Source organism: Drosophila santomea, chromosome 3R, assembly GCF_016746245.2.
Source record: "Drosophila santomea strain STO CAGO 1482 chromosome 3R, Prin_Dsan_1.1, whole genome shotgun sequence".
Taxonomy (NCBI): Eukaryota; Metazoa; Arthropoda; class Insecta; order Diptera; family Drosophilidae; genus Drosophila; species Drosophila santomea.
This window is the reverse complement of record NC_053019.2, coordinates 26,267,104-27,202,359: the sequence shown is the minus strand read 5'-3', so window position 1 is coordinate 27,202,359 and position 935,256 is coordinate 26,267,104. Positions and strand designations below refer to the sequence as shown.

At 44.7% G+C, this 935,256-nt stretch overlaps 152 protein-coding genes, 3 long non-coding RNA genes and 10 other non-coding genes across 256 annotated transcripts; 94 read left to right on the top strand and 71 right to left on the bottom strand.

The window, feature by feature from the left end:
• Nucleotides 1–11,753: 11,753 nt before the first annotated feature.
• LOC120451385 (ferritin heavy chain) lies at nt 11,754–13,607 on the bottom strand. 2 transcript variants are annotated; one of them, XM_039635045.2, is made up of 4 exons: nt 13,468–13,607; nt 13,039–13,171; nt 12,928–12,954; nt 11,754–12,640 (listed from the first exon to the last, which is right to left on the bottom strand). In XM_039635045.2, exons 2-4 carry the CDS (start codon nt 13,154–13,156, stop codon nt 12,075–12,077), a joined length of 711 nt encoding a protein of 236 aa, XP_039490979.1. In that variant the 5' UTR covers nt 13,157–13,171; nt 13,468–13,607; the 3' UTR covers nt 11,754–12,074. The 2 variants fall into 2 exon arrangements, with proteins under 2 accessions (XP_039490979.1, XP_039490980.1); XM_039635046.2 differs by lacking the exon at nt 12,928–12,954.
• Nucleotides 13,608–14,439: 832 nt separating this feature from the next.
• Nucleotides 14,440–16,824, top strand: LOC120451383 (ferritin subunit). Of its 2 annotated transcripts, XM_039635041.2 has the most exons (5): nt 14,440–14,579; nt 14,816–14,902; nt 15,537–15,647; nt 15,789–16,066; nt 16,132–16,824. In XM_039635041.2, the coding sequence occupies exons 2-5, from the start codon at nt 14,836–14,838 to the stop codon at nt 16,402–16,404; spliced, it is 729 nt and encodes a 242-aa protein (XP_039490975.1). In that variant the 5' UTR covers nt 14,440–14,579; nt 14,816–14,835; the 3' UTR covers nt 16,405–16,824. The 2 variants fall into 2 exon arrangements, with proteins under 2 accessions (XP_039490975.1, XP_039490978.1); XM_039635044.2 differs by lacking the exon at nt 15,537–15,647.
• A 14,096-nt stretch (nt 16,825–30,920) lies between these two features.
• On the bottom strand, nt 30,921–115,038 carry LOC120450993 (headcase protein). Its single transcript, XM_039634298.2, has 6 exons — nt 112,677–115,038; nt 81,546–81,642; nt 38,938–39,126; nt 37,305–37,393; nt 37,119–37,218; nt 30,921–36,932 (listed from the first exon to the last, which is right to left on the bottom strand). The coding sequence occupies exons 1-6, from the start codon at nt 113,954–113,956 to the stop codon at nt 36,759–36,761; spliced, it is 1,929 nt and encodes a 642-aa protein (XP_039490232.1). The 5' UTR covers nt 113,957–115,038; the 3' UTR covers nt 30,921–36,758.
• LOC120450994 lies at nt 84,106–84,952 on the top strand. Of its 5 annotated transcripts, none has more exons than XM_039634300.1 (4): nt 84,106–84,261; nt 84,333–84,415; nt 84,472–84,604; nt 84,654–84,952. In XM_039634300.1, the coding sequence occupies exons 1-4, from the start codon at nt 84,141–84,143 to the stop codon at nt 84,734–84,736; spliced, it is 420 nt and encodes a 139-aa protein (XP_039490234.1). In that variant the 5' UTR covers nt 84,106–84,140; the 3' UTR covers nt 84,737–84,952. The 5 variants fall into 5 exon arrangements, with proteins under 5 accessions (XP_039490234.1, XP_039490235.1, XP_039490233.1 ...); XM_039634301.1 differs by having other exon boundaries at nt 84,469–84,604; nt 84,661–84,952; XM_039634299.1 differs by having other exon boundaries at nt 84,469–84,604.
• Nucleotides 115,039–139,786: 24,748 nt separating the features above from the next.
• LOC120453274 lies at nt 139,787–140,756 on the bottom strand. Its single transcript, XM_039637902.2, has 6 exons — nt 140,490–140,756; nt 140,318–140,425; nt 140,191–140,250; nt 140,079–140,111; nt 139,936–140,022; nt 139,787–139,873 (listed from the first exon to the last, which is right to left on the bottom strand). Exons 1-6 carry the CDS (start codon nt 140,721–140,723, stop codon nt 139,853–139,855), a joined length of 543 nt encoding a protein of 180 aa, XP_039493836.1. The 5' UTR covers nt 140,724–140,756; the 3' UTR covers nt 139,787–139,852.
• Nucleotides 140,757–141,107: 351 nt separating this feature from the next.
• LOC120453273 (circumsporozoite protein) lies at nt 141,108–142,980 on the bottom strand. The gene is made up of 5 exons (XM_039637900.1): nt 142,855–142,980; nt 142,689–142,799; nt 142,492–142,629; nt 142,380–142,430; nt 141,108–142,309 (listed from the first exon to the last, which is right to left on the bottom strand). The coding sequence occupies exons 1-5, from the start codon at nt 142,978–142,980 to the stop codon at nt 141,161–141,163; spliced, it is 1,575 nt and encodes a 524-aa protein (XP_039493834.1). The 3' UTR covers nt 141,108–141,160.
• Nucleotides 142,981–143,366: 386 nt separating this feature from the next.
• Nucleotides 143,367–144,513, bottom strand: LOC120452166. Of its 2 annotated transcripts, XM_039636271.2 has the most exons (3): nt 144,276–144,513; nt 144,163–144,210; nt 143,381–143,801 (listed from the first exon to the last, which is right to left on the bottom strand). In XM_039636271.2, the coding sequence occupies exons 1-3, from the start codon at nt 144,492–144,494 to the stop codon at nt 143,496–143,498; spliced, it is 573 nt and encodes a 190-aa protein (XP_039492205.1). In that variant the 5' UTR covers nt 144,495–144,513; the 3' UTR covers nt 143,381–143,495. The 2 variants fall into 2 exon arrangements, with proteins under 2 accessions (XP_039492204.1, XP_039492205.1); XM_039636270.2 differs by lacking the exons at nt 144,163–144,210; nt 144,276–144,513 and adding an exon at nt 143,859–143,930 and having other exon boundaries at nt 143,367–143,796.
• Nucleotides 144,514–145,404: 891 nt separating this feature from the next.
• Nucleotides 145,405–145,484, top strand: Trnal-uag. Its single transcript has one exon. It is a non-coding gene; the product is annotated as a tRNA-Leu (tRNA).
• A 706-nt stretch (nt 145,485–146,190) lies between these two features.
• On the top strand, nt 146,191–146,270 carry Trnal-uag. Its single transcript has one exon. It is a non-coding gene; the product is annotated as a tRNA-Leu (tRNA).
• A 1,290-nt stretch (nt 146,271–147,560) lies between these two features.
• On the top strand, nt 147,561–153,446 carry LOC120454321. Its single transcript, XM_039639523.1, has 7 exons — nt 147,561–147,697; nt 148,170–148,767; nt 149,657–150,245; nt 151,325–151,853; nt 151,962–152,058; nt 152,119–152,417; nt 152,822–153,446. Exons 1-7 carry the CDS (start codon nt 147,637–147,639, stop codon nt 153,187–153,189), a joined length of 2,541 nt encoding a protein of 846 aa, XP_039495457.1. The 5' UTR covers nt 147,561–147,636; the 3' UTR covers nt 153,190–153,446.
• A 2,685-nt stretch (nt 153,447–156,131) lies between these two features.
• Nucleotides 156,132–156,591, top strand: LOC120452746. The gene is made up of 3 exons (XM_039637121.1): nt 156,132–156,256; nt 156,309–156,365; nt 156,427–156,591. The coding sequence occupies exons 1-3, from the start codon at nt 156,170–156,172 to the stop codon at nt 156,589–156,591; spliced, it is 309 nt and encodes a 102-aa protein (XP_039493055.1). The 5' UTR covers nt 156,132–156,169.
• Nucleotides 156,592–178,055: 21,464 nt separating this feature from the next.
• Nucleotides 178,056–178,391, bottom strand: LOC120454320 (cecropin-1/3-like). The gene is made up of 2 exons (XM_039639522.1): nt 178,293–178,391; nt 178,056–178,130 (listed from the first exon to the last, which is right to left on the bottom strand). The coding sequence occupies exons 1-2, from the start codon at nt 178,389–178,391 to the stop codon at nt 178,056–178,058; spliced, it is 174 nt and encodes a 57-aa protein (XP_039495456.1).
• A 2,521-nt stretch (nt 178,392–180,912) lies between these two features.
• Nucleotides 180,913–188,372, top strand: LOC120452014 (40S ribosomal protein S7). 2 transcript variants are annotated; one of them, XM_039636057.2, is made up of 5 exons: nt 180,913–180,919; nt 181,905–181,909; nt 185,979–186,146; nt 186,219–186,551; nt 188,180–188,372. In XM_039636057.2, the coding sequence occupies exons 3-5, from the start codon at nt 185,979–185,981 to the stop codon at nt 188,261–188,263; spliced, it is 585 nt and encodes a 194-aa protein (XP_039491991.1). In that variant the 5' UTR covers nt 180,913–180,919; nt 181,905–181,909; the 3' UTR covers nt 188,264–188,372. The 2 variants fall into 2 exon arrangements, with proteins under 2 accessions (XP_039491991.1, XP_039491990.1); XM_039636056.2 differs by lacking the exons at nt 180,913–180,919; nt 181,905–181,909 and adding an exon at nt 185,563–185,714.
• LOC120452018 (cecropin-B) lies at nt 181,046–181,431 on the top strand. Its single transcript, XM_039636061.1, has 2 exons — nt 181,046–181,183; nt 181,240–181,431. The coding sequence occupies exons 1-2, from the start codon at nt 181,085–181,087 to the stop codon at nt 181,330–181,332; spliced, it is 192 nt and encodes a 63-aa protein (XP_039491995.1). The 5' UTR covers nt 181,046–181,084; the 3' UTR covers nt 181,333–181,431.
• Nucleotides 182,229–182,640, bottom strand: LOC120452017 (cecropin-A2). Its single transcript, XM_039636060.1, has 2 exons — nt 182,464–182,640; nt 182,229–182,403 (listed from the first exon to the last, which is right to left on the bottom strand). The coding sequence occupies exons 1-2, from the start codon at nt 182,560–182,562 to the stop codon at nt 182,311–182,313; spliced, it is 192 nt and encodes a 63-aa protein (XP_039491994.1). The 5' UTR covers nt 182,563–182,640; the 3' UTR covers nt 182,229–182,310.
• Nucleotides 183,573–184,273, bottom strand: LOC120452015 (cecropin-A2-like). 2 transcript variants are annotated; one of them, XM_039636059.1, is made up of 3 exons: nt 184,145–184,273; nt 183,807–184,079; nt 183,573–183,747 (listed from the first exon to the last, which is right to left on the bottom strand). In XM_039636059.1, exons 2-3 carry the CDS (start codon nt 183,903–183,905, stop codon nt 183,655–183,657), a joined length of 192 nt encoding a protein of 63 aa, XP_039491993.1. In that variant the 5' UTR covers nt 183,906–184,079; nt 184,145–184,273; the 3' UTR covers nt 183,573–183,654. The 2 variants fall into 2 exon arrangements, with proteins under 2 accessions (XP_039491993.1, XP_039491992.1); XM_039636058.2 differs by having other exon boundaries at nt 183,807–184,219.
• Nucleotides 184,374–184,751, bottom strand: LOC120452019 (andropin). Its single transcript, XM_039636063.2, has 2 exons — nt 184,622–184,751; nt 184,374–184,559 (listed from the first exon to the last, which is right to left on the bottom strand). Exons 1-2 carry the CDS (start codon nt 184,715–184,717, stop codon nt 184,482–184,484), a joined length of 174 nt encoding a protein of 57 aa, XP_039491997.1. The 5' UTR covers nt 184,718–184,751; the 3' UTR covers nt 184,374–184,481.
• On the top strand, nt 186,770–186,908 carry LOC120454721. The gene has a single exon (XR_005616654.1). It is a non-coding gene; the product is annotated as a small nucleolar RNA psi18S-1377 (small nucleolar RNA).
• Nucleotides 187,014–187,152, top strand: LOC120454719. Its single transcript, XR_005616652.1, has one exon. It is a non-coding gene; the product is annotated as a small nucleolar RNA psi18S-1377 (small nucleolar RNA).
• On the top strand, nt 187,266–187,404 carry LOC120454720. The gene has a single exon (XR_005616653.1). It is a non-coding gene; the product is annotated as a small nucleolar RNA psi18S-1377 (small nucleolar RNA).
• On the top strand, nt 187,443–187,580 carry LOC120454725. The gene has a single exon (XR_005616657.1). It is a non-coding gene; the product is annotated as a small nucleolar RNA psi18S-1377 (small nucleolar RNA).
• Nucleotides 187,612–187,751, top strand: LOC120454726. The gene has a single exon (XR_005616658.1). It is a non-coding gene; the product is annotated as a small nucleolar RNA psi18S-1377 (small nucleolar RNA).
• Nucleotides 187,791–187,926, top strand: LOC120454722. Its single transcript, XR_005616655.1, has one exon. It is a non-coding gene; the product is annotated as a small nucleolar RNA psi18S-1377 (small nucleolar RNA).
• A 3,583-nt stretch (nt 188,373–191,955) lies between the features above and the next one.
• Nucleotides 191,956–198,619, top strand: LOC120453212 (acyl-CoA Delta-12 desaturase). The gene is made up of 6 exons (XM_039637803.1): nt 191,956–192,145; nt 196,167–196,573; nt 197,292–197,422; nt 197,480–197,871; nt 197,928–198,103; nt 198,160–198,619. The coding sequence occupies exons 2-6, from the start codon at nt 196,168–196,170 to the stop codon at nt 198,321–198,323; spliced, it is 1,269 nt and encodes a 422-aa protein (XP_039493737.1). The 5' UTR covers nt 191,956–192,145; nt 196,167; the 3' UTR covers nt 198,324–198,619.
• Nucleotides 198,620–198,731: 112 nt separating this feature from the next.
• LOC120452158 (acyl-CoA Delta-9 desaturase) lies at nt 198,732–200,243 on the top strand. Its single transcript, XM_039636254.2, has 4 exons — nt 198,732–198,974; nt 199,108–199,238; nt 199,369–199,574; nt 199,638–200,243. Exons 1-4 carry the CDS (start codon nt 198,809–198,811, stop codon nt 200,137–200,139), a joined length of 1,005 nt encoding a protein of 334 aa, XP_039492188.1. The 5' UTR covers nt 198,732–198,808; the 3' UTR covers nt 200,140–200,243.
• A 3,839-nt stretch (nt 200,244–204,082) lies between these two features.
• Nucleotides 204,083–210,034, top strand: LOC120452157 (acyl-CoA Delta(11) desaturase). Its single transcript, XM_039636253.2, has 4 exons — nt 204,083–204,900; nt 207,832–207,962; nt 208,549–208,940; nt 209,124–210,034. The coding sequence occupies exons 1-4, from the start codon at nt 204,477–204,479 to the stop codon at nt 209,560–209,562; spliced, it is 1,386 nt and encodes a 461-aa protein (XP_039492187.1). The 5' UTR covers nt 204,083–204,476; the 3' UTR covers nt 209,563–210,034.
• A 4,353-nt stretch (nt 210,035–214,387) lies between these two features.
• On the bottom strand, nt 214,388–215,124 carry LOC120452580 (trafficking protein particle complex subunit 1). The gene is made up of 3 exons (XM_039636864.2): nt 214,901–215,124; nt 214,704–214,846; nt 214,388–214,645 (listed from the first exon to the last, which is right to left on the bottom strand). Exons 1-3 carry the CDS (start codon nt 214,997–214,999, stop codon nt 214,450–214,452), a joined length of 438 nt encoding a protein of 145 aa, XP_039492798.1. The 5' UTR covers nt 215,000–215,124; the 3' UTR covers nt 214,388–214,449.
• Nucleotides 215,125–215,156: 32 nt separating this feature from the next.
• On the bottom strand, nt 215,157–217,449 carry LOC120452578. Of its 2 annotated transcripts, none has more exons than XM_039636862.2 (5): nt 217,118–217,449; nt 216,949–217,066; nt 215,816–216,892; nt 215,637–215,746; nt 215,157–215,566 (listed from the first exon to the last, which is right to left on the bottom strand). In XM_039636862.2, the coding sequence occupies exons 1-4, from the start codon at nt 217,334–217,336 to the stop codon at nt 215,679–215,681; spliced, it is 1,482 nt and encodes a 493-aa protein (XP_039492796.1). In that variant the 5' UTR covers nt 217,337–217,449; the 3' UTR covers nt 215,157–215,566; nt 215,637–215,678. The 2 variants fall into 2 exon arrangements, with proteins under 2 accessions (XP_039492796.1, XP_039492795.1); XM_039636861.2 differs by having other exon boundaries at nt 215,157–215,581; nt 217,118–217,447.
• Nucleotides 217,450–217,601: 152 nt separating this feature from the next.
• Nucleotides 217,602–219,174, top strand: LOC120452579 (pyridoxal phosphate homeostasis protein). The gene is made up of 6 exons (XM_039636863.1): nt 217,602–217,705; nt 217,774–217,870; nt 217,938–218,150; nt 218,221–218,368; nt 218,433–218,674; nt 218,739–219,174. The coding sequence occupies exons 2-6, from the start codon at nt 217,778–217,780 to the stop codon at nt 218,805–218,807; spliced, it is 765 nt and encodes a 254-aa protein (XP_039492797.1). The 5' UTR covers nt 217,602–217,705; nt 217,774–217,777; the 3' UTR covers nt 218,808–219,174.
• Nucleotides 219,175–220,791: 1,617 nt separating this feature from the next.
• LOC120452111 (myosin regulatory light chain 2) lies at nt 220,792–222,762 on the top strand. The gene is made up of 3 exons (XM_039636190.2): nt 220,792–220,941; nt 221,629–221,871; nt 222,077–222,762. Exons 1-3 carry the CDS (start codon nt 220,939–220,941, stop codon nt 222,497–222,499), a joined length of 669 nt encoding a protein of 222 aa, XP_039492124.1. The 5' UTR covers nt 220,792–220,938; the 3' UTR covers nt 222,500–222,762.
• A 1,657-nt stretch (nt 222,763–224,419) lies between these two features.
• Nucleotides 224,420–228,985, top strand: LOC120453311. Its single transcript, XM_039637967.1, has 10 exons — nt 224,420–224,622; nt 224,947–225,859; nt 225,922–226,474; nt 226,529–227,185; nt 227,247–227,530; nt 227,585–227,906; nt 227,967–228,051; nt 228,107–228,296; nt 228,366–228,646; nt 228,702–228,985. Exons 1-10 carry the CDS (start codon nt 224,556–224,558, stop codon nt 228,821–228,823), a joined length of 3,474 nt encoding a protein of 1,157 aa, XP_039493901.1. The 5' UTR covers nt 224,420–224,555; the 3' UTR covers nt 228,824–228,985.
• Nucleotides 228,986–229,180: 195 nt separating this feature from the next.
• Nucleotides 229,181–230,691, top strand: LOC120453585. 2 transcript variants are annotated; one of them, XM_039638346.2, is made up of 3 exons: nt 229,181–229,571; nt 229,628–230,430; nt 230,496–230,691. In XM_039638346.2, exons 1-3 carry the CDS (start codon nt 229,245–229,247, stop codon nt 230,635–230,637), a joined length of 1,272 nt encoding a protein of 423 aa, XP_039494280.1. In that variant the 5' UTR covers nt 229,181–229,244; the 3' UTR covers nt 230,638–230,691. The 2 variants fall into 2 exon arrangements, with proteins under 2 accessions (XP_039494280.1, XP_039494279.1); XM_039638345.1 differs by having other exon boundaries at nt 229,182–229,571; nt 229,628–230,691.
• Nucleotides 230,692–234,280: 3,589 nt separating this feature from the next.
• On the top strand, nt 234,281–243,163 carry LOC120453410. Of its 3 annotated transcripts, none has more exons than XM_039638109.2 (7): nt 234,281–234,420; nt 239,609–239,702; nt 239,940–240,275; nt 240,369–241,133; nt 241,311–241,440; nt 242,626–242,950; nt 243,033–243,163. In XM_039638109.2, the coding sequence occupies exons 2-7, from the start codon at nt 239,674–239,676 to the stop codon at nt 243,161–243,163; spliced, it is 1,716 nt and encodes a 571-aa protein (XP_039494043.1). In that variant the 5' UTR covers nt 234,281–234,420; nt 239,609–239,673. The 3 variants fall into 3 exon arrangements, with proteins under 3 accessions (XP_039494043.1, XP_039494042.1, XP_039494041.1); XM_039638108.2 differs by lacking the exon at nt 234,281–234,420 and adding an exon at nt 235,366–235,462; XM_039638107.2 differs by lacking the exon at nt 234,281–234,420 and adding an exon at nt 235,366–235,902.
• On the bottom strand, nt 242,975–244,042 carry LOC120453412. The gene is made up of 2 exons (XM_039638110.2): nt 243,829–244,042; nt 242,975–243,626 (listed from the first exon to the last, which is right to left on the bottom strand). The coding sequence occupies exons 1-2, from the start codon at nt 244,040–244,042 to the stop codon at nt 243,250–243,252; spliced, it is 591 nt and encodes a 196-aa protein (XP_039494044.1). The 3' UTR covers nt 242,975–243,249.
• Nucleotides 244,043–247,749: 3,707 nt separating this feature from the next.
• LOC120454686 (G-protein coupled receptor 176) lies at nt 247,750–262,883 on the top strand. Of its 2 annotated transcripts, none has more exons than XM_039640204.2 (5): nt 247,750–248,097; nt 258,880–259,692; nt 260,435–260,646; nt 260,717–261,206; nt 261,279–262,883. In XM_039640204.2, the coding sequence occupies exons 2-5, from the start codon at nt 259,221–259,223 to the stop codon at nt 262,424–262,426; spliced, it is 2,322 nt and encodes a 773-aa protein (XP_039496138.1). In that variant the 5' UTR covers nt 247,750–248,097; nt 258,880–259,220; the 3' UTR covers nt 262,427–262,883. The 2 variants fall into 2 exon arrangements, with proteins under 2 accessions (XP_039496138.1, XP_039496137.1); XM_039640203.2 differs by having other exon boundaries at nt 260,717–261,212.
• A 296-nt stretch (nt 262,884–263,179) lies between these two features.
• LOC120454687 (triosephosphate isomerase) lies at nt 263,180–264,750 on the top strand. 2 transcript variants are annotated; one of them, XM_039640205.1, is made up of 3 exons: nt 263,180–263,449; nt 263,625–264,215; nt 264,278–264,750. In XM_039640205.1, the coding sequence occupies exons 1-3, from the start codon at nt 263,195–263,197 to the stop codon at nt 264,482–264,484; spliced, it is 1,053 nt and encodes a 350-aa protein (XP_039496139.1). In that variant the 5' UTR covers nt 263,180–263,194; the 3' UTR covers nt 264,485–264,750. The 2 variants fall into 2 exon arrangements, with proteins under 2 accessions (XP_039496139.1, XP_039496140.1); XM_039640206.1 differs by having other exon boundaries at nt 263,430–263,477.
• A 542-nt stretch (nt 264,751–265,292) lies between these two features.
• Nucleotides 265,293–268,383, top strand: LOC120454684. The gene is made up of 3 exons (XM_039640202.2): nt 265,293–265,878; nt 265,930–267,210; nt 267,265–268,383. The coding sequence occupies exons 1-3, from the start codon at nt 265,445–265,447 to the stop codon at nt 268,286–268,288; spliced, it is 2,739 nt and encodes a 912-aa protein (XP_039496136.1). The 5' UTR covers nt 265,293–265,444; the 3' UTR covers nt 268,289–268,383.
• Nucleotides 268,384–268,540: 157 nt separating this feature from the next.
• Nucleotides 268,541–272,016, top strand: LOC120452981. The gene is made up of 4 exons (XM_039637478.2): nt 268,541–269,263; nt 269,321–269,483; nt 269,550–269,748; nt 269,800–272,016. The coding sequence occupies exons 1-4, from the start codon at nt 268,714–268,716 to the stop codon at nt 271,885–271,887; spliced, it is 3,000 nt and encodes a 999-aa protein (XP_039493412.1). The 5' UTR covers nt 268,541–268,713; the 3' UTR covers nt 271,888–272,016.
• A 929-nt stretch (nt 272,017–272,945) lies between these two features.
• LOC120453215 lies at nt 272,946–273,881 on the top strand. Its single transcript, XM_039637805.1, has 3 exons — nt 272,946–273,450; nt 273,511–273,652; nt 273,713–273,881. Exons 1-3 carry the CDS (start codon nt 272,946–272,948, stop codon nt 273,879–273,881), a joined length of 816 nt encoding a protein of 271 aa, XP_039493739.1.
• A 738-nt stretch (nt 273,882–274,619) lies between these two features.
• LOC120453213 lies at nt 274,620–275,630 on the top strand. The gene is made up of 3 exons (XM_039637804.1): nt 274,620–274,874; nt 274,929–275,235; nt 275,290–275,630. The coding sequence occupies exons 1-3, from the start codon at nt 274,620–274,622 to the stop codon at nt 275,628–275,630; spliced, it is 903 nt and encodes a 300-aa protein (XP_039493738.1).
• Nucleotides 275,631–275,886: 256 nt separating this feature from the next.
• Nucleotides 275,887–340,559, bottom strand: LOC120453010 (protein similar). Of its 2 annotated transcripts, none has more exons than XM_039637525.1 (12): nt 339,729–340,559; nt 331,686–331,873; nt 331,397–331,626; nt 331,116–331,337; nt 330,883–331,049; nt 330,422–330,528; nt 316,320–316,461; nt 294,515–295,245; nt 288,166–288,668; nt 287,311–288,097; nt 285,550–286,199; nt 275,887–277,571 (listed from the first exon to the last, which is right to left on the bottom strand). In XM_039637525.1, the coding sequence occupies exons 1-12, from the start codon at nt 339,923–339,925 to the stop codon at nt 276,942–276,944; spliced, it is 4,554 nt and encodes a 1,517-aa protein (XP_039493459.1). In that variant the 5' UTR covers nt 339,926–340,559; the 3' UTR covers nt 275,887–276,941. The 2 variants fall into 2 exon arrangements, with proteins under 2 accessions (XP_039493459.1, XP_039493458.1); XM_039637524.1 differs by lacking the exon at nt 339,729–340,559 and adding an exon at nt 335,432–335,925.
• Nucleotides 340,560–340,713: 154 nt separating this feature from the next.
• On the bottom strand, nt 340,714–341,301 carry LOC120453695 (mitochondrial intermembrane space import and assembly protein 40-B). Its single transcript, XM_039638516.2, has one exon. The coding sequence runs from the start codon at nt 341,299–341,301 to the stop codon at nt 340,825–340,827; it is 477 nt and encodes a 158-aa protein (XP_039494450.1). The 3' UTR covers nt 340,714–340,824.
• A 15-nt stretch (nt 341,302–341,316) lies between these two features.
• Nucleotides 341,317–341,886, bottom strand: LOC120453696. Its single transcript, XM_039638517.2, has 2 exons — nt 341,726–341,886; nt 341,317–341,620 (listed from the first exon to the last, which is right to left on the bottom strand). The coding sequence occupies exons 1-2, from the start codon at nt 341,755–341,757 to the stop codon at nt 341,317–341,319; spliced, it is 336 nt and encodes a 111-aa protein (XP_039494451.1). The 5' UTR covers nt 341,758–341,886.
• A 274-nt stretch (nt 341,887–342,160) lies between these two features.
• LOC120453599 lies at nt 342,161–342,789 on the bottom strand. Its single transcript, XM_039638364.1, has 2 exons — nt 342,655–342,789; nt 342,161–342,576 (listed from the first exon to the last, which is right to left on the bottom strand). The coding sequence occupies exons 1-2, from the start codon at nt 342,684–342,686 to the stop codon at nt 342,264–342,266; spliced, it is 345 nt and encodes a 114-aa protein (XP_039494298.1). The 5' UTR covers nt 342,687–342,789; the 3' UTR covers nt 342,161–342,263.
• A 33-nt stretch (nt 342,790–342,822) lies between these two features.
• Nucleotides 342,823–344,213, top strand: LOC120453593 (DNA repair protein Rad51 homolog). The gene is made up of 3 exons (XM_039638355.2): nt 342,823–342,958; nt 343,017–343,573; nt 343,627–344,213. Exons 1-3 carry the CDS (start codon nt 342,884–342,886, stop codon nt 344,000–344,002), a joined length of 1,008 nt encoding a protein of 335 aa, XP_039494289.1. The 5' UTR covers nt 342,823–342,883; the 3' UTR covers nt 344,003–344,213.
• Nucleotides 344,204–346,341, bottom strand: LOC120453590 (PC4 and SFRS1-interacting protein). Its single transcript, XM_039638352.2, has 3 exons — nt 345,459–346,341; nt 344,577–345,379; nt 344,204–344,518 (listed from the first exon to the last, which is right to left on the bottom strand). Exons 1-2 carry the CDS (start codon nt 346,140–346,142, stop codon nt 344,618–344,620), a joined length of 1,446 nt encoding a protein of 481 aa, XP_039494286.1. The 5' UTR covers nt 346,143–346,341; the 3' UTR covers nt 344,204–344,518; nt 344,577–344,617.
• Nucleotides 346,342–346,790: 449 nt separating this feature from the next.
• Nucleotides 346,791–350,379, top strand: LOC120453595 (dual specificity protein phosphatase 18). Its single transcript, XM_039638357.2, has 2 exons — nt 346,791–347,089; nt 349,599–350,379. Exons 1-2 carry the CDS (start codon nt 347,007–347,009, stop codon nt 350,197–350,199), a joined length of 684 nt encoding a protein of 227 aa, XP_039494291.1. The 5' UTR covers nt 346,791–347,006; the 3' UTR covers nt 350,200–350,379.
• LOC120453594 (mitochondrial nicotinamide adenine dinucleotide transporter SLC25A51) lies at nt 350,335–352,141 on the bottom strand. 2 transcript variants are annotated; one of them, XM_039638356.2, is made up of 4 exons: nt 352,016–352,140; nt 351,387–351,953; nt 351,171–351,300; nt 350,335–351,110 (listed from the first exon to the last, which is right to left on the bottom strand). In XM_039638356.2, exons 2-4 carry the CDS (start codon nt 351,935–351,937, stop codon nt 350,796–350,798), a joined length of 996 nt encoding a protein of 331 aa, XP_039494290.1. In that variant the 5' UTR covers nt 351,938–351,953; nt 352,016–352,140; the 3' UTR covers nt 350,335–350,795. The 2 variants fall into 2 exon arrangements, with proteins under 2 accessions (XP_039494290.1, XP_043862335.1); XM_044006400.1 differs by having other exon boundaries at nt 351,387–352,141.
• Nucleotides 352,142–352,830: 689 nt separating this feature from the next.
• On the top strand, nt 352,831–353,777 carry LOC120453598 (60S ribosomal protein L32). The gene is made up of 3 exons (XM_039638363.1): nt 352,831–352,889; nt 353,246–353,345; nt 353,408–353,777. The coding sequence occupies exons 2-3, from the start codon at nt 353,253–353,255 to the stop codon at nt 353,717–353,719; spliced, it is 405 nt and encodes a 134-aa protein (XP_039494297.1). The 5' UTR covers nt 352,831–352,889; nt 353,246–353,252; the 3' UTR covers nt 353,720–353,777.
• A 366-nt stretch (nt 353,778–354,143) lies between these two features.
• LOC120453591 (serendipity locus protein delta) lies at nt 354,144–355,701 on the bottom strand. The gene has a single exon (XM_039638353.2). The coding sequence runs from the start codon at nt 355,541–355,543 to the stop codon at nt 354,245–354,247; it is 1,299 nt and encodes a 432-aa protein (XP_039494287.1). The 5' UTR covers nt 355,544–355,701; the 3' UTR covers nt 354,144–354,244.
• A 284-nt stretch (nt 355,702–355,985) lies between these two features.
• On the bottom strand, nt 355,986–357,935 carry LOC120453589 (serendipity locus protein alpha). Its single transcript, XM_039638351.2, has one exon. The coding sequence runs from the start codon at nt 357,790–357,792 to the stop codon at nt 356,200–356,202; it is 1,593 nt and encodes a 530-aa protein (XP_039494285.1). The 5' UTR covers nt 357,793–357,935; the 3' UTR covers nt 355,986–356,199.
• Nucleotides 357,936–358,017: 82 nt separating this feature from the next.
• Nucleotides 358,018–359,363, bottom strand: LOC120453592 (serendipity locus protein beta). The gene is made up of 2 exons (XM_039638354.2): nt 359,167–359,363; nt 358,018–359,113 (listed from the first exon to the last, which is right to left on the bottom strand). Exons 1-2 carry the CDS (start codon nt 359,237–359,239, stop codon nt 358,116–358,118), a joined length of 1,071 nt encoding a protein of 356 aa, XP_039494288.1. The 5' UTR covers nt 359,240–359,363; the 3' UTR covers nt 358,018–358,115.
• Nucleotides 359,364–359,474: 111 nt separating this feature from the next.
• Nucleotides 359,475–360,485, top strand: LOC120453597 (sex-regulated protein janus-A). Of its 3 annotated transcripts, none has more exons than XM_039638362.2 (4): nt 359,475–359,602; nt 359,673–359,834; nt 359,893–360,017; nt 360,113–360,485. In XM_039638362.2, the coding sequence occupies exons 2-4, from the start codon at nt 359,693–359,695 to the stop codon at nt 360,203–360,205; spliced, it is 360 nt and encodes a 119-aa protein (XP_039494296.1). In that variant the 5' UTR covers nt 359,475–359,602; nt 359,673–359,692; the 3' UTR covers nt 360,206–360,485. The 3 variants fall into 3 exon arrangements, with proteins under 3 accessions (XP_039494296.1, XP_039494295.1, XP_039494294.1); XM_039638361.2 differs by having other exon boundaries at nt 359,475–359,606; XM_039638360.2 differs by lacking the exon at nt 359,475–359,602 and having other exon boundaries at nt 359,614–359,834.
• LOC120453596 (sex-regulated protein janus-B) lies at nt 360,350–361,100 on the top strand. The gene is made up of 4 exons (XM_039638359.2): nt 360,350–360,485; nt 360,552–360,707; nt 360,765–360,889; nt 360,949–361,100. The coding sequence occupies exons 1-4, from the start codon at nt 360,434–360,436 to the stop codon at nt 361,036–361,038; spliced, it is 423 nt and encodes a 140-aa protein (XP_039494293.1). The 5' UTR covers nt 360,350–360,433; the 3' UTR covers nt 361,039–361,100.
• Nucleotides 361,101–361,345: 245 nt separating this feature from the next.
• On the top strand, nt 361,346–362,092 carry LOC120454413 (sex-regulated protein janus-B). Its single transcript, XM_039639682.1, has 3 exons — nt 361,346–361,652; nt 361,705–361,829; nt 361,885–362,092. Exons 1-3 carry the CDS (start codon nt 361,442–361,444, stop codon nt 361,996–361,998), a joined length of 450 nt encoding a protein of 149 aa, XP_039495616.1. The 5' UTR covers nt 361,346–361,441; the 3' UTR covers nt 361,999–362,092.
• Nucleotides 362,093–362,168: 76 nt separating this feature from the next.
• On the top strand, nt 362,169–363,879 carry LOC120454412 (zinc finger protein 771). The gene has a single exon (XM_039639681.2). It carries the CDS (start codon nt 362,305–362,307, stop codon nt 363,664–363,666), a length of 1,362 nt encoding a protein of 453 aa, XP_039495615.1. The 5' UTR covers nt 362,169–362,304; the 3' UTR covers nt 363,667–363,879.
• Nucleotides 363,880–364,235: 356 nt separating this feature from the next.
• Nucleotides 364,236–376,503, bottom strand: LOC120454409 (axin). 7 transcript variants are annotated; one of them, XM_039639671.2, is made up of 13 exons: nt 375,534–376,502; nt 374,731–374,926; nt 373,993–374,066; nt 368,106–368,390; nt 367,805–368,037; nt 367,036–367,728; nt 366,301–366,438; nt 366,084–366,180; nt 365,895–366,026; nt 365,571–365,832; nt 365,369–365,513; nt 364,986–365,309; nt 364,236–364,917 (listed from the first exon to the last, which is right to left on the bottom strand). In XM_039639671.2, the coding sequence occupies exons 4-13, from the start codon at nt 368,199–368,201 to the stop codon at nt 364,791–364,793; spliced, it is 2,247 nt and encodes a 748-aa protein (XP_039495605.1). In that variant the 5' UTR covers nt 368,202–368,390; nt 373,993–374,066; nt 374,731–374,926; nt 375,534–376,502; the 3' UTR covers nt 364,236–364,790. The 7 variants fall into 7 exon arrangements, with proteins under 7 accessions (XP_039495605.1, XP_039495607.1, XP_039495606.1 ...); XM_039639673.2 differs by having other exon boundaries at nt 364,986–365,291; nt 375,534–376,501; XM_039639672.2 differs by having other exon boundaries at nt 365,571–365,829; nt 375,534–376,499.
• A 137-nt stretch (nt 376,504–376,640) lies between these two features.
• On the top strand, nt 376,641–377,200 carry LOC120454414 (40S ribosomal protein S28). Its single transcript, XM_039639684.2, has 2 exons — nt 376,641–376,987; nt 377,059–377,200. The coding sequence occupies exon 1, from the start codon at nt 376,779–376,781 to the stop codon at nt 376,971–376,973; it is 195 nt and encodes a 64-aa protein (XP_039495618.1). The 5' UTR covers nt 376,641–376,778; the 3' UTR covers nt 376,974–376,987; nt 377,059–377,200.
• LOC120454410 (alpha-1,6-mannosyl-glycoprotein 2-beta-N-acetylglucosaminyltransferase) lies at nt 377,160–383,966 on the top strand. Of its 3 annotated transcripts, none has more exons than XM_039639678.2 (10): nt 377,160–377,716; nt 379,836–379,925; nt 379,997–380,125; nt 380,196–380,345; nt 380,407–380,833; nt 380,892–381,037; nt 381,096–381,256; nt 381,574–381,939; nt 382,630–382,844; nt 382,909–383,966. In XM_039639678.2, the coding sequence occupies exons 2-10, from the start codon at nt 379,910–379,912 to the stop codon at nt 383,129–383,131; spliced, it is 1,833 nt and encodes a 610-aa protein (XP_039495612.1). In that variant the 5' UTR covers nt 377,160–377,716; nt 379,836–379,909; the 3' UTR covers nt 383,132–383,966. The 3 variants fall into 3 exon arrangements, with proteins under 3 accessions (XP_039495612.1, XP_039495614.1, XP_039495613.1); XM_039639679.2 differs by lacking the exon at nt 377,160–377,716 and adding an exon at nt 379,756–379,776; XM_039639680.2 differs by lacking the exon at nt 381,574–381,939 and having other exon boundaries at nt 377,165–377,716; nt 382,909–383,964.
• Nucleotides 383,967–384,182: 216 nt separating this feature from the next.
• LOC120453646 (4-hydroxybutyrate coenzyme A transferase) lies at nt 384,183–389,076 on the top strand. Its single transcript, XM_039638440.1, has 4 exons — nt 384,183–384,680; nt 387,493–387,885; nt 387,945–388,349; nt 388,439–389,076. The coding sequence occupies exons 1-4, from the start codon at nt 384,500–384,502 to the stop codon at nt 388,891–388,893; spliced, it is 1,434 nt and encodes a 477-aa protein (XP_039494374.1). The 5' UTR covers nt 384,183–384,499; the 3' UTR covers nt 388,894–389,076.
• Nucleotides 389,077–389,148: 72 nt separating this feature from the next.
• Nucleotides 389,149–394,579, bottom strand: LOC120453652 (nucleoplasmin-like protein). The gene is made up of 3 exons (XM_039638446.2): nt 394,426–394,579; nt 394,059–394,192; nt 389,149–389,829 (listed from the first exon to the last, which is right to left on the bottom strand). Exons 1-3 carry the CDS (start codon nt 394,445–394,447, stop codon nt 389,527–389,529), a joined length of 459 nt encoding a protein of 152 aa, XP_039494380.1. The 5' UTR covers nt 394,448–394,579; the 3' UTR covers nt 389,149–389,526.
• On the top strand, nt 389,881–393,498 carry LOC120453645 (sodium-independent sulfate anion transporter). Its single transcript, XM_039638439.2, has 8 exons — nt 389,881–390,454; nt 391,230–391,529; nt 391,597–391,937; nt 392,029–392,338; nt 392,398–392,700; nt 392,761–392,906; nt 392,968–393,150; nt 393,219–393,498. Exons 1-8 carry the CDS (start codon nt 390,439–390,441, stop codon nt 393,426–393,428), a joined length of 1,809 nt encoding a protein of 602 aa, XP_039494373.1. The 5' UTR covers nt 389,881–390,438; the 3' UTR covers nt 393,429–393,498.
• A 165-nt stretch (nt 394,580–394,744) lies between the features above and the next one.
• Nucleotides 394,745–395,831, top strand: LOC120453650 (nucleoplasmin-like protein). The gene is made up of 4 exons (XM_039638443.2): nt 394,745–394,902; nt 395,036–395,181; nt 395,327–395,494; nt 395,556–395,831. The coding sequence occupies exons 1-4, from the start codon at nt 394,881–394,883 to the stop codon at nt 395,688–395,690; spliced, it is 471 nt and encodes a 156-aa protein (XP_039494377.1). The 5' UTR covers nt 394,745–394,880; the 3' UTR covers nt 395,691–395,831.
• A 25-nt stretch (nt 395,832–395,856) lies between these two features.
• LOC120453644 (ADAM 17-like protease) lies at nt 395,857–398,962 on the bottom strand. Its single transcript, XM_039638438.2, has 10 exons — nt 398,803–398,962; nt 398,498–398,737; nt 398,009–398,442; nt 397,757–397,951; nt 397,500–397,638; nt 397,112–397,347; nt 396,491–397,054; nt 396,321–396,426; nt 396,085–396,247; nt 395,857–396,026 (listed from the first exon to the last, which is right to left on the bottom strand). The coding sequence occupies exons 1-10, from the start codon at nt 398,879–398,881 to the stop codon at nt 395,984–395,986; spliced, it is 2,199 nt and encodes a 732-aa protein (XP_039494372.1). The 5' UTR covers nt 398,882–398,962; the 3' UTR covers nt 395,857–395,983.
• Nucleotides 398,963–399,073: 111 nt separating this feature from the next.
• LOC120453653 lies at nt 399,074–399,714 on the bottom strand. The gene is made up of 2 exons (XM_039638447.2): nt 399,328–399,714; nt 399,074–399,267 (listed from the first exon to the last, which is right to left on the bottom strand). The coding sequence occupies exons 1-2, from the start codon at nt 399,633–399,635 to the stop codon at nt 399,156–399,158; spliced, it is 420 nt and encodes a 139-aa protein (XP_039494381.1). The 5' UTR covers nt 399,636–399,714; the 3' UTR covers nt 399,074–399,155.
• A 500-nt stretch (nt 399,715–400,214) lies between these two features.
• On the bottom strand, nt 400,215–401,890 carry LOC120453648 (26S proteasome regulatory subunit 4). Its single transcript, XM_039638441.1, has 2 exons — nt 401,742–401,890; nt 400,215–401,680 (listed from the first exon to the last, which is right to left on the bottom strand). The coding sequence occupies exons 1-2, from the start codon at nt 401,742–401,744 to the stop codon at nt 400,364–400,366; spliced, it is 1,320 nt and encodes a 439-aa protein (XP_039494375.1). The 5' UTR covers nt 401,745–401,890; the 3' UTR covers nt 400,215–400,363.
• Nucleotides 401,891–402,058: 168 nt separating this feature from the next.
• On the top strand, nt 402,059–403,161 carry LOC120453649. The gene is made up of 2 exons (XM_039638442.1): nt 402,059–402,420; nt 402,482–403,161. The coding sequence occupies exons 1-2, from the start codon at nt 402,139–402,141 to the stop codon at nt 403,085–403,087; spliced, it is 888 nt and encodes a 295-aa protein (XP_039494376.1). The 5' UTR covers nt 402,059–402,138; the 3' UTR covers nt 403,088–403,161.
• LOC120453651 (40S ribosomal protein S19b) lies at nt 403,151–403,927 on the bottom strand. The gene is made up of 2 exons (XM_039638445.1): nt 403,539–403,927; nt 403,151–403,474 (listed from the first exon to the last, which is right to left on the bottom strand). Exons 1-2 carry the CDS (start codon nt 403,842–403,844, stop codon nt 403,313–403,315), a joined length of 468 nt encoding a protein of 155 aa, XP_039494379.1. The 5' UTR covers nt 403,845–403,927; the 3' UTR covers nt 403,151–403,312.
• A 361-nt stretch (nt 403,928–404,288) lies between these two features.
• On the top strand, nt 404,289–406,358 carry LOC120450895. The gene is made up of 5 exons (XM_039634136.1): nt 404,289–404,441; nt 404,559–404,732; nt 404,913–405,281; nt 405,384–405,652; nt 405,720–406,358. The coding sequence occupies exons 1-5, from the start codon at nt 404,408–404,410 to the stop codon at nt 405,987–405,989; spliced, it is 1,116 nt and encodes a 371-aa protein (XP_039490070.1). The 5' UTR covers nt 404,289–404,407; the 3' UTR covers nt 405,990–406,358.
• On the bottom strand, nt 406,348–413,564 carry LOC120450893 (glutamate dehydrogenase, mitochondrial). 2 transcript variants are annotated; one of them, XM_039634132.1, is made up of 6 exons: nt 413,084–413,564; nt 408,497–408,931; nt 408,107–408,426; nt 407,839–408,043; nt 407,408–407,446; nt 406,348–407,072 (listed from the first exon to the last, which is right to left on the bottom strand). In XM_039634132.1, exons 1-6 carry the CDS (start codon nt 413,499–413,501, stop codon nt 406,801–406,803), a joined length of 1,689 nt encoding a protein of 562 aa, XP_039490066.1. In that variant the 5' UTR covers nt 413,502–413,564; the 3' UTR covers nt 406,348–406,800. The 2 variants fall into 2 exon arrangements, with proteins under 2 accessions (XP_039490066.1, XP_039490067.1); XM_039634133.1 differs by lacking the exon at nt 407,408–407,446.
• Nucleotides 413,565–414,347: 783 nt separating this feature from the next.
• Nucleotides 414,348–419,207, bottom strand: LOC120450894 (putative fatty acyl-CoA reductase CG5065). The gene is made up of 6 exons (XM_039634135.1): nt 419,064–419,207; nt 417,301–417,536; nt 415,700–416,094; nt 415,403–415,512; nt 414,890–415,340; nt 414,348–414,830 (listed from the first exon to the last, which is right to left on the bottom strand). The coding sequence occupies exons 2-6, from the start codon at nt 417,520–417,522 to the stop codon at nt 414,413–414,415; spliced, it is 1,596 nt and encodes a 531-aa protein (XP_039490069.1). The 5' UTR covers nt 417,523–417,536; nt 419,064–419,207; the 3' UTR covers nt 414,348–414,412.
• Nucleotides 419,208–422,792: 3,585 nt separating this feature from the next.
• LOC120450773 (bifunctional glutamate/proline--tRNA ligase) lies at nt 422,793–428,980 on the bottom strand. 2 transcript variants are annotated; one of them, XM_039633929.1, is made up of 6 exons: nt 428,825–428,980; nt 427,727–428,644; nt 427,493–427,664; nt 426,374–427,436; nt 424,106–425,971; nt 422,793–424,039 (listed from the first exon to the last, which is right to left on the bottom strand). In XM_039633929.1, the coding sequence occupies exons 1-6, from the start codon at nt 428,865–428,867 to the stop codon at nt 422,951–422,953; spliced, it is 5,151 nt and encodes a 1,716-aa protein (XP_039489863.1). In that variant the 5' UTR covers nt 428,868–428,980; the 3' UTR covers nt 422,793–422,950. The 2 variants fall into 2 exon arrangements, with proteins under 2 accessions (XP_039489863.1, XP_039489864.1); XM_039633930.1 differs by lacking the exons at nt 426,374–427,436; nt 427,493–427,664; nt 427,727–428,644; nt 428,825–428,980 and adding an exon at nt 426,122–426,205.
• A 267-nt stretch (nt 428,981–429,247) lies between these two features.
• Nucleotides 429,248–433,237, top strand: LOC120452728 (AP-1 complex subunit sigma-2). 3 transcript variants are annotated; one of them, XM_039637093.2, is made up of 5 exons: nt 429,248–429,386; nt 429,619–429,797; nt 429,909–430,017; nt 430,085–430,222; nt 432,730–433,237. In XM_039637093.2, the coding sequence occupies exons 1-5, from the start codon at nt 429,384–429,386 to the stop codon at nt 432,772–432,774; spliced, it is 474 nt and encodes a 157-aa protein (XP_039493027.1). In that variant the 5' UTR covers nt 429,248–429,383; the 3' UTR covers nt 432,775–433,237. The 3 variants fall into 3 exon arrangements, with proteins under 3 accessions (XP_039493027.1, XP_039493028.1, XP_039493030.1); XM_039637094.1 differs by lacking the exon at nt 432,730–433,237 and adding an exon at nt 431,544–432,203; XM_039637096.2 differs by lacking the exon at nt 432,730–433,237 and adding an exon at nt 431,113–431,520.
• A 353-nt stretch (nt 433,238–433,590) lies between these two features.
• LOC120451296 (diacylglycerol kinase theta) lies at nt 433,591–456,611 on the top strand. Of its 10 annotated transcripts, none has more exons than XM_039634854.2 (18): nt 433,592–433,955; nt 436,544–437,437; nt 443,656–443,735; nt 443,833–443,935; nt 444,246–444,352; nt 444,421–444,505; nt 444,570–444,770; nt 445,369–446,940; nt 447,444–447,734; nt 447,792–448,221; nt 448,284–448,605; nt 448,677–448,906; nt 448,976–449,124; nt 449,219–449,494; nt 450,229–450,514; nt 450,586–450,742; nt 450,809–450,916; nt 451,861–452,163. In XM_039634854.2, exons 2-18 carry the CDS (start codon nt 437,326–437,328, stop codon nt 452,110–452,112), a joined length of 4,761 nt encoding a protein of 1,586 aa, XP_039490788.1. In that variant the 5' UTR covers nt 433,592–433,955; nt 436,544–437,325; the 3' UTR covers nt 452,113–452,163. The 10 variants fall into 10 exon arrangements, with proteins under 10 accessions (XP_039490789.1, XP_039490788.1, XP_039490787.1 ...); XM_039634853.2 differs by having other exon boundaries at nt 433,592–433,967; XM_039634852.2 differs by having other exon boundaries at nt 433,592–433,967; nt 436,539–437,437.
• Nucleotides 456,612–456,708: 97 nt separating this feature from the next.
• On the bottom strand, nt 456,709–458,098 carry LOC120450771 (transmembrane protein 179). The gene is made up of 4 exons (XM_039633927.2): nt 457,908–458,098; nt 457,699–457,842; nt 457,388–457,631; nt 456,709–457,171 (listed from the first exon to the last, which is right to left on the bottom strand). Exons 1-4 carry the CDS (start codon nt 458,015–458,017, stop codon nt 456,968–456,970), a joined length of 702 nt encoding a protein of 233 aa, XP_039489861.1. The 5' UTR covers nt 458,018–458,098; the 3' UTR covers nt 456,709–456,967.
• Nucleotides 458,099–458,147: 49 nt separating this feature from the next.
• On the top strand, nt 458,148–460,232 carry LOC120450770 (uncharacterized protein CG5902). Of its 3 annotated transcripts, none has more exons than XM_039633923.1 (3): nt 458,148–458,247; nt 458,564–458,742; nt 458,798–460,232. In XM_039633923.1, the coding sequence occupies exon 3, from the start codon at nt 458,964–458,966 to the stop codon at nt 459,693–459,695; it is 732 nt and encodes a 243-aa protein (XP_039489857.1). In that variant the 5' UTR covers nt 458,148–458,247; nt 458,564–458,742; nt 458,798–458,963; the 3' UTR covers nt 459,696–460,232. The 3 variants fall into 3 exon arrangements, with proteins under 3 accessions (XP_039489857.1, XP_043862210.1, XP_039489859.1); XM_044006275.1 differs by lacking the exon at nt 458,148–458,247 and adding an exon at nt 458,460–458,478 and having other exon boundaries at nt 458,801–460,232; XM_039633925.1 differs by lacking the exon at nt 458,148–458,247 and adding an exon at nt 458,461–458,478.
• On the bottom strand, nt 460,051–464,471 carry LOC120450769 (protein UBASH3A homolog). Of its 2 annotated transcripts, XM_039633921.2 has the most exons (8): nt 464,226–464,471; nt 463,840–464,080; nt 463,589–463,784; nt 463,304–463,405; nt 462,603–462,772; nt 462,232–462,544; nt 461,259–462,140; nt 460,051–461,198 (listed from the first exon to the last, which is right to left on the bottom strand). In XM_039633921.2, exons 1-8 carry the CDS (start codon nt 464,336–464,338, stop codon nt 460,960–460,962), a joined length of 2,256 nt encoding a protein of 751 aa, XP_039489855.1. In that variant the 5' UTR covers nt 464,339–464,471; the 3' UTR covers nt 460,051–460,959. The 2 variants fall into 2 exon arrangements, with proteins under 2 accessions (XP_039489855.1, XP_039489856.1); XM_039633922.2 differs by lacking the exon at nt 463,304–463,405.
• Nucleotides 464,472–464,531: 60 nt separating this feature from the next.
• On the top strand, nt 464,532–467,007 carry LOC120450772 (ras-related protein Rab-7a). Its single transcript, XM_039633928.1, has 4 exons — nt 464,532–464,681; nt 465,490–465,725; nt 465,790–466,146; nt 466,208–467,007. Exons 2-4 carry the CDS (start codon nt 465,546–465,548, stop codon nt 466,292–466,294), a joined length of 624 nt encoding a protein of 207 aa, XP_039489862.1. The 5' UTR covers nt 464,532–464,681; nt 465,490–465,545; the 3' UTR covers nt 466,295–467,007.
• Nucleotides 467,008–467,227: 220 nt separating this feature from the next.
• On the top strand, nt 467,228–481,381 carry LOC120451782 (UPF0692 protein CG33108). Of its 2 annotated transcripts, XM_039635731.1 has the most exons (5): nt 467,228–467,520; nt 467,580–467,827; nt 468,677–468,773; nt 468,831–469,034; nt 480,474–481,381. In XM_039635731.1, the coding sequence occupies exons 1-5, from the start codon at nt 467,290–467,292 to the stop codon at nt 480,510–480,512; spliced, it is 819 nt and encodes a 272-aa protein (XP_039491665.1). In that variant the 5' UTR covers nt 467,228–467,289; the 3' UTR covers nt 480,513–481,381. The 2 variants fall into 2 exon arrangements, with proteins under 2 accessions (XP_039491665.1, XP_039491666.1); XM_039635732.1 differs by lacking the exon at nt 480,474–481,381 and having other exon boundaries at nt 468,831–469,112.
• On the top strand, nt 467,929–468,572 carry LOC120451783 (U6 snRNA-associated Sm-like protein LSm3). The gene is made up of 3 exons (XM_039635733.1): nt 467,929–468,086; nt 468,140–468,253; nt 468,312–468,572. The coding sequence occupies exons 1-3, from the start codon at nt 468,066–468,068 to the stop codon at nt 468,486–468,488; spliced, it is 312 nt and encodes a 103-aa protein (XP_039491667.1). The 5' UTR covers nt 467,929–468,065; the 3' UTR covers nt 468,489–468,572.
• On the bottom strand, nt 469,979–503,816 carry LOC120451778 (phosphofurin acidic cluster sorting protein 2). 5 transcript variants are annotated; one of them, XM_039635717.2, is made up of 12 exons: nt 503,679–503,816; nt 502,426–502,980; nt 484,916–485,251; nt 484,610–484,857; nt 477,273–477,580; nt 475,007–475,355; nt 473,939–474,064; nt 471,737–472,337; nt 471,191–471,674; nt 470,565–471,120; nt 470,385–470,501; nt 469,979–470,318 (listed from the first exon to the last, which is right to left on the bottom strand). In XM_039635717.2, exons 2-12 carry the CDS (start codon nt 502,698–502,700, stop codon nt 470,188–470,190), a joined length of 3,531 nt encoding a protein of 1,176 aa, XP_039491651.1. In that variant the 5' UTR covers nt 502,701–502,980; nt 503,679–503,816; the 3' UTR covers nt 469,979–470,187. The 5 variants fall into 5 exon arrangements, with proteins under 5 accessions (XP_039491651.1, XP_039491653.1, XP_039491650.1 ...); XM_039635719.2 differs by having other exon boundaries at nt 502,426–502,808; nt 503,679–503,794; XM_039635716.2 differs by lacking the exon at nt 503,679–503,816 and having other exon boundaries at nt 502,426–503,324.
• Nucleotides 503,817–504,105: 289 nt separating this feature from the next.
• LOC120451781 (N6-adenosine-methyltransferase MT-A70-like protein) lies at nt 504,106–506,224 on the top strand. The gene is made up of 3 exons (XM_039635730.1): nt 504,106–504,305; nt 504,368–504,661; nt 504,725–506,224. Exons 1-3 carry the CDS (start codon nt 504,167–504,169, stop codon nt 506,116–506,118), a joined length of 1,827 nt encoding a protein of 608 aa, XP_039491664.1. The 5' UTR covers nt 504,106–504,166; the 3' UTR covers nt 506,119–506,224.
• Nucleotides 506,225–506,334: 110 nt separating this feature from the next.
• LOC120451780 (mitochondrial Rho GTPase) lies at nt 506,335–509,783 on the bottom strand. Of its 5 annotated transcripts, none has more exons than XM_039635724.1 (4): nt 508,848–509,783; nt 507,563–508,767; nt 507,239–507,301; nt 506,335–507,007 (listed from the first exon to the last, which is right to left on the bottom strand). In XM_039635724.1, the coding sequence occupies exons 1-4, from the start codon at nt 509,463–509,465 to the stop codon at nt 506,869–506,871; spliced, it is 2,025 nt and encodes a 674-aa protein (XP_039491658.1). In that variant the 5' UTR covers nt 509,466–509,783; the 3' UTR covers nt 506,335–506,868. The 5 variants fall into 5 exon arrangements, with proteins under 5 accessions (XP_039491658.1, XP_039491659.1, XP_039491660.1 ...); XM_039635725.2 differs by having other exon boundaries at nt 506,335–507,004; nt 508,848–509,782; XM_039635726.2 differs by having other exon boundaries at nt 507,263–507,301; nt 508,848–509,782.
• A 360-nt stretch (nt 509,784–510,143) lies between these two features.
• On the top strand, nt 510,144–514,280 carry LOC120451779 (spastin). Of its 2 annotated transcripts, XM_039635722.2 has the most exons (6): nt 510,146–511,180; nt 511,488–511,658; nt 511,803–511,988; nt 512,198–512,364; nt 512,474–512,726; nt 512,788–514,280. In XM_039635722.2, the coding sequence occupies exons 1-6, from the start codon at nt 510,427–510,429 to the stop codon at nt 513,531–513,533; spliced, it is 2,277 nt and encodes a 758-aa protein (XP_039491656.1). In that variant the 5' UTR covers nt 510,146–510,426; the 3' UTR covers nt 513,534–514,280. The 2 variants fall into 2 exon arrangements, with proteins under 2 accessions (XP_039491657.1, XP_039491656.1); XM_039635723.1 differs by lacking the exon at nt 511,803–511,988 and having other exon boundaries at nt 510,144–511,180.
• Nucleotides 514,281–514,938: 658 nt separating this feature from the next.
• LOC120452624 (nucleolysin TIAR) lies at nt 514,939–519,964 on the bottom strand. Of its 3 annotated transcripts, none has more exons than XM_039636931.2 (5): nt 519,857–519,964; nt 517,311–518,362; nt 516,229–517,137; nt 516,067–516,160; nt 514,939–516,015 (listed from the first exon to the last, which is right to left on the bottom strand). In XM_039636931.2, the coding sequence occupies exons 2-5, from the start codon at nt 517,536–517,538 to the stop codon at nt 515,834–515,836; spliced, it is 1,413 nt and encodes a 470-aa protein (XP_039492865.1). In that variant the 5' UTR covers nt 517,539–518,362; nt 519,857–519,964; the 3' UTR covers nt 514,939–515,833. The 3 variants fall into 3 exon arrangements, with proteins under 3 accessions (XP_039492865.1, XP_039492864.1, XP_039492867.1); XM_039636930.2 differs by having other exon boundaries at nt 519,715–519,920; XM_039636933.2 differs by having other exon boundaries at nt 514,939–515,997; nt 519,715–519,916.
• A 63-nt stretch (nt 519,965–520,027) lies between these two features.
• Nucleotides 520,028–521,070, top strand: LOC120452628 (replication stress response regulator SDE2). Its single transcript, XM_039636937.2, has 2 exons — nt 520,028–520,327; nt 520,385–521,070. Exons 1-2 carry the CDS (start codon nt 520,232–520,234, stop codon nt 520,985–520,987), a joined length of 699 nt encoding a protein of 232 aa, XP_039492871.1. The 5' UTR covers nt 520,028–520,231; the 3' UTR covers nt 520,988–521,070.
• On the bottom strand, nt 521,066–522,701 carry LOC120452627 (beclin-1-like protein). The gene is made up of 3 exons (XM_039636936.2): nt 522,432–522,701; nt 521,330–522,377; nt 521,066–521,275 (listed from the first exon to the last, which is right to left on the bottom strand). The coding sequence occupies exons 1-3, from the start codon at nt 522,544–522,546 to the stop codon at nt 521,170–521,172; spliced, it is 1,269 nt and encodes a 422-aa protein (XP_039492870.1). The 5' UTR covers nt 522,547–522,701; the 3' UTR covers nt 521,066–521,169.
• A 19-nt stretch (nt 522,702–522,720) lies between these two features.
• On the top strand, nt 522,721–525,547 carry LOC120452625 (phosphatidylserine decarboxylase proenzyme, mitochondrial). Of its 2 annotated transcripts, none has more exons than XM_039636934.1 (2): nt 522,721–522,892; nt 523,634–525,547. In XM_039636934.1, exon 2 carries the CDS (start codon nt 523,989–523,991, stop codon nt 525,330–525,332), a length of 1,344 nt encoding a protein of 447 aa, XP_039492868.1. In that variant the 5' UTR covers nt 522,721–522,892; nt 523,634–523,988; the 3' UTR covers nt 525,333–525,547. The 2 variants fall into 2 exon arrangements, with proteins under 2 accessions (XP_039492868.1, XP_039492869.1); XM_039636935.1 differs by having other exon boundaries at nt 523,624–525,547.
• Nucleotides 525,548–526,310: 763 nt separating this feature from the next.
• On the top strand, nt 526,311–526,993 carry LOC120452629 (rhodanese domain-containing protein CG4456). Its single transcript, XM_039636938.2, has one exon. The coding sequence runs from the start codon at nt 526,405–526,407 to the stop codon at nt 526,870–526,872; it is 468 nt and encodes a 155-aa protein (XP_039492872.1). The 5' UTR covers nt 526,311–526,404; the 3' UTR covers nt 526,873–526,993.
• Nucleotides 526,975–529,206, bottom strand: LOC120452623 (heat shock protein 68). Its single transcript, XM_039636929.2, has one exon. The coding sequence runs from the start codon at nt 529,001–529,003 to the stop codon at nt 527,096–527,098; it is 1,908 nt and encodes a 635-aa protein (XP_039492863.1). The 5' UTR covers nt 529,004–529,206; the 3' UTR covers nt 526,975–527,095.
• A 923-nt stretch (nt 529,207–530,129) lies between these two features.
• LOC120451329 (structural maintenance of chromosomes protein 1A) lies at nt 530,130–534,647 on the top strand. Its single transcript, XM_039634906.2, has 11 exons — nt 530,130–530,639; nt 530,695–530,843; nt 530,904–531,072; nt 531,131–532,153; nt 532,213–532,782; nt 532,849–533,104; nt 533,158–533,462; nt 533,528–533,628; nt 533,690–534,193; nt 534,254–534,431; nt 534,488–534,647. The coding sequence occupies exons 1-11, from the start codon at nt 530,241–530,243 to the stop codon at nt 534,548–534,550; spliced, it is 3,717 nt and encodes a 1,238-aa protein (XP_039490840.1). The 5' UTR covers nt 530,130–530,240; the 3' UTR covers nt 534,551–534,647.
• Nucleotides 534,648–535,248: 601 nt separating this feature from the next.
• On the bottom strand, nt 535,249–581,862 carry LOC120451334 (eukaryotic translation initiation factor 4E type 2). 4 transcript variants are annotated; one of them, XM_039634914.2, is made up of 4 exons: nt 581,363–581,855; nt 579,696–580,155; nt 536,019–536,167; nt 535,249–535,684 (listed from the first exon to the last, which is right to left on the bottom strand). In XM_039634914.2, the coding sequence occupies exons 1-4, from the start codon at nt 581,398–581,400 to the stop codon at nt 535,660–535,662; spliced, it is 672 nt and encodes a 223-aa protein (XP_039490848.1). In that variant the 5' UTR covers nt 581,401–581,855; the 3' UTR covers nt 535,249–535,659. The 4 variants fall into 4 exon arrangements, with proteins under 4 accessions (XP_039490848.1, XP_039490846.1, XP_039490849.1 ...); XM_039634912.2 differs by lacking the exon at nt 535,249–535,684 and adding an exon at nt 535,696–535,894 and having other exon boundaries at nt 581,363–581,858; XM_039634915.2 differs by lacking the exons at nt 535,249–535,684; nt 536,019–536,167 and adding an exon at nt 537,474–539,979 and having other exon boundaries at nt 581,363–581,860.
• Nucleotides 552,053–552,569, top strand: LOC120451337. Its single transcript, XR_005616372.1, has 2 exons — nt 552,053–552,117; nt 552,176–552,569. It is a non-coding gene; the product is annotated as an uncharacterized LOC120451337 (long non-coding RNA).
• Nucleotides 553,018–553,771, top strand: LOC120451336. The gene is made up of 2 exons (XR_005616371.1): nt 553,018–553,448; nt 553,505–553,771. It is a non-coding gene; the product is annotated as an uncharacterized LOC120451336 (long non-coding RNA).
• On the bottom strand, nt 574,762–578,667 carry LOC120451333 (syntaxin-1A). Its single transcript, XM_039634910.2, has 2 exons — nt 576,475–578,667; nt 574,762–574,892 (listed from the first exon to the last, which is right to left on the bottom strand). Exons 1-2 carry the CDS (start codon nt 577,344–577,346, stop codon nt 574,874–574,876), a joined length of 891 nt encoding a protein of 296 aa, XP_039490844.1. The 5' UTR covers nt 577,347–578,667; the 3' UTR covers nt 574,762–574,873.
• On the top strand, nt 580,215–581,257 carry LOC120451331 (UV excision repair protein RAD23 homolog B). The gene has a single exon (XM_039634909.2). It carries the CDS (start codon nt 580,320–580,322, stop codon nt 581,211–581,213), a length of 894 nt encoding a protein of 297 aa, XP_039490843.1. The 5' UTR covers nt 580,215–580,319; the 3' UTR covers nt 581,214–581,257.
• A 285-nt stretch (nt 581,863–582,147) lies between the features above and the next one.
• Nucleotides 582,148–582,834, top strand: LOC120451335 (ADP-ribosylation factor-like protein 6-interacting protein 4). Its single transcript, XM_039634916.2, has 2 exons — nt 582,148–582,397; nt 582,478–582,834. Exons 1-2 carry the CDS (start codon nt 582,205–582,207, stop codon nt 582,717–582,719), a joined length of 435 nt encoding a protein of 144 aa, XP_039490850.1. The 5' UTR covers nt 582,148–582,204; the 3' UTR covers nt 582,720–582,834.
• Nucleotides 582,746–585,349, bottom strand: LOC120451330. The gene is made up of 3 exons (XM_039634907.2): nt 583,646–585,349; nt 583,154–583,369; nt 582,746–583,095 (listed from the first exon to the last, which is right to left on the bottom strand). The coding sequence occupies exons 1-3, from the start codon at nt 585,251–585,253 to the stop codon at nt 582,862–582,864; spliced, it is 2,058 nt and encodes a 685-aa protein (XP_039490841.1). The 5' UTR covers nt 585,254–585,349; the 3' UTR covers nt 582,746–582,861.
• A 497-nt stretch (nt 585,350–585,846) lies between these two features.
• Trnal-uaa lies at nt 585,847–585,930 on the top strand. Its single transcript has one exon. It is a non-coding gene; the product is annotated as a tRNA-Leu (tRNA).
• A 1,076-nt stretch (nt 585,931–587,006) lies between these two features.
• LOC120454379 lies at nt 587,007–589,164 on the bottom strand. The gene has a single exon (XM_039639616.2). It carries the CDS (start codon nt 589,042–589,044, stop codon nt 587,401–587,403), a length of 1,644 nt encoding a protein of 547 aa, XP_039495550.1. The 5' UTR covers nt 589,045–589,164; the 3' UTR covers nt 587,007–587,400.
• A 127-nt stretch (nt 589,165–589,291) lies between these two features.
• Nucleotides 589,292–600,690, top strand: LOC120454375 (rootletin). Of its 2 annotated transcripts, XM_039639611.2 has the most exons (11): nt 589,292–589,857; nt 589,929–590,002; nt 593,169–593,675; nt 593,906–595,195; nt 595,658–595,809; nt 595,868–597,244; nt 597,302–597,477; nt 597,546–599,533; nt 599,663–600,091; nt 600,160–600,335; nt 600,392–600,690. In XM_039639611.2, the coding sequence occupies exons 2-11, from the start codon at nt 590,000–590,002 to the stop codon at nt 600,453–600,455; spliced, it is 6,162 nt and encodes a 2,053-aa protein (XP_039495545.1). In that variant the 5' UTR covers nt 589,292–589,857; nt 589,929–589,999; the 3' UTR covers nt 600,456–600,690. The 2 variants fall into 2 exon arrangements, with proteins under 2 accessions (XP_039495545.1, XP_039495546.1); XM_039639612.2 differs by lacking the exons at nt 589,292–589,857; nt 589,929–590,002; nt 593,169–593,675; nt 593,906–595,195 and adding an exon at nt 595,560–595,601.
• A 136-nt stretch (nt 600,691–600,826) lies between these two features.
• Nucleotides 600,827–603,013, bottom strand: LOC120454378 (glutamyl-tRNA(Gln) amidotransferase subunit B, mitochondrial). The gene is made up of 8 exons (XM_039639615.1): nt 602,864–603,013; nt 602,666–602,810; nt 602,495–602,608; nt 602,123–602,438; nt 601,642–602,066; nt 601,437–601,573; nt 601,251–601,374; nt 600,827–601,191 (listed from the first exon to the last, which is right to left on the bottom strand). The coding sequence occupies exons 1-8, from the start codon at nt 602,923–602,925 to the stop codon at nt 600,964–600,966; spliced, it is 1,551 nt and encodes a 516-aa protein (XP_039495549.1). The 5' UTR covers nt 602,926–603,013; the 3' UTR covers nt 600,827–600,963.
• An 11-nt stretch (nt 603,014–603,024) lies between these two features.
• On the top strand, nt 603,025–607,364 carry LOC120454376 (hamartin). Its single transcript, XM_039639613.2, has 7 exons — nt 603,025–603,147; nt 603,239–603,508; nt 603,572–603,828; nt 603,890–606,200; nt 606,260–606,417; nt 606,494–606,623; nt 606,681–607,364. Exons 2-7 carry the CDS (start codon nt 603,415–603,417, stop codon nt 607,031–607,033), a joined length of 3,303 nt encoding a protein of 1,100 aa, XP_039495547.1. The 5' UTR covers nt 603,025–603,147; nt 603,239–603,414; the 3' UTR covers nt 607,034–607,364.
• A 186-nt stretch (nt 607,365–607,550) lies between these two features.
• On the top strand, nt 607,551–610,200 carry LOC120452461 (exocyst complex component 5). Its single transcript, XM_039636692.2, has 6 exons — nt 607,551–607,679; nt 607,741–608,645; nt 608,713–609,300; nt 609,359–609,548; nt 609,611–609,928; nt 610,001–610,200. The coding sequence occupies exons 1-6, from the start codon at nt 607,647–607,649 to the stop codon at nt 610,097–610,099; spliced, it is 2,133 nt and encodes a 710-aa protein (XP_039492626.1). The 5' UTR covers nt 607,551–607,646; the 3' UTR covers nt 610,100–610,200.
• Nucleotides 610,201–610,540: 340 nt separating this feature from the next.
• LOC120452462 (NPC intracellular cholesterol transporter 2) lies at nt 610,541–613,471 on the top strand. The gene is made up of 4 exons (XM_039636693.2): nt 610,541–610,932; nt 612,250–612,357; nt 612,972–613,141; nt 613,342–613,471. Exons 1-4 carry the CDS (start codon nt 610,785–610,787, stop codon nt 613,426–613,428), a joined length of 513 nt encoding a protein of 170 aa, XP_039492627.1. The 5' UTR covers nt 610,541–610,784; the 3' UTR covers nt 613,429–613,471.
• Nucleotides 613,472–614,012: 541 nt separating this feature from the next.
• On the top strand, nt 614,013–620,370 carry LOC120454362 (anosmin-1). Its single transcript, XM_039639587.1, has 7 exons — nt 614,013–614,296; nt 618,027–618,716; nt 618,795–618,913; nt 618,986–619,179; nt 619,243–619,616; nt 619,679–619,745; nt 620,078–620,370. The coding sequence occupies exons 2-7, from the start codon at nt 618,061–618,063 to the stop codon at nt 620,252–620,254; spliced, it is 1,587 nt and encodes a 528-aa protein (XP_039495521.1). The 5' UTR covers nt 614,013–614,296; nt 618,027–618,060; the 3' UTR covers nt 620,255–620,370.
• Nucleotides 620,301–621,860, bottom strand: LOC120454363 (serine--tRNA synthetase-like protein Slimp). Its single transcript, XM_039639588.2, has one exon. The coding sequence runs from the start codon at nt 621,776–621,778 to the stop codon at nt 620,384–620,386; it is 1,395 nt and encodes a 464-aa protein (XP_039495522.1). The 5' UTR covers nt 621,779–621,860; the 3' UTR covers nt 620,301–620,383.
• An 898-nt stretch (nt 621,861–622,758) lies between these two features.
• Nucleotides 622,759–624,417, bottom strand: LOC120454365 (mitogen-activated protein kinase p38a). The gene is made up of 3 exons (XM_039639589.1): nt 624,270–624,417; nt 624,057–624,207; nt 622,759–623,956 (listed from the first exon to the last, which is right to left on the bottom strand). The coding sequence occupies exon 3, from the start codon at nt 623,910–623,912 to the stop codon at nt 622,812–622,814; it is 1,101 nt and encodes a 366-aa protein (XP_039495523.1). The 5' UTR covers nt 623,913–623,956; nt 624,057–624,207; nt 624,270–624,417; the 3' UTR covers nt 622,759–622,811.
• Nucleotides 624,418–624,606: 189 nt separating this feature from the next.
• On the top strand, nt 624,607–627,156 carry LOC120454361 (4-coumarate--CoA ligase 1). The gene is made up of 3 exons (XM_039639586.2): nt 624,607–624,845; nt 625,352–626,029; nt 626,086–627,156. The coding sequence occupies exons 2-3, from the start codon at nt 625,359–625,361 to the stop codon at nt 627,047–627,049; spliced, it is 1,635 nt and encodes a 544-aa protein (XP_039495520.1). The 5' UTR covers nt 624,607–624,845; nt 625,352–625,358; the 3' UTR covers nt 627,050–627,156.
• Nucleotides 627,157–627,533: 377 nt separating this feature from the next.
• On the bottom strand, nt 627,534–633,696 carry LOC120454360 (unconventional myosin-Ia). 5 transcript variants are annotated; one of them, XM_039639583.2, is made up of 18 exons: nt 633,650–633,664; nt 633,135–633,337; nt 632,950–633,065; nt 631,847–632,885; nt 631,725–631,788; nt 631,637–631,650; nt 631,488–631,572; nt 631,341–631,435; nt 631,134–631,281; nt 630,757–631,079; nt 630,433–630,680; nt 629,677–630,373; nt 629,544–629,603; nt 629,130–629,461; nt 628,939–629,074; nt 628,727–628,879; nt 628,539–628,666; nt 627,534–628,408 (listed from the first exon to the last, which is right to left on the bottom strand). In XM_039639583.2, the coding sequence occupies exons 2-18, from the start codon at nt 633,237–633,239 to the stop codon at nt 628,285–628,287; spliced, it is 3,867 nt and encodes a 1,288-aa protein (XP_039495517.1). In that variant the 5' UTR covers nt 633,240–633,337; nt 633,650–633,664; the 3' UTR covers nt 627,534–628,284. The 5 variants fall into 5 exon arrangements, 4 of the variants coding, with proteins under 4 accessions (XP_039495517.1, XP_039495516.1, XP_039495518.1 ...); XM_039639582.2 differs by having other exon boundaries at nt 633,135–633,690; XM_039639584.2 differs by lacking the exon at nt 629,544–629,603 and having other exon boundaries at nt 633,135–633,689.
• A 208-nt stretch (nt 633,697–633,904) lies between these two features.
• Nucleotides 633,905–635,068, top strand: LOC120453398 (TBC1 domain family member 7). The gene is made up of 3 exons (XM_039638086.2): nt 633,905–634,579; nt 634,640–634,871; nt 634,927–635,068. Exons 1-3 carry the CDS (start codon nt 634,011–634,013, stop codon nt 635,011–635,013), a joined length of 888 nt encoding a protein of 295 aa, XP_039494020.1. The 5' UTR covers nt 633,905–634,010; the 3' UTR covers nt 635,014–635,068.
• LOC120453399 (28S ribosomal protein S24, mitochondrial) lies at nt 635,015–635,731 on the bottom strand. The gene is made up of 3 exons (XM_039638088.2): nt 635,652–635,731; nt 635,403–635,592; nt 635,015–635,347 (listed from the first exon to the last, which is right to left on the bottom strand). The coding sequence occupies exons 1-3, from the start codon at nt 635,667–635,669 to the stop codon at nt 635,058–635,060; spliced, it is 498 nt and encodes a 165-aa protein (XP_039494022.1). The 5' UTR covers nt 635,670–635,731; the 3' UTR covers nt 635,015–635,057.
• A 448-nt stretch (nt 635,732–636,179) lies between these two features.
• On the top strand, nt 636,180–639,941 carry LOC120451966 (adenomatous polyposis coli protein). Its single transcript, XM_039635991.2, has 3 exons — nt 636,180–637,019; nt 637,081–639,294; nt 639,460–639,941. Exons 1-3 carry the CDS (start codon nt 636,384–636,386, stop codon nt 639,811–639,813), a joined length of 3,204 nt encoding a protein of 1,067 aa, XP_039491925.1. The 5' UTR covers nt 636,180–636,383; the 3' UTR covers nt 639,814–639,941.
• LOC120451967 (vesicular integral-membrane protein VIP36) lies at nt 639,848–641,732 on the bottom strand. The gene is made up of 5 exons (XM_039635992.2): nt 641,499–641,732; nt 641,309–641,424; nt 641,044–641,241; nt 640,659–640,988; nt 639,848–640,326 (listed from the first exon to the last, which is right to left on the bottom strand). The coding sequence occupies exons 1-5, from the start codon at nt 641,635–641,637 to the stop codon at nt 640,120–640,122; spliced, it is 990 nt and encodes a 329-aa protein (XP_039491926.1). The 5' UTR covers nt 641,638–641,732; the 3' UTR covers nt 639,848–640,119.
• A 3,192-nt stretch (nt 641,733–644,924) lies between these two features.
• On the top strand, nt 644,925–656,685 carry LOC120453985. Of its 2 annotated transcripts, none has more exons than XM_039638941.2 (5): nt 644,925–645,000; nt 645,346–645,400; nt 652,615–652,774; nt 652,917–653,015; nt 656,372–656,685. In XM_039638941.2, the coding sequence occupies exons 2-5, from the start codon at nt 645,392–645,394 to the stop codon at nt 656,503–656,505; spliced, it is 402 nt and encodes a 133-aa protein (XP_039494875.1). In that variant the 5' UTR covers nt 644,925–645,000; nt 645,346–645,391; the 3' UTR covers nt 656,506–656,685. The 2 variants fall into 2 exon arrangements, with proteins under 2 accessions (XP_039494875.1, XP_039494874.1); XM_039638940.2 differs by having other exon boundaries at nt 656,369–656,681.
• A 2,224-nt stretch (nt 656,686–658,909) lies between these two features.
• LOC120452984 (cysteine and histidine-rich domain-containing protein) lies at nt 658,910–660,298 on the top strand. Its single transcript, XM_039637480.2, has 4 exons — nt 658,910–659,070; nt 659,130–659,683; nt 659,749–659,943; nt 660,002–660,298. The coding sequence occupies exons 1-4, from the start codon at nt 659,010–659,012 to the stop codon at nt 660,251–660,253; spliced, it is 1,062 nt and encodes a 353-aa protein (XP_039493414.1). The 5' UTR covers nt 658,910–659,009; the 3' UTR covers nt 660,254–660,298.
• LOC120452985 (RWD domain-containing protein 1) lies at nt 660,256–661,227 on the bottom strand. Its single transcript, XM_039637481.2, has 2 exons — nt 661,061–661,227; nt 660,256–661,007 (listed from the first exon to the last, which is right to left on the bottom strand). The coding sequence occupies exons 1-2, from the start codon at nt 661,134–661,136 to the stop codon at nt 660,349–660,351; spliced, it is 735 nt and encodes a 244-aa protein (XP_039493415.1). The 5' UTR covers nt 661,137–661,227; the 3' UTR covers nt 660,256–660,348.
• A 299-nt stretch (nt 661,228–661,526) lies between these two features.
• On the bottom strand, nt 661,527–666,072 carry LOC120451654 (structural maintenance of chromosomes protein 6). Its single transcript, XM_039635528.2, has 14 exons — nt 665,914–666,072; nt 665,555–665,844; nt 665,278–665,497; nt 664,950–665,223; nt 664,764–664,890; nt 664,622–664,699; nt 664,387–664,559; nt 663,919–664,316; nt 663,462–663,861; nt 662,942–663,404; nt 662,275–662,886; nt 661,995–662,213; nt 661,803–661,933; nt 661,527–661,738 (listed from the first exon to the last, which is right to left on the bottom strand). The coding sequence occupies exons 2-14, from the start codon at nt 665,831–665,833 to the stop codon at nt 661,717–661,719; spliced, it is 3,396 nt and encodes a 1,131-aa protein (XP_039491462.1). The 5' UTR covers nt 665,834–665,844; nt 665,914–666,072; the 3' UTR covers nt 661,527–661,716.
• Nucleotides 666,073–666,243: 171 nt separating this feature from the next.
• On the top strand, nt 666,244–669,374 carry LOC120451656 (NFX1-type zinc finger-containing protein 1). Its single transcript, XM_039635531.2, has 5 exons — nt 666,244–666,483; nt 666,545–667,530; nt 667,588–667,755; nt 667,812–668,975; nt 669,035–669,374. Exons 1-5 carry the CDS (start codon nt 666,357–666,359, stop codon nt 669,323–669,325), a joined length of 2,736 nt encoding a protein of 911 aa, XP_039491465.1. The 5' UTR covers nt 666,244–666,356; the 3' UTR covers nt 669,326–669,374.
• Nucleotides 669,375–670,204: 830 nt separating this feature from the next.
• Nucleotides 670,205–690,276, bottom strand: LOC120451659 (CCR4-NOT transcription complex subunit 6-like). 2 transcript variants are annotated; one of them, XM_039635534.2, is made up of 8 exons: nt 689,753–690,276; nt 689,107–689,138; nt 688,790–688,918; nt 688,538–688,724; nt 688,206–688,381; nt 672,338–672,406; nt 671,705–672,017; nt 670,205–671,640 (listed from the first exon to the last, which is right to left on the bottom strand). In XM_039635534.2, exons 2-8 carry the CDS (start codon nt 689,111–689,113, stop codon nt 670,863–670,865), a joined length of 1,659 nt encoding a protein of 552 aa, XP_039491468.1. In that variant the 5' UTR covers nt 689,114–689,138; nt 689,753–690,276; the 3' UTR covers nt 670,205–670,862. The 2 variants fall into 2 exon arrangements, with proteins under 2 accessions (XP_039491468.1, XP_039491469.1); XM_039635535.2 differs by lacking the exons at nt 688,206–688,381; nt 688,538–688,724; nt 688,790–688,918; nt 689,107–689,138; nt 689,753–690,276 and adding an exon at nt 672,951–673,083.
• LOC120451664 lies at nt 680,744–681,806 on the top strand. Its single transcript, XR_005616401.1, has 3 exons — nt 680,744–680,981; nt 681,041–681,614; nt 681,691–681,806. It is a non-coding gene; the product is annotated as an uncharacterized LOC120451664 (long non-coding RNA).
• Nucleotides 683,138–687,824, bottom strand: LOC120451658. The gene has a single exon (XM_039635533.1). The coding sequence runs from the start codon at nt 687,050–687,052 to the stop codon at nt 685,295–685,297; it is 1,758 nt and encodes a 585-aa protein (XP_039491467.1). The 5' UTR covers nt 687,053–687,824; the 3' UTR covers nt 683,138–685,294.
• A 703-nt stretch (nt 690,277–690,979) lies between the features above and the next one.
• LOC120451661 (telomere-binding protein cav) lies at nt 690,980–692,225 on the top strand. The gene is made up of 2 exons (XM_039635537.2): nt 690,980–691,194; nt 691,254–692,225. Exons 1-2 carry the CDS (start codon nt 691,069–691,071, stop codon nt 692,112–692,114), a joined length of 987 nt encoding a protein of 328 aa, XP_039491471.1. The 5' UTR covers nt 690,980–691,068; the 3' UTR covers nt 692,115–692,225.
• Nucleotides 692,226–692,243: 18 nt separating this feature from the next.
• Nucleotides 692,244–695,609, bottom strand: LOC120451655 (transcription factor Sp4). The gene has a single exon (XM_039635530.2). It carries the CDS (start codon nt 695,342–695,344, stop codon nt 692,441–692,443), a length of 2,904 nt encoding a protein of 967 aa, XP_039491464.1. The 5' UTR covers nt 695,345–695,609; the 3' UTR covers nt 692,244–692,440.
• Nucleotides 695,610–695,690: 81 nt separating this feature from the next.
• On the top strand, nt 695,691–697,587 carry LOC120451660 (protein PTOV1 homolog). The gene has a single exon (XM_039635536.1). It carries the CDS (start codon nt 695,820–695,822, stop codon nt 696,909–696,911), a length of 1,092 nt encoding a protein of 363 aa, XP_039491470.1. The 5' UTR covers nt 695,691–695,819; the 3' UTR covers nt 696,912–697,587.
• Nucleotides 697,588–698,082: 495 nt separating this feature from the next.
• Nucleotides 698,083–698,844, bottom strand: LOC120451663 (signal peptidase complex subunit 3). The gene has a single exon (XM_039635538.2). It carries the CDS (start codon nt 698,769–698,771, stop codon nt 698,232–698,234), a length of 540 nt encoding a protein of 179 aa, XP_039491472.1. The 5' UTR covers nt 698,772–698,844; the 3' UTR covers nt 698,083–698,231.
• A 508-nt stretch (nt 698,845–699,352) lies between these two features.
• Nucleotides 699,353–719,243, top strand: LOC120451652 (ankyrin repeat and KH domain-containing protein mask). Of its 6 annotated transcripts, none has more exons than XM_039635522.2 (18): nt 699,353–699,458; nt 700,466–701,800; nt 704,196–704,234; nt 704,697–704,832; nt 704,899–705,142; nt 705,218–705,386; nt 705,645–705,944; nt 706,180–708,118; nt 708,188–708,252; nt 708,313–708,540; nt 708,605–709,829; nt 709,897–709,982; nt 710,053–710,328; nt 710,394–710,978; nt 711,040–711,304; nt 711,400–716,420; nt 716,491–716,667; nt 716,740–719,243. In XM_039635522.2, exons 2-18 carry the CDS (start codon nt 700,535–700,537, stop codon nt 716,776–716,778), a joined length of 12,060 nt encoding a protein of 4,019 aa, XP_039491456.1. In that variant the 5' UTR covers nt 699,353–699,458; nt 700,466–700,534; the 3' UTR covers nt 716,779–719,243. The 6 variants fall into 6 exon arrangements, with proteins under 6 accessions (XP_039491456.1, XP_039491455.1, XP_039491457.1 ...); XM_039635521.2 differs by having other exon boundaries at nt 705,215–705,386; XM_039635523.2 differs by lacking the exon at nt 704,196–704,234 and having other exon boundaries at nt 705,215–705,386.
• On the bottom strand, nt 719,227–721,480 carry LOC120451657 (phenylalanine--tRNA ligase beta subunit). Its single transcript, XM_039635532.2, has 5 exons — nt 721,303–721,480; nt 721,173–721,228; nt 720,952–721,109; nt 719,546–720,891; nt 719,227–719,484 (listed from the first exon to the last, which is right to left on the bottom strand). Exons 1-5 carry the CDS (start codon nt 721,358–721,360, stop codon nt 719,333–719,335), a joined length of 1,770 nt encoding a protein of 589 aa, XP_039491466.1. The 5' UTR covers nt 721,361–721,480; the 3' UTR covers nt 719,227–719,332.
• A 438-nt stretch (nt 721,481–721,918) lies between these two features.
• Nucleotides 721,919–740,616, bottom strand: LOC120451266 (myosin heavy chain 95F). 5 transcript variants are annotated; one of them, XM_039634796.2, is made up of 18 exons: nt 740,282–740,616; nt 727,842–728,036; nt 727,122–727,195; nt 726,932–727,061; nt 726,706–726,867; nt 726,378–726,640; nt 725,910–726,316; nt 725,098–725,842; nt 724,608–725,040; nt 724,301–724,542; nt 724,024–724,244; nt 723,732–723,962; nt 723,420–723,464; nt 723,195–723,239; nt 722,780–722,900; nt 722,602–722,719; nt 722,442–722,543; nt 721,919–722,376 (listed from the first exon to the last, which is right to left on the bottom strand). In XM_039634796.2, the coding sequence occupies exons 2-18, from the start codon at nt 728,026–728,028 to the stop codon at nt 722,099–722,101; spliced, it is 3,804 nt and encodes a 1,267-aa protein (XP_039490730.1). In that variant the 5' UTR covers nt 728,029–728,036; nt 740,282–740,616; the 3' UTR covers nt 721,919–722,098. The 5 variants fall into 5 exon arrangements, with proteins under 5 accessions (XP_039490730.1, XP_039490731.1, XP_039490732.1 ...); XM_039634797.2 differs by lacking the exon at nt 740,282–740,616 and adding an exon at nt 728,190–728,367; XM_039634798.2 differs by lacking the exon at nt 740,282–740,616 and adding an exon at nt 728,127–728,142.
• Trnal-uaa lies at nt 734,229–734,312 on the top strand. The gene has a single exon. It is a non-coding gene; the product is annotated as a tRNA-Leu (tRNA).
• Nucleotides 740,617–742,669: 2,053 nt separating the features above from the next.
• On the top strand, nt 742,670–745,284 carry LOC120453482 (organic cation transporter-like protein). The gene has a single exon (XM_039638216.2). The coding sequence runs from the start codon at nt 743,079–743,081 to the stop codon at nt 744,783–744,785; it is 1,707 nt and encodes a 568-aa protein (XP_039494150.1). The 5' UTR covers nt 742,670–743,078; the 3' UTR covers nt 744,786–745,284.
• Nucleotides 745,285–746,318: 1,034 nt separating this feature from the next.
• Nucleotides 746,319–748,479, top strand: LOC120453460 (organic cation transporter protein). The gene has a single exon (XM_039638177.1). It carries the CDS (start codon nt 746,600–746,602, stop codon nt 748,247–748,249), a length of 1,650 nt encoding a protein of 549 aa, XP_039494111.1. The 5' UTR covers nt 746,319–746,599; the 3' UTR covers nt 748,250–748,479.
• Nucleotides 748,480–749,362: 883 nt separating this feature from the next.
• On the top strand, nt 749,363–751,382 carry LOC120454026. 2 transcript variants are annotated; one of them, XM_039639016.2, is made up of 3 exons: nt 749,363–749,823; nt 749,883–750,065; nt 750,448–751,382. In XM_039639016.2, exons 1-3 carry the CDS (start codon nt 749,444–749,446, stop codon nt 751,319–751,321), a joined length of 1,437 nt encoding a protein of 478 aa, XP_039494950.1. In that variant the 5' UTR covers nt 749,363–749,443; the 3' UTR covers nt 751,322–751,382. The 2 variants fall into 2 exon arrangements, with proteins under 2 accessions (XP_039494950.1, XP_039494951.1); XM_039639017.2 differs by having other exon boundaries at nt 749,702–749,827.
• A 2,263-nt stretch (nt 751,383–753,645) lies between these two features.
• On the top strand, nt 753,646–757,761 carry LOC120453340 (organic cation transporter protein). Its single transcript, XM_039638005.2, has 7 exons — nt 753,646–754,503; nt 755,828–756,274; nt 756,342–756,496; nt 756,554–756,722; nt 756,783–756,924; nt 756,999–757,152; nt 757,217–757,761. The coding sequence occupies exons 1-7, from the start codon at nt 754,388–754,390 to the stop codon at nt 757,744–757,746; spliced, it is 1,713 nt and encodes a 570-aa protein (XP_039493939.1). The 5' UTR covers nt 753,646–754,387; the 3' UTR covers nt 757,747–757,761.
• Nucleotides 757,762–758,049: 288 nt separating this feature from the next.
• On the bottom strand, nt 758,050–759,366 carry LOC120453341 (elastase-1). 3 transcript variants are annotated; one of them, XM_039638007.2, is made up of 6 exons: nt 759,225–759,366; nt 759,016–759,163; nt 758,857–758,961; nt 758,620–758,738; nt 758,366–758,561; nt 758,050–758,301 (listed from the first exon to the last, which is right to left on the bottom strand). In XM_039638007.2, the coding sequence occupies exons 1-6, from the start codon at nt 759,355–759,357 to the stop codon at nt 758,154–758,156; spliced, it is 849 nt and encodes a 282-aa protein (XP_039493941.1). In that variant the 5' UTR covers nt 759,358–759,366; the 3' UTR covers nt 758,050–758,153. The 3 variants fall into 3 exon arrangements, with proteins under 3 accessions (XP_039493941.1, XP_039493942.1, XP_039493943.1); XM_039638008.2 differs by having other exon boundaries at nt 759,228–759,366; XM_039638009.2 differs by having other exon boundaries at nt 759,232–759,332.
• A 402-nt stretch (nt 759,367–759,768) lies between these two features.
• Nucleotides 759,769–762,983, top strand: LOC120452888 (uridine-cytidine kinase). 2 transcript variants are annotated; one of them, XM_039637344.1, is made up of 6 exons: nt 759,769–760,208; nt 760,319–760,464; nt 760,519–760,616; nt 760,683–760,731; nt 762,442–762,573; nt 762,735–762,983. In XM_039637344.1, exons 1-6 carry the CDS (start codon nt 759,832–759,834, stop codon nt 762,848–762,850), a joined length of 918 nt encoding a protein of 305 aa, XP_039493278.1. In that variant the 5' UTR covers nt 759,769–759,831; the 3' UTR covers nt 762,851–762,983. The 2 variants fall into 2 exon arrangements, with proteins under 2 accessions (XP_039493278.1, XP_039493279.1); XM_039637345.1 differs by lacking the exons at nt 762,442–762,573; nt 762,735–762,983 and adding an exon at nt 761,086–762,129.
• Nucleotides 762,859–763,976, bottom strand: LOC120452889 (hatching enzyme 1.2). The gene is made up of 2 exons (XM_039637346.1): nt 763,584–763,976; nt 762,859–763,528 (listed from the first exon to the last, which is right to left on the bottom strand). Exons 1-2 carry the CDS (start codon nt 763,974–763,976, stop codon nt 763,034–763,036), a joined length of 888 nt encoding a protein of 295 aa, XP_039493280.1. The 3' UTR covers nt 762,859–763,033.
• A 755-nt stretch (nt 763,977–764,731) lies between these two features.
• On the top strand, nt 764,732–784,412 carry LOC120454148 (protein crumbs). Of its 2 annotated transcripts, XM_039639206.1 has the most exons (14): nt 764,732–765,572; nt 775,138–775,482; nt 775,783–776,775; nt 777,238–777,564; nt 778,041–778,573; nt 778,865–779,409; nt 779,470–779,575; nt 779,641–779,835; nt 779,896–780,667; nt 780,733–780,915; nt 780,977–782,737; nt 782,806–782,930; nt 782,997–783,410; nt 783,472–784,412. In XM_039639206.1, exons 1-14 carry the CDS (start codon nt 765,341–765,343, stop codon nt 783,700–783,702), a joined length of 6,762 nt encoding a protein of 2,253 aa, XP_039495140.1. In that variant the 5' UTR covers nt 764,732–765,340; the 3' UTR covers nt 783,703–784,412. The 2 variants fall into 2 exon arrangements, with proteins under 2 accessions (XP_039495140.1, XP_039495141.1); XM_039639207.1 differs by lacking the exon at nt 777,238–777,564.
• Nucleotides 784,413–784,512: 100 nt separating this feature from the next.
• On the bottom strand, nt 784,513–788,297 carry LOC120454149 (zinc finger CCCH domain-containing protein 14). The gene is made up of 5 exons (XM_039639208.2): nt 788,095–788,297; nt 787,784–788,009; nt 785,439–787,730; nt 785,108–785,377; nt 784,513–785,050 (listed from the first exon to the last, which is right to left on the bottom strand). Exons 1-5 carry the CDS (start codon nt 788,134–788,136, stop codon nt 784,824–784,826), a joined length of 3,057 nt encoding a protein of 1,018 aa, XP_039495142.1. The 5' UTR covers nt 788,137–788,297; the 3' UTR covers nt 784,513–784,823.
• A 621-nt stretch (nt 788,298–788,918) lies between these two features.
• On the top strand, nt 788,919–798,569 carry LOC120452232 (bromodomain and WD repeat-containing protein 3). The gene is made up of 15 exons (XM_039636357.2): nt 788,919–789,111; nt 789,363–789,421; nt 789,547–789,576; nt 789,979–790,038; nt 790,631–790,877; nt 790,939–791,746; nt 791,811–791,907; nt 791,972–792,286; nt 792,351–794,357; nt 794,420–794,679; nt 794,740–794,910; nt 794,971–795,244; nt 795,714–796,844; nt 796,907–797,084; nt 797,137–798,569. The coding sequence occupies exons 1-15, from the start codon at nt 789,069–789,071 to the stop codon at nt 798,135–798,137; spliced, it is 6,681 nt and encodes a 2,226-aa protein (XP_039492291.1). The 5' UTR covers nt 788,919–789,068; the 3' UTR covers nt 798,138–798,569.
• On the bottom strand, nt 798,555–803,327 carry LOC120452233 (protein RRP5 homolog). Its single transcript, XM_039636359.2, has 5 exons — nt 803,160–803,327; nt 800,819–803,103; nt 799,093–800,756; nt 798,867–799,032; nt 798,555–798,799 (listed from the first exon to the last, which is right to left on the bottom strand). Exons 1-5 carry the CDS (start codon nt 803,238–803,240, stop codon nt 798,631–798,633), a joined length of 4,365 nt encoding a protein of 1,454 aa, XP_039492293.1. The 5' UTR covers nt 803,241–803,327; the 3' UTR covers nt 798,555–798,630.
• A 102-nt stretch (nt 803,328–803,429) lies between these two features.
• Nucleotides 803,430–806,776, top strand: LOC120452234 (exosome complex exonuclease RRP44). Its single transcript, XM_039636360.2, has 5 exons — nt 803,430–803,880; nt 803,935–804,379; nt 804,448–805,526; nt 805,582–806,250; nt 806,308–806,776. Exons 1-5 carry the CDS (start codon nt 803,501–803,503, stop codon nt 806,681–806,683), a joined length of 2,949 nt encoding a protein of 982 aa, XP_039492294.1. The 5' UTR covers nt 803,430–803,500; the 3' UTR covers nt 806,684–806,776.
• A 146-nt stretch (nt 806,777–806,922) lies between these two features.
• Nucleotides 806,923–810,640, top strand: LOC120452235 (acyl-CoA synthetase short-chain family member 3, mitochondrial). The gene is made up of 5 exons (XM_039636361.2): nt 806,923–807,084; nt 807,810–808,827; nt 808,883–809,193; nt 809,258–809,403; nt 809,492–810,640. Exons 1-5 carry the CDS (start codon nt 807,048–807,050, stop codon nt 810,002–810,004), a joined length of 2,025 nt encoding a protein of 674 aa, XP_039492295.1. The 5' UTR covers nt 806,923–807,047; the 3' UTR covers nt 810,005–810,640.
• A 917-nt stretch (nt 810,641–811,557) lies between these two features.
• LOC120451847 (dromyosuppressin) lies at nt 811,558–813,634 on the top strand. Its single transcript, XM_039635830.2, has 3 exons — nt 811,558–811,657; nt 812,839–813,050; nt 813,116–813,634. The coding sequence occupies exons 2-3, from the start codon at nt 812,840–812,842 to the stop codon at nt 813,205–813,207; spliced, it is 303 nt and encodes a 100-aa protein (XP_039491764.1). The 5' UTR covers nt 811,558–811,657; nt 812,839; the 3' UTR covers nt 813,208–813,634.
• Nucleotides 813,635–816,485: 2,851 nt separating this feature from the next.
• Nucleotides 816,486–818,895, bottom strand: LOC120451846 (glycine-rich cell wall structural protein 1). Of its 7 annotated transcripts, none has more exons than XM_039635829.2 (6): nt 818,240–818,895; nt 817,756–818,154; nt 817,497–817,686; nt 817,158–817,376; nt 816,896–817,065; nt 816,486–816,839 (listed from the first exon to the last, which is right to left on the bottom strand). In XM_039635829.2, the coding sequence occupies exons 1-6, from the start codon at nt 818,565–818,567 to the stop codon at nt 816,790–816,792; spliced, it is 1,356 nt and encodes a 451-aa protein (XP_039491763.1). In that variant the 5' UTR covers nt 818,568–818,895; the 3' UTR covers nt 816,486–816,789. The 7 variants fall into 7 exon arrangements, with proteins under 7 accessions (XP_039491763.1, XP_039491762.1, XP_039491761.1 ...); XM_039635828.2 differs by having other exon boundaries at nt 817,756–818,172; nt 818,240–818,894; XM_039635827.2 differs by having other exon boundaries at nt 816,896–817,068; nt 817,756–818,172; nt 818,240–818,893.
• Nucleotides 818,896–819,286: 391 nt separating this feature from the next.
• LOC120454696 (C2 domain-containing protein 5) lies at nt 819,287–826,354 on the top strand. Of its 2 annotated transcripts, none has more exons than XM_039640229.2 (10): nt 819,287–819,585; nt 819,640–819,941; nt 820,001–820,346; nt 820,841–822,480; nt 823,271–823,610; nt 823,700–824,821; nt 824,875–824,962; nt 825,020–825,439; nt 825,497–825,769; nt 825,828–826,354. In XM_039640229.2, exons 1-10 carry the CDS (start codon nt 819,422–819,424, stop codon nt 825,888–825,890), a joined length of 4,758 nt encoding a protein of 1,585 aa, XP_039496163.1. In that variant the 5' UTR covers nt 819,287–819,421; the 3' UTR covers nt 825,891–826,354. The 2 variants fall into 2 exon arrangements, with proteins under 2 accessions (XP_039496163.1, XP_039496164.1); XM_039640230.2 differs by having other exon boundaries at nt 819,290–819,585; nt 822,182–822,480.
• On the bottom strand, nt 826,165–828,048 carry LOC120454698 (golgin-84). The gene is made up of 2 exons (XM_039640231.2): nt 826,639–828,048; nt 826,165–826,583 (listed from the first exon to the last, which is right to left on the bottom strand). The coding sequence occupies exons 1-2, from the start codon at nt 827,972–827,974 to the stop codon at nt 826,369–826,371; spliced, it is 1,551 nt and encodes a 516-aa protein (XP_039496165.1). The 5' UTR covers nt 827,975–828,048; the 3' UTR covers nt 826,165–826,368.
• A 147-nt stretch (nt 828,049–828,195) lies between these two features.
• LOC120454699 (tRNA modification GTPase GTPBP3, mitochondrial) lies at nt 828,196–830,283 on the bottom strand. The gene is made up of 3 exons (XM_039640232.1): nt 830,029–830,283; nt 829,355–829,660; nt 828,196–829,298 (listed from the first exon to the last, which is right to left on the bottom strand). The coding sequence occupies exons 1-3, from the start codon at nt 830,215–830,217 to the stop codon at nt 828,312–828,314; spliced, it is 1,482 nt and encodes a 493-aa protein (XP_039496166.1). The 5' UTR covers nt 830,218–830,283; the 3' UTR covers nt 828,196–828,311.
• Nucleotides 830,284–831,031: 748 nt separating this feature from the next.
• On the bottom strand, nt 831,032–832,004 carry LOC120453347. The gene is made up of 2 exons (XM_039638016.2): nt 831,439–832,004; nt 831,032–831,385 (listed from the first exon to the last, which is right to left on the bottom strand). The coding sequence occupies exons 1-2, from the start codon at nt 831,868–831,870 to the stop codon at nt 831,197–831,199; spliced, it is 621 nt and encodes a 206-aa protein (XP_039493950.1). The 5' UTR covers nt 831,871–832,004; the 3' UTR covers nt 831,032–831,196.
• LOC120453344 lies at nt 831,928–833,387 on the top strand. 3 transcript variants are annotated; one of them, XM_039638013.2, is made up of 7 exons: nt 831,928–832,034; nt 832,126–832,545; nt 832,601–832,642; nt 832,698–832,784; nt 832,840–833,022; nt 833,076–833,192; nt 833,248–833,387. In XM_039638013.2, exons 2-7 carry the CDS (start codon nt 832,169–832,171, stop codon nt 833,375–833,377), a joined length of 936 nt encoding a protein of 311 aa, XP_039493947.1. In that variant the 5' UTR covers nt 831,928–832,034; nt 832,126–832,168; the 3' UTR covers nt 833,378–833,387. The 3 variants fall into 3 exon arrangements, with proteins under 3 accessions (XP_039493947.1, XP_039493948.1, XP_039493946.1); XM_039638014.2 differs by having other exon boundaries at nt 831,957–832,029; nt 832,092–832,545; XM_039638012.2 differs by having other exon boundaries at nt 831,962–832,034; nt 832,092–832,545.
• A 46-nt stretch (nt 833,388–833,433) lies between these two features.
• LOC120453346 lies at nt 833,434–834,382 on the top strand. Its single transcript, XM_039638015.2, has one exon. It carries the CDS (start codon nt 833,576–833,578, stop codon nt 834,269–834,271), a length of 696 nt encoding a protein of 231 aa, XP_039493949.1. The 5' UTR covers nt 833,434–833,575; the 3' UTR covers nt 834,272–834,382.
• A 19-nt stretch (nt 834,383–834,401) lies between these two features.
• On the bottom strand, nt 834,402–835,316 carry LOC120453348. The gene is made up of 3 exons (XM_039638017.2): nt 834,769–835,316; nt 834,602–834,712; nt 834,402–834,546 (listed from the first exon to the last, which is right to left on the bottom strand). The coding sequence occupies exons 1-3, from the start codon at nt 835,296–835,298 to the stop codon at nt 834,402–834,404; spliced, it is 786 nt and encodes a 261-aa protein (XP_039493951.1). The 5' UTR covers nt 835,299–835,316.
• Nucleotides 835,317–835,899: 583 nt separating this feature from the next.
• Nucleotides 835,900–836,649, top strand: LOC120453860. The gene is made up of 2 exons (XM_039638765.1): nt 835,900–836,402; nt 836,493–836,649. The coding sequence occupies exons 1-2, from the start codon at nt 835,900–835,902 to the stop codon at nt 836,647–836,649; spliced, it is 660 nt and encodes a 219-aa protein (XP_039494699.1).
• A 180-nt stretch (nt 836,650–836,829) lies between these two features.
• Nucleotides 836,830–837,535, bottom strand: LOC120453759. The gene is made up of 2 exons (XM_039638592.1): nt 837,051–837,535; nt 836,830–836,986 (listed from the first exon to the last, which is right to left on the bottom strand). The coding sequence occupies exons 1-2, from the start codon at nt 837,533–837,535 to the stop codon at nt 836,830–836,832; spliced, it is 642 nt and encodes a 213-aa protein (XP_039494526.1).
• Nucleotides 837,536–837,684: 149 nt separating this feature from the next.
• LOC120453839 lies at nt 837,685–838,485 on the bottom strand. Its single transcript, XM_039638733.1, has 3 exons — nt 838,358–838,485; nt 837,905–838,305; nt 837,685–837,844 (listed from the first exon to the last, which is right to left on the bottom strand). Exons 1-3 carry the CDS (start codon nt 838,460–838,462, stop codon nt 837,685–837,687), a joined length of 666 nt encoding a protein of 221 aa, XP_039494667.1. The 5' UTR covers nt 838,463–838,485.
• A 108-nt stretch (nt 838,486–838,593) lies between these two features.
• LOC120452808 lies at nt 838,594–839,722 on the top strand. The gene is made up of 3 exons (XM_039637211.1): nt 838,594–839,354; nt 839,417–839,527; nt 839,587–839,722. Exons 1-3 carry the CDS (start codon nt 838,681–838,683, stop codon nt 839,720–839,722), a joined length of 921 nt encoding a protein of 306 aa, XP_039493145.1. The 5' UTR covers nt 838,594–838,680.
• A 172-nt stretch (nt 839,723–839,894) lies between these two features.
• LOC120452807 lies at nt 839,895–841,063 on the top strand. Its single transcript, XM_039637210.1, has 3 exons — nt 839,895–840,694; nt 840,755–840,865; nt 840,928–841,063. The coding sequence occupies exons 1-3, from the start codon at nt 839,895–839,897 to the stop codon at nt 841,061–841,063; spliced, it is 1,047 nt and encodes a 348-aa protein (XP_039493144.1).
• Nucleotides 841,064–841,100: 37 nt separating this feature from the next.
• On the bottom strand, nt 841,101–843,070 carry LOC120453352. Its single transcript, XM_039638024.1, has 4 exons — nt 842,716–843,070; nt 841,962–842,478; nt 841,497–841,808; nt 841,101–841,353 (listed from the first exon to the last, which is right to left on the bottom strand). Exons 1-4 carry the CDS (start codon nt 843,050–843,052, stop codon nt 841,101–841,103), a joined length of 1,419 nt encoding a protein of 472 aa, XP_039493958.1. The 5' UTR covers nt 843,053–843,070.
• Nucleotides 843,071–843,788: 718 nt separating this feature from the next.
• Nucleotides 843,789–845,257, bottom strand: LOC120453926. The gene is made up of 3 exons (XM_039638860.1): nt 844,413–845,257; nt 844,133–844,321; nt 843,789–844,062 (listed from the first exon to the last, which is right to left on the bottom strand). The coding sequence occupies exons 1-3, from the start codon at nt 845,255–845,257 to the stop codon at nt 843,789–843,791; spliced, it is 1,308 nt and encodes a 435-aa protein (XP_039494794.1).
• Nucleotides 845,258–847,299: 2,042 nt separating this feature from the next.
• On the top strand, nt 847,300–848,148 carry LOC120453488. The gene is made up of 4 exons (XM_039638225.1): nt 847,300–847,473; nt 847,528–847,766; nt 847,823–847,933; nt 848,007–848,148. Exons 1-4 carry the CDS (start codon nt 847,300–847,302, stop codon nt 848,146–848,148), a joined length of 666 nt encoding a protein of 221 aa, XP_039494159.1.
• A 5,917-nt stretch (nt 848,149–854,065) lies between these two features.
• On the bottom strand, nt 854,066–855,673 carry LOC120453342. Its single transcript, XM_039638010.1, is given in 6 exon segments — nt 854,066–854,186; nt 854,255–854,549; nt 854,610–854,671; nt 854,921–855,037; nt 855,097–855,272; nt 855,346–855,673. Coding segments are annotated over 6 exon segments (1,050 nt in total). The 5' UTR covers nt 855,625–855,673.
• Nucleotides 855,674–856,829: 1,156 nt separating this feature from the next.
• Nucleotides 856,830–861,070, bottom strand: LOC120453186. 3 transcript variants are annotated; one of them, XM_039637750.1, is made up of 6 exons: nt 860,789–861,070; nt 860,366–860,577; nt 857,586–857,760; nt 857,308–857,519; nt 857,072–857,182; nt 856,830–857,007 (listed from the first exon to the last, which is right to left on the bottom strand). In XM_039637750.1, the coding sequence occupies exons 1-6, from the start codon at nt 861,068–861,070 to the stop codon at nt 856,830–856,832; spliced, it is 1,170 nt and encodes a 389-aa protein (XP_039493684.1). The 3 variants fall into 3 exon arrangements, with proteins under 3 accessions (XP_039493684.1, XP_039493686.1, XP_039493685.1); XM_039637752.1 differs by lacking the exons at nt 857,308–857,519; nt 857,586–857,760; XM_039637751.1 differs by lacking the exons at nt 857,586–857,760; nt 860,366–860,577.
• A 255-nt stretch (nt 861,071–861,325) lies between these two features.
• On the top strand, nt 861,326–862,453 carry LOC120454317 (F-box only protein 11). The gene is made up of 3 exons (XM_039639520.1): nt 861,326–861,520; nt 861,581–862,125; nt 862,186–862,453. The coding sequence occupies exons 1-3, from the start codon at nt 861,326–861,328 to the stop codon at nt 862,451–862,453; spliced, it is 1,008 nt and encodes a 335-aa protein (XP_039495454.1).
• Nucleotides 862,454–863,544: 1,091 nt separating this feature from the next.
• Nucleotides 863,545–864,470, top strand: LOC120452504. Its single transcript, XM_039636754.2, has 3 exons — nt 863,545–863,742; nt 863,830–864,038; nt 864,111–864,470. The coding sequence occupies exons 1-3, from the start codon at nt 863,560–863,562 to the stop codon at nt 864,421–864,423; spliced, it is 705 nt and encodes a 234-aa protein (XP_039492688.1). The 5' UTR covers nt 863,545–863,559; the 3' UTR covers nt 864,424–864,470.
• A 6,871-nt stretch (nt 864,471–871,341) lies between these two features.
• LOC120451264 (acetylcholine receptor subunit alpha-like 1) lies at nt 871,342–923,739 on the bottom strand. Its single transcript, XM_039634793.1, has 9 exons — nt 923,613–923,739; nt 891,716–891,925; nt 886,059–886,103; nt 883,715–883,824; nt 878,294–878,474; nt 875,887–876,347; nt 875,607–875,818; nt 874,096–874,397; nt 871,342–872,744 (listed from the first exon to the last, which is right to left on the bottom strand). The coding sequence occupies exons 2-9, from the start codon at nt 891,905–891,907 to the stop codon at nt 872,538–872,540; spliced, it is 1,710 nt and encodes a 569-aa protein (XP_039490727.1). The 5' UTR covers nt 891,908–891,925; nt 923,613–923,739; the 3' UTR covers nt 871,342–872,537.
• Nucleotides 923,740–935,256: the final 11,517 nt, after the last annotated feature.

The following is a 935,256-nucleotide window of genomic DNA, read 5'->3' as shown; positions in this document are numbered from 1 at the left end:
ATCGAATGTACATATTATCTTAAGTTCCCTACGAATTTCCGGAGCTTCAAACTTTAGATAAGCAATTTGTTACTTAAAGACTCCCAGCGGAGCAGCGGAGATGGAAAAGCAAAACGCTTTCTCCTGTCTCATTTTTTCTGGTTCAGATACTTGGCTGCATATGATTTATGGCACAGACGGGCAGAGGGGAAAGATTTACGAGTCCTTCACACACAGGATATCAGGATGTTCGCCATGAGGCAACAGGATGCGAATGCAAATCGCGCACGCATGAAGTGAGTTTGGCAAGTGGGAAATTACCTCCCCATTTGGAGAGGCAAGATTATTTTAAAAAAGTGCCACTCTTGTTGCCACATATTGTGGCAAGTCTTTAAAAGTTTTCCAACTGCAAAGCCAATTACCGGGTAAGTTGCTAGTAAGCTGAGAGCTAACTTACAGCTCGGCAAAGGACTTATCTTGAGAGAGATACGAATAATAATAAATTGAGCTGCCTAATTGAGCCGTCGAAGGAACATTAAACTCCCTTTTCACATCTAATTTGTCTGGCAAAGTAGTGAGTGGAACTTACATCCATTAGACATTATCGAGGGCCATAAAAGCCGTGATGGAAAATCATGTGCTAAGGAAACGATAGTCGATGGCCCCAGGACATGCATCCTGTTGTCACAAGCTATCAAAATCATAAAACTATCCGCCCATCGAGTCCTTTGTGCGCTAATAGACTGCCCAGGATCCTTTCGCGTTTTTGCCAATTTCGCTTTTCCGTCCAAGGAAATCATTTCAGTTGTATCGAATCTTTTGTTGCTTCCTTTCGGCTTTTTGTCTCCGCTCCTCTGTTCCTGCCAGACAGCAAGTCTGATTCCCGAGTGTCCTTAAGTGCAGTCTGCCTTGACTTTTGCAGAAATTCAGAAAATCAGAAAATCAGGAAAACCTCTGGGTGCGGGCGCCACTATAGAGATTAGTGTCCAATAGCGATGGCATCCTTTGGTGGAGCAACAGAAGGATATACAGGATACACTGGATAGAGATAGGGAAAATGGGAAACAAAGCTCGTTTAAGCTGAAATAATAAACGAATAAAAAAAGAAAAGAAAAGCCCGCTCCACTTGAAAGTGTCACTACAAGTAAACAGAAGGGGACTTCTGAACTCACTAATAACTCAGACCAGAATAAATGAGAAAATCAAATAAAAACAAGTTAAAACTTCCGTGAAAAGGCGAAGAAATGAAACGAAAACAACAATTAGAAATCGGGAAAGGACACGGACCCTCGTGCTCGCATTTTTAAGCAGTCGAGTAATTACACGTTTAATTGCAATGGGCCAGGACGTTCTACTTTTTTTTTTGGGGGGGGAAAAATATGCCAGGACTCGGGGCAAAAAATTGCTTAAAATTCAGACATAATGAAAGCTGTTGAGGAAATTATGCTAATTTCATACAGCAAGCCAGCAAGCACGGTGAATTAGAGTTGGGAGTTTCTCAGGTCTTTTCCTCTTCCTTTTCCTGCACTTTGTCCAGCTTTTCCTCCCATTACGTGTCCTGTTTTTCCAAGTGGCGAAAGAGCAGAAAATGCTGCCGAAAAGTGAAAGTTCGATTTATGCAGCTACAAATTCACTTAGCTATGCAGAGTGCTATCGCCTTTCACCACCCAAAATGCTCCTTGATGTACGCACATTTTTGGTTCCATTTATTAGGTTTCTCCTTGCAACTTCCTGTGTGGCAAGGTCCAACCCCTCGGCTCCATTCGCTTATTCGTGGCTTATTTTTTTAGCGCGCATTTGCCCGAATTTGTAATTAGCCACGGGGCTGGCCATCCAGGGGGTTGGGCGGGATTTGAAATCGAACAGGACGCAGAGTCCTTTAAAAAAGTTGCTGAGTTCAAAAGGTTGAGTTCCCAATTCAGCTGTTGATTAGTTGCGCAGTTCTGGGAGTGATGGGGTTTAGGAAAATCAATCGGAAGCTAACGAAAAGGATAACAAGTGATGCAATATTATAAGAAGGTAGTAATACCCATTAAGAATGCTGGTTCGAACTCATCGTGGTATTCTAACTTACATAAATAACCCTACATTATAGTTACTTAAGCCAGAAATGGACTTCTTAACTTAGCTTAAACTTCTTGTAAAATCTTTTTAAGATTTTAATATGCCAATATTTTCCAGGGTATTCCCAAGTGCTTTTTCTATCCTGACTAATAAGCTTAAACTTTCCTCATGGAATTTGCCCCGCGGCAAGTTGATTTGTGTAAACATTTCTAATTATGAATGCGCTGTAATGAATGCGTTGTAATGACTTGGTATCTTTATCCCAAAGAAGCAGTAATCCCGCTCCTGGACATTCCGGCCAGTTGGTGGATTCCCACGTTGGGCTTACTGCTCCAGCTTATCGACAGCAGCCAGAGATTATTATACTGCCGAATTAAATGATTAATAAAAGTTATCGCCAAATGGGAAGGAAGCGAGTCAAATTTGTCGCCAAACAGAAAAGTCGTCATGCATCCCAGTGACAATATTAATTTCTGGCTGAACTGCGCATTAACAATTTCGGATGGAGGTCCTTGTAAGGAGGCTGGATCACGCCCCTATTCAAATTGTGGCATAAACATGCAGTTCTGGCCCACATTTATGACACTCGAAGCGCGTGTCTCGGCCATAAGGTCGTGGATCAAATTGTATAATATTAATTTCTAATTGCATAAATTTTGGCTCGTTACCGGGAAATTCTGCTGCTTGCAAAGGACATATTCCATTTACGATTTTTCGGCTGGATCGTAAAAATTAAAGCGCTCCAAGGTGTTTGTGTCCTGGCGCAAGGATAATCCCGATACTCGGTCTCGGTCTCGGTCTCAGTTTCGGTTTCGGTTTCGTGATGTGTTTTTATTTGCCGGTCGCTGTGCCGCACAAATAAAAATAAAAGCACCCATCAAATGCCGAGTTAAAATGTTTTATTATTTCACTTTATGCCCATCAAACGACGTGAGTTTCGACCAGGAAAACAAACAGGATGCGAATGAGGATATGGATGAGGATGTAGATGCGACCGGGGTTTTTTGAGGTTCGGAAAGACAATTGCCAAATGGTTTATTGTTTTTGCGGCTGCTCTGTGGAGCGTTGATAAGTCCACCGATTTGACGATGTTGCCGCTGGATAAACAGGGTCTTTACTGTGTTCTCTACTCTCACCCCCTTGGGGCAATATCTTTTTGAAATTGTTATTAAAATCGCAATGCGATAAGATGCCGTGGGGAGCGTGTGTATATCTTTTCACAATTATTTCGATTTGCTGCGCTCCAGCTGAAAATGTTACTAAAACTGGTACAGTTTCACTGAATTTGTTGCTCCTTTACTTTGTGTTATTTGAATGCCAGTTTAACTGGAGTTTATCGATACATTCGCAGCTTGTTGTGGCTTTTTGCAATTATTTATTCGACCTCTGAGCAAACCGCATGGAAAATGTTTTCCCACCGATACGTGACAATGGGATTCGAATCGAATGGAGATGACTGACAGGCGACACATTCACCTGCGCTCGTCAATCGCTAAATGCCCTGATTAATCCACTTTAAACAGGGCGAAATGCCGCGTATTTCACTCGCATTTCAGTCACCTACGTGAACGGCGGCAAAAAGCTGTAGTGCCGAAATGAAACAGTGACTCGGCTGAGATACTCGCATATCGCTACGTGCGCACCTGCTGATTGCATTTACGTGTTGTCACCTGCTGCACCACCGACCCCCTGGAAAAGCCATTGGAAATCCACCTTAAAAGCCACCTCTCCCAGCCACAATCACTGCACTCCAGTCTGCAACTAATGCGAATGAATGGAGCCACGCCACACGCAGCCATCGATAAGCAGCTCGCGGTCTGCCCTTCGACTTGCCCCATGAAAAAACAGCCAAAATCGCTAGAAAAGCCCCCAACTTTCCCCAACATTTCAGACACTAGATTTTGGCAAACATCGAGACGTGGCAAACTTCGGGCTAATCAGATGCAGTTGTAATTACGAAACTCCTGCGTTGAGAGTTCGAGAGTAACGAGGTTAGGAAATGGGATTAGCCGCGGATTCCCCACTGGCGGAACGAGGAAATCCTTTTAGTGTTTAAGCAACATTGAATGCCTAAATCGCAGCCTGAATTATTTAACTTTATTACTATTAAACCTTGGATATTCCCGTTTTAAATGTTTGATATTAGTTCTGCTGTCTGACTGAATCTACGGAACTTATGCAGTCAAAATATGGAACTTTGTGTGTCAAATGCCTTGCTTTCTTCCACAAATTGAACCTTTATGAGGTGCGCACATATAGGAAACTGACTTTTGACCCCCGTGAAGGGTTATCTGTGCCTGGGAATCTTTGGAACAGATAGTGGGTGGAAAAGTAAGCGTAACGAAACTAGGAATGGCTGAAAGTCGGAGGCACGTCGGGAATTCTAGACATTGACTTTCGGCAAACTTTAAGTAAATCTGCTTATCTTGCTGGAAAGTTTCGCTCTACGTGCCGCCGTCGCGTCGCTTCGCGGTTGCCAGTTACCAGTTGCCAGTTGCTAGTTACCAGTTGCCAGTTGCTTTTGTTCCACCCACAAAAGCACTTGGTAACCATCATGCAGTAGCTACTTTCAGAGCCGAAAGGAATGCAGACTTGTCATAACGTTGACAAAGTCTGACACGTTGGCATTAGGCCGGTCAAAATGCGGAGTGACTATCGCAAAGGTCGCTGTCAATCATCATCAAGTTGCTCCCCTTTTTCAGGGGAAATTGAAATGATTGAAATGCCCGCCTTCAACTCGAAATCAGTGGTAGTGTTCTGGCTGCAGGGTTGATCCTTTGGTCCTTGAGTGCATCCACCGATTTGCATGTGTGTTTGTTCAGCCTGTTGACAACGCATCATCAGTTCAAGAAAAGGTTCTCCATTGCAATGGATACGAAAAGGATTAAGCGAAGTAGTTCATTATGAAGATAGTTATGCAGATAAATATATGTAAGAAATGTCGCATAAATTACAGGAATATATAACACAATGAAATTAAGTAAGGCATGCCTATACTTTACATTTTCTTATATGCAACACAGCAAATCTTCTTTCCATTATCCTTTACCTCATTAAATATGCAACTAAGCAAATTTCATTTCAACACCAGCTTAGGTTTTATTGCCCCTCAAGCTGCCTTAAAGTTAATTCTTAAGTTTATTTTACGCTTTCCTTAAACCCATCGAAGGCCATTCGCCCTGACCGCGGCTCTTAAAGGCATCTGGCGCAGGACCTCGATTGCCATTCCGCATCCCTACAGGATGCTTGCAGGACTGCTCCCATTACGGCGCCTGGCCAAGTGCAAGTGCATGGCCCAATTTATGGTCAAATGCTAATTTTGGCCATGTCCTCGCACAAAGCGCGAATTGCTCCTGTCGCAGGAGAACGAATACTGGAGTAGGCGGTGCGCGAGGAGCACCAGGACAAGGACTCCACTTGGAGGACTCCTTTGGCGTAGTCCGTTGCGGGCCAGTGGCTGCAATAACTCGTCTCCCCGGCGGTTGGCCGGCTCCTCTGCTCGTCTGCTCATCTGCTCATCTGGTCGTCTGCAGCTGCCAGATGGCTCCGAGCACGCAGATCCCCGGATCCGGGCAACTTTGTGGCTCCCGGTAATCCTTGTTGCACTTGTTGTACGCCTCGCCATCCTAGTTGCCATTAATGCCCGCCAAAGGGCGGAGGGGTGAGGGTGGTGCAAAAAAATGCTATTATCTTTTTAAATTGTCTGCCAGGCGACGGAGCAACAGCAGCAACAACATCAGCCACGGCAGCAACAGAGAAAAGCACACTTAAAACAACTTGCATACCATTTTTGAAAGGTTTACCAACCATGCCTGACAAGACTCCCATTTCTAGCGGTGTATTTGAAAGCCTTAGAAATGAGTAATATTTATTATATTATTATTTTCAAAAGAAAATTTACATAAAGTGAAAGTAGATGTATTTCTGCGAGTGTTGCATCAGACGGAAATATGGATTAAAATGTTGCCCGGAGAAAAGCCCGAAGGGAAGAAGAAAACGTGGAAAATGCGGAGGAGGATCCGTGTTCGGCTGGCTGGCGTTAACTTGATTTTTTAAGTGCCTCTCCGGCGCATTATGAACACGGCCCAGCCGATTACGGCTATCCATTTTTCTCCATTCCCATTTCCTTTTTTTTTTGTTGCGCTCCGCTTTTCATTTCTGCTCATGCATACAAAATTAGTGACGAAAAGCGGGAAAAGCGAGAAAAGCGGGAAAAGCCGTCCAGAGCAGCGTTTATGGCTTACAGCCAGTTAATCGCGCTGTCATCATCCGTCGCTCGTTTGTCCAACTGGCAGCAATTGTCGCAATTGCAGTGCTGTACATCGTATTCATGGCCCACTGTTTGGGCCACTTGAAGTAAGCGGCTTATTCCGCTGGCAACTCACTGGAAATCTTCGAGCTACGAAGATGTTCATGGAAATCGAGACTTGAGGCTGCTCATTGTCTGATACTTCCTTTATCAAATAATTATGGCCCATTATCTGGAAAGGGTATGCACAAGGATATTTCAGTGGTAGCCTCAATCTAGAAACTTTGGACTTTATGTCATAGTTGCAAGCAATTGTTAATATATTTGCCTGAATGCCAGTCTGCCGAACTTCCTGTTGATTTTTCCTAGTTTTTAATCAACTGCTTACTGCTCGGCAGCACGTTCCACCGAAAAATCCGCAAAGTGGGTGTGGCAAGGTCGTAAAAACTGATTTTAATGCCCAGCCGAAACTATGGGGCAGTGCCAAAGTTGCAACCCCTCACCCCGCACCCCTCACCCGGGAAGCCGTCTTTGTCTTTTACAACCTTTTGTCAGTCGTTAATTTTTATGTTTATAGCGCAAATTCTCGCCTTGCTGCACACACACACGCTCACTGAATTTTCAAAACCGCAAAATGGAGCGCCAATTGTTAGGCGGGGGGTACGATTCCGGGAGTAGTACGAGTAGTATGACGTCGTTCGAGGTAGTTAAAACAATAACAATTAGCTGCAAGCCAAAGTCGTTGGCCACACGCCGAAATTAATTAGCGAGCGAAAGCACTGCCTTTTGAGGTTAGGTTGAGCCCGAAAGTGAGGTTAGCTTGGCTCAAAGAGTGAGGTTAGGTTTCGTTCGAACGGAAAGTGCAACGGCCAAATCGAAAAAACCAAAGTTAAATTATTGTGCTGACTGGACTGAAGTCGGTTGTCGGCTCTTGGTTTGGGTGGGAAATCTAATCAAACTAGTGAAAACTTTCGACCGGAAAAATTGCACATTGAAAGTTTGTCCGCCTCTTGAGTGAAACTTTTTGCTGGCTCTCTCTAACCCGCTATCTGTCTCTCTCTCCAAAATAGAAAGCCAAAACTTAAACAAAAAACGCAGACATTAATGAAATTTTGATAAACTTTTGCCCGCAACTCGAGTGCAACAATGAAACAGTCGAAATATCGAAGGGATAGAGAGAGAGAGAGAAAGCCAAGTGCAATTTGAGCAGACAAATCAGAGCAAATTATGATTTATTGAATTTTAATTTAGTGCCAGTGCGGAAAATTTACCATTTCCCATTAATATTTGAGGACGCACAGCCAGCAGCCGAAAACTGAATCAGAATTTACGCTCATTGCGAACTTTGTGGGCGCTTCGAGTGCTTTTTTGCAACCCTCAGGGGTGGCGCGAAAAGTACAGTCGCCTCCAGCTTTCTAGCTCTGCGCGTGCCTGACTCACGCATTATTCGGCAAATCGGAAGTGGAGAGGGCGCAGCTGGCAGGACTCGTATTCTGTTTGATTTCTGGGAGTTTGGTGGTCCTCCTGGAATTTAGCAAATGTGCGTGTGCGTGTGCGTATGCAAATTGCCGGCCACATGTCATTTCTGACCATTTCCGCTCGAGGACTCGCGTCAGAAGAGCCCAAGGAGCTGAAAAACAAGAGGGAAAAAGCAAGGCCTCTGGGGTCGAATTTGGAAATACCCTAATGGTTGATAGGAATTTTAAACAGGATAATCCTGCAGAGATCTTTGTAGTATTAAGGTAATTTAAAGAAGGTATTACTTAAAATATCTAAGAAAGCTGCTGTGAAATACCTTTAACTACACATTGATCATTGATTGTTATTAAATTAAGAAGAAATAGAGTATTTAAGAGTTAATTTATAAATGACTGAGCTACTCCCATTATCCACATTGAGGGTATTAAAATAACAATTACGATAGCAACCCCTTGCTGACTAAATCGGGGTGGCTCGTTCAAGTTCCAGCTTCCAAATGGGGTGCCTTATGCCTAATGCCTTATGCGAATTGCGAACTTTTTTTTTTTTTTGCAACTTGTTTTACCCACTGACCTTGAAAAGTGAATTCATGCAAATTGAGCAGCTGAAGAATCAACAAAAACACACCAAGGGGTTGGCTGCGGATCGGGATCAGGTTGCTCTACCTTCGAAATACACGCATATCCTGGCCATCCATCCCCTTGGTGGAAACCTCAGGCAAGTTGCGAAAAATTGCATTATTTGGCAACGGGGGAAAACAACAACAAAGCGGTATTGCTCGCTTATCAGCGATTTGCTTATCGCGAATTTCCACATGGAAATCCATTAGTCAATCCCCAGTATTTTTGCCCTATTTGTTTGCCTGCAAACCTCTTACCTCGCCACTTGATTGCCTGGCTAATCGAGAAATCCCCCAGGAACTTGGTTCCCCTTTTCGAGATGATTGCTATCAATTACTGTCATATTGCTAAATAACTTTGTATGAAAATGATCTTCAGAGTTTTCATAGCCTCCTCCACTTGTTACCCCATTTTTATACGTTTTTATAGACCCATGTCGAAATCACCATCATCTGTTGATTAAAGTACACACTTAAAAAAGGTAAATATAAACACTAATGTGTCATATTTAGTATTGAATACCAAGCCGTGTGCATTTATATGGCAACAGCGCGCTTTATTTGATAATTATTGATCAGCAATATACAGAAGATTAGATTACAGGCAAGTCGTATAAAGTAATCAATGGTTAATTAATATAAAGCAAATAACAACAAGAAGCAAAAGCCTCCGTCATTTGCTAGTAAAGTATTTCGTTTTTAAAGACAAAGCTGTGCATTTGATGGAGGGAACTACGATGATTGTAACATCCTGCCACTTCGTGGAAGTCCTTTTGAAATATTTACGTTGCGATAATGACGTTTATTCAGTCCTCGTCCCGCGCCAGCAAAAATTTGTTAATGAAAAATGGCAAACAATTTCGCTTCTTGGCCTTTCTGCCTTGCCACCGAAAAACATGGCGAAAAACAAAGGGACAGGAGACAAGACTTTTCATTAAAATTGCACAGGCGTAGAAGCGGGTGAGGGGGGGTATGTTGAAAAGAGGGGCTTGTGCGGGGGGGTAGGTGGTTCAAGGATTATTTATGGGAGCCTGGCGGAAGCTGTCGGCGCAGCTGCCTTTCACTGGCTGCAAATGGCATTGCAATAAAACGAAATTAAATTGCTATTTTGCATACATATTATGTGTGCCCGAATGTCCTGGACACGCACACACTCTCACACACACACACACTCACCCGCACACGGTCTCATATTCATAGTTGTCTGGCTGGCGAACAATAACCGAAATATCCAGAATCCTTTGACAACATCTGGCCTCCCAAATAGTTTTTAACCCCTGCCCTCATCGAAACCTCAACCCTTTTGTAATTGCTCGACGCGTTTATTAAAATGCATAAATTAATAGAATTATTTTGGGGCGAAGACACCTTTTTATGGCCGCCATTTAGAGCATGTGTGGAATCGCTTGGGAAAACCAGTTTAGGACCACATCATTTCTGCGATGGCTCATGGCTTATGGCCAAACAATTAGAAATGACAAAGTTAAGATCCTCGCCAAATGTACCACAAATGACCGCAATTAGCCACCCTTCTCTATATATTTTTAGTGTAATTTTACACGGAGAAAAATTAATGGTAAATTAAGTCTAGAATTTGATAATTCTTTCATTATAAAAATGTCAAAGTGAGTGACCAAACTGGTATTCCTTCTTGTATATAATAAGTTCTAAGACTTGCACACTCTCATTTTCTTTGTGTATCTTGCGGACATAACAAAAATCATTGGGGCAGCAGCCATCCGCAAATCAGGGCAATTAATATTAAGTGGATTATTATTTAATGACCGCTGCACGCACTCGGAGACACTGAAGAACCACTCGGAGCAACCCAACCACAATCCCAACCACAACCACATCAACTTGAATCCTAACTGTTATGATTCCGCACGGGGTTTTCCCTTATGGCTGTCATATTCTAATTACATAAGAGCACGCAGTTATTACACGGATTCGCCTAATGCCGCAGATACGAATGCTGCGATTTGATGACCCCTGACCCCTGACCCCTAACCCACTACAGCGTAGTACAGAGTAGTTATAGCAGCATTAAAATGGCAAATTGACGTTCATTTCACGTGCTAGTGGACCGTATCCGTACTCCGGATGTGCGGCGATATGAGCAAAGTCCTCATTGAATGGGCGTCGCTAATTGATAAATTGCCCCGATGCGTGGCTGGGATCCATAGTCGCATAGTCGTATAGTCACATAATAGCTACCCACTCAAATGCTGTAGAAATTGCTTAGAGAAAACCACTTTCAAAAGTGATTAAAGATATATTCTAAGCATATTTCACACGTCAATTGAGCAGCTGTTGTAGGAATTTTCCAAGAACTCATAGAACACACCTATTAATGACCATAGTTTTGGATAAGCCATGTAGAATATATTGGGGATTCCCCGATATCGACCTTTTACCCATTTACTTACACAATTATTGTACATAGGCGCAGGGCTCTGAGGAAGATAGGGAAACTGCGATGCAAATTCAGGGGACAATAAAGAACCGAGATTGCGCCGTCTTACGCAATTGTATGACATCCACGTCATCGTGGAGCCTCCGACTTAGTCAGCAGGCGGCCATTCCGGCGGAACTTTCACGGATCGAGTCGCAAAGCCGTGTGCACCAGGCAGTGATAAGGCGACGGAGAGAATCTCTCGTGGATTGGCAAGCAAATCGAACAAACGTGGCTCCTCCTTATCAGCGGAGGAGGAGTGTGTCTCACTGATTAGATAGTCGTACTCCTTTAAGCCCCACAGATCCCTCGGAAGATAACTGCCATGATCTGCATGATGTCTCACTTTTCACCATCGATATGGGTTGCCAATTGAAAGAAAGTAATAAAGTGCTAGAGTCCTATCAAGATAGTTAGATAGATAGTTAGATGATTGATCCCAAATGATCCCTAAATGATATCTGTTCGTTTTGGTAAACCCAATTTCTTAATAGTTGTCCAATAGCATATTATATTATACCATACAAATGTTTACAATACAAGATATACATAAAATACTACTACATATATGGAAAACTAGTCTTCACATTCTGCTTCCGATAGTTTAATTTATTTTTCGAAATGCCAACAAAGAACATTCTGGCTGGCTTTCAGTTTTAAAAGTTTCAAGCAAAAACAAAGAAATTCGGGAACATTACACCCGTTGTAATCGCAGAACTGAGTAGTTTTCGATAAAACTTCGCCATTGTAAGCTCCATTGTTCCAGATGGTATCCAAAGTACACTGCCAGAGTCAGTCCGCAATCAGCTGCACTCGGAGAAAAAACGCAAACAAACGCCCCACATTGAGGACCAGATCCATTTCAAAAAGAACCCAAACCTTATCTCAGAGAGGCAAACATGCTGCTGTTTTACTAGTTGATAATTAGTTACTTTGATGTGTTTATTTGTTCAAGCGGTAACGTACAGGCTAAAGATACATTTGCTGGGGCGAACTGGCTAACTTATTTATGATAGCATTATCACAATCTGGTGTGCTGGTAAATCAAGGTGAATTTTGCGGTGTAAATCATTCACTTGTGGCTGCTTTGATAATGCTGCTGCTGCACTGCGATTTATTGATGAACAAACCAAGGAAACAAATTAATTTATAAGGGAATTATGAGAGCAATTTTGAGGGGACAGTGTAGGAGCGTGTTGGGTGGAGGAGGAGGGGGTGGTCTCCACTTCTTACTGCTTCTGCAGATACTCGTCGAACAGGTAGACGGACAGGGATGGGTCGGGGACCTTCATCAGCTTGGCGAGGTCGTTGGCATAACCGGACAGCTTGCGCACACTCTCGGCCTGCTTGCCCAGGAAGTTCTCCTCGAAGTAGTGGGCCAGCTCGGGATCCCTATCGGCGTCGGTGGCGTGGGTAGCACGGGAGTGCACGTGGGTGGCTCCGGTGGCAAGCTGCTTCTCAGTGTCCAAAGCCAGAGCCAGGGAGTGCAGTTCGTCGACCTCCAGAGTGCCGCGCTTGGTGCTCACGGAGCCGGAAGACTCGTGACGGGTGTTGAAGTCCACAATACCTCCGCGACGGGTCACCTGCTTGATCAGGGCAATGCTGTCCTCGAAGGAACGGTCCGAGAGTCCCTGGTACAGCTTCTGGAAGCCGGGGCGGTTCTTCTGGTAGGAGTTGAAGTGGGTGGCCAGCAGGAGGTAGTCGTACGACTTGGCCAAGTTGGCGTTGATGTAGGACTGGATCTCGGGCTCAATGTGGTCAATGCCAGCGAAACGGGCATTACAAATGGAGTTGCCTGAGAAGAAGAAAATAATAAACATTACAATCTGTGAGTCGGAGAGCTGAAGCACATTTATTAGTGATGAGTTTTAATGGTTCCCAACTAGATAGTGCTATACTAATTATCACAATAGAATTTTAAAATTAGCTTTTTATAGAAGTTTTAATAACAAGAAGATTTAAATAACAAAGCAAAGGGCCGTAACACAGTGAGAAATGGAAAGAGTTAATTTTTACTAAATCTTAGATAGTGCAGTTAATTTCCAACATTCTTCTAAAACATCCAACCTACATTTCACTTACTTTTGCCTGTGAAAAAGCCCGTGAGCGCTTGTTTTTATTATTATGTTTTACAAAGATACAAACAATAACACAGATTAGCCACACTCTCTTAGAGGCGCTCTCTTTACTCACCCGAGAAGGCTGACGAAGAGCACGCGGTGATTACGGTGTTCTGACAGTATTCGTTATCAACGGCCTGGGCAAGGGAGCCGAGGCACGCGAAGAGAGCGAGTGCAACGAAAATTTTCATGATGACGGCTGTTTACTGTAAATTAAAACCAAAATCGAGAGGCAAAAACAAAGGAAATTAGTTTCACAACAATTGACAATTGGAAAACAGACACTTTTGTTTTCGTTTCGGACGGGTTTTGCTGTTTTGCGTCGTAGCGTTTTCTTGAATTTTCTCTGCTCTTTTTTCACAACAAACCCACCACCAACGGAATGTTTTGGTCTTTCAATGTTTTTGGTAGTCGGTCAAAAAACACAGTTTCCAGAAAATTCTGTTTTTCTTTTCTTAACTAAACACGCACTATGTAGTTAGTTAGTAATTTCTAAACTCACTTTAAGTGCCTGTGCTTTTATTTAAAATTCAATCGCTTTGTGTGCTGCTTGGTGGAACTCTGAAAATCAACTGCTGTTTATAGCGTCGCGTACGTCTCTTTCTATGCGATCGATAAGACTGTGTGTGTGTGAGGTTTTGGAGCGTGCATGGGCATGTTTTGTTTTGCGCTCAGTGCGGGGATTTCGGTGTCATTCAAACATGGCCGCTCGCAGTGTTGTTGTTGCTGCCTGCTGGAAGGTGACTCACGACAGGGTTGTCATCGTGTGCAAAAGATGGACGCTGCACTTTGGATTGCAAGTGGTTTCCTGAGAGTTTTATCAGTAAACGATGAAGATTTGAAATAAACTGCAGATAAACAAGCAACATTCTTATATGCGAAACAGTGGCAATTTACTGCAGTATGTAATGCAATGTATCAAATTTTAGACTTCAGCTCTTAACATAATTTTTCAATACATATTATTGCAATGCTCGGAAGTAGTGTTGGGTTTCTCCAATCAACAGACAAATTATATAATTGTAAGTTTTCCCACTTTGTATTCCCGTTATCAACACGACACGTAAAAAAGAGCCGTCGTCATATTAAGCAGTTATCAAAGTGGCTGATTGATCCCCCCATTCGAACGTGCAAATCAACTTGACAAAATGTGCATTAAATTGTCAACGAAAATTAAACCGCCTGGCAACCCATGACGTGTCGCTCTCCCACGGCCAAGACAAAAACAAAGAACAGCTGACGCGGAGCGCAAAAGAGCGGCCATATTGCATTTGGTGTTTATACTTCTGTGTAAGTGGGGATTATCTGACTAGGAAACCCAATTTTATACAAAGTATGCCCATATGTATCATATTAAGTGCGTCTATCATCGGGAATATTCAATTATCAGCCATTTAAACGGTTAACAAAGAACGGGCGACATGTTGAAAAAAAGATAACAGTGCACACTCTCCCACTAACTCACACACGCACACAAGCAAAAAACGAGAGCGCGCGCGCTTAAAAGTGTTTTGTGCGCCGTTCAGAGCGACAGTTCGCTTTCGAGTTCGCTAAAACACAACGCAGAAAGGCATTAGCTCCACTGAAAAATCAGATTAAAGCTGTCAGCAGAAGGTACTGGAAAGCATTCGAGAAGTCGAAAATAATCCCAATCAAGCCCATCAAATTGAAGCAGGCGACGCCTTCTGCGCCAGTGTGTGTAAAGGCAGCTAGATTTTCAATTTCAACGCCGAGAAGGGCCCTATTTAACATTGTAGCCCAACTCGAGTCGCCTCATTCTCATTTGTGCATTTCAAGCAAATCAAACTAAAAGTGACAAACAAATTTTGGTTCTGTGATTTTGTGTAAAGACTTCCTTCGACGATCAAAGATGGTGAAATTAATCGCTAGCCTGCTCCTGTTGGCCGTGGTGGCCCAGGCCTATGGAGACTTCAAGTGTAAGTACTATTGTTAAGTGTTTTTCAGCTGAATTTCAAACAAAACAAAGGCAGGTCAGCGGAAAAAAACAATAAATTTCGACGCAATAAGCGAAGAGAAAAAAAACATTTGTAATGCTTTGAAAAGAGCATGCGCTGTTTCTCTTCCACGCTCTTTCACTCTCTTTACCAAAGTGAAGTTACCAAACCAGTTGATTTTAAAATTATTGATACTTCCGTTATGCTTTGGTGAAATGATAACCAGTTTCTGTACGCTAATTTCCATAATTAAATAATGCGAATTTCGCTTTCATTTCCATAAATAATGCGGCAAAAATTAGCTTTTAACTTCTTTTTTGTTACATTTCAAGGCGCTCTTTGCACACGGCTTGTGCTGTGCGAGTGAGCAAGCATGCTCAACCATGCTTTTTGCACACGGCACTACACAAAAACAAATGCCGTTACTATGGCGGCGAGAGCTGCGCACGTTACCAATGCAGTTACAAAAACAAAGAGAGCGGAAGAGTGAGCAACTGCAGTTTTGCACACGGTTTTTTTGTTTTTGCCCTAGAAAAGCGGCATTCCAAGCGCAATTTCAAAGGCCTATGCAATTACGCCCTCTTAAATGAAATAACCAACCACCCCTCCCCCTCAGCCAAGCAAGAAAGCAAGAGTTTCGTGAGAGAGCTGCAGAAAGAGCAAAAAGCGCAGCAAGTTAAAGAAAAACAAAACCAAAACCATGAAGGTCAAGACCTAGAGTGCAAAGGTTTCTATAACTTGAAATTTATCAGAACTAAGCTCTGTTTATAAAAAAAATGAATGTTTCGAAACTAATTAGATCCGTGTGATACCAGCCATATGATCTTATCGTGGTCCCCCGACTAAACCCAACCTTATCCCATTGCAGGCTCCCTGGCTGTTCCTGAGATTACCAGGGACTGGGTGGACATGAAGGATGCCTGCCTAAAGGGCATGCGCCACCAGATCCAGGAGGAGATCAACGCCTCCTACCAGTACCTGGCCATGGGCGCCTACTTCTCCCGCGACACCGTCAACCGCCCTGGATTCGCCGAGCACTTCTTCAAGGCCGCCAAGGAGGAGCGTGAGCACGGATCCAAGCTGGTTGAGTACCTGTCCATGCGCGGTCAACTGACCGAGGGCGTTAGCGATTTGATCAATGTGCCGGTAAGTCCCCTAAACACCCCTGGAAAACCTAAAAAAACCAGCTAATCTTGGCGAATCCCCCGCAGACTGTCGCCAAGCAGGAGTGGACCGATGGCGCTTCCGCCCTGTCCGACGCCCTCGACCTGGAGATCAAGGTGACCAAGTCCATCCGCAAGCTGATCCAGACCTGCGAGAGCAAGCCATACAACCACTACCACCTGGTGGACTACCTGACCGGTGTCTATCTGGAGGAGCAGCTCCACGGACAGCGCGAGCTCGCCGGCAAGCTGACCACTCTGAAGAAGATGATGGAATCCAACGGCGAACTGGGCGAGTTCCTGTTCGACAAGACCCTGTAAGGTGGAGATAGAGAGAAGGCGCAGCGCCCAGTCACGCATCAAAATTATCAGCCAGTCGAGTTATCTGTTATCTGTTAGACCAGAGAGCCTTCCCGAGGGTCCGCTATTAAATCATCACCAGCCCAGTCGGCGACTGGCCAATAAATTATCCGTTCGACTGCGATCCTCAAACCAGCACAGCAAAATTCCACGTCTGTTCTTTCTTATCAACCACTTGTGATTGTGATTCCGTACACCTCGGGAGGGGGCTCCGCATTATGCAATCGCCGAGATTTCGCCTAGGCTTAAGTGGAATCGCTCATTCGCATAGGAAGACACTCAGCACAACCCATTCAATACATCCTATATCTTTATATTTTTCTGTCAATTAGTCGAGCAAGTTCTTAAATAAATAACAATATATATATGTAACGAAATAAACCCCATATGTGTTCGCTTATTAGGGACTTTTTTCAGATTGAAAAACGAGGGTGATTTTATGCTTATTGGAAAGGGGATTTTGCAAGTAAAATTATAGATGTGTCATACTATTATTACAGAAAAATTTCTATATCTTGGGAAAGAGAGGTCCTATTGTGGAGTGTCATACCTCGTTGAACTCGTAAAAACATTCCCAAACTATTGGCAATCCATTTTGAGCACTTTTCGGTGGGTCAATTTTTTTCGATTTTTTATGATGGTACCCCTTACAAAAAAAGTGAAAATTGGCCGCAAAATTAAAACTCAAAAATCAAACAAAAAGTGATATGGATCGTTAGCTGGGGTCCTCAGCTGACTAAAACAGTACGTTTTTCAGCTCTGTGACGTATTTTGGTCAACTTACAAACAAAAAACTGTATTTTTTCCAACATTTCAGACTATGATGTTTTATGATGTGTTTTTGGTAATTTTAAAATTTTGCGTTATTTGGTAAAATCACAATTCAGAAAAACTTTGTTTCCAATCTCTCTTGTCAAGTAAGCCTATCAGATTACAGAGGTCCTTGGAGAGTTGAGCAAAGTGCGTATCATGTGATACGCCATTCAATTGATGCACTTAATACTTAGCTCTACTTTCGCTAATTTCTGCTGTCTTCCGAACATCAATTTGCCAAGAAGATAATATGGCAATCCCTCTGTTAGCCGATTAACCCTTTATTGTCCCACGACAATGCACTTGATGAGCCGTATCTGGGATCACGTCTCGCCTGTCCATCGTCCATAGTCCATCGTCCATCAGTGGGCAGTGTCTAATGGTTGTACGCATCGCATATTCCGTTTGATAAACGTCGGCATCTTCGACTCCAGACCCTTTATTGACCCTTTCATGTAGTGCCCTCCCAACGGGGATAACCCCATAATCTTAACCCCTTTACCAGGCTAATCTGATTGGAAAACACAAAAAGCCAACCATAAAGAGGAAGTGAAGCGAGACGATAACTGCACTGCAAGAAATATCGTAGGGATACGTTGGGATTTTACTACATATCATAGGTACGTATGATAGTTACCTTAGTTGCTTATTCTTCTTAGCCAATGTAGAAATATTTAATATAAATTTATTTTGAGATTTTTTATTGTAACGCTTAGTTTTCAGTGTGGGTCTTGCAGATGGACAGGAGCAAGTGCATGGAATAATTCATAAGTCACTTGTAAAAATGTCCACAACCACATCGGCCTTATCCACCCCCCTGCCCAGCGGCTAATGTGTGCTCGGTTCACCCCTTCGATGTCCATGCCCATGTCCATGTCGATGTCGATGTTCAGGTCCATGTCGATTCGAGTGATTGACAGGACATGCCATGCATTGAATTATGATAAATTGTGGCAACTGTCAAAAGGCTGAGATCGGGTTTCCCGCCCTCAAACTCCACCTCCTTAGCCGTCTTCGACCAGATTTTCCGTTTTCCGGAGCGTGACCAGAGTGAATGGGTTAGTGCGTGGCATTTTAAACAATTTCATAAGCTAATATTTGAGCAGATGTCCTTGTTCGTTGCGGATTTAAAATTGCATCAATCCTCACGACAATGGGCCGCAAATTTTTCGATAAGCGCCGCAAATATTTAAGCGCAATTCGTTCGATTGACCAAAAATAAGGGGCGAAGTTTTTTTTCGGGTGATGTGTCCGGCATACAAATGGGCCGTGACATTTGGACCCACTATCAATCTTGGCCAAAAAGAGGCAAACTTTTCTTCATGCCTTTCGACCAATTTGCCAATCATGTTTATTGCTTTTTTAAAAATGTAGCTTCTTGTAGGCAGTACCCTGCATATTATGGAAATATTGATTATTATGTGACAAGGTGCTAAAGAAAAATATATATGTATTTATAAACACAACCGCTTATATCTTTGTTAATGTCCTTTGACAACGGGGTATATTGAAGTCGAAACGATGAACTATGCACTTTTTTTCATAGTTTTTTAGTAGCAGAGATAGCCAGCCAATTTGGCAGTGAAATATTCTGGGCAGCGACGTGCGAGTGATTCATCCTGCGCATATCCTTCAGATAAAAGTGCCTGCACGCTTATCGCGCTGACATTTGTGCTGCTCCTCGTTCGCTGACAAATTTGCAACGCCGGACAGAACAATAGGCATGAAATGGAAATGGAAATGGATATAGAAATGGAAATCGGCAAGTTAGTCCTGTCCGCTGAAGGATCCTGCGTCAAACCGAACCTAAGCGAACCGAACCGGTTCTGACTTCAAGTGGCAGCCGCCAGCGCCGCAGGACATCCGCCGCCTGCCGCCGGGAGATGATTTATATCCGAATAGTTCCTTTGTCTTTCGCTCATCTAAACTGCAGCGCTCTCACTTCGATTACTTTCCACTTTCTCCGCTTGTTTGCTGTTCCCATCATAAATCTCTGGGCGCCCATTTAGGAGTGACAGCCATGGCCCCCGGGAAATCCTTTGAAAACCGGTTGCAAAAGTCAAGCGGGGAAACGAAGTTGCCAGAGAGCTGCAGGATCAAGCACTGCGATCGAGGGACATAGCTCATAAAATAATAAAATATATGTTTAAATTGGGATTTGGATCACACAAAAGGTAAGATACTTTCTCCAATAAAGTTTTAAGTATTATATTCATCTATTCTAGTATGCAACATGTTCTTGTATATTGTAATCTCCAGTCGATTTGCATTCACTCAACCAGTTTGTTTGGCTAACAGAAAACCGTGCGAGCGTATCCTTGAGGTCCTTGCACTTTCCTGGCTTGCCAACTCAAACATAATCCACCTTTACTTTTCCACACTCTCGCTCTCGATGAAGTTGTAGGTAGGTTGGCATACTCGTATGTAGGTACCACACTCCACTGGAGGCTGCATCACGCAAATGATTAAAATTCAACAAACATCGGTCAGGAGAGTCAGTTCTGGAGGAGGAGCAACCAAGCATGGACCAATCTGCAGCTCCGCCCCCCAAAGAGCGTTATTGAAATGTCTTAGCAGCTGTCCAAACATCCTTCCTCGCAGAATCCTGGCTGCGGAGCAAAGGATTGTGCTGATTTAGCATATTGACTCCTTGCCAAGGAGCGAACTCCAACTTATACAAGATTTATGCGCCCGACGCACGCCAGGCGACAGTCGAGATAAAAAGGATTCGTATAACTCACGCCCAGCCAAAGGACAACCAGCATAAGAGCACTGAGAAAAATGAGCACCTAACCAATGTACATAATCCTAAAAATAAAAATACCATTTTTTAAGTTATTCAAGAGAGAGATGCCTGGAAAGTAGCTACATATGAATTACATGTGAATTACCATTTTATAGCCAATGATGATTAGATTCTTTCAGTGTAGAATGGAAATCTGGAGTTTGGGGAAGGGGAGTGCAATAAATTGGATTTGCATATTAGCACACTACCAGGAAGGAAAGCCCGGGGAAATGGAAAAGCTGCACCCTTCCATCTGCGGGCAAGGAAATTCCAATGGCAGAGAACCCCGGTGACCACTGACCTTGTGTCCTGGGGGGGGTGGTGGGTGGGTGGCAAACGGCCATTAGGCAGAGCATCTTAAGTACGAAATCTTGCCTAAATTGGGAATAAATCATTAAAAATATGTCCACAAAGGGTGCGGGGGAATCCTTTGAGCTGTTTGCCGAAAGGGTTTGCAACAATTTCCAGAATTTGCGGCATTCACATGTGGGCTGGACTTTCAAGGAGGGTTGCGATTCCATGGCCATGTAATTCCCTTTGATTTATAAAGATAACGACGCAGTGTCGTGTTTAATTTGCAGCCCATCTCCTTTCTCCCGCCCAGCTATTTGGCATTCATAAATCCTGACACAGGACTCTTGTCCAAATGGTCAGACGGAGTATGACTTATGTGAACTCGGCCGCAAAGTTTGGTAATTATGCTTGGCCCAGACATATTACTTTCACTGTACTTCGCCCCTCTTTGTCTCCGTTGGGCATCTTCAAAGGGAGCGGGGTTGACATTTTTTAACTGACCACTTTCATTGGCACGAGGGAACTGCCAAAGTTTTGGGCCACAAACTTTGGCTTGACATGACTGAGATAAAGATTAGGTCCTGTCCCTTTCACTGAGAAAGAAAATTGGCAGGCAAAACCCTTCAAGATATTCAAAAAATGTAATTATAACATTTTCCACTCCTTAATTACATTTTTGGTTTGTCCACATGCAAGTTTATTTAAGGTTAAATTTTTTTTAATAACTAACAACTTTTTGGCAGTTCAGTGCTGTAACTTTGGTTATCGTCTGTAGTGTTTATTGTCGGTCCCTCTGACTTTTTACCCCCGAACAGTTCAATGGCCACAAGTATCAACTATGAATTTCCCCAGAGGGTCATTCCGTGGCGAACTTATGCACCCAGGTTGGCATCCTGGGATTGGGATCGGCATCGGGATTTGAATAGAGAAGTCCTTCGGCTGGGGAGGCCAGTCGAATAAAAAGCTGATTTGCATGCTCCAAGCCGGAGCATTAAAACTAAAGAGCAGCATCAGCAGCAGGACATAAAAAAGGACCTGCAACGTGTGAGGTTAAATAGATTTGGCGCAAGGACGTGGGCGGGGAAATGTCTGCCTCACGCGCAGTTATGCCGCAGACATGGCTCGCTTTTGATTTAAGCGCATTGTTTGCGTTAAATATTTGCCATGCCGGCCACGTTACCACCCTCCTCCCCCCTTTTGGCCAAACCCACCTAGACCAATGCGCACAGCCAGCAGCCGGAGCCAAAGCCAGGGACAGCTGCAGCCAAGAGCTCCGGGCTGAAAGGCAGTGGTCTGAACCTGAACCTGAACCAGCACCACGAACTCCCATTGCCCAAACTCCGAAAGGCGGCGTGACATGGGGCACTAGACGGGAGAAGGAAACGTTTCTACACTGTGAGAATTGCTACTAGCAAACAGCAAACAGGTTCTGAACCGTATATACACAGTTGTATTTTGTTGTACTTTGTATCGCTCAGTGTACTTGCCCTGCTAATCGGACGAAGGACCAAAACGCTCATCTGCGGGCTAAGAAGCGAGCAATCCTCGCCTCGTGTTTGATTTCCGCTTTCAGCTCCTTGACTCGCCATGCACACACATCCTTGGGCGTCTTGGGGCGCAGGAGTCCTGCCACTCCGCCCACGCGGCCAAACAACTTAAACTTCACACGCAGACACGTCTGCGGGCAAGTGGCAAGTGGGTGGAACAAGGGTATTGTGCCCCCTGCAAAAAAGGGGAAGGGGGATACTGAGAAGACGCATGAAGTGCATTAGTTGCAATTGAATTTGTACATTGTGTGTGTGTGTGCGACAGCAGAGCGAGCAGCAGACTCCTTTCGAGTGCAATTTTGTTGCCGAGCTGAAATTGGATTCCATATTGCCACTCAGCGAACATCTCACAGATGTGGCTTAAACGCCACCCCTCCCCCTCAGAACTGAGCCCCTTCCACATCCTCCGGCAAAGTTAATTAGAAAGCTGGGCAGGTACTCGGTGGCTGCCTGAAGGACGCTAATTGAACTGCCACAGCTGGACCTGAGCTGCGATTATCGGCTAAAAGGATTGACCGCACAGCCAGATTAATCCGGCTAAAACAAAAGCGACTCTTAGGCCACAGTTATAAGTTTACCCATTGCTCTTTTTTAAGAGATATTCATTATCCTGTGAGTATCTATCCCATCTATCCAATAAATAAAAGTTTCAGTTTTTGGGTTCTTGATGATTATAAGCGACAATGGTCGCGCTTTATTGAAAGATTCATTTGTGTTCTTTGAGAGTCCGCTGGATCGATCCAAGCCGATCGCTTATACAAAATATATATATATATTTAGGTATATAATTAGAAGTGTAATCGATTCATAAGGTAGTACATAGTAAATGTTACATATTCCGTAGATTATTATTTTATTATTATTATAAATAGAGACAAATACGCATATCATGAGTGATTTATGTATGAATGTGTTAAGTGCTAAATGTGGGAGTACAATATATGCTTGTATGTGTGATTCTAGAATTAGTTTTTCTCGTATTTATACCCGTTACTCGTAGAGTAAAAGGGTATACTAGATTCGTTGAAAAGTATGTAACAGGCAGAAGGAAGCGTTTCCGACCATATAAAGTATATATATTTTTGATCAGGATCAATAGCCGAGTCGATCTGGCCATGTCCGTCTGTCCGTCCGTCTGTCCGTCTGTCCGTCTGTCCGTCTGTCCGTCTGTCCGTCCGTATGAACGTCGAGATCTCAGGAACTACAAAAGCTAGAAAGTTGAGATTAAGCATACAGACTCCAGAGACATAGAAGCAGCGCAAGTTTGTCGATTCATGTTGCCACGCCCACTCTAACGCTCACAAACCGCCCAAAACTGCCACGCCCACACTTTTGAAAAATGTTTTGAAATTTTTTCATTTTTGTATTAGTCTTGTAAATTTCTATCGATTTGCCAAAAAACTTTTTGCCACGCCCACTCTAACGCCCTCAAACCGCCCAAAGCTGCTACGCCCACACTTTTGAAAAATGTTTTGATATTTTTTCATTTTTATATTGGTCTTGTAAATTTCTACTGATTTGTCAAAAAACTTTCTGCCACGCCCACTATAACGCCTACAAACCGCCAAAAATTGTGTTTAAGACTCTCCTTCTCCCTTCCACTAGCTGAGTAACGGGTATCAGATAGTCGGGGAACTCGACTATAGCGTTCTCTCTTGTTTTTTTTTTATTTTTTTTTAGTTTGATGATTTAATGCCAATGATGTATGTTGTTGATGAGTGAATGTGAATGAGGATGAGGGTGTGAGTGTCTAGATGAGTGTGTTTTTGGTGTGTGCGTGTGTGTGTTAGCTTAGAGAGAGGCTGGCAAAGGATTATTGCTGCTGGTATCGATATACGATATTCGATAAGCTTCTACGGGATAACATTCTCTGAGTTAATATTAATTTTACATATTTTTTTAGCTTTTTGGTTTGGTTTTTTTCGGTTGGTTTTTCGGAAGCAAAGTTGGGCTGAAACTATGGATCGAACAGAATGCGTGGTGTGGTCCTCAGACTCTGCTTGTCTATCGACGCCAATCGATAATTATCGATCAGTTTGCCATTTCAACTTTGTTTCGATAAAAGATCATCTCACAATAAAAACAATTTGTACTTTCGAAAAGGGGGAGGGGCGCTTTTGCTTTTGCTTTTGCTTCGGCTTCTGCTTTTTGCTTTCGCTGACTGCTTTCTCTGCTTTCTCACAGGCTCTCTTCGCGTTCTCCGCTCTCTGCCTTCTTCGCTTTCTTCGTTTGATTCGCTAGGATTTGTTTAGGGTTATCTTTTTTTTGCATTTTGTTACATTTGTGTAGGATGCAGGAGTGCTGAGGTTCATGTTTTTTGTATCGTTCAATGTTACTTTGTAATTTCTCTCCGCTCGCTCTTCGCTTTGTATATTTGCTTTAGTTTTCAACAAGGAAATCAAAGGATGCTCGCTTTTTGCTTAGTAAGAGATACACAATAAATATTCGTTTTACAATCGCTTTCCAGGCAAAACCCAAAATGGAGGAGTGCCAAAACAGGAGGGGGATCTATTCAGTTTCGATACTTTTCGGTTTCGGGATGAGCCTACTCAAATCCCCGTCCTGCGGCACATTTGTCTATTTTAAGTAAGTATTTTATTTGATTTCTTTACACATGTAATTGCATTTTTTTTTGTGGTTTTTGTATTTTGTTTTTGTTCAGGTCCAAAATCAAATTTGACTAATTCAAGGAATTAAAGTTTCATTGCATCTAAATAAGGTAAAGTGTACTTTGTTTAATATTATTATCTTATTATTTGCATAAATTTCCTTTTCAATAATAGAAACGAAACAAAAAACTTAAACAAAATTCCACTATGGCTCCACTACTCCTTCTTCTTCTCGCTCTCTTTCTCCTCCTCATCTCACTTTCTCCATTTCTCCAGCTTTCCCCTGAGCCTCGAAGTGTGAAAGAGACGGAATACTAGTTTTAACTAAATAAACGGAATTTAACACAAAATCCTTGGCACGATGCATCCTTAAAGTGATCCTTTGCGAAAGAGGCGGGGGTGGTGGGCGTGCCCTTGGGCCGGGCGGGGCGTGGTCAACGCCTTTACCTGAGCAGCAGAAATTCTTCTATGTGAGTAGGCGCGACCACGCCCTGCCGCGGTTTCAGGACTCCCGTCCCGCCCCCTTTATAATGAAAAGGATCTGCGGGATGACCAGTGCCAGTGTGTTGGTGTGTGTGTATGTGTAAGTGTGTCGGTGTGTGGGTGAGTGAGTATGAGTGAGTGTATGTTGGTGTGGGTATGAAGTACTTATAACGAAACATACAAGGATCAATCTCCAATAGATTATTAAATAGTACAATGAAAACTTCATATACAATATATGCCATATATAATAGATACTCGATATACATACGATACTCGCAGTGCGTAATGCGTAATAATGCAATAATAATAGCCAAGATCAATATACGTTAAAAGATACACATGTCTAAAGTCCCTACAATATGGTACTCCTCTCGTTATAGCAGATATTTTTTTCTTTGAGCTGGGTTTTCAATCATTTTTGGGAGTTGCGGGAGTGGCAGCTTTGATATTCTTTTTGTTTTTTTGGCAGCGTTCTTGGTCTATATGGTAAATGAGTATTTATATATGTGTATGCTCTATAATATTTAATCGGGGAAACATTAAAAGTTTGCATTAATTTACTTTAGTTTAGTTTACTTGATTTTTGGTTTAGTTTAGTTGAGATTGCATGCATTTTGATGTATGTATGGTATTTGCTTAGGTAATTATTTGTTATTTTCTTATTTTCTTTGCCTTTGTATAATAAATTGCTCTTGAATTTTACTATTAAAATTTCTCATAACTCGCCATTAAAAAAATGCTCGTTTCGTTTTGCTCTTTCGTTTTTTGCTTTTTGTTTTCGGTTTTTAGTTTTTGTTTTTGTGGAGTGTATAAGTGATTTTCATAATATTTTCGTTAGTTTGCTTTTGGTTTTTTTCGTCATTTAACATTTATATGTATATTTGTAAGAATTAAACTAGAAAAATTCTAATCTGAGGTAATTATTCCTTTAATTTGTATTCGTGTGTGTGTGTGTGAGTGTGTTAAGAGAGTGAGTATAATATTGGTACCCCATTATCCTTTTTTGCAGGACAATGGCGGTTAGTTGGGAAGCGTGCTTAGCCTAGAGCTTAGATATCTATGCCTGGGGGTCCTTAGGGGACCCGAAGCGATCTACTTAGAGAGTGATTACTTTATTTTTTTGTTCGAGGCAGCCACAAAAAGGTTTCTTGTCAATTTTGATTAACTTAGGGTAATCTCGTCTCGAATGCTGGATTGTGTGTAAATTTCGTCACAGTTATGAGTTATCGAAAAGTGCATGATTGTTTCGTTTCCTAGCAGATGTGATGCAGACTCAAGTGTTTTCTTTTTTTGTAATTTTCTTTTCTTTGTTTTTTTTTGCAATTTTGTGAAAGAACTAAACCTAAGCTTACCGAAGTACTCGTACAATATCCAAAATAGACGATCGAATTCGATTCCTATGCGAATTTTACAAATTTCAAGCCAAAAAATATACCACATATGATTTTTCTTAAAGTTCATTTGATTTCAGATCTCGTTCATCTTTAATGCGCTCACAGTTGGTGTTCCGAATCCGAATCCGAATCCAAATCCGAATTTACGAATCTAAGTACACGTATGTACAGTTGCGAAAAAAATAATAGCACCACCATACCTTTTTTTGTTATCGATCAAATGAATTAAGGTTAAGGTACCGATAGAACCAAATACTGATTTTTCGCATAATGCTAGATATTTTTCACATCCAAAAATGAAAAAAAAAATTTGAATTGTTCATACCTTCATTTTTTATAATTTTTTTTGGGCGGCAAGGTCTAAAATGAGGCGAAAACAAAAATAGCACCACTATCGGTTTTTTCAAATAATCAATAATAATCGAAGGGTTGCTTTGGTAAAAAGCTTGTGGTTATGAAACTTGACACTTGTTCTATTATTTCGAAAACGATTTTTAAAAAATTTCCTTAAAAAAATCATTAAAATGGGACGTGGAAAGCACTGTACTGAAGAAAAACTTGACTTGATCAAAAAACTCATTTCTGAAGGAAAATCTTTTAGAAATATTGGCCAAATCCTTCAATGCTCAAACAAAATTATAGGAAATGTAATCACCTACAACGAGAATCCCGAAAAACGTGGGAAAAAACAATCATTGGGCACCCATCTCTTCAAAAGGCTAGTGCCCGAGAGCAAGAAGGATCCATTTAAAGCTCCTACCGAACTGAAAAAGGATCTCAACATATCCGCAACAGTGCAAACAGTTCACACATGTCTAAGGGAACATGGTTTAAAAGGCTGTAGTCCAAGGAAAGGTCCTTTTTTTAAATGGGAGACACATACCCAAACGCATTAAGTTCGTCAAGGAACATTTAAATTGGCCCTGCGAAAGATGGACGAACTTTTTATTGTCAGATGAGAGCAAGGTGGTTTTTTTTGGTGGCAATGGATCTTGATCGAATGTAAGGCGCCCTAGGAACACCGAATATAAGCCAAACGACACAGTAGAAGCAATTAAACACGGCGGATCCGGTGTAATGGTATGGGCATGTTTTTCTTACTATGGAGTTGGGCCAATACATTGGATAAAAACCATAATGGATCAGCATGTGTATGTGGATATTTTGGAGACGGTGATGCTACCCTTTGCTGAATATGATATGCCGCTAAAATGGGTCTTCCAACAAGACAATGACCCCAAGCATACCGGCAGGAAAGCCAAGGAATGGTTCCAAAATAAATCAGTTCATGTTCTGGAGTGGCCTGCGCAGTCGCCAGACCTCAATCCCATCGAAAACCTTTGGTCGGATATTAAAAAGGCAGTTGCAGCTTTTAAGCCAACTAATAACGAAAGCCTATGGACCGTGATTAAGGAGTCCTGCAGCAATATAACCCCAAAACGGTGCCAGGACCTGGTTAACTCCATGCCAAAGCGTTGCGCAGCTGTTATTGCTAATAAAGGATACACTACCAAATACTAAATTAATGGGATCGGCGTAGTTTTAATATACAATCACTTGTTATTAATGAATTTGTTACTGTTAAGTTTATATTTTATGTTTAAAGCATTTTTTATGAAGTGGTGCTATTATTTTTTTCGCCCTTTTTTGTCATTTTTCATAAAGTTCCTTAAATAAGTTAAGAATTCATAGAACAATTGTGATTTTTTTTTATTTTCTAAAAAGTGAATTGTTTAACCTTTCTAAAAAGGTATTTCAGATCCTTTTAAACCCAAAATTGTAGGTAGGAGACTTATTCAAAGTTTTACTGGGCAAGTGGTGCTATTTTTTTTTTCGCAGCTGTATATATAATCCTTAATCTCTTTCGAACTTAAGTGCTAAGCCAATGCTCACAGATGTTGAGTTTCCTTCGCGATCTCATCTTCCCTATCGATTTCAAATTCAATTTTGCCAATTACCAATTAAATATCACATATCGGGGAGCTCTTTTCAATCGGAAATCAAGTGAATCCAAATGCAAATCCAAATCGAAATGCAAGTTGCAAATCCAAACAAAAGTGTGTTGCAAAATGATTGTTAAGATTGTTAATGATGCCAATTGTAGTGCTTATCAACTATTTTGTGGCTGTCCTGCTTCGTCCTTTCGCTTAGCCTAAATGATTCGTTTCGAATGATTCGATTGGAATGGTTTGATTTGACTTGGTGTTGTCTTCTTACGCGTGACTATATCCCTAAGATAATGGAATGCGATGATACGACTGGGGTCCTGAGACTGTGGCAGTGTGTGTGTGTGTGTGAGAGTGTGTGTGGCGTTTGCCTCTGTGTGTGTGTGTGTGTGTGTGATGACTGACGTGACTGGCGATGAGATATGTCGTATATGACATGGAGATGGAGATGATGGTTACTACACCGTAATACGTATTAAATTTACACTGAAAGTCCTTCATCTCTGCTTCTAAATCCTTCTCTCTTTTTTTTAACTCTTCTCTGTTCGTTTCCCATTTCAATCTTCAAATCTTCAATCGATTTTTTTTTTGGTTCTGCATCTGAGGTATTGTCGGGTGCTAAAGAGCCACACACTCGGCTACAAACGTTTCAACAATGAGGTAGAAAGTTCTGTTTGCTTTTGTTGCTTCGTAGTTAGTCTCTGTGTTCGCTGGAAGTCCTTGAATTCTTGATTAGTTCGCATACCTGAATTGCCTGGATGTTCTATATAGTACTTATGCTTTATCGTTATTCATCTTGCTTTGCTTGGAGTTTGTTTCAGTCAGTCAGTCTTGGATCACATTTCAAATATCGACACACACGCGCACAGGATCAGTCCTTCGGTTTCGCCTTCTATATCATTTTCATTATCTTTATCATTATCCTTATCCATATCCCTATACACAATAAATATGCATATACATATGCTATATGCTATACGCTAATGAAGCTTAGGCTATGCTTTAGTGCTAGTCTAGGTAATACATGATCCTACAGAGAACAAAACACAACATCGAGGATTATAAGTTAAAAACGAACGCGTGGGCACTGCTAAAACCTAAGTACAACACATAGACACGACTTGGACTGGTGACTTATAGCGAAATAAATGGCAACGATTGTTCGACAATTCATACTCCACATCAGCACGGGTGCGCCTCAAATAAGATGTTTAATATATAAGATATAGTGTAGTGGGTAGTGTGTGTGGTGTTTGTGGTGTTTGTGTTTCCTACATAATCTATTAGCTAAATCAAAAAGCCCAGAGGCGGCGAGTTGGGGCTCTTGCAGTTCTTCCGCAGATTGGCTGCCATTGGGGGCCTTCGCTCGTATTGCTTGCTCAACACTCCAGTTTTCGGTGGGCCATGATGACCCACGCCTAGTAATAGTGGATCTCTGGTTACCCAAAAGATCTGATCAACCGACTGTTGGTCCACTTAACCAGCGGTTCGTCACACATCGGTTCATTATACTGCTCGCACACGCTGCTGCTTAAATGCTACGTAACCCTAAGGATAATTCCAATACAATATTCAAATACATACGGACACGAATTATAGTAAGTAAACCAAATTCGTTTCTAGCAAAACCTGTGCAAAATGCCAAAAATGCAACTAAAGTTTTCTCGGGGACCGTATTCCTGCCTATATGTATCTTCTTGACCATCGTATATGACTTCCATATATACGACTATTAAATACACTTAGATGCTAAACAAGTGCAGCCCAATTGGGATGTGAGGCGGCAGACGACCTCAAGCGAACTTAGATTGGTATGACTTCAAAGAAACTGGAGGGGACTTTGGGTTAGGAGGTATTACGATAGGTATTAGGAATTACGAAGAATTGATTTAAGGTTTGTACTTTGGCATGAAATCTTCAACTTAACGAGAACAAACGTGAACAAAAATTCGACTACAACATTGACCATCATTCATCTCAACTCAGCTTTCTGCGCTTTCAACTCAAAATTCAACTAAGACATTGATTTAGTGCATCAGGGGACGCAGGTAACTCAGTAAGCAAGTTAGCTAAAGAACAACGCAAAGGTAGGGTATATAAATCCAAACACGGGAAACTGGAGTGGGGTCGCTCTCTAAATCAAACGTTGCATACTTCCCGTTCTAAGCTAACATATATCTGTTTAAAAGCTGCGATTAACATGTTCCTACGTCGAGTAAGTAAACTATGTACTGTGTGGTTCAATTAAGACTCTATCGATGTGACTAAACTGAGGTAGCTGCTAAACTAAGTCGCGATCGGAGGATCGGAGGAAACTGGATCGGGAACCAAGGTCGTTGATGATGCTAAGCAATACATTTCGGTAAAGGTTACTGCTCCTTCTTCTAGTCGGCAGTTTTGTCGTCCGGCACTTAGTTATATCCATTATTGGATAAATGGATTCATCAATGCAGTTACAACCGAAAATAATGGGTAGCAAAAACAAATGAAAGGTGGGAGAAATAAAACCAAATGGAAATTATTAAAAATATTTCATTTAATCATTTGAAAATTCAACAAAAATTCAATATTAATCGTAGTAATAATAATAGCAGAAAGTAATGTAATTTTATTCCTTTTTTTTCGTTTCGTTTATTCAAATACAATTAAATTTATTTAGTTTCCATACGGAGTACGAATAATAATAATAAAAATCAACTAAAATATTCAACTAAATTACATTAAAAGTAGACATTCAAGTTGAATTGCCAAAATGTGTAGGAGAGTAGGAGCGTAGGGGTGTGGGGAGGGGGGATTAAACACTGGGCGAGGGGTTGATTCCTTGAGGGGGATAAGGACTTGTGTATAACATAAAAAGGTACAAAGTATACATATATTACACATTACGAATTAGGCATAAACAAAAGTGTGCTAGGTGTGTATATTTAATTAAACAAAAATTACATTCGGGTGGCTAAAAAAAATCAATCTATAAATTTGGTGGATGGGGGGCGGGGGGTGATTACAAAGTGGGGGAGGGGGGGGTGTTGTTCCGGAAATATCTGCTGCGCTATATTGCCTTGACCTTGGAAAATCGGAGGAGGAGGACTGCGGTTGAAAGTGCCTAAACTTCACCAATTTGTACATTTCGTCATCAGATGATCTGAGAAAGCTCGGAGGGAGCCATCAAAAATTGGTTTTTAAGAATTTCGGTTAAAGTTTAAACATTTTGCTGCTGCTTCTACACGGTTTTTGGCATGTTCCAGTAACTAAGCATTGTGAAAAAATTACAAAAAATTGGGAAAAATGGGAAAGGCGCGCAAATATTTCATTTGTGTAACATAAAATGTGATAGTGCTGGTTGTTTTTTTTCTCTTTTTGAGTACAAATTATGAACTAAACAAAAACTGCTTTTAATTGTTTATGAATGGATTACTTGATTTAAACGTACATATTTTGTTTTACTTTGCCTTGATTTCTCATAGTTTATATGCATTAGGAAAACATTGTTTTTTTGTTATTTGTTATATGTTATTCGTTATTTGTTATTGATTTTTGCTAAGGAGGTAATATAAATTACATTTTAATGTGTTTTACTCTCTCGCTCAATCGCCTTCCTTGTTTCCTTCGCCTCATTACTTAAAGACTCAAGACTTCTACTAAGTATGTGTTATTCATTCGCCGTCTAGTGGTTGCGGTTAAGAGTTAAGAGTTAGAGTTAATTGTGATCGGAAGTCTGACTATTACTGTTTTGGGGCTCTCTCTCTCTCTCTATATATATATACGCGGTCCATCGTTCGATTCTATCCTTTCTTGGTGGCTGAGGTGGGCATAAGTTTGTGGTTTCATCTCTCGACATTTAACTAAAACAAACACTGAATCAAACTAAAACACGGGCTGACTTACGTAGTAGTTGGTGGTGCGGGTGCCACTGCCTTTTTGAGCAAGGCAGCTTTGCTTGCGTAGAACTTATACCAATATAATTTGTAGTGTAGTGTAGTTTAGCGTAGGGCTCTAGGGTTACTCCAATTAAATATCTATATAACTATATGCTGTATATCTGTGTGTCATGTTTTTGTGTGTGTGTGTGTGTTGGGGCTTGCCTATAAATAAGTTCACTTCCTCTCTATCCTCCTGCGCGTACATGTATGCTAGATTAAAACCTTAGATTTAGACGAAAATTATATATAACTGTGCCAAACTTATATATAATCCTCTCAAGTAAATGCCAAAATGTGTAGTTTCTATCAATTTAGGTTAGTTAGGTGTAGGGTTTATACGGTATAGGGTATAGGGTATGTACTTATAAACTTAACGGTAGCTCTATATAAGTAGGAATAACGAAGACGTTATCGTTATCGTGGGTTTTGTATACAAAAAAATTTACTATCACTCAGTTTGTCCCTTCATGCGTTCTGAAAAAAATGTCGTTTAATTAACGTGTATTATTTGGTATGTAAAATGGCGGCAATGCTAAATGCCCAAAAGGAGGCGTTCGATTTGTGATTACTGGAGTAACTGCAGCACATGCAACCTAAGATCCCACTCCCGTTACCCAGGGTTTTGTATTTCAAGCAGTTCCCTCACCAAAAGTCACCAAATGGGGATAAAAGGGGGTTGTGGGTGGGTGTTGAAGGTATTTCACAGATATTCGAGGAGGTTTTTGAATTCTTTTTCAAAAAATTACAAGCAATGCCACATTGGAAACACAGAAAGAAATATCACACTGCTGAGAAATATACGAAATAATGGGAAACCAAAGATAACTGCTTAGTCTACGAGCATTCACAAGTGCTTTCGGGTTGGGGGTTTTAAATTTTTCTCAAAAATCGCAATCCTTTCGAAGGACAACTCACAGGGATACAAATACATTTTCAATGTTCACAGGGGTTGAGCAAATGGGGGATGTCACAGTTTGGCTGTCTTAATGGAGGCAATTTTGGTTTGGGGGTCGTGGTTTAGACATTTTTTTGAAAATGTTTGTTCTCAACTGGGTGTCACACGAGTTTCGTTGTTGGGCCAGGCCTAGTCACAATTTTGTGTGGGTTTAGAATTTTTCATAAAAATTTTGTCCTTTCGAACGCTCACAGTGAAGGTTCTTTAAAAGTGCCGAGCCTGCGCAGCTACATCTTTCCGAAATGGAATGCTGTTTAGGAAGGACTCGGCACTCTGCTCACAGACGATTTGACGAAACTTACAGGATCTACAATTTAGGGTTCGTTGCGAACTCGAGGGATTCAGGGGATGGGGTAACACAGCTTCTGCTGATCGATTTTGAGTTTAGGCTGCCTAAACATTTACTCACAGTGGGGCTACATATCAAGGGGGTTTTACTTTTAATTTCATTAAAATTTCACGACATTTTAAAAGGGGAAAGTAAGAGAACCGAAGCTGGATAATCTAACACAGTTTCTGCTGATCTTGTTTAAGGTTTAGCTTGCCTAAACTTCTCCTCACAGACCGGGGTAATATCAAGGTGTTTTAATTTCAATTTCATCAAAACTTTCACAGATGGTGAATATCAAAAGGTTTTTACTTTCAATTACATGCAAGTTTTCACAGAATATTTCAGATTTAGGTTGCCTAAATAACATTCACAGTTGATTGGGGTTAAAGAGAAACTGAAGATTTGAATTGCCTTGCATACATTTTTCACAGATGGGGACATATCAATTGGTTTTTAATTTTCAATTTCATCAAAAATTTCACAGACGGGAAAGGTTTAGAAAAGGTTTTTAGGTTTAGTCTGCCTAAGCAGTTTCACAAAAGGGAAATTTTTATTTTAATTCGATTAAATACTCACAATTTCGAGTGAGAGGTTGAGGGTGAGAGGACTGTGGGATTGGAAAGGACTTTTACCCCAGGGTTTTGGTGACTTTTCTAAGCACGGAATAAACACAAAACAGGAAACATTGAACCGCTCTATAAATTGTTGGATGTTTGCTTGCATACCATATTTAAAATTTAGAAAAAATCGACCTTACAACCTACTAAACCTATCGATAGTGAGTGCCTGCATGTGGTTTGCTCGCACTCAACCTTTAGAGATCCATCACATACGGCTGCTCTGCTATTTTAGACAAAGAGAAGAACCCTACACATATACAAGAAGATCGCTATAACCTAACACTTAGACTTAATAATTAATGATCACGCTGCGCCGAAAGTATTTTCATTATATTTTCATTTCATCGAGGACTTAACTAAGAGTTTGGGGGCGTGGGTGTGGGTCGCCTGCTTGAAATACTCCTGAAAGGTGTTGCTCGTGCTGGGGGGTGGTGGTATTGGTGTTGGTAGTGATGACCTTGTTGCATGTGCCGCCTGGTTGCTATGGGTGTGTGTGAGTGGGTGGTTGGGTGAATGGGTGGTTTACTGGGGGGCTGAATAACTCTGAGGACCTAACTGAACTCTTCGGAACTGGAGCGAAAAACTTAATCGGTTCTAGAGGTTCTCCTTTCGCTTACTAAAACTAGGAATAATTACCAATCGCTTAGGTAAAGATGTGCAACTTATCGATTATGTTGTTTTTAAATTTAGGTTTTTTGTAATTTTACGTTTCATAAATTGTAGCAAATGTTTCATGTTCTCCCCTTCTCACTTTCTGTTATACTCTCCTACTCTACTCCTTCTCCTTCTCCCTTTTATGTTTATAATTTTTTGTGTTATTGAGCAGCACAGCAATTATCATGATTTGTTTAAACAATTTAATGCCCTGCCTTCAATTTTTGCTAAATAAAACTTTTCCCTCAATCGTGATGTAAATGTTTCTTTTTTTGTCCCTTCATCTCGTTTACTCGTTTTCCCTTTTTTTTTTTGTTTTACGTTTCGGTTTGTTTTTTTTTTTGGTAAAATGTATAAAAAATTTGCTTTATAAAATAAAACTAAAAATTGCTTGTTTTCGTTTAGGTAGGTGTGTAAACAAAGAACTAAAAAACTCAACAAAAATAACAAGAAAATTGTTTTTAGTTTGCTTTGTTTTCTCTCGGTTTTAGATGTGGTGTGTGTTTAGATGTATAAAAAATCAAATGATTTTAAAAACTAAAACATTCGCTCCAGGAGTGGCTCCTATATATAGCCTCTCCTCTTCCTGCTTACTCCTTTTTCCTCAACTTTTGTTTTTCAATTTAGCTAGAGTAACAAATGCTGCAGGCTGTTGTGGCTCCTAATCCTTCGTTTTAGTTCATGTTGAGATAGTCGTTGAAGAGCTGCATGCAGGCAGCTGCGCCGCCAGTGGGCTCCTCGTTGTAGAGCTGCTGACTGGCGTACTCCGGAAACCGCCAGATATTGGCTGCCTCCAGGAGCTCCCCGGCCGACGAGGAGGAATTCGAGCTGACGTCAGAGGCATCGGCCTTGGCCTGCTGGCTGCTGTTGTCCTGACTGATGCTCAGGTTGCACAGGAGATCGGTGAAGATGTCGTGGCTGCTGGCCGGCGTCCTTTGGCCAGCGGATCCTGGCAGCTCCCAGATGTTGGGCTTGCCATAATGCGAGGCGCTCCATCCGTTCGAGGAGGAACTGGAACTGGTCAGCGAAGCTGTGGGCGAGGCTGCATGTGGCAGTTGCTGTGGCACCTGCTGCTGCTGCTGTTGTTGCTGCTGCTGCTGACGCTGCAACTCCTTGAATCCTGAATCCCTGAGTGTTACAGCATTTTGTGGCGAGCTTTGGGCCGCCCACAACATCATCTTGGAGCCATCGTTGCCAATGCTGCTGGCCGTCGGACTCAACGAGGGCTGCGATCCACTGCCCGAGGAGCAGCCACTGCTGCTGCTGGAGCAGCCCCACAATGCCGAGATGGCATCACTTTGGCCCCAAGTGGGCTGCATTTTGTTGCCTGTATTGCTGGCTGAATTATGGCTAATGATTAAGTTACTAATACTGCTGCTGCTGCTGCTGCTATTGTTGTTGCTTGTGTTGGTATTGGTCAATAGAAGGCCCTCGAGTCCTTTCTGTGTTGCATGTTGCTGCTGTGGCTGCAGGTTGTGTTGCTGCTGGCGCTGTTGCTGCTGCTGCTGCTGTTGCTGCTGGTACTTGCTCATCACATCTGTCATGGCCATCATGTTCATGCTTTTATGCGACTGCTGAGTGAAGTTGGCTCTCTGAAATGAGCTGACCGCAGGCTGATGTTGCTGCTGCTGCTGTTGTGACTGTTGCTGTTGAGTTTGTTGCTGCTGCTGTTGTTGTTGCTGCTGCTGCTGTGGTTGCTGCTGCTGCTGTTGCTGCTGCCGCACCTGCTGCTGATGCTGCTGGGCATGCGGATGGGCTCCAATCAAGTCCGGATTAATTTGCTGCTGCAGCGGTGCCGAATAATCGATGGCGGCATTGTAGAGCGGCTGCTTTGGTGGCTGCTTGCTGGCGATGGCGATGGTGTTGCTGCTGCAGCCGGAGGCCGTTGGAGCGCCCTGGGCGTTTGGCACCTGAGTGGCGGTGGCACCTGTTCCCACGGGCGACTCCAACGGGGCCTCATGTTATGCGAGCGTCGGCAGCCGCGTCGCCGGGCTCTTGGCGTAGCAGAAGCTCAGCGGCTTCACGAAGTGCGTGTCCTGCGTGTTGCAGTACGGACAGGTCACTCCGTGCGAGTAGTCACTGTAGAAGCTCAGACGCTGCTGCGGATGCATCAGCATCTTGAAGCAGTTATTGCACTGCAATGGGAGGAGGGGGAGACGAAAATGGGGGAAATTATAACGATTGCCATGCACATATCAATCATGTCTAAATAAAGTTGATTCAATCGAAGTGCTGCCCATAAAAGGTTTTATATTTCCTTAAAGGCTGTCTTAAAGCTTCTTGATTGACCTAATATAAACATTATTGGCCCATAAACTCACCTTGAACCGCTCGGCGCAACAGGGCATGGCCGCAAAAATGTCGTAGGCGTACATGGTGCCCAAAACCAAGCTGGACCCATCCCACGGCTCCTTGCAGAATCTGCAAACGAGGCATAAAAAAAGGCACCAAATCATTATCATTAATTTATGACTTTCCACCACAAGTTCCCCCTTCGAGATGCTCACCTGCAGTTGATGACGCGGCTGCTGGAGGTTCCGTCCAGGCAGCTCATGCACACACAGGTCAAGTAGAGAGTGCGTCCCTCGTATTTAACCTGGAAAAGGAAAGAGGAATGAGGATTGGATTCAAGGATTGGAGTGAGCAAGCGGAAGCGGTGAAAAGGGTGCAGACAAAAGGACACAAAAAAAGGGGGCAGGATCCAGCCGCATAATTCAAGCAGGAGCCCAGGGGCCACCGAGCAGACACACCAACAATGAAAAATTATGGCAGGAAAACGAATGAATTGCAACGGCGACTTCTAAGCCCCTGAATACACTATGCCGAAATTTGGGAGGTACGCTTGTGTTTGCAGAAAGACTTTGAATACCTAATGGCGCTTGTTTTGATAGTGAAATGTAGAAAATAAACGTTGTTAAAAATGCAATTTTTACAACTAGCATTTGTAACGTATAGAATACATAAAGGAAGTAATGAGTAATCCTCTGAAATGTCTGTAGGCAAACAGACTGCCAGAGATTCGTTTTTACGCAGAAACTTACAATAAAATTAAATGTTTTTTTTTTTTGCTACTTAAATGGCCTTCAAAGGCTTGGCGAGTCAAATAGACCGCCAGTTGGCAAACAGCTATCTTTGTTAGGGTATCAACTTTCCACTTTTGTCAAAGGGCGAGGAAGCGAGGGGTTTGGCCGTAGAATTGAGCGCATTCTTGCATGGCTGCCATTGCAAAGGGCCAAGGACTCGAAGAGGAAGAGGATGAGGAGGTGGAAGTGGAGCTGCCACTGCGACGCGACATAATAATTTCAAATAAAATGCAAAATGCATAAACTTGCCCAGGAGATTGCTGCTGCCGCCCACGAACAGAAGACCGAGTCAAAGTCAAGGGAAAAGAGGCATATACAAAGGAGCCAATTCCGATTGCAGCAGCAGCAGCAGCAGCAGCAGCCGCAGCAGCAGCTGGCAATGAATTATAAATCCAGGCTTAATTTAAAGCCCCCAGAAGTTTGGGGGGGGAAAAAGGGGCGAGACTGACAGGCAGGCAGGCAGCTAGTAGAAAACCAGGCAAACCAGGAAAACCAGGGAAAGCAGGCACAGTATAAAGGCGTAGGTCGTGCGTGCAGTCCCTCCATATGAAATGCAAAATGTGCAAAATGCAAACGGCAAACTGCATACTACATACTGCATACTGCATACTGTAGTTTTTGCCGGGCTCTTCTTAGGGCGCTGGCGTAATTACGCTGACTTAAATGGGTCATAAATTGCGGGGTCTGTCTGCAGTCCCCAGAGCCAGGTCGCCATAGTCGCCAGAAAAATGAGCAAATGGGAGTGGCGGGCGATGGAGTAGTTCGCCCGCTAATTGCAGCTGAAAGTTCTCGGGGGCACGTGGGCGAGTGAAAGCTGCGTGGTTGTGGGTGTGGGTGTGGGTGTGCACAGTGCAGCCAAAAGGTTGCCATGCCACATTTGACGTTTTATAAATGATGGCTACACAGTAAAAAATACAGCTAGAACATGTTCAAAGTGCAGAGAAATCTCCATGCATTTATCATGCTCCACTCCACAAGTCAAGACAAAGTAAAGCGTTCTTTTTATCCGCGTTTGGGGGACAGCAATGCAGAGTGTACTTGGTGGAGCGTTACTCACCTCGATGCAGCCGCTGGAATGCTGCTTGGGACTCAGGAAGAAGGAGCCATCGACCAGTGGATAGCGATCGAATACGAGCAGCGGCTCCTCGCACAAAATGCAGGCCACCCGGCTCATCTGGGATTGGGCCAGCGAGGAGAGGATGAAGAGACGCGTCTCATCGTTGCCGTGGTTGCCCTCGTCCTCAATCTGCAACAATATTGAAAAAGAATGAAAGGTATTAGTAGGTTTGAATTGATGAAACACTCTTAAACTTAAAAGGTTAGAATTGATAAAACACTCCTAAACTTAAAAGCTGTTTGTAGCAGCGCTTTCGTTTCCCAATTTGAATGCGCCGCGCAGCTGCCAAAATTGTTGAGTTTAGAAACAAGGTTCGTTTACCCCGCCAGCACGGTGGCCGCTGTCAACTTGAAGGTGGTGTCCAATGAGCATTCCCAATATATGTCCGCCGAGGGACTAAACGAAGCAACCAGCCAGCGTCTAAGCGCCAACAAATGAACCATAAAATCCAAACGTGCCGGGCAAAAACAGAGCACCGTGTTGTCTAAGCCAAAGTGGCTAACACGTTGCCCAAATTGAATGAACACACACATACATACAGCTAGCTAGCCAGGTGTGTGGCTTGGCCAGGAGTGTAAGTTAAGTCAGGCAAACAAACAGTCCAGGCCAATTCCCAAATCGATAATCAATATGGCGAGCCGGCAGAGGAGCCCACACACACACACACCGCCGCGCTTCATTTTCCACCGGCTGGTAATAAAGCCGTCAAAAAGGCAAAAGGTGTTGAAAGGATCCACGAAATATGGCCAAGGTGGGAATAGTTGCAGCCACCATAGCCACCACCACCTCCACCGCCAATCAAAGCCAACTAACCCAATGATGAGGGAATATTTGTGACTCTGTTTGGGTAATTGACGATGGTCCGGCACCTGACCAGACGAACTAACAGCACTCAGACTGGAAGAGAGAGGGGTTTGGCGACCAGACCAGGTTGAATAATTCAGTGGCATGACATTGGAATGTATCGGAATTAAGCCAAAGGACACGTAGAACCAATCAATTGCAGCTGAGGAATGTTTCTGTTTCTATTTCTATATCTATATCTATTGCTGTTTAAGTTTCTGTTCTGTTCAGTTTCTGGGACAGGTTTAATGCACTTTTAATAAGGCGCAGAGAGCTAAGAGGGCAAGTCGCTTAAGCCCCTTTGGAATCTTTGCCAATATTTGCTGAGAACTTGTGTTGTTCCGTGCCCTCTTCCATTTCGAGATGACACTCTTTTCACGGTGCCGCCTCTCAGGCTAAATAATCAACAAATTAATATTTGCACGGGCCCGACAATGCAATGTTTGTTTGCCAACTTCTTGGGGGCCAGAACCAGCAGAGCTCATAAATCTTGGAAACAATAAAATCAACTCCCAACATTGTTTCACAACAACGGCTTCGATTAATGAGTGTTTGCATGCCGAGCAAGGGGGAAAGAAAATCGGGAGATATTCGTAAACGATACGAGGCACAATTTTCACTCATTAAACAAAAGAATGGCGGCGGAAATTGTCGGGGTGAGTTGCTAAAGCAATTAAGTTGATTGCTCAAGGAGAATGTGCGTGTATCTGTGTATCTGTGAGTGAGTGTGTTGGGTGTTGGGTGATGCTCGTCTGGGATTACGGACAATAACAATAACCCAGATAGCACAGCCAACTGCAGCAATAATCTTTTGCCTCGCTATTGCTCTTAACACGGCCAAAAAATGAAATAAAAAGGATGCAGACGCACATGTAGCGCACATTCCATCTTCGGTTTTTGCTCAGCTTTTCCCTGCACAGGGAGAAATTGTTGTAAGTCTCATAAACTCTTTGTAATTTTATTCGAGATAATATAAATAAATACAGCTTTCATAATCATAATTTATTTCAACATGTTTAGAACTTAGTAACCCACATTATTTTATCTAAAGTTATATCCCTTGACTTTTTCTCTGCTTTCTGAGAGCCATAAACATTCCGCAGCTCCATGTTGGCTACGTGACGATTTGCTAATTTCAACTGCCTTCAGTTCAGTTGAGTTGAGTTGAGTTCTTTGGCCAAAAACCGGGAATGAACTCAGACGGGGCCAAAGGATTGAGGACCTTTGCCGCTCTTCATAATTTATGAGAATCGCGTGTGCAAAGTTTTTGGCAAAACCGCATCGGGAAACTTCAGCAAATTATAAGCATGAAATTATTATTGCTGAATTTGAGATTATTGCGAGAGCGCAACAACTTTTCATGGCGCTCGCCAGAAGTCAAAAGTCGAAGTGCAATAAACTCACGTCACTTTCTTCGGTTTGAGCTCCTTTTTTGGGTTTTCGTTCAGAGCTCGTCGAAGGACACTAATGAAGCCATTGAGTTGTCACTTCCTTTGGACGCATAAATCAGGCAGCACTTCCTCCCGACAAGCGACCATAAATACCAACACCCAAACTCACTAAGGCCACAAATCAAAAAGGTTTTTCCGCCACACCCCAAAAACCAAAGACAGAGACAATGGCCCAAGAAACTACTACAATTCAATTGAATTCGAGTTCGAGTTCGATTCTCCTTAGTTGAGTTCAAAGTGCTGGGCTTTTCATAAACACATTAAATTAAATGGCATTTCTGGGCCTAAGGCTTAAGTGCGCCGACGGAAGTTGGTGGAGCAACTACTGCTCTTAATCCATTAAAAATGCCAGCCATAAATACTTCATCCTCCTGTTTGGTTTGTTTATCTCGATTATTTTTTGGCTCCTTTAAGCTTTATGCTAAAGTTAATAAAAGTGTTTCGCCGCCTGTTTGTGCAGACAGTGAGCAAACACATGTGAGCCTCAAAAGGCCCCACACATCGCCGAAGTTACCTTTTTGCGCCAATCGTTTAAAGAGCAGGAAAATTCCTCATTAGACGACGTTGTGGGCGTAACTGCGTGGAAAAACTATTTTATTAACCCGGAAAAACTGTTCATTCTCCAATTGTCAATCGCGTGTGTGTGAGTGGGGAAATTGAAAAATTGTCTGCGCTCTAAATGGTTATCCCCGTGAAGAACCGAACCCGTAGGCGTTTTTTGCCACAGAGACAAAAGAAATGGCAGAATAAATTTGAAAATTGTCATTGGCAAAACTGACAGCAGTCGCGGGTCCTCGTGGGCTGTTTGCTTGTTTGCCGAGGTGGGCGTGGTGTTAGGTGCTTAATTTAAGCAGCGGAATAAGTTGGCTGTCTACCCAGAAAGACACTTTGATCAATGGCCCAGATGTGACCTGTGGATTAGGAGTTAAAGCCAATGACAAGCCAGCAACAATGCCACCAACTACTACTTTCCCCCCCCTCAAACGAACAAGGCAAAGAGACAAACAGACAAGATACAAGGCACAGGGCACAATACACAAGACACTGACAATGAAATGGAATTGCAGTTGCGGAATTACGGAATTACGGGGATGGGGCAGTGCCACTTTTATAAATGAAATGGAGTAATAATATTTTGCGACAACAAATGCAACAGCGAACAACGTAGCATACCGCCAGGCGCAGCTGTGCAGAACTCGGGGAAAACGTAGAAACCACCATCAACAATGCAGCCAGGCAACAACTACACAGTGAGAAATAAGCAATGCAATTGCCAAAGAATATTAATATGGGTATTAAATGCAACTTGACTTGAAAATCGGAATGCAATAAAGGAAATTCGCAACTTTTTGTTAATGTTTAATAGAAGAATAGATGCAGCTTTTCTTCCTGTACAACCAAGCATGGCAGACAAACAAACATTTCAATAAATTCAAAAAGTACGAAGCCAGACAATGAAAACTGCAGCGAAACGAAGGGAAAACAAGCAAAAGGAGTGCGCCAAGTCAAAGGGAAAAGCAAAGAAAGTCGGGGGGAAGGGAAATGCACTCCACTCACTCTGTTGTTGTAGTATACAACTGTGAAGTGGCTTAAAAGCTTGTCGAGGGGTTGCAGCTCCTAAGAGGCAGCTGCTATTCGCATTGTTTTCCCCTGAAAATCTCATGTCATTTGCACTTAATTCAAATGCGCGACACAATTGCAAAATAAAAGTACACAGAAACGCAAAAACGAAAAATGAAAAACGAATAGCGAGTAGGAGTTTGAGCTTTGCATATCTAGTCAGGGTTTGTCTGGGTTATAACTTCATTAGGCGGCGCAGTCGAAATGTTTTTTTGATAAGCTGCGTTCGCTTTGGCGAGTTCAAGAAACTTTTGCCGCCCCCTCCAAACTCCTGGCCATGTCGTGTGCCAAGTTTTTGATGTCCTGCCATCATAAGGATAATATTCCTTTCACTGAAAGCACTCGAAAACAAATTTTAATTTCTCTGCCCTCAAGATATACGGATTCTTGCATCTTTTGCATTTGCCATTAGCCAAGTGCTTGGGATGGCCCTAAGCTGCTCTTGGCCGGTTTAGTATCCTTTAGTATGCTTCTGACCTTTAAATATCAATTTGCAAATAAATCGTATTCGGTCCTTGCTGCGCACGGTTTTTGGTTTTGTTGCCATAGACTGGACTTTGGGTCTGTGCTTATTTATCGTGCGTTCAATGTGCTATGGCATAATGGCTTTCTTCGATTGGCTAAGAGCGGTTTATGTATGGGGCAAAAGGCAAGGGCCAAAACAAATGCAATTTCCAATTTCACATTTTTTTTTTTTGCCCAAGCAAAAGCTGGCGCCTTGAAGCATGCTTTTGCCTTTTCTCGCAGTTTATTGAACTGCATCCCGCCGCGAGGCTGCTTTCCCTTTCCCTGCTTTCATTTTTTTTTGCTGGCTGGTTGGGTTCTCCTCCACTTTAAACTTTATTCTCGGGCATAACAATTATTTTTATATGAAAAGCAAATTTCAAAGGCATCTCCCAGACATTCGCCAGACATTGATGGTTATTGGATCCAAGTACTCCACGCCCCCGCATTTTCCCCGCTAAGCAGGCAATTTAAATGCATTCGGTGGCTGTTAATAGTGTTATGATGGTGCCCTTGTCCAACTTAATTGTTTAATTATTTTTTAAGGCACTCCTTTTCGGGGTTTTTTCTTATTTTTTTTCGATTTTTTTCATTCCGTTCTCTGCTGCTGCATTTTACGAAGTCACAGTACATTGCTTTGATTCGAACTTAATCCCCACGACATTAGCAGCCAAAACTAAACGAACTGAAAGCAATTTCTCCTCCGGCGGAAAGCCAAAGAAGTCCACGAAGTCCGGAGAAAGAGTAAGTGTATCCTCTCTGGTGTAATTTCTTCCACTTAACTTAATCCCCCCGATGCTTTACGGCAAACAAACATATGTATCGTTGCGACTTGTGAGGTGGGTGATGCAACTCACTCTTTCATTTATATAATTGCAAAGACCCCTCTATTTGCTGTACTTCGCTTGTTAGCTGCTTATCAACTTGGCAACGGTGCGTATGCGTTATGCCTTGCTTTATTTAAGCTTGTTTATGATTGAAAAAGAAGAGGTTTATACACAATGGTGCTTAAATGTAAGCAAGGCTTCTTTATCCAGAACCAGGTATTTTTTTAAGTTTTTTGCACGTTCCTTTGCATACCCTGTAGTTGTTATAGGGTTAAGCACCCACTGGGTTCTTATCACACCCATGGATCAATGAACCTCAACCGAAGTACACTTTTTCCAGCTCCAGGCGATAAGTGCTGTCAACAACAGAAATAGAAATAGTCGGGCCTCCATTTGGAAGTGCAAATAGTGTCGGGAAATCGGGGGAAATGAGGGAAAAATGGGGAAACAGATAAGAGCGGGCACAAGTGGGAGTCAACAAACTGAGACGGTTGCATTTGCCCACCAATTGATCGCTGAAGGGGAAGGGGTGAAAGAGAAGAGCGCAGTTGAACCTAATTAAATTTGCCTTTTTCCGGGCGTTTTTCTACGTTTTTTCCAGCGTTTTTCCTCTTTCATTTGCTGTAATTTTTATCGCCGCACTGAGAAATGGCTCGGAATGGAACTCATTTGAAGCATATCTTTATAATTGCCACACAGCCATGCTGGCTAGAAAAAATGCAAAAATAGTAACTAGAGGAATAAAAAGGAAAAGGAGCAAAGACAGCCGTCTGCATTTTAATTACAATACAAAAGAGGAAAAGCGTGGAAATTCTAACCTCAGGGAAAAGTTATAAGCTGGCAACGAAAAAATAAACAAGAAGAGGAGGCGGCCAAAGTTTGATTAAAACAAAAGCGACGGAAAACTTGTTCCTTTCTTGGCCAAAAAGGACACTCAATATAGTTTTAAGAATTTCATTTCAAATGCAAGTCTCAGGCAAACGAAAAAGCAAATGCACTCAACTCTGCCGGGAAAACTTTAACATTTCCAGGTTAAAGGTTCAAATAATATAATTAAAAAGGGGGTTTTGACACCAAACAAAAGCTCAAGTGAAGGCCAAGAAGAAGTTTGCTGTGTTGGCTGTTGGTGGTCGGGGTGGCAACCATAAAAAACGCAGCCAGACGCAGACAATGAACGAATATACACACACACACACACACACACAGTCACTCTGCCACAAACAAGATACGCACATAATGAAAATGTCAAAATAAACACGACATTAAAAACCTCCAATCCCCGACACCGCAGACCCATTCCTTTTCGTCCTTTAGCCAGAAAATAACACACACACACAACACACAAACCAAAAGTGAAAGAGACAGACAGCGGGCGTGAGAAAGAGACGGGCAAACAATCGGACTGACAGACAGACAGAGACGGAGAGAGGGCTAGAAGAAGCCAGTGCACTCGACGCCGCTTTAAAGGCCAATAAATGACGAGGGTCCTTGTGGCTGCACCTCAATGAGGGCTTATTTGGCACTCGCAGGATCTGGAGGACTTTCTCCAAGGCGAACGCAGGACTTAAGTTCCAAAAATGTTTTTGTGTAAGCTTCTCCTACAAGACCTAATCAATCTGGGCTTAGTTTGCAACGCAAACTGTTTGTTACGCAGTTCAAAGGTGAGTAACCGAAAAAAAGAGTAGCTGCAATTAATATACATTAATACACATGCCTGGTATCTTTATTAATACAACCATGAAGTTCCCAGTTCCCAATTCAATCAAGGACATCCCATCTCTGTGCTTTCAGCTCATGTGCTGATATGGCGATGATATCAACTTTTCGGCTGCTCATCAGAAGCGCTAATCGTGCCACAAAAGAACGAATGCCGAGACAATGCTCCCTCTATATGTGCCACCGAAATCCCCGAAATTCCCGCTTTCACATGCGGTTGAATCACTTTTGAAGGTGTCACTAACATCGCTAAGTAGCTTTTGGCTGGGAGCTTTGGCTCATTAGCATTTCTAATTAAGGAGCACGAGCACCAGCACAAGCACAAGCTCGTCGTCTCGCATATGAGCCGCAAGGATAATGACACCCGCCACAATTCAGACGGAAAAACGGCGGTGGATTTCAGCGAAATGGAAAGTCCTTCTCCTTTCTCCCCTCTCTCTACAACCATTCACGATTTAAAGCTGGCCATTGGCCATGTAAGCTGCATGTTTGGGGGCAATTAAGAGCGTGCCACCCAGCATTTTCACGCCGCCCCCAACCGACGGAAAAACTGACCCAGACAGAGGGCGCGGCTGAGCTTCTATTAAAAGTGAAAACATTTACATTAATAATTAGCGAGGATAGCGCGCCGCTCTCCCCTTGAAAGTACAGCACTTTGTCGGACACTAAAAACTTCATCAACAACACAGCGCGCACAAAAATTGCAATTAATCAAGAAAAGCGTGGAAATGGTGAAAATGCGACGGGGGTGTTGGGAAAAACTGCTCTCGTCCAAGTTGACAGTTTAACTGACTAAACAAGGTGCGATAAGTGCTTGGCTCAGACGGCATGAGAACGAACAGGCAAGTTGAACAGCCAAAAACAGAAATCAGCACAGGACAATGACCAAGGAACAGATGGAGCTGGAGGTCCTGCCACTGGAAGACAGGACGACGCAGGACTCAGGAGGCGGACACAAACGGAAAAAGAGCCACAGCTGCTGTCAGCGCTCAACTGAAAATGAAAATGATTTAAAGCACATGGCCAGAAACACGAACGTTGGCAATGCACTCGAAGAAAATGTTATTAAAGGGTGAAGTAATCCAAGTGTCATGGATTCATGTTAAGTTGCTCAACCAAGAAATCGCAAAGAAAGATAGTACATTTTCCTGTGTATAAGTTGGGAAACCCCTTCTCCATAACTTTCGCTGCTTGTCAAGTTGTTCCTTCATGTCTTTTTTTTGTAATGGCTTAAAGTTCAGAGTGCTATCAACTCGGGGTACATTTTTTGATTGCGTTTCTGAATTTTTCATTGCATATGTTGGGGCGACCACAGGACTCTACTCCGTCCGTTTGCAACTCCATTTCGGGGTAATCAAACTAATGAACGTTTGAGCTGAGTTGAGCTGGGGCCAAAATGCTTACAAATTGCACTGTTTGGTCAGACTTCATATGTGAGAGGGTCAGTCGGTTGGGTTTGAGTTTCAGTTTGAGTTTGAGTTTGAGTTCTCAGGTGCTTGACTCCGTCATGAAAAGCAAATTCCTCGGTTTCCAGATATACCAAAGAGCACAACACGTATATATGTACATATACTCGTATATACGCAAACTGTTTGCAAACAGCAAGCCGCAGAGTAATTAAATTGCAGTCGACTCTTGTCTGTGGGTTTTCTTTTTTTCATAAGGCTCGGCATTCAGTCACCGGTTTGAAGAACGAATTTTGAACTTGCTCGGGGGATAAGGATAACTTGCTACGAGAGAATTTCGAGCACGCAGGATAATTTCATTACACCCGCACAGAATGATAGACAGTGGATCCCTAAATGAATCCCGAAATACCAGAATACCAGAGTACCGAAATAAATAAATAAATAAAAGGGCACACACAAAAAATTCTGCAGACACACAAGACATGAAAAGGGCGTATCATGGCTTTTTCAAAGGCAGACGTAAGGGGCGTGGCCCTTCGTTAATTAATTTTTGCAATCACTTTCCGACTGAGATTCGCAATGATTCGACTTGAGCTCCTTATGGCTAATGAACAGAAAACAACGCAACAATACTTCGGGGAAAGGCAGGCACAAAAAGGTAAAGACAAATCAAAAACCAATAAAAGGCAATAGAAGCGAGTGCTGCAAGGACGAGTTCAATGCACTACTCAACTAAGCACTTTTTCTTCTACTTTTTTTTTTTTTTGGATATTTATTTAAAAGAAGCTTAGGGATCAAAGGAGAGGAGTTGGCTGATAGCGAAGGCAGCGCATAAATTTTGCCGGCGCTGCAGAAATAAAAAGGAAATCCATTCAAGGATACAAAAACGCGTTAAGTGCGCCAAATAAAAAAAAAAAAGAAATGCAAAAGAAAAAAGCGATAGAAAGGATACGAGTATGCCAGCGATATTGCAAAGTTAAATCAATAAATAAAGCATCAAGAGCAGAATGTAATGTAGGGGCAAAGGCGGGTGCTGCGGGGAGTGGCGCCCCATCAATGTCATTAAATCAATGCTGCCTGTCGTTGCCAGCAATAGATAACGACCAGGACAAATCGAAGCGGGGTTCTGGCAGGATGGTGGCAGGACGTTGGAGTTCTCCAGGAGAGGAGGCACATGAGACAATGACGGCGACAACGGCGACGACGACGTCGGCGATGCAGCGAAAGTTTGCCAAGTGACATTAACACAGGCGATGGGTTGGGGGCACAAGTTGAAGTTAAGGATCTGAAGGTGGCCTCTGCAAGCACTTAAAATGCAGGAAAGCCACACTGAAGAAAATACAGCCTCATTTGGCAACAAATGTACTAGCAACCTTACATGTTACTTTCCAGATTTTTCTGCGTGCACGAAGAACACCTTCCATGTGCACGAAAATCCTTGCAGCGAAAACTCCCACTAAACTTTAGAGGGAGCAAAATGGGAAGGGGACCGTGACAAGTGGCGTCTGCCGAGAGTTGTTGTCAGACACAGGCCGCGACAATGCCAAAAACACAATTGGGGCGTGACCAGGATGCAGGTGGTTGGGGTCAGGATGCGGAGCATCCAGCGGAGATGGCCAGGAGAATCCCAAATCCATCGCCCACTCAAGCCGAGACAAACTCAATTGTTTTTGCGCAAAGCCAAGGCAAATTTTTGATTGAATTGCAGACAAAAGAGATAATGAAGGAGGGATTCTGGAGGGAGATCCATCATCGAACTGCTGATGGATTAGTTTGATGAAATTTAAGCGACTTGGAGGAGGTGCAGAGTGTCTAGGTTTTCGCATCAAACCAAATTAAACCGAACTAAGCCAAATATCAGATAATAAATTAAGGAACTAAAATTTCAGACTAGACAATACGTAACGGAAATTAGATTTAAAGCCCTGTGACTTACAATTAAATTAGTTAACAATTAGCTCACAAAATGTTTGCCCTGCCAGGGTTAAGCTTATTGATTTGCGGCAGGAAACTCGTGTCCTTGGTGGCCCAAAAGGAAGTGAAATCGGGCCCAAAACCCCGTCAAGCTAAATCGAAGCTCAAGTTAAATCCGACAGCGGCACGTGACCATAGGCGACCAGCAGAGCGGAAATGTTTGTCTGCCACTGGTTTTCTCCTGCTGCCTCCACCCTCTGTAGGGTGTACCCCTCTTCTCTGTCTGGCATCGGGCATCCAGAAATCCAGAAACACAGACAGCAGCTACAAGATATAGCCATGTAGATGGGCGATAAGGCGTCAAAGTGGCAACAAAGTCAATAAGCAAAATGTTTGTGGTGCACAAAATGTTTGCCACCAGCCCAAGGCATTGAAATCCTTTAATGTGCTGTTAACGATAAGCCAAGGAGAAGAAGAAGCAGCACAGTATATACTATATACATATATATATATATATATAAAGCCCATTATCCCCGATATGCAAAGGACTTTGGCCAAAAACTAGCAAGAAAACGAGCAGCGAATATTAAAACAAATAAGCCGGCACAAAATGGACTGCCCCAGGATGGCTTTGGAAAGAGAAAGCACGAGAGACAGCAGAAACCAATAGAAAGAGATGGGTATGCCGAGCGACGTCTAGAAAGAGATGGGGACACCGTGTAGAACCCCTCTTACTCGCGAAGCTCTTTCGACCCATGTCAAATAAGTTAAACAGACATGAAAGGCTCCTCTGTCCCTACAAACCGAAAAAAAAAGAATATAAAAACGGAAAGTGGACACTAGAGAAAGAGACGGGTAGCGTGCCAGGGAAAGGGACGGGAATACAACCACGGACTGAACTGGACTGGGCTACACAAACCCAGTGAAGTTGGTCAATGACTCTACAAAGTCTGGAGTTGAAGATTTGCCAACGAACACGAGCAAATAAAATAAAATTAAGCGAAATTTATTTACTTATGCGAGCCAACGGATGCGACTAATTGCCGCTAAACTCGAGTCCAAAAATTAATGAAAAAATATGCATGTGAGGGTCCGCTTTTTTTTTTCAGGTAGGAGCAACACTCGAAACCATGTGTGCCCGAAAGTTCGTTGAACTTTACCTTTGGCTGGTCGTAAAAATCAATAGGCGGCGGACCCCTTCAGTTGCCAGATTTTAAAATACATTTTACATTTCTCCAACGCCAACGAAATGAAATGAGCATCAAAGGCACTTCAAACATCAACAACATCAGCAGCATCAGCATGTTTCGACAGCCGGCTGGCTCTCGGCTCTTCTCGCTTATGAATGAACAAAATATAAGGCCAAAAGCCCGCAAAACACTCCGTCGACGAACTCAACTCAGCGGCAGACTCACTTGAAGTGCAAGTTTTTGGCTTTTGGCAGACTGCGAGGCGATTTCCCCACCACTGCATCTCTCCACCCCACTGCATCTTCCTGCTATTTAAAGGCATTTGCTGCGATTTTTACGAGGCACGCGAAGAAGCTGAAAGCGAAAATCTGCAACTGCAAATGAAGGAAGCCATTAAAAACGCCTCATAATTTAGCGAGTAAGCACGTTTGATTGGAGCAGAAAGGGAAATGCACTCACTTAAATGCAGTAATGACGGCAGATACAGCCGTGTCGTGTTTGGTATTCAGGAAAGTACATAAAAATTGTTTGGCTCCTATCTAGACATCATAACACTTTTGATGTGTGCAAATGTATATAAAAATATTATTAAATCCATTTGGTTTCTAAAGAAGTTTGCATGTGGTTACCAATGCCCAATTGCAGTTCATTCAATGCCTGACAAAATCAGCAAACATACCATTTTCCACTGAGCCCGTAAATAATGATTGGTATTTTTTCTCCTTCTTTATGGGCGTTGTTTCCGATCGGCTTTTCGCGATAAAAACGCTTGCCACACGCTCGTGCCCCCGAGGAAAAATCGAGGAAAAGCAACTGCAGCAGCTGTGGGTAATTGAGTTGTTGCAACTAGCTGGCTGGCTGTAACTTATCGCTGATCTGCAGCGATTTGCATTATTAATTAGAGGCGATTTAGCGAAATATTACGCATACGTCCCATGGGCAGGCTGGCTCTAGCTCTGGCTCATCTCGAAGTTGGCTTCCCGCTTTAACAGCCACGCTGATGATGATAATTTCGCTCTTGGCCAAACACCATTCATCAGAAAGCCATGGCAACAGCAGCCAACAGCCAACAGCCAACAGCCAACGTTTACTTAGCTCAAAGTGGTAGGTGTTGAAGCCCGGGGGAAAATTGCACAACAACCTTTTTTGCGGGCCAAGATAATGGAAAATGAAAATGGAAAAGCGCCGAGAGTCGATTCAAATTCACAAAGTCAAACAGGCGGTATGAAAGTCAACGAACTGCAATTTAAATTAATGCCCACCCATCGGCATTGCCTACTTTGCGGCTGTCCTGCCGAAACATCAGAAATTAAACAAACAAAGCTCTTTTCTCTATCTCTCTGGAAAATATATATATGTAAGCAAAATCATACTTGTGCGCCATATCTCTCCGCATTTTGTTTGCACAGCTAATTATTGTCATAGGTTAGTGTAGGCAGCTATAAAAACGTTAACTGAAAAACTGAAAAAGGCTGAAAGCAAAAGTAGGTGTTGCTACGCGTTTATGGCCTCACAGACAGAAAATGTGTTTTTGTTTTACGATTGATGTGCAGTTGGAAAATCAAATGATACATTTTTACTGTCGGTAAGCTGCACATGATTAATTTGCTTAAAAATAGAGTGTACATTTCTATAAACCTATCTTTCACAGATCCTAGAAACTATTTTTCACTGTGCACTGTTTGGTCATTTATTTTAGACATATTTTTACACAAACAACGGACCACATTGGCCAATAACCAAACAATGTGCGTGTAGCTCGACATCTTCTGGACTTTTCCTGCTGTTTTTCCCAGCTTTTTTTAACATCTTGATTTTTTTGTTTGTTAGTTTTCTTTTTGGTTTCGGCTTTTTCGAGAATTATTTAAGTGCCGCATATGCTGCTGCTGCTGGGCTGGCATTTTTGTTGGCATATTGTCAAAGCGAACATGTGCAAGCCATCTTTTGAACTGGCTGTCTCCGTCTCTGTCTTTCGCTGTCATTAGAATGGATAATTGTGGAAGACGACCACTTGATTGACAAGCTGACAAGCGAAAGGAAACGAGCGGAGGGGGCCTCCTGCTGCTCAAAAAGTCGGGGGCTCCGAGAGGTACATATACCATATAGCATATAGCATATAGCAGCGTGTGGCAGATGTCAACAATTGTTTGCTTTTATGGCCAGGCTTCGGTTTAGAGCCACATTCTTGCGAGGAGACGCTCGGGCGCAAGCAAATGGCAGATTAAATATCGCTTACTTGAGAGCCAAGACGGGCTACAGTGGATGCCATTTGTTATTGATACATGACTAACTTAAAATAGGCAAACATTTAGGTTTTAATGAGTCAGCTGAAAAAATAACGTATCCGCCCTGTTGTCATCCATATTAAGTATCCGCCATGTTATCAGCAATAATTTGAACTTTTCCGTTACCATAATATGTCAAGTACTTAAATGCTTAGCAATGATATATATTGTATATATTATTTTTGGCTCCACTGTGCGGTTTTCATTCTAATTTGCATTCATCAGCGCACCATCTAATTGCACAACGTGCGAGTGCGAGCGAGATGGCCTAATGCAAGTGCGTGCATTGCGCTCTGTTCACTCAAACACACATGCTTGAATTGCAGTCGCTGCCGCAGTCGACGTCGCAGTCGAAGCGAGGCGGGTTAGCGACCGCAAAACTATCTGACATTAGATTACTGCGATGGCGGCCAAACGACAACAGCCGACGTCGACTGCGGCAGAGGCAGCTGCTGCAAGCGCAACAAAACTGCATGTGTGTTGGCGTATGCACTTGCATGTGCGAGCGAGATGGAGGCAGAGAGAAAAGGAGTGAAGGAGAGAGCGAATCGATGGGCGATTATGACACCACACGATGCCAAAAACTCATGGGGATCTCATGGGTTAATGGGGACTGCTGCGGGGGGTTAAGAGCATGAAGAGCCGCGTGGCTGCGAGCCAACTTACTTTACCAACTGTGCGTAATAACTGTGGCAACTGCAACAGCTAGTGAGTGGGTTAAGTGCACTCAGCCACTCTGAATGCATCTATCGCATATAAGTAATATATTTAATTCTATAAATAATGAGTGCGAGCAATGAATGGGGCAAGTTATGCCATATAACTATAATACTGGACAGGAGCATGTGAGGTCTTTTTGTTAAAGTTATTTATTAGTTTGTTAGTTATACCAATACTAATTCCGCCATACCTTTATCTCCACCTATCTCTGACCCCAAAAAAGGCAGCAAACCGCATGAATAAAGATACATACCCCTAATCTCTATCGCAAGGCATTCACTCAGCTGCTTAGCTCACTTTGGCATTCAGCACTCGACATTTTTAGCGAGGCAGCGGATCAAAAAAAGCGCTTAACAAGCGTTTTATTTCTATTTAGTTTTTCGCGCGAATTTTAAGTGCAATTTCTTGTCGATTGGCAACAATGTTGCTCAACATTTTCTTATCGCGCCGGTGGCATCTTGCCCCCTCCTCCTTGGGCCACCTTTTTTGGGGGGCAATCGGGAGAGTTGGGGGAGGGAAGTTGGAGCTCTGAGATTTTTCATAGAGATTGTAGCACTCGCGCTTGATTGACTGCGTGCCTTTGGAGCCGCAACAAATCAATTTACTCGGTGCAAACAGAGAGGCAGCAGATAGCCGACGCTTGTTGCACATGCCCCTCGGCTTGGGGCACTCCCACCCACTCCCCCGCTCAGCCCGCGTCCACCAAAGGCTCCACCTTGTGCGATGGCCAAATTAAATGCCCAGCAATTTATTGTCTGCAAATGCAGCGAAAATTGCAAAACATTTTGCCATTTGCCGCTTTTGGTGGCAGCAGCAACTGCACACCGTTGCAAGTTGCAACTATCGATGTTGCACTTTGGCGAAAAAATGCCATGCTACAGTTAATAGTAAGTAGTAATAGTTATTCAAAATATAACTTTGTTTCAACAACTGATTCATCAACTTTGCTAATAAATTATACAATAACTATTAACTATGTTAAATAGTTTTTTTTTCAGTGCCTAGTTGACGTTGCGCGTTGGTGGCGCCTGTCGATGATCGCAAATTTGAAAATTGCCAGTTTGGCCGGGTACTGCGCACCCCGCTCGCTTAACCCTCTGCTGCCACTCTCCTGGCCAAATTTACAGCTTGTAAACTGTTGCCGGGGCGGGGGGCGTGCCATGTCTGCAGTCAGCTAAGTGATTTGCCACATTTTACCCAAGACGGAAATGCCTCGGTTTTTGTTTTTCTTTTTTTTTTTTTGACTTCAGCTTCATGGCGCGACTTACTCCACCTACTCAAATTGGTTCGCATTAACCCATGAGCGGCCTAAAGAGAAAATCTCTCATAATTTCGATACGATTTCGGTGTCTTTGATCCGCCGCTACCGAAGGTCCACGATTGTTGTTTTTTGGGCAGCTGCCCGTTATTCCGCTATTAATTAACAGCTGTGCGCTTATTATGCAAATTAGCCACAGATGGGAACCAGAATTGTTGTGTGGGCAACAAAAACTATAACTAAAAGTCGTACGAGCGGGTTTCGATTCAGCGTTTTATCTCCAAGCGCCGCTTTTTCTACTCACGATTGCATTGGGTTTATTGATATCTATATAGGAAGTTATGGCACATACCTGCAATGAGATGGGAAGGAGAAAAATGTGATTAATTCAAAGTCATATGGCAAGTTAGTTAAGGGTTATACAACAAATTCTACTGTTAGGTTATACGAATTCTATTGTAAGTTATGAATGCGTAGAGAACCTCATTCAACCCAAAAATGTAAATATTCCCAAATTGGTATGACCGGTTAAAGTGGCTAAACTTAACGAATTACTAAAGCCGCAGAGTTCTATCGAATTACATCTTCTAACTGGTAGCCATGGCCAAGCACTCAAGGCTTAACCCACAAAAGCGAATCTCCTTTTAAGGAATCGTCGCTGGCTGAATAGGCCGGAATTTATTTACCCATTAATTGTGAAGTGTCCCCTCTTCTCTTTGGCTCCCCCCCCGATGAATACACAAAGTCTATAATTCAGCATTAAATTATGCAGATTATCCGTGCTGTTCTGTGTGCCACAAGCTACTTGCCACATGCATCATCTTTGGACAATGTCAACTGCAGTTGGCGGCGACTAATGAAGAAATCGCACACTCGAATTTATTTCGCAATCAATTTGACAAATGTGCAGAGCCTACATGGCAGCGAGATGGCCAGTTAGAGATAGCCAGAAACTCAAATGGCCAATGGCCAAAAGCAAACGGCCCAGAAGCCACATGCTTTTATAGGTCTAGGATCCCAAAGAAGTGAACTAGTGACCACTACCGACCGAATGTCGTAAACACACATTTTGTGGCCAATTGTTTTGTGGCCAAGAGTATAAAGACGGGCTGCGCGTACAGTGCGCGTCATAAATTCAACGCTTACATCGCCGATCAGCTGGCCAAACACGGGCAAACATTTTTATGGCCGCCTCATAAATGTCAGCAAATGTCTAAATTAAAACCGTGTAGGGGAGGTGAATGGAATTTCCCGACATTGACCCAGTTCCTTGTGCGAGGAAATAATATTGAAACAACTACCAAAAAACACGCGAGATAATTATGCTAATTTATGTCGGTTGGGTACAAATTATAAAGAGGTACTAAACCAAGTCTATCTGCTGAAAAAGTATATCTCTAAGTACTTTCCCATAGAAGTTAAATTTTAAATACATTTGTTAATATATTTTTATGTGCCCACACCGAGTGTGCCATTAATTCGTGTCTTGTAATTAAAATGCACTTTGAGCGACCAGCCTCATTAAGGTCAAATTACAGTCAAGCCCCGCTTTGCTGGTCGTCTGCTCTCCGTCTCGTCGTTTGTCCATTGTCAACGCCTGTAATTATGCAGCCACGCCCCCTGCCCGCCCCCTTGCTAGAAACATAAGTATAGTGCGCAAGCCAAACGTGGCCATTCATTTGCCGCCAGACATTGCAACTTCTCAAGATCAAATGCTAAAAAGCAGAACACAGAACACATAAACAGTGCAATTTTCTGCACTTCGATCTGCTTCGATTTGCTTCGATCTCTATTCACCGTGGGTGCCACATGTCGCCCAAGTCGTGACCGAACTCAATGCCGCCAATAGATGGGAATATATCCAATAGCCGATAGCTGCCCTGCCAAGTGCACACTTTGCGTTCAGGAATGTATTAATTAAAATATCTAATTAGCTGTTCCATTGGGTTCTTGCCAAGAATACTTAGCATGCAACTGATTAGCATAATTAATAGTTCGTTTTTTAATTTCGTAAGTAATCCTGAGTAAATGATCCTGCTCAACTGAGTTATAAAAGTGATGCATTTGATGTTCATCAATTTGGTTTATGCCCAATGTCTGTCGTCTCTTTCACCCGCCGTACTGCCGTCTCTTTCGGCTGTCTGTCGTCTGTTTGCCGCTGTTTGCCTTTGTTATTTATGCATTTTTGTCATGGACACTCCGCTCGTCGGTCATTACCACGAAAACCTCGAGAACAGATAGTACTACACCCCCATCCCCTTCATCAACATTTTACCCGCAGCAAACATTTTTAATTGATTTTCGCATTTAAATGTTTGGTGTGAAAAGTGATGAAAATGCGACGACGACGACAAAAATGGCAAATGCAAATAGCCAGCAAGCTGTGAAGGACGATTTGCGTCTGAGTTTCGAGCATGAGTCTGATTTATTCATGAATACATTTGCCAGAGTGCGTGTTTTTTGCTGCGGGGGTGATATGGTGATATGGTGATTTGCTGATCATCGATCTCCTAGACGGCGATAATTGCTGTCGAGTGCGGGCGGGAAAATCGAGAAACACGATAAATATGAATAATAATTGGCGGTTAATTATGACAGTGCAGCGCCAAATACAGTGGACACTCTAAGGTTGAAACAGCTAGAAGTTAATGAACACTGATGTCGTACGATTCCAACTGTAATTATTTACGTGACTAAACTATTACAAAAAGCGCTAATGCTGTAATCCAAACAATCGACACTCATAATTAACACATTTAGCTAATAAGTTGGCGCAGAATAAACAACATTAATCACAGTTTAATGGCGAATTAATCAGACAAACAGCTTCAGCTGGCGTAGCAGCTCAGATTCCCATTCGCTGTCTCTTTCCGAGCATCAGCTTTCCTCTCTTTCGCGAGCAAAGCCCACGGCGACGGGCAACTTTTATTGAAAGTTCCAATAACAATAAAATAAATCTTGGCCAAGAAAAAAGAGATAAAAACAGCATTAGCTGGCCATAAAGCAGCCGGCCCACTCGACATGCCTGAAAAAGGGGCGAATACTGTCAACCGATGTCTGGCAGGAAAAAAGGTAGATACATATCTATATATATAGACAGTCAGACAGACAAGCAGACAGACAGATAGACGGAGACGGAAAGTCAGACAAGTGCCAAGTTAATTGCATTAAAACTGAAATAAAAAGCGCAGCTCAAGATAGCAGAAATTATGAAGTGCAGCAGCAACACACTGATGTTGTATTTGTTGCTGTTGCTGTTGCTGCTGTTGATTGAGGCGCATAATCAGCAGGGAAGGGGGAAGAAGGGGGCGGGGCGTTGCTGCGGCGACAAGCGCATTAAGTTGTTAACAGCAAATATTTGCTTCATTTGCGCTATGATTGCAACAACAGCAACGAGGAGCAACAGCTGCGTGCTGCAATGTGCAACATCCGGTCAGCAACATTTCATGTGGCAGCTTCTTCACTTCATTGAGCGATGTGATCGTTTTCAGCAACAAAGTAACCAAGTTTGGTAGAGAATAAATTTGTTTCCTACTTTCTATTCGTTTAATATTAAGTGCACTTAAACTAAATTTACACATTAGAAAAGTTTTCCCTGAAATACGACTTCTTTAGTCGTGCGTGCTGTGTAGTTGCATTGTTGCAATTTGTGTTTCCTCAATTTAAGTGGAAAATGAATTGAGAATGTTAATTCAGGCAAAATGCGACGGATTTCCCAGGAATTCTATTTCGTATTTCCCCGAATTATTCGAGTGAAATTCCTCGTGCGAATGCAATTTTTTTGTAGTGTCTTAATGGCTTGCGCAACTAGCTTAGTTTTAGTTGCTTTTCAGGGGTTTGTAATTTTTAGTTTTTGTGTGTTTTCAGTTGTTTTTGCCTCCGCTTGCCACATTTTCTTATCTATAAATAGTTGGGCGTGCTGCCAGAGGCGCTGCCGCAAACGTCGCCGTGTCTCTGCCGCTGAGCTGCCCACGCCGAGCGGTCAATAAACTTCGCGAATCGCGACACATGCAAATTGCAGTCAGCGCAAACAATTAGCAACAGCAAAAACATGCACAAAAGCAACAAAAAAAAAAGAAGCACAGAGCTGAAAACTAAAAACGGAAAAAAAGCCAGCGGAAAATACGCGGCACACACATGAAAACTCCGACCTATCGCACATTTTTTCCTATTGGGCAGTCGCCTCGTCAAATGTTTTGTTGCTACGTTTGTGTTCATTTTTTGTTTTGTGCTGCCATTATCACAGAAGGCGAGAGAAATGAGCGCTTAACAATTTCGCTTTTTGTTTTACGACTACAGCAGGTCTGCCCATCTAGTCATAGATCACAAAAGTAGCTAAAAAGGCTACTTATTTGAAGTGCAGCTACGATAAGATACTTTTCATTCGATTCAGATAAAGGAAAGTATCTGAGAGATACATTTGCTCTCTAGGTTGCTGGCGAATCTAACTTTTAACTGTTGATAACTACAGTTACTTTTTATTCTTCATAGCCACGTAGCTGTGCTAGCTGTAAACTAGCTAGCTGCGCAGCTCCGCCGCTGCTCTCCCACCTCCAACCTCCACCTCCCACTATCTCTCTGTTTCATCTATCGCCCGCTCCATCGCACACTATTGGCGCTCTCGCTCCACCCGTCCCGCTCTCGCACGCTGGCCGAGTGCATTGCACTCATTCCTCTGCTCTGCTCTGCTCTGCTCGGCGCTCCACTGCGACGTCGGCAGCGCTGCTCGCATGGCAAATCAAATAGTGCAACAACAATGGCAGCGGCAGCAACAACACGGCACAGCATTCGTCATCTGTTGTTTTTGTTGTTGCCGCTGAATTTGACTAATTGCATTGAGTAGCAGTGTTGTTGCTATTGTTGTTGTTGCTCTAGCTGCTTTTGATGTTTTTCGCTGATTGTTGTTGCTGCTGCTTTTTATGTGCAACATGCCGGCACAATTTGTAATTAGTCGCTAGTTGCTTGACTTGTAATGTAATGTATTTAATGCCTAATGCTTTTCACATAAATTTGCATTTGCATAAATTTCTCATTTCTAATCTATTTATCTGATTTTTATTCCTTTTTTTTATTTCGCACAGCGGATGTTTGGCATCGTTTTTTTCGTATGTGGGGGAAAGAGAGGCATTGAATGGAAAGAACTGGCACAACGAAAAAATTGTAAATTCGAATTCGATAAAATGTGCCGAAAAACAAGCACACCGCAGGGCATTCAATTAGTTCCCCCATCACTCAGTGGATATAGATTCCAGTTCTTGCCAGTTTAAATCGTTAACGCCACAAAAGATGATTAATGAATTCGCCGCTTAATTAATTACTCGATTAAGTGCTTTGTAATGAAGTCATCACCCAATCATTAGATAATTAAGACATAATAAAGTAAATACGTTTGCCGAATAGCTGATTCACGACCTTTGTTTTGGTATGGAATTAAAACAAAAGTTGGAATTTAATATCTATATGAAAATAGTACACAAATTTAAGTGGTTTTTGGTATAAATATTTGCTTATATTTATCGAATTGGGTTCGAATGTTTGTTTTCCTCACACAAATCATATTTTTATGACCTGCTCTATAAGTCTGAAAATCCACATAGACAGCAGAATGAATGCTGCACTTCGGATGCTGACGATGATGATGTTTTCGCTATCTGATCCGCTGGCTCGGCCAAGAGTCAATAGCACAAACTATCGCAAAGATCGCAGAGATCGGAAGATCGGAATATATATATATATTCTCGCATTTGCATATATATTTGCGTTGAGATATCCACAGGTATGTAACCTCCACCGTTCCGCAGTTCAGTCCATTTCATTGAATTGGAGCGATGAACTCGCGTGTTTTGCTTTGCGAGCGAACGGGAAATGCAAAAACGCAACGAAAGCTACTAGAATTTAAGTTTTTTAGTTGTTTGTTTAACGATGCCACAGATTCTATAGATACTCACACTATATTGGTACTAAACAATTATGCTGAGAACTTTTACGACTGGGAAACCTACTCGCAGCTCATATTTATCGCTTTAAATAAATTAACAAAAACTGCATAATAACCGAAATTAAGTGGTATGCAACGCATTCAGATCCCCGCTCCCTGCACCCCGAAAAAAAAAACACCCACGCCCCTGGCAGGCGGAAAACTTGATGTTTTTATGTGCCCCAGACAAGGTTTATGGTTTTGTTTTCGATCCCCCGCACACAACAAATACAGGCGAAAAGCGCATAAGTCACGTCCTGGGCCAACATAATGTAGCTATATGCACGGCTATAGTATCCATATAGTATCCATTATAGTGTTCGCAGATCCGATCCGCACATGAACAATCGCAAATGGCATCCGTCAGCGATTGTTTATGGCCACTATTTCAAATTACACATAGCTAAGTACTGAGCTCTGGTCAAACATATGTGCGCCTGGCTAGTGATATGTGCCCCACTGTACAATACAATACAATACAATACAATATCATATAATAAGCAGCAAGCACATATATTTGAGTCCGAACAACCTTCGGGGTTTGCGGACTGCCCCCCTTATCGAACACATACTTTGTTGCCGCCGCTGCGCTGTTCCATTTACTGTTTTTTGTTGGTTCTGCTGGTATACCCGGTATTTGTAAAGGGTATAGGGTAGTATCGTCCACTAACAAAAACGTTAACATTTATATAAAAGAATAAGGTTCGGTTACCATTTTTGGGATGGTGCATATAATAGAATAGATCAATCCATATGCAAACTTTTAGTTCATTAACATGCCTTGTTAGGCCAGGATCAAAAAGGGAAAGTTGGTACTTTTATTAAAATTCATTCACAGGGTATTCACAAGTCTTGTGAACTTTCTTCCAGACAAAGCAAGACCAGACTCTCGAGTCCGGCCACAGTCTCTGATTTACTTGAGCTTAAAAAAGCAATTTACTCGCATTTTTATTACTTATGGTAAATATTGTTGGGGATTTTATGGCACTCGCATCCTTGAGCAGCTCAAGTTGTAGCTGATTGAACCTTATCGGTCCGAACAGCAATAAGTCGGTGGGGTTGGGGGGCTGGAGGAGCCATCAACAAGTAGAAATAGCTGCGAAATCCCCCCAAGGAATTTGCGGTTCGCTGCAAATTGGGTCGTACAGCTCATCGAAGAGAGAGAGAGAAAGGGAGAGTGATTTGCACCGTGTATATAATAAATTAAACAATGCCATGACGCAATTTGGCTCAATCTCCCTCTATTTCTGTCTGAATTTTTATGCAAATTGAATTGTTAAAACAATAAACACACAAACAAAAACAGAAACAACTGCAAATAACATGGCTCTCTGTTCATTTGCATCTCAATTGAAATTTTGGTGTATTTTTCTTTTTTTTTGCATATAGAATTGCACGGCATTTAATCCACTTCCCTAATGCGAAGTTGTCATGCGAAACAAAGAAAATGAAATGTGGATTACACAACTAGATACAAAATATTACAGCGAACTATAGCTTCCATAAATATCAGCAATTGTTTTATTTTTATAAAATATTTTGATATTAATTGATGGCCTATCAGCACACGATTTACATTGATTAAATTAAGCAAAGTTTCCCTCTTAAAGATGACAGCTTTTCTGAATCGCTCAACTTAAATTTTCAATTTCCCCAGGGCACTGAATCACAATTTGTACATTAATAAGTATTCGCCTTTTCCATCTGTTCCCGCTGCTTATTGGGTTAATGTCTCATTGTCTCGGTGGCTGCAGACGATTCAATTTCAGCGATAAATAAAATAAAATTATAACAGATACCAGACAAAGCTGTGCGACCTTAAGGTGCCTTAACTTTCGGAGGGGCAGCAAGACATATGTGTTCTGTCTCTGGTGACCAGGGCAATTGCTTGATTTATATTCCGGCAGATACACGACCATACACCATACACGACGACGAAAGAATAAATACGCTGAAATGAGTTACAGCCCATGTAAAATGAAGTGAAAAAGTATCTGGCAGATACAAGAACGCGATCTTCTCGCTGAAGATAGCGGAAAATTAGCTGGAAATCAGGCGACGTGCCTACACGTGTGTGTTCGATGACCCAAATGCGATTGGTAGCCCTAAAAAGAGGCCACCAACTAACTAGCTAATCGCCCTAGATGGGGCCTACCTATGTATGTTGGATTCTTCTTCATCGACTGCTACGGATTTCTTATAAATTTCGAAATTAATTATGTCACATTATGTAATCTGATCAGCTTCGTTGCGGTTGCCGCCGAATGCCTGTTGTCAACGCATCCCAAACCCAACACGAGACCCTTTTCACAAAAAATACTGTACTGGAAGGGGTGGTGGCAGGCAGACAGATCAATGAACAATGGGAAATGCGAACTGGGATCCGAAAAGGTGGAGAGAGAACAACAACTGCGGCACGAATTCCAGTTCTTCTACTTCTTCAGGTAGGACACACAGAGGCAGAAGATTCCGCCTCTTCGACTCGTTCAGATATTTTATCTCCGAAGGCGAACTGTGTGTGTGCACTGGGAAAACAGCAATTAATCATAAGGAAAACAGACTAAAATCGGATGTGAGCAGATAAAAAACTCAAAGCGAAGCAAGATATATTCACATTAAATGGATTACTTGCATAGATGTTGATTTTCAGTTTTCATTTACGGGAAAATGAGTAATCAAACCTCGAAAAGCAAGACTAGAGATTTCTTGTAGTGTTATTTCCCCGAGATGGCACTTGGAAATCGGATTCGGACTCAGATTCAGCTTCAGCTATAGCTGCATAATCAGGATTTGGCTTTTGTCTTTGCTCTTTTCTTCTTTTCATTCATCGAGAAGGCCGCCGAATCGAAGGAAATTTAAGACGACAAACCGAACGAATTCGGGCCAGGTAACGAGGACCATATAATTTCGGTCTGAATTACGATACCCGGCAGATACGAGTGAGTACTCGATTCGATGGGGTTATCAGTATAAATGGCAATGGGATCAGTGCAGATCGGTAAACTCGGCATTTGGGGGCGTGCATTGTCAATGAGGTGGAGAAATCGGCAAAAAGGGGATAATTAAAGGTAATACCATATATATGCGAGCAAAGTTATCGCTGAAACTTGAGATGGAGAAAACTCAGCTTGAGGATGCGGAAAACATAAAGAAATTATCCAAGCCATCCTCCAAATGCGCTCCTTTATAACCATTCAAGGGGATTAGGCATCGTTAAGGACATTAGAAAAAAAATATATAATTCGAATTTATGGATGTGGTAATAACTTCGCCCCATAAAAAGGAAATTTAAAAGCACAGGGGTATGAAATAATTTCTCTAAGTATCTGCAGCTTTTGTCTCTTCTTCCAGTCGGTTGGCGTATCTAGTGGAAATAACTCACGCTACCCCGAACTTAATCCCCATCTAATGTTCTCTAAACCCAAATTATGAGCCCAGCAAACTCGGAAAACCCTTTCACTTTAAACCCCCCGAAAACCATTGATAAATCAAATTTCCATATCCGAGAAAAAAGGTAAACGGATGCGGGAAGAGCTTAAAATTAATTGAAATTGTATCTTTTTAACGTAGCCGAAAAACATAAAAATAAAACTGCATAATTGGGGAAAAATGCGCTTTAACCAGCCAGTGTTATTCGGAAATTATTTAAGTGGCAAGAGTGTGAGAGTTTGTGGCAACTCCCTTGCTTGGCGGAATAATTCGCTTTTAATTGCATTTTTAGCGCTTCGCAGTTGAAAACTACATTTTCAATGGCCAAAAAGTTAAAGCAAGTCCGCTTGTTTGGCTTGCCCAGTTCGCCGAGCGGACTTTGTCTGGCCAATTTAAATCCATTTTGCATTTGCATAAAGCCAAACGATGGGAGCCGTTGGTTGGCCATTTTTACTTATTTTGACTGCAAAACTGCGGAATGGGAAAAAACGAAAGGAGTACAAAGTAGGGAGTTTGGAGTAGGGAGTCCCCAAGGAAGCAGACCAAGTTGAAATGTTGTCGTTTGTGTCATTTGCATCAGAGCTTCAGCAGCACAAAATGCACTTTATCAACTACTTGCAATCTTGCAGTAGGATGTCCTGGCTTCTTGCTCCTTTTTCCGTTCTGTTCCGTTCCTTTCGGATTGCCAGTCTGAAAAGACCGCAAAAGTAAAAGAAAAATGGGCAAAAATATGATTATTTGCGGCGATTTATTAGCCGCAATTTAAATTCATAATTTCACTGGGAAGTTTCCACGATTGCAGTTGAGCAAAATAAGTAAAAATTCCACGAGGGATGTGGGGTTTGTTATGGCAGACGGCTAATCCCAGAACGACGTCTGTCTGGTCTGCAAAATGCAGCTTAGTCGCATAATTGGCAGCCTCGAAAAACTGCACAAGCTGCCATGCCATATCGATATTTGCATTCTATGTTCATACTTTTACTTCTATATAGAATCGGGTGGGCAGACACGACTGGAATATGCAGCAAACCAATTAGGCAAACTACTTGCAACACTTGCACACACACAGCAACTCGTGCGGCAATTAAAAACGAGTTGCCAGCAATTCAAACGTAACAAATTACAGCAGACGCAGACAGGATCATCGCAAAGGACGAATGCAACTGCATGTGCAACCACAAAGGGGTTGCAACCCCTAAAAAAAACTGCTTTGCTTTTGATGCAGTGAGTTGGACAGAATTTGGGTATTAAAATCCCCATTGCATCTGAAGCATAGAGCATAAAATATTCAAAGTTTAGAGGTGAACTAACTATCCATATTTATAGTAGCAAACATTCTCAATAATTGTAATGTTAAATACCTTTTTATTTAATGACAGTGCGGCAGTATAATTACCACAAAGGGTTTAGGCAGCTGGAAAAGACTTATGTAATTCCCATTGTCAGGGTCCTTTTGTCCGTTTCTATTAGATGATCTTGCCTTTGTTTGGTTTGTTTTTTTGTCCAACCAGATCCTGACTTTTTGAATGATAGGAAGGGGTGGAGTTATCGGGGTACTTTCGTACAACTTGAGCAGGCTGAACCTGCGCAGTTGGGAAATTGCGTCGTCAGCTGGGAAAAGGAATTCCTCGGAGTGAGTTGAATGCGCAGTTTGGTTGGATTGACAGGCACATTGCGATTTCCAAGGAGGGAGGCGTTCGAAAAGTGCGTAGTTCGGCCGCGGGCATCAAAGTGACAGCTTCATAAAGGACTCGACACCGCAGATAAGCCGAAGAAGCCCAAGGACGAAAACAATTGAATTGAGACGCAAATGGGTAACGACACTGAGCAGTGGGATTAGAAATACAAAGGCAACACATATGGACAGGTAAGAGAGTCAAAACGAGCGGTTTGTTCACCTCTTCGGCTCCAGTGAACTGCGCAAACAAACAGCGGCAATAAAAGCATACAAATTCAGCCATTGTTGGCCATCGCAGCTAATAAAATTTGCCCCGGCAAACATAAACCAGCAGCAGAAACAGAAGCTGCATAAAAAGCTAAATGGGTGGGCAAATGGGGGTATACTCTTCATAGAGAAGCTACATATATACATAAACTATTTCAGGTAATTAGTATTCTTGAATATTTTATTAAATAAGTGCATGGTTAGATTACCAAATGGCAAGGCTTGTTACTTTTTGAAGCATTATTTGTTATGAAATACATTTATCCATCACGTAAGAAGCAAAGTACCCAAAGAAAGGGTATACCCGCAGGACAGACAACACGTCGTATGAGCGATGAGCAGAGGTACGAACTAGAAGAAACTGCTGGCTGGCTGGCTGGTTGGTAAGGCAACTAATAAACTTTATGCCATTCCCTCCGGCCAAATTGTTGGCCAACTTAATGCAGCGGAACTTCGCTTCGGCCATTTCGCCGTGTTTTACAACTCTTTCAGTGCTGCAGCAAAACAGCAAACACTAGCAAAAACTGCAAAAAGAGCTGCAACGTGCCACACTCGCCATGTGCAGCGTGTTTATTAAGCGCATTTATGCGTTGTAAATAAAAAGCCAAAATTACGCGCTCAGGAAATTGCATTTCGCATTGAAAACATCGAACGAACGTGGAATAGGAGGGCACTAGAGGGTTAAAGGAAGAGTGACACAATTCGGTCCATAAAAGTTTTGAATGCCCGCTACGTGTGTAAAGCATCCAAAAGGTGTGCTTAACTCCTGGGAACACTAACTAATTTAACATCGAAACTCATAAAAGCAATGCTTTAACTCTGAGTATAGCATTTCGCAGGCCATTATTTGTGGAATTTAAAGTTCAAACTATAAATAGTATCAAATTTTGATAATAATTAATGTATCCGCTGGGGATTAGAGCAATAAAGGAAATAAAGTGATTTATGCCCTATGTGAGATAAGCATTTATTTACAAAAATATAACCAAAGATAACAGAACAAGATTTATTTAGCAACTAGAAAGTTTACAGGCCAACTCACCAGAGATTACCATTACCATCCGGTAGAAGGAAAAAATAAAACATAAACTCACCTGCAAAGAGAAAGAAAACATATGAAATTAATATCAATTAAATGGGATTTGCTTGTTTTGTTTTGTTTTGGCGAGGGAAAATTAAAATTTAATTACACCAGCGTCCAGACGACGAAGGCCACAAAGGTCGGCGGGAAATGAATGAATAAGAACCAGAGCTCAGAGCTCACAGCTCAGTGAAAGTTTTTCCAGGCTGGCCCAGGAGTTTCCCCAACGAAAACTCTTCTTTTTTTCGCCATAAATGTTTTTGCCCTGGCCATCCATTTTGGTCCGTTCAGATGCCAGTTCTTCTGCTTTTGCCCCGGAGGAGCGGAGCACCTGCAGCTGGCAAGGATTCTTTGTCTGGGCGAGCGTCATAAATATCACATTTGTGGCAGACACACATCCACACACATCGACACAACACAGCAAACACACACCCACATGTGCATTAAAGCCATGTATGTATGTATGTTTTTGTGCTCAGGGATATGGCTGAAAACTTATTTGGCATTGTGTTGCATACAGCACGGCGCATTTGCCGCATTTTATGAGGTGCAAATAAAAAGTTTGCCATAAAAATAGCTATAGACATGTGAACACCATTCAGCGCAAAAGGAAAGCTACACAGTAAACAAATATCACTTGAACCATAACTCAACTTTATATCAGTGTTTAATCAAAGTAAGTTGTAAGCCCTAGCTTAAAAATTGTTCTGCTTTGGGTTTAAGCCCCTAGAAATTTATAACTTGTGATATTTTCGCTCTGTGTAAAGTCCGCTGGTCGTCGCGCAAACTAAGTAGAAAAATGCATGTCTGGCACTCTGGAGTGTGTCTAACAAGCAATCGGAAACACGCCAAAGGAAGTTGCATTCCCCCGAACCCCGAGAAGTTCTCTGCACTTTTGCCCCGTCATTTCCGAGAGCTTAAAGTGAAGCGAAGAGCAGCTTTAATTAATTTGAGTGAAAAACGCACGTCAGGCACAGGTGCAATTTATATATATTTACCCACACTCCACTCCACTTCACGATCCTCACTCGAAAGCAGTGCTTGAAACAATAATCCCTGCCAGAGGAGGCAGAGGAGAAGAGCAGCACATTTATTATTGAACTATTTATTCGGAGGCCAAGTCAAGTGGAGTCGCATCTACGTGCCGCGTGAACTAAAAAGCCAGCAGACAGGAAAATAAATCGGAGGAAGGAGCCACCGAATCGCGTATGTCAACGACATTCGTCCAATGTTCTTATGGAACCGAAATTGAAATTGATTTGCAAGTTGATACCCGGCATATTAAATAAAAGTGGGAAAGTGGGAGTCGAGTGGCTTAAATCGAATGCACACCACACATGGGTACTTATGAGTGTGTGTTGCTCAAATAATGGGGGGAAAAAAAGAGGTAAATCCCCGAGTTTAATTGCCAAAGTAAACAGAATGTAATTAGGGGAACAAAGTTGGTCTGCGGAGTTGGGCAAATCGAATTAGTTTCGTTTACATTGGGGATTAGTTGTATTTAGTGAAGGAGCACAGGACAGCTGCAGGTGCCGCCACATAAATGCTTCTCATCCAGCGGAAGTGGACTTCCAGAACTCACTTCAAAATCGAATTTTCCTGCAAGCACTCTATCAGTGAAAGGTCAGACTATCCGGGTGGCTGTTCCACTGGGCGGTCCTTCAAATTTCTTATGCACACAAAACTAACAAAAAAAAATATATATATATAAAGAAATAGTAAAGTGGGGGAAAGGTGAGCACTTGGCGAGTCTATGGCCCAGACACTTGAGTCGGGTCGAGCGGCTATAAAGGTGACAATAACTTAACGAGCAATGAACTCGGTTTGTTGTAGCCTCCTGTTCTTGATGAGCTTGTTGTAGTTTTGCACAGAAAGAAATTATAGCTCATTATATACAGAAGTACTATTTATACTGCAATTTCATTGAAGTTTGCCACACGAACCACACGAACTTTCATATTGGTAGCTCACTGTCTTGATTGCTTCTGCTTCACAAAGGTCAACATCTTTTGCTAAACAAGTAACAAAGTCACATTTTTCAGTGCACCTGTTTTTGTTACAACTTCGGTGACCGGCGACGATGTTGCAAGGAAGTGCCACTAAATTGTGGCAGATAACAACTAAATGGCATGGGCAAAAACATGCAGAACAGCATGTGGTCAGAGCCTGGTCCTTTCCGAGATTTTCCCTTTAAGTTCCCGGCTCTTGTTCACTTTTACCCCATCTTTTTTGTCGTTTGTTATCTTTGAAGGCAACGAAACTCTTCAATGGGTACCCAATCCGCACCGAAAAAAAAGGAAAACATTTTTATATGCTTGCTCGAACACAACAGTGCGTATGATGAATGGCAGTTGAACTACCGAAGGAGCTCCACCTCCTCCAGCTGCTCCTCCATCTGCTCCCGCTACTCCTGCTGCTGCTCCTCGATTTTATTCCGTTTGTTGATTTGCACGTGTGAACCGAGGAACATGAGACAACGAACCCGAGGCAAAGAAATGAGCTGCTGAAATGGCAATTTAAGTGACTGTCGACATGAAGTGGAAGCAAGGGGTTCCTCCTCGGCGGAGGAGGGAAGGCGACTGTTTGCCAGATGCCAGGATAAAAGCTCAAAGGCAAACACATTCCCATCCAAAATACCAAAGGAACCAAACACACGATTCGCACAAAATATTCAAACACAAAAGGAGCAAGCCAAGGCAGCAGATGAACAACAATAATAAGGGGTTATCATTCGAGTCGTTGAAGTACTCTTTCATATGAAATATTTATTATAAAGATGATGGAGCTTAAGGTTAAATGATCATTATATTTTTTCATCGAATAAAATCAATCCATATAAAGAGTATGCACAGACCACATCTTTATCAATAAGTAGAACGAGTTTGGAGCAGAAACAACAGAAGTCTTTACGTTTACAGTCCAACGCCTGTGCTCTCATCATTTAAGATTCCCTCGCAACTCAGTCGACATTCGTTTATTCATTCACTCATTCATTCATTCATTCATGATGGATGCACTTTCAGGTGAGAGGCACAAGCTGCAGATGCATCAAAGTGGAAGACGTCGCTCAAGTGGAAGCGGCGGAAGGGAAACTCGTGGAAAACCCGTGCCGCAGGAAAAAGTCATTAAAATCGCATAAAAGTGGGCCCAGGAAGAGGTCGGACATGGCTTTGACATGGTCGGTCACTGGCCAAAGTGATTAATTGTTCTCGCGCAACCACCAACTTTTTTTCCAGTGTGCGGCAGCGGCAGCGGCAGCGGCATCAAAGAGTCATCAAATCCTCACCTCGATTTATAATGATGACAGAAATGTTTGACAAAATCATTTAGTGATCACACAAAAAAACACAAAAAACTCATAAATAATTATAAACACCCCAAAAAGGAATATTAAAATAATAAAGAAATCGCTTCGAATGCTTTTTTAATAACTTTTGTGACCGCGAAATAAATGGTTTAGACTGGAAACGTGAACTGCACCCAAGCGTTCATTAATTTAAAAACTGCCCGGAATGGGGAGTGTGGGGTGAAAAGCCATTGTTTTTTTTCCTTTTTATGTGAAAAATCATTTACGCTTTTTTCCCAAAGTATTTTCTGTTATTTTAAACCGCAATGGCAATCCCGCCTGACGTGAACATGCACCATTAATCATCGCCAAATGTAAGCGGCACACACAAAAACACCGAGAAGGAGACTTGTCACACAAACTGTTTTTTTTCGGCGGGGCACAACACATTTATATGCATTACTCCATCTTCAATCTTCAAGTAACTCTCACTTTCCGCGCCAATGTCAGGCAATTAAATGAGTTGTACCCCCTATGAGTCACCCAATTTTTCATTAAGCGAAATTAAACTGCAGACAGCGAGTGCAAATAAAACGCAAACATTGAAAAATGAAAACTCAAACAGAAAACCAGAAAAACACAGAATTGCCAAGCAGCCAAGAGGAAAAAATAAAAAAAAAAAAGAGGAGCAAAAACTTGACATTAATCATTACAAGCGCAGACAAAGAGCAAACTCGGCAAAGAAATGGGAAAAAAAACTGGCAGATAGATTGTCGCGTGTGTAGTTTTATTTTTTCTTATTCAACTGGCCAACCATATGGCAAAAGTCGATGGGAAAACGGGGAAAAATGGGAAGATTTGCAGTGGAAGTATCAGTTACAACAGCAGGCATCGGAGATCCCAAAGTCATACTACTGTATAAAAAAAATCACTTTATAAGCTAAAATTCATAGAGTATAACTACAGTTGACTATGATTTTTCAAACGTTAAATGGCTGATTTCTTGGAAACCGATATTAAATTTCCGAATTTGGAAATACCACTGAAATAACACAACAAGCCTTATTTTGCAACTCTATCGCGCAATTAAAATATCTTTGCTAAGCATTCCCCAAAGTGAAAGATTTCTCAGATGCCTAGACGAAAAATTCGCCCCAATGCCATGAGAAAATGCTATTCATGGGTCAAACCCAGTCGAAAGTCGAAGCTCATTGGGAATTCAGGCGCCCCGTTCTCCGCGCCATCAGCCGGTGATGTTAAGCGCAGCAATTCCAACGCCATAAAGTATGCCATAAAAAGCCAAGTATTTCAAAAATAGACAAGGATAGGCCCAAAAGGACGAAGCGCGCCCCGCAAGGCGGCACGCCATTAGTCGCCACATTAGTCACGGGGGATTTTCAGGCGGCTCCACGGCTCCAAACAAACACACACATACACCCACACACGCACACGGTTGAGGAAACTTTCTCGATTTTCCAAGTTGGGAAAAGCCCAGGGAGCCTCGCTTGAAATATGCAGCGGTTGTCTCTACCCGGCTGCAAAGGACATTAAACCCGACGCCGAGGACGGGAAATCAATCGAGAGCGGAGAGAGATAGGTTCCCACGCAGGCGCCATAGGCATCCACAGCTGCAGAGGCTCCTCCACTCGGGAGCTTTTTCCGGCGAGAGAAAAGCCGGCCGGCTTCTGCTTCGGCAGAGGAAACTCTCACGGCCATGGCCGTGACAATGGCCCTGGCATTGAAGTGTCGCCGCCATCGCCTCCCACATTTGGCCCCCCTTATGGCTCCCCAATCGGTTGTCCTTGCACTTGCCCTTGCGTAGGCGCAAAACGGGAGACCCTATCCCCAGCTTTTTCCTTTTTAATGCCCCACCTCAGGCTGTTTTCGAGGAAAAAGGAAGCAGCACTGGAAAAACCAGGGCGTTTTCTTGTACAGAATAATGTAATATAAGTATCCTATAGATACTTACGATGATTTAGGGTTATTTGTGCAAAAAGGATGTATGTTTATATTCACACCTCTCTTTCACTTAATGGTTGATCTGAAACTGTTTCTCGCGGTGTAAGAGCCTCCTTGTGAATGTTAATAAACCGTGCCTACACACTTGAGGGCGTGCGCAGGCCTATGCCCCCGAAAAATCCCTTGCCCGCCCCCCCGAAGAATCCAAGCTTTGCCCGGTGCTTTGACCTTGTCCTTGCACCTATCTCCCGCCCACCGCCACGCCCCTTCCGCCTCCTGGGGGAGTTATTTGGCAAATGTGTGCGGCACGCAGACTTTCTGACCCCCCGAAAAAAGCAGACTGACGCACTTATATATTATTCAAGGCGAAGGTCGAATGCGAGGAGTGGAAAAGCCGCCCCCTATTTATATATATATATATATGCGTGGGAAAATCTGAGTTTTCCGACTAACGGATGGGGAGAGAGGGGACGGGGGGTCGGAGCTTTAAGTGGGATTTTTATGGCATTTGGCTGTAGACACAATTTAATATCAAAGGGAGAATAAAAAGTAAATACGGTGTAAGGTGTCTGAACCGGCAGACAATAAATAGCCGGGGTCCTGGGCAATAAAAGTTGATATTCCTTTTTTTTCGCCTCACCCCCTCCCCTCCTCTGATGGCCATAACTGTAAATATTTGATATTTAAATTCGGCATTTCGAAATAAAGCCAAAAATGGTAAATGGAAAATGGTGAACGGGCGAGGCTTTGTCATGAAATTGATTGGTCGTCCCCTGGCTTTCTTCTTCCATTTTTCAGGTTCAAAGCGCATTTTTTCTGATACTTTTTCGAGGGTGACAGGTGTTGGATCTGCTCAGCGAAGCGAAGTAGCAAAAAAGAGCAAAAATAAGATATATATGTGTATATAAAAAATAAAACAGCAGCAACAACAATTGCTCAATTGAACGAGGTCACTGGCTGGACGAAAGCAAAAAGATATAACAGGGAAAAAGGAACTTCAAGTGGCAGGGAAATGGAGCGAAGAAGTTCAGGTCGCCACTGCAGCTGCTGTTATTAAAAAGTTTTCGCCTAATTGGCAACTTTGTAGACAGACAAGCACCGAAAAACTGCCAAAAGAACCACACAATTTTAAACACAAATTGGTAAAATATATAAGGAAAGCGGCAAGAAACGGCAAGTATTTCCAATAAATAATAAGCTTAAACCTTATATAATAAGCAATGTGCATAAACTTCATCTCAAAAAAGCATAATAGCCCCTTCGAAGGCATTAAAAAAAAAACTCAAAAAAATAGGAAATTGAAACGAAAACCAACAAGGATGCACCCTTAACCAGATCCTTCGATAATGGCCAGCATAAAGTCAGCTTAGGAATCGTTATGACTGCAACACCAAAGTATGCAGCAAATGTTGCAAGTTGGTTGCAAGGGATAAAAGTGAACACTTCAGGGATGGGTGTGATGCCACAATGGGCAACTTGTTCTCTCATTGATTTTATGGCCAGAAATTGGTGATTTCAACGCACATTGGGATAAAAGCAGATGAGGCGAGCGAGGATAATGACGTTGTCCCTGTCGTGCTGCATGCGAATTGGCCATAAAAAGCATTTGGCCCGGCTCAGAGCAGCTCAGCAATATCGTTCGATTATTTGGCCATCAGCTAAAGCCAGTCAACGATCTTTGCTAACAAAGTTTTCATACTTGAAGCGATTTTCCAAGGACCTATGACCGAAACTTATGGGCGTTAAAAAAAACCACCGAATGTCATTGCAATTTGGGTAGTAGAAAAAAAAGAGCATAATTAACATTTTCCATTTACTTTTGTTTATGCACCAACTGGCCTTGTTGTTTTTGTCGGTTGTCATGTCAGCCGAAAAACATTTAAATTTATTTTCGCATGCCCCTCGTCGCAGAGAACAGCGAAACATTACCACTACACTAAACAAATTAAGCAATTTATTTTCATTAACGCAAATAAAACTAAAGACTGCAGCCCTCAACCGAATCGCATTTTGTGTACACTTTTGTGTGTCTACAAAAAAAAGTGATCGAGTCGAGGAAAATTTTAATTGAATTTCGCTCACATATGTTGACATTCCCCCACATTTTCGCCAGCGTGAAAAACCAGCTAACAATTAAGAGAAAAATGTAGCATAAATCAAAGTCAACTGGAAAATCGAAAACATGGCGCATTAAAACTAGCGCCAAACTAAGGAGATTTATAGAGCTGAATACGAGGAGGGTGAACATGTAGGTAGGTGACTCGACTTTAGTTGAGGGTGGCACTCCATAGGAATTATGTCATCGCCAGTGCTGAAATCGATTCAATTAAAATGTTTTTTTCTTTCTTACTGGATGGGCATGGGGCATGGGGGGTATACAGTATAGTATATAGTAGTAGTATTCATGAATCTGGGGCCAGACGTTCCGGCGAATTACAATAATTTTCAATAAGCTCTCCAGTTGCAGTTGCTTGACTCGACATCTCTGACACTTGAACACTTGAAAACGCTCGACACATGATGATAATGATGATAATGGTGATGATCACGATGATGATTGCAGCGCTGATGATCGTCATTAGCATCGGGCCAATCGGACATTATGTCAGTCAGCCAGCTGTCATACAATTGCCGGGACTTGAAGGCAAACAATCCCCGAAATTCACTCGCACAACAAATGAAATGTGGAATAAAGTGAACTAAAGTGAAGTGAGTGGAGAGGAGATGAGGAATAAAAGTAGCGTACATATAAATTACATTTGCAGACTGCACCTCATCCTCATGCTCGCTTTTTACTGCCACCAATTCCATTCCCCCTCATTTTGGCCAATTTCTCCAGTTCGCCAGCTCTTCAAGGCAAATGAAGCGTTAAAAAACACAAAACAAAATTGCAACCCGTTGTGGTTCAGTGGCTCAGCCGGCAGCTGCAATTTCAAACTGCAAATGCAACTGCAGCACATCAACGACGAAAACAATTCCAGGCCGAGCCTTAAAAATTTCAATTAACTTTCCAGCGGGAAAAACAATGCCGAAGAAATGCGGAAAATTGCAGAAGAAACAAGTGATAAATATATAAAATATTTAAAGTTTGTTGAATAAATGCCTCGATAAATAATTCCATTTCAGCGAATAAGGCAATATTATTTTCATTAATTCAATCAAATACCTGGCCAGAGATAATTTTTTAATTTGATTTTCTGCGAAAATAGCAGTTTTCCTCTTTAGTGGCTTACTTTTAAAACACGTATTTTAAGTATACATTTAAGTCGAAGCTGTATTGAAATGTCAGTCAAGCGACCTTGCTGCACTTTTAACCATTTGGAAACCTTAAGCATTTTCGATTTTTATGTTTATTGAGGCCTCGAATCGGAATACGAAAATTCCAACACCTCCTCAAGCTAAGTAATAAATACACTTACAAAAAAACATTTGTGCAATTGTTATAAACAAAGACGCGTTTTTGTTGTTATTTGCACAACTTTTCGTGTGTGTGTGCGATAAATCTAAATGAAATCATAAAAATTGAGACGAGACAACGTCGAAGTTTTGTGGGTGTGAGATTAACTCAAGCGAGGAATGAACATTAAAAAGTAACAACAACAAAAAATAAATACATTTTTTTTGTTGCTGCTGGTTTTCTCACTCTGGTGTTATTGTTTTTATTGTTGCTGTGGTGGATTGTAAACAAATGCTTAATTGTCGAATGCAAATGACGCTGACATGTGTGCTTTTTTTTGTTTTTTGAATGTGTGGGCAGCAGACTTTGAAGTGTTTTTGCGTTTTTTAGGTTAAATAAATGTGCGTCTGTGTGCGTGCTCGTTAACATCGCAAGTCAATGCATTTTAAATTTGTTTAATGCGCGCCTTTTTAGCATTTGCGGTTGTAATTAGCGCAGCCAACGAGAGTTCACTGTGGAATGAGTGCGGTGCGAAATGATTTCAAAATAAAATATCATTTAAGCTTTAAAAATGTGTAAAGTACATAAGTAATTGTTTAATTAATTACTTCAAACTTCCTAATCGCTTACTTTTTCAACTCTAATTCGATTATAATTATATTGGTGACAGCTTAACAGACCATTGTTGCAATTTCTGCAATTAGTATGAAAATATTCCCAGAGATGGAATAAAGAATCATAATTTTAAAGAAATAATTCTGCTGCTGGTGGTATTTACACTTTGTTTTCAGCCTTCACAGCGAGCTAATCGATGTGATATAGCAAATATTCAATACGAGTTGACGGACAGGACAGACTGCCAGCCTTGATGTCTCCGTTGAGCGCTGCCCATCAGCCTCACCTTTTCCCATAATCCACTACCACATTCCCATCCACATCCATATCCACATTCATATCCACCTGGGTTGACATTTGGCATCTCTGTTTATGGAGGCTGAAAAGCGAGGCAAGTTCAACAACATTTCAATGTCGGTCGCTGGGTCTTCTGCCTTGTGTCTCCTGTCTTCTGTCTTCTGGGCCCCTCTCTTTCAATCATTCTCAATGTCTGTCAGTACATGTCTTCGTCCCTGTCCGTCCGCTTGTCCGTATGTCCTTGCGTCTCCTTCTTGCAGAGGGACAAGGACGGCGCCGACATTATCCTGCGCCTGTACCATCCAGGCGACAAAGCTAACGACGGGAAATGCCCAAATCACCTACACACACAACCACAACACAGCTCCGCAGAAAGAGATGGCATGAGGGGGTGCGAAAGAGACATAACCGCAATAAGTTGATGAGGAAAATTGAAATTAAATTTTCCCCACAAAATGCCATTCAAAACTGACTACCGAAAAAGGCCATAAGCTGTTGGGTCGATGAACTGGCTTCTTGGAAAACAGATAACTGCTCTTAAATGTCCTTAACGTAATAGAACCTGTAAAATGCTAATCTGTAGAAACCCACTTATAAAACGATATCATTATTAATAAATTTGATTATCGAACGATGTGTCAGTAGGGAGTTTTTATACGCAGCACATTTTCTTCTGCCCGCGCCACTATTTTGTTGACCACAATTGTACATTTGTCTACTTGCTTATTAGAAATATGTTTTTGGCACTGCCTCGAAGGCATTTAATTAAGCATACCAAACGACAAGGGGATAAGAAGCAAGCACGAGGAAAAGTCGTACACAAGCCCAATGCAGCCAAACATAATTATTCATTTTCATTGTGCACTTTGGAGGCACTTGAGCAAATTTTGTGCAATTTGCACCACGCAAAAGTGCAGAAATTGAAATAAATGGATGATAAGCGAAGGGGGCCACCAGTTGGCGAAAGAAGGGGGGTGATGGTGGGTGGCGAGTGGGGGGATAAATGAAGTGGAGTACTCAATGTTTGTCTGGCCGCTGCAGCAGCAATGCAAGCAGCAGCAACAACAACTGCAGCGGTGTCTGCAACATGTTGCCATGACAATGACTGTCGACGTTTGGCGCCGTCTGGCAAACACACAACACACAGATCTATAAGTACACACACACACAGAATCAACCAAACGCAGACAGACACAACACAATGCATATCAAATGCTTAAATGACAACAGCGATTGCACTGACAAAATAAAAGTTAGTTATTAATGCTAACACAAATGGTATTTATACAAAGAGCCACCTAGAATAATCTGTTGCAATAATTTGAACTATAAGCTTGTTTTGAGAACGAGCTACCTTGAATCAATACTTTCCATTGTGCCCCTTCAATTTTCCGCTCTGTGCAGTGGCAGCATCAACTGGGGGGCGGAAAAGTGGGCAAAGTGGTGGAGCTTGCTGCGAAGGTAGCCCCCCGAAAGACAGTTACAATAAATGTCATGTTTAAGGCAGTCAAGCGACGCACATCACTCCTCAAGAAGAGCAGACGACGGGCAGCCAAACTCCATCAGCAACATCCGCGCACAACAGCAACACCAACAACACCAACTACACCAGAAACACCAACAACAATGGCAACAACTTTGGCAAACATGGCCCGAAGCAATTCCACTCGCACCTGAGTGGGCGTAGACATGTCTGAGATGGAGAACTTTTGCATAAATTTACTGGCTTTAATAAAAGTTAATTCCGAGTGGAATGTGCACATTGCAACGACCGTTGGATAGCATAGCGCATATGCCACATTTTTTGCACTCCTTTGGAGAGCGCGTTTTTATGTGTGTGGCAGAGACTGCATAAATTTTTGGCCTGTCCAGTGGCGCCCATCAACTGAATTTTTGCCTCCGCTGGAATTCGGCTCAAAATTCGCTGACACTGGCAAAGAACTGCAAACGGAAAACTCTTGGCGCACTGAATGTGCAGCCATCAATCTGGAAAAGTGTCGCCACCCCAGGGCACACTAAAAAAATAGATAACGCTGAGCACTAAATACCCTTTCAAAACTATTTTAATGTCTTCAAATTCCATTACTTTTTTCACTTTATTCGAAACTTGCCAACTTTTTACATTCTCCTTCTAGTTTCCTAAATGTACCACGCATAATTTCCTGTTGAGAGCATCCAGAAAAAGTGGTATACGAAACCAATAAGTGCCTGTCGTTTCCCTTCAAATTTTGAGTTTGACAACAGCTCGGGAAAATTTCCGCCAGCAAGAAGCAAAAGGAAATGGCTGTGATGTGTAGTGTCAGTTTGGAATAGAAAGGCGAATAGAAAAAATGATCGCAAACAGGCAACGAACGTACGTTTATTTATTTCTATTCAAATTTGAAAATTCAGACTGCGATTGCGTTTGCGATTTCGGAGCAAAAAGCACAGACACACATGGCAGAGCGAGCGCTCATCAATCATTTATATAAAAACTTATTTTCTTGCTTAAAGTTCGCCAGAGACAAAGATTGATTGGCGTATTAAAAACGCGCAGAAAACGCGAGCAGATCTCGCCTGAATCATCATCAACAATGGTCACACCCCTCGAAAAAAAATAAAAATAAAAAATAAATATGAAATTATAACAAGGAAAGGATTAAGGAAGAGCCGAAACAATTAGCAGATGTGCAGAGTCCGAATTGGTATTGAAGTTCAATCCCCGGAGCTGTGTTAATTATAATTATAGCTGCCTTGCTTGTTTTGTACGCTCCTTTTTGACGCAAATCCCCTGACAGCCAAAATGTCGACAGCTGATTGGGAAAAAGGTTAACCCCCAGAAGTCTATGATATGCTGATTAAAAAATCAGCGAGGCGTTGCAACAACCCTTTCGGGAATCATTGAGTGGCACAGCAAATTGCTGGATGATTAACAAGTTGACTTGTCTTAATTATGACGAACCGCGAACCGGTTTTACTATTTTATTTTTGGTGTTTTTTGTGCTTCTGATCCGTTTTGTTTGACTTGGGGATTAGTCGAAAAATCCTTTGGGCAAACAGGAAAAACTTCGCCCGGCAAACTTGAATTTTCCTTTTCTATTTCTGTTCCAGTCCTTTAAGCCGGGCTAACAAAAAAAGTTCTAACCATCAAATCCTAGACAGTTTAAACAAAAACGAAATTTCCTAGGGTTGCATGGCATTTTGAATGGCATTAAATATTTATAAATTCAATACGAAATGCAATTCGGAATGCATGCCAAAAAAGGAGCAAGCCAGAGATTGAATTGTAAAGTTTTTAAAAGCAATTCGCTGCCAGACAGACAATGCCTTCTCTTTCTGCATTTTGGCTGCTGCGTGCAGACATCGCATAAGTTGGCCAAAAGGGAAATTGCGAGACCAGCTGCAGATACAGATACAGATACATTTGCCAGATACAATTTTTGGCTACGCAAAACGTATTCAAAGCTCTCTCTCTCTCGGGTGGCAGCAAACCAAAAGGCGAGATGGACAGGTGAGGTAGCTGGGGTTTATTCCAGGATTTTCCCCCAATTGTCCTGCTGGAAATTCTCAATTCGCCCTTGCCACTCAGTCTGCTGCTTATGAAATATTCAAGGCGCACTCCAAGGACTTGTGCATCCATGTACATATATATACATATATGTTATGATTTCATGAGTTTTGACCAGGATGAGCTTCGGTTTGATGGTTTGACAACCGCAAATGGTGAAGTTCGCCTTGGAGGCTCGCTAATTGCCACTTGAAGCAATTCCCAGCCCAGACCTGCGGCTCCAAATCGGTTTTACTCGGTTCAATAGCCGTGTGCCCGCCTTAACCACAAGCCCAATCATATATATCAATCGGAGGGAGCAGCAGCCGAAGCAACAGCAACAATGGGATTCAACCGAGCATAATCCACAACAATGTGCAGTTCAGTTCGAAGGGTTTAAGCGGGGCCCAATCTCCAAATCCAATGACTGCCAGGGCACCGAAAGAAATATATTATTCTTCATTACTTTATTAAGTTTATACTGATAGCTTGATTTTATTACATTTATTTGGCGTGTGAAGGTATTCTTTCAGTGCAGTGGCGCACAATGGAAATCAACTTACACTTGAGCCAGCCATCTCTCTTACTCCCACAACCATGAAATTGTTTGGCTGGGCATTACACCGAGTGTAAACAGAAATCCGAAACAATTCGCAGGGGAATCGGGGTAATATAGGAGCCCATTTTGGAGGGAGGGCAGGAAAAACTGAATGAGAGGCGGCGGAGATTGAAAGATAAGCAGCAGGCCCAAAGACTTTTCCCCTTGATTGCCTCTCAATGCACTCATTCACAATCGAAGATGAAGTGCACCGCGAGAACAGATTTCGATTTCATTTTTCAATAATATTTATATTTAATAATAAACTGCAAATATGAAAATACTAGCACTGTTCTTTAGAGTACTTTTAAGTTGTTTTTGTCTCGCTACTCATGTGACTGCAAAAACAGCTTAGACAATGAATATTTGTATTTTTCTACGCTGCATTTCCCGGGAAATCTAGCTCAGCTTGGCAGCCTCCGCAGACCAGCTGGAAATTATCTAATCCAACAAAAATAAACTGTCAAGTCAAGAGCCATCTACTTCTACGTCTAAACCGAGGCATATCCAATTGCAAGTTTGTCAAGTCAGGCGGATATTTGTTTGCCTTTCCTTCCAAGAAGGCGGATTCGATTCTATTCAAGTTGAGTTGAGCTAACTTTGCGGTTTCTCAATGAGTGAATAATAAGCCACATGGTGAATGAGTGTGTGCGAGTAAATACCCTAGGACTGGTGCATATTTATTCATGGACATAACTCACCTTGACTTGATAAGAATTCAAACGAGTCTTTGGCAGCAAATTGAACGACGAAAAGTCCAGGCGACGCGAAAAGATCCCATTGCAGCCAGATGTGGAGCTGGAAAGAATCGTAGAAAAATATGCATAAATCAGTAAAAGATAGATAAGCGCATATAAAGTGAATGCACAAATTCCTCTAAATAAAAATGTAAATTCTCTGACAGCTGGAAAATTGCAAATATGACAGGCGAGCGGAAATTCCTTCAGTCTCCAATTCGAATTTGAATTCAAATTCAAGCCGGATGCAATGGCGATAAGGATTTCCCACTCCCAACTATGAGCTTATGTAAATATTGCTATATATATTGGCCATAAGCCACGTAACTTGGCATTATTCTGACTAATCGAATACTACGTGACTTTCTAGTAGTCTCCATATGCAAGTATAATGAAATTTCTTTTCATTTACTTTGCACACTTTTACTGACGTCAGAGGGACCGAAATAAAACTGAAACAAAAGTTGCTCAAATGGCCTTAAAAGCTTAGGCATGACATTATACAATTAAAACAAATAAAATTATTTTTAAATCCCCCCAGCAACTTTCAAGGGGGTGTGCTGGAAATTTTTGCCATATTTTCATTTCAGCTTGCTATATCGCCTACGGCCAAAGCAAATAAAGTTATCAACAATGGCCAATATAAGGCAAAGAAAAAAATCTACAGAAATATACAACAAAATTAACAAGAAAACGAAAGCAAACAGAAAATGTGCAAAAGCAGTGAGAGAAGAAACGACATGGGACACAACAGTCGAATTCATTTGTTGACCTTGACATTGAATAGATTTCGTTTGGCTTTGTTTCTTTTTTTGTTTACCCCCTCCGGTTTTATTTAAATTTTAATTTTATTTCTACAGCGCTCTCACTCGCTCTTATCAACTTGCGAGGGGGGCGGTGGACCCCCATTTAGCATATGTGGAATTTCAACTTATCTACAACAAAAAGGAAAAAAGTATAAAAGTCGAGTAAAGTAAAAATACCTTATCTGGTTGTGGGACGCGAAAGCTGAGCCATTAGAAATGCCATAATACGCTGTTTATTTACACCTTGACTTCGATTATATAACATAAACAAAGCAGACCGAATGTCGCGTCATTTTCGAGTTAGTCATCGACTTGTGCTAATCAGCCGGCCGAGCGGTGCAAATTTGTAATTTATTTTTAAAACAATTACAGGCGGTGAGGAAATTCAATTTTGAAAGGTTAATTAAGCCAAGCGTTCTTCCATTTCCCACTTCAACTCACCCACAACTTTTGCCCCTCGAGATGTTTGCTGCTAATTTGGGCAATATGAATTTTAATTCGAATCGAAAAACACAGCTGCTGGTCAGTTCGGATCGCCGTTTATATCGAATGTGCTCGACCCGCTCTTTATTGTTTGCTTACTTTATTGATCGGATCTCGCACTCCAGATCGAGATGTGCACGGCTAATGAATTTTAATGGCCCAAATGCGCTGCTTTGGCCTTCCCACCGCCTATTATTGTTCATTTTTGGCCCGAACACGTGTGCTCTGGCTCTTTCTATACCCCTTTAGAGTCAAGAACAGCAAGAGCTTGCTATCAAAAGCGATCTCAATTTTTATGAGTGTACCCTTTCTTTATGGGGGTGCACAACGTGCGAGAATTAAATCGAACATCGTATTTGAATAGACTATGAATTAATGAAATTATGGTTTATTACCACATTGCAAATGGCGAATTGAATCGTTTTTTAATTGACAAGACAGCCAAATATTTATGACATTTTCGAAATTAATCAATCTAAACTTAGTATAGGTATTTATAGTTGTAGTTATAACATGACTGATTTAATGACTATTGCGCTCATCGACTGCAAACTTAATAGCCATTTTTCAATCAGGCATCTCGTTAAAGCAGAGTATAAGTTTGTTTTATTTTCCGATGCCATTTTGGCCGAATTTCGCATTCATTTCGAGATCTATGAGTCAGATCCGCCTCCTGTCAGCTCCAGCTATATAGCTTATATAGCTTATAGCATATAGCTGTCATTGGAACAATCAAGGGGCATTCGATTTGGGGGGCTGGCCGGTTCTTCCTGTCTGGAATTTTGGACTTGAATTGAGTTGAAAGTGATGTGCAGACACAGCTGGCGAAGTCCGAGTGGCGGAATCAAAAACCAGCTCCAAATTCAAGACCCATGAATGTGCTGTAATTTATAGGCGGCGTCGCTTCCGTCGCCTGTCAAATTGAATGAGCCAAATGAGTTGAGCAGCCAAGACAAAGGCGTTTCAAATTAGAATACCAAACATTATCACATGTTCCGAGCAGCTGACTACAACCTTGAATGGCCAAAAAAAAAATTAAAATGATACACAAGCGAAACTGAAGTGCCATATAAGCTATTTTGTAGCCAAATATTTGTTCTTATATGGCTGAAAAGCATAGTATTTTATTGACACCTCTAATCAAATAGAGTGACCATGGTGCACTTTGAAGCAGTGTTTGCTGCAGTGTGACCTTCCCATTTTAAAACTGGACATTTTTAGGATGGGAGGTTGGAACTGACGAGGCCTTTGGCCTGCTGTCAAACAAGAGATGAAATGTCGGGGACTTAGGCTGAAATCCTGTTGCTGCTGCGTAAATCTACGGGCGGGATGTTTTTTCATAGCGCTTTTCGAGATTTTCGCATCGATCCTCGGGTTCTTTGTTGGCGAAGGTAAGCAGAGGTAAGCTCTGTTTTTATTTTCTCTAATTTAGAAGATTTAAACAATATTTTCCTACACACAGACGGCCGTTTTTTACTGATGGGCCGGACTGCCTATATGGTGCACTTTATTGGATCGATTTTTCTGATGATGAGCAGTATCTTGGTATGAGATCACCTCCGCAACTCCACTCCCTGATCCCATTTCATTTCTTACAGCAGATCGAAGTTCTGGTGGTCATCTATCTGGTGACAAATATAATCCATCTGATCTTTTGCACCGCCTTTATTATCGACTACGCTTTAAGTTGTAGCTTCTGCATTTTTGAATCGATTCCTGTATTTTTTACCCTGGGTAAGTGATTCTTACAAGCGAAGTCAATTATTTGCGAATTTCCATTTAGTTTTCAGCCTTTATTTTTGGATAGTGGCTTTTTCCTATTGGCGACGCCTTCTCTGGGAACACAACCTCGAAAACGACGACTGAGGCGAAGGGGTATCGTTAATTCTGGATCTTGAGTGTTTATTCTGCGCCTTTTGTGTTGGTTTAGCGCTGGGTATTTCCTTATTATTTTTGGTTTTGGCCTTAATTTCACACTAATTTGTAAATTTGCCTTTAATGCCGAAGACAAAGAGAAAAACTAAAAGAGCAAAGTTCCGCAAATTGTTTGTACAGAGAAATATATTTTGTATTCACTACGAAGGAAGAAGTAAATGAATTGCAGGCAATCAGAACTGGAAAGGGGAATACTATTCCACTGTTTTCCTTCTCGGAGGAGTGGAAACCCAATCACTTCATTCCCGGGCAATTTTCAATCACGTGCTAAGTGCTGCCAGACAGAAAATAGTCGATTTGTCTGCCCTGCCACGTTAGCGTGCAGTGCAAGTCAAGAGGGGGAAACTCGGAAAATTGTAGGAAAAACTGGAGCTGATTTGTGTGCTGCATAATTTTCCGTGCCACAAAAGGAGCGGGGTGGCCAGACCAGGGTGCCCATCAAGTGGCAAAACTATTTGCCCTATCACGTACAAATTAAAAATGTGAAATGTTTCAATTTCTGTGGGTCTCAGTCTTCTCTGTTTTGGCGATTGGGGATTGGGCATTGGGGATTGCCTCACACAAAACAAAAACAACGGCTCCAGTGAGCTCCACTTCAACTTCGATTGTGGATCCCCCGCTCCTCTCGTGCAGTCACCCATCCATTGGTTTATGTAAATTCATTTGCGGTGACTTTGCTTTGGCGCCCAATTAGTTTAATTTATGCAAATACAGCGCGGGCCACTGACAGTGCGTGGCAAAAATATAAGTCAACGGATGTGGAGAGCATGTGGTGGCTATCATCGATAATCGGGTGATTGGATAATTTACAAACCGAAAGTGTTCAATGTAGCACTCGAAAATGCCATTAATCGATTATGGAGAACCGTTTAATGTGGAGCAATCCAATTTTCAGAAGTCGATAATATTGTACAACAAAAACGCGCTGAATGAGTTGAATGGGTCTAAAAGTTTGTATTATCTAGCTATTCACTTTGGTAACTTCGTATGAAAAACGTTTCGCGATAAGTTACATTCACCGATGTCGTCTTGGCCTTATGTTTCTGTTACCAACTGTCTGTCTATGATACTCATATCTCGAGGCCCGCTAAATTTAGACGTGTCTCCAAGCAGCTGCCTCGAATTTAATGGTTTTCATGTTTTGTCGCTGTTTTGCCGGTCAAACTGTAATCTGCTTCGATTGAACTGAACTGATCTCATTTTCGTTTTGACCACACAATCTTCATCATCATTTGAATGGAGATCGCAGCTTCTTCGGGTCAGCTCTTTCTTTCGAAGATTGGGTTTGGCCTCCAAACAAATGTCACAGCTGCGATTGCAATTCATCGATAAATTGCCAAATTCTGGGCGCCGCCAATTGCGAGTCTATTTTTCTGTTTTTATTTCCCAGTACCTGTCCGTGCGATTCTTCAAGCGCTTCAAATTGTCGTTGAGATTTGTACAGTTGATAATTTGATTGCGATTGCTGTTATTTCTGCCTTTTTGGGACCACACCTCTCAATAAATTAGACGCTGCCCAAAATGCGCAACCAATGCAAAAAAAAAAATAAAAATAATAATAATAATGGCAAATGTAAATAGACGAGCGACGTACACAGTTTTCGTGCAATAGCCGCTTCTCACGTTTTTCCCATAAATAACTGGCTGTGGGCCACAGTCCCTCTTCTCACCTGCACTACACTTTTAAATATAAAATACAATAAATGTGTATTTCTTTGTTTGGCGTTGCTGCTGCCGCTGCTTCTGGTTATTGATTAAGTCTGGCCAACCCACCGCCCTCCTTGGGCCACGCCCCTTCATTTGATTGAACTTTTCCCTAAGCGAGGTGGATATTGGAAAACTGCAGTAGGCCAAGCAAAGATAAATCAATGCAAAGTATGAGATTGGACTTGGTAAGAAATAGCACTTCAAATGGCAAAGTTGGCACCGCAAGCGTCGAATCCAAATCGAAATGAGTTTTCATCTCGCACCGAAAAAGGCAAATCAAATTAAATAAGAAAACGAATTTGACTTTCATTTCTCTGTTACCAAATTTTCCCCTTTATTGCGCTTTTCATTTCTCCTTGTTAGTTTGGGCGCGGTTTGTGTTTTAAATTTTTCCCAGGCTTTAAACACGCACCCCCCATACAAAGATGAAATAAATAAAATCCCACAGCAATTTATTAACATTTAAATCGAATTTTTCCTTATCGCTTTTTTAGGTAATGAACATAAACGAACTACAAAATGCATATGAAATGCAATACAACAATGTGCAATCTCTTCTGTAATGGAAACCAGCATACCAGTTGGCACACAATAAGTGCATCGAAATATGTGGATAATATTATTAACCCAACTGAACGATATTTCCAATTCCTGAGTTTATGCACTTCCTCTATAAGAGCGTTATATCGACTAACTACTGTACTGAAATCTGAGCCAGGCATAAAAACTGACCGCATCGCAGCGCAAGATCAGCGGCGAGTGCAAATTGATTAATGGATGCTAAATATTTAAAACATTTTCCAGTTGCCTGTGTAAAGCGAAACCATGAAAAGTTGCCGCTGCGTTTGTTGCTGTTATTAATTGTTGTAGTTTATGCCTTAAAACGGTAACCAGTTTAGTTGAACCAGCCCCCTTAGCCAGCCAAAGCAAACTGAACCCGGCCAAAATGACTATCGCATCTGTTCGATCTTTGCAAACGATCTCAAATTGCAGTGGAAAATGGAAACAAACTTTAGCTTCGCTTAATTGCGCAAATTTAGCCAAGAGGCTCTGATTTAATCCATGCAAATAGCAAATGTTAATCATGTGGGTTGTGTCTTATGTCTTGTGTCTTGTGTCTTGTGTGTTATGTGTTGTCTTGGATCTTGCACAAACACAGACAGACAGATAGATATACGAGCACATTTCTTGCCACACATTCGCCTTTGTTCCAAGTACGAAGCGGGCAAATTAATTAATAAAATACAAAATACAAAACCGGGGGAGCAAAAGTAGTAATGGAGAAAAATGAAACAAATCGAAATAAGCATAAACAATGCTGAGCTAATTAAAGCAGCAGCCCAGCAACAGCAAATGCCAGGCCAGACCGACCCACATCGAAAGTTAATCTTTTTCAAAGCAGTTATGATCGAACATGAAGCTACTCAGTAGTAAAATATACATGCTCAAAATTATAAATTAAATTATATATAAAGCACAGTAAGAAAAATGTTGTTCATAAATTGTGCTACAAGTTGGTTTTGCGAACCATTAGACCTTCTCGCTCACCCACTACGTACCACTTTCAACCAAATACAAACCGTTGCACTTGAAGCGCAACGTGGAAACATAAATCATGCCAAAAAGTCATTCTACAGCAATTCCAAATCGGAATACGCCGCAAAGGCCAAGTGTTTATGGGTCAGGGGGTGAGCGGAGAGTGGAGAGGGGAGGGGCTGACAAGCCACGCATGAACTCGGTCTGAACCTGGCCTGAACTTTAAGCCCAGTAGCAATTGTTGGGGGGAGGGCGTGTGCCAACAGCCGACGGCCACTAAACAAATGGCAAAAGGAAATCTGAATGCACGGAAAATAATAAATAATATTTCGCTTTGAGATACTTTGGTATTTTCAAAATGAAAAGCGAAAAGATACAACTAGAAAGTTTATTTTTGTAAGTAATATATAGATATAACTACTTTATTGTAAGACGTAGTATTTTTCCTGAGTGCACCAAGTCATGATTTAATAGGTAAATCAGGTTGATGAGCGTGCAACAGTGGCTGAAAGTAAACTAGTTCTAGGATCTCCACCAACGAAAGAGCAACAGGGCACCACCTTCTGGGTGCGCTGTTCTCCTTTCCGGCACGAACTAAAACTTTAAGCCAGGCCAAAATGCACTTGGCCAGCAGTTGGGGGAATAATATATATATATAGAGGCTTTAATGCCTTTCCCGGGCAATGCGAAGAGTGCAAGAAACCCATAAATTAGCCGGAGTGTGCCTTATCCATGTGTGTGCGGTGTGATGGTGCTCCATCTGAGTTTGTGGTCAAATAAATAGAAAATTAGCCAGACATTGGCCAGCCAAGCAGCAAAGGCACCAAAAGCACAAGAAACGAACAAATAATGTGGATGTTGCAGCGGCATAAAGAGACCCATAACAACACAAACAGCACAAACAACGACGCACATTAGTCGATATATACAAACCGAGTCTAGAAATTCTGGAACTGAAACCGAAACTTTGGAGGCAGAGGCAACAGCTCATTGCCGCTAATTAATTGCGAGCGATCAGGCGGGCCGCACAAAAAGAGGTGTTTGCAGAAAATAAAATAAAATAAAATCAGGCAATGGAAAGGGCACTAATAGGGGCTCCAATAAATTTTGCCCGCGTCAGCAGCTGCTGGTCAGGAATTCAGGACTCCTTCAGCTGGAACAAAATCAAGACAAACCGATGAAAGGAAAAATATCTCACGCTCCTTGGCTTGAATTGCTAGTCAATGTTTTTAGACGGAGTTTTTTAACATTTTTTTAACCCGAAACCGCCATGGTTTCCTCGCAGAGTATATCTAATCCTTTCTTAATCTTACCTAATCGCGTACCTCCCATTTTTGAAGCCTCACCCCCAAAATGAATCACGAAAAAGACGTATAATACTTGTAACTATTTTTTACACTCGCGTGTTAATCGCAAACAAATTAAAACTAAGACACTGCGAGAGCCAGACTCATATGTGAAATGAAGTCAACGAGGAGGAAGGCGGAGGGCAGCTGGTAATGAAAATGCCACAAAATTCCCATAATGCATTTCGAGGCTGTCTAGGAGACAACTTCGACTTCACGCTGTGCTACACCAGAAAACACTACAAAAAAACCGAAAAAAAAACAGAAAAAAAGAGCTGTGAAAAGTCTCATTACTTTGGACAAATATGCAGTGCTGGTTGGCGAGCAGTTGGGGCAAATGTGCAAAGTTGCCAAGTTTAGAGTGGGGCCAAACTAAACGGAGGGGGCAGCAACTAGACCGCAGCAGCTCGCGTGTTTTGCGTTGGCAAGTTCATAGATCTACCATAGTATCTATATGCCATGCACATACATTTACACAAACGTACATATGTATATGGAGCAGGCCAGGCGGCAACTGTGACTTGATCCCTTTTCACTACTTCTCATGCCACACGCACAGTTTTTGCAATTAAAATGGATTTTCTGGCTCTTTTGCAAGACACCACACAACATACAACATACAACACACAACACACAACAAACAGCGTACAGCATACAGCACATGTGGGGACACATTTTTTTCCAGAGGCGTCAAATTAATTGCCACAACTTTTGCCAGCCACTAACATTTTATTTCGTATTCAAATGTTTTAGTAGAGGAGGGGCACGGGAAGCAGAGCAGGCGACAGATCGATGGGCAACATGTGTAAGCCAGGCCCAGACACATTTGAATATTATTTTCTGCTAAATTAATGTCTGCGTTTCATAGTTTCGCTGGGCAAACTCATTTAATTACACTTAGCCCAAGAATTTCGTGTGAAAGAAAAACATTTGCATACTAATGTATGTATTTACTCGAGTTACAAGGGTAAGTTAGAAACGTATTACATTCAAAATATCATATAAGAAAGACTTGGGAAGATACTCAAGAGCTATTTATTTGAGAACAATCACTAGGACGCGTTTTGTATATTCCATGATCATCATTTAGTTGCCTGCCAGCTAAACTGTTAGTCCAATATTTAGGCATTAGTTGCCTGTTCTCCTTGACTGAATTTGCCAGCAAATCTGCCAAATTTTGAAGTTTGTTTGCACTTCGCGGAATTCGTGATCAATACATATTTGTGTAGCTCAAACAGGGGATAGGAAATATATCTGGGAATGCTCGCCGACTCCCATGCGTAATACCAGTTGGTAGATCTTTGGGCAAATAGCAACCAGGAGAAGGTCGAGCCGCAGCCGAAGCCCAAGCCCAGATGTGTATCTTTAAGATACGTGTCTGCAGTATCTGTATCTCATGACAAATTGAGCTGTCAGCGGCGACTCTTTGATTTCGGCAAACTTCCTCGATAAATCAATGTACTTTTCGTTACTTTTAAAGGCAGCGCGCAGTCAGTCAAGTCAGTACCGCCAAGTGCAAATAGCAGAGAAATATTCAAAAATAATTGGAAACATGTCTGCGAAGCTGAAATCTCATCGCAAGTGCCCACATTAATTCTAATTGGCAATATTTTTCCAGTGCTCCATCGATTTACGTTTCATTTGAAATTTTTTTGTTATTTGTTTTTGTGTGTTTTTTTTTTGTGTGCCTAACTATTTCTTTGGGACGCCGATGCCGATAGACAAAGGCACGTTTCGAGGTGATTTGAACTCCACCCATTTTCAATCCACATTTTCAGAGTTTTGTGCAACTGACACTTGACATGCCAACGAGGGGCGGGATTGAGGACTCTAAATGAATGCACTCGTTTGATTTATGCATTCAATTAAGCACGACTACAGTGCGTAGAAAAACTGTAAGAGATTTCGAAACATGTACTTCAGTAGCTATGTTAAAGTTTAAAAAAAAACGTATTTCAATTAAAGAAATTATACATATGTTTATTTCCCTCAACAAGCATATTATGAAACAAAAACTGAAATCGGATTCCTTCGAATAATAGGATTGGTTGCCAACACTATAACAACCATCAATCAGCCAGCCATAAACGTCTTTATAGCCATGTCTCGCACTGTACGAATCGCCATTCCAAGCAAATCGGTCTTAAACTTTAATTGCAATTATCCAATGGACAAACTCCTTAAAATGTGCTCATATTTTCTGAATCATGTTTCGTACTTATGTGTGTTACAAAATCATTTTCATGCGCCTTTCTTCTTGTGGCTAGCTGGCTGGCTGGCAGGGAAAACAACATTATCGTTGGCCAGTGGCATTGTTATATTACTGCGACCGTCTGGCTTATTTATGACCGCCAAGCTTAGGCTTAGATTTTTAATTAATTCAAGGCTTTTGCGGCACGTTCCCCGCGCTTCTCGCGCATAATTGTGTAATTGTTGTCTGTGGTCAGCCAACGCATATTGTTGAAGCACAAATGAAAATGGTATATGGTAGAAAATAAGGCAAATAAAAAAAAAGCAACCACCTCCCCTTTTTGGGTTGAGTCATCATCACCTCATCGCCACACAATTTGTTACGTGGGCGTTGGCGTGAAAATTCTGGGGTAAAATACTCGGGGAAAATGTCAGCGTGTCGGCGGAAAATTGTGGGAATTCCCTTTCGCAGGGGTCACAGTGCATTTACTATTCCCATTCCCTCTGCCCTCAGCCAGCCAGCCAGATTGCAATTAAAATTCATTAGCGAGCGGACGGCCAAAAGTAAAACAAACGAAATTAGTCGAGTCACAAGGCAAAGGCAATTCACTTAACAACACAACACGGCAGCAAAGCCCACATGGCAGCATAATTAGACCAAAACCAAACATGTTTGCTGGCAAAACTACAAAGGCGGCCTCTTACACTATTCGGTTGACAACTTTGATGGGGGAGAAAGAGGGAACAACCACCATAATATGACCACAATTGCTTACCAGAATTTTCTTACCAAGCGAACCAACTTTCCACACACCTACGACTAAGTTTCCACATTCTGAAGTCTTGTAACTATTTGAATTTGGTATTGATATCAAATCTAACTAAAAGCATATTTAAACTTTACAAGCTAGCTAATGGAACAAAAGCAGATCTAGCAAATAAGATATCTTCAGAGCACGACAAACTTTCTAACCAAATTACAGCAACCTTTTATAAGAGTAGAAAAATATATATGAAAAGGTACAAAAAAACTAAGCAAATTTCGTATGAAATATGGTCAAAAATGGTGGAGAGCAGGGGGCAGTGAGACAACAGAAAGGGACTAAGGGCCAAATGTGTTGAGACCACAACATGTTAAGTGTTATTTATGCGGTCGGGAGATTTCTTATTAAGATAGGGCTAGACTGACTATAAGGTCTGCACAGCTCGCTTTCCTTCCGCACCGAACTTCTTTACCTGTTAGGGTTAGGGCCATAATAAATGTGGCTCCGACTTATGACAACAAAAGGGTTACTTTTTGGGGTATAAAAAGCTACAAGAAATCGCTTAGAAAACCGGGCAGCTGCCCAGTTGAGACGGCGAGAATGAGAAACACACAATTATTTCCTTGGGGATTGCAGCGGAAATCTCTCCTCAGATCGAGAATGACATAAGCCATCGTGAGGGAACAGAACATTCAATGGAAACATTTCCGAGTGCACTCACATTAAGCATACGCCGGGTATGCCAGCGATAAGAAAGTAAACCCGCTGGGAAGGAGATAACGAATATGCGCAGAGCTCAAACAAAGGAGTGGGCAGGGCAGCGATATTTAATAAATTATTACGCTTGGCTTGGGCAAAAACAAAAAAATAAAACAAAGTAATACATAGATAAATAAATAATAAAGCTCACACCGCTTGACATGACTAATTGAACCGGAGATCTGGGAAAAATGATTCTAAACACTAGGAAAACGCCCATGTATATCGATTCCATTGGTGGCACCAGTGTCAAGAGCACCAGACAATGTCATCATCACAGATATTATTAAGTGCACGGTGTAAAAATAGACCTCACTCAATGCAAACCATAAACTACAAAGCGTTTAATTGTTATTCAAGCAAATGAGATAAATTCACCGCCAACTAGAATATTTTTTAATTACTGCCAGTATTCAATTAAAGCCATCTACATACGTCTATCGTCTATTCGAATCCACTTTCGATCGATCGTTTATCGATCCAATGGATATGAACAGTGACATTTCATTAATTACGGCCAAATGCACTGCAATTAATTTTACTAACTCATTCATTCATTTGGGTATGAAGTGGCATTCTACTCTTGTCAATTTCTATTTTGGTTTCCCTATCCTCGCTGTAATAATTGTGTGTATTTAACACTGAGGCAGACTAATTATTCACAAATGTTGAGCAAGTGGTCGAGTGAATCATTCGAATGGTTCGATAGAGCAGCTTTATTCGTTGTTGGCTTTATTGCTATTTGCCATTTTACTGTTAGAGCTACAAGTTGACTTAAAAGTGCATTGCAATTTCCAGCTAAACGCAGCAACAACAATAACCATAATAATAGTATGATGTCAGCGATTCAGAGCTGTATCAATAGAGAGAAAGAGAGCTCTATACAGTGGATGGGGGTGGTTGCGTTTTCATTGTGTGGGCGACAAGTTTAATTTGGTTTTACTTAAAGCTCGAGAAAGAGGAAAACTATAGATATATTATTGTATGCAATAGCAAGTCCCATCTTAGTATATACAATATACATACATATATGTATAAAGATAATTCGCAATAATTGTTAACAATGACGTAGAGTTCGCGCGCTGCCCGCTGTGGCAATTTAAATGCAAATAATTTTGTAAGAAATTTACATGGGCTTAAATTTGAATATAATTACTCAAATTAGACGCCGGGCAAAAGCAACCAGCATATGGACAAATTGCCACAAAAGCCCACGCCCACATTTGGCCACTTGTTGCTGAGCTTTCTACTTCGTACACTTAAAAATTAATTTTGCAACAATCACACACGGAGCGAAAGACAAAAGCAAAAAAGCGAAAAAGCAAAAGCCACAGCAAACGAGGTTCAACAAACGCAAAATTGTGCAAAAAGCGCAAAGCAAACAAAGTAAACAACAAAAGTGGCCACCACAACTAGGCAATTGTTTAAGTAACTTGTAACAGAGGCAGAAAAAAAACGAATTTATTTGCCATTGCAGCAGCAGATGATCAAAAGAAGCAGCAGCAAAAGTGACGTGCACAGTGGGCTGAAATCAATTGAGGACAATATTAAAAAACACAGTAAAAATTTTTAAAATAAAAAAGTTAATATAAAACACTTTGGTCCTTAAAATAAAATATAAAAGAGCATACGTTTTATATAAACCATTTTAGTATAACTTTAACTTTAAACATGACTTTAACCACTGTACCTTTGCTACCGATCGCTAATGAAGATGATGTTGCAAAAAAGTAAAAAAAACAAAAAAAAAGTAAGACAGGTAATAGAAAAATAACGGTCGTTGCCAGCTGCCAACTGAACATAAAAGTGGGCGTGGCAAACAAAAGCAGAAAGAGATAGCAACAGGCAGATTGCATTCGACTTGGTGCCGAAACTGAAAGCGAATTTGCTTTCCATTTCAGCCGCGCTGCAGTTTGGAAATTAACTTTAATTTCAGGGTGACAGGTGTGCAGCGAACTAAAAAACTAATTAAAAAACCCAAGACAGCGTTTCGTTTTTTGTTCTCACGCTGCGCTGAATATGCCCGAAAAAAAGGTATTTTTAAACATTTTTTTTTAGCCAACACGCGCACGAAATTTTAAGCAGATTTTATATGCTATTATTGTGTGGATTTTGTTTGCCTTTTTGAGTTTTTGCTTTTCACCCACTTACCGCAGGAAACGTGCCAAGATCGGCGGTGCCTCAGCCCCTTAAAAATAAACAAAATTAATATGCAATTAATCGCCCATCACAAAGGAACATGCTGCCAATACAAACACACGGCTAAAAATCACAAAAATAAAAACAATTCCAGTACGTGCACATGTCGCTCGAAGAAGAGGAAGACCAACGATAAACATCTTAAACAGCTGAAAAGTCACCTACTCACAGCCCCCCCCAAAAAAATAAAATAAAAGCAGAAAACCACCAAAAAATATTCACGGGAGGAGCTGAAGAGCCGCACCCTGAAATGTGTCAAAGATCAACTGACAAAAATCGACGATGGCAATAAACAAGAAACAAATGCTTTGCAGAGAGAAAATAATATAGTAGCACTAAAGAAACAATTATAAAATAAAGAATTATATTAATAAATATTGATCCCCATATATTTATTTATTACTAACACAGGGCAGTAAGAACTATTTTTTTTAAACATATTCCGTTAACTTGCATCATCTTTTGAAGAATGAATGTAAAGCTCTTTTTTCAGTGTTGAAATGCAAAAAAGTGTAGAGGGGGTAACTTGAAAACAGAGCAGGAAATCAACGGACAGCTAAATGCAATTGAAAACGAAACTGCAGAAATCTGAAAGAAACCCGAAAACTTGGCGCCGTGAGAATATTAATTTTAAAATGGCTAAAATGACCGAAAACTTGCTCGATTCGTCTCTTTATCGCATGTGTATAATCGAATTTTCTGCGGACGTAGGCGAGGGCGTGGGCGTGGATGTGGGCGTGGCAAAAGGTTAAGCCAAGTGACCAGAAGATGGCGCCAGGCAAGAGGAAACCCATGCGAAAACAATGGAAACCCATTGATTGCGACGAGGGAACAATCGCAGAACAATTGTCAATATAATTTCCCATTAATGGCTGGCTAATGAAAGGGCTCCATTCTTCTGTTCGATTTGTAAATGAAAGTCAAAGTTTAGTGCCGATAAGACCACGATGTTTGCTCAAGTGTCGGGGCTGCAGCAGGAAAAAATCAGACCGATAAAGTCAGGCCCCTTTCCTTTGTTCCAAAAACCCTCTTTCTTATCAAGCTGCAAGCTCGAGCCTTGAGCCTGAAAACTTGGCTATACTCACACAGCTGTGTTTGATTTACTAGCACCAGTGACTTGAAGTGCTTGAAATACACTTAAGTACCGAATTTCACAACGATCCTGCGTGGGGGTAACGATAATTTTCGAGTTCTGATCAATCTGCCACGTTCCCTTATCGAGAATGTGCATTTTCAGGAATGTGATAAAATTCTAATTGAAAGTGTTATTGCATGAAATATCGAAGAACCTTGTTTTCAGATCTACAATTTCGACCCCACTTGTGCGCTTATATGTATATGATATGCTCGTGTATTTGACAGCTGATCTTTTCAAGTGACCCACTTAGCGTGTGCTTGTGTACTTTCCTTTTCACAGCCCTCAACCTCAACGCACAACAATGCAAGTCGCTTGTGCCCACGAAATGGAGTTTGTTTCATAAATATTTGCAGCAATCGGAGATGCCGAAACTGTAAAATGAGACTTGAACAATTTTCGGCCTTTTTTCCAGCGTCGTTTCATATACTTTTCGGTGCCCCGTACGTATTTTTAGAAAGTGCGTGCGTAATTGAAGTTTTAGTCGCTTGGCAAATAAATTGCCGCAGCCAAGTCAATAAATTAAGCAAAAGCAGGCGGCACAAACTCACGGCAGCGCTGCCACGCCGACTGCGAAATTGCAAACGAAATTGCAAACAAAATTGCAACTGCACATACAAACTGCAACTGCACTCGAGGCGAATGAACGCAATGCAACGCTCTGCTGGCGCCGACTGCTCTGCCGGCAATGCACTTTGCCAAGGACAGATCCATTGAAAAACCGCGAAGCAGCGACAGCAGCAGCGCACTGTTGCAATGACTGCCTCGTGCATCGGTGAGCCAGAGCACACTGAGAAAAACAGATGGGCCGTATTCACGCTATATCAATTTAAAAATGTAATATAGTCATGTATTTTATAGAATACTTTAAATATGTAAAGACAACTAACAACTGAACAAATCATATGTGAATCGAATTATACATTCTGTTTTGTGAAATAAAATACTAAGACTTAATCTCTCAGTGCTTCTGTGCGGCAATGCCTCTCTGGTTTATATGCGTGTAATTTATAAATATAATTAATAGAATTACACGGCGTACGAGCGTAATATTGACACTGATATCATAGCCCTCGTCCTGTTCCCCTCACTCACTGGCTCACTGGCAGCTACTCCTCTTTCCCATAGTCGTAGTAGAATAGTAGTAGTAGTAGTAGTCGTAGTTTAATGCCCGCTGAAACAAAGCCCCAAGGTTGCAAGAAAAGTACAAATAATGCAGGCGGAGCCTAAGAACACAGGGTACGGGGGAATAGAGGAGAAGTAGGTAAATGAAACAAATAAATATGAGCTCTGGAATACTCAATAAACGGAGTATTTAGCACTAGAATTCTTTAAGCCAGGTTATTAATAATACAGTAAGCTCAAAATGCTGTAAGGTTTCCATTCAAGGGGCTTGACTGTATTCGAAAATGGTTCTAGGGACGGAGATCCATTGCCGGTCGACCACGAAATCCGACTGCTTTGTGTTGGCATTTCACACTGCCGCCTTTTATTTATTCGAGGCACGTTCAAGGCTCCCCAGGTGCCCCATCCACCCACCACTCAGTGGGCTTATCTAGTTGGATTTTGGAATATTTTTTACACTTGCCGCTGGTTATTGGCTAACTAGAAATTGACAACTAAATGGATGGTGCTCTTGCTCGTTAGTTGTTTTACCAAAAAATATTCAATTTTTTCAATTTACTACTCATTCTTCATCAATATGCAAATTTTGAGGAAAATTGAATGTTTTTTTCGTACGTGAACTTGTTGGGTTGGTTAATTAAAAGTCATAAATTGTCGCCTAATGCAATGTGAATATTTCATAAAATCTGCCGGTGTACTCTTTGTTGTAACTTGCGCAAAATGGGCGCAAGGAGGTGGCAACAAAGGGGGCGTGACTAAGTGTGTAAAGTGCATTTACCTCGCAGTGCAATAAATAAATAAATAAAGAAAAACAACGGCGTGTGATTGACTTCACTCAAATGCGTGGCACGTTTTTTTGTGCAATCGCTGTGAATTTGTTTAAAGAAAAAGAGAGAAAGGTAGTGAGCTACGCACACAACTCGATTATATTTTTTGTACAATAAGCAACTAGTTTGAAACGCGTTTTTCTATGGCCAATTTCAGCGTTCGAGCGAATCGGATAACCGGGCGTATGAGTAATATTTCCCAGCGGCCGGCAAGTTAATTAAATGCAACAAGTGAAGGATGGGGTGAAATATAAGAACGCTTACAAGGAAAGCGTTGAATCATCACTTGTAACAGTTTCAAGTAGTTCTATAAGCAAAAACTCTATTAGTGAATGATTAAGATCTAAAGTATTAAAACTTATTAAACAATCTTGAACAAAACTTAAATCAAAAGTGCAGCTTTATGTCTGAAAATTTCTGACTGCAAAGCAAGTTGCGTATTTTATTTCAAACGCCTATGCTTTTCACATTTTTGCGTGTGTTTATTTGCTGCTATTTTTTTATTATTCTTTTTTTCTTGTTTTGTGTTTTTTCTGAGCGCTTACGAATTTGGCAACTGCAAGTCAAATTTAATTTGACAGGCCACGTAATGAACGAAAAATGAGAAAAACCAAAAGTTGAAAACTGAAAAATGGCAGCTGGCAGTCGAGTGGCCAAAAACAAAGCTTTTTATGGCCATAAAACCGAATTTGAGCTTTGACTTTTTTTATAGGCAGCATTCGATTTGGATTTTCATCGGACATTTTTTCAATTTTCCATTGGCAAAATGCAAATCAGCGAGGATGACAACCCAAAATTAATGACGACAATAAACAATTATTGTATAATTGAAATTGACTACGGGAAAAATTGATTTGTGGACTGCACACAACTACACAATGGCACAACTTCACAATGGCCGCATAACCAAACTGTAATCATAAAAGAGCCAAAGGACAACAGATAAAACAAGGGAAAATTAAGGAAAAGCCAGACGAAACAAACAAAGCGGAAAAATGTTGACAAAACATGAAAACCAACCAGCAGCAAGGCAAGGGCAAAAAAGAAAGAGTTGCGGCAAAATTGAAAAATAAAAGTTACGTATTAGCCAGACGACAGCCAGCCATAAAGTTGAATGAATGAAATGTCTGGCACTCTCGGAAAACTCGGAATTTTCCCGGCTTGAGTTGAGTGCTTGCCAAGAGGAAGGACGACAGTTGATCGGGTAATTAGCGTGTCTGACCTTCTGCCCGCTCCAGCCACGCCCCTACCACCCCCGCTTCCCTATCTTCTATATAAATCAGAAAAAGGGGAGGGGCAGTGGGCGCTGGGTGGTTTTGTTGTGGCACCTCTGGGGCCACTTGATATGGCTCTGGGAAAGTGTCTGCCAAGATGGCGCCAGGATAATTCGTCCTGAGTAGCGAGAAATGGAAATTGATTGTCGGCATTTAAATATTTTATCGATTCTGAGGATCCGGCTTAATGGACCACTTTGTGTGGACAGCACAAAAACAAAACGAACTTCAAAGCGAATTAGTTTAAGAGAATTAACTAAAAATTAATAACCAAACAACTAAATTTGTTATAATTTGACTTTAATAATGCATCTGCTTGTTACAGACATTTAATATAGGGTTTACAGTAAAACCAAAGTCCAAGTCAAGAAAAGCACGAAACCAAAGAAACAAAAACTGAGTTGTAAGTATACCTCCCGCTGTGTGGGAAGCCTTAGAAAAAACGAGGATGACAAAAAAATCCAACTTCAGCTTAAGACAGCTTTAAGCCAAGTGCAGTAGTTTACACTTGAAAAAAAAAAAAAAACAACCAGTAAACTGCAGGCCACACAGTTAAGGAACTTGCTCAGCTGCTTCTTGGGTTCAATATACAAAATAAACTTGAAAAATGTATTCAATTAAAAAAGTTTTCACTTACAACACGCTGGCACCTCTTGAACCCCCGCCTCCATCAGCCTTTTTAGCCTTCTTTTTGTTCTTTTCGCAGTTGTAAGAGTTCTGTTCTTTTTGCCAACTTGCCAGCGAATGCTCTGCATAACTGTAAATGAGCCAGGGGGCGTGGCGTGGCAACCACATTGCGGTTGCCTTCTGTCTGCGCTTCAATTCCCCCGCCCTTATCCTGCGCATTCGCCCTTCCTTTTGTCTGAGCCTGCTTAGCATGTAAATAATGTGCACGAAATTATGAATGCAGCTAATTAGCAAAGCAGCAGACGAGCCCTGGGATCCTTGGATCCTCTTTTGTTAGCCAGCTTCTTGTTGCAGGCGGCTCTGCTGCACGGCGACAAAATGTTGCACCAACAAGAAAGCAATGTGAAATTAAGTTCTGTATTCAAAGTCTTTTGAAATGCAAAGAAAAAGGTTTGTAAGCAGAACTAGACAACATTTTCTGCTAGTGTTTAAATTCATTATGTCATTGAACCGTTTAACTGCGCTTAAATGCTAGCCGCTTGTTTTTTGTTTATGGCGCCACGGGGAGCGTTTAACTTAAAGCGTCGACAAATAATTCAGCGAGTTGAGGGAGCTGCTCCCCGGGAAAACCCCATCCCAGTCCCATTAATCACCCACCCCCACCTTCCCACCTGGCCGTAAAGCTAAAGTTCTGCGTTTGCCACTTGCCGCGATTTATGGCCTCTGCACCTGAGAGAAGGTGGATCGTTCAGGGAACTTCACTTACCTGCAAGTAAAGAAGAAAATATATTTGGGATTAGTCTTGGATTGATGGAAAGTATTTGGGATTTGCTTTAAAATGCTAGGAAACAAAAGAAAACGTAATTTGGGATTAGATATACTACCCTTCCTCTGATTTTTAATATATTTTTTCAAGGGTTTTTCCTAGCATAATACAATTAAAAACTGATTCCCCGTTTTTCTCTGCTTTTTTTTTAGGGTCCTAGGCCAAAGCCTTGACAAGTTTAACCGCTGATAAGAAACCCTCACCCTGCCCCAGACAACGAAATTAAAAAGACTTGAATGTCAGCTTGCCCAGCAGATGCTACCTTAAGATTAAAGCCGAGAAACTTCAGTATTACTTGACAACGGAGGCTCAAGGCTTTTGTTATTGCCTGAATTTACGTTTAAACATTTCTCCTTGGTTTCTTTGTACTACAAGTTTATCGCGTGCATAAACAAGATGCGGGCCAAAAACAAAAAAGAAGTATAAATAAAAAACGAAACGAAGTCAACTCCAACTGCATTTCAGGTTTACTACAAAGTCATGCAACACGGTCATGTGCAACAGAGCAACAGAGTCCGTCTCTTTCCCACCCGCAGCGGCAAGATTGCAGCCGCTGTCAGTCGAATGCTGCAAATTATTGCAGGACATTTGCCCGAATGGCCAAAGGGTAAACAATTTTTTGCATTTATTTATTTTACAGCAACAGGCGAAGAAGCTCGAGCAGCCGCAACAAAAGAAAGTGAAGAAGATAAACAGGAAGGCTGGCTCAAGATGGGGGTCTCAAGAATGGAATACCCTCACAGGAGCATTTTGTCAACCATTCGATATGAAACTTCGGATTTACATATATTTCGACATAATAAGTTATTGTATACAGTATTACTAATATCAATTTAAAAATGCAAAACATATTTGACAGCTAAAGTGACAGAAAATGAACTGTAAAACTCCTGGCACTTTAGTAACACTCTTTGGAAGAGTATTTAACTTAATGCTAGCACGAAACCCTAAGAAACTCGTACATCAACAAGAAAATTACGAGCAAAAGAAGACAAAATGAGAAAAGGAAGAAGCTGCAGCATTATCAGTCAAGGCAATTACAAAAGCATCGACAGCAACAGCTTTTATTATTAAGTATTCAGGGCCTTCGATTTTCCAGGTCAGCGGGGAAACAGGAACGAGGACAACAGAAAGCCACAAACCGAAGGCAAGAACTGTAAATATTTATTTATAGGTTTCTTTTCGAGTGTTTTTTTTTTTTATTTTTTGGTTTTTGTTCGTTGCAGTGTCACTTTCTTTCGCTTTTGACCATTTTCAATTTATGTATTTTTATTGATTTAAATCTCAGGCAAATGCACTTTTTTTATTGCACTCACATTTTTAATAAAACGAACCAAAACGAAACGAAACTAAACGAAAGTAAAGTTGATCGAGGCAACAACGTCCATGTCGTCGATAAAATGCCCCCATCCCACCGCGAGCCCCCAATAAATGTTGCAATTTTATTATCATTTGCTGGGGGCTGTCATCAGGTGGAGCAGCGGAGAGAGGAGAGGAGGGATGAGGAAAGAGGAGCGGAGAAGAAGGGAGACAAGGAGTTGCACTCGAAAGTGAAAGTTAGCTTTTTAAGGCAGAAAGCAAAGAGCAGCGTCGCACACACATGTGCTTCTTTCTTTTGCTCTCTTTCGCGCTTGCGAGCCCAATTTCGTTGATTAGTTTTTGCTTTAATTGAATCAACGACAACATTTTGTCCGTTTAAGGTTGCACTCACTGTAGTGTAGTGTAGTGTAGTACGAGTAGTTCGGCCCCACTGCTGTTGCCACATTTAACATTTAATTTTAATTGCCGCTGGCGCCGCCTGCCCAAGTTCAATAAACTTGTCTCACTTGCTTGTGCCAATAATAATGATGATGATGATGTTGTGTTTGTTGTTGCCACCGATCGATGTGGCATGCTGCAATAGATACGCTGCATTTTTCGCATGTGCAACGGGCCGGCCTTTCAGCAATTGCCGCCACACAATGAAATGGAGCCATTCCCCTTCCGATTTCTGTCGTTTCGTTGCGATTCGTTTCGTTGCGATCCGCTTCGATCATCGGATATCAAAAGGCAGCGATCGTTGCCCCAAACGGTTGCACACACTTTTTATATAGATATACATACATATATCTCTGTGTTATTGTTAATTACAAATATCGGTGATTGGGTTGCTCGGCAGTAGTGTGCGCAAGATGAAACACAGAAGTAATGGCGTGAGAAAGTTGCTGCCACTCTGTGGGAGTGAATCCATCGATAGGCTTGCTGGATACCCTATACTGTATACTCTTGATCCCGAGTCTTCTTCTCCACTCTTTTTCTCCTACTACAGACAACAGGAAATGAATTTCGCTCGATTATCCTGCAATTAGCTCAATTCCTTTCCACACTTATTCCCATTCCGTCAGGCGATTAAGAAATTTGGCGAGCTTCCTTTCGCTACGTTTTTGCTTCCCATTCATTTCCCTCGTTTTTTAGCGCATTTTTTGGCCCTCTGCTAATGATCTGTCACGCCCCGAGGCGAACGCATAAAAATGCATTTGGTGTCGTCGCGTCCGCAATAATAAACTAAAGAGGAAAGGCCAAAAAACAAAAAAAAAAAGAAGTAAGGGGAAGTAACCTACAAAAATGCATTTATTTATTTGCGGCGGCTTGATCGTAAAAATAATTTGCTTTTATTGCCCAAAACGGGGCAAATGATGTTGCCGCTGTTGCATGCACCCAAAAATGGGGAAGGCAAAACAGAGACTTTAATGCGTTTTGTCGGGACCTTTGTGCCTCCACTGGGCTCCCCATCTTTAATTCCCTTCATTTTATTTTTACCCTTTTCGGAGTCTGCAGAAATCCGCAAATCAACGCCTCAAGCCTCGAGTTTTATATTTATTTTCGTGTGCTGAAAGCCATCGACATTTGCCGCACCGCCCAGGCACTTATTCAATTAAACAAAACGCAATTGTTGTTAACACGAAACAAACACACAGCGCCATCTCTTTCGCTCGCCTGTGGCATATTGTCCCTATCCAAAGTCATGAAGCGTCAAATTGTTATGGCCAAAAGATGGAAAAGATACAAATGGCAACGGTTATCGCACAACAAGCGCAATCGGTCGTGTCGCAGGAGCTGGATGGCGATAGAGATAGAAATAGAGATAGCCATAGTGGCGAAGAAAGAGACCGAGAATGGGCGCAGACAACAAACAAACAAGCAAGCAACAAACGGACAAACTAAATGGGCGGGGTAAGCACTTGCCAGAGTGCAACTAAATAGATATTATATAAGCATAAAGAATATGTTCGCCGTCAGCTACGCACCCACAAAAAAAAACGAAAAGTACCAGCTTGAGCTACTAGAAAAAAGCTAATGCAATGCATACCAGCTCTTGAGATACCCTGTAAGTTATTTATAACTCAGGAAATACTTTAAAAGTTAGGAATTTTGAACTGTTGATGTATTACAGCTCTTTAAAATATGCTACGTAGTTTTACATTTCCAACTAACCATTTGCAGAAGCAATTTTAAATTCATTAACTTGGGAACTTGGGCAGATACTGTATCTCAACATTATATACCCCTCTAGAAGCAGTGCTAAAGGGTATTGCCAGTGGTAGAAAGAGAACTAAACAAGCTAATAATCATAAAACCAAATGACTTTGAACGGCGTCGAAACGCTGTCCTTTGACAGGATGCATGGAGCACAGATGAAGAAAAGGAAACTGCAGAAGAGGAAGAGCAACATGAAACTGACGAGGGAAAAGCGTGAAAAAATAAGACGAAGGAAGGGGCAGAGGGAGGAGGGGGATCATCAACATTATCGTCAGAGTGACGATTAAAATTTAAGCTTCATTTGTTGCTCTTGTCTGACTCCTTTCGGAGGCGGGGGAATGGGGAAATGGGGGAATTGGGGGATTTGAGGGAGGGGAAAAAAATAAGAGAGTGATTGAGGGTTTTTCATGGCTAAGCCAAGGAGACTGTGATTGAGTAGGTGTCAAAAGTTGAATGGGCCATGGGGAAAACGGCAAGGGTTAAAATGTTGCAAAAACTGCCAGACAGTCAATTTTCAATTTCTACCCCCCTCCACGTATATACATACGTCCCCCCATTTAGTCCATCTGGCCCCTGGCCAAATGAAAATTGCAACTAATAAACAAATAAACAAGGCAAACCGAAATGGCAGAGGAGGAAAAAGAAGTGCAAGCGACACAAATTGCAAATGCAACACAAAATCCCCATGCAGTTCAGGGGCCACCACGCCCCCAAAAGGCCGAATGCATTCGCAATCAGATTGAATGGGGAATATAATAGGGGTAAGTGGAGACTTGGAGAAAATGGGAGAAAGGGGAGAAAGTAGGGAGTTTATTCAGGAACAGGGACAGAGACAGAGACAGGGTCAGGGGCAGCAGACAGACGGCGAATGTGGAATCGTTTTAATGGATATCAAATAGGAAACAAAACAAACATTCCCACACAAATATACTCATGCAGTGCGGCAGTCGTCGAAATGCATAACAGCACTGCGAGAAAAGTATTTCGAGTTATAATATTTAAAGTATGGAGTGTTTTATACACAATGCCAAAGAAAAAAGTACTTTTAAATCAGATTCAAAATAATATGTTTTATTTTTCCAAACAAAATTCATTGTCCCGCTTTCCTGCAGTGCACTCCGATAGGATCCCAACTGCAGCAGGAGCGTTCCAATCAGAACTCCAGCTGGGTCCGAGAGAGAGAGACCGACAGATAAGGCGCGAGTGAGAGGGGAGGAGGAGAAAGAGGAGCAGGACAACAGTTTTGTTTCATTTGCACAAACATTTCATGTTTTGTGCTCCGTTCCTGTTTCTGTTCTGTTTTCTGTTTTACTTTTCGCTTTTCAACTTGCTCATCCACGCCCCCTCCGCCCACTCCCCGCCTTTCATACATCCTTGCTCTTTCATTTCGCCAGGCTCGTTTTTACTGTTTCCACTCTTCATTTTTGCCATTTTTTGCACGTTGCGTTTTATTTTTGTGTCTGGCAGCTGCTCGACAGCAACAACGATATTGATTGCAATTTCAGCCTGCAGTGGAAACGAGAGGGAGGAGTTGGGGTTCTTCTCTTTCTCATTTGGCTGAATGGCCCAACACAAAAGCCTAAAAGCACACACACACACACATACACTGAGAGACGGGAGGCAGACAGATAAACACTCACACACACGCCCAAAGCTTGGCTTATGAACCAACAGACGACATCATGCTGGCTAAAATGGGGAAGCAGTGCAGCAAGCAGGGGAAAGGGGAAGCAGTGCACTGGGCGAAGGATTCGGGATCCAAAGATAACAGCAATGGGAATGTGTTAATCACTAGTTTAAAAACTTTACCGCAAATCTAAACTAATATTTGCAATAAGCTGGCTATAGTACATGAAGATTGAAATTTTCATATTATTTCCTTAACTTGGCTCTACCAATATTTCCCGGTGTAGATTTAAGTTCTGCATAAGAGAATGAGACAGCACACAGCGGAGAGGGACGGAAACTGCTGAGCCAACGAAGCCTTTAAAGTTGGCAAAAAGCCTGCGGATGGAGCCACACACATGTGCGCCCATACAGCTGGATGCGGATGTGGACACGGATGTGGGTGGCGAGTACAGGAGGGGGTTCCAGGGAAAACAGGCAAAAAGGAAGAGGCGGAGATGGAGCTGGAGAACGGAGCTGGAGGTGGAGGTGGAGCTGGAGTTGCCCTGGCATTGTCTGTTGGCAATGAAAATACGACAATAATGACGTCGAGGGAACTTTCCGCCGGAGAGTCATGCGCCGAGTCGTTCGATAGTCAGGCAGTCAGGCGCCCATAGAAGGTGTGGGTGTGCGTGTGTGTGTGCGGAGTGCTGCAATGCACCAGTTACAGTGGATAAATGTGGAAACTCCTTGGTGGCATGTTCAGAGCGTATATAATAAAACAACATCCAGATAATGTGTGCTCTCCGGATTGTGAAACAGCATTGCCCAAGCTATTTACCCCATGTAAAATAGAAACAACTTATGAATATTGTGAATATTTGTTTTGCAACCACTGTGCAGGCTACCCTGTTGTGCATATGTTTATTTGAGTTGCAGTGTGCGTGTCGTTTTGGCAAAGATTTCATTAATAGCTTTTGTGGTTGTGAGGGCGTAGGAACCTGGTGGAAAACGAGTAAGCAATGCATACTTGATTTGATATTCAACAAAAGGTGAGTAGTTACCCCCTTCCCCCGTCTTCCCACTCTTAGCAACGCTCCTTTTCCCTAGGTGGCTTTTTACTACACCCCCTCCCTCCCTGCAGACCACCACATTCAACATTTCTCCTACATTTCTCTTTCTGCCCACACATCGTTATGCGCTTTAATTTGCAAATGGTTTTGCAGATTTGGTTGCGGTTACGAATTTTGTGTGGGGGAGTCTGCCACAGTGGTCACCCGTTGTGATGGAACTACTCAGCGTGTCCGAAACAAAGCTTTATAGAACAAAAAGTGTCTGATGTGGCGCGACTTTTAATGTTTCCTCAATTTGACTGCCCAAAAAAAAAGGTCGTTAATTGTTGAGTCGCCCCCCTTCCCTACAACGCTCTTTTATGGATCGCATATGTAAATAAAATACATTAACTACACTTCTAGAAAATCTAAACTATTTATTGCCACTTTAGAATAATAACTTAAGGTTTATACTTTCCTACTATTATCTTTCAAAGCTACTTCCATTCAAAGATCCCCAAAAACATCATGATTTTTCCCCGTGCCTTTTGTAACCCCACATAGTATCTATGCCCATAGTCATCGAGTTCCAAGTCGCACCATTTCATTTCATGCTTGGCTGCCCCCGTCTTTTGTTTATTTATCATCGCCGAACGAAAAGTGAAACCTAACCTCACACATACAGCTGCGAAAAAAAAAATAGCACCACTTGCCCAGTAAAACTTTGAATAAGTCTCCTACCTACAATTTTGGGTTTAAAAGGATCTGAAATACCTTTTTAGAAAGGTTAAACAATTCACTTTTTAGAAAATAAAAAAAAATCACAATTGTTCTATGAATTCTTAACTTATTTAAGGAACTTTATGAAAAATGACAAAAAAGGGCGAAAAAAATAATAGCACCACTTCATAAAAAACGCTTTAAACATAAAAAATAAACTTAACAGTAACAAATTCATTAATAACAAGTGATTGTATATTAAAACTACGCCGATCCCATTAATTTAGTATTTGGTAGTGTATCCTTTATTAGCAATAACAGCTGCGCAACGCTTTGGCATGGAGTCAACCAGGTCCTGGCACCGTTTTGGGGTTATATTGCTCCAGGACTCCTTAATCACGGTCCATAGGCTTTCGTTATTAGTTGGCTTAAAAGCTGCAACTGCCTTTTTAATATCCGACCAAAGGTTTTCGATGGGATTGAGGTCTGGCGACTGCGCAGGCCACTCCAGAACATGAACTGATTTATTTTGGAACCATTCCTTGGCTTTCCTGCTGGTATGCTTGGGGTCATTGCCTTGTTGGAAGACCCATTTTAGCGGCATATCATATTCAGCAAAGGGTAGCATCACCGTCTCCAAAATATCCACATACACATGCTGATCCATTATGGTTTTTATCCAATGTATTGGTCCAACTCCATAGTAAGAAAAACATGCCCATACCATTACACCGGATCCGCCGTGTTTAATTGCTTCTACTGTGTCGTTTGGCTTATATTCGGTGTTCCTAGGGCGCCTTACATTCGATCAAGATCCATTGCCACCAAAAAAAACCACCTTGCTCTCATCTGACAATAAAAAGTTCGTCCATCTTTCGCATGGCCAATTTAAATGTTCCTTGACGAAATTAATGCTTTTGGGTATGTGTCTCCCATTTAAAAAAAGGACCTTTCCTTGGACTACAGCCTTTTAAACCATGTTCCCTTAGACATGTGTGAACTGTTTGCACTGTTGCGGATATGTTGAGATCCTTTTTCAGTTCGGTAGGAGCTTTAAATGGATCCTTCTTGCTCTCGGGCACTAGCCTTTTGAAGAGATGGGTGCCCAATGATTGTTTTTTCCCACGTTTTTCGGGATTCTCGTTGTAGGTGATTACATTTCCTATAATTTTGTTTGAGCATTGAAGGATTTGGCCAATATTTCTAAAAGATTTTCCTTCAGAAATGAGTTTTTTGATCAAGTCAAGTTTTTCTTCAGTACAGTGCTTTCCACGTCCCATTTTAATGATTTTTTTAAGGAAATTTTTTAAAAATCGTTTTCGAAATAATAGAACAAGTGTCAAGTTTCATAACCACATGCTTTTTACCAAAGCAACCCTTCGATTATTATTGATTATTTGAAAAAACCGATAGTGGTGCTATTTTTGTTTTCGCCTCATTTTAGACCTTGCCGCCCAAAAAAAATTATAAAAAATGAAGGTATGAACAATTCAATTTTTTTTTTTCATTTTTGGATGGGAAAAATATCTAGCATTATGCGAAAAATCAGTATTTGGTTCTATCGGTACCTTAACCTTAATTTATTTGATCGATAACAAAAAAAGGTATGGTGGTGCTATTATTTTTTTCGCAACTGTATATAGGGAAATATATTCCGAAATCAGACAGAACCTATTCCAATATGCGAGGCCCCCAAGCAGCGAAAAACAATAGAAAAAAAAACCTCATCGATATGGATGTGTAATGGGGTTCCGCGTTAATAAAAATTTTACAGTGCAGAAATTTATGCTTCAAGTCTAGACGACAGTTTTTGGAACGTGCTCAATTAGCACGCAGCAGCGGGGGGGCTATAGAAATGCAGGGGAGTGGGGGGAGTAAATTAGCGAGAAAAACAAAAACAGAATTTAAAATTAAATTTTCGCAGTGCCTCACGGCTGTAATTCACTCATATTTACTACGGAATACAGAACGCCCGGACTCAAAGATAAACTATGCACCGATATGGCTATATCGCCACCTCCTTCTCGCTCTTTCAAATCTTCCGGTATCTAGCTGTCTCGCTCTCTCTCTCGCCGGCACAGTCAGAACAACAAAAGTCGTGCGAAAGTTGTTAATTTTCGCTTTAGTTTTGTTTTTTCACACCATATCACCGCACTCGTTATAGAAGGGGGATTGGCATATTGTCTGAGGCTTTCAAAACAAATATATATGGAGAGAAGATAAGGTGCCGACTGAGCAATACCCTATGTTCTAATGAAACAGTCTGAGGAATATGAAACTATGCTTTCTTGTGTATTATAACTTAATAAGCAAAAAGCTATACGAAAAATGTAGTTATGATGATTCAACCTGCTAGATAGAGTCATAATGTATCTGTGAAATGCTATAATATGTATCCGAAAATAGAACTTAAATGTATCTGAACGCCACATCCATGAGTTACATTTGAAATTGCCAGCTAGTCACACCCTTTGGACACCCGTTGCGTTTGGTATGCAAATTCAAGACGCTGACTTTGTTGCTACTTTGTTTTTATGGTCTGTAGCTGCAAATTGTTGTAGTTTTTCTATTCTCGGCGTGCCTTTCGCAATTTACTTGCAGTTGTGAACGTTCGGGAAAGTATTGCGCCGTTATTTCGGAGATGGGGTGAAAATCCAAGTGAAAACCAAGTAATCAGGGGGAGGATGCTACGCCCACGTGAGTGTTTTGGGCCTACGAATGGCAAATTATTTGCAGACATCTACAGATAGACAGAGAGAGAGAGAGAGGGAGAGAGCGAGTGGGATAGAGAGGCAAGCAGGAAGAGCTTGCTGCAAAAAAGCCGAGAAACTGGAAGAGGCACAAAAACAAACAGACTTCCGCCTCATCCACCCACCGAAAATGAATACATAAAATGTGTCTTAACCTTGACATTGGACGCCAAATACAAAATACAACAGAAAAAAAAACAAAAAAAGAGGAAAAACACAAATATGCCGGCAGACAAAACAAGTTAAAAGAGCGTGGGAAAGAGAGGGCACGAGCCGAACACATTCATTCATTAAACAGAGACGGCAATTTAAAGGGAAAGACAAGAACTTTTGGCTTTCTTCCTTTTTATTTTTTATTTATTTTTTTTGCTCACCTTTTGGAATCAGCAAAGTTTGTTTATCATGGCAGCAACAACAGAAATTAAGTAAAATAAAAATGGGCCGCGTGAGGCGCTAAAAATAAACGCCAGTAAATGCAAACAAAACACGAAATGAAAAATGGAAATACAAAAAAACGAGCGGCGATAAACAATTTTATGGACGTTTATTTTTGAATTAAACGCAAATCATCACAAAATGCTGATAAGCAGGAATGAAAAAAATGCAGGCGGCAAGAAATTGCAGGAGCAAGACAAATAGAGAGAGGAAACCAAACCGAAACGTGTATACTCTTGAATACCGTTTAAATACAAGAAGATCGCTGGAATTGCATGTAGCTTTTTTTTATCATTAGAAAGCAGATACCAGAATAATAATACCCCCTCTTTCAGGGTAAAAAACAAACACACGCAAAAAAGGAACGCAAATTTCGTGGCCTTGAAAAGTGGGCAAAACAGAGAGAAAGATAGAGAGCGAAAAGCAGAAGAATGAATGGAATTATGCCATAGAAGGCAAAACAAAGTTCTCAGCTTGGAAAGAGAGGGCAAGCTGGCGCGTGAAAGAGATGGACAGAGGGTGAGAGGGGTTGAGATTCTTGAAACCTGAAGATCGCGTTCAAAACAACAACATAAAAAACACAAAAAAAAAAAAACAAAAAGCGATCTAATTCCCTTTCGTGTTCTCCTATTCGCATTTTTCTGGTCGCGATTGAAATAAATAATATTATTCGCTGCTCTTGGAAACGGAAATATTAAAACTTGGACACACATCTGGGAAACATATCATACGATAAATGTCCGTTGCTATGTGGCAGCATATAAATTTCAATAATTTTTCATTGCTTATGATTTATAATTAAGCAGAATCGAGAACTACAGAATAAAAGAAAGCCTTGACCCAAAGCAACAATTATTAAAAAAGATTATTATATTTTATTGATCCCCTGAAAGGTTGCAGATCGCCAACTTCCTTGAAGAGAAAATATTCGCAAATTTGTCGAATCAACAAGCGCATTTTATTTAATATTTAATATTTCAGCAAATATTGCCTGTGTTTCGCAGCTGTTCAGCCGTCAAGGTTATATAATCTATGGAACCGGCAAACGAACGAAAAACGGGCAAACAAACGCCTCAATTGTTGATAACACTGTGCAACACGATAGCGGAACCAGTGTATCAATCTGGTATCTCTTTGGCATGTTTTCTTGATAAAACAGAGCTACTGGCAGTTTTATTAAAAGAAATAGTTGGAATCACTTTGCGATTTCCTTTAAGGACTGCAATGAATATATTCGAAATATATTCAGCCCCCCTGTCGTTCAGTGTAATTGATAAAAGTTTGGCGAATAAATATTGAAACCACATGCTGGGGAATTTCGCCTGCCTTTCGCTTCGTTAAACAAGTTAACCAAGTCAACCAAGTGGACCAAGTATTTAAGACTAAGGAAACATCGCATATAACCTCTTATCGGTTATTCTTATCATAAACATCAAGAGTAAGGGATAAACTTGGCTTGTGTATCTTGGACTTACCGCACTCGCTCGGAATAGAGTTCCACCTCCTTGTTCTTCTGCTGCTGCACCAGTTGCTGCTGCTCGTAGCTGGCCAATGGCTTGAAGTTGCTGATGTTGGCCAAAGCAGGCAGATTATTCTGCTGCTGCTGTTGCTGCTGTTGTTGCTGCTGCTGCTGGGGAGCAATCAGCAGGTTCTTGGACAAGCCCAGTCCATTTTGCAGCAGATTGCTGCCGAAAGCGGGACCCAGAGGCTGGATGAGCAGCGACTGTTGCTGCTGCTGCTGTTGCAGCAATTGTTGCACCGGCGACACGGATATCTCGCCACTGGACTGCGAGGCCGATGGCGAGGTGGAACCACTGCCGGCTCCACTGGAGGACAGGCTGCCAGCACGGGCGCGCAGGTCCAGGCCGAGGACATTGTTCGGATTGAGGATGTTACTCAAAGTGGCCAGCGCACTGGGCTGCAGCAGGCCGGAGGAAGAGCCATTGCTGCCACTGCCATTGGAGGTGGTGTTGCCGTTGTTGTGGGGCAGACCAGATCCTATGACGCCCACATTTGGATTGGGCGTGAGTCCGGCGTAGCTGTTGCCGTTGTTGTTGCTCAGGGGGGTTTTGGTGTTGCCATTACCACCGCCGCCTCCGTTGTTGTTGTTGTTGCGGTTCCTCTTCTTTTTGGCCTTCTTCTTGTCGTCGTCCTCGCTGAGGCTGCCATTGCCCAGATTGGCCCTACCATTGCCCACCGTTGACCCGTTGAGGTAAATGACGCCCTGGCTGCTCGGCGGCACCCAGTCGAGATCCTTGCGCAGCTGCCCCCTGCCGCACTTGCAACTGCAAGCCTTCTGGACCAGCTCGTAGCCCTTCTTGGTCCACAGATGCTGCAGACGCTGCCTTTCCGACCAGGAGCGAGCACGGCCATTGGACTTGAGAGCCTGCAGGACACTCGCCTCCCACCACTCGAAGCACTCGCGGTGCATATACTGACCGGCGCTGCAGTTCTCGTTGTTGCACAGCACGCGGATGCAGTCCGCCAGGGAGAGCTCGTTCAGCGGTATCAGCGTGTCCAGTTTGCGGCAATCTCCGCTGGGCAGGCAGCAGTGGACCACGCCACCGCCAACGCCAGCAGTTCCCTGCATGGGCGCCATTAGGACGCCTGAAGAATTCGCGTTCTCCGCGTAGAACTGCAGCAGTTGCTGCTGCTGCGTCTGGTGCTGCTGATGCTGCTGCAACTGTTGCTGGTGATGCTGCTGCTGGGTGCTGTTGCCGCTGCTGCTGATGTTGCTGTTGCGACGCGGAGCCATAAATTTGTGTTTGCTTCCTATGAGAATATGCACTCTTTGCAGCGAGAAAAGATTTTGTTGGCTGTCCTCGAGAATCCTCAATCTCTATTTCGTATCAGCATTTTGCCCACGATTATAAATTTCAAAAATATTGCTTGTTGATTTTTTCGATGCGCGATTTGCGGTCTATTTAAATGCTGCTGGCATATATTTATTTATTTTTGAACCGATTCCAGAATATTTCTCAACTGCTGGTCTGGCGTGTGTTTTCCAGTGAGTTTTCGTGAATTTTAGCGGGTTTTTTGTAAATTTTTCGAAATTTTGCAGACAAAAGTCTGATTTTATTCAGTTGTACGGTTTTTAAAGATTTTTATTTTCGGAATTTATTTCTTGTATTTTGTGTATAGTAAATGCTTGTTATTCTGCGATTTAGTCTGGTTAGATTATTTTTTCAATTGTTTATATACGGATTTTGCGAGTGGGGTTCTACCGAGAGATGGTATTACTTTAAACTTGATGGGTAATTGCTTTCACTTATTGCTTAAAAATCGTACACCTCTTTGCTGTGTGTATCAAAAATACTTGGAAAAATTCCCGTCAATGCAGTCTGTTGTGTTTTTTCGTAATTTTCTGATTTGTTGTTGTACCTGAGCTGAGTTTATTGTTGTTGTAGAACGTTAAGTATCAAAAATTGTTTTTTATTGTTTATCTACGCTCCGTCCCTGTCCCTATCTCCCTCTCACACGATCGTTCGCTCTCGTTCACACACGCGGCGCCATGTTCGGCAATTTTTCACATTTTGCTTCGCTTTCTGCGTTTGTTTTTGCGCCTCTCTTTTGCCGCTTCTGGTTTTTGTTTTTGCCGGCAAAACAGAAAGGAATAGAGGAGAGTGTAAATTTCCGATTGGTTTTCAAAGTCGCAGGACCAAATGTAAACTACAGTTGAAGATGTGTTCCTCTTCGATTTTTTCGATTTGCAGCAAGTTCTTCTATTTTCTGTTCTTCGCTGTTGTTGTTTTCCGTTTTTCCCACCTACGAACGGCGCACGCAGAGAGAAGCCAAAAAACACAACCAACCAGATCGAAAGCGAAATTCAAACTGATTTTGGTCTGTGTTGCTCGCTGTTGTCGGACCATGCGAACGAACTGAAAACGAAACGAAACGAAAAACGAACATCGAACATCGAACGTCGGGCAGTTGGAGTTTTCCTCCACTCCGATTTTCCGCACATCTTCTTCACGTTTTTCGGGGTTGGTGGGTGGTGGTTGGCTGGTTTTCACTTTCCACCACCGCCGCCAACCGCTCGCTTTTCATTCGGCGGAAAACTCAACAGATTTTTGGCGCTAAAATGGGAAATGGAGTGGGAAAATTGGGGAAGGAGACTGGAAAAGCGTCTAATTCACTAGATTTTGCCAGTGTAGGCTAGAATCTATAATTTTTTCCTTCCATTTTATATGAGAACTTTTGTAGCATTTACTTTTAAGATTTAATGAGTAGAATATATATGAAATATTTTAACATTATAGTACATTTGTTTAATATATGTTTAAATAAACAAGCTTATATCCAACCTATTCTTAGAAAATGTATTATTACATATGATTTTCTAAAAAATTTCTAAAATTTCACAGTTAAAATGGAATTTAATATAGTTTTTGCCCTTCTCTTCTTCTCGCTTGTAAATATTTTTTTTTTTAGCAAATTTAATGAATCTAATTTATATATAAATTATGTTTGTATATTTAGGAAATTTTTCGATTGCAAAGCCAATTTCAACTACAATTAGAAGCTTTCGATGATTCGCAAAAATTCACTTTCGTTGCGGCTCGAAGCAAGTTCGATTCGAGTTCGAAGCCGGTCGTTTCCCCTTCAACATGTTCGACTGGAGCGTCGAGCGCGTTGCCTCTGCTTCACATGCATGTGGTGAGCATAAGTGTTAGTGCCAAAAACCGGCAAAGTAAACAACATGAGAACAGGGTTGCCGAGTCGCTGGAACTCGAACTTGCAGCGCACTTTTGCTTTCCTTGGCTAATCTTTTAATTCCAGTGGAAGTGGAAATGCTGTTTGCTGTCTCCTATTGACGGAACTGCCGCTCTCTGTCGCACTAATCGATGGCTTTTTTCAAATATACATACGTTTCTATATATTGGCACACACATTCGCACAAAAATACAATGCGTGCGAATGCCAGCAATAAAAGAGGCATTAAAAATACACAGCCAACAGCAGAGACAAACTGAAAAAGAATTAAAACATGAAACTAATAAGAACCGAAGAATACCCTTCGATGGAGGACCACGAAAATTTAAATAAGGAGACTTTTATTTGGAACAAGTATGTAAGTACAATAGTATTTAAGCCAATATTTAATATTAGCTTAAAGATATCGAATTTGCTAGATAAATGTGTATGTATGTTTATACATATTTTATGTTATGTTCCAATTGGACTAATTAGTTGTCCCTTGTCTGCAGGGTATCAGAATCGCCACCAAACCCAAAAATAGCTTTGAAACGCAGAGCCTTTTTATTTTATCCTCGCTTTTTTGTATTGTCCTCTGCCTCTCTTTTCTCTTCTCCCTACCTCCTTCTATTCGACTCCTTTTTATATAAAAATTCCCGCTGCGCGTGTTGCAAAAAAAAAGTATGCGAAAGCGAACAAGAAGAAGCGGTGGAAACGGCAAAACAAGGGCACGTGTAGAACGGGTTGGTTGGAAAGGAATGGGAGGGGAGGGGAGGGGATCTCGGAAGCAGATGGGGTTTTCTTATAGGACTCTTAGGATCCGGGGTTCTATTCTTTTGGGAACTGCGGTGCAAAGTCAAGGTCCAATTCCACTTATTTTCGAGTCAAACTGCGCAGTTTCCATTTTTTCTCCCGATTTCGACCTGCCAGAAAGTAGAAAGAAGAGGACAAAGAAGGAGGGCGAAAAAAGAGGGTTCTGATATAATAATTAAGTCAGTCAGGTAGGCAGATCGGCAGCCATTGCGTAATAGGATCGTACATGTATATGTATGTGTGTATGTGTTGTTTGTTGTTCTAGCTAAAGGATCGCTGGAGCCTGAAGAGCAGGAGGTGCGGAAGAGGGGAGGAGAAGAGAACAAAGGAGGGGCGAACTAGTTTGTTGTTGTTGTCATCGCCGCTTTTTAATTCTCAAGGATTTCGCTTTGTGTTCCCTTCGACTCTGACCTAATTTTAATGACCAATGCATAACGAAAAAGTAATAATAATAAGAAAAGGAAGAGCACACGATGGCATGCGTGCAAAGAGGAGAGGGCAACAAGACGAGGAAGAGCCAAGAGCTGAGAAAGAGAGGAGGAGAGAGTCTGCAGCCCGGGGCAAAAGCTGAGCTCATAATTCTTCGGCGACACGCATCAAGTTGAATTTGCATAATTAATGGCAATGCTGGTCTGCAACCCTGGGGGCCGAAGAAAGAGTTGCCAGGTCGTTAAATTATGTTTATAAACTTAAGTATCCTAACTTGTGTTTAGATGATTTTTCCTAGGTGGTTCATTCTGCTAAATTCCGATCTCTCAGCCATTTTAATGGATAAACTTGTGCTTATTTATGGGACCAACTTCAAATATATGTATGTTTGTACATATGAGTGACGACTTTGTGTGCTGTTTGCAACTTTCTGCGTGTTTCTTGGCTTCCTGTTTGGCTTCTAACCATGGTGTGAAAGCGGGTTCTTCGAAGGAGGAACTTTGCGGTGGCGTAAGAGTATCTGCAAGATACTCGTTCGTATGGATAGACAAACCCAGAGCGAATCGCCTACCTCCTCCCACGTTTTAAGCCGTAGCCATCCATTTATGCAGGCCTTGCCTTGTGTTTTGCGCCTTCCCATCGCTTTAAAAGTCCCGAGGGTGTTTTGGGCAGATGTGTTCGACACCCACCCGTACTCCTCCAACCATAAAGCCCTCCTGTTCCCCCTCGCTCCTCCGGCAGAGCAGCATTATTTGTAATTACTCATACTCCCGCGTTTACCCAATCGGAAGCAACTTTGAAACCCAAAATAGGGTTTGAAATTCAACTGGCATGGCAACCCGACACAAACTCAAACTCCAACCGTTCAACTTCGTACATAACGGTAAACATAATACATGCCAAATATATAGCCATAAAAAGAGACAAAACGGCGGCGGAGAGAGTCGTGTTTTTCACTCGACACAGAGGGTGTCGTAATTTCGTTTCGTTGCCAAAAATAACCCAAACTCCATTTTGTTGCCACTTGTCCGTTGACGGATGCGGATGATGGTGGATTCGGGTGGCAAGAATGGCAGAATGTAGAATGGTAAAGGACTCCGGCCGAGTCCCTTTTTCGCCCCTTTTTTGGGGGGCTGGTGGCTGCAATGTGGGTCTGATTCACGCAGCTCTGCGTTACATAAGCGAAATGAAGTCAGCATTCGCCCTATAGACATACATATTGCCACTTAACGAACGGATGTGCTACACTCTAATCGTATTGCAAGCATTATGTCAACCAAGTGAACTACACACAGTTGTAGTTGGAAAATATTTCAAGAGATTTGTTGATATCTTTGAACTAAAATAAAGGTTTAAGAAATTAACAAATACTTTCAATCCTATTTTTGGGATTCACACATTGAGCAGCTATTTTAAGATAAATAACAGTACTTTCTATTCATTAGTTGCATTTCCACACTCATTTTATGTTTCTATACACTTATTTTTTAACAGAATACAGTTTAGTTTAACCTAAAAGTATCAAAGTTCAAAAATGTTTCAAAAAACTGTAATCAGTTTGAATAGAATTTTACATATACGAATATTTTATCAAATGCTTTTTATAAAAGTATCTATGTATACATATGTATATGTACATATACCACATACATATATTTTATTTATATGATGCTCTTCCCAAAGGCAGTTCCATTTGTTTTTCGAGTTTCATTTTTGGAGGTACATACATAGCTTGCTTTCACGTTCCCTCCCACTTTGTACTTTATCCTGAATCCTCCTTTTGTGAATCTTTCTCCGTGGCGCCAAGTGAAAGTGAGCGAGACGGCACATCCGAGCTGAAATTTCATTTGTCCTTTGTGGCAGCAACCACAAGGATAAAGGATAACGGTAGGGGGTGGCGAAAAGAGAATAGCAGAGGAGAGCTACGAAAGAGGGAGGAGGAGAGGCGCACGCACTTTTCGGCTCAGCATTTTCGGGGGTATTTTTTATGCTGGTACTCACACACATACATATGTACATTCAAACATAAATACATGGGTAATAAACATACAGGGTGTTCCGCAAAGCATATTCCATAAATTGTAGCTCTGAATTCGGGAGTAGAATGAGAGACTCCGCCCACTCTAGACCAAGAAGTGTTTTCCTCAGGTAGAAACACACAGGTAAGCCGGAAAATGAAGTCGGAAAAGTAAGTGCTGAAAAGAAAAATGAAACAAACTAAACAAATGGCGTTCGCACTGACTAATTTATTTGATTTTCCCCTTTTTCACATGAATATAAGAAGGAATTTAAGAAAATATGCTTAAATGTTTTGGTTAAGTGACGTTCTAAGAAAAGTGGTTAAAGGTGATCTAAACACACGTTTAGAGGCAGCATAAAAAAGTTTTTAGTATAGATTTAATGTAAATCTTATAAGAGAGAGAAAAATAATAAAATGTTTTGCTTTTGCATTTTGAAATTATTTTTTGAACATTTTGCACATGTCTGTGCACGTTTGAGCGTGTGTACCGAAGTACTCATGCCACTCGTTTCTTCTTATTTGTGTTTGGCAAACTTTTTGTTTGCCAGACTGACCGAAAACTCCCCGAAATTGTGATGTGACCAAGTTTGATAAGCCAAAACACAGAAACACATGCAAATATAATGCAATTTTCGCTAACACGCTGACCTTCAACATCAATTTGCGAAGAGAGCGGAAGAGAACGGGGAAGAGAAGACGAAGAAGCAGACCCCGGCAGCGAAAAAAAGAAAAGGAAGTGGCAAATTGACAGAGAGCTAAAAATATGCAACTCGCACACACTCACACACACAGACAAGAGCGCGCTGATCCACTAATACCAGGGCAAATCGTGCGATTTTATAACATGAAATTGAAATTTGCTGCATGAAAACGAAATTTGCAACATGCCGAAAATGAAACGCAGTCGCTGCCGTAGTTCGAGTTGGAGTTGCAACGACCGCAACCGCGAAGGAGCGTGTATGAGAAGGAGCGAAAGAGAGAGAGTTGCGCGCGCATTAGAACAACAACAAATGCAACGGCGTCGTTGACGCCGGCAGCGCTGCCCGCACTTCGGTTTTCAAGTGCAAGGTGCTTACGTGCCCCACCCCGCGTCACCACCCCGCGCCCCACAAGCTATTCAACTTCAACTTCCAAGGGCAACTGCAGCGATTCTCTGCGCTCTCTTCTGCAATTCTCTCTCTCGCAAACAGACCTTGAAAGTAGATTCTCGAATTGCTTCCCTCGCTCTTCTTCTTCTGGAACTCCTACACTGAAAGCAACTGGGTTCTTATTGCGTTTTGACGGTATTTACAGAAACAGGCTTAGAATTTTTGAACTTCTTCAATACATGAACCATCCTTAGATTCTTTGATTTTCCCATTCTCATTTGATTGTTTTAATTGAAGTATAACGTTACTAAAAGAAATAAGACACTAAACACGATCCTTTTTCAGTGTATACCGATGTTCCAAGAAGAAGCAGCAGAGTTAGAATTGAGTGGGCAGAAGAGTAGAACAGGCCTCAAATTCGCCCCTCCCCATTTCATTTTCCGCAACTCCCATCTGTGCTGCCCACTTTTTGACATTTCGCCCACTTTTTCCTGTTCTTCCGGTTTTTGTTTTGCCTGCTTTCCTGTTTGCGACCCATAATCCTGTCCTGCAAAAGCCCCCCTCTGCACACCTCCCATCATCTTCTTCCCCCTTCCCCACCGGGATCCCATTCCGCTCCGAAGACTCGCTTATGTAATTCCGAAAACGTGTTTGGGACTTGGGGCTTTGTGACAGCATTCTATGTATCGAAATTGAATGACATTTCTCTTCGTTTCTTTTTTTTCAGAGGGAAAAGCAATATCGAATGGGGAGTTTGGGTTGATTTTCAGGGGGATATTGCGGAAAAAGTTTGTACATATTTTTATGCGAAAACTTTTGGGGGCTGGCCTGTCTATACATACATATATGTATAAGGTTCCAGTTGTCAACAACTCTGTTTACTAAAAAGGGCATTATTTGGCATTCTTTATTTAAAAAAAATGCATTTAAACTTCTATCTACAAAGCTTTTAGAACATAAATCTTTAATGAGGGCATATTCAAATGTAATTGAAGTATATATGTATGTATGTATGTATGATCTCACAATACTTCATTTAGAGTACATACAATTTGTACGTATTTCTTCATCATATAACTTTCTATAAATTTATATCATAATCATTATGTCTAAAATTCATTGTTGGGCCTCTAAACAATTCCATATCATAATAATTATAAAAGACGACTACACAATTTCTCCCTTTGTCACTATATTTTTCAATGCTATTACTTTATCCTCCATTCAATTGATTTTCCCTTCTGACCATTTTGTTTTGCACTCCCTTTTGAATTGGCAGGAACAAATGAGTCATTTGTTTTCCTTTTTTTTAGCAACTGTTGTCCTGTTCCCTCTCTTCCGTCCTCTTCGGCGCTCCTCCTCTCACGCTCTTCCTCTTGCGCTTGGCCATTATCTATGCCAATGTTTTCCTGTTGGCCCAAACTCCTTGTTTTTTTTTTTGCTGCCAACTCCAACAAAACACGTGGTATCAAAATGCTGGCCAAAAAGCCGTGGGCCATAAATAAACCTCAATCCTGGAAACCCTGGAAACTCCGTTGGCGGAGAGCGAGCGGGAGTTTCCCACTCCCACTCCTGCTCCCTCACTTTCCCATTCTTCTGGAAGGGGGCAACAACAAAAGGCACTAGCATCTCTAAGGAGTGAGCGAGAAGGATGTCCAGCCTAACTCCATCGTTTTTCTCCCTCTAGCACGCAGGCCCCACTCCTGCTGTTCTCCCACTCCTTTCGCTCTCTCTTTCTGTGGCTCTCTCTGCGCAAGCTCCGTACAAAAACACCACCACAGGCAATTGGCAACTCCCCTTGTCGGCTCCCCGCCTCTGCCTCTCCCTCTGCCTAGCTCCTCTCCCCACCCTTCAGCGAACATTTTTGCGCGTGTCGCTCTCTCGACTCCAAAAACTCCAGAGAGAGAGTGTGGGCAAAGAGCGGGGGAGAGCGGCAGGGAGAGAGCACAACTTTCCATGTTCTTGATCGTGAATTTTCTATGCTACTGGGGCCTTGAAACCTTGAAAAATTGTTGGTGGCCACGAATGGAGTCGAAGTGGAGCGAAAGAGAGCGGGAGGAGCGGGCGGTGGGAGGCAGGTTTTATGTGTGCACGCAGGGTGGGAGAGGGACAGAGATAAATTGGAGTTTGGCGCAGCATTTGCCGCATTACGTCAGTACGTCAAAGGGAAACTGCTGTCTCTTCACGCTGCTCCTTCCGCTTCCCTTCTCCGCGCTCCTGTGGAGCCTTGCTTGTGTGCGTGGAGAATTCTGGAATACAGTGGTGGCTAAATTAATAGCAATACTATTCACTTATTTAATTATGTTACAGTAATTTAAAATTATTTAAAAGAATTTTTAAAAGCCTACATTATGCCGTTTGTCAACAAAGTAATAGAAAGTATCAGTTTGAGTATTGATAATCAAACATTTTATTACTTAATATTTCAAAGTTTCAAAGTCGCTGATGATTTTTTAAAACAGATTATAATAATTTGGCCGCTACTGTATTGGTATGCTTATAAGTGTATATTTGCACATAAAACATTTTTCCATTTTCCTAGGCTGGCTTTTGCGTTGTTTTCCGCCTCTTGGGTTTCCTTTTCATCGCATTTATTTGGCTTCGCTCTCCCCCCGGCTCCCTTCTCCCGCCTCTCCACTTATCCACCCGTTTCCCACTTTTCTTCTTTTTCTGCGGAGTTTCGCCGAAGTTTGAGAACATTCTCTACCTTATCCGAGGTCGCGTTTCCATGTATGTGTGAGGTGGTGTGGGGTGGCGTAAGAAAAGTGAGTGGGCGTGCAAAAGGAGGAGAGTAAAAGTGGGAGAAGGAAAAGAGTAAAAGTGGGAGGCACAAGGTGTTTCATGTTGAGAGTTTTTCACATCTCAAAATCATAGTATTAAATGAAATAAATGTTTAGATTATAACTGATGCATATTATTGATCCATAAAACATATATTTTAAACTAATAAATTCAATGAATAAATAAGTAAGTAAATTTAAAAACAACATAATAATTTATTTATCCTTAGTATTATATCAAAGTTCTTAAATGACTCTGAATAAAATCTATAAGACCTGTATACCTAATCCAATTTTTTCGGTGCACTTTATCGCTAGAAACTAGAAACTTCTGGTGGGGATCTTTCGCTTTATCGACATATTATACCATCGGGTTCTGTTTATTTTTACTGCGCACTTTGTTGGGCGATTTTGTTATTTTGTTGCGTAGATTTCATCTTTTTGGGGCAACATACTTATGCTCATATCTATGCTCGTATTTATTTCTCCGCTCGTCCGAGTGACTCATAAAATTTTTTGGGGTTACGTGGTGCCATTAGTAGTGGGTGGGGGTTGACCAAACGGGTGGGTTGGCTACAAAATCGTGTTTGCTTTGCCATAAGACGCTTACACGGCTTAATAAAGTTAAGAACACACTCATTTCTGGACATAAAATGGGGTAATACGAAAGTGAAGGCCAGGAAAAGTGATGGGTTTATATTGACAAGATGTAAGACTATAAAAAACAGAATGCCATTGTGGCAATATACCATTTTCAAGGTGTTAGACGATCGAAAAGTTTATTTTTTATGATGATTTAGGACTAATAGTTCATGTTTTGGTTATGTTTAAAATCTATACTCGCTATTGAAATACATATAAGACTTTTTTAATAAAATAATTGTGTAGATCATACATGTGTAGATAAGTCCAAAGTAATCCATAGGAATTTTGTGAATATTTTTCATTTTTAAACCAATAAACCCCAACCCAACTGCAATATATCGAAAATTGTTATGTGCCACGTCATTCGCTCGGCTGATTTTCCTTTGTTTTTCCGTTTTTGCTATTTTTTCTCGATTTTTGCAAATGAAAATGAAAGTTCTGGCTGCAAATACACACACTCACCCGGAAGCAACCCCCAAATACAGAGCAAAATGGCATGTGTATACCGAAAGAGCTCCACAAAATGTTGGAGCTCCTCCCACCGGGGACAACCCCACCCTCCGCCCGTCGGGCCCACAACTCTGCTTGAAATTGCATTTACTTATTTTTGGTCATTTATTATGGCAATTTAAAATGTTGCCAGGGCCGATGTTCTGTATCCCCCAATCTCTCTTTTCTGGTCTGTATATATAGTATATATAAATATGTATATGTACAGTCTGCGACATGAATATCAGGGCAGCTGGCGTCACAGCGGTTTAGCAGGTTAATTACATGGCTCCAGACCACACCTCCCGATTTGCCCCACCTCTGAGTTACAATTTTCCAGCCCGACTTGCAACAAGTCGGTATGATAAACGATGCTTCGACTATCTGATACCGTTTCTTTTAGCTGTAGAAAGATGCTGAAGAATTCGCGTCCACGTGCTAGCAGGTTTTTATGTTATTAAAAGAGTGTGCGCTATCTTTCGGTATGATTCATAATTTTCCTTAGGTATATAGAACTTCAGTAGTGCAGCATACTCTGCTTGTGGAAATCACTGGGTATAAAACAACAGTTGACTCAGTTTTTGGGCAACCTGCTCCCAGGCCCGCCCCCATTGTCATGCAATTTTATTGTGGCAAAAAAGAAGATGTAGCAGGCAAAAAAAATTAACTGGGGGTTTCGGGTGGAGAAATGGGTAGTTGGACCTTTGTTGCACTTTCCACGAACTTCGTGGCATGCGATTTTTTTTGTCATTTGCTTGCGAACCGTTACATCCGCTGGCGCTCTTGTGGGGCCATTGTGACAATCGGAATTGGATTAATGCGCCTCGCTGCTCTGAAGCTGCCCCCCCTCGAGTTGCACGCCCCTGCCCCTCTGCATTTTGATCGAATTTTGCATGTCTGCTTAACCCTTTTGGGTGCAATTAGACCATGACCGTCAACGGTGCACGCGAAAAAGTGAGGAAACTCAAATAAAATTGATCCTGTTGAAATGCAATTCTGTGTCTTCCATCAGACTCGTTTTTTGTGTAATTTGTATCCTATAGATATGTAATATACATTGGCATTAAAAGGGGGGAATGTGTGCGCTTTAAGTTTAATTAAGAAAACTTTCCTACAGGATTTCAATTACCCCTTTTTTCGAGTTCTCTTTCGGAATTGGCTCAATTGTGAACTTACGTAATGCTGGCCCCCAAGTCGAAAGAAACGAATCCCATAAATCAACACATCCGCTCAAGTTCCAGGAACCGCCCATTTCAGAAGCTCCGTCTATTTCATTATAGAACGAAAGCCAAATTGTTGCTATTTAATTGGGGGCCAAGTGTGCGAGGGGCTGATTTCGTAGGAGACCAACAGCCATTCCCCCTTTTGGGGCAAACAGAAGACTGTCGACATGCGTAACTACGCGTTTGCCATGCGGATTGGATTGGATTGGTTTGGATTGGAGTTCAGTTGAGTTGAGATGAGGACACAGGCAAAATTTCGGGGGCATAAATCATTCACATGCTGAACAGCCAGCTGGAGGGGCAAGCAAAGTGAGACAGAATGCGCAATACTCTTCTAATAAGAAAGAAAATAAAGTTTCTTTCAAGTTCAAGAAATGTTTAAAATATTCAAAAATTATAAATGATTAATCTACGCCAAAACAAAACTCTTTATTAATGAAATTTGCTTCATTTAATTAGGAACAGCCCCTCTTTTATGTTTTGTGTCGACGCCCTTGAAAGTGGAACCTTGGGGAACTGTCTCCCCGCTTTGGAGCCCTTGAGACATCTGCCTATTCGAAGTTAGACAGTCCGCAGAGTTCGGTTTTTTAAGAGATCAGAAAAAAAGCAGACATGGTGGTAAATTAACAAATTTAAATGGACCGATCGTCTTCCCCCCCCCTCGAAAATCCCCAATCTTCACAATTCTCTACGCACATATCGGAAATCTTTTCTCGTGCGTTCGCTGCCGTTTTTTATGAATCTATTCATTTGCTACGACCATAGATTTCGTGTGCTTAAAGCAATCAAAGTGCCGCCAATAAACTACGGGAATAGACCGAAATTTGCGTGCCCCAAAAATGTGAATGCTCCAAAAAAAAGGGAGGGGTCAAAGCTGTCATCTATAAAAAACGAAGCGAGTCACAAACGTTTTCCAGGAAACTATATCTTATGATTGGCAAAGCCTCAATGTAAAGATACAACTATGATATTTCTCTAAGATTAGTGATTTTAAGATCCAAGTTTATAGGTTCTGATTCAATGGTTGCGATTATCTGTCATTTATATACTGTAAAGAATCGTATCTAAACACTCTCCTAATATTTCTTTAAGTATCGTAATAAACTATAAAATTTTTCCTTGTGTCAGTGCTTAGGTTTTCAATCAATTTACGTGTCAACCCTTTTGGCATTTCGACCGCAAAGTCAATTGGCTGTCATTAATTTGTGACCGTTGTGTGTCAGCTCATTGGTTTTTCCCGGGAAAGCGATATGTTCACTTGTGCAGAGGGCCAGAGTTCTGCAGAAAATCGAAATTCATTAGCCGTATGCATTTCAGATGCAATTGGCACCCGAAAAGCTGCAACGATGCAACGCATCAGGTGGAAATTGGCTAACGAGGCAGCTGCAAAGTGGGTTGAATGGCCCACAATCTGTTGACTGCAAAAGTGGGCGTGGCATTGTACTGACTGGGCTTAAAGGCAAACAATGGCCACTTCGTTAGCCGCTTATCACAAAAGGGGCGCAAAAGGAAGGGTTACTAGCCAGCTGCAACAACAAATTATCTTTTGACAAATTGTTTGGTGTCAACGCCTGGGGAATTGATGGATATGAGTGGCTACATTGAGAGAAAGAAGAGAAAGTGATCTATCTGCATTATATTAATAGTAAATATAATGGATAGTGAAAGAATCAATAGATATAGCTATTTTACCTCACAATTGGACTATATTTCTTTGAAATTCAGACAGTTTTAGATACTTTTTTGTCAAGTTCAATAGCACATTCGAAGTTCTAAAGTATTTTTCCTCGTGCAAAAATGGGTGTAAACAGGGAGTGTTCGCCAATGGCTAATCAGTTGGCAACCGACTCGTTGGTCTATTAGCCAATAATAGGTGGGTCTGCGGGGGGAGGGGGCGAGGGGAGCCCATTTCCCTGGCCGGCGAGGTGTTTAAACTTTTTCATGGCCAAACCGAAGCCGTGGCGAATGCAGTTGCAGGCAAAGAATGGCAGGAAAATCGCGGGAAAAGTGGAAGAAAGGAGGTACTTTAGCAGCTAACAAAGCAAGCGATAAGGCCCAAAGAAGAGGAAGAGGTAAGGCAAAGGCCCAAACAAAAGGCATGAAAAGTGAAACAAATGGCGGTGTCAACGCTGCCAATTGAGTCGTTTGCTGTGGAGTCTTCCCCATGTGCTCCACCACCACCACCACCCCTCTTTTTGCACCACCCGTAGCCTTAAACTTGACGATGGCTTTGTCGCCGTCTAGGTTTCAAGGCCCCCACTCCCCCAAACCCCCTTTGCTCCACTGCATCCAAACATCCAACTCCCAAGTCATATGCAAATGCCTTGCGGACGAGGCTGAGGGCCTAGGCAACATCGGCACCACCAGCACAAATATCAGAAACAGAAACAGAAACAGCACCACCATGCACCACCATGCGGTGGGGCACTCAGACACTCGCACACTCATGTGCCAGCCCACACGACTCCCCCCACCAGACCAGACAGTGGGGCATCGCTATGAAGTCTGCACAATCGAAAGTTTGCTATTAGTTGTCTTATATAAGATAGCTTAAGCTTAAGCTTTGTGATTTCAAGCTTTATATATTACTTATATGCATTTCTAGCTAACCATTCCATTATCTAGTGCTAGCGAGTGTTCACTGTAGCTGAAGAATGCATGGGTCTTTGGCTGTGCGGATTCTAAAGTTAACCGCATGACGAATCACTTCGCATAAATTGAAACGCTACGTTGCATGCACCACGTCTGGTTAGAGAAAAAGAGGCCCAAAAGGGGGTGTGGCACAAGGGGGCGGAAAAGGGCGCAAAGAAGCAGGGGTGGTGGTGAGGGGGATTGGGGGAAGATTTGTTGCTGTGGCGGCTCCTTCAGCGAAATGTGCGTTGCCGTCGCCTCATAATTCTTCAAATGCGTGTGGTGGGTCTCAGGGGGTTAAGCAAGGGGAAACAGGAAGAAATAGTTGCTAATATGCAACAAATATAAAAAAAACATTAAAAATAATAAAAATTACAGCATACTTTTCGGGGTCAGTCCATCTGAAGTGGAGTTACCCACTAAAAACTATTTTTAAAGACAGTTTCAAACACAAATGCTTAAAAACCTTTGCTACTGCTAATTAATATTTGAAAAGTGTTAATAATTGATTTAAAGCTGCAATTTTTTCCAGTGTAAGGGAGCTCAGCACAGCACTGACGCGTTGATGAAAGCCTCTGTCTGCTGTCCCTTTCTGCAGTCTTCCGTCTCTGTCGCAGTTTGCGTCGCCGTTGCAGTCGCAGCTCGTTAAATCGAGCGGCAGACCCCTGCAGCCCCCCCTCTCCCACGCCCATGGTGCTTAACCCGCAACTGCTAACAATTTATTTGCGTGCATGCTAATTACGCATACACGTATGCACATGCCTTGCATGTGTGTGTGCGTTTACTTATCAAGATTACTATGATGATTCTCGGGCAGCTTTTCTTTTGTGCCAGAGTGCTTAACCCCCCCATGCAGTTTTCAGCTAGAAAGGGTAGCGCTTCATTCATGAAGAGCTTCTTTCAGCCGAAGAATGGGTGCGTTAATTGATGGCACCACACACACGTTTTTGCGCACAGTGTATGTGGCTTGAGAGTGGCTTCAAAGTTATTACCCACTCACGTATTCACTGTAGTATTTATTTTATTGCACTTCTTATTGATTTCTTGAATTTTACTGAATATTACAGCATTAAGTTCATTTCAAAGATGCAGCATACCACGTATTTCGCATTACTTCGTCGCTTTTTGAGTGAAAATGTGTAATTATTTCTGTCTCTTGCGGTTCCTCGTTTACTTCGGTTTTCTGCTTTTCTGCTTTTCAGCTTTTCTGCATTTCTGCTTTTCAGCTTTTCTGCATTTCTACATTTCTGCCATCTGATTGTCTGATTTTACCTTTCGCACCGTTTTGTCATCGAGTGGAGTGCACTTGAAAATGCGCCTGCAGTTGCAGTTGCAAGGAAAAGTTGCTTGATAACTTGCAGCTCGTTGGAGCCATTAAAATATAACTGTCTTTCTCCGCACTTTTCTTCAGCTCCACCAGTTTTCCCTTTCTGCAGCCTTTTCTCCCGCTGAAGAATCACGCACTGGCCGTAAAAAAGGGCTTAACTTCCCTGCAAACGTCGCAGTCACAGACGAGTAGTTCATAAATCCATACTTTAATTGGATTAAGTGCGGCTCGACTGGGCTCGTTGCACTGGAAGAAACAGGGGTGTACACTAAATTATTTACATAAATATTTTTATTTTATTTGTAAAGTGAAGTGCTTTAGGTTTCTATCAATAGAAAAGCTTCCTTTACGCTGCATAATTTTAGATAGCTTCCCAGTTTCTGTGGCATTTACTTTATAAGCAAGTTTTAAGCTAATTTAGCTTTTAAATTTCTCTGAGTGCACTGTAAAGAGTTAGAGTGTTCATTGCTCGGGTCGTTGTCTCATTGTTGTCATAGGAGCAGCCAATCTCCTCGCAAAGTTAAAGTTGAAGCCAGAGACCCCGACCACGACCACGACCATGTGATACACATGATTGGGATTGGGATTCGGATTGGAGTTGTGCAGTTGCGGAGACAAGCCCACGAGGCGGGAACAACTTTATTATCTAATTTGAGCGACATGTCAATGCGGATTAGGGTCACACGTATCGCCGAGCAAACGCAAAGCCGACAATCGAGATTATGAACTTGGGGCAGCTGCACCTCTACCTGAAAATTAGAGTTGCAGAGTTAGAGAATCCCATGAGCCGATGAGCGGCTGCATCTGCATTTTATCTGTGTTGCATCCGGTGGTGCAGGGTTACTGGCACTGCGCTCCTCTGCCGACGTGGGCCGGAAAGCCAGAAAGCCAGAAAGCCATTGTCTGGGCCATTTTAATGAACCCTTGAACTTGACACGGCCGCCAGTCTCCTTCGGGCCATGTTGCATTGTCTGGCCGGACATAAACAATAATTAATGTGCAGCAGTGTCGGGGCAGCAGTGCCAAAAGGGCCGTGACCACTGGGTCCTGCTGCAGGAACAGATATGACCAGGCCAAAACCAAAAACAAAGACAGCAACAGCAACAGACTGCAGAGTGTAGAGCACACTGGGGAAAATCATGTTGTGACTGCTGAAGCTGGGAATACTAATGCACTTTTGGACCTTAAACACTTATTTGGCCAAGTGCATCATCGAAAGGCCAACACCCGTCTGTGTTGTGGTTTCGCCTCCTGGCCATTCCACAACTTTTGGCGTTTCCCTTTTTCGAGTGGGTCAGTGGTTAGTGGGCTGCATTCGAGTGGTTTTCGAGCCCTCGGTTTTTGGCATCTTTGGCAGTTGTCGAAACATTCGACATTAGAGCAACTCCACACTTAAGATTTATGAGCGGAAGGAGGGGAATCTGGATCGGTTCCACCTTTCATCATCCTTCAGTTTGGAGTGGAGGAGTTGTTTGCTGGCAGGCGAGGACATCAAATTGAAGCATTTGCGCCTCTTAAATGGGATGCGATATTTCCGCTTAACCCCAGAAAGGTATAAACTTTCTTAATATTCTGAAAATAATATGTATTACGATGGAAAAATATTCCTTCGGGCCAAGTGAGTTGCTTAGTTGGCGAGTTAGGGACGTGGGTATTTTCAAGGCCAGGTACGAGAAAATGTGCTTTCAAGTGCGGCCCGCTCCCACGAAGGAGATGGAAAAAGGCCTGCAAAGAAGGGGGGTGGTGGTGGTGGAGGGGTGGTGGGGAGCTGGGGCAGGAAGACGTTCTTATTTTTATACTTTAATGCCTCGGCGTATCTGTCGACACCAACCAGCTACAAGCAACAACAGCAACAGCAACAGCAACATTCATTGCAACTTCGTGCACCGCGTGTAAATATTGCTGCAACGAATGCACGGGGGGCAGCGTAAGGGTTAAGGGGCCAGAGGAGAGGGGGGAGGACTACGACGACATTTAGTGCTAACAATGTTTGTTCTGGCCAGGCGTCGTGCCCAGGGATCCCAAAGTTCTTACTTTCCGAACAGTGGGTTAAAAACTAAACAAAACAACAAACAAGATAGCATCTTTGGTATAAGTATCTTTGGTATAAGTAAATTTATCTTTACCCATCCTTACTTTTCTACATATTTTCAACCACTGTGCGCCGATGCCGCTGTTTACTTTGCACGCCGCCTTTGTGCTGAACCCGCGACCAAAGGAAACTCGGGCTCCTCGAAGATTTGGGGGAGTGGGGAGTTGGGGGCACCAGCCCTTTGGCTGTCGTTTCAAGGTTTTCTGGCGGGGGCCATCCTCCACAGCCTCCACATCCTCCTCATCCCCCAGCTTCACATCTTGTGTGCCGCAAAGTTCCCGGCATGCCGACCGCACATTTTGATGTCATTGAGGATCGCAGTGGATTCTCGCAGGCAGCGGCGATTGCATGACTGATGAATAGTTGCCCCACGAGGAGGCAGCAGCACACGGATCCAAGGGGGAGGGGGAAGGGCGATGGGGCAGACAGGCAGTACAGCCTGCTGCAATTCTGCGTTAATTGGGGCGGGTGTGAAGCGAATGGGATGCTGCTGTTTCCAGTGGCAGAAATAATGAAAATTATCCCTATTAAATGCGCCAATCATAAATCATATTTATGGCAATTGAAAGGCGCACTAAAGACACCCCTTCCACATTCCCCATCCCCCTCCCCTTGCCCATCGAAGCACCATAAATTCTAAAACTAATTTCCAAGGGCAACCCTTTTTTGAGCTCGTCTTGGACCTTTGCAAACTTTGGTAGCAACCCTCCCCCCCGAGGGACAATAACAAAATTAGCCCACTTTTGTTCAGCTTTCCGCATTTTTTTTTCTGCTATTTTCGTGGCATTTTTAAATTGAATTTTAATTTCCTTGGAAGCCGTAGGAAAAACGCCTGGCAGCTAATTTAAATTGAGACACATGCAGGCGCCAAATAATTAAAAGAGCCCTTTTTTCTTTTCCTTATTCTGTTTTTTTTTGGTTGTGTTTTCTAGTTTTTCCGCAAGCAGAACCCTTTGTAGTCGTGATGCAGTACATTTTCCACATGAAATAACCACAAAAAGTGCGACATTTTTTTTCGCATTGGAAATGGGTTAAATTTAATTGCTTTTGTCATTTGATTTGCATTTGCGCCCCGTAAGCAATTTGTTTGTGGGCGGGGCGCACAAAATGTTCCCCAGAGTGTCGTCCATCAGGGAAAGTCTTTGTTTGCCCCAAGAAGAAGTCGAAGTCGTTTTTCAAAAATTTATTTATATTTCTTTTGGGTTGTGTTTTTCTTTTTTTTTGTATTCGGCCTCGCGGCATAATTAGTCGAGGGTTGGAGAAGGGTTAAAGGTGGCCACTGTCAGCACTGAAACACTGAAAATGCGGAGGCCATAAGTTTGGCTCTGGATTTCAGCTGGCCTCTGATTTATCGAAGGTCGCAGTTGGGGATCGAGGTCCTTCGCTTATCTTCTTGCTTGCAGGCGAACTCTGAAATTGTGATCCCTGCCTCACAAAAAAACTTTATTGTTCACATCGATCTGTGGTCGAAAAACAAACACTTTGATTCTTCGAGGATTCGAGGAACTTGCGTCTTTTACATGCAGAGAAAAACTACATTTTATAGAAACCCAGAAGAAAACAGAAATTTGTTTTTTAGGATCATCGTTTTTGAACAGTACAAGTTGCCTAAGTGGCTTTTGAAACCATTTCGTTATTTATGGCAGTCTGTGAACCGAACTGAGCCAACTCAGAACTTGACACTTTGGAGCATGGACTTTGTGTGATGAAATGGTGATGAAATGGAGCCACATGCTTAGAGGAGCACGACTGGGGGATCGCGTGACAAAACATTTGCCAACTGCGATTTATAAGGCCACAAAGCCAGAACAAGTGTAAATATTTGGAATAAATCATTGTCGAGAATGTTGGCGGGGTGAGCGGGGTTAGAGCGGAGTGAGAGCTCCAATTAGCGGACGGCGAGGATTCCAATCCCATATTCCAGTTCATCAGTTGCTGACGACCCCACACCGCCCACAGGGCACATGGTATGATATGGTATGGTGTATGGAGTGGAGTACATCATATATCTGCGACTTAAGATCTAAATAAGCGGCGGTACTATTTTTAACACACTCGCAGAGCGCAGGGAGGATCTCCGTTGGAGTCGGAACGTGATCTCGAGACGATAGCCCCATCACGATCCGCGATTAATCAGCCGGCAGCTGGCGATTCATCCTGGCTGAGAAATCACTTTTCATTGCAATCGGTATTCGGGTGATTATGTGGGGCTTTTCGTTCTCTAGTTGTCTTTCCTTACAAACATATATCAAGCATATAATTAAAAGTTTAGTATTTTCCATAGGTAGCAGTTAGTCTACACGATCCAATGATCCTATATCAAAGATCTGTAATTATTTAATCTTAAACTGCAGGCACTGCACTTGAATCATAATACATTTGCTTTGAGCATGCAGCTATAATTAAAAGTTTAGTATTTTTCATAGGTAGCAGTTAGTCTAAACGATCGTTGAGCAGATTGCAACAAAGTTGCAGGGGGCTGTCTGGTCATCAGGGGGAGTTGCAGCAGGGTTCAATAATTAAATGGCCATCGTGTGCTGGCTCAAACGAGAGCACAGTGGAGTGAAGTAGATTGGAGTGGGTCTAGAGTAAAGTTCTAGCTGCACATGCCAGCAGTCCGAGAAACCTCCTGCCTTACTTTAATTTCTGCTCCTTGTGACACACATAGATGCACATGCACATGGCACACGGCACACACACAGACCATGAAGCCCCTAAATGCTATGTGCACGATGATGATGGGGTCTACCTACTGACACCGACTGCGGTGTCTACCACAATTGTGTCTACTGGTCCGTCCGCCCCCTTTGGGCCCACTGCTCCCCTGATCTTTGCCCCTCCTCCGAGATACCATACCCATGGCATGCCCCTGACAACATGCTCCTCTATCCTTTCTTCTGCATCGCATTCTCCCTTTCAACGATCGTTGTGCAATCAGTGGAGCATTAAGTGCGATCGCCTTCGCTTTTGGCCGCTGCTTCTACAACGCAGGCTGAAGATATAGTGCACGATGCTAAATACTTTCAAATTTGGTAGTTTCCAAACCTATTTTTACTACTTTGGGATTTTTATACCCAAAGCAGCACCGCTTCGTTTTAAGTGTGACCAACTTCATGTATAAAGCTTAGTATTTTATGCTGAAATACTAAAACTGGGCAGATTTGTATGCTGAAATACTACAACTGGGCAGATTAGTATGCTAAAATACTAAAACTGGATAAATGGTGTTCAGAGCCTACTAGTATTTTGAACTGATCTGTTTCACTTCACTTCGGCTGCCTGTTCCATTTTTATGCTGCGGCACGTAAAGCTGGAACATTCGCTCGCATCGGATCGCAAAAGTTTGGTACAAAGTTGGGTACATAGCCAGTTGCCTTGCTATATAAGGCGCGTATGTGGAATTCTGCGCTTGTGTGAGGGGAATCTGCAAGTTGGCGCTGTTGTTGGGCACTAAATAAAAGCGAAACTTGTTTGCGTTGTTTGTTCGTTTTTTTTCCTTTTTTTTTATCTTTTCCAATGCCCCTCCTCACCCATTGTTCTTCCTCTTCGCGCAGTCTGCTGGTTGGGGCCTTGAATGGGATCCTGCCTCGCAAACTTGAACTTGCTGCTGTGTCTGTGTGCGAGGAGTGGGGATAGCAGTGGGTCTTTCGCCGTCTCTTTCCGCTGTCAGTTGGAGCAGGCACACTTGAAAAAAATATGCAAAGCTTAAAGTTTAAAAAATCTAAATAAATACTCTCCATTCATTTCTTCACCAAAATACTACAATTTTTTGTGGGCTATTATAAAGGGTTTCATATTTGACATTTTGGTTTCCTTGCCATTAAATTAACTTTTTTTTGGTTTGTTTCAGTTTCTTCGATGATATCATGGCTACGTTTTTCTGAATGTGTGTGTCAGTCAGGCAGTTGCTACTTCACTTTTTGTACCCCGTCTTCTTATAATTTCTTCAGTGCGTTTTTTTGCAACATTATCTCTTTATCAGTTGACAGAGAAGACCTTGAGACGCCTCGTTGCCCATTAAGAATCGCAGCTTAGAAGGGTTCCACGAGTGGCTAAAAACACTTATAAAGCGACGGCGCACAGGAAGCCCTGTCCGCCGACAAAAATTATAAATTAAATCACTTTTAGCCAGTGCCAACTGCACACAGTCTTGTTATCCTTGTTTGCCTCCTTTGAAGGGAAAGGGGGGCGGCTCAAAGGAAACCCCAAAAAGGCAGACACCAAATTATAATTATAATAACCATGCTGATAATGCACCCTACCCACTGTCCACTCATCAGGGCTTTTGTATTTTCGGTGTTTTAGGGGCTTTGGGGGTTTGGGGTTTCGGGGAAGCTCGCTCAGGTGAAACAGGTTGAGCGACAGCAAAAAAGGCCAAGAAATATGCATTCACAACATGGCAAACACATATATTTGTATACCTGATTGTGGGCATGGCTGCACTGAAACAAATTAGGCGAACTAACTTTAAAAACTTCTGAGTGCTGTAGGAATTTGCATGTATCATTTATACTTACATTTACACAATGTAAATCTGCAAAATGTAAGCCTCACATGAATGACAAAAGTGATTTAAATCATTTATTTTTTTAGTGCATAGTGCATGTATATTTGTAAGCTGCCATTTGCACACACTTGAGGTTTTCTCATTTTTTGGACATATTTATTTTTATGACAACGACAATTTGACAGGCAGACGAGCGAGAAAAAGTTGCGAGAAGCGGAGCATAAAAACAGAATTATCATAATTATCGAGACCTTTGTTTATGACAAACATCAGGAGCAGCTTGCGAATGCATGTGTCCGTATGAATTGTGTGAAGACATGTGTAGGGCTCATTTTGGGATCGCTTAATGGCATTTCTTCAGATGGAGCTGAAAAAAAGGAAAATATATATACATATATAATACAATTAAACTGTCAGGTTTGCTTCTTATTGCTAAATTGATTTTAGTACAACGAAGAGGAAAATACTGCAACCAAGTCATGCTTCGTTTGTTGTAAAAGAAGTGTAATGTATTCTTCAAAAGCCCCTAAGTATTCTAATTACATTAAAAAAAAAGAATCAACAGATCCAGCTTGTTGATTCGCTTCCTGGCGGAATCATTCACTTTTCCGGTGAGCACAATTGTGCCCGTCACTACAGTTGTGTATCTACAAAATAAACCAAAATAATCCTGGCATTCATTAATCAAGACTGTGGCTCACACCTCAACTTTCCCGGGGCACACTAACTGTTACTTTTGCTGACGGGTTCTGTGCGCAGCGCAATTTAAATGAATTTTTTCTTCCACACTTCATTTTCATTTATTCTGTGTCATGCTCTATCATCATTAAAACGTCCAAATCGCTTCCTTTGTGCCTCTATTTTTCGGCAACAATTTGCTTATCTAGATTCACCATCAACAGGCGGACACCACGAGGGTACCACAAAATACAGGTGACCGTAAATATATGGGGGTATATAGTATATAGTATTTGGGTTCTGTTGGTGGCCAGAAAACCACTTGAGCGTGTTTCCTTTTGACCAGCAAAGTTCGGTTGTTTAACGTTTGCACTGTGCGGCTTTCATTTGTGCCACGCCCCCCATCCCCTTTTCCACCTGCAGCATTTTCACACCCACTTCATTTAATTTAATTTGTGAGTATTTTTCGGCTGCGGCGGCGGGGAAAACTCTGTAAACTGATACGAGCTTAATGATGTGTTGGTCCTAGACATGTGTTGATAGGTGTCCCTACACTGGGAAAAAGGGATTAAGATCTAACAAATAAAATTTGCTTAGTTTTGTTACAATTTTAATGAACTTGTTTGTAAGTAGTTAATAAGTAAGTCAATGTTTTGTTAACACAAGCAATTTATTTTAGAACTGAAATTTGGTTCTGACAGAAAGTTTTTCTTAGTGTTTCCTACTCTATGTGTGCCTAAGCATTAATTAAATTTAATGAAGCTGTTGCTGATGTGCGTGTTAAGTATCACAAATTACAGTCAAAAGTCTGATAATTTTGCTTTTCGGGGAGTGACAGTTGACAGCTTGAAATTGTGGCTTTTAGGGCTGCAGTTGGTTTTTAGTTCTTGGTTTTTCGGATTTTCAGAATCGTGGCTGCGCATCGATAGCTGGGCAAATACCTGATTCATATCTCCCTTCTGAAGAGCTGGGATTTGGTTTTACTCCTGGTTTTGGTCAAGTGTCGATAAGACAACCTTTGGCTTCTCTGCATCGCTGCCAAAGTTGAAAAGTGGCAGGAGGAGCACAGGCTGCAACGACGTAATCGAAAACCAGTTTTGCGGCTGGAAAAATGTTCATTATAGGGATTTCTCCTTTGTGCGAGTATATTGTGTACATAAGGCTCTCTGCACTAAAAAAGCGGTTTGGCAACCCTTTTTGACACACAAACACCATTGCACTCGACTCGGGGAGTAAATGCAGTTTTTTTTAACGAGGCACGTACACATGCCTGTTTAGATGCCACTTCGATGCATTTCCAGCTTTTTTTCGCTGCATTGCAATCACGCCGCTGTTGCATGTTGCATGATGCATGTGCGTGCCCCTTGCCTCGAAAAGCAGGGTGGCTCACTCTTGATCTTGAGAGTGCAATGGTTTCAAGGTTATAATACTTATTCTCTTCTAGAATTAATATATGTTATTTATTTCATTTAAGGAATCATTTTAAAATGTAGAATTAGTTGGAATTATATGCGATTGTAGAGCTTGTCCGCTCAAGAGAGCGTCCGTTGAAGAAGTTGAGAACTGTGTCGACCGGAGGTACCCTCGCCACTTTTAGTCGACTTGCTACCCCAGCTATATATAACTCGATTTATGTACGAACTCCGACAGACTTTGTACATACATTGTTTATGCAATTCTCGTGACTCCTTTTGGTTCTGTTTTCTCGGCTCGTTGTGGTTTAACATTCGCCTGGCTTTTTGCTTTGCTGCTCTTCTCTGTTGGCCTGCTGTTATTGTTTATTCTGCTTTGGTAGCATTTATACAGCCGCTCCTCAGTGGAGTCCGAGTCCGTCCAAGTGTCCGCTGCTCCTTAGACCTTGACCACTAACATAGAAACAGGCCGAAACCGGTCTGTGCGGGCCAACTCGATTTGCACAATTGCCAGTCCTGCCTGCCCCCTCTTGCTATCCGATCCATTGCATTTATGTATATACACTATATATTTATATATGTATATATATATGTGCGATTCAATTACCGAATCACACCCACGCAACTGGTAACTGCGATCCGTGGACTCGGGGCTAGCTGTCAAACCGCCAATTAATGGCCCAAACAATGACGGCCAACTGATGGACAGAATGTGTCTCAAATTAATGAAAACGATTTCTATTATCATATTTATACACTTTAATCAATAGGTGTTTACGTTACGTTTGAGTTTGGTAATCGAATTATAGGGAACTTGCATTTTGCTGCTCTGAACCACATCATAAACATATTATTTCTACATTGTAAAAACTTATTTAAATTCGTAATTTGAGAGCATTAAAGGGTGTGTAAAGTTCCCGTTTGCCGATAGCTGCAGTCCACAGTTTTTGTCTATTGTAATATTTATCCAGTGTTCGCACGAACATCGGCTAGTCAGGTTTTGTGGGTGGGGATTACGAGCTGTGCATTTTAATTGATGCGGGATTATGGGTGCCACAAAGCTGGGAGGCGACCAAAAGGGTTGCCGAAATTAATTACCAAAATGTTTGTTAATTTTCATAATTACAGGTCAGGCTGGCACGACTTTTCCTTGGGGGGACTGCGATTGCGATTGGGATCGTGTGTGAGCGAGCGGAGGAGGAAGAAACAGGCATTTGCCGCTCGATAAAGTGACTTAATAGCAGGCCTCGGGAAACACATGAACTCCGAGGAGCAGGGAATGTCTTCCGGAGTTGAGGGACCCCCCTACCTTCTTGCCCCGCCCCCATATCCCCTATGAGTCCCCTCGAGATGACCTAATTCTCTTCTGTTGGGTTCGAGGAACAAAGGCAACCTACTTGTCATAATAAAAATTATTCAAAAACCGGCATGTGTGCATGGCGCTTCCTCCTTCTACTGATGGATTTTATCCACATTTTTTTCTGTTGGAAACTTGAGCCCCTAATGTTGTTGGCAATCACGTGTTCCGACTTCGATTCACCTCGTATCATTTGACCCCTTTTTCCATTCTACTTATACATATGTATGTGTATAACCCCCTTTGGAGATCGAGCTAGAAGCAGATGCAGGAATTTCTTGATTCTGGAACCCGACCTTGTTTACTCTTCTTGGATTTCAAAACAAGCCAGCACTAATTGATGCCCAACTTGTTGATGAACTCTACCCAAATTGGTACACAAAAGAAGCACTCACTAAGCTCTTTGCGCGATTGAATATTTATTTGTTAATTGAACTGCTCCCGAGTTCTTCTTGTTCTTCTTGTTCACAGGCTGGTGAGGGCATTCTGCGAGGGGTAATACAATTCGTTACTCATCAGATTAGCAACTGCTCTTGAGGACCACTTACAGCCAGATCGCCTAGGCCAGCATTTAGCTGCTTTATATAGGGGGCAGCAGCATCGGCAGCAGCGGCTATAGTCTTGGCACTCACGGCCTGGAAATTAAGTATTATTAGTATTAATTATGTGTCATTCATTGAGTAAAGCTTACGCCGCCTTCAGCAATAATAGAAGCACCATTGGACTAAAAAGAATCAGGAAAATTTGGTTAACTTGATAAACTGCAGCATACTTAGTACAATAAGCTGGAAGATGTAACATACCGAAAGACTGCGAGCCTGAGGTCCGTTCTGCATCTGAACACTAAGACTGGTAATCGCATTCTATGACAATTTAAAAAAAATCTTAGACTGGAAACTTTCCAGTGGACTTTCCAGTTCTGTCACTTACGGCCAGATCTCCGAGACCAGTGCCCACTCCACCCAAAACATCGCCCAAAAGATTGTAGGCCTCGGGTTGCATATAATCGTTCTCCACTCTCAAACTGGTAATGGCGTTCTAAAAGAATAAACATTATATACAAGCTTTAAAATATATATGTATGTATTAGATAGTATATTACAGCCAGATCTCCCAGGGCGTTTCCCATGTCGCTTAGGACATTCAAGGTGTTGGGCTGGACAAAATCCGATTGGGAGCTGGCCACAGCGTTTTCCAGTTGATGGATGACCTTCTGCCCAGCAACAGCCACTTGGGACACATCCCCCATCAGGGATCCAAAGCTGAGGGTTCCAGCTCTAGCATTTTGTGCTCCCAGGACGATGGCAAAAAGGGTTAGAATTGTAAGGGACTGCATGTTATTGTTTTTCGTAATATCGGCGAATTACTGAATCACTTCTTTTAGCAACACTGCATTTATAGGCATTTCTTATCATTTGGCTTATATGGGAGTCACCGGCTTCTTTGACGCCGCCAATAAATACGAATCACACTTGAGTGCTTCTTGATTCCCAACTGTTTGGCGGTAGGTTTTGATTCTGATTGATCGCTCATTTGATTTAATTTCAGGGTATTCTTTGCGGTATCTATAATGTTATTTAATCTATAGACGACAGTCTCAAGTAGGTCCTAGTGTCAGAGAGCCAAAAATAAATCGACTATAAACGTTCAGAAGTCCAAACAGAAAGTTTAGGGATTTTGTAGAAAGCCAGCTCTTAAAATATGACAAGTGCATGGGTCATTAATTTGCTCGTTCATTTATTAGAATAAATGGGTAAAAAGTAGAGAGATACTCTAAAATATGGAGTGGAAAATGTTGCTTGCATCATGTGCAATATCACCAGCGGCATTTGCAACATCTCCAGCTACATTTCCAGCGGCATTTGCAACATCTCCAGCGACATTGCCTGCTGCATTAGCAACATCTCCAGCAGCATTTGCTGCAGCATTTGCAACATCTCCAGCAGCATTTGCTGCACTGCCAGCAACATTTCCAGCAGCATTGGCAACATCTCCAGCTACATTTCCAGCAGCATTTGCTGCACTGCTAGCGACGTTTCCACCAGCATTGGCCACATTTCCAGCAACATTTCCAGCAGCGTTTGCGACATCTCCAGCAGCATTTGCTGCACTGCCAGCGACATTTCCAGCAGCATTTGCTACGTCTCCAGCAGCATTTGCTGCACTTCCAGCAACATTTCCAGCAGCATTGGCCACATCTCCAGCAGCATTTGCTGCAGCATTTCCAATGTCACCTCCGACCTTGCCAGCGTCGTGGAAAATGTGTCCAGCAGCATTTGCAACACTAGACGCGGCATTTGCTGCACTTCCAGCGACATTTCCAGCAGCGTTTCCAGCAGCATTTCCAATTTCACCTCCAACCTTTCCAGCGTCGTGGAAGATGTGTCGCGCAGCTCCAGCTACACTGGAAGCCACATTTCCAGCAGCATGAGCAACATCTCCAGCAGCGTTTCCAGCAGCATTTCCAATGTCACCTCCAACCTTTCCAGCGTCGTGGAAAATGTGTCCAGCAGCACTTGCAACACTAGAAGCAGCACCGGCAGCATCGTGAGCAATAGTACCAGCAGCGCCAGCTACACTCGAGGCCACATTTCCAGCAGCATGAGCAACATCTCCAGCAGCGTTTCCTGCAGCGCTTCCAATGTCACCTCCAACCTTTCCAGCGTCGTGGAAAATGTGTCCAGCAGCACTTGCAACACTAGAAGCAGCACCGGCAGCATCGTGGGCAATGGTACCAGCAGCGCCACCAACACTCGAGGCCACATTTCCAGCAGCGTTGGCCACATCATGAGCTGCCTTCCCGGCCGACTCTGCAACCTTGTTGCCCAGCTTGGAAGCGGCGCCATCATTGGAACAGGTGCAAGCACAGGTGACCGAAGGATTCTCGTTGGCACTTGAGACATCACGCTTACTTACGGATTTCTGCGAAATGCGAAAGTAGCATTTGATTGTTGAGAATATGTATGCATTTATCGTCATTTTATTTTTATACCTTAGTTTGATTGGCCGCTAAGGCTTTGAGTTCTGCACTGGCTGCCTCTTCCTGTAAGGAAATGAAAAGCATTTGCAGAGTTCTGAAATGCTGCTGTACTTCCTCCACTTACCGCTTCCTGGGAGACTTGATGGCCAAAGTTAATGGCGCTATTGGATACCTGTTGACCCAACAAATTGCCCTCATCTCCCAATTCGTGACCGAAAATGCTGCCATCCATTCCAAGTTCCCAACCGGAGGAGGCATTTTCCTACATAATGAAAAATATTACTATATGCAAAGCATTTCCCTAGATTTTCAAATACTTACCGCTGCTTCTCCATACTTCAAGCCGCTGTTAGCGGCTTCTTCGCCATATTGAATGACCTCTTGGCCCAATTCATTGCCGAAAGAGGAGGCATCCTGACCGATTTCGTTGGCCTAAAGTTGTATAATCTATAGAAATGCTTATAAAGTAATCCTTTTTACAAATTACCAAGGTGTTGGCCACACTCTTTGCGCTGGCCTGGTGTTTTCCCAACAAGGAAACCACCAACAAAAGACTGACTACTATTATTTTCATGTTTGAATATCGAACTAAAGATAATTGCGAGTTTTCCATACTTTATATACGAAAAATTGAACACTTTTATCTAAGGTTCAAAGTTCTTATCTAAGACCCACTTTTGTGATCGATCCATTTTAAACACTGTTGCATTTTGACAATTATTTCCGCTAGTCTAGCAAAAAGCACGCAAATAGTGTAAGATAATGCTTTCGATGTCTCCTAGGTCTGCTTTTTATCTTGAAGGTGTCCGGCTTTTGATTAAATACCCTAATTATGCTTTAATTACATCTAGTTAACAAAATTAATGCACTTAAAATTTATGATTTAAGCACCCTTCGAGGGCTCAAGTTCAAGAATATATCGATTGTAAATATGTTTTGATATGAAATTATAATTACCATTCATTTAAAAGACTTAAGAACTCGTTCTTATCAGGTTTATAACAAAATCGTTTTATTTGGGTTTTTTCTGTGAATGAATAAGCACTAAAGAGCTATTTTTATTATCAGTGAGTAAACATTTCGGTCTGCTTGTTAGTAAGCAAATCAATAGATAGTGAAGTATAGTATCTACATATCTTCGCCTTTAAGCGGAAAGTATCTATAAGGATTTGGCATTCCATTGGGCAGCAATCGCCTGCCAGTGCGTCGCGTCTTCAGTTTTTTGACGAGTGTATTGTGATCCAGGGGTTTCTTGGGATTTCGGAAGTTGTTAAACATGAAATTTAAGAAATATTCAGGCTGCTTCTTTTTCTTGCCGTTTGAAGTTGAAGTCGCGCGGACTTTCCCTTTAGGAAGTTTGTAGGAAAATCGAATATTGGTGTTCTCGGCTGGCTTGATGTTGAAAACCTTTTCAAGTTGGTCTTCCGAACTGGACTAGAAAATGATTGTAATTATTTTTTAATCTTACACATGTCAGACTTTATGGCTCACAGGCTCATCCTCCGTTTTTGTTGCGACTGACAACTTTGCAAAGAAGACTAAAAGAGCTAGAGGTATTAACAATGTGGCTTTCATTCTAGAAATGCTTTAAAGTAAAGAAAAATCTTAAAACATATTTTCTGGAAAATCCATTCGTTGCACTTAACATCATTTAGTTTTCCAAATGTATTCATTTTCTATTAACAAAAGTTAGTCCAAGAATTAAGAAACATTGTGCTTTCAATGAAACAATTTTTTAATGTAGAAGTTCGTTCATAAAACTGTGATCTCAGAAAATAATAAAGTTTCCACGCACTCTGGGTTTGGTATTGGTCTTTTTTATAATATGATTACTGAGCTTTTCCTGGAATGAAACGATAGTGAATGAATAATAGATTGAAATATTTTAAGGAAGCTTTTAGAACTCACAAAGGCCCTAGAGATTTGCCTGGAATCCTTTGCAGTGATTCGGCTGCCGAATTCGAAGAGCGCTTGCATATTTTCCATTGCATCTTCGACACCGTGCTCCAGCTCAGCAATCTCAAGTGATTCATCTGATTGCCCAAACAATAGTGCTGGTTGTGGAGCAATCAGCAGGAAGAGGGCCACTATCCCCACCATTCGACTCACCTGCCTCATTCCGCCCATTGGAAGCTTTAAACTCGAGTTGCTCGATATCCAATCCACTTAATACCCGAATTATCCACGGAATCGCTTTGCGAAATCGCTTCGTTGCACTTCGCCAATCTCGGATCGGGATCGGATTCTCCCTGACTCCCTGGACAGCTGTTGTAGTTCCAAATGAAGGCATCGCTTTACGACGTTTTTTATGCAGCCCGCCAGCGATTTGATAGATTTTTGCATAAAATGATTCCCAGCACTTCCGTTACGTGACATTTCGGGTGGTGTTCGCCTAATGTAAACAAGTTATAAAACGCTCGTAAAAGGCCAGTGCAAAAGCGAAACTATGGCACACATAAAAAGGCTATAAAACCTGAAGCTTCTGCCACCGCACTCTATAAAAAATGGGTGGTAGAGTCGAGAAATGCAAAATGCTTAAATCGCAGAGCAACAATCTCAGGACCTCATGACCTCAGAAGGGGGTCAATGGCAAAGAACAGGGGAAGTTCGAGTCAAAGGTGACCGTATCGCTGTTCTAACCCCAACTCCCATTATCGCAAAATCAAAATGCGTTTGTCAATGAATTAGAATCGCTTCGCTGGCGTTGTCGCTCGTAAAGAATTTGCCTTTGTTATAGCATTTTGGCACATTTTACTACTTGCTCTAAATAGGCAAATGGTTAGAGATTTTATTCCTACGATGTTTAGCGATTTAGTTTTACATGCAAAATGATGAAAGTTCCTTTTTTAGCAACGCCCATGAATTGACTACGTTAATTTCCGTACTTGCTGCCACTACTTTTCCAACTACCTTTTTTCAAAACGAGTGTCGGCAACACTGCATGAATATCCACCCCAAAATTATGCCAACAATGGTAGTGCGCTCGACTTCAAGACACGCTATGTTGAAAGTGCGCATTTGACACCGTACCAGTACAGGCAGCGTGGCCGAGCGGTCTAAGGCGCTGGTTTTAGGCACCAGTCCGAAAGGGCGTGGGTTCGAATCCCACCGCTGTCACAGTTTTTTTGTTCTTTTTTATTATTAAGAACAAATCTGCAGAAACTTTTAATTCGTTTCGTATTTTAAAGTTTTTACCTAATAAAGGGCTAAATAGCCAGTTGTTATACAAATTATTTTGATTAGCCTTGGTTATTTTTCGTTACCCTGTGGTAATTGCTTATTCAAAATATATTTTGAATAAATCGTTTTGTCAAGTTGAATATTCTCATATAAATCATATTGTGAAATTTATTATGTTCCTATTTAAGTTTATTATTTTGTGCATAGCTACAAAAATAATGATAAAACACATGTTTCTACTGCTTTTGTTGCCTGAGGCAGTTAGTCATTTATTCTCATAAAACTACAGACAAAATATTTGAAGAGATTGCCCATTTAAAGGCACACTTAAGTCTGAACTACTTATAAGTAATTGTTATTAATTGTGTCACTTTTTGTTCCCCTTTTTTTAAGTTTAAGACTTTTCTATGACATTAAGAGTTTTTAATTGTTTGCATAAAACCAACCACAAAAACTAAACCTTAAAACCACCAAACAAATCCGAATATGGATTATGGTATTTAGCGTTGAAAAAGTGAGACTAGTCACAAACACAATTACTGCGAATAGTTACTCAAATACAATTGTTCTATTTTTAGAAAAAAACGAGATTTTTTTTGTTCAGAACCTTTTATTTTCTAGACGGCGGTTGGCGCCTCGTTGCGGCAGCGTGGCCGAGCGGTCTAAGGCGCTGGTTTTAGGCACCAGTCCGAAAGGGCGTGGGTTCGAATCCCACCGCTGTCATGTTGATTTCTTTTTTTCCTCATTTAACAGCAGGATGCTGCGTTTCTTACATATTTCACGCCTAATTAGACCTCACGGAATGGGACTGCTGAACCCGTGGCCTGCTTTTCCGGCACACAAAGACTCCGTTTATCTGGCGCTGACATTTTCCGCGTGTTGCCTTTCAACTTTTCCTTTCCGTCGGCGCTCAACCCTTTTGCGGTAACATGTTGATCCCCTTAACAACCCGCAACTCGCAACGCAGGGGAAATGCGCGGAAATTAAAGGGTTTGAAATGAAATGGATAAAAGTATCAAATGTCCGAAATGTATCCCGCGGTTACTTCCGGCCACCAACTGACTCCTAAATACCGCAAAGATTATTATTGAAAGATAGGCCACTGAAACATTGTGTTTCGTGCGCAATAAGCTGATTCAAAGCTCATTTACGCGGAGAAACAGAAAGAATTAAAAATAATAAATTTATCTTTTAAAGAGAACTTTTAAATTTAAAAATAAACTGGATAGAATCTATTAGTGTCTGTAGTGATTTGTTGTTATATTAGTGGTCAACTAATATTTTTCTTTTCTTGAGGTTTTTTATTTTCATTTTTTCCTTTGCTTATGGAAATTTTTCAGAGTCTTCTTCGCATTAGGAACTGGTTTACATACTATATGATGCAAACGACACCTTGTTAGCTGGTAAATCACCAGGCGTTCCCGGGAATGACAGGTCTGTTCTGCCGATGGATTTTGCATGGCATAGTTGATATACATATGTATATATAATTTACTAGCACAGGTCTCTTGCAGATGATGCATGACAAACGGGCAAACCCACTGGAGGGATGCAAGTGCCTAATTACATGCGATGCCCTTGGATTTGTCACAATTTTAGTAAACCTTATATAGAACATATCTATTGTATGAGTAACCGTGATGGACTTGAACCGTTTCCTGTTGCTCAAATATTTATGACGTGTGGAGGAATTCCTGAGCAACGTCATTGACTTGAGGTCTTGCGTTGCCAAAAGTTCGTTGCACCCAAAAAAGAGGTTTTCCTAAGCATAAACTCGGAACTGAAAACCCGCGGTGTCACCTAGTGACACGCATCTCTAAGATACAAATCCCATAACACTAGCCACTCGATTCAAAGATAAAACCGCAGCACAGAGAACAGTGGCACTCGATTGTCGAACCCGCTCTAGAGTTCCGATCGAGAACCGATCGAGTGATCTCGGATCTCACGAAGCTGGAGCTGCGGCTATAAAAAGCTCTGACCAACTCCAGGCATCTCACAGTATGTATTATAGGGTCAGCTGGCAACGAACCCACTCGCAAGTGACTTAAGTGATTTAACAAAATATAGTGATTAATTTAGGAACAAAATGAAAGTGTTCGCGGCGGTAGTTCTGTGCATTCTGATTGCCCACGAGGCCAAAGCCCAGTGTGAGTGTTAGCCATGGAAAAATTCCCAAATCGCGGAAAATACGCACAAGTGCACTTCTAATTGAGCCGGTTCCACGAGCTTTGCACGCGCCAGAATTTAAAGTGGGCATCTCCCCGAGAGGTGCATTTCAAAAATTCCCAATTAACTCGAAAATGTGACCAAGAGATTAGCTAATAATTTCATGCCATAAAGTAAAACTATTAGTATTCTTAGAGTCACTCTAATATTAGTTTTCTGTTTCAAATTTAACACTCGCTTTGAGGCTCAAGTTCTAAGTTATTAATAACTTAATTAATGCAGTGCAAAGTCTTGTATCTTGATGTTTTTTTGAGTGTGTTATGATCAATCTGTAGATTGCCTGAACCGCAAGAATGTCAGAAGAGTGGCGCGTGCATTTAGGGGCATCCCCTGCAGAACCTGATTGTTCCTGATTGCAATGCTAATACATATATGTACATATATCCTCTGCAGATTCGCGATGCCTGAATCCCAATAAAACCCCTGGACTTTGTGTGCTCATCAGCGAGTGTCAGACACTCTACTCCGTGCTGAAGCGGGCCACGTTGAGCGATCAGGAGAAGAGCTTCATCAAGTCCTCGGCCTGTGGCAGGGGCAGCAACAATCAGCCCTATGTTTGCTGCACCCAGGACACGGGCTATGTGAGGACGCAACGCCAGAATCCCAACTTTCCGGACTACGATGGCTTTGGCGGCGACTGGGAGGAGGAGCGGCCACAGAGTTTCGTCTTTCCCCGGCAAGAAAGACGTCCCTGGAGCTTTGGCAACCAGCCAGTTACCAGCAGAACTCCTATTCAGAAATCCTCGACTGGCGATGGCTCCACTCTGCTGCCTCAGCCGCCCACCTGCGGGGGCGTGGCTATCAGGAACCGGATTTACGATGGCCACGACACCGATCTGAACGAGTTTCCCTGGATGGTGCTGCTGGAGTACCGCAGACGAACTGGAAATGGTCTGTCCACCGCCTGTGCAGGATCGCTCATCAATCAGCGATATGTCCTCACGGCGGCCCATTGTTTGACTGGCAGGATCGAACGGGAAGTGGGCACACTGTGAGTATATAAATATAATATATATGTCTTTAGCTCAAAGGAATGACTTGCATTTTGCTGAATTTAGTGGTTTTTTATTGCAAAGAGGCAGGTCAGGGGAGCACCTGTGCGCATCAAATTGAAAATTAGTTGGTTTTTGTGGTTAAAAACAAAAGATAAAAAAGATTTTATTTATATTCAAATATCACAAGTTTATTGAAATTCATAAAATTAATTCTAATCTCTACAAAAAGTTTCCAGAGATTCTAACCACAAGTTCTTTCAGACTTTCCAAAGTTAAAGAAAGGGGAATTTTTTTACTCATCTGCTTTGTGCATCTCTAAAAGTTCTGTAGATCTATCATGGAAAACTTACACTTGTCTTTCCACATTTATAAGTTTCGCTAAGAGAACCCAAATATCCAGATAAAATAGCCGATTGATGATGTTTGTGACTTGAGCACTAGGGGATTTACTATAGATCTGGATTCATGAATGGGCGCCAGATGAATCAAGTTTCAGTGTTACGAATGCTTAGATCTACTCTCCAATCAAGTTTCTCGGGATGGGCGAAAGTCTGGCTTATTCACGCTTGTTTGTCCGGCAATTCCGCGAAACTGGCTTAAATCTCCGGCTAAGTCGGCTAACGAGGCCGAAGGAATCCCCAGGCTTGGACCTGGCAAAGTTCGTATATATATGAGATAAGATGTATATTCAAGAATATTAATTAGAGTGTGCTTTGCCGCTTGTTAACTTGTTTTGATGATTCACTAAACCCGGGCATTCGAGTTCTCAATTCGCTGCGCTCTCGATTCGCCGTTGGCCAAGTGGCAATTAGCGGTTTAATTCTAGTGTTTAATGGCTTAAATGCTCATTAATTGTTTTCGTCTTGTTTCTCCTTTGGTTTTCAGTGTCTCAGTGCGACTGGGCGAGCATGACACTCGCACCGCGATGGACTGCCCCCCAGGTGGAGGCACTTGCTCGCCGGAGGTCCAGCGTTTGGGCTTCGAGGAGATCCGCTTTCACGAACGATACAGCGAAAAGGCCTCCAATCAGGTGCACGACATTGGTCTCATTCGCCTGGAGCGCAATGTTCGCTACTCGGACAACATACAACCTATTTGCCTGCCCTCGTCTGTGGGTCCCGAGTCCAGGCAATCCGGCCAGCAGTTCACCGTAGCGGGTTGGGGCCGTACTCTGAAGATGAGCCGCAGTGCGGTGAAGCAAAAGGTGGCGGTCAACTATGTGGAACCCACCAAGTGCAGGCAGAGATTCGCGCAGATCAAGGTGAACGTGGAGGCCACCCAACTCTGTGCCGGTGGACAGTTCCTGCAGGACAGCTGCGACGGCGACTCTGGTGGACCGCTGATGCGTTTCCGTGATGACTCCTGGGTGCTGGAGGGCATCGTGTCCTTTGGCTACAAGTGCGGACTGAAGGATTGGCCCGGTGTCTACACGAATGTGGCTGCCTATGACATCTGGATCAGGCAGAATGTGCGGGCTTAGGCTTTTTGGGTTCTCACTGAATGCTCAAAACGAAAATTGTGATCTTTAGCACTCTTAGATTAGTGTTGTAACTAACCTAGATTTTAGTAGACATAAATATTTATTAAAGCAAATACAAGTTTTATATCTAAATGGCTTTTAAGTGATTTAATTGGGAAAGGAAACCCACTTGGGCTTACTATTTCTTTGGGAAAGTGCATGAAGTGAAGAAGTCCTGTTTGCTTTCATTTATAAACACGTATATATTGTGAATAAATTTAATAATATGAGTTAACATCAGTTTAGTAAGAACGCTTTTTGTTTATAACACCCCAAGAAGGTGACTGAACTGCGGCGAAAACCTTTGGATTTCCCAGCTGAAGGCGACAGCTTCGACAATCGCGGTCCAAATGACATTGCCACCGCGCTTTAATTGGCCGCAGAAAACCACAAGAAAACTTCCGGTTTCTCGAACAGGTGTGTTTTGTTTTGCTTTGAGCCATGTACGTGGACTTTGGCCAAAGACCAAAGCTTTGCCGCAAAGCCATTGCCGCCTAAAAGTGGGCAATCTTGGGCAAGCGAAGCTTTGACCAGCACCAGAGTCAGACTCTCGCCTTGAACGAAAGTGAAACCAGCTGGCCAGCTGAGTTGTGGTGGTTATGCAATAATATACATACTATAACCGGACCAGCCGGACGATCGCTATCGGTATCGCTATCCGTCGACCTGCCTGCCTGCCGACTACTGCACTTTTGGACTCGTTTTTCCGCCGCCTAAGTGGGGCGGGGGCGTCTCATTTGTTGACACCTGAGTTGGAGCTTTCAGCTGGTGGAGTGAAGACTGAAGACTAAAGACCGGAGACTGTAGACTGAAAACACGGGGGTCGCTCTTCGGCTCTTCCGACTTTTCGGGGTCTTCGGCTTTTCGCTTTTTGGTTTTTGGTTTTGGCACTACGCTTAAACCAACTGCGTTGCCATTCAGTTTCGGTTCGTAAGCCTTTGCCGCCGCTTCTTCTTGCCCGACAAACGGATTTGGATTTGGATTTGGATTTGGATTTGGATTGTATCTGCGGATCAAGCTATATAGATATATAGATACTGTTACCTATGCTCGGTTCGGTGCTGCGACTATGGATACTCTTCGGCTGTTGCAACCGCTTCCTGGCCGCCGGCGAAGTCCTGCAGGAGTGCGATATACCCAATGAGACGAAGCGGGGCGTTTGCATGGAGGTCAGCAGGTGCAAGGCGTATCTGCAGGTGCGCAATGCCACCAACTTGCCCGCGGAGAAGGTCAACTTCCTGAAGAAGGTGCAGTGCGAGGTGGAGGAGCAGCAAGTCTCGGAGCCGCAGGTTGCCTACGAATCCCTCGTTTGCTGCCCGGCAAATGGCCAGGATTACCTATTTCCCGTGCTCCAGTTCTCCAAGTTCGAGTATCGAAGGTTCCTCGATGTCACCGCTCGTTTCAAGCGCAAGAAACTCAAGCGTAGGATTCAGACAGTGGAGCCAAGTTCGGGATTCAATTTACTGCATGAGTGCGGCAAGCAAGTGACTAATAGAATTTACGGCGGCGAAATCGCCGAACTTGATGAGTTTCCTTGGCTCGCCCTGCTTGTGTACAACTCAAGTGAGTCCAAATAAATATTACAAAATTATTACTCATTTTTACAAGCTCACAAGCTGTTTGCAACTATTTGAGAAAGATGCATGTATATGGTTCTCATTCATTTTCTAGATGACTATGGCTGCAGTGGAGCTCTAATAGACGATCGTCACATCCTCACAGCTGCCCATTGTGTTCAAGGCGAGGGCGTTCGTGATCGCCAAGGATTGTGAGTGGAATTTACACAAATATATGTTTAAATATATTAAAATATTTCCCGCACGAATAGAAAGCATGTGCGTTTGGGCGAATTCAACGTGAAAACAGAGCCCGACTGCATCGAGGAGCCAAATTACTTGAGCTGCGCGGATGCCGCCTTGGATATTGCCTACGAGAAGATCCATGTGCATCCGGAGTACAAGGAGTTCTCCAACTACAAGTACAACGACATCGCCATTATCCGACTGAAACATCCAGTATCCTTCACTCATTTCGTGATGCCCATCTGTTTGCCCAGCAAATCCGAACCGGTGACTTTGGCCGAGGGCCAGATGTTCTCCGTTTCCGGCTGGGGTCGCACGGATTTATGTGAGTATATTGCAATCCAGATATTGGAAGTACTATCTTTATATCTTAACTTCTAAAAAGTGCTAGAACAAGGTGTGCTTGTTTGACAATAATGTCAATAAGTATGTTGTCAATGGAAGTTTTTGAAAACCAAAACGCGGGACTTCCCATGGCGACTTTAGTTTCTGTTTACTGCGTTCATTCAGCATCACAGTCTGCTGCTTATAAACTGTCTGCGGAAAATTCTCCATTCCATTCACCAAAAATAAATATTATATCATGGATAACGATAACTTGGTCTTTGTAGAACATATGATTCACTTTATTGCAGTCAGCAGTAGTAGTACTTCATCCACATCCACAAACCCATCATTGATAACGATAACTTCGTGTTTATTGATAACATGTGATTCACTTTATTGCAGTCAACAAGTACTTCATCAACATCCACAGTCCCATCAAGCTGAAGCTGCGCATCCCGTACGTCTCCAACGAGAACTGCACCAAGATCCTGGACGGCTACGGAGTGCGACTGGGACCCAAGCAGATCTGCGCCGGCGGCGAGTCCGCCAAGGACACGTGTGCCGGCGACTCCGGAGGACCACTGATGTACTTCGATCGCCAGCACTCGCGATGGGTGGCCTACGGCGTGGTCAGCTACGGATTCACGCAGTGTGGCATGGCCGGAAAGCCGGCGGTTTATACTAACGTGGCCGAGTACACGGACTGGATCGAGAGTGTGGTGCAGCAGAGGAAGTTGAGCCAACAGACGACGCAGTCGAAAATGCCTTGACGTCAGATTTCTTTCACATTTTTTTTGGGGGGGAAAAACAATTGGCGCCTAATTGAAGTGCTGAAGTGGGTGGTGGTCGGTATCCGGATTCAGATCTGTTTATCTCTACTTCATACTTATGCCGTATATATTTGTACATATTTTGCTAATTATCAACTAACAACAGCCATCAACTATTTGGTTAAGCGTGTGAGTGAATGGAATGAGTGCCGGAATGTGAGTGCCAGTGCGAGTTAACAAAAGTCTGAAAAACATGTTTCTATTTAAATAAACTACTGAATATTTACCCCGTCTGTGTAGTTTCATTGAGTTTCCACTGGCTGCTGACTCAGCCGGGAAATTGCTACCTTATACTACCGGAAAATATTCATCCTCAGAGGTTTATAAAAATAATGATCTTTTAATGCATTTAGCAGCTTAAATTTGTTGTGATTCAACGTTTAAGTATGATTCCTACTCGAAAATGTAAGCAGTTCATTGAACTTGTTATCAGAATTGTTGGTTAAGCCAGTTAGTTTATGCAGTTTCAAAGGTTTGTAACTTTAACTTCAAGTTGCTGCAAGATGTATCTATAAAAGGTATATATTTCTTTCAGTGTCTTTGCATTATCAGCTGTATAACAGCTGCTTGGCCAGCTGGTCAAACACGTAGATGCAGTGGTCTTGGTCTGCGGCTTGATGTCGTCATTGATTGCCACACTTTGCTTTCACCCGCCATTCGCGTGCACTCAAAACGTGGCTTAAAAAACATAAAACAAATCAAAAATGGTCAGCTCGCTGGTGATGCAATGGCTGCCAAAAACAAAGCCAGCCAAAAGCCAGCGAGTATTGGTGCCCAAATCGATGCCAGGCCCATTCATCAGGCCTGCCTGGGATCCGAAAATAGCCAGAAGCCCAGAAAAGAGCGCTCCATTGGCCATTTGTATGCGATGCGCAGGTGGTTGTGGCCAACTGTCAACTGCCAACTGCCAACAGCCAACTGCCAAGTGCCAAGTGCCAGTGGGCCAGTGACCAAAATTGGCCAAAAAAGCGAATGATGATCCGCGCAGAGAGCGAGTGACTACTCATCGCGAGTGTGAGTGCGTCATGGTGGAGTGAAAGTGAACTTGACTCTTCGACGGGCTGCATTTGATTTAGTGCCCCCAAGCGGTGATTATGATGTGTGCATTAATATTCATGATGTTTATCAGCTGGCGACGACCGACCGACCACCTGCTCCAAAACCAGATCCAAGACTTTGGGGCGCCATCTACCATCCATCCACTCATCCATTCATCCATCCATTCATACATTCATACGTACATTCATACATATGTATGCTTGTGCAGCTCATTATCGGCTTTTTGGCGATTTCTGTTAACCTTGAACCACATACACCCATACACCCAAATACCCACTTGCCGCTACAAACTCACACAAAATAGATTTCGATTTGGGGAATTGGCAAACATGAGTGACATTGAAAAACTGCGATTTTCGCGAAACTGGGTGAAATGATAACCGGTTTTCAGTTTCGGTGATAACAATCTTTTCAGTTTCGGTGATAACAACCTTAATGGTTCCTTAAACTCAAAATGAATCGCATTGTGGGTGATTCGTAGCCCCAACATAATTACTCACAACTGTTTTAAAAAATGCTTTCACTTGTGGAATAAATTTATTCTATATAGGTTGAAAATGCCTCTTTATGTGGCTAAAAATATTATCTGTATTATCTGTTTTTCTTTTAACCCTGACCCAATCATTCAATACCCCTTCTTTGTACTTCATTCATTCATTCATTCGCAGATAGTATTTCTATCTGCACTTGCACGCTGACTTTTTGCGTTTTCATTCAGTTTCTTGCAGAGATTCAAAGTATAAAGTACTTGTAGATACTTAAAGTCACATGTGCTGCATTCAGCTGCATGAAACATTGAATTTTTTAAAACCTATTAGTATGCTGCACATCTGAAGAGCCGCTTCAATCAAAACATCGGCCAACTGGCGACCGCAGGAACATTGAATGGCCAACTGGGCGGAGTAATTCGGTTATGGCCACGCCCATCGGCCAATTATAAACTCAATTTGAGCTACTTTAGCAGGAGGTCCTGCCAAGTCCTGCGAAAAGGTACAAGGGAGTGGGAAAAGCGAGCGGAAAAGTCTTCTAATCAATTTACCAACGAGCCAACCCCTCAGAAGTTTGATAATTGCATTGGGCTGCGCTTTGTGAAAAGTTTGTTTTATTTTTTTTGTTTTGTTGTTAAGAGTGGGAAATTAGAAGGCAAGCTGTAAAATTAGCCATATGGCAACGAAGAAGGGGTTTTTCCAGGTAGAAGCATTTTCCGATGCTTTGTTTATTTTCCCCCCTCTCATATAGAAAAACTGGCAATTGCATTTCCATTTCCAGGTCCATTTAACGGCAGCTGAGACCCTCGACTATAAAACTTTATCGACTTGTTAACTGAGCTTCGTATCAATAAATGCCAACGTGCCACACAGACGTTGACATGCCATTAAATGTCAATGCCAAGTGCGTCTCAGGACACATATCCTGTGTCCTTTTCAATTTTTGCATGAGCACAAGGGTGCTCTACACCCCCTCGAACTCTCAAACCCTCAAAACCCACGAAATTCATGAAATTTGGGAAATTTGCAAGGGTAAGTGCCAGCATTTGGGCCAAATTGTTGTATAAACTCAATGAAATTAAAATGCGAAAAAAGAGGGAAATGCGAGAGCGCAGATAAATGAATGGAAATAAAAATGGCAAAGTATCCGGATCGCTTTCATTAGTTAATGGATTGTCCGCAGAGAGCGGCATTCATATCAGAATAATGCTGCTCATGCGATGAATGAATAGAATGTATTTGAATACAGTCGTAGTATGTAGTAGTTGTAGTACTGCAATCTCAACTGCATTCCCGATTACTCGGAAAATGCGTACTTTAAGTTGCCTCATTACTATCCATTTGTGAACTGCAGTTCAAGTAAATCAGTCGCAATGAAAAGCTATCTGCTGCGGGGCATATTACTATATTATTTATGCACATTGCTGCTGATTGAGGGACGGGATGTGGAGTTTAAAGAGGTTAGTCTGCTTCCAAATACCAAGATAGTTAAGTAACTTATAGAGTCTATAGGAAAATGACAATATTCACCTAAGTGACGTTTTGCTCTGCACAAACACTTCACTGCAGGTAAAATGTGATTTAGTGTGTTTTTAATACTTATAATAACAGTATAGATTTTATAATTTAGAACCAAAAGCGCTTGAATAGATCGAGTTTGGGTGGACACATGCGAACTGATCACTTGGGCAGAAATCGAGTGAACCATCGAAGTAGAGCACCAACTAGACGTCGAAGAAAACACCGAACTACGCCCAAACTTAAATACTATACACCTAAAATAAATCCAGTTTAAATAAAGATAATTTTATAATCAGAACTATTGTTGTTAATCTGCAATAATAGTAGTTTTAAGTTCTACACAAAATGTAGACCTCACATCCCCGTAAATATGCAAGCGAAATGCGCGGGACGCGACTGTACTCGGTTGAATTACAGTGAAGTCATCCCATGCACGTGGCCAGCAAATTAAAAATAAATAAAATCCGAGTCCCAGACTCACAGGCTCCTTCATAATCGCCACGTAATGGGAAAACTGTCTGGCGATAATAATCATCATCACTTTGTTTTTTTTTTCTCTTTTCCTATACAGCAATAATCACGCACGTGATGACTTTCGCATTATGGGAAAATTGTTATGAGGAAATTTGCATAGGCTTGTGGCAACCCTCGCGAAAATCAGGCACTTGAACGCGCGTTCAATGTTTATTAAAAATTAGCAACAAGCTGTTGGCAAAATGCACAGACAAACAGAAAGTTATTGCAAAATCAAGCAGACATTCGTGCTGTCACAGCATTTCCTTCCTGGAAAATTCGCTTTTTACAAGTTGGTTGATTGCCTGCAATTATGATTTCAATTTAAATTCCATTTTCAAGGAGGCCACTAGGTCAGGTTGCAAAGGTTAAAGGGAATATTTAATGGCAATTACACAAAGGGCGGCGCATTTGCATATGAAAAAGCGAAACTTAATTACAAGCATTTTGTAACATTTCTCTTTTTTCTAATTGAACTTTCCAGCCGACGAGCAAACAAACCACCGCCCCAAGGACATTTTTCAATGGGTGTGTGGCTGAACAAACAGCGACATATGTGTATGTCAGTTTACGAAGCGGATGGGGTGGCCTTAAGAGCATGTTCGGGACTGTACCGGGAGATGACAAATTCGTGTCACTTGGGCAGGCAAATAAATAAATAAGGAAAAACACTTGCAAGTTTCCCAAGCTTTCGAGTGGCTTTTCCCCTGCAAATTTGGAGATTGCGAAAGTTGAAGCTGCTCAACATGGACAGTTTTTGCACATTAGCACACAGCACTCGAGATAATGCGGGAAATTGGGCAAAAAGGACCTCTTCAGCCTGTCAGTCAGACACTTTCCACACTCCCCTCCCCCTGCCCATCACTTTCGGCAGATTTGGAAAGTCAAATACAATTTGATAGCCGCGTCGCACAAAAGCCAAAAAAGACCAGTTAACGAGGCTGGAGAAAGGTTAGAGTGCCGCAGGCGGGACTGCAGATACAAAACGCTTCAAATTGGACCACATGCGGACCTTGGTCCTTATCCAAAAAACCCGCGAGCCCAAAAACATTTGGGCAACCCACCAAACTATGCAAATAACATTAATTGTTTCGCCAAACAAAGGAAATGCAAAACAATAATCACGGAAAATGGGGAAAATGGTTGAGCGGGGAAATGGAAACGATACAATTTGGATTTCGAATTGATGTTGGAAAATTATAATGCACATAACCCTAACTCCGGGCAGTCGCGTTAAGCGGAAGCGATTCGTTTAAATTTGATATGGGATATGCTGTATGTTGTATGGTAAATGTTGTATGTTGTATGGGATGCTGGAGGATGAAGGTACAGTACCACACTGACAGTGCGGACCAACCCCGTAAAGCATTCAGGGGTGGGGTGGGAGAGGAGAGGAGGGGAGCGCATTCGGGTAATACATCAAACACCAACAACCCTGAGCATTTTTGGGTTACAAGGTGAAAGTGAAGTCCCCTGCCCCGCGGACTTCTTAAAGATGCTTCTCAGTACAGCCTGCTATGCTGAGCATGCACTCAGGAAAAAGTTGTGTTACAACTACATTTCAAGACTTTTTACACTTTTCTTATCTTAAGTTTTGAGTTGCGAGAAGCTTCAATAATTTAACAAAATGTGTTACCTTTTAGATACTCTTAGAATAAAGCTGCAAGAAGATTCAGTAATTTAATAAAATGTGTTACCTTCTAGAAAATCTTAAAATAAATTGAAGTAAGTTATTTCTAGGAAAATAGACTAACTGAAGTGCAAATACTCTTTTTTGAGTGTCTGGCAAAGTTTTCTTTTAATCGCTCTTGGCGAACGTCGCACAATGGAAGCAGCCTCCTTCTCCTTCCAGCGCCTTTCCCATTCCAGCGCGCCTTCCATCTCCGGTGACTTTCTCCCCGACTTTCTTTCACGACGACCTTATTGTTGTTGTGCGTGTGTTACAGTCCAGCGATTTGCATATGAATGAGCGTAATAAGGCAGGGCAGCCAAATGAAAAGTAAGCAGAGCACCCAACTTCAACTCTCAATCCAACTCCCAATCCAACTTTAACTCCAGATGCGAACTGAAATCCTTGTGCATTCGAATCCGTATCCGTGTCCTTACAAAAGAAGGCACACATATAGAGTATCCGAAAGTGCCGCTCGTAACTGGTAATGAAACATTCCGCGAGTGCGGAATTAATAGGAATGATTTGTCTTTTGTTGTTTGGTCGGGAGAAATGCCGCGGGATGGAAGGATTCTCTAAATTGCATTCAAATGTTTAATTGAGCGGAAGGAGGAGGAGCAAAGAGTAGAGATCTCGAGGGGCGAACAAAGAGGATGAACCAATTCAGCATGGGGTAAAATATTTAGGGTACTTGAAGGTACAATTTTATTACAGTCGAAATATATATCAATACAAGAAGCAACCATTAAAATGTATCCTTAAGTGAAAGGACACTTACTGGGAATATTACTTCATGTGTGCCAACATAATAGCGTGATATGCTTGCATACGTAATTTCAAATCCCATTGAGACCTCAAGAGCATTCCAATTAAACAAATGTTGGACTAAATTGAGGCATACCCTTGAAGGACTCTTGGTACAGTCGCAGTTCACTAATTGCACTCGCAGCGAACTGATTCTAATCAAGTCCACGCCATTTTCCCTTGATTGACTCCAATTATCGGTTTGCTGCTTTCCAAATCCGAATCCAAAATGCCGTATCGCAAGTCCAAGCACGAATGCTAAAGAAGGAAATTACTTAAATCGAAATTACGGAATAAGGGTCCAGTTCTCGGGAGTCCTTCGAGCACGACATCAACATTGAAATTTAATCAACTTGCTTTTTCCGGCCAACTACTCATCGATGTGGATTCTTCTTTTTACTATGCTAAGCCGTGTTGACCCATAGAAAAGACCCTTCTCGGCACGCATGAAGTTCATTGATTAACGATTTCCACACGAGGAGTGAGGAGGGCTTTTTCCCCGGGGGGGTCCTGTGGCAGGACATGCACACACATAATCAAAAAATTAAAATCTCTTTATGTTTTTATGCGCGCTGATTGAATGGTCCCATTGTTGTTATTGCCGGACAGTTTGATGTGCCATTGATGGACTCGACTAATCGCCGTACCGGCCACCCCTCGGAATCATCGAAATCATTGGAATCATCAACCCAATGGTCCCTGGTCATCGCCAGTCGAGTGTAATGGATACGGGGAAAAGGACCAGAGCCATTATCCTTTGGCCGCGGGCGTTGGAAAAGCGCTGGGAAAAGCAGAAAACCAGAAGACCAGAAAACCGCGACGGGTAAAATGGAAATTGTTGCTCCTTTGTGCGGCTTCACTTTCACATGTGGCACGTCCCATTTTCCCATTTCACATTTTCCCATTTTCCCAGGTAGCATTTAATTAAGCCCCAGTGCCGCGAGCTGCTGCTAATCTCTAATCAGGTTATTACCAGACTTTCCAGCGCTTCCCTTTGAGGTTCGCATCCTCTTTGATTCGCTAATTGGGAGTGAGTGAGTGTGTGAGTGAATGATCGAGTGTGTGAGTGAATAAAAGAGGACAGGGGATTTCACACCTCGCGTCCTCAAAAAGATAGAGACAATAGAGCGCTGGTCTGACAGGTTTGAGGTCCTTTGAAGTGGTTTCGTAACAAAGAAGCGCCGCAGTTGGGCAACTTTTGCGCCAGTTTTCATTTTACACACAGCGGAAAATGTGGTCGAAATTGACAAAAATACTTTTTATTACAGTGATTGTAAGTTGTAAATTAACTATTAAGTATATATATAACTAGTGGTCATAACTTGAAACTACAGAAAAAGCTCTGAAAGTGTACAAAGGTACTTAACCATCTTTTTATTTAATATTTTATTCTGTAATTTCTTCACTCTGCAAACAGTGTTCAACTTGGATTTGGATTTGGAGTGACCCTGGCCAGCTGCTGGAGGAGGGGAAACTGGAGTCTTAAAGTATCACTCGAGGTATCCAATAAGCCGCCCGGGGCCAAGACAATGGCCAAAGACCAATGATGACAATCATCGGCAGGATGATGGCAACTTCGGCGATGAAATGAGGATGATGACTAAGCGATGTCCACCCTCGGGGAAAGTAGTTATACCCCCGCTCCACTCCTCCACTCTTGCTCGCTTTTATTGCAATTTGCGAAAATTTACTGGCGGAGAAAAGTGAAAGGAGCAGCTACGATATTTGATTACGAAATGCGGGGGGAAAACTGCTGCTCACGAGTCAATAATGATAAACATAAAGCCAGAGATTGTGTGGAAGTGGACAAGTGCTGACATCTGATGCCGCAGGACCTTCGGCAAAAGGACACCCCGTGGACCAGGCGAGGCATTAATTGCCGAAATTAAATTTATTTCCTTCATTAATACATGGATATCCACCAGGCGAGATGTCAAGTAATCAAGCGCATCCTGTGCCCGGAAAAGCGACGGAGTAAGTGAAGGGCAGTGGCTACATTTGAATGACAGCCGAGGTTTGACATTTGCAGCATGTCATGTTGCTTATTAAAAGCATAAATAAGTATAAGTGGATAGTTGAATGACAGCGATAAGAGTCGCAAAAAATATGGGGGAAAAATCCAATCCACCCCCGAAAAGGATATCCAAAGGCTTGACCAGTGAAGCCCTCGATGAGAACCAGGTACACTGCTCTCGTAAAATTCCAATCAATTTGGCACAAAGAAAATGTCTCAAACTCGCCACAGGACATTCTACGCACTACAATGCTGGACAATTTGGCCAGGACAATGGCCACAAATCACTGTGGAAATTGTACAAATCTCTGTCGCCAATTTTTGTGCCGACCGACAGATAAACAAGTTTTTTCTACCAGGCTTCCTATCAGGCTTCCTGCTCGAAGTATTCCACTTTTCAACTGTTCGTGTCGTTAATCAATTAACTTTGGACCACTTTTCCAGAACCGGACACGCCCCCTCTATTTGACAGCCTTCCCCGCCCACCGGGTGGTACACGCTTGACCACTTCAATATGTCAAACAAATCAAACACATAAATCCACCCAGTTGCTGTGGCGAAGCCACACAAAAGATGTTGTCCGCTGGCAAATATTGAAAAGTGAAAAGTTTATACGAGTTTATGCTGCCAATATGCGACTGCTTTCATCCTTGATTTATGTCGCAAATTTCTGTAATTTATGGCCGCGTGTGAGGGGGTGTGCTACCATACCGTGTGGGTCGAATATGCGATACCTCTTAGTATAAATATATATTGAAATGGAAGTAGCAATAGTAATAGTAGTAATAGCCCATGAAGGGGTTCAAAAGTATGCAATAACAAACCTTTAGATCCTGGCGACTAACTGGTGCAAGTCTTTTATGATATCGCATACCCTGTAAATACTAGAGGGGTGAGCATAGTTGCTGCTTATGCTTTTGATAGATTTCTTTGTGCTGCGCTTTGTTCCGGAAATGGCAATGATTGAAAGTTGTAATTTGCCGAAGTCCTGTAAGTGTAGCAGTCATGGATTTATATCCCCTTCCAATTTCTCCCGGGCAATTAAAAGAATACTCCCCGAAAGCCAAAAGCAACTTGATAAAGTAACTAAATGTGCAAGTCAACGGGACGTATGACGATTGAATGGCTGATTAATCCGCAACCCAGTAATCGTAATCAACTGGTTGCCCGGGGGCCAAAAGAACCCATCATTGAAGCCGTTTTGCGGTCACACACGTCCCATCTTCAGGACCCTTCTGTGGTTAGACGCCACATAATCCCAACCCGCTGACCAATGACCACCAATGGCTGGCCGACCAGTAACTGTCTCATGTAACCCAAAAACAGGACATGGAAAGGGCGTTGCGGCGTTATGTAATCCGAAGAGCCCGTTTTCATTTATTACTTACCCTTCCGTTTCCCCGGGAAACTGGCAAACTGGCAAACTGGGAAACTCAGAAACTGGAAAACGGGGAAAACTGCCACTGATTGAGCGTGAGTGATGGCAACAGTTGGCATGATTGAATGCCGTCCCTTTGCCCTCCAGAGATTGCCTTCAAGCCGCTGACCAAATACATCATCGCCTTGGCAATGACGAATACCCCAGTGAAATTGGCCCAGTAATGCCGAGTAATTAGTAGCAGTTCGCAGTTCACAGTTCGCATTAGTCACGGCACCTTAAAATTCCATCAACTGAAAATGGTCACACAAATGGCCCATTTCCATGCACTTGCCACTCTATAATATTGAAATTATGAGTGCTTATGACCATCGAGAGACCCCTTTTGCTCCAGGATCTCCCATCGGAACTCCTTCATTTTCTCCAGCTTTCACGCAGCTGTTGTCCTGAATCCAACTGAATCCTTTGTCGGGTCAGACTTTGGCCATTAGTCTGCCAGCTCGTCCGGACAACAAGGAATCCATTTCCGATATTGGGTGATAAAATTTTATGCATGTAATTTGCAGCGATTTGTTGCTCCACCCAAAAGTCGAAGGGGTTGGCTGGTTGCTTGTGTCGTTGCCAAATTGTTATTGACAACATGACGGGCGAGTCGTAAATACTTATCTAAATATATATCTATGAATGTAATGTGTAATGTGTAATGTGCCATCTCCCGTCGAACGTTGGCATTTTCCCTAAATAATTGAAAGAAAAACCAGCTAAAAAGTTGTCGTTCGCATAAACTTTTTACCCAGACATTTCTTTCTTGGCGAAAGTTCGGCAGATGCTTGAAAGATTAAACGCAAATTAGCCGCAAGTTTACTTAGTCAGTTCAGACAGTAATACTTTTCAATGGCAATTGTTGTAGTTGTAGTTGCAACTTTTCTCGAATTAACATAAAATGGTTCTATACATCTTGCAGTTTCCAATTCCCTGGCTCAAAACCAAATTATTACCAAATCATGTGTGTGCAGCTCGCTCAATTATCAGTGCTAATTTCCCGGCGAGATAATAATTCATAATTATCTTCGAGTGGGGTTTGGTTTATCGTCGCAATTTTCCCGCCACGCCCCCAAGTCGTTGAGGATGATAAATGACGTCACCTAGAGTTGGCGATCTGTTTAGCATAGAAAGCACATAAAATCATAAACAGGACGCATAAATAACCACATTAAAAAATCGAGAACAATGCCTGAGCTGTGCGGCAAAAAGGGAAAGCGGGAAAATGTTACGAAAATAGTGAAAATGTGCAAATTAGACGCGGCCATGGTGAACTTTTCATAGCTGCCGATGATTTTATGGCCCATTTTAAAACATTAACTTCCGGGCAGGAAAAGTGCCACACCCCCGAAAATGCAAAATTTTGAATACACCAACTCAGGCGCACGCATGTGAGCTGATTTATGGGCAAATATACTTGATAAATGTGCTGGATTTGAAGGATTTCGCACAAATTACAATAAAGATGCCGAGATGACTCCATGTCCTGCATCCTGCTGAAGAACACAAAAAAAGAAATCCTCTGGTTTCTCACATATGCGCATATTATATGCGCTCCAAGTAAAAATTCGCAATTTGATTTATTGGCAGACTTAGTGGTCTGAGTTGGGGTAGCGAACGTGCTTTTGCAGCTGAAATTGATTTACTTTGATTTTCAGATTTTGCATTTTAAACCGAGGGTTGCGCTGCTACATATTAGCCAGCCCAAAAATAGCAAAATTGGGCAAGGGAATCCAGGAACAGGATCGATGTCAATTGGTGACGTCTCTTGGCGCTTTTGTTTTGCTGTCGCTGCCAATTTATTTTCAATATCCTGTGTGTGTGTGTGTGTGCAGAACCCTAAGCAGCCATAATTCGCATTGCATTATGCCGAAACCGAATGACAAAACACACTCCACTCGAAAAATCCGGGAGTAGCACACGCGGCCTGCACGCAATTTTAAATGGATTTATTGATACGCTTCGGCAGCCACAAAATGCGAAAAACACAAAAACACAAAAACACAATAACACAGGGGGTTACAATGTTTGCAAACATGTTTTGGCAGCGGCTATTTTTCAATTGTCACTGAACTGCGCCGAAGGACGAAGGTTTCGTTGGCGAATTAACCCATCAGAAAAGGTCGATTTCGCAGCCTGGGAAACTCGCTTTTCCACTCGCTTTTCCACTCGCTACTCCACAGCTCACTTGATTACGCGCATCAATTGCGAATTTTGATTTTAAGGCAGCGACTGCTGGTTTGCCAGTCGAAATTGAATTTTGATTAGTTACCAACACGCGACTGGGAAACAACAACCAGCAAGGGTCCTTTGATTGATTCGCCTTATTTGTCAGCGATGTCAGGATGCGGTTGCATTTGGTGTCTCTTTATTTTGGGTTTTTTTCTATTTTCGGTTCAATTTGTTCGCTGCCAAGTTATGCAAATTAGGCGGTAATTGATATACGCTTTTTTTTCCGACTTGCCTAATTTTTAAATTATTCCACTTTTTGTGGAATTGGTGGCGGAAAATGTTCATTTTTTCCCTTGAGCAGCAAATTGGATAAATTTGCTTTTAATAACGCTCGCATAATGAAGTTTTCCCCAGGCTTTTAATTAAACGAGTGGCTTTAAAAATCAATACAAATTTATGCATGGCATTTAAATAGGTCTTTAAAAATGCCAAAAAACTCCTTAAACCTCTTACCACAAAATAAACCCACTTGTGAGTAAGCACTGAAGGAAGTTAACAAACCAATCTGGTTGCCCAGGACCCTCTTTTCATATGCATGGCTCATAAATGGACGAGCAGGGAGAATTTAATGGACCTCAACCTCAGTGTCGTGGCAATTCCAAAAGGACACACTCACAAAGGCAGGCACCACAACAACAGTAATAAATAATAAATAATATTTCTCATAAATAATTGCTTCCCCTTTTGGGCTGCTCACTGCTACTACAGTGCCACTTCTTACTGGCGCCCGACGAGGAGAAATAAAAATATGTTAACTAATCACCGTAGGAAAGGATTTTTATGGGTTTTCATTTCCGCATATAATCGACTTATCCCCAGCAATTCGAGATTCGAGCACTTCTTCAGTGAAGGGGAAAAACCCAAAGCCAAAGGCGGATATGTGGAACGTTGGGCTCCGTGCCATCTTCCACATTCGTAGGTGATATATGTCACTTGGCAAAATGTTGTTGTTGGGCCGTAGAAAAATGTCATTTCCTCCTCGCAAAAGAGCTGCGGAAATGAGCGGCCAGCGACGGGCGGAATATTGTGGCACAATCCATAAACAATCCACGCCGATTGAGTGGCCCGAAAACTTTTGACACAACCAAATCAAGTGAAAGTCGCCGGCAATAAAAACTGCGGGGGTCTCTGGGTTAGTTTCTATATTTATGGTTATTGAGCTAGTATCCGATATCCAGTCCGATAGCTGGACGTTCCAGGACAACCTCCTTCCCTTCGCTCAGCAATTACGGCAGCTTAATGACTCGGAGACTCCGTAGAGAGCGCGACTGGGAGGTTGCCAGGATACCAGGACACTGGGATACCAGGACACAGGGATTTCCAGGGACGCTGGCCAAAGGAGCAGCCAAGGCGACCAAGGCGACCGGCAGCGGATGTCATTCGCAGTGCTCTTGAGCTTTTGTACATCCTGCCACGAGGTGTCCTGCGCATAATTAGAATCCTGAGACGCGACGCATGCCGTATTCCATGCCAGATTCCGGATAAGAACACCACGGTGGTCTTAATCCTGCACTCGGAAAATGCTAACAGCTATCTAAAATTAATAAAAAAAAACTTGTTAATAAGTAGAAAGGTTAATAAGTAAAGTAATAAGTAAAGTAGTATAAGTAAGTAAAATTATTAAAAAATCTTTTTAATAAGTTTACTACTTACATTTAACTTAAGAACATCCACTGGCGCTTGGAAAAAGGATCCCACTATGATTCTCATAATTAAATCAACTGAACTGTTTTGGGTACATATTTTTGGCAGTGCATCTTCGATTCTGACGCTGTCTCTGATTGGCACTCGTCAGTGACCTGCGAGGTGAAATAAATTTAAAAAAAAAAGCGGAATACAAAGGAAGACGCCACAGGACACTGGTTGAAAGGCAGTTCCTGCACTCGAGCTTTATCAATTGCCACACACCATGACGACCTCAAGGACTCAAGGCAGCGTCCGCGGCTAATTGTAAATTCAGGATTCCACTTCCTGCCCAGCCGGCTGTCCTGAAATTCGACTAGAGAAATTTTATTGCGTTTCCCCCATCGTTTGATAATGACATAATATTTTACGCTTCGACAAAGATTGCGGAGTGCGGGGTTTTTATTTAAATTTTATTTGTGTGTGTGTGGCGTTGGCTACACATTTCCATTAATTTTAAGTGCTCACTTCGAGGGACTTCCCCCTGGTCCATTGTTCGACTGTCTTTGTTGGAAAAAAAAAGAAACGCGACAGGATCTGTATCTGTATCTGCATAATGTTATTGTTATTGACTTTTGCGCGCCGCTCAATCATAATCATAATCAATTGTTGGCCGTAGTCCTTGCTACCTGCTGTATTTCTTATCGCCAGCTGCCATTTGCATAATGGAAAAGTTTCAGTTGCTGTCAGAAGTGGACGCACTTTTGTGGCAGCTCCGCTGGAGATGCAATCCAATTGAGTTTGCTACACAGGCAAAAACATTTAGAATGCTCAAGTAAAGTAGGAATTTCCTTCACAGCAAAACATTTACTATGCTTCTTTCACAGCAAAAGGATGCTGGAGGTCAAAAGGATTCAAAGGGCAGGAGAAGGAAGATGTTTTGTCAGTGGCATCACGATAAGAGCCAGCGTAGATAAACCGCTTGAAAAATCAAAGATTTGCACAACAAATACAATTTGGCAACATGTTTACCATTCGACTTAGGAGCCCACAAAGCACACGCAGCTCCTTTTGAAAATCTCGAGTGGATTGCGATTGAGACAACTTGGTGGCCAGGTCACGTGAGCCGCAAGCGGAATCTTCAAAGGTACGCAAAATTGCGACCTTAATTTGCGAAAAGTAAATACGGAAAATAAAAGAAACGCAGGCTGAATGGCTTTTTGCAAATCTAATTTCCAATTTCAAATGCGCAAACCGCCAAAGCGAATGAAGCGAACCCCTTTTTCATTTCTGCCCCTTTTCTTTGGCAAAATCTGCTGAAATTTTGCCGAAATTTACATGCCATGGACACGCACTCGCTAAAACACACACACGCATATTATTTGCAAATTAGCCGGGTTGCCAAAGGACGAGGACCAGGGTATGTGAACTTGGCTGGAGGACAACCCATCCTCCTCCTCCTGCTCCTCCTGCTCCCCGGCACACATGCGAAATGGAACCAATAAAGCGTGAAGCACGCAGTTCTTGCCGGTCGCCAAACACCAGACACGGCTCAATGGACCTGATTGTTGTCCTGATTCAACTCAGTGTTCCTGGTTTGATCCACAGATCCTGCTGCTCCTGCTCCTGCTCCTGCTCCTGGTGCTGGTACTGCTCCTGTTGCTGGTCGGGATGTCATTTTGTCAAACGCATTTGGAAGCCGCTGGCCCGAGGGTTGGATGAAGGATATGTGGGTGGCTGGAGTGGGCTGACTGACTGATATCGACTGCCCCTTTTGCCTCGCGCCCTTTGTTTGCTTTAAAGTTTGTCCAACTTGGTTTTGTGCTACCCATTACATATGGAAAATGGGTTATTGGGAATTCCTAAAAATAATGTTTTCTTAAGAGAATAAAGAATCACTAAATAGCACTTTCGCATCATCAGAAAGGACATTATATAGTTGGCTAAAGTAAGCTTACCACTCTTTCTTTTGCACAGCACATGCTGCTGCTTGCGCATGCTGGGTATCTGTTAGTCGTTTCAAGTGCCTTGCCCCATTTTTTGTTTAGCTGTCCTTTGCTGGTTCCTGCGGCAACCGCACGGGCGTTTCATTAAAGGGTTTTGTCCAGAGGGGAAATGCGGAAATGTGGAAATGTGGAAATGGGGAAATGTGGCCGTGGTATCTGGCAAACTGACATTGGCGCTGTTTGTCATGTGTGGCACATGATTTGAGGCATTTCTGCTTCGATTGGCTTGAATGGGCTGCTCTAGTGCTGGTAAATGGCGGCTGATGAAAGAAGAAAGGCAGTGCGCCATTTGCATGCCCCCTGCCCCCTGTCCACTTTTCACCCACTCCACCCATGTAAATGTTAGCTGCTTTTGGGCGCGACTGTACCTCTCAGATTGATGGCTGATGGCACTCGTCTTGACTTTGGCTCACCCGCTGGCAAGCGGTCATAAAAATTATTAATGAATTATGTTAACAGAGGAATGAATAATCTCAATTTGGAAGCAATAAAAAAAAGCGCACATATCAAATTTCGGGCGCTTCGATCGCGTGTGGCAGCCAAACAAATCATTAATCATCGAAATGTTGCAGCTTCTGTGGTTGAAATTAATTTCGCAGAGGAGCCCAAAGTGCCGCAGGCCAAGTAGATGCCTCGGGTGGCAAAACAACATTAAAAACTACTAAACGGGCGCAGACACAACCCCACAAAGGGGGGTCCAAAGAGTGGGGGCTGGAGTGCCCCTTGAGCCTGTGGCTGACACATGCCGAGCTTCGTTTTTTACTTTTCATTATTTCGGGGTGCCACCGCGAGGGCTGCGAGACAGCAAAAAACTTTCACACATTGTTGTAAGGATGTGTAGCGAAAGCGCCGCGGGATATTTTTTGCACCCCGCCCACAGGACGGCGTGAAAACGCACACATTACACGGTGGAGGGGGTGTGGGAAAGCCAGGGGTGCGGTAATACATGGAAAAATTGTCTTTTACTAGAGGGAAATGCTCAAAAAAGATTAGTTTTAGATTTAAGATTTAAAATCTACTTCAAAGGTGCTTAAAAGTATGCTACAAGATAACTCATTCAATGAAAAGGTGTTTAAAAGTATGCCACAAGATAACTCATTCAATGGAACTGCATAACTTTCTACAGCATACTTTTCGCCACCTTCTAAAATTTTATTTATATTACTCCCGTTTCTAAAAGTTCCTTTTAAGTAAAGTAAAATTTAAAATCTAATTCAAAGGTGTTAAAAAATATGCTAGAACTGCATAACTTTCTACAGCATACTTTTCGTCACCTTTCAAAATGTTATTAAATTTATTCTTGTTTCTAAAAGTACCTCTTAGGTAAAGTAAGCCTAGTTATACCTACATAGTTTTTCTTCCAGTGTCTGCCGTCTTTGTTGTGCTGTAAAAAACGATTTGCGACGATTTGTGTCATGTGTGCAGTGCCGACGACGGCGTACCCAAAATCCCAAAATCGGCTGCGAGAGGGAGGTGGGGAAAAAGGACTCGCAGGACGGGTGCCGTGTCATCGGCGGCAATGGCATTGATACTTTGTCAGACGTGTAAATTACATGGCGCATTCCACATGCCAAATTCCGCGCACTCCCATCGCCACACATCGATGTGCCACATGCAAATTTTCGCCAGAATGCGGATGAAAAGCCCGCGACGACATCATCATCATTATTCAAAGGACTCGACGATGTGGCGAAGGAAATCCCAAAAGGGTTCGCGAGCGTGGCAAACTACTTTAAATTTCAACCAATTTCAAATGACTTCTTGTCACACATGTGCGGATTACACTGGGAGTTGGGCTATATGTAGGAATAGGGATTGCATCGTTAGTGCAAATCGCATCATCATCAGATCGACGGCATCCAGTCGACGCTCGTCGCGTGTTTTGATTGATGTTGGACGCTTGTAAGTCCCCGAACCAATTCCAAATCCTGCCTCACTGCCTCACTGCCTCCTGAATCCCTTCATCCATGCGGTTTGACTTGGCAACCCCTTCTGCGGAATTCGATTTTGAAGTCCTGGGGACACACGCACACACACTTTGCATCCGCGTTCATATTTCCTAATTTTTCACTGCGAATCGCCCGCTTTTCCATTTGACGCCTTGATTTATGGTGGAAAACGGGGGTGTGGCGATGGGGTTAAGGCCCCTGACAGCTGTGACTTGTTTATAAGGGTTAAGCTGTTTCAATTTCACTCAGTTATTAGGTTAGATAAGGCGGTAATGATAAGGTTGTGACAGCGCTGACATCTTTCGGGTACGAAAAAATAATAAGCACAAATAACCCTTTAAGATTGAAATCGCGCAACTGAGATGGCCACTTTTATGTCACATACATTTTTCATTGAAACTAGACTTTAAAAAAAAGTGTTTTTACTTTACATAATATTGTGTAATCCCTGAAAAGTTCGGACAACTGTTTAACTTGTGTGCAATGAGCACGTAATGGAAACAGGGCCAGGAATTGCCCACTCATGCGGCACAATTTGCCGGACAAAACCGCCGCCGCGACCCGCTTGACCAGTCATTTGTCAAATTTGACAGTTGCCGTCGCACTGGTGGCAACCCTGGCAACCCTGGCAGCTATTCGGGCAGCTGGCCAACCTGTTTGAGGTTGCATACTCATGCGACAAATGTGCCACGCACTGGACTTTAAATTCAATTCGTTCACGCCAACACACACAGCACACAATGACTTTCAATTAGACAGCTGAATGGTGCGAAAAGGGGTTGGGATAGCCAGGGGGAAAACGGGGGAAAACACTTTCTCCGGCTGGTCAAGTGGTCAACGGTCTGTTAATTGGCCAACAAGGAGGCTGAATGGGTTAAGGGTTGCCATGGGATGCCACGCGGTGATGCCAGCGAACTTCAAAACGCATTTTACGCTCGTTAGGTCCCGTTCGTCCTGGCAGTTTTCTATTTACGGGCGGGGGTTAAAAGGACATTGCTGGTCATTGCGGGACTTGCTGGCCCCTGGCTAATCAAAGTATTCATGAGCCCCGCACAATTGGTACAGTTGCGCTTAGGCGAACTAAAGTATCTGTCAGAATTTTGTGCTGCCCTCCGATTCGTTGCGAATCAGTGTTAACACGAAGTGCAAATCAAATTTGCCTCAACTTGCCATTTTTCAAGCTGTCACTAGCACTCACGGCTGACAAAAACGCGACCCCTCTTCCTTACTTTTTGCTTACTTTTTCAGATCGCAAACTTCTCATGACACAATGAAGATGCGAACAAACATATTGACAGCTCGTTGCCATTTAGCGAAATGTTTAAATAAAAATTTGCATTCATTTAGCAAAGAAGGAAGTTGTTCACTCGCCAGTGTTGAGCACTTAGCTGGCTTATAGCTGCGTTTTTAGATATAAAATACTTAACGAATATGCTAAACTAAAATATTAAAAAATAAACAAATATTATCAACGGTTTCGCTTATCTCTCGCCTGTTGTTATAGCTTATATGTACATTCTTAAGTGATTTAATGTGATTTAAAAGCAATTTCTTTCAAGTTACTTTCTCTTTTAGGCATCTCTGTTCGTCGCCCTTAGGAAAATAGCAAACTGCCTTTGGCGCCAATCAGCAACACGTCAAAAGTAAATGGCTCTTGAAGACACTTGCCAAAATCGGCGGAACTCCGCGCAGCATATGTTCCAGTCAACTTCCTTTGCGAATTTTAAAGAATTGCAAAAGTCAGGGAGGTTTCAGATTCAGATACGGATACGGATTCAGATACAGATACAGTAGTACAGTGGGTGAAAGTGTCCTGGCGTGACAGAAATGATTTGGGCGTTGATGTCATCAGCATCGGCATCAAAATTTCGACGTTGCGATTGTAAAAATTAATGATGTTTTCGCCGCTAAATAGTTGGGCTGGGAAGCAGGGCACATGTGTGACGCTTTCCCTGGGAAAGCGTGAGAGGAAAATCCGCAAGACTTTTCATATCCGTTTGCAATTTTTAAGCCAGTGCAAAGTGTTTTCTTTTGGCTCTACTGAGACTTTCCCTTTTTTTTTCTGTTGCTGGCGCGTAAATTGACACGACTTTGCTTTATTTTCCCCCATTTTCCCGCAGTTTCCATTTCTCCTCGCCTCGTTATGCTAATGTCCTTGTGGGCCGTAGAGTAAAAAAGAGTTTTGATTAATGATGCCACTGGCTGACGCAAAGCCGCCACAGATGGCCCACCTATCCAGGATTGTTATTAAAAAAAATATTGTAAAGCCCACTGGAAAACTCTCCACTTACAGCCTGTCTCGTGTATTTTCTTATTTTTCATTTTTGAGGGGTAACTCCGGGGATCAGATCAGGTTAGCCTCAAGTTACGCTACTTTACTCTTTCAATATTTAATCAATGCTGAGAGCAAACAATCAAGCAACCAACCAACAGCGATGCGAAACCGAACCTTAATCAAAAAATCAAACAATTGACATTCAATATGGTCTAATTTTTTACGCTGCCATTAAACAAATTATTGGGGAAGCAGCCATTGGAGAGCTCGAAAAAAAACCCGAAACGCGTCCAGACATTTTCCCATTTTCCCCAGAGGACCTCCGCAACGACAACATATCAATAAACCAAACAACTGAGGGGACAAACAATGCCGAAATGAGTGGAGAGGCTGGCAAAGAAAACTGAGCCCTAGATGGGTAATTGAAAAATGCGAATGAAACTCTATATGGAGCACTGCCATCCTGTAATTGGGCTCTACTGTACCGCCTGTACAGGACTACATCGGGCAAAGTCAGAGGTCAGACTGTACCTGCCGCTGACAGGAGCACAAAAAGCAAGAAAAAGCGGCAATAATTGCGCCAAGTTTGGTGTAAAATGAGGCAGAATCGTTGGAAAATTCGGAAAAATCTCTGCAAGATTTACGCATAATTAAGTGTGCTCAAAAGGTGTCCGCACAATACACGCTCATTTCAGGGCACTGAGAAAAATATCTTATACAGTAACTTGCAACAAAGAATTAATTGGGAATATGAATAAATTATTAAAAGACCTTTTATTCGGATGTGCCCACCTTGCATACCCATAAATCGTAAGTACCACTGGATATATCTATATAATATTCAATTAGGCATTAACTTTTCTGTAAGTGTAGATCCTTGCACTGCAGGACCAACAAAAGCCATAGCAGAAAGGTTGCAGGACAAGAGTCCGCATTTACATAATGCCCTTCAGAGGGCCGAGGATTTATGTGTGGCACTTGAGTGCCGCAAATTAATTCAAATGAAATGCGTCCAGAACTTAATCCTCCGCTCCATTGTTGTCCTGCCAGCCCAGTCCTTCAAATCCTCTGGCAGAAAGGACTAATTTGCTGCAATGGCGACACCTAGGAATCGCTCTTCTCTACTCTGCTCTACTTTGATTTGCGCTAATCGCAAAAGTGTCAGCGACCAGGAGAACTGAATGTTTGCCTCATTTCCGCATTTAATCACCCCCGGAAAAAAGGAGCACTGTCCTTGTGTCCTTTTGTTCCCAGAAAGTCCTAGATGCCCGAGATGCCCGAGATGCCGAGATGTTGAGATGCCGAGATGACAGAAATCAGAGCAAAACTAATTTCCCGTTAATGAGGGTCGCTCGCCCTGTTGCGTTTTCATTCGCATTTTCCCCATTTTCCTCATTTTCCCGGCTCTTGGCACATATTTTTTTCAACGCGCTCGTGATTAGAACATTTTTCCCACTCACACACATGCGCCTCATTAATAATTTTTTCGCCACTCGCTGCCAGGATCGAGATTAATTTGCGCCTCGAAAGGATCTGACGTGTGCCTGTCAGCTCGGAAATGTCTCTCTCTTTTTGCGGCCCACTGCCTTCTTTTATCTTTGTAAAAATTCCCAGGATGTGGATGGGGTATCCTTGTTTCGTATTCCTCATTTCGCGGGGGGAGGAAGCTGCTAAGCTGCTGAGGCGTCAAATTGTTATTAATTGAAAGTCAAAAGTTCGGTTTGCGCCGCCAGTTTTAATTGGATTGCTCGCTTATCTTGGCGAGAAATAATTAATGGGATGTGGAAAATGGCAGAAAGGGAAATGTATTCAATACAATGTGGTTAGTAGTGCAAAACATCGCATTTCCCTTAACAATAAACTTGATTTCTACTATCCAGTCGCTCTGCAACTCTTTTACATGCTTTTTATTGCCAATGAGCTTGTCATGTTTATGGAAAGAGTTTCGTTTGTATTTTATAGGGTTCTGTCTTTATGCTATGTATTTATATGTTATGTTCCTTTGTAGTTTCTTGAAAAAGTGAGATTTAAGTATTTTTCCGCCCATCATTGGTATGCCTCATAAAAAGAAGTATCCTGAGCCCATGAGGTCATCCAACGGTGACGCATTGAACTGTGCACCCAACACCTCCCCATTCATATTCATATTGCTGAGTGTGTGTTTGGAATTTCCCGAACTGCGACCTATCTATCCAATATCTCACGCGATCTGATCTTAAAAGGATCTCATTGGGAGGCATTCGCCTGGAAGCTGGCGACAACAATTGAATTGATTTTATTGCCCCGGGAAAGTTATGCGCTGATAGGACCTTCGCTCAATGTCTCTGCTACAGGATACACACACAATAAAAAATAAAAATGCCCATGTGCCCAGCAATTTCATTTCGTTTGTCCCGAAAAGGCACCCAAAAGCGCTGCCATTGTTGTTCGTCTGTTTATTAAATTGCTGGCTCGAAAGGGGTGAGAAGTTATTCGGGGGAGATTCAGGGGGCAGGGGGCCAAAATCCGGGGCCACCTTTGCTAATCGTCAAGCTGACAATAAATCTTGGAAAAGTCCGGGCAACCGAATTGCGTACTAGATGTACATACATATGTGTGTAATTCCATGAAAAACACACAGATACTCGCACACACAGATACAGATACAGCACACCTATTTGCGCCATAGACAAAGATACGAATTGAGGATGAGCAAGGGGTAAGAGGATGGTATTCGGGGTAAATATTTCATAAATTGAATTGTTTTGCATTGTTGTCGCCGCAGAGAGCTGCTCTTCTTATTTCGCATTGCTCGACAAAACCAAATAAAAAGCAACCAATATGAGTTCAGTTGGCAGACATGTGTGCACATATGTATATGTTTTTGTGTATCTTTGTGATTTATAACGCGCTTAGAATGGCAGTCGAGTGCTGGAAATGGAATCAGAGCGTCATTCAGTCTGGCAAAACGACTGATTTGATGATGACATGTAACTAACAATGTGAGGAAAGACATTGCGACACAGATACATTTTCCAACTCAAAGTTGCAAAGCTCGCTTGTTTGATTCAAACGTTCAAACTTTTGGTCAGTTTTGAATGTTGAAAATACATTTTAAATATCTGTAAGGTACTAAAGTATCTGCTGAGCTACCTTTTGCTTCTGTTGTTTGCAAAAACTCAACAAAGAGTTGAGTTGAAATCTCCTGACATCGTTAGCTGTCTGGGAAATTCTATGAACTGACATCTCACAGCGGCTATGGCGTTTTAAATATGATAAATTATCGCACAGAGCTTTCAAATGCAATGAAGAAAGTGAAGAAAGTGAAACCGCAGTTTATTTATTATTTTGGGTAGTGGAAGCTGCGCCCCATTTTGCAACTGCTCTTGACACTTTAAACGGCGAATTGCATTTAAATTCGCTTATTACGCTGCTGAGTAGTGCGAATAATGGTTATATTGAGCCATAAAAGAAATTAAGTCAAACATCCCCCATCTGCGTGTAATATATTTTAAAACAACTTTCACCACCTTTTCAACTGGCTGGGCAAATATTATTGATACATCGGCGGCTTCTCAATGGTTTGTAAACGATTTCTGGAGAGGATTTCGCTTTCCAAGGGGCATCAAGGGGCATCCTGGCGGGGTGCCACATACTTATTCCGCTCTTCTCCACAGCTACAACGCATATTACACATCAATTTTTTTTGGCAACAGATTCTCGAGTGCTGTTCGAGGGGCTTAGGCATGATTTTCCGGGATTCCGGGCTTTGCCTTATGAAATTTTCAAATTTTACAATCTGCGCCACGGGCGGCTCACGCGGAAATTACACTACGAGTCTCTCGCTTCTTATTTTTTGTGTAATTTCAAAATGATTATTACTGCGAGGGGGTGGCGGAAATCAATGCATAAATTACAAAATACAGCCGGCAGACAAAAGCTGATCTTTATTGTTATTCAAATCATTTGGCAGCTGCCACGGCTCCATCTCCATCGCCATCGTCAGCATCATTTGAAGTTGGCATCCACGACGATAATGATTGACTGGCAGACAATCCTGGTCTAATCTGTCAATAATTCAGACCATGTGCTCTGGCTTTTAGCGCTTTTGAGCCCGAGGCGTCGAATTGGGCATCCCAAGCTGTCGATTTCCCAGGCGAGTTGGCCTAATCCGATGGAGATGCCGTGTAATTAGGTCGAGCGACATCGGAAGTGCCTTTAAAATTGATTCGCTTGCGGTTTTTTCCACGAACTTTCAGCACTTTTATTGCAAAAAATGCGAACACAAAAATATAAGTTATAATGTACTTGCAAAACACTCATACACAAAAATATAAGTTATACTTTACTTTCAAAAAACTCACCCACAAAAATATAAGTTATAACTCACCCACAAAAAAACGTATACACAAAAATATAAATTATAATGTACTTTCAAAAAACTCATACACAAAAATATAAGTTATAATGTACTTTCAAAAAAATCATACACCATAATATAGGTTATAATATACTTTCAAACACATCAACGTGCGTCTTCATCCCTGTTTTTAAATTATTTTGGCCGATAAACTAAAACGCGTGTTTGCTTAGCCATCTCGGAAAATGCCATTAATTTGTAATTACTTTTTTTAGCCACTCATGTGATGCTAGAAGGAATATTCCAATTTCATTACCTCCACTCGCAGTGTTTTTCTTTCACTCGCGAATCCTGCGATTCATTTCCTCAAGGAGGAGCTACGATAATTTAATGTAAACTTTGCGGTCACGTGGCGCGACCTCCGCTCTCATGTGAGTAAATCAAAACAAATTACCAGCCGAACACACAAAATACATAACCCCAAACACAACCAGGCACACACATCCATTTCAACTTTCTCAACCCGAGAAAAACACACCGCCCACAAAAAGGGTCGCATTTCACAAGTGTTTTGACATTTGGACGCGTTCTGTGCCCGAAATGACCACCAACAAGAGGTGGACCCGGGGCACAAGTTGATGGCCCAAGGGAGCCCTTACACTTGTGCCCTCCCTGATCACGAGTATCTCTGGGAAAACTGTGGGAAAACTGCGCGAAAACCGGAATAGCCCAGCCACCCTGGGAAAGTGTAATCAGCATCGAAAACATGGACACATATGCACATGTAAATTACGGGTATGTGAGCTGGTTTATTTCTATGGCTGGCAAATGAATGTACACACTTTACAATTAAGCGCCTTGTCCTGGGAGAGTCCTTCGATGGACACCAAATGCTCATCCGCTGCCGGTGGCTCCTTGTGCAAGCAAAACTCCTTCAACGGCATCTCGCGTCATCTGGCCAATGCGCTCCTGTCGAAGTAATTAATAATACAAATTAGTAAAAACTCGAAGTATTTGCTAGATTTTGTGGCAGCACTTACAAGTGACTTTAAAACTCGATCCTGCCGAAATAAATATTATACAAATTAGTAAGAACTCGAAGTATTTGGTAGATCTTTTGGCAGCACTTACATATTTCCTGTCCGGTTTCCTCTGCTTACCGGCTTCACATGGCCCAAAGCTGATGGCCAGCATGAGCATGATAAAGACAAAGATCCTGTAGAAGTTCATGGTAAAGTTGATGGGCTTAATTTCTTGGTATATATACTGGTGATATATAGGTAGATATAGCTTTTGCTGTGCAAACGGAGCGACTGATCACCGGATTTCTTGCGCCGGCGGCTTTTATAGCGAAGAATTTTCTCTAGGAAAATTCCACTGCTTGATTTAAAGTGGGGTATGTATCCACCACCATTTAATTTGAGCCTTGAAAACCAACAACGACGAGGGGCAGACAATAGACGCGCAGCCAAGACAACAAATGAATTAAATCAGCAAAGGGAGGCAAAACGCACACAGAATGGGGCAAGGATATATATAAGGATATATATGATGTTATTCTGCGGCATGACTAGGAATAGGAATATTCTGGAAGGCGAAGGCGCCCTGTCAGGATATGCCACTAATTTCCTTAACAAGTAAAAACGCTTTATCCATCTTGGGCCTTGACTCCGCTTCCTTGCTGCTGCTTTCCGGTTCCATGGCCGCTGCGAAATGTAAATAAAATCGCTCGAATTAACCGCTGAGTGACAGCTACAAGTGGCAGATGGAGACACAAAGGGAGGTAGCGAGCGAGTCCTGTGTCATAACCACCAGGACTCGTCCTCATCCTCATCCTTTGTAGCATCTAGTTGGTGAGCCCAGGGAAGCGTAAGTAAGTCAGTAAATGCCGCAACTGGTTCCAAAGCAGGGCTCAACTACTCCAATTGAAGGCAGCTTTTCAGACGACGGCTCTTAAATGCTATTAAGGTGAGGAAAAAGGTCTGCGAAATGTGTTTATTAGTAGTGCTGGGGGAACTGGGGAATTTATAGTGCAAATACCTCAGCGCTTAAGTTCCAAGTCACAACATAATTCTTTTCGGTTTCAATTGAATCAACTTTGTAGTCAAGCTACTGCATACTTGCAATAAACATTTCAGCAGAATGATTCAGATGATCTTTCAGCACGCATTCCCGCAATCTAAATTCCCATTTCAAGCGGAGGAAGACAACCAGTCCACCTGGAGACAATGGCTGTGTCAATGTTTGAGCATCTTGGCCTTGTCTCCTCGTTAGGCGATTAATCAGCAGATGTCGCCGGGGAACTTTTCCTCCGGGATTCACAGCGCAACTCAAACTGATAAGCGGGTGCTGCTGATAAAGAAAGCCGCCATAAAGAAATAGCCAGATGAAAGGGGAAAGATCGGCTTAATGGCAGGTGTGCCGCTACGCTTCCAGCTTGATCGATCACTTGAATCATAATGGGCACACGTCATCGGTAATGAGATCTACTTGGGTACTTGGGTACTTGGGTACTTGGGTACTTGGGTACTTGGGTGTGGGTTCTTTGTGCTTTTGGAGGCAAGAGAAATCACACGCGAGGAAGTCCATTCATAAAACTTGTGAGTAGTAAACGTTGGCTACCCATTACTCATGTAATTCACACGGGGTATATTTTATTACAGATTATATGGGGAAGAGGAAATACAAGTTGCTAATTAGGCAATAAACAAGCTAGGTTCTTTACTCATAGCAGACATTCTCCAAATACTCAGTAGGTACCTTTAAGTTCTCAACATCTGCTGACCAACATTCCTGAGACCTTCCTTCATTAATTAATTAATTAAGTCAAGTTCGAGGTATCGCGAATGCGTCAGTCGATCTAGTAGTTCTAACTCAGTTCCGCGATCGTTCAACCCATTGAGTAATACTCAGTTGTTTTGACTTTTTTCCCTTTTTTTTGTGATTTGTTGTGGGGAAGCCAATGAAACGTGTTTGCTGATTAATCCATTTCGCTTGGCGCTCGAATGTTTGGCGTTATTTCCCGGACTTTTTCTCTTTTTCTACCCGAATTTGTTTTGCTTTTATTGAAACTGTTTGCAGCCACAATTTATGGAATACATTATGCTGGGATCGGACAATGACGGGGGATTATTTATGTAAAAAGTGGTTTAAGCATTTTAAAATGATGGTTGAGGGGATTTCTTGTGTCCAGGAAATAGCACACTTTTTATCACAATGTTTTTAACTCTCAGTTCAGGGCTATAGAAAATATATTCGGATACAAAAAAATAGAAGTAGAAGTATAGTTTAGTTTTTTTCTGGTTCAATCACTGAGTTATTAATCCTGCTGATAAGTCTGTTCCATTGCGAACCAAGCGACTGATAATCGTATTGTAAATATAGAGTCTTTAATACCAGAAAAAGATGAAGACAACATCGGTGATGCTGATAGGCTGACAAGAGGATTTTGTGTGTGAAAAAAATGAATAAAATTTTAAAAGTAATAAAAATGAGAGGCTTGTCCTACAGAAACACTTAATGGGGGAAACACTATATACACTTTTGTGAATCCAACATTTTAATGCTCCACTAATAGTTTAAATGTATATAGTTACTCATGTATGTATAGCTTTGTCTACTTCCATCGCTTTGTTATTAGATTTCGATTGAAATTATTTTTAAGCCACTTTATATCGTTAATTAATCAAATTATAACAGAATTCCTAACTAACCACGGATTCTGAAACACCACTTCAGTAAGTAATATTCCGATCTGAGTCCATCTGGTGAACTTTTGCCCCACAGAAAAAAAATCCCCGTCTGTGCAGCCGCAGCATCTGCTGGTATCGCTATATAAGCTCAATCTCTTGGATGTCCAGTCATCAGTCTCACAGTTCTTACAGTTCTCACTGCAACAGCTTAAGCCTCCTATCAATCTCGTCATGAACTTCAACAAGATCTTCGTCTTCGTGGCTCTCATCTTGGCCATAAGCCTGGGAAGTTCGGAGGCTGGTTGGCTCAGGAAGCTGGGAAAGAAAATCGTAAGGATTCCTTTTTAAGCTACGAAATGAAATATTAAGTTGGGTTTTTCTTCTAGGAGCGCATTGGCCAACATACTCGAGATGCCACAATCCAGGTCCTCGGAATCGCCCAACAAGCCGCCAATGTGGCAGCCACCGCTCGAGGTTGAAATCAAGTCTGGAACTTTCTCAAATTGCTCATTTCTGTAATTTATTATTAATTCAATCTAAGTCATTAGAACAATTAACCTAAGGAACAAAAACATTTATTGCCGATGTCAAATTATTACTACCTAATTAAGCGAACATTAATAAAAAGAAATTAAATCTATATACACAAGAAAAATAATTGGTGATAACGTAAGTAGGCTTATCAATATTTAATTACTCAAGCGGCTTACTAAAAACAAAACTAGAGTCTTGAAAGTTCTTACCATTTAATACTCTTTGATTTTATTTAATATTATATTTAATTACCCAATATATTGAATCAATGACTTCCAGAGCCGCGTTTTTTAAGTATTTAAAAGTCTTTTCGGTTTTCTCCTTCTATGGAGAATAATTTAGCTATGATCCATGTAGGATGTACGATAAAAGATTTATGTATACCAAGTCTGTGGCCCTATCCCTCAGCCAACTGGCTTGCGACTGCTGCAAGTTGATTGCCAGGATGAAGAGCACAAAACAAAAGAAGTGTCTAAAGTTCATACTAAGTTATTTGTTTTCAGAGCGGAAAAAGCAGCAAATGTCTGTTTGCTAATGTTATTTTGAAACTGATGCTCAAAACTGAGACTCAAGTCTTCTATAGGCGAACACACTTTTACTTCTAGAGAAAAGGCATATTCGTGGGTTTTCCCAATCGAAAATCTTATCAAGAGAATGGGAATCTATTTAAGACATCAAATACAGCTAAACGAATTATTTTGTGAGTAGTTGTATTTTTACTTTTGGCACGTGCGCTTCAAAAACTATTTATTGTGTTTACTACAGAATTATTAGTTCAGAATTTTCAGTTGTAAAGACCTCAAAACACTTCGATGAATATATGAATAAAAAAGACGACAAATTTTCATTTTAAAATGTTTTATTTACATAGAGCAATATAATAAATAGATCTTTCAATAAATAATTATAAGTAATCTTCGTGGTTAACCGCGAGCTGTGGCTGCAACATTGGCGGCCTGTTGAGCGACTCCCAGTCCCTGGATTGTGGCATCCCGAGTGTGTTGGCCAACTCGTTCCTATGAAAAGAGAATGTCACTTAGTTTCCTGCTTAATAAACATAAAATTGCAGTACTTACGATTTTCTTGCCAATTTTCTTCAGCCAACCAGCTTCGGATTGTCCAATGGCGATGGCCAGAATGAGGGCGACAAAAACGAAGATCTTGTAGAAGTTCATGGTGATAGTTTGCGACTTAAGATTTTGCAAGAGTAGCTAGAGCTCTGATGTGGCTGTTGCACTGGAAAGTGATCGACTGTTGATGCCACCTGGAAAGACGAGCGCTTTTATAGGCGAATGAATGTAAATCCAATGCCTGATAAGGCTCAAAAGGGGATTTTTATGGCTGAAAAGTACACGAGAGGAATCCAATCAGACTCGGATTGCGGGGATTTTTACATTTTGATTCATATGTGTTGGATCACATACCAATGCGGGAGTCTAAGAATGAGAGAGGAAACACCTTCTTTGTTTCGCAATTAATAAGAAGCATTTGAATTGAATACACTACTCAATTATTTGCGATAAGCCAACCACTGAATTTAAGTGATCTTTGCATTGCGTATATTACATTCTTATGATTTAATTTATAACCATATACAAAACATATATGAATTTAGCCTAAATTAAACTTAAATCTATCCCCTGGCAGTAATTGGTGGCATTCAGAGTGTCACGACCAACGTCCTTCTGAGGATTTAAAATCTGAGTTATAAACAAGGAACTTCATATATGTAAATGGCTAGAGCTTACTAGTTTGTCAAAAAAGCCAGCTTCCAATTGTTGCAAGTAGCCAGCAAAAGGACAACTAAAATCCAGGTTGTAAAGTGGTTCATTATTATTTAAAAGTGCCAAAAATTGACTTAGGTGTTTGAGTATGTACTAAGCGACTGATAATTGAAACTGAGAGCCTAGTCCTTTTATAGGCGAATTGAAAAATATTTCTACAGATAAGACATAATCATTCATTTCCATTTCCCATCCGAAAAGAAGCGAAAGCTACAACTTATTTGGTGATAAGGGTTTCAGCATGACGCTTCGTAATATTAAACTTATAAATAATGAAAATTAAAGTTCATTTTCAAAAGTGTTTCGTATCTGCCTCTGAAGTGCATCCAAAGTATTTGTATATACATATGTAATCTTAGTCCAAGTGTTTAATAAATAAAGTTTAAATCAAATATGGTATATCTGTTTTTAAAATGATTTTATTTACATAAAGCAATATAATAAATAGATTTTTTAATAAATAATTGTAAGTAATCTTCGAGGTCAACCTCGAGCTGTGGCTGCAACATTGGCGGCCTGTTGAGCGACTCCCAGTCCCTGGATTGTGGCATCCCGAGTGTGCTGACCAACGCGTTCCTATGAAAAGAGATCTCAGTTAGGTTCGTACTAAACAAATGTCAAATTGCAGGACTTACGATTTTCTTGCCAATTTTCTTCAGCCAGCCAGCTTCCGATTGTCCAATGGCGATGGCCAGAATGAGGGCGACAAAAACGAAGATCTTGTGGAAGTTCATGGTGATATTTTCTAGATTTTTTCTTAGGAGAAGGCAAAGGTATTGATATTGCTGTGAGGTCTGAGCGACTGATGGCTGTGATGCAAAAGGCGAGAGCTTTTATAGGCGAACGGACAGCTTGGAAAACACAAAGACAGATAAGGCAGCTCGGGGATTTTTTCAGTCAAAAGTACACTAAAAGTAGTCAATCAGATTCAAATCAGTGTGCACATCTAGGGAGCAATCGGGGATTTTAATACCATAAAACAAATATAGAAATTTCTAATTTTGAAATCCTTTGAAGGAGTTTGAGCAAATCTAAATCAGAGTTACCATTTATTAGATACCATTTTATCTTGACTTTTTCAATTAAAAACTTTTTTTTTTTGGCGAACGAAAGTTGGGGGACTCACAATATTTTTGCAAAGGCACTAAGTTAAGTTTTGTAAACTCAAAATGATAATAAAATATAATTGTTCACTGAGCACGTAGGAATCAGAATATATTTTTAATATTTTATTGGCAGCCAATTTCAACAAAGTTAACTAAATTTCTGCCGTCAGTAAATTGTTGTTTTCCAAATTTTAAAATTAGTGTTTATCTCGGCAAAATCATTTTTTCTATGGGCCTTATTAATTTAAAGCCCGCTTTAGCAGCGTTGTGAAGAGCACTTTCCTGTAAGAATATGAACATTAAAGCTTAATCGTAAAATACAATTGTTGGCAGGCGAAACTTACCACGTTGTCAAGGACATCTACAAAGATAGCATCCGATTGACCCACGCTGATGGCCAAAATGAGGCCCAGGACGACAAGGATCGAAAAGTATTTCATAGCTGTATCTCTGGGTTTTCCGAATTACGAGAATGGAAACTGATGACTTACGCTGAAAAGCAAGTGGTTTTATAGCCAATCAACCCGCCGAAAAAACGTTAGCAATAATAATTAGGCCTTAAACATTTAAACGTCAGTATGCTTATAAATAAATAACACGTGCGTCCGCATTTGAAGATATTTAACGTATTTATTCAAAAGAATATATTTCTTGGAAAAACTATAAATCACAAGTAGATACTAACATATCATTCAATATTGTTCTCTAGTTCAAATTTTAACGTTTAAAGGTTAAGGTGCACACGGTGAATTGCTCCTAGGAATTACGAAATATTGTAATATATAGAAAGATCATTTTTAAGTTACATAACTTTAGCTGTTAACAATAATTGGAAATATTGGAAGTTCACAAGAATGCTTGTAACTATTTTAATTAACGCCACCTGCGGAATCACTTGCGCCCTCTGTGGGGCTTAAATAGCAACATAAGTGGAGACACACACCGCATAAGCTTTGGCAACAACCTGACACAAACCTATCGATATATATTTTGAAAACTATTATTATTTTAGACAACAGAAGATTAGCTTTTTTATATATTTTTAAACAAACCCATTTTCAAATAACATATCTCGAAAGTTTAAAATTGAAATTTACATATATGTGAACACACAGATGCATAAAATGTTATCGATGCTAACTCATATTTTCGTTTGTATTTAATCTTCGCTCGGAACTATCGATACTTACAAGCAATAGAATAAAATGCTGAAACATGCCAAAGAAATATATATCAAATTTCGGGGATGGGTGTTGTTTTACATTGCTACATATGAGGCATTAAGCATTTCAAAGGCCACTTGAAAAGTAAGTGCCCTTGTACCAGTATCGATAGTATCGAGCAGCCATCGCGCGTGCCGCATCGATAACAACTCGCTTTTTGTTCCACCTCTACGTCGTGGCTCGACTTCCTTTCCTGTCAAAATAGTCGACAAAGGTGGTACTTTTTTTCTTCCGCCGCCGAAAATGGGCAAATTGCGCGCTCGCCACAACGCAGTGCAGCGAAATAATAAGAGAAACGGCCACAGCGACAATGGCCAATTGCGATTTTCGAGTGAATCCAGTGAAATGCTGGCGTAATAACGCCGATTGCCGGCGATTTGTGATTGCATTGCGTTGTGGGGACGCGACTTCGCCAATTCCAAAATTGTGTTTGTAATTGAGACCGAAAACCTAAAATACCGGTGATGAAACATTGCAGATGGCTATCGGCTCCAAGATTATCAAGCCCGGCGGCTCGGATCCCGATGACTTCGAGAAGTCCATTGCCCAGGCGCTGGTGGAACTCGAGGCCAACAGCGACCTGAAGCCCTACCTGCGCGATCTGCACATCACCCGTGCCCGCGAGATCGAGTTCGGCAGCAAGAAGGTAAACCAGTCAGTCAGCATTAAATGTAGTGCCTGCCAGTAGTAATGCCATAACCCACTTCTCTGCACGCAGGCCGTCATCATCTACGTGCCCATTCCACAGCAGAAGGTGTTCCAGAAGATCCAGATCATCCTGGTCCGCGAGCTGGAGAAGAAGTTCTCGGGCAAGCATGTCGTCGTGATTGGGGAGCGCAAGATTCTGCCCAAGCCCACGCGCAAGGCCCGCAATCCTCTCAAGCAGAAGCGTCCACGCTCCAGGACTCTGACCGCTGTGTACGATGCCATCCTCGAGGATCTCGTCTTCCCCGCCGAGATCGTGGGCAAGCGCATCCGCGTCAAGCTGGACGGCTCCCAGCTGGTCAAGGTGCACCTGGACAAGAACCAGCAGACCACCATTGAACACAAAGTAAGCATAGAATCCAACATCTATCCCTTTCAATGAGCAGAGTGCATCGTGTGTTTAGCAGCGCAGCGCGTACCCTCGATATTTGGGCCTCCATTGCCATGGAGCCCAATCTTCGCCAGGGGACGCAGAGCATCCAGGGCCAATTACTCGTTATTGCAGGCATTAGAAGCCAATGCGGTCCTGCATCTCCAAATATTGGCCACACTTGGTCTGATACACCGTTCTTGTGTTTTTCGCTGGTTGTCCTACCAAAACCTGTGATTGTCAAACAGAACGCAAATTAATGGCAGCTTATCACTCCACAATGTTGAGCCTACCTACCACGGCTACTGCATTACTTTCCGGCTCGCCACATTACTAAATATTCAAATCAGTACTTGAAACCAAGCCATAGAAAAGGGTTATCCTAGATATATAATTTTATAATGATTTTATATGGTTACATGTACATAGAACTGTTTATCGTTTTTGTGTTTTTTGCTGGAAGTTACATCCAAAGCCAGTGATTGTCAAACAGAACGTAAAGAAATGCAGCTTATCACTCCACAATGTTGAGCCTACTTACCACGGCTACTGCATTACTTTCCGGCTCGCCACATTATTACATATTCAAATTAATACTTGTAACCAAGCCCTAGAAGTTAAATGAGGTATCCTAGATATATAGACATTTTATAAGGATTTTATATGGTTATCTGTACATAAAACTGTTTATCGTTTTTGTGTTTTTTGCTGGAAGTTACAACCAAAACCAGTGATTGTCAAACAGAACGTAAAGAAATGCAGCTTTTCACTCCACAATGTTGAGCCCACTTACCACGGCTACTGCATTACTTTCCGGCTCGCCACACTTTCTCAGAACCCTATATTTGAATACCTCGGTTTTTACTACCGTTCTTGTGTTATTCGCTGGATGTTTTCATGGTCTAGCGAGCGTCAAACAGAACGCATACTGACGCAACGAATCACTCCACAATGGTGGGTCTACTTCAACCAGGACTGCATCATTACTAAAGGCTTGCTACAGTTGAAAAACTGCAAGAACTCTTAATTGTACACACCGTTCTTGTGTTATGCGCTAAGCGATTACCTCAGCTCAGCGATTGTCAAACAGAACGTATAGAAATGGGCGTTGAATCACTCCACAATGTTGAGCCGACTTGCCACGGCTGCTGCATTACTAACCTATGCGCCACATTTGTATCTATACTTAGGCTTTGAATACTTTGGTTTCTATTACCGTTCTTGTGTTATTTTCTGGACGTCTTATAGTCCAGCGATCGTCAAACAGAACGCAAAGTAATGCAACGAATCACTCCACAATGGTGGGTCTACTTTACCAGGACAGCATCATTACTTAAGGATTGCCACATAGATAATAATCTAGTTATAAGTTTAAAAACACACACGATGCACTTTGAGTACCGCCTATTTGCCTCTCGAGCGCCGTTTAGTTGCCTGGTGCTTCGGGACTTCCTATTTCAAGCGGAAGATTAATCCAGCTAACCGCACGATATCTTCGCTGCAGTACTTTCTGCTGCAGCGGAGGTTGCGGTGCTGTACACTGTAATAAATAAGTGAATTCCCGTGATCATGCCCACTAATATGTGCTGTTTTTCTCCCTGCAGGTCGACACCTTCACCTCGGTCTACAAGAAGCTGACTGGTCGCGATGTTACCTTCGAATTCCCCGACAACTACCTGAATGTCTAGAGCGGGTTCTCGTTCGAGAGTGTAGCACTGGTTCGCCGGTTCATCTGGGAATATGAGTTTTTTACATGAGCTAGAGAACGTGAATAAACATTAAACAATATAAAACTAAGCTAACTTCCAATTCTGTAATTAATTCCTGTAATTATTCAGCGCCAAGCGCCATATTCCCCGTGGGTCTCTACATGTGTTACGATTTGTAATCCTTTCAAGGAGCACATGTAACACATGTTTTGATTAAGCGCAGCCATAAAAGGGGTTATTACATGGAAGACTGTGCCAGTCATTGGATGCCTGCTCAACTGCTTAATTAAAAAGTTGACGTATGTTCTTCTAAATAGATTAAAATTGTTGCTTTTCGCTGAGGGACTCGCACGTGTGGCGAAAGGGTTCATCTTGTGGCTACATTTTCCACTTGGCGCCTCTCATTTGCGTGCCGTGTAATTATGTCTTTTGAATAATCACTTGTGATTGGGGGTGGCAGCAACATGGAAGAGGGTGTGGGATTTCTTTACTGATTCATTTTGGAAAAGGAAAGCTTTTGAAACATGGAACACCCCATGAAAAGCTTTTTAAGCGCCATATTTGAATGAACTACATGTTCATTATGGTGAAGTTAAAGCTTGCTAAATGAACTCTTCTAAAGAAAAGACCTTGATTATCCTTTATTGTATATAAGGAGAAGTGTATAGTTGTAATTAATCATGATAATAATAGTTTATTTCGAATTAATAACCTTCATAAAGCTCTGGCATTTTATGCACATTAGTAGCCATTGATTGGATCGGCCAATTAATCGATTCTGTTTTAAGAATACCACAATAGCTTGGTTTCATTGCGGCATTAGTGCATTCCTGACTCGTTTAAGCTGTCCAAGTCGATTGATTGCAGTCTTGAAATTCAATTAGAAGCCACCGCGAAATCACGCAATTCAACAATTCCGACATGCTACACGAGCTGCGGGCAAACAATGGAAACCACAAATCGCTTTCGTATTACAGTGACTTAAAGCCACAGGACTGACAGGACATGGACATGCAAGGGAACACGAATGGCTTTAAGTTCGGGAGCAGCAAGTCTATGTTGTTTTGGCCACAACAAGGACTCGAGTTGAACTTTCGATTTCCGACCAATTCGTTGCTCTTGTCTGGGGAATTCCCGGTGGGTGGTGGTGGTTCTACAAGGGGGCGTGACCCTTGGGCGGCACAGGAGGTGCGATGACAAGTTGGTGGGATCCTTGGAAGGCGGGGTGTTGGCTAGTCGGCTATCGGCGATTCTATCTAAATGAACCCGCCAGGTCATCTATTATTGATGGTGCCTAATTGTGCGCCGTTCTAGACGAGCGGTTATCATTAGGGGAGTTGTTCGCCAGATGGGATGGGTGGTGTGTTCGTCCTTGGGGCGATAATGCGCCATTCCGCCGTCTTGGGCAACTCCATTCCACGCCCTAATTAAAACGCTGCCTGCACACTTGCGAATGGACTGATGGGCACTTTGTATGTAGATTTTATTTGACATGTCGCAGTTCACATCCTGCCGCTGGAATTGGGAATTCCCAACCCCATTCAGGACTCGGCGGCGGCTGTCCTATATCACAAAATATTATGTCATCTCCAGGCGATGGCGACGGATTTCTGAGTCACGCCGCAGTGCCAAGTTCATGAGCTTCGTCTGCAAACAAGCGGGATTTACAATCTGCCATGAACGAGTGTTTATATATAGCGGCTATATAATCAGCGGGTGTCCAATCGACATTCGGCTTAATGATCCATTATTATGGTTTACAATTTGCAAAGATTTACCCATTAGTCATTTAAGCATTTCTTTGCCAAAATAATAAATTAGCTTAATGTAATCTGATAGTTCAAAGTTACACATTTGTTGTGCAATAGATTAAAAGATTAATCATTTTATGATTATTTTTTTATTTTTATGAATATGCACTTAAACTAAATTAAATAAACTGTGACTAACTAACTTTTCTGTATCAGCGCAAGCAGTTGACTCAAGATTATGTACCACGAAGCCATATGAAGCCTGAAAGTTAGTGCAAGTTGATGGAAGGACTGATAAAATATTTTTTAATTGTTAGGTAATATTTATAAACCAATTTCAGTGTGGCAGATAAGTCCGCTGCTGTGGTGAAGACTATATCAGCTTATCGCTCCATCGGCTATAAGTTAGCTTCTTTAAGAGGGGGGCAGAATCGAAGGAGGGAATCCACTATTCTTCGCCCCAAGCAATCAGCACCACACTTCGCCAGATGGTTGAAAATGTCGTTCCACGATGACTGCCGTGGCATGGTAGACGTCTACTGATAAGCCGCCGATAAACTTGGAGCTACATAGTTACTATTTCAACTTGAGAGCTCTCTCACAGGCAGCACGCTTGTGATCGCACAAGTATGCCTAGAATTTCGTGCCTCGCTGCGTTTTCTATATTTATCCAGATCTAGCATTACATCATGCCACCCACCGAAGATGATGTTTTACGAAAGCTAGCTATAAATTATATTACTAGATTTCATTTGATTGAGAAGTTTTTTTTATAAATAAAGCCACATATTTTAGGCTTATCGCAGCGTTTAGTTTTAGACAGAAATATTCAACTGCTGCGATAAGCAAAGTGTGGCTTTCCGGTTTTTAAAAATCGGCTTCAAAAAAATTTTTTTTCCCGCACAAAAAACTCTTTAAAAAGCGTGTCCCCTCGCCTCTCTTACAATAGCATTATCTCCAGGCAGAACATGAAAATATGGGCAGTACTAAAAACGGAAAAACAGAAAAACAGATAAAAGCGACACGCCGATAATGATGCCATTGGCAACAAACAGATTGAGAGGAATAGGTTCTTCTCTCCCGCTCCCGCTACCTCTGCTCTCTGGGAAAGTGGGCCAGTGGGAAAGGGAAAGGAAAAAGTGGGCACCAGCTACTGGGAACTGGGAACTTGGCCGATATTTACGGCTCTGGGATCTCACGCGATGACGAAATGCGCCACTCACGGCCCACTACTCGTATACGTGTTGTGGGCTCCCTCTTGGCCACTCGCGTTGAGTATACCACCCGTTGCCGGCTTCGCTCGCGCGACTGTTGCTGCTCTGCCGACGTCTGAGGCGGCGCTGGCGTCTGCGTCAACTGCTCTGCCAACGCTGACGCCTACACACTGTTAAATACTCTACAAAACGTATGTTAACTGCGAGTGCTTCGTAAAAGGAGAGACAAAATTGTCTTCCCCGAAAATGTACACCACTTTAGTTGGTTATCAACAGCACAAGTTGCTGTTTCGTGTCAGCAAACAAAAGTACAAGTGAATTGACAACATAGGGTATTCCCCGTTCGGCTATAGCCCAAGGTTTACCTTAAAGTTGGTCATGTTCCGAAGCGGCAGCATTGACTTTGAACCGCGAGTTGTTTGTGTAATGTTTACGGAATGTGTGAGCACAACAGAGAATGCAAACAGAGCGGGTGGACCGAAAGGGGGGGCGGGTGGTGGAGGGGCGAACAGGGCAAGGCGGAATGGCAGATAATAACTGTGGAGACGCAGCGAAGCGACAACAAATAAACTACAAATTGAATGCTCTTTACCGCAGTCGGCGTCGCTGTCGCCGATAGTTCTATGGCAGCGCAGTCGACGTCGACGCCGGCAGCGCGCGCTCTTTTGGATGTAAAATGTCGACCGTTTTCAGAGGGCGTCGTTAGTCAATTGAGTTCGTTCGCCTGGTCGACAACAGCGGAGAAAGCGAAGCGAAGCGAGACGAGAAGAGTAGAGAGTGTGGAGCGCGAAGAATCCGAATCCCGGCGTATCCGTATCCCGAGAAACCCCCAGGATCCGTACCACCAAAGTTATCGCCGCGGACTCAGTTGCCCAGAATCCCGAACCACACGAAAAGTAGGTTCCAAAAGCAAAGTGATCACAGACTGTATAATCGCGGTGTACCATATGGTTTTTGTTAAGAACTCTCCGACAGATCGACAATATAGCATAATAGTGTTATTTGAATAGTTATACCCATTCCCCCAAATGACTCTTTAAACAGAAAACGAATAACCGGCGATTATATGGCTGTTTTTTATGCGCCTCTAAGTTTATGGAGCATACGCTGCAACAGGGAAGCTCCATTTATTGGTCCCCGCCCACTTGGTGTGGTATTTGGATAGTATTCCCAATCCCAGTAACAATTCCAATCCCAATTCGACTACCCGCACCCCTGCCTCCCCTCAAACACACAGCTCACATGCAAATTGTAACCCAATTGTTTGCTCATTTCTGTCATTACCAGCGTCGATTAGGGGGAATGAATGGGGAGTTCGGTGGGAGTCAACAGAGCGAGTAACATGCACACCCCACCACCACCCGCCGGAAAGCGCCACTCCATCCAGTGAAAAACCTCCGAAAGAACCTCCCCCAGGTGTTAGCTCTAGACTGTATACACATTATTATCCCTCACGATTTGATTGCCGCGACACGCGTTGACCCACATCAATAAACCGACCAGCCGGACTGACTAACTTGGGTTAGAACTCTCAGGAAGGGGGGTCTATAAACTCCCCCCTGAAATCGGCAATTAAAGAAAGAAATCGCTCATGAGCTACACTTAATTTCATTGAACAATTTAACTAAGCACCTACCAATTTAAGGAGTTTCCAGTTAACGAAACTCGAAGTCCTAATGGTTCTGAACTGTTTGTGGGAAATGTTTATACAACTTTCGTGATATTTTTGCTGGCTAGTTGTACTTTCCTTTCAAAATTCTTGTTTATTGTTTAGTCTGAGCCGTTGAGACGCCAGATTCTGTGACAATCTCTATATCAAAAAGCGAGATCGCCAAACGAAACAAATATTATCATTTCTTTCACAGATGTGTTGCACTTAGAGTGAGCTTATTGATATAGGGATAATATCTATATCACTAAACTCACAAAAGTGGTTTCCATAAGCAACACTCGACTCGCTAATTCCTTGGAAACCGCTATCGCCAACCCTTTCCAGGAACAAACAGTTCCAATGCTTTTTCAAGTGCTAAATAAGAGTATTTGAAAATTGATTTAAATGATTTTTCACATCATATTTGGCTACATTTAATATTCGCTGCCGTGGGGGACTCAATGGAACTGCCATGAATATGTAGCACTTTGTTGCTATACAAATTAACGAAAGAATGCCGTCTTTAATTAGCTAGGGCTCTTTTGCTCAGTGTAAGCATAGTTTGCCAGCGATCTGGTCTGAATTATCTTTAGATAGCGAGTGCCTCAATTGCCCCGCTACCATTAAAAGCTCCAATTAAAGGTGCCAGCCGGGCAAAAACAAGTGGCGATACGATACTTGATCTCTTGGCTGGGAAATCTGTGGGGTTGGCTTTTCTCTGCCAATGCAATACGTACGGGAAAAAGCTCCCTGCTCCCTGTTCCCTGTTTTTTTTGGGAGCATGGAAAATTTCCAATAAAATTCGGCATTTCGGTATTGAAATCGCTCGCTGGCTGAGTGACGATATGGGAAAATAGTTGGTGATACGACGACGTGCGAGCCATCAGGCAATTAGCCATGTCTGGGGGTGTCTAGAAATCGGAGAGGAGTACGGGAATCGGATACCGCCAACCGGACCCGTAGAACCTCTCGATGGAATCGATGGACGGACGGACAGCTTTATCGCGGGCAGCGAAATAAAAACACTCCAGAGCATTTTGCCAATGCCAATGCCAATAAAATAGTGGCCAAATGGAGGGGCGTACATACTACAAGTATGTTTATTATTATTTATTATTGGGCCGAATTAGATTGTTTTTTTTTTTTATGCGCGACTGCAGTGCGTTGCCAAGTTGGCGCGTTGAAAATTAACCAAACGAGAGTGAAGTGGTTTTATTCGAAACCTAATTTATTCATGCGAAAGTCGCGTGCTCGGCACCAATGAAAATGTTGATCAATTCTTGTGACAGCGCTCGTCAGAAGGTTCTGCTCACATTCCACATGCCCTCTTCGAAATTAGCATTCGTGGCTACATTTTCTAATTGAAAAAGCTGGGGAGTGTTTTGCCGTTTGACGTTTGGCAGCCCCACTGTGCCGAACCCGTTCGGTTCATTATCAATATGTAAATTGATCAGACTCCCCCAATCTTATCGCCCCAAGGAATTGCGTAAGGGGAGCGATTCCTCGGCACCCCCATTACTCATGCCACTCAGAACACCTGGAGGGGTCAGACTGGAAGTGAATCACGCAGTCGGCTATCGCAAGGGAGTATTTGCAATGGTCGATAGGCGTCTTATCAGCGCTCTTAGCCCGAAAATTTTGAATGAATCGCGTGTAAGGGGTACTGCAGGGGGGGTGGCAGTCCAGTGGGGAAAATATGGGCCAGGTGTGCAATGCTTATCAGCAAGGCAATAAGCCATCGCACGCACGAGAAACAGATCGACCATTCCCCCTTTCGACCGAAGACCATAGGAAATGTTCTGCGGGGGCGTCGACTATTCGACTATACCCAGTGTTCGTAGAGTCCAAAGGTATATGGCTTTTGGGTGGGAGTGCGACACGGTGAAATCAATTCTCGCCAATTTATGATTGCAATTCTGGGCTGTTTCGCAAGTGGCGAAAATGCTGAATTTATTGCATCGGAAAGAGTGGAATATTTTCAACACTGGTAGCCAATTGAAACAACTTTGCTTATGTCAAATAGATAAAGTGAGAGAAAAAGAACATTAATAACTTATAAATTAGTTTAAAATGTGAAATGTTTATACTTTTCGAATTCAGGGTATATTGCTTTCGTTTTACATTCCAAGAAGATCATACGTTTGTTTGCCCAGCTGCCCCCGGCTATTTAGATGTGTTTAAAAATCTATTCACGATTTTCCCACTTTCCGCAGATATTTATTTAACTTTGGTACATTAGTGATTTGGTTTTACTGTTCCATATAACAATAAAAGTTCAGTCCGTCTGTTTATTGGCTATGATATAAGTGTGATAACTTTATATGTAATGCATTTTATGTTTGTGATTTTTTAAATGATAATAATTCTGGATAATTAACTTATGGTAGTCGGTATCTCTAGGTAAGAGACCTTTATAAACCTATAAGACCTTTAGAAAGAGGAGGTTAGATAAGGAAACTATGAAGCAATTGGGCTCATGAGATTAGGAATCGCCGAAATCCCCGCCATTTGGGAAGTTGCATGACGAAGCGGAATCATCCACTGATTGCAGACAGTGTCACACCATACTACATGAAATTAGTTCGAATTCTGGCCCACCTGCGTGTGCGAAGATCCACCTGTTTGGCACCTGCGTGTGAGTCACTCTTGTTGTGACTAGATGGCCATAATGATGTAGTGTAGTTCCAATTGCCATCGACCAGATAGTGGCCACTTGCAGATCGGCGATTGCAACATGGAACTCAACTGGCGATAAGCTGCGATAACGCTGGCCCTGAGTGCCGGCGTTTATTCCACAAATAAAACTGTATAAACGGAATGCTGTTAATATCCAGAGCAAACCCTTCGAGTCCAAGGGGGGCGGTTTGGGTGGGTGGGGCGTGGCACGTGAGGCTGGCAACAGATTTCACACCAACTACAGTCGAAACTCGCAGAATGGCCTGCTAATAGTGCCTATAGCGCTTATAGCCATCCTAAACTTCAATTAGCGAGTCTCCGTAGATTTGCTTTGATAGCTCAGCGAAAAAAAAAACTAGTTTAGCGGTCAACAGAAGATGTTTACAGTACGAAGGGTTTATTAGCCTTTGGTTGTTTGCTTGGGCATTACTCATGACTGGGCTTATTTTACACAAAATCATCAGATTAAGGAGTATTATTTTGGAATATAAATGGTTAAAGCTCTCTAGCTGGCAACACTGCGTATGAGTAACGTAATGAAATTATACGGAAACAATATGCTAAACCAACTCTACCTTCTACTATTGCAGCATGTGCCTTTCATCCCCGATTCCCGGCCAGAAACAGGCGCCGTCTGTGGGCCACTGCAACGGATCCTGCAGCCTGGACAGGAACGGCAACCGCAGCACCACCACTGTCCCGAATGGAGGAGAGCTGAAGCACAGAGGCCATGCCACAGACGCTACATCACACACCCCGGTCACGGATGAGGACAATCTGGGCTACAAGGAGGAGAACGCGGTCTACAAGGAGCAGCAGCTGCTGCAGCAACAGGACCAGAAGCTGAAGGAGTCGGAGCAGCAGAAGGAGCAGGAGGAGGAGGAGTACCATCCGCAGATCAGATGGCCCGATCTGGGAGCCCAGACCTTCCTGCACGTCGGTGCCCTGTACGGACTGTACCAGCTCTTCTACGCGAACTTCTACACATTCCTCTGGGGTGAGTGTCCACTGTGGTGTCCCCGTGTAATTAACATCTGGGCAGCTAATCAGCTAATAAGCTAATGCCCCTGGTCGCCAATCTGCGTAATTGCATCTGCCAACATGCAAACAGCGTTTCGATGGTCGGCTATTAGGTATTTGTAACCAAACGCCAGTCGCGCTGTTAACTGGGCCAGTTTAAATTGGCTGTCTGTATTACCAATCCCCTGGGCAGAGGTGCTCATTAAGTTCTAATGCAGATGCATGGGAATCATTGTAGCTTAAATGTAGATAAATGTTACAAGTTCTAGTGTATATAAATTAAAGATCACAACAATGTTGCTGCTCGATGTTTTTGTCCAAAATGACGCATGGCAGTCAGATTTGAATGAGTTAATGTTATGCAAGAGGTAAACAACCATCAGGTTGTATCTGTATGCAAGGCAGCCCCGTGAACTTTGACCGCTGACAATTGAAGTTAACGAACGCCTCAATTGCCCGATATATATTCGTATATTCGGCTGGTGATCGAACGTTAGGAAGAGCGGCAAAGATTTCCGAGCAACGGCCAAATAGGCCACCCCGAATTCGTAGATATATTTAGAGCCGGGCGTTGTGTCATCCGTCGAGCAAATCAAGCGAGTCAAGAGAAGCGTCATCAAACCACTCGCTGTGTGTGTGTGTGTTTTATTTGTTTGTTTAGACAATGACATCCGTTTGTTCGTCCCCTCTTCCAGTGGTGGTCACCGTCTGGGTCTCCGGCATCGGCATCACGGCGGGAGCCCATCGCCTCTGGTCCCACAAGTCCTACACCGCCTCGCTGCCCCTGAGGATTCTGCTGGCCTTTGCCTTCTCCATCGCCGGCCAGGTGAGTGTTACCTCATTGTCCATCTGGGTAGAATGTAACTGATTGCTTGACTTGCAGCGAGATGCCTACACGTGGGCGCTTGATCACAGGATACATCACAAGTTCTCGGAGACGGACGCCGATCCTCACAATGCGAAGCGTGGCTTCTTCTTCGCCCACGTGGGCTGGCTGTTCCTCACGCCGCATCCCAAGGTGGTGGCCAAGCGGAAGGTCATCGACATGTCCGACCTGGAGGCGGATGCCGTCTGCATGTTCCAGCGCAAGTACTATATACCGCTCTTTGCGCTCTGCTCCATCGTTCTGCCGGTGGCTGTGCCCTGGTACTTCTGGAACGAGGACCTCTGGATGTCCTTCTGGATCAACTTCAACATGCGCTTCACCTGGACCCTCAACGTCGCCTTCTTCGTGAACAGCGTGGCGCACATGTACGGCAACAAGCCGTACGACAAGTAAGACACATCACTGTACTTTTAGTCGCCAAACCTTAACCCTAATCCCACTCCAGGAACCTCATGTCCACCGAGGCGCCCATCGTCTCCCTGCTGGCCATGGGAGAGGGTTGGCACAACTACCACCACGTCTTCCCCTGGGACTACAAGACGGGCGAGTTCGGCAACTACAGCCTCAACATCACCACCGGCTTCATCGACTTTTGCGCCTGGCTGGGCCTGGCCAAAGGACGTGAGTTGAATCCTCTGCCATTCCAATGCATCTATACTAACTTAAACGCCTTGCAGGTAAATCGGTATCCCCTGACATGGTCTTGAGGAGAGCCAAGAAGTGCGGCGATGGCACTCGCTTCCTGGACGATGACCATGCGCACAAGGATTCGGTGTGGGGCTTCGGGGACAAGGACATTCCTCGCGAGGATATCGTGGAGCTGGCCAAGATGCAGAACTGAGCTAGGCCGTGTATTATGTTTTCAGCCTGTGGTTTTCCTAGTATTAAGTTGTAGCACCAAGCCATGCCTTATGCTCTGTTTTTTATCGAGGACCGGAGTCTTCATATGTGACTCCGGTCTTCTAAACTAGGCTATGACCCATCACCCATCACCCGACACCCAACACCCAACACCCAACCCATCCCATGCCAACCCGGATCACTCGGATCTCTGGGATCGCCGCATAGGCACGCTAATCTCCCATCGTTGCTTTCGTTACTTACCTGCGGGTCAATAAACTATGTTTTGTATTATAACACCACTCGACTCTGAACACCCTTGGAATACCCGAGGCTTATGCATAGGCAATGGGTCTATGAATAATCCAGTGCAAATCGCTCGTTTGGTTTCCGTAATTATGGCGGGCTTTCAGTAAAGTCAGGACCGTCGCGAAAGGCGGAACCAATTGGGATACGGTTTTGGAAAAGGAACTTGGCAAACCCACAATGGAAACAACTAAAGTTAAGCAGACGGATCAGAGTGGGGACTCCATACACAAGAAACGCGATGCCATCTGGCCGCTGGTTCTCTTCTATATCCACTTTAATATCCTCGGCGTCTATGGGATTTACGTGCTGCTCACCAGCGCTTCGTGGGCCACGATTTTATTCAGTGAGTTCGGGGGGGCTAAACAGCTCCACGTGCCGCATACCAAGTGGTTGGCTTCTTAACCCCAAATATCTACCTATCTACAACTCATCTATCTGCAACTCATCTACCTACAACTCATCTATCTGCAACTCAGCTGCGCTGCTCACTCTCCTTGGCACCTTGGGCGTCACAGTGGGCGTGCATCGTCTTTGGGCGCACAGGACCTTCACCGCCTCCAAGCCCCTGAAGGTTTTCCTCATGTTCTGCCAGACGACCGCCGGTCAGGTGAGCCAATCCCCCCCAGAGCTTTAACGCACTACGCCTCTGGCGAAAGCTTTAGCTAGTTTGGTTTTACCTGAGACACGAACCTGTTTGGTTAAGTTCATAGTTTCATAGTTTGTTTGTTCCGATTCAGGGCTCCATCTACAGCGTGGTTCAGGCCCATCGTCTCCACCATGCCAAGTTCCAGCAGGACGAGGATCCCTACTACAGTAAACCAAGCTTCATGTACGCCCAGGTGCGCGGTGGCCTGCTGAAGTACTCGCCGCAGCAGGAGGAACTGCTCAAGGATGTGGACATGTCGGACCTGGAGAGTGATCCTGTGGTCATGTTTCAGAAGAGGTGAGACTTCACCTAATCTGAGCTATCAAACTATCTTATTGAATATACTATATACTTTTCCAGGTTCTATGTCCTGCTGTACATCTTCCTGAACGTACTGCTCTCGGTGAACACTCCGTTCCAGTACTTTGGTGACTCCCTGGCCACCTCCATGTTCGTGGGCTTCTGGCTGCGCAGTCTGATTGTCATCAACCTGGGAAACCTGGTGCACTCATCCCACTTCATTTGGAGCATTCACAAGGGCTTTAAGCCCACCGATTCCAACAGTATCTTCCTGATCACCAAGAGCTACTGGCCGCAGTACCACTACCTGCTACCCCGGGATTACCAGAGTGGGGAGTATGGGAACTATGCCTCCGGAATTGGTTCCTCCATGATCCGTGTGTTTGCCGCCCTCGATTGGGCCAAGGATCTGAAGACCATTGGATCCGTGGCCGTGCGCCTGGGACTGACCAAGGCGGTGGAGACGGGTCGTCCGATTGTCGAGTGCATCGAGGAACAGGTGGAGTTGGAGGAAAACGCCCTGCCCGCCAACCATTTCCTCAACCGGGAGAAGTTCATGTGAAGTTATGCGCCCATTGCATCATCGGCCCACTAAAATGATGCGACAAATGGTCGCGTCAGTCGTAAAAATAAATTAACCGCCGCGGAAAGGGCGGGTAGAGTAAACTGTGAGCCTAATTATTGGTCAGCATAAAAACATAGTAAACAGAGGTGCAGTTCGAACTCCGTGGCATTTTCGTGGGCTTGAATGGAACTGGAAATGTCGATGGAGCTGGAGATGGAGGTGGGATGGAAGACCAGGGTAAACAATCTAGCTTACAAATCACAGGTCGCCCTAATTATGCATTCCCACTCACACAAAGAGAAAATAGTATCGCTTATTTCTTAATACGAATTTCGAAGTTCGGTGGGCGTTAAAATAACACTTAGATAACTTAAAAGTGGGCTATGTGGGGGCTAACTATATTTGCTTCATGGTAATGAATGTTATGAGTGGAAAATAACTTCAACTTTCATATAGGAAAGCTTCTGCGGGAAAGGATAGTATAATAGTAACCACATTGATTACTTATTTCAAGAGTTAAACTATTTTCTTTTTGTGCACTATTCCGACTCCATTTCAAGTCCGATTTGGACCCTTCCTATTTGGCTTTCGCTTGGCTTTAGATGGCAAATCATTTGGCAATGGGTTCGTTTGCTTTCCCATGATCGAATCGCTTGGCTATCGGGAATTGTCCGCATATACATATATATTTATACATATGATTTTCGGCATCAGGTGCTTTTGAGCCGGGTTTATGGGTTGTGCCTAATGATTTTATTAGCCATACGCAATGTGTGCTCAGTGGCTGTGTCGCTGATTGATCCGTCAATATTGACTCCGCACTCAGTGTCTGCCCAGAAGCCTTTTCCCAACCCATCATCCTCTTTCTCCTCCGATGTTTGCTCATCAAACTTGGTTTAGGCAAACTATGCGCCTGACTGGCAGCCCATCGATCGATGCCATTCTAATGCACACATTCTAATGCCTATATTTGCCAGTGATCATAATCCATAATTCAGCTGGGTGTGAGCATTCCACACTCAACGCAACTCCACTGACTCACATTTCAGTCGGCCACTTGTACCAATTCCTAATGACTCTGCGCTGAAGTGATTACTAATGAATTTGCCTGCTAAAAGCTGGCACACTTGAAACATTTTATGACCAACAAGTGCTTAAAATTACAAGCACACGTGAGGTGTAGGGCAAATTACTAGGTAAACACAATGTTCTGGCTATAAAACTAAAATGAATAAGATGCGTATTCAAAAGATATTGGCTTGTATAGAAATACGAATTATTTGAATTAATCCTTCGGGCATTGATCGTTTTATTTTTTCACGCTGCTAAGCGATTGAACCTCACTTTGTTTCCCTGTAAACTCAAAAGTATCTGTGAGATCTTTCGCGGTGTATCCCTATTCGCTTTTAGCTGTTTGCGCTGTGGCAGATTTGAGATTTGAGATCTGAGATCCGCTCCGCTCTGTGGCAAATTGCAGTCGCGTCGCGTTCTGCGCTTTGTTTAGTGTTAATTTGTTTTCCATAAGCCGACTGACTGACTGAGCGACAGTTGAAGGTTGCACAAATACGTGGAGTACGCAAAATCGCTGTTGACTGGTTGCTTATGGCTTATGCAACTTCACTACTAAAGGCTACCCAATAGACCCCGAAAATCTACCTATCTAGTGTCGAATTGGGCAGGTGTTGCTTGGATGCTGGGGGCTCACCATTCACGGTCTAATCGCTGGCAAATTGAAATATCTCGCGCATGAATGGCCGTCTTTTGAGCCAAGAACAGTGGAACGGGAAGCGATTAGTCAAAAGGCACATACATATGTACATACTCGTATGTCCCTGATATTTATGTCTGGGTACGCGAACAATAGAGAGCTGGCTTTGTTGAAGGGGAACTTTATTCATATTCTTTTTGGCCAGAACACTCATATAAAGCGCTGACAGTGCGAAAAGAGAAGCTGCGCAATATATCAAAGTGGTTTCCAATAATTTCTGTTTGTTTATAAACAAAGCAGAGGCAACACACCATTCGCCACCATCCGCGAACGATTTCCAAGTGTTTTTCCCTCTGTCCCTCTGCGTCTTTGCATAATTGGCTAATGGCCGGGGCCTTACAACATCAGCACCTCATCAGCAGCAGCAGTAGTATCTTGCAGATACGCCATCCCATCCCATTCCATTCCATCCACAGTGGGTCGAGAGCCAGAGATCAAAGGGTTAGGTCGCGTGACACCGCAAACGACCGTTCGCAGATTCAGATTCACTTCAGATACAGATTCACATTCGGATTCGTATTTGGATTCGGAATCGGGTTCGGATTCGGATTTTTTGGAGAGAAGTCGTAAACCCAGTTTTACGATGGGACAGGGCAGAGGGTTTCCTTGGCTGTGGGGTTTTATTTCGCCGCGGGTTCGCAGCTTTTGCTTTTGCTTTTGGGTTTGGGTTTTAATTAAGTTCGGTTTCTGTTTCTGTCGCCGCGGTTACGTAAAGAGAAAGCAACTCTCGTCTTCGGACTTCGGGAGCTGAACTTCATGATCATCGAACGGCTTTTGACTTTGTTCAACACCACACCACACTCTACACCACTACACGCACACATGGAGCCCTGCTAAAAGATGACGATTTGGATCGATATTTATAAATAAATGTGTGTATCTCTGTATCTTAAGCTTGCAAAAGGAGAGATTGTTCATATGCAAATGGGCAGCAGCAGAATCGCAGAATCCGGACAGTGCTTTTGAAATAGAAATCGCTGCGAAAGAAAGGTCTTCTTTGAATATAATGTTCAATGAATGCAGAATCTAACGGGCGGTGATAAGTTGTGTGCCGTTGGCAACAAGAGAACAAGTGTGTGATTTCGTCACGTAGGAAATACACAGACGTAACTCCTTCAGTTGGCGTGCGAAATCTCATGGTCCATGTTACGAATTCAATTTCAATTAGCGAGTGCAATTAGAATCGTCTGTGCAACTTGCAGATCGCCAGTAAAACTCGAGCATTCGTGAGTAATCGTGAAAAGTGCCGGCAGACTTCTTGTCGGTTGTTGAATGTTCGCGGCGATCAACGGGGCAGGGGAGGGGTACGGGGGAGACATGTCTGGTGGTCGGTGGTCAGATAAGAATACACATATGGGTGCAGACCGCGTGGTACTGTGTAATGAGTTGGATTCGAAATAAATTCGGACAAAGATGGAGCAAAACAAAAAGGTAGAACACATCCTACTCAGCAAGAGATGTCGCGTAAAGTAGTTAGGGCTACTCAAAAAGTGATATATATAAAAAGTTATATACAAAAAGTTATATTTAAAAAGTTATATATAAAAAGTTATATATATATCAAATAGTTAAATACTATTGACATTTTCGGTGCCAGCTCGCAAGTGAACGTGCATGTTCCCAAATTTTTGGAAACCTTTCTTCGGAGTTTATGGTTTTCAGCGGAGATACAGTTTGACCTACTGATGCATGACACCCAGAGACCCACACATTTGGCGTAATTTCGAGGTAGCGGTAACGTGAATTCGGCGCTGCTGACTGCGCTGCTGATTCTGCGCCGAAGCTTCGCTTTGCTTCGAACCGAACCGATACGAACCGAGCCGAGCCGATCTCATCCGATCCGATTCGAAGTGAAACACGAAGCTGCAGCCGAGGCTGTAGCCGAAGCTGTAGCCGAAGCCATGGGCTGCAGGTGCTCGAGCGTGTGTGTGCGTGTGTGTGTGAGGTGAGGCGGTGGCATAATCTTGGCCTTCTTGGCCATTTCGTCTCTCCATTTCTTTTCTTTTGGCTACCTTTGTGCGTCGGATCGGAAACTCCACTCCACTCCACCCCGCTCCTCTGCACTCCGCTGCCGTCCGTCAGTCGGTCAATCAGTCAACTTTGGCTCAGTCGCGTCGCTGCCCAGTTGAGCTGCTCCCAGCAGCAGCAGCGGCATAGGTAGGAACTTACACATTTGGCTACGATCATTTGTCTACGGAACGGCGCCGCGTTAAGTTCGTTAGACGCGAAACGAAAAGGAAGTCTTGAGACGCCGACAAAAGTACAAAGAAAACCCTAAGCGAACCGCGCATTCCGTTCGCAGTGTGTGCACTGTGTGTTGCTTTGGACGTTAGCCAACTCCAACTCCACCTCCTGGCTCGTACTTTTGGGCCAAGTACTGCGGCAATTTGGCCCCCTGAGTGTTTGAGTGTTAAGCTGTGAAGAAAGTTCGGCGAGTGTGCGCCAGTGCGGCAGTTACGAAACGCGGTTTCCGCCGGCGAACCCAAAAAGAAACCCGGGTTCCAGCCATATACATACATCTAGAGAATTACACACACACACACAAATAGATCTGTGAGGGCGAAAAATGGGTCACCTGTCCACGTCGGAGCGAGTGTGCAGCAAGACGCCGGCCATCGCGGGGGACTCCAGTCCGCCGCTCCTGGCCAGGCGCTCGAAGCTCCCCAATGGTGATGCCCAACAACAGGTGCGCCGTGGAGAGGACTCCTCGCCCGAACTGCCGCCCCGTGCCAAGCTCCAGCTGCCCCCCAAGCGGGAGGAGCTGCCCAGGTCGGTGGTGCCCAAGGAGATCGCCAAGCACGTGCCCAAGGATGCCATCAATCTGGAGGAGTACACCCGCACCTTTGTCGGCGATCGCGTGCTGGGCTGGCAGTTCCAGGCTCCGCTCAAGTGGGACAAAGTCATCCAGATCTCGCTCCTGCACATCGTGGCCTTCATCTGCCTGCTGACCTATCCGCTGCGTGAGCTCAATCCGTACACCACCATTTGGTGTAAGTATTGCCATACCTTCTCGCATCATCTCAACGATCCGCATCCGTATCCATATCCATTCCATATTATTCCATCTCCATCCCATCCGGCATTGCGTAATGCCCACTCTCTCTTTCTATCGCCTCGCATTTGGAAATGGTGGACGGGGACAGGTGTGGAAACAAAGAGTCATCTCTGATCGATGCTGAAAGGGAAAAACGTTACACAGCGAGAAAGTCATCATAACAAGGGTGTGGGGATTGTTCAGATAAATCAGAAGTATATTTTAGCCAATTTTTACTAGATATGAAATTTAATATATATTTATAAGTTGAATAACTCACATTGGAACTTGAAGTCAAGATCACCTTTTAGATATTATTTTGGCCAAGTTTCGGGTGCTTGGGAAGTAGGAGCCCCTATTTCTCGCAGTGTAGATGTGTTGCTGGTGTCGCTGCTGCTGATGATGTTGTCTTTGCGGCTTCCACTCCCCCACTCCCCCGAAAAATGGGTTGCCCCACCAATTATTTGCAATTTAGCGCGCCCAGCGCCTCAAGCCCGTTGGCCTTTTCTTTCTCTGGGCCATTACAAAATGCGTCCCCTTGTTATTGCCTTTAATTGATTGCCGCTTAACACTTGGCCGCCCTTTCCCCCAAAAAAGACCCACTATTTATATTGCCCTTCAGCTTCTGCCTTTTGTTATACGACGTGTGTGTTGAAATCTCTTTCATTCGCTTTACTTTTGGGGTTGGGTTTTCAGTATTCGGTGTTCAGCTTTCAGCTTTCAGCTTTCGGCTTTTCGCTTTTGGCTTTTGGCTGGCATGCAATTTCAGTCTCAGCATAAAAATTGACTGACACAGGTGGATTGCAGAAAACAAAACCAAAACGTGCTGCCTCTGGTATAAATATGCGGCCAAAAGAGCGCTGGTCGCCGCGAAAGAGAAACAAGAATCGCTTGACACAAATTTAATTGGGTCTTTGGAAGATCTAAACCATTGTCATCGAACCTCGAAGTTGGGTAAACAAGGCTGAGCTAGAAATTTCTGGGTCTTTTAGTGTTTTCCATGAATCATGATTTATTCATAAATAGTTAAAAATAGTTTGTGGTTCCGAAGGTGGCTCTAGATAATTCGAGGACTATCTTCTGATCTTAACTTGTATGGCACAGTAAGATGCTTTATCTGCCTTTTAACTGCAGATCTTCAAAGTTACCAAGGTGTAACCATTTTAGATCTCAACTCGCAAGACTCAAAACCCAGACAAACCAGACAAAAGATGATTTATCTGTGCGGTAAGCACTGACTCAATTTATGAGCACTACACATGCGAGTAGCAAAAAATCGGTTGACATTGAGACAGAAATCAGTTTGGAGGGGGGATGCTCCACCAGCGATTTCGTTTTCATTGGAATTACCAGGTCATACGAAGCTGCAGGTACTTGGTTACTTGGGTTACATGGGGCACTTCCCCCTTAATGGCCGTGCAGCGAAACATGCCTTAATACCTGGTAATTTTCAATATTTATTGCACATTGTGTGGTATGACAGGTAAAAAAAACGGAGTATCCTTGCAAGCTGCGTATCCCTTTTTGGGGCGTCGAGCTCGTAAATATTTTGGCAAATTGCCGGACGAACGTGCAGCGCTTAAAGATGCTCGATGATGCTCCTGAGTGGCATGCTGGGAATTATCATCTTTTGCCGGTTTCGTAGATGGCGAAAATTGTCGTGCTCGGTTCGAGATATTGATTAAATGCGATGAGACTGAAAATCAAGGGAGCAAAAGCCGCCGAGGTGACTTACATAAGCGCATTAACATTGGGCGTTAATGAATCCGGCCAAAAAACTAACATTTGTATAAGGAGGCAGCGGGCAGCGAGTCAACGCACTTCTTGCCACTCAGGGACACAGATGTTTTTTCGGTTTTGGAATCACAAAAGATGAACGGCGAATGGATAATGCAATACAGCGATTCCGTAGTCAAGTCGGAAATCTAATTTCGAAACAGACTGAACTTGACCTGTATTTGCTTGCAGTGCCCCAAGTTGCACTGCATTTAAAATGCAAATGCAAATCTCAAAATTAGATATCGTGATATAGTCATTCGAATGGCAGCCCAAATATAAATGTGCACTGCCATTTGCATTACCGCAACAAACAAGCACAAGAAATGGGAATATTTCATGAGCAAGTTGGACCCCAAGATACATAGATATACATCATATATGCATAGATTTAATGTACCTATGGTTATGGTTATTGGTTTCTCAAAGTTCAGCCCATAGGTGGTCACCCATTTGTGGGCACACCAATGTTAAGTTTGTTCATTTCCGCACTCGGCGTGGCCTTTAATTGTTAACTTTAACTTTTTTTTTTTTTGGTGTTTTGGTGAGACGAAACTGGTTTTGTCGCAACATTTTGAAGGCTAATCTTTCCTCGAATCAATTGGACGTTCCATTCAGAGAAATCGTTAATGGTTCATTAGTTGGTTGCCGAAATATGCGAGGTGTGAGCATATGCCCAAAGATCCCTCCATATCGGCGATCGTTAGTTGAGGCGGAAAACCCTCTTGCTATCAAATAGTCATTACTTCTAATTATCCCATACAATGGGAATGGTGACAATGGCATTTTGCATATTCTAATTGAGGAACTAATGGTTGAGATCGACTGCAAGGGCTTGCACCTGATATTTCTGATGACAGTAGTCGCAGTCGTGATCAGTCATTCACCGAACTGTCTGTCTATTATAAAGTTCCCCGTATCGACAACCTTGGGCGATCTTGGTTCTCTTTTATACTCCATTTGTTTGTCCGCGGAATTAGCACTCAGCCTCAAATAGCTCAATTTGCGGAAATGTAATTTCGGGTTTTCCTATTGCCATCCAATTAGCACGGCTTTTGTTCAAAAAATCTTTATAGCCAAACTTACATCTAACTCTCTTTATATATTTTAGCCTTCTTTATGGGCGGCGTGGCCGGATTCGGAGTTACGGCCGGAGCCCACAGGTTCTGGACCCACAAGAGCTACAAGGCCAACACCGTGCTGCGCTCCATTCTGATGGTCTGCTACTGTGTGGCTGGACAGGTGAGTTGTGTGGGGTTTTATATGGGTTTTGATCAGATGGATTGCAAGATTAGTTAGTCGACCTTTGGCACACGTAATGCCACCTGAAGAGTGGTCCGCAATTTGCCAATTCATTTGACGCGACACCTTCGTTTTTGCGTTCATTTTTCGGGGTTGTAATGCAATTAACATTAATTGCATCATTAAGTATAACAACTTAATGCCTGTCGCGGCTGACAAACTGTAAAATTGACAATTCCAACTACTCGCCAAAGTGCTTTGTGTATCCCGCAGATACATTTGTCTTATTTAATGACTGCAGCGATTAAGCGCAGCCACAGAAGCTAAAATCAAGCTCAGCTTGAAAAGAAGATATATACATTGTAAAATACGAGTATGTACCTACATATGCTGAGCGACTTGGATATTAAGAGAAGCCATCAAATTTGACGACGTGTTAAATGAACCCCCTGACCTACCAAAGATTTCAGCGTTTAGATACGGATACTTTAAAAGATATATCATTTTCACGGTCAATTTCGTTTTATTTTAGAGTTTACAGTTTATCATATAACTTCTTTGTGTAATATCAAATAACGCTTTTCAGAACACGCTGTATGATTGGGTTCGCGACCATCGAGTTCATCACAAATACTCGGAGACGGATGCGGATCCCCACAATGCCAACAGAGGCTTCTTCTTCTCGCACGTGGGCTGGCTGATGATGCTGAAGCATCCGGAGGTACTGCGTCGTGGTCGCCAGATCGACATGAGCGACATTCTGGCCGATCCCGTGGTGCGCTTCCACCAGAAGTACTTCATCCCCCTGAAGACCTTCTTCTGCTTCATCTTGCCCACCATCATCCCGGTCTACTGCTGGGGCGAGACCTGGGCCCTGGCCTTCATCCAACAGTGCCTGTTCCGCTACGTGAGCAGCCTCAACTTCACCTGGTCCGTCAACAGTGCCGCCCACCTGTGGGGATCCCGCCCCTACGACAAGTAAGTGTGATTAGTACAAGTTCGTTACTATGTCAGATGCTTATACTATCATGTTGAATTTGGGGAATGAGTGCAGGTCACATTGCATGCCAAATATCTTTAAGTAAAGACTAGAATGAAGAGTGCCATAAAAGGTTTCTACTGACATATCTAACTGAGCTGCCGTTATCTCTTCCTCTCCAGGCGGATCATGCCCAGCGAGAACATCTACGTCTCTCTGCTGGCCATGGGCGAGGGATGGCACAACTACCACCACGTCTTCCCCTGGGACTACAAGGCAGCTGAGCTGGGCAACTACACCGTCAACTTCACCACCATGGTGCTGGATGCGTTCCACAAGCTGGGCTGGGCCTGGAACATGAAGCAGCCGTCCAAGGAGCTGGTGCGTCGCACCCTCGAGAAGTACGGCGATGGCACCCACGCCTCCCAGCTGGGCGGACCCGAGGAGTTCAAGGACGGCGTGGTGGCCGGTGCCACCATGGTGGGTCATGTGCACTATGCCGAGGTACCGGATCCCGAGCTGGAGTACGATGCCGAGTCGAGCAGCACGGAGAGCGCCAAGTTGGATGAGAACGAGAACGAGGGCGAGCGGATGAAGAAGTCGAAGAAGGCGGCCAACTAGGGACCTCGAGGATCGGGATACTGGCGTCCGGGCATCCAGGTCGAGATCGAGAGATGGGCTCGCGGATCACCGATGGGAAGGATCGTCACTTAATCTTGCGTCTGTCTATGCGAGGGCGGGACATAGTCGATAATCGTTTTTTAAATTAAACCCTATTCTATTCTATCATTATCCAAACCAACACACCTGCACCGCAATGGTTAACAATCACAATCACACTCACTCCAACACCCAACACCCAGCAAACAACAACTAACACTCAAACACCCAAAACACCCAAACATCCAAACACCCACATTCGCTCATTTTCGTATCTTCATTTGTGTAGGTTTAGGTATTTAGCACGGTACGACATAAGTTATAAGTCACACACAAATTTACGTATAGACGACAACAACAAAACTTGCTCTCCGTCCGAGACAAATAAAAAGAAAATAAATATTTACAAATAAAAACAATTCGAAAATCCAAAGTAAATCTCCTTTCAATTGGTCACTAATCGGGGGTCTCTCAGATATGAGTTCTATTCAAACTCATATTATATCATATTGGAAGTAAGGCCATTCACATTGGCGATTGGCGATGGAAAAATCTGCCTTATGCAAATGAGCCTAAAGTGCGAAAAGTGTTCTAGAATTAATTTACCATGACAATGAGTAAATCTTCCATTGCATTTGGGATGATTCGTTCTAGGAAGCTCTAAGCGAATTTTAAGTACGGCAAACAAGAAGTGCGAAAACTGTTTTTGAATATATATTCCCAAGATTACCATAACCTAGTCTATATAAACAAGTGACGTCAATACACCGGAGTTGTGAAATCTGAGTTCTGGCAGTGAGTCACGAATAATAAATAGAACTATGACACGTGACTCCAAAAAGATGCCTGTTATCTACTTCAGATTTAGTTTCTGTTCCAGTACTGAAAGTATCTAATGCTCACTTGTTTTTCAAGTGCAGAATCTTTCAAGGGCTCTCTAGTATTTGTAAGCTATTTCAGCTTGGTTTTACAGATCTTAAAACTTAGTACTTGGAGTGTTTGCTTATCGCTTTTCCCAAATGTACAATTGCCATTATAGAAACGTGACAATATAGCACAATGCCATCTGGAGCCTATAAAAGATGGATGTGTTAAAGTAAATATGCACACACTTAAAGTTCAGAAAACGATGTTAATCCGTGCAGCAAAGTCGCCACTTCAAATGTATCTTAACAATTACTGGTGGTGAAAATATCTTCCACTTTGATAAACTCATTTTCAAGTTATTCAGTCCAGATGCAAATGAAGGTGGCCAAAACCCACGGTGGGACTTCCACTCAACCACCCTCGAAACTATCTGCCAGTCACACTTAATGACAATTTGAGGCTGTGACGAAATTAAAATTCAAATGGAAATTTAAATTGAAATGGGAAATGGAGACGCCGCTTGCCATTGTTGTCTTCCAAGGCGCTATTACACATTTATGTTTTCCGAAAGGGGAGTAGCTGGTGTTTAGGCCAAGTTAGCTTAGGCCAACTGGTTTCCCTGTGACTTTGACTTTGGACTACGTGACGAGGTGGGCATCTGGCAAGGAAGCGCGCCTAGACGCTAGTCATAGTTCCCTAATCAATTAACTAACTTCCCCACCTGAGATTCCCCCCTCAGATCCTCCACTTGGCCTGGCCTACGTGCACTCGGCACGTACGCCGATCTTAAACTCAATCTCCAGAAGAACCGAGAACCGAGAACCTTGAAAAGGTTCAAGCCACCAGACATTCAAGGGGAATTCCTGGAGCATCGCCCTCTTCTTTATATCACGAGTCTCAAGTGCATGGGAGTTCCCGATCGACGGGTAACTTCATTACTCCTGCCGCACTTTGTTTTTATGACTTGTATGCTCACGGAGCTAAAATATGGTAATTATGCGAATATTTATAAGCAATTTTATTTTATGCCATGCAGAAAAATGTATGGAGATTTTAGTATGCAACAATAAGTAAATATATTTTATGCAGAGATTTCCGTGTACCAACATATTCGGCTCAGTCGAATATCAGTGCTGACAGGTAGCAAAGATTTCTTTCTGTGCACTCAGTCTGTAGGCCAATTGTTGGGAAGGTCAAGTGCTTTGCCAATATCAACTGTCCAAGCAATGGCCAAAAAGTGCCAGGCCAAGACTCCACGGTGACACCTTCATCTCATTAGCGTTTCGGTGTGGCTGTCATCGCCATCACCATCGCCATCGCCACCTAATTGGTGACGAGCCAGTGGACAGCAAACGAGCACTCGATTCAGGCCACTTTTGTGGGCCTAGTTAATTGAAGGTTGTGCCAAAAGGGCTGCATCGGCATTTCATTACTCCCATTGGCGGGCGTTCAATGGAAGAGTTGAGTAAATAGGTGAGTGTAACTCCACCAGGCCTAATAAATGAAGGCAGAGTTTTGAAATCCATTTGTTTCTGCCCTGAATATTACTAATTTTATCTAAAATCACTCTATTTTCACAGGCATAGATCCATATGCAGATATCATACATATTCAAATTTCAGCTTGTTTTTTGTCAGCAAGCTGTAATTAATAGTTTCAAGTTGGCTGAAAGCGATCGAACTGAGATAGCCGGTTTTCCAAAAAAAATGAACTTTGTTCCCAGTCAAAAAACAAAATCAATAGATACTTTTGTTCAGAAGATTTCGATTGTATAGGGTTCTATAACATCCCATGATCTCTCCTCTGAAAACTTAAAACGTGCTGCTTTACTTTCGTTTAGCAGATTCCAACTCTCTTGGTTTGGATATCGTTGAACTTGTACGTTGTAAATCATGCTGGTTGGCTATTTTTAAAAATCACTAATGTTTTTTGAATGCGAGATAAACAAAAAAGCAGCGGATTCGCATAGCAATTAATAAGTTATAGGGCTCGGCCTGCCCTGAACTCTGGTCGGCTTTGTCTCAAGATTGATGCCAAATTTATGGGGATTTCTTTTCGAGCATTTCCCCAACTTGGCGCGCAAAACAGCCAAATTTGGTAAGCGACAGGCCTATGAATTTGCATAATATTTTAACTGGTCGATATGGGCATTTTGGTGGATCCAGTCCGCCTCCGGCTGTTCGAAGAGCCTTGATCGCAGCACGAGATCCGTGTGGGTGGGTGGTCATCCGGCGGCGTCACATCTCTGGCCCTCTTTCTCTGGAGAAACTGTGAGATAAATAAATAGCGGCCACAATTGCTCGTTAAACTTTTAATTGCGCAGGGAAAGAGTTGCAGCGATCGTAAAGCAATCAAGATAGCGGTCGTTTAATGACGTGACCGGGCGACAATTTCCAATTCCTAGGCGTTAATAACCTTGCCGCGCGATCCGGAGTTTCTATGACGCAAAACGCCAGTGCCAGGTCGAGTGGCCCGAATTTTGCGTAACTTTGGCGAATGGCAAACGAAAGCTTCGACTCCGGCACTCCACTACTCCGATACTCCGATACAATCGACTTCCCCCAAGACCCCAAGATCCCAGATCCACGGCTAATTGGAAGCCGATGCTGTGACATCGAAGACCATGATTGGTGGTATGCAGCCTCTCTTTCGGAACAGGTATACATCCATCTATGATATGAGCTAGTGCTTCCAGCTGAGAGTCTACGCAATTGACGATTTTGAAAGGGCACCTTTATCTGGTGGATTTGGTAACCTGTGCGTGCTTTCAGTTGCTTTTCCTCGGCTCGGCATTTTGTCGATGGTCCATCATCATAAGCTGTTGATGTGTTGGTCGAGCATTTGATTTATTTGCGCGGTCTTTGGCCAGGGCGTTTGGCTTTGAAATTGATTTCTTCGATAGCGGAGAAAAGAAACCGCTGTGTGGTTCCATTTTTTATTGTCCCCCGCCTGCGGCTTTTGCAATGCTAAAACCTGTTTTAAAATTCGTCAAAGACAATGCGAGCAACAAAACCAAAAAACAAAATAAAACGAGCGCTAAAACATACAAAACATATTTAGTGCAAACGTCTTATGACTTGCACAAATCGTGTTGAATAAGTGAGACATCGGGCAGCGCACAGAAAAGAGTATCTCCACAGCCACATTTGTATATTTGCCCCTTCATGCTGCCGCTGCGGATTCGACGACCAGAGAGGCAAAGCAACTCCCCCGATTATGGATGCATTCTGCAAATCATTTTCATTTTCATTTTCCGCGGCAACAACGTATAGTTGCGAAAACCCTTGACGAGCCGAGCTGAGTTATCTGTCAAAAATTGCAGGTACACGGGTAGAAATACATTTGTTACATGACTGCAAGTCGCTTTCATCTGGCCAAATATTAGCGCGATCTATCTGAGGTCCAGTATGCAAAACAGGCCATAAACTTATAATCACTAAAGTTTTAACAGCTCTACATGTGTGCCTAATATTAGTTGACTCTTTTTTTTAATTTAAAGGTTTCTCTGGCTACCTGATTTGGTTTTCGATTGCAGTTCATGGGCAGAAGATTCGTAGCTCTATTCATATCAATCACATCATTTTTAGCCGTGTAGTCCCAGTTCGCCTGCAGCAGTAATTTTCTCAGCACATGGAGTTGACTAAAACCTTCGAGTTGCGGCAACCTCTTTGACATTTGTCCCCCTTTGTGAGCAGTGGCTTTGGACAGTAGACAGTGGACAGGTGGACAGCGGACAGTGGACAACAGCAAAAGACAGCGCTTGCGCAACCGTGAGGCCAGTTTTTCTCGCTGGCCCCGCAGACATTTTAAGTGCATGCCGTTTCCGGAGCCCGGATCTCGCGGGCTGCATTTCGGAGCTGGAGCTGGAGCACTTGGCAGCGCAATTCGCCATTCGGAGCTAATGACATAGACCTTAGAGTTGGTGTGGCGGAATTTGCATGGCTACGTAATGAGAGTTCGAGCTTACAACTATTTATTTGCTTAGATATTGCGAATGCCGAAAATGGGCGACTGTCGGACGAACTCGTCCAGCTTGGACTGGAACAGCTCCGAGGTGACCACTGTGCCGGGCGTCCACAGCGGATCCCGCACCACGAACTCCACCCACACCTTGGCGTACAGCTGCTGCAGCAGCTCCTTCACGTTGATGGCCGTCGTGTCCGTGTTGAGAACGAATCTAGGATGAAAGAGTTGAGATGATGTTCGATGATTCCTGCTTGTTTCAATCAACTTACTTCAATCCAGAGGGAGTTTCCAGGTAGTGCAGGGCGTAGCGATTGGTCTTGTAGTAGAGGAAGCCCTCCTTGGGATCGTGGGGCGATATCTTACTCACAAAGGACTTGATGGAGAAGAGCATTCCGTAGGTGAGTTTCGCTTCCTAAAACCAATCCGCATTTATTGAATAAGTTAATTTTGTGAATGAATCTCTTACTTCCTCGCGAGTGATGCCCGATTTCTTGGTGCGATTCCATTCGGCGTAGTGCAGCAGTGTGCCGAACTTGTCGAATATGTACAGATTGAAGATGGTCATGCTGCAGAAGCTATTTGGAATGGCATTAGCCGTGAAAATGCGCTAATTCTGGCGAATTTATGGAATGCAAATTACTTCGATTTCCGATGCAAAACAAAAACATTCGCCAGGTGCTGCCAACCTGCGGCGAATCGGTAGTAAAAATACCAAAAACAGCTGCGAGTAGGCTGTACGCCAGTGCTGCCCATAAGACGTTACGTTTTTATTTTGAATTTTAATTGCTTACAAAAATCAATAATTTAGATAACATACAAAATGAGATCCATTCTAAGGCCTTATTTGATTTTGGACTTGGCAGATGGGCTGCCCTATTTCGCTTTTTTTTCTTCCTGTTCGGGCATCTCCACCACATAGGGATACTCCTCCGGATGATGCACATGCTCCCGACTGGATTCCCTGCTCTTCAATTGGATGTCATCAACAGGTGTGCTCCTACCTGTGGGAAACTTCGGGGCATTTCTGTTCTGCAGCTCTGTGGATTTCCCGCTTGGTTTTTCCTCAGTGATGTCAGCCATCTCCACCGTCTGGGGATATGCGGCAAACTGGATGGTCTTTCTCGATTCGGAGCTGGTTGTTGAGAGGCTTTGGAGGAGTAATTAGATGGAATACTCCTGGATGGATTACTACGTGGTTTCACCTGTCTTCACAGCTGGGAAAAGGGAGCTTTGTTCGCTCCATTTTAAAGTACCGGATTAGGCAGGCGATGATGGGCTCGGTGCCGATGATTGGCATCTTTGTTGGGATTACCTATGTTAACCAGAAAAAGATTACTTTTGATTATGAGAGCAAATGATAGGTATCTCTCTGGTTACTCACTTGACCTGGTGCTCCTTTGGGCGTCCCGCCTGTCGTATGGCCGGTGGTTGTCAATGAAGTTCTCCTGCTTGGTGAGCAGCGCTCCCTCGGAGGTGGGATTACTCAGACTTTGCCGGAATGCAGCTCCACTCGCCTGCAAGCGACGGGCCTGGAACTCCCGGTTCTCCAGCTTCAGGCGCTCGAAGTGATCCTCCGGAAACTGGCGCTTGGTCACGCCGGAGTGTCCATTGTTGCTGCGCCGCTGCTTCGATTGCTCCTCTTGGCGGCGACCCTGGGCGGGATTGGATTTCTCCGCAGACCGACGGGATCTGGACTCTCCACCACCTCCGGCACCATCTCTCTGATTGTTCGAAGTGCGACGCGACTCGCCAGCTGCCTGGGGATGCGAACTCCGCCTGGTCTCCTTCCCCTCGCCACTGGTGACAGTTGGTAATCTTCGGGATTCGTTGGTGTTGCTGGTTATTTGCTGAATCCGCCGAGCTTCTTTCACTACTTCCCCTCTGGGTAACCATCTGGATTCAGTGGCGTTACTAGTTATTTTCGGTATCCTTCGGGAGTCCGCCATCTCCCCGCTGGTTATGTGGTGCAACTTCCTGGATTCGTTGGCACCACCAGCCATCTTGGTGGACCTCCGCGACTCTCCGCTCGTGATGTTGGGCAGTCGCTTGAGTTGGTCACTGGTCATGTTGGCTATTCTCCTTGTGTCCACCACCCCGCTGGTAACCGTCGGTATCTTCATGGCATTGGACATCCGCTTGGACTCACCACCGCCACTGGCGCCATGATGAGCTTTCTTGGATGTGGACGGGTGCTCCCTTTCCACTTCGGAGTTAGCAGATCGCCAGTTGGGTCTCTCTTTGCGGTGCTTTCTGTCCGTTTCCTGGGATTCCTGATAGGACGAGTGTCCCCTGCCACGCGATCCCCTCCTGCTCTCCTCCTCCTGTCGGCGGCGATCCGTTTGCAGACTGGTGGTCCTGAGATTCTTCGATTGCACCATCGGCAGTAGCATCGGCATGTTCGGCGGAGTGATCATGCCAGTGGTGTACTGCTGACCTCTCGGCCGGATTTGGTACTCTCCTGGTGAAGCAAGAGGTTAGAGGAAGGTTTCGAAAGCTATCTTTCAGTTTAGTTACCAGGCGTCTCCTCAACGTCTGAAGCGAATGGCGGCAGGTTGGCCGAGGTGCGCACATTGCGGAACATCTTCATTCCCCTGCGACCGAGCTGGCTGATTTCCGGAAAGAAGGTGTCCCACTGCGGAATGCTACGTTAGGAGAGGGAGCACAGGAATACACCTGATCTTACCAGGTAGAATATACCATACGCCAGGAGAATGGCCAGCATCAGGACGAGCGTGAACTTGGTGAACTGCATCAGGATGAAGACGAGCACACCTCCGAGCACCTCCATGTGCGCCACGCCGAGCAGCTCGAAGCAGTGCCGCACCTCGCAGATGCGCAACGTGGCCAGGTAGTCCAGCACGGAGTTCACTTGCTCGCAGGCGCACCCGATAGCGTCCGCCATGGCTGAAGTCGAGGAGTCTGTGTGCGTCCCAGTGAAGGCATTTCTCCCCAGCACAGGGTTTCGAAAAGCTAATGTGCGGCGAGACTTACTGCCAAAGCAAAGGCAATTGGATGTTGACTAGAATGGTATCTCCTCTTAATTGAAACTTCATGCTCTATTTATATGCATTAAATGCAATATAACTTTTGCTGTTGGGCATAGGATACATTTTGAAATTTCCCGCCTTTTATTGTATTTTTCAAATAAAAAGTATTTTGTTGGTATATTTTGGTAAGCTCAGGTCACACTGCCAAACAGCTGATTTCGCAGATTCCAAAGTTTTGTTTTTATTTTTGCAAAGCTGATTTCTTATCATTGAGTTAACCAACCGTAACTACAATAACTACTATTTATCTCTACTTATAAATGTTGCATATTAATCATTTCGCATTTCTCAGTTAAATGCTAAGACGCATCATGGCGGAGTTCGACGTGAAAGCCGGCCTGCAGCACGTGTTGAAGCGCATTGACGAGGTGCTCCTGCAGCGGCCCAAAGTTAGTTCACCTAATTAAATCCATTTAGTCATGATCTCCTGAATGCAAATCATTATCTGCCACACAGGAAGTTGCAGCTGCCAGGCCGCTGCTCGTTGCAGTGAGCAAAACAAAGCCGGCGGAGGCCGTAATCGAAGCCTACGAGGCCGGACAAAGGGACTTTGGGGAGAACTATGTGCAGGAGCTGGAGGAGAAGAGCCGCCACCCGGACATACTGGCCAAGTGCCCCGACATCAGGTGGCACTTCATAGGCCACATGCAGAGCAACAAGATCAACAAGGTCAGCATCATAAGCTTCCATCCATTATCAGCAACTTTATCTTGTTCAACTCATTGTTTATTTGGTACAGGTGCTCTCTGTGCCCAATCTGCGCATGATCCAGACCGTGGATAGCGAGAAGCTGGCCACCAAACTGGACGCAGCCTGGTCCAAGCAACAGCCCACCCCTGAGGAGCCACTGCAGGTGCTCATCCAGATCAACACCAGTGGCGAAGATGGTGAGTCGCACGCCCCCAAGCCAGCCAGCTGTATACTTACTTTCCCAAATCCTTCGACCTCTAGTTAAGAGCGGAATAGAGGCAAAAGATGCGCCTGCACTCTACCAGTTTATCAGGAGCAACCTCAAACACCTGAACCTGCTGGGCATAATGACCATTGGCGCATATGGCTTTGACTACAGCAATGGACCCAATCCGGATTTCGTGTCCCTGATGCAGGTGCACCGATCCATATGTGAGGCGCATTCTTTGGCCCCGGACTCGGTGCTCGTCTCCATGGGAATGTCCAACGACTTCGACAAGGCGGTAAGCTGCAAACCGACTGAGCAAGTTCCGTCGCTAACTATTTCGTTCCAAACTATTCCCGCAGATCGAAATGGGCAGCACAGTGGTGCGCGTTGGCTCTTCTATTTTCGGCCATCGGGCGGCCAAGGCGTGAGGAGGTGAGGAGGTGAGGGGATGTGATAGGAATGCGTTGCGGGCACTGAATACAGTCGATTCCCAATGACGTCCGACCTCCCGACAGAGCGACAGAGCAGCCTCCAAGTTCGCCCATGTATCAGGTGGAACTGGGTATATTCACACAGACTAACCTAGTAGAGCGTCAAAGAGATGATTTGGCGTTTAAATTTAGAAACCCATGAGATAAACAAATGTTATGTATAGGCTGTTGTTCACCTTATTTGATTGTTAACCCTTCATAAACAATGCTTCCAGAGTGTCAAAAACCATTAATATGCCCAGATACATTCGGCACCTTGGAAAACTGAATACATTTGCGGCAGTTTTCATTAATTTGAACATTCCTTTGACTGCGTCTTGCTCGTTTTTTGCACTTTGCGCTATTTATATATTCGCGCATATTCAATGCTACTTTGCGTATTAGATTGTGGGCAGTTTTTCTTCAACATCTTCTTGTTTTGGTTTGGCCCCAGGCCAAAAAGTCGCCTGGTTACGTGCCAAAATGGCAGCGCCAAGAGAGTTTTCGCCGAAAATCACTTTCAATGGAGCACGAAGAAGACTGCAGCCGAAATCGATTTTCATTATGTCTGATCGATGAATTATGAAGGCTTTCTCGCACGGATCGCATCGTTAATTGAGATATTTTCCGTTTCATAATTATGCAAAAAGCCTTAATTTATTATAATATCAGCCAGCGAGGGCAATGAATTCAGGTGCCACAGAGTACATCATATAAATGTTGTTTTGGAAATTGTTTTGCTTTATTAAAATATTTACTATGGCAAGGAGAAAGCTTACTGAATCGAATTAATTGCGCCAAAAAAATCTATTATTAAGTCTATTATCTAAATCTATTAAGTCAAAGAATGTGTACTATATGGTTAAGTCAATTGGGCTTAAATTGCTTGTTAAAAACTAAAATTAGTTATTTTCAAAAATACACAATTCTTAATTATTCTTGTTGATTTTGGTTGTACAAAATTGCCCAATATTCCCCACTCCACCGCATAAATTATTTTGAGTATTGTAATACCTAATATATGTATTCAATAACAAGGTTAATGTATCATGACGTGGTGCTCAAAGTTGATCTGAAATGGAAATCCTACAGCCTTCCCATTGTTATGCAATGTCCGTGGATGACTAGCATATAGATAAAGTCAGATGTTTATTCCACATTTGTTGCCGAAATAACTCTGGTCCAATATCGGGTTCGTTGGATATTTATGCGACACGAAATCCGCCCGATCGCCGTGTATACAGATATATATATCTATATCTATAGATTTGGAATTCTCGCCGCTCGCCTCTTTTCATATTGCACAATGTGCGGGGCATTTCGAAAACAAAAAAAGAATTGAAAAAGAAAAATAAACGTAGGCGAGCAAAACATCGAGTATATAGGCGTATATATATATTATAGATATATATGTATGCTGTTCGCGGGCGAACGAAAATGTAGGTGATTTCAGCGCAAGAGGACACCTTTTGGGAGGTGGCCTCTGGCCAAGAGATGGGCCGAGTGGAGGAGAGCAGTGTGGAGCATAGTAAAAGAAAACAAAACAGAATCGAATCTGAGGATGGGGAAATGTATCCACAACAGAGAGCAGCGCTACGAACCAATCCGAATCGGCCCGAAATAAATTCCGAACATATGTATAGGCTGCTGCTGCCCAAAAGCCAAACAGCCAAGTATCCGAGGAGCCGCAGCGTTTTCACTGCCTTTAAAATTAGATTTTTGATTAGAGCAGCGGCCGATGAGTAAACACCTCGGATACAGCTACCCCATAGGCTATAGGCTATAGCTATAGCCATGGCTATGGCTATATCTATATAGATATAGCCGCCAGCCCCCGCCGATCTCCTGGGCGGACCTCGCCTTGCAGATACTAAAAAAGGCAGCACGAATATTGCAGATACGGATACAGCGAATGGCGCCCGAAGTGTCCACGAAGGTGGCCGAACCTCCACGAGTGGCCCCAATGGTGGGAAGAGGAAGAGCTCCTCCGAGCTCTTAAAACATCATTGTCTTGGCGATAAAATCAGCCAGAGATTCAGTGTGCTCTGACGGCTCGACTCGATTAGACAACACATCAAAGTTCAGCACCATGGTAAGGACTCGTCCCGGAATATCACTATAGCCCAACTGAACCGAAACGAAACGAACTGAACCGAACTGAATAAAGCCAAACTGGACACCAAGTGCCTGGATACATGCAGCAAGGATAATGCCGATCAGTGCCGTGAATCGAAAGATCGAGGGGATATGAATATGAAGTGAACCATAACTCGAAATCACGGTGACCCCGATTCACCTTTCGTTCGAGTATGCAGTGAGAATAGTGCAGAAAGTTCTATAAATGGATCGATCGTTCTCATCCAATTCGATCCGATTCGATACGAAGCGAGTGTTACGCGTCTGTAACGTAATCCGATATCCGTGTCGGGGAGCGAGCGAGACAGCAAGTGGCGCACGGCGGAGAGCTTACGTAATATGCGTCCGGTTTATTTATAGAACGAGTGGAAAACTTTTTGCCTTGGCTGCAGATACATATTTTCTGGCTGCCTATTGAAAAGCATCCCTCAAATGGTTAATCCCCTTGAGGGATAACCCTCTACGAACATCATTCCAATGGTAGATCCTTGGGATTACCTACAAAGATTCTTAATGGATTTACTCCAAGAGTACAACTTCCAGAAGCGGAACTTTCGGACCATAACGACTAATGACTGGCTAGAAATCCCTAGAATCCCCCTAGAATGACCCTACTAATAAACACCTCCTTTTCTCTCCCCAGGCCGATGAGAAGAAGAAGGTTAAGAAGAAGAAGACCAAGGAAGAGGGTGGTACTTCCGAAACCGCTTCTGAGGCCGCATCCGAGGCAGCAACCCCAGCACCAGCTGCAACTCCTGCCCCGGCCGCATCCGCCACTGGTTCGAAGAGAGCGTCGGGCGGATCCCGTGGCTCCAGGAAGTCGAAGCGCGCTGGCTCCTCGGTCTTCTCTGTGTTCTCCCAGAAGCAGATCGCCGAGTTCAAGGAGGTGAGTTTTGGGCGGCACTCGAACGTACATCATCATTCATCATCAGCAGTCGGTCACAAATCACTCGAGACCCATCCCAACATCCCATCATCCCATCATCCTATCATCCATACCATACCATCTATCGCACTTGTCCAGAAGACCAAGTCACCAACCCACTCTTTCTTTCTATCTCTCTCTCTTCGTTTCTGTGCGGGATCGATAGGCCTTCCAACTCATGGATGCCGACAAGGACGGTATTATTGGCAAGAACGATCTGCGCGCTGCCTTCGACTCCGTCGGCAAGATCGCCAACGACAAGGAGTTGGACGCCATGCTGGGCGAGGCCTCGGGTCCGATCAACTTCACCCAGTTGCTGACCCTGTTCGCCAACCGCATGGCCACCTCCGGTGCCAACGATGAAGACGAAGTTGTTATTGCTGCCTTCAAAACATTCGATAACGATGGTCTCATCGACGGTGACAAATTCCGCGAAATGCTCATGAACTTCGGTGACAAGTTCACCATGAAGGAGGTTGATGATGCCTACGATCAGATGGTGGTCGACGACAAGAACCAGATCGATACCGCCGCCCTGATCGAGATGCTCACCGGCAAGGGTGAAGAGGAGGAGGAGGAGGCCGCCTAAGGCGCATCCGATCACATCCTAACTTCTAACTCAACATCCATATTACAGCCAGAATCAGAACGTTAAATCAATCAGTCAAATCAGTAATAATAAACGTAATTAAAAGAAACGCTCGTTTACATATGTAGATTCTCAGTATCTTGTAATCTCTCTTTTGTTAACCATCACCAAGTATCAAGTATCTAGTATCAAGTACCAAGTACCTTGTACCAAGAACAACAACAACAAAAACACCAACACCACCACCAAAAAGATCAACAACATCCGATCAAACTGAAAAAAGAACTTCTTCAGCAACATTTGGTAGCGATCAGAACCATTTACCATGTATCTGTCCATCATAGTTAGGGATACTTACGATCGATCATGTTCACACTGTCACGGCAAGAACTGACGCGTAGTTTTCTAGTTGATTTACTGTTAAATTTTACACGTAAAATTTATAAAACAAATGCTATCTATTTTATTTAAAACACCTATAAAATCAACAAAAAAAGCTTAAAAACAACAAACAAGCCGTGTCTATTTTTATATCGCTGTCCGTTGAAGTACTAAAGAGTGATGAATATACCACATCGAGATCTAGATCGAGATCGCAAACGAAATCGAAATGAGGATGTATGATATATGATGTATGATGATGTATAATGTATGATTTTTGATGTAGGGAGGAGGAAGACGATGTTGATGGGTAGCCAGGCTGGATTCGTTAGTCCTGTGCCCACGAGTTCACTTTGATTATGAATATGACTATGAATTTTTTAGCCAGTTTTGTGAGTTACAATGTTTTTCGTTCGAGAAATCTCGCAGGACCAGGAGAGAGAGAGGTAAACCTATAGCAAAACTATTGTTAGGGAACATTTTAACTGAGAGCCAAATATATATCCTACTATCACAAAATATTTATCGTTATGCATATCTATCGTTCGTTACTTACTTATCAGTTATGAGTTATCAATATTATTGCAAGTTATCGAGAGTTAGGCTAATAACAGAGAAACATTAAGTTCATTCACTCAAATTGTTAATGCGAATTTATATTACATTACTACTTACCACCACCACCACCACTTCAACTTTCTGCTTATGAACTATCAGCGATATAAAACACCCAAAAACGAACAAACAACCCAAAATGATATCTGAAATATGAAGAAACATACGAACAAACAACCCAGTGTTTCTAGTTAATGCGTTTCGAAGCTTCCAGGTTGATCCTCCTACCCCGGGAAGTAGACGGGCGGGGGGGTTTTTAGTTTGAATAAGGTACCCGGTACTACAAGTACCTAGGCTGATCGGAGGAGGCCTCTATATATTGCTATATTTATGTACTTCTAATACTCAGAACTCAACACTTAACATATAACACTCAATACTCGACACGAGCACACACTCACACGCACACTACAATCCATTTCAAAATGCAACATGCAACAAGTTGTTAAACGCGAATCGAATCTTTACTTCAGTATAATGTAAGCTACACACGGCAAGATGAGAAAATTCACAAAACTTTAAACCCGGTCAGAAATATTAACGAAAGAATAACAAAAAAAAAAACCATCTAAAAATAGTAAACAAGTAACTGTTTTTATACAACACAACTAGATGATGATACGATGACGAAGTCTTGGAATAAAGCACAAGAGAGTCGTCTTGAAAAAACAACAAAGCCCTTGGAGTTTGACTTTCCCAGGGAAGGGGTTTATTTTGGAGGGGGTACTTACTGAACAACTGACAGCTGAGCGAAGCCGGAAACCAGTTCCAGGTCAAAACAAAAGCAGCGATAAAGCTGGGGAGCCAGCGAGGCGGTGGAGCGCAGTGGGAAACTCCCCACACTTGGCCAAGTCGATGGCCAAAACCGAACACGAAGTAACTGCCAGTACGAGCAGCTACCAGTTTTCAGTCGAGTTTCGAGGCGCACGCATGCGCACTACGATGTGAAAGTCAGCCACGCTCGCCATTGCCACAGCACTTTTCCATTCGAACAGCGCATTTCTAGGAATCTGGTTATTCCGGGGGCACCACAACCAGAACCACAACCAGCACCAGAACCATGGCTCCAGGTGGTCAGCTTTTGTGGCTGGCTTCCGTCTGCTGGATTGCATCACTAATGAGTGGCGGTGAGTGCTGGGAATCGGTTATCCGTGCATTGTATGCAGATATTGCGTGGCCCAAGAAAACGAAAGTATCTCAGGCTGTGTCTCAGATATCTCACCACACTCTAGAGTGCACTGAGAGAAATCACAGGTTATTAAATAAGTTCAGGGTGAACTGAATACTTATGCCGGATGCTGGATATTTTGATTGGAAGTTAACTAAATTTGCATCTCTAATGATATATATTTATATTTACTTCATTCATTTAAATTTCTCGCTGTGCACCTTTGTGATATCTCACCTGACTCATGATGGCCCACTCTCACTGTCGTTTTCGTGCCTCTCAGCTGATGCACAGCATCTGATCGCCTACATCTCGCAAAGAGGTCTGCACGGAGAGATCACCTTTCGGCAAATGAATGCCACCACGGTGGAGATCAAGGCCAATTTGGAGGCCACTCTGCAGTACCCCGACCAGGTCTGGAGTTGGGCAGTACGTCGCTTTCCCGTGGACTACTCCAACACTGATCCCGACGAGCGCTGCGAACTGAGTCGCTTGGGATCGCAGGTGCTGTCCTTCGATGAGGACTTGGAGTACCTGGTACTGCCCGGCAATGAGACTTCCACCTGGGAGCGTAACATGCAGTTGATTGGGGATCGCGGCATCTGGGGCAAGTCCCTGCTGCTCACAGAGGTCAACGCGAATGCACGGATCTGTGCCACCATCACCACCATCCAGAGTTCCGTGGAGCACATGGCAGAGGCTCGTTTTAATACTCCTGTGGCCGGATCCGTCCATTTCCGCTGGCTGGCGCCGGCGGAGGGAGCTGTGGGGGATACACTAATCTACTCGGATCTCTACCACATCACGGCGCAACCAGCTGCGCTGGAGGAGGACAGAAGTCAGGCTGGACCGTTCACCCAGCACCACTGGAAGATCTATGTGACGGACATCTTCAAGCATGACCACCATCGCACGGAGGACAACTGCAACTTCCTGCAGCAGGTGTTCGATCCCCAAGGAAGTGGCGCTGGCAAGGGCATTGGCGATCTGGACGCACGTCTCGGCAGGATTGGAGTGGCCAAGAATGCCCTTCGTGCGCCACAACGCAGCGTTTTCAGGGATGCCCAGTTGGCTCTGCTGCCCTCGGATCTCACCATTCCGCATAGAACTCTTTACTTGGTACTTTTCGACAACCAACATCCGGATTCGTACCTCGCGTGCACGAAGATTCGCCATGTCCAACCTTTGACCCACAAGTAAGTGGTTTTTACATCCCAAGCGGTTTGAAAGTATAACCATTGTTCTTTGCTAACCGCAGAACTTTCATCAACTCGGGTGGAGTCAAGGGAGAGGTTACCTTCACGCAGCGCTCCAAGTTCGACCCCACTTTCCTCAATTTCACCTTGGAAGCACCGCTTTCGCAGCATGTGAGTCGCAAGTTCGCCGAAGATGTGGCCGCCTTTCGGATTCACAGCCTGCCGCCGGTGCCATCGAGAATGGGTCACGAGGACTACTGCCTGACCACCGGGGACATGCATAATCCGCGGGAGCTAAACGAGAATATACCACCACCCGGCTATGGAACACAGGAGCAGTATCCCGTGGGCGATCTCTCCGGGAAGCTGCAGGGTCGCAATAAAGGCTACTGGCATCAGTATGTCTTGCCCGGCACGAGTTCCGAGTTGAATGGCCTCTACTGGGACGTATTCCTGCCCCTGCAAGGACGCCAGAGCATTGCCCAAAGGAGTCTGGTCATCTACACCTTCAATCGATCGAATGTCACGGACATTACAAAGATGATCTGGGGCTGTTCGAGCCTAAGTCAATACCAACGAAATGGGATCTACCAGCAGAACATGGTTACGGCTCAGGTGGGTAGATGAAGTAATATTTGATCCTAAATCCCAAATCCGCTTGTATTTTAGGTCCTCTTCCGCTATCCCGTGGTGGGTCGTGTCATATTCCGGCAGCCGGCGGAGCAGCCTTGGCAGGATACCACCGTGCTATTTGAGTACCTCATCCAGGCGGATGGCTCCACGCAGAATACTACGCACGATCATCGCTGGGCAATCCATAGCAATGCACCCGGCAAGGACTTCTATGACTGGCAGCAGAGATGCATTTCCGCAGGACCTGTGTATAATCCCTTCCGCGTGGATTGGGGCAATCGCAGTGTGGACGACTTCTGCCAACCCAGCATACCCGCCATGTGCCGAGTGGGCGCCATGGATGCCAGATCGGGAACCCTGACCATCGCTGGCGGCAGGCGAGTGGCCCAGAAAATAAGTAGGAAAATGTTTGTGGATGGCAATTTGCCACTGTCCGGCAGACACAGTATCCTGGGTAAGTCGCTGGTTATCTACGAGGATAGTGGACCCAAAGCCAGAGGCGAGCGATTGGCTTGCTCCGCCGTGATTGGTCATTTCCGGCGGAAAGTGGTGGCCAAGGAGTGGTACGCAAATGGAGACTCGTTGACAGTCAGCGGTCGCGTGGAGATCACCCAGCAATCGGAGTATGATGTCAGCAATGTGGAGGTGCAACTGAAGGGACTGCAGGATAACACAGGATACCACATCCATAGGGTATGTATCTCTGTAACTCTCAGGGTATCTTATGTGCTTCCACTTACCTTCTGTGTTTTAGACACCCGTGGAAGCGAACTTGGCCTTTCCCTGCGAGGCATCCACTCTATATGGTCACTGGAATCCCTTCGACGTCAGTCCAAAGTCATCGCCTCCTCCCAAGAGGGGCACCACAGATCAGTATGAGATGGGCGATCTGAGTGGAAAGTTCGGAGGTCTTGAGGGAGCAACACAGTTCGAGGATTCCTACAACGACACGAATCTTCCACTTTTCGGCTACAACAGCATCATTGGCAGATCTGTGGTTATTCAGAAGAAACAGAAGAATGCCCGATGGGCCTGCAGGTGAGATAACTATAATTAGTTGAGATTTTCATGTAACTTAACCTGTAAATTTAGCACTCTGGAGCGTGGCTACAGTCCCAGTGAGGCCAGGGAACTGAGAGCCATTGCCTCGTTCCATCATCCCACGGGATACGCCTACGGTTACATTAAGATGACGCAGCTCATCCACAACGATGGCAGCCAGTCGGAGACGGTGATCGAGGTCAAGTTACGGCATCCGGGCAAAAACGATCGCAACTCTACGCGAAACCACAACTGGCAGATCTTCGTTAATCCCGTGGGCGTGGATGCAGCCGTAAAGCCCACAATTACGCGCTGTGTGGCTGGCGGTTATGTTTGGAATCCATACTACACCCAGCTGGCGGATCCCCTGAATGTATGCTCTCCACTGATATTTAAAGGATATTAATATATACACAAAATCACTCCTTTTCAGCTGGATCTCTATGAGCAGGAGTGCAGTCCGGATAATCCATTGCGCTGCTACGTTGGCGATGTGGGCGCCCGTCTGGGAACAATAGGTATAGGTATACTATACATCTCTCAGAACTTTTCATTATATACATGGCTTTCCAGATCTTGGAGCTGAGCGCGTTGTCCTGACCGACTCCAACTTTCCCCTGGAAGCTCCCGTGGGCGCCATCGGGCGTTCCATTGTGATTTTTGGACCAGAGCACTCCCACGAGCGGTTTGCTTGTGCGAATATAGAACCCGATCACAACGTCATCAAGTACATAAACCTACAGAAGCCACCCCGCTTCGTAGTGTAAGTATAGCTACCTCTATCAAACACATAACTCCCTTCGATAGACGAACTCTAAACATTTGTGTTTAGTGCCCAGTTTCTGGATGAGCTACGTTCGGTGATGGGCATTCCGGAATGGATGCTGGATGTGGATGCGCGTAAGACCAAGGAGCTGCATGGTGGAGCCTGCATCCAGATGATCATCCACTTCAAGGGGCCACTGGCTCACAGATTGGAGTTGGATATGTCTCGCTTGATAGCCGCTGGTAGATTGGATGCGCCTAGTCTCTTCATTCCCGGCTATGTGAACCAAAAGCGAAAGGCGACCATTTCCTATCGCACCTGTGGTGTCAGGGATACCAATGAAAAACGTGAGTGTATAAAGTGATAGATGCAATATAAATATCTTGATAATCTCATCCACAGGCACCAAGAACTTCAAGGGTGGCTTTTACTCCTCAAGCTCAGCTCCAACCGCACCAAAGCCCTTAGTATTAGTCTTCGTAGTCATCGGCTTAGCCTTTAGGTCCTCTAACTGGACATTGTAATGTAAATTTGTTAAATACTCAAAGCGTTGTAGTCACTAGATTAGCAACTATATTTTTGTAAATTATTGTACATTTAATGACTCATGTGACTATGTACTTATAGTTATTAAAGTCATAGTTATCATCCTGACTGTGAAATTCCTGCACATGTGTTTAAAGTAAAGATCCCACGTGGCACTCGAATTGGTGGTGGATTTACTTTCCCTTGCTTTCCCAAACTCAGAGGAACTGACCTACTATGTGGGAACTACTATATGGAAGCATAATCCACCACCCAGCGAGACCCACCACTTCTGGTTTCTGGTTTATTTCTGCGCATGAGTCTTGCCCAATCGATTTTTCAGTACATACATACATGCCCCATTCAATCGAGGGCAGGCATTCTTTGGTGATAGACGCACACTTGCAATCCGACTCCAGAATGCAGCTGATTCTCGTGGCGACCTTGCTGTGCCTGGCACTCGGCTGCTGCAGTGCATCCATAAGTGGGCCGTTCATCTTCTGGGGCCACGCCAGAGTGTCCAGCCTGCAATCGCAGGCCTTGGTGGAGTCGAGCAGCAGGGAGCTGCCGCTGACGCAACTTTTCACGGAGGCCAAGGCAATCGTGGTCTTTGTGCGCAACGCAACCAATCGACTGGAGGGCACCAGGTATCCCAAGTTCCAGAATCTCGTCAAGAGTGGAGCCTGGAACTATCTGCCACAGCGAAGACTAGCAGCGGAACCCTTCGGCTTGAATGCCAACATTGAGGTGAGTTTTGCACGCTAAACTTAATGAATTATAAATAAATTGTATATATTTTCTAGGTTGTGAGCCTCTCGGGACACGGCGAAGAGGATGACTCTGAGATTCTGTTGGCCTACAACGAAGCCGTGAACACCTACGGCCGCGGCGAGGTGCTGGGCATCCTGGCCAGCCGCGAGGAGGAGGCCCACTTCCTGGCCAAGCGGGAGGCTTCACCAGCTGCTGAGGAGGAGGAGAAGGCGAAGGCAGCCGACGGCCCAGAGGAGACCGAGGCCAGTTTCATCTACGTGGCCGAGGGCAACAAGGCGGTGCTCAGTCTCAATGGACCACTGGAGCTGCGGCTGACCAATGACACCCTGAAGCTGGAGGAGCACATCAAGCAGATCACCTTCGATGACCAGCGGGCCAAGGGTTATGGTCGCTTGAGCATCACCTTCATGCATTCGGGCGAGAAGTGCACGCTGCGATTTAAGTTCTCCCTGATCCGCGGATCCTGGACATTGCGCAACGTGGAGGTGGAGTACCGGGAGCTGAAGAGTGTCCTGGTGGCACGTGGCGATGAGTACACCCTGCCCTCCGCACCGCTGGGATTCTCGTACCGCTGCTCAGCGGAAAGCGTCAACTTCCTGAATCCCGCGCGGAATGAGACCATCCAGAGTCTGCTCCTCAGCGATTTCCAGGTGCAGCCGTGGCTCAATGGACGCCTGGAGTATGGCGAGGTGTACGACTGCATAGGATTCGTGACGGCGCCCATCCTGGCAGGACTCTTCGTGGTGACCCTGCTCCTGGGCATCCTGGGACTCGGCATCTCCGCCATGCTCAGCATGCACACGCCCAATCGATTCGAGAGTTCGCGCAGCAAGCAGTTGACCTTCACCATTCAGGAGTAGGAAAGCCATTGAGACTTCAGTCTCGGATGACCACACTCAGATCCTCGGCAGCCATGTTCATCCAGATCACCTACGTGGCCTTCAAGCCCCTGGCTCTGTTCACCCTGGCCATCGAGTTCTTTCTCATCCACCTGCTCTTCGTGTTGGTCGTGCTTTACGTGTATGTGCTATGGTATTACTGAACAATTTAACGTGGAGATAAAAAAATATATGATATACTCGTAATAGTTGAGAAAGATATTGGAGTTTTACTGAAGAAGTATTTCCCATTAATGAGTTTGAGCATGCCATGTTGGTCAAAAGCAGCTAATTTCCTTCAACTGAGTTAAATAAATATAAATAATTAAAGGGCTCTATAAAATATTACAAACTATACATACAAGTGGATTATAGCTAAAAGAGATCTTAAAATAATAAAGCATGCCTTTCGGTTACAACTTATGAACTGCATAACTAAGCTATCGCCTTATTCTTACTTTGAATTTCATGTTCAAGTTTGTATTTTCAACAGCTTTCGAAAAGTGTGTTGCAAGTATCTTCTTATCAATTATTTATGCCACTCTCTTCGCGGGGAAGCCAAAGTTCGACCCACAGGAAAAAGTGAAAAGCGATGGGATTCTGCGCAGACTGCCAAAAAAGGATGAGAGGAGTCTGGCTGGAAATTCTGGTTATCTCGACGGCGGCTCACTTTTGTTTTTAGCCATTTCTCTTCCCGGCGATTGTCAGCTCACTTTCGTTGGATTGCTGCCACACAGCCGCAGTGTGCGCAATTAAGCCGCATTTGGCCATAGAGATGCGTGGCTTAAATGCACTGGGAAAAATCGGAAGTGAAAATCTAGAAAGTTACAGAGATATCTTTCATGAAGCGTAGGAGCTGAAAGAGAGCTAAGCTTGAATATATTCAAGATAAATTATAAATATAGGATGTTTACTGAATCAGTGATCGATCAGCAGTCAAGAAACTGATTTATAAATTCATACAAATAAAACTTTTTAAGTTATTAAGAGATATATTTTTAAGGGGAATAGTTACATTTTCCCTGACACTACTTTATCTGTGTAAAAGTATCTGTATCTCAAGCTGGACCAGAGCCAAGCCCAGTCTGGAAGTGGAAGCCTCGTTTATTTATGCATCATTAAGTCACGCCAATGGCTCGTTTGGGCCACTTTGGTATATTTTGCGTGTGCGTTTGTCGGCTAGTTTTCGGTTCGATTTCGGTTTCTACGACTGACACTCGACACCCAAAAAAACAGAAGACAGTGGACATTGGACAGTGGACAGCCAACAGAAGACAGTGGACAGAAGACAGTTGCTTTTGGCTGTGGGCCACCCACTTTTCTCCACAGATTTCCCGCATATACAGTACATACATATGTGTGCAGCATCCGCCGGTCCCCGAAAAAAAAGATAGAGATGCAGATAGAGATAAAGATTGGGGCGACTTATTGTTGGATCGGGAAGTGGGTCGCCTTCGATTGCGTTCACTTTTTCCCGCGCGGCTTTACTTTTACTGTCAACCGAACGTGCCCCAAGTGGCAAGTTGCGCGCTGGCAGTGGCCAGTTCACTGACTCAAAGAGAGAGTGAGAGTCCCGCACCTGATTCTGTAATAAGAATCGCGATCGCTGGCAAAAGTTTGTGAAAGTTGTTGTCAAACGGCTGGCCAAACCAAACCGAACCAAGCCAAACCAAAACCAAAGTCAGCCTGTCAAGGAGCCGGGCATATCAGCCACATGATGCGGCGAGCCACCGAGTGGGTGCACTGAGAGAAATCAGGTTGCTCTTAGTAATGAATGAAATCATATAGTTCTTTATTGAACACTTTCCATTTGTTGTGATGTGGCTGTATTGCTTTAAGAGCTTCTATAGTGTTGAAGTTCTAAGTACATTAAAGTTCATTTTCATCATTAAACTTTATACAACTATTTATTAGCCATTAGTCTATGCAGTGAGTTTGTTCATATTTATTGATAATTTCTCCAAAGCCTGCAAAGAGTTACTGCTATTGCCTGTGAGTCCCAGGAGGGGGTCTAATTTCTCCTCATCGAAGTGATGAGTGCTGTGTCCATTTGGGTTTAATTGCAAGTTGCGACCGCATCGCAGACAAATGTGTGCACTTTGCTCGAGGGCCTTATATAAGAACACAGATAATGCGGCATGAAATTGAATTATTTTCACGGAAGCCAAGGTGAGAGATTTGAGCCGTGAATGCACCACAATGGAGTGGATTTTTGAGGGGCTTGGGGGGCTTAATCAATTCAAAAAGGGCTGCAAGCAGCGGAAATGGGCATTGTATCTGTATCTTTGTATCTGCAATCGTCAGTGATGTTTATCTGCGAGATTCGTGCACTTGGCGATGAGGTAATGAAATTCATGAGGATTACGAGTGCATCATGGGATGATTGGTACTCCGTACTCGGTACTCGGCACCTTTGGGAACAGTTGCAGTCGAGTAGTTTCTCCTCAGAGTGACCAACTTGTGGCATCCACATCCATCTGGTCATGGCTCAGAAATCGGGGCAAGCTATCAATCCTAACGATCAATCCTAACGATCAATCCAGTCGCTGAAAGTCACTGAAAGTCGCAGTCATTCCGAGTCACTTAGGAGGCGAGATTGCAGTTTCCAAGTGGCCATCTATGTGGCGGCCAGTTGGGTCTCATAATTACTTTGCTCAATATTTGTGTTAAAGTTTTACGACTATTGCCGCATTTTTCCAGCGAAAGAGAAATCGCCAATTGGCAGGATTGGCAGATGTCTCCAGTTTCTGTAGGGGCTGAGGCAGTTGCCTCACTTCGCCTGACAAATAGCTAATAGTAGTGAAAAGTCGAAATGAAAAGCTCGAATGGGGGGAATGGGAAAAAAAGTGAGATGGATGGAAAAAAGCAGCCCAAAATCGGCGACATTTCGCACATGAACATGAAGAGCGTTACACACTAACCATTAACCAACTGGCGACAAGCCGATGCGTTTAGTAAATCAAAGCGTTAATTACTTGATTTGGTAAGCGGTTTCCCAATGCCTCTCTGTTTTTCAGCTCCCCGCCACTTGACAATTTCTCGCAAATATTTGCACACCTGTCGGCGTTGGCGAAAAGTGAAATGCGTTTGGAAACGCAGGAAAAGGAAGATCTGCCAACTACTCATTCCCAGGAGAAGATACAGAAACACAAATAGTAACAGATACAGATGCAGATACAGATGGTTCGCTCCATTGCCGGAGACCTTGACTTATTAACACCCAATCTTAGAGCCCTGGTGCTGCGGATTACGGCAGATAAGTACGCTAACTCCGCGAAGATGCGCCACTATTTTTATGGCCGTGTCGCAAGCTTAACGCCCTGTTAAGCCGGCTAAATGCAAATGCCGCACACATCTTGCCGCGAATAAATGGGCTCCTCCCATGGAAAATACCCCTTTATGGTACCAGACCACTCAACTCACCTTTGTGGGAGCTCGTTAATTGCTCCGCTTTGGTTACAGTTTGTGGAGCGTCTTCCAATTGCGCACAACATGTGAAGGTGGCGCAATTTTCGGAGCTCGGAGTTTGGAGCACATGCATAGTGGTACACCATTTGGCCCGAGGCCGAATCTTTTGGCCAAGGCGCTGGCAATGGGCTCCAATCAGTTGGCGTCGATCTCGGCTCATTCTGGCTCATTTTCGCCCCACAGCGAAGCTAATAAAATTATGATATTCTTATCGCACTTTGATGTCATGGGAACTTTAATCTTGTCTATCTAGTAAGCTGAACTTTGATTGTTAAGGAACTACAAAGAGTAAAGCAATCGCATTTTAAATAACTTAATAAAAACTATTTCAGTTCTTGCAAAAGTGATTTGTTTTTTGCCGTGCATGCCAAGCGTTTGCAGTTTGGGAGTCAACAGTTGCTCCCTTTTGTTTTCGAGCCAACATTTTTCACCGCTTGCCGCGTTTGCCGCCGGTGAAATTAATACGCCTCTGGCATTGGGTAATTAAGCTAATTAGCTGAGATTGGGCTGAAACCGAAGTGCAGCCCACCCAGCTCAGATATATATGCAAAACTGAGGCGGCAAAGTAGCTACCGCCTTTCCCACAGTTGCATCATACAAAGTCATCAAATCTGCGCTCTTCGATTGGAAATTCTTTTATTACTTTCGGCATCTTTAGAAAGCTGGTCATTGTGCGATTTCCTACCCAGCTTGCTGCTGCTGCTGCCAAAACCGCACACACTAACCCAAATTCCCCAATCCCATGATGCGGAGTCGTCCATTATTGCAATTAAACTAACAATCGGTAAATGGTAAATGGTAAAATGGTGAAGTGGTAAAAGAGCAGCTGCATCTGCGCCGGTGGCTTGCACTTTCCGCTCGAAGCGGCGAGCGCTTAACTTGGCCAAAAGCAAACAAACATCGCCCATTAGTTGGCTCAATTCGAAGCGGCAAAAACAGCTGCCACTACAATGTATCTGCTGCACCAGAACTAGGCACCTGAATCGAGTTATTATTTTGCACATCAATTGTGAACTGTTCATATGGATCAAAAGTTTTGGAAATAAATTGATCGTTTCGTTTAAATGCAAGTTACTGAAACTCTAAGGTACACTATACAAATATGAACGAATATTTTATAGTAACTAAAGTAAAACCGAATTCTAAGGATAACTATCATGGGTGAATCCTTAAACATCCATTTACTTGAAGTTTAGTCCTTCTACTTTAGTACTTGTACATTTTTTTGCACTGTGCATTTCTGAACTTGCCCAAAATGCTTCTGCAGAGGAGGCAATCTCTGCTGGTTTTTGAGCCAACTTAGAGCTGAAGTTGCTCTCTCTTTCTCTTTTTGCCAGCGCTCTCTTTCGCTCCCGTTAGCAAGCGACTGTGTGTTCCGCTGTGGTCATGACATTCGTTCAGTTTCAGTCTGCTTTGGACTTTTACCGCGATCGGTCGTGCTCCGCAACTCGCGATTTTCCAGTTTCGAACAGATTTTCCACCAGTCTCGAGTTTCCACTGGTGGAGGCGCGTGCTTAAACGGTAAACAGCGAGAAGAATCGGGCGCAGAAGAGTGAAGGCGGGAAGACTGAGCACTGAAGACTGACAGCTTCTTCGCGGAGACGAGGAATTTCCCGTGGCATTTGCCACCCAAATGTTAGACGAGTTAATGAAGTGCAAAAATGTTTGTAGACTGAGTTGTTTTGCTGCTGCCAAATGAACACGAAGGCGCCTTCAACTTTGTGATTTGCGGTTGCATTCTCCACAAGATAAAAACTGTGGCTGCAATCTGCAAAGAGCACAGAAAAAGACAGCCTGTGCTTTTTGACCCTGTCGCTTTCGGCAGCAAAGTGAAAATTGCTCGACCGCCGAGGAAAAGCGGAAAATCTGCGACTTCTTCGGTGTCAAGTGAGAAGACGACCTGGCGATTCTCCTGCGGATTAGTGGCACACTTACCCACAAGCAGCGCCGCTGAAAACCATGTAAGTGGCACGAAAACATCTCGTATCCACCATGTGGGAGTGGAGCTACCAATGGAGTTGAACGCTCCTCGGATAGAAACATTATTTAGTGCCAAGCCAAGCGCTAAACAAGATACTTTCCTGAGTTGAGCATCATAACTGGGTGTTATTAACAAGTTGCTTCTTTGAATTAGATACTTTACACGCATCAGGCTCCATTAACTGGTAATAGTTTAGTTTTAATTCCTTTTGAATTGAGTGCGGCTACGTTTCATCTTAAATTTCTTCTGTGCCGTATCAATATGCTAATACAGAAATATAAATAAATGATAAATGTGCAGCCACGCCCAAAGCAAACAACAAACTATCCAAACAAGCATAATTGCTGCTCCGTCTGTCATGCAAACTGCCTTGTTAATTAGTTTTCTTTTCTAAGCTCTTAACTATTTGCTATAGACGAGACCATAAAATGAAATGATGTAGAATACTCCCAAATAAAAATGAATGGCTTAAGTAGTGCGATACCTGTGGAGCTGGCAGTGAGAATCCGCGCATAATGAGATGCGTTGCCCAAATGCTTAGATGCTGAGTGTCTCATTATGGCTGCTTAGTCAAAGGCTGGTGTTTGCTAATTTATGCGGATTATGCGGGGAAGAGCGAAGATCTTTCCCAGAAATGGAGACACTGAGGCAGGCGACGCCAATTAGCTGGCCAACTTGCAACTTGTAGCAACCATAAACTCGCCGCTGTCCGTATTCTAATTGAATGGAATGGAATTAACCCAGTTTCAGCCGCCAACTTCTTCCCATCATAATTGAGGTGGTGCTGGCCAAGAAGAGTGGTTCCTGGCAGCCAGAAAAAAGTTAATACGAATTAGATTGCCGGGGAAGCTGTCAAATCTTGATGGGCTGGACTTAAGCCCAAAAGCCTAAGTAGGTGAGCTGTAGTTTGGGGCCCAAAGGCCCGCGGGTGTCTTTTGTTTTAGCCGCGGACTGTTTATGCTTTATGAGGGAATCAATCAGTATTGGAGTTATAGATATGCTAATTCGCAATCGATCGAAAGATATGGAAACAAGGGCCGTTTCTTCCCTTTGTGGAATGGGTGCCAAGAACAGTTAGCGATCGTTCCACAAACAAGTTTCTTCTTTTTTTTATTCGCCATGCAGAACTTGTGCGTTCGCCTTACGACAATAAATTCGCTCCGCTTTTTGTCTGGTTTTTGTCGGGATTTTGAGGTCAGCTTGATTGGGTCGCTCTCTTTGATTAACGACTAGCGGAATGGACTCCACTGTCTGCTGCTCTTCTTGCCCTTTTTTTTTTTGGCAGTTCCCGTCTGGCGGCTAATTGCCACGGGCACAGGTGTCTGATGGAACCCCGGCATGCCACAGATCGTTGATCGCCATCAAATCTTAATGGCAGCCGCACGCCAGCTCCCAGCTCAAACTTCATTCCGAGCTGGTTATGGATACCATTATGACACAGAAATGGGAACTCTGGAGTCCAGGGCATCAAATGGGCAGTGCTCAACATCTAGTCAGATTGGCGATTTCCATTAACGACCTTGCAAATGTAGTTAGATGGTATCTCAATAGGTTGCCATGCCAAAATATAGCCACTTAAAATAGAAATCATAGCTGTTAGAGCCTATCTATCTATCTATCTTTCTATCTATCTATCTATCTATCTATTGATTCTTCATTTCCAGTTTCTCTACCTAAGAATATACCCTGTAAATCCCCCCGAAAAGCGGTACCAAAGTAAGGGGCAGTACTCGATTGCATGCGGAGCTCGGGGTCGTGGCAATTAGAAGTTTGTTGGCCTGCGAAAGTATGAAACTATCAGAGCCAGCGACTTCATAACGAATTGTTGTAATCACAATAATGGCGAGCCCCCAGAGTCATGTTTGCCTCATGGCCGGCCCAACAAATCATTTCACATCGCCACATTTCTATTTTGCTATTTTCGCCGGGTTCATTAAACCAACTGAGACCCCCAGTGTAACTAAAAGCCGCAGCCAAAGATACAGATATAGATACAGATACAGCTACAGCTACAGATAGAGATAGAGATGGGTATGTGGGGTATATGTGGGTATATGCGATGAGTGGTGTTCTTGCGTTGTGGCGACAAGTTTGGCTTCCGTTCTCAGCCCGCTCATTTGTCAGCAGCTTACATAACATATTCCATAGGCCCCCTTCTCCAAACTCTTTTTTTTTGTTTTTGTTTCTAACTTCACTGAACCCAGCGAAGCGCATCCCAAGTGTCATGGCCACGTTTCTATGGCTTTCCCAGCAGCTCCGCTCTTTCCGCTGGCATCTTTCAATTTGTCGCCCGTGTAGTCATAATTGCCTGGTAATCGCGGAGCCCTTTCTTTGTGGCCGTCATGTCTGGATTCTCGCTACATGATCCCAGCGAAATGCGGTAATTTTTGTTTATCTCTCGCATTTCGCACACTGCATGTGCAGATCAGCACCGAACTCCACTGATGACCAACCAGATAATCCTGCCTGCTGTTTTGGCAACACGCACGCAGATCGGAAATCCGCTGTAAAATCTGTGGCACCAACTGTTTCCCACCGGGCCACGCCCTCGACTCTAGTGGAACATTCTTTCCCAGCTGAGACAGTGAGACACACCTTCTCGTGGCCGCCACCTGGTAACGGCAGGTAGGTAGGTATTGCCAAAGCGCACTTACGGGCCTTCAATTAAGGCGTCTACCTGTCCGTTAAGCCGGTTAAGAAGTCGGTTAAGTCGGCAAAGTCGGTAATGCACGATGTCTGACCTTTGCGAGCTGGGTCACTGTCACCTCCGGCTCCAAGTTGGCTGTTCGCTGGAAGTGTTACTGCCGCCAGACACTCCAGAAAACGTTATTAATTGAAGTTAACTATTTAAAACACTTGTGGGGTGCTCGGGCCATTAATTTTAAGTAAATATTACAAGCATTTACTGAAGGTTCTAGAGTGATCATGTGCTTTTATTTTACTAACAAGCTGTGTACCCAGTTCAAGCCATACCACTGATTTCTCTCGGTGCATCCGTATGACAGCCACTTACCTAATCGCCGTGCTTGGCTGCCTTTCCGGACTTTTCGGCTGGTTGGCAAACATTTAATGTTCTCCGCAGCTCGATTCTCGGGAAGACAAACATGGTCAGCTCTTTTTCTTCGGTTCGGGTTGGTTGCCCCAGTGTCCGATTCCCTGCAGCCCCATCAAAGTACTTAGTACTGAGCACCCAGTCTCTGGAAAAGGGGAGCTGCTGCAGGTGCCCAAAAAGTTCTAACTCAAATAGCTTCTCCGATGCGTTTATTCATTAACCCATTCCAACAGTGCATAGCCCACTGCAAAGTAAAAATTTCAATTAGGCGCACTGCGAGTGGGGGTTAAATGGCATTTTCCTGGCCACCTGGGAAATGGCTGGCATTCGAGACGCGGCTGCAAGGAAAGTCGCTTTGTGCGGAGGCCCTAAACATTTTCCTAGTTGTCATAGTTGAGGTGGAAACTCCCACTCCCACAAGCAACTGACAACTGACAAGCCTGGCGATTGTAGATTGTATTATGCACGCATATGGATAACTTATGATAAATTATGTTGGCTGGTGCTGCTGTTGTTGTTGTTGTTGTTGCTGTTGTTGCGCCGGTGAAAGTGCCAATTGTTTTGTGCGCGAATTCTTGCCAAAGAGATTTCCTATTCGCTATTAATTGTGGCATTGTGTCTGGCGCCTTTTCAGAGCCCTTCCCGCGGAGTTTGCAGTTTGGCGACCAGAGCTGAAACCCCAAACGCATCGTCATCGTCATGGAGCCCACGCCCACACCCAATATGCTGTAAGCAGTCCCACTGAACTTGCGTCTCAAAGTCCGCATCCGCATCTACATCTGCATCTACATCTGCATCTATATCTGCTTTTGAATCTGATCTGCATCAACATCTGCATCTGAATCTGATCTGCATCTGATCTGCATCTCACTGACTTTGCATCTGCATCTGTACAAAGCCATTCCATTAACCCACAACCGAGTAACCCGAGTTATCCGAGTAATCCGCATCTCCAACGCCTCCAGGAAGCAGATCCTGCTGAAGAACCACCAGGACGCTATTCTGCAGCTCCAGGGCCATTCTCCGTCGCCTCCCCTCTCCTTTGGCGCCGCATCGATGGCGGACAGCAGGGAGCGGATTCGTGGACCCTCCAGGGATGGACGCGAGTTCCTGACCAGTCCGCGTCAGGTGCTTCGCCGGCTGATGCTCCTCTCGGAGGGCAGGCAGTACCGGGAGGCTGCTGGCGTGGTGGGCAGACTGGGTCCCTCGGTTCTCAGATCAGTGATCGCGGAGCTGCCGCTGGACCTGCTGCTGGAGCACCTGCCGCACAGTGCCTACCTTCTGGAGTCCTTCTTTACCAGGTGAGTTATTATACAATTTAGTAGTTAAATCTTCAAATATTGTAAATGCAATTTATACGATTACTATTTCTTTTTTATTGAATTTTGGCCCAGATTGACCACCTTGAACACCACTCCCAAGCCAGAGGTGCCCAGTGAAACGGTGGCCTGGCAATTGGTGCGTCTGTTCGCGAATCCCCATGAGTCGGGACTCCGGCAGAGATGCACTCGACTGCTGCAGGCCTTGGCTCAGTATGAGCCAGGACTCCGGCAAACTCTGAGGGAGCGGAGACGCAGCTTCGATAATGCCGTACAAGGTCTGGGTGTCCATGGACTCACCACCGATGCCTCCGGCCAGCTCATTTCCCTACATGTGGCCCTAAAGACCGAGCTGCAGCGCCATGTGGACACCTACAAGATGGCCATTCACAAGCTGGAGGAGCTGAGCATGGTGACGGTCAACCAGGACCCAGCTCACTCCTCCCACCAACGATTGCTGGCCATCAATTACGGGGACATTCAGCAGCGACTCATCGACAACAAGACCCTGCTCACAATGCTGGACAAGCCGGCACTGAAGCAGCTCCAAACGCTGGTCGAGAATCTCAGCACGCGGGTGGAGAACGACAAGGAGGTGCTCACCTGCGTGGGTCAGGTGCGCCGCCTGGACGCACAGGCGCTCGTGGAGAAGCGCCCCGCCGCCGGCCTGCTGATGAACTTCTCCCGCGGCTGCGAGGTGGTGCTCCACATGATGGGTCCCGAGGGCGGTCCTCCCGGCTCCGCCCACTCCATTGGCAAGACCACGCCCCCCGGTGGCGCCAGCACGAGCAGCTGCAGCGATGGTTACCACTCGGACGACTCTGGGAGCGATGACGGCAGGTGAGCAAATGTTATGTTCAGATTCTTACACTTGACCGAGTTCCAATAAGGTGCAACACCCACACAACGATCTCAGCCAAATCAGATCGCGACCGCATCCAACTCTCACCTGCCCACGTGCCCACATGCCACACTCCCATTTCTGATCTCTCCATCTCCATCTCTGTATCTCCACAGCGAAATGGTGTCGCTCTATCGGAATCTCTACGTCGAGAACCGAGCGGACGCCTTGGAGGCGTTGGACAGTCTTCCCCAGATAAAACACGCGCACAGCCTTAAGGGGAAGATACTCTTCTCCATGATCGTGGTGAGTCTGAAGTACCCAGCATTCATATGTTTCTGGGATGGATTGTAGATTGCCGACCTTAGATATGTCCGAACTTTCAATAATGGCTTGTTAAAGAGGCCGAATAAAACCAATTTCGAGATTACCTCGATCGGGAGAAACTAGTGCCAATTGCGAGTCGGACTTCTTTTCACTTTTTTTTTGGGAAGATAAATAAGTTTTGGGAAGATAATTAAGTTTTCTATTGGGTGTGTTCACTACCATTTTGTTACTGAACTTGTATTATTCTGTATTTTATTTTGCTGCAAAGCTTTAGCTGGCTGAAGAAACCGATAAAGAATTAGAGATTTAATCATGAGGAGAAATTAAAGCCAGTCAATCAGTCACTTGTCTTTCGAATATAAATCGCAAACAACATAATTTTACTTTTAGTTATAATTATCTGCTTCGTTTTCACTTGTCAAGACAGTACGGCGTTATTTGTGATGAATGGCGTCAATTTATTATGGGCGTTCATAATCTTTCAGAGTGCCAATTCCATGTCAATAACATTTTAGCTTCACAATGCTAAGAGATATTTTTCCCAACAATTCTTTAAGCTATTCAAATAGAATGAGGCTTTTGTCAAAAGTAAAAAGCGATTGTTTTTAAATTGGGGCAAACTCTTCCAACTGCCACTTGGCCGGTCAATAGCTGTCAAACCTTGATCTTGAAGTAGCCTCCAGCGTGCGCACTGCTTGCACTGCTTGCCTAGCAAGCTAGCACAGCACAGTGACTCCCAAACCGTGAGACCAATTCATCCAGCGAAGATTACTTTCAATTTTCAAGTGCTTGGCCATCAATTACAAGCGCCAAGCCCGTGGGCTCTGGATGCTACAAATCCTGTCAGACCACAAATTGCGATTGCAAAATATCCATTTTGGCCAGATCGAATTCGCACTGGCGGATTATTAGGCAGGTTGGTGCAGTGAAAATGCGAGGGAAAGTGGAGCCGCAGGGAGCCAGAAAATTACGTAGGCGCTTCGGATTTGAATCACTTTCGATCGCAGATGAATGACGCCTTTGCACGAAAATGGTACCATCCAATCCCGATTAATTAAAGTCATATATATTTTAGATTTTCAAAGCTTTATTTATCTGTTCATAAGCAACTTAAGCTAGAATGAGGCATGGTCTAAATGAATATTTGCTTAACTATTGGTACAGCTCTCCTTCCGCCTGTGCCACGGGATGCGGGAGCGGAAGGTCCTGGAAGTGCGCCGAGTCCTGAACTGCCCCTTGGACAGCAGCAGTGAGACCACCTTGGCCCTGGACAGATCCGTTCGCCAGCACCTCTTCGAGACCGCCGAGAGTTTCCCGCTGGGCGAGATCGAGCGGTCGGTGTTCAACCAGGTGCTCTCTACTCTGCACGAGTACCCCTGCCTGGAGTCCTGCCCCCCGCTGACGCACTACGTCAGTGCGTGTGTTCGCCTGGCCTGGCGGATGATCAACCAGAAGGCGCCCTACTACCTGGACATGGACTTCAACCTGGGTGCGTTTCTAATCAATCATATAATCAATTTCTTAATCAAACTTTAATTGATTGTCATTAAATCTACGTAAATCCCATGCAGGCTTCCTGAGGCCCGAGAAACACGAGCGGCATCCCCAGGCGGACCGGCGATCGGATCTGATAAAGGCCTTCCTTTGGCCCGCCCTGATGCAGAACAACCAGTGCGCCTTCAAGGCGGTGGTGGCCACCTGAGCTAACCTGAGCTAACATGAGCGTCTTAAGCTAACCCCATTTGTACATACTTGCCCCACTCTTATGCAATAAAGATTTGCCCTTAGCTAAGCGTAACTGATGGGACACAGCCGGACGCACTGGCTCCGGACTTTGTTGGTGCAGAGCAGTGGGTGCTCCGTGTAGAAGTCCACAATTTCCGAGGGCGAACCGAAGCAGCGCTCCTGGCACTTCTTCTGCCCAATGGCGTAGCGCTGTCTCCTGTCCACTTGCCTTATGAACAGGTGATAGTACTGATCCGCCGCCCAGATGCTCACGATGTACCGAATGCACTGGTCGGCTGCCTTGAAGGGACGTACCAGGCAGGAGCCGTCCTCTCGTCCATGGAGCATTCGCTCCGCCGTGGGTCGATCCACTGTGAAGTAGTACTGCTCCTTCTCCACATGCCGCTCCTTGATCTCCGCGTAGTTGACGTCGGCAGCGTCTTGAAAGAATTCAAAATGTAGAATCAGTTAATGGATTTAGATACAGTTTAATCTTCCAATTGAATATCAACCTACATTAACTTGTATCTATAGTTAGAAACTTAGACTCAAGAACTCTGTCTTGCTGTTTCTTTTTGTTTATATGCTATCGCTCTGTGGATTTGGCTTTGTTTTGGAGCCAAGAGATCGCCGCGTACTCACCCACAATGACGTAATCCTCACGGGGCTGCTGATGTGGATCGTCGTCAGTGCTGGAAACCCGTTCTGCGACGTCACTTTCCTGACTGGCCTGCCGCTGATAGCCGAAGCAGCAGCTACAGAAGGCGGGCGATCTCACTTCCATCAGGCTGTCCAGCAGGCGAACCAGGAGATTGTGCAGTACCGTCCAGTAGACACGTGCACACCAGCAGCACATGGCGCCAATCCGCACACTATGGAGCTGTCCTATCCCCGCGACCTTGGATTCGATGGATCGGTGGCACTGGAAGCGCCGCTCCCGGCGCACATCTTTCGCTATCGAGCTGCGCTGAAGACTGACTACTCTGTGACCACAGCACTAGACGAGGAAGCAGAAGCAGAACCCAGAATTCAGAATGTAGAATTCAGAATTTAAAATTCAGAATTTAGGAGCCGCGAACAGAAGCCGAAGCGAAGCAGTCTCGTCTGGCGCTGCGTCTTAATTAAAATGTGTGTAATGCGCGCTTGTGGGGCGGCAGAAATGCCCATATGTAAATAAGATATGGATATATGGCTGGTAAACAAAATTCACATTGGCAAGAACCCCGCCTTCTGCACATAGTTGGGGATCCGGGGAGTAACTGGATACTCCGAATGCAGTGGGGAGTGCAGATAATCACTCTGTTCTTTTACAGACTGAGAAATGCAGTAATACTTTCTCTAATTAATATTTCAAAATTAAATGAATGGAAATATTTCTAATTATTATTTCAAAATTAAATTAATTGAAATATTTCCATTTTATCAAAGACAACTCCGCTGAAAGAACACATATTTGAAAGTTCATTTAGAAACGAAGAACATATGAGTTTGCACAACTGATTATTTTCAGTGTACAAGCAGGCAACGACAATTATGAAACGCTTAGCACCCATGCACTTCCCATTCCCCTCCCCCTTCCTCTTTCAACTGACTGTGGAATTCATTGAGTGTGGCTGCCATTTTCGGTGGGGAGGGGTTCCCCATATCGCATTTCTGTTGGCTCTACGAAACCGAGACCGAATGGAGACGAGTGGCCAACATGTGGATCTGAGGCGTTTGCCCGCTCTGCTAATAAGTTAAAGACTTGAGTTTGTTTTGCTGATCTGATCATTTTATTAATCAGCTGTTGATAGTTCTTCTTAAAATATTCCCAAGTATTTGATATTAAATAATTCTAGACAATAAATCTTAAAAATTGTACAAATGGATGCCCAAGGAGGTCGTTTTCCTCATTTTCGATTAAAAAATATTCAGTTTTCTGAGCTAAAGGTCATTTTGGGTCACAAATCTTAAGTTTTTTGGTCAAAACTTTCGAAATATTGGTCCAAAAATGGAATGGCATGTTTCATTTAACTTCTAATTACCTCCCCAATTGATTTTTGTTCAAATTTGGAAACATTAAATTTTTGCCATTTTTTGCAAATTTTGATGATGTAACCCCTTACCAAAAATGCGAAAATTGGCAAAATATTAATTTTTCTAAATCCGAAAAAACGTGATTTGGTTCGTAAGTTTAGGTAATTAGCTGCATAAAAAAGCTATTAATTCAGCTCTATGACCATTTTCAGCCCAGAAATAACGAAAAAACCACTCGAAAATATCGATTTTTTGCTCTAAGCTCTTTTTTGTCATTTTTGCGTCACAATTCTTCAGTTTTTTGGTCAAAACTTTCGAAATATTGGTCCAAAATTGGAATGGGATGTTTCGTTTAGCTTCTAATTACCTTCCAAATCGATTTGTGTTCGAATTTGGGAACTTTAAATTTTTGCCATTTTTTGCAAATTTTGATGATGTAACCCCTTACCAAAAATGCGAAAATTGGCAAAAAATTAATTTTTCGAAATCCGAAAAAACGTGATTTGGTTCGTAAGTTTAGGTAATTAGCTGCATAAAAAAGCTATTAATTCAGCTCTATGACCATTTTCAGCCCAGAAATAACGAAAAAACCACTCGAAAATATCGATTTTTTGCTCTAAGCTCTTTTTTGTCATTTTTGCGTCACAATTCTTCAGTTTTTTGGTCAAAACTTTCGAAATATTGGTCCAAAATTGGAATGGCATGTTTCGTTTAGCTTCTAATTACCTCCCAAATCGATTTGTGTTCAAATTTGGGAACTTTAAATTTTTGCCATTTTTTGCAAATTTTGATGATGTAACCCCTTATCAAAAATGCAAAATTTGACAAAAGATTAATTTTTCGAAATCCGAAAAAACGTGATTTGGTTCGTAAGTTTAGGTAATTAGCTGAATAAAAAAGTTATTATTTCAGCTCTATGACCATTTTCAGCCCAGAAATAATGAAAAGACCCTTCCAAGGTATAGATTATTTTGACTGTGGTACTAATTTCAGCACTATTGTTCAATAAATGCAGAAAAAATTTATTACAGTGTGGAAATAAGTTAAAAGTAGAAAATGCGACAATCTTTCGTCAAAACATTTTTTTGTATTTTACAGCTGGCAGCAGAGACACGAACCTTTGAAAGTTTTAACGTAAGCTTGCAAACGGCTGTGGTGAAGCTCTATGCGCTGTCTCTGTCACTCGCCCTTGCCTCTCGCTCACACGATTTGAACAATTTCTTAAAATTCAAAAGCAATTAAAGTGCGGCCATAAATTGTGCGATCTGACTACGTTCCGAATGGATTGCATTGAAATCTCCCTGTAGAGCCCAAAATGGACGTGCAAATTGCCAGCACGTGGACCCGACCCATAGATATGGTTCTAAAACTTACAAGTTCGTTACGTATACGCCCGATGGGCTGCAGCGATTTTGTTTGCACATCTAAAGCATCTAAAGCAGTGACTATTCGCTAGACAGAAGGCAAACATCTTCGCAGGCCAGTCACGTGCTCCAAATGTCAATAAAACGATATTCCCAGTCGATGGTATGGCCCGATATGATGGTTATGATGGATACGATTCGATGGTATGGGGGCATTAATAATACCCGGTACTCGAGCAATACTCGATCGCACTCCGTTTGGCACAGTAGCAGCAGCCAGCAGCTAGCAGCAACAACATCTAGCAATTAATATGCGGCAAACAATTTTGATGAACTGCTAACAAGCCAATGGATCGATGGGGGTTTTATGGGTGGGCTTCTGGTTATAGAACCAGAATCTATACCATCTATACTGGAATGGTAGCGAGGCAGCCCATAAAGCAACACAATGGCACAAATTGATTTTGGCCAAACGATTATTTCTGGGGGTTGCGTGCTCTTGGGCACATCCGCCTTCACCAAATGGCGGTACTAGCAGTGCTACCCCACCTCGGAAGCCAAGGATCAACCAGCTGGGGCCATCAATATCAATGAGCGGCTGGCGATTGATTGGGAGTCCCGTCGATTCTTTATTGGCTCGTCCGAGTCCAAGAAAATACATATTGCCCATCGCGGTTTACGTCTCAATTATGTTTGAGTGCCATTGAAAGTGTAAAGAACACGCACAAACGGCTCGACGGCCAGAAATAGCGCGAAATAGCTAGCGGAATCTCGGCGACAGCCACAAATCATAGCTATAAAGAAAAGGGCCAGCATATTTCGTTTACGATTATATCCGGATTCCGCGGAGACACGGAGGCCAAGCCGTAGAACTGCAACACTCCACGCTTTCCCAAGCACTCAACAGGCGTCCGTAGTTCGTAGTTCGTAGCCTGTAGTCCGTAGTTCGGGGGCCCGTCCACTTTTCCCGAAGTCGCCCAGTTTGGAATCCGAATCGGAAATCCCGAGCCCGAATCCCAACCGCTTGGGCTTGCCATCCGTGCGATACATTCGCGCATTTTGCCGTCGAGCGTTGGCCAGCGCGGTGGATATTTCGCATATCCGCAGTGGAGAATCGAATCGAATCGCTTTGCATCTCATCGCATATCGCAGCGGTATCGCAGAGTTTTGAAATTCTGTTTCGACTGCCATAAAAAATAAATATAATAATTAATAAACAAATCCGCTGTGCGTGCCTGTGTGCCTGTGTGTGTGCGTCTGTATGTGTCCCCCGACTCAATGAAATGCCAAACTAAATAAGCTTGGAAAAGTTTTCCATCCAGTTTTTATCGCAGCCCAGCGAGGCCCGAAAAAAGTGTCAATTGAATTAGCGTCTCGGGTTTTAAGAAAATAATAAAGTTCCGAAAAGAGAGAAGGTGATTGGATCGCGGATTTATAAATTCGCAAAGGTGTTTCTCTGCAGTAAAATACCACCTGTGGCTCCTCCTTCCAATTTCAGCGCCACTCTCTGCAAATCCTACTTCCATTTCAGGTAACTACACTAATTAGCCCCAAAGTTTACTTTAATTTATATATAGTGCTAGTGCAAACAAACGAAGAAACAACATATGTTAGAAAGCGCCCCCCAAAAAAAAAAATCAATAAAATTCAGACATTCAGACATTCAGCATTATGTTTATGCTAACCGCAAAGGCAACTAAATATTTGCCTTTGGCGGCGGGGAAAGTCTTCACCTGTTGCACGTATCGCATGTCCTGTTGATTGGCTAATTGATAACATCCAGTTCCGGTCATCAGCCATCAGCAATCAGCCATATATAAATCCATCCGCATATCCACCCATATAGCTATCCATATATCCATCAATGTATCCATCCATTTATCCATTCGAATATCCACACACCCTTGACCCTGTCAGCGGGCAGCCCATTAAATCATCCCGAGCAAACAAATTAGCGAAACGAGTGCATCAATAAACAAAGTTCACCTGTTGCCCGAAAAGAAAAGACATCTGCAGTTTGCATTAGCAATGCATCTTGTGTCTTTTGGATACAGCAGCCTCTGAATTATGGCGGATTTTTGGAATTGCACTCGATGGGCAGGGAAATAAAGCGAACTAAGGCGAAATGAACCGAGCAGGGCGAGTGAACATCAAAAGCGCTCTATCGCAATGGGTCGATGTGGTGGATGGAGGGTGCAGGGGGTTGGGTTGTATCTATCTATCTATCAGATGCACACGGCGCTTGAAACCGCAATTCGCATGCCACCGCCCACTGCCCTCCGTCCACCGTCCACCGTCCGTCCTTCGAGCTGCTCAAGTCGCCAGTGCTCTTGATTGCGCCTTTGTGTATAAATTAATTAAATTAAAAGTTTCCGGTTAAGCCTCCAAACGCCGACAGACGCGGCGAATGCAAACGCATTGCATTCGAAAGTGCAGCGATGTCCGATGTCCGATGCACTCGCCTCTGCTTTCTGCCATTTCGACTTCGAGGAGCCGTCGTCGACGATAATCGCACCCCTTCGATTCGGCTGATAAAAGTGCTGAAATATTCATGCTAATAATTGCAGCATGAATGTGCAGCTTTTGTGTCAACAAGTCGCTGGGGTTTCCCCGTTTCACCACTCATAGTGTGATTGCAATGCCCCCTTATCACAAACTTATCACAAACTTAGGCCAATCCAATGAACTCAGTTTCCACATGAGCTCAGTTTGCATAGTTACAAATGGCGCTGCTGTAACTCTTGTTAAAAGATATTTATAGGAAATTATGCTATTGGGGAAGGGTTATGGGTTATAGTGCCATGTGGAAAGTAGTGATAACACACCAATCAATAGGTAAAACAATTGAAATGGATGATACGTAATCATCTAACAGAACACTAGCAGCATGCAAAGTTCACAGCACATTTCTTGTTGCATTTATTTTTATCAATGTGTATTGGTTTCCTCTCTAAATATAGAATGGCGATAATGATGTTTTGTTAGCTCAAAAAATAACTTGTCTGAGTCACAGTCGTCTATAGGCTATACATTCGAACTCGTGCACTGAAGCTAACATTGTACAATGTGATCTCCAAAGAAGTGTATCATTTATCTTCCTGTGTAACTGAGTGGCTGTTGCAGGCACGTTTCTGAGGCCCAAGGCTCCCTGTAGTTTCCTCATTTCGTCGGCGGCAATCCTTTTTGCCTGGAAAGCCCTTCGTCCCGCTGGGAAACGTGTGCAGCTGGTCGAAAAAGTCGAACCGAACCCAGAGATGGATTCATTAGGCTGCTCCTGGCACCGCCTGGCACCCCATCTTTCGGCTGCTCCATCCCAATTGCTTCTATAAATATTTTCGGGCAGACACATCAACAACCCAGGGAACTCAACTCCGCAAATCGAACGTCAGCACTTGCCAAAATCCAAGAGCGCGACGCGGTCGATTTCCAAACTGCTAGCTGGTGTTTTGTGGCAAAGTCAACAGCTTCGTCGAATCTGATTTCGATTCGATTGTACGAATTTAAAGTAAGTCACGCAGCGATTTTAGCACGCAGATACATAAACATACATACGTAAGTGGGTTGCGGTTGGGAATTAGCACTTTATTAGAAGATAATCGCGCGCTAACTGGCCGAGTAAACTTTTCGCGAAATGATGGCCGAAAAGTGTCGCAGATTTACGTTGGTTTTGGCCACGCCCCAGCCCTGTAACAGCCTCCTAATAGCACCACCCCCCCTCTAAAAGCGTCCACCAAAGTGCCCTTGAGTGCCTGCAGTTAATGTGCAGTCGACCTTCACGCCAGCTAAAGGCCAATTGTCAATATTTTGACAGCCATCCCCTCATCGTCAGGAGGTAAAGTGGACTGGAGTGGCGGTGGAGGTGGGTTCGATGATGAATATGTTGGCGACATATTGCAAATCCCAGTGGATGGGTTCGACCCACGTGTCCGGGGCGGTGGAAGGGAAGGTGGGTGGTGAGAGGTGGGCGTGGCACACCTAATGTTGACATCACTTGGCCATTTAATGACCGCCTTTATGGGGGCTTTTACAACCTGATGATAAAGCGGCAAAGCGCTGTGAACTCAGCTGAACTGGAGAAAAGCGAGGCGCCCTTGAGTGGACTCCAATTGATGGCCAATTTAGCGCGGCTCTTTCAATGCACAGAGAAATATAACTCAAATGTATGTGCTTAGTGAAAATGTTTCAAAAGAATGAATGCATTTGAAAGCCTTTGCTCAACGCCTGCGTATTTTTTCTCTGTGCAAAGATTTATGGGTATCGTGTTTTTTCCATGTGAGCATTTATGTATATGGGCTACCCCATCACCAGACCCTTTCACCCAGCAATCGCCATCGCATTGTCCTCGCATTGTGCCCGGTCATAAGGTCTCGTATCGCCTCAATTACATTTATCCTGCGCTGAATTGATGCCGAATACGAGCAACAGTTGTGGCACAAGGAACGAGAAACGAGGAACGAGGAACGTGGATATGGGGATGCAGGATTACTCCCACGGCGAACTAAACATATGCCAATTGCATTAAATTTGCATTGATCAGGGGGAGTCCGCTTTTCATTGGTAGATGTAGATGCAGATGCAGTGCAGCTTCCTGGCGTGGATTAGTTCACTCAGCTGATGGCGCCGCGTGAGGCCATTACCAATGGGGCGGATCGGAGTGGATTGCCCCACCCACTGCCCAATCTGCCCAGCATTCGGAATGAGAAATTATTAAATTCGAAACTTTTACATAGCACCAAAATAGAACTCATAAGAGCATCGGGGCATGATTCAGGGCCAGCACGTGATGGGCAAAAGAGTGGGGAGAATGTAGGTGGTGGAGGAGGAGGAGGTGGCACCCAGTGGACTGTGATATAGGCAGAATGCCAGTCGTCGAAAGTCAGCGTGGAATGCACATTAATTGCGGCTCAGATTCAGATTCAGATACAGACACAGATTCAGATTCGAGTTCAGTCGGCCGGTCATTCATGGCATTTGTCTGCCTGCATAATTAACAAGTTGAGGCGCTGGCTTTGCATTAATTATGCTCGAATTAAATCGGCGGAACGGCAGTCATCTGGGCAAACATTGCAAGTGATAATTCCCCCTTTTGGCACCCAAAAAGCCCTCCTCACATCCCCTGTTGACTTTGCCCATTAGACTGCCCGCCAGAAAGTCTCGCTCTAATTGGTGACTCACTGCGATCAATTTGCTGCCGGCCGTAAGCAGTATAGAATTTATGTTCATATTTATTTGCTTTTGATTCACATTGCACACATTTCGATAAAGCGGAGTGGAGGAGCTGGAAGTATATTTTAAATTATTCAGCATTCGCAAATACTTGTGGTTGTGTCTGCAACAAGTTATCCCTGGACTCAAAGTCTGAAGTCTGCCATTATAGCTCTTGATCACATTCGCATTCGGTCGCATCCGCTGGGTGGAATGGCTATGTGGATGTGGAGGTGGCTGTGGATGTGGAGGTGGCTGTGGAATATAGATGGCGATGGCTTACCTGAGCAGCTGCACGTCGGCACGCGACAATCCTGGCCAGCGACGTCACGGTGCGCCCAAAATGGGTGGAAACGAATCGGAAGGCAATAAATTTTTATAACTGCGCATCCCTAAACGACAATGGACGACGATACTCGTCGTTGTTAATGCCGATTTGGGTTTGGTTCGCTGAACAGAGAACAGAGAATGTGAGATCGTTTAAATGCAAATGCAAATGCCGATGGCATTTAAAAAGTATTTAATGGTCGCAGGGTATGTGGGTGCTCCTCCACCTCCACGCAGGCTGCATTAATTTACGTGCAACATTGTATGGCGTTTGGTGGCGAATGCAAATCACATCCGCCGGAAATGGGCGGAAATGGGTAACTTCGGTCGGTGGCGACTTAGCCAAGTTGGAGTTGCTGGCGGCAAGTTATTAAGTTTCAACTAAGTGCGCCACTTGCTGGCCACTTCTCCTCTTTGGGATAATGGACTCCGCTGGTCACGTCCTAATGAACAGCTCCACACATCATTAGCGGCGGCCTACGGCCTACGGCTCCTCCAGCGACTCCGGTTACAATTGCCTTCGACGCCGGGGTCGGGGGTCAGCTTTTCGGGCAGTGTAATTAAATTTAACTGCCGGCCATGATGGAGACAAAACTTTCCAGCACGCTGACAGGCTGGCTGAAAGAGGAACTGCCTTCCAGCAGATCCTTCCAGCCTTGTCAAGGATAATGCGCCATTAACACCCACGAATGCCTTTCCGACTGCCTCTGACTCCTCATCTCCATCCTCCTCATTCATCCTGTCAGAGTTCCTTTGCAAAGGCATTCGGAATGCAGAGCTGACAGGACATAAGCTTCCGAATGCTGCGAAACTTACACTCCCCGAAAGAATTCAAAGTCTTAAGTTTAAGTCTTAAGAGTGTTGCAGCAAGGATTATTATTTGGCCAACAGAGTCATTTGAGCCAAGTACTTAAATAACTAATAAGATATTCCTAGACAATCACCTATTATTTATATAAGCGAGTAACTCAAAAAGTGGTTGTATCACATCTACTTGTGTAACTTCACGCCCTCTTCTTTACTTAACCCCAAAGGATGTGGCATTTTTGGTTAAGTAGGTCACTTTTGACATACCGCATTCCATTGTGCTGTTTCGTTGAAGCCATTGAGACCCACATTCCGGAATGGTTGTTTCTAAGTGTAGACATAACTGCTGCGCAAATCCTCCGCTTGGGGTTACGGTTGCAAGCTCAGGGGTCAGGGATCAGGGGTCAGAGGTCGGGTAGAAATGGACAACTGGACAACTGGCTGGGACCAGTCAGCCGGCAAACTGTAACGAGCTGCGTGTCATTGCGCCAAAATCAACAGAAATGCAAACGACGAAACGATGTGTGCTGTCGCCTGTCGACAGATACGTGAATCCAGGATGGGGAAACTGGGTGGCCAATGGAGCCCCAGTCCTGTTGACAATGAAATGCCAATCTGCCAAGGACGGGGGATGCGCTGGAGTGGCCAGAACGTGGTGTAGAACAAGCAGCAAACATCAATAGAATCTTTATTGGCTTCATAAATATTTGTGCTCCAACTCTGGTGGGCCTCTGGTTAGCCATACCCCTCCTAAAATTGCACCCCTTTAAAGGGGAGCCGAGGAATGGGGTTACTTATGCAAAGCCGGGGATTCACAGGCTAACATTTGTCCTTGGCAGCGGACGTCTTAAGCCGCTTTAAAACTTGGTGGATGGCCCTGGAGTGGGCCAATCTGATGGATGCGGCGCTGAGTCTTTGTGACTCTTCATGCGTAAGCCGAATTCAATCACAGGACTCTTAATGGGCCAGCAAAAGCCAGCAAAAGGACTGGGAGGAGGGGAGAGTCCTTCGGGGTTGGTTGGCTTTTTGGGAGGAGAGAGAGAGTGGGGAGAGGGTTGCCAGTTGGCAGAGCTCCTTTATGGTTTCCACTGAAATAGAAAATGAAATTAAGATGGCAGCTGTCGTATTGGGCAGAGGGGCTGCAACTGGGGAATACGAGTCGTATGAAATATTACGCATACGCAGCGTTGTGCGTTGGCATTGCCTGCCCTGGTGAAATGCCGCGGCGTGGTCAGGAGCTCAGTGTCTCCAGCTTGATTGATTTGACTGTCCGGCCGACCGAAAAACAAAAACAAAATAAAAAGAAATACGTATACAAAAAAAACCCCCCAGAGGCCATTGTGTCCCACATACGGATGCCCGATAATTGGGAGACAGCCTGGGACCTGAATGTCCGTACAGCCCAAAAGCGCCACGAAAACAAGGCAGGCAGATAAGAAAGTCATAACATTTAATTACGTACAATTTACTCACATGTTTACACCGCCCGAAAAATGGGTGCCGATAAGCGAAATGCCCGAAATGCTGATCGCGCAGTTGTAGCCGCTTCGTTAGCGATTGCTCACCTCAGGACAAAAGGTTTTGGGGTTCTGGGGTTCTGGGGCTACGGCGGAGGTGTCACTATCACTAACTATCTCCATCGCCATTGCGATTCCGATTATCACCGGCAATGTGCGGTAGCCGCCGTACTTCGCTCCTGCCCCTCCGCCATAAAGCTGCTCGCTCGATTGCCAACTGCCGAATTGGGAATTGGGAGGAACCACTACCCACTGCCCACTGCCCACTGCCCACCTCCTACCTGCCTACTATTTTCGCACAGTGGATGCGGCTGTAAATGTTTTACGGCACGAAAATGGGTTATGAGTAAGTTTAGCCAAAACACATCTAAGTACCAAGGCTATCTGAAAACAGTTAAAGAACTTTGTGAAAGGACTTCTACAAGAATATAGGATGCTATGTAGAACAGCACATGATTTTGTTCTTAAAAAGCTTGGGCTGTACTTTACCCTTCCATTTCCAAGTGGCATTTCCTTCGACCGAGTAGAACCCTTTCCTTTCTTTTCCTGTCAGGTTTTGGGACTGCCTCCTCCGGATCCACTGTGACCCGCACTGACGGGTGATTATTCACACAGGGACTTTTGCTGGACGGACGTGTTTATATGCCAGGCCCAGACAAGACCCTCTTACTATGTAGTTATCTATCAACATGCCAGCACCCTGACATGGGAAACTCGTCACTTGTTCCCCCCGGAGACAGTGAGCAGTATTATTGTGCAACTATTGCTTGTGGAGAAGTGAAAGATACTGCATTCTGTATGCCCCATCAGAAGTGGGATATCCAGTGGAGGAGCAACTGCACGTGATCGCAACGTGCAAGCACTTGAATGGTGCAATCCAGACCGGAATCGGGCAATCGAGCAATCGAGCAATCGAGATCCGAATCCCAAGCCCAATCCCCATTTCGATATTGACAGTGATGACTGGCCGATAAGCATGTACAACACACCTGTGACGTGTGAAGATTTGAGCTATTTATGGCGCCGTTCGCAGCCACTGGAGATATCCAATATACATATGTATATTTAGCACCAGCACTACGCATTCATTCAGTAACCGGTTTGTTGCGGATTCGACTTTATTGCATTTCCAGTCGATTGCCCTGATGAATGTATGTACATATATCACTCCATTTAAAAGGATTCGCAATTACTCGTACGACAAGAACTCTGCAAGTGCAATCAGCTCGGGCCAGTATAAAAAGTACTTTTCGCCAATTAATTTGCTAGCTATTCGAGGCAGAAAAAATGCGTATCATTGCGGATGGTAGTGGGTGGCAGTGGGTGGTGCTGGGTGGCAACACAGCTGGATACATGGAAGTTCCAGCTGCAGCTACTCGTTTGCCGTAATTAAACGTGTGAAGCGACGCAGGATGACCACGCACAAAAACGCAACGAAGACAAATGGCCCCGGGAAAATATAGAAAACGAAGAAAATGTGCGGCAAGCTTAAAGTTCAAGCCGCCTCCAGGGGATTCGGTTATGCCCCACTCCAGATACATTTGAATCCGAGCCAGCAGATGGAGAATGTGTTTGCTGCAAGCTCGCAGCTATTAGCAAAGGCAACTTTCAGGGTGCGGGGTCCTTCGTCCTTCGTCCTTGGTCCTTAGTCCCTACAGCCTTATCACCAACGTCATTTTTCAGCGCCCTCTCGCCGATAGCGTCTTGTAATAGAAACGCACTTTATCTGCTGCCAACCAGCTCAAATAGAAATCACACTGCAACAAAACTATAGTAAATTCGCAAAAATATCTTGAAAATGTATTTCATGTACTCATGTTAATGTGGCTCTAAATTTCGCGCTGTGCACAAAATGATAAGAGAAAAATGGCAAGTGTGCACTGCAGATGCAGCGAGCTGGAAAACACTTTTCTGGCTGTTATTCCGCTGCCAAGGCCAAAAATGTGGCCAATTCGATGGCGACATGGTAATAAACTTAATGCCAACTGATTTTGACAGCACTGCACCAGCATTTGGGACTCCATCCCAGGCAGTTGGGATTACGGAAGGGCAGGGCAAGGTCTTGGGTAGAAAACCAAACCATTTGCCACCCTTTTGTGAGCCTGACAAATGCGCGAAAAGTTTGAACACTTCTCTGGGGGCATTGGCGTACCTCGGGGCGTATGAGTTATGCTGTGCAGATCGCAGCACAGGAGCGGAACTGCCGTGAACCGGAGCACACTGTACGTAGTGGATTTCGATTCCCAGTCACGTACGCCCACCAACTATCATACCAGTTATCAGCTACCAACTAGCAACTTGTCCTAGAGAGCGATTCAAATTATGAACGCGTTAGAGCCGCAGTCGCAGCTCGTGATTGAGCCATGGCTTGACATGCAAAGGGTGTCATAATGAATTCATCAAATGTGTTCAAACAAATCATAGATGCACTGCAAATAAATAACTAATTCATTATGAATTAATTAATGTGCTGTGATTTATTTAGGTATGAGGTATCTAAGGAGGTAACATGATGATATTGAAGGGAAGATACTACATTTTATATGAAGTCACAAACTAACCCGCGCATTTCTCGCTGTGCAGCGATTGAGCTGCCAGGTGCACTGACCCAAAGAACGTCTTTGGCGTTGGAGTCACTTTGGCATTGGCCTCACGCAGCCCATGGCCAAGATCGCTAATTGCGTTTGCCAAATTAATTAAATCGCTCAATCGCAGTGCCATTTGTTGATTGAGTTTTTAACCGAAACGGGAGTGGAATGGAAATGGAAATGGGAATGTAGTTGGTGGTGGAAATGCAAATGTGACTGCCACGGAGCGATTGAATTAATTAGGCAAAAGGCAATTAAGCGGATCGACCTGCGACACTCGGATCGCCCGGCGACTCAGCACGCGAACGGGGTCCGTTGGGAGTACTACCCCGTGACCTCTGACCCCTATACCTAACCCCCCCACCCCTTGACTCCTTGGCTCCTTGCCACGAAGAGTGGCAGCATAAATTCCATAGCCAATAAGTTGGGCAATAAGTGGGTGTCTCCCACAAGAGCTGGCTAAATAACGGCGTTAATTCGACAAGCCCTTTACCCGGACTTCTAAGTGCTCCACGTTGATGAAGTACAATAACCACCTCCATCCACCAGCCACCATCCACTTTCACTTTCCACTTTTCCACTTTTCCACTTTACCACCTCTCCACTTTTCACTTGATGAATCACAGGGTGGCGGGGAGGGAAGAGCAGGGCAGGTGGTGGGCCAATTAAATGGAAAACGTTTTCATGTACCGCGAATCGTTGTCGTGGCTTTTGATGGATGCACTCTCGCCGCCCAAACACTCGATTGAGCAGTCAGTCCTCCTGTACTCCAGTCCTCCAGTCCTCCAGCTCTCCTGCACTCCAGTTACCCGATCCATCCTGACCCATCCAATGCTCCGACTTCTGCTCCTGAGTGACGGCTTCCGCTTGGCAACTGTTCACACGCTTTTTGATAACGCGCCACGCCACGACTTCCTGCAGGACAAATCCCGGAAAATCTTTCATCCCTTCACTCTGCACTCGAGGAAATCCCGACGGAGATAGGAAAAGTGCAGCTGGAAAAATCACTGAGTGCTATCACTTTCTCTACACAAAGGAATGATTAGTGATATGGAGGTATTCAAGTGGGGTTAAAAATATAATACATTTATATTCAAGAAATATTTCAAGAATAGATGATATTTTAAATAAATGAGTGTTGGGAAATGAATCAAAAAACTGTGAATGTTTTTCAATTACTAATTGTTCATAATCAGTTTTTAGGAGAAATGCATCTTCCATCTCTCAATGTAATACAAACAAATTGAATAGTGAGTAAGCCTAGTTCCTCTGCCAAAATCGTTTAGTTCACACATTTTTTCTCTGTGTAGGATGCTCTTTTATTTATGGGACGTCTGTTTCTGTGTTGTTCTCGCTGCTCCCTCGCTTTTCATACACTTTTATTATGTTCTGCAGCACCCGGTTCGATTGTCTGGCAATTGATTTTGTTGCCGGTCGGGAGTTGTTTGCTTTTCGAGCTTTGTATTTGCCGCACGCGAATCAGATAGGGTGTGTATAGCATTGTGTACTCGCAGAGTTGTGGCTGCAGATAGCCCATAAACCAAGCCAGAGCCACCATCACCACGAAAGCCATCGAAGTTTGAACATATTTCACTCTGATCCTTGGGCTGCTCACTTCAAGGAAGTCCTGTAACTGATGGCCTTTTTCAAGTAATGCTCTCGTGTACTAACTGATTATCTAGGGTATGGGATAGTTGTGGCACAGCCTTTGTGGTTGTTTGGTTCGTCGCACACGTTATCGATATGTACATGTATTTTTTGGCAAATATTTATCAATTTATTACACTAAAAAATTGCTACAATTAAGTTGCTGCGTGTGTGTAACAAACGTGCCGAACGATGATTAAGTTTTCCCGTTTTTTTTTCCAGCTAAACAGCGAACGTCGACGGCAGCAAAACAAATACATCAACGGAAAGGAAAGGAAAACAAAGAGGGAAAGCGGAAAAGTGGAAAAGCGGGAAAGTGGGAAAGGAGCAACCGCAGGGCGGCGGGCATGGCGTATACGCAATGCGCAGCATGTGCTATTACTATCGCTGCTACTGCCACGGCCACCTCAAGTCAATTAGGGAGTTCACACGCCAGCGGGCACTGTAATTGAAGCCCACACCTGTTCCGTCCTCCTCCATTAGCTCGGCACCAGCCTTAAATACTCGATCCCAGAGCGGAACACCGTGCTATCCGTGGAATATCTACAATCCCATCCAGCAGCATGTCCGCCTTTCGCTACTACTCCATCACGGATTTCTCGTTCGAGGGTCCACTGCTGCCGCTGCACGCGGCCACCACCAGCAAGGATGCCAAGGACTCGGACAGTCCCAGCTCCGAGCTGAACATACCCTACACCGTCTTCGAGGTCCTCGTGGCCATCGTCAGCATCATCGGGAACGTGCTGGTGATCATCGTCTTCCGGCGGGAACGAAAGCTGCGTCGCCGCACCAACTACTACATTGTATCCCTGGCCATGGCCGATCTGCTGGTGGGCGCCCTGGGCATTCCCTTCGCCATCCTGGCCTCGATGGGTCTGCCCAGAAACCTCCATGCCTGCCTCTTCACCGTCTCCCTGCTCGTGGTGCTGTGCACCATCTCCATCTTCTGCCTGGTGGCCGTCTCCGTGGATCGGTACTGGGCCATCCTCTATCCGATGGCCTACTCGAGGAATGTCCGCACCCGCACGGCGATATGTAAGTATATATAGGATATGGAATAGTAAGAACGGGATGGTGTGCAAAAACCCACTTTAAAGGACTAGTTTTCTGCATTCAGCTGCTTGTCAGGATATGATTGTCAAACAGTTTCGACTTTGTGCTGGCCATTGTTTAGCATTGTGCCTTTGTTGCCGTGATGCTAATGACTCCGGATGGCTAATATACAGCACATTGTTTTTCATTCCGGCCATCGACCATGTTTGAGTTGCGGCTTGAGTGAAACAAAAGACGCCTCCTCTGGACAACAGTTGAATGATGGAACAGAGAACATCTTTAACTAATAAGCACTACAAGTAATACTCTGCATTTTACTCGACTTCGCTGGGCAATTCTATTTAAAGAACTTTCATACTCGAGATTTATAACGACAATCCGGAAACAGAGAGATTCGGATCTATCTAAAAAGATCCCATAAATATATAATATAAATATTTTCCAAGATCTATAGTAGGTTGTACAATAGTGCACTACAAAGCACATTGACCGCCCAAAACAAAGATTACTTTCCAATTTGTCCGGTTCAGTGGAGTGTGGCTATGCTGCTGCTCCGGAAAATTAGTAATTACTTGCGTCATTTGGGGAGTGTAGTCACCCTCCCTGGCAAGTCCGAGATGGCAGGGATTTCTGCAATCTCCTCCTATGACGTCAGGGGGATGGCTCCACTTCAAAGGCTTCGGTTCAGGGCACTCTGATTAACAATGTCCCTCTTGCGTTGCAGTCATCATCTCCATGTGCTGGGTGGCCGGGACAATAGTGGGCTTCCTGCCGCTTTTTGGCTGGCACGCCGATGTCAACCACAACCAGGAGTGCCTCTTCGTGGAGGTGATGGACTACAACTACCTCGTCTTCCTCTACTTTGCCACCATCATCACTCCGGCTCTGCTGATGCTGGCCTTCTACACGCACATCTACAGGGTCATTATCAAACAGGTGAGTGGTAGGCTAATCCTCTAAAGAAGCTGGTAGCTTCTACTATTCAAGTTGTTGGTGTACTTTGAAGGTCCGTCAGATCGTAACGATGAACCCCGCCTCCGATCTCAGTCGTCGCTCCTCGGCGGCCGTGGTGCAGGTGACGACACCCGGAAGAGGTGGACACACGGGTACCATGCTGCGGGTGCTGGGCGCCGCAAGGAAGCGGGACGTCAAGGCCACCCAGAATCTGTCCATTATCGTGCTGTTCTTCATGATCTGCTGGATACCGCTCTACACGATCAACTGCATCAAGGCCTTCTGCCCCGACTGCTATGTGCATCCCAAGCTGACGCTCTTCTGCATCATTCTCTCGCATCTGAACTCGGCCGTGAATCCCGTCCTGTACGCCTATCATCTCAAGGACTTTCGCGCAGCGCTGAAGAACTTGCTGCTGAAGATGATGGGCGTGGACATTGACCAGCAGGCGGAGGCCATCCACCGCTTCTCGGTGGCCAGTCAGCATCGCCTGCAGTCCATGGACTCCAATATGCGCTCCACGCAGCCGCGCCTCTATGTGGGTGAGTGTGAGTGCGCGTTGTCTTCCTGGAACTCTCGCAAAATCCCTATAACCCTCCGCTTTTTCCACGCAGATTCACCCATTTGGTTGAGGCAGCAGCAGGAGGCCCTGAAGAACTCCCAGCTCCTGCCCAAGTGCGGAGTGGTGTCGCCCTGTTTCAACAACATCAACCAGACGGTCGCCGCCGTCGCCTCGGTGACCACAGATCTCGAGCGAGAGATGTGGAACATAGTGGAGGCCTCCAGTGGCGCCGAGCTGGGTGAAACCAGCTATGAGTTCCCCTCCCCCGCACCGGGTTCCCAGCGAAGTAGTGAACGAAACAGTAGTTCCACAGTCCCACCTGCTCCTGCTGCCCCGGCGAAGCCCTCAGTTCCGTCCGCCTCCTATGACAACCACAACTACAGTTTCAGCCAGGATGAGGACGAGGATGATGATGATCTGGAGTTCGAGGACGTATTTGTGCCGGCCAGCTCTGTCCCCAATCCCGCTCAGCCTGGCATAGATCCCGTGGAGCTGCGTCGCTCCCTGGCATTGGTCATGAGGGAGAAGTTGCGCTCGGATGACACGGACTCCAGGCCGATGGGCAACAATCAGGATCTTCCCATAGATGCACAGTCCAGGGAGAGACCGCTCTCCACACAAACATCGCCCACAAATGGCCCGCTTCCGGCTCTCCTGAGGGCCAAACTGTTTGCTGGCAACTCCAATAGCGCTCACTGCCTGCCAGGATCCGCGGCGAGTCCTGCCCCCCAGGAGCAGTCCGGTGTCTTTGTGATCGATAGCGAGGCGTGTCCCGGCTCAAATGGTCACAAGCCCAAGTATCGAAAGGGCACGGCCTTCACCAGGAGTTCGCTGAAAAAGAGCCGATCCTGCAACTGTAGTTCCCTGGCCAAGGGACATGGCGTCCACGAGGAGCCCAGCAGCAATCTCAGCCGGGATCAGGAGTCCTCCTCGCAGCCACAGCAGCCACAGCAGCCAGCCAGCCATCCCACGGAGCACTTCTTCAGTCCCCTAAGATCGGTGGGCAGCTTCATGCAGCATTCCAACCTGTTCCACTTCCTCCAGCCCCACGCCGCCCGTCCCACCTCATCGACGGCCTCGTCCTCGGCCTCCACGCCCACTCCATCACCACCGCCCACGGGCCAGGCGCAGGAGGAATCGGTGCCGGTGGGTCTGACCACCTCCTCGCCATCCCTTCTGGCGACCAGTGCGGAGAGTTGACCTTTGCGGGGGGAAACGAAGCGGGGTCAGCAGGAAAGTCCACTGGAAGAGGATCACCAGGATGAGGAGGGGTGAAGAGGTGGCCCCTGAGGAAATACTCGCAAGTCAAAGCTTTTACGTTAAGTACTTCCCAGCTCTCTTAGGCTCTCTTAGGCTCTCTTAAGCTCTCTTTCGGAAACGTTGTCAAATTCTATATCGGATCTAGATCAATTAGTTGGGTAGTGACATATAGAGATTAGGAGCTCTATTTTGAGCGCATTTATTTTGAGTGTATGGTCATAATACCTTTCTACGGACTAGTTAGCTATGTACATACATACGTTTAATGTTGTTAGAGTATTTACTGTGTAACATATATGTCTGCTTATGTATACCTGAACGTCTGTGAAAACCAAGTGAAGCCATGCGACATGAATTTCAAAGTTGAAGTTAAATAAAGCGATTAAACCAGAATGAATGAATTGATATATTACTTTTAAAAGTTTTATAAGTCCTGATGAAGTAGGACATATATGCCTGATGGAAGGGTATAAACGTATTTGGGGTGTTCTTAGCATAGCGAATGTTGGCAAGCCTGTTACTTTGAGCTTTTCCAAAGCTTTCTGAAAGCGACGCCAAAACGGTTGGGCTCCACTTCCAAAAAGTTCCCCATCAGATGGTTGGCGTCTCTGCTAAATCTAAAACCGGCAACATTTTCAAAATGCCAGCAAGCCACTTATATAATGTCATAGTCACTGTTTTACTAACTCTGACGAAGCCACACAAGAAATGCCTCCAGGAGTGCTCCCCAAGCTGAATAGGAACGGTGTCCAGAGAATTCCCACAGCATTATTTTTCCAGCGTCTCCCATTTCATTGCAGCCACCATTCCATCCGCACCATGGATCACAACCGACCCACTGTGGGTGGTGTGACGGCGGAGGTGCTAAAAACCGTCGTTTCGCAAGCTCTGCTCGGCAAATTCACAGCTGTTTTCCCAAAGCTCTTCAAGTGCCAGTGGAAGACTTACGAAGGTCAAAAGAAGGTTAGTACATCAGCAGACGAACTTCGAGGTGGGTGTGTGCTCCGTGCCGGGATTTATCTCGAAACTGGGGGAAAATCTGAGTGGAAAAGTCGACGGCGAGCCTCCAGTCATCGAGTCACCCACTTGATGTTATCAATTTCCAACACTCCAATAGTAATCCCCTCAAATTTCGCAGTTCTTCGCAAATTTCAGCACCGATTGCACCGACAGCGACAGCAACAGCAACAACATGAGCCGAAAGTTCTGCGTGGGAGGCAACTGGAAGATGAACGGCGACCAGAAGTCCATCGCCGAGATCGCCAAGACCCTCAGCTCCGCCGCCCTGGACCCCAACACGGAGGTGGTCATCGGCTGCCCGGCCATCTACTTGATGTACGCCCGCAACCTGCTGCCCTGCGAACTGGGTCTGGCTGGCCAGAATGCCTACAAGGTGGCCAAGGGTGCCTTCACCGGCGAAATTTCGCCGGCGATGCTAAAGGACATCGGCGCCGACTGGGTGATCCTTGGACACTCGGAGCGCCGCGCCGTCTTCGGCGAGTCGGACGCCCTGATCGCCGAGAAGGCCGAGCACGCCCTGGCCGAGGGCCTCAAGGTCATCGCCTGCATTGGTGAGACCCTGGAGGAGCGCGAGGCCGGCAAGACCAACGAGGTGGTGGCCCGCCAGATGTGCGCCTACGCCCAGAAGATCAAGGACTGGAAGAACGTGGTGGTGGCCTACGAGCCCGTCTGGGCCATTGGCACCGGCAAGACCGCCACACCCGATCAGGTGAGTTCGCTAGCTAGAGGCTAATCTCGTCCAGAACTAATGCTGCCCTTTGGCAATTGCAGGCTCAAGAGGTGCACGCCTTCCTGCGCCAGTGGCTGAGCGACAACATCTCCAAGGAGGTCTCCGCCAGCCTGCGCATCCAGTACGGTGGATCCGTGACCGCCGCCAATGCCAAGGAGCTGGCCAAGAAGCCCGACATCGATGGCTTCCTCGTCGGAGGCGCCTCCCTGAAGCCCGAGTTCGTGGACATCATCAATGCCCGCCAGTAAGCGCTCCGATCTCAAGCATCAGATTGCTTTTGGCCAGCGAACTGCCCGCGGCGGAGGAACTGGAGGGCAGGACTCCAGGCTCTGGCGCGCAAATGCATTACGCACACACCTCGTTGTTGTCACCACCAAGTGCAGTTCCAAATTCATAGTTACCCTGCGAGAATGCTACTCACATCCCTGTTGTTAAACGTATAGTAGTATATATTGTGTAAATCTTAAATTATTCAGGCAATAATTATGCGCTACTCATTTACTCATATACCAAATCAAACGGGTGTCTTATTTTCTGCAAGAATGTTTCGGCTATTTTTGGACGACAAGGTGGCCAGAGTTGTGTGTACATATATGTGTCACCTCTGCGGACCTTCGACTAAACAAATTATTACTTAATTTTTGATAAGAACGCGAAATGGCAAATGTTTTAATGTGAGCCAATGAGTTATTGAAGCAATCAAAGTATTCACTAGTTTAGCAGGTGAATCCAAGGATTTTCATTAAGTTTTTTAAAATATCTTGCTTAAAAGCTCTAAACAAAATGCAACTAACTATATCTAACTATAACTATCAAGAAGATAAGAAAAGAAAGCAGTTTATACCTACGGTCGGAGTTCATTTCTAATCTTAGTGTTTGAAGATTGTGCACAAATGTTGGCAGTTATGGAACTAAACAAGGCAATCTCTTCCGAGTTGATAAGTAATTTGGCTTATTAAGTTACCAAATCGAATAGGTAGATACAAGAATTGTTGAACCCAAGTGACCTTTGCCACAGCTCTGATTTGACAAACTCTAGTTTACACATTTTGCCATTTTATTCACATATCTGTTCCTGCACACATCGCTTTTATTCAGACTGGACTTTTATAAAAAAACAAATTAAATAAGTTTTTAGCCAAATCTCTAGAGAGTGAATGAAATTTTCTACTGATTTTAGCTATAGTTAGTTACCCAACAGCATCGACATGACGCAGTACTATGTCTTTGACGTAATCCTGGTGAACTCCACCTTGCCAGTCCCCCGGAAGTCGGCAAGTTTCAGTGCTGGTTCGAGGCCCATCTACTCGGTGCGGCTGTTCGAGGACTTCGAGGAGCTGTCCATGGAGCGCATCTTCGTGGATCAGTTTCCCGCGGATGCATTGGGTGGCTTCACCACCAGTCCCTGCGAGCTGATAGGCGCCCTCACCTCCAAGGGCGTGGGCGTGACGCTCAAGGAGAACGATGAGCTCATTGGATCGGGCAACGCCATGCTGGACACCCCCATTCTGCGCCAGCTCACTGACCCCACCTGCTCGGTCACCCAGAATGTTACAGTAAAGCTGACCAAGGGGCCCAAGGCCGACCGAGTGGGTGAGGTGGAGCTGCTCTTGAAGATCAGCTCCGCACCACCGGAAATAAAGTAAGTAGTGGTAGTGGGTAAATGTAGCATTTCAATCACAATCCTCCTTAGCCACGGGCTGCTTCCGTTTGGCTGCTATGACGTGTGCAGGCCCGTGGATCAGTCGATCAACAAGAAGGACATCATCTTCACCCTGGGTCGTTCCGGAAAGTGTGCCACGAACAGCTGCATCACGGACGAGCGCCTGATGTCGCACGCTGGCGCACCCTTCCAGTGTCCACACGCCGCCAGTCAGAATCAGGAGGGTCAGGACAACAAAGGAGGTGCCACCTCCAGATGTGGTTGTTTCCTCAAAGGAATGCAATTACCCACGGATGTGGGAACGCAGAAGAAGAGGGAAAAGGCGGCGCTCAAGAAGCTCATCGATGAACTGGGTCTGGATGAGATAAAGGTGCCCAGTCCTCCAGACTCGCACGAGAAGTCTCGCTGTTGGCACTGCAAGTGCAAGCAGCCGAGTACCAGCACGGACACCTCCTCCTGTGACAGCAATGAGTTTAAGGCGGAAAAGCCTCCCAGGAGGAGGAAGGCCCTATCCTTGACTGCCTCCATGGAGCAGGGCGCTCGCAGAAGGCTCCTGGGCAGTTGCCCGGTAAAAGAGCCCGTTCTGAAACAGAAGCCCTACAAGCCACCGAATCTCTGCCAGCTCTGCCGCTCCGACATCAGTTGGCTGCCCAAGATCTCCGCCTGTCCCTACTGCGGCTACAAAACCTTCGAGGACATACCATCCAGCGAGAAGCCATACGATCTCACGGCCACTGCCCAGCAATTGCTGAGGGACTGCCTGCGCAAGGAGCCCTGTGTATTGGACCAGTCCGGAGCGTCGGTGGATAATGAGGCCATGGGCGACAGCATCAGGAAATCCCTGGATAAGGATGATCCCAATGTGCCGAAGCAATGTGGCTGCCAAGGCGGAAAGCCCTGCACGCGATGTCGCATCCGGAAGCTCTGCGATAACTTCTTCAAGGAAAACGAGTGCAAGACGGAGCCACTGCCACAGGCTCAACCTCAAGCTGCAGCCAAATCCCAAACGGAAAAAAAAGACGTTAGGCAAAACAACTCGGACACCTCACTGCGTCGCTCTCAACTGGTGTCCATCTTCACGGAGATGCGGAACATGTACGGCAAGAAGAAGGGAGCCGACGAGGCGGATGCGGTGGCCGAGGAGCTGAGGAAGGAGTGCGATGCCGCCTGCCGGAACAGCAAGTCGTCCAAGGCGCGCCGGAAGGCCAGGAAGGCGCTGCAGAAGACGCTGGCCGAGATTGACAAGGCCTATCCCAAGCCACCCAAAATGCATTCCAAGAAGAAGCGCACCCACCACAAGAAGTCCCGATGGTGAGATACATTAATGCACATTGTATTCAGATGGATAAACCTATTTCCTTGCAGCTACACCTTCCTTAAGCTGAAGAGGGAGTCCAAGGATTCCCGCATCGGCCATGTGGACTGCATCTCGGGCAGCAAGCACACGGGCTACTGCAAGATTCCCTGCCACATGGGCTGGATGTGGACCAAGAGCGAGATGGCGCGCCACAAATCGTGGCGCCCAGGCGCCATTTCGCGTCCCATCCGCCAACTAATGTCCTACTTTCTGAAGGACTTCCCTGTGGATAACATCTGTCTGTCGCGTTACCACTACAGACACCGCAAGGGCCGCAAGGCCCAGGAGCTGGAGGAGCCACTGGTGCAGCATCCCACGCTGCACATAAGTCGGAAGGGAGATGAGTACATCATCACCTTGCGTCCTTTGAAGGATCCCAAGACCCTGGCCTCCAGTGCCAACCCTTATGCGGATATGAAGCCCGTAGTCTTTCGTATCACTAAGGATCCCATGGCAGCCGGACTCCGCCAGATGAGGGTGAACCTTCAGGACAAGGGCTTCGCCCCCTGCACTTGTCGTCGTCCGGTGGCCAGTTGCTTTTGCCGGAGTCACGTCGAGAAGAAGCGGATTCAGTACGAAGTGGAGAAGGAGTGTCGCCAGCGTGGTTGGCCCAACAACTCGGATACCTTCGTGTACTCGCCCAACAGCGACGACGACGACAGTGATCGGGAGTACGACTTTGGGGTTACTCCGCCGGCTGGAGTCATAAAGCCCGACCGGGTGCGTCAGCCGGACAGGGCGCACGCGGAAACGCAGTACGTGGATCACGACTGGGCCGCACCCACCATGTACCCGCATCCGGCCAACATGTTGGTCCAGTACGGCGGATGCGTGATGGGCGAGCGCAAGAAGATGTTCCCCTGGATCTTCGGCAAGGGCAATGTCCACGCGGATCCACCGAAGCCGCGCCTGCGTAATCCGCCCAAGAAGAAGCCGCGCAAGCAGCTGCCCTTCCGAAATGTCGGTGGCTACGATGATCCCAGGCGATTTGATCCAGCGCCATTGAACAGACCTTGGCACAGGTCAAACTAACCTCCAAGGCGGAGTCCAGTTGTCTTGATTTAAGCAAACACAAGTACACTTCAAATCTTTGAATAAATGACGGCTCCGGCAGAAATTGCCTGTAATTAAATTGTACTTTTCTTTGGGGCAGTAGTTGTACAATCTGTGGAAACTGGGATTTATTAAAACAATAGGATTCTATGCTAACCTAATTCCAGGTACCTAAACCCAGGAGGCCATGAGTCTTACTTCACCCGGGCCTTACAGGCGGATTCGGAAAGCCAGCTCATTCTCTATTGAAAGTTCAGGTCGATCGCTTCAGGCTCAAGTTCTCTACAAATTGCTTACTTTTATGTGAATTCTCGTGACGTACCTCGTGCTCTTTTTAAAATTATTTGTGCAACCAAATTTTTAAACTCGTGGACGACCCGGTTTTCGATTACCAACCAGCCAGGATGGAGAAGTTCGAGTGCAAGCCGGAGCCGGTGGAGCGGAAGGAGAAGCCGGTGGAGGAGCTGATGAACTGGGACACGTACTACAAGCACCGCGGAATGATCAGCACCCGGCTGGCCAGCTGCAAGGCGGACTACATGCACTGCTCCACGTACCAGGAGAAGGGCAAGGCCCCGGAGAAGGACAAGAAGGGAAAGGGCGCGTGCTGCTGCTCCTCCTGCCCCGTCAAGAACCGGGAAGAGGTCTACCAGCCCAGGTGCCCGGCTCCGGGCCAGAAGGGCAAGCCCAACCGGGACTACATGCGGTGCTTTGCCGCCAAGATGATTGTCCAGAAGCTCAACATGCCCGGCAGGGACTTCGAGTGCCAGGACAAGCTGCAGATCAAGGCGAATGTGTGCCGTGGCTGCAAGATCTGCCTCGACTCCAGCAGCATCAATGTCAACTGTCTGCCTCTCAATCCGGACAAGACATTCCAGATGGAGGCCGAGTGCCTGCAGAGGCAGCTGGCCGAAGGCATCAATATTTCCGTGGTCTATCTGCGCAAGGAGATTGGTAAGGCCGCAGAGATTCTCAGTATCGTAGTCAAGTCACTCACTTAATCCTCTCCAGCGCGAGGCTGCTACTTTCCACCGGCGGCGGTGGTCAGCCGCATGATCAACGAGTTCGAGGAGATCGTGCACGATGCCAATGTGGAGCTGACCTGCAAGGGATGCACCGTCGGCATAATGAACATCCGCTTCGCCATGCAGATGCGCTGCCAGACCCTCAAAGAGTAAGTAACGCCACCAGGACCTGATCCTCGAGCAGCCTGAATGCGATAGCACCTGAACTTCAATAGAGATGCGGTCGATGGACGATTGGCGGGCGGCCAGGAGCGGGGCTGTTTTCCGAACATGAATGTGGATCTGCAGGACGCGTCCTTCATGTCCACCTCCTCCATTGATCCCTGTGCGGGTTTCATGCCCAGTGATGCGGAGGTGCCGCAGGATTCGCCCCCTTGCAGTGAGGATAAGCTCCAGACTTTCGTTCAGTGTCAGGTAAAGCCAGACAACCAGCGTTCCTGATTATTTCTAAATGGTTATCCTTAGGATCCCATTCCCCGTTTGGTCGACATGGCTGGCCCCTATCCCGTGTACTCCTGTCCCAACGTGGACGACGGCTGTGTGACCTTCGAGCCACCGGCAGGTCCTGCCACGCAGTTCTCCGCCTGCCAACAGAACATTCTGGGTGAGGGTAATGTGAACCGGCTGTGCCAGAAGGTTTCCTCGCCAAAACTGCGCCAGATGCACATCAGCAACACCCGATCCTGCATCCTTTGCGGCGAGGATGTCTCCTGGTTGCCCAAGGTGGCCGCCTGTCCTAGCTGTGGCTACAAGCCAGTGCCGGAGTTCAAGGAGCGACCCTACGACGAGCAGGCCACCGCCCAGCAGATCCTGCTGGACCATCTGGATAATCCCGTGGAGAGCCTCAGCTTCGATATGGGTTCGGTCGAAGGATGTTCGGCACATGATAATCATGCGGATGCTCAACGCACCTCGGAAGCCTTTGAAACGATAGTGAAGGACTACCAGCTACTGCGGCGCAGCATTCGCGAGTCCAACACCAAAGCCACCCACTCGGACACCAAAGTTCCCATTGCTCAAGAAGGTCCATCGCAGCCGCAAGATTTGGCCAAGGTTTTTGCGGAGCTGCGGGATCTGTTCAATGTGAAGGCCGCGGATGAGACCCAGAAGATCCAGGACATCTGCACGGAGGCCTGTGCCATGGCCAAGGCGCACAAGAAGCGCCAGAGTCGTCCTGCATCGCCGGAAAGGACGAAGGCTGGCAAGGAGCTGGAGCCAGTGGAGGATGTCTGCGGCAAGCCGCGAAAGGCGAAGAAGCGTCGCCCGAGGGTCAAGCGACCCTTCAAGTCCAGGTACTACTCCATGTATCGCCCGGCGGAGAGACCCAAGCCAATTATGGCCACCCCGGTGGCAGACACAAAGGTTCCCGGCCACATGGGCTGGTTGTGGACCGCCCATCCGCTGGCCAACAAGCCCGGCTGGCGACCCGGCGCCATACGACGCTCCATACGCGGCCTAATGAGCTACTTCCTCAGGGACTTTCCCGTGGACAACGTGCCCGTGTCCAAGTACATGTCCTACTACAAGCACAAGAAGTCGCCCAAGTCGCCGCAGGGTGAGAAGGCCGAGGATTTGGTGCAGGTGCCCACGTTGCACATAGAGAAGAAGAACGATGTGTACACCATTACCCTGCGACCGCTCAAGGATGCCAAGACGCTCGCCCGCTCCGCCAATCCCTACGTGAAGATGAAGCCCGTGCAGTTCCGGATCGTGAAGAACCCACTGTTGAAGGAAATTCGCGACCTGAAGCGCTGCCTCAAGGGAATGGGATTCAGCAAGTGCTCCTGCCACAAGACCCTGATGAACTGCTACTGCCGCAGCTTCGTGGACAAGAAGAGGCTGCTGTACCACGTCCGCCGGGAGTGCGAGCGTCGGAAGATAGATTCCTGCGAGGATCAACTCGTCCTAACGGACACCTCCGACAGCGAGGACGAGTTCGACTTTGGGGTCACTCCGCCGGCGGGTTTGATGCGTCCGGAGCGCCTGAAGACCTCCCATGTGAAGCACTGCGAGACGCAGTACAACGAGAGTGACTGGGTCAATCCCAGCCTGTATCCCCACATGCCCGATGCCACGGTCCAGTACCAGAGCTGTGTGATGGGCGAGCGGCAGAAGCCCTTCAACTGGATCTATGGCAAGGGCGTTATCCAGGAGGAGCCCAAGCCGCCCAAGATGCGAAACATTCCGAAAAAGCCCAAGAAGAAGAAGCCCGTTCCCGGTCGTGTGGCTGGTGGTTTCTCGGGCCTGGATCATCAGGATTCCAGTGTCTACAGCCGCGTCAATAATGCCGCCATCCAAAACAAGGCACGACTGATCGAGCCCATGCGTAGTCCTCCCAGCTACAGCACCGACTCCGAACTGCCGCTGACTGGCAACCACATGCGCCTCCTGGATCAGGCCGCCTATCCGCCCACAGCACCACAGCGCCAGGAGCCTTGGTCCCGGGAACTGGCCAATGAGCGACAGCGCCAAAGGGTCAAGCGGAGAACGAAGAAGATGGTCCGATTCGATCCCACCCTCGGTCCCCACTCCTCCGACAGTTCCATCCGCTGATTTCGCCAATCCGGGTCGCCAATGCATCCACTTCCCAAACCCTTGTCCCAATACCATTTCAGCCTGGCCATGTTCCAATTTAAAGTCCACCGCGTTAAATTATAAGTTTTAATAAACGCAAAATTGCAATCAACGTGTTTACCTAATGAGGATTCTAACCGAAGCAGGTTACTTTACACTATCATCAACTAGCAAATAAACCATCTTAATAATAAGATACATATATTTTAAATGTATGTAGCTTGAAACCACTAATCATATGTGCTATAATTACCTTAAATGTGTTTATCTAACCTAAGCCCATCTGAACTCAAGCCCTACCCATCATTATACCACAGATCGTATTTCTCCTATGATTACTTCATATATATATCACTTTAAACTCGGGGTCGTTACTCCAGCGCTAGTTTGTTTATCTAACCTTAACACGTTAACGCACTTACCATCTAAAACCTGGTCGAAATGGGTAACAAGTGGGCTATTGCTCAATTGCGATCTGTTTACCCAACCTTCGTGGCTCTGCAAGTGACATAACTGCAGCCCATGAGTGAGTTCACTTCGCGGAATATGCAAATTTCCACAAATGTCTTTCTAATAAGGAGAGTTTATCTGAGATTGCCAGTGCACTGCGAGAAATATGCATTACCTATTACCTATTACCATTACCTATGCTATGTTATGTACATAGATTTTTCCAAGTGTGTCTGCCGTTGTGGACTGCTGCACCTGCTCTATCTGCGCGAATTCAAACTTGTTGAATCACTTCTTTGAGTTTGCATGCTTTCTTCCTTATCCACGGCGAATCAGTTATCGTTATTCCATCGATCGTTGGCCATTTGGCATCGCGAATTCGCCAAATTCCCCACTTGGGAGCCACGAAGCGTTGAAGAAGCGCCTCCGTCTTACGCCTTGGTTTTCCGACTAAATGAATATCATATCTTGATTGCCGGTGCGTGGGCCATGTAATTCTCCGACTCCGACTCCATGGAGTGGGCTCCCAAGCGAGTGCCGCGTTTGGGGGTGACAATCAGACGAATTTCAGCCGCTGGAGCGACAGCATGTGCTTGGTGCGGATCTTCCATGTGCTGGGTATAATGGCCCTGTTTCCACAGCTCGCTTTCTTCGGCGAAAGTGTCGATGGGAGTGAGCTGAGCTACGGCGATTTTTACGGCAATGCCAGTGCCAGAATGCTGCGATTCCGTGACTTTGAACCGCGACAGCACAGCGGCAGAATGGACGTGGAACTTGAGCTGGATGCAGGGGAGAATGCTGGACAGGATCGCGAGGGTCGTGGCTTCCATTTCCATGCCAGCGGCGAGGATGTGAGTGTGGAGTTGGAGTTCATCGTTCCCTTCCTCAAAGTTCCCGTGAAGAGGAGCATGCATCTGGCTCGGAATGCTGTACAAAACCTACTGAATCTGCGAACTGGAGCTTTGGTCAACACCGCAGTTGTTGTGGCCGCTGGAGCAGTTATAGCTGCTGTGGTTCGATTACTACTAGCCCCACTGGTGATCACCTCGCTGGGCAATGGATATGGCTACAAGTCCGCTCCAGACAGAGGCGGTAAGTTCATGTGGTATAAGTTCCTTGTGGGTCCAACTATACATATCCTTTGTGGAACAGTGCGCCGGCTGACTGATGCGGTAGAGTCGCAACTGGAGGAGTACAACATCGACGTGTCCGCCTGTGTGCAGCGGATGATCTGTCAGTATCTGCAGCAAAATCTATCATCTGGATATGCCCGGGCTCTCAATGTATTGACCAGGTAACTAGGAGTTTGATACCTCGAAGTTAAGAATATGTTAATCCACCTTCCTCATTTCAGCTCCTCCTGGTTGCATTCCATCGTCGATGGCACTGCAGTTTACCACGCCATCCAATCAGCCAGAAGTAGTCGCAGTTGTATCCACACATATCGCAGTTGCAAATGGCCCAATCAGCTCAACTGGAAGTCTGGGAGTTTACCAAGGGTTCCCGAGTTCTTCAATGGATAGTAACACCAAAAGTTTCATTCCGTAAACATTGTTATATTTAATTATTTATTGACTTCGAGATTAAGCATAAGTATTCGTAAGTTATTGTAAGATAGAGATTTTTAATAAAAAAGAACCATCCAAAATATTTTACCTGCTTTACTCCACGCGAATGTTTGCTTATATAATGGAAATGCCGGAAAATTGGATTAATTTCGGCCACTTCTCCCCCAATTAGAGAAGGTAGCTTTGCTATCTTCCGCTTTCATCTGCCGACACTCCTCCACTTCCTCCAGCTAATCGTTTTCGCACCTCCGTTGCTGTTATGTCACACTCGCCACTTTGCTGCATTTTGTTTCCCAGTCACGGGTGGCAACTGGAAACTGGAGTCGCAGTCCAAAATTATGGCAGCCAACAGGCAGCCAAGCGGTAACTACACTGAAAAACATTTCATATGCTTTGGATATAAGATATGATATGAAAAAGTAACTTTAGCTACTAATCAATGTACCAGTTCAAGTATATTTTTAAATTTTTATAAATAATTAATATCAGCATTTTCAAACTTAATATTTTCTACACGGGTTCAATTCGTGAATTTATTCCTTTTATCATGTTATAAATATTTTCCCTCAGTGCACACTTACTCCAGCCAAGCAAATCGACGGCGGTGGATGAGAAGTCTTTTGGTGACACCACCTGGCAAATTGATTCAAATGCTCATCGACTACGCACCCGAACGGATCTGCCAGCGGAGAGATGAAGCTATTGTACCTGACATGTGCCCTCCTGGCCAGCTGCGCCGTCATCTGGGCCGCCAGTGGCGAGGAGGACTCTGAGCAGGAGGAAGGACCGGAGAAGCTTGCCAAGCAGCACGGAACCCGGCCGCATCCTGGACAAGGATTCAAGCTGATATCCTTCGATGCAGTGGGAAAACACATAGCCCTGGGTCTGGACTATCTAGTGCCCTTTCTGGAGGTGCCTGTCAAGCGAAAGCGCAATGCTCCACCAAAGGTAATGGGCAACTATTGTGGGGAAGGCACAGATTTAAAGCATTTCTCTTCACAGCCTTTGGTTGTCGTGAACTCCGCTGCTGTTGTGAGCTGCGGTCTTGTGGTGGCCGGTGGAGTCCTGGTGGGTCACCTCATCCGGAGCCTGGGACTGGAGGCCATCACAGGACATGACCAGCGTCCTGTTTTCGGTAACTCTTCTACACACAAGCCCATGTCTTCAGAGGAAGAGGAGACAACATCCACACCAGCACCTAGTTCTACTAATGCCACCGCCCGGGGACTTTTCGATGATAACCCCAGTTTGCCGGGAATCTTGGACAACTTCAAGCTGATTTACCGCAATGAAACTGGAGATCGAGTGGGTAAGTTCAATAGATAGATTCCTTACAAGTTCTATTTATTTTGTTTTTAAATAGCCACCACTCTTCCCAACATTCTGGGCATAATTGAGCGGACCTTCCTCAAGAGCGACGTGGATCTAACCGCCTGTCTCCTGAAATCCATTTGCACTTTGACCCACAACGCAGGGGAAAAGGTGATCAAAGGACAGGCTTCGGACTTCGAGCATCTGCTGGATGGAGCCACCAAGTGGTCCTGGCTGCTGTCCTGGTTGGATCAGTCCGCTTTTCGAGACGCCATCGAAGCAGGAAAGGCGAACTTGCCCCATCACTGCGCCATCAAATATCCGGAATGCAAGTGGGTAGCGCCTGAAGAGCAGATCATGGAGCTGTTGCGAAATAACGTACAGTTCAAGTAGCACATTTATTTATTTAGTGTATTAAGTAAATGTAATTATTCCTTATTATGTTTAATAAGACTGATGTTTTCTTACCAAATTTTACATAAATTCTACAGCGTACATAATACTACTGCCCTTGGTTCGTGTCTTTGCTAAGCGTTGAGGCGAATTAAACGTCGATGGCGAATTTATTTGTTCATTTGAATTCATCCCACTAAATTCTGTAGAAACTAAACCCACTTCCTCCCAAGTTCAACAAAGAATCGCAGTTGTATGCATGCAACTTTCATCGAAATGAATTCTAGATTTATTTTGCCAATTAATATATTAAAACAAGTTTGGAAACACTGAACATTGATTGAATTTGGATATAAATTTGGATTTAAGCAAGCAAACAGTTTGTATTGTATGATGCGCCTTAGACAGAATTATAACTAATTTACATAAAGAATTGGTAATCAGGAATAAGAAATCCGTAAGTGATTGAAAATGTTTGACACAAAGTAAATTTATAGAAATGCTCAAAAGTATAGCCTGAAGTTAAGATCAACTGAATGGGTTACAATTTTCACTTAGTTCAATTAGTTAATGTTAAAAATATTATAATTACTACAAGCATTCACTGTAGCACTTGAAAACATTGAAATTAAAATCTTAAACTAAATATTACATAACTATATAAGATTTTTTTTAGTTTTTTTTCTATTTTTTTAATATTTATTGTAAAACGTGTTCAAAAACTTTTTTTGTCGTCACAGCATTTTTGCTTGAAAGTTATAAAACAGAATACAACCATCACCAAAAAACTTCTTTGAGCCTTCCAGCAAAAAACTATGAACATTTTTCAACGTTTTTTTTTTTCTCTTCTTGTAAACTATAGGTTTATATTTATGTTTCGACTGGTTTTCCACCTCCTCTGCTATGTTGCTCCTCATCCATTTGTTGTGTAAAACGGTTTGCATATAGAAAAACATTAAGACTAAATTACATACGTGTATATTCTTCTGTTCTAGGCAGTTAACATGGCTACAAAACTATTCAAGTGTGATTAACCCTTCCTGTTTGTAAATGTGTCGGTTAGCATGGGGTCGGTGTCGCGGCCAGGGGTCAGGGGTCAGAGGTCAAGTGTTCGATCTGGTTTGGGGGTTGGTGGGCATGGGTCCTGTCCGGTTGTCAAGTTGGGTTCGTACTTTCACGCAAGGCTCAAAATCAATCTTTTGGTTAGCTTCCTTCTCGATGCTCAGTTTAATTTCAATGTTTTCTCTCTAGTCCTTCGCCAAAAAAAAATGCCTACTGTCAAATGCAGTGCATGCTACTAAAGTACTGAATCTAGGCGATTTCTGGCCAACCCAGGACCTGCTCCAACTGGTTCTCGCTGAACTCGAAGCCACCCTCGCCCATGATGTAGTCGTCGTTCACCAGGTCCATCATCGCCGGCGTGTGCAGCAGTGGATTGCTGCTGTCCAGGAACGAGATGGAAGTCTTCCTGCTGGGGGCGTTACTGCCAGTTGCGCATCCGTCGAGCTCCTCTTCCAACGACTTCTGGCTCACTGGAGTCACCACTTGCGAAGGGCGTGCTGCACACTCAACCTGTTCAGTGCTGATGGAGCTTGGGAGCATCCTCTTACGCGGTGACCCTGATGATCCATCCACCAGGCTGTTCTCGTCGATGCCGCTGTCGCTGGAGGCATCCGTGTCGCAGGTTGTCAGGCCAGGGGGCACGGAGTCATCAAGGGAAACCACTGAACCGGTCTCGCCGTCACCTCCGCCAGAGTCGGAGCCTCCGAAGACTGGAGACAGCTGAAAGTTGGTGCCACTGATCAGCGGGTTGTGGTGGTAGTCCCGCAGCACCGACGACGTGGACGTGTGACAGTGCAGGGGCAAGCCATATTTGCCCAGTGGAGTTGGCTGCTCCAGGGAGTTGTCCTCATCGATTATCATTGCCTCGGACTCGTCATTCTGTTTTTTGGGGGGCAGAAACGAAGAAACAGAAAAAGTAAAAATTAGCACAGTTTTGAGATAACATTTTTAAATATTAGAACACAAAGTTGGTTTATTTATTTCTGTATAGGAAGCACTCCACTTTTCTTTAAGTACACAAGGATTAATTAGTACACATTTGTTTGGGTAAATGGATCGATTTTCTTAATTGCCTTACTTAATCCTTACTTATTTGTATTCATAACTTATAGCTTACAATTGAAATTACAATTATGCCTTAAGTACCGCAATCTGTGCTTAAATTAATTTAAATTAACCGATTTGCAGCCAAGTTACTCCCCGATTCCCCCAGCAACTGAATCCCTGGAGAACGCAACTTGCTACTGTGTTTTTCGTAGCTATTCCTATGCAAATGTCGGCCTATTAACTCGATGGGACCTGCAAAGAAATTTTGATACCTTGACAGTAAAGCGAAAATCGAGCGGAAAAACAGACCTAAGTCGGAGCCATGAAGATGCTCAAAGTCACTCGTTTAAACAAGCTCAAGCCTTAGGAGTCCCTGTGGAAAAGCCACGGGAAAGCCGCCAACGGCAGGCAGTGAAAAGCCAGGCCGCAAAAGTCCACCCCTCTCGGGGCTGGGAAACCGGCAATAAATCATATTTTAATGATGGTTGGGAATGGGTCCTGCTGCTCGCGCTGAAACAGAATCCAGCGGCGGGACATTATTATGCTCTGGATTGCGGATTGACACAAAGAACGCCCCCACTTTCGCTTTGAGAGCCACCAGTCCGTACCCATTTCCATTCCCGCCAGTCTGACTGACAGGAAGTGGGGAATATATCAATTTCGACCGCTGCCTGCATTTCTTATACAGAGAAAGTAACATGCTAGCATCGAATTCTAAAGTACATTAATAAATGTTGATGTAAACGTTCATATTTAAAGATAATTGCATTTTCTCTCTGTGCCGACTTTGACAACGGCCGTGACGAAGATAGAGCTGCCAAGAATTACCCGAACGGGTGTGATGATGTCCAGTGGACAAGGGTTCACGTGCAGTCCATTGAATCGCACCCCTGCCCTCTGTTTGCCAAGCTTTCAGCAATCTTCGACTGCAGCCAGTGCTAATTGCAGCAATTACGAAAGCGAAACTGAAGGCGAAAGTGCTGTAAGTTGAGCGATGGACAAACAATGTAGGCGACAAAGAAAGTGAAAGTCGGAGCCACAACATCTGTGCCAGCCCAGAACCAGCTCCCGCGGGCACATCATCGACAGCGATGGGGGGAAACACCCAATAACATTTATGCCCGCCCCACGGACGACAGGGCGTATGCGTAACGAAATGATGAGCAGCTCCAGTGGCACGCGCACTGCCCCCCAGGACACAGGAGTCGTGTACTAGGCCTATTGTTTGATATATTGTGTGGCATGCCAGCCAGAACTCAGCTATTGGTCTAATATGCTCTAATAAATTATTAAAGTCAATTGGTGCCACGGAACAGGCGAAAACTATTAGATAAAGACGGCATTGTCCTGGTAAAGGTTTCCGGAAATGCCAGGGCATTACGATAATTGCCAATCCTCCGCCGCTCCATCACTTTGATGTCTTAGAGAGGAGCTTTGGGCCGACTTTATGGCGGATTTCCCCAGTGTTTCTGCTGTTCTGCTGAGTTGGCTTTGCAGGACTCTGCGCCTTTAAAGCCGCCTAATTGGATTCTCTTTTTTTATGGCATCGCATTTCAACGACGCCTCGTTGCGTACGTGCCACGCCCATGCGGCGTTCACGAAAGTCCAATAGAAAAACAAAAGCAATTAAAGCGAAACTTTGCTTTCACTTCGGCCGCGTGTTGCTGCCAAGTTTCTGCAGAAAAATCTGCTGTCACCGCACAATAAAAGAGAAAAGTAGGCAGCAAAAGTACTTAAGGACTACTGTAACATTTTCCACAACTCGACTCTTATTACGTAACGCAACGCAACGCATAGAAAAACTCCTGGGAAAACGCACGAAAGGATTGCCTACTTATTTCCCAGGCCCTTCATAACGAGGTGATGTCGAAATTGAAATCGAAATTGAAAACTGTGGCCCGAAATCAATAAGCAATAAACTTGAATAACTCATGCAGCCATCTCGTTCAGTGAGACAACGTGGCGTATACGTAATGCAATTGTCGCCAGGCATATTTCCAAAATTGTTGGTAAGCTTTCCTTTTAGAAGTAAAATTTGGCACAGCGCTCGTGTGTGGCGAACATTCATCATTTATTTGGGGCAAACGAAGCGAAAGATTTAAATTTGGCCAGAAAGTAAAACGAAAATCCCGAGATAAGAGACAGAAAGTTATCCGTGTGTTTGGATGTGCTCGGCATACTCAAGTGTCTTGAGTCGAGGAGACAAGACAAGACAATAAGGAATTCAATTCCAGGGACGGCGCAAGTTTGGGCAACTTGATTAGCTGGCAGCATCATTTATTCCAATCAAAAGATTTTAATAAATTGCCAGTCAGTGGCACACAAACACACACACAAAATGCTGAATGCTGAATGGTGAATGGAGATTAATCAATTCCCAGGCTGACCTGTCAATACAAATATGCTCGAGGGCCAATGTATGCACATAAATCGAAGGGAAAACTTGTAAGCAACGACGTCGCCCATGTCTTATCGAAGTTATCCCAAGAAGAAAATACACAGTCTTCCCGCTTTTCTCCGAGGTAATATTCCCTTATCTGCGGCATCGGTTGATTTGCTGGAGGTTCGGCTTTATTGTTTATTGGATTTACTAAAATATTTATTAAAAGTTTATTAAAATACTTTATAATCCAGATATCATATCATATCATATCATAGCAGCATATGCCATATCGTATCGTACTACATTCGCTTGTATATGTATAAGTTGCTTGACATCTTGTATATATATAATATATATATATATTTATGTATATAGGTGTATATATGTATAATATTGCATACTTTGCGGCGTTTACACACTAGTTTGCCTTAATCGAGTCTAATTCAAGGCTAGTTTTCAAATTACGCTAACATCTTGTGGAACTGGAGGTATTCTCGGTGTCGTTTGTGTTTGTGGGGTGTTCGTGTGGGATAGGGTGTTTAAATGGGATAAGGTTTCGGGTTTTGGCTCTCACATAAGAAGCTTTGTGTGTGGACAAACACACGAGTATTGGTAATTGTTGCAAGTTAACCGGAGGAGGTTGAAGCGATTTGTTGGCATGGCAAACAGTGGCAAACAGAGGCAAATGCCCCGTGAAAACGACTCGTCATTCGTTGTCGCCACTCTGACAAATGAGTCCTGGCACAAAGGTTATACACTTGTAGATAGAACTTTGTGACCTGTTGATCCCGGCAGTCATAACACAATTTTGCATAACACCACCAGGCCAGCCCAATTAATCAGAGCCAAATGAGAGTGGGAACTTCAAATTGACTGCCAATGGATAAAGATTTCCAGCCAGGAGCATTAATCAAATTCAGCCAGCCGCCAAATCAATTGCAATGCACACAAAGTGCTTGTCACCTCGACTTCTTCATTCCTTTTCGTTTCACTTCATTTTGAGTTATGATGAGTTGGCCAAAACGGGAGCTACTCGTTCGGAAAACGGATATGTCAGGGTGTATATTATTTGCTAGCCCGAAATAACAGCTAATAAAGTTGCACAATAAATCTGTAGCTTAGGGGGAGAGGCTGTGTGTGTTTCGGTTGGCTGAGGTGACTGACTCACAAAATTTCACTAAATGTACTTTACTTTCGTTACTTTACTTTACTGAAGCTTTTCTCCGAGGTATTCGACGCACATAAGTAGGCTATAAAAATGACACAACATTTAGTTAGTTTACTTTAATTTACTTGCACTAGATTTGCTCTAGACTTGCGCTAGCTTTAATTTAGTTAGTTAGTTTAGGTTTAGTTGGGTTTTAGCTTTTGGGGGCTCCCTAGTTAATTCATTGCTATAAATGCGAGACACACACACACACAACAAGAATTGGAGGTAGTAAAAAACGCTCGTTATCAAAGGGTCGCACAACATTCACTAAGGTGTATTGAACTATCAAAAGTCATTGGAATAGGCATATATGTTTTTTAGGATAGGTATATGTATGTATATTTTAGTTAATGTTATATGTATACACGAGGTATGTAAGTAAGCGCCGCTCGAGGTCCATTGATTGACCCCGAACGACCTACAAGATCGTACTTATGCATGTACTGAGGTATATGTGGTATATTTGTGGTATTGTATGTACTTTCTGTTCGATTCTCGTTCTTGAATTTGCACTCCGTCGCGATAAAGCTACCCATCTATCCAACTATTCAACTTCCCATCTCGATTCCCCTTCCATTCCCATCTCTCGTCTGTCATACGTAACGCGAAAAATTGCAACTAAATGTGATGATTGGGATCCGTGATCTTCTACTACAAAGTCGTATTGTTATTGTTATCGTTAGTCGATCTGAATTTGACTTGTAATACTATCTCGACAACTCGATCGTAGCTAAATATTAGGCAGATATTAGATTACTGAATAGGCTAGGAGACCTATAGTTAAGTTTAGTTAAAGCCACATCGATTAATTTGAGAGCTGACTAGCTCCTAGCTTACTAGTACTAACTTAGTAGCTTCTGGTGTTTGCTCCGTTCCATGTTTCCTATGTACATCCCTGCTTAGATCTATGTATAAGTTCCGCGCTATGTGTATATTTAATTTTTTCAGAGTTTTCGGCTCGCAGTCTTTTTGGGCTATAATTATTTTACTCAAGTATGCTCAAGACCCCAGTTCGGAGCTCTGACTAAATGATTATCGAGTGGAATATATATGCTAAGTCGTCTGGTATTTGTCTAGTTAATATCTCGAGAATTGCTTGTCGATTTGCTAACAATATAATTTCCTAGTAGGGCGCCTTACGTGTGCTTTTCGATTTTGGCCTTCGTTCGTTTAATTGAGGTTGCTATTTGGTATTTTGCTATTTAGCTAAGCAGCTATTTTGCTATTTTGCTTTTTTGCTATTTTACTATTTTGATGGCTGATCCGGAGGTAGTTTCGGTTTCAGTTTCAGTTGTTCGATTTGCCACACGAGGTAGATGCGGTTACGATCTGATCTATCTGGCGATTTCTCCCATGAATTGTTCTATTTAGCCAGAGAAGCTCTGTTCCTGGACAAACACAAAATACAAAACACAAAACACAAGTAACAAAGCAAATAAGGCTAATGAGGATGGGAAAGGAAGGCTGCCTAAGTAGGGCCAAATATTTGGCCACGTAGACACACATGTGTCGCCCGAGCATAATGCAAATTGGGTCCGCTTTCCCCGCTTCCGGAGAAGCTGCAGCCAATTACCGGAGTCGGAGGAAGGAGTCGGAGGCGATTCATTAATGCAGGGACCAAGGACTACGGAAAAGTGCCAGCCGTGACGCAGAAAGTCCGCCCAGAGTGGGAAGCTCGTGTAGGCCATGAAAGCAGCCGGGTAGTGAGCCCAAACCCGGGCGTATTTTCATGGTACATGGTACATAAGAGACACGTGCCGCGAAGCAAAAGAGCGGCGGGTCCGGGAAAAAGAGAACACGAGAACAGCGGAGAAAGTGAAAGTCTGAGTGAGAGTGAAAGTGAAAGTGGCAGTGAAAGTGGCAGAAGAGCGTCAGCTGTGCGCAGCGGAAAGGAAAGTGAAACAGGCAAAGGATAGACCCGGATGGCTGTATGGTTAGATGGGTGGACTAACCAGCGAGTTGGAGGTGCAAAATCAATACGAATGGGAAGCCCAAACTCAAGCTAGAATGCGGCACGCGCTGCCGCCGGGTCTTATCGGAATGTCAAAGGATGTGGGTATCCTGGCCGAGTATCCTGCGCCAAAGGACTCAATGCCAGCGCCAATAAAGCAGTGTCAATAGTGGGAGCCTTGGCATTTTAAATTCGGGCCTAGTTGCGTGTAAATTTGTTTGCCTTCCATGGCTTTATATATACCCTGCGTATTTGCCATCTGGATATTTATGATTTCGGTGTCGCATGGCCGTCGATGTGCGTCAGTCACGCCATGGAGAAAGTCTCAGAAAGTTAATTAAGCTGCCAGGCGACACAATGAGAAATTCATTGGCATACGTATAGATATGCGTATGTTTTGCTATGGAACATCCCCTTTGCATGTATGTAGGTCAGTACGCGGTGGAAAATCAATAGGCTTTTCAGGTTTTTAATTATTCAAGGGCCCCCGAAAAGTAATCAAAGAAAATGAAAGGCGAAATCAAAAGAAACACAGCTTTGGGTAATGTTTTTTGGCTTTTCTTCGTTTTGGAAAATCACTTCTCCTCGTTCGTTTAGATGTATTTAAAGCTAATAAAAAAACAAAACAAAGGAACTACAAACTAAATTAAAAACGACAACTAATAAGAAACGAAAGCTCCTGCCAGGTTAAAGCTTCAGTGGCGACCCGAGTTTTGTTCTATATACGATATACGCACTATATCTTTACAGCTAACTCTAGGTTCTATATAACTCTATATCTATAAGATGTGTGTGCTGTGCGTCACACGAGGATTGTTATTTAATTGCTAGTAGTTGCTCTATGTATATGTGTTGTGTTCTGTTTTGTTTTACTTTGTTTAGTTTTGACTTTTTACTAGATTAGTAGGCATATTTGACTAACTTATAGTTGATTCTTCTAGGGATATATTCTTTTCTTGACTTTTTATTTATTTTTTGTTTTTTGTACCTTCAGCGCTCGAATTTGAGTTTTCAATTTTGCTACTTTTCGTTCACAAATTTTGACAATTTACATGGGTGCCGCTTGTGCAACTGCGTGCTATTTCATCAACTCATCAACAAAAAGGCCAAAAATGAACTCGAAAACAAACGCGTTCTGTCTTTCAATCATATATAATATATCATATATCTTTTATATCCGTATTCCTGCACTGCTGCTACTTCCTTTTGCTCAGTCAAAGCTTACACATCTAACAAATTGCTCGAATAAGTTAACAGAAATCATAGGGATAAGGTCTAGAACATAAACCTGATGGATGCCGGTAACTCAAACAACAAAAGCAAATGCTATCACAGTAAAAAACTTAAAGTTGCCGTATTTGAATTTATATAGTTTACAATTTTATTGCAATCGTTCTCTGATTCGCATTCCTCCCATCTCATCTCATCATCTCAAATCATTTCCTCTACATCTCTAAACAACTACGTCCGGAGTGTGCGTCTGCGATCCGCTGTGATGGTTCTCAGCTACGGCACGGTGATCACTCGCTAAAACTACTCGATTAGTATAATGCTACCGCTCCTCGTCGTATGTACAACAGAATTGCTCAACAGAACAGAAGATTTTTAACAACTTGTTTAGGTCTTAGGTCGGTAACTTAAAAAGAAATCAACAAATCGCGCCAAGCTACAACTTAGTTAGTTAGGATTTTCGACCGATCCATCCCGCTCTTCTGGCTCGCATCGGATTGGATTGGATTGGATCGGATCGGACCGCTTCGGTTCGGATCGGTTCGGATCGATTAGCACTATTTTAAATAGTCTACAAATTTATAATTTTAAAGTCCACGCTGCAGCTGCGACTGCAGCTCTCTTACACATCTAGACTAGAGCTATCCGCTAATATATATATATGTATATATGTATATCTAAGGACTAAGGTCTAGGGACTACAAAAACGGACTAAAACTAGGCCCGCCTTCCTCTCGCAGCGGGAGGAGGTTGCTTGTTGGTTACATTTTACAGTTTACAATTTAGCTGATGCAGTGGTAGTCGTATTCACTAGTTAGCAATATAAAATCGATCCATTTACAAAGACAAATTGTAGAAATGGGCTTGTCCATGCGCTTAGCCTAACAATCCTTGGTTTTTGTTAATCATAGCCGGCTGTGGGTGCTTCCATTAGCTAATTGAGAGGCGGGTGGTAAGGGTCTCGTATCGTTCGATCCTAGACCTTGGCCAGCTGCTTCTTGGGCCGCATGGGCACAATGCAGTAACCGGCACTTACATCGCGTCCGCTGACCAGCAGGTTCTTCAGCACCGAGTTCGACTGCTGTTGCTGCTGCTTCTGCTGCTTGCTCTCCGCCGATTGTTGCCAGCGCTCACTGCCCGCTCGCTTGGCTGCTTGGGCTTGCTGCTGGGCAGGATCCTTGCCAATCAGCTGCTGCAGCAGCTGTGGCGACTGCACATCCAGGCAGATGGTTCCGCTCTTCAGGCGCTTCGACTCCACGGGATTGCATGCTCCTGTCGCGCTATTCAGGTGTCGCTTGTTTCCATGCTGCTGCTGCTGCTGCTGCTGGGGCACGAGGTTCACCTTGGCCACTCGAGACTGCGTCGTGGTGAGCGGCTTGCTCTCCACTAGGCGAATGGTGGCCTTGGTGGTCACCGGCGCAATGCTGGCTCCATTCAGCAATTTGATAGCGGGCTGCTGCAGCTGCTCCTGCTGCTGCTGCTGTTGCATCAATTCCTTGTTATTCTGTATGGTGATCAATGGCACTGCATTCAAGATGATGTTCTGCTGCTGCTGCAGTTGCTGCTGTTGCTGGAGCAACTGGATGGCAGACACCTTGCAGGGAGCAGGAGATGCGGCGTTGGGACTCACGGGTTCCGTGTCCACCACCTGCATTTGGATCAGGTCCCAGCAGTCCAGATTTGCGGCTAAAATAAGAGCAATTCAAGTTAATAAGAAGCCAAGACTCTTTATTAGAAATATGCAGTATAATCCCCCAAATTTATTGAATCGAATGCCAGCCAAAAATTAATTCCTTTGCCCATGACATTGGTGCTAATTTAGAACAATAATATTTGGCTGCCTCAAGCATTTTGCACATAAATAAGTGGGCACATTCTACATTCACACACAATATATACTTCTGTCGTTCTGCCTTTGACTCAGTATCTTAGTATCTACAACTCTACATATAACTACAACAAGTAGCTCATATAGAAAGTTTGTTTCCTATTCTCGCGCCTGCTGTGTGCGACATAAATCAGCCACGATTAGCTAGTGGAAAATTCATAGAGGCCTAGCGACATCTGTCAATATTCCCCGATATACCCTGTCATAAGAGCCAGCACTTGCAGTCAATACAATTGACAAGGCTAGGTGCTGGTGTCACGGATTCCGTCAGCTCCTGGGCATCAATCACAGTCCTCGTGCCGTGACATGTGTCAAAGGTAAGAGAGCAGTGTGTGAATATTACGCAAAGCGCTTTCAAACCACTGGAGTGGCGCGCAGACCCACATCAATTAGCTCTCCCGCGGCTCCCGCAGGCGGAAAAGTGAACCCAACCACACAACTGAACCGAGTGACATCTTCCGCGACACGCAACTAAAAAGAGGAATTTTTCTGTATGGTTGCCTCTATTTTTACATGTAGGCGTTGGAGTGCGTGCGTGTGCGTTGGCAGCATATCATAAAAAATAAAGCAAGTTTCCACGTATATTATTTTTAGCCGCGGAACTGCCATAAAATTAGGCCTCTCCAAATGCAGGAGGCGAAATTGTGGAATATTTTCAAAGCCGCATGGGAGAAAGAGAGAGAGAGAGAGATCCCAAGGGCCGTAAATCATCCTATTCAGCTTTATTAAATCTATCAAATGCCGCTTTCTATTAAAAGAAAGAAAGTGTCGTAAAATGTCTACCCCATAATTAGCCCCCAATCAGTCGCACATTCTTCCCTTTTTATGTGATCTGTCTAAAGTCCGCCATATTATGTCTAATTGATTGCTTAATACCTAAATCCCCAAACTGCCACCCAAGATACTTACAGTCCTTGCTGTAGTCATTCTCAAATGCATCCTCCATGGAATGACATAAGCTGCCTCCCATTTGCACATCGTATTTCTCTTTTTTGCACTCGATGTTCAGGCTGAGTAACTGCTGTTGCTGCTGCTGCTGTTGTTGCTGCTGCTGCTGCTGCTGACGCTGCTGCTGCTCCTCCTGCAACTGCAACTCCTGCTGCAGCTGCTGGAAAGTCCTGAACTCGGTGCCACTCTGCTGTTGCTGTTGCTGCTGCTGCTGCTGATGTTGCTGGAGCCGCTCGTTGCACTCCTCCGCAACCGGAACACCACTTCCTGCCAGGATCGACAGTGTTCCATTTCCGGAACCGCACAGCAACGCCGCCAGTTCGCTGGAATCGCTGGTGAAGACCGCCGCCTGCTGCTGCTGATGGTGCTGCTGCACGGGCGATGGCGACAATGACGAGACTGTTGAGGCTGGCGACGAGCACAGGGAGTTGGAGAAATGCTGCTGCTGCAGTTGCTGCTGCTGCTGCTGCTGTTGCTGTTGCTGGTAGCCATTGTTGTTGGCGTATTGCTGGTGATGTTGCTGCTGCAGCTGTTGCAACTGCTGCTGTATGGCATCGATCTCCTTGGGCACCATGGTCTGCAGATCCTCCGGTGGGCACCACATGAGATCCGTCTCCGTTAGCAGCGGCATATCATCATCGATCGGGATGTAGGGAGCACGCATGGCGAAGGCCTCGAACGAGAAATCATCCTCCTGGGTCAGCGAGTTGGGACTGCACAGCGATGGGAGGCTGCTGTCCTCGGGACTCTGTGGCAATAGAGGGAAAATATCGTTCAGTAAGGATAACCAATGCTTAGAGTTCAGGGGAAACTCACCTTTGATGTGATGCTGGGCGAGTGCAGGTGCTGGGAGCAGCTGGTGTCATTCGACTCCTCGCGATAGTTGAACAGCGGATCGATGTTGCTGCTGCTGTTGCTGTTGTCGTGGTGCTGTGGATGATGCTGCTGCTGCTGCTGCTGCTGTTGTTGCTGCTGCTGCTGGTTGTGATGCTGCTGTTGCTGCTGCTGCTGATGACTGGGATTGCTAGCGTTGGCCGTGGGTGTGGGTGTGAGCGGGCTGAGCGGACTGTTGGCATAGCTATTGCTGTTGCTACTGGTATTGCTGGGTGCAGAGGTGCTGCTGCTGCTGGGGCTCTGGTAGTGCTGGCCGCTTGCCGTCGTGGAGCAGGTGGTCGAGTCCAGGGAGTTGATGTCCTCGGGCAGCAGGCAGGTGCCCATGAGGCCAACCAGCATGTCACTGAAGGGCGTCATCTCGTCCAGCTGGATGCAATTGGTGGAGGCCAGGTGGTGGGACAAATCGTCAGGTTCTTCCTTAAGCACTGCAATCGAACAGAGAAACATTCAGTTAGTCAGTTATTCAGTTAGTGGCGGTTTCACCTAGTTTGCGTTGGGGTGCTACTTGCGCTACTTGTGCTACATCTCAATTCGGTTTTCGGTCTACTGTTAATTGTGGCATGTGTGCTGCCGAAATTTCAATTATCGCCCGCCGCCGGAGTCGCCCCTAATTGACAGCTCTCAATTGAATCTAATTGAAGGCAATGCGTTCCCCGCGTGAATTAGTCGCTCCAATTGCCATCGCGGTGGAATCGAAGCAGAGCCATGATTTTTATGGCCGTACGACTCATTAATCAGCATTTCGGGCCTATTGACGTACGCGGAATAAATGCAAGCGAAGCGATGCGAAAACAAATGCTACTGAAACAGGAACTCAACAACGATAAGAGATCGCTGGATTCCAGGTTTTTTTTACGGAATTAAGTAACTATCGGGTGCATCGCCCCAGATCAGGTGCAAGTTCGCTTATCAGCATGGGGTCTTGAACCAGGCGCGATCTTCCCGCTAGATTGGCCTGTGCGTCACCTGAGTTCACTCATACGTAGAAATTCCTTAGCTAAGCCTCAGTTATCAACTCATCCCGATCTCGATCCCCAATCCCCAATCCCCACCCAATACCAATACCATTCCCGTCATGGGGTTTGCTATACTAGATGGTATGCTAATAAAACTGGCCCCAACCGCCTGTGTGTGCCGACTATTAAGTTGCAAAATGGAAATGAAAAACTAACTAAAACGACGGACAGACAGCAGGCCAAATAGAATTTCAAATGCAAGTCCAAGTTCGTGAATGTAAACTGTAAGTGCGAGTGCATTGTTTGCCTTTGGCTCGGCCGCTTACTTCTATCAAAGAGCCATATATAATGCGGATAAATCCCAACTGCGGCAACTGCCACCGGGCAGCCATATAAGCCAGAAAATAGTAGAAATGGCGACTCCTCACCAGCCCACATGAGGCTTAGTCAGTGCATTTCACATGGCGAGAAATAACATCTCATTTCTTTATGACAACTATTTGGTAGTACTAAAATAACTACTACTAAAATAAACTAATTATGGCATAATATTTGCATGCATGGTCACACCATGTTATCTCTTGCACGACAATACTGCGTAATACTGCTGCACTATGCATCATTTTCTCTCCGTGCAGAACATATTCCAATGCCATTTTCAGGAAAGCGGCAATAAAGATCAGATTAGCGGTGTGTAAGGGATTTGCACAGCTTGTAGCTGGCATCTGCTTGCTCTTGCGGTCGTTGCATTCGACACAAACAAATTAATTAACAATGCAGGCCCAAAGGTCTAGCCCCCCCGCAAACCCCCGAAACCCCTGCTGTATGGAGCCCCCAACCCGGCAGTGTGACTTGTAATTATGGCACTCGAGTGCTACTCAACGTTGCCAAAGCTTTTTGCGGAAAAAACAACAGAAATTATGGCGCACGATAATACGACTCACACAGAACTGAACAGAACCGAAAACACAGGGGTCCGTCTATCTATATCTATATCGGAATCGAGGAGTGCATTTTATGAGATATTTGCAAAGTGCTTCCATATATTACAGCTCATCGAATGTGTTGTTTTTCGCCAAGGTGCAAGGCCGGGAATGGCATTTAGCGGCTAACTGGCTAACTGCGCCTACACGCAAGGCTAAAGAGGACGGAGCAGCTGCGACTGTTTCTTGGCCATCACCCAGTGATCCAGTCACCCAGTCACCCAGCCAGCCAGTCATCGAGTCACCCGGTCAACAAGTAACCCAGTCACACTTTAAACAAGAGAGAACGCTATAGTCGAGTTCCCCGACTATCTGATACCCGTTACTCAGCTAGTGTAAGTGCGAAGGACAGTTTTTGGCGGTTTGTGGGCGTTAGAATGGGCGTGGCCAAAAGTTTTTTGGCAAATAGATAGAAATTTACAAGACTAATACAAAAATGAAAAAATATCAAAACATTTTTCAAAAGTGTGGGCGTGGCAGCTTTGGGCGGTTTGTGGGCGTTAGAGTGGGCGCGGCCAAAAGTTTTTTGGCAAATAGATAGAAATTTACAAGACTAATACAAATATGAAAAAATATCAAAACATTTTTCAAAAGTGTGGGCGTGGCAGCTTTGGGCGGTTTGTGGGCGTTAGAGTGGGCGTGGCAAAAAGTTTTTTTGCAAATCGATAGAAATTTACAAGACCAATACAAAAATGAAAAAATATTAAAACATTTTTCAAAAATGTGGGCGTGGCAGTTTTGGGCGGTTTGTGGGCGTTAGAGTGGGCGTGGCAACCTGAATCGACAAACTTGCGCTGCGTCTATGTCCCTGGAGTCTGTATACTTAATCTCAACTTTCTAGCTTTTGTAGTTCCTGAGATCTCGACGTTCATACGGACAGACGGACAGACGGACAGACGGACAGACAGACGGACGGACAGACGGACATGGCCAGATCGACTCGGCTACTGATCCTGATCAAGAATATATATACTTTATATGGTCGGAAACGCTTCCTTCTGCCTGTTACATACTTTTCAACGAATCTAGTATACCCTTTTACTCTACGAGTAACGGGTATAAAAATATTGTGCAAGGACTGCGTCTAAAGGAATTCATCGAAAAGCATTTTACTATAAAGACCTAATAAGTAACTACTTAGATGCACAGATTTGTTGGAGATTACTTGATGTTTTTGTGTCTTATCAAGGCCTTTTCCATCTGCCATGCAAAGAACCCAACGTTTCTCTATGTGCAACCGATGAGAGGTCGGTCGTGAGAAACTTGTGAAAGGCATCTCTGCACTTGAGCCACATTCGGTGCACTTGAGGCGTGTGTGTGCGTGTGTATTCGAAAGTTTTCGAGGGAACAGGTTGCCGCATTAGCACTCATTCATACCGAAAATGTATGCTCAACGCGTGACTGCGAGGAATCTTCGGGACAATTGAAGAGAGAAGCCCAGAACATAGAATCGAGAACCCGGGAGCAAAACGACTTCAATTTAAATAAATTTATGCCATCATCTGCAATTGAAGACGGCGACTCGTGACGTGACGTATGTAGTTCCAAATCAGAATCGGAATATGTAAACAACGGACACGGGCACTTAAGAGCCCGCAGAGATCACAAGTGAGCCCCAAAATGGGGACAGACAGGGCGTGATGTGTTGCTGCAAATCTAGAACTACTAAGACTGCTTAGCCTTATGTAAGAGCCCAAAAAATACTGACAGCTTACACAGTCACAAGCACAGAGCTCGAATCAGGCTGGGACTCATCCATATCAGCTGTGAACTTGAACCCGGGTGATTAGCAGAGAATCCAATTCAACCATCCGACAGTCTGTTATTTTTATTCCACATTTGTGCTTCTGGTCGTGATGGGCGTGCTTATCACGCGTGCTAATCACGATAGAAGTGCGTTGCCCACATTCCCCTTCGATCCCAAATTTCCATCCGCACTCCTAGCATAACTGCCCAGCCACTGAGTTAGTCAGACTAAGCCCATAAATGTATCGGCCCATTGATATTTATGGCCCGAGTGCTCCTATCCGTGTGCTATCGTTACAAATATTTGCTTTTGTAGATTGGGAGTGGATAAGAGCATAAGGTAATTACACTGTGGCACTCTTTTTTTTGTTTGCCAACGAGTTGCTTGCTTTAGTTTAGCTTGGCCATCGAGAAGAATTCCCTGCTGATTATCTGTGCCTGTGCTGTATGTAAGTCGCCTTGGGAACGCAATCGAGGCGATCGAGTGTTACAACTGATTAGGTTGACGAACGGAATATTTGAGGTGTTTGGAAAAATACCAAACAATCGCGGTGACAAGAATTACATAAAAACACTGGCTACTCATCATCGTCATCATCCCCTTAAGGCAATCTGATTTGGGACGAAAATAAAGCCGAGGCGTTTCCCCTGTTTATTTACGTTCCACGCAACGAAAATAAATATAGACGATGCGCCAGAAGAAAGTAAAGTAAAGTTTAGCACGAGTATCTCTCTTGTATCTCTACATCCGAGAGTCTGCAGGCCCAGCAAAATGTCAACACAAAGAGGCCGTAGCCGAATGAAAGCGAAAACGAACGCTGCAGGTCCACTTGAAAGTGTCGTAAATACCCCCACATTTTCTGGGGGCCAATGGATCTGGAGAGGCGACAAAGGCGACACATGCGAGACAGCACCGCTTGATCCATCGACGGACCTTGGCACACGCGCCAACAAATTCAGCTCTCCACAGCCCCTGGTTTTCACTCTTTTTTTTTTGGGGGGACCCCTGCCTCCCCCCGATGACAGCCACATCGCTTAGCATATTAATTGGCTCAAGTTAATATTCATATTTCTGTTTTTGTCACCAGGCGGCGGCAGAGGCAAATAAAAAAGAAAATAAAAGAGTGGAAAAATTCACTCGATGGGCACAAAAAACATTCGAAATACACAAATATTCCAATAGAGAAATGAAAAGAGTGGGCAAAACAATCGGTGACGTTTTCCGAAATAATTTAATCATATGATTTCTAGTGGAAAATATTATAGAAATATGTTTACGATCGCCAACATGCAGAGAGCACAGTTTATAGCCTGCCATTCTGATAAACAAAACAATTAACTAACTAACAAAAATAAAGTGCTAACGGCAAGGGTAGAATTTTAATAAGGCCTATTGTATATCACTTCAATTATACAATGAAATCAGAAATAGGCTTTGATGTAACACGCGGCGTATACGCAATAATTCACGATTCAGAACGTTCGAATTGATTACCTAAGGTAACCCACTTTACAGTGCCATTCCATAGCGGCGATCTTCAATCTTAAAAACAAAACCAACCAACACCGTCAAACTCTAATCTTGCAATAAACGATCCCCCGGGGTTCCGTACACACAACACTGCGTATGCGTAATGCCGGCAAATTGTGACATAAGTGCCGGGCAATTGCATCGCCAACCGGCTTGCGGTTAAGTACGGATGGGAATGGGAATCGGAATCCGCCCCCCCTGGTATATAGCCCTCCATATAGGCATTATATACCTGGTTGTGTGCACTTATCAGCCGAGCGAGCGAACGGAACATTGTTTACTAATGCACTTTTCGAGCGGCGGGCAGGTCGGCGGGGCGGAGGTTGTGTCTTTACAAATAAATAGTTTTATTTGCGCAAATTGCGGCCACAGATAAGCGAGCCGAAAGGCAAAAGCGACCGATCGCCAGTACGACTGACCAGCTAGCTGACTGAGTGAGTGACTTACTGAGTGCCTGACTAACTGACTGAGTAAACTGACTGACTGACTGACTGAATAACCGACTGACCAATCAAATCGTACAATGCGTCAAATCACATTAAATAGCGCGCGTCACCAAGTTGCCTATTTTTGCATAGCATTTATAAACAAGCCAACCGGAATGCATATGTATAAGTTGGCGCTGTTTTGTCGCTGAAAAGCGTTGACTTTAGCCTTGAACGCAGAGCACTGCACCTAATGCACTTCACAAAAAAAAAAAAAAAAATTTTTGTAAACTACTCAAAAGCGGTTTGTGAAATCTTTCCTGTTTTGTATTATCTTCAGCACTTATCAGCTGTTTCAATCACTCCTTCCCTAACAACCGAATTCAGATATGTAGCGCAAGGTGTGCTATGTGTAACAGAAATCTCAATCGTTTCAAATGCTGACTTACTAATACGAGATATAGTGCAGCTCTTGATAAGAGCATACTCTGATTACGTTGCATTAACTGTTTAGGTAGTATAAGTTATCGTAACTGATCAGCATTTGGGTTGAGAATAAATGATAAAAGATAAAGAGATATCCGTAACACTTCCTTGTATTCATAAAACAAAAGATGGATAGATACTTACTTGTCAGACCTCGTCCATCGTCGGCAAACAGCGAGCAGAATCCTTTACTCATATCTTGAGCTGGTTGCTGGGGATTCTGCAGTTGGGTTTGCTGTGTGATCTGCAGCTGCTGATTGCTCGAGGAGATTATGGCTGCCGTGGCGGTGGTGGTGGGCGGCAGAGTAGGCTCCACGCCAAGCGGTGACTTCTTGCAGAGGACCGATGTGGGCGGCGAGGTCAGTGGTGGAGCGGGACTCGGGCGGAGGACCGAAGCGGTCACCGACTTGGGACGCTTCTCCCCGGAACGCAGTCCGCTGCTACTGCTACTGCTACTGCTATTGCCGCTGAGCAGCTGGGCAGTGATGGTGCGTGGTCCTGGCGAGTGGTTCTCCCGCTTGATCAGCAACTCCGCCTGGAGGATCTGCTTGTAGGGATTGCTCTCGGGCAGCTGCTTTATCTGGTCAGCCGTGGAGGTTGCAGTTACTGGTGGGTTTGTTGCACTTGTTTTGGTTTCCTCTATGGCTTTCTCTGCTTGCTCGCTCTCAATTTGCAGAGGCTTAGTTTCCGGCTCTAAGGAAATGGTTGTGTTCACTGTTTCCTTGGTTTCCTCAAGGATTATTTCGGGATCTGCTGATTTTTCGGGCTCCTCTTCGGTTTCAGCTGCTTGGTGGTGGTGTTGTTGTTGTTCCTTTTGCTCACTTGCAGCCGTTTGTTGAGCAAGTGAGTATATCTCATGTTTATTCTCAAGATTACTGCAAAATGAAGAGGCACAAACGCGATTCGAATTGGGTTTAATTGAAATGCTTGTTTTCGGTAACTTATTCGCGTTGCACTCGTTTGTTACACCACGGCGAGAAAAGCGATTCGCGGGATTCGTTCGAAAGTATCTGAACAATGTATCTGAACAATGCAATGTATCTCTGTATCTCAGTATCTCAAGAGAGTATACTGCGCTCTCTTCAAGCGATCAGCTGACACATCTGCTTGCCACTCGTTCTGGGTTAGTAAATACCAATTAACTAGACTAATTAACTCTACGGGTCCCCTAACGAGCCGAATTGAGCGGGTATTTCTGTAGTAAAAACAAACCCCTTCGTTTGAGTACACGGAAAAGAATTCAATATCGTTTTTTACAAAGGTTAATATCACTTATCATTAGCTGCTTTGATAGCACTGCTCACCAATTGAGGCTCAGACTTTCGTAGATAAAGACCTTTAATATTAATATATGTTTTCGTATTTATCAGCAGTTGGTATTTCTATTTCCGTCTTTTTTTGGATTAAAATAGCAAAGATTTAGTACCGATTACTTTATTAGTCAGTTGGGCAGATCCTAGCTAAAGCCTGTTTCTAACATTCCATATCATTGTTGAGTAAATCATCAGGTTTATAAAGTGGAAAATTCCCAAAGAACTATTTTTAGTGCACCTTTATTGCAGGTAAAAGTCCGTGCGCCGTTGTGTCAAACGTGATCACCGATCATTCCTATTCAGAATTCAGAATTCAGAATTGAGAATTAGCGACTTCTGGGCGGCGGTTTCCTAGGTTTCACAACTGCCATCGGAAAATTTTCGCCCGCGCGATAAGTCACGTTTCCCCAATGCCAGACCGATTTTTGAGCATTATCAATTATCAATTATCCAAGCGAAATCAGAAACGGCGAGGCATCGTTCATACTGTTTTTGCTGTTCTCCTCGGTCGTGATAGATAGCAATGGCACTAGGTGGGTGTGTCCCAAGAACAACAGCGCCACCAGACCCAGATTGATAAGCTCCAAGCTGCTACAGGGTGTAATCAGTAATCAGTAATCCGATGGAAGGAACACAGCCAGCTAGACCCAAAATCCCGAGAGAACACGGCAACTGACGTGATGTCTTAGTAACTTTTTTTCCACCTCCTCCTGCGATAAGATACGGGCATTCGCATTCGCGCGATCGGCCGACTCAGCCTGATCTGCAGCACGACGACGACGTCTCCGTCCGTTAAACGGACTGCCTGCCTACGTTAAAAGGCCGTAAAACTGTGCATGCACGGAGTGGCTGAAAGTCAAGCGCTGGGCGCGTGAAGCCCCCGTGGGGCCCCCGTGAAACCCCCGTGGAATGCGTGCTGCGACTGATCTGGCGATAAAGGCGCCATCGCACGATAGCTATACTATAATATGTGTCTCGGCCTCGAGTGCTGGACATAATGAGGCGGAATACCACCACCAACGCCAAAACAAACAGCCGCGTATTATTTATAATTTCCAGTGGTAGTGAGTCGTAGTCGGAGCAACAACAGCAACACAGGCGAAGCAACTTTTTGGGGGCTCGTCCCTCTGGTGAAATAGTACGAAATACGTTGTTCGAGAAGTGGTTATAGGGGCAGCTCGACATTGAAGTGAAGTGAAGGGTCTTTTGTCTTCTGTCCACTGGGTGGGCAATCGAAGATCTGCGATTTGCTCGAGGATGACCAGCCCACTTTCTGGGGGCGGTAAAGGTGCTCAATGTCACACGACTTTCGGGGAGTTGCGCAATTCAACAAGAATCGATTGATTAGTGGGATTTGGTGGCATACGCCCACGGAACACACCCACCACCTAGAACTGAACTAAACCGGAAGGCACAGAGTGGACAACAGCATACGGAACCTATAGACACAGATGTACAAACGTAGTGGAAGCTGGGCTGCTGGTACACTTAAATAATTGCTTCATCTTCATTGTTGAGCTCGGCAATTGTTTGGGGCCCGTCGCATGACACGGGCCAGTCCCAACCAGTTAGAACCGACGATCGGCACCGGTGGATCTGCCCCTTTTCGTGGCGGAGGAGGCTTACATCACATTATTAATTGAAGGCCTCCAAAAATGCGCAAGTGAATACAGCTACGTACAGCTACGGTTGAAATGATAGCACCAACAATGCGCCACTCGAATTGGCGAAAGGTCATTATAAACCAGTTGAAACGAGGCTATTTTTGGCTACATTTTTGGCAGCCCATTAACATTATACTAGCTAATCTGGAGTGCTAAAAAACAATGACTGCGCTGTCCAGTAACAATCAATGGGATCTTATAACACATATTTAGTATGAGAAAAGGAATGAGCTGAATGAAAACTGGAATTTTGAGCTCAAATATTAAGCAAATGAGTCTTTGCATTACAAAATCATTATTTTTACGAGACTTTGATATATTACTGCGTTCATCAGTAATTCAATTAGTATCGTTACACCCGATTACTCATGCCATAGTTGAGGAAATAGAATTAGTTTTTAATTGCGCAAATCAAATTGCAGCAAACTGAACACCAACTAGCACAAAAATGAATAATGTTTCAGTCATTGCATACCATAGCAATCACAAAGTAATTGAAAAACAATGCTTTTGAGATTAGTTTAGGGATTTTTCATGGTTACCACTGATTACCAACTTGTGACGAAAGCGTGCTACTATTACGACCGCTGCTGTGATTGCAATGGACACTGCAAAAAACACTTCAGGCCATTTGAAGTGCCGATGGGTTGATGAAATGTTCGAGAACGACTGCAGCGACTGCTGATAAGAGATACAGATAGAAAGTGCACCCGCGATCTTTCCTCTCAACTCTTGAACCGTGCAACTCGAGTGGAAGTTGTACTAATTGTGGGACGTGGAACGTAGAACGTGTACTGCAGATGGCGAATCTTCGAGTGCTCTGATGACTTTCGAGTGCGAGACTTTCGAAGTGCGAAGTCAGCAGCGCAGCTCGATCGCCTGATGTTCTTTTGCCGCGCCCCTTTTCCACACGATTTTCGCAGATGCACAAATTAACTACCCAGGGCAACCAGACAAGCTGCAGTTGAGCAAAAGGTGAAACAAATAAATCGGAACAGTGACAGAGATAACTATTTAACCGGTTCCCGTTATGAATATCTCTATTTTTATGTAAATCAAACATCAATTGATAATTATTCACTTTTGCTGGTGGCAACTATATGTGTTTTTGAAAAGGTTTTGAGCTGAAAGCTGAGAGTAGACGATGCATCAGCTGCTGTAGTGGTCTATCGCTTGGGAGTCCTTTTGGCGAGCTTTGATGTTGCATCAAACACATTTTCTTATTGTGTAACAAATTGCGTCGAAGAACGGAAAACACAGACGTAGAGATACGAGAAATCGGCGACCATAAAAAGAGAGGAACAAAACAAGCGGACGACAACAAACACAAATTGTCTGAAAAGCGAGAGGCTGTAAATTCGCTCTCCTTTCCTTTTTGCTCCTCCTATTCTTTTTTTCCTCTTTCAATTGCAGGGCAATAACGGGTGTCCCCCTGCCGCGCCCCCTTCTTCTGCTTCTTCCTTCGCTTGAACAGCCCCCCTAAAATAGCAGTAATTGTTCGCTTTTGTGTGTGTCTGTTTGTGTGTGTGCAGTAAATTGAATGAACGAAAAGACAGTAAAACGAGATCAAAAGAGTGGAGAATTGAGAATTGTGTTTTGTGTTTACGGAGAGTTGTGTAATCGATTGCAGCAGCAAGAAATATAAATCTATTTAATTACACGCACTCTTGGTCGTAAAACACACCATTAAGATTTAATAAACAAATGCCAATGCTCAGCGAATTTATGTAATGCAAATTTGCAACTGCAATGTGGCGAACAGCGAGGCGAAGAAAGAGAGCAAAGAGAGGAATTCTTCTTTTTTTTTTCTTTTTTGGACAATGCACGCAGAATGCAATTTGTTGCAGTCGGCGTCGCAGTTGCAGCGCTGCAGCAGAGCATTTTACAGGTTAGGAACGAGTGTTGTGTAAAACTTTGTCTGTTTTATTGCATTTACTTTTTATATTCCGTATTTTTATACGATCGTTTATGAATTTTTCGGGCGCTTTTCTGCATTCCGCGTGTAACAAACATTTGCACACTTTTCTAATGAGCTTCCTATGGGTTTTGGTTATTTTTTTGGCATTTTTTATAATTTCTCTGGACCGTTTCAGATTTTAATAATCGCTCACACACACAGGCAGCGGCTGATTAAAATAGCAATTATATGTTTTTTATAATTTGCATATAGGCCCCCACTTGTGTGTGTGATTAAGTTTATTTTTGTCAACTTTTGTATTTTTTTTTTTTAGCTTGGTTTTATATTCTTGAGGCTGACTTTTTATTATTTTTATATTTTCACGAGGTTCACAGGTGTATAAAAAAACTGCAGGCTTTTTATGTAATTTATTAACTTCGCTTCTGTTGATCTTTTACCTTTTGAACTTGGTTGTTCAGCGCTTTTATTTGGCTTTTGAGTGGTTATTTTGTTATTAAATATTTACAGTTCCGTTTGGGCGTGTTTAGTTAGTATTTTCCTTTGCGTGGATTTTAAGCATTTTATTTAACTTTTTGCACTTCGACTCGACTCGACGGCAGCTGGCGAAGTAAAACAAAACGTCAATCGGCGATTGTTTTTAAGCACGGCGCGGCGATCGGAGAGGTGCGAGCGAGATAGCAACGGCGGCGGCGGCAGAGTTTAGTTAATAGTTTTTGTTTTTGTTTTTTTCCTTTTTTTGTCACTGGTGCGCCGCCTCTCTGTTTTTTCGGTTCAAGTTATAATTTTTTATATTTTTCGGGGAGCAGTGCACGGAAAAAGTGAAGTGAGCGCTGCGAAATTTGAGAGACGAATGAGTGGAAGTTCGAAAGCGATGGCTTTTTTCAAAGCGCCAGCGAAGCGACGCCAAAAATAGAGAGCGGCTCCCCAAGAGAGCAGCGCGTTCTGAGTGAAGAGAGCGCAACGCCGGCGCACTGCGTTTTGAGTGCTTTCCACTCGAAAGCACTCGTTCTGCGGCTGAATTTTGAGTGGAAAGCTGGGAGCTGAAATATTTCTCTCATATTCACCAGCGATTTATTATTGTTTTTATGCCAAACAAATCAGCTGAGCGCCGCAAAAGAAACCTCTGCCACTCAAAAGTCTCCCTTTCACCAGCAAATTAAAGAGCACACAGTTCTGCCTACCAAAATTAAGCATTAAACGTTGGACCCGCAACATCAGCTGATAGTGATGATAACGCTAAATCGAGTTCGTATTACCAGTGTCCAGGTATTTATAATGTATTTATTCATGCCCTCGCAGGCGCCTAAAAGTATGACAGAAGTCATGCACGGAAAGAAGTCCTGAATGAAAAAGTCCAAAGCGGAAATCGATGCGTGGGCCTACGGAATCAGCTTCCCACTCCACCGAACGAAAAGTCGTAAAAAGACCCCAAAAATATTCATGTTTATCAGTGGGAAACAAGAACTTATTGCTTTTTCAACTTCCTGTACAGTAACAACTCGAAGGCAGCTACCCCATGAAAGGATTGCGTTTATACAGAGGAAAATGTATTATAATTTGTTAAAAGCGATCGTAAAGCCATAAGAATTTTACAATGAACAAATACAACCAACATGGCGGATGAGCGATATTTCCTTTTTCAGCAATGTGACCATGCAGTTGAAAGTGTGGTACAATTTAGGCTATTTTAGTCGAAAGATCCTGTAATAACAAAGAAACTGGGAACTTTTTGCACCAACGAGTTATTTTTCTCAGTATTTCTTGGTCATAATCCAATATTTCACAAATATGAGCTGGCATTGCCCAAGTCGACGTTCGCTAATTTCGCCATAAAACTAAAGCCATTGCGTGATAGGCATAAAAAAGGACACACGAAACCCCCCACACACACAAGCACACACACACATTCAGAGAGAGAAGGATAAATAATAGGCCTGGCAGAACGAAACTCGAGCGAAAGAGAGAGCTGACGAGTGAAAGAGACGCAGCAGGAGCAAAGTATTTGCAGAAATTTACGATTTGCCTTGAAAACGAAATAAAGCGTTTAAATGTGTAGGTGCGTGAGTGGCGTAAGTGTGCGTTAGCGCGTGAGTGTGTGTGTGAGGGTATATCGGCTTTAGTGGTATTTGCCTTCTCACTTCTCGAGTGCATCAAATTTACACAACTCGCTGATGAAATCTCGTGAGCCTCTTCGTTAAAAGCTCACTTAAACGTGAATTTTTGGAGGGGGAAAGGTGTACGAAAGTGGGCGGTTGAAAGGTGATTCCGCCTCCCACACGACCCTCAAAAATGTCAGAATATCCCCAGAAATGTGTTGCCCAAACCAGAGCAAACAGAATCAATAGAGAGGAGAAAAGAACATGGCAAACACCATATTAAAGTCGGAATGAAGGCAAATAAATTCGAAATGTTTATGCAGTTTTTGCTGCCGAGGAGGACAGAAATAAATTCAAATTAAATTCGGGCCAAACATTTTTCCCACCAAGGCGAACCATAAATAATTGGAGGCAGAAAAACTCAGACAAAGATACATTAAGCAACAAATTATTGTCCATTGCAAACTTTGCTCAATCAAAATCATGACAAAATAAACCCTCTTTTAAATATAATATCGAATGTGACATAAAAATCCAAATATATTTGTAATATTAAGATTGTTACTTAACTTTCGAGTTTTGCCAATTAAAAATGAATTTAAAGTCTATGATAAACCAATAACAACTCTCTTTGCGTCTGATAGACATAATATTACCACAGTAAACTGGATTCTGACCTGATGCCTTCAATTTCCATGCCCATTCAATCCATTAGCGACCCTTTAATGAATCGATTATTATTTATCTTGTTGACTGGACAAGATCGAGCAGTTATCACCTTGTCAGTGGCAACATTTTCCGCATCTTTGATGCGAATTTTTCGCGAGCCATGAACAGTGGAAATTGTTTTAAAAATAAACGCAAAGTGTGCCAAAACCAAACAAAACGAGCCACGAGGAAGGCGAGCCAGTAAATGCCGGACGAAAAAGACATATTTTGGCTGGCTGGAAAGGAATTTTCACCCCTTTTGAGTTTATTTTTGGATGCTGCATTGGCGTCTGTGTTGGACTTTTGGACGGAAAGGGGAGGAATTGAAGGGAAATGGGACTAAATGCCGCCGCAGACAAGCTGAAGCGTTCTGCAATTCACTTGGCCACAATACAAATCAACTGTCGGACTTCAATCACATTAAAAGCACGCCAGCAAAGCCAGGAACTCCGGAATATATGACCCAAATAAATCAGGCGTCCAGATAAACCAGTCTACACTCTATATACTCTATATACTCCACATAGCAAATGCAATCCCACTGTCAGATCACAAAGTGCTGCATCATAGCCGGTCGCCTTAGGGAATGACAAGCCCCCAGAAGTCGATTCGACTGGAAGTTGGCCGTAAGCATTGTAGTCGTCGCATGATGACTCAAGACCATGACACGGGGATTGGTCGAAATCGGTTTGGGGGGAAACCTTATCTCCGCGGAATTCGACCGCAAAAAAAAATACTTCAGTTCTTCAAATCGTAGCTGACGTATCGGGTTGGATTTTTATATGCGACTTTATGGGGGAGGAACGGGGAAAGCCTTTACGTAATATTTTTATTCAATATACAAAACACGCAGATCAATTAAAGCTGTTGCAATCAGCAATTGTGAGTTTAGCATTTGGTTGCCAGGGGAAAAATTGGCTGTCTGATTGAAATGAGAATTGTATTGAAGCAAAGTTATTCATCTTCTAATAAAATAACCATTGTATTGAAGTAGAGTAATTCATCTTCTAATAAAATAACCGTTGTATTGAAGCAAACTTATGAGTCTTCTAATAAAATTTATTTCATTACCACTTCTAAAAACCCGTAGTGAATGAAGTACATTCATATGTCGAAATAATTTCAGAAAGTAATTAAACAGAAAGCAAATTGACTTATGTGCGCAGATAGCAATTGCACATCTGCCCACATGGATTCTAGCCAGATCCACATCGAAAACCCTGACCATATCGAGAGCACTGCCTCTAGACTCGAGTGAGTAAATCATTTGCGCAGTTGCAAATCGCTAAAAATGCCCCCAAATCCCCCGATGCCCCAACTTTTTACATGCATCACAGGCATCTGGAGAATTATTTCATAAGTTCCGCCGACAGTTGCAGCCCAATGTTTCTGTTTCTGTTGCCTTACTCAGCTGCCACGTAATTCTGGCCGCAATTTGCGAAACGAGCTCAATAGACGTCGAACTCGTGAAATCGAAAGGGGCGACGCCGTTTCACTCACGTTGCTGCTACTGGATTTGCAGACACATATGTTAGATGGGCACAGCAGGGGTTAAATTATTAGCATAGACTACATTTCAGATACAAATCAAAAGAAGTGAAATAGCTTCTGATAGCAGTTCTTAATATTTACATATAGTGAACCAACAAGCAGAACTATCTATATCTTCAAGACACTCTTTAAGGTATCTATATCTTCAAGCTACTGTATCCATAGCTTAAGTGATTAGAAGATTGTTGTTTCTGGCTCTATTCAAGTAACCACAGGTGTGGCTAGCTACTCACGGGGCAGCAGGTGCAGACGTTGTTTTGGAATTCCGTGGAAATGCCCCCAGCCGATTGTGGGTCTTGGTCTGAGGCCAGTCTGGTTATGGTGTTTTCAAATCTGGCATACGTGCCGAGCCGAGCCGAGCAGCATGAACTCCAACTACTCGAAAGCCCACTCAAAGCGGAGCGAGTGAGTCAAAGAGTCGTGTCTTCCGGAGATCGAGAGTTGGGATCGGATGTTTATGGGCTTTACGGGGTGCTCAGATCCACAAGGGAGCGGGCACTACTGTGTTACCGCTCGAAAAAGTGCAAAAAATGAGCAGGCAGAAGCGAATGTGTGCCGCCGTCTGTGTTTCTCCGTTTGTGTGCCGGCCGGCATCTGGTGGAACTGGTTTCTTCTTTCTTTCCACGGGCGGCTCTCCTCCAAGCACTTTGCGAAAATAATGAAAACAAAAAGTCGGCGAAAGATTTGGCAATGCACAGAGACAACGGGGAACATATGATAAGGCGGACACGTTAATGGGGAGTGATGTGGAGGAAAACGAGAAACCAAACCGAGCATCAAATCAAGTTTTGTGTGCAAGTTAGGCCCGAAAAAAAGAACAAGACAAAAACAATGCGCAATGACGAGGCATTCACACAAAAAGAAAAACGTAAATGAGGAATGCGAATGAGGAATGGGAATGAAAGGGGCAAGTTCTCCAGATAATTCGGGCGTTTTCTTCCTATATCCTCCCTTTTTTTCTACCTACTCAAACAGCTACTGTGTGTCGTGTTCCGCTTCAATCGACGATGCGAAAAATCCGACCTGATACACATACACGATCAGCCGGATAGGTTCCAAATGTTTGGGCAAACCGGTGTTTGAATGGCTGTGAAGTGGATAGTGGATAGGAGAGACACTAAGACAAACTGGTTTACAGTTTCATTGCAGATTCGAAAGAAAGCTGCCTTTAAACTTAATACATGCTATAACTATGGCAGTTATCAATACATACTTAACAAATGAATCCAGCGGATATTGCCAAATTTAATCAATTTCCACAGTGCGCATGAAACTGCCATTAATGGGTTGCTGAATGCTTTATAAATGGGCCATAAGTTGACCAGAAGCTAATTGCGGATTGGGCTGCACAGATAAGATTATCGAAGCTGACGCAAATCGATCGTAAAGCCTCGTGGGGTAGGGCATTGGATAATCCGCGATTTACGAGCAACCGAATCAACAGCGAATCAAAGGCCAAATCCTGGTGGTAGGACAATATTGATTTATCCTTCTGTGACAGGCTATGGATTTTATGTTTTTTGCAGCACTCAGGACGAAGGACATGGCACAACACGCCACTCAAGTGTTGACAACTGTCGGAGGGAAAACTGCGTGGATTTTGAGGAGGAGAAGGAGGAGACAGCTGGCTATTATATATCACACTTTTTGTGTGCTCTCGGCCAACAGAGGCCGAAAAGTCCACCACGTCCTGCTGCCCCATAAATGTATCTGTTTCCTCGGTATCTGTATCCGTATCTGTATCTGTATGTTTATCTAAGCGCCGCGGTATGAAGCCAACAAAAGGTACAAAAAGGCAAAAGATGGAGCAAAAGTGAGCGGGGGGATTCACCGACTCGCGAACAGGAAAGCGGATGAGTTATAGTCGAGATACAGATACGCCGATAATGATGGATGTTTGAGGGAAGAGTGGGAACTCAAATAAACAATTATCATCTGTTGTTAAAAAAGTGGCAACACTTTCAACGTAAGTTTAGTATGGGTTTGTGTACACAGAAAACAAAGCGTAATGCCAAATGAAATTTATTTACTTTATAAACATAAGGGTAGTGCCACAGTAGTCACTATTTTCTTTCTCTGTAGCCTACGGATGATCAAAGATGAAGATGCTATCGCCATCGAATAATTGCGAAAATTATAAAATTTGTGTCACGTTTAGACGCTTTTCTGCCACCGAATGCTTGTCATGTGTTTTTGGTTTAGCTCTTGATTTTTTTGCCCCCCGCTTTAATTTCAACAAATTAGCGACATAATGAAACGCTTAATTAAAATAACAAGCCAGCGCAACAAAAAGCGAGAATGATACCAGACAGCCGACACGCAAGTAACAACAAAACAATAATAATAATAAGTTAAAACAACATTTATTCTAAACAATTTGGCGTGGCATGATTGATGGCTGGCATGCCGGAGATGATGGCGATGGCGATGATGATGATGATGATGAGTACTTCAATACAGCGAAACGCTAATAAAAAGGCCAAAAGCGCCGCAATTGAATGTCGACGGCGGTCGGGAAATTGGCTTCAAAACGAAGTCATCAAAGGAAAAGCCATTTTCCCATTTGCCCATTTTCATTCGCTCACTCATTTATTCATTCGGTTAGTTAGCCAGTCAGCCAAAGACTGGGACCCACATTGATTGCTCCCCTTCCGGTGGGCGGTCATTTTTTGGGGCGTTCGGTCACGAATTAATATTAAACTTGGTCTGCTGTCCAAACAATGTCTGGCCAAAATAATAAAAGAGCCCACTAATAATGACCAAATGGCACGCGATGGTCGAAAGTGCACACAATCGGATTGGGAGTGGTTGTGATCAGCTGTTTATAAGTCCGAGAAACTTTAACTTGTCAAACTACGAAAATATTAAATTTTTAAAACAAAAAACTCCCCATTTTTTCATAAAACTCCTAACAACTCCTGATAACCCAAAATTCGCAGATGTCCTGCTGATTTATGCACGTCATTATGTGGGACAAATATAAATCTAGTTTGGGTCAAGGAAAATTAATAAACTTGCTCGCAAATTGATAAGAAGACAACGGCCTTAAAAAAAGGGACAATGGGCAAAATAAAAAAAATAAAACGGGAAGGAAAGGAAAACAAATAAAAGAGGGTCCTGCAGGATGTAGGATATACAGCCGAGGCGTGGCATCCATCAAAAGTCACTCAGGAACATGTGTATCAGATGCTCCAGCCTCTTCCATCGCTCTTCCACCATTCGGATTCTCTTTCTCTGGCTTTTCACTAGCTGGGAAATGGAATAAACCCACGTGCCTCGCTTTTTCCCCACGACTCCCGCCAGCATTTTCATCGTTCTGCATGTGACCAGAATTGTATTCTACGTTTTTTTTTTCATTTCGGCTATTTTGGAAATTCTCATGCCACGCGCTGTTTTCGATGCCTCCCACTTCTATTTTCATTCCGATTCCGCGCTGCACGGCAACAAATTTTCCGAATGGCTCGCTATCCCAAATAATAAACTGTAAACTCAACAAAGCTTTTTAAATGGTCAATATATATATCTCAAATAAATATAGTCGCTGTGTATGCATTTTGCATATGTTAATATCATGATTTCGATCTGATTTTTCTCTGTGTGAGCACACGCTGGCCGCATGAAAACGAAAGTGAAAATGAAAATGGCTTTCGGCATCGACAAGACCGCGAAGCATTCGAATCAATCTAGACACGGCGACAAAATTCATGTGACTCGCGTTTAGCTAGCGCTAATTGTTACTCGCAGCTGCGATACCCTGTAAAAAGAAAAGCTTGATAATGTCTAAGAAAAAAGTAGCAGGCTAATGAAAATCTGTTTTGTTGGGCAAGTAGCTAAAGTCGCAGCTAAGATTCACTTTCTATTTCAAGGTTTTTGTATTTATTTAGTTCTAATGCCACATAAACCTTTTAGAAGCATTTCAATAATCTCCAAATATTTAAGGTAACCCATTCAATTGCGAATAGACCTCACACAACCCATTACACTTGATTCGCCCGTGGCTTTTTCTAAACAATTTTTTATTGAATTAAGAGAAGCAGAGCGGAATGGGATGGAGAAAAGTGAAATTGTGACAAAAAACAAGAGGCTGGCGATTATTAAAATAATATTAGATTTAAAGCGAATTGCGTGGGATGCCACCAGCCCCATTCCCCGCACTTCGGGTCACATGTTGCAAGTGGAGCAAGAAGCAGCAGCCAGCCAAATAAATAAAAGAATTAATGGAAGAGTGAAAAAAAAGAGGAGAGTCCAACGATTTATGCGTTCCTCTGATCCGATTATAGTCAAGCGGTTTGTCGCCCGATGTCGAGCACGGCAAATTATCATTAATATAGATGCTAGATCGCCGGAATTTGTTTATCTAGCTCGCTGTAAGATCTTAGCACATTAATATCAACAATTTCAGGCCTTGGCATTGCTCCAGCTCACGTAGACCAGAAAGGGGAGGGGCGGGGAACTGACCTTCCATCGGCGGGGGGAAAGGATATGTATTTCGAGAACTATCCGTGTCGTCATAGTTATGTTCTTAGACTTTGCTGAATTACGTGTGTCTAAATATATGCAGAATAAAGCAACAAATTTAATTCAACAATGTCATTGAGGATTAGCAGAACATAGTGGAACTTTTCTTGAATCAAACATTTATAGCTTCAAGTTAACAAACTAATATACTAACCGAACATTAATCTGCTTTCCTTGCTTACATCTTCAGCACAATTGTAAAAATGTTTTGCAATCTACTGCCTCCTGTTTTTGTGAACCCCACTTTTCCCAGAACTCTTTCATTTCTCTGTTTATCGAGCCGCTGTTTGTCTTCTTTATTGTCTTCGACAGCGGCTTGTGTCAACTTTGGACCCGAAAGTTCTTTAGTTTTATGCGTAGTTGGCGTGTTTTCCTCACTTCCCATTGACTTTTGTCTGCTTTTCGGGGGCCGACGCCTTGACGCCCTCAAATGCTGCCGAAAAACATTTCCACTCTGATAACTCGGCTCTGTCTCTCCGGGTCCCATCCCCTGCCCCTCCACTTGCGTAATTTGCAATTACGATGGGAAACTTTTCCCACCCCCTCCGGCTTTTCCACCCACCCCACTTCTGTTTTGGAGGCCCAGAGCACTCGAATATTTGCCAGCCGTTTGCGCCCCAAATTATGCAATGCCAAATGTTTGAGCCCGATAAGATGCTTGTCTCTCTTTCCCACTTCCTTTTTATCTCTTTTTTTATCATCTTTTTTTTTGTGTTCCTAAAAAGACTTTCGCCTCTGAAAACTCAGAAATAAAATCTTTTATATTTTAAAATTTAAAAGTGATGTCGATATTGCCTATCGCTTTGATTGATATTTATCGATACCTAACATTTTTTTTACAGTTCTTAAAGACAATGAATTTTTTTGTAAGCGCAAGGAAAACGCAAAATTTGCATTAAAAGGTGTGATAGAAGGAACTCCCCCAAAGAAAACCCTCAGCCCCACATTTATCTTTCCTCCTTTTATCGCTGAAAACAGCAGTGGAAAGAACAAAGCAAAAGTCTGGCACAAAAAGGAGGCGCCACCACCTGGAGACAATTTACCAGATAGCCGTATTGCCTGCAATCGCTCTTCACATTTCGTATAACGGTACACGTGCCGCCCCCGCCCCAAATCTCACACCTCCCACATTCTCCGCTCAGCTGTTTTCTGATTTCTCTGGTGCAAGCAGGAACTTGTTACCCACGCCCCGGGCAGCGAAAATAAAGCAGTGGGTGCAAAATGGGGGGAGGGGGGGAGTGGACGGTATCGGGAATATGTAGCCAGCTCCAGTTCACTCCAATGCGGCCTACTTTTAGGCTCGGAAAGAGAGCGAAAGAGAGGCTCTCTTTAACGGCACAAATCGCTCTTGAGCATGCGGCCTACGAGGGACCTTGAACTCGAATTTCCTTTTTTTTCCAGAAGCACTCGGCTTTCACTTTCGCTTTTGCCGCGTTATGTAATCCCCCGGGGAGAGCGAGCGAGAGCATAACAGAGAGAGAGGGAGAGAGAGCGCAGCGTTTAGGCTCGTGCAATGGCATGGAAAATGAGCAGAACTTTCACTTTCACCAGTCAACGACACTCACAGAGGGAGAGAAAAAAGAATGTGAAGAAAGTGAGAACGTTTGGGGTAGAGAAAAAAAATAAAAGGCAAACACAAATGCGACGCAAAAATATTTGCAGGAACAACAAAACATATGATGATGTTGTTCCTATTGCTTCGCCGATTTTCCCCCTTGTTTTTCCTGTTAAATCGAAGAGCCATAAAAAAACAAAAAGCTCAGCGAACAAACAAATAAATTTTGTAATAGGCGGCGAGAAGGTGAAATTGATTTGCCTTTTGCTCGTGCTTTTTATTGTCCGACAAATGTCAGGGCTGGCCCCCAAAAAAGTATGCTAGGTAATTGTCACATCATTGCCGATGGATGGAGGGGGTGTGTTTAGTGGGAGGGGGGTGGTTGGTCCTCCTGGTACATCATTGCCCAAATCGCACGGCACGTGTATTTATAGCTGTGTGTTGGAGGGATTTTCCTGACCCCGAATAGCGCCTAAAAATAATACCCGAAAATAATGTGTAGTAATAACGAAACAGTGAACCCCATCTAGGTATTCAAAGCACTTGTTTCAATAATAATATTTCTACAAGCAATTTCCTATAAATTGTTAAATCAAGTTCTCTTATTTTTTATTTGCCGTGTAAAAGGAAAAATGCGTAAAACAAAGTATTAAATCCACCAGAATTATGCGGCTGCGAAGGGTCTACGCTGAAAAAGCAAATGGGGCGGATGAATAATGCCGATGTTTATGGCCCGACTCCGCTGTCTGGGCCAACTTTAAAATTATGGCTAAGAAAAATACATTTCGTGAGCTAAATTACGCAATTTGCTGGCCGAAGGACGAAGGACAAAACGGCCTGTCGGAGACAGGTGGAAGCGGAAATAAACAGGTAAGCAAACGCACACACACACACAGAGGAGACACGCGTTCAGTTCGTTGACTTCCGCCTGGGAGGAAAATCGGAAACCCCACAAGATTGGCCACCCGAAAAAAAAGAGCGAAAGCCCCCACCCTTTCTCGCCCGTCTTTGTTCCCGCAGCTTTCTCCACTTTTGCCCACCTTTCACGAGCCATTCGCATTTCTCCGCTAAGTGTCAATTACATTGACGTTTATTCAAATATGCAACGCACGGCCAGGAAAACTCGACATTAGTAAGGAAACCAGTAAGGACGAACAGGAAAATAATTCCACTGCGTATCAAGCACTCTAAAAAGGGAGCGAGAAAGTAGTAGAAAGCAGGAAAATCCCCGAGTGCGTGTGCCCCCCTCACTCCGGCGGAAAAGTCACCTCTTTGCGTGTGAAAAAGTCTTCAAGTTGGCAACATTTTGTGATTTCGGGCGGATTTATCGGGTTTTATTGTGCGTATCACACAGGCCTTGCCTTGGCATTTGCCGCAGATATATGTTAATATGGTAATCCGGCACTTTCCCCCGCTCCTTACCTAAGCCCAAACCCAATTCACAACGGGCCAAAAACGAGAGCACTCCATCAACTTTTAAAGCCTGCTCTTAAAGCAGCTTCCCATCAAATTATGAACTGCCTCGAGAACGAAAAACGAAGGCCATCAAAGTGGGCTTACAATAGATGTGAAAGTTGGATACCACTTGGATACGTGTAAGCCATAACTTTGCTGAAAGGCCAGGATCTTACTTAGAATGAATATTGTATCGATTATTACTTTGTAAAATTTATTATATATTATTCATTCATATTCATATGCAAATATATTTTCAGAAGTTATTCTCTAAGCCTTCGTGCTCTCAGTGTATTAGCCAAACGATTGCTTCGCAATTCGATAACGCTGAAGATCCATTTTTGATGCTGGCAAATTTACAACGTTTACGTTCCGTTTGTCCGAAAGAGCTTGGCTTTTCCAGCGGAAATTTTATGCGCAGCATAAAAACGTTTTCATGTGCAATCAAACCCAACTCTTCGCCGGGGAAATGGGAGTCAAATAAATGAGGAGAGTGCTCAAGATGCTGTCCTATCTGCGGCAGCAACAAGCCAATCAAAATGCAATTTCCACTCGTGCACAGGACATAATTTAACGACACACATGTGGAGCTGTAACAAGCTTTTCATCCGCTTTTCCCCTGCATTTCCCCCAGTTTTTCCCGGCATTCCCACGCTTTCCGCGCCGTTTACATCAAGGTACAAATAATAAATATGCAAACAAGTTGATTCAACGGGCTCAGCTGCGACTATGAATTTGTCATTTTGTTGCCGCATCAGCGGAATGATGAAAATATTTATACAAATAATGGGCGACACTCGTTGCGTATACGCAATGTTGACGCTGATGGGGTCACAACACACAGGCCGGATATAAAGATTGAGATAAAGGTAAGGAGCCAGCGACTTCATCAAAACAGAATCAGCTGCAAGGCGGCGCGATAAGCAAACAATTGCCCAAGGATAGGAAAAACTCATCCATAAACTCACTTTTCCGTTTCGCCTTGCCAAATTAAATTCCTCAAGTAGAGACAAAAATTCCCTACATCAACGTCAAGTGGTTGAAAATTCGCTTTTCCCCTTCTCTCTCTCTGCTCTTTACCTTCACATTTTGTTGAGCTTCCACGTGTGTGAAATGCTTACCCCCCACCAGCTGGATTTTCCGAGCATCCCCCGAGTATTTGCAACTTAAAGTGCTGCCCCATTCGCAGTTAATTATCCTGACGTCAGAGCGGCCACTTTAGTTGGGCCGGAAATCAACAAACATTTCCGCTCAAATTTTGTGGATTGCAGGCTAAAAGGATAACAGGGGCAACATTAGCATAATAAATTGGGCCAGCGTGGTTTATCGAAAGCGAGTGAATAACTTCATCGCTCAGCCGCATTAATAACGCGGCTTTAATAAGGACTTGCCCAAGGACTCCACGATCGAACTGCTGCCGACTACGTGACCAGATAACTAAGCCTTATCGGTGCGGGAAAAGCGGAGGAAAATTTACAAGGCACGTTATTCTTCATTCTGGGATACAGGGAAAATATTAAGTAACTAGAACTATAGTTGTTGCTAGCCTTAAAAAAAAAACTTTTAAGAGGTGAGTTAAAGTATTTAACAGAATATTTGCAGTCAGGAATTCCGATGGATTTATTCAAAAAAAAAAAAACTTTGTAGATGTTGTCACTAGTAGTTAGTTGAGTTTTCCCACTGTGTATTTATTTTCTTGGCCACCAGGGATAGTTCGCCCACTCCCCATATCCATGGGCCATTGTAACAGCCTTTTGGTAATTGTGCGGCCATAAATCTCTACTTTGGCTTACTGCACTGGCTGCGGGGCAATTTAACGCCTGTCCGGGTGTTGCTGCCAAATACCTTTCCATTAAAGAGACACCGGAGTCAGGATGGGAATATGGATGTGCAGGTGCGGATTGAGTGGAACATCGATCCGAGGCAATTAAGGTCAACGGGAAGGAACAAAAAGAACAACTCCGAAACTGCCTTCAACTTTTTCAATTAGCCAGGTGACCGAAGTTATCGCTCGAAAGAAATCAAAAGCAAAATCAAAATTACGACCACGCAAACATCAAACCCAAAAGGGAGGTAAAAGGAAAGAAAAAAAGAAAAACTTTCGGATGGGGTAACATAAACTTAGGAACTTAGGAGAACCCTTTATTCGAAAAGGAGAAACCCGTCAATAATCCCGATTAGAGCATGTGTATATGAAATATTTATGCTGTGGTCTGCAAATGGAATTTCTCTGTGAAAAGGTCGCCCATCAGGACATGAATAATGGATGGGCAGTACAAAGGAAGCTCAGTCTTTAATTCTCTTTAAAGTCAGCTGGCCATCTTTCAGTTCATTTTATGGCAGGTCGGGCAATCATAATGAAATCCCCTTTTATTGTCCCAAAGTATGCAACACATTTTTGGGCCTCCTGCTCGATGTCCTTAATTTATTGTTTTAATTTTTAGTCGCTCGCCCACAAAATGGCGTCCTGAGCCCAGAAAAACCGGTGAAACTTTGTTGGGGGGAAAGTGTTAAGAACTCGTGTAAATTCCATTAGGCCCAAAAAGTTTCAGGCAACAAGGAAAACGAGGCTGTGATGCCAGCCGAAGGCTCTGTCAAGTGCGATAAATCAGAAAAGGCAGAAGCAAAAGCTTCGGCAAGGAAAAGTGTGAGGGACTTTGGTAATTAAAAGCAACGCGTGGCTGGAATTATGCAAGGACTACGACTACAAGCTATAAAAATGCAAATTTTGCGTCCAGGAAAGTCAACTAATCAATGTTAATTGGATTGGCGTGGGAAATTCGCGAGTACTCGCCGCTTTTCTTGGCTTCGCGAAAATGTAGGAATCTATAAATATGCAGCGGCAATTACGCATCTGAAACAGATTGCACCGCTCCCAAAGATAAGCGACCTTGAGTCAGCTGCCAACTGAGTGACAAGCTCGTTAAGAGAGAGCGGAGCGAAAGAGACGGAAGAACGCTCGATCTGCACTGCGAAAAAGTGTGTGAATCAAAGAATATAGGTGGTAAAAGATTTTCTTTGTTAATAAATATTAGCAACTGGAAAAGAAGTCATTCGAATTTTGGAAACGATTTTTAACCATTTATATAGATTTTGTTTACATAAGTTTAAATAGAAAAGTACTAATCCCACCTTTGATTTATTCATTCATAATACTTTAGTACCCATTGTAGATTGTTATTCAAATGGTGTCTTAAATATTTATTTTTGTTACCGTGTGCCAGTTATCACACGTCTGTTGCGTTATGAGAAACTGCTATCACAGAGTTAATAAATCAAGCCAAGCCCCGAGTCAACCAAAAACCCATATATAATTATATAGTTATAACGTGCATATATAAAGAGTGAGAGAAACCCGAAAGGTAAACAAAGTTCAAAGAGATTCATTTAGTTGGCAGTGTTTCAAAGGCTCACTCGCTCTCTTTTTGCTTGTGTAATATTGTTTTATTCAATTAAGCAAACAACACATACAAAAACTGCAAAAACAAATAGGTCTACAACTCACGAGCAAACCAATATATTTGTTGTCATTCAAATGCACACGAGTGGAATACGGATAGCTACGAAATGTATAGAAATGAGTCGAATAGCTGACACACTAAGCATCGAAGATGCAAAGCTTGAAAGAGTATATTCAACTTTAAATAATATCATTCAGATACTCACACTTTCTATAATATTCTGTGAATGATTCTCATTCACTTCATTCTAAAACCAATCCCCTATTTCTGTGGGACCCACACGCATTGCGTAGTTACACAATCGATTTGTGAGAAGTTTAATCAAGGATTGAACAATTGAATCAACTTGATTGACGCAGTTAAAAGAACAATGAAGACACGAGAGAAATGAATAAAACGAATAAAATAGGGGACACTGAGGGGGAGGCTAATCACATGTTGTGTGAATTAAAAGCAAATTGTCAGCATTCATTTGCACCGCATCACTGCATTCGTCATCAAGTGCGGGCAAGGGGTGAGGCGTTACACAGAGAGAAACTTGTTAAAATTTTAAAATTAATATGGACTTTTACCAGAACTCTATTCTAGATATTTTAAGTAATAAAGTTGCATTTGAACTATTTTTTGTTTCAACTAGAAATAATGTGAAAGTTCCTGTTAAATCCATAAAAAAAATCCCATTGACTACCAAATAAACTCAAGTGTATGAGAAACGACACGAGTCTCTAAACCCACAAAAAAGGTGCACAATTAAAAATGAATTTGTATTTTTGCTAAAACAATTAAACAACACACCCTTTAACAAAAAAAAAAGAGCTAATTTTTCCGTGGATTTTTTTTTGAGGGGCAGGCAAGTGTGAAACTCGAAAAGGAAGAAACGAAACAATGCACAAATATTTGCTCATACACGCTTAAATTAGGTAAATACGAATTGGTGCGGGGTACTTACCAGTCGAGCTGAAAAAAGAATGGGGGGCAACTGTGGGCTTTCGGGGGCAGAGGTGCTTCATCATTAGAGACATTGTTAATTTATTATTCATTGTTGACCCGCACGTGGACTCACGCAACGTCCGTTAAAATAAAATATATATTATATGGAAAACGAAAATGGAAACGCGCAAGTAAAAACGCAAATGGAAAAGGCACGAAACGAAGTTGTTTGCACGAAGAAAATAGAAAATATCGAATGGGGATTATGAATATGGAAATTGAGGGGAAGGAAAATCGATGGCGGGATGCTAATTTGGCACTGTTATCAAATGGAAAATCTGGGCCACTCCACGCTGACAATTCGATAAATGACGGATTAGAAAACCAAATCGTTGCGAATAAAAGAGAGGAAAACTTACATAAAGCGCCCACTGAGGCGCAGAATTCTTTATGCAAATGCCAACAACATACCTACCACCCACCACCACCCACAATTACCCCCCATTCAAGGCTGTTCAAGTATTTAGGATGGGCGGGGGGAAATTGAATTTGGTCGATTAAAAACGGCAGGATTAATACGAAATTCACTTCCTGCTTGGTGGCTTAATTAAAAGATAAAAAACTCGCCGAAAATGTAATGAGCAAATATCCGGCATTGTTCCGCTTCAATAGAAAAAAAAACCCGCCCAATATAATAGCTCAATTCGGTCTCTTTGGGACCCGTTGTTCTACAGTTAGTATATATAGTATATAGATATATTGGAAATCTGACTGACTCACCTTATGACGTAGTTCACGCAAACGACGCTCTGTGGCTTCAGCTTATCGTAGACGATCGTGGCCTGGCTAAGAATCCAGCAGTAGCCACCACATTTTCCCAGGAATCTGTAGCGGGAGGTCTCGCCCTGTCCCTTGCTCAGCACTGAAAGAAATAGATACATATATAAGTAAAGGAATTAGTAGTGGCAAGTGGATGTAATAAATTGGTTGAATGTGGCTCAAGTTCTGGTTTAAGTTCGCCCACTGCTCTTGGCAGCGAAATCATATTACAATCGCCACCGCAAAAACAATAAACAAATCTTCTGCGGTCTGCCGCAAATGCCCCGCCCATTAATTCTGTCATAATCGAGGCGTGGAGCTCTTGAACCAGATACAAACCCGAATCGGTTACATTTTGGCACTTTGCTGGTGTTTTTGAGATATTTTTGGCCTTAAGTAGGAAGTATAATCATGGTTACCAAAAGCCCGCTAGCCTAGCTACACTGTAAAGTATTTGTTCAAGATATCTCAAATACACAATTTGATATATTAATATATATTTTCTAATCCAAATAAAGTGTAATCAACAGTGCCGTATCTCATTAAGTAGACATTTTCGCCCCAGTGTTTTTCTGCTGGTTGGCAAATTGTCAGGTCTCAAATTACGGCGCCAAAAGCGCTGGGGCATAAAAATTAAATAATAGCAACTCGCGCTGCGTGGGGCGTAAAAACGGGGGCGTGGCATAAGGGTCTTAGGCATTTTCCGTGAGCCAAATACGTTGCCAAGTAATTTGGCCCAACGAGGACGCCACATAAACCCGATTTTAATTAAAAGCGCCTTCCCCAGAAAAAAAAAAAAAACAGGAATAAAATAAATATAAAGGACAAACCGCGCACACACGCGTAGGTAGAGCTTTTATCTGTATTTTTGCGACAGCTCCTTGGGCCGAAATCATTTCAATCAAATTTTTATGGACGCCACTGGCAGCGACAAGCACATTAAATAAATGATGAAAATTCATAGGAATTCGGGCAGGGCGATTGAAATTCATGGATGCTTTTGCACCACAAGTCCAGCAATCAGGATTAGCTGAAGTGCACAGCAGGAAGGACACAGGTGCGCAAAACAGGGTCATATCCTGTTTAAGTCGCAGCAATAAAAATAAATTTGCATAAAGAGCACCAAGAACTAATTGAATCGCCAAAGTTTGCAAGTGCCCAGCGAACTTTGCTGCAATTAAGCCAAAGAAATTTGTAATAGAAGAGTGACTTTAAATCCTGGGAAATCAGGACTAAAACGCTCTGTGGTCTGGGTTGAATCTCTGGCTAAACATCCTTCGCCTGACTCTGATTCGTTCTCTTATTTATTCATTCAGTTAATTCGAAATCAGCAGCAGAAAATTAGTTTTTCCTTTTCTTAGCTTTCCTCTGGCTTAGTGGTCCTGTGCTCAACCCAAAAAAAAAAAACAAAAAACAAAAAAAAAATAGAGAAGAAAGTTGCGCGGAAATGGTTGGGGTAATTATGCGGAGTCATTAACGAGACAAGATCTAAGGAGGCCGAGCTCCCAAATTCCGCTGACAGCTCAGTGAGATTGATGCGAGCAGGACATATGTGGCAGTCAGTCCAGTGGAGTCCTTGGCTGGAAGTATGATACACAAAAGTGTCCACCAGAAACATGAGTGTTGCTACTTTCTCAGTACAAGATGTAGCTAAAATGGGTTTTAAAATAATTCCAAAGAGGAAACTTTTTAAATACGCAAAGGCTTTTCTGTATTCAAAAAATGTATAATTCGAATGAGCCACTTGTTCAAATTCCCCAGTTCGAGTGCTAAATATACCTACAACTAAACTGCAAGAAGCTAAACTAAGCAGCACCGCCTTGGAACTCAGACGATTGCCATTTGGCAGTGTTTATGTGGAATTAGCAAAGTGAGCAGACAGCAAAGCAGCAGCAACAGTAGTTGGGAAAAGCAGGAAAAGCGGGAAAAGCAACTGCAGTGGCTGGAAGAGCAGCTGCAGCAGTGAACTTGATTTGCCCTCAGCCAAGGACTTTTCCCGGAGTCCTGCCGGCAGTTTGAGCTTGAGCTTGAGCTTGAGACGGAAAATATTAAAATATCTACGCGCGGCAGCAGCAGAAACAGCAGCAAAGATCATTTATCAGCAATTTTTTAACCAGCATTCCTTGGCTGCCATTTGAAGCCATTGCCATTGCCATTGCTTGCCTTCCACAATTTATGAACACGAATGCAATCCGCTTTTCGCATGGCAATGGCCATGGCCATGGCAGTGGAATTGCCAGGACTCCGGACGGAGTGGGGCAAAATGCGGATGGAAGCTGGCCATTTGTACAAATAATCAAACAGAGAAGTTGGCAATAGGGATAAAACCAGACTCTATTCGAGTCGAATGCAAGACAAACATCAAAACCGCATTCAAGGTTATGTATCAAGCGGGATGAGCACGGAATACGGCGGATTCGAAGGATGCAGGATGTACAGGATGCACAGGATGTGAATGTGGGATTCAGGATGCGCACAATGCATGCTCAGACACGCTCGAGTACACGGGCAAATCCTGGCAGCAACACAACAGTAAATCATCATCAACGCAGCGCACGAACCGAGAGTTGCCAAAGGAGCCAAAGGAGCAGGTGCAGCAGGTCCTTAGTAAGGTGAATCCTTGGCCGGGTCAGTTTCAGGCGTGCACGTCGAGGATTACATCAACGCTAATGCTGTGCCATAATCGGAATATAGTGGACGATTGATAAATGTTAATAAACACCTAGTGACATATGTTTATGTAGTATGCAACCTTATACATAATCATGTATTTTAATATTACAGATTCAAAAGATTTCCAGTGCCCACTTGTTCAGAATGAAGTTCTACACTTTTAAGAGTTCACTGTACCCCATTCGTTTGCTCATCCTGATTGCTGACCAGAGTCCAGAGTCCAGAGGATCCCGAGTTGAGAGCCAGGAATGACGAGGATGGGTCGAAATCACATTGGCACAAGTGGATAAGGAAATAAATGTTTGGCTTTGGCTGCCCAAGGATGTGCGCATAAATCAAGGATTTGTTTGCGGATTGTTTCGACTACAACGCAGGCACAAAGGTAGTTGACTCGGAGCGTCTTAGATTTAGACGTAGCATTGACCTTTTGGCCTTCGCTTAGGGCGGCCACGTGGCGTATGCGTAATCTGTCCTAATTGAATTAAGCCGTGACATAATCCCCAATCCACCAAGCAAGCGGGCTTAAACTCAATATGTGCTGGGAATTTATGCAAATTTCGCTCTCTTTGCCTCTATATATATATCGCTATATATTTTTATATTCAGCTTATTGAAAGAGAGCTGGGGTTTGATTTTCCTGCGTCTTCATAACCCGCCAGTCGTGTGGAAAATTGCATTTTACCACCTTTTCTTTGGCAGCCAAGACAGGACATTACACAGGACGAAGGAAGCAAAAGGCAGGGAGCGCAAATCCCAGTTAGTGGCCAACGACTTGAAAGGGTTTCCGGCGTAATGCAAACTTACTGCCAAGAAATATAGACTTAAAGCTGGCCATTATAAGTTGGAGTTGCCAGCAGTGCCCATAAACGGGGTAATGAATGTACCAGAAACCCCATGTTCACCAAAAGCAGGAAGAATTTGGCTCGAAGACGAAGTGCGCACAGTATAGGCCAAGTTTTGTGGTCGAAGGAAAGAAAACTATTCAAGGATCCTTCGCATGTGTGCAGCTGCTGGCCAAAGAAAAGGACACTCGCTGGATTCTTTGGCACAGAACGCCCGCAGCGAGGAAATCGACAAGTTTGTCGGGTTCAATGGAGCCCATTAAAAACTACTCAAAATGTCAGCGGGAGTTTAGCCACATGGGCGATGCGGTGAGGGACGACCACAAAATGTAACAAATTTGCTTAATTTGCCAAACTTAAATATAGTTTAACTCCATACACACAGCACAGTACAAAATCAAGAAAAGAAAGTAATATTATTTAACGCCTTGAAAAAGTAAATGCTAAATAAGTAAGACATACAAATATACAACATTGAATTGCTAAGAATCTTTTTCTATAAAAAAAGACACTGTTATTTTTTCTGTGTGTCAAGGAAAAGAGACTCAAATAAAAAGCGGGAAAAAAAAGGAGCGGAAAAGCGGGGAAGGCAACAACGGAAGTTGAAGGAAAAAGTAATTGAAAACAAAAATCAAAGAATTTGCATATTTATTTGACGCACAGCCTCAGACTTCGACTTTGGCCACAAGTCAATATTTATTTATGCGTGCGGAAAATTTAAATGACTGAAAAGCTGACGAGGCAGAAGAAAACTAGAGTGCAGCGGGCTATGCGATTTGCAGCACCTCTCTTTGTTTTGCATTAATTAGAATTTAACAAAAATAAATGCTGGGTAATTGAAAACTTTCGCCCTTTTCGCCGGGTATCCTCCCCATTATGCTCATTAATTCCATTCGCGTGGAGAAAATACATATCTCCGCCTCCACGGCGCTCATTTAATTAACTCAATTTGAGCGGAAGGAAAGACATCATCAAGACATCCAGAGGGAGAAACTGGGATTGGTAACTGCCTCCAGCCGCCAGGTGCTCTGAATTTGGTAACCAGTATTATTTGGGAGGGAAACCCCGTTTTTCCCATTTTCCCTAAGACTGTTCAAACAATTAAGTGCTGATGGCTGGTAATTTTTTCCCAGTTTTCGCGCAGAGGAGCAGCTGCAACTTTATTAAGCAAAATTTAATGGCGGTTGCCGTGCGCACACCCCCCTAACTATTTTTCCCCACTCGAATCCTGTCGTTTTTCATTAGCGCCGCCAACTGACTTGCAACAATTGTTGCACAAACAACAAGCTCACGAAACTTTGGCTGCAATATTTTCCGCAGGCGAACCTTCCGTTCTTTTTTGCCGCTTCATGTTGAGCAATTAGTTTGACTGGACTTTTCCGGACTCGCTGCTGCTGTGTCCATTTGCCAAACGTCTAATTGGACTTGGTAAAGATTTCTACAGAGATTTGGGGCAAGTTTTTTCATTTGCCGGCACTCCTACTCTCAGCATTATACTTTCTTTTTTCCTGGCTAATAATTCAGAGGAGAATGCTGGCTGGCAAAGCCCCCTATTCTTTCTCTACTTAATTTTGTTTGGCTTTATTAATAATTTCGGGAGAGAAAGGGCTTTCATTCATAATGGAATTACTTTCGCCATCGGTCAGGCAACCAATCAATATGAAAGAAGGGTCCCAAATCCTTTCAAACAGTATTTGCTCAATGAACAGTGCTGGGAGTTTAGCTCGACTTTTGGACAACCTATTTTCGTAATACCTTTACTGTGATATTTAGGTATCCTTATAAATGTGTACAAATATCGAGAAAGCTGCAAAGTATGCAGTACCCTTGAGGTAAAGTGCTGAGGCCCATAAAAAACTCGCGGTTAGAACACAACATTTTATGATGCATCCAAATGCCAGCGAAAGAAAGAGACCGCACGATGCACAGAGAAAGAGACAGAGCAGACGAGTGTTGCTTAAATGTCAATCTATCTGTCTGACTGTCAATTTCAGCAATTGCAGCGGCGACGCCGGCAGAGGCTAAATGCGTTGAAGGAAAATTTCATTTGCAGATATCGTGCTGTCATTTAATAAACGAAATGTGAGACGAAAGAGACGGCAGAATAGGGCAGAAAGAGACGGACAAACGGACGGACAAACGCAGCGATGCAGTAACAGATATTGGCAACACTTTTCCCACAGACATTGAAAAGAGAGAGAAAGAAGGGGAGTGGAAAATGGCAAGAGAAAGGGAAAGAGTACACACACATGTAAAGGAAGTGCGGCAGACTGGAGAAAAAACCAAATGCTGAGCGACAGGCGGCGAAAAGGGGGTTGAGAAGGGGTCTGGATTGAACGGGAAGGAAATTTCTCAGCGGGACATCGCGTAGGTGAATGCACCCATTGTATAAAACCAGCGCAAGGCAGACAAGTTTCACAGATATGCGGGCACACTTAGAGAAACAAGTGGTATATCAGATAGTAGAGCTCTAAATAGATTGACATATACCGTACTCAACTGAGAACTGAGTGTGAGCGTGACAAATTTGAGCGTTCAATTTATGCGCTGTATTAAATTAAAAAATTGTTTTCACAGTGTACTTGTGCATTTCAGATTGGTTTGCTATGTGTGCGTTCGCGGGTGAGTTTTGTGTAAATCCCGTTCGTCGCCAACTAAATGCCAATTTCAGAAAATGACGCGGAAAAAAGAAAGGCACACAGTGTAGCTGACACGCAATGCATAATACAGCGGGGGGATGGGATCTGGAAAGGTGGACTCAAGGCGCGGAGGAGCATGACCAAAACCTGAGGCGGCATCCCTCATCCCGATTCCGCCCCCGCCATAAATAATTGACAATGACAGAGCGCGCCAAAAGACCAGCGCCAGGAACAACAAATTTAAAATCATTCTCGTGTCGAGCGACAGGCCAGAAATCAACAAGGGGCACCAGCAATCTGTCAAATATTTCCACCTTCAAAAGTCAAAACTCCCTACGAAAATAGAGCTCTACTTTTCACTTCAGCAGGGGGAAATATAATGTGGAAAAATATTGACACACAGTAATGAGGGCAAATTAGAAGGCAAACAAATCCAAACAGCTTATACGTAAAGTAGAGCGTCTTAAATAATAAAAAAAAGTCCATCTATATAAAATATAATGTTAAATATAAATAAGGTTTCATTGTGGTCACAAATACTTGCCGTCTTCATCCTCAAAGATTCCCAGTAAATCAGGAAATAAAATTGATATTGATGGAAACAAACGAGGACTTGGCCATAATTTCAACATGCTGACCTGTCAACGCTGCGAATGGCCGATGGCAAAGGGCCAAGAACAGTGTTCAACACTTCATTAGAGCCATCATGGAGTGGAGAAGGCCCAGGCCAGGACTCTAGCAGGGAATCCTTCGCCAAGGACCGCAAATATTTTGCCAGTTTACACGACTTATTTAGCAGCAGCGGATCAAAGGGGGTTCTCCAAAGTCACAAGCGCCTTTTGATTGATTGAGCAGAGCCCCGGGGAAGAGAAACGCAGACGGAGCCCAAAAGCCCAAGTCAAAAGGTTTTTTGTTAAGCAAATTGCGGCTGGCATTGTGAAAGGTTGCTTGAGCAGTTTGGGCCAAAGGCCTGACATTTTGTTTTCGATTGTGGGGGGATTTGTTAGGGGATTTGCAGAGGCAGCGAATGAGGAGGGACAATTGGCAGCCACACCGCGGTCAGGAGGTTGTATATATTAGAAACAGTAACCCTTAAAAAAATGTTGATTTACTATTCAAATGGGTCTTAAGTAACTCTTCTTAAGTTTCTCGAAGATCCCACTCTGCCACAGCGCAAAAGTGTTGCATACTTTCAGGCTCATCACTTCTTCATCGATAAGAATTTTGCATGCAATTGCTGCGCTGTCTTTCTTGCTGCTTTTCCCGCTTGCCTAAGCACATTTATTCGTTTTGTCTGACAACCTTTCGGAAAATGAAGGCCGTGGGGGCTGGGGAGGAAAATTGGGAACGACTATCATCAGCACCCACACAAGAAAACCTCAATGCAACTAAAAAACGAAAAGGAAAATTGGCAAAAGGAAAATCTCCGCCCGGCAGCCAAAAACATAAAACTTTGCACATTCATTGGGTTCGCTACTTTTTCCTTTACATTTTTTGTTTTTTTTTTTTGTTTTCAGTTCAGTCCTTTGCTGCTGCGACAATTTTGCAGCAGTGGGAAAATTGTGCGCTTTCTTAATTTAATGAAAATTTTCCACTTGGTCGATTGACATTTTGTGTTCTTTGTCGTTTTACTTTTACCTCCCGTCCGCGAAATTCGTGGGTGTTGCAAGCAAAGTTTCCTCTGAGGTTTCGCAAATAAACACACAAATTTACTTAGCTTTTTTGGGATGGGGAATACGAGGAAAACGAGGAAAATGGGCGGGAAATGGCGAAAAGTCGCTGCACACTCTGCGGCGGCTGGCGCGCAACTTTTATCATTTTGCCTTTGTTTGGAGCGTGTAATCAAATGCATATTTGCATGCCACCCACCTCCGCAAAACCCTTAAGCTTTGCCTTCGCCTTTTGTATAATTTTCTGCAAGACTTGCGAAAAACTTGCAAAGGCGGCGAAACTTTGCCCACCCACGCCAGCGCACAAAAGTATGCAACCCAAAGCCACCGATAAAGAGGACATACAGTGCACAATGTCCTGAAGGTTACATGCATTGATCACTATGAACAGTGAAAACATATTTCATTTATATTTATATCTATAGAATCGATAGATTAATAATACTCTTAAAAATATACAAAGCGAGCAATTAGAGCGAACAAACATCAATATTTTCAATGGTAAGTTTGCAAGATCTGTAATAAGAAGTTTAGTGTACATTAAAACGGAAAATCATTTTGAGCAGTGCACGGCCAAAGGGGAAAGATCAAGGGTGGGCGGGCTGCCAAAGCGATTGAAGCGACTATAAACTCAATTAGCCAGCCCTCCGACGCCGAATGGCGGCCATAAAAGCGCTGAAGGAATCGAAATGAACTTGGCCAAATGTCATTAGCGCGGGCGGGCGGGAGGCGTGGCAGGCACATTAAATGTTATTAACGCATTCGCTTTTGTTGCACCAGCAGCAGTTCGATGGAATAGTTATCTAATTTGATATGCCGGCTGAATGGAGGGAGCCAAGATATAAATGCGTGGGGCTTGCTGCCATGCAATTGTTGCCTGAATTGTTCGGGAAAAAGGGGAAGGAAAATCCCCAGCATTGTAACGTGACAATGGACGCCAACACGTAGCGGAAAATTCTGCAAAAGGATGTGCGACTTTAAGGCGTGAGTTCCCGCAGCTAAGCTGCAAAACTGCCTGAAGGTAGGAAAAGTGCATTTACTGCTTTTACAGCATTTACATTCATCATCATAAGTCACTGCCCGGACACAAATGAAATGAAATATTTGCAGAGGTGCCAGGATGGTCCAGGATATTTTTCGGTGAATGGGTGTGGGCGGCATCCCCAAATAGAGCCATTCAGCTAAGCCAGCAACACAACACAAAGTGCATCCGCCGGGAATTGGGATCGGGCAGAGCAGGAGCTCTCACTTCTCCCCCGCAAACTAATGGCATCCTCCGCAGGACTCACAGGACTCCGCAGGACTTCGCAGGAGTAGCTGAATGCAGCGCGGCACTCACGTAGAGGAGCTGCAGCTCCGGCATATTTAATAAACTCTCGCAAATTAAGCGGCGCCGGATGGAGGATGCCATAAATCAACAGGTAAGAGGAGCGTGCGTCCACCTGGGAACCTAGGAATGGTGGAGGCAACTCCACCATCGCGGTTCATTAACATTAGCCGAGCGCGGATTTTCGAGGCACAAAGGGCCAAGGACCCCGGCAGATAATTTGGCCAATGCAAACCTTAACCAGCACCATTTAACCTTTGTTTGTATATAAATAAACTATTGGTTTTAGGTATCGTTAGATTGTGCTTCATTATTTGCCAAAAATTAATTATGGAATGAATGCACATATTTCTCAGAAATATTTTCAAGTCTAAGATTACACTCAAAGTCTTAAAGTCTTTTCATTTCGATCAGAATTCAACGTGAAAACCTTAAGCCTATGTAATGAAGAGATGATGGACTTGCGAGCTGAGCGGTGAGCCACCTGTTGGCAAATTGATGGACACAAAGAGGGAAAAGTTGAGCTGGAAAAGTAATTTAGTTGGCAGCTCGCACAGGAAGCAGCCAGTTCCTGTTGCAGCCAAGTCAGTCAGCCACATCCGGCGCAACTTTAAGCCGCATTTCCGCTCATGCAATTTTAATTTGTCAAATGCAAGCGACGCGTCGAGGACGTGGAGGACGCTAAAATTAACTGGAAAATTTTACAATCCTGGCGAGGCGAGGCGGGTGGAGGCGACGCAGGATTACAGAGCAGGACATGGCAGCAGGAGTCGCTGAAGTCGCTGGGAGTTGTAGCTGCCGAAATGAGGATGCCGACGAGCCACTCGAATTGGACCATTAGTTTCGACGGCATTAGTTTGGCGCTTTCATGGCCCAGACGATGCAGACGAATAAATAAGAGACGAGCAGCGGGACGCGGACGAAGGCGGAGATGGGAATAGATGTGGATTACCCCGAAGTGGGGTAGTAGGAGGTAGTTCCGTGGTTCCCCCCGCCCAGGGGCAAGTGGACCGAGGCGGACCAGCGAGGATCCCCTGGCGAAATTATGCATGTAATAAAATGCGGCTGCCTCGACGGCAGCTGCAACAACCCGTGCCCAGCCACGCCCATGCGCCCAAACGCCCACTTACGCCGCGAGCCAAATTTAAGTGCATTAACATAAAGCGGTTGAGCAACAGTGGGCTAGCCTCTCTTGAAATACATCAAATGCATATATTTAAAAGCCTTCGCAGGGCACTAAACTGAACTGCAAACGTGTTTAAAAGTATGCAACAATTTTGAATTCGCCGCTTCATTCTGATGCATCGTGATGGAACACCTCTCCCAGCCCACTGTGCATGTTAGCCCCAAACAAGATAAATAAACTTTTGTGTGAAACCGTTTTGGAGAAGGCCATGGCTTCCCCTCCCCACGCGAAAAAGGGGGGAATTTGGGCGGCTCTGATGAGTGCAACGACTTGGCAGCAGTGGTAAGCGTCAGCATCATCGACACTTTTGGCAGGAAGCATTCGCGGGGCTCAGACTCAGTATAGTTTATACGAGTATCGCACCGACGACTACGGGACATGGCCAGGAAGCTCGTCTGGCTGGGAGTCTCCGGAGTGTGTGAGACATTAACAGACTCGTAAACTGGCAGTTGCTTGTTATGTTGATTACACAACTCGTGCGAGGGAGGCGTGGGAGCAAATGAAACTGAGTTGAAGTTCCCCAGCCAAACTTGCACTTGAAATCCACGCATGCAAGTCTGAATATAGAAATTGCCTAACTTTAATACATTAAATTCTTATTTGGTCGATTTATAGACACCTTGGACTAATGCAATTACTTTTAAAAAGATTAAATAAGTGTTATAAAGAGTAACTACCCTATTCTTTATCAAACAGCTATCTTTTTGCAGTGGCCAGCCCTGCTGTCGTTTTAGTTTATGGCGGTCGTGTGGAGCGCTTTAAAGTCACCTCGCGTAGGCCATTGCCGAAAAGTATGCAACACTTGGTGCCACGCCCCCCCGCTTGGTACGTGCCTGGCCAGGATCATCCGCCCTTTTAGCCCACAACACAACTGTCAGCTGCCCCACGGAAGAGCTAGAAAGGAAACAGAACTAAAAGAGGAAACTTAAACAGAAACAAACAGCGGGAAGCTGGATGCTGGAAACTGGCTTGTGGCAAGAGTTGAAAGTTGAACGTCTGGCAAATGCCGCGGCAATGCCCCCAGAATGCAGTGCCAGTGGAAAATGCATTTTCCGAGGGGGAACTTTTCACACGCAGCACCAAATCTGCCAAAGCCACTTTTCGGTATTGTTTTTTGTTGCTTTCCAAAATTTATTGCAACACTCGCTGGCGGAGCTCCTATACTTCACAACCACCTCCATTCTCCATTCTCGATTCTCCATCTGCATCTCCATCTCCACCTCCATCTTCATCCCAAAAAATCCAAAGCGATGCTGGCTTTATCTCTTCGCTGTCTGTCTGTCAGAGGATATTTATCTGGCACGTTAAGTTTACTTTTGCCCCCTTTCGATCCACTGCCACTTTCCTCGAACATTTTCCTCGCTTTCCACCCGCTCGTTTCATAATTTTTCGCCTCGCGGCCAAATTGTCGTCTTTATTTGCAGCATGGAAATGCTCTAGCGCAATTTCCCATTTCCATTCCACCACACACACAAACACACACGCATCCGAATGGCAAACGCTGCCCGATGCGAGATTTTCCCGCATGACATTTGCGATTTTCCGCACATTTTGTACTTTATTGAACTGTTTGTCACATGACGTTTAGTATTTTGCGAGCTGCGCCAGCTGCAGGCAAAGAACCCACATGCACAGCACGAAAAAGGGAGAAGTCGGCTAGGATTGGGAGAAGTACTGCTCCAACTTAAATTTGTATGAAACTAAGGGAGCCTAAAAGTAACGAAGGCTCTAGATACTTTTATAAAGGTGTCCAAGAGTATGCAACAGTTATTTGACTTTTATTTGCCGATTGATAAGTAAGTGCTTTTCATAGCACTCTCCACTGTACCACCTTCTATCATCATCATTCTCATCGAATTTTCAGGGAGTAAAATGGGAGGAGATAAATGGAGCTTTTAAGGAAGAACCAGCAGCTGACCCCCTTATTACAAAGCCATGTAAACTTGATGAAAATCAAATGGAAATAAAAACGGACAGCACTCATAAACAATAATATTGCAGGCGAGCGTTCCAAAAGGAAACTTTTTGGAAAAGCGAGAAGTAAAAGGAAACTTCAGCAGAGCGGCGAAAGCAACTTAATAAAAACAAAAATGTATGAAATACTTTTACGACTTTCGAAGACATTTTTACAACTTGCTGGCGAGTTTTGCTAACGATATGCGAGATGCGAGATGCACACAGAACTCGGCATCGGCAGCTGCATCCCAGGACTCGAGCGTCCTGGTCAAATGGATACGTCGCGTCATAAAACCGAAAGTCATTTCGCGCAGAACGTGTCTACCCGAAAACCAGGAGCGTGAGAAGTGGGAGCAGCGGGCAAATGTCCGGCCAAGAAGCCAAAGTCATCGCAGCCAATAATAATTCCAATTGTAGTGCAGTGACAATTTTCTGTTCCATGGCTGCAAGGATGCGCTCTTGCGCTTTTGGGCACTTTTGGGTACATTGTACCCCGAACAATGGTCAGCAGAAGACTTTTTATTGCCCGACGTTGGCATTTTAAGTGCAGCCAGCCAAGGAGCCGCATCGGAGCACCATCGGCAGTGGCAACATTATTTGGCCAATGTAGACGACATGACGCGGCCATTAAGAGCAACAAATAAGCAAACAATAACAAGAAGCCGCGCCCGATGAGCTGGGGAGAAATTAAGAAAAATGCTTACAGAAACACTTCCTCCTCACACTCTGCCATCGAAGTAGTAGGACTTCGCTGCACGGCGAGAAATAACAGCTCACTTCTTAGTAACTAACTCCCATCTCTGGCATGACATTCAAAAATTACAAGGAATTAACAGAGAACTACAACCAATATATCACTATTAGCCAATAGTTAAGTGCCAGTGGCATAATTCTTAGCAAACATATATAAATTCTATTTTATTGAGAAAAGTAAAGTTGTTCCCTATAGTCAGACCCATTTATCTATCGATCTGTTTGGATGTTCCGACGTGATAACGATACTTTGGCTTATGAAAATTGATTGCAAATGAGCCGAGGGCTTTGGCAAGTCCTCCATTTCTAAGCAAGATGGGTAGGAATGACTCTCTGGTGGCATTGCTGATAGTGAAGCAATAAGGCGTAGCTGAATTATACAGATTTACTAGCTCAGGCATGCGATATGAAATGCCGAGTAGACAAACCAAAGCTACGCGAAAACATAATTGAATCAGCAGAAAACTCGTTGAAATGAAGAGGTAGCGATATGAAATGGCAGATAGTGATAGATACAGAGATTTCAGTTGTCTCGCTGCCTGACCAATTCGCTTAGTTTCGCAAAAGCTAATTAGCAACTAAAGTGAAATTAAAGCAGAGCCAAGTCAAGCCAACGACTAATGGTCTTTGTGTTGCAAAAAAAGAAAGTGAAGAGGGAAAGGGGATGGTCTCGAACAAGAGGAAGGTGCTACAACTAATTAAATGCAATAAGCTATGGCAACTGCTGGACGTGAACAGGAACTGCTGGGGATTCCAGGAGTCAGGATACGGAGGATACGGAGCACAGGACAGGTGGGTAACGCAGCCGGACGAGTGACAACTTTGTTTTGATGTGCCGGACTCTTCCGGCATCCTTCCTGTCCTCCGTTTTCCTTTCTCCGTCCCCCGTCCAGCGCCAGCAACCAACTAACGACGAACGCGTTTTAATTTGCACATTAAAGTAATTAGTTTAGCATTAGTTAGCTGTAGTTTGTTTTAATGAGTCGCAAGTTTTGAGAGTTGGACGATGCCACTTACCGCTCTTGAAGGTGGCCATCAGGCGTTCGGAATCCGCTCCATGCTGGCACAAAAACAAAGAGGTGTCAAGTAGATCCTTGGGCGAATATCCCAACAAGTCTTGCATCCTGAAATAACAAGAGAAAACAAATAAGAAATAAGTTTACCATCCTCTAGACGGGATCCCATTTCATGTTGTTCTAGGCTGCTTTCTATTTTTAGGTAATCTATCTATTAATTTGTGTTCATTACTTATATAAGTGCTTAATTGCCACAACAATTGATAATTTATCGCCAGAGATCGATTTCTCATAGGAATAAGTTTGCCAATAGCAAAAAGCAAATAACTTATTGAGGAAATGACAGCTAAGTGCCGCTTATGGCACAGCAATTATTCAATCATTCAAAATTGTAGTTCTAAGCAACCTAAGCAGCTGTGTTTTTGAAATGGGTTTGCGCCTTGAAGTCGGTGTGTATCTCACTTGTCATCCACATAGGTGAAACTCATATCCAGAGAGTGTTTGGTTAGGAAGGTGCTGGTTCCCAAAGGAATCTCAATGTTTGACGGATGCGGAATGGGTCGGCCAATGGCCATCAGCAGGCGCTCGCCCTTGGCATTGACCACCAAGTGACCGGTGATGTGAATGACCTGAAAACCCAAAGAATGCCATGATTAATATGCGTAATGGAGTCTTTAATGGAGTCACTATTTCACCTTATACGAAGCGCTCTTGATGTTGATGCTGCGTCCACGGCTGGTCAAGGTGCACTTCAAGCGCACAAACAGATCCCGGTGATGGGTGCTCACGCCAGAGTCCTTCTGCGGTTCATCCTTGACCTTCTGCGCAATCTCACGCTTCAGGCTGAGAGCCTCCTTGATCTCGGCGTGATCGCACTGGTGCGAGTACTCCCAGATCTGTTGGCCAAGTGTGTCAATCTGTGGAAGGTTAACAGCAAATTAGAATGATTTTCATTGAAGTCGTTGAAAACACTCACCTTGGTGATGCCCAGATGCTCGACTACGTTTTCGGACACGTAGGTGATGTCTCCCTCGTGAGAGAGGACCAGTAGGAATCCATCCATGGTCTGCTTAAGGAGCTCTCTGGCCTCAGCGCCGTTGAGCCAATCCTCACTGCCCACTTCTAGCTTGGGCTTGATCTCCTGCTGATCCTCTAGAGCTTCAATGTCCTGTTTAATGGCATCATTGCAGTCGCGCAAGCTGGGCACTGAAATAACTAATATATTAAAAGGTGTTTACAAAGAATAAAGTTTAAGAGAAACTTACCGAACTGCAGCATCTCGCGAATCTTGAGGAAAGCGATAGTGATCCTCATCACGGAGGCCTTGTCCAGTTGATTGACATCGTCGGTTTTCAATGGCAAAGCCGCAGAGAGTTCCATGAAAATCTCCGTCTCCTTGGAGCGACGACATCTAGCCGCATCGCGAGACTTTTCCTTGCGCTTCTCATTGTTCCTGCAAAGATCGATTGCATGGAAAATTAGCATAAGCTCAAAACGATCACGTACGCCACTGATTGCTGGAGAAAGGGGGGGATCTAGAACGGCGGAGGCTGCCTGAAATATGCGTGCATTTGCATTGCTGCACTTTTATGCCCGTTTGATTGCTTGTGATTCAATTCACGCTGGTGGCCACCAGAGCTCGCAATTTTTCAATTAGGCAAAACGCTTGTAATTTTCGCATTTGTTGCCAGGCCAAGCGAAAAATAATAGGTGATCGACACGGCGCCAAAATTCTTGGCAGCTATTTCTAGCCAACTCTTTTCGACAGCGAAAATAAATGAGGATAAAGATCAAAGCAGAAGGTATTCGAGATACTACTGCAAAGCTATAAATTATAAATTCTAACCAATATTTAGTACAAACTATACAGCATTATATCTCCAAAGACTCTCAAAGTCGCAGCAAATGAAAGTATTCTTCTTTTCGGCGATGCTGATAAGGCATTTCTTTGCCTTCCTTATCTACAGACTCTTGAAAAACATTCTGAATAAATCCAATACTCATAGGTATCGTCGAGGGGATCCTGACCTACAGAGGTGCCCCCTTGGGACAGCTGTGCATTCCGAGCTGGCAGTAGAGCCATGGGGCTTAGATACTTTATAACGTATGTTTTTGGGATTCCGAGAATAGCCGGCAGTCACACGTTCCACTGATAAAAACTAACTAAGTTGCCTTGGCACCAATTTCTTGGTGTTGGAATATTTCGTCTTTTGGAATATTTCGCCAGGGGATTGACAAAACACCGATGATTTGGCAATTGGCGACTCTGTGGAGTTAGTTGTCTTCGCTGGGTGAGTAAGCCCCATTTAAACCCTCGGTTTCGACTCGTCCACATTGGCGACGTGTTTAAATCGGCAACCGAGCAGTCAAATCGATCATACAAACTTAGAGAACAGAGCACTGACCCCACACACACACTATCTGTATATTGCGGGAAATTCTAAGAAAAGACAGATTGCCCGCCTCCCGCGGGACTGCGGAAAAACTATAGCTATAGCAAAGATTGCCAAGAAAATCTCGTGAGCAGCCGCATGCAGCAACATAACTCGTGGATTCTTAATATTTTATTTATTATCGAAATAGTGGGCGAACTTGTATAATCCAAGGGTGACACCCATTTCAGCACGTACATTTCTTTCCTTGGCCTTTTGGAAAAATTTGCCAACGTTGCTTTATTGATTCGCTGGGATGAAAGAAAAAACCTGCCCACGTCAGGTGTTTCAGTGGTGAAAATCTGCTTGGCAACAGCGCGAAAATATTTAACTTTTTTGTTAACAAGTTAACTTAAGTACCGCCTGTCAACGAAGGAGTCCATGTGATGAAAAGTCCATCATATCTGCCGACAAAGGCCCAGTAAAAAATGATCTATTCGTCAGTCTGGCAGCAGTCTAATAAAAGCTTAAGTATCTATTAAAAAGAGGTATTCCCGTTTCCATAACTGCAAGTAATACCACTTAAAAAAATCGAAGCTACTTTGTAGTGGAAAATAATCTTCTATTATGACATCTTTGAATATGAGATAACAGCCCCACTAATCGATGGATTGTAAACAGAGGAAATCTTAAAGTAAACAATGCAAAACTTGACTCTGCACTCGGAAAGACTTTATTTTATAAAAGGAGTATTCTATTCTGAGCTCCCAGATAAAACTTTTCAAATAAATCAAAATAAATATAACAGAAGCCAGTGGAGATAAGGGGGATTTTCATTGTCAATCAAGCGACTGAACTAATTGATGGAAACCAGGCAAAAGCTTGAAGCGAAACTCTAATGGCTGCACAGATAATTATTATATAGTATTATTTTACTTTGCTATCACAATGCACACTAGTATAGGCGTAGACTCGTGGATCTCTATATATTATATGTGCATTAATAAACACAAATCCGATAGTCGGTAGCCCGCAGTCCATAGAAAGCGTCAGAGAGTGACTTTGAATTGCATGCTAATGGCCTGCTTAAATGGAGTGATATTAGCGGGGCTTGGCGGGGGAGGTATGCACATACATATATATATATATATATATTCAATCGGGCAATTGTCTGATCATTAGAACATAAGCAAGTACAGCCTGTTAAATATTCAGCCTGTGCCAGCAGAATTGCCTTGTTATTGCCTCTGGTGCGCCTGTTGTTGCTACTAAGTATTTCCGCTCCAAAGCCGCTCGAAGCACTGGCAAAAAATAAGCTACACTATTAGAACAATAATTTCCAAAAACATGATCAAAATTAACCTTTCGAGACAAACCGTAGATGGATCTACTGCAATATGTGATGAATGCAATTCCAACTTTTCTTTATGTCACTCAACTCTTCCATTATTACACATGCAGCAATCTTAAGATACCAAATATGGTACTTTGAGTATCAAATGCGTTTGTACATTTAAGAAGCACGATCCCAGCACGTGGCTGTCTAAGTCCAAGCTGATCCCCCAAATACCTTGGGATACTGACCTGCTGCTGTTTGAGTTTGAATTGCGAACATTGCGAAATGTTGGCCCAAGTTGGCTCCCCAAGTACCAAGTGATATCTCCGGGCGAGATATCAGCGAAAACACATAAAATACGACTCGAGGTGCTAATGCCAAGTTCATGGGGCAGTAAATCGAGGCATCAACGGGTCAGGGCTGTTTGCCGTCTTCTTTGGGGCAGCATTAAGTGGGTGGAGTACTGTTGGCAACGCGTTCTGCAATTGCGTCAGTTTTTTGGTTTCGGCTCATTAGCATGGAGATGGGCCAGCCAAATTTGGCTTAAACGTGTGCAAAACGTAAATAAACGCAAAGCCGACGACCATTCCAAACACATTTGCTTGCTGTGCACGTTGCATGCAAAGTTTTTGTGGAGGAGAAATCCAGGGAAAGGGGCTCTAATCTGCGTCAATCCCTAGATAATCGTTCATCAAAACAACGGATTTTGGAACCCACAGGAGAACCCTATACGATAACTGCTATGACGATAGGTACTTGGGAAATACCCAGCATAAAGTCGTCGGTGGCAGATAACAATTACACAACAGCGCAATTGACAAACAATTTTCTAGTTTCAAGTTTCATTAACTATATGGCCGCCATTAAACATTTCTGCAAAACAATCGATGAGAGAGGGAAAGTCTTTTCCAGCCAGCAATCTTATTAAGGGCACTTCTCACTTCTCTTGGGAATAACCCAGCGAACCTTGACTCATACGACACCTCTCTCGCACCATATCTCCGTCCCCCTCGCCCTATCTCCGGCTGCGTATCTAAATATTATTATAAAAGCGATTCGCAAATAAGCATAGATAGGTGCACCGCCGTTTGCTTTCGGCTTGGCTTTTACAATGGGACACAGCCACTTTTTTAAGAGTTCAGAGCTGAGCTCTTTCAGGTGCTTTTGAGAGAACGTAGTTCATTAGTGGCATTTTGGTTTCCATTTGTTTACTCAAATGACCTCTTCAATGTTATGTAACAACCAATATTACAGAATCAGCCAAAACAACAATTGGACCAACAATCGTTTCTTTCGCACTCACATGAAGTCCTCGATGTCGACGAACTGAGAGAACTGACAAGGTTGGGTGTTGGTGGGGGCGTAGCCATAGCAGTAGGCGTAACTCCAGGGGCGGCTCTCGCGACAGGGCGTGGCCACGTTCAGGAGGGATCCCCTCTGGTGGTAGAAGGCGTCCTGGGGCTGCTGCTGGTGGTACGGATGATACCTTTGCATCCCAGCAGCGCCCATATTCCGCCCAAGCATGGCGCCCACATAGGGTTGCGTTCTGGGCGCAGGAGGGGCATTGTAGAATGAGCCGTTGCCAAAGTTCACGGAAGGCTCATTAATGGGCATTCGCCCGTAAACAGAGCCATTGCTCAGCTGTTGCCGCTGTTGCGGCTGTTGCGAATGCTGCTGCTTTGGATCGCACTCGTAGAATATAGAACCGGGGATCACATCTTCGCCGTAGAAGGAACTGTCGCCGGGACACGAGAAATCGCAGCTCTCGTAGGAATTAAACATTGATTGCGCCGTTTGTTTCGCTGGAATCCGGCTAAGCCCATCGATGATGAACACACACACGCGTGCGATAAGAACTGATAGTGTTTTGATTTGGCCACAACTCCACTGCTTCGAATATTTTGGTAGAACACGACGTACGGGAGTTCGAGCGCCAAATGAGCGAAAGGTTCCATAGCCTCAAAGTCGTCATATTTATACCTGGGCAGCAGACCGACCCGAAAAAATCGCAAAAGAGCGGGAGAACCGACGTTAACGTCAGATTCCGTGTGCTATCAGACAAGTTTGCCTATCCGGACAAGTGCGCTCCGGCCTTAGTGATAAGATAAAGTCCGGTCCGCCCGCCTCGTAAAAACATTCAGCTGGCAGGGAGCCAGCGCTTCGCTTCTGCCCAACGGGGCGATAACGGCGAACCAACTGAGTGGCGGATTCAAATTAGAGCCATATAAATTATGTCAGTGCGCCCCACTTCAGCCGATAATTGATCCGCACACTATAGTCTACTTTGCAGCGCTGGCGGAAAATTTCAGCATGTCCAGGACTCATTTCCCGCCCATTTCCCTGGCTCACATGCTGCCGTGCACGGCACTGTCATGTTATAATTTTAGAAACTGCACCGAGAAAAGTTTTCTCGTAAATCAATACCAAACTAGATGTGGTATTTGAAATTTTGAAGTATCTAATGCAAAACTGATCAACGAATTTTTGAAATATTTAGAAAATAACCTCAATTTCCAGAAATTAAAAACCAATAAGAATAAATATGGGCATTGATATTTTCTCACTCTGCAAGAAAAACCGCTTAGATGACTAAATACTTTCAGACTTATCCACGATTTCCCTAGCCGGCCGATAAGAACTATAGCATAAGATTTAAATATTTGGATTAGTTTGGCAAACAGCACGGAAAGTGAAACGAGATAAGGAAAGCTAGTTCTCCAACCCAGCGAAACGTAATCAAATCGCAATGTAATCAGCTCGTTGAGAAGGCGAAGAAACAGGCAGGGTCAACTGAAATCAGTGTGATAACCCCATGTTTACCTTTTTATGCTACACACGTCTATCATGGAACTATTTGGTTGCTAAAAAGAATTTCATCTCAAGAGCAGTAAGAACAGTCATCGGCATTGTAAGCTTCCGCTTTTACTTGGTGATCCAAGTATCCGTCCTTGAGACCAGGAACTATCCTCTCATCTTGGTAGTAAAATGTAATCCAAAGGAATAGCCATTTGCAACAGCTGATCGTAAAGATCTTATCCATAACCAAGAAAGAACTTGCTTCGTTCTTCTCAACGCAATTAATTCCCCACATTCCCTACAGCAAAAAGTGACTTCCAAACAGGTTCCGCGATAATCACAATCCGAAATTTTTGCTCAGTTCACGAAACTTGTGAGGCATTCTCAGCTGAATCCAATTTATCGCCTTAAATATAAATCTGAACTTTCCCTGCCAGCAATTGCGGCATCATAACTTACACCGCATGCGATGCATATAGAGCTCACACACAACTGAACAACCGAAAAAGATTCGGAAGCTGCGTTACCTTCACTCTGTCTCCCTCGCTCTGCCTATATCCGTCTCTCTCGCTGCAACAAGCTTAATTCCATACAGAGAAACAAAAATTGGTACGCAAATATAGTGAATTTGAAGGGTTTCAAAGACTAGTAAATCTCTTGGCCAGAGAAGAGAGCGACTGAACTTCCGATTTTATGGTTTGAAATATGATTAGGCATTATTTCTTGCAGTGTGCCAGTGGCAAAACAAAAGTGTGTGCATGGAAGGCAAGAGGAAAACCAACAATAACTCCACGGGCCTAATACAATACCCACCATCTTTCTCTTTCCCCCCAATATACATAGTATCCCCATAACACCCCCCGCGGGCGTTTCCATCCTCCCCGGATCGTCACATTTTTAGTTCGATTGCGCAAAAAGTAGGTCGTCGTGGCCAGACGAAAAACAACAATAACAACAACAATACCAACAACAGGGCATATCATTTAAATATTTTACAATACACACATGCTTGTGTGTGTGGAATGTGTGTAAGCGTGTTTTACTTTTTTATGCGTTTCTCTGCGTTGCTATTGAAATTTATTTATTGCTCGCTTGTTTTTAAGTTTATTCATTAGCTTCTTGGCGCAGGTCTAAAAGCGCACAAAAATAATTTAACGAGAAAAATAAACATACAAAATCTTGATTCAGATTCTTGCCTCCCTCCATGTCAACTTGTAATAATTCACTTTTATTGAGGTCACACCGTAGCTGCAGTTACGATCTGTTCAAGTTCGGAGTGCTGCAATCGAGAGCGTCGATCGACGCGACGGACAATCGAAAAAATCGATAAGTGTTCAGGGAAATGCAATAAAAGTGATTTTAGGACAATATAAGTTTATTTGCCAAGCTTTCTCCAACGGTGGTCAATTCAATTTCACATTACCAACGACCACGGTCAATTGTTTTCATGTATCGGCACTGCAAAATATGTATATTGGAACCAGTTTGAGACAAATGGGAAAACGCGAATAGTCGGTTAGTGGGTCTAATCGAAGCTAGAGCGCATTTTGAAAATGGTTATAGAACCGCTTTTCGGCTTTTCCACACTTATTTTACTTCAGTTTTATGGTAGTCACGTAGGCCCAAGCGAAACTTTGTATCAAACCCATGTAAATGGCTCGAGTGAAACATAAACTTGTCGCTTTATGGGATTATAAAATAAATAAATTTAAGTTTTCTGAGGGGCGTGATCCAAAAACGAAAACAAAACAAAGCCAACAAAGCGAAGCACGAGGAAAAAACGGGTTGATCTTGTGGAGCAGAGGGGCACGCATAATCGAACACAACAGGTTTTCCTCGTTGTTTTGGATTTTCGTCTCACTTAAAAATAACCCACAGTGCGTAAGGAAAGAAGAGAACAATGCACTCGTCTAAAAATAAATCGCAGCCACTGGGGGCTTGGCCTTATGAGGCATATCCTTGAGGACATACCTTCTCAGGACAGCAACAAGTGCTTGCCCCCGATAGCGGACACTGTTCGCCTATTGCATACCCCTCGATATCATATTCCACCGCGGAAACCAGCCAATGCATATGCAAACTGAACGGTTTCGGTTCGTCTCGACTTTTGTCTTTGAAAGCCTGAAGGTCGTGGGTCTCGGCCGTTGGATTCGCCGTCGCCATCGATCGTATAATAATTGCCGCGAATGCAAAAATTAGTTGAACGCGTGATTAATGATTGGCTTTCCATTATATTCAAGTCCCTCTTTCGTCAATTATTGACGCCCATTCAGGGAAGTTCACAAATTCAAGCCAAGCTGGAATTCGTATTCATTAGAAAAATGAAATTCGCGCCCTTAGGGTTTAAGCACTTTTATTGTGGCTTTTGAATCAGGAAGTAAGGTTGACTCAACTATGAGATACAAAAGAAAATCAATCCATGGGGTTGGTATAAAAGGTTACTAGAATGAATAACAATAGGAAATTGCAAGAAGAAAGTTATCGATATGTTGCATATAAGAGGAAATTGAGATATTGTAGGAAAAGCTAGCGTTTGGGGTTCCCAATTGACTGTGGGTTCCATTCCTATAGCAAATTTCTGATTCCAGAGCGCAAAAATAAACGAAATACCGCATACGCACTGGGAAACTGAGAAGAAACCCGAGAAGCGACGTTTGGCAACGAATATCGCGACGAAGAGCGGGCGAAAAAGAAAGCAGCCGCTTATGCAATGGGCAAACAAGCGATCTAGGCAGATCGAATCGGGGGATGGGATTATAGATCAGGGCATCCGGGTTACCATGTACACAGTCCATGTGACTCACCTTCGTTTCTCCTTTGGTTTGCCGCTGGCGGTGAGATTGGATTTTTGGGCGCCAGGAGCTGGGGAGCCAACGGACGAAGATGGTGGGGAGGCCGAAAACGAGGAGGATGAGGAGGAGGAGGAGGAGTTGGTGGCCACCGATTGGGATTGCTTCTGTTTCTCGGCCGCCGCTTCGATTGTGTCAATTAACGAAACCATTGTGTCTCTGGATGTCAAAGTGCGGCAGCATTCAAGTGATCTGCCGATGTGGAGGTTCCTGTTTTTCTTATCGCGAGTTTTTCCAGCACTTTTTGAGACTCTTCGTTGTTGTTTTGTATTATTTATCGCTGTTACTTTCGGTATTTTCCTACGTATGAAAACTATCTGTGCGCTTGTATTGGTCGCTGCGTTTGTATTGTTGTCACTACGCACACACACACTGGCACACACAATAACTCTGTTTTCCTGTTAAACCTTTATTATTTAATCACTTTTTACACCGTTTGCAACTCGATTAATTCTGTGTATATATGCTTATTTGTGATCCACGAAAAAACAAAACACAAGGTTATATTATTATTTCACTGTTGCTGCTGTTGTTGTTGTTGTTGTTGTTGTTAGTCTCTCTGGTTGTAGTCTCAACTGGCCAATTGCACTTTGGTTTATTCGATAATTCGGGTATTTGTGTTATTGCACCTTGAAGTTCTGCACCGACTTAATGTTGAATTCGCGTTTAAGCATCTCACAAACGCGATTTATCTGCAATATATGCATTTTACACTGCGCCTACAGCATTTTTACTTTCCACACGAAATCTTAATACGCTTTTATTTTTCCGTTTTCTTTGCTTGCTTCTTCGTAAACAGTGTGCCAGCAGGGTGGAAAAATACCGCCAGCCAGCTGCTAGCGCCTTCAGAATATACCAGAAATACGAAACAAATGGAAATAACGGCCTATTGGGTACAGTGAATACCGCTAAACAAGATTATTTTAAAGAAACATTTACATTTTTGTATCGATTGAAGCCCGACTGGCCACCAGCCATGACAAGCTTTATTTATTTTGTACGAAGTCACACCTAGCTCTTATCTTAATGTAATGTATGCACGTACTCCGGCCTAAGCCTTGGGCACCACCGAACTGCTATTGGGGGTCAGCACCTCATCGCCGCCTCCATTGTTGCCCACATCCGCCAGCGGATCTGCGTTCTGGCCACCAACTGAACCGGCATCCGTGTCCAAGGCTTCGCTCAAGCCATCATCGTCGTCGTCATCGCCGCCAGACTTGTTGTACACGGTGGGGTACTTCTGGAAGCAGTCGCGCATCTTGGTGAAGGCATCGTAGCAGTCCGATCCCTTGGGATCGGCGGTGCTGTTCTGGAAGCAGGAGAAGGCCTCACGGAAATCGACGCCACAGGGACCAGTGGCCATTCCGCCGAGACAGGGACAACTCCAGTTGATCTTGCCGTCCTTGGTGATCACGCCCTCCGGCTTCTCTGGCGGCGGCAGCTCGATGGTGCTGGGCGTGGCATGGTCCTCCTTGGTCACGAAGATCACTTTGTCCTTGCCGTACTCCTTGCAGTAAGAGAATGACATCCTGATGCGGTTAGGCTAGTTAAATGCTACGAACTCCTCGGGGGATTCCTCGAAATCCAAGGGCTTGCGGGATGTGCTGAGCACCTGAAAATGGCAGGGCACGTCCTGGTAGTATCCTATCAGGGCTATAGCTATGCGAACTCGTTCCAGGAAATTCTCTGGCACCCGGAGAATGGAGCGTTTTTGGCTGGAGCTAAATTTCACAATGTCCAGTGTGGTCTGGCCACCGATTTCGCCAAATATACTGGCCAAGGAGCTGTGGATGCAGCCAAAGAAGAACACGGGCGTCAAAGTCACAGAGTCTGGATCACGGAGTTTCCTGGCAATTAGAAACGTGCATTATCTTAATTATGTTCGCATGATGCACGTGCGCACGTGGGGAATATAAGGCTCTACGGAGCGGCAATTATGGCCCGGAACTCACAGCTTCACGTCCAGATATTGGTAACCACTCATGCTTTGGGTGCAAATGCCAGTGCCTGTTTTTTGGCGGAAACTTCGGGAAAATTCGTCCAAAAGTTGCCGGTCAGTGTGTTTTTTATGTAATTACTCCCCTTGTTTGCTGTTTCTCACTGCTTCACAAACAGCTGTGTGCCCCTAGAGATGCCAATTCGGCTTATAACAGCAAGAAGTTTATAAAAATAGCCAAAAAAAATCATTTATAAATATAAAAAGGTGCAAACTTATTGCTTTAACATTTATTTTTAAATTTTATCTTCAAAGTCATAACAAATGTAATCCTAAATAAACTGTTATTGAAATGGTTTACCCTATTTGTGCTTTTGTAGCTTCTTATGCTCATGGCTACCACCAACACTGATTGCATTCAGGTTCGTTGTGAATGGCAAAAAAAATCGGATCACAGTAAAATCAGTTATAATTGCAATTCAAATTTTTAGTGACGGTTACAACATATAAAGTTCTATAATTAGACAATGAATTAAACTGCATTGGCCATATCCCTAATCTTCAAAATTTGGCAGCCCGGAGAGGGTCTTCTCAATGCTTTTCTCAAAGTCAAGCGATGATTTAGAGGACTGCAGTATCTCAAAATGACAGGGCATTTGCTGGTAGTGACCAATAAGCTCAATAGACATGCGTACTATATCATGCAGTTCCTCTGGCACTCGAAATACGACGCGTTGTTGCTGGGCGCAAAACTTAACGATCTCCAGTGTGGGCTTCTCCTCGCAGAAGAAACTGTCCAGGGCTTCAAGAACGCAGCTTCGAAACAGGGCTGGGGTCAAAACTACCGCATCCGGATCACGAAGTTTACTATTCAATAAAAATATACATACTGAATTTCAAAGGAACCAAGCTGGATTTCATTTTTCACTCTCTGTGTCTACTCACAGTTTAATGTCGAAATAGTAATGGTTCGCCATGGTGATCTTTCGCGTCCCTTTTAAGCGGAGACCACTGTAGTGATTTACGTGTGTGCGTTCGGGGCGAATGATTAACTCCTTTGCGGTGAATTGCGCGCCGTGCAATTTTTTGACGAAATTCTCTCACGCAAGACGAACAATTTAAAAAACGAAACTCAAATAAACAGTTTCAGCAAATTTTACTCCGAAACTGTCAAATGGAGAAGCTCACGAATGTCCAGGATCAGCAGGAAGAGGAGGAGGAGGGTCCACTCAGCGTGGCCAAGTTAATGGTGAGTAGACTGCGATCTCGACCAGAATTGTGGGCATTCGCTAACATCCTTCTTCCAGGGCGGCAGCATTACGGCAAAGGACATCAAGCTGCTTCAGCAGGCCAGTCTGCACACCGTGGAGTCAGTGGCCAATGCCACCAAGAAGCAACTGATGGCCATTCCCGGGTTGGGAGGCGGCAAGGTGGAGCAGATCATCACGGAGGCCAACAAACTCGTGCCTCTGGGCTTTCTCAGTGCTCGCACCTTCTATCAAATGCGTGCCGATGTTGTGCAGCTGAGCACGGGCTCCAAGGAGCTGGACAAACTACTGGGTGGCGGCATTGAGACGGGATCCATTACCGAAATCTTCGGAGAGTTCCGCTGCGGAAAGACGCAATTGTGCCACACACTGGCAGTAACCTGCCAGCTGCCCATCAGCCAAAAGGGCGGCGAGGGCAAGTGCATGTACATCGATACGGAGAACACCTTCCGTCCGGAGCGATTGGCTGCCATCGCGCAGAGATACAAACTGAATGAATCCGAGGTGCTGGACAATGTGGCCTTCACCCGTGCCCACAATTCCGATCAGCAGACCAAGCTCATCCAGATGGCGGCGGGCATGCTCTTCGAGTCCAGGTACGCTGGCTTATCCTTCAGTATACATCATTTAATGATTTAATATTTCGCAGATACGCTTTGCTGATTGTGGACAGTGCCATGGCGCTCTACCGATCGGATTATATAGGACGCGGGGAGCTGGCCGCCAGACAAAACCATCTGGGCTTGTTCCTGCGCATGCTCCAACGCCTGGCTGATGAGTTCGGAGTGGCTGTGGTAATTACCAACCAGGTGACTGCCTCGCTGGACGGCGCACCCGGCATGTTTGATGCCAAGAAGCCCATTGGCGGGCACATCATGGCCCACTCCTCCACCACGCGACTGTATCTGCGCAAGGGCAAGGGCGAGACCCGCATTTGCAAGATCTACGACTCGCCCTGTCTGCCGGAATCGGAGGCCATGTTCGCCATTCTGCCGGATGGTATCGGAGACGCCAGGGAGAGCTAGTTGCTTCTTCATAGGTTTAGATAATGCTAGGAGTGGAGCTACCACATTTAAGTTCCATTTCTAATGATGACTTATCCATAGATTAGGACAAAGTGCTGGAGCTCTATATTATGTTAAGAATTTAACTTCATAATTTAAGTTTTTTTTTAGTGTTTGCTTAGAATGTATAGGATAACGACAAAATAAAGCAGCCGTTGCGAATTTGTATATACCATCTATTTTTAATTCATTATTATTCAAAACATCTACAAACTTAGTAAATATTTAGGGGTCCGAAGCTGAAAAGCTTTTAAGTCTGGTGGTAATAATAAGCGGATGCGGCAGGAAAAGTCCCATCCCGAGCGCTGCACGATATGCACCTGGCAGGCAAACAGATGTAAGGTTCAGTAAGGTTCTCGTAAGGAATTTAATTGAATTTGTATCCTAGAATTTAAGCAATAGCACACTCGGCTCATTAAAACTTCGTCATCCAGAGCACGGTCTTAAAGTTGCCTGGCTTGTAACGCTTAGGAGTAACTGAAATAAAGGAGGGGATCTTGAAGAATTGGGTTTAAGTCAGCGAAATCCAACCTACCTTATCATACAGTTGCTCAAGCAGAGCTTGCTCTCAAACATTCACTGTGGAGCCGACTCGGCTGAACCGGCGGCCTCCTTGGCCACAACCAGATTGTTGTATCCGCGCTCGTTCATTCCGACGCGAAGGTTTTCGTTGATATTTTTCGTGTAGGTCTTGTAGATTTTAACCTTTTCGCAGAAATCGATCCAAAAGTTGTCCTCGCTCTCGGGCTCCGGATTGAAGAGGCTCTTGAAGCCATCGTATATGCCAGACGACACCTTGCGAATGGTCTGCGCCCTCTCCTTGAACTCCACCTCGTCGGACAGGTCCATTTTCCAGAGTTCCAGATTGCCCACATATCGGCGCAGTCGTCGCATTATGTCCACGCACTCCGGATTGCGCAGCAGCATCAACTTGGTGAGCTCCACCTCCTTGAACTGCTCGAGGATCTCCAGGCATTTGCCCACATTGGCGCGTCGCAGACCCAAACACTCGCGAAGCTGCTGGGATAGTTGAATGAAGTCTCGTTCCATGAAGAGGGCATCCTCGTGCTCAATGAGCTCCTCGATGAATCGCAAGGCCTCCTGCTTGGGTATCTCGCTGCGCGTTGGCTCCACCACGATCCTCTCGGGCATGGACTCTGGCTCGATTTGGCCGCTCTCCAGTTTCAGTTTCAGTTCCATGGCTTCTTTGCGGGCGTTCTCCATCCAGGCTTCCTCGGCAGCGGCGCTCTCGAAGGATTCTGGCTTGTTGTAGTTTATGTCGATTCCCAAACACTTGGCTGTGGGCATGTACACCATGAGCATCTCGTTCCGGATGTTCTGTGTGGGCAGAATTGGAAATTAATATACATTAGTGTCAGGTGGAAGTTTTCCACCCGCTGAATTTGATCACACTCACATTGACGGGCCGTGACCGCTTCTGGATCGGAGTAACTGCTGCCGTGGGCTTGGATTTCTTAACTGATTTCTTGCTGGATGTGGGGGCCACAGGTGCCGGAGCCGAACTAGCAGCGGGGGCGGCTGCAACAGTAGCCAGACCCTCGGTAGGAACCCTTCGCTTGGCCGGCGGAGCAGCTAATTCCGTAGTGGCGGCTTCAGCGCCTGCTTCGCTGTCGCCGTCCACATGGCGCGGTGGCGCCTTTGTCTTCCGGTTGCCGCTCTTCTTGGGCTTCTCGGCCGGTGCTGCAACAGGTGGAGCAGTGGGTACCTCCGGTTCCGTTGGCTGCTCCGTCTTGACAACATCGCCAGATGCGGGTGGAGCAACTGGCTCCGCGCCGCCGCCAAGCAAATCGATGGGCGCCGAATCCTCGCCGCGCAGAGCGCTCTCGATCTGCTCGATGGCTTCGATGAACTTGGCCCGCTTCATGATCTTCTCGGTGGCGAAGCGCTCCTTGTTGTTTGCGTACGGAAACAGATCCTCCACCTTGATGTTGGCCGTTTCGCCCGTGCCGTAGAAGTAAACATTGTACTTCTTGTTGTTGTTGCTCTTGGTGATTTTGGCCGGCCACGGCGGATAGCCCTTCACCTTGGCGAACACCAGGTCGCCAATGCTGTAGGACGCGGCCGCCTTTTCCTTGCCCATTTCGGATTAGCTCTAGCTCGTTCGGATCGCGTGCAATTCCAATCTCTTTTCACCGGATTTCTGCGGCGTCTGCTTTTCGTCTCGCGCTTTCTTAGATATGACACTGGGCACCGATAACAATCGATGTCGATGTTTTGCATTTCGTTCGAGTGGTGAGTGTGGCCAGCTCAGCAGACGGTCAGCGGTGGTGGCTCACATGTGCGCTGGTCGAAACAGGGAATGGCGGAACTGGAACTTGGCGGGCTTTTAGTTTTTGAATTTGGAATTTATGAAACTCAATTGAATAAAAAGGAGATTTATTCATGAAGTTGAATCGCATAGTGAAAACCCCTGCACTCTTGATAAAGTCTTCTTTGGTGTCGTGTTACTCAAGTTTACAATTAAACTAATGTTTAAAGCTTGAAATTGACTGATCCTAGTATTAATACATCATATTTAGCAGCTACGCCCAATGCACGCGGCACGCCCACCCAATTACGAGTTCAAAATCGTTGGCAAAGCTCCCACAGGTGGAAGTTCGTTGGCAGACGATGCCCACTTTCCCACCTCGTCGCACCCACACAAAACACCTTTGGCGCACGCACCTCGGCGCGCAAATTCACCACATCAACTCGAACTGAAAACGTTTTTCGAAAGCATTTCTGCCCGTCGGCCAGTCGTCGTTGGCTTGCCAAAAAGACCAGTATTGTTCCCCCCACGAGTTCCCAAAAGAACTTCACTTTGTTTACCGCATCGAATCGAATTGAATAGCCGGAGAGCAAGGCGGAAAATAGTTTTCAAATTTGGCCTGGAATCCGCGGAATTTGTTTATTGTGGAGCGTAAATTCCCGATTAAGTGGCGCGCGAATTCTTCAGCCCATAGACATGCAGGAGTTAATAGTTGGCGGCATCGCCATCAGCGGCGTTCCCTTTGCCAATGAGACTGTCGAGAAGGAAAATCGCCAGAAGTAAGTAACTACACGCACATGTCGCAGGTTCCTGCCAAGTACACATGTCTGTGCTCGACATTTGAGCCCGTTTCGTTAGCCACAAACACTAAACTAGCGCCAAACACTCTGCCCAAGGTCGCTATGATGTCACCTCGGCGAACCTTTGTTGCTGCCTACCAGCTAATTGGTTCAGTTTATAAATAATTACACCTGAATCGAGCAGCTATTCAGTTTTGCTTGGCAGAATAGTGCAATAAAATGCGATATAGGGTTACAAAGCCATTACTATGCTTTGGGGTGATTGCAGTAAGCATTGCCTATTATATTTCAGTTTCAGTTCAGTAATCAGTTTCAAGATATTCATAAAAATGTCATTTCCCCCTTGAGACACAAACTCCATACATATGGCCAAGAACAACATATGCAGCCCATTTCGCCACATGCGTTTTTCAAATACGATTTGTTTTTGAGCCAAATTCCAATCCGAATGCCGATGTACTCACATGCGAGCATATTTCGCAAGTGTCCCAATTTATTAAAGGCGGAAATCGAGTCGGAACTGAATGCTTTTCATTGAAATGCATAATGCATGGGCATGGCTGTATTTGAATATTTAAATATTTCAATTATTTCTGGCATTCTTTATCGGACGGAGGCCCTGACTCTGACAATTGAATTCAAGGACGGCATAATTGCCAAAATGAAATTAGTCATTTATCATGGGGCAGACGGAGGTCTGTCTGCAGGTCTGTCAAAGTTTTGGCAGTCGGAAAATGCGCATTTTTTGGCATCGAGGTAAATCTGCGAGCTCAAAATATGGGAGCTCAAAATCTGGTAGCTCAAAATCTGGGATGTAAGGAATCTTGCCTTTTTCGCGATGCTTAGAGGGATGGCTAGTTTGATAGGCTCAGAAGATCAGCGAATTCTCGCCACCCATTAACCTAGATTCCCCCGAAACCACAATCATGTGATGGACAATGGGGACGAGCCCAGCGACAAGGATTTCAGATTCCATCGCTCCGTGGCGAATCCATAAATAATGGAGGTGGAATTCGAAAACATCTCGATTTGTTCTTGCTTTTATTTTTGCATTCGGCGATAAAGTGAATAACGAAAGCATCGGGCGGTGTGAAATATTTTAATTTCACTTATTTTCAAATCAAGAAATTTTCTGCCGATGCCACTGGATGCCACTTTGGTCTAGTGAAAGTGACCGATGATTAATTTTGGCGCCGTGCCAGTGGAATTTGTGATTATTATTTAATGACGACGCCGAGTCGCCGTAAACATATAATAAAACCAAAAGGAACTATCCATTCTGACACACAGAAAGTGGCAATACTCTAGTAGTTTTGAGAGACTTTTACATGATTTTCAAATAAATATAACTTGTTAAGTGCCACAAAGGTGCTCAAAGGTATGCAGATTTATATTTAAAGAAGGAAACTCAGGTGAATATTTCTGCGAATTTGTTTAGTTTCTTGGGAAGGGTATAGCTTCGTCGTCTCGGAATCAGTCGAGTGTTTAATTTTACATTTACATTCCGCAGTGGTAGGAGCTTTTGGAGGGCGATGACAGCAGCGGAAGATGGAAGGGGATTGGCACCTTCTATTTGATCTCTGGGCGACTTCGACTGGGGGAATGTGGATGCCGTGGGATGGGAAGATTGCGATGGAAAGGGGGCGACGAGGAACCAGATGGCAGACCTCTGTTTTCGTTATAAAGTTGGAACTTAGCAAGTGTCTCTATCAAAATATGGATGGCAATATTACATAAAGATGGGATGACTAATCCCAATGATATGTATCAGTTATCTGAGGTAGCTGACCTCTTAGCTTAGCTCGTAGCCAAACAGACTAAATCCTAAGAGATCGAAGATGCAGTGGTTAGTATCCCATTATGCGATGACTGATCTGTTTGTTTACGCATTCAGCAAATACCATTATAGAAGCAGGCTATTTTCACATCGCCTCCATTTATTATACACTCCGCGAAACTAATTATAAACGGGCATTTTTGAGGTGCAAAGATACAAATTTGGCTATATATATATACGTAGGTATTTTGGCAATATGTTTATTGTTTGTGCCTACGCAGCGCAGAAAACCATGACGTCGACCCACAAATACGTAGGTGATGGGATCTGCTGGGATCTGGATGGGTTGGGTTGTTTTTCGATGGATTCGATGCTTTAGTTTCCATTCACAAAATTAACCAGAGAGCTGTGGGCCAGTACTACGCAGAAGATACACGAATACCTGCCACTTGTTTATGGCCCATTTGTGTGTTTGGCTTAGCACCAGTTGTTCGCCTTTGTTCGCCCGCGAAATGTTCCTATTTTATCGGGTTTTTCACCCACTTTGAAGTGCACCAGGTTATCCAGCCAAAATATTTACGCAGCACCATTTGGCAGAGTCCCCAAATCTTTTGTATCTATGTACATCCATGGAATTGCATAAGCTTTTCTTTGTTCGCAGAAACCAAAGTTCATAATACTTACTATTCTGTGCGCTTTGATTCCTTGCAGCCAGCTGAGTGCATCCAAGTTAGAGGACCAAACACCGTTTCCTGGCCTGTCCCGCCTCACTCCATCGCTGATCCTCTGCGGAGCTGCGGCTGTGGTGCCCGCCTACATGGACAAGCTGGGTGTGAGCTGCGTCATCAATGTGGCGCCCGAGCTGCCGGACACACCGCTGCCCAGCCAGAAGAGTCCGCTCTACCTGCGCATCATGGCCCAGGATCGCTCCGAGGTGGACCTGTCCAAGCACTTCGATGAGGCGGCCGATCTGATCGAGGAGGTGCGTCTCTCCGGTGGCTGCACGCTGATCCACTGCGTGGCCGGGGTCAGCCGCTCGGCCAGTCTGTGCCTGGCCTATCTGATGAAGCACGCGGGGATGAGCCTGCGCGAGGCCTACAAGCATGTGCAGGCCATCAGGCCTCAGGTGCGCCCGAACTCGGGATTCTTCCAGCAGCTGAGAAGATACGAGCTGGAGCTGAGGGGCAGCAGCTCGGTGGCCATGGTGTACTTCGCCTCGCTGGACAAGGAGATACCCGACATACTGGAGCCCGAGTACAGGGCCATGGAGGACTTCTACCAGCGATACCGCAGCTCCCTTAAAAGGCGATAGGCCGCCTGGTGTGCTGCACTTAATCTTACTTGTGATACTCGTACCCTACCACTAGCCCTAGATTAGATCTTTAAGTTGTGTGTGCTTATAGATAACCATGCAATGCTGAAACTTACATAAGATGTACGCCTAAGCTTCGTAATTACAAATACACTTTTATTTTCGTTTAAGAACATTGAATTTACCGCGTAAATTAATCAGTTTTAGTATCTTCAATCTTCAATGAATCACAAAGTCATTAGCGAACAAACAACACACTCGTATTATATCGCACATCATCTAGTATTATTTACACGTACTCGAATAGTAGCTAACTAAACCGTAACTCGTAGATTGGGTACCTTTAAATGCTCACGTTGTATTGTACTTGGCATCCGCGGGGCGAATTGAATAGATATACAGATATGAGGAGGAGGAGCTGGCGCTCTCCGCTTAGGATGTGTGTATGTACATTAACACCTAGAATTCAGCATCGCAACACAAGCGACTTACACGAGACTTAAATGGAACGAAATAATTGGCTAACTAAAGGCAGAAGTAACCGTTTGTGTACAATCAGCTAAGTTATATCTATTTCTACTCCCGAAACGTCGCATTTACTCCGAGGCCAGTGGCAACTGGGGCTGCTGCTGCATCACTTTCTTTAGGTTTTCGTACGCCGTGTTCATGATGCCCCAGCTGATGAAGGAGCGGCCTGTGTTGAAAGCGCATCCGCGGTAGAAGTTCGCAATGCGGCGATCGCGCTCTATGTAAATTCGCTTGCACGCCTGCCAGCTGCCCTCTGACCGCTGGCCCATCTCACTCTGCAGCGACACCTTGATCACGTTGAGCGGATAGAATATTGTGCTTATGCTCGCCCCGATGACGGCGCCAGCTACGAACTCCTGGGCCGTTCGGGTGGACACGGATTTCTGTGGGTTGTTTTTAGGTTTTTTAGTATGTTTCTTCAGGTGATCAGGCTCCATACTCACTCTCTTAGGCAACCGGCCGCTGGCCTCCTCTCGCAGCACAAAGAATAACGCGTTGGACAGGCCGTTGCGCCAAAATACTGGTTCAAGTCCCCTGTAGAGCTCCCGGTAGCCGTGGTGGGATACCACATACCTGCGGAAGCATAAAAAGACATAAGAAGTTGTCTATCTACCACAAACATACGCTTGGTGACCTATAGCCACCTCTGCCCTGCTCACCTGAATGCGTTTGGTGTGTTGGAGAAGTGCTGATGGAACTTGGAGTCCGCCAGGAGGGTTTGCACCCGCTCGAAGGGCAGGAGAATGGACTCGGCGCTACCGGCGACCACACCCGCTATCACCTTGGCCCCGTAGTCGTTCAGACGGTAGTCCTCCACGAGGTACCGCCTCGTCCCATCGAACACCCCGAACATGATGGACAGGGAGATGGTCTTCTGGGCGAGCGGCGGGAGCATTCCGCGGTACAGAAAGCCCAGTCCCTCGTGACGCAGCTGCGCAAAGGCCGAGGTGATGGGCACTCCGTGCAGCATCTGCCTGAAGATCATCTTGTAGATGGGATAGGTGACCGCGATGTTGACAAAGGCAGCGCCGCATCCGCAGGCGAACTCCTCCCACTGAAAGGAGCCAAAGAATCGCTCCGAGAAAACGCTGCCATGCAGCAGTTTCCCCGCATCCCCGTCTCCGTAGCTGTGGGGCCTTCCGGATGGAAACCTTTTGGGGGGCGGTGGGTCGGTGGTTTTCGCGACGTTTGGTGCTCCATCGTCTTTCATCTTGCTGCTGTCCTATCTTTAATTCGGGCGTGTGGAGTAGTGCGCATTTGTCACCGCGTTACCATTGTAACTACTCACACACGGGAATTGTGCTGGTTTGTTTTGGTTTCGATACGCATTGGTTTTAATTATATAATAATGAAGAAGAACCACGGTTTGACGGCCACTGCCAGTGTGACCGTCGCTGGACCTCTGATGCAAACCACAGGACTCTGTTATTCAATTTCTTCGCAATGCAAAAGAGTAGCAAAAATAATTGTGTCCTATTTAAATTTGCAACAGCGGCTTTGAGGTTTGTACTCGCGCTTTCGGTAAAGTTAAGATTATGCTTTTAACTCTTTGTGTAAACTAAAACATAATATAACGTTTATTAATAATATTCTTAACAGAGCGTTTAACAGCACTATCATTTTTTGACCGAATCACCCTATGCTCTGGACCAAGGACCACCCTGTATACCAAGAATTTATTTGGATTGGACTGTTGTAAAATCCACGACTTGGAGGCTAACAAATCAGCCTCCATAAGCTCAGGAACACCTGCTTCTTGACCACTTCTGTCAGCTTTTTACCTTTCCATTGCCTTCTTTTTGTTGTTGTTTCACAGATGACGGTGATGTGAAACGGCTATTCAACAGCTGTTGCAAACAGTGTAATGCACAGTGGGACAAGAGGCAAAGCATGTTAATACAAATAACGAGCTCTATCAAGCTAAAAATCATTCTATCCTTTGTTCCACATACAGTCGCAGTTGTTCCTATCGCCAGATTTATAAATGATTATACTTGCAAAACTTTGATAGCGCGCAAAAATTTAAATTCCACAACCGATGTTTCGCAACACATTGCTTAGCATCGCCACGAACAAAAATATCGGTGTGAACATCGACGCTCGACGTATCGATGTTTTTTCACACCACTAACTTTTTCTTTTCGCTTCTGGTTTCCGGCAAGGTATGTGCGTGATTTTAGGCCCACGTGTATTTCTATAACTTTTTAGCCGTAATTCTCGGTTTTGGCGGTTTTAAGTTGAACTGAGTTGGTCCGTGCGCCGTTCGCAAGTGTGCGTTTCGTATTTCGACCGAATTCGGACTGATTCCTGTGAGAGTTCGCCAAATGACTTCTGTTTGTGTTGGAAATTCGTGGGGCAACATACCGGAAACTCAATGGATACTGGCTAATAAGCCACCCCAGCCTTGTTGATTTACGCATTTGTGGGGCACCTTGTGCATTATTAGTTTGATAAGTGATAAGCCCCGTGGGCCAGTTGATGCCCAGTGCACTAATAGCTGCTTTTGTTGTGCTTTCAGCTTCAAGATGACCATCCGCCCAGCATACAGGCCCAAGATCGTGAAGAAGCGCACCAAGCACTTCATCCGCCACCAGTCGGACCGATATGCTAAGCTGTCGGTAAGTTCTAACGAAGATTGTTTGTTAGGAAAGCCTCGTTTCATCAACTTGTTTCCTTGCAGCACAAATGGCGCAAGCCCAAGGGTATTGACAACAGAGTGCGTCGCCGCTTCAAGGGACAGTATCTGATGCCCAACATCGGTTACGGATCGAACAAGCGCACCCGCCACATGCTGCCCACCGGATTCAAGAAGTTCCTGGTGCACAACGTGCGTGAGCTGGAGGTCCTGCTCATGCAGAACCGCGTCTACTGCGGCGAGATCGCCCACGGCGTCTCCTCCAAGAAGCGCAAGGAGATCGTCGAGCGCGCCAAGCAGCTGTCTGTCCGCCTCACCAACCCCAACGGTCGCCTGCGTTCTCAAGAGAACGAGTAAGCTTAAGATTCTTGAGAGTTCTTGTAACGTGGTCGGAATACACATTTGTAAACGTTAATATACCGGACTTTTAGTTAAAAGGATGTGCGAATGCCGCGTGCAGTTGTCTTTCTGAGATTGGGATAGCATCATCGATGTAGCACCGCCGTATAAATATCATCTGCATATGAATTAGTTGATCCAGAGATTATGGCCTTTCTTATAGGAACTGTCTTGAAATTATAGAAGAATATAGATTCCTTACGTGCCAAGACTAGCCAGCATCACTTCATTTTGAACATTTTTTGTTATAGATCGTTCGTTTGCCCTTAGTATTGAAAAAGAAAGTTGAATTAAAATCATAGTTATATATTTTCATGATTATGTTACAGAACGCGGTACAATTATTTTGAAAAACGCTTCAGTCTGAATCAAACGCCATAAATCGAATACCAGTAAATTATATTTTGTAGGTTTTTACAATCAAGTACAAAGAGAAGGAAATATTCTAGGGAAATACAATTACTTATTGTAGGCAATGGTAGTTTATTTCAAGACTACGTCGCGATCAAATTGCAAGTGGTGCTCGAGCTCCTTCTTGTTCTCGAAGTTCGTGTTGCAGATGAGGCAGAAGCCGCTGTTCTCATCGTTGTCGGACATGATGACGGTGACGGCCGCCTCCGATTCGTCGACGTCCACATGCAGCTCCTCCACCACCTGCTGCTCGTCGGCGGGCGCCTCCTCCCGCACCCCATAGACCACGTCACCCTCGTGGGTCTTCATGTGCATCTTGAGGGTGTAGCGCTCGGTGAAGGACTTGGGACAGACGGTGCAGTAGTGTCTTGGCCGGTTCTCCTTGTGGATGAGCGTGTGATGGTTGAAGGTCTTGCGCGACTTGAACGACACATTGCAGATGCTGCAAATGATGGGATTCTCCTCGGCCTCGTGGCGCAGCCGGTGGTTGTAGAGCAGGTTGTCCTGGGAGAACCTCAGGCCACACTTCTCGCACTGGTACTTCTTCTTGTCCCAGTGCATGCGCATGTGGCGCAGGGTGTTCACTGGGCGCGAGAAGCTTTTGGGGCAGTAGCGACACTGCTTTTCCGTCTTGCCCTCGTGCAGATTCATGTGCAGCTCCAAGTACTCCTCATCGCGCCGGATTACGCCGCAGATGGGGCAGATGTGGTTGGGCTGCTTGGAGTGCTCCTCGCTGGTGTGCTTTTGCAGTTGATACCAGGAGTTGTAGACCTTGCCGCAGGTGGTGCACTCCTGCTTGACGCGCTTCTTTGTGGGTCTGTCCTCGCCGTCGTCGGACTTGCCATACTGGGCCTCGGAGTCGCCCACCTCCACGTCTTCGCAGATAAACTCGTCGTCGTCGTCGTCGTCGTCCTCCTCCTCATCTTCGAACTCTCTCTTTATTTCGGAGTCGGACTCCTCCTGATCCTTGACCAGTTCCACGAACAGGGCTTCCGCCTCGGCGTCAGCATCTGTATCGGCATCGCTTTGGGGTATCTCCACCTCCTCCACGAGTATGTCCTCGCCGGACTCCGGCACCTCGAACTCGGACTTTAGAGCGCCCTTCAGCTGGTTAGTCAGCCTCTTCTGGGTGGTCATTAGGTTCACCATGATCGTGTCGTAGTCGGAGAGCTCCTGGAAGCAGCGCGGGCACAGCCGGGCGCCTGGCTTCAGGTCCAGCGGCGTCTGGATGCAGTTGGCCAGGTGGGTGAGCACCAGAGACACTGTTTTCTGCGACGACGGCACCTTGGCCGACAGCTTCTCGTAACGCATAGAGCTGGAGGAGCCCGTGTCGCTTAGCTCGACGGCGCCGCAGAAGAAGCAGGTGTCCATTGCGCCGACGGTTGTCCTAATGCCGATTCCGGGTATAGCGGCTTTTGTTTACAACCTTTTAAATTGTGTATGGAATTTAATAGAGTTGGCAAAATGATGAATATCGGAAGCTATACTAAAACGAGTGAAATGCAACCATGGCATCATGCCCACCAGGGCTGGCGAACGATGCCGAATGACGCTAGGGCCGGAACGGTGGGAATGGAACAGGGTGTACAAATGTAAAATATGTGAGCTGAATATTTAAAAATTATTTTTGCTAACTATTGCAAGCGGATATTTAATTGTTTGAAACTGTTTTGAAATGTCAAATGAAATAAAGAAAGGTTTTCCATTTTATAATTACGTTTTTGTACTGGTTTTTATTACTCAATTCTAGGAGTAGAATTTCATTTATTAATTTGATACGCAATTTTTATGAGTTGTTTATAACGGTATGTTTTTATTGTATTTTATATAAATTATGAGAATGGCTTCAAATTAATGAAGTAATTACATAAATGTAGAGAACACAATTGGCTTAGTTAGCTACTTAGAATTGTTGTAAAGGATATGTGCAATCTTAATTAAACACTTCAAGCTAATGAAGCATTAACAAATTGTTACTTATATTTCCTATAGACGCGCCCGTGTATTTAGAATATGGCTTGCCCCGCTCAATCTAATCTAAGAATTTCGGTGATTTGGAAACTAATAAGATCGCTTTCATTGTGACCGGATTCAGCAAGTGAGTCCTGTGGCCCGAAAACTGAGCAATTTCCGGTTTGTTTTACGAAGGATCGGTGTCTTTTGCCAATGGATCGACTGTTCCGCACAAGAGTTCGGGTTGCATTGGAGGGAACCTGAGCTGCGGAGGCACCTAAGGATTCGGGTTCCAGGTTATCCTTGCTTATCAAATCCCTCAGCTTGGCCAGAACGGAGTACAGGATCTTAAGCCTTTTCACGATGCGCTTTGGGTCCACAGGGATGTCCAGGTTAACCACTGCCTGGCACTCCCGCAGAATTAAAATTAGATCCTTGTGCACCCGCTTGCCATCTTCACTGAGTCCCGAATAATTAACGGGCAGCCGAAAGTGCTCCACCAGAACACCGCCCCTCTGGACAATTAGTTTCAGATGGTTTCTGTCCTGAACATGGATCCTCTCGCCCAGCATGTCCAGGTAGTTGTTGATCAGGGAGCAGCTATCGATGATTTCGTGGATGACGTTCCGAAAGATCAGCAGCTCCTGGTTGAAATGTTCCTGCAAGACTTCCGCGTGGTGCGAGGATGAGATGGACTCTGGCAACTGGAGAGCTGGCACAATGCAGGCATCCAGGGACTCCAATGAAGCCAGACAGCTCCTGACAATCGTCTTCGTCTTGATGTCCTGCGAGAAGGCTATGGCCAGCACCCCAATCTGCTGAATGCGATCCATATTGGTGTCGAATGCGGAGATTAGTTCCTGAGCTCCCACAGGATCCCTTTGCAGTGCCTCCTTCAGCTTCTCCACCGATGTGTTTTCCAGATCTATCAGACTGACGAAAAGCAAGTGCAGCAGTGCCTCATTTAGGAAGGATTCCAGCGCATAGAGGGCACGCTCAAGCGAGAGGGCCTCCAACTTCCGATGACCACTGTTGGGCTCACCCGCCTCCTCGTGGAAAGTGGCACATTCGGTGAGTAAGGTCTCGCACAGAGCAGTCAAAGCCTTCTTGTCCGACTTGATGGCCACATTGGCAAAGGCCAGGGCGTGGCGAACGATGTGATTGACTATGCTGGCCAGCTGGTAGGTGTCCTCCGTGAAGCTCTCCTCCAGAATGTGCAGCGAGTGGTTGCTCTGCTGGGCCAGCTTCTCCATGTAATCATCCAAGTGGTCCAGTGCCAGGTCCATCAGCTCAACGAAGGAGTGATCCTCTAGGTTCTTGACTGGGGCTACGTTGCTTTCCAGTTGCGTCAAGGAGACGAGCAGTCGCCGCAAGCACCAGTCCAAGCGATCGAGGAAGTGCTGCCTGGTCATCTGCGGTGCCTCCATGCTGATGGTCCTCTCCAGGTGGGTGATGCAGGTTACCACCTGGGTGAGGCACAGGAAGATGGTCTCCACATCCAGGTTGGCGCCACTGGGTGCCACCTCCGGCAGCCTGGCTTTCAGATCGCTGGCAAAGTCCAGGAAAGTGGCGCAGAACTCGTTCAGCCAGCCAATGTTGCCGGTGCTGCTGTAGCCCTCGGCGATCAGCTCGCTGCAAGTGTTTAACTGAACCAATAACGACTCCATGTTTCTCTATGAGATGTGCTCCGGATGACAGAAATGTTCGACTGAGTTGTGGCAGACGGCTGGACACCTTTATATATGCCGAGCTCACAGGTAGAAAGGACCTCTGCAGGGGATTTAAAAAACATCTGCCTATTTTATGGCCACAGCCGGGGAAAATTCGCGAAATTCGCTGAATCCGCGATTTTACCTGCTAGATCTCCTGGAAAACGGGCACAGAACTGGGACTTTCCGTCAATGATTGTTTAGATTTAATTTTATGATACATACGCGCGCTTATGCACCCATCAGCTGGGCTACTTAGATTAATCTAGCAAAGGACTACCCTAAAAAAACGTGGCGGTGGCTTCCTTGGCCTCCGCCGACTCCGGCTTCTCGACCGGCTGGTGGACTCGCTTGTGCACCTTCAGGGTGTACTTGTCCACGAACGACTTCTCGCAGTCGGGGCAGGGGTAGCGCGGCCGGTCCGTCTGGTGGGTGCGCAAGTGGTGCTTGTAGGTGCGCTTGGTCTTGAACTGCTGGTGGCACACCTCGCAGATCAGGGCGTTCTCCTCGGCGTCGTGCCGCATCAGATGGTTGTACATCAGCCAGGAGAGCGAGAAGCGTTCGCCACACTTATCGCACTGGTACTTCTTCTTGTCCCAGTGCACCTCCATGTGGCGCAGGACGTTCCGCTTGTGGGAGAACTTTTTGTCGCAGTAGCGGCATTCCAGTTCCGTTTTGCCCTCGTGCAAGTTCATGTGCAGATCGAGGACCTCGTCGTCCTTGACTTTCAGGCCACACACGGTGCAGGTTGCGTGCTCGCTCTTCTGGCAGGTGTCCGCCTTGATGTGCCGCTCGAGAACCTCCTGGCTGGAGAACATCTCGCCGCATATATGGCAGGGTATCTCGGTGGTCTCGGTGAAGAACTCCTCCTCCGACGACGGCATACTGTCGTCCGGTTCGCTGAACTGGAACTCCTCGTCCAGCATCTCCTCCTTCATGAACTCTTCGCACTCATCCCCCTCCCCCGGCTGCTTCTCGGGCTCCTTGAGGGCGGTGGCCTGGATGATCTTGAAGGCCGGCACTTGGACGCGAGCTCTTTTCGCCGCCTGCTGCTTGGTCTCCGGCTTGTCCTCCACTTGCCTGCAGCCGAGGAGTGCGTCCGCAATTTGGCGCTGCACTTGGCTGAGATTCCTCACCAGCCGGTCGTAGTTGAAGAGGTACTCCAGGCAGTCCCGGCAGGCGGTGGAGTTGGGCAGGAGGTCCAGCCGCTGGTTTATGATCTTCTCGAAGTACTTCAGTATATCCTTGATCGGCTTAAAGGTTCCAGGCACTATGCAGCCTGTGAAAAAGTCGGCTATTAGGAATTCGGAGTACGGCGGGAGCAGGCTTTACCTTCTATCAGCTGGAACACGCCCACGGACTTTTCCTTGCCGCAAACGAAGCAAAACGGACGCGTGGAGCTCATCTCGTCGCCTTGGAATCCAATCGAAAAATTCGGCTTAAACAATTTAATTTGTGTATATTTTGTTGTGAACGCCAGAGCTGTGCCGATAGTGGCGATGTTATCGATGGTGGGCTGTGGTATAATCGATATATTTTTGGTCACTGATAGCAACGTTTTGTTTTTGAGCTTATTAAATATAATTGAAATATACAAATATCTAAATGTACACAAAAAGTTTAACCGAATGTTGAAAAGAATTTTTCTCTGTTAACAGAAGAACTTAATATTGTTCTTTCAATAGTTTCGATAGATAGGGTCAACGAAAACAAAAGTATCTGGTCACATTGTTGGACTAAGGCAGCAGCATTTTTGGAAACTTTGCCGGTTGGTAAGAAGTTAAATACTATTTTTAAACAGTTTTCCACTATGAATCGTCTCCCATTGCTTTCCAAAGGCCTACGACTGATTCACAAAATGTCCGAGGAAGCACTTGCCGGTGTGCCATTGGTGCACATTAGCCCAGAGGGCGTCTTCAAATACGTCTTGATCAATGTCATCGATGGAGGAGATGCCTCAAAGGCAGTGGTCCGCGGTTTTGACGACTGCACATGGCATGGTACGTTGTATTAACCTTATCCATAACGCACCCATTTTACCTGGTAACTGTCCCACAGCTGACATCTTCGACCGCGAGGAGGAGGTCTTCAAAAAACTGGGCCTGCGTGCCGAGTGTCCTGGTGGCGGTCGCATCGAACACAATCCCGAAAAGAAGTACCTGAAGGTCTACGGATACTCGCAGGTTGGTCTATTCTGAAGGTGTACTTCCTTTAGCAATAGGGTCGCTAGGGAGCGGATGTATGGCAAAGCATTGCTTATCAATTCATTCCTTTTTAGGGCTTTGGAAAAGCTGATCACGCGCAAACGAAGCGCATCCTGGCCACCAAATACCCGGATTACACGATCGAAACGTCCGACGAGGGATATTAGCTGCAATCAACGACCAAAGACTCCACATAAATACACTGAAATAAATTCAGCATTGGCTACGATCCTATGTGCCATGAATTTTTCGGAAATGGCATTTAAAATGGAAAAATTATTTTGAAAAGCAGTTAGTCTGTAGCTTTGCAACTGCTCACACTAAACCTTTTCGGATCAAAATTTTTCAGGTTGTTGGCAAATTTGGGTTCTTTTCTTTTCCTTTGGTTAAATAAAATGAAAATGTTCAAGTCCTTGAGTCAACTTCCCCGTATTGTTTCTCCGTTTCGTAAGGCTTAAGAAAGTTAATATATCTATCATGTGTAAAGCAGACGTTTTTTGTTCTTGCTCACAGAAAAATGTTATTCCACCGATCTGATCAGTTTGGTAGGCATTCCCCGGGTCAAGATAACCAAGGGTCAGAATCGTTATTTGTTAGTGAATATTCATACGCATGGCTTCACGAAATACGGAAGAGTTATTGTCCGAGGCGCCGATGTCGACAATCACTGTGAGTTCCCACTGCAGGAAGCTTATCCTTGATCAGCCTAACATATCCTTTTTTCAGTGACAGTTTTTGATTCCATTTTGGAGGAGCTGGAGCCACAGGGCATCTGTGCGAAAATCCTCGGTGGTGGAAGGATTCTCAACGAGGCGGACAGCAAGAAAATTAAGATTTATGGCACCTCCAGGGTAAGTAGAAAGTCCTTGGTTCCCGGAGCACCGGTTAATGGTTCCTAATGGGTCCTCAGACATTCGGCAGTGCTGATCACACAAGGACGAGGAATATACTTCACTCGTGGACCACATATAAGGACTTCAAGATAACCGTTAAGAATTAAAGTTGCACACATTTCGAAAATGTAAATTTAGTATTAATTAAAATAAAACGAATATAAAAGTAGCGCTCTTTTTGCTTATTATTAGGGGGTTCCTCGGACAGGGGAAAATGGTTGTTGCTTTCTTTCTGGCGAGATAGAATAATAATAAATCTAAAAGTTCAGTTCGTAATATAAATTTTTCGAAATGCCGTTCATGTAAATATATCTTTTCCAGAATATGAAAGCTCAGTACTTTTTGAACGATCACATGTGCCATGATTTTTGTGTCAGTTTCGAATTTGGCATACGACCTGAAGGCTTCTGATGAAATCAGTCTAGCTGGAGCCTTGCTACCGTTCGGACCAGATTCTTTTCGGAATATTTCATCTAAATTCCAGTGCCTTTTTCTTAAAATTTTTCCAAAATGAAAACGCTGAACCTTTTGGCACCTGTTTCGCAATTAGTTAAGCCCATTCGAAGGCAGAGCGCCTCGCGTGTCAATGCCCTTCTGATAAATGTTCCTAGAGTTCAGCTTTCTAGTGGCAAGAACAAGTACCTTTTGATGGTGATTCACATGCACGGCCTAACTAGGTTCGGCAGGACTATTGTTCGAGGATCCACCTCCAAGGACCACGGTTAGTTCGGCCAATCAGTTTAGCGCATGTGTTTTAATTGTTCTGCCTTCAGAGGAGATTTTCGAGCAAATTCAGAAGGAGATGGACAAAATTGGCATATGCACCAAGTGCCTGGGTGGAGGGTTCATCAGCAACAAGGAGGAGAAGAAAGTAATGAAAATTTACGGGTGCTGCAAGGTAAGTGTTTGGAATCATCTACCATCAATCTGATGGCTAAGGAGACTATCCTCAGACTTTTGGAGAGGCGCCGCACGGCAGGACGAAGGACATCCTGCTGTCTTGGACGAAATTCCAGCATTACAATATCATCTTGCCCAAAAAGAATTTGAACGCGTATCAAGAGTGACACAGTGAAGGCGTTTTAAGCTTGTTTAATTTTTCAATGCCCTGTTGGCAATATATTATATAAAAAAACAAAGTAAATACATGGCTAAATATCATTCATTCGTTTTTTCACTGAGTACGATAGGAATTTTATGATTAAATTAGTCAGAACTTTTTGGCGCGTGCCAAAATTTAAATTTAAAATTTGAACCGTTAAGTGAACTAGATCAGTATTCCAAATACCGATAACCGACAGCGGCACAATCGGAGCACTCGTCCCACTGGACGGTCACACTGGCTGGAAATTGTAAATAAATTTCAATCAAATATGAATTGCTGCATTTGTCAGTTCTCGGTGCGCGTGCCGAAGGACATTCACACCGAGACCGTCGGACATCCGCCGGTGCTGATCAGCGACCTGGTACTGCAATGCACCAGAGGCACGGACTACGTCCTCACCGAGGAATCGTCGACGATCTGCAAGAAGTGCTGCGAGAAGCTTGCCAGATACCACAAGTCCATACAAATAGCGCGCAAGCTGCGCCAGGAGATCCTGGAGCTGATCCACAGTCCCTACATATCCAAGGACCACAAGCAGTCGTCCTATAAGGAAGAGGATCTCGACCGGGAAACCACAATAAGCAAGTTCGATGGGAACATTGAGGAGGCACAGCATCAGTACGAGGAGGATCAGGAGCAGGAGCTGGAGGGTGTGGGCACCACTGTCACGCTGGTCGGCTCCGCCGGCATCGTGGAGGAAGTGGCCGATGAGGAGCACACCTTCATTATCAAACAATCAGAGGAGGAGGACGAGTATCAATCCGTAGACTTAGAGCTAGATATCGACAACGAGATTATCATTAACGAGGAGGAGGCCCACGAGGTAGAGGAGGTAGCCCACAAGATGGAGGAGGAGGAGGATCTATTGCCACATGCCAAGCAAGGGGCCCAGGAAGAAGACTTCTTTAAGGAAGATACCATGAGCGACTTTGACGAGCATCTGGACGGCACAATAGAGTACATAATATCCGATGGCGACGACCAGGAGCAGGACAACGACAGCTCCGGCGAATACACGGTCAACATACAGTGCCCCAGCTGCCCGGAGAAGTTCAGCAGCCGGCGCGCGTACAATGCCCACACAAAACGCGAGCACTTTCCGGGCTACGTCTGTGATCAGTGCGGCAAGACGCTGCAATCGTACTCCGGGTTCATAGGGCACCTGCAGAACCACGAGCCCGTAAAGCAGTTCGCCTGCCCCGTGTGCCCGGAACGCTTTAGCCGCAAGTTCCGACTGAAGCACCACATGGCCTGGCACACCGGCGAAACGCCATACCAATGCGAAGTCTGCTCCAAGCGATTCGTCCACAAGGTGGCCCTGTACAAGCACAAGATGATCCACGACAACGAGACCAAGCGGCTGGAGTGCCAGGTGTGCGGCTTCAAGACCCGGACCAAGGCTCACTTGGAGCGGCACATGCGATCCCACACGGGTGACAAGCCCTTCGCCTGTCCGGTGTGCAACAAGCGCTTCTCCCAGATGTACAACATGAAGGCCCATCTGCGGGAGCACGAGAGTCCAGGAACCAATCGCCATCGCCGCTTCCACTGCCCCAAGTGCACGCATACGTTCATCAACGAGCAGAACTATGTGGCCCACGTTCAGAGAGACGACTGCACGGCAGTTTAGCCCACTATTGAATAGATATATAATAGATAATTATATATTGTGTAAGGCCCAATCCCGACCATCATCGTGATCACCAACCACCCAACCAACCGAATGCAATCGAAATCATTTGGCTCATTACGTTCTATCCATGTACTTTTTTATTAAATCTATATGCATTTTGCTCACAAATAAAATATGTTTGATATAATAAATTTATCCGTTACTTGCATATTTCTGCGGTTATTTCAGTTTTCTTAAAAAAATATGTATAGTAAGTGTATGCGTTAACTTATTTAAATAAATCAATCGTTCGACCTCGTCCGTTTCGGCCAAGGGCCTCCAATATACCCACATGTATCCCACTATTGGTCGCTGCTGGACTGATCGAGCCCCGAAATGAAATGTGCCTAATGGTAGATCGGTAGATGCAATTGACGCAATTACAATACATTGTATAAATACATAAATGTTAAGTGTGTATGCTGTGTTATAGATATACAAAAATAAAACAGATTATCTTTTGATTTTTGTCGAGTTGAATAGAACTTTGTTAATATCATCATATCATCATCATCATAAAATGCACATTACAAAAATATTAACAAAATTTATTGCAGGCAGTCCGTAGTTAGTAAAAGGTAACAAACAAATCCCAATCGAGGTAAACCCATAAATCTTCTCAATAATATTGATTTTGTGCAGTTCCTAATAATCTCAGCCCCTGGCTGCGGGACTGAAACGCTTTTCGGACACTGAACGTACGGCCGCCAAGGTGTCAACATAAAAGAGGATCTTTCTCTTCTACCAATAGCTCCGATTAGCTCTCGTTATGGATTTACAAACGTAGATCAAACCACCTTTTTTTTTGGGTGGCCGGTGAATAGATCAGTTTTTGTTGTACAGAAAAATACATTGCCCCCGCAGAGAGTAGTTTGTGATGCTTACAAAAGCCGGTCGCCCGTACAGATATAGCTTTTGATTTGTCGGAAATAGCTTCTCCAGTTGCTAGCTCTAAGATGCGTACACTTGGTGCGTTCGTTATCGTATTCGTACTTAGCCGTACTTTGGTGCATCAGTGCATCAGTGCACCAAGCCACACTCACGATTTGCCTTAATACAAAATCTACGCTACTTGCTTAATATTAATCGGATGGCTTGACAAGACCCATCGCTTTGTCTCCGAATAGCGGCAGTATGTCGGAGTCGTTAACAATCTCTTCCTGAATCACTGGACTGTCCGGGTCCTCGCAGTGCGTCTTGAAGAAGAACCTATGCGGTCACAAAGTTTTACAAAGTTAGCATTGAGATCTTTGAGTGGCACAGTAGATACTACCTACCTAAAGTGACCTCTTCGGGGCAGATAGTCCTTAAACTGACGCAGGGTTGGCTGAGTACCGGGTATTTTTATCCTGTACGGCACTGGCTCCTCGCAGAACGAGAACACCACGATCGTCTCCGGCGGCTTGGCCGGCAGAGGCGGTGGCTGGTGTGGCAGGCTGATGCTGCCGCCACTGCTGCTGCTGCTGAAGGAGGCCAGTGGCTGTTGCGACAGGTGCTGCTGCATCGGCGGTTGGGCGTATCGACGAGAGCGCCGCGGCTCGTCTTCCAGTCTTCGTTTCGCCTCCTCCAGTTTCGAGGCCGTGCTAGAGCCAGATCGAGAACTTTAGCAGAGTTAGGATGAGAGTTAGTGGGGGTTAGTACTACAGCCACATTGACCTACCTCGCATCTTTGTACTTGGTAACAGTGTCGGCCGAGAACATGCTAATGCCACTGTCTGTGTTCATGGAAGGCCATTTGTTTGTCAACTTCCTCGAGCAGGAACTGTGATCCGGCATGGACTTTGAGTGCTTCATTGAGTGTCCGCCTGTGGTTAGACAAAAGTTTAGAAAATCATCGTCTTCATGGATTGGGTTATCCCTACTTAGACTCATGGCGCCATCGCTGACCATTCCGGAATCGTGGGTGGCTGTACGTCGGCGCGACGGGATGGGTGGGCAGGGCGACATCGTTCCCGGCGAGCGGTGCGGCGTTTGGTCCTTCCACACCCGCGACACATGCTGGTCCAGAATGTCTTGGTCGTTGTCCTCGTCCAGTGCAAACTTCTCTCGTATCGCCTCGGCGAAGGCTCGATCGCTGGCACTGGATCTTTCGTTGGTAAGCAGAGCGGCTCCGGGATTTCTCTGCTTGTAAATGTGTTGCATAGTAAGTTAAAGTTTGTTTTGGACGCATCTCATCACAAACTCACCTCGCGGGCTCTTTCTTCCAGGTCGCGCTTTCGCTTCACTTCCTCCAACTTGGGTATCAGCAAGGACACCAGCTCCTCTTCCTTCAGTGGTCTGTGCTCGTTCGAATGTAGTCGTTGTGTGCGAGGTATCACCTGTGAACAGAAGAAATGGATGGAGATCAGTCAGTCGATAATGGTTTGCCCATTTACCTGAAAGGTGTTGGTTTCCTTGTTCGCCATCGCGCTCTGGCGGATCGCCTTGCTCTCCGTGGAGCTGTGTCTGCGTTGGATGTACGGCCGACCGTCCCTGAAACGAGGATTGATTAGTCAGTCAAGCTGTGTGGTTTGGACTTCTGGTTCCGCGTGTCTAGTATCCATCTCGTTTGGATCTCTGGGGCAGACGGCTTCCACTGGCGCTGCTACTCACATGGAACAGCTGGAGATGGACATGGTGTCGGAGTCGGTGCGTCCGCCGGAGCTAACGCTGGCCCTCTCCGAATCCACCCGCGAATTCGGCACATAGGAGGTGTTGGTAGTGCTTGGATTGTACACGTAACCGTGGGCACTACTCGCATGCAGATCGGACCAGGAACATAAAGTTTCCATGCAATGGCGCCCAATTGTGTGTGATCGTGTGTATGTGAGTGGGGGATTCGTCAAGATCCACAAACAAAAATGGTCAAACAAATAAGGAAAACGCAGTGTATATTCATCGAGTCAGTAGTGTAGAGGTAAGCATATGTACAATGCATATGCGGGTGGTGTTTTGAGGTCCAATGAGTGTTGGTGGGCATATATATTTGGAATATTTGGAATATTCGGAATATTTGGAGTATGTAGTATATAGAATGCGGGGTGGTTCGTGTTTTTGGCGTGCGTGTTTTTGTGAGCGTTCATGTACATGTGTAAAAAGTAAAAGAAACAAATATATAACAAATTAGGAGTTAATCACGGAAAATCATCGTTAACAATAAAAAACTTAAGACAAACATAAGAGTATGGTGGATCTCGTCTAGTGTTCAAATTGGGGTGGTTTCTATATTCTAGTTGAGAGTTCTTCTCTATGCGACTATTGATTTCGTTATATACTATCTTATATACATACTACTCTAGCTTTTGTTATGAACGAACAGATAGAGTGGGCAACAGAGTGCTGACTTACCCAGGAGGTCGGATTTCCAGTCTTCTTTTCTGAGTGGCTATTAGTAGGTCCCGCGTCAGGCGAATCGGGTAGTCGGGCGCCCGCGGACCTGCGCCCACGGATCCGGAGCCGAGGGAACCGCCGCCCTCCTGCATCTGCACCTTCTCGAAGTCGTCGCAGAGCGACAGCACCGAGTCCTCGTGCAGCGTGGGCAGCGTGGAGCTGCGTGGCAGTGTGTCGGTGGCGCTGATGGAGCCGCTGGAGCTGGCCGAGGTCGAGGGACCGTACACACTGCCGCTGGCACTGCACGTGCCAGCTGGCGGCCCGCTCACGCTGCTCACCGGCAGATTGATGAAGGCACCGGGCGGCACCAGCGGCTGGAGCTGCTGCTGCTTGCCGGACGCCGTGGTCGGTGGTAGGGCGCAGGCACCGACGAGGCTGCTGCCACCGCTGCCACTGCTGCCGCCACTTCCCGAGCCCGTGGCGCCGCTGCTGCTGCAGCGCTCCTGCTGGGCGGACATCTGCTGGATGTACAGGATGTACATCTCGGAGCAGAGAAACGTGGGGTAGATGTTGTCGCGGATGGTGACCTCCACATGGCGCTGCATGGGATCGAATATGTGTGGGCTGAGCGGGATCTCGGGATTCGTCTTGATGGCCTTGATCTGGGCGCGCAGTTCATCGGAGATGGACAGCTGACTCTTGCGCAGGAATCTTTTGCAAGTGGGGAGTTGGCAAGGTAAGTTATCCACCATTCAGCAATCAGCATTCTTCTAAGCATGGCACTCACCTGTAGATGGCTCCGATTATCTGCTTGATCTTCTCCGGATCCGTCTGCTGCTTGAGGCCCTCGCAGGCGAAATAGAAGTTGAGGTGGTCGTTGTAGGCGGGCGCCTCCTCCTCGACGTACTTCTTGAAGAGCTCGACCCCATCGCGGTCCTCCAGCAGGTGGTTCAGCGTCCGGGCCCAGTTCAGGTAGGATGGCGACGAATTCTTCGAGGTATCTGCTACCCCTTCGGTCATCTGAGAAAGGGTATTGATCGATTATAGAGGACTTTCTTTTACAATGACTGATTCAGTGATGTGAGCACCTTTTTAACACGGCTCTCTTCTCCGGGTACTGGTGGTCGTGGGCCACTACACTCATTATCATCATGTTTCCGGAGTCCCGATGGATGGCCACTCATGCCACTCTAAATTGGCTTACCAGGACGAGCGATCGCTGCTAAATATTTACCTAATGTTACGCTTAAGTTACCAGTTACGATTAACGAACGTGTTTTCTCGGTTTCAAATCACAAACGCCCGTATTTTACAAATAGCTGGGACATGGAAGATGCGCTCGTTTGCGAATTTGGAAGGCAATTAGACAAGGCCTGCAACAAAAGGATAACAAGGATTTAAGTTTAAGTTCTTTCTAATAAGGGTTACATTACAATAATAAATCGTAGATGAGTGGATGCATAACTGACTACTCTAGTGGCCCACTTTTCCATCCCAGAATCGCAGTTTGCAATTTGCGGTGCAGGCATCGAAATCGAAACCGCACTCGTAATTGGAGCCGTAATGGGCATGGGAAATCCTCAAGGATGCGGATGCGAAGCCAGTTTGAATGACCACTTGGCGGCGGCGGCGGCTTCTTCGCCTTTCGTCACAAAGGAGGATGCACGCAAGTGGGCAAAGTGAGGAGCGGAATCGAATGGCGGCCATTTTGAGGGCGCTTTTGATTGGTTGACGATATCGACCAATGCAGCAGTCGGGCGCATGGCCCGAGAACGGAGAACGGAAAGGCAAAAGGACAATAATCCATTATGTACAAAATTTGAACACGAAATACGCACACACACTCACACACACACTCGCACACACTCACTTGCTCACTCGAGCACACACCCCAATAAAGGCATGCTAAAATCGGGGATGGTGGCAAGGACTCCGCTCCTTTAAAGTCCCCGGATTCCTCGAGCTGTCTGACGCGTTCGAGAGCAGGCCGAAACTAGAAAGTAAGCACCGCGTCGCGCTTTTGGTAAATCAAAAATATTCCCTTTTCTTCGTTGCGCCCCTTCATTTCCTCCCCTTTGCAATAAAGACTGGCGCAGAGCTGTTAGTTCAGCTCTTTTCTGGTTGAAAATCACTCTAAAGAATATGGGGAAACTTTTAAAACTTTAAAAACAGATTACTTAGCAACAGATCCTGAGGCAAATCGTCGATTATAACTGCAGTTTTGATTGGCAAGGTTAAGTAAGCACATCTAATGACATCTTAGGATAGACTACATTAACATAAAACTCAATGGTTTGGAATTTTTCAAGTGCATTCAATCATAATGTATACATGGCTTAATGACAAATATAAAGAAATTACTAATGGACGTATCTCCATAGTTAAAGACGCAGCTGTTCCAATCTCTAACTTCAGATTAAGAACATAAGGTATAGTTATAATATTAAAGAGAGCTATATTTCAACCAAGAAACTGGCAATATTCATTCATCGAGTACTTGGACATTCTTGGCCAAACCTTATAGACAGTACTTGTGTTTAGTTATAGGACTTCTAACTCTTTAACTAGCTAACTCTTAGCTTTTGTTACTAAAAACGGTCATCACTGGTTAAGTTGGCCGCCAACAACAGAACAGCGACAAACACAACAACAAGATGGCATAAAGGACATGAGCAGAGCCTGGCGAGAAGTGGAGAGCAGAAGGGTTTGGGTTTGGGTTCAGCTTTGGGTTAGGCTGTGGGCCTGGGCAGCACTTCCCTGCCAGCCAGCCATGACTTACAGACACACATACACTGGCGGCGAGCTGATGAAAGGGGATGAAAGCTGCTCTTGTTTGTTTTCGTTGTTTTGAGCAGGGCCAGGACAACTGGGGAACCGAACAGCTAACAGCCAACAGCCAGCAGCCAACATCCATCCACAAAGCGATAGCGCCGGCGGAGAGCCAAGGAAATTCATCAAAACGCCATTTGCATAGCACTCCATTACGGCGAAAAGAACAAAGAAAGGCACAATTAAAACGCTCGGCACCGCAAAGGAATCCGCCGGCGAGGGACTAGCAACTAGGGAGGCATCCTTGCGATGGCGGTGCTTTCTAGGAGAAGGACAGCCTCCGGCTTCGTCCACTTGAGGCCCGCATCTCCCCCGTGGCCAAGGCATCAGCGGCACAAAGACAGCGCCAAACAGCAGGGGAAATCGGCACCTCTTTGGTGCATCATCTTGCATTTCGCCATCCTGGCATCCTTTTGCATCCTTTGCATCCTCAGGACTAACAAGTGCCATCGCCGACATCAAAGATTCGGCTCGACCTTAATGGCGTAATTGCTACTGAAAGCCCCGTAGCTGCATTTTAAAACTTGGGTCACAAAGAAAGTTAGTTGCCGGCGCATTTTAAGGCCACCACGAATGGCGAAATGGTAAAGTGGTGAGATGGGGCTGGGAACATTCATCCAGAAGAGGGAATTACCTTTGACTGATGCGAGTGGTTACCTAAGCGGTTTCACAATCACTCAAGGAATGCTTTTGCTACCTCTTGAAACTAGAGAACTTACATAAAAGCCTTGTATGCTCTTTCTACTTACTAAACGCACTTTATAAACTGTATTTCATTTAAAACTTATAAAAACGTAGATCAAGGACTATAATATCAGTTACTAGTTGATAAATTTTAGAAGGATTAGTGTATATAATCTCTATTGCTCTTTTGTTTATAAACCCAACCAAAGTTTAGTTTTATTGAAACAGAAACAGAAAGTGATTTCTTGACTTTATTCAAACATAATTATTCCGAACTTTTCCTCTTAACTGTTATAGAAAACTAAAAGTCGACAATAGGCTCTAGACTTTAACTCTAAACTATTTATTCAAATGAAATAGGGAAGTTTAGAAGCAGAACGACATTGTTCAAACCCTATTATCAACATTATTTTCCCATCTAATTGAACGTATTTTGAACAAACCAGAAAAAGAAAAGGATAATAAAAGTGAAATAGTAACATGAAGCAATTAATTTCAATTCAATTTGCATAATAATGATTTGATCCAGTTGCCAGCAAAACTATTATCCTTCCAAATATGCCGCCGGTGAATGGAAACTTATCCAAAGTCCATGCAATCCTAATGAGAAGCGGGTAAACTGTTTACAGAAGGACATAAGGACATGGAGCGCCCGATAAACGAATGGATTACAAATTGAAGGCACTCGGAGTTAAAGTTCAACCCCCGGCAGCAACTAGTTTGATTCATTGTTGTGCGAATGCAGTTGAACGGAAATTATGAAATAATTAAATAAATCCTTATTGATTTTGCTGCCAAGCGAATGCTGAGAAACAACAATGAAATATGAGCAGACAGACCCTCTCGAGGGCAGATGATGATGATTTTTCTATCCCTATTAGATTGCGTACGCCTCGCCGGATAATTCCCATTCTTTTCAAGTTATGAGTTCCGATGATTGGCAGGCAGGTAAGTCTAGCGTGAGATGAGGGCTTCCCATTGCCACATGCCGGAGGCCACTGGCTCTGCCCAGGGTTTCCCTGAGAACGGTTGCCCAGGTGCCAGCAGCTCTCGAAGGATTTGGCTTAGTTTCAAGCCAAAGGAATCCAAAGAATCCCAACCACAGGTATGCTACAGCACGACACTTAAATCACCTTTGATGCATTCACAATGCCGCGACAGGTTGCTCACTTCGGAGCTGCGCGACTTTTCGGATTACTATCGCCACTAATTGTTGTGACAAATCTGGCCACGAGCCACGGAGCACGAGGATACGGTGACAATGCCTTGACGCGCGGAAAGTCAAACTGAACGAGTGCCAGCGTCCCGAGTTGCGATTATGAATCTCAATCTGAATCTGAATCAGAATCTTCCAGCGTTGACAGCGATGTCAGATTTCACCCTGCCAGCCACGTATGTGCGCCCATGCCGAGCAGCCAGAGTACATAGACCATTTCGGGGTTGCCTTTCCTGGCCAGCCCTCCCTGCCACTGCCACTGCCTCTGACTCATCCTCGGCTTCACTCCCACCAGCATCCTCATCCTCATCCTTATCCTCTGGCGCACCCACAACCTCGCCCATTCACAATTGTTGCATGCGGACATCGAGGATGGCGCTCACGTCGTTTATGTACGGAAATCGAACTTAATCGACGAGCACATCGCAGTGGGTGCCACACAGGGAAAAATCTAGTACTTTACACCTAGTACACCTATTCGTGATTCAGAAAGTCAGTGTCAGTCATTCAACAACTTTGATGCTTCACCGAAAAGAGAAATAATGAAGCCTATTTATTCCCTAACTAAGTATCCTAAAAGGAACTTCAATTAAATCTATCCTGGGAAACAAATTATAAACTCGTACACTCATGTCACTTCACCATTATCAATCAACAACTTGAAGCTCTATTCATTATTTGACTTGGATATAGTTTTGAGTTCTATAAAACTGATTCTATCTATATCAAAACTCTTAAAACTGAGGAATGGAAAAGGTTTGTTTTTGGTAAACTAGTTACAAATGTTATCCAAGTTATCCAAGGTCTACTTTCGTTTACCTTTAAAAGGCTATATACTTTGTGTTTTAAAAGATACCTTACCACTTAACCATACTTTATATACGAATAATGGAACATTCTACCACTTAAACTTATTCTTCTTGTGCTGATTTAAAAATCCTGCTCTGATTTGAAACACATTATACACATCGGGTGTTGCAGAGCCAATAGAACCATTTCGGGGATATTTTCTCTTAGTGGAGCACCACTGCCCCTCGAAGATCCCGACCAGCTGTTGATGGACTGGCCCGCGGAGGAGCAGGAGTGCGAGTGGCGGCGCTGGGACGACCTCCAACATAATGGTGCTTCATGTACATTGTACAACAACACACAAAGGATGTTCTTTTCAGAGTGTCCGTGGTTGCGGCGGAGCAAGCGAGACGGCACCAGGCGAATAGGAGTCATTGTGTGCAACCAATATGCGCAGGTCCAGATTGAGTCCTCAGACCCCAGACCCCAGACCCCACTCCCATTCCCTGCTCCCTCCTGCCTGCTGCCTAAGCCCAGACCCAAGTTGTGGCCCACTGGCATAGGAAGCAACAGACGCCCGTTCGCATTGTACATAAACAGAGCAGCGGAGTTGTTGGGTTTGCTTTGTAGTTCTCAATCCCCTGAAAAGGCCAAGGGGATGGGCAAGGGTTGAGCCAGAAGACCCACCTCCGGCGTTCAATTCAGATTCCGATTCCTCCCCTAAACGCAAATGTGGAAATTATTTTCGAATGAGTTGGAAAACAATGCGAAGGGAGGGGCGACCGGCGGCAGCCTCATTTGTTTCTAATGAGGTTAAGACCGCCATTGCTGAACCAAGCGAGTCCGACAAACGGCGTCTGATGGCGGTCTAGACCACTCCCTGCTCCCTGCTCCTCTCTCCTGGCAAACTGGCAAACTGGGGGAAACACGGCGGCTGCGAGTATTGCCGAAGGTCAATAGTGGCACTTTGTTCGCGGCAAAAGTTGCCAGCAAAGCCGGAAAAGTTCAGCGCGGAAGCGCCCACTTTTCAGGTGCAACGCCCATTGCAAGGACACCGAAGGATGCACTTGGGCGCGGTCAACTGTTGCTCCTCTTCGGCACAAGAAAGAAACTTGCTGCAGGACTCAGGACCTCAGTCAGAGTGGAGCAGCCCAATAAACCATAAGGAAATCATATAGTAATGAAATCATGGTATATTATAATCAAGTAAGTAATAAAAGTGAAGAAACAGTTTCGGCATAATTACAATTAAGCAATTTACAAGAGACTGACTCGTGATTAAGACTTCTTCAGGATATTATGCTCATTATGTTTCGAAAAATGGGAAAGTACTTAAGTATATCCATGTTAATCAGTTATTCATACTTGTTTTCATTTCTGAGATTCTCGCATGCAATCGTAGTTACCTTAAAGTTTAACGCAATTGATATAATAATAAATATAAGCTGAATACTCACATATGTAATTTGCATAAAAAATTCAACATGAAATCAAGGGAAGATATTGGTGTTCCGAATGGTTCCAGTAGTTCCTGAAAAAAAAGTTGAAAGATTGGAAAAAATTAGAACAATAAAATTCATTTTGGACTAAACTAAGGCTTTCTTTTAGTTAAATAAGACTGAAGTTGTAACATTACTAACTTTACTAAAAATTCTCGATTAGGTTCGGCTAGTAAAAGATCAAGTTACCCATTAGCTTATAGAGTTTTAGTTTTTACAGTATGAGAGATCCTGGCTACTCTTTATATTACTTGGAAAGAATTTGATGACTTTGCCATGGGAAAAGGAAATAAATTGGAAACCGAAATAGGATCAGACTCATAAATCTGATAACTATAAAAAGGTGTTTAAAGTTATCTAACAATAGAAATTAGATAAATATTAATCAAACTACTTTTGGAGGTATGAAAGTTATAAATAGTGCATTAAAATACAATTTTGTAAGGTATGCAATTTTAAAAATCTATCCTTTGAAATTTAAATAAGTTCACATTCAAGAACTGAAATCAAATTATTTTTTGAGACACAGTGTAATTCAAATCAATCAGAAGCAACCACCCAAGTGCCTTCCATTTCCAATAACCCTTACATATTGGGTTTGTGGGGGAGAGAAATATTTCTCGCACGGGTGCATCCAATTTACGCCTAAATAAATATAAAGAATGCGCAGAATGTAAAGGGTGATGAAACACTAACCGATTAAACTCAAGTGAGAAATGGCCGGCGCTTAAGACCATATCAATTCAAAGCGCTGCAAGTCCTTTAAGATGGCTGTATCTTTTGATGTCCGGTTTGTAGAAATGTTTAACTCCGCGCTTCACTTAATTACTCTTATTCGCATAAATTCCTATTCACGTAACTTATATTACAGTTGATGCAGTACATTCAGTACCTGAAAAAAGAAAAAGGATATGTTAACAACAATAGGTAAAATTGTACAAAATAATATGGATAAGGATATAGAATGACAGTACAACAAGCTTGTGTTAACAAAAACGTTTTCTGCCTTATAATGCATTCAAATGTTGTGCTATTTGTTGAATTTTTAAAGATATATACAGTTTGTAAGGAAACTCTATTGAAACATGCACTTCTGTAAATGCGTTTATCAAATGAAATATGCTGCTACCTAATTGATTATGCCATATTATCATATCATATCATATACTGAAGTATATTTTATAAAAATAAAAATATTACTGCAAAATATTGCTTACACTTGATACAAAGAACATACAAAATCCTGCTGAAACTGGCATATTACTTAGATGTACATGAATTCTCTTATTCTAATGATTTCCCTATCTACACCTAGGTCATTAATCATTCTCGTGCAATTTTAAGGATGTATAATCTATGCCTTTCCTAAAGTATACTACCAGTCCGCAAGGTGATAGTTTTATGCAAATATGCCATGCAAATCCGATAATCCACAAACTACGTAAGAAAGTAAAGCCATTAGTTATGGGTTAAGCAAGGGATTCCAGAGCAGTACTCACCCTTAGATTCGTGTATCCTCGGCTTCACTCAATTGGGATGGCAGACGACTGATCCTGGCGCAGTTCTGGCGGCCCTGGCTCCAATCTTCAATGGCGGTGACGATGGCGATGGCGATGACGAGGTGGGTTTGGACGGGTGTAATTTGATTGTAGCTTTAACGGCTGGACGCTTCGATTTCAATTGCAACTTAGCTTTCGATTTCAATTTCAATTTCAATTTCAATTTACGTTTCGATATCGACGAGGATGCTTTCATTTTGATTAGTGTGCTCAACGAGAGGGATTCGTGACTAACAACTAATGGAAGGACGATTTGTGGAGTTTAACAAACAAGCAAACGTAAACAAGAGAGTGTGGTTAACAAGGCGCAGGCACGATGACCGGACTAAATGCTAACTAAACTAGGCTGCAGATCCTCTCCTCTCCTCGCGCGCGGATCCTCTCCTCAAGTGGGCTGGTCCGCGAACATATCCTATCCCGATATCTGAGCTGCCCGCCGTAAACGATGGCTATGTATCTCTTAGCTTCCTGCTTCGCCAGAAGCAGTCATCCTCGTCCGCTGGCAACTGTGGTCTCTCCGCGGGGAGAAATTCGTTCTGGACCGCCGCCCACTAGAGCATTTCGGCGTCTCCGGGCTCCGGCACTGTGTGAATTCCGTTCGTGGTGGCCTCTCCACTCAGTTCTGCACCATTTGGGCACTTTTCCGTCTGCTGCTTCTTTATTTTGTGTATTTTGTTGCTGTTGCCTCCGCTGGTTGTGGTTGCTGCTGCTGCTGCTGCTTCTGCTGCTGCCGTGCGCTTTTCATGGACGTATCGTTGCGTGCCGTTGTTCGTCGGGTCTCCAGAACGCGGACACTCTTTCCGGGCTCCGTGGCGCCGCTTATTTAGTGGTAAATAATAGATTTATTGAATGGCAAAACAAAATGTAGTTCGACACAAATGTTAGACGGCGAGACGAACGATTACATGCTAGAGTTGCGTGGTTCGAAATCGAACTGGTTCGATAACTGGCAGCGGGGACTGCCAACTCGCCTCCCTTACTGCTGAAGGTGCCAGCTCGATTTTTAATAGGCAAAGAAGAATGCAATTTGCTATTGCGGTTCGCGTCTGCACTTAAAGTGCGTCACAAAGCCCACAGGTGGCGTCAGGTATGACAAAAGGGTTGATAGTTTTCTATGTTCACATCCAAATTTACTTCAACTTCAAATATTAAATTGCCAAATAAATCTCGATTTTCGTATTCAGTATGGACAAGCCACAGTATGCTCGCATGGTGAAGGTCCTTGGCCACACAGGATCCCGGGGACAGTGCACTCAGGTGCGGGTTGAGTTCCTCGGCGACCAGAACCGCCAGATTATTCGCAATGTCAAAGGACCTGTGCGCGAGGGCGACATCCTGTCGCTTCTGGAATCCGAACGCGAGGCCAGGAAACTGCGCTAGGAAGACATTACCTTGTAATGTACATAATGCACATAATTAAATGAAAATCAAGTTAATGAGCGAACTTTATTTTTGAAATTCTAAGCAATCGACTGCCATCGCTAAGCTATCGATTGTTGGCCATCGCAGCCCGAACAGCTGTTTGTGTTGATTCCGATTCCGCGAGATACAGATTCTCAGTTACTCAGTTACGCAGATACTCGTTCGCAGCGGACTTGATCGCGACTCGCGAGTTTGTTGTTGTTCGTCGCTGTCAATAGAAAGTGAAAACGGAGCACCCGGATGAACGGCCAGTGAATCAAGCGGAGTGACAACAAAAGCGGGAAATGTGAAAATGCGCACGGCAGTGGGTTGAAGCGAGACGGGAATAGCGATGCCCGTTTGCCCGCTGTGCGTGTGTGTGTGTGCAGCGGCGGCCGTAGCAGCTGTTGGTATGTGTGTGTATCGCAAGTGCAGGAGCATTTTGCATTGCAAAAACAAAAGTGAAAAGTGCGTAAAGTGCGAAACAAACAAGAAACAGGACTAAAAGTGACGAATTCGATTCCCCCGGGGAATCCACCAAGTGGTGTATATTCGGAAAATGCGCGGAAAAGCGGACGAAAGCTGCGAATTCGTTACGCTGCATTTGAACTTTTGGGGGCGCTCTGAAAAATCGATTGGCCGCAAGGAAAGTGTCGACCGCGAAATAATGGAGGATTTGGACTCCTACCAGGCGGCTACACTGCTCGAAAAGTCCAGCAAAGGTGAGTCCAGTCAAACGGGGCACTTAACACCGCCCGCAAAGAGCAACAAAAGCCATAAAAAGTCAAGAGAAAAAGGCGAAAAAACAATGCAAAGTGTACGGCGCATTTGCCTGCGTTTTCGTGTGTTTGTTTTGGTTTCTTGCCTTCGCCTTCGGCACGCCAATTTTCGCCACTTATTTCGTAACAACTAAACCGAAAATACCTGTTCGCCACACTGCCCCTGCCCCAACCCCCCCGCCCCCTGCCAGCGCCCACCTCCCACCGACACACCCAAAAAAAAGTGGCTGCACAGCAAGAAAATACTACTGTTGTTTTGGGTATCACAACAATCAACTACATGCTTATTTGTTCATAACAAAAGCCTTATTATTTCATTTAAAAGCTAATGCATAATACATTTTTCATTTATTGAATGAATGAGCCAAGTCAATGAACTTTTATCTGCCGTTGCAAGCGCTCATTTGCTCGTAAAAACTAGCTCAAATGCTGAATATTTAACAGGCTTTCCCACTTCAAACACGCTTGCTAGAAGAAAGTAAAAACTTCGCTCAGTGTACTGCTATTCCTAGACCTTTTCCGCACTCGCTTTTCACCGCCTGAATTTCAAAGCCGAGTTCAGTCGTGTCAGTCAATTGGCCCACTTACAATTTATTAATAAAGGGTCGAGTCATTAATGCCCATTGATTTTCCCCACTCAAGTGCGTCAGATTGACGTTACCAGGAAACATTCTAATTAGTTGCCCCCGGCACAGCGGCGCCTCATTACGCATTCCTCCGGAGTGGAGTGGGAGTCCTAGGATCGAAAACTCGCTTCTCCCACTGGCTTGGATGGTCGCAGCCAGTAGGGTTTCGTATCCCATCAATCGCAGTTGCAAACTGAAGCTACATAGAGTATACATATAGTAGTTAGCTGGGCGCCTGGAGAACCACCCATGTGACTTGGTTCCGAGCTGTCCGATGCCCAGTTGTGAATCGAAACTGCTTTCAACTGGCGACAACGTGACTCCAAAGTAAACTAGCCAAGTTTCGCGGAAAAGCCGTTAAAACTACACATTATTTGCCTCATTTCCAAATACAAGTCTCGAACCTTATGTGAATTTCTATGTCTATATATACATATATATATGCTATAATATTAGTTTCGACCTTGAACCACAGGGCTGATATGAGCTAATTTCATTATTCTCATCATAATACATTGTTTACATACGAAAGCACTTAGGAAGGTATGAAAGTGTACTTTTATATTGTTTAGTTGTCTGCGGCAGCGATTCTACACAGCGAGAAATCATGAGTGTTGATACAATAAGCTCCTAACTTTATTAGATGACTACTGCTGGATTCCTTTCCTATGATTATAGCATAGCTCCAAATGGGTCATCGCGTTTGCATCCAAAAAACGCCCCCGAGAATCCGCAGCATGCGTATCTACATATGATGTGGCATGATTCTAGTCACTAGATGCTTTAGTGGCGGGTATTATCTAGTTCTTTCCCGATTCCGCCACGCAAATTGCGCTTCCTCGAGGCAAAAGCGTTTCACTTGTGAAATTTCGCTGAGCCGCCCGCCGCCGAATCTATTTTTACGCCAATTGACGCGAGGCCGCGGATTTGTGATTTCAGAATTGAGATTTCAGACGCAGTCCGCCCACTTGGCAGGCAGGCAGGCTCTCTCTCCATGCGGCGACCATGTGCTCCTCTCCACCCACCCATCGTCGTTCATCTGGCGAGCTCTGAGCCTCCGCCGCTAATTAAACTCAAGTGCCCAGTACTGAGTACTCAGTGCCCAAGCACGGATCCATACTCGTTACTCTGCTGATTAGCATTCCCATGCCGAGTTCCATTGTGCGGGTGCGCCCTGGAGAACCTGATCTCATTACAGACCAGCTTACACTTTACCGAATTGTAGCCTCACTTCCAGATGATCTTAGTTCCTTTGACAGACGTCAAACTTTTTGGAGCATTCGGAAGTGAAGCTATTGTTCAAATCAATTGTCTGTTCTTAATCCAATTATGTGATAAGTTTGGCAGCTTTTAAATGAGTACTTAAGGCGCAAGCAAGTAATCACTGGATTGCTGGTGATTGGGCTTCTCGCAATAATTGTGGCCACTACTTCCAGATGGCGAGATGAAGGTGCTCCACCAGTGAGTTAGCAGCAGCAGTTACTCGATTCCGGCAGCGAGGAGCGACGCGATGTCGAAAATGAGGGGTAATTGAAACGAGATCGCCGCGTAGAAAAGTCAGCCTTGCTAAATCTGTTTGCCGTTTGCCGTTGAACAGGTCGCATCCTGATCCCACTGCCCAATACCGGAGCAATGGGTCGCAAGCGCAACAACTTCTACATGCGGAGCCTGTTCCTGCTGGCCCTGGGCATCTTTGGCCTGCTCCAGTACAACAACTTTAACTATCGTAAGTAGACGCCAGTAATGCGCATCATCAGCTTATCAGCTATCTAAACCAATCCTGATCCCTGATCCAGTGGACTCGCGGGACAATGTGCTGGGCGACGCGGTGACCAACGACTCGGACGATGCCATCCTGGCCATGGTGCCCGCCACTCTGCACAAGTATCTGACGCCCCACTCCCGCAACCACACCGCCTCGGGAGCAGGAGCCCTCACAGGCGCGGGTAAGCCATCGCCGACATAGCCACGATAGTAAGGTGCTAATCTGGATTCCGTACGACCTAGCCCTGCTCCTGAACGCCAGTAGCCCGGGAGCTGCCACTGCCAGCACCATCAGCTTCGACGTGTACCATCCTCCGAATATCACGGAGATCAAGCGGCAGATCGTGAGGTACAACGACATGCAGATGGTGCTCAACGAGGACGTCTTTGGACCGCTGCAGAACGACTCTGTGATAATCGTGGTCCAGGTGCACACGAGGATCACCTACCTGCGCCACCTGATCGTTAGTCTGGCGCAGGCTCGGGACATCTCCAAGGTGCTGCTGGTGTTCTCGCACGACTACTACGACGACGACATCAACGACCTGGTGCAGCAGATCGACTTCTGCAAGGTGATGCAGATCTTCTACCCCTACTCCATTCAAACGCATCCTAACGAGTATCCCGGCGTGGATCCCAACGACTGTCCGCGGAACATCAAAAAGGAGCAGTGCGTTAACAGTGGCCAACAATCCTCAGGCGTTTGCTATAAGTATCTGTTATTCCAGAGCTCTGATCACCAACTGCAACAATGCGATGTACCCCGATCTCTATGGCCACTATCGGGAGGCGAAGTTCACGCAGACGAAGCACCACTGGATCTGGAAGGCCAACCGGGTGTTCAACGAGCTGGAGGTGACCCGCTACCACACAGGTGAGCAACGTACTCTCTGGTTTATTACTCCAAACTAAAGCATTCAATGCCGGCACAGGACTGGTACTGTTCCTCGAGGAGGACCACTACGTGGCCGAGGACTTCCTATACCTGCTGGCCATGATGCAGCAGCGCACCAAAGACTTGTGCCCCCAGTGCAACGTGCTGTCCCTGGGCACCTATCTGAAGACCTTCAACTACTACACGTACCACAGCAAGGTGAGAACCGGAGCAGGGTGGTCCGGTGCCCATAAGTGCTAAACCACTGGCTGCGAAACGCAGCGAGCGCCTCGAGCCCATCTATGTATATCCTTCAAGCTTCCGTTGCTACAGAACACATTCATTCAAAGCGCCATTCATCCAAGCCATCCATTGTCGGGACTCGGATGGCCAGCCATTGCCCTAGTGGGTACTGGCCATTCGATCATAGACCCACACACACACATATACACACACACACTTGTGTTTAAGCTCACCATCTGACTACTGTAATTTACCATTTGTATCTGTTCTATTCCGAATATTCTGGCACGCAGACTAACAAGAAATCCTATGCTTCCTCGCTGATCTCGACAAACAGTCTATTAGGATACAATAGGAATAACAATAGAAACTCTGTGCAATTAGCTGTGTCGTCCTCTTACTCCTCCTCATCATCTGCGCAATCACCACAGCCATCCAAAGTCTATGTGGGCGACACATCTGACCACCAGAGAGCCAGTGACTCCAGTAGCAGGCGGGGCAACCTCATCAACACTGTCACCGCCACAGCCACAGCCACCGCCACCGCCGCCACATCCGACACCAACAATAATGAGCAAAGTAGCCATAGCAGCAGCAAAAATGGTGCACAAACATGGAACTATCATGTCCTGCCGTCATTGTATTCCGTCTATCAGAAGGTAGCGACACCGCACCGCACCGCCAGCTCCGCGGACTCCTCCTAACCACTCATTCCTGCCTGACCACCATCCCTGTTTGCGTAGCTAGTCGGTCCCCGTTTACCATTCTTTGTTGCATACTCCATCCATCCATTTACGCTTTGGCAATATGTTCTGCATGATCTGTTCTATCCTGTAAACGCTATCATCCTGCTGGCAGTGATGGGAAAGGGGTCAACCCCATTGGCATAGCTACCCTTGTGTAGCCACCACCTTGTATTCCCACCACTGCCGCCACGTTGTAATTGATGTGTTTAATTGTACTTGTCTATGTGTCCGTGCTGGCATGCCACATCTCCGCCCCAATCCGCTCCTGATCTTGATTCCATCTGCCAGCTGCACGCCCGCGTACGCACCGCGAAGATCGACAGGCAGAGCATCGAGAATGACTATCGCAAGGTATTTGGTATGGCGCGCACTGTACCCCACCCGCAAATCCGGCTTTCGCACTCTGAATCCACCTAGTGGTTAGTCCGGGACGAAGAAAGTGCCGGTGGAAACGGAGACCAGAATTCGAACCGCGTCGATTGAAATTTGCATGCCTCCACTCCTCACCTAACCTTTTCCGTTTTCTATGTACATACATATATTGTTGTTTTGTTGCCATTGTTCAGCATTGTGCTTGGTTGACCTGGTTCTTCTCTTCGGTAGGTGGAGGTCATGCCCTGGGTCAGCAGCAAGCACAACATGGGCTTCGCCTTCAATCGCACCACCTGGTCGAACATCCGGAAGTGCGCCCGCCACTTCTGCACCTACGATGACTACAACTGGGACTGGTCCTTGCAGCACGTTTCGCAGCAGTGTCTGCGGCGCAAGCTGCACGCCATGATTGTCAAGGGTCCGCGGGTCTTCCACATCGGAGAATGGTGAGCAGCACTCCTGTCCTCCAAGGGAGCTTTATAGTCATACGTTGCTGCTTCTCTCTTTCAGTGGCGTTCATCACAAGAACAAGAACTGCGAGTCCAACCAGGTGATCTCGAAGGTGCAGCACGTGCTGCGGATAGCCCGCAACTCGCACCAGCTCTTCCCGCGCTCCCTCACCCTCACGGTGCCCAGTCTGATGAAGAAGTCCAAGCTGCGCAAGGGCAACGGCGGCTGGGGCGATCTGCGGGATCACGAGCTGTGCCTGAACATGACGCTGGCCACGAGGTAAGGCCAGAAAGTCAGGAAAGCCAGGAAAACTGGGGAGCCCTCGGCATGGAAACCAATCAGTTAGTGGCGAGGAAGCCTAGCTCATAGCGTTATCTAAGTAGTATTATTAAGCAGTAGCCTTAGTCACTGTAAACGAACATTCAGCAAGTAATCTGCATCAGCTAACTAACCGAAAATAATCAAAGCCAGAAGACAGAAGCCCAAAGACCCTCGCCTCGGGCGCTGCACAACTCATACTATAAGTAACCCTCTAGTCACACATTCAAATGGCATCGCCGTGTTGTAATCTCCTACCTTGTTTCCGTTCGCCCTAAACACTTCGTCGATAATCACTGATGGTGTTTAGGCTCCGTCCAGATCCGCGGATCGACAGAGTTCCGAGCGACGGGGTTGGCAATCCTTTAAACTGAAACTAGAATCTAAACATACGAATACTAGCGATAGACCATATACATGAATATACTAACTCGTATCCCCAGATTGTGCCGAAGCCGTTTAGCAAGCGGCCAGTTAACTTGAGTCTATAGTCTAGAGTCTAGAGGCATCTAATCGCATAAACTAGTCATAGCAATGTACCACATGCACATGCGCTATAATACATCATAGATCAAACTTTTGATATATCTACGAGCCTACGTTTTAAGCCTGTACATAGAGGAATTGCGTTGTATACATCACATAAGGTCTTTTTATGATATTAACGCGGAACTAATGTAATTTGTTATTTTTTAATCGTTAGTCCAAAGCGCTTTTATGTATTAGGAATTTTTGATTAATCAAACGAATAACCCTAGTGAATAAATGCCAAGTAAATGCTCTACCAGTATGTACTTTAAAAACAAGACAAATGGGTTTTGCTCTCTTACGAATTGCACTTATCAGCTTTCAAAAGTGGCGCCAAACTAATCGTCCCATCGATGTATACCGATAGCCGTTGTTATCGAACCATCCGTGCGTTGCTCAACACAGGCAGCTGGTAAATTTTGAAACATCAAAATAAAATGTACAAATACTCAATAAAGCCTAGAAATTCAAAGCACTGGAACACATCGAATAATCAAATGTGCTCCTCATCTACGTGAGCACGACTCGAACTGGAAGCGAAGAGGAGGAGCGGAGACGCAGCTCGGGGAGATTGGATTGTGATCGGCAGACAGCTTTCGCCGCAGAGCTTTTATGGCGTTTTTGTTTGGCGAACCAGTTGCAAATTTGGTGCCGCAGCGGACGGAACTCAGCGCAGCAGTCTCTCCCCAGTGAAAACCCACCACTCATCGCCTCCTGCATCTCGCGGACTTCTCGCTTAACCCTTCTCGACGTGCGTGCCTACAACAGAGTACTCAGTACACACACTACCACAACACAGTCCACCATGAGCAAGCAATTGGCGCGCCATGTGGGTCAGCTGAACAGCCTGCTGAAGACGGCGACCACCGCCTCCTTGGTCTCCGCCCACAACAACTACTTCACCTACGTGCGGGAGCTGTCGCATCCCATCGACCGGGAGCCTCCAATTGTCAAGCCGGAGGAGGCCGTGGCATGCGTGAAATCGGGTGAGTCCTGGCTAGGAACCCCCCTCCCTTCTTCGGAACAGAACTGGTCCCTCTTATCGTGCGCTGTTTGCAATCTTTCGGTTATGTAACCTTCTAGTGGGCCTGCTTAGGAAAACAGAATGGAAACGAGAACACCGGGTTGTGGGGCCATGCAAATGTAAGCCCATGTGTGCCCGCAATCCAAACTACTTTCGAGCACACACTATGCATGTACATATGTACTTATATACCTACGTGTGTATATAGGGAAGGGCAGTCACAGGGTGCTCAGTACATGGATTGTTGGCATTTAATTGACCGTGATTAGGAGACACTCGTGGGCCAATGGGGTGGGGAGGCTATATAATATGCAAGTTGGAAGCAAATATTTAGTATATTGTATTACCTTGTGATAGGTTTTTGGTTGATTGGGGTTCTAGTTTCATAAATAGTTAGTGAGTTATACAATAAGCAAATCACTTTTTAAGTAGCTGCCCTTATCGAAAAGTTGCCATTCAAAGCTACTCCGCTTGTGGCTATCAGTAAACCTTGTGTTAATTGTAATTCCTGGTGCTGCAGCAGCACAAGTGTAAATTATATTAATTTAATCGCGTGAAAACAGCTGTGCGTGTCACATTTACTAATGCATATACCCGTAGATATTTATACACATTTAATAATGCATATGCTCAGCGCTGTAGATGAGTTTCCAGCACAAGTTGTACTTTGTACCCAGGGCAAAAACAAGAGAAGAGTCCGATGCAAAGCTCGGCTTAGTGGCAAGAACGACCGCGTATGTAGTTCATAAACACGTCTATCCACTCAGCCGGCCTTTGGAAGTGGTGCTGATAAGACCGCCTCTTTGTAGGAACCCATATACCATACACCATATACTATAGTATTTAGCAGCTTTAGAAGAAGGCAAGGTTATGCAACGAGTATCGGCAGGTGAATTATGGAAACATAATCATGGAGTGCTCCGAAAAATATTCTTTAATTTCCAACAAGCCTTCTTATCACAACGATATTCGTATTAGTTAGATAATTTCTGTGTCAGTATAAAGATAGCAATCATCTGATTTTTGGGAGCCTCCACTCTGATTAAATTCAATTGTCCCAATTTGGAGGCAGTCTCCTGAGATTCTGGACACGCCCTCGGCTTCCGCAGATATCTCCATTTCTTAGCACTTCTACGGCATCTCATCAGCAGGTCCGTGCAAATTGGTGATATTATAGCGGGGGGCGGGTCTTTGGAGGGGGAGTGGCACCCGAAAGCGGTATCTCTAATTTTAGCCAAAATCACCAACACGAGCCATGCCAAATCTACGACGTAATTTGATTTGGAAAACTTTTTCGTTTGGCACGTTTTTGGCAGATAATAAGCGGTACAGTAGGCACTAACTAACTAAACCTGTGCGTAAGATATGCATATTTGGGTTTTCAAGTCACAGTAAATATCACAATGAAGGTTTGGCAGTGCAGATAGTGACGCCTTGCGGAAAACTTGACCGTGTCGACGTGGCTCAGTCGTCTGCCGATAAGAATCACACTTATCGCATGACTCCCCAGTTGAAGGGGCTCGCTCGTTCGACTTCATTTGCCATCTTAGTTTTTTCTATGCCGCATACAGAAGTACCTCGGAATGCCGGCCTCTAGAGGCGGAAACCAAAATAGATTGGCCAAACATGATGCATGTGCTCAAAAATGCATAGGGCTGCTCTTTCAGATATGCTAGGTACCACACTACTACATCTCTGATTTTACAATCCAAGGCATAGCTATAATGATAGTATATTATTATTATATATATTATCTTTTTTGTCCAAACATTTCGATTGGAAGCTACAGTTGTCTTACGTAACACAGTCCAATCAGATACTTTTTGCTGAATTCATGTGCCTCTGCTTTTTCTGCCTCGTTAATCAAATGGCAAAATCTATATGTATGTATACCCTCTGATTATACTGCAATCTCAATCCGGCAGAAGTCTTGTTTGCCATGTAATGCCCACTGGGAAACCGGTGTTATTTATTTACAAACATTCATTATCACGCGTTTCTGGGCAATGGGCGCTCCCACTCCCCGCCTTCTCACTATCACTCTCCTTTTAACTAATATAAATTAGTACATATGAGTGTATATAGCTATAGCTTTAAAGCTCTAGAGAGTAACGAACTAAATTCAGAGAGGAAGTGGAATAATCAGAGAGAAAATTTATAAATTTTAGCACTAATCGTTTTGCGAAACAATTTATAGACTTTGTTTGTTACTCAATGAAAGCATGACCAGCGCAATATAATGTATGTAAATAGTAATGAATGATTTACAGAAACCGCATTTGCCGATTAAAGCTTTATAGAAAGTTATATTACTTTGATTAATAACTAATACATATATGATCAGCTATTAAAAGTATACTAATTGGCAAACATGTTTTTCGTTTAGCTCGCGATGTAAATATATTCCTAGGGGGATAACTTCAGTACGATGTGCATTAATTGCCTGGTCAGGATTTCATAGAATGGATCAGGCCATGCTCTTCAGATTAACAGCTCATAAATCTTGCTGGGAACATACGACTTGAACCTTTAATGTATCAAAACAGTTTATTAACTGATAGTATCTACTGACAGACTCGTTATCATTTAACATTTAAAGCATCATTAATTAGGCAACATTGAATAGTAATTTAATTGAAGGCCCGCGGGTAGCATGTCATGCAAATCTCTAGATAAGACCTGCTCAATAGATTAAGTGCACAATATCTGATTAGCAGCGTGTGCCTAATAAATATATTAGTAATAAAAACTGCGGTTTCTCGCCTGCATTCCAGGTAACACCGTTTTCGCCAGCGGAGCAGCCGCCACGCCCGTGGCTCTGCTGAACGCGATGGCCAAGCACGGAAAGAGCAACAATCTGGAGTGCGTCACGGTGTGCCACATGCACACTGAGGGTCCTGGCGAGTACGCCAAGCCGGAGTACAAGGACCACTTCCGCTCGAACTCCTTCTTCATGGGCGCCAATGTGCGCAAGGCGGTGGCCGAGGGCCGTGGTGATAATGTGCCGATCTTCCTTCACGAGATCCCGCAGCTGTTCTACAAGCAGATCGTGAAGCCAGATGTGTCCTTCATCCACGTGTCGCCCCCCGATAACCACGGCTACTGCTCCCTCGGCACCAGCGTCGATTGTGTGCGAGCTGCGCTGCTCAATTCGAAGCTCATTGTTGGTGAGTTGCGAACTCGAGGAAACTCTTTTATCCTGTGACTGATGCTATTCCTTTTCCAGCTCAAATCAACCCCAAGATGCCGCGCACCTTTGGCGATGCAATCATCCACAAGTCTCACTTCGACCTCGCCATCGAGGTGACCGATGATCTGCCTCAGCACGGAACTGGTGAGATCTCGGAGGTGGAGAAGAAGATCGGTAAGCTCATTGCCGAGAATCTCGTCAAGGATGGCGCCACTCTCCAGATGGGCATTGGCAGCATCCCGGACGCCGTTCTCGCCGCTCTGCACAACCACAAGGATCTGGGCATCCACTCCGAGATGTTCGCCAACGGTGTCGTGGAGCTCGTGCGCAAGGGATGCGTCACCAACAGCAAGAAGAAGATGCACCAGGGCAGAATTGTGGGCTCCTTCCTCATCGGTGACAAGGCTCTGTACGACTTCGTGGACAACAACCCCTTCATCGGTATGTTTAGACCTGAAACACTAAGGTTGAATTCTAAATGTATGGGATATGAGCACGATCTAATGCCTAACTGTCCGTCCACCTTTCAGAGATGTACGCCATCGACTATGTGAACAACACCAGCATTGTGAAACAGCAGCCCCGCATGACTGCCATCAACAGCTGCATTGAGGTCGATCTGACTGGACAAGTTTGCTCAGACTCGATTGGCTCCCGATTCTACTCCGGATTCGGCGGACAGGTGGACTTCATTCGCGGAGCGGCGGAGGGTCTCGATGGACTGGGTGTGCCAATCATTGCCATGCCCTCGACCACCAGCAAGGGCGAGAGCAAGATTGTTCCCACGCTGAAGGCTGGCGCTGGCGTCGTCACTTCGCGTGCCCATGTCCACTACGTCGTCACGGAGCACGGAATCGCCTCGCTGTTCGGCAAGAACGTGCGCCAGAGGATGTACGAACTCATCCAGATTGCCGATCCCAAGCACCGCGAGAGTCTGGAGAAACAAGCCTTCGAGCGCATCAAGGTTATGCCCTCACCGAACTAAGCACTGAACTCCTAGAGATCACTATTTACTAGCAGCAACCCGCAATCTTTGAAGGCATTCCCGATATCGCTCTGATCCACTTCATAGAACTGCAATCATGATAGCCCTTTAGCATTACCAAATCTGAAATTTAAATTGATGAGTAACGAATTGATGGGAGAAATAAAACTGAAATTGATTAAACCTATGGTTTCAATAAACGAACAATGTGTACGAAAGGGGGAAGATAAGGATGTCAAGTAAAATGCAATAATATTGTTTGTATTCCGACGACAGTTTATTTTCATACTGCAAATATGAAGGAGGCGCGTACAGGAAGTCCGGCTTAGCTTTAGTTATACTTTAATATATATACAAATCTGTGTGTTCGATTAGTGTCCGATCAGTCCAAGAAGTTCGATTTGCTCCCAACGGGAGCGGAACTCCTGGCTGAGCGACAGAACATTCGCTTGGGATAACACGACCCGAGCACACAACGTTGTCTTTGAATTGAATGTAAAAGGAGCTGTTCAAAAGGAACTAGATTGTATTCTCAGTATGCATCGTATTGTAATATAGGGCCTAAAACTGTTTTTGCTTTAAAATCTACACGTTCATAGCTTAAACCTCGATGGATGATTGGCGGTCAGCAGTTTACTTCTTCTTGTTGTTCTTGGCATTTTTACCATCGGCGGCGTTTTCGATCTTGGCGCGCTTCTTTGGGTGCTCGTCCTCCTCATCCTCGGCCACATCGTCCTCGTCGTCATCCTCCTCCATGTCGACCACCTCCACATCGTCCTTGATGTTGTGGCCGTGGATGTAGACGGGTCCGCTGCCCTTGATCAGCTTGAACGTCACCTTCGACTCGTAGAACTCCACGTCGGGATTGACGGCGCGGGTCTCTCCAGCCTTCAACACGGCGATGGGAATTTGCACGGAGTCCTTGGGTGTGTTCACCTGCGTAAACAAGAGGTAAGATTCTCAGGTTAGATAGTCACATTTCAAAAGTTATCTATCGGTTAATTAGGTAGGAACATAAAATGGCACATCTTTCCCTGTATTCAACTGCATAAGATTCCTTGCCAAGATTGACCTATATAGGCATTTCAAGTGTCCAGATATCGCTGTTAAATACCCCGATTACACAAATTTCGGATCTCGTGAGGAGATAGCGCGAAGTTCATCACGACTGGCCCACTTAATCGCTCTGCAGTCTTCGTCTTCGTCTCTATCTCTTATCGTTGTCAGCCGAACACCTTCCCCAAAACTAACTGAACTGAACTGAACTGTCCGATGATAACTGCCTACGCATTCACATATTCGCACAGTCGCTTTCAGTAATAACCCCGTCGACTGGCGGCCGCTTGACCACTCGTCTGCCCACGCTGGAGTGGATCGGATCGGCTCGTTCCCTTTAAACTGCAGTCAGGCTCAGCTGAACCGGAGTCCAGCAAGCGTGAATCTAACAAGTGACCGCTAATTAATCACCCACAACGTGTAATCCAAATCAAAAGTTCCTCTAGTACTGGCCGATCGATCGTAAAGTGCTTCAAAGATCTTGTCGACATGCGCGATAACGAAGGTAAGTGGACAACGTGTTCCCTCAAGAGGACAAGTGAAAGCGGTGTGATGCGAAGGGAACTACACCTGCTACTATTAACACCAAGTTTGAATATCAGGAAATAGAAACTATCACTCAATGGGACTATAATTAGTCAAGAGAATAAAGGTGATAAAAGCTATAAAAAGGAAATAAGTTTACCTAGAAAAGTGAGTAAGTGAGTAAACAAATCTAAACACAGGATACCAAAGGTGTGTGCGTCTACGATTTTTATGGTAAATACCCGGTAATGAGTCCGTAATTAGACAAGAGAATCCACAAGATTTTTGTGTTATTACGAGCTCCGAAAGAGCTTATCAGTGACAAGCCGTCTTCCTGCGGCTTAACGTGTCCATCAAGCGCGGAGGGATCAAAAAGCAAATTTCTCCCGTTGAATAAACAAGATATAAACTAGCCAAGGATACTATAAGCAGCGCAGCAATTATCTAGAATATGAGACACCAAAACAGAGGGTCCAAAGTGCTGAAATCAACGAATTGTCAAGAGACAAGCCTGCTGCTTTCTCTGGATGAACTTGTCTATCAGCTTGTACACATCAATGGTATTTTTCCAGAAGTCACAAGACCAGCGTACCGCAGGAAATCATCGAGGCACTTCAGATCATGTGCAGAGATTGTGAATAGGTGTACATAAAATAGCGTTTTTCAATCAAGTAAACCACTTAACAGTGGCCATATCAAGATTTCAAGGCACCCCGGGAGCAACACCCACTCAATAGCCCAATTGTGCTTTCCAGATGATCTCTATCGGGAGCGCCTGCCAAATGTTTGCGGCGCCGTGGGCTCGAAGGCGAGGAGCTGCTGCAGCATGCGCTCCGTGCACAGATACCTGCCCGTCACTGATTGGCTGCCGAAGTACCAGTTGAGATTTCTGGCCATGGATGTGGTGGCGGGTCTCACCGTGGGCCTCACAGCCGTTCCACAGGCCATAGCCTATGGAGCTGTGGCCAATCTGCCGCCAGCCTATGGACTCTACTCCGCTTTTATGGGTGGATTTGTGTACATACTCCTCGGAACCTGCAAGGACATCACAGTGGGTAAGTTCTCTGAGTCCTCTGAAGCTGTTCCGAAGATGACTAAGTAACTGAAATCGTTGTTCCACAGGCCCCACGGCCATCATGGCGCTAATGGTGCAGCCATATGTGAACGGCAACCCGGCGTATGCTGTGCTAATATGCTTCATGTCCGGCTGCATCATCACAATAATGGGCTTACTCAATCTCGGAGTGCTCATGCGGTTTATATCGGTGCCGGTGACGACGGGTTTTACGATGGCAGCTGCCATAACCATTGCCACCGGCCAGGTTAATAGCCTCTTCGGCATCAGCAGTAGTGCCAGTGGGTTTCTTAACAGCTGGATATACTTCTTTGGCCACATAACGCACACACGCCGCAATGATGCCATCCTGGGCTGCGGCACACTCGTACTCCTGCTGCTCATGAGGGTGGGTAACTTCAAATAAGCACCTTTAATGCCTCAAATTGTTTAATTAGAATGTTTGATTAGCGACTCTATTAACGTTTGAATAATTTCAGCAACTTAAAGACCTGCCTTTTGGCATCAAAAGCGTGTGGAAGTATATTTCGCTGGCCCGCAATGCTGTGGCCGTGTTAATTGGCATACTGCTGTGCTATCTCCTGAAAAGTGATGGCAAGCTGCCCTTTCTAGTCAGCGGCAGCATCACACCAGGCCTGCCGCCCTTCAAGCCTCCTCCCTTTCACACGGAGGATCCAGCGACCGGGGAAACCATCAGCTTCGGTGGCATGATTTCGAACGTGGGCACTGCCCTGGTGTCCATACCACTGTTGTCTATATTGGAGAGCATAGCTGTGGCCAAGGCCTTCTGTGAGTGCAGATTAACTACTAAGTCCATAGTCCATACCCTTAACTCCTGATACTTTCAGCCAAAGGCAAGATTGTGGACGCATCACAGGAGATGATTGCCCTGGGCGTCAGCAACATCCTCAGCAGCTTCTTCTCCTCCATGCCCATCACTGGTTCCTTCACAAGGACAGCCATCAACAATGCCAGTGGAGTGAAAACCCCGCTGGGTGGTGCGGTCACCGGCGCTCTCGTCCTCATGACCCTGGCCTTCCTCACCTCCACATTTGCCTACATTCCAAAGGCGACCCTGGCAGCCATTATCATTGCGGCCATGTTCTTTATGGTGGAGTACGAGACCATTGGCGAGATTTGGCGGGCTAAGAGTGAGTGTTGCGTGGGAATAGGGACCTCGTTTAGTTATTGTAACTCTGGATATCTTGCAGAGCGCGATATGCTGCCTTTCCTGGTAACCGTGTTGACCTGTGTCTTCTGGACCCTGGAGTACGGCATGGTGGTGGGCATTGTCTTCAATGCGCTTTTCCTGCTCTACAAGAGCATGAAGCCGCAGTTTTACTTGGCAACCGAGAAGGTGAGTTTGATACTTTATATCATACATAAGGTTAAATAATCCCAAAGAACAATCCACCTAGTTCAATGGCGTCGAGGTGACTATGGCCGACCTCAAGGGAAGCGTGGATTACGCTGCAGCCGAGTACTTGAAGATGTCGATTGTGTCGCACGTGACGCAAAGGAACAGCGAGGGAGGTGCTCCCACCACACTGGTGGTCATTAAGGGGCACGAGATCGCCTCAATTGATACGACCGTGGCTTTGGTGAGTGACAGCTTGCTTTGTTGCGAATTATGACCTTTGACCGGAAACCCCTTCTCCTGCCCGCAAAGAACCTGAAATCGCTGCGCGAAGATCTCGCCCTGCTGAAGTGCGACATGATCTGCTGGAACTGGAGTATTCCGGCGGCGGGAGTGATTTGCCGGATGGATAGGAAGCTGCGCAGTATGTTCAAGTTCTCGAAAAGCTTTCCCGACCTAATGCAAACAATTGCGGATGCCGAGGCAGCCAATTCGTGTATTGCCGTTGACTTGAGTCAATAAAGAGTGCTCTTTTGTCTACCGCGTATGTCTTTCTGCGTACAGTTGCGCCAATAAATTCGGTTTGGAAAGGTGGGGTACTTCAATAATGAGTATCTTGATGGTTAATATATCACCAAGTTTAGGTACAAGTAAGAAACATTTTTGAATAGGTTAAAAAACGTAACTTATTTAAAAAAATTACAAATTAACGTTTAACAAATTATTCTTCAACATAAGATGGATTTTAAAGGTTATTCTCGAAAGTTCGGTATAGGAGATCCTAAAAATATACAGAATACCTAACACCTCCGGATTTACTGGGACACTTGTAAAGTACCTACAACTTCTTTGCAAGTACCTAGATAGTAAGAAGCATGTACCTAGCACTTCCCATGCCCAATGTGCCATAGCCATCGAAAATCGGCGGCCGTCTGAAGAGGTACAGACAAAATTACCCTAGCCCACAGCGAGCGAAAAGTTCGAGGTTGTTCTGGTCTGGGGGGGGAAAATGGAAACCGGTCCCTGCCCCGCCGGCCGGAAAAATGCAGCAAAAAAAAATTGAAAGAGAAAAAAAGAGCAGGAGGACACCAACCGGCGCGCGCATATACAATTTATGGGATTTACTACATGCACAACGCATGGAGTACTCACCTCGACCACGTTGAACTCGTTCTCCTTGGCCTCGGCGCCCAGGAGGATCTGTTTGATGACCAGCTTCTGGCCGCGTGCGTAGTCCTCGTCCACATCCCACGTGACGCTGTCGCTCTCGGCAGTCAGAGTAACTCCTGCAGAACGGATAAAGACGCCATTATACTTTTAAATTTCTATCTTTTTCACACATTCAAATGCGGGGGTTTGAGGCCAGACAGACACACAAATTGGCCAGCGGCAACCTTGAGGCAAAAACACCGGCAAGCGTCGCAGACATTCCGTCTTTTCGGGTATAAATACGCCTTTTATGCGGCCATTTTTGCCTCTTTTCGCTGCTTATATAGTTGATCTGCTTAATTGTTATTACCGTAGAATGATTCCTCAGCCATGGTAGGTAATATTTAATATTAATTCCACACAAAACCAGCGGCGAACACGTGTTGAGCAAAATCTTTTGCAAAATGGTAGCTGCCGCAGGGTTGCCAGGTCAACGTAGGGTGCACATATCGATAGGTGTTGTTGGCCTGGGAATCAAAATCGCAGTGCTGCCATTTTAAGTAGCCAATCGAATGTAACACCTTTACTCGTTTGTTGCAAGTTTATATGATTGTAATATATATATTCAAAAACCATTCAAGGCTTCATTACCTACACATCCTAGTTCCCAGCAAGTTGAATAAAAACTATCGATAGTCCTGCGCTTCGATAACCGCACCGCTCAACGCTTCACACAACTGCAGCCATCGCCGTTTTACGGGCACGTGTATAGTACAAAAAGTTCCATTATTAATTGACTGTACATCTGTGTTCCAAGGCCTGCAAATGGAGTCCGAGTCGTTTTATGGTGAGTACCATTGTACCATTTGGGTTGGAAGAGCGCTCCATTGGGCATCCCATAGCCCAACTGCGTGCAGCTCCTCCAGCCGGCAAAAAAGCAGTCGGAAATCCAACCCTCCTCGCCGTTCGTCCACTTCCAGGTGTCACACTCAGCGAGAAGGAGGCCATCGCACAGTTCGAAGTCCCGGATGTGCCCGAGGAGTATATCGTCCACTCGCACAAGCTCATCATCAAACAGATTTCCCTCGGCCCCGAGGCAAAGACCGGCGAATTCAACGTTGTACAGGTAAGCCTCGATACATGGAATTCGCCTCTTCGTCTGCCGGTCGTAAATTAAAGAACGGCATGGCGTTCCTCTAAGAGGGAACACTGATATCATATAACATATAATGGACACTAGATTATACAAATATTGTATATTTCTTTACCAGGCGGAGACGAACATAAATGACGATGGCGAGAAGAAGACGGTGAAGATCCCCATTGCCGTGCTGAAGGTCGGCGAGACCCGTAGCTTAAGGCCAAATGTCGAGTTCCCCAACGGATCAGTGACCTTCAAACTGGTGCAGGGAACTGGACCCGTCTACGTCTGCGGCAAGGTGAGCTCTATCCATTCATTAACTTTGTGTTCCTATGTCTAACACATTTCTATATCTTTAGGTGGAGATGAACTTTGGCGAGTTTGACGACGGTCAGATTTACGAGGAGTATTCTGACGAGGAGGAGGATAGCGAACTGGAATTCGACGAAGAAGCAGCTCCTCAGACGAACGGCAAGAGTAATAAGAAGAAGTAGAAATACATTACACTCCAGTAAGCTAACTAAATGATCCGAAAAAATAAAAACTTTAATAAGGTAACGAAAATAAAGCTGAGAGCGCTTTTCTAAAGACTTCAATAATGTAAAGAAACCCCATAAACAGACACCATCCAATTATACTGACCTCTTTGTTTTTGGTCTATATTATATGGAATTTTATTCAATCTGTGTTGTGTTCAAATATGTCACTTAATGTTAACGAATTGTGGCAGTTTTGAGAAGAATGCTCACGGAAGATTAAAACAAAAGGAACCCACTGGGTTTTTGTGCTAGTTACAGGCTCGGGCCACAGAAATCTTCTGGCGCGGCACTCTGAAAGTATAGAAACGTTATCATCACATAATTATGAAAAAGTAAGTTGAGCGACTACCGTATGTGAATCACTCGACGCCTCTCGTCACTGGGGTGTATGAGGTCCAGTTTCTGGCTCCACTCAATCAACTTCATTTCGTGGCGCAGCTTCTTGCGGTCGAAGTAAGATATGACACAGCTGATGGGTATCCAAAATACTGCAGTAACCAGGACAACGGCCACTGAAAATAGAAGTGGGGAAGTGTGGTTTATAAGTGATCTTCGAAATATAACATTTAAGATTGCAATACTTACTGACAATGTTGTCCTTGAGAAACCTCAGGGTCTTGGCCACATTTATCTCCTCGATGATGTCCCAGAAGCGCTCCACCACATCCTGTATGGTCTTTTCGCATACGCCCTGGAAAAAATCAGAGTTCAGCATGAGATTAAGGTCAATCTAAGGACGGAAACCACAAGCATACCTTGTTGCAGAATCCGGTGATGCAGGGTGTGCCATCAGGGAGGACATCAGGTGGCTCCACGGGGAAGCAAGTCTCATTGATGCTCATGCGACAGCACCTCTTGCACGCATCCGCGATGATATCACACATGCAGCTCTGCAGACCCTGGGTCTCGCAGTACGGCACACATTTGCCATTCCGGCACTGGCCCCGCTCCTGGCAGGTGGTTCCGTCCGCCATGGCCGGCGATTTGGGGCACTCGGCGTGGGCGCCGGTGCAACGAGCCTCCTGTTCGCAGGTTGCGTACTGCGCCTCGCGGCACTTCATTCCGGAGGCCATGAACTGGCAGTTCTGGCAGCACGGCGAGTTCTTGTCGCTGCACATGGCTCCCTGGTTCCGGCGCAGCTTGCAGTTCTTGTCGCAGCACGAGTCGTTGTCCTCGGTGCCCAAAAGTCCAGCATCACACTGCTCATCGCCCTCGACTCGCAGGTTGCCGCAGAAGGACTCTTCGGGCTCTGAAAAGCATCTGCCCGATTTGGCTTGCAGCACCTTACGAATGGAACGCAGGGAGCAGGGCGAGAATTTCTGTTAAGGAAGGAGAGGTCATTTACTATTTGTGGGTATTGTAGAGGAGAGCCCTACCTTATTGTTCACATCGTAGCCACTGACGGAGTACGTGTACATGAGGAAACTGCCGCCTTGCGAGGCACTGGGTGAGCACTCCGGAATGTCGGGGTCGTGCTCCGATCCCCAGTTGTGTCCAAACTCATGGGCCGTGACCAGGTCAGCCTCCCTGGTGATGACCCGCTGGCCATAGTGGTTGCGGGAGCTGCTCAGACCCGAGTTCAAGTACAGGGTGTAACCATTTTTGAAGTATTCTTGGAGATGAATAGAAAATAAGTTAGTTTTAAGATTTCTATAGCACCCCTTGAAAAGCAAGCTGAAAACAAAAGTAAAAGGATAACCAAGGAAACGAAAGTCTATAAGCCAAATGAAAAGGACAAAATGAGAGACAACTGGGTGTAGCAACCTGGAGTGCAAATGCCGCCCACGGAGTTGCGACGCGGGGAGCCCACGTAAGCCAGGCCCAAAATGCCGCCTTCGAACTTGAGATCGGTAAAGAGATGGGCAAGGCAAAAGTCTTTGTGGCTGTACTCCCGGGAGAAGACCTAGCCGGTGAAATGGCCACGGAGGAGTCGGTATTAAAGTGAGAGATACAAGAGTTAGATGACCTTGAGGTAGAGCAGCTACACGAAAAGTGAAGTGGCGCAAATGAAGTCAACTCACCTCCAGGAGATTGCGCACATCCCACTTCTCACGAATCATATTGTAGTGTGCCTCGCCTCCTCGCAGTCTCGTGGGCTCCGAATGCACCACGATCTTCTTGATTACGAACCCCATGCCCTTGAATCCCTCCTGATCCGAGCGGTCCTGCCACACGGTGTCGTTGTAGATCTTGTGCACCCGATCGATGAGGCTTATCTAAGTATTACAAGATACAAGTTATAAGTTATAAAGTGGGTTCCTTAAGAAGCTCACCAAGTAGTTAATGGTGGTCTTGGTGTTGCCTCCGCCCATTTCCTGAAAGAATCGATAGTCTGCCACCAAGAGCAAAGGACACCGGGTCTTGGTGGGCGTGTACTCGTACTGATCGGACTGACGCTTCTCCCTAGTGTGCAGCTCGTTGTCCAGAGCATCACCGTGCTCCTTGTCCTCCAGCTCGAGACCCTCCTTGATGTAGCCACAGGTTTTGGGGGTGGCACCAGCCTCATTCTTGTGCACCTTCACATCCGAGGCCTTGTACGCCACCATGGTGTCCTTCTTGGCTTCCGGCAGGTGTCGCCAGGAGGGCTCAATGTGATAGGTTTCCTCTGGCAAGTGAATGGACATGGTCATGGTGCCGTCTTCGATGTGGGCACGCACAGAGGACTCCAGTTCGCCAAACACTCGACCCGAATAGAAGCTATCGTGATCTGCAGAGATTAAGTGCTTAGAAATGTGCTATGGAACTATAGATACTGAGGTTACCCATGTGCACCACCGTTTCATTGCCATCCGCATCCACGGCGTAGGCCCTGAATTTGCTGTGCAGGACATCCCTGTGCGGGTGCAGGATCAGCCGGAAGTTCTTGCCCAGCGTGGTGAACTCCACCTCCTTGATGATGTTAAAGGGATTCGTGCTGTGCTTGGCACCCCTTTTGACCACCCTGTGTACCACATCGTCCTTGTGAAAAATTTCGTAGTGGCGCAGCGTCTTTTGCAGGGCCGCTGGAGGCGAGAAAAAGGACACTACATCAAGATCCTGGCATTTTATGGACTACTCCTGTGCTCACCGCAATTTTCGACGAAGAGGCAGGCGAAAAAAACCGAGATTATTGCGAGACCACAGCAACTAATGCATTTTGTAAACATTTTTTTTCGCCCGCTATTTCTGCATTATTGATTTTTACCGTTTGCAGTGTAACCGTTCACTTAACCGTTAGAAAAGTGGCACTGATTAAAATAACGGTAAACAAGAGGTCCTGTCCGAATTCGATAGTCTGGCAATATCGCTGATTTGAATTTAACTTTGAAATAGCTTGGACATAAAATAAAAGCCACAAGTTACTCGAGATATTTCATTATTTTAATTTAAGCAATAGTTTTAAGTGTGAACACGTAAATTTTGAGCTTTTTTCCACTACCACTACTTTCGGTGCGGAGGAGAGCGAGGATCTGCGACCGCCGGAACAGGAGCCAGTTTGTTATCCACACCGTAGAACTGGCCATTCAGACTCTTTCTCCTTGGCTTGGGCATGCTAGAAGAGGATTATTATTAAACCGATTTCTTTCTAACAAAATTTTAGGAGATAACCTACTTGCTCACATTGGAGCCATACAAGGAGATGGTTACGTAGCAGCTGGGAACATTGTTTAGAAATCTCTGAAAGCGACACCGCATATATTTGTTCCGACGACTGGAAAGATACGGGGTCAAGTGCTCATGCCTGTGCTTAAAACTGGGCAGGACCACCCAGTTGTTGTCGGGTAGGTGGAGAAAGTCCCGTGGCGACTTATCCTCAGCCACCTGGCGCCCTTTCTCTTCCGGCTGGAACTCCTTTATGAGCTCGTTGATGTCGAACTTCACTGGCCAACTGGTGAACGGTTCACAAATGGGGTTCTGCATCTTGAGTGCCAAAAAAATAGAGAAACAAATTTGACCACAACTCGAAACAGAATGAAACAGGCCTGCTGCCAATAGAACTTATTTTTGAAATTCCACTACATTTTATATTTGGCTTAGTATTTAAATCGTTACATACATATCTGTTTAATGTACAAATTTAAATGAGAAAACAATCTAAATCGCCCGCTATTTCTGCATTATTGATTTTTACCGTTTGCAGTGTAACCCGCTACTTAACCGTTAGAAACGTGGCACAGATTGAAATATCGGTAGCCAAGAGGTCCTGTCCGAATTCTACAGTCTGGCAATATCGCTGATTTAAATTTAACTTTTAAATAGCTTTACTAAAAAGCTCATTATTTTAATTTAAACAGTAGTTTCACACTGAGAACACGTAAATTTTGAGCTTTTTTCCAATACCACTACTTTTGATTCGGAGGAGAGCGAGGATCTGCGACCGCCGGAATTGAAAGCAGAACAAGAGGCTTACCAAAATCTGGAATTAGAAAATGCAACACATAAAGCACACTTCAATTATTGGAGCGCTCCACTCAACGTGATATCCGCAAAACAAAGGACTTATGTGGACGACCTCCTGGGAAAACTTGCACAGCAACTCCCGGCTACTACAAATTTATTCACATCGGGAAACGATTCTAGTGTTAATGTGGTTTAATGCATGTGTTGGGGAATTATCAAAATTAACTGAAAGTATATCTGCGCTCGACTTATAAATAAAGACCCTCGGGCGTGCCCTCCTTCTTCCGGTACAAGACGCTCTCCTTAGATTTCTTGAAGTCCTCGTTGGTCACCTTCATGCGGCGTTCTCGCAGCGCCATCAAGCCGGCCTCTGTGCAGATGGCCTTGATGTCGGCGCCGGATAGATCATCCTTGGCCATGATCAATTCGCTGAGGTTTACATCCTCGGCCAGCGTCATGCGCGATGTGTGGATGGTAAAAATGCGGCGTTTGGTCTTCTCATCGGGCAGCGGGAACTCGATCTTGCGGTCAATACGACCGGGACGAATTAGCGCCGGATCCAGAGTCTCAATACGATTGGTGGCCATGATCACCTTGACATCGCCGCGCGAATCGAAACCATCCAGCTGGTTCAGGAGCTCCAACATAGTACGCTGAATCTCTCGCTCACCACCAGAATTTGAATCGTAGCGCTTTGTGCCCACTGCATCGATTTCGTCGATGAACACAATGGATGGAGCGTGCTCCTCGGCCACACGGAAGAGCTCACGCACTAGCTTTGGTCCGTCTCCAAGGTACTTCTGGATAAGCTCTGAGCCCACAACGCGCAGGAAAGTGGCCGAGGTCTGGTTGGCCACAGCCTTGGCCAGCAGGGTCTTGCCCGTGCCAGGAGGTCCATATAGGATGACGCCCTTGGGCGGCTTTATGCCCATCTCCTCGTAGTACTCGGGATGGGTCAGTGGCAGCTCGACAGACTCCTTGATCTCCTGGATCTGAGTATCTAATCCACCAATATCTGCATAAGTCTCCTGGGGTGCCTTTTCCAGTTTCATCACCGTAACCATTGGATCGGTGTCGTCGCTGAGGACTCCGACCACAGCGTGCACTTTGTGGTTGAGCAGCACGGAGCAGCCTGGTTCCAGTTGATCTTTGTCCACGAAGGAAAGGATGCTGACATAGTGCTCGGATCCCACCGATGTGGACACGATGGCGTGGTTGTCATCGATGATCTCCTCCAGGTTGCCCACGGACATGGGGGTGCCGCGCAGATCGTCAACCTTGGAGCGCTCCTCCTCGTTCTTTTCGTCCTGGGGCTTCAGGCGCTCCTGGTTGCGGATGAACTCGTCCTCCATCATCAGGTAATCCTTGATGCGCTCCAGCTTGAGCAGCTTAAGGCGGCAGCGGGTGTGGGGCGTGACCTGGGGCAGCTTCATGGCCGCATCCGGACCCTTTGCGCGCCTCTTCTTCTTGCCAACGCGCGTCGGGATTGGAGGCTCGTACTTCTTCTTTTTATCCTTATCATCTTTTTTGTCGCCAGCTCCCCCTTGGGCCGATTGGTTTTGTCCCTGCAAATGTGTGGTTCGCGATCGTAAATGGGTTCAGGGTGTTCTGGAGATGATTTTTTACCATTTTGCCTTTGTGCTTGCTGCTTTGCCGAACGTTTGATGAACTTTTTACTCTTTATTGTCGGCAACAAAATTACTAGTCATTCGCATTTGCAGTGTTACCGTTCACTCAAAACATGAACGTCTGGCAACTCTAAAAGTGAACAAATATTTTTATAAACTATGTGAAAAGTTAAAAAGGCAGAAAATGCTTAACAGTTAGATTTTAATAAAGGAAAAAGCTAACAACCGAAATAAAAATTAGTTTAGGCTTTGAAAAACTAATTTTTAAGAGTCACTGTTTTCATAAACTTATCGATTACCGTAAACAATATGAATGTTACAGTCTGGCAACGCTTGCCATTAGTTCGAACTTCGAAAAGAGCATTTGTTTAAATTTGTTATATTGCGACCTTTTAATGGATCAAAATATCAAGAATGTTGATCTGAAGCTGGATAACATTGAGGTCCTGACCAGTGGGACAACAGCGGAGTTCGTGAATGGCATCCTGGACTTCTTGCTCTACCAACGCCGGCAAATTCCTTTCGTGTACAAAACATACAAATATTATGTGGATAAATGGTCTGAAGCGGATGAATCGGGGCAATCCAAGGATCAGGAGTCCTTTGCCCACTATCAACGCAACCAGCAGCGCTCGAAGGCAAAGGCCACCAAAGAATCCATTAGTGACATGAGAGAGGTGCGTTTCCCCGTACATCCAGGACTTCTTTTGGTCTTTATCTACCTGTTCTCGCCTACAGGTCATCCGACAAGCCTTCAGGAGCTCTGAAGTGAAGAGCCTCCGATTTCTGTTTGGCAACAATACGTTTATGCCCTCGGAGGTCTATACCCTGCACATACCACATGATTCAATATCCAGAGATCACTATTGCGAGCACCATGCCCTGCCCGAAGGTCGCATTAACCAAGCGCTGCTCCGCCTGCTGACCTGTGAGGAGCTGTACACGCTCTTCTCCACCGAACTGAATGCCACCAATGTGTTTCTCGAAATGGAACTCCTTACAGACACCGGTGGTCTTCAAGGATCCCATTGTGACTCCGTTAATCTAATCCCCAAGCATGTACTCAGCAAAGTTCCGCGCAGCTGCAAAAACATACATCTGCATCTCCTGCATTGCAGCGAGAACGCACCGAATGAATTACGCTGCTGCAAAGAGTTGGACATTTACCACGATCTTGGCCTGCTGAATCTGGATAAATCTGGGGCAGACGTTAGCAAGTCTAGCGAACAGCAGGACTTTTTAAAGGCAGCAAAGGAAACCAGCGGTTGGTGGCAGGCCGAGGTCATAGTTCGCGGTTTCAGAGCTCCTGGCAACCAAAAATCGGGAGATTTCTGGTCTAGCTAACATTCTTGAATCTGTATTCTTGCTATTCGGCATGTTTGTGCCAAAAATAAAGTGTCATATCAGTTATATTTCAAGTACTATGTTATTTTATTAAGTATAGTATTATTTATCATTATTATTAGTGTTAGCGTGTCGCTTTATTGAGAATGTTTTAGAAATATGTCATCGACAAGTCCAAGGCACTTAAATATGCTCTCTCGTGGTTACATGTTGAGTATTGGCATCTTAGGTAGTGATAATCATGGAAACTGGTGCAGTATCCTGTCGCTGGTTGGCCACAATCTTGTTGGCAATGCGATCCAAGTCACGTTGTCCCAGTGAAGTCAGCTTACGACCCCCATCCGGATGCTTCTCCACCATGTGAGCAGCTTCCAAAGCTTGAAGAGCCTGTTCAGGATACATACGATGTGATATTCAATATAACCTTAAAGCACAACCATTTCCCATTCACCTTGCGAATGCAGCCCTCCGATGAGCGACAGTACTTCGACGGATGAACTCCGTTGCGCATGCGTCCGCCGTAGATCTTGGTGAAGGCCGCCACCCCGGAGGGACTGCGCAGGTACAGGTGCCTCATGATGGAGGCACAACGAATGAAGAACCAATCGTCGTCGGTGGGAGCAGTCTCCTTGAACTTGGCAGTCTTTACGTACACAGCCACTTCCGGCACAGAAACTTTTCCAGATTTTTTAAGAAAAGCTGCCATAGTCTTGGTTAGCACGTGCTGATCAATGTCCTTCACAGTAACCCCCGGCATGTTGCTTTCTAAGTTCTTTAGAGAAAAAGTTTATGTTGCGGTCTCTTCGACGATTTTGGCCAAAATGGACGATTAAAATGTGACTTTTGACAGAGTTACCAAGTCATTGACCCCAAAGGATTAGGTCCGATAGTATTTCCGTGCACTATTGGTGAGCTTGGCAACCCTATTCGCTAACTTATAACCTATAAATTTCTAACGGAACGCAATTTAGTAATAATTACTATTACTTCGTGACAGCGGGTATAAGGTAGACCAGCAGGATATTTATGTGACACTTAAACCATATGGAGTAAAAACTATCGAGGTGCTTTGTCCTGGTCTGTTTAAATAGGCCCAACGTTCGACGCTAGTTGAAGTACATAAAACGTGGTTTGAATGCGGCGCCATAGTGTGACCAGCATACGGAGTAATGAAGTGTTTTGATTTATCGACAATGGCACGCGACGGTCACACCAGAAATACAGCCAAACAAAACAACAAAAACCATTGCGACCGCTAACAAATATATATCTTTCAACTTGACTCATTCGCATTCCGGTTGACTGTGTCGCGCCTGCAGCATGTCTGAGAAGCCGACTGTTCTGATTTTGGGTGGTAAGTGGGCCCCCCTCGCAGCATCCCCAGCATCCTCAACATCCTCGTACGCCCCGCTCCCCCCACTTCCGCTTATCAGCAACGCTAACTGCATCCGCGCTCTTCCTCTTCCCGCAGGCTGCGGCTTCATTGGACGCAACTTGGCCACTTATCTGCTGGACAATGAACTGGCGCAGGAAATACGACTGGCCGATAAGACGCCGCCGCAGATGGCATGGCTGAACGAGGAGCAGACGCGGGTCTTCGAGAGCGATCGGGTGGAGTTCTGCAGCGCCAACCTCATAAACGCCGGTAGGTAATCACACCACATTAAAGTGGCTCATTCTGCCAGGATGCGGATCACGTATGCGTACGAAAGAAAAAGGTTTTTGCATCTAGAACTTACAAGTACCAGCTTTCTGCCAAAGCGAGCCACCCTAATGCAGTTGCACCTAAACTGGTTATAGGACGCTCCCCTTTGTTTGTCCACAGCCTCTTGCAAGGCGGCTTTTGCGCCACACCCCACCACCGGCCGGGCCTGGGACATCGTCATCAATTGTGCGGCCGAGACGCGTGCCAACCAGGATGATGCCGTCTACAAGGAGGGCATCCTGAAGCTCAGCCTGAACTGTGCCAATGAGGCGGCTAATCAGCGGGCCAAACGGTACGTGGAACTCAGCTCCGGATGTGTGAACAGCAGCGAGAAGACGCCGCTGAAAGAGGACTGCAAATCGGATCCGTGGACGGGCGTGGCCAAGCAGAAGCTGAAGGTGGAAAAGGAACTGGCCAACATTGACGATCTCAGCTACACGGTCGTCCGTTTGCCCGTGGTCTATGGCATTGGCGATAAGCGCTATTTGAGTGAGTGTCCCTCTTCGCTGATACCCGATAATTGATGTAATTGACAAACCACATGGGCATGGGTTAAACCCGACCCCACCCGCCATTACCTTTCGTTTACAGTGCCGCGCATTATAATCGCTGCCATTTACAAATACCTCAACGAGACAATGAAGCTGCTGTGGAACGATGCCATGCGTTTGAATACGGTGCACGTATCGGACGTGTGCGCTGCCGTTTGGCAATTGGCTCAGAGTCCCAAGACCGCCGGCCAGATCTACAACATTTGCGATGATTCAGCATCGACGCAGGGCACCATTAGTAATCTTTTGGTGGATATTTTCGACATTAATTTGGACTTCTTCGGCCTTGTAATGTCGAATTTGGCAAAAGTAAGTTAGCTTTTAATCGCCGCACTAAACTTCAGCCTATTGTTAATCATACACTTGCATTTTCCAGCTTTATCCCACGGACACCGTCAGTGAAATCAACGACAAGCACATGGCACCCTGGGCCGAGATATGCCAGCGCAATGGCATCGACAACACTCCGCTGACACCCTACCTCGACGAGGAGCAGCTCCAGCACAAGCACCTATACTTGGATAACACGAAACTGAAAGACTTTGGCTACGTGCTGAAGCATCCGAAAGTCACTCGCGAGCTGCTTATGGAGATGATCAACGACTATGTGAAGCAGCAATTGTTTCCAAAATCGTTGGTTCTTTGATTCACTACTCCCATCAGAAGATTGCACAACGTTGACATGCACTCGGACCCGGAGATATACTATCCCAGTAGCTTGTAGTCCACTAGTTCTTTAAACACTTATCAATCCACTTCCAATTTGTATACGGATTTGACACGGATACTCTCGCATGTACGCTGTGCTGTATCTCCGTTTTTTATTATCACAAAAGTGTACTTATAGTATTATAGTAGAACCCATATATATTTTTGATACATTCCAGTCGATCCAGCGATATATACGTTTTTGCGTACGAGTACATTATAATTGAGACTAACAATTTGTATTCCATTGTGATTAGCTAAGTGACCAACTCCATTCGACAATTAAAATGCACTTGTTTAGAGTTTAGTTTTGTGTATATTTGATTATTTTAATGTTACGGCAACGGAGCGATCGTACGATAAACGTGACTTGACGGTACGAGACGTTGCGATACATAATTGAAAATGCAATTGCTTCACTTTGACGCTCATTAACTTAAAAATTACAGAAAATCAACAATAATAAGCTCGCAACTTGTTCAACTTAATACGAAACACGGGCGAAAGTTGGCTTTTGTTTGTTTCTTTGTTTTTTTGTTTGTTTTGTTTTGTTGTTTTAAAAGAGTTATTCCGGCCAGCTCCAATTGCCATAGATATAAATAACGATTCTTGCATTTCGGTTTTGTGACTTTTCATCTAAGACGGCGGTGCATGGAGCAATAGCAATAGTTATGCTCTTGAGTTCGATTGCTTAATTAACTAGTTAAGAGTCTGGGGGCTAATCAGCACACTCAGCACACTTAGCGGGCTTAGAAGGCCAGGCCAGCATCGCGGTATGTGGTGAAGATCTTCTCAATGGAGTTGACATAGGCAGCGGTTCTGAGGTCCAGGCCCAGGTTGTACTTCATGGCCGTCTTCATGATGGCGCGGGCGGAGCGCTCCATGGTGTAGTCCAGACCGGAGTGCACGATGTCCTTCTCGGAGGCGCCGGAGATGCGCTTCTGGAACGACTCGGATGGGGTCACGGGGATGCGACCGCCCACACGGCCGAAACGACGCTCCAGGGACTCTTGCACGGATTCTGCAGGAAGACAGCGATGGGGGAAACGAAAAAGGACGAAAGCAATTAGATAAGTGTGCCACATGCTCAGAGGACAACATTGACATCTATGACAAGGTTTTAAGCCACCAAATAATTAGATACCGAATTAAAGCATTGGATTGGATGTATCCTAATATTAGTGTGATTATGATACATAAATGTCGTTTGGATTATGCGAAAGTAACAAGTAAAAGATAGTGCACAGGAAACAGAACAAAACTAACTACAAAAAGAGGTAAACATGAGGTAGAAATAGTTTGCTGGGCTTTGGGATGGATAAGTGGTAACGAAAAGAATAAATAATCAGAATGTACCGTCATTAATGATTCTTTCGATTGACTGTTGGACTGAGGCTACATTGTTGATAGAGAAACGGAAAAAGAAGAAGAATAAACAACGAATTACTTAGATGATACTTCAAAATTAAATTACGATCTTAGAGTCTCTTGGTTATGGTTTGATTTGCAGGTGTAGGTGCATAGGATCGAAAGTAAATTAAAGAGAAACGAAATTTGGAAGTACTAAACCAATATGGGAAGAGCAAATGCCGAAGAAGCAAGCGCTATTCTGATAGGTTTTGTGTTTTCTAAAATAAATAGCATAACTTATCCGTAAACCGATCAATGAGATGGCATGATCAATGGGCCAAACTATACTTATTTAAATAGATAGATCGATAGATAGAGATAGTGAGATGAGGAGCAAGTGCCTTCAAGAGCCCATTGTTCTGGATCATGTAACTTACCGAGCAGATGGTAGTTGGACTCGCGCTCGTACTTGAAGGTCAGGCGACCGTACGAGACGTGGTTCAGGTTCTTCAGCCACTCGAAGAAGGAGACGGTGACACCACCAGCGTTGATGTACAGATCGGGGATGACCAAGATGTTGCGATCGATGAGGATCTTGTCGGCAGCGGGGGTGGTGGGGCCGTTGGCAGCCTCGGCAATGATCTAAAATATATGCAAATTATTTACTGGCTTCTTTTGATACTCGTATATTAATTCAAACTTTACCTTAGCTTGGATACGGTTGGCATTCTCGCTGGTGATGACCTTCTCGACGGCGGCCGGAATGAAGATGTCGCACTTCTCGAACATGAGGTTCTCGCCCTCGTAGGGCTTGGCGTTCTGGTAGCCCACAATGGTGCCGTGCTCGTTCTTGTAGTCCTCCAGCAGCTTGGGGTCAATGCCCTCCGGGTTGAACAGAGTGCCGTCGTGCTCAATGACACCGATGCAGGTGGCACCGGCGCGAGTCAGATAGCGGGTGGTGTGCAGGCCCACGTTGCCGAAGCCCTGAACGATGAAGGTCTTGCCGCCCCAGCCGGGAGTGGTGCCTAAGTATCGAGGAGAAATGGCCATTAGGATGCTGCTCATAAATATATACAGCGATGATGCAACACTCACCGATCTGGCTCATGTAGTTGGCCTCGTTGATGAAGTTCTCCAGGCCGTGGAAGACACCGCGACCGGTGGCCGAGACGCGTCCGTGGATGCCGCCCTGGTTGATGGGCTTGCCGGTGACACAGGCATGGGCATTGATGTCCAGGTGACCGATGGTCTTGGCATAGGTATCGGCAATCCAGGACATCTCGCGCTCGCCGGTTCCCATGTCGGGGGCGGGCACATCGACGCCGGGTCCAATGAAGCCCTTCTTGGCCAACTCAAGGGTGAAGCGACGAGTGATCTTCTCCAGCTCGTGCTCGGAGTACTCCTTGGGGTTGATCTTCAGGCCGGCCTTGGCACCGCCGAATGGCACATCAACGCAGGCGCACTTGAAGGTCATCAGGGCAGACAGGGCTTTCACCTCATCGCGTGACACATCCAACGAGAAACGGATGCCTGCAAGGGAAAACAATTGCATAAGCACATTACGTATACGACAGGTGTGCTCAGAACTTTCGGCGACCTTGTTGCAGCTTTCATTTTTGGCCTAAATCCAATAGACAAATCCAAAAATAGACGACAAACTACACGAATTCCTCGCGGAAAGCAAAAGTTCTCCTCGCATCGATGATACAACCGCACATTTCTTGGCTGATTTACCAACTAGATCACGTGCCCTAAAAACAAATTCATTGCATCTGGCAGACGTGGGGAAACCTTTCGTCGATGGCGCAACAGTCCCAAAAACAGAATCAGAAACCATAAAAAACCCCGCCTTCGGTCTTATCTTTATTTGCTTGGCACATTTAATTTTGATATCTTTGCTAAGGCCGCGATTAGATAAGCCAAAGTTTCCTGATTGTAATTCGAATTTAATAAGCGTGTTCAATTGTAAGAAACTTTAAAGAGCAAAGTGCCCGCCGTTTATGGATCGATAAATATAAATGCGGCTTTATTGGCCAGACCAAGTTCCACCAAATGGCCTTTATACAGAACTAGGTGAATTAATGACTTCCCCATTGGAACCCCGGGACGAGCCCCCAAAAAATAAGACTATAAAATCCCAAATTAGCTTAATTCACTCGATTAAATGAAATGCCGTGTTGCCAAGCCGATAGTGACCATGATTCAAGCGAACTTTTGGTTTCTCCACAGAAAACACAAAATCTAAAATCGCTTTTGGCACTCGAAATGAGTTTTTGACATTATCAGCTGTGTAGAACTAGCAACTGGAACTTATAAACAAAAAAAACAAAAAACGATGAGTACACAAGTTCACCAAATTACAATTCACTATGTACTGGTTTGAAACTTATTTGTGTATCATTGTTTTTCAAGTACATTTGATTTGAAAGTAGATTTTGTGTCGCGACTGAAGGTAGTGAATTATGATCCGTTTGCTTGTAAACAACCTAAAAATAGGTGCTACTAGGCTCTTACTGAATCTTTAATCTTTAGCAGCACACTATCTCTGCTCTATAAAAATAAACTTAAAGATAAGTGAGCTGGTGTAAGATGATAGTGACAGCGTGTGAAGTAGTAATTCTTACTTTCAAGCAAGACCCTTATTGTAAGTTCTTTCTGCCACACTAACGTTGCACCCTTTTGAGATTATAATGAGTGGTTTTTTGAGTCTGGAACGCCTTTCTTCCGGCCACTCCGCGTCTGCTATGTGCCTTTCCGCTGAGTGAGCCAGTGAGCCGTCATCATATCGAATCGAACCCCAAGTCCAGCTGAGAATGGTGCTGACTGTACCCACAGCGCTTGACGACAGCGCAACATCATTCTCTATTTGGCGAAGCCCCAGTCTTCGCCTTTCTTTTCGCTTATGTTTACCATAAAAAACAAAAAAATAAATAAAAAAGCAGCAAAAATGCCAGAGGAGCAGCAACAACCGGCTTGATCAGGCGACTTGTTTTCGCTTTTTGCCAAATACTTTTCGAAAAACAATACAAAAATGAATCTATTAAGGTTCCACAGATAGCTAGCAGCTATATATGCTAGTCTATGTAGTCTTATACAATCGCTGCGATAACACACATTTGGGGGCTCGTTCGTGTGGCTGTGTGTGCCGTATAGCCACGTCTATAAGTGTGTCTATAAGTCCACATACATTCGAGTATATGTATGTGCCATTGGCAACAGGCGAGGATCTTTTTTTATTTCGTATAGACCAAACCGGTTGGCTCAGCAAGTCAGCTGACCAGAATTCAACGCCATATGATTAGAATGGCGAGTGCAAACACTTCTCCGAAATCTCTCTGTCCGGGGGCCTTGAGATCTCTATGCTCGATAAGATTGGGGATCTGAACGGAAGTGACGCTGACATGGACGCACCCCCAGCAGAGTTTAGTGCCTAGAAACACGCCATTTCAATGTCGATGCCATCGTGATCAACCATTTAGCTAAGAACTAGATAATGCGAACAGTTTTGTTTGCTTTTCTAGGGGCGTGATTATCGGAACGCCGTCAAATGTCGCACAATTGACAGCGATTTGCATACGCATTTTTCGAGTGCAGCTCTCGAGGCGAGCAAATAGAATCGGAACTTGTTTGTCTATGAGATAACTGCCAAGTACTGGTGGGAAACGCTATTTACTTGAACTAATGTGTTGTGCACTTGTGTGAACACAACTGTCGCCACATATAATAAATATTGTATACTGGCGATAGGGCCGCTTTACACTATCACTATCAGTTTTGTATTTTGTCGCGTTCGATGCGAGTTTGAGTGCATCACTTGTTGTAGGGTAATTACAGAGCAAACCCCTCAATTGCCGAGACAATTTAGTTCGGTTCATCGACATGTGTAAAAAGTTCCATAGTCGTAGACCAGATCAAATCGGTTTTGAATGAACCCCCATGTGTTGAAAATATACAAAAAAGAGCACAGTGGTACAGAATATGACGCATATATCCTAAACTCCCAGTTTCTGTTCAGTTCTTTCTTTTTTTTTTGGCACAACGTGACCATCACGTGAACAAAGCCGAACTGACAGACACCCGGAGCAAATTGAAACCAGTTCTTCAGAGGCACAAACAACCAAACATTAAGCAGGGCAGCAAATAAAACGAAATTCATGAGCCGGCTTTTTTTTGAACTGGGCAAAAGTTTTGCCGAAATTCGAGACCGGACTTGATGTACGTATGTATGTACATACAGAACGTATTAAATAATTAACAGCTAAATGGCAGATGCATCAGCGGGAATTAGCATTAATTAGAGCATGGAGCGCACAAAATGGTAGCCATTAAACATTGTCCATTGATCTAGTACTAAGTAAATAAATAGACTAGCAATTTTTAGCACCTTTCGACTGAAATAGCAGAGCGTTTGAGTGTTTGAGTGAATCATTAACAAGCCAGCCAGCCATAAGGTGGATTCACTTGGTAACAACTTTTTCGCTGTTTACAACTTTTTGGTGACCCAACAACTGAAGCACATGATCGATCGATCGATCTATGGATCGAAAACAAGATCATAAAGCGCTAAGAAGCGTGGCAATAATCGTAAACAACAAATTCTAGGGGCAAAGCGTTTTTTTCTTCTGGTTTTCGACTGTTTTTGTTTGCTATTTTTGCGCATAACCAAGGTCAGATAAGATTCCCTAGTCGCATATTTTTCATTTTTACTACATATTTTTGTGTTTTTTGTTGTACTTTTGCTTTTGATAAGCAACAAACTGATTCTATAATTAATAACGTGCGACGAAGCCAAAAACACCGAATTCGAAACAAACAATTTTCGTGGCCTGACAACAAGCAGGGTCTTATTTTGGGTGTTAACTTTTTGGGCGTAACTTTTTAGCCAGCACTTCGACACACTGTGCAGTGCTGTGCTCCCATTTCAATTAGAAAGCAAAACACCAACAAAAGTTCATTATAAATAGCACCCAGCCAAAGGCAAAACAAACAAAAACAAGCAGCGAAGAAACGAAGGAATCGAAATACATTATTTGCCAGCTCGAAAATAATGAAATGTGCGAAAAGCGGTCACAGAATACATGTATTATACAGAAGTACATCTGTTTTTGAATGCTGAATGGGTGGTGAACACTTGAAGGGTTTGGAAATCTAATGAAAACACGTGTAGCAGAGTACCCAACTTATGCAATGCGGCCTAAAAGGCCTAGAATGAAAAGCCTAGAAAAAGGGGGGGAGGAAAGGGGAGTCGGCTAAAACGTAAACAAAACAGGCGGCGGTACATGCGCAGAACGTGGAGTGAAAGGGGCAAGGGGGCAGGGGGGTAGATGTGCGACTCATACTTGGGTTACATAACTCGAAAAATCAAGACGAAATGCCAGAAATGGCAGAAATGCCTAAGGAAAAATCGATTTTGCATCGCGCAACAACTGCTGTTCTAGGGTTTTTTTAAAACTCACATATTTTAGCTTTAAACTGGCTCCGTAATTGCACTTTTTCCTATAGGTTTTTTTTGCTTAAAAATTTATAACTTTTGTGGGCTTGGTTTTTGTTTGCAACCCTTTGAATTCGCTTCAAATGGCAAATGGAAACCATATTATACTTAGAAGTATCTATCTAGCTAACTACAAAACTCTGACTATGATAACTTGGGTTATCTGGGGGTTATCTGGGGTCAACACTTGCCTCCCTTGGTGGGCGTTTTGTGGGTGCTGTGCTGGGCACGGTAGCCGGTGATCATCTCGTAGTTGCCGGCATCGCGGCGCAGGGGGAAGGCGATCTCGATGATGTGGTCGCAGGGCTGCATCAGCATGAGGATGCCCTTCACCTTCTGCTTCTTCTCGTCGCGGGTCAGCTTGCCCTTCATGTCGTCCACCAGCGACTCCTCGGCGATTTGGCAGCCGCGATGGAAGAAGTACTCGACCATGTCAAAGAAGCGCGGATCCTTGGCGGTGGGAACATCCTTGAGGCGATCGGGTATCTGATGTTCGGTGGCATAGCCACGGCTCGACTGCATCACAGCGGTGGGCAGCGCCTTGGCCAGCGTGGCCAGCTCCTGCTGGCGGAGGGCGCCCTGTCGGGCCAGACTCTTCAGGTGATACATGCTGCTGCTTAATTTACTTTACTGTTCTGCACAACCGCTCGCTACTCGACGCCGCACCAAACTGGCCGAGGTACTCGCATGCATAAGCATATATATGTCGGCTTTTTCGGAGCGCCGAGCTTTCGGCTCTCTCGCGAGTTGCGAGAGCGGTGAGAGCACTCTCTTCTCAGCTAAAGCTCTGCTGGTGAGTGCCCGCTAGAAAAGCGGCTGCAGCGCCGGCGGATTACTCGCATCGTTGCCAGGGAGAGATTAGCTTTTTGTTATCGGTTTCACGTTCACGTTTTTCTTTGACTTCATGATTAAGCTATGATTTATCATCTTCCGCCAAGTGTCGAGCTCAGGGGGGATGTGGGGTACTGCATTGGAAGTATTGGAAACTATTTGAAAACTTAAATAATATAATACAGAACAATACCATCTTATACAAGGTATACTTTTGTATTGTATTTTATATTTTCTTTGTATCTTCTTGCAAAATATTTGTTTTTAAATCAAAAAATTATTAATTATTGTTATTTTTTTATTTAGTTTGTGATTTTGTATATACTTTTTCTATAATTTTTTATCTTCGTTGAATATGCTTTTGCTCTTTGCTTCTGCTTTTATTTTAAGGTGTTGTTTTTAACTTTATGGGTTTTGTTTATAACTTAAACTTATCCCTTTAATTTTTGCCTTACTATTCTATTGATATTTCACACAAATTCCTTTTGCTTTCCTTGACCTTTGATTTTTCAGGACTTTGGATGCCTTTGCTATTAGAAATCCTCTATATACATATAGTGAATAAAAAAGTTATTAAGCTAAATTAGCATTTACCAGTTACATTTAAAAGTAAAACACAGCAAGTTAACTTAAAAAGAAACAAAATCTTGCGGACTATATTTGAAGTACATACATAATTAAAAAAGTGCTTATACATGTAAGGTGCTGTTTCGCTCGTGGTAAATGGTGCTGAGCGAGGATCGGATGAAGGCATCGCCCCGCTCCACGAAGCCATCCAGATGGGTCCACAGGAACCAGAAGCTGAGGGAGAAGAACAGCACCTTGCTGACCCAGTCGAGGATGTAGAGGCGACGCAGTACCTTCCTGGCGTGCGGCAAGGTGGCCTCGCTCTCGCCCAGGATATAGGTGCGCATGCCTATGATGTAGTTGCTAATGTACGTCTCCCAGTTGACCTGACCCACCGACGTGTCGAAGAGGTCCTGATCCAGCAGGCTCAGCTGGGAGCTCATATCCTGGAAGCGCTCGTTTCGGAACTCCCACTCCTTCGTTGTGTAGTACTGCAGCAGCTTCAGACCCATGGACACTTTGCGTTGGACATTAAGTAAGCTGGCAAGGAATAATCCATAAGTTAGTATAGTAAATACCCGAAAGTAGCTTTTACTTACAAGGGCTTTTGGCCAAAGACGAGCAGCCAGAAGTCGATGAAGTAGGCGGGCAGATAGTGGAAGAAAATGACGCAGAAGAGGTGGTGGTAGTAGTTCTTTTTGATGGATCCACCCGGATACCAGAGCGCAAAGCTGAGCGGCGTTTCGTAGAAGAATCGACGACCCGTCTCGATGCTGTCGCCCCAGGACATCAGCGCCTTGCTGGAGATGCACAGATTGCAGAACTCCACACCCGACTGCTGGTTACCCTTCTCCTGGCTGGCCTTGCCGCGCTGATAGCCGCACAGGATCATGCCGTTGATGGCCTTGTCCACGGGTATCACCGTGGATGCGTAGTCCGGATTGCAATGCATCGATCGGATGACTCCGCGTGCGGCGCCAATCATTAGCCCAGTGGGTCCATTGACGCCCTCGATCCAGCCGGGCAGTGGCTCGTGAATGGCGGCCGTCACTGCAATGGATTTAATAAAGCAATTAGCCAGGAGGCAAAACAAAAATTAAGTATATATATACCGATCGAGGGCCTTGTGATGATTATGGGCAGCTTATTGTTGTATCTGCAAATTAAATCTTCCGACAGCGCCTTGCTGTAAGCGTACGTGTTTGGCAAGCCGTTTAGTAATCTGAAAACAAGCCAATGAAACTGGTTATTAGGCGCCAAGGTGCGTCTGCAAAGGAGCATGAAACTGTGGCACTTGATTGTACTACTATACCAGTATTTAGACAGCCTTTTGTTTACCAAAAGTAAGTGCTGTTCATAAAAACATCTACATATCTACATATAACTCAGAGCAGTTTCCCATCACTTACTTGGGTGTGATCTCCGCCAGCGCTGCGTCGTCCATCGTCTCCACCATCTCGATGATGGAGAAGGGGTTCTGCGGAGCAGGATAGGCACGCTCCTCCAGCACGCTCTCGTTGCACTGGCAGTATGAGGTGGACACATGGACCAGAGCCTGCAGCTGGGACATCTTCTCGGCGAGACGGAGCACCTTCAGGGTGCCCACCACGTTCATCATGACCATGGGACGCAGCGGCTGGTCGAAGCGCACATTGGCGGCACAGTGGAACACCACCTCGACGTTGGAGGCGAGTGTGTTGGTGTCATTGGCGCTCAAGCCAAGGTCCGGCTCCAGCAGATCGCCCTTTACCACGCGCACCTTGTCCACGATGCCGGGATTCTTCTCCAGCAGCTTGCTAAAGATCTGAAAGCGAAAATAAGAGGCGGTCGGTCGTTGGGTCATTAGTTAAGTGTCATGGCGTTGGAATTGCAATGGACAATTGGCAATTGGTGTTGGAGTTCCACTGCTTCCACTGGCTAGAATCGCCTAATGGGCCATGTCGCTGGTTTTAGCGCCGTCTTAACGTCCAACAATTAAGAGTCATTGTAAGTTTTTGGATTTTTTCTACCAATAATGATCACCTTGACTTATAAACGCCGTGGATGTGTGTTGAGTGGGTCGCTTTGTGGCCACCACGTAACACCGGATTTCTGTGTCTTTGAGCTGTGCGATAATTTGGTAATTTGCGGGAGTTGAGGTTTTCTTTTTTTTTTCCCCCCTTTTTTGGCGGAGGGCAAACGGGGTATTAGCTCAGTTATGGCGTATAATTATATAGAATTTATATCTAAGTTCACGTGCGAGTGCGTCGCGATTCAGACTCGGATTCGGAATTGTCAGGCTGTCTGAGGTGGAAATTATGGCTAACGGCCGGTGGGCAAGGCCATAGTACTGATCGCTTCGGATTTTGTAAGATCTTTATTGACGTGTGGCTGATTCGAAATGGAGTGTCTCGATCTATGACTAACTCACATATATCACTTTGAAATAAACGGAAAACTATTATAAAACGTGTAATAAATGAGAGATTAAGTGCATTAAAACTATACTAGCTCTGCAATAAGAGAACTACAATTGATGGCTTGTTGCACACTACAATTTTGGAGGTATTGTGAAATATCAATAATTTAGTAGTGAATTGTGAAATCTGCTTCAGTCACATATTCTTGGTGGTTTCCCCAACAACACAACTTATTCTCTAGATTTTTCGTTGTGCTGTAATTAAATATTGGTCAATACTTTTTGGAAAACCCCCGGAAATGAATTTTTTTTTTGCCTCAGTTGGTAATTAATAGAAAATCCAAATCACACACATCAATATTGCGATTTTTAATTGGCAACATAGCGGAGAGTACGATTCCATGGATCTTTGATGCACTTCGTTGCACTTTATATGGCCATTACGCATACGTCACGTGGTACAAGGGAGAATGGCAATCTAAGTAGCTGCTAATTAAGCTGCTTAAAGCGAGGGGCTGGGCCTTATTTACGAGCCATAAACTGAACAATTTACAGCATTTATTGATGGAATGCATTGAGTTCCGGTGGTTGAAGGCAATGGGATTAACTTACCACACACTTGAAGTACTGCTCCTTGCGCACACTGGGATCGACTCCCTTTTTGGTGCGTATTAATAGATATATGACGTTCAGGTCGCCACAGCTGCGTAGTAGTTTCTCCACCAGCACCTTGCCCATGAATCCAGTGGCTCCCGTAATAAGTATGGTTTTGTTGGCATAGAACTTGGCAATATCGGACTCGCCGCAGTCGGCATCGCTCCTCAGTATGTCCATGTTTAAGCAGCGATCTGGAATACATTATGGTTTAGAAAAAAGTCCTTTTAGTAAGCAATGCTCCAAAGGATGCCGTTTACTTTGTACAACTAAGCAAGGGAAGTTTCGATGTATTACGATTATATGTATATTTTCAAGATCGAGTTGCTGGCCGTTTGTTTGTCTAACCTACTCCGAGCCAGATTCTTTTCAATGTCAGCGGCGCATACTGGTGAAGTACGAGACAACTGCGAAGTGTTGACCAACCGCGTGTAATTGCCGCGGCCAATTGGGATTTGGGGGGTCCGTTGTCCGTTCCCCTGGAGCCCCCCTTCCCACCTGTAGCCCATCACCAGCTGGGATACCATCACACCTCACCTCGCACATCATCTGTTTGCGTTGGTAAATAGTGACAAGTTTAAAGACCTGTTAGCGGCCACCGTCTGTTTGTTTATTTCGTGTTTTTGGGAAAGCGTCCGTCCCGCAATGGGTTAATGTTTGGACCATTGCCTTATTTTTGGGGTTTTTATTTTCGGGCAGTTAGGTTTTAGTGTGTGTGCATTAGGCTCTTGGGCAATGCGAGTGCGGGTGGAAGTCCAAGCAATTAGCCAGGTAACGATGACTTAAGCGATTTCCACCCATTAGCCATAAGCATAAAAGACTTGGCATTTCACTCTCGTTTTATGGGCGCACTGATTAAAGTAGCTTACTTTTTATGCAGACATCATGAGAATCAGTCAAAAGAAAATTATATGGAAGGTTTTTCTTTGTAATAAAGGCTCTACCGCCTAGTTTCTATTGCTTAACATTTAGTAATACAACTGAATCATTGATTGATTGCAAAATTATAGAATGCTGCATTTGTTAAATTATTCAAACGCAATTGTTTACGTTTCCGACAAGCCAATTAAAACATTTATAAGTTATTCACCGATTCTAGTTTCTAGAGCTTGCACTTTACTTTTTTTTAAGGAAAATACAACATTCACTTTAAAATGCCTGGAGCCAAAAAGTAGCATTAAGCAATTTTGCCTTTACCCCAGTTGAAGAATATACAACTTTTTAGTCCCAGGAAATTGTATGCTTAGATATGCATAATTTTGCAATCTCTTCCATTCATGCAAATTTTTGTTTCCTTTGGCGACCATTCCATTCCACTTTTCGCGTCCCAAACAAAAGACTTAAGACACAAACTCGAATGCATTTGCTCTTTTCCATTCTAGCCGCATTAATTTCCATTGAATTTTATTCCCATTGTTATTACAGATCCGATCTGAGTTTTTTTTTTTATTCCTGAACTAGCACACACTATACACAGCATTTCACGCCTCCTTTTTTTTTGGACGGACGGACAGGTGCACGTAACTTGAGGCACGCAAATTATGACATTCGCACACATTTCGCTTGCAATTGCTGGATTGACTTTTGTTTTCATTTTGGGCTTTTCATGTCAATTGTAAGGGCAAACACACACGGAGCCAAAGTTCACGAGGGGATTAGGATGGCCTAAGCGACGACTATTGGGCCAAGTTATTAGCACCTCGATTGGATCTGAAACTCACTTCTCAGGCGACGGTGACGGTGACTGGCGAATCTTTCGAGTGATGTTGTTGTTGTTTGGCGGTCTCGAATCGAATCGGTTGAAAACTCAGCGGCAACTGAATTGAAAGCGGGCAATTGGCTTGAAGTTATACTCGGCTCAAAGGAAACTCGCTTCTGCCGGCGTCGCTGCCTCGCCAACGCCGCACCAATACAGCTATGAAACGTGTGCGGCGACAGGTGTGTGTGTGTGTGTGTGTGTGGTGACCAGGTGAGCAGCGCTGCTTTCCGGGTTGTATCAGGCGTAAGATGAGCTTGCCCTCAGCCAGGCAATAAAGCCGAAAAACACACAGCGAATCGAAACACTCGAATTAAAGCCAATTAAACGGCACTTAAAGTACTCCAAGTCGAGCAAGGGCAATGCTAATGGATCTCCCGTCTTCGTATTGGGATTCGGATACGGATTCGGATTCGGTGCATCCCAACTGCAGTGGGGTGACAACCCTAGACGGAGTCCAAAACAAAATTCCCCTCGACCGCAAAAAAAGGAGCAGCATCACACCAAGGCCAGCCACTTGAGGTGGCCCTAAAAAAGCGCATGTCATCCATGGCAGCGAAACAGATGCATATGTACAGTGCAGCTCCTTTATGGCGAACTTCCTGCGGAGGGCTTGTCAGGCACACACAGCACTCCAGAGTTCCATTAAATCCATTTTATCTAAAAGTAATCTTTCTATTAATGCTATCTTTTATCTAATTAAAAACACGTTTGCAATGTATCTTTTGCTCGATTGATGAATTATTGAAAATGATAATGAAATCATTTGCTTGACACCTGTGCATGGAAACCTATTAGAACAATTTAAGTGGGATTAAAATACTTCATTGATAATCGTAGCTATTTGAAGCTTCACTGTGGTGGCGTATGCACGAATTCAGACAACTCATACCAGCGCATTTCCGCGCTAAAATGCATTCATGCAATTTTCGGCTGTAGAAGAGATTTTTTCCTCTTGGAGGAACCTGATCCACGGCTGCAAGCGCTGATAATGGCCGGTTAAAAAAAAAGTTGCCCCGTCAGGTGAGTTGGTTTGTGAGCTGGCGTGATGTGGGGATGAGGGGCATGGGCATTGGACACATTGGGGCACAGGATCGCTGGGGATTTCACAATCTGGTAACGAGCAACCATCCACAGAAGATGTCGTGTTGAGACGACCTTGAAATTGTGATTCAGCAACGTCTCCGTTACGTTTTCATTTTTTATTTCCAGCCGGGGGTTTGGGTATGGGTATGTTGGCCTACGGACCTTGCGGTTAATAACAGGCTTCGCAGCTCATCAGTTGTATTCCATTTCCATTTCCCTTTCCTTTGATGACATAATTTGTTTTGGCAGCCCAAGTCGTTGGACCGACGCCCCTGGTCCAGCCCAATTCATAGTTCCACTCTAATTAATTCTGTAAACGCGACAGAACCGAGGAAACTGACTCGTCACCCATCCGCGAATTGCACGATCAGTCCAAATCTCAGCTCTCCAGGTTGCTTCTCTAGTGGAAGCGGAAGAGATATCAACACACGTGTCCACGAATCTCCAAGGAACTCCTTGGTAAATGTCTTTGATCTTTGCCATTTACACTCAAACAATCTAATATCTTGAATCACAGCTGAATCCTGTTTGACTTCCATCTGGTTACTACTAGCTAATGTTTGCCTTTCACACTCTTGTTGTTTATAAGCTAAACTAAGAACTTGATACTTGCAGCTTATAATTAACATTTTTTTAATGCACAGCTAAAAAACACATCAAATTTTCCTATTGTTGAAGGATTACGATTACGTCAAAGATTTCCATAAAGAGACGTAATTTTTGTTAAATAAAACGCATAATGTTATTGTTTTTAATTAAACAAGTCTAGGTCTTAAGTGAGAATTAAGTTAGAATATTGTCATCGGCTGAAGTGGAATATAACTAAATTGAATTAGGATAACTTTGTTAGTCTTATATTTAGATCTTGATTCCTATTATCGAAAGCCTAATTGCTAATCTGATTTAAATCAGGAAATAAACATATATTGAAGCTTTGCAACTTTAGAACTACTCTTTTCACTTCCCCAACTCCAACTCCGCATTATGTTTTTTGATTGAACACTGCCGATGAATAATGCGGCATTTGTGAACAGGTTGCTTGAGTAGATACTTACTTACATACGTATGCACCATGCATTCAATCAGTCGCGGCCATCATTATGCAATTTTTTTTGCAATTGATTACTCCGAGTGGGCTGGAGTTAAGAGTTAAAAGGCAAGGCTGGAGCTGCGGATGGAATAAATGGGATTTCCAAGATCCAATGATCTCCACCAGCACCATAAGCACCACGAGCACCACCACCACCTATCGAATCAGGAACGCCGCCATAAATCAAACATAATTGCAAATCGCGCTTGCTTTCGCGCAGCTGAATACTAAATAACACTAAATATTTGCTATTTGCTCGAGATTCGATTAACGACTAAGTAGAACACATTAAGGCTTGACCTGAGTCAACTAAGAAACTGAGCCGTGTATCTTGCCTATGGGGTATATCTGTCTGAAGACTTTGTTTCGCAACTTTGCATGTGAAAAAGGATTAATAGCTGCCATAAATACTATTATGTTATAAGTGGATAACTGGAAATGAAATACTCGAATATTACACTTAATATTACAATAAATGAGATAATATTATAAAAAATTTATTTAAGAACCTTGTTATTTGCAAACCCATTTTCGTGTTGACTTGTGATATTTTCCCATTGCATCAGTAGTTTAAACCAGTTACAAATCGCGGCAATACGAATGGAAATAGTCATATTTGCTTAACTCAGTTGACAGGGACTGCTTGTCACTTATTTGTGGTTCTGCGATTGTTGATGTTTACGCACATGGGCACGCAATATTGTCCAGGTCTGGGGCCATTTCCATATACCCCATCCGCGGCGTGGGCTCGGCCATTATTTTTCCATTTAAAACAAGTCGCTGCTGGCCAGCGACTGCTGGCTGACGCAAAGTGGCCAGATATGAGATATGCATTTAATTAGCTGGACTCACTCTTACCCAACGCTTAGGGTTCCAGCATTCCAAAACCCACTCATATGTATGACAATTATATTACTGATCTTGGCGAGCAGCGCCGCTCGAACAGAAAGTAAATGCCTTGGGCTCTGGTATCATTGGTATCAATTCCTATATGTGGTCATATCGCTACCCACCTCCAAACCGTTTAAGATGGAATCCACTGATTGCGAGTGGTGAAAAATTATCCATTTATTGAAATGGAGCGCGGCTAAGTCTGTTTTAATTGGTGTTATTAACAGATTAAAATGGGTATGGAGGATATGACCGATTTCTTCACACTGACAGCTTCCTTTAGAAATGGGTTTAATTAGTAGAACAAGAATAGAATTATAACTATCAGTCAGTACTAAGTAGTCTATGAAATATAATTTAATTGGCACGTAGTTAAGTATTTAATTGCTGGCTGGCGATAGGATTGATACCTTTTTAAAAGAAGCTGATAAATAATTTATGTTTTATAAACGGAACTAAACACAGTATATATACGTTTCGTTTATTTACCCGTTTCTAATTATATTTGCACGGCGCAACTGAGGTTAAATAGTTTGACAACTTATTGAAAAATCCCCAATTAAAATTAGTCCGGCAAGCCATTCAGCTGTAGGTTAAAAGGTCTGGGTTGTGCAAGCAAAATACAAGTTTATGGTTTTCAATTTAAACATTTAATCAATTTAAAATGAATAGTAAGTTTTTGTGAAAATCAGAGTACATATAGGTCAATCGATCCTAACCAATCGAATTCATTTGTTAAAAAAATGATTTAGATAAGCAACGAAGCCTGGCTTCACTTTCATTTTCTAGTAGCTTCGTCCAAAGAGCGTGTAGAACTTGGGCTTGTTGGTGCAGTTGGGGTTGATGCACTTATCGCTTGCCGCAATGGGCGCTGGCTGATCGAAGGGAATACACAGCGACTTGGCACCCATCGCCGGAGCTCCTGGCTCGGCCTCTTCGCCGCGGGCGCTGTCCGCCTTGATCTTGTCCTCGCAGCTGATCTCGCCGCAGAAGGGAGCCAGAAGGAGATTCTTCTGCTCTAGGAAACCACAGAAGTCCGTCCAGTTGGTCACCTTTTTCGTGTGACTGGTCAGATCCTCTTCTGCCTTCTTAAGCATGCTCGCATGTATTGTTTCGAGCAGCGCGGGGATCTTCTTCTCCACATCGGCCAGCGGTATGGTGATCTTCTCGCCAGTGTCGCGACGCACGGCCACCAGTTGTTGGGCCTTCAGGTCCTTGGGACCCACTTCCAAGCGCAGCGGCACGCCCTTCAGTTCCCAGTGATTGAACTTCCAGCCGGGCGAGTAGTTGTCCCGATAGTCACCCTCGCAACGAACTCCACCGCCGACAAGGCGCTTCTCAAGGGCCTTGCAAGCGTCTAGCAGCTGCGCCCGCTCGTCATCCTTGGTGTTAACGGTGATGCCGCATGGCACCACAATGGCCTGAATGCAGGCAACATGTGGGGGCAACACCAGGCCCTGGTTATCCGCATGCACCATGATCATCACGCCAATCGTGCGAGTAGTTAGGCCCCAGGAGTTCTGGTAAACGTACTTCTTCTGCTGCGTTTCAGGGTCCTCGTACACGATTTCGAACATCTTGGAGAAATTCTGACCCAAATGGTGGCTGGTAGCTCCTTGAATGGCACGTCCTGAAGCCGAGATGAAAGCCTCCACGGTGGTGGTGTAGTCACCACCCGCGAACTTCTCCTTCTCAGTCTTGCGGCCCTTGACTACAGGAATAGCCAGCAGATGGGTGTACACCAAGGCATAAAGGTCGAGGATGTCTAGCACCTCCTTGGCGGCTTCTTCCTTGTCGGCGAAAGCGGTGTGACCCTCCTGCCACAGGAACTCGCGGGTACGCAGGAAAGGAGTTGGCTGCTTGAATTCCCAGCGCTACAAAAAGAACATAATGTGGTTGTTAATAAACGATACATTGTGCAAACTCAGGGCAATACTTACGACAACGTTATTCCACTGATTGAGACGAATCGGCAGATCCCTGTAGGACTGTACCCATTTCGCGTAGGCGGGGTACATGACGGTCTCGGAGGTAGGACGCACTGCGATTGGCTCGGCCAAATCAGAGTCACCGGACTTGGTGACCCAGGCCACCTCCGGCGCGAAGTCCGCGATGTGCGTCTTCTCCTTTTCCAGCACCGCTTTAGAAACGAAGATGGGGAAGTAGCACTCCTTGACGCCCATGCGTGTAATCTCAGCATCGAACCAAGTCTTAATGGCTTTCCAAATGGCGAAGGACCAGTGACGCAGAATGTAGCATCCAGAAACGTCGTAATATTCGATCATCTCACCCTTGGTGATAACCTGCGAGTACCAGTCGGGCAAGTTATCCTCCTTGGTAGCCTCCAGACCCAGACGGGTTTGCTTCTTTACAGCTCCGGACGCATCGGCTGCAGGCTCCTTTTTCACTGGCTTGGCTGGCTTTGGTTGCGCGTCCTTTGGCGCTTTCTTGGCTGAACCTCCTCCTCCGCCGCCACCTCCGCGACCTGCAACAGGGAAATCGGTGCCCGTGACCTCCTTGTACTTGGCCTTGAGTGCCAACAACTTGGCCACTTCAGCATCGATCACTTCCTTGGCTACCTTATTACCCTTCGCGGCGCGTACCTTCTCCCCCTGAGCATTAATCTCCTGGGTGAGTTCATCCTTAGCCGGCGATGCCATCGAAACGGGGCTAGCTTCTTTTTTTACAACAGCTGGTTCAGCCTTAGCGTCTGGTGTCCAGTCCTTACCGCTCAGCGTCTTGTATTCAGCTTTAAGGGCCAGCAGAGCCTTAACCTCAGGATCGATAACGTTCTTGGCTGCCTTCTCTGACTTTAGTTTCCGGATCTTATCGCCTTGTGCCTGAATCTTGCTCAAGACACTGCCGACGTCACTGCCGGAATCTCCACCAGTGAGATCTACAACGGCAACAGTTGTGGGAGCGGGTGCCACAGTGCCTGGTTTCCACTCCTGACCCGTTAGGGATTTGTAGTCCGTTTTTAGAGCCAGCAGAAGTTTAACCTCAGCTTCCACAAGAGATTTCTCCGATTTCGCCAATTTCAATTGACGAATTTTATCACCCTGCTGCGCGATCTTGTCAAGCAGTGTGTTTACCGCAGGGCCAGAAGCTGGCTCCGGATTCTTCTCCTGTTTGACTTTTACTGCTGCTGCTGCGGGAGCTGGAGCTGTGGTGCCTGGCTTCCAGTCACTGCCGGTGGCTGCTTTGTAGTCAGCCTTCAAGCTAAGCAGCGTCTTTACTGCAGCATCAACGGTGGCCTTATCGGCTTTAGCTGACTTTAGTTCCCGGACTTTGTCACCCTGGGCAGTGATTTGGCTAAGAATTTGGGCCACCGAATCGTTGGCAGCGGCGGCAGATGGAGCAGGAGTTGCAGCTGGAGCGGCAGTGGGTGGTACAGTGCCTGGCTTCCAATCCTGACCGGTGAGAGTTTTGTACTGAGCCTTGAGTTCAAGAAGGGTTTTAACAGCAGCGTCAATCTCCGGTTTGCTAGCCTTCTTTCCCTTCAGATCTCTGACCAAATCGCCTTGCTTGACAATACTGGCGTTAACGGAAACGGCGTCGTTGGCAGGGGATGAGCTGGCGGCAGGTACAGATGCAGAAGGAGCAGGAGTTTGCCCCGGTTTCCAATCCTTTCCAGTAGCTGACTTGTAATCCGCTTTCAGGGCGAGCAGCTTCTTCACAGCAACATCGATTTGATCCTTGGCAGCTTTCTTGGATTTCAGATCTCGGACCAGATCGCCTTGCTGGGTAATTTGACTGTCCAATTCGGAAGCTTGACCGGAAGAACTTACAGGTGAGGATGCCTTTTTCTGTTAAAAGAACACACATTTTATATTAATTTAAATTAAAAGCGAATTTGCAGCAATGTATTAATATTTTCTAAAATCTGTTTGCAACGTCAGCAAGGGCTACATTTATTATTCAACGAGCCTCTCTTTTAAACTTGTTGTTTGCCTTACTGAGGTTGACGATAACGCTCCACACGCCAGGTAGTTCAGCATACAACTGGTTTTCTTCCGTGAAGAAGACTACGTCGCACCAACGCGGCACATAACTAAGAGAAAGTGAAAGAGCTTCAGAGAGCCGCAGTGGGAGAGCGAAAAAGTTCACAGAGCTCCAAACAGCTGATTGTGTAGTTAATTGTACGTCTTATGTCGAATATTGAATACCCTATTTATAGTCTTATTTTTGTAAGGCACAATTCAACTCACCGTCGTTTTGGCTTCCGGAGCATTCACTTTTAGGCCGGAAGTTGGCACATCCTTCGTGTGTCCATCAGGAATAGAGAACAAAACAATGGGAGAAGGAACGCTGGTGTATCCACTGGGCGGAGCATAGGCGACGTCGACCTTGAAGAAGCCACGTCTCTGCAACTGGATGATATCGCCCTTCTTGCACTTCTTCAGTTCTGGATCGCCCAGCATGGCAACCTCATCACGGGTCTTGTGGCCAATAAACTGCTTAAAGTCCTCGTCCTTGCCCAAAACAGCTTTGCTAATGATATTCTCAAAGTAAACGCAGTAAGTGGGTGGATAGGCACTGGCATCCTCTTCCACAGCCAACCAGGTGAGTTTAAGAGTCTTTTTGAAGTCCTTGTTCTCCAAATTGAGGGCAGCATCAACGGAAGTTATGTTTCCAGATGCATCCTTGTTAACCTTCTTGATGAGAATGTTGCCCCAGTTAATGAACGTGGCATTTTCACCCTCCTTCAAGGCTTCGGCATCAACGTAGTCGATGTAGATGCGGGGACCCAACAAGACGGTCTTCTTGCCAAGTGATTCATCCTTGGGATGCACGGATACCTGGATCCTTTCCACCTTAGCGCCAGCCACATTAACAATAATGCGCTTATCCTTCTCCAAGGCTGTGTAACGAGGAGCAATGGGATCGATGACCTTCTTGTTGAAGGCCCAGATCTTATCCCAGTTCATGAACACTACGGATTTACTGCTGCCTTGGGCAATGATGAACTCCTTTAAACCCTCCACAGTCATGCCGCGACGGATGATACCACGCACCGTTGGGAAGCGAGGATCATCCCAGCCATCAACCAGACCGGAATCCACAAACCAGGTAAGTTTCCTCTTGGACAACACAGTGTTGGTCATGTTCAGTCGACTGTATGACCAGATGTACGGTTTTCTCAGCTTCAGGGCATCAATGAACCAGTAGAATTGATCATCTCGGTCATGGTATTCAGTGGTGCGCAGGGTGTGGGTCACATTCTCGATGGCGTCCACAATGGGGCAGGCAAAGTCATAGGTGGGGTACACCCTGCAAATGATAAGGGTTACATGTGATTCTCTATGTACATTTTTTGTTTTACTCACTTGTATTTGGTTCCCGTGCGAGGATGTGGCTCGTTCTTGCAGCGATAGATTGTGGGATCGCGCAAGCATCCGTTGGGGGAGCTCATGTCGATCTTGGCGCGCACGCAGTACTTTTGACCCTTCTCAGAGCCCTTAACCATCTCCTCCCACAGCGAAAGATTCTTCTCGACAGCTGAAATAGAAAACATGTATTAAGATGTGTAAAATACAGTCAAGTAACCAAGATCAACTCACAGTTAGAGCGATTGGCGGATTCCACACGTTGTTCACGCTCCAGCTTCATTTGCTCCGGAGGGGTATCATCCACATAGGCCTTGCTCTCCTTGATCAGCTGGACACAGTAGTCGAGCATGAGGTCGAAGTAGTTTGAGGTGTGCGTAAATAAGTCGGGCTTGATCTGCAGCTGCTCGAGATCGCCGAGAATGACATTTTCGAACTCGACCGTCTCCTTGGCGGGATTCGTGTCATCGAATCTCATGATCAGCGTTCCTTGGAACGCCAGAGCGTAGTACTGATTCAGCAGCGCTGCCTTGGCGTGACCAATGTGCAGATAGCCAGAGGCCTCTGGCGGGAAGCGCACAACCACTTTGCCCATCTCGGCACCTGGCAGGTCCACGAACTTGCCCTCCTGCTTGCGCTCGCCTGTTTTGGCTGGTGTCTGCTCCTTGGAAGACTGTGGACTTCTCTTAACCTTAGCATCCGCTGGCAGGGACTGCAGCACCTTCTGGATCAACGGCTGGGCGGTGATGAGGTCATACCAGCGCTGCACGTGCTGAGGAATGCCCTTGGCGGCGAGGAACTCATAGCGCGAGTGCATCTCGTTGAACAGTGCAAAGTCGGCGATTGTCAGCTTGTTGGCCACCAGGTACGTCACCGGGGCAATGGACTTGTCCAGGAAGGAGAGTGCCCAGGATATGTCATCCTCGCAGGTCAGTGAGAAAGACAGCCAGTGATCAATCTGTGTTCGTTCGATGGCCGTCTCTCCGTACAGCTTGTAGTCCGGAGCAGCGCGAGCGAGGGCGCGGAGCACATCGTTGTTGGAGTGGCACACCAACAGGCGATTATCCGGGAATTGAAGGGAAGTCTCCTCCTTGCTCCATACTATCTCCACGGGCACCGTGCCATTGATTAGATGCGCCGTCGCCAGGCCACCTAGTCGAATGAATCAATTAATATCATACGATACCGGGCTGATGCAATAAAAGAGGGTTCGGTTGGAATACCACAATATATTGTGTACATAAATAGACCCCGATGCGGATATAACCTCACTCAAGTGCACATCCTCCGGGCACTGAAGGTCACTGCAGCCGGCTTCCCTTTGATACTTACTTATGGGCGGATTGTTGAGGTTAGCTTTGAGCTTTATTGACATGGTCGCAGGTTGTTCGCTTGCAATTGAAATCAAATTGATGAAATTTCGGCTTTTAAACGGCACGAGTACGGCCAGCTGCTAACGTCTACACAGCCCAATAGAGATGGGCACGGAGAACTGCAGTTGTCGTGCGATAGTTCTCGGTGAATGGCAAATATCGCACGGCTCAGATACAGTGGAATATGATGATAATAATAGTTATATTATATAATATTTGTATGTGTACGTCTTTCGTATCAAAATATATTGCTGCCCCACGAAAGTATCAAATAATTTTGCATCATACACCACTTAGTGTTTAAGTATTGTATGACTAGCTCTATTTATTTGAAGCCCACTGTACATGGCATTCACTTGAACACGTCGGCAGGTGCATTGCGAATGGCAGCAGTGCATGAAGAAGAACTTTCTATGTGTGTTTTGCTCGCTGGCTGCATGGAAAAATAAGGTTTTTCCATATATTTTCTACTCCCAGCCCACGGAAAAACTTAACCACACAGAGGAAAACAAAAGTCAATGGTAAGGCTCAAGAAAAATTCGGCGAACAAGTGATTTATTTCGTTATCGAATCGAATTTGTGCGTTGACGAAGCGGTGGCTCCAGGTGTACATGTGTGTGTGTTGGTGGGGGTGCTCGATGACTGTGTCAGTGGAAATTGAGAGCTTCGCTGGCCTAAAAAGATATGAAAAATTAATTCAAATCGTTAAATCAATAAACGTTCTGTACTTACGAACCTTCTACCTTATTCCAGATGCTTTTCATGCTGCTGTTCAGTCGGCAGGGCAAGCTGCGTTTACAAAAGTGGTACATGGCCTATCCGGATAAGGTGAAAAAGAAGATCACCCGGGAACTGGTCACCACGATACTGGCCCGCAAGCCCAAAATGTGCTCCTTTCTGGAGTGGAAGGACTGCAAGATTGTCTACAAAAGGTGTGTAATGGTATCAAATCTTCGATGACCAGCAAAGTGTCGTCAGTTAGTTAAATAAAAGCTGTGCACAGACATATCAAAATGTATACATTAACGTTTGTTGGCTTATAGATATGCAAGCTTGTATTTCTGTTGCGCCATCGAGCAGAACGACAACGAACTGCTGACACTGGAGATCATTCATCGCTATGTGGAGCTGTTGGATAAGTACTTTGGCAGCGTAAGTTATTAACACCGTTTTGCTATGGAAGCGATGAAGAGTGTCATATTTCCCATTTGCTAAACAGGTCTGCGAGCTGGACATTATCTTTAACTTTGAAAAAGCATACTTTATCCTGGATGAGCTGCTCATTGGCGGCGAGATCCAGGAGACGTCCAAAAAGAACGTACTTAAGGCGATCGCCTCGCAGGATCTGCTCCAAGAGGTCAGTACACCCGAGACATATGATCTGTAATGCCTAAAACGGTTGTGTCACTCTACCTATGCCGGATATTGTTAATTGTTTTATATATTTATTCAACTTAATGGTTTTTAGTTTCGTTACCTCGTTAGTGTTTGTTTGCATCTATATTTTTATGCCTATCTATAACGTTTACAATGTCATAACTCATCAAATCACGGTTTTCTCTTTATACTCTACTCTTACCTACTTCTCGTTCTTATTTCTCTAATTTTTGCAATCAAAACTAATCTCTATAAACAAACCACCTCTAACAACTCAAAGCAAGAAGAGTTCTTTTACTCGCTGCAATAGATCCTAAGTCCAGTGTGCGTGTGTGTCCTTGCAGCAGCGTTGTCATTATCTTTAAGTTCCGAATCTGATGTAAACCACCTCAGTTGTCACACACGCATTCATTCGATTTTGTTTATTTGCATGCCGTCCTGAGTTCCGAAACTTGCCTACTCGAAAACGAATTGTGAATTGTGAGAATCTACCAGGAAATATTTAATCGCCACAGTATTGAACTTGCCATAGATGTTGCTGTGCAGTTAAACTAAAACTAAAACCTTGTTTGCCATTTATAGTACAATTTGAAGCTTGTGTTTATTTTGTGACCGTAACTTTTGTAAGTCTCCTAACCCGAATTGTAGCAAGATGTCGATTGTAGTTGGCTTGTTTATTATGCATGACCTTTGTAGATGAATTACTAACTAGAAACAATGTTGAACTTAACATATTCTTGCCATACCATAAGCCATATATAAATGTGTAACCCATGTACCCTCTCTCTTGTTATTATTAACGCTTACCCTACCCGCCACTGCATATATCGATGTTAACACAACTACTACCACCACCAACAACCACCACAGGACTTCAATGAGTATCTCAACTAATCGATCAAAACAATAAATAAATACCAAGAAGAAAAGAAAACCCAATCCCAAAGAACCAGTGTAAAGAACATAAAGTTATATTCCCGATCTGCAAAGAGTTAGTGGAGAGTCGATAGGTCAGATCAGTCGAACCTTCGTCCAGCTGTATATATATATATATATTTGTGTATATTGCCCAGCTTCCATTCCCCTGCCTTCCCCGCGCTGCGCTGTGATGTTCATCCATATAATATGCATTTCGTGTTTCCAAGTTGTGCCGTACATGAAAGAAAATCAAAACAAGATCGAAATTGGTTTCTTTTTTGGACACATTCTACTTACACATACAACTACTACTCGTACTACCACTACTACTCTCTTTCCTTCTACTTTTCTCGTTCTTATTGTTCTTATTCTCTGTACTCCAGGACGAAGCCGTTGAGGGCACTTTAAGAGACATTGGACTCCTCTAAAGAACTAGAACACCCTAGAACTTATGTAGTTGATATTACACGCACACCCAGACACAGCAAGCACACAATAACACACACAGTTACACCCCCCAGCGATAACGTGTGCTGCACTTGGCACTTTACAACACTGCTCCATCCACTCCTCAACTCTTGTGTGTGATTTGGCTGTTGTACAGCACTAAAACGCTGATAAAAAAAGATAAGCAAGAAGACGCCCAGCAGCGTGAGGCTTCAAAAAAGCAATAATACTAGATAGTAACATCAGAGCATCTGGCATGTGGTTTTCCATACACTCTTTCTCTCGTAAATTTCACACACAGATACAATAGATTCAGCTAAGTTCATGCAAAACAAGCCAACCTCACGTAGTCCCACCTGGGGTTCCTGAACTGAATTAATATTCCTCTTCCTATCTACATTATATAATCGAAAGATCATTCCAATCAATCACCAAATGGGCAATAACTAATTTAGTGGGAAATATATGCAATACTATTCTTACAATAGAAACATCTAAGCTTTAATGTTGATAAAATGAGAACGATATATAATTGAAAATTGTAATAATCATCCCCTAGTGGTAACCGAATAAAAACTCTAGTTTATCTATATCTACAAGTAAATATATATATATATATGTTTATGTATGTGTGTTGTACGTTTTAGCCAAATTTTCTGTGTTTTGTAACTGAGAAAAACAAGTTAAAATAAAAAACCAAGTATTTTTGAAACAAATCTAATTGTACTACTCGTATGCTATATGAAAATGGTAAGACCTGGTGATCCTCAGTTTCTTTTTAGTGTCTTTGTATACGTTTAGTTTTGATTGTTGTCTTTGCTGTTGTTGTCACTGACCCATTTGACTGCTCCGACCTCTTGACGCCCACTTTGTTCCGCCTCCACTGATCTGATCTCTCAGCTCCACTGCCTCCAAACTGTCTATTTACCTATCTGTCTGGCTTAGCGCACCCGTTTGGTGTCCTTTTGTTTTTTTTAGTTGCTACTACTTACTACCCGTTTTTCATAGTCTATTTATGAGGGGTAACCCCCAGTATCGATGCTTTTATTTGGTTTCCTTTTACCCCAAGTTACCTGCAAAGTATAGATCACGTAACTGAAGCTAAGCATTCTCCCTTTCCAGGATGAGACCCCGCAGAGTTTCTTCGACGATCACGGCCTGGGCTAAGTTGGCTCTGAGTTACCCCAAAAGTAAACCCAGAAGGGCATTATCTATATTGAACCCATTTAAAGTCGCCTTAATTGTATGCGTGTATCTGTATTCAACGTAACCCAAAAGTATATCGGTTCTATTATAATTTAACCACCCTGTGTCAGCATAAAAACATTGTGTATAGAGTGCTGTAAAACCTATTCCTAATTTCGCTTGGCAAATGCAATTTGCAACACATTTCACATTTTATTTCACAAAAGCAGCAATATCGGTTGCTCACACATATTCATATTTGTAAAGATTAACTTAATGATAAGCAAGGTAAAGCGATTCGATTAATCGACGGTGTGCTCAACTCTCTAGTTGTAAGTTAAAAGCCCTATAAATATATGCAAATTGCTGTATCCAAAGTAACCAATCAAAACTCTGTTTACTTTATGCATTCCTTGCTGCAAATAAAAATTCGAATCAATGGTGAGAGTGTCTATTTTTCAGATTTTTTAAACGCTGTGTTTAATTTTTTTTGTTGGGACAAAAGTACGTCATTGTTATGACATGCAACAAACTCAGAAAAGTAGGCAATGATTTTTGATAAGTTAGTTTTAGGGAGATATTTTATAGAACATAATTTCAACTAGATATATTTTGTAACTGACTCAATTAGACATTTCGGCAAGTTATTAACGAAGGTAAGTTGTGGGCTTAAAAATAAATACTTTGCAGAAAGTACAATTTGTTTGTTAGCTTCAATAAAACCTTAATTTAAAATGAAGGTTGTTTCTGCGGCCAATTTCCTTCCTTAGCTTGGCCACATTTATTTTGGGGCCAGGTTGGCAGCTCGCCGACCAACAAATTGTTGATTTCATTTTTATTTGGGGGGCGGGCGCCAGAGAGCATCCTGCCTGCTAAGCGAGAGAGCGAGAGCGAGCTGGTTCTCTCTCACTAACGGGAGCTCCCAAAAATTTCCCCCTGTTTGTTGTTGGGTTCGCACGCACACAGGAATTTCGGCGAACTCAACACACTCACCGCCGAGCGAGAGGGCGCGACTGGGCGCACGGCGCGTGCGAGCGGGACGCAGCGAGAGCGCCAGGCGGAGCAGCGGCGAAGGCAGCGATAAAGGCGCTGCGCTGCGAGAAAGTTGCAGACCCGTCCGCAGAGCGCACCATCGTCTTCAGCGGAGCACACACAGCAGCTAGGTGTGCTCTTCCGTACGTAACGGTTGCGGATTTTCACTGGATTTCCATTTCCACATAGCCAGCACACAGGAAAATTCTCACACACTCGCAGCGGAAAAGTGCACAAACGGCGTGGAAAACTCGGGGGAAATCACGCTGAAAACTCGCGAAAAACTCGATTCAGCTCGATTGCTGTGCGTGTGAAAATTTTCCATCCGGAGATGGAAAAAAATTCTGAAGTGCGGCTAGAAAAGAAAAACGAATGGAAAATCATCATCAGCAGCAGCAGAAGCAGTAGCATTAGCAGCATTAGTGGCAGTGTGAAAATTGAATGTGCAAAATTTTGCAGCTTCAAAAATGTATGGTACATAAAATTTCTCTCTCCAAAATCGCGAGTGTATGTGTGCGCGTGAAAATTACGTTGTCATATGTGCCAAGTGCCAAGTGCGAAGAGTTTTCCAGGCCCAACTTTCCCCAGCCGAAGGCAATGTTTAAACAAATTAACTCCTTCGTGTGATTAGCAATGAAAATGAAAAAAGACAAGGCCACACGCACTCCGTTCAGATACATATACATTCGCATACATATACCAATCAGATATATATGTATATGTACATATATATGTGGTGGCAAGGAATCAAGCCGCGCCAGCAAAAGAAAGAAAGAAAAAAATTCTCTATCTATTGCGATTTGCTCATGCGGCCCGAAAAGAGCGAAGCGCGCAGCATTGGGTGGGAAAAGTGGGTGGTGGGTGGCAAGTCCAGAGGGGGGCAACAGTGGGCTGGGTGGGCGCCACCACGGCCCCAGTGGGTACGAAGTACGGCTGCTTTGTCTACAGTTGTAGTAGAGTGTGTGTGTATACACAGCCTCTGAAATCTATATATCTCGCTTTTTTTGGGCCCCCCATTAGCATCCATAATTTTCCATTTTTTTTTGTTTCTGCCGCTGCTGCTTGCTTCGCACAGCCCAAAACAAAACAATAATTTCCCTAAGAAAAGCAAAGCCGCAAAGTTTTCATCACCCACCATGCCCCCCGCGCAAATTGCCCCTCCCGTTCCGTTCGTCGCATTTGTTGCAAAAATATTGCTCGTTGTGATTTATCCTTAAACTTGGCCACTTTCGTTGAACCGCTCCGTCGTGGTGGAGTTGAGTTTGAGGCGAGCGAGTGTGTGGTGGGTTCCGGAGTGCGCATGTCGCCAGGACATCGCCTGGTGGCCAGGATATATGGACACGGGAAACGGGTCCTGGACATTCCACGTCGTCAGGCTGGCTCCACACTCACAGTTGCGGTACAAATAATAGTACCGTCAAGTCCAAGTTCACAACTGCCTGCTCAAGTTCGCAGTACTCCTTCAGCTTCAAGCTTAGATGTGCCATAATTACTTGGCTTTATAAACTAAATTTATCTGCCTTAAGCTGAGTTATTCTATAGGGAACTAGACATCCCAGTCATAACTAGTCATAACTTATTGTCAGCATAGATTGTTATAGTATTATGAGCTTGGGGCATTACTTGATGGAAAATCAATGCTGAAAACATGTTAAGTCGCATACACTAAATAAGGACCAAGATCCTTGCGCTCGAGGGCCATTATGCCGACCTTAACTTTGCGTATACACACAATGTGGATTTGTGCGCCTTCCGTTAGCTATCGTTTATTGTCATCAAGTTGAAAACTTCAAGTGTCGTTACCTTTGTTTCCGTCTATTATTAGGACCTGTATGATATAATGTTTGACTGGATTGTCCTTGGCCATACCCGCTGGCGGTGGGTGGCCCTTTTGGAGGGCTGGGAGTGGGGTGGTGCTGGGAAAGTGGGTGGCGGTGGTAATTGGTTCATCGCAGAACATGTTGCATACTTGAGGGCGCCGCAGCTATGGAAATTGATAGAATCGCCTTGGATGGGGGAAACTGAAGCAATGCAGTTTGTTCAAGCTCCCTCTCTTTCTTTCTCTCCCACTCTCTCTCTCTCTAACTTTCTCCTTTTCCATGTGGCTCCCTTTCTCTTTTGCCCAGCGGTACACGCTGTTGATATCATATTTTTGCCACTTCTATTATTATATTGATGTCTACTACTTTTTTATGATGCTCCACAAATACTGGGAATTTTTTTACCCAACTCACCACGCATGACGCGTGCCTTCTCTCTCTCGCGCAGCCCACTCTCTCTCGCTCGCTCTTACTAGCTTTCTCATTCTCTCGCATTTCCCTGTGGAAACTCCCGCTCTTGTGGATTTTATTATCGGGAAACGTTTTCCTTTCATTTTTTGGCTCTGCTGTTTTTTCTTTTGGGGTGTGCGGCGCCCACGTATCAGCGCAGGAAAGCGGAAAGTGGAAAAGCAAAGGAACGAGCGAAGTCGAAGAAAAACATTTTCCGAGCTGCTGCTGCTGCTGCTTCTGCTGCGACTGTTCGATTTCGGTAGTAGTAAAGTGAAGACCGCCCGCCGAGTGAAGTGTGCCTACGTGTGTGTCCGCGACTGTGTGCAGTGCTATATACAAAATTCAACTGGAATATACATACATACATATATGCGTATATATTTCAAATGGCACACATAAATGCAGAAAATTTCTAACAAGCAATTAACCAAATTTTTTGTTTAGTGCAGCGCCAGAAATTGTACATAATTAAAACAGTTAAAAACTCACCACCAAAAGAAAGTTATAAACGAAAACGCTTAGCCAAAACCAAAGATGCATGAATATGAATCCAAACAAATATGATACATAGCCAATATGTATATAGAAACTAGTAAGGATAAATAGAGTTCAAAAGCGAGGAATAACACCGATCCCGGCAAGCAAATGTCCGGATAAGGGAGCCGCTACCTGACCAATGGATGAAAATGCAGCCGTCGTCGCCGTCACTTTCGCCGTCGTCACTATCGCATCGCTTTTGTCAGCAGCAGCAAGAAAAGTCGGAAAAGCATCAGCAGCACCAGGAGCAGCACCAGGAGCAGCAACATCAGCAGCAGGATCAGAAGGAGCAGTCCTGCCACGCCCACGCCAATCGAACGCCCTCGGTCGGTACAGCGGCAGCGCTGCCTCAGCAGGCGTCGACGCCCGCACCGGCAGCAGCGGCCTAAGTTGCCAAACCGCCAGAATCCCACTTCGAAATAGCCCATCTACACAGCAGCAGGCGACATTGCAACTGCAACACACACTGCACTCGCATCAGCCGCGATTACTGCTCATATAACTGCAACATCGAGAGACCTTGCCGCTGCAAGCGCAACAGCAAACTGCAACTGCAACAGCATCCTCCAGCAGGACGACGCACAAGGAACAAAACGCTACGCATAAGGCATAAGGCAGCACAAGGAGGCGCAGGATAGACCGGAAGCAGAAGAAGGACAGGAAGTGGGGCGGGCTGCGGACACAGGCAAACAAAATGGCGGATGGTGGGCATTCATTCGTGAAGAAGACATTTCATAAGCCAACATACTGTCACCACTGCTCGGATCTGCTCTGGGGCCTCATCCAGCAGGGATATATCTGCGAAGGTAAGCACCCAACTAGTACATAACACCATTTCAATGAAATCACAGGTTTACTTAATCAGAAAGGAAAATCTAACAACTTACATCGAAATATATCTATCAGGATAGTCTCTGGAATAGTCTTGCCTTCAATCTGTATTATTCTTTATAAAACTACATCTTTCTTGAAAATTTACCAATAGTGCATCACAATTCCACTGAATTTGAGTTCGTCCATCAGTTCTCAATTCAGTCTCAAGTTGTAATTAATGGGCACTAAACAGAAGCGAGAAAACGCAGCACGCAAATCATTGAACATCTTCAACGCCAGCGGCAGATGTAAAAATACATTTCGTCTAGTTTTGAAAATACTTTTTAAATTGCCATAAACTTGGAATGGAAATGCGGCCGCTGATGATGAGGCGATTGTGGGTACACAATCTTGCACTTGCACTGAATAGAGAAACTGAGGGATCTTATCATACAATGATTATTTCATTATTTTTACAATCTTAATTTGAATAGTATAAATTCTACAATTTTGTTTGTAATATTAGAAATCAACTACAGGGGATCTTGACACTGTAAAGAAGATATGCTATAGATAGATAAATAAGGAAATCTAGATAATCAGAACCAAAGATAAACCAATTGGCGTATGCGTTTTCCCTGTGAAACTAAACAAGTTCTCCTCGTGCAGAGTGATCGGCAGACCCGACGTCATCGCCACATGACCAATGGGTCATCTACGCCTTGTGTGGATTCTACGGATCGTGTAGATTGTATAGATTCTATATATCGTATAGATCGTATAGTTTGTGTGCTCCGCCAGGGGCAGCATCTAGATCTGGTGTGTAGTATAGAGTATAGGGGCGGCATCATCGGGCTATTTGCGGCCGATAAGTGTGCGCGTTTGAACTTTTCCAAATTGTGCGGCTGTTGGCCGTGTCTGCCGTGACGTGAGCGGAGCGCCAACGACGTCATAGACAGCTCCGATTCGCTGTGTGTATATATATGTATGTATGGGCTCGTCTATATGTACATATACATACATACATATGTGCCATTGCCATGGAAATCTATGAAACAGAGCACATCATTCGCCCAGCGCGATTCAAGACGCGGCAGGAACCAAATCGGATGCGGAATCCATCGAACTGAGGCCACCAGACTCTCCCAATGGGAAGTGTGTTAGGCGCCTGGCATCGGCATCATGATGAATATTCTGCGCTTTTCCTCTGTTTATTTGTACTATTTTGTTCTCGGGATTTGTGGCTCTGGTTGTTGCCATTATTATAATTATCGCGATTAACGCTTGCCATTTTATGCGGCCTCAGTTGTTTACACTTTTGCCACTTCGCAGTTTTCCAGTTGGTGCCTCAAAAGCCATTCTTATTGTCAATATTAGCACTACTAACACTCGCATTAGATGCAATGTGCTCACTTGCATTAAAATGGAACGGGCGAAATATAATCTATCTGATTTCACTTGCAATGCATACTTACAGATTTTTAAATGCAATTGTGTAATGAGCAATTTCATTGATCTTCTTAAGGTATGTGATTTACACATGAAGCACTCGCCATAATTAAACATATATTGTGAAATGCCACAATTGTTTTTGAAAACAAACTACATACGATGCAGTAATGAATGCCCATTTATAGACGCAGCTGTTTACATCTTTTTGGTCTTCTTAAGCGGACCATGGCTTGTTGCTCAGTGCACTTTAATGGCCAGTGCGAGGGATCATAAACGATTGTATCTCTAAGATTCCATAATTGCACTCATTCGCTTATTCCGCCATATAGCTGCAATTTTGGCGAATTTATTATTGCCCGTCTGGCAGTCAAAAATGCCAAGATTCCCTCATTGTTTTCTTTGCACTTGCCTATGACATTTTCAGCGCATTTTGGTGCTGTTTTAATGGCGGTCAAAACAGCCCATATTTATATTGAGCAGGCATACCATATACCCATTGTATGAGGAGTGTGGCACATACATACATATGTAGAGTGTGTGTTGCATACCCCCGGGCGTGCCACTCATTAAGCATACGCCGCGTTGGCCAGCCAAATGTAAAATAGTGCAGAGGCGTCGTTACTAAAGTGGGCAGATGATTCGAATATTCGTCATAAATGAGTTGCACATCCAATTGGACTCTAGATGGAGCTGGAGCTGCAGCTGCCCACGCACTTGGCCAGAAAAGTACCAGAAATAGAGCTCAGGCTCTCTGAATCTCTGAATCTCGAAAGTAGGTCAAATGCGAAATGCACTCTCCTACACTGTGCAAAACACGCATACACACACACACAGATGCAGCGCAGGCCGCAGGCGAATTTTCAATTGGTTTTCCAGGGGAAGCGGAGAAGCGGACTGCAACAAGAGCAGCAGGTGCGCACCCAAATCAAATTGGATGCATGACCTGCGGGAGGGGAGTGAGTGTGAGTGTGGATTGTGGGTGGTTGGTTGGTTGCCTTAGCTTGGAATATCTACAAGCCGGCAGCTTTTAGCTTGTGCTGGTAGCCATGAACCATCCACCTCAATGCAACACCGAGCCCCAAACCCAAACCAAAGCAACCCCATTTCCCATTCCCCACCGATCCGGATCCGAATCTGAATCCGAGTGAGGTGCCCCTGCCGATAGCAGCGAAGGGCTAAAAGTGCGTCATCAATGGCCGCCATGGAAAATGACGACGATGCCAGCGGAACCGAAAACCAAGTGGAGCGTGGGGTGGTGAGGTGGTGGGGAGTGGGGCTGGCGTTTTTGGTATGGGGGTGATGAATGGAAGGGGGATTTGCCTTGTTAATTGCCTCGTTGTCGACGCTGTTCATTCATAACCAAAGTGAATGGAGAACAACGGCAGCAGCAACAAAGGGCAGCCCTTCGCGGCGATCAAAAAATACGCTATAACATGGTTCCTATACTTTATGAACGATGTAAATATTAATGAAACTTATATAAAACGTAGATGATTAAAATTAAATAGAATATATTATTAGTACTTAAGCACAGATGCGTTGTAAATGGAATCCACAGAAAGTGATCTACTCACAGCCATTTTCAATCATGTTGTGTACAGACCAAACACATCTGATTTATATATATACCCTGCGCAGATAGAGTATAATAAACAGACTTTCGGGGTCGTCAGCTTGGCTGGATCATCGCACAGAGCGGGGGAGTGGGGGAATGCGAAAGAGCGATAAAGAGGAAGGGCAATGCTGACGTTGCAGGCCAGCCGGAAAAATCTCCAGTGGAAAGCACTTCCGACGCTAATGAAATCAAGCCAAGAACGATTAAATGTCGATTAACCAGGGCAAAATACAGAAATATACAGATACAAACACGTTTAAAACTGGTCTTACCTGGAATTATGTTAGGTGATGGAAAATCTTGCATCTCCCTTTTTCCATGGTGGTTAAAAATATTTTGCAATTTTCTGGAGAAATAAAAATACATTTAGTTTACTTAATTTCAATCAAGAAGAGATTGCTTGCAAATTAAATGAATATTAAAGTGTTTAAGTCATTGTGGTAGTTAGAATGGAATAAAACTATGCTTGTGTAAGAGAATTCAGGGTTTAAATATATTTTCCACTCTTATTTAAAATACAAGTTTGAAGCAAACAAAGTGGTTCAGTTCAAAGTTATCTGTTTTATTTTGAATTTGCATGTTTTGACCCACTTTTCTCGCTGTGCAGAGACATTTCGGGGATTTTGATTTATGCGTGTTTGATATGCGTCATCCAACTGTCTCTTTGCGAATGTGTTTATGTGTGCGCTTATTTATTATTAAGCAAGTCCAGCTATTTTTAATTCAAGGAGTTCTTCTTCTTCTTTAGCCTCTCTTCCTGCTTTTGGCATGTAAATGTGTGAGAGTGTGTGTGTGTGTATTTTGGCTACACCTCAATTGAATTGTATAACTCTCCTCTGGGCAAATATCAATTTTAATTGTGCTTCCTCTTCACGCACTACGCATGTCAACTTGTGCGTATTCAATTGTCCCTAACCTCCAACTCCCCCTCTCCTTCTCCTTCGATTTGTCCTCCTGCTTCGTCCTTTTCCCACGCATGCATGTGTATTGGTGTGTGCTTTAAATTTGGCTTTATGCTGCTGCTTCTTGCTCTGCCTCGTCTTCATTCTCCTTTGTTATTCTTGGTTTTGTTGCTTTGGGCGAAGGGAAAAAGGAAATGCGAAGAGAAGCAAAAGTAAAAGTGTGTTGAGTTTCCAACCCAAAATTTCCTCACACACACACACACACAAGGCAAGCAGAAAGAAAAGCATTTAGAAAATTTCCCCATGCGTTGGCATCGCTGTTTGTCTGCTTATGCTTATCTACACAAAAAACGGTAAAAGGAGGAAGAGAGAGAGAGCGAGAGAAAGCACACAAATTTTGCTGGTATACATAATGCAGGCATGCAACAAAGTGGAAAGTACCGAAAACGGGAAAAAATACACCGATTTCAAGCGCTGACCCACAGGGCGTATACATGCTCAGCTGTTGCTTCTGCAATAACACCACCACCGACCAACCACTCAACCACCTACCACCCATCGCACGTGCAACAAAACAACAACAGTTGGAAGAAAGTCACAAGGAAAAGCCTCGGAAAGAGCGAGACAGCTGGCTGGGCGAACTACAGTTATGTTCTGCATTCGCAACTGCAGCGAGCGTCACGTTTGTCCTTCTCCATCTCTCTTCTTCGCTCTGCTTGCACTGCTTGACGACTGCCCGCTGTTTTATTTATAAAACAGGCCAAAAACTAAAGCACATTCACGAGTTCATTCATGACGTCAGCACTGCGCCTCAGGTCAGCGGCCTAGTTTTCAGCTTTCTCTCTTTTCCCAACCGCCGAACGCCAAACGCAAACCACCCACCGCCCCCGTGCCACTCCACCTCTGCACACACAGCGATAATTATGCATTTACATACACACGAACGCAGCAAGTGTTTGTTTGTGTACACCGCCCCGACTTTTGTCTATGTGTAAATACAACTTTTACGGCGGGCTAAAAATAGAACTATGATATCTATGTTAAGATTGCTGCACAGAAAACGAGAGCATAAATGCATACGTTTTGTTGTGGCAGAAGGGGAAGTAGTGCGTTTTCATTTTTGGCTAGTATCATACAAAAAGGTGCCATTCCTTAGGACTTTAAAATACATGTAATGTACATACATATGTACATTTTTACTGTCATATAAAGGTTTAGAAACATATACTCAATTTAGAAAACATGATTGTGCACTGCTTTGCCCTTTCTCAAAAGTGGTTCCAATTTCATCATATCACAAGAACTTGCCATATCGTTCCAAAAACATCCTATACCCTTCGGTGCATTGTGGGGTTAACATTTAGTCCAGGTGCGGGGGGGAAACGGGATGGCTAGAGAGCGGGCTTAGCTATCTGGCACAAGTGAGAGAGGGAGATAAGCAGTCGGGCTTTGTGCAGTGTGCCCCCCTCCCCCAAGCGTCCCTCTATTCACACTGGTTCCATTACCTTGGCCACTTAACTCAGAGCTTGCCACTTGCGTCGCCCCCTGCCACGCCCCCTCTGGCGCCCTGCGGGCAACTTCAATGAATGTGCCGTCGTCCGTGAACTCGGCAACTATGAATGGCATGCAGGCTACCAATGACGCGGTGACTTTGCGGTTGCACGCAGCGGTGGAGCGCAAGGGGGGTCTCAGGGGTCCATTTAGCACACAGGTCTGAAAACTATCTACCAGAAATCACTTGTCTTAAAAGCTTTAATAGAACTGTAGTACATAAAGTTCTATAAACACTTACATATATTATTACAAAGTAAGCTATTCAAATGTAAACTATTTTGCGATATTACGTATACGTAATATTCTTATATATTATATTGCTGATATTAAAGGATATTACGTATACGTAATGTTTTCATATATTTCTGATACAGAATGATATTACGTATACGCAATATTTTCATATATTTCTAATACTGAATTATACGTAAGTATAGGCAATATTTTCATATATTTCTGATATCGAAGGATATTACGTATACGCAATACTTTCATATATTTCAAGTACTGAATGATATTACGTATACGCAATACTTTCATATATTTCAAGTACTAAATGATATTACGTATACGCAGTGTTGCAACAGCCAGTGCCCTTTAGAAAAGCACTCGACATTGTGATCTCATTGAAATAACTTCTGAACTTCTGCCAGCCCATTGCATAACCACACATCTCCTCCACTTTCAGTTTGCAACTTTATCATTCACGAACGATGTGTCAGCAGCGTGGTAACGCCCTGTTCCGGCATCGCTCCATGTATTATAAAGGTACGTAGCCGTAGCCGTAGCCGGGCGCAGCTCGGTGGAGCTGGCATTCACAATTCAGAACGAATATAGCTGTCATGTGTCATTCCATTCCGCACAGAATCCCGTTGCCCATTGTTGGTCCGAGCCAACTCATCACAAGAGAAAATTCTGCACAGTTTGCCGTAAGCGATTGGATGAAACGCCAGCGGTGCATTGTTTAGGTAAGTGACAGAATATATACATCAGTCCACTTCTGTGTCCTCCTCTGTGATATTTTCCCCCCCTCCGTGATAATGGCTTTCGCAGCAGTCGTTTTCCGTGTCAGTCACTTCTGTTCACCTGCGATCCATTGTTCCAAGCCATCAAGCGCATTTGGTTCTCTATGGAACCAATACCAATTTGCATAAGGCGTTTGCCATAAAAGTATGCTACGTTTAAGCATCATTGCACATTAGTCAGCCAGTTTTTAGGATAGCCAATTGCTTATCTCTAGATGTAATGCCACATATCTAATAATATATCTCTTCGCAGTCTGCGAATATTTCGCGCATATTGAGTGCCAAGATTTTGCCGTGCCCGATTGCACCGAGAATGCCACGTATGTGCCGGGCAAGGAGCTGCTTAATGTGAAGCATCAGGTGAGTGCGAACTCCGCTCTGCTGAGGATCGGCAATGGATAATGGATGGATATATTGTCCAATTACAGCATCACTGGCGAGAGGGCAATCTTCCATCAACGTCCAAATGCGCTTACTGCAAGAAAACCTGTTGGTCCTCGGAATGTCTCACTGGTAAATGACTTGAATTAATTATAAACTATAAAATTATTTATTAATGCTGCAACTTGATGAACAGGCTATCGCTGCGAGTGGTGTGGCATGACGACCCATGCCGGATGTCGCATGTACCTGCCAACCGAATGTAATTTTGGTATTCTACAACCTATCTACTTACCTCCGCACTCAGTCTCGATTCCGCGCACCGAGGTGCCCATCGAGGCCATCATCGGCGTCCAGGTCAAATCGAAGACTTCGCTCGTGCGCGACTACTCGTGTCGTAAGTACATTGTCCAGATCCTGCAGGATCCACTGGCCCTCTCAAAACCAAAGTCCTAATCAGCCAGGTCCTACACTGATAATAAACCTGTTAATGATGCCTTTTAAAATCTGCTAAACTGATTTTTATCAAGCTCATTAGTTTCCTGATTGAGGAAGCATAAAAGGTGGCTATTTTTCTCAGTGTAGGCCGGCGCACTCACCCTCTATAGCGATGTAGCAATACTCACCCACTCTCCCCCCCAAAAAGTTGCTATCGATGTTGTGTTGTGTGCACACTCCGATCACTGAAAAAAAAAGAATATAAAAAACTAGTACAAGAACTCCAACGATCAGATACCACATCGCTCCAGCTCATTCAGATCATGGCAGACCATCACTCTATCTACCTATCAATCTATCTATCTATCACTCCACCAAATCCACCATCGATTTTGCTCGATTCTCCCAATACTTTTTTGATTTTTGATTTAGTTTTCGTTGTGTTTTTTCTTTTCTTTTCTTTTTCTCTTTTGGGTTTTATGGATGCGTTTTATATGCGTTTTCGGTTGATTGATGATGTGTCTATCTATGTGTGTGTGTGGGCGCGCCACCGGCAGCCAGTCCGGATTTGAGCTGCCCCATTCCGGGCGCCGGATCGGGTTCGCTAGCGGGCCTGGGCCTGAAGGAGCTGCTCGAGCTCCACAGGCAAAGGCTCGAGCAATCGAAACAACATTTTCTCCTTTCCACGCCGCCCACGCCCACCTCCTGTGGCTCCATCTCGCTGTGCCACTCACCCACGCCCTCCTCGCTGACAGTCGGCGAGACGAGCAACGAGGCGGAGCAAGATTGCGACCGGGATCGGGAGCGGGAACGGGACCAGGATCAGCCGGATGAAGAGCCCGAGGAGGAAAACACGGAGCAGGACAGCGCCTTGCAGCTGACGACCACCACCTCCACGTCGAATGTGATGGGCAATCTGCAGAAGTCGCCCTCGGCCAACTCCTCGCTGCACCTGCTCTACACGAATCTCTTTCGGAAACTGGGCCAGGGCAAGCGAAGGCGGAAAAGAGGCTCCAGCGGCGGCGGCGGCGGCCTCTCGCCCAGCGAAGATGAAGACGATGTGGATGGCGGTGTCTGTGATATAAGCGGTGGCGATCTGAGCGATGACTACGACCACTGCGACGTGGCCCTGCGACGTCGATCCCTGCGCAGCCGGCAGCCGCGGGACGTCAGCGAGACGGACTACCACGGGGATGCCGAGGCGGAGGCGGAGGGCGAGACGGTGCCGCGGGAAAGCTGCTACGAGACCTCCGACACGGGCGGCGAGCTGACCAATACGGATGACCTCGACAGCAGCCTCAATCTGATCAGCAACCTTAGCTATAATAGTAGTAATAATAGCAATGCCTCCAATGTTCCCGGTGGCTCCACAACTGCAACAGCCGCCAGGAACAGCGCCAACGCCACCACCATCACCACCACCACTGCCCCGGTAAAGTCCGGACATGCCTTGAGCGTCCAGGGCGGACGCCAGCAACCCAAGACTGGGGCTCTGGCCCAAATCAAGCCCAAGCCCAAACCGATACTCATGCCCAAGCACAAGGCGCAGGGCAAGGGCGGCTCCCTCAGCTCGCCGCTGTCCAACTCCAATTCGAGTGACTGCTCCTCGGCCTCGCCCTCTGCCCCGGCCACGCTGCTGCAGCTGTCGCCGGTGGGCAGGAGCAAGTCCTTCCAGGAGTCGGCGGCCATTACGGCTGTGTCGCGCTACAAGAAGTACGGACGCGGCTTGTTCCAGCGCCGACGCTCGAAGAGATCGCCCAAGCAGGCGGTCGGTGTGGGCGGCAAAAGCAATTACAGCCTGGACCGGCTGTCGCAGAATATCGAGATTACCATCCAGGATGAGGATGGTAACTATCATCCGTATGACGACAACTATCACATGCTGGCCGGGCGACTGGACGCCACCGATGTGGACGATGATGTGGGCTTCGATGATCTCTACCTGGACGACCGGCCGAGCGGGGCCAGTGATGATGTGGCCTTCGCCGGCGACATCAGCGACGGCGGGGCCAGCAGTCGATCGAGGGCCAGTGACGCCAGCGATGGCCATGTCCTGGGCCGACTGCTCCGCCAGGTGCGGCAGGGCCTCTCCGTCGGCTGGCGCAAGCCGCGCTACCAGAAGCGCAGAGGTGACTAGCCAACCGTACTCCTTTCCCTACTTTCTCTCTCGCTCTCTCTCTCTCTCTCTCTCTCTATTTGTCTTTGTCTCAGTCCCTGCTAACCGAAAGGATCTGGGTTTCCGAAGGACCTCAGTTTGCGCTAACCACTTTGTTTTGGTTTTTGTTTTTGGTTGACCCGTCCCACGTCCCCCGTTTTCTGTTGAACCACTTGGCCATAACCCACTAATCGCTAACCATCGAACCACTAATCATCCGCACCATTCCGCCCCACATTGCAATGCCACTAATCATTAACACCGACATAACCGCATGAGTAATCCTCGGAAGATTCTGTATTAAATATATATAGTTGAAATAGTGAACCTTTTTAAAAGAGATATAGTTTAATGCACATTTTTCCGAGCGTAACTAAGTATCTAAAACCAGGCCAAGGCCGCATTTTTTGCTACTAAACCATGTGTGTCCCAGTGAGGATGCGAGCAGTTACTGACCCACATTTCCGTGATCCCCAGCACGCAGCATATCCGAGGAGTTTAGCAGCGGCGACACACCACGTTTCAAGGACGAGGAGTCGGCCAGCAAAGCCGAATCGGGACATGGACCCAGCAGCGGTGGTGCAGTTGGCGGAGGCGGAGGCGGCGGATGTGGCGGAGCTGGTGGCTCATCGGCAGCTGGTGCCGCGGCATCGGTTGCCGGTGGCTCCTCCGGTCACTATAGACCCGATTCCGGTTCCGGCCACAAGTCGGATAAGTCGGAGAAGGATCGCGAGAAGAAGGAGAAGGAGCGCGAGGAAAAGGATATAGGTGCGCATAGAGTTCTAGATTAGGGAAACTGAAAACCTAAACTTTTATAACCCACAGAGATGATCAAGGTGTTTGATGGCAACAACTCATTCCGACGCCAGCAGTACCGCGTGATCATCGTGCAGCGCACCTACACGCTGGAGCAGCTGCTGACCACCGCCCTGCGGGCATTCCACATCACGCGCGATCCGCAGGCCTTCTATCTGACCGATCTGTACGCACCCGCCGGCATGGAGGACACTCCCATGCTCGATCCCACGCCCGTGCTCAACCTGGTGCACCTGGAGGGCAAGCGACCGGCCATATACCTACGGTTCCACGACCGCGATCGCGGCCATGTGCGCGTCTACCCCGGCAAGCTGCAGTGCTCGATGCTGGAGGATCCCTATGTCAGTGTTCCTGTAGATAATAGCACAGTTATTAAGGATTTGATACGCGATGCCCTGGACAAGTTCGGGCTGCAGGATAACCAGATACAGGACTACAGGTAGGTCCTTATATATGGTTGGCTTTAAACCAGCGATAACCCATTTCCATAATCCTCGCCAGGTGCTCGGAAGTGTTGCTCGATCGCGGCGTGACCGAACGCATTTTGTCGTGGAACGAAAGGCCATGGGATATTATGAAGCAGCTGGGCAAGGACTCCATTCGCCAGATGGAGCTCATGCGGTTCTACATGCAGCACAAGCAGGATCCACATGGTCCCAATATCGCGCTGTTCGTGGGCAATCTGCCCACCGGTCTCTCGCAGCGCAACTACGAGCAGATCCTCAACAAGTACGTAACCGACGAGAACAAGTTCATCAGCATCGGACCCATCTACTACGAGTACGGCTCCGTGGTGCTCACCTTCGAGGACTCCATGAAGGCGGTGGGTATCTGAGCATATGTCAATGCCCACGTGCCACTCAACTAATGGGATGTGGGTTGTATTGCTTGCAGGTTCGCGCCTTCTACAATCTCCGCGAGACCATCATCGAGGACAAGAAACTGCTGGTACTGCTCCTGCCGAACATCGAGCCCAGCATGGTGCCCTCGGATGTGCGGCCACTGCTGGTCTTTGTCAATGTCAAGTCCGGCGGCTGCCAGGGACTGGAGCTGATCTCCAGCTTCAGGAAACTGCTGAATCCCTACCAGGTATTCGATCTGGATAATGGCGGTCCTTTGCCCGGGTACGTTCCACTTATACACCTGTTTATGTATCACCCACTTATCTTTGTTGTGCTCCATCATGTCCGTAGTTTGTATGTATTCCGGCAAATAACCAACTACAAGATCCTGGTTTGCGGCGGAGATGGCACCATTGGTTGGGTGCTGCAGTGCCTGGACAATGTGGGCCAGGACTCGGAGTGCTCCAGCCCGCCGTGCGCCATTGTTCCACTGGGAACAGGTAAGTGCCATAAGCCACCTTCTACCCCAGATAAACTAGTATCATATCATATATTTTGAAATCGATTAACTTTTCCCATCGCAATCCTCCCAAGGCAACGACTTGGCTCGCGTTTTGTGCTGGGGCTCCGGCTACACCGGCGGTGAGGATCCGCTGAATCTGCTGCGCGACGTCATCGAGGCGGAGGAGATAAGGCTGGACCGCTGGACGGTTGTCTTCCATCCGGAGGACAAGCCCGAAGAGCCGGCCATGAAGGCGCCCTCGCAAACAACCGGTAAGAAGAAGAAGGCACACCAAGCACACCTATCGCAATCGCAACAAACCAATCAGCATCATCAATTACCGGCTCTGACATCGAGTGATATATCAGGTCATTTGGTGTTTTCAAAACTTCGTTCGTGTGTTCTTTCTCTACGTTACATACTCGTAAACCCGTCTAGTGTCTAACCCCCTTCAAGATTTAATCTATCCGATCCAGTGTATCCCAGTATCCCAGTCCCAGAACCATATAATTTGTGTTGTGATTAAACCTGTGCTTTGACTAAATCCCGGATTCGGCTGTAATATACGCAAACCGAGAATATAGATATTCAAGGCTGTACAAATGTAGCATATGTAAATTTCAAAAGCTATACTTTTACCAACTTGTTTTTGAGAGATGTATCCAAGTTTTACTTGGTAATAATTTCTAGCTGCAGGAACAGAGATTTTTAACACTTCCTCTATAAATATTTAATAGATCATAATTTTAGTGGTTCAAGATTGTAGATGTACGTCAAATGCACAGAAATAAAGTCTCTCCTTAATATACCCCCCAATAAACCCCTTATGTAAACCACAAGCCCAGTTTGGTATCTGATGAGAAATGCTGTTTAGTTTCGATGTGTACAAAATATCCTTGTAGGGATTTGCATGTCACAAACGCCAGGTAAGGTAAATCAGCTCAGACACAACAAGACTTAACCACAAATTAGGTAAATTAAGCCATGGATATATTATCAAGCTCGATGTTGTCAGTTAAATATTTGATGTCCTGTGTGTCGATGTTTGATCCAATTCGTATGTAAACCAAAGATGACTAAACGAACTTGGCGTTCCATTCAGGTGGCGCCCAAAACGAGGATAACTCTCAGATCTTCGTGATGAACAACTACTTTGGCATTGGCATAGATGCCGATCTCTGCCTGGACTTCCACAATGCGCGTGAGGAGAATCCCAATCAGTTCAATTCGCGGCTGCGCAACAAGGGCTACTACGTGAAGATGGGACTGCGCAAGATCGTGGGTCGCAAGGCTGTCAAGGATCTGCAGAAGGAACTGCGCCTGGAGGTCGATGGCAAGATTGTCGAACTGCCACCCGTCGATGGCATCATCATCTTGAACATTTTAAGGTACACATGGTTTCTTTAAAATGTAACATTCCTCAAATGCATGCTAATACCAATTATATCTTGTGTTCCAGCTGGGGCAGCGGTGCCAATCCCTGGGGTCCCGACAAGGACGACCAGTTCTCAACGCCCAACCATTACGATGGCATGTTGGAGGTGGTCGGTGTGACGGGCGTGGTCCACTTGGGTCAAATCCAATCCGGAATTCGTACGGCCATGCGCATAGCTCAGGTAAGCCCCAGATGTTTTCTATTCGATTACACGCCATATAATTAATGTATGAATTTTAAATTCCAGGGTGGTCACATCAAGATACACTTGAACACCGATATGCCCGTCCAGGTGGACGGTGAGCCCTGGATCCAGAGTCCCGGCGATGTGGTCGTCCTGAAGTCGGCCCTCAAGGTAAGTGTGGATTTTTGGATTTCTCGTATTTGGATTTGGCCTCCACTTAGCCGATTCCCTGCATGTATCTGATGTTTCTTTGTTCTCTGGCATGCTGGCTTCTTAAAACATATCCTCATTTCATACTTAAGTTAACACAGACAAAGCATCTAAGTTCACGTCTAAAAAAAAGCTTTTCTTAACTATTTATTGAATATTGCGAGGGCAACACGTTTGGTTTTCCATTGATTTCAATTATTACACCCTCTAACAAGAACTAACTTAGTGAAAATCCACAGAGCTTACAAGACAGTTGAAATTTAGACTTAAGTCGAACTTATAGGCACGAGGAGAGCAACCGCAATTCGGATATACTCGTAATAGTGGGAATGCCTGTTGTTTTATTTCCTTAGTGCATTGGAGACGAACAGTAATTGTTAATAACGAAAACATGATGACAATCGGTACTGGTAAATACTGGAAACCTAGAGCGAAACCTCATTTTAGACATATTTCAAATTGCAAACGACAATGAACAAATATAATTCATTTAAACAAATCCGATTGTCATCGAACCTGAAGCAATGTAACATTTTGTCTGCCTGTGCGTTGGATATGCGTGTTTTGTATGTTAACTTTGTAATTTGTCCCTTGGTAAATCCCGTCCCTTGTGTCGTAATTAATTAATAGAGCACACACCAATTGAAACACCCCGAGCCACCCCCCTCTAACCATGTAAAATAGCCACGTTTTTTCAGCATTTTTCATTTGTTGATGGCAGCTCAAAAGAAAAAAAAAACAAAAAAAAGAAAAGAAATATATATATACATAAAAAATAATAATTGAAATCGGCAAAAGAAGAAGTGTATGTAGCGTTCTAAAATGTTTCTCTGTTTGATGTGCGTGTGATGTGCCTGTGTGTATGTCTAAGTTGACCATGTGTGTGTTTTACGCTATATATTTAGGCCACCATGCTGAAGAAAACGAAGAGTAAGCGCCGCCTCACCGAGCCTCATATCTCGCCGGCGGTTCTGAGCCTTTCAGTGGCTCAACAGGGATCCGGATCGGGATCCGTGTCGGTATCGGGATCCCCGCAGTCTCAGTCGCAGCAGCAATTGCAGCAGCAACAGCAGCAACAACAGCAGCAGCAGCAGCTGGCCGAGAATGGGGAGAAGGAGGCGTCGATGACGCTACCTGCCGGCTTTGGCAGCACCTAGAGCTTGGCTACCGGCCTGCGAAATTGGTTCTCCTGTTTCAACCCATAGAAACCAGATAGTCAGATACATAACTCTCTATAATCCCTCAGAAAAGTAACCCATAACAGATCAGCAGAGAAAATGGCCAAATTGTAACCCCAAAAATCGAATATTTAAACAAGAGCAAAACTCCAATGCGCAAGCAAATTAACTTTTATCTTCCAAATGCGAGAAATAGCATTAACAAGCAAACAAAAAGTAAAAAAGTTTAAAGTTAAAAACAACAAATAGCTGTAAATAAAAGTTGGTGCTGTCAAGCTCTAAGTACTTTGAACCACCACCCAAGATGAAACACACACCACCCACCAACCAACCAAAGAACCACCCACTGCACAAGAAAACTGTGACCACCGCTGTTGAACTTGAACTTAGCCAACTGAAGCCACCACTATCCACCTCAGTACACCACGCCACACACACGAACACACCACACCGCAAGCCACAGCGCCTAGAAGTTGACTACAAAATTTTGGATTAATTTTTATGCGATAATTTTCTTTGATTTCCCCCCGCTTGGAGGAACTTGATCGAATTTAGTTCCATTTCCATTTATTCCGTTTCCGTTCCGTTTCTCAACTGCAAGCTTTCGTAATCCATCATTCAGTATCGAAATATCTATAACCGAAACCATTTTGTTGATTGAGTTCCGTTGCATTTTGCCTGATTTCTCAGCTAGCTTTTGAAGCACTTATAACGAATCTAAGCTAAGGCAAACGAAATTTATTTCCTTTACGTTAACGCTTTTCTTACTCTCTTTTTCTCTCCAACCAAAATGAAAATACACTAAATCACACGAATACCAAACAAATGCTAAAACTGAAATCTAAAAAATTCGATTATTCTAACTAATTAATGCACCGGACGCTTCAAATTGAAAAACTTTCTCTATCTCTCTCTTTAAATACCACCGTTACAAATGTAATGTCAAATGAATAACCGTTAACCGCAGGCCACCATGTTGAAAAAGAACAAGCTGAAAATGAAACGCCGGAACACGGAACCCACCATGATGGTGGCCGGCTCGGCCGCCCCCCCACTGTCCCTGGCCCTACCGCCCAGCGTGGGCGAAGTGGGCGTGGCTGGGGAGGGCGCCGAGGGCGACGGCGGTACGAACAACACGGATTTCTGAATATGGTACAGCGAGCGTCTGATTTAACGTGCTAATTCCAGCGCAGAACCAAACTGCATCCCACAACCCACACAGACCACAGACCCACCCACCCGCGAAAAGCCCACCCGATCCCCCCACCCGATAGCAAAAGCAGCAGCAAAAGAAGCAAAAGGAGCAGGAGCAGAAGCAAAAGCAGAAGCAGAAGCCACTAGCCATCTCAGCAGTCCATAGTCCAACACTGAACACCAAATCCACCAAAACAAAAAAACCAAAGAGCTGGCAACTCGAAAATCAAAAGCTGTAATCAAAATTACATGTATAAAGTGCCCAGTCCACGGTATTAGATCGGATTAGATGAAAGATGATCAGTTAAGCAGCTCAGCGAACCCGGCCGCCTTTCCACGGTCTGAAATCAGTACGTTAAACTCAAACAGCTCGAACCAACACTATCCGCCCGCCATTTGCAACTTTGGAGAGTGTAGAAAGCAGCAAGATGCGCAACGGGCAGATGTGAAACTAATCCAACACAAATGTTAAACAATAGTGGGTATTTATAGTAAAGAAAAGGGATTTAATTCACAGAGAAACACTCAGCAATAGTCTGGCCAAGTTGTATCAAATTCAAGTTCAATTATGTTCCTTCTCGTTTTGTTCCTATGTAAGCGACAGCAGAAACCGATTAGTGATACCGTTAAACAGAGAGAAGCGCAAGCAGTAGTGCAAAAGAAACAGGGATGAATGAAACAGAAAACAAAATGAAGGAGTAAAGCTAAAGCTAGAGAAACCCAAGAAAACAAAACAAAAAGTACAAAATTGTTGAAAATTGTTTGTTATAACTAAATGAAATCGCGTTGAAACCAAGTAAGCACACCCGAATTACGACAAACAAAATGAAATCAAAGAACTAATGCTATGTATTACCAAGGTAGGTAAATAATGTTGTGTTCCAGCGAACCCCAGTGTTCCGAAACCAACGTTAAAAAGGATAACAAAAAGAAAAAAAAACCCAGCCAGGTCAAGATACAAACGTACAGCAGATGCGGGAAAATTTATACGAAACTTTTTTTATGTTGTGGATCGGATCGATTCGAATCGCGATATTGAAACTTTTGAATGGGGGAAAAAGCTGCAAATTGCATAGTTGGCTAACTACTAATTGGGACGATTAAATTGGAATCCACAGACGGGCCTAGCTCGTCCTGTGCGCCATTGAATTAAATGGGGAAAAAAAAACACCTTTGGATTGTGCAATTGGTATGAATTTTCTCCGCTGCTGTGCGTCCACCAAAAAGAAAGAAGAACGTGAAAAACCACGAGATATAGGAAAATGCATTTTTTCGAGCGTAGGCAATGGCATCGCAAATATTTCACCTGCATTTGTCTAAAACAAGAAACCAAAAAAAAAAAAAATGAAAGAAAAAACCAAAAAAAAACCAACTTATTTTGGATATCAAATCCGCCTAGAGGAATGAGAGTACAGAGGAGACACAAAATCCGAAAAGAAAACTACAATTTCAACTTTAAAACGCTTATAAAGAAAACAATTTTTGAAAGTTTTATAACTAATTTTACATTACGTCTTATGTGAACGACACACCACACGCCACATGGTACTACCAACTATTTATGTATGTATTATGTAGTGCTAGTACCAGGAGCAGTTGAGCATCGCGGGCCAGGGAAGGGTCGAGTGCGGATCCCTTGCCCCAGCGGCTATTCGCCTGCGCACTCGGCCCATCCCTGGCACACTACACAAAGCGACGGCGTGGCCCAGTTGGGTGCGGGAATAGCCGGATCCGGTCATCAAAGAGCCGGATAAACCATTGCGGGCGGGACGCACTCGGCTGCTGGTCCGCCGCCCAAACAAGGTCACACCGAGAGACACATGTCCACGAACAGACCAGAGTTTTTCCCGCCATCCATCAGACACGCACTGCCATGGAAAGGTCACGGAAATCGCATGGCAGTGCTCACCAAAATCCAAATTCAAGCCCATTCTGTCCTGGCTCCGCCCCCCTCGATTCCCGGTGCGGATTAGTGGGGGGTGGGGTGTGGGGCGAACGGGTGGGAGTTTGATCTTATACACACGAAACCAAAAACACAACCACCCTTTGCGTTCGGCAAATCACCTCCGGCTGCGATTAAGGGGCTCAGTGCCAGGGGTTAATCGGAGCACACTCGACCGATTTCCGTGACATACGTCTCTAGCCACATCCGGCAGAGATCGGAGGACACGCCCGCAACCACCAGTCGTGGGCTATGCAATGGATTGAACGAAACATGCGCCAGAGCCAATTTTTATATTTGACCATTAAGAAAAACTATGATTTTGCTTTACGATTCGACCCACTATCATCCCAAATTGCGTAGCCCTCGGCGTCCATTGGCGGCGCGGCGTCGTCATCCGGACCATCCTCCAGGACGCCTTCCAAAATTGGCGTTAACTGGATCGATTAGCCCCCAGCAAATTGAATCGCAGCCCGCAGGAGATTTGGTTATTATCGCCTCATTTCGTACAAAGAGAAACCGCAACAAGGAAACACTGCACATCGTTTTTTACACCCTTGCGTTTCGTTTTTTGAATGTATTTAAAAACAAAAATGAAAAAAAAACCAAAACCAAATAATGAAAAAACAAAATATGAAAACACACAAAACACTGAAAACAAAAACCAAAAATAGAATGTAAGTTTAAATAATATGCTATTCAAAGAAATCCAAAACATGATTACCCATAAAACAAAACAGAAAAAAAAAACGCAAAAACTAAAAATACTAATTATAGTACATACATTGATGTAGTGTTAATTGTAAGATCCCAGGAAATTGTTTCATGAATGCCAGAAAACAGAAAACAGAAAACGATAATGAAAATGAAAAACAGAAAACAGAAAACAGAAAACCGAAACCAAACTCCAAGCAGTCGTAGATGCAGATACAGTATCGATGAGATTCAGCTGCAAAGCTACAAAGCCCGTAAATGTACAAGTAACTATTTTTCTCTATACCAAAAGTAAATCTCCACCATTTTTGCTCCACATTTAAGAAACAAACTCGGTGCAGGCAAAGATTGAATTTAGACGCAAAAATACAGCGATCAGGGCCTAAATGCCGTGCGATCAAGAAATTTTTAATTGAATTGTAACAGACTACGCAAGCAAATACGGAATTTAATATTAAATGTACAATAGCGTCGCTTTAAAGTCTATAAGAACATTTTGTTGCAATGCAAACGTGAAATCCAAACCCAAAATCCGTTTGACATTACGACAGATTCGAATGACATCAACAACAAGAAAAACACACACAACACAGAAGATAACTGCAAAATAAATGTAACTGACATAACATATCGCTTTGATTATTTAATTTTGGGATCAATGGGGGGAGGTGCCAAAACGTAAGTACTTACCCGGAAGTAGTTATCTAAATAAACGCTCTCAGTAATAATAATTTGGTTTTACTATATTTGTAACATGGAATATTCAATTAAATACATATATATTTACAGTATATCACGTAAATTGGCTTAAAACATAGAGCTAATATCATTAGTTTGTTTCGAGCTACACTACAAAGATAATGTGTGTTGCCGGCTGTCTGCCTCAATGATAAGGACGAGGACCAAATGACATACAATGATTATAACGCACGTGATGAGAAATACGTAGAGAATTACAAACTGCTGGCTGGTCACAAACGTCAACTATTTGTTCTGTTCCGAGTCAGATGAGCCGTTCGAAACGATCGGCGGGGTTGACCTGCCGTCGTACTGCTGTTGATTCACCAACCTCTGGCGCTCCAAGTACATGGATACCTTGATGTTGCGCACCTGGTGGTTGTCAATGAGTTTCAGTAGGGCGATGACGCCGATGCCAACGGAAATTGCGAATGAGCCCCATGCACCGAACTGTAAAGAAATCAGGAAAAGTGGTTTAAAGAGTTAATTAACTTAATTCCCTAAGCACAGCTGAATCTTTAGTTTTACATGCAATTCAAAATCCTAAGATATTACGTATACGTAATTAAACGATTTGATTTTGCAAGTCAAATTTGCACTCAGAAGTGCTTAAGATAGCTTTAAAACAGATAAGTTTGTTGTATTTGGTTTTATGTGCCATCTTACCTGAGTGGTTCCCATTTCAATGTAAAATCCGGAGGTGTTAATTTTCTCCGTGTCGCCGTGGATAATGTTCTGACCAGCGGAAATGGCACAGGATGGGAATCTCTCGGTCATGCCATCGCACCAGACAATGAAGCCCAGGGTAATGAAAATAGCCGACAAAATGGACATGGCCAGCATCCAAATGCCCAGAACAACGTCAACGAACAGAGCTATAAACGAGGCCTCCTCCTTCATGCGGGCGTATCTATTTGGCAAAGGAAATTCGCTTTTTAGATATCAAAATAGTCGAGTAATACCCACAAGATACATACCTGTATATCTGCACCACCGAAATAATGAGCAGAAAGATCCCGGTAATCAGGGGAAAGTTGCAGAAACCATTGGATGCCCACTGGACATCGAACATGCCGTCCTCCTCCCGCCATTTGCCAGTTGTGAAGAGCAGGCAGTGACCACTGCCAAAATAAAAATAAAGATATTTAATAATTTACACGGAACAAAAGGGGAACTGCGCACTTACCAGAATTGGTCCAGGTTTATAAACAATGGCACGACGATGCACAGAGACAGGATAAACAGGATGACATGGCCAGCGATCTGGCTTAGCTGCAGCACATTGGCCAGAGCCATTTTGCTTTTGATTTAAACAAAAACAAATGAAAATCAACAATATGCAGACAAATACGGCAATGCACTATTGGTGTTATCGATAAGCAGTGTTGTACAGCGCGCAGGAGTTACCTGCATTGGTATGCGCTATTATCGATATATACACCTAGGGGGCCTCATTCTCGTTGAGCCATCTCTAGTTCGCAACTGAACTCGTAAAAAAGTGTAATATTTGTTTACATTGAAAAAAGGTAAAATGTTGTTCTTGCTGGGTACTTGCAGTGCTCCCTGGCTCCTAGATAAGCCAGCCAAGACAAAGGGCCGTGTGCATGTGTGGGACGTAGCCCTTAAGCAGTGCGGGGGGTGGGGGGAACAGCCAGGGCGAACAAAGAGCAATTAATGCGATAGGAGAAGGGGGGCTTTCTCCTCCAATTTTCCCCACTTCCCCGAATTTTCCAATAGAGGCTGTTGTGAAACCTAAGGTGAAGATCGCTCGGCCAAATGAACATGGAAATCCACTCAAGAGCACCCTCCTCTATTGTCAATCTCCCACACGATCCTTTGCAGACGCAGAAGCGGACCAGCGGACGCAATTCAATGAGGTGCTTATGAGCTAACTAGCAGCAGGACGGCAGCCAAGGAACACGGAGACGAGGTCTGGATCAGCGAGCAGGGAGCCAGGAATCACAGGCTAGAGGTCAGCGCAGACCGGTGGACAGCAGGTGACCTAGTTTACGCAGTAGCAGGTGAGTCAAGGCCTTGCGTTTCCAGCCCAGCACTAAACACCACAACGATTTTCAGAAGAAGATTAGAGGACTGGCGGCGGCGTTTCTGTGGCAACTCCTACTGGGGCTGTTCTGTTGTGTTAATTGAACTTAGAGCACCAACGTGCACTGCCATTAGTTGTAACCTTAATATACCTACCTAACGTAATTAGTGTAATACTTCTGACACGGAGCAGAGCAGCATGTCCAACTCCCATTACAACAACTACCAGCAGCAGCAGCCGCACTCCAGCAACGGGGATCCGGAATACCAGCACCAGCAGATGGTGCACCAGCCGCAACGGTTCTCCAACGGCCATGGCATGAAGAGCGTCGCGGTGCCCGACATGTGCCTCTTCTGCTTCGAGGTGCTTGACTGTGAGCTGAACAATGTCGATGGTCCGTCGGTGCCGGTATTCAGCAACGACGCCTACCCACTCTTTGTCACCTGGAAGATTGGGCGCGACAAGAGGCTGCGTGGCTGCATTGGTACTTTTAGTGCAATGGAACTGCACCATGGTCTGCGGGAGTACGCCTTGACCAGCGCCTTTAAGGACTCCAGATTTGCCCCTATCTCTAGGGATGAGTTGCCCCGGCTTACCGTCTCGGTCTCGATCCTGCAGAACTTTGAGGAGGCTCAGGGCCACCTGGACTGGCAGCTAGGCGTCCATGGCATCCGCATCGAGTTCCTCACGGAACGCGGCTGCAAGCGCACGGCCACCTATTTGCCGCAGGTGGCCACCGAACAGGGCTGGGACCAGCTGCAGACCATTGATTCACTTCTACGGAAGGGCGGCTATCGTGCTGCAATAACTTCGGAGACAAGGAAGTCCATCAAGCTTACGCGCTACCGTTCGCAGGAGATTCAGATGCACTACAAGGAGTACCGCGAGTACCAGGAGCGTCGCGCCCAGTTCGGCAAGGTGCAGTGCTAACAATTGGACAGGACGGCGGCGAGGCGATGATCCTGGCTGAGGGCAGGCCTAATGGCCGTCGTCCTCTTGCTGCTGCTAGCTTTTCAGTTCGGCCCAGCTTGGCGGCTGCTCGCTTAATCCGAGTTATGAGTTAATACATCTCCAGCAACAATTTTAAGCCCTCAAAAGTTCTCCAAAAAACGCGCATGAGATGAGCGCCTTTTACTAAATATACCATTTAATGCTTCAAATACTTAAGCGGCAGATCCGTAAGCAATTTCGAATGAGATAAGAAGAAAAGTTTTTAAACGCTATGTTGAAACCCTTGGTTTCTCTTTAAATCAAACACACACAAACTAAAACAAACAAAAGCATATACATATATGGGGATATATATTACCGAATCAATACAATACAAAATGCAGATATATAATTCAAGTAAAATGTTCAGCAATTATATTATAGATTTAACAACTAAACCAATTACATTACTAATTCTAATTCTATGCGCATTAAATAAAGGTCGACCCCTTCCGAGTCGCACAAGACAATGCAAAATATCGTCCGTCTTTCCTCTTGGGGATCGTGGAAGCGAAATGGAGTTCACACCTCAATGTTTTGGCATTACTCGTACACGTGTTCAATGTATACTGTTTATTGTTCCATTATGTTGTGCGTTGTTACATGGTTTTGTACTTCTAAATCTAGTCGATAATATCGATATATGTTTGGGCTTTACGTACGGAGTAGTCTCAACAAGTTGCTAAGACAAGTCTGCCTCTTGGTTAAATGGCTACAAAAGAACTGCGTTACGCAGCAAGGCTAATCAAATGATCTAACAACTAAGCTAGTAACAGGGCAAGTTAATCTATAGCTAAAGCGGCGAGCTAGCGCTCAATTAGTATAATTACTGGCATACGGTATAAATGTATATATTCAATATATAGTCAATAGATCGCATTGATTGCAATAAAGTATGAGTTCGTCGCGCTGGCTTCTCAACAAGCAGGGCAATTATAACAGATGGATTGTTTATACACCGCAGCAAAATCGCATTCCATTGCTTTGCATCGTAAGTGTACATCTAAATTACTTTCAATTTGTATGGCAGTACAATCAACTTAATGCGGCGCCAATTTCTAAACAGTAAATCAATACGGATTTCAAAAAGCTAAGCAAACAAAAAATTTACGTATAGTTCCTTCAGCGTGTGATTCACCGCCAGGTCCATTCCAATCGAGTCTCAGTCTCAATGCTTGCACAGAAACTGCTCTAAGCACTGGCACTAGGTGGCCGACAAGGCGTTCCACTCAAACCGCGGATTCTTCGAGTGCGTCACCGGCAGACATTCGGGTTCAACCAGCTTCCAGACGCCGTCCACCTGTTCCACCGTTGCCAGGCTGCAGTAGGGTATCTTGTGGATGACTTGGCGCAATTCGTTCGTGCTGCGCGGAACTCCACCGGTCAGTTGCCGGGAACAAGTGTCCAGTGTGGTGGCATGGGCCACAACCAAAATATTTCCAGCTAGATTTGAAAAAAGTGTGCATTAGATTATTTTTCAATACCACATTTTGATAAATTTACTTGTCTGCTCCAAAAGCTGCAGAATAACGTCATGGTTACGTTCATAAAACTGCTCGGTCGACTCCTTTAGGCGAGCAGTTAGCTCAGACGATGGCTGCACCGGCTCATAATCCAGATCAACCTCGTACTTGGCCTCGGTCAGCTCGCTCTTTGTCAGCCAGTCGGGTACACCACTCGGATACCAAGCCATCCACTCAAACAGACCCGGCTCCAGCTTGATTTTCTGCTTGCCCGTGAGCTTCAGCCCCTCCAGTGCACTGGTGCATGTCTGGATGCAGCGATACGAGGGCGAACAGTAAACATGATCGATCTGCACTTGAGCCTCAAGCAAGGCCTGACCAATAAGATTGGCCTGATAGACACCCACATTGGTCAGCGGAGAGTCATTCTGCCAGCCCTCGGGACTGTTCTTCCGACGAGGCAGCGTCTTGGGCATGTTCAGATCCTTCCGCATGTAGTTTCCAAACTCATCAAAGCAGTATGGAATCCATGTGCCAAATGTGAAGTCGACTCGCTCGCCATGCCGCATAATGTAGATCTTTCTATTCTTGGCATGCGAGGCGTCAAGAGATCCAGGATGCAAGGAGTGGTCCGAGTGCACACTGAGTGTGTCATCTGGACGCGGTGGCTGTGCTGCCGGTGGTTCCACCAAGATCTCGTCCACCGCTTGCTTGGACGCGGAGGTTGAGGAAGAAGACATATTGGTCGTAATCTCGATCGTGGGCGTGTTAGGGTTGTGCTGATGGGTCAAGTTGTGGCTGTTGAGCAATTGCACGGAGGGCAGTTCCAGGCAGGGCTTCAAAGTTTGTCTCAAATACTTCTCCACGCTTTGCTCGGATTCCTCAAACGATGAGCCTTCAATGATATCGGGATGTGCGGTGTCTGTTGAGGGAGACGAAATAACAAAACATAAGTAATTATTACATGTACTAGATCCACTTATTTAAGTTCACTTATTTAAAATGCAACTTACTGTTACGTTCCTCGGGCTCTGTAGATATACTGCGTCCGTCCACAATGTCCAAATCTTCGGCGGAAGTTAAAGAAGAGGCTACGCTCTTGGAGAGCTGAACCACACGATGCAGGGTCCAGGCGTCCGATTCGGCCGTGCGTTCGGTGTAATTGACAGGCAAATGACCAGTGCTACCAGTCAACCAGGATATGCCTTCGGCCCAGCCGTCACTGGAACTGTCCACCACCTCGGTGTTCAAGTAGATGTAGTCGCCGATGCGGAGCTCCAGTTCATCCGTCTCGTGTGGGTTGTGTGGATAAACTACCTTCTGTACCTGCAAGATAAAAGATGGAATTATAACCAATCCTCGAGCGATAATAAGGAGCTCTAACTTGTTTGGTGGCGAGCCGAGGATCGCGGGAATATAGACGAAGTTCCCAATTGGAGGCGCAGCCGGCGTCTAAGGTCTCCACGAGTGCTTTCAGTGCATTAAACTGTGCCTGCGGGAACTGGTAGGCAAGCGTCAGGTGCAGGCTCTTTACGTGTGGCTCGAGTGAGATGGCTACGGGTAGTTGGAAGCTATTAGTGGCCTTTCGCTAGGCGGAACAAACGATTACTGAATGGAAACGAATGCGAATGCGGTGCTGCTTATATGCGTTTGTATCTAACACGGTGAATCGATGTTTTTGATAAGGAGTTACAGCCACTTAAAGTTATCATAGGGCAAAGCCAAACGTCATGGGTTTATCAAATTTCTGGCATGACACGTAGTGACACTAACCTTAACAGTGCTTGGTTTAAATAATAAACTAAACTATTTTTCAAGCAAATGAAGCGCGGTATAAACAAATTAATTATGTGGTTTGAAAGCGGCAAGCAAAAACATCGACATACCTTGCTATGTACAGTTCTTACTGATAAAAACAATTAACCACAATTAGCAGCGTCATGTTGAGTTTTACCAATAGGGTGAGTAGATTAGTACGTTATCTACCAGTGCAAGTAAATCATGCATAGAGTGATGGGAAAGTGTACTTTTGAGTGAATCAAATAGAGATGTTATTCAAACTAATGGCTTTTGCTAATGGCTTACATCGACTGCTGCGCGGAATGCAGCGGGTGCCCGATGAGACAGCACCGCACCAGGGAAAGCAGGCCACAATGGCGTCCAACTGCTCATAGGTATCGCTAATGACTGTGCAGCATAGCCCAGATTATCCAGATATCCGGGTATTAGTGTGCAGGAAGAGAGGAGAACAACATAACCGTGTAAGCCACTCCGAAAAATGGAAAACCATCAACCGAATCGAACAGAACGTGAGAAAGGTAAACCAAAACAACCCAAAGAGAGTGCAACCAACAGAAGGAGAGTTCGTACTTGAGTTGGACACCTCCTTGACGTACTGCAGGGCCAGTCGTTTCAGATAGTTGGCATCCTCCTCGGCCACGAAAAAGCCCATAAAGTTCTGGCTCATGTAGGGCTCCAGCTTAAGAGGACGATCCAACAAGGCGCCCGTCATGTCCACCACCTGTTTGAGCGCCTTGGACAGTTGCAGCGAGCACTCATCGGGGGCCTGCAAAGTCGATTAAGGGAATCAATAAAGTCGCTACAATTCAACTTAAGCGTACCTTAAAAAACGAGACCAGGGTTATGTGGGGCACGTAGTTGTGAGCTCCATTCCAGCCGCACATTTGGCGCGACTTGGCCCAGAACTCCTCCAGCTGCTGTAGAAACGGACCCGTGGGACAGGCATATATAATGTACTCCCTGGGGGCGCACTCGTCCAGGGTGCCATCGTTGACATGGGCCAGCAACCAATCCGAGGCAATCTGGACTCCGCGATTCCCAGTTGACGCCAGAGCTTTCTCCCTGTGTAGAGATAAGCAAAAAAAATCAATACTCTGATTCTATGAAACACAGACTCTTAGCGGGTCACTCGCACGCATAGCCTTTGTGTCTTGATGGAAGCTAGAGCGGCAGGTGACCCCCAATATACTAGGTATGGAAAACTTACGCTCTATGCCTGGGAAATCCCATTTGGAGCAATGTTTGCAGAGGAGTCAGGTGCTGCTTAGAGATGCAGATCCTCGTAGGCGTCTGGCTCTTGCGCGGCGGAAGCGTGGCCATGTCGATTATAGCCTCCTATGTAAGCCCAGGTGACCAGCGTTTAGCAGCTTTCAGTATTTCGTGGCTGTTCTATATTTTTCAGTGATAATTTCAACAAAAATAGGATACAATTCGTTAATTGGCCACAAAAAAGTGTTGGCTAATGGCAGCCTTCAATTTTGTCAATTTCTATCGATAGTTGAAACGACTGCGCCATCGATAACCCCTACTGACCAGTAGAGATGAGAGCGATTCTCCTAGCGAGACAACAACAAAATTCACTGCGTAATTAATTAAATATATTTTAGTAAAACCGAGGCGCACCACAAAGAATCAGCTCGTGGAGTAATCACTAGTGTTCAAAGTAAGTGCTGGAACAAAAGGAATAAAGTGAATAGCAAAAGCAAAGCGGCAAAAAGAGTGTTACGCAGCAGGCGAAAAGTGCATGGAAAATGCCCGTGGAGCCCCCACATCAAACATACACACGCACACACGAAAAACGTACACAACAAAGACCCACGCACACCGACGCAATTAGTGGCGTAGTTGTAATGGTGGAGTCCAAAAACAAGTTGTTCATGGTCTTAAAAAGGGGGCGGGGGAGTTTATCTCCCCTTGGAGAGTCCACTTTCGCTCTATTTTCGATTGCACCTTACTCCCCCCCTGACATCGAGGATATTGTGGAAATGGGCGTTTTCCCAGGCATTTTTCCTGGTATTCCAGACCCGCTTTTTCAGCTCGACCTCGTCTTTGTCTGTACTCAGCGCACTTTCTCCGCTGCGCCAGCAGTGATCACGCTTTATCGCCTCGATGCGGGCACCTCCCTCCCCTCGCGTCATCCTATTCACAAAGTCCAGCGATCACTGAATGCGGATTGCTCAGAATGACTCATCCGATTTGTTTATCACCAAGCACAGCGTAGCACCACCGCTCGTCAAATAGTCTGACATTACAAACATTTTACAACTGCGCCTGGCTTGCACCTTAAGCATTTGAACAGTCATATCCTGCTACTGATTACGGCTTTTCATTGCTCTTTACAAACCCCGCACAGTTCTATTTTATTAATCTTAGTAAAGAACACATTACACGCCTACACTCCTTAATCGAATTAGAGAAAACCGCAATGGTATTTTTAACACACAATCAATAACATTCTCTGTGGTTTTCAGCGTCAAATACCAAAAGAAATAACCCCGAGTAAGCCAACCCCACAAACTGCATCGAAATGTCTGGCCGTAAGAAATCCCTGCTGAAAGTCATCATTCTGGGCGACAGCAGTGTGGGCAAGACCTCGCTGATGAATCAGTATGTAAACAAACGCTTCTCCAACCAATACAAAGCCACGATCGGAGCAGATTTCTGCACGAAAGAGGTGGTGGTCAACGACCGAGTGGTCACAATGCAGGTAAGCACTGCGAACTTTCAAACACTCGATTTCATTGACTTACCTCGTGAAATTTCCATGACAGATCTGGGACACTGCTGGTCAGGAACGCTTCCAGTCGCTTGGAGTGGCCTTTTACCGCGGAGCCGACTGCTGTGTGCTTGTCTACGATGTGACGGCGCCTAACTCATTCAAGAATCTCGACTCCTGGCGCGACGAGTTCCTCATTCAGGCCAGTCCACGGGATCCCGAGCACTTCCCCTTCGTGGTGTTGGGCAACAAGGTGGATTTGGACAACCGCCAGGTGTCTACGCGTCGAGCGCAGCAGTGGTGCCAATCTAAGAACGATATACCCTACTACGAAACGTCCGCCAAGGAGGGCATCAACGTGGAAATGGCGTTTCAAGTTATAGCCAAGAATGCGCTAGAGTTGGAGGCGGAGGTAAGAAATCCTCTTTAAATGATATCTTTCATACTAAAACGATTTTTTAACTTTCGCATAGGCTGAGGTCATCAACGATTTCCCCGATCAGATCACCTTGGGCTCGCAAAACAATCGTCCTGGCAATCCCGACAACTGTCAGTGCTAATGTAACAACAACGCAAAATGGATAATTACACAATCTATATTATTAAATAATATTTCCAACATAATAATGAACATGAGAAGCAAGCAAAAACACAAAGGACGACGGAGGAAAGTGTTCTATGATTAAGTAAAACAATTTCAGCAAAACAGCATAGTAATTAATTAATTGATAGGATGCAAAGTTCAGATTCAGATCAACATCAGCAGAGTCTTAAATGGCCTCTGGCAAAGGCCTAACCAGTATACCCAATTTCCTACGACCTAAGTAACCGTTCAATGAATAAGTATGCTCTGTGTACTCTACTCGTATTTAATAATTCATGTTTCTGACCGACCGCCCGCCTATCTCCCTAGTACTATTTTTGCCATTGTATTAGTCAAATTTTGCACGCAACCGCTGCTGGCTTTTGCAACAGAACAGCAACATTGAGAATACAACATCAGAGTATCTTCTAAACAAACAAAAAATCTTGTGATTGTAAATTTAATAAATGAATAACTTTTTAAATGTAATTAACGACATAATTTCCTGCACCATCGAATTGGCAACTCTATTGTAATTGGCTGAGCTCCACAAAACTCCCTTAAGCATAACATTCGAGCGTGAATTTTGTTTAGTTATAACGTTACTCGATATATCCTATAACTATGAATAGTATTCCATGTAAAATTGCTCCTTGTTTTTGGTAATACATATATGTAAATTGCGTATAATTCGTATGTATTTTATTCCAACAATTCATTTTCTGAATTTTCATGCTCTTTGGTTTAATTTAAAGAATAAACATGAAAAATTTACAATAAAAGTAAAAATAAGCCTAATTAATTTTTTTATGTGGGTTTTATTCATTTTGTGCCCACTGTACAATAGTTGCAACAAGGTGAACACAGAATATCACCTATCGATAACTCAGTACTGTTAATAATTGTCTGCGAAAACAGCTGTGGCCATTGTCTGTTAACTTGCTAGTCTATTTATTTATTTAATTCTTAACCATGTCGAATATTCCACCTGTGCCACCACCTCCTCCCACACCGCCCATGACAGTCGCTCCTGGCACACCAGCTACAACAAAGGAACGTCCTGCTACGGACCATATACCCACCGATAAGTGCAGTTGGGCTGCGGAGTATCCTGAGGTGCAGAAAGGATGCTTTTTAAGTCGCGTCTGCGAAGATTCTCCACCGAAACACTGCCAATACTACTCCGTAAACAGTATAATGCAGGTGAGCAAGGAAACAATAAAGATTTTTCGGTTTATTATACAATTATATACGTATCCAAGGTTGGACCCACTTGTGGCCTAGTGGCCCTAAGCATGTTGCTCGGCGGTAGTCCCACGGCAGCTGATCTCCTCAAGGATGCAATTGAGCAGGAGTATACCCTAAATGGCGAACTATTTAGTGCTCAGTATTTGTTTGAACTGACCAGGAAGCATATGCCAGGACCAGCTGCGTGCCAGTTGCATGCCGGACCTCTGGACTGCAAAAAAGTCAGGGCACTTTTAAGTGCCGGAGGCTGTCTACTAGTGCCGTATCCTTTTTCAAAAATATTAAAATTCAAACCCGGTTTAAGTTCGGTATTCCCCCGCATTGAAAGCCGTTGGCGCCCAACAGCACTTGTAAACGGTTAACAGCACACTGTTCTCGGTCAGTGTTGTAAAATTCGCGCTTGTTTAGTGCTACAACTTATAAACAGCATTTTAGATTTTGCAAACTTAAATATACAATTTTCAGTCAGTAAGTACGAAAAGTGCTAATATTTTATTTAAATGGCCGACGAAACAGAGCAGGTAAGTGCAAGCATTAAAGCAAAAAGGATATTCTCTATATGCCGTACTTGCAGCTCAGCCAGGTGATTTTGCCGGTGAAGGAGCCCCTGGATCTCATCCGATTGAGTTTGGATGAGAAGGTGTACGTAAAGATGCGCAACGAGCGGGAACTGCGAGGACGTCTTCACGTGAGTTGATGCTCTTTTGCTGTTGGCCAGCCATCTCTTAATATAAACCTTTATCCAGGCGTTTGATCAGCATTTGAACATGGTGCTGGGCGACGCGGAGGAGACGGTGACCACAGTGGAGATCGACGAGGAAACCTACGAGGAGGTGTACAAGACCGCCAAGCGAACTATTCCCATGCTATTCGTTAGAGGCGACGGAGTCATCCTGGTTTCGCCACCCATGCGGGTGGGCTAGCGGGTCTTGTTTAGCTTTAAATCTATCACCTGCATTTATACATGCTGTATCTAAATAGGTTTATAAATGTCTTTTAAAACAAAATCATGTCTTTTTCACCTTTGGTATGATATATATAACTACGTGCTTACAAATAAGTCTGAGGATATTTTCCTTGCGTTGTCCTTAAATAAATTGTTATTTCAAAGCTACGATTCCGATGTAAACCATGCGCCCTGCGTTAGACACGGACACCGAGCGCATTGGGCTTTGATTGTGGGTTACCTGGTGGACCGGCTGGATCGGGTGAGTTGAAAAACCTAGGCTCTTATAGTCAATATTAATGCATAAACCTTACCGCAGTTCTTCGTCTTGGCTCGTCACGGCAAATCCCGCAATCTGGCCGTTTGGCTACTGGACACGCTCAGCGAAAGCAATGAACATTTGAAAGAGTTTGCCCAACCCAAAGGCTACCCAGACGATGAGTTTCTGCTGCCACCGGGTGGAATCGGTGGATCTCTGGGTCTCATCGAGCGCTGCATACTGGTCAACGGACTGCCAAAGCAGGTGATTCATGTTCGCTGTTCTTAAATATATGTACATCTCAATATTTGCAATAAAAAGTGTTTATAATTTCGTAGTTAACTTTAATATATTTAATAGTACAGTTATAAATTACACGCCTTACAATATTTCACTTCGCAACGCAATCAACGCACCTCGAACTCCATTCCATCATTCAGTTCAAACGGGGAAAAACACGCAGAGTTTTCGTATTTAATCGGTTCGCAACAACTACGGGGACACGAATGCGATTTTAGTGGGAAATAGAATACAATATACAATAATGATATATCGAACTTTCTTTTGCTTTAGAGCATGCTGTGTATAAATTTATGTATACATGTATAAATTTATGCTTTTCCAACATCCGCTAATAAGACTGGGCTGCCTTGAAATTTCAAAAATCACAACAATAAGAGTAGTACACATGGTTTTGTATATATGGTAGATAAGATAGGTAACTATATATAGTATGTTTTGTATATAATTTTACACACAGATATTTTTCTGATTTAGGTAGTACATAGACGACGGGCTTGGGTATAATGTCAATTTCTTGTCAATTAGGCTTAGTATGCTGCAGTACTTTTAGATTCGTTTGATAGTTGACCAAACGGGAGCGGCGATTTTGAGATCATGGGGCCAAATGCTCCCGATTGCTTGGGAACTGTCGGTTAGAGAATATATACGTGTATGCTAGTACATGCCAACAGGCAGGAGCAACGTGTCCATAGAAATTTATTGAAACGGTAACTACACAGTTTAGTTTTAGTTTGGTTTTAGTTCTAGAACTTCTTGTACAGGATATTTTGATACGCGTTGTTCATCTCTGACGAGTTTAATTTTACGTTAAGCATATCATTAAACTAGTAGTGTCTTGTTTGTCTGTATGTGTCTGGTTGCGGGTCGAAAGTATCTCTGATAAATTCACAAGTTGCGTGCGGAAATGAACTTAAATGAACGTTACAGGCTAACGGTTTATTAACTAAAAATTTACAAATACTAATTATAAATAAATTATCATTCTTTTCAGTTTTATAATATTTATTGCCGCGCAAGTGACTGGCTCCCTTGCTCCGAGCACATTTCAGTTTTTGTGTCCGTATATCTGTGTTGTTTGTGGGAGTGTCCCGTGTGAGGTCGGGGGTTAAAATGACTAGGATAATTCAGCACAGGACATGGGAGTGCAGCCGATGAGCGCAATCGGAAAGTTCTTGACGTGCGTTTGCCATTGCGACGATACTTGGAAGAACTTGACTCCCGTCCACTCGGTGCCATCAATGTACACTGCCAAAAAAAAGCGATGGAAAAATTAGTAAAACACTTCAGTGTGTGGAAGATGGACATTCTTACCTCGCAGTGGCACTGGATGCGATTGTTTCGGTGAGCAAATCAAACGGGCCACGCCCTCTACACATTGCTCCTTCTCGAGATCACGCTCCTTATCCTTCTTTTTGCCCAAGCGCATAACTAAAAAGGGGTTGGGATAAGGAGTTAGGATAAAGTATTAAACAAGAAGTAGGATGGACTTACTTTGCTTCTGCTTCTTTTCCTTGGTGGCGAAACTAACAGTCAGTCCATTGAACATATCACCCAATTGCTGTGCATGCTGTGGCAGTCGCCACACCTGCAGGTTCCTAAACGTACTCTTAATGCTATTCTTGCCGCCAGCGTCGCTACCCTTGGACAAGCCACCCTTGGACTCCTTGGTGTGACCTTCGCCCGGCCGCACCAGGGGCCAATAGTCAACTTGCAGTTCTACTGCTTCGGCCGCCGCAAGAGCTCCACTGAACGTCTGCTGCTGCACCGACGATGGCGTACTAAGCGATTCACTGGTATTGCGCTCCCGGTGAGAGGATGCGGATGACGGCGGCGTCTGCAGAGGCGGTGAGATGCGTCCCAAGCTCTGCTGCTGGGGCGGCGAACCAGACACCACGCCGTGTACATTTGGCGAGCTCTGGCTGCCTATCGGGATGGCTGAGCTCGAAGCAGATCCAGAGCCCAGTCCACTACCGACTGCGTTGGAGACAGCTGCATTTTCCTCAAGATCCAGCGAGGCCTGTGCGTCCAGATATCCAATGCGAACATCCTGTATATTAAGAACAATATGGTTAGTGTTTTATGGCCGATGGAAAAGTATTCTTAGGCTATATACTTACACTAACAAACGGCACAAAGATCTGACAGGAGTCCTCGTCCTTGTAGTTAACCATAGCCTCTGCAATGGGTATCTGCGTGCAGGGTCCTGCCGCCAGTAGGTAGCGCTGAATACGCTGCACCAATTCTGCGATGTCGGACTTGGCAACACCAGCCGCATCTGCGAGGTTGGTTGTCAGCGCGGTGGCATTCACTGTGGTCACCGCACTGACCGCTGCCGCCGTGGCTGCGGCCCGTTCGCACAGCTGCGTCCAATTGTCCGAACCGAACATCACCGCGTACGCCTGATCCATTTGGCTAAGATGGCGAGCCACACTGCCGCAGCTGCCGCCCACGGGCACTAGATAGAAGCGCAGGTGATTCAGCCAATCCGGAGGTCGCACTCCCATCAGTTCAACGTAATGTCGCAGAGTAGCTCCCTGCAGCCAATCTCCGCCAATTAGCAACACCTTCACCGTGTGCGGTGGCTTGGCGTTGGAGTTGCAACTAAAGGTGGACAAGAAAATGCATTAGCATTGCATATGTGATAATAGAACGCGAACACTTACTACTTCTGGATCTTGGCCATGAGCGCCTGGAGCACCGCCTTGACCTCGGCAGTGTTCTGCGGCACGAAGGCCGGCTTGAAGGAGTTGGCAAAGAGCGTGACCAGTTTGGCCAGCAGCGCACTGCCGCCCAACGCCTCCGGCGGGCTAATGATGGTCACCACCTCCGGAATGGTGCTGTCCTCGCCGGCGAACACGCGACTCAGCTGGTCGAGCAGCAGCTTGCGTGGCTCCACATTGGTGGGCGATAGGCAAGTCTCCAGCACGGATCTCGGCTCGGCACTCAGGCTCAGGGTGTGCTTCCTCTTGCCGCCACCCGATGCGCTAATGGCACTGACACTGTTGCCACCACTTCCTGTGTTCGCCGGAGTATTGCTGGAAGTTCGGAACAATCGTGACCGCTTCTCCGTCTGAGCCGGCGTTACCACGCTCCCGCTGCCCATGCTGGCGGCCACTGAGCTCGCTGGGGTCAACTGCTGCTGCTGCATCTGCTGCAGGCGCATGTAGTCCTTGTCCCTGGGCGGACTGTTTTGCGGATCGGAGTTCTGGCCATCCGTATAGCCAGCGTTGCCCTCATTGCCGGAGCTGTCATTACCCCCGCGATCTGTGGGCAGCACAAAAGAGATGAGGAAATGGGTTAAACTATGTGCTTTTGGGTATCTGGTTTAGTCTAATGCAGGAGCTATCATAATGGTAATGGTTTTGGAAAGTTGTTATAGCAGAAAGTCCATTTCTATTCTTATTCAAACATAAAGTGTTTTTCAAAGGCTTCCTCTCGTTTTTCCAAAGACACGGCCATTAGGATGACCCCGGCGGGAGGATGGGGGTCTAGTGAGTGACGGTGTGAAACTGGGGGCACAAGACATGCGGAGAGCAAACAAGACGAGTAAAAACAGAATCGTGAGACAGAATGGCGGCCACAAATAGTAGGTCCCGAAATAGAACGCCCCTGCGAAGAGTTACCCAGTCCCAGGAGCACCGTGTAAATAATAAATAATAAAAAGAACGGACCGAGAATATAATTAAAGCTTTTCTTTTATTTTATGACCATGAATGGAAGGGAGGTGGACTAAAGGTGGGGCAAAGTAGCCATGTTTCTGTGTGGCAGAAATTTCCGGCTCGTCGTGCTTGAATTTTCAAAGCCATGCGCCGATTAATCAAAAAACGCACGACACGTAAATAAAATGAAAGTGAAAGAAAATGGGGGGAAAATGGGGAAAAGGGGAAAAACCGGGGAAGCAAACAAATCCAAGACTTTATCAAGTGGTGGCGGCATAGGGCCGTGATTAAGGGTGTTGTTTTCAAGGGTCTGACGTCTATGTCGCGGCTAATTGGAAAAGCGCTTCAAGTGCGTCGAAGGTTCAATTGTCATGCCACAGACTCACACACAATCTCACACATGTTGAGTACGTGGACTCCTTTTTTTTTTGAGCGGGGGTTGGGGCAAAAAGGGTGAGGAATTTTATTTTAAGACCCCACAAACATGCACCTCAACTATGTATTATGTATACCAAAAACCAACGATCAATGGATTTGACGCACAAATCAAAGATTCCCCCTAATCCCGCTCCAATTTCGAGCATGCAAAGGTGCAGAGCGGTGTGGTGCAACAACAACTAGGATACGAACAAGGCATACATTTACATTTCCAGTGTACTTGTGGCAGTGTGTGTGTGGCTTAGTGGCTGTGTAGCTGTATGCGTGTGTGGGCTGTGCGTGAGTGTGGAGCAAGGCAAGGAATTTGGGTGAACGCCTCCTTTAAATATTAAAACCTGTAATCCTATATAGGAAGCCTATATAAGAAATCGGAATAAAAGCTCCTTTGTCTCGATTCATAGATTGATATAATCCGAAAAAAGGCACAATCTCACTACATGTTGTATCTATGAGATTTCAATAGTAGTGAAATATATTTGAAGCTGTTTTTACTGATTAGCTTTCATACTTTAAATGTATTACAAGTAATTTTTAATATTTTCAGGAAGGCGTTAGCACTCAAAAACAAGAAAATAGCACACATCTTCTGGATGGAAAATGTATCTGATAGGTTGGGCTGTTATTACTTATATACAAACTGGCCACGGATTCCAGTATTTGAAGGTTTCTTAGGGGGGGGAGTGATGGTGTGTAGTATTTCTATAATTTTGATTGGGGATATTCTTTTTTTTTGTATTTTTTTTAGATTTTGCTGTAATGTACACAGACCTGGTGTTGTTGCCGAATTGTTATTGTTTGTTAAATGAATGCATTTTTGGTTTTTGTTATTTTCAAGATTGTAAGATGAATTGGTCAATTGGTCGCTCTTATCCGATGATCGGCGCTCAGAGTTGCCTGCAAGAGAGATTTGTTCAAGCCATGCAAAATGTATCTTATGTTTGTTTGTTGTTTGTTTCGAGTTGTTGTTCAAGTATATAGTACTTAAGTAGTATAGTTAAGCTAAGCATTTGGATCGAAAATACTTGACTTACATCTATATTGAACACAATTTAGAGTTAATTCAGCAAAGCTACGAAAAAAGTTACTGTTGCGCTTTTGTTTTTTTCCGGAAAATGTTCAATGCCGCGCCTACTTTTGCTCAGTGGACGGTGGTAGTGACAGTCCACATGGTCAACAGAACAATTAACTGTCTCCAATGCCACGCCTCCATTTTCCATTTTCCGGGAAAAACAATTTGTCCTCTTCAACTGTGTGTATGTGTGCGTGTCGGTATGCTGAGTTGTGTTGTGTATGCGTTTCTGTGTGTATGTGACATTCCTGTCCGCAAGTTTTCTTTATTTTTCGTGTTTTTTAACCTTGACCTAAACTGTTGACAATGGAAAATCGCAAAGAAGCGGACAGACAGCACCGAAAAAAATGTACGAAAATACAACCGGCTATTGAAAACAGAGTTTACATAATAAATTTTATAAATTTCCGGAAAATTGTCAAAACTTTGTGTGTATATTATTTCTATTCATTTGAGTTTACTGCAAAAGCAATTATACATTTCGTACTGTCTGATAACAAGAAATTAACATTATTAGTATTACTTTAATTTATTAAGCTTGAATTGAAGTTGTAATTTTGTGTGTGTCAATACAAAGCTAATGAGTAACGTAATGAGAACGCAACGCAACGTAACGCCCACAAACTCAACGTAATGCAACGCAACGCAACGCCAAACAAAATTAATGGAACAAAAGTCGTTTAGTCAAACTCCAGTTAATAGCACATCAATAAAAATGCAAAGTCAAATCAACGCGCTATATTAAAAGATATTCACCCGGTACTCACCAGTGGTTCCGATTCCGGTTCCTGAACCTCCCCCCACCAATTGGCTCAGATCTCCGCCATTTCCGGTGATGTTGTCGTGCAACATGATCCGCGAGTTGGTGAAGAAGGGACGCAGCGATGGCTTCGGCGTGGAGCCCACCGATATGCTGTCCATGTCCGGACCCGAGTCGTCGCCCTCGCAGCAGGACAGCGACTCCAGCTCCTGGAAGAGTGCATCCAGGTCGCGTTCTCCGCGCAGCGCCGCCGTTCCTCGGTGTCCAGATTCCCCCTCCAGCTCCTCGCTCACCTTGAATCGCTTCAAGAGCGCCACGATCTTCTGCTTGAAGTTTCGCTGCTGCAGCGAGATCGTCTAAAAAGGGAAATGACCATCAAAATGATTAGTATAATTGCATCAATTTAGTAACTATTAAAGGAATAGGTAAGGATACTAAACTGAACAACTAGTTGCACACTAGAAGCTACAAGATCTTTACGATAAGAACACAAGTTCTTTATGCATAAAGAGCTTATATTAAGTTGAAAATATTATTTTCTCTGCTCTTCCCTTTCCCTATTAATACCTCTTAATTGCCGCCGGATAAATCTAGAGTTGCTTATGGGCCATTAAACGAAATCTCAAGGACTGCGACAGCGACGACGACTTGGGGAGCTGTTAAAATTTATGCATCGTTCTTTTTTTTAATTGCCCAGCGCTCATCGGTTTCTTTTTGTTTGTTTTATTTTTTACGCTTTTTTTTGTTGTTCTGCGGCCTGTCATTAGTCGTGTTTTTGTCTACGGCAAGCATTCAAAATGATCCTGCGATAAAAAGCCAGCCAGCACAACAACAACGAAAAAAGAAGCAGAAGCCATGACAATAAAAGCCGCAGGCTAATTTTACACCTGTGCTACGGATGTTGGCCAGGTGGTGCGTAGATAAAGGGGGCGCAGGGGGAATGGGTGGGCCCAACCAGGACGGGGCGAAAGTCCATCATTGGCCCAAACAGCTGGGCCAAGTAGTGAGTCCAAGCCTCCCAACGCTCGCTGTTTAAATATTTAAGCGGCAGCTTAAGAAAATTGTCTTTGTTGTGATTGGTAAGAATGCTTCAAAGGGGAAAGGTATATAAATAAAGCATGGAATTTCTAAATATGCTGCTTTTTTCAAAAAGAATTCCTTTTTTTCATATTTCATGTGAACAACACTCCTCTCTCTGCTCATTTCTCGGAATAAGAAGCCCTTCCATGTAGTCCAACTTGGATATATTCTTAGGCGAAAATCCACGACCCCGATATACATAACCCTGAGATATAGTCATAGGTTCGAAAGTATGCCACCGGGCGAATCTAAGCAAATTGAGTCGAGTGAGCGACACGCCAAGGCCGCCGCCCCAACAATTGTCAACTATTTGCCACAGAAATTCTTGGCCACCCCGTTTGGGGCATGCCTTTCCCGCCCGATACTTAGGTATCTGTGCCCCTGTACACATGCACTCTTTTTTCTATACTATGCGGATACATATTTGATACATATTTCATTTGATTTGATTTGCCCGCCGGTTCTGGTAGCAGTCTTTGTTCTGGGTCGGCATTTTGTATCTTGTAAATGTGCCTGCGGATCTGGGTTAGCAGCAAGGAACTGACAATATTTCGCAATTGGCAAATGCCAAACCAGCAAGAATGAGGAGGTAGCAATAACAAGGTACTAACAGTGCAAGACAAGGCTAAGCATAGTTTCGATGACTAGAATGGGCTAAATGTGAATAATATGGAAATGCCTTATAGGTTAGCTTATGCTAATTACTGGGAAATTCCGGAAAAGGCATGGATTGAAGGAACTAGTACAAGGAAATCCTCAAAGATATCAGACTGAATCTAAATATTATTTACATGGTCTTAGTTTAGTCAAGTTAAGTGCACATTTAAATCATGCCATACCCCTCTTATCAAAGGTTAAAAAGGTTAAAAAAAACTTCCCTTTTTCTGTTGTTGCGTTTCTAGCTTTTTAGTGAATGGGTTCTGCCCCTTCTTATGTGCTGAATGTGCGAATGTGTGCTTGTAATCTATATAGATAGTCACTAAGTGATATTTATTCACTTTGCATAATGAATTTTAGAGCGCCCCAAATAGAAGACCTCCGCCTGCTAACGTGTTGCCACGCAATTATATCGAGCGGTAATGAAAATACTTTTGGGTAAGAGACAATTTTTCTTATTTTTGGGTGCCACGCGAAACAGCTGGGCGGGATTACACGATATAAAGATATGATGTGATTCGATGTGATTGACTCACCCGGCTAAACTTGGCCCGTGACGAGCTCTTGTCCTTCATCTCGAACTCGCTATCGCTATCGACGACCACGCCGGTATGATGGTGCTGGATGCTGCCGGGATGGTGACCCACTAGGGCGCAGTCCTCAATTCCGGAGCGCTGCAGCTTGTTGCGATACTTGCGCATATCATGCTTGGCCGGATGGTTGTAGTCCCGCGGATCCTTGGGATCGTAGCCCCGGATCAGGCCCAGTTCGTTGGCCTCGTCGTTGAATTCGCCCGAACTGAACTCGGCCTCCTCGTCCTCGTCGGAGTATTCAGCAACGCGATCTGCGCAACAAGATTAATACATTTAATATATTAATATATGTATATAGTATATGTATATACGAATTGTATATTTTGGATAAGTAATGGTAAGCTGGGTAAACTCGTATCGCTGGATAAAACTAAGATAAACGCTCAGCGGCAGCTGGCTTTTGCGTTTCAGTTTGTGAACCGTTAAGAAATCTATTTGGAATTTAATTATTCACAAACACACACTCGTCTTATTCATATGGATGTATTCATACACTCATGTCTTTATGAAAACACTTCGAACTCAAGTTATTTAAACAGTTGTAAACCAAATATGTACATATATATTTGTTTTATTATTTATTTACATATTTTCTTAATAATCACCTTTTCACAGTTAAGTGCGTTTCTCATCAATTTTAAGATTTAAGCAAGTGCACGCCGTTATTTTCGTTGTTTTTTGTTATTTTTTTTCTGGTAAATAAATCACAGATAACACGGTTTACTGTCTTTTCTTAACTGTTGCTGTTGTTGTGGCTTTTAGGTTTTGGTTTTAACTACACCCGATTTATCTGTTCATCTGCCGTCTTATTGTTGTTATTATTTCGCTTTCTTTCGCCGCCTCTTTCTCTTTGTCTTCCTCTTCCTCGAGTGCCGAGTGTGTGAACCGACGAGCGCTTGTCAGCGAAATGAATGAATTGCTCGCAGCTCCGCACGTTTTGTGCACTTGCGATGTGTGAAAGAGAGCGCGCCAGAGTGGGGCCAGAGGGAGCGAGAGAGTGGGGTGCAGTGCTGCCCATTTGGCTTCTTTCTGGCTAAATATAGCTGGCTATGCTGCTAGCCAACGATGAAAACCTATAACCAATCCTATACCTCAAGATCCTGTTTTCGACTTAATAAATGATACATTAAATGGTATTTGAAGAATGTTACAAATAAACAATATGATGTTATATAGATCTCTACATATTAATCTAGCTATTTTTACACTGATATTCAGTCAGCACTGGCAGGATAAGAGTGGGAGAGAGCACCTGCGAGCAAAGAGAGATGAGCTACTCGCGCACCGAGAGAAATTACTCAAATCAATATGTGCAATTGAACGTGCGTCTCGATATATTCCATTGTACCTGAACACACACGCCTATGTACTTATGTATGTATTTCTGAAGGTATATATGGGTCGCCATTCGATATTACTAAACAAGTGTCAAAAGCTCACTGCATGGGAAATGCTCATTAAAGCTATTTTTACGCCCCGATTCGGGCAATTGAACTGAAAGTTTAGGTAGGAAGTGGGTGTTAAGTGGGTATAAAGTGGGTGGAGGTGCCTCCCCAATGGGTCTTATAAAGGGGCCACCCACTCAATCAGTTCATTGATTATATATCCGATTGCTTACGGATATAAGTGCTTTAAAGTTCTGGTGTGAAATTTGATATTCGGTAAAATATATAGAAGTTTTACAGTATTAAAGAACCTCGAAAACCAGATATAAATTATAATAATTCAGTTTAGATGTATGTTACAGATTTAAGGTATGTGGAGCTTGACACTACTCAGTTTACGTATTCCTTCCTGTTGATCTAGAATTATAGAGCATGTTTTTTGATCGTGTGAACTGGTTTATAGAGAATATATACATATGTATATAATATATAGAGAGCTTTTCACACACTCGCTCATATCGGACAATTACATTGTTTGCGATAAGATTTGTGTCATCGCCTTCTGATGTCACTTGTTGCACTCCGATTCCCATTCCCATACCGTTGGCACTTCATTTTCGAAAACTGGCTACCACTTCCACTCCCGTTTTCAGTCCATTTCAATTACGATTCTCATCTGTTTTTATACCCAGTACTGAATGTAATCTAAGGGTATGCACTCACATTCTATATAATTAATTTTAAGATACCAACGCTTATCAATTTGTTTCTTGGTAATCGATAAAATGGGCTCAACACTCTTGTTTTTAAAATTAAAGAATTCTTATTAGTCAAGCTCATACGTATATGTATGAAACCTTATCTATACACTATAGTCGGATATTATCAAACAGTTTTCTAATCAGACTATATAATGTGTGTTTCTAAATGTATGCATTTACATAGCCCCATTGATCAATGATCTCTGATGCAATTATATCGTATTAATAGACATAAGAAAATGAAGGGGTATTAAATACTCGATCTTCTTCAGCATAACCCCGCCACAAGGCTTGTTTGTTTATTTTCTCGCATGTTGTGCTGTCGTTATCATTTAGCCAAAGCTATTCACCGGCCGGTTTCTGCAGCCGGTTGGCTGCGCGAGAATCGTGAGAGTAGGAGTGGGAGGAAAAGTGGGTGTCAGTGGGTGCTCCGTCTCCGGGTGGCTCCTATCTGGGTATCTATCGCGTGCAGGGCGGTGGTAGTGGATGAGCTATAGCTTCCCGTCCGGGTGTGTGTGTGGGTGCGGAGCAAACTCCGGTTAAGTGTAACTTTTGACAGCCTCAAAGCCGCTAAGTGATAAGTAAGGGAATGATTAAAAAGCGGGCACAGCAAGGTAAACGAAGAATGGTTGGGATGGATGGATGGAGTGGCTGAGAAAAACTGCTGGCAGTGGATGATTAATTGGGCCAAAGCAGAAGCTGCATACCAGCTTATTGACTATCATTCCGTGCCACATACATTTGCCCCCCTTGGCGTGTTGTTTAAAGAGAAGAAATAAAAATGGGAGAACAGAGAAGAAAATGCAAGTTTCCTACTTGAGGGCAATTATTTTGTTTGACTTCGTTGTTGCAATTACGCAGACAAGTTAATGACTTCTCTCCCAGGCATTGTTTTCCTGTTTTCCATTCTTTCGCTATCTATTCCTTTATAATTGCATGCAATTCTTAAACACTTTAATGACCTTTTCCCCGTCTGGGGACATTGTCTGCGCTTCCAGGAAGACGAGCGCATCCAGCACAAGCACCAGCACACTTGAGTCCAAGGAATTTCCACGAAAAATGTTTTCCACATGGGTTCCTAGGCAAAGCAAACAAACAAAGGCTAACAGAGAGACAGAATGAGACGGAGATACGCTATAATGGCAGACAAAGTGTTGCCGAAAGCTATGAAAGATGTGTCATGGGCAAAACCCCGCCATTCAGATGCCTCACCAGCAACACCTCATCCCATTTGAATGCCCATTTCCACCTCAGCTCAGCTCATCTCACCGCAACGCAAAGCAACGCACATTCATCCCACGCTCTGTTGGTGCCACGCTGCGTATGAGTAATGAAAAGCGTATTGAAAAGCGACGAGCGACATTGATTTAGTGTCCGTGCTCTCTATATCCATGCGGGGGAGCTCGGATAAGCCACGGTAACAGCAAAGAAAAACCCAATTTTCCGAGTTTTAGCTACTTCTTTTTGGCAGCATACTATATATTATTATCCATTAAATAACATACTATCAAGCCATTAGTAATGTTTACGCCTTTACAGCTGCCATAAAATTATCTCTCACATTTCTAGTTTGCTCTACAGTATCAACGACCTCTTTATGTTTGGCAAACGTAAGATGGGTCAGCGGAAAATATTAAAATAATAAATGTGTTATTGCCAAAACACAATACACCCTTGAACCTAAACCAAGCATCAAGTGCCGGGTAAACAAGCCAAGAGGAATAGCAGACTGGCACTGGCACAGAAAGCCAATACATTGGTTTGACCTTGGCCAGCACACGAATCTTGTCATTAGCTGACAGCTGACAGCCGATGGGGCGGCCAAGTGGGTGGTGGTAGGTGGTTGTGGAGGTCGGAGGCTGAAAAGATGATAACCAGAAAGGGGGAAAGCAGCAGCAGCGTGGAAGTGAACAATGTGGATACTCTCGACATAATTTACGCATTTCGCCATTAACCACTCAATGGTCGGGGTGCGCAAAAAGCAGTAAGCGCGTTGGGATGTGGGGCACACTATATATGTATGTATATAGGGGTGGCTGTACGGTCATTAGAGGCGCAATACAGCCTCCCTATTCAGCCCCCATGCCATTCCAATCCGATCCGATCCCTCCCCTCGTTCCACGACACTTCTGCACAACGTTTATCTCTGGCACTCAAGGACAAATGACTTAATTCCTGTCGTTGTGGCAACAGCACAGGCGGAAAAAAAAGAAAAAAAGAGAAAAGCTGTCGGAGCTGTCATCAACAGGAGCTTCATAAGAACGAGAAAGCGACGAAGAGGGGGCAGCAGCAGGATGTGGGCGTGGCATTATCCTCTACATAAATTATAAGACCTTAATCGAAGGGAATATAGACGCACAGATGGGCCAGAAATCACAAGTTTGGTTCTTTTGATTGATTTGCTCTCGGCCTTGAGATTTATTTATGGACCTTATTAGGCAAACAGCCAAGGGCTACGCAGAATCAAGTTGACCAGCGAGCGAGAAGTGATTAGAAACACAAATATATCGCACATTTAAAACATACACTTTAGAAATGATTAAATATTGTTAGCCAATGGCAAACGACCTGTTTCTTTTCGCAGTTGATACTACGAGTGTTATTGCCATGAAAAATTAATGAGCCGAACACTCCGATTAAAGCACTCATAAAAATTTATTTATGAGTACTCAACCCAGCAGAACACATATGTACATACATACATATTCATTTCGACGATTCCTTGCAGTCCTTTGAAATTTTCGGAAACTAGAGTACTGCTAGGTACAATTTACACAGGTCTCTTGATTTTCAGTTAGCAGGAAAGGCGGGCGCACAGTTTAAGCCCGTTATGGCCATGGAATATTCATCATCCCAACACCCCGCTCAAAAGTCCACCCAGCAAACCAGTTCCGCTGCTCTTGCTCTTGGTTTTGCTGTTCGCCGAAGGAGCAGGAAGAGTCCAACTGCTAATGGTGCCTGCCCCGGCCTGGCACCTGCGGGCATGGATGCGAACGGGTGCGGGATTGCCGCTGGTTGGTAGTGGGTGGTGGGTGGTGGGTGGTGGGTGAAACGGGGCGAGGCATATTCAACAAGCAGCGAACAGCCCGGCGGCAAATCAGGCCCACACCCAGTCCACACCGAAAAAATATGTACCATTAGTTCCATACTGTCAACAAGATGCTTCCCAATTGGGTTATTTCCTCAAGTTAATCAAGGTGCTAAGAAGATATTCTAAGCTAAGTAACCTAGAACTTGAAACAAAAGACTTTAAACAAGTAACACCGAATGATTTTAAAACAATTTTTGCCCCAGTGCACTTGGCACCGCACCCCGCAGCCCGCAAACGAAAATACAAGAACCGAGTGCCATCAGCAGCGCTTTTTGGAGGCCGGACCGCATAAAGAGAAAATCAATACACCAAATTGAGGTTGAGGCAAAAAGGTTTTCCTCGCATTGCCCAATGCTCTCTGTGTGTTCTGCTTTTGAATTCCATTTTTGCAAATTAGAAAACGAGACCCAGAGCTGTCTGTGTCCCCCCTTGTCCCCTCTTTTGGCCATAACTAAGTTCATTTAGCTCGGGTTCAAGTTCTGACCCTCAGTATATACGAGTATATATGGGTCTGACTGTCACTGCCAAACGGAATGGATTGAACGAGAGCACGGGAGCCAAATTCACGAGCCTTGGCCCCATGCCAAGTGGCCAAGTGGCCAGCAGCGAACTTTTGATGGCCACCAAAAGTCGTTCATCTAGGGATTTCCCAGCCAATCCTCTGCTGCGCCAAACGAACAGTGACAACGGCATGATTTATGGCAAATGGAGTTGATTTACAGTCCTCAGTCCGGAAGGGAAAGTAAGTTGAGGTTGTAAAACCAAAAGTGGGCATACCCTGTTCTAGTTTAACCAAGTTAATCAAAGCTAAGTACTTGAGTCTACACATTTAAATATAACGCGTTGAAAAGGTGACTGAAAAGTGATTTAACCAAGCAATTAACTTAATTATTAGGTATATACCATTTAAAAGGAAATATTTGGTTTGGCAACCCGTCCCCATGTCAGCGATCAGTTTGCCATTAGAAGCTGCAAAAGTTTGAAGCGCAAAATCACGTTGCAAAGATTCAATTTTGCATGTCATACATATTTCATCAGCCCTTTCAGGTTAGAGGTGAGCTTGGGGATTGACCTTTACCTTTACCTTTACCTTTACCTTTACCTTGGCCCTGACCGAGTGACGTGAGAACACTGCAAATCCCTTCATACCATTCATGCCATCCAAGAAGAAGGGCTCAACAGCTTAACTACTTCCACAGGAGCACTCGGTGCCTCGCTTTTGGAACTCATCTTAAATGGCCACTCCTTGTAGCCCCTTCCCTTATATGTATTTAGCCTGCCTGCCTGCCTCTTTTATTTTCGGTTGGGCCACCAGATGTTGCCGATGGGAAACCGCATGGTAAATGAGTTTGCCACTCGCTCAACGCTATTTTCATAATTGAATTTCCTCTCGACTCGAGCTCGCTCTTTTCGGTTCGCACGCCATTCTCTTGTCAAACAGAAATAGCTGAAAAATAATTTCAATTAGATTGCCATGGATGAGGCTTCTGTTGCCATGTGAGGGGCCTTTACGCCGTCGTGGGGAAATTCATGGCATAAATTCTGAAATGCGTGCGCTGACGTCACTCCTGGACACCTACTACTCCCCTCGTTGGCCGTCTCCCTTGAATTGTTTCACAAGCAATTACCATAAACATCAGCTCAAATTGGGAGCATCATCTGATCTCGGGACAGCCACTCATCCGTCATGGAGTGCTGGAGCTCCAATCTCCTGCCACCTTCCAGCCACACTTTCCCACATCCCCCACTTGGGTCATTAATTGCCCAGTTTGCGTCATTAGCACTTCTCTAATCTGGACTGGGACCTGGACCTGCGACTCGTGGGTCCATTTATTTGTGTTTTATGGATTTACCAATAAATTCTTTAGCACTGAATGCTCATCCATGTGGTTGTGCCATCAAGCATGTGACATTAGTCATGGGACAGTAAACCGAATTACAAAAACTATAAACCTTCGAATCGTTTGAATAGTCAAGCGAAATAATTCGAATTCAGTTCCATGCGATACTTAAGCATCCTTAGATTAGATTGTTCACACTCACCTGCCAGCAGGACGCTGTTGTTGTTCTTATTGTCATGGTCAACTGGAATGGAAGAAACGCGCTCTGCCCGCAGACAGGCCACCACTGTGCCCGGCCTGCCATTCTTGCCGGAAGCGGTGAGCTCGATGATCATGTCCATTGACTTCTGGAGCACTGCGTCCATGCGAATGATGCCCTCGGCCAGCGTTTTATAGCCCAAAATGGTGCGCGATTTGTATTTCTTGCGGCGTTGCAGCAAAATAACCAGTCTGTGGATGACAAGGCGAGTATGTACTAAACTATACAAAGGATAATGCAAATACCCACCTATTGCCATCTCTCTTGATAAAGTGCGGATACTGCAGACTGAAGTGCAAGTCCAGCTCGGTTTCCGTCAGGGGCACAGCCACGCCCAGTCCGCCTCCAGTGCCCACACTACCCGGAGTGCCGCCACCACCAGCACCACCAGCACCTCCGGTCACCGACATCGGCGAGTTGCCCTGCAGGGAGGCGGATGAAGTGAGGGCCAGGCCGTTGATGGGTATCTCGTGGCTGCGCAGCGTCCTTTTGGATGACTGCATCTTCACCGCCAGCGATAAGGAGGTGGTGTCGCCGGGCAGCGGAGTCAAGATGGACAGACGTGTTATTGTCAGCGAGCAGAGTCTGGAAAATGCAAGCGGAAACATCTCGGATTAGTATTAAATCGATAAAGGGAAATGTGACACCGGCAGTTGGATTATTGAGTTTGCAGTGATATCTAAAGGGTTAAAAAAAACAGATTTAAGTTTCTGATAAGGGTTATAACAACTACTCTTTAAAAGCCTTTTATGATAACTTATTTACTAGCTCCATAGTAATTCAATTCACATGCACCATCTTAGGTAAAACTCTGCTATTTACTTTGTAATCAAAGATGGCCCAAAATAAAAAAGGAAGAAAATAGAAAAGAGCTCGTTAAATGCATTTCCAATGCACTGAACAATCGATCAACGAAATCTAAGCGAAGAAACAATTTCACGCCAAGAGATTTTGCGATTTTGCGAGGAAATGCCTGGAAAGCGATGCAGAAAAATCAAAAGTAAAATGCAATCAAGTAGAAAACTAAAATGTTGTTGTATAATACAAACTGAAATAAAAAGCAAATGAAAATGAAAATGGAGAAAAACACATGCATGTGCAGAGGAAATACATTAAAATTAAAGTTTTCTCTTGCGGTGCGATTTTCAAAGGAAATCATATATCCCACTCACATTTTGAGCAAAGTCAGATGTAATGGCCATTATAATCGCTTATAACTAAGCCATAAAGGAAATTGGATTTCAGTTTTCGTTTTTTTCTTTTATTTTGCACTGTCACAAAGCAGCCAGCCACTGGGCATTTTTTTAACGTTTTTGGCAGCACAAGACAAAGTCCAGATTGTCCGCGGAGTATGAGTATAAATAATTTATTTCCTGATTAATTTCTGCGCAGTAATGCCCCTCGCAGCGAAGCGGATTACGCGCTCCGGACATCTTTTGTTGGACCTGCTCACTCATCATCTGCTCCAATCAGCAAAGATGGACGCTGGGTGGAGTTGGGTGATCTTGGAGCACGGGTGCATCATCATCATCATCATTATCGTACGTAGTATGCAAGATATCCGGCTTGCCGGGGTGTGAAAGATATGCAAATGGAGCTGACTAAGCAGACAGCCGGATGACTCGACAATGGACAATGATTGGACACCCCACCCGGCGGACTGGACGGGTGATGCAGATGGTGGCCGGGATCAGGTCGAAACTATGGCCAGCCATTGATTGCCGGACAATGGCAGTCGCTTATTGAATTCCCTTGACCAGCCATCAGCGAAACACAGTAAATAAATTTAAATATGCTGCGAGGGCTACTCAAAAGGTTACCAACGCACAGCAAACAACTAGTTTACATTATGTAAGCTTATTATTATATATGTATCCAGATTGAAAACTCAATAGCAACATGGTATTTAATTAAACTCGATTTGTATATATCATTTTCTTGCTGTGCAACTGCAAAATGAAAGCGCTTGGAATGGAATGTAGAGGGGCCAAGCGCGAATGCGTAGTCGTCGGCAACGCGCAATTAATTTCTTAATTAATAATTCAAAACATTCGTTTTGTTGCGCGATGCAAATTTCATTAAAGGGGCAGTGAATGAGGTGGTTACTGGGTGAAAAGACGTGGACAACACTTATAGGGCAAGTCGAACAGACAGTTCACGCAATTCAAAGAATTCAATGACTTGGTTATGGCGTTACAAAAATAAAACGTAAAATAGCACAAGTCCATCAACAAAGTGAAGGGAAGAAAACCATATTGTTGACACTGTAACAATCGGTAATAAATGCTCAGATAATATTACTAAATATTATTTCTCAAATTTGTAAAGACACTCAAAAACAAGCCATAAAAATCCTATTGATTTTAAGTTCCTAGAACATTGCGACTTTATTTCCGCATTTGGACAGCTCTTCCCAAGTGTCATAAACAAATCATCAACCTTATCACGTAGATCATGCAGTATTTCATTAATAACTACCAAATGTGATCAGCATTAGAAATGAGTTTTCGAGTGACTAACGATGTCACATCGATAGGATCGCTACTCCCACATTACCAGCAAAGAACACTGGTTTCCATTCAATTTGATTTGCGTGCACTTGACATGGCATGTTCGCATTGTTTGTTAAAAATAAGTTGACATTTTATTGTTGTTCTCGTCTTGGGTGTATTTTTAAATGTTTATAAGAAATCGAGGGGCGCGTTTCGCTTGTTGTTCGCTCGCCGCCCTCCTTACATTATTCGATTTTGCTTTTCATTTGGGTTTATTTAGCTTTATTTAGCTTTATTGCATTTGATATTTGTTTTCGTCTGGCCAATGTCATTGACTGGTCGAGTTTTGAAAGCAAACAACGCTTCGTTTTCAGGCTTCAACTTGTGGGTTCTGTGAGTTTTACTTTTTGTTCGTTAACAATTTTGGCATTACGTTTTTGTCCATTATTTTCTTAGCATTTTGATTGTCATGGCGTTTTTTTATCAACCTTTTTCATTTTTGTTATTGTGCGCTGTGCCCATGAATGACACACGTCGAATGCTGCCGGAAAGCTTATACATTTTCTTATACATTTCTGTTGCCTTAATTCGCGTCTTTATCTCCCTGAGTACCTCCTCGTCCCGTCATCCCCGACTATCCAATCTTTTCTTTCCAGTTCATCGTACCCAAGTCGCGAACAATGTTTTCTTTGTTGCAAAGGAGCTTTGATAAATGACCAATTGAGGTAGCGAACAACGGACAACGGACATTGGACATGAATATGAATTATGGGCTAGAGGATTGATTGGCTGATCCATGGGGATAAGCCAATCTTCTATGGCGCAAATCACTCTCTGGTTTCTGGAGTCTCTTGCAAAACAATAAAAAACCTACATAATAAGTTGACTTAATTGGAAATCAGACCAATTACCCGGTTAAGCACTCGACAAGCGTCGTGGCATTAATTACTTAATCATCAACTATAGGTATATAAATAGAGTGCGATAGCGGGCGTGTACTTGATAAGCTCTACCACCCCCTGCGCCCACTTTTTATGGCACGAATAAAATATGAAAAAATGGAAATTGAAACTGATTAGTGCAACAAATAAATAACAGAGGGGGAAAATGAGCGAAATGAAAATGCTACATAAAAACAAATTGAGTTCGCAAATCGCCTCAATCAAAGTGAAGAGCGTACAAGCGAGACAGATAGACACAGCAGAAAGAGATGGAAACTGTGTCACTGGCGCAAGATTCCAGATAAAGAAAGAGAGGGCATCACATCGCAATGATCCACGGTCCGCCGGTCCAGAGTCTCAATAAAAGCTAAATATTTTGCTTGACATTTTCGAGTGTGTCCGCATAAATGTGAATTTATGTTGATGAATGGCTACTCATTGTCTGAGTAATTTAACAACGAAATTCACAAAATAAAAAACCTACAATTTTAGTAAAACGATTCATGCTTTAGTTTTGGCAACCATGACATAATTCTGATGTAAGGCAAATAGGGAAAGTTTTAAAAAATACTATAAAGCATCAAAACGATTCATGAGCAGTGAGTAAAATAATCACATTGCGAGTGCTACAGAATGCTACAGAATGGCTACCGTGCGGTCATCAGAGCTGATGTGGGAATGTGTGATGTGATCCGTAAGTGGCACCTTTGACAACAATTCCGGTAATAAAACGACACTGGGCGCAAATACGTTGCCCCAGGTTGCGTGATCGCGTTCATCACACCCTTGCTCATCCTCCATTTAGCTCGCTGAGCTATTTTCCATTTCCATTTTCATTTCCATTTTTGCTTTCTCGTTGATTAGCTGTTGTAAGTTGCGAGTTGGCTGTTAACACCCCCCAGACAAACGGACAAGCCGGCGGACAAACGGACAAACGGACAGATGGGCAAAACAGATGGAAAGACCGACTGTAACTGGGTATTTTGTTAACATGTTAATTTGCAGTTTTGTTTCCGCCGCTAACTTATCCGTAGATTCGCGTGCGACCAGTTACTGTCCGTGTGAATGGACCTAGTATGATGAGATGATGGGATGATGGGATGACGGGATGATGTGCGCATGTATGATTCACAATGATAGTCAACCGGCGGGGGCGACTCGTGGATGGCTCAACTGCCGCCAGAGAGCCGTATGCAAATTGCACTTTGCATTTCCTGCTGCGACGACAAGTGCCTGGCTTTCGTAGACAACAAAGACTTGACTTGACCACCATACGGATGGAGACGAAGACGGAGACCATACCGAGACCTGGCTGGGCTGGATAGTCGCCCCGTTCCAAGGACAGCTAGCCCGCATTCACTGACAAGATGTCAAGCTGGGGAAAGAGCTCGTCAAATCAGCAAATCGCTGCCGTACGATTATAACCACAAGTGGGCAAACCAGTATGGGGCCACGGGTCGAATGAGTTATACCCACGAGTGACACAGGGCGTATGAGTAATGCATTTGAAAAAGAGTCACCAGAAGGTGCAAGACACTACATTATATTTTCTAATCTTTTTTCATATTTGAGCTCTGCCAAGTCGGTATCATTTACATGATGATTAATTACGCGATTCCCCAGAAAAACACACACCCAAAGGCTCCAGGGTATTGCCAAAACTCGAACTCATCTACAAGCGCCATCAGTTAAGCTAGTTTATGTCATTTTGTCGCGACTTATGGGCAACTTTTACGGTTTCATTTAAGCGTGTTTTATACGTTGTCCTCTCTTTTTATATTTTTTTTTGCATTTCCATTTCGCTTGGGAGCCGTTTGCTTGAGTTTCAGCAAGGATTGTGAGCATGAGTCACGGACGCGACGGGTCTGGGTTTTAGTTTAGAGCTACTGGTTAAATGAATTTAAGGCACGATATTGCCGGTTAAAACCGATGTGTGGGTGGCGCCACAGTGAGTGGCCAGAAGTTGAGGCAGGACGATGGGGGCGGGGGACTTGTGGAGGGGGCGTTTAATTAGAGGGCTCCGAAAGTTTGCAGCCTAGGCATTACTTGGCGCCCGTCTGTCGCCGGCTTGGGTCATTGCATTATTGATCAACTGCATGCCGAATGCGTTGCCATCCAAAGTTTTCCGGAGTGTGAGGCTTACTTATGCATGCCAACTACTTGCCACGACACCAGAGGGAACCACTGGCTGCCAGACGGGTTCGGGATTCGATCGGAGTGCTTAGTTAATTTATGCGAGAATCACGCAGACCCTGACTGACTGACTGACTGACAGCCAAAATGACAAAGTGGCAGACCGACAGACTGACGGACGAGACAATGCCCGGAAACGGATGGAGCCCCCAAACAATGGCAACCAAAGACGAGCTGCAATTGAATTCGGAATGCTAAATGGGGAATGTTTTTGGGGGACAGTGCCAGAGACGCAGTCACAGAGATTGCCATTCAAATTCTAATAACCAAATGTGTGCAATGTGCTAAACAGACGAACAATACTCTGCCCCAAAATATAATGAATACACACATAGTACGAAAAAAAGTTTAGAAAATGAATAAAAAGTACTCTTTTAATTGGAATAGTAAGCAACTGTGCTGAATTAGTTTCGTGTTTAATGTGTAAAATTCATAGCACACCATATCCAATTAAAAGTAATATGACAGCAAAAGCTTTCCAGCAGCGAGAGTTCAGTAACCCCTTCGTAGTTAACCGACCCATCAGGAGGGTATGAAAATCGATGTAACTACCGTTGGTAATTTGCCACAATTATCAACTAAATGGCACTTTACGTTCGCGTTCTCCAAAGTCAGTATAACAACAACAACACAAAGGCGACGTCACATGGCCAAAGTGGGTGTGGCTCAGCTCCTCAGCTTTCTGCCCGCCCACCATATGCAACCGCCCCAAACCTTAACCCATGTGGCAAAAGTGCTGCAGGCCAGCTGGAAAGGTTACTCTGGTTCATTCACTCCCAACAGCCATAGATCGAATATGACACGAAACTTATGGTCTATCAATTATTGAGAGGCACCATAAAAAATTGAGAAAAACAGAAATAGTTTAAGTGCCTGCAGCCGCAAAACGCTTTCTTCGTTCTTATAAATATTGTAAACATCGATTGAGTTTCAGCGGCGAGGAATGCAATCGATGTGTCTAAAAGCGGTACGTAATTATTTTCACACCTTTTTCGCTTTTCCACTCTTAGCACCTGAATCATTCATGAGTTTTGTTCCCTTAAGCGGTTGGGTTGGGTGAACACATATGTGGTGTGGCATGTGGTGTGGCTAGCACATTAAACGTTGGGAATTTGCGGAAAATGGCCAGCACAACGCGATTGTAAGTGACCTAGGACAGGTCAGCAATAAAGGAATTATTCAGCGCACAAGTGTGCAAACAAATCACAATTAATTAAAATCTAATGCTGATGCTGTACTTAAGAAAGGATACTTAATGTTAGTAAGATACATTAAAAATATGAAATAATTACAAACAATATCTCTAAACCATTTTAATTCACACTCACTTAGAGTAACAATGCGTTAAAGACTAACATCGTTTAACAACTGATTGTAAATGCCCTTATCATCATAAAAATGATTTGCTTGAGATACTTTCAATTTCCCGAACACTGAAAACCACAATAGGTGCAATAAACAATTTTCAGCTTCACTAAGTTGGCTGCTTTCTGTTGCATTTTTGCACATTTTAGTACAGCCATAAGGAAGTTCATAATAAACTCGAGATTTCCCGCAGTTTCTCCCAGCTTTATAGCAACATAATATACAAGTAATATAATTTGCTCAATCTGACGATTTCACAAATCTCCAGCAACTTCACTTTTTTTTTTTTTGGGTGTTTGCACTTGAGACATAATTGGTGAGGTTATGACGTGGCCTTTATGAGGTAATTAGCTGACATATAACACCAACCATATAAGCTGTGTGTGTGGGTTGGGTTGATGAGCTCCCACTTTGCCGCATGTGTGACTACCGATCGCCAAATGACTCAGTGCTTAAAATTTGAGTCTTTTTTGTATAAGCTTTAAATATTTATTTAATATTATTTTGCGAGCTATTGTTCCAATTGAGCGAACAACGCCGCCGTCTAAACTTGAGTTTAACGAGCAATCGTTTGACACATTCCTCTTATTATTTATTGTTTTTATTATTCGAACATATATTCCACATATTCCATGTCGCCGCACAATTCGTTAATGACCCATATATCATATGACCCGCTCAGTCTCGGCCACAACTCGATTTTTCTCAATTTTTCCCCTTTTATTACCCCGCCGCCTTTCGAGCATTTCTGCGGCTTCAGATTGGCTTCGACTTCATGGTTAGAAAAGCAATTTGCCAATGCCATTCGATTGATTGCATAAGGTATTGATGCCATAAGCCGATCGAATCCATCAAAAGCACTCGCCGTCGTTTCAGAATCCTCAAGAGGGTTCCAAATATATATTATTCTCTATCTTTGTTCATTCATCAGGAGAAGCTTTTATCAAAATAAATAAATATTACCACATCTACAGTGATAAAGTGTGTCAAGAAGCACCGCAACAGTTCATAAATATTCAGGACAAATTTTATAATAAGCCCAAATGTGTAATAAATTAAACCACACTAGGCTGACGCAAATTGTTTTATTTTTGAAACGCCCAGTTTGATGTGTGTTATAAATAAATGTGAAATGTCTTCAGCTTGTTCCGCCCTCTGAAATCAAAATCAAAATCAAAAGCAAAACCGAAACCAAAGAAACTGGCATTTATCCGCAAGAGAATGGACACGTTAGTGGTGGTTTGGGCCCGGTCGAAAGCGATTTAAACGACATTTTCCAAGAGTCAACAAAAAAGCGAACGACACCACGTTGAGTTAATAGCCCGGCGCACCCAGAATCGAGAAACTTAAAGTGTGTTCGCCGCTGGAGAGTGTAAGGCAATCCAATAAAATTAACCAGCAACTGCCACTATCTCACTGGGCAGGAAAGGAATGGAGCTCTTGGAGGAACACACTCCTGCTCTCCGGCTCCTCGCCCCCATAATAAATCCAAATTGGACGCTGCGTGTGGTCCGAAAAGCCAGCAGGATGTGGAGACCAACAACAGCAGCACCTCCCAACTTGTTTAGCCGCCCATTTCTCATTTTAATTGCATTTTGCTGGCCAACATTTTAGTTTACAGTGTGCAGTGTGCGAGGGCTACAACAGCATACACAGAATTCCGTTCTGGAATATTTGATAATTAAGTTGCGATGGCTTGTAAATGCGTTATCTATTTCAATTAAATTAAGGGATGTGAGATAATAGAGTTATCTTATAAGTTATTCGAATTCAGTTAATCTATCTATTATACGTCTTATAATAGATACATTTGAGTTAAAAGACATTTTACTTCCGCCATCAAGTAGAAACTGATATATTTCTAGAAAACCCACCAAAGTAATATGTATTCAAGCTACAATGTAAATTCTATTAATCGCAGAACACGGTTCGTTTCGTGGGAAACGCACTGTATATCCATAAAATAAAAATTATGATCTGTTAGAGCGTGCTCGGACTTATGAATACTTGGCACTTGTTTACTTTCGAGTATATGGTAAATGTGAGATACATAGGCACACAGACAACGATCTATATGTAGGCATAATGCCACAAGATATAAACAATGAAAGCCTTTTGTTTATATCACGCACCCACAAAATGAAGAATTCCTCAGATATATTCCATTTTTTAATTGCCAAAAGCCAAATAAGTATAAGTAGGTTGAAATTTTCCGACATTCCTTAGTGTCTATATCATGGGGATTCAAGAGCCAGTGAAATGGGAATTACCCAATTGATGAGTCAGTTTTAATGCAAATGTAAGTCATTTAAAATCTATAAACTGGAAAATCGGAAAGTTACAAAATAGTATCAAATTATCAGTAACAGTTTTAAGCAGTCAAGGATTAACAGGTGGAGAAAGTTTTCAAAACTAAACTTCTTGCTTTAAAGTGATTACAAATATTGCGAAATCATTCTGCACAAACAAAGGCCTCTCAAAGTATTTCGTCTTTCAATTATAATTTCTCGTTAACGGAAGAAGATTACACAAATCGGTTTAAATACTTTGTTGCCAAGTACGGGCCAAGTCAAAAGCCAAAGTTGCTCGGCTCCTACGTTGGAATTAAGCTCGAGCAGAAGTCGCAGCCGCAACCACCGACCTCCCAAACCCCACCTAGCCCCACCAAACCCCACCAATAACCCAAAAACCACCCGCAACCCTGCGGCTCAACCACAAACTGTGTCAAGTGACTCGCTGTGAAGCTGCCACTCTAGGCTGCTTGCTACTCTGAAACCGCTGGCCCGGTCTCCTTTTAGTTAAAGTTCAGCATTGGCAAAGTTTTTATGTTAATACGCAAACTATAAACCACTTTCCTCGTATTTATTAACGAGAATATGAGCATCATCTGCCGGAATTCGTGTCAAGCGGGCTCGGCTCTTTTCCCTCCATGAAAAACACTCAGCCACTTAAATACACAGGCAGTCCGGTCAGGCCGCTCCAATTCCATAATTGTCGCAAAAGTGGCTGAAAATCGTTGAAAAGTTTTTTCAACTTATGTTTTTTGGCAACGAACTTTGGCGAAAGAAACCCGAAAATAGATATAATGAAACCTTTCACTTTCGAATTGCGGCTTTCATCCAGTGAGTCATCGGATAATCACTTTTGCAGTTTGCCGGCACGAGACCAAACAACTAGATAAATCCAATTTCGAGCAGAGATTGGCCGGAGATCTTTGGATGACCGACCCTCACCGCTATCGAATCGAATCGATTCACACTTTCGGCTTAATCAATGTGTTTTGTATTTGCATTTTTATCTCGATCTCATTCCCCACTTGGGCTAACCACTTTGGCCAACATCCGATCATACGCATACGTAATACAAAGGTGAGTCTGTCTGAATGGGATTACCGCATAGGAAAGGTTCGTTAATGGGTTAATTGAGGACCGATTTGCTACCTGGGCTCGATAAGCCATCACATACATTATTTTATAGAGCCCAACGTGATGGCTTTATCAGCCATTTGTAGCCAATATAGTTGGATAGTAAGTGAATGGGCGTGTTATTGCCAACACGCCATTATATTTTTGTTGGCTCAACTCTTTTACATCACTGTCTAAAAAGTAGCAAGGCATTGTTATGCATCTGATATATTATTTTGTTCATTAACACAATCGTATGAATATGGAGTCTTTGAAAATCTTTCAGCATCAATGCGTTGGCTACCACCGCCTGATGTGAAAATGCCATAATAAAAGTCAATTAATAATCATGTTTTGGTAAGCTATTCATTATGTTTGGGAATGCAGCAGTTATAATACCAGTTACATCATATACGATCGATAATAAAACAACCCCTTCTTTATCTAATAGATTGCACTATCACAGCCCATCAATTGTTTTACATTTAGCTAGATTAGAATACATCCTGTTGCCAGTTGTATAGAGCTTCGTAGATCCTAATAGATTCCAGTTTACATTATCTTCTAAATCTTTCGCTAATGCCAAAGCTGTATGTATCTGGTGGCCTGGTTAAAGCCAAAATGAAATGCTGGGTCAACAGCTTATAATGCATGGCAACAAAGGCTGGGAACCGCACAAAGATCTCCCTAACATGGCCAGCATTTCATGGCCAACGGAGGAAACCACTCCAGGTTGAGCAACTTTCAATGTTTTCATTCTATCGGTGCCTAAAAACCTGCCCCACCAACGCCTGACTCTGGCTCAGCTCTTAGCCTTTCTGCTTTTCTAGACGACGTACTTTGTATGCTAATAAATTGCACTTTTATGAACAGCTTTCGATGGGAGGCACTATCTACAGCTGGGCGCTAGTGCATACAGTAGAGCCTCCATACACACAACTTCCCTTCTGTTGAATGATCAAGAGCACTGATAGTTTACAGAAATGTGTAAGGGTCTCCAGTTTCGTTCAACAAAATCGAGCATATGCAACTTAATAGTCTACAACATGTTTAATTTGAAGAATATATTTATTATGTTAGGAAATTCCAGCTTTAGTGACCAGTTCAACATAAACCGAAACGTAGGAAATCGATCTACTCTGCAAAGTTAGGAATTGTCTGGAGGAGATTTCCCTGTACCGGAGGAGCACATGCACATCGCAGGCGGGGTGAAGGTACAACTGTGGGTCTGGAGGCGAACGATTTATGCAGCTGACATCCGTAGCTCGTTTGGCCTGTCTGCTTTTGGCCAGCATGGAACCTGGAACCTGGAGCATGGAACTTGGAAGTTGGGGGAGCGGAAGTTTTCGCCAACTTGCACGTTGTTTGCGGCTGTTATTGCAGTTGCTGCCGTCTTTGGCTTGTAGTTGTTGTAGTGCTTGTACATGTTGTAGTTGTTGTAGTTGTTGCTGGTGCACCCGTTCGTGATGCCGCTGTTTGCGGTGATACGGTCGCCGTTGTTGGTGTTGCTGCTAAACTCCACTTGGGCGCAGGTTGCCCGGACGAGTCAACAAACTTGACGTTGACATGCCTGGACAATGTCGTGGTACTCCAAGTTTCAACGCCACTTCCATGCCAGCGCCTTCGCATTCGCCATCGCCATCGCCTTGGACGCAAGTGCAAACAAAAACGGAGGGGGGCGGAAATGAAAAATGGAAAATCCAGTGCAGGCAGAAGCAGTTCGACCAACACACTGACTGGATGAGTCAACGGTCGGGCAAAGCTGGACAGGACAGGATGGCTGCCGCAGCAGAAATAGCAACAACAATGAATGTGGAGGAAATGAATTTTGCATTGTTTGGTTTTGGGCTTGCAACTGATTGGGAATGGATATAAAACACTTTGATTGACGACCTGGCTTTTAGTTTCTAGATCTTATGATATGATGGCAAGTATTGTAGGAATAATCAATGGCTTTCAAGTGCTCCAACGCCATGGAATACTGGATAATTGATTGGAATCTAACGACTTTGTAAGGAGAAACTAACCACAATGTGGAAAACTGTGCTTAATCCCCACCTGACTTGATCACACACACACACACACACTTGGTCACTCGGCTGCTGGTTGATGCTGACATACATCGAATTTAATTGACTTTCCTGCTGCACTTTTCCGTCGACCCTAATGACCAGGAGATTTGCCAGCTGTGGGCATTAACACGCCACCAGCTCAGCTCAACTCAAATCGACACTCGACTTGGCTCGGGATCGCGGTTAATGCGCTTAGAGGAGAATGCCACCGCTACCACCAACACCACCATCACCACCATCACCACCATCACCACCATCACCATCAGATGCAGGGGAGGGCGCAACTGGGATCTCCCCGCCTCCTCCGGTTGCACTAGAGAATTTGGGTCGAGGCCCGGCTTCTGGTCTCTGAAGGGGGCTCTCCATCAGCCAAGGGGGAAAATTCGTTTGGAGGAATTTGGGTCAGAGCGCGGCGAACGCAACAGGAAATCGATTGGTTTGGGTTTTAGTTTAGGTTTTCGGTTCAATTTCGGTCTAGCCGCAACAAAACAGTTAAGAAACTCGAGTGCTTAACCACTTTCTTTTCCCTACTCTTATCTTTTTTTCTTTTCATGTATTCATGTTTTTTTTTCCGAGGCAAACTGATTGCTGAGGTGATTCCCCCGCCCACAACAAGCACTAAACTCCCACAGTGACACACCTCCACACCCGCAGACCTGAATCATCGGTCATGGCCAAAAGCACAGCTGCTGACTCGTCGCCGGTAATCTCGATGATGCACAGATGGCGTTGGGACAGCGGAAAGCAACAGCAGCAACTGCAGCAGCAGCAGCAGCAGCAGCAGCAACAGCAGTGCCAGCAGCACTGACACCGTAATAAAGTAAATCCCATTAAAATTGCACCCAGAATCAATTCGAAAAGCTATCAGCATAAATTGGTATACCCTGGAAAAATTAGGAACAAGTGGGGTATATATAAAACGTAGGTCCTTTATAGCCAATAAAAGATATATGTTACACGGTGAACCAGGTAAACTTAGTTGTTATTTGAATTTGTTAGCTATAATATATAATATATCTTTACCAAATGGCTGAATTTATTTCTTAACCTTTTGGTAGAGGATATCTGTGAGTTGAGCAATCGAATGCCATTCGAACAAAGAGCGAACCACTCCGTTGACATAATATTTCGGCATGAACAATAAAGATAAAAAATATGGCCACTGAATGCAGTGAAATAGCCAACGGAAAAGAATTCAATTTATCAAACACACAGACACCAATGTAGATGCAGATGCAGGTACAGATGCTGCTCAGATACAGATACAGATACAGATACACACGAAATTATACATGTGATGCTGTGACGATGATGCTCTAGATATTGTTTGGGTTTCGTGCAAAATAAAAGAACGACAGCAGAGCAGCAGATGAGCAGAAAAAAAAAAGTTCAAGGCTAACTTTTCGTGGGCAAACACGCGCTACAGCGAAAAAAAACAAAAATTCAGCCAACTGCTGTCGCTTGTCGCGCTATAAATTCTACTTATAGATACAGATACAAGACCCCGCGGCACCCCGCACCTTTAACAGCTGGCTCGATCGGCAGGCAGAGATACAAATTGGACCTGGGAAATATGTCACTGACAACATTGGCCGCATCTCTTCGGCTATTTTGGTTGGCTTTAGATTAATTTGTAGTAAAAACATTGGCGCAGTTTATAAACTACATGAAAGCGATGAGGAAAACATTCCTGCATGTTTATCAGAAATCGAAATACCGCATAGCCATTTCACATTTATTTATAAACAAAGAGCTCGACACTTAAAATACAATTAGACCTGGGCAAAAAAATACAAAAAATGAAAAACAAATGGGAAAGGAAAGAAAGCGTCGCATAATGGAGCCAATACCATCGATCAATCCATCAAGCGACGTGTTCCACTTCCTTGGGAACATGAAAAACATGAAATTTCCTGGTGTAAAAATAAATCGAAGCGAACCGCTAATAACAAATAACACAAGCAACACACAAACATCAAATTAACCGAACCTATCCCAAGTGCATTTTTATTGCGTACGCCGACCGCCAGCGAAATAAATGATTTGTAAATGGCTGAAATGCAATTCAATTTTCAGGTAACCTATAAAAACCAACAAAACGCGCAAGTAAAAACCATTTTAGATAAGCGCCGTAAAAGGAGAAAGGGAAAGGATTAGTGCCACTCAAATTTATGATTTGTTTTCTACCGATAAGGCAGGCAAACAGTTTGGAAAATGTTCCCTTAAAAGTGTCCTGCTGATAAGGGCACTCCAAATAATATTGCATGTTAATAAAGATAAACTAGGGGAACCCTAATAAAATCTAGCCCTCATAGAGTTTCAATTACTTTCAGTAAATTTCACATATTCTTAAGATTCTTAGATAAGAATTTGAGTCATATAAAAATTAGGCATAGAAAGTTTCAAGTTGCTTTATTTTAGTTCACATTTGAAAAATAATTTTAATTACAAAAGTACAGATCATAGAAAGTTTCAAGTTGGTTTACTTTAGTTCACATTTTGAAAAGAATTCCAATTACAAAAGTACAGCAAAGAAATTCCTTAAGAACCAATCCAATTAATGGAGTGCAAAACCCTCTAGTTTTATGAGAATATTAAGTTAATTGCTGCGCATAACAGAAGATAAGGATACGAGTATTGTAATTCACCTCCCACCGCCGCATTGTTAATCGGAATGGAAAAAGTTTCATTCAGCCGTATCTTCCATGAAAGTAAATTAACAGTGTGGCAATTTCTGTATCTCTGCATTGGCACACACAACTTTTCCGCAACCCTCAGACAAATCAGGCAAATTAAAACGAGATACACAGCAAGACAGCAAACTTTGCCAAGGATAATTTGCTACGCCTCGAACTTGAATGCATTTCAAACCCTGACATTGCCACCAAGTAGATGAGTGGATGAGTGTGTGTGCTTGCCCTCATTATTCCCTTTTCTGATTTGATTTGAATTTGATTGCTCTGACGGGTCAAGCGGAGCCGGATGAATCAGCCAACGGCCGGGTCGAATGGGATCGGATTGGGTCGCCGGTTCAGACGGGTCACGTACGACTGGCGACCGCAAGGAAGACTTGCGCTAATGCCGCGTGAGCCCTAATCAAAGTCTGGATATGCTCTACGTGCCGCATTCGGCCGTAGATAAAATCAACATAAAGATACAATTTGCGCAGTCGGAGGGAAAACAGGGAAATAGGAAATGTGACGACACATGGTGCAGTGGCATAACTACAAATTACATTTACTTTCATCTGCAATTAGCCAGAATGACATTTTTAATTAGCCAAATGGAAAATATGCCGTCTTCACTGGCTTTTTTTAAGCTCTGGTGAAAGTTTCACCCCCTTCTTCGCCTCTCAGTCGAAAAGTTCAAAGTTGGTGACTGAAAAATTCCCAATTTGCTTGCTTAGCTTCAGTTTCTAATTATAAGCCAGCCAAGCGAGCGCATAATTATAAACAAACAAAGCAAAACAAAGACGAAAAACTCAAACCCAAACTCAAAATGTATCCCGAAGATAAAACAGAAGCGGCATCAGCGGTTTATGACCTTTCGAACAGACAAAAAAGACCCAACAAATGTGAGGAGGTGTGAGGTGCCAAAAGAAGGCGAGAGGAGCCCATTTGGCCTTGGCCATCAAATATTTAGTAAATACTTTCCAACCGCCTGATGGTCCTTCTGCACAGCGAGAAATAACATCGAAGTTCCATAGCACTTCAGTTCTTTTTATACACAAACAAAACAGCCAAAGCATATGCATCTTGCTTCATTTTACATGTATTTCACAGATTGACAGCTAGTCTTACACGGATGTTTTAATCGTCACTTGCCTAAACTTTATTTGGAAGTGGGAGTGTTCAGGGTCTTTGGCTACTTATATTTTAATGCCCGTCTACTTGACCAGTTTATCGCCTTGAGAGCTCTTAAAATACACAAATGCGATTAAACTCGGCCAAAAAAGTGCGCCGTGCCCAGGCTAATTTCTAATTTGTGCTACGCAGTGGGGCGTCTCTGTCCCAATTATAGATTAATCTTTGTCCAGAGTCAACATCTGAGCCAAAGTGGACACAGTCTGACTCATCCGCATGCAAATAGGCCGCTAATTCTTATCAGCCAGACCAGAAGTAGCCCTCAGCATGGCAGCCAGATGAGATGGGGCATTACTCATCTTGGGTTCGGGGTTACTGGGCCAAAGGCATTGCACAAGACGTGTGGATTGAAAGAAAGCACGCAAAACAATGCCCCAAAAGAAACGGGTTTATTTGCGGATCGCCATTCAGAGATAGAAGCTTTATCAACAGAGATTGCGAAATTATCAATTCTATAATGTATGCATCACTGGCAGAGCTCATAATACATGTTTCAAATTTCAAAATACTTTTGGATTACAAAGTCATACAGTCTGGCATTCATTGAAAATAGATCCTTGATCTTAGGTTACATTGAAAAATTACGAGTTGCTTCCTTTCATTATTTCATACTTCTTTAGACACCGCTTTAATTTCAAACCTTCCATCTTATCTCTAACATAATATTGGGTAAGGTTGGGATTTAATTGCGGTCAGATTTACTATCACGGTTTTGTTTTTTAACACATATTCGGTTAGCGGGGTCAAGATCATAAAGGCTTTTTTTTATGTACATATGTATTCCAGCAAGTTCGCAAAAACATGAAATCGATTTATCGCCTTAAGTCAATCTCTTTTATATTGCATTTAAAAACTTTTTCGATTTCTTAAGCCGAGCCGAATAAATAACTATAAGCACTGCCAGCGGCAACAACAATACCTGTTAAATAACAGTTAGCGCAGTTGTTGCTTTTGTTAACTAAAAATAGGAACAAAACAAAACCCAATCGAACGGAAACCCAGGCACGAAACCAAATTGGCAGAAAATCAACAAAAAGCTGTAAACAAACTGCTGATTTGTATTATCTTTTTTCAGGTATCAGAAACTTTTAACCTTTACGTTCAGTACTTTTGGCCAACAGTAATGATACGGTATGTTCTAGTCTAAACAAGTCGTCGGAAATACAAATAATTTATATTTTGTTCAGATATTTTTATGTAATCAATCTATAGCTATGGAATATATATTTGGTTTACAATTTGAAGGCCGACAACTAGTTAAATAACAGTTACCACTCTTGTTACCTCAGTTGGCACTTTTGTGTGTTTTATTTTCACAAAGCGAAATAAAACAAGCGAAAACAAAACAAATTGGCAAGCTACTGGGTGTCTACTGTCACTACATCGCATTTTTTATGTACATACATGAGTGAAATTTGTTTACACTCACCTTGGGATGCAATTGGGCGGCGTTCGGTCCACTTCCCAGGCGGCGAATAGCTTCATGGGCACCGGTTTCTGGCCAGTGGTCATGCCTCCTCCGGCGGACAAGCCGGCCGTGCCGGAGATGCCACCAGATCCGGAGACACCTCCTCCTCCGCCGGAGCCACCGCCTCCTCCGCCGCCTTGCAGATTGAGCGAACCGCCTCCGGCTCCGCTGCCGCCGGTGCCGCTGATTACGGCAAATTTATCCACCAGCTTGGACGACTTATCGACCATCTTCATGTTGTTTCTTTGCTGCTTCTCGTCGCAAGGTATTTTTATTTTCGTGTACACGAGGTGTGTTCTAAACTGTTGTTTATGTACTTGGGTTGCACATTATTTCGATGCAAACTGGGGAATATATGTCGACCAGGCACATAATTTTTCTGATTTTCTGATAGTTTTCACAATTTAATATTTCGAAAGTTTTTGTCGATTTTCTGGGTTATCCCGCCAATACATACATACAAACTCACACACACGCACGGACACACACGCACGTTGGGGAAGGGCGTGCCGCCGCCTTAAAAAAAGAAACGAAAAGCTGTAGTATACACAGTGAAAAACGAGGGGTGGTTGGTGGGGGTGTGTTTTTTTCTTCTTCCTCTTGTTCTTTCTTTCTTGTTGTTGTGATGGGGCGCGCGCTGCAACTGCAATCGCACTCGCACTGAATCAATATGTATGTACGCGCCGCGAATCTGTTGCGGATTAGACAGCTCCTACTCTTCGGCTGCTGTCGACTAGCAATCGGAATCGGATTTGGTTTCGGTACGGACTCGGAAGCTGCTGCTGCTTGGGCTGCAGCTTTGGATCGCGTCGAAAGTGCCGCGAAAGAACCGTCATGCTCCAGAGTAAAAATGCGAGTGTCGCGTTATAAATCTGGCCCCCGTTTAGCTGCCTTACTCTCACTCTCTCGCTCTAGCTCTCTCTCTGTCGCCCTCTCTGTGTCTCGCCCCAACAATAACAATGTGTGCAAATGCTATGCGCACACACACACATTGACTAAATTTTCGCAAATCCCCACTTCTGTGTACGCGTGTGTAGGTGTGTGTGTGCGCGCACTTTATGCTTTGCTCTCTCTTGCGCGCATAAACAAAAAAGAAAACGCCACGAATTTCGGGGAGTAGGCAATAGGCGGCACTCGCTCTCTTTCTCTTCGGCACTCGCGCGCGTTTTTATCGCGATTCGATCACAGATGAAACTGATTTGGTTATTATTTACGATTGGAGCGGTTTTCATCAAATATTTATGAGTTTCGGCACGTTTTGTTGGACAAAATGTTGCGGAGCAACGATGTCGCAGCTTCCGCTTTTTGCGATGGGGAGCGGAGCAGTGTGGCCAGATCGGATTCCTTGAAAATATCAACTGGGCGGAACAGGAAAAAACATATATACCAATCAATAAATACCCAACGGTGTGTTTCAATATATCATAAAAACAAGATTATAAATATTTAGGAGGATATGTTTTTTCTTTTGAAGTATTTGAATTTAAATTTTGAGCTAGCCTACTTCCAACACTGACCCTTTTATAGTTCTCAAGGGTGGACACCAGAATTTCAATTCAGTTATGTAAAATGTAGATGTAGATTACCTTAGTTTAGTATTTTAATGTAACGTTTTTACCTGCAATGTTAACACGGTCACATTGCCAGCCTTTGTAAAAAAAAATTACTTTGTTTACCATAGGCCGGCAGCAAATTATAAACAATGGCAGACGCGTGGGACATAAAGTCGCTTAAGACAAAGCGGAACACGCTTCGCGAGAAGCTGGAAAAGCGAAAGAAGGAGCGCATTGAGATCCTTTCGGACATTCAGGAGGATCTGACGAATCCGAAAAAGGAACTTGGTGAGCACCGGCAATGGCAACAAGTTGGAACCACAAACACGAATATATTTCTGCATTTTCAGTCGAGGCTGACCTGGAGGTACAGAAGGAGGTGCTGCAGACGCTCAGTTCCTGCTCTCTGGCCCTGCCCATCGTTTCCACGCAGGTGGTGGAAAAGATAGCCGGCAGCAGCCTGGAGATGGTGAACTTTATACTAGGCAAACTGGCCAACCAGGGTGCCATTGTAATTAGGAACGTGACCATCGGCACAGAGGCTGGCTGCGAAATCATCTCTGTGCAGCCCAAGGAGCTAAAGGAGATCCTGGAGGACACCAACGACACGTGTCAGCAAAAGGAGGAGGAGGCCAAGAGGAAGTGTGGGTCCCGCATAAAATACTACTTTCTTTGTAAGACAAAATAATTTGTTGTTGCTTTTACAGTGGAAGTCGAGGATGGTGATCAGCCGCAGGAGAAGACAATAAAACTGGAAACCAATGCAGTACGTAAAGAGTCCACAAGTCTGGATGCTCCGGACGACATTATGATGCTGCTGTCAATGCCTTCCACCCGCGAAAAGCAGAGTAAGCAGGTGGGCGAGGAGATACTTGAGCTGCTAACCAAGCCCACAGCCAAAGAGCGATCCGTGGCTGAGAAGTTCAAGTCCCACGGGGGAGCACAGGTCATGGAGTTTTGCTCCCACGGCACAAAAGTCGAGTGCCTAAAGGCCCAACAAGCCACCGCCGAGATGGCGGCCAAGAAGAAACAAGAACGAAGAGACGCGAAGGAGCTTCACACGGATGTTGATGCGGGCGAGAGCGTTAGCGGAAAGGTACCCAAGACAGAAACTGCAGCGGAGGATGGAGAAATCATTGCGGAAGCTATAAACAATTGCGAGGCCGAGTCGCAGGAATCCACCGATGGCAGTGATACTTCCGGCAGTGAGACAACAGACAAGTGTACCAAACTGCATTTCAAAAAGATCATCCAGGCTCACACAGACGAATCTCTGGGGGACTGCAGCTTCCTTAACACCTGCTTTCACATGGCCACCTGCAAGTACGTGCACTATGAGGTGGACACCCTGCCACATATAAACACAAACAAGCCGACGGATGTGAAAACCAAATTGAGCCTCAAGCGCAGCGTAGACTCCAGTTGCACGCTCTATCCGCCGCAATGGATTCAATGCGACCTGCGGTTTTTAGACATGACGGTGCTGGGAAAGTTTGCTGTGGTGATGGCCGATCCTCCCTGGGATATTCACATGGAACTGCCCTACGGCACAATGTCGGACGATGAAATGAGAGCGCTGGGCGTGCCGGCCCTTCAGGATGACGGCTTGATCTTTCTATGGGTCACAGGACGAGCCATGGAACTTGGCCGCGATTGCCTCAAGTTGTGGGGCTATGAGCGCGTGGACGAACTCATCTGGGTAAAGACCAACCAACTGCAGCGGATTATTCGCACTGGACGTACGGGTCACTGGCTAAACCATGGCAAAGAGCACTGCTTGGTGGGCATGAAGGGCAATCCCACAAACCTGAACCGAGGACTCGATTGTGATGTGATTGTGGCGGAGGTGCGGGCCACCTCTCACAAACCGGATGAGATTTATGGCATTATCGAGCGTCTTAGCCCGGGTACCCGCAAGATCGAGCTCTTTGGGCGTCCGCACAACATCCAACCGAACTGGATAACCCTCGGAAACCAATTGGATGGCATACGACTGGTGGATCCGGAGCTTATTACGCAGTTCCAAAAGCGATATCCAGATGGCAACTGCATGTCGCCTGCTTCTGCCAATGCAGCGTCGATCAATGGAATACAAAAGTAGGATTAACATAGTATTTGCTGTATGATTTGAGACCTCGACAAGCCAGAGTCATGTACAGACTCAATTATAGTAAGATAAATTATTATTAAAGCTTTTACAAACCGAATGACTTATGTGGAACATTTAATAATGATTGAGGCGGTAGCTAGCCAAACTCATCATGCAGATTGAAATAAACTTGTCCTTTTGGGAAAACAAAATGACTAAAACATCGAGTGCCATTAAATATTGCTATATGCCAATCCACACATATAGATAGGTTTATTGCTCATACTAGGGGCTTTGCGCGTATTTACAAAAGTGCGATATCACCGAACCCGGTGATTCTCTAGATGTAGTATATATTGGTTTATATAGAACGCAGTACGTGTACATATCACTATCAGCTATGCACGATATTGGTTGTTTCGTTACTCGATTATGCTGGTAACAATACCTTACTTGACTTATCAGAGAGTACATGGTTTAAGTAAGTTAGAATACGAATAGAAATGCAACATACGCAATGTGCTCCACTGGCCACTGCTCCAGCTCAATTCCTGCGAGTGAACTTGGCAAGTGTATTTACAAGTCAGGAATGCGAGCATCGGCGTGTGTCCCTTTCATGGTTTGCTTTAGTTTTCGTAACAATAAATTTGGATTTACAGTACCAAGCAAGTAAATAATAAATAAGTTACATGAATTTGTCCAACATTAACGTGTCTGTGGTAATTGTGTGTTAACCCCGTCCTCTTAACCTAGTGGGTTCATCTAGCGGGTGTGGGCTCCGGCAGCACTTATTGTTTTCAGGACTATAAATCCCAGCATGGTAGCTGCAGCCACGCCCAGTCCCGCCTTCCACCACAGCTTGGGGTCCTCCGTCATCAGGCCGAATTGCCTCAGGTGGCTGCTTGTGAGAAAAAGGAATTTAATTAGAATTGATAAACCAGAGGCAGGATTTTAAAAGGTAGCGTAACGATAAAACTAAGAACTACAGGAAGCTGCCGCACACCACATTAATCAAGCGGTTATGGATGGGAATCTGTGCGCCCCAAGGAAGTAGTACGGGCACCGTGGCAGATGGAACAACAAATATAAGGCTGACATTAGTAACAAGTTCAGTTTAAATGGTAACACTTACGCCGACTCCCACAGCTGTACCAACCTGTGCTTGTAGAACAGTATCCAGGCGGCCTGGAAGCGACTGCATATCCGCGAAGCCGTCGACGTGTACAAACATCAAACAACACAGAAAACAGACACCAACCATCACACAAAAAAAAGGGTAAAAGAGAAGATAATAAGATAAGTAACCATTAATCCCGAATGTTAGATGCAATCTAAAACTACTATAAAGTGAAATACTTGAAAGGCTTGATGCTTTAAAAGTATTTCACTGCTTTTGGCTAGCCGTATTAGCTTACAAAAGAAGCACCCAACAGTGGATCACAAAAGGTGTACTCACGGAAACGCTGCCATCGTGGCCAGCTTGGTATACAGTTCTTTTTTGTTGGTTTTTAGGCTGAACAGATGCGGAGGTAGCAGCTTGTACTTGTCACAGAATTCCGACGGCTGCATAAGGTAGTCCTGCCGACGCTCGTCCATGTCGCACTTGGTGCCGACTATCATCACTGGAATCTTGCTCTCCGCATAATACTTGATGTAGATGCGGGCCACATACTCAAAGGAACGGGGATTGGATGAGTCGTAGACCAGGCAGGCAACATCGCAATTGACTTCTTGTGGCTGGAGGGGATCGAGTGCGTGCCTTACATCGATGTCGCGCAGGATGAGGTGCTTTTCCTGGCCATATACCTGCACAGAGTTGATGCAATGAACCACATTCGTTTTAAACTCCTTTCCGATTAGTTTGTGCATATCCTCCACTAGGAAACCCCTGCACATTCCAGTCTTTCCTGATCCCTTTGGTCCAATCACATGACACTTGTATACGGACCTACTGCTTTGGCGCTTGGCCAAATCGATGCGACGCTCTCGAGTTACGTGAATGGCCGCCAACTGGCTGTCGTTTTCATGAACATTGAAGCCCAAATAGGCCAGATACTCCATTGTTTTGACCACATCGATCAGCGTCATCAGTGTCCACCGACAGAGCCACCCGTGCAGTGTCACCCATCCAGTAGTCTCGTTGATCGGGCAGGACTTGCGAATGTCGGTAGAGTAGGACCATGGTGCAGCCGGGCATGTGCTGAAGAGCATCTTGTGCTCCTCAGGTGATAAGGCTCCGTCGCCATCGCGATCATAGCGCTCAAACACAGCAATCAGGAACTGCTGACCACGGTGCGAGAGTTCTGTGCTGCTGCCAGGCGGTATTTTCAGCGGTGGCCTAAGATACTCGTGGCACATCTCCAACTGGTCGTTGTAGCCAAAGCGCCGTAACACCGCCCAGGTCGTCTCGTTCCTCCCCCGCTGAATGAAAAGGCAGTGTAGGAAGAGGAAGCCCTTTAGGGTGACCGCATCGTTGTATATGCCATCGGGCACATTTTTCTGTATAACGGCCTTCACCTCATCAAGGATTTGCGGCTGGAGGGGTGTGTTGAAACAGCGTCGCTGGAATAAATTCAGCTCGTAGTCGTTCAAAAGATTGTCCCCGTCAATGTCACAGATCTTGAAGATGCGCACCAGCGACTTCTTGCAGGCGGATGTAAGCTGAAAATGAGGAGTTTTATTAGTTTTATTATTGCGCATTGATATAGATGAGACCTATGATCTACAATGGAGGCACTTACCTCCTGTTCTTCCATCATATACAGGGGTGAAGTCGGGTGCAGCACAGCCTTCTGGGCGTAGTAAAACATCTCGGAGATGTTGTGCAGTGTCTTGGCAGAGCACTCCACGCAGCTCTCAATCTCAGGGTAGTCTTCCATGATGGCCAGCACGCTGTCCATGGTGGAATACTCAATGAGGTCTATCTTGTTACCCACCAGAACGATTGGCTTGCGAATGGGTTCCCGTTGAACATCTCCTTCCGCCTCCGCTTCGGCATCACCCTCGCCGTCCAGGGAGGGATTGCATTTGGCCCGGATAAGCGGCAGCCAGTGGGAGGTGATCCGATCCAATGTGTCGTCATCGTCCACGGCGTAAACTATGCACACCACGTGCGCCTTGTTAATTTCGGCGGCCAGGGCATCCTCCGACTGCTCCAAGGCAGAGAAGTCAACGATGCTGGTGGGTACCTGTTCGGGCGTCACGTTCGCCGGAATGGTGATCTCCTCGGCCCGAGGAGGCACCTCCTCCGGATACTCCTCGCTGACCAGAGACAGAATCAGCGACGTCTTCCCCACCCTGGCGTCGCCCACGAGCAGTATCCTTACATTCTTGCGCTGCGACGCCGTGTACTGTCCCATTCCGACTGCTCTCCAAGTGAGGTGTGCCGCTCCTGTTCTCGTGCTCTCCTGGTCAGAGATCGCTGGCGCTTTTAGCCGAAATTCCCAGATTTTGTTATGCAAAAACGCAAAAAAAAACAACCCAGAGAGTGATGGGGATGGCAGTTGGTGTACCAAGGTCGATATATCGCAACCCAGCTGCCAGGGCTGCCACACCGGGCGACCGCAAAACAATGCGATGTTTTTCCCCTATTTTTTTTTGGCAATTGTGCTCAAATTCTAAGAATTTAACAATTCTAAAATGTGTTTTCTATCAGTAGCTTGAAATTGACCAAGTAATTTTAATTTTGCCATCTAAAAACAACGAATCCGAAAATGTCTGGCAACTTTACTGACAGCTGGATCTGTTGGAGATGCCAAGATAGCGTTTTTCCATTGAAGCAGCTAACCGTTAAGGATGCTTTAAAGGACACAACAAGTTTACACTTAAAAAAGGATATAGAGTAAATGAAGACTATAAACAGAACATTAAATCGAACTTAACTCAATTAAAACTGACTCAATATTGCACATTGTTGAAAATCTTCCTACCTATATCTTAGGCGTTACATCCCACCACTTAAACTTTGAAATTGTTATTTTTCTGGCTTCATAACTATTTCCGCCAGATTTGGTAATCGATAGTTGGGCAGCACTGGCTGGGACTCCAGAGCTTAGCTTCAATTTTCAACGTCGGGAGAGTTGTAAGTGCGGAGAAAAAATCAGTACTCTCGGATATCAGCAAAATGAGAACTGGCTCGAACGACGTACAACAATAATATTCGAGAATTTGTTTGTTTTTTGTGCGGCATCGATACCAACGCGTGCCACGGCCAACCTCTTTGGCTTAAAGGATAACTTCCCCGTGCAACTTTCACGGGGCTAGGGCAAGGAGAGCGGGGGCCGGAGTGCTGGACGCGCAGACAGCGCGGAATCGATATCGATGGTACGCACTAAAAACCAGTCGTCCTCCTCCAGCGCCAGCAGCAGCAGCACCAAATCGCCAATAAAGTCCAGCAGCGCGACAGGATCATCCGGCGGAGGCGTCGGTGGTCGCCAGTCCACGCACCGCTCGTCGAGCGCCTCAAACGTTGCTGCCGTTGTCGCCTGCGGTTCATCTGCCGCCGGTGGAGGCTCCTCATCGAATCGCCGTAGTCCGGGCAGCTCACCCGACGGCGACGACGACACCACCACCACAGATGACCTGACCCCCACTACGTGCTCCCCACGCAGCGGCCACCATCATACGTACGGCGGCTACTCGTCCTCCGTGCACAAGCAGAACCTCTATGTCGTCTCGTTCCCCATCATCTTTCTGTTCAACGTTCTGCGCTCGCTGATTTATCAGCTGTTTTGTATTTTTCGCTACCTTTACGGTGCCAGCACAAAAGTGATTTACCGTCCGCATCGACGCGACTGTAATATTGAAATCGTGGTGCAGAATTCCTCCAAGGAGCAACAGCAGTCGTTGAACCATCCTTCGGAGCTAAATCGTGACGCCGACGGCCAGGAGCAGCAGTTATCCAACCAGCCACAGCGTTTCAGACCCATTCAACCCTTGGAGATGGCCGCAAATCGTCCGGGAGGAGGGTATTCACCTGGTCCCGGCGATCCCTTGCTGGCCAAGCAGAAGCATCACCATCGACGCGCCTTCGAGTACATCTCCAAGGCGCTCAAAATTGATGAGGAGAACGAAGGTGAGTGACAGCGTCGGGGGTGGCAGCTCCAGTTCGAGTTCGAGTGCTCAATGCTCAATGAGTCATCGCCCGCTAGCCGCTTTTGTTGTCTGTCGAGTGTGAGAATCAATAAGCCAGAACGCGCGCACAATGGATGCCCCAAATGTCAGCAGGAGAAGGGGTTGTCTGCCTTGATGGACATTTATTGAGTGGTAGTCCTCCAAACATTTCATTTTTATATATAGAAACTATTTATTAGAGGAAAGCGAGCTTGACGGGCCATGTAAAGGTTATTAAATATTATTATATCATTATTATATTATTCCAGGTCACAAAGAGCTGGCAATTGAGCTCTACCGGAAGGGTATCAAGGAGCTGGAGGATGGCATAGCTGTCGATTGCTGGAGTGGACGGGGTGATGTCTGGGATCGAGCCCAGCGCCTGCATGACAAGATGCAGACAAACCTTTCGATGGCGCGGGATCGTCTCCATTTTCTAGGTGAGTGAGCGGTCATATTTCCTATACCCCTGAAACATAGTTTTTGTTTACCTCATTTTTTGTTTATTTCATTTTGCACGTTTACCCCGCTTTTTTGTTGTCCCCTCCGTTTTGTCCATACGCACGTGTTCATCCGGCGCGCAGCTCTGCGTGAGCAGGATTTGCAAATGCAGCGTCTCTCCTTAAAGGAGAAGCAGAATGAGCAGGCGCCAAGCAAGCCGCAGAGGACCAGGGAGCCCATGCTGGCGGGAATGACCAACGAACCCATGAAGCTAAGGGTGCGCAGTAGTGGCTACGGGCCCAAAGCCACCGCCAGTGCCCAACCCACTGGTAAGTTCCTCACCAGCTAACGCGCACCCAACAAGATCCTCACACGCCAGCGCAAAGCGAGCAAATGCAGATCGATCAGTCAATCCCTATCACCTCACATGGCACTTGATTTTCTTACAATTTTTTATTTCGATTGGCCAAATTGTAACCTTAAAAAGAGTAGACTCTTCAAGATTATGCTTCTCTGATTGTGCTTTTTTCTTTCACAGCATCTGGCCGAAAACTAACGATTGGATCCAAACGACCCGTCAACTTGGCCGTAGCCAACAAATCACAAACGCTGCCCCGCAACCTTGGCTCCAAAACATCCGTAGGCGCAGTCCAAAGGCAACCAGCCAAGACGGCTGCCACGCCTCCCGCCGTTCGGCGCCAATTTGTGAGTATCTGATAAGTAAACCAAATTTGTAAATGCTTATATTGCACTTGGCAAATACTACTCGGATAGTAATTAAAATACTAATTACACTAAATGCTGCATATTACAGTCTTCTGGGCGCAATACGCCGCCTCAGCGTTCGCGGACTCCCATAAACAACAACGGACCCAGTGGCAGTGGCGCCAGCACTCCGGTGGTGAGTGTGAAAGGAGTGGAGCAGAAGCTAGTGCAGCTTATACTCGACGAGATCGTCGAAGGTGGGGCCAAAGTAGAGTGGACTGACATTGCCGGTCAGGATGTGGCCAAGCAGGCTCTTCAGGAAATGGTCATCCTACCCTCCGTCCGACCGGAACTCTTTACGGGTAAGTTGGTTATTCTGCGACCAACAACCGTCACCATAACCATTCCGTCTTCCTTTGTTAGGACTTCGTGCACCGGCCAAGGGTTTATTGCTGTTTGGTCCTCCCGGAAATGGCAAGACCCTGCTGGCACGCGCCGTGGCTACTGAGTGTAGTGCTACCTTCCTGAACATTTCGGCTGCCTCGCTGACCAGCAAGTACGTGGGGGATGGTGAGAAACTGGTAAGGGCACTCTTTGCCGTGGCCCGTCACATGCAGCCCTCCATTATTTTCATCGACGAGGTCGACTCGTTGCTCTCCGAGCGAAGCAGCAGCGAACATGAAGCATCGCGTCGCCTGAAGACCGAGTTTCTGGTGGAGTTCGATGGGCTGCCTGGAAATCCGGACGGAGATAGAATCGTGGTGCTGGCCGCCACCAATCGGCCGCAGGAATTGGACGAGGCCGCCCTGCGTCGTTTTACAAAGCGCGTTTACGTCTCACTGCCCGACGAGCAGACCCGCGAGCTGCTCCTCAATCGACTGCTGCAGAAGCAAGGCAGTCCGTTGGATACCGAGGCGTTGCGCCGCCTGGCAAAGATGACGGACGGATACTCGGGCTCCGACTTAACGGCCCTGGCCAAGGACGCCGCTTTGGAACCCATTCGAGAGTTGAATGTTGAGCAAGTGAAGTGTCTGGACATCAGTGCAATGCGTGCGATTACAGAGCAGGACTTTCACAGTTCTCTTAAGCGCATCAGGCGCTCGGTGGCGCCACAAAGCCTCAACTCGTACGAGAAGTGGTCGCAAGATTATGGCGACATAACCATCTAGTCTGTTCTAGCCAGTGATCCTGCCCTCCTCCATTATACCAATGTGGAGCAGCTGTGAAGTGAGTCTCAGAACGCAACCAATTCTCGTTGCACTAGTTTTGATTATGTGACCCATGTTTCTCGCCCATAAGGTTCTAATCAATCAGTAGAGTTTTCGTTTCACAAACATTGTTACATTTGTATTTACCAGTGAATTATTGAATATGATTTGTTTCCCATCTATTTCTTGTGTTTTAGCCTAAGAATATTGTATTTTTGCGTCGTTTCACCACCATGTCCATGTGGTGCGACATTTGTCATGCAGCTCCATTATCGTTATACTCATTTAACATAATATATTTCTAAGAATATCTGTACTTTTCAATGGAGTTGCTAGAATAGTAGATTCGCCCTATTTTTGTTTATGACAGTAATTGCTTTATAAACTAGTTTTTTGAAACATTCCGTAGCTATTTTTTGTAAGACAGGCGTCCCAAGAAGTTCACAACTACTTCCATTGTATCCTTGAACTATAGAGCATATTTTTGTTGTACATTGAGTGCCCATCCACAAGCTACATGTAATCTAGAAGTAAGCGTAGACCTAAGACCGATGATATACTTATACACACCCACAAAGATACATTTACCAGCGCAGAATCGTATTTAAGTTTTAATAGTATCACTGTCCGTATGGTTAGTCTAGTTTAGTTCATTTGTTTCAATCTATGTACCTACAGCCATAAATACAATCGTCTCCGATTCACCTATACTATTAGTAACACACCCAAAAAATGATGTACCTAGCAGGTGCGTATGGATCTGGTGTTATCAGATCGATCAGATACATCTACACCCGCGCACATGCCCGTCGCTTATCGCGACACATTGAACCAGCTTCTACGCAGCTCGCCCACCCGGAATTTGAGTTCTATGACTAGTTACTAAACACAGATCCAAAACTACATGCATATACAACTATATACATAAACAAAATCTATAGAGTACGCTAAATAAAATCGATTTCAAAAAACTTCATCCTTTATCTAAAATAATGTTATGCCCAAAAAAAAACTATACAATTGGAAGCCATTGGTAGTGTATTGAGAATTGACCAACTGCTGACATCACCAGGTGCATTTAAATGAAGAGAAAGTAAGCGAAAGAATAAGCATTCATGAAAACTAGTTTCGCAATAAAACTGCGTTTCACTAGAGAATGTCGAAGCTATAAAATTCATGCATGAATATTTGTTTTACTCCTAATTTATTTTCTTGGCACGATTGCAGAAGTTATTAATATTTAAAATATATTTAGACTCCACCAGAATTGTAGTAATAACCACCTAGATCCTCTCTCTTTATATACATTTAATTTTTAAACCGCACTTCTCCTCAATTCATTATCTCAATTTAAAAACAGCGTCTGTTCGTTTTCTCACTTGTTTTATATATTTTTTTGCTTCTTTATTTTACATTTTACATATTTATATCGCATTTCGTTTTCCACATTGGAAATATACAATATGTATGCTCGAATTTACATTCTCTTAGTGACTAAATTTGTTTTTCCTCTTGTTTTTTTTTGCATTCGGCTTGCTTGTGGCTTTCCTTTCATCCTACTGACACTACCCTTTCCGTCTTCAGTTTTCGTTGACACATGTTCCACATAGTTACAATTACAATTTGCTTTGTCACGTTTTTTGTTTCGATTGTTTTGTTTTTTTGTTAAACTCTGTCGCGCGTAATTAGCATTTTCTCTGTTCTGTTTGTTTTTGTTGAATTTCTCATTCGGTTTATTTTGTTTCCGTTTCGTTTATACGCCTATATCTGCTTAAATTACAAATCATTAAATTATTTTAACACGTACTTAGATTGGATTAGATTGTTACAGCTACCCGCCCATCGCCCGGAGCTTTTCAGTTGATGTTCTTTCAGTTGTCGCCGGCGTGGATCACTTGAAGTTGAGTTCCACGCACCGCCTTAACCTTCGACTTTGGGGGGCTATACCACCCCCGATTCCGCTTCCGTCCACCGCAGTCAGCCGCAACCGTAGCCACAACTTCAAATCTGGACTCACGCGCATCCTATTAATCTCCAGATACATCGCCACCGTCAATGTGGCTGCTGCTGCTGGTTAACGGCATGGCCAGGAGCGGTTCCGATTTAGCTACTACTCGGTATTGTACGTAACCTAAACGTGCGTAATGCGCTTGCAACTGCTGCAGGTGCGGAAGCTGATGCAGCAGAGGTGGTTGTGGCTGCGGCTGGGGGCGACTTCCCGGATGCTGCAAACGGCGTCGAAGCTGGCGTCACATCTCAGCTCATTGGGTCTGGTATTGTGGCATCGCAGCACTGTACATCATCTGGGGGGCAAGTGATCCATTCGCTGCAGCGGCCGCGGATGCTGCGGCGGCCGTCACACCGGGCACCACAGTTCCGGGCACGCCCCATGCCACATTCGGCGGCACCATGCGGTATCCAGCCGCTGAAAATTGTATGCAAGCTGATTAAGCCAAGGTCATGATTATTCAGGAGCTGAGAAAGGTATACTTACGGACTCCTCCCGCTTGCTGAGCACTGGTAGTGTAGGCGTAGGGATAGTAGCCCTGCTGCATGTACTGCGTCTGCATCTGGGTTGTGGGATAAGCCTGCAGGAACGCAAAAAGTTAGTTTCAATCAATTAGGTCATTGCATATTAAAGGAATGTAATACATACCGCAGGGGGATACCAGTAGCCCATCTGCTGGTACGCGTATGGATACTGCGCTGCAATCTGCTGGGGCGTCATCATTTGGCCGGGTATCGCCGCTCCCGTAGCGGCGGCGATCTGTTGCTGCGTCATCATCTGACCGGGCATACCCGCTCCAGCGGCAACTGCAGCATTGGCGGCTGCAACGGCGGCAACATTGGCAGAAGCTGCTGCCGCAGCAGCTGCGGCATTGAGGTTATTGGCCGAGTTATCGCCTCCGTTCTCTTTGCCCCAGAAGCACTTGACCAGGTTTCCATGAACCTCGCTGTTGTGCGTGTGCTCGATGGCGTGGGCGGCTGCCTCCTTGGTAACAAACTTGATAAACGAAAAGCCCTTGTCCTTAAAGACCCGCACGTCCTGGATGGGACCAAACTGGACGAAGTGCTTGTGCATCAGGTCGTCGCTGATGACGTTCGGCGGGAATCCGCCACAGTATACGGTGGTGTTGGTGGGGCTCGACTGGTTGTACACTTCCTCGAAGGTGTGGCGTTGACTTCCCTTTACACCGGACCCGTTGCCCGGTCCGCCACCCATACCGCCTCCCTGGCCTCCGCTCTTGGAGGGTTCGCGCGGCGGAGGCAGCTTGCGCGTGGACCAATTGGTGCGTATCGACCGCGAGCCAATCCACTGGCCGTTCATCGCCTGGATGGCGTTCTCTGCCTCCGCCTTTTTCACAAACGACACGAAGGCGTAACCCTTTGACTTCATGGTGTGAGGGTCGCGCACAATGCGGCAGTTGGAGATCTCGCCGAATGGAGCGAAAGCCTCGCGCAGCGTCTCTGTCTCAATCTCGGGACTGAGGTCGCCCACGAATATGTGGTGGTGCGAACTGATGTCTGTCTTCGGCTGATTGCCGGGACTGGTGGCCCAGTTGACCTGCGAAGAGCATTCGTTTAATAAGTAATCAATTAATTTGTGTCTAATTAACAATAACATGAGGGCTTTGGCGTGGGGAAAATATGTGGTAAAAGAAGTAAGTAATGAGTCTTCAGAAATGAAACATGTTCAGAAACTTTGTGATAACTAAAGAGAGCAGGTTATCAGCTTACCTTGATTTCCTTATCGAGGAATAGGCGTTTATTCATGGCGGTCAGGGCTGTTGTGGCTGCCTGGTAGTTGGAATATTCGATGAAGGCATACGGATCGTTGCCCGGCTCACGAATGATTTTGCAGCTTTTGACGGGGCCCATTGTGCCGAAGAGGGCAATGAGCAGGTCCTCGGACACTGAGCTGTCCAGGTTGCCCACGTACAGGGTCTTCGGCTGCGACTCATCCATGGCTGTCGGATGTCCCGGGACTGTGGTTTCGATCGGGTTATACACTAGACTACAGCGACTGTCTCTACTGACTCTACACTCGGACCGGAATTGCAACAACTGCACCTGGCCGCATTAATCGGAAGGGGATGTATCAAAAATTTTCAGATTATGTTCCTAGCTACGTACAAAATCTAAATAAGTATCTGCTAATGAAACAGGTGTCTTTGCGGCAATCTAATAGGTGCTAGCTGCTAACAGAGAACTCGGCTAGAGATTTGAATACTTTGATTTTCTACAACTTTCGACTCACTCTCGGCTTGGCTTGATTATTTGGATTATATAAACTATATATGCTCAATTTAGGTAGGTAAAACTATTTGCTTAACGCTGAGGTTCGTCGTTTATTGCTTTACTTCGTTCCTAATCTGGCGCCTAATTGAAAATTTCGTTAAACATCTATATGTATACGTATAAATATATCTGTCCTAACTAAACGCTAATGGAGTGTTTTGGAATATACGATTAGTCGCCTTATATATGTCTATAATCGGTTGACTTCCTTTCCTCGGGGCCTGGGATTCGGGGTTCCTTGGGGTACGCTACTTGGTACTTCAGAATCGCTCGATCCTTGATCAATCGATTATCCGGATGATGTTGTGTGATTATAAATAGTTGTCCGTTCCAATATACAGGATTGTATAAATGTACATATGAATACTTGGTTGCAACTACTTATTCTTGCTTTTTAGTACAAAAATTAGTTAGCTATGTTGAACAGTGTGAAAGTTCGCAGGTTGAGTGAAGTTTTCGGGTTTCGAAGCTGACCCCTGGAATCGCTGCTGCTGCAAAAGAGAGAGGTAAATTTGGGTTAGCTGTGGGCTGATAACCGGAAGAGTGGGACAAGGTCTAATGGCACATGATCGGTGGGCCTTAAAACAGGCGCAAATGATATGGATATAAATCGACTACCCCGCCCCGCCTCCTTTTCGCATGCGGGGAACAAAGAAGGCGGCAAAGCAGTGCAGGGACACGCACACACAGACGCACGCTTACACACACTGGCGCACACAAAAAACACGGGGAGAGTGAGTGAGCTATCTTCATAGCGCGAGAGAAAGAGAGAGAGAGAGGGGGTGGGAAAGGGCAGGGAACAGAGACTGCCTGCCTTTATAACAAAGCGAATGGCCAACAATTGACAATAGCCATTCATTCGCAACGAATTTGCGGACCTTGCAAAATGATTTAGTTTATAATTAATAAATTTCTGTATTCACATTATCCAAATTCTTTTTGGGCCACTCACGCACGGCACACACAAACGCACACTCAGGCACGCCAACGAAAAGAGGGCGAAAGAAGAACGTCGAAAATCGACTAGAAGATGAATGACCGTCGATAACAAAATGAGGAGAAAGAAAAACAGGGAAAAGGAAGAGAAAGATGTGGGAAATTTTGCGAAACCGGCGGGCGGGCGACACACACGGTTGCATTAGATTTGCGTTCTTGTTCTTCGCTCTTTGCGAAATCAAATTTTAATTTGCATAGCACTAAACTTGATTTTGATTATTTCTGCGACGACTGCGGCGATAGAAAATGTCAGTCAAAGTCACAGAACTGAAGAGACGGTGAAAAGGGAATGGCGGGGTGGTTTTTGTTGCTCATTTGCTGCTTATTTTCATCGTCTCTTTTTCGCACACACACACCGAAACATTAGCACCGACACGCACACACACACGCACAGAGAGGCGTCTTGCGCTGGTCTTTTTGTTTGCGTTTTGCTCACATGAGTCGCCACTTTTTTTTTGCTTTTGCTTTTTTTTTCGCTTTTGGCTATTGAGTGTATTTAAACTAATGCCAATATACCAATACCAAGGCGATTTGAATGCGGGACTTTTCATTTGCCTTTCAGCTTGCCGCTATATGAACGTATATGTATGTATCTTGTTCGCTTTTGTGCTGCCATCTTTTAATGCCGCTCCCCCGCCTCCAACGACCGCCACGCCCCCGCCCCGACCCTGCTGCCTACCAGCGATGCCGAAAACTTGGCTTAACATTTAACGTCCCCACAGCCGCCGCACTTTAGTGCATTCGTTTAACGTCCATTGTTCAGACTAGGATTTCGCTGCCAAAATCCGCACTCTCTTCTTTTTTCTGTAATGCGCTCTCTGTGACGTGGCTGCGTTTGTAAATTTACCGCATTTTACTTGCTCTGCACTTTGTTCGCACTCTTCAATTGACGGTCAAGTTTAGCCGCTACCGGTTTGTATTAAATTTGCGAAACTTTCAATGTTTTTAGGGGCTGCAAATTTACGTAGAACGCGTCGCTAAAATTTTACCTTCGTCGTCTAAAATGCGAACTAATTAATGAGATTTTGTGTGCGAGAGCCAGGGCTGCCAACTTGCTGGGAAATAAAAACGCAATGGCGGCAAGCTGGGAAATGTAATAAAAAGTGTGGAGTTGTTACGGATTCGTTATAATATTACTTACCTAGGAGTATTTAATGGGTTTTCAGCGGTAATATAACAAAGATCAAACCTTTATTCGCGAGTTTAAGGCATTTTAAGTAACGTTATCGAAAAAGGGGCAACCCTAGGGCAGCCGATAACGCTTGCATCACCGCTTTCTCTTTCTAACACACACATCCCGGGCGCAGATGCAGCACAAAGCAGAGTAGAAATAATAATCGTTATCGAAAAGGGAGATTGTCGAAATGGGCATAAATATTTTTATAAACAGTAAATATATAATTTCTTGTGGGGATCACATTAAATATGATGAGCTGTGCAGCCGGATTGCGGAGAACACAGTGAGTATGTTATGTATAAATTTCATAAGATTTGCTAATGGAGTCTTCATTTTACAGAATTTGCAACCTGAGGATTACTACCTAGTGAGCAATGGCAAGCGCCTGGAAGGAGAACTTACATCTGGAGATGTTCACTGCGTTCTGCGTCAACTCGGTGGCAAAGGGGGATTTGGTTCCATGCTTCGCGCCATTGGTGCCCAAATTGAAAAGACTACCAACCGCGAGGCTTGCCGCGACCTGAGTGGACGTCGTTTGCGAGATATCAACGAGGAGAAGCGGGTGCGCGCCTGGCTGGAAAAGCAGGGCGAGCGGGAACGAGAGGCCGAGGAGCGGAAAAAGCGAAAAATAGAGAAGCTGCTGGCCGTGCCCAAGCACGACTTTAAGGATGACAAGTACGAGGAGGCCAGGGCTAATCTAACCGAAAAGGTTAACGATGCCTTTGAGGAGGGACTCAAGCAGGCCGAGGAGAACAAGGAGAAAGGGGTCGAGGAAGCCTCTACCAGTGGCACCAAAAGGAAATCCCCCGCCGAAGACAAGACCAAGGCCAAAAAGAAGAAAAAGGGCACACTCTGGATAGGGGATGACATCTCCGGGTCCGACTCTGACTCGGACGACAGCGAGGTGGAACCAGAAACAAAGAAAAATGCTGTACAAAACTAGATAATAAACTTTTTTATTAAGTATTTAACTAAGACGTTTTTTACCCCTACGTTTACCTGAAATTAAAGCAGCCCATAATAATATAAATACTTTTTTATTTAAAACTTGAAAGATTTGGATTTAAAACTAAGAGGATATAGGTAATTTATAAATATACATTTTAAGACAAAGAGAAAGGAAAATCACGGTGACACAAACTGCGAAGATACCCAGGCCAATCCCCATTTCAGGTTGGTCAGCATAAACTTTAATGCCTTGGTCCATTGCTCCTCCGAGTTAAACTGGATTCTGTAAAGAAACCATCATTATTATCCGCAAAATAGTTACTATTTCGAAACCTACTTAATGGAATAGGAATTTCCCGTAGAGGGATCGATGATTTTGCCCTTTTCCATCTTGTAGGGCAGCAGGAACTCGGTGTCGCGCTTCTCGACCTCCTTCTGGAACTGGGTGAGGCAGTCGAGGAATGCCACCATGGCAGCATCAAACTTGGTGTCCCAGAAAAACTTAAATCCGCCGCTGCCATACAGCGGGAGCTCTCGATTCTCGCCGAGCACCTCAACATACGAATGATTTCCAAAGGGTACCACGCGGTAACGCTCGAAAGTCAGGCCAATCTTCCGAGCAAGCGCAGAGAGAAGGAGCACCGTTTGTCCCCAAGCGGCGTTGATCTCTGACCAATCAACGGATACAGAGGGCAATCGACCCAGCCTAAAGTTGTTAATGGTACCGAAATGGCCGGCATGCCAGATGTGAAAGGTGATGTTGAATATGTTGGTGTCGCGCAGTTTGTCCAGCTGCTGTTTCGAGTACGCAATTTGACTCTCCAGACTTCGTTTGTCATCCTCGGTGAGCATAAGCTCACGTCTGTGCTTGGTGTACTCGCGCCAGTAGCTTTCCTCCTGCTCGTGCAGCTCCTCTCGCTCCTGTTCCTCCTGCGCAATGGCATCATTCAGTGATTGTTCTTCCTTTTTTAGCTCTGTCAGCTCCGACAGTAGCTGCTGCTCGCTGCGCTTCAGTTCATCAAGCTCCTTGTCTAGGGCCTCGACGTTGGGCGCTTCACGCTGCTTTTCCAGTTCGTCCAAATACGCTTTGTATACATCCCATTCATCCTCGGCGATGCGCAGTTCCCGGTCCATGATTTCCAGCATGGAGTCGGCACACTCCTCGCACAGCGGATGATCAATCTCAGAGTTGGAAGAGAGGCAGTCGAACAGCTCCGCTTTCAGCTTGAAAGCGGCACTCATTTTCTTGTTGTCTCTGCCATCGGAAACCAGCATGAACCCAGTGCCATTTATAGAGTCCGTAAGCCTGTAGGGCGGTACAAAGTGGTCGAAGCTGCTGGCGTCCTGCGGATCCAAAGTATTACCATTGTCTCCGTAGATGGGTACTGTAAAGACTGAATCATTAGACGGATTTCCATTGTATATCACCCATCACCTACAAGACAACTCAGCCATTGCGTGCACGCTAATCTTCTCCAGCTGCTCGTCCAGGACGATGGGCTGCAGGCAGCGCTGGCAGGCGAAGGACACCGCCTGCTTTTCCGCCTCGCTCATGGTCGCTGCTGTTTGTTGTCCTTCGATTTTTGCATACAATTAAATCTTTCACCGAGTGTAAAAACACAAATAATTCATCAGCTGATGGCAACTGCTGTCAGAGTTGCCACCCCCTTCGAAAAAGAGTGTGGAAAAATGGCGCAGTTAATCGAACAGTAAATTGTCAACCAACAACAACCTAGGACAGTAAAAAAGAAAAAAAAATAACAAAAAACCAGTTTTAAACAAAAACATTGCCTAATTGTGTCCGCCGGAGAAGCTTAAGCGTGCCGCGGAGCTGTAGGCCTTGACCACAATTCCCGCTGATAAGAGAGAACTCGAGGGGTTTGGCTATTGGTTTGTTTTGGTAAGCGAAAGAACATTAGACGAAGTGCCGTCGCCAGTGCTGCCAGCCTAGCTATTTTTTAAGTGTAATGTGTTGATCATACTAAATATTAGCTAGTAACAAGAGCTAAAAGTTGAACATGATTTTTATAAATAATAGTTGCTAGTCTAGGCCAAGTTTCGACAGATTTATTGTTTAATGAACGTACCAAAAGAGAACCACGATTTCAAAAGACTTATATTGTCATCTCAATTATTTTATCCTAATACCTCAAAATAATTTGCTAAATGTTGAAAAATGTTTCAAAAACAAGCAATACATATCAGTTTTAATTAGATTACGTTAATTGGGTAAGTGTCGTACTTAAAAATGTGAAATGACGTATTTGGCATCACACAACTAGGCAAAGTATTAAAGGTTAAGGACATTGGCTTTCGCAATCTTTGTATTGTTGGTAAGCCGCAAACAATGATAAGCGAAGAAATTCCAAGAAAGGAATGTAAACATAAAAGATGTTATAACTAAATTGAGACTGATAAAGGTTTGCAATTAAAGCTGGACATATAACTACATAAAGTGTATTGCTAAGGAAAATGTTAGGTTTCGAAAAGATTCCGTTATAAAGTTCGAAATTTCTAGCAGTTGGGCAGCCCGAATTTGGTCGCCCACAATCTAGCTTTGAAAAGCTGGCAGCACTGTCGGTGGTCACATTGTAGCCTCTTCGCATGTGACGGCCCATGGAACACTTTCAGTCTCTTGCAGGCAGCACAGCGATACGGAAGCAACAATTGAAGCATCCAGAACTACTCCTCCTCCCACGAACATTTCACTTCTGACACAAGAGGGCCGACTGAACCAAAATTCCCCTTCACCGAATGCTAGTGTTTTGTTTTGCAACTGTTCCTAGGTTCCGACCGAATCTCTAGAATTGCGGATCTACGCCGCTCAGGCACTTAAAAGCCAGCCAAATTTATCGCGCCAGATTAAACAAACAGAAACAAAAAAACAGAAGCCGAGACCAGTTCCACATCGTGCCATTTTTATCTGGGCATATAGGCAGACGTGATTACGTGATTAGTGCGGCGGGGGCTGCCGTTTATCAATAGCGAGAGCAACAATGGTTTCCTACTTCGTACCTCGTGGCCGCTTCCTGCTCAAGGCCGGCAATCTCAGACAGGTGGTGCAGCAGCAGCATCAGCCTACTCAGCTTCAGCTACAGCCCATCAAAGGACCACAGCCGCAGGCACAGAATGCCAGTCTGCCGGTGGCCCGTCATTTGCGCCAGTTCTCCTCGAATCCCGCCTCCAAGGAGGCACCACTACACCACCGGCGCCCGCAGCATAAACAGCATCAGAATCCTAGTCAGGAGTTAGCACAGATCCGGCGCAATTTACTCTCGCGCTGGACGGGCTTCCTGTTGCGTTGGGCTCCAATGGGCATTTGTGTGTTCGGCGCCATCGAGTGGCAGTTGCAGAAGAATCGCTGCGAACGGGAGGGAAAACCACGGACAGCGTCCGAGCTCCAGTCGCGAATATACTGCTCCCTGCCGCTGCGCATAATTAGCCGATGCTGGGGCTGGCTGGCCGCTTGCTACTTGCCTCCGAGTCTGCGTCCCTATGTCTACGGATGGTATTCCAACACATTCAACGTCAATCTGAGCGAGGCCATGTATCCGGAGTATGAGCACTACAATAGTTTGGCTGAATTCTTCACAAGACCACTTAAGGAGGGCGCTCGTGTCATCGATCAGCAGGCACCACTAGTCTCTCCCGCCGATGGTAAGGTTCTACATTTTGGCAGCGCCTCGGACTCGCTGATAGAGCAGGTCAAGGGTGTGAACTACAGCATCGAGGACTTCCTTGGCCCACTGGAGACTGTGGAGCAGGCCAACTCCGGTGCTTCCTATGCTCAGGCCCTCAAAAAGAAGAGCGATGGTTCTACGGAGCTGTACCAGTGCGTGATATATCTGGCTCCCGGAGATTACCACAGATTCCACTCGCCCACCGCTTGGAAGCCCACCATTCGTCGTCACTTCTCCGGTGAACTGCTGTCCGTGAGCCCCAAAGTTGCTGGCTGGCTGCCAGGTCTGTTTTGCCTCAACGAACGTGTGCTGTACATGGGACAGTGGAAGCACGGATTCTTCTCCTACACCGCCGTGGGTGCCACTAACGTGGGTTCCGTCGAAATCTACATAGATGCCGATCTAAAGACGAACCAATGGACTGGATTCAATGTCGGCAAACATCCGCCCAGCACCTACGAGTACGATGAACTGGTCCTGAACAAGGAAATAACAGAAGCGCCCAAGGAGTTCGGCAAGGGGGATCTGGTTGGCCAGTTCAACATGGGCAGCACCATTGTCCTGCTCTTCGAGGCGCCAAAGAACTTCAAATTCGATATTATCGCCGGCCAGAAGATACGCGTTGGCGAGTCCCTTGGCCACATCGCCGGCTCCAAATGAAAATAGGAGCCACAATTGTGTACCGTATCAGTGCAAAGTCCTTTACCTCCATCTGCTCACATCACTTGTTGTATTAGCATCAGACGCTCGTGTCCTAGGCAAATGTATTTTGTGAACATCCTGCGAAGCTAACTCTGTGTATTGTTGCCATTTCAGTAGTCATAAGCTATATTTTATACAATAAACTTCGAAATATATTTGAGAACAACAAAAAACCATCAATTAACTCATTCAGGCACGCGCGTCTTAATTGGAACACCGATGTTGAGGTGGGGCGTTATCAGGGGGCATTTTGATAAGTGATACCGGGCCGAAACGCAGTCGTTGAACCCCTCGTCGCCGAGGATTCAGAAAGACTAAGTCTGTGTCAGTGGCCAGCTTATCGGGCCAAATATTTCTCCCGGGGGGTTCACACTAACCTCCTTTCCGGATGCCGCACTATCAGTGAACCTGAAAATTAACCAAACCCAGTCTGGTTAGACGAGCGCGTGCCGCTGCCGACGACAACATGGCCAGACCAGTCGTCTATGCCTTGCGCCACCCAGTGTTTACATGTGCGCAGAATCCGGGATCGCAATCCATTCCGTTTAATTGATTCAATCAAGCCCGGACGCCGGGAATCTTGTTCGCCGAACTTATCAGGCGTTGACGGGTGATTTGGTTCCTGGCCTTGACACACACGAAGTACGTGAGTGTTATTTATTCGCCATGGCAACCGATTTGATTGCGAACCGAGCATCTGCGTCGGCGGCTTTAGGGCCATCAATAAGGGGATTTTGAATATGCCGCCTTCAGTGCTGTAAATGTTTTAATAAAAGTATTAATTAAAGTCATTCGTTATGAATAAAAAAACATGAAGAATTGGTTTTATTTTAGCACATCACCCCATATTCTTATCAAGAAATGATTTTGGCATTAATTTAAAAAGTGCGCGCCAATTAAACTCACCACACTGTACAAATGAGGTGAATTGGGTTGAACAGCTGACAGCCGGCATTCATTTGTTGTTCTCTGAGATTTTACGTAATATTGTTATTTATTGTGAATTTAATTGTTTATAAAGCACATTAAAATGATGATGCGCCACTGTATGATGGCCTTGAGGGTCGCCAGATCCCAGATCCCGCTCAGCGCCGCCAGGAGCACTCAAAGCAATCTCCTCCAGCGTTTCTACGGCAGTCAAGCTCCTCAAATTGGAGTCGTGGACTACGATGTGGTCAAGAAACTGCCCAGCGAACCACAGAAACTGCTCATCGATGTCCGGGAGCCGGAGGAGCTGAAGGAAACTGGACAGATCCCCGCCAGCATCAACATTCCTCTGGGCGTGGTGAGCCAGGAATTGGCGGCCAGTGAGCAGCTTTTCAAATCCAAATATGGCAGGGAAAAGCCAAAGCCAGATACGGAGCTTATATTCCACTGCAAGATTGGCAAAAGGAGCCTTAAGGCTGCAGAAGCTGCAGCCGCTTTGGGATTCAAGAATGTAAAGAACTACCAGGGATCTTGGCTGGATTGGGCCGAACGAGAAGGTCTGCCCAAGTGAATAATATTGCTATGCGAATATATGCATAATTCAATATTTTGGAGTGTTTATTCCAGTTCCCCAAACAACCCGATTACTCACGTTTAAAAATAAACAATTATGTGCTTTGGCAAGTCGTAAATAATATTTATTAATACTGCTTAATAGCATATTGGAACTAAGATATTTTTAGATATTTGAGTATTTTTGGTTATGAGATCAACATAGGCGGACTTTGCTCGACTTAGTCCACCTCCTCGACAGTGGGACCCTTGTAACCGCCCGCCTGCTGTCCACAATTTGGAGCCTGCTGCCCGTCTCCACCTCCCTTGTGCATCTTGGTCATGATGGGGCTGCAGAACTGGGTCAGTTCCTTCAGCTTGTGCTCGTACTCCTCCTTCTCGGCGGTGTTGTTGCTGTCCAACCACTTTACCGCCTCGCTGCAGCGCTCCAGAATGCTGCTCTTGTCGGTGGCACTGATGCGATCGCCACCATTCTCGGCTGCCTCCTTTACACCAAACACATAGCTCTCCAGTTGATTGCGGGCGGCGATCCGCTGGCGATGGCGCTCGTCCTCCTCGGCGTACTTCTCCGCCTCACTAAGCATGCGATCAATGTCCGCCTGCGATAAACGACCCTTGTCGTTCTTGATGGTTATGTTCTTGGCGTTTCCAGTGCCCTGCTCCATGGCGGTCACATTCAGGATACCGTTAGCGTCCAAATCGAAGGTGACGTCGATCTTGGGCACTCCTCTGGGTGCGGGCGGAATGCCAGTCAGATTGAAGGTGCCCAACACATTGTTGTCCTTGGTCAAAGCCCTCTCGCCCTCAAACACTTGAATGGTCACCGCCGGCTGGTTGTCGGCGTATGTGGTGAAGGTCTTGGACTGCTTGCACGGAATGCGGCTGTTGCGTTCGATCAGCTTGGTCATCACCCCGCCGGCGGTCTCAATACCCAACGAGAGTGGAGCAACATCGACTAGTAGGACGTCCTTGATCTGGCTGCTGTTGTCACCCGACAGAATGGCAGCCTGGATGGCTGCTCCGTATGCTACCGCCTCGTCCGGATTGATTGACAAGTTCAGGCTCTTTCCGCCGAAGAAACCCTGCAGCAGGTTCTGAACCTTCGGAATACGGGTTGAGCCTCCAACCAGCACGATGTCATGGATCTGGCTCTTGTCCATCTTGGCGTCATTGAGTGCCTTCTCAACGGGCTGCAGTGTGTTGCGGAAGAGGTCACCGCACAGTTCCTCGAATCTGGCGCGGCTCACCTTGGAGTAGAAGTCGTGTCCCTCATACAGGGCGTCAATCTCCAGCGAAGCCTCCGTGCTGGAGGAAAGGGTGCGCTTAGCGCGTTCGGCTGCCGTGCGAAGGCGACGTAGTGCGCGTGGGTTGGAGCGCAGATCCTTCTTGTACTTGCGCTTAAACTCCTCGGCAAAGTGGGTAACCAATCGGTTGTCAAAGTCCTCGCCACCTAGATGGGTGTCTCCGGCCGTGGAGCGCACCTCAAACAGAGATCCCTCGTCAATGGTCAAGATGGAGACGTCAAAGGTACCACCGCCCAGATCGAAAATAAGCACATTGCGCTCTCCCTTCAGATTCTTGTCCAGGCCGTAGGCCAGTGCCGCCGCCGTAGGCTCGTTGATGATGCGGAGCACATTGAGGCCAGCGATGGCGCCAGCATCCTTTGTTGCCTGGCGCTGCGAGTCGTTGAAGTAGGCCGGCACAGTGATGACGGCGTCCTTCACTGTAGTGCCCAGATAGGCTTCTGCGGTTTCCTTCATTTTGATGAGTACCATCGAGCTGATCTCCTCGGGAGCGAAGCGCTTCTCCGCGCCCTTGAACTCAACGCTCATCTTTGGCTTGCCGTTGTCATTGATCACTTTGAACGGCCAGTGCTTCATGTCCTCCTGGATCTTGGAATCGTCGAAACGACGTCCAATCAGACGCTTGGCATCGAAGACCGAGTTTTTGGGGTTCATGGCCACCTGGTTCTTGGCCGCATCTCCAATGAGGCGTTCCGAGTCCGTGAAGGCCACGTACGATGGGGTGGTACGGTTACCCTGGTCGTTGGCGATGATCTCTACCTTTCCGTGCTGGAAGACACCCACGCACGAGTACGTGGTGCCCAAATCGATTCCAATGGCTGGCATCTTGGCTGTTTCTCTTGCTTTCTGGTTTAAACTTGGCTGCGTTTTCTTATGGATAGTTTTCACTTAATTTAATTTTTGGAGTTATGCTTTTTCACTTGGTAAAGACTTTTCAGTTTTCAACTGTCACTCTGAAATGCTTTCTTTACTTTTTCGTTTGCTGAAGTGTTTTCACTTTGGCTGTTTGATTTCAAATGTAGCGGCTGGGAAATTTGCGCCGCTATTTATACTCAGTCGCCGGGAGGGGAAAATTCGAGATTTCCCTGCGAGAAAGGGCCAGAACATTCCAGTCAGTTCGTCTGGGTGCGAGCGAGTCAACTAGTCTGCACTTCGCAGGGGAAATTGTCAGTTGAAAGGAGTAGAAAGTTCAGGAACAATCGAGGGATATATTTTTTATTGCCATAGGTCAGCATTCCAAGTGGCCATAAAACTAAATTCATATGCAAGCTATTATTAGCTGACTAACGTATTAATACATTAAGCCATTCATATTTTTAGATTCTGTTTATTTGGTTTATTGACGTCTCTATAATTATATGTGCATGAACATGTACCATACGCATATATATTTCTTCTGATTGGAATATTTCCCCTGCAGAATAGACATACAATTAGCTTAAATGTTAATTGTACTTTTAAAAGTTGATCGTACTTTTAAAATCGTAATTGTATCCAACTTTATAGATTAACTAGGAAAGAACTGTTCTTAGAAGTCCGACTGACATAACCAGGAATATTTCGATCTTTATTTTATTTGTTGTGTTTTATTTGAGTTTATAACATATATACATATGTACATATATACATCTTTACATAAAGACATGGGCAATTATAATATTTATAGATGCAAGACCAAGTGCCAAAAATCGCATTTTGATTTATTTATTTACATATATACATAAACGCATATGTATGTTTCTATATATAAGAGGTTTTCGACCGATTTTCATGGCTTAAATTTCCATAAATTATCCCTTAATGAGGAAATGCATTTTGTTTACAAGTTGCATTTTATAAACAAAGGCGACCGATAGCAATCGGTTGTAGTTAAATCGAAATGGAAATTACACTATCGCTTATTTTTCCTATCGATAGTTTGTTTTCTACACCCTAACATCTCTGGCGTCTGATATTGGTGGCGTTAGCTGGATACGGTCATACTGTCATAAGAAGAAAAAAAAGTTAATTTCGCGCTCATATTGTTATTTTCCTTCGCTATTTGTCGTAACCGAGCGTGTGAATGACTGAAGAGGACGACGATGTGGCCCAAAGGGTGGCGACGGCGCCCGTCCGCAAGCCGGACGACGAGACGGCCTTCTTGGAGTACATCGAAATGGAGAATTTCAAGTCCTACCGCGGTCACATAGTTGTGGGTCCACTGAAGCAATTTAACGCGGTTATTGGACCCAACGGATCCGGCAAGTCCAACTTCATGGATGCCATCAGTTTCGTGATGGGCGAGAAGACCAGCAGTTTGCGAGTGAAGCGCCTCAACGACCTGATCCACGGCTCTTCCATTGGAAAGCCCATTTCCCGCAGTTGCTATGTGACGGCCAAGTTTGTGCTCAATCAGGATAGCCACATGGACTTCCAGCGGGCCGTTATCGGCGGCTCCTCGGAATACCGCATTAACGGAGAGGTTCGCATTGACAACTAATCCTCTCATTGGCCACCTAATTGTTTCACCCTTTTAGAGCGTATCGAGCAGCACATACTTGAACAAGCTAGAGAAAATTGGCATCAATGTAAAGGCCAAGAACTTCTTAGTATTCCAAGGAGCTGTTGAGAACATAGCCATGAAGACACCCAAGGAACGTACGGCTCTGTTTGAGGAAATTAGCGGGTAACTTTTAGATTTTTTGCCAAATATCAATGATTTTCTAGCCCGTGATTACATTTCCAGTTCTGGCCTGCTTAAGGATGACTATAATCGCCTCAAGCAGGAAATGATTGTGGCCGAGGAGGAAACGCAGTTTACTTACCAAAAGAAGAAGGGCATCGCGGCCGAACGAAAAGAGGCCAAACACGAAAAGATGGAAGCCGATCGCTACACTCGTCTGCAAAACGAATACGTATGACTTTGATTTCCTTCAACTCGATCCAATTAGTTATATATTTTTATTCCAACAGAATGAGAAACAAGTGGAGTATCAACTGTTTAGGCTATTTCACGTCGAGAGGGACGTCCGGAAGTATTCGAGCGATTTGGAGGTGAGGCAGCAGGAAGTTAAAGTAGTCGAACAGCGGAAAGAAGCCGCCGATGAAATTTTGCGGGAAAAGAAAAAGGATGCCGGAAAAATAACACGAGACCTGGCCAAAATCGATCAGGAAATCAGAGAGTTTGAAACGCAGATGAACAAACGCAGGCCGCTTTACATCAAGGCCAAAGAGAAAGTTACCCACTGCAAGAAGAAGCTCGTTTCTCTACAGAAGACTTTGGAAACGGCCAGGGAGGCGGACAATGCCCATCAGTCTGACATACGGAAACTGGAGAAGCAGTTGGCTGATGTGGAGGCCCTGAAAAAACGTTTTGAGGACGAAATCGAGAACGAGTCGCAGCGCCGGGGCAAAAGCGTCAACATGGAAGAGGGCCTTGTGCAAGAGTACGATCGCCTCAAGCAGGAGGCGGAGGCCACAGCTACCCAGTACCGTTCAGAGCTGGACTCAGTTAACCGGGAGCAAAAATCCGAACAGGACACGCTAGATGGGGAGACTAATCGCCGCGCCTCCGTGGAGGAGTCCTTCAAAAAGCTCACATTACAGCGCGAGGAAGCTGTAAAGCGTCGAGACAAACTGATGGATCACATCAAGTCATCCCAGGCCGCCTTGGAGGAGCAGAACCGGATCAAGGACGAGCTCCGCCGAGATGTTGGCACATCCAAGGAAAAGATTGCCGAAAAGCAACGCGAGCTGGAGGACGTACGCGATCAACTGGGCGATGCCAAGAGCGACAAGCACGAGGATGCTCGTAGGAAAAAGAAGCAGGAGGTGGTGGAGCTCTTTAAGAAACAGGTCCCAGGAGTGTATGACCGTATGATTAACATGTGTCAGCCCACGCACAAGCGTTACAATGTGGCGGTCACCAAAGTTTTGGGCAAGTTCATGGAAGCCATCATTGTGGACACCGAGAAGACGGCTCGTCACTGCATTCAGGTGGGTTTCAGTTGGTCAGCTAGGATTTAAATACATTCTTAATTATATTTCTTTTACAGATCTTGAAGGAGCAAATGCTGGAAGTGGAAACCTTCTTGCCTTTGGACTATCTGCAAGTGAAGCCTCTAAAGGAACGTCTTCGTAACATCAGCGATCCACGTAACGTGCGTTTGGTTTTCGATGTACTAAAGTTTGAGCCTCAAGAGATCGAACGAGCGGTCCTCTTTGCCACAGGCAACGCTCTTGTCTGTGAGACTCCCGAGGACGCCATGAAAGTTGCCTATGAGATAGACCGATCACGTTTTGATGCTCTGGCCCTGGACGGAACATTCTACCAAAAATCGGGTCTCATATCTGGCGGCAGTCACGATCTGGCTCGCAAAGCCAAGCGTTGGGACGAGAAGCACATGGCTCAGCTAAAAATGCAGAAAGAGCGCCTCCAGGAAGAGCTCAAGGAGCTGGTGAAGAAGTCACGTAAGCAGAGTGAGCTCGCCACTGTGGAGTCGCAGATTAAGGGTCTGGAAAACAGGCTTAAATACAGTATGGTCGATTTGGAGTCCTCCAAGAAGTCAATTAGTCAGTATGACAATCAGTTACAACAGGTCCAAACTCAGCTGGATGATTTTGGAGTGAGTTTACATTTTAAATTATAAAATTAACCAATAGTTATAATATATTTTATCTCAACTTTGCAGCCCAAGATCCTTGAGATCGAGCGTCGGATGCAGAACCGCGAAGAGCACATCCAAGAAATCAAAGAAAACATGAACAATGTGGAGGACAAAGTGTATGCCTCTTTCTGTCGCCGCTTGGGCGTGAAGAACATCCGGCAGTACGAGGAGCGTGAACTGGTCATGCAGCAGGAGCGAGCGCGTAAGCGGGCCGAGTTCGAGCAGCAGATAGATTCCATTAACTCGCAGCTGGACTTCGAGAAACAAAAGGACACGAAGAGTAAGTATATAAAATAATATGCCTTTAAAGTATTTAAACAAATGCCATCCCAGAGAACGTTGAGCGGTGGGAGCGCAGCGTACAGGATGAGGAAGATGCCCTAGAGGGCCTGAAATTAGCTGAGGCGCGCTATCTGAAGGAAATCGACGAAGACAAAGAGAAAATGGAAAAGTTCAAGCAGGACAAGCTGGCCAAGAAGCAAGCCGTGGATGACATGGAGGAGGACATATCTAAAGCCCGCAAGGATGTGGCAAACTTGGCCAAGGAAATCCATAACGTGGGCAGTCATTTATCTTCGGTAGAGTCTAAGATCGAGGCCAAGAAAAACGAACGCCAGAACATATTGTTGCAAGCAAAGGTAAGTTGAATTATTTACTTTTATAACCCAATATTTTGTGTTACATTGTGTTATTCACTCCGTAGACCGATTGCATCGTGGTGCCACTGTTGCGCGGCTCGCTGGACGACGCGGTGCGACAAAGCGATCCGGATGTCCCATCCACCTCTGCAGCAATAGAAAATATGTAAGTCTATTCAATTATAGGCTCAAAAATAACTTAGTTTAAATAATTAATGTATTTCCAGTATTGAAGTGGATTATACATCTTTACCACGAGAGTATACAAAGCTGAAGGATGACTCCGCCTTCAAGAAGACCCACGAATTGCTTCAAAAGGACCTGCACAGCAAGCTGGACGTCTTGGAGCGCATACAGACGCCCAACATGAAGGCCTTGCAAAAACTCGATGCCGTAACGGAAAAAGTGCAATCCACCAATGAGGAGTTTGAGAACGCGCGAAAGAAAGCAAAGAAGGCCAAGGCGGCATTTGAACGGGTGAAGAACGAACGCTCCTCTCGCTTCGTTGCCTGCTGCCAGCACATATCCGACGCCATTGACGGTATCTACAAGAAGTTGGCTCGCAACGAGGCAGCCCAGGCCTATATCGGTCCTGATAATCCCGAGGAACCATATTTGGATGGTATTAACTACAATTGTGTAGCGCCCGGCAAACGTTTCCAACCCATGAATAACTTGAGTGGTGGCGAAAAAACAATCGCGGCCTTGGCCCTGCTTTTCTCCACCCACAGGTATGCGGATATTTTTACTTGCCATATGTTAAAAACAAATAATAATCTTTTTGTATGCAGCTTTCATCCAGCGCCGTTCTTTGTCCTCGACGAGATTGATGCCGCCTTGGACAACACAAATATTGGCAAAGTCGCTTCGTATATAAGGGATCACACAACCAACCTGCAGACCATCGTCATCTCCTTGAAGGAAGAGTTCTATGGTCATGCGGATGCTCTCGTGGGCATTACACCTGGGGTAGGTAATCAATTGGTGTAAGTTGAGGCGAGTCTAAATTTGTTTTACTCTTCCAGGAAGGTGATTGCCTCGTATCCAATGTTTACATCATGGACTTGACAATGTTCGAGGACACGTAGGGATCAAATGTCGGATGTATTATAAGTATTAGATGTAACTTTAAAGTAAATCTCGAGATTTCCAATTAATAAAGCCAGTAAATGTGTAGACCTACGATTTCGTAATCTATTTTATTACACTCAAGCAATTATACTTACTGCAAGGAAAGATAGGAACCACTTAGTTGTTTTGAAAATATGTTCTGCAACTTTAATAGTTTCCTTTATTTAGGCTTGCGTTGGTTGTACTGTACCGGAGAAAATAAAATGTGTTCGGATGTGTGAAATAATAGTTCGATTGATGAATGTTTTTTGGTATATGTAAAACAACTGGGTTTTTGCTTTTAGTTTCAATTTTTAGTTTTTCTCTTTTTTTTCTTCACGTAAAAAACTTTTTGTATTTCTTCAAGAACAAAAACAAACAATTTGATTATTCAGTTTCGGTTTGTATCATTAATTTAAAATAATCATTGCAAACAGATAAATACAGCATCAGCTAGTTGGTGTGTCAGTTTCATTGATTTACTATCTTGTGTGTTGGCTGCCTGCCGACTATGGTGATAATCGATAAGGCTACAACACAAGGGCACGCCTGTGGGAGGGAGTGGTCCAATTGTGTTAAAGGATTGAGATAAGGTTTGGTAAATTAATACAAAATAAACTAGGATAGATAAGCCAGATTCTAGGGGCTTCGGTCTTAGGCTTTGGGCAGTTTGGGGGACTCTGATTTTCTTTAATAGGGAATGCCTAATGTAAACTTTATACATACGAACTAAAATATTTATGGCGTTTCATATATACACACACACACTTTGTAAACTCGTTTAAAATACAAAGATTTGTCTCATTAGCGCTTAAATATTAATTTGCCTTTCTGTGGATTTGTTGTTTCGGGTTGTCCTCGCTGACGCTGCGGTTGGATTCATTGGTTGGTTGGTGCTTCGATTCCGGATGAGGATGAGATGTTCTGGTGTGTCCAGGTTGGTTTATTGTGCTCGCTGTTGGTGTATAACTCCTGTCTGTGCTGTCGATGAACTTGTGACTGTTGCTGCTTTCACTAGCGACTTATATTATCTGTTTGTGTAATTATTGTTTTTGTTTTTCTTTTGTTTATAGTTATTCACTGAATTTCAGCTTTTCAATGGGCCTTTATTACTGCAAAATAAAAGAAGAAAATTGGTTCTTTAATTAGATAATTGTATGATAACCAGTGCTGGTGATTTCCCTTCCCAAACCATTAAGTTTATTAAGTTAACGAATATCTTGATTATCGAGAGTTTTCATCACGATCTGCCATATCTTGAATTGAAGCCGTATTTATTTCTATTAAAGAGGTTTCCCAGCTTACGATTTCGACGTCTCGGTCTGCGTATGGTACAGGTGGTATTCGAATTACCAGATTAGTTTACGAATTACAAATGACAAGATTTTTCTAATAGCTACAAGTATATCTAGGTGGCAGAGTAAGTAAAACCTTAAGCATACTTACATTGAAACATATTTAAGGCTATCACAGTGTATCTTATACTCCATTGCCGTTGTAAGAGGTATATTTAATATCCTGCGTAACGTATCACGGATACGTGTTGTACTGGTCATATCAGTGGCAGTCCTGTTCCATACTGATAAGCTATCCTCCTGCAGGTGAAATGAATTATTAGTAATTGATAAAAGATACTCTTAATGATAGGTATGGGCCTAGGAAACCATGCCAGGTCGAGGGTAGAATTAGAAGTAAAAACACCTTTTATAGCTTTTTTGTTTAATACTTTTTATTTCTCAATCAATATGTAAGGAAATCATTTCACACGTCTGACCAATTGGAAATGAAAAAATTATAATTATAATAATAATGATAATAAGAAACACACTTGATATTAACACAAAGGCAAATCTAATTTCTTAATTTAACTTTTGTTTTTCTCATTTCGATTTTGTTTCTTTGCTGGTTTTTAATTTAAATTTGTTTTCACTTTTTTTTTTTGCTGTTACTGTGCTCTTCACATTACTTTCGTCGGCTGCTGTTCCATGATTTTCTTTTTCTGCATTTATTAATCATACATTTATTTATGTATAAGACTAACACTTAAGTATAATGTTGTTTTTTTTTTGTTTCATTACTTTTCATAATTAACTAAATTGTCTAAGAAGAGAGAAAATATATGATAATATGCAATTTGTTTTTGTTACGGATTTTTGTTGGTTTTTAATTAATTTTTTGTGTTTTTGTTTTTTTTTTTGCTTTTGTTATTATATTATTTAAACATTTTTAACAATTATGAGTATTTGCTCAAAAACTTGACTTGAACCGCTTTTTGTAGCATTTAGCGCGGCTTGGTTTCGTGTCTTTTTTTTTTTAGGTTTTGTTAGTTGAATTTTGATTTCCTTTTAAGTAGGGTTTACTGTGGTGTTCGTGTGCGCACACAAAACTAAATTGTTTCTCGCCACTAAAGTTCGTCGCTCGCCATCTCTCCTGTTCTTAAATGGATCGTTATTTCGTATCGACTTTGTTATATACGCATATATAATGTTTATAATCGGTTTACATACGTGTGTATATATAGGTGTAGCATTACTTTTGTGTGGCTGTGTCAGTGTGGTGTTTTAAACGCTTGTTAAATTGCACATTGATATTTTAATATTTTGTAAATATTAAACATTACTTCGTTTGGTTTCATTCTTTGCTAAATTATTTGGACTATCTTCGGTATATATGTTTGTATGTATGTATAATTTATATATATGCTAATTTGTAACTATAATTAAAATATATGTATAAATATTTATTCATGTTAGTTCTCGACTTTCTTGGTTGTTTGTTTTATCATACTTGGAAATATACTTTCATTATTGCTTCTTGAATATACATATGTGAATCCCGTTAAGTATTTACTTGTTTGCGTTCGTCCTTTATTGTGATTGTGTGTGTGTATCTCTGTATATCTGTGTCTCTGTGTGTGGTTACTCCTTCGTCCTGTTTGTCTTCGCTCTCTGATCCCGAATTGGTTTACTTTTGCTTGTTATTGCCATCAGTTTTGGTTGCCGATTTCGCTGATTGCTGTCGTCTGAGTGCTGAGTAAAAATGCTTCGATATGCCTGGAATTATTGTTGCAATTGCTGCTCCCAATCCACAATCGACACATCCACCAAAAATAATCATCAATCTATCAATTCAACATCGTGCTGAAGCTACCTCTATCTGTCCCTTTCGCTCTCTCGATCTCAAGCCATGTGTGTGAGTGCGTCTGCTTGTGTTTCGACTATTGCTCTCCTCTTCTGAGGGCTGCCTGCTAGTTGGCGTTGGCAACCCTACGCAAAACAGAGTTGCATGTAACGCTTTATTCCATTCCATTCGTTCCTTTTCCACCTCCACTGTTAATTTTTTTCTTTTTGAATTTTATTCAATTTTAAAGTACAATTGCACGAATGTTTTTGTTGCACTCGTCACTAAGAATATATATATTTCTTTGTGTTTTTTTTCTGGCGGTTGTTATGGAAATTGATTTGATTTGTTACTAATTATTCATATATAGAGTTGTATATATATGCGTATGTATATATAAATAGTCCAAATTATGTTAATATTAAAATTCTAATTTTTATTAATTGAACTTTTGCGCTTAAATTTAGCATTTCATTTGTTATCCTTTTCTAAGTTAATTTTTTTTCCTTTTTCTTTCACAATCAAAAAATGATAAAATGAAACAAATTATAGAAAAAATATATATAATTGTCTGTATTTATTGCGGAGCCAAAACTTATAAATAAATTAGACAAGAACTAAAGCTAAACATATAAATAACAAGACAACTAAATAATAGAACCTAGAAACTTCATTAATTTTTAGTTTCGTATTAATTTTGTTTGGTTTTTTGAGCTTGAGGATTGAAGAGACTCAAAATTCAATTCTTCGTATCATATCATTTTCATGTAAATTTGATTTGTTTGGTGAAAAGTGGAAGAAATGCGATTCAAGTAGAAAAACTAAAATGTTTTCTTCCTTTACTCCCGAAAATCGTATTAATATTATAGTTTAATTTCGTATCTTCCATCGTTTTCTCTCTTTCAATATTTTACAAACATTTCGTGTCTGAACGGAGGAGGGGTGCGTGCTTTTTTACAAGTTTAGAAACGAACACATTCACGTAGATATAGAATAACGATTAGTGTGTGGATTGCCCCCCTCCCCAGGGGTATATAGATACATATATCGATCTGAAGAATGCTGGGTAATAAGAAGAACACCAAGGCCCCGGCTTGAGTAGGTTGCTTTGGTTTAAGGCCCAAAATGTTAGCTAGTCGAAGCCAAGCGCTCTTTTTATGTATACATAGAGAAGATATAGCAGACACATAATAAATAACTGAACGATTTTGAATGTGGGGTTCTTCTACGCTTTGCTATATATACGCACAACATTTACATAGAATTTGTAATTTATATATTTATAATTGGTTTTTATATAATTAGGAATATGGGGAAGGTAGGTAATCTAAATTTGAAAAAATCATTTTACATATTCATTTTTAGTAGAAAAACGCAGTTTTATCTCGTGTATACAGCAAAGTTATTTTTGTTTTTTTTTTCCTTTTTGGTTTTCTTGCTATAATTTTTAATTATTATAATTTAAATTTAATTCGAAAAATCTACTTAGTGAAATTTGTTACGTTGGTTAACAATTTTGTATATTTCTTCATTATTCATTTTTCTGTTTTACTTGCTTTAGGTTTCTTGTTAAAGATTGATTTATATATATAACATCACATTATAATAATTACTAATTAATAGATTTGCCCTCTGCTCTTTCGTCTCTTTGTTTTGCATTTTGTTTTTAATTTTGCAATCATAGCATTTGCGAGATGCACACATATGAAGTTTCGTAATAAATATTAGATTTATGTTTACAATTTTGAGTTTTCCCGGGGGATTACCGCCGAAATTGCTCGAGACAAAATTCAGCGTAGACCACAATAATAATTATAATGACTATTTACATGGAAAATCTAACGTATATTAACCGAACTGATCTGATTTAGCATCTGTGTGTGTCCAAGTGTAGTTGTATGTGGGCCTATTGTTTCCTTTTTCGCTTCTAAGTGGCAAATGGTTAGATGGCAACACGTGTTGCGGGTTGGGGGCACAAAAGGGTTAAGGGTGGGGAAATTAAATTAGGGCCAGCACTTTCACTCCTTCTGCCACTGCCTCATTTACAGCAAATAAACTTGATGGAATTTAATTTGTGTGAACTCCGAAAATGCTCCTCCGCCGCTCGTGGCTTCCATTAATTTTCGCTCAGACCAGACCGGCTCTGTCTTAATTAGAAGAGCCACCGCTCTTCCGCCGCTCCAAGGGATGAGGATGTGGTGCGTCCTGGTTGCTGGCTACGTGACTACGTGACTCCCGGGCTCCTTCGCTCATTTGTATGCATTGGCCGGCGGTGTTCGGTTTTTATCTGTAGCGAGAAATGTACGGAAAAGTGTTAAATGATTATCAAACTGTAGTTGCGGCAAATTGTGCTACTCTCTCTACGCGCTTTTCAAACTACAGCTTTGTAAAACACGTCCTGCTGGCACTGGCAATGCGATAAACGAGAAGCGGATATGGAATTTCCGTACACGTGGTACAGTATTTGCTGCAGTACACTCGCAGAAAATGCATCTCCTTCCTTCTGGGTGAAATTCTTAGAAAATTTAGCAGCTTATGGGATTTCAGCTGGAGGTATGTATCCAGATCGCAACTAGCGCGAAACCTAGCAGTTATTTCCCATGTGCATGTGCTCACAAGATTCAGCAACAGGAAGTCGGACTTGTGCCACCCAAGCACCCAGAATCCTCCTGGCCTTGCCGCCATCTCTGCCCGTGCTCCTTGGCATTGTCTCTAGTCGAAGGACAGGCCAGATGATGGTGCCACCGATGGAACCACCGAACTAGCGAATGCTTTTTGCATGCGTGTGCGCCACTCAAGTGGCTCATTATGACCAGCTGCTCACCCAGAAACCCAGATACCCAGACACTGACGTGGATTTCACCCACCAGGACTGGACTGGACACACATTCATTCATCGCCTACTTGAATTGTGGCGCGTGGTAGAATTTCATTAGAGCGATGGCAAACAACGAAATAAAAAGCAAAAAAAAAACATTTTCTATTTATTTAATTTGGCGCTAGGCAAGCAGGACGAAAACGTCAGAGCAACAGAAGCCACTAGTCCTTGTCGTCTGGCTGATGACATCAGCTAGGTTCGCGATATCCTGCCACCCACTGGCCAGTCAGCCAGCCACATTCCACACTGAGAAAAAAGCGCAGTAGTTTGTAGCTGTGACCATGATAATAAAGTTTTTCATACCATAAACTATTGAAGTCGTTGTGTTAATAGCTTCAAAATCTGATAATATCTGATATAAATATTCGCTTGAATTTTTAAGCTTTTTATTGCAGTGTGCAAATCGAGTAATTTGCGTCACAGCGTTTTTCCCTGACCCACGCGGTCGCCATTCAATTGATCTCTCATCGCGAAGACGAGAGGTCAACAATAGAAAGGCATTAAAGTCATTCGGTTATCAATATTGCAGGGGAAGCGGGAGCAGGTGAATTCCGGTGGATTAAAGATTTAACACGACCTTGACACCACATAATAACTGGGTTAAGTATTCAATTATTAGTGGCCTAGCCACACATTCATAACTGCCACCAGTTGTAGTTAAAGTTTGAGCATGTGGAAACTTTCGTTTCCCAACTAGTTTTCGTTTATGTTTGCTTTTATGGCTGAAGGTTCATTAGAGAAATTTCCTGGTTTAATGGTCCTTGCGAAGGAGGAGACTTGCATTTAAAGTCAACCGGCTGTAAAAGCTTTAAATCTGCAGCAAACCGAAACAAAATCTCTCATTAAGAGGAAGTGAAAAGCCGCTTTATGTATATTTATTGTAATTAAAGTAGCATAAGTACTTGTATTTCAATAATCGAGCTTTTGCATTTATCGGGGTAGAGATTTGCCCAATTATAAATATTTATCTGCCCAAAGGCAACGAAATAAATACCGCAAAATCAGGATAATTTGCTGCTATTTGCATGGTCAAAAACCACATATAATGTCCTCGTATGAGGACGAGGATGTGGATGTGGATGAGATGTGTATGTGGATGCGATGTGTGAGTGGAAATGATATACATAAATCGCTAGGCATCAATTCGAAATGTCAAAAGGCAACGGCTGAGCTGCTGTGCCTGCCATTTGGCGGCTAGGCCTGAAATAGCAAGGGCACAGCAGCAAATTGAATTGATCCAGAGCCAAACAGAAGGTGGGGGTTGAGTTGCCTACGTTGGCTGGGCTGGCACTTAAAATCCGAGTGACTAGGCCGTAAAAGCTGAAGCAGCGTCAGACGAGACGAGGGAATAGATGGAACCTACACCAATTCAGACCCCACAGATTCCCCGATAACCACGATGGCCATCGCCATTCCTCGATGCCGCCACCACTGACGCGACTGACTTTGACATGACAGTTTAATTGAGGGACAGCTCCTACCAAACTAACCAAGCTACAAACCTACCAAGCTACAAACCTACCAACCTACAAACCTACCAAGCTATCCTAACCTACGAACCCAATAAGCCAATCCCACTTCCTCCCTTTCGGAAACAATGGAAGCACAACAACGCGCTCAAAATGTATGCAAATTAGTTCGTGTCCCCGGGAAATATCTCCGCCGATTGGAGATTGGAGCGCAGCGGAGTCGTGTTTGCCTTTCTGCCCAGCAGCTCCTTTGGGAGCTCAGTCCAGGACAAAATTTAAAATGTATGATTTCGGTTGAGTGAAGGCCGGCCTAACAGAGCCGGCAAGAGCTAAATCGGGCAACTGTTTCCAAAGCTAAAATATCTTTTGAATAAATATTTATTACACAGAAGGCGACTCTGCTTCAATAGTAATACACTTATTCATGTTAAATTCATTTCACTTGCTAACTTCAATAAGTAAATGCGAACCAGCTTGTGAGCTGCACAGTTCCAATGAAATATTTCTCAGCATAAGATAGGTAAAGTCCCGGGAGAATCGAAACCATACCCTTCCCTTTTCCCGCTGCTAATTTAAACTAAAATTTGTTTATGGAATTGCAAACAGAAGTGGCAAAGGGCACAGGGCTTTTGTGTCGCCGCGGCAAGTTAATCGGTCAACTTCAGGCTGGCAATCGAGCAGTCCGAAAACAAAAGGGCGCACAAAAGGCTGAGCGGGCGATAATGGTGGGAATTTTGATGGTCATCCATCAGCGAAACGAGACAGCGTTGGACGGAGGGCAGGAGGACAGGAAGACAGGAGGGGGAGAAGCAAGCGGAGCATCAGGACAAACCGCATGAGCAAATTGCCTGGGCGAGAGATGTTGGCAAAGCTGCCGGCACAGGACACGTGCTGTAACCCATAGACCAATGTGCCGCTCTCACCTCCGGACTCGGCGCATGCTGGGGATTTTGTGGTCTCCGCCCGTCTCCGACCTTTCATTTCAGGTGGGCTAGTGTGTGTGAGAGTGGGTGTGTGTGTGGGTGGACAGTTGACTATGTAGTGCAGGTGACAGCACTGGGATTCCATCACTATTTATGTGGTTCGCTTACGCAAATCCGCCGCTCGAAGAGGAGGAGCCGAGCGGCCAGGACGACTATGGGGGCGGTTGCATGGGTAATGCAGCATGTAACTCAATCAGGGGCGTGGCAGGACACACCCGTACGCCCACACACCCACACACCCATACACCCACACGGCCACACATTGATTTCAGCTGCGAGGATGGATGCCTGGCTGCAAATTGAACCATCAAGGACTCTCTGCCCCCATTGCAAATTGCGTCCGACAGTCAACAATGCGAATAGGTGGTACTGATGGTGGTGGTGGTGCTGATGGTGCTGGTGGTGCTGCTGGTGGTGGTGGTGCTGGTGGTGGTGGTGCTGGTGGTGGTGGGTACAAGGTTGAGCAGCGAGAGTAGCAACAGAAACTGCAGATGCTCTTGCACATAAAGCTGTAATTGCTAATTTTGGAAGTTGTCCTTTAAAGGACTATAATGAATATATAGGGTATATAACAAATATTTCTGTAGAAACCCACTCTTCCTGGTATTTTAGCATTTGAAATACATTTAGCATTTAATACATCATGGCTGCATGCAAATAAAGTGTGTGGGTTGCAGTTGCGCTCCGTCGCTCGCATATGCAAATTGTAGCAGGCAGCAGGTACGTTGTCCTCATCAACATCAACATCAACATCATTATCCAGATGGTCGTCATCATTACACATTTCGGAATTGCAGAGAGAATGTGGATGGATTTACATACATTTCTTTGCGCCTGCCATGCAGCGACAATCACATAATGGCCATAAGTGATGAGCAACCCACCTTCAGCCACATGCTCATTCTCCCTGCACATCCTGCTGAATCCTGGGTCTCCTCCATTGCCGTTAAAATGTATTGCCTGCTTATAGGCGCGTGTGGTTAAGTGATGGCTGGATGGCTGGGACAGCAGTACCAACAAGTACCGAAAGTACAGCTCGCCATTGGAGGTCACATAAAGTGGACACTGGCTAGGCAAACATTTTGATACTAGCATTCCAAGTGCTGTCAAAGTTCATTTTCCTAAATACACATCCAATTAAAAATATTAGATTTCCCAAAGGCAAGAGCCACTGCGCTACGGTGCGTATACGTAATTTCATGTATCACATCCATTTATGAATATGTATCACAATCTTTATGGGATTCCATGATATGCTTTTGAATATCCAATATCCGCCCTCCACAATTACTTTTGTGTCTGCAGCTCGGATTACCACTGTACTTGGATGGTGCTCGTGTACTTGGGCCAACTCCTTGTTTGTTGGCAAAGTGGCAGAGGAACCAAACGGAGGAGGGATGTGGAACAGCACAATACAGATAAGATAGCCGGAGCAACGACAGCGGGGATAAAAACTATCTGACAACAATGGTTTCTGTCAGTGGCACACTCCACCTCCACTCCACTCCACTCTGCACAGCCCCACCTTTGGCCATTTGCTCCCCCCAATATTGTGGGAATTCTCGTACCTTTGGCATGGATGTGTAAACCAATTTTAACGGTTTAACTTACAGCTTATGCTGGGCTCCTTCGTGTGTTTTGCCCGAGTGTGTGTGTGTTTGTGTGTTGGCATTAAACGTTTGGCCATGTTTGTTTACAATGGTTTTATGTTTGCACAAATGACGACTTCGCCCTTGCCAACTTGCCAACATGCCAACTTCCCCGAGTTCGGACACACAGAGCAGTCAGTCCAGACTGGAGGATCTAAGAGTGGACGACGACGTGGGATCTGGGCATCCAGGCCGTTGCCAAGTCAAGCGTTTCCTCTGGCGCTTTCCTCCTAAATTTATGCATGAAAAGAGGGGAAAAAAGGAGCAAGCAGTGGCGTGTGTTTGTGACTTATTGTTATGCTGCCACTGTGCCCAATTTATGACTCGAGGTCGGCGGGACAAGCGACATTCTCAAAGCCACCCACAAGCCAAACACATCCCATCCAGTTTCCCATCCCATTCCGTTTCCCATTCCATTTAGTCTCTCATCCCCACGATGCCCCTTAAAAATAGACAACCCGTGTGGGCTGGAATTCCCCGCCTGCCGTCTTGATTTCATTGCCTCTCGGATGGGACAAATTCTATGCTAAATGGAATTCACACAGCCAGAAAAAGGACTCATTATTTAAAGGAGTATTAAACGCAAAGGTAGCAATTTTTCACACTCTTTTTTTGGATATAAGTTAGTAAAGCTCAATAGGTAAAAAGAAACTTCTTTAAGCGAACTTGTGCAAGTTCGTAATCCTAATAGGCTCAGCATTACGCAATACAAACTGGCAACGACATTCGTTATTCTCTCTGTGCACGGACTGAAAAGTTTCATGGCTCCTCGAAACCTACGGCACATAAATACATGGACTTAGGCCCTGGGACTCCACTCGTTTCATCAACTCGAGCAGAACGGCAAACGCACAGGGAGTCGCCCAGCAGAGTCGAAGTTCTCGAAAGGATGGATGGATGGATGGAGGCAGATGCTGGGCAGCCTGGTGGGGATGATGATGGTGGTGAAGGAGATTGCGAGCAGAAGGACGAAGGCACTTGGGATTAAGCTCTGCCAGCGACGCTGCTGCTTAACTCTGCTGCTAAAGTTGAGGATTTTGAGTGGCTGATGAAGCGGCGAAGCTTGAGCCCAGCTCATCCCAGCTCCCAGTTTCCAGCTTCAAGTTTCTATCAGCTCCTCGCGCTCCTTCATTAAAAGCTGCCAACTTATGCGATCTGATTTAAGCTCCCATCCTACGCTGAGCTTTTTATACATACACATTTCTGAATATATACATCTATATATACTTATAATCCAGGGGGTGTATTTCAGCTCTTTTGGGTTTAGTCCAAGTGCGTGGGTGTGCTAAATTTAACCGAGTTAAATTTAATTGCAATCTGAAGCCAACTTTTGTTCGCAACTCTCGCTCTAAATTGCGCCACGAGCTTATTAGTTTAAATTGGACTTGCTGCAAACTGTGGCATTTCATTTAAGTTAACAAATCTAATTCTAATTGAAATGAAAATAGATGCCAAAAATAAACTGATTAATGCAGATGGCACAAATCGATTTCGAGGATTTTGCAGTTTTTATTCGGGATACCATACAAAAGACGATACAAAGGACAAAGGACGAGCGAGGAGCCCCCTTAAATATGCAGCACTAAATGTAAATTTGCTTTTTGTGCGCATTAGCACATTTCCCAAAATGTCGGGGGTTGTGGCTTCGGTGGGTGGTTGATGGTGGGTGGTTGTACGTGCGTGTAGTCAAGTGTTTGTTTGTTTAGCTGGCGACAATAAACAACAACAAAAGCAACAATAACAGAAATAACAACAACAGGGAGCTGGCAGCCAAATGAGCAAGCACAACAAAAACGCCACAGCAACCACAGGAGCTGGAAAAGCAACAGCAGCAGCAGGAACAGCAACTGTGAAGCTCCTTGTTGTCAAGTGGAGTTTAATTTATGTTCAGCCCTGAACGAACACACCACCCCACCACCACCCACCACCCACCACCCACTGAGCAGAGCCACCCCCTCGATGGCCACCACCTGACGCCATATTGGAGGCGCCTGCTCCAAGTTTCGCCTGTGTGCTCTGTGTGCCCCGCCTTGCTTTTGGCGCTAACTTAATTTCCATTTCCAAATTTAGCACGTCTCACTGTGGGGCGGCCTTCCTTTTGCCAGTTTGTCCACAGTCCACAGCGCTTTTTGTTAAGGCAAAGCGAAAAACTTCGGTCCCAATTCGATATTCAAGTTATTTAAATTAAGTTTTAATTTCAAGGCACCTAGCTTTAGTTTAATATTTAAAAGAGGGTGTTTAAAGTTCATAGCTAGGCACTATATGTTTATTAATTTTCGATTTCAAAAACATATTTTTCTAAATGCAAACCATGGCAAGTTGCGTGTTAAGCGCACGTTTTCTATTAAAGCCAAAAGCCAAGCTGGCGTTCAATCCAAAAAAAAAAAAAATAGAAGAAAAGAAAAGAAAAGAAGGGAAATTAAGTGGTAACGAAAATCCATCTCAGCGAAATGAAACCAAAGGCGAAAACAGCGAAACGTGGAGAATGTTAATCGGAATAAGTTTCGGCGAAAAACTTTCATTAGACACTTGGAAAAGACGGAAATTCTCAAGCTGATTGCTTGCCACAAGCAACCGCCACAAAACAAAAAAAGCAGCAACGCAAAAAAACAAGAAAACCATAAAAACCAAACTGACGTAATCAATGTTGAGGCAAGATCGTAAATAAGGAAATTCAAGTGGCGCCACGAATAAACTGGATTGCTAGGTATTCGCAGATGAGTTGGTGTAACTAAGTTTAGTTAATTATCTTTAAGGGAAAGCTTTTAGCACCTTACTGTAACTACTTGTTTAAAGTCAAACCTTCAATTCTCTGCCACAAATGGCAGCATGTGTGGCAAAGTGACCAACTGACGGATTAGCAATAGACCTCCACCAAAAGCCGGGGTATCAGTGGTTTGCGGGGCATTGACGCGGTTCATTGTCCTTTTGTTTAGCCATCACCATCACACAGCACCGCCCACAAATCCTGCACAATGGCTGAAGTGGCGAGTACTGTTGTAAGCCACTGTGACCCCTTCTAAACACAAAGGCCAATTATTTGGCTGGCAAACTGGCAAGGTGGAAATGCAGTGGGAAATTCAACAGCAGCTGCGGCTCAATTACCTTGGCACAATGTGCCTAACTGCATTGAGCTAAGACGGCGAATGGCACAGAGAGAAATATAATGTATTATTCTAGCAGGCTTATTGATATAAATCTATTAAATAAAGCTATTACTTTATGCTTTGCTGTAAAAGCAAGTTGCCTTTTAAGTTTGTAGCGTAAAAGGGAAAGGGTTCAACAAGTTCGTATGGTACATGTTTTATTTCCCACTGCCATTGATGGTTTGACAAGCAATTTTTCAGTTTCAGTTCGGTTTTACGATGTGCACACAACACCCAACAATCTGTGTCCCGAATTGGGGCCATCCCCTCATTTGGGGCTTGGATCCATGGGGAGAAAGAGGAGCCCATCCCTATATGGCGCTATATAGTCTAGTGCACATGTTAGACGCACGTACTTACAACATATTTTTTTCAGCTTCTTTACTTTACTTCGTTTCTTTTTTATTTCAGGCCAAGCTGTTGCTATTTGCGTTGCGGCGACTGTGGGTGTGTTTGGTGTGTGTGTGTGGTGTGTGTGTTTGCCATTCAGACATCGGCACGTATTATATAAGCAGGCAACTATACACATTTACGATATACGTTCGTAGCATTTACTGCGAAATTCCCTTCGCTTCCCTTCCCTTCAATTTCAGCCGTAGAACAAAAGAGTGAATCTTTACAACGGCGTTGCGAAATAAAATGCTGCCCAACTGAAATCCCAAGGGAGTCGAATGGCTGACCTCTGCCCCAAAGCTCCAAAGCTCCAGAGGAGGTGGCAAATTTCAGGCCATCGCATTTTGCATGCTACCAGCCGATCGGGGCTAATGCAATCAAGTGGGCGTGGTCAGCAAATAGCTGCTATGAAGAACAAAAAATCGATGCCTCGTCACGCAGAACAATTTTTTTTCGCAGTCACCACAAACAAATTAAAATGCAAACTACACAAAATAGTCGCCGTGCAAAGAAAAGAGGTCAGTGGGTAGACTTTGGTGGATCCAGATAGGGAATATGCATCCAAAACGCTTGTCAAAGTCGAAAATTTAACAATTATTCCCAGCGGTTGAGCCATAAATTGGTTTTAATATCATAATTTTAGAGATTTTCACCCATCTGAATTGAAATATGCAAACTCTTTGGGAATTTAATCTTTAGTGTGCTTGCTCTGTGATCTCAGACTATTAAATGTGCTTTGGAAATCAAAAGGATTAGAGCAGAGAAAATCCCACATACTCAATGGTTTTATAAAAAGCGTGATTAGAGGGACCTTCGCTTTATGAGCGATGGAGACATTTAAGCCGAGAAAAGTGCAAACACACAAACAACCGACATGGTTGGCAGAATCTATCTGCACGTGACGGATTCACTGTTTACACTGCACTCTAATTGACTCGCCTGCTGGTCAGAAGCAGTGGCTACACTGCACAAAAACTATCAGCTTTAAAGGTTTCAAAATATATTAAATTCTTTCAAATAACTACTGATATCAAATGCTAAGAGATTACTTCTTGCATCTATTATTAAATACATCTATGTTAAACATTCATTCACTCGCTTCCATTTCTTTCAGTGCTGCTTTTACTCTGCTGACAGACAACCTGTGCTGAGCAATTTAAAACACTCGCCTGCGACTTTGTAAATTATTCATCGCGCAAATTCGTCAGTCGGTAAATATTCAGCAAGTGTAAAAATGGAGTTGGAAATATAACTTCCAAACAGAAGGGGGAAAATGCTCTGTACATATTAAAGTCGTGTTCCCTTCAATCTTTTGAGTATTAAGACTAGCAGCAAGCATCGTAAAAGTCTAAAGAATATGAGATACCCTAGAACTATGACAAGACTTGTTGTCATCATTCATGAATACATCACGCGCGCCCCCATTTATGCAGTGTTTATTTACACACCCAAACGCACTTGCACACTCACATACACTGGCACAAACAAAGGGGGCGGTTGTAAATATTTCAGGGCAACAGTGCTCTACTTTCGCTCGTTTTGCGCATTGTTTGCAGATGGCAGAAGCTATGGACGCGAATTTATTAAAATGAGACTGCAAATATGCCCGCGTTGGCGTTAAATTCGCACAAGGCAAAAATAAAAAAAAAAACCCCCCACAAAAGTTGCCATTAAGAGGCGAAAACTACCACAAATTGCCATCAACTGACGCCCAAACGTTCGCTGCACAAAGGAATTTAAATAAGTCCGTCGAATGCCAGAAGGATAACGCAATACATGGCGATAATGCCGAGAGAATTAAATTAATATGCATATGCGTAAGGCCAGTTACGCATTCCCACGGCTTTTCTGTGGAAAAATGTTTCATAAATAATGTTTTTCCAGCTAAATATGAAATATAACGATGCATGACGATGTATTCGAGGAATCGTTTAAGGTCATTACATGTAAATTATTCACACACAGCAATCAAATGATACCCCAAGTGGCACACTTTCGCGCAGTGCATTTAGATAGCGTGACTTGCAACTAAAGTGGAGACAACAAAGTATCGCAACTAGCTAAATATAATTACAATGACCAGAGTCAATTGCCTGTGGTTTCTAACGCTTGGGAGTGAGTGAAAATGATTCACCGGAAGGCAGCAATTACCGCAGCGAAAGGCGTGAATATTTTAAAGGTAGTCACCCAAAAAACATGCAAAATATCAATTTATTATCTCCTTTCTGCCGCCAACACGTCGTTTGACGTCATAGAAAATTTTCCCCAATAAAGCGGATGTGCAAACAAATTTCCATAAATTTTATCGTTGCAGAAACAGATGCATACGCAATCGATAAACTGCAGTATAAACAAAAAACTAACTAAAGGCAAAGTGTATGGGTTTAATAAATAATTGGCTGCGATTCTGATCAAATATTCATGGCCAACGAACAATGCAACAGACTGCGAATTGAAATTTCAAATTTCTGTTTGCTATCGCAGCTTAAATCCAGCAATCCAGCTTTAAGCGATATTTCGATTTCCATTTGATGGGCCGCAAACAAAAGAAAGCATTATATATGAATAAACACGAAGTGCATGGCAATTAAAAGTTTCCAATGCTGCAGCGCATTGTTATTGAAATAAAAATACTTGCGGTTGAAAAGTTTCATTTGTTCATTTGAATCGATAAATGTGGTCAGGGAGAAATGTAAGTCAGAAGCCAAAATTCGCAATCGAGTTGCATTTGTTGGAGAAATTAATAAATGGAAATTGGAAGTGATTGTTGTCAAATGTTCTAAAGAATATAGAAAACTATATGTTGTACTTATGTAATATTTACCTAAGTATGTATGTACATATATGTACCTATATAATATAACAAATGTTTAGCAACTGCTAAACAAGCGCAAACATTTCACGCTCTCTGCCACATGCCGCATAAATGGGTAGTGTGTGTTTGCTGGGGAGTGGCAAATTGTTGGGTGGCAAGTGGGTGGTTCAGTGGGTGGTTCAGTGGCCAGTGGGTGGTTCAGTGGCCAGTGGGTGGTGGTCCGTGTATGAGGTCACGTCTGGTTGCGTTGCCATCACGCACATTTGACGTGCACATATAGTGACGAGCTCCACATTCCACCATCCCGCACATACGTGCATTTACATATGCATATGAATATATCTGCGAATTGTACGTAATAACGAGTGCAGTTGAAATCTTACTGGATTTACCACCAACCATTCGTTAATAACTTTAATGAATTACTATCGATTTTTTTGCTTCTGCTTTTAATTGGCTCTTTTGTGTGCAAATCTATGTTGTGCATTTCAATTATGATAAATAATACATGCCAGTTAAGCTATCTGACTATGAGGATTGCTTTTTCGATGTCCCCCAAATCCTTTTGCGAGTCCTTGACACACACACACATACACACACACACACAGAGATAGAGTTGCAGCAGCATGTGGGCGTATGAGTGCCATGCTACTGACATGTTAGTGTCAACAGTTGAGGTTGCAGCATACCAGTCTTGATTACTCCGAGATCCAGTATACGCCATGTGGTCCCAGGCAAAACCAACTTGGCATATACAGATTTTCTATGTTGACAGTATGGAGTAGCTAGTTTGAACACTTATAAAGATGTTCAATTATTATTTCATTGATTGCGGTAGAAAGAAGCAATTAAACGGCTTGAACACTCCAAATTGCTTGCTCAAGCTGCCAAATTCACTTGGTTTTAAGTGTCCATAAAATAGCTTAACAGCAAATTTAGCTTAGCAAATTTAATTGTGTGATATATTTTCGTGTTGAAACCAAATTACCGCTGTAATAATGATTACTCATAGTTCTCAGCAACGCAATGCACAGTGGTTCCCCCAGAGGCCAAAATTCAAAAAATATGAACCAGAATAGATTTGCGCAAAAAGTAAACAAATCATCTCTAAAATGTCCAGACAATACAAGACAAAACCGGTTTTTTCTAGAAAGCTAACGGGACTTTCTAAAAATAGAATTGAAGTCGCAAGCACAAGCTCATTTGCGAAGCGTAGTTGGACGAATTGCATTCTTCTTAATAACAGAGCGAACTTCAAAAAGGTAAAGCGTCAGTAATACTTATCTGATTGATATAATTTAAAATGCAGTTTAAATTTGAAGGTATTTACTTTTATAAATTCATTATGTTAAGTTAATTTCATTGATTTAACACTTTTTTTGTAATTATATTTGATTTAACCTTTTTTGTGTATTTTGTGAACGTCTTTTTCATGTTTACGTAAAGTTTTAGTTGTGTCCCGCCGATACCCCGAAATAAATGTTTATGTCATTGTATTAAAGAGTTTCTTGAGGTAATAAAACTCTTCGAGAATTTTGCGGAAAGTTGCGGATGTGCTTGTTATCGTTAATATACTAACCCAATCTCTTATTTTTTCAAAGTCAAATTTGCCAACGAAGTCTCTGTTTTGCCTTTTTATTGTGCTGTCTGTGTGATTTTGTCTTTCGTGTATGTGTAAAATTTTCAATGCTCATTTAATTAATTATTTTGTCATTTTTTCTGTGTAAATTTGACTTGGCTTAAGACGGCGATTTGTATCAGTGTGCGTTTGAACGCCATCACATTTTTAATTTATGGTGCACAAAAAAGGGTACCTATACAGAAAAAATACAAGAAATTATCACTGCTGTACGAGATGAAATTAAGACTAAAGGCTACATAGTTGAATTGACCGAACATATGCAATGTATTCCAAACCTTTGTAAACAAATTGCTGATTATTGGACACGCTATGATCGAAAGAAATCGTCAGTACTCAAATATAAGTCTTATAACAAAGTTGTAAACAAAGAACATTTCGAGTTTGGTCTTTCTCCCCTTCATGCAAAAATACGCTTCTTTGAATACTTTTTACATATATCTTACAAGTCCTCCGTCAAGATGTGGCAGGTGAGAGATCCGGAAAAAAAATTGGAAGTAATGAAAAGAAAGCAAAAAATTCAAAAAGAATTTCGCGAAAAAATGGGATTAATAGTTGACAAGCCCAGAGATGGGGGTAGAGGATCATCAAACGACGGAAATGTCGCTAGAAAATTCTTTTCTAATCCAAAATTGGCATCTGATATTACAGGAATAGATGAAAACTTGATCCATCGTTGTGCCACTATACTTCAAGCTATTGCATCGGGCTACAAAATTAATGCCAAGAAATTTAATGAATACGCTTTAGAAACTGCCAAGCAACTGACAAAAAAATATTCATGGTACTATTTGCCGGCTACAGTTCACAAGGTATTAATTCATGGATCTGCAATTATAGAACATGCAATTATATCAATTGGAGAGCTTTCCGAGGAAGCTGCGGAATCAAACAACAAAGAAATTAAAAAATGTAGACTTTATCACAGCCGGAAAATGTCACGGATTATTACAAACACCGACATTTTGAATGCACTCCTTCTACGCTCCGATCCGTTTATAACCGGACAGAGGGACCTTGAGAAAAAGGATAAGTCAACTTTGCTTGAATCTGTTTATAGTTTGCTAGAGGAAACATTGTAAAATTAATAATAAAGTATTAAATTAATTTCTAATATGCATTTTTATATTTTTCATTAGTTTTTTCCAAACAACAAAAATAAAGAAGAAGAGAATAGAGAGAAGAATAAGACTCCATAAAGTATATATATTTGTCTGCCTGCCCATTTGTCAAAAATATACACGAATTAACCTGGTTTTATTTGCTAAAAAAAATATTGCCTACTTATAGGTGCTTGAAAAGGGGTTTTTTTGCATTTTGGTGGGGAAGGGGGCTCCAATCCTAACAATTTTTACACCATGCTTACTGAAGCACTATTGGATCCCTGAGGTTAAATTTGAGGTTTCTAACTGCACTGGAAGTATTTATGGCCGCGTCTCCATACAAGAGGAACCACTGTGCAATGTGGTCGGAATCTAATGCGGATTGGCGTATAATAATGGCCAAGATATATAGTTTGATACGACGTCTATTTAAATTGCTGTATTGATTTTTCGCAAGGGAAATTTCCAACAGCGAATTTCCATCAAGTAAAGAGAAGGAGGGAGCAAAAGACCACACACACACAGGCGGTCGCCAGCCAGAAATCAGTAAAATAAATGACATAAAAATCGCATTAACCCATATTTGCACTAAAAACGACTGCAAAGGCAAAGGCGAATCAAATTACACGAGCGACACAAGGCAGACAAAGGAAGGCCTCCCTGCTCGCAACCCCGATATCCGTGATATCTTATCAACACAAGTCGTGCACAGAATGTAACGGAAACGGAAAGTAAATGGCAGCCATTTAAAGGGAATGGCAACGGGAAGGTGGAAAAGCTTGGAAAAGCGGCAAAATCTGTGAGAGAGCGAGAGGGAGAAAGAGAGAGAGAAGGGGGAGGGGCAACGTGGTGGGAATTGAAAACTGCCTGTGCGTGAGCAGCCGAAAAATCATTGAAAATATATGAAATGTGTTGCCTACTTATGGGCGCTCATTTAATTTGCAACCTCTCACAGGATATGCGTGTGTGTGTGTGCATGAGTGCGCGCATATGTGTGCGTGTGTTTGTGTGCCAAAAGCAACAGACAGGATGAGCGCGAAACGTGCGGAAATTTGCAGCTGTCCCATAAATATAAATAATTACACAAATTAGCAAAAGTTGTTTATTTAATGAATTTTACATTGCTTGCAGGAAAATGGCGTGTCTGTCATTTCCCGACAAATTTCACCTGCATGGTGATAAAACCATGTTTTAGATTATGTATCACGCTTATTGTTGTTATTGTTATTATGTTCTGGTAAAACAATTTTTGTTGCACTTTATGGTGCGAACAATTCACTCGATTTGCGCAGTGCGAAAGAATTTTCATGTGTTTCCCATTTTCAAACTGCTGCAAAAACAGGATCCAATTTTTGGTTTCGAACTGCGTGTAAATTAAACGAAAACTATGCAAATTCCAAAGCACACAACCGCACAACGACTGCAGTGAACGAGAGGGAGAGAGATGAAATGCCAGCTGAAGGTTGTACCAACCAACGAGCAACAAGGACATTCGTTCATTCAACAGCAGCCACCAGTGAGGCAGTGAGTCAGTGAGTCAGTCAGTCAGGGTGGCAATATTTTTGAACCATCTCCCATCGTCAAGGATGCAGAAATGCAGAAAAGGCAAGCGATCAAATATTGTTCGGCGATATAAAAGGAACATCGAAAATTACAAGCAGACAAGCAGAAAATCCATCGATTGATTCACACAAATGCCCTGCAGAGCTTCAGCTTCCCGCATGTTTGTCAGCCACCAAAGTTCCTTATTTGCCGTGGTTACGTGCTGATATTTATTAAGGCGCTGTCTGCTGTAGTTTCCAAAGAGATCCGGGATCCGGAGAGGATTTTATCGACATGCCAAGTGATTTTTAACGCAGTTGCAACAAGGACACACACCACACACAGATCGGATGGCAGCTGCTGTTGCCGTTTGACAGGATGCGACAGGAGCAGTGGCAGTGGCAGCTATCGAATAACGAATACCCCAAAACACACACACCCACAAAGTTCTGCGAAAATGGAAACTTTTGAATGGGTTTCCTTGCTGCTTTCCCCTTTAAAATGTTGTCAAGCGAATGGAATTTGCGAGGCAAGTGCATTTTACGGTCTTAATTCTGCGGCAATTTAAGTTTATGACATGTAGCCTTCTATTTAACTTACTGGCTCATATGATTTCAATTAAAGCTGTGCTATGTAGAAAAGGATATCCTTTAGCAATTGATAGTGGCACTTAAAATTGCTTCTAAAATACGTAAATCTCCTTTTGAGAGCAAAATCGAGTCATTTGTGCCACATGTTGCACTCACTTGAATCCATGCGAAAACAAAACGGAAATTAATTGATTTTCAAGCTCATCATCAGAACGATGATCTAAAATTTTCCGAAATTAATGGAAAACAAGAGAGAACGCTATAGTCGAGCTCCCCGACTATCTGATACCCGTTACTCAGCTAGTGGAAGGGAGAAGGAGAGTCTTAAACACAGTTTTTGGCGGTTTGTAGGCGTTATAGTGGGCGTGGCAGAAAGTTTTTTGGCAAATCGGTAGAAATTTACAAGACTAATACAAAAATGAAAAAATATCAAAACATTTTTCAAAAGTGTGGGCGTAGCAGCTTTGGGCGGTTTGTGGGCGTTATAGTGGGCGTGGCAGAAAGTTTTTTGGCAAATCGATAGAAATTTAGAAGACTAATACAAAAATGAAAAAATATCAAAACATTTTTCAAAAGTGTGGGCGTGGCAGTTTTGGGCGGTTTGTGGGCGTTAGAGTGGGCGTGGCAACATGAATCGACAAACTTGCGCTGCTTCTATGTCTCTGGAGTCTGTATGCTTAATCTCAACTTTCTAGCTTTTGTAGTTCCTGAGATCACAGCGTTCATACGGACGGACAGACAGACGGACAGACGGACAGACGGACAGACGGACATGGTCATATCGACTCGGCTATTGGTCCTGATCAAGAATATATATACTTTATATGGTCGGAAACGCTTCCTTCTGCCTGTTACATACTTTTCAACGAATCTAGTATACCCTTTTACTCTACGAGTAACGGGTATAACCACTCACAAAATTAATTACCGACAAATGGGCAAAGTGGCGCCCAAGTAGGGGGCAAAAAAACTGGAACACAACTGACTGGCTTTCATATCGAAATTCAAAATTGTTTCACATGCAGCGGCGGTGCGAAGGAGACGGAGAACGATAGATAGAGAGAGAGAGAGATAGTGGGTGGAAAGCAGACCACAATGCCAAACTTTTTGCGGCCAAATGAGAGATGTTTATCCCCCCAAAATCCCCCCCACCGAAACTCCCTCAAATTTTCATATCCGCCCCTATCTGTTGCAAAATGGTTTTTGCTTCTCATCGTCTTTTTCTTTGGTTTTTGCTGCTTCTTTGGGTGCTTTTCTCGTTTTTATATTTATTTATTTTTAACCGAGCAGCAAACTACAGGGTTCTGTTCATTTTTCGTGTTCCAAGTTAGTTGGAAAATAATGTTTTTTGGCTGGTTAGAACGAACATCACGTGGCTCACCCACATGGATATTAAATAATCCACTTGCTGCTTTTCCTGCACTTTTAGTTCTCTGTTTTTTTGCGTATGGCACATGTTCTGTCAAAAAATATTACTACTATGCACTCTGACTACATGAATTATAGAGAATTCTGCCGAATGGCATTAATACAATGCAAATCGATGCAGACACGCCCTAAAATACACACTTAGCAGCGCCTGCAGGCGGAAAATTTCCTTACGAAACGAAGGAAAACTGGCAGCATACAAAAAGAGTGCATGATAAATGTATGGAGGGAAGTACATGAATGGCAGATGTGTATAATGGCTTTAGTTGGCATTTAAAGGGGTGATTTCTTTAGCATTTTATACCATTTAAGTAGCTGAGTAGTTGGGAATTTTCCTCTTTTCAAGTTTAGAATCACTTATCTCAAAAGGCTAAAATTCATATATACTGATAAGCACAATTGGTAGTTCGTACATGGCCAAAGCTCTTTTCTGGCTGGTCCGAATTTAATCACTTGAGCACTCAAACGAAAGAACCAAAATCCTAAAGCAACAATTACTCATGAACCAAGTATTTCCTACTTGGATTTCCATTTCAATTTCATTAAGCTGCAAATCTTATCGGTTTGCCATTATCATTATGGCTGGACTGAGTGACAAGCCAAACAAATTCACTTGTACAGGCTCTAAATTGCCTGATAACTCAGCGTGTGTATACTTGATAAAAACAAAATCGCAAATAAATAAACCCAAATAACGAATATAAATCAAAGTCGTGGCCCAAAAGGAAATGCCAGATATGAGAAATGTCAAATTTGGGCAGCGAAACATTGAGCAAGCGAGACTGAGAGACAATTTATGTGCGGGCGTGGCTTCAGCATCAGGTGATGGCAAAGAAATTGCCAATAAATTGGCCCAACATTAGGCCAAACACTTGCGAGGCAGTGGGAAAAAGGGCGAAAACTGTGGAAACAAGTTGAACAAATTTATGACTATTCATTAGGATGCTGCTTTTCAAAAGGATCGCGCCCAAGGAGTATGAACATTTTTCATAATGAACTTTGGTGTTGTGCCTTCATTATGTCCTGTGTGCGAGACGCAAATTGTTGCTAATTAGCAAACAACTTGAACCACTCACAGGAATATATCAGGACATGCCACGCCCACAGTCCACACCCACACCCACTGCTAATTGCATAGTCAAAAGCGATTGCAAGGCAAGGTCAACGTCATGAGGATAAGCCCAAGAAAGCTGCCACACACACTAAATCCACCTCGTAAGGATGTGCACATGTAGCTGGGTATACATATCAGGATAAATACACACACACACACAGGAAACACTGTTGCCTTGGCTGAACTTCTAAATAAATCAAAATGTTTTATCGACGCAGCAACACAGTAGAGACAAAGAAAAGCTTGGAAAAACTGCGACTATATCGCACGCGTTTGGGAAAAGCAAGAACAGAACAGAACCAGAGCAGCCAAAACTTGACAAATTTCCCATTTGACTTGACTAATTTGAAGATTTATTTATGCATCAGCAAACAAAGGAAAAGAAAATCCAGAGAAACGCAAATAGATTTGCCCTTGTCGCAGTCGAAATGGGGCTTAAATTGTTACTGCGCGTAAGCAAAGCAGGACAGGTATCCTTAGCGCATATCCTAGAATATCCTAGCCATATATTATGCGCATACATATGTGTAATTTATGACACGCCACGGAAATATCATTACTATTATGCCAGTAGTGGTATATACTTTAGTCATTATATTTTATTCAGCAAATTTATTCATTGCATTCGTAATTGTTTGTTTATTGTTCAGCAGTAAATTCCCATTGCTCTTTGTAAATTGGCTTAAATTAAATATTGATGCCGCTGGCCATTGGTATCACAAAATGTATTAACCAGGGATTTCATGAATACAGTAATCGTATTAATTCCAATTGATTGATGCAATTAACGCACAAACTTCTGTACACATGTCGTATGCGCAATATGTTTGAACTCTATTTACGTTAACTCGTCAACGCAATTTGGATTAGTTTAATACTCGAGCAAACCAATTATTGTTTAGCAATTGTCTCGTTTCAATTTAGTTTGGATTTTAATCCCATTATCAAGGCAAGCGAACACATGTCGTATACGTCATATGAGTATACTTCATTTCTTGTACTCCAACTCAAGTGAACTCAATGAGAATGCTGAAGAAATGAAATATTATTATTTGTTTTAAGTTTTGATTAATTATGATTGTTATTAGAGTGAAAAAACAGAGGCAGTGGCAAAAACAACTGGCAAATGTAATTACAAGACAAATTTACAAGGAAATTCCTGGGCGGCAGTATACTTTCTTCCCTCATCGCTGCGGATGCTGCCTTTTTTGACAGTTAATTTATGTGGAAAGTTACAAGTGCGCCTCGGGCGCTGAACTTTGAGTTTGTGTTTTTCCTTTTTCCCATCGACTTGGCTTGGGTCACCTTAAAAACGAGCTCACGCACACACAGCAGAATACAAATACAAATACAAGTGCACACGCCGTGGCAAAAACAACAAACGAGTCAAAGGTCAGACTTCTGTTTTCCGGGCAATATCTAAACAAGCCCCAAAAAAGGAAAAGGAAGCGAGTAGTCCCACAAATGTAGGCAACACTTTTTTCTGGTTCCGCTTTTGTTCTTTCTGATGCGAAGCAAAAACAAAAATCGAAATCGAGAAATGGGTGCCTCAAAAAATTATACGCATCTCTCAGTTTCACTCCCGCTGCGAGATTTACGATGGGTCAGTGGAAAGTTTTATTGTTTTCCCAGCTAACCCCAATCAAAGAGGTTTGTGGAGCCGAGTGGCAGGATTGATTGCTTCATTAAACTGGCGCCAAGTGTTCATGTGTATCGCCGATGGCAGCAGCTAATCAAATTTTATATACGATCCCATAAAAACTGTCGGACATCATCACGAACTGAAGGCATATTTTGGCATTGTTTTCCAAAACGATAAAAACGCAACAAATTAACTATAAATAACACTATCAGCCGCGTACGTTCACATTTTATTTATGATCCAAACAAATTAAAAACGAAATTAAAAATGTACAAAAGAGCATCACAGGATATATGACCAAAAATTTATAACTTTTTTTTTGCATTATTTAGCCACATTTTCAACTTGTTCGATCCCAATAGCCAGTTATAAAGTGCCCAATCTGTATGCTCAAATGTACATCTATAAAATATTATGGGAACAAAGTAAATGTAATGCAAATTGAGTTCCGAAATATCAGCTCAGAAAAATATCTCACACAGTTTTTGGTGGGGTTTCGTTGCCAAGGCAAGGTCGTCTTACTTTGCTGGATTTTTATGGCATGCACACGTCAGCAGTAAACAGCAAGAACAAGAACAGGAACAACGATATCAGGGTTTCGCTGGCGCCTTAGAAAATTTTCCTGGCCAAAAAGAAAATCGTATATATGTGCGAGTATGTATTTATTATTAGCTATGACTTTTGTGCGTGTGTGCGGCGTGAGTCACAGCCATTTGCAGAGGTCTAGGCGCAGTTATAAAAACCCAATGCGATAATTGTTAGGGAAAATTCTTTCCTTCTTTCCTTCTTACCCCCAGTTTTCCTTTTCGGCACTTATCGTTGTTGTTCTTGTGGCCGGTGCGTGTGGCAGGACTAGCATAAAATGGCCAAAACAAGAGGTGGAGCAAACTGGCAGCTAACGTATACAGGGGTAAACAATTTTTATTGCCCTGGCTGAGTAACCGAAAGTGGCGTTGTCAGCAGCACCAGCTGAAAAAGAAAGAAAAGCAACCAGAAGACATTTTGGCCCAGACCCGAAAACCAAATTAAAGAATCAGGGCCACTCAAAATTGGTAGAAGTACTCGAAAAGGGAAAAAATTGTCGAAGACTTGAGACAGATAAGAAAAGAGAATCTGCGGTTAAAAAAGAGGCTCTTATATTGAAATAAAAGGAAGCTAAAATCAAGAGAACTATTAAAGCACAAACATTTTGTTTACTAAAAGAATTTCCAGAAATTCATTTGCTGAAATCACTTTTGAAGTGGTTTTTACAACTATTAAGAACTTGACCATTCACGACGATCTAAACTCTAAACTCATCAATTACGTTCGCTTCCAAGATCTATGGTGCTCTGTTTAAATTAAAACAAATTGCAAAAGTCAAAGTCAAGGCAAGAAGTACGATAATCATGATTGACATGGTAACAAGATGTCATCCCACTCATTCCTGCCCCACAGACCAATTTCACGCCGCATTTATAACGAATGCAAATGCAATAAAAAGCGCCGCCCGGAGATCCAGAAAACGGTTTGCACGCCAATTTAATTTATTAATTCAGTCAAGGAGCCTAGAAATCCGAAACAATGCGGGCAAAAGCTACAAATAATACAAATAAATATATACGTAAATAAAATGAGACGAGAGCGAATCTCTTTGCATTTCATTTATCTTCGTGGGCGTGCCTTTTTTATTAAGATATTTTTGGCTGCTTTTTTCTATAAGACCGTAGATTTGATTAAATGGCGTGTAGGAAAACCCACAGCGGTTTTTACGGCAAACTTGATTGTTTGCAAGAAATAAGGGAATCATATTTTTAAAATATTCCGAGAAACGTGTAGAGATTTTTCCCAAGAAAATTAACTAAAAATTTCGTCAGAAGCGAAGAGTTCCCTCGCAGATTATCCAGTCTTAAGTGATACTCATAATATCAGCTTTGCTCCATTTCTTCGCCTTCCCATTTCCTCTTAAGCCTGCAAAAGGACATAATCGCCGCGGAATTGTGCTTTTAATGATGGCGATGACGGCGGCCCCCAACGACGTTTATTGTAAATGATGCACAAACGCCGCTTTAGGGGAATGGCCAACGCCATCAACACCATCGTCCTTCTGCAATCCCTCCTCCTCGTCGTGGCCTTAGTCCAAATTTGCGCTGCACTTGGAGGCAACTTTATGGCACTCTTCAGGCCCTGAATTCCATTTGGCCCAAATTAACGTTAAGCATAAATTTTGAGCCAACAAACGGGCCAAAAGGAGACGAGCAAACTACGGGTAACAATAAATAAAAGAAGGAAAAAACAGAAAAACAGAGCTTATTTCGTTCTGCAGCTGCTGCATGTTGCGATTAGCATTAACAATTCCATTAAGAGCAGAAACAGCCAAAGGATAAACAGAGTTCTCAACTCGACGAGCTGCACAATCCTTTCTTGACAGGATGAAGTCGGCAAAAAATGTGGACAAAACAAACTCGGTAGTAGTTATAGAAAAATAAAGTCTTTGCTTGAAGCCTACGGGGTTGACGAAACCAGTTTCTTTTATAAAATTGTTTGGACTGAACTATATTTTAAAATAATATAGTCATAATCTCAGTACCAGTAAACCTACCCTACTACAAAAATGAATATAAATCGGTTGTGGCCCACTCTCGTCATGAAAATAACTTACTTAATCTAAGCCAACAGAATGATTCATACTCAGGATTCCATATACTCGCATATCAAGGGGGTTTTACACAAACCATTTATAACAAGCGAAATGAGCAAGTGTAGAAGGCCAATTGTGGGGGTATTTTCCCGCATTCATATCAGGCCATTTTGGTAAATTTACATTTGCTGACAACTGAAAGTCATTTGGCTGCGAGAAAGCTCATAAAAATCGGGGCAAAGCAACAAAACAACAACACCATTTCAATGCCGTCATCGCCAAACATTATCAAAAACTGTGGAATAACAGAGAACAACAAACTAAGTCTAAGGTGACAGACAATAAAGAAAAAGTCGTTAAACAATTTGATACGGCCTGGCCTTGAAGATCTGAAACATTAACGAAATGAAGGTGGATTGGCAGCGAAACACGGCCGCAAAGAGCCAACAACTTTTGGCCAACAAAAAACCAGCTCTATGACATCAAATTTCTCGCTTCACTGTTTGCTTTCAGATTTTTTTTTTATTTTTGCCCGTCTTATATGTGCTTTCTCAGCCTGAAATAAATGCAAATTTGGGAGAAACAAGAGAAATGGTTAAAAGATAAGCTATGACAATGACTGCTCGCGGGGCTCACCCAAAAATGAACTTCCAATTTCGAGTGAAATTCCATTATGTAATGGGCTTGGAGCTTGGAGCTTGGGGCGCAATGGGCAGGTGGTGGGCAATAAACCGTAGCCCGTTGGGCAAAATACACCTGTACCAAAGGCCGGGCAACGAGGAGAGTTCAACAAACTGGGTTACTTTGCGGGTAGATTTTTGGAGTTGGGTTGGTAGAAAGTTTCAAACTTATTTTCCCGTTTGCAAGTTTGCATTATAGTCGAATTTTTATTTTTCTTAATTGCTGTATGGTTAAGTTGAACTTCGGTAATCACAGCGATCACCACGTTAAACAAACTTAATTTAAAGTTTCGAGTTATTTTATATCCGTAAAGTGTGGCATTGAGTACAGACAGCTTTTTAAATGATGCAATCGCAATTCTACAAATTGCACCGCAATCTATCTGATTTATTCAACGTCATACACAAGTGAAGGCAACTCCATGCCCAAGGCAAACTTTATTCAGAATTGTGTGAGACGAGGGTATGTTTAACCCACCGACGCCGACTTAACAGGTCAATCATCCCTGGACTGCACACCCAACCACCCACTCACCATCTGCCAGCCATCAATCAATCAATCAATTGCAGTTTACACATTGACATGCAATCCACAATGCGGCATCTGGCCCAATCAAAAGGGGCGTGATCTATGGGTAACATATACATATGCGGCAGAGCCAACATTATGTTGCACACAACACACAGCTCGCCGGCTGTGGGTTTGATTAATTCCAATGGAACAGCAGCACAGTGGCACAGAGCGGCCCCGAGGCAAATAAAAATAAATTTAGTGCCAAAAGTAATTGTGCCCAAAGGACATGGAAAAAAAGAAGGAAAGGAAAGCAAAGCCCAGAAAGCAGAAATGGCAACAGGAACAAGAAAAGCACAGAGCGCAGCAAAAATAATTACAAGTCATGAACACAGATAGCTAAAATGACGCGACGGAAAAGGCTACAAAAATTTTCCGACAATGCTCACAGATCCTGCGGCGGCGAAAAGAGAAGGCTGCACTGCACCCAACTCCCTCGCACTTGTGGGCACAACTTTTGTGTTAGCACAGAAAAAGTTTCCGAGTGTTTGGGCACTGAGAAAAAATATTAGCTTGCTTTGAGGGAGTTTTAATTGAAAACATGCGTTGCACATTTGCAGCTTTGTTGACTACGAAAATAACAGTATAGCAATATTAAATAAACATTTTTTAAAGCTTTGCATTAAACATTTTTCCTTTGCTTCATTATTTCTCGGTGTACCTTTGTGTGGGGAAACTTATCTATCCCGAGGCTTTTTGGCAGCCGGAGATGTTAGGAAAACTAATTAATAGCGCGTTTCATTTGGTGCCAGCCCAAAAAGGCCAAGCCAAATGTGTTGCCATCCCGTTTCGCAGCCATCTTACTCGCTCGCATTGTATATGACAAATAATGTTGAAATTAAATGATATGCCTGCAGCGATAAGTGAGTGTTGTGTTCTATCTACTTTTATGGGATAATGCCGGGGAGTCGTAATCTCCAGCCAAATCCGAAGCCACATTAGTGCGAAAAGACCAGAGTAATTCAGGAAATTCATGAAAAGGGGCGGCCAAAGGGGGCGGAGTCGCATCGATTTGGCTGACCAGTAATGCGATTGTCTGCGCGGAAATTGAAGGGCATGGGTAGCTGGCTTGGGCTTACACCCAGCCATGCGAAATCAACGCCCAGTTAAGTGCGGGCGATTCACATAAATTGGCCAACTTAACTAGACAATCGCAGCAGTGAACAGATTCCATAAATTCCACAAGGAAATCGATTTTTAAGGTACATTTAATGTTTAATCGGTAATTGCTTTGTTTTTATAAAACGTAATACATGGCGTATAAGTGATATTTTGCAGAAGTTAGGGGACAACATGGCGTATGGGTAATATATTGTGAGAAGAAGTATGGGCGAATTTAGAAAAGGTGGTAACCCTGTTGAAGATTTACACGTGCTTTACTTTTTGTTTGAATATGACGGGCATGTTAATTTCCATGACTAAACATATAAATTGAAAGAGCAAAATCCGAAATGAAGGTAAGGGTGGTTAACGGGTTAAGCCGAGGTGAGTTTTGAATTGTAACTTTTCCGCAGCGCATTTGTTTTAATTTTTTGTACATTGTTTTAGTTTGTGTTGGTGTGGGTGTATGCCGTGTGGAAATTAACACAGTGCCACATAAAATGACAATTCAAAGGTCCAAGAAAGAGAGAGAGGAACGGCCGACGAGAGAGAGAGAATGGGCCAAAAGAGAGTGTTGTGCGCAGGGAGCGCCAAAATACTGTAGCCTAACCCGAGGGGTGCGTGTCAGTTTCAATGTCTGCGAGTGTGCGTTTGTGTGTGTGCGAGTGAGTGAGTGCGGCTTTTGATTTGCCACAGCTGCGACGCGGGCAGCGCTGCCTGGATCCTTGGATCCTGTGACCCTTGGGAGCTCTGCTGTCGGCCGACTGCGCTGCCTGTCGCCGCGTCGCTGTTAAAAATAGCAAGCGAAATGGATTAGTTGCCTAAGCCCCAAAGCGAAAGGAAGGAAGAGCAGTACAAAAAGGAAACGCAAAACGGCATAACGGAAAGAAGAAAAGAGCGAAGTGCGGCGCATGTGTGTGTGTATGTGTGTGTGTCTCTGAGTCTCTTTGTGCATGCATGTGAGCGTGTGCGGGACTTGTTTTTGCCACTCATTTCGGATTTCTTCGCTTCTTTTTTTGTTATTTGGAGCTCCCATGTTTGTGTGTTTGTTGTGTACAGTTCTGTTTGACATTGTGACCGACTGAAAATGACGACGATGATGATGCCGTTGCTGCTGTCTCCCTCTTAACCTCTTTCCTCTCTCTGTCGCTTCTTTCGTTTTCGGCACCCCCGCACCTCTTTACCCGTCATCGCAGTGCTCGCACATGTGTGTCATGTGAATGAATTTTACAACATGGTAACGGCATTTCAGCAGGCCCAAATCCAAATCCTTTAAGGCCGCCTTCGAAATGAACGTATGCAAAGCAACAATAAAATATGACGTAAGCCACAAAAACCAAAAGCTACTCTCTTATTAGGGCACTGAAAAAAAAAGGACGATTTTCTGTTTAGGAAAGTTTTAAATAAAATAAACAAACTTTTAAACTGTCTTTTCGTTAGTATTAAATTAAAGGCTTGACAAATTTTATAAACTGTTCAACTGTAAATCTCTACTAGTAGCTAATCCCTGTCATTTGTATCGCTTAGTGTACGCACGCTCATAACTTCCTTTTGCTTAAAGACGCTGACACAACACACACACACATCATGTTTTGACCACACGACCCACTCCATTTGGCCACCTTGTTGTTCACTTTTTTGTATTTTACGCACAAAGAACTCGAAGGAAAGGCAGGAAGGAAGTCGACACAGGCATGTCCCTGCTGCTGCCACGCCCCCAGAAAGGAAACGCCTTGGACAAATTGTCCCACAACTCGACGGCCTGGGGGGTGGGGCGGTGGCTAAAGCCACAACAGCACAAGGAGCAAAGAAAAAATTACTTAAAAGATAACTTTTATATAAAGACAAGAAAGGTATGAGAGTACAACCAATGTTGCTGTGAAAAATGTATGCCTTTTATGGGGCTCCTTGTGGTTTCGTGGATAATGAGGCGTATACGCAATGTGGGCTAAAATGGGCTTTAAAGCGATGGTGCAGGGTAGCAGGATGTTGGTTTGATCAGCGGTTTAACATGAACTTTTTTTCTCTATTACTAACCTAAAAAACAGATTCTTTTTTCTTTAATTACCTTTTTTACTGACCACTTGACCATATCTACTCAACAAAATACCCTTGAACAATTCTTTAATATTGCGTACACATAAAAGCATCTCATGGTCAGTCCAAAAGTGCTCGAGGACAGCTCGTAAAAGCCTTCCCCACAAGGCTGCACAGCAGGACGATTTGGTGGCTAGTAGGAGGCGGAAGAGGAGGAGGAGAAGGAGGATGAGGAGGACGGTGAAACGGAAATGACTTATTGCCCGAGGATGAGAGCACTGCAAGACCACAGCGCTCAGCAATTAATTAATTCTCGGGAGGAGTTTATCATATCATCATTGGCTGGCATTTAATATTCAAATGCAATCTAATTAGCCGCTGAAATGGTACTCCAGAAATTGCCTCTGACATCTCAAGGCCAGGCTTAATTGCGACCACAGTGGTTAATACACTGTACAGAGTACACTGTACGGTGCAAGTACAACAATGAAGACATCAACACCCGTCGCCTGAATGCAGTACGCAATTTAATTTTATTATACAATCGCAGTCGCAGCTCCCACAACGACCCACAACTCTTAAAGCTGTATCCCCCAAAGTGCACGGGCACAATGTGCGCAACTCTCCAAGCGGATGAGGGGGATGGGGTGTTTGGGAGTTGAAAGTTGGAAGGGGGTAGGTGGAGCCAGTGAAAAATGTTAGTGGGTGTTGCATAGCCGAAAGATACCAGAAAAAGAAATTTCCCTCGCTTCGTGTCGCGGATGGTGAGCTGTTGAAGCTTTTGTGGGGCAATCAAAAGATGTTAGGGCAACATAGGGGCGCATTAAACGGAAGGCAATGATACCCTGGAATACCACATTCCAAGGAGTACACTGTGTAGGAATATTAAAGTCATATTCTTTAAAAAATACTACATTTTGAGATATTGCTATAATAAATTGAATTTAGTTTACTTTATCAGACTTTTTCAAATCCGAGCAACCGAATTAATCCATTAGCTTTCTAATATTAATAGTATTTAAGCAGCATACCCACCGCAAATCCCTGGATAACACAATTTTAACCCAGTAATACTATCAAGAGTGAACTCGACATTGCAGCTTGCCATTCATTCAAGAGAAAGACGTTTCCCGCAGCCAACGCACACTTTGTGCCGCCACTACATGATGAAAATGGAAAACGGCAGCGAGGAAAGGCGAGTGAGGAAAACTAACAAGGAAATGGGAAAAGGAGCAAGGAGTTGGCGACTGCACACTGAGAGGTTATGCCTCTGCCAGCAATTGAATCAGCCACAGAACCATAAGAAATACCCGCATATTCGCCCCCCTTTTGGAGCTCCTCGCTTCCAGTTTCCAGCTCCTATCCTTCTGATTGCCGTTATGCGGTTTAGTTAATGTAGCTCATGTTTTTGTTGTTGCTGTCTCCGTCGCCGATGTCGCTGCTTCTTATTACCCGCTGCGCACAAAAAAAAACCAAGAAAATATATAAAATAAAGCAAGAGAAAAGCAACAGGAACAGCAAGATAGTCGAGGTGGAGATGGGGTGGCAAAAGGCAAAGTGCAAAAGTTGGAATTACGTCAAATGAAATTATGTGCACGCCTTGGAATTTTCCAGGACCTTTCGTTCACAGTTCATTTTGGTTACAGTATCCTCTAAAAAAGAGATCAGCTTTACAGATCATTTAATTTTCAACTGTTAATATTCCTTATTTAAGTTCTGTTCATTAAATTGAAAGGACTCTTTCATAAATCATAGGTTTGTCGTATACCTTGCCAAAGTGTAGAGTATTTGCCTTTGCTTTGCTAATGGCCAGACGCATTTCACCCTTTTGCGATACTTTTTATTTGCCTTGTGCTAACAATGTCAAGCCCATTTGTCAGTGACTTGCAGGAGTTGATGATGCCTCTGGGTAAGAATTGTAGCTATCCTTTTTGCCTCTGTGCCAAAACACACCAATGAGTGTGGGTGGTGGCCCCCGAGGAGATTGGCAGTCAGTCTGGGCGACCGGATTCCTGGCCAGCTGGGCTAGGCCACTGTTGCTCTACCGCGTCCGTAAGGACAGCTATGCTATATTTGTTCTCTTTTTTGAGTCACTGGTTTGGTTTGCCACGCTTCCATGCTCGTCCATCTATCCTGCTGCAGTTCCTTCCCTTTGACAACAGTAATTACTCGGCACCTTTTCGTTGATTGCAATCCCTTCAAAAACTTTTTGCACACTTTCTGCGAAGATGCAAATTTTGTACGCTTGGCAGGAGAATGCCGTGAACAAGTTAATTAGAGGTAGTTTCTGGAATGGCAAAGGTTGCCAATCAGGGTGCAAATAAAATGACGCGAAACTAGTTCATATGCAGCAGTTTAATTGCAATACCACAACAGAGAGGAGCTAGCTAAGAGTTCAAACTATAAATGAATGAATTGGAAGACAATCTATCTTGAAAGTCCTTCGTTCTACAACAATTGAGAGCAACAGCTGTGATAAGGCTTGATTCATTCACACCATTTATAACATTCATTCGAGACCATTTGAAGTGCACTCAAACTCAAAGCAAAAGGTTGCACAACTAATTGTTTTGAGCCATATGAAACGAACGAACGAACACGTAACGTAACCAACAAGCTCTAGAAGTTCATTTAATTAAAGGTAAAACCGTTCGACGCAGCCATTAATATTTATGGTTTCAACCTTTTCACTCTTTATTTCTGCTTTTTTTCTGAACTCACGCTTGGGTAACTGGCATTTCTTCGTCTTTGTGAGCCAACTTAAAAAGGAAATTGGAGATGAAGCGAAGCGCATGGAATTTAAATGTGAGAATATCACTTCTTCAGTTTTCGTTTTATTTTCGCATTTTATTTTCTTTTTGGTGGAAAACAACAAAGAAAAAAATACGAGAAAATATGAAAATATTCGTAAGAAGCCTGGGTCAACCTTGGAAATGGGAATCGCTTTCAACCCTTTTTTCCTTCTTTTGGCGGTTAAGGGAACAATGGACCCCCAAACAAACCACCCACATCGTATTACTGGGTCAGGTTTTCCTCGGGCAAACCATTTTATTTTTCCCTGCCACTCGTTAAATGCCCAGCAGAGCTCATTTCATGTTTTTTTGTTTTTTTCGTTGTTTTTGTTTCCTGTCTTGCCACTGCAGCAGCATTAAATACACATATAATTTGGCAAAAAAAGAAGGGCAGGTGGTAGGCGTATCTGATGTTTTGGGAGTACATAAAAGTAGGCGAATGAACTCTTTCCGCAAAACGAAGTAAATCCCCCCTAAAAAAAGGGTCAGCCACATGTATTACAGGACTTTCATGTCGGCATACCCTTTAGGCCAAAACCGAATCAGAATTAATTTGGTATTATTCCAGGATTTACCAAGTTGAAATTATATACAATTTTATTTTCCAAACTGATTGTACATTAAAAGGATAACTTGAATAGGACACAAAATATATTAAATTATTTATTTTATTAAAACAAAATACAACATAAAATTGCTAAGCAAATTCGACACAAAACTTTTCAGAAATTTAATTACGTTTTGGGGATTACACGTAGGTTTTATAGCCTACGAAAATGTTGTTGTGCGACAAAACTCTAAATTAATTTTGCTGGCTTAACAAAATCTACGCCCACTTTCGTATGTGTGTGTGTGTTCTTTTTGTCCAGTTTGGATGGCCCCCATGGGTCATATTGAAATCCAACCACCCCCAAACCGCCCACTTCACAACACACCTCTGAGCCGAAACTCATCCGACGTGCCATGAAATTTGTTTTCAATTAACAAATTGTTTCGCAGCGCCGACAAAAATCGATAGCTAAGCCTTTTTCTAACGCCACTCGTTCCACTTTCTTCTAATTTCAGCTTGGGCATAAACATTTATGGACTTCAGCAAATTTGATTCCACGCCAAAGCTATCATGCATGCGTACACTTAAAGAAACAAGTGCTACAAAAGGAACATGCATTAGAATACCAAGCTCTATACCAAGCTTATATGATATGAAATATTTAAGAGCTGAATTTCTTAGCGAAATTCTTTATCTGTAGATAAATTCCTCGCATTTTGTCTGCTTCGGATGTGGAAAATGCAGGAAGCGGGATGCAGTATGAAGGATGCAGGATGCAGGCTTCCTGTTCCTTTGTGCATTGCAAATTTCTACATGGTCAGAGAGTCTCGAGAAAGCGAAACTTCAGCCCTGCGAATCAAAAAGTTTTCAAGTTGTTGAGAGCATCTTGGCAGGCAAGTTTCAAATGTTAACACGACAATGACGATTCTAAAAAACTTTCCACATCCGAGGAGAGCAGATGAGATGAAATGAGATGAGATACGAGTGCCCCACTCAGTCAAGTTCACATAGATAGCAGATATTACACGTACTGGATATTCATTAGGTTCGCAAAAATGGCTTCTCCTTGTGAATCAATAAATCAAATCGTTGGCTGACAGCTAACAACAACAGCAAAAAAATGTACTCATAAGCCGCTAAGATTTGTGACTCACCAGACAAAGTTGAGATACAAAAAATCACAAAAAACATGAAAAAACTCCCACATCGCAATCTAGGAAAAAAAGCTGAATTTGGCAAGCCATCAAAATAATAGTCAGTCAGACAAATAAGTAAATATAAATAAAAGCAGGGAACAAGTGAAAAAATAGATAAATGTATAAATTGAATTCATGACTGGGAAATATAATATATACGAATACTGCAAGGGGGCGTGGCACTGCAGTGTGGTGTCATCAAACTCTGTTGGCAGAAAAGAAGGCTGACACAAAGCCAACAGCTGGGGGAAAAGTGGCAGTCGCACCAAGGGATACCCTGCAAATATCTACAACCCATCTTTGCTTTTAAGTTGAAACATTATTAAGTTGTTTGAAATATAAGTTTAACATGTGTAGGTAAAGTTGCTTAACTTTATGTTTCCTTCGGTAACTCTTAGTTCCAGAGTAGATGATGTGAAAGCCAATATACCCTATCAAGAAGCGTACACAATGCTGCGGGCATTTTTACCACATGAGGGCTTGAGAACAACAAGGCAAACAAAAGCCATGTGATAGAGCACAACAAGGTGAAAAGGCAAAGACTTCGAAAAAAAATGGTTACATGTGAATGCGGCGACAGGTGAGGTGGTGGAGTGGAGTGGGTTGGGGGTGGTGAACGTCACTCAAGGGCTAAACTTTTAATTGCAGACGGATTCTCGCTCTACAAAAGCCGCCAAGAGCGGCACATGGACACAAAGTCAAGCGCTGCCCACACACACGCCATTTGTTATCTAAGCCAACAGATATGCCATTATCAAGTGATAACACTACTGATGATTCATCAGTTACTTCAGCACAGTTCATCGTTTGTTTTCTTGTACATGTGTACAACTGCTGTAAGCCTTTTGATAACTAATTGAGGTGGAAAGTAAATACGATTTTATCAACTTGATAGAAGGTATTTGACTTTGGAAGACAGCTTCTGCATCATGAACTCAAAAATGCGGATATATGACTCAAGATCTTCATTGTAAGCCAGTCGTTTTTTTTTTTTGGTTTCAGTACAGCGCCTATGATGAATTAGTGAGCCACTCTGTGTGGCTGGGTGAAGGGAACAAAAGTGTAAGGTCGCTGGGTGACAACGATGACTCAATTCAAAGCGCACATTGTGAATCGGGGGAGGCGCGAACTCTCTGCATGTTCGACTCACATTAGAGGGGCGACGATACTACGATACTCGTGCAGCTCGTTCGGAATCGCTGACAGGAAGTGATGGGGAAAAGTAAATGAAATGAAATGATACATGATAAACGGCCCATATTATACGAAACTTTCACAGATGGATAGTGCCATCGAATTAAACACGCAACTGCCACGATATCGTGTTCCCCCTGGGGTCATCGTTTAAAAATAAGTTCAATAAAATAAGCATGACTGCCTTGAAAGCAAGTGTTAAATTAACCTAAAGAACTACTGAAATATTATATAAATTTGGATAAAGATTACATAGCTTCTCATTTTTAAGCGAGCTTGAAAAACACACATATCTGCGCTTTCAACCCAAAAAAAACAACAAAAAAACCACAAATGACTCGATACACACTGTATGAGATCATCAACGAAAGATGCTTTTGTTATATGTAAGTAACAAATAAAAGCGCAAAGTGCGAAAATAAGTGCCTTAACTTGGTTCGAATTCATTTGTATGACGAGGCTGCAAAAAATATTCATATTCGTGTGAGATATATGTTAAAAGCTTTTATGTAGCAGCCATAATCGATGACAAAACCAGTGCACTCACTCGATTAAACGTTTAAACTCAACTGGTTTTTTAATAGCCTAATAATGTAATTAAGGAGAAAGAGAACTTTTTTTTATAATTATTGCACTATAAATATTCATTATCTCGTCAATTGTCCATTTCCCATTTAGTTAAAGAGACTCTCTAGTAATTAAATAGTGTTTTTTAATGACAGCAAGATGAAAAGAGCCGAATGACAAATAGAAATTAAAGCGATTAGAACAAATGTAGCACAAAACTAGAAAAACTACTAAATAGAAGGCAATGACTATAAGATACTTTATATGGAGATATTTCTATGGAGATACAAGGCATACAACCAAATTCAAATTTATTTAACCAAGTGTTCCTGAAGGTTTATAAAAATATTGATTCAAAAAGGTTTTGAGAAAGATAAGTTGGAGCTGCGGAAACCCAATATACCCCATCTCATCTAGGGTATAAATGAGTTTCTTTTTTGTTTTGCTTCAGTCGTTTGCCAAGATCTTGTTTGGCCGATGCTTTATCGCTCCCTCTGTTTCGCACTCTTGAAACTCTCGAAATGTCGCAACACAAAGGGCACGAATTCATTATTAATAGAAAATGGGCGGAACTTCAAGGGGGCGGAGGATGGGGTGGCGATGGGGACTTTAAAGGAGATGGAAACGCGACCTTCGGCGATTTTTCAATGGTCGCGACAAGTCAGTCGCCAGGGGAAAACGTAAAAACGTAACGTAGAGAGAGTAATTGCGGGAATTGCCGATAAAAAGAATGCTAAATGTTGAATAATTATAGCGTATTACTCACCTCAGCGTGTGGGAATGGAGCATTGCAGCTGCTTTCGCGCTGGAAGCTGCGGGTCTGGAGCATTGGAACACTGGAGCACTGGAACTTCCAATATACATGAGGGCGTGGCAGGGCGGAGTCGCGTTTTTCGTTTATTTTTCATTTTTTTCGGGCATTTAGATTGCATTTCGTGGTCGAAATTAAATTGCAGTTTGATTGATTGACATAATACGAAGTTGTTACATTTTTCTTTTGATTTTTCTTTTCACTGAACGCGTTGTTAACTGGGTGTTTTCTTGCTGTTGTTGTTGCTGTTGTTTTGGTGGTGGTGGTGAAAACGTGCTGATTTTCGCTATTGCTGTTGTAATTGCAGTGTTGGCTTTTCATTTACTTTTTCATTCGTTGCTCGTTCAAAAGATCAAAAGGTGAATTAACGTATTGAATAAGAAATAAACGTGCTTGTAATGCAATGCAGCTCTGACATTTGCAGTTGGCAATTTCGTGTGTTCAAAACAGAAATCGACCAATTCGCGTGAGTTCGTTTGGTGCATTAACAAATTTGCATTTCCTACTTAGAAGCGAAAGCATTTCACAGTGTATCTTAATCACAATAGTTTTCAAAAACTCATACACATTGCGTTTATTGTAATTAGTAACTATAATGATTTTGCATTGTCTGAATTGTACTACAAAACGTGTGTAGATAATGCAGATTATAGGCCTTGATGGGGAGCATGCTACTTGGATGCTTGGATTCTATATGGTTTGTTCATTTTGTTTTTTTCATTTTTTATTTTTGCAGAATTGTGAGTGCAGAAGAGTTGATTGGTTTGATTTATTTGTTAAATTGGTTTTTACAGCCGCATGCCAGAGATATTTGGGTTATGTATATGGGTAGTATAGTTTTGAATTTGCATTCCGATTGTTAGTTATTGAGATGTGGGGCGGTGGGAGGAAAGAAAGGAAAAATAAATTAGGTTAATTCAGAAAGAAAAAATGTATTACAAACTGTGTGTGCTGTTCGGTGCGGTGTGTGTGAAATCATATATGAAATGAAATCATAGCTGACTGAAACCAAAATCCATTAAATTCTGTTAACTTTTCGGGCGATTACAAAACGGAAATCAACAAAACTAGTTTTTTCCGGTAAGCTAAGCAGCATAAAAACTTGTTCAATTGTTTGCGCAACAAAAGGGGCAAAAAAAGAAAAAACTGAATAATCAACTTTAAATTTAACTGTTTACCAATTAATTTGAAGCTGTCTATGTGTGTGAGTGTGATTGAATTGTTTACCCCTTTAAAGTCGGCATTCCATTAACTTCCTCAACTTATCATGTTTTCGTTTCGCATTATCATCTCCATTGAGAATGTCCGAGTTAGCTATTTATCTAGATTTATATTTGTATATATATATGCGCTGTGTTTGTATAATTTATATATTTCATATGCATTCAATAAATATGAACATGTTAAGTAAATAGCATTATAGTAAATAGTCAATATAGTTATTATATCGTATAGTAAACAATCTTTTTTTATAATAAATATTCAAAAGTGAACTAGAGATTTGTTGCATCTTTCTCATCTTCATCGGTGTGTGAGTGTGTGGGTGATGATGAGGCTACTTTGAGTGTGAGTTTTCAACAGGAGAACTAAACTAGCTAAACCAACAAAAACTAAATGCATTTTCAAAGTCGGAAAAACGAGTAAATCAACAAGATTTTCTTTCACTTTTCCCTGCAAAGCATTTGCAATGAGTGTCTTTCGTGTGTTTCAGTGGAGAAGTGAAAAAGTGTATCTTTCCATTTATTAGAATTCTCGTTTTGTTTTCTTTTTGCTTCGCATTATAACAATAATCAATAAAATTTCATGTTTTCTTTATTTGCAATTACGTGTCTTGTTGTTTTGTGTTTCAACTCTCTTCGCATTGGTTTTTATAACTCTTCAATTAGCAATTTGTTTACAAGTACTAAATATTCTGGTAGCTATAACTTGAGTTTCATGTGTATATAGGATAGACTCTGGGGACTTGAGACTCTTGCTTACTAACCATACATGTTTCTCTATATATTATAATAGCTATAATTGGTGTAATCGAGCCCTAATTTCGTGTGCATTTCTTTTTTTTTGTTCTATCGGGGGTTCACTGGTTGCGGTCTCTTACAGTTTAAGTTTCGATTTTGTCTTCTGCAATTTCTCTGGGTGGGTTGCGCAACATCCTATGTATATAGATCGGGTCTGGATGAGATATAGTATAATGTGTGTTTTGGGTGTGTGTGTGTGTGAAAAGTCTGTTTGGTGTGAATGTGGTGTGTAAGTAATTGCATTCGAGATTTACATGAAATAACTGCTAACATATGAGGCCGCTAAGATGCCCAGCACAGTGAGGCAGATCAGTATCATGATCTTCTTTCGTCGGGCTTTACTCTGGTACTTGAGCGCCTTCTTGGTGTCCTGAGTTGCCGTCTGCACATAGTCCATAGCGTGCTCCACATGGTACTCAATGCGATCGATCATCTCGCCCTGCGACTCCACCAGCATGGCCATGTCCATGAACATGTCGTGCAGCTCCTTAATGGATGTCTCCAGCTTCATGATGTCCTGGTGGCGAGCCTCAATGTCCGCCAGCGTCTGTTTGGCCTGCTGCGTCTCCATGATGATGCCCTGCGTGAACACAGACGAGTTGCCCTCCTCCAGCATCTTCTCCAGCTCATCGTCGTTGGTCGGTCGTCCGGTGATCTCCAGCTGACGCTGTATCCTTCCCTTGCAGCGCTCCCGGTAATCGGTCTGCGTGCGATTGTATTCGGTCATCACCTCGACGAATTTCCGTGACAACGTCGAGTGCTGCGTCTTCCGGATTCTCAGATCCGCCGACGACTTGTTCTGCTGCTCCTCCTGCTCGATATTCTGCTCGATGCCCTTGAGCTTGCCCCGAACGCGATTGGCATTCTTCTTGATGTCGGCCATCAGATCCTCCAGCTCTTGCTTGGTCTTCTCGTCCGTTTGCGGGGCGGACAGGATGGCCGAGTGCTTCTTCTTCACCTCCTCGACATTGTCCTGCACCTTGTCGATCATGCCGCGTATCTCCTCCACCTGGGCGAAGAAGTCGTCCATGTAGGAATCATGGCCATCCACATTGACGGCCACCTCCGTCTCCTCCTCGTCATCGGATTGGGCGGCATGGAGAGCGGCTAATCTGTCTTTAGTCATCTTTGTGTCGGGGTGTTATCCTGGTTTTTGAAGGGTGCGCGAGAAGGTTATTCTCGGTGTATTATTTGTTGCGTGAATTTGATTCTAGTTTCTGGGACTATCCTTGATTTCTGTGGAGTTTCTCAAATTTGTTGGATTTTGTATATATTGTTTTTTATGCTTCGTTGTTGTTATTTGGTTTTCTTTTTCTCTTTGCCAAGCTTTACGTAAGCCTTTGTTACGCGGTCTTCGCAGATTGCGTTTTTGCGATTAGCAGTTAAACGTTAAACACGCACACACATAAACCACACGTGTAAACGCGCGCGGAGTTTTTCCTTTTTCTTTTTTGCAGCCTTGCTTTTAACTTGTTTGCACGTTTTTCCACTTTTGCGAGAGACCTTTTATTGATTTTCCGCTTTTGGCTGGCAGCTCTCTCTTTTCTCGGTTTACTTGTAGTGTATAATTATAACTTAACTGGCACTTTGGCTGGCGTTTTGGTTAATATTATTATGGTTTTTTTTCGTGTGTGTGGTGTTATTTCGCTCACAAGAGAGACGGAGAGAGAGGCAAAGAGAGCGCGTGTTGCGGGCGGCGGCAGCGACGTTGACTGCGGCAGAGCACCTCTTCAATGCCAGCAGCTAAAAAGCTAAAGCTGCTGCTGAATTAATTTTTTCTTTTTTATGTTTTTTTTTCTTCTTTTTATTTATGACTCACACTGGTACTATATAATTTTAATCTTTTGCCTGTTGTATTTGTTTGTTTCACTTTCGCACAAGCACACGCACGGACACACACACACAAACACGGACGCAGCAGTGGCGATAAACGATTTTCGGCAGTGGGAGAGGCTACCGAAAATCTCTTAAAATGGGCAAAAAAATCGATTTCTGCGCAAAGCTCCAATTCTGCCGTCTGCTTTTGCTGCTGCTTCTTCGTCTTTCTCTGCTTTAGCTTCTCTGCTGCTTCTTCTTCTTATTCGCGGGGGGGTGTTACGGTGGGCGTTATTTGTTCTTTCTCTCTCCTTTTCGCTTGCGTTTTATTTTCGTTTGTTGCGTACGCGTCGTCGGCGCCGATTCAGTGTATGTGTTGGAGAGGGACGCACGACCACCTCTCACGGTCTCTCGCTCTCGCACACTGGCTGACTGGGGTGCACGATTTGTTGTTGTCGCCAATTGTTTCACACGCACATTTGTTTGTTGTTATCTTACGAAATGGTGTTGACAATATTTTTCTTGATTTTTTCACAAAAAACCCAATATTGTTTCCCGGCGGCTAACAGATTTTTTTGTGTTTCCGATGCGAGCCGAAATGAAACGCAGCACCTCGCGCGGGCAAACAATTTTCGAGTGTGACCGTGCGGCAACTACCAGAATATACCTTCCGGTTGCAATGATTTCCTTCACGATATACTGTTTGGAGTGGCCAAAAATACCAGATTGAAAAAGGACTAAGCTGGGACTCAAACCAATTCAGCACTGAGAATCGGGAACATTTTCTTTCTCTCAATTTCTCTTGATTCGCGAATCAAGTGTATATGTGTGGGTGTATTTGGATGTGGAATTTAAAGGAGAGCGGTATATTATTAATTTCGGTATTTTATATGATAACTTGAAGACATTAATGTGTAAGCCTTTTACTTTTGATTGTAAATAAAAACTGCAAATGGTTTCTCTCTTCTCTTTTGCTCGGCATTTTCGTGTTTTCACTTTTGCTGTCAACAGCCGCGAAGAGGCCAGCAAAACGCGTAATGAAATGTCCTAAAAATGCCGGCACATTAGTTTCATTACGTCAGTACCACACAACAGCAACAACAATCAGCACGGGTTTGTTTGTGGATCCCATTCGAAATGAGAAACGTCATGCGCGAGAATTTTTATGAATGAAACGCGACCGGCACTTTTGTTTAAGCGAATCGCGACCTGAAAAGGAACTGGGGAATAGGCCGCAAAAATGCAGTAATACATATATATATACGCGGCATTTATAATAAAATATAAAAATTAAGTAATACGTAGGGCAGTGAACCGCTGCGAAACGTTGCCCAACACTGGTCCTCTTCGAGCAACATTTAAAAATTCACTTTGTTTAGAGAGAAATTTTAAGTTACAAATTATGTTTTCAATTCTAATATCACATTATAGCTTAGAAACAAATAATTATTACAATTTCTAACGCATTTGATTTTATCAGGGAATAAAATGTAAAAACAATCAGTAACTGTCTATACTTTAAGGAAATCCAGTATTGTTTGAAAGTAACATTAATAAATAAATATTTTCCTGAAGATAATAAAATACCACTAGGTCTTAAGGTATTCCGGCATGGTTTCCCCAAACAAGGCATAATATACATAGGATCTTAGGAACTCACCGGATATTTCGTCTGTAGCACGATTCCGCATATTTCGTCGCCGACGAGAAACTGCTCCCCAAGCATCGCCATACAAACGTTCTCCCAGGCCCGCTCGATCTTGTTCTTGCGCAGCCGTATCACCCACTGGCCGCCCTTGCTGTTCGCCGGGTCCTCCCACATCGGTTTGATGCCCTGCTTGAAGAGGCTGAGCTCCCGGTAGGGCTTCAGGGCGGTGGGCCGGATGAGGTGCGAGTAGAGCGACCACCACTGCTGCACGCTGGCGCACCGTCCGACCACGTGCAGCGATTTGCTGTAGTCGGCGGCCGCCCGTTGCGTACCCTTGCGAGAGAACCAGAGGCAGTATGTGTGCTGCAGCCGGTTCTCGCCGGGACCCACCTCCAGTGGCGGGAGCTTCTCCACGTCTATCTCGTTCTCCACATCGCTGTCGTCGCTGTCGACGAGATCTGGCCAGTTTTTCCTGAAACGTGCGTACATGACACACGAAAGATACGGATTTTGATTAGTATGTCAAGGGTTGGATATCAAATTCGACTAAGGGTTCACCAGATGACACTACCGCCGCACCTTCACATTTCAATCACTAACTATCACAGCAAAATTTAATTCAACAATATAAAAGCGATGAAGCTGTCCATACGGATGCTGGACCAACGCACAATCACCTTGGAGATGAACGAAACGGAGGATGTGAGGACTCTAAAGCAGAGATTGAGCAATTTGCCCGAAGTCGCCTTGCCCCCGGAGAACGTTCAGCTAATATACAGTGGTCGCATTATGGAGGATGCCATGCCCCTCAGTGAATATCGCATAGTCGAGGGCAGGATCATTGTGTTGATGGGTAAGAAGAAGGTTAATGAGAGCCCGCCAGTGGAGCAGGTTTCCCCGCCATCACCGTTGGCCGCTGGCCCAATTGCAATGCGCACGCAGGATGTAACGCCTTCTATTGCTTCTAACGAGCAGTTGGTGCGCGAACTCATGTCCATGGGATATGGCGAACAGGATGTACGCTCAGCTCTCCGGGCCAGCTTTAATCATCCGGAAAGGGCTATAGAGTATCTGATTAATGGGATTCCTCAGGAGGCTTCTCCCCAGCAGGAATTAGCGGAAATCCCGAGCGGACAGTCAACTGAAGAGCTGCAGCATCTGATGGCGGATCCTCGCTTGACCCGAATGCGTGAAATGATTCGTGAGAATCCAGAGCTGATGCAGCTAATCATGGAAAGATTGTCCGAAACCGACCCGGCTGCTTTTGAAGCTGTTCAGCACGACCAGGAGGGGTTCATGAGCATGCTTTCAGGTGCTGCCGGTAGTGCTGGCGGCTCCAGTCACAATCCGGATGAGGGAGAACACTTTCAAGTTGCCTTGAGCGCCGAAGAAGCCGCCGCCGTAGAGCGACTGGAGGCACTGGGTTTCGAACGTGTCATGGCCGTCCAGGCCTACCTGGCCTGCGACAAGGACGAGCAGCTGGCCGCCGAGGTACTGTTCCGCGAGTCGGAGGAGGATCGGAATGAATAAAGCGACTGGGCGCACGTAAATGCAGCCAGAACATAACCTAACAATTGGCCAAGTAAAAAAGATGATGCTGGCCCAGTTTTTGTTGCTGGCAGGGATTGTGGTTGTGGGTGGCAGGCGGTGCGCGTGGGTGGTGGAGGTGCTCCACTTACGACTCATACTGCTTGTTGGCTACTTTCTCCATGCTCATCCTGGCAATTATGATCCTGACTGGTAGCGGCTACTGGTGATCTTCTGCTGACTGTTTGGCTGTTCCTGCGGCGCTGCTCCAACCTTTGGAACGAGAACCTGTGGATCCGGGTAGTTGCACTACTAGATTCTTTATGCTACTATTTCTTCTGGCGCAATTCTTCTTTTGCTCCTTGGCTGCGCGAGTGTGTTTGTGTGACTGTGTTTGTGTGTGTGCAAATGGGTTTTTGGTGGATTCTCTTGTGGGCGATTTTTTTGGGGCCGCCGCTTTTTGGGGGAGCGGTTCGCTACGGGTCCGCCGCTCTCTCTGGTAAACAATCGTATTTCCTGTGCCTTATCCTTTTCGGTTTCCAGTGGGTTTGCGTATTTTTTGGCCGTTTAGTTTTGGTTCGCTCGACTTCAGTTTGACGTTTCTTTTTGTACACAACACAACATGCGTCTGATTAGGTTCCACTTGATGTCCACATTCCACGCGGCGCTGTCAAAATCGACTAGTGTTGTAGGTCGATGAGGAATTTCGGCATTAGCCAACACTGCAAATTGTGCAGTCACATACCGTAGTACAGAAGGTATATCAGTTTATTATTTTTATTTAATTAATTGTCCTTATTCATTATAGTTTATAATAATATGAATAATTACATTAAATTATGCCCAAAAATATACAAACACTTTATAATACTTGCATCATACAAACCGCAAACAGAACATACCCCACAGCTAATAACAGGGTATCCCAGTATTGAATTTTTGCTGTCATTCTTAAAAAATTAGTTTGTTTACGTTCATTTGCTAGCCGTTTAAAATGGGAAAAAGTGAGAAAAAATCCAAGAAAAAGCACAAGGAGAAGCGCAGGGAACACAAGGAAAAGCACAAGTCCAAGAAATCCAAGAAACACAGTCGGAAAAAGGAGGAATCCCCGCCGATATCTTCACCAACACCAATACAACCCGAAAGTAGCAACCAGGAGGAGGAGGAGGACTTTGCCATACCAATAGGTCCGTAAGAGCCCCCCTGTATATATTTATTATTCAGTATATGGTTTGCTGAACACTCTGAACCCACCCCAAAACCCAAGCACTGATGAATAGCAAATCGCATGCACCGGAAACTCCAGAGGAATACCAGCGCCGTCAGAGCCAGATCCGCAGAGAGGTGGACCCGGTAACGGGTCGCGTCCGGCTCATCAAGGGCGACAGTGAGGTTCTGGAAGAGATTGTGACCAAGGAGCGCCACATGGAGATCAATAAGAAGGCCACCCGCGGCGATGGAGAGTTCTACGAAGCCAGATCTCTGGATGCTGCCAAGCGTCGCAAATAACAAAATACCAAAAAATGCAATATAACTTAAGCTATTTCATGTCTTGTAGTAATAATTAATAACTGTCAGTTTAATTAAACAAAGGGCTAGCTAGCGACTATATGTACACGCGAAATCCGTGGAAATTTCTTTGGTGGCGCAGCTAGTACAACTGATGGAAGAAGGTCGTGCTGCCGTCCTGCCAGGCGGGATCATCGCTGACCTTCGCCCTGCACATTGGACAGGTTTGTTCGCGCTTGAACCAGGTCTGGACGCACTCATCACAGAAAATGTGGCCGCACTCCAGCACAGTGGGTGTGTTGAAGGCGTCATGGCAGATTGGACACAGAGCACCCGCGGCATCCAGCTCGTCTTTTGTCGGCGGTCGCTCAGAGTCCTTTAATAAATATGTATTAACAATGGGCACACAACATCCGTGTCGCAGACATTCTTACAATATTTTTTCTGAAGGTCACAATCGCTTTCTTAAGCGACTTGCCACGCTCCACCAGCTCGAATATCTTGGCACCCAGGTACAGTGCGGAAAACAGTCCTCCGGAGACCACCTCTAGGCCGGAGTAGGACTCGTAGAGAAACAGGAACCACTGGGTAATGGGGGTCATCGCCCGGTAGAACTGCGAGGTGTACTCAACCAACACATAAAGTCGAGCCTGAAATGCCAAAGTAAAATATGTGTTATTAAAGAATTACACAGAATGTAAACGTAAATGTATATTAAGAATGGGAGTTTCCATTTATGGATGAGCTTTACTTTAGATTACCTTTTTACATGACTCATGCTTGACGAGAAATTACGACTTATTTGAATTGACCAGTAGTGATATTATTTATGGAGCATTATTAAAGTTTACATTATGAATGGATTTCATTAATCTACGTTATTATTGAGTGTTTGATTGTATTTTCTGTGCAAAAGCATTACTCACCCGCACTTTGAGTCGCATCAAGTTGTGCGGCAGCATGGTAATTATCAGCTTGACCAGCATTGTCAGCAGTTTGATAATGAGATCGCTCACAGCAATGTAGTAGAGCAACATGCCCAGGGGAATCACGTTCAGGGATTTGTACGTATCCGTGTACATGGTGCCCTTGGCGGGCTCCGATGATGTTGTGGGGCTGTCGCCCTCGGAGCTTGTGTGAAAAGGCAGCGCTGTGACCTCTATGAAAACGGATTTCCTGGGCGGTGGCACAATCAGACCAAAGGGATCCGGCGGCGCAGTGGCCAGAAATAGACGCACTGCGACAACCACGGCAATAAGGCAAGCATCCCTCACCATCACGGGGTAGTTCTTCTGAGCTAGACGGGCCACCTGATTGCGTACTGATCGGTTAACATTGTACATCACAGTCTGCAGCACCAGAAGATCCACAATGCCCAGCAAGTGGTCGTGTAAAAACTTGATAAACAGTATAAAGATAAGCGGCAGATAGCGTACAAAATGGCTGAGGATTTGAACGACCATGTCATCCGAGATGAAATGTTCGTCCTCTGGATGGTTCTCTGCGGGCTCTGGTGGATTGCCACCTCCTCCTCCTCCTCCACCACCTCCGTTCTCCCCGTTGCCATCGCTTTCGTCAAGGTCTTGGCTCTCATTTGGTTCACGTTCGTCGAAGGCCGCCGGAGTGCTGTTTAGTCCTATGACGCTGGCATTGTGCCGACCTCCGTTAAGGCTGTGATTGTGTCGCATCTCACCCTCACGCAGGGAGATACTTCTGCCCATGGCTCCAGCTCCGCTGGCACCAGATCCTGCCGCAACTCGCCCGTATCGCAGGGGACTGACTGGCTCAGGCAGCGATGGCTGCTGCTGGCCGAGCAGTATGTGCGAGTTGTCTACGGGATTGGCGGCTGGCTGAGGTCCTGGTGCCGTGGAAGCTGCAGCGTTTGCAGGTGGATATCTAAAATTGGAATGTGTGATGAAGGACCGCAGTGCCTCCGTCGACGGAGCAGTTGATAGCGAAAATACATCGTTAAGGTTGACACGCCAAAAGCCCATTTGCCGAACACCTGCCGCAGCGCCAGGCGATGCACCTGGTCCACCTGCTGCTCCGGCGCTGGAAGGCTCCTCGAGACTGCCGCCGGTATTGGCGCCCATGCTACGGGACTGCTGCAGACGACGGTTCATCTGCGTGGTCACACGTATCGGGGAACTGCTGTTGCTGGCTGGCGTGTACGATCGCTGACGAGCCAGAAATGTGGATAGAATGTTACCGTGACGCACATTACCACCGCTGAGGCTGCTGCTCCGCGCCGTGGGAACGTGGTGGTGCTCTAAGTTTATGCTGGTGTTGGTTGATACCCCGGCGACGCCGCCTCCTCCTCCTCCGACGCCACCTGCAGAGGTCACCGACGATGATGAGGCAGGCAGCAGGAAGTCGTGCTCCGCCGTGGTCGAGTCATTGTCGTCGCTCTCGATGTTGATGGACACACCCGTCGATCCACCGCCTTCCTGGGGCCCAGTGCCTCCTCCTCCTGCTCCTCCACCACGATAGGGATCCTTGGGGCTGTTGTTCATTGTTCCACATCCAATCACCATTGATTGGAGCTGGTCTTTTTTCACTTAGAACACCAAAACGACTTCCAAAGTCGCTCGCATTTTGCCTCCGCTGTCAGCTGGTCACACCAAATTCTCGCTCAAAATGAACGCGGTGAAAATCGAATTCCAAATTATTTATACACTTCTAACTATCGTGCATTCAAAAAACACGATTTTTATCATGTTTTAACCTTCAAAAACAAAACAAACTCTAGAATGAAATAGTTTGTAAAAACAATTGGACATACGGTCACACTTTGGGGTGGAACATGTGTGGAATGTGGATTTATAAAAACAAACTGAGCTACTTATTGAACTTAAATTTTTCCATGGAGGTAGGGGTAACCTGTATTTTGGAGAGGGGTTAAAAATTTGATTGGTGACGATGGCCATTAAATCCCATAAATATTGCTCATCAGAAATAATGTCTATGAATTGGTAATTTTGTTGCTCCTTATAGTTAATTAACGCTCATTTGTTATTTGTTGTAATGTAAATATAGTTCTTACGTAATTATTATAATTAAATAAATTGTAATCCCTCCTCTCAGCGAGCAAAAGATTTATGGTACTTTTTGACAACAAGTTCCCTCAGCCAGGTTGGCCGAGCGGTCTAAGGCGCCAGATTTAAGCTCTGGTTCTCGAGAGAGAGCGTGGGTTCGAACCCCACACCTGGCAATAAGAAAGTTTGTTTTTTTTTTAATAATATTTTTTTAATATAATAGAATATATAGAATAGAAAATATAATAGAAATGGCTTAAAAGTGTTAGCTTAGCAAAAAAATGCAGGTGGACATGAGTAAGCACGGGAATGCTGTTATCTTTATGAGGGAAAATTTCAGTGATAACAGAACAATTTAATTTTGAAAGATTAAATAGCATTCTAGTTTACGGTATTTGTATAAATAGTGTTTGTGTTTTCGTTTTAAATTAAGTTAATTTGTTAGATGATAAGTAAGCTCAAATTGTTACGCTTGAATGCAAATAAGAGACGCCTTTCTACCCCATAAATTATGCAAATAATTTTGAAATTTCTCTTTTTGGCCCTCTGGTGCAGTGCTGTCCACCCTCTAATGCACTTCGCTGGCCCATTGATAAGGATATCCCGAATGGAAATGGCTCAGTTACCGCCAGCCAACCGCAATTAAGCTGACCCAAAGCCGTTGCCTGGCAACCCGAAAGGTGTCCACAACAACTAGCCGGGCTCAGGAAGCAGAAACGTGGCCAAAACAACCACCGCCAGGAGTGCAGGCACCACCAAAGGACCAAGGACAAACCCTTGCAAGCCGTCTGGTCAGTTCGGTTTGTGTATTTAAACAAGGAACAACGGCAACGTGTTTAATATTCAGCCAGATGCAGTTTACCAACGGCTTACTAATATAGATGGGTAAATAAAATATACAAATATGTGCTGCAAATATGATTAAAGGTGTAAAAAAGTTATCTGCAGATCTTCTGTTATAAATAAATAAATAGTGATATATGTATAACTAATGAAGTAATTCAGTAAAACAGAACGAGCTTGTCTTCAACTTAAGTTATAAAAGTGCTTACCTACAAACGAAGTAATCAAAGAAAACCAAATCTATTTAAGACCATATAATATTCTAATAATAATAACCATCATGATTTTTGAAGAAACAATCCAAAATAGTTGGCTTTCATTAATCTATCAAGTAATTTTTACATCGCAAAACAAAAAAGTGCCACCCACCAAGCTGAGTTCCAAGTAAAAAATTAAGTCAAATGGGCCATTAAAATATAAATATTATTTATTGCACAATATATTGTGGTATAAAATCTATATTCGTGCATGTGTGTATGTGGTGTGCGTGTGTGTGTGTGAGCGGTACACGTTTGTTTTTTAACGGCCTAATCTTCTTAGATGGATGTTGAACCCCATTGGCGTAAACAAAAAAAAAGAAATATTATAGAATGCAAATATATATATGCATAATATGCATATATATATGCCATATAGATTTCTATATATATTCCATTATTGATCAGTCTGTGTAATCTCTCTCGCTGAAGAAACGCCTGACGCTGGATGCTGGATGCTGGATGCTAGATGCGGCTGTTGCGATGCTTAATGCCTGATGCTTAATGCTGATGCTGATGCTGTGGCTCCAGCTCCGGCGGCTCCGTTCAATGAACCGGCACCGTGATGCGCGGCGATAAGCTTTTGGTTGCGCTGCGATTCCGGCGCTGCAAAAACAGCTTCACGTTCTCCAGGGGCAGCTGGAAGTGATAGTAGGCGCAATAGGGCAACGGATCCCAGTAGGCGAACAGTGCCTCTCGCTTGTCCAGCGCCGTGGTCGAGGTGCTCCTCTCCAGCGCCGACCAGCTCCAGTTGGGCAAATCGTCCTCGGGCAGTCCCCGCCTGTGGATGCACTTCATCGCCCGGCACAGCAACTGGGCATGCGATCGATTGTGGCATATGTAGGGCAGGGCCACGCCAAGTCGCGTGCCCAGTGGCACGAACTGACCGCCGTGGGCGGGGCTCTTGACCAGCCGGAAGCTTATGTGCCCATTGATGGGCCTCTGGAAGCGCACCTTGGCAAAGAAGGAGCGCAACCAGAGTTCTATCTGCGCCTCATCATCCCGGGGCACTGGTATCAGATTCTTGGTGTGATGCTCCACCCGACAACTCACATTGGCCACCACCCGCGAATCCTTGACGGTGGTGCAGGTCACATAGTGATGATAGCCCGGCTGATCCCGCACCACCAGCCACGGCTGCCGCTCGCTAATCTCGTGCTGGTTCAGCTTCAGTTCCGCCCGCCTATTGGGCAGTATGTACTTGTGCCGCTCCAGAACTCCCTGCATTCCGGCGGCCATCAGTATGTTTCTATAGCTGCCAACGAATCCGCTCTCGTAGATCTGCTGCAATTGCCGTGGAGCAGTCAACACCACATGTGCTGGCAGAGCCATCTGCTGTTGCTCGCATCTCTGAAAGAGCTGGAGGCAGTCGTCCAGCTGCAGGGTCTCCTGCACGCCAGGTATGAAACTGGCACAGCCCAGCACCTCCAGATGGGGTCGGGCCAGGGAATCATAGTACGCCGGACTGGTGGCACACACGGGTATATAGACCGATGGTCGTTCCTTCTTCACTATGTGGCACAGGGCTGCAATGTACTGATCCGGATTACTGGCCGTCGGCCGTGGCACCAAATAGAATTTATCCACCGCTGTGGAAAATCTGGCCAATCCGAACAATCCCTCGAACTCAAAGACCACCACACGGGCGCCGGAACCGTAGAAATTCCTGGCCAAATGTAGCGTCTGTATGGTGCTGCCGCAGCTGAGGAGTATGGTCTTCTGGCGCTGCACTGTGCCCAGCTCCTCCTCGCCACTCAGCAGCCACTTGACCAGGGCAATGGGCACCCGGAGCAGTTTCCAAAAGATCCAGAGCAGGGCGGACAGCCAGAAGCTGGGCGCCGCAATGGACAGGGGTATGTAGAGGACGTATCTCAGGATGGTCAGCACCAGGCGCATCAGCAACTGTGGCCCAAAGAGCAGGACTCGGGTGCCCAGATTGGGTTGTGCTGGTGGCGACTGCGTCTGAAACTGATGCCTCAGGAGATTGCCATCGGCGGTGCGCTGGCGTCTGAGGGTAACAAAGTGCTTGTGGGCCGTCTGGGAGTCCTTGTCCTCCTCCTCCTCCGACTGGCTGGGGTGCTCCGGTATCAGATCCAGCGAGTTGATGCGCCGGAACTTGGAGCGCGTGGCCTGGCGCAGTTGCCGGGCGTGCTCCTGGCGCAACAGCAGATCGTCCAGGGTCTGGGACATCTTCTTCACTCGCTCACTCGCGTATTCCGTATTATCTACGCCGTTTGTAATCAACGATTATCGCTGCCGTGCTGCTGCTGCTGGCAAAATCCGAACTGTGACTAAATCGCGTTTTAAATAGGAGCTATACTTTAAACCTATGGGATGCAGCCGCGACCGTTGATAACCCACCCCAGACACACATGTCCATCGGCCAATCCCTGTCTCTATACCTTGTGCACTGTCAGAAAAACTGCCACAAACTAATAATTAGCCAGCAAATTGTTCTTGAAATGATTGGATCTTATCACACTGATTAGTTAATTGCACTACTTTTATGGCCACTGGAAATAGAGTCCATCAGGTAATCACTCCATTGAAAGACCTATAAATAGCACTATCAGATTCAGACACTACACAAAAACCTTAAGTTTAAAGTCTGCGTATTTCAAAATAGTGACCTTAATAGTTCGTTAATTTCTGGTAGGTCAGTTTCTTTTTGTCCATGCTGAATGGCTTATCACAATTTTATTATTAGTTGCCAGGCTAGACTTTCGGTTTTCGGTTTATATGAAAGATTCATAATTCTTAAACAACTCTGCAAGTTCAAAGTACTACTTGTTGATTGGTATTGATTAGTTACCATGTAACAGCATTACAAATCAAGATTAGTCAACTCGATGGGATTATAAAATAGCGTCGCCATAATCTGGATGACTCTAGAACTCTAGAACTCTCTCAGTGTAGCAATATAAATTGCCTGATCAGCCGAACAATGTGTTGGCGAACGTGATGTTCATTGTCGCCAACTCTCCGGATGATCCGCTCTCCTCCGTATGTCTGAGATTTATTATTATTTTTTTTTTTTTTGGCAATCGGGTATAAATCATCGTCGCCGCTTGAAGGTTCCATCGATGTGGAGGTGGCGTCCGTTGCCAAGAGAGCCGGGAAATCTCCGTCCGTGCCGAGGATCTGCATGGTAAGTTCGGGGATAGCACACGATCGATGCATTGCAGGTCCACTTTTGTCGCCGGCGGGACTTTGGCCTGGTATTCAATCCCATTGCTGCTGCTGATAAGGTGATAAGGGGGTCTACTGTATGAAGAAACTTATGCTCGGCAATAATCTCACACCTACACTTAGTATAGAGCTTAGATTAAAAACCGAAAGTGAGGCAAACAAAACACCTTAATGGGCGAATGCATAACCAATCTTCGGACTTTGAGAGTCTACATAGTTGTACGCGAGTCTGATTTCCACATCTGTACGGCGGACACGAGTGCCTAATGGAAGGCATTCGCATTCTGTGTACCTGGCACTTTGATATCTCCTCCTCCTGCCCAAGGTCGCTGATCAGGTTCAAAGCGGGCCTGATAAGCGTGTTTGGATTTCCATATATTCCATATATATATATATGTATATTCAAATTGAAATTATTATTTCATGGCATTATTTCGTCGTCGCTGTGCCATGGAAATAGCCGTCTCACCTATGTACCTACTACTATTTATATATGGCGAATGCCGTGTGGCTGGCATGAGTATGCAGTTCTGTGATATGGCACGATGGCGATAACCCCAGGAGTCCACCGTCGCAATAGAATTCGCAACCTGAGCCAGGAAACATTTTGACATTTGCTTTCAGCGAGGTATTTTCAAAGCGATCGTGACTTTTGTTGATAATGCCAACCAGGTTTGCACTTTTCGATTTTGTAACACGGTGGAAATGCGCTTGATGTTTGAATAAAACTATGATAAGATCGGAAGGTTCCTTCCGCAGTATCTTCAGAATTCCAGAATTCTTAATGATTCCCATTTTGTGGAACCATTAGTTCTTATTCCTGTATTGCTTAGCATAATATCCATAAGCAAGGGTTGAACTATTCATGGCAGCTCATTTGTATTCACCGCAAATAAATCATGAAAAGGGTTAATCGCATCGACAGAGTCACCTGTGCTATCTCAAATTATTGCCCCTGCTGGTTGACTTATTAAAAGCAGTTGGGCATGAAGTTGGCCATGTGACCAGGCGAACCTGGGACACCACCCACCACCAGCTATACACTATATACCCCATCGATATCGCTATCCGACCGATTTGACCGACCGCATTCGGAGCAATATGCATTTGCATTTTGGATTGTTGCTCGCTCGCACGCCAAACATAATTGTGAGCTCCTCTTTCCGTAATCAATTGCGGTTGCCGCTGGTAACCGGGAATTTGTTAATTCAATGTTTATTCTGCCCCAGTCCCATCCATGCACCCCTTCACAGGTTGCAGTGGGTCTCCAGACGGAGCTGGCCCTAATGGCGGTTAGTTCGAAAAGGGAATCCCAGCGACTTGCTCCATTCTTCTACCTCCTTGCTGGCAACTTCACTGGGCGCTCAGTTGGCTCAGTTCCGCGTCCGCAGACAGTTCGAATCCTGGCCAAAAAAAAAAACAAAAGCGTTAGTTGCGTTAGTGCTTCCGCATTCCGCAAATTTGTGTCAATTGCCACCAGGCAGGACACGCTAGTGGAGGAGCCAAGGAGCAGGCTTTGAGCGCCAGGATTCCGTGATAACTTGATGAGTATTCAATTGGAGCTCAATCAGTTAACAACAGTGTCTAGTGCGCGGTCTTAATTTGGACATAATAAAGTGAAAGAAACAAAAGCAAGTGCCTCAAGGATTTAGCTGGAATACCACATTCACTGCCAGTGAAAAGTAAGTTGCAGTTAGCTGTGGGATTAATTGTTTAAGAATAGGAGCTCAATAGTTTAGATAAAGTTAGTGAAATACCAAACACGAGTTAATTTATGAATTAAAAGAACAAACCCTTAAATTCTGGAATATTAGAATAAACTAAAAGGATTCCTGTTACCAATGTAACTTTTTGAGAAAGACTTGAGATTTGTTACTTAAAAAGTTGAATGCTTTAAGGCTGTTTTAAAGAAGACCTTAGAAGAACTTTGAATGTCTTGAGTAATTCTCAAAAAATCCTTAAGTAAGTGAATTGGGTTGAATAAGTTCTTACTCAAGAAATATTAGTTAATAGAATATATACCTATGATTCATTCTATGTGCTACGACTTCCCCCCATTTTCCCTATAAACCTCAATCACGACCTCCATCTGACTGAGTCCTTGGTGATAGCAAATCGGGAACTAAAATAGAAAGTAGAAGCGCCATGGAGCAGATTGCATGCCAAATCATAGTCGCACTATCAAGGATATTATTATTATACGTTTATGGTTATGGATGGCAATGGTTGGGGGAATCACTGGGTGCACTGGTGGGCAGGATGGGGAGCGGAGCATAAGGAGCTCAAAATTAGAAGACGCATTCGTGTCAAAGGAAGTTTCAACAGCGGCGGAAATGTTGTTTATTAAAATAAATAAGAGGACAAGGAAATTCTTATGGCTCACGGGGGAGTGGAGTTGGGCCACGGATTGGAGGAGCACGCGGTAGCACGGGGTTGGTGGGCACAAACACTTGCTGTCCTGGTGACAGACTGTGCAATGCGTGTCGTCCGGATTCCAAAAACAATTTCCTCAAGTGGGCCCCCCCAAAAATATCATTCGAATGTATGGACGTAATGGAGAGAAGTCCTGGCCGGGATCCTTGGACTATTGCGAAGGAGGAAGGAGGAGGCGTAGGTGGAGATGGGGCGCCGAGCTTGTTTATTGGCGAGGAAACATCACCTCGGTGGAGCTGTCATGACGACTGACTCCAGGCCCGGAACAAGTTAATAAATCAATTTGGACTAACTTATCGAGTCCGTCTGCAGCGTAGGCGAGGCGCCAAACTTTTGGCCAGAAAGTTTCCGCTTCATAAAGGCAATACCCCTTTTAAAATCAACGAAGGGGTTGATGGGTTAAGCGAAAGCTTAGCATTAATGAGTATAAAATCATGTTTATAAATATTAATATAAGCTGTAATCAATCGTATACAGTCTTGAGTGAAATCAAACGCTGTTAATCTGTTAGTTTAAATCTACTTATACTAGAACTGAACTTCTTCTATGATACAAAAATATTTCAAATTTTTTAGAGGGTAGAGCGTTGTGCTTATACCAAGACTACACAAGTTTCGTGTGATTTTTGCGGCTGCACGCAATGCCAACCACAACACAGAAATTTTACTCATCCCAACCAACTCCTTTCGCAGATGCAGGCGTATCGCGATAACTTCAAGCAAACGCCCTGCCCATCGGCCGTCGACCTTCAGGCGGCTGGAACAGCCCACCCACCGGGCACCGCCTCCCGGCTGCCCTTCTCGCGCACCCAGCGTGGGCGTGACCCCTCGGCCAGTGGCGCCTCCGTTTCCGCCTCCGTTGCGGGCGGCCTAACGCCCAGGATGATGAGTCCGGGTCCGCCGGGCGCCGGAGGAGGAGGAGGAGGAGTGAGCGGCGGCGGCGGAGATCCATCGGCCCTGTTGCGGCAGAACCAGGAGCTGCGCCAACGGCTGGCCGACGAGTCGCATAGCTATCGACGCCGCCTGGACACCTACAAGCAGGCGCAGCACAACCAGGCCAACCTGGTCAGCCGACTGCAGTCGAAGATCCAGCAGTATCGCCAGCGTTGCAGCGACCTGGAGGATCGCATGCACGAGACCATTAAGCCGACGGCGGGAGCAGGACCCAAGTTGACCACCGGTCCGACCAACCAAGTGCTGGTGAGTATTCCGCAGCTGGGTACGAATGTTCTTAATTGCTTAAGGGCAACGTTGCGTATGAGTAATATCATTATTGTTCGATTTAATCAATTTGATTTATAATTTGGGGATCACAGGCTAATGTGATTGCAGTTATCATTGAAATGCCAACATATTCCATTCAATTCCATTCCGAAATAAATCAATTGAAATCCAAGGATACTGTAGCTCATGCCCATCTTGTTTTTTAGTGCTCAACTTCTTTGACTCTGGGGCAGAGCAGCTTGCCCTGCAGCTCCTCACTGGACTCGCCGCCGCCCAGCTGCAGTCGCGACTATGTCGACGATGTCCTGGTCACCGGCAGCGGTGGCATTGGCGGCGGAGCGGCGGAACTGTGCCGCAAACTGGAGGAGGAGCACCAGCGCTGCGAGCAGATCCTCGCCCAGAACGGCGCACTGCGTCAGCAGCTGGAGGAGTCGAATCGCACCAACGAGGCGCTGACCAATGACCTGCAGAAGCTGACCAACGACTGGGCGGGTCTGCGGGATGAGCTGCTGATCAAGGAGGATGAGTTCAAGGAGGAGGAGCAGGCCTTCAAGGACTACTACAACAGCGAGCACAATCGCCTGCTGAAGATGTGGCGCGAAGTGGTGGCCGTGAAGAGATCCTTCAAGGAGATGCAGACGGCCATGAAGGCTGAGGTGGCCAAGATGGGTCAAGAGATCAATTGCGTGGGCAAGGACATCAGTGGCTCCAATGCAACGGTCGCCTTTGCCGTCCAGCAGGCCAAGCGAGCGGCGGATGAGGAACTGAAGCAATCGCAGCGCAGCAACGACGAGCTCCAGAATCAATTGGCCACGCTGAAGGTGCAGTACGAGAGTGCCCGGCACGAGATCATGGAGCGGGATCAGCGACTACTGGAGCTAATGAATCAGCTGAAGAAGCTGGAGGATCGCTGCGCCCAAGCGGAATCCCAAGCAGCGCTGGCCAGTCGCTATAGCGACGAGATCGAGCGACTGAACAATTCCATGCGCGAAATTGCGCAGGCCGTCGTTCAAGATGCCGAGAACGCGGATCGCGAGGCGGACGCCGAGGTCACCGGCGGTGTCATGCAGCACATGCACCTGACGCGTGACGCCGCCTCCGTGGCGGGTGGAGCAGGTAGCACCGCCGGCGGTGGTGGTGGTGGTGGGAAATCACCGCGTCGCAACTCGACACGCGCCTCTCAAGCCTTCGCCGAGGGCACCATCTCAGCCGTCCAGGCGGCGCTCCACAAATACCAACTGGCGCTCCACGACATGCAGGTGAAATTCCAGAATAGCAGTGAAACATTGCGCAGCACCAAGTCGCAGCTGGAGACCAGCGAGGGCACCAAACAGCTGCTGACCACCAAGATGCAGCAGCTCACCGAGAAGTTGGACAGCAGCAACTCCAAGCTGTCGGAACTGCTGCAGGAAAGGGAGAGTTTGCAGCGCGGACTGGACGACATCCGCGTTCAGAAGCAGCAATCCGAGATGGGACGAGCCGACATCAATAGTGCGGTAAGTGGATTCTGTGGAGGTTCCGATTCAGGGATCCAAAGTTCTTTGGAATATTTCTTAATTAATAAGAAATATCTGGTTTTTTCCGCGTGTGGATGTCAAGGCGGATTGGGGGCGGATCGTTGATAACTCGATTAGTCTGCGTCTGCCTCTGATTACGCCGTAGATTGTCAATAATAATTATAATAATGATGATGTTTCCAACTCAAATCCGGGGTGATGCCATGTCTGCGATGAGTTACAAATTATGGCTGCGAAGATTGCATTTGCAGCCGGCGTGAGTGGAAATGACAAGGGGCTACGTTCATCAGTACCGGGATCTCGTATCTCTAAATGGGTTGCCTGGGATCGGGAATAGTATAGAGCTTGTCTATATCAAAATGGCGTTAAACAACATTATAAAAATGTATTCCATAATTATATAATGCGAGTAACCTAACCAATTTATATAATTTCTTATAGTTCGAGAACCTGAGCAGCGACTATGAGAAGATGCAGCTGAACTGTGGAAAGCTGCAGAAGCGCATCGATTCCATGGAGGAGGACAAAAAGGCGGTGGAGCTGGAGATTCAACGCATTCTGAAGGACAAGAACATAACCGAGTTGAATTTAAGGTATTAACTAGGGTACACCCCTTAGATTATAGCCACTAAACATCTGGAATCCCAACAGGTCCGAGGAAGATCGCAGCAGTCGTTTGCGTGAGGAGACCATATCCTTGCGCGAGGAGCTCAATCGAGTGAGCCTGAACCGTGATCTACTCGAGCAGCAGCGCATCGAGTCCGATAATCTGATCAATCTGCTGGAGAAACAAAAGTCCGATCTGGAGTACGATCTGGACAAGCTGTTGCTGGAGAAGTGCGATCTGCAGGAGAAGCACGAGAAGCTATCCAACAACAGTTGCTCCACCAGTGATGAGCTGAAGAGCGTTCAGAATTGCCTCCAGGATGCACAGGAGGAGCGCAAGAAGCTTCGCATTCAGTCCGTCGATCAGTGCAATGAAATTGGAGAACTAAAGAAGGAGTTGGCCATACTGGACAAGGCGCGACTCGAACTGGAGACGGACAATCTGTCAGCTGGCGAGAAGCTTAAGTGTCTGCAGCTGGAGAAGGAGAAAATCCTGCAGGACTTGGCCTGCGTCACCCGGGATCGTGGTGACATCCACAATCAGCTCACGGCGATGTGTCGCAAGAAGGAGGCTCTGAATGAGGAACTCATGCGGACACGCCAGCGTCTGGAGCAAACCACCGAAACTAACAGTCGCCTGAATCGAAATCTGGAGGAGATGGTGAAGGATGTGGAGGAGAAGCAGGTGGTCATCGATCTGCACGAGAAGGACACCCATCGCTTGAACGAACTCCTCGCAGCCCTGCGCTCGGAGAAGGAGTCCCTGGAGTCGGTGCTCTTCGATACGAACACCTCACTGGAGGCCACCGAGGAGCGACGCAGTCAGCTGGAGCGGGATCTGCAGGAGGCTCTGGTGCGCGAGGAGAGCCTCAAGAATCACGTGGCTCGCTTGCAGAAGGAGCTGGAGCAGTGCCAGCGCAAGGCCCAGGAGACCAAGACGCAGTTGCTCAACGCTGCCCGTGCGGCGGAGAGTGACTTCAACCAGAAAATCGCCAATCTGCAGGCTTGTGCCGAGGAGGCGGCCAAGCGACATGGCGAGGAGATCCTACAGTTGCGGAATGCCCTCGAGAAGCGGATGCAACAGGCCCTGCAGGCGCTGCAAACGGCCAAGGATGATGAGATCGAGAAGTTGCAGGAGCGCCTGGCCACCTTGCAGGCCCATCTCGAGAGCCTCGTCCAGCAGCACGAGGAGGCACTGATCCGGGCCGAGAGCGAGAAGCAGCAGGCCCTGTTGATTGCCCACCGGGATAAGCAAGCGGTGGCCGAGCGCTTGGAGGCGGTATCCCGGGATCTGAAGACCGAGCAGGAGTCCCTCGATCGGAGCAGACGGGAGGCCAATGCGCGGGATGAGAAGCAGCGGGCGGCCATTGCCCAGCTGAAGGACGAGATGGTGCAGATGCGCACCAAGGAGGAGGAGCACAAGTGGGTGATACTAAAAACATTTACATTTCCAGATATTTATGTTTACTTGCTCTGTAGGATTAAGTTGGAGGAGTGCATCCGGAAGCAGGAGCTGCAGTTGAGTAGCCTGCGGGAGGAGCGCGAGTCCTTGTGTCGTGTGAGTGAGGAGCTAAAGATGGAGATTCGGCTGAAGGAGGACAAAATGGAGGGCACCAACAACGAGCTGCAGGATGCACTGCGCAAGTCCAAAGAGGGTGAGTTTCGGGGCATCTAATCTTGTAGAGAAATTCACCATCATCTTAATCTAAAATCCCTATTGCAGGTGAGGGCTTCATCGACAGCTTGCGCAAGGAGCTGACCGACTGTCGCCGGCAACTGGCGGACAGCAACATCGAGCGGGATAAGTATTCCGGCAGCAACAAGGAGCTGCGCGATCACGTGAAGCGCGTGGAGAGCGCCAAGCGGGAGCAGGCACGCGCCATCGAGGAGGCTCTGCAGAAGATTAGCAATCTGGAGGACACCAAGAACTCGTTGGAGAACGAACGCACGCGATTGAGCACCATACTGAAGGAGACGGAGAATCACTTCACAAAGACCACCCAGGATCTGAATGCTACCAAGGCGCAGCTGCAGAAGGCTCAAGTGGAGTTTGCCCAGAAGGACGAGGGTGGCAAGGAGTTGCAGTGCAAGCTGGTTGCCGAGGTGGAGTTGAAGGAGCGGGCCCAGCAGGAGCTCTGCCAGATTAAGAAGCAACTATCGGACCTCGAGGCCAATCTTTGTGCCACCCGCCAGGAATTGGGCAGGGCTCGGTGTCAGAACAACCAGGAGGAGCATCGCTTCCATGCCCGAGAGCAGGAGCTGGCCCAGCGCTTGGAGGAGGGTCGTGGTAGGGAGAAGCGCCTGGAGGATCAGAAGCACAACCTGGAGGTCTGCCTGGCCGATGCCACCCAGCAGATTCAGGAGTTGAAGGCCCGTTTGGGCGGCGCCGAAGGTCGCATCCGGGCTTTGGATGAGCAGTTGTCGTGCGTGGAGCTACACAAGCGGGACACCGAACAGAAGCTATCATCGGTGGTTCACACTCTGCGCAGGATCGCTGGCATCCAAGTGGACGGCAGTGTGAATCTCTCACATCGTTTGCTGAGTCCCTCGCGAAGATTCAGTCCGTCTCGCAGTTGCGGAGACTATGACAACCGGAGCACTTCACAATGTCCGGATGGACCAATCGATGTGGACCCGGATCTGGTGAGGAAGGGTGTCCGCAACCTGATGCACCAGGTGGCTCAGTTGGAGCGCGAGAAGGATGACTACAAGTCCCAACTGGGAGCAGCAAAGAAGCAGCTCCAAGATGCTGCTGAACAGCAGCTGCGATGCGACGCCAAGCTGGGCAAATTGCAGGCCATGCTAAGGAATCTCCAGGAGGAGAAGAGCAATCTGGAAACGGACCGCAAGATGAAGATCTCCGCCATCCAGGCGCTGGAGGAGAAGCTCAAGCATCGCAACGATGAGTGCCAGATGCTAAGGGAACGTTTGGCCCAAACCGAGATGCAACTGGCTGCCACATCCGAGGAGAATGGCCAGAACGAGGAACGCCTGGAGAAGAGCCGACAGCAGTGCTCCAAACTGGACAACGAGAAGCGCCAGCTGCAGGAGGAACTGGCCAAGGTGGAGGGCCGGGCCAGCAAACTCGATCTGCAGCGGGTTGCCATGGAGGGCGACCTCACCAGGCTACAGATGGCCCTGCAGGAGAAGGACTGCAGCATTCGTCAAATGGCTGAGCGTCTGGAGAACCAAAACCGTGCCCTGACCCAACTGGAGGATCGCTGTACCGCCCTTAAAACCACCGTAGATCAGTTGAAGGAGCGCCTCCAGAAGTCCGCCGTGAGTGAAACCCAGCTGCGGGGCGAGCTCAAGACGCTGCAGAAGGAGCTCTCTGAGCAGGGTCACTGTTCCCAGGCCAACGAGGATAAGCTGAAGCTGGTGCAAAAGTCGCTGCAGACCGCCGAGAACGAGAAGCGCATCCTCACCGAACGCCTGGACAGCGCACAGACCAATCTCAACGAGCTGCGACGTAGCCAACAGGCCCAGCTGGATGGCAATCAGCGGCTGCAGGAACAAGTCACCGATCTGGAGGTTCAGCGCTCGGCCTTGGAGTCCCAACTGCGGATTGCCAAGTGGAACCAGGAGAGTGGCGGTGACAAGGGTCTGACAAACGGCAACGGAGGCGGCAATGGCGAGGAGGAGCTCAGCAGGCAGCTGAAGTCCTCGCAGCGGGAGAAGTCGGAGCTACGCAGCAAGCTGCAGACCCTGCAGGTAGGAAAAGTCAAAAGTTCACTGGGCGTATACGTGATTTATGTTTATAAATTAAGTACACGCAGTGTTGTCGGTCCTGGTTCAACCTAGCTTCTAATTCATTACATTTTTCAATACAATTGTTTAAAGGACAAAGTCAAACAGTTGGAATGCGACCGCAAGAGCAAGTTTTCGGGCGGAAATGCCTACGATCGAGCTGAGAAGTCCAACTCCTATTACGGTGGCGCTGCTGAGTCCGGCGAGTTCGACTCCAACCGCTACGATGTGGGTGGCGGCAATGCCGGCACTGCTGGTGGGGGCTCTTTCAACTGCGGATTGGATCACAGTGTAATCGAGCAGGAGACGCGCGATCTGCGACTCAAGGTGCGCCGCCTGGAGACGCTGCTGGCGGAGAAGGAGTCCGAGTTGGCGCGCTGCAAGGCTCGCATGAACGACAGCGCCAAGTGCCATGATGGCTTGGATGGGGATCGCTATCGCAGTGCTCAGATGCACGCAGAGAAGCTGCTCGACGCCAGGGAGCAGTCGCATCGGCAACAAGTGCTGCGCCTGGAGAACCAGGTACGTAGCCTAGGAACATTTGAAAGTAAAGTAAATAATATCTACATCATGTACCCTCCACTTTTCAGATCTCTATGCTGCGCGAGCAGTTGGCTCAGGAGGCCAAACGGCGGCAGCAGTACATTCTGCGCAGCTCGAAGGCCAATAGGGAAATGCAGCATTTGAGGAGCACACTGGGAGATTCCCTGCGCAATGTCTCCCAACACCCGGTGGATCCCCATCTCCTGGAGAGCGAGAGTCGGCGGTGAGATTGACGTTCTTATTTGTTATTCCAAAACCTTAACACATCATACATTTCAGTCTCGATTCGGCCGTTTCAATGAGCCTGCCGCCGTCGACCTGCCGGGACTATGATCGCGATTAGAGTAATGAGAAGTTAAGATTTGGTTAAATTTGATCCCGCCAAGAAGACGTAACGCTCACTGCCATTTGCATTTATTTAGAAAAAGGCTTGCTGGACTCCTCCAGACGCAACTGAGTTAATCATCACGTGCATTTCAACTCGTTTGCCTTAGTACAATTCTAGCTGTTCATTGTCTGCCCTGTTAGACAATCGAATATAGTGCGTTCCATCCAGTCGCAGCGATAATGACATCCTTACATCTCCACATAAATATTTATGCATTAATGGGTCACGAGTTCCGATTCTCCCTGAACGAGGGAGAACACCGAACTATATATCACACGACAATTTACATCATTTGCATTTACATATTGGCCAGAACACCGAACTAGTCAGCACGAAACAAAGCAACTATATTTAATACTTAGCATATTTAATCCTATATACAGTGCAATTCTTCGACTGCATTTTTATAAAATATATACAAGCGAAACACACTTCTAATGAACACAACTTTCGCCCAGTGCTCTTATTTCTTGGTGGTTTTTAACAGCTTTTCCAGACACTGCACCACCAACTTCATGTTGGCCTTTTGGGACGACAGCTTGGCAACTTCGCCTGCGATGGCAAACAAAGCTTTTGCCTTGCCTTTCTGGTACTGTTGGACCGCCTTCACCTGGTTGGCGATAGCCAGCTGGCACAGGTTTTCGATCTCGTCCGGACTGCAGATCTGCTGCAGGTTGTGCCGTTCAATTAGCTGTGATGGGTAGATAATGTGTGTAATCGCAGCCATTCGGAGTATTAGACGGGACTTACCTCATTGACTTTCGCATGTGGGTTATTATGAAGCAGTTCAACCAGCTGTCGTGCTGCCTGGAGGTTAATCAGCTCGTTATGTAAGCTCTTTAAAATATCCTTTAAGTCGTCAGCCTTTATGGAGCTACATTAAGATGAACATAATAAATTATTTAATGGTTCAGGTATGTTAGCACCGAGTATTACCAATCCTCCACATCCAAGTTTAATTTGTTGCAGTAGGTCAACAAATCGTGTATAAGAAAATTGTAAATGACTTTGTTGGGCAAATCACTTAAACTACGTGAAATGCTCAAGAAATGTTCCAGCAGGATGGGTTCGTTCTAGAATGGAATCCGGAATCAGAATCAAATTAAAAAGTCCTTGAAAAATAATAATTCTAAGTACGCACCACTAAGATGATGGCGGTTTCCGCATTCAGGTTGTGCTGCTCCATCAGACGTTGTCTGGTGTCCTCTGGTAATTCTGGAATTTCCTCGCTAAGAGCAGCCACTGAAAGTAAATCCTCTGTTGAAATTGATCCAGGCTTGAGGTTTACATGAAGGGGTGGCAGATTTGGCTCCGGCATGAATCTGTAATCCTGCAGCACCTCTTTGTCACGCATGGCCACTGTGCGCCGGTTCTCCGCATCCCAGTTGCGAGTCTCATTTGTTATTACACCGCCATTGGCCACAGTTTCCAGCTGTCTATTAATTTCATACGTGATTGCTTGCGAGATGCTCCGAACCGAGCCGATGTTTTTTACTTCCGTGCGCACTCCCAAGGGATCTCCCTCTTGGTGAATGGATATGTTGGCATCCACACGGAGAGCACCCTCTACAATGCAAGTTAATCGGTTTCAGGAAAGGAAAAACAATTAGTTTTTAACTTGCCTTCCATTTTGCAACTGCATGTCTGCAGACGCCGGAGTATCAGTATTAATTCCTTGACCAGCGATGCCGCTTCCTCGCCCGTTTCCAAATCTGGAGCAAAGACCAGCTCCATTAGAGGGAGTCCAGCACGATTGAGATCAACCAAGCTTCTTTTCAGATAATCATCGTGCAGAGATTTCCCACTGTCCTGCTCCAATTGCAACTGTAGTAGTTTGGCAGTCTTGTAGTAAACTTTCTTGCCTGGTGTTATCACGGGAAAGGTCATTCTCCCATCATTGGCCAAAGCGGCACGCTGCTGTGTGATTTGGTAGCCATTCTGGGCAGAAAAGTTTATTAATAATAGCATGGTTATATGTGAATATGAAATCTTACAGGCAAATCTGCATAGAAGTAGTGCTTGCGGTCAAACATGGACACTTCGTTCACCCGACATCCCAAAGCCAGCGAGGTCTTAATGCCGGATTCCACACACTTTCTGTTGAGCACCTGTAAGCAGGGATGCAATGTAATGAGTGCGTCTCAAGTGGAAGTTCCTATTCTCACTGGCAACGTTCCCGGTATGGAGGCATCAAAATACGCTACCGACGAGTTGAGTGGTGCTCCAAAAGAAGTGCCGCTGCCGGAAAAAAGCTTGGACGCACTGGCAATCTGGGCGTGCACCTCTAAGCCCACAACGCTTTTCCATTTTCTGTAGTAGAGAGTGTTGGAGTGCATTCTTATAATACTATTTCACATACTTGCCTTTTGGGAACATTGGCTAACTTTGGCTGCGTTGCCAGTCGTCGGATTATTGAGTAATGCATTATTCTACTACGATTATAACATTCGCAACGGAATCGGCGAAAAGTTGCGCCAAAACAGCTGATGTTGTTTTGATTGCGGCCAAAGCTGCCGGACATTCGCCGGCGGCGTTGCCAGACAAAACCATCGATTGGCTGGCGATAACAGCGCAAGAGGAATATCACAAAAAAATAACCTTTTTCATTTGCAAGACAAACATGTAAAAAAATATGAGTTTAGCAGAGGTAAGCATTTTCAATGGCTACTCCACAACCGACACCACAGTGCAGTGCATCGAACGCAGTCGAAATTTCAATGCGAACACTTGTTCTCCAGTTGACAGCGACCAAGACGAGAAAAAGCACACGCAGCTCTGCAAAAGACAACCACGACGACGAGTGAGTGGAGTAGAAGGACCAGGAGCGGAGTAGCAGGAGCAGGAGCAGGAACAGTCGACCGAGGGCGGGCGGAAAAATCAATCGCAGCGACAGGAAGCCAATAAATCCGCCGCCATGGTGATTGAGAAGATCATTGGCGACCTGGAGTCCAACATGACGCTGGAGAACGAGGAGGCCAAGCGCAAACTTGTGGAGTTGCTATCCCAGAGTAAGTCTTCGCTAGCTACGCTTTAGATGCCCACTATTCCAACATACCCATACCATTCCATAGACAAGGAGCAATGGCTGGTGCAGTTCATGCTGGACTATTTCTTTAAAACCGGATCTCAGCGCATTCTGGAGGTACTGGTCAAAGCCCAGGCACCGCACGATGGCTACATCTTCGACAAGCTGGACGACTGCCTCAAGCAGTCACAGCACCGTGTGCAGAGCCTCCAGGTGTTCTGCTTCATTGTGCGCCATCACCCTACTTGGCTGTACAAGATCGAGAAACACCGGCTGATCAAGAGCGTGTTTAAGCTGCTGACGGTGCGTTTGGGGGTGTTTACAATTTTGCCCGGATTCAGCTTAACTTTCATTTCCCTTGCAGCACGAGAAGGAGATAGTTCCGCTGATGAGCGCCCTGTTGTGCATAATTACCTTGCTGCCGATCATACCGAACTCTGTGCCCAACTTTCTGAACGATCTGTTTGAGGTGTTCGGCCATTTGGCCTCGTGGAAGCTGCAGAATAGCAATAAATTGCCGGACGAGAAGCTTGTCCACCTGCAGTTGGGGCTACAGATGCTGTTCCACCGCCTGTACGGCATGTATCCGTGCAGCTTTATTGCCTATTTGGTGGAGTTCATCAAGCGGGGCAACGGCGGAGGCATCTTTCAGCACACAATCAAGCCGCTATTGAACACTGTGCGAGTGCATCCCATGCTGGTGACGGCCACGCCAGAGACTGAGGTAAACAATACGCGCTGGAAGGAGATGGAGCCGCATGACGTGGTTGTGGAGTGCGCCAACCTATCGCTGCCCGTTCTCTTGCCTGAGACTAGCAACGAAGACGGCAGCTATGCGTATCCCATGACGCCTGGATACAGTCGCATGACCTCAAACACCTCGAATACGGACTACAGCTATCAGCTGAGAGAGTTTCAGCAATCGAGGAATATCTATACCCGCTTCGATTCGTTTGCCTCTGGTGGGGAACTGGGTCCCATTTGGAGTCCGCATAACGAGATTGCCACGACCAGTAGCGGCATACCGCTGACACCCACCACGTCGTTTATTTTGCCACTCCAACCGACGATGAACTCGCAGCTTATGGTGGGCATGACAGGCTCCTCACCGCCCGAAGCTGCTGTGGAGGCCACACCGGAAACCACGCCGCTAAAGGATATGAGGGATATCAAACAGCCGGGCCGTGCGGTGAATTCCCATGCAGTGAGAGCTATCTTTGCCGTCAGCCAGCCTTCTTCACCCATGCGCAAGGAGCAGCAGAGTCAGTTCAGTTTCCCGGATGTCTCTCGCGAGGCGGAGGAGAGCAGCCACTCATACCTGGAGGTCAACAGAGGAACTGCCTACGACCGTCGCCTGTCGCAGGTCATCCAGGACCGGCATAACGTGGAGCGATCTGTCAACGCACCGTGTCCAAGCAGCCTCCCGGAAATTAACTCCGAATTATCCCTTGTCGGTGGTTCCGTCTATCCATCTGTCAACCAGGAGGTCGCTGCAGTTTGTGGCGAGTGCAACGAGACGGACCGTAACCTCTGCAGTGTGGGTGGACTTCATATGCCGACTAGCCGATCCATGCACCAGCTGGCAAAGAAGCGCCGCAATCGTATGGCAAGCTACAGTGGAAATGGTTCCTGTGCGGATAGCAGAAGTTCGGCGGCAAAGAAGGCAAGTTGGAGTACTGAGGCAGAGAACCCAATGCGACGAACCAAATCCTGTTCGGCCCTGGCCGGACTGCGGCAGCAGCACCTGGAGGAGAATGATGACGAGGCCGATTGTGCGGCCCATAGACAGAGAGCGGAGAATGGAAATACGCAAAAGACTGGCAGCCGCCTGCAGAGGAGCGGCCGGAACATGGCCATTTCGGCGCCTAAGGATCCGGCTAGAAGCTGCACCCATGCAGCCACTCAGACGGTGGAAGGACTGGACAGTGCTCCGGCGCAGTACGAGAATTGGCTGATTGAACTTCTGCTGGAGTGCAAGGAGCAGCGAATCGATTATGAGAGGAACCTTCTGTACCCGCAAGATATTCTGGACGACTACATTAAGCATGCGATCAAGGCCAATGAGACCTTTGACGCCGAGCAGGGTCAATTGATGTGCCTACAGCTGGAATACGAGAGCTACCGACGATCCATTCACGCAGAACGCAATCGACGGCTCATGGGTCGAAGCAGGGACAAGCGCAGTTTGGAAATGGAGCGGGATCGGTTAAGGGAGCAGCTTAAGAACTTCGATGCGAAGAACAAGGATCTGGCAAGCAAAATGGATCAGGCTATTCGGTTGGCCAACGAGCGCCAGAACATCCACCAGGAGGAGCTGGGCGAGATGAGGGCTAAGTACCAGCACGAACTGGAGGAAAAGAAATGCCTGCGGCAGGCCAACGACGACCTGCAGACGCGACTCACCAGCGAGTTGGCGCGCCACAAGGAGATGAACTATGAACTGGAGTCTCTGCGTGGACAGGTCTTCAGTTTGGGAACCGAGCTTCAGCATACCCAACAGCAGGCGGACATTGGTCTGCAGTGCAAACAGGAGCTGGCACGACTGGAGGCCGAGTTCATAATCATGGGTGAGGTGCAAGTCCGTTGCCGCGACCGTCTGGCTGAGATCGATAACTTCAGGGCCCGCGACGAGGAACTGCAAATGCTGCAAGAGAGCAGCAACCTGGAACTGAAGGGTGCCTATTTATTGTTTATATCACACGGATGTTTAATCATTCAGTGTTTGTTTATTTAGAACTGAGGCACAGCCTGGACGAGAAGACATCACAGCTGGAAAGCATGAAGCACAAGATCAGCGACCTGCAGGCCCAGCTGGCCAACAGCGAGAAGGCCATGACGGAGCAAAAGCGACTTCTAAGCACCGTCAAGGATGAGTACGAAGAAAAGTTTAAGGTAGAGCTGAATTTTAAAATCACATACTTATTTGAAAAGAAAACTTTATTAAACATTCAATTCGTCGTTCTGACAGTCCGTGAACAAGAAGTATGACGTGCAAAAGAAGATTATTATGCAGATGGAGGAGAAGCTGATGATGATGATGCAGCAGCCGCAAGGAACAACAGGTCACAATACCTGTTCCCCGGACACGGACAGAACTGGTGAGTGAGCGGGCTTCTCCGAAGCTAAGAAATATTTGATAGCGCCTTCTCCCACAGACATAGCATCATCCATTGAACGCAACTCACCGCTATCCACATCGCTGGCATCGAGTGAGAGTTTATCGGCCAGCCTACGCTCCACGGAGCTGAAGAACCTGCACCAGCTAGTGGACACGCCCTCCATTCCGGATGTGCTGAACAGCCTGGCCGGCGGCGCTCAATTCGAGGACGGAGTGCGTCTGCCGGCCGTGGATCTGGCCTCCTCGGCCAGCACCGCCAGTGCCATCAACATCGTGCCGCACGCCTTGGACTTGCCGTCGACCTCCGGCGGCGTCGGTCACACGCTCACCCACCCACATCCGCATCCGCACCTGCACCTGCAGCAACAGCAACAGGATCAACTGCAGTAGCCGCGGCAGCAGCAGCAGCAGCAGCAGACGCAGTTTGTAAAAAACAATTAAGAACTAGCTTTCCTTCGCTAAGCAAATGTCTATTGGGGAAAACCCGCACAGAAAATTTACAAAAAAAAACAAAGTTATTGGTTCTTCATATTTTCATATTCAGTTCAAAACTGTAACTAAGGTTTAATAAATCGCTGACTCCACGCAATAATTATAAAGGTTATACAAAATATTAATGTTTGAAATTTTAACTTGTTTAGCACATTGCAATTTGTTGTAAAAAAAAATGGTTTTGATACGAGGCAATAAGTAAGACGCGCATTCATATTATAATAAACATTTAATTAAGATCAGCAAGCATAAAAATCCATCTTTTATTTTACTTAATTAAAAACATAACATTGCTTATATAACAAGCGCCAAAGATTTGAATTTTTGGCCAAGAAAGCAAACAAAAACGTAAACAAACCGAGCGACATTGCCAGCTGCAAGAAAGTGAGAAATGTGGCAACCTTAACAGCAACAGCTGAGCGGAAGCAACAATAATATAGAAAGAAGAAGCACGAAAGAAACGCCTACTAAATCAGATCATAAAAATTCGAAAACTTTATAATACATTAAAATGCTATCGCAATACATGGAGGAGTTTGAACAGGTGAGTCATACGGGTCATGTAGGATTGATTTTGGTTAATAATCATAAATCATGACCAACAGGAACCCTTTGAGGTGGGCGAGTTCATAGAACGACTTACCTGGCGCACCAACAATGAGCTGCAAAACAGCGAGGACTTTCATCCTGTGGCCCTGCACGATACCTTCATCCAGACCATCAAGGACCTGAAGATCCTGCAGGAGAAGCAGCAGAGCAAGTGCGAACGGCTAGAGGAGTCGCTGCGCCAGGAGAAGGAGTCGCACGCCAAAAAGATTGGCAAGCTCCAAGAACGTCACCAAACGGCCATTGATGTGTTCGGCCAGCTGGACGAGAAAATCAACTCGGTGGCCGGCAAGATCATGCACCTGGGCGAGCAGTTGGAGAATGTGAACACTCCACGCAGTCGCTCAGTGGAGGCCCAAAAGTTACTCAATTTTATGTCCGAGTTTTTGGCCGCTGGCCCTGTGATTGTCAACGATATTTTTGCGGATGCCACACGATTAAGTGAGGCCGCTGATGTAATTCAAAAGCTTTATGCTATCTCGCAGGATCTGCCGCCCGGCAACTTTGCAGAGTCCAAAAGGAAAATAGAAAAGAAATACGACGAAGTCGAGCGGCGGTTGATCGAAGAGTTTGCCACCGCCCAGAAGAGCGAGGACATCGAGCGCATGAAGACACTGGCCCAGATCTTGTCCCAATTCAAGGGTTACACCCAGTGTGTAGACGCCTACATCGAGCAGAGCCAAATGCAACCGTACAGCGGCAAAGACATCTTTATAGGCATTGTTCCGTTGTGCAAACATCACTACGAAATAATCCAGAAGGTGTTTGCCAATCCGCAGCAGGTTATGTCCAAGTTCATACTTAACATCTATCAACTGAAGCTGCACCAGTACGCCATGACTAAGTTAGAGGACAAAAAGGACGAGGAGAAATACCTCCGGACCCTTTATGAGTTATACTCGCGGTGAGTCATTCAGAGGTTACGTTAAATATCAAAATTTTATTATTTTCATTTCACAAAAACATTGCAGCACACTGAAATTGTCAACGGATCTTCAAATCTACATGTCCACCATCGACGACGACTTGCTACAGAAGCTGACACAGCAGATTTTTATGAAGCATTTGGCCGGCTACGCTGAAATGGAGACCAAGTGCCTGACAGCCAAGTGTTCCACAGAGCTGGATAAGTTCTATGCCAGCAAGAAACACCAAAAGACTGCAACCACTAAGGGCTTTCGCCGAAACATGGAGGTGCTGATAGCCACGCGAGCCAACATTAATATTGCTGCCATCGAGGACTATGGCGGGGAGACGTTTCTGTCTGAGGAGCTGGCCATCAACATGCTGCAGGAGGCCAAGGCGTCGCTTAAGCGCTGTCGTCTGCTGTCCAACGAAACTGAGCTACCAGGCAATGCTATAAAGCTGAACGATATCCTTCTGCGTTTCCTGATGCACGAGCACGTGGATTACGCACTGGAGTTGGGTCTGCAGGCAGTGCCACTTGCCGAGGGTAGGGTCTTTCCCCAGCTCTACTTCTTTGATGTGGTGCAAAAGACGAACATCATTGTTCATCTGCTGGACAAGCTGTGCCACACATCAGTCATACCATGTGTGAGGTATGTTAGAACTTTGTTTGTTTAGGTTTTATAAAATGTATAATATATTCATTTCTAGTAATACGCCTAAGTACTCGGACTATGTGTTTAAAAAGCGTATTCTGATGGAGCAAATCGAGACCAAGCTGGACCAGGGTCTGGACCGCTCCATCAGCGCTGTTATTGGCTGGGTCAAGGTGCATTTGCAATATGAACAAAAGAAAACCGACTACAAGCCGGAAACTGACGTGGATACCATTTCTTCAGCGGTAAGATAGAAATTTCGTTCAAATTCCATGCATTCTTAAAACTAATTATATTTCTCTTCTAGGCGTGCCTACAAGTCGTGCAGAATCTGCAGCCAGTGATTGTGCAGATTAAAAAATGTGTTGACGGTGAGAATTTGCAGAATGTTCTTACAGAGTTTGGAACTCGGTTGCACCGAGTGATCTACGATCACCTGCAGACCATGCAGTTTAACACGGCTGGCGCCATGTGCGCCATCTGCGACGTGAACGAATATCGCAAGTGCATTCGCGAGCTGGATAGTCCGCTGGTTACGCAGCTGTTTGACATACTGCATGCATTGTGCAATTTACTACTCGTTAAGCCCCAAAACCTTCAAGAAGTTTGCACGGGTGACACCCTGGTAAGTGTGCGGTGTCTTTGATTTTGATCGATTGTCTTACGTTAGCATTTGTATCCACCCTGCTTTATTTAGAATTATTTGGACAAGTCGGTGGTGCGGCAATTCATTCAGCTGCGCACTGATTTCAGGATCATCAAAAACACCAACTACCTGAAGGGTATTATTGAGTGAGGAGTTCGACCACCAGAATGATTCACATTCCAAAATTTTCCACCTAGCTGTCTACGGATTAAATTGATTTATTAAAGGGGACATTATCTAATGATATTTAATTACGGTTTGCAATGTTCTTTAACTTTCAATTAAAGTCAAGTGGCTGGTTTCTTTTATCAATACATCGCCCGAGTCACTTGATTTACTTTCGTGTATTTATAGGCGCGACTCACACGCGTGCCCGCCGCCCAACCACCCACTCCCAGACCCACACACACACCTCCAGCTACGTCACGGACTTCCCAATTGAGAATCTTGAAAGTGTTTCGGTGACCTTATCAGTTGGCGCTGAAACGAAAGTCAGCGTTATGTGCTCCAATCGGCTTCCAGTCAATAAATCAAAGTTTATTGCTTAAGCGTCCGTGAATTATTTATTTATTTACGTTTGCCCGGAGAGTGCCAGCACTCCAAACGAAAAGAGAGGCCGGCTACTTTTGTTGGCGCCCACTATTCTTGGTGTCAGTCACCTATTAGCCACCAAGCAAATCGTATCGCCAAAAGAAAACGTTGCCAGCCCGTGATCCTGATTATCGAGCCTCTTTGTTATTGTTTTTGATATTTGTTATTTGCACACCTACGCAAAATTCGTTTGCCCGATATTCTAATCAAAACGCGATCAAGATCTCAATCACTCGATTAAACCATGCGCGGCGGCCCAATGGATTACTATCTAAAAATACTCTTGGTCATTTGCGCTGCCCACGAATTGGCTGGCGGAACAATTAAGTCTACCAGAGATGCAGTTTACAAAAAGTATCTGTCCCTAAGATCTTTGCCCTTCGAGGATTGTGGTAAGTATTTGCCAGGATCAGTGCTTTTCGGTGGGTCGATTCATACAACGTTTAAAATCAATTGATTTCCGTAGGGGAAAATACCTCGAGAAATTTTCTTATACACAATCTTGGTGCAAAGGTGCGCATTCAAAAAGAAACAAAAGCTTTATATTCGAAACTTTGTCTTTTGGTAAGAAATCGACCTACTGAAGTATAATAAATAGCAATTACTTCCGCAACATCCATCCTTTGATTTTAGTGAATTGAATGTTTTGCAGAGTAATTCCGATTAGATCTCTACCAAGTATATTGTAAATTCCACAATCTGACAAAACTTAACCTGCTGCTTAGTTTCCTTTCAACGAATCCAGTATACCCTACTACGCTGCGAGTAACAAGTATATATGACAGTCGTAAAGGGTAATTCCCAGATAGTAGCACCTACTACATGACATGATAAATCTAATTTATGATACATTACCATAATGAATCACTCGAAAAATATTATCGGTCTATAATTTGAAAGTAGGTTAGATGGATTGAAGTAATAAAAGTAAGAAATGATATTCCAGTGACATGAACAAAAAAACCCGATTGCTTGGTTCCATTATTTCACTATCAACTGAATATAAAATTAGATTTACCTCCTATTATTAACTATTTTTAATTACCCAGCTTAGTTGATTTTAGGGCATTAAACCTTCGCCAACTAGTTTTCGTTGCCCAGAGCACGAGCTATTAATTGTATTCTGGTTTTTACGATGTTTGATTAAATGGAGTATTTATGGACTGTGCACTGTAAATATATGATTTATGTTCTAGATTTGAGGAACGGTAAACAAACAGATATGACGCCCTTATGGGGGATTACCTCCAAACGATGATAGACAGGCGAACGCCCTCTTGGGGGGAGGAAAAGTAACCAATTAAGAGCCAAATTAATTGGGTGGTGTAATCTAGTGCTGAGCACGGGTCATTTTAAAGATAGAAACTGTTTAACGGCCTTGAGAAGTGCACTTGGTCATAGATTGTAGATTATTTAGAAATGCGTATATGTGGCTGGTCGTGGATCGCAGATAACTCGGCTTAGTTGCTGGGAAAGTTTTTCATTAAAGTTTTTAATTTGTTGCCAGGTGCGCCATGTAGGTGAATGGCATGTACTATGTCACGTAACCAAATTTATTCACGTTGGGATTACCTAACTTTATCAACTCTGCAGGTCATATCCCTATTTTGTTTAAAAGATCTAAGAACTTAAGATCTCAGGCTAATAGTTTATAACTTCTATTCTATTGATATACTATCTATTAAATCGGTTTCCTTGGCTCCTTTCAGGTTCTTTGTACCAGGTCAGCTACCTGGACATCGAGAGCTGCACGACACTGCCTTGCTCCATGGCCCGGAACGCGACCATTAAGGTTACCGTCCGCTTCGATGATAATGGTAGGTGCTCGCTCCGCTGATAACAGCAGATCCGTGCATTCGGAATTGGAAGTGCTCAGAGCAACATATTCTGAGCAAAAGTCAGTCGGAAGTAAAAATAGATGTGGTGCGGGCGCAGAATTTTGATCAGGTGAACGGCGGATGTTTGGTGGGGCAAAGTGTTTGGAACCCCCCAAATATTCGGTGGTGGAGCAGCTCCAATGATAAGCTAGTATCGTATATATTATTAATACAAGATTGTTAATCTAGGAAATTTCACCGAATTTCCAGCAGCTACTACTGTTTACTTCTACTGTTCAATGCACTTCGATTGCAGCCTTGGTTCCGCAGCAAAGTCGATCCATAAATAACAAATTGAATGCTTAATGATATTTTGATGAATCAGCAGAAATGGAGACGAAATCGAAACGATTGATCTCAGCACGAATCGAACATTTGGAGTACTAATTCGCGATAGGGGGCTGAAGCAAAGATTGGCCGCATGCAAAACATTTTCAGATAATTGAACTAGAGTTTCAGCTTTGATAAAAAAACGTACACCCAAGCCAAAATCATAGTATAATAATACAATATGATCTTATAGTGAAACTGACTAATATCACCCCCATTTACAGGCAATGGCGTTAGCTTTCTGAAGCACAAAGTCAGATGGGTGTTCAACTACATCAAGACCCAGGCGGCCATCACTCCCGATCCTTGCGACGGAGATCACGGATGCATAGAGAGCGCAAGTGATGGAAAGGCCTACTGGGCCAATATCTTTGTGAACGAAACTCTGCCGGTGGTAAGTTAGGAACCCACATATCATCTATATAATAACTTCATTAGATAATTAGCAAGTTCGAGAACCTCTTTTATTAGATCATTATAGATTTAATAGATCATTATCAAGATCAAGTAATGTTCTGTAAACTCTTTTATTAGAAATTCCTATTTATTTAAATTTCATATATTTATTGAACATTATTTCTCTCTGTGTTCCAGATGAAGGGAAGCATGCTGTGGGAATCCAAGGATGCGAACGATCAGAACCTAATCTGTTTCCAGGTTCCCGTTGTAATCACAGTGTAAATGTGTAATCACGAAAATAAAGTAATTGGTGCATGCAAATCAACAGACCAGTGTGTGTTTGTGTGTGCGAGTGTGTGGGGGTATGCATGCGTGTGTGCATGCGTGTGTGCATCCTTTAATGAAATTTTGAATGAAAACAAGGGGGCGCGGCATCGTAGTAGCAGCCAGGCAGAGCGAGCGAGACAGGAGGTGGAGATCTCTGTTTTGGCACCGCACACACACTGACCGCAAGACGGCGAGCGGGAGAGGGAGGGGGAGAGGGAGCGGGACTGGGAGCAAGTGGAGCACAGCACAGTGGTACAAATCGCCGATAAAGCATTTAAATAGAATAATTACATGTCTTTATTCTCATTTAAATAATGCAGATATGTACATCAATTTATAACTTTTAATAGTTATTTAACGAGTTATTAAGAATAATTTTTAGTAATATTATTATATGAATATTATATGCAGAAAATCCGCCACCATGCCCACTGTGGCGAGAGAGCGGCGGGAGAACGGAGAACGGGAGCATTGGAGCTCGAGCCCTGCAGTCCGAGTCCGAGTCCGTGGCGTTCAGTGTGTCACTCTCTCTTGGGGGCTGCAGCGCAACGGACGCACGAAAAGAGCTCCCACTTGAGATTTCGATTCAGATTGAGATACTTTTTCGGATTCAGATTCAGATTGAGATTCAGATTCGGTTGCGGTTGTGATACTTAAGATCGGGCTGCAAGTCAACAGTTTCCAGGAGCGGAAATCGAAACAGTGCGGCGAATTAAACATTAAAGTGGCAGCAGGCGATCAAAGAAGGCGCACCGACTGCGTGGGAGTACGAGATCACGGATCGCGGCGTGGAGCCAGTGCATCCGAAAGTGTTTCCATTACCGTGAGTACCTAAAAATGTTTCGCACCAACACTCGCCATTTGCGCAATTCCGTCGGCGTAAATGAGATTGTCTTCGCGCTAATTGCGGACGAGCAAGGATGGTGGTGGCGATATAGGGGCATCCAAGGGGATGAATGGGCTCGGATCCCATCGGTTGGTGCACGGTTGACATGCGGCAACATCACTTCTCACGCACCAAAAGCTCTCTTAGCCGGACACTTGAGTTTGCCGGCGTTCTTTCGCCCATAGAACACTGAGAAAATAAAGTGTCTTGAGAATATTTCCCCTAAATCAAAAATTTAATGGTAAATAAGTATATCTTTATACAACCAGAAGATTTTAGAACAATTCTGAGTTCTAGAAACGGAATGCCATTAGAAAAGCTTTTAGAGAACTCCATAATCGGAAGTACGAGTTTGAATGCGCACACGACATATCATATCGCTGAACCTTGAGCACGGCTTCGGGTTCAGAACCTGACGTAGAACTCGACACCGCCATGGACACAGATCCTACTCGGATTCGCTCCGCTTGAGCTTGAGCTTGAGCTTGAGCACATGCCCAGCTGGGTGCTTGAACCCCATAAATGGTCTTCCATTGGGGTCGCTTCGGTTTCCTCGCGGGCTTAAGTGTCACCATGCGATCCGGGGGCTACCGCACTTGACAACAATGGAAAAGATGGGAAAGATGGCAAGTTTCGAGCCAAAGAGTAGCTAGATCATGTGAGCTTGGTATTGGGACTACCGATTGAAGAATGTGCACCTCAAGCTTGAGACCTTGAATTTGTAAGATAATCATAAGCTTGTTGTTTTAAGCACTTCTCGATGATGAATTGTTTGGGCTATGAATTTGCATGCATCGAAAGCGTTGACACTCTGACGCATACTTTACTCCATAATCATACTTTACTTTCATGATATTTGAGAAGGGAACTTCACGGTTTCTTCAAATGCACAGCAGTAAACATTCGCTTGATATTTATATTATGGATAACTATGATTCAGCAATGATCGTGGCTAGTGTGTAGCCCTCCCTGCCCAACCAGACCATCAAACTTCTTGGTTTGATCTCGCCGTTCTGGCTTGGTCCCCAAAAAAATTTGAGATTGCTCCCCTTCCCCTTCCCCCCTCCCTATTTGCTGGTATTTTGTTTCATGCCCCTCCCTGTAAAAGTTAAACTTTTTCGATTTGTTTTTACCACCAATGCACTTTGGCAGTGGCGGAGGCAACAATGCGATGAGCTGTTGGTCAAAGTGTTAAACGATTTGCATCATATTACACCCAGTTGCTGCTGCTGCTGCTTCTGCTGCTGCCTCGAGTTTACTGGCCATTGTCGCCGGATTGCCATTGTAGTAAGCCCCAAATGGAGGAGCAAGGTGGGGTGGTGTGGGGACTGCAAGTGGAGGCAAAACAAAAGCAACACTCCAGCAAGAGAGCAGCAACCACCAGCGATTTATCACAGCAACGACGTCAACGAAATCGATCCGGATCTTAGTGCCCCCCATCATCCCCATCCTCATCCTCAACCTCATCCCCATTGCCTGCCGCTGCCCTCCTTAGCAACGCCCCTGTGTGTATACACTTGCAGAAACTTTGGGTCGAACGTGACCTTAAACTTGGCTGTAGTAATTACCTCCTTCTTCTTTTTTTTCATACTTTTAAATACTTTGCCGTGATTTTTCATTTCTTTTGTTTCCCAAATTATTATTGAGGCTGTGCGATTTGAATGTTCTAACATTTATTGGATTTTTTGCAAGTGCATTGCTATGCTGGCCAAGTGCCTTTTCGCCTTGGTGTGCGTGAAGCATAAAAAGTAATTTTGAATTTTTGAATCGTTAAAAGCAATTAATCGCCTCTACGCAACGGCAGCCAGCCTGGCTGCGACTCGAGTGTCTCATCAGCGTCAGCCGCAGAACCCATTCATCTGGAAGATTCGTGGCCGCGATCCTCATCCCCATGCCCACCCCCCATTCCCCCAATACACCATTTACCACCATATAGCATATAGCATGTCCATAGCCCCAACCCCAATCCAATCCCCGCATTGCCGACGCTTTACTGCCCAATTTTGTTGCAAATTTTTCGTTCCGCGGAACTTGGTGCATTTCATCTCGTCTGCTCTTGGCGATCATCGTCGTCGTCGTCGTCGTCGTCGTCGTCGCAGTCGCCGCTTCATCTTCTTGCGTCGATCGTCGCGCACATTCATTTGTCGCTTAATGTCCCTCAGTTAGGCTGCCTCGCTCCACCCGCTCCCCGCGGCCATTCCGAGCTCCTTGGCTCCCAGTCCATCGCATCCCAGTCGGAGTGGCAGCCGCAGTCCCACACAGCCGCGGTCAGCAAAAGAGGTCTTCCAATTATGTTTGAATTATAGCTTTCGCTGGTAGTTTCAATAAACTTACTATAGCTTATAATGTAGTTATGGCTATCACTAATAATCCTTAGCTTTTATTCCTATAATAGCACAAGTACATTTATTGCATACTTTTCGGCAAACCCAAGTTGTGGATAGAAAGTAGAAAGCAGATATGTAATTACTTTTCGGTTAGACAGCTCCATCAATAGAAATTACGCATACGTAGTGTTGTCACTGCTTTTGCTCTTGCTAGTATTCCCAGCTACATACTTTCAATGTTGTGAATTTATTCAAATGCCTGCATATATGTACATATATATTTCTGAACCCAACTGTACTGGAGCAAGGCATCTCCTCCTGGCTAACCCATCGCTGCACCACTTCGCCACTCAACTGCTCCTGCTCCCAGAGTGTCTGTATCGCCTTGGTATGTGCGGCATCTGCTGGCTAGGCTTCTGATCTGATGAGGCTGCTGCTGGCGGTGCTTCTGCTTCTGCTTCTGCTGCCCCTGCCACTGCCACTGCCACTGCCCCACCGACTGTGGATGTGGATGCAGCTATGGATGTGGATGTGGTGACATCCACTTGCAGCTCTCGCACATTCGTCGTAGTCGTATTTTTCTCGATTTTGTTCCCGCTGCCTGCACATTCACACGCAGTCGAACCGAACGGCAACAAAAACCCAAACAACAACATAAACCGACGACCATCGACCATACCATAAAACATTAGTTTCCCATTTGCGTGCTAAATACCCTACATGGAATCGATGCGAGCACATCGATACTCACGGCTACCAGGTGAAGAATTTCGAGAGTCTGCTTCTCGGCTTCCGAGAATTGGCGTTGCGAAATTAAGATGAAAAAGAGCTGTCTGGGGCTTAGAAAGGTGCAAAGATATTCGCACGAGGTAAAAGTTTTATGGGGAAGCTACAGTGAGAGAAATACCAAAGTTTCTTCATCTCGAAAATAACCAGTGGAGTGCAGGGCATCGGGGAGTCAGCTTGAAATGAAGATAGCCGGCCTCGTCTGGCTGTCTGTCCGATGCTCTCGTGGCACGCACTATGATGCGCGCTTTGAAGTCCTGTCAAGCACTTGAGATACATTTATGTGTTTTTTGCATTTTCATTGCCTCGACTTCGGGGTCGGGCGGCTCAAATGCGAGGAATGATTAGTTAGTTGGTCATGCAAAATGGGTGAAACCGGTTCGGCTTCCCCCAACGCTATTCGCGGGAAGGCGGCCGGAGCGGGTGATCCTTCAGCATAATCAGCGGCCTGCTGCTGCGGCTGCTGCTGCTGCTGATGATGATCGGCACAAATTACGAACGCACGGAATGTCCAGAAACCGAGAGCTGATCACCTGACGCATGATCATTTGCAGATTGCAATCACCGCGGATCGGAGCATCGCTTCAGATGGTCAGCATGCAAGTGGCGCTGCTGGCGCTCCTCCTTCTTCTCGGCCAGCTATTCACGAGCGCCGTGGCCAATGGTTCCTCCTCCTACACCTCCTCCTCCACATCCACATCCGCATCGAATCAGATGCAGCGACAGAAGCTGGCACACTGGTTTCGGGGTAGCAACGATGTGAAGAATAAGATTCTGGAGCTGCAGTGCCTGGCGAAGTGCGGCAGCAATCCCACAACCAAAGCCGGACGCGAACAGTGCCTGAGTAAGTGCATCCAGGAGCTTTTGCTGGGACCCAGAGCCGGCAGTTGCCCCAAAATAGGAAGGCAATCGCGTGCCAGGCTCTCCTGCCTGGACAACTGCCAGTACGATCATGAATGCGCCGAGGTGCAGAAGTGTTGTGCCTCCAGTTGTGGTCCCATGTGCGTTGAACCTCTCGGCGTTAGGAACAACACGCAGCTGCCGCCCATACCGAAGATCCTGTATTTCCGGAGGTCACGTGGTCATGCTGTCGATCTGAAGATCGAGTCCTCGCTGCTCGTCTACTACTTCCATGTGGAGGTGCGATCCCACATAGGACGGTATTTTGCTGCCAGAAAACTGGGACCTTGGCAGTGGCAGAAGGTGGAGAAGACCATGGAGGAGAACATCGGGCACAGCAAACAGTAGGTTGACCTTGAGCTTATTCTAGAAAATATTTCTTTTATAATATATAATAAATATAATAACTTTTTTCCCTGCAGCACGTACATCTTCTTTCACATGCGACCTGGTCGCTGGTATGAGGTTCGAGTGGCAGCCGTGAATGCCTACGGCTTCCGTGGATATTCCGAGCCCAGCGATCCCTTTCCCTCGACGGGCAGTAAGTGTATAACCTAATGATAACCTGGTCTTCCAACCAACCTACTCACCAACTGTGCTATTCACCCTCCAGACCCAAAGCCGCCAAAGAAGCCCAACGACTCGAAGATCATCGCCAAGCAGTTCGATGGGCGCTACATGACCCTCAAGCTGGTGTGGTGCCCCTCCAAGTCCAATCTGCCTGTCGAGAAGTACAAGATCACCTGGTCCTTGTACGTAAACAGTGCCAAGGCCTCGATGATCACCAACAACTCCTACGTTAAGGATGTAAGTGGAACCCGATATGAGCATTGTAAGGCCTTAGAAATCAGCACGTTGTGATGATTACAGACCCATCAATACGATATCAAGGAACTGCTGCCCAACTCCTCGTACTACATCCAGGTGCAGGCCATCTCCTACCTGGGTTCGCGTCGCCTCAAGTCCGACCAGCTCTCGATGCTATTCAACACGACGCTGCAGCCACTGGAGCCAAACACTCCGCTCCAGTGCTCCGGGAATGGCAATAGGCGCCGGCATCATCACATTAGCAGCTCCATGAGCTCGGAACGGGCCACAAACGCGGAGCCAGTTGACCTCAATGAAGTTTCGCCCACCATTACAAACCGGACAGCGGGCGTGGCCACGTATGAAGTGGGTTTCCGGTTGAACCGGAAGTTCGGCATGATTGTGCAGATTCTGGGCTTCCAGCCGCACAAGGAGAAGTAATTATTTGTAAACAAATTTGCCAAAATGCATACAATTCATGCCATCATCCCGATTGCAGGGTCTATGAACTGTGTCCCCAGGAGACGAACTGCGAGCAGCGAGAGTTCCGCGCGATTCGCGCCAAAGTAAGTAATACCCTTGATGATGGGATTTGATGGGAGCCACGAGCCACATGTCGGAATACTTCGTGCCGATTGGCCGGACCACCGGGCAAGGGCAAATTAGTGGAACATCGTTGACCATGGGGTATTGTTTAACAAGGCGCAATTGTGTTTCCTCCATTTGACACGGAAAACACGTCTTCCCAATGGCCAGTACGTGGCCAAATGCCAATCAAAATTTTCCCAATATTGATGAATTGTTTCGGATCATGCCATAGGTGTATACTGAACAACAAAGATCAAACTATGGCGACTATGGCTGTTTTCGAACTACATTACGTTCTATTTGATTGCAGAAGGACCCGCTGGAGTTCAGCAAGCTCAAGTACAACACCACGTATGTGCTGAGGATTCCCCGATCCAGTCCGAATTCCGTGCTGGACGACTCCAGAAATGTCTTTACCTTCACGACGCCTAAATGTGAAAATTTCCGCAAGAGATTTTCCAAGCTGCAGATCAAGTGCAGCGATTAGCCTTTTGTGTGTGGGCTCAACGCCAACTCAACTGCTGACCATGAGATTACATTAGATTGTATATATTTGTATGTAAAACTTAACTTAGGCCTAAGAACAAACAACAACAAGTTAAACACCGATCGTTTTCTACGTGAAAAGGTCCTTAAATTGCTGTAGATCCTGCTGATGACTGGGCTTCTGACTAATACCGCCCAACAGTTTGCAGTCCTCCAAGCGAACGCCATGCTCCAAAAGAGCTGCTATCAGTCGCGAGGTGTAGAGCACTGGTCCGCCCACCAAGTGCAGAAAATCATAGTTCTTATCCCGCCGCGTGCTGAAAAGGATTCGCTTGGAGACAAAGTCTCCGTAATTGCTTATCCGTCCCACACACACGTAGCGCTGCAGTGAGGGGGCATATACTTCGATCACTGCCCGGATACTCTCCGCCGGAGTTAGAGCTGCTGTTGTTGCATAAGAAATCCGAAAAGGTATGTCCACAGCTTTGTAAAAATCGGTAGCCAGATTAAGAATATGCTCTAGTTGGGTGTCCGCTTCGCTGGCCGTTTGCGTGGCCACAAAGCTTTGTACCGCATTCGTTTGAGTCGCCGTATAGAGACTGGGAATGGGCCCATACAACTGCGCTTCCGCCCTGTTGTAACTCCGACCACAGCAGACATACCGCAGGGGCAGCACCGAGGGATACACGCACAGCTTGGTCATGGCGCCTAGGTAGCTCTCGAAGGACGCACCACCGGTTAAGTAGGCTGTATTGATCTTGTTTTGCAGGTGCTCTTCCTGAACCAGATGATAGTCGGACAAGGGTGTTGCATTTGCCTCCAAGAGAACGCAACGCACAAAGTCCGGATTGGCGGTTTGAATGAAATCCCCCCGGGTGACGAAATACCGGGCCAGAGATTGCATGGCCTTTACGTCAAAGTGAGCAGCCTGCTCCATCAAATAGTAACGATTGTTGTCCACAAAGTGTACAAGTTCCTTGCGTGCCAAGTGGGATGGAGTCTTATTTTCTGAATTGGGCATGCCGTGGCGATAGAGAAGCTTTTCCTCGCCTCCAACAGGGCACTGGACATGCAGAAGGTTGGGCAGGTGCAGATAGTCATGTATAAAGTCATCCTCTATGGGATAGAGTGCCTGCTTCAGAATCTTAAGGTCGTTGCGCAATGATTTCCCACGCTCTTTCAACTCCTCCAGCTGATCCGCTTTACCACCGGATTTGGTTAGCTCCTTCAGGCGTCTGGTCACCGTTTCGCGTTCCTCCGCCACCTTGGACAGCTGGGCGTGATGTGCCTTATACTGCTCGTACTTGGCGAGCACACTCTCCAATCGAATGTCCAGTCCGCGGCTGCAGATGCTCTGGTCCAAAGATTGCCAGTTGCTGAAGGTTCCATTGAAGTCCATATACGGCTGCAGAGTCGCATAGTTTTCGGTCGCTTTGTCGCCGGTTATGTACAGCGCGGAGATGTTTCTGCAACACGTTTTCCTGGCCGAAAGGCAGTTTTTTAATACATTTCGTAAGCACAACATAATTGTTATTAACGAATGGTAAAACAAAATAAGCCGGTAAGGTAGTCAGCTGTTGGCAGCGTTGCCAGATCCGGGCGATTTAATAGGGGTATTTCAATGCCGGAAATCGTTGAGCTTTGGTGAAGAAAAAGGTGATTTCCCCTTTAAATTGAACTGTCTCAACATTCAGTTATCTTTTAACGAGATAAGCTGTGTTATCTATTTCTGGAAACAATTTAAACACATATGTAACATCATTTCTTTATTCTTTCTTTATGTAAATCAAGTTATTTTCGTTTGAAATTCTGAATCTCATTGTGAATAAGTTCCTTCCAGCCATTTACAGGCAGTATTAGGTTTTCGAAGTTCTGATCATAGGTTGGTGCGACGTCTTTGTAGAGATGGTGTGGCTGAATAAAATCCCTTAGGTATGGATGGCGCATTGCATCCGAGGCTGTAATACGTCTTTCGGGTTCCATTTCTAGCATTTTCTCCATCAAATCCACAGCCTGGATGTTGGCACCCGGGAACAAGTGGTGAAAATCAGATCGTTCCAAGCCAATTCCACTGACAAACTCCTCAGTCGGAGTGGCCTTGGCCACCTGACCAAATGAACCGCCATTTAGAAAACTAACTAACTTCCACTCTCGTAAATCCTTCCATTCTGGATAAAATGTGCAAATATATGTAAATCTTTTGCAGTCGGCGAATAAAAGTATACTGAACTACCGTTTAGTCACTTCACGTTGAGAAAAATTCGAATAAGTGATTTCTTATCTTATCAGTGCAAACCCGATTCATTTTTCTTTATACATGACAGACATACAGACTTGACATGGTATTTTTATAAAACAGATATATTCTAAAATATACAGTATAGTATTCTTGACAAGCCATAACAAATCTGTAAAACAAAGCACAAAACAAAATTAAAACGTTAATACTAAAAATGGATCCATTTGAGTATAAAAGACGTGATTTGAACTTGATTCCTTGTAAGTTATAACAAATAAATTTGGGCTAAGTAATACTTTAAATTCTTGATGGTCTGCGTTTACTTGACATCCTTTAGAACCTGAGCAAACGATGGTGGAGGCTTAAAGTTGGTGACCTCCTTGTAGATCAGCTCCTTCCACTTGTCTACGGGCAAATCCATATCCTCAAAGCTGTGATCGTATGGTGGTGAGGTCTGCTCCCCGCTGGGCTCTGCATACTTCTCCAGATAGGGATGGGCAAGAGCCTCCTCGGCTGTGATCCGCTTCTCGGCATCCAACTCCAGCATCTTCTCCAGCAAATCGATGGCCAGCGGATTGGCGTTCTTAAAAACATTTTTGAAACTGCGCCCCTTCATGGGCGGAAGTGACTGGATGTAGGAACGTGCACTTTCCGATGAGATCTTCTTTAAAAAGTCGGCGGGTGGCGTGCCCAACATCTCCATAATCAGGTTCAACTGGTGGATATGATCGGTGCCTGGGAAGAGAGTGCGTCGGGTAATTAGTTCGGCCATGATGCACCCCACCGACCAGATGTCCACCGTCTGGTCGTAGTGCATCCAATTGAGCATTATTTCAGGAGCGCGATACCAACGCGTGGCCACATAACCCGTCATCTCGTTCTCCGTTGGACGTGCCAGCCCGAAATCTAGAATGCGCAGCTCGCAATCTTCGTTGACGGCAATGTTGGAGGGTTTAAGATCTCGGTGGATCACTCCCGCGCTGTGGATATACTTCAAGCCACGAAGTATCTGGTAGACCAAAAACTGGACGTGGTCATCGGACAGGTGCTGCATCCGTATAATGTTATTCAGATCTGCGTCCATCAAGTGGGTAACCAAGTACACCTGCTGGAAGTTCTCCAGCGATGCATTAGCGGCATGTGGATGGAATATGTCCAGCAGACCAATTACGTTCTCATGATCCATGTGCTTTAACAGTCGAAGCTCCCGATACGTCCTCTTTGCATGGACGGCGGATTGAAAGGGCCTTGCCAGCTTTTTAATGGCCACATGCATGGTGGTGCCACGAACAAGTGCCTTCGACACCTGACCGTAAGCACCCGATCCCACGGGCTGCAGATCCTGATATATATCCGGTATCTCCCATTCCGTTCGGTTTATATCCAACTTGTGAAACTTTTTTGTTACGGACGCAGACATGGTTTTGCTTGAGGAAGGGCGTCGTCACCCTAAGTTAATGGTGCCTATGAACGAGATATGTATTGACCATTAAACAGCCGTGCGAACGATAATTTCATGCTGATTACGTTTATCTTGAGGCAGCTCTGCGGCAGTAGTACGTACCTCTGTTCCACGCCCAAGAATATCAACAACTAAGTACTGGTCCCTCGCATTTTTCCTATATTTGTGCTATTACTCCATTCCGATGCGTGTCGTGTTAGCAATCCATGAATCAGATCGGCACTGGACCGATCAGAAGCGCCACGCAAATGCGCTACATTCGATTAGTGTTAAGTGATTGAAAAACTCTTTGATCGCGCCCTTAAAATTACTTACCCTAAACTTAATAAGTTAATCCATATAAATTAATAATAAGAATTTTATGTCATTGTAACACGCCTGTCTTTCACTTCTTCATGATATCCTTATAAGTGTATAAAGGGCTATAAGAAACTTATTGTTTTAGTATTGGATATCATTAAATAAATGATAAAAATTGAAATATTTTTAAAAAACTTATAAAAGTTTGGAAACCAATATGCCGTAAAATTCAGTGTGTACCGCGCGTAAATAAAAATAAACACACGGCGTTGCCAGACCGTCAGCTAAAAGTTCGATAGGCATGTATCGAATGAAGATTTGAAACAGCTGTCTCTTGTTTTTCCTGGAAATTCGTACCGCACCATCCCCTGACCGATTTTTGGTTGCACTTTTCGTGTACTTTGAATGAAAAAAAAACTGAAGCCACTACTCGCGCCTGCGCAGTTGCACCGCCGGGGCTATCAAATAAGCTAATCTAATCGTTCCGTCAACGCAGCCTGACACTCCGCCCTATCATTCTCCGACGAACAGGAACAGTTAGTTTCGCACGGAAGCCGCTCCCGCTCGCATCGTAACCTAGAAAACTTTAGCGTATGTACATAAGTAAATTGACGAGATTATCTGAATGATACTGAATATATTAGCGGTGTTAAACATAAACATTACAAGGTTTAAGTATTGTGCGCTTGAAAATCCAAATGTTAGACCGCAGGGGCGCTGGAAGAAGGCGCTTCATCCGCTGTGAACTGCGACCTTTGGAACCTGGACTTGCAAACATGCAGATTTCCTATAATCCACTATCTGAGATAGCGGGAACATTGTTAACATTGATGGCATGTTCGGCACAAGTAAAAGATCTGCGATTCGAATGCGATTAGATAGTCCGGGGGGTTCAAAGTATGGTTTGAAGGGTTGCTTAACTTCAACCCCTGTACCTTTTTTCTGTTACCATTTCCGTGGAAAACTTCACACTCGCCTGGGACCTATGTAGATATATTGGAATATTTTTGGGTAGATAATAAGTTCTGCAGTCCGTTATCTTGCATTATATCTCGTTATAAAGTAATTATAACTACAATGCTTGTATCTCTCTGCAGACACAATATGACTTCAAAGCTACTGCCCGGAAACATTGTGTACGGAGGTCCTGTGACTGAACGGGAGGCTCAGGACTCCAGATCCCTGGGCCAGTACGTCCTCGACAAGTACAAGAGCTTTGGCGACCAGACGGTGCTGGTGGATGCCGTCAATGGGGTGGAGTACACTGCCAGTTTCATGCACAAGTCCATTGTCCGGCTAGCATACATCCTTCAGAAGCTGGGAGTCAAACAAAATGACGTCGTCGGTTTGTCCAGCGAGAACAACGTCAACTTCGCCGTGGCCATGTTCGCCGGTTTTGCAGTTGGAGCTACGGTTGCTCCTCTTAACGTAACTTATTCCGATCGCGAGGTGGACCACGCGATTAACTTGTCCAAGCCCAAGATCATATTCGCCTCTAAGATCACCGTTGATCGTGTTGCCAAGGTGGCCAGCAAGAATAAGTTCGTCAAGGGCGTCATTGCGCTCAGCGGAACTTCTAAGAACTTTAAGAACATCTATGATTTTAACGAGTTGATGGACAACGACAAGTTCAAGACACAGCCTGACTTCACCAGCCCAGCGGCTAATAAGGACGAGGATGTGTCTCTTATTGTGTGCTCTTCTGGAACTACCGGACTTCCTAAAGGAGTGCAGCTGACCCAAATGAATCTTCTGGCCACTCTCGACTCTCAAATGTAAGTTTAATGGTATGTTATTAAAGCATTTCTATAAAATGTTTTTCCTTTAATAGCCAGCCCACTCTCATTCCCATGGAGGAGATCACTCTGCTCACTGTCATTCCCTGGTTCCACGCCTTTGGCTGCCTGACGCTTATCACCACTGCCTGCCGTGGCGCACGATTGGTGTACCTGCCCAAGTTCGAGGAAAACCTCTTCCTCTCCGCCATCGAAAAGTATCGCGTGATGATGGCCTTCATGGTGCCACCACTGATGGTCTTTTTGGCTAAACACCCCATCGTGGATAAGTACGATTTGTCCTCTTTGATGGTCCTGCTGTGCGGAGCAGCCCCACTGAGTCGCGAAACTGAGGATCAGATCAAGGAGCGTATTGGAGTGCCATTCATTCGACAAGGATACGGCCTCAGCGAATCAACGCTGAGTGTTCTGGTGCAGAACGATGAGTTCTGCAAGCCAGGCAGTGTGGGTGTTCTGAAGGTGGGAATCTATGCCAAGGTGATCGATCCCGACACCGGCAAGCTATTGGGAGCCAACGAGCGCGGAGAGCTGTGCTTTAAGGGCGACGGCATCATGAAGGGCTACATCGGAGACACAAAGTCCACGCAGACCGCCATCAAGGACGGTTGGTTGCATACTGGTGATATTGGCTACTATGATGATGATTTTGAGTTCTTCATCGTGGACCGCATCAAGGAGCTGATCAAATACAAGGGATTCCAGGTGCCGCCTGCAGAGATTGAGGCTCTGCTGCTCACCAACGACAAGATTAAGGATGCTGCGGTCATTGGAAAGCCGGACGAAGAGGCTGGCGAGCTGCCTCTTGCATTTGTGGTTAAACAAGCTAACGTTAAACTGACAGAGAACGAAGTGATTCAGTTCGTCCACGACAACGCCTCGCCTGCCAAGCGTCTGAGGGGTGGCGTGATCTTCGTTGATGAAATTCCAAAGAACCCCAGTGGCAAGATTCTGCGTCGCATTCTGAGGAACATGCTTAAGAAGCAAAAATCAAAGTTGTAAGGGGAGTTCTCCCCCTACGGGTGTGTGTACAAACAATTTACTATGTTTATGTTTTATTATTGCTAAACTTTGTTTTATAAACTACCAACTGGTTGGGTTTCGATTTACTCATATTTGGCTTTTCTTTCGAAGTATTCGCTTAAAACTTAAATACAAATAAAAACTGATTGAGTTCCATGTCGCAGATACCATGTGACATCGCTGGAGTTCTAAGAACTCAACTCCAGCTTTAATTACGTAGATGGCCGAACTATCAATAACAAGTTATATATAAACAACTACATACATTCGTTCTCAACTTGTAACAAACATGTTTTCTGTATTTTTCCCATATTGTTGTCGCTTTTATATAGACTCATTATTAATTTCGTATGGTGTATACATATATTTATATATTTATTTGAAATATTTAACTACTCATCTGCTCTGCTTTGTAAATAGTTGTTTAACATTTTTTGGTTTTGCTTCGGAAAAGTTTCTATCTTGCTTTGTCGCTGCAAATTGCATATATTGGGGTTCATTTGTGTTTCCAGTATATAAAGAGGTTTATATGTCTGTCTCTAGCATTAGTTTGCTAATTATTGTGTATGAAACCTTAAATGTAAGAGAAATGCCTTGGTTTCTATAACGGAAATATCATAGTTTGTGTAAAATCCTAAACACTGCTCATCCAGCACACGCGCCTTCTCAAAATCCTGCTTCCAATCTTTTCGAGCTGAGCTGCTACCAGTGCTTATTTGCAGTACATACTTATTGTTGCAATGCTAATCGACTTGGTGCACGACTTACACTTAAAACTAGGTTGACAAATTAGATGAATAAATTCAGTTGTTCACTTCGTTAGTTTTCTGTCCTTTAACTTTACATAGTTAAATAAAATGGTGCAGTTTAAAATTAGCTCGCTCTGTTTTCTTTTACTCCTTGGTACAATTCTAGTTTCCTGCTTTTGGCACAATCTTGACAACAAATTGGTTACTCTGATTGTCACTTGTGAACGAAACTAAATTGTAAGTGTGAGTGTATGAATATATTGCTAAAATTGTATTTTGATCCCTGGGACCATATAAAAGTCGACTGACCCCGGCCACAGCAAAAAGCAATGTTAATTGCAATTGCATGATGACTGGCGACAATTTTGGATACGGACCACCGAACTCGAGCTCTGCCTAAGGCGAAGAAGATGATAACAGCAGACTCGATGAGCTACCACAATCAGATTTCGATTCTGTTGTGGATCACACAATTATCTCCATGCGGTTCGCCTTGCGGGTGACCTTGGGTGGGCCTTGTGCTAAGTCCGACATGCCGCCGTATTTGAACGAGAAGATGACAGTCTGCTGGCCGAAATTCGCTTCAAATCTGTAAGGTTAGAATTTAGTATTGGTTGCCATGAACTTTGGTAAAGTTTTGTAATCGTCCTCGGATGTAGAGCAACATAGCTCCATATCCAGAGGATTTAGGTCATTGCAGATTGATTTTTAGCCCTTACTCAGTGCTTATGTGTATCTCCGGGGGTTTGCCCGTGGCATTTTGTATGACCAGAAACATTTTCGTCACAATTTCAATCACATGACCCGTTTGAAAAACGAAATCACCCTTCTTCCGTCCAAATTCAGACTGTGAAAGGAATAATTCATAATGTTAGGAATTCAACTAGGAATTACACAATATGTATACCGCTTTTACGTGAAACACAGCAATGTCATCTAGGTAGGGGCTCAGAGACATTCGGTAAATCTCCGATGCAGGCACTCTGTACTTGATTTGCAGCGTTCGTTGGTCCAACAGCAAAAGCGATGACGTGGACAGCACCAGCAAAATCGGCACAAACTGAAATAATACAAACTTCGTTTTAATATTTCACTAAACATTGTATTTTACTAGCTTACCTTGCCACTGGAGCGCGCTATCTTGTTGATTATGTCTGCGAATACAACATACTGATCGTTGGTCTCGGCGCAGATCTTTTTCCACTGCTGGTTGTGTCGCAGTCGCACATAGTCGCCCACAAAAGGATGGCCCACACTGTAAACGAATTATTCATTATTATTTTGAATAATAAAAAATAAAGAGCTATTACCTTCGTCCATAGGAAGCTTTGCGATCCTTGAAGATTATGCTGGCCGTGACCTTCTCTCGCATTCGATTGCGTGCTGTTTGATCAAAGGAGTTCCGGTAGATGTAGCACTTCCAACGATGGTAAATGGACCTAAGATGACGAGAGGCGTCTGCGAGGAATACGGGCGCCACTGGCCATTCGGTGGAGAGCGGGCTTAGCGTGTTGGGTGGCAGTCGCAAGGGGATTGTTAGAAGAAACTGCCTGATCTTCCACTGGCGGTAGTAGCGACCTATAATATCGATGGCCCATCTCACCTGTCGTTTGTACTTCAAGGACCGATACTCCTCGCGGGCCTAATGAAAATTAATTAAATATAAATAAATATATAGCAGAAACAAGTACTCGATAAATTAGAATAAATCATGCAATGCTTACGACACGATATAAACTCCACAAATGCCTACGACCAGTGAAGGGAATGCCAAATCGGCATTCCTATACATGCAGAAAATGAAAGTAATGCAAAGCTCGTCATGCAAATTATTAGATTTCCTACAAATCTGCTTACCCGCCACGTGCGCCAGGCACTCGATATGATCATCTGGCTGTGTCGCATCCGCTGAAAGCGCTTTCTTGCGTGGTACATTCGGAACATCTTTTGAATGAGCACGGCCAGCTCGCTAATACGGAGACGGCGAAACTGTTCCAACTCATATACGGTGCGGGGACTACGCACGAACACATTTTTGGTGCCGATCGTGAACTCCGCTGAGGGCAGCGGTAGGTTACGGATTATTAGGGCGATACCCTCTACCTGACTGCCACCATGAAAGTGGGGCCAAGTCAGGCTGTTGAGCAACTTATAGCGATGAAAGAACTTAACGTGCAGCAGGTGGTAGCAATGTCCAGTGCGACACAGGTGGACCAGCGGCATGAGCGACATGTAGCGCACCTGATGTTGAACAAGTGCCATGTCAAACTGGTGCGGCTGCTTACCCTCGTTGGGCTTGATACAGAACACATAGTGGGAGCGGCGATGCTTAACGATGGCCAGCAGCGTCTGCAATTGGGTGCGGATATTCGAGCTCAACGTGCTGGGCTTTTTGGTAACCTGTCGACGGGGATTCCCCTCGGGGAATAGGCTTTGCACCAACGAAAGTTTGCTCTGATAAAAGGCAGCACTTATGTATTTCGGCAGCATGTCGGAGTTCTTTTCGAGGAACCGATGTATTGAGTAGTTCACTACACTTGCATAATGACGAATCCTGAAAACAAATACATTGAGATATCATTGAGAATGAGACCACATAGCTCAAAAACATACTGAAAACACATGGAGTTGCTGCCGGTGGTCATGAAGTTGGGATGCCCCGCGCAACATTGCTGGACTCGCAAAAGCAAAGCATCGTTGCTATTTAAATGGGGTTCATTAATTAAGCTCAGTATACCATAACTGGGTTTGTCTATCAACTCGCAAATTGACTCGTTGTCGAAATAGTCAATCCGAGACCATTCCAATCCCTCGCGGATGTAGAGTTCTTGCTCCGAACGCAGCACATGAAACACAAAGTTCTGAAATTAAAGAAAGATTAATTTACATTATTTAAGGACTTTGATTCTACAGATGAGGTGGATTAGGTGTACTTGCCTGGTGAATCTTTTCCGCGCTATAATTAATGGCAAACTGCTCAAAGGAGTTGTGGTCCAGCACTTCGAATCCATAAAAATCTAGCAATGCCAGATTCTTCTCGCGCTGTGTTGACTTCAGAGACTCATTAATTTTGTTTACCAACCACGTGAAAAGACGGCTGTAAAGAGTGCGACAGAGCGTGTTCCGGTTGATGGCTGCTTGTCGTGCATCCATTTCGCAACCCACATCCTCTTGAGCGCTGTTCGAGCTATTCGCTCTGGTTAAGCAGTTGATGAGAATTTGGGCTTCCATATTAAGAAGCTGTGCTGTTTCTTGAACCTCTGTAAGCGGAAAATTATAAAAATTATGTCGCTGTTGATTTAGTTAGTACGTACCGTAAACATTGGACACCTGACAACCCTCAGTTCCGTCAATGTTAGTAATGGGTACGAAAATAAAGTTACCCAACTTTAGAACCACTGCAATGACCCGAAAGATGGAGTTGCTCTCTTCACAACTAAGGCCCAGCACGTCTAAGGATCGCTGAAATAGAAGTGATGATTAGGTTTCGTGCATATTAATGAATCTAACTAATATCTAACCTTAGTATAATGAAAATTCATGCGGTCCTCCTCCATGGCAGTTGTATTACGAAGCAGCTCGTACTTTTCCACATTTCGATACAGCTTGAGCGATTCTAAGAAGATAGCAATAAGCAGGTAGCACGTAAAAGTAGAATAACTTCTTACTTAGCAACTGGAGATCAGCTCCTAATAGTAACTGGTAAAAGATGTGAAAATTTCGCTCTCCAAGGGTAGTGTCGGTTATACGGGTCTGTAAACAAATGAAATATTAGACTAACAATGAATAAACTAAGATAATTAAAATTCGATCAAACCTTTTCCAACATATCTTAGAAGTAGGCACGAATTAAATAAATATTGTCATAATACATATTTATACTTAATAGCTTGAGTTTTACTTACAGTGTGTAATGTGCACTCCCATTGGATCTCCCTTAAAATCAATTTCGATATCAAATAACTTGCCCTGAAGCAATAAACAAATTAATTTAAATCCCATCAACGTTTTTTTTCATTTCACTTACATATCGACTAGAGTTGTTATTTTTCAGGGTGCAGGCATTACCCATGGCCTCCAGGAACACATCTGCACAGGTGACACACTCGCGCATACGTTGCGTGGGCGATTTGTGACGCCTGTGCAGCGAAGAGCTGGCCGAGGGCGTGGGCGAAACGGAACTAGGCGGAGGAGGCGGTAGATCGCCAAGGACCTTGCTCAGCTTGTGTGCATCGTACAGCGATATACGTTGCGTGGACCCCATGAGGGAGCTTCGATCCCGTTCCCGCTCCGGCTGGCTCTCAGTCGAGTGCTGGCGCATCAGGTTGGAGCAACTGCCGCGATGCGGATGTGCCGGGTTGCTGGTGGCGGTGGCTATGGTGGACAGGCGACAGTTGCTGCCTCGCAGATCATCCCGCTCCTCCTTCTCCAGACTCTGAGCACGGACGCACTTGCTGTGGCCACACTGGCGGCAACCTCCGTACACGGTGGGTACGGCATATTTCGGCGATCCCTTGGCGCCCGCGGGCATGGCAGTGCAGGCGCTAACTTGGGTCTGCTGGTGCTTGAAGCACGACTTGGTCGGATGCAAGTGGTGGGCGTGCGATTCGGGAAGGCCGCTAATGTTTTCACTGCTCTTGTGGTGTGAGAAATCAAAGTCGACGATTTTCTCCCGCATATGGCGCCTGCTTTGCCGCTCGATGCTCTCAGCCCGCGTCCGCGATCGTTGCGATGGTCCTGGCGAAGGGCTCTGTCGCCGTGAAACACTTGCTGACGGATTTTCCGCCCGATTTTTGCATATAATAAAATTGGCAGTGCCGGAGCAGCTGCTGGAGGCCCGCCTGTGGGCGTGCAGCACTAACCCGCTGGCCGAGCTGGTTGAGGATTGCTTGCGCAGGACATTCGGAGTGGGGGGGCAGTGTGAGCGATCCTGTATATGGGTCAAAAAATTCACAATCATTTTAAAGGTCTCCGTTTTGCCCGCTCCGCTTTCGCCGGTGAGAAGGACGCACTGATCCTCGCTCTGATCCTTAAGCGATTGGTAAGCCAGATTTGTGAGACCGTAGCTGCGATAAATGAAAGTTTTATAAGAAATGAAAATGAGTCAAACACTCCTGCAGGATAGCTTACATGTGTGGCGGCAGCTGGAAGATGCCCTTGTCGCCATAGTTGCGGACATTGTCCAGAGAGTGCTCGGATATGTGATGATATGGATTCAGAGCCACAACAGAAGTTCCAATGTAGGTCTAAAAACCGAAATATGTATATGAAAACGTATAGAAATGTGAAGAGTTGGTAGGACTCTAAGGACTCACATATATGTGATCGCGCTTATAGCGCTGGTGGATGTTGTTTATGAAACTATCCTCGGACAGGTTCTCCAGCAGCACCGAATCCCAGGTGCCGATTTCCTGCTCCATCGCGATTCCCAGTTCCAATTACAACAACATGCACGGCAGTAGTGACAACAACGGCAACGGCCAAAATCGAGTTCACCATTTGAATTTGAATACATCAACTGCAAACGGGGCCAAAACGAGAACGGGAACGATGGGAAGGGGAAGGGGGGTTGTTAATGGCTCCAACAATTGCATAATTTATCGCGGGCCTGCATGCATCTGGGCGAATCCGTGTTTTGATTTTCTGATTCAATTATTGATTTTCATGTGCTGGCGAGCAACAGCCTCGAGCTCGTGTTCACTCAGATATTCCGGATAGATAGAGTCCGGCTTTCTCTATCCGTAACTGCAGGACTTCCGACTGCCCTTCTACGCCTTTGTTTTTAGCGTATTATTGTCTTTATTCACGACGATTTGCACATTTTGTTTACCTTTTCAGAAAAGACATTTTTGCATCCAGTGGGTACTAGTGATGGCACAGCCGTTGATGACACTATCGATTTGCCACCAATCGATTTGCATACCCTAGCATTGAGTATTATGCTTTGCCATCAGTTTGTATAGTTTTAATTAAAAATTATATTGATATTTATTTGAATTATAAAATACCCAAAATTTTACTCACTTTCGTTGAGAAAAACAAATGTATATGTTTAATATATGTACATTAATGGTTTCAATATTATAGTTTTATGTTAAACAGGGTGTTATTACGTCGGTCATGACATTTCCCTGCTCTTCGCGGTCATCGACGGGAGTCCCATCCCTATTGTTCGGATAATAAACGCAAAAATGACCACAAATACTGACGAAAGGAACTTCAGATCCATCTACTACGAAAAATGTCAAATAAACAGCGTCGAGGAGCAAAAGTCCCTGAACAAACTTTTGCAGGATGACATACGCAACCTCAGCAAGCTAAAGCAGTTCTGCATGAACTACACGGTGCCGAACAACAATAGAAGCTATCTGTGGGCCCTGGTCATGGGTATTCTGCCGCTCCACAAAGCGTCCACGGCGTATATACGCGACCAGAGGCGCGAAATGTACGAGGATCTGCTGCGAGCTGTAACTGTGCTCCGGTGTGCCGACCATAAGAAGAAGGAGCAGGTCATGCACACCATGTGGCTAATGGAGTCCAATCGACTGTGGCATGGCAATGCTAGTGCCAGTCTCCAGGCGGACGACATGCATTTCATCGAGATTGTGCGCACGTTGCTGCAAATATTCAACGACGACGTGGAAACCTACTGGATAGCAAAGGGTTTCTACAAGTACACCCGCGAACTGAAGAAGGAGTGCATCAAGCTCAAGGAGCAAACGCAGAATATGCTGAAACGCGAAGATCTGGCCTTGCTCAAGTGGGTTTGCATTTGTTTTGTGCTGTACTTCAACTGATTTCCTTTGATTACTACTTATAGTCACCTGGAGCTGCTAGGCCTGTTTGATGCCAATTCAACGCTGGTGGATAACTGGTACATAACTTGCTTTGCTGGTATAATCTGCACAACTGATTTGGTCAAGATATGGGACAAAGTCTGCGGAGGATCCCGGAAGATTGTTGTTTTCCTGTTTGTAGAACTAGTCAAGGACATAAGGTCCTTGATACTAAAGCAAACATCTTTAGCAGACGTCAAAAGACTGATAGAAACGGTAAGTTAATAAGAAGTCCTTTCTTAAGCCATAACTTATCAAAAATTCACCTTAGGTAAAGGATCTCGACGGTGTTATTATCGTAAACAAGGCCATAAAATCGCTACAAAACAACAGCAGCGAAGTCGAGTACACTCACTAAGTAAATCTACACTTTTATATTGGACATGTAAATAGCAAAATCAACTAAATGTATTTGAAGACCACGTCCTTTTTATCGCCCACCGTCTGCAGTTCCATGGTCACGGGACACTGCATCCAGTAGGATAGCAGTTCCTCCGTGTAGCCAATAAGGAAGTACATTTTTCGAGGGGTTATCGCCTGGCGAATAAGGGCCGCAATTCTAATAGTGTTGTGCTGCCGCTTGATGATGATCTCGGAGCAGACGAGGGCGTGCCAGGTGCCGGTGACAAACTTGCGGATGAATACATCCTCTATGGCGGTCTGGGACGGACGCAGGGCATCCTTCATCGTGGCTAAGAGAGGGGTACCATCAACATGATTGCTTAATAAACATTTCTCACAGCTTACATGTGTTCCATGAGTTCCACGATTTTCGGTGGCCAATAAAATGCGGGGGATTGGCCATCTCATAGGTAAGCGGCCTGTTTCGCTTTGTGGTTATGCGGTATCGCCCGGATTGCACGCGACAGCACACGGAGCTGGTGTGGAATCCTGACCGGCTGAGCTGCTGCACCTCGGTCGCCACCTGGGGCACCAACTATGATGAATTTCAATTTAGTTTAGCATGTAAATGTTTTTTGTTGTTATTTAACTCACCTTTTTTAGGAAGTTCATTATTTTGCGGCAGAAACAATTTTGCGTCCAGCAACAGCTGATTGACGTGACGTAACGGTTTGCTAGAGATGGACAAGTGTATTGATAAATACTCGATATTATTGTTTTTGAAGGTGTAGCAATAATATATGATAATAATAAATATGATTAAAATATTGTTTTAAAAAGTAGCCCACAAATAATGCAATATCAAATTGTGCAAATACTTTTTGTTTGTTTTAGAAATTAAGTCTTGGATCTCGATAGCATTGATTGAAAATCGATTTTTATTTTAGTCCTGAAGCGGGCCAGAGTTGGGAACAGTCGCTTGGAAAATATAGCTAACTTCAGTGCTAAAAAAAAATAAACTTATCTGATTAATAATATGCAGTTGCTATTAATTATTTAAGCAATATTTTGAGATCTTCTGAAATAAATATTACATTATTTGTTTTAATCCCTTGCTGCGAAAGAACTCAAAAGACTCATCATTGAACTAAGCCAGAACTAGCTAAAAACTAGCTTAATGGGTAGTACTGAAGCGCTGAGCCTGCGCGCTTGGAAAATGGCTTAAACGCAGGCCATCTCGAACAAAGATCGAGGATCTCAGAACGAAAGGAACTACCTGTTGAGGCGACCTTGCCACAGGACTCTTCCAGAAGCAAAGCTGTATAGGTTTATTCTCAGAAACCCTGCTATCTGAATGCACTTATAGCTGAGGATACACTCAAAGCAATGACGCTGAACGAGAGCGACGCTACTCGCCTGGAGCTGACGCGCAACTTCCTGGAGCTGTCTCGAAATCCGGAAACATGCACCGCCCTGCGCAGTTCGGACTGCATCCAGCTCCTGGTGCAGATTCTGCACGCCAACGATGAAGGCCTTTCCACGGCGAGGAAGTACGCCAGCCAGGCGCTCCACAATATCGTGCACAATAATCCGGAGGAGAAGGAGCGGCAGCGGGAGGTGAAGATGCTGCGCCTGCTGGACCAAATTCTCGACTACTGTAACTTTCTGCGCACCCAGTTGCAGAGCGGCGGTGAGGCCATTGCAGATGATGAGGATCGGCATCCGCTGGCCGCTATGAAGCTCCTTATGAAAGCCAGTTTCGATGAGGAGCACCGCCAGACTATGTGCGAACTGGGAGCCCTCAAGGCGATTCCCAATTTGGTTCACCTCGATCATGCGGTCCATGGACCGGCTACCGGTAGGGAACAGTGCAACGCCCTGAGGAGCTATGGCCTGATGGCCCTCACGAATCTCACCTTTGGGGACGAGAACGTCCATAACAAATCGTATCTGTGCGGTCAGCGGCAGTTCATGGAGGTGGTCATTGCGCAATTGAACACGGCTCCCGATGAACTGCTTCAGGTGCGTTTAATTTTGGAGATTAAGGAAAAGATCGTAATTTAATTACCTTTGCGTTCTTCAGGTTCTTGCTGGTGTGCTTCGCAATCTCTCCTGGCGCGCGGACAAACATATGAAGACTATCTTCAACGAGCTGGGCACCGTGACCTCCTTGGCTCGAGCAGCTATGCAAAACAAGAATGAGAATACTCTCAAAGCCATACTTTCAGCCCTCTGGAATCTCTCGGCGCACTGCAGCACCAACAAGGCGGAGTTTTGTGCAGTAGACGGAGCACTGGCCTTTTTGGTGGGAATGCTTAGCTACGAAGGTCCGAGTAAAACTCTTAAGATCATCGAAAACGCAGGCGGCATTCTACGAAATGTCTCCAGTCACATTGCGGTGTGTGAGCCGTACCGGCAAATCCTAAGACGGTACAATTGCCTTGCCATTCTGTTGCAACAGTTGAAATCGGAGAGCCTTACCGTGGTGAGCAACTCCTGCGGAACTCTGTGGAATCTCTCGGCGCGCTGTCCCGAGGACCAGCAATATCTCATAGACCATAATGCCATCCCGCTCTTGCGGGCCCTAATCAGCTCCAAGAATTCCATGATTGCTGAGGGCAGTGCCTCGGCTCTAAAGAATCTGGTGAACTTCAGGGCCACCCAGGAGCTTATGCCCAATGGTGATGGTGGGTCTCTGCCACTAGACAAGGAAGCTGGCCATGGAGGTACGTTGCCACGGAGGTTTAGCTCACTTCGCCTTAGCTCAAATCCCACGGGATCGCTTAAAAAAGTGCGACCTTCAACAGTCACCACACCTGGCTTTCTGAACAGAAAGTGTGAGAGCCGAGAGTCCATTTACTCGGGCAAATCCGATTCCACTAAATACTCAACCAAGTCGGAGGGAGCCAAGAATCCCTTCGAAATTGTCACACCCACAGAAGAGCAGCCCATTGACTACTCCATGAAGTACATGGAGCACAAACCCAATAGCAGTAAGACCTTTGAGATCGACTTGGATCAGCCAACAGATTTCAGTGCTAGATATAAGGAGAGACGATCCGCTCAGACGGCACAGCCGGAGCTGAAGACGGAGACTAATGAGATTAGAAGTAAGGAGTTGCAACTGACCAAGTCCTCCTCGGCCACAGAGCTGCGCAATGGTCCTGGACTGGTGGCGGCATCAGCAGCTAAGCAGAAAATGGCCACCGAAGCGGAGACAGAAACTGCAGAGCGACCAATAAACTACTGTGAGGAAGGGACTCCTGGCAGCTTCAGTCGCTTCGACTCGCTCAACAGCCTCACAGAGAAACCGGAGAAATGCATGGCGCCGAAAACTCCAACGAAGCCTGCTGTTCTACCGGTACAAGCAGACGGAAGTACGCCTCAAAACATCGATTCCGCGCTAGAAACTCCACTAATGTTTTCGCGTCGCAGCTCTATGGACTCATTGGTGGGCGACGACGAAACTGTTGCTTGCGAGGACAATGGATCCGTGATCAGTGAATACAGCCGGATGCAGAGTGGTGTAATCTCACCCTCAGAGCTGCCCGATTCACCCACCCAGAGTATGCCTCAATCTCCGAGAAGGGACAGAAAAGTGACCGCACAAAATAACTTAGATACACCTGAACAGAAGCCCAGCACTGTGTTTGAGGACAAGTTGAACAGATTCCATGTGGAGCACACGCCTGCCGCCTTCTCTTGCGCCACCAGCCTAAGTAATCTGAGCATGATGGACGACGCGAATGCAAACGACATTCGAGGACAGCGTGGAAACGACATCAACGGCAATGGGGATGCTCCTCGTAGCTATTGCACGGAGGACACTCCCGCCGTGCTTTCCAAAGCGCCAAGCAATAGCGATCTCTCCATTTTGTCCATTCCAAATGATTTAAACGCAAATGAGACGCAGCCAGTGCCTGCGCCACGAGCTGATGTTCCCGGAATGGACACTCGGATGCCGGCAGAAGATGCAATCTCTAAGATGCGCTGCGGTGGCAATGCATTGCCCAGTTATCTGCCAGTGTCGGATGAAATGAGCAAGTACTATGTCGAGGACAGTCCCTGCACGTTTTCGGTCATCTCGGGACTGTCTCATCTCACAGTTGGCTCTGCTAAGGCTGGGCCTGTTCTGAAGCTTCCCATGCGGACTGCAGAGGAGGCTCAGGCACCCAAACTTCCGCCCAGGCGCAGTGCAGTGCAGGGAGAGGTAGAACCGCGTTTACCGCCGAAGAAAAGCGACTCACTAAGCTCACTCTCCATGGACTCGGATGACGACTGCAATCTTCTAAGTCAGGTTAGAAAACTATACTTCATTCAAAACACTTGATATATTTCACTTTATAAACATTTTGTGAGACACTCACTTAAAACCAAGTGTCTTGGTGGATTAGGGAATCGGAATGTAGATATTGCAAACTTTTACACTCTGAATTATTAAAGTTGTTCCCCCTTTCAATAGGCCATTGCTGCGGGAAGCTGTCGACCTCAGCCCAGTGGTGCCAGCACCAGTTCCAGCCTGGCGAACGCCAGTACCAGCACACTATGTAGGGAAAATGGTCAGTCAAAGAAGCAGACGGAGGATGGCGATAAACCGAACTACAGCTCCGATGACTCGCTAGACGACGACGACGATGATGCTCGGTCCAAGTCGCTTTTTGAGCAGTGCATTCTGAGCGGTATGCATAAGTCCAACGATGCCTTGGAGTCGGAGGGTGAGCCGCCGGGACAGCGCCAGGATATCAGTGCCCGGGATCGGTTTGTCAGTAACCAGGTGCGCCAGATTGAGTCCATGTTAGCTGGACGGCAGCACTAGCAGCGGATGGTCGGTTAATTGAGAAGCGCATGCATTTGTTTAGTGGCTTTTAATCTTGTCTACGCAATAATGTTCTCACGGTCTCAATTTTCCTATAGTTCAGATTAAAAATTTGCACTTAAATTTAACTCTCCAACACGTGTAATATTATGTTTACCCTCTCTCGAAAAAATTAAGGAAACTAAAAGGGGTGAAAAGAAATGGGATACAGTCACGGTATATGTATAAATAAAAATTGGGCTCAATTGAGGTCCGGGAAACTTCTAACATGATGCTATAATGAACTAGCTCGACGGACTAGGGAGCTCAGTAGAAACGTTTTCGCGCGTTGCGATCCTTAAAGTAGGAGATGGCGAAGATGGCCACTGCAGCCGCCACGACCACAACGAAGAGGAGGATGAAGAAGATCTTGGCGTTGGACATTCCCGGCTTGGGATCTTCTTTGTGCTCGCGCGGGGGCTCGAAAGTCTTGGCATTTGGTATGATATTGGAGCGCCGGATAATCTCATCGTGCTGCGAACAAGAAAGAAAGAAAGTGGAGGGTTATTGAAACAAGAAAGTAAAGCTGGTTTTTAGTAATATGATATGAATATGAATGAACACTCATCTTTAACGAGTCATATAAAGATTAATACGATTTGCAATCAAACAGTGTGTTTGACGCCAGCTGCTTAATTATTACAAGTTTTAGCAATTAAAAACAAGCTATTTATACATAAACGCAGATATTGAAACTTAAGTCCGCTTTCGGGTTCCTTGCACTCCTTATCGCTTTAGCCGAATAGCAGACAGCTAAAGTAAAGCTTGCTCCCCTTCCGATGTTTGCAAAACAAATGTGAACTTACATTTACGTTCGAGTCCAGGTCGTAGAACTTGAAGGTGTGGATGTCGTGATTATCGGACAGATCACCCGTCGTTGCTGACATGCCGAAGTGGTAACCCGTGGGTAGCTCCACGTTGGCCACTACAAAGCAGCTCTTCCATTCGTTGCGGTTTTCCAGATCTGTGGACACCGACAGAATGTCGTTTTCGTATCGAATGCTAACCAGCGTCTCGTACTCCACATTTCGGAAGCGAACTTCGCAGCCGGCCAGCTGAGTGTGCGTTCCATCGCGATCGTGGTCGTAGCTCCAGCTGCCATTGTTCACCATGGCGCTGAGATAGGGATGTTGGTGCTACAAATATCAGATTAATATAGCTATTGAAAATACCAAGTCTTGCGGTTTATACATTGTGTGGACCATTGTGATTGCTGTAGGTGTCCAGTATGATGGCCAGTCCGGAGAAGTGATCCTTGCTGCCAAAGACCGGTCCGGTTTGCATGCGCTCCTTTGTGTACCAAATGGCGAATCCGTCGCCAAACAGTTCAGTTCCCTTGCCGTGCACCTTGAAGCCCACATGCACCTCCCAATTGCGAGTCATCACGGGCTTTGGATATAACACAATAATTATAGAACATCCAAAGTCGCGGGGAGAGACCAGCGCTCATGCTTACCGAGTAGTTCCAAAGGGCACCGCTCTTGGACTGCAAGTCCGGCGTCAGTCTTATATAGTTGCTGGTCACCATCGTGTTACCCAGGAAGTCCCAGTGTGGCAGGATGACGCCTACGCCTGTAAGAAGGCATAAGCCACGTTAGAGGTACACGTACCCTCCATATCATCATTACCTGTGACCAATTACCCACCTTGGAATGGACGCACTAAACTGTGCTCCCGCTTCATGTACTCCGGCTCCCTGGGCATATCCTCGCCGAGCGCCGCGAACGGTGCGACGAGGAGCGCCAGCAGCGCCAGGGAACAGTGTGCGCGCGTCGGTTTGGTCATGGCTGCATTCGGTGGCCCACTTGGATGAAACTACATACACGGAAAATAATATTTGCAGACTATTTTTTTCGCCGGCCTATTAGTGGTGGGCAACCGTGAGTCACTTACTGTGATTGGCAACTATCGGCGGCTCATCGATTTCAAGTCACGCCGTATTGCTGAGCTGTTATCGAAAGTGACTATCAACCGTTATCGGAGATTACCGAAAAAATTTAAATGGTTAAATTTATCTTTAGAAAATATTGTTCTTTTTGGGTACAAGGAAAGTAAAATTCAATATTTACTTTATATTTCTAACCAGTTAACAGCCTCTATATGTGACTTCTTGTACATATTTTTAGTTTTGTCAATATAATAAATAATTTAAATTAGTTATTAAATAGTGAACTGATAATTTGCCAGCTTTTTGGGGCTTCAATTACTTGTGCATGGTTATCGTTGTCAATAAATGTGGCACAATTTGGCCAACTACACATACGCTGCGGAAGTGCAGCTTAGACTGTAAAATTGATGAAAGCAAATTATTGTTTTGGACAGTTTCCCCCCAATTTGGAGCATAATTCCCGCGTCAAACCAGTTTGCATATTAATAGATTTCGAACGGATAACAACGCCAACAACCAGAAACAGCCAGTTTGTCATGGTGCGAGACGTTTTTATGGCTTATTGCACACGCACATTGGCGCCTTCACGCCTCGGGTCTTGCGGCGCATGGATCTCAGCTGGTGGAAATCGGGCAGGAAAACCAGTTCGAGTGCGCCAAGAGTTTTCCTCCTCGGCGTGCGTTAGGCGCCGCCTTTTGGGGGTCATTGTCAAGGTCGCTGGTCGTGAGAATGTTGCGACTACCAATGCAAATGCGGCAGGAACTTTGGCATGCAGCTGTATCGGATACAGTTTTGAATTCGGTTTCGGATTCGGAATTATAATGATGCGATTCAAATGCACATTTGGGCACAATTAGACGTGTGCGGCTAACGGTGCAAGATGTGTCACCTGTGAAAGGCGGCAGAGGTTGCTTCCTCAACACGCCGCTAATTGGCATATAACGTGCCTAATTATATCAGTCATTTATGAAATCATTTCACTTTTCACCTCCCTCGAGCAACAACAACTACAGCTGCCTTTTTCGAGCCAGTTTCCGCCGAGATTATACTTTTTTTGTATTTGTTTTTGCTTTTCTGACCGCCTCATTCGTTCTTGTCGCCCCGATCCGATATATATTTGACTCACCTGTGCCGGATTGACTTCCTCATGGTTGCGAGGAGTGAGATATGGCGGTTATTTTCGATTTCGATTTCGGGGAGTGGCAGCCCAAAAGCTCCCTAATGAAAGTTGGGCATGATTAATGATAAATGCTTGAGCCGAGTTTCCCAACAGGATGTGTGCTCACTATCATGCTTAGAACATCGCATCACCTGGGTATTTTTAGCATACCCGAGAAGATCGAATCTGGCAATTAGTAGTTCGCTTAAAAGCTCATTTATAAACTACAGCTATCGGCTGTCATGTGCGGACAAGTTGAGAGTTGAGGCCCAAACAAGCAGCACTTTTCAAATCCAATTCCTCAAAGTGGCAATAACCCGGGGACTGGTCAAGACAGGCCAAATCTGAGGCCGCTCGGTGATTGATAACCTGCTGCCGAATCTAACCGAATCTGGCCAAATCAAAGAAAGCGAGTCCGCAAAACCCAATACACTGGCGCAAGGCAATTGGCTAATTGATTCAGCATAAATCAATGGCAATCAACAATTAGCCGCATTAATTGCCTCGCTTACAGCAATTGTATCTGAACTTGACCCTCTCGCCGTGGAGTGAAGACAATGCAAAAACCGAAGAGAACAGAACGGAACGGAACGGAAGGCCAGTTGGACAATGCGCAAATACCCTGGCCAAATGGCTGATCGTCGATCATGGAGTCGACTGTAGGGGATTACCCTAGTTTCCAGTTATAAGAGGTATCTACAACTATGTCTAAAAATTTTCTTAAATAAGTAAAGTTTGAGCAGAATGTTAGCTATTTAGTAATTTTGAATTTACACAATAGCCAAATAATCAATATATATTAATTACAAAACAATGTATAACTATTTAATCCTCTTAAAACAGCTAAAGAGCTCCTAAAATGTTTTGCATATGCAAATAATCGAATAAAGACCATCATTTAGCATCTATTACCTTTTGCGAAGAGTATCGCTTATTAGTCAATCATTTCGACTTTGGCGGTTGCAGCTATCCAAGGAGCTTTTGTGGCCAGCTGTGATTTGAACTTGAACTTGCTGCCGCTTCAGCTGCCTGCAGTCCCCTCTATTCCCAGCCCCCTTACCATCAACTTGTCGCACAAAAAAAAAACACAAAAAGTACAACACGAACACATTGCTGGCATAGCAGCAAACAAGTGTGCAAATCGTATAAGATTAAAGCTAATCAAGCATGACAGGCATTCCTCATGAATTTCACATTTATCGCGATACATATTTTTTTTAAGGGCCACACGGCGGCAAATGTCAATCGTTTAACGATACACTTAAGTTGTGGGAATAAAAAAAAAATTATAAAGAAAAAAAAAAAATGCCGCCGGATTCTAAGCGGCTCGGAATTCTACGCTTCCGGCCGAGAACGAGCGTATTGTGAGCACATAATTATGATTCAGATTATGCATAATGCCACTCTTAATCACTGAAGCGAACGTAACGCGTAAATTGTCATTTAAATCAAACGAATATCCAGCAAATTTTTTCACGGTCAAGTGGAAGTGCCAGAGCCGGAAGAAATTGCCAAATGCCACGCTTTGAGCCATGTTTGCTATGATGTTTTCACCTGCAATCAAGTCAAGGTGCTGCCAGCTTTCCAATTACATATGCTAGATACACCGATTTGCATAAGCATCGCCAGCTGATCGACTCGTTTTGTGTGCACCCCAAACCCAAAACTGGTTACCGGAACCAAGACGATGAATATTGATTCGCTAGAAAGTTGAATTCGCTACCGCCACTGCAGTTTGCCCATTAACATGAACATTAACCGATACCGACGATTCCCTTGCAGAGAACAAACATCACGTGGCCGGGGGTGAATGCAAAACCGAATAGCACGTAGCCCCAACGACAACAGAGTCATAAACAAAACAAAAAAACAAAAAAACTCACTCAAATCGCCAAACACAGAAAACAAAAACCCACTCAAAACAAACGCACGGCTGCGCCGTCGACGGCGGCAGAGATCGGGCCATGCTTTATATAAAATCAACTGAGCATATCTGTTGGAATTCATTAAACGTTTTACCGCACAGGCCGACGTACAGCGGTTCGAGATCCGAGATCCGAAATCCGAAATCCAAAATCCAAAAGCCCGAGAGCCCCACCGTGTAAGAGCCCAACAATATTGGAGTACAACGAGTACTACTCCGCAGTTCACAGCCTTTGGATGCAGTTTTTCCTGGCTTCGCGTGCTCGTCGGTTGTCATCCATAAATAACATACGAAAAAAAAAAAAAATACAAAACAAAAAAAAATATCAACAAAATTAACATCGCATCAAAATAACGCATTGCTACCTTTGTTTACGAAACTCGCAGCAGCAAGAATTTACCAAACAAACGCAAAAAATTGATGAAATACCTAGCAAAGCAAAGCATCGATTACGTGTCAAGCAAATGAAAAGTGCCAGTGTTTGAGCCAGATATAATTCAAATATTTGTTAACTAATTGCAGCTTCTCACACGCACACACTGCCGCGCAGCTCAATCAGCCAGCAAATATGAAATTCGTAAGTATTTTTTCGTTCGCCTTTTCCTCGTTAGTTGCAGCAAGTTCGTTGCCTAAGTCTTTCGTTTTTCGCGACAATTGTCACAGCATTTGCATTGGCCGCTAATGCGCCGTAATTGTTAACACGTTTGAGCCTCGTTTAGGCCACAAATGAAGTCAACTATTTCGGTTTGACAGTTGCCAAATGACTGCTGCGGTCGACCCAGTCATTGTTTGCTCCGCAAGAATTTTTATTGGGCCCTGGCACTCTAATTTATGGTCCACAATGTCGTGTGTCAGCGGGCCATGAAAGCCAGGCCACCGCCTCGATATGTCTATATCTGAATCTATAGGCCATATATAAGCCATACTCGTATAAGTTTATGTGCATTATTTTCGGTGACCATCCGCGTTCAAGGCGCTGAAAATTTGATGGAAATTTGAATGCATATGGCCCAAATATGCATATCATCATTTTTATCATCATTCGATCTTGATAGGGAGTTTTTATGAGCGCTTTTAAAATGCTGACCAATCAACTCAGTTTTAACCAGTATTTAATTTTATAAATTTCTTCTCATTTCACACACAAGTTTTCGTTATTAATGTGTTTTCCCTTTCGTTTGCATTTTCAAAAAAATCCAGTTGTTTTGATTGCCCATTAAAATGTTATTGGTTCACAGTGAACAATATTCTCCATTCATACAATGTTTAATTTATTCCCAAAAAAATTATTTTAAAATTTATTTTAGGAATTCCCATTTGCTTCATAATCTGAATTTTTAAATTTCATTGAGCACAGATACTATTAGCATTGAATTCTCCCACTTATGAATTGTTTATACATAGTTTGTGGTTATTTGAAAATGCAAAATCTTTCAAGTTGGGTAAAGCCAAGTGGTTAGTTTTCATAAACGGCGGCTTTCATTAGCATCAGATTCTGAATCACATCATGCTTTATGGGTCAATGAAACGCGAAATTATACGCCTCTAAACCGATTTAATAAGAAGTCCAAGCAGTTTCCGCCACGCAGTTGGCAATCAAGTCGAGTAGCCCGCAATTACATGGGAAAACGCACGCAAAATCTCAGGCGTGCGCGCAAAAAAAACCCAAATAACATAACAATCTCAAGTTCACGTTGAAGGCCATGGAGATCTGAGATCCGGGGCTTGGCTATCGGGGATCGGGTATCGGGGTCCGGAGTTCGTAGACCAGCAGACCAGCAGACGGCTGGTAGACAGACGCATAGACAGATTGGACAAGAAAACGAGGCGAAAACGTGCTTGGGCATGCGTTTTGTAACTTAATTGAAAAGTGCGATACACACGCGCCAATGGCCAACAGCCAACAGCCAAGAGCCAAGAGCCGAAATGCCAAAGCCAAGACCAATTGCTAGTTGGCCGGCTGACCAACCCATTGCGTGTTCCAAGCCGGCTCTCCCAGCTGTAAGCCAACATAAAATCGAATAACCAAACCCCAGATGCAGTCATGAATGAATCAAATGAACCGAAGCTGTGCGTGAAAAATGCCAAGAAGTAAAAAGAGTCGAGTTAAGTCAAACTTATGCATTATAAAAATGCAAGCGTGCATTGCATTGGAAAATGGCTTATGCAATGCCTTCCCCACCAGTTTGCCTGCTGAAAGAGTGGCTGTTCCAGGCAAAAGGCTAAACTGGCACCCTGGGAAACTGCAATCAGTGTCGCTCTCGATTAGGATTCGACGACGACCATGCACACGAACAAGATTTATTAATTGCTCACAGCCAACTCGGTTAATCGCTCCAGCAGATGTCCGTCCAGTTTGGATTTCTAGTTACACAGTTTTCTGTTGCTTGCGTGTGGAAATTCAAATTAATTGCCATACGTACTTGTACAATTTGATGTTGTATTTTGTATTTTGTATTTAGAGTTTCGGTTTTCGGATCTGTGCTCTTTGAATTCGTAGTCGGCTGCGCTTGGCTTCCCTCTAATGAAGATGTCACGCCGGAAAGTGGCGATTGCTCAATGCCCAAGTACGGGGACGACGACAAGTCCACTCCGTGCATAATTACTCGCAAGTCGGCTTTGGCTTTTGCTTTATATTTTAACTTTGTGATACGGACTCTATTGCAAAATTGAGCTCAGATTTGGGGAAAATACGGAGTATTTACAACTAGCTAGTTAAAACATTGGTATATTTATAGTAAATTAGGCATTAGCTTCGTATAAATGCGAGTTATAGCTGCTGAGATTTCCCAGAAGAGGCAGCTTTGCCCACTTCAGTCGCGCCAGGAGTGGGACATTCCGATTTCTGGTGTTCCAGGCCATGTCATTCGATATCGTTCCATCGCACGGAGCGGGCTCAACAATTTTTATTATGCCTTTCTGTCGCTGGACGGCGATTAGCGTTGGCGCTGAAGCTGGAGCTGGAACTGGAGCTGGAGCATAGGATTCGGCATAGGATTTGGCATAGGATTTCGAGCTCTCCAGTTGCGTTGGAACGGCTGTCGCAATCGGATAGCCAGCAGATATCCAGATAGCCAGCCAGTTGTCCATGTAGTCAGTCAGTCAGTCAGTCAGGTCAGTTGGTGGAGTATCCATGGCAAGTGCATGCGGTACACATGTCCAGTTAGAGTTCGAAAACCAACTGCCCACATGCGACGACGGCCAGTTGCGAAAAGTATGGCATTTGTGGCCAGATATTCGCGCTCCATTACCATATTTATGAGGCATGTGCGTCGCCATCGTCGTCGTCGTCGTCTGTCGTTTGTGTTTGTCATTTTGTCAGACTCTAAACGTTACAAATTTGCCCGCGACTTGCAGCTGAAAACCAGTTTGAACTTGAACCCATTTCACTGGCAGGAAAAAGGAAAAATCAGACCAAACAAGAGAACTGAAAAGACCAAATCAAATTGGATTACCTCGAATTCTCACGCTGCACGACCGCTGGCAATTTGCACTTCCTAGGCAAATTGATGTTTAATAATTCAATTACAATTGACAATAGATTGGGCAACTCAGCAACACAGCAACAGCAATAGCAATAGAAAATCAACGGGGCAGCTGGCCACGAAGTCGCCAACTGACTCCATTTCCATTTCCCACCTATTAAACACAATTCAAAGTAATTTGAAGCGGCAGTCGTCGGTTTTCCATTATTTTTTTTTTGGTTTTTTTTTTTTGTTTTTTTCTGCTAGTTGGTTGCACCTACTACATCCAACACTTTGCAGCGATCCAGCTTCGGACAAGCGGCGTTATTTGCGTTTGGAGAGTCCAAGCTCTTAACTCTTAGCTCTGAGCTCTTTACTCAAACTTCCGTGTTGAAAGTCAGCCAAATTGTTGCTCAATCGAGCATTGAACCCTCTGCCAAAAAAAAATAAAAAAAATAACTCTGCAACTGGGCGTTGCTATCGTTAACAAAAGATAACAATAATAACTTTGTGTTCGGGGTTCCGAGTTCAATCGCTGCGATCACATTCACTTTTCCAACTGCGTGTAGTTTTCACATAAAATTAATTACGTCCCAGCGAACGACTGGCCAAATGACAAATCGCTTAAAGTTTAAATATAAACAAGATTAATTAGCAGCTGCTCGCCTGCCACCTGGATATCCATCAGCTTTTCAGCTTTTCAACTTTTCAGCTTTTCCAGGCTCCCTCTGACTCATGCAAATTTTTGCACACTTTTTTGGGCCAAGTCGCAGTCTCGATTACCTGTTGCTTTGGCCGCGCAATAAATATAATTTATCTTTTACCGCACATTGGTAGCCAATCAAAACTTAAACGCCAATAAATGCCAGCGCATAATAGAAAAAACTAAATTGAAAATTTGAAGGGAGTAGCTAGCTGGAATTTAACTTTATGGAAAGTGTTTAAAGTAGAGCAGACTACAACAATCCTTAGTAGATCTGTTCATATTGATAAGAGATAACCAATAAGCAGTTAATTAAAGTGAGAAAATGGTAGGGGAATGCTGAATACACTTGACAAATAAGAAAAGATTAAATAGCACTCATTTCCATTCTATTAAAAAGACATCCAGTAGTTGCCAAAAAGGTGATCCTTACGATTAATTTGTTTGTTATCTAGACTGCCTAAAAAGCGGCCTAAAACTCCTCAAGCAAAGTTACAATTACAAGTCAATTTTTATTCAATTTCAAGTGCCACAAAGTTACTAGTGGCCATATCTGCGGCATGACAGCGCTATTATACCCCAAATCCAGGGGCTATCAGCGTGCGGAGCTAACGAGACAATGCAGCTATCGTCGTGTGTCCAAGGTGCTGCTCCATGGTGCTCCATGGTGCTCCATGGAGCTGCATGGTGCTCCAACAACAGCTCCAAGTCGCTGTCGTTGTTTAGTGATTTTTTACTTGCCTTTTCATTTGGCTTTATATGCGCTGGCACGCTCACATGTTGCTGCACTTAATCATTGTTGTGGGTGGGTGGGTTTTATTTTCGCATGAGCCGCCGTTGGCCAACTACTACTAAATAGAAAAAATTGTAAAAAAAAAAGGTGCTTGTCTGCGTGCCTCGATATCTGAATTGTGTGTGTGTTTTCTGGTGTGGTTTATGCTGCTGCTCCGTAGCCCAAGTCGCCCAATTACGAAATCATATCTAAGGTCATTTGTTCGACTAATTTGTCGGAATTTTCTGTTTTTTTGGGGGGGGGGTGGTGGCTCTGGAAGACCGCAGGCATTGTTCTTAATTCCAACGCCAGCCACTAATTAGTCCCAATTAAACGCCACTAAACTAGTTAAATCAATTACTTTCAAATTCGCCAGTAGCAGCCAATGAGCAGGCTGAGATTTTGCCAGCTTTTTGCGGAATTCCAGATGCAAACAGCCGGCTGACGACGACATTCTGACGGCTACATGTGTTTACAGGCCGCATTTTCTGGCCAAGATCGCCAGGAGGGGGAAACCATACCCAAAACCATACCAAAACCGAAGCCAGACAGATGCCAACACAGAAAACCAGTGGTCAAGACAGATGAATCTAATTTGTTTAGCTCTGGTTTGAAAGGCTTGTGTCTCATTTCCGTTTAAGCCATTCATGTAGGAAGTTTGATTGGTTTTACTTCAATTACTAAATGAAACCTGTTTTAAAAAAGAAATATTTCGCCAGCTAATGTACTGGTGTTTTATGAGTAACTATTTGTTTCAATAAGCTGGCAGTTTAGCGTTATTTTGAATTTAAAAGCACAACAATAACTTATACCTTAATATGGAGAATATTGGTGTTCATTAATTCCCAGATAAATGCCACATTAATGGGAACCAAAGTTGTTTCCGCAGTTTAAAGTGCCAACTTCTGGAGTAATCGTAGCAATCAAATTACAAACAGCCTATAGCCTAATCCCAATGATCGGATCATTAGTCACTGCTCAAGTGACTCGAAATGACAGTGAAGTAGTTCACTTGTAAACTTGACAGCATTTCCCTTAACGATCTCATGTTCCTCGCTCTTGAGAACTTCAATCCTGCGCCACTGTTTCATTTAAAAAAAAAAAAAAATAAACTCGGATGTGGCAATAGTCGTCTTGGTTTCAGTTTAAGTTGCAGTTTTTGGTTTAGTTTCTGGCTGGACGGCAACAACAGAAACAGCAGCAACAACGGTGGCGGCAGCAAACACGAATTAATTAAAACAATTTTTTCACAAGTCTAACGGTGGCTTGTTGGCAACTTTGCGACCGCCTTGTTTGCATATTTTGTGATTATTTTGTAGCATATTTTGGCTAATAGCAATTAGCGTTATTGTTGCCCCGAAAAGGGGCCCCTTTTTGAACCCTCTCAGCAAGAAAAGGTGCGGCCCATTAGGCAATTAATGAGGCCCGAAAAACTTTGGCAACATTTGCATTAGCAGGTTGCACTACTTACTATATGAGTGCAATATGAATGTGCATATGAAAAACGGGTGCATATGGGGCATTTGGATTGTCCAATCGATGGGGCCAACGTAAACCCGTTCTATTAAGTCAAATTTGCCCTATGATTAAAGTCAGTCTGCCAGTAAAGTCAGTAAGTCAGCCGGCGAATGACGGCCTTAACTAAGACGTTCGACTTGTGGTCGGAGTTTCATGAAGACAGCCCGAGTCGATTTATGAACCAGTCAGCCAGACAATTTGCACAGCATGTGGCCCCCCCTTTTGCCACCCAGCCACCCACCTGATTGGCCAACTCCTTCCTCTCCAGCTCCAGCTCCATGGGTCATTAGCATCCCAGGCGATCGGCGCAGCATTGGGGTCAGTGGGGAAAATAATCGCTGCCGTGATTGCTATTTAACAAATTTATCACACTTCAGCGCAGTTGTGGCTGCTCAACGTGATGTGCATTGAATAATCTGTACAAAGCGCATACATTTTCCAATGCCTTGCCTTTTTTATGCTTTTAAAATGAATGCTTTCAATGAAAGAGCACAAAACCACATAAAAGGAACACATGCTTTAATTTACTGCGCCTTGCGACACACAAATCAGTTGAAAACTTCCTGGAGCCCAGGGTGTAATTAAGATTTTATTTCTCCAAAACTCTTGCCACATACTCGCTGGTTAAGCGAACATTTAAATATAATATGCGCACACTTTTTAATCCACACTTGAGTGCATTAAATATTTGGAAAATTTGGAACTGGTGGTAAACGATCAACAAAGTAGCAATTAACATTTGATCGCTTATTCCGAAATAAGCTTGTAATTTTAAGTTAAGCACCAATTTATGTTAATTGTGTTAATTGTTAAACAATTCGAGAATGTTACGTTTAACAACCATATCAAAGTGTGCCATATTTGTCATAAATTCGTCATGGGCCATTGCCGCAGTTGACGTGGCCAATTGCAGAGGCCTTTTGGCCATCGACCAGAACCGAAATCAAATCGCAGGCGGACTGCAACTGTTAAAGGCACTCCGGCTATCCGGCACTTGGTACTTGGTACTTGGTACTTGGCACTCCGGCTTTTGGCTTTTGGCTTTCGGGGCTTCTGGCCAGGCTTTCTGGCTTTCTGGCTCGCGCTCAAGGCAACTGCACTTGACCGGGCCAAAAGCAAAAGCATGTGGCATTCTGCGTCTTGCGTTCGCTATTTAATTGTCGGCTCATGGCATTGGCACACATTGCCACGGCTTAATTGCTTTGGCCGGCGTGTAACCAGTGCAATTGGCCCGTGCACGCCGTCAGCCATGTTATGCACAAATATCTAAATACACAAATAGCGAGGTACTTGCAGTCCTTAACTAATTTAGCATTGTCCACCTCCACTTGCAGTTAGTCACCATCGCCGCCCTCTGCCTCCTTGTGGCCTTCGCCGCGGGCCAGCAATACTTCCTGGGCCAGTTCCCCAGCCGGACTCGCTTTGGATTCGATCCCGTGGCGCTGGCGGGACCCTCAACGGCCACACAGGTTCGGGATCCTCGACAGAACAGGGGTAAGATGTCCTTAGTTGAACATGGACTTTATGGAGTCAATGGAAATATAACTCTTCATTTAAACTGCACAGCAAGACTTAATTAACAATCTGAATGTAGATAGTTGCACCTTCTTAATAGTTTTAACCGATTTCCTTGCAGGACCCGTGGTGTTCCCCCCATCCCCTCCAGACGCAGTGGACGAGTCCAGCGGCGTGGTCGTGGGCGCCTCCGGATACGGTTTTGTGCCGCCCCAGCAAAGTAATGCGAACCTCTTTAAGCGCACTGTCTGAACACACAGATAGAGATAGCTGCTCCACCATCTCCATCTCACTCACACACTCGAACAGCCACACACGCAAACACTTTCCTATAGAAGAAAAGCTTTATTAGTGCAATATGTAGTCGTGTTTTTTTTTGTTATTTCTTTGTTATATTGTTAAACGATTGCCCAGTAATTTGCAACCCACACAAATGTCTAATTCGCAGGAAAACTCTCTGGTTAAAGTAAAAAATCTTCCTCACACCGAATGCCAAATCTACCCTACACTACAACACAGCACAACACACAACACAACACACCGATTACCAGTAATTAACCCAAAGCACTCGAAAGCACCACAATCACACACTTTGCACACCAGCACCGGAAACGGAAATGCGTCCCTCTTAGCTAATTGCAGCCACCCACAAGTAAAAACAGCCCACTAACTCGGCACCCTACCCCCCTCCTATCCCCCTTCCCCACAACCATTAATGTTAATTTAACATTACTTAGTTTAATTAGCTTGAAAACGCTATTGAAGTTATTTTCCACCTTATTGTTTTCGTTTTGTATTTTAATTTGTATTTTAATTTGTCTTATGATTTTCGCTTCTTTTTTAATTTATGTTTCAAATTGGAATTGTATTATGATTTTATCTTTTGTTTTAACCTTATTTTATTTGTAACAAAAAACGAAATTTTAAATTATGAATAAACCGACAAATATTATTAAACAAAAAAAACCACAATTAAATTTGCAGCATTTTTCGTTTATCAATGCACCATTTGAGTTGTATTTTATGTTTTTTTCGTATTTCGTATCTGGATTAAAGCACTCGAGCGGCTGATCAGTGATCACCGATCAGCGATCACCGCGGTAGCAATTATTTTAAGCGCACATAAAACTAGCGCCTAATTAACAGCTCCGTTCCGACTTTGAAGTGCAGCGGCTCCGCGATTGGATGGCGGCAAATAAAGACTGGTACGCAGACTCAAACGAAGACTCAAACGAAGACGAAGACGGATCCGGGGAAACCATCGACTGTGACTTCCAACTTCCACTTGCAACTCGACCTGGGCATGCTCTGTCCCTCCATGGCGCACAGCTTCACACTTGGCGGAGCAGGCCGCAGAGGAACACATGTACTCCAGGTGGCTGACTAGTGGTCTCCTGCGGAAAGCAGACAAAGTGATGCATATGCAAATGGGCAGATAAGCCGGTTAAGGTGTAAGGCGTTTGAGGTATTCCTCTTGTGACCAAATAGAAAAGAATGGCTACAAAACAAAAGACTTAGGCAACGAACTTGAGCAGTTATTTAGTTCTAAATGAAAATCAACTACAGCTAACAGTTTTCTCTATAAACTGTAGAGGATGTTTTAAACAAAAGACTTAGGCAACGAACTTGAGCAGTTATTTAGTTCTAAACAAAAATCAACTACAACTAACAGTTTTCTCTATAAACTGTTGAGGATGTTTTAAACAAAAGACTTAGGCAACGAACTTGGAAAGCAAAGTTCCTTAGCTCGAAACTTACTTAGTAAGGAAATTGAGATTAGGACAGAATAATCTCAAAAAAGTATATTTCATGCTTGATGTTTGAGCCTTTAGTTAGTTTTTAGCTACTTTTTAGAACCAACAGCACCAGTGAATCGAAATAACCTTTGCTGGCAGGGCACATAAACAGTTTCCTTAACGATCCCAGCAGAAGCAGGTGCTGAGGCAACAATTGCCGCTGGTGACTCGCTATTCGCGGCTCCAACTCAGATCGCAAGTGGTCCCGTGCCAGATTCGTCGTGGAGTAGGAGCGGAATCTAGTCTAGCGAGGAATGGAATGGAGTCGGAGGAACGCAGGAACGGAGGAAGGGAGGGACGGAGCAGACGCCGGCCAGACGGAGCCAATGATATGCGCGACTAATGCGACTTGGCTGCCTTTGCATTTTTGCCGCATGCAAAATATGTTGGCAGTTGATTTTCGCTTTTTGCGAGCACAGCTTGCTCTGTTTTTGCATATCGATTTTGAGCATGCAGAAATGGGGCAACTTTTTCCATGCTGAATGCGCGCTGAAGCCGGAGGACTCCGACTTCGATGCCAAACTCATTCGTACAAATGAATGGAGAGACATTTCACAATGAAGTTGAAGCTGGGAACAAAAAGCGTAAAAAGCGTTTGCGGCAACGACGCTAAGTTGAGATAATTTTTACAATTTGACAATTTATGCACGATTGGAAAAAACTGAAAAGCCTGAGAGTCGACAAGGACCCATTGGTCCATTGTGTAATTAACTTTGCATGGCAAAAGTTCTCTTCCCCCCCACCACCACCGAATAGCCGCAAAACCATATAGCCAAATGGTTACGCAGTGGGATTCGGCATTCGGCATTCGGCATTCGGCTTCCTGATGAGGACTGCCTGCGGCTAGGAGACCCACTCGCCCGCAGGCCATGGTAATGGTTTCGGCAGCACCAATCGACGTCCAACTGAAGCCGCAGCGTAACAATTGCCCAAGACTGGCGTAGATTAATGGCAGCTCCCCCGCCCCATTCCGCATGCCCCATGCCCCCCCCTTGATTTAGTTCCAGGCATGAATTCGAGCGGCGATTGGCCGGTGTGTGCAGTTGAGCAATCTCCAGCCGCAGCCACCCACCACAATTACACAAAGAGAAGTTGGTTTCAGCAATAGCTTCCTCGAAATCTCCGCCTTTGGTTCCTCAAATGGCTTTAATTGCAGAAGTACTTCTTCTTAAAGTGATTAACTACCATTAATTGAAGACAGAGATAATTTGTTGCCTCAGATTGCTTTGGACAAACAAAAGACTTAGAAAACGAACGTTTCTAATGGTGATATTGTTTCATTATTCTTACCACAATTAGCCGCCTTCTTGGAAGTCCATAGGATTTTCTTATAAAACGCATAGCTTTAGGTGATTAATTTCCGCAGTGTACATACCGATTGGCCCAAGTGGTCAAATGTGACCGACATTCTAATCAAAGTGGCTGGGCGTTGTCAGACGAACGGACGACTCGGTGGACAATCAAAGGCGAGATCGGCTAACGACGACTGTGACGTCGACGCCGTGATTGCAGTGGCGATTGTGATTGACGGAATGAGCTTTAGACCCCGGCGCGACCTTCGAGCTGTGTCATTGGGTGACGCCCACGCTTGGAATTCACCACTTGGCACCCGCAGCAACCACAATTAATACCCAATACCCCATACCAATACGAAATCCCGAATACCCACCTACCGCCTCCAAGTGCACTTGCCCAACATACCTACCTAATAATCCAATATTAATGACGCCGCGTCGTGTGAGAAACCCAATTAAAATGCTCTTGTTTGTTCGAACAGCAGCGGCGGCTGTGGCAGTGGCGGCCGCGGGGGATCCGTCCACGTACTTTAGCACCACCTTCCAGACCCCCGACACCGCCTATGCGACATACAACTTCTTCGGTAGTCCGTACACCACGCGGTTTAGATACTTCTGAGCCAACGGATGGAGCTGTGGCCGAAAAACCAAACACCGAGTCATGTTCAGTGGTCAGTGGAGAGTGGAGTGGACTGACTGCCGCCGGAGAGGAGAACTAGGAGCAAGAGCTGGAGACTAGAAACAATTGTCTTGTAAATAAATGTGTTAACTCTTATTAACAAATGAATAGTGTTTAACTTGAATGAGGAGTTGCAATGTGTGTGTGTGGATGTGGATCTCCAACATTGATGTATTAAGTGAAATAAAATATTTGTCAGCTCATCTACTAAAGATTTCATTACATATTTTTTATATTATATTTATTTTATTTATTTAACAACTATTAATGCACCTCAACCTCACTAAAAACCAAGCATTTCATTCATAATATTAAATAATTATGATTGAAACTAACAAGCAATCAACTGACGGCCAAGCTGTGTTTTAGCTGAAATTTGGATTGGCAAACAAAAGACTTGGGAAACGAACTTGAGAGCGTGCAGCGCGCAGATCATTTGCATTGCAGCGACCTAATTGCAACATCCCTTCAGCTTTCAGCTTTCAGCTGGGAAATTGGCAGCCAATCGGCAATCGGCGATAAGGATAAGTAGACCAAATAAGTATTGCCAATGGTTGCTTGCAGGGCATTTGCAGCACGCACATCTTGGGCATCGTCAGTGGCTCTGGAATGCTGCGAATTTTGCCATTGCGGAAAAACTGTGCGCCATGACATGACAGCAGCGCCACAATTGCATGTTATATGGCTTTTGCTGGCTCGCCATTGTATGCTAAATTACGTATACGCCCGGGCGGCCGGGGCAAAAGACAAAAGCCGAAGCCAAAGTCAAAACGGGCGGTGTTAATTTCCACTGACACTGGCGATGTTGCGACCAGAGTGTCCGCTATATTTATTTTTTCTTTATTTATTTATATATGTTGCATTTCTGCGATTGTCAAAAGCCAAATGCCAGAATTGCACCGCACCAGAAAAAGTCCACAATTCTCGGTCGGTTTCACAACAATGGGCAACGGATCATTGGATCATGGCATGATTCACAGCCGCAGTTAAAGCGGCGAATGTGCCTGTGGAGCTGCGGAAAACGCCGACTTTGTCATAATTATACCATAAACATACTCGCAGAGAAAAAGGGTATGCCAGATTCTTAGAAAAGCTTGTACTCGTAACAGGAAAAAGAAAGAATTAATCAGGATCACCAGCCAAGTCGATTAAAGATAGATGTTATCAATATGAACAAATTTTGAAACTTTATTCTCGTACTGCCACTAGCTGAGTAACGGGTATCTGATAGTCGAGAAACTCGACTAATGCGTTCTCTCTGATTTTGTTTTTGAGGCACAGGAACAGCGTCAGGCGAAACGTGTTGATAACCTTGTTGACCACAAGAATTTCCAGCGAAACGACAGTTTCAACGACTGCACGGTGAAAAAAGTATATCGATTTCAAAACGAAGGGATTATGCTGGAAAATGTTTGATATGTTCCACGTACCTATTAGAATAAATTGATAACTCTACTAGGTTGATAAATTTAAATACATATATCGCAGTAACTGAGAGAAAATGCTGTCACTAGATTTTTTTTACAGTGAGCCAGTATAAAGTATGCTTTATGCCCCAACACCGCAGGCAATAAATGAAAATGAAACCGTGAAAACGTGTGTCTATGACTGAGTGCGACAAATGAAAAAATGAAATCATACAAGGCGGAGACATTACCCGAGGCCTCCGGGAACCAGTTAGAAGCAGCCAGAACCAGCACTCCAGTATCCCGCCCAGTCTTTGATCTAATTTCAAAATGTCGCTGGCCAGTTCCGTTCAAAAATCACGTAGCCCAAAACCCAAACCCGCAACCCAGTCGGTGGCTGACCTTCAGGTGATTTGGCAAATAATGGTTTTTGGTTCAATTCCGTCTTGCAATTAGCAAATTCTATAAAGACCGCATTGGTCGGCTAAACAGTGGCAGCAATTAACATAATTCCAAATTTACTATCACTTTTAATTGCTCTCAATCCGCGACTGTTGGCCTTTCCAAAGCCACCAGCGATGATCGGTGTGCAAAAAAGCAGCTATTTGTCACATATTTCAAGGCATTAAAATCACTGCTTACGTTTATTGGCCAAGAAGTGTACTTATATTTAAATAAACACATATTTAACCATGACATAGTTCGCAATAAGATTAATAGAAATACCCCAAAGATATTGAATTAAAATACTAGAAAATTTAACTTCGTTAATCTTGGACACTTATAATAATTTTTCAGATTTTTCAATAATTATCAAGCATACATTATTACGTAGAATAAGAAATGGAAATGAAAGAGAGCAAATCAATCAATTTGAATTTTCGCGCTTGCCTCTGCAGTGTGACCATCACTCACTAGCGCCATAATATCGATGCCCATGCTGATGGTAAGAAAGTATGAAACACATCTGTTTGCAGGCGAATATTCTAGATTTAAGCGAAATTGGCACATATTAAGTTAAACCAAAACAACATAATCATGGAACAATGCTATAACAGAGGCTGTGGCCAACTCTTCGATCCGGCGACCAACAACGATGGTAAGCAGCCGCCGTTCAAGTCAATTGCGAATTGTTTAACCACCCGTAATCCCGTCCAGAATCTTGCCGGCACCATCCGGGCGAACCTTTCTTCCACGACGCCTACAAGGGTTGGTCCTGCTGCAACAAGAAGTCGGTGGACTTCACCGAGTTCCTCAACATCAAGGGCTGCACCTTGGCAAAGCACTCCAATGTGAAGCCACCGGAGCCGGAGAAACCTGTTCGAGATGCGTCCGCCGACAAGGACGAGGTAATCGAGGTGCGGGCACCCATCCGGGAAGCCTTGCCGCGTCCGCCCATTGATTCGCCGCTGACCGTCCTACAGCCCGCCGTGGCTCCTGCCCTGAAAGAGATCGTGTTTGCAGCCAAAACGCCGGCTGTTCAAAAGTCCAGCGACGCCATCGAGGTGGGAACCAGTTGCAAGAATAACGGATGCACCTACTCCTTTACGGGCACCAGCAGCGACTTTGGAGAGTGCACCTACCATCCGGGCGTGCCCATCTTTCACGAGGGCATGAAATTCTGGTCCTGCTGCCAGAAACGAACCTCGGACTTTGCCCAGTTTATGGCGCAAAAGGGCTGTGCCTACGGTGAGCACAAATGGGTTAAAGAGGTGGGTGCCTTAAAAAGCAATAGGCTTGGAAGAAACGAGATGCATTTTGTAAACTCTCCTTTCAGAACGACGACAAGAAGGTTGTGCAGTGCCGCTACGACTGGCACCAGACGGCCACCAATGTGGTAGTGGCCATTTATGCCAAAAAATATGATTACAGTCAGAGTGTGGTGGAGCTTAATCCCATCAGGCTGCACGTTAACCTGGTCTTTCCCGAGCAGGACAACGCCAGGTTTGACCTGGACCTGGAATTGCGTGGTGTAAGTTCCAAAGCTATCTAAATTCCATGGTAAACTGGCTAATCATATTCTCTTGCAGATTGTCAATGTGAGCAATGCCAGTGCGCATATGTTTGGCACTAAAGTGGAGATTACACTGCCCAAGCTGGAGCCCGGCTCCTGGTCTAATCTGAATTTCCCCAACAAGAAACTGCCAGCGGTTAGGAAAAGCCAGGTGGAAGAGAAGCAAAAGCAGGAGGAGAGCGATGAGGAGTTCTTCGACCTGGATGACATTAAAGCGGAGACCAGTTTCCGGCTTTCCGAAATGAGCTTGCAGAACCCTAACAACTAAGATTAATAAAGAAGTTGGCATTTAATGTTATTTACAATTCACAAATATGCCATTGAGTTGTAACTTCACTCTACGGAGTAGACCTAGTTTGTAACTTAATCGTCGTCGTCGTCCGCACCGGGCACCCAATCCTCATCATCATCTTCATCCAAATCCAGTTCGCCAATATCTTGGAACAGCGTCTCATCGATTTTGACATTCTCAATGTTTTCACCCGCCTCCAGGAGGAACTTGATGTCCGAATCGTTGAGCGTGGTGTCGCACATGAAGAGTTCGCGTCCGGTTTGTTTCTTGGACACATTGTTCTTCTCCCGCTTGGCGGCAATGCCGGTGCTGTCCTCGAATTCGAGTTTCCATGTGAGGAAGGACTCCACCGTCACACGGGTGCCCTCGAATTTCTTGCGTTCCTCCTCTTCGACTTCCCGCAGCTTCTGTTCTCGCAGTTCCTCCTGGTGGAATTTGTGCTCATCCCAACGCTCGTTCAGCCACTCCTGGGCACTGCTCACCAGCGAAAAGATCATCTCCATGCCCAGGTTCTCCTCAATTGTCTTTTGCAGGTGTTCCAGCAGGCGCGTTTCGAACGTGTCCTCAAAGTTCTCTGGCTCCTCGATTTCCACCACGGGTGCTCCATCCGGATAGGTGGCTGTGTATGTGAAGACCAGTTTGCAGGACAGACCTTTCTCGGGCTCCTCCGAACTATACTCCTCCGTGGCGATGGGAATCTGGAATTTGTGGTGCGGCTCCGTGGCGAGAACTGAACAGAGGCAATTGTTAATGTGGCTTTTTAGCAAATGCCGTGCAACTTACTCTCCATTTCGCCACAGTATATGGAGTCCAACGCCTCCACCTCGTTGGTCTGATCCTCCTTGTAGTTGCGGCTCATTGTGCAAGTTTAATAAGTTCAACAATTTCAACAAACAAATGAGACAAATCCAGTCGCCGCCGCGTTGAGGTTACTTACAGCTGAGGGTCAATGCACGTTCAGACTGCTTGATGAATACGGTTCAAAAGTGTAATATATCTTAAACCAAAACTAGCAGACTTAAAAATCTAATGAAATTTGAATTCCTTAAGCATTTAAAACTTAAGTTTATTTAAATTTAAAGAAAATATGTTTTTAAATAGTGTAAAAAAACATCATACCACTTCATGCAGCTCGAACGTGCAACCAACATATGATTCGCAAGGGCTGCCACCCTGCTCTTTCCAAAGTTGCCATATTTTGAAAATGAAATATTTGAAGACATTAAAAAAACCTTTTAAAAGTGCAATATTTATAAATAAAAGAAAAATGAGCATTTTTTTATTCGTAGAACAAACAGCAACTTAAAATTATCTCGTCAATATAAATCTTATTTAAAAAATGGAAACTTTTCATACATTTCAATAACTCTTAAAATACAGTTGGTTCTTATTCTTCGTCGCCCTGCAACTTTTGAGTTTTGGTTTATTATTTAACAATGTTACCGTTCGGGAGCCTCAAGTCTAGAACAAAAACAAATGAATTCAATTAATATAGTGCTAAAATACGATTAAATAGTTTTCATACTTGTGCACGGTGATCAGATTGCTAGCCTCGACCCTCGTGTCCTGGGGCGTCAGGAAACAATACTGACGCGAAATCCACTCCAAACCCTCGCCGATTAGAATTTCCGTGATAAACTTGCGGTTTACTTCATCCTGAAAGAAGATACTTTGCTTTGGGATACTCAAAGAAGTGACGAATATAAATCGAACTCACTGTAAACACATCGTATTCGTCCAAAAAGTAGAACGGATGATCTGAAGTGCTCCAAAGTCCTTTCAGCAAGGATACCGTCGTAAACGATCGTTCACCGCCCGATAAGCTCCTGGTATTGGAAGTCTCATTCCCACTGGGCGGAAATACGTTGATCTTCCACGTCTTTTCTTTGTCACTGGTCTCGAAACTAACTCGAAATTGTCGCATAGCAAGAGCTTGCTAAAAAGTTAAGAAAACCAAGTTTAAGGTAATTATCGCGGTCCAAGAACTCAATACGTACTTCAAATTGAAACTGAACCATTGTGAAGTAATGATGTCGCGATCTCTGAAAAAGTTGAGCTCGGTGATGGTAGGCCACGCGGAGCTTCTTGATCACGGATTCAACCACTTCCAGGTGCCGAGCTTGCAGGCCCAATTCATCTCGCAGCTCCGCCAATCCTCTTTCTACCTCTTCATGGTTATAGTTAAGCTGCTCCACTTGTTTAATCTTTGACTTGTAGCGACTTATCGCTTCGCGAATTTTCTCCTCCGATTGCGTCGTTGCTACAAACTCTCCCGTTTTCTCAGCCTCTTTGCGAGCCTTTTCCAACTCGTTCAGCACGGTCTTCTTCTCGCCGAGCATTTTTTTCTCGAGCTCCAACGTTTTTTGGAAATTACGAGTGTTTTCTTCATAATGGAGGTCCAGGCTGCGGATTTTGCTTTCGACATCGCTAACTTCGGTGTCCAGTGTGGAAAGCTTCTTGTGAATCCCGTCAAGGGCTCGCCTCTCTGCGGCTTCAGTTGACTCAAGTTCTGCCTTGCTTTCTTGGATGCTAAGAAGTTTTTCCTGAAGCGTTTCCCGTTGTGCCCTACATTTCTCAATTTTTTCGCCGCTATCAGCTAAATGAGATTTCTATAAAAGCAATAAAATAAATTATTACCGAAAGGTTTTGAGAAATAGCACTTACCAAACGATCGTACTCCGGTAGCTCTTGATAGTCAAAGTTTTGCAGCTCCATTATCTGCTGCATAGCCTTCTGATTCCTTGATTGATGCTGACCAATCATAGTACTCTTCTTCGAAATCATTTGTTGGGTGTTTTCCAGTGCCTTTCTGTGTTGCATGTAGTCTATTTCCAAAGAAGCCTCCTTTTCCTGCAGTTCGCTTTGCTCCATATGAAGCTGTCGTATCCGATCATCGACGTTTATATGAATATAGCGGGCGGGTGTTATTCTAGTCGAGTATACGGCATAGTTGGGAGATGGTATGTACTCCAGTCCCAGGTTCGGCACCAGCACACGCGTTAGATTGGGCGGCACATTCTCAGTGTCGGAGGTGAGGAATTCGGCAGTTTCTTTGGACTCTGTCACAAGGACCGTTTCGATGCGTAGCATATCAATAAGGTAGTTCATTACCACAGGATCATCGCAGCTGCAATGTAGAAAATTAATAATTAAATGAATTACTTCAATTTGCAATTGTATTTACCTGATTTCATCGATTAACACTGTGGTATTTGGTGTGGTGGGTTGCACCTTGTTTCGAGACACGTCGTAAACGCGATCCGTAAACGGACTGGTTATAATAGTGGGTATATTTCCGCCTTGGAACTTGTTTTGCAGCAACGCCCGCAGCGACTGGCGCTCGCGGTCGGAGCTAACGATGTACGAGCGCAGGCAGGACATGAGCTGGTTCTCAATCAGGTCGCGGTATTTTGGATTGGGCGCACTGATATACTGGCCCAGCGGCCCTCGAGGCATTCTATGCATATTGGAACCGGCATACTGAGTTCGCAGTGCATGCACAACCTGTATCGCTTGCTCACCGTACACGGAAAGTTTATTGGACTTGTTGCGAGACAGTGCTTCTATCTCCCAACTGATGTTTTCTGTAAAAATTTAACAATATATAATGTTTTTTTTTCAGAAGGAAGATATTCACTCACGCTTTGATTTATGCAGCTGTCTTTTTTCATTTTTTACAGCGTCCACCCTTTCTTGGACCGAGTTAATGTCGCGTGTAATCTGCTGCTGCTCCTCTCGCAACTGGGCGATGATCTGTTCGCTGTCGGCCACCTGCTTCTTTAACGTCTCCATCTTGTTAGCGTGCTCTTCCCGCTGCTCCTTAACCCGATTAAAGTCGGCATGATAGTTTCCTATTAGCTTTTCACATTCATCATACGCATGCTGATCCTCTCGCATGCGACGTTCTGCGTTCCCGATCTGGGCTTTGACTTGGCTGGCTATGAAAAGCAGGTCCTGCACTGCCTTCTTGGCTGCTCTCAGCTTCTCATCCTGGGTCTTGTAGGTTGCCAATATCTGACTTTTAGAAGCCTCAAACTCCCTGGTGAGGAAACAATAGGAAGGGATATGTTTTTACAATAAATCATCTATAGAATATTAACTAATCTCACTTCAATTGTTGGGTCATGGTGGCTTGCGTGCTCTCCTTTTTGGATGTTGTCTGCTCCAGCTTCGCCTTCTTGTTTTCAATCAGTTTAATTGAATGCTCTAGATTCTCGAGCTCTTTTTGATATTGCGTCACGGCCATCCATGCCAGTTTTGTTTTGCACTGCTCCAATTTAACCTGAGTAAGTAAAGCGATGTTAGGTTTAGCGTTAACTATTATATTCTACTCAAATGTCCTACCTTGACAATTTCCTTATCCTTAAGAATCGACACCTTTTCCTCCTCCGCTTCAACTTGCTTGGCCACCACTTCTCTTTTCTGTTTAATTTGAAAATCACACAAACATAGAGACAGGAAATACTATTAGCTAAACTACACCCACCTTTTGCAGTTGTTCCAGGTCTTGGGTGAAATGACGTCGCTGAGCATGGCACTCGGTTAGACTGCTGGTGCAAACATCCAGTTGAGTTGCTTTCATTAACAGTTTGTAATTCGATGCTGGCTCCAATCTGCAAACAATAAAACATGCTTAGGAGGCATTTCTTAAGAATATTTCAGATCTCCTTACTCTTTTAGAAACTCCCTCGCCGCCTCCTGATTCAGCACAAAAATGGGGTTCTCCACATTGATGCCGAAACAGAGCAGCATGCGCCTAATCTCAGACACTTTCTTCGAGACGCTTTTACCGCGAGCGTCCTGGAGGTCGTAAGTCGAGGAGGAGTGGCGTATTTGTCGTACTACGGTGAGGTGGGGCCCGAAGACGTCCGCTTTGAAGGGCCGCAATCCCGCATTGCACAGCGTTATGGATATGGTGGCACTAGCTTCACCGTTCTTGATGAGCTCTGGAATACATGTATCATAATTGGATGTTTTGTATTGCTTTTACTCCTACCTACTCTGTATACTGCTGGCCCTGTTAGTTGCTCTAGCACTGCTGGTCAGACCCAAAGCCAGTGCCGTGATTACGGCGCTCTTGCCACTGCCATTGTTGCCAACCAGGAAGTTGATATTGGGCCCGAACTCAATGAATAGATTGGAGTGACACATGAAGTTGGTGAGGCGCATGGAAATTACTTTGCCGCAGCGATCGAAGGCGTTCGGTATGGATAACTCAGACTATGGAAAATATGTGTTAGATAAACTGGGTCTAAATGGTTTATCTTTAAATCTTACAGTTAGATTAAAGTTGCCGCTGCGCTGGGACATGTTTGAAGTTCTTTGGCGCGCCTGCTTGTTCCGAGACCTTGTCGTCTGCGAAGTCGACGCATTCTCGAATTTCTCCGACTCTTCCTCTTCGTAATACTCGACATAGTCCGCCTCCGTGTCTGCCTCGGATTGGGTTTGCTCGAGCTGCTGTTTGCTCTTCTTGCGAGTTGGTTCTGCTGTGGAGCCATCGCTTTCTGATCCGGACGTAGGCATCCGCCGAATCCTGCCTCTGCGACTCCGTTCCATTTGGTTTTGTTCTATGCGAGGGAAAAAGCGCGGGCTGATTTAAAAGTAAACAATTTCATATGGACTCACTTTGTACTTACTCAACTTAGTTGCTTAGACGTGTTTGTGCTATTATAATTATTGTTGACGGCAGTAATTCCAATGTGTAAGAACTTTAACGCGCAATATCTTAAAGAATTTCGCTAAATTACACCACAACCATCCATTCAGTTCCAAGCGTAGTGTGACCAGGTCGCAAACGCTTTGAAGCGTCGCATAATAATCAGGATTTCTGCCAATGCAGTAGATACTCTTTAGCAGGTACCAAATAATATTTAATCGTTTTAATTAAATAATTTAAGTACATGGTAATAAACAAAAAATGTTATTTTGCTTCATAATTAAAAAGCACACTTAAAAATGCAGCTGAGACAAATGGATTTCTTTTTAATGCATTTGTCCACATAAGTAAGCTTCACTGTAAATTGCACGTCGCACTTTTTGGCATTTCAATTGCGATTTCAAAGCATTCATACGAAACACCATGTCAAGTTCAGATGAAGATTGGTTTAACCAGGATGAGGACAAACTGTTGCAGGGCCTGGAGAAGACGCTTAAGTCCCAGGAGCAGAGAGCGAATGAGGAGCACATTGAAAGCTGTCCACCTGAGGGTAAGTACCCTCCAGTACTCACCAGCTGTAATATTTGTACTATCAAGCTGTTTGGTTCCAGTGGGAGGACATTACTTGAAGCAACTTAGCCTGGAGGCCTCCTCGATGAGTGCCAGAAGTGATGGCAAGGCCTCCGGCAGGTTCTCCCTGCCCGAGCTAACAAAGGCGCTGAAAATGCCAGCCGTCGACATGTTCCTATACTTCTTGTCCGAGGATCGAGATCTCTTCGTGAATCAAGTGCTGGCCAATGATAGTGTGAAACGAGTTGGCCTATTTGTGGATATCATGTGGTCGCTTTGCGAACTGGAGTTAGGTGGATTTGATGAAATCTTTCTGTCCGCTTTCAGTCGGCAGACGGTGCTTCTGGACAAGATCAAGAATCTTTTGCAGGCCAAAGCCGCTGTGGCAAAATGTGATGCGGATTCGGCTCTGATATTAAGCCATATTAAGTGGATGCTTCTGCGAGCTCATAAGCATGGCGTACTTAGTCGCCAGGGCTACGAATTGGTGGAACTTTACAAAAAGTTGGCACCTTCCTTTAAAAGCGATTTAATAGAAGGTCTCGATGCACTCAGCGGCAACCTTTCACATAATGTCAAGGGACAAATTTATCCGACGCTGGACAGGTTACTGGGCAAGGAAGACACTAAGGCTTCCAAAGATGAAGAAGATGAGCGTTTAGTGACCAACAAAGTGGTTCAATATTTGAATGCACAGCGAAATTTACTTAAGGAAGATTTTTTAGACCCATTAATGGAGTTTGTGCAGCAACTACGCAGCGAAACGGATGTTGATGAGTTTAAGCAACAGGGTCTTCTGTGGTCCAATGCGCATCTGTCTTTAAATCCGCAATTTGCGGAGGCTCAGCGTCACAGCCTAGTTTTCTTGAAGGTGAAATCTACCGAAGCATCCAAGAATGACTATAAGATTTGGCTGCAATCCATAAAATCTGGGACACTGCTCTGTCTTACCACGAGTCTCGCCTTTGATGATCTAATTCTGGCTTCCGTTGGCTATACGGAGCCAGAAAAACTAAAGGAGGATTGCGTAAGATATATGTTCATTATAAAGATGAATGCTTATAATATTTCTATACATCCGCAGCTAAGTGTGCAGATTGTCAAACAATATAATATTGGAAACATCTACGACCGACCACTGATCATGTTCCAGGCGCCAGTGTTTTTTGAGCCTTATCTCAGGGTTCACAATTACCTGAGCACCTGCAGCACAGAGCAGTTTCCCATGCGTCGCTATATTCTAGACGGAGAAGTAAGTCTAAGCGTAATTGAACAACTGAAATTGATTCCACTTTATCAATTATTTAGTTGGAGATACCACCGCCAGCGTACATGAAACCAGGAGTTAAGCTAAGTTTTAATGCAAAGCCCTTCACGCTGGACAAACTACCCGACGATTTGCCTTTCAACGAGAGTCAGAAAACTGCTTTCAAGGAAGCGTTAACCAGAGAGTTTAGCATCATTCAGGGACCTCCAGGCACCGGAAAAACACACCTTTCTGTGGAGTTGGTTAACACTTTGATACAGAATGCCAAAGCCCTGGGCACGGGACCCATCATTGTGCTGACCTATACCAACAACTCGCTGGACAAATTCCTTGTAAAGGTGTCGCAGTACAGCCAAGAGATTCTTCGCTTTGGCAGCCAGTCGCGAGATCCGCAAATATCCAAGTTTAACGTGCGTACCATGATCAACCCGGATTTGGTGCCACCGCGCTTGAAGCGAGCTTGGTGGCTGGTTAATTGTGAATACAAGGAAAAGTTTCAGAACCTACAAGGCCTGTACGCAAACTTTGATGGCAGCGAGGACAGCTACCAGCAGACGCTGGCGGCTCAGGAGCAGCTTAATCAGGTTGCCGAGCGTATCGACACGCTCCGCATGATTTTCCAGTTCTTTCTAGCAAGGGACAAGGACGTGTTGGCCATGACCACCACGTGCGCGGCTCGTCTTAACTTCTTGTTCAGGTTGCTGCAGTCAAAGTGCGTCATCTTTGAGGAGGCAGCTGAGATTCAGGAGGCACATATCCTGGCCTGCCTAACGCCACACACAGAGCATGTGATCCTTGTCGGCGATCACAAGCAGCTGCAACCATTCAGCGGCAGCAGTAAGGTCCCACAGATCTCGCTCTTTGAACGACTCATTGTGGCGGGTCTGCCATTTTCACTGCTCAATCTGCAGTACCGCATGCGCCCGTGCATTTCCGACCTCCTTGTGCCCAGCATTTATGACGAACTGCTCTGCTCGGAGTCAGTGAAGGCATACGACAACATCCGCCTGATGTCTACGAACTTGTACTTTGTTCAGCACAACCAAACGGAGCAACGCACCACTGATATGTCCATCGAGAACCTTTACGAAGCTGGCGTGTTGGCCAAATTAACTGAGTTCCTGATTCAGAAGGCCAAATATAAACACAGCGATATTGCGATACTGTCCCCGTACAATGCCCAAATAGAGAGCATCAAGAAAGCGGTATGTTAGCAATACATAATACACATAATTTGATTGCCCAATTCTCTTGCCTTCTGCAGCTTCCCCGAATGTATGGTTCCACGGTGCAAGTGGCCAGTGTGGATAGTTTCCAAGGCCTGGAGGCCAATATTGTGCTGCTCTCGCTGGTGCGCAGCAATCCGTCCGGCCAAATTGGCTTCCTTCGTCTAGCCAATCGGGTGTGTGTGGCTCTTTCTCGAGCTCGCTGGGCGCTGTACATCGTCGGGAACCTGGAGATGTTGCAACAATCCTACCCAAAGCTTTGGAGCCCAATTGCCCAGCGTTTGGAAGAGAACAATGCCATCGGCGAGGCTTTTCCGATCAGTACCTGATTACCAACTAATTAAAATATGTATATATGTACATTTGATTTTCTCTTGACTTTATTTATTTTGATGAGGGGTTTCGGTGATTGAAGATCGCCTGCCGATGTGCGCCTCGTTTATGCCAGCAGTTTACAAATTGAATTATCCACTTATACCTCGACATTTTATGGAGTTTACAATGAGGGCCGGACATGGAGTTCTTGTGTGTGGTGAAACGTTTCCATAGATGATGGTTCTTCGGCCATTCAATACTTAAAAATACTTCTTTCGACATTTACTTTGTATTTTAGCTGAACGCATGTATGTACATATAGTTTATATTTGTAAGATCTCTTTAGGTCTAAATATGCACAATAGGGTGGGTGTATTTCTCATCCTTCAGAATCGAAGAGGCGGAAATGAATGAAGCATTTCATTGTAATAATTTCCGCCCCACAATATTTGACCGATTCCCATCCACACAAATCGACCTATCCCAATGCATTCAAATCAAAGTCCGTCGGCCTATTTTTGAAGCTTTATCAACTAGTTAAAGGATCTATTTTTCTTTGCACATCCGGAGCATTAACGCTACAGTTTAGTTGCCTGGCCAAAATAGTTTTTATACACATTAGTTGTATGTTGTATCTCTGTAGTTTTTATAACCCTGACAGACTCAATTTGGAAAACGGTTTGATCAGTTAGATTTGCATAGGTTATTTTTACTTAGATCTTTGTTTTTTTTTTTACTTTTTACACAATGTAATTTACTTTTCACTTAATGCATAATTGGTTTCGGGGAACTTTTTTTACGAACGGCTGCTAGTAATTTTGTTAAATGAAATCGGCTTAGATTTACAATTTGGATGGATGGTGTTTTCAAAAATTTAACTGTTGACATATGCGTATTGTATATAATGGATTTATTCGATAGTGAAAACGTGCAGTTGATAAAATCAAAACGAGAAGCGCGCAAGAGGAGTGCAGCAAGTAAATTATATTCCTTCCTATTACGATTACGATCTTAGTTAATGGGTTGCATCGGTGAGCACACTTTGCGATCCAGCGCACAAAGCGGCGGACCTCCACAACGTCGTCAGCTTATAACTTAGGGTTCTTGAGGGGTTGGTGGTGGTGGTGGTGGTGGTGGGTACAAGAGCTGAGGGACCGGATTAGAAATCAAAGTTTGTCGTATCTAACTTAAACTGAATTTTGATGCGAGCAGATCGCCACGTCAGTTGGGAGCGGGATGTGGAGCGGTAAGCTGCTTATCCGCCGGCGGCGGGGGATTGGCCGCTTTTCTCGCCGCTCCAAGAGCAGCCGTCAGACGATGGCATCCGCTATTGCTGCAGCTCCGACCCCTATATCCGCCCGGGATCATGAGTGCACCGCCTCCACTTCCACTTGCAGCTACACCGCCACTCCCGCTCCCACTCCCACTACCGCTTCCTCCCCCGCTGGCAGCCGACGTGCGCGGGGCCGCCGACGCCGTCGTCGTCGTCATCAGGGTGGTACTGGTTGTGGTGCTGTTGCTGGTGGTGGGTCTGCCGCGTCTATTCTATTGCTACCGGCGATTGATCAGCCCGTTAGGAGGCGCCTGTTGGCTAGCCGTATGCATCAGCTCAAGCTCGACCAGCAGTGGGAAGTGATCGGAGGGTATGTGCGGATGTGGGCATCCAACAACCTTATTCTCGCGCAGCCAGTCATTGGAGACGGGACCCAGCAGGCCCAGCGGCACCATGCCCGTCTTTGTGTAGAAGATGTAGTCGATGATGCCCTTAAAGTCGAACGTATAGTTGGTGTGCGGCATGATGTCCTCGTTGTAGGCGGAGGCTAGCTTGAACGAGTGCGTAAACTCGTTGGTGTCGTTCGAGAGCAGCCGCTGCAGGCAGGACTTGTAGCCCATGTCCTTGAAGTCCAAATGATCCATGGAGACCCGGCCCTTGCCCAGGAACTCAACCACGCCTGAATCGGGCAGCGAGTTGAAGTCACCGCACAGCAGCAGCTGGACAGCATTGGAGTCGTTCTTGTGACCCGGCCGGAAACTGTGGCTCGCCTCGTCGATGATCGTCTTCAGCTCATTGCTGAGCATCATCGTCTGGATGAGCTTGACGTCGCAGAACTCCGGGTCCCAGTGTATGTGCGCCGTGCAGACGAGCAGCGGCTGCGAGATCTGCGTCACCTCAGACATCGGCTCCCATGCATTCTCCTTCACCTTGAGCAGAGCGGCCAGACCGATGTTATCCTTAGGCATCACGCGGTTCAGCATGTTGTCGGAGCCCTCGGCATTGGCCATTGCCAGCTGATTGAACTCGATCAGTGACTCCTTGATCAGCGTAAATCTGTGAAATGAGATCGCTCTATTAGTTAGTTACTCATCTAAAAGGGATTTGCATGTGTACTCACTTGGACGCCCTGAAGAATATCGCACAGCCATCCACGTACTTCCTCTCCAGCTCGGACATTGTCTTTGCTCGCGACTTGGGAGAGAAGATGCCTTCGTAGCCATCGTTCTTGAGCTCCGGCAGGAAAAAGTGATAGAACTGCTCAGTTTCGATCTCCTGCAGACTGATAATGTCAGCTGCATAGTGCCGTATCTCGTCGATTATCGACTTTTTCCGGTACTCCCAGCACAGCGCCCACGTCGGACAGTATCCGTACATTTGCCGCGTCGCGTACTTGTCGCAGAGCACATTATAGCACATGACCGTAAAAATGCCTACGGGTTAGGTAAAAAAGGATTTTATTAATGAAAAGCATAGCATATTATGCATAGTATTAATTCTCAAAGGTAAAATTTGAAAGGCAACTACATACTAATTTTCTGGGGCTATCGCTTTTGTGGAAATTATTTTTTAATTTTAGCAGCATTATTAATTAAAACAATTTATCTAAACTGCTCTCAAGTACTTATTACTGCTAAAAGACTTGTCGATGGAAAAGCGGCTTGTTTAGCTATCTAGGGCAACTGCAATTTGCTGGCTAATAGAAAATTCTTGTCGGCCGATTGACGGCCATTAAGCTTTAGCTTCAACTTACAGGCTGGTCGCGTTTTGTTGGGCTTGGCCAGTGGCAGCCAGGGCCTCTGCGGCGGTGGATTGACGGTAACTGCAAAGATAAAGGCAAAATAAAGAAGCGGATATGCGGTTAGTAAAGTTGGGCGAGTGAAAATGCCAAGTTGCAAGAGATTATGAAACTAGCACCCGCACATAAAAGACCCCACAACAAACACACACACACACACACATACGAGCACTCCGTATCGGCTATCCCACTGACACAGTGCTGAACTGCTGCACTGGCTCCATCCACGTTCTCCCACAATCCACAAGCACTTATCTCCTCCCCGCAGAAATCCCCCATGCCGCCCGTCCACTGGGCGCAGATTGCAAGCGGTGAAAGTGACATGCACAAGCAATCAAATTGCTTCCGCCTTTGGGTTGCCCCAGCGCAAAAGCGGCACCACCAGTCCAAGTCAGGTGGTGGTGATTCGCTTTTTGCATAAACCACCGAGGTGCAGAAGTGATGGCGCCTTAAAGGTACTCGTACTTAGGATCTAGGTACTAAATCAGTGAAACCAAGGTACTAAAGCCATTGTGGCAAAGAACAATGTGTACCACATCCCATCACTGGTGCTGCGGGAACCACTTACTACGAGATGAGGAAGCACTGCTTGCCTGCCGCCCGGGACATGTGCTCCTCCAGCTGAGAGGAGCATGCTGCGGCGTGGCGAAACCGATCTGCGGTGTCTGTGGCAGTTGGGCGTAATAGGAGCGATGTTGGTGCTGCTGCTGCTGTTGCTGCTGGTGGCGCTGGTGATGCGCTTGATGGGGGTGGTGCTGATGGTGCTGTTGGTGCTGGTGGTGCGGGTGGAAAAGCTTGCGAGCCACACCCGCGCCACCGTTTCTCGTATTGGTAGCCGTGACTGGGCCGCTGCTTACAACATGGTGCCGCAGCAAAAGGGAGCCACGACTTGGTAACGAACTGGGTGGCAGTGGGAATGTGGAACCTAATCGCTCCGATGGGCAGCTCCGATGGACTCCTCCTCTCTGGCGCTCTTAAAGCGAAGCGGTAGCTGGGTGGCTTTGGGCGATTTGTTTTGCTTTGTTTCGCAGACTTGTTGATTGTTTTTGCATTTCTTTTTTCCCTCTGGTAATTTTGTGCAAGCGGTGACGCCGACTAAAAACTTTCACTTTTTAATAAATTTTGTGATTTTTTTTTTCATAATTTTGTTACTGTCTGCGCCTTGTTTTGTTTTCGGTTGTGTTGCTATATATTTATTTGTATATTTTTTTTCGGGTTTTTTGTTATTTCTGCTGACAGCCTTTAATGACTACATTAACACAGCCTTGATTGCATTTTAATTGTACAATTCGTGTTTAGGACCCAGGCACTCTGGTTGCTCTTTAATTATGCAAATGGTTATTTAATTGAAACGGCACACAATAAAATTACAGAAGGCGAAAATGAGTCACCGAAATGAGAAAGGGTTGAATAAGCAAACGTAACGTGTGTATTTGAATGATCGTTGTTGTTTGAAGCACAAGTATTAACTAAAATGCTGGAATTACAAAACGCCAAAACAAAAGACTTTGACAGCGAACTCAATGCCAACTCTTGTGAGCAAATAAATAGCATCCTCAAGTGGCACTGCTCCTCATCATCATCATCATCATCACGGGTTAAAGGTGCTTAGGTTACGAAACTTTTACCAGTCGACTTTAAAACACCCACGCACCCACTCGAAACAGCAATGTGACCCAAGTGGGACGAATGGTGAAAAATAATTTCACCGAATTTGTGAGTGATTACCCCATGGACAGGTGTAACAAAAGACAGGCAGACAGGCACATCGGAAACACTTTTCAAAACAAAGCGTTCGACGAAATTTGAAAACAAATTTGTTCAGCCAGCGAAGCGTGCCATAGTTTTTAGCGGCTTGTGGGTAAAGATGGCTAGCTGTTTGTTGGCATACATGTGTATATCGTATCTCGTATATGGTAAAAGGTATATGGGGAAGTTACTGTGGAAAGTCACAACCCAATTTACCTACTACCCACCCAGCGAAATGTGTAAGTTATTAGCATAGCATAGTCTATCATTCACTCATATCAGTTTACAGTGTAATAATTGGAACTAAGATCTACTCTATTGTCTTGTATGCACAAATTGATATATTAACACTAAATTTTCGATTTTATTTGTTATATAATTCAGTTTAGAAGCAAATTCGCTGTTTGCTAAACTTTGTATCAGAGTTCTCATTGCCGAAATAAAAGTGAAAACGAAACCTGTTTCCCCGTACTCGGGTGGTAATTGAAAGATGTTTGTTTGGTGTGCCCTACTTTTTGGCACGTTATTCTGTGGGTTCTCCGCTGTCAGATGTTAATTGACTTGGAGTAAGTAGTATCATGACTTTCAGTTGGGAAAGCACAATTGCATTGGCAATGTTCCCAATCATCGACAGACAAGACGGTGCACAGTCTCCGATCCTTTCCTTAATCCAGCAGCTCGATCGGTCATAAATTTCCAACGTCACACAATCAAGATTATTTACTGCCTAATGGATGCATATCAATTATGTTTACTCTCTCCTGACACGGTTAACTCAAAGTTGCCATTCGATGGTTCAATAGTCGCATCGTAGCCAGCAGCCTGATGTCACGCCATGTCGTGTCGGCCTCCTCCAATTCCTCCACCATCCGGAGGGAGACTCCTCTCACCACCACCCACAACCCACCACCTTTCCCCTGGATCTTCATTTTGGGAGTCCCTCCTCGGGCGCCATTAGAAAGCCCTTTCTATCCAAAAGATTTCATGGTCGCTGCTTACAGCGTTCGAAAACAAAAAGAAACCAAATGAAATACAATAGCGGGCAAGCAGAGAAACAAAAAAAACCAAAAACCGAAAGACAACAAACAAAAGTTCGAAAGGCAAAAACCCAAGTGAGCGTATCGAAAAAGAAAGTGAAATTCAAATTGAAATTTGGTGCGATTAAAAACGCCAAGAGGCCAATATGCAGAGCCTGTTTTGTAAGTGAGTGAGTGGTGTGTGGTGTGGGGTGTGCGGTTTGTGTGTGTGTGTATTGGCCAAGCCAACGATTTCGTATGCACAACACGTTGGTAAATGGGGGCGATGGAAACGGAGGAGGAGGTGGACTCCAACGGTGTACGAGAAGGAGGAGGAGTTGTGGAGAAGTGGAGGCCAGGCCCGAATAGAAAACAAAAGTCAACTCGCCACTTGCCACACTTCTGCGAGCACTGCAATTAGATAACTTGTTTCATTTGCACCAGTTTTTTCTCGCTCGATGCGATCGCAGCAGCAGTTGACTGCCAATGTTCAATGGCGTTCAGCAATCGCAAGTTGCAAGCTGCAAGCTGCAAGTTGCAAAGTTGCTGGCTGCTGATTGCCAGTTTCTGACTGGTATCGGCTGTCAGTCCACTTCACTCGCCTTCGCCATCGATGGTATGCGATGCTTCTCCAAGACAATCTGGCATTAAAATCATAATAATGAAACACAATTTAAGGTGCACTTCAGGCAAGGAACTACAAACGGGGTCACATTTATAGCGTAGCCTGTCTTCATTAGCGCAAAAATAATAAATATGCGCTGGAGAATGAGACGCTACTCAGTAAACCAGTTAGCCAAGAAATCAAAACACTGCAGAGATCCGATACAAAGTGCTGCCTGTTTAGCCTCCATTAGAGCACAAGTCACACGATATATTTTGGGGTGCCACTTGTAATCGCTATTCTGATGGCCCCAGCTGTGAGGGGGTTCAGTTCTGTGCACTTGCATACGAGAATATACTATGTATGTACATATGTGCGTGTGGGAAACCAGTTGGACAGCATTTGCCGCTGCATTTCTGGCCGGGATTTCTCACACACAGCAGATCGTGCCCGAACGTGAGCGCCATATTCAAAAGACTCCAATTGTGCTGCGTCACATGGAAAATCAATTGAAAATGTGCGCGCACAGTGATTATGCACAGGCAAGCGGATGACGAGTGGCAACAGCCGCTTCAGAGGAGCAGAGCACCCCATCTCCACCAGCACAGCCAGCAGTTGCAGCTCCATTCGCAGACAAGACACTGGCGTGGGCTTTCTTTCTCCATGAAGCAACCCAGCCAACACAGCACAAAAAACATCTAGTGATTAGTCAACAAATTCAATTGATTCTGAGCATTGTTGATTCTATGCAGTGCATTTAGGGGAAATTATCTATAATTATCTGTAATTGGAAAGAGCTGTTTTGTTTCCCATAAAACCAAAAGAGCTTTCAGTTTTGAGTTAACATATGTATATTAAGAAGTTAATGCTGCATATGTTATAACTGCGATTTGCAAAGCTCTTACTGATTTATATTTTAATGAACCAAGTTTCGGAATAATAAGACTTTCGCTATGAATGGGGCACACACATATAGCACAAAGTTTTTTCCCAGTGCACGAGGTGGCAGTGGCAGCATCTTCGTAGGAGTCAGCGGAGCTGCCTCACGCGATCCAACGGCCAACAATGCCGCACGCTGCTTGGTTACGTTTATTTTTCTTTCGCTGATCCACTTTTAAATCTTTGCGCGCACTCGCAGTCGAAGTCGCAGTCGCAGCACTCAGATACTTTCTCTCTCCCGCAGTTGGAAAGCGGCGACGAGACAACTGCCTACTGCCTACTGCCTACTGATCACTAAACACTGAACACTGCCTTCTGCCTCCTGCTGGCATTGACACAGCCTGCAATGGGCCATCCACACCAAACCAAACCAATCCAAACCAATCCAATCCCATCGAATCCCAGGCAGCACCAAAGGAAAACAAACACAGCACATTCATAGATCGGCAATAATTAGAAACCTTAACTGTTGGACACTAAGAGCTACCCTGATACAATAATAACTTTCATTATTCAAATAAACCAAATAGCAATTAAAAGCAGCAATAATTTCTATTTTACGACTTTGAACGAAAGGTATCGTTCATAAATAATACCAATAAATAAATCTCTACATGCAATGCATTTATCCTACTCTCTAAATCATGACCAAAAATATCGCCTCATAAACAATTTTTAGAAAATAAATAAGTAATAGTCAGCATCTAAAAATAGCTCAAAACCAAAGCGGTTGAATATCTGGAAAAAACGAAATATATTTGCTCGTAAATTTGGTTTTTATTAATTCCACATTTTTGGTTAAGATTGCCAAGTTTTTAACAGGTGAAATCGTTGTTTCCCAACATTTCACATCATTTCACCACCCGAAGAACTAATAAATTAACCCATTTCAAACTTTTTTCCCCCAGAAGACAGGCAACAAGTGTGATTAAACTAATATATTGGATAAGTAAGTTTCTGTTGGCAAAGCGAAGTGCTAAAACTCGTGAGGTCTTTAATTAAGAATGGCTTCTTAAATACTAAAAATGACTGTGTAGAGAAATCGCAGCAATGATGCATGGTTTTTTTTCAGTTCGCTACTTCTTGGAGGCAACGAGGGGTCTTAAGCAGGAAATACTTGATTTTTTCCCAGTGCAGTTCGGCCCATTCCCATTCCCTGGCCATTAAACTTTCTAACCATTTGCACTTCCTTTTACGCAACAACAACCTTGATAAGCCCAAAAAGCCGGGCCAAAAGCTGAAACAACCGGCAAACGAAAACGAAACCAAAGCGAACTGGAATGAAAACAGGCTGTGAGCTCAGCTCACTTCCGCATTTTAAACAATAATAATAAAGGCGACGCAGACGAAAAACATTTCCGATTTCAGATGCATATTTATACGAAATATGGGCCAATTATGCGAATTACTCCACAAAAAAAACACAACAACACAAAACAAAACAAGAAAGAACGCTATAGTCGAGTTTCCCGACTATTAGATACCCGTTACTCAGCATTTAAATTTAAAAAGTTTTTTGGCAAATCGACAGAAATTTACAAGACCAATACAAAAATGAAAAAATATCAAAACATTTTTCAAAAGTGTGGGCGTAGCAGCTTTTGGCGATTTGTGGGCGTTAGAGTGGGCGTGGCAAAAAGTTTTTTGGCCAATCGATAGAAATTTACAAGAATAATACAAAAATGAAAAAATATCAAAACATTTTTCAAAAGTGTGGGCGTGGCAGTTTTGGGCGGTTTGTGGGCGTTAGAGGGGGCGTTGCAAAAAGTGTTTTGGCAAATCGATAGAAATTTACAAGACCAATACAAAAATGAAAAGATATCAAAACATTTTTCAAATGTGTGGGCGTAGCAGCTTTTGGCGGTTTGTGGGCGTTAGAGTGGGCGTGGCAAAAAGTTTTTTGGCAAATCGATAGAAATTTACAAGACCAATTCAAAAATGAAAAGATATCAAAACATTTTTCAAAAGTGTGGGCGTGGCAGTTTTGGGCGGTTTGTGGGCGTTAGAGTGGGCGTGGCAACATGAATCGACAAACTTGCGCTGCGTCTATGTCTCTGGAGTCTGTATGCTTAATCCTAACTTTCTAGCTTTTGTAGTTCCTGAGATCACAGCGTTCATACGGACGGACAGACAGACGGACAGACGGACAGACGGACAGACGGACAGACGGACATGGTCATATCGACTCGGCTATTGGTCCTGATCAAGAATATATATACTTTATATGGTCGGAAACCCTTCCTTCTGCCTGTTACATACTTTTCAACGAATCTAGTATACCCTTTTACTCTACGAGTAACGGGTATAAAAACAAAACTGGAATAAAAAACCAACGATTCGGCCCAACAAGCAACGAAAATAAAAACGGAAAAAGCTTCGCAATGACAAAGCACAAAATAATATAAAACCCGGACAGAAAAAAAAAAAAAAGTTCACATTTCGTAACCGAAATAACCGTTAACAGTCACAAAGGCGGACAAAGGGGCGGGCACAGGGCGGAGGGGCGTGGCTCGGCAGCGGGCCACAAATGATCAGCCGCTTTGTTAGTGCCCTCGCCACACTATTATAATTTTTGGCACTAATATCATCATCATCATCGCCGCCGCTTCTTCACTCCCAATTGCAGTTATAAATACCGGTTTCGCTACATAAATAAACCATTTCGGTTGTTTGGGCCGTTTTGTCATACTAAACGGAGCGAAAGCCGGGGTATATTGGCCAAAAAGGTTAGCGATATGGGGTAGTACACATCTTATATAAGAGCATATGATAATGGTATGATAAGAAAGATGAACCTAGCTCACAGTTCTTAAGGGATCCTATAGGGTTTTTTGATATTAACTACTACTGACACTTAAACATTTAAACATTTTATTCATTTAGTTTATCTTTTCCGACATTCATAACATTTGTTTATATTTTTTCCTATCTGATCTGATCCTGCCGATCGTTTATCCTGTCTCTTTCTATTCTATCTTAACTACTACATATCCTTACTTAAGTGTTATATTTAATTGTGTTTTAAAGGGGTTCAAGTGTGTTTTACAGGGTACTAGCCCAGTCCACAGCCTATTTTATAGTATATTTTCGCTCCACTTCCTCTTCCCACATTACGATTCGGAATGCTCCACTAAATCGGCAAACGTTGTGGGAATCGATGACGCCGCGATGCGTTTAAAATGCATTACAAAGCACAAAGTTGTCATAAAAATTAAATTAAATAAAAGCCGAAAACGAGAAGACTTACGTATAGTATAGCAAAGCGACCGGAGGGGCCAGGTGATCATCAACCGACTTAAGCCAATTAAACGATTAGGTAACAGTTACAACAATAACAATAACAACAACAGCAACAGCAGCATCGTATGCAGCAACACACACAAAAACAAAAAACATCGTCATTGGCCAGAAAAACGGATGAAAAAAAAGGCAGTGGTAGCAACAATAAAGCTCAGACGAATCGAGTGATAAACCTACATAGAGGGGCAGCAGCATTTGTACAACCAACGGTGGCAAGTGGCAAGCGGAAAAAAGCCAGAAACAGAAAAAAATTAATTCATGTTGTGCCCATTTCGTGAGCGGACACAACAAAAACAAAAACCAAAAAAAAGGTACAAAAGATGAAGAAGAATAAGTCACAACCAGAGACCGAAGATCGGTATACTCTACAAAGTCAACCCTAACAGACCTTAGATTCTTCGTGCTGCTTCCGAAGATAATAACATATTATAAGGGATAGGATCCTAGTTATATCCATTAAGTAGGTATATAGTAATACTTTCATAGAGCACAGTAGGCTACAAAGGCGACAGCTTTAAATGGCAGAACGAGTAAGGAGTTACCACTGGCCCTTTGATTTATGGGCTCCAAGCCACGATGTTGCATCTTCGCTCTTTTTCCCCGGAAGATTACGACACAGGCACAGACACTAGACACCATCCTCCATCCAACAAATGATTTCGTCATCTGGGGCTGCAGCGACGCATTGCGAGATCTAGTCTTATAAATATACATATATATACATATATTATGTAGTAAGTAGTCAATCTGGCTTCTGAAATGGATGAATGGCCAAGTTGGCTGGGCTCAATCGCTGGCTCTCTTCTGGTTCTGAAGACCATCTTCTGCTGCTGGGCCTTCAGTCGCCACTGGTGACCCAATCAAGCTAATGATCATCTTTGGGAGGTGGGGAAAAAAGAGTGACCCAATTAACTGGTGTTAGGTAATACTGGCATACTTTCTGTTCTGTAACATTGGCTTTTCATTCATAGGGATTAATTACTATGAGTTGGTAAGCACATTTAACCTACTTTTTCCATGTCCATATAATGTTTATAAATATTATAATAGGATCCCTCTGCATACAACCGAAAATCGAGAAGAAGTACGTGACTTTTAATGACTAACCACACAGACAATCAAATTTACACATTGCCCAACATGAATGCAACATTTACTCCGTCGAATTATTCAAGAAGTGGAGCCCTTCATCTCGCTTCGAGTGGCTCATGAATAGTGTGGGTATAGTTTGGCTAATGGGCCAGACAAGTGGCAACCGGCAATTGTCAAGTCAAGTCAGTCAAGTAGTCGGCAACACGAGAACGGCTGAAAAGAAAATCAGAAAATCAACAACGTTTGCCGGCAAAAAGCAAGAAAACCACTTTAAGACGACCCAGCGAACGAGCAGACGGCATTAAAAGTGGAGAATAAGTGTAATAATGACATTTGTGTGGCCGTTAGCAGTTGGATTCTTAACTGTTTGACATTTTGCGTAACCTTTTTCGAAGACATTTGGCCTTTATCCCGATTAACCGCGTTCTTTTTTTCCCTTTTTGTGTTCAGAGGAAGTGGAGATAGGAACTTGGGCAACTCCATACCAAGCTGATGATGATGAGGATGAACTACCGGTGTGTGTGTGGTGTGTGTAAGTGGCCCACTGAACTGGCCAAGTTAATTGGAAACTAAAACTTTCAATTTCATGGCGAAATGCTAATTTCTAGCCGAAGAAAATTCAGCAGGAAAAGCGGCTAAACGAATTGACTAGAAAACTTGGAGGAAATGGAGGAAATGTTACTAAAAAAAAAAGTAACAGAAATGGAAAATGGAATGTGTGTACGCTTACTGAAAACTAAGAACATTTAAATAAATAACTTTAAAAGCTTTGACCCATTTTAATTTATATATATGTACATTCCAACAGTTAATAACAATGTATAAACTTTTAATTATATTATTCAAACTAGTGTATTGAGAAACTACATCCGTTCCTAATAAACTAGAATGTACATTTTAGATTTAGTTTTTTAATGGATTGATTACGATTCAAGTGAGCATGTTGATTTCCCAATTGGACCATAAGCTTTTTCTAAACCATCTTTTATGTCCAAAAAAATTGTCATTTCGAAACCGCAGCGAATAGAACGACAAATTAGAAATACCCGCAGCTGGGTGAGGAAGGTGAGGAAAAACAATTAAACTTCAGGGGCCAGAAGGAAAAGCGAACAACTAGCATGTTGGAAGAGACGCTAAGAAAGATGGCCCCGCTTCGTTGGCCACCGGCCATATCATCTATGACCAAGAACAACAACAACAGCAACTACAACACGCATTTATTGACGTAGCCAAAACACATTAGCCACCGCTGGCTGGCTGGCTGACTAGCTGGCCGGTGGCTCAGTGGTTCAGTGGTGTGGTGGTGCTAGATGGCGGCTGATGGCGCAAACAGTGTTGCAAATGACCCAATTATCCACTGACCCACTCAACGCTCGTCCGTTGTCCGGGTCCGCAGTGCGAGCCATGGAGCATGGAACTCCAGCTTGGAACTCCAGCTCGGATCTCCAGAGGTTTGCCGGCTATTGCGAAAGAGCAGCCCTGCCTGCCGATGTTGGAAGCTGACCTAACAGGCAGTTAGCCAGCTAGAAGACTGCTGGCTAACTGACTACTAGCTGGCTAGCTGACTAGCTGGTCAGAACTCGAAATGAGGCCCTAAAATGGAGACATTAATTAGCCTAATGACGGGCACAAAATGCCCAGAAATTAATTTGCCAGTTACGGTTATGACAGCGGTTAATCTTTTTGCGAAAGCCGAGCCGGCAAGTCAAAGACAGCCCATCCAACCACAAGCAGATTCACCTGGGTGAAAGGTTCCCACTCAGCGGCACTCGGTAATTGAAATCTGCACAAGCGATGGCCTTCTCCCAGCGATGAGCTTCCTCCTCGAATGTTTGGAAAGTTCATTTTCGAGTGCTGTTTGGTGCAGTGCGTCTGGGAATTCGTTGGATAGACTTCTGTTTGTTTTTCCGGCTCCGAAATGCGGCTCAAACGTGCCTCATTATAGATGATGGAGTTTGATTTTTTGTTTTTCCCCCATTTTTCATTTATCATTTTTCTGATTTTGTTCAACACCTCTTGGTATTTTTTGGGGCTATCAAAACAGCAATCAAGTTCTTTTTGTTTGACATTTTTGTTTACACTTTTTATTGGGTTCTCGTTCGGGCTTAATCAAAATAAATAAGTTGGCCATATTGTGTTGCCTTTTTCATGTGTGTTTGGGTTACAAATGCGGTGTGTATTGATGGATGGACTTTGGGGGAGTTTAGGTTAACTATAGGATTGTTATTTGTGCAAAAACGATGCTTACGAACAAACACAAACTGCCTACACTACAATAATACAATAATACAATAAGAATGCGGGAGCGCGCCGCGCACACAATACAATACGAACTAGTGAAAATATTAATTAAATAAATTAGCTTCGAGTGGTAATTTCTATCTGGGGAATGGTAACACAAACTGTCTGCCGGAACCTGCCAATGGAAAATCTGTGACATTTTCCAGCGCCGAGATGCTGAGACAACTCCGATTGCTACTCCCAGCCAACACGATTCGAGCCAAGTTAATTTCAGCCAAGCCAAACCAAGCCAAACCGAGCCAATCCAAGCCAAGTTGAGCCAAGTTGTGGTGGTGGACTCGAGCAGATCAGAGCGGAGCGGAAAACTTCAAGCAATTTCTGTGCGCGCTTCGCGTTCGTGAGTTTCTTTTAATTAAAAATAAGGCGAAAACTTTTACTCGCCGACTAACTGCAACACTACCTGTGTAAGCAGGTAACTAGGGCTGCTCTCGATTTTCAGATTTAGATTTTATGCTTGGCGATCCCAGTCGGAATTAATTGTGCACCAGATCTTCGTTCGCCTGTTTCCCATTCTCGCAAAACCATTGCAGACAAGTCGAAAATGCGAATCTCAAATCGAAGATATAACGCGATATGGATACATAAACTGAATGGAGCGCCGCAGAGAATGAAACTCTCACTTTAGGCTTATGAATATTAAATTGGAAGGAATGAGTTCTTCTGAACGATGTAGGTTTTAGTTTTAGTTTTAGTTTCTTTATTCGTTGTAGGAAACTGAACAGGGCTTGATGAAAATTTCTACTCCTTATATAATAATAATAAATTGGCTGACCCCTTTGAGTCCCAGCACAGATATAAGCTTTTAGTAGAAACCACTAGAGATCCAATCTGTTGTTGTGTTTGCCCAATATAAATATAACTTACTGGCTATAAAAGTTCACGTTGTAGCGCTTCGATTACGGACTAAGTAAAAACCAAACCAACTAATCAGTTAAAATCAAATAGAACCCAAAAAATATATAAAGATACAAAACTAACATGTAGGAACGTTGCCTAAGCTCTACGATAAAAATTAACACCCATGGACCGACCGCCCTATATCCCTATATATATAAATCCCAGATTTTGGGAAGTACAGATTTTGGGTTGCTTGGTTTTTGTTTCTTTTTGTTTGGGCCCAATGGAATAACGTTAATGCACAAATAACAACAATTGAACAACTAATTGTATGTGTAAGGTAGTAAGATGGAGATATGGGGGTATATAGTTAAAGTATCTCTAGAGTTCACATCGTACATCTACACGATTTCTACAGTTTCTTCTTCTTTTTGCGCCACAAAATCTGCATAAGAGTCGCACCCTTCCCCCGAAACCCCCACCCGCAGCTCCGTCATCTGTGGATCTGTGGTCTTGGCAAAAAGAAAAAGAAAAGAAAAATGTCTTAAAAAATACAGATATACAAAACGCCGCCGCTGCTGCCGCCGCCGCCGCAGTGAAAGTGAAAGTTGAAGTGGAAGTCGGACTGGGATTCGTATGTACATGGTTTCCAGTCCCGGCCTGTCTATATAAGTTTCCATTTAGCCGGGGATCACATCCAACAGCCTGCTTGCCTGCCTGCGCCCATTTGGTCAACTCGTTGGCCTTTTGTTTTTCACTGCGATCACGTCGATGTTGTTGATGTTGATGATGATGATGTGATGATGATCGCCTCACATGTGCGTTATATCCATTTAATGGGTTTTCTTCTTTCGTTGTCGCCTTCGCCTTCGGAGTTGCGCAACTTGGGTTGGGTAGAAATTCAAAAATCCATCGAGTAGATTTACATTTCCCAATTCAAAAGCGCCCACGCATCGCCATCTCGTCTCACGTTTCTCCAAATCGTCGCAAAATGAGCCACTTTCTGGGCTGCGATACCGCGTCTCGTTTCCCATTTTCATGGCTTTGGATTTGATTAGTTTTCCACGGGCATCGTCACGAGATGGTGGAAAACGCTGGCTTCAGCTTACCCACCGTGCCCAATATCAGCCTGGTGGGTGTGGCCCGGCTGTCTGGTCCCAGTTTGGCAGCTGCCACTTGGCTGTCATCGTGGCTGCCACCTCCACTAGGCTGCCTTCCTCCTCCGTGCCACATCAAGCCCAAACTGTTGCCGTTGCCAATGCTGCTGCTATTGTTGTTGCAATCCACGAGAAAATCCAAGGTTGTGGGCGTCGCATCCGTCAGATTCAAATGCTCAAAGTTAAAGACAAGACCCGATCCGCAGTTGTGACTGCCAGCGCTATCCAAGCCGCTGTCGCTGGCTGCACCCGATCCAAATCCCGATCCCGATTCCGATCCAGCGTGATCCACTGCATTGCAGGTCTCGATCAGCTTGCGTGATATCTCGTTGAGACTCTCATCGAGCAGCGTCTCCGCCTGGGCGGAAATCGAGGAGGAGGCGTTGCTCAGCTTCCCGCCTCGCCAGCAATTGCCAAACAGATCGTTAGCAATGTTGATTCCACTCAGGATATCCCCGTAGCCGGAATCATCGCTCAGGCATTGCGAAGGTGTGGTCACTGCGCTCGGATGACTCCGTTGGGATCCGATTACGCCCACCTTTTCCGCCCGGCTACTATCGCCGGTAATGGGAGCGAACTCATCGTTGGCCTCCTCCTGCAAGGCCAATGAGCTGGGCAGGCTTTGGCTGCAAATGGAGCTATCGCAGGAGCTGTCCGAGTGAGTGGATGAGGTGGACGAAGAGGACTCCCGGCTTCCGCCGCCTTGCTCGCTGGATGAGGCATCCGAAAGCGATCGCCGGAGCGGGTAATCCCAAAGCGAACGAAGTGGGTCACATTCTCGGCAGAAGCAAACACCGTGCGTGTGATCATGCTGCAATATTCCAGATGGTAGGTGGTAAGTTCCCCCTGCACTTGCGGTATAACCATCCAGTAGATTGCTAATCTTCGGTTGCATATCCGCCTCAATTTTGAGTATAACCCCATTGCCCGGTTTGCGATCCTTCTTGCGGCGCTTCCGTGGTTTAATGATCCTCGGCAGACAGGTCTCTGCTGGTGAAGTGGCCTGATCCTGGCTAGCAGCATTGTTGGGCGCCTTCTCCTGGCTGCTGAGCACAGGTGGTGCCGAATTTTGATAGCGAAGGGCTCGAGATTTGTCAGCCAACTTGAAGCCAGCCTGACTGCTCATCGGCTGGTAGGCACTCCAGTTATTGGCCACAGGATGATGGTTATGTTGTGGATGATGGTGCTGCAGCTGCTTCGGCTGCTGCTGCTGTTGCTGTTGCTGGAGATGCTGCTTGCCATTCTGCTGCAGCAGCGGCATGCCCTGGGCATGCACAGCTAGCTGGGACATGGTGGCTCCTCCAGGTGGCCAAGTTGGACATGTTTTGAGGGCGGATTTCCTCAGTAATCGCTGTCGCTGGGCTGGCGACAAGTGACTGGAGGCATTCGAGATGAGCGGTATGCCGGCGCACTCATTGATCCGCTGCTGGTTAACCATGCCATAGCCAACCGGCTGAGGTGGTTGGCTAGCCGACTGAACTGCCCAATTGGGCGGTGGTGCAGAAGGTGGACCATGATGCAGTCTATACACAGGAGCTGGGTGCTGGCTACCCGGCCAATGGTGGGTCAACGGATGCTGGTGGTATCGCAGGGATGCGTAGTTGGGCGGCGGTGCTGCTGCTGGTGGTGGTGCTGCTGATTCTGGCGCCCTGTAAACGGCCACATGCGATCTCATACTGTTTTTGTCTTAGTCCCAAACTGAATCCTGTCGGCGGATCGAGTCGTTTGCACATCACTTGGCCGCTTGGTTAGATTGATCGGCTGGAGCGCGAGCCACCTATCAGAGAGGCATATCGGTTGGCCAACAGTCGAGCGATTCCACCGCAACGAAATGAAAAGCGAACGCCAAGAAACTGGGACACGACGCGATCGCAATTACGAAACACACGGCGCATGCGCGACGCTCGCGAACGGGTTTCCACCTGGAGAGAGATTGGGGAGCAGAGTGGAGCTAATGCGTCCGCCTCGTAGCCAAGCGAGCGGCAGACTGAAGTCAGCTGCTAAACGCGATCGACAGCGAAGCCCGGCTAACAGTAAAAGCCGTTAAGTCAAGTCTCTCTCTCTCTCTCTCTCTTTCTAAGTAACTCTCTCTTAGGTTCCACACTTGGTCCACACGAACGGTGAGACGATGAGACGCTCAGCCGCCGGCTCTCTTTTGGGCCAACTTGCATTGGCATCAGAGAGCGGCTCTTGGCTTTTGCATGTCGAGGTCGTGCAATTCTTTTGGCCAACTCTGGCAATTGTTGTAATTGTTGCATTCAATTAGACATTTTTAATTGATGCCCGGGCATTATGTATTTTATTTTGGCATTAATGGGCAGCCGTGAGTTTGAACTTTAATTATGGCTTTGGCAACAGGTTTTATGGACCGTCCTGGTGTGCGAAAAAAGATTAGCTAACTAGCTGCGTTTCTTTATGGACGAAGAAATATATCTTTATGTTGTTACACCACTACTATATGTTTCACTATCGTTTTTGATCTCTATAACCAGGATTTGCCCTACATTTCCTAATAAACATATATGAATATAGCGCGGTTACATAAGATAGTTACATGGAAGGAATATCGCCCACTTGAAACTTCCTTTTTATCAATAAGGCCCAATGAGGTCCAAGTCCAATGAGATAGTTAAAATACCCTTGATCCCGCAGTTTCTTCGAAAACTTTCTCTTTTCGGAAGCCTTTTTTCGCGTGCTTTCCTTTTTACCCCACACATGCACACACGCAGCCACACGCCAGACACACACCTGGTCCGGTCAGGAGCTGCTCACGCACCAGGCGAACACACACAGACACAGGGATTTAGATAGACATAGGGGGGACTCACATGACAAGTTATCCAGCATGTAGGTGAGCAGTTTCTGCGTGCCGTTCGGCTCGTTGTAGATGTTCATGAACTCCTTTTGCAGCGGATTGCCCATGAGGCCGAGTATGAGGAGGTGGAACAGCTTGCCGATCTCGTAAGGCAGTACGCGCAGAAAGTTGTTGTTCAGCAGCAGTTCCCTAAAAGGAGGAAAGACAATTGGAGTGGCTTAGTGAAATGCATGTATCAGTGATCAATAGGGCCTGCGCCCTGGACAGCGAGTTCAAAACATAATGATAGGACTAAGTTAACATTATACAACGTAATTAGTTAGATATGCCATCCCTCAAACTCACCGCAACTGGATGAGCTCGCCGAGCTCTGCGGGCAGACTTCTAAGCTTATTGCTGGACAGGTCCAAGGTTCGGAGGCTGGTCAGCATGCCAACGTCTGCGGGCAATCGCAGCAGCTGGTTGTCGTTCAGGTAGAGGGAGGTTAAATGCTCAAACTCCCAGAGCGACGGGCTGATATTGCGGACGCAGCCTGTAAACAGAAATATGATAGAATTAATATGATATTTCAAAGGATTTAGTGTGAGTGACACCCACCAGTAATCTCGAGGCCACTCCAGTTCGTCTTCTTGCCAGCAGCAATATCCTCCTGCGACAGAAAGATCTGCTGCCTCCGATTGGCGCTGTCGTATTTGTCTTTGTTACGAGACATCTTATAGTGATTGCCTGTTTGGTATATATGGAAGATAGTTATATTAGTACATGCCAGATGTGAGAGCGATCGAGTTAAAATCTGGAATTGTTTCAAGGAAGTTAGGGCTCATGTTAGGAGACAAAACCTCGCTTAGCAACAAAAATGAATGCTTTGAGTTTCAGCTTAAATGTATTTAGGAGTATTGGAATCAAATCATAACCTTTCATAATAACCGCCTGATGATAAGCGTCTCTGCAAAATATTAATAAAGTGGTTTCAATTATTATTTTGTATTAGTAAACAAAGGAGGGCTGAGGTTTAGGTTTGGGTTTGGTTTACATATCATGGATAAGCAGTTTTGGGAAAAACGAATAGCAGAACTAAAACTGCAATGATTACAATTTTATTTCAACATAAGAGGTCGATATCTTTCATAGATATCGCCAAACTAAATGCTTTTAAACGATTTAAAGAAAAATGTTATATTTAATTTGTTATGTTTCATAGGTACAAATTTAATTGATATTAGAATCGGATATGAGTTTTGGAACACAGTGATTCTTTTTATTATTGAAGTTCAAATAGGAAGTTTTTAGAACTGCTATTGGCTTTCGCACAGCTGCGGATAGTAAATTGTAAATCATAAGTAAATGCAAACGAAAATGATTTCGGTAAGCGCGCGCAAAGTGCAAGCACCAACACACACACAGAAGCACACACGGACGAGCAGCACACACACACACACACGCAGAAACACTATACAGTTAGAAAGAAGAATGGCGTGGGCGGGCGAAACAAAAAGAAGGAAAGCCGTATGTCGCACATTGGAAACCGAGGATACCAGGCACCTATGTATGTAGGATTACCTGGATCAGTTCACTTTTCCCAGGAAGTCACCTCAATCGGAAATTCGGGCTCAAATTTACTTGCCGCCTCTGCTCGCTTCACGCGCTCCTTCCGCTCTTTGCCCGCACTTACTCGAGGATTTTGAAAGAAAAGGGAGGCCGCAGCTTGGAATTCTGCAATATTTGATATTCGTACGATACACTGTGAAATTTTACCGAGTTCTAATGTTTTTGGTGCCTTTTTTTGGGTCCTTTATTTTTCTTATTTTATTTTATTTTTTTTTTTGCTGATTTCTGTGCGTGTTTGTCGGGACAGAAGCGACGATTCTGCTATTCGCCCTAAACGTTTTGGGTCGCTCTTTCTTCTGCTGCGCCTTCGCTTTTCATTTATTTATCGCGCGACTCGCTTTCATCGTCGTTTCTTGTTTTTGTATACATGGTGACCACTCGGAGTTGCCACTCGGTTTTATCAGCAGACGGAACCACGGCAAATTTTGGCCAAAATGCGTGCTTATTCGACCAACTGACGTTCGGCCTAGTTTTCTGATAAACTGATAGATGATGTTTGTTTGTGAAAAGAGCTAGACGAATGGGGTTTTAGTCAAAACAAAACAAGCGCACATTACACACATTTGCACACAAAACGCTCACACACACACACAGACGGTCACAGAGGTGCAGGGCTGAAAATAAAAACACGTAGATATTTCGTACTGTTTGCTTTACTAGCCACTTTTTTCGGTCAACGTTTTTTTTTTGACGAGAACTCGACTTTCAACGCGATATATTTGATGTATTTTAGATCTCAGGATGGACGATTTATTTGTGAATTTAGCCTGCTGCTGCTATGTGTAAACTCTCGTTCTTCGCTTTCCTTCGTTTTCCATTTCTCTTTTGTGCGCTGGTTTGGCGTACGCGGAAATGCCCACTCGCTGTTTATCGACTATCGAAAAAAATTTGCAAGCGGGGCTTCCAACTATCGTAGGGAGAAAATAGCTAGGTTATAAAAGAAAAAAAATATTAGTAATGACAGTTTTTAAGGCCCTGTTAATTATTCCGTTGTTTTTTTTAAATACCTCCTCTTGTTAGGAAATTTTTTTTTTTTTTAATAAAATCACAAGTTCTGCAATATTCATTGGCAAAATGAAATGTAGTTCTTTTGGTAGTTAGCGAAAAAATTTAGCTAGAAACGAGCTAAAACATTAAAATACTTAAAATTTAAATACTGATTAATCGATAACATTACAGCCTATCGGAAACAGCCTTTAGCCGCGAATACCATTGGAAAGTGTAGATTTTATTTAATGTAATATAGTGCCCTTTGTACAAAGTGTAAAATGTCTGGGATGCAAATATCTAGCTACCTTAGGAAGTATCTAGCCGATGAGGACAAAAAAATACGAGAGGAATTCAAAGAAAGCGATCCTAATAACGAAATGATTCTATGGATGCACGAAAAAACGGTAAGAGGCACTTGATTTTGTGAATTTCTGGTAATAAGTATAGTACCCTGCATTTCAAGAGAATAACAGAGGAGGATTTGGCGCGCCCATACACCGAGGACGAAGTAAGGGAGCTGTGTTTACGCACCAAAGTAAAAGTCAATATGACTGCTTGGAATTGCTTGTGGGAAGCCAAAAAGAGATTTGATGCAAAAGGACGTTTTGAAAGGAAGTCCGAGGAATTTATCAACCTAATGTATTTGAAAGCGGTGCGCAGGAAGATGGTCCAACCGTATCCGGAGGACTATGTGGCCCAGCGAAGAGAAGTTGCTGCCGCGGAGACCAAGAAGGACAACATCAGCCGATTGGATAGATGGCAAAAGCAAAAGAGGCGAAACCAATCAGCACCGGAATCATCTTCAGCTCGGGGCGCTCATGCAACTCAGCCAGATTCTCAGGATAATGAAGTGGTGGAGATCCATGATGACACAAATCGTTACTCAGTGTCTCATGCAGTGGCTCTGCCAGTCATGACGCCATCAGATCTTAGCGGAATCGGGGACGATGAGGACGAACAGCAGCAGCAGCACCACCACCACAAGCACAGGTCAGGATTTCAAAATGAGCACGCCGACTGTCCAGAGACACAGATGAGATGTGATCAAGCTGATTCGGGCAGATTGCCGAATGGACCGACAAATTCCGAGTCTGAGCCGGACTACTATATGTTTGGCACCCAATTGAGCAGATCAATACAACCCACGTCGACTCAGGAGGCTGATGACCAGCTAGCTTGTCCAGAGACAGAGATGAATGAGAGCTGGGTAAGGTGTGATCAAATTAATTCGGAAAGTATGTCGATTGGACCGTCAATTAATTCAGACGCAAGTATCAGTTTCCAAAACTCGGGGTCTGAGCCGATCGACGTTGATGTCAATTGAAAGTTCCAATTTTTAACTATATAAAGTTCTGCTTTTATTGGTGTTAATTTATTAAAAACATGTAATCCCTAAAAATGTTATAAAATGTATAATAAAAATTCTTAATTAAAATACGAGGCTCGATTAAGCTATGTACACTAATCTAGGATGATCCGCAACCGGAACTGTACACGAAGATAAACATTTAAAATGCTCGCTTTTACATAATTACGCTATGTACAATTTATTTATTGCTAAACCATGGTCCCATGGGGCGTGGCGGGGGGCGGTGGGTGCTACGGGAAGTGGTCAAACAAGAACTGTTCCATGAACAGCGACTCCGAATGCTAGTTGGACGAATTGTCGCCCGGCTCACTGACCGCAATTGTCATTTTCACTTCATCGCCGCTATCCAGTTCCGGGTCCTCGTCATCCTCATCATCCTCGCAATCATCCATTTCGTCCTCGTCGAGCTCCTCGTCTTCGTCGTCCTCTTCGGTCAATTCCTCATCCTCCTCGTCATCCTCATCATCGCCGAAACTATCGCCCCCGCCACTGGCCTCCACAGTCGGCAGCTGAACGATCGTTGCCCCGCCCGGCGTCACAGTTGAGCCCGCAACCGTGGCCGCCACACTGGAGGCTCCACTGCCCGCCGCCGCCGAACCGCCGCCCGGAATCTCTATCGTCACAATGCCGTTCATCGTGCTAATGCTTTTGGGCGTATTGCCACTCTTGGTCTCCTGCTTGATGCTTAGCTCAATTAGCTCCACGCCAGAACGGCTCTTGAAGTGCGTCTTGATGTGCTTTGACAGGTGATCGCTGCGCATGAACTTTTTGTTGCACTCCTGGCACTGGAACCGCTTCTCACCCGTGTGCGTTCGTCGGTGGCGTTGCAGTTCATCGGAGCGGGTGAAGCGCTTGCCGCAAAACGCCCAGGAGCAGACAAAGGGTCGCTCGCCAGTGTGCCAACGCAGGTGAGCCCTTAGATGGGAGGTTTTCCCGTACACCTTATGGCAGCCGCTGATGTGGCAGATATGCTGGCGCTTCTTGTCCGAATGCTTTTCGCCATCGGTACAATTGGGACAGGTGCAGGCTACTCGCTTTAAGCGTGGTTTCGGCTCTCCAGTCGCTGTTCCACCGCCGCCTCCAGGTGCACCACCTCCGACGCTCGCCACACTGATGTTCATATTGAGATGGCTCTGTGTGGGCGTTGTTATAGTCGTCGTGCTGGTGTTCGTGCTCCTTATGCTGGCTGTTGCTCCCCTAGACTGCGTGGTCACGGATACCACTTGGCCACCAGTCGGCGCAATCGTAATCTGTGTGCTAGACGTGCTAACAGCGTTGACTTTGCTTCTTGCAGGTAACGATACAGGAATTGGTTGGGGTGTGGCTGGGGTATTCGGTGGATTCGTCGCTTGCTGTGGCAGGGCTGTGATCTGAATGGAGGCTGGTATGCTCAGGCTGGACAGGGAGTTGCTTTCCGTATGTAGGAACTTGATCTGCTGCTGCTGTTGCTGTTGCGGTGAGGATGTGCTTGGAGTAGAGGCAGGTGCCGGTGGATTACCGGTTGCGGAAATGGGTCCAAAGGTATCCGGCGGCTCTTGCTTGATGCTGGTGATCATTTGCGTGGGACTCTGCGGCTCCTGCTTGGGCATCACCTGCACTTGGCCCTGAGCTTGCACCTGAGGCTGCGGCATTGGTAGTTGGGTAAGTACTTGCTGGAAGTTGGCTGGCAGATTTGGCGGCAGCTGATTGGCGTGAATGATTTGCACTTGACCCAAGCCCGGGATGTTCTGTATGGGCAGCGCCTGAAGATTAGGCATCTGCATTGGTGTGGGCACAGCAGCTGGGGCTGGAGTGGGTGCGGGAGGCGCATTTGGGCGTAGTTGGGCGGGAATCACGGTCAGCTGCTGGCCCTGGGCATTGGTAATGGTAATGGGCTGATTGGGCGGCAGTTGTCCCCCCGCCGAGGCTTCGCTGATCGCCTGAAGAAGCTGCTGGTGCTGCGCCTGGACCTGTTGTTGTTGCTGCTGTGCCTGTTGCTGTTGCGCTTGCTGCTGCTGTTGGACCTGCTGCTGTTGTTGTTGTACTTGTTGCTGCTGCTGGTGGGGATTCTGGATATGTATAATGTTGGCGTTCGGTGGCAGCTGAGGATACGGCATTGCCAGTTGCACCTGCTGAATCTGACCGTTGGGCGTAACAATTTGAGCTATCTGTGAGAACTGCGGGATGATTTGCATCTGCGAGGCGGCGGGCATCTGCAGGGATTGCGCCTGCATAAGGTTTTGCAGTCCTCCGCCTGCTGTTGCCGCTGCCTGGACGGGCACATGAACCGTTTGGTAGATGGTCTGTCCGTTGGCAGTCTGAACGGGGATTTGCACAGCAACCGTTTGTTGCTGCTGCGGCATGGCTTGCGCCGGGAACTGCACCAATTGCGGTCGCATCTGCAATTGTCCATTCTCCAACTTTATAGATTGCCCGCCGCCTAGTAGGTTGGAGATATTGGAGATGTTTCCCAGCAATCCATTGGCCGCCGCCACCGACGTAGGTATCTGCAGGTTCGTGCCCGGTATGGTGATGCTACCCGGCAGCTGACCCGCTGTTCCACTGTTGGCAACTGCCGCTCCATTGGCTCCAGAAGCATTAGTTCCTTGCGCCTGCTGTTGCACTGCACCCTGGTGCACTTGTTGTGCCTGCTGTTGTTGCTGAATGAGATTGGTGACGGGTATTTGGATGTTGGTGCCGGGTATGGTGATCAGTTGAGTTTGCTCCTGGCCCAGGCCGTTCAGCTGCTGCAGCTGGATGCAGTTGGAGGCAGCCGGATTGGCCGCCATCTGGGGAGCCCGCAGAATTTGACCGTTGGGCGTGATGAAGGCCTGTTGTCCGTTAAAGTTGACCGCCTGAGCGGTGGCCAATTGTGCATTGAGGTTTGGTATAAAGATGGCCTCCTGGCCATCGATGTTCACCGTTTGCATGGGCATGGGCTGTACGATCTGGAACATGTTTTGGGGCATGCTAGCGTTCTGACCGTTCCCGGCAACCGCTCCGCCCGCAAACTGGGGAGGCATTTGGTGAATGTTGATGATCTGCTGCATGGTTGGTGTCCCGGGAGCACCCTGGACCTGCGTTTGCGAAGCTGGTGCACTTGCTCCGTTTGGTGGTAACGTCGCCTTGCTGGCACCGCCTGCCGCCGAAGGCGTGGCTGGGGGCGCACTAGTCGCCGCACTGGCGGCACTCTTGTACTGCAGCATGGCAGGGTTTTAAATGAGATTTGTTCAGTCACAAATGCTTGGAGCGAAACATGTCCAGTTTTTTCATTCGCTCAGACGCGCTACTCTGCCAGGAGATTGGTGGCATTTAAACCAAGGTGGCACACATGGGGTCATGAACACTGGGATGCGGGGTGCCGACGCTTACATTCGAACACATAAATAGCACGAATTCCAATGATAATTGCGGTGGTAGACGGTTTTAGCGAGTTTTTAGTTTCAATTTTGTTTTGACACAAACGCAGAAGAAGAAGTGAGAGTGATTGGCCAGGGTTGCATTGCGCTGCCCATCGATGGCCGCCAATCGACCAGCCGATAGATAGTGCGATACCAATAACAAACCGCTAAAAGCAAGAAGAAGCATATCACTGATAAACAAAAAATTAAACAAATTCCTAACCGACAAGTTCCCTCTCCGATTTCATCCAAATTTAATTAGTCGCGACTTGAAAATAACATGGAGCCGGTTCCAGAGGAAGCACGAGGAGTGGATGATAAGGAGGGGGAACTCGACTGGCTAACACGTATGTTAGGGGCGTTGCTTTTGCCAGATGACCCGGAGAATCCTGAAAATGCTGACCTAAAGGAACCACATTGGAAGGGAGAGCTGGATTGGGAGGAACCACAGAAATCGACTCAACCAAAGACTTTGCACACGCTTCAATGCAACGTCAGTTCCAAGATTAAAGATGGCCAGCCGGAGATCAATTTGGAGAACTGGCCAAAGAAGCTGAAAACACAGTTGATATCCAAAAGTGTGCTTGATAAAATTGGCGAACAATTTCTTAAGGATGTCAAGATGGTAGTTTTCCGACCCAGCCCAGGAGATGTACTCGATTCGTTGGTCAGGGTGATGAGCTCCGGTTTCTTTGGTTGCATCCACTTCACCTCCAATCCCAGCTGCAACATCAAGGCTCTAATTCTACTGTACTCGACCGATCGCCAAGCTCTGTTAGGCTTCATACCCAACAATCAGGCTTTGTTTAGCGGACGACTGCAAGAGGTTCTTCAGGGAGCAAAACGAAAGCCGGGCGCCAAAGCGCTCATGAAGCCAAAGCCAGAAGAAGCGCCTCCGCCGGAAGAGGAGCCCATTATAAATGAACTCTTATGGACTGGAACGCTAAATTGGACAACAAAAACAGATTCAAAGGAGAGCCTTAGTCACAAGCTGGAGTGTTCCGTGTACATAGCTCTAAAAAACGGTGAACCTGGGATCAGTTCAGAGGATTGGCCAAAAGATATGTCTATGATTTTGATGCCTTCAATTTACCTTGGTCAGTTCGCCGGAGAGTTTATGAAGGAATCAAAAATTATAATACTCCGATCGACGACGCAGGGAGAAGAGCACGAATCGCTAGCAGCGTCGATGACCGCCGGCAGTTGTGGCTGTGCCCGCTTCTCCGACAAGGTTGTCTGCAAAGTTATCATGCTGCTGTATTCATCCCCCAGGAACGCCTTCCTGGGCTTCATTCCGAATGATCAGGCTATGTTTGTCAAGCGAATGCGGGAAGTTTTAGAAGAATATCGCCAAAAAGCAAAAAATCAATAGTAAAAAGTATCTCAAAAATATGATCTCAACGTACATATATTTAAATTATTTATTTGAACTATAGGTATATCAAATTTGTAGTCATAAAAGGTATTGTTTTATTATAAAATTTTATTTATTTTTAAGTTTAATTAATATAAATATAGACTAGGAAATATCAAAACAAGAGACGCTCGCATGTCCCAAGTCGGGCAACATTAAAATTCCAAGGCTAAAACATGTATGCTGATAAATAATCATAAAACTGCGATATCCTGATTGCATTTAAGCAAGTTTGTACTACAAATGTCTACGCACATCCATACGTTGCCATATTAAAACTAAACTGATCTTATAAATATACATATATGAATTTATTATGTTTTTGTACAATACTAGTTCAAGGACAACTGTGTTATCGCATGTCAGTTGCTGCAACATTAAATAATATTGCTAAATCCCCACTGTACAATCAAATAACTAAATAACTGAATACTTCTATTTATGAAGTTTCAAATAAAAATAATCTTTCGAATGCAAAATCCATTCTTAGTCATATCAGTCGTGAATTAACCGAAAGTGTATTTTCACATGTTGGGTTCAACATCATGGCCTTAGCGAAATTTTTGGCTAAGGATTATATTTTCAGAGGTCAGTGAGTCTTTGAAATTGGTATATATTAAACGATTGCCTAAGACTTGTAAAAAATTTAAACCAATTTGACTCAGTTTACATTTTTGAGACGAACTCATTCGATACGGCCTTGAATACGAGATATATATATTGGCGACGGTTTACACCTCTTTAGTATGGTCTTGGATTTCTTTAGCCGATATCAACATGGCCTCAGTTAAATTGGTGAGTAGTTCTTGCCTATAATATCTGTGTTCCGAAATTCAATATTTTCTAAATTCTTCACAGCTCCTCATTGCCATTTTGGTTGTTGCTGTATCTGTTAACACCTCAGCGCAACTTTTGGAAATTATTTCTCCCATCGTAGATGCGGCAACGGATTTCTTGGTCCCAACTATAAACTCCACCCAAGAGATTCCTTCCGATAGTACCAGTAACAAACCGCGATTTGAGGAAAAAAACCGAAAATTAAGTAGTAATGTTCTTATGTCAGCCGCTGGTTAACAAATATAGAAAACTATAGATTAAATTGTCAGTATAAAAAAGGACCAAACATAAATTATTTTCAACGAATTTATCCAAAGTTCTTTCACCTGGGATACAGTTCGAATTCTTTACAAAGATATTTTATTTGGGGTTTTATTAGATAAACACTACAAGCTACGGAACCTGGGCGGAACCAGCTTTAATTAGCATAAGCCCTAAGCTCTAAATGGACGAGGTGGCATAGTCGGTCGGGAACTTGAACAGATGCTTCCCAGTGGCCTGAACGGAGGGCAGGAGTCCGGCGTTCGGGATGATGTTCCAAGAGAGGTATAGCGACACGTTGCGGTTATCCTTTAGGCCATTGCCGTCGTCCCAGAAATAGTACTTGGTATTCATGTTCTTGAAGTCCAGCACGGCATTCTCGCCCCGCAGGATGATCTTGTCCCACAGTACCACCTGGTTGAGTTGATTGGCCGGTGTCTGGTACTCGGCGGTGAGATACAAGAACAGCTGTTTTACGTTCCAGTTGAAGACGCCGGTGAGATTCGTCTGCAGGTCGAAGGTCACAAAGCCCAAATCGTGCTTCTCCCGGGACGCTCCGTAATCCGGGACATTCTTCACCAGCACCCTGACCGTATTGATGTTTGCGTCGGTCCGGTAGTCCAGAAAGACGGTGGACAGGAAGCAGCTGAAGGTAAGGCAGGCCAGAACGCTCAGCGTGTATGCCACCGTGGCGTTTCCTCGGGTTAACACCGTGTGCATTTTAATATTGTTTTATTCCTTCGAGTCCGGCAAATGACACGTCGTGTTGTTAGTTTGGAAAAAAACTAGAGCTGGAACGATAAGCTGTATGTACGCGATGTACTATCGATGACTTTCCCGGTTCAGCCCGGGTTTCCCGATTAGCATTCATAGGATAAAATCACAATATTTTGCGGAAGATCGTTTAATTGAAGCTGTGGAAATCATGTATAAAAATATTTTAAATAAAAACCTTTTAAGAATTTAAAAGAAGAAAATATTGGCGTTGCTTATTTGTTCCTATATGGCCACACTTGTATAATTGAAAATTTGTTTTAAATTAAACAAAAATAAATGGCACGTCGTAGGTGTAACCGCAAACTCAAAACCTTAAAATTTTGGATAAGCAAAATTTTAAAACAAAATTAAAAGCATCACCATTAAATTAACGCTCATATATAAAGCAAAAGTTACGTTAGTAAACAAATTAAAAACCAATGGGACCGCAAGGAGACCATTTAAAAATACCTCCTTGCCGGAAACAAAAGTGAAGGGAGAAATATCGATGTGAGTTCATATCGCAAGACACAGTACGGTCCTACCTTTTCTTTCAATATCCGGGAATAATATGGCGATCCGAAACTCTGACGATAGACAGAGAATTTAACACTGCTGAAAAATTGATTAATTTGCTAGAAATTTTAAACGGTAATACGCGCAAATATCACCAAATTGTTGGCGATCGTGTGGGGCATGCATTGTGCTAGTTTTTTGTACTGCAAACATCAGTTAATTGGTGAAAATCGACATCGGAATAGTGGCAAAAAAAATTTTCCCTCAGTCGCTCAGCTATTTTCTGCCTTCGTCTGCGCGTGTGAGCGGGACGGTAATAGCGGTCCGACTGGCCGCGTCGGGGCATCGCGTGTGCGGGAGAGAGATGAGGCTATCGACCAAGCGAGAAACGCATACGCCAAAGTCGAAAAGTGATTTTTTCTTCGTTCGTTCGGGCGAAGTCGAAACTGCTGCGAAAAGTTTTATAAATAAAGTACTGCAATTGCAAGTTTTAGAATGTTTGTAAACTTGCAAAGTGCAACCTTTGATTGGTCGTTTCGGCGGCGTCTCCCCTCTACGATTATATAAATAGTGAAGCACGTTGCCCCGAGTCCTAATTGCGCATCGATTGGTCTTGTATCCGTGAATAAACGAAATTGGCGATACGAAACGTGGGGAAATTGAGTGATTTAGTGTGATTTTTTTTGTTTCGCTTTACACCTGAACCATTTTCGGTGTAAAAATGTGAATCAGTGGACAGGGGAAATGGAATGGAATGGGAGAATTAAATGCGAACGAAAGATGTACGACGAACGAGTGTGCAAAGGCAAAGTGAAAGAATGCGCAGCGTTGCCACCCCGCTGGCTCATGTGCGTGCGTGTGTGTTTGTGTGTGTGTGCGAATGTGTGTGTTAGTTTCTTTTGCCCATCGCATATATATAAACCGATTCCTCACAATATCCAAAAATCAATATAACCGAAGAACCTATTTTTGTTGATGTGTTTTTGTGCCGCCGCCGCCGACGTGCCCCCTCCCTTGAAAAACACATCAACAAAGTTGTTAAATTCACTTAGAGTGACATTTACTTGGGACCTGACCTCTCTGTTTACCCAAACAAAACAAATTTTAATTTCTATACCTTTACCTCTTTTGATGACCGAAAGGACGCGCGAATTGAAAGTAAATCAAAAAGAATAACCCCAACAACACAGAACCTCCAGCGAGAGAGTAAAATGAATAATGATGCGAAAAACCATGAATGCGATGACTTGAATGTGCGCTCCACGGCGTATTTTAACCAACAAACCACAACCAATCAACCGAAAGCACCAGCAACCAGCAAGAATAACGCAGGCTTTGGCTCTGGCTCCAATAATAATAATAACAACAATCAAAAGCCCAACAGACAGTTGAATCATAATTTACCCCGTATCGCTGCCGCCAGACAATCGATAGCCGCCGCTCTGCTGGCGAATGATAGTCTGAAGAACAGCGGGCGGAAGATCCTGTCGGCCAAGAATGAGCCACTGACGACGGAGTCATCAGGCGTTTTAACCAACACACCAACACCATTACCCAGCAATAGTCGATTGAAAGTTAACAACAACAACAACACCAATAACACTGCCAAGATGTCTGGAACCAGTAGCAGACAGGCCTCGGCCACGCCCACACCGCCCACGGCCACCAGCAGCACAACCACCACAACAACAACGAACAGCAGCAGCGGAGGCGGTGGGAGTGGCAGCGGTGGCGGTGCCGGTAGCGGCACCACGGTAATAGCCAATCCCGCATCGGTAGCCAATACCGGAGCTGGAAGTGCCGCCAAGTTCCGTTCCGCCGTGGCCTCGGCGCCCAGCCCAGCACTGCCTGCAACCAACGCTCCTGCAAATGCAACTGCAACTGCTGCGGCAACAGCAGCAATCGCAACTGCTCCTGCCCCCAGTAGTAGCTCCTCGTCCTCGAAGAAGACCCGAGCAGCAGTGGCCGCCCTGAAGCGACAGGTGGCCTTGCAGCAGCAACAACAACAGCAGCAGCAGCCCGTTTCCGGTAATACCCCCAACTTGACCAGCAAGGATTCGGCGCATTTGAAATTCGCCGCAACCACTCTGCTGATGGGCGCCGCCGCAGCTGCCGCCGATAGCAACGCTGGCGCTGCTACCGGTGGATCAGGTGCAGGAGGATCATCATCTGGTGGAGCGGGAGGCGGGGCCAGAATGGCCCTTAATCCCGCCGTAGATGTGGCCAATGCCGCTGTCCTGCTTAAGCAAAAGCTAAAGGATGCGGCTGCCGCTGCCTCGGCCTCCGCCTCCAATCGCTCCGCCACCTCGTCCATGTCGTCAACCGCCTCCTCGCTATCCTCGTCGGCGGGCATCGTGAATGCCATTTCCTCGGCGCTGCAGAACATCATTACGCCGGATACGGACACCGACACCGAGTTCTATCCCCAGCCCGTCACCACAGACCTTTCCGAATCGGAGGAGGAGTCCGTTTCAGAGGTAAGTGGGCCAGGTGTCATCGCGCATGCATTGAAGCCATTACGTAGTGTTCTCTCCCAAGCCACACTAGTCCAACTTCCAGCTCTAATTCCTCTTGAAGAGTATTGTACTCTACTGCAATTTGGAACTCTTCTCAAGTTTGTAACTCGAAGCCTCTAGAAGTAGAACTAGTTATTGCTCGGCCTTAGTCATAAACACATACTTAACTCATCTCTATAAGCCCATCTATTACTCGGAAGTATCTTTTGTTGCTTAGAGTTACAGAAGAGTAGAATGAACTCAGTGGATAAAACTAGATTTATTCATTTCCAAAAATCAAATAGTCTAGAAATGAGGATAGTGCTAAGCAGCATTGCAATTGCAGAAATCTTATTCTTCTACAATCACATGTTATAGAAAATAAAAGTATACAGATCTTGATTAATAGTGCAGCAATTGGGCTAAGACAGATGATTAAAGGCGTTGTGTTATCACTTAACTGGCACAGCTTATCAGAATAACCGAGTGTTTTATTATCGTAGCTGAACAAGTATTTATAATTCAAAGTAAATACACGCTTGCCGCTCCACAGATTCGCATTATATTCGCTTTTACGTGGGGAAATACCTCGAATCGCATAGATCGCACATATTTGTGCTACACGCAATTGTTGTTGCAGCGTGAGGGCAGCAGCGCTCTCTTTCTCTCATACACACCGGAAGGCTGTTGTTTGAGTGAACATGTGTGTGTGTGTGCTAGCCCTATTCGCTTGTTAGTGTGGGTGAATGATGATTTATCAGCTGTTCGACTGCTCGCTGGCTTGCCATAGTATGCGTAAATGTCTGTATTTCTTTGTCTAGCACACAAGCACATTTGCGAAATGCTAAATGCAAGCTGAAAGACGAAAAAAAACGTAAAAGCTTTTATGCTGCAACTACTCAATTAAAATCAAAGGTCATTGCATCGGTGGGATCTTGCAATTGACCCCCCGCCTCTCCCACGCAAATTTGTAGTTTAATTTCCTCGCTGCTTACACATGTACATAATTTTTGTTCGACTGCTTTCGCGAATTCTCTTTTGGGCAGCGTGACAAAGATGTCCGCTAGCGATCTGGCAACGCCAGCGCGGCATCTGCTTTTTAGCTGCTGTTGTTTTTGTTGTTGCAGCAGTGAAACGTATGTGAAACACTTAAAAAAAAACAATAATAAATAAGAGCTATAATAATCATAACGCACTTTGAGTGTAATGAACTTTGGGTTTCTTACTTTTTTGGTCAAGAAAGAGAGACAATTTGCTGATTATTTTCTGCGGTAGCGTGCAAAAATTTTATGGTTGATTTTCTTTTTCACAAATTTACGAACACACACACACGGTCCAACACGCATACCAATGCCCAGCAACGAGAACAAACGAACGGCTGCTGTTGAACTCGTTCATGATGAATTTTTGTTGTAGGTTCTCTTTGCTTTTCTTTTCATTCCGCTGCCGTTTCTCACTGCTCCTCAGCTTGGTTATGTTCTTTTTGTTCCTCTGTTCATTCATCAAAGGTTAAGCAGACAGCACTTGGCCTCGTGTTGAAAATGTATTTCGGCAATATTTTTCAGCAATGTCTTCTCCCCTATTTTAATTTTTGGTTCAATTATTAAAGGCGTGGGCGTGAGCACACACACACATACACATTTATGCAGAGGGTGAGAGTGTGTGCGTGCCATATTTAAATCGATGTGCGAACTGCACTCTCTGACTCATGCGGCTCTTCAAATTTCCCAATAAAAAAACTTGATAATGTGGTAAAAATCAGGGTCAAAAAAGGTTTTCTCATTATATATCTCGGCGAACATTTGGGAAACCAATGTGAGTAGAAGTAACTAGGCATTAAATGCATTGTCCTGTTTCTTGCTAGTTTTCACTCTACGTCTTCTTCTCGTTCTACTCTGTTATCGATAATTACATTTTTGGCCAACCTGCCCTGCCTGCGCTTTTTCGCCGCATTGGCAACTCTGTTTAAACGTCATTTGTTTTGTAGGAATATTCAAAAACTTTTCATGCTCGCCATGTAGTCCTTGTCATATTTGAAGTTTGTCAATGTTGAATTAGTTTTTAAAAAAAAAGTATATATCTTTAAATTTCCGTTGTAAACGAATTCCAACGCATCTGAGAAGAACAAATGGACAAGGCAGCAATGGTTTACCGCTCAACTTCTAGCACGTTTTTGAAAAACTTGACCAAAGCTATGATACGAAGATTCCGATACAGCGTGGACTATCTGCTGCATTCATTCGTCCATGTAAACTCGCTGTAACCTCTACAATAGATGTAGTTCAACTTTTCCTTAAAATCTTCAACTCTACTCTCTCTGCTTGCGTTAATTTTTATTATTTATGTACACGTTTCTTTCGTTTCTCTTTATTTGTAGATCCTATTGGCATTCTTGTGTTTAAGGCCAGATCTCCTGGTAAGTTTCAGTTTCGCGTTATAAACCCGTTACCCGTTTCCCGATCCGCATCCCAAAAATTAAAACAAAAAAGAAACCCAACATAATCCATTAACTGAAGGCAAACGAAAGTACCTCAATCTTCAAAACCACCAGTTTTACTAAAACATTAATTTATGCAAAATAATTGATCGTTCTATAACCCAATTACTCCGCTTCCTCCTCGCACACATGATTAAAACCACACCTAAACCACACCACTTTGTTGCTGGCCTTAGACAACAAGAATGGGCTCTACTGATCAACTATTAAATAGCTTCTCTAATTTGTAACTTCCAGCTAAATTTACTCGTATTTATTCGTAGGCAACTTTTTACTACTCTACTCACCCCCAGTAAAAGTTTCGAGTTTGTTAGTAGAAATCAGTTCGACTTGACAGCAGCCAGAATCTAACGAATCAAAATGTATTATTCTCCCTTACAGGACGATATTCCCGAGTCGGATCCGGATAGCTGTCCGCATGAGGGCGAGGTGCGCGAGGATGAGGACGAAACGGAGGAGGAGTCGGAGGAATCTGATGAATCCGAAGGCGACGAGGAGGAGGACGAAGAGGAGATAGGTAAGTTTATTAAGTTCTGTAGCTTGCTTCACGTTATAGTAATTTCTTGCCTATCCCAATAACCAGATGTGCTACAGGACAACGACGCGGACGACGAGGAGATCGACGATGAGGACGAGGAAGAGGACGCGCCCGAAGTGAGTTCCTTCCTGCTGGATGCCAACAACAAGCGTTCCAGCAACATCTCCGCCCTACTCGAGGCCGCGGCCAACGAGAAGGCTCCTGTCCTGCGCCACGCCACCCACGCCATCGACGAGACCAAGCAGGCGCTAACGAAGATGCGCTGCGCCAACAGTCCCCGCGATAAGAAGTGAGTGTTGACGTCTTGTTCCCGGGAATGCATTGTATATTTACTCGCAATCTATCCCCTATTTTGCTGCAGCAGTGGTTTCTCCAGATCCCTTGTGGCCGCCTGCACGGATAACGATGTCAATACGGTGAAGCGACTGCTCTGCAAGGGCAACGTGAACCTGAATGATGCCGCCGCCTCCACGGATGATGGCGAGTCCCTGCTCTCGATGGCCTGCTCTGCTGGCTACTACGAATTGGCCCAGGTATGTTGCGTTAAAATCTCTCCGAAACTTTTTCCAATTTAACTAGATTCTGTCCAAAACTAGTAAAAAATAAAAAACACTTTGTTTTTTTCACGTGCCAACTAATTTCACGGGCTATTTGTCGGCGTGGCAACGCCGCCACTGAACTGTTTATCAGCTGGTTTATCGATAAATAGCGAATTAGTTAGCAGCAAACAAAACAATTCCGCAAGACAATTCAAGACCGAATGTCACTAATCTAATCTTCGTCTGTCGTAGGTTCTGCTGGCCATGTCTGCCGCCCAGGTGGAGGACAAAGGGCAAAAGGACTCGACGCCCCTAATGGAAGCTGCATCCGCCGGTCATCTGGACATCGTCAAACTGCTGCTCAACCACAACGCCGATGTGAACGCCCACTGCGCCACCGGCAACACCCCGCTCATGTTTGCCTGCGCCGGTGGTCAGGTGGACGTGGTGAAGGTGCTGCTCAAGCACGGCGCCAACGTCGAGGAGCAGAACGAGAACGGACACACGCCCTTGATGGAAGCGGCTTCCGCCGGCCATGTGGAAGTAGCCAAGGTAAGTGATACCAGTATATACCGTGCAATCAATATACATACAATACAATACAAATGATTATAATCCGAGATTTGAGAGTGTTGGCACACCTGCGACCTGAATCGCGTTACTGATTGGTGTAGGCAAGATGCCAAGCTCTGTGATTTAGTTTGATCTTATCTGATGCATTCGGCAGTAATGTATTTGTTTTTAACTTTTGCTTAGCTAATTGCTTGTTATCCTTGTAACCATTTAGGTGCTGCTTGAACATGGAGCCGGCATCAACACCCACTCAAACGAGTTCAAGGAGAGCGCTCTCACACTAGCCTGCTACAAGGGTCACCTGGACATGGTGCGATTCCTGCTCCAGGCAGGTGCAGATCAGGAGCACAAAACCGACGAAATGCACACTGCCCTAATGGAGGCTTCAATGGACGGTCATGTGGAGGTGGCTCGCCTGCTGCTAGACTCCGGTGCCCAGGTGAACATGCCCACGGATTCTTTCGAGTCACCGCTAACGTTGGCCGCCTGTGGCGGTCACGTGGAGTTGGCTACACTCTTGATAGAGAGGGGAGCCAACATCGAGGAGGTGAACGACGAGGGCTACACACCGCTCATGGAGGCCGCTCGCGAGGGACACGAAGAGATGGTGGCCCTGTTGCTCAGCAAGGGTGCAAACATCAATGCCACCACCGAGGAGACCCAGGAGACAGCTTTGACGCTGGCTTGCTGCGGTGGCTTCATGGAGGTGGCCGCATTCCTGATCAAGGAGGGAGCTAATCTTGAGCTTGGTGCCTCCACACCGCTTATGGAAGCCTCGCAAGAGGGACACACCGATCTGGTAAGCTTCCTGCTGAAGAAGAAGGCCAATGTTCATGCAGAGACCCAGACGGGCGATACTGCCTTGACGCATGCCTGCGAGAACGGACACACGGATGCGGCTGGTGTACTGCTATCGTATGGAGCTGAACTGGAGCACGAGTCCGAGGGCGGGCGAACGCCACTAATGAAAGCCTGCCGTGCCGGACACCTGTGCACCGTCAAGTTCCTCATTCAAAAGGGCGCCAATGTCAACAAACAGACCACCAGTAATGACCACACTGCCCTGTCGTTAGCCTGTGCCGGGGGTCATCAGTCTGTGGTGGAGCTGCTATTGAAAAACAACGCCGACCCGTTCCACAAGCTGAAGGACAACAGCACCATGTTAATCGAAGCCTCCAAGGGTGGACACACTCGTGTGGTCGAGCTGCTTTTCCGTTACCCGAACATTTCGCCCACGGAACTGGCAGCGGCTGCGAATGTTAACCAGGCAGCACCAACCACCACCACCCAGCCTGGTCAAAATCAGATGCGTCAAAAGATCATGAAGCAACAGCTTCAGCATCAGTTGCAGCAGCTGAACGCTCCCCCTGGATTGCATGAGTTGTCCGAGGCGGCACGTGCAACCAACCAGCAACATTTCCACCAGCAACAGTTCAGCAGTGCCGGCAACGGATCCTCCAACATTGTGGCAATGGGAACTGGTGACTTTTTGGATGCCGGTGAACTGCAACTTTCGGCTACGGCGGGAATGAGTGCGGGAGCCGGAACCAGCACCACGGGCAGTGAGACTGGTATGGAGGAGTATGGAGAAGTCGGAGGAATCGACCTGACTACTCTTGGCGCTCAGCAGCAGGAGGGCCTTATTGCCAAGTCGAGATTGTTCCATTTGCAGCCGGGTTTTGATCAGCAGCAGCAACAACAACAGCAGCCACCTGCAGCCGGCCAGCACCACCAGTTAGTGCCATGTAAGCACTTCGACCTGGACATGGAGCACATTAATTCTCTGCAGCCGCCGCAAAAGGCACCGCCCGCACCACCTGTACTCTTTCACACCGTTTGCCAGCAGCCTGTAATGCAACAACAGCAGCAACTTCAGCCAGGTCAGCCCAAGTTGAAGGCCATGCTTCCCAACCGTCATCGGGCGTTGAAAACCGGCGAAGTAGTGGAGTTTATAGACTGCCCACTGGAACAGCAACAGCATAGTGAGCAGGTGCGCACGCAGCCTTTGGGTGAGGATGGGAAGACCCCACAGTTTGCATGTGCTGGAGAGGATCCACGCTTGCAGCGCCGACGCGGCTTTATGCCGGAGCTGAAGAAGGGTGAACTGCCGCCGGAGAGCAGCAGCAGTGACCCAAACGAGCTAGCCCTTAAAGGTAAGCTAAAACGAAGCATAATGTTTCTTAAAAGGTTATCTTATTCTATGTATTCATCTTTACAATCAGGAGCCGACAACAATCAGCCCGTACCGACAGCACTGGACAATAGTGCCTGCGCCCAGATCCCAGCGGTAAGTCCAATTGTCCTATTTGTAGAACAATCTCTATACCAACTGCCATGTTACTTACAGCGAAACTCCAGCGGAGCAATAACCCATTCCTCGGAAGTACTGCAGAGCACTGCTATCAGCGACAGGCCCAAGGTGAAGGCCACCAACAAAAACAACCGGAAGCAAGCGGCAGCAGCAGCAGCAGCTGCAGCAGCGGCGGCGGCGGCAGCAGCAGCGGCTGCCCAGCACGCCCAGCAAGTGTTGCCGAATTTGCAGCAGAACCCAATGGTCTCCATCTACAACAACCTGGTACATTTTGCTAGCACTAGCCTATTTTATTCATCCAAATAACAAAACTCTTTTTTATATGCAGCATTTGCAGCACTTGCAGCATCCACATCTCCAGCTTCAGCAGCAACTTCAACTGCATCACCAGCGCGTTGCTGGACTGGACAATGCAGCGGCTGCAGCCGCAGCAGCGGCATCATCCGCGAACATGGCCTACTCTATTTCTCCGGCTTCTCCACTCCCCTCGCCCACTGGCAGCGGCAACTATGTTGATCAGCAGCTGCAACAGCAGTCCATGGATGTAGCTCTGCAGCGCAAGACGGCCATGGAGGATTTCCGTGGCATGTTGGAGACGGCGGTAAATGGGTCAAGGGCCAGAAAAGACCTGGCTCTTAAAACACCCCAGTTGAACTTCTTCAAGGACGGCTGGCATATGGTGGGAGTGCACAATTTCTTCGGTGATCAGCCAAAGTCGCCCACTGAGACTCCGCCAGAAATGGAGGAGACTACCATGTCCTCACCGACCGAAGCAGATCGTCTCGGATCGGAGCCTCGCGCCGAGATGAAGAACTTGGCCACGCTCTGCTCGGCCGCAGCAGCAGCTGCTGCAGTGGCTGCGGTTAATAAGGATCAGGATGAGATTAGTTCGGGACTTGAGAGCGAATGCGAGGATGAAGCAGAGGGTGGAGCTGGGGCAGATGGCGAAGAAAACACCCTGCCGCCAGAGCCAATTGAATTGGCAGCCGCTCTGAGGGAAGATGGCATAATTGTGGAGGAAGAGGAGGATGACGAGGAGGAGGATGATGACGATGAAGAGCAGGATACGAACAGCGGCGAGATCGATAAGCTGAACTATGATGACGAAGATGCGGAGGTGGACAACGATGGTGAGGTAGACTACATCGACGAGGACGAAGGCGGTGGAGATGGCGAGGATGAAGAGGATGATGCGGACGATGACGAGTTCTTCTTGGACGAGCCTGACAGCGACCAAGGAACTGGCAACAATAATAACAATTCCAAAAGCGGTGCCAGTTCGTTGCCATTGAAACAGCGCAAAATGGCCACTCGGTTAGAGAACCTAATCCTGACCTCGCAGACACTGTGCGACTTCCCGCCAGAACTTACCAACTCGGAGCTGGTTCATGTCCTGCCCCAAATAAGCAATCTCAAAGCAGCGGCCAGCAGCAACGCAGCTCTGAACAGCGTACTCCAGCAGCAGTTGGCAGCAGCCTCCGCTGCAGCTGCGCACGCCAAAGCGGCTGCAGTCCACCAGAAGCAGCAGCATGGAGAGGGAGACCAGCAGTGCGGTAAGATCAGCAACGGATATTTGTGATGTTTAGATTCTAATTTGATTACCACAATTCCTGTTTGCAGAAGATGATGGCAGTGCTAGCGCAAGTGAGCTGTATTCGGGTTTGGAGCACTTTGCCAATGATGGCGAAATGGAGGACATATTCCAGGCAAGTTATTTGATTTGTTGTGTTAAGCATTAGTTGCATATAATAACCATATATTAACTCTTTGAATTAGGAATTGGCAAGTAGCCTGAACTATCCCGAGCTGGCCGAGTTTAGCCTCAATCAGATGTGCAAGGGTCGATTTGCTGGCAACTGGGCGCAATCTACCGCCAAGTGGACTGGTCAGGAGCAGTTGGTGGGCGTCGTAAGGTCGCCGGGTCTCATTAACCCAGGCGATGTTCCACAGGATGCGCAGCGACAGGCAAATCTTGTCCTCCTCGACTATCCCATGCAACAAAACATCCAACTGGAGCAGCGACTACTCGATGCTGAGGAAATGCACCTGCAGGTGGGTTACATTTTTCCTTGCTGCAGATTTCGGATTGTTAAAACACAATTTACTTTTCTTTTTAGCAACACCAGCAAACACCTTCTCCTCACCTCTCCTTACTGCCCTTTACGGATGAACAGCAGCAGCAGCTTCACCACCAAGCATTGCCAAATGCAGCCGATTTTCAGCAACACCAACAGCTTGCCCTGGAAAACGATCCAGAACTGAAGCAGCAGCTTCAGCAGTACTCCAACGCGCGCATCATTAAAGCTGTGGCTGCCCAGCATCAGCAGCAGCCTGCAACCAACTTCGTTTACAACGTGGAGAGCGGCGACAAGAATGCTCCGCCAGTGCAGTTGCTCTTCCAGTTGCCACCAAACATGACTCAGCATCAGGCGCAGCAGCAACAGGCCGTTGGAGAGCCTCTTACCGAACAGCAACAGCAGCAGTTACACGCTGAGCAGGCGCATCTCTTTCAGCATCGAACTGGCGGTCAGCGTCCGCCCACCCAGAGTGAGTTAGAGCAGGTGGCTCAAGAGCTGTTGCTTCAGCGAAGCGGCCAGATGCCGGCTGGAGCTCCTGTTGTGGGTGTTCAGGCACTTCCTCTTAAGCAAAAGCACTTTAACCTGCATCCGCCGCCGTGTCCACCCACCTGTGTCCAGCATCAGGTATGTTAATTAAACTGAAAAGAATCCAGTGATCTCTTATGCGCTAAACATAATTTTCTAGGTGGCCACGCAGACGCATCCTGCTTCTGTTGTAGTGCCGCAGCCTGCTGTTGGATATACACAATTCGCTCTTCAGGCCTCCCAGCAACAGCAAATGCAACAAAACGAGCTCTCCATTTGGCCGATGGGCACGCCTACTCCCACGCCCAGCAGCGGTGTGAGCGCCACCAAGTCGATGCCCGGCGGCATTGCCAAAAAGGCCATTGACAAGCAGTCGCGCAAGGATCGTCGTTGCGTGGTGCGCCAGACACCAGCCGGCAGTCAAGGTGGGTTATCCCGTTCGTAATTAGAATCTTATATGCTCCAATTTATATGTTTTATTTCATCAAATTTAATTTATTAAACTTAATTTTCCCCGCAGTGAACACGAACCAGCATCAACAGCCGCAGGTCGCAACAGCCCAGCAACAAGCCCAACTGCAGAACCAGCTAGCCGTTGCGACCGCCGTGAGTGTGGACAAGACTATCGAGATAGATTCAGAGACGGAATCCAACCACGATACGGCGCTAACCTTGGCTTGTGCCGGCGGTCATGAAGAACTGGTGGAACTGCTGATCAATCGGGGAGCAAACATCGAGCACCGCGATAAGAAGGGATTCACACCGCTTATCCTAGCCGCCACCGCTGGCCACGACAAAGTCGTAGACATTCTGCTCAAGCACAGCGCTGAGCTGGAGGCTCAATCAGAGCGTACCAAGGATACTCCGTTGTCGCTGGCTTGTTCGGGCGGCCGATACGAGGTGGTGGAACTTTTGCTTAGCGTTGGCGCCAACAAAGAGCACCGCAATGTATCTGACTACACTCCACTGAGCTTGGCAGCCAGTGGGGGCTATGTGAACATCATTAAACTGTTGCTTAGTCACGGAGCAGAGATCAACTCGCGAACGGGCAGCAAGTTGGGCATTTCACCGCTTATGCTAGCCGCCATGAATGGTCATACGCCGGCCGTTAAGTTGCTTTTGGATCAGGGATCCGACATAAATGCCCAGATCGAAACGAATCGCAATACGGCCCTGACTTTGGCTTGCTTCCAGGGCAGACATGAGGTCGTAAGTCTGCTGCTCGACCGACGCGCCAATGTGGAGCATCGAGCTAAGACGGGTCTGACACCGCTTATGGAAGCCGCTTCAGGCGGTTACATAGAGGTCGGTCGCGTTCTGCTGGACAAGGGTGCGGACGTGAATGCTGCTCCAGTGCCGACGTCCAGGGACACTGCTTTAACAATTGCCGCCGACAAGGGTCATCAAAAGTTCGTGGAGCTCCTTCTATCTCGTAATGCCAGCGTAGAGGTGAAAAATAAGAAAGGTAACTCTCCACTCTGGCTAGCTGCCCATGGTGGCCACCTCAGTGTGGTGGAGCTCCTGTACGATCACAACGCAGACATTGACTCACAGGATAATCGACGCGTTTCCTGCCTGATGGCTGCCTTCCGCAAGGGGCACACCAAGATTGTGAAGTGGATGGTGCAGTATGTGTCGCAGTTTCCCTCTGACCAGGAGATGATTCGCTTCATTGGTACCATAAGTGACAAGGAGCTGATAGACAAGTGCTTTGACTGCATGAAGATCCTGCGTAGCGCCAAAGAGGCCCAGGCCGTCAAGGCCAATAAGAATGCTTCGATCCTATTGGAGGAGCTGGATCTGGAGCGGACTCGCGAGGAGAGTCGCAAAGCTGCCGCCGCCCGTCGTCGTGAGCGCAAGAAGAAGAAGAAGATGGAGAAGAAAGAGGAGAAGCGCCGTCAACAACAGGGTAATGGTGCTGGCGGAGACGATATGCAAGGCGATGACGATGACGCCAGTGACAAGGATGATGATTCCGACAAGGACGATGAAGACGAGGAGGCAGCGCCGGCCGCCGCCCGCGAGGAGGGAGACTCTGGCATCGATCAGGGCTCGTGCTCCAGCGGTGACACCAAAGGTGTGCGCTTGGGTTGCAGTCAATCCGCTCAGGCTGCGGAGGCGGCAGCCAATTCCGTGTCCAACAACAACCAGGGCAAGAAAAACAAGAAGCAGCCGAAAAACAAGGTGGTGGTATCGGTGGAACCAGTTCCAACACCAACTCCTCCAGTCGTCACATCGAACACCGTCCTCAAGGGCATCTCTGTGAAAAAGCAACCCGCAGTCGAAGTTGTAAAGCAACCTCCTGCAGCACAACAGGCTGCCCCTCTCAAGCGGCAGCTCGATGTGAAAAAGGAGGAACCCTCTCTCAAGAAGAAGGAGGAGAAGAACAGCTCGTCCAGCAGCAGCAATAAGCGTGAGAAGGAGAACCTTGCGCCCAAGGAGGTTGCACTGCCAGCAAAGCAGCAACCCAGTAGCTCCAGCAAACTGCAGAGCAGCGAGTCTGCGAGCAACATAAACAGCAGCACCGCTACCAACACCAGTAGCGCCAATACTACTACTACCCGCAAGGAAATTGCAAAGCCAGTGTCACAAGCCGCGAGTGCCACCAGTTTGAATCCTGCGAAGCGCACCGAAGTCGATGGTTGGAAGGAAGTAGTCCGCAAGAGCAGCGCCCAGCAGACCACAGCGGTGGGAGCGAGTGGAGCACCTGTGCCTGTGACAGCCACCAGTTCGGCCACCAGCGTGCAGCACCATCCGCACCATCACCTAGGCAACAGTTCCAGCAACAGCTCTAGCTCTCTGGCCACAAGCGCCACTACCGCAACGTCTTCGGTACCCGAGATGACCTGCAAGAAGGTGCAAGTGCCCGTAAATGCCATCTCCCGGGTGATTGGACGAGGTGGAAGCAACATTAACGCTATTCGCGCCACCACTGGTGCTCACATCGAGGTGGAGAAGCAGGGCAAGAACCAATCGGAGCGTTGCATCACGATCAAGGGCTTAACCGATGCTACAAAACAGGCACATATGCTCATTTTGGCACTGATAAAAGATCCCGATGTGGACATATTGCAAATGCTGCCCAGGATTAACAGCAGTATTAAGCAGGCGTCCAGTGGCGGGGCAAGCGCCCCAATGTCCGTTGGAACGTGGGATAATCGCACCGCTGCCGGTGTGAATGCGTACACCTTTTCTTCAGCTGCGTCCACCACCTCCACTTCGTCCAGCTCGTCTGCCAGCTCTACTACACCGGCGGGAGCTGCGTACAGTAATGCGCACAAGCAGCAGCAGCAGCTGCAGTCAGTGAAGGCCCCAAGTGGACGGTCATCAGCGTCAGCGTCGGTCAAATCTAACGGCAGCAGCACCAAGGTGTCGGCCTCGAGTGGATCAGGTTCCCGGAACGGCAGGGGTGGCGGCAGCTATCTCGGCCAACAGCAGCCTGGTCGCAGCTCTGGAGGTGCCTCCTCAAATGGCGTGACCAAAAGCAAGGCAGAAAGCTCTTCCAAATCCCTGCCAGCCGCACAGAAGAGCAGTACCACGTTGGGTAAATCATCGACTGTGGCACCAGGGGCACAAAACTTCGCAAAGGCAGCGGCTATTGCACAGTCCTCACCCAAAAAGGCTGAGGGTGGTGCTACATCTGCGGTGATCAGCTCTGCCGGTGGACGCAGCAGTGGCGTAGTGGCACCATTTGGACGGGGTAAGCCTGTTGCTGGCCAAGGAGGGTCGGCCGCAGCGGCGGCTTCCAACGTTGCCCAGCTCGGAAGTGTAAGTGGCAACAGTAGCAACAGCAACATATTGGCTGGACCAATTGGCACCTTCAATGTAGCGGATGTGGCCGCTGTGAATGCAGCCGCGGCAGCAGGAGCAGCAGCCGCCACCAACAGCAATGTGAAACCCATTGCTCCCATTGCACCGCCCAGTAAGCGAGTTGGATCTCCCATCCAAGCCCAGCCACAGCAGCAACCGCAGCAGCAGCAGCAACAACAGCAACTACCCCAATCAGCACCAGTTCCTGGCCCACAGCCGCCACAACAACAGCAGCCGCAACAACAACAGCAGCAGCAGCCACAACAAGCGCCTCAGCAGCAGCCACAGCAGCCAACCCAGCAACAGCAACCACAGACGTCCCAGCAAAATCTCGTGATCAACACAAACCTGCTGAACGATCTGATGGCCGCCAGTGCAGCAAACACCACCAGCGATAGCTTCAGTGCCCAGCTGGCGGCGAAGTTGTCTAGCGCATATTCCCTGTTCAGTGACTACCAGCAGTCGCAGTGGGGAAAGTTGGGCGATCCAGGCATCGGCGGTGGAGCTGGAGCTGTGGGCGATGGTCTGCCGCAAGCGGATGCTTCCAAGGCACCAGGATACAATCGCAACATCCTCAGCTCGCCCGTGGGCAGTTCCAAGGCCTCGTCGAATCACTCAACCTCGCCTCCAGTGGGTAATGTGATCCAGCAGCAACAGCAACCACAATCTAGCCAACAGGCTCTCAACATCATAACCAGTGGACAACCGGGTGGGCCTGCAACAGCGCCAGCCAGATCACCAATGGTGGGGGAGGGAGGAAATCCCGCAGTGGGCCAGCCCTCCATCAATGGAACGCAAGGATTGGGTGAGACGGCTCCGGCCCATTCACCAGGCGTTATTAAACCGCCCACGGCCACAGTTCCCATCCAGCGCCATGTGCCCATGCCGATTTCTGCGCCGGAGGCTGGAGTACCGCCCACATTCGGAGCGATTGGTTCCAACCCAGTAAGCGGTAACAATTCGGTGGCTGCCCAGGCCGCAGCTGCTGCCGCCGCCTCGGCGATGATCGATCGCCAGCAGCAGAATTTGCAGAATCTGCAGACATTGCAAAACTTGCAACGGATGGTGGGAGCCTCACAGCAGCAGCAACAGCAGCAGCTGAACTATCCCATGGATCCCACGGCCTCATCGTACATCGTGGATGGTAATAACTTACTGCGCCTGAATCAGCGTGTCATCTACCCGCAAGGCAACACCAAGCCACCACAGCCACCGCCGCAGGGTGGAACGCAGTCGAATATGTTTGGAGGAAATCAAGGCAGACAACCACCTGGAGCGGGTGCCAGACAGCCGGGAGGAGCTGCTGCACAGCGTTGGTATGGCGGCGCTCTAGAGTATCCTTCTTACAGCGGTCGCGACATGCTGCACCTGGAGAATGGAGCCGGCGGAATGGCGGGCATGGGCTCACCATCGGCAATGTCGCCCAATCACGACGACATTCGCAAGATGCCGCGCCCCATTGGTACCGAGCGAGCCGCATCATGGAAGTACAACAACTTTAACGTGGGAGCCTCGACACTCAGCATGGAAGATGCTCTAGCCAGTGTGTTGCCCCCCTGGGCACATGAGCCAAAGGCTCAGCCTCCGGGCTTGCAGCAGCCGCCTCCTCCGCCGCAGTCGCAGCAGCAGCAACAACCGCTCAACTGGCTGAAGCAGCAGCCGCAGCAGCAGCAGTACAGGGCCTACAACAATGGACCCTATCCGCAGCAGCAGCAGCATGAGCCAATGAATGTAAGATACAATTGATGAAATGGCTTTGCAATATTAGCTTTATTCAATTTACTATTCCAAATATATTCAGATGCCCATGGATTACCACAACATGCAGGCACCTCCAAATATGAGCCAGCAGCAGCAACAGCACGTCAACTTGATGCCCTCCTATGGCTACCAGCATTTTGTGGGCGCTCCTGGAGCGGTTGACATCTCCGCACACATGCCGGACAAGATGGAGGTGTGGGATCACCACGACAAACACGTGAGTTAACACTTGCTATTTTGAACAGTAGATATTAGGTTTATCTAACGCAATGTTTTCCGTATTATACAGATGCCCTGGACCAACTATACCACCAACTGGTCCAATTGATGTGCCAGCGAAACTCAGCAGGAGGATCTCTTCGATGCCTGAATCGAGCAGCTATGGCTGAGAGAACTCCTACACAAAAATTACCAGCACCCAGCAGAAATGTCAACATCAGTAGCAGCCGTAACACCATAAGCATCTCACTGATTTGAAAATGCAAAGTGAAATAATATTTGTTGAATTTCTACGTTTTCTATTCGGATTCTCGGCTTCTTCTCCCCAATCCTAAATCTTCTAACTGCCGCCTGCCAACTTTTGTGGATACCAATTAACAGCATGATGGAAAATTGCAACATGGCTTTGTTCTTTAGTTTATCAATTTAAAAACTTTTGAATTTGGGTAATTATTTAACTTCGCAGGCAAAACTTGAAATTTAACCAGAAACATATAAAAACGCAAAAGAAATGCAAAAATGATAAAAAGCTAAATGCTAGAAGAAAACATGTTCGAAACTGGTGCCCAGGCAACTGGGACCAATATATATTATTTATTTTTAAATGTATTGATATTTTTGAAGAAGCATGAAGTTAGTGGTAGCTTTTTGTGTGTTTAGCTAGAGGGAAAACGAAGCGAAAAGTTAATCTTCTTTACACACAACATATACATGCACTAACCCCCTCCCCCGCACACAACAAACACACACACCCACACCCATACATACACAAATACATTTACGTTAAGATAGAAGTCAGTCTTATGAATGAAACATTAAAGTGAAATGTTTAGCGCCAGCTAAAGTTAAAGTACACACAAACTTTTATTACAACACTTATACATAAATACATCTATATATATATATATTTAATAACATTAATAAAGGCAACAAATGAATGTCGAAACTGTAAATTCTAGGCGCGCACTATTCTCTATCCCCCTGTTTTGTCCCCGATAAAAACCAAACCGCACTAAACAACAAGAAGCTAACGAAACCGGAAACTAGAACAAAGCTATGAAAACGCATATGCATACGCTATGAATCGCAAAAAGTACGAAACGAAAAACCACAATCGACAGATAATTACTTAATTCAACTTTACAACGTATACATACCATTAACTACTCCCAAACTCAAAGATACCAAAACCACAATCCGAACCAAACATCCGAGACGGAGCTGCTGCAGAGCTTGGTGTTCTTCTGGTCGGAAGTGATTGAAACCCTTGGTCGATAACCCGAAAAATGTAGTTAGTAGAAATTGAAATTGCTTAAATAACTAAGTAAAACATCAATAACTTAATGGTCGAGTAACGTTTTAATATTCCATTTACGAGAACTAAACGATATATGATACGATGATGAAGATAATGAAGATGACGAGACGAGACGAGACGACGAAGCGGCGCTTGCTTGCCATCTTTGATGCTTTTCCGACACTGCTCATAGACGTACATAAAATATATACCTATCTAAAATATATACTAGCGAATAGCATATATGAGATACACAAACTTTTATTTCGATCCCTGATGAACGCGAGCGAAAACTAAACAAACGAAGAAGATATGTAAAAACACTTGATCAACCCAAAACCCCATCCTGCCTGATCCGGGATCACACCACCAGTGGGCATGAAATCCGAAGACCCGGATCCGGATCCGGAACACACAAGTTAAAGGTGTGAGTGGTGGCGGTCGTCATGCAATTGCTTTGTAAAATTCTAGAGGAGAACGAAAACACGTAAACGTTGCTTGAGATGATATATACATAAATGCTTAGAGAACCGTTTAAAGAGCAATCCACGCATAATCCCACACAGAAAAACACAAAAACCCCAATTGCAAGATATACTTTATCGATGATAAATACGATGATGAATATGAAAATACGAAATAAATGATAATATAAGTGAAGCATGAAACTACTTTTTTTCTATTTTTCAATGTTTTAGCTGCAAGCAAATAATGAGTAAATGCGTAATAAGAATATGTGGAGATGTTTGTTTAAGTTATTTGATACAACAAATTGCGAGATATATATTTACCACATATACACACACATACCTACACCTAAACCTAAACAAACACCTATATGCCCGACAGGAACTTTATTCGATTTTGTTGACTAACAAAGAAGATACAACCGAATATCTGAGGACATACAGCCGTTATGAGATGATGCATCCTTGATTGAACCGCAAGCAAAACGATGGGGAATAAAAAAAGAAAAATACAAAAGCATACTGAATAAATATAGAATTTTTTTCAAGCGAAAGAAATTAAATTCACATAGATTTATTAATTTAAAAATTAATATAAATATACTTCAAATATGAAAAGTATGGAAACAAAAAAATGCAAACAAGAAAAACAAAAAAACTACATATATTAAATACACACATACTATATGAGTATACTACGGATTATTATTACTCTTATAATTATTATTATTGTATTGAAGGAAAATATAAAAGAGAACATTAAACAGCATAAATAAAAAATTACAACAAATTGTTTGGTTTTAAAATGGATTGGGATATTGCTTTTATTTAATTTATTTGTGATCGTTTATTTGTGAACTTTTAGACAATGTTAAACATTCGTAAATAGCATCAATCTTTTAGACGAAAGGCTCAATGGTGAACTCCACCGCCGAGCAGGGCGTGGTTAGCTCGAAGGCCTGCAGCACTGTGGGATGCAAGACACCAATCTTGCCGATGACAACCCCATCGTACATCACATTAGCACACCGACCAGGGAAATAGCTGGGATCTGCAATCAAATGGAATTTGGGTTACTAAATAAAGATCAAAAGAACTTTTCGGCAGCTTACCCTCGGCAGCTTGAAGGTAATATCCCTTGGTCCCACTGGCCGTTTTCCAGGGCACAGAGAGCAGTTGCATCACGCGATCCAGCAGGCCGTGAACCACCTCGAAGCCAGCGGTCTTGTTGCAGTTTACGGCACACACCCTTCGCTCATTGCGGGCACCAACTTCCGTGCTCTCATCGGCAACCACCACGTCGCTGATCTCGAAGAGCTTCAGGGGCAGCGGCATCTTGCGGTTCGCCACCAGAGTCTTGAGCAGACCGGGCAATAGTGTCGTGCGCACTACTTGGAACTCCAGCGTCTTGGGATTACCGATGTGCACGGCCGGCAGGGCGTCGATGTTCTTGTTGAGCTTGCGTCCAATATCATCGCGAGAGCAGAGCGTAAATGTCAGCGCCTCGGTGAAACCAGCCTGGGCCACCTGTTCGCGGAGTTGTTCGGTCAGTTTGTTCAGTGGGAATTGCTTGGCTATTTGCATGAATGCAGGCAGGGACTTCTTGATGTTGTTGTAGCCATAGGCAATGGCCACGTCCTCGTAGATGTCGCACGCATGGATCACGTCGTGCCGCGTGGGTGGGATCTTAACCACCAGCGAGTCGCCATCGACCTTGGCCTCCAGATACATGCGCGTCAGCATATCTGCGAGCTTTTCCGCCGGCTCATCGATGCCAATATAGGCATTGGCGCGCTTTACCGATATCCGCTCCTCGCGCACCTCCAGTTCCGGGTAGGAGATCACACTGCCATCGGGCTGCACCACATCGCACGGCTCCACGGTGAACTTCTGGGCGCAGTGCTCGGAGAAGAGGCACACAATGGTGTCCAGCACCACCTTTGCCTTCGTTCTATCCGTGGCCGTGCACTCGATGAACACGTTCTTGGTCTTTAGCGAGATCTTGGAATGGTCACCGTTGATTATGGGCGGCAGCGAAAGCACCACACGGTTGGCATCGTAGATCACTGGATAAACCGGTGATTCCCGAATAATGGGCAGATATTGCTTCAGCTGCGCATGCGTGGCATAGAAGTCCATGAGCTCGCTGCCAGTCATCTCCTTGGTTTGATTAAGTGGCTTGAACTTGATTTGTTCCGGCGCCAGAGCCTCGTAACTGAAGGGTCCCTGCAGGGTGTCCAGATCGTGGGTTCCAATGGCCACCAGCGTACGCTTGCGGCAGATGTTCTGGTGCAGCTTGTCCTGCAGATCGATGAAGCTGTTGTAGGAGGCCTGCGTAAAGGTCACGTTCCGAAGTACAGCGGCCACAGCGTACGGACGGATCTGCGCCGTCGACGGGTCAATCTTCAGCACCTGCCTCTTGGCCGGCTCCACAAACTGGAACTTGGGAGGCTTGAGTCTAAAAAGGGCAGAGTTTTTGTATGATTTCATTGATAAGAACGCGATGTGGCGAACTCACTTTCCCAGGAACACCAGCAGACCCGTGACCAGACCCTCCAAGCAGAGCAGATCGTACCGGTTGGCGGGTATGTCGATTCTGTAGATGATCTCCTCGCTGGCATTGGCCGCCGCTGCCACATCGCCCTGTTCCTTGGTCAGCATCTGCTTCTCCGTGGTCTGTGGGCATTATTTCAGGGCGTTTCAATATGTGTGTATTTTTTATTAATGGACCGCACCTACCACTTCGTCCAGCTCCAGTCCGAAGGCGAAGCACAGCTCCTGGAACTCATCATCGGCTACGGGAAAGGGGTAAACATTAGGGAGCTCCAAGCGATGAAAACGTGATTACACGTGGACTCTGCAAACTCACTGTACGTCTTGCCGAGCGCCTCGAAGAGCAGATCGCGTTTAACTCCAATGGTGGGCATGCTGAATGAATCACCTGTTAATCCCCGACTGGCTTTTAACACAGATAAATAGGCTAAAATACAAATTGGCTTATTTCAGACCGGGGCCAGTGTTGCCAACTTATGGTGACCGTATTTTAAAGTACTATCGCATAACCGTGATGGTCACCCTGAAAGGGTCACACTCTCCCTTATAATAGCTTGTGCACACTGAGACTTTAATTACTCGACGAACACCAAATAAAACGAGCCATTCACACTGAGCTGAGGGTTAGCGGTATTTTTGAGTTCCGGTTAAGTTTAAAATTGACATTTGATTTTGATTCAATATTTATTTTTAAAATACTGTAAAATATATATTCAATTATGTAAATACATCGCAGTGAACTAAATACACAATTTAAATAGTAATTAGTTAAATACTAAATACAACTTGCCGTTTCCTTTTACATCATAAGATTCACTTAATTAGAGATATATATTTGTATAGCTATGTGTATAAGGCCCCCAAAAAAACAGTCCGGGCGCGCACAAAATGATTGGGCAAATGGTATCGCAATTCAAATTAAAAGTTTCACATTTCTAATCGAATAGAGTTATATTTACTAAAAATATGTTTTATGGACGTGGTCGCTTTCAGTAAAATTTGACTGACAAAAAACTTATTTTCGAGTTTCGTTAGTTAGCAATTTTGACCTATTGACCATCGAAACGGCAACGTATTTGATTAATGCAGTGCCTGTTTGCTGTATGGGGGGTCTACTGTTGTTTCTGCATTGCGGCAGCTGGCCCATTCGGCTTGGCACCCAAATTCTTATAGGCCTTGCCCCCATTACGCTCCCACTCGCGGTTGAACTCGTGCTCCAGGATCTCGGCGCCGCGCTTGCGCGTCAGACCCGTCTCCTCCAGACTGAGTTCGCACATCTGCATGTCGTCCGTGCCGGCCACCAGCAGAATTGGCGGCTTGTCCGCGTGCAGTTCCATCTGCCGAGCGATCCACTGGCCATCAAAGTGGGCATACCACAGGCCGCGCTTGGCTGCAAAAGAATTTATCATTAAAATTTGAATATTTAATTCTTTTATAGTTTAGAGGAGGACTCACTGTTGTCCGGCGCATTGGCGCGCATGAAGGGAATCCGGAAGTAGCGATGCTGGGCGGTCACAATCTCCTGTATTGGCTGCACCAAAGGCGGCTGCTTGAAGGCTGCAATACAGATGGTTAATAATATTATACAATAACTATGCCTGTGCTCTTTACTTACCGGCTTCCATGACGCTGCGTGGGGCACGCTCGTTCTCATCCATGGTGGTGCGCTTGCGGTTCTTTGCCTTCCAGGCGTGGTACACCTTCAAGCGGCGATGGAACTCCTGACGGCAGGCCTACAAAATCATGGTGTATATTTTTTTTTAAATACTATATGTATGTATATAAGGACTCACCTCCAGCAGCTCAATATCACAGGACGTGTTGATAGCATCACGCAGTTCCGAGTACTTCCACTTGGACAAGTCATACTTCTGCTTGCCCAGCGCCTGTTGTTGGGCCCGAACATTTTCCGATCTGCCACAGGAATAGCAATGGTAATTAGCATAATATTCAAGTAAATACTTTTACAAAGATATGTTTATCAGCGCAAGCAAACAAAGTGAGTCATTGATGGCGTCAAATGTTCATAGTGACAGGATAAATAGGAGAATCGTAAGTTAACAACTAAAAGCCAATGGGAGTTTGCTAGTAGTAGTAGTAGTAGTAGATGCTACAGATGATTTGGATTAGTGGGCACGAGGAGCTCATTACTTTAGGTGTTAGTAATTTAGTTAGTATGAAATGATTTCAAAACCAGCACCAACTCACTTATTCAAGTACCGCGAAGCAATGTTTGACACAACTTGTGAAAAACTTTTTCAAAAATATACAGAAAGTAAAGTAGTTATAAAGTAGTAAAGAATTGTTTGTTGATTTGTTTTTTTTTTTGGTTTATGGTAGTCATTATCCAATTAGTGTTTTTGGGAAAGCAAGAAAAGATTGACAAAATTTACAAGAGTGGTAGACATAGGTAATTCATAAAGCGTGCTATACCTGATCAATTTGTTGGAACCCATGGGAGACGCGTCATTGACACCACTGTGTTGTGTTCGTTGGGTTGGATTGGGTGTTGGGTGGTGGTGTTTGGTTGTGGAAAGTGTGGAGTGGATTCCGTGTGGGGGAGAAGGAAAAAGTTGGTGAGTTTTATAATAATAATTAATATATACAATATAAATAATGGTCAACCTAACTGGCCAACCAAATATCGTTTTTGCCAATTCGAACTAAACCCCATTTAATATAGACATCACCCTCTCATTTCCGGCCTTGTAACTTGAATTAGGTTTTGACCATATAATCACATACTTGCGGATAACTGGTGGACTATCCTCCACCTGGCCGTTGGACTCGTTGGCCAAACGCAGGGCCAACTCGTGATCGCGTCGCTCCTGTTCCAGCTGCTGTCGGTACTTGGCATCATCCTTGGCCTCCTTCTCCAGCTGCTCCTGCAGCGCCAAGGCCGCACGCCTATCCTCCTCCTCTTGGCGCAGGCGCTGAGCTTCCGCGGCCTTTCGTCGAGTTTCCATCTCCGCTTTGCTGTTGATTTTGGATTGCAAGCTGGTTAAGAATTCAGAACTCAAAGAAAGCTAACACGTACAGTCGCTTGTTTTCGATTTCCTCGCGCTGGCGCTGTTCCTCCGCCTCCTTGGCGGCCCGTTCGGCCTCCAGGGCCTCTTGGATCTTGCGCAGACGCTCCTGCTCTTCGGCCTGCTGCTGCTCCTTAAGCTTGGTGTTCAGATCAACTGTTAGCTTGTTCATATTGGCCATGACCACGGTGTACATCGAGTCCATTTCCCGTTGGGTAATGCGTGGATTCATCTGTTTTGGATTAGGCACTCAGTAAAGGACTTACACTGGAATTTGCCAAGACTTACCTTAATTTTCATGATGGCATCATCGATCTGCCTGTAGATATCGTTGACCCCGCTGATAATCTCTTCGCGACCCATTTTAAGGCCACTAGCTATTTCGATTGTCTTTAGCGTATTGGTCCGGATCTTGTTGATCTTGCCAATTCCCTGGTAGCGCGGCCGATGCTGCTTGCGAGCCAAGAAACCACGCGCAATGCGCTGGGCTATTAGAACACACTTGTTGCGGTAGATGATTCGATTGCGCACTAGGGAAGAGACATAAGGAACATCAGACAAGAGGTCATATAAAGTGGTTTGGGAAACTACTTACGCTTGATCACGCAGAGTGCTCCCAGAGCGGACTTCACCCAACGCGAACGAATCAGCCACTTCTTGACCTTGGCCACTATGGCCAGCATGTTCTCCGGATCAGAGCGCATGATGCGGTCGAACTCCACGAATTTACCCGGCCGGAAGAAGACCTTGGTGATGCCGAACTTGAAGTCCTTGGCGCTCAGATTGAGGGACTGGAACATGGCTTCGCAGAAGGTGCGAGCCGGCAGTGAAACTAGTTCCGGCGGCAGCACCGATTTGTACATGCTGTAGAGATCGGCAAAGAGAACACGCGATGGATAACCGTGCTCCATGAGTTCCAGCACCGAAATGGTGCCCGAGCACTTGAGTTGGGCCAGCGCCAGGCTGCCCTCAAACTGTCGGTCTATCATCTTGCTGTTGGGCTTGATGCAGCGTATGAAGTTGGTGCCCTGAAAGGTGACATCATTTAGTTTCGGTTTTAGTTAAAATTCCATCGTGTTACTTACGTTCTGCTCCAGTTTCTCCATTAGCTCGCCCAGCTGAGTCTTGAACTTGGATCCCACGGATATAAAGTTGAGCTTGCCACGAACCGAAGTACTGCTGCCCGAGGGGAAGAGGGTCTGCAGCAGGGGATTATCGCACTCCTGGACCAAACCCTCCAGAGAGGCATGCAGGGCATCGTTGTTCTTCTCAATGAACTGCTCCGTGTTGTAGCACACAGCTCCGGCGAAGTGACGCACCAGGAAGCCCTCCTCATCGCGCAGAGTGCGGTGGGCCTTCAGACGCGAGGATCTCGGCAGACCCAGGCGGTAGTGATTCGCCCAGGACTTGTGCACCTCGGCGGTGAAGTGCGAGTACGAGGGCTTCGGCAGCTTGGACTCCTCGTCGAGCAGCGTGAAGATGCCATTCGACTTGGCCTCGATCAACTCGATGATGTCCTGGTTATCCGTAAATGTGATCTCTGGCACATTGAGTCCCTCGCGTTTGTACAGCTCCTGCTCGTTTTTCAGTATATTATCGTTGAAGAACTTCTGCAGCTTCTCATTGCAGTAGTTGATGCAGAACTGCTCGAACGAGTTCACAGTGAAGTACTCAAAGCCGGCGATATCGAGCACGCCGATGTAGAAGTTTGAAGCCTGGAAGGGAATGCTCTGGTTGATCAGGCCCACGATGCGATCGAAGAGTCGACTGTAGATGGCCTTGGCCAAGGCATCCCGAGCATTGCTTGCCTCGTAGATCTTTAGAGGAACCCTGCACGAATAAACGTTTTGTTAGTCATCAAGCGATTACCATAAATCCCATTCGTTTCAATCCTTACATGATAACCGTGCCCTTGAAGCCGCCGCCCTTGCTTTGCATCACTCGGGAGACCAGGGCAGTGCGCAGCTCCGTTTGGTCCACACCCAGCAGCCCACTGGTGATGGTCAGCGACTGCTCCGAGGCCTCCGACACCTGGCAGCCACCGCGCACATCATCGGGTATCTCCTCGAACGCAATGTTGCCCAGATGGAGCACAGCTGCCACCAGCGAATAGATGCCCAGCTTCTCCGTATCCGAGAGGCCCAGACGGCCCAGCGCCTTGTCCAGGTTGTGGAAGTGCTGGTAATCATCGATGATCGGATCCTTGAGCGGACCCTTCTGCTGGTGATTCTTCGACTTCTGTGAGCCCGGTATTAGCTGCTCCGTCTTCGCGTTGGCAAAGTACTGTGTGCAGCCCGAGAGATACTGCCAAAGAAAGTTGAGCCATGAAGGGAGAACAACGCAGAAATGTACGGGAAACACCTACCCTGTAATCATCTGGCTTGCCCAAGCTCAGTTTGTCCCGCAGCTGCTGTGGAGCTCCGGCGAGGAGCATGTAGAAGACATGATAGTTACGCTCCTCGGCGCTCTGCGTGCAGATGCGACTCTTCTCCAGCAAGTAGTGTGATATGTAGCCACCGACCACCTGACACTTGGCATCGTAATGCACCTCAATGAACTTTCCAAAACGCGAGGAGTTGTTGTTTCTGGTTGTCTTGGCATTACCAAAGGCCTCCAGCACGGGATTGGCTGCAGAGAGTACATATAATCATCAGGAGCTGTTCCTCAATCATCCTTAGATATAAAGCACTTACCATCCAATATCTTGGTCTCAATGGGACCGGCACTGTCGTGCGAGTAGCACAGGTATTTGAGCAGGTATTTGGTGGACTCCGTCTTGCCGGCGCCCGACTCTCCGGACACAATGATCGACTGGGACAACTTGTACACTCGCATATCCCGTATGGCTTTATCCGCTGTGGGTGAATATTTAATTAGTTTATATACTTCTTGAATTTATAGAATATCAATTGTAGTTACCAATGGCAAAGACATGAGGTGGCAGTTCGCCCAGGGAACGACCATTGTACTTCTTGATGGTATCGGGTGCGTAGAGCTCCTTGATCTCGCGATACGGATTCACGGCGATCAGAATGTTGGCCACATATGTCTGCAATGCAAGTTCTTAACATGGTTCCATTTTCGTGGCTTCAAATTTTTGAGTACTCACGTAGATCTTGTCTTTGTAGTAACGTGTTTTCAAATTGTCCAGAAAAGTGGCCTCGTTGAGCAGCATGAGTTCGCCTGCCACATAAAATCAACTGGGTTAGTAAAACGCTGGAAATTGTACGCGTTTTATGGCCCTAACCTCCCTACCCCTCCCGACCACTTTCACCCGTCTGTCTGCAGGGTTCGGAGGTCAGGTAAGCAAGCGTAGCTAACGATTACCCCACTCTCTTGGGTTGGGAAACACACACACAGCATTTCGTCAGATCTGTCGTCCCATCCCAGTGCCCTGCGTTTCCCTCACTCAATTTGAAGCTAATTCGCTGAAAAACTTCGCTCTACATAGGTGGTATCTTTAATGTGAAAGCCATCTTATCGGGTTGCTAGATAAGATCGCTACCTGCTGCAGTTGAAAATGTGCCTCATACCTTTGATATTAATTCAAGATCACTGACGTTCGAAATCTTTATCTTTACCCCACTAAACTCTTTTGGTGGTTTCGCTTTCTAGACTCGAGTAAATGATTGTGCGTAGTAAATGCTTTATAAAGGGTTTATGGGGTATATACAGAAATATTTGGTTTGTACTATGCTTACTTAAACCTACAACTAATTCCAAGTTTATCTGGAAAGTTCTTTTGCGATGAAGAGCAGTACTTGCACTTTCCTAACCAACTTATATAATAATTGATGTCATCGAGTATTTCAGAAACTCGTTTACTTACAGTTGTCATCGTGATCCTGGGGTCCATCGCACGAGGAGTGGATATCATCGAAGTGACACGTGCGCTTCGGATACTTGCGATCGGTGGGCGTAACCTCGAACTCCTTGGCGCCGATCTCGGTGATCCGGCCCTGTATATAGCCCTCGGCGGCATCTCGCACCCACACCAGTTGGGTGTCCTCCAACATTTTGCGCACTGCCAATGTAAGTAAAAAAACAGAAGGAAACACTTTATAATATACCGAATGAATCAAACAAGAGGCAATTTCAATAGTTTCGCTTTTACATTTATTATGTCAGGTACAAACGTATGGCGCGGGACAATATCAATGCGAAAAATCTTATCTACCTCGCAGTGCCAACAACACAGAGAGAAGCGAGAACTGCGATTCCGGCCAGGTACAACGCTCCACACTGCTCGAGTGCGGAAAGACAAGTGAGTGGAGTGGACTGGACTGGACTGGAGTGGAATCAGTGGACTGGAGTGGAGCGATCGGCTGGCTGGCTGGCTGGCTGGCTGGAGAGGCATTAGGGCCACTACTAGCGTTAGTGGTGCCGGTGTTTAATGGCCATTTTACCTGTGCCTTCCTCTCTCTCTCTCTCTCTGCGGCTCTCTCTGTATCTCTCTTCTGGGAACTGAGGAATTGAGTAGCTGATGAGCTGAGGAACTGGTACTGGCACTGGCACTGGAGGTACCTTCGCCTCCCTGGCACATGGATACCATTGTTCTTTAACTGCTGTCGCTGTGGCAGTTTCTGTTTTTCGTATGTCTACGCTCATTTCGCCTTTCGTTTGTGTCTATTCGCTGGTTACCTTTCTTGGTCATGCACTGCCTTCTACTTCTGCCTTTTGCTTCTGACTCATGGGCGTTGTGTGAGTAGACCCGTTGATAAGCCCCCCGGCCACAGACGCGGTCAAAATGGTAGTTACTGTCTAGGAATTTAGAGATAATACAGCACTGTATTACCCGGCAAAGTGGATGTTACCCTTTTCTCCCAGCTAAATATCACTTCTCAAGGAATCCTATCCTGCTGTTCTACTATTTACCTTAGAATCGTATAAAATATAATCAGTTTAATACCTTTTACCAGAGAATAGTTGCATATATACATCTGCGCTCAGCTGTACGACCTTGTTGTGCGATTTGCCAAACACCTAGCATCACTTAGATATATACGTATATATACGTATAGCAAAACCGCAAGCTCTGGAGCTGTAGCTCTATATATGCATATATCTGCACCTTCCCTATAGCTCTATATATGCATATATCTGCATCTTCCCCGACCGATATCTGATTTCGGTAAGCGAGACAGTGACGTTGGCATTATTGTTTTGGCGAGCGCGTCAAGGTGAAATCTATTTACTCAGCGCTCGCTAGGTTAATGCTTTTCCCCCCAACTCTTTCCATAGTGCCGTGCATTCAGACTGAGTTCCATGTCAGCTACCCAGCTACCCACAAATTAGGGCGACAAAATGCTCTCGAATTTTGTATTTTGTATGGGGGAACTGTAGCGGGAGACAATAGCTTTCTCAGTTCATCAAGATAAATTTGCCGCAGAGTGCTAAATTATTAAATGATTGTTAAGCCGCCGTTTGTTTTGCAAAATGAGTCAGTTTGTGGGACTCTGCTTTGACAGATTCTCATCACCAAACAGAGAACTGGAGACTACTATTCTATAGATGCAGATGCTGAGATGAGATACTGGTTTTGGTGAGTGGGAGTTTCTCCAATAGAACACTTAGCAAACGCTTAGCGTAGACAGATGTATATGGAAAGCAGATGTGCATTATGGGTTTTGTTAGGAAAGTAATCTCTCTTTCTTTCACTTTTCAATTGTAACATTGATTTTTATGGTTATTTCTCATGAGCCATTGATTGACTTAATACAAAAAAGAACTAAACAACTACATATACAAGATACAAAAAGTTACTATCCAGTATATGCTGACTCATGCTCAAACCTTTTAGTTCCGAAATTTGCATTTAAATTATGTCACGACCAGCACATTGCATTAACAACCAAGTGAATTCTTATCGACCCAGAATTTTGGTGTGCTTTTGTGTTCCATACGAAGTGACTCATGTTCCTTCAGTTTTTAACCCCAAACTATGTGGCTTATGCAGCATTAGGGTGCTTATTAAGTGTTGTAAACAATTTACGGGCTGCAATGTATCCATCATAATTAGCCCAGTTTGCGGCCAGAAAGAAAGCGGAGCTTAACCCCAGACATATGGCTGAAATCGCTTTATAATGCGCCCAGGCAAATTAACAACAATTACTCAGACAATTTAACATAATCTTGATTATGCACAGAGCAAAAATATAATGATTGGCAAGTCGATGGAGGAGGAGGTGCTTTTTCCACACACTGTTCCATATGCAAGACACAACCAGAGCCACAATCACGGCCACGTTGTCGCCTTCTTCTCCTGGGCCTCCTCCAATCCTCCATTCCTCCAGTGATTGCTCTTCAGTCCACTGCCTTCCCATATGGCTGGGCCACTCGAATCTGCGGCGCGCATGAGATGGCGGCATAAATTACAAATTGCGCAAAAAACCAGCACACACAGTGCATGCAAAAACAAAAACAACAAAAAAATGTAATAAAAAGCAAGAAGTTGCCTAGGAACCAAGTGATGGAGGTCTGAAAAAAGACGAAGCATTTGATGGCCGTTTATGGGGGGCAGAAGAACTGGCCCGGCTGCATTCTTGGCGACGAACAGGCATGGAAATGCAGGCTCCCAGATTCTCACTCTTTGCTCCACCCAAGGCGGCACTATGCGAACACTTCATTTTTTTGCACATTTATTTATAAATAAAAGTTACATACTTTATAATTGTAAAGCGGAAATAACCCAATTTATTGAGGAACGTAAAAATTTAAATAGTTGTATACAACCAGAAGAGCAGGAAGCTTTAACATAAAGCATAAATTGGTTTTAGCTGGGATTTTCTCCCAGTGCAGAACAGGCAACCAAGTGTGGCAGCAGCAAATGACTTGGCGGCGGAGGAAATGCTTCAAGGCGACATTGACAATGGACAAGAGCAGAAGCGAAGGTGTGGAAAAAATCAAGAAAACACAGCGGACGGAGGCCTCCAAAAGGCGGATGATGAGCTGGAGGGGATGAGCTGGGTGCTGGAGGAACTGGAGAAACAGCCAAGTCATGTTCAAGAAGCTTATGAAATGTGAAGCCGCACAGACCAAACGAACCTTTTGTGCTCCTTAAATGATGAAGTGCAGCCGGGACAGAGCCACCCAAATGGGCGACACCTGCTGCAGCTAACCGGCTTATTTGCATTTTGGTCAGGGCACACCGTGCGTATACGTAATCCGAGCACATGCAATGACCCCACGACCCGCTAAAACCCAAACCCAAGCCCAAACCCTAAGCCAAACACATGGTCACATGGAAAACCAGGTCCGAATAGCAATTAGCCAGCAGCTAAGCCCGCAAAGCAGACGCCTCTGCGTGATTTTCTTGAAAGGAACAGAGAGTAGACAATGTTTACCTACGAAAATTGGACGGAGTGGGTGTTGTGGGCTGTGATATCATCATGTTTACTCGCCCTCTTCCGTCGACAAAACAAAAAAGAGGAAAGGAAAACATTGTTGCGTGCCAGCTTTATATTATTGTAATTTTCTTCGCCTTTTTTTCGGAAAACGTGCGCACAATTTGCCTGTTTGTTTTCATTACTTTTTGGCAGGCATTCGTCATTGTCTATTCGAGAATTAATCAGAAGTTGCAAAGTCAGTCACTAAAGTCACTAAATTGGTAATGCATTTGTTAAGATTGTGCAAAACAAATGAAGTTATGATAAAGTTGCTTTAAAGAACTTTTATATACCAAGGAGTTAGGAGATATAAAACATAGCATTTCTTATTCATTGAATTCAACGCACTTCCTCAGAAAAATGCAATTTTCAATTAAATTTAATTAACAATCAGTAAAGTAAATTAACAATCAAAGTAAATGCATTTTAATTACGCTCTCGCACGAATGTTTTAACATTTATTCTAGATCACAAAGGGAAATGCTCCAAAAAAGCCATCGCCAGCACTTAATAATCGAAATAATGTCTGGCGATAAGATTGTCTTGGCAATTAAGCCAAGTTAACTGAACTCACCCGTGCTGGCCGAGTGCACCGGATTGTTGTTGGCATAGAAATCCATGGCGGGATCCCCGACTGCAGGCCAAACTCCTCAATAGGTTAATAGCAGTGCAATGCACTGGGGCAGAGACTTTGGCACTCAATGAAAAGGGGAACAAGGGAGTGCGAATAAGGGTGCTGGGTGAGTCACCACGGGGGTTGACTGTATGTGAAACCGTTTGGGATGCGACCGAATATGCTGAGTACTGGTAACTAGTTTGTTGACTACCACAAATGCTGCACAGGCAGTGACAATTGATTTTCACTTTTCCGCTTTTCACTATCGATTAAACACTTTCCACCATAGCTGGCTAACTTTTGCCCATCCGCTGGGATTATCCAATGAGATGCAGCTGCTTTTCACTTTTAATTGAGTTTTCTCGATTAGTTTGCGGCCATTGCACAATTTATGCCAATTTCTGACCTGCATTAAGAGCTAAACACAATGTTGGATCGAAAGCAGACGCGTGTCGAGTTATATGGTGTATATATAACTGGGAAATTTGCTTGCGATGCTGAACTTTTGACATCAAATGCAACTTGTGTTGCTGCTGTTTTTGCCAAGATGATGAGCACGATGAAGATGATGATGATGTTGCCACAGCTGCTGCTGTTGCCGTGCAGTTTTCACCCAGTAACCGAGTTCCACGATTCGGGCAACCGCCCCGAAAAAAAGGCAACGACCAAAACCGATTGAGAATTATAAGAGGGCGACGGACACACGTGGCGTGACGACTGCAGCAAACGCGCGACATGCACTGCGGATTGCCGGATTCTGGGCAGGATGCCCCGCATGGAAACATGGCAGCACGGGGTTGCTGCTCATCGTGTCTCTCCAGCATATCGTATCGTTTACGGCATTCGGCTTCGTTAGCTGCCAACTGCGCCGAATCCGCAATTACCGATGGCACATGGATGGTGGTGGTAGTAGTAGTAGTGGGTGGGTGGGTGAGTGGTACAGTAATAATTTCAGCTGCGTGCCAGGCACATTTTATATCATTCCCCACACTCGAAGAGGGTTTTATTTGTTTGTGCCCCAATTCGGGAGCGGGATCAAACAATGGCACCCGTGGCACTTGCCTCAAGTGCGACGGAGTCATGGCAGCCGCTCCATGTTGCACCAGGAAGTCGCCGCGCGGCAATGCAGCGGCGTGAATAACAACTTCCGGATTTAACTACGCATACAGCAGGGGTCAAGCAAGTAGATCTTGAGATGTGAATCGATTGTGATCCGTAATTTCACTAATTTGAAGATGTAAAATACGAACAACCAAGCCAAAAATCATATAATAAAGTTAAGTTTTAAGTTAAGGTTAAAGTAAAGTTAAGTTAAGATCTAGGTACAACTTTGCAGACCGCTGATGTATGAATAATTGTCATATATGTGTATGTAGAGTACTTTCCATACTCGTGACTATCCCGCGCTGCTTATGTTTCACTCCAATTGGCAAATTGAGTTATTCACACGCAACAGCTGCTTGACTGGGGCATTCAACAAGGGGTGCAATGGGTGTTATGCTACATGGGTTGGCTTAAGAGCAAGCTTCTTCAAAGCTCCTCGAATTCTGGTAAACAAAGCGATTAGGAGGGTGGGAGCAACAAAACAAAATCCGAGCTGGATTAGCGATTCGCATTCGTAAGATGCAACTGATAGCGGCATCACAAGAGCTTTTCCTACGAGCTTTCTAAAAAGCAAATGGGATGGGATTGGATAGAGCAGTTCAGCGGGCTGTGACGTACCTGAAAATGTGAAAATCAGGGGGTTGCGATGGGGGGTGGTGGGGGGGAGGAACTCGAGTCCATTGTTAGCCTATCTGCTGTTCTGTAATCGCTTGATCAATACCAACAAACGGAACGAAACGAAACGAAACAAAGCGAAATGAGAGCGAAAATTTGCAAAAAACACAATTATTCACGAGTGCAGCAAACCATTCTATAAATAAATATTTGCGAATGGGTATAAATTATTACAAATTTCCTATCAAGGATAATACCACTAGGCATTTAAATAACTATAATTAAGCAGTAGACAGCCTAGTTATTTGAATAACTAATTACTGTGCAGACAAACAGATAAACAATGGTATGCAAGTACTTAACATACAACATACATATTCTAAATAAGGAGGGCGTAAAACACCCCTTTTTCCCCTTATTCATCATCCATCGAAAATGGCACTGGCTGACAGGCAGCCATTCGCTTAAACAGTTCTTTTGTCGGCGGTTCCGCACAGTCAGGTTGGCCGAGCGGTCTAAGGCGCCAGATTTAAGCTCTGGTTCCCGAGAGGGAGCGTGGGTTCGAACCCCACACCTGACAATGCTTGAGTTCCTTTTTAGTTTCTCACTTTTTTATTTTTTATAATTATTTTTACACACCTATTACTCGCACTATTTTATTTATAACCTTTTTAGTAGTAGAATTTTGGTAAATTGAAAGTTTACTTCTAAAAGTTCTTAGTGGGAACGGCTTGTCTTGCTTCAAATAATATTTTACCCCTAATGCATTATAAAATAGGGGTGGTGATAATATTATTTAATGTAACACCACGTTGCTTGCCCTTAAAGGTGTTGATAAGCGTTACATTGCGATAAGAAGTGCATGCCTGGCATGTTGAAGTATGATTCACTACCAATAAATACATACTATACCATATGAGCTTCTAGGTTGATTCTGAAAACCATTTTCCCCTTTTACATTTCATATCTCAACTGCCCATTTAAAGTTCCCAAAATGGCTTAAAAAATCGTGTCATTCTGTGTGTCATGGAAAACTGTTCTACCGTTGCGAGCGACGAGGTTCAGCTTCCGGTTTGGCCAAAAGACCCGCAGCAACCGATGACCAAAACCGATGACCAAAACCAAAACCAAAGCCCTTAACTCAAACCAAAAGCCAAAGCAAACACAATAAATGACCGTTGCCTTTGCTGAATAATTAATAATCATGTTCGTTATGCGCCTATTGTTTTGGCATGCGCTTTGTTATGCATTCTGTTGCATTGCGCAATGGATTGCGCTTGGAAATGGTCAAAATGAAAAAACAGTTAAGGAAATGCAGACGGGGTTTCGGGGGGGTTAAGGGCAAACTGTTGGCCAAAAGGGGTTGCCTATCGGGCTGCAAAGGGAAAAGCAAGCTGGTAATTAATGGAAACAACACACAGGTTGTTTATTTGATTTGCCTCGCGGCGAAACTTTTAGAAATGTGAGAAGAAGATGATCTACGAAAGATACTTAGCCTTTCGAATCAATTGATTTAGATGGGGAAATTTGTAGGGAAAATTATAAATAATTGGGGGAAACTGAAGCAAAGCGGCGGCAATTAAGTGTTATGAGAAATTTTCAATTTGTAACCACATTCGATTTGGTTTTATTGAATCCCTATCAATTCCAACCATCTCAGTTTATGGATTCCCTAGCAGTTGAGAAAATTGAGAAATGATTTTGTAATCCAACCCATTGCCATATTTTCTGGTTTTCTCCGCTGGGTGACCCATTTCTTTTAAGTGCCCTTTGGCGCAGCATATTTGTGCCACTTCCTGGCACCAAACATAACCCGAAACAAAGAGTAAGAAAACGAGAAGAGGCAAAAAAGAGGCCAAACATAACCCGAAACAAAGAGTAGGAAAACGAGAAGAGGCAAAAAATAATATTGCAAGCGAAACAATTGCCAACATTTCATAACGCAGAAACCCAGCTCGTATGCCATTCTACCACGGTGGAAAACCAAAACATTTCAGACACAAAGGAAAATTAAAGCAAAGTCGAAACGAGACAGCGAACCACGAAAATTGTGTAATAATTGCGACACTTTCCTGGGTTACAACCCATGAACAACCCATGAACAACTGCAGGCAATTTGAGGCCAAAAGCGCTGAGAAAGAAGCTCACAACTTATAACTCACAGTCCGTTAGCGAATCGTTCAGCTTTCTGTGGACTGAACTGAACTGAACTGAAACTGAGCATTTCATCGGAATCCAATGAGCATTGTTGGCCAGATTGGCATTGTTCAGCCAGAAGCGATCTCCTATGATCCCAAAACCAGTTGCGTTCGCCATTCCGGCCAGTTCCTTGACCATCATCTTCCGATATCAATATCAAGTTCAACCAGTCAAGACCAAGGCCTGCTCACGTGATCCAGGAGCCCAGGGAACCGGGTCTGGGACGATGGAGGCACAGGGACGCACTAACGGTGCGACAGGTTCAGCTTCAGGTTCGGATTCGGATTCGTACTCTGGCTCAGATTTGCGATTGTGCAGCGCAGGGGCCACAAAACTCAGCAGTGCACTGCTCGAAAATATGCTAGGTTAATTCCTTAACTTAAGATGGGATTTCGAATAGGAACTAACATTAAACGGATGTTTAGATGCAGTACTGCTGATTAGGTGACCCCAATGAAGTACAAAGGTGACCCAGACATAGGTTAACATACCTGACATTCTGAAGATAATACGGAATCAAATCAAAGGCAATCCATATTGTTCCAGATTGAAGTAGCTACAGTACCTTTCCCCAACTGTAGCGACTGCATGGATTTAGAAGCCATCGCTGGGCAACCAGTTGAACTTGTTTTGGCCGCAGATTTTGCAGCTGCCAGTGGCCACTACCAAATGCGATCAGAGTGATGAGTCACTCGGTCTAAATGCTCCAACTTGGCCCATCCAAATAGCCAAAAAATCAAAAAACAGGAAAAAGAAAAGGGGGAAAATTGTTTGAAAAGCAATTACACTTGCAACAATAGAAGTTGCAGCTGTAAAATTTATGGCCCAAACGTCACAGAACAACACAAGTTTGGTTCGCTTAACCGAAAGCGGGAAAACGCAACGGTGACGGGGCCAGAGTTCACTGTACCGTAAAGCGTTGGCAAGCAAAACGCTGAGCATGCGCAAAAGTCACAAGCGAAACAAGTTTTCGTAGCGTTTTGTTTTTCAATCTCTCGCCTCTGTTATTTGCCATCTCTGTACGATTTTGTTTATAATTTTTTTCCGTATTTTAGTTTAGTTTTAAGTTTTTCGTGCCCCACAAATGCCGACTCGAGTGCTTTTGCTTGCAGTGCGGGTTCAACGACTTGGAATTGTTTAAAATGAGCAACAAAAAAAATAAAGCGGCGAGTTGGGGGATTATTTGAGGCGAAGAAATGATTGTCGATAGTTAAACGTCGAGCAAGTGGAACCAATTAATGCGGACCAGTCAAAAGAAATGAATTCCGAAAAAGCCGGAAAACTACCGACAATTGAAAAGCGTTTTTTCTGTCTGTGAGCCAAACCGGCAATTAACGCTGCTCGCTTCCTACAATTCGGAGATGCAATTAAAATGCAAATGCTAACCGCTGGCCATCCGGAGATCCAGACCCAGATCCGAATCCCATTTCCATTCCCATGCCCATTGCCATTGCCACTGCCACTGCCATTAACCAAGTCATTTCCAGACGTTGATGGATTTGTGTGACGAGCCTATAACTCATTTTCCCCGACACATGTTCACAGATTTTCCATATGGCGGCGACCTGCAAGTCGTTACTTTGCACTTGGCGCACATGTAAAAATGGGGGAAAAACGCATGGAACACCATTTTTAAGGCTGCTCTCCCCACTTTGTTTATTTGGGGTTACATTTGGGGCTTTGTGTTAGCCAACCAGTCAGCCTTTGTTTCTTTTTTTTGGCGGCCTGTGTGTGGTTCCCAAATATGTGTTATCGTTTCAACATTTAATCTTATCTCGCTTCTCAGCACAATTACCCGTTTGACTGTCGCCAGAGAAATGCCAGGTAAATATAATTATTTTCGCCAGTCTGTAATGCGAACCATAAAACATTATAACCAAATTTATTGGCCACACAATCCCACAACCAGTCAATCGCAGAAAGTCGAGCTTCTTTCCCATTGAAAACTATAGCTATGCAAATCTATTTTCAGTCTCTTCGTTTTAAACGAATGTTTAATGATTGAAATGTTATAAATAGACTGGTAGTCATTAATCAAACGAAAGTAACAGTTTATCACAAAAAGTTACAGATGATGGGATTATGGATTTTGAATTTATCACCAAAAATTACAGATGATGGGATTATGGATTTTGAATTTAAATGTTACTGCAAATAAGGGAAGTCGTTTGTAACTAAAAAAATAGACATAGTAATTTTTATCATAAATGATTCACATTGGAAATGTTGTTGAAGTTTAAGCTGGAAAATTTTCGTTTATTTAGGGTTTCAAAACGAACTTCTATTTTATCTTATTTCAGAGTTCGAATTTTAGTTAATGTAGTTTGAATCAAAGTTGTTGTTCGTGGTGCGAAGTGTATATATTTTTGAGCAGGAAACTGAAACGGCACTTTCCTTGCATATATTGATCCAATATTTTGCAAGCACGTGTTGCGTTGGGCCAGCAAAAAAAAAAAAACAAAGAGTACATGAATAAAACAAGAGGGGCATGTACATAAAAAATCCATCAACGAAGCCACGTTAAGAGCAAAGCACATCTCGAATTATGCTAATCGACTATCAAAACAAAAGCTGCAATTAAACCACACACTCCGGCTGACTTTCACTGCGAATCTCCGAACAATCGTCGTCGGCCGTTTCAGTGTTTCTCTTTTTGTATTATATGCAAATTGGTCTAACGCAACGCGAGTCCAACGCTTGGCCACTCCAAAAAGTGGATTTCCTCCGTCCAACGACATACTTCGCTATATTCCCCGACCATAGGTTCCATATAATTCCATATAATATGGGCAGCTGTCGGCGGTGACAATGGACGGCAGAGTTGAGGATCGTGATCCTGGGTTCTCCTGTCAGCTGTGTGGCGCGTGTTGGGAATCGCTTGCCACTCGGCGAGGGGGAGGTCACGTCGGGTTGCAAAGGGGGTTGAACTGGGCTTGAGTGACAGGCAGCACAGGGACAGCGACAGCGACAGGACTTGCTCCTTCTGCGCACCGCAAAGGATCTCGAATTATGCGGAATTATATGCCCAACACCCTTGTGCGAATATTGCGTGAAATTATACAGTGATACCTCGGCATATCTATACAATTTGTATTATAAACAGCTAAAGTAAAACAATCGTTTAATGATCTTGGATATGTAATAAAGTTTCAGTGTTAGCACCCATATAACCATGTTCATGTTTGTTCCTTGCCAGCGATTCCTGTGAAAAAGGACCCGCTCCTCACCCCCCCCGAGAAAGGTAAATACCCTGGCCACATGAAAGGGTATCGACGAACCCGTTTAATTGGCTTTAAAGTGCTCACAATAGGTTGGGCACGTCTGCAAACATGGACACGCATGCGCAGGAGCGGCGTCCACATCCCTGCTCCTCCAACTCCTCCAGCTCCTCCAGCTCCCTTTCCACATAAATAAACGAAATGTGCCTCGAATGGAGAATCAGAAGGAACCAGTGGATCGGGGAGAACGACACTTGTGTGTCCCTGGTGGGGGAGCTCCAAGAAATGTTTGCTCATTTCCGCACTCAATTAAAATGGTCGGGACACAAATCTATCTTTGAGTTTGCTTTACAAACCCAACAAAAACAACAACTAAAACGACGTTGACATGGGCCCCTGCCTATAAATAGAATTATGTACACAAGGAACATGGTACGTATGTATGTATGTATGTGTGTGGTATATGGTTGTGGGTGCGGGATGTGGATGAGGATGCGTGGTAGGAGGACAGCTGTGGGAATTGCAGGAATGGTGGTGACATTTGCTGTTGCCGTTGCGACTGCGCACTCTTTTTGTTCGACTCTTTCTGAGCCTCCTGTTCCATAGAGAACTAATAATATTCGAGGGCAAACATATACATACATATAATACAATATGAATGATGGTGTTACACTGAAAATACTGAACTGTGTGCAAGGTATTACGACTTTCGGTAAATACCTAATTGATAGGTAACTACATTGCCAGAAATTCTAAATAAATATTAATAGTAAGAAAACCTGCTACTAATGCACATTTGCTTAAACAGATAAAATGTAATAATTACATTCCCTTTTAATTTCCTTAATATGCCAAAGACAATGCCCAGTTGAAAGTGCAGCTATGTAGGGTATATAGTCACTTCCGCGATTGCTAATCGATTTCTTGATTGCACCACTGGCATGTATCTACATACACACATACATATGTAGGTAACCGATTTTCGTGGACAAGAATGTGCCAATGTCAGGCGGAAAAGGCGAAAAGCGGAAAGCGCAAGTCAACAGAAAGCAAGTGGCACCAAATCCCAAGCCTTCACAGGTGACCACTCGCATTCTAACCCCCTAATCCTGTAGAGATATTGGGCACTTACCTGAAGACGGCGGCCGATCTCGTCGTGCGTGAGTAACTGGTAAATGGGGATTATGTTTCCGGGGACGCACACACACACATTGATGAAGGCGCTGCCCACTTGGAATACTACTCGGATCTGCTCCGCGGATTTAGTTTGCTTCGAATTTAGAACTTGCAATTTATTCCCACGCGACACTAATCCGAAAAGTTTGTAACACTTGAAGTATTTTCAGCTGAGTGTTGTGTTCGTTTGTCTCGGTTTTAGCAGTTAAGCAGTTTAGATTTGAAATGCCAGCGGCGATCGAAAGACGGCGAGCACGAGCGTTGCGATTCGCGTACCGTCGCGTTGCTAGATCGAGTCGAACTGAAACAGCTTGTCAACAAACAATCCACTTTTGTTCGAATTCGAAAAGCAACGGCTCAGAAACAACAACAGCAACAAGCGCGAATCAGCTGGCCGCTAGAGGTGCGCCAAATGCCGATAGTTAGTGCGCACAATCTGCGGTTCAGTGTGACCGCTGGTTCATTTTGGCGCTAAAACGCTTAAACGTACGTTACTTTTCAAATCCGCAATCGCTTGGATCGTATTCAAATTACTCGCTATGAATTATTATCTGGGAATTGAAGTATCTGGTACTTATCCTACTAATTTAGATAAATAATCAAATCGCATTAAAATATTATTTTTAGTCTTCATTTTTGCTAGTAAGCCAAGCTATTTACTCAGGGATAGAGATATTTAAGATTCTACTTTTTGTTAATCTTTACAAATGAAGTTGATACGCTCTAGTTGTAACGATAATCAGTCAAGTCTTCTAAAAGATTCACCGCTGATTGTGCAGTTTCTAGTGTAATAAAGAAGATGCAAACAAAACTGGCCAAGTTTGAATGGAATGGATGAAGAATGCGGCGTTATCAAGTGGTTCACTCTTCTGCAACACCTGCACCACGGCTGGTCCATCGTCGCTGTGCTTTATCCGGCGGAATACTCAGTACTTAGTACTCAGTACTATAATTATTTCAGCAGAGCAAGAAGATTTGGCAACGTTTCAAAATGTAGAATATATCGAGCGAGGCTGCTTACACAGGTGCGTTGTACGTAGGTTTGAACAGTATCTTCATGAATTATTAAAAGCCACCAGGTGAGCTCCTATGTTTGCTGCCTTTATATTTTTAGCTTAGTGACGTGGAGCAGGACAATTGGTGCCCACATAGCACCCATACTTAATTTTTAAAAATACAGAGGGGTTGTTTACTAGGTAAAAAGTGAGGTGACTAATTGCTTTTCTTTACTTAACTTTGGCAGCTACCCTGGAGTTGCGAAGCTGGTTGCATTCTGCCTGCCATTGTTGCAAGATGATACCTCGTCTTGAGATTTGGATAAATACCAGTGGCGAGGAATGAGAAGAGGGTGAAAGAGGAGCCATTGTATCGTACGATTTTCCGCCTTTGATTTTTCGCTCTCACAATGGGTCAGCGCCCCGCTTATTAATTGAGCTCAATTAGGAGCGTCTTTATTAATTGCCACGGGGGTATATGGGTTTTCAGAAACTGTAGGAACAATATATAATTATTACATTAATATATAATTGAACCTCTGTAACTTTGTAACACTAGACTTTAAAGTAGACATTAGCTAGCACTACAAGTAGTAAGTATTATGCTTTTAATAGAAGATATTATGTTTTAATGAATCACTGAGTTTGTGTAGCTGATAAAGAGTGGAACTGGAAGGGGTATCCCCTAGTCGCCACCCTCAGCTGCAGCCATTTCTTCGTTTTTTTTTTTTGCGAGAGCCGCTTAATTGTCTGCCGCAGCGCAGCTCAATTGATAGTGAAAGAGCGCGCGGGGGGAAGTCTCGAGTGATTGAGAATGTGATCGTGATCGCCTGATTGACGAACGACTGCCATCCGATGTGGCAAGCGAGTTTCCACTTATGTACATATGTGCATATGTATGTATGTAACATTCCAGACGGCGGCGAGCGGCTGTGCAAATGGAAATTGGTAGAGGATTTCCCGTTAAGCGGACGGGGATCGGTGTAATGTGCTACCAACACGAGTAAGGGTGGCTGCCAGCCATTTCACCACCTACTTGCTTCCCGTCCAAGAGGAGAGTGGTGGTATCTGCCACTGCCACTGTCACTGGTATTGGTGTCTAGGCATTAGAGAGCCGCTCTCCTTATTCCAATGATTCCAACGATTCCAATTCCACTGAGAGTGCGCATGCAGCCGGCGTTTGCGTTTGTTTGCCCGTTCTTCTGTTCGCACTTAACATAAACAGACGGATGGATATATGCGCGTAACAGAGAGGGTCCGATATATAGCCGCCTTTCGTTGGCCCTGTCAGTCGGCTATTGCGATGAGCTATTGCTGTTAGCTTCGGTTTGGTTTTGCTTTGCTTTGGATATTCAGTTCGGTTTCGTTGGCCCGAGGTGACGCATCTGGATAGCGGAGTGCCGGTTTCTTGCGCGCAGTAGCCTTGTTTCCAGTTCCACCGCGGAGTCACTTCCTCTCCTCCTCTGCTGGCCAACGTATTTTGGCAACACGTGTTGGCCGATAATTGCCGGAACCGGCTCTCTCTTTCGCTCTTTCTCTAGGGAGCAAAGTACACGTCAACGGCGCAGAGAGTCCACTTGTATTTCTGTGGAACTTGCGAGTGCGTCGACATCACGAGATTGTGCCAAAAAAGCGTAGTGTTTCCGATTTTGTGATTCATTGTACCGGCGCCACTCGACGAAGTCAGCTGCGCGAACGGAATCTAATACTCGGACTCTCGTGGACTCCGGACAAAAGTGTTGAGTGTTTAGTGTCGCCATGGGCTATGACGAGGCCATCGTTCATCTGGGCGACTTTGGACGCTACCAGAAGATCATCTACTCCCTCATCTGCCTCACCTCCATTCCAGTGGCCTTCCACAAGCTGGCCGGAGTGTTCCTGCTGGCCAAACCTGACTTCCGATGTGCGCTGCCTTTCGAGAATGGCAGTACCTACGAGTTATCGCCCCACCTGTGGAACCTTTCGTATCCGCAGGACGAGAGGTGCTCCTACTACGATGTGGACTACTCGGCGGCGTATCTGAATGGCAGCATTCCGCGGAGCAGCAACAACACCAAGAGCTGCACCAGCTACGTTTACGATCGGAGCAAGTACCTCAATAGTGCGGTGACCGAGTGGAACCTGGTTTGTGGCAGGGATTTCATGGCCGCCACCAGCGATTCGCTCTTCATGCTGGGCGTGCTCCTGGGCAGCATTGTGTTTGGCCAACTGAGCGACAAGTACGGAAGGAAGCCCATACTCTTCGCCTCGCTGGTCATCCAGGTGCTGTTCGGTGTTCTGGCCGGAGTGGCTCCGGAATATTTCACCTACACGTTCGCGAGAGTGATGGTGGGTGCCACCACTTCGGGTGTTTTCCTGGTGGCCTATGTGGTGGCCATGGAAATGGTGGGTCCGGACAAGCGCCTGTACGCCGGCATCTTCGTCATGATGTTCTTCTCCGTGGGCTTCATGCTGACGGCGGTCTTTGCCTACTTTGTCCACGACTGGCGCTGGTTGCAGATTGCACTAACTCTACCCGGACTCATCTTCATGTTCTACTACTGGATCATTCCGGAGTCCGCCCGCTGGCTGCTCTCGAAGGGACGCAAGGATTGCGCCATCGCCAACATGCAGAAGGCGGCGCGATTCAACAAGGTGGAGATCAGCGATGAGGCATTGAGTGAGCTGCTCGATGAGGGTGAAGGCAGCGAGGAGAGGGCCAAGCAGAAGCTGGAGGACTTGGAGCAGGATGAGGGACCACCGCCCTCCGTGTGGGATCTCTTTTGCTATCCCAATCTGCGGCGCAAGACGCTACTCATCTTCCTGGATTGGCTGGTGACCAGTGGCGTGTACTATGGACTCTCGTGGAACACCAACGACCTGGGCGGCAATGTCCTGCTGAACTTCGTCATCTCGGGTGCCGTGGAGATACCAGCCTATATATTCCTGCTGCTCACCCTCAACCGCTGGGGACGGCGATCGATCCTGTGCGGCAGCCTGGTGATGGCCGGTCTCAGTCTCCTGGCCACGGTCATCATTCCGGAGGGTATGCACACGCTCATCATCGCGTGCGCCATGCTGGGCAAGCTGGCGATCACAGCGTCGTATGGCACCGTTTACATATTCTCCGCCGAGCAGTTCCCAACGGTGGTGAGGAATGTGGCTCTGGGCGCCGCCTCCATGGTGGCACGCATCAGTGGCATGATGGCACCATTCCTCAAAGTGTTGGCCACCATTTGGAAGCCACTGCCGCTGCTCATCTGCGGATCGCTCTCCTTGGCGGCCGGATTGCTCTCGCTCCTGCTGCCGGAGACGCACAACAAGCCCATGCTGGAGACCATTGCCGATGGCGAGCGCTTTGGCAAGAAGACCAAGGGCGATGTCTACCTGGAAACGGGCCAAGAACTGCGAACACCGGAGGCGCAGCCACTCAAGGGATCAGGCGATGCAAATGGATCAGCCATAGCCAATGGCCACAAGTACTAGAAGAACTTGCAAGTTTCCAGAATTTACCGAACTTAGAGACTACAGACAGGGCATCTAGAAGTCGGTCAGGCCAAAGGCAGGGCATTTACCATATTTTAGAGAATAGCGCAAGTATTATACAAAATTCTGAAATCTCACACGTAACCAAAAACGAAAAGACCAGACAACAACAAATTGTACGTAAAAAAGAAAGGGTAGCAACTAATAGATCATGATCCTTTAAAAGAAAGGGTAGCAACTAATAGATCATAACCCTTTAAAAGAAAGGGTAGCAACTAATAGATCATAACCCTTTAAGCATTTAGCCGGGTAGCGAGGAGCGGTCTTATAAAGAGGGCTACGATTGCCGAAGATTAGGGGAGGTTTTCCACGTAAAATCAGCTGGAAAATGCCCCGTGTTGCTGCATAACTTATTCCTATACCTATGTTTAACTTTAGCTTACCACTTATATGTAGTAGATGATTTTGAAATAAAAGTACTTTTCCAGAAATTTATTAATAATCCCCTCCTCCCGCTGACTGACCCCTCGTAAACCCGGAATTTGAAACGTGTTTCCGCTGTGTTTATTTTCATAGTCGTTACTTATCAGCGCCAAAAAACACGAGACTCTTAATCAAAACTCATTTGATAGCCATTCCAAATCAAGTGCTTAGTTATACATGCAATCATAAATAGCTGAAAGCAGAAAGAACTCACATAGCTTGGAATGCGAATCATAATCGTACGATATTGTTGCATTATTCATATCTTATTCACATCTTGACCTTGAGCTTTTTCTACGTGGCTGCTCGTAAAAGTGGCTCTTCTATTTGCAGTGCATCATTTTCGAGTACACTGCCACATGTTCTTGGCACTTTTCAATTAATATTTAAACAAGCCAGCCCATGTTTGAGATAAGAAACGGAAGTATACTACTTTTAAGAGAAATCGACACGAATGAGAGAGACTCACTCGATTAGAAGAGCAGTCTATGGAAGAGTGTGTAGTATCTATAGTACCATATACCTACTATCAACACACAGACGTGGTCGCAATATTAGTATATGCTACTTGGAGTTGAATGATCTCGATATTCCAGTTTTTCATATTAATTTTCATTTCATTTTCATTTATTAGACACATTTTATTAGTTTGTTGTGAATCTTTGTTCCGCTGGCAGACAGCTTGGAATTCGGTGGACTCTTTCTTTGGTCAGAAGACGTTTCTGCGGGCAGCAATTGACATCGTACGATGTCCAAATCAGTGAGGCAGCTGCCACTTCCCCGCCTCAGCCCCGATTTCATCCCCGTGTTCTGAAATGGAAGTTATTGATTCTATTTAGAGTTTCCCAATGCGCATCGCTGATCAATAGATTGGCCACGGGGTTGAACGCCCAGCGGCAGCGGAGCGCTGCTCTACCACACACACACATGCACACACGCACACACTGATATACTTGTACCGCTCACACAGACATGCTGATAAGGCGGGCGTTCTGTTCTGGGCTCGCACAAACCCTCGATGCTCTCAGTGTTTTCAGTCTGAGACTGAGGCAGCTGGCGAGCGGTTGATCGCGCGCTCCAATTCAGTCCGAGATTCGCTGGTCAGAGATTCGCTGTGCTCCATCATAGTGCCGCTGCTGTGGCAGCTGCTGTTGCAACCTGGTTCCGTTTCTCCAACCAGATTGTTGCACAATCGAACGGGTTCATCGGGCGTATACGCAACGCAGACGCGTTAATACGTTTATAAATTGCGCATACGTCACGGTGACGCGTGTCAGTTATCGTACGACACCGGCGAACCTCAGGTGTTACACCTGGCACCACTCCACCAAATGGGCTACGACGACGTCATCACCCACCTGGGTGAATTCGGACCGTATCAGAAGCGCATCTACTATCTCCTCTGCCTGCCGGCCATAGTCTGCGCCTTCCACAAGCTGGCCGGTGTCTTCCTGCTGGCCAAGCCAGACTTCCGATGTGCGCTGCCATACGAAAATGGCAGCACCTACGAGTTATCCCCCCACCTGTGGAACCTTTCGTACCCGCAGGACGATAGGTGCTCCTACTACGATGTGGAGTACTCGGAGGCGTATCTAAATGGCAGCATTCCGCGGAGCAGCAACGAGACCAAGACCTGTTCCCGCTACGTCTACGATCGGAGCAAGTACCTCAATAGTGCCGTGACAGAGTGGGACATGGTGTGCAATCGCAGCCTGCTGAGTGCCACCAGTGACTCGCTGTTCATGCTGGGCGTGCTGCTGGGCAGCTTCATCTTTGGCCAGATGTCCGACAAGCTGGGACGCAAGCCCACCTTCTTCTCCTCTCTGGTGCTGCAGCTGATCTTCGGCGTGCTGGCTGCCGTGGCGCCCGAGTACTTTAGCTACACGATTTCCCGGATGATTGTGGGCGCCACCACATCGGGCGTGTTCCTGGTGGCCTATGTGATTGCCCTGGAGATGGTGGGCTCCTCGTATCGCCTCTTCGCTGGCGTGGCCATGCAGATGTTCTTCTCCGTGGGCTTCATGCTCACTGCTGGCTTTGCGTACTTCATCCACGACTGGCGTTGGCTGCAGATTGCGCTGACCTTGCCGGGATTGCTCTTCCTCTGCTACTACTGGATCATTCCGGAGTCGGCCCGTTGGCTGCTGATGAAGGGACGCAAGGATGAGGCCTTTGTGATCATCGAGAAGGCGGCCAAAGAGAATAAGGTGCAGGTGCCCAATGAAATCTACGAGCAGCTGGTGGACGAGGTGGCCGAAAAGAAGAAGCAGGACGAGATGGCCGCCTCCCAGCCGGCGGCCACCGTGTTCGATCTGCTCCGCTATCCCAATCTGCGCCGGAAAACGCTGCTGATCTTCTTCGATTGGTTTGTGAACAGTGGCGTGTACTATGGACTCTCGTGGAACACTAACAACCTGGGCGGCAACCAGCTGGTTAACTTTGTGATCTCTGGTGCCGTGGAAATACCGGGCTATACGCTGCTCCTCTTCACGCTGAACCGTTATGGTCGTCGCTCCATCCTGTGCGGCACCATGCTGGTGGCCGGGATCAGTCTGCTGGCCACCATCTTCGTGCCGAGTGACATGAACTGGCTGATCATTGCGTGCGCCATGATTGGCAAGCTGGCCATCACCTCCTCGTACGGCACCATCTACATCTTCTCGGCGGAACAGTTCCCGACGGTGGTGCGGAATGTGGGTCTGGGCGCCTCCTCCATGGTGGCGCGCGTGGGTGGCATCCTGGCGCCGTATCTCAAACTGCTGGGCGAGATCTGGCGCCCACTGCCGCTGATCATCTGCGGCGCTCTGTCCCTCACCGCTGGACTGCTGTCCCTCCTCCTGCCGGAGACGCTGAACAAGCCCATGCCGGAGACCATCGAGGATGGGGAGAACTTTGGCAAGAAGCCGGCGCCGCAGGAAGCCGCCGAGGAGGGCGGCGGCAACCAGGAGCTGGCCGGGATGCTCAACGGAAAGTCGGGCTAATTGAAGCTGGCCGGGAACTTAATCACTCAATCTACACTGATGGCCTCAATTGGCCAGCGCTCTGGTCATTCCAACGAATTTAAGCATTTAGGCATTTAGGCATTCTGCGTACTTTCATTTCTTCAGAGATGTATATTTTTTTAATCATTCCATTTTCTCAGCTCTATTTGTTTACATTTGTTTACCTTTGCAAGCGATTTAATAAAAGTCACGCACATTTAATATTTAAATCGTATTTGCGAACCAGTCTCGGTCTGTTCAACGAACTTTGTGACCACTTCGTTTATTGAGGCGCGTCTCAGTTCGTAAAACGACCATATACAATTCGCTCATTAAAAGAATTAGGTCTAAATGCTTGGCTGATAAGAAAATGCCATAATCTCGCTGAGTGCAATCTCCTAGTGCACTTGCTCACCCAAGTAAAACTCATGGCTCCATATGGAAACATTCAAATTTTGGAGTCATTAATCAAGTTAATAGCGTATGCCTTTGCATATCAGTGGTATCAGGCTGTGATAAAACTGATTACTGTCAGCGCTGTCCGTTGATAAGGGAATCAAAGCCACAGAACTCATATGGCCACCACCATAAGTACATGTGTTCAATTTAATGGACTGATCAAGTATCTCTGATTTATGGTTCAAGGAATCTAAAGATACTAGTTCTCAACTTTGCACGCTATTTGTTCTATTTTAAACTATTTTACACTATTTTATACTATTTCTTACTATTTTATACTATTTTATAATCCATAAGCGCTATTACTTCAACGATTTTTTAAATGTTATATTACTTGACTAACTTGACTAATTCGCCGATAAAGAGTTTTAGCTCTGATTAAACTTATCGTGCATGTGAATTGTGGCGTGATTCGGTTGAGCAAATGGGTTATAAATGAAAACAAGAGGGAATGCTATAGTCGAGTTCCCCGACTACCAGATACTCAGTTACTCAGAGTTACTGGAACTGTAAAGTGCCAACTTACTCCTCTTATTTAGCATTTTAAGCGTTTTTAACCAGGTTCCACCTTTTGCAGCGGTGATCAAGCAACAGTTTTAAAATTCAGCCCAAAAGTATGCAACACGTCAGAGCCAACGCTCCCAAAACTGTGAGAAGCTTGTCAAACTGTCTAGGCGGAAGTTTTCAAATTGCTGAGTGAAATGAAATGAAAATACAAATTGTAGGTCGTTCCAAATGGATTTGCCCTTTGGCACACAGACTCCGGAACTAGATGTACTCATTGTGGGCGGGGGTCTCTCGGGCCTGACCTCTGCCCTCAAAATCCTGGCCATGGAGAGCACCCTGAAGGTGAGGCTCATTGAGGCGAGCGATGGCCTGGGCGGCCAGATGGGTCAGAATGGCATACGACTGGTGGATGCAGCACAGCAGGACATGCTGGCCCTGCTGACCCTCGTCCACTTGTCACCGCGTCGGCGGAGGAGCGTCAGTGGCAGGCTGCGCAGATGCTGGGATCTGGATCGTGGACTCACCGCTCTGCCGGCGAAATTCGAACTGGGACGATACATCGAGATGCTGGACTTGCGGATGCCCAAGTTTCGCTCGAAGCGTTTCAAGTGGGTTGGGTACCACAGCAATGCCTTTGATTTCCATAGACTTAAGTATGATTTTTCAGTCTGCGGGAGCGAGTGTCCAATATGGAGCAGCACATCTGCCACCATTTGTTCTTCAGCAAGTCGAGGAACTTCATGCTCAGCCTGGTGGAGCTTGTCTGCGGCGTTCCGGCCAGTGAGGTGGACTACGATGTCTTTATGTCCGTCTGCAGCTCCTGTGGAGGTCTCAAAATGCTGATTGACTTGTAAGTTACATTAATCTAGCAGTTAACTTGCTGTCTGTATTTCTCTTCTGACAGTTAAGTGTTTTTGATGATGAATGATTACAACATTGTAATATTGAAAAGGTGTGCAGGTCCCTATAAAAATGGTTAAAAATAGTAATTAAAGCACAAACGCAGTAGTAAATATAGAATACATGTTTAGACAATGAACTGAAAATCAGATTCATTCTGACAGCTAGTCCGAATGAAATTGATTGATTGCCCGACTTGGAATAGTTATATTTTATAGGTCACGTATGTGTCAGCATAATCATAATACCGTAGATCCGAAAGGTGTTATATGTATCCCGCTTAGCTACTTTTAATGACCCTATTTAATGATAGTTACACCCCTTATCACCAGCTACTTCACCTACCCGAGTAGCTTCTATGAGATATCCACTCAGGCGCTGATCGAGAGCATTTTGGAGCAGCTGCAGTTCATCACGATTACGCTAAACTGCAGGGCCGTGAGATTGGACCACTACAAGAACTACGTCCAGGTGACGGATGATCAGGGCAACAGGCACACGGCACACGCTGCCATCCTGGCCATTCCCTGGAACAAGGTGCAGAAGTTGGAGTTCGTGCCACCCATACCCACGGCCTACCAGCCGCGGACGCCATCCAAATCTGGCCAAAAGCGGCGCCAGCTGATCAGCCAGTTCCGGTTGCGATACGGCAAGTCCGTTTGGACGGATCTCGGCTACTCCGGTAACTTTCTCAGCTGCCAACCGCTGCTGGTCAGTGGCCACGAGTGTCGCCTGTCCAGCTTTTGCGGCTACGTGCTGCACGCGCCGGAGGATCAGGACGAGGTGCTGCAGGATGTCGTCGACCTGCTGGCCGAGCACTTTGGCGAGGAGATGCGCCAGCCACTGGAGTGCCAGTGCCACACGGACGAGCTGAATGCGGCGCAGCACAAGCCGCAGACCAAGCCCTGGCATCGGGTCATCTGGTCCAGCTCCTCGGCCGTGGCCACCAGCTATCGCAGCCTGATGGGCGGTGCGGTGCAGAGTGGCTTCCGGGCGGCGGTGAATGCCGTCTTTGTGGTGCGACCCCAGGTGGTCAGCTGGAAGGACATGCTCGTGGAGCGGCCCAAGCTCGCCCAGGATGTTGTCGCCAGCGGCAGAATCCGCGGACTGCTCAGTCGCCTCAATCTCTACAACGTCACCTTCTACAGCTTCTTTGTGCTCGGACTCATCTGGCTGCTGAACCTGGGTTATGCCAGGGCATTCTGAGGGATAACCACAACTACATATACATATGTTTACCTTTAGCAATTAAAGTGTCGTCTTCGAATTCCCTTAGTGAGAAGCTTAAGTCGGGATTAGTCTCTATTAAGTGTGCTCATTTTAGCAACTGTCTAGATTTCTATGAATTCGTGAACAATTCCGGGCAATCATTCACTTAAGCTTCGCCAACGCCTGGATGGCTAAATTGTGCTGTCGTTATAAGTAGAAATTATCATCTCAAAGGTTTCCATGGAATGTTGTGTGTGATGTACATAGTAGTAAATGTAAGTAGTTAAGAGCACATTATAATACATGTAGATCACTTTTAATGTGCAAAATCATTTAATTACAATAAACTGATATAAACTGATATAAGGCCAGTTTTATTTGCTGTGCTATATTTAAATTGGGCTTGAGTCTCCTTAAATTGCAATATATCTCCGTACGACAATGCATATCACACTATAAAGCATTCCGGGGGATTGCGTTGATGGGTTGATATTATTAGATTAGCTCTGAATGGAACGTTGACCGATGAAAGTGGATAGGTTTGGGGTAAGTAGACGAGAATACCCTCGTATATAAATAGTACATACCGCAGCAAGTTGCACGTGCGTTTGGAAAACAATGAAGCTCTGGAATCGAGAAATAATGCCGGGGTTCAGCCCAAAACGAATTGCTAATGGAGGCACGCCCACGAGCCATCAAGCGAAGCTCCAATTAAGACTAGAGTGTATAGTGTGTATAGACTATGGCTAAAACCGTTAGTAGGTACGGCTAACTAACAGATGAATAGAATGCGCCTGGGAAGCGAATTAAGCCAAGTGAACAAGTGAGCAGCAATTGCGGCAAGGCTGAAATTAGAATGCGATAACAAAGGAAATCATAATTGGAATGCACGGGTTATTACGAGTATATATGCCCCACAATGCGAACCTTTCCCCTTTCCCCTTTCCCCTTCAATGCCAATCTGTATCTTCTGGCGCAGGGTTAGCAGGCAGTTAAGATATTGACGTCGATCGACTTCTGATTGAGCTCAATTGCTCTTGGCCAGCTGAGCAGTTGATAAGGCGGGTTAACCTTAATCGAATCACCCGATAGTGGGGGTCACTGCGTAGAGATCTGGTTCTGTGCCATCGCCGCGTTTCAGAGTTCCGGTTCGAGTTGGTTTTTCACTACAAACTCTATATTTTCATATATAGATAGATGCCCAGATTCATTCACAAACTAGTCGGGAGAATATCAAAATACGAGAGTAGGCATTATTTTCACATTGTACGAGTATACAAAGATGCCATTCAGAAGTGCGCTCTTTTTTCCTCTTTTTTTTCCTTTTTGCTCTTTGGGAATTTCGACTCGAAAATACAAAAACTCAAAAACAGAAAAACACAAAATGTAAACAATAATCGAATAATATCAAGAAAGCAAATGGGGGAAAATGAAAATGGTAATGAAATTCAGAGACAACAGCACTAAACGGCCTGTTAATGTAAATATATCGCGGGGTTCGGGCATTGTAATGGTATCATGGTGTCTATGAGAATGGATTTGGGAGAGGTTCCAAGTACGAGTGCGATTTGTGCCATATCTTCAAGTGTTCGGGAGTGTATTTAAATGCCTTCGTGTTCTGCTACGCATTTTTAATGAGGAATCCGAGTGAAAACGTTTTTTTTGGTAGAAAATTGTGCTAAATTATTTATGAACCAAGCATTTTCAGCTTGACATGTTTTTCAATTTTAAATAACATCATTTTTTGGCAGCTTAAAAAGGTTAATAACATTATTGCTAAGGAGATGACCAAGCGAAATAATCAGTTATTATTGCATTAGCTCTAAATAATCATTGAATTTTCAAATGCCCACATCTGAGTTCTAATTATACGTTTATACTAATTCTGGAAATTTGACAACAGCTGCCACACAAAAACGCGCAATTTTCGACAATTGCTGTGTTTTCAAAAATATTCAATTGTTGTTTAAAAAATCAGCGTTTGTTTGTAGATTGCGCACTTATTGACATTCACTAAGAATTGCTCTCTCTTTGGACGCCCAACGACTGTGATTTCAATTTTTATAATATTATAATATTTTGTTCTTAATGTCTGCCACCAGAATCGCAAAATGTAAGAAACATAAGTCCGCGCATTTGGATCCCAAAGAGCCGAACGATTGAGAGCGAATCGGCGCACTAAGGCACTGACCGAGTGCGATGTCAGTACCGCCCCAGTGCCTGCTCCTCCTCCTCCTCCTCCATCTGCACCTCCATCTGCCCCCCAATCCTCCAACGGATCGGATCGGCGGCATACAAAACGCGGCGATCGGCCTCCCGTGGGCTTAGTTTGTGAGACGCTCCCGAGGCGACAAGTAGTTGATAGCGAAGATCGGCGAAAACCGGCAGGCGAACGCAACTGCAACGCGCTGCAGCACCAAAACCCATAGCTACAAGGCAGTGAATAGAAAAATATATCATTTCAATTTCATTTTGATGTTTATTTTAACTTGGGAAAAATTCGGTTCGAGAAGAAAAACAAGCGCGTAGTAAAAGCAGAGCGAGAAAAACGTGTCGCCGTCCGTCAAAAGTGAAGCGCTCCCATGTGCTGCATTACCAATTGAAAAAACATAAACAGAAAATAGAACCAGAATATAGAAACTACATAGATAAACAGCCGCAACAACCACACAGACACCCCAAAAAAAAAAGAATAAATAAATAAATAAAAAGTATATATATGACGACCTGCAGTCGAGGGCGAAAGTGAAAGTTATATACAAGTATATAACGATCGAGCTCTTATCTCCAGCAAAGAGCGCCCAAAGTGAATGCACTGCATTCCGGATCGCATCTAAAACACTTGGTTCCTAAGCCCGATTCGTATCAGCATTCAAATCCACCATCAGAATTCAAAAATAGATTGCACAGCCAAGGAATTCAAGTTCAGTGGCAGCAATCTGCACAATTCGTTTGCGTGGGGTCACTCGTCTGCCTCATACAACATCATTATCGTCTTCAGGATCTGCAGCAACTGCAGCATTTCGCATTTTGCATACCCCAAGTAGCTGCTGGTAACCCAACATGACTCAATCCAAGGAGAATCCGGAGAAGAATCGCGAGGTGATCAGCGAGGAAGGCATGAAGGATCTGCTCACCAAGCAGCTGGAAGTCGTTGGCAGTGGCGGCGCATTTGTGTGGTAAGTTGCTACACTGCGAGAAAATCAATTCCATTCTTAATAGTAAAAACTGCACAATGGGAGCAGCTGTTAATTTGGGTTACAACTTCTGGCGACTTTATACGTATCAATGGGAATAGAGAGGAGTCATATGGCTGCCATAATTCGATCGAAGTTGAGGAAGTCACTTTGCCACTCGGCTCGAATCACGTTCCACTTGACCCAGTTCATAATGAATGCAGTGAACCAGCTTTTGGAAGGCTGAGTGCTTAGAATTCGTTGACATTACTCAGGGTGGTGCACTTTTCTCCGCCGACTTAACTAATACAGATTTAATTGGTTTTTCTGCTTGATCGAGCGCTCTGAAAGGCTATAGTCCCCTTTTAGCCATGAACTAGTCAGCGCAATTCAAACTAAAATCAATTAGCTTTTTTTTACCTTTTTGTCGCAGCTCAACGAGGTATGCTATAGAGCGAAACACCAGGAAGCCCTGGATTTGTAGACTCATCCAGCTGGAGGAGCTCCAATCGAGGGGCCAATGGTCATTTGAGTGCCCGTCGGTGTGGCATTTAAATATAGCACGGAAATCTGGCCTATCAGTGTGTGTAGTAATACATTTGCACTCGGCTTAATCGTAGTTGATAAGGCAAAAGGCACTCACTCACTTGTGAATTGAAATCGGGCGATGTGGGATCGAGTACCGGTTCCATTACCCAGATCGCTACGGGGACATGAAACCACTCGCCTCTGATATGATCTCTGAGCTTCGGCGTAGAGGACGTTCAACTGATTCACTGGAGGAAGTCCTACTAGGCAGTGACTTGACTTGACTTGACTTGACTTGAATGCTGATGATTTGTCGCGGAACTTTACTTGATTTTTAGTAGGTGGGGGAGTCACGTGAAACTGAAAATCGGATGGATATGTAAATATTGCGCACATCGTTCCGGTTGCCCGATTTGTATAATGATTAACGTTCGCAGCAGACATATGCTCTCTGGCGAATCTTAAACTGTCATTAACTGATTATGTGATCAGCATATACATATGTACACATATAGATAGACTAACGAATATTTCGCCCACAACCTTCACAGCTTTGTTTTGACTACGTTGTTGTGTGATGATCGCTGATATTATTATTTGCATTCCGATGAGCAGTTAGCCAAGCGGTGTCAATGTGCCACCAATTCGATTGGAGTTGCGTGTTGTAAACAATTTATCCGGATGCGAGTTAGTGTAACTGCGAAAACAAAACCCAATTAGCAGCAAAGTGAAATATACCTACTATCTAATTTACAAATTACCGTGTGCAACCCTTACTTACTTATCTCCCCCTTATTAGGGCGATTTTCTTCCTGTGTGTCACCCCCAACATACTGAATGGATTCCATGTCTCCTCCTACACTCTGCTGGGCCACCTGCCCGATGACCAGTGGTGCGGCATTCCGGAGCTGCACGCCACCAACTGGACGCTGGCCCAGAAGCGTGAGATTGCGGGCGAGGGATTGGATTCGGGCGGCTGCACCGTGTGGGACTGGAACTATGGCCACCTGGCCAAGATGTCCTACGAGGCGGCCAGGAACTACACCAGTCATCTGTCGCAGATTTCCCAGACGGCGGAGGTGTCCTGCCGCGTGAAGGGGCAACATGAGTTCGCCCATCCGGAGAGCACTTTCGTTGCGGACTGGGATCTCACCTGTGATAGGAGCATACAGCGCACCTCCGCCCAGGTTTCCATTTCGCTGGGCAAGTTCTGCGGTTCCTTCTCCTTTGGCATTCTGGCCGACAAGTGGGTTTTGGAATAGCTTCTGGCTATGATGATTACTGATGATAACTGATGATTGGTTTGCCTGCAGATTTGGTCGCAAAACCTCGTTCACCCTGGGCGCAGCCTTCTTCATCGTGGGCAGCTTCTTCTGCAGCTTCTCGCCCTGGTACAGCCTCTTCCTGGCCGGACGTTTCGCCCTGGGAGCTGCCTCCTCCGGTCTGTTCTATCCCGCATTTACCATGAGTAAGTTCGTAACTATATTTCCATAATTCTTTCATTAGTTTGTGTGTTTGGTTTCAGTTGTGGAGAACATCTGCTTGAAGCATCGTTCCTGGATGTCCATCGCCTTCTCAGCCTCCTATCCCGTGGGCATGATTATCCTGGCCATTGTGGGCTACCTCATCCAACCGTGGAGGCATCTGCAACTGGCCCTCACCATTCCCTCGCTGCTACTCATCCTAAACTGCTAGTGAGTGATCCTAGTCCTTATTCTATTAATCACTCCTGAAACGAGGATATTTTCCAACAGCTTGATGGTTGAGTCACCGCGCTGGCTGATCACGAACCAGAGATATGATCGCGTCTACAAGATTCTCTTCCGACAGCCCAGCCACTACCAAGTTCAGCCCGCCGCTGCAGCTCCATCTCAAGTGGCCAGCGATAAGAAGTCGGTGAGTGCAAAGTCCCTGAGATCAGTGCATCTGATTGCCAAGTGGAGTGCTCATGGAATATTTCACCATTGCAGCTGGAGCCCGTGGAGGGCTTCTCCCTTGGACAGAAGCTGAAGAATGGTCCGCTCAAGTCCATCATTGAGCTGTATGCCAATGGCCGGGTGCGCAGGATGATCTTTGCCTCCTACTTCATGTTCTGCGTCACCTCGCTGAGTTACTATGTGACGGGTGGGTTTACTCCATAAGGATTTGCACATCTATTTTATATCATCCAATGTTTCTCTCAATGCAGCTCTCAATGCCGCCAATCTATCGGTGTCCAGGTACCTGTACATCATAGGCACCGGTCTGGTGGACATACCCTCCTATCTCGTCCCAGTGATAATGCTGCGCTTCACGGGACGCCGCCTCACCACCATGTTCCTGTTCATGTGGACGGGCGTGTCCTTGCTGCTGGTCCTCGCTGTGCCCGCCGGCAGCACCACCTGGATCGTGGCCTTCGCCATGCTGGGTCGCTTCGGCATTAGCGCCACCTACTCCGTGGTCACGCTCTACACCGCCGAGCTGTATCCCACCCAGATACGCAACTCCGCGCTGGGCACCTGCTCCACCTTCGCCCATGTGGGCTCCATATCGGCACCGTATGTGGTCGATGTCCTGGGAGCTCTGGGCTGGTACATTCCAACAACGATTTGCGGCTGCTGCGTTCTAGTAGCTGGCCTACTCACTCTCACACTTCCGGAAACGGGAACGGGCAAGCTCTCCGACAAAGTGGAGAGCAGTGCGTCCTCCACTCCCACGGAGCCGGCCGAGAAGCAGTAGGTTAGTTTCCATTTCCACGACTACATGTGTCAGCAGTGCAGATCGAAACACTTTGAATTTTATTAACTACTTTTTAAGGAATACCAAAATAGCTATTACACCTCAAGACTTCTGTACCTCCAGCTGTAGCTTTCGCTATTTCAAATGTTTTACAATCAGAAAACACTTTTGTGAAAACCATTAGAGGTTGCCCTAAAGAAAAGACAGAACTGATAAGCAAAGTCGTGAAAATGGTTAGTTAGTCTAATATAAATCTAGCTATATGTATATGTAGGTATGCCTACAGTAATTAAGCGTAAGTTGTTAGTTTCTGCTATTCCTGCATTGTTTAAGTAAATATTCATAATTGTTTTTTTCTGTTTGATATCGCATAATAAATATACTATTTATACGTGTTCGCCAGAGATCTAGGACTGCATCAGTAGTTGGACCCAATCGTAGTAGGGTCTGGTCACCGTATAGATGCTGGGCATGCCCTGGATGCCGCAGGTGAGTCCGTGGGACACCAGGCCGTAGATGTAGTCCTTACCGCCATATGGACAGATAAGAGGACCGCTTTCAATTGGAACAAAATTAATTAGGCATTAAGCTTGTTGGATACTGAAGCCAGAAAGCTTACCCGGAATCCCCTTGACAGGAGTCCTGATTGTTGCCCAAGGCACACACCGTATTTGCCCCATTCTGTGGCGCCCAGATGTGTCCAATAATATCGCGGCACTTTTGGTTGTCAATCACGCGAACTTCCGCCTCGAAAAGTTTCTTTTGACAAGGACCAGCGTGCTGTGTGGCTCCATAGCCAATGATACGACAGGATTCTATGCAAAATAAGGATTAGACTCGCACTCTCCCAGTTGAGTTGCTGATTAATCATACCATTTTGGTCCGGTTTCATGCCATGTGGGGGAAGTTGGGCGTACTGCAAGCCATTTCCTGGAGCACTCCAGTATCGACGTTTCATATAAAGCAGAGCTATGTCATTCCGAAAGTTGGATCTGCCATAAAAGATAAACTCTGCTATTACGTTATAGAAAACTCTTCAGGAAAGAGTCTCTTTAAAATATAAATCTCCCTTAAAGGGGAGTATTAAACTTGACTCAAGTGATTACGCACGGTTGAAAGTAAATATACTCGACGCTCTCCAGACCATATGGCTCCAGCTGCCCAATGTTTTCAATATTCTCATAGCCAATAAAGGCGGCAATGTTGTGAATGTTTCTTGAAATAGAGCAAACTAGATATAGTCAATTTATTTAGAGCATCCCAACTTACTTCCTCCAAACGCAGTGAGCTGCGGATAGAATCCAACGATCGCTTATTAGGCTGCCACCGCAGAAGTGCTGATAGGAAACTCCATTCGTTGTATTACCCGTGATTACATCTTGCAATGAGACCATGAACGGATATTTACTTGCGCCGCCTTTAAGTGGAAGTGGAGCTTTAAATTAAAGTTCTAAGTGGTAAAATGTAGTGTAGTGTACTGCCCACGGTTGACACGATCCGACCTCCGACAATGGGCACCGCGTGACAGGATTTGATCACAGAAATTACAAAGAAACTGTGGAGAAGCCAGTAAAAGCAACTAAGCGGGCTGAGATCTAAAGCAGCCTTCATAGTTGGGCTTTGAAAAGACACTGGCATATGACCGCCAGCAGATTGCTAATACAGAAACAGTTACTATGCAAATACAGGTACAAAAAAGCATTCTCAGGCATTCAAACAAACAGCCAAGCTGTGCAAATATTTCCAATTCCAATGCGCTGGTAAATTGTTTTCAAATCTCAACGCGCCGGCGTCATCGCGTTCCATGTATGTGTAGATTTGGCATTGTCTATTTGCTCAGTCAAAAAATTTGGCAAATAGTTGTATTCACAAAAGTTTTAATATTAGCTTATTTCAGAAAAAAGTAACGTCTTTTTGCAATTTTTGACTGTGTGGCAGCACTGCACTTCCGGTGTATCGATAAGCATGCCTCTTAGCGGGTACGATACCCGACATACCGATAGTATTTTAGTGGAAATCCCATCTCGAAAGTAATCAGCTGTTGCGTGAAGTAAAAGCATTTGATTTTACTATTGTAAAAGAAAAATGCAGGATTTGAGGAACGCCGACACGCTGCGACTGCCAAATGGCGACGGAGCAGCGGCCAACGATGAGGTCAAGTCGCCGTTCCTGATCGGCGTGGCCGGCGGTACGGCCAGCGGCAAGTCCACGGTGTGCAAAAAGATCATGGAGCAACTTGGCCAGGCGGAAATGGATCACACGCAGCGCCAGGTGGTGTCCATCAGCCAGGACAGCTTCTACCGCGAACTGACGCCCGCCGAGAAGGCCAAGGCCCAGAAGGGCCTCTTCAACTTCGATCATCCGGATGCCTTCAATGAGGAGCTCATGTACAGCACGCTGCAGAACATCCTGAAGGGCCACAAAGTGGAGATACCCAGCTACGACTACCGCACCAACTCGCTGTGAGTTTTACCATACGTGGATGCCTTAGTTCTTTAAAGTGTATGGTACACGAAGCCATCTACCGAAGTATAATCTCATAAGTTCTAATAATAACTTGCTTTTCCTTTAGCGACTTTGAAAACGTTCTGGTTATCTACCCAGCCGATGTGGTCTTGTTCGAGGGCATCCTGGTGTTTTACTTTCCCAAGATACGCGAGCTGTTCCACATGAAGCTGTTCGTGGACACAGACTCTGATACCAGATTGGCCAGGAGAGGTAAGTCGTGGCTATGCAAGATTTAAAATAAACTTTGTAACAAACCTTTTTTAGTGCCACGTGATATCAATGAGCGTGGCCGGGATTTGGATGCTGTGCTCACCCAGTACATGACCTTCGTGAAGCCGGCTTTCGAGGAGTTCTGCTCACCCGTAAGTTTAACCCAAACTACATGTGCCATATAATGTAACTAATAACCAAGACCCTGCCCATTTCAGACGAAAAAGTTTGCTGACGTTATTATACCACGAGGCGCCGACAACACAGGTGAGGCAGCAGCACCCACACTCCTATCCACTTTAATTTACTTTCTATGCGCCCACAATACACACTCTTACACATTAAGCGTTTGTAGTGTTTCGTTGAGTTGGTTGCCTATAACCATAGTTTTAGCAATGGTTCTTTTGTTTCTGGTTCTATTAATCCGTCTGGGGACAACACACCCTTATCACACAGACTGCTTGATGTTTACATATATATATATATATATAAGTACTATATGCCAATCAACATTTCTCCTCCCTATTTGTTTTTCCGTCATCTCTGTTAATTGTATCTCTTGCGTTACTATTTTTGCGTTGTTTTCGTTTTGTTCCTGTTGTTTTATTGTATCTCTTGCAGTTGCCATTGATCTTATTGTACACCATATCGGGGAGATTCTCGCCACTACCAACAGCGCACAGCACAGCAACACAATCAGGGTAGCGGCGTCTAGCATGAAGCGAGATCACTAAACGCAAATATAAACTCGCTTCTGAGGCGGCCAATTCCTCGTCCTAGCGCCGCGTCTTGAGCTTTTACTAATTGCCAAAAAAACTAAAGTCCAAAAGCTAAAGACAGATATAGAAACCCGTGGCGGCGCATCACACTAAGGCAAATGTCCATTAATGAGCGCCGGCATCGCTTCTCATTTGGTCTTCTCATCGTAACCGATTAACGTAGTTCTAAGATTGAAAAGTATCTTTAGTATCTACTCTTGCATATGTTCAACAATACATGGTAGTGTGTATGTAAGCTCGTTTCCGTTCATCCAGATAACCCAGCCCAACCTAGCGTTTTCGATTCCAGTCTTAAGTTATACAAAATTCGACAGTTAAAACTTAACCCTGGTGCCTAGCCCCAATTGGCTTTCTTCCGAGGACTTAAGCACTCTGTTCACCAAACCACACATGTTACACATATAACTATTGTATCTATATTCCGATGCCCGATACTTTTAAACTACTCTTATCCATTTCTGGTTTGTGAATGTTAGTATAAGCAATAACTTTATTAATTTTATAAGCAGCATTTTCTTGGATTTTCCAAATATTTTGTATAAACTCCCGACTAGATTGTGTTAACTTCTTTGCAATTAAGTAGCTTTGCAAACTCAATTAACTGATTCGTTTAACTCATAAATTTTGGTCATATACTTTATAGATGTTCCTATGAATTGTTCCACTTAATACAACTAACTATATATTAGTTTTAAAGCAATATTAATAACCGAAATTCAATGGGTTACTAAAAATTAGCTTCTAGTACCACAAGTACCGGGCATCTTTGAAGTCGGAATCTGCGACTTTAGTGTTATCAAATCGCGAATCCCACTTAAACACTTTAATGCAGTCTCAAATATACAAATGCAAGTCAGTGATTAGCCTATCAAGGCGTGAAGATAAATCGGTGTTTCATTTAGTAAGTACACAAGCAGTTTATTGTAAAGCACACTTACTTCAGTCACAAGACACAGTAGCATACCAATTAACAGAAAATGCCGCCCAGCTTAGATGCGTTTAGGTAATAGATCCCACTAACTAGAGCTAGAATAAGTCCTGGGCTTAGACTAGACCGCTTGGATCGGCGGAGCTCGTGAGGAGCGGCAAGGTAAGTGGATTGTTCCACATTGAGTTGCAATGCTTACGATGGTGCAGCATTACGATTTAATTTAACCAAATGGACTGTAAACTAATTGCCCACTCTTTTCCTTTTCAGTGGCCATCGACTTGATCGTTCAGCACATCCGTGATTTCCTAAACAATCGGTCTCGACACGGATCCACCGGGAATATGGCTCTCTATATGAACCTGGATTTGAATGCGACGGGTGGCGGTTTCGCGGGCCCAGGTAAGGCCACCATCCAAAAGGCGCGTCCCCACTAACCATCCGCTGACGGAAGTGAATCATCCGGATTCGGATTACTAACTAACCACCCAATGCATGCAATCGGACACTTGCTGTGCTGTATATATAGTATCTTCTGTTATGCTTTGTGTTTCCCCGTGAAGATGGCAGTAACCTCGGCACCTACAACGCCATCCGAAGATTTTCTACGATCTGCAAGGAGCTGAACATGCAGGGCAACTACTTCTTTGAGACAAATAAGAACCTGCCGTACCACTAGGATGGGATGGCGTGGGAATTCCCGGAGCAGTACAAGACAACACGACGCACATAGGCGAATGTTAATTATCTAACCAAATATTGTACCCATAGACATATTTTTTCAGTAAACCGAATTGATTGTTGATGATAAATATTTATGTTTGTCAAAATACTGTTAGTTAGCTTTGAATAGAAATGTAATCTATACTTTGCACTTGTACATCGCGTTGATCTTGCGCACATCTCCGGCAGAGAAACCCTTGCGCTGACCCATCTGGCTGGCATCGATTGTGGAACGCAGTGCCTTCAGCGTGGGCTGGCCATTCCGAGTGAAACTGGTGGGCGAGTAGTGCATCACACTGCCATAGTCGTACTCCACACCGAAGCCGTACTGCGTCTTGGAGCTGGACTTCTCGAAGTTGACCATCATCTCGGGCTTAATGTTGTCCTTCATCACCCGCACATAGGAGTCACGTTCGTGGCGATTCTGCTCATGGAAGAAGCCCAAGGCGTGCATCAGCTCGTGGATCGGAGTGCCGTATGTGCGCAAGCAGTTGGGCGACTGCAGATTCACTTCCTGGCGACCACCCAAGCGACCAATGCTGCTCCAACAGCCAGACTTTCCGCTGCCAATGGAGATGTAATCCTTTTCGCTGGTCCTGGGCTTGAAGCGCACGCACGTTCTGGTGTGGTATTCCTAAAATCCGAAATATATAATCCAAACTGCTTAGGGGTTAATACTGAAACCTCACCTTAAACGCGTTGTTGATATTCCCCAACTCCTGGCTTGTGAAAGGTCCTTTGATCTCGTAGGGAACAACGCCGCCCGGCCAGCGGGAGCTTAGCGCCAAAATGCCATTACGGGTGCCATTGGAACGGGCGTTCCTGTAGCTCAGTGGAATCAAGATGTCCCCTTCGTGGTAGGTGCCCAGTTCCTCGGGATTCTGCGCGGATTCCACATCTAGTGCCTCGACCAAAGCTCCAGTGGTCTCCACATCCGGATTGCCGAACACAGTGTCCCCAAGATCCGTCAAGTCGATCATCTCCTGGGAGTCCATGTCCTCCAGGGGCATGGCATCCCCCAGAGAAATGCCCAGTAGAATCAGTAGCAAAAGCGAACCAGCTTTACTTCGCGATTTTTCCATTTTTGCAACTGCTGCTCCAACTGCTGTGATTTCTAGCCGGGCTTACCGACATTATATAGTCCCACCTAGACCTCCAAAAATTGGCGACATGTCGGCGTAGGCTGTTTATGCTGGGTTCTTTTTGAAATAGCCGATAAGTCGGCGCTTTGTTGCCGCTTACATTTACATTAAGTACGTTGTTGCTATCCGCCGGCCTCTTGATTTATGGGGGAATTTAGTTTTATGCATTCCAGCTTGGAAATATGTAGAGTGCGGAATTTTCGCAAGTTAAGATTCGCGTTCTTTTAAAGGGCTCTGTAATTCTATGTGAATAATGCTGCATATTTGTTTTCGTAGCACTTGGATACCGCGGAAAATGAAATTAGGTCACAATTTACAAATATATTCAGTTATCTTTTGAAGCCGGAAACTATCAGTACGAAGTTTTAACTAACTTTCGAATGTTCCCGCCAAAATTCAAACTTTCCTGTGCTCGCGTATCGTGCATTTACACACCGATACAGATACTACAAAATAATCTATCAAATAGTTATAGCAAAAGTGCAAAGTAAATATTAAATTTGTATGCGAAAACAATAAAGAAGCTAAGTATTTTTGTATTTCCTACATATGCATTTTGTACCACTGTGCAACTTAAATTTTAGTGTGACCATGCATGCCGGCTCGGTGCAATACCGAAAACCAGACCCGGCCAAACCACGCTAGGCGTACTGGTCACACTGCAGCGTATATAAGCCAATGAATCGAGTATCGGCGATTCAAACGGTCGAAAATTTCTCTTGCTGCTCGGACGTGTGTTTTATTGGTCGCTCGCGCTCGTAACGTTTTTTTGCCCCCCGTTTTGGCCAATGTGTGTGCGCGCGCGTGTGTGTGTGCTGCTTGCAGTTCAAAAGGGCAGCGACAACAACAACAACAAGAACAGCGCACCTCTCTTTTAAGCCAAGTCTTCGGCGCTCGCTTGTGCTTGTGTGTGTGTGTGTTGGTGTGATTCAGAATCGTGGCCTAGGAAGAAATGGCAAATTAGTTGGCTCAAAGCGGAATCTCTGTGCTCAATATTCAAATTCAGGCTAGAAAGTGTCGCGTGCGAAAGTGTGCAAATAATACAGCCAGCAAAGAGAGGAATATAACTTAAAAAAAAAATAAAAATAACCTGTTCTAAGCCAAGTGCCGATTGCTCGTGTGTGTGCGTGTGTGTTTGTGCGTGTGAGTGTTTGCGTGGAGCAGAGGAAAGGTGAAAGAAAAGGGAGAATGCAATTGCCAACAACAACAAGCTCAATGAGTATCGTTTGAATATCAATAACATTTAGCCAAACGCAACCCTTTCCAATACGACAAACACGACTTGAGCCAACAAATCAACGATCATGGCTATAATCGCGAATGCGTCACTGCCAAAACAACAAAAGCAGCGGCAAGCAACAACAGCAACAACAACAACGGTGGCGGCATCAGTAGAAACAGCAACAACAACAGCAAGAAGTCGAGACCGCACGAAAAGCGCAGCTCAAATTACGTCGCATTTGCTCAAGCGCGCCATTTCAGTTTATTCGTCGCCTCAATGGATACCGCTCTTCATACTTATTTACTTAGCAACAGGTGAGAGAGAGAACACATGGATAGAGAGAGCGAGAGTCGAGGACATTCGGAAGGAGATGGGGAGCGAGGATGGGACACAATAGTCAGGGACATGAGAGAGCAACACAGTGTTTACATGGTTCTTAAGCTACAGTGATGACTCCACTGCATTGAACTAATGTAAATTATTAAAATGTTCTAAATGTTTACCAACTTTAAAAGGAATTTGTAATGTTGTTATTGTCCATAAGCCTGGCTTAAATGTTAAAATTTAAACGAAACCTGCAGCATTATATTTAAAAATAAACCAATTCTACTCAAGCTCCTAAAACTTAAACATAAAATTCCATAATTTTTAATGAACTCCTAATGATCAGTTTTATTTAGGGATGTCGCACTGTAAATAGTTTATATGCTGAGCCACATGCATTCTTTAGCTTCAGCCAGAACATTTGCTGATGCTTCAAAAGCTCATAATCGAAAAACAGAGCAACAGGTCGTGTGTATGTGTGAAAGGGGGCATTCGTGTCTTTTTGGGGATGTGGCCCAAGGAAAAGTCATGTTGGGTAAAAGGAATTTGGATTTCCATTGATTTCGGGCATACGAAAAACTCGTTCAACGGGTTTTCCTCCAAGAAGTGACTCACGGAGCTGGCTTGCCTGAAGTTTGACTGTGTTAATTATACACTCATTTCTAATTTTCGATGATTGTGTGCTCGGTCCTATCTCTCAAGCAGAAGGAATGCTTAGAAGTGTATTAGCTTCGATTGCGTATAAATTTATATTTAGTATAGTACTACTCCTCAACTTTAGTCGCTGAACGAGGTAATTAATCAAATTATTGCTTCAAAAGCGGTTAATACTAGCAATCTCAGTCAAGAAAAGTTATTAACTGAAAATAAAAGAGATATTTTAACTTGACCCGCTTGATCCTACACTCTGTAACATACAAATGGATATCTCATTTTTAGGAAAATAACCGGAAAACGTAATAAATTATTATTTTTTCATTTTTTGATACTTGTACGATCTTTTGGCTATAATGCCTCATTTGTCTGCATTTTCAAAGCGCCTTTAGCGATATCACAACAGTGAAATCTGTGAAACTTATCGCATAACGATCATAATAATTGATTCACAACTCTTGCTGACTCATTATGTGTAATTTTCTGTTACATGTTGTCCGCGGCTCAATTGTGCAGTTGGCTTAGTGTTGTCTGCCCCCTTTTCCATAGGATTGTGCAAAAACGACCTTAAAAATTGGGTTTATTTATTTACAATTCGAGTACCAACCCACACCAAGCGGCCAGCCATCCGGCTGTTGTTACGCGCAATCTTATCTTTTGGCCGGAAAGTGAAGTACAACAGTTGCAAAAGCGCGGCCAACTCAACGTCAGCAATACCGCAATTCCGTTGATAGGTTGATAAGAAGAACACTCGGGAAAAGGGAGCACAGATAGACACAGAGTTTTCCAGCTCCAGGTAGGAAAAGCTCAGGAATGCAGCGAGCACATAGAAAATCAGGTTATTCGCTCTTTGAGTTTATAGTAAAAAAATTTTTAGTTTAATTACAAAAGTGCAAGTGCATCATTTGTTTAATAAAAGAGAAAAAGAGTGGAAGACCCCAATTTTTTTTTCATTTTATTTCTATTAACAATTTCTTTTAATTGCTGTAACCAGCAACTTCTTAATGGGCCCGAAATACCACAACCTTTATCACAGAATTTATCAAATGACTTTGGTTTATGATTGACAGGGAAAACTGGCAAATGAAAGAAAGAGAAAATGAATGTCTGGTTTGGGAAATCCCTGTAAGGCATCACAGCAACTGGTTTATAGCTGCTACCATCGTAAAATCCAGACACCGACAGCGAAGATCATCAGCGTCATCTTCACGTCGAGAGTGGTTTCTGTACGGCTTTCGTTTGAATTTCCGCCCTAAACAGCAATAATCCATCATTTTCAGGGGAAAAATCGCGGCGCAGGTACTCTCTGCACGCAGGAAAAGTGGAGGGAAAACACAAATGTACCAAAACTACCTGCATTGCGTTAACGATAACAACACGTGACCCCGCGAGTTTATGGAAATTCTCTGGCACGTAAATGAAAATCGAGAATGGAAATTGTGCGCGGGACACACCCGCGTTCTCCACTCTACGGTCACCGATGTCCGGTGTTTCAGCCTGGTCTGGTCAAGTGTTAAAGTGCAATCGGCCGTGACGCAGGTCGTCGTGGGCCGTGTTCCGTGGGCCTACGCAGCCGGCCGCGACCATTGCCTGACGTTGGCCATTAGTGCAAGTCGTTAGCCAGGTCTATAAAAATAGCCAGAGTATAACTAAAAAAGAACTGATTTGCCCCCGTCCTTTAAAGGTTATGGGGTACTTTACTACCCACTTCTTAATGGGGGAACATGGAGTTGTGGCGGAAGTGGAATACTGTGCATGCAGAGCTCGGATCTCAGGACCTATTGTGGCTAAAGCCGAAATATTTGGTATATAGCCTTCTGTTGTAAGTTAGACTGAGGTAACTTGAGGTCGAAACAACTGCATAGTTCTTTCTAGTTTCTAGTTTCTAGTTGCAACGTTGCCTGTTTTCTGCGTCTGCATCGATTAGCTAGCCACCTTGGGAAATTACCGATGCACAAAAACCGCAATATGAGAAACAATATAACATAAAGAGACAGTATAGTAAACTTAAAAAGACTGTGCAGCTTTCGCTTTTACACGATATTAATTCCAAAAAAATTTCGTTGCAAACAAATGTTTAAAATTTGTGGGCGTTGTTCAATGCTGTCTGTTGGATTGTCTTTATCGCGGTGATCACGTACTGGCGTTTTATCTGTCGCTATTTGCATACGCAGCGTACTGCCAGCAACAACAAATTCCATTGTTAGCATTGAGTCACAGCAACAACGCTACCATGGGCCACAACGCACTGAAATCGAACACAAATTGTTTGGTAATTGAGCTGGGAAATTGGGGAATACTCCACGGTTCTGAAGGCAATTAACGGACGCAGAATGCGTGCTTTTAATATTTATTTGTGACCAAATGAATAGCACATTGTGGTTCGTAACTCACAAAGCAAAGCTTAAATAAGGTAGCAGGGATTTTAAATATATATACTAGGAATAACATATCTCTATACTTATTTCTTTGGCTTAAATTATTTATAGTTTATACTACCGTGATGTACAGTATGCCCTCCTGAAAGTGTCAAGTCACTTCCTGATATGATTGTACACATTTTTCCATAATTACTCACAGCCCTTAATTTATTTTGAAAACCTTTCCGCGGTGCAACGCCCACGGACTGCGTTTATATGTACTTCTGAAGTCTGTGTTTGCCCAGTTTGTGGGTTCAGGCGGTTTTGTACGTTTTGTAGGTTCTGAAGGTTCTAGAGGTTCATTCCGGCGGTTCTGGTGATTCTCGTGGTGCTGGTGGATGTGGTGGTGCTGCTCTTTGGGGACGCACCGGAAAAGATTCTCAGGCGTGTTTTCGGTTTTGTTTTATTCAACAGTTCATTGCTTTGTGCCAGTTTGTGAACGGGTCTGGCCGCCCCTTTTTCCAGGCCCACAGAATGTACAAGGGCCGCCTTGTTGGCAACACACAGAAAGCGGTCGAGCAACAACACAACACACCGACTGCCACAAAACTGGTTCCCAGGCGCGCCTGCGCAGAGTTGGCTTAAAAAAGAAACTAACAAACAATAAAAAACCGACCGGCGCCAAACGAGCGGGGGAGAGAAAAAGCGAGTCTAATTTTGAGTGTGCCCCATTCTAAGCATTTATTTTTGGGGATCTTTGCGCTTGAGAGTCATCTTGCTGTTCCCAGAACCAGAGATATTAATGAATAAACGCTAACTGTTAAACGTTAAGACTTATTCACACGGTTAACTGTTCAAACAAGTTCAACGAGAAATGGCACAAAAAAGGAAAATTAATTAACAAAATCGAAATAATTGTATTCATGAACTCATTTCAACTTCAATTGTTACTTGCAGTCAACACTAACTTCAAACTTTTCACACTTATGCATGCTGATATCAAACCTTGATATGCATGCTTTGATATCATTGCCATTATTTCTCTCGAGTTCGTGGCAATTTCATTTTATTACCTTCTATTTTTTTTTTAATTTCGTTCACAATTTCATGAGAGTAACTTGAGCGAATCCACCGGATTGGTGACGCACTCGAACTTTTTGGTTTGTTTGCTTGATAATCTGCAGCTTTCATGGGAAACGTTGATTTATGAAAACTAATTAGCTTCTGACCACTTTGAATGTATTGTTACCATATTGTGTAGCAGAGGCGGTTTTATTTAAATATTTAAAAGTATTTCCTCACCACATTTCTTGGAAGCCCAAGCGGAAATTAGTGTGGGAACGCATTCGTATCTCAGTTTTGTTCGGTTCTTTCTTCTCGCCAACGAGGTGTTGGAACAAATGATGGCTTAGAGCAATGTGCTCTTCGGGTCTCAAGTGCAGTCAGACATGAAAATGTGTAAGTTATAGAATAGAGCGTTGGACATGGGAACTAACTAATCTTGGGAAGAAAGGCGTTGACTCCAGGGAACGCAACAAAGGAATCATTTTCAACAGGGATTATACCATGTACCCTAGAAGAATTGTTGGCTGAAGCTTGAAAGATAGTTCTGATCTTTGTTACAGTTGGTATCTATTATTCATAACGAAGATACCTTTCTGTGCTATGACATAAAACTCTTTGATTTTAAAGTGTCTTAGTTTACTTTAGAATTCTTAAGAAACTTTTTTTATTGAATCTCCCAAAAGATTTACCCACACAAGCCTCATAAATATGCACAGCGGAAATGTATCCATACCTGGCTACTATTAATTAAATACCCATTTCCACTTTTAATAATTTAAATCCATTTAAGTTTCCTTAGGTAAGCTACAAGGTTTAGATAACAAGAAAAATTGAACAACAAAAACACTATTAAAATTGCGTTTTCATTATTTGTCCGCTTATCTTTGTATAAGATCTTCCCTGTGATCATTTGCCCGTATATAAAAATATCTATAGCTCTCTTATTCATTGAGCATCGAGTGCAATTAAGCCCTTTCGATAATCGTATTATCAACAAACTATAATTAAATTTTAATCGCGACACGTTTTCACTTTTCCATTTTTAGAAAAATAACGAACAGACAACGAAAACTGAAAACGAAAACGCAACAATTAAAATGCAATTAAAAAATTTCAAACTTAATTAGACAAAACAAAAACATTGTTATTGTTGTTGCAGCCGCCAAACAAATGAAATACAGAAACGGAAAAAAGTGTAATTCGGTCAAATTTAATTTATGCAACTTCTGAACATCTGAACATCCGATAAGCGAAATGAAAACCACAAAACAATCGAGTGCAAAATGAAATTTTTCGTGGGCGTTCGGTTACTCAAAAGCTGCGGAAAAAGTAAAAAGTATTTAGAGCAAAAATTGAAAACAACAATACTAGTTAACGTGTTTTTGTGTGGGTTGCCAAGTGAGGCAACATACTATAGCCATGTACCCCCATATACCATTTAAACGAAGCTAAAAGAATTGAAGTATGACCAAATGCAGAGAGTGGCCCGCATCAACAAAAAACGAATACTTGCACAGAAAAAAAAGATATATTTAAACCAATTCAATACTTTTGTAGACTTTCTCTATCGAAATGTAGGTATTTTTCACTAACTTTTGTGAAAATTTAAATCTTAAATAATGGTGGTTCTATCATCTCAATTTATCACTTTACTTCAAGTGTTTTTCTGTTTGAGGGAGAAACTAAAACAAAATCCTCGGCAACCGTTCAAGTTAGCCCAGTTAGCAACGTGCAACCTGTTTTGTTGTGGCCAAACAGCGGACCTGCAACTTCGGATAAGGGTTGGATGCATATAAAAAGGGGGAAGGTATGGGGGATGACAAGCAAAAGAGCTCTTCAGGCTTTAGAATCGTGAAAAAAAATGCCAAATGCAATAGCTTATGGTGACATCTGTCAGCGAAGTTAATATGCATTTGGATGTGTGCACAGCTGCCATTTAGATAATAATGAAAAAATTTGAGGGCATGCTTGAAAGTCGTACGATACAGGTATTATTTTTGATGCTGCTATAGATCTTTATATTTTCACAAAAATGCTATCCATTGTTTAAAGCCTCAGAACTCTCGTCTGCTATTATTGTGACCGCAGCTGTGTGTAGACACTCCACGTTGGTATTGCACTCGGTGCGGCATTGTTTTTTGCATATGCTGACGCTGATTAGTCACACCAACAGAATGCAGTGCAAAATCCGAAATGCAAAATGCAACTGGCAGAGCTTGAGGTAAAACCGAAGCAAAGCGAGTTGAGCCAATTTGCATACATCTACTTATGTTGTGTTTTACACCAGTGCCATGCGAGTGTGTGTGCTGCAATGGGCTGAATGTTTTTGTTAACTGGGTCTACTGGAGAGAGCCTCTCATTTGGCCAACTTGAGGTGTGAGTGCGGGTGGGTCAGGAATTGGCAGTACTCATTTCCTCCATAGTAAAGTTTTTCGCATACTATTTTTTTTGCATAAATCACTCGTTTCTTACGGGTGGTAAATGGTATGGGAAACCTGAAATGGGGGAACTTAAAATGAGTGATTATCTCGACGATGGATTGAAGATCCAGAGCATTTTCTCTTTTAAATTGGAAGATTTACTAAAGTATAGGGGCTCTGCAGTTTTAGGGAAACTCCTTAAAGAAATTATTATATAGTTCCCATTTACTGAGCAAAACAATTTGCAAGAGCATGATGGTCAGCCTATTAATTATAAGTTTCAATGAACGACTAAAGGGAGTTACTATTTAATGTAGCTCATCACTTAAGTAGCAGTTAGGTGCCAGCTAGGCACGGAATTGTATAGTTTATATCATATAAAAGACATGGATACTTTCACACAGATACTTTCAAATTCATTTCTAAAGATTATGCAAGAAGAGTACAATAGGAACTTTCATAACACTTTAATCTACGAAAATAGCTCACATTCTCAAAGCTGTCACAATAAAGATCATTTAAAATTCGTAGGTTCTGGTTATTGGCCACGCCTCTTTCTAAGAAACGGGCACAAAACAATCTTTGTCCCCGAAAAACTCCAAGCGAGACCATTATTAAAAGCTTAAAAAGCATTTCCAGCAGATTGCCCAGAATGCTTTTGACAAAAGACGAAAGAAGCTATTAAACAGTTTCTTTTATGACACCGCTAAAAAGAATTCTTACGCTCTCCAAAGCAGAATTAAACCAGACTTTTGCAGTTCCAGTTCGAATCCAAAGTCGAGTCATTCATGACACAACTGAAAATAATAAACAAAAAACTCGAAAAACGGCAAAAAAGCATAAAAAATGGAAATAGAATTCTTGCCGCTGGTTATGATTATGAAATTTCCGTTCCGTTTGTTTGCGGCCAATCTAAACAGTCAACGGATCTATTATATAAACGACCAATCCAATCGAATTCTGGTTCTACAAGTAGATACATATGGTTTTGGAATGAAACACATTTTGTTTCGATTAAAAATACTATTACTGGAGTACAATTTTAATGTAAAATCAACTAAAGTTCATAAATTAAGACTACCATAAGGAAGTAACAAACTCGTAAATGAATTCAATTTTGTTAATTTTTTGTTAATTTGAGACTTTCGTTTTTCTCCGTGTACATGTGTGATTTTTATAGCATTTTTGCCGTTTAACTTTTGAATACTTTTCTGCATAGTTTCGTACGTGAGTATAATATAATTATGAGCTACTTTGCTTGCGACTTATTTACTTGCTCACCGACTACACCTTGGCTGCCCGCCCCCCCGGCCACGCCCCCTTCTCACCTGGCACACATAATCACAGAGGTGACAACAACAGCGTACTGTCAATGCAAATAGCGAAACAAATCGCCTTTAAATGGCTGCGAAATAAAATGTTTGAGAAGACCGCGTAAAAAGAGGCGGCAAAATCGATGGCCTCATAAACTATTGTATTTTGTTGCCCGCTGTGTTTAAACCTGGTTCGGGTTCTGTCGAGGTCTTCCAAGTCTTCCAAGTCCCCCAAAGTCCACCAAGCGCTTTCTAAGCTCGTGGCTGCCATGGGTCAGGGCAGCCCAAAGGGCACAGCGGACCACAGACGGGTTCATCGGAGTCAGGAGGTGCTAAAATGATCACTTCTGCGTGTGGGAAGTGCAAAAATACTCAAGTACACATGTGCCAGCGTTATTAAGGGGAAATAAACTTAAGTAAATGTTGTTTTTGGTCATACATCTCAGCATGGACAGTGCCATTGAAAAAGCAATGGTCTTTTCGGTTTTTGAATGACACCGAGTTGTTAAAAATCATAAATGGCAAATGCAAATCATCAATATGTGAACAAATTAAAAAGTATATAGCTTATGTAAAATAAATCAAACGCTGTCTAGTTCATCTCAAGGAAAAAGCATGACTACTCAAAACTCATAATAAGCTATTTAAGCATTGCATTATAACAGGCTTCCTGGCTTTTAATAACTAACTTATTGTAAAGAGATTTGCTGTATAAAAATCGAATTTATGTAAAAACGAAAGGTTTCGCTGAATTTTGTTTCGATTTCCTTTCGCTAATAACTTTTTCCTGAGCCGCTTTCTTTCCGTTTTAAGATTTTGTTTAGGTTTGTTTTTTCTGCTTGATCTGCAGACTATTGATGAAAACCAGCTTATGAACATGCAAGTCTATTTAAGTTGTACATATGTACATTATGTACATTTGGTACATTCACAGTTTCCCTCTTTGCAAATCTTAACGCCTCGTGCACAAGAAAGCTAGTTAGTTTCGCTTTGCCATTTTTTTGTATTTGTTTAGAAAATGTGTTCAAAAAAAAAGAAGCGACTTGTAGTCAGTTATGGAGTCTTCTGGTCTGCGGTGGCTGTTTTTCTACTGAAGCTGAAATTGATTCTGCGCTTTGGTGATCAGCGCAAACGAAAGTTGAGCAGACGGGTGCCTTTAACTGATTACCATTTAAGTGGCATGTGCCGGGCCATGGCAACTGGCAACTGGCAACTGGCAACTCGTCTAATTTGGTCAATGCTATTTGAAAGACAAAACACTTTCTTAGCCGGAGAGCAATGGACAGAGACGCGGCGAAAATGAAAATGCTGAACTAAACAGCAGTGGGAAAATGTAAGCCAAAGTAAACCAATTGGCCATTTGCCGTGTGCTGTGTGCCAAATACGCGAAATGAGGAAGTCTACGGTTACAAATGCGTTGGCCAAATGCGAATGAAATGCGATTAGTTAAATGGGAGCCCGACTTGACTTGACTTGACCGACCTGGCCTTGTCATGCTTTTATTTCACTCACTTCATTCATTTTACCCATCTGATGCATTTAGCGAAAAAGTTACTCTAAATTACTGCAGGTTTCCGGTTTTATATGAATTTAGTTTGGGTTTCAAGTGAAATTGGGTGGTTCATATCAGTTGCACGCGGGTATCTACTTACTTCTATTTATGATTCAAACTATTCATAGGAAATTCTTTCCAGTGCACTGGCTAATCCCACTAACCCTGGCAATCTTGATCTTCTGTTGCAGATGTCGCCTCAGTGGCGGTGCCAACGAAGGAGGCGTACTTTAATGGCTCCACTTACCTCCGCCTGACCACGCCGATGCCCATTTGGGACCACTCGGCGATTAGCTTCCGCTCGTGCCGCGGCGGCGAGATCCTCGCCCAGCAGTACAACAAGAACTCCATTGTAATCTCAGTGCTCAATGACTTTCTGCAAATCTCACTGGCCGGACCCGCCGTCCATGGGCCCAACAACCGGCTGGATGTCAAGCTGCCCTACCAACTGCTGGACAACCGCTGGCACACGCTGCAGTTCAAGTACGAGTACGGCAATCTCTATCTGCATGTGGATCGCGCGGCAAGCATATTTGGTAAGTACCCATGTCTTCCTGACTGCCCCAAATTGGATTTGTGCCGAAATGGAATGGGCTCTAGCACCCACCCACTCATTCGGGTCAGTCGTGGACAGCAAAGCACATGGAAGTGAATCACAGCACGAGGGATAAGTAATGCTAACTGAATAGAGGCAGAACTCAGAGGATGAACTCATTCGAAAAATCAATTAAACGATTGTAAAGAATACGTGAGAGAAGCGAGTAAAAAGAGCAAACAAACCAAGAGAATATAAATTACTAGAAAATAATGTAAATTCATTTGTTTCCCTTCCACAGCCAACTCCACGTACAACAGCCAGTTCCTGACGAACCAGGACATCGGCTACAAGGACGCCATCTTGATACTGGGCAACTCCTTCTCCGGCTGCCTCCTGGATGGACCAGGTCTGCAGTTTGTGAACAACTCGACCGTGCAGAACGTGGTCTTTGGCCACTGTCCCTTGACACCAGGTCCCTGCAGCGATCACGATCTTTTCACCCGACTGCCGGACAACTTCTGCCTGAATGACCCCTGCATGGGCCATGGAACCTGCTCCTCGAGTCCCGAGGGTTACGAGTGTCGGTGCACGGCACGTTACTCGGGAAAGAACTGCCAGAAGGACAATGGCTCACCGTGTGCCAAGAATCCCTGCGAGAACGGCGGTTCCTGCCTGGAGAACTCACGAGGGGATTACCAGTGCTTCTGTGATCCCAACCACAGTGGTCAGCACTGCGAGACGGAGGTGAACATCCATCCACTCTGCCAGACGAATCCCTGCCTGAACAATGGAGCGTGTGTGGTGATTGGCGGAAGTGGAGCACTCACCTGCGAGTGTCCCAAGGGATACGCTGGCGCCAGGTGCGAGGTGGACACGGATGAGTGCGCATCACAGCCGTGTCAAAACAACGGCAGCTGCATCGACCGCATCAATGGATTCAGCTGCGACTGCAGCGGCACCGGCTACACGGGTGCCTTCTGCCAGACGAATGTGGATGAGTGCGACAAGAATCCGTGCCTGAACGGCGGCAGATGCTTCGATACCTACGGCTGGTACACCTGCCAGTGTCTGGACGGCTGGGGCGGTGAGATTTGTGATCGACCCATGACATGCCAGACGCAGCAGTGCTTGAACGGCGGCACCTGCCTGGACAAACCCATCGGCTTCCAGTGCCTCTGTCCGCCGGAGTACACGGGTGAACTGTGCCAGATCGCACCCAGCTGCGCCCAGCAGTGTCCCATCGATTCGGAGTGTGTTGGCGGCAAGTGCGTGTGTAAGCCAGGCTCATCGGGTGAGTTGCAAGTTCCATTCTTTCCGGTTATGGGAATCATTTGTTGCGTATTGCATGAATATTCACTCGCTTACTTTGGGTTTTATGGTCTTTAATTCGCAACCTAATCAATTGGGATAAATATAAGCTTCCGACTTGGAGCCGCTGACTCCGCTCGAGCTGGACATTCTCGATGCCACGCTGTGCCCCAGCGAAAAGAAGAAGCGCTACATATCGCCCGAGTGGCTCAAACGCAAGCGTTGTGAGCTAAAACTAAGTAGGTGCAATGGATGCGGTAGTACTGAAAGAGGGGGTTCTTGTATAGTTGCATCTTCCCTTAGATATTTGCTCATTTGATAACAACTCGCCATCATCCACACTAAGTGTGTATATATATGTATATGTATATTTATTTGCTATAAGCTAATGGCCTAATCTTGTATTGTACAAAACCATGTTGCGTTTGATGGGTAATAATCGTAGGCCCCATTGGTCACTGCCTGCCAACAACAACCACACCGACACCAGAACAAGAGCCCACAACAACGGCAAGAGCCAGAGCAAACCCTAACCCAGCTATTCCCAACACCCTAACAACCACCAAGATACCTCCAATAACAACCGGCCGTACATCGGTGGGAACGACCACCAGCGGTAGCCACCACAGGAAGCCACCACAACAGCCACTGCAATCTCCGACCCAACGCTCGGCCTCCCTGAATGCATGTCCCCAAGAAAACTGCTTGAACGGTGGCACCTGCCTGGGCTATAGTGGCAATTATTCCTGTATTTGTGCTAGTGGATACACAGGTTTGGCATACATCTGTCCGGGGTTGTCCTAAAAGTGTGCATGTCATGGTTGATCCACTCACGGGAGTTTAATTTGCATGCGGTTAATGGGTTTAAAATGATATTGATTTCGACTAGGCTCCTGTCTGAATCCACTTCGCTGAGGTACTTATAAAGCTATTTACTAAGGAGCTAGGGGCTCCTCCTTTCCAGTGGTGATTTAGCAAAAGAATAATCTAATAATACAGAATAATTCCAGAATAATCAACATTGTGGATTCCTTCAAGATTCTAGTTTAAATCTAACCAATTGTAAACTTTTAGTGCAACCCCAGATAAATACGTAGAAAAGTAGATCTAGTTAAACAATTAATAAATATTTGGTCAACACTTTTAGAAACCCGAAATATACTTTAAAATATTTATTCCACAACTATTAAGTTAGTTAAATAGTAAAGCCAAGTCCTATTGCATACTAATCTCCAGAAACAATCACAGGTTACAACTGTCAAACGAGCACGGGCGATGGAGCGGCTGCTTTGGCCCTGACACCCATCAACTGCAATGCCACCAATGGAAAATGCCTCAATGGAGGCACTTGCTCCATGAACGGAACCCACTGCTATTGCGCCGTCGGCTATTCGGGAGATCGCTGCGAGAAGGCCGAGAACTGTTCGCCACTGAACTGCCAAGAACCAATGGTGTGTGTCCAGAACCAGTGCCTCTGTCCGGAGAACAAGGTGTGCAACCAGTGTGCCACGCAACCCTGCCAGAATGGCGGAGAATGCGTGGACCTACCGAATGGAGACTACGAGTGCAAGTGCACCCGGGGATGGACTGGACGTACCTGCGGCAACGACGTGGACGAGTGCACCCTGCATCCCAAGATCTGCGGCAATGGTATCTGCAAGAACGAGAAGGGATCGTACAAGTGCTATTGCACACCTGGATTTACCGGTGTCCACTGCGATTCCGATGTGGACGAATGCCTCAGCTTTCCCTGCCTCAACGGAGCCACGTGTCACAACAAGGTAGGTAGATGGCAGTCGGATTTGGATCCGAGTCTGCCGCTGCTGACTGAGAATTAGTTTGTTACTAAAGTGTAATTAGTTGTTTTTCTTTAAATTCGGAAAGCATCGGATTTTGAGACAAGTGAGTGGGAGCTTAGATTTTTATGAACTATTCCCGATGCTTATGCTTAGAAGCTTAGTAAGCTAGTCCACTTATGTATTTCCAACTAAATAACTTTAATAGTGCTTGATGATTACCACAAATCGAGTATTACCCCAAACTAAATATTTAATCAAATTTTAATAATTTAGATAAATGCCTACGAGTGCGTTTGCCAACCGGGATACGAGGGCGAGAACTGCGAAGTGGACATCGATGAGTGCGGTAGTAATCCCTGCTCGAACGGCTCCACCTGCATCGACAGGATCAACAACTTCACCTGCAACTGCATTCCGGGAATGACGGGTCGCATCTGTGACATCGACATCGACGACTGCGTGGGAGATCCCTGCTTGAATGGAGGTCAGTGCATCGACCAATTGGGCGGCTTCCGGTGTGACTGCAGTGGCACCGGTTATGAGGGCCAGAATTGTGAGCTGAACATAGACGAATGCCTCTCGAATCCGTGCACGAATGGTGCCAAGTGCGTGGACAAGGTTAAGGATTACTTCTGCGATTGCCACAACGGCTACAAGGGCAAGAACTGTGAGCAGGATATCAACGAGTGCGAGAGTAATCCCTGCCAGTACAATGGCAACTGCCTGGAGCGTTCCAACATGACGCTCTACCAAATGAGTCGGATCACGGATCTGCCCAAGGTGTTCAGCCAGCCCTTCACCTTTGAGAATGCCAGCGGGTAAGTCATTTGGAGCGCAATCCTATTTTAGATTTGTGGATTAACCTGAATATTCCTCAGCTACGAGTGCGTCTGTGTGCCCGGCATCATTGGCAAGAACTGCGAGATCAACATCAATGAGTGCGACAGTAATCCCTGCAGCAAGCACGGAAACTGTAATGATGGAGTGAGTTACCAAACTAAGGATTTATAAACCATGAGATTTAATATCCAACTTGTGTTTGTCTGCAGATTGGTACCTACACCTGCGAGTGCGAACCTGGCTTCGAGGGCACCCACTGTGAGATCAACATAGATGAGTGTGATCGCTATAATCCCTGCCAGAGGGGCACTTGTTACGATCAGATAGACGACTACGACTGCGACTGCGATGCGAACTACGGAGGCAAAAACTGTTCCGTGCTCCTCAAAGGCTGTGACCAGAATGTAAGTCTCTCAATTAAAATTAAGTATATATTTATTATAATGTTGGTCCCTTTCTTGCAGCCTTGCTTAAATGGCGGCGCATGCTTGCCGTATCTGATCAACGAGGTAACTCATCTGTACAACTGCACCTGCGAGAACGGTTTCCAAGGCGATAAATGCGAGAAGACCACCACGCTGTCAATGGTGGCCACTAGCTTGATTTCGGTGACCACGGAACGCGAGGAGGGCTACGACATTAACCTTCAATTTAGGACCACTCTGCCCAACGGAGTTCTGGCCTTTGGAACCACAGGCGAAAAGAATGAGCCAGTTAGCTACATTTTGGAGCTGATTAATGGACGTCTAAATCTACATTCCTCGCTACTCAACAAGTGGGAGGGCGTGTTTATCGGATCGAAGCTGAACGACAGCAACTGGCACAAGGTGTTTGTGGCCATAAACACATCGCATTTAGTTCTTTCGGCCAACGACGAGCAGGCCATCTTTCCGGTTGGCTCCTACGAAACGGCCAACAACAGCCAGCCCTCGTTTCCGCGCACATATCTGGGTGGCACCATTCCCAATCTGAAGTCCTATCTGCGACACCTCACCCACCAGCCGTCAGCTTTTGTGGGCTGCATGCAAGACATTATGGTCAACGGTAAATGGATCTTTCCCGATGAGCAGGATGCGAATGTCAGCTACACCAAGCTAGAAAATGTCCAGAGCGGTTGTCCTCGCACGGAGCAATGTAAACCGAATCCCTGCCATTCGAACGGTGAATGCACGGACCTTTGGCACACCTTTGCTTGCCATTGTCCCAGACCATTCTTTGGACACACATGTCAGCACAGTAAGTAGTCTTGAGCGGAGATAATCTATACAGGTTTTGAAACATTATTATTTCGCTTTTATTAGATATGACTGCTGCTACTTTTGGCCACGAGAACACCACCCACTCGGCTGTGATTGTGGAGACCACAGATGTGGCTAGGCGAGCCATTCGATCCATCCTAGACATTTCCATGTTTATTCGTACCCGCGAGCCAACCGGCCAAGTCTTTTACTTGGGCACTGATCCGCGCAAAGCGCCCACTAAAAGTAAATTTAAATCGAATTCAAAATGCACGTAAACTAACCCTGTCTCTTAATACTTGAACAGATGTTGGGGACTCATATGTGGCAGCCAAATTACATGGCGGAGAACTGCTGGTAAAGATGCAGTTCAGCGGCACTCCGGAGGCCTACACCGTCGGCGGCCAGAAGTTGGACAACGGCTATAACCACCTGATCGAAGTGGTGCGCAATCAAACGCTCGTGCAGGTCAAGCTCAATGGCACCGAGTACTTCCGCAAGACGTTGTCCACGACGGGTCTGCTGGATGCACAGGTGCTTTACTTGGGCGGACCTGCACCCACACGCGAGTCACTCCTGGGAGCGACCACAGAACCAGGTATGGTTCCGGTTCCGGGAGCAGGAGTACCCATTGAAGACACAACAGTGCCCAAGGAGGCGGACGACAGCAGGGACTACTTTAAGGGCATAATCCAAGATGTAAAGGTCAGCAACGGTTCGCTAAACCTAATTGTGGAGATGTATTCCCTGAATGTGACGGACGTCCAAGTGAATGCCAAGCCCCTGGGCGCTGTAACCATCGATCGCGCCTCTGTATTACCTGGTGAGGTGTCCGATGATTTGTGCCGAAAGAATCCGTGTCTGCATAACGCAGAGTGCAGAAACACATGGAACGACTACACTTGCAAGTGCCCCAATGGCTACAAGGGCAAGAATTGCCAGGAGATCGAATTCTGCCAACATGTTACATGTCCGGGCCAAAGCTTGTGCCAAAATCTGGACGATGGCTATGAGTGTGTTACAAACACTACTTTTACTGGCCAGGAACGCAGCCCTCTTGCCTTCTTCTATTTCCAGGAGCCTCAATCTGATGATATTGTCAGTGAAGCAGCTCCCAAGCAGATCCTTAAACCGGTGATTGATATTGCCTTCCGCACTCGTGCTGGAGGAACTCTCCTGTACATCGACAATGTGGATGGATTCTTTGAGATCGGAGTAAACGGGGGACGAGTGACCATCACCTGGAAGCTCAGTGCGCTGCATTTTGGCGAGTCTGCCCGCTTTGAGAAGGAGAACACTGACGGAGAATGGAGTCGCATTTACCTAAGGGCACACAACAGCAAACTGGAGGGCGGATGGAAGGGATGGGAATCGATGGTGGATCCGACGCCAGCCTTTTCCACCGACATCGACCAAGCGGCCTTCCAGTCCCTGATCGCTACGAGTACTCAGGTTTACTTGGGTGGCATGCCAGAGTCACGACAAGCACGCGGATCCACTCTGTCCGCCCAGCAGGGCTCCCAATTTAAGGGCTGTGTGGGAGAGGCAAGAGTTGGCGATCTTCTACTACCCTACTTCTCCATGGCGGAACTGTATTCGCGCACCAATGTTTCAGTACAGCAAAAGGCCCAATTTCGATTAAATGCCACACGACCTGAGGAGGGCTGCATCCTGTGCTTCCAGACGGACTGCAAAAATTACGGCTTCTGCCAGTCTCCATCGGATGAGTACGCCTGCACCTGTCAGCCTGGATTCGAGGGCGATGATTGCGGCACGGACATCGACGAGTGTCTTAACACGGAATGCATGAACAACGGCACCTGCATCAACCAGGTGGCTGCCTTCTACTGCCAGTGTCAGCCAGGATTCGAGGGTCAGCACTGCGAGCAGAACATCGACGAGTGTGCGGACCAGCCGTGCCACAACGGTGGCAACTGCACGGATCTGATTGCCTCGTATGTGTGCGACTGTCCAGAGGACTATATGGGTCCGCAGTGCGACGTGCTGAAGCAAATGACCTGCGAGAACGAGCCATGTCGAAACGGATCAACGTGCCAGAATGGATTCAGTAAGTGTTGCTGCATTATTATGCTAAACAATTTTCTTTCAACGATTACTAATCTTCTCTCCTTGCAGATGCTTCTACTGGCAACAACTTTACATGCACCTGCGTGTCCGGCTTCGAGGGTCCACTATGTGACATTCCCTTCTGTGAAATAACGCCTTGCGACAACGGTGGACTATGCTTGACCACAGGAGCGGTAAGTGGCTTAAAAATAGATTCCCCCAGTGACCATTTATTCATCGAAACACTTTATACTGTTTAGGTACCGATGTGCAAGTGCAGCCTGGGATACACTGGTCGTCTGTGCGAGCAGGACATCAACGAGTGCGAATCGAATCCATGCCAGAACGGTGGTCAGTGCAAGGACCTCGTCGGCAGGTACGAGTGCGATTGCCAGGGCACCGGATTCGAGGGCATTCGCTGTGAAAATGACATCGACGAGTGCAGCGTGGAGGGAGATTACTGCGGCGGATTGGGGCGGTGCTTTAACAAGCCCGGATCATTCCAGTGCATCTGCCAGAAGCCCCATTGCGGAGCCTACTGCAACTTTACCGATCCCTGCAACGCTACGGACCTCTGCTCCAACGGCGGTCGCTGCGTGGAGTCCTGTGGCACCAAACCGGACTACTACTGCGAGTGTCCGGAAGGTTTTGCAGGCAAGAACTGCACAGCACCGGTAAGTTGCCCTACAAATTCAATGTACGGAAAACTATATACTAAATTCTTTTCCATTTCAGATAACGGCCAAGGAGGATGGACCTTCGACCACAGACATTGCCATCATTGTAATACCCGTAGTGGTGGTGCTGCTGTTAATCGCGGGAGCCCTTCTGGGCACCTTCCTGGTGATGGCCAGGAACAAACGGGCCACCAGGGGCACCTACAGCCCGAGCGCGCAAGAGTATTGCAATCCACGGCTGGAAATGGACAACGTACTGAAGCCACCGCCGGAAGAGCGACTTATTTAGTTTTGAGTTTTGAGCATGAACGACGATTAGCAAAGCAAACAAAAGATATTTTTAAATCCGCCCATATACACCTAGCTGTAGGAGTAACGCAATGTTTTGTACTAAGTTGGCCCCTAGTTACGGTTTACATCTTAAGGTGCTCAAAGCAATAGCAGCAGCAGCAGCCAGGCTTCCACCTCGACTCGTTCCCGATCCCATGCCTACGCTTTAGTTAGTTAATAATGCCGTTGTCTATTTATTCTAGTAGTTTAGATGACATACGTACCGCCCTATAGTCGTTATGTAGTTATGTTCCGATAGTTTAGATTCAGTATTCGATTTCTCGTATATGTAATCCTAAAGCTGCGAACAAAGTTGAGCTCCGACGTCGATTTTCCCTTTGCATTCCGCAAGGAAGCCCATCAAATGTATTGTACGAGTATTTTTGTAAATAAGATTGTTTGCCGACTCCTAAACTAAATTAGCTGAGCTAAAATCGAAATTAAAAACCGAAAATCCTATATGCCTATATATACGCGAGTATATATATCAGTAAATGTGGCCTTATAACAAAAAAAAATTAGTAACAAAAAGCAATGACAACTAGAAGAACAGAGAAAGTATTGGTTAAGTAAATCAAATAAAAAAAAGATTTTGCTCTAGAATATCTAAGCGTAAACTTAAGAGACTGTACTATATAATAAATATTAAATATTTCGACTTTTTTCCAATTAATTGTCTATTCAATTATCTACATAAAGACACCCGTCAAATCATACATAAAACAATCGTGTTCTTTTCCAATTTGTAGCAACTATTGCTAAATTTATTCGTCAACTTTACCATGACGTGTACTTTATGGTTTGAATGCAAACAAATTCGCAAGACCAACAAATTTTAGTTTTGTTTATCATTTATGTGAGAGAGCTGCTAATGACTAATACACAAGTTATTAATTATAAGCAGTAGGATGAATGCAAATAATAATGAAGATTTAATAGATATACAACATCGTGTATATAGATAGAAAAAAACTCCAAGCTCGCCTAATCATACACTTGAAATAAGGGGGTATCGAATAGTGACCGATTGCCGGGAGTCCAGAGTACATTTGCTAAATATCATTTGAACGTAAGTGCACATTAGCCCAAAGATGCCACCCACTTGAATTTGCTCTGCATCTCCGGATGGTAGAAGATACACTCCAGCTTGTTTACGCAGTTCTTGCCAAAGCGGCAGGGTTTGGGATGATAGAAGGTGCAGCCCAACTTGGAACAATTGGGGTAGTACTTGCACATCGTAGTTGCAGTCGTTGATGTAACAGGGGCCGATATCGACTTGTAGTTCTGCACTGGTATGACGTGAGAGGCTATAAATTGAAAAAGTTTATGAATTTGTAAAGGTAAATTCAAAAGTTATCACTTACATAGTGGTGGAGCAGCAAGCTGCACATGGCTCAGATCCCTTTGGCCGCCATGGGCGTAGTTGCAGTCTATGCTCATGCAGGCCATGTCGAATTTGCACTTCGGATGCGAGTACATGCACTTGTCCGCAAACTTGCAGTTGGGGAAAGACTTGCATGGTGCCGTTGGATGGTAGTACTCACAGAACTGCTTTGTGCAGTTTGGATGATACTTGCAGCGCTCCTTGGGTTTGTTCACCTTCAGCACGGTCGAGTCCACGCTAACTGCGCTCACTAAATAAGGTAAAGTCTTAAGTAACTGTTCAATTTAGATTTGAATAATAGATACACTTACACGCCGGCAAATTGTCGTACTTCCTGTCCTCCGCATTGCGTATGGATACCCTGCGTTTCTCCGGAGCCACGACATCTCGATCGGGGCTGCCAGAACGACGCTTCTTACTTGCACTCGGCTCGTCCTCACTTTTAAGAGTGAAGCGAATTGGCGTGTGCTTGGCTTTGGTAGTTGTAGAAACGGATGTGGATGCGCTGGCGGATTTGGCGGCCGATGACGCCTCCGCTGAATTAGATCTTACGGATTTCTCTTTGCTGGAAGCTCTCTTCTCCGCCCGCGCCTTTGGTTTGGCTGGCAGCGGTGGAGTTGTGGAGCCGTCCTCTATTTTAGCCTTATCCTTATTGTCCTTGTGCCCATTAGCTGATGTGTTAGCTACCGCCGCTTGTTGGCGCTTGTTGGGTGATCGTTTTTTCGGTGACCCGTGCATTTCATCATCCTCATCCGTGTCATTCTTGATGATAATCTTTTTGATCTCCTGTGGCTGCCTGAGAACCTCGCTGCGGTTGATGCTGCGTGTTGTCGGCAGGGAGGGTGAACCACTGTTCTGTCTCGGCGATGGCGAGAAGCTTCTTTCCCGATTGGATCGGCGTCGCTTGTCTGCCGTCGTTGACGTGGGCTCAATGTTGGAGGAGGACACTTGTGGCGTGGATACTGGCGAGGAGGAGCGTCTACGTGAGTTGCTCGGCCGCTTGCGAAAGACGCCTCCCTTGCCATTTTTAGCTCCGAGAGCTTTGTCGCCGTTTAACGTGACCACAAACTGAGTCTTGAGGGCTCCAGAACTGGGACTGGGCTCATCGTGGGAGCTGATGTGCAAATCCAATTCATCCACGTTGGTCAGCAACTGCGGCACATACGTCTCGACTTGCTCAGTTATTAGACTAGGCGTATATTCTTCCTCCACCACTTTGATTTCTGCGCGACTCTCGTTGGACCGCCGTGTACGCTTGCCTTCCCTTTGTGTCACATTTACCACTAATTCCCTAGTGGTGCGCCTGAAGAGTTCGTTGCTTGGTGCACTCCTTTTGCCTCGGTCTCTCTCGCGATCACGTTCACGAGTCCGATCACTCTTATCTACCGACTTGCGCTTGCCCAGAGAGCTTGTGATCTTGCCCACATCCTCGTCCTCCTTCTTTGTCGAAGTCTTGGCCAGGATTGTGGAGCGCTGGGCGTCGGCAACGGCTCGCAAAAGGAGGTTCTTGCATGCCTGTCGCCTGGGAGAAACATTTGGCCTGGGCTTGATCTTAATCACGGAGTTGACTGGTTTGTCGGCCATATCCTCATCGTCCGACGGCTCAGGTGGCTTGTTAACGGCCACAATAACCCGGGAGCCAATGCGTTGCTTTGTACTTGGAGCCTCTGGACTAGGCGACCGACGCTGGCGGTGATTACGGTTGGTGTCCCTAGAGGTGTCGCGGCTAGAGCGTCGTTCTCGGGAGCGCTCCCTTTGACCGCGCTCTTTACTGGCCTCGGGTTCGCTGCGTCGCCGATGGGCCGGCACGTAGAGCTCCTTTTGGTTGCGCTGCGAACGCTCTGCCGGCGCTTGGGTCTTTGAACCGAGACGGTCATGCACAGATCGCCGCTCAGAACGGTCCTCCTTAACTTTGTCAGCCGTCGAATCTTTTTTGGGGCTCCTCTCCTCCGTTTCTTCCTGGCGAGAATCGATCTCCGGTTCTGCCTCTGGACGCTTTTCGGGTGTCTTCTCGCGTCTGTTGAAAATAATGGGACTCTTAGCTTTTCGAGGTGGTGCCTCTGTTTGCGGGGGATCCTCGTCTGGCTCCTGGTCCACAGACTCTTCCCGCGCGCTTAAGTTCAAAAGATCCTCATCGTCTTCATCGCTCTCATCCCCGATCTCGCCAATCTGGCGTAAATGCTTCTTGGCTGCATAAATTTTCTTTTGGATTTCGGCCAGCTCGGCGAGATCTTTTTGTCGGTTAACACCGGTAGTAGTTGAGCTGATCTCCGAGACGGCGGGCACATCCTGCGCCTTACTAGCCGATGCATCCTCATCCTCGATGGACTTGCGCTTTTTCTTTTTGTGCAAGATCTCGTCTTTGGCACTATGATCGATGTCCATGGTTTTCTTTGCCTTCTCGAGGAGCTCTTCCGCAAATACATCCGTGATGGAGCTGATAACGGGCATGGCATCAGCGGAACTTGACTGTGGTTCCGACAGCTCATCTCCGGACTTTCGGTGCGGTCGCTTATCCTTCTTCGAGCCTTTTTTGTCTTTCTCCTTTTCCTTGACCTTTGCTGTTTCTCCCTGGCCGCGAGACTTTCGCTTCTTGCTGGAAGCTGAAAAATGGGAATAAGTGGGTGCTTCAGAAAGATGAGGATATCCACCATACCACTGGATGTGGGGAGTGTGACCTCCTGGAGCTTTTGCAGCACCTCGTGCAGCCAGGTGACGAAGAGGTCGGTCTGGTCGCCTAGGAATAAATTCAGCTCGGCGTTCATCTGCTGTTTGGTGCGCTTGTTGGCCACCATGACCATGACGTAGTCCGGCAGTTCATCGTCTATAAAACCGGCCGATCCTCCGGTGCCCAGCTCCAGCAGCTTTGCCTTTACGGCGCTCTATTAATGGAGTGAAAAAACATATATTATTGGAGTATCCGATTGGTATCCATAACGAGTTCATTGATTTTTTCCAATAACTTACGCGCATCTTCTGTCCAATCTCGCTGCCCAGATTGCACTCCATGTTCGCTGGTGTATCTATCGCCTTTTCCGCTATTTGTTTACCGAGAGCATTTGTTATTTACGTTTATTTTGTGGCTAGATCCACTTTTTTGTTACATGAGAAAATGGCAAAATCTCCCTAAAAAATAATTATCGCAGCTGCTCCGATATCCATAACTAGTGGTGTGCGTTTGGCATTTAGGGTATTCATGTTTAAATCCATACGTGTTCAAATGAATATTTGGATATTCTGTCAGCATAGCTTTTAACTAATAAATAGTTGCAGTAATTTATGTAATAATTATAATTACAAAGATGAAATTCCTTATATTTAAAAATTGTCCTTGCCATTCACACAGAATGAAGTGCAAATAAACTTCCAAATAATCGATACCAATGGGAAAATTTGAAAATTAAAGGGAATGTTCATTTGTTATTAATATCTATTTATTTTATAAAATGATGCAACTACTTTTAATTTATTATGTACATATGTCCTTATGCCCTTAAAAGACATTGTTAAATCACAAGCGAATAATTGTAAACTATTTATTGATTCATTTAGCAACCAAAGATAACTTAACTAAAAAGTACAAATTCAATCCAATACAATGACCAAAGTCTTTTGCACATATATAGTACATTTGCATAATTGTAAGAGTGTGGCCATTTAACTATAATTAAAATTCTCAATTTTAAGTAAATATCTCAGATCATAGAAACCTGCGAAGCATTTCGGGGCATCTTCACAAATTCAAATACGAAAATTGCCCCCGTCGACTGACAGTCGATAGCCACCTCGTGAGCCTCGTCACCAACTATCGATACGCCTGCGCAAGCCATTCGCGGCGAATGGCAATAGAGTGTCACACGGGAAGAAGAAGCTGCGAAAAGAATTTTAGAAGAAAGCAACTGCAATTTTGTCATAATCGAGGCTGCAATTCGCAATGAATAATGGAAACTAGACGGCCCAGTTCCGGTGATGATCTAAAGCCAGGTGCGTACAGCCCGCTGGCGTAGCGAGTGCCCCCATTGAAGCCCCCAAACGCAGCCCCTTTGACTCTGTGAAATGTGTGTCTGTGTTTCGCTCGCCCTTCGAATCGAATGGCTGCGTTTTTTTGACTGCGTTTGGCCAAGCGAAATGCACGGGCCCCTTTGGCCAGATATATTTGGCATATTGGCGACTCCCTGCGAGCGCGTTTCCGACAACTTGTTGCACTAAAACCCGTAAAATTCCCTATCTTGCAGAGCTGTACTTCCTCATCTCCAAGTTCCTGGCCGCGGGACCGCTGGAGGAGACGGCAAAGGTGGGTTGAAAGCAGCGCTCGCGCGAGATCGCTGTGGCATCGAATTTCGCGGAAAAAGAGCGCAATTTCGTTTTGTTTACAAACATTTACACTAATTTTCAAACTAAATTCCCATCCAACTGTAGGTCTTGATCCGGGAACTCGAGGAGAAGAAGGTAAGTTTTGATGGAGCTGCTGCAGTGTTTTGGGCAAAGATATTACCGACTCGAATTGAGGGAGGGGGGCCAAAAAAAAAAATAGAAAACCGCGTTTGTTTATACGCTTTGTTTTGGTTTTGTTGTTGTTTCTGCTGCCGGCAGCGAACGACGAAAAACCCACTTGTACGTCCGCTTGTCTCAGAGTTGGGAATCAGACTGAATTGTGGATTTGCTGGGGCCACGTGAATGAATATATAGTCCATCCAAAAAAAGCGAAAAACATGAAAAAAGAATTGGAATCATAGGGATGCCCCGCGACGTCATCGTCGACGTCACGGAGTGCAAGTGATAAGAGTCATACATGCATACAAACATATATATTTACACACGTCTATATATATACCACCTTTTGATTCCCAGGTTTTGCCGCGTCGTCTCGATTGGCAGGGAAACGAGCATGAGCAGACCTTTGAGGAATTGGTGAGTGTTTTCATAATTAATCAATTAGCTTTTCAAAGTTATCGTTTAATGCCTTTTGATCGGCATTTAAGTCTTGCGTAAGTGTGTGTCTGCTGCGGCATTTTCCATCTCTGTCGTGCGGGCCCCTTTGTGACGTCATCGGGTGAGGGGATAGAGACAAAAGTTGTACATCAAAATTGAGTTGTTAATTAAAAAATACATTACAACTAAAGACATCAATCATTCTGACTGTTAAATTAACAAATAAGTAAGCAATTATTTAATTAAAAGAACAACAAAATTAACAAAAATTCGTAAAAGGTCCAAGTCGAACGAAAAAATTCTAAAACCCCCATAAAAATTGCAAATTTTGAAAAATCTTAATTTTTTTTAACAAATTCATTGTAATTTAGTTTTAGCAATTAGCTGCAGCCAGCCGACATTTTGGTTTCGCACACATACACAAGCCCATGCGCACAGACATATGCAAGCAACCACCACTTTGCCTTGACTTGTGCGAGCGGGAACGAGACAACCATATGTTGTTGAAGTTATCGCACGGGTTATCGACAAATCGATAGGAAGACGTTATCTTTTAATTTCGAATTCGCAGGAACGAAAGTACAATCACATTGGCGCTGATCACTTGCTTGAAATATGCAGCCGTCTGGGTCCACTGGTGGATCGCGAGCTCACACCCAGTGTGCCGGGCATCACCTCGCTGTTGGGTACTGGGCGCCAGAACCTCCTGCGAACCAAGGAAACCGTCTACTGCCATCGCACCTTGAAGGACTACTGCACCCGCCTCAATGGAGTCTCGCTGCCGGATTCTCGCCTCACGAAGCCGACTCACAACTTAGGTTAGTTGCAAGGTAGAGTTTCAGGAGCAACTCAGAGACTAATCCATTTATATCTCCGAAGATCGCGTTCTAACTGGACGGGAACATGGCGGGGATGTGCGTCGCAAGCTACTGGTGCCCACGGACCTGTATCGCCGGACAAAGTTGCTCCGTCGCACCGTGGGCCATTTGTCCTCGGTGTACTGTGTGCTGTTTGACCGCACAGGGCGATATATCATCACCGGAGCCGATGATCTGCTCATCAAGATATGGTCAGCGGCAGATGGCCGCCTGCTGGCCACTCTGCGAGGCGCTTCATCCGAGATTACAGACATCGCCATTAACTTGGACAATACGATGCTGGCCGCCGGGTCATTGGATCACATCCTCAGAGTGTGGGACATGCAAACCACCTCACCCATCGCCGTACTGTCTGCTCACACGGGCATGATAACTTCGGTCAACTTTTGTCCGTCGCCACGGAGCGATCTTAAATATCTGGTGACCACCAGCACAGATGGGTCCATCGCCTTCTGGCAATACTCAACGCCGCGCGGCCAAAAGATCACGTTTGCCCCGAAGCCAACGCAGTATCACGAGAAGCTGCGGCCCGGACAAGCTCAGATGATGTGTACCACCTTCTCGCCGGGCGGCATTTTCCTGGCCGCGGGCTCTGCCGATCACCATGTGCGCGTCTATATGATGGGCGAGGACGGTCCGAAACGGATATTGGAGACGGAAGCTTACACGGATGCCGTAGACTCGGTGCAGTGGTCGCATCGTGGACTGAGATTCATCTCAGGCAGCAAGGACGGCACCGCACACATCTGGACGTTTGAGTCGCAGCAGTGGAAAAGTTCCAAACTATGCATGACGGAGCGTCTGGCCAGGTGAGTGCTAACTTGCATGGAATTCAATTCACTGGGAACTAACAACTTTGTATTGAAATTACAGCTGTCCGGAGCCAGAGGAGGGAAAGAGGCTTAAGGTAACCATGGTGGCCTGGGATGCCTCGGACCGTTATGTCATCACCGCCGTTAACGATTTTACTGTAAGTATTACCTCTTATAAGTTACTTAACATGAACTTATAGTTAATAATCCCATTTAAAACAGATTAAAATCTGGGACTCGAAGTCAGCCAAGCTGCATCGTGTTCTGCGTGGGCACAAGGATGAGCTTTACGTACTTGAGTCGAACCCAAGAGATGAGCATGTCCTGCTCTCCGCCGGCCACGATGGCCAGGTATTTCTGTGGGACATCGAGCAGGGCGTTTGTGTGGCCAACTTCCTGAACGACATCGATGGCCAAGGCCATGGCAGTGTCTTCGATGCGAAGTGGTCACCGGATGGCACAATGATAGCTGCCACCGATTCGCATGGACACATCCTTATCTTTGGCTTGGGCGTGTGCATTGAAAAGTACAAAATGGTAAGTTGATTGGGGAGTCGAAGGATATTGAAAAGGGTACAGCTAAATGTATTTTACCTTTTAGCTTCCCACGGAGCTGTTCTTTCACACGGATTTCCGACCTTTAATAAGAGATGCGCAGCACCATGTGGTTGACGAGCAAACACAGATAATGCCGCATCTAATGCCCCCGCCTTTCCTGGTCGATGCGGATGGTAACCCGCATCCTTCGAGGTTTCAACGATTTGTGCCTGGCCGCGAGAGCTGCAGCCTGGACCAATTGATTCCAAATCTTACGGTAGGCGTGGATGGCGTTGTAATCGATGATGGAGGTGCAGGAGGAGATGCTGCTATAGCTGCTGCACCCGTTGAAGCTCCGCCCGCAGCATTGCCCCCAGTGCCTGTTGGAGGACCACATGGAGCTAACTACTCCCATATCGACCGCATGATTGCAGCCCTGGCCAATCGGCAGTCTGTTAATGTCAATGCCAATGATGCCAATCCGACCAACGGCAACCAGTCATTCGAACGTTTGACCAATCGTCAAATGCCGGACTCCAACGGCCGGCAATCCTCTCGTGGCAATGTCCTGGGCAGTCGTTTGAGCACGCCTCGTCAAGGATGGGGTGCAGCAGCTGCCGCGCCCGCTGAGGATCAAGCAGGGCCGTCTCAACCTCCAGCAGAACCGGTAGCCGATCCTGGCCAGGCACAAGTTCAACAGGCGCTACCTCTTAAGTTCATCCGTCGCACTTACGTGCGTCCTATGAAGTATCCCCAGTTGCAAAACCTTAAGCAGACTATTTACTCTGCCGGTCAGTTTGAAAAGCAAGAGTACAAACGCGAAATGCGCCGCCGACCCATCATGATAAACACTGCCAGTGCAGCATCTTCGCAGCAGCCGGGTAGCGTGGGCAGGCCGCGGAACACGCGTGCCAATGGCGGTGGCGCAAGAGCTGGACGAAGACGTGGCGCCCAGCCAGCTGCCGGACAGCCACAGCCCGCTTACCGCACTCGCGCTGTTCGAGATCAGGAGCCAGAGCGCTACGATGAGATAGCGCCGCCGCCTGAGGAAGAGGAAGAAGAAGTGTCCAGCAACTCGTCCGGCGACACCAGCTACTCGAATGTGGAGGAAAACCTAGAGGACAGCAGCGATGAGTCGGAAACGGACAGTTCCGATTACTCTGACTGGGTGGCGGATACTCCTGGCCCGAATCTGGAACCACCAAAAAGATCCAAGCGTAAGCCACTCTCACGTCGACCACGCAGTAGCGATGACAGCAGCGATGATGAGCGAGCGGGCAGATCCAGAGGTGGACAGGTTACGGCCCGGAAGGTTGGACGCAAGACTGTTTTGTTTCCGCCCACAGATGCAAACGGTGAGATACCGGAGCTGTATCGTCCAGCTGAGTGGCTATCTGAGGTGATTCCACGAAAGGCGCCCTATTATCCCCAGATGGGTGATGAGGTGGTCTACTTCCGGCAAGGACATGCAAAGTACTTGGATGCAGTCCGCCTGAAAAAGGTCTACAAACTGTCGCACAGCTCGGAGCCATGGAACTTTCACACACTCCGCGACCACGAGCTGGTGCGTGTGATTGGAATCAAGTACGAAATCCGCCCACCCCGACTGTGTTGCTTGAAGTTGGCCATCATCGATGAGGAGGGCAACATGACGGGGACAACGTTTAAGATTAAGTACCACGACATGCCCGACGTTCTGGACTTTCTAGTGCTGCGCCAGACCTTCGATCTTGCAGTGCAGCGCAACTGGAGCATTGGTGACCGGTTTCGTTGCATGATTGTCGACGGTTGGTGGATGGGCCAGATTGAATCGCGCCACGCCCTCTCCGCTGACTTCCCCGACTCATCCTTCATGTGTTTCCGCGTGCGCTGGGATAATGGGGAGTACGAGTTTATGAGTCCTTGGGACATGGAACCCATCGACCAGCAAAGAGTACCCGACGAAGTGGGAGGTGCTGTTCCAGTGCTGCCGGAGGAGATTCGCGCCACTCTGTACCAGCCCAAGTCCGAGGAATGGCACAGAGGCGATCGTGATGGCACCTGCAGGCGAATTATTAATGGATTGGAACAGGTAAGAATGGGTGTTAATTATTGTAAATGTTATTGTTTATATATTAATTTATTTTCTTATAGGTTATGCGTCTCTCTATAGCGGAACATTTCCTGGCCCCCGTCGACCTTAACATATATCCGGACTACGCTTATCTGATCGAATATCCCATCGATCTGACCACAATAAAGTCTCGCTTTGAGAATCACTTTTACCGCCGCATAACCTCAGCTCAGTTCGATGTGCGCTACCTGGCTACCAATGCGGAGCAGTACAATCGCCGGCACGCCATTATCGTCAAGCATTCGCGAATTGTTACAGATCTTTGTCTGCGTATCATCAGGTGGGTGATGGGATTGCAGTTTTAAAAAGTAAATTTTTTTTAAAAATATACGTCTTCTAGGGAACCGGATGAGATAGATGTGGCTGCTGTTTATCATCAGCTCGCTGATGTGTACCATTCGTCCGAGTCAGAGAACGAGGTTGATTCGGATGTTGTGCCATCGACCAGCACAGGACCAACTACTTCAGCAGCTGCAGCAGCAGCTAGGCAAAGGGTATCCTCAGCCAGGCGGTAAGAGCTACACTTTTAGGTGCATATAATAGTATTGATCAATAACAAAATCTTCTTTAGATCCACTCGAATTCACTCGGAAGGAGACTGGCGTGCCGACTGTCGTCAACTGCTTGATCTGATGTGGGCGAGGACAGATTCGGCGCCGTTCCGCGAGCCAGTTGACACCATCGACTTCCCTGACTACCTGGAGATCATTGCTACTCCAATGGATCTGCGCACTGTTAAGGAGGATCTGCTGGGCGGCAACTACGATGATCCGTTGGACTTTGCAAAGGATGTGCGACTGATCTTCCAAAACTCAAAGAACTACAACACCAACAAGCGCTCACGGGTGAGTGGAGAGCAGATTGGCAGATCGGTTGCAGATCGTCATTTATTGCATTTCAAGACTGAGATATCCATCCACTTTCTCAGCTATTGCCTTTTCGTTTAAGTTGTAACCCCATCCCATACTCACTCACGTAGACACAAATGCAAGCTCATCCATCTATTCTTACGTTTCTTTTGCCTTCCGTGAACATGCCTTCAATCTCGATCTTCAAATTAACCACCCCAACTCATAACCATCAAAAATGTAAAAAACAAAAACAATCTAAAAAATATGTATAACCCATCAAAACATTTTGATATAATGTCTAACCAAATGAATGACGATCTCCGTGACTATCATCTAATGTAGGATAATCTAGCGGTAAGGTTTTTCATCTCCCAGTCTGTGATACTAACGTTCTCTACCACCCAATACTTTTAACCGTTTTGCAACCAATACTAATTGATTGTACGTTTTCAATTCTTTTCAGATCTATGCCATGACCTTGCGACTCAGTGCGCTATTTGAGTCGCAAATCAAGACAGTGGTCACTAGCTGGAAGGCGGCATGCAGGCGCGCTAATAAAAACAAATCAGGCAGCAGTGGTGGAGGACGCGGTTCCAGCAGCAGTCCCAATAAGCGAGCCAAAAAGGAGCGATCCACGCGCCGCAATCAAAATCCAACAGCGGCGGCCAGAAGATTGCCAGCCGCAAACTCCAGTGAAGATGAGGACGAGGAGGATGATGATGAAGACGATGATGATGAGGAGGAAGAGGAATCGACGAGAGGGCGTTCTCGTCGGCGAAACGGTGTGGCCGTAAATGCTAGTTCATCTGGCTCCAACCGCGTGACTTCTTCATCCGCCGCCCAACAGCGTCGAATCAAAAGCAGTAGTAGCGAGGAGGAAGAGGAGGAGGAAACCAGTGCGCAAGCCACGTCTGATGCCACCAGCGATGAAGAGGAAAGAGCCCAATCCAATGATAGTTCGCCCCAGCAGACACGCACGCGCAGGGCAAGGCAGCGGCAACGGCTTAGCGATGACTCCAATGTCAACGATTCCGAAGATAGCTACAATCCCAACGAGGGGCGCAACAGTCGCCGACGACCTGGTGCCACACGCCCGTCCAGCAACAGACAGACAAATGGCCACTCCAGCAAGAGGCGACGGTTGAACAAAAGTCCAGCCAATGCTGCTCCTGGCCCCAGTTTGCCACGTCGTTCTCGTCGCGTGGTGGGCAGTTCCGCAGAAGAGGCAGCTTCTCAATCGCAACACGATGAGAGCACCCAGGATAGCCAGATAGGACGTCGAGGCCGTTCGGCAAGCAGCAGATCCCAACCAATGGGCAATGGACCGAGTACCAGTGCCGCAGCTGCCGCCAACTCCAGCCTGGAAAGTCCTTCACGGAACACTCGGGCCAACGGAAGCAGAGGAGCCGAGAACGATCACAGTTACCACCTGCCTGTGCGCAACGGTCGCATCATCGAGTCCGATACGGACTCTCCTGTTATCAGACCCACGCGCCAGAGCGCCAAGCGGGCGCTAATGGATTGGGGTCGTGGCAGCGATATTGAAGAGGAAGAGGAGGAGGAAGAGGAAGAAGACAGTGAGGAAGCCGAGGAGGTTAGTCGTCGCATTAAGTAACTTGTAGTCATCTTATCTAATATATCCTTCTTAACCCTTAGATACTGCCAACACCTACAAAGGACGACGTGCCCTCTACCAGTCGAGCTGCTTTGGCTCAGGCCGCTGCCGGTCCTTCCCGTCAGCTGCGCACGAACCGGAACACCGTCGTTCGTCCAGCACAGAGTGACGACGATGACGACGACAGTGACAACGAGCCGCTGGCCAACAATCAGCAAAGTAAGTTTAAATTCGATTCAATAAAACGGTAGCTAACTCATTTTTCCTGCAGAAAATTATCAATCACCTGCAAAATCTAGCTCAACCGCAGCAGCGGCTCCTCATCCGTTGAGCCTGCGCCGTCGATTAGCCTCGCCGCCAGAACGGAATACCCATATGACCCGTTCTCATGCCACCTCAACAACGTCCTCGGCCGCAGCATCACGGGCGGAACAGCAACCAGCGGTTTCCACCCACGATCACAACTACCTAGGCAACGTGAACTCATCGAGGGCACCGCGTCGCATTCTTTCGCGCCACCAACGAAACGCCGATGAGTTAGATACCAGTTTGGATGTGCTAGAAAACTCGCGTCTGCTCTCAGCCATAGCCAATCACCGGCGACCCACCTCTACCACGAATAGCAACAATACAAGCAACGTGGTCACAAGACGTCTGCGTGGACGCGCTAGCCAGGCAAATTCGCACGACGAGGATCACGAGGAAGAGGATGCAGCTGCCTCCGATGAGGGCACTGATGGAGGCTCTAGCTCGCAGAGCTACGAAGATGAGGATGAAGACTCCGACTCGGAAGACAATCAGCCACTGACCAGCTACGTCTCGCCCAGCAATGGTCGTCCGAGGCGCAAGGCGAAAACCTCCTCCTCATCTGCTACAACTCAGGAGCGTCCGCTGCGGCGCACACGTCGCCCGCCATCGAATAACTCCATAGCGAACGACAACGATGACGATGACGACTATGTTGTGCCGCGCAGTCGTCGTGCCAACCGGGGTGGAAACCAGCGCGCCGGGCGTAACCAAAAGAGGCCGCGCTACAATGAGCAGTCTGAGGAGGAAGAAGCGGCGGCTGGCTATTCCCATCGGAGAAAACGAATGCGCAACGGCGATGCCCATGCCAGCTCCCAGGAGCGATCACAGGCCTCCACCGAGCGGGACCAGGAGGAAGACGAGGAGGGTAGTTCGGTGGACTCGGATGACCAGCGGGTGAACGTGAGCAGCAGAGGCAGGGTGCGCAAGCCGTCTGCCAAGGCGCGCGGTATCTTCAAGGAGTGACCGCAGACTGTTTTATGTATAAATTAAATCTAATTGCTAAATCAACAAACCATTGTAACATTTGCTAGCGTCTTATTTCTTATTATTGATTAATATGTAAGAGTAAATCACGTCACTTCTCATTGTAATGTCAGTGTCACCGCTACGGTCATTGTCCCACATCCAATCCGTCAAATCCGTAGCCCTGAACGTGAAGTGTTAACCCATATCCATCATACACCGTGGCAGAGAATATGTTCAATTATTGTTCAAGTCTTAAGTTGAATATTGGCATCAGCCCTACATTCTATGTGTAGGGGTCATGGCCAAAGCAACGTTTTTTATATGTATTTCTATAATATATAGGTACTATCATACATATATATTTAAAGGTAGCACTCGGAATCACACTTCATTTAAAATAGTTTTAGAATAAAGTATCATGAAAAAACACTTTATATAACTTTTCTCATTAATCCTAATTTACAATCTAGAATGCGGGGTCAAGATGGAACTACTTGACCGCCTTGGCGTAGTTCTTCACCCACTGTTCGGCCTGCTGCTTGACCTTGGCCACTGTCGCATCCGTGCCGTGGTTCTCTTCCAGCTGCAGATACTTCTTGTAGATGACTTGCATCTTGTTTGGCTTCAGTTTTTGCAACACGGCACGTTCCAAAACGTTTCTGAAATGAAATCGGTCAGTAAATTACACATCCTTGCACTTTATTTTTTGGAATCTATGAAACTCACCTCGCGGAATCGATTAGACCCGCCTTGATTAGCATGTCCACATATACCGACCAGATGTCGATTCGCTTGGGATAGGAAGTTACTACATCGTCGAGCAGCGTCTGCGCCATGTCATTGTTATCGTGCTTCGCATACAGCTTGGCAAAGGACACAATGCAGGGTATGTCTGCAATGATTAGTAAACATTAAAACCAGTTACATTTTAACTGAAGTAAATGAAACCTACGCTCTTGATTTGGCAAACCCCGCAATGCGCGCTGGAGCAGATTGTGCACTTGGTCGGACTTGCCCAGCCAGAAGTACGCCTCGGCGGCCACGGGCCACACCCTGAGCTCCGTCTTATACTTGTTGAGGATTGTGGTCAGTACGGTGGATAGTCGGTCCTTTTTCTTGTTCCTCTTTAGGATGTCTACAACGCTAATGTAGATCTCCAAAGGATCATTGCAGTTGAGGGCTTCCTTGAGCACATCATCGAAGTTGTTGCTGTAGACGAGTTCCATGTTCAGCAGAGCGCTCCACATGTTCCTCAGTTCCTGTGTCTCCCGGAAGGATATCGTCGATATCGCTCTTCGAGCCAAGTCGCGAGCCTTTTCAATCTCCGTGTTGGACAAAAGGAAGGCAATGTACTTCAGCCAGGATATGCTGTTGTTTGGCTGGGCAATCACAAGTCGCTCGTACTGGTCGATTGTCTCCAGACGTGCCTTGGGATCGGCATTACGCTCCTCGATCTCGCGCAGTCGCTGCTCTTCCTTGACCTCCGCCTTGGCCTTCTCCTTGGCGCTGAGCCGTTTCTTCTTGGCTGCATTTTTTTGTGTTTCCGCCTCATTCAGCTCCTCGTCTTCATCGCTGGAAGCTTCCTTGGATTGATTCACATCCTCCTCCCAGAAACTAGACACACCGGGCAAACGCGACTTGCCTTCTTCTCCATTGGTTTTTGGTGTCTCGGACTTGGCATTCTTGGCTGGAGTCTTATCCTCGAAGAAGAGCTTGCCATTCTGCTTGGGTTTCTCTTTCACAACGCCATTGGTCAGAGGTTGCGTCTTCTTTTGACCATTGGTAATTGTTTCTACCACTTCTGCCTTTCGCTTGGTGGGTGTGGCTTTAGCTTCCGTTTTAGTTTCTGCTTTAACTTTCGATTTAGTTTCCGGTTTAACTTCCGGTTTAGTTTCCGCTTTAACTTTTGTTTTAGGTTCCGCATTAACTTCCGCTTTGTCTTTCTTCTTTGCTGAAGTCTCCTCAATTGTCGCCCTTTTCTGTTTGGGTGACTCCTCTACCTTTGCCTTCTTGGCTTTCACAGGAGCAGCCTCTGTGTCCGCCGTTCTCTTCACTCCTCTCCAGAGGCGCCAAACAGTCTCTGGCACTGCGATGTGGAGCTTGTCATGGATGAAGGCTATATTGCAGAAATCTCCTTGACGCAGCTCGGCACTTCCAGAGTTCTCCAAATCGTTGGCGTGCAACCGAATCGGACAGATGACCAACGGGTTTGTGCCCTTCTTCAGCGAGCACACTGCTACGGACTCCAGTTTCAGCAGCACCTTGGCCTTCATGCCAGCCTTGCCGATCAGATTCGTAGATAGTTCGCCACTTGGTGAAATATGCGCAATGTCCAGCTTCTTATTGCTGATGAGTAGCACGTCGCTGGAGTAGTCGATCCACAAAATAACTGCCTCGTGCTTGCTACCCGTCTCAGGAGCTTTGGCAGTGCCGGCCAAACTGGAGAGCAGCAGGGCGGACACCTTGGCATTGCCCTCCACTGTGTATACCCAGTCATGGGAGGTCGCATCGATGCCCTTAAAGACCACGTTGATTTTCTCACCAACGGAGTATTTTGCGATTGGAGCAGAGGCTTCCTCCAGGGCTGTCTTTATTTGCGCCACTTCATTCAAATAGCTGTAATGAAAATCAGAGGAAATCTAATTAATGAACTCATTAAGATCATGTTTTGAACTTACCCTTCGACCAGTTTTGCAGTATCACTAAGATCCCCACTCCAGACATCCGTAAGCTTGGCTGACACTGTTAGCGTCTTAGTTTCCACCTCCTTGCTGAGTACCTTCACCAAAAGTAGCTGCTCCGGAACTAGCTCCACGGGCGCATTCTTGACGGCATTCAGACGAAGCATCTTAACGTGAACCTTGACCGGCTTGTTGTAGTTGCGGACACACACCATTAGGTCCACCACCTGCTCGGTGGCGTGCTTCACATAGGAGCGTATTATGTCTCCCACTTGAACCGATTGCCAGTCCTTGGTGACCTGGCCACTGAAGTAGGGGACATCTCGTAAGCTGAAGATGTTCTGCATAATGCAGGCCGCTTCAGTGTAGGAGCCCGCGGGATGAACACGCATTTGGGCGTGCAGCAGCTCCAGGTGATCCGACAGCAATCGCAGTGGTATTAGGCCCATGAACTCCTCCAGCTTGGGATTCCCGTCCTCATCCTCTTCGTCATCGTCGGCGGCGTAGGTGATTTTAACTTCCAGTCCAGCATCTAAGGCATTGGTTATCTCAACGGGACAGATCTCACCCAGCTGGAACTTGTCCTCCGGCAGAGTCAAAGTGATTTGGTCCTTGTTACGCGTCAGAATGCGGAATTTGGTTGTTTGTCCCTCGAAGAAGGAGTTCTTTTCCTTTAGATTCTGCCGGTGCAAGACTCCTTTGATGCCATTGCCAAACTTGACGAGTACATAGTTGTCCTCACATCGCACCACAGTGCCCACATAGACGTTTCCAACGTGAGCGGATGCATAATCAGTCAGAAGTTTTATTCCCTTGCCCAAATACTCGCTACGATTGCTCACGTAGCAGATCTTGCGTTCGGCATTCACTTCCAGGACGCGGCACTTCAACGACTGACCCACATCGTAGCGGACATTGGGTGCCAGATAGAACTGTTCCAGTATTCCGTTGACCTTGCCGATCCTCACCGACCAGCCCTTGATCTTGTCGTCCTTCTTGAAGATCTTCGCTGTGACCAGGTCACCGGCATTAATGTCCTCCAGGCAGTACAGCTTTTCGCTGACCACGTTGGGATCATCGGAGCAGTAGTACAAGGACTCGATGATATCGTATCCTAGGATGCGAACCTTATGCTTGGTTTTTCTTCCGTATTTGGATAACACTTCGTCCTTGTCATAGTTCCCCTTAAAGTTGCCCCTGATGGAACCGTAGGAGATAATGCCCTTAAGTTTCTTGTTAAGCAGCAGCACCACTCCACCGCTGCCCAGGCGCAGGACCTTGGCCTTCTCCACCACGGAACCCACCTTGAGGGGCTCCTCCTCTTGTTCCTCATCATCCTGATCTTTTTCTGCTGCCACTCCAGTTTTGATATCTAGATTAAGAGTTAAGTACACCAGTTTTGTTAGGGGCATCACGTAGAGCACTCGGGCATTGTAATCCTCATTCAGCTCGTAGGCATCCAAAGTATCCAAAGCGTTAGTCAGGTGATGCTCGTTGATGTACGCACTAAAGGATTCGTTCATGATGCTGCCTTTGAGGCCGTCCTTTAGGTGCTTGGCCACCTTAAACTTCACAATGCTGCCTGGCAGAATGTAGTCGAGATTCGTCTCGTTTTGGCTCTTGATGCGCAGCTGGTCCTGCTCCACCTGGACACAGGTGCAGGTGCTTTGGTGGGTGTCGTGATGAACGCTTTTGACTTTCAGGAATGCCAGCTGCCCCACGTGCAGCTTCTGTGCTGGCTCCTCGCACGGCACGAACGCCTGCAGTCCTTGTACTCCCGACTCGATAACATAGCCGTGTTCCTGGATCTCCGCCACAGCACCAGAGAAGATGAATCCCTTCTTAATGCTCTTGTGATGCAGGCTACCGTGCACATCGGCCGGCTTGAGGGAGAGTAGCAAGCTAATCCGACCTGTGCCCAGTTTCTCTGTTTTGATGGCCTTGCCGTAGACGATGCGGCCCACCTGGAACAGCTCGCTTAGGTCGTGGTACTCGCTGGTGTCGCCGCCCATGGCCGCCTTGGCCACGCGCGTGTAGGACTCTGATATATCCGCCACCATGGTGCGCGCGAACATCCGGCCAGGCAAGGAGATCTGCAGCGCGGTGGCTGTCGTCTCCTTGACCACTCCCATGACCAGCATGTCCTCCTGCAGCGTGTCCATATTGAGCGTTTCCGCGGAGAAGGCCTCCAGTTGGCCATTTTGTTCCTCGGTTTCCTCGCTCAGGAAATTGTCTTTCACCTTCGGTGCCTTTTTCACCTTCTTTTGTGAGGCACCAAAAACCTGTGGGACCGCAAAGTATGTACAGCGATCTTGGAGATTTCACGGGGCATACTCACGATATTCGAACTGATGTCGGCGGCCTTGGCCTCGGTGTGGAGTGTCCCGCCTCGGGGGAAGCTTTTCTCGTTCGGCACCATCGGTGAGCTGTGTAATTTAGCGTTTTAAATAACAAAATTTGAGCAACGTGCGTTCTACACGTGCTAAGCGCCGATATAGAAAATCAGTTGCACAAATGGTACTAATTTTGACCCTAAGATATGGTGGAATCTGCAGTTGACCACAGACTCAAACCATGCTGCAGTGTGAACAGGCCCTAATACCGCAGTCGCATCGTGCACGGCCCTCCCCATTCCGGCACACATGTGGATGTGCAACAATTCGAACGCGGCTCAACAAAATGCAAACTTTACGCGAATTTACGCGTAAAACCAAGCGCGGCAATATCCTGAAGATCGTGCGGGAGCACTATCTGCGCGACGACATCGGCTGCGGCTCCGAGCTGTGCCGGGAGTGCTTCCAAAACGAGGTCTACCAGCTGACCGCGCAGCACGCGAATCAGAGCACCCTCTTCAAGTTCCCGCACTACCTCGTTTTGGATACGAATGTGGTTCTGGACCAGATCGATGTGCTGGAGGAGGATGTGCTGCGCAACGTAGTCGTTCTGACCACCGTGCTCAACGAGGTGAAGCACAAGAGCTCCTCCATTTACAAGCGGTTCAATGAGATCGTCCACGACCGCACCAGGAACTTCTATGTGTTCGTCAACGAGCACCACAAGTAGGTTGCTCAGGTTTTCAATAGAAGACTATGTTGTAATCGTGTCTCTTCCAGGGACACCTATGCTGATCGCGAACCAGATGAGACCGCCAATGATCGCAACGATCGGGCCATTCGCCTGGCCACCAAGTGGTACGATGACCACCTGCAGTCCTCGCAATCCACTAAAGAGTTTGAGCGAAGCGGCAGAGCTGCTACGCGGGTTATCCTGCTCACAGATGATGCTGGAAATCGCGCCAAGGCCGAGGCAGAAGGTATTCTGGTGACCTCAGCCGCAGAGTACGTTAAATCTCTCGAGGATTTCCCTCTTTTGATGGACAAGCTGTCGCACAAGACATTTGAGAACGAGAAGAAGGGTCTGCCCCAGTACCCGCCGCATCTCAGCATGAAAGAGCTGCTGGAAGGACTGCGTCAAAATAAGCTACTGCAGGGCGCTTTTCAGGCATCCAGGGAGAACTACTTGGAGGGCAGCGTCAGTGTAGAGAAATTCGAAAAGGGTGTAAGTTCAATTGATAAAATACCATCATTGACGTACGATTCACAAAACCGCCTTTCCCCGTTTAATAGATCCTCATCCAAGGCCGAGAATCCCTGAATCGGGCAGTGGATGGCGACCTGGTGGCCGTGGAGCTGTTGCCCGAGGTGGAGTGGTCGGCGCCCAGTGAAATTGTGCTAGAGGAAAAGAATGTCTATGCGGACGAAGTGCCCAGCGAGGAAAGGGCCGAGGATGAAAAGGACATGTTGAAGCAGGTGCGCGCCGCTGCCTCATCTGCAGAGCGCACGCCCACAGGGCGAATTGTCGGTATTGTGCGACGCAAGTGGCGCCAGTATTGTGGCATCCTGCAGCCCAGTTTAATTGAGGATACCACTCGGCACATCTTTGTGCCCGCCGACCGAAAGATTCCTCGCATACGCATCGAAACACGACAGGCGGCTAAACTGCAAAATCAGCGCATCATCGTGACGATTGACACATGGCCGCGGAACTCGCGCTACCCACATGGACACTTTGTGCGCTCCCTGGGTCCGCTCGGAGACATGGCCACCGAGAACGAGGTCATCCTGCTGGAGCACGACGTACCGCACTGCAAGTTCTCGGACGAAGTACTCAGCTTCTTGCCGCAAATGCCCTGGGCAATTACCGAGGAGGACTACGCCAAGCGAGTGGATCTAAGAGATCTGTACATTTGCTCCGTGGATCCCCCGGGCTGCACGGATATCGATGATGCTTTGCACTGCAGGGAACTGCCCAACGGCAACCTGGAAGTGGGAGTTCACATCGCTGACGTTAGCCACTTTATTCGGCCTGGAAACGCATTGGACAAGGAGGCAGCGGCCAGAGGAACCACCGTATATCTGGTGGGCAAGCGAATCGATATGGTACCCGAGCTACTCAGCTCAAATCTCTGCTCACTGGTTGGCGGCGTGGAGCGATTCGCCTTCTCTTGCGTGTGGGAAGTGGACAACGAGGCAAATGTGTTAGGCAAACGCTTCCACAAGAGTGTCATCAAATCGAAGAGTGCCATGACCTACGAGGAAGCGCAGGTTATCATCGACGATGCCACGCAACAGAATGAAATAGCCAAGTCCCTGAGAAACCTCAACCGTTTGGCCAAAATACTGAAAAAGCGACGCATGGATAGCGGGTAAGTTTATTTTTATTTATCGCAATCAAAAGCTAATGCAACTCACAATTTACAGAGCTCTTGTACTGGCCTCGCCCGAGATCCGCTTCCAAGTGGACAGTGAGACACACGAACCACTCGAGGTGGAGGTGAAGCAGATGCGCGAGACCAATTCCATGGTGGAGGAGTTCATGTTGCTGGCCAACATCACAGTGGCCGAGCATATTGCGACGGAGTTCTCCGAGTGCGCAGTTCTGCGTCGCCATCCTCGGCCGCCGCCCACCAATTTCGATCCGCTGGTAAAGGCCGCGCGCTACCAGGGCTTCCAGGTGGACATCGATTCGGGATTGGAGCTGTCGCATTCACTGGACAAGTGTGTCAAGGCGGACAATCCGTACTTCAACACAATGATCCGCATCCTCACCACACGCTGCATGATGCAGGCGGTGTACTTCATCAGCGGCAGTCTGCAGAAGGAGGAGTTCTTCCACTACGGTCTGGCTGCTCCCATCTACACGCACTTTACGTCGCCCATTCGTCGTTACTCCGACATCATGGTACATCGCCTGCTGGCCGCCTCTATTGGCGCGGATAGCACCTATGCCCAGCTGTTGGAGCGCAAGTCAAACGAGGAGCTGTGCCACAACCTTAACTACCGCCACAAAATGGCTCAGTACGCTGGTCGCGCATCGGTGGCCCTCAACACGCATCTCTTCTTCCGCGGCAAGGAGGAGGACGAGGAAGGGTGAGTCACAGGAACCAGCGGGTACCAACTTTCTTTTCATATATTAACTATCCTTAGCTATGTGCTATTTGTGCGCAAGAATGCGCTGCAAGTGCTAATCCCCAAGTATGGCCTGGAAGGCACCCTGTATCTGAAGTCGGACAAGGATGGCAAGGACGGTCTGGAGCGCACCAAGAGCGAGATTGTCTTCACCTTCAACGAAGAGGATTACACGCAGCGTTGCGGCGACGTGGTGTTCCACTCCTTTGATCCAGTCACGGTACGTCTAAGCCTGGATTCCAGCAATGTGCAGCACGAGAAGCTGATCTTCCGACTGGTCAAGCCGTACATCAAGGGCTTCAGCGTGGAAACGGCCACCGATGGGAGTGATGGCCAAGTGGTTGCGGCGCCACCTCCTTCCAAGAAGACCAAGAAGGATAAGAAAAAGAAATAGTTCTTTGCATTTATGATTAAGTGGAACCCCCGACTACGCTGAAGATGTGTAACTACAATCATTTCGTATAAATAAAATTTAAGGTTTTTAAAATTCGCTCCGTTTTGTAAACCCATTCCACCGTTCCGGCTCTCCCAATCTCGGAGAATTTCGAAAGCATACCTTTGATCGGGTGCTTCTGTAAGGCTTTGGTTTTCAACTTGCGTTCTACATTCTCCAGACCCATTGCAAAGTTTCGACTCCAGTGCGACGGTTGTGCTGAGCTCGTTTGATCTGAAAATTCAAAAAGAACATATATATAATAAATAAATATATATAAACTTGTATTGAATATATATAAGAGCGGAAGTTATAGAAAATTACAATGGAACCCGGTCCTAGTGCAGTGAACTACGAAGACAGTAAGTCGACAGAGGTTTCCAAATTCAAATGAAAGGCTATAAAGTTTATTCCATGAGTAATCGCGTGATTTTTAAAACGCATATTGAATACATCAGTTAAAAGAACGAACTTAAGAAATCAAAAAAGTGTTTTGAAAACTATTAAGGATTTTTGGTTGTGCGCTGAACTAAATGAATTTCAAAGATTTTGCAATTTTCCAAAAATTATCCAAGTGAAGTCTTTTGGCCCTTTTCAGTTGGATGAAGATAGAATTTTATGCACAAGAGTTCAAAAGTGATAAATAAAGTGTTTTCAACCACTGCTCGCCAATTAAAATATTGAACTTTCGATGCGACTTTGAAGTGATTAATTAGAGTTTAGTTGTGCGCCCAAACTGTCGGCACTAAATATTAATGAATTCGATTAGCTTATTCAACACGAAGCCTTTGGGGTCCGATATCCAGCGGCAATGACGTGTGCATTATGCTCGGCGTCTGGGTGAGCCGCACACCCATGTGAGCAGTACATGGGTGACCAGGTTGGGTATATACGAGTAGCAATCAGTTGAGTGACCGCGACATTTGGATAATTTAAAATTCAATGTGCCTGGTGTAAGGTGGTCTTGAGTGGAAGGTTTGTAATTTAGTTTTGGTAGCCTATTTAAAAGCAGCGATTAACCCAATAGGGTAAACACTGAAACCCCGACCCATCTAATGGTCATCTGCTGCTCCGCCTTTCCCCGCAGGTGAATCTGTATGCGGCATGCCGGTGGCGGCGCACGATCCCCTCTACTTGAAGGCCTATCGCCAGAGTGTTCAGAATCCGGCTGCCTTTTGGGAGGAGCAGGCGCACCTGCTCGACTGGGATCGGCCATGGGAGAAGGTACTGGACAACAGCAATCCGCCGTTCACCAAGTGGTATGTGGGTGGCTACCTGAATGCCTGCTACAATTCCATTGATCGTCACATACTCGCCGGTCGCGGCTGCAATGTGGCCCTAATCCACGACAGCCCCTTGACGGGCACAGTTCGCCAAGTTACCTATCAGGAGCTGTATGACCAGATCGTGCTGCTGGCCGGCGGCCTGGCCAAACTGGGCGTGGTCAAGGGTGATCGCGTCGTCATCTACATGCCCCTCATCCCGGAGACCATCATTGCCATGCTGGCAATTGTGCGCCTGGGTGCGATACACTCCGTGGTCTTTGGTGGCTTCGCTGCCCGGGAACTCTGCTCGCGCATCGAGCATGTGGAGCCAAAGCTAGTGATCGCCTCCAATGTGGGCGTGGAGCCGGGCAAGGTGGTACCCTACCTGGACATCCTGCATTCAGCCATAAACATGTCGCGATGGCGACCACCGCAGCGGAACATAATCTTCCGGCGGGACAATGTATCGCCAGATACCACCAATCTGGATCCTCTGACGGATGTGCTCTGGTCGGATGTCCTGAAGATGTCGGAGGGCGAGCGGCCCATTGCCTGTGTGCCCATCGAGGCCAACGATCCTCTGTACATCCTCTATACCTCCGGCACCACGGACAAGCCGAAGGGAGTACTGCGCACGATTGGAGGCCATCTGGTTGCCCTGGTGTACACGCTGAAAACGCTGTATGGCATCCAACCGGGCCACACCTGGTGGGCGGCATCAGATATGGGATGGGTGGTGGGTCACTCGTACATCTGCTACGGTCCACTCTGCCTCGGTGCCACCAGTGTCATGTACGAGGGCAAACCGGACCGTACTCCGGATCCGGGTCAGTACTTTAGGTGAGTGCTAATGCTCCAAGTGGTTTCTTACACCTTTTAATTGATCCATTTGCAGGATCATCGACCAATACCAGGTGCGCTCGATCTTCTCGGTGCCCACATCCTTCCGGGTCATCCGTCGTGCCGATCCGGACATCAGCTATGGACGGCAGTACTCCATGAAGTCGCTGCGCGCCATCTTCATTGCCGGCGAGCACTGCGACTACGAGACCAAGTCCTGGATCGAGAAGACCTTCAAGGTGCCCGTGCTCAATCACTGGTGGCAAACGGAGACGGGTTCCGCGGTGACCGCCACCTGTCTGGGCTTCCAGCAGAACCTCAGTCCGCCCACCTACTCCACGGGCTTGCCCCTCATGGGCTACGACGGTGAGTGATGCTCCAGATAGCTTGGCTGGGCGAGGACTTAAGTCCTGGGACATCTCTCTTGCAGTCAAGATCCTGAAACCGGACGGCAGCGAGGCGCAGACCTCGGAGCTGGGCAGGATTGCTCTGAAGCTACCGCTGCCACCCGGAAACATGGCCACGCTCTACAAGAACGAGGAGCTCTTCCGCAAGCTCTACTTTCAAAAGTTTCCGGTGAGTCATCAAAGGAAACCCTCTCAAATATTAAGCATTTTTAGATTTAGATTTTCATATCTAAAATTTGTAATATACTTAATCTTAGGGCTACTATGATACCATGGACGCGGGCTACAAGGACGAACGTGGCTATATCTTCGTGACAGCACGCGACGACGATGTGATCAATGTGGCCGGTCATCGTTTGTCCACCTCCAGCCTGGAAGACGCCGTGCTCCGGCATCCGGACGTGGTGGACGTGGCCGTCTTTGGAGTGCCCGAGGCCACCAAGGGACAGGTGCCACTGTGCCTGTACATACCGGTGGAGAACTGCAAGAAGACCGATGCCAAGCTGTCGACGGAGATCATCAAGCTGATCCGCGACGTGGTCGGACCCATCGCCGCCTTCCGGCTGGTCACGTCCGTCAACAACCTGCCACGCACTCGTTCCGGCAAGACGATGCGCAAGGCGATGGCGGACTTTGCCCGCAACGAGCGTGTCATCCTGCCGGCTACCATCGATGATGCCAGTGTCTTCATCGAGATCCGAAGGGCTCTCAATCAGCTGGGCTATGCCATGTCGGCGCCGGAACCGATTGTGGCCAAGTTACTCGACTGAAAGGGGGGCGACCCTCAACCTAATATCCTTAGCTTGTACGATACGATTCCCAAGAAGTAAATAAAATTTAAGCCACTTTTGGCTGGGTTTTTTCCTCCGTTCATTTGCGTAGGCCGCAAAGTGGCGAAAATAATTTAAATGTTAATCGATGGGCTACATGGTGACCCATTCGCCCATTTTCCACTTGCCACTTTTCCACTTTCCATTCTCCATTTTCCCTGCACTGACGCACTATTCGCGTACCACTGACACTCAATCAGTTTATTCAAATTTTGTGCAAATTTCGCGACACATTGTTGGGCCAGCAAAGTGTGGATTTTTTTTTCGAATAACCTACCACCCATTTGGCATTTCGCATATGGCACTGGTATTGCATTATTTGGCCAGGATGTGTCCACATCAAAGATGGACAGCAAATGGCAGCCAACCATAACCCAATTAGTGGGCTCAACGTTGGTGGACAACATGGAGCACATTATCCCTAACTAATCAAATCCTATTCTATCCTATTACATTAGAAACATACATTTTGCGTGGGTATTTCTAGAGGCAAAACCATAAACTGTAGTATAGCATTAAAGTTCCTTTAGTAAAAACAGAAATATCTTGGAAATAAATGAAATATTTCATAAGCCACATGATTATGTACTTAGTTTTAAATGTAATAAAGCGTACTTATGCAATTTCTCTCTTTTGTTTTATATTTATGTACTAGTGTTTTATTTTTTATATTTTTATAAGACACTCGTAACTGTAGTGCGTTAGTTTTTATGAGCAATTTTCATTCCTCTCACTTCATTAGTCACGCTGACTATAACAAAAGGGTAAGCAAATTAGATTTCCTTCTTGCATAATTCGAATTTTCCCAGTTTATATGTGCATCAAAGTCATCCCACTCCAAGAAGCTCATCCTGACGTCACAGTCGAAATTTCTATTTGAAACTTAGCATGCGAAACACGCACAAATTCAAATTAATTGCAACGCTTCGCCTGCAAATCCCAGTCTCATAAACCGAAGATTACTCTGCTTACGCATCCATGGAGCAAAATGCAGTGGCCAGGAGGACAATGGCTTTAAAGTTGTGGCTTAAAGCAGATCCGTGGGTTGGACGGGACAATGTTCGATGGTGGCCATAAATGATTATAACTACCCATAAATAGGTGATGGTTGCCGGCCACTGATCATAAAGCCAACAACTTTTACAACATAATTAAGAGCTGATAAAGTTATATAATAGATAAACACATTGGGGGAAACTCGGTGGGTTCCCATTTTCATTCCCACCTCTGCTGCTGCTACCGTCGAAAGTTTGCCAAGTGCACACATCGTGCTTTGGTCGGCGTTGGTGTCGGTGGCGTATGAGTGATGTTTGAGCACGCCCACCAAGTATCCAGCAAGGAGCGCAACATGTGGTCCCCCGTCCCCCATTTTGGTGCGAGTCCTGCCCGTATATTCTCGTCAGCCAATCAGAGGCCACGGCGCCATCTGCGTTCGTCCTCGGCGGAAGTAAATAAAAGCGGATGTCCTGGCTGGACAGGACATCATTCGAGTGCTTGCGTTCAACAAGTCCAGCAAACAGAGCAGCAGCTAAACTACCAAGTTTGTCCATTAACTTCTTCGTGGAAACACCGATACCTCAAAGCCCTCATCAGGTGGGTACTTGTGTCTTCAGATGTGCCGAGTGTTAGATACTTTAGAGGAATACCAACTGAATGCATAGAAAGTGAATCCTTGAGGTTTCTCTTTAAAAGTGTGATTAAACAAATCTATAAAGTGTTTATCTTAGTAGAAAGATGTTGAAACTATTATGAGGATTTATGAGCTCAAACTTAAATAACAACTTAACTAGTGTCCAATCTTGCTGTGATGTAAAGCCTTTTAATATAGTAGGTCTTATAACAACGATTACAATATCTAAGATTGAAAGAAAGGTAGAATTGTGCTTATATAAAACTATTTAAAAATACTACAAAAATGTAAGATGGATAAAGTGGTAATTATTCATTTTCTATATTATGAGGAAGGTTTCTATGCAATGATATATTTAATCTAGCATTCGAAGAACATAATAGTTTTGATCAGCAGTGGGAGGCATTGCCACTAAATCGCAATAGATGGTGTCTTGTAAGTAAACAGACATGGCAATTGATTTGCATACATATGTGCACCTTGATTGAGCCCTAAACAAGCATCAGTAGTTTGGATCCCTGGAACGTGCCCTATGTGCAGCTCCCGATTGGCACCACCACCTCCTCCTCACTCCCGATTTCCGGTGTTGGTTTTCTAAGCTAAACAGATGTGGGGACAACACGTTCGCACAGGTGTTTGCCTGCCGCCTGCAACACGGGGCGTATGAGTGCTGCCTCCACTGCCATCCTTTCATCATTCCATCGTAATCATCAGCCAGAGGCGTTGACGCAGTACAAATTGCCTTTGCCTTTGCCTTTGCCTCCGCCTTTTCCAGCTAATAGAAACAAATTGTCTGTCGCGTAAACGTATTAGGGTAGCATTAAGTCGCCTGCTTGGATGCGATTTAAAATGGATACTCTGCCGCGAGCCAGAAAGCTCCAAGTACAACTCCATTTATGCATAATACTTTGCCAGGGCAACGCCAGCATCGCCATCATCAGCGAGTGGCAATCAGGCACGTAGCATTAAGATCATTACACTTAATCAAAATCAGCGGGCTTGGATGGGGCATGCAGCATGGAGCATGGAGCTAAGTCGCCCTCCAGCGAGGATGTCCTTGCTGCGCAACCTTTGCTGCCGTTAATCAAATAAGCGCGACACCAGCTTCCGATGTCAATCATAATGCCTCATAACCCACTTGCAGCATGTCCTTCGCTCAGTTCTTTGTCGCCTGCTGCCTGGCCATCGTCCTCCTGGCCGTGTCCAACACACGGGCCGCTGTCCAGGGTCCACCACTGTGCCAGTCCGGCATCGTCGAGGAGATGCCCCCGCACATCCGGAAGGTGTGCCAGGCTTTGGAGAACTCCGATCAACTGACATCGGCCCTCAAGTCCTACATCAACAACGAGGCATCCGGTGAGTGAATCAGCGCCTGACTTTCACAATACCTTTAGATTACTTGAATTGAATCTGTACTGCAGCTTTGGTGGCCAACTCTGATGACCTGTTGAAGAACTACAACAAGCGAACGGATGTCGATCACGTCTTCCTGCGCTTCGGCAAACGTCGTTAGGGACATTCATGCAAAGCACATTGGCGAACACCACTTGATTGCGACTTGAGACAACGACACTGGACCCTGACCACAAGCGGCGGAATCGTTTCTGTTCACACAAAATGCACAACACTATTTTCGACGTCTTCAGCATAATTATGTAAACGTAATCAATGGAAACTCAGAACTATACTCAATTGGAAGCTCTCTAGTTCATTAAATGTATCCAATGTCCAATGTTTCTATACAACAAACAAAAATCGAATACATATTTGTACATACTCAAAGACCCTCGAAATGTGCTGGAAGTTAAACCCTTGGTTTTGATTTAATTCGTACTGCTTTATTTGCTGAGTGTTATAAAAACTAAGAATACGTATTTCAAAGATGTTTAAATATCTCACACATATTTCCCTAGCATGAAGCACTATTATTAAATAACCAACAAATGTTTTCAAATCCAAACACTAAATTCCGTTGTATACTTTAATAAAGACAAACTTTTCCTCTCAATTTGTGAATGCATAGCAAAATGCAATTGAAATGGTTTACATTTAATAGGAAATTTTGGGCTGCTCCTTGTAGTAACAACATTGCGATGATTTTGGTGAGTTAGGTAATAAATAATAATAACTAAACTATATAGCGTTTTAGTTTATAGTAACTCACCATATGATAAACAATAAAAAGTTTCAAAAATTTGTTTACATTTTCATTTATTGCGTTTGGAGGTTTCTTATACTTTAAATCACTCTAATAAAACAAATGTTTCTCAATGAATTGATTTGAATTATTGACGTTATTGCATTTTGTTGTACGTCATTTCAGTAAACTTTGAAAAATATTTCCGAATTTTATTCGTATCCTTGCAATAAATTTTCGTATGAAATGGTAAATGGGTTCCATAGTACGCAGATACTTTCGCTCCATTGGGTTTTTTGATTTTCAATATTTTGCTTTTGCTGAAAAAGTTAAAAGTTACCATTTAATTGCATGTTTTTATTAAATTATTTTGCCATTCTTAAAGGTTTTATTAAATTAATAAAAAATTAAACAAATAACAGAATATTGTAAATCAAATGGACAGAAAAACGTGAAATAATGCAGTTATTTGGTTTCTATGCATATTCATAAAAACTCTAGCCTCGCAAATTAAAAATTATATGCCTTTTAAAAATGATTCTCTTTGTCTGATCTCATTACATATCGCTTTATGCTCGTTGGTAGATTTTCTGATATTTTGTAATGTTTTTCATTTGTATTCCATTTTTATTGGATAATGTGTTTTAAGTCCTTTTTCATGTGGCAAAATTTCTTTTTAGATCTTTGGTAATAAATGTTTGTTTATTAATATTTATAAGGAAATTCAAAAAAAGTCTTTCAGGCATTTCATTGTCATCTAGATTCGATTCTATATAAATTTGTTGTATAAATAGATTGATTTTATATTTAGTTTCTTTTGGATCTATAGAGATTGTATCTCGTTGAAGTATCATTCAGTCTTTTTAATCAATTTTCATTTGCATAATATCTTGTTTTGTCTTTTTAAGACTTCAGTTAAGGTATTTGATTCGGCTTAACAATAACAAATAAAATCATTGTATACATAAACGAAAATATATAAATAACATAAAAGTGCAACAAGTAAAATAAAATATTTTGTATATGTTCATAATCTCTTTGATTTCATTGTATTCGTGTTGTTTGCTTTGAGATTACCACCCTCGACATATCCATTTAGTTCGTTTCCTTCAGATTTGATAAGCGTATATCGCTTTAATTTTGTTAATTTTGATTTCTCATTCCTGTAAAAAAATCTAAATGCTACAATTTATATGGTAAATGCGGCAATAGGGCCGCATTTGCTTGTATGAAGAGCTCAACAGCTATGTTGTTAAATTTTTCCACATTAACAATAATAAAGTTACCTCAAGTTATTAAAAACTTTTACTTTATAATGTAATTAACTACTTCGACTAACAAGGCGATTAGAATGTGTAAAAATTGCTTCTAATCATCAGATTAAATGAATATTATTTGCTTGCTGAGATCATCATATACTAAAAGTTTTTGTATATATATTTTTTTGGCTTTAACCTTAACTTACCAAAATATGTTTTAATATTTGCATTTTGTACTTTCAGTGCTTTCAGTTTGTAAATTTAGATATTTATCTAATTGAATGGTTATGATACGTGTAAACTCAATCATAGTAAACATTATTTTCGCGACACTATCTTAATAATTTGATTGACTGATGTCCTTGAAATTTCATAACGCATTCGTTTCGTTTTGGATTTTTGTTTCGTTTTTATCCTGAGTTTTGTTGATCAGGTATTCTTGGCACTTTGATAATCGCTTGGCGATTAATTGTTCTTTGCATTTGGTTGTAATCGGTTTGTAAATACTTAATACTTTGTTATTTCATTCATTTGCCTCTCAGTTTTCATGACTTGTATGCTTGCAGTGCAGCTTCGGTTCGTGAATATATTCAGTCTTACGTTTGTTTTTCACATTTTTCACTTATTATTCGTCTTTCGATTGATTGTTTTGCTTAATAATTTGCAGTTTTACTGATTGATTTCTTTTAAACAAAATATTTTAAATAATAATATGTACGCTTAAATAAGTTTAATGCATTAAACACATTTTTGAACATTATTTTATTGACTTTGATTATGGTTATGGTTTCTGCATCTTTTTCTAATATACTTTGTGTATTTTGTTACTTGATTTTTTTTTTTCATCTTAATTTTAAGGAGTTACATAATTACGAGCTTTTGTTGCTTAAATTGTTGCTATAAGAGGTTTTTGTAAAACAAAAAAAAGTAATAAGTCACGCTTTTGTCACGTTTTCGTCATTCATAAAGAAAAAACACAATCTTGCAAAATCATAAACGCTTTCAGATGCATGTGGGATTGAAAATAACTGTGTCGAGAGTCGTTTGCAGTTTTCAGCTTAATAACTAAAATATACATTGCATTCATTTGTATACAATTTTACATGATTCACAAAATGTTTTAATTTAGTTTAGTTCATTCAGAAGATCATGTACGTGCGTACTCGTATTTTTTCCGTCATATAAAAAATATGATTGTAGCATACTTTGGTCACAGGTGACTTGTAATTGTAAATGGAACTAAGAAGGAGCACATTTAATTTTTCTTAGGCTGGAGCTCAGTGCAGGCTAGCTCCGTTTGTCTATTAAGAGAACATTAAACAACAGGCAAGGCGGATATTTTCGATATATCTGTTCAGGATTCATAGGGAGACGAAACGAAAACAAAGGGGGAAATTAATTTGGGGTAGGGGTTTATGTAGAAAGACGTCGAAACACTAGTGTTGCTTAAATGCTAAGAAAAAGAGAACTGTTATCCTAACAACTAAAATTGTATGTTTTGAGTGAACGCGTATGTGTGTGTGTTGCGTATTATGTATTGCAAGTTAATTAATGCATTCAACATAAATTCCCTTCCTGTTACTCGATATTTTTCTGCCCTAATCCCTTCTTATTTGGTTTCTTGGCCTATCGAAGCACGCGCAGCGTTCTGATCTCTAGTGTGCCGTCAGGGGTGGGAGTGGGAAGCTGTATATTATTTTTAGTAGTAGGCGGCTGCGTTTGAATAGTTCTGCGAGTAGGCCTGCGAATCTGTAAGAAGACACCGATGACGGATGATGCAACTGGAGGGCACGAAAAAATCTTACCATAACCCGCGTAGGCACGCTCATCATAGCCAGTGCTCTGCGCTCCGTGCTGGCTGTAGTCCGCTTGTCCGGTCGCATTGTAGTCCACTGCAGTCGAGCCGTACTGTTGGCTGTAGTCCTGGCTGTACGACTGGTACCGCGTGTCCTGCGGAGCAGCATAACCCGTCGAGCTGCTGCGAAGCACAAAGAAACATTAGCACTTGCTTGGCCCAATCAAAGGCAGAAAAAGTAAAGAGATAGAGGTCAAGATTAGGTAACCCACTTGTAGTTCTGATACTGGCTCTGATCGTATTCGGTGCTGTGATGGGCGCCGTAGCTGCTGCTCGCCGGAGCACTTGTCTGCGATGTGTGAGCCGCATAGCTGCTGCTGCTGCCCTGGCCATAGCCATTGTATCCCTGCTGAGTGGTCTGGGTGCTGTAGCCGCTCTGCGCGTAGGGATCCACTTGCTGGGTCTGGTCGTGGGTCTGATAGCTGTGATGGCTGTATAGAGAATAGCATTACAAGTTGTTAAATAATTTTTGCAGATTTAGAAATTTGGTAATATTTTTGGCTGATTAATTTATATGGATTATATAATTTTTAAAAATTAGATGCCCTCACCTTTGTTGTGGCGCATGATGACTTGGCGGCGAGCCATAAGAGGACTGCGAAGACATGCCGCCGCCCCCTCCACCACCCATATGCTGCTGGGTGGAATGGTACTTGGGCGTCATGGGCCGCTGGCCGTAGGGACCGCCCTCGTAGCGACCGCGTTTGGGACCAGGACCACCGGGAGCGCCGCGTTTGAGAGCTGGTACCGGTGCAAGTTGTGTATTGGGATTATGTGCCTGATGGTGATGCAAGGGTGGCCGACTCATACCTTGATTGTAGCCGCCCCTGCCCCGAGGAGCTCCGCGCCTGGGCATCGAACCGTGCTCGCTGCCCGGACCGCCGCCCATGGAATTGCCGTGATGGCTGTGGGAGCCACCGTACATACTGCCGCCTCCACTGCCGTTCATGTGCGAATTGTAGCCGCCGCCACCACGTCCACGTCCGCTGAAGGGACCACCGCGTCCACGTCCACGGCCCAGATAGGGAGGAGGTCCCCCGCCGTTGCTGCCACCAGGAGCGGAACTGCCGCCATGTGAGTTGCTCGAAGATGGGACGACTGCTGATGTCTGGCCATCGGTGACCTCGTCACCGTCCGCCTCAACCGCTGGCTGGTCTCCACTGATCGCCGAAGTGGGCACTGGTGATACCGTCTTGTTGTTCTCGGCACCTGTGTGTTGTTTGGGAGCTAAATTGGATTGGATTGGATTTACAAGGTGTGGTAGGGAGTCAAGGGTTTGTATGCGGCAACTTACGCTGCGAATACAATGGCGGGCGACCGCCCCGCATGCCCATGGGAGCGCCACCACGCGGCTGATAGCCACCGCCGCGTCCCTGATAGCCCATACCGCCTCGGGAACCACGCATTCCCCTTGGAGGACCCGACATCATGCCCTGCATGGGCGGTCCTCCGCCCATTCCGCTGCCGCCGCCTCCGCGCATGCCACCCATAAAGTGTCCACGACCGCCACGACCACGTCCGCGATCGAAGCCACCGCGCATTGGGGCTCCACCACCCCGTCCGCGGAAACCGCCGCCACGTGGGCCGCCCATCGATGGCGAGGACACTGAGGCTCCTTCCATGCTCCTCGCTGGCTGTTCTCGCACACTAGATCACACGCACTAGCACTTGCACTGGAATACCTCGCACTTGGACGCGGAGTTTAAGACTGCTGAAGCCGGAGGAAGAAGAAGCAGCGATAGGATGCCGGAGACTGACGATTCAGGGGACTATTGCTGGCGACGGGGAATCGCTTCTGTTGATGCTTACTGATCACTTGGTCACTCGGCGCACTTTTAACTGTAGCTTATCTTAAATAACTTAGTTTTCTAAACATAATTCGGTGTCCGAAGCGCGTTGGTTTTCGTTGAGTGAAAAAATATGGCGGCGACTATTGATTTTTGTTGCAGAGCTGCCCACTCGCCTATTTTTCCGCCAGTGCTGTCATCCTTGGTCAAAGATCTAGCTATAAAACATTAAATTTCTAGAGTTTCATTTACAAAATAAGTAAAAATGATAAGAAATTAAAAGCTTTAAAATTATAAAAAGTGGATACAAATGGAGGCATTTATTATTTCATGTGCTAGTTTAAGCATATTATTAAGTTATATCCAAACTCCGGAGGGTATACTTTAAAGCAAATTTCAGTTGGAAAGGCTATCGACAGTATTTTTTAAAGTTGTTTCAAACAATTAAACCAATTATTGCTTAATGACTTAGCAAACTCTTATATTTTCATTTAGATTAACAAAATAAATCTCTGAACAGACCCAGGACCAGTAGCTAATCTGTAGGTAATTTGAACTTCGCGGACTACGGCCACACTGAGCACTGGGAAAAATGGAAAACACAAGATAAAACGTGAACACTTCTGGTCGAAATTCGGTGGTCACAATCTGGTATCTGGTGAAAAGGGACGACAGGCGAAAGCGACAGGATGCCGGGCAAGGTGGGGGTGAAGATTAAGGCGGCGCGCAACCTGCCCGTGATGGACAAAAGCAGCGAAACCACGGACGCCTTCGTGGAGATCAAACTGGCCTCGGTGACCCACAAGACGGATGTCTTCCGCAAGAGTTTGAATCCCACCTGGAATACCGATTGGTGAGGTCTGAATATTAACTAGCCCCGTATATAGTAACCCTTGCTTTCCAATAGGTTCCGTTTCGAGGTGGACGATGCTGAGCTCCAGGATGAGCCCCTGCAAATTCGCCTGATGGACTACGACACGTACTCTGCGAACGATGCGATCGGAAAGGTCAACATCAGTTTGAATCCTCTGTGCCTTGAGAGCTCTAGTCAGGCGGTGCACGGCAAGGGCACTGTGCTATCCGGCTGGATTCCCGTATTTGACACTATGCACGGCATCCGCGGCGAGATCAATGTGATTGTTAAGGTGGATCTGTTCTCGGACGTCAACAAGTTTCGGCAGAGCTCCTGCGGCATCCCGTTCTTCCACTGTATAAGCATTAACGTATTCTCCAAATGAATCGTCTAATTATCATTTTTTCTCCAACAGCTCAGTGTGTGCCATTTGGCTACCGCGCCCAGGTGATTCATGGCTTTGTTGAGGAATTAGTGGTCAATGACGATCCGGAGTACCAGTGGATCGACAAAATACGCACCCCGCGCGCTTCCAACGAGGCTCGCCAGGTGGTTTTTCTCAAGTTGTCTGGTCAAGTGCAGCGGAGAATGGGCCTTAAGGCTATTAATATGGGTGCTAATGCCGTCATCGGTTATACCCAGTGCTTCGATCTGGAGGGCGACGTGGGTGTGGTGGCCCGAGGCATTGGAACGGCTGTCACGCTGATCAAGGACACCAGCACAAGTCAGCCAAACAGTGCGGATGTGGCTCTAATCGAAGAGTGAGTATTTGGTGATACTAAGCGCTGTCTGATTACTTGTAACTTATGATTTATTTAGCTATTTAGTATACTCTTGCAAAGTAATTGTCTTATTATAGCTGATGTCTGATTACATGATTACATAAGTCCATTAACGATGTCTATATCCATGTCTGTGCTAGTAAAAGTGTTTCTTATCAGGTTGCAAGAGTATTTGAAACTTCGGTTCCCGAAGCCAACCTACCCTTGATTGTACAAACTATTTGTTTAGCATCCGTAGCCGAAAGTAGGTGCTAGTAGAAAACGAACTTAAATAATTTCTAAAGCGAATTTTTTCTTCTTTTGAACGTTCTTCCCCACACCGAAATCTCTCCGACGATGTTCATCCCTCAATATCTAAACTTTCGCTCCTTGTCGTTTCGTATTGCACGTTCCAATCGTTGTCGTTGTTTCGTTGTTGTGTCGTGTTTATGTTTATAAAACATTTACGTACCATATTATCCAAATACGGCTAGACTGACACAAAAGTATCTAGACTTCCTCAACTGTGCGGGGGCGAGCAGCTCAAGTTTGCCTCTCTCCGGCCGCACTCCCCAATATCGTCTCAATATCTATAGGGAACCCAGCTCGTCGGCGCCCTCGTCTGCAGCAGCGGCGGCAGCAGCAACAATGTTTTACTTGGAAAGTGCCAGCAGCGACACCGAGGATGCGGAACTAATGCAGAATCTCATTAAGCAAGAGGACGAGCGTGGCGATCGCATTCGCGAGAAAAAACTACGACACCGTATGCGCCGTCTAACGCTCTCTTCGAGTAAGATTTTCAGTCAGAAATACGCCACGCTTATCCGGCGGATTGAGCCGAAGATACCGGAGAATGCTACACAGTCGTTGAGCAGCATCTTTGGCGGGGCCACTGCAGCCACCTCGAGTTTTAGGCGGCGACGCAAGTCTCGTTTCGCGGCATCGACATCCAAATCCTCAATTCCTCCTTTTATAACCAGATCCATTAGTAGCGATTCGAACGTCCGTCCTGGTCACATGCCCGTCAAGAGTTTCCTCACCGTGCCCGGGTTGATGGAGTACCAAGAGAACACCCGTTCGGCACCTGATTTGCCTGGGGATGAGTTTCAAGCCAGGACACGACCAACATCCAATTACTCAACTGAATCAGAAGACTCTCTGCAGTTGGATCTCGAAATAGGGCCGCCTGAGAGCAATGGCGAAGACTCCCCGGAAGAGGAGGAAGATCTACAAGATAATTGGATTAAGCCGGGAGAGACTCGAAGCTGCGAGAACAGCCAGCAGGATTTGGGTCCTAGCCACCACAATCTGCTCGACGACCTCAAAGGCTTCTCACGTCGCCTGCAAAAGTTGATGCATCTGAGCCCCAAGTGCAGCGAATTAGAGAATAGACCAAAGCATCCGTTTGTGCCCTCGCTGGAACGCAAGCCATATTACAGCTCACAACCGGAGTTGCCCAGCTGCTCCAATGATTGGCTGGGATCCAACCTCAGCGGATCCTCGTCCATGCTGCAGTTGAACTTTCTCCCCAGTTACGAGAAGACCATGCAACGCAGTGCGTCGTTGAATCATCTAGTGGCACCCGATAATGACACTCCAGTTCCACCCAAGACGCTGCTGCTGAAGGCGCCCGAGCTGCGCGTCTGCCCCTCTACACCCACTCCCACCCAGTCCAATCTAGTCGTCTTCGATTACAATAACTCCCCTTGCCTTACCCAATTAGATCAATCTGTAAATATCTCTAATAGTACTAACCATAGTAACCACAATAATGAATCATCATTGCTTGCTCCATTTGCCATTCGACAACAACAACCACCACTACGCGTAATTAGATCCAGCTCCGAGCTCCAACAGCAACCCTGTTCCATAGGAGCAGCCGCAAGCACTGGACCGTCCAATATACCCACAACGGTGGAGGGTAGCAGTCCCAATTTGAAACGCTTCGCCTCGCCGGTGAGCAACAGTCGTCTAAAGTTGACGCCTAGTCCCTCGAAAAGCGGCATTTCGGCGACAACGAATGCGGATAGCGCATCCACTTCTACCGCCTCGACGGCCACAACAATGGTGCCGGCCACCGTCGGCGAGATCTGCCGCAGATCGTCCGACTCCGACCTTAGTGTCACGCCCAAAGGTATGTAAGGGAGCCAGTCCATGTAAGCAGCCCTGTTTTCGAATATGTTTATAACGTTTAAAGTAAGCGAAAACATGACTGTTCAGGGATAATCATTCCCTTTAGTTTATATCTAGGGTTAGGCTATAGACTATAAGCATTTGAGCACCTAGTGGCTATCAATATTTGTGTGTTCTCCGTCAATGTGCGTTCTTTTCTGACCGTCTCGTCTCTGAGTAACCATAAACGTATCTTTCAACGTTCTATCTTTGCGTCCGCTGCCACAACTCGCTATCAGGCATAGCCTTTACGTTCCACCGGAAGCGTAAGTAGATGCTCCGCCTAATCTCGATGTCCTTTCTCGATGTACCTCTGTGTGTCTGTGCGTGCTCCTTTCTGTCTCTTTACGTCCTGCACTTTAAGCAGGTTATTGCTCTTCTGTATCATCCGATCTGATTTGTCCTTACATGTTACACTACACCATCATTACGTGTGTCATAGAAGTGGGATTTGATGCGATCTGAGGATCTGAGTTTATAGGTTTTCATTTGCTTTGTTGTTTTCAAAATTACATTTCTCAAGTACCCCCAGACTTTGACTTTGTGGGTTATATTTTGAATACAACATTTATTTTGATTAATTATCATAATAACATTTGGATTTAAAATTATTTCGGTCCATATTTTCACCATATCTCCAACACTCCATACGTGGTTAAGATATTGCGCTGTAAATATAAATGTAATCACTATGTGTAAGACCCAGAAAAGCAAATGCTTATAGTACCTTTGGTACCCTTTTTCATTCACAGGAAACTCCATATGTGTGGCTAGTGAGCGTCTGGTGGCCGCCACGGCGATGATGCGTTTAACGCAGCCGTCGGTGGGAGCCAAACCTGGAACGGCGGCCGACAGTCTGGATATGTTGGAGTATCCCTTCCTGACCATGACAAAATACCCAACGGGATTCATACTTCATTTGGGCGCAACGGTGGCGGCACGTTCCGTCAAACTGCTGGAGCGTGTGCCCAATCCGGATGAGCCGGAAGTACGAGACAGCTGGTGGACGGAGCTGCGAATGGAGATCCGATCGCATGCCCGATCCCTGGGCTGTAATGTGGTGCTAGGTTATGCCGAAACCACCACCATATCGTACGTAAAGTTCAATAATCTATTTTATTGAAATCCCTGGGCACACCTGCTAAGATAAGCGTAATTAATACCCTATCTTTCTTTTTTAGTGACGATGTCTGCGTTTTATCTGCCACTGGAACGGCGGCAGTGATTAACATGGTGTTCAATCGATCTGTATCGCAAACCGATATCTTTACCATGTCAAAAGCAACCGCCAGCGTTGCGGCCATGACGAATTCCGTGGAGGACGGAAATGGAAGCACCGCCGGGGATACGAGCATTGGCAAGGACAGCGGTTCCCTGGGCACCGGCAACAGTTCGGGAGGTAAACGCTATGGACTTCCCCCGCTCAATGGACCCCGGAATGCCTGTGCCATCTGCCACATACCCTACAACCTAAGTTCGGTGCCTTTCAATGTGAAGATGAAGAAGTGTGCGGTGTGCCGCAAGGGAAGAGTTCCGGATGTACTGCTCGCCACGCTGGAAGTGCCCGAGTTTATGCAGGTTACCGGAAGGGGTTGCTTCATGCAGGCCCAAGTGGTGCGCGCCAAAAGAGATCTGCGCGCGGAGCTGAACGCCAAAGAAATATCGGATGGTCTACCCTTCTTGGAGTACGAACTTCATCGAGTGCTGATTAACAAGCTGAAGGCCAAGGGCATGAATGCCATTTTCGGACTACGCACACAAGTTGCCATTGGCGAGCGTATGATAGCGTTGATAGCCACGGGAACGGCTCTATTTCTCACAGCTTTACCGGTGCCGCAGGTACCAAAGATCGTGGCAGGCAACTCGTGGACCGACAAGCAAAAGCTTAATGAGTTGCAGAAGAAATTACAAGAAACGTTTGAACGCAACCAGGAGATATACCAGCTGAAAAGCTTGGATCCGGATTTGGTAGCCAATGCCGGAGGAGTACCAACCACAGGCGCCTCTGGCGATAAACAATCGGATACAGACGACTCTGATGAAGAGGAGATGAACGAGATCGATCTGAACTGTGGCAACAAGGAGTTGTGTGTCCTGGAAGTGGACGATATAGAAGACTTGGAAATCATATCGCTATTAATGGAGCCATATCCGCCGGAAGGCTTCCATGTGGTCAATACGCAGCAGGTGCCGGGAATGCTGGAAATGGATACAGTCAAGAATCTGCAGATGTTCACCCAAGTGTGGCGCGCTCGACTCGAGGTGGGCCAAAGTGTAAACGGATTTCCCAAACACTTTCAGAGGTAAGTTCTCAACTTCTTAATGTGATTAGCTAGATAAATATTTGCTTTCCCAGACTGTTGCAGACCATTTACTTCAAGCTACGCACCATGATACCCTGTGCTATTTGCGATCTTCGTTTCCGACTAGATCTGCCAGAGACGGTAAGGGAATTCCTTTAAATTTGATCATAAATAATGTTCTTACTTATTTTCTTGTAGGATCAAATTCAATTGCTAGTCACTGGCATGGCTATGGGCTTGAGCGATGCCAACAGAATGAAGTACCGCGGACGTGGACGACCGGCTCAGCAGCAGCAGCAGCAGCAGCAGCAGCAGCAGCAGCAGCAGCCGGCACCTCAACAGCAGAACGGATTTCATGATGGCACAGTGCACGCCACACAATCCCAGCCAGAGTTACACGGAAAACGAATGCTGCAAGAGGAGGATTACATATTTCCGTTGGACGAGGATCAGATGGTGGACACACCCACGCCGACCAGCACCGCTATTCCGCCATTCGGAATGAGCTCATTTAAAATGCGAAAAACTTCGCCATCGCGTCTTAACAACCTCGTTTCGGGATTGCCTTCAACCGGAGTCAAGCCGTTGAACGTTGGATCGGTTCCACGTAGCCGTTATGTAAGAACATTGCAATAGCATAGATTTCGTTATATTAATAATATCGTTCCCTGACAGTTTCCTCTGCGCGATCGTTATGGAGTGGATGTGACACCACTGAGTTTCATACCCGGTGGTCGTATAGATAAATATTTGGGCAACCTGAACTTCTTCTTTATTCGGGAGAGCACCTCGATCCGGGAAAATGGCGGCATCAGCGGATTTGTCCATGGCTTTATTACCGAACTGCTGGCTGTAGTGAGGGCTCACATCGCTTCGCTAGGCGGAAATGCTATGGTCTCTTTTTACATCACCGAACTCATGTTGTTCGATAATCAGCACAAAAATCAGGTAAGGCAAATAATGATCTATACCTCAAAGTTTTTCCAATAAATTCTTGTGTTCTTAGGGCCAGTGCCTGATTAGCATCGGTGGCGATGCTGTCTATGTGAGCTACCATGCCGATGACTGATATAAAAACTTGCGGGGCATATAGCGCATGTTTTACGCGAATCGTCCCAAAAGCGTTTACTCTCTATTTTCTTCCGCTTAGCTAGAACTATCAGCTCTGCCCAGCAACTGAAGTTAAACTAATTCACATTTACTTAACACCTTTACAGCGTCTGTAGATTCTTTATGCAATATTTGAACTGTGAGGAATCGTTTCTAATCCTAACTTAGTAGTGCGAATTTTTTCGGTCTTGTTACTTGTTTGCTTGATGTTTTTAGCGTTAAATCAATTGCAATTTCTGTACATAGTTGATGTTTATTGAATATTGAATTTAGAACGAGTGCGAGACACAAGTATACTATCGATATATACAATTGTTGCAACCACAAACATGACACATATACTCGTACCCCTAGATATCCAATTTTGGCGTGTAAAATACAATACATACAATATTAATGAAATACAACAATTGCTCAATTAAATGTATTTGATTCGATTAGTTTGGTGTAGTGGAGAGCAGCACAAACATGACCCAAAGGTGCAGCAGAGCCACGTAGACGATCACAGAGACCCGCATCATGGGATAGCGACGCAGAAAGGTTCCCACCCTAATGCCCATGGAGTCCGCCTGCCGAAGGGCTCGCTTGAAGCGACGGGCCACACGATTGTCGAATGGACTTGGATGCATAAGGAGCGGGAATTGTGCTTTAACTAGGTGGAATTCATATTTATGTGCTGTTTGGTACTCGAAGTATGTTAGACTTACCATCATCTGTGCTGTTGAGCAACGCATGGCGGGAGCTGCCCCTTTGGCTTTCCATTTCCACCAAGTGCATGTTCTGCTGTAGCTGCGTCTGTGCCTTCTCGTGCTGCAGTCTCAGGGCGTTTCTCTCACTCGTAACTCTCTCCAAAAGACTCTGCCGTTCGACCAGCGATTGGGTTAAAGCCTTCAACCGAGTCTCGTAATTGTTTTTGGCCCCCGTGTTGGCTTCTTCGCTCAACCGCTGACGCATCTGCTGAAGCTGCTGCTCCCGCTCTTGAAGGCGAGTGGCGGCAGCAGCCATTTGGTTACTAAGCTGTTGCCGAAGTGATGCCAGTTCCTGGGTGAGCACTCGCTGATCGGACTCGGAGGTCACACTGTGTTCCCTTGCCTGTCGCAACTCCTTTGCTAGTGTCTCCTCACGTTGGCGGGCCGAGCTAAGCTCCACCTGTCGTTGTCTTTCCTGTGAATTGTAATCGTCCAGCTGCAAACGCGCCTTTTGCAGTTCCTCATTGGCGTGCTCAAGTTCTTGTTTCAGTGACTCTTGCTCAATTTGCAGAAAACGCGTTTCACTGTCCTTGGACACCAGGCTTGGATCTGCGCCCTCCTCCGTGGGCTTAGCCTTCAACTCTGCGATGAGGGAATCCTTCGCCTGCAGGGCTCGCTGAGCCTTGATGCGGTATTCCTGGAGCTCCTGGCGCTGCTGTTCCGTTTCCTTCGTTTGCATTTGCAATTTGTGAGCGGCGCTCATGTATTCCTGCTGCAACTTGGCCAGATTGGTTTCCAGTTCGGAGATGGAGTGCACGTACGCCATGTTGGCAGCCTGGGCTTCATTGTGGTCATGAACTGCCTTGTCCCGCTCCTCGGAAAGAGTTTTAACCAGAGCTTCCAGCACCTGGGTATGTTGATGCAGATCGAACTTTTCGGTTTCGTTATTGAGATCATCCAAGCGCAGACGAAGTTCATCCCTCTCGGCTGTGATCTCATTCAGGGCGATCTTGAAGGCAGCCAATTCATTTGTGTCCATTGAGTTGAGGGCTACGTCGGGGCTGTTGGAGAAACTGGCCGATGTGGTCATCTTTTGGCGCATGTCCTTGGTGACCACGGCGCCTCCGCCCTCGCTTTTTACACTAGATGAGCTATTGGCGCCCGAGCGCTTCACTGGCGACAGAGTCGACTTCATGGACGTGGACAGAGATTGGGTGCTGCTCGTCATGCTCCTGCGCATTGGATCCGCTGATCCAGTGGAGTTCTCTGTTTGGAGGGCTGTTGCCGCATTTTGGTCCAGCTTGTTCAAGATGTTTTCGGCCTTGTCCGCCAGTCCTGTGATCCAGGATGACATATTTTTCTAAAACAAACTAATCTCTGCGAGCAAAACACGTAAACAATATCACAGTGTGTGCCCAGATCTCTATTGACGGCGAAATGGTGCACTCTAAAGTTTAGGTCACACTGAGAGTAACGGAATTTTGAATAAATTATTTCATAATAAAAAATTTCTATTAAAACAACATTATGATGGTTTTTAATAAAACTAATTCCAATTTTGCTTATTCGTGCAGAAATTTTAATTTATTTTCCTTATTAAAATTCTAGAGGTACAAATGAATATTTCATTCAATACTCAAACGGGGCAGTATAATTTTCGAAACTCGCAACTATAAACTATAGTTATCTCTTCACTTTCCAATGCAAAAGTCCTTGAAGACGACGTCGAGTATATCTTCGCAACTGATGTGTCCGGTGATGCGTTCGATGCAGCGCACGGAGTTGCGCAGCTTGGAGGCGGCAATGGCCATGTCGGGGTAAACGTCAGGTCTGTAATCTCGCAGAAAAATATCAATGTTCTCAATGCAGCGCTCCAGTTGTTGGCGGTAGCGGGTGTTTGTGATGCGTGGATTCTCCGCCCGCGGTTCTCCGCAGAGTTCTTGCAGCTGCTTCTCCAGCGATCCCAGAAACAAGGGCATCTTATCGGGCTTATGGCATGATATGGCTAAGACATTGGACAGCTTGTCCAACTGTTGATGCTCCTCATCCGACAAAGTGTCCGTTTTGTTGGCCACCAATTGCAGGCGTTTTCCTGAGCACATGTCCAGGGGTATATCCAACTCGCCCAGATAGCTATCTACAAACGGAGCAACTGCGTCATCGTGCGTCAGCTGTGCAATGTGCTTGGCTTCAGCTAGGAGCAATATCAAATCGGATCCGACCAGGCAGTTTTTGGCTCTCTGCATTCCCTCCTGCTCTATACTATCCGTGGTATATCGACGCAAACCGGCTGTGTCCGAAAATACCACCGGGTATCCTCCGAAATTGTGCATGGTTTCTATAATATCCCGAGTGGTGCCCGCCTGATCCGTCACTATGGACACGGATCGCTGGCAGAGCAGATTGAGCAGACTACTCTTGCCCACATTGGGTGCTCCGATGATCACAGTGCGAACTCCGTCGCGGAGGAGCTCTCCCTGCCGCTGGTCACTCAAATGCTCCCGAATCTCGCGCTTCACCGCCTTCAGTTCTTTGCCCAGTTGCAGGATGATGCCGCCCTCGATTTGCTCCTCCTCGGCGAAGTCTATGTAGGCCTCCAAATGGGCAGCACAACGGATAAGTCGCCGGCGCCAGTTGTCGTAGAGGCGCGCCAGTGCACCGGTGCTTTGTAGCAATGCCTGGAGGAAAAGTGGACTTGAAACTTAATCAACGAGACCCTAAGTCCACTGCCTACCTGCTTCCTCTGCGCCTCCGTTTCAGCGTGGATCAGATCGGCCAAGCCCTCCACCTCTGTCAAATCCAGTTTGCCCCCAAAGAAGGCTCGCTTTGTGAACTCTCCTGGCTCCGCTGGCCGCAACCCATCCACTTTTCCCAGAGCATCCAGCATGGCCGCAATCACCGCCAGGGATCCGTGCACCTGGAACTCGCAGGAATCCTCGCCAGTGAAGGAAGCCGGACCAGGAAACCAAAGTAAGAGTCCGCGGTCAATCATCTCCTTGCTGGCGGGATGGTAGAAGGATTTCAAGTACGCCTGACGAGCCTATTTGGAAAAGTATTTATTAAGGAACTATTACTATTCACTATTTATATTTATATATAGAGGTTTTACTTTTTTTTAAATATATGTAAATACAAATGAAACCTGGCAACTTGCCAATTTTAACCAATTAAGTTGTAGATGAAATATGTAAATTTATATATTTATCTAGTCAGTTTCATGTTAGTTAAGAAATTGTTAAACAATTTGAGTGCTTTCAAACACGATAACTCTACTAAATGTACTTAACATTTGGAATATAGATAAGCAACAGGTTTTATAATTTTTATAAATATATTGTGGGTTTACTCAATAGGTCATGACCTCTTACATCTGATGGTATGGTAATATATGTTTATTGATTGACTTGCCTTTGGCTCATATTCCTTGTTTGCAACAATTGCTCGGAGCGCCTTCTTTGTTTGCGGCCCGGAGACGCGGATTACGGACACGCCGCACTTCACATGACCGGAACTGAGGCTGTAGATGGTGCATCCGGTGCTGGCAAAGCGCCGGAAACTGCCCAAGAAGCCATTGGACGCGTTCCTGAGAAGCGCCATTGCCGTAAAACAATTAAAAACCAACCGCCGAATAATAAACAATTAAACGTGATATTAAGTGTGACCGCGGAATGGCCGTTACAAAAATATATCATTCCTCTCGTAGATATATACTAAACAATTGTCCATCAACAATTGCGAAGCGGTGGGAGGCTTGGGTAAATTCTAGTTTCGACACAAACCTTATTTTATACAACATTTTATTTTTCCAAATCATCAAAAATGTAATGTAAATCCTTAGCATTGGTCAAAATGTATGTATAAAAACACTTTTTTTAATATCTTTATGTCTGTTTATCGTCAAGTTATTTTGTAAAAACACAATTGAAAATAACGAATGTTATCAAAAGTAGTTTTTGCCATTTTCATCAAATAATATTCCGATTTTTGGCCAAAACTTTGGAAATATTGGTCGAAATATCGAATGGCATATCTCGTAAGTAAATTCTGAATCGCCTGAAGTTCAAATTTGGCAACTTTTTTTTTTTGCCATTTTTTGCCAAATTTGATGATGGTACCCCTTACAAAAAATGCAAAAATTAAAAAAAAATTTTTTTTCTAGTTCCACAAAAAAGTTATAGAAATATTTAATATTGTTAAATATATGTAAAAAACTGTTTTTATTATGATCTTAAGACCATTTTTAGCCAAGTTATGTTGAAAAAAACAATTAAAAATAACGAATTTTGTCAAAAGTAGGTTTGGCCTTTTCGTTTTTCCCAATTCCGCCAAAAAGTTGTAAAAATATTTAATTTCTGTAATTAGCAGAGCAATACAGCAATTATGATGATATTAATATTTTAAAGACACAAAATGCACTTAAATGTTTTATTAGCAACAAAAATCACATGTGGACTACAGACACAGTACATCATTTTCGGATTTGGACGCATTAAAATCTGATGCCTTGGACACTATCAATTTGATCAGGCTACTAAGATGAGCAATCGCTTGAATTTCTGATGTGGATACAAACGGATTAATATAGGAATTGGCGTTTACGGGTGCTATAGGCGTCCGACATCCGGAGAGATACAATGGGTGGTGGACAGCAATCGGTGGAACGAGCAAATTTGTTGCGCTGAATCATTGCCGCATTGGTGTCCCATTGGTTGATAAAGGCGCGCGCCTCGTCGTCACATGGTTTTGCCGTACTCGGTCGGTCTTCCTGAAGAAAAAGATTTGTACATAGATTTTCCCTTTAAATTCCTGTAGATGTACCTGAGTTCGGCGACGTCGGGGAGCCTCAGTAGTGTCCATCGTTTCCAGAAAGTCCTGCCTGCGATTTTGCTTGGTCGCCACACTCTCCGGGAAATTGACCCAAGTGCACTCGTAGTTGCGCTGCTCCAGTTCCCGCGGATGGTATTGCTCGTTATCGAAGCGCTCCTGATCCTCTCCGGCGGAGATGCGTCCGCCGTGGCCCTCGTCCTGCTCCCACATGGAGCGTCGCTTGTTCTTCTTGTACACATCCGCTTTCTCCCGCTCCCTGAGTATCTGATCGTCCGGCAGGTATTGACTGGCCACCTTAACCCGATCCCTGGGACGCTGGTACCGTCTGGCGATGTGACGCGTGGAGGCGCATTCGATCCGCGCACGAAGGAGCTCGATGCAGCGGTTCACCATCATCCGAGTGCCACCATGTATGTTAACCATTCTCGGAGAAATATACTTTTTTTTTTGCAGTTATAGGAATTTTATTAAAAGAGTTGGTGAACTGTGTAAGTTTTACTATTGGAATGCCAAAATGTAGCCTGCTTCCAAAGAGGCGGCATGTAACGAAATGAATCCGCTTTCAACGAATCGAGGTGACATGTAAGGTGCGTACGAATCAAGGCACACCTGATGCTGTAAGCCAGCCCACCTTTCCCAATTAGCGCTGCTCACCTGGTGTTAATTTTCCACGACTAGTACCTGACACACAACGGATCAGTTGCGTTCTCAGAGTGGCGGCATGAGGTCTACGATTTTGGTACTTCTTTGGCTCGGAGCCATCAGTTCGGCTGTTGGAAATCAAACCCATCTGGCGGAGTCCTCCTTGGAGCATCGTATTCTATCGCGGCGTGTGCGCGCTTTGGTATTTCCGGACAAGGCTGCTCTCCTCCTGACCGCCGCCCTAACAAAACTCATTCTGGGCGGACGACCTAGTGGACTTCAGTACAGCCTGGAGTTTGATATGTATGTTCCGGTTCCCGATACCATTGAGGGTTGGCAGCCCAAGATTCTAAAGAAGCCGAAGCCAATGCCAATGCCAAAACGCCGATTTGATTGGTCCTATAGCAAAGGTCCTGTAAGCTATTATCCAAACTATTATCCAAACTATTACGAAAGGTAAAGTATCCAAATCCATTAGTTAAAGAAATAAATTTAAAATGTTTAGTTTCAGCCCCGCCATTAATAAAGTACCATTCTACCAAACCAAATCGAGGTAAATTATTATAATTTACTTTCACGAGTTAACAACTTCAAGTTCAATGTTTTAGCCCTGCCTTTACTAAGGATTCATTTTACCAAACTCATTGGCAATCATCCTCGCCCACCAATCGCAGGCAAGATGTCTTCAAATCGAGGTAAAATCAGATAAATAACTTTGAAAGACTCTAACTTTGCTTTACAATATTTCAGACCCACATTAAACAGGGCCTCATTCTATCAAACCCCATTGAGTTTGTCTGCAAATCAGCTGAACCCAAATCAACCGAAGGAAGAAGTTTACGAGTCCTGGGATCAAGTGCCTAGTTGGAAGTTGCATCGTGGATACAGAGAGCGCAGAGAGATTTTCGATCAGTTTGAAGCCATGGAAAAAGTGTAAGCCTAAAGTTATAGTATCCACAAAAGAACTTAAATCAACCCATTAATAGTTTTCAGTTGGATTTGAGGTCCTGTATCAAGAGAGCCATGTGTGAGCTGAGGGCCAAATTGAATGCTGGTCAGGATCAGGGTTTTCTCATGGAGGATCTAATGCGAATCGTTCTGACGTAAGTCAAGTGCTTTATTGTGCTATAAAATCTATTAAATAAACTATGTTTATAGAGTTCCCGAAGAGGTGACCGATGACAAGTACAGGCATCGCATGGATATCCAGGACTGTGCCCGATTCTACGCCCCCAGTTGTCCGTACAATGTTCTAGACTTCCTTACCCAAAGTAGTGCAAAATTGTAAACGTAGTGAGCCGAGAATCGAACTTTCATTGTACTGTGATTCCGGATAACCCAGAGCCATCAGTTTTAGTTCCGTTCTCGAGCTGGATAGGTCTGTAGCCTCCCAGTATCGTGTTCCTCGAAATTCCATCTAAATTCCGGCCCAAAACTTTTTGGAAAATATATTTCGGTTAAAAATTCAAAATTCCAGAGCTCCATAATGGCACTGAGTATTAATTCCCGAGCACTGTTCCGCCCAACTCCGACGATTTTGGGTGCGGTCAACAGCTGTGTGCGATTCGCATCCGGTTGTGATAAGAAGGAGAAGAGCCGGTGCCCCAAGGTGTTGACCAAGTTCCCATGCGGCAAACCCAGCTTGCAGGCTCCGCCCCAGAAGAAGAAAAAGATAGTCAAGGCCGAGTCCATGTGGCTGAATCCATTCTGCGATCCCGACGACACAGCCTGTCCGTTCAATCCGCGCTTCGACGACATCTACTACGTGGAGTCGGACAAGGCCAAGCGGAAGTACTGGCAGACATGGGTGGCCTGTCCGCCCATCCAGATCAAGCCCAAGAAGATATGCTGCTTTGCCAAGGCCAAGCCGGCTCCTATCAAGCGGCGCAAGCCATCGGCGAAACCCTCCACCGCCTGTCCGCAGCCCTGTCCGGATATCTCGGAGGGGGACTGCCCTCGTCTGGCCCGTCGCTGTCATCGCGATGGCCGCCGGCCACCCTCGTGCCGAAGGGAACGGGGACCGCTGCCGTGTGTGAAGCCCCGCACCCCATACCCCTCATTCTCGGAGTGCCGACGCCTCAAGCCGGGCGCCCTGCCGCTCAAGGAGTGCAATTGCCTGGTGAAACCGCTGCTCTGTGAGATTTGGGCCGAGTTCCGACGACGAGCCGTTGCCAAGAAGTAGGAGTCGTGGCTCTGATTATATAAAGCGCTTTTACGATTCTATAGCATATACACTTTTTATTTGTATGAGGAAATTAAATTGTGTGCCCTGAGTGCCAGCAAGGATGCCGGATGTGTGTGCGTATGTGTGATCACTTGAACGGATTCTTGGCCATGTTCGTCACGAGGGTCCAGAGCAGCGGATTGCAGTCGCTGTAGGTTCGCTCGCAGTCTGCTCCTCCGCGTCCCGCGTCACGGGCATGCAGATACTTGCTGGCCACATTGTCCATGGTGGGTCTAGAATTGCATTCATAGTTCATTCTTTATTGCTACTGAAAAATATGGGACTTACACCAGCACTGCGTTCACGATCTCGCTGAAGATGTTGCTGTTCTGGAAGGGTTTCTGTGAGATTTCGCATATGCTTCTCAGCAGGCAAACTCCACCGTAAGCACCATCTAATCTGCAGAAAGATAATGCGATTTAAGAAGCTGTAGAAAGGTAGCTAATCATACTCACTGCTCCATGCCCACTTCGATGGCATTGTAGACCCACGTGCGAGCCTCGTCGTGCAGGACCTTCGCCTGCATGTCCTTGCGCCATTCGCGAGCGGTGGATACGAAGGCGGTGGTGTTCCAGAAACTCCACCAGAATATGGGAATGGTGGTCGGTATCCACTGGCCTTGCACGTTAATGAACCACCAAAAGGACTGCGTTTTGTCGGTCTGCTTCACTGGATACGCCAGACTCGGTACCAGCTGCAAGAGGTTTGGATAAGTGGAAGTGGTTAGAGATGTGCCGAATCCACAGTGTTGCAGTGGTAATCCCACCTTGATAACGCCCTGGCCATTGAAGATGGCCACACGCTTCGACCGACTCAAGGAAGTAAGACTGCTGTTCCCGCTCTCATCTGGCTGGCTTATACTTCTGCTAATCCTTAAAGTAGCTTCATCTGAGGTGTAGATATTCTTTGTGTGGCTCAGCACCAAGTCAATGGTGAAGAGCAAACTGAGGAGCAACAGAAGACAGGTCAGAACTCTGTGGACCATCTTGTTTGCGTTCTAGTGCAATGCTAACTAATCGTTCTTTTGTTTAAACTTGGATCTAAGCCACGACGCACAAAGAACACAAGAGGTGTTTGCCTAATAAATTGACAGATCCGCATTGAAAAGAATGCACAAAAAAAAATATATATAAATTAATAAGTATTACATAGTTACTGTTTGTTGAACTTTCTAATAAATATAAATTAGTAAATAAATATTAAATTCAATAATATATAAGAAGAAGATGTCTTCAGCTTATGTGAAAGTTGTAAGTACAACATTTAGATCCAATCTGAACTTTTCTCTGTGTAGCTTTTACCAATCGTTGGGTTATGAAATGTTCTTGTGGAAAGAAATGGAGCCAGCCGAAGATGTCTCTTGATTGGCAAGATCACGCTGCCATTTGGATCATTTGGAATGATAGAGCATGCGCTCCACTTTTTTAAAAGGTGTTTTGTGGACCGTTCTAATTGCTATTCACGCATCTCGCCCTGGTCGTTGATCCGCTCATTCACAGCTCGCCTTAATTAATCCCCAAATAGACAATGGAGTGCTCTGGATTTTGGGTGTCTCGTTGCATGATTGCCAAGTGGATCACATCGCCATGTATCGCCCAAAGCTGCAGAACGTCGCAGATCTCGGCCAGGTCACTCTGCTGCTGATCACCCTGTTCCGACCCATTCATGGACTTCTGCTTTATCCCGCCTCAACGGTGCTCCAGCTGACCTCATCCATCTCCATTCCCGCCGACCTCAACACCCGCACCAAGGTCTTCATGGACATGGGCTTCCAGATGAACTACAACCTGCCGGCCACCGCGTCCGCCTTCTACAATGCCACCATCTGGGCAGATGAGCTGTCCCGGCGGCAGAAGCGCCAGTTGGACAACAGCCTGGATGCGAATCTCCAGCGGCTGGATCAGGATGGTGGCATGCATCCGGGTGATTTTACGGCCGGACAACTGTACCGGGGCATAGAGAACATGCTGGAAACCTATGGCTTCCATAGATCCTGCCTGCTCCGCAGTGTTTGTGAGCTGGCCCTGCATCCTTTTGCCGAGGACCACTTCTATGGAATGGTCACCCAAGTTGTAACCTTCCTGCTCACGTAAGTTTCGAACTTTGAAAGCTAGAACTATTTTATATAATATAATATTTTATAAATGCATAATTATACTAAAGAGGACTTTTTTTGCAGACCATCTCAACACGAGGGATTCGCTGAGGACGAGCAGCACTATCGAGATAGATACGAAGAAGCCGAGCGAATTGGCTTTCTCGGTGGCCAATGTCATCTATCATATCCGAGTTGTGAAGCAGATATCATAAACCTCGCCACCCGACTGGTCAGATGAAATAAATACTTTAGCCATAACATTGTCGTCTATTTAATGGGTCTAGATTATTTCTGCACTGGCACACAGTTGCCGTTTACAATTAAGCTTTATTGAATTGAAAATGCTTGCCTAAATTATTAGTATGCCTGCCGGCCAGCTGCTTATCCACAATCAGTTTAATGGATCGGGTAAATGCTGCTAGCTCAACAGGCTGCTGATGCCACCGAGAAAGTCCACGGGGCAGTTGGAATACAGATGGCCACAATCCTTGCCAAGAAATCCTTGTTGCTCCGCATGTTCGTAAACTTCCCGATAAATGTTTTCGCCAGGTGCAAAGGCCTCATGCAAAGAGGGTCTGCAATAAAAAGTTATAACCAAATTCATAGATGAAATATAATATGGTTTTGATTTTTACTCACGTAAGTGTGAAAGTCAGCAGGGCGGTGAGCATATTGTTCTCCATATCCTTGAAAGGATGTCGCGCCAATTCACAAACACTGCGCAGCAGACAGGACTCATCAAAGCCATACTGGACGAGCATGTTCTCCAGACTCTCGTACAGCTCTCCGGCCGTAAAGTCACTCGGATGCATTGTGGAGGCACCCTCTGGAAGATACTTAGTGGTCTCATTCCACAGGTGACGCTTTCCCCGTCGAGAGAACTCATCTGGCCAAATGGTGGCTGCGTAGAAGGAGGAGGGTTGAGCCGGCAGGGCGTAGTTCATCTGAAGACCCCAATCCCAGAAGAGTTTGCGATCCGGAATGACCACGGGCACGGACAGCGAGGAAGTGATCTGGTAAACCGAGGATGCCGGAAAGAGCAGAGGGAACTCCGCACGGATGGGTATGGCAATGCTGCACAGCGACAGCAGAGCTCCAATGAAGTGGACGCCGTTGAGATACATTCTGATCTGGTGACCATCACACCGCGTAGAATGTGTATCTCAACTCGATTTCTTGACAACACAACGCACTGCTTTAATTAGTGGCTGCTAATGAAACGCACAGACATTGCAATTTACATGTAGGCCTTTTTCCAGACTTTTTATTAGTTCTAGTGAAATATAACTTGACTCATCAGCTGTAATAGATCGTGTTTGCAGTGCGAGTATAAACTCAAGCAATCTCGACCCAGAAATCCATCCTGCTCGGCCAGTTCGTAGGCATTTCTGTACACGTCTTCGTCATCCCGAAAGCCTTCGTGTTGGGAGGGGCTGCAGAAAAGAATATAAAGTAAATTAACTAATAATATTGGTCTCCCAAACTATTCTTGCCTCAAAACAAAGGTCACTATGTCGCTCAGCAAGTGCTGATGATTGTCATCGAAGGGGTGCTGCGCTAGTTCACAAACACTTCTCAGCAAGCACGTCTCATGGAATCCGTATCCCGCTAGAGTATCCTCGAGGAAACCGTAGAGTTGCCCAGCCGAAAAGTCCTTGGGATGCATGCCACTGTCCTTATCATGTCCATATTTGGCATAGAAGTTCCCATCAGTCAGTTCCAGTTGGGGAACTTCGCGTTTCGCTTTGTAGTTGGCAAATCCTGGCCAGATGGGTATACTATAGAACTCCGTCAAGTTATACGGATAGTTGTAGGAGATGGCGAAGCACCAATCAATGAGAATTCGACGTTCCGGATAGAGTTCCGCAATGGGTGTGGACACGGATAATGTCAGCTACAATCGATGAGTTAGTATTATAGTCCAGATATGAGCAAACTTCACTTACACCCAAGTTAGAAGAGGCTGGCCACAGCAGAGATTCCGATTGCTGAGTGAGAATAAGCACTAGGATATACGTAGTTAAAGAATAAGGTTTCATTTTGGGAACCATTCGTCTTGGGTTTTGAAGCGGAACTGAACGATCTACAAACAAGCGATTCCCCAAATTACTGGACAAATTGGGTCGGTGGGTTAATGGATACATGATCATCGTAAATATATCAAGACGTCAATCAGCTGTGTGTAAATATTTGGGCAATAGGTTGGCACTGCCAGAATAACTGGCCTCTCTGGCCAGCGTTCATAATTTAAGCTTTTCAGTTGGCCAAGATGCTACGAGCCAAGATCTTTGCCTTGCTGGTGCTGTATGCCGCTTTTGGCCCAAGTTTGGGAGAAAACCCGGGAAAACCCAAGAAAACGGAACTTAAAGATGCAGTGCCCAGAGTTTTTTCCCGGCGACGAAGAGCGCTCTTGTTTCCGCCGGGCTCGTTTGTGAAGTTCACCTGCTCCTTTGCCACTGGACTTCTGGCGACCTATCCCAAAGGCATATCCTTCGTTTTGGAGGAAGCTGTCTATTTTCCCATACCCGGCGCTGTGGAGGATGTATACCCCAAGAAGTTTCTGCCCAAGACCACGACTGAAAAACCGGAAAAGCTGCCCGATTCAATTATTTACATACCCGGTACCGACTGGCGTTTTAAGGCCCAGACTTTGCCCAAACCCAAATGGAGACAACCGCCTCCGAAAACTCATCGCATCGACGATGATAGCTATGCGAATCCTTATAAGTGGCAGCATTGGAGTCAGAAACAAAAATGGCACACTTACCAATGGAAGGGCAGTGATCCAAGCAAGGCAAAGTGGTCGAAATGGAGCACACCTTCGCCAAAGTGGGAATCCAAATGGAAACAGCACACGTACAGTGGAGCCTGGCAATCGCACCATTACCACGGCCACCGCGATCGCAGATCACTGTTTGATCGCTTCGCCAAACTCAGTTCCCTGTGGGTATTTATGGAATATTTTTATAAAATTCTCTTATGATATTATATGATACCTCTTTAAGGATTGGCATTGATGTAAAGTCTTGTATTTTGCGCACCATCTGTGATAGCAAAAGATTGCTGCTGCCACCTGGATATTCCATGCTGCAGGACATGTTGCGAGTGGTGTTCACGTAAGTTGAAAGAATATTTGTTTACAATTTAAATTCTTATTTAAAGTTGTATTTAAAAGTCTGCCCAGATTGGATGGCTTGGAGGATGAATACAGTCGCATAATGGACAAAGATGCTGATGAATGTGCAGCGGAGCTAAAGTCTAAGTGTAATATGAATTTATTGATTTGGCTGTTGAGCGGCAGACTTGAGTAAAGTAAAACTTATTTATCAGTCACGTATCTTGGTCTACACTTTTTAAATTAAGTTCTACAGTTGTTGAATGTGCAATTAACACCTCAGTACATTCGACTACAATGGTAAACAGTACTTTGAAATTGGTACTGCTTGTCTTCACTTCGAACATCTCAATCAGTACTCTTTAGAAATGCGTGTCGATCTGTTGATCCTACTTAGCTTCCAACTTATTCACTGGACTTTTGCCCAAGTGGACTCAAGCCACACGGAGTTGAATCATGTGCTTGATAGAGTCTTCTCGCGGCGAAAGCGTTTCGTCTTATTTCCTTCAGGATCAAATTTAAAGTTTACAGGGCAGCTGAGTAAAGGTCTGATCTCTGCTTACCCAAAGGGTGTGAATATGAATATCGAGCAGGCTTGTTATTACCCCGTGCCCACAAAACGCGAAGATGTCTACCCGAAGCGATATCGTCAGAGAACCACGACCACGGTGAAACCGAAGACAACGACGGAACCCACCTATGTTTGGATACCCGGAACAAACTGGAGATTTAAGGCCACGCCTCTAAAGAAACCCATGCCAGTGAAACTACGACAACGCATCGATTTGAGGCCCCAAAAACCATCACATGTGGATCCTGGCAAGTGGGCTCATTGGTCCAAATATGGCAATCGTTACGAAAACTGGTCGCCAGCGAATCACAACTATGATAAGTACAGTCAGCCTGGTAGATGGAGCAAGTGGACCACGCCGTCGCCCAAGTGGTCAAAACGCTGGTATAGATCTGCAGATGGCGAGTACTATGATCCCGAGGTGGAACCCTATGAGGATGTGAGGTCTCAGCCGCTGTACGATCCCTACGATCCCGATATGGCACCACATGAAGTAGCTCACTATCCTGAATTGGCGCATCTCAAGGATATGCGGCACTACAACGGACATCGCGATCGCAGGCAGCTTTTCGAGCACTTTGATGGCTTCAGTAAGCTGTAAGGATGAGTCTTGGGTATAACTTATTATAAATAACTCCATATTATTAACTAATTTAGTTTGGGAATAGACGCTAAAGCCTGTGTTTTGAGAGCCATTTGTGATAGCAAACGCCTGCTGCTGCCTCGGGGCTACTCGATGATACAGGATATTGTGCGACTGGTTTTTACGTAAGTGTACTGCACTTTTACAATATCAGTTCTTGAATATTAAAACCCATTGAACACCTCAGACTGCCCACCACATCCGGTGTGGAGGATGAGTACTCCCGCGTAATGCAATTGGATGCGGACGACTGTGACCGTCAGTTTCGGGACTCGTGTAAGCTGAACTTACTGGCCTGGCTAATGGGTGGCAAGTGGAACTGAATAAAAGCAACTTTAAGCAGACTTGGGGCATGGGTGTTTATTGTATGAACTGGGCCTGCCACATGGACTGCTTGCACTCCGGATAGAGGGCGGCACAGTCCGCCTTGGTGGCATGGGCCTTGTCGTAGTGGGTGTCGCGATAGGCAACCGGTTCGTTGTCCATGGCTTCCGGAAGGGTGAACACCGCACGCATCAGTTCGCCAACGAAGGTGCCGGGCTCCTCCTCCTCGGACTTCTGGCCCGTTTCACAGAGCGTTCGCAGTACGCAGTGGTGGCCATGGTGACCTCGTCTGCGGAGGAAGTAAGTCGTTTAGCATGCTAATTAGTGAATAAGCACTTCTCAACTGAAATCACCGCTGAGTGTATGTACATCAAACTTTGTGTCTCAACTTTAAGGTAGCTTTAAGGTAGTCATCCCTGAAGTCCTACTTACTTGTCCAGATACTTCTCGATTCTCTCGTACAACGACTGTCTGCTACTGCGATGGTGCTTGATCTGGAGTTGCTCCAGGCGGCTCATCTTGTCCTCGTGCTCGGTGGCCACTCCGCTGCGTCGCTGCCGTTTATGCGGATTGGCTGCATCCGGAATGCTGCGCTTGCCAAACACCGGATATATGCGATGATGTCGAGGAGCTGGCCTGCGAGTGGGTCGACTGGTGGTGGGAGCTGTGGTGCTGTCCTGTCGTCGCTGCGCCACCGGCGGTGCTGCCTGTTGACTTTTGTAGCCGTAGTATCTATCTTTGAGTCTGCAAACGAAATAGATATCATATTAAAATATGAACATGCATAGGATAAAACTAAGCAGAACAGAGCAAAACAGAGCACTAAAATCCCTTTAGAAGGATAATGATGTTCTAATACAGTTTCGAAATGAAAACTTCCTAAGTGTATAGTTTCACCTTGAGTTTAGAGCCCAGTAGGGATAGCGTGAGTTCTGGGCGTGAGAGTAGGGCCTCGTCCACTTGGCGAATGGATTGCTGGAGCTGTAGTAGTAGTGGTTGTCCTTCCGCCTGCCCCCCTTTGGACGTGAGGAGTAATAACTATCCGCCAATCGATGCGACGGATGCATCGGAGTGCGGAAGACGGGTGAATGGCTGTAGTAGGAGTTGTAGTAGGAGTTGCTGCCACTCGAGGAGGAGCCGTAACTCGACAAATTGATGTAGTTGGGCTTGTAGTCCGCCGCCGGCCTGCTCGTCGTGGTAGTGGAGGCATCCACATCCACATCCGCATCCACGTAGGTTATGTTCGACACGGTGTCGTTGCGACTGATGTCTATTGTGCCATCCTCCAACTTGGTCAGCAGATCGTCCAGCTCCTCGGTGGGCGGCTTGCTGGGCAGCTCCCAGGCCAGCGCCACCGTAATGCCCAGAATCAAGTAGTTCGTGTGGTCCACTATTCCCACAATCTCATCGTACACTGAACGGATGAAGATGGGGGTAATTGAGGCATGTGATTTGCATTAACACAGTGGCGTAGTTTGCGGGGTATTAATAAACAGGGTTTACAGTCGTAAGATTTTTACCATTAAATATTTGTGATAAATATGCACATATTTGTGATAAATATGCACATATTTAAGTTTTTAAATATTTGTATATTAAAATGTTGACATGCCCTATGCCCTACGCCACTGTGCCGTGACTGAGGACTTACCCATCTGAAAGGAGCTGCCCTCCGGAAATACCAAATAACGTCGTTTCCGGGACAACAGCTCCTGGCTGGCTGACTGGCTGTTCTGGACGGATGCGGACGCAGACTCATTCAGCCGCATCTCGATGAGCTGCTCCAGGCTGCCTTCCGCATTGTTTATGCTCAGTGATGGTGGGCTCCCGGTTGCCAACTGGATGGATTCCCCGCTCTTCCGTGCGTCGACCAAGTTGGCCACCATGAGCATGGCAAGCGTCAGGATGGTCGGCCAGCAATTACCTATTCCAGAACTTCCCATCTCGATGGCGTTGGAGCAGCTCGCCTTCTTTGTCCGTGTCGACATTTTTCCAACCTGCTGTCGAAGCGTTGTCCATGCGGCAACTGTTGGCCAAGTATCGCGTTGCTGGCCCAAACCGAAAGAGAGGCAGCAGAAGCAGAAGCAGTGGAGTTCTTGGCCAAAACTTGGCTGTTAATTGTGAGTAGTAGTGGTGGTGGTGGTGGCCAAGCAGCTTTCCCTCCAGAAAGTTTCCAGTTCGTTCAAATTCTTTTGCCCTCCTTTGTCTTTCATTAGTTTTCACACTTTTCGTCTCTCTTGTGTTTTGCCAAGTAGTTTGTCTAGTAGAAGAACTGCTGCTTTTGCCTTTGCCTTTTGCTCCGTGTGCTCATTGGTCTATTTAGAGGTTCAAATTACTTTTTCACGCTCCCAACTTTTGGTTTATTCGTTCCATCCCGAAAGTGGCACACTTCCATCTTATTTCGATAGTGCTGCGAAGTTGAAGTTGAAGTAATGTGATCACTAGTCTCCGCTTTTCCGGGTATAAACTCGAATGCTCGACGCTCAAATCGGAAAATGCTTTTAGCTGCAAGTGAAGAAACTTCCAAATGACTTTTGCGCCATCTTTCTTTACAATATCCGAGTAGCTTTCTGTTTGGGTACTCAAAGTCAACTACAACATTCACTAAATAGCTCATTAATTCTCAAAGTTATTTAAGCAATAGTAATTAAGAATTGTATATATAATTCCGAATAAAACACAATTGCATACTCATATTTCCCAGGATTTTATTATATTTGTTGTTCAGTCCAACCAGAATGTGTGATTGCATTCGCCGTAGATTTGCCGACAGTCGCCCCGTTGCCGATGTGCCTCCAGATAATGAGGTGACATCATTAGCTCCAGTTCCGCCAGCTCATCCACATCCTCGCTGCTGGGCAACTGGAAGATGGCCGAGAGTAGTTCCATTATAAAGCTTTGTGGCTTGACCGTCCTCGTCCCTCGCAGGACATGCCGTTGCCTTTGGGCGGACTCGCAGAGCGCCCGCAGCACACAGGATGTGCCATTCAGTCGTCGCCTGGAGGGGATTACAGGTTTACTACACCACTGAGCGAAATGCTTCATGGCATTGGACGTCTTGCACTCACGACTTGTACAGGCGTTCGATTTTGCCAAAGAGCAGCTGCCTCGAGCTGAGATGCTGTTGCAGATGGAATCGCTCCAGGTGGGCATCCTGCTCCAGATCGCGTCGCCTCCGCCGCCTGGCGAACACGGGATAGATGTGATGTTTGGGTGGCGCTCGCAGCACTTGTCGTGGTCGCTGGGTGTAGGCATAGCTGCAAAATAAGCAAGATTTTTTATATGTTTAATATTTTAACTTTAATGTGTACATTTTAACTTTATTGTGCATATCTCAACTTTACTTACTCCCACTTCGAGGGGCCCCACATGTGCTGCTTTTGGCGCCAGTTCTGCTGCACCCGCTGTCCATTCCGCGTCCACCAGTTGTCCGTTCCCGTCGCCGCCGTCGCCGCCCCCGCCTCCCCCCTCTGCTGCCACTCTGCGGGCGACTGTCGCGCATGCCAATTAGCAGGAATCGCCGCCTGGCGCTGCTGTCCATTTGCATTTGCATACGCATTCGCATTTGCATATGGGTATGAAGCGGCCGGGATGCGCTGGATATTCGTGTAATACCACGCATATGCCGGTGGATTCGCTGGCGGTGCGTGCACTGCCTGCCAATTAGCCGTGCCTGTTCCTCGATTGTCCAGTTCCAGATTCAGGGAATGGTCATGGGAGTGTGCCTGCTCCTGGGAGAGGGACTGGGATGGGGGGTCCGATTCCGGATCGGAAACGCTGCCATTGCGGCGGACAGTGCCAATGGTGCCGTCGTTGATGCGCGTGAGCACGTTTTCAATCAGCTCGCTGGGCGGCTTACTGGGCAGCTCCCAGGCTACGGAGCAGGTGATGCCCAGGATGGCGTAGTTGGTGTAGTCCACGATGGGTATGATGATGTCGAACACCAGCTGAAACGAGGAGCCCTCGGGGAAGAGCAGGTACCTTTTCTGCCGATGCAGTCGCATCATCGCATCCCTACCAGATTCAAGTGGTGCAGTGGGCGCAGGAGCAGGTGTGGTGTCCACTGCGTGGGAGTCATTCGAGTGACCATTACCACTGGGTGCATTATAATTTTGGATGAAGCAAAGAGGCAGCAGCAATATGAGCAGAGTGCTGACTCCAGCACATCCAATTACTTTGATTGTTTTTCCCATTTTTTCTTAATGGCAGCCAGCAAAAGTCACTTGGTCAACACTTGACAGCCAACATGGAGTTCTAATGGAGGTGTTTTGTATGGGAGAGTTGTAAAGTATGTGTAAATATTTTATCAGAATTTATTCACTTTATTATAATTACTAGTTTGGTAGCTATGCAAATAGATATTTATATTAAAATTTATTCACACTTTTAACTTAATTTAGGAGCAGAGTTTCTGACCCCAATGGCTACTTTACTACTTCAGAGCACCAATCACTTATTCCTGAATTTGTATCTTCACGAATGGTGCCCCTTTTGTTCACTAGTGTAATTGAGCAATCGAACATTCCGATTGCTGCGTGCCTGGGCACTCACATCGAAAAAAGCGGCGACGAAATTTGCATAATTTCACTTTAGCTGTGACGCTTCCATTTGCCGGCAATGCCAATCATGCGTTAAATTAATGCAATTTTCGACAATATTCGAAGCGCAAGAGATGGCCGATGTTCGTTGGTCAATTGGTCGATGGTCCAGTTTGATTCCGTTCCGATCGGGGCTGTACAATTAAAACACTGCCATTTTTCGAGGGGGGCCGAAACTCCGGACGGAATTGAACGCGAATTTATGAAGCAGATAATTACCATTAGAGGCGAATTGGTTTCTCGATTGGGAGCTATTTGCCTCGTTCTAAACTTTTTATTTTACGATATGTTGATGCCATTAGCTGTTCAAATGGAACTGATGCCAGCGATTCCGGCCAGCGATTTTGGGCCAGTTCGGCCTGGCAAAGTTTAATTGTACAATTAGCACCCAATTGAGTGTCGTTAACTCGATTCTGTGCCATCCCAAGTGCTCTTCACAAGGTGCTAAATAGTCCGATCCATTTGCAACGCATCTCCCAATCGGAATGGCCTGCAGTTGAAATACTAATTCCTCGATTTTTCACTCTAACCATCCCATTCATTTGGTACATTGTCAAATTGCCCGGTAACAGATTGTTTAATTACCATGTATATTGGGACAGCGTTTGCTGGCTTTTTTTTTCGCGCTAACAACCGCAATAAATAATCTTTAAAGTGACAAGTCGGTTAAAAATAAAAACAGTAGCTCATGGTTAATTTTTAAAATATTTTAATCACTGCAGCTTTCGAAAGGATTAAGCGTTTCACGCATTTGGTAAAATTCTCATCTTGATTAAGTGGCTTTTAATTTTCACATTTTATTTTAACTCTTTATATTCCAACACAACAAATAATGTCACGGCGAGCCTTTTTTATTAATTCTTCTTGAACACTATTATTTAATATAAATTGGCCAATAAAAATGTGTATGTGGTAAATATATTTCATCTTTAATACTTGCCCAAGTTTTGCGCTATAAACTGAGGATTTCCATTGGCCACAACAATCAGCTTACAGCTGGTGGACAGGACAATGGTGGACAATGGACCGCCAGGAACACCGCTTGAAGCAAGGATCCACCATTGGGAAGCGCCAACGAAGAAGTGGCAGACAAAGAGCCCGGGGCTTGCAACAAAGCCAGGTGGCAACAGAGAGTCTTTGCCAAAGGCGATTGAATCCCGGCACATGCACAATGCCATTCTGGTCACGGAGAAGTGGAGCTGGGTGCAGATGGTTCAAGGAGGCATTGCATCTCGAAGCCACGTAAGCGTTCCAGGTAGTTGGAGTGGCCACAGCTTCAGTTGCGGTTTCGATGTTCACTATTGATTCCATCCATTCATTTTTGAATATAATAACATAAATAGACGATTATGTTCTAGTTCAAATATTCATTTGTAATGTGGTCTTTGAAACTTTTGTGGTTTTGAAATTTGGTTAGATCTAGCTATAGATGCAATTTAATTGGACATTTTACAATTCAGTTAATTTATACAAATCGAATTGGTTTCTTCAAAGATTCCACACACTTATTTCCACAGTGCATAATGGTAGTTTTCCGTTAACTTTGCGAATTCTCAGTCTGTCAATTTCTTTGGCAAACTAAGAGCTGAGTTTCCCAATGCTGCCGCAAGTTGCATCGGCTGCAAAATTAGTTGACCATGCACTCCAGTGGCAAACAGTTCCAGCCGAGCCCTTCCTGCATCCTGCTCCTGCTCCTGTTCGTCCTTGCAGCGAGTATTGCAGGAGATGGGAATGCTGGAAATGCTAGCTCCGGTTTGGGCCACAGTCGCAGCAAACGCTTGGCCATTTTCAATGGCCAGGGCACAAACAAGGTTTGACCATCGATCCAACTTTGTCATTCCGGCTCCTAATTGTTCCTCGCCCAGTTGGTCGGTGGCTTGGCGTTTCCCATCAAACAGACGGATACGGTGCAGTCGGTTTGGGGATTCGTCAACTACCAGGCGCAATACGTGCCATCGCCCATCCCAATCTACTGGTGGAGTTTCTGGAACACCTCGGCTTTTGTGTCCACCGCCAGGGAGTGGAGGAAAGCCATCCACAGCCGGGTTGCCCAGGACGAGACACGAGTGTGGCTGTACGATGTCGTGGAGACGGGCTTGGAGCGGTTGGTATTGTGTGGCTCATCTGTCATCGCCTTTTACTCGGTTATTCCTATTACAGGTTCGCAGATCGGAATGCAGGTGCCTGTTTGCTGAAAAGTATCTGTGAGATATCCCAACGCCCCTTTATGCACAACCACATTTTCGGCGAGATACTCAATGCGGTGCTGGTGTACGTATAGTTTTCACTACCTTTAAAAAGCTACAGGAAAATGCAGCACTTGTTATCTGCAACCATTTAACAGTCCATCGCTGGATAATGTGCCTGAAAAGTATCTGCATGCCCGGAATGCCGGAAAAGCTGGTGCCAATTGCCGGAAAACGTACAGTGACTGCAGCAAGGAGCTCTGGCATAAACTCATGCAAATGGCCAGGATAACCATCTAAGTATAATAAAAAATAATTCAGTTGTCAGTCTCTTCAAGCAGGGGAATGGTTCATTTATGTGTTTAATATTATTTTAGAGATTTTTCGGTTCATAAACCAGTGCATTTTGCACAGTATTAAATTGTCTACGCTCTTGAATGCAGCCAAAAGTTAAGCCACATCAATTTAAATTAGTTTCTCGAAATTCGTGCTGTGTGCTCCTTTGCATTTGTCTTTTCGATACGAGTTGCTGGTATTTTTATTGTCTCGCTGTTCTTTTTTTTTGTATTTTTTTTGTATTTCTGTGGCTGGTGCTCGTGTGAGATTTTTACTAATTTCCAACCAAGTTGAACTGTAAACAATGTCAGCAGAGAAACCAAATGAAAACAAATGCAGCTAGCAAAACACCGAAGGGGGCAAGGACGACGGGCAGCAGCCGCGGTACAGGGGCTCCTCGCACTAACGAACAGCAGTCGTCGCAGCAGTTGCAAAAATTTTGCAGCATGCAAAACATTTGTCAAATGTAAATTAGCAAAGAAGTGCGAAGGGGTAGAGGAAAAGGTTCTGCTGCTTCTGCGGTTTTTTCTCCTGCCAGTGGCGCCGTTTTGAGGGGGTGCCGAGGGGGGAGGGCGTGGCAGGATATGGGCGGCTTAGAGGGTGACGGTGAACGGGTGTTTGCCTGGTACAAATCGCATAAAATCACACTTAATGCCCGCAGGCAACATGCAGCATGTAAAAAGTGCAGCGAGGCGTGAATGTCGCTGGCACACAAACTTCTCCATGTGTGCGGCACACACACCTACACAAACTCACACACGCGGAGAAAATTAATTAAAATATTACATTTCAACATTAGTCCTTTAAAGCATTTAATAAAATAAAAAATGAAATATTTGTTAAATATTTGCAATTATTTGTAGGAATCATTGCTACTTACCGATTCTTTTAGCTAATTAAACGCACAATAAATTACGCATGGTATTCATTATTTTTTGCAGTGCACTCACACGCACATACACATGCTCAGGCGGTGGTGCAATGTTGCAGCTGAACGCAAATGCGGAAGCATTAACATGGTCACACCCCCCTGCCCCTCGGAGTCGTCCTCCTGTTGGCGTCTATTGTTCGCAATTATCATGGAACGCAAAAGGCAATGCTTAATTTTTGTTATCCGAAACTTTTACTTTGCCCCGCTGCACTCACACACACCCCCCCTTCCCCCCCTTCCACCACCAAAACATAAAAAAAGACACAAAAAAAAAAAAAAATGATGATAAAAATATGCAAAAGTACAAGTCAAACTTTAATAAGCGCCATTTCTGCTCTCCGTGTCGTCCTCGTTTGGTTTTTGGTTGGCTTCTGGTCCACACGGCGTATGAGCAATTTGCATTTGTTTGCGCCACGTCCTTTTGGATCCTTTGGGGGACCAAAACAAAGTTCTAGGCGATGCTCTCAAGTGAATTTTATCGCACCCAGATAGCAAACAAAACAAGTTTGCATTTGTATGCGAGGTAGAGCCTTAAGCAAATTCAAGTTATAATTAAATTTTGGAAATGCAAAGGCACTGATGACATCTGAAAAAGTGCCTCCAAGAATACCGAGTCCTTGAATTAAATTAAATTAAAAATAAATGCTGGTCTTTAACCAATGCTGAATGTGCTTAGATAAGTACAGAACTATGAACTGTGCTTATGTGTTTTCTAAATCATGATCTATGGTTTAGCAGCTCTCGTTTCAAGTCACTGACTCTGAAATTATTTCACACCTGGCTGTGAAGTCCATTGAACTTCTGGAACTAGAATCTTAACGGGAACCCTATTTCGTCATGAGATTGTTACAAATTCTGTGGGAAATATGGGACAGTTGGCTAATATAATTAGCACCTTGGCTTAATCACTCAAAAGAAATTAGCAAAATGTGCGCTACACCTTTTTCATTATATTTTCAAGCTGTCTGACTAGGGTTGTATTCAACTTGGATTCAGGCATTTTAATTATGTCAAATTTACTCAGCTTTGCGCTGCCGTTCTGGCTGCCATTTCAGTAGCAGCTCTCTCTCTCTGTAATTTCCGCTGCTGTTTCTGTTGTTAGCTGGCAAATGTCAGCAGCCAATTAGGAGGAGTGAGCCAAAGGATGTGCCGCTGCGTCTTCGTCATCGCGAGTCAGTCAATGTCACTCTGGCGTTGTCCACCGGCGCAGTTGCCCCACCCCCCCACCCCCTCCCCATCAAAGTCCCAAACTCCCCAGCCTTCCCAATCTTCTCAGTATTCTCAGCCAGCTAGCTTTCCCAGCCATCTGGGGTAATCGGGGGGATTTTGGATGCCAATGCCACTCCAGCGCCTGTCTTGGCCTTGTCATCATTTGCATAAGAAATTTATCTCAATGAGTAGCTAATTGAGAAATTGTGACATGCCCCCTCTGCACCCTTGTGCTCTCCTGGCCAGAATCTCTGGCCCAGTTCCCCTAAGTCAACAAAAGGGCTGCGCAAATCCATGGCACGTTAGTTTTATTGCACTAATCCTTGAACTAATTTGGGGAGGCGGCAGCGAGAGTGATTCGCTGATGCCGAGAGTCTTGGGATTTTAAAATTAAGTCTGGTCTAGGCATATTGGTTTTTATAATGCCAGCTAGAGGAATAGAGCAGGGAATTTATAAGATAAAAGTACATAAAGATAGAATTACTTTAAGGTAGAGGTGCACTTTAAGATAGAATCACTTTAAAGTAGAAGTGCAAGCTGGAAATAAATGAATTAATTGCTGTGCTAATAGCTCAAGGTCACTAGAATTTTAAAATGTTAAAGTTACAAGAGAAACCTAACTATGTAACTTCGCGGTTGCTATTCGCGTGGACGGCATTGTGCAAAGCGCGGCAATCAGCGTTTGACTAACTAATTGCGTATACGCCATGCTCTCTGCCGTATCATAGACGGTTTAATTTAGACACACACACACTCACTTACACACACACACGCAGGCACACGCGATCCTGGCCACAAACTGAATTGGCTAACTGAGCTCATTAGCAGCCGCTGTCAGGCTCCATATTCCCTATCTCAAATCCCCCCAGCCGCCGAACAAGATAGCAATGCAGATAGATAGATAGGTAGAAAGCCCCAATCAACCAACCAACCAACCAAGCAATTACATGTTCGATAATGTGAGGCAAACCAAATGAAATTAATTGCACATTTTAATTGACAACGCATCAAATCAATTTGCATGCCAGTCACGGCCCCACCACCTCTGTTCGATTAATGAATGAATGAGTGTGTGGCATACAGATGAATGCAACTGCACCCAGGATCCCAGGATGCTGCCCTTTTCCACCCAGTCACATGTCCTTTTCGCATGCATAATGAGCCAGTGCAGCGCAGCAGATGCGCATTTCGCAGGTCCTTGACGTCCCATAAATTACCCCTAGTTGTGCGCTAATCTCGTCTATATTGTATTGGCCCAAAATCACACCGATGCCAATGTATCGGATACCATCTGTATCTGTATCGGAGTGGGGGCCAAATAACTTACCACCACACCTGTCGGCTCATATTAATTTTGGATGTCGAAGAGCCGTTTAGCCGTTTAGTTGTAAATTGCCTGTATTCCTAAGTAATTAAAATGGCTTTCATGCTGACAATTAAAATATTTATTTGCGCTTAGTAGCAGGCGAGTTTTTATTATTTCACATTTTGGGGCAATAGCAAACTGCTTTTATATTTTCAAACAATTTATTGACTTTTATTTATTTGCCAAGTGCTTTGCATTGTAAAAAGGACAGAAACTGTATCAATATGAATAAATATATAATTGGCAGATCGAGTAGGAGAACTAAATAAAATTGCAAAGTGCCAGCTATCAGATTTAATTCGGAGCAATTAAATATGGTTATTTTGTTATATCGGATAGATATCACACATTGCCTTTTGAATACAAATAAATTGGCATTTTATTTACAATGTTAGCAGTCGATAATGTTTGAAGTCTTAATGCATTTATGGTGATTTCATTTGCTTACTTACTGACTAAAGTAGGTATCGAAGTTTATTTTGTTTATGTCACCTGCATTTCCAGGGTATTTTAAAATTAATTGTAAGTGCAGAAACATCCAAACTCACAAAATATTACAAGCAAAACGAGAAAAATGCAAGCAACAAATGAGAAAATTAAACTGCAACCAACAGCAACAAAAATTGCGCTGTCAGCGAATGTAACAAGTAAAAAATTGAGTTTTCGGTGAAATGTAATATATAATAAAATTGTAATGTATTTCCATAATATTTGAATAAAAAAATAGTAAGTTGGCAAAGGATTCAACAATTAAATAGTTTTTGAGTTGTGAATTCTTCAAGTTTGTAATACTTAGACATTAAAATATGTAACTCTCAATAATGATACACAAATGAAATAAAGCTTCTCTGACCGATTTGAAATGAATCCAGTGAAGGTAATGTGAAATGTGGGTGTTTGGGTGGTTAGGATATTTGATGATTGGATGCCTGTGGATCGAGTAAGGTCACTTGGAGTGCACAGGTGGTGGATGGAGTTGACCTCTTGATGCAGCAATTCAACGCACGCCAGGATAATTAATAGTTGATTAAGGCTGTGGAAGGATCTCGCTGCTGCGTGTGCATTTAAGTACATGTGTATTTTTGCACTCTTTTTTTTTTCTTAAGTAGGACAAAGTTGTGGCCCAATAAACTCTTAAAGTTTTGCGGTCAATGTCCCAGTGGGAGCACTGCTGCCACTCCGAATCGTGTGTATCCTTGTGGCAAAGTTCTGAGTGGAGAGCTCCCGCAACTGCAATTTAATGGCCTTGTATGCGTGCATGTAATTTATGTTTTTCAACTTAATTAAAGTTAATTCTTAATGCCGCTGCGATGGGCGACAGGTTTTCCTTGGCAAGGGCAAAGGCAAAGGGAAAGGGGCGTGGCAAGTGCATCAAAGGCTGCCGCAAACATTTTAACACCACTCGGCATTTTCGTGCTGGTGACATTAAACAGCTGGAGCACTTTTGTCATGCAACGAGGTCAACAATGGCCAGCGAGTCCTTGCTACGCCCGGTATCCTTTTTTGGTTTCCTTTTTTTTCTTTTTGATTGTATTTGCTTGCAGCTTTTGCCCAACTGCTCATTTTCAGCTGTTTAATAAAAATGCCAATTAAATGCATGTCGCTGATTGCCACACGCACCATCCAGCGGCTGCCGGAAAAACAAAAAACAGAAAACAGAAACACTCATCCTGCAAACAAAACCTGCAAATGGCACACAAGTTAATTATAAATTGCAAATGGCAACAACACCGAATAAATATCATCAGCAGCCACAAGCACTTACAGAAGGATGTCCACAAAAATCTGTAAAATCTTACAAATTGCGTAGCTTTAATACTTAACTTTTATGATATTCATTGAGGTTTAAAGATTGTTATAAATGTAGCAACTGAATATATTTAGTTTACCCTATCAAAGGGTATTAAACATAACTCAAATGAAGATGAACACGCTTGTGCTGAAATAAAGTTTTTAATTTGTATTAAAAACATGCTGAATTAACAATTGTATAAAGGTTTATTGTGCCACGGCACGAACTTTAATGTTTAATCACTCGAGGCTTCAATCACTTTGAAGTGCTTTTATTACATTCAGTATTATTATTTTAGGCAATCAGTCCGTCAGTTTTGTGTGTGTATATTTGTTTATTTGAATGTGCAATTCAATCTGCGTCTTGTTTGTTTTATGTAGCTCTAAAAAAACAAACCCGTTCACTACACTGCTGTTATTTGCCAGAAGTTCAGTGGTGGTTTCCTCTTTAGAAAACTTATCATATAGAAGTGTCCTTGAAATATCCCATTTAACATTAATTGAAACATGTTTTTTGTACATTATCTAAAGATACTTATTCACATTTATTTGGTCAATCTGTTCGCTTATCCAGGTGCTTAGTGTTACACATCATCCGTGTATGGGGATATGCTGTCGAAACTCAAAGGACAATGGCTGTGCATGATTTGCTCGCAGTTCTCCTCCCGCAGATGCGGCATGTGCCGCTTGTCGTGCTCATCCAACCTGCAATTAAGTAAAGTGTGTGGTTGGGCGCATTAATGTACTATAATGTACAACTGGCAGGGACTTACGTAAATACGTATTTCAAGAGCTTAAACAAAAATCCCTGACCATGATCCCCGGCGAGGGCGGTGCAGTAGGCCTTCAGGACACAGGCTCGTCCATCCAGGCCACTGCGATCGATCAGCTCGTGGAGCAACTCGTAGGTGTCCCTGCGAAAGGGTCGGTTCTCCCTTTTGACCAACACCGGCGTATTGGCCCGAAAGCCATAGCCATGGGCCCACACAATCGGCGATTGGATCACATTGTTTTTGGCATTGACGCGAAACTTTAAGGGGTATTTAATATTAAATATAATCTATGCAACTCTTGTAAAGGAGCTCTAACTGGAAAAATCTCAACTCAAAATCCTTTTTCAGTTAGGACTCCTTGTTCTACCCACAAATATTCGAGTGGTCTCTATAATATCCAAATATCTCTTCGCTCGACTGTGAATGGCTGTGGAGTTCTGATCTTGGCCTGCAACCAGCGCCAGAAAAGTGAGAACTAGACCCAACCGAACCGTGACCATTGTAACCAATGTAAGAACTCAACTAACAGCAAAGTAGGGAATGAACAGCCTATGATAGTTATTAACTCAAATTAAAACTGGTTTCTTTGTGCTCATGGACTTATGAGCATAATGCTAATTAACTGCGTTCAACTTAACTGAAAAATGGAGCATATGATCGACTTACCGGAATATCAATTTGAGCATTTTGAAGAGCATTCCGCTCTTTTGCTTGGGATTATCCACATCGTTGATGGCGGTGCAGAATGACTTCAGCATGCAAGCTCGACCATCGAAGCCATGGCTATAAGAAAAATTGTAGAAATAGATAGATATGGTATATCTTAAGAATAGAAAACGCACCCATCCAGAGCGGTCTCCAGTTTGGAGAAGAGGTCCCTCTTGAACAGGCGGAAGAAGACGGCATTATCCTTTTTCTGCTCCTCGATGGAGGGAAAGGGATAATTGGTACGGAAGCCATAGCCGTAGGCCCACAGAGTGTTGATTGTCCACAGATTGTTCTTGCCATTGGTGCGCCACTGCAGGACATCGGAGGAGCCAATTAAAACTGAAAACCATACCATACCCACCATATATGCAACCTATACGCACCGACATACGTGATCCCTTGCTGAATTGTAGATAACGCTTGCCACGACGCAGTATCCTTGTGGTATTGCCGGATGCGGAATCGTCGAAGTCGGAGCTGGGAATATTGCTGGTCGATGATAGACTGGCCATGGGGCTCTCGAAATGTTTGGACAGTGTGCTGAGCCCCTCGGAATTGTCAACGGATTGGGGTTGAGTGAGGAGAGGTGGATTGGATGCCGGGATGGGCACCACCAGGAGCAAGTGCAGCATCAGCAATGCCAGCGCTGACAGGTGAGTCATGTTGCTGAATTTCCCAAATGTTCACTAATTAATACTTTCAACTGCTATGGGTTTTCGGCCCCTGGAACTACTTCAATTCTTGACGTTTTTCCGACTTAATTGCCACGCTCGCATTGTTCGTCGTGGACGACGGGTCTTGTGTCCAGTTCCAGTTCCCCTGGGCTACTGATATAAGCTTGGATATATATTTAATCTGGCTGACATAAATACGAGAGCCAAAAAGAGAAGCAAACAAACCAACAAACAAACAAAGAATTTCTTCTTGCTGGCGTTGCTTATTTATTTATTGCTCTGTGTGGTGCGGTGACATCTCGTGTCTTGGTCATTCTATCCATTCTAACCATTCAACCCATTCTGTTCATTCTGTCCATGCCATCCTGCTCCGGAATTCTAGTTTCTAGTTCTGGACATGACGTTTACTTGTTAACACTTTTCGCTCCATCTTTCAGCTTGAGCTGCCTCTTGTTGACGTCCCCAATTTCCCCGTTCACCATTATAAATGGGGCCAGCGAAGCATGTGGATGAGGTGTGAACACCTGGAAGTGGTTCTATACGCGGTGGATGAGCTCCACATTAGCAGGAATTAGTGATAGTAAAAGAATTTAAATAGGTAAATACTTTTTCAGGTTATCGCAGTCGTTATGGTTTAATAAAAAGTTAAAATTGGATTTAAATTGTCAATTTACTTGTCTGTCAGATTTTATTGCGCTCTAAATTACAGCCCATATTTCTCGATGCCCAAATCATGGCTGTTTATGGCCCATAGTCGTAAATATGTCAGCCGGTCACCTAATTTTCACTCATTGTCCAAGACAATGCCAACTTTCCTTTTGATTGATTTCGCTTTTTGAAAAGAGCAGCAAAGAAACTTGGCCCAATGTATTTTTATTTGGCTTCAATTTAGGCTTGTGTTTCCCACTGGCAGGATGATAATGATGGGCCAGAAGGTGTCGGGAGACCGACTACCACATCAGTCAGCCGGAGTCTGCCCACAGACACCATCAATTCCATTTGGTTGTGGAGGAGTGGAGGAGGGATGGCGCTTGCCAACTTGCAGCTGGCCAGAAGAAGATACATGAAGTGTCATTTTTTAACCTGGCTCAACAAGTGCCCTTTTCAACTTTCCCTCGCACTTGCCCCTCTCGCAACGAAGTTGACACTTGAAAGGAATTTAATGCGAAACACTTTTAGGAATCGGAAATTTATTAGGCGTAATAATTTTTCGGCGGTGTGGTATATTTTCCAAATGCCAGTTCCAGCAGAGAGAAATGGCAGTTGTACTGCGTGCAGTCGTCGGTATGTGCATTCCGATATGCCTGATCGTAGTGCACTATATCAGCATTCTCGTGCAGTTCCCTGGTGAAAATCCTCTGCTTCGGCAAGCTGTGGATATAGTTGGATATATGAAGATTTTGGATATTTGATTACTTCTTCATTTGGAACTTACCTGAATATGGTGCGCAGCATCTCGCCCACCATGCTCATCTTGGTGCGCTGGAAGTACTGGCGACTCTCGCAGAGGGTTCTCAAGATGCAGTCACGTCCATTATAGCCCATGCTAAATGCATTTTAGGATAGTAAAATAACGAAAAATAGTTGCACTTTAGAATGTACTAGATAATTCTATAAACAAAGTTATAAGTATGGTAGCAGCTACACAAATAAATCGAAAAATCCCCATACTTATCCACAACCGACTCGATCTGCCGGTAGATGGCGCTCCTCGACCTTCTACGCAGGACTGCTGGAGCCACAGGATGCGTGGCAAAGCCGTGCAGATGCTGCAGCACCCACGTGGTATTCGGCAGGTCGTAAGCCACACCCCAATTCAGGCCGAAACTGTTGTAGCCATAGTACGGATTACCAATGATGCCCACGGTGAAGCAGACGGCCACCTGATCAAGGAGATGGTGACACAAATGGACTCACAGCAGGAGGGGATTGGTCGGGATGGCACATACGGAAAACGAGGAGCCCTCGGGAAAGCTGAGATAGCGCTTCGGGCGACTGAGCACTCGCTGCCATCGGCGATGCAACAGATGCGAGGATGTAACCAGAGACTCTGGCGTGGATGTGGTGGAGTCATCCGCACGTTCCATCATAGTCATCAATGTTGGCGGTGACCATAAATCACGGCTGACATTACCGGCGAAAAACGAGGGCGTTGCATTTGTCGTTGCAATTAAATCGTAAATCAAAAACTTTGCAACAATTAAACGATAATTAAACAATGCGAAGTGCGCGTAAATCATGGCAGCAAAGAGGAGCAACGTGGCACGTGCCACTTCAGCAGGCGACTGAAAACTGTAAGCTGCAAACTGCCAACTGCAAACTGCAAACTGCAGTGGAAACTTCACTTCGGGCCCCCAAGACAATGCATTGGATGGGCCAAAGGAAACTGGCCCAAGTGCAAATGTGTCAATTGTCCGTTAACGTTTAGAATGCTCTTCAGACACTTGCAGCAGTCACGTTTACAATAAACATGGCACCGGCCCAAAAGGTCGATGAGCAAACGAAGGCAAAGGAGGAGGCGAAGGAGGAGGAGGGCGGCAAGCATTCAACTTAATTGAATTGCCTGTGCCGACACTTGCAACTGCACCACCTGTACCTGCATACCCATCCACCACCCTGCATACCCATCCACCACCCTGCATACCCAGCACCTGTCGATGCCAGGCGAAAGGTCGGACCGCCTCGGTGGGCAAAGTCAAAGATGCGATGACAGAGATCGATGGGCTGGACGGCAATGGTGTCCATATTGGCCAACTCTGCTGCACGGCGAAAGTGCAGTGCAATATTAGTTCACACCTACAGTGATTGGGTGACTGGAAAGGCCTTGCTCTGGAGAGAGAGTTCCACTCATCGAGTCTGGCTAATAGCTAAATTATGCTTGGAATAAATTATAAACAGATTTAGATCTGGTTTAGATATACATTTGCTTTGATTAAATAATAGCCACCAATGAACCGCTTAAAGCAGTTTGCCTCGAAATAGTATAATTTCAAGCCTGGGAGTGGGTATAACTTTTTAGCCCCACCATTCAGGGCTAATCCCCGCCCGAAACAGTGGCGGCTGTCAACTTGAATGCTGCGGCCTGGGCGGCAGGCGAGCAAACAAACAAACAACTTCATTAACCCCATAGGGCATACATCGCATACACAAGGACTCCCACTTCCACTTCCACTTCCACTGTCACTGTGTGAGTGCCACATGTGAATGTAGTTGTAGTTGCTATATGTGGGGATATATACATACATATATCGGATAGAGGCAATTGAGGCCGGGGAAGGCGCTTAGCTGACCCATTAGAGGGAGAGGCGGTCGTAAACCAGAGGAGCCAATGCCAAAAGTCAGGGGCGAAATTGCCGGGCATCAATTGTGGGACGCTAAGCAAAACAGACAATCGAAAAGCGAAACCAATCGAGGGAAAACAATCATGAAACACAAGACGAGCTAACACCCAACACACAACACACAACACCCAACACACACACACACATTCAAGATACAAGTCACCGAATTCCCGACACGTGAAGCTAAGGTCAAAGCCAGGGGAAAATCCTGCGAAGGATGTCAAAAGGAAGAAGCCAGCCGGTCGAAGGACAAATATGGTAACTTTTTGACTACCACTTGAAGCTTAGTCGCTCCCAGGAATTGAGGCAGAAACTCAAGTCGTATCGAAAAGGGGATCAAGTCCTTTGATTACCATGACAACGCCCATCACCGAATGTATCTTAATGTGCACATGTGTGTGTGTGTGTGTGGGTGTGTTGGTGTGGGTGTGCGGATCGTTGATAAGACATTTTACAGATTGCAGATAGTTTAACGGCCACCCGGCACATAACTCTGCCCCAATTACGGCCTAATTTGCTATGCATTTTTCGCATTTGCTCCAAGTTAAAGCTGCCGGAACCGCAGACCTCGACTTCGACTTCGACTCACGGTCCTCTACGGATATTAAACTATTTCCGAAGCATACAAAAAGCCAATTTAAATGCTAATATAAAATACCAACATTTTATTATTATGCCATGAGCACGCATCGCAGAGTAGGGCGGTTATGTGGGCGTTATGGGATGGTGGGAGCGGTGGGCGTGGTCTGGTAGGGACAACGACCACTTTGGGTGCGAAGTTTCCTTGGTCGCACTGTGCGTGATAAGCCAAGTGGCTTGACTTGGCTGATTTTGGCAGCGAAGGCAGGACGAAGAGCAGGGGGGTGTCCTGCCACTTGAGCCATGCAAAGTATCTACATATGAGTGGGTGGTTACAGTGCGTTTCGCAAATAAAAAGCCCTACAAGTCATTAATCAGCGCGAATTTATGCGAGTAATTCAAGACTGCTGCTGAGATGATTTACGTTTCTTAATTGTGCTAATAAATCATTTGTATTGATAGGATACATTTGAATTATAGTTATACAGTTCTTTATATACTCTAAACTACTTTTATTAACTGAAAGTAGGCTGTAAACCTAGTAATTTAAATATATGTATTATTTGCTCAAGTGAAGTGAACTTTAATGTTTTGTTTGATAAACTTTATGATGAGTTCATACACTTTGGTAAGGCCAATTCAGGGAATACAATACGTTTTAAATATGCTTTGTCTGCATGGGAGCCTTTCAAATAGTTTGAGCCCTTGGAATCTCAGCTTTGCCTCTATTTTCACACCCAAATGGACCTGAGTTGGTCAAGTGCCTTTGACCCATGAATCCCTATCTATGAATCCCTATGCCCACTCACCTGTCTATCATTGTCTCCAGGCGGCCATAGAGCTCACGTCGATGTCTGCGCTTGATTTGCGCCTTGGCCGACTTCTTTGTGGTCCACCCGTGGGCATTCTGCAGCACCCAGGTGACATTGGGCAAGTCGTAGGCGACGCCCCAATTGATGCCCAAACTGAGGTACAGCAGGTTGGGGTTGCCAATGACACCGGTGGTCAGGCAGACAGCGCCCTGGAACACGGTCACAAAAATGTTTTATTCAAATAGGTTGAAGTATCATTTAAGTAGATTTCAGCTTCTTTGCTTGCTTCCAGCTTTCATTCATTTACTTTTGCTCTTGTTTCAAGCTTCCATTCATTTACTTTTGCTTTTATATTTTCTATTATTATTTTTTTCTGTGCATGTGGTTTGTGGCCCATTGTTCGAGGGTTCGTTGACTCACCGATGCTGATGAACCCTGGGGAAAGGCCACAAAGCGCTTGCCTCTCGAGAGTTTCCGCTGCGACGATGGGGCCGCATGTGGTGTCAGTGGGTCCTGGTCCAAATCGAAGTCCTGTTTCCCCTGTTGAGCGACGATGCCGAGTCCTGGCGGAGTCAGCGTGACATTGTTGACTTTGCCGGCTTCGTGACTTGTCGCCGGCGAAGCAAATTCATCCGGCAAACTGCTCTGGCATTCGCCCAAAAGCCATGACGCGAACACGAGTGTCAGCCAAGTCGCAGACATAATTCCAACTGAATCAATAATTTGGGCTTTTGATTTCCAGCTCTTTGTCTCAGCGTTCTATCAAAATGGCAACTTGTTAATTGAATTAGAGCTCGGCCAAGTGACCCCTTTCCACACCATAATGCCTTGACCAAATAGCGGCTCCGGACCAAATTGGATAGCCACGCGAACGAAATGGGAACATTACTTATTCAATCTGCAGTTAAGTGTCGCTCCGGCAGCAGGCTGGTTTCTCAGTTCTTGGCCAGCTTCGCCATGGCAAGCTTAATATGGTTACGCGTGGCGGTTTTGGCCATTTTACTGGCCTTAGTTGCGGCAGGAAATGATACTACATCCCTAATGCTGAAGTCCAACTCCGGGAACAGAGGCGTGACCTACATGCACGAGAAGATCCATCTGCTCCATCGCCAGAAGCGCTGGCTCACCTTTGAACTGGGATCCGCTATCACGGTGAGTTAATAGTCATATACTGCTTAACTAATGACGCATACTTATTTTTTCTGATCACAGTTCACTGCCAATAGCGCAAAGGCGGTTCTGGACACGATTCCTAGGGGACTGCTGTGGCTGGCAGAGATTACGAGTCTTTACGAACTTCCCGCTGCCATTGAAGATTGGATACCCAGGCGTGTGGGCAAACCGAAGGTGATACCACCACCTCCACCTCCACCACCGCCACCGCCTCCTCCTCCGCCACCTCCGCCGCCACCACCAGCACCACCGGCGCCACCTGGTGCTCCTGTTTATCCCAATTCCCTTCCAGCGCAACCCGTGATTGTGCCGCTGAATCCCGCTGATCCCATACAGTCCTTCTACTTCGCCTACCCGCAAGGCATACCCACCCTGAGTCGCCGCAAATCCTATTCGCAGCAGATGCAGCTGGGATGTCCAGCCTCGCATCTGGTCAAGGATATGTACGGCACCTACTACTGCCGACCATCGGCGATGTCGCGCCGGTTGAGAAGGGAACTGGAGAGCCAGGGAAGACGGGTGATCAATGAGGCACAGAATCCGAACGGCATGCTCTTCGATCTGGTATCCATGATGGCCACCATGTAAGCACTGATCCTTTTCCTCAGTATGCTTGATAATATAGTTAATTTCTCTGCCTGCAGGTTTAATTACCAACCCAACTACTGTGTGATGCGAACCCTGTGCGAGGCACGTCATCTGCTGGCTCCGCCGGGCTTGACGCTCTTCCACGACATCTTCCGCATCATGCTGCGCTACGTGCATCCGGAGATTGCCCACAAGCCCAAGTACCGGGAGGCCTTCACCGCCGGCCACTCGCTCCACAAATGCGCCAGTTTGTATGGCCCACATTGCCGGCAGAGTTTTTTGCTGCTCATCAGCGAGCGATTCCAGGAGAAATACGCACGTTGATTGTGTGAAGGGGAAAATATGGAAAACACACCAATGAATTTATCGAACTGGACGTGGACACAGCTAACTGCTATGATACCCTGTATAGAGTTAATGCACCGCGTTGCATGTTCACTTCGATTGCAATAAACGGAATTGTAAATAAGCGAGGTATTTCTGCATGCAGATTAGGGGTATTGGTATGCATATACAATTTTTGATTACAATTTGCATTATTAATTAATTTATAGAAGAGATGTACGGAAAGTACTTAGTAGTATTTAGAATCCACATTTACTTTGCCCCTTAATTTCTGGCGCTTACTGAAGCTCGTAACGATGTTAAAAAATCAATACTTTCGTGCAGTAAGCTTGTATTTACAATTTGTGTAATATTTCCACAGTTCAAACAATAAATACAAATGAAAAACGAGTGCATAAATTGATGAGCAAATGAAAAAAATGAATTTTATTGTGCGCCGCAGCAGAAAGTTGAATGGAAATTAAGTAAATACTCGTACATCGACATTTTTATTGACCATTTTTTTGGCCACTTTGTGGTGCGCTTCAACGAAAAATGCCGCGCATGTGAGTTCTACCATTCTACCGTTTATATGTGTCGATAGTTAAAATTATTAATGCTTTTAACATGATCGCTCTACTTTAAGTATACAAACTGTGGTGACATAAATGTGTCTGATGTTGAAGTAGGGTATGGAAACATTGATGGATTCCCAAGTGCATGGAACTCACTCTCCGGGGATCCGAACTGGCAATTCCATAATTTGTGCTGTTTGTTTTTCGCTTCACAATGCTGACAATTGGAGTGGAAGTGGAAACAAAACAAGTGTATTTCCCACTGTTGACAGAAATTTACATGCTACGGCAATCAGTGTTGGCCCTGTTGACGCACGATGGGAGTTTGGGGTGGGGAAACCAAAACCCAAACCCAATCCCGGGGAGGAGGAGCACCTCACAATGGGCACTTGTTAAAAGCAGACTTTGCAGGCAACCGCTAATCAGGGCAATCAACACGGCACTCGAACTAATAAGCCGCTAAAGCGACTGGTTGGTTGCCTTTTCAGTTTTGCTGGCTTTCAGTTAGCAACGGAACGTTGTACCGACAGTATGAGACTCTCCCCAACTGGCCACTTCAGTTTGCTGGCACTTTGCCTCCTGCTGCACGAGGTGCAATCCCAGGTGATGACCATGTCACCAGCAGCGAATGGCACACGGAGCACAGAGGAGGAGACCAAAGTTCTGCGCCGGCACAAGCGTTATCTGGCATTTCCGGAGGGCTCTTCGGTTTCGGTGTGAGTGTGTTGATGGTCAGTTGGCCAGTTGGCCAGTTGGCCAGTTGGCATGGAAAACGGCTCTAATGGTGGACATATCCTGCAGGGTGCCATTTGCATGACGATCGGCATGATTGGCAACCCAGATGTCGACTATCTCAGCTGGGCGGTCAACTGGGGCGTGGCCTACGATCTGCCCAACCATCAGTGGGTCATCCAGCATGCTCATGGACTGAATGCCACCCTGGCCAAGGACACCATCAAGCGGCGATCCCGACGAGCTTTCTACGATGAGGTGCAGTCCATATTTGACAAGTGAGTGCAACTTTTTATCTTTGTGTCCCATATGAATCATCTATGAATGCCACTTTCTTGATGTTCTGTTAGCATGGGATTCAATGGTCGTGCGTGTGTGGCTCGAGCTCTGTGCGAAAGTGCGCGGTTCATGCTGCCGGCCGAGGAACGTGGCAACATGTTGCAGGAGTTGGTCAGGACTGTCTTCAGCCTGCCCCCCTCCCCTGTGGCTGCCCACGAGCCGCAGGCGCATCATCAGTACGATCGCATCTACCGGCGCTCCAAGCGGAACTCACGGGAGTGCCATGAAATCTATCCGGGATGCCAGTTTTCACTGCTGGCTTTGGCTTTGGGCAAATACATGGCAGCCACCACCACGAAGTTCAGTTCATTCAACTACATGTGAATGCAAAAACGATTTAAAATGATAAAAAATAAATACCAGGAACAGTTGTTAATTTGTTTTACTTTTCTAAAACGGGTTTGTGAAAAAAATATTGTTCATTCCCATGTTCATTATTTTAAAGTAAAAGACGGGCTGGTTTTTTTTTAAAACAAATTATTTTCATTCTTCTTTATTTAATAACGCGTAACATTTATTTATATAGTAATTGTTTTCTTTTAATGTGTTGTCGTTTTTTAATTGTTTTCAATTTTAGTGTTCTTTTTTCGCAATGGTTGCTATTATTTCAATTTGTTTTTGCGTTAGCTTAAGTTCGTTAATTAGTGTCTTACATTTAGGTTGTTAATGCATTTCTTTTTATACTGTTGTGTTAGTCAACATATTTATTCTTCTATCGATTTCGTTTATTCTGTTTAATATCTTCAATTTATTTCAATTTATTTGTGTATGATCTGGTAATTTTTGATCAATTTTCAATTTGCAATTTTCAATGTTCAATTGTTTGCTTGCTGGCTGCGCGTGAGTGTAATTAATTTAGTTTCGGTTTGTTATGTAATATGTTTGCTGTTTTGTTGTTCAAGAGAGTTTCGAATATATATTCAATATATATATATATATATATATATATAGTTATCATATATATATTTACGCACGTATTTGTTATGTGAAATGTAAATGCAACGCTTTTCCGTTTAAGTTTAAGTATTGTGTCACATTTATCTGAATTATACTGATGCACAAATGTCCATTTTACCACCACTTTCTCATTAGGTTCGCATTTTGCTGATCTTGCTTTGATTTGCAGTTTCAAAATTTAGCTTAGTCTATACTTAGTCGCAAGTATTTTACATAAATCGGATTATCGTTACTTAGCTTACTTACGTTATGCGATTCCATTTAACTAAATTTTCAATTTAGTCAAAATTGATTCTCGTGTAGAATTTTTAGCGAGCGCTTGGGACGCCTAACTAAATGTTTACTCCATACTTGTATTTATATCTGGCTTTATTTTACTGCGTATATGTATGTATATTTATCGTTAATTATTCGGTTTTAGGTTTTATCTTTTTTTGTTTTTTTTTTTTTGTTGAGCACTTTGCCGTTAGTTTGGCCCGTGGGCGTTTTACCTTTAACTTTAATATTCGTGGTGTTGTTTTCCCCAGTGAGTTGCAAGACTTTGAGATTTGCCATTTGCTTTGATTTGTTTTTGAGTTAAAAATCTTGACGCTAAAATTGATTTTGGTTTTCATATCTCGATCGAACGAATTGAAAGAAAATTTACACAAAACTTGCAACGGAAGCACTTAAATCTAACGGCACCTAATTGTTAATACAAAAAATATACATACAAGTGTATATGCATAGTGTATACCTCCTATATGCCATATATCTTCAAATATATAGTTAGTACACTATAGTTAAACACTCGAGCGACTTCTTGTTTATGAATTTACACATTTGATTTTGGCTTTATCTCGCACACACACACATGCAATGCCATTCACCCAATTACATACGAAACACATACGTACACAAGCATAAAATATTTGAGTTTATTCGTGAATGTGTGTGTTTAGCTTAGGGTTGTGTGTGTGTATTGTGCTGCTTGCAAATCTGCTTCTTTTTTTTTATGTTAACTATTAAAAACCTCTTTAAAAATGTATGATCTTTTGAATTTATGGAGGTGCTTCACAAATTGATAGATTTAAAATCCGCTAAAATTTCCATTGCATGCTTTTAGGCGCTTCAAGGGGTTAATAACCGGAAATTAGCATTGCATACACCTTTAAATGTAAATTCTATGCTCTAGCAATTTCTGAAGCACCTTTAGTAGTTTGAATCGGATTGAAAAAGCCAGTTTCTAACTAAATCATTTGTGTTGGCTTTGCTCTCGGAAATATTTTACAAAAGTCGTCTGGTTTTCCATGCGGCTAGTTGCGTGTCTGCTATAAATAATGGGGAAATTTCTAATTGCTCTGAAATATGTACTCTTGTGTCGGTGTCTAAATTTTCTAGCTGTCTTTGAAACCGTTTTTAATGAATTAATTTATGTTGTTTTTGATTTGCCTCGCTACTGGACAACTGGGTGAGAGTTTATTAGTCAAATAATACTAATCATTCGGCCACTGTATGTACAAGACGAGCTTTAATGGAATGGATCGATGTGCAGTGCTTAGAAATTGTGGAAAAGTGTAGTTCATCTATTGTCAGGTACTTGATTAGTTGCTGGTAACCGAATGGGGTCAGAGTTCAAGTGAGAGTGTGAGAGCGAGGAATGCTGCTGAATTGCCTATTAACCTGTTAACTCTTCAAGAATGCCATGATTATTCGCTAATCGAGCTTGCTGAGTGCACTTTCAGTGTGTGTGTGTGTGTGTGAGTTTGATGGTGTGTGTTTTAACTTGTGTGTGTGTGGGTTTGCGCTTCAGATATTTATCATTTCTGCATTAATCAGCGCCGCAGTTTCTTCCAATTCGATTTGTTTACTTGTTTAGCAATACGCAGACTTTGATTCTTGTTGTGTTTGCTACAAAAGACGACCTTTGATTGGAAGACATACGATTTTATGTTTTTTGAATCTCAGGGTCAAGCCGCATATTTATCAAATACCTCAATTTCCTGTTTTACATCGTAATTATTTTGCTTCAGTTAGTCCGATTTGCTCGATTTTATATATTTTGTTTAATAACTATTTCGCGTTTAACTAATTATGATAATTGTTAGTGCTAAGTGTGATTGGCCTTAAAATGCTTTTCCTTTTGCTAAAATGAAACACATTATTGCCTGGTGTAAATGCCCCTCTTAAAATGGAATGTAACGCGAATTATATCGAATTTCTTTGGAAATATCTAGTTATTTCGAATATATTCTTCAAGGGCATCATACTCGGCAACTGTTGAGTAGCTTTCGTCACTAATCTCCTCAAGTATTTTCCTGTGCTTTATCTAAGATTTGTGTGTGTGTTCACAAGTTCGTTGTCCTTTGTAACTGTAATCGGGAAATGAATTGTACTGGAATTAAATTCTTTTCGCTTGCTGAATGATCGATCGTTGATGGATCGGCGGTTGCCTCACAATCTATATCTATATATACAGGTATGAACTGCTTCAACTGCGTGCTTCTTGTGTATGCATTGCTGTGTGTGTGTGTATGTCCTGTGGTGGTTACTTTAACTATATACAGAGTTATTGGTGTGAGTTGCCTATATAGTTAGTACTTAGCTTCAATGTTAACTTCGAGCCCCGATCTGCATGATCTACCCTTACGTGACTATAGCTCCTTCGCAAAGGATCTGTTTTTCCGTTTCCGTGGACACACTGCGAAAATTGTTTGCTCTTAACTAGTTTTTCGTATATCATAATACTCGTACTCATATCATATATATAGATGATACATATATGTGTATATTTTCTATATGTTCTATTTGCATTTCATTTCGTCTTATTTGTGGCAGTATTTAAATTACACGGTTTCTTCTTCTGGATTACCTAAATTAACTGCTTAACTCTCTGTATCAAGCACACTAAACATTTAGCTAGGAAACCTAGGGAAAACTTGAACAGAATCGTTACGAAAAGGCAAATTCAAAATGTTTGACATTACTAGCATAATATACAGATAGTCGCTAAATACCATTTAATTTACTCGTTAATACATATTTATGAATCAATGCTGAAATGAACTGTACAATTATAGGTCCGACCGATCGTGATTGGGATCGATAGACCGACAGACCCCGACTGATTGAGTGATTGAATGAACGATTGTTTGTCTGTTTGCTTGCTTGTGCGTGTGGGCGGTGCGTGTGTTTGTGTGTGTGCAGGACGAAGGACCGGCACACCCACACGCCCACACACCCACACAGAGCCAAACCTATTTGTTTATAACCTAAAAACACAACCAATGAGAGCATATACACTTCTATGTATTTGACGTTAATTCGATTTTGTTTTTTACTCGAGTGTCTTCACTTTTCCTCCTCGTGTTTTTTTTTTGCATTATTTGGTAAAACAAGTTTTCATTTATGTCTCTATTTATTTAGTTTTTTTGTTTTTATTTTTGGCTTTAGCGTGTCGATTTCCCAAGTGAAACAATTTACAAAAATGGTTTTTGTTGAAATGAATTTCATCTAATTGTTCTTCCACGCTTCTCGCATTTTTTGTATGTCTGCTTTTTTTTCGCTCTTTTTGCATTTTTATATTTGCATAGTGACATTAGGTTTAAATATGCATAAATGTTTTATACGGGTTTTACTCATTTAGTTGATTTTATTCACAGAAAAGTTACGCCATTTACTTGTCATTAGTTCTTTGTTTTTATTTCGCTTTGCTGCGTTTAAATATATTTTAATAGTTGATTGTCTAAAACTATAACAAAAGACTTGTTAAGCTGGAAATCTGTACAAAATAGTTCGAAATTAAGAAGCTTACAGTAAATAGTCGATTCAACAATTTTTATGCATTCAAACAAAACTTATATCAGCACACTTAAATTGATTGAATAATTCCTATGAAACAAACATATTTAAAGCTTAAGCAAATGTTGATTTAAATGTATATAATATTTACAAGTCACACCAAAATTGGCTGATATTTTTTGCCTACGATTCTGAAGTTTAAGTTTAACAAAACCAATAACTAAGAGCCGAATTTATTATTATTGTACAAAATATATATTATTTTTCCATTTGGCAATACCGGTTTGTCCTTTCGCATTAAACTATATCTTGTGTCCTTTTTGTGTAATTCAATTTTGTCCTCTATGAATAATATTTTGCAATCAGTTTTTTGAGTATTTGCCTTGTGTCAGTATTTATTCGGTTTTGCATTTTAAAAGGTGTCATGTGTTGTGTTCCATATTCTATGTATTTATGTGTGTGTTTTTTTTCTATATATACTTGATTTTTTTCAGACTTTTTTATTTTATGCTTTTCGATACGGAAGTCGAGAATGTTGTCAAATTGTTTATGCCCTTTTTTTTCATTTTAGTTAGCAACTTTGTGTGTGTCAATTTTTTTTGTATTATTTTATATATTATAAGCTCAGTTTAATAATTTTAATATATGTTGCACAATTGTATTTCCTGTTTGTGAAATAAATGAACGGGTATTTTTGTGGATTTTATTGCTGCTTTTTGCATTGTTCATTTAACCGATTTAATTTGAATGTGACATCATTGGTTTCATTCTAAGTTTAGTCCTCGCATTTCTATTTAATTACTTTATTTATGATATTCCGACGTTTATTTCATAGGCTTTATAATACGTTTAGTTTTAATAGCTAGATATTTAAAAAATGTTAACTGTTGATTTTTATGCACTTTACATTTTAATACACCCAAAACGGCATCCGCTATTTAGATTTTCCTGTTTAGTTTTCCTCTTTTTTTTTTTTTTCGCTATCGTGTGATGGTGTATGTGTGTCTTCTTTGGCTGTGTGCATTGGCATAAAATATTTTATTATAAAAACATGAAAATTTAAAATTTCCCACCCAGTTCTCTCGAGCATTTCACCCACAACAAGTACGAAATTTATATCATTTTCTAGCCCAGCTCGGTGTGCCACTTTTTCTGTATGTTTAAACAGTGCCACATTCGTTGGCTTGGAAAACTATTTTAATTAATTCACACTCACAAATGTTGAATATTTTCGATTAGGAATTTTAATTAAACTTTTGCCGCCTCGCACGCACAACTCGGCTGACGACGCAGCAGCAGAAGCTGCAACAATGAGCAACACCCAGGCCGCTCGGCAACCCTGGCAGCGAGCTCAGGGTTGTCGCTGTCGCTTGTCGCGACATTCTTTGCTAATAGTTTCCACAGATTTCACTTATGCTTGGCAAGTTATTGTTGCTGGAATGTGATTACACTGAGAGCAATTCTTGGATAGGCATCTAACACACTTTAGGAATTTAATTTTATTTGAAGTGTTTTACAAAAGTAGAAACAAATCCGTTAGAATCGTATATTTCTGAAATTATTTTGAGCTTAAAAACCCTTTAAAAATACTTTAGTTTTCAGTGCATTTTCAGCAGAGTGTAAGTATTTGTTTACTTTTGGCTTTTTATTAACTCGCACACAGCCTCTTATGCACACAGCATGGCAAATTGCATTCCGCACTTAATTTGTTGCATGCCTTGCGGCGCCGCCACGCCCCCTTTCGCCCCAAGCCCCGCCCCCTTTGGGCAACGCCTCTGGCGAAAAAGCAACGGTGGCTCTTGCATTTGCTTAATGTTTACTGTTCTTGTTGCTTCGGCGGCAAAAAGTTTTGCAAAATCAATTAAAAATGCAAAGGCATAAACGAGGGGCGAATGGGCGTGTGGGCGTGGCAGTCAACCTTGTGGCAAGTTTCGTTTGCTTTGGCATTTAAATTGAAGGTGTTTTCTGTGTGCCGCTCACTGGAACCGGGGCCATTCGAATGGCTAGAAACGAGAACTCCAGACCTCAGAAGGCGGAACTTGGAGCTCAGGACGGCACTCGCGTGGCCCGTTGAAAGTAATTAAAAACTTTTATTTTAAATTGAAGCTGCCAAAGGTTTCTGAACACTCCGTATGCTCCAATGAATGCATAATGAGTGCCGAGAACTACAAAGGAGCTGCTTATATAAACGGCAAGGGTGAAGTGGTTGGTTGGGGGAAAACAATCAAAATCTAAATCGAAACCTAAATCGAAATCGAAATCAAGTGGAAATGGAATTCGTATTAAACGCAATAATTTAATTGATTAAAATGGCTTCAAACTAAACAAATAGCCATTCGCTTTAGTTATTGTTACTTGTTTTGCACCGTGTCTGTCTGTTTGTGTGCGTGTTTTTAATTGAAATTGTTTTGTGTTTCGACTAGCTGCAATCCTATAAATACGTATACGTACTCTATATATATTTATATGTATGCTTGCTCGATATTATATATATATATATATGTGTATATATATATTTATGTTTGTGTGTGTTGGTTGCTCGTGTGGTTAGTAAAAATGTGTGACTTTAAAAATGTGACGACGACTCGCTTGTATCGACATTCAATTAAATTTATTTCAGAATTTCGCGCTTCATACGAGCCGATGTGTCGGATCTCGTGTTGTTTTTTAATATTAAATTTAATTCAATACTAGATTTGCTTAGCTACCACTAGTTACGACTTATTGGCTAATTAAATGTAGTTTATCGTATTTACTTCACTTATTTATGCTAAAAATAGATTGGAATTTTATGAGACTTAATTTTTACCCATTCTGCGTGGGGCGCAATTCTTCTGTGTTTGTTTTTGCTTTGCTAAAAATAATGCGAAAAATATGCACAAATAAATAAACCATTAAAATTGATTTTCTTCTTCATATGTATGTATATTGTGGCACGCACACACTCACACAGTCTCCTGCAGAAGCACCCACACTCACGCACTGAACACATGCAGTCAGATTTAAATTTAAAATGCAATTTTAAAACATTTTCATTTGCTTTTTCATCATTTTTGTTTGCTTTCTTGTTTGTTGTTGTGTGTTGTGTGGAACTTTAAAACTAAAAGATGTAACAAGGAACTTTTTGGCGCTCAAAAATACAATATAACTTACAAAACTCCATACGCTTTTTACAACACTGGTTCGGAAACCACCGAAACCACCTAAACTTCTTCGACCACACAATCATACATCAAGTACATCAAAAAACTTACAAACTACGCTTCGCTTCGCAGCGATCTTGTGGCTTGCTTCGCTGTCCAGCACTGCCGCGGTTAGTCAACACTACAACTCCATCAAATTACATTACATACATATTTTGATCAACTGCTCCAAAAACTTGCCTCCATTCGATTGTATCTGAATTCATTTCGCAATGTTCACTTCACTCGCCTCGCGCACATTTACGATGGGCTCCACGAGTCATCCGTTTCGTTGGTGCTGCCAACACTACTCACAATAGCCTTTACAACACTGCCAATGGCACTGCCACTGTTGTTGCTGATGCTGCTGTTGCTACTGTTTGTGTTGTACAACGCCGAGGAAATACTCATGGTGTGGCTCATCGTATATTATCCACGATCATCGTCGCGAGCGGCGAACAGGGTCCGCAGCGAGCTGATGATTAGATTCCACCAGCCGGCCGCGAACCCAAGTGGTCGCTATAAGGTGTTCTCGCTGCCCATCTTGAGCAGCTCGAACTTCTTCTTGGCAATCTTCGAGTAGAGTATATCGATCGGCTGCGATTGGTCGTACAAGCTGGGCGCCTGCAGGATAATCAGCGCTGTTCCAACCACGCAAGCGATCGCGAAGATCCACAGAAACATACGATCCAATACCATGGCAACGTACTTCCAGTCCTCTTCCACCTGAAAAGTGAGCGAACAAAGTCAGGATGAGTTTAGATTTCAATGTATTACCTAAAAAAATAAATAAAGTGCATACTAGTGAAAAGCTTAATTTAAAGTAATTCTTTATATAGAAATAAACAAGCGCTGGGAGTAAAACTAATAAGAGTTTCACTGCTTCTAACCATCTCCATTAATCATTTTGCCATTCGAATAAAATGGTTTTGGCACATCCAAATCAGATTTGCGGTTCGGGCGTTGCGAGTTAAATTGAAATGTTCCAGAGCAAACATCGATTGCAACTCGTAGCCCACACTCACCGCACACTCCATACTGCACATACGGACACACAGCACACACGCACACACAGACGATGTACACACACCACCATAGCAAGCAATTCGCCGACAAATGGCAAACTGCAGTGCAGGAACCGCATGTTGCAAACTCTTCGTATTTGCGCACAAACAACTCAATCACTCAACTCCAAACGGTGGCGACAGACCGATTGCCCTTCACTCGGCACCACCAGCACCTCTAGCACCTCTAGCCCCACCAGCACCACCACCAGTTTCGCTAACGTGATCCGAAAAAGGATCCACCAGTGCTCCCCCACTCGTGCGCGATTCCTGATTAGAAAGGACGCAAGCAACGGGATTTAACCGGCTTTGGTTCGTTTTGGCCGGGCAGAAATGTGGCGGGTTTTACGGTCCTAATGCGGGTTATCAAGAGCAGACATAAACACTGCACCAGACATGCTGGCCAGGTCGTTTCGGGTTTCTGGCCAACAACGGATCCAGTCCGCCTGCTCCAGCTGCGAGTTTGCCAACAATGATTGCGGCTGATTGGCCAGCGACGGCGGGAGATTCGTCCGTTTTGCAATGCTGCGTGTTGCGGAGGTGTGGCACGGGTTATTACATTCGTTTCGCAACATGGAAAATTAATAACATTGCGGTCTTGCCATTGCGAATTGTGAATCAGGATTGCGAGTAGAAATGGAAATGCAAGCTTTTGCTATGCAATAGGGAATTAATATAGGAGATAGTCACTGGAAAAGTACAAGCTGTACGTAAAATGACCATGCAGTTAAAACCTTGATAAATGGCTTCAAATTGCTCTTAACTTTTCTGGAACTGTTAACTTTATGCGCACTTTATTAGCACTACTCTGTCTACTGTGAGTATAATCCTCCTAAACAAGGGTTTTTATATTATTTATGAAAATGAACTGAAAAGCTCGCTTAGACTTTCAGTAGTTGTTAACTGCGTGTGCATTTTGCTAGCAAACATAATTTATGATGTAATTTTATGATGTAGTTTTTAATGTAATTGAAGTTTAATGATGGTTTAGAATACAAATAGTTGGTACTTACACTCTCAAACTTATCCTTGTTCTTCACGTGCTGCGCGATGAAGCGGGATCCCTCGATGGTCTTCTCCATTTCGCGGGCGTAGGGCTTCTCGAACGTGGGACTGAGATCGGCGGCGGCGGCAGCGGCGGCTGCAGCGGCAGGACAGCAGCCGGGACTGATGTCTCCGTTGAGGCCCGAGGGGCTGAAGAGATCGTCGTCGGCGCCGGGGAGTGGCAGTGAGGAGGGCAGCGGCGGTTCCGCGAAACAGTGGGCGCTAATCCCGCCCGCGGCGGCCAAGTCAAAGCGATGCGAAGCGGGTAGTGCTGGGAAAAATATAAAAATATACTTATAAGTGCACTGCAAGTACATTTCATTAAACAATAATAGCACTCGCTGCTTTCTCCCTGCTTTCAGATTTAAAATAACTGCTGTGTCATAGAAAGCAAAGCCTCTTTTAAACTACACTTTCCATCTCCAACAGACGCTGCTTTTTGCGTAACTTTCCGCAGATTCAAAAGCCCAATTTGGGGTGGGCACTTTTTTTGCGAGTGTTTGCCAGCATAAACAGCATTAGGCAAATAAAGTTGTAAATGCAATTTGCAACTTTGCTGCATTGTCTTCGCCGTCGCAATGCTCCTTGGCACAATGTCCCCAAAGGAAGTGAGTGGACAAAGGACCCTCGACCTCGAGGATGGCCCAACAGAAGCAGCAGCAGAGAGGCAGGACTTCAGGTCCGGGGATACAATAAGGAAACTCAATAAATAGTTTTCTGCATTCTGTTTTCCATTTATTTCGCTGGGCCATTTGAAAGTTTCAGGTCCTTTCTTTTAGGATTTCCCTTTCTCTTTTCGCGCGCCTTGAATGCCACTTGAAGAAGTAGGAAATATTTAATTCTTTGACCGTAAGCTGAAAATTATTGCTCCACGCGGCGTATACGCAATATTACGTATACGCCAAGTGTGCGCTTGATTAAAAAACTGCTTCGTTACTGCTGACTCCATTTTAATAAGCCATCTAAATGCCGTCAGTTTGGGGGCGACAAAATAGCATAAAAGGCATTTCCGAGAACTTATAATGCCCGAACGAAACTTTCCCTTTTGGTCGGCGTCCTTGCAGATGCACTTGTTAATTGTCATAAATTATTTCGCCCCGCCCCCTCGAACACGGCATCATTATAAAGCGGTGTGTCTGAATGCATATAATTTCCATGTTGTTGTGCATATTTAAAATGGAATATAAACTGGCAAGTTGCAAGTTGCAAGTTTCCCGTCGCTCGCTGCATGCACCGTTGGTAATGTGCCCACTAAAGCCAGTTGAAAACATTCATAAATTTCCCAGCTGCAGCATGGCGAACTACAAGAAGCCCACGAATCCCAGGACGCCAAGTTCTACACAGAAAGTTTGCGTCAAGCGGAGCGGGAAAATGGGTGGAAAACTTTTGCTCCTTTTGAATGCGAAGCCTGCACCCAACCAGCAGTAGGAATACCATTGTTATACGGAATTGGGTTTATGGATGAGATTGTGGTTCGTACCTGGAATGCCGTAGTCGCCGCTGAAACGCTTCGAATCGTAGTTGACAAACTTGTCCACATCCGGCGGCAGGTGATAGACATCGGTGAGCACCTCGGGCGGCTGATCCTCCTCGGGCTCCTCCTTCTTGGGCCGCTCGATGCAGAGCAGCTTGGGCAGGATCTGGATGAAGAGGCGCTGCACCCACGGCGCCATGCGATGCGTGACAGGGGATCTAAACAGACAGATAACCAAGGATTGAAATAGGAATCATTTAAGCAAGAGATTTTAGAGTTGCCTTACCTAAAATTCACATTGAGCACGGCGATGGTGACCACGACGGAGAGCGTGACCAGCATCATGGTGAAGAGCAGATACTTTCCCAGCAGCGGCACCGTCAGCGAGGTGGGCGGAATGATCTCGGCCAGCAGGAGGAAGAACACGGTGAGCGAGAGCAGGATGCTGATGCAGAGCGAGATCTTCTCGCCGGAGTCGCTGGGCAGATAGAAGACCAGAACGGACAGGAACGAGATGCCCACGCAGGGGATGATCAGGTTGACCGTGTAGAAGAGCGTCTTCCGGCGGAGCGTCAGATTGAACACAATGTCCAGATACGGCTCCTCGCAGCAGCTGTAGAACTTCTCGTTGCGCACCGCCGGCACCCGCATGATGTCCCATTCCACGGAGATGTAGTAGTCCTGCAGGTCGATGCCCACCTCGATGTTGTCCGAGTCGGCGGTCTGCTTCAAGTGCCTTAAGTCGACCTGGAAAGGATTCGATAAATAACTTTGTATTTTTGTGTACTTAAAACATTAATTTTTGTGTACTTAAAACAGTTTTATATTTCGTTTACAAATTGCGTTTTAATTCAATAACTTTGAGCTGATTACATTGATTTGAGGGTGAGATAATCAATATGCAGGACCAGCTGCTCTTTCTTTAAACTTGCTGATTTATGGCCGGCAACTTTGGCAACTGCTGCACCTGTTCACCAGTTTACCAGTTTACCTCGATCCAACACCAAGCCAGGCCAATCATACATCTATTTATGTTGATTTGTTGGCCCATTTCCCCAGACGCAGCTTCCTCGGAAACATTTGGCCCAAGTGCCGCACAGCGTCACAGCATCACAGAATCAGAAAATCAGAGGTGATGGAAAAACGTACTCTCTGACAAATTTTTGACAATCGCCAATTGCACGGAGAATCGTTTGCTGGGAATGGAAATGGAGATGGAGATTGGCATGCCGGTAGGTGAATGGTTCCAATTCCTGTTCCGGATCCTAACTCAGCGACAGATGGCAGGAATCGCGATAAGTTCGACTCACGTGCGAACCGAAACCGAAACACAAATGACATTTACGCTTGTAACCTTTATTTCATTTCCATTTGGCTGGATTTGTCATTTGTTGTCTGTTGCTCATTTATCAGTGAATGTGTACTTGTAGTGAAGTGTATTGTGTATAACAACAATTTATTTTCTTCCTCTAATATAACATGACCCCGGCTTGCGATTTCTTTGTTCTACTTTCTTGGAAGTTCTAAATATAACATACATCTGATCTACATCTACATCTATAATAAAATTCTTTGTGTCGAACTGGTCAAATAAAAGGACCTTAAGGACATCTAGTCCTGTGAGACAGTCGTCATTAATAGCTCGTCCTGCACTTGTGCTGACACTAAAAAAAGGCCCAAAAACCGATCCACAAATTTCACATCCCATACGAGGAGTTGTAGAAAAGTCGAAAGTCAATGAAGCGTGCTCGAAATTTGTGATGCGTAAAGGGGAGGAAAACGAAAATTTATATGTAGAATAATGTGCTGTCATTTTTCGATTTTTCGCCCCCCAGCTTCCGATTTTCCTACGCTTTTGTTGCTGCCCATAATGAACACAATAACAACAGGAAAGAGGCGCCATATAGCAATATAGCAGCGCAACAGTTGTTTTTCTCGAATCAATTTAGCCATACACTCGAAAAAAGCGGGGCTTGAAAAGTAGAGAATATACCTTTTTAATTATTAGTTATTGTGGGAAGGATTTTATGGTTGTTTGTTTAATTTAAGGTAGTAAAGTAAAGGTATAAAGTTTGTTTAATATTTTTTTACATTGAAACTTGGCGCTTTTTCTTTTTATACATTATTGCCGACGCAAAAAGTTTTTGAAAAAGGCGTGGGCGTGGGCGTGGCTGGTTCATTAAACGCAGCTGCCAGCTGTTATCTCACAAACACAAGAGCACACACACATGTGCATGGAAAATGGAAAATGCGAGATGGGGAGTCCCCACTTGATTTATCACATGACAGCAAGTGAAACGTGTCAAGTGTACAAAAAAAACAAGATAACAACAAAGTAAACATTAACGGCAGATTCCAAATGAAAAACGCTCACATATTTAACCACGAAAATCCACCCGAGGGAATCTCATAAAAAAAGAATCCTTCAATGCCATTATTTTTTTACATGTTTAAATAGTCGTTTAGCCGGCACTTTCCTTTTGCTTTAAATTAATGCTTTTTTAATCGAGTCAGGGCAACATTTGATTAGCACTCAGTCAGATAGAATCAAGCCAAAGCCGCATTCTCAGTTCTTTGTTTTTTTTTTTGTTTTATTTGGCTTCGATTTTGATTGATGGGCTGGGGGATAATCTAGAGCTGCCAGCTGTTGCCGCCCTTTGAAGGAATGAATTCTGGGTCATATCCCAACTCACCATATAACCATCGTAGGTCCAGGAGCCGAACTTCATGAAACATGTCTGCTCGTCGAAGGGAAAGTACTCGACATCAATTTCGCAAAAGGATTTGTAAATGGCGGGCGGTTTCCACACCACTTTGCCCGTGTGATGAAGAATTGCTTTTGTCATTATTGTCACTTCATAGTTGCCATCGGCGCTGAAAACGGGAAAAAGGACATGGAAAATATGTTATATTTGAAAAGTGATTTACATTTTGATTGGATTAATATATTAGGTATGTAAGATTGATATTTTATCATCTTGTAGTGATTTAAGTTTTGAATATATCACGATTTCTACAAGTTCCAGCAATTTTGCAGGAGCTTTGGTCTCCCATTACAGCATTTTGTTTGTTTTTTCTTTGCCCAAAATCGACTGAAAGTGCCGAACTAATTAAAAATACATTTTAGTTTCTAATTACGAATTCATTTTAGACTGCGAAAAACTGCGGCTAATGCTTGGATGTTTGGGCACTGTTTTGCAACTGGGTAGAGGGGGCCACGCCCCCCTATATAACGCATATACATAGGCATCGACCGCTGCGAACGACGGTCCATTAGCAGCAAGGTCCTTTGCGGATCCTCTGGCTATGGCCACTGGCCAGAGACTCACACTAAATCTAAATCCGAAAGCAAAGCGTTTTAAAATGTTATTACAACAACAGCAGTGGCAGTGGCAGCAGCAACCATTAATGGCTAAAAACCATTTAAAATGGCTGTCGGCAGTGCACACACACAAACAGACAAACGCACTCACACATAGACACACACACAGGCTCAAGGGAGTGAGATGGAGATGGGGATTAGGGATGGGATAAGGGGGGAGTGGAGCGGGAGCGGGAGAGGGAGTCTGGGGCGACAGAGAAAGAAAATCAACAAAGCGAACAAAAGTTTATAACCGAAACCAAAAAAAAAAGCCAAAACCACGCCTGGGGGTCACCGCAATTGCAGCCATTATCTTAACGGTGATTCACACACAGAGTCTACACAAATATATATATATATATAGAAATGTATAAGTATGTGTATGGAAGCCGGACAACGGGGCGTATGAGTGTCATCGCTGTGGTCCTGGCAGTTATCCTGGCCAAGCCGACGGCGCCTGCCGCGTCTATCAGCGCGTTAATCTCAGCGCCGCACAGGGCGCGCCATCTTTGTATCTCTGCTCCCTGCGTCCAGTCAAAGTTTTCAGGCCACAAATCGAAGCGGTGCACAGTGGGCCACATGCCATTGGAAAGTGATCGGTAATAATCAGTGAGTAAAATCACAGAAAATGTTTTGATGGCAAACTTAGTGAGTAACCAAATCATTTGTTATTTAAAACTGATTGATAGATTAGTTGAAGTTCGTGTAACTTCAGTTAGTTGTATAAAGTATTCGTGTGAGTTGGCTCCACTGTACCGTCACGGAATCAAGGGAGTTGGCAACCCGCTGGCGGGCAAGAAAAACTTTTTGCTGACTTTGTTGCCGCTGCTCCCGATTCCCGATTCCCTGGCCATGTCCTTTGCGCTTCCCCCACCCCCCACTTGCCCCTTTGTTGCCTTTGTCTTGCTTGTAGTCAACCCATCCGCATCCCTTCGTCCTTCTGCTACTTCGCCATGCCACTTTTATTTTTATAAATCTAATGAAAGATAATGAAATTTTATTTCGTTTCTTTTGATTTCAACGCAGTTGTCGTCAGCTTTCATGCTAAAAACTAAAAGCCAACAGCAGTTGAAAAAGAATCATAGATAGGGGGATGAATGTGGGTGGTTGTGGGTGGTTGTGGAGCAACCTAAGCCAAGCAGAGCAACTAGACGCCCATCTAGCAACACACAATAATAGAATTAAAGTGGCTGCGGCTCCTGTTCCACTGATTCCACTGTAGCTTCAGCTAAGTTGGTATTGGTGTGGCTGTGACTGTGGCTGTGGGTGTTGGTGTGGGTGTGGCCCTTTTTGGTCAAAGTCCGGGCCTCGCAAAAGTTCAGCTGATAATAAAGTTGTCAACAACATTCATTTAATTAAAGAAAACAAAGCCAAAGCAGAGCACTTTGGGAATAGTACCGAGTTCAGAGTTACCAGTGCCGAGCGCTGAGTGCTGAGTGCACGAAGCCAGATCCACATTCACATCCACATCTACATCCACATCCCAATGTGGCCAAAATGGGGGGAAGTCTAATGCCCAGGCAGAGATTTATGGCATTCAGCTAATATGGCATTTCAAAATGGTAATGCGTTTCGCCCATGACTGAGTTGCTGTGCGAATGTGTTTGTGTGTCGGCTTAGTGGGATTATTATTTTTTTTTTTTGGGTTTGGTTTGGCCAAATAGGGCAGACGTATGGGCGTGGTCCTAAATCTGTTTTAAACGCGATGGCCAGAACTATTTCCGCACGGCAAATAAAACTAAATGCGATCATTTCTACGTCACGTTATCAAAAGAGATGGTTTATCACATGAAACTAAAACAAACATTTCATATTTTGATATAATCAAGTGGTAAAAAAATAAAGAAATTTCAAATGTTTTGCTTAGTGTCGAATCTGTGGCATGTGTTGGGAGTATGATATCACAAAATCCTCTTAAATAGCAACGATATTTTAAACAATTTCATAAAAACAAATAAAAGTAATTAAGTGACACAAAAATTGAGCTGAATGTTGCCGAATTTTACTCTCCATGTAGGCAAACAGTAATTATTCGACGGTTGCCAAATAAACTCATATGCGTTATGTGTGCGGCATGCCGGCTAACCGAAATAAACCACTAAGTGCGGCCGGAGTAAGCTTGGTAACGGTTTGAATGCGGCCAAAACCGAAACCGGGGGTCTTGAGTCACTCGAGTGCGATTTTAATATCTTGGATCAACATGAAAATTAATTGCTGGAATTAAGCGGCTTTCACAAATACAAACAGTGGCCCCAATCAGTGGGTGGGCTTCGCCGTCTTTTGGGCTGGGTATAATTCCGAAGCAGGCAGCCTATTTTAGCAGCTTCAACTGGATTTCATATTCGCTTGCGGAGTATGAGTGCCAAATGGCTTTGGTAGTCACGTCTGCCGACTGTATGCGCATTTGATGAGCTCACATGCGAGTGCTAGCCGTATAATTAGGCCGGATCCCGGGGGGAATCCCCACTACAAGTTGAGTGGAAAACAAATGCAAGTGGTAATTGCAATAAAAAATTAACAAAATGTTGCAATTTGCTGCGGCGCTGGCCGAAAAACAAGAACGAATGCCCGAACGCGAGCAATAAATAACAACTTTTGACGCTTGTTTTGAATTCTTTTGTGGCATTTTCCCCCAGCATTTTGGCCCTGAATGTGAGGCGTTTCTGCAAGGATATGAATGTATGGGTGTGTGCCACAAATGCCGCACGCAACGCACGCAGGTATTTTTTTGTTTCTTTTTTTTGTTTTGTGGTGTTGGTGGTAGTGAAGGGCTGGCACGAATTCGGGCCATTTACAAAGGCTGGCCAACTATTTATTTTGCTGCCATTGCGCGTTTAGCAGACAATTAAACATTTTTCATTGCATACAAATGGGCGCACGAGGCGCAGGGGATTCCCATTCCGCCACTCACACGCTTACAAAAAGTTGCATCGTAAAATAGATTGCCATCGTCCTTGTTGCGCGCGTGTGTGTCTGTGTGTGTGTATGGGTATGGGTATGGCTATGTGTTAGTGCGACAATAAACGCGTTTTCCTCCGCCGGCTGCTGCACATGTATTTGCATTTAAAATTACAGCCAGCAAACGCGTCTTTTTTGCACTGCAACACTTGGCGCTTAATTTCTGCATAAATTTTCATGCCCGCTTGTTTGCTCCAAGGATCTCCGAGCGGAAACAAATCAAACTGAGAGTGAGAGAGACGGCCCAGCAGCCAGGATATTGATATTGACATTGGACTTACGTTTATTATCCTTGCGGCAACATTAAAAGCCGACAAGATAAATATTCGACTATCATTCGTTTAACTTTTATGAATTTGGCTCAGATTCTCGTCCGAGATTCTCTGCGAGGAATGCCATAAAGCTGCCCGTAAGCCATCACCTTAACTTGACACTAAATTAAATGGACTTTGGCCACGCGGCCATTTCGATTGGCATTTGGAGAACAGAAAAGGGAAAAAAAAGAAAAACACGCAGCACAATTAAGTGCGTTGGCACACAAAGGACACTTCAAGTTCAATTTTATGTGGCAACAAAGCGAAAGCGCTTCATTATGGTGCGTACAAATTATTTGCAGTTTAAAAAAAAGGCGTCCCAACGACCAAAACCCTGGCCATATAACACCCATGGCGTTCTTCGGCTAACACCCGCATCCAGTTGCTTTAGTTACAATGCCTTTGTCGCTGGCTGACTGGTTGGCTGGCTGGATGGCAAATGAAATTTAAGCTTTTTCCAAGCAATAAATTACGACTTTTTATGACACTGCCGCCAACGAAACACCCCGAAAGTGTGCTATGCGTATAGTTGCCATTGCCAAGTCGCTGGAGTACAAAATGTGAGTATCTCCCCTCGTTTCAACACACATAAAGGGCCCATAAAGCGCGTAAGCCGATCTGCCGCAGCAACAACATCCACAGCAGCCATGGCCAAGATATCCTGACCGATGTCCTGGGAAGCGTGTACTCGAGCAGCTTGGCAAATCGACAAAGTCAAGTGTCCAGGCAACCAAACTGAGCGGCTACAGTGGGCAGAAGTCCTTAAAAGGATTGCCAAATGAATTTGGAAGGCACAGGGAATCGATATGGTTGCCTAAGATGTACTTCAATAATACTAAGTTCAATTTTACCTCCGAATATTAAGGCAAATGTATTTGAATGTTGAAAGCTTTTTAAATTATAAATACTTGAATGTTTCGCTTTAAATCAATTTCATTGCTTGGCCAAGTTCGCTCTCGTTTCTAATTAGTTAAGTTACTTTATTTGAATTTCCTTTTAATTTCTCGACATGTTCCAGTGCCTCTGTATCACTTGATACATTTCGATCCTTGTCCCCTAATTGGCTTCACTCCAGCAAATTATAATAATTATACAATCCAACGCAAACGTTCAATTTGAGAGCAGTTCGGACCCCGAACTGTGGACGGAGTGGGGAAGGACCTCGCCAGGACACTTAGCCAGCCTCCAGGGAGAGCCGAAAGGCAACCGCAGAGCTCAAGTTACATTGAAATAAAAATACGTTAATCATCGCCTGATAAATGGCCTAGTCGGGGTGCAGTACAGCTAGGCTTTGATTTATGCCGCCGCCCATTCGTGGCAATTATGCAAATGGCCAAGAGGCTCCAGGCTCCCAGATCCTGGCTCCTGGTTCCTGGTTCATGGCTACAGGACGTGGCCATTGGAGGAGCCTGGGTGGCTGAGTGCAGGCAAAGGCAAATCCCGGAGCCAATGAGCTGGGCGAAAATTAGTTTGGCACTTACTTGTTATAGAGCACAATATCCGGCAGCCATATATGCTCGGAGGGAACGTGCAACGTGTCCACGCCGCCATAGTCATCCGGATTCCATTTCAATTTATAGTCGTTCCATTCCTGAAATTGCACAAAATGCACATTGTTAAGCAGTGTTGGTCTGGCACACAACAAAAGATGTCACCATGCGAATGGCAATTATTTATGCCCGATTGCCATAAATAATAGAAAAACAAATGTATAAATTTGCGGGGTAAAAAATTAGAAAATATCCGCACTTTGAGTGGGGCTATTCAGGCCATTGGTGTATCTATAAATATTTCAATTTGCGGTTCAGGGCGTTTAACTCTCGTGTATGGCTGCAATTTCAATTGCATTAATTATGCATTAATTCATTGGTCGCTAAGCTGTTGGCATTAAATTACATTTTCATAATACAATTGTGCTTCGATGTGGGGTTTCAATGTTTAAGCACGAAGTACTAATCAAACAAGGGTGTATACGTTTTTGAGTGCTCCGAGGTACAACAATTAAAGTATAGGTTTCACATAAGTTCACTATCCTTGCTATTTTTTAAGTAATTTAAAATAAATAAAGAAATTGTGACAATTGAGTATATATTATGTTCTGTGAGGTATCTGTTATTCGCTACGCTTTCAGCTGACATCGAACTTCTTTTTCATTGCTCATACGCATATCTGTAATTATGTTGATTGCCACTTTCCACATATATATACACATATATATAGTATTTATACGACCACGCCAAGTGGGAGCCATCACACTGGGGATTACCAGAGTTGATATTGGGTTGGGGTTTCATGGTGGTCAACGGAGCAGGAGCACGCTCGCTTTCGTGCTGACCAAGCACGAAATTCCCCGATAATTGCAAATATAATTGCTGAGTGGGATTCCCAACTGGTTTAATATTGATCCTGGTTTCAATTGTCCTTACATGAGTCTCGCCCATTAAATGAAGTAAGTGAGTTGCCATGCAAAGAGTGATGACTGTTTATCAAACACAAAATGTATAATTCTAGTGCTGAATGCTTCTAGTCACAAGAAATTTGAATAATATAATATATTCTGCATTGCCACCATAGTTATGGAAATACGTGGCTCATATAATTGCGGTTGGCCACCTGCTTAAATGCAAGTGCATCTGCCCAATACACAAAAGCTTTTATGGGGCTACGTGCGCAAGCGTTTGTGGCTTTATTGACAGACTGCCGCCCATTTATGAGTGGGCGTGGCACACCACGAAACCGAATGCGAAAACAAACAAATTGCACCATAATGCATGGCAATTGGTTCCTGAATCCGGCCTTATCTGGCTCTTTATTACACATTATTTGGTGGTGTCAGTGGCAATGAATTTAAACTAAATGTTCAGCCAATTTGTTCAAGCTTTAAATATTTTATTCTTCCTCATATTCAGATACAACTTTAATTTTTATGATTTTATGTGCAATATACTCAAGTGTACTTTTAACTTTAAAAAGAATCTTCTTAAATTGCTGGCGAAATTCCATTCGGGAACACGATGTGCCATTCAACATGCAACACACTCTCATTATGAGGACTGAAATGAGCACTTGCATTTGGCTAGAACAAACACAGATGCACACAATGGCAAATTGCTTGGCAAATGCATAATTTATATATCATTTTGTATGCCGCTTTTGTTATTGTTTTCGGTTTTAGTGAATTGTCAAACCAAATACTTTGGCTAAGCTGCTGCCACTATTGACTGCAATTTGTGTGCGAGGAATTTGCTGTGCATGTTTTATGCAAAACCGGAAAACTTTAAAATCCCTCACCACACACAAAAAAAAAAGGAGGCAAAAATTTGAAGAGTGTTTAAAAGCAGCTGGGATAAAAGAGGCATTACGGACCAATTGATATTCCTCTGGTTCGTATTTTTTTTCTTTTTGAAATTTATTTTTTTTTTGGTTTTGGTTTTTGGGCTTGTGGCCAACTGCTGCTCGCCGCATTAGTGCAAAGCCAATGGACATGTCGAGTGGCAAGCGCACAGGAACTGGAAGTGGGAGTGGAAGTGGGAGTGGAAGTGGGAGTGGGCGTGGTCCTGGCGGTCTCGAATGTCCTGGCGGTCCTGGGAAATGGAGCCCGGCCACTTGGCCAACTTAGAAGTTTGGCATAATGCGAGCGCGTCCAAATTGGCTGGCACAAATTATTTTGCATTCGACGTCAGCGAGGCATGCAAATGGCAAATTCATGTTCCTCGAAAGCCAAATCACAGTTGAACAAACGCAAAAATATACATATATGTCTAACTATTTCAGTTTGTGCGCAGTTGAGTCGTGATACGTGCATGGCTTAAACGAATAACTTACCTGTTCCACCCACACATTGGTTGTCATAATTTGATTCTTCAGATTCTGCAAGTAAACGAGACAAAAGCGTACAGATTTGTTAGACTCGAATGTTAACAAGTGTTTCATTAATTTAATGCTGACAATTTCCACTTCCACTGAATGGAGTGGGGCTAAAGGGGTGGTGGCTTTTCCGACAGCAACACCATTGAGTGGCGGAGACCATCAAATAGAACTCGTTGCGCCCGGAAAATGTTGTTTTAGTGAACTGAACTCGGGCTCCTCCTCCACTGCCTCCACTGCCAACTCGATGCAGCTCTTGTCGCTTAACAAATCTATTTCAAAGTGCTCCGAAAAGTGGAAAAGAGGGTGGCTTCAAGTGGGGCAAGTGGCATGGGGTTTGGGATGTCGCGAAGTGAGCTGCAGTCTCCTATAACCATTCGCTTTTAATCAATTGATGTGCCAGGGGATATCATCTTCCCCTGTCGATCTGTCGATGAGAGGAACTTTTGGCTTTAAGAGCAGCTAAAACTTTCCGCTTGCTTAAGTGGCCATTGCGGTGAGCCGCTAATCGAACGGAAAATTGTTAATGGGGAAACGGATTAGGGAGTAATCTTAAAAAAGTTTTCCCTCATTTTTCAGTAAGAATAGAAGTAATGGGCTAATATGTTTTTATGTGTATAAATATATCCTTTTTAAGCCAAGTTATAATAATAACCTCTTGTAAATATCAAAATTTGGTGAAAAGTTTTTGGCACTTTTTCCCCAAATAATAATACGATTTTTGGTTAAAACTTTGGAAATATTGGTCGAAATATCGTATGGAATATCTCAATTAACTTCTAATTAAACCCTCAATTAATTTGGGTTCAAATTTGGCAATTTATTTTTTTTGCCATTTTTTGCAAAATTTGATGATGGTACCCCTTACAAAAAATGCAAAAATTAAGAAAAAAATTTTCTTTTCTTAAACCACCAAAAAGTCGTAAAAGTATTTTGTGTTGTTAAAAACCTGCAGAAAACTGCTTTTATTATGTTTATGCAACTATTTTTAGCCAAGTTATGTTAAAAAAACCAATTGAAAATAACGAATTTTATAAAAAGTTGTATTTGGAATTTTTCATCTAATAATAATTCGATTTTTGGCCAAAACTTTGGAATTGCATATCTCGTTGAACTTGTAATTAAATCCCCAATTGGTGGGTGTTCACTTTTGGGAATTTTATTTTTTTGACATTTTTTGCAAAATTTGATGATGGTACCCCTTACAAAAAATGCAAAAATTAAGAAAAAATGTTTTTTTTCCAATACCACCAAAAAGTTATAAAAATATTTAAAATTGGTAAATAGCTGTAAGAAACTGTTTTTATTATGTTTATAGGACCATTATTAGACAAGATGTTGGAAAAACCAATTGAAAATTACATATTAGATCGAAAGTAGCTTTTGGCATTTTTCATAAAAAATCTGATTTTTTGTCAAAGCTTTGGATATAATGGTTCATATTTAGAACGGCATATCGCGTGGAACTTTTAATTAAATCCCAAATCAACTGGGACCTTATAGAAAATGCCATTGCTCCAAAAAAGTTAAGGTGCAATCAGCTACAATTATTTGAGCTTTGAGACCACTTTTAACCAAGTTATGGCTAAGAAACATAATACATAACATATCCCCATTTAATCTGGCTCATTCCTAGACATCTCTAGGGAAGCTACTGAATCTGCACCCTCATATTTCTGTGCGCGACGGGCGAAACTCATTAAATGCGGGAAAGCTCAATAGAAAAAATTAGAAAACGATAAAATTGCGGAATAAATCACTTAAGCGTTGAAAAATGTAATTAACGACAGAATGATAATGATGCGGCGTAACGCGTTCCTCGTACTTCTTTTCCGCCGCAGAGTTCGGACCTGGAATCTTTGGAGGATGGGGGGAATGGAAAACCTCAGGGACCGCGGCAATATGTCGAGGCACGCAGTGTTAATAGATTTTTCCAGCCACGCAACCCAGGCTGCCGACTCACGGATCCTTTATCCTGGCATCCCTTCCCCCGGTAATCACCCGCTCAGAGGACTCTTAGTCCTTCTGTCGACCAGAGCAGAGCAGAGCAGCCAGTCTGTGGAAAGGTCATTAGGCGAGGGCGACGCGGAAAACCGGCAATAAAACGACAAAGCCAAGAACCAGGCACAATGACTAAGAAAGGCGATGAGTACGGCATAAGGAAGAGATAAAATATGCGGCATCATGGGAGCGGGAAAGCCGAAGGATGCGAAGGATGCGGAGGAAAGCTGAGCCGGTAGCCTTTATGCTTTATGTGGGGCATCCGTTGCAACCAGTGGCAGCAAGCGGAATACGCTAAAAAATGGGAAAGTTCTGTGTTCATCAAAAAGTAATTAATGATCACATTCAATGTTATTCAATGCGAGGTATTACATTATTAAATTACTTGTTTTAAAACCCAAACAGCCTCTTTAAAATCTTTTATTTAGGGAATTTCTTGCAGTGCAGCAAACGCATCAGCACAGGCGTTGCGCCGCAGCTTATCTCATAAGAAATTGAGAAATTTGCAATCAGGATGCCGACTTCCAGTAGTAGTTGTAGTAGTGGTTGTACTCGTATTAGTGCAGCTCCTCGGGCAGTTCGCACCTAGGATTGTAATTGGTGTTGCTTTTGTCGTTGTTGCACGTCTCGCCTATTCGCACTTAGGCGGGGGCAGCGGCAAGGATCCACCCCCTCCCTCCCCCTCTCTCTCACACGATGCAGGATATACAGCATTTAAATTGCTTAAGCCAAGTGCTTTAAGGCAGTCCTGCTGCAACAGGATTTGCATCCTTGTGTGTGTGTGTCTGTGACAGGTTTACCCACTCAGGGGATCCTGAATCCGGATACCCAGTTCTGGGCAGGAAGAGGATGGCCCGGTGCCGTGCCCATGACTTGCCTGACTGGGCTTGTTTACAATTTAAATCGAATTTCCTGTGTGCAGTAAATAAACTTTGCAAAAGGCATTCCACTTGGCACACAAAAAAGTGTCCTGTGACCACAAGGAGCAGCCAGAGCCGCCTTTGAAAGGCGGTGTAAGCTGAATAAGCAGTAAATTAATTTCCGAAAATATCATGAAATACTGCCTTATTTCAGCAGACCCTTTCTAATTCCGACAATTGGTAATGCACTTTGGAAAACTCAAAGGTGTAACTTGGGTCAAGAAAATTTAACATTTTTCGGTTGGCACCAAAACCCAATTACCTATATACTTAATTCCATTCTATTTTACATTTATATTGACCTAGAACAAGGAGCGCTTAAGATACCTGTTCCTGGTATTTCCAATCAAGCTCTGTGAATTCCAAAAGCCCTTTGCCGCACATTTATGCACCTCAAATAGAATGTGAAAAGTTAATTTGGTTGGGATTGCAACAGGAGCACACAAAAGGCTTGTATGGAACCCAATTTCGGTCTCCGTTTCAATTTCCCCAATAATATGTGTAATTTATGGGCAACATGCAATTAACTGGCACGAAAATGTGCAACATTTGCCATTTGAATGCGTTTTGGGTGGGCAAATGTAAGCCGTTCTTACACAATGCAGCTCGCATTGTGATGGCCACCTGGAATTGGCCCGAATGTTCAGTATGTCTGTCACCTGGTCGAGCAGCAGTTATGCAACTAATAAGCCCAAGCTACCTGAAGCCCAGCTCTGCCATGGATCAGGTGACTGAGGAGCAAGCAGTTGGAAAATTGCAAATTACAAATTCTACGGCCAAAACGCACGGCTGCTTTGTAGCAGCCCCCACATACTTTTCAACCTCCCCTCTATCTTTCTCTCTCTCTCTTTCGTCCTTCTGACAGTTGATTGCAATTTCCAGGAGAACAGAAAAACAAAAAAAAAATGTATACAAGCAGTGATTTCAGTGCGGAGAATTTACAAGCAATTGTATGCCAATAAGGAAAGGCAGGCAACACGTGTGTCCCACAACAACAGGACCCAATGGCAAGTGGGCGGAATGGGCGGAGTGGGCGGAATGGGTGGAAAGTGAGGGGTAAGCGTGGACTACCACTAGTGGACTATTGCAATAAAAGAAATTCTGCGAATATTTCAAGCAAGCCAGTCAGCAGTCAAGCGCACACAGGGCGGCTGTGCGATATTTCTCTGCACCAGCACCAGCAGCAACTCGCACACACACAGAAAAGCAATTTCGATATAAGCACCTTATGCCAGTTGCCCAGATGGTTGGCCACAGTGGAGTGGAAACAAGGGGAAATGGCTCAAAAGGGGTGGATTTTCTGGTGATTTGGTAGGTCGATTGGGCATTAGCAACTTGGTGTTGAAGTAGAAACTCTATATTTCTTACCAATTTCTTTAAAACAATTAACATTCACATTATAATGGTATATAAGAATGTTTAAGAAAAAAAAGGAAGCAGATATAAGTATATACTCTACTGGGAATTCTTCCATTCAATCCCTACAAAAGACAAAGGAACGATTTATCTGACAACTCCTTTTTTAATTAAACCAGATTTTGCCAAAAGATCGGTGCCAATGTGCATTGCTATGACTCCTTCTGCATCTGACTGCTGCTGCTCCTGCTGCTGCTGCTGCTGCTCCTGCATGTCCTTTAGTGGTCTTGGTGCTTAACGCGTGATTTATAACAGCAGGGTGAAAAAAATGGGAGCCAAAAATCTAAGCCAAAGAACAGGCATCACAAGGCAGCTGGCAAAGAGCAGGAGCCAAAGCTCCGCAGCGTAAAGGGAGTCAGGGATTCAGGGATGCAGGGATGCAGGGATGCAGGGATACTGTGTGGCCAACAGCACGTAACTGTTAGCCGGTTGCCCATTTCCGGCTGTCATGTGCAGCCACACCGAGCAGAAGATTGTGCTCCATTTGCCTGGCCCCAAACCGATCTGCCTCGATATTTCCACGAATGCATATATGTTTGATATACATACGTATGTAGCTAAGTTGGGATATTGCTTAATTTCAAATGTCGATGCCCTGCCAACTGGCAATTGCATAGTTAATCAAGAGAACAATCAACTGGGCCACAGCCATTGATTTATTATGCAAACAACCAGCAGGCTGACAACAATGAAGGGTGGGCTGGCTTAGATGCCTGGCTTTTTAATCGGCGGGTAAACAGTTATTAATTGTGCGCCGATTGTTTGCTGCGGCTTACACAAATGCCGTTGCCTACTTACCGGCGTTGCGGAGCTTTCGCGAATTAATCTGTTATGATTGTCATTTGATAAGCTTATCAAAGGAACCGCGCCGCTTGTCAAACAAATGGATTGCTCAGTTTGGCGGCGTTGTTCGTAACAAATTTCCGCCAATTGACAGACTATTTGGCTTAGGGATCAAGGAATTAAGAATGTTCTTTGCAATTATAACCATCAATCTTTTGGAAACTTTCCACAATCTTGGTAAACTCTATAATGGCATTTTAAACATTTGAAGCTTTTAAATTAATTTGCAAAAAAAGAAGCAGCTTTGCTATAGCTTAGCTCTTATTCAACCCTTTTTAGCCCTTTGAACACCCCTGAGAACTATAAAATTGAAAGTTGGCTGTTATCCGGCAACTATCAAGACACAAGCCCCATTGATTTATGTCTGAAACGTGTTATCAAAGTTTGCTTTGCTCTTTGCTGCAAAAAAGAAAGGGGTAAGTAGGGGTAACTTACCACATCGATCAGCTGGGAGAGGCGCAGACCCATCTTGACGGTGAGGCGGTCCGAGTTGTTGCCCACGGGTCGGATGAGGCGATTGTAGTTGCTCAGCAGGTCGTCGTAGAGTCGCTTTGCATCTGGGTTGGCCAGGCCGCCGGTGGCAAAGTGTAATGCTATGAATACAGCTGCGAATAGCACGCTACCCATCTTACGCCAGGTCCAACCCTGTGTCCATGTGTTGGAAATAGAGCAAAAATAAATATATGGAAATAAGTTGCGGGTAATGTCTTTTTGGCAGTGCGGATTTAGTTCAGCTTGCATTTGCATTATTTCAGTATAAAACATAAAAACTTTCCACTGCAATTGTGCTGCGGGGGAAAACACAGAGCGGAGTGCGAGTCGTAAATTTTGCTAAAGTGTCAAAAGTCTTGGAGCTCTGTTCCCTTTTGGGGCACCATCCACCAATAGCACCATCGTGCAGCCGTAAACACCATTTAATCTTTGGCTCAAACACTCAAGACACCATCGCAAACAAGCATGTCCACATGCGTGTGAGTGTGTGTGAGTCTGTGTGTGTTTCTGTGAGTGTGTGTGTGCTAGAGCATCCTTCCGTTTCCGGCGTCTTCTGCCTGCCGACATTTTTGTTATAGTTTGAACCCGGAGTCCTGCCCACACAATTACCCATATACTATACACCAGCCACCCACTCAATATGCGTTTCTGCATTTTATGCATAAAAATCCCAGCGTTATTCCAACAGACATTCTCAAGTGCTGTCGTGTACAGCTAGCTACATTAGGCGCAAACAAGCAATTATTATCCATTCCTGGCCATACTGGCCAATTAGAAGAGTGGCCAAGAAGCAGAGATGCACAGAAAAAGGAACAACATATATGTGGACCAGTAAATATTGGCCCAAGTAATTGAGACAAAAGCAATAACTGTTTGCTTGGGCAGATATAAAACTGAAATATTTGGCAATGCAACTTCATGTGGCACAAACAAAGCGTATCACACTGCACACGAAGTAAATGGTTATTTACATATATTTACATATTCTCGAGCAGCTCGATCCATTTTGGCTCCTTTGGCTAACTCGAAATGGCCACTTGACCAAGTGGTTTTATGCCGACTCAAGATTTTCCCAAGCCAGGCAACTGTAACTTAAAACTTAAAACTTTTAACGGGGAAACTGAAAAACTGTATACTCAAAAGTTTGCTATCCCTAGTTTTTAGCCTTTTTCCTTGAACTTCGCAAAAGTTTTGAGCAAAAGATTTTATGTGTCAGCTGGAAAAGTTTTCCATAATTTGATGTGCACATACAAAATCGTATGTGATGACTCAGAAGGGAAGGGAGGGGAAGGAAAAAGAATGTCCTCGGCCAATTACATTTATCAATTTGATGGTTTGGCAACGAGGCCAAATTAATAATGCTAATTTGATGTGTAAATTGTTTGTAATTTGTGCATTGATTCCATAAAAGTGCGGCTCTCTCTCGACCGAAAATAAATCAAATCACATACCGACGTCTGCATAATTCAGCACAAAACACGTGTCAGTGACCGCAGAGCAGCGTAGAGCAGAGCAAAAACAGCAGGCAAAGAAATAATAATAATAATATTAGCGCCGGGAAGGCAACATGACATATACAGAAAATGGCGACAGGACAACGAACAACCGAGCAGCCGAACAACGAAAATGGCTGGCATAAACAACCGAACAACGAAAATGAATGTCATTTCGAGGGCTATTTATGCGCCTCTTAGCTGGCAGATTATTTCATTTCCATATGACCATTTATATTTATTTATTATTTATACTTCCCTCACACACGCACGCACACCCACTTTTTGTTGGCCACAATTTGGCTTGCTGCGGCTGTCAACGCTGCGTATGCGCAATATTATTTGCTGACTATTTATTAATATATACACAATGCCAGCTGAGTGTGTGTGCGTGTGTGTGTGTGGGGGTTTGTGTGTAAACTTTTCGTTAGAGCAGTGCTCACCATAAAAACCAGACGATGACGTGTCCTGCCCCCGAAAATAGCTCGCAAAGCCATTAATGAAAAATGTAAACTGCAAAACTTTCTCATTGAAATTTCGCTGCTTTTTTTGCTGCTAGAGTTTTAGATGGTCGACTGCACAGTGGAGTACTATTCAGTATACATTCATATGAAGCCTGCATAATAATTTACAAGTTTCTCTTTAAAACATTCAAACCATACAGAAAAATAGAATAGAACATTTCTATTAAATTATCGCTTTGGAATATCACATTTTATCCTGTTTTACAACATTTACTATTATGAAAAGTTTGCGTGTTTCACCACTGTTCGCCATTTTAATTACACAAATGTTTCTTCTCCATTTTGGTTACACGGAGTTGGCAGGATAATGAAGCCAAAAAACTGACACTGACTGCGGCCACAATTTTAATTGCTATTTGAAAAAGATAAAAAAAAACATAGATAGCGAGAAGAGACGAGCTGGATTTGCAGGACTTGCAGGACAAATTCTCAGTTTTATAAGAAAGATTCCCTTTTCTGAAACTATCCTCATCATCCTCATTTGCGGGGATTGAAGTCCACTACGAGTGCGATTAAGTGCAGCAGAAGCAATATGAGCAGCAGTTCAGGTTCCCCGCCAACAGCAGAACAAATTGTTATGTAATTGCCCGATGTATATATATTTATTTATATTTTTATATATAGTCTAAGTACACAATCCAGTGTAACACTGCCGCACAAAAGCAAGCACCGGCATCCTGTTTTCCTGCTTGCTGCCATTTTATTAGCACTTGTTGGCTGCCGGAGGGGAAAAGGACGAGCGGTGAACAGAGGGTGGTGGAATATAAAAATAATAAGTATCAAAAATAACTGACCAGCTCTATGGCCGTAAAGAGAACGAGGCGGACATTGAATGCACTCGACGTGTCCGACGGCGGCTATAATTTCAATCACTTCCCCAGCAAACTGAAACTGCAGCAGGAGCAGCCAAAATGTGGCATTAAAAACACTCGTAAACGTTGCAGGATCGCAGGACTCAGTGGTGCGAGGAGCGGCTAGCGGGTTGCGGGGTGAGCAGACAGGCGAAAAAGCTGAGCTGAACTGAACTGAGGGGTGAATTTTAGTGTATCAGCTTTCTCTGCTCAATTTTTTTGTATTTTTGGCCGAGCTTTTTCGCCCGTTTGAGTGCAGCCAGCGAAATTGCAGCAAATATTGAAAGAGAAACTATTTGTTAGCTAGCCGTCAATTTGTTCGTAATGAGCTGCGGCTGAGTCCAAAGTCCGGGCTCATTGTTGTTGGCCAACTTTTGTTGCTGGTGCTTTTGCAGTGTTGTGCCACAAATGAAAATGTCTTTCAGCGTGGTAAATATTTTATGTCATTTCTGTGCTCGTCTTTTGTGCGCTTACTTGTAGTTGCCTGGGTGCTTTATTTTTGTTGTTTGGTTTTTCTTCTTTTTTTGGGTTCTTTCACTTTGGCCCGCTTGTTGTTCCGTTTTTCTTTTCTTTTATTTTGTTCCTTTTTTTTTCGCTGGCATTTTTAAGCGCCAGTAAATTTTTTAGTAGGCAGAGCTGCGCAGAGCAACCGCAGCAAAAGCAGCAACAATAACCAAGTGAAGCTCTGCCGGAAACGCCGTCGACGGCAAAATGGCTGGCGAGTCAACTTCCGCTTGCTGTATGTGAGCTGTACTATATGTGTGTGTATGTGAGCTGAACTATATGGGTGTGTGGGTGTTGTGGGTGTTGTGGGTGCTGTTGGGTTGTAAGGGTGTGTGCTCTGGGCAGAGGGGCTCTTGCAATTTTCCAGTCGAGTTCGTTTTTCATTTCCGTGTTATTTGTTTTGCATGTGCCACTTCGTCCCTTATCCCATTTCTTTGTTACTCCCACGCCGCCTTTTTCGTTGCATACTTCTGGGCTGATATATTAACATGGCCGCAACGGCAGCTGCCATTTTGGGCATTGTTGCTGTAATTGCTTTTGTCTCCGCGCCCCCGTAATTGAATTTCTCTTCTCCCCCTTTCAAAAAGACCCGTCATCATCGCACTTAATCCGTTGGTTCCCCATGCGAATCAACTCGTTTCTGTGCCCAACAAAAAATTGCACTCTCAAAAAAAATGTACGAAACTACAGTCAAGAGTTGTAAACTCTGGCAACTTTTTCCTTTCAACTGCGCGCATTGAGTTAAATGTCATCATTTTGTACTACCGTAACTAGTATTTATTTTAAGAAAACTTCCAGTAGTTAACTTTCTTGAGGTGTTTAAAAATTTCCAGCCAGCTGAAGCCATTCGAGTGCCTAATTTATTCAAATATGTTTTATATAATTGCTGTTGCTGGGTGCTTCGCATTGATTGACCTCTTATTAGCTGACTGACTATCTGGCTGAGTGCATTTTTCCGAAATTATGCAAATTTAACTGAGAATTATGTGCAGAATCAGATGCATGCATAATTTATACATATTTCGTAGTAATTTCTCGGGCAAATGCTAAAGGGTGGTGCGTTGTAGTTGCGCTCGGAAAATTCATAGCCAAAAGCTAAAAGTGAGCACACAAATCGAATGGGGAAAACTTGGAGCTGCGAAGGGGAAAGCCAAAGGGATAGATGTAGAAAGAGAGTTGTATAATCAAAGGAGCACACACACACACACATACACACAGCCGTAATCTGGCTGAAGGTAGTCCAAAATACCTGGCTGAGTTTTTTGCGTGTACTTTTTGTGGGGTAAAAGTAAAAGCTGAAATTTTGTTATTTGAACTTTTGCTTATGAGCGCCCTCAGGTAGCTTGTTAAACATTCTTGGGCTGCCTACATATACACAAATATATCTGAAAGTGTGTGTACGTGCTGTGTGTTTTTGCTTTTTTTGTTGAGTTTTTTCGTTTTTCTGAGAAACGAGAACTTCAACTTGAAACATGAAAATTTGCATATGATAAGCAAATAAGCAGATGTATGCCAGGTAGCTGGGCAAAGTTTTATTAGATTCTTGATTCGTGAATGGAAAAGGGCAAATCGAGGTTGATGGCACGAGAGCGCGCTTTTGCGGCTTCCTCTAGCCAATGGTGGCTATGAATATGCGGCCCGAAAACCTTTGGAAATATGCAAAACATTTGAAAATTATTTTTGCATAAATAACATTGATGTAGTCTCATGTGTTTGGGCGGGCAAAGCAAAGGGTTGCAAATGAGCTCAAACATCTGAGCATTGGGTCCAAAGAGGCTTACCAACTATGTACCATTGCACAGTCACTTGAGCAGCGCAAATGATGTGCAAATGTGCGAGAACCGCACACAAATGGTGGAACTAAAACCGTACAATGCGGCGTATGCGCAATATTTAATTTCAAGTGCTACCAGCACTCACACGCGCAACACACACGCACCTAGACAAAGCTAATTTTGCTCAAACAGAGCGTGAGTGTGTATGTGTGTTGAAGAGCGCATGTGTGTGTGTGTGGGTGAAGCATGAAATGCACTTGCTTTCACCATCAGCGCTTTAAATAAAATATAAGCATTTATTGCCTTCTGCACTCAGCTGACTATTTAGGCGAGGCGGGCGGATGCACAGGATTCGCAGGATTCACAGGATGCGGGGTGCTGAGATGGAATACCGAATGGGAGTCGTAACTTGCCCTGAGTGCTATGCAAAAGGGTTGCTGCCCCCATCCCAGGTGAATGGCTGTTGCTGCACCTGGCGACGTGCACCGGAAGCTGCAACATCAACGGCAGCGGCGCTAGTGTTGCAGGGTTACTGCGGCATTTGCCACGTCTCTTAATTTTATTGGAAAACCCATTAGCTACTTAAAATACTTCAGTCAACACCAGATTTTATTAAGTTTTCCACTAATTTGATAAAATATTACATGAACTGCCTTTTGATTAATATTTATTCGGCAAGAATTCAAGTTGGCAATTTACAAACTACTTCAGAAAGATGAGTTGTTTGATGATGATGCATCTGCCTGATTGTCAGGCAATAATAAAATCAAATGCTATCCCTTAATAGATGCAAATCCTGCAGACTACTCAAGCTAACTTATTCTGCCAATTACTTAACAGATGATGTGTCCAACTCGAGTGCAAGCTTCATCAGTCAGTCGGTTAATTTGGCTCAAAGCCACACAAATTGCTGCCTGTACTGCGACGGCTACTGCAACTGCGAGTTGTTGCAGCGTGAATTCGCAACTCATGCAGGAGTAACCAGCTAGCAGTAGTAAGCAGTGAGGGGAACTCAAATGCTCGCACTTAAACCAATTGAGCTTTAAACGCCGGACTGACAGGGGCAACAATGGCAACTATTTCAGCAACATTTACCAGGACTTACCAGGAGCAGGGAGCTCGGGGGAGCAGGACAATCGGCAGAAGTGACAGCTCAGCTGGATGGCGGAGATGGAGACACAATGGGATATGGATATGGATTGTGCTCGAAATGCATCTCACTCATGGCCCGTTGACTCCACTTTGAGAGCCATTGTGTGTGTGTAGCACTTGCATTATCCCATCTGCTTATCAATAAACAGCAGTTCCCGCTGTGACGCATAAGTGCCAAACTGTTGAATTCACTTTGCCTCCAACTTGCGAAACTATACATATTTCTCCAGAAGGACACGGCAATTGGCCAGGGACACAGGTGCAGGATTTTTAAACCGTAATTTTTTTTCCCGTACTTTATGGCCAAACTTGGGCGGATAAGTTTGGCTCAGGCGAAAGCTCTTGAAGCGCTTTTATTTGGTCATCAAAAAGTTTCATACGCCCTGTTGACTGGCCCGAGTTAATTATGTTTATGCAATGACATTTGCATAAGAAAGAGCAAAAGAGCAGCGAGTCGTGAAGATTCCTTTGCGTTAGACTTGTGGGTACATCAAAATTTCCGACTTCAGGATCACAACAAGATGTATGCATAAATAGCCCAAGGTGTTAATTTAATAAACGAATTACGAAAACATGAAGTGCCCCAGGCAGGAACTGAAATGTGACGGTTAATGCTAATCCTCAGACGAGATATACTCTGCATAATGCCAATTTCAGATGGACAATTATGCTAAGCTATTTCGAGATGACAAGCTTACTGGGGAGGCTATTAAGGCATACCGAAAGCTGAAGTCCAAGATTATCACTATCTTCTCAAAAATCAGTCACACGAGGCTGATAAGCTCAAAACACTATAGGCAGATATCCTAAATACATATTTTCATTAGTTTCTGCCCTTTGTCAATCAATCTTATGACCATTAGAATGTGATATGTACCAGTACTCATCTGAGTTTACTTGGGATACCATATTAACAATCCAGTTACATGGGTAGTTCCTGCAGCAGTTGAGGCTGTCAAAACTGCAAACATGGCTTCCATGGCTGCTCTAGGTAATTCCGGCAAAGGGTGATTTGCCTCCATTCCCCGCATCGCAGGATCTCTCGAGGAATAGTTTCATGCACGCAGCTAAAATTTGTGGCATACTTTCTGGGGCCGCCAGAGAAACTGAAACTGCTGCTGCTGCTTTAGCTGCTGCTGCTGGTGGTTTTGCTGCTTTAGCTGCTGCTGCTGCTGCTGGTGGAGCAGCTAACAACTGAAGAATGTTGGGACTTGCGGCTATGAAACAGCATGCCAAAAAGCAAATAGACGCCGGGGTTTGGGGCTGGGCTCCTGCCACGCCTCGAAACTAGCAAATATGTATGTAGGTTGCCACCACCTCATCCAACTCCTCTACCGCCTCCTTTTCGCTGAGGGGCAGCTACCCGTGAACTAGTTTCGCGTTCGCTTTAAATTATCTTTGATGCGAAAAGCGTGGGTGGTTTGGGGCTGGGTAACGAATTGCCGCAGGTGTCAAAAACACACAGACAAAGTCAATTTGCGCTGGCAGACGACAGGACATGCCGGCGGATGGGAATGCTTTGGCCAAGGGAATGGGTGTGTGTCGAGGCATGGGTAGTTTCCAGTGGGTGGGAGAAGGGAGGAGGGTGGAGGGAGGAGGGAGGAGGAAGCGTAGTGGCGGTAAGCGTGCGCTGCTCATTACGCGGCGCCTTTGATGTGCAGCAAGCCGTCGTAAAGTGCCGGCAGCAACAACAAACAACATTACAAGCGCCAAGTGGCCCGCTTTCTGCTCTTCTGCTGGCTGCTCTCTGATTATAATCATCATGATAAGTACTCTATATACCACGTGCCACGCCCACTAGTTGGCTGCCTAACAATGGCAAGCCGCAAGCCAACGCCCCCGCCCCCGCCAGCCATCCCATTTGATGTCGCATTTACCGCACCAACCGCCCGCCGGCGACGAAGGGGAATCCGAATTGGAGCGGGAATGGGAATGGGTATGGTAATGTATCCCCCAGATTTTGGGGTGGATCGTAGCGAGAATTTAATGTGCACCTACCCACCTGCAAGACACGACACACAGTGCCACGTGTTTATCTTTAATGCATACAAATAATGCACAAACTGCAAGTGCTGATGGCAAGGGCGATGGTGATGGCAATGAAGATGGCACCCGCAACTGGCAACTGGCAACTCGACACGCCATAAAATCAAGACACACGACATTTTAGAGCCGGCAGCAGCAATATCTGCAGGAATATCTGACAAATTGGGGAAACCTCGCCCTCGCCACCAAAACAACCATCTAATTCAGGCAAATGGGCTAAGCGATGCACAGAGAAAAAATACGCTGAAAATTCTACGACATCTGTGTGGTATCAATTCTCTTTCATATAATATTCATTAACAAATATATTAATTAATAAATAAATTCCTATAATATTAACACAAACATAAATGCCTTTTTAAATTCTAGAATAAATTAATAATGCACATATTAAATGTGAATGCAATGAGCTATAATTGATTATTATTATCAATTTGTTATAGTCTTTGTCTGTAGCTGAGGTACAACTTTCAGCGCTATTTTAGTATACGGTATATTAGAAATGAAGCATTTAAATGAGTTTCCGCCAACAGCTCTTTAATATCGAATAGCAATCTGAGCCCAGTTAACTTTCATAAATTTCGACAACTCTCATCATCTTTCAGGCAGTGTCAGAAGCAAATTGATAGTCCCAGAGTTCGATTTTCAGCACTTGGAGGAAACAAAGCACAGCCGGCTGTTGGAATGACTTTCACCCATTTTGATAGATAGATAGATGGAGAGATGTTCGTGGAGAGCAGAGTAGGAAAAACAATGCCGACAGCTGCCAGGGCCTGTCAATATTTCAGAGGAGCGGCTACATTAATCAAACGAGTCCGAGTCCGAGTCCTGGGCTCCTCGTTCACCTATTTCGAGTGATTTGGGCAGAAATAATTGGCTGTATATGTACGAGAGGAGTGGGGTTGTGTAGAGCCCATTGCCAATTTCTGTCATTCGATATGCACACAAGATTTATGAGTTAATTAATGTAGCGAAGTGGCCGTGGCAGCGGATTCATTGTTGAGCATGATTAATGCCTACCCCGTTTTTTGTCTCGACCGGAAGCGGAAACGCAATGGTTGCTGTTACCGGTGTTTTAGTATTAAAGTAACTAAACTCGACAAAGTAAACTGGTTGTGCATTAAGTGCATCGAATTGGGTCAGCTGGCTGACGCGTCTGCTGCACTTGGTAGCTGGTAGTCGTATCTCATTCATAGCTCATAAACGGTGCTAATATTGAGTGTCGATTTTCCACCACACTGGCCCAGGACATTGCACCAATGTCTCTCTTTCACACTTTCCCACTTTTCCCCGCCATCTGTGTCGCTTTTCTCCAGCAAAGCTCTACTTCTGTGTGTGTGTGAGTGAACAATGCAGCTGTTTTACTCGGCTTCTTTATTTTCTGCGACCCGCTTTTTGTGCCATGGCGCTGAGAACTACGACCGACTATGGAATAAGGACTCAGGACTCAGGACAACGGACTACGGCGGCAGCTGGTTCATTACGGAAGCCAGTATCCTGTTAATAGTTTAACATAAACTGTGGTAAAAAGTGCACGCCGCCTGCCGTCGTTTTTATTGATTATCGCTGCTGCTGTTGCTGCTGCTGCAGGACACTTACACTGCACCGGAAGTTGACACACTTAGCGAATGGCAGCCAACCTCAAGATGGCCGCCGCCCACCGGATGGCCTACAAAATGGCGGGCAATTCATAAAAACTCCACATCGACGAAGTTTAAACAGCGCTTCAAAATTAATTTCATATAACCTTTTCCACTGACTCTGATTTTGTATCTATTTTAAAGACACACACTCACTTTCACGTACCAACTGCAGCGTCATAATTCATCTTGGACTGCTGGCCATAAGATTGCGATTCCATCGGTGGACGAGAAAAACCTACGTCCCTGTCCCAGGATAGCACATTCACATACCCTTTACTACAAACTCAAAAGGAAGTTTCCTTTGGCTCGAAAGGATTACGAAGTGTTGTTAAGGCAGAATACAGAGTACATTTATCTTAAGAAATCAATCATTAATGAAAATGAAATTTAAATTTTAAGTTGTATGATATTAGGCTTTTATTTATTATTTTATTTTTAAATTTTTTCAAATGTAAACGACGAGTTTGATTGTAGAAACTGAGCAATCTATGTTTGTGCTAACTGAATATAATTTACTTTTGAAGGATATTCCGCGTCGAATCACTTCCCTTCCCTAGACTGTTTTACTTATTTTTTGTTGCGCCACATGCTTTGGACAAACCATAGTCATAAATTTAAATCAAACCGTCTGACAGGCGACCGAAGGCGATTGCAAATTTATCTATAAGAAGGGCCAGACAGCATTTGAAAGTTGGACAACAGATGTCCGCTACAAAATGATGCCTATTTCTTGGCTACAAGTATATACATAAACATATCCAGAAATGTATATAAATGAAATACAATAAATAAAGGTTAGGTTCGTGGTGGAAATGTTCGTATATATAACAGATTTATTCGCACATTTTGAACATTTTGGTGCTTTGACTAATTATGTGCGGAGTTTGTGAATGCACAATTGATTGATTGATGGATGGGTTTTGTTTGGCGCTCATTATTTGCAAAATTGATATTGTAAAACAGATGTTTCCGCTCCCACTTCATTGTTATTTAATTACCCCCAATAGCGGAACACGAAGTTTGGCGCTTGATTAATGTTTGACCATCGCTCTCTCGCAGTTCCATAGCAATTCGCAGGTAGGAAATGAGCGATGCAATCGATAAATGAATAAATGACAGCTAATTAATCCAAACACGCACACAAACACAATCGGATAATTATTATACTGCCAGCACGGACATACCTTGTGTCCTTGCGTTGCATTTTAAATGCATTTCCATTCGCCACGAAGGGCGAAAAAGTGAAATGCATTAAAAATTCATTAGCATTTAACTGACACGGCGCATCGATATCCTGCGATACAGTGCACTGCCAATTAGGCAGCAGATCGATTTCGATTTTGGCCATCATTGTCATAGTTTCACCCCGGGCCTCAAATTGGCCATATCCCCCAGCCAAGTTCACCGAAGTGAGAGCTTTGTGGACTTAGCAGCAGCCATGGTGGTGGTCGCTGTATAGGTCGCTTTCTACTCGGTTGGATACCAGATACTTTGGACCAGATACCGGGGGTCCTTAGACCCTGAATAAAATGGACAGCTTGAAACACCCACAACAACTGCAATCTGGATGTGGATGTGGATGTGGACTCAGCTGCGGGTGGATTGGTAGCTTGGCAGCTTGGTGTATTGCTGGCTTGATGGCTTGAGAGGAGTTCCATTCGGTCTGACTTATGCATTGCCACGCATGAATTATTCAAATACTATGCCCATGCTATATATGCATAGCTGCGAGCTGAATGCAGAAATGAAAATGAAAATGAAAACGAAAACGAAAACCAAGCAAACCAAAACTCAAACAGCATAAACTGCAGCCACTCGAATTGGATTGAGTTTTCTGCTGCAAATGCAACTGAATTTGCAACTGCAGCTGCAACTGAGCCCTGGCCAAAGGGGGCGGCATTGGGCGTGGCTGTGGGCGTGCCAGGGTAGAAAGTCACACACACATACACAACCACACACACGCACGTACAAATGCGACATGGTGGAACAGAGTTATGATGGAAAACATTGGAATGCATAGCCCACTTAAACGCAAGGTTAGCAAACCAACATGTTCATTTGAAGTTCGTCTATGTAGAATGCAACAAATTCAATTTCTCTGCAAAATCTGGCCCAAATTGTGAAAAATGGGGGGCAGAAAATAAAGAAAGTAGCACACATAACGGGTGCATAACCAGCCACAAAAGCGATTACGCCAACATCCACGAAACTCCCAATTGAAAACGAGAAATACCCGCAATTCCATCAGCTTGGAAACTAAATTATTGCACAACTTTTTGGCAAAGGCAATTTGATAAATTGCCGAAATCGCAGCAGAGTCGGTCTAAAAACGAAACGATGTGATTCCGCAGCACTTAGCCGACTCAGTTCTCCGCATATTTGCTCAACTTAATGGCTAAAAAGCAACAGAAGCGCGTAGTTCGATTATTTAATGCAAATCCAATGCATTGTCAATCAGCCAGACAGACTCCTCCACTCCTCCACTGCTCATCTACTCATCTGCTCATCTCCTCCTCGACGGCACAGTTGGCAAAGCGATTTTCAATTTCCAATTTCAAATTTCAATTCTATGCAAAGTAGACGATGACTATCCATCCATCCCCTCTCTCAGTCACCCTGCTCCCATGAACAATCGGGTGTATGTGTGCCAACTATTGACACAGAACTCTCACTCACACGCTCATCCAGCCACCCATATAACCATACATCCTCATGTATACACACACATTTATACACACCATCGCATTGGCAGAGCACTTGAGCAAATAGCCGACGAACCGAGGAGCCCAGGAGATGGCCGCATTCGAGGATACGAGGATACGAGCGGCTCCTGACTGTTCCGTCAGCTGAATGCGCTCCAATTAATGCTGGAATTTGTGCTAATTTTGATAAAATGGTTTCCTCAACAGCTCTGTGGCATGAGTTCGCTCTCAGTTTCAGTTTCAGTTTCAGGAATCAGATCAGAAATGATGTATGTGCTTTGAAACTGATTTACCAAATTGATAACGCACAACATCTACGCAATGCAGATGCACTGCAAGGCTGCTAATTGGATTGGCATACCTTATTTTTTCGCTTTAGCTTATAATAAAGTAAAAGAGCCAATAATCGGAATCATCAATTGAGGAACTACTACAATGTTGTGCCCTCAAATCCACTCCTCCACTCATTTCCACTCATCCATGGCTGGCCTTATCTGCCTCGCACCATCGCCTCTAGTTTACTTGCGCTAATAGCATTGAACGAGCTCGAAATCAAAGCAACGACATCCAGCTGAGACTCCCCCAAATGCCACGCCCCCTCAACCAGATATATATATGTATATGTGTGTGTGTGCCGCCCTTTGTCTCCTGCCGCGTGTCGCAAGTGCATTCAATTACTTGATGTGTCTATATGGCAGCTACAATGTCTGCTCCAATGGCCCCCTTACTACCGATGCCCCTTAAATCACTACCATTCCCTCAGAAACGAGCGCGTTTAATACAATTGCTATTTTGTAGCGCAAAAAGAAAATTGTGAAAGCCATAAAATTGATGGATAAAATGATGCAATGCCACTGGCTTTTCCAGCATCCTTACGCGATTTTTACCGAGCACTGTATGGTTTTCTTTTTTGCCAAAGGTAGTGGTTGAAATATATATAAATAAATATGGGTGGGCTGTTTAAAAGTCATAACCTGCTGACAGAAAGAAGAGCTACATCTTCATGCGACTTATATATTTATATATTTAACTCGCAAGTTAACTTTGTAGTTGTGAAGAGCGGAAGGATAATTGTAAGTGCTTAAGGTGATTTAGCTACCATTTCAAGTATAATTCAACAATAAATTCTCAATCACTTATCTGCGATTATCTGCAAGCCATCAGTCGCATTTGTTAATCAACTCACCTGCAAGCAAACAAATGAAAATTTCAATTAGCAAATGCTTAATAAATGTCGCACTCATGTAAATAATTAAGTTGCATTCGAAGCTTCAAGCTTCAAGCTGCAAAGTCAAGTCCACAAAGGCTGCACACTGAAACTTTGCGACACAAAAAGCCCCTGAAAATATCCGGAAAACAGAAGCAGACAACTATTGCGATGCTCTTGGGAGATTATCAGTACAAGTGTACTGCACATTATCCCGAACATCGCACATAATCTCCGCACAAAAGGTTCTGATGCCCAAGGAACTCGAACAATGCGAGCTGAAGTTTGATAGCCTTAAAGTCCGCTTATCATTCGGGATTTAATTGAAATTTTCTGTTCTGACCCAAGCACATGGACATGACGTTTGAGGAAATGAAAACTCGCCGTGGGCGGGGGCGTGTGCGGGATGTGGGGGCGTGGCAAAAAGGGAGTGCACAGCAGCTGGAAGCTGTCACGAGCTGGAAAACACGAGCTTCTGTCACAGAAAAAGCAGGTGGAAAGTTTCCACTTTCCGCATGCGGCACCGCATGTGGTTCTACTATCAGGGCATCAAAATGTTTGGCCGAGCTGCACTTGACTAAAAACCCGGCACCAAATTAGCAGAAACTCTCCATCTAAACCGCATTTGCACTGAGAAAAAAAAAACATAATATTGGAAATAATTTAATAGCCTAGTAATATAAATACTAAGCATTGAAAGCAGCCGTAAAACTTGATTTAAAAAGTATTGATGAAATGAAGCTTATATATAAATTACACATTTAATTATTGCTTGGTAGCTTTTCTCCCAGTGTAGCCACTTTGCACTGTTGCTTTCTCTCATAAATTCTAATGCGGGTGTGAGTGTGTCTGTGCTTTTGGGAATTTTTTGTTATACTTTCGGCGCTTGGTTTGTGTTTATGTTTTAGTGGGTGGTGCTGGTGGGTGGCAACCTTTGATGGGTGGATGCGGTGCGGTATGGTGCGGTGAGGTGAGGTGCCAAGGGGGCGTGGCTGTTGTGGGCTGTGGGCTTTTGGCTGCGGGCCTGGGCTGTTAATAATGCGTTGTCCCGGCTTTTTGTGTTGTCGCAGCTGCAAAACTCATGCTTTTGATATGGCAGATAAGCCCAGCATAAAATATTTTATTAGCCAGCGACTGCACTCGCCGAGTAGATGGGCGAAAACAAGAAGGCAAATACAGAGAAAAAAGTGCAAAAAAAATAAAAGAAAAAAGAAAAGTTCCAGCTCGACATAATGACGTCGACGGTGGCAGCAGCGCACAAAAAAGCGCCACTCAACTCAAACAGTGGCATTTTTTGGCGTTTTTCTTTTCGGCAGCTTAGACATAAATTCCTTGTCGAAAAACGGGCGAATGGCGAATGGCGAATGGGTTCAGGGGTGTGGGAAATTTTCCATTTTCCATTTTCCACTCACCAGCCAAAAGGATAATGAGCGTGTGGTCGTAAGGGTATGCGGGGTTCGTTGGACTTGAGAGTTTGTTTTTTTTTGGTTACCATTGCGAAAATGAAAATTAATGAATGCGAGCAAATGCTTTTGGCATTGTGCCAGGCAAGGGCAACATACCAAAGACACTAAATTAAATGTCATATGTCAACTTCGCCCGCTCTGTTTTCCAGCTTTTCTCTGCCGCTTTTCCAGCTCACCCATTTGCCAGCATGTGTGTGTGAGTGCGTTTCCCTTCAGTCGTTCTGTTGCCATTTGGCATTTGCCATTTGGCTTTTTGCTTATTCCCTATTTTGCTGCTCAGTCTTGTCTGCTCTGTTTGTCTTGGCCAAGTTCATTTAGCCATCTGCCAGCAGACGGCCGCCTCTAATGCCCGCTTGATGTATTTTAAATTAAATTTCAATTTCAGCCGCTTCGCTCTAGCGTAATTTAATCCAATCCGTCTGAGAGTTCAATTCGATTACGCCCCCAAAAACTCCAACAAACCATCACTGTACAAAGCCGGGCTAAAAGCTTTATAAGTAGTTAGGAAAAAAAAAATATTAATTTAATTTCCGGTTAACACTCACGTGTGCCAGGTGTCATCAACTCACCTTGCCACCAGTTTTTCATCTACCGCGCGGCGCGTTAAATTATTTAATGGCTCGTGTCAAAGGTAATAAATGTTCCAGCTCTTCCTCTTTTTTGTTCTACTTTTTGGTGCACAAGGGTTAAGGGTGTGTGTGTGGGTGGTCGGCAAAAAGGAAATAAAGGGCAAAAATCGCTCTTAATGCGCTTAATAGTTCGCGCATCATTAAGTTGGATTGCAGGGAAAAAGGCAACCGCATAAAAGAAATATTCCTATGGCTGTTTTTTCGCCGCGTTTCGCTGCACTTAATTGCAAATCAATATGGCAAGGGCCGATTGCTAATTGCACACTTCTGTATAAATTGCATTAAATTACGCCGGCATTTTTTTCTTTTGCTCAATAACAACATTTCGACTGTCACCCAACGAGTAATTTTCAATTTCCATGCAAAGCAGGAATTCCACTCACACCAAATAGCTCGACTTTACCCAGCCAACAGCAAAAAAAAACCCAATAGAACTCATGTGTAAGGGAAAATACTGTAAATAATAAATGAGATCGGGACTAGAAGAAGTTTGCTGCTTAACCGCATGACTTTTGCTTTTATAGCGAGCGCTTTTTCCCCTTGATTTTAGCCATTTCACACTTGGCCATAATGGCAGAGCAACAAATAATAAAAATGCGGCTTCTGAATGTTGTTAGCACGATGACTTTGAAGTGCTCATCTACTCGCTAGAAGCAATCAAATTTACGGCCAGAATGCGCAACTTGCGGAAGTTCAGGAACTTTCAGCTGGCCTAAAGAGTTAAGCCCTGTGAAATTATAGCTGAAATATGGATTTAAACACGCCTCCCATTCGGATGACAATACAATTCCTGGGCCAGTTTCCTTCTGATCCCATTTCCAGCCACGTGTATAACTTATTTATAAGGCTTTTACGCACAAATACACAAAAATGTGCACAGGCCGAGAGTTGCAAACGTTGATGGGTGCTGGAAATGCGGAAAAACCGGTGAGTTTGGGCTTTTCCGGGGCTTTTGTGTTACTTTAACCCGCTTTCAGCACAGAATTTGCAAATGGACTTGGCGAAAGCGAAACTTGTCCTTTGTGTGCGCTTTACACATGTTTTGCTTTCTTTTTTTTTTGGGGGGGGTACTGGAGTACAAAGTGTATATACTCGTATATACATACATATATGTACATAGAGCACATATCCCGGGGACAGTAGTAACATGTAGGGATGCCCGAGATAATTGCGTCTTTGTGTGTCCAAATATACTCGTACATGCGTGCGTACTACGAGTGTATTCATAAACATGTCCACAGACTCACACTGTATATATGTATATATAAATGTAAATATTATATATACTATATAGATATCGCCCGACTGGCAAATGTGGCAATGAAATGGCCCTGGCAGCCATTAAAAATGTAAAATAGAAAACAACACGAGCCGCAAAGAGCCAGCGAATACTAATATTCTTTTACGACACAGCACTGTGCAAATTTGTCCATCTATGACATAAGCATAAATTCCATTTGCCAAAAACAAAAAAAAACGGCGCTCAAGGGTTAAGCGAAAAAAGTTTCGCTTCGACATCTATTGTAAATTATATTTTCGCCATAAAGCAGCTTAAATAAATTCGTAATTATTTTAAATGTGCCCCGTGGTGAAACGCCCCCCAGCGAAAGTTTTGGCCAAAGTTTCCATCGCCGCTCATTAAGTAGCACAATTTCTGTTTTCTTCGCCAAGTTTTTCCTCGGCCAGCCAAGTGGGCGGTAAAGTGGGAGGCTTGGGGGCGTGGCAGTGGGGCAGAGTGGGTGGTGGTGGGCTGAAGTGGCGCCGCATCACACGCCAAGTAATTATGAATATTTTAACGAACTTTTGCCACAGGCAGCGGCAAATCAAAATATTTCATTCGACTGCACCAAAGTTAGAGCGAAAAATAATTTCATTCCGAAAATAGAAAACGCGGCCATAAAAAAAAGCGTAAAAAAGCACAAAGAATAATAATTAAAAATGCATCAGATACATTCTAGCAGCGCGATGCTTGCATCCAGATAAATCATTCGCTATTTAGCACATCTCGGGTAATTTAAATAATTAATTAAGCAAAGTTGGATAGTTTTTCGCTTGAAAGCCGAAAGTTTTCTTAACCCAAAGGCAGAGATAAAATAATAAAATAGTAGAGAGAACACAAAAAATGAACCCACGAATTATGAAATTACGAATTTCTAACTCAGCTGCAAGTTTTTCACTCCCAATTCCAAAACCGTCGCCTCAAATCGAAACTTAAGCTTGGCCTGAGCAAAAAGCTTTTTGGCCTGATTAACTTGCACATTGCGTATACGCAATCGATCCGAGTGCCAGATGCCAATCACAGTCTCACTGGCACTAAGCTGCCTTTTTGTTTGGCTGCATAAATTGATTTTGGCCTTAAAGTCAATTAAGTGGGTCACTCAATTCATCTCGACTTGGCCAAAGTTGCGGCTTTGTTGGCCAAAGTTTTGGCTTGCGCTTAAGCGCATATATACTTGCAACACACTTTGTGGCCCAAAAAACGTTGCTGCACTGGCTCCACTCGCTGGGCTGTCTAATTATCATAAAAATAATAACGTTCTAGTGATCTTAATTGAATTTTACAACAATGCAGTGGCCGCTGGTCGCTGCAGCAACTGATAAAAACTCTGAGCCGAGATACAAACACCTGGAACGGACTTCTTTTTGACTGGCAGCGCATAATTATCAGTCGTGGAAAAGAAAGAGAGACTGTTTATTTTGCTTTGACATATTCGAGGGTAGATGGAGCCGCTTAATTTTATGCAGAATTTCAATGACTTGGGTAACTCTGCGCCGGACTTTGCGCCACTCAGCTGCTGAGCTTCTGAGCTGCTGAGCTGCATGGATTAGCATAAAATCTACGAGACACAGCCACGCCCACATTTTCTGGGCCAAAAGTCATTTCGGTTTTCAATTAAAAGCCAGGGAGCCAGCTGACTTGGCCCCACACACATACATCACTTGAGGGCCGCGTAATTCACCTGCATCATCAATCTAACACCCGAGTCCTGGAGCCACGGCATCCACTCACAGGATTCCCCAGGATGTGGCAGTAGTATACCCAGCTCAGTCGTAAAATGCGCGGCCAAAAGGAAAACAGGATGTGGGGCGCTTATAAATTTGCAAGAACATGGCAGCCCTGACTAACTTCGGACTCGTAATTCTTTGTGCCAGCTAGAACTGGCACACTGACCAGCACAGAGTGGATTCAAAAATGGGTTTAGGAGGGGAAGATAATCAGGCAATAAATAAAAGATCTTGGCTTACTAAAAACAAGTTCCCTTAAATCATGTTTTCAGTGCTTAGAAACCAATAAACCTTATTATTATCTGAAGTAATAAAGCAATTGTAAAATATTCAAAGGAGCTTCCTTTATTTTGGTGAGTGTTCGAATTGCAAGCGGAAGTTGTGTTGGCCAGTGTAAATAATTGGCTCGCAGCAACTACTACAGCCAGTCATTCATCCATTCATTCATCCATTCATTTGCGCCATCATAGCGTGATTTGTTCGTGGGCAGGTGCGGTAGATTTATGCATGTGGTCCTTGGTCCTTCGTCCTGCGATGGAAAGGGAAGAGAAGGGAAGGGAAGGGCCAACGGGCAGCAGGTAGTAAAACTAATTATGAAAGTTTACCTGGTCGGGTGAACGAACCGACATGTGGCACGTGCAGTGGCAATGTCATTACTCCACTAGCCAGATAATAATCGTGGCATTAATTAATGGCACAACCAGAACCAGAAGGTATTCGCCTTTGTTTGTGTATTTCATTATTTTTTTTGTTACATTAAAATTAGTGCGAAGTGTGGGGTGGGGAGGGGAGGGGGCTTCTGTGGCAGACGAACTGCGTTTGGGGTTTTGTGGCCATTAAATAGCGCCATAAATATGCCACCCCCGAATGGCAAATGGCGAATGGCAAATGGTCGTTGTAGCCTTTGTGATTGCAGTGAAAATACGCATTTAAATTTCGCTTTCATGGAAATTAATTAGCTACGAAGCCGGAAAATATGCTGGAAATGCCGGTCTGATCTGTGGAGATACAATTGCCGTGCTGGGCTTCCGCCATTCCTCATTTCTCGTCCTCTCCTGGTTGGCTTATCTTGCCCCAGTCCTTATCCTTTCGAAGGACATTTGATTCGTTATGATTATGTACTTCCTTGCTGCTGGTTTTTCCTCTGCTGCTAGTTGGTCCAACATCATAAATATCATGTCTGCTTTCGTTTTTGCTCACAGGCCAGCTTAGAAGATTTATGTGACCCGGCAGTCGAAACCGAATTGAATCGGAGCGAAGCGGAAAGATTGAGGGGAAAACTTTATTTCCTTCAAGAGCCAAAGACTTTGGACTCGCATGTGACATAACTTTGATTGCGATTGGGTCCGGCACTTGTGACGGTGGAAAGGGGGAAGGGGGGGAATGCGGGGCAGCTATTTGCAGATACTCGTATCTAATATGCAAACTGACAACTTAAGTACGCACATAAACGAAATCTAAGACATCAGGCATAGACAACGTTCAGCACACAAGCAAACTGCTCTCAAACTCTCAAACACCATCGAGATTACCCACATATGTACCTTCCACTATCAAGGCCGCACCACCCCAAAAACCGCACCACCCATGACTCTCGACACCACCCCCACCACCCCCTCGTTCACTCCACACTGCTGCTGCTTCAAATGACAAGTTAATCATTTATTAACGTTGACATGTCATTGCTCAAGTATTTATTTACTGCCTGGCTGCGGCAACTACACATACGCATTCACATTCGGGGCTCAGAGGTTTCCTGGGCCATTACCTTTCCCATCCGAAATCCATCCCCTGATTCCCTCTCACCTGGCTGCAGCAAGGACTCCCACAACTTTCATAGTACTGAGCATACAATCAGACATATTAAAAAAAAATTTTGTATGATTCACCATGATTTTATCAAAAATATTCATTTAACGAGAATAAATTTAATAAGTATTAATTCAACAAGTAATTATTCAACAAGTATTCATTTAACAGGTATTAATTTAACAAGTATTAACAAGGATACCAATTAAAATGCTCGCCTTCTTATGCTGCTACTTTGTAAAATATTGTTTATAATTTTGTTGATAGTCGAAAGCCCTTTCATACATTACAGATCACAAGAGAACACAGTTTTTCTCTATCTGCACCCATGGATGTTTCAACTCAAAAGCAGATGCAATATAATAATGGCGGTGAGCAGCTGCAAAATTATTTATAATAAACATAATAAGCGGGCGACAGCTGTTGCCAATGGTTGTCACAGGATCTGAGGTCCTGGATTCTTCGGGTGTCGGTTTCCCGATGACAGCAAACAGCGACAGACGAAATGCCTAATCCTTGAGACATTTTCGAGCTTAATTGCGTGTTTACCGCGCTCTTTTGCTTCAGGTGGGCTCTTCGAGGATTTAGTTTTTGTTTGAACCCCAAAAAACACACACACACACATACATACGCACATTTGGGCAAAACTGGGGATAATATGTTGCCCCATAAAGTATGCTACAAATTTTATACTTTCTAGCATATTTGCCGCGCATAGCACAAATTTCTGACGGTTTCGTGCCCAGTGAAAATGTGAAATATTTTATGGTTTACCCCGAAAGGAAATATATATATAAAAAAAAAGGGAGCTGCGATGATGAAGCCAAGCTGGAGAAAGGATAGAAAATACCAATCAGCGTGACTGTTGGCTGAACTCGTGCTTATCGCCGAGTTTTTGATTTGCCTTCAACTTTCCTTCCTTTCACTTAGTTCCCATCCTCCACTCCTCAGCACCAGCAGCCCAGACTTTCCATTGCCCCAAGATGAACTGAGTTTTCTTTTGAGGCAGGCTCCTCCTTTTCGCGTGTCCCGGCATCGTTTTCCTTCTTTCAGTTTTCTTCTTTTTTTATTTTTTTGGAGGCCCGTTTTTCAGTTAGGCGCCTGCCGCGGCTCAATTATATAAATTTTTATGGGGCCCCGAAAGGAAAAATTTATGCGAACGTTCGTTTCTGTTGTTTACACAACAAAAACGTGGCCCCAGCCCCTTTGGCCCCACTTCCCCTGCTCTTTCTGCCCCTTTTCTGGCTAACAAGTGTGGCGTGAATATGTCCTGAATCGCTAACTGGGTCTGTGAAATAAGCCTTTTGCTTGAGTTACAGCCCACAGAAACTCGTATCTCTCTGCCTCTCTGTGATTAATAGTTTTTTCATCGACATTCTGGGGTTCGTAAAAGCAGAGAGAAAAAAGGAGAATTATACAGAACAGAAGCAACGCTTCAGTGAACACTCAAAAGTATAAATAAATTCGATCAAGTTGCCGGAATAAAAATATATGCCCTGCAATAATTATCGTGGCTGTGTGAAAAAGTTTGTGTGGCGAAAACTTTTGCTCCTCTTGCCCTCAAAAAATTCCCCCTTTCAGTTAGTTTTATTGGCTTTGCCTGTCGTTTCTCACACTGCCCTTGACTGATATTATGCCAGGGGGATTACTTTGATGGCAGCACATGAATTACAGCCACAGTCGGCCACATAAAACTATACCCATATCGATCGGAAGGTGCCACTGCCACTGCCACTGCCACTACTGCCAATTCTACTGCAGTGGGTACATCAGGTTGGCTGACTAGGCTGGCGAAAAGTTTTATTACCACGGCTGTGCGAAGGCCTCGAATGTCGAGGAGGATACTTTCGGGTTTTATGCTCCGAGCGGAGTCAATGAATTGATTGATGTACGCCTGGTTGCGAAGCGAACCCGAAGCGGCATCAAAAGGCAACAACTGAGTGGCAGAGCGGCATAGAATCGGCATAAAAGGGCCAAAAGGCGCCGTGGCATGAGGTATCAGTTTCGGTTGCCATTTTGGCCATTTTGGCCATTTTCAGCGGGGTTTGGGGCAAGAACCCAAGCAGCTCACACATGCACATAAATTACGGGTTTACGCTGACATTTTACTATTTGCCATCGCTGGCTTTTCATTTTTGGAGGCGAACGCACTAAAAAACCAAAGCTAATAGCCATGAGCAACTTGGCTCTTGCCGAATGGCCATGTTCGTACCACCACACACACACACACACATAACTGCAGATGGCATAAACTACAGGACTTTATGTTCTATTTGTGGGTTTTAGTGTTTGCCCAAACTCTTGGCCGGGTCGAAACTTCAAACAAGCTAAAAATTAATTTAATACGCCATTTCCATGGGGCAGCGGGACTCGCGCCGCTGGATGCGGAAAAAATGATTGTAAACGGCAAAAGTCATTGGGGCAAGCAAACGAAAATGTAAACTTAAGTGGCAAGCACACGCATTTTTTCCAAACCATTTTATGTATATATAGTGTATACGAAAGGCAGGAGAAAGCGGCACAAAGCTGGGAAAAAAACGTAGGAAAAGCTGGTTAAAGCAAACGAAAGCCGAACAAGCGGCTGGCAAACAAGCTCGAACGAAAAAAAAAACAAAATGCCAAGCACAAGAGTCTCGACTCCACTGGCAACTCACTCCATAGTTTATTTAACAGTCGCTGTACGAGCACTCGACACACATTCGGCGCTAGTTTCGGCCACCATTAATTGGATGTGCCAGTTACAATGCCATCGCAACCAGCTTTCCCGCCCAACCTGCAACTTTCAACCCTCCAGCTTTCACCAGCTGCCACCTTTCAAGCCATCCTTCCAAAACAGCTCTTTCGAGCGGCGCTTCAATTAAATTCAAATTAAGCCCCGAACTAAGCCCAAAAACAGATGGGCAGAGATTTTCGCAGCACTTGCTGGCAACAAAAAAGAAATGTACATCGAAAAATGTATATCTAGTTATGAATATATTAAAAGGCACACACATAAAACTAGATCTATTACTTGTATTATACACGAAAAAATGAAATTCCATTTAGCAAACATTGCAACAGATACATACAGATTTTACCAACATATTTTACCAACATATTTTACCAACATATTTTACCAACATATTTTACCAACATATTTTACCAACATATTTTACCAACAGATTTTTCCCACAGTGCAGCAAATTTTCCCGCACAAACGACTTAAATGATGCCCCAATGACGTCGCATAAATATTTCGTTATAGCCAGTCGGCGAAAAAAGCGGCGAGCAATCGAATTGTGGCAGCAAATCGATGGCACTTGCGCCGCTCAACGTGGCGTATGCGTAATGCAGAGTCGTTTTGCTATTATGTCCGTCGCGTTATTTATGGCCTGATATCTCCATACGGCTATCGCTCGGACTCTTGCGTCTCGAGACGAAGCGGCGTTGATCAGCGGCTCAATTAAGTGGAAAATAACCATAAATCATGGGCGCATCATATCTCTGCAATTGAGTTTCAACTTGCATTGATTTCATGCCCCCAGGTGAAGTCAGCTATCTGATGGCTTCTTTCCTGTGCGGTTCAGCTGCTAAGTCGTTTGAGTTGGTTGAGTCGGTATCCGGATATGAATCTCAATCCGAATCCGAATTCGACTGAATCAGAGGCGTTAGCTTGTCGCACAAACACACACTCACTCACTCACTCACATATGCACACGGACAAGCAAAAGAAGGCGGCATTATTCGATTCTTATTGTAATCGCATGAATATATTTCTCGCATTATAATGCTCAGCTGAGCTTCAGTGGCTTTTTCCTGCGCAGTCGTTGACTTTTTGCATTTTTAATGTGTGCGAATCCCTTGCCGCCCCTTCCCCTTCCCCTTCCTTTTTTCCCGATTTTCCCAGCGCTGCGTATCGGCGCATGTGTGTGAGTGCGTTCAATAATTTCCGCCACGGCATTTTGAGTTGGGTACGCTGCCAAATAGAGTGTAACGTGAATGTTTGGTATATGTATGTGTCTGTATATGTTTGCCAGGCGCCATCAACTTGAAAAAGTGTCAGCAGCCAAAGCCTTAAATCTCTGCCTGCCACTTTGTGTGTGTGTGTATTTGTATGGCACACACCTCTTCCGCCTTTCCGTTGCCAGAAAATCGCATTTGTATCACTGCATTTGGCATTTTCCGTTTTCCATTTCAGGCCCCCCCTTTGCTCCCCCCGCTTGCCATTTGGCATTGCCCACCCGGCAATTTCTGCCGCCTAACAAACCGGAAGGAAGTAAGTTTTTAAACGCAGCCAGCCAGGCCGAGATTCAGGGATTCTGAGATTCCAACTCTCGCCCGTGGGGCACGATACTGTGAGGCTGACTGCGGTTTTCCACCTTATCCAGTTCCCAGTTTTCCTCCAGCTTTTCCACCAGCTTTTCCACCTCGCTCGCTTACAACCCGCTTACACTCCCGCATTTCAGCATTTCAGCATTTCGGCATTCAAGACAGTTTATTACGTTGCACGCGCGAATTGCACTGCTTCCAGCCAACGAACCGAATTCATCCAGTCCAAAAGCGAAATTGGCCATTGAGACCAAAGGGGCCAAAAGGCAAAGGCTCCCATTTAAAGGCCTTGCCCATTCTTTGGATACTGCGCTCTTAAAATGTACCTTTTTGCCCAGCAGTCGATAGCAGTCAACTGCAAGGCACTGGCAGTTGGGCTTTAACCATTTTTGATAAAGTTTTTGGTAAGGTCCTGGTAGCAGTGGCTGCCATACAATTTGACAGCTACCCAAACTTGTTGGTCTTCAGCGGGAAAACTTTTGCCACTGCCGCGGTGGAAAAAGCCATCCCCGAAAACGAGCTCCACTCATTACATGCAAGATGGGCCGTGGCCAACCCTTTCGCAAGCAATTTGCTACCCCCTTAAGTCATTTAAATTAAATACACTTTAAACTACAGGCGGGCTTAAGCGCCGGAATCGCGGTGGCCAGCAGTTCAGGAGTCCAAGAGTTCAGGGGTTCTCCAACGCAAAAGTATCCGTGTCGAAATCATTTCGAGAACCCGCATGAATGCGAATTGCTGTGACTGGTGCGAAGGATATATATTTTATATAAACGGAGACCGAGGAAATTAAAGTGGTTTTCTTTTTCGGATTTTGGGGGTTGGCTTTTCTACGTCGTTGGGTGTATCTGTGTGTGTGTGTGTGTGTGAGCAGCTGAGTACGATATTTCGGAAATTACTTTGCCCTGCTGGTGGTGGTTGCTGTGGTAACGCTGACACCACTCCGGACTCCGGACTTTGAAGTTCGCCGGGGTTGGGAGATCCTTCTACCTGAGCTGGGAGCATGAACTTCCGCTCGCCGACATTTGGCAAATTGACATTTTTATTTTTGCCACACAATACTTTTTCACTTGTTTCGTGCATTTCCAGGGCTTTCGACCAACCACCCACCTGCCCGGAATATTCGTCTAAATGAAAACTCGCAGCCACCTTTTGTCCGGCAGTGGCGCAAAAAAAAAAGAAAGAAAATCCGTTGGAAATTTGAAAAGGGGTTCGTTTCATTTTTATTCCCCAATCTTTTTTTTCTGCTGCTGCTGCTGCTCTTGGCCTTTGTCTTTCGTGCGTGTCTCGATTACTCCTTTTGGTCCTTTGGCTCCTTCTGCTCCCCCCTCGCTCCCCTCTGCCACCTCTGCTCCTTGGGCCCATTCATTTCAGTTCCACTTTTTTGCCTGTTTGTGAGTAAATGGCTTTCATGCTGGCGCCATTTCATGCTGCTGCCTAAAAAGTGTTGAATGAAAGCGTCTTGAGCCTATTATGCCATAGCCTATATTTAGACGAGTGTTCTCGGTGCCGTGTTATCGTGCAATTTTCATACCGCCCCCCACCCCCGCGACTTTCTGTAGAGAAAGGAGAAAGCATTTCCTGAAATTGGGCTTAAAGGTTTGACAGAAAAAAAGCATGACACCATCTAAGACACTAGTTCCGGAATTTGGCCTGCAACAGCAGAGTAGAAAGTGGCAAATCTGTAAAGTGGCAATTGTTTTAAGGGGAAAGAATGCTAAAATATTTGTAAAATAGTTGACACTCAAAATAGTTGATACAAATACACACACTTTAAGTTTATTAAGGTGAAATTTTTGATAAAATAACTTAATTTAATGCTTGCTCAAGGCCAAGACTTCATGTCAATCATTTTTATGGTCACCAAAATGACAAAACTCATATATTTACATTTTCATGGCTGAGCTTATGAATCGAATGGGCTTGGAAGCATCCACTAAACTTCCACTTCTGGGCCAATTTGATTATGGTTTATGCATAGACATACGCTGCTCGTATGGGTAAATACGAGTATGTACCCATGCATCTGTTTGTATAAGACAGTTGTCCAATATGGCGCACATACATAACGCCGAACTTGTAATAGATATGCACATAAAACTTTTGGGAACACGAAATTTTCTCCTCCTTCCAGCCATAGCTTCTCTTTTATGCAGAACGAGTCGCTTGGAGTACTTGTCTTTTTCATTTTTTTTTTTTTTTTTGGGTGGCTGCATACATTTGCGTATAATTTTACAATGTCATTCAAATTCAAGCAACATCAATAAAATCTTGGATCGCTTCTTGAATATATTTATATATGTAGTATATGCTGGTGCCCTATTTATTTGCGCCTCTTAAAACGATGAGAAAAAAGGGAGAATTGCATGCAAAAAACAAACAGAGCAGCGTGCATATGGGAAATGGCGCAACATTTTATAGCGCCAACTTATAAAAAAATATAATGGCTGGATGGCGGCAGGATGCGCGAGGCAAGGACCAACTTATAGTTGATGTGCCACCGAGCGACCCTATAGCAACTTCGACTTCTTAGATTAACTGCCAGGCACACACACACACAGACACAGTTAAGAAAAAAGCGAAGCAGATGAAGATAAAGAAAAGAGGAGTGAGGGAGAGAGGAGAAAAGGACATCGACGGAAGTCTGGTTGTCCTTGTCATCATTTGGTGCTGGCAAAAAAGGAAATTTTTGGCAAAATGCGAAAAACAAGTAAACGGAATTTGACAAACAATTTCAATAAATTTCTGCAAATAACTGACAGAGCCAGCGAAAGAGAGAGAGGGCAAAAGAGAGAGAGAGAGAGAGAGAGAGAGTGAGAGAGAGAGAGGGCAGACAAAATGGCTGACGACGAGGAGTTCAAAACGAAATTAAGAAGAGGAAGTCAGGCGAGCGGAAGGGATAACAAGTCGAATGTTGCGTTGACAATATTAGTTGATGTTCCGCACAAACACAAACAGAGCGAGCACACGCACACACACAAACACACACACACACACATAGTGGATGTTATTCCAGGAAAAGGATCTGCGGAGCGGCTGAAGCGGCGGCCATGTCATATCGTAGTTCATTGGTTTGCCTGTCAGCTGTCAGCACGTAAGCCGCTCGTTCGAGCGACTTTGCCTCTCTGTCTCTGTCTCTGTACCTCTCTCTCCCTCTGCTTCGGATTTTGTTGACCAGGACCCATCGCTCTATCTGCCGAGTCCTTTGGCAGATTCGTTAGCCCCTGGTCCTGGTCCGTGGACTAAGGCCCATCTGCTTGGCCGCTGCTCCTTGGAATGTCATGACATGTCAACATTTAACACTTTGTCCTTTTGCTTGCCGAGGTCCTTTCCTCCTCGCAAACTTTTCCTGTTCCTCAGCAGCATTTTTTCGTGATTTTTTCTTTCCCCCTTTTCTCCCCATTTATTATTTTTATACCCGTTACTCGTAGAGTAAAAGGGTATACTAGATTCGTTGAAAAGTATGTAACAGGCAGAAGGAAGCGTTTCCGACCATATAAAGTATATATATTCTTGATCAGGACCAATAGCCGAGTCGATATGACCATGTCCGTCTGTCCGTCTGTCCGTCTGTCCGTCTGTCCGTCTGTCCGTCTGTCCGTCTGTCTGTCCGTCCGTATGAACGCTGTGATCTCAGGAACTACAAAAGCTAGAAAGTTGAGATTAAGCATACAGACTTCAGAGACATAGAAGCAGCGCAAGTTTGTCGATTCATGTTGCCACGCCCACTCTAACGCCCACAAACCGCCCAAAACTGCCACGCCCACACTTTTGAAAAATGTTTTGATATTTTTTCATTTTTGTATTAGTCTTCTAAATTTCTATCGATTTGCCAAAAAACTTTCTGCCACGCCCACTATAACGCCCACAAACCGCCCAAAGCTGCTACGCCCACACTTTTGAAAAATGTTTTGATATTTTTTCATTTTTGTATTAGTCTTGTAAATTTCTACCGATTTGCCAAAAAACTTTCTGCCACGCCCACTATAACGCCTACAAATCGCCAAAAACTGTGTTTAAGACTCTCCTTCTCCCTTCCACTAGCTGAGTAACGGGTATCAGATAGTCGGGGAACTCGACTATAGCGTTCTCTCTTGTTTTTTTTTTGGTTGGTTGCGACCAAAATTTGTCACACGAGCAAAATGTTATCGAAGGCATATTACATGCTGTGCTTCTGGCTTATGAATTACAAGTTACGAGTTGCGAGTTGCGAGTACATTGCATAACTGTGGGGGAAAATAGGTAGCAGGAACGAGGATGACTGAAACGTAGATTGGATTTTGGCTGGATGTAATTCGAATGCTGACGGCCACGTGAAGTGAAGTGAACGTGAAAATATTTAACCCAAATTCATGGCTTTTTATCAAAGGCTTTTACGAGGACTACCCGCCGCATGGATTTTATTTCCATTTATGTTATGGAACGGCTTGCTTTGTGAGCTGAGCTGTGAGTTTGTCGATGCCCCCGGGGCCAGAAAGCCAGAATGCCAGAATGCCAGAAAACCACCCATCGGAGCAATTTGTCGACTCTCTACTGACGCACCGACTGCAATCAGAGATCAAACTAGCCAAAGGCAAGATGGCACTCCACTTGATTGCCAATAATAATCGCTGCTTCCTTGGCTCCTGGCCCAAACGTGCCTCCAGTTAGTCGCAATCACAGAGGAAGACACTTGAGCTGGTGGAGATGCACCCACAGAAAAAAATAAATCGGAAAATTGGCCACTTTTTCACATACTTCCTTATATTCATGTCTCGTAACTAACCCCGTTTGATGTTCATTTGTTGTCTATGCCGAACTGCGATTCTTTTCAGCAGCAACTATGTTTATAAAAGTATTTAAGCTATGTTTCTCCTCATTTCAATCATAAGCATGGCTAAGCACATTGTATGAGTTATGTAGTACCTATTCATGCAGTACATTTTGCTCAGTGTGCGTGATAAGGAGTTTCAAGTTCGTCCTGGCAACTAGCAAAACACAAAACTTTAAGTGCGCTCATAAAATGTTGTACATTTTATTACGATGCCTAAGCAGACACACACACACAATGGCATACAGCTACGTAATTATGATACAAGTCGAGCTGAAATCATATAAAAATTTATAACTCAAATGCTGATGGTGGCGACAACAACAACATTGGGGGCATTATGCATGGTTTATTCTTCGCTAAGCCGCAACAACGGCGACGAGATGCGATGAGAGGAGGGTTTTGTTGTTTAGGGTTCGAGTTTGGCATCTATTTTTATGCGACAACGTTACATTTTTTATGAGCGCCTAATAGTATGCAGTGTGTATTACGTATACGCCCCGTTTTGTAGTGTCAAGGTGTTCGACGTTCGCAGTTCACCCCAGTTACAGTTACCCACCCCTTATTCAAGCCAGTGGCATTCGGTTTGGCTCAGGGACCCATAGACGGTGCTAAAATTAAACCAGACGTGGCCTGCGTTTCGCAGCATCACAGCAACACAGCAACACGTGCACTTTGGGCCATTGTTGTCATCGCCGTTGATGAGCGCGAAAATCTCAATTTTCCCTGCAGTACAATTTGTCAGGGGCTTTTGCTTTCGTTTTCGCTTTCGTTTAATCCTGCCTTGTTTCTCTAGTTTTTTTCACGGCTTTTTTTTGCTTGTCGCTGCAGTCGCTGGCGAAATTTGCCTACAATGACAATGTTGCTGACAGCCAACGGCTTCGATGCGCGCCTGTGGTTTGTCTCTCTGCTGTTATCCTTTTATGCATTTTAATTTCCACAAGACACACACACACACATGTATCCTAGCAGTAGGCTGGCACACGTGCGTGGCAGCACCCGTGGGTGTTTTTTCCCAGAGTGTTTGTGTGTGTGCGGCGATCATAAAAGCATCGCATTAGAAATTATACGACTGTCGCTGGCAGAGCCACGCAGATACGGCAACACGGACACAGATACAGATACAAATGCTGATACAAGTACACACACACAGATACACAAATACACGAATACAGAGAGAGTGTGCTGGGGAATTCATTAGCACGTCTCTCGCTGAAAGTTTGCCCACGTCACGCTGTCGCAACTTTAAAGTGCCTGTTTCCCATTCCAATTCCCCAGTCCATTGCCATTCGCATCCCCAAGTCCCCCTCCACCTCACCCCCCCTACATTTTTTTTTTTAGCCCCCTGCGTGTGCTTATCATAAATTCATATGTGCGAAGCTCCACTGTGTGTGTGTGTGTTTGTGTTTTATTAACATTTTGGGTGCATTAACCTGACAGCTAATGGGCAGGCGTAGGCCCGAGTCGCAGGCACAGATTTTCACATTCACATATTCACATTTTCCATTGGCCCCCGGATACGAAGGCTCCGGCTCCGACTGGCAAGATTGACACGAGATCACGTAATGGTCGTGGGAAATTCTCGGAAGTAACTTGTAAAGATGGGATAATTGAGTTTCGCGTCGCAGGCTATCTTCGCAGCTCCTTGAGGGGCCAACTTCCCCAACAAATTATTGACAATTATGAAAACGTTTTCAAGGCAACTGTGTTATCTTCAAATGTAAGGTGTGCTTTAAGATAAATGTTTTCTACACTTGATGGTAAGGTAGAGAGCAACCTATGACTATCAAATAATTATGATAAAAAGTTCTGGCTAGTGACTATCATATTTCATATCCTTTGCGTTCTTTCAGCTGTCACTTTTTATATTATCAATATTTTTAAGGATATGCATAATTGTTTTCACTGCACTTACCGTTGCTGCACAGCGCGTTGCATTGCCTACCGATGACAGGCCGTCGTAGCGTCGCCGACGACCGGAGTGCTGATGTTGCAGGTTGCAGTGTTGCTGCTGCGTTGTTGCTGCTGCTGCTGCTGCTGCGCCGCCGTCGTCGTCGCCAGTGTTGTTGCTGCTGCCCGGCTCCTCGATTAGTTGCTGGGTGGCGAGCAATGGGCAGCTGCCGGCCACGCCCACAGCGCCCAACAGCCCGCTGCTGCTGCTGCTGCAGTTGCTGATGTTGCAGTTGCAGTTGCTGCCGCTGCTGCTGCTGTTGCTGTTGTTGTTGTTGCTGCTGCTGCTGCTGCTGCGCCGTCGTCGTCTGCGATGGCGATGATGCGGGTGGTGTTGTCGCTGGCGTTGATTGTGACGACGACAGCGTTGCTGTTGCGCCGCGGCGTCTATTGTAATGGCAGCTATGGTGCTGCTTTACAGCAGCACACCACCTGTCCACGGAGGTTGTCCTGCTCCTAGTTGCTTCTCTTGCCAGATGTTGCTCCTGCCGCTCAGTGTTGCTGCTGCTGCTGTTGCTGCTGTTGCTGCTGCTGTTGCTGTTGCCACATGCCTTGAGCTGTTGCGTCAGTTGCTCGCTAACGATGACAATTCCATGAACATGCTCTCTGGGTCTTCCTTCCTGTCCCTGATGTTTCTCTGTTGGGTTTTGCTTAAATTCCTGATTACGTTTTTGTTGTTGGCAGCACTTTGTTGTGGTTGTTTCTTCGTTTTTGATGGTGATGTTTCGAAGCAATTCCAGTTAGCAGTCTTCAATGTTGTTGTCGCTGCAAAAGTTGGCCAAAGAAACAGGACGAAAACTTAATGGAATGTGTCAATTGGAAACTGAAAGAAGCTTGATAGACTCCTTTTCTTGAGACTCTTTAAAATACCTATCATACTAGACTTAAGTCATCAAATACAATCAATTTGTACGCAAAAAATAGACTTAAGTACTTACATCATCAAATATAATCAATTTGTAAACTAAAAAGTAGTACTTCAAGTTGGAAGTGTGACTGTTGGCATGCTTGCAGAATTGTAATAATAATCATGGCCAAAAATTAATGAATATAATATCATCAATTAGCCTAACAAAGATGCTGTGCAGCCAAATGGAATTAACCAAAAACAGTTGCCAAGTTGTCGAGGACTAGAGAACTTGTATCCTGGCCATTTGGCACACTTCCTATCGCGAGTTGGCTGGTAAAAGGGAGTCTGGTCTGGTGCGATTATGGCCATATCTGGCGGCATCAGCATGAATATGTTATAAACGATGCGAAATCGGAATGGTAACAATTTATATTGGAAAAGCGTTCCGATGCGGAAACGAATTTTGTGTAAATTATAGATTTTTTCCTCGGCTGCCCGGTTGCCGGTTGCCTGGCAATTTATCGTATTTGAGTTTTGGCTGGCAATGATAATTTATATGTATATCTGTATAGTATGTACCGACTGTTATATGTGCCAACATGCTGTGTGTATCTGATTCTTTCTGGTCTGGTCTGGTTTGATTCGGTCTGGTTTGGTTTGGACTGGGTTTTTGAGGGGCCACGCCCAGTTGACAAATTGCCAGGGGAAAATTAAATATTTTTTGTTGTTTCTTGCAGTTGTTAAATTGCAATAACGCTGAACGGTCGCAATTTCGTAAGAAAATTCGTTTGCACAAAGTTTGGCAATAGCGATTTAAGCCAAACTTGAATGGCAGCAGCTTTTAAAGTCGGCAATGGGGCAAAGTTCGTGTGGCGTCCAATTTATTATTGCTTTCCATTCAGTAATTGAGGACTGCAATTAAAAGTCACAAAATGCACAACGGAGCAGAAAATGTTGGGCCATTTAAACGAACAAAATGTGCAGTGGGTACATTTGAAATGCTAAAAGGAGTCCAAATGTGGAATGCAAATGACAAAGCCAGGATAAAGTGCAAAAAGGAAAATGGCAAAATGGAAAAATGGCAAAAATGTGGGCAGCAAAAAAAATGGATGATGAGGAGAGCGGCGAAACTGGGAGTTGGGAGTTGGAAGTGAAAATGGAAATGGAATGAAAAGCTTGCAACTCCTAATGAGTGCGCTGACATAAAAATAATTATGAATTAAAGCCCAAGTTGTTTTGGTTATTTTGTGTGTGCGCTGCTGGTGGGTTTTAGAATGCCTTTCAGTTGGCTCATAATTCAAATGCATGTTAAACAAATAGAAACGGGGCTGCCAGGAAAAAAGGACGAGCGGCCAGGACGAGACACAGTTGTCAACGAACTCGGCTGGGATCTGTGCCGGGTCCAGTTGGTTTCATTGTCTCCAGAAATGCGACGTCATCGTCAGACGTTGCTGTCGTTGCTGCCGATGTTGCTGTTGCTGCTGATGTTGTTGCTGTTGCTGTTGTTGCTGCTGCTGCTGCTGTTGTTGCTGTTGCTGCTGCTGTTGCTGTTGCTGCTGTCGTCGGCTGGCGCCCGTTGTCTGTCTGCATTTTCATTTGTGGCGCATAAAGAGACGGAGCCGAGGAGGCACAAGAGCTGCCAGCAAATGTCCATCAGCCAGCAGCACACCACCAACAGCACCAACAGCACCACTACCACCAACAGCGACATCGATGCATCCGTATCTTTGGGCATCTGTGAGCATCTCTTGTGTGTGTGTGTGCGTGGAGCATGGAGCATGGAGCTTGGAGCATAAAGGAGCAGCGAACTGGGAACAGGCAGCCGGCAATGCGGGCAGTTGGCTTGAAAATAAAAATGCCATGCTGGAGAAGGGAGATGGAGTAGTGTTCTTTTGTAGGCACTGCGGGTCGGCTAAGTGCAACGCCGGCCACAATGATTCGGAAGCAGATTTCTGGCGGAAAGATAGCGAAGCGCATAATGCACTCGGGAGTTGGCGCTTAAAGCCCAGATTGAATGCGGTGGCACGTTCTGGCCAAGTGCGGTGCCACGCCGGGCAATCCCGACTAATGAGCTGGCTTAAATATTTAGTTAGACGGCGGCAACTGGAAATTGAATGCTATAAATTCTGGTTCACAGCGACAGAGCAATTCCAATTGCTGACTGCAAAACCAAATCGAATTTCGCTGCCTGGCGTTTTTAAAATATATATCTTGCATTTAAATATTTGTTTATAAACTGTAGCTGATTCCTTTGCATATTGACTTCTGTACTTATGCGCCGAAGTTTTCGCCAAGCGCTTCGTTTACTTTATAAATTGTTTGCTCAAATTGCCGTTTTCACTGTGCAGCGCTGAAATAACAATTGTGACGGCAACTTTTGTCCGCGCAACTTGCAACTTGCTTAATTTTGTTTGCGCTGCACAAACTACTTAAGCGTGCAGCAGGACGAAAGGACGAGCGGGTCATCGACTGAGACAATTGTGCCACGTTCCCTCCCAGATAATACATCAATTTCAAATTATTTGCAGAGCTTCTCTTCCTTTGCCGGACTCAATGGACACGGCTGGCTTTGTTCGCTGACTGACTGGCGGGCGTGACACTTGCCGGCCAATATAAATAAACACTCGATATTCAATTTAGCAACGATTCATCAGCATATTGCCGTGGTGTGGGTCGTTTTTGCGGGTGGTGGAGCTTGGGAGCTTGGGAACTTGAGAACTTGAGATGGCAACAAAAGGCGCTCAGACGGAGACCAAAAATCAACTTCAAAAAAGGCAAATATTTGCGCAACAACAAGACGATGGCGCTGCCTGGATAGTATATGTATATAAATGTACACACACACACGTATATATATATATATATATATGTATGTAGAAAAAAGTAACATTTGTGTGTCAGGACAAAGACAATGGCACACAAAAACGAGGCAGAACAGGCAACTAAGCAAGTGGGAATTTGCGTTAAAAACAATAACAACGAAAACAAAAAGCAAAAACGAAAATGAAAATAAAAGAAAAGAAAAGCAGGGAAAGCAGGGAAAGCAAGCCGAAGGAGACTGTCTGTTTGTCTGTCTGTCTGTCTGACTGACTGGCTGACTGGTTGGCTGGCTGGTTGGATGGCTGGCTTACGGGGCGTATGGGTAATGTGCTACCTTGCAGGTAGCAGGTGACAGCAAGTGGAGGGGGAAGGAATGCGGCGTGGGAGGTGAGGGGGGAGCCAAGTGAAGGAGGCGACTGGCGAAACTGGGATAACAGGTCGGAGCGTATTCATTAGAGCAAACGAGAAAAACGTTTGAGGTAATAATAAAACGAGAAAATCAACACAAAGGCAGCCCAGACATGTGAGCCTAGCGAAGTCAACATTTGTTTACACGAGTCACTGAATTGTGATTAAATTAGCAGGCATGCCATTAATAGGCAGCGATGTGACGTTTAAAAATGTATCTCAGTACTTGCAATCTATCAGATGGAACATATGGGTTTTTTAGCACTCAAAGAACATTTTAGGTAAATGTGTATATACAAGAACTTGTAAAATGATAATTTCAGGACGCACATTATTTATTGACATTTGTGTGGCACAGTTTTCAATCACAATGCTAGTTTCTGTAAATATTATATATATAGATATATCCCATATGTTCCAAGCATTGGATAGTTCTTTCTCAATATCAGAACATGAGTATGGCATAAACACGGGGCTTGCCTTCGCCTCAATACTCAAGTACAGTGAGCTCCTCGCACACTGACACACATTTCCGATGCCCCTGTTCGCCCGTCCGTCCGTCTGTTTGCCTGTCTGTCTGTCTGTCCGTCTGCCTGTCTGCCTTTTTGTATGTCTGCCTGGCTGGGGCGTTGAACGCTGCCGCAGTTTGGAGCAACAGTTAAGCAGGAATCGTGTAGCACACATATTTTGGGAGGCGTCGTGTTGCAGGGGATGTGGCTGTGACTTACATTACAGGGCTGCTGCTGTCATCAATTTTTGAGCAGGAAAAACTGCCTGAACGGACGACCTATTCAACCGACCAGACCGCACCGAAACGGAACGGAACTTCTCTGGACCAAAGGACCAACGGACCAACCGACCGACTTGGCCAAACGGATTGAGAGACGCGCGGCGGAACCGGAAACGAAACTCAATTTTCAGATGCGACACTCGGCGCCGTTTAGATTAGTTTGCTGCTAAAATGCGATTTTCGGACACTGCCTTACACTGCAATTGCTGGCGGTCCGCTTTGAATGAACACTGGCACACACACGGGGCGACGCGGCGAGAGGCTGATGCGGATGTGGATGCGGATACAGAGGCGGATGCGTATGCGGATGCGAGTGCGGATGCGGGACCGGGCTCGGACTCGCTGCTCTGCAGCAGCCGCAGATGGGAGCCGTTGGCTAGCGGGCTCATTTGCCTGCGATTCGTGGCAGCATTTTGTTGCGATTGCGATTGTTTTTGGTTTTGTTTTTTTGGGGGCTTACTACAAAATATTCGTTGGACTGGCTCTGATTTTGTGTCAGTGTAGCAGGTATTCTACGTTTATCTGTTGTTTTAGTTTTGGTTTTTTTTTTTTGTTTTTTTATATGGATTTTTTTTGTATTTTTCTTTTTCTTTTTTTGGGGCTCTGCTTTTGCTTTTCTTTGTTTGGTGAGACGCGGCGCTTGTCACTCGCTCGATGCGTACGATTTCTTCAACCCGCGGGCTCTGAGGCAACTACTGATGGCCGCCGCTGCACGGCAGACTTTTTCGCAGCTGGGGCCGCCGCCGCTGGTCCTTTGGAGTGGATGCTGCTCGGGATGTGGCCGTGTGGCACATGCCAGCGCTCTCGCCGCCGCTCTGCGCATGCTGGGCCACAAAGCGACAAAATCGAAGAGCGGCCAGCCACCCTTTTTGCTCTGAATCTCTGAGATACAGGTCCTTGCTCGCTCTCTTCGAGTGGCAGGTCCTTTGGCATGCTGGCAAGCTAGCAATGGGCTCTGCTTCTCAAGCAGTCCCAGCCTTCATGTTTGGTAATTTCTTGGACAATCCTGAAAGTAGGCAATACTTTTTAACATAGCGCTGATAAGTAGGCAATAGATTTTGCTGGGAAAGGATGTGTTTGTATTTTCATCCTTGCATGTATTAACTTCAACAAACTGCTGTTTGTGTTATTTTATTCAATTAATTTTGTAATTTTTGTTTCATTAGCAAAATAAAAATAATAAACTCTCTTAGCTGTGCACTCTCTTATCTGCAACTCCAAAAGGGCGTTTTACTTTCAGCCACATGGCAAAAGTCTACAAATCGAGAGCATCCTTCGCCCAACACTCACTCTTCCGCTTGAAAGTGTCTCTTTTCTTGTTTTTTTTTTTTTTTTTTGGTTGTCTCTCATGGGTTTTTTCGGCCACCACATCTCAGCTTCCCACGAAATTGTTAGCGAGAAACTCCAGGGGACTTGTGTCGCCGCGAGTTCGGCGGACACAAAGCAGCCTGGCTAATAATTTACATACAGGGCGTGGATTTTTCTCCGGCCGAAAAACTCTCCAGCGGCGATGAATGCGTGTGCTCCTTAATCAGAGCAATCGCTGCCACCCACCGCCCGTCCTTGCCACACCCCCGCCGCCCATACCGCCCATGCCACACTCACCACCCACCACCGCCCCGGGTGTCCAGTGGCATTTGTTTGTTTATTTCGAAACATTGTTGTCCTTATTTCGGCATGCCTTTTGTTAGCCCTCTGCATTTTCAGGGAAGAGAGCCTGGGCAAAAGAGAGCGAGTTTCATTATGCGTGTGAATGAATTTTATTTGGCAACAATGTTTGTGCATGCGTGTGTGTGTGTGTCCGTGTGTGTGTGTGAGTGCTTGTACATATGGGTGCAAATGGATTTGATGTAAATTGCAATTTTATGCGTATTTTCATTTCGTTTGCGCTTCTCGCCTCCGACTTTTCCCTCTGTTTTCCATCTTCCTGTTTCTGTTTTTCTGTTCCCGTTTCTGCTCCTGTGTCCTGCCGCCGTGTCCTGCTGTGCGTGTAATTGATAATGGTCTCGATTGTGGTTTCTCCGCCCAGCACGCCCACATTTCGCCAACAACCTTTTTCTCTTTATCTTCGCTGTTTTTGTTTCTCCCTTCTGTGTTTGGCTTTCATTTGTCTGTGTGTTGCGGGGGAATTTTTGACAAAATGTGTGCCCTGCCACTTTGTGGGACATGCGATTGGTTTCTGTTCCCGTTTCTGCCTCAGTTGCAATGCATTCCAGTCGCATGTTGGCCGGCCAAATTGGCCAGCTACCCTATTTATTTGCACTCAAACACGTGGCAATATTTACAATTGAAACTCGTCCTATGCCAACTGCATTTCTGTTGCTCAAAATGCGAGCGACAATTGAATAGCTGGGAGTTTGGGCATTTTATTTTGGGAGTGTATTGATTAGCATGTTACAACTTTTTGACTATGACCAATGTTTTTGAAATATTTCAGTGTTCAGTAAACTCGTAAAAGTCTTTTTTGACTGCCAAACGCTGATATTGATGATTTTGTCATAATTTGTATAAAAAATGTCATAGAGACATAATAAAAACAGTTTTTTAAAGCTTTTAACCAAGACTAAATATTTCTGTTATGTTTGGGTAAAAGATAGAAAAACATTTTTTTTTTAATTTTCGCATTTTTTACAAGGGGTATCATCATCAAATTTTACAAAAAATGGCCAAAAAATGAAGTTCCCAAATTTGAACTCCAGCCGATCAGGGATTTAATTCCAAGTTCAACGAGATATGCCATTCCAAATTTGGACCAATATTTCCCAAGTTTTGGCCCAAAATCGGATTATTTCCTGATGAAAATGCCAAAAACCACTTTTGATAAAATTCGTTATTTTCAATTGGTATTTTCAGTATAATTCGGCTAAAAATGGTTGCATAAACATAATGAAAACAGTTTCTTACAGGATTTTATCAACACAACATATTTCTATAAATTTTTGGTGCAAATGGAAAAAAAATTTTTTTTTTAATTTTTGCATATTTTGTAAGGGGTACCATCATCAAATTTTGCAAAAAATGATATTCATATAAACTTATCAAAGTTGAGCTTAAATCAATTTAGGGTTTAATTACAAAATTATCGAGATATTCCATTCAATATTCGGACCAATATTTCCGAAGTTTTGGTCAAAAACCAAATTATTATTGGATAAAAACTGAGAAAAACGACTTTCAAGGAGAATTAAATTTTACATAGATAGTAATTGCAACTGTTGTGCAGTTTTTCTATAGAAAGCTCACATAGAAGCCAGAAAATTTTGTTTAATATTTGCGTTTTTGTATTTAAAGGTATTGCACACACACATTTTTCCCAGACAGTGCGTGACATGCCTGCAGTTCCACAATCCATTCACAATTGCTGCTGACTGTATCCGTTTTGCTTTTGGCCAACTAAAAAGGGTTTGCCAATGTCTGATTTTGATTATTTGGTTGAGCAAAGGTCATGAATCGTGCTGAGAAATCTAAATGAAATGAGTCCAAATGAAGAATAATGTAATTCTGCAGCAAAGAAGCGGCAAAGTGTTCGATTTATATGTGTTGCTTCTCAATTAAGTTGTTAATCTCAACGTGCAGCTATTAGGTCCCAAACAGGCCACCAACTACGGTTAGAATATCGTCACATCCCTCAGCACTTCCGGTGGCTACAGCATTTCGCAATTTGGCCAACACCCAAAGGTATACATCGTGTCGCACTGGCCAGGACAAATGGCAAATGGTCAATGGCAAGCGAACGGCCAAATGCCAGACATCATGGCCAATGGATGGCCGCTCATTTGGCGCTTAAAAATTATGGCCACATGTGGGCAGTAGCGCCAAAAACCAAAGCGCAGACAGCCACGCCCGCGTCGCCTTGGCCATCGTGTTAACTGAATTTTGTTACTTCTGCAAGTTTATTGTGCCCACTGCTGTCGCAAGGATCCCCCCTTTATTGCAACCCCATTAAATTGCGTGCATGTGTGTGTATGTGTGAGTGGGTGGCACAGGATGCTGGGTGGTGGTTTAAGCTTAGTGGGTAATTGGTAGGCAGGCTGCATCGTGTGCAGAACACCTTGACTCGGGCTTTGATGTAAATAAGTAAATCGCCCGGCCAGGGGGGCGTATGGGTAATGTTAATGGGATACAAGTGGTGTGCGCCAGTGAGTGGAAGTGAGAGATGGAGCTAAACGCTCCAGACTGGCTCTGAATCTGAGCCTGTCTGGGCATATTTCATTGTTCCATGGCATTGTTCTTGCCCTGCTTACGGGAGCAGCCCGCTTTTCAGGTGGCTCGTACAAATGTTTTAATGCTTTGTCACCAAAGGCAGTTTAGTCAGGTGGCTGCTGCAAAATGGGTCAGAAAACAGGCGTCAAGTCTATTTAGAAAAATATAATTAAGATTAAAGACTACAATCTTATTAAATGTTAGGTACATTCAATAATTCACAATAAAATGATAAAGTTTCTGGCAGAGCTTTGCAACTTAGCCGCTTTCAATCGATTCATGGGCAGCCATTTAAGTGCTCTCAATTCTTGAACAATTCCTTATCGGTCTTGCAGCTTTTGTGTGCCTGCCGAGCAATTATTTATGTCCCGAATCAGATGTAGTTCTAGATCATGACATCACTAAGCCAGCACCTGCATCTAGTTACCTTCGCTGGGCGTCCGAAAAACTGAATGGCTTTGGCTGCCTGCCTTCGCGTCCTTTGTTTGCCACCGTGTGGGTGTGTCGCTGTATGTGTGTGTGTACTTTTGTGGTTGTGTGTGTGTGTGTGTATGTGTATTATTGTTTTGGCTCTGTGTGTGAAGTGCGCTGCTTGAAATGCTGCACATGCCTGGAAAACCGCATGCCAGGGCTTAGAGGACCGCCGCAAATATTTCGGGGCTGCTTGGCCATAGAAGCCCCTTTCCCCATTCCATTTTCCACTGTTTTTCCTCCAGCTCAAATTTATGGTAGCAAGAGCAGACCCACCTGTCCCGCCTTTCAGAGGCCAGCAGCACAATAAAATATTTTTTGCATTAGGCAAAAATTTGTTGAAAATATTTGCAGTTTTTTTTTGGTATCCCCACCAGCTTGACCAAAGAAGGGCAAAAACAAAGTGGAGCCTTTTGGGGGGCTGGCCAACGATGGGGCTCGGCAATTAGGGGTGCTTAAGGGTTAAAGTTGGGTTGCAGAGAGAGAGAGAGAGAGAGAGAGAGAGAGGGAGAGAGGGGACGGGAAGTTGCACATTAAGCGCTTCATTAAATATTTAAGTTTGACCTGCTGGCGCACGTACCACGCGGCGTATGCGTTATAAGAATGTTGTGAGTAGTAGTGGGTAGTGTTTTCGCTGGCGTTGCCTCTGTTGTTTCTCCACAAAAGAAGTGGATTTTTGTAGCTGGTGCAGCAGAAATAATGTTAAGTGCGGCCGCGAGCATGAAACTGACATGGTTTTCAGCGTTTTCGCATTTCCCTACCCACTCCATCCCCCCATCTCTTTACCCCTTTTAGCCAGCAGTTTTCTTTTGCATTTTCACTGTGTAGCACTTGTGCGACGCTCGCAGCGAATCATCTTGCCTCATGTTTTGCCTTCTCTATCCTCTGCGAGTTACTTTTTCTTTCTTTTTTTTTTTGCTTTGTTTTTGCTCGGCATTTGGCCTGGCATTGAACCAGTTCGTCTCTATCAATTGGAGGCTCTGGGATTTGGTTTTGGATTTGGATTCGGGTGTGTTGAACCAGCTCAAAGAGACTCCCTTTCTGCCCTGCTGCTCCTGACGCTCGAAACTTTTTGCGGCCCGCAATATGCATATTAAAATGGTGGGATCTCTTCTGTCTGATTGCCACTGCACAGGGCCCGTCTGCCTTTCACTTTGTATCTGCCCCCCGTCCCCCAAAAGTCGGCCGCAAATTAAAAACCACGACTAACGACTAGGTGAGCACCCACCTCCAGTTCTCCAGTTCTCCAGTTCTGCTGTTCCCACTTCCCGATCCTAGACCCTAGAACCTACGTAGGTCCCCGGATCTCCAGCTCTCATATTCCGTGAGCAGGCTTGCAGCACTCCAGACTGGCGAACACTTAACCGGTTTTCTGTGGCCGCTTCCCTTACTGCCAACACCTACATTTGCTCATTTGCCGCACTGACTTTTTGGGTCACATCCTTTGGGAGCAATGCGTCAAAATCAGTGTCAACGCGCAGCGGGCTGCTCCTTCGCTCTATCTCTTCCTGCACTGCAAGAAAAATTAAGTGCATTTCGTAACTATAATATTAATATTAATCTATATCTATTTTATTTGATTTTACACCATTTCTTTTCAGGTCTTTATCAACTCCAAATATGTGATATGCTATCCATTGACTAACTCATAGCTCCTAATAACCTCCTTAGAGCTTTAATCAACTTTTATAGTATTTTAAAAATTAGTTACGTAATGACCAGGTTTTTCTCCTTGTGCACCTGCTCGTTTTATCTTATTCCGGCAGTGTGCGTGTTAAAAAATTAATTTCTGCCGTTATGCAAACCGCTCTTAGCTCGCACTCCCTATTCGCTGCCAACTCGCAGCCAGAAATTGGCATAGTTCGCCTTTTGAAGGTTGGCAATAAATTGCCGAAAAAATTGTGGCGCGAAGGGGGTGGTTGGGGGAGGGGGTTGTGGTATGTAGGTAGAATCCTGCTGCAGTGTCGTTACCTTGGGGCTTATCGCGTAATGTCTTCATGGGCGTGGCTGGCAAATGGCAACCGGCTGCCAGGCGTTTATCGCACAACTCGCTTAAGCGAAAAGGCC

Coding starts and splice junctions, on each gene's coding strand:
- LOC120450771 (XM_039633927.2), bottom strand. CDS start 458,017: ATGGCTCTGGCCAATGTGCTGCAGCTAAGCCAGATCGCTGGCCATGTC. Junction 457,843..457,907: donor ATAAACCTGGACCAATTCTG/GTAAGTGCGCAG, acceptor TTATTTTGGCAG/TGGTCACTGCCTGCTCTTCA. Junction 457,172..457,387: donor TTGAAATGGGAACCACTCAG/GTAAGATGGCAC, acceptor ATTTCTTTACAG/TTCGGTGCATGGGGCTCATT.
- LOC120452579 (XM_039636863.1), top strand. CDS start 217,778: ATGCTAAGACGCATCATGGCGGAGTTCGACGTGAAAGCCGGCCTGCAG. Junction 217,871..217,937: donor TGCTCCTGCAGCGGCCCAAA/GTTAGTTCACCT, acceptor TCTGCCACACAG/GAAGTTGCAGCTGCCAGGCC. Junction 218,369..218,432: donor CAACACCAGTGGCGAAGATG/GTGAGTCGCACG, acceptor TTCGACCTCTAG/TTAAGAGCGGAATAGAGGCA.
- LOC120451329 (XM_039634906.2), top strand. CDS start 530,241: ATGACTGAAGAGGACGACGATGTGGCCCAAAGGGTGGCGACGGCGCCC. Junction 533,105..533,157: donor GAAACAAAAGGACACGAAGA/GTAAGTATATAA, acceptor ATGCCATCCCAG/AGAACGTTGAGCGGTGGGAG. Junction 533,629..533,689: donor TCTGCAGCAATAGAAAATAT/GTAAGTCTATTC, acceptor ATGTATTTCCAG/TATTGAAGTGGATTATACAT.
- LOC120451660 (XM_039635536.1), top strand. CDS start 695,820: ATGGAGCCGGTTCCAGAGGAAGCACGAGGAGTGGATGATAAGGAGGGG.
- LOC120454686 (XM_039640203.2), top strand. CDS start 259,221: ATGTCCGCCTTTCGCTACTACTCCATCACGGATTTCTCGTTCGAGGGT. Junction 260,647..260,716: donor ACAGGGTCATTATCAAACAG/GTGAGTGGTAGG, acceptor TGTACTTTGAAG/GTCCGTCAGATCGTAACGAT. Junction 261,213..261,278: donor GCGCCTCTATGTGGGTGAGT/GTGAGTGCGCGT, acceptor TTTTCCACGCAG/ATTCACCCATTTGGTTGAGG.
- LOC120452627 (XM_039636936.2), bottom strand. CDS start 522,546: ATGAGCGAGGCGGAAAAGCAGGCGGTGTCCTTCGCCTGCCAGCGCTGC. Junction 522,378..522,431: donor CGCAATGGCTGAGTTGTCTT/GTAGGTGATGGG, acceptor CAGTCTTTACAG/TACCCATCTACGGAGACAAT. Junction 521,276..521,329: donor GGAAATTCCTATTCCATTAA/GTAGGTTTCGAA, acceptor GTTTCTTTACAG/AATCCAGTTTAACTCGGAGG.
- LOC120453399 (XM_039638088.2), bottom strand. Junction 635,348..635,402: donor GTGGAACTCATGGAACACAT/GTAAGCTGTGAG, acceptor CCCCTCTCTTAG/CCACGATGAAGGATGCCCTG.
- LOC120453212 (XM_039637803.1), top strand. CDS start 196,168: ATGTGCCTTTCATCCCCGATTCCCGGCCAGAAACAGGCGCCGTCTGTG. Junction 197,423..197,479: donor CCTTCTCCATCGCCGGCCAG/GTGAGTGTTACC, acceptor CTTGACTTGCAG/CGAGATGCCTACACGTGGGC. Junction 197,872..197,927: donor GGCAACAAGCCGTACGACAA/GTAAGACACATC, acceptor ATCCCACTCCAG/GAACCTCATGTCCACCGAGG.
- LOC120453340 (XM_039638005.2), top strand. CDS start 754,388: ATGACTCAATCCAAGGAGAATCCGGAGAAGAATCGCGAGGTGATCAGC. Junction 754,504..755,827: donor AGTGGCGGCGCATTTGTGTG/GTAAGTTGCTAC, acceptor CCCCCTTATTAG/GGCGATTTTCTTCCTGTGTG. Junction 757,153..757,216: donor GCTGAGTTACTATGTGACGG/GTGGGTTTACTC, acceptor CTCTCAATGCAG/CTCTCAATGCCGCCAATCTA.
- LOC120453460 (XM_039638177.1), top strand. CDS start 746,600: ATGGGCTACGACGACGTCATCACCCACCTGGGTGAATTCGGACCGTAT.
- LOC120454412 (XM_039639681.2), top strand. CDS start 362,305: ATGAATTGCTGCATTTGTCAGTTCTCGGTGCGCGTGCCGAAGGACATT.
- LOC120452888 (XM_039637344.1), top strand. CDS start 759,832: ATGCAGGATTTGAGGAACGCCGACACGCTGCGACTGCCAAATGGCGAC. Junction 760,617..760,682: donor TCGAGGAGTTCTGCTCACCC/GTAAGTTTAACC, acceptor TGCCCATTTCAG/ACGAAAAAGTTTGCTGACGT. Junction 760,732..762,441: donor ACGAGGCGCCGACAACACAG/GTGAGGCAGCAG, acceptor TTTCCTTTTCAG/TGGCCATCGACTTGATCGTT.
- LOC120451331 (XM_039634909.2), top strand. CDS start 580,320: ATGAAGCTGTCCATACGGATGCTGGACCAACGCACAATCACCTTGGAG.
- LOC120452628 (XM_039636937.2), top strand. CDS start 520,232: ATGGGCATAAATATTTTTATAAACAGTAAATATATAATTTCTTGTGGG. Junction 520,328..520,384: donor GCCGGATTGCGGAGAACACA/GTGAGTATGTTA, acceptor TTCATTTTACAG/AATTTGCAACCTGAGGATTA.
- LOC120454698 (XM_039640231.2), bottom strand. CDS start 827,974: ATGTCATCCTGGATCACAGGACTGGCGGACAAGGCCGAAAACATCTTG. Junction 826,584..826,638: donor GCTCAACAGCACAGATGATG/GTAAGTCTAACA, acceptor AATTCCACCTAG/TTAAAGCACAATTCCCGCTC.
- LOC120451846 (XM_039635823.2), bottom strand. CDS start 818,567: ATGGAAGGAGCCTCAGTGTCCTCGCCATCGATGGGCGGCCCACGTGGC. Junction 818,173..818,239: donor CCCGCCATTGTATTCGCAGC/GTAAGTTGCCGC, acceptor AATCCAATTTAG/CTCCCAAACAACACACAGGT. Junction 816,840..816,895: donor GCGTGCCTACGCGGGTTATG/GTAAGATTTTTT, acceptor GTCTTCTTACAG/ATTCGCAGGCCTACTCGCAG.
- LOC120453010 (XM_039637524.1), bottom strand. CDS start 335,910: ATGTTTAATTCCTACGAGAGCTGCGATTTCTCGTGTCCCGGCGACAGT. Junction 330,529..330,882: donor TTCACCTATGTGGATGACAA/GTGAGATACACA, acceptor TTGTTATTTCAG/GATGCAAGACTTGTTGGGAT. Junction 288,098..288,165: donor CGCCCAGCATCACATCAAAG/GTGAGTTTCCCC, acceptor CTATTGCCACAG/AGTCCCGAGGACAGCAGCCT.
- LOC120454360 (XM_039639582.2), bottom strand. CDS start 633,239: ATGGAGCAGGAAATCGGCACCTGGGATTCGGTGCTGCTGGAGAACCTG. Junction 631,282..631,340: donor TGAATTTTCATTATACTAAG/GTTAGATATTAG, acceptor CTTCTATTTCAG/CGATCCTTAGACGTGCTGGG. Junction 628,667..628,726: donor CTGTGTTTCACGTAAAAGCG/GTATACATATTG, acceptor TTCCTTTCACAG/TCTGAATTTGGACGGAAGAA.
- LOC120450770 (XM_039633923.1), top strand. CDS start 458,964: ATGTCCAACTCCCATTACAACAACTACCAGCAGCAGCAGCCGCACTCC.
- LOC120451779 (XM_039635722.2), top strand. CDS start 510,427: ATGGTACGCACTAAAAACCAGTCGTCCTCCTCCAGCGCCAGCAGCAGC. Junction 511,989..512,197: donor CGCCAGTGCCCAACCCACTG/GTAAGTTCCTCA, acceptor TTTCTTTCACAG/CATCTGGCCGAAAACTAACG. Junction 512,365..512,473: donor CCGCCGTTCGGCGCCAATTT/GTGAGTATCTGA, acceptor TGCATATTACAG/TCTTCTGGGCGCAATACGCC.
- LOC120453585 (XM_039638346.2), top strand. CDS start 229,245: ATGCAGCTGATTCTCGTGGCGACCTTGCTGTGCCTGGCACTCGGCTGC. Junction 229,572..229,627: donor GCTTGAATGCCAACATTGAG/GTGAGTTTTGCA, acceptor TATATTTTCTAG/GTTGTGAGCCTCTCGGGACA. Junction 230,431..230,495: donor GAGAGTTCGCGCAGCAAGCA/GTTGACCTTCAC, acceptor GACCACACTCAG/ATCCTCGGCAGCCATGTTCA.
- LOC120452580 (XM_039636864.2), bottom strand. CDS start 214,999: ATGACCATCTTCAATCTGTACATATTCGACAAGTTCGGCACACTGCTG. Junction 214,847..214,900: donor CGGGCATCACTCGCGAGGAA/GTAAGAGATTCA, acceptor GATTGGTTTTAG/GAAGCGAAACTCACCTACGG. Junction 214,646..214,703: donor GAAACTCCCTCTGGATTGAA/GTAAGTTGATTG, acceptor CTTTCATCCTAG/ATTCGTTCTCAACACGGACA.
- LOC120453597 (XM_039638360.2), top strand. CDS start 359,645: ATGAATCGTCTCCCATTGCTTTCCAAAGGCCTACGACTGATTCACAAA. Junction 359,835..359,892: donor TGACGACTGCACATGGCATG/GTACGTTGTATT, acceptor ACTGTCCCACAG/CTGACATCTTCGACCGCGAG. Junction 360,018..360,112: donor AGGTCTACGGATACTCGCAG/GTTGGTCTATTC, acceptor ATTCCTTTTTAG/GGCTTTGGAAAAGCTGATCA.
- LOC120451296 (XM_039634854.2), top strand. CDS start 437,326: ATGGCGGATGGTGGGCATTCATTCGTGAAGAAGACATTTCATAAGCCA. Junction 448,222..448,283: donor AACCAGATACAGGACTACAG/GTAGGTCCTTAT, acceptor AATCCTCGCCAG/GTGCTCGGAAGTGTTGCTCG. Junction 448,907..448,975: donor AATGGCGGTCCTTTGCCCGG/GTACGTTCCACT, acceptor TCATGTCCGTAG/TTTGTATGTATTCCGGCAAA.
- LOC120453839 (XM_039638733.1), bottom strand. CDS start 838,462: ATGGTTCCCAAAATGAAACCTTATTCTTTAACTACGTATATCCTAGTG. Junction 838,306..838,357: donor CAGCCTCTTCTAACTTGGGT/GTAAGTGAAGTT, acceptor CATCGATTGTAG/CTGACATTATCCGTGTCCAC. Junction 837,845..837,904: donor ATAGTGACCTTTGTTTTGAG/GCAAGAATAGTT, acceptor TCTTTTCTGCAG/CCCCTCCCAACACGAAGGCT.
- LOC120451847 (XM_039635830.2), top strand. CDS start 812,840: ATGTCCTTCGCTCAGTTCTTTGTCGCCTGCTGCCTGGCCATCGTCCTC. Junction 813,051..813,115: donor CATCAACAACGAGGCATCCG/GTGAGTGAATCA, acceptor TCTGTACTGCAG/CTTTGGTGGCCAACTCTGAT.
- LOC120454148 (XM_039639206.1), top strand. CDS start 765,341: ATGGCTATAATCGCGAATGCGTCACTGCCAAAACAACAAAAGCAGCGG. Junction 780,668..780,732: donor TGGACACACATGTCAGCACA/GTAAGTAGTCTT, acceptor CGCTTTTATTAG/ATATGACTGCTGCTACTTTT. Junction 780,916..780,976: donor GCGCAAAGCGCCCACTAAAA/GTAAATTTAAAT, acceptor ATACTTGAACAG/ATGTTGGGGACTCATATGTG.
- LOC120451658 (XM_039635533.1), bottom strand. CDS start 687,052: ATGAGATCGCATGTGGCCGTTTACAGGGCGCCAGAATCAGCAGCACCA.
- LOC120453412 (XM_039638110.2), bottom strand. CDS start 244,042: ATGTGCTGCTGGTGTGCACGTGTCTACTGGACGGTACTGCACAATCTC. Junction 243,627..243,828: donor TGAGGATTACGTCATTGTGG/GTGAGTACGCGG, acceptor AATTCTTTCAAG/ACGCTGCCGACGTCAACTAC.
- LOC120453593 (XM_039638355.2), top strand. CDS start 342,884: ATGGAGAAGCTCACGAATGTCCAGGATCAGCAGGAAGAGGAGGAGGAG. Junction 342,959..343,016: donor TCAGCGTGGCCAAGTTAATG/GTGAGTAGACTG, acceptor TCCTTCTTCCAG/GGCGGCAGCATTACGGCAAA. Junction 343,574..343,626: donor GGCATGCTCTTCGAGTCCAG/GTACGCTGGCTT, acceptor AATATTTCGCAG/ATACGCTTTGCTGATTGTGG.
- LOC120451657 (XM_039635532.2), bottom strand. CDS start 721,360: ATGCCCACCATTGGAGTTAAACGCGATCTGCTCTTCGAGGCGCTCGGC. Junction 721,110..721,172: donor GACTGGAGCTGGACGAAGTG/GTAGGTGCGGTC, acceptor TAATGCCCACAG/ACCACGGAGAAGCAGATGCT. Junction 719,485..719,545: donor TTACCTTCAAGCTGCCGAGG/GTAAGCTGCCGA, acceptor ATTTGATTGCAG/ATCCCAGCTATTTCCCTGGT.
- LOC120453592 (XM_039638354.2), bottom strand. CDS start 359,239: ATGAGCTCCACGCGTCCGTTTTGCTTCGTTTGCGGCAAGGAAAAGTCC. Junction 359,114..359,166: donor CGTGTTCCAGCTGATAGAAG/GTAAAGCCTGCT, acceptor ACTTTTTCACAG/GCTGCATAGTGCCTGGAACC.
- LOC120450895 (XM_039634136.1), top strand. CDS start 404,408: ATGTCTGAGAAGCCGACTGTTCTGATTTTGGGTG. Junction 404,733..404,912: donor CGCCAACCTCATAAACGCCG/GTAGGTAATCAC, acceptor GTTTGTCCACAG/CCTCTTGCAAGGCGGCTTTT. Junction 405,653..405,719: donor TAATGTCGAATTTGGCAAAA/GTAAGTTAGCTT, acceptor TGCATTTTCCAG/CTTTATCCCACGGACACCGT.
- LOC120453589 (XM_039638351.2), bottom strand. CDS start 357,792: ATGGAGTCGTTATTGGTTCAGTTAAACACTTGCAGCGAGCTGATCGCC.
- LOC120451655 (XM_039635530.2), bottom strand. CDS start 695,344: ATGCTGCAGTACAAGAGTGCCGCCAGTGCGGCGACTAGTGCGCCCCCA.
- LOC120454321 (XM_039639523.1), top strand. CDS start 147,637: ATGAAAGTGTTCGCGGCGGTAGTTCTGTGCATTCTGATTGCCCACGAG. Junction 147,698..148,169: donor CCACGAGGCCAAAGCCCAGT/GTGAGTGTTAGC, acceptor TATCCTCTGCAG/ATTCGCGATGCCTGAATCCC. Junction 152,418..152,821: donor CTGGGGTCGCACGGATTTAT/GTGAGTATATTG, acceptor ACTTTATTGCAG/TCAACAAGTACTTCATCAAC.
- LOC120450993 (XM_039634298.2), bottom strand. CDS start 113,956: ATGGCTCCGCGTCGCAACAGCAACATCAGCAGCAGCGGCAACAGCACC. Junction 39,127..81,545: donor TGAATTCTTATCAAGTCAAG/GTGAGTTATGTC, acceptor ATATTGTTGCAG/ATTGAGGACGAGGGCAACCA. Junction 37,394..38,937: donor ATTCCAGCGGCTGCATCGAG/GTGAGTAACGCT, acceptor TTCCTTTTCCAG/GTTAAATACGAGGGACGCAC.
- LOC120453759 (XM_039638592.1), bottom strand. CDS start 837,535: ATGTATCTCAACGGCGTCCACTTCATTGGAGCTCTGCTGTCGCTGTGC. Junction 836,987..837,050: donor CTGCTGACTTTCACACTTAC/GTGAGTAAAAAT, acceptor TTTTTATTGCAG/ACCCTCTTTGCATGAGGCCT.
- LOC120453653 (XM_039638447.2), bottom strand. CDS start 399,635: ATGCAGAACCCCATTTGTGAACCGTTCACCAGTTGGCCAGTGAAGTTC. Junction 399,268..399,327: donor TATGGCTCCAATGTGAGCAA/GTAGGTTATCTC, acceptor ATCCTCTTCTAG/CATGCCCAAGCCAAGGAGAA.
- LOC120453650 (XM_039638443.2), top strand. CDS start 394,881: ATGGAGTCCGAGTCGTTTTATG. Junction 394,903..395,035: donor GGAGTCCGAGTCGTTTTATG/GTGAGTACCATT, acceptor GTCCACTTCCAG/GTGTCACACTCAGCGAGAAG. Junction 395,495..395,555: donor CCGTCTACGTCTGCGGCAAG/GTGAGCTCTATC, acceptor CTATATCTTTAG/GTGGAGATGAACTTTGGCGA.
- LOC120453347 (XM_039638016.2), bottom strand. CDS start 831,870: ATGGTTAACATACATGGTGGCACTCGGATGATGGTGAACCGCTGCATC. Junction 831,386..831,438: donor CCCGACGTCGCCGAACTCAG/GTACATCTACAG, acceptor CTTTTTCTTCAG/GAAGACCGACCGAGTACGGC.
- LOC120452111 (XM_039636190.2), top strand. Junction 221,872..222,076: donor AGATCGCCGAGTTCAAGGAG/GTGAGTTTTGGG, acceptor CGGGATCGATAG/GCCTTCCAACTCATGGATGC.
- LOC120452015 (XM_039636059.1), bottom strand. CDS start 183,905: ATGAACTTCCACAAGATCTTCGTTTTTGTCGCCCTCATTCTGGCCATC. Junction 183,748..183,806: donor AGAAAATTGGCAAGAAAATC/GTAAGTCCTGCA, acceptor CTCTTTTCATAG/GAACGCGTTGGTCAGCACAC.
- LOC120452504 (XM_039636754.2), top strand. CDS start 863,560: ATGAGACTCTCCCCAACTGGCCACTTCAGTTTGCTGGCACTTTGCCTC. Junction 863,743..863,829: donor CGGAGGGCTCTTCGGTTTCG/GTGTGAGTGTGT, acceptor CATATCCTGCAG/GGTGCCATTTGCATGACGAT. Junction 864,039..864,110: donor GTGCAGTCCATATTTGACAA/GTGAGTGCAACT, acceptor ATGTTCTGTTAG/CATGGGATTCAATGGTCGTG.
- LOC120452625 (XM_039636934.1), top strand. CDS start 523,989: ATGGTTTCCTACTTCGTACCTCGTGGCCGCTTCCTGCTCAAGGCCGGC.
- LOC120452981 (XM_039637478.2), top strand. CDS start 268,714: ATGGAGAAGTTCGAGTGCAAGCCGGAGCCGGTGGAGCGGAAGGAGAAG. Junction 269,264..269,320: donor CTATCTGCGCAAGGAGATTG/GTAAGGCCGCAG, acceptor AATCCTCTCCAG/CGCGAGGCTGCTACTTTCCA. Junction 269,749..269,799: donor AGACTTTCGTTCAGTGTCAG/GTAAAGCCAGAC, acceptor GGTTATCCTTAG/GATCCCATTCCCCGTTTGGT.
- LOC120452158 (XM_039636254.2), top strand. CDS start 198,809: ATGGAAACAACTAAAGTTAAGCAGACGGATCAGAGTGGGGACTCCATA. Junction 198,975..199,107: donor GTGGGCCACGATTTTATTCA/GTGAGTTCGGGG, acceptor TCTGCAACTCAG/CTGCGCTGCTCACTCTCCTT. Junction 199,239..199,368: donor GCCAGACGACCGCCGGTCAG/GTGAGCCAATCC, acceptor GTTCCGATTCAG/GGCTCCATCTACAGCGTGGT.
- LOC120451781 (XM_039635730.1), top strand. CDS start 504,167: ATGGCAGACGCGTGGGACATAAAGTCGCTTAAGACAAAGCGGAACACG. Junction 504,306..504,367: donor GAATCCGAAAAAGGAACTTG/GTGAGCACCGGC, acceptor CTGCATTTTCAG/TCGAGGCTGACCTGGAGGTA. Junction 504,662..504,724: donor GGAGGAGGCCAAGAGGAAGT/GTGGGTCCCGCA, acceptor TTGCTTTTACAG/TGGAAGTCGAGGATGGTGAT.
- LOC120453273 (XM_039637900.1), bottom strand. CDS start 142,980: ATGGAAAACTCGCAATTATCTTTAGTTCGATATTCAAACATGAAAATA. Junction 142,630..142,688: donor TGAAGTATGGAGAAGCAGCG/GTAAGTATTTGA, acceptor TTCATTATGTAG/GAAAATGCCTCCTCCGGTTG. Junction 142,310..142,379: donor TAGCGGCCAATCAAACTAAG/GTATAAAAATAA, acceptor CGCATTTCGCAG/AAATCCGTAAGTAAGCGTGA.
- LOC120451330 (XM_039634907.2), bottom strand. CDS start 585,253: ATGGTGATTGGATGTGGAACAATGAACAACAGCCCCAAGGATCCCTAT. Junction 583,370..583,645: donor TGATGCGACTCAAAGTGCGG/GTGAGTAATGCT, acceptor TTGGCATTTCAG/GCTCGACTTTATGTGTTGGT. Junction 583,096..583,153: donor TGACCTTCAGAAAAAATATT/GTAAGAATGTCT, acceptor TATTTATTAAAG/GACTCTGAGCGACCGCCGAC.
- LOC120453860 (XM_039638765.1), top strand. CDS start 835,900: ATGTATCGCCCAAAGCTGCAGAACGTCGCAGATCTCGGCCAGGTCACT. Junction 836,403..836,492: donor GTTGTAACCTTCCTGCTCAC/GTAAGTTTCGAA, acceptor CTTTTTTTGCAG/ACCATCTCAACACGAGGGAT.
- LOC120452019 (XM_039636063.2), bottom strand. CDS start 184,717: ATGAAATACTTTTCGATCCTTGTCGTCCTGGGCCTCATTTTGGCCATC. Junction 184,560..184,621: donor TAGATGTCCTTGACAACGTG/GTAAGTTTCGCC, acceptor ATATTCTTACAG/GAAAGTGCTCTTCACAACGC.
- LOC120453274 (XM_039637902.2), bottom strand. CDS start 140,723: ATGCAGTCCCTTACAATTCTAACCCTTTTTGCCATCGTCCTGGGAGCA. Junction 140,426..140,489: donor ACGCCCTGGGAGATCTGGCT/GTAATATACTAT, acceptor TTATTCTTTTAG/AACGCCATTACCAGTTTGAG. Junction 139,874..139,935: donor CTGGCCTAGGCGATCTGGCT/GTAAGTGGTCCT, acceptor TACCCCTCGCAG/AATGCCCTCACCAGCCTGTG.
- LOC120454410 (XM_039639678.2), top strand. Junction 380,126..380,195: donor GTACAACAACTTTAACTATC/GTAAGTAGACGC, acceptor TCCCTGATCCAG/TGGACTCGCGGGACAATGTG. Junction 381,257..381,573: donor ACTACACGTACCACAGCAAG/GTGAGAACCGGA, acceptor TCTGGCACGCAG/ACTAACAAGAAATCCTATGC.
- LOC120453341 (XM_039638007.2), bottom strand. CDS start 759,357: ATGAAGGCTGCTTTAGATCTCAGCCCGCTTAGTTGCTTTTACTGGCTT. Junction 759,164..759,224: donor GATCGTGTCAACCGTGGGCA/GTACACTACACT, acceptor TTCCACTTAAAG/GCGGCGCAAGTAAATATCCG. Junction 758,962..759,015: donor GCTCACTGCGTTTGGAGGAA/GTAAGTTGGGAT, acceptor CTCTATTTCAAG/AAACATTCACAACATTGCCG.
- LOC120451334 (XM_039634911.1), bottom strand. CDS start 581,400: ATGAGCATGGAGAAAGTAGCCAACAAGCAGTATGAGTC. Junction 580,156..581,362: donor GCCAACAAGCAGTATGAGTC/GTAAGTGGAGCA, acceptor CGCACGTTTCAG/GAAAAACTGGCCAGATCTCG. Junction 574,893..579,695: donor TGCTACAGACGAAATATCCG/GTGAGTTCCTAA, acceptor CAAACCATATAG/AATCCAAGCATCCAAGTAGC.
- LOC120451783 (XM_039635733.1), top strand. CDS start 468,066: ATGGCCGACGAAACAGAGCAG. Junction 468,087..468,139: donor TGGCCGACGAAACAGAGCAG/GTAAGTGCAAGC, acceptor CCGTACTTGCAG/CTCAGCCAGGTGATTTTGCC. Junction 468,254..468,311: donor AACTGCGAGGACGTCTTCAC/GTGAGTTGATGC, acceptor ACCTTTATCCAG/GCGTTTGATCAGCATTTGAA.
- LOC120453346 (XM_039638015.2), top strand. CDS start 833,576: ATGGCACTGAGTATTAATTCCCGAGCACTGTTCCGCCCAACTCCGACG.
- LOC120454376 (XM_039639613.2), top strand. CDS start 603,415: ATGGTGATTGAGAAGATCATTGGCGACCTGGAGTCCAACATGACGCTG. Junction 606,201..606,259: donor CAGCAACCTGGAACTGAAGG/GTGCCTATTTAT, acceptor TTGTTTATTTAG/AACTGAGGCACAGCCTGGAC. Junction 606,624..606,680: donor CCCGGACACGGACAGAACTG/GTGAGTGAGCGG, acceptor CTTCTCCCACAG/ACATAGCATCATCCATTGAA.
- LOC120454379 (XM_039639616.2), bottom strand. CDS start 589,044: ATGTCCCAGACCCTGGACGATCTGCTGTTGCGCCAGGAGCACGCCCGG.
- LOC120453652 (XM_039638446.2), bottom strand. CDS start 394,447: ATGGCTGAGGAATCATTCTACG. Junction 394,193..394,425: donor GGCTGAGGAATCATTCTACG/GTAATAACAATT, acceptor TCCGTTCTGCAG/GAGTTACTCTGACTGCCGAG. Junction 389,830..394,058: donor ACGAGTTCAACGTGGTCGAG/GTGAGTACTCCA, acceptor TTGTTTACGCAG/GTGAACACACCCAAGGACTC.
- LOC120453646 (XM_039638440.1), top strand. CDS start 384,500: ATGAGCAAGCAATTGGCGCGCCATGTGGGTCAGCTGAACAGCCTGCTG. Junction 384,681..387,492: donor CGTGGCATGCGTGAAATCGG/GTGAGTCCTGGC, acceptor CCTGCATTCCAG/GTAACACCGTTTTCGCCAGC. Junction 387,886..387,944: donor CAATTCGAAGCTCATTGTTG/GTGAGTTGCGAA, acceptor TTCCTTTTCCAG/CTCAAATCAACCCCAAGATG.
- LOC120453348 (XM_039638017.2), bottom strand. CDS start 835,298: ATGGTCCACAGAGTTCTGACCTGTCTTCTGTTGCTCCTCAGTTTGCTC. Junction 834,713..834,768: donor ATCGAAGTGGGCATGGAGCA/GTGAGTATGATT, acceptor ATCTTTCTGCAG/ATTAGATGGTGCTTACGGTG. Junction 834,547..834,601: donor ATCGTGAACGCAGTGCTGGT/GTAAGTCCCATA, acceptor ATGCAATTCTAG/ACCCACCATGGACAATGTGG.
- LOC120452985 (XM_039637481.2), bottom strand. CDS start 661,136: ATGAGCCGCAACTACAAGGAGGATCAGACCAACGAGGTGGAGGCGTTG. Junction 661,008..661,060: donor ATACTGTGGCGAAATGGAGA/GTAAGTTGCACG, acceptor GCCTCTGTTCAG/TTCTCGCCACGGAGCCGCAC.
- LOC120453410 (XM_039638109.2), top strand. CDS start 239,674: ATGGAGCCCACGCCCACACCCAATATGCT. Junction 240,276..240,368: donor CTGGAGTCCTTCTTTACCAG/GTGAGTTATTAT, acceptor ATTTTGGCCCAG/ATTGACCACCTTGAACACCA. Junction 241,441..242,625: donor TACTCTTCTCCATGATCGTG/GTGAGTCTGAAG, acceptor CTATTGGTACAG/CTCTCCTTCCGCCTGTGCCA.
- LOC120454687 (XM_039640205.1), top strand. CDS start 263,195: ATGCCTCCAGGAGTGCTCCCCAAGCTGAATAGGAACGGTGTCCAGAGA. Junction 263,450..263,624: donor CTTACGAAGGTCAAAAGAAG/GTTAGTACATCA, acceptor CAAATTTCGCAG/TTCTTCGCAAATTTCAGCAC. Junction 264,216..264,277: donor AGACCGCCACACCCGATCAG/GTGAGTTCGCTA, acceptor TGGCAATTGCAG/GCTCAAGAGGTGCACGCCTT.
- LOC120451383 (XM_039635041.2), top strand. CDS start 14,836: ATGGTGAAATTAATCGCTAGCCTGCTCCTGTTGGCCGTGGTGGCCCAG. Junction 15,648..15,788: donor TCAAGACCTAGAGTGCAAAG/GTTTCTATAACT, acceptor ATCCCATTGCAG/GCTCCCTGGCTGTTCCTGAG. Junction 16,067..16,131: donor GCGATTTGATCAATGTGCCG/GTAAGTCCCCTA, acceptor AATCCCCCGCAG/ACTGTCGCCAAGCAGGAGTG.
- LOC120452984 (XM_039637480.2), top strand. CDS start 659,010: ATGGAACAATGCTATAACAGAGGCTGTGGCCAACTCTTCGATCCGGCG. Junction 659,071..659,129: donor TCCGGCGACCAACAACGATG/GTAAGCAGCCGC, acceptor AATCCCGTCCAG/AATCTTGCCGGCACCATCCG. Junction 659,684..659,748: donor AGCACAAATGGGTTAAAGAG/GTGGGTGCCTTA, acceptor CTCTCCTTTCAG/AACGACGACAAGAAGGTTGT.
- LOC120453985 (XM_039638940.2), top strand. Junction 652,775..652,916: donor GGATCCTCGACAGAACAGGG/GTAAGATGTCCT, acceptor ATTTCCTTGCAG/GACCCGTGGTGTTCCCCCCA. Junction 653,016..656,368: donor TTTTGTGCCGCCCCAGCAAA/GTAATGCGAACC, acceptor TTGTTCGAACAG/CAGCGGCGGCTGTGGCAGTG.
- LOC120453644 (XM_039638438.2), bottom strand. CDS start 398,881: ATGTTTACAAAATGCATTAGTTGCTGTGGTCTCGCAATAATCTCGGTT. Junction 397,639..397,756: donor ATGTGCGCAATCTCCTGGAG/GTGAGTTGACTT, acceptor TTCACCGGCTAG/GTCTTCTCCCGGGAGTACAG. Junction 396,027..396,084: donor CGTCGAGTGATTCACATACG/GTAGTCGCTCAA, acceptor CTATACTTTCAG/AGTGCCGCGCCAGAAGATTT.
- LOC120450772 (XM_039633928.1), top strand. CDS start 465,546: ATGTCTGGCCGTAAGAAATCCCTGCTGAAAGTCATCATTCTGGGCGAC. Junction 465,726..465,789: donor ACCGAGTGGTCACAATGCAG/GTAAGCACTGCG, acceptor TTTCCATGACAG/ATCTGGGACACTGCTGGTCA. Junction 466,147..466,207: donor CGCTAGAGTTGGAGGCGGAG/GTAAGAAATCCT, acceptor ACTTTCGCATAG/GCTGAGGTCATCAACGATTT.
- LOC120452157 (XM_039636253.2), top strand. CDS start 204,477: ATGGGTCACCTGTCCACGTCGGAGCGAGTGTGCAGCAAGACGCCGGCC. Junction 204,901..207,831: donor TCCGTACACCACCATTTGGT/GTAAGTATTGCC, acceptor TATATATTTTAG/CCTTCTTTATGGGCGGCGTG. Junction 207,963..208,548: donor GCTACTGTGTGGCTGGACAG/GTGAGTTGTGTG, acceptor AACGCTTTTCAG/AACACGCTGTATGATTGGGT.
- LOC120453186 (XM_039637750.1), bottom strand. CDS start 861,070: ATGTCTGCGACTTGGCTGACACTCGTGTTCGCGTCATGGCTTTTGGGC. Junction 860,578..860,788: donor CCCAGGGTTCATCAGCATCG/GTGAGTCAACGA, acceptor ACCGTGTTCCAG/GGCGCTGTCTGCCTGACCAC. Junction 857,183..857,307: donor ATCGAGTCGGTTGTGGATAA/GTATGGGGATTT, acceptor AAATGCATTTAG/CATGGGCTATAATGGACGTG.
- LOC120454362 (XM_039639587.1), top strand. CDS start 618,061: ATGGTCAGCATGCAAGTGGCGCTGCTGGCGCTCCTCCTTCTTCTCGGC. Junction 618,914..618,985: donor TCCCTTTCCCTCGACGGGCA/GTAAGTGTATAA, acceptor TTCACCCTCCAG/ACCCAAAGCCGCCAAAGAAG. Junction 619,746..620,077: donor TCCGCGCGATTCGCGCCAAA/GTAAGTAATACC, acceptor ATTTGATTGCAG/AAGGACCCGCTGGAGTTCAG.
- LOC120453598 (XM_039638363.1), top strand. CDS start 353,253: ATGACCATCCGCCCAGCATACAGGCCCAAGATCGTGAAGAAGCGCACC. Junction 353,346..353,407: donor ACCGATATGCTAAGCTGTCG/GTAAGTTCTAAC, acceptor GTTTCCTTGCAG/CACAAATGGCGCAAGCCCAA.
- LOC120453649 (XM_039638442.1), top strand. CDS start 402,139: ATGGATCAAAATATCAAGAATGTTGATCTGAAGCTGGATAACATTGAG. Junction 402,421..402,481: donor CCATTAGTGACATGAGAGAG/GTGCGTTTCCCC, acceptor TCTCGCCTACAG/GTCATCCGACAAGCCTTCAG.
- LOC120453352 (XM_039638024.1), bottom strand. CDS start 843,052: ATGTCGACACGGACAAAGAAGGCGAGCTGCTCCAACGCCATCGAGATG. Junction 842,479..842,715: donor GGGCAGCTCCTTTCAGATGG/GTAAGTCCTCAG, acceptor TCATCCGTTCAG/TGTACGATGAGATTGTGGGA. Junction 841,809..841,961: donor TACTGGGCTCTAAACTCAAG/GTGAAACTATAC, acceptor TTTCGTTTGCAG/ACTCAAAGATAGATACTACG.
- LOC120451656 (XM_039635531.2), top strand. CDS start 666,357: ATGTCAAGTTCAGATGAAGATTGGTTTAACCAGGATGAGGACAAACTG. Junction 666,484..666,544: donor TGAAAGCTGTCCACCTGAGG/GTAAGTACCCTC, acceptor GTTTGGTTCCAG/TGGGAGGACATTACTTGAAG. Junction 667,756..667,811: donor GCTATATTCTAGACGGAGAA/GTAAGTCTAAGC, acceptor TCAATTATTTAG/TTGGAGATACCACCGCCAGC.
- LOC120453344 (XM_039638013.2), top strand. CDS start 832,169: ATGAGGTCTACGATTTTGGTACTTCTTTGGCTCGGAGCCATCAGTTCG. Junction 832,546..832,600: donor TATCCAAACTATTACGAAAG/GTAAAGTATCCA, acceptor GTTTAGTTTCAG/CCCCGCCATTAATAAAGTAC. Junction 833,193..833,247: donor CTAATGCGAATCGTTCTGAC/GTAAGTCAAGTG, acceptor CTATGTTTATAG/AGTTCCCGAAGAGGTGACCG.
- LOC120454361 (XM_039639586.2), top strand. CDS start 625,359: ATGACTTCAAAGCTACTGCCCGGAAACATTGTGTACGGAGGTCCTGTG. Junction 626,030..626,085: donor GCCACTCTCGACTCTCAAAT/GTAAGTTTAATG, acceptor TTCCTTTAATAG/CCAGCCCACTCTCATTCCCA.
- LOC120453215 (XM_039637805.1), top strand. CDS start 272,946: ATGTGCTTGGTGCGGATCTTCCATGTGCTGGGTATAATGGCCCTGTTT. Junction 273,451..273,510: donor GTCCGCTCCAGACAGAGGCG/GTAAGTTCATGT, acceptor TTTGTGGAACAG/TGCGCCGGCTGACTGATGCG. Junction 273,653..273,712: donor GCTCTCAATGTATTGACCAG/GTAACTAGGAGT, acceptor TCCTCATTTCAG/CTCCTCCTGGTTGCATTCCA.
- LOC120454363 (XM_039639588.2), bottom strand. CDS start 621,778: ATGTTGTGCTTACGAAATGTATTAAAAAACTGCCTTTCGGCCAGGAAA.
- LOC120452889 (XM_039637346.1), bottom strand. CDS start 763,976: ATGGAAAAATCGCGAAGTAAAGCTGGTTCGCTTTTGCTACTGATTCTA. Junction 763,529..763,583: donor ATATCAACAACGCGTTTAAG/GTGAGGTTTCAG, acceptor TTCGGATTTTAG/GAATACCACACCAGAACGTG.
- LOC120451266 (XM_039634796.2), bottom strand. CDS start 728,028: ATGTTGGAGGACACCCAACTGGTGTGGGTGCGAGATGCCGCCGAGGGC. Junction 725,843..725,909: donor TTCAAGGGCACGGTTATCAT/GTAAGGATTGAA, acceptor TTATTCGTGCAG/GGTTCCTCTAAAGATCTACG. Junction 723,465..723,731: donor AGTCCACCAGTTATCCGCAA/GTATGTGATTAT, acceptor AACACAACACAG/TGGTGTCAATGACGCGTCTC.
- LOC120454413 (XM_039639682.1), top strand. CDS start 361,442: ATGAAAACGCTGAACCTTTTGGCACCTGTTTCGCAATTAGTTAAGCCC. Junction 361,653..361,704: donor ATCCACCTCCAAGGACCACG/GTTAGTTCGGCC, acceptor TTCTGCCTTCAG/AGGAGATTTTCGAGCAAATT. Junction 361,830..361,884: donor AAATTTACGGGTGCTGCAAG/GTAAGTGTTTGG, acceptor GACTATCCTCAG/ACTTTTGGAGAGGCGCCGCA.
- LOC120450894 (XM_039634135.1), bottom strand. CDS start 417,522: ATGGACATACTGAGGAGCGATGCCGACTGCGGCGAGTCCGATATTGCC. Junction 416,095..417,300: donor AGCAGTACTTCAAGTGTGTG/GTAAGTTAATCC, acceptor TTTCGCTTTCAG/ATCTTTAGCAAGCTGCTGGA. Junction 414,831..414,889: donor GTCTTTGGCCAAAAGCCCTT/GTAAGTAAAAGC, acceptor ATTCCTTGCCAG/CTTACTTAATGTCCAACGCA.
- LOC120454320 (XM_039639522.1), bottom strand. CDS start 178,391: ATGAACTTCTACAGGATCTTTGTCTTTATCATGCTCATGCTGGCCATC. Junction 178,131..178,292: donor GGAAACCGGACAGGAAATAT/GTAAGTGCTGCC, acceptor TTACTTCGACAG/GAGCGCATTGGCCAGATGAC.
- LOC120451385 (XM_039635045.2), bottom strand. CDS start 13,156: ATGAAAATTTTCGTTGCACTCGCTCTCTTCGCGTGCCTCGGCTCCCTT. Junction 12,955..13,038: donor CTCTTCGTCAGCCTTCTCGG/GTGAGTAAAGAG, acceptor AATAAAAACAAG/CGCTCACGGGCTTTTTCACA. Junction 12,641..12,927: donor GGGCTTTTTCACAGGCAAAA/GTAAGTGAAATG, acceptor TCTTCTTCTCAG/GCAACTCCATTTGTAATGCC.
- LOC120452233 (XM_039636359.2), bottom strand. CDS start 803,240: ATGGTGCCGAACGAGAAAAGCTTCCCCCGAGGCGGGACACTCCACACC. Junction 803,104..803,159: donor CCGACATCAGTTCGAATATC/GTGAGTATGCCC, acceptor GCGGTCCCACAG/GTTTTTGGTGCCTCACAAAA. Junction 798,800..798,866: donor GGTCTAATCGATTCCGCGAG/GTGAGTTTCATA, acceptor ATTTCATTTCAG/AAACGTTTTGGAACGTGCCG.
- LOC120452166 (XM_039636271.2), bottom strand. CDS start 144,494: ATGGGCGGAATGAGGCAGGTGAGTCGAATGGTGGGGATAGTGGCCCTC. Junction 144,211..144,275: donor GGCAAATCTCTAGGGCCTTT/GTGAGTTCTAAA, acceptor GTTTCATTCCAG/GAAAAGCTCAGTAATCATAT. Junction 143,802..144,162: donor AGACCAATACCAAACCCAGA/GTGCGTGGAAAC, acceptor ATCATTTTCTAG/TCCAGTTCGGAAGACCAACT.
- LOC120452461 (XM_039636692.2), top strand. CDS start 607,647: ATGCTATCGCAATACATGGAGGAGTTTGAACAG. Junction 608,646..608,712: donor CTTTATGAGTTATACTCGCG/GTGAGTCATTCA, acceptor AAAACATTGCAG/CACACTGAAATTGTCAACGG. Junction 609,929..610,000: donor TTTGCACGGGTGACACCCTG/GTAAGTGTGCGG, acceptor TGCTTTATTTAG/AATTATTTGGACAAGTCGGT.
- LOC120454375 (XM_039639611.2), top strand. Junction 597,478..597,545: donor ACTGCGCAAGTCCAAAGAGG/GTGAGTTTCGGG, acceptor TCCCTATTGCAG/GTGAGGGCTTCATCGACAGC. Junction 599,534..599,662: donor GCAAGCTGCAGACCCTGCAG/GTAGGAAAAGTC, acceptor AATTGTTTAAAG/GACAAAGTCAAACAGTTGGA.
- LOC120453695 (XM_039638516.2), bottom strand. CDS start 341,301: ATGTCATTCTCTTACTGCAAGGAGTACGGCAAGGACAAAGTGATCTTC.
- LOC120453926 (XM_039638860.1), bottom strand. CDS start 845,257: ATGGGAAAAACAATCAAAGTAATTGGATGTGCTGGAGTCAGCACTCTG. Junction 844,322..844,412: donor TGGGGCCCCTCGAAGTGGGA/GTAAGTAAAGTT, acceptor CTTATTTTGCAG/CTATGCCTACACCCAGCGAC. Junction 844,063..844,132: donor ATCGAACGCCTGTACAAGTC/GTGAGTGCAAGA, acceptor AATCCCCTCCAG/GCGACGACTGAATGGCACAT.
- LOC120453594 (XM_044006400.1), bottom strand. CDS start 351,937: ATGAAAGACGATGGAGCACCAAACGTCGCGAAAACCACCGACCCACCG. Junction 351,301..351,386: donor AACACACCAAACGCATTCAG/GTGAGCAGGGCA, acceptor ATGCTTCCGCAG/GTATGTGGTATCCCACCACG. Junction 351,111..351,170: donor GCGGCCGGTTGCCTAAGAGA/GTGAGTATGGAG, acceptor AACAACCCACAG/AAATCCGTGTCCACCCGAAC.
- LOC120454365 (XM_039639589.1), bottom strand. CDS start 623,912: ATGTCTGCGTCCGTAACAAAAAAGTTTCACAAGTTGGATATAAACCGA.
- LOC120453488 (XM_039638225.1), top strand. CDS start 847,300: ATGCACTCCAGTGGCAAACAGTTCCAGCCGAGCCCTTCCTGCATCCTG. Junction 847,474..847,527: donor ATGGCCAGGGCACAAACAAG/GTTTGACCATCG, acceptor TTCCTCGCCCAG/TTGGTCGGTGGCTTGGCGTT. Junction 847,934..848,006: donor ATACTCAATGCGGTGCTGGT/GTACGTATAGTT, acceptor ACCATTTAACAG/TCCATCGCTGGATAATGTGC.
- LOC120451966 (XM_039635991.2), top strand. CDS start 636,384: ATGACGCTGAACGAGAGCGACGCTACTCGCCTGGAGCTGACGCGCAAC. Junction 637,020..637,080: donor CTCCCGATGAACTGCTTCAG/GTGCGTTTAATT, acceptor TGCGTTCTTCAG/GTTCTTGCTGGTGTGCTTCG. Junction 639,295..639,459: donor ACTGCAATCTTCTAAGTCAG/GTTAGAAAACTA, acceptor CCCTTTCAATAG/GCCATTGCTGCGGGAAGCTG.
- LOC120451778 (XM_039635717.2), bottom strand. CDS start 502,700: ATGAAGATGGTCGATAAGTCGTCCAAGCTGGTGGATAAATTTGCCGTA. Junction 474,065..475,006: donor AACCGGAATCGGAACCACTG/GTGAGTACCGGG, acceptor TCTCTCTTGCAG/GCAACTCTGAGCGCCGATCA. Junction 470,502..470,564: donor GGAAAAGAAGCAGAAGCAAA/GTAAGTCCATCC, acceptor ACCCCTTTTTAG/TTATGCGCTTGGGCAAAAAG.
- LOC120454378 (XM_039639615.1), bottom strand. CDS start 602,925: ATGCATTACTCAATAATCCGACGACTGGCAACGCAGCCAAAGTTAGCC. Junction 602,811..602,863: donor TTAGCCAATGTTCCCAAAAG/GCAAGTATGTGA, acceptor TCTCTACTACAG/AAAATGGAAAAGCGTTGTGG. Junction 602,067..602,122: donor ATGCAGTTGCAAAATGGAAG/GCAAGTTAAAAA, acceptor CTTGCATTGTAG/AGGGTGCTCTCCGTGTGGAT.
- LOC120452014 (XM_039636057.2), top strand. CDS start 185,979: ATGGCTATCGGCTCCAAGATTATCAAGCCCGGCGGCTCGGATCCCGAT. Junction 186,147..186,218: donor TCGAGTTCGGCAGCAAGAAG/GTAAACCAGTCA, acceptor CTCTGCACGCAG/GCCGTCATCATCTACGTGCC. Junction 186,552..188,179: donor AGACCACCATTGAACACAAA/GTAAGCATAGAA, acceptor TTCTCCCTGCAG/GTCGACACCTTCACCTCGGT.
- LOC120453591 (XM_039638353.2), bottom strand. CDS start 355,543: ATGGACACCTGCTTCTTCTGCGGCGCCGTCGAGCTAAGCGACACGGGC.
- LOC120451264 (XM_039634793.1), bottom strand. CDS start 891,907: ATGGGTAGCGTGCTATTCGCAGCTGTATTCATAGCATTACACTTTGCC. Junction 878,475..883,714: donor GATATTGTGCTCTATAACAA/GTAAGTGCCAAA, acceptor TCCCGTTTTCAG/CGCCGATGGCAACTATGAAG. Junction 875,819..875,886: donor GTGCTCAATGTGAATTTTAG/GTAAGGCAACTC, acceptor CTGTCTGTTTAG/ATCCCCTGTCACGCATCGCA.
- LOC120452462 (XM_039636693.2), top strand. CDS start 610,785: ATGCGCGGCGGCCCAATGGATTACTATCTAAAAATACTCTTGGTCATT. Junction 610,933..612,249: donor TTTGCCCTTCGAGGATTGTG/GTAAGTATTTGC, acceptor GGCTCCTTTCAG/GTTCTTTGTACCAGGTCAGC. Junction 613,142..613,341: donor TGAACGAAACTCTGCCGGTG/GTAAGTTAGGAA, acceptor TCTGTGTTCCAG/ATGAAGGGAAGCATGCTGTG.
- LOC120452808 (XM_039637211.1), top strand. CDS start 838,681: ATGCTACGAGCCAAGATCTTTGCCTTGCTGGTGCTGTATGCCGCTTTT. Junction 839,355..839,416: donor TTCGCCAAACTCAGTTCCCT/GTGGGTATTTAT, acceptor TACCTCTTTAAG/GATTGGCATTGATGTAAAGT. Junction 839,528..839,586: donor ATGTTGCGAGTGGTGTTCAC/GTAAGTTGAAAG, acceptor TGTATTTAAAAG/TCTGCCCAGATTGGATGGCT.
- LOC120452623 (XM_039636929.2), bottom strand. CDS start 529,003: ATGCCAGCCATTGGAATCGATTTGGGCACCACGTACTCGTGCGTGGGT.
- LOC120454684 (XM_039640202.2), top strand. CDS start 265,445: ATGACGCAGTACTATGTCTTTGACGTAATCCTGGTGAACTCCACCTTG. Junction 265,879..265,929: donor TCCGCACCACCGGAAATAAA/GTAAGTAGTGGT, acceptor AATCCTCCTTAG/CCACGGGCTGCTTCCGTTTG. Junction 267,211..267,264: donor CACCACAAGAAGTCCCGATG/GTGAGATACATT, acceptor ATTTCCTTGCAG/CTACACCTTCCTTAAGCTGA.
- LOC120451335 (XM_039634916.2), top strand. CDS start 582,205: ATGGGAAAAAGTGAGAAAAAATCCAAGAAAAAGCACAAGGAGAAGCGC. Junction 582,398..582,477: donor GGACTTTGCCATACCAATAG/GTCCGTAAGAGC, acceptor CCAAAACCCAAG/CACTGATGAATAGCAAATCG.
- LOC120453696 (XM_039638517.2), bottom strand. CDS start 341,757: ATGAGTGGTTACCAATATCTGGACGTGAAGCT. Junction 341,621..341,725: donor CAATATCTGGACGTGAAGCT/GTGAGTTCCGGG, acceptor TCTAATTGCCAG/GAAACTCCGTGATCCAGACT.
- LOC120452807 (XM_039637210.1), top strand. CDS start 839,895: ATGCGTGTCGATCTGTTGATCCTACTTAGCTTCCAACTTATTCACTGG. Junction 840,695..840,754: donor TTTGATGGCTTCAGTAAGCT/GTAAGGATGAGT, acceptor TAACTAATTTAG/TTTGGGAATAGACGCTAAAG. Junction 840,866..840,927: donor ATTGTGCGACTGGTTTTTAC/GTAAGTGTACTG, acceptor TGAACACCTCAG/ACTGCCCACCACATCCGGTG.
- LOC120451333 (XM_039634910.2), bottom strand. CDS start 577,346: ATGACTAAAGACAGATTAGCCGCTCTCCATGCCGCCCAATCCGATGAC.
- LOC120452624 (XM_039636931.2), bottom strand. CDS start 517,538: ATGGATGAGTCGCAGCCGAAGACCCTGTACGTGGGCAACCTGGACAGC. Junction 517,138..517,310: donor TCCTCGATAAGGAAATCAAG/GTAAGCTGATAA, acceptor TGCTCTTCGCAG/GTCAACTGGGCCACCAGTCC. Junction 516,161..516,228: donor GCTACTGGTATCCCCCTGCG/GTATGTATTACA, acceptor GCGTTCCTGCAG/GCTTATCCCACAACCCAGAT.
- LOC120452746 (XM_039637121.1), top strand. CDS start 156,170: ATGAAAAGCTATCTGCTGCGGGGCATATTACTATATTATTTATGCACA. Junction 156,257..156,308: donor GGGATGTGGAGTTTAAAGAG/GTTAGTCTGCTT, acceptor TAGAGTCTATAG/GAAAATGACAATATTCACCT. Junction 156,366..156,426: donor GCACAAACACTTCACTGCAG/GTAAAATGTGAT, acceptor TTTATAATTTAG/AACCAAAAGCGCTTGAATAG.
- LOC120454696 (XM_039640229.2), top strand. CDS start 819,422: ATGCCGGGCAAGGTGGGGGTGAAGATTAAGGCGGCGCGCAACCTGCCC. Junction 822,481..823,270: donor CCTTAGTGTCACGCCCAAAG/GTATGTAAGGGA, acceptor TTTCATTCACAG/GAAACTCCATATGTGTGGCT. Junction 825,770..825,827: donor ATAATCAGCACAAAAATCAG/GTAAGGCAAATA, acceptor TTGTGTTCTTAG/GGCCAGTGCCTGATTAGCAT.
- LOC120451654 (XM_039635528.2), bottom strand. CDS start 665,833: ATGGAACGGAGTCGCAGAGGCAGGATTCGGCGGATGCCTACGTCCGGA. Junction 665,224..665,277: donor CAGGGCCAGCAGTATACAGA/GTAGGTAGGAGT, acceptor CATGTATTCCAG/AGCTCATCAAGAACGGTGAA. Junction 663,405..663,461: donor GTGTTAATCGATGAAATCAG/GTAAATACAATT, acceptor TCTACATTGCAG/CTGCGATGATCCTGTGGTAA.
- LOC120454699 (XM_039640232.1), bottom strand. CDS start 830,217: ATGGCGCTTCTCAGGAACGCGTCCAATGGCTTCTTGGGCAGTTTCCGG. Junction 829,661..830,028: donor ACAAGGAATATGAGCCAAAG/GCAAGTCAATCA, acceptor TTTTCCAAATAG/GCTCGTCAGGCGTACTTGAA. Junction 829,299..829,354: donor CGGAGGCGCAGAGGAAGCAG/GTAGGCAGTGGA, acceptor CTTTTCCTCCAG/GCATTGCTACAAAGCACCGG.
- LOC120450893 (XM_039634132.1), bottom strand. CDS start 413,501: ATGTATCACCTGAAGAGTCTGGCCCGACAGGGCGCCCTCCGCCAGCAG. Junction 407,447..407,838: donor GTCCAACTACCATCTGCTCG/GTAAGTTACATG, acceptor TCAACAATGTAG/CCTCAGTCCAACAGTCAATC. Junction 407,073..407,407: donor CGAAAGAATCATTAATGACG/GTACATTCTGAT, acceptor GTCTTCCTGCAG/AATCCGTGCAAGAGTCCCTG.
- LOC120453398 (XM_039638086.2), top strand. CDS start 634,011: ATGACCACAAATACTGACGAAAGGAACTTCAGATCCATCTACTACGAA. Junction 634,580..634,639: donor GAAGATCTGGCCTTGCTCAA/GTGGGTTTGCAT, acceptor TACTACTTATAG/TCACCTGGAGCTGCTAGGCC. Junction 634,872..634,926: donor TCAAAAGACTGATAGAAACG/GTAAGTTAATAA, acceptor AATTCACCTTAG/GTAAAGGATCTCGACGGTGT.
- LOC120454149 (XM_039639208.2), bottom strand. CDS start 788,136: ATGGAGTGCAATCTGGGCAGCGAGATTGGACAGAAGATGCGC. Junction 788,010..788,094: donor AGATTGGACAGAAGATGCGC/GTAAGTTATTGG, acceptor CTCCATTAATAG/AGCGCCGTAAAGGCAAAGCT. Junction 785,051..785,107: donor GCTTGCTGCTCCACCACTAT/GTAAGTGATAAC, acceptor TTCAATTTATAG/CCTCTCACGTCATACCAGTG.
- LOC120451782 (XM_039635731.1), top strand. CDS start 467,290: ATGTCGAATATTCCACCTGTGCCACCACCTCCTCCCACACCGCCCATG. Junction 467,521..467,579: donor CCGTAAACAGTATAATGCAG/GTGAGCAAGGAA, acceptor TACGTATCCAAG/GTTGGACCCACTTGTGGCCT. Junction 468,774..468,830: donor TGGTGGACCGGCTGGATCGG/GTGAGTTGAAAA, acceptor ACCTTACCGCAG/TTCTTCGTCTTGGCTCGTCA.
- LOC120450769 (XM_039633921.2), bottom strand. CDS start 464,338: ATGGCCACGCTTCCGCCGCGCAAGAGCCAGACGCCTACGAGGATCTGC. Junction 464,081..464,225: donor GGATTTCCCAGGCATAGAGC/GTAAGTTTTCCA, acceptor ATCTCTACACAG/GGAGAAAGCTCTGGCGTCAA. Junction 463,785..463,839: donor CCCTGGTCTCGTTTTTTAAG/GTACGCTTAAGT, acceptor TCGACTTTGCAG/GCCCCCGATGAGTGCTCGCT.
- LOC120451652 (XM_039635521.2), top strand. CDS start 700,535: ATGAATAATGATGCGAAAAACCATGAATGCGATGACTTGAATGTGCGC. Junction 705,387..705,644: donor GCTACTACGAATTGGCCCAG/GTATGTTGCGTT, acceptor CGTCTGTCGTAG/GTTCTGCTGGCCATGTCTGC. Junction 709,983..710,052: donor AAATGGAGGACATATTCCAG/GCAAGTTATTTG, acceptor TCTTTGAATTAG/GAATTGGCAAGTAGCCTGAA.
- LOC120451661 (XM_039635537.2), top strand. CDS start 691,069: ATGTCTGGGATGCAAATATCTAGCTACCTTAGGAAGTATCTAGCCGAT. Junction 691,195..691,253: donor TATGGATGCACGAAAAAACG/GTAAGAGGCACT, acceptor CTGCATTTCAAG/AGAATAACAGAGGAGGATTT.
- LOC120454414 (XM_039639684.2), top strand. CDS start 376,779: ATGGACAAGCCACAGTATGCTCGCATGGTGAAGGTCCTTGGCCACACA.
- LOC120450773 (XM_039633929.1), bottom strand. CDS start 428,867: ATGTCAATAAAGCTCAAAGCTAACCTCAACAATCCGCCCATAA. Junction 427,665..427,726: donor ATCCGCCAATCGCTCTAACT/GTGAGTTGATCT, acceptor TTTCTATTTCAG/CTGTCGAGAAGAATCTTTCG. Junction 424,040..424,105: donor ATCAGTGGAATAACGTTGTC/GTAAGTATTGCC, acceptor TTCTTTTTGTAG/CGCTGGGAATTCAAGCAGCC.
- LOC120451663 (XM_039635538.2), bottom strand. CDS start 698,771: ATGCACACGGTGTTAACCCGAGGAAACGCCACGGTGGCATACACGCTG.
- LOC120452232 (XM_039636357.2), top strand. CDS start 789,069: ATGGAAACTAGACGGCCCAGTTCCGGTGATGATCTAAAGCCAG. Junction 790,878..790,938: donor GAAGCCGACTCACAACTTAG/GTTAGTTGCAAG, acceptor ATATCTCCGAAG/ATCGCGTTCTAACTGGACGG. Junction 794,911..794,970: donor AGGGTATCCTCAGCCAGGCG/GTAAGAGCTACA, acceptor AATCTTCTTTAG/ATCCACTCGAATTCACTCGG.
- LOC120453595 (XM_039638357.2), top strand. CDS start 347,007: ATGCAGGAGTTAATAGTTGGCGGCATCGCCATCAGCGGCGTTCCCTTT. Junction 347,090..349,598: donor GAGAAGGAAAATCGCCAGAA/GTAAGTAACTAC, acceptor GATTCCTTGCAG/CCAGCTGAGTGCATCCAAGT.
- LOC120452234 (XM_039636360.2), top strand. CDS start 803,501: ATGCAAACTTTACGCGAATTTACGCGTAAAACCAAGCGCGGCAATATC. Junction 803,881..803,934: donor TTCGTCAACGAGCACCACAA/GTAGGTTGCTCA, acceptor TGTCTCTTCCAG/GGACACCTATGCTGATCGCG. Junction 805,527..805,581: donor AAGCGACGCATGGATAGCGG/GTAAGTTTATTT, acceptor CACAATTTACAG/AGCTCTTGTACTGGCCTCGC.
- LOC120452728 (XM_039637093.2), top strand. Junction 430,018..430,084: donor TGGATAAGTACTTTGGCAGC/GTAAGTTATTAA, acceptor TTTGCTAAACAG/GTCTGCGAGCTGGACATTAT. Junction 430,223..432,729: donor CGCAGGATCTGCTCCAAGAG/GTCAGTACACCC, acceptor CTCCCTTTCCAG/GATGAGACCCCGCAGAGTTT.
- LOC120451780 (XM_039635724.1), bottom strand. CDS start 509,465: ATGGGACAGTACACGGCGTCGCAGCGCAAGAATGTAAGGATACTGCTC. Junction 507,302..507,562: donor GCCACGATGGCAGCGTTTCC/GTGAGTACACCT, acceptor GCGGATATGCAG/TCGCTTCCAGGCCGCCTGGA. Junction 507,008..507,238: donor GTACAGCTGTGGGAGTCGGC/GTAAGTGTTACC, acceptor TTTTCTCACAAG/CAGCCACCTGAGGCAATTCG.
- LOC120454409 (XM_039639671.2), bottom strand. CDS start 368,201: ATGAGTGGCCATCCATCGGGACTCCGGAAACATGATGATAATGAGTGT. Junction 368,038..368,105: donor AAGAGAGCCGTGTTAAAAAG/GTGCTCACATCA, acceptor ACCCTTTCTCAG/ATGACCGAAGGGGTAGCAGA. Junction 365,310..365,368: donor ACCAAGTACAAAGATGCGAG/GTAGGTCAATGT, acceptor ACTCTGCTAAAG/TTCTCGATCTGGCTCTAGCA.
- LOC120453645 (XM_039638439.2), top strand. Junction 391,530..391,596: donor CTGCAAGGACATCACAGTGG/GTAAGTTCTCTG, acceptor GTTGTTCCACAG/GCCCCACGGCCATCATGGCG. Junction 392,701..392,760: donor CGAGATTTGGCGGGCTAAGA/GTGAGTGTTGCG, acceptor GATATCTTGCAG/AGCGCGATATGCTGCCTTTC.
- LOC120452578 (XM_039636862.2), bottom strand. CDS start 217,336: ATGGCGGACGCTATCGGGTGCGCCTGCGAGCAAGTGAACTCCGTGCTG. Junction 216,893..216,948: donor AGACGTTGAGGAGACGCCTG/GTAACTAAACTG, acceptor TTGCTTCACCAG/GAGAGTACCAAATCCGGCCG. Junction 215,747..215,815: donor CCAAAGGAGCACCAGGTCAA/GTGAGTAACCAG, acceptor TGGTTAACATAG/GTAATCCCAACAAAGATGCC.
- LOC120452235 (XM_039636361.2), top strand. CDS start 807,048: ATGGAACCCGGTCCTAGTGCAGTGAACTACGAAGACA. Junction 808,828..808,882: donor GATCCGGGTCAGTACTTTAG/GTGAGTGCTAAT, acceptor ATCCATTTGCAG/GATCATCGACCAATACCAGG. Junction 809,404..809,491: donor TCTACTTTCAAAAGTTTCCG/GTGAGTCATCAA, acceptor ACTTAATCTTAG/GGCTACTATGATACCATGGA.
- LOC120453213 (XM_039637804.1), top strand. CDS start 274,620: ATGAAGCTATTGTACCTGACATGTGCCCTCCTGGCCAGCTGCGCCGTC. Junction 274,875..274,928: donor AGCGCAATGCTCCACCAAAG/GTAATGGGCAAC, acceptor TTCTCTTCACAG/CCTTTGGTTGTCGTGAACTC. Junction 275,236..275,289: donor TGAAACTGGAGATCGAGTGG/GTAAGTTCAATA, acceptor GTTTTTAAATAG/CCACCACTCTTCCCAACATT.
- LOC120454317 (XM_039639520.1), top strand. CDS start 861,326: ATGGCAAGCTTAATATGGTTACGCGTGGCGGTTTTGGCCATTTTACTG. Junction 861,521..861,580: donor AACTGGGATCCGCTATCACG/GTGAGTTAATAG, acceptor TTCTGATCACAG/TTCACTGCCAATAGCGCAAA. Junction 862,126..862,185: donor GTATCCATGATGGCCACCAT/GTAAGCACTGAT, acceptor CTCTGCCTGCAG/GTTTAATTACCAACCCAACT.
- LOC120453311 (XM_039637967.1), top strand. CDS start 224,556: ATGGCTCCAGGTGGTCAGCTTTTGTGGCTGGCTTCCGTCTGCTGGATT. Junction 225,860..225,921: donor GTCCAACCTTTGACCCACAA/GTAAGTGGTTTT, acceptor TGCTAACCGCAG/AACTTTCATCAACTCGGGTG. Junction 227,907..227,966: donor AGCTGGCGGATCCCCTGAAT/GTATGCTCTCCA, acceptor ACTCCTTTTCAG/CTGGATCTCTATGAGCAGGA.
- LOC120453599 (XM_039638364.1), bottom strand. CDS start 342,686: ATGGCGAACCATTACTATTTCGACATTAAACT. Junction 342,577..342,654: donor TACTATTTCGACATTAAACT/GTGAGTAGACAC, acceptor TTTATTGAATAG/TAAACTTCGTGATCCGGATG.
- LOC120452629 (XM_039636938.2), top strand. CDS start 526,405: ATGATGATGCGCCACTGTATGATGGCCTTGAGGGTCGCCAGATCCCAG.
- LOC120453590 (XM_039638352.2), bottom strand. CDS start 346,142: ATGGGCAAGGAAAAGGCGGCCGCGTCCTACAGCATTGGCGACCTGGTG. Junction 345,380..345,458: donor AGCGGTCACGGCCCGTCAAT/GTGAGTGTGATC, acceptor CTGCCCACACAG/AACATCCGGAACGAGATGCT.
- LOC120450994 (XM_039634299.1), top strand. CDS start 84,141: ATGAAATGTCGGGGACTTAGGCTGAAATCCTGTTGCTGCTGCGTAAAT. Junction 84,262..84,332: donor CGGGTTCTTTGTTGGCGAAG/GTAAGCAGAGGT, acceptor TCCTACACACAG/ACGGCCGTTTTTTACTGATG. Junction 84,416..84,468: donor TGATGATGAGCAGTATCTTG/GTATGAGATCAC, acceptor CATTTCTTACAG/CAGATCGAAGTTCTGGTGGT.
- LOC120452018 (XM_039636061.1), top strand. CDS start 181,085: ATGAACTTCAACAAGATCTTCGTCTTCGTGGCTCTCATCTTGGCCATA. Junction 181,184..181,239: donor GGAAGCTGGGAAAGAAAATC/GTAAGGATTCCT, acceptor TTTTTCTTCTAG/GAGCGCATTGGCCAACATAC.
- LOC120453596 (XM_039638359.2), top strand. CDS start 360,434: ATGAAAATGTTCAAGTCCTTGAGTCAACTTCCCCGTATTGTTTCTCCG. Junction 360,486..360,551: donor CCGTATTGTTTCTCCGTTTC/GTAAGGCTTAAG, acceptor TCTTGCTCACAG/AAAAATGTTATTCCACCGAT. Junction 360,708..360,764: donor CGCCGATGTCGACAATCACT/GTGAGTTCCCAC, acceptor TCCTTTTTTCAG/TGACAGTTTTTGATTCCATT.
- LOC120451659 (XM_039635534.2), bottom strand. Junction 688,725..688,789: donor GAGTGGCCTCGAGATTACTG/GTGGGTGTCACT, acceptor TTCTGTTTACAG/GCTGCGTCCGCAATATCAGC. Junction 672,407..688,205: donor CATGCTGGATAACTTGTCAT/GTGAGTCCCCCC, acceptor TTATCTTTGCAG/TTACCGTCAATCCACCGCCG.
- LOC120453482 (XM_039638216.2), top strand. CDS start 743,079: ATGGGCTATGACGAGGCCATCGTTCATCTGGGCGACTTTGGACGCTAC.
- LOC120452017 (XM_039636060.1), bottom strand. CDS start 182,562: ATGAACTTCTACAAGATCTTCGTTTTTGTCGCCCTCATTCTGGCCATC. Junction 182,404..182,463: donor AGAAAATTGGCAAGAAAATC/GTAAGTACTGCA, acceptor CTCTTTTCATAG/GAACGAGTTGGCCAACACAC.
- LOC120451967 (XM_039635992.2), bottom strand. CDS start 641,637: ATGACCAAACCGACGCGCGCACACTGTTCCCTGGCGCTGCTGGCGCTC. Junction 640,989..641,043: donor ATCACAATGGTCCACACAAT/GTATAAACCGCA, acceptor TGATATTTGTAG/CACCAACATCCCTATCTCAG. Junction 640,327..640,658: donor ACCTGGACTCGAACGTAAAT/GTAAGTTCACAT, acceptor TCTTGTTCGCAG/CACGATGAGATTATCCGGCG.
- LOC120453651 (XM_039638445.1), bottom strand. CDS start 403,844: ATGCCGGGGGTTACTGTGAAGGACATTGATCAGCACGTGCTAACCAAG. Junction 403,475..403,538: donor CGGAGGGCTGCATTCGCAAG/GTGAATGGGAAA, acceptor TATCCTGAACAG/GCTCTTCAAGCTTTGGAAGC.
- LOC120454026 (XM_039639016.2), top strand. CDS start 749,444: ATGGATTTGCCCTTTGGCACACAGACTCCGGAACTAGATGTACTCATT. Junction 749,824..749,882: donor TTTCGCTCGAAGCGTTTCAA/GTGGGTTGGGTA, acceptor ATGATTTTTCAG/TCTGCGGGAGCGAGTGTCCA. Junction 750,066..750,447: donor CTCAAAATGCTGATTGACTT/GTAAGTTACATT, acceptor CCTTATCACCAG/CTACTTCACCTACCCGAGTA.